Source organism: Pleurodeles waltl, chromosome 7, assembly GCF_031143425.1.
Source record: "Pleurodeles waltl isolate 20211129_DDA chromosome 7, aPleWal1.hap1.20221129, whole genome shotgun sequence".
Classification (NCBI taxonomy): Eukaryota; Metazoa; Chordata; class Amphibia; order Caudata; family Salamandridae; genus Pleurodeles; species Pleurodeles waltl.
The window spans coordinates 1,176,365,981-1,177,519,413 of NC_090446.1; positions in this window are offsets into that span (position 1 = coordinate 1,176,365,981).

Below are 1,153,433 nucleotides of genomic sequence, written 5' to 3' on the forward strand. Positions count from 1 at the left end.
TGTGTCATGGTGTGCAACAGGTGGGTGACCATGTACCCCAGTGCTTGCATTCCTGTGTGGGACCTTGTGTGATGATGGTTTAGGGGGGTTTATGGTTATGTGCAGTGGGCATGCTTTAGTGATGGGTGTCCATGCTTTGTTGTTGCCTGCAGGGCATGGTGTTAGGATGTGTGGTTTGTGATGTTGAGACATTTGTGAGGAGTTAGTGTCATGGGGTGAGGGTGAGGATGGGGGTATGTGCTGGCATGCAGGTAGGGTGTGGGATGTAATAGTTAAGATTTGACTTATCAGAGTCCATTCCTCCACCTACTCCTGCGAGGCCCTCAGGATGCAGAATCGCCAAGACCTGCTCCTCCCATGCTGTTAGTTGTGGGGGAGGAGGTGAGAGTCCGCCGCCAGTCCGCTGAACCGCAAGGTTTTGTCTTGAGACCACGGAACGCACCTTCCCCCATAGGTCATTCCACCTCTTCATGATGTCCTCCCGATCTCTTGGGTGCTGTCCCACTGCATTGACTCTGTCCACTATTCTGCGCCATAGCTCCATCTTCCTAGCTATGGAGGTGTGCTGCACCTGTGCTCTGAATAGCTGTGGCTCTAAATGGATGATTTCCTCCACCATGACCCTGAGCTCCTCCTCCGAGAACCTGGGGTGTCTTTGCCGTGCCATGGGGTGGTGTAGGTGATGTGTGGGGTGGTGTGTGGGGTGATAAGTGTGCTGATATGTAGTGGTGTGTAGTGTGAGGTGCGTAGAAGTTATGTGGGTGATGGTGTTGTGTGCCTGTGGATGGTAGTATTGTTGATGATGGTGTCTCTCTCTGGCCTTCTCTCAGTCATTGTGGTCGTAGGGGTTTGTGGGTGCAGTGGGTGTGTGTTTTATATTGTATTGGGTGTGTGGGAGTGGTGTGTGTATGTGTATCAGGTGTGTGTAATTCGAATTGTCCAATGTGGTTGTGTTTTGTAAATGTGCGTGTATTTTGAGTGTGGCGGTGTGTACCGCCAATGGAATACCACGGTTGAAAGACCGCCACGTGGATTCGTGGGTTGTGATAGTGTGGGCGTATTTCTGTTGGCGTGATGGTGGAGGTTTTGTTTTCGCCAGTTAATCACTGACCTTTGGTGTGGCGGACTTGTGTGGGTGTCTGAATTTTGGCAGATTCCGTGCTGTTGGTCATAATAGCTGTGGTGGAATTCCGCTGCCGTGGTGGTTTGTTGGCGGTCTTCTGCACGGCGGTAAGCTGCTTTTACCGCAAATGTTATAATGCCATCTGTACTAAGGTATGAAGCATTCCTGCTCTCTTCCTATGCTGGTGCACACAGTGCAGCTAGTGCCAATGCAAGATCCCTTACACCATAGTGCAAGGGTAACTGCATTGCAGGATGGATTATCTTCATAGTCATCTTGGCTTGATACCCAGTGAGGGGGAGCTGCCGCAGAACTGGTTTAGAGTGATGACAAAGGAGGATCTGCCCATTTTGATAGCCAATACTTTCGGTAGGCACATGCAGCTCTAACCAGGGGACAAAAGGTTCTACTATGTTGTATTAAGAGCGGGGGATAGCTTACATTAAAATACACTGGAAGTGTTGCAAAAGTGGGTAGATTCACACCCGGGAACCTTCGCTCCTTTGGTTAGGGAGTGGCCAAGAGTTTTCCCCACCCACAGGCAGGCACTGGACATAAATGTGGCATCCCCAGTACCCTCCCTGAACACTCCTAGACCTCTGAAGAATCAGAACAAGGACTGCCCTGCTGTCTGAAAGAACTGAAGAAAGAGATTTCCTTGCACCATTTTTTGGCACTATTAATGCTTGCTCAGAGCAGGCGTGAAAAAGGGGGCATGGCATTAAATACAATGGGCCCCTATGTTCTCTGCAGGAGAACATTTTGGCGCTATTCTTGCAGAGTACATCAATAGCATCAGGAACTCTGATGCTATTGCCCCCTACCCTGCTCCATGGTGCGCCGTATTTTCAAGACGCCACACATATGGTGGCGGTGCGGGGGAGCTAAGGGGCACACGGAAAGTAGTGCTGCACTGGTTGCAGTGCCACTTTTCTTAAAACAGCCCCTAAGTCTGAAGGCAAAACTTCACAAGAACAAACCTAATCTCTGTATCCGACCCACACCCTATCACAGTCAGCCTTATACATCACACTTGTCACAGTCATGCATAACCAGATGACCATGGTTGGGGCATTGGGGCATAATGCATTTTGGTCTATTTTGAGCCTCAAACTTTAACATCCATAACTCTGGTTCTACTTATTGGATTTTTGTCAGTTTAGTCTTATTTTAGTTATTTATTATTCTATAATTTTTATATTGGTTTGGGTTTTTTCTTGTGTTGTATTTTCACTTCATTACTGTTTGAGTAATGCACAATTATTTTACACATTTCCTCTAACTTACCTGACTGTTTTTGAGCCAAGCTACTAGAGCCGTAAGTGCAGGTTTATTTAGTGAATCTGTGGTTCATGCTGACAAGAATTGAAATTATTATTTGAGGAAGGTTTCTGTCAATGAAAGTGATATGGTAGTTAAGTGACCTAATCTGTCACACTCCCAGAAACATACTGTGGTTTTACGTCCGGGCTGAAAGAGCTTTGAAGGTTATGTTATCAGTTTTCCTTCCCTCTTCTGTCTCTTAGCATGAAGCATTTATTGGATGTGAAGAGGGCCCTGCTGATATTGTTGGACAGGTCGCATCCTCCTCATCAGTTGAATCATTTATTTATGAACTTTGAGGAAACAAGTCAGGTTGGAAAGCTTTCACTATCATAAATAATAAGGAATACATCCACTATTGTTTTGGCCTACTCCTTAGAATTCTGGTAGGAATTCAAGGCAAGTCTACTATCTGTTTTGCCACTTCATAGACTCTGGTTGGTGCCTTTGAGCTGCAGGATTGCTACCTTTGCTTCTTCCAACAATGCTGTTCATGATTATAGGTTTCTGAATTTGAGGAATAATGGGAGCACCTTTGGGTGGCGCTTCTGTACTCCATCCTGTTCTGAATTTGTTTTGTACTGTGTGCCTTTGTGTATATTTTTGCAGCAGTCTCAATGTCAGGAAGGCTTTAGTATTCCCTACAAGTAATGACTGTGATGAAGTATGTGGAAGTACAGTCCAAGTTAAGCCTAGTCCTACTCATCCTCCTCTTAGTTTTAGAAAAAATGCTGCTCACTCACCAATGATTGAGCTGACTTTCTTTGTAGCCTTGGTCCATCAGGAGTATGCAAGGAACAATAGCCTCCTTAAAGCTTTGGGTAGTGTCATAAAGGGATCTCGTATCTCTACGAGGCTGCTGGATTGGGAGCAGCAGCACCTTGGCTTGTAGGCGACTGAGTCACTCATATACCAGTTGGCAGTTGGCAGCCCAGTTCTTCCGGCTTTCTAGCAGCACCTCACCAGCACACAGATGGTAAAGGTGAATTCTGGCAACCTAGCGCCTGGACTCTGAGATTTTCACACACACACAGGCAAGAAAGGAGATGCAGGAAATATATTGAAACAACTACAATCTATGATAAATTACATGAGCTACAAAGATTAGGATAATGACAAGAGGTCAAATCAGGATTGTGAGAATTAGTGATGGGAACAATCTCAACATTTTACAATAAACCTAACTACACAAATTCCTCCATAAAGCATATTGGCTACCCTAAATTGAGCAAGGCTTGATAAACCCAATGTGTCCAGACCTTGTCCCTGAGAAGCACTCCAACCCCCATTACCTTAGAACAAGTTCGGCATCCAGTCTCCCAATCAGGCGGTGTAGAGACACAAAGGATATGGTCTGCTACAAAATGACATGCACTATGGATAAAATATCGTGGGTGGAACCCCCTCTAATGATTTAGGTCTCACAGAGTGTTTTTGTAAGGCCCATGTTGTTCTCCGTGCAGACATCAAGACATGGGTATGTACCTAAGTGTTAGATTGTGTGTGCAAACTTGGATCAGCACTACCATAACAATAATGCCTGATATGTACACATTCTGTTCTTGTCTAACCTGAAACAAAGGGACATAATGACAATCCAAGATGCACATTACTAATAATGATGCTTTCATGAAATGGCGACTGATTATAAAATAAAAATATGCCTCCTAAAATGCCAGAACTGCAAGCAATGCTAAAATGAATAAAACTGAATAATAAAATAGAGCATGTTTATCTAGGTAAAAGAGCAAAGGCCTGCAAGCTGAAGCTAAGCTAAACTCCTGTACCCAGGCAAAGTAAAATGGATCCATGACACCCTCCCCTATTGACTAAAAAGGGTACAAAATCCAAAGGCTAAAATTGCTCAAAACTAAAAATCAGGAAGCAAATATAAAATCATACATAAGAGGTGTAATGTCAACAGTAACAAGCAAAACAAGCCGCAGACAGGCCGAATCAAAATGTAATTTGTTGTCACACTTTATACTTTGTAGAAAAAGCCAGTGGTCAAATCAACAATAATCATGATCGTGCTAATGGTCTCCGATGTCATCACTGGAGATTGAGACCAAAAGGATTCCACTTCCGCAGGCAATAGATTAATCAAAGGATTAGCAGAAGGATCCATGAAGCAGAACTGAGCAGGAACCTCAAACACAGAATGCCATGCGGAGGCAACACTGTCCATTGCGCCGGATGTTGTTAGAGCCAGGAAATCCACAAGCGGTGGCTCATAAAATGCCTTGTGAATAAACCTCAGTCTCAAAGGGCATGACTGTGACTGAACCCTCATCAAGAACATTAACAGATCCTTGCCCAAAAGAGGCACAGGCTGCACAGCAAGACACACTATTGGTGTGCATTCGAAGGCACACGGGAAAACCTGCTGCACGCAGGTTAGGATTGGTCTGAATGTCAATGTTCAATCATGCTCCAGCTCTTCCTGAAAGGAGGCTCTGAAGTACTGCATCATGCGATCATGACACAGCCGGGATGGTGGTAGCTCCATCACCCCACTGGGCTAAAATACGGCAGTCGCTGCCTAGAAAAAATAATAGCAGCAGTATCCAGCCACTTAACTGCATAGTATCTGGGAATCCGCCAGACCACTCAAAAAGAGTGAATGTATGGCTGAAGATATGACTCCAAACACGGTCTAGAACGTCCTGACAAACCCAGAACCAACAGCCTTAAAAAAGTGTGCAATCCCTTCAATGATAGAGGCGTTGAAAATTCTGCTGACCAATTCTCCAAAGTGCTTAGGGAAATTGGTCTTTAATAGTGACTGTACCTCAGCTGATTACTTCGCTATCTGGTGGACATATGTCTCTCTGGCTGATGTCAGGGACACTTGTTTTTGAAACAATAGTGCCTTTAGTCTTCTCAACTTCTCAAAATCCACAGTAAAAGTAGCAATGTTAGGCCACAATTCTGCTACTCTTATTTCTTGTGTGTTGGGGAATAAAACATGGTGGCAACAAGTTACCATTTGAGAAACCGAAATATAAAAAAGCAGATTTCATCGTTCAGAACCAGGTGACTTCCATTTGAAAGTATCTGAAATACTGGATGAATCAAAGGGATAGGAATACTCTTCAGATGGCATGCCAAGTTGGAGACCTCAGCATTGCAAAGGCCATGCAAGCACATCTGCTTAGAAATCATAGGATAACTAACAGTAATTTCATATTCGCTTCCACTAAGAAATACCTCTGTTTCGCCATTCACACATTTGAAATTGAAAGGCAACTCCCACACTTTGTGGATGTAACTGTCTGCAAGCTGCTCAGATCTGCCTACAGCAAAATGCTACAGTTTGTAAAACAAAAGGTGGGAATGGGCAGATTTATACAGCAGAGGGAATTTCTGTCACAGGAAAAGGCAACTTTCTAACTTTTCAATGTTTGGCATGATGTAACTAGCTTCTTTTTTGGCCAGAGTCTGTTGTTCCCAGGATAAATTAAAAAGGGCAAATAATGTGCTACTGATTATGTGTTTCCAGGGTATGCATCCTTTTTTCAAAACTTGCAATGTCCAGCCTAACTGCATGATGGAACTCAATTGACTCTGCCCATGTTGTAGAAAGGACATGTCATTCTGAATGATGTCAGTCACAGATGACACAATATTATTTAAGGCGTAAATTCTGTTGGATAGGGTGTTCATGCCTTTATCAACAAAAGCTTCTAAATCCCACTACATCTGGCATACAGGAAATGTTTTGAGCATGGCATCCTATTTCCTAACAAGAGACTAAGATGTTTTACAGCTTCTAAGTTGGAGGAATGTAACCATTGTTGGCACAGTTTACCCACACTGTATGTAGTGAGAATATCCAAGCATTCCACTGAGACATTGTGAGGGTCTGACCGGCTTTCTTTAAAACTCCCTAAGGAATTAAAAAAACATGCCTGACAACCATTTGTGTCTTGTGGTCAAAATTACCACTCGCCGGGACTTGAAAGGGAGGAATTAAAGGTACCTTTCTGAACCCAAGCCGTTAGTTGATCAGTGGCATTTAAAAACATTTGCCAATTGTGAAGTTTAGCTGGCGTGGGATGGTGGGCACGTTCATCTCTTTCCTTTTGCCAATACAAAGCATGATGTTTGTTGTGCTGTTTCATTTAAAAATATAATTTGCAAGGGAATAAGGCATGCACTTAACAAAGCTTCCCTACACTGTATCTGCCAATCTTTAGTTCCCCATACACCTTTCACATCAATAGTGTTCTTACAATGCTCCTAGCCCTCAACAGCAAATCAGGAAACAAAAGAGTTTGAGTAAATCAGTCTTGTGTTGGTTAGCAATATTTTCCTCATCCTCGAAGATGGTAATTTAAAATATTATTACTAAGCATTTCAGTGTTGTGCCCAGTAAAACAAGCAAACTTTTCTACATATGTTTTAGAAATCCCAACAGGTGGAGTTGGACAATGTTACCATTGTGTGTAGTTAAAAATGGATATGGGTTTACTGGCTTGGTGCAGAAAGTAATGTCTGCAATGATTATTAGGCATGGGCCGAGCTCACGGAGGTCCACTCCGCAAAATTCCACGGAGTTGATTTAAAATTCAGTGGAATTCCACAGAGTTCCATGAGTGGAGGCATGTGGCACCATGTTCTGAATGCGCCCAATCTCAGAAGCACTAAGTAGTTAGCCAGGCCTGACCCTGCTTAGTGCAGCCAAGATCGGGCGCATTCAGGACAGGGTCATAAACAGTGAAAGCAGCTGTTTCAGGCCTCTTGCGCACCGGCCAGCCCTGTGTACACTGCACACGAGAGAAGGCAGGTGCACAAGAGGCCTAAAACTATAGCTTTCGCTGTATATGGCCCTGGCTGGAATTCAGGCGAGGGCTGCAGGCAGCGAACATTGCAGTTTTAGGCTTTTTGTGCACCAGCCTTCCCCATTGTGTGGAAAGAAGAGAAAGGGAAATGAGGATCTTACGTGGGTCCAGGTCGACTCCAGGGTCCCTGTTGTCACTTGCCATCAGCCTCTCTCTCGGCCTCCCTCTGCTCCCTGCTCCCAGGCAGTTGGTGAGGCCGGAGGCCTGGATGGCTGGACCCTTAGATGGTGTTGGCAGCAGCTCCATGCCACTGACGTTGGGCTGAGTGCACGCTGCAGCCCAGTTATGGACCACACAGCACAGACTGTCTGTGCTTGCACTGTGTGGCCCATAATTGGGCTGCAGTGTGCATGTGGCGAGCTCCGCTCTGCTGGCAGAGCTAGCAGAGTTTTTGGTTGAACTCTGCCCCCAAGCAAATCGCATAGTGCCAAAAACTCTTTTAGAACCGCCAGTGAAGCTCACTGCCCACCCCTTATGGTTATAATAGAACATTTCCCCATAATTCGCTGTGTTAATTTACACATCTTTACTTTCAAAAACAGTGTAGTAGTCTAGCTCAGCAAGCATCGAATCGACTGCTCTAATGTCGGAGTCATCGGAAACAATACCAGGTGTAATAACATCAGTCATTGTTATTTTAAACACATATAGAATTTGAATGACCTCAGTAGGACTGTATATGTCGAAGGGCACTTTATCCCAATCCATCCCATCTGGAATCGGAACTGCTGAAATGTTCACAATGGACATGTCTCTTTGAATTTTATGAGACGATAATTAATATGTTAAAACCTAATCCACCGGCACAATGGCACAGCATTCAGGAAGATAATGACCACTTATTAAGAGAAAGAAAACAATGACAAAACCAATCCAAAACAGAAAGGCATGCAATGTCAACAATACCGGTAGATAGTACCAGGGATCAACCAAACAGTTATTTTTAGGGCATATGTACAGCTTAAGTGTTTTTGATACAGTTTCTGTTGTAGAAGCAGATGAGTCAGAAGATATCAATGAAGTAACCGGAAGCTGTCTGTGCAAACACAGGAACCGGTGCAGAGTTGATCGATGGATCCACTTGTTTTGGAGGTTCACAGTAGACAATGCCATCTGTCTGTGTTGAATTGGAGTAATATAGTTCTACATCTTGGACTTGTCTTATTGGTGAAGTGGACACTGGAACCAGCAAAAGCTCATTATCTACCCTTACAGTGATCGAGAAGGCAATTGTAGCTTTGTTATGCACATTGGTGCTTGCAGAAACAGTACTTGCTACTTATAGAGGTATGTCCTGTTGGGTAGTGAGAGTGGAGCAGGTACTACCCAAGGGACCTCTTTTTGAAGAAACTGTTCACATTGGTGGTAGGATGGCAGTTCTGGTACAGTGTATTCCCAGGACTGGAACTGGTGATCTGTAGGATGGGCCAAACTCTTTCTTCACAGCAATCTTTTCACCAACCATATTCCCAACTTTAGGAATCCTGCAGGTAGATGTTGTTTGCAAATCCCTTATTCCAAGGTGGCAGTTCAGGCATATAAATTGTAATCTCTAAATTGTTACAGTTCCTGTAAAACAGGGACACATTCATTCATGTCAAATGATGTGTCTGCCGCCACCACTCCCGTACCAACTAGTTCTGCGACATACATAGGTATCACAAATAACACCTCATAAGGAGTGCGACCTCCCAAGGTCCTTCTGGGGAGATTATTTAATGCTCTCTGGACCCCACATGGGTGATGAAGCCAACTACGACCTGAACCTGATACTCTTGCTGTTAAGGGTTGCTTTAAATCTCAATTCCTCCTTTCCACAACCAAATTATCCTGTAGATGGTATGGTGAGGAGTAATAGAGTTCAACACCCACAATTCTCAGAATTTCCCTGAATGCCCTAGAAGTGAAAGCAGGGCCCTGGTCTGAGTGGAATGCTGCAACCACATATGTACCGATAAAGACCAGCAAGTCTTTTATAAAGGTTGAGTGTCAGCCGACCACCTGGGCAATACCCACAGGAATCTATAACAAGAATAAACAGCGACTAAGAAGTATTTGTATGCACCATCAGGTTGTAAGGGACCTCAGTGGTCCATGTACACACTTTATAGTGGCCTATCGCACACTAAGAGGGATGTCTGCGGTGGGTGTTTGATGTTTAAGCCCTTTATTTGCTGGCAAATGTCACAGCAAAGGACATAGTGCTTGGTCTGATTTATAGACCTGGCCACCAAAGCATTTTTGCAAATGTGAAATTGTGGCCGCCTCACCTCTTTGAGCAGAAGCAACACCCTTATGTGATTCTTTGAAGAGATATGATCTTTCATCTTGGTTGGAGAACACACAATCTCCCACCCCTAGAATGATTGCAAATGCAACATTTTGAGTGCAATTACAGTAATTATATTTTACAGGATATGCCTTTGGTAAAGGCTGACATTTAGCCAAAGCTTTTACGGCAGCCAGTGCCTCATTATCCAACTTTGTGTGAGAACGATTTCTGCAGTAACAAAATCCATAGCTACTGTGGATTTCACAGCTTCATCAGCCAAAGTATTTCCTACAACGTGTACTCCTACATGTTGGTGGTCCAATGTATGTACTACATGAACATCTAGTAGTCTGATCTTAAGATCAGCTACTCTCACCCACAACATTCTGGCGGTCATTACGACATTGGCGGTAAAAGCCGCTTACCGTCGTGCAGAAGACTGCCAACACACCGCCACGGCCACGGAAATCCGCCACAGCTATTATGACCCACAGGACGGAATCCGCCAAAATTCAGACACCCACACAAGTCCGCCACACCAAAGGTCAGTGATAAACTGGCGAAAACAAATCCTCCACCGTCACGCCAACAGAAATACACCCACATGATCACGACACACGAATCCACGCGGCGGTCTTTCAACTGTGGTATTCCATTGGCGGTACACACCGCCACACTCAAAATACACACTGTTGGACCTGGCTTTTTGACAGGGACATCCCCAAACTTTTTGCCTCCTTCCTCCTATTTTTTCTGACCTGTTGTTGCTGGCTTTTGACCTCTGGGCACTTTACCACTGCTAACCAGTGCTAAAGTGCATATGCTGTCTGTGTAAATTGTACTACTGATTGGTTTATCCATGATTGACTATTTAATTTACTTGTAAGTCCCTGGTAGAGTGCACTACATGTGCCTAGGGCAGGTAGATTAAATGCTACTAGTGGGCCTGCAGCACTGGTTGTGCCACCCACCTCAGTAGCCCCTTAACCTTGTCTCAGGCCTGCCATTGCAAGGCCCGTGTGTGCAGTTTCACTGCCACTTCGACTTGGCATTTAAAGGTACTTGCCAAGCCTAGAACTCCCCTTTTTCTATACATAAGTCACCCCTAATGTGTGCCCTAGGTAACCCCTAGAGCAGGGTGCTGTGTGGGTAAAAGGCAGGACATGTACTTGTGTGGTTATATGTCCTGGTAGTGTAAAACTCCTAAATTAGTTTTTACACTACTGTGAGGCCTGCTCCCTTCATAGGCTAACATTGGGGCTGCTCTCATACATTGTTGAAGTGGCAGCTGCTGATCTGAAAGGAGCAGGAAGGTCATATTTATTATGGCCAGAATGATAATATAATATCCTGCTGACTGGTGAAGTCGGATTTAATATTACTATTCTAGAAATGCCACTTTTAGAAAGTGAGCATTTCTTTGCACCAAAATCCTGTTGTGCCCTTCAATCCACGTCTGGCTAGGTTTAGTTGACAGCTCCTTGTGCATTCACTCAGACACACCCCAAACACAGGGTACTCAGCCTCACTTGCATACATCTGCATTTTGAATGGGTCTTCCTGGGCTGGGAGGGTGGAGGGCCTGCCCTCACACAAAGGACTGCCACACCCCCTACTGGGACTCTGGCAGACAGGATTGAACTGAAAGGGGGCTTGGTGCATTTCTTAGATACTCTTTGAAGTCACCCCCACTTCAAAGGCACAACTTAGTATAAAACAGGGCCTCCGGCCTACCTCAGGAGACACTTGCTGGAGAAGAAACCTGAACCAGAAACTACATCCTGCCAAGAAGAACTGCCTGGCTGCTCAAAGGACTCACCTGTCTGCTTTTCTACAAAGGACTGCTGCCTTGCTGTTGGCCTGCTGCCTTGCTGAACTCTTGTCTGGCTGTAAAAGTGCTCTCCAAGGGCTTGGATGGAGCTTGCCTCCTGTTCCCTGAAGTCCCAGGACCAAAAAGACTTCTTTCTTCCTCTTGGACGCTCAGTGCGCTGAACTTTTCGACGCACAGCTTGTTCCGCCGCTGATCGACGCGACGTCTTCGGGACGACCGAAACTTTGACGCACGGCCTCGCAAGGACAATGCCGCCCGACTTCCCAGGAGAAATCGACGCAACGCCTGCCGTGAGATCAAAACTTTGCCGTTGCACCCGTCGCGATTTTCAAAATCATGGTGGGGCCCTGTTACATTGGCATGGGCACTGCAGGGGGCCCCCAGGGGCGCCACGACACCCCTTACCGCCATCCTGTTTGTGGCGGCCACGGCCTCGCAAGGACAACGCCGCCCGACTTCCCAGGAGAAATCGACGCGACGCCTGCCGTGAGATCAAAACTTTGACTCACGGCCTCGCAAGGACAACGCCGCCCGACTCCGCAGGAGAAATCGACGCAACGCCTGCCGTGAGATCGAAACTTTGACGCACGGCCTCGCAAGGACAACGCCGCCCGACTTCCCAGGAGAAATCGACGCGACGCCTGCCGTGAGATCAAAACTTTGACGCACGGCCTCGCAAGGACAACGCCGCCCGACTCCGCAGGAGAAATTGACGCGACGCCTGCCGTGAGATCGAAACTTCGACGCGCAGCCCCGCAGAACGACGCGCAGCCGGAAAACAAGCAGGGAAATCCACGCACAGACCCGGGACATCTGGTACTCCCCGCAAACCACAGTAAGAGACTGCCTGCGTGCCGGAAAATGACGCCCGACTCCCCGCGTGGAAAATAACGACGCAAGTCCGTGTGTGCTGAGGAGAAATCGACGCACACACCAGTTTTCCACGCACCTCTTCTCCTGTGGCCCTCTGAGGAGATTTTCCACCAGAAACCAGGTACTTTGTGTTTGAAAGAGACTTTGGGGGTCATTCTGACCCTGGCGGCCGGTGGCCGCCAGGGCCACCGACCACGGGAGCACCGCCAACAGGCTGGCGGTGCTCCCGAGGGCATTCTGACCGCGGCGGTTCAGCCGTGGTCAGAAAGGGTAAACCGGTGGTCTCCCGCCGGTTTACCACTGCCCTTCAGAATCCTCCATGGCTGCGGAGCGCGCTCCGCAGCCATGGGGATTCTGACACCCCCTACCGCCATCCTGTTCCTGGCGGGTCTCCCGCCAGGAACAGGATGGCGGTAGGGGGTGCCGCGGGGCACCTGGGGGCCCCTGCAGTGCCCATGCCCATGGCATGGGCACTGCAGGGGCCCCCGTAAGAGGGCCCCGCAAAGTATTTCAGTGTCTGCTAAGCAGACACTGAAATACGCGACGGGTGCACGCCGGCTCAATTCTGAGCCGGCGTCCTCGTTACAGGGGCATTTCCTCAGGGCCGGCGGGCGCTCTTTTGGAGAGCGCCCGCCAGCCCAGAGGAAATGTCTGAATGGCCGCCGCGGTCTTTTGACCGCAGTGCGGTCATTCAGCAGCGGTACCTTGGCGGACGGCCTCCGCCGTCCGCCAAGGTCAAAATGACCCCCTTTGTTTCCTTTCTAAAGACTTAAGACACTTTGGGGGTCATTCTGACCCCGGCCGGTGGCGGAAGCCGCCGGCCTGGCTGGGACCGCCAGAATACCGCTGCGCGGTCAAAAGACCGCAGCGGGTATTCTGGGTTTCCCGCTGGGCTGGCGGGCGACCGCCAGAAGGCCGCCCGCCAGCCCAGCGGGAAACACCCTTCCATGAGGATGCCGGCTCCGAATGAAGCCGGCGGAGTGGAAGGGGTGCGACGGGTGCAGTTGCACCCGTTGCGATTTTCAGTGTCTGCATGGCAGACACTGAAAATCATGGTGGGGCCCCCATGGGCCCCACGACACCCCTTACCGCCATCCTGTTCCTGGCGGCCACGACCGCCAGGAACAGGATGGCGGTAATGGGGGTCGGAATCCCCATGGCGGCGCAGCAAGCTGCGCCGCCATGGAGGATTCCCCAGGGCAGTGGAAAACCGGCGGTACACCGCCGGTTTTCCGTTTCTGACTGCGGCTGTACCGCCGCGGTCAGAATGCCCATGGGAGCACCGCCAGCCTGTTGGCGGTGCTCCCGCGGTCGTTGACCCTGGCGGTTTTTACCGCCAGGGTCAGAATGACCCCCTTTATATCACTTTTCAGTGATATCTTTACAAATTCGTATTGCAACTTTGATCGTTTTGACCTGAAGATACCCAGATAAATATTATATATTTTTCTAAACACTGTGTGGTGTATTTTTGTGGTGTTATGCTATGGTGTTGTATGATTTATTGCACAAATGCTTTACACATTGCCTTCTAAGTTAAACCTGACTGCTCGTGCCAAGCTACCTGAGGGTGAGCACAGGCTGATTTTGGATTGTGTGTGACTTACCCTGACTAGAGTGAGGGTTCTTGCTTGGACATAGGGCAACCTGTCTGCCAACCAAAAACCCCATTTCTAACATTGGTGATCAGTGGTGAGGATAGGACTTGTGTTTGTGCAGTGACATACAATAGCTAAGTATTTCACTACCTACCCACAGTTGAAGGTCAACTTGATTTTTCATCTTTTTTTGGCTGTTGGTTCTCTGATGTCCTCCTGGATATACTATTGATATTTTGGACTTTGAATTTTGGTTTTTGCTGATAAGATCTTATCAGAATGGGATTGTGTACCTACTCATTCTTTGTTCGTACTGACCACCTCACTAAGGCTGCCCTAAGGAAGCTTTGCAGAAAATGGGGCCTTCCTGTAGCAAGGAGATCTACTAAGGCAGAGATGCTCCATCACTACATAGTCTGGGGGGAGGAAAGATGGGCAGAGAGAGAGGCAGCAAGAAACCAAATGACTAAGTACCCCTCAGATGAGGAGGATGACTGCGCACCTGAGGAGGAAGACTACTCAGATTTGGACAGTGACCCAGAAATAGATGAATGGCTCCGAGGTCAAAGGCGACAGGAGCAACAATTAGAGGAGTATCTTGCAGAGGTTGAGGCAAAAAGACTCTTAGCCCTGGAAGAAGGAAAGATTGCAGCTCAAGAGCTGAGCTGTAAAGAGCTGAAACTGGAGGCCGGAAGGGCTGAGTCCAGTTCAGATGGTGGCAGCAAAAATCTTGCATCTAGTACTGCTGAAGGAGGGCACAAGCCCAGAGATGTGGTGCCCAACTTGAAGAAGGGAGTTGACACACCCCAGGCGGTTCAAGGGTATGAGGTAGTTCCCGTTATGCACAGGGTCCCTGAGAAGGATTGGGGAACTGGCACAGGGAGTCATATTCCTACTGGGGGGAGGGACACTTTACTGACTCTAGCAGAGAGTGACAGAGAAAAGGGTTCCCCCCTGGTGGACGTCCTGGATATAGAGTGTAGAGACATCCCAGAAGAGTATGGGTTGAGTGTCAGGGACAGACAGATACTGTCTCACCAGTCTCAGGAGGGTGAAGTAGAGTGCTTTTCCAAGGTAGAGTTACTGGGTGGTTGGGTGAAGGGTACTGTGGTTAATACATGTGAAGGGCAGAGTGATGTAATTGCTGGAGAGCATATGTCTGGTCCTTATTTTCCAGAGCTATGCCAACACCAGGTGGAGTGTGAGTTCTCTGACCCCAGGAAACTTACAATGGAGGCAGACTTCTGGTGAGTACCAGAGAGTCTGAAGAGGCATTTGGGGGTGCTCCTGAAGGGAGTGGTTTAGGTGGTTCCCAACCGAGTGTGGTGGGAAAGGATTGTAGTGTCCCAGGTAGGTCCCAGGTCCTAGAGGGTTCCATGAGGGAACACCAGGAGGGAAGCCTAGCCTGTACCGTAGGGCTACCTTTTGAGGGAAGCCCTGCAGTGTCAGAAGAACTTGGGGGGGTGACTGTAGCCAGCATCCCAACAGTTCTGGTGTCTGGCAGTACCCCTCCTAGTGAGGGGGTGCAGAAGTCCAGACATAGGGTTGAGAGGGGGTTGCAGACCCCAGTGGATGACCTTGAGAGTCAGGGGACAGCTCTGAGAGCAGAGCCCCCAAGGAATGACCCAGGTGAAACCGTTTCTGGTTTGGGGGAAACCCAGACTCTGCCGGATGGGCAGAGGTCTGGAGACCTGTACCAACCAGACTCTTGTGTGGCCCTTGGGGACGGTGTGTCCCTTGTGGGGGGTGAGAGTGCCCCCCAGGACGTCCTGGCATGCCAGGCAAAGATTCAACCTCAGGGTGGTGACTCTGGGTTGGATACCCAGGTTCAGAGGTTAAACTCTGACCTGGTGGGAGGTAGATGTGCCTCCCAAGAAGTCCTGCTGTGCCAGGCAATTGTCCAACCTCAGGGTGTTGACTCTGGGTTGGATGACCAGGTTCAGAGGTTAAACTCTGACCTGGTGGGGGGTAGGTGGGCCCCCCAGAAAGTCCTGGCGTGCCAGGCAATTGCCCAACCTCAGGGTGGTGACCCTGGGTTGGGGAACCAGGCTCAGAGGTTAAACTCTGACCTGGTGGGAGGTAGGTGTGCCTCCCTGGAAGTCCTGGCCTGCCAGGCAATGGTTCAACCTCAGGGTGGTGACTCTGGGTTGGCTAACCAGGTTCAGGGGATAAGCTCTGACCTGTTGGGAGGTAGGCGTGCCCCCTAGAAAGTCCTGGTGTACCAGGCAGTAGTCCAACCTCAGGGTGCTGACTCTGGGTTGGATAACCGGGTTCAGAGGTTAAACTCTGACCTGGTGGGTGGTAGGTGTGCCCCCCTGAAAGTCCTGGCGTGCCAGGCAATTGCCCAACCTCAGGGTGGCGACCCTGGGTTGGGGCACCAGGCTCAGAGGTTAAACTCTGACCTGGTGGGAGGTAGGTGTGCCTCCCTGGAAGTCCTGGTGTACCAGGCAGTTGTCCAACCTCAGGGTGCTGACTCTGGGTTGGATAACCGGGTTCAGAGGTTAAACTCTGACCTGGTGGGGGGTAGGTGTGCCCCCCAGAAAGCCCTGGCGTGCCAGGCAGTTGCCCAACCTCAGTGTGGTGACCCTAGGTTGGAGAACCAGGTCCAGAGGTTAAACTCTGACCTGGTGGAGGGTCAGTGTGCCCTCCAGGAAGTCCTGGCGTGCCAGGCAATTGTTCAACTTCAGGGTGGTGACTCTGAGTTGAATGGCCAAGTTCAGAGGTTAAACTCTGACCTGGTGGAGGGTCAGTGTTCCCTCCAGGAAGTCCTGGCGTGCCAGGCAATTGTTAAACTTCAGGGTGGTGACTCTGAGTTGAATGGTCATGTGCAGAGGTTAAACTCTGACCTGGTGGGGGGTAGGTGTGCCTCCCAGGAAGTCCTGGTTTGCCAGGCAGTGATCCAGTCTGAGGGTACAGACCCTGGGCTGGAAGACCAGGTTCAGGGTGTCCCCCGGACCTGGAGGGAGGGGCTACTGATAACAGTGCCCCTACCATGTTGTCTTCTGAGGAGGCCACTCCTAGTTGGAGGGTGCTGGACCCCAGAAGGGAGGGCAGGGGGAGGGAAGCCTCACCCCGGGCCCTAGTCCAACCTGAAGGTACAGACCCCAGGTTGGAGGGCCAGTTGCAGGTTAACAGCCCTGCCCTGGTGGAGGAATGGTACAGGGCGACTTCTGTAAGCACCCTGACCACGTTGGACTCTGGGGGTACCGCTCCAGGAAGGAGGGTACAGAGCACCAGAGGGGAGGACCAGGTTCAGGCTGTCATCCCTGACCTGGTGGAAGGGAGAGTGGTTAAAGGGTGCCCAGCACCTGGGGCTACCGCCCCCCACTCTCCACAGTCACAGTGGTTGGAGAGCTTTGAGAGGCCTGGGGCCTGGCTCTCCTCCCTGGCAGCTGTCAGTAATCACTGTGGCTTGCTGTCCGGGTGGACAGAGTTATCCCTGGGAGGGGACAAGTGTCACACCCCGGGGGTAGAGTGGGCAACACCACTGTGTTGGTCATGGTGGTACTATCCTGCTCCTGGGATACATCTGTGAGCAAATTAAGGTTAGGTGCTGCACAGATGGGATCCGCAGGTAAGGAGAAAGGTTCCCCGTGGGTTGGCTTAGTGCGCCCTGAGAGTATGGACAGAGGGATCCAATTGGAGTCAGGAAGGCGAAGAACTGGAGCATGCCCCTGCTGTTGTGGGCCTGGGTCCTTGTTCTGTCGCCTCAAACAGGGAAGTACATCAGGATAGTGATTGTTCTCCCCTGGCTTTATGCTGGTAGGGGGTCATGTTGGACCTGGCTTTTTGACAGGGACATCCCCAAACTTTTTGCCTCCTTCCTCCTATTTTTTCTGACCTGTTGTTGGCTTTTGACCTCTGGGCACTTTACCACTGCTAACCAGTGCTAACGTGCATATGCTCTCTGTGTAAATTGTACTACTGATTGGTTTATCCATGATTGACTATTTAATTTACTTGTAAGTCCCTGGTAGAGTGCACTACATGTGCCTAGGGCAGGTAGATTAAATGCTACTAGTGGGCCTGCAGCACTGGTTGTGCCACCCACCTCAGTAGCCCCTTAACCTTGTCTCAGGCCTGCCATTGCAAGGCCTGTGTGTGCAGTTTCACTGCCACTTCGACTTGGCATTTAAATGTACTTGCCAAGCCTAGAACTCCCCTTTTTCTATACATAAGTCACCCCTAATGTGTGCCCTAGGTAACCCCAAGAGCAGGGTGCTGTGTGGGTAAAAGGCAGGACATGTACTTGTGTGGTTATATGTCCTGGTAGTGTAAAACTCCTAAATTCGTTTTTACACTACTGTGAGGCCTGCTCCCTTCATAGGCAAACATTGGGGCTGCTCTCATACATTGTTGAAGTGGCAGCTGCTGATCTGAAAGGAGCAGGAAGGTCATATTTAGTATGGCCAGAAAGGTAATATAAAATCCTGCTGACTGGTGAAGTCGGATTTAATATTACTATTCTAGAAATGCCACTTTTAGAAAGTAAGCATTTCTTTGCACTAAAATCCTGTTGTGTCCTTCAATCCACGTCTGGCTAGGTTTAGTTGACAGCTCCTTGTGCATTCACTCAGACACACCCCAAACACAGGGTACTCAGCCTCACTTGCATACATCTGCATTTTGAATGGGTCTTCCTGGGCTGGGAGGGTGGAGGGCCTGCCCTCACACAAAGGACTGCCACACCCCCTACTGGGACTCTGGCAGACAGGATTGAACTGAAAGGGGGCTTGGTGCATTTCTTAGAGACTCTTTGAAGTCACCCCCACTTCAAAGGCACAACTTAGTATAAAACAGGGCCTCTGCCCTACCTCAGGAGACACTTGCTGGAGAAGAAACCTGAACCAGAAACTACATCCTGCCAAGAAGAACTGCCTGGCTGCTCAAAGGACTCACCTGTCTGCTTTTCTACAAAGAACTGCTGCCTTGCTGTTGGCCTGCTGCCTTGCTGAACTCTTGTCTGGCTGTAAAAGTGCTCTTCAAGGGCTTGGATAGAGCTTGCCTCCTGTTCCCTGAAGTCTCAGGACCAAAAAGACTTCTCTCTTCCTCTTGGACTCTCCGTGCACCGAACTTTTCGACTCACAGCTTGTTCCGCGGCAAGAAAAACGCCGCACACCGACGCTGATCGACGCAACGTCTTCGGGACGACCGAAACTTTGACGCACGGCCTCGCAAGGACAACACCGCCCGACTTCCCGGGAGAAATCGACGCGACGCCTGCCGTGAGATCAAAACCTTGACGCACGGCCTCGCAAGGACAACGCCGCCCGACTCCGCAGGAGAAATCGACGCGACGCCTGCCGTGAGATCGAAACTTTGACGCACGGCCTCGCAAGGACAACGCCGCCCGACTTCCCAGGAGAAATCGACGCGACGCCTGCCGTGAGATCAAAACTTGAGATCAAAACTTTGACGCACGGCCTCGCAAGGACAACGCCGCCAGACTCCGCAGGAGAAATCGACGCGACGCCTGCTGTGAGATCGAAACTTCGACGCGCAGCCCCGCAGAACGAAGCGCAGCCGGAAAACAAGCAGGGAAATCCACGCACAGACCCGGGACATCTGGTACTCCCTGCAAACCACAGTAAGAGACTGTCCGCGCACCGGAAAACGGCGCCCGACTCCCCGCGTGGAAAATAACGACGCAAGTCCGTGTGTGCTGAGGAGAAATCGACGCACACACCAGTTTTCAACGCACCTCTTCTCCTGTGGCCCTCTGAGGAGATTTTCCACCAGAAACTAGGTACTTTGTGTTTGAAAGAGACTTTGGGGGTGATTCTAACCCCGGCGGTCTTAGACCGCCGGGCCCAGGGTCGGCGGGAGTACCGCCGACAGACCGGCGGTGCCCCGCAGGGCATTCTGACCGCGGCGCTTTGGCCGCGGTCAGTGCAGGAAAACCGGCAGTCTCCCGCCGGTTTTCCGCTGCCCGTTGGAATCCTCCAAGGCGGCGCAGCTTGCTGCGCCGCCGAGGGGATTCCGACCCCCCCTACCGCCATCCAGTTCCCGGCGGTCCGCCCGCCGGGAACCGGATGGCGGTAGGGGGGGTCGCGGGGCCCCTGGGGGCCCCTGCAGTGCCCATGCCACTGGCATGGGCACTGCAGGGGCCCCCGTAAGAGTGCCCCTAAATGTATTTCACTGTCTGCTGCGCAGACAAGTGAAATACGCGACGGGTGCAACTGCACCCGTCGCACAGCTTCCACTCCGCCGGCTCGATTCCGAGCCGGCTTCATCGTGGAAGCCTCTTTCCCGCTGGGCTGGCGGGCGGCCTGAAGGCGGCCGCCCGCCAGCCCAGCGGGAATGTCAGAATTACCGCCGCAGTCTTTCGACCGCGGAACGGTAACCTGACGGCGGGACTTTGGCGGGCGGCCTCTGCCGCCCGCCAAGGTCAGGATGAGGGCCTTTGTTTCCTTTCTAAAGACTTAAGACACTTTATATCACTTTTCAGTGATATCTTTACAAATTCGTATTGCAACTTTGATCGTTTTGACCTGAAGATACCCAGATAAATATTATATATTTTTCTAAACACTGTGTGGTGTATTTTTGTGGTGTTATGCTATGGTGTTGTATGATTTATTGCACAAATGCTTTACACATTGCCTTCTAAGTTAAGCCTGACTGCTCGTGCCAAGCTACCGGAGGGTGAGCACAGGCTGATTTTGGATTGTGTGTGACTTACCCTGACTAGATTGAGGGTTCTTGCTTGGACAGAGGGCAACCTGACTGCTAACCACAAACCCCATTTCTAACACACACACATCGACAAAACACAGACGCATTGGACAATTCAAAGTACACACATCTGATACACATGCACACACCACTCCCACACACCCAATACAATATAAAACACCCACCCACATCACCCACAAACCCCTAGGACCACATTTACAGAGAGAAGGCCAGAGAGAGACACCACAAACAACTACCAAGTATCCACAGGCACAAAATACCATCAACCATAGAACAACCACGCACCTCACACAACACACCACTACATATCAGCACACTTATCACCACACACACCACCCCACACATCACCCACACCACCCCATGGCACTGCAAAGACACCCTAGGTTCTCTGAGTAGGAGCTCAGGGTCATGGTGGAGGAAATCATCCGGGTAGAGCCCTATGGCGAAAAATAGTGGACAGGGTCAACACAGTTGGACAGCACCCAAGAAATAGGGATGACATCAGGAAGAGGTGGAACGACCTACGAGGAAGGTGCGTTCCGTGGTCTCAAGACACCATATCGCGGTTCAGCGGACTGGCGGCGGACCCTCACCTCCTCCCCCACAACTAACAACATGGGAGAAGCAAGTCTTGGCCTCGCAGGAGTAGATGGATAAATGGACTCTGGTAACTCAATTCTTAACTATTACATCCCCCACCCTACTTGCATGCTATCACATACCCCCACCCTCACCCTCACCCCCATCACTCCAACTCCTCACAAATGTCCCAACATCACAAACCACACATCCTAACACCAAGCCCTGCATGCAACAACAAAGCATGGACACCCATCACCAAAGCATGGCCACTGCACATACCCATACACCCCCCTAAACCACCAACACACAAGGTCCCACACAGGAATGCAAGCACTGGGGTTCACGGCCACCCACCTATTGCACACCATAGCACACACAGATGTAATAAACATCTTTTTATACCCCTGCAGGACCCCTACCCAACGTCACCAGACAGGAGGGTCCACACATGTCCACACCACCAACAGAAGAGGCCCAGAGTGATGACAGCAGCTCTGTCCAACTGGATCTAGATGACCAGCCTGGCCCATCGGGGACCTCTGGACAGTTGGTTCCCCTCACACAGTCACAGGCCACCACAGAGCTTCCCCCCTCTGGAAACACCAGCACAGCACCCACCCAGCGGGCCCATACCTCTGTCCCCAGGACACGTCAAGCAGCAGTGTGTCCACCATTACAGGGAACCCAGGGTAACCCACCACCCCAACAACAACAGGGACCTGGGGGCAGTGGTAGTGGGCACACGGTCCAGGGGACGGAGGCCCAGGAACACAGAGGAACTGGGAGGGCTGCTGTGCGACAGGGGGAGGACAGGCCAAGGGAACCCACTCTCCACAAGGCACTCTTCTCCATCAAGGGAGCCTACCACCACTCCTAGGAGACAATGGCAACGGTACTGGCCAAGTTTCAGGAGACCCAGCGCCTGCAGGAGGAACAGTATTTGGGCTTCAGGGAGGAACTCAGAACCATCAATTCCACCCTGGGCACCATCGTAGGGGTGCTGAAGGAAGTACTCAACACCAGGAGGGACACTGTGGCACAACAAGGGGCCCCTGACACTAGCATGGACTATGAACTGCCCACCACCTCCGCAGGCGTTAGAGGACAGGACGCCCCGCCACAGGACCACCACACCGGCACCACACCCCCTGCAGAGGGAGAACCATCCCGCAAACGGTCCCTGAGATCCAGGACAAAGACAGAGAACAATGCCAAGACCCCCTCCAAGAAATGGACCACCCTGATTGTCATCCTTCTGTCCCATTTTGTCACCCTGTCCATCCTCAAACTGCCCCAGCTCCACTTCCTATGCCCATTTGGGCAATGCACCTGTGAGACTAATAGACTGGACTCTGCCATGGACATTCCTCCACCATACCCCCTCACCATTTGACAACCCCCTCCAATATTGAGCACTTAAATAAACACCCTTGAAGCACAAAACAATCTGGACTCGGTCTGTGATTTCGAAATAGTGTATTACCAATTACAGTGACAAAGTACTCCTTCAATTGTAATGTCAACATACCTATGTCAAAAAGCTCTAGTCCATGATGAAACAAAGCAGACGTCACACAGTGGGACCCACATCTGTGAAATCGTAAGGGAAAGTGACAACTCAGTGACCATACACTGGGTGAAAACGACAGACAGGAGAGAGGTAGTAGTGTTAAAGTCCATGTAGTAGGCAGGTATGTACTCTTACCTGTGTCTCACTGGAAATATTGCAGGATCACCGAGTTCCTGTTGTCCAAGTCCTCTTCTTCTGCTTCCTCGTCTTCACTGTCCACAGGCTCCACAGCTGCAATAACACCGCCATCTGGACCATCCTCCTGCAGAAAAGGCAACTGTCGTCGCAAAGCTAAGTTGTGAAGCATACAGCAGGCCACGATGATCTGGCACACCTTCTTTGGTGAATAGAATAGGGATCCATCTGTCATATGGAGGCACCTGAACCTGGCCTTCAGGAGCCCGAAGGTCTGTTCTATAATCCGCTGAGTTCGCCCATGTGCCTCATTGTAGCATTCCTCTGCCCTTGTCCTGGGATTCCTCACTCGGGTCAGTAGCCATGACAGGTTGGGGTAACCATAGTCACCTGCAAATGGCGAGGGACAACTGTTAGACATACACTAACCTGTAGGGATATCCCCAGAACCAGACAACCATTCCCACTGTCTTGCTTCCAGGTGCTCACCTAATAGCCACACACGATGCCTCTGGAATTGACCCATCACATAAGGGATGCTGCTATTCTGCAGGATGTAGGCGTCATGCACTGAGCCAGGGAACTTGGCATTCACATGGGAGATGTACTGGTCTGCCAAACACACCATCTGCACATTCAGGGAATGATAACTCTTCCGGTTTCTGTACACCTGTTCACTCCTGTGGGGGGGACCAAAGCCACATGTGTCCCATCAATGGCACCTATGATGTTGGGGATATGTCCATGGGCATAGAAATCACCTTTCGCTGTAGGCAAATCCTCCACCTGAGGGAGAACGATGTAGCTCTGCATGTGTTTCAGCAGGGCAGACAACACTCTGGACAACACGTTGGAAAACATAGGCTGGGACATCCTTGACGCTATGGACACTGTTGTTTGAAATGACCCACTTGCAAGGAAATGGAGTACTGACAGCACCTGCACTTGAGGGGGGATTCCTGTGGGATGGCGGATAGCTGACATCAGGTCTGGCTCCAGCTGGATACACAGTTCCTGCATTGTGGCACGGTCAAGCCTGTAGGTGATGATCACATGTCTTTCCTCTATTGTCGACAGGTCCACCAGCGGTCTGTACACCGGAGGAGGCCGCCATCTCCTCATATGTCCCAGCGGACAGTGCCTATGAAGGACAACACCGAGCACAGAGTCAACCAACTCAGAGGTACGTACCCACAGCTTACACAGAACACGATTCACAATCCGAAAAGTGGCCTGTATGTGTTTTGAGGCTAGGCCTAGGTATGTGTGACGCAGTAAAAAATTAAGCCATGTGGGCCTCTGAAATGGCGGCTGCCTGACCTCTAAAGTGGGAGAATGGGTTGTGAGGTAACTGTGCTGGCGTTGTACACCGTCGTGGTAAGCTGTCGAAGACCGCAGCGCAATGCTGCATTGGTTAACTTTGGATCCTATGGGTCCCAGGAGCCAATGACGAAGTACGCTGGCGGTGACGGTATGCACCACCGTGGACGTGACCGCCATTTTCTATCTGTTCAATCACTCAATACCTGATCTTCGACAGGAGAGGACCTACACTGCAAGTGCTGCTGTGAACTCGGTCTGGAAGAGACAATGGCTCGAGTGTCTGGGGATAGGGCCCCTGCCTTCACATCGGAGGAGTTGGAGAAACTCGTGGATGGGGTCCTCCCCCAGTACACGCTACTCTACGGTCCTCCAGACAAACAGGTAAGTACACAGGGAGCATGCTGTATGGGCTATGCCTGTGTGGAGTGGGTGGATGAAAGATGGGGGGGATTGAGGCGTGTATGAAATGACAATGAATGCATGTGCCACATGGCAGGGGTAGGTATGGGGGCCAAAGACTGTGACGGTGCAGTTGGTAATAAAATGTCTCTTCCCCCTGTACAATTCACGTAGGTCAGCGCCCACCAGAAAAAATATATTTGGCGTGCCATCGCCAAGGATGTCCGGACCCTGGGGGTCTACCACAGACGGAGCACCCACTGCCGGAAAAGATGGGAGGACATTCGCCGCTGGAGCAAGAAGACGGCGGAGGGTCAGCTGGGGATGGCCTCCCAACGTGGGAGGTGTGTCCGTCGCACCATGACCCCCCTGATGTTCAGGATCCTGGCGGTGGCGTACCGGGAGTTGGATGGGCGCTTGGGGGCACCACAACAGCCACAAGGGGGTGAGTACACTCTCATCCTGCTGATTTTGTGTGCAGTGGAAGTGTCTGGGTGGGGGAGGTGGGTTGTGGGTTTCCCTGGGCCAGGGCGAGTTTAGTAGGCAAGGTCCCTCCGTAAGGCAGGCATTGTGGCACCCCACCCCACCTCTGTAGAGTGCCAAGTACACCTAGTCATGCCCCTTTGTCATCCATGTGTGCAGATGACGTCCATAGCCTTGTAGGCCATGTCCCAGGGATTGAACAGTGGAGGCCAATAGCGCGACATAGTGCAGGGGGCTTCTGTGTCTGTCTCGTCCGCCAACAGTAGCGGTAATGCATGCACTCAACATGTTTTTCTTCTGTCGTCCCCCCCCCCCATTTTGTGGTCTCCCTGTTCTTTTGTGCATTAGCATCATCAGGCGGAGGAGCAGTGGGACCGGAGCAGGAGGGAGCTGCATCCCACATGGCCCTGGAGGGCGACACTACAGAGTCAGATTTCACAAGTGGGACGGAGGGCGAGGGAAGCTCCACAGCGGGGACAGGAGCTGACACCAGTGACATGGACTCGTCCTCTGATGGGAGCTCCCTTGTGGTGGCGGCAACATCTGTGCACCCCCCACATCTACAGGTACAGCCGCCACCCCCCCTACCAGCACTGCCCTCCCAGCAGCCCCTCAGCCTTTGCCCCGTGCCCGCTCATCCAGGAGGGTGGGCATCACCTTTGCCCCAGGCACCTCAGGTCCTGCCCCAGTCACCCCTGCTGCCCTCAGTGAGGAGGCCATGGACCTCCTCAGGTCCCTCACTGTTGGGCAGTCTACCATTTTGAATGCCATCCAGGGTGTAGAAAGGCAGTTGCAACAAACAAATGTATTCCTGGAGGGCATTCATTCTGGTCAGGCGGTCCTTCAGCGAGCTTTTCAGACTCTGGCCTCAGCACTGATGGCAGCCATTGTCCCTGTGTCTAGCCTCCCCCCTCCAACGTCCTCCACCCAGACCCAATCCCCTCTACCTCAGCCTATCCCAAGCATACCTTCAGACCAGCATGCACACACTCAACACACAAGGGAAGCTCAGGCAAACATAAGCACCACACATCCCACAGGCACTCATGCAAGCATCAAACACATGCAGGCACACCAACATCCACTCCCTCCACTGTGTCCCCATCCTCCTTGTCTCCCTCCTCCTTCCCTGTCTCGTCTACACTCACACCTGCATGCACTACATCTACAGCCACTGCTGCCATTACCAGCACACACACCACCACACCCCGCTCACGTGCAGTCACCACCCCCACTACTATTCACACGTCCCCTGTGTCCTCTCCCAGTGTGTCTGGGACGCCACCTCCCAAGATACACAAACGCAGGCACACACCCATCCAACAGCTATCCACCCCACAACAGCCTCCAGAGCATGCACCTTCACCCAAAGTCACCAAACGTACACCTCCTACAATCATAACCTCTTCCTCCACTCCCAAACCTCCTCCAGCTACCCGTCCCAGTGTCTCCAAAAAGCTTTTCCTGTCCAACCTTGACCTCTTCCCCACAGCTCCCCCACCCCATCCGTCTCCTAGGGCCTGACTCTCCAGGTCTCAACCTAGCACCTCAGCCACAACATCTCTGGGACCAGTGGTGCCTGTATTCACCGGAATCTGGAGTGCGCCGGCCACCAGGGCAGCCAGTGTGGCACAGAGCCACAGCACGGACAGTCTCCCACCTGTCAAGCATCAAAAGTTGGCCAGTGCCCGGCGGGAGAGGGGGAAGACTCCAGCCACCAAAGCCACTCCCAGGGGTACAGGTGGGAGTGTGGAGTCAGCTGCGACACCTTCCAGTTTGGGGAAGGGCCACAAGAAACCCGGCAAGTCTGGGAAGAGCAGCATGGCGGAGAAAACCGCCATCATCACCGCTGCCCAGGAGGCCACCAGCACAAGCCCCGCTATGCTAGAGAGTACCGCCAGCACAAGCCCCGCTGGGCCAGAGAGGACCGCCAGCACAAGGCCCACTGGGCTAGAGAGGACCGCCAGCACAAGCCCTGCTGGGCTAGAGAGGACCGCCAGCACAAGCCCCGCTGGGCTAAAGAGGACTGCCAGCAGCTGAGTCACAGCAAAGGAGCCCGCCACTACAAGCACCGCTGAACAGGGCACCGCCGCCTCAAGCACCGCTGCCAAGGACACTGCCGCCTCAAGCACCGCTGCAAAGGAGCCCACCGCTACAAGCACAGCTGAACAGGGCACCGCCGCTACAAACACCGCTGAACAGGGCACCACCGCCTCAAGCACCGCTGCCAAGGACACCGCCGCCTCAAGCACCACTGCAAAGGAGCCCACCGCTACAAGCACAGCTGAACAGGGCACTGCCGCTACAAGCACCGCTGAACAAGGCACCGCCTCCTCAAGCACCGCTGCCAAGGAAACCGCCGCCTCAAGCACCGCTGAACAGGACACCACCGCTACAAGCACCGCTGAACAGGGCACTGCCGGTACAAGCACTGCTGCCAAGGACACCGCCGCCTCAAGCACCGCTGAACAGGGCACCACCGCTACAAGCAGTGCTGCCAAGTTCACCGCCCCCTCAAGCACCGCTGAACAGGGCACCGCCGCTACAAGCACTGCAGAACAGGGTACCGCCGCTACAAGGACTGCTGAACAGGGCACCGCTGCCAAGGACACTGCCGCTACAAGCACCGCTGAACAGGGCACGGCCGCTACAAGCACCGCAGGCCCATGAGCGCCAAAAGCTCTGACTCTACTGAGGCCACCACGAGCAGGATGAAGCACTCTGGGCACAAGGCCCCCTCCAGAACCAGTGGAGATTGACATCCACTACCTCTGTCCTTGGCAGGATGAGGCACTCTGGGCACAAGGCCCCTTCCAGAACCAGTGGAGAGATACATCCACTACCTCTGTCCTTGGCAGGATGAAGCACTCTGGGCACAAGGCCCCCTCCAGAACCAGTGGAGACTGTTATCCACTTGAGAGACTGTGGCTTTGCACTCCCCAGGATGGAACAGTGGGCAAACCACCCACTGTACAGACTTGTGAGACTGTGGCTTTGCACTCCCCAGGATGGAACAGTGGGCAAACCACCCACTGTAAAGACTTGAGAGACTGTGGCTTTGCACTCCACAGGATGGAACAGTGGGCAAACCACCCACTGTATAGACTTGTGAGACTGTGGCTTTGCACTCCCCAGCATGGAACAGTGGGCAAACCACCCACTGTATAGACTTGTGAGACTTTGGCTGTGCACTCCCCAGGATGGAACAGTGGGCAAACCACCCACTTTAAAGACTTGAGAAACTGTGGCTTTGCACTCCCCAGGATGGAACAGTGGGCATGTGGCCCCCTCATGGATTTGGCGTCATGCACTCAAGCGGCTGAGGTGCCCCCCCTTTCCCTCCCACTGAGGTGCCTGTTTTATTGGTATCTGATGCCCCTGCAGTGTTCTCTCCGTCATGGTCGGGGATCTTGTGTGGGCCTCGCCCATGCTGTGTGGGCCCAGTGTTCCACGGACCTCAATGGAGCACTACCTGGACTACTATTGTTGATGTATATATTTGTTTATGGTGTGTATATATATTTTTGCATACTGGATTTTAATATATTACAATGGTTACACTCATTTTCTTTTGTCTTTGCATTCTTCCGGGGGGGTTGGGTGTGTACCTGTTATGAATCATGCTGTATTGGTGTGTGTGTTGTGGTGGGTGAGGGTGGAGTTGGGGGAGTTGCCTGTTGCGTGTGTGTCCCTGTTTTTTCCCTCCCCACTCCCTTGTGTCGTAGGTGCAGTACTCAACGTGGTCTTCGCCGCCGGCGTTCATGCTCCTGGTAGAGGAGCAAGAAGATAAGGGCTGGCAGGATCTGCAGCTCTGGTTCCTTGGCGTCCTGCTTCCTCATGGGGTGTGTAGAGGTGACCGTTTTCCCTTTGAAGTCCTGTTTCCGCTGTGTATTTGTCCGCGGTGAATCCGCCCTGGAAAAGGTGGCGGATTGGTAGGTTGTGATACTGTGGGCGGTACATTGTCCTCCGCCTGTCTGTTGGCGGTGACCGCCAAGCTGTTTGTTTGTACCGCCGTGGCGGTCGGAGTGTTAAAGTGGCTGTCTTTGTAGACGGTTTCCGTCACATTCGTAATTCCATTTTATTTACCGCTGGCCTGTTGGCAGTCTTACTGCCGCTTTAACACCATCCGCCAGGGTTGTAATGACCACCTCTGTGTTTAATGGTGTTCCCCTTGGAGTCTCTGAACCCATTCTAATGCCAGTGATTGAGGTAATCATTGTAGAACTGGACACAGTAATATGAATTACACAATGAGTGTGGGTTTTTCTGGATTTGCATGTTCCAGTGTAAAATTAGAGCCTTAAACTCTGCCAGCTGTGCAGTCCAGACCCCAAAGATCTGTGTTTAAGTATTTTGAGGGTGAAATACATCATCTCTCATCTACAGCAGAGAAAGTGGCTGAATATTGATATTTTGTGCCTACACTTGGTTGTGCTGAACCATCAGTGTAAATTATATTGTGGTATTGATTAAATGTTAGGATGTTCATAGCTGCGGGGCACTTCTGCTCATATTGGAGAATTTTTTGTGTTTGTAATTTTGGATGGAAAATGTAATCAACATCAGCGGCAGTCAGGGAAATTGCCCATTGAATCCAGCATGGATGTAATGCTTTCCCCTTAGGAACATTTGCTTTGGTAACAGCCTCTAAGGCTGGCACCTGGTAATGACAGCAATGCTTTTCCCTTGGGCTAGTGGCCTCTCCTTAATGACAGCCATCTGTATAGAAGTTAGTATTTTCCCCTTAGGTGCAAAGCATTGTTCTGCATGTGAATACAAATGAGATTTGTATGCTATGGGTACCGTGTCACCCTCAGTGAAAGTGACATAGGTGAACCCAAAGGCACCAGCAATTATTCTGATGACCAAGTTTATTTTGTTGTGGATGTAAGTGTTTTGCTTCTAGCATGTCTTGCTAAAGTTCTCTGAGGATTTGTGTATGTTCGAGTGTCCAATGTTTGTTTGAAAAATATAGACAAATTAAGTCATAAAGAGGTTTTATGCGTTGTGCATAATCAGGTATGTATGTTCTTCCAAAGTTGAAGAAATCCAGCAATGACTAATTTCTTGATGATATTTGTTGATTGAAGATGTGCAAATTTTTCTAGAAAGTGTGGGGACAGGCTTTTACCTTCTTCTGACAGCTCTTATCCTCCCAGAAATAGGACACTGATGAAACCAATTTTTGTTTTCTTTAAATTTAATTTATAGCCTTGGGCAGCGAATCCAAGAAAGATCCAGTCGACCCTGTCAAGATGAATGTGGAGGACGTCATCTGTGAGATAAATATCATCCACATAGGCAAAGCCTCTGGATCAATATCATGTAAGACACAGGCTAAAAACAACCCCAGGCTGTTCTTACATTCCTGAGCCAAATGACAAAAGTGCTGCTGTAAGCTTACTGCGCAAAAGGCATGATAATCCTGACTTTCAGGTGCTAGGTTTTTGAGGAAAAAAAAAACATTGGAAATATCCAAGGTTGTTTTGTGTTGTTTACACACAATGGACCTTATTACGAACCTGGCGGCCAACAGGCTGGCGGTAACTACCGCCAAATTATGACCATGGCGGTGACAATTCCCATAGACAGCCAATGTACCACACCAACCGCCAGAGCAGAAACAACACTCACCATGGCAGTATCCATCAACAGCCAGGCGGGAGACAAAGTACCACCCAGCATATTATGATACTGCAAACCACCACCTTTTCCGGGGTGGTACCAACGCCATCAAAAACCTGGCAGAAACACATCACTGAAGAGCACTGAATCTCCATCCGAGACACGGGGAAGAACAACGCCGCCAAGTCTTCCTGATGATCTTCTACGTTATGCTCCACCTGGAACACCAATGGCAACAAAGACGACGAGGGTGAGTACAGATGCCTAGCACACAAGGGAGGGAGGGAGGGAAACAAGAGTGACACACACACGCACAACACAAACCCGACACACACACACACCATACACACAACCAGCTATACACGAAAAACTATGGCACCCGAGACACGGCAGAATAATGACAGGACAACAAGAATTGACCAAAATGAAGGTATTCATATCAACAGCTAATAAATATCGAATTGACATTGAAACAGATATGTACACATGTACACAAAGGGACACTGTCCAGCCCAAAGTTCAAAGGGACCACATGGCCACAGGGTACAGTCTAAGACCGAACTCAAATCCTGACTTCATCTGGATAGAACTCTGCAGGGGCATCAGTTTGCAAGTGGGCAGGCATCACAGGAGGAGGAAGAGAGGGGGCACCTCAGCCAGATTCAGGAACAAGCCCACTGGTTCTGGATGGGGTAACAGGCCCATTGCTCTGTCCTGGGGAGTGCAAGGCCACAGTCTCTCAGGTGGGTGATTTGCCCACTGGTTCTGGAGGGGGCAACATGCCCATTGCTCTGTCCTGGGGAGTGCAAGGCCACAGTGTCCCAGGTGGGTGACCTGCCCACTGGTTCTGGAGAGGACAACATGCCCATTGCTCTGTCCTGGGGAGTGCAAGGCCACAGTCTCTCAGGTGAGTGACTTGCCCACTGGTGGTGATGGTTGCAGTGTGGTGGTGGATGGAGGTGACTCCTGGGCAGCCTCTGCAGTTGGTGACGGCTGCAGTGTGGTGGTGGATGGAGGTTCCTCCTGGGCAGCCTCTGCAGTTGGTGATGGCTGCAGTGTAGTGGTGGATGGAGGTGCCTCCTGGGCAGCATCTGCAGGTGGTAATGGCTGCACTTTCTCAGCTGGCTGTGGGGGGCACGTGATCGCTGATGGTGGTGCAGTTAATACCCTGACAACCTCCGCTGGAGTAGAGAGCTTCGTCTCCTCCTATACATGAGGTGTGGATTCCTTAACCTTCCTGGAAGGGATGGATGGCTTCTTCCCCTTCTTGGATGGAGGTGCAGGCTCCTTCCCCTTCTTGGATGGAGGTGCAGGCTCCTTCCCCTTCTTGCCTAGAGGTGCAGGCTCCTTCCCCTTCTTGCCTGGAGGTGTGGTATCCTTACCTCCACGAGTAGGTGGTGCTATCATTGTCCCCGTGTATTGTTTGGCTGAGGTGCTGGGCTGGGTCTTTGGTACGCTGCTCATACTGTCAGGACGGAGGAGGGAGGGGGAGGGAGGAGGTCAGGTTGGGCAAGGAAAAGTTTTTTAGGGACGGTGGGGCAGGAGGAAGGAGGAGGGAGGAGTGATGGGAGTAGAGATAGAGGGAGTGGTTGTAGGAGGTGTATGTCTGCTGGAATTGGGTGCAGGTGCATTGGATGTATGCTGGATGGCTGTTGGTTGTGTGAGTGCTTGCATTTGTGTCCTTTAGGAGGGGGTGACAGACAGGGTGAGAGAGGCTAGAGGGCGCGCATGCATGCTGCTGTGGAGGTCTCTGCTAGTGAGGTGTGTGCTGCTTGGTGTGGTGATGCTGGTAGTGGATGTTGATGTAGTGCATGCCGGTGTGAGTGTGAATGTGTCTGGGAGGGAGGGGGAAGAGGAGTAGTAGGGCGCAGTGGAGGCAGTGGATGTTGTTATGTCTGCAACGGTCTGGTGTTTGCGTGAGCACTTGTGTGATGAAGTGTGGTGCTTGTGTTTGCCTGTGCCACTCTAGCGAGCACCTATCAGGGCTAAGTTGTTCAAGCTTGAATCGTAAAAGGATTTCTTTCCCCCCATTGGTGTTCCCAACCCTGATACCTCCTAATTAACAAGGCAAACACAGTAAACTTTCCGGAGATCTGCAGACAAGCACTTACACAGTTTCTTCTAGCCAATAGCTTAAAAGATGAGAGTGGGAAAGTCACATTTGTATTGGAAGCTCATGAAGCATACCAAACAGAAACATTTTATTCTTGGGTCACTTTTCCTGAAGTGAATGACAATTCACACACATTTCACACTTATAGAATAGCAATTGTACCACAGCGGCACTGAGTTTATCAACATTTAGAAATATCACTTTCTTATCAAGAACACCAAAACTGGTTTATAGGCACCCTTCTACATGTAATACAACCTGTGACATTAGGTTCTTTAAGTAATGACGGACCAAAGTGGCACATGTTTGCCACGTATACACCACATCCCAAAGTATGACATTCGCACACTTTATAATGAGCTAGTAGCAATATATAAACAACTAATACAGTTTGTGATGTGGATTTAAACACCGCCCTAGAGAAGGCTGGTCCAGCTATCCACCAATTGGCCATTGCAGGAGTTAATCCTCAAACAGTACATTCAATAATGGATAAAGTGCCCACAGAATGGGAGAAGATCCCATTTTGGATAGCACAAAAATCAAATTAGCTGGAAGCAGTGTTTTCCCATACAGGACCCCAAGATAAACATTGAAATCTCACAATGTGCTTGCCAGTTTAAATGCTTCCCTCAGTAGAGTACTGTGCCACCTGGGGTTCAGTCTCAGCAGCAATTTACACTACCACACATGGTACCAATTTGCTGGAAGTGTTAAAACAAATTCAATAGTAACACAGTGCAGCCCCGGCCCTAGAGTTGGGGATGAGACTGATGCGTTATTTCAACACACTTTCCTCAGTAATATTAAGTAACATTAAAGGGGAAGCAACAGTATTGGCCATTTGTCAATGGCTCCTCGAAATTCCTCAACAGAACCAGGAATGCGAGCTGCCAAAGATTATCTCAGAGGCCTATACTAGTATAGGATCGGATACTCTGGGGGCCAGACCAATTAAAGTACAAATTCAGAGTACCACCCCTACGGAAGGTAACAAATAAGCACAAGAGCGTTCTAAAAAACACTCAAATAAACAGAAACAAATTAAACATAAAAGAAGTGAGAGAGCAGATTCTTTGCATCCGGAGACCTCTGAAAGGAGATATAGACCCCCATTATGACAATGGCGGTAAAACCCACCTACGGCCATGGTGACGGCCACCAAAAGACCATTGCCGTGGCTACCAATGGTCCGCCATAATATGACCACAGACGGATTTCCACCACAAGAAGGGCAGAAATCTGGCTGTGGCCATACTGGTTGATGGCGGTAAGGTGGCACTCCTACAACCAACAGCACCACGCCAGTAGACCACCACCAGCCGTATTATGAAAAATATTACGGCCTGGCGGTGTTCTGCTGGCGGGTGCTTCTGGCAGTAACAGTGCCCAATCCCCTGCCGGAAGACCCCTTGGATCCAGGTATGTTGGGTTTCTGACAGAGGAATGGGGTGAGGGGTTGTGTGTGTGTGTGGGGGTGTGCATCTATGTGTGAGTGTGTGTTTAGTGTTGTTTGCGTGCATGTATGATGTGTGTGAGTGCATGTATGTGTGGAAATGTCAATGTGTGTATGTCTTGATGTGTGTGCATGAATGAATGAATGCATGTGTGTAGCTATGTGTGGATGAGTGTGTGTCTGCGTGTGTGTGTGTGTGAATGGGGGTGTGGATGTAGGGGGGTCAGCGTGTGTCTAGGTAAGTTTGGGGGGAGAGGGCCTCCTATCAGTAACAGGAAAGGAATTCCCTGTCACGCCATGGTGTCGAAGTGGTACATTGGCGGATTGGCTTCATCTCATTATGTGGTAGTAAGTGCTGCCAGCCTGTTGGCACTACTACCGCCACATAAGCTTCGACTGCCGGGGTCATAATGACCCCCATAATCTCCAAAATAGAGAAACTTTGAAAACTCCTGATAGATACCAATATACTGATGCACGACCCTCTCGTTCCCTTAAGGACAAGTCAGATAAACAGAGAGAGAGAGTGGGCCGTTCAGAAAACCGCACTGACAACACGAAGCTGAAGAAGGACTCACAGTTCTCCTCTGAAACTTTCATTAAAAGGAGGGTAAATCTCCCCAGCAAAAGCTCCAAATGAAAAAAGTGGGAATAATTTCCATTAAACATGCCAGCAATATTGAGAACACTGCTGAAGAGCAGGACATGAGAAGCGACTCTGCTGGACAGCATGGCGGAAGTCATTATTTGTCACCAGAGTCTTATAGATCATCTGGATGTGACAGCAACCAATAACTTTCTTGTCATAGAGACAGCAGACAGGCACCCCACCTAATAGGGTTTATGAATTAAATATCCAAATTGAGGGTGACATAGAGCTCACTATTGAAGTGATATTTTGGGAAAATTTGAACTGTGATATTCTACTGGCAGAAAAAGATTGGTCACCTGAATATGTCCACAAGCTCCCATGTGAAAGATGTAATTTTGCTTTCTTTCTCAGTCCTAGTCCCAGACATGGTAAAGGAAGCCTATGCGGGTGAACGGGTTTAAGCGCATGTTCCCATGTTTTACCGCAACAATGTAGGGATGGGCTAAAGATTACCCCTACCATATAATACCTATTCGGTTAGCCCCTTCACCTCAACCTCAATATCCCATTAAACAGGAGGGTAAAGCCCCAGTAAGAGAGATTCTGACACAACTGGAGTACCAGGGAGTCAAAGGATCCTGCGTCTCTGCAACAAATAATCTGTTATTCCCGTGGCAAAAACGAGACCATACATATAGAATAGTCTTAAATCATAGACATATAAACAGTTACACATGCACATATGCTATACAAAAAGGCACAGAGCACAGCATTAATTAACAATATAGGCCCTCATTAACATTGGCAGTAAATGCCACTTACTGCCTCAGTGACAGCCGCCAACATACCGCTGCGGTGGCGAATATCTGTTCGCCATATTATGACACACACACACCAATCTGACAGAATACCACCACATACACAAATCCGCCAACCCTAATGTGAGTGCAAAAGTGGCAGACCCAGCACCCATACCGTTACAGCAACAAAACAATGCCCATTGTATTATGACCCATGAATAACCACGGTGGACATTCAACGGCAGTAATTCATTGGCGGTACATACCGCCGTGCTCAGAATGGACACACACATACAAAACAACACCACATTGGCCACTAAAAAAGACACACAGCTGACACTCATACACACACCACACCCACAGAACTATAAAACACCCACCCACATTACCCACAACCCGTTACAAATTCAAATCATTGCCACCAGACAGACCTCAAGACCACTGCGACAACTACACACACACCCATACATCCCACACGCACCCCACATCACACACCTCACCACATTAATCAACACACTCTCACCAACACACAACATACAACATCCAAGGCCCCACAAAGGCACCTACCTTTTCTCTGAGGAGGAGTTCAGGGTCATGGTGGAGGAAATTGTCAGGGTAGAGCCACAGCTGTTTGGAGCACAGGTACAGCAGATTTCCATTGCCCGGAAGATGGAGCTATGGTGAAGAATCGTGGACAGGATGAATGCTGTGGGATAGCATCCAAGAATAAGGGACAACATCACGAAGAGGTGGAACAACCTACGAGGAAAGGTATGTTCCATTGCTGCAAGGCACCAGCTCTCCATACAGAGGACTGGTGGTGGACCCCCACCTCCTCCCCAACAAATCACAGCATGGGAGGAGCAAGTCTTAGCATTACTGCATCGTGAGGGACTCGCTGGAGTAGCCGGAGGTCTGGACACTGGTAAGTCAACATTTACTACCTATCACCTACCCATACCTGCATGCCATCTCACACCCTCACCCTCACTCCCATCACTCCACTCCATCCCACACACTGCACCTACACATATGACTAACCCCTATGCCAAGCCCTGCATGCTATTCCAATGCATGGACAGCCCTCCCAGCCCTGCATGGGCACCCATCACCAAAGCATGCACAGCATAGGGAAACTAACAATCGCACAATACATCACCATACACAAACAAAAGGTGGCAGGGCAACAGCAACCATGGAGGAGAAGCCAGGGATTTACAATATGTCATACACATGAAGCATAATACATCACTTAAATCCCCACAGGTACCCCAGCCAATGTTACTGGAGAGGAGGTGCCACAACTATCCAGTCCCCCAACAGAAGATGCCCCCAGTGATGACAGTAACTCTGAACTTCTGGATCTGGATGGCCTACCTGGCCCATCAGGGACAGCTGGTCACCCACGCCCACTCACAGACCACCACAGACCCTCCCCCATCAGGATCCAATACCACAGCACCCATCCAGAGTACCCACACCTCTGTCCCAGGACACGATAATCAGCAGTGTGCCCACCTGAACAGGGACCCCAGTCCACACATCGCCCCAAGACAATCAGGGACCTGGGGTCAGTGGCAGTGGGCACACCGCTCAGGGGACACAGGCACAGGCCAACAGGGACACTGGGATGACTGCTGTGCGCCAGGGGGAGGACAGGCCCAGGGAACCAACTCTCCAGGAGGCATTCTCTGACATCCTCAGAGCCTGCCAACATTCCCAGGACATGATGGGCCAGATCCTAGACAATGTGCAGCAGAACAGGAGGCTGCAGGAGGAACAGTATCAGGGGATCAGGAAGGACTTGCAGGACATTAACACCACCCTGATCTGCATAGCAGAGGTGCTGACAGACATGGCCAATATCATGAGGGAGGCAACAGCATAGCAGCGGGCCCCTACCACTAGCCGGTCCATCGACCAGCCCTCCACTTCCACTGCCACTAGTGGGCAGGAGGCCCCGCCACAGAACCCACATGCCACCAGCAACCCTCCTCCTGCAGAAGGTGAACCAGCCCGTAAACGTTCCCTGCGACCAAGCCAGAAGCCAGAGACATTTCCCATGACCACCACCAGGAAATGAGACTCTCCTGGTTGTCCCCCTTGTGTCCCACACTGTCACCTTGTCCACTTTGAACTGCCGTTGCTCTCCTTCCTATTGCCCCTTGGACACTGACCTGTGCTACAAACAGACTGGAACAATACCCTGGACTTTCCTCCATCATCACCCCATCCCATTGCACTTTCCCCTCAATTTCTTAGCACTATAATAAACACCCTTGGACACATCTCGACTACTTGGATGTCGTGTTTAAAATGTGTATTTATGGAAACAGTTTCATCCATTGCAAATGTACTGTGCATTGTGAGAGTATAGAAATAAATGACATGTAGCTGGTTGTAGTCAGCACATAGGTACACAGTTGTTATATCACCAACATTTGCAAAATGACAAACCATAGGTGACAGTAAGAAGAGGTAAAAGGAAGTGAATGCCATCATGCCACAGCCACACAGAATTCACCAATAGTGATAGAAATGTTAAGTGTCATTGGAGGTACAGAAGGATAACTGATGTTCTGTTGTCCTCATCCTCAGCATCCTCATCCTCACTGTCATCAGGGTCTACTGCTGCCACAGGGGCATCTCCAGTTTCCTCCTCCTGCAGAAAAGGTACATGCCAGGTTCTGCAACATGCAGCATGCCACTACTATCTGGCAGACCTTCTCCGGTGAGTAGAACATGGATCCACCTGTCAGATGGAGACATCTGAACCTGGCCTTCAGGAGGCCAAAGGTCCTCTCGATGATCATCTGGTCCACCCATGTGCCTCATTATAATGTTCTTCAGCCCATGTCTTGGCATTCCTCACAGGGGTCAGCAGCCACAATAGGTTTAGGTAGCCAGAGTCACCTGCAAGTATTGAGGGACAACATTTAGGGCCAGATGTAGGAAGCCGTTTGCATTGTGCAAACTGCGAAAATCGCAGTTTGCGCCATGCAAACGGCCTAACGCGATGCTCATTCACAAATTGCGAGTCGGTACCGACTCGCAATTTGTGAATGCGACTCGCAAATAGGAAGGGGTGTTGCCGTCCTATTTGCGACTCACATCGCAATTCAGAATTGCTTTGTGACCGCGAATGCGGTCGCAAAGCAACTCGCAGTTACCACCAGTGTCTCACTGGTGGTAACTCATTCGCAAAAGGGAAGGGGTCCCCATGGGACCCCTTCCCCTTTGTGAATGTCACCAAAAATATTTTTTCAGAGCAGGCAGTGGTCCTATGGACCACTGCCTACTCTGAAAAAACGAAACCAAATGGTTTCGGAAGTTTTTTCATTTTGCAACTCGTTTTCCTTTAAGGAAAACAGGCTGCAAAATGAAAAAAAAACTGCTTAATTTAAAAAGCAGTCACAGACATGGAGGTCTGCTGACTTCAGCAGGCCACCATCCCTGTGAGTGCAGGGACTCGCTATAGGGTCCCAAAATGCGACCCACCTCATGAATATTGATGAGGTGGGTCTTTGCGACCCCATAGCGAGTCGCAGACGGTGTCTAAGACACCGTTCTGCATCCGATATTGCGACTCGGAAATTGCGAGTCGGACAGACTCGCAATTTCCGAGTCGCAATATTGGACTTTGCTACATGTGGCCCTAACCCTCACACAATCCTATGGGGTTGACACCAGAGGCATACATTACCATACAGTGGGTGGGGACCAAGGCTCACCTATTAGCCACACCCTGAGCCTCTGTAGTTGGCACATCACATTTGGGATGCTACTATTCCTCAGAACAAAAGCATCATGCCCGACCCAGGATACTTAGCATTGATGTGGGAGATGTACTTGTCCTCTAGGCACGCCATCTGCAAATTCATTGAGTGGAAACTCTTACGATTCCTGTACTTCTGTTTCTTCTGGCAGGGGGGACACAAACGCAATATGTGTCCTGTCAATCGCCCAAATAATATTGGGGATATGTCCCATTGCAAAGAATCCAGCCTTCACAGTGGCCAAATATTCCACCTGGAGAAAGCTATGTAGCTGCACATGTGTTTTACCAGGGCAGATAAAACTCTTGCCAGTACGATTGAAAACATTGGCTGTGACATTCCTGCTGCCAAGCCCAATGTCACTTGGAAAGAACCAGTTGCCAGGAAATGGAGCACTGATAGCACTTTCACAAGAGGGGGATCCCAGTGGGACGACGGTTAGCTGATATCAGGTAAGTCTCCAATTGGGCACACAGCTCTGTGATTGTGGCCCTGTCCAGTTTATAGGTGAGTATTATGTGCCTGTCCTCCAGTGTAGCCAAGATCACCAGGGGTCTGTACACAGGGGTATGTCTCCACCTCCTATTCATGCACAGCAGTAGGTATCTAAGGGACACAAGAGTGAATATGGTGTCACAATAGGAACAACAAAACCACAACTGCAGTCCACATGGTGCTCTTATGTATTAGGACAGTGTAAATGGCGTAGTATGTGCCAATCTAATCTGTGACACAGTAATTGTCGATAGGCCTGTTCCCACCCCCTGAAATGGCGACCGCCTGTCCTGTATGGAGGGACAGGTGGAAGTGAGGTAATTCTGCTGATGTTGGCCATCACGGCAGAAGGCGGTCTTGCACCTCTGTGCAATTCCTCATTGGATAATATGGGGCTCCATGGAGTACAGTGGCCATTGGGGATGTACTCAGGGGGTGATGGTGTGCACTGCCACGGACGTGACCGTCATTTTCTATCTGATTCCTCACTTGTTTCCAGACCATCAACAGGAGAACACCTACACTGCGTGTGCTGCTGTGACCTGTGTCTGGAACCTACCATGGCCCGTTTGACTGGGGAAAGGGCCCCAGCCTTCTTCTCGGAGGAGTTGGAGTGACTGGTGGGTGGGGTCCTACCCCAGTACGGACAGCTGTATGGACCTACAGACCAACAGGTGAGTACATTTTGGGCACGATGCATGTGGAAGGATGCATGGAGATTTGTGTGTAAGAAATGTGTAAGGGGGTGGGAGGGTGCGAGGAATGTCTAGTAGCGGTGTACGTGGTATGCGCTGGGCTATGTGTGTGCTAATGGTGATGGAAATGGATATGGTGGACCATTTGTGTGACAGGCTGGACTGTTTGTCTAATGGTGTTCTCCTGTCTGTATTGCCTCTGTGGGTCATCGCCCATCAAAAGAAGGGAATATGGAGTGCCATCACCAAGGATACGCGGACCCTGGGGGTCTATGGCAGAGCACATACTGTAGGAAGCGGTAGGAGGACCTGAGACGCTGGGCAAGGAAGACCGCAGAGGCCCAGCTGGGGATGTCCTCCCAATGAGGAAGGGATACCATCCCACTCTGACACCCCTGATGGCCCACATACTGGCGGTGGCCTACCCTGAGCTGGATGGGCACTTGAGGGAATCACAGCAGCCACAAGGGGGTGAGTACAGTTGGTATCATTACATATTTTGGCTGGTGGGGTGGTATCTGGGTGGTGGATGTGTGTTAGTGGGTGCCCCTAAGGCTGGGCCAGACATTGCAGCATGGGTCATCTGAAGGGTAATAGGAGTATGGCAAATACTGGTAACCTAGCTTGTTAGCAGTCTATTTCAGCTAGTGCATTTTGTGCCCCAGGCGTGCTGCAGTTGGCAGTGTGTGGTCCTCATCTTGCCTTAGTGATTAGCCATATCACTGGTAGGGCAATGCATAGTGCTCAAGCCTGTTCCCTGTGTGTGATGGTGATGTGCATGCCAATAGTGGTGTTGTTGCAGTCATTGACCCAGTGTATCCTTTGTCTCCCCCCCTTTCTTATTTTGTCATCCTGACCTTGTGTGCATTAGCATCATCTGGCGGAGACTGGAGGAGACAACACAGACTCAGATACCTACTCCGATGGAAGCTTCCTGGTGGTGGTGGACACCTCTGTGACCACCCCGGCTGCAGGTACAGCTGCCACCCCCGTACCAGCAATGCCCTCACAGTAGCCCGTCAGTGAGTTGCCCGTGCCCACTCACCCAGGAGGGTAGGCATCTCCCTTGCCCCAGGCAACTCAGGCCCTGTCCCAGTGAGCCCTGCTACCCTGAATGAGGAGGCTATTGACCTCCTCAGATCCATCTCTGTAGGGCAATCAACCATTGTGAATGCCATCCAGGGGATGGCATCCCAGATGCAGCAATGCAATGCATTCCTGGAGGGCACTCACAGTGGATTGGTGGCCCAACAGAGATCGATTCAGGCTCTGGCCTCCTCTCTGATGGATGCCATTGTCCCTGTTTCTACCGTCCCCCCTCCAACTACCATTTCCCAGTCCCATTCTCCTCAACCCCAACCCATCCCAGGCACACATACTGACGAGCATGCACACAAGACAACACACAAGAGTGGCAAAGGTGAACACAAGCACCACACTTCATCCCACAAGCACTTATGCAAACACCAGACAGTTGCAGACACAACCACATCCACTACCTCCACTGTCTACCCCTCCTCCTCCGCCTCCCTCCCAGTCACATCCAAACTCACACCTGCATGCACTGCCTCAACATCCACCACCAGCATCCCCACACCAAGCAGCACACACACCTCACTAGCAGACACATCCACAACATCCATCAACCATCCACTTGCCCCCTGTGTCCTCTGTCACCGTGTCTGTGCCCCCTCCTAAAGGACACAAGCACAAGCACTCAGACACCCAACAGCCATCCACCTCACACACGCACACTGCCCATACAGCTGCACCCAAGTCCAGCAGACGTACAATCCAACAACCACTCTCTCAACCTTCCGTCCCATCCCTCCTCCCTCCCCCTACCCCGCCATCCCTCAGAAGCTTTTCCTTGCCCAACCTGATCTCTTCCCCACCCCTCCCCTGTCCTGCCCATAGAACCTAGGTGCCAATGAGCCAGCCCAGCACCTCAGCCAAACAGTCCACGGGTACAGTGGAGGTACCTCCTAGTTGTAGAGGCAGGACTGTGAGGGATTCCACTCCAACAGCCAGAAAGAGGAAGGAGCCCACAACACCTACAGCCAGGAAGGGGAAGGAGCCCACAACACCTACAGCCAGGAAGGGGAAGGAGCCCACAACACAAACAGCCAGGAAGGGGAAGGAGCCCACAAAAGAAACAGCCAGGAATGGGAAGGAGCCCACAACACAAACAGCTAGGAAGGAGAAGGTGCCCTCACCTCCTGCCATTGAGCGAATGAAGCCCTTAACTCCATCATAGGCTGGGAGGGTGAATCCACCACCACCTGTGGTCACAGAACCCTCACCGCCAGCAAAGGTAGGCCAGGAGACACCATCACCTGTTGGCACAGTGCAGCCCTCACCTCCAGATGAGGCAGTGTAGTTATCACTGCAAGCAGAGGCAGGCCTGGAGGCACCATCACCTGTTGCCACAGAGCAGCCCTCACCTCCAGCTGAGGCAGTGCAGCCATCACCAGCAGCAGAGGCAGGCCAGGAGGCACCATCACCTGTTGCCACAGAGCAGCCCTCACCACCAGCTGAGGCAATGCAGCCATCACCACCAGCAGAGGACATGTAGGCCACCCTCCAGGGATTGTTGTGCAAGGACCCCCCTCCAGAACCAGTGGGCATGTTACCCAGCTCAGAGACTATGATCTTGCACTCCCCAGCAATGGGACATGGACATGGAGCCCTCTCCAGAAGCAGTGGGCATGTTCTCCAGCTCAGAGTCTGTGACCTTGCGCTCCCCAGCAATGGGACATGGGCATGGAGCCCCCTCCAGAACCAATGGGGAAGTTCCCGTCTTCGGCTGAGGTGCTCCCCTCTATCCCCCTGAGGTACCTGCCCACTTGCAAAATGGTGCCCCTGCAGTGTTCTGGATACAAGTTGGGCCTTGGACTGTGCCCTTATGATTTTGGACTGGACAGTGGCCCTTTGTGAACATTTGCATATATTTGGTTCATGTGGTTATTTTTGCTATGCTAATAAATGTTCTGTACATCCCTACTCTGGTCCTTGTGTTATTCTTCTGTATGTCGTGTGCCATTGGTTTACATCTGCAGCTGGTTGTGTGTATGGTGTGTTTGTAAATGGTGTGTATTGTGCGTGTGTGTGTTACTGTCGTTTTCCTCCCTCCTTCCCTTGTGTGCTAGACGGCTGTACGCACCGTCGTCATCTTCTTGGCAATGGTGTTCCAGGTGGAGCATAATGTAGATCATCGGTAAGACTTGCAGTCTGGGTTCCATGGCGGTGTTTTTCTTCCCTGTGTCTCTGATGGTGAGTCCTTTCTCTTCTGTGCTCTGTTTAGGTCAGGCTTTTGATGGCGTTGGTACTGCCCCGGAAAAGGTGGCGGATTTGTGTGCCATGATATTGTGGGCGGTACTTTGTCTTCCGCCTGGCTGTTGCCGGCTACCGCCGTGGTGAGTGTTGTTTACACCCTGGCGGTTGGTGTGGTACATTGGCTATCTATGGGAGTTATCATCGCTATGGTCATAATTTGGCGGTACTTAATGTTAGCCTGTTGGCGGTATTACTGCCATTTTACCACTCACCGCCAGGATCATAATGAGGGCCTTGATTTTTGGTATTGTGGTCTTGTTTTATTTATTAAAGAAAGTTCTATTTTTCTAACTTAGTGTATGATCTCTTTTTGTGTGCTGTTTTCAGTTTGTTACTGTTTGAAGTTTTACACAAATACTTTACACATTGCCTCTAAGTTAAGCCTGACTGCCTAATGCCACTCTACCAGTCGGTTGAGCACAGGTTGATTTAGGGTTGACTTGTACCTCACCCTGACAAGGGTTGTTGATGCTTAACCAGGGCACACACCCCAGTCAACCAACAACCCAATTTCTTACACTGCTCATGTAATTTATCCATGCAAATTGCCCATTAAAACTCCGTAAACAATTAAAAGAAATCTGTGGATTGTCATGTCTGTGTCCACTTATAAACGAACTGGTTAATTTTAAATAAGCCAACATGTCTTTGTCTTGCAGCATTGATGAGCAGTTGCCATGTGGCTGAGAGAGGTCCGCGAGAAAGAATAATATTGGATTATGCTGTGCAGGCAACTGCATTAGCAGACCCTTTAAGCTGAAAGACAACTTGAGTATTGAGGAAAATGATATCAATTCAGAAGTGATTTTTCAGTAACTAAAACACGGTCTTTTTATATTATATTGCTAGATGAATTGTTTGCACGTCTTCTAGTTATCTTAGCCTCACCCAGGTTATTTAAAAGACAACCTGAAAGCGATAGGTCTGTATATAGTTAAAGTAGCCATGTTTTCCAGAACAGTCAATTAAAATTCTGATCTATTTCCAAGATTCTCCCATCTGAGGGAAGAGTTTGCGATGGGACAGGGGAGTTGCATGTCAGAGCTTGCTCCTTTCGGGCCTTTCTTTCCGCTTTTAACACACTTCGGAACAATGGATGTATCAGGCTTGTGGGGGAATGCTTTACACAGGTAATAGTCACCCCTGAACTATGTGCATATCAAAATGTGTGTGTGTGTATGTGTGAATAAGAACTTACATGCCTGTTGTTATCATTGTCGAATTTTGAGAAAGCAGGGGCCAGATTTGCAAAGATGTGATGCAGCACAATGCAGTAAGACACCTTTCTGCACTCCGCTGAGTCACATGGAGAGGGCAACAATGTGCCATATCTATTAAGTAATGACACATTCCTGCTTTCTCCTTATGCTGCACACAGGGTGCAGCATATTGTCAATGCAAGCACTTTTGCCCTAAGGTGCCAGATGGTGCGTTGCAGACAGAATTGTTTTCATGCAGGAAGGGACGCCTTCCAACTCAAAATCAATCCTTAAAGGCTTTTCCGTCTTTATATCTATATTTTTTTTCCCAAGTTTACTACTGTCAGTAATTCTGGGAATGCGCCAAAATCTGTGGTTGGATGTGTGGGAAAATCCATGCTCCACTCATGGAACTCCTTCCCAGTACAGAGTGACACAAGGCAGTGATTTGGGTTTACAATGCTACGTCATAGTAAATCTCTCTTAAGGCTAGTGTTGCCCTTGCATCTCCTTGCGTGACACGGGGCAATGTAAACTTTTCATAAATATAACCGTAGGTACTATCAAGGTGGCTTGACTTATTTCTATCCATAGATTAAAGAAATACATTTTACTGAACACAGGCTCACTAAAACTTTCTTGGCCCCAAAGGGGTAACTCGTAACCTGAGCAGAAACAACCAGTTATTTGCTGCGTGGCATAGTGCAGATGATGACTTGTGTGAGGAAGGGAATGAAGTTGCTGAGGCTAGGAGTGTCCTTCCACTGTGTACAAAATCTTGCCATGTTCAGGAGACAAGTCTTAGACTGTAACTAGTAAGTAGGATGATAAGGCATCGGTTTCTCACAGAAAGGGTGTTCTAGGCACAATGAAAGGATACTTTAAATCACACTACTGTGGAGCATTGGAAAAATGGGTTCAACCTACAACACATTACATAAGAAGCATTCTGGTAAAGTCTGCATGATCTGCAGTGTACACAAAACATAACTTAGCAACCTATAAAAAACGTGATGGCCAAACTCTGGACTTGGGATCCGAAAATGACAGTGATAGTTGTACTGCTGGCTCCAGAGACAATTAGGCCCTGATTTATACTTTTTGGTGCGAAACTGCACTAATGCAGTTTTGCACCCAAAAGTTTTGTCACTGGCTTGCATCATTTCTGTGCACCAGCCGGGCACCATATTTATGGAATGGTGTAAGCCGGTGCAAAGGGTAGGCCTGCGTAAAAAAATGACAGTAGTTGTGTGGGGCGGGTGGTATGGAAGAAGGAGGTTTTGCACCAAAAAATGATGTTAGGCAGGTTAGAGTAAAAAAATGACTCTAACCAGCCTAGAGTCATTTTCTGATGCAAAACCATCCAGACCACATGACTCCTATCTCAGAAAAGACAGGAGTCATGCCCACCACCCCAATGGTCAGCATAGGGGACCAGGGTCCCATGGGAATGGACATTGCACCCAGTGCCATGTAGGAGGGCCCAATTCAGGGCCCCCAAAGGCACTTAAAAGAAATACTTACCTGTACTTATGTATACTTACCTGGGATGGGGTTCCCCATCCTCCACTGTCCCTCTGGTGTGGGAGGGGGTGTCCCTGGGACCTGGGGAGGGCACTTGTGGGCTTATTCCATAGAGTTACACCATGGAAATAGGTCCACAGGTCCCCTAACACCTGCCCAGACCCAGGCATTAAGAAATGGTGCAAAGCAAGCTTTGCACCATTTGTTGACCCCTCCTCCCCCGTGCGTGATTTTTGCATGGGAGGATAAATAAGGCACTAAGGCCATAGAGTCATTTTTTGCCCAGGAGTACCCACCTTGCATCTCATTGATGCAAGGTAGTTTTCTGCAGGCAAAAAATGACTTTAAACTGTAATATTTTGGTGCTAGACATGTCTAGCGCCAAAATATAAATATGGAGTTAAGTTTGGGCCGGATTTGCGTAAAAAGAAATGCGCAAATCCGGCGCAAACAGAGTATAAATATGCCTCTAAGAATAAAACGATCTGCGGCATCAACAGATGCATTAACAGGGTGACGGCATGGGGGCCTATTCACAAAGGTGAATTTACACGTGTATATTTCTACTTTGTAGTAAATGTACCACTTTGCTACTTTTGGCTAGTCACCTTTCAAGTGTAAATTTACTACAAAGTATACACATGCATTTCTCACCCCCAAAACAGGTTGTGAAGCTAGACTTTTGTGTGTAAAGTTACTTCTAGTAACTTTTCAACTGTAGGTGGAGGTCTCTGCCTCAGGGCAGAGATCATCCTCTTGTAAAGAATCACAATTTAAAAAAAAGTTTACTGATCTTTAGAAACAGAGAAATGTGTGTTAAATATTAATGCCAAGTCATTATATCTATATTTATTTCAAATATAGAACAAACAAAAAAATGTCATAGCCCTATTAACATAATTTTGAGTTAAATATTTAATTATTCCAAACATATCAGAATAAATTATTATTGTTTTTAAAGGCTGTCACGCCCTCCATTGACTGGGCCCGGGCCCACAGCAAGAGCTGGAAGCAACTCCTTACTGCCCAGGGCCACTCCATACACAGACAGCTTTGGCGCTCAGCTCACTGAGGACAAAGCACTAAGCACTGAGGCTGCAGTGGGAGGTCCCACAATGACTGCATCCTCCATCCCTTAGGAGCCATGCACTTGAATGTCCAGGACACAAAGTGACCTTCAAGGGGAGTCTACACAGGATGTGCATTGCCTTGTTCTAACTAGCTGGGGGGACCTGAGAGCCCTGCGTTTCTCCCCTCTTGCTCTTCATCTTGCTCATACTGGCGCAGGCCCACAGCAGAGCCTGCGAGAAGAGAGGGTATTGCTGGAACTCTGCAATTTGAAAAGAGAGAGGAGGCCTTGATTGCCAGGTGTGGCACAGAGACTGCTTCTGTGTACCCCCTCGAAAAAGACAGTGCCAGCAACCCTCAGGGTGTGACCCTACTTCTGTCATCCCAAGAGGATGACCGGCTTTGGCCTAAACCCTGCCCTCGAATAGTGATCCATGGTGGAACAAGCAGCTACCACCCCACGCAGACTATACTTTCTGAGAGAGGGCATGTATTCACTGCTGTCGCAGCTCCTCTTGAGGATGGCAACAGTCCTGGCACATAGCAACTGATGAGGGGAAGCACACTACTCCTTGAAAGACAAAGGACAAAGTGTTGTCTGCCCTGCCATACTTTGCCCATGGCTTACAGGCTCTAAACCACACCAAGATGGGTAGGCTGCAGTTAACGATGCCCATGTGGGCACACATGACAGTGGACCTCCCGTCCACCATTCCAGACACCCCAATGCCTGGAGATAGTCTGCACCCCTTAACGTTAGAGAAACTGGACAGATTGCCTGCCACAATTGAGAACTCCCGAACATCTATGGAAACCAAACTTAGGTCCTTGTGAAGGAGATGAGTTTTTAGAGTGATGTCCATTACAAGCATGGAGATAGAGTCACTAACTGGAAAAAACATTGGCCTTGCTGCAACCCCTAGTCACAGATAACTAATGCTTAATTCCGGACCTCCAAGACCAAATGTGTCAATATAAAGGAAGGGCAGAAGATGCTGAAGGGTGCTTTCCAAGGAGCGGCATATGAAACCTGGGTCTGCCGGAAAGAGTTGAGGGGCGTGATCCCCTGACTTATCTAGAAACGTGATTTAGGTAATTCATTCCCAAATTGGACCTCACCCCCTTTTTCTTGTAGAGAGCCCACCAGATTCTGACCCGCCGTCCTGTTCCGGGTACACATCAGCACCCTATACTGGCTAAGCTTTTACATTTCAAAGGCCACAATGAAAACCTGAGGGCTGTCAGATTGCCTGGACCCCTGAAGCTCAAGGATAAGATCATCATGTTGTTTCGGGACTACACTCAAGCCATCCAACATCAGCGATCCTCCTTCTTGGAGGTCAAACGGCAGCTGAGAAAACTTAATTATTCCTTGTTTTTTGCGACCTGTCTCAAAATCATTACCCATAGTGAATCCATCTTTTTCACTGACCCCAAAGACGCTTGGGAGTGGGAAGATAGACACCACCACACATCCTCTAAAGGAGAAGTGGGGAGGCTCCCTTGCCCCCAACCTCAAAACAGACCACGTTGAGCGTCTTCCACAAGGCCCCCTCTGTCAAAAATCCCTGCCCTGGAACAAATCATTGAGGATTGTTGACGAGCCCTCCGGGTGGAAGCATCCCTGGGGACAGACACTGGGATCATGAATGTTGCGAAAGGTCCTCCCATCTTTACCTAAGATGAAGAATCTGGTCCATCTGATGATTCCCACCAGGGCTCTCAGACCCCGTCACTGGTGACTCCTCAAACAGCAGACACTATGATTTAGTCTTGCTCCTTCATGCTTGGACATGGTCGGTAAGGTTACTTGTCCTTATCACTGCCATATGCTCATCCTGTGTCACCACATAGTCCACAACTCTCTCACCTGGCAGAGGCCATAACTCCATGGTTTGCGAGCAAAAAGATCCCAACTCGCTTGCACCTCATGTTACTATCGCCAGGTCCAATACTGTTTTGGCATACTGCTGTTTGCTGTAGGCCCTGTATGTTGTTGTTTTTCTCTGTTGACCCTATACCCCATTCCTTCCTCACATATTCCACCTAGGGAGGCAGGTGCTCTGTGCATCACACTTCTATGGTAACGTGGCACGAGCATGCGTAAGTGGTCCCAGGGAAATCTTTCCTGTGGGAGCTGCACTTCCATTCTCATACTCGCTATGGCTCCTTCCAATAATACCAGATTCTTTACCGGAAATGTGCAAGGTATGCATACAGCATGGGAGAGGTATTCTGTCTACTCATATATTAAGTGCCAGCAAACACACATAGGCCCTCATTCTGACCCTGGCGGTCTTTGACCGCCAGGGCGGAGGACCGCGGGAGCACCGCCGACAAGCCGGCGGTGCTTCAATGGGGATTCCGACCGCGGCGGTAAAGCCGCGGTCGGACCGGCACCACTGGCGGGGTCCCGCCAGTGTACCGCGGCCCCATTGAATCCTCCGCGGCGGCGCAGCTTGCTGCACCGCCGCGGGGATTCTGACCCCCCCTACCGCCATCCAGATCCCGGCGGTCGGACCGCCGAGATCCGGATGGCGGTAGGGGGGGTCGCGGGGCCCCTGGGGGCCCCTGCAGTGCCCATGCCACTGGCATGGGCATTGCAGGGGCCCCCGTAAGAGGGCCCCTACATGTATTTCACTGTCTGCTGCGCAGACAGTGAAATACGCGACGGGTGCAACTGCACCCGTCGCACAGCTTCCACTCCGCCGGCTCGATTCCGAGCCGGCTTCATCGTGGAAGCGTCTTTCCCGCTGGGCTGGCTGGCGGTCTGAACGAGACCGCCCGCCAGCCCAGCGGGAAAGTCAGAATTACCGCCGCGGTCTTTCGACCGCGGAACGGTAACCTGACGGCGGGACTTTGGCGGGCGGCCTCCGCCGCCCGCCAAGGTCAGAATGAGGGCCATAATATTAATTTAGGAGACACACACCACCACAGAGGAACTAGAGCGACTGTGAAGACAGTGGAGGGGTCTGATACACCTCACTACCTACTTTGCTTATGCATGGGGGCAATCGTCTGAATCAGAATGTGAGTTGCTTTTCAGGTTCTCTACACCATCACAGACAGGGAAGGGAGCTACATGCTACTTGAGGACCAACAAGACAGCACATGCATTCTCTTATGGAGTATATACACCAAAACACTGATCAAGGAGCCTTCTGAACTGAGCTGTCTGGTGGGATAGCTAAAAAAGAGTCAAGAGAGTCAAATGCCATGTGTGCTAGAAGGAGACTACAATAGTGTACTTGATCCTCACTTATACAGGCCTGACCCTTCTATTACATCCCTCCCCACGCCATATACAAGTGGAGCATTTCATGAGGTGAATCCATCACTGGGCACTGGCAGACTGGTGGAGAGCCCTACACCCACACCCTAGACTGTACTCCCTCTACTCAGCACCCCACCACGTGTATGTGTGCCTAGATGACATTCTCAGCTCCTATTCCTTGCTTCTCTTGGTCCACCTTGTGATTATCACAGTTGCATTATCTCGGAACCCAAAGCACATGTTGTATACTTGCAATAGAATGCCACACCTCTCCCAATACCTACACTGCGGCTCCCCTGAGACTGGCTGGAAGAACAACTCTTTGGCGAAACCCAGGAGAGAAACACATTTGATGATATTTTACTGAAAATCACAACACTGCATCCACTAGTACAATTGAATGGGGTGCCTTTAGAGTAGTCATCAAGGGGGCTTGCCTGCAGGAGATAATGGAGGCCTGCAGGACACTAGACAGGAAGATTACAGAGCTCGAGAAGCTCCTGCCATGGTTGGAGAAAGATGCTGATCATGAAGCCTCAAAATGCACCAGAGTCCTGGAGGCTAAACCACAATATGCAGCCGTCCTGGAGCACTTGCGGAGCTACCAACTTTGGCACACACGCTGCCAAAACATGTAGAAAGGGTGACAAATCTGGTCACCTTTTCGTTTGACTGTTACAACAAATACTCCCATGAGTCCTATCTTGGAGATTGTTACACCTTCAGGTACTGTCCTCCATACACAAGGTGACATCTTTAAGGCATTTCTTAGATATTATTCATCTGTATTTGAGGCACCCCGAAACACATCTGCAGATGAGGTGGATGTCTTTCTATCACGCCTTATCCTCCCAAGTATTCCCAATACTACCAGAGGCTGATTGGATGCTTGATTTTGGCGGCTGACATCAAACAGGCCATCCAGGATCTTGCTAAAAAAAAAACAGGCCTGGGGGGCTGCACTGGAAAACTATTATACCTTTTATGGCACCTTGGCACCTCGCCTGGCAGAGATTTGTAATGATTCATTGAGTACTGTAGACCTACCTCAGTTACTCTGGGAATACCACTTGGTATCCATTTTCAAACCTAATAGAGGACCCCACCACTTTAGCATCATCTAAACTTATTGATATTCTCTGAGTGGATTATAAGATCTTAGGGAAGATTTTCTCTGTAGGTACGCCCTGGTTCATCCTGAGCTCAATCATCCAGATCAGGATGGCTTTTTTTGGGGGTGCAATACCTCTCAAAACATTAGGCGCCTATTTCATATTCAGAATCAGATGCAGACCCTATTCTTGCATGCAGCCTGCCTCATATTAGATCTCGAGAAGGCACTTGGGTGGTCATTACAACCCTGGAGGTCGGTGTTAAAGCGGCAGTAAGACCGCCAACAGGCCGGCGGTAAGAAATTAGCAATTACGACCGTGGTGGAAACCGCCAACAAAGACAGCCACTTTAACACTCCAACCGCCACGGCGGTACAAACAAACAGCGTGGCGGTCACCACCAACAGACAGGCGGGAGACAATGTACCGCCCACACTATTATGACAGGCCAATCCACCACCTTTTCCAGGGTGGATTCACCGCGGATAAAAACACGGTGGAAACAGGAATCCTGAAGGGAAAACGCTCACCTCTACACACCCCACGAGGAACTAGGACACCATGGACCCGGAACTCCAAATTCTCCCTGCAATAGTCTTCCTGCTCCTCTACCACGAGCACGAACGCCGGCGGTGAAGACCACGGTGAGTACTGCACCTATGACACAGGGGAGGGGGAGGGAAAAAACAGGGACACCCCCACCCTCACCCACTACAACACACACACTAATGCATATCAATACATCACAGTTACACCCCCTAAACCCCCTGGAAGAATGCAAAGACAATAGAAAATGAGTGTAACCATTGTAATATATTAAAAGCAAGTAGGCAGAAATATATGTATATACACCATGTACACAATATATACCAAGCATAGTAGTCCAGGTAGTGCCCCAAGAAAGTCTGTGGAACACTGGGACCACACGGTATGGGCGAGGCCCACACAAGATCCACGACCATGATGGAGAGAACACTGCAGGGGCATCAGAGAGCTACTAAACAGGCACATCAGGGGGAAGGAAAGGGTGGGCACCTCAGCTGCTTGAGTGCACGACGCCAAATCCACGAGGGGGCCACATGCCCACTGTTCAATCCTGGGGAGTGCAAAGCCACAGTCTCTCAAGTCTCTACAGTGGGTGGTTTGCCCACTGCCATATCCGGGGGAGTGCAAAGCAACAGTCTCTCAAGTCTCTACAGTGGGTGGTTTGCCCAATGCCATATCCTGGGGAGTGCAAAGCCACAGTCTCACATGTGGATGACAGTCTCCACTGGGTCTGGAGGGGGCATGGTGACCAGAGTGCTTCATCCTGCCAAGGACTGAGGCAGTGGATGCTTTTCTCCACTGGTTCTGGAGGGGGCTTGGTGCCCAGAGTGCTTCATCTTGCCAAGGACTCAGGTAGTGGATGCTTTTCTCCACTGGTTCTGGAGGGGGCTTGGTGCCCAGAGTGCTTCATCCTGCCAAGGACTCAGGTAGTGGATGCTTTTCTCCACTGGTTCTGGAGGGGGCTTGGTGCCCAGAGTGCATCATTTACCCTGTGACGGACTCAGTTGCGTCAGTGCCCTTGCCGCTCATGGGCCAGCGGTGCTTGGGACGGCGGTGCCCTGTTCAGCGGTGCATGAGACGGCGGTGCCCTGTTCAGCGGTGCTTGAGATGGCGGTGCCCTGTTCAGCAGTGCTTTTGATGGAGGTGCCCTGTGCAGCGGTGCTTGAGATGGCGGTGCCCTGTGCAGCGGTGCTTGAGATGGCGGTGCCCTGTTCAGCGGTGCTTGAGATGGTGGTGCCCTGTGCAGCAGTGCTTGAGATGGCGGTGCCTGTTCAGCGGTACTTGAGCTGGCGGTCTCCATTGCAGGGTCTAAGCTGCTGGCGGTCCTTCATGGCCCAGCGGGGATTTTGCTGGCGGTCTTCCATGGCCCAGCGGGGCTTTTGCTGGTGGTCCTTCATGGCCCAGCGGGGCTTTTGCTGGTGGTCCTTCATGGCCCAGCGGGGCTTTTGCTGGTGATCCTTCAAGGCCCAGCATGGCTAGTGCTAGCCTACTGGGAAGGTGGGCTGGTGCTGGCGGTGGCCTCCTGGGCAGCTGGGCTGGTGCTGGCGGTGGCCTCCTGGGCAGGTGGGCTGGTGCTGGCCTCCTGGGCAGCTGGGCTGGTGCTGGCCTCCTGGGCAGCTGGGCAGGTGCTGGCAGTGGCCTCCTGGGCAGCTGGGCTAGTGCTGGCGGTCCTGTCCTGGGCAGCTGGGCTTGTGCTGGAGGTGGGCTCCTGGGCATCGGGGATGATGGCGGTCTTCTCCGATGTGCTGCTCTTCCCAGACTTGCCGGGTTTCTTGTCGCCCTTCCCCACCTTGGAAGGTGTCACAGCTGAGTCCACACTCCCACCGGGACCCCTGGGAGCGGCTTTGGTGGCTGGAGTCTTCCCCCTCTCCCGCCGGGCACTGGCCAACTTCTGATGCTTCACAGGTGGGGGACTGTCTGTGCTGTGGCTCCGTGCCACACTGGATGCCCTGGTGCTCTCCAGATTCCGGTGACTACAGGCACCACTGGTCCCGGAGATGTTGTGGCTGAGGTGCTAGTTCGGGACCTATGAGACAGACAGGGTGGGGGAGGTGTGGGAAAGAGGTCAAGGTTTGACAAGAAAAGTTTTTTGGGCACACTGGGACGGGTAGCTGGAGGGGGTTTGGGAGTGGAGGAAGAGGTGGTGTTTGTAGGAGGTGTACATTTGGTGACTTTGGGTGAAGGTGCATGCGCTGGAGGCTGTCGTGAGGTGGATGGCTGTTGGGTGGGTGTGTGCCTGCGTTTGTATATCTTGGGAGGGAGCGTCACAGACACACTGAGAGAAGACACAGGGGACGTGTGAATGGTAGTGGAGGTGGTGACTGCACGTGAGCGGGGTGTGGTTTTGGGTGTGCTGGAGAGGGATGTAGTGGCTGTAGAGGTAGTGCATGCAGGTGTGAGTGTAGACGAGACTGGGAGGGAGGAGGAAGTCGATGAGGAGGGGGACACAGTGGAGGCAGTGGATGTTGGTGTGTCTGCATGTGTGTGATGCTTGTGTGAGTGCCTGTGGGATGTGTGGTGCTTATGTTTGCCAGAGCTTCCATTGTGTGTTGAGGTGTGTGCATGTTGGTCTGTAGGTGTGCTTGGGATAGGCTGAGGTACAGGGGATTGGGTCGGGGTGGAAGAAGTTGGAGGGGGGAGGCTAGAGACGGGGACAATAGCTACCATCAGTTCTGAGGCCAGAGTCTGAAAAGCTCGCTGAAGGGCCGACTGACCAGAATGAATGCCCTACTGGAATGCATTGGTTTGTTGCAACTGCCTCTCTACACCCTGGATGGCATTCAAAATGGTAGACTGCCCAACAGTGAGGAACCTGAGGAGGTCAATGGCCTCCTCACTGAGGGCAGCAGGGGTGACTGGGGCAGGGCCTGAGGTGCCTGGGGCGAAGGTGATGCCCACCCTCCTGGGTGAGCGGGCACGGGGCAAAGGCTGAGGGGCTGCTGGGATGGCGGTGCTGGTAGGGGGGTGGCGGCCGTACCTGTCGATGCAGGGGGCACAGATGTTGCCACCACCACAAGGGAGCTCCCATCAGAGGGATGAGTCCATGTCGCTGGTGTCAGCTCCTGTCCCCGCCGTGGAGCTCCCCTCGCCCTCCATCCCACTGGTGAACTCTGAGTCCGTAGTTTCGCCCTCCAGGGCCATGTGGGATGCAGCTCCCTCGTGCTCCGGTGCCACTGCTCCTCCGCCTGATGATGCTAATGCACACAAGAACAGGGAGACCACAAAAAGGGGGGGAAGACAGAAGAAAGACATGTTGAGTGCATGCATTACCGCTACCGTTGGCGGACACGACAGACGCAGAAGCCCCCTGCACTACGCCGCGCTCTTGGGGTCCACTCTTTCAATTCCTGGGAAATGGCCTACAAGGCTATGGACGACATCTGCAAACATTGATGACACAGGTGCATGAGTAGGTGTACTTGGCACTCTACAGAGGTGGGGTGGGATGCCACATTGCCTGCCTTACGGAGGGGCCTTGCCTACGGAACTTGCCCTGGCCTAGGGAAACCCACAGCCCACCTCCCCCACCCAGACACCTCCACTGCGCGCAAAGTCACCAGAATGAGAGTGTACTCACCCCCTTGTGGCTTCTGTGAGGCCCTCAAGTGCCCATCCAACTCCGGGTAGACCACCGCCAGGATCCTGAACATCAGGGGGGTCATGGTGCGACGGGAACCCCTTCCACGTTGGGAGGCCATCCCCAGCTGACCCTCCGCCGTCTTCCTGCTCCAACGGCGAATGTTCTCCCATCTTTTCCGGCAGTGGGTGCTCCGTCTGTGGTAGACCCCCAGGGTCCGGACATCCTTGGCGATGGCACGCCAAATATCTTTTTTCTGGTGGGCACTGACCTACATGAAATGTACAGGGGAAAAAGAGAAGTTATTACCAGATGCACCGTCAAAGTGATTGGCCCCCATCCCTACCCTTGCCATGTGGCACATGCATTCACCGTCTTTCATGCACGCAGCACTCTCCCCCCTTCCTTCTTACATCCAGCCCTCTCCACACAGGCATAGCCCATACAACATGCTCCCTGTGTACTTACCTGTTTGTCTGGAGGACCGTAGAGTAGCGTGTACTGGGGGAGGACCCCATCCACGAGCTTCTCCAACTCCTCCGATGTGAAGGCAGGGGCCCTTTCCCCAGAAACTTGGGCCATTGTCTCTTCCAGACAGAGGTCACAGCAGCACTTGCAGTGTAGGTCCTCTCCTGTCGAAGATCAGGAATTGAGTGATTGAACAGATAGAAAATGGCGGTCAAGTCCGTGGCGGTGCGTACCGTCACCGCCGGCGTACATCTTCATTGGCTCCTGGGACCCATAGGGCCCAATGCAGCATTGCGCTGCGGTCTTCGACCGCCTACTGCGACGGTGTACAACGCCAGCGCAGTTACCTCACATCCCATTGTCCCACTTCAGAGGTCAGGCAGCCACCATTTCAGGGGCCCACCTGGCTTCATTTCCAACTGTGTCACACATACCTAGGCCTAGACTCAACACACATACAGGCCACCTTTTGTGTATGATTGGTGTTCTGGGTAAACTATGGGTATGTATCTCTGAGTTGTTTGACTCTGTGCTCGCTGTTGTCCTTCATAGGCGCCGTCCGCTGGGACATGTGAGGAGATGGCGGCATCCTCCGGTGTACTGAACGTAGGTGGACATGTCGGCAATGGAGGAGCGACATTTGATTATCACATACAGGCTTGACCGTGCCACAATCCAAGAACTGTGTACCCAGTTGGAGCCAGACCTGATGTCAGCTATCCGCCATCCCACAGGAATCCCGCCTCAAGTGCAGGTGATGTCAGTGCTCCATTTCCTTGCAAGTGGATCTTTTCAAACAACTGTGGCCATAGCATCAGGGATGTCCCAGCCTATGTTTTCCAACGTATTGTCCAGAGTGTTGTCTGCCATTCTGAAACACATGCGGAGCTACATTGTTTTCCCTCAGGTGGAGGATTTGTCTACAGTGAAAGGTGATTTCTATGCACTGTGACACATCCCCAACATCATAGGTGCCATTGATGGGATCCAAGTGGCTTTGGTCCCCCCCCCCACAGGAGTGAACAGGTGTACAGAAACCGGAAGAGTTATCATTCTATGAATGTACAGATGGTATGTTTGGCAGACCAGTACATCTCCCATGTGAATGCCAAGTTCCCTGGCTCAGTGCATGACGCCTACATCTTGCATAATAGCTGCATCCCTTATGTGATGGGTCAACTCCAGAGGCACTGTGTGTGGCTATTAGGTGAGCACCTAGAGGCAAGTCAGTGGGAATGGTTGTCTGGCTCTGGGGATATCCCTCCAGGTTCGTGCATGTCTAACAGTTGGCCCTCACCATTTGCAGGTGACTCTGTTACCCCAACCTGTCATGGCTACTGACCCCAGTGAGGAATCCCAGGACAAGGGCAGAGGAATGCTACAATGAGGCCCATGGGTGAACTAGGAGGGTGATTGAGCGGACCTTCGAAAATGGTGAGGGGTGATGGCTGAGGAATGTCCATGGCAGAGTCCAGTCTATTAGTCTCACAGGTGCATTGCCCAAATGGGCATAGGAAGTGTAGCTGGGGCAGTTTATGTATGGACAGGGTGACAAAGTGGGACAGTAGGATGACAATCAGGGTGGAGTCATTTCTTGGCGGGGGTCTTGGCATCATGCTCTGTCTTTGTCCTGGATCTCACGGACCGTTTGCAGGGTGGTTCTCCCTCTGCAGGGGGTGGGGTGCTGGTGTGGTGGTCCTGTGGCGGTGCCTCCAGTCCACTAGCGCCGGCGGAGGTGGTGGGCAGTTCATCGTCCATGCTAGTGTCAGGGGCCCCTTGTAGTGCCACAGTTTCCCTCCTGGTGTTGAGTACTTCCTTCAGCACCCCTACGATGGTGCCCAGGGTGGAGCTGATGGTTCTGATTTCCTCCCTGAAGCCCAAATACTGTTCCTCCTGCAGGTGCTGGGTCTCCTGAAACTTGTCCAGTACCGTTGCCATCGTCTCCTGGGAGTGGTGGTAGGCTCCCATGATGGAGGAGAAGGCCTTGTGGAGAGTGGGTTCCCATGGCCTGTCTGCCCTCTGTCGCACAGCAGCCCTCCCAATTCCCCTGTGTTCCCGGGCCTCCGTCCCCTGGACAGTGTGCCCACTACCACTGCCCCCAGGTCCCTGTTGTTGTTGGGGTGGTGGGTTATCCTGGGTTCCCTGTTGTGGTGGACACACAACTGATTGATGTGTCATGGGGACGGAGGTATGGGCCCGCTGGGTGGGTGCTGTGCTGGTGTTTCCAGAGGGGTGAAGGTCTGTGGTGGCCTGTGCCAGTGTGAGGGGAACCAACTGTCCCGAGGTCCCCGATGAGCTGGGCTGATCATCTAGATCCAGTTGGACAGAGGTGCTGTCATCACTGTGGACCTCTTCTGTTGGTGGTGTGGGCATGTGTTGACCCTCCTGTCCGAAAGACGTTGGGTAGGGGTCCTGCAGGGGTATAAAAGATTGGTTATTACATCTGTGTGTGTCATGGTGTGCAATGGGTGGGTGACCGTGTACCCCAGTGCTTGCATTCCTGTGTGGGACCTTGTGTGATGATGGTTTAGGGGGTTGTATGGGTATGTGCAGTGGGCATGCTTTAGTGATGGGTGTCCATGCTTTGTTGTTGCATGCAGGGCTTGGTGTTGGGATGGGTGGTTTGTGATGTTGGGACATATGTGAGTTGGGGTGCTGGGGATGAGGGTGGGGGTATGTGATAGCATGGAGGTAGGGTGGGGGATGTAATAATTAAGATTTGTCTTACCAGAGTCCATTCCTCCAGCTACTCCTGCGAGGCCCTCAGGATGCAGAATCGCCAAGACCTGCTCCTCCCATGTTGTTAGTTGTGGGGGAGGAGGTGGTGGTCTGCCGCCAGTCCGCTCAACCGCCTGGTGGTGTCTTGAGACCACGGAATGCACCTTCCCCCGTAGGTCATTCCACCTCTTCCTGATGTCCTCCCGATTTCTTGGGTGCTGTCCCACTTCGTTGACCCTGTCCACTATTCTTCACCATAGCTCCATCTTCCTTGCAATTGAGGTGTGCTGCACCTGTGCTCTGAATAGCTGTGGCTCTACCCGGACGATTTCCTCCACCATGACCCTGAGCTCCTCCTCCGAGAACCTGGGGTGTCTTTGCCGTGCCATGGGGTGGTGTAGGTGATATGTGGGGTGGAGTGTGTGGTGATAAGTGTGCTGATATGTAGTGGTGTGTTGTGTGAGGTGCGTGGAAGTTCTGTGGGTGATATTGTTGTGTGCCTGTGGATGCTGTTGTTCTTGCTGGTGGTGTCTCTCTCTGGCCTTCTTTCAGAATTTTTGGTCATGGGGGTTTGTGGGTGATGTGGGTGTGTGTTTTATATTGTAATGGGTGTGTGGGAGTGGTGTGTGTATGTGTATCAGGTGTGTGTATTTTGAATTGTCCAATGTGGCTGTGTTTTGTAAGAGTGTGTGCATTTTGAGCGCTGCGGTGTGTACCGCCAATGGAATACCACGGTTGAAAGACCGCCGTGTGGATTCATGTGTCGTGATAGTGTGGGCCTATTTCTGTTGGCGTGACGGTGGAGGTTTTGTTTTCACCAGTTTCTCACTGACCTTTGGTGTGGCGGACTTGTGTGGGTGTCTGAATTTTGGTGGATTCCGAAATGTGGGTCATAATAGCTGTGGCGGAATTCCGCGGCGGTGTGTTGGCGGTCTTCTGCACGGCGGTAAGCACCTTTTACCGCCAATGTTGTAATGACCGCCTTGATTTTTTAACATGGGATTACCTCTTCCAGGTCCTCGTCCGAATGGGAACAGGCAAGTGCTAATTAACATACAAAAATCTGCTATACACCAATCCCGCCTCTCGGATTTGCTTAGGCAATCTTATTTTACTCCCCTTTCTTGTGGGAAGCAGAACCAGGCGAGGATGCCCAAGGTGGCTCTTGATTTTTGCAATGTCCATGGAACCCCTTGCCGTCAGACTGCTGAGGGAGGGTCAGACTTGGGGCATCCCCTACATGATAGGACACATTGGTGTCCTTCTATATCAACAATTTAGTCCTGTACTTATGGGACACAGATGCTGCACTCACCCCACTACATGCTAAACTGACAGATTTTGCTTAGAGCAGCAGGGGTCTGGATTACTGGGCAAAATTGTTCTACTATCCATTCAGTCCTGGCTTGACACCATAGGAGATCCATTTTGGAGATACCCCCTTGGATGGCATGACACTTTGGTCTGCTATCTTGGAGTCCACTTCTGCCACAACCCCATTGATCAATCTAAGGGTAACCTCCGATCCGCCTTAACTGCCATCAAATCCCAGTGCTATTCTGGAAGACTTTACCCCTGGTTCCCATCGGTAAGATAGCACTACCTAAGATGAGAATTCTTCCCCTACTCCTTTATTGTTTTGCAATCCTCTCCACCATCCCAGGTAAAACTTTTTTCAGCGAGCTGGATATGTTGCAATGCAACTTTTTCTGGGAAAAAGAAGTGCCCCTGAATTACCCTGAAAAAACAACTGCAGCTGCCGGTTGGTCGGGGTTGCTTCAGTGCACCCTCCTTCGAAGCTTAAGTCCTGGCAGCACTGTTACAGTGGGTGGCACACTGGATAGCCAGGCGCAACTTGGGAGAAACATGGCATGGAACAGGCCCTCTGTTCCGAGCCATGTTTCAGGGATTTTTGCTCCCTGAAGTTACGCCCCCATTTCCCTGGTCTCTATAGGTGTTGATGGCTCACAGATGCTTGGCCCGAGTCCACCGCTTCACATGTCAAACCCCTGCTATGCTCCAGCACTCCCTTTGGTAGGACTCCGTCTCCTTTCTGGCTTCTACTCAACCCAGATACTACGGAGCTGGCAAGAGCAGTTGCTAACCACAATCAAAGATCTATTCACCGATGGATAACTTCTTCCATTTGATCAACCTATTACACACTATGGCATTCTACCAAGACAATTCTTCACCTATGGGCAACTGTACACAACCTGTCAGACCCTTTGAAACACACATGATGCAGAACCCACCACAGAGCCCATTCTCCAAGCTCTACTTACCATCAGGGAGGGATGTACTCTGATTACTTTGATATATAGGACCATTTGGGAGCTCAATGGAGCTCCCCTAACCACCCAGAGAGGCAAGTGGGAGTGTGACATAAGGAGGGCACTCTATGATGTGGAATTGGAGAGGGCCTTAGGATTTCCCCACCTAGTCTCTAGGATTGCCCACTTTAAGAACATACAATTCTTCAACATTAACTGGGCCTATCTGACCCCAGAACAACTCAATCACTATTTCCCCACTGCATATCTCTGCTGCCCCCATTGTTTCTCACCAGATGCTGACCTACACCACATGCTGTGGTTATGAGTGTCACTTTCAAGGTTATTGGCAGTCGATAGAAGACACATTACGAGAGGTCATGGCACTCCCTGACATTCACACGTGGGAGGAATGAGCTTTAGGTCTTTTAAGCGTAGGAAACATCATAATGTGCCCACTTCTGCTTACCTAGAGGGTGGTTACCCTCCAATGGAGGGCCATGTCAGCACATCCTATGGCAGCATGGCACAGAGTAATGCAAAAGTGTGGGAGGGCAGAGGAGGTGGCCCTGCTGTATAAAGAAGTCTGCCACCTTCATAGGAGCTCTGTCTTTCCCAAATAGGATACTCTTCTCGCCCAGTTCTTACAACTAACTGATATTGATGACCTACCCACACTGGGACCCCCCACCACCAACAACCCAAGCACATTTATTGAGAGAGTTCCTACCCTGCTTTACATCAATGCCTTTCCTGATCCTGTTCCCTCCCCTCTTCACCCGGTGTCTTCCCTGCCAATGGTCAGGCATGGTCCTGGTGCCTCAGCTACCTAAAGCAACTCTACCTCCACAGCTGCCACCCATCTGGATACACTCTGATGCTCTTCTGCTGTGTGGACCCTCCTGCCACTGTACCCCAAACATGCCCCCTCACCACTAGTTGACGACTCCACTTCTGTTGGATGGAGCACAAATGTGCACTTTGACTGTCTATTCATACTGTTTTATGAGACTGCGAAGGGCATTCGGCAAATGTGTTACATCCATGTACATACTTCTTTATATTTATTATACATGTACTGATGGCAAGACCTCTTTAAACTTACAGCTAAGGTAGTGAGTTGAAATATTTCTTCTCTGTACACAACCAATTGACATTATACCAGGAAAAGTCAGACCTAAAACATTTTGGATGAAAGGCGGCCTGGAATCCATCTGCTGGAAATATGAAACCCATATTGCAACAATTCTCACAAAAAGCAACAAAGCACTTTGCAGAATATGAAAAGTAGAACCAGTCTGTGTGGGCATTATGTATTTGGAAGCAAATGTATTGTGCCCCTTTGTAGACTTACACAGCAGGAATCACTAATCAGTTGAGTATCATAAATTGGTTTGTACCACTCTTGTCTGCCTTCTTAATCTGGAGAGGTTTGAACTGTTTAATTATGAACATCTGAAGAACTCGTATTAGTGAAAGTGGTTGTTTTAGCAGTAACCTGACTATGGGGGTCATTCTGACCTCGGCGGTAAAAGGCCCTTACCGCCGGTCAGAAGTCCGCCATACTATCTCCGCGGCCGCGGTAAACCGCCACGGTCATTCTGACCCACAACGGCGAAACCGCCAAAATCCCGACATCCAAGGAAGGCCGCCACATCAGCGGGCCGCGGAAAACTGGAGATGACCAAACCTCCACCGTCACGCCAACACAAACACGCCCATGCCATTCTGACCCACGAATCCACGCGGCGGTCTTTCAACCGCGGTATTCCATTGGCGGTACACACCGCCGCGCTCAAAATACACACACCTTTACAAAACACAGCCACATTGGACAATTTGAAATACACACACCTGACACACATACAAACAACACTCCCACACATCCAACCAACTATAAAACACACACCCACATCACCCACAAACCCCTACGACCGAAGATCAGAGACGAAGGAGAGAGAGACACATTACAGAATAGAGAGCTACATCACACAGAGGCACACTACACCATCACACACACCACATAGAAGCACAAAGCACCACACACCAACACACTCTTCACCATATACACCACCCCACACCTCATCCATACCACCCCATGGCACCCCAAAGGCACCCACGCTTTTCGGACCAAGAACTCCGGGTCATGGTGGAGGAGATCATAAGAGTTGAACCCCAGCTCTTCGGCTCACAGGTGCAGCACACCACTATAGCCAGGAAGGCGGAGCTATGGCAGCGGATCGTGGACAGGGTCAACGCGGTGGGACAGCATCCCAGGAATCGAGAGGACATCCGCAAACGTTGGAACGACTTACGGGGAAAGGTGCGCTCGATGGTCTCGCGACACAACATCGCAGTGCAGAAGACTGGCGGGGGACCCCCACCCACTCCACCCGAATTCACAGCATGGGAGCAAGAGGTACTACACATCCTGCATCCTGATGGCCTCGCTGGAGTACACGGAGGAATGGACTCTGGTAAGTACAATCTCAACTACTTCACCCCCCCCAGCATGCCAACCCCCACCACCACCCTCACCCCCAACCCCCCATCACACATCCTCCCTGAGAATGTCTCCCCAGCACAACCCACCCAACACCAACCCCTGCATGCCACCCCAAACTATGGACACCCATCACCTAAGCATGACCACTGCACATACCCCCTCCCCCAAACACCCCCACAACACCTCCCCCAAGGGAATGACAGCACTGGGGGACAAGGGCACCCTTAAATCGCACACAATAGCACACACAGAAACAATAACCATTCTCTCTTACCCCATGCAGGACCCGAACGCCAACACACCGGCCAGGAGGGTCCAGAAATGTCCATCCCCCCCCGGAAGAGGCACCCAGTGATGACAGCAGCTCTGTCGACCTGGAACCTGACGACCAGCCCGGACCATCGGGGACCTCTGGACAGTCGGTTTCCCACACACAGGCCACAGCAGACCCAACCCCCTCTGGGAACAACAGCACAGCTCCCACCCAGCGGGCCCATGGCTCTGTCTCTAGGACAGATCAATCAGCGGTGTGTCTGCCACTACAGGGCCCCCAGGCTAACCCACCACCCCAACAACAACAGGGACCTGGGGGCAGTGGTAGTGGGCACACCGTCCAGGGGACAGAGTCCGGGGGAAACAGGGCAACTCGGAGGGCTGCTGTGCGACAGGGGGGGAGGAGAGGCCCAGGGAACCGACTCTCCAAGAGGCCCTCACCACCCTCATAGCAGCCTACCACCGCTCACAAGAGACAATGGCGATGGTACTGGCCAGGTTCCAGGAGATCCAGGCACAGCAGGAGGAACGCTACATGGGGTTCAACAATCATCTCACCAACATCTCTACCGCCATGGGGAGCCTAGTCCAGGCCCTCCACCGGATAGAAGACACGTTGCGGGACCATGTGGCACCACACAGGGCCCCTGTCACTAGCCTGGACCAGGAACAGCCTACCACCTCCGCCGGCGCTAGTGGACAGGAGGCCCCACCACAACGACAGGCCACCAGAACCCCACCTCCTGCTGAAGAACAACCACCCCGCAAGAGGAGCCTGAGATCCAAAAAAAGACAGAGTATGATGTCAAGACCCCCGCCAGCATGAGATACCCCCTGAAGTCATCCCACTGTCCCCCATTGCCACCCTGTCCAACCTTGAACTGCCCCTGCTCCATCCTTCCACAGGCATATGGACAATGCACCTGTGAGACTGAGAACTGGACTCTGCCATAGACATTACTCCACCCCCACCCATCACCGTGTGAATATCATGTACCATTATCTAGCACCAAAAATAAATCACTCAATGCACTGAAATCATGCTGGAGTCAGGCTGTATTATTTACAAATGTAAAACACATTACCGATCAATTATGTTCTGTAAACTTTGTGCTGAACACATACCGAGATCAATAAGCATTAGTCCATGGGCTAACCAAGCAGAAGTTACGCAGTGGGTCATACAGCACTGAAAAGGGAAGGGAGAATCAAACATCAGTTTAAAAGAACTGGGGGGTCATAGACAAAGTTGAGAAAAACAAGGCATTCAGGAAAATTAAAATGGCGTGTGTGATTCTTACCTGTGTGCTACTGAAAATACTGTTGGATAACTCTGTCCCTGTTGTCTGGGTCATCCTCTGAGTCTTCCTCCTCTTCACTCTCCACAGGCTCTACAGCTGCTTCAACACCACCATCTGGACCATCCTCCTGCAGGAAAGGCACCTGACGTCGCAATGCCAGATTGTGAAGCATACAGCAGGCCACGATGATCTGGCACATCTTCTTTGGTGAGTACATCAGGGATCCCCCTGTCATATGCAGACACCTAAACCTGGCCTTCAGAACCCCAAAGGTCCTTTCTATGATCCTCCTAGTTCGCCCATGGGCCTCATTGTACCGTTCCTCTGCCCTGGTCCGGGGATTCCTCACTGGGGTCAATAGCCAAGGCAGGTTGGGGTAACCAGAGTCACCTATTAGCCACACACGTTGTCTCTGTAGCTGTTCCATCACATAAGGGATGCTGCTATTACGCATCACATACGCGTCATGCACTGAACCAGGGAACATTGCATTCACATGGGAGATGTACTGGTCAGCCAAACAGACCACCTGGACGTTCATAGAATGGTAACTCTTCCTGTTTCTGTACACCTGCTCATCGTCTTTTGGGGGGACTAAGGCTACATGGGTCCCATCAATGGCACCAATTATGTTGGGAATATGTCCAAGGGCATAAAAATCACCCTTCACAGTGGGCAAATCAACCTCCTCTGGGAATATAATGTAACTCCGCATGTGTTTCGTCAGGGCAGACAACACTCTAGACAAAACCTTAGAAAACATTGGCTGAGACATTCCAGATGACATGGCCACTGTTGTCTGGAATGAGCCACTTGCAAGAAAATGGAGGACTGACAGCACCTGCACCAGAGGGGGAATTCCTGTGGATTGGCGGATGGGGGACATCAGGGCTGGCTCCAGCTGGGCACACAGTTCATGGATGGTGGCACGGTCAAGTCGGTATCGTAGTATGATGTGGCGTTCTTCCATTGTCGACAGGTCCACCAGCGGTCGGTACACGCGAGGATTCATCCTTCTCCTCGCCAGTCCCAGCGGACGGTGCCTAGGAAGGACAACATGGAGCACAGAGTCAAGATAATCACTGGTACGTTCACCACAGCTTGCATAGCACACGGTTATCTAGGTATTGAAAGGCGTGTATGTGTGGCAATGCCAGGCCTAGGCCTGTGTGTCGCAGTAGAGATTATGCCATGTGGGCCCTTGAAATGGCGGCTGCCTGACCTGTGAAGTGGGACAATGGGATGTGAGGTCACTGCGCTGGCGGAGCACACCGTGGCGGTAGGCGGTCGAAGACCGCTATACGGAGCTGCATTGGATAACATTGAATCCTATGGGTTTCAGGAGCCAATGACGATGTGCGCCGGCGGTCGCGGTACGCACCGCCGCGGTACGCACCGCCGCGGGTGTGACCACCATTTTCTATCTGCTTAGTCACTCGAGACCTGATCATCCACAGGAGAGGACCTATACTGCAAGTGCTGCTGTGAACTCGGTCTGGAAGTGACAATGGCTGCTGCGACTGGGGAAAGGGCCCCTGCCTTCACGTCTGAAGAGTTGGAGAAGCTCGTGGATGGGGTCCTCCCCCAGTATGCGTTACTCTACGGTCCTCCAGACCAACAGGTGAGTACACCGGGTGCACATGGAATGGGCGATGCCTGTGTGGAGTGGGGTGGATGTAAGTTGGTGGGGTGGGGGGCGAATGAGGAGTGCAACGCACGACAGATGAGAGCATGTGCTATATTGCAATGTTGGGGAGGGGGGGCCAATCACATCTATCATGCAGTAAGTTGATGAATGTTTCCTTCCCACCCTGTACATGTCACATAGGTCAGCGCCCATCAGAAAGTCGGGATTTGGCGTGCCATCGCCAAGGAAGTCCGGGCCCTGGGGGTCCACGTCAGACGGGGCACCCACTGCCGCAAAAGGTGGGAGGACATCCGCCGCGGAACCAGGAAGATGGCCCTGAGTCACTGCTGGGGATGGCCTCCCAACCTAGGAGGGGTGCCAGTCGTACCCTGACCCCCCTGATGTCCCGGATCCTGGCGGTGGCCTACCCTGATTTGGATGGGCACTTGAGAGCATCACAGCAGACACAAGGGGGTGAGTATCAGCACATTCAGCTATCTTTCTGCGCAGTGGAGGCGTCTGGGTGGGGGAGGAGGGTTGGGGGTGACATTAGGCCAGGGCGCTTTCTGTAGTGTAGTCCTCTCCCTTAGGCATGGCCCTGTGCTCCCGGCCCCCACCTCCGTAGGGTGACAAGTCCAGCTATTGATGGTCCAGCCTCACACATGTGCGCGCTTGTCGTCTCCTGACCTGTTGTCCGAGTCAGAATTACTGAGTAGTGTGCCCCGAATGCGCGGCTTAGTGCATGCAGCTCCTGTGTCTGTCCTCTCCGCCAACGGTGTTGACATTGCATGCACTCAACCAGGTCTTCTCTTTCTCCCCCCACCCTTCTTCACAGTGCATGTGTGCATTAGCATCATCAGGCGGAGGAGATTTGGCATCGGAGCACGAGGGAGCTGCAAGCCACAAGGCCCCGGTGGGCACAGGAACAGACACCGAGGGCCCAAGTGAGCCGGAGGGCGAGGGGAGCACCACGACGTGGACCGCTGGTGAGAGCAGCGACAGCGACACGTCCTCGGATGGGAGCTCCCTAGCGGTGGCGGCAACATCCGGGCCCCCCGCCTCTACAGGTACAGCCGCCACCCAGCGCACCAGCCCCGCCCTCCCAGCAGCCCCTCAGCCTACGCTCCGTGCCCGCTCACCCAGGAAGGCGGGCGTCTCCTTCGCCCCAGGCACCTCAGCCCCTGCCCTGTTACCCCTGCTGCCCTCAGTGAGGAGGTCATTGATCTCCTCAGGACACTCATTGTTGGGCAGACTACCCTTTTGAATGCCATCCAGGGGGTAGAAAGGGAGGTGCATCGGACCAATGCCTACCTGGAGGGCATTCATTCGGGTCAGGCTGCCCATCAACGATCGTTCAATGCTCTGGCCTCAGCACTGACGGCAGCCATTGTCCCTGTTTCCAGCCTCCCTCTTCTGACTGCCTCCATCCTGTCTCTGTCTCCTGTTCCTCAGCCTATCCCATCCACACCATCTGACCAGCCTGCACACACCTCAACACCCAAGGGCAGCTCATCCAGACACAAGCACCACAGATCCCACAAACACTCACCCAAGCAACACACAGATGCAGACATCCCAACAGTCACTACCACCCCTGTGTCCCCCTCCTCCTCGTCTCCCTCCTCCCTCCCTGTGACGTCTCCACTCACACCTGCATGCACACCAACATCAGCCAGTGCTTCCATCACCACCACACCCTCCTGTACAGTCCGCACGCGTGCAGTCACCACCCCCACTGCCATTTACACGTCCCCTGTGTCCTCTCCCACTGTGTCTGTCACCACCCCTTCCAAGACACACAAACACAGGCAGACACCCACCCAACAGACATCCACCTCACAACAGCCTACAGCACCTGCACCTTCACCCAATGACAGCACACCTGACTCTCTTACAACCACATCCTCTTCCTCCACTTCCATCTCCACTTCTCCTACCTTTTACCTTGGCCCTAAAAAAGTTTTCCTGGCTAATCTTGACCTCTTCCCCTCCGATGACCTACCCCCTCCATCAGCAAAGAGTCCCAAGAGCACCACAGCCACCACCAGCCCAACTTCGGGTGTCACTGTTGTGCATGGGTTCTGGAGCCCACCCTTTGCCAGCAGTGACACCTCCATCAGCAGCAAGGACACATCCAGCACCCCCCCCCCGGCAAGAGGACCAGGAAACACAAGGGCCGCCGTGCGAAGACTGACACGGCTGCCCCCAAGGAGCAGAGTTCGTCCACTTCACCAGCCACAACGTCTAGGGGAGGCAAGGGCCCGAGAGCCCCATCTAAGGAGCGTAAGGGCAGCAGGGCGGACACGTCAGCCAGCAGGAGCGCGGAGCAGGTGGGCCCCACATGCCACATCCCAGCTGTAAAGGAGGACACCAAAGGGCCCAGGACTCCGTCACCGAAGGGCCCAGGAACATCACGGCCGGAGGGCGTCTGAGCACGGAGTCCAGGCCAGGTCTGGCTCCCTTGAACCTACTGGATGTGCACCGCTGAACAGGGCCCGCCGTGGAGAAGAGCACCGCTGAACAGGGCCCGCCGTGGAGAAGAGCACCGCTGAACAGGGCCCGCCGTGAAGATAGGCACCGCTGAACAGGGCCCGCCGTGCAGAAGAGCACCGCTGAACAGGGCCCGCCGTGGAGAAGAGCACCGCTGAACAGGGCCCGCCGTGAAGCTAGGCACCGCTGAACAGGGCCCGCCGTGCAGAAGAGCACCGCTGAACAGGGCCCGCCGTGCAGAAGAGCACCGCTGAACAGGGCCCGCCGTGGAGAAGAGCACCGCTGAACAGGGCCCGCCGTGCAGAAGAGCACCGCTGAACAGGGCCCGCCGTGGAGAAGAGCACCGCTGAACAGGGCCCGCCGTGAAGATAGGCACCGCTGAACAGGGCCCGCCGTGCAGAAGAGCACCGCTCTGCTGGGCCCCGCCATCTCAAGCACCGCTCCGCTGGGCCCCGCCGTCTCAAGCACCGCCCCGCTGGGCCCGCCGTCTCAAGCACCGCTCCGCTGGGCCCCGCAGTCTCAAGCACCGCTCCGCTGGGCCCCGCCGTCTCAAGCACCGCTCCGCTGGGCCCCGCAGTCTCAAGCACCGCTCCGCTGGGCCCCTTCATCTCAAGCACCGCTCCGCTGGGCCCCGCAGTCTCAAGCACCGCTCCGCTGGGCCCCGCCGTCTCAAGCACCGCTCCGCTGGGCCCCGCAGTCTCAAGCACCGCTCCGCTGGGCCCCTTCATCTCAAGCACCGCTCCGCTGGGCCCCGCCGTCTCAAGCACCGCTCCGCTGGGCCCCTTCATCTCAAGCACCGCTCCGCTGGGCCCCTTCATTTCAAGCACCGCTCCGCTGGGCCCCGCCGTCTCAAGCACCGCTCCGCTGGGCCCCTTCATCTCAAGCACCGCTCCGCTGGGCCCCGCCGTCTCAAGCACCGCTCCGCTGGGCCCCGCAGTCTCAAGCACCGCTCCGCTGGGCCTCGCCGTCTCAAGCACCGCTCCGCTGGGCCCCTTTTTCTCAAGCACCGCTCCGCTGGGCCCCGCCGTCTCAAGCACCGCTCCGCTGGGCCCCGCAGTCTCAAGCACCGCTCCGCTGGGCCCCTTCATCTCAAGCACCGCTCCGCTGGGCCCCGCCGTCTCAAGCACCGCTCCGCTGGGCCCCTTCATCTCAAGCACCGCTCCGCTGGGCCCCGCCGTCTCAAGCACCGCTCCGCTGGGCCCCGCAGTCTCAAGCTCCGCTCCGCTGGGCTCCTTCATCTCAAGCACCACTCCGCTGGGCCCCGCCGTCTCAAGCACCGCTCCGCTGGGCCCCGCAGTCTCAAGCACCGCTCCGCTGGGCCCCTTCATCTCAAGCACCGCTCCGCTGGGCCCCGCCGTCTCAAGCACCGCTCCGCTGGGCCCCGCAGTCTCAAGCACCGCTCCGTTGGGCCCCGCCGTCTCAAGCACCGCTCCGCTGGGCCCTTCATCTCAAGCACCGCTCCGCTGGGCCCTGTCATCTCAAGCACTGTTTATGGTTCACTGTGCCCACCATGCCTCCTCCTTGACCAGTGGAGACTGTTATCCACTTGAGAGACTGTGGCTTTGCACTCCCCAGGATGGCACAGTGGGCAACCCACCCACTGTAGAGACTTGAGAGACTGTGGCTTTGCACTCCCCAGGATGGCACAGTGGGCAACCCACCCACTGTAGAGACTTGAGAGACTGTGGCTTTGCACTCCCCAGGATGGCACAGTGGGCAACCCACCCACTGTAGAGACTTGAGAGACTGTGGCTTTGCACTCCCCAGGATGGTACAGTGGGCAACCCACCCACTGTAGAGATTTGAGAGACTGTGGCTTTGCACTCCCCAGGATGGTGGAGTGGGCAACCCACCCACTGTAGAGACTTGAGAGACTGTGGCTTTGCACTCCCCAGGATGGCACAGTGGGCATGGTGGCCCCTTCGTGGATCTTGCGTCGTGGACTCATGTGGCTGTGGTGCCCCCCCCCTTCCCTTCCCCCTGAGGTGCCTGTAGTATTTTCATCAGATGCCCCTGCAGTGTTCTCTCCAAAGGACTCAGGTCTCCTGTGTGGGCTTTGCCCTTGTGTCGCTACACTGTAGCCCACGGACTGTTCCATTTGACTTGGATGTAGCGGACTAATTGCCTCGGTTCTCCATAGCAGTGTGTATAGTATTATTTTGTTATGGATATTTTGCATAGTTGCCGATACATCTCAGGGTCTATTTTTTATATAAAATTTTGGTTCACAATTTAATTATGTCTTTGCATTTTTCAGGGGGGTTTGGGTGGTGTCACTGTGCATTGTTGCTCTGCATTGGTGTGTACATAGTTTGGGGGGGTGGGGGTCGCATATGTGTGTGCCCGTAACCTTTCCTCCTCCCCCCTCCCGTGTGTCGTAGGTGCAGTACTCACCGTTGTCGTCTGCGCCGGAGTTCGTACTCGTGGTAGATGAGCAGGTAGACGAGTGCAGGTAGGATGTTTAATTCGGGTTCCATGCTGTCCTCCGTACTCGTGGAGTGTGTTTTGGTGAGCGTTTTCCCATCCGTAGTCTGTTTCCGCCGTGTTTTTATCGGCGAGGCTCCCGCCCCGGAAAAGGTGGCGGATTGGTGAGTTGTAATACTGTGGGCGGTACATTGTCTGCCGCCTGCCTGTTGGCGGTGACCGCTGCGCTGTTTGTCTGTACCGCGGTGGCGGTCGGAGTGTTAATGTGGCGGGCTGTGTTGGCGGTTGCCGCCAGGGTCAGAATTCCATTTTTTGGACCGCCGGCCTGTTGGCGGGTTGGCCGCCGCTTTATCTCCGACCACCAGGGTTAGAATCACCCCCTATATTTTTAACTCTTTTAATGAACCAAACATGTGTGTTTGTCTGCAGCACGCATAGAAAGAGAAAAATGCCACTAATTATTGTTTATGTGCATTCTACAGCACACACAGCAGTGACAAATCGCTATTAGTGATTGTTTATGTGCATGAAGGGACACCTTACCACACATAAGTAATCAAACCCCTCAATTCAGACATCCTTGCACAATGGTGCAAGGATGCCTGCATTGGCTCTAGGCAGCTCAAATTAGTGCCAGCGCTAGGGGAAACACAGGGGTTCATATTCTAATATTCTAATAAATACAGCGCATCCCTGCATTTCTAAAGTGACGCAGCACAGCGCAGCCAATTTTAATAAATCTGGCCCTTCATCTTTAATCTTTAAAAAATAAATTCATATTTCAACTATACTAATCGGATATTTGTTGTTTATGACTTGTTTTACTCAGATTTAGTCAGATAAATATTATCTATTGTTCCAAAATGGTGTGGAATCTTTTTGTGGTGTCATTCACTGTGTTACTGAAATTGAGTGTTGCACAAATGCTTTGGATGTTGTCTCTTAAGTTAAGCCTGACTGTTCTGCCAAGCTATCAGAGGGTGAGCACAGGTCAATTTAGGGTGTGTTTCTGACTTATCCTGACTTGGACTGTGGTCTCGACTTGGACAGGGTGCATACCTCTACTAACTAAAGACCTAATTTCTAATACTGGTGGCAGTGGAGGGATAGAACTTGTATTTGTGCAATGCCTTACCGTAATTTCGTAGACACTACCATCCACATCTAAGACTATTATGTGTTTCTCTCAATAGGTAATTTTTCTAAATTTGACCCCTGTTTCATCTTCATCAACTTGGGAATCTTTTTGTTTGGTTGTTGCATCTGTGAGTCCTTATCAGTATGGAAATACATTCCTGGCACCTATCATGCTAAACTATGGAGGATCTAAGAGATCATGCAAGGGGGGGGGGCTGGCTGCATATAAGAAATTCACAAGGCAGGTCCTGCAGACAGCCCTTTTCAATTATGAGGAAATATTCTGGTGAACAATGCAAATAGATGACTCTGAGGAGGAGGACCCCTTTAGATTCCTAAAGAACCCAAAGTCCTGCAATCTCCCAGATGATTCAGAGGTCCAAGAGGGAAGTGTCCCTGTGAAGGACTCAGAGAAAAATGACTTTGCAGAAGCTCCAGAGGGGAGTCCACAGAGATGGAGTCCTTTGCTGGGTCCCCTGCAGGAAACAGTGTCTCCTCCCAAACCCTCTCCCTTGAGCAGCTCATTTGCACACAGACTGAGAGGGATCAGTGGCAGCACCTGCCCCAGCTGTCTGCAGAAGAGAGAAGAGCTGAGGCTGAAAAAAACCCTGGCGAAGAAAACAATGGCTGAGGCTAAAAGTGTCTTAGCAAGGGAAAAACATGTCCATGGAGGCAGCTGAGGCTGAGATAGCCATGGAAAAAGGAAGATCTTGCTGGCTTATGAACTGAACCTAAAGGATCTGGACTTAAAAGCAAAAGAGTACAGTGGCGGCAGCGAAAGTACCATGCCCAGTTGTAGGAAGTTGGCTCTGTATGCACTATTTCAAAGTAAGGAATGGTATGCACAGAGTCCAAGGGTTCCCCTTAGAGGTAAGATAGTGGCAAAAATAGATAATTCTATTAAGACACTGCACCCGCAGCCCCCAGGACCTGAAGGATCCGACCTCCAGTGCAGAAGTGACCCCCAGGTGGCCCTCTCCCTTGCCCAGGTGGTGGCTTCCCCGAGGAGCCCTCCCCTTGCATGCCTGCTTCGCTGAAGAGACAACTTGGTCTCCCATTAAACTCCATTACAAACCCGACGCCTGTTTGCACTCTGCACCCGGCCGCCCCCGTGCCGCTGAGGGTGTACTTTTTGTGCTGACATGTGTCCCCCCTGGTGCCCTACAAAACCCGCCTGGTCTGCCCTCCGAAGACGCGGGTACTTACCTGCTGGCAGACTGGAACCGGGACACCTCCTTCTCCATTGAAGCCTATGCGTTTTGGGCACCACTTTGACCTCTGCACCTGACCGGCCCTAAGCTGCTGGTGTGGTAACTTTGGGGTTGCTCTGAACCCCCAATGGTGGGCTACCATGGACCCAACTTTGAACCCTGTAGGTGGTTTACTTACCTGCAAAACTAACAAACACTTACCTCCCCCAGGAACTGTTGTAAATTGCAGTGTCCAGATTTAAAATAGCTTTTTGCCATTTGTGTGAAAACTGTATATGCTATTTTGCTAATTCAAAGTTCCTAAAGTTCCTAATTGAAATACCTTTCATTTGAAGTATTGTTTGTAAATCTTGAACCTGTGGTTCTTAAAATAAACTAAGAAAATATATTTTTCTATAAAATACCCTATTGGCCTGGAATTGTGTTTGAGTGTGTGTTCCCCATTTATTGCCTGTGTGTGTACAACAAATGCTTAACACTACCCTCTGATAAGCCTACTGCTCGACCACACTACCACAAAAATAGAGCATTAGAATTATCTCTTTTTGCCACTATCTTACCTCTAAGGGGATTCCTTGGACTCTGTGCATGCTATTTCTTACTTTGAAATAGTACATACAGAGCCAACTTCCTACAGTGTATATATTTGTTAATAGTGTATATATATTTTTGAGTAATGGATTTTTATGGATTATAATCGTTCAACTCATTTCCTTTTGTCCTTGAATTCTTCCAGGGGGGGGGTTGGGGGTGGAGGTGTAATGTATCAACATGTACTTGTTTGTGTGTTGTAGTGCGTGAGGGTGGGGGTTTTGCTTGTTGCGTGTGTGTGTCACTCTCTTTTCCCTCCCCCTTCCCTGTGTTGTAGGTGCAGTATTCACTGTGATCTTCGCCGCCGGCGTTCGTGCTCCTGGTAGAGGAGCAGGAAGAGAATGGCAGGTAGAATATAGAGTTCCGGCTACATGGCGTCCTGGTTCCTTGTGGGGTGTGTAGACGTGAGCGTTTCCCCTTCCAAGTTCTGTTTCCAGAAAATATGGCAGATTGGCCTCTCACGATACTGTGGGCGGTACATTGTCTTCCGCCTGTCTGTTGGCGGTGACCGCCATGCTGTTTGTTTGTACCGCTGTGGCGGTCGGAGTGTTAAAGTGGCTGTCTATGTTGGCGGTTTCCGCCAGTCGTGATTCCATTTTTTTTACTGCCGGTCTGTTGGCTGTTTTACCGCCACTTTAACACCGACTGCCAGGGTTGTAATGAGGGCCAAAGTGCCTTGATTTGTTCTTAAATTCCTAATTTCCCTCACACTTCAAAATTACCAAAAAAAAGTGTTTTGTTTATGCTTTCCGAACTGCTGATATTTTGTGAGATATGTATACAGTTGATTCTTAGGTATTTAAATGTTGTTAAAAAATAGACCGCCTACAGACTTTCAAATCCTACTTACTGTACACCAGCAAGTTAATTGTGTGGTTCACATAGTCTGCCTTTCAAGAATCCTCTCATTTTGAGGTCAGAGAAAGATAAGTAATTGCCAATCTCCGTGTTAGAACAAACAGCAATTTGTCAGGAGACCGAGACTGATATTTGGACCCTGTATTTGAACATAAGGGAAACGTGTCAAGATAAAAAGAAATCTTGAAGGATTCTTTATATATCTTTCACCTTCTGAACCCCAGCATGTTCCATGTTGAGGGTGCTCCCTCAAAACAACTACTACCAGCACCTTTGACTTCCACACGGTTTGAAAGGAAATCTTAGTCACACAAGGTGACACAAGGTAACACAAGCCCTTCATTCAGATTATCTAAGCCTCTCAAAGCCACATGGCTCTGCATGGCTTAGTACATCTAGGGTAACTCATCATAGTGCAAGTCACTGCCTTGGTCTACTATGGGCAAGGAAGGCGTTCCAAGGGTGGAGTGTGGTTGTTCCCATGCATCCACCCATGGTTTCTGGCACATTCCCTGATTTACTAAGACCTGTAAACCTGGGAATGCACCAAAATGCTACACATTTCCAAGTGAGGCATAACAAGTGGAAGCATGTTATTTCCTCTTTCGAGCGGAAAGTAGTTCTGAGGATTGTTTTTGTGCCGGAAGGTGCCCTTTCCTGTGGAAAACAATCTTGCCTGTAGCTCAGGCACCCTTGCACCATGGCACAAAGGTGAATACTTTGGTGCATGGCAGCTATGACTGTACCAGCGCAGAGGGAGAGAAGAAATGAGCCATATGTTAGTAATTATGGTGCATTCTGGACCACTTCAGTTGACGAATCACAGCAAGTTGTCTTGCTGTGTTGCGACAAATGTTAGTAAATCTATCCATCATTTCAACATACTGTTTGTAGTGGGAATGATGTGTAATAAAAACCGCAGTTACAGAGACTTATATAGTCGTAAAAGCCTGAGGTAAACTGAAAGGTGGAAGACCAATAACTGCCAGATAGCTCGTGCGGTGAAATCACACTGTTTTACAGCAATATACCTTACACATCCTGGGAAAAAGCAAGATGAGGCATAACAGACTACCATGCTAGCCTCAATACATATTGCCAAAACAGAACGTTCATGTTACTCCTCCTGTCCTCTGGAATGAAATACACTAAACCATCGCTAACAACTCCGTAATTCCCGGAGATCTCAAAGAAGTGAATGATTTGGGCTCACTTAATGTGACGTGCTTCATCATCATCCACCTCATCCTACCCTGGTAAAATCATACTACCAGGGCGGACTCAATCTCAAGTGGGGCTATCCTGAGGAAGTTTTTAGAAATGATCTACTGGACAAGGAACTCAGGTCCAGATGGCAATAAAAATACCGAAAGATAAACTATGAACAAAGTCTTTTTTTATTAGGGTGGTAAACTTGATATAGTTTAAAACACACCATCAGGGAGTGCTGTTAGGAGTTATGATGGGTTTTACGCCCATTTTATGCCCCCATAGGTATTGCCTGCGGACATGTTTCTGCCCATATGGATGAAAGCCAAAAAAGGTCTTAGGCATTCCTCCTGGCTTAAGTCAACACCCTAGATCTAAGCAATTAACCTAGCTAGGTAACATGTATGTGAAAGGTAGACCTACAATGACAATGAAGGGTTGGAATGGTGGGTACGGAAAGGGTCTACCCTATGCATGTGTGGATATGTGGCCTACCAAATGCAGACTCATGCCACTTCAGAGTGGGTTTCTATGGGATGTATCTGTACCACAGAACACACCTTTGAGCATTTGTTACAAACCTACAGAGATGGCATACAACATACAAAGGTATGTTTGGTTCAATTTCTGCTATGTAATCAAGCTACTGAATCACATGTCATGGCTTCCCAGGAATCTACACACTGCCTCACTCTGGGTTTGTCACTTGTGCAATACACCTGTAAAGGGCAAATTTGACTTACGCGAAGGTGACAAAAGAGCTGTGGTAGTAAGGGAGCTGACATGAGTCAAACACACATTGACAATGATTCAAAATGCACATATGGACTAGTTGAGGGATTTCCCCAGTACCCATACCTAATGTAGTCAATGGTCTGAGGAATTCAGGCTAAGTGTTGCCACTAGAGCCTCTTATTGCCCACATGACAGGATCTGCGGGTCTACAGGGAGTGGGTACAATGCCACAGTTGCATAGCCCTAGTGACTCTCCCCACAGCCTGGACTGTGTCCCATCCTGGGAGATACATTTGACATTACCTGGTCTCTGCATGCTGAGCATACAGAACATCACATTTCCATCACTTCTATGCATTACAGTACATCATGTAGTCATCTGCAATGTGGCTTGTGGCTTGTGTAGCAACCTGAAGGGCACAGTGAGTCATGAAATACCTGCCTAACAGTTTGGCAAGGCCAGATATGGGGTGAAAGATCTGTGGCACAATACACATTGCTTACAAGATCCTCAAATGACTCAGCCAAGATGAAAACACAGCCCATTCTGTCATGCTCATACATGTTGTCTAACATTTACAACCAGCATATACATAAAAAATGTCATTGTTTTGCAATAAAGTCTCATTGCCTAGTAATGTGCATCCAACACGAGGAGGATCATCACACGACACAACGTGAATGAACACATCATATAGTACTGGTCCCCAGTACCTGCACCATGTTAATCCCATTGATGCCACACAAAGTTCAACAAGAGGCACACAAGAAGTCTAACTGGCACATAGGGGCACACTGTAGCCTGTGAGGAGGGAAAATATTGTTTAGATCAGACACAAGTGTGCCCATGAGGTGCTTACCTGCTCCTCTGGTGAGCCATAGAGCTGACCATACCGGGGAAGGACCTCGCTCACAAGCCTCTCCAACTCCTCCAGAGAAAAGGCAGGGGCCATTGCACCTGCTGGACATGGCATGATTGCTCCCAGAGGTGGCACACAGCAGTTGAAGTGGTGGAGGTGTTGCTGGCAGCAGTGTCAGGGGTCAACTGACTGCTTTTGCGCAATGCAGCATACATGTACACCACGTATACCTTCATCACTGCTGAAGGACACAGCCATTGGGCCGTAACCACCACAGGCAACAACGTTAGCCTATGTGTCCGCCGTGGTTGGTACCACTCACGCCGTGGATGACTTCCTCTGCAGACGCAGGCAGTTGCTGATGTCCAATGGAGTAGGTCAGGCACCCGCCATTTTGCAGTTTGAAATACTGTATATGGTCTGTCAAATGAGTCACAACAACAAAATATGTGTAGGATTATCACAAACAAAATCAATCTGTCTTGTTGTGTAGGTCCGACTACACAGCCACCAGTATAGTGTGTTGCAGAGCACAAATGGCATATGATGGCAGTTCACGGTCCACCATCGCTGATGGTATTTTTGGCATTCAGAAAAAACTGTCACTTTTTGCTGGGTAATGGAGTAGCAGATAGTTGGGTGTCGCCCAAATCCCTGTTGTGGACAGAAGGGTTGACAACCATTGGGGTCACAGTTGACCCTTGTCTAGTTGACAGCTATGATGTGTACCAGATCGAATACATTTCCAGTCAGAAATGCTTTGTCACATGACATTGTTGGTATGCACCATGTATGTTGCTGTGGACACAGTGACTAATGTTCCAACTGATTTATTTTCACACATAGGTACCCTGGGAGAGGGAGGATGTGACAACCTCCTGACTTCCATCAATCAATCAATCATAGAATTTATAAAGCACTCTACATACCCGTGAGGGTTTCAAGGCACTGAGGGTGGGTGCTGCTGCTACTGATCTAAGAGCAAGGTTTTGAAGAGTCTTAAGAAGGTGAGTAGGTCCTGGGTCTGCCGTAGGTTGGTTGGGAGGGTGTTCCAGATCTTGGTGGCGAGGTAGGAGAAGGATCTGCTGCCGGAGGTCTTTCGTTGGATGCAGGGAGCGAGGGCGAGGTTTGCGGAGCGGAGCTCATGGGTGGGGGTGTAGAAGCTGAGTCTGTTGTTCAGGTAGGCTGGTCCGGTGTTGTGGAGTGCCTTGTGAGCGTGGGGGAGGAGCTTGAATGTGATCCTCTTGTCTACGGGGAGCCAGTGAAGGTCTCTCAGGTGGTGGGAGAGGTGGCTGCGGAGGGGTACATTGAGGATCAGTCAGGCGTAGGCGTTTTGGATGTGTTGGAGGCATCATAGGTTTTTTGCTGGGATACCTGTGTAGAGTGCGTTGCCGTAGTCTAGCCTGCTGCTGACGAGGGCCTGTGTTACTGTTCTTCTTGTTTCTATCGGGATCCACTTGTAGATTCTACGGAGCATGCAGAGGGTGTTGTAGCAGGAGGAGGAGACTGCGTTGACCTGTTTGGATGTGGAGAGGGAGGAGTCAAGGACGAAGCCCAGGTTGCGTGCGTGGTCGGTCGGCATCTGTGGGGTTCCTAGGGAGGTAGGCCACTAGGAGTCGTCCCAGGCAGAGGGGGTGGGTCCGAGGATGAGGACCTCCGTCTTGTCCGAGTTCAGTTTCAGACGGCTGCTTCTCATCCATTTGGCGATGGCCTTCATTCCCTCCTGGAGGTTGGTTTTGGCGGTGCGTGGGTCCTTGGTGCGGGAGAGGATGAGCTGGGTGTCATTGGCATAAGAGATGATGTTGAGGTCATGTTGGCGGACCACTTGTGCGAGGGGGCCATGTAGATGTTGAACAGCGTCGGGCTGAGGGATGAGCCCTGGGGGATGCTGCTGATGATGTTGGTGGCTTCAGATCGCAGGGGAGGGAGGCAGACTCTCTGGGTTCTGCCGGAGAGGAAGGAGGTGATCCAGTTAAGGGCTTTTTCTTGTATTCTGGTTTCGCGGAGGCACGTTTTCAGGGTGCGGTGGCAGACCGCGTCAAAGGTGGCAGACAGGTCGAGGAGGATGAAGGCTGATGTTTCGCTGTTGTCCATTTGGCATCTGATGTCGTCTGTGGCGGTGAGGAGGGCGGTTTCAGTGCTGTGGTTTCATCTGAAGCCAGACTGGGAGGGGTCCAGGATATCGTTGTCTTCGAGGTGAAGGGTTAGTTGCATGTTGACGATTTTCTCGATGACCTTCACTGGGAACGGAAGAAAGGAGATGGGTCAGAAATTCTTGAGGTCCTTGGGGTCTGCCTTGGGCTTCTTGAGGAGGGTGCAGATTTCGGCTTGCTTCCAACTCTCTGGGAATGTCGCTGTTTCAAAGGAGATGTTGATGATCTTCCGTAGTTAGGGGGCGATGGTAGCGTCGGATTTGTTGTACACCTGGTGTGGGCATGGGTCTGACAGAGATCCTGAGTGTTTAGTTTAGTTTATAGATTTGTAGAGCGCATGGCTTCCCGGGGGCATCCCAGCGCTAAAGTACACCATGAATGTCGGAAGAGCCAGGGGAAGCAGATTAACTGGGAAAGAGAATGGTTTTCAACTTCCTCCTAAAGAGAAGTTCAGAGGATTCCTGACGGCATTCAAAGGGCAGGGCATTCCAGAGCCGAGCAGCCCTGATGGAGAACAAATTACCTCCCCATGATCTCTTGACCGAAGGGATGTAAACCTGTCGAGAAGAACGAGATCTAAGAGGTCTAAGGGGCAAGTAAAGAAAGATACGTTTTCTAAGGGAAAGGGGACCCTTATTGTGTAAGGCTCTGTGAACAAGACACAGAGCTTTAAACTGAATGCGCTGCTTAATCGGGAGCCAATGAAGAGCTGCAAGTGCTGGTTTAGCGGAAAGATGCCTTGGGGTATTCATGAGAAGTCTAGCTGCCGCGTTCTGCGTAACCTGCAGCCTCTTTATTACATAATCTGGGGAACTAAGATATAGGGAGTTCCGTAGTCCAGGCGGGAGAGAACTAGGGCTTGTACAAGAATTCTTCTGGCAGCGAATGGCAGAAGTCCAAGAATCTTCCTGACACTTCTAATTAAGCCGAAGCAGATCGAGGAGATTCTTTTTGCTTGTGGCTCCATAGTTAAGCGTGGGTCAAGCAGAAAGCCGAGGCTTTTTACTTGTGTTATTGGAGGAGGCAGGCTGTTAAAAGCCTCAGAGTACATAGCCAGAGGGGCGGTAGGGGCGCCATTACCTATAATCATTACCTCTGATTTGCTGTCATTAAATTTCAATTTCGACAGGGTCATCCAGTCCCCAATATCTTTCATGCAGTCAGCCAGGTTGGCAGAGGGGGAGTCCCTACTACTAGAGAGGGAAACCACCAATTGCGTGTCATCAGCATAAGTGACCATAGAGAGGTTATAAGGAGCGACTACTGTGGCCAAGGATGACAGATAGATGTTAAACAAGGTGGGGCTTAAAGAGGAACCCTGCGGGACTCCACAAGATAGAGACCTGACGTCAGACAAAAAAGAGTGATCCAAAACTTGAAAGGATTTTCCCGTGAGGAAGGAGGAGAGCCAGGCAAGGGCTGGACCTCCTAACCCTATCTTGGAAAGTCTATCAAGGAGAAGAGTATGATCGACAGTGTCAAATGCCGCACTAAGATCAAGGAGGATAATAGCAGCATGACCACCTTGATCTAGAAGTTGCCGAGCAGATTCAGTTACAGTAAGGAGTGCCGATTCTGTACTGTGATGGGTTCTGAAACCCATTTGAGAAGGATGTAAATGATCGTGGCTCTCAAGATGCCTGGTCAATTGCAGGTTCACGTGCTTCTCCAGAATTTTTGCCAATATAGGAAGAAGGGCAATGGGTCGATAATTATCCAAGACAGAGGGATCCATCCTAGGTTTTTTTAAGAGAGGCTTTATGATTGCATGTTTGAGGGAACTGGGAAGAAAACCAGCGGACAAGGAATTATTAAGTATTTCTGTCAAAGGACCAACAACAATATCTGCTGCCTTCAAAAGAATAGAAGGAGGGTCCGGATCCAAGGGAGAACCCGATTTGATATTGGCAAGAAAATTCCCAATCAGAGTACCTGTGAGGGGGGAAAAATTGGTTAACTGGGTCATACCCGTAGAAGAATTCATCTCCTGCCCCATGAGATTATTCTGAGAGGGAGATGGAGGAAAACTGGAGTATATCTTGTTAATCTTGTCTTGAAAGTGAGCCGCTAATACATTACTATGCATAATAGAAGCTTCCACCGGGGAGGGCGGCATAGGGGGTAAAGTGAGCTCCTTGAAGATCTGAAAGATTTCTTTCTGAGAAGTGGACGAGTTCTCTATTCTACTGCTGTAATATAGAGCTTGTGTTGTCTTAATATTCTGATGGTAAGATCTAATAGCTGATCTATAGGCTTCTTTAGCAGAAGGATTATAATCTTTTCTCCAAATTCTCTACAATTTTTTACAGTTCTTTCTAAGGTCCAATAGAGAAGATGAAAACCAGGGACTAGACTTATGAGCAGGTTTTTTCACCCTCAGTTTGCAAGGCAAAACTGAGTTTAAAGAGGTAGAAATCCATTTGTTGAACAGGTCCACCGTATTAATGGAGTGGATGGAGTTCATGATCTTACATGTCTCTGTGTAATTGACGTTGGTCCAGGAGGTCAGGCGATTGGTGCGGGTGGTGTTTTTGGGGATAGGGTCTGGCGTGGTCATGGTGTTGAATCTGTTGTGGATGTCGATGATCTTCTGGTAGAAAAAGGTGGACAGCGCGTCGCAGAGTTCTTGAGATGGAGGGATGTCGTTGACGTTGGCGCTGGGGTTGGAGAGTTCTTTCACGATGCTGAAGAGCTCTTTGCTGTCGTGTGCATTGTTATCCAGGCGGTCTTTGAAGTGGGATCTTTTGGCTAGTTTGATGAGTTGGTGATGCCTGTGGGTGGTGTCTTTGTGGGCTGCAAGGCTGTCAGCTGTGCGTTCAAGGAGCCATTTTTTAAAAAGTTTCCGGCAGTCGTGCTTGGAGGTTTGGAGCTCATCGGTGAACCAGGTATATTTTTTCCTGGCTTGGTTGTCAGTGGGTTTCTTGAGTGGCGCAAGAGTGTTGGTGCAGTCGTTGATCCACTGTCTGAGCTTGTGGGCGGCGGTGTCTGGGTCGGTGGGGTCGGAAGGAGGGTTCTGGGCGAGGGTGTTGGTTAGCTGGTCTTCAGTAGCTTTGCTTCAACAGTGACGGGGTGGTTGTTGGGTGCGGTGGTGCTCGGTATGTTTCTTGAAGGTGAAGTGAATCCAGTGGTGGTCGGTCCAGTGGAGGAGGAGAAGATGGGATCAAGCGTGTGGCCGGCGATGTGGGTGGCTGTGGAGACGAGTTGTCTGAGGCCGAGGTTGGCGAGGTTGGCGATCAGAGAGGTGGAGTTGGCGTCGTTGTTGTTCTCAAGGTGGAAACTTAGGCCCCCGAGGAGGATGTAGTCCGTGGAAGTGAGTGCGTGGGTGCTGGTGAGGTCGGCGATGGAGTCGCTGAAAGGTGCCTGTGGTCCGGGGGGTCTGTAGATGAGTGTTCCTCTGAGGGTGGTGTTGGGGTCTGTGTGGATTCAGAAGTGCAGGTGTTCGGCGGTCTTGAGGGTGTTATCCGTGTGGGTGTAGACTTTGAGGGTGGATTTGTAGGCGATGGCTATTCATCCTCCAATTCCGTTGGTGCGATCCCTGCGGGTTATCTTGTAGCCATCTGGGATGGCTATGGCGATGTCGGGTGCCGAAGAGTCGTTCCACCAGGTTTCGGTCAGGAAGGCTACGTCTGGGGCGGTGGTGTCGAACAAATCCCAGAGCTCGATGGCGTGCTTGCGTGTGGAGCAGGGATTGAGGAGTATGCAGTGGACGTGGTTTGTTCCAGTCTTTAGAGGTTTATTCGTTCTATCGCAGGTAAAGTTGCAGGTGCGGCAGGAGAAGGGTCCGTTGGTGTTTCTCGGTGAGGACTGGAAGCATGCTGAGATGCAGCTGGGATTGAGGGCGTTGAGGTCGCTGGCCGTGTAGTGGCATCTGGAGATGCGGGGGTCCTGCAGACCCGGGGTTGGCGCTGGGCGCGGTCCAGGTGCGGAAGGGCGCAGACGGGCATGCTTATGGCACAACCGCCATTAAGAGGGGGAGGTGGGAGGGTAGAGCAGCTGGGAGGCGGGAGCGAATGGAGGCTTGAGGGGGGCGGGGCCGCAGGGACGCAGCAGCAGAGAAAAGGAGACGGCTTAGGGGAGCCAAGGCGCTGGGGGGCAAGGGGGCACAAAAATCTGGTGGAAACAGGCATGAAAAGCAGGAAATACAAAAATAGTAATCACAAGAATAACAGTGCTACAAAACAGTAATCACAAGATTAATAGTATTACAGTCACTATGCTTACCACTAGACCCCAGGGATCAGCTGGGAGCAGCAAGGGTAGGTTGGGGAGACACAAGGACAGCTGGGGGTGCTGTGCACACGGGGAGTGGACCACTGGCCAAGCAGGTCAAAGGTCACTCACCGTAGCGCACAGCGAACGCCATTAAGAGGGGGAGGTGGGAGGGAGGAGCAGCTAGGAGGCGGGAGCAAATGGGGTCTCGAGGGGGGCGGGGCCGCAGGGACGCAGCGGCGGGGAAAAGGAGACGGCTTAGGGGAGCCGAGGTGCTGGGGGGCAAGGGGGCACAAAAATCCAGCGGAAACAGGCGCAAAAAGCAGAAAATACAAAAACAGTAATCACAAGAATAACAGTGCTACAAAACAGTAATCACAAGAATAATAGTATTACAGTCACTACGCTTACCACTAGACCCCAGGGATCAGCTGGGAGCAGCGAGGGTGGGGTGGGGAGACACGAGGACAGCTGGGGGGCACTGTGCACGCGGGGAGTGGACCACTGGCCAAGCAGGTCAAAGGTCACTCACCGTAGCGTGCAGCGACCGCCATTAAGAGGGGGAGGTGGGAGGGAGGAGCAGCTGGGAGGCGGGAGGCGGGAGCGAATGGGGGCTTGAGGGGGGCGGATCCACAGGGACACAGCGGGGGGGGAAAGGAGACGGCTTAGGGGAGCCAAGGCGCTGGGGGGCAAGGGGGTACAAAAATCCAGCAGAAACAGGTGCAAAAAGCAGAAAATACAAAAACAGTAATCACAAGAATAACAGTGCTACAAAACAGTAATCACAAGAATAATAGTATTACAGTCACTACACTTACCACTAGACCCCAGGGATCAGCTGGGAGCAGCGAGGGCAGGGTGGGGAGACACGAGGACAGCTGGGGGGCACTGTGCACGCGGGGAGTGGACCACTGGCCAAGCAGGTCAAAGGTCACTCACCGTAGCGCGCCGTGACCGCCATTAAGAGGGGGAGGTGGGAAGGGGGAGCAGCTGGGAAGCGGGAGGCGGAGCGATTGGGGGCTCGAGGGAGGGCAGAGCCGCAGGGACCCAGCAGGGGGAAAAGGAGACGGCTTAGGGGAGCCAAGGCGCTGGGGGGAAAGGGGGTACAAAAATCTGGCGGAAACAGGTGCGAAAAGCAGAAAATACAAAAACAGTAATCACAAGAATAACAGTGCTACAAAAGAGTAATCACAAGAATAATAGTATTACAGTCACTACGCTTACCACTAGACCCCAGGGATCAGCTGGGAGCAGCGAGGGCGGGGTGGGGAGACACGAGGACAGCTGGGGGGGCACTGTGCACCCAGGGAGTGGACCACAGGCCAAGCAGGTCAAAGGTCAATCACCGTAGCGCGCAGTGACCGCCATTAAGAGGGGGAGGTGGGAGGGAGGAGCAGCTGGGAAGCGGGAGGTGGGAGCGAATGGGGGCTTGAGGGGGCGGGGCCACAGGGAGGCAGCGGCAGGGAAAAGGAGACGGCTTAGGGGAGCCGAGGCGCTGGGGGGAAAGGGGGCACAAAAATCTGGCAGAAACAGGCGTGAAAAGCAGAAAATACAAAAACAGTAATCACAAGAATAACAGTGCTACAAAACAGTAATCACAAGAATAATAGTATTACAGTCACTACGCTTACCACTAGACCCCAGGGATCAGCTGGGAGCAGCGAGGGTGGGGTGGGGAGACACGAGGACAGCTTGGTGGCGCTGTGCACACGGGGAGTGGACCACTTGCCAAGCAGGTCAAAGGTCACTCACCGTAGAGTGCAGCGACCGCCATTAAGAGGGGGAGGTGGGCGGGAGGAGCAGCTGGGAGGCGGGAGCGAATGGGGGCTCGAAGGGGGCAGGGACGCAGCGGCGGGGAAAAGGAGACAACTTAGGGGAGCCGAGGCGCTGGGGGGCAAGGGGGCACAAAAATCCGACGGAAAAAGGCGTGAAAAGCAGAAAATACAAAAACAGTCATCACAAGAATAACAGTGCTACAAAACAGTAATCACAAGAATAATAGTATTATAGTCACTACGCTTACGACTAGACCCCAGGGATCAGCTGGGAGCAGCGAGGGTGGGGTGGGGAGACACGAGGACAGCTGGGGGGCGCTGTGCATGCGGGGAGTGGACCACTGGCCAAGCAGTTCAAAGGTCATCCATTGCCAGGCCTTCAGACCATGGAGAAATGCCACGCCAACCAGCTCTACCGTCTGAATAGGCAAGCAATAGAGGATTTATGCCGTCAGTTGGAACCAGATCTGATGCAAGTCAACAGTATTCCATACAGCATATCACCCATTGTTCAATTCATGTCAGTATTGCACTTCCTGGCCACAGGGTTCTTCCAACATACAGTGCCCCTATCTGGTTGTATGTCCCAACCTATGTTCACTCTGGTGTTAGGAAAATTCCTCTCAGCAATTTTGAAACACATGGCAAGCTATATCAGGTTCCTCCGATGTGAGGATTTAATCAATTTGAAGGCAGACTTCTATGGTTTTTCCCGCCTCCTATATGTGGTGGAGGCCATTGATGGCACACATGTTGGCTTGGTGCCACCATGGGCCACTGAACGGTCTATCAAAACAGAAAAAACTTCCATTCCATCAACGTGCAAGTTGTCTGTTTGGTGGATCTCTATATCTCAAACGTATGTGCCCATTTTCCTGGATAAACCCATGATTTCTTTACAATGCAGAAAAGCTGATATCACAATTGCAACTAGAGAGGGCCTGGCTGGTTGATAAGTCACGTCTGTCATGATTGTGTGTGAGCAATGCTAGGTGCAACAATCATGAAGTGAGTCACTCATTGTTGCACTTATGTCCCAGTCCTTCACAGGAGACTCAGCATATCCAAACCGTCCTTGGTTATTCTTGCCACTGAGAAATCCAACTACGCCAAGGAAAGTCTGCTTCAATGAGGCCAATAGAAGAACACAACGAGCAGTGGAACTGTCTTTTGGGCTCCTGAAGGCCAGATTTTTCTGTCTGGGCAGAAATGGTGGAGCCGTCCTCTACTCACCCCGGAAAGTGTGTCAGATCACAGTGGCATGCTGCATGTTCCACAACATTCCCCTGTTCATCTGAGAGGAGGTGGAGCCTGCAGTGGCGCCAGGTGAGAATCTAAAATGGCAACTGAAGATGAAAGTGGTGAAGATGAAGGAGCTGAGTTGCGAGAAGATCATATCCACAGCTACTTCTCATGAGTGTAAGTATGTCATTTGATATCATGACTGTGACTGTACAATGAATGTGTAGATTTTAGTGTTTTTGAAACAGTTAGGGAGCTGATTATCTGCTAAATAAGGCCAAGGCTGATCGATGAGATAGCTTTTGACACATCCCCACCTTGATGATGTTGTTTAGTTTGTGTTAGATTTATTCTAATGCACTTTGTTTTCTAGATGCTTGCTGTGTGACTTGTGTCATATTTATGGTTTCAAAGCCTTTACTCCTTATTCTGTCTTTTGTACAAGTACCTTCACCATGACATACTCATGTGGGCATTTTAAAGTTGTCACATTGGCAGAAATGTGATGCTGTCCTAACATAGGAAGTGGACATGGGTTGTTCCAGGTAATGTAGGTCACATAGTTTGGGTGTTGGACACCTGTACCAAGACAGCTTGCACAGTGTTTGGATTGAAGTTTAGAAGTGCCCATTGGACTTGTTTTGTGTCCTGTGGTAGGCATGATGCATCAAGTGTGCCATCATGTGGTCATAAAATATGTAGTCCTAGGCTACAACCAAGAAGTTCCCATTCACATTGGATTAAAACTATTTTTGCATGACCTGCACCTAGCAGTGGGTGTGTTTCATCATTGTAGGCACATTACCTCTGCCAACATTCTGGCATATGTTTGTGCATACCACCAGATGCATGAGCATTGGCTTTCGTGGTCTGGAGGTCTGTACCTGTAAATATGTTCATTAACTCAGTATGAGTCAATCATTTCAGATTCCCAATTCATCACACATTTTGACAGCCTATGTGCTGAACACTGTAATACAATGTTAATGTTGACCAGGCACTTGTATGTATGTGTCTGTGGGAGATGGCTGTAATCCTGAGCTGGCCACTGTGATGCAACATATCCCATCTTGAACAAGTACCTTGGATCATCATCTTATGGTTCACATGGCCTGACATATCTACATGGCTAAATAAGAAATCAAATCAGCTGACAATTAATCAGTAATCTGTGATTTTATTGTGAAGCTACGACTAACAGAATATATATGTGACACGAATCAACCACAAAATAAAACATGAGAAGGGGTCAGTCATGGGGAATGAAATCATTGGAGTAGATGCCACACCATTGGAAGACCAAAGTCCAGGGTACTACTCCCATTGGAAATGGAATGTGGTTCAGGATCAGTTCACAGAGTGAACGTGTAACATACAAAGGATAACCTTAAGGAAGATGGTTATTGCTGGCCGTGGTGTGTGTCTTGCCATCCGCCCCTTCTGGATTCTTTGCTGGACATCTTTGCCTATGGTGGGGGTTGATCACCTGCTACAGAGGCAGGGGTGTCTGTGGCTGGTTGTTCCTCTGGCAGGGCCACCCTTCCTGTGACTGGGACCTTTGTTGATGGGTCTGCTGTTGATAAGCTAAAGGAAGGGTGATGGAAAGTGGATTATTGGTACGGGCAAGTAAGTGATGAGAAATGTACATTGTTACTGGTTGAATTGTGACATCTACCTCCAAAGGTATTCTATTACAGTAAGTAGAGATCTTGGACAAAGTTAAATTGCAGATAATGCCAAGTAACCAAAGTACTGGGTGATTTGACATGTTGTGTGAAGTAAACCAAACCTATTGGACTCAAGCAGCTCATGAGATGAGCTGATCAGTTGCACTTTGGACGATGGCCTGAAAATGAAATATTACCAGTGAAGCCAACACAGTGGAGAGGCAACATATGGCTTAACTATTTGAAGGCTTAGTTGAGCGGGATGCAGATAAACCCAGGACTTTGTTGTATATGTGACTGGAGTCATCATGTGCCCAGTGCTATCTCAATGTGTCTGGTGCCAATACCAGTCTGGTGATGCAGCTTGAGGTCTTAGGAATACTTGTTGTACAGACTGGGTTATATGTCATTCCTGTCCTCAATAGTTTCATCTTGGGTTAGCGAGTCACAATGTAGCTAGGTGGACAGATGTGGCTCTGGGTTGAGCATGATCTGTATCTTGGTCACTCGCAGGTGAGTAAACATCAATAGAGAATTGGCAAACAAGGGTATTTGGACAAGTGACCATGAGGCTGGTGTTTGGAGTTTATTGGGCTTTGCAGTCAGGTCACTCCCTCTACTTCCCCATACTAGACATATGGTATCCTCCCAGGTGAGTACACTTCAATTTGGGCAGGTACACAATGTGCTGGTGTTTGGAGTTACAGCAAGAGGGATTATTGGAATTTGCAGTCAGGTCAGTCCCTCTACTTCCAAACACTTGCCAAATGTTATAGTCTCAGGTGAGTGAGGAGCATTAGAGAGACTGCAAATAAATGTACTAGGCCAAGTGACCACTGGGCTGGTGTTTCCAGATTCAACAACAGGGCGTCCTGGGAGTTGCAGTCAGGTAACTCTTTCTACTCCCCAACCCTTTATATCTTTATGCAGGCTGCATTTAGGTTTGAGCATATTTACATTTTGGAACATACAGTGAATGCTGGAATGTGTTTTTGGTAATGTGAGATTCTTGGACCTGGTCCTTGTGGAAGGTTCATCCCCTGACTTTTTGCCTAATTCCTCCTATTTTTTCTGACCTCTCGCTGTTGGCTCTAGGACTCTGAGCACTTTATACCTGCTGACCAGTGCTAAAGTGCGGGTGCTCTCCCATCTAAAGTTGGTATGATTGGCTTATACCTAGTTGGCATATTTAATTTAACTGTAAGTCCCTTGTAAAGTGGTATCTCTATACCCAGGGCCTGTAAATTAAATGCTACTAATGGGCCTGTAGCGCTGCTTGCATCACCCACTGAAGTAGTCTTTCAAACCTGTCTCAGGCCTGCTAGCCCAGGGCCTGTGTTTGAAGTTTTCTGCCACAGGGACCTGGCATCTAAATGTACTTGCCAGGCCCAGAACGCCCCTTTTACTACATGTAAGTCACCCCTAAGGTAGGCCCTAGCTAGCCCTATGGGCAGGGTGCCATGTATGTAGAATGCAGGACATGTGCCAGGTTGCGTGGCCTGTCCTGGTAATGACAAACAGCCTAACTTGGTGTCTCACTGCTGTGAGTGCTGCCTGCTCATGGGATTGCATTAGAAATGCCCTGCTGTATATGTAGGAGGCATTGTCTGATTTATGAGGGGTAGCGTAGGCATGTTTGGTATGGTTGTAATGGTGGTAAGAAATGCTGCTTACTGGTGTAGGTGTATTTTTTATTTCTTTTACAGAAATGCCACTTCTATAAAGTGCACATTTCTCTGTGTTTATAATTCTGGTGTTTTGCAGCTTGACTCCAATCCACATCTGGAAGAAGTTACAGTTGGGCTTTGTGCATACTTTTCAGACGGCCTGTACACAGGGAGGGTGGAGGTGTCACGGAGGTGCATCTGCATGCTGAATAGTCTTCCTGGGCTGAGAGAAGGGAGAGGGGGGCACACCTACGTTTGTGAAGGCTGTGGCCTGGCCTCACACAATAGGGTCGTTTACCCCCAACTGATGTTTGGAACCTGTGCTGGAGGAGAGAGGGGGCACTCCCAGAACCAGGTGTAACTGGCTGGAATCTCCTCTCCCCTTCTATTGTAAAACACTGTAAAGACTGAGTATAGGTACAGGGGAGTTTTCCCCACAAAGTGGAGACATTTTGAAACTTGACAAAGAAGGCTGGAAGGGCTCACCATGAAACGCCATGGACTACTGCCTCTGTGCTGACCTGTGACCTGCTTGTCACTGTAAGGAACTGCCACTTGCTTGCATCCTCTTTGCGTTAGCCTGTTGCTGGGCCCTTTCCCCTGTGGGCCTTTTCCATGAGCTTTGTTCCCCAGGAGTAGGGTGCTGTGGCCCCTGATCCATGTAACCATGGGAAGAAAGAGTAGTGCTTTAATACTTGACAAAACTAGTGCTTTGAGAGCACTCCTTACCGCCCAGAAACACCGACATGACCTGGACTCCTAAAAAGTGTCAAGCGCGCATAAACGCTACATCAGAGAAAAAGCACCGCTGCAGCCCGGGTGGGCTGTTTACCTTAAGCCGAGGACGTGCTACCTCTCCACGCCCCAGGGGCACCATCAAAAGAAGAAGAGCAGCAAGCACGCTCCTATTGTGCCCCTCAGGGGAAGCGTGCTCCGAGGAGTGCCTCCAGGGTACAGACAGGCACTTACTCTGGTGCCTGCCCTCTGTGACGGCCAAAAGGGCCGCCGCATGAATCAGAAGCCAGCGGGGGAAAGGTATCCTCATCGGAGGATCTGCCGCCCCACCGGGCCCCTTTTTGGTCACTTCTGGATGGGCAGGGGAAAGGAAGCCCTGACAGAGGCTCCCCGTGCCCCTTCAAAACCCTTGGCCTGTCTTTTGAGACCACAGGTGGGGCAGAAGCCTCGTTGGAGGCCCCCAGCCGCAGGTCTCCCTTGGGGGCCCCCGCAAGAGTTGGGTGAGGCCCCCCCAATGGTGGCCCCACGGATGGATCTTGGCTTTGGGCTCCCCCTTGGTTGGAGGGCCAGTTGAGGTCTGGGGGGCCTCTAGAGTTCATGGGCCCCAGGAGAGGCATGTTACAAATTGGAGGGGGTGCGTGGTGCCCCCCTCCTCCCTAAGTGCTTTCTCAACTTTGGGCTCCCCCTCGTGAGGGTCGGTGGAGGCCCGGGGGGCCCCCAGTGATCTCAGGCCTCAGGAGGGGTCCGTCATTAATACAGAGGGGGTGCATGCCACCTCCCTCAACCTCAGAACTCCTGGCAGGCCCCCGTTTGGCACAGAAGAGCGCCGGGGAGCACATTTTTCATTCTGCAGGCACTGGAGGTGCCTCATCATGGAAACCAGGTACTGCTGAAAGACAATATATATCACATAAGTTATTTTTAGAGATTTTAGTGATTTATATGTGGTCTACCTGTTTTATGATGTTTCATATGTGTATGCAAATGTTCCTTTTATGGGCATAACATGATAATATGTTTTTATAACTTGCCATATGTTTTATAATGTTCCTAATATGGGCTTTCATGATATGTCTATGACAAGTGCTTTGGTGTAATAAAGTGTTTCCTGACTACTGCTTGTGTTTCACAATACTGGATAACCTGTGTGTTATATGTGACTGCTGCTAGTTCTGCAGAGTAACTAATGTGTAACATCCTGACAACTGCTAAGGTAGCAGGATAGTACTGATATGTGCTGTTTGGTCTAATAATTGAGTTGTGTACAATAAAGTATATTTTTATATAAGTTGGTGTTGTGTTTCCTTTGTGGTGGGGATAGTGCATCACGTGTGTTGTGTGTGTTGTGCAAATGCTTTACACATTGCCTCTGGGTTAGACCTAACTGCTCATACCAAACTACCGAGGGGGTGAGCAGGGGTTATCTGGGACTTGTAACTCCCTTGCCCTGACTAGAGTGGGTGGGTTCTGCCTGGCTTTGGTGCATACTCTAGCCAACCAAAAAAACCATTTCTAACAGTGATTTACAGGCACCATTTGGACATATGGCTTGTGATGGGCCTCGGTAGCTGTGATGTTGGGTCCAATATTACACATTGACAGTGTTTGAACTCAGATACTCTTTGGATTGAATTTTGGGGAAGAACTCGAACAAGACAGTGGCAAATGGTGAGCTGTGAGCATGCTTGACATTGCCTTTTGGTGACTTTTTTGTGTGGGAACTTACCAGACTGTACTCCCCCAGGCATTCCTGTCAAGCCCTCAGCATGCAAGTTGGCCAACACCTTCTCCGCCCAGGAAAAGTGTCTTAACAGGGTACTGGGAGGGCCACTGCCAGTCTTCTTGGCCTCCAGCTGGTGCCTGGAGACCAGAGAATGGGCCTTGCCCCCGAGGTCATTCCACCTTTTCTTATATCCTCCTTTGTGCGCAGGGTGGTGCCTACAACATTCATGCTGTCAACTATCCTGTCCCACATTTCTATTACCCTACTGGGAGGAGTGTGCTGCACTTGGCCTCCTAACAATTGTGGCTCTACTCTTATGATTTCATCCACCATGACTCAATTCATCTTCGGAGAAAAGGGGAGTTTGGGAACATGACATGGTGGAAAAAAAATGGATGAAAGGACTTACTGAACTGGGGATGTGCAATATGGACAAAGGTGTGTGCAGGGTCTTTATGGGATGGTGAAAAAAGGGGTTCCTAATCTATGTCGTACACAAGAAATAGTGCTCGGGCATCTTTGTATTCCAGTGGAAATGCAAAGGATTGTGGTCTGTGAAGGGGTGTGTTTTATAGTGTACTTTGCAGGTTTGTCCACTGGAGCAATGTGGCAGCTATGCTGTTTCTGAATTCATCTAATGTGCAGTTGTCTGTTACTTTGCTGAACGCAGACCCTCGTGGTCGACTGCCATTAGCTAACTGCCAACAGGAGACCACCACGGCGACTGTGCGATTGTAATAGGCTTGGTGGTTGGCTGCGGTGCTGATGGCTCTGGAGGTCAGATGGCCTAGATACGATCCGCTGCCCCGCTGGCAGTCTGTTTTTTTTGCTTATCTGGTGGCGGTCCTATCTGGGGACGTCTGGCGTATCAGTCTTTTTGTAACCACAAGCATGGAAGTCTGGCGGTCCAACCACCAAACTCGTAATCAGGCCCTAATTCTCCTTTCATCATGTTATCTCTTTTTATCCTGAAAAACCATTACATACTTATAGTAATAGTTGATATTGTCTGGGAGGAAATTCAAGAAGGCCATTGGTATACACCATAGATAAACCTAGAATGAGCAAGGGTCTCTGGGATTTATGAAAATGTATAGGGTTCACATGAAGGAATAAAGACAGAAGGATAACTCTGGTGGTCCGATTTCTTCTTGTGCTGTCAGGCAAGCAACCTACCAAGCTCTTCGTCTCTCACTCTCTCATGTGCAGGGTGATTGTCTATTGTCTGAACTTTGATTCAACTAGGGATTTCCCTACTGGTACTAATCCGGCTTTGTGAGCCTTTTGGAGCATGAAGGGACCTGGGCCTTTAACTCATTCTTAAAATTTTGAGCTCTTCAGCTTAGCAGGAGTAGTTGAAATGTGGCCATATGTGTATTTGTGGAGCTATAGGCAGTATCTATGCCTTTAAAATATGTGAATGCCTACTGTTTATGTCACCAACAACCATTCTTACTCATTTGACATCATTTGCCTCATTTGGCAGCATCCCTGCCCATTTTCTGGTTACCCTCTACTTCTGATGTACACACACCCCACTGTCCCTCTGGCTAGGTCAGTGCTTTGTTGCTGCCTATATGTTTTTATTCTATGTATAGTTAGAATGTGTGTGTGGCTCATGCTCCTCCTCCATTGCCAGATGCTATTCCTTAAGATAAGAAACCAGCACCTCTCGGGTCAATCATGCAAGACACTCAAATGTTTCCCATATAGGATCACAACAAATACAACACTCTGCCAACCATGTAGCATTCTATCTGTTGGAAATGCACTTCGGTGCCCCACATAGTGGTATCAAATGGTATATAAATGTTATAATACTATTAGGTTGTACATTGTGTCACTGAAGAATGAAATCAATTTTGGGCACAGAATGTGGACAACTGTTGGTTGTCATATTTATTCCTACTTTTGAGTGGGACAAACTATAATACTACCCCCCACAAATATTGTATTTCATCATATTGGTGATTCCGGGTGACTTATTCAGTATACATCATAGTTTTAAAACTGTCACGATCTCAGATGTATTGAGAAGCATTGTCTTCCAGGTACTTGAGTAAGTAGTACAATATGCGATCAGTGAAGGATCTTCAATTATCTTAATCATGGAAGAGACTCAGAATTATTATAATTCCGTCAAGAAAGAGAGTTTGTTGGGCAACTGTAACTAAAACTGATATTGATAGTTTATAAGCAGCAGGAAATAATGATTAATTGATTCTTTAGCACTAGCTAGTAGAACTACGCAACCCCGCAATACTCATTTTATCTGTCTTGGAAGGAAGAAAGCCTTAATGGCCCTTTCAAGTATCAGACGTGTAGGAATACGTTTTCACTCAGATCAGTGCACAACATCCTAACTTTATTTACCTTCTTATTACAGTGTTGAGCTCCATATCTTTGTCCAATGAACAAAGACCAACCCATTCTGAACACTGGTACTATTTAATGATCAGTCTATAAAAGCCTGCCGTTTGAAAACAACTCAATTTTAAGAAGAATATCGACATTTTCCTTCAAGTGTAAGGCATTAATTTTAGATTTGTGTATGAATAAAGAGGTTGCACTATGCAATATGTCCCTTTATACATATATTGATGAGTCAGCTTGTTCCCTGTAGAATATCTCCAACAGAATACTTGAGGAGAAATTAATCCTGCTTCAAAGACACCTTCGCACTGAGGTCAATCAATTAACCCTGACCTCACCCAATGTTTAATCTTCTCTACGAATACAATCATCCAAAAGCATCTCTTCCAAGAGAAAACTCACCTTCATTCGAAAGTACATTTCAACAGAAATGTAAACCCCCGAAGAGATCAGATCTACAAAGTGCAATCAATTAACCTTGGTTCAATATCTGATCTTCACGAGACAAACTAACTAGGATCAGACAATAGCTCATCTTCAAGCGAAGGGGAATTAACTCCCACCAGAAGCACGATATCAATTTAGCCTTAAATGAAAAGCACATCTAATCCATAAGAACATTCTTTATTTAGAGGGAGAAAATTCTAAATAAAATGCACTTAAAACAATAATTAGAAAAGATAAATTCCATGTACACAGTTGTGAGTAATAACATATTTATGTAAAGATGTTCAGAGAGTAATGTGGCATTTCTCATAGTTAGGTGTCTCCTGTCTCCTCCACTTCCTCCTTCTCTGCTGAGCAGCCAGTAGTTGCATCTTCCTCACAATCACATAGAGAGCAGCCATTGTGGAAACTACTGATGCATTCTGGGACATCTTTTTTTAGTTTGCACAGTTAAATGCATCAGTGCAAAATTGTATGTGCAAAAGGGAGTTTTTGCGACAAGTTGCAAAATTGTGACTGCCTCAAACATAAGGTTTGCGAGTCGCAAATACCAATTCAGTGTTTGCGACTCGCAAATATTGTTCAGAAGAATATAGCAATTTGCAATCCAGTTGCATAGCTATTTTTGGTTAGTTGAATGGGGTTGATGCATACCAAAATAGCACTTTTTTGGTTGTGAATCTATTTGTGATCGATTAGCGAGTTACAAATCATTTGTACATTTGCCCCTAAATCCCCAAGCCCTGTAATGGCTGCCATGAAACTGTGCATGGTAGGGGCATGCTTTATATTTACCTTTGGGTATGAGTTACAGTTACTTGAGATTACTATAACTGGGGCATTTCAGTGGATTTGTATTTTTAAGATGTTACATTGCTACTGAAATTCTCACCTAACTATAACAATACTTTGGTATTTTTTTTAACTAACTTTGGGAACAACTGTCTGATGTATGCTGCAGTTCTATGGAGACTTGGTCATAGATGTGAAGTCTGAGACGTGATAAAATTTAAGAATTTACAAATTGTGAGGTTCCAGGTGCTGAGCTAGCAATGTTCTCAATCCCTACAACAGCCTCCACCTTAGTCTCCTCCATGGCCTCCAGTGCAGTGGATGCAGTGCATGGAGATACATTTGGAGGGGGCCACCTCCTATTGCCCGGGATTCTGAAAGATACCTTGCCACCTTTTCCTTAGTACGTGACCTACCACCTCTTATGGATCTCATCTTTGGAGCAGTGGGGGGCTCCAGCAGCATTCATTTTAGCCTGCTTTCCTGCTAGATGTTTTTTTCATCTGTGAGTCTGGGACTATAAAGGATGCCCATCCAAAAGTACCTCATGGTTTTCACAGCACTCCTCAGTCAGCACACAAATCTTTTTCAGAAAATTATATTATATTATATTATATTATATTATAAAATTATATTTTTATTTTGCTTCCTCCAGCATCCTTTTCTCCACTTTGGCTGGCTGTTAGTGCAGATGGGGCTTCTTTGTGTTTTAAAAACCTGTGCTGGAAATGGCAACTGCACTCCACCTCTACTTCACATCCACTCAGTGTTGGGGTAAAACTCTTACAACCCTCCCTAGAGCGATAAAAGAAAACCACCAGAAACAGCAGTTGCTCCGCAACAGATGAAATGTATTTGTAGACACCAATGCTTTCTGGCCAGCAAGGAAGAAGAGCAAACATTAAAGCCTTGTGCGCAATACAAACAGGCTTCTTCTCCCTTGAGTGACTTGTCTTTGGCCCTTATATACAGCACAGAAATGCAACATATGAACAACCAAAACCGTCACAGTGCCAAACATGGGCAACAATAGAAATGTAACATAGGGACATGCCAAATATACAGAAATGCAGTGTAAGCATTTGTGTACAACCTGATAAGCAAACCTAACGTGGAAGTCAGAAACTGCAAAGTGACCTTTAAGTGGAGTCTGAACATCTGGTTAGGCTTGTCCAGATAAGGTCAGATTGGAAGTCTTGGCTAAGGGCCAAAATAGATCAGCGAAGGAGGGGAGAGCACTTCGGAGGACCTGGCTACTAGCTCATACAGAAAAAGTGATCTGCCGAGTTATCTATGTAGTAAATATATATGAATATATATTTTTCTCCACAATCCCTTCTTCCTGATATTCATATCATACACCAGTGTAAATATGGTAAATGAAATTCATTGTCCTCCACAGCAGGTGACACTTGGAATTCAGCCTAGACCTTTAACTCTCTAGAAATCCAGCAATCTTCAAGACCTAAAACTTAGGCTACTTTCTTATGAACTGTAATGAGAGGACGATCAGGTGATGGTTGTACTACAGGTAGCATGCACAAAATTTAGAAAATTAAAATATCATTTGAGCTATGCAATGCATATTGATATAGTGTCTTTCTTGTCACTCAGTTCCAGGACTTTCTCTAAGTGTTAGTAATGCAAAGCAGTGTGCTGTCATCTGCTTTTCCTCCTGGTTCGCAGTTAGCTTCTTCAGGGGCGGTTTCACAGACCTGCTCTGTCGTGTCCTCTTCAGTCTATTTTATCTTTCTTTGAGACTTCATTGTGTGCTTCACTCAACAGCATTAGTTGTTGTCACTGTCCATGTGACACTTAGGGGGTCATTCCGACCCTGGCGGTCAAAGACCGCCAGGGCCGCGAATGACGGAAGCACCGCCAACAGGCTGGCGGTGCCTCCATGCCCATTCTGACCGCGGCGGTAAAGCCACGGTCAGAAAACCAGGGCCGGCGGTTTCCCGCCGGTTTAACCCCGGCTGGGCAAATCCGCCAGGGCAGCGCTGCAAGCAGCGCTGCCTTGGGGATTCTGACCCCCTTCCCGCCAGCCTGTTTATGGCAGTTTTCACCGCCAGGAAGAGGCTGGGGGGAACGGGTGTCCTGGGGCCCCTGGGGGCCCCTGCACTGCCCATGCCACTGGCATCGGCAGTGCAGGGGTCCCCTAACAGGGCCCAGGGCGGCTTTTCACTGTCTGCTTAGCAGACAGTGAAAAGCGCGATGGGTGCAACTGCACCCGTCGCACGCCCGCAACACCGCCGGCTCCATTCGGAGCCGGCTTCTGTGTTGCAGGCCTCCTTCCCGCTGGGCCGGCGGGCGCTACCTTGGGTAGCGCCCGCCAGCCCAGCGGGAAGGTCAGAATGCCGGCAGCGGTTTTCTGACCGCGGAGCGGCCAAATGGCGGTTCCCGCCAGGCGGGCGGCAACCGCCGCCCGCAGGGGTCAGAATGACCCCCTTAGTGATGGACCCCCAGCATCACTCCTGAAAGTGGCCAAGTCAGTGTTCCTCTTTTCTGATGTGTTGTGCAGCTCCTCAGGTGGCTCCTCCCGTGGCAGATGTTCATCAGTTACTGGAGCTTCCTTCTCAGGTGCTGTTGGTGCAGCTCTGCGTCTTGTTCCATGAATCCATTCAGAGTATTTGTACACCTTCTGTGGTCCAGTCCACCTAGAAGTAAGAGAAACATATGTTATTTTTCTCACCATATCTTACAGCTTTACAAAGATTTGGAGCTCTGTGGACGGATGGGGCAAAGCTTCCTTAATATGGAGATGGTGATGTCTCAAGGCCACTGACAACTATATAGTGTAGTTAGAAATGTTTTCATCAGTCTACAGCAGTGCTGCTTGGGAGGCTCTGAGAAGCAACCTCACACTCATAAACACAGGCCGCCCCATTAGTATCTCTTGGGGAGACAAAAGAGTTGTTCTGGACAGCGTTGCCTTTATTGCATGCCGCACATAAGGCAGAGCATCAGGCTATTTAAGACCTGTTGCATCAGTTGTCTTTGCTAATCTATTCTTTGTATTGTGGAGTTCATCTGTTTCACCTGGCATGAGATTTGGGGTGGTAAGGGTCATGCAGTTTCCACTCTATTCCCAAACAGTCCAAAAAAAATTAACAGGTGGGCATCTTTTAAAGGTGATATTGCTGTTAGACAACATGGTGGCCTCATAAACAGTGCACCTGGCAGAATAAAAATGTTGTGTTGCTGCAGATGACAACAACTATACCAAATGTGGCACATAAACAATACAAGGATAGTCCAGCATGATGAGAGACGTCCTTTCTACCATCACAGCCGCAGACGCCTGGTCACTGCTGAATGCCAAGTCACATAGTAGTGTGCCACAGGTGTTTTTCCAGTTGTGTCAGCAAACAGATTACAATACCATTATGCTCTGATAAATAGAGATGGAAGGGCAGTTTGTAGTCATGCAGCCTCAATGCTGGTGCAGTACCCAATGAGGGTCATTCTGACCCTGGCGGCCGGTGGCCGCCAGGGCCACCGACCACGGGAGCACCGCCGACAGGCTGGCGGTGCTCCAATGAGCATTCTGACCGCGGCGGTTCAGCCGCGGTCAGAAGCGGAAAGTCAGCGGTCTCCCGCTGACTTTCCGCTGCTCATTGGAATCCTCCATGGCTGCGGAGCGCGCTCCGCAGCCATGAGGATTCTGACCCCCCCTACCGCCATCCAGTTCATGGCGGGAAAGCCAGTGAAGACAGACAGTGAAATACGCGACGGGTGCAGTAGCACCCGTCGCACCTTCCCACTCAGCCGGCTCGATTACGAGCCGGCATCCTCGTGGGAAGGTCGTTTTCCCCTGGGCTGGCGGGCGGTTTAACTGGAACCGCCCGCCAGCCCAGGGGAAAACTCGTAATACCCGCTGCGGTCTTTTGACCGCGGCGCGGTAATTTGGAGGGCGGGATCCTGGCGGGTGGCCTCCGCCGCCCGCCAGGGTCATAATGAGGCCCAATGTCTCTTGCAGTTTCTTGAAACAGTCCGCAAGTTCAATGGTTCATACATTGTTGTCACCCTGCATTGTCTCAAGCTGGCATAATTGGATCTGTACTCAGTTACCCTCTGGTGGCAAAAGTTCATCATCCGCAGGAAGGATATCATTCCTTTCTTGGTGGACAGGGGCTGCATGCCTTGAATCAATATTGTTCTGACAGGTGGTATGCGACGTGTAACTTTGGATACTACATAACCCAGGTAAGTGAAATCCTTTTGAAAGCACAGGAATTTTGACAGTGAGGCTTAGTGACTCTATCTTGGAGGTTGTTCAGCAGCGCAACAGTGTCTTTTTCGCAGGCCTGTGAGGGAGATACCACAAGGAGGTAATCAGCATACTGCAAGACGAAGCTATCACCTTCTAGGTGTAGGCTGTCCATGTCTCTCTTTATTGCATACGCATAGACAGCTGGACTCTCAGTGAAGCTTTGAGCGAGTCATGTGGAAGTGTGCTATGTATCTTTTATCATGAAGGCAAAGAGGAACTCATTCCCTGGATGGACTCTAATACTGAAAACGGTGAGGAGAGAAAAATACTCTGCCACTACAAGTGTACAAGAAAATTTAGCAGTGGTGTCAGGCATAACAGTTGCAAAGAGAACGCCAATGCTGTTTAACTGGCATAAATCTTGTATGCCCTTTATTAGCTGTGGACAGTTGAATAATAGGCTCAATCAGAGGTTTCAAACCCTCCTCTGCCCAAGGTGACAATCTGTGCTGTCAGGCATAAAGTAACTCAGCATTCTCCTTAACCCCTTGGGTGCCCTGGATGTAATGGTTACGTCCTGAGCAGCACCGCTCGGATGCCCAGAACGTAACCGTTACATCCAGATAGGGGCCCTCGGGGGAAGCGCTAGCGCTCCCCCTGGGGGCCTCGCAACCTCTCCTCTGGACAGAGGCGGAAGGGGAATATCTTCCCCTTTCACTCCCACCCCTTCCCTGACCACCCCGTGACGTCTGATGACATCGCAGGCTGACCTCATCAGAGGCCTACCCCTCCGCGCTGGAAGCTGAGATCAGAGGAGAAATGCAAAGGCATTTCTCCTCCGATCATGTGGAGGGGCCGAGAGAGGCATCCAAGGAAAGGAAAGGCCTCGCCTTTCCTTTGATGTCTCTCTCTGCATTTCTGCTGCCCGATTGCGATGCGATCAGGCAGCAGAAATGCCCACTAGACACCAGGGATAATATTTTTTTTTGTTTATTTTCTTTTTTTATATGTGGAGAGCAACCCCTTAGACAAGGTTCACTTCCCTGGGAGCAAAATTACATTTAGGCTATTTCTTCCCCCCTTGGGGGCAGATCGCCCTATTTTTGTTAGGCCAATATGCCCCCAAGTGGGGCAGAAATCACTAGACATCAGGGATTTTTATTATTATTTATATTTATGCATAAGGGAAGAGGCCACTTGGGCAAGGGCCACTCCCCAGGGGGGCAAAATATTTGTAGGCCTTTTCTGCCCCCCCCGGGGGCAGATCAGCCTATTATAATTAGGCTGATCTGCCTCTGTGGCGGGGGCAGAAACCCCTAGACTCCAGGGATTTATATTTTTTTGTTTACTTTTTTTTATATATGGGGAGCGACCCCTTAGGGAAAGGTTGCTCCTCTGGGGGGCAAATTGTATTTAAGCCATTTCTGTCCCCTTGGGGGCAGATCAGCCTATTTTTATTAGACCAATCTGCCCCAAGGGGGGCAGAAACCACTAGACACCTGGGACTTTTATTTTTTTGCATCAGTTTCATGCAAGGGGAGGGGCCCTTTAGGCAAGAGTCATTCCCCTGGGGGCCAAATTTATTGTAGGACATTTCTGCCCCCCTTTGGGATAAATCGGCCTATTTTTATTAGGCTGCATCCACTAGGTACCAGGGATTTCATTTTTGCACCAATTTCACGCAAGGGGAGCAAATTTATTTTAGGCCATTTCTTCTCCCCTTGAGGGCAGATCGGCCTATTTCTATTAGGCCCATCTGTCCCCGGGGGCAGAAACCACTTAGGCACCATTTTCTCACCCACAATGCCCTGCAAACCTCCAACTTTACTGGAAATCACACATTTTTTCCACATTTTGTGGTGGAACCTTCCGGTATCTACAGGAATCCATAAAATTCCTACCACCCAGCATTGTCTCATCTATACTGATAACATTTCTGCCCCACTTGTCAGCCTAAAAATATTTGTTTTTCAAACTGCCCTTTTGGACCCGCTTTGGTTCGCCCTCAATTTCAACATGTTTTTGACTCTTCCCTGTCACGGGCACTTGGCCCACCTACACAAGTGAGGTATCATTTCTACCGGGAGACTGAGGGGAACGTTGGGTGGTATGAAATTTGTCCTGGTGCGGTGGTCCCACACACAAATGTGGGAAAATATGATTTGTTTAGCAAAATTTGAGGTTTGCTGAGGATTCTGGGTAAGAAAACAGTGGGGGATCCACGCAAGTCACACCTCCCTGGACTCCCTCAGGTGTCTAGTTATCATAAATGTCTGGGGTTGGTAGGTTTCCCTGTATGACTGCTGAGCCCAGGACCAAAACGCAGGTGCCCCTCCCCCAGCAAAAACAGGTAGTTTTGTATTTGATGATTTTGATGTGTCCAGACAGTGTTTTGGAGCATTTCCTATCGCGAGCACTAGGCCTACCCACACAAGTGAGGTACTATTTTTATCAGGAGACGTGGGGGAACACTGGGTAGAAGGAAATTTGCAGCTCCTCTCAGATTCCAGACGTTTCAGTCACCAAAATATGAGGAAAAAGTGTTTTTTGTCCACATTTTGAGGTTTGCAAAGGATTCTGGGTAACAGAACCTGGTGAGAGCCCCACAAGTCACCCTATCCTGGATTCCCTTAGGTGTCAAGTTTTCAGAAATGCACAGATTTGGTAGGATTCCCTAGGTGCCAGCTGAGTTAGAGGCCAAAATCTACAGCTAGGCACTTTGCAAAAAACACATTAGATTCCAAAGTAAAAATGTGATGTGTCCATGTTGCGTTTCCTGTCACGAGCATCAGGCCTACCCACGCAAGTAAGGTACCATTTTTATTGGGAGACTTGGGGGCACACAGAATAGTAAAACAAGTGGTATTGCCCCTTGTCTTTCTCTACATTTTTTCCTTCCAAATGTAAGACAGTGTGTAAAAAAGACATCTATTTGAGAAATGCCCTGTAATTCACATGCTACTATGGGCACCCCGGAATTCAGAGATGTGCGAATAACCACTGCTTCTCAACACCTTATCCTGTGCCCATTTTGGAAATACAAAGGTTTCTTTGATACCTAATTTTCACTCTTTATATTTCAGCAAATGCATTTCTGTATACCCGATACAGAATGAAAACCCATTGCAAGGTGCAGCTCCTTAATTGGCTGTGGGTACCTAGGGTTCTTGATGAACCTACAAGCCCTATATATCCCTGCAACCAGAAGAGGCCAGCAGACGTAACAGTATATTACTTTAAAAAATCTGACATCGCAGGAAAAAGTAAAATGTGGAGAAAAAGGACTGTTTTTTTTTTTTTACCTCAATTTCAATATTATTTTAATTTCAGCTGTTATTTTCTGTAGGAAAACAGAGTAGGATCTACACAAATGACACCTTGCTGAATTCAGCATTTTGTCTATTTATCAGAAATGTTTTGATTTTTGCGATCTAGCATTGGCTTTACACCCATTTCTGTCACGAACTGAAAGGAGGCTGGAAGCACAAAAAATTGTAAAAAATGGGATATGTCCCATTAAAATGCCAAAATTGTGTTGAAAATTGGGTTTTCTGATTCAAGTCTGCCTGTTCCTTAAAGCTGGGAAGACAGTGATTTTATCACCATAAATGCTTTGTTGATGTCATTTCCAGGGAAAAAACCACAAGCCTTTTTCTGCAGCCAAAACAAAATGTTCGCTGTATTTCGGCTAATTTTTTGGTCTCCTTAAGGGGTACCCACAAACTCTGGGTATCACTAGAATCCCTAGGATGTTGGAAAAAAAGGACACAAATGTGGTGTGGGTAGCTTATGTGGACAAAATGTTATGAGGGCCTAAGCACAAACTGCCCTAAATAGCAAAAAAAAGGCCTGGCACCTGAGGGGGAATAGGCCTGGTAGCGAAGGGGTTAAGCGTCACTTCACGGGGAGGTCATGTTTTCAACAATCCTGCTTCATGTTTTTTTTTTCCTGTTTTGCTCCCCCAAAAACTTCTGAGTTCACTAGTTATAGAACCTTGTTTTTAGTTATCTGTAAACCCATTATCCCCTCAAACTTATCAACACTGCGACCCAGTAGCAAGCACGAAGTCCAACACCACCCTTCTTCATCTCTCACCGCAGAGGCAATTCCCAATGGAAATGGAAAATCCTTAGTTCTTTGTAAGTGCTGAAGCCTTTTGACCATGGGGCCCAAATCTTCATAGTAGAAACCTGGCGCTACAGCTATAGACATGTGCTGTTCTGTAGCTGACATTTGAAATAATCTCTCTTCATGTTGTCCTAGCTCAATGCCACATATGCAGTTAGCGTTCTATAAGCCCATTCTAACCTGTCCTCTGGTACTTGTTAGTTGATCCCGTTTAGTGAAAAATGTAATTTTGCAACATTTTTCAGAAGCGTATCTCCCCAGAAAATTGGTGGGCACATCTGGTGACAAAAGAAACGGATGAGTCATTTTATAATCAAAAGATATTGGTAGGGGGCAAGTTAACTATTTATTAATCAGTATCCAATTTACAGCCACAGTAGTCACTAGACTTTGTTCCTCACTGCTGATATTAAAATTAGCAAATTGATCTCTTTGCCTCCTACCTTCAGTGGAAACATGGTATTCTCTTTTAGCGTGTCTGATACCTTCATCTTAAAACACTGGGTTGGGTGTTCTGCAATTTTGGTCACTCTCTCTCTCTTGCTGCCTCTCCACTTTGTCAGATGCTGATCCTAGTGGACCCTGGAAATCAGTCCTCATGGAGTGTTGTTTCTTAAGGGCGCCTATGGGCATCAGGGATGCTGGTGACTGGACTTCATCCCTGTCAAACATGTGATTCCTATCTTTTTTCTCAACTAACAAAAATGTCCTTCTCAATGAAATACTCCCCACTATTTACTCACCATTTGTCCCCTGTCTTAGCTTGACATAAAGGCCTTGCTGTTTGACTGCACTGAATATGCACTTGTCTATGAGTCCAAATAAGGGCATTGTATGTGCCTGGCTATTGGACTTCAAAGAATAGCTGTTTGTAGCTGGGCCCTGTGAAAATATTAGTATAAACTCATTTTTATCAGTAACCTGTTATCAGGCTGGTGTAAAATAAGTACTGCTAACATTATTTATTTATTTATTTAAACTTAAAAGTGACGTGAAGTGCCCCCTCCATTAGCTTTATACCCAGTGGCTACACGACCCAGCCTGCATTTTAACCACTTTCATAATTGCTATCCACTTTCTTTCAAATTGCAAGACTAGGAAGGGGCTTTAGCTGCTGCACTACCAAGCTATGTCTGGCCTTAAGGGTTGTGAAAGAGTGAATACTTAAATGTGTATTACATACATAAACAGCTATCAAATTTGGGGTGCATTAATTTCAGATACTTGGCCTGAAGCATTAACATTTCTGCTGACATCCAGTGTTGAAGTAAGTCAGCTTTTCCAACACTTTAAACATACACAGGAGCTGGGATCAAATTATGGGACCAACCACAAAGGCAGATGAAGCCAGACATAAGAAAAACTGCCCTACAATTGTACAAAATATGCCTTGTTAATTGGGCTTAAGACTGCCATACTGCACCTAAACGCAGATATTGTACTGTAAATGGGTTCGTTATCTGACGTATGTAAGATATTGGAAGAATGCGACAGGCACTGCTATTTGAGGGAATAGTAACTGTTTTATTTATATTTTGGCCAGTCCTCTCTTGTTCCTCTTCACAAGATCAGCCCTAATTTCTATTTCCTCAAAGCCCTTTTCTTTTCCCTTTCCAGGCTCTGGTGGTGTCTTGGCTCCGTCTTGAGGCGGTCTGGTTTCCCGTCCTCCGGTCGCCCGTATTCCCCAAAAGAAAATAAAAATAAAAATAATCAGGTAAGTGGAAATGAAGTAGGGGTAAGGTAAGGAATCAGATAGGGGTTAGTAGGGTTTGTGAAATAGATAGTGGCGGCGGTGCTGGTTTTGGTGGGTTTCTCTATTTAGTTATTGTGCCTTCTCTCCCCCTTTTGTCCCAGACAAACCCCTTTTCTCCTTTCTAGGGTTTCTCGGGAGGTGTCTCAGTCCGTGGGTTAAGTAAACGGGTTTCCCCTCTCTTGGCAGGGTTATGCCCTTCTTTTAAAAAGTCCTCCCCGTCCTCCCCTTTCTCCCCCCACCTCCCTCTTTTCCCTGTGAGCCAACCTGACAGAGTCTTCCAGGCAGGGTATAGTCGTACCTGGGAGGGCCACGTCCCTCCAGGGGCGCGGCCGGCACGTAGGTGGTCCCCCGATTTCTCTTCGGTCGGGTTGGGGGTCGCCCACTGGTTCTCCTTTTCCTCGAGGCGTCCAGACTTCCGGGTCTCTCCCTCCGTCTCGATTACTTTGCTGACGGTGTCTTCCTCTCCCTCCAGCTCCTGGTTGATGACGGGTTCTCCTTTCGTACTCTGCTCTCCTGCCACGGTGTTTTCTCGCTCTTCCTCCGGCTCCTGGGTGATGGTGGTTTCCTCTCCTCGGCTTCTCCGCGTTCTCGGCTCCTCCTTTTCCTCCGACCTCTCTCTCCGTCCGTCTTCTCTTTTCCTCTTTATGACGCCCTCAGCGTCATACGTCATTATAGGGGAATCCTCTTCCGTGCCCCGGGGGTATCGGTTTTCTTCCCCGACGGGAGCTTCGGACCCGGGATCGGCACCTCGCCCGTTACACATCCCCTCCCTTGGATGGGGCTGTTCGAGCCCCCCATGTCCCGGAAATCGAGATAGATAGTCCGCTTGCCCCATAAGGTCCCCAGGGAGACCACAAACCTGGAAGGAGAAAGGTTGAAGCTCCATAAACCATCTTAAAATGCAAACGTTGGTATCTTTATACCTCGAGAGCCAGGTAAGAGGTGCGTGGTCGGTGTATAAAAGGAAGGACCTCCCTAGGAGGTAATATTGAAGACTTTCCACAGCCCATTTAATGGCCAGGCACTCACGCTCTATTATGGGATAGTTCTGTTCCCGTGGAAATAGCTTACGACTAATGAAGACCACTGGATGGCTTATCTCATTTTCATCTTTTTGGAAAAGTACTGCACCCAGGCCTACGTCCGATGCGTCTGTTTGGAGGTGGAAGGGACGGCTGAATTCAGGACATTTTAATACCGGTTGCGTGGTTAGACATCGTTGTAAGGTACGATAGCTATGGGACTGTAGAACAGTTAAACTTGTGATGATCTTAGGTTGACCTTTCCTCAAAAGGTCAGTGAGAGGGGCGGCCACTGTAGAGTAGTGGGGTATGAATCTACGATAATATCCCACTAGTCCGAGGAAGGAACGGATCTCTTTTTTTGTACTGGGTGCGCTTATGCGTAAAATGGCTTCAATTTTACTCATTTGTGGCCTAATATTCCCGTTTCCAATATGATACCCCAGGTAGGGAATCTCATTGAAGGCCAGCCGGCTCTTGGAAGGATTGGCGGTCAATCCGGCCGCCGCCAGTGCTTTAATGATCAGTTCTAAATGGGATAAATGGTCTTCCCAGGTTTCGCTATGAATAACGATGTCATCCAGATAGGCGGCTGCGTATCTGGTATGTGGTCGCAATATAGTATCGATGAGTCTCTGAAAAGTGGCGGGGGCCCCATGTAGTCCAAAGGGAAGTACCTTAAAGTGATATAGACCGGAAGAGGTGGAGAACGCCGTTTTTTCTTTATCTGCTTTAGCTAAAGGAATCTGCCAGTACCCCTTGGTTAGGTCCAGGGTAGACATGTATTTAGCTTTACCCAGCCGTTCTAGAAGTTCGTCTACCCTGGGAAGAGGATACGTATCAAATTGGGACACGGCATTGACTTGTCTAAAGTCAATACAGAACCGTATAGATCCGTCCGGTTTTGGCACTAATACCACCGGGGAGCACCAGGGGCTTTGGGACGGCTCTATAATACCCATGTCTAACATCTTTTTTACCTCCTCTTCAACTATGACCTTCCTTGCTTCGGGAATGCGATAGGGACGTAACCGGATTATTTTCCCCGGTTGGGTTATAATCTGGTGGCGGATTAGACCTGTTTTACCTGGAATCGGGGAAAATATGTGGGGCTGCTTATTAAGGAGTTGGTTTAGTTGTTGGTTCTGTTGCACTGTTAACTCCGCATTTCGGAGGGGTACCTCGCCCCTTGAGGGGGGGTCCGTGGGGCACCATCCTATTTCTAGCTCTTTTACTGTATTAATTAAACAGTTTATATTTTGGTCCACCTGTGATTCCTCCCATCTTTTTAGTAAGTTAACATGAAAGATCTGAAATCGGTTGGGATTAGTTGCTAGTTGTAGCTTATAGGTAACAGGAGTTACTGCTGCTATTACTTTATATGGTCCTTGCCATTTTGCCAAGAGTTTATTGTCTGAACTGGGTAAAAGCACTAATACTCGGTCTCCCTCTACAAAAGATCGCACTTGAGTGTTCCTATCATAGTATCGCTTCTGTTTCTCCTGGGCTTTTTCCATATGCCCTCTCACATCTTCCCATATTGTTTGTAGTCGAGACTTTAACTCGCTAGTGTACTCTAGGAGAGGCTTTTCCCCGTTTTCGTCTTCCTCCCATAGTTCAGCTGCCATGTCCAATAGGGTTCTAGGCTGTCGCCCAAACAGCAGTTCGAATGGACTATGTCCTGTAGAGGCTTGTTCATGGGTTCTGACCGCATATAACACTAGGGAAAGTTTCTTGTCCCAATCTTTACCTGACTCGGAAATCGTCTTTCTCAGGAGGGTCTTCAGGGTGTGATTATACCTCTCTACTAATCCGTCTGTCTGGGGATGATAAACCGCTGTCCTTAGCTGTCCTATCCCTAATAATTGACGGATCTGAACCATTAGGTTGGACATAAACTGGGTCCCTTGGTCCGTCAATATTTCTCGGGGAAACCCTATTCGTGAGAAGAAACTTATCATGGCGTTGGCGACACTTTTGGTGCTAATACTGTTTAGGGGGATAGCTTCCGGATATCTAGAGGCGTAGTCGACCAATACTAGGATATATCGGTATCCCTTGGAAGACGGTAGAAGTGGCCCAACTAGATCCATTCCTATTCTAGAGAAAGGTACGTCAATAATGGGAAGAGGATGTAGGGGGGCTTTTTTCTTGGGTCCGGGATCGATCAACTGACATCTAGGGCATTGTTGACAGAACTTTCTGATATGAGAAAAAACCCCAGGCCAGTAGAACTTCCTTAATAGGTACTCCTCGGTTTTCTCTCTCCCATAATGACCACCCCCCGGCTGATTATGGGCTAGATGCAACACCTGCTGCCTATAGGGTTCGGGAACCAATAACTGTTTCTTTTCCCCTCTCTCGTTACTGGTGATCCGATATAGCAGATTTCTATCTATTATAAAGGAGGGACCCTTATCATCTATGGTTCGAGGTTTGGCGCTTTTCCAGGCATGGATCAGACTGGGATCGTCTCTTTGACTACATCGGAAGGGCGGAAGACCAACGAGGGCGAGTACCTGTGCATTAAGACTATCGTGGTTCATATCTCCTCTTCCATAGGACTTCCTGGCTTCTCGTTTCTCTCTTTTAGTGGGTTTATAGCGGATCACCGGGGTGGGTAAGGTTAATTCAGAAAAAGGGGCACTTCCCAACCAGGCATCCAGGTCATTCTTACTCTGTGTGCTGTCTAAGAGGATCGGAAAGTCTTTAAAGTCTGTTCTTATGATGACTTCTTCCACCAAACCTTCAACTACCCCCAGCCGTATGGGGGTCTCCTTTCCTTCCCAAAAAAGGGTAGTCCATATTAGGGGATATTCCCTGGTTTCCCCATGAATGCAGCATATGGATACCGTGAAATCCGGGTCAAGGTTATGCTCAGTAATTAGGTCCGCTCGAATTACGGACTGGCTACATCCGGAGTCAATGAGCGTTAACGTATCCCTTCCATTAATGGACACTATCTTTTTGTATTGGGTTTCTTTTCCCCCGGTGTAGAATACCCGGCCTCTCGTAACCCCTATTTCCATGGGTTCGGGTTTTCCGGCCTTCAACGGACAGAAGCGGGCAATGTGTCCCCATTCCCCACAACTAAAACATTGGGGCTGCTGCCCATATGGCTTTTCCATCCCTCGTATTCTTCCCGGTTCCTCTATTGACCTTTTTCCCGTGGCTGCGGGTTGTCCCGGGGTTTGCCTAACGGGTTGAGGTAACAACCGCGGGAGTGGTGTTTTGAATTCGAGGGAGCGGTGGAAAGCGCAGGCCAGCTCAATAGTAGTATTCGTGTCGGGGTTTGGGTGTTTCTTGATCCAATGGCGAGTATTGGTGGGTAGGGCATCTAAATATTGTTCTAGGAGGACGGCCTCGATAACGTCTTCCCTATTCGTCCCTATGGGTCCAAGCCATTTGAGACCTAGGTCTTTGACCCGAAAATATAAGGCTCGAGGGTTCTCAGCGGGGCCCCACTTGGCCTTCCTGAAGCGAACGCGATAATGTTCTGTATCAAAGCCGACCCTTTCTAGGATACTCTTCTTGATGTCTGGATAGGGCGTTGTTCCTCCCGGGTTAACCGCTTGATATGCTGCTTGTAGTGTCCCGGTTAACAAGGGAGCGATATATTGACCCCATCTGTCCTGCGGCCAGGTGGCTGAAAGGGCAACGCGTTCAAAGTTAGTAAAGAAGGCGTCGGGGTCTTCGCCTTCCTGATATCTCTGCAAAACGGAACTCGGTACATTTGGATGTACCCTAGTTGCGGCAATGGTATCAGTCAAAGTTTTTATTGCGTTGTCATGTACCAACTGATTGTTGGCCATGATAGTGGCCTGACTTTTAAGTGCATTTTGCAGAGCCTCCCTTTCCACCTTGGCTGCCTTCTGTTGTTCCTCCCATACAATTTGCAGATGGCGTTGGCCCTCAGCCAGTTGCTGCATCATATCGGCCATTGTGGGTGCACCCTCCATTTTCTAGAATTCTCCTGTCGCTTGTTCCAATATCCCACTTCTGACACCACTGTAAATGGGTTCGTTATCTGACGTATGTAAGATATTGGAAGAATGCGACAGGCACTGCTATTTGAGGGAATAGTAACTGTTTTATTTATATTTTGGCCAGTCCTCTCTTGTTCCTCTTCACAAGATCAGCCCTAATTTCTATTTCCTCAAAGCCCTTTTCTTTTCCCTTTCCAGGCTCTGGTGGTGTCTTGGCTCCGTCTTGAGGCGGTCTGGTTTCCCGTCCTCCGGTCGCCTGTATTCCCCAAAAGAAAAGAAAAATAAAAATAATCAGGTAAGTGGAAATGAAGTAGGGGTAAGGTAAGGAATCAGATAGGGGTTAGTAGGGTTTGTGAAATAGATAGTGGCGGCGGTGCTGGTTGTGGTGGGTTTCTCTATTTAGTTATTGTGCCTTCTCTCCCCCTTTTGTCCCAGACAAACCCCTTTTCTCCTTTCTAGGGTTTCTCGGGAGGTGTCTCAGTCCGTGGGTTAAGTAAACGGGTTTCCCCTCTCTTGGCAGGGTTATGCCCTTCTTTTAAAAAGTCCTCCCCGTCCTCCCCTTTCTCCCCCCACCTCCCTCTTTTCCCTGTGAGCCAACCTGACAGAGTCTGCCAGGCAGGGTATAGTCGTACCTGGGAGGGCCACGTCCCTCCAGGGGCGCGGCCGGCACGTAGGTGGTCCCCTGATTTCTCTTCGGTCGGGTTGGGGGTCGCCCACTGGTTCTCCTTTTCCTCGAGGCGTCCAGACTTCCGGGTCTCTCCCTCCGTCTCGATTACTTTGCTGACGGTGTCTTCCTCTCCCTCCAGCTCCTGGTTGATGACGGGTTCTCCTTTCGTACTCTGCTCTCCTGCCACGGTGTTTTCTCGCTCTTCCTCATGCTACTGGGTGATGGTGGTTTCCTCTCCTCGGCTTCTCCGCGTTCTCGGCTCCTCCTTTTCCTCCGACCTCTCTCTCCGTCCGTCTTCTCTTTTCCTCTTTATGACGCCCTCAGCGTCATACGTCATTATAGGGGAATCCTCTTCCGTGCCCCGGGGGTATCGGTTTTCTTCCCCGACGGGAGCTTCGGACCCGGGATCGGCACCTCGCCCGTTACATGTACTTTCACTTGTACATGCCTACTTTGACCAGAAGCGACCACTGAATGTGACAGCAGGGAATAAATGGGTCCCCAATAGGAAATACCTGTGTTAAAGTACCATGTGGCACTGAAGTATTTCATTATTTGCACTTACACTATGATGCTGAAGGAGGCATAGGGGGTCATTCCAACCTCGGCGGTAAAAGGCGCTTACCGCCAGACAGAAGACCGCCATAACACCGCCGCGGTCGCGGTAAACTGCCACGGTCATTCTGACCCACAACAGGCAAACCGCAAAAATCCCGACATCCACAAAAGTCCGCCACACCAAAGGGCAGCGATAAACTGGCGATGACCAAACCTCCACCGTCACGCCAACAGAAATACGCCCACACTATCACGACACACGAATCCACGTGGCAGTCTTTCAACCGCGGTATTCTATTGGCGGTACACACTGCTGCGCTCGAAATACACATACTCGTACAAAACACTACCACATTGGACCATTCGAAATACACACCTGATACACATACACACACCACTCCCACACACCCAATACAATATAAAACACACACCCACATCACCCACAAACTTCCACTCCTAGAGATTCGTGAACACGCACTGAGAAAAGACATCCGAGCACCCAGACGCCCAATTCACTGTCACCCTGCAATATTAGCACGCACTTCACACAACACAACAATACACATCACCACACTTAGCACCACAAAATCCATCCTACACATCACCCACACCACCTCATGGCACCTCAAAGACACCACAGGTTCTCAGATGATGAACTCAGGGTCATGGTGGAGGAAATTGTACGAGTAGAGCCCCATCTGTTCGGGACACAAGTGCAGCACACCAACATTGCCAGGAAGATGGAGCAGAATAGTCGACAGGGTCAACGCTGTGGGACAGCACCCAAGAAATAGGGACGACATCAGTAAGCGGTGGAATGACCTATGGGGGAAGGTGCGTTCCATGGTATCAAGGCACAACATTGCGGTGCAGCGGACTGGCGGCGGACCCCCACCTACTCCCCCACAATTTACAACATGGGAGGAGCAGGTCTTGAACATCCTGCATCCTGAGGGCCTCGCAGGAGTAGCTGGAGGAATGGACTCTGGTAAGTCTCATCTTCACTACTTCATCCCCCCCACCCCACCTGCATGCCAAATCATACCCCCACCCTCACCCCCACCCCCATCACACCTACCCCTTGCAAATGTCTCACCATCACAACCCACCCATCCCAAAACCTAGCCCTGCATGCGACCACAAAGCATGGACACCCATCACCAAAGCATGCCCACTGCAATTCCCCATCACCCCCCGAAACCACTGTCACAACAGCCCCCACAAAGGAATGCCAGCACTGGGGTACACGGGCACCCACCCATTGAATGTCATTGGCACACACAGAAGCAATAACCATACTTTTATACCCCTGCAGGACCCGAACGCCAGGTCACCGCGCAGGAGGGTCCACAAATGTCCACTCCACCCGAGAAGGGGCCCACAGTGAGGACAGCAGCTCTGTCTCCCTGGATCTAGATGACCAGCCCAGTCCATCGGGGACTTCGGGACAGTCGGTTCCCCTCAGACAGCCACAGGCCACAGCAGACCTTCCCCCCTCTGGGAACACCAGCACAGCACCCACCCAGCGGGCCCATACCTCTGTCCCCAGGACACGTCAATCAGTGGTGTGTCCACCACTACAGGGAACCCAGGCAAACCCACCACCCCAACAACAACAGGGACCTGGGGGCAATGGTAGTGGACACACGGTCCAGGGGACAGAGGCCCAGGGAAACAGAGGAACTGGGAGGGCTGCTGTGCGACAGGGGGGGGACAGGCCAAGGGAACCCACTCTCCACGAGGCCCTCTGCTCCATCATGGGAGCATACCACCACTCCCAGGAGACGATGGCGACGGTCCTGGACAGGTTTCAGGAGATCCAGCTTCTGCAGGAGCAACAATATATGGGGTTCAGGGAGGAACAAAGAAACATCAGTTCCTCAATGGGTACCATCGTAGTGGCCCTGAATCAGGTAGTCACCACATTGCGGGACACTGTGGCACCTCAAAGGGCCCCTGTCACTAGCATGGACCAAGAACTGCCTACCACCTCCGCCGGCGCTAGTGGACAGGAGGCCCCGACACAAGACCAACAGGCCACCAGAACCCCACCCCCTGCAGAAGGAGAACCACCCCGCAAGCGGGCCCTGAGATCCAGGAAGAAGACAGAGTAAGATGTCAAGACCCCCGCCAGCAAAGGATACCGCCCCGATTGTCATCCCACTGTCCCACTTTGTCACCCTGTCCAACTTTAAACTGCCCCTGCTCCACTTTCCACAGGCATTTGGACAATGCACCTGTGATACTGATAGTCTGGACTCTACCATGGACAATCCTCCACCATCACCCCTCACCGATTTGCAACCACCCATCCAATTTAGAGCACTTGAATAAACACACTTATTGCACATAAACAATCTGGAGTCTGTCTGTGATTTTAACAAATGTATTAGACATGACAGTGCCAAAATGTTCATTCACATTGTGATGCCAACAAACCGCTGTCACACAGCTGTAGTCCATGGGGAAACAAAGCAGATGTCACGCAGTGGGGCCCACATCTCTGAAAACGGAAGGGAAAGTCACAATACAGTTACCATACACTGGGGGAAAAAGTCAGACAGTAGAGAGGTAGAAGTCTTTAAGTAAATGTAATATGCCGGTGTGTACTCTTACCTGTGTGTCATTGAAAATACTGCTCTATTACTGTGTTCCTGTTCTCTATGTCATCCTCTTCGCCTTCCTCCTCTTCACTCTCCACAGGCTCCACAGCTGCTACAACACCACCATCTGGACCATCCTCCTGCAGAAAAGGCACCTGGCGTCGCAAAGCCAGGTTGTGAAGCATACAGCAGGCCACGATGATCTGGCACACCTTCTTTGGTGAGTACATTAGAGATCCACCTGTCATATGGAGGCACCTGAACCTGGCCTTCAGGAGGCCAAAGGTTCGCTCGATCACCCTCCTAGTCCGCCCATGGGCCTCATTGTACCGTTCCTCTGCCCTGGTCCTGGGATTCCTCACTGGGGTCAATAGCCATGACAGGTTGGGGTAACCAGAGTCCCCTAATAGCCACACACGGTGCCTCTGGAGTTGACCCATCACATACGGAATGCTGCTATTCCGCAGGATGTAGGCGTCATGCACTGACCCAGGGAACTTGGCATTAACATGGGAGATGTACTGGTCGGCCAAACATACCATCTGTACATTCATGGAATGATAACTCTTCCTGTTCCTGTACACCTGTTCACTCCTGCTGGGGGGGACCAAAGCAACATGTGTCCCATCAGTGGCACCAATGATGTTGGGAATATGTCCAAGGGCATAGAAATCACCCTTCACTGTAGGCAAATCCCCCACCTCAGGGAAAATGATGTAGCTCCGCATGTGTTTGAGCAGGGCAGACAATACTCTGGACAACACCTTGGAAAACATGGGCTGGAACATCCCTGATGATATGGCCACTGTTGTTTGAAATGACCCACTTGCAAAGAAATGGAGTACTGACAGCACCTGCACTAGAGGGGGGATCCCTGTGGGTTGGCGGATGGGTGACATCAGGTCTGACTCCAGCTGGGCACACAGTTCCTGTATAGTGGCTCGGTCAAGCCTGTATGTCAGTATGACATGTCGTTCCTCCATTGTCGACAGGTCCACCAGCGGTCTGTACACGGGAAGATTCCTCCATCTCCTCGCATGTCCCAGCGGACGGTGCCTATGAAGGACAACAGCGAGCACAGAGTCAATCAACCCACAGGTACGTTCCCACAGCTTGCACACAACACGATTCACTATGCATTGAATGGTTTGTATGAGTGTTGAGGCAAGGCCTTGGTATGTGTGACGCAGTTAAAAGTAAGCCATGTGGGCCCTTGAAATGGCGGCTGCCTGACCTGTGAAGTGTGACAATGGGATGTGAGGTCAATGCGCTGGCGTGGCACACCGTGGCGGTAGGCGGTCTAAGACCGCGGCGCAAAGCCGCATTGGTTAACATTGAACCCTATGGGTTTCACGAGCCAATGACGATGTGCGCCGGCGGTCGCAGTAAGCACCGCCGCGGTATGCACTGCCGCGGGCGTGACCGCCATTTTCTATCTACTTAATCACTCGATACCTGATCTTCCACAGGAGAGGACCTACACTGCAAGTGCTGCTGTGACCTCGGTCTGGAAGAGACAATGGCTGCTGCGACTGGGGAAAGGGCCCCTGCCTTTACTGCTCAGGAGTTGGAGAAACTGGTAGACGGGGTCCTCCCCCAGTATGCGCTACTCTACGGTCCTCCAGACCAAAAGGTAAGTACACTGGGACCATGCTTTGTGGCCAATGCCTGTGTTGAGTCGGGTGGATGAAAGATGGTGGGGAGGGAAGCGATTGAGGCATGCATCAAACGACAGATGAGAGCATGTGCCACATGGCAAGGGTGGGGATGGGGGGCCACTCACATCGAGCATGAAGAAGGTGATGATTTTTTTTCTCCCCCTGTACATGTCACATAGGTCAGCGCCCACCAGAAAGTCGCAATTTGGCGTGCCATCACCAAGGACGTCCGGACCCTGGGGGTCCACAACAGACAGGGCACCCACTGCCGGAAGAGGTGGGAGGACATCCGATGCTGGAGCAGGAAGACGGCGGAGGCTCAGCTGGGGATGGCCTCCCAACGTAGGAGGGGTGCCAGTCGTACTTTGACCCCCCTGGATCCTAGCGGTGGTCTACCCCGATTTGGATGGGCGCGTGAGGACATCACAGCAGACACAAGAGGGTGAGTACACTCAAATCCTGGTGACTGCGCGCAGTGGAGGTGTCTGGGTGGGGGAGGAGGGCTGTGGGTATCCCTAGGCCAGGGTGATTTCTGTAGGCTAGGCCCCTCCGTAAGGCATGGCCCTGTGCCCCCGCCCCCCACCTCTGTAGGGTGGCAAGTACAGGTATCCATGGCCCTGTGTCATCTATGTGTGCAGTTGTCGTCCATAGGCTTGTAGGCCATGTCCCACTGATTGAGTAGTGGACCCCAAGTGCGCGGCGTAGTGCAGGGGGCTTCTGTGTCGCCAATGCATGCACTCAACATGTCTTTCTTTCTCCCCCCCCTTATTTTGTGGTCTTCCTGTTCATGTGTGCATTAGCATCAACAGCCACTGCCACCTCTGTGTCCCCCTCCTCCTCATCTCCCTCCTCCCTCCCTGTGACGTTTCCACTCACACTTACATGCACAACATCTTCAGCCACTACGTCCATCAGCAGCACACCCACCAGAACACTCCGCACACGTGCAGTCACCACCCCCACTACCATTTACACGTCCCCTGTGTCCTCTCCCAGTGTGTCTGTCATCCCCTCTTCCAAACCACACAAACGCAGGCAGCCACCCACCCAACAGCCATCCACCTCACGACAGCCTCCAGCGCAAGCACCTGCACCCAAAGACACCAGACTTCACACTCCTACAACCACATCCTCTTCCTCCACTCCCATACCCACTACACCTACCCGTCCCTCTCTTTCTAAATTGATTTTCCTTTCCAAACTTGACCTCTTTCCAACAACTCCCTCACCCCGTCCATCTCCTAAGACTGCAATCAGCACCTCAGCCACCACAAAACCAGGACCTATCAAGGCTGTTGTCCAAGGATTGTGGAGTCCCCCACCCCCAAGGCACGGCCAGCCCACCCCCGGAAAAGCACCCAAAGATTACCAGTGCCCGGCACGAGAGGCCAAAGACACAGGGACCAAAATCCCTACCCCGGCTCCGGCTGGCAGTGGGGTGCCACCTGGCACACCGCCAAAGGTGGAAGAGGGCCACAGACGACCAGGGAAGGGTGGGAAGGGCAGCACGGCCGACAAGTCGGCAGCAGGCCAGCTGCCCAGGAGGGCCCCACCAGCCCCATCCCAGGTGTGCAGGAGGACACCGAGAGGCCCCGTACTGCAGCCCAGGAGGGCCCCGCAAGCCAACAGAGAGATGGGCAGGAAGGCCCCGCCAGCCACATGTCAGGTGGCGAATGACATCCATGCCATGGCCGGATCCGCTGCACTGGACACTCATCTCAAGCACCGCTGAACAGGGCACCGCCGTCTCAAGCACCGCTGAACTGGGCCCTTCATCTCAAGCACCGTTGAACAGGGCACCGCCGTCTCAAGCACCGCTGAACTGGGCCCTTCATCTCAAGCACCGCTGAACTGTGCCAGTGTCTTCAACATCAGCAAATTTCCTGTCGACGCCGAGGTTGGAGGCTCGTTTGAGGTCACGCAGGAAGGCCTTGCGTCTCTTGGAAGAAGAGGAATATCAAAAGCAGTTGGAGGAAGGCGAGATTGTCGGGCCCTTGGGAGAGTATCAGGGCTTGGAGTCGGCCAGTGGGCTGGATAATTCCCTGGAATGGGACTTGTCTTCACCGGGGGAATTAACGGAGGAGGCAGCTTCATTTCACACGGTAATCAGGAAAGCAATAGACTTTTTAGAACTTTCATTGCCTGGTGCAGAAGTTAAAACGAACATATTAACGGAAGTGCTGCATCCTTCTTTGGCTTCTGCAGACCCTTTGCTTCCTTTCAATGAGGCTATTACGGAACCCATTTTATAACTGTGAAGGAAGCCGGTTTCATCTCCTGCGATTAATAGAGCTGTGGCAAGAAGATATAGAGTGGCGCCTGGCGATCTGGGGTTTTGATCGTGACATCCTACCCCAGAGAGTTTGGTGGCTCAGGCCTCCTGCTCTGCAAGGTCTGCTCCTGGATCTTTCCTTGTCCTTCCATCTGATAGGGAATCCAAGCGGATGGAGCAATCCGCAAAGAAGACTTTTTCTTTCTCAAGGCTGCAAACGCTACCTGAGTGTTGGGAAGGTATGTCCACACCCTTATGGACTCTGCGAAAGCCATGGTTCCTGATCTCCTGCAAGATATACAGAGGCCTTTTGGGGAACTCCTGTCTGATGCGCTGGCTGCGGCGAAGCAGATAATTCAGTCTGGCCTGGACTCTACGGACTCAGTGGCCAGGGCAATGGGTACATCTATTGCTAATAAGAGGCACGCTTGGTTAATGTCCTCTGGGTTTTCTTCAGATGTACAGACCACTTTGTTGGATTTGACATTTGATGGGGAAAAACTGTTTGGAGATAAAGGGGACTCTGCCCTAGAGCGCTTTAAGGACAGCCGGACCACAGCGAAGTCTTAAGGATTGCAAGCCTCCTCTGCTATCCCTTTTAGGTCCTTTCATATTTTCAGGGGGTTTGGACGTGGGGCAGTTTATCGAGGGGGACCCCAGTCCTCAGTCCAGCAGCCTACCAGCCTCCCATATCGGGCCTTTTGAGGACGGGGGAGAGTTAGAACGAGAGGGACCACCCAGCATCACCCTACGTCATCCTCTTCCTCTGGAGGACAACAGCAAGGGAAGCAGCCCTAGTTTTCTCCCCTTTGTCAACCATCCTTCTCCTGTAGGGGGAAGATTATGGCCCTCATTACGACCCTGGCGGTTGGCGGAGAAGTGGCTGTCTTACCGCCAACAGGCTGGCGGTAAAAAAAATGGTATTATGACCATGGCGGTTACCGCCATGGTCATCCGCCACATCTCCGTTCTGACTGTCAGGGCGGAGACGACTGAAGGGCTGGAGACTTGGGTCTCCAGCCCGGCGGACATCACAAGACCGCCGGCGGTATCACGACCCACCTGACCACCATGGATTTCATGGGGTTGGGAACCGCCATCAAATCCATGGCGGTAGGCACTGTCAGTGCCAGGGAATTCCTTCCCCCAAGGTGCGGTGGAGTTGGTTCCAGAGCAGGAAAGGGGTTAATCAATCAATCAATCAATCAATCTATTTGTATAGCGTGCTACATTCTCGTGAGGGTTTCAAGGTGCCGGGGGGTGCTGCTACTCCTCGAAGAGCCAGGTCTTGAGGAGTCTTCTGAAGGAAAGCAGGTCCTCGGTCCGTCTCAGGTCCAACAGGAGGGTGTTCCAGGTCTTGGCGGCGAGGTAAGAGAGCGATCTGCCGCTGGAGGAACTGTGCCGGATGTGGGGGATGGAGGCGAGGGCGAGGTTGGAGGAGCGGAGATTCCGGGTGGGGGTGTAGAAGCTGAGTCTGCTGTTCAGTCCGGTGTTGTGGAGTGCTTTTTAAGCGTGGGTGAGGAGCTTGAAGGTGATCCTCTTGTCGACGGGGAGCCAGTGAAGGTCTTGTAGGTGGGGGGTGATGTGGCTGTAGCGAGGGATGTTGAGGATGAGTCTGGCGAAGGGGGTTTGGATGCGTTGGAGGCGTTGTGGGTGTTTGGATGGGATGCCGGCGTAGAGGACGTTGCCGTAGTCGAGTCTGCTGCTGACGAGGGCCTGGGTTACTGTTTTTCTTGTTTCGGTTGGGATCCATTTGTAGACTCTGCGAAGCATGCAGAGGGTGTTGTAGCAGGAGAAGGAGACGGCGTTGACCAGTTTTGACATGGAGAGGGACAAGTCGAGGATGAAGCCGAGGTTTTGTGCGCTGTCGGTGGGTGTCGGGGGGGAGCCCAGCGAGGTCGGCCACCATGAGTCGTCCCAGGCGGAGGGGGTGGGCCCAAGGATGAGAACCTCTGTTTTGTCCGAGTTCAGTTTTAGCCGGCTGCCTCTCATCCAGTCGGGGATGGCTTTCAGTCCCTCGTGGAGGTTGGTTTTGGCGGTGTGTGGGTCCTTGGTGAGGGAGAGGATGAGTTGGGTGTCGTCGGCGTAGGTCAGGGTTGTAATTCAAGATATTTCCTGATCCCCAAAAAGGATGGCCATTTGAGACCAATCCTATACCTGAGGATTTTGAATTGGTTCCTCAAACAGGAGAAATTCAAGATGCTGACTCTAGCGCAGGTACTTCTGGTGTTGAACAAAGAGGATTGGATGGTGTCTGTTGACTTGCAGGATGCGTACTTTCATATCCCTATACTCAAGTCGCACAGGAAGTATCTCCGGTTTGTGGTGGGGTCGCAACACTACCAGTTTGCGGTCTTCCCGTTTGGTCTTACTTCAGCACCTCGAGCCTTTGCAAAGGTGATGGTAGTGGTGGCAGCAAGTCTCAGAAGGGAAGGGATATCAGTATTCCCTTACCTGGACAATTGGTTGATCAAAGTCAAGTCTCCGGAGCTTGTGTTGTGTCACTTGCGGATGACAACTCAGCTGTCGTTCAGTCTGTTTTTTTTTATCAATGTACCCAAATCTCACCTGGAAACATCTCAAAGCCTCCTGTTCATAGAGGCAGTGCTGGACACAACATTTAATCAGGCCTATCCTCCGCTTCAGTGGCTCCAGGATATTCATGCGTTGATTCCAATGTTTCAAAATGGAGCGGTTGTTCCTGTCCTCAAGGTCTTACGCTTGCTCGGTCTGTTCGCTTCTTGCATTCTGTTGGTCACTCATGCACGTTGGCACATAAGGGCTCTCCAATGGTGCCTCCACAGGCAGTGCTTTCAACCCAAAGGGGATCTCGAGGAGTTGATAACGATCTCCAGAGATGCTGCAGTGGATTTATAATGGTGGGCTGTGGACGGCAACCTTTCGCAAGGAAGGCCGTTTTCACTGCCGCCGCCGGTGGCTACGGTTATGACCGATGCTTCCACTCTAGGGAGAGGAGCTCATCTGGGGGACCTGGAGATCAAAGTCGTTGGTCTCCAGTGGAACAAACTTTTCATATCCATCTGTTGGAATTGCGGGCGATACACTTGGCTCCCAAGGCCTTCCTCCCGTCCCTTCATGGTCAGTCTGTTCAGGTCCTGACTGACAACACTACCGCGATGTGGTATATAAACAAGCAGGGAGGAGTAGGGTTGTATCTTCTCTCCAGAGAAGCTCTGTCTCTGGTCCTGGCTTCAGGATCATCGGATCTTCTTAATAGCAAATCATTTGGCTGTGCTGCTCAACATGCGGACTCTCTCAGTCGGCTCCTTGCGGCCGATCACGTTTGGAGTCTCCATCCGTATCTGGTCCTGCAAATTTTTCGGATGTGGGGTACGCCGGTGATAGACCCCCACCTCCAGAGCCTGCACCTTTATGCCTGGAGATTGAACGGGGCAACCTGAGTTCCTTTTCTCTCGCACCAGATGTAGTGGATGTTATTTCATCGGCCAGGCGACACTCCACTAAGACCATTTATGCCTGTAGGTGTGCAAAATTCGTGGCTTGGGGCCAGATGTAGCAAAGGGTTTTACCCATTCTGTGTCTATGGGAAAATGTGTTCTTACATATGGCCCTTGGTGTGGAGAAAAGCAAATTGACTCTTTGAAGGCCCACCTTTCTAATATTTTATTATTTGCTTTGGACTTAGCAAAGAAGGGTTGTGCAGTGGCTACAATTAAGGGTTATTTAGCTGCACTGTCAGCCTTTCTTTGCCTCCCGGATCAGCCCTCATTATTTAAATCACCTATTGTAGTTAGGTTTCTTAAGGGTTTACTTAACCCCTTCGCTGCCAGGCCTTTTCCCCCTCCTGTGCCAGGCCTTTTTTTGCCTATTTGGGGCAGTTCGCGCTTAGGCCCTCATAACTTTTTGTCCACATAAGCTAACCAAGCCAAATTTGCGTCCTTTTTTTCCAACATCCTAGGGATTCTAGAGGTACCCAGACTTTGTGTGTTCCCTTGAAGGAGGCCAATAAATTGGCCAAAATACAGTGAAAATTTTGTTTTTTTTAAAAAAAATGGAAAAAGTGGCTGCAGAAGAAGGCTTGTGGATTTCCCCCTGAAAATGGCATCAACAAAGGGTTTGCAGTGCTAAACTCAGCAGCTTCCTAGCTTTCAGGAACAGGCAGACTTGAATCAGAAAACCCAAGTTTTCAACACAGTTTTGGCATTTTACTGGGGCATACCCCATTTTTGCAATTTTTTGTGCTTTCAGCCTCCTTCCAGTCAGTGACAGGAATGGGCATGAAACCAATGCTGGATCCCAGAAACCTAACCATTTCTGAAAAGTAGACAACATTCTGAATTCAGCAAGGGGTCATTTGTGTAGATCCTACAAGGGTTGTTTTCTACAGAAAATAACAGCTGAAAAAGAAAGATATTGAAAGTGAGGTGAAAAAACCATCAATTTTTCTCTACGTTTTACTCTGTAACTTTTCCCTGCAATATCAGATTATGGAAAGCAATATACCGTTACGTCTGCTGGACTCCTCTAGTTGCGGAGATATATAGGGCTTGTAGGTTCATCAAGAACCCGAGGAACCCAGAGCCAATAAATGAGCTGCACCCTGCAGTGCGTTTTCATTCTTTTCCGGGTATACAGCAATTCATTTGCTGAAATATAAAGAGTAAAAAATTGCTATCAAGAAAACCTTTGCATTTCGAAAAAGGGCACAAGATAAGGTGCTGAGGAGCAGTGGTTATTTGCACATCTCTGAATTCCGGGGTGACCATACTAGCATGTGAATTATAGGGAATTTCTCAAATAGATGTCTTTTTTACACACTCACCTATATTTGGAAGGAAAAAATGTAGAGAAAGACAAGGGGCAATAGCACTTGTTTTGCTAATCTATGTTCCCCCAAGTCTCCCGATAAAAAAGATACTTCACTTGCGTTGCTAGGCCTAGCGCCCGCGACAGGAAACGCCCCAAAACGCAATGTGGACACATCCCATTTTTTTTAAAGAAAACAGAGGTGTTTTTTGCGAAGTGCCTACCTGCAGATTTTGGCCTCTAGCTCAGCCGGCACCTAGGGAAACATACCAAACCTGTGCATTTCTGAAAACTAGAGACCTAGGGGAATCCAAGGAGGGGTGACTTGCGGGGCTCGGACCAGGTTCTGTTACCCAGAATCCTTTGCAAACCTCAAAATTTGGCAAAAAAAACACATGTTCCTCACATTTCTGTGGCAGAAAGTTCTGGAATCTGAGAGGAGCCACAAATTTCCAACACCCAGCGTTCCCCCAAGTCTCCCGATAAAAATTATACCTCACTTGTGTGGGTAGACCTAGCGCCCGCGACAGGAAACACCCCAAAGCGCAACGTGGACACATCAAAAATTTTGGAAGAAAACAGAGGTGTTTTTTGCGAAGTGCCTACCTGTAGATTTTGGCCTCTAGCTCAGCCGGCACCAAGGGAAACCTACCAAACCTGTGCATTTCTGAAAACTAGAGACCTAGGGGAATCCAAGATGGGGTGACTTGCGGGGCTCGGACCAGGTTCTGTTACCCAGAATCCTTTGCAAACCTCAAAATTTGGCTAAAAAACACATGTTCCTCACATTTCTGTGGCAGAAAGTTCTGGAATCTGAGAGGAGCCACAAATTTTCTTCCACCCAGCGTTCCCCCAAGTCTCCCGATAAAAATGATACCTCACTTGTGTGGGTAGGCCTAGCGCCCGCGACAGAAAACACCCCAAAGCGCAACGTGGACACATCCAAAATTTTGGAAGAAACCAGAGGTGTTTTTTGCGAAGTGCCTACCTGTAGATTTTGGCCTCTAGCTCAGCCGGCACCAAGGGAAACCTACCAAACCTGTGCATTTCTGAAAACTAGAGACCTACGGGAATCCAAGATGGGGTGACTTGCGGGGCTCGGACCAGGTTCTGTTACCCAGAATCCTTTGCAAACCTCAAAATTTGGCTAAAAAAACACATGTTCCTCACATTTGTGTGGCAGAAAGTTCTGGAATCTGAGAGGAGGCACAAATTTCCTTCCACCCAGCGTTCCCCCAAGTCTCCCGATAAAAATGATACCTCACTTGTGTGGGTAGGCCTAGCGCCCGCGACAGGAAACACCCCAAAGCGCAACGTGGACAAATCCAAAATTTTGGAAGAAAGCAGAGGTGTTTTTTGCGAAGTGCCTACCTGTAGATTTTGGCCTCTAGCTCAGCCGGCACCTAGGGAAACCTACCAAACCTGTGCATTTCTGAAAACTAGAGACCTAGGGGAATCCAAGGAGGGGTGACTTGCGGGGCTCGGACCAGGTTCTGTTACCCAGAATCCTTTGCAAACCTCAAAATTTGGCTAAAAAAACACATGTTCCTCACATTTCTGTGGCAGAAAGTTCTGGAATCTGAGAGGAGGCACAAATTTCCTTCCACCCAGCGTTCCCCCAAGTCTCCCGATAAAAATGATACCTCACTTGCGTGGGTAGGCCTAGCGCCGGCGACAGGAAACACCCCAAAGCGCAACGTGGACACATCCAAAATTTTGGAAGAAAACAGAGGTGTTTTTTGCGAAGTGCCTACCTGTAGATTTTGGCCTCTAGCTCAGCCTGCACCTAGGGAAACCTACCAAACCTGTGCATTTCTGAAAACTAGAGACTTAGGGGAATCCAAGGAGGGGTGACTTGCGGGGCACGGACCAGGTTCTGTTACCCAGAATCCTTTGCAAACCTCAAAATTTGGCTAAAAAAACACATATTCCTCACATTTCTGTGGCAGAAAGTTCTGGAATCTGAGAGGAGCCACAAATTTCCTTCCACCCAGCGTTCCCCCAAGTCTCCCGATAAAAATGATACCTCACTTGCGTGGGTAGGCCTAGCGCCGGCGACAGGAAACACCCCAAAGCGCAACGTGGACACATCCTAAATTTTGGAAGAAAACAGAGGTGTTTTTTGCGAAGTGCCTACCTGTAGATTTTGGCCTCTAGCTCAGCCGGCACCTAGGGAAACCTACCAAACCTGTGCATTTCTGAAAACTAGAGACCTAGGGGAATCCAAGATGGGGTGACTTGCGGGGCTCGGACCAGGTTCTGTTACCCAGAATCCTTTGCAAACCTCAAAATTTGGCTAAAAAAACACATGTTCCTCACATTTGTGTGGCAGAAAGTTCTGGAATCTGAGAGGAGCCACAAATATCCTTCCACCCAGCGTTCCCCAAAGTCTCCCGATAAAAATGATACCTTACTTGCGTGGGTAGGCCTAGCGCCGGCGACAGGTAACACCCCAAAGCGCAATGTGGACACATCCAAAATTTTTTAAGAAACCAGAGGTGTTTTTTGCGAAGTGCCTACCTGTAGATTTTGGCCTCTAGCTCAGCCTGCACCTAGGGAAACCTACCAAACCTGTGCATTTCTGAAAACTAGAGACCTAGGGGAATACAAGGAGGGGTGACTTGCAGGACTCGGACCAGGTTCTGTTACCCAGAATCCTTTGCAAACCTCAAAATTTGGCTAAAAAAACACATGTTCCTCACATTTCTGTGGCAGAAAGTTCTGGAATCTGAGAGGAGCCACAAATTTCCTTCCACCCAGCGTTCCCCCAAGTCTCCCGATAAAAATGATACCTCACTTGTGTGGGTAGGCCTAGCGCCCGCGACAGGAAACACCCCAAAGCGCAACGTGGACACATCCAAAATTTTGGAAGAAAACAGAGGTGTTTTTTGCGAAGTGCCTACCTTTAGATTTTGGCCTCTAGCTCAGCCGGCACCTAGGGAAACTTACCAAACCTGTGCATTTCTGAAAACTAGAGACCTAGGGGAATCCAAGATGGGGTGACTTGCGGGGCTCGGACCAGGTTCTGTTACCCAGAATCCTTTGCAAACCTCACAATTTGGCTAAAAAAACACATGTTCCTCACATTTCTGTGGCAGAAAGTTCTGGAATCTGAGAGGAGCCACAAATTTTCTTCCACCCAGCGTTCCCCCAAGTCTCCCGATAAAAATGATACCTCCCTTGTGTGGGTAGGCCTAGCGCCCGCGACAGGAAACACCCCAAAGCGCAACGTGGACACATCCAAAATTTTGGAAGAAACCAGAGGTGTTTTTTGCTAAGTGCCTACCTGTAGATGTTGGCCTCTAGCTCAGCCGGCACCTAGGGAAACCTACCAAACCTGTGCATTTCTGAAAACTAGAGACCTAGGGGAATCCAAGGAGGGGTGACTTGCGGGGCACGGACCAGGTTCTGTTACCCAGAATCCTTTGCAAACCTCAAAATTTGGCTAAAAAAACACATGTTCCTCACATTTCTGTGGCAGAAAGTTCTGGAATCTGAGAGGAGCCACAAATTTCCTTCCACCCAGCGTTCCCCCAAGTCTCCCGATAAAAATGATACCTCACTTGCGTGGGTAGGCCTAGCGCCGGCGACAGGAAACACCCCAAAGCGCAACGTGGACACATCCTAAATTTTGGAAGAAAACAGAGGTGTTTTTTGCGAAGTGCCTACCTATAGATTTTGGCCTCTAACTCAGCCGGCACCTAGGGAAACCTACCAAACCTGTGCATTTCTGAAAACTAGAGACCTAGGGGAATCCAAGATGGGGTGACTTGCGGGGCTCGGACCAGGTTCTGTTACCCAGAATCCTTTGCAAACCTCAAAATTTGGCTAAAAAACACATGTTCCTCACATTTCTGTGGCAGAAAGTTCTGGAATCTGAGAGGAGCCACAAATTTTCTTCCACCCAGCGTTCCCCCAAGTCTCCCGATAAAAATGATACCTCACTTGTGTGGGTAGGCCTAGCGCCCGCGACAGAAAACACCCCAAAGCGCAACGTGGACACATCCAAAATTTTGGAAGAAAACAGAGGTGTTTTTTGCGAAGTGCCTACCTTTAGATTTTGGCCTCTAGCTCAGCCGGCACCTAGGGAAACTTACCAAACCTGTGCATTTCTGAAAACTAGAGACCTAGGGGAATCCAAGATGGGGTGACTTGCGGGGCTCGGACCAGGTTCTGTTACCCAGAATCCTTTGCAAACCTCACAATTTGGCTAAAAAAACACATGTTCCTCACATTTCTGTGGCAGAAAGTTCTGGAATCTGAGAGGAGCCACAAATTTTCTTCCACCCAGCGTTCCCCCAAGTCTCCCGATAAAAATGATACCTCCCTTGTGTGGGTAGGCCTAGCGCCCGCGACAGGAAACACCCCAAAGCGCAACGTGGACACATCCAAAATTTTGGAAGAAACCAGAGGTGTTTTTTGCTAAGTGCCTACCTGTAGATGTTGGCCTCTAGCTCAGCCGGCACCTAGGGAAACCTACCAAACCTGTGCATTTCTGAAAACTAGAGACCTAGGGGAATCCAAGGAGGGGTGACTTGCGGGGCACGGACCAGGTTCTGTTACCCAGAATCCTTTGCAAACCTCAAAATTTGGCTAAAAAAACACATGTTCCTCACATTTCTGTGGCAGAAAGTTCTGGAATCTGAGAGGAGCCACAAATTTCCTTCCACCCAGCGTTCCCCCAAGTCTCCCGATAAAAATGATACCTCACTTGCGTGGGTAGGCCTAGCGCCGGCGACAGGAAACACCCCAAAGCGCAACGTGGACACATCCTAAATTTTGGAAGAAAACAGAGGTGTTTTTTGCGAAGTGCCTACCTATAGATTTTGGCCTCTAACTCAGCCGGCACCTAGGGAAACCTACCAAACCTGTGCATTTCTGAAAACTAGAGACCTAGGGAAATCCAAGATGGGGTGACTTGCGGGGCTCGGACCAGGTTCTGTTACCCAGAATCCTTTGCAAACCTCAAAATTTGGCTAAAAAAACACATGTTCCTCACATTTGTGTGGCAGAAAGTTCTGGAATCTGAGAGGAGCCACAAATATCCTGCCACCCAGCGTTCCCCCAAGTCTCCCGATAAAAATGATACCTCACTTGCGTGGGTAGGCCTAGCGCCGGCGACAGGAAACACCCCAAAGCGCAACGTGGACACATCCAAAAGTTTGGAAGAAACCAGAGGTGTTTTTTGCGAAGTGCCTACCTGTAAATTTTGGCCTCTAGCTCAGCCGGCACCTAGGGAAACCTACCAAACCTGTGCATTTCTGAAAACTAGAGACCTAGGGGAATACAAGGAGGGGTGACTTGCGGGGCTCGGACCAGGTTCAGTTACCCAGAATCCTTTGCAAACCTCAAAATTTGGCTAAAAAAAGACATGTTCCTCACATTTCTGTGGCAGAAAGTTCTGGAATATGGGAGGAGCCACAAATTTCATTCCACCCAGCGTTCCCCCAAGTCTCCCGATAAAAATGATACCTCACTTGCGTGGTTAGGCCTAGCGCCCGTGACAGGAAACACCCCAAAGCGCAACGTGGACACGTCCAAAATTTTGGAAGAAAACAGAGGTGTTTTTTGCAAAGTACCTACCTGTAGATTTTGGCCTCTAGCTCAGCCGGCACCTAGGGAAACCTACCAAACCTGTGCATTTCTGAAAACTAGAGACCTAGGGGAATCCAAGATGGGGTGATTTGCGGGGCTCGGACCAGGTTCTGTTACCCAGAATCCTTTGCAAACCTCAAACTTTGGCTAAAAAAACACATGTTCCTCACATTTGTGTGGCAGAAAGTTCTGGAATCTGAGAGGAGCCACCAATTTCCTTCCACCCAGCGTTCCCCCAAGTCTCCCGATAAAAATGATACCTCACTTGCGTGGGTAGGCCTAGCGCCGGCGACAGGAAACACCCCAAAGCGCAACGTGGACACATCCAAAATTTTGGAAGAAAACAGAGGTGTTTTTTGCAAAGTGCCTACCTGCAGATTTTGGCCTCTAGCTCAGCCGGCACCTAGGGAAACCTATCAAACCTGTGCATTTCTGAAAACTAGAGACCTAGGGGAATCCAAGGAGGGGTGACTTGCGGGGCTCGGACCAGGTTCTGTTACCCAGAATCCTTTGCAAACCTCAAAATTTGGCTAAAAAAACACATGTTCCTCACATTTGTGTGGCAGAAAGTTCTGGAATCTGAGAGGAGCCACAAATTTCCTTCCACCCAGCGTTCCCCCAAGTCTCCCGATAAAAATGATACCTCACTTGCATGGGTAGGCCTAGCGCCGGCGACAGGAAACACCCCAAAGCGCAACGTGGACACATCCAAAATTTTGGAAGAAAACAGAGGTGTTTTTTGCGAAGTGCCTACCTGTAGATTTTGGCCTCTAGCTCAGCCGGCACCTAGGGAAACCTACCAAACCTGTGCATTTCTGAAAACTAGAGACCTAGGGGAATCCAAGGAGGGGTGACTTGCGGGGCTCGGACCAGGTTCTGTTATCCAGAATCCTTTGCAAACCTCAAAATTTGGCTAAAAAAACACGTTCCTCACATTTCTGTGGCAGAAAGTTCTGGAATCTGAGAGGAGCCACAAATTTCCTTCCACCCAGCGTTCCCCCAAGTCTCCCGATAAAAATGATACCTCACTTGCGTGGGTAGGCCTAGCGCCGGCGACAGAAAACACCCCAAAGAGCAACGTGGACACATCCTAAATTTTGGAAGAAAACAGAGGTGTTTTTTGCGAAGTGCCTAACTGTAGATTTTGGCCTCTAGCGCAGCCGGCACCTAGGGAAACCTACCAAACCTGTGCATTTCTGAAAACTAGAGACCTAGGGGAATCCAAGGAGGGGTGACTTGCAGGGCTCGGACCAGGTTCTGTTACCCAGAATCCTTTTGCAAACCTCAAAATTTGGCTAAAAAAACACATGTTCCTCACATTTCTGTGGCAGAAAGTTCTGGAATCTGAGAGGAGCTACAAATTTCCTTCCACCCAGCGTTCCCTCAAGTCTCCCGATAAAAATGATACCTCACTTGCATGAGTAGTCCTAGCGCCGGCGACAGGAAACACCTCAAAGCGCAACGTGGACACATCCAAAATTTTGGGAGAAAACAGAGGTGTTTTTTGCGAAGTGCCTACCTGTAGATTTTGGCCTCTAGCTCAGCCGGCACCTAGGGAAACCTACCAAACCTGTGCATTTCTGAAAACTAAAGACCTAGGGGAATTCAACATGGGGTGACTTGCGGGGCTCGGACCAGGTTCTGTTACCCAGAATCCTTTGCAAACCTCAAAATTTGGCAAAAAAAACACATGTTCCTCACATTTCTGTGGCAGAAAGTTCTGGAATCTGAGAGGAGCCACAAATTTCCTTCCACCCAGCGTTCCCCCAAGTCTCCCGATAAAAATGATACCTCACTTGCGTGGGTAGGCCTAGCGCCCGCAACAGGAAACGCCCCAAAATGCAACGTGGACACAACCCATTTTTTGAAAGAAAACAGGGCCTACCTGTGGATTTTGGCCTGTAGCTCAGCCGGCACCTAGGGAAACCTACCAAACCTGTGCATTTCTGAAAACTAGAGACCTAGGGGAATCCAAGATGGGGTGACTTGCGGGGCTCGGACCAGGTTCTGTTACCCAGAATCCTTTGCAAACCTCAAAATGTGGCTAAAAAAACACATGTTCCTCACATTTTTGTGGCAGAAAGTTCTGGAATCTGAGAGGAGCCACACATTTCCTTCCACCCAGCGTTCCTCCAAGTCTCCCGATAAAAATGATACCTCACTTGTGTGGGTGGGCCAGGTGCCTGCAACAGAATAAGGCTCAAAATCTGAAGGGATAGAAGGGATAGCACAGCAAGTTTATAAGGGCATTTTTTTTTATACATCTTTAGACGGACTCTGCTTTGGGGACCACATAAGTGAGGTGTCATTTTACTTGGGAGACTGGGGGGAAAACTCGGGAGTAGGAATTTTGTGCTGGAGCGGTGATCCTACTAAGAAAAATCAGGAAAATATGCTTTTTTATGCAAATTTTGAGGTTTACAGAGGAGTCTGGTAAGAAAATGTTGGGGGAGCCACGCAAGCCACACCTCCCTGGACTCCTTGGGGTGCCTAGTTTTAAAAAGTTTCTGGGTTTTGTAGGTTTCCCTACATGACGGCCGCACCCAGGACCAAAAACATAGGTGGGCCCTCCCCCCCAAACACAGGTATTTTGGGAATATATCACTTTGATGTGTGCACATACGTCCGTGATGTGCCAAACACTAAAATTGTGAAAAGAAACACACTTAGGTTATGTGAAGAAGACCCCTCACCCACCAACCAAGTTGGTGGCATGCTTCATCATCGGGGTCCCACCCGAGGCACCTAGCGTGTCACAGGTGTGCTGCGACGCCTGATTACAGCGGAGCAGGTTTTGTCATTTTTTACAACACATACTGGTTGGATTTGGCACGAGGGTGAGTGATGGTTCAGTGGATCAAATTTTATTAACAAGAGATTTCACAAAAATGAAATGCACTGCTAATAACTGAAAGGCAAAAAAGTGAACCAATGACTCACAGCTCGTGAGCTGTAAAGCCGCGACAAGGCACCAACCGCTTTACAGTCCATTCACACACCTTTCATACATGACACGCACAAGACCATTCACACCGCCAGCCACGGGCCCAGCACATTACAACACTCACATCGACAGACCGTGCCACTCAAGGGCCCATCACTTACATACGCCCACATGCCTGATACAAGAATCACACCAGCTGATGGGAGTGTGGACTGCCGTTTGGCTGGCACCGCCAGCCAAGCGCCACCCCACGCACACCGCCAGCCAAGCGCCACCCCAAGCACACCGCCAGCCAAGCGCCACCCCACGCACACCGCCAGCCAAGCGCCACCCCACGCACACCGCCAGCCAAGCACCACCCCACGCACACCGCCAGCCAAGCGCCACCCCACGCACACCGCAATCACTTTTTTTTATTTATAAACAACAAAGAAAATACTAATTATAAAATAAGCACATAACTACAAACACAAAAGCTCTAACTAAATACACGACAGATGCCAACCGTGAAACATATGAAAATATAAAATAGACAGCTTACGCTCACGGTATTTCCCAAAAGTTTTTCCTTGTGTGGTAACTTCTAAAACAGCTGGGCACACACAGCCCAGGCTTTGAAGGGCATTCGGGGCAGTACATCCGGCTCTCCCTCCGGATTGATCTCCGGGCACATACTCTACATTTCTTTGTGGGCATGTCTTTTTTGGGAATGGGAGGAATGTGATCTGGAAAGTGCCGATCTTTCAATCTAGCCACATCCTCCACCACTTCTACTCTAGCAACTCTTGCCGGTTCCACCACAATAAGGCTTTCTATCACCGACTCCTGAAATTTAACAACTGTCATCCTTGACTCGGGTGAACAATCCTTGTATACAATAAAGGCATTAAAAGTTGCCAAATGAAATAAATGTAGGGCCAACTTTTTATACCACACATATGACTTACGAAGAGCAGTGTAAGGTTCTAACCTCTGATCTACTCTATCAACACCACCCATGCGCCTATTGTAGTCCAAAATGCACGCAGGTTTGCGCACTTCCGCAACCTGACCCCAAACAGCCACAGGGGAAGTACTCTCATCATGGATGGTCGATAGCATGTACACATCCCTCCTGTCTGAAAATTTCAGAGCTAGCAGCTCATTATTCCGCAAGGCACTGCACTGTCCCCTCTCAAGTTTTTTACAGACAAGCTCCCTTGGATAGCCTTTCCGGTTAGAACGGATTGTGCCACAAGCAACAGTGTCCACCCTAAACAACTCCTTGAACAACTGCACTCCAGTGTAGAAATTATCTACGTACAAATGGTGACCTTTGTTAAACAGCCGTCTAGCAAGTTCCCACACAATTTTTTCGGTAACTCCAAAAGTGGCCGGACAACCAGGAGGGTCAATACTGGAATCCCTACCAGTGTAGACCCGGAAATTATACACATATCCTGTACTGCTTTCTGACAGCAGATACAATTTAATCCCATACCGTGCCCTCTTACTAGGTATGTACTGCTTAAAAACTAAACGCCCCTTGAAAAGGACCAAAAACTTGTCCACACTTATCTCTTTGCCTGGAACATAGACCTCTGAAAACCGATCCACAAAATGATCAAGGACAGGCCTAATCTTAAAAAGGCTTTCACAATCAGGGTGATCTCGTGGCAAGGCTAAAGCATTGTCTACAAAATGCAGCATACGAAGAAGAAGCAAATACCGATTACGTGTCATAGTTGCAGGAAATATAGCAGTTGCCATCAAGGGACTAGTAGACCAATAAGAAGCCAGTGACGGCTTCCTGATCAACCCCATCAAAAAAGACAAACCTAAAAACCTTTTCATCTCTTCCAGATATGTGGGAACCCAATGAGTAGCTCTAGACTGAGGCTTAAGTCTGGCAGCGTTGTCCCGCAAATATTGCTCTGCATACACATTTGTCTGCTCCACAATCTCTTCCAAAAATACATCGTCCATAAACAAGTGAAAGAAATGGACAGGCAGAAAGTTTTCTGTATTAACTCTACCCTGGGAGACCAGTAAATGCAGGTAACTGTGGCTGCTCCATGTTTGGGGCAATCCAGGTGTCAGGTCTTCCAATGGGAAACCCTGCAGCCCCAGGCTGCTGCACTCTTGGCACATCAATGTCCTCCTCTAACACAGGCGCTTCATCTGCACTGAGAGTAGCTTCCTCATCAGAAGAATACTCTTGGACAGAAAACTCACTTCCAGAATCTCCTGCTTCCTCCTCTGCCTCAGATGCAGAGTCAGTGTCGTAATCATGGTCTGAAGACGACTCAAAGAGCATGCGAACAACCTGCTGAGCGGTCACTTTGCGGCTAGCCATGATCCTAACAACAAATGGATTGCCAACAACAACTAGCACTAAAATAAGTAATAAACAAAGTGTAGCTTTATCACAAAGAGTTATGTACTACAAAAAACTATACCACTCAGTTGCCTGAAATAGCTACTCACCAAGCAACTACTCTGCACAGACAGCAATCACCAATGATATCCCACTAAAAAGAAAAAAGAAAAAAGCAAATTAGACATATGACAACACAAACATCACTGTGCTCAAATCTAAGGACAATGTCAAACACACAATACTGCATTTAGTACACCACCTACAAACATGTCAACAATACTCCTTTGGAGTAAATTGCTTTCACTTACCTAAAACATGCAACTATGCAAACCACAGGACAACTACTGCCAAAACCGCAAAGATCCACAGCAAAGGAAGCAAAAGCGTTGAACTAGAAGAAAAAGAAGAAATAAATTGTTATAATCACAAATACAAATACTTTGCCAGTTGACAAACACCCCACCACCAAGAACTTAGAAGTTGTCCCTGGTACCTAAGTGGATCCTGCCCCCCTCGGGGGTAGATGGGCGTAAAAATATTGGCCAATCTGCCCCCAAGGGGGGCAGAAATGGGCAACACCTCTGTGCCCCCTTTCAGGGGGCGACCCTTCCCAAAGGGGGCACCCCCAGCACAACACAAAACAAAACAAAAAAATCCCTGCCGTATTGGTGGTTCCTGCCGTCCTTGGGGGCAGATGGGCCTACAAAATTACGGGCAGAGATGGCCAATACAAATTTTCCCCACCTTAGGGGGGCGACCGTTGCCCAAGGGGTGCCCCCAAACACACACCACACACACAACACAATCCCTGGCGCCTAGTGTGCTTCCACCCCCCCCCCCCCCCGGGCCAGATCATCCAAAAAATGGCTGGTCTGCCATCGGGGGGGGCTGAAACAGAAAAAAAAAGCTCCCCAGGGGAGCGACCCTTGCCCAAGGAGTTGCCCCCAAAATAAACAATAAAAACAAAATCCCTGGTGTCTAGTGGTTTTCGCCCCCCCCCCCCTGGGGGCAGATCAGCCCAAAAATTGGCAGATCTGCCCCGGGGGGGGGGGCGAAATACAAAAAAAAATGGCCCCGGGGAGGGGGGGGGCGACCCTTGCCCAAGGGGTCGCCCCCCAAATAATTATAAATAACAATATCCCTGGTGTCTAGTGGTTTTTGCCCCCCCCTGGGGGCAGATCCGCCGAAAAATCTGTGAATCTGCACCAAGGGGGGGGCGAAATACAAAAATAAATTGCCCCCGGGGGGGGGCGACCCTTGCCCAAGGGGTCGCCCCCAAAACACACATATACAAACATATCCCTGGTGTCTAGTGGTTTTCACCCCCCCCTGGGGGCAGATCCGCCGAAAAATCGGCGGATCTGCCCCCGGGGGGGGGCGAAATACAAATAAAAATTGCCCCCGGGGGGGCGACCCTTGCACAAGGGGTCGCCCCCCAAAACATACATAAATAAACATCCCTGGTGTCTAGAGGTTTTCGCCCCCCCCGGGGGCAGATCCGCAGAAAAATCGGCGGATCTGCCCCCAGGGGGGGCGAAATACAAATAAAAATTGCCCCCGGGGGGGGCGACCCTTGCCCAAGGGGTCGCCCCCAAAATTACTAAAAAAGAAAATCCCTGGTGGCTATTGGAGATTCCTGCTCCACAATCGCGGGCCCTGCCCGCGATCGTGGAGCAGGAATCTTGTGAAAACAGACACAGGGGGAAAGGAAAAACCCTTTCCTTTCCCCCCGTGTCTGTTTTCACCACCCCCCGCCCCCCAAAAAAGGAGAGGACTCACCTTTAGCGTCCTTCTCCTAAGACGCGCTGGAAGCAAATGGCTTCCAGAGCGCCCGGCAACACTAGATGACGTCAGCGCGCTGTGTGCGCGCTGACGTCATCGGATTGCCCTGGGGGGGGCAGGGGTGGAAGGGGAAGGTCTTCCCCTTCCATCCCCGCCTGGGGGGGTGCACGGGGGGCGCGCTAGCGCTCCCCCAAGTTCCCCTGTGCCTAGGACGAGATGATCTCGTCCAAGGCACAGGGGAACTGTAGCCTTGGACGAGATGATCTCGTCCAAGGCACAGAAGGAGTTAATAACTTTCCTCCCACTCCTTTTCATGTGCCTCAGTGGGACCAAAATCTTGTTTTAACCTTTTTAATGGGGTCTCCATTTGAGCCCATGCACTCTTGCCCGTTAAGGTTTTTAGTACTTAAGACAGTTTTTCTTGTTGCCATAACCTCTGCTAGGCAGGTAAGTGAGCTCCAAGCTCTTTCTGTAAAACCCCCCTTTACCTTGCTTTTCCCAGAGAAAGTGGTGTTGAAAACCAGGGCGGCTTTCCTGCCAAAAGTTGTCACTCCTTTTTATATAGGGCAGACTATTACCCTTCCTTCTTTCTACCCTCCTTCTCACCCCTCGAAGGAAGAAGAAAGGCTTCACTGGTTGGACCCTAAAAGGGCGCTTAGTTTCTACATTGAAAGGACGAAGGACTTTCGGCTGGAAGATCAACTGTTCGTGGGGTACGTTGGATAGAGGAAGGGCAGAGCAGTCCATAAAATAACTATCTCCAGGTGGGTTATCCTTTGTATCAAGATCTGCTACATATTGGCAAAATAAGGTTCCCCCTGAAGGTACCCGAGCGCACTCCACCAGGGCTAAGCTAAGTCTGCTACTTCGGCCCTGGCAAGAGAGGTTCCAGTGGTCGATATTTTCAAGGCGGCATCTTGGGCTTCCCTCCATACTTTTGCAAAGCATTACTGCTTGGACTCTGAGGTTCGGAGGGACGGCCATTTTGCATGATCCGTCTTACAGGATTTCTTGGTGTAATCATACAGGGACCCACCTCCGAGTGTGGTACTGCTTTGGCACTCTATCCATAAGGTGAGGAATTCACAGGTGGTTTGTATCCATCAGAAGGACAAGTTACTTACCTTCGGTTTTTCTGGTGGATACAATAGCTACCTTGAAGGAATCCTTACAAAAGTGCACAGAAGCCTAGCAGCTGCAGATCACGCAGTATAAAGGATTACTGTCTGGCTTGGGGAGGCAAGGATGTATCTCCACCAAATTTGGACAGAAGGACCACTGGACTGTCAGGGTCACTTGGGTCCAGCTCCTGTGTTCCAGGGACCAGGCTCGTCAAGATGAGAGGGGACCCAGAGGACCAGTAATACAGAGGTTTGGGGCCTGCGTTAGCAGGGAGAAGATTCTGTCGACCCACTGGAGACAGCCCTCAAAGCATGCACCACCAAGAAACAGTTGAGAAAGCTAGCAGGATTAGGCACTACAATGTTGTCTTCTTGCTACTTTGTTGCGGTTTTGCAGGCATCCTGGAGCAGTCAGTGGTCAATCCTTGGCAGAAGTCGAATAGGGAAATGCAGAGGAACTCTGGTGAGCTCTTGCAATTGTTATCCCAAGATGAACCCACAGAAGAGAGCCTAAATAGCCCTCAGAGGAGGATTGGCTACCTAACCAGGTAAGAGCCTGTCAGGAGGGGTCTCTGACATCACCTGCTGGCACTGGCCACTCAGAGGTCTCCATTGTGCCCTCACACCTCTGCATTCAAGATGGCAGAGGTCTTGGACACACTGGAGGAGCTCTGGGCACCACCCCTGGGGTGGTGATGGACAGGGGAGTGGTCACTCACGTGTCCTATGTCCAGTTTCACGCCAGAGCAGAGGCTGGGGGATCCCTGAACCATTGTAGACTGGTTTAATGCAAGGAGGGCACCATCTGTGCCCTTCAAAGCATTTCCAGAGGCCAGGAGAGACTACTCCGCTCAGGCCCTTAACACCTATTTCCAAAGGGAGAGGGTGTAACACCCTCTCTTAGAGGAAATCCATTGTTCTGCCTTCCTGGGACTGGGCTGCCAAGACCCCAGGAGGGCAGAAATCTGTCTGAGGGTTGGCAGCAGCGGTAGCTGCAGTGAAACCCCCAAAGAGCTAATTTGGCAGTACCAGGGGTCAATGCTAGAGCCCCAGGGATGCTTGGGATTGGCACCCCAATACCAGATCTGGCATGGGGGGACAATTCCATGATCTTAGACATGTTACATGGCCATATTCAAGGTTACCTTTGTGAAGCTACATATAGGTATTGAGCTATATGTAGTGCACGCGTGTAATGGTGTCCCCGCACACACAAAGTCCGGGTAAATTGCCCTGAACAATGTGGGGGCACCTTAGCTAGTGCCAGGATGCCCTCACACTTAGTAACTTTGCACCTAACCTTCACCAAGTGAGGGTTAGACATATAGGTGACTTATAAGTTACTTAAGTGCAGTGTAAAATGGCTGTGAAATAACGTGGATGTTATTTCACTCAGGCTGCAGTGGCAGTCCTGTGTAAGAATTGTCTGAGCTCCCTATGGGTGGCAAAAGAAATGCTGCAGCCCATAGGGATCTCCTGGAACCCCAATACCCTGGGTACCTAGGTACCATATACTAGGGAATTATAAGGGTGTTCCAGTGTGCCAATCAGAATTAGTGTATATGGTCACTAGCCTGCAGTGATAATTTAAAAAGCAGAGAGAGCATAAATACTGAGGTTCTGGTTAGCAGAGCCTCAGTGATACAGCTAGGCACCACACAGGGAACACATATAGTCCACAAACTATGAGCACTCAGGTCCTGGCTAGCAGGATCCTAGTGACACATATCAAGCGCATTGACAAATAGGGTTTCCACTATGAGCACTGGGGCCCTGGCTAGCAGGATCCCAGTGAGACAGTAAAAACACCTTGACATATACTCACAAACAGCCCAAAAGTGGGGGTAACAAGGCTAGAAAGAGGCTACCTTACTACATCCACTCTCATAAGCAGCCTTTCAAATCTGTCACAGGACTGCCATTGCAGGGCCTGTGTGTGCAGTTTGATGTTATTTCAACTTACCATTTTGAACTAATTGCCAAGCCTTAAACTCCTCTTTTACCACATATAAGTCACCTCTAAGGTAGGTGCTAGGTAGATAATAGGGCAGGGGGCTATGTAAGCAAAAGGTGGGGCATGTACTTTCAAATTTTACATATTCTTGTAGTGAGAAACAAACAATTTTTTTTTTTTTTTCTGTCACTCCTGTGAGGCATACTCTTCTCATATGTTAACATTGGAAAATCCTGGCAATGACAAATCCTCTTTACCATATTGAGTTCCTCTTTACTGGTAAAGTTTGTCTTAACAATACTATTTTAGAAATGCCACTTCTAGAATGTAGGCATTTCTCTGCCCTTAAGCTCTGTGTGCATGCAGCCTGTTTCCAATACACATCTAGGCTGAGTGACTGCTACATTTTCATCCTGCCCTTTACTAGCTGAGCTGCAGGGATATCTGGTTGGAATTTAAAACCTGTCTCTCCTGCCACCTGCTTAAATACCTTTGTAGTGAGCTTACCACTTTCCCATCTCCTTTAGAAATACTGTTGCCTATTGCGTCCCTCATTCACAAATTATGTCCCGAAAGATAAACACAACAAATTTTATCCAGCAAGAAAAACTTGTTAGGCAGTGAACAGAGAAAGAGAGAGAAAGAAAACTCAACAGCTTTTGACAACTCAGAATCAACACATAAAACAATTCACTTATCCTATTCAGCAATACACTACACATGTAATTCAAAGTAACATTGCAAGGAAAACACAGCTGCAATTTACCATCAGTCAACATGTAATTCAATTAGTTATTAATCAATAAATTATTCCCTTTGTGCACATTTTCAAAATCATTTCCCTGTGTTCCAGTGCGACCTGTTAATTAGATGCTCCACTCACCCCTCCTTTGCTGGGTGCCCTTGCTAACGTTCTCAAATCTCATCTGGAACAGGATCTCCTGCAAGGATCAGCCACTGCCAATTAATTATTGGCAAGGGGTAAACTCATAAATCTCCTCTGACACAGGCTCTCCTGCATTGGTTGTGAACCCCTGAGGGGATCAGCCACTGTCAATCAATTATCAATTATCAGTCCCCTGGCTCACTGCCAGAAAGGAGGAAAAAATCCCATTTTACTTTATGTGTTGGAGGGCCACCCCTGCAAGGTACTCACCACACACCGGTGTGACGCTCCATGCACCTGAGTCACGACTGCCCCATCTGTTAAGGAAAAGCTCATACAACCCTCTTTGGAGTGATGAAAGAAAACCACCAGACACAGCAGTTGCTCAGGAACAGATGAAATGTATTTGTAGGCACCAATGTTTGCTGGCAAGCAAAGAAGGAGAGCAAACATGAAAACGTTGTATGCGCTACAAACAGGCTTCTATTTCCTTGAGTGACTGGTCTTCGGGCTTTATATGCAGTACAGGAATGCAACATATGCACAGCCAAAAGGTCACAGTGCCAGACATGAGCAACTGTAGAAATGCAATATAGGCACAGTGCCAAATATACAGAAATGCAATGGGAGCATAAATGGGCAATGTGATCAGCAAAACTAATGTGGAAGTCAGGAAAACCAAAGGGACCTCTAAGTGGACTGTGAACAGCGGGTGTAGCTTGTCCAGGCAAAATCAGATTAGAAGCCTTGCCTCAGGACTGAAATAGATCTGTGAATGGGGGGGAGTGCTGCAGAGGACCTGGTTGTTAGCTTGTGCAGAGAGAAATGATCAGCTGAGTTATCTTTGTAGTACATGTATATGGACATATTTTTCTCCACACTCAGGCTGGTTTTCAGGCATGTACTGTGAGGCACTTCCTCGTTCAGAGTTGATTATCCATGACCAGGAAGTGTTTTTTCTCTATTTAAGGTCGCACTCACAATTTGTGATTCCAGTCACAATTTTGGAAATCACTAATAATATTTTCTAAAATTGTGAAGCGACTTGGTAGCGACTCACAATTTGTGGGTTAAAATTGTACGTACTTTAGGAATTGAGATTTCCTATTTGAGATTTGTAGAGATTCCCAATTAGGTAATTGCAAATCTTTTTGTCCATACATCTAGTCCATTGTCCCCTGTCCTGAAATCTGGTGAGGCTCTGCTAACTATAACCAATGAATGTCTGTGTTTGTTTGAGTTCAAAATGTTAGTGGTGTCACTAACATATTCAGCCTAACTATAACATTACTTTAACCTTTGTTTTTTTCTGAGGGGTCCCTAAATGAGGTTGGGCACCAATGCATTTTTTCACAGCCTCTGTACTCATACATACCATGCAAATGATAAGTTGAATTTCTATGAAATTTGGCAGGATAACACATTATGGTGTCCAGATTATCTTTTTGGGTACCACATTTAAGTAGGGTAAATCTTTTTTAAGTTATAAGGCATTTTACATTGGTGAAATCTATTGGTTCTTTAGTGAAACTTCATGGAATTCTGTGATATTTTCCTGAAGTATTGAGATACATAGGGATGACAAGTCATTATGTGATTGGCTAACAACTGCCTTTACAAACGTTAAATGCACCCATGTTCTTTTTAGATACTCTTTGGCTGTGTTCCGCGTTTCACTCTTGGATATATGTTAGTATTAGGTTTGATATGCCAGCCTACATATTACAACTTTATTAAAGTACTAATAGGTAGGGAAACATATTTATCAGTTTCTTTATATTTTAAAAACCATTTACAGAGTACAGTGGTACTGCCTCAGGAGGAACCACAGTACTTCAAAATATATAAAATAAATATGTTAAAAATATTTTAAATACAATGTAGCACACTAATGTGTTTACAATTTGAACATATTTAAAAATTCAAATCTAAACTGCTGGAAAATATATATAAAATTATAAATCCATTTCTCTAGCTATTATCACTTTTTAAAAAAAGTAATAGGTAGGGAATAAATATAAAACTTAATGCACACCTATGTATAAGGCCCTAACCTGGAACATAGCGAAAGTGTGCTGAAAACTGCATGGCTGCCTTTTACGTTTTGTAAAGACAGCCATTATCCATTCAGATACTACCTTCTTCTTGACATGTGCTGCAGTATACCACAAAACTACCACATTATACTTTGGCACAATACATTACTAAGTATTTTAACACTCACATTTTTAACACTATTAACACTATTTACACCTACTTCCAAAAATTAGCAATTAGACCTCATAATTTATAGTCCTGCACATTAAACTACATGTCTTCGCCCACTTTCACACTTCACTCAATGCCACTTCATTCTATGCCACTGCACGCTATGCTATTATACTCTATGCCACTCCTCTCTATGTCACTAGGCTCTATTACTCTGCACTATTCGCTAATCCACTATAAGCCACTCCACTCTATGCCAATCTGCTGTACGCCACTCCACTCTATCATATTTCACTCTATATCACTACACTGTAAACCTCTCCACTGTATGCTATTACACTATACATCACTCCGGTATATGCCACTCCACTCTACAGCACTCTACTGTAAGGTATTACAGTATGTTATTACAGTTTACACCACTCTATGACAGTGCAGTGCACTCAACTATAAACTAATCCACTCTCTGGTATTCCACTGTACATAACTCCAGTATATGCCACTCCACTCTACAGCACTCTGCTGTAAGGTATTACAGTATGTTATTACAGTTTACAGCACTCTCCTTCACTACATTCTACACCACTTCAATGTATATCACTCAACTGTCCAGTACTGCAGTTTATGCTATTCTACTGCACAACAATCCACTCTATGCCATTCCACTCAATGCTATTCCACTATATGGCACTCAACTCTATGTCTCTCCAGTGTACAGCACCATACGTAATGTTATTCTACTCCACACAACTCCACTGTATGCTACTCCACTGTATGGCACTCCATGGCAGTCCATTCTATGTTTTCCATTCTACACTACAAGAATCTACACCATTCTGCTCTATGCCACTTCATTCTATGCCACTCCATTCTGCGAAACTCCACTGTTTGCCACTCATGCTATTCCACTGTACACAACTCCACTCTATGACACTACACTGTACGCTATTCCACTCTTTGACATTCCATTCCATAACAGTCTACTCTACACCACTCCACTGTATGCATTTCCATTCTACACCACTACAGTGTATCTCTCTTCACTCTACTCCACTGTATGCCATTCAAGTATACACAAGTGTGGTGCACACTATTCCACACTACACAACACCAATCTATACCACTCCTCTACACTGTATTCTTTTCTACTGTATGCCACTACACTCCACCACATTTTACTCTACATCATTCTACACCACTCCACAACACACCATTCCACTGTACACTATTCCAATCCTCACCATTCCACACTCCATTGTACCCCACTTCATTCTAGACAATTCCACACAACTCTACTGTCCACTATTAAACTGTGTACATCTACACTCTAAGCCGCTCCACTCTATGCCACTCCACTAAATGCCACTTAAGTCTATGCCACCCAACTGTATTCCAAACCACTCTGTCTATTCACTATACACTCTTCTATTGTACTCATGTACACTCTACACCACTACACTTTATGCTATTTCACTTTATGCCACTTCACTCTACATCTCTCCACTGTATGGCATTCCACTGTACGCTACTGCACTTTACACCAATACATTGTACCCTACTTCAACCTATGCTATTCCATTCTTTACCACTCCACTCTACACCACTCCACTCTACACTATTCCACTCTATGCCACTCCACTGTACATTACTCCTCTATATGCCACTCCACTCTGTGCCGATCCACTCCATACAGTGATTATACCATTGCATATTATATAGCATGTGAATCATACCAGTCATAATAACATTTATCACATCTCAAATGACATGATTTCTGAGAACACAGAGCATGGTTGGGTGGCGAGTTATAGCTATTGTAGTGTGGCGAGTGATGTAACATGAGGTGTGTCACGACGTATAGTATATTGAAGGTGGTGCATAAATCAACAAGCATTTGCAATGCAGTGGGTCTCGCATTTGCTAGAGTTAGAGCTGTTAGCGCTGTAAATCACTAACTGGATTTTTCTTCCCACACAAACTGAAAGTAAAAAGTAAAACAGCGGACATAAGTGAGCCAATTCAAAGTGCCAAGTCTGCCATGAGTGTCAGCGCAAAAGATAGACTCAAAAGGAAAAAGAAGCTCGCTCACAGTCAAAGTTATCAGCCAAACTGCAATTATAAAGGTAACAGGGTCGAAAGCGATAACAACACCGCCCCAAGGAGGGACAAATGTAAAGCCTTTAACCAACAAAAACAAAGGTTTTTTCCAAAGGCAAGCCCATGAATGAATGATAGTCATAGGCATGCGGTGGGCGTGGTTAAAAGCCCAGATACATAACAACACGTCGGAAAAGCAGCCCTCGCGCGTTGCTATGCCCTACCTAGAAATGTAAGTTATAACAGACAATGCGCAAATTAGAACTTTAAAGGATAACTTTAGAATTTCTAAAGTTTGTATGGGTCAAGTTGCGTTTGTATAGAAAGAATAAATAATGTTTTCCCTAATATATATATATATATATATATATATATATATATATATATATATATATAAATCTATATATTATTTCAATATAGCACCGGGGTTGAGGTGATTATTGCTGCACCTTCATCCATCTTCATGATCAGAAACACTATTGGTGCTCAGGTCTTGAGGACCAACCCCATAGGCCTCAAATAACCATAGGTTTTAAGCATTAAGAGAAGACCCAGCTTATAAAAGTGTTTAGTAGTGTTGATAACCTTTTTGACCCATCTCTTTAAGTTTCATTTGAAATCACACGGTTCCACAATCCAATTAATGGAATCACTGTTTTTTATCGATCCAATTAAAATTACATAATCCATAGCCAACGCGTTTTGTCCTAATGAACTTCTTCAGGGCTATAAAATATAAACATATAAAACCAATGTGATAATGTGTCTAAATCATAAAGTGCTACACAATTAAAATGCTGTGAAAAAACTTTAAAAATACAAAATATCATCACCATAATTTAATTACATTATTCCAATTCGAAGTTCTCCCATTATTATTACCTATATATATATATATGAAAAATCTCAATGCAAGTTCAGAAGCTATTAAATAATTCTCTGCAAGTTGCTGGTTTTGCTGCATTCCAAAATAAACTTTAACCTGTTTGGGTGTGTGCTTTCTTTCGAGGGCAACCTTGCTTTGCATATATATATATATATATATATATATATATATATATATGCACACACACACAGACACAGTAAGGGCAACTTTGGTTTGCATATATCTATATATATATATATATGATTTGACACTATGATTTGGGGATTTACATAGATATATATATGTGTATCTATATATATATATATATATATATATACACACATACACACAGACACAGTGAATGTCGTCACTCTAAAGTTATAGTTAGAACCAGGTTTCTGTAGGAAATGGATGCTTGGTTTGTTAATAACTTTGTAATCATTTAATGAATCTTTGCACAATTTTCTAAAATAAAAGGTTCACCCACCTCAGCTTAATCCTGGAAAGCTTCTGGGCCATCTGACAAGCAGTGGGTTTAAAAGCACATTTTCCCCACACAGTTTCCCATAGGTATTTTAAACAGCTACCTCAAAAGCAGCAGAATGAAATTACACCAAATGTGTTAGAAAGCTAGATACTTACCCAGAAAGAATTCCCTGGAAATCTTGAGAACGTTTACTGATAATGATCATTGTGAAACATTTTCATACTTTGTCACTGTACTAAAAAGTGTCTTTCATGCACACTTTCTTGTTTTCATGAGGATTAAATAAAGAAGACTACCTAAAATGTTTTTAGGATGTTTACAGTCTTTTTTATTAGTTCATCAGCTATTTCATAACTTATCACAATCATTACAGTTATATTTTTAATATGTGCATTTTGTGATTTAGGGCAAATCCATATAGTGGCTTTTGAGAAAATAGATGTTCAAAATATATAGATTTCTAGTGGTGCTAGAGTACTACAGGACCCACAATGCCAGGGTAAAAATCATATTTCTTAAGGACAAAGAGACCATTTTACATTAAGCCCTCCTGTGGTGTGCCAGGACCTGTGATTTTGGTGCATTATTTTGATTTTAGATAAATAGTTTTCAGTATATGCAGAGGGTGGGATATATAATGCGTCTTTGAGCCATGGTTTAAGTATGGGATGGGGGCTGTGTTTGCCACCCTTCACTGATCCAAATATTCGGGTCCCCGGGGCCATCATCCAATGTTGCTCCCACTAGCAGGAAGCAAAAAAACAACATCCGTGCCTGCGAGAGTGCAGGCAGGAAACAGTGAACATGCTTCCACAGTGGGAGATGATATTAAGTTCCTGCTAGGTGGGAACACATTTACTGTTGCAGGCTACCACCAGCTCCCACAAAGAATGTTGGCTGGGGATCCTTGGGCCTCCCACTGCATCCTTCATTGTGATGTTATATTGTGGTTTCTCTGGGTGGGACCGGGACACCCACCATATAAAGAAATGGTAAAACAGCACAGGAGTGTGTTCCCTGTGCTAGCTCAGGTTTGCGTCAAAAAGTTTACCGCTGGCTACCTCCATTCCCCCCTGCCCAATGGCCATGCCCAGGGGACTTCTGTCATGTAGGCCCACGCTAGGCCCCTTTATACCACTTTAAAAACAAAAAAGGAAAAACTTACCAGGACTTACCTTGGATGGGTCCCCCCATCCTTGGGTGTCCGCCAGGGGTAGGTGGGGGCTGCAGGGGGTGTCCCTGGGGGCCGGGAAGGGCACATGTGGACTGCTTCCATGGTCTCTGACCATGGAAATGAGCCCACAGGTCCTCTAACACCTGCCCTGACCCAGGTGTTAACTAATGTTGCTAAATAGGCTTAGTACCATCATTTAAGGCACTCCTTCTACCGTGCATCATTTTTGCACAGGAGGACAAATAAGGCACAAATGCCTTAGAGTCATTTTTTGCCTTGGAACGCCTACATTGCATCTCATTGATGCAAGGTAGGTTTCCACAGTAAAAACAGGACATTCACTCCTATATTTTGACGCTAGATAATGCCTTCATGCTACAGCCACACAGAAAACATCAATAGTCAGAGGAATGGTCAGTTGCACTGTCTCACCTCTGTGTCATTGGAAGTATTGACGTATACCTGATGTTCGGTTGTCCTCATCCTCTGCCAGCTCATCCTCACTGTCCTCAGGATCCACTGCTGCCACAGGGACATCTCTGGTCTCCTCCTCCTGTAGAAAAGGTACATGCCGTCTGAGGGCCAGGTTGTGCAACATGCAGCATACCACTACAATCTGGCAGACCTTCCCGGGTGAGTAGCACAGGGATCCACCTGTCAGATGGAGACACCTGAACCTGGCCTTCAGGGGCCCGAAGGTCCTCTCGATGATCCTTCTGGCTCACCCATGTGCCTCATTATAACGTTCCTCAGCCCCTGTCCTGGCATATCTCAGAGAGGTCAGCAGCCACAATAGGTAAGGGTAGCCAGAGTCACCTGCAAGTATTAGGGACAACGTTTAGCCTCACACTATGATTTGGTGATGACACCGGAAGACATACACTAACATACAGTGGGTGGGGACCATGGCTCACCTATTAGCCACACCCTGTGCCTGTGTAGTTGGGCCATCACATTTGGGAAGCTGCTATTCCTCAGAAAAAAGGCATCATGCACCGACCGAGGATACTTAGCATTGATGTGGGAGATGTACTTGTCTGTCAGGCACACCATTTGCACATTCAGTGAGTGGAAACTCTTCCGATTCCGGAGCACCTGTTCATTCTGCGGGGGTGGGACTAGCGTAATATGTGTCCCATCAGTGGCCCCAACAATATTGGGTATATGTCCCATTGCATAAAATCCGGCCTTCACAGTGGCCAAATCTTTCACCTGGGAGAAAGCTATGCAGCTGCACATTTGTTTCACCAGGGCAGACAAAACTCTTGCCAGCACGATTGAGAACATTGGTTGTGACATTCCTGCTGCCAAGCCCACTGTCACTTGGAACGAACCAGTTGCCAGGAAAAGGAGCACTGAGAGCACTTGCTCAAGAGGGGGGATCCCAGTCAGATGACGGATAGAAGATATGTGGTCAGGCTCCAATTGGGCACACAGCTCTGTGATTGTGGCCCTGTCCAGTCTATAGGTGAGTATAATGTGCCTGTCTTCTAGTGTAGCTAAGTCCACAAGGGGTCTGTATATGGAGGTATGTCTCCTCCTCCTATTTATCCGCAGTGGTGGGTATCTAAGGGACACAAAAGTGAGTAGGCAGTCACAATTTGAACAATGGAACCCAACCTCAGTGTACATAGTGCATTTATGTGATGGGACAGTGGGAATGGCAAGGTCTTTGTTAATCTAGGCTGTGACGCAGTTAAAGTTAATATGACCGTTGTCTGCCACCATGAAATGTCGACCATCCTTCCTGTATGTAGGGACAGGTGGAAGTGAGGTAACTCCGCTAACGTTGGGCGTCTTGGCGGAAGTTGGTCTTGCACCACCGTGCAATTCCTCATTGGATAATATGCAGCTCTATGGAGTACAGTGTCCTATGGGGATCTGCGCCAGAGGTGACGGTGTACACTGCCGCGGACGTGACCACCATTTTCTATCTGATTCCTCACTTGTTTCCTCACCTTCAACAGGAGAACACCTACACTTTGTGTGCTGCTGTGACCTGTGTCTGAAACAAACCATGTGTGACTGGGGAAAGGGCCCCTGCCTTCACTTCGGAGGAGTTGGAGCATTTGGTGGATGGGGTCCAACCCCAGTACGGACTGCTGTGTGGGCCTCCAGACCAACAGGTGAGTACACCTTGAGCACGATGCATGTGGTAAGGATGCATGAAGATGTGCATGCAACAATCGTGTCATTGGGGGGAATATCTTGTGGTAGTGTACTTGGCGTGCACCGGCAGATGTGTGTGCCAATGGTAACGGAAACGGGATTGGTGGGCCATATGTGTGACAGGCTGGATTGTGTGTGTAATGGTGTCCTCCTGTCTCTATTACCACTGGAGGTCAGCACCCATCAAAAGAAGGGATTATGGGGTGCCATCGCCAAGGACATGAGACAGAGCACCCACTGGCCAAAATGGAAGTAGGACCTGAGATGCTGGGCATAGAAGACCGTGGAGTCCCAGCTGGGGATGGCCTCCCAACAAGAAAGGGGTGCCCATCGGAACCTGACCCCCCTTTTGGCCCGCATACTGGGGGTGGCCTACCCAGAGCTGGATGGGCGCTTGCGGGCATCACAGCAGCCACAAGGGGGTGAGTACAGTGGGCATTACTACAATAATTGGCAGGTGGCATGGAATCTGGGTGGTGGGTGTGAGTTAGTGGGTGCCCCTAAGGCCAGGCCAGACATTGCAGTGTGATCCAGCTCAGGGGTAATGGGTGTATGGCAAATGCAGGTAACCTAGCTTGTTTGCATTCATTGTCAGTCAGGGCTTTGTGGGTCCCAAAAGGGGTGCAGTTGGCGGTGTGTGGCCCTCATCTTGCCGTGGTATCTAGTCAAATCACTAGCAGTGCAATGGATAGTGCTCAAGCTTGATCCTCGTGTGTGTCGGTGCTGTGTATGCCAACTGTTGTGTTGGTGTAGTAATTGACCCAGTGTTTTCTTTCTCTCTTTCCCCCTTTTGTCTTCCGTCATCCTGTCCATGTGTGCATTAGCATCATCTAGCTGAGGAGCAAGGGCACCGGCGACCGAGGGAGCTGCCTTCCAAAGGACCCTGGAGGCAGAGTCCAACAATGCCGAGGGAATCAGTGGGACAGACGACGAGGGGATCACCACGGCAGAGACAGGAGGCAACAACACGGACTCAGATACCTCCTCCGATGTAAACTCCCTGGTGGTGGCGGACACCTCTGTGACCACCCCAACTTCAGGTAAAGCCGCCACCCTCTGTACCAGCACCCCCTTCCCAATAGCCCCTCAGCGAGTTGCCCATGCCCGCTCACCCAGAAGGGCGGGCATCTCCTTCGTCCCTGGCACCTCAGGCCCTGACCCAGTGAGCCCTGCTGCCCGGAATAAGGAGGCTATTGACCTCCTGAGAGCCATCTCTGTAGGGCAGTCAACCATTGAGAATGCCATTCAGGGGCTGGTACCACAGATGCAGCAATGCAATGCATTCCTGAAGGGCATCCACAGTGGATTGGCAGCCCAACAGAGATCGATTTCAGCTCTGGCCTCCTCTCTGATGGCAGCCATTGTCCCTGTTCCTACCGTCCCCCCTCCAACTACCACTTCCCAGTCCCAGTCTCCTCAACCCCAACCCATCCCATGCACAGAAACAGACAAGCCTGCACACAAGACAGCACACAACAGTGGCACAGTCAAACACAGGCACCATACTTCATCCCACAAGCACTCATGCAAACATCCGACATTTGCATACACAACCAAATCCACTGCCTTCACTGTCTCCCCCTCCTTCTCCTCCTTCACCTCCCTCACAATCTCATCCACACTCACACCTGCATACACTGCATCAACATCCAGCTCCAGCATCACTACACCAAGCCCCTCACTAGTAGACACCTCCACAACATCCATGCATGTGTCCCCTGTGTCCTCTCCCACCCTGCCTGTCACCACTCCTAAAGTACACAAACACAAGCACTCACACACCCAACAGCCATCCATCTCACATCAGCACACTGCCCATGCACCTGCACCCAAGTCCAGCACACGTACACTTCCAACAAACACTCCCTCAACCTCTACTCTCATCCCTCCTCCCTATCCCGCACCACCATCCCTAAGAAGCTTTTCCTTGCCCAACTTGACCTCTTCAATCCCCCTCATCCCCGTCCTTGCCTGTAAGAGCAGAGTCCCAATGACCCAGCCCAGCACCCCATCTAAACAGTCGACGTGGACAGTGGTGGCACCACCTAGTCAAGGTGGCAAGTCAGTGAAGGATCCCACTCCACCAGCCAGGAATGTTACACCTCCTGCAATGAATGGGAAGGAGCCCTCATATCCTGCCATGAAGGGGAAGAAGCCCTTGACTCCTGCGAGGAAGGCTAAGGAGCCCGCACATCCTGCCATGAAGGGGAAGAAGCCCTCAGACCCTGCCAGGAAGGGTGAGGATCCAATGCCTCCTGCCACGAAGGGGAAGAAGCCTTCAACTCCAGAAGAGGCTGTCAGGGTGACACCACCACCCCTAGTGATCACGGGACCCTCACCGCCAGCTGAGGAAGTGCATTCCTCACCTCCAGCAGCGGCTACACAGGAGGCACCTCCACCTGCCAACACAGTGCAGCCCTCACCTCCAGCAGAGGTTGTCAGGGTTACACTATCACCACCACCACCAGTGGTCCTGGGGCCCTCACTGCCAGCTGAGGAAGTGCAGCCCTCACCTCCAGCAGAGGTTGCCCAGGAGGAACCGCCACCTGCCAACACAGTGCAGCCCTCACCTCCAGCAGAGGCTGCCCAAGAGGGACCTTCGCCTGCTCACACTGGGCAGCCCTCACTTCCAGATGACAAAGTGCAGCCATCACCACAAGCGGAAGCCATGTAGGGCACCCTCCAGGGACTGCTGTACAAGTGGGCATGTTCCCTACCTGAGAGACTGTGACCTTGCGCTCCCCAGCACAGAGAAATGGGCATGGAGCCCCCTCCAGAACCAGTGGGCTTGTTCCCATATTTGGATGAGGTGCCCCCCACCCCGCATCCCACTGAGGTGCCTGGTCTCTTGCAAACTGGTGCCCTCGCAGAGTTCTATCTAGATGAAGTCAGGATTCGAGTTGGGCTTTGGACTGTGCCCTGTGGGCCTTAGTACTTTGGACTGGGCATTAGCCCTTTGTGTACATTTGTACATATCTGTTTTTCGTACAATTGGTTCATTTGGTAGCTGTTTATTTCAATACATTCTCATTACTGCATTTTTATTGTCCTTTCATTATTCTGCCCTGTATCGTGTGCCATTGTTTTTCGTCTGCAGCTGGTGGTTGTAAGTATGGTGTGTGTGTGTTGGGTGTGTGTGTGTGTTGGGTGTGTGTGTGGTGGGTGTGTGTGTCACTCTAGTTTTCCTCCCTCCCTCCTTCCCTTGTGTGCTAGGCGGCTGTACTCACCGTCGTTGTCTTCGTCGGCATTGGTGTTCCAGGTGGAGCATGATATAGATGACCATTGGGAAGACTTGCAGTTCCGGTTCCATGGCGGCGTTGTTCTTCCCTTTGTATCTAACGGTGAGCCTCTGCTTTTCTGTGATGTGTTTCCGCCAGGCTTTTGATGGCGTTGGTACCACCCCAGAAATCCTGGCGGATTGCAGGGCCAAAATATGGTGGGTGGTACTTTGTCTTCCGCCTGGCTATTGTTGACTACTGCCGTTGTTGTTGTTAATGTCCTGGCGGTTGGTGTGGTACATTGGCTGTCTATGGGAGTTTTCTCCACCATGGTCATAATTTGACTGTAATTACAGCCAGCCTGTTGGCGGTATCACCGTCACTTTATCACTTACCGCCAGGGTCATAATGAGGGCCTTAATCCTTACAAAACAGTGAGAACACTGTTATTGCACAAAGGTACCTGGGTAGCACCAAAATAAGGCAGCACGGGCAAGTGTGCATCGAAAAAGGCAAGCAAGACCGTGCATCGTTCCTCCTCCGGTTGGGTCGGTGTGCAATGTGTCAATCCAGACAGGCACCTCGGCTCCGGGCAGGCTTTGAGTTGATTTTCTCCACCCAGCGATGTTGCATTGAAATCCGGTCACACAGTGTCAAGAAACCACACTACTTGGGGGCTTGCATTGTTAACAGCAGATGCTGTGGGTGTTGCTCGTCGTTTCTCCAGCCATGTTGCGTCGATCTCCCAGCTGCGATGCAGGTGGAGCATTGATTTTAGCCCCGAGGCCGGTGGCGCATCGTTTATCAGTCACGAGGCTGGTGGGGCATCGAAAGTTTCCCTGCACGGCTGTCTTTGCACGGATTAATGCTCTTTTTCACCAACTTCACCTTTCCAGGGCCCAAAGACAGGATAGGGCACCATGTGACAGGCAGAAATCTCAGCAGACAGCCCAGGTGCTGGTAGAGAGAAGGCTTTGTTGTCCCTGAGACTTCAACTGCCGGAGGCAAGCTCAGTTCCTGCCCTTGGAGATTCTTCACCAATGGGAAGTCACACAAAAGTCAGTCTTTGTCCTCTCTCAGGTAGTAGCAGGCCAACCCAGCAAAGTACAGTCACAGGCAAAGGGGCAGTACTCCTCCTCCAGCTTCTCCAGCACTTCTCCTTGGAAGGGGTATCTCTTGGTTCTAGAGGTAATCTGATATTCAGGGGTTTTGAGTGCTTTTCTTATACCCATTTCTGCCTTTGAAGTGGGCCTACTTCAAATAGAAGTCTCTGTTGTTTTCAAGATCCTGCCTTGCCCAGGCCACAGACACACACCAGGGGGTTGGAGACTGCATTGAGTGAGAGCAGGCACGGCCCTTTCAGGTGTAAGTGTCCACTCCTCCCCTCCCCTCAGCCCAAATGGCCCATCAGGATATGCAGGCTACAACCCAGATCACTTTGTGTCACTGTCTAGAGGAGCGGTATAAACAGCCTAACTATCAAACTGACCCAGACAGGGAATCCAAAAAGAAGCACAGTCAAAGAATGGTTTAAGAAAGAAAATGTCTACTTTCTAAATGTGGCATTTTCAAACACACAACCTAAAAACTAACTTCACTAAAAGATGTATTTTTAAATTGTGAGTTCAGAAACCCCAAACTCCACATGTCTATCTGCTCCCAAAGGGAATCTGAGCTTTAGTAACATTTAAAGGCAGCCCCATGTTAACCTATGTGAGATAGGCCTTGCAACAGTGAACAATTAATTTGACAGTATTTCACTGGACATGTAAGACACATAAGTACATGTCCCACTTTTAACATACACTGCACCCTGCCCATGGTGGCTACCTAGGGCCTACCCTAAGGGTGTCTTACATGTATACAAAGGGAAGGTTTAGGCCTGATAAGTGGGTACACTTGCCAAGGCGAATTGGCAGTTTGAAACTGCACACACAGACACTGCTGTGCCAGGTATGAGCCATTTTTACAGGGTTACTAAAGTGGGTGGCACAACCAGTGCTGCTGGCCCACTAGTAGCATGTGATTTACAGGCCCTGGCCCCCTGTAGGGCACTTTACTAGGGATTTCCTAGTAAATCAAATATGCCAATCATGGATAAGCCAATGTACACATATAATTTATACAGGGTACACTTACACATTAGAACTTGTCAGCAGTGGTAACGAGCAAACAAAAACAGCAAAAACAGAGTCCGGCACACAGAAACAACCTGGGAAGCAGAGGCAAAAAGTTAGGGGAGACCAAGCCAATGATGCCAAGTCTAACAGAGGTGGTTTTTGCAAAGCTTTTAGGTCTGATTTATATAGATTGATGAGCTGCTGAAGCAAATAACCCAGCTTTGTATATGTTAGTGTTCTAGCTCTTTTACAAAGTCAGTAGGTCTGCATTACTTAAAATGACACCTCTTTACATTGTTACTTTTTGAGGAAAAACTGGGCTGATTGCAGAAGCCCCCTCACCTTTTGCCCCATTTTTCACTCATGCTGGTGTTTTTAAAATAGTGTATGCAAATTAGGCTAATTACAATTGCCAACCCTAACCTACCTAACGGGTCCCTAGTATATGGTTGGGCGTGTGTATGCAGGGACCCCAGCATAGATAGTACACCAATAGGTGCACTGCTGTGGTATCCAGTGTCATTTTAAAAGCAGACCTACCTTGCTGGCTGCTCTTAAATTAAAGTTAACCTCATATTTGATCCAAATTCAAAGTACTTCCAAAGTCCTAAGCTACTTTATTTGTGCATACAAGTCACCCCTAATGTATGCCGTAAGTGCCCCCAGGGTTGGGTGCATTGTTACTATAAGAAAGATGTTATGTAAGCTCTGGTAAGGGAAAATAGCCGAATTCGTTTTTCACCATAGTGAATGGGCTCCATAGAATAACATGGAGATAGTTTGTTTTAAAATAATTAAGTCTTTTTTCCGTAAGAAGGAGCTAAATATAAAAAATTTGGTATCACATTAAAAAAGTTATAATAAATCTAAAAACTTGCCACTGTTAAATTTAATATAACTAGGACAGGGAAAGAGATTTAGAACTCTTGCTAAAAGTTACCAACTTCAGCCCTGTAGTGCCCTTCACTGATTGGTCAGCTCTGACAGCCTGAGCCAGCTGCCTTCATTAGGTGTGAGGTTGCCTGGGCTGAAACAAAGGAAGCGTCTGGTAGGAAGACATCTGCCAAAGCCAAACAACACTTCAAAGGAGGGAAGGACATTTGGAACAGAAACTTTACCTCCCCCATTTTCTGCAGCCCCAGACAGTCAGGTGGCCCCTGATAAGACTAAGATAGGTACTGGAAAGGGGTGACTTAAGGGAAAAGTAGCCAAACTAGTGGGTGGACTTGGACAGACATAAACTCTAAGAATGACTGTTTCCCATCTTTTATTTTTGAGTAATGTTGCACCCTGGGATTGATTTATTCCACACTTCCAGGAAGTGGTCACTCAGGAGGGTGGTGGCTTGCACGTGATTGGACAAGAGCACCCCACTGCTTGCCACCCCAGGAGCAATAGTAAATATGACAGAGCTGCCCCACACTTCACAAATCCCTGCTTGAAAAAAACAAAAGAAGAAGGACTGCCCTGCTGGTCCCCTGGCCTGCACCTGGACACTGCACTCAGAAGGACTGCACCTTCTTCACACTTTGGGCTTCCACAAGAAAATTACTTTGCCTTACTTCTACAACTCAAGGAAGGGACTCCCTGTAGGCCTAACTTAGAAAGGAGCTGACCAGCATCCCTGCATCAAGTCCTGCAAAAATAACCCAGCTGACCAGTGTCTGTTTAAGGATTTGAACCTGGTGAATTCTGGTAGTTAAAGTCTTAACCCCCAATGAGCAACTCAGAGCTTCTGGAACGTTGGGGTGAGTTGTGGGCACTTGAAGGACCTTAAAATTACTTCTGGAACAAGATCCGGAAGTTTGGAGCAACTTTGGAAGAAAGTTCCACAAATGGACTGACCTGACTGCTAGAGTCAAGCTGGCCAACGTCGACTGAAATCTGGCCTGACCTGCAGGAATTCCTCCGGTGCCCCAGACTTCCAGGTTTTGAGCCAGGGCTAGTGGGAAGGTAATCCAACGACATAGCATTGAAATCAGCTTGCTGAGTAGGGCCATTCAATGCTGGAGAAGAAAAGTTCCAGAAAAGTTTCTAAGTCCGAAGGTTAAAGTTTGACTGAGGCCTCCCGCGCAGTGTATTCAAGGATCCATTGTGATCAGCCTCAACTTTTGACTTTGCTCAGTCGGTGAGAAATGTTCAAGACATTTTCTAATTGTGAAGGTAAAACTTTAATTGAGACCTCCCGCTCAGTGTAGCTGAGCAGGGCTCCTTCGCTGTTGGCCTCAAATATTGACTTTGCCCCAGTTGAGTGCGACCAGATGTCCCAAATGGCGCTTTTTGTTTCTAGGTGCTAAAAAACATTTAGGCCCTCATTATGACATTGGCGGTAAATGTTGCTTACTGCCACACTGACAGCCGCCAACTTACCGCTGTGGCGGTGGTTATACGTTCACCATATTATGACAAACACACACACCAATCCAACAGAATTCAACCACAGACACAAATCCTCCAGTCCAAGAGTCAGTGATAAAGTGGCGGTATCAAAACCCACACTGTTACGCCAACAGAACAACGCCTATCACATTATGACCCATGAATCACCATGGCGGACATTCAACAGCGGTAAACCATTGGTGGTACATACCGCCACGCTCACAATGGACACCCGCATACAAAACATACAAAACATACAAAACAACACCACATTGGACAATTCAAACAACACACATCTGACACCGATACACACACCACATCCACACCACTATAAAACACACACCCACATTACCCACAACCCTTTGTGGTTACAAAGCATTGCCACCTGAGAGACACCAAGACCACTGAGACAGCTAGAGCCACACACTACTCACACCTATACACCACTCACGGACTCCAAATCATACACCCCAACACATTACCCAACACACCCTCATCAATACACCTCACACAACACCCATGGCATCACAAAGACACCCCCGTTTCACAGAGGAGGAGCTAAGGGTCATGAGGGGGAAATTGTCAAGATAGAGCCACAGCTATTTGGGGCACAGCTGCAGCAGATAACAATAGCCAGGAAGATGGAGCTATGGCGGAGAATCATGGACATGGCAAAGCCGTGGGGCAGCACCCCAGAACTACAGGGAGTGCAGAATTATTAGGCAAATGAGTATTTTGACCACATCATCCTCTTTATGCATGTTGTCTTACTCCAAGCTGTATAGGCTCGAAAGCCTACTACCAATTAAGCATATTAGGTGATGTGCATCTCTGTAATGAGAAGGGGTGTGGTCTAATGACATCAACACCCTATATCAGGTGTGCATAATTATTAGGCAACTTCCTTTCCTTTGGCAAAATGGGTCAAAAGAAGGACTTGACAGGCTCAGATAAGTCAAAAATAGTGAGATATCTTGCAGAGGGATGCAGCACTCTTAAAATTGCAAAGCTTCTGAAGCGTGATCATCGAACAATCAAGCGTTTCATTCAAAATAGTCAACAGGGTCGCAAGAAGCGTGTGGAAAAACCAAGGCGCAAAATAACTACCCATGAACTGAGAAAAGTCAAGCGTGCAGCTGCCACGATGCCACTTGCCACCAGTTTGGCCATATTTCAGAGCTGCAACATCACTGGAGTGCCCAAAAGCACAAGGTGTGCAATACTCAGAGACATGGCCAAGGTAAGAAAGGCTGAAAGACGACCACCACTGAACAAGACACACAAGCTGTAACGTCAAGACTGGGCCAAGAAATATCTCAAGACTGATTTTTCTAAGGTTTTATGGACTGATGAAATGAGAGTGAGTCTTGATGGGCCAGATGGATGGGCCCGTGGCTGGATTGGTAAAGGGCAGAGAGCTCCAGTCCGACTCAGACGCCAGCAAGGTGGAGGTGGAGTACTGGTTTGGGCAGGTATCATCAAAGATGAGCTTGTGGGGCCTTTTCGGGTTGAGGATGGAGTCAAGCTCAACTCCCAGTCCTACTGCCAGTTCCTGGAAGACACCTTCTTCAAGCAGTGGTACAGGAAGAAGCCTGCATCCTTCAAGAAAAACACGATTTTCATGCAGGGCAATGCTCCATCACACGCGTCCAAGTACTCCACAGCGTGGCTGGCAAGAAAGGGTATAAAAGAAGGAAATCTAATGACATGGCCTCCTTGTTCACCTGATCTGAACCCCATTGAGAACCTGTGGTCCATCATCAAATGTGAGATTTACAAGGAGGGAAAACAGTACACCTCTCTGAATAGTGTCTGGGAGGCTGTGGTTGCTGCTGCACGCAATGTTGATGGTGAACAGATCAAAACACTGACAGAATCCATGGATGGCAGGCTTTTGAGTGTCCTTGCAAAGAAAGGTGGCTATATTGGTCACTGATTTGTTTTTGTTTTGTTTTTGAATGTCAGAAATGTATATTTGTGAATGTTGAGATGTTATATTGGTTTCACTGGTAATAATAGATAATTGAAATGGGTATATATTTGTTTTTTGTTAAGTTGCCTAATAATTATGCACAGTAATAGTCACCTGCACACACAGATATCCCCCTAACATAGCTAAAACTAAAAACAAACTATAAACTACTTCCAAAAATATTCAGCTTTGATATTAATGAGTTTTTTGGGTTCATTGAGAACATGGTTGTTGTTCAATAATTAAATTAATCCTCAAAAATACAACTTGCCTAATAATTCTGCACTCCCTGTAGAGATGACATCAGGAAGAGGTGGAATGACATACGGGGGAAGGTATGTTCCATCGCAGCAAGACACCAGCTCGCTATCCAAAGGACTGGCGGTGGACCCCCACCTCCTCCCCCACAACTCACAGCATGGGAGGAGCAAGTCTTGGCAATACTGCATCCTGAAGGACTGGCTGGAGTCGGAGGAGGACTGGACTCTGGTAAGTAAACTTTCTACTATTATCACCCCCCTATCTGCATGCCATCACATACCCTCAACCTTACTCCCATCACTCCACTACATCTCACACACTCCACCATCACATCTCACTTATCCCAATGCCAAGCCCTGCATGTTGTACCAATGCATGGGTATCCCTCACAGCCCTGCATGGGCACCCATCACTTAAGTATGCACAGCACAGAGAACTAACAATCTCACCAAACACTAACATACACAAGTGAAAGCTGGCAGGGCAAATCCAACTATAGATGTGAAGCCAGGGTATGTCATACACATAAACCATAACACATCATTTACATCCCCACAGGTACCCCAGCCAATGTCCGCAGAGAGGAGATGCCAGCACTACCCAGTCGCCCACAGTGATGACAGTAACTCTGGTCTTCAGGATCTAGACAATCTACCTGGCCCATCAGAGACCACTGGACAACCAGTTACCCAAGTCCACACCACAACAGAGCCTCACTATCTGGAAACACCACCACAGCACCCACCCAGCGTACCCACACCTCTGTCCCCAGGAAATGTCAATCAGCTGTGTGTCCACCTCTACAGGGACCCCAGACCACACCTCGCCCCCAAGACAATAAGCACACTGCTCAGGGGACAGAGGCACAGGTCAACAGGGAAACTAGGAGGAGTGCTGTGTACAGGGGGAGGACAGGCCCAGGGAACCAACTCTCCAGGAGGCACTCTACGAGATCCTGGGAGCCAACCAACATTCCCAGGACACGATGGTCCAGATCCTGGACAATGTGCAAGAGAACAAACAGCTGCAGGAGGGACAGTGCCAGGGGATCAGGGAGGACTTGCAGGCCATCAACAATACCCTGACCTCCATAGCAGGGGTGCTGGCAGACATGACCAACATTATGAGGGAGGCAGTATCACACCAGCGGGTCCCTGCCACTAGCCAGACATCTGAACAGCCTTCCACTTCCACTGCCGCTAGTGGCCAGGAGGCCCGCCACAGGACTCGCAGGCCACCAGCACCCCTCCCCCTGCAGAAGGTGAACCAAGCCGCAAACATTCTCTGCGATCCAAACAGAAGCCAGAGACACATCCAAGACCCAAGCCAGGAAATGAGACTCTCCTGATTGTCCCCCTTGTGTCCCACTCGGTCACCCTTTCCACCTTGAAGTGTCATTGCTCCCCTTCCTATGTCTTCTTGGACAATGCACCTGTGCTACAAACAGACTGGAACAATACCCTGGACTTTCCTCCATCATCGCACCATCCCATTGCACTTTACCCCTATACTTTAGCACTTCAATAAACATCCTTTAAAAAAATCCTTTCGGAGTATGCCATGTATATCAAATATGTATTCTTTGAAAGAGGCACACACATTGCAAATTAACTGTACATAGAATGAGTATAGATTAATGACCTGTAGCTGGCTGTAGTGATCACACTAGGAGTATTTGTCAGTTCACTAACATCTGCAAAATGAATTACCAGAGGGAACAGTAAGTGGACATAGAAGTGGGAAATATCAGCATGCCATTGCCACACAGATTACAACCAAAGTCATTGAAATGTAAAGTTACACTGTCCTACCTGGGTGTCATTGGAAGTACTGACGGATCACAGATATCATGTTGTCCTCATCCTCATCCTCTGCCTCTTCATCCTCACTGTCCACAGGGTCTACCGCTGTCACAGGGGCATCGCCAGTCTTCTCCTCATGCAGAAAAGGGACATGCCATCTGAGGGCCAGGTTGTGCAACATGCAACATGCCACTACTATCTGGCAGACCTTCTTGGGTGAGTAGCACAGGGATCCACCTGTTAGATGGAGGCACCGGAACCTGGCCTTCAGGAGGCCAAAGGTTCTCTCAATGATCCTTCTGGTTCGCCCATGTGCATCATTATAACGTTCTTCTGCCCTTGTCCTGGCATTCCTCACAGGGGTCAGCAGCCATGATAGGTTTGGGTAACCAGAGTCACCTGAAAATATTGAAGAACAACATTTAGTCACACAGTATTTTATATGGCCAACATCACAGGCATACACCAACATCTACTGGGCAGGACCCAGGGCTCTCCTGTTAGACACACCCTGTGCCTCTTTAGTGGGGCCATCACATTTGGGATACTTCTATTCCTCAGGACAAAGGCATCATGCACCGACCCAGGAAACTTAGCATTGACGTGGGAGTTGTACTGGTCCGCCAACACACCATCTGAACATTCATGAAGTGGAAACTCTTACGATTCCTGAACACCTGTTCTGCCAGGAGGAGGGGGGGACAAATGCAATATGTGTACCATCAGTCGCCCCAATTATGATGGGGATATGTCCCATTGCATAAAACTCGGCCTTCACTGTGGCCAAATCTTCAACCTGGAGGAAAACAATGTAGCTGCACATGTGTTTTATCAGGGCAGGCAACTCTCTTGTCAGCATGTTTGAGAACATTGGCTGTGGCTTTCCGGCTGCCAAGCCCACTGTCACTTGGAAAAAAACAGTTGCAGGAAATGGAGTACAGATAGCACTTGCACAGGAGGTGGGATCCCCCTGGGGTAACGGATAGCAGATATCAGGTCAGGCTTCAATTGGGAACACAGCTCTGTAATTGTGTCACAGTCAGGTCTATAGGTGAGAATAATGTGCCTGTCCTCCCGTGTAGCCAAGTCCACCAGGGGTCTGTACAAGGGGGTATGTTTCCATCTCCTTTTCATCCACAGCAGTAGGTATCTAAGGGACACAAGGGTGAGGAGGCTGTCACAAACTGAACATTGGAGCCACAACAGTAGTTTGCATTCTGTAAACATGTAATGGGTCAGCGTGATTTCTCCAGTATGTGCCTATTTCTCCTGTGACGCAGCACGATTCCATAGGACTTCCCCCCCATGAAATGGTGTCTGCCTGTCCTGTGTAGAGGGACAAGTGGAAGTGAAGTAATTCCACTGACGCTGTGTACCGTAGCGGGAGACGGTCAGGAACCACCTTGGAATTCCTCATTGGTTAATATTGGGCCCTATGGGGTACAGTTGCCAATGGTGATCTACCCCAGTGGTGACAGCATGCACCGCCGCGGACGTGACTGCCTTTTTCTAGCTGATTCCTCACTTGTTACCTGACCTTCTATAGGAGAGGACCTACACCGCATGTGCTGTTGTGACCTGTGTCTGGAACCGACCATGGCCTGTGTGACTGGGGAAAGGGCCCCAGACTTCACTTTAGAGGAATTGGAGAGACTGGTGGACGGGGTCCTAACCCAGTACCGACTACTGTATGGACCTCCAGACCAACAGGTGAGTACACTGTGGGCACAATGCATGTGGCATGAATGCATGGAGTTGTGTGTGTGAAGGCCTTGTGTAAGCGGAATGGGTTGATGTCCTCTTTGCGGTGTACACGTTGTGTGCTGGGCTATGTGTGTTCCAATGGTGATGGAAACGGGTATGGTAGGCCATATGTGTAACAGGCTTGACTGTTTGTCTAATGGTGTTTTCCTGTGTGTATTGCCTCTGCAGGTCAGAGCCCATCAAAAGAAGGGTATTTGGTGTGCCATCAACAAGGAGGTGCGGACCCTGGAGGTCTATGGCAGGCGGAGCACCCACTGTCGGAAACAGTGGGAGCACCTGAAACGTTGGGCATGGAAGACAGCGGAGGCCCAGCTGGGGATGGCCTCCCAACGAGGAAGGGGTGCCTGTCGAACCCTGACCCCACTGATGGCCTGCATACTGGTAGTGGCTTATCCAGAGCTGGATGGGCGCTTGATGGCATCACATCAGCCACAAGGGGGCGAGTACAGTGGCTATCATTACAACTTACGGCTGGTGGGGTGGCATCCGGAGGGTGGATGTGTATTAGTAGGTGCCCCTAGGCCAGGCCTGACATAACAGCGTAGGTGCTCTAGTGGCTAGGGTTCTGAAGGGATAATCCTGTCTACCTAGCTTGTAAGCATCCACTACTGGTCAGGGCTCCGTGGGTCATGGTGTGCTGTAGTTGGTGGTGTGTGCCCCCCCTCATACATTGCTGGCTAGCGAGATCAGTGGTGGTACAATGCATAGTGCGTAGGCCAGTTCCCTGTGTGTGAGGGTGCTGTGTAGTCCAACGGTGGTGTTGGTGCAGCCATTGACCCAGTGTATCCTTTGTCTCTCTCCCCCCTTTCCTGTTTTGTCATCCTGTCCTTATCTGCATTTGCATCATCTGGCGGAGGAGCAGAGGTACCGGCAGTGGAGGGAGCTGCATCCCACAGGCTCCAGGGGGCAGAATTCACTGATGCTGATGGCACCAGTGTGATGGAGGGCAAGGGGAGCACCATGGCGGAGCCTGAAGGGAACAATTCAGACTCAGATACCGCCTCCGATGGAAGTTCCATGAGGGTGGTGGACACTTCTGTGACCACCCCAGCTACAGCTGCCACCCAGTACCAGCACCGCCCTCCCAGTAGCCCCTCAGCGAGTTGCCCGTGCCTGTTCACCCAGGAGAGTGGGCATCTCCTTTGACCCAGGCACCTAAGGCCCTGCCACAGTGAGCCCTGCTGCTCTGACTGAGGAGGCTATTGACCTCCTGAGATCCATCTCTGTAGGGAAGTCAACCATTGTGAATGCCATACAGGGGCTGGCAGCCCGGATGCAACAATCTAATGCATACTTGGAGGGATTTCACACTAGATTGGCGACCCAACAGAGATCGATCCAGGCTCTGGCCTCCTCTCTGATGGCAACCATTGTCCCTGTTTCTACTATCCCCCTTCCCAGTCCCATTCCCCTCAACCCCAACCCATCCCAAGCACACAGCCAGAAGAGCATGCACACAGGACAACACCCAAGAGTGTCACAGGCAAACACAAGCACCACACTTCATGCCACAGGCACTCACACAAACACCATCCAGTTGCAGACACAACAACATCCACTATTTCCACTGTCTCCCCCTCTTCCTCCTCCTCCACCTCCCACCCAATTCTGTCCACACTCACACCTGCATGCACTACATCATCATTCACTACCTGCATCATCACAACACCAAGCAGAACACACACCTCACTGGCAGACACCTCCATAACAGCCATGCACACGTCCCCTGTGTCCTCTCCCACTGTGTCTGTCACAAACGCAAGCACTCAGACATGCAACAGCCATCCACCTCACAACAGCATACAGCTCATTCACCTGCACCCAAATCCAGCAGACAAACACCTCCAACAACCACTACCTCATCCTCCACTCCCATTACTTCTCCCTCTTCCCACCCCAATGTCCCTAAAAAGCTTTTCCTTTCCACCATTGACCTCTTCCCTACCCCTCCCCCCCTGCATGTATGGCCAGGGTATCACTGTAGTGCTTTTCTCTTATCTAGTTTCTAAGCACTAACATAACACAACAGAAATGCACTTCTGAGGTCAAAGAAGACTTTTATTGTTGTTAATTCTTCCCCAACCACAATATTTATGAATGACGAATTAGTAGCTTTCAAGTCCGCGTTAATCAAACAAAATATATCAGTTTGCAATATACACAGCAGGTTATATTTAAAAGATATTGAATGCAAAGCAAAACAAATAATTCACCGTGTGGGAACTATCTACAGCTTCATCTTTTTAAGGTCTGCAAGCTGATGACCCCTGTCAGCCGCGAGAAAGAGAGATTCATCTACCCACACGGGATTGCTGGCAGCCTGCGCCAAGCTCCAGCACGAGGTCCGGCAGATTCGAATCTGACTCTCTGCAGCCTGTTACATTCGTTACAAAGGTGTGCCCCCTCCTCTCAGACCTGGGAAACTGAGCAAGCCTTTTGGAGACTGGCCAGGTCTCCAAGACTACTCCTGTTCCCAAGCTCAAGCGAAGAAAAAACAACACCCATGTACTCTCTCTTATCATGTCTAGTCTACTGTGAGAAAAACATCTTGGTACACTTGTGCAAAAACACAGCTTGGAAAAATACAGCTTGGATTCTCAACTGCAAGATCTAACTCCACGTTAAAGGCAATAGGCAGCTAACCTAAGTATCAAATGCAATGTCATGTTAAAGGCAATAGGCAGCTAACCTAAATATCAAATGCAATGTCTAGTGTCATGTCAAAGCCAATAGGCATCTAAGCTGAATACAAAATGCAATGTCTTATATCATGTCAAAGCCCATAGGCAGCTGAGCTGAATACAAAATGCAATGTATAATATCATGTCAAAGCCAATAGGCAGCTGAGCTGAATACAAAATGCAATATATAATATCATGTCAAAGCCAATAGGCAGCTGAGCTGAATATAAAATGCAATGTCTTATATCATGTCAAAGCCAATAGGCAGCGGAGCTGAATACAAAATGTAATGTATAATATCATGTCAAAGCCAATAGGCAGAATATCTAATAGCATGTCAAAGTCAATAGGCAGCTAAACTGAATACATCATGTCAAAGCCAATAGGAATGCAATGTCAAAGCCAATAGGCGGCTAGACTGGATACAGCATGTCAAAGCCAATAGGCAGAATACAGAATGTAATGGCTAATGCAATGTCAAAGCCCATAGGCGGCTCAACTGAATACAGAAAGTAATGGCTAATGCCATGTCAAAGCCAATAGGCAGAATACAGAATGTAATGACTAATGCAATGTCAAAGCCCATAGGCGGCTAAACTGAACAAAACATACCATGTGCTACTGGTGAACATTGAGCAACTAATATGCGCAGTGGTGAAACACAAAGTCATTGGTCAAAACAAAACTTATCAAATGGCAGTACATTCCGCCCTTTGACCAATGAATTTTTGTTTTACATATCTCTTGTTTCAAACAAAAACAAAAAAATTAACATATAGATTTCATAACCTTTCACATCAGATACATCTATACAGAAAAGACTGGGCAATTTTTATACTCTGAGTGAGTCTCTAATTCAACAGTGTTAGCAATTTGATGTGGCATGAGTTCTGCTCATGTAAAGGTGCACGGTCCACCTGAAAGGTTTTCTGGAAGGTAAGCAAAAGTCAGAGTTCCATACGAGAGGGAAAAAAAAAAAAACACACAGCTTGGTTCCAGTGGAAGAATGCAATCAAACAAGTTGAACTTGAACTGAAGGCGCAGTTTGCGCAAAATGGATCCATGGTGCTGGCACTTTACTCAGCCAGGTTCAGGTTGGGGATTCGGTCCCTTCCCCGACCCCACACGCACACACCGGAAGGGGGACCACACAGCACACTCAGGGACAGTGGCGAAACGTGGTAGGATCTGCAAAAGAAACAAGTATGACTTTTCTTGCAAATAACATTTTTCATTTAAACTGCACCCTTCCTCTTTCTTTCCCTGTTTTATGATCAGCAGGACGTTTTTGGGGCCCTTTGTTATATTCTCTGCAGGTTCTGGAGGGTCACTTGGGGCTTCAGCCCACACATCAGCACTGAGGTTTTTATCTGCTGCGCCACAGCTTCCCTTTTCTTGCACTGTCAGAAGGGCTGGGGCAGACTCCTTCTTTAACAAACCTCCATTCACTGCACTTTTGTCAATTTGGGCCATTCTGTCTCCAATTTGTGTGAATGAATCAGATTCTTTTCTAGGTATCAGCATAATTTCGATTTTTCCTTGGTAATTTGCAGCAATCACTCTCCCTAAAACCTGATCACTTTGCCATTTCTGTCCTGGTAACGTTCCTCTCCCCAACTGCTCTGTGTCTGCTTGCATGACAGATTGCTTTTGTGCGTGCTGCACAGTTTTTATCAAATCTAGGGGAATGTGCATCTCTCTCATCTCTGCCCACCTGTAAGTGGCTTTTTCTCTCAGCTGTTCACATTTCTGGGGCACCCACTTAGCCATCCCCACTAAGGCAGAATTCTGGGTGAACACTTCTCTCTCTGAATTTTTCTCATTAACATCTGCAAGGTAATTGAACCAGTTAGGTGCTAAAACATTAGCAATGAACCAAAAATCAGCGTAAAAATGACACATCTCACGTAGCTCTTGCTTTAAAATCTGACACACATTATACAACGCTGTTCCTTCTACGGTGTCAGAAAACAACATTTCAGTCAATGAATCATTAGTAAAACAAACATGCTTTTTATCTTCAGTAGACACGAATTCAAATGGTGCACACAATTTCACTGGTAATTCTTTTACCTGTGGTACTCTAGCCCTGTCTTGCAAGTACCAGATCCATTGTATGATTCTAGCTAGGGGCACTATTTTCTTCCCTTGTTCTTGAATTACATGTACATAAGTATTTCCTTCTTGCACTGCGCAGAAACCTAAAGTCTGCATTATTTCATTTGCCAAATCACAAGCGCGCAGCTGCATATAATTTTTCACAGTGACCATATACAAAAGTGTTAGGATTTCACTCAAATGAGGGCTATTCTTTTTCCAAAAATCAAACAAGCTAATGAATCTCGGGGTGTCTTGCTCTAAAATCCTATGTTTTACTTGTGCATTTTGCAACGGTAACTCGTAAATCACATTCTCCGTGTTATCAGTTAAGGAATGCATTTTGGCTGCCAAAAACCCTGGCTCACACGAAAACTCAGTGCAGCTCGGAGCTGTCTTAACCCCCTCATTACTGGAATGGGACAAGAAAGATTCTTCAAAAACAGCCCTTTTATAACTTCAGTCGGGCTAATTTGCTCACGTAAATTCCTATTTTCATGTTCCAACTTCCTACATTTCTCCTGCATTTCTCTGTAAGCAGATAAAGGTATCCAGACCTTTCTGTCATCATTACTTCCAAAAGACACTTTTTCTACATCATTATCAGGCCTTTTAGCTACACATGCATTTTCTTCTGTAATTCCCCAAACAGAAAACAATTCACAGTTTTTCTTAGCACCATCAGGCAGTTCATCAACACATGTATTCTCAGACATGGTCTGCCGTGCTACTGTGATTCTCCAAACAGAACAATTTCTGTAATTCTCCAAACAACAAAAAACAATTACACTTTTAAAGTGTGCACTTAGAAATCTACCAACTCGTCAACACCCTCTTAATCACCTCTTAATGACCGACCCCACGACTCCTGGTACCAATTGTAGTGCTTTTCTCTTATCTAGTTTCTAAGCACTAACATAACACAACAGAAATGCACTTCTGAGGTCAAAGAAGACTTTTATTGTTGTTAATTCTTCCCCAACCACAATATTTATGAATGACGAATTAGTAGCTTTCAAGTCCGCGTTAATCAAACAAAATATATCAGTTTGCAATATACACAGCAGGTTATATTTATAAGATATTGAATGCAAAGCAAAACAAATACTTCACCGTGTGGGAACTATCTACAGCTTCATCTTTCTAAGGTCTGCAAGCTGATGACCCCTGTCAGCCGCGAGAAAGAGAGATTCATCTACCCACACGGGATTGCTGGCAGCCTGCGCCAAGCTCCAGCACGAGGTCCGGCAGATTCGAATCTGACTCTCTGCAGCCTGTTACATTCGTTACAAAGGTGTGCCCCCTCCTCTCAGACCTGGGAAACTGAGCAAGCCTTTTGGAGACTGGCCAGGTCTCCAAGACTACTCCTGTTCCCAAGCTCAAGCGAAGAAAAAACAACACCCATGTACTCTCTCTTATCATGTCTAGTCTACTGTGAGAAAAACATCTTGGTTCTCTTGTGCAAAAACACAGCTTGGAAAAATACAGCTTGGATTCTCAACTGCAAGATCTAACTCCACGTTAAAGGCAATATGCAGCTAACCTAAGTATCAAATGCAATGTCATGTTAAAGGCAATAGGCAGCTAACCTAAATATCAAATGCAATGTCTAGTGTCATGTCAAAGCCAATAGGCATCTAAGCTGAATACAAAATGCAATGTCTTATATCATGTCAAAGCCCATAGGCAGCTGAGCTGAATACAAAATGCAATGTATAATATCATGTCAAAGCCAATAGGCAGCTGAGCTGAATACAAAATGCAATATATAATATCATGTCAAAGCCAATAGGCAGCTGAGCTGAATATAAAATGCAATGTCTTATATCATGTCAAAGCCAATAGGCAGCGGAGCTGAATACAAAATGTAATGTATAATATCATGTCAAAGCCAATAGGCAGAATATCTAATAGCATGTCAAAGTCAATAGGCAGCTAAACTGAATACATCATGTCAAAGCCAATAGGAATGCAATGTCAAAGCCAATAGGCGGCTAGACTGGATACAGCATGTCAAAGCCAATAGGCAGAATACAGAATGTAATGGCTAATGCAATGTCAAAGCCCATAGGCGGCTAAACTGAACAAAACATACCATGTGCTACTGGTGAACATTGAGCAACTAATATGCGCAGTGGTGAAACACAAAGTCATTGGTCAAAACAAAACTTATCAAATGGCAGTACAATCACGAACCCAGCCAAGCAACTCAGCCACACAGTCCACAGGCCCAGTTCCATCCGCACCTACTCGTGGTGGAAAGGATTCCAGACCACATATTCTTAAGTGGGACGGAGCCTGCACCAGCGGGCAAGAAGGGCAAGGAACCTGCATCTGCCACCCGAAAGGGCAAGAAGCCTGCAGCCACAAGCAAGAAGGGCAAGGAGCCTGCAACAGCAGGTAAGAAGGGGAAGGAGCTGCACCTGCCACCTGAAAGGGGAAGGAGCCTGCACCAGCAGGCAAGTAGGGCAAGGAGCCTGCACAAGCAGGGAAGAAGGCCAAGGAGTCTGCAGCTGCAGCTGTCATGGAGCTTCCATCACCAACTGTGGTTGTGCAGCCAAGCCTCCCACCACAACCACCAGCACCACCACAGTGCAGCCATCCGAAGGTGCAGGGACTGTGCAGGAGCCTCCCACCACTACCACCGCCACAGTGCAGCTATCCAAGGGTGCAGGGGCTGTGCTAGAGCCTCCCACCACCACCACCACAGTGCAGCCATCCAAGGGTGGAGTGGCTGTGCAGAAGCCTCCCACCACCACCAGCACCACCACAGTGCAGCCATCCGAGGGTGCAGTGGCTGTGCAGGAGCTTCCCACCACCACCACCACAGTGCAGCCATTGGAGGGTGCAGGGGCTGAGCAGGAGCCTCCCACTACCACCACCACCACAGTGCAGCCATCACCACTGGCAGAAGCAATGTGATCCTGCCTCCATGGGCTGCTGTAGGGCCTGTCCACTCCAGAACCACTGGGGAAGACACCCACTCGAGAGACTGTTACCTATCATTCCCCAGGACCAAGCACAGGACTTGTTGCTCCCTCCAGAACGAGTGGGGAAGACACCCACTCAAGAGACTGTGGGCTATCACTCCCCAGGACCAAGCACAGGGCTTGTTGCCCCCTCCAGAGACGGTGGGCTATCACTCCCCAGGACCAAGCACAGGGCTTGTCGCCGCCTCCAGAACCAGTGGGGAAGACACCCACTTGAGAGACTGTGGCCTATCACTCCCTAGGACCAAGCACAGAGCTTGTTGCTCCCTCCAGAACCAGGGGGAAGACACCCACTCGAGAGACTGTGGCCTATCACTCCCCAGGACCAAGCACAAGGCATGTAGCCCCCTCCAGAACCAGTGGGGAAGACACCCACTCAAAATGACTGTGGCCTATACCTCCCCGGGACCAAGCACAGGGCATGTTGCCCCCTCCAGAACCAGGGGGGAAGACACCCACTCGAGAGACTGTGGCCTTGCACTCCCTAGGACCAAGCACAGGGTATGTCGCACACTCCAGAAGCTGTGGTCTTGTTTCCGCTTCCGGCTGAGGTGCCCTCCCCTCCCCCTGAAGTGCCTGCCTATTTGCCAACTAATGTTCCAGCAGTGTTCTCTCCATATTGATGCAGGTGACAAGTGGGGCTTTGGACTTTGCCCTGTGGCCATGTGGCCCATGTGAACTGAGGACTGGGCAGTGTCCCTTTTTCTGTACATTTGTAAATATCTGTAGCATTGGCTCAATTATTATTTATACTGTGTTGATCTTATTACAATCACTTTGGTACCTTCCTGTTGTCCTTGCATTATTCAGCCGATTTAGGGGGATTAACTTGTTTTCTTGTGCAGCTGGTTGTGTGTATGGTGTGTGTGTGTATGGGGTGTGTGTTGTGCGTGTGTGTGTGTCACTGTCATTTTCCTCTCCCCTCCCTTGTGTGCTAGGCAGCTGTACTCACCGTCGTCGTCTTCACCAGCATTGGTGTATGTGGTGGAACAGGACGTAGAATATCATCGGAAATACATGCAGTTCTGGTTCCATGGTGGCATGGTTCTTCCCTGTGTCTCCAATGGGGGGTCCTTTGACTTCTGAGCTCTGTTTCAGCCAGGCTTTTGATGTCGTTGGTACCGCCCCAGAAAAGGTGGCGGATTGTCTGGTCATAATATGGTGGGCAGAACTTTGACTTCCACCTGGCTGTAGGCGGCTACCGCTGTGGTGCCTGTTGTTTCCGCCCTGGCGGTCAGTGTGGTATATTGGCTGTCTTTCGGAGATCTTTCCACTATGGTCATAATTTGGCGGTAGTTACTACCGGCCTGTTGGCGGTATTACTGCCACTTTAGCACAGACCGCCAGGGTCGTAATGAGGGCCTTAATCTTTAAAAATTTATAGCACTGGTTCCCTACATTGGATTTTTGTTGTTTTGGTGTCATTTACATTTTAACCCCTTCTTTTGCTGGGGACGTAATGGTTACGTCCACCGGCACAGTGCTCCTGGAGCTTGGAGGGAGCGTGCTCCCTCCGTGGACTTCCCTCCCACCCCCCCAAGGCAGTGATGGAAGGGGAAGCCCTTCCCCTTCCACCCTTCCCCTCCACCCCCTCTAATGACGTCAGCGCGGAATCGCGCGCTGACATCATTACAGGGTGCCAGTCGCACTGGAAGCCATTTGCTCTGTTCATACTCTGAATATCAATCATGTAACAACTATGCATTCATAACATAAACGTTTGATCTCAGCCTATAAATTCTCAAAGACTTAAATATGTATCTCACATATTTATGCTTCCCAACAAACAATGAAAATATAATTTGCTTATCTCCAAAACTTTTTCACATTTACTACTAAGGCCTGAGAGTTTTACTCATTGAACTTGAAGCGCTTTGTTCCTTGGGCAGAAGCTCCTTGTTTGTTGTTCAAGAAGCGCTTTGATCATCATACATGGAGCGCTTTGTTCATTATGCCGGAGAGCGCTTTTACTTGCTTTGTGTGAAGCGCTACACTTGTTATGCTATGGGGCGCTTTACTCATGAGGGCTGTAGCGTTTTGATCCTCGTGCCAAGACTGCTTTACTCATGTGACCTGAGACGCTTTGATTGTCGTGCCAAGGGCGCTTTACTCTTGTGACTTGAAGCGCTATGCTCGTTGTGCTAAGGGGGCGCTTTAATCATGTGGACTGAAGCGTTTTGATCCTCGTGCCAAGACCGCTTTACTCATGTGGCCTGAAACGATTTCATTGTCGTGCCAAGCGCGCTTTACTCTTATGACCTGAAGCGCTTTGATTATCGTGCCAAGGGCGCTTTACACGTGTGGCCTGAAGTGCTTTGCTCATTGTGCTAAGGGGCGCTTTACTCATGTGGTCCGAAGCACTTTGATCGTCGCGCCAAGGCCGATTTACTCATTTGGCCTGAAGCGCTTTTATCGTCGTGCTAGGAGCGCTTTACTCTTTGGAGTGAAAGCGCTTTGCTCATTGTGCTAAGGGGTGCTTTACTTTTGGAAGTAACAACTCCTTTCAAGATTGGGCTCATCAAGACCTTACCGCTACGAGTACGACCTACTCGTATCTGAATTCCCCATGAGAACAAGGATACTCCGCTTTGCTGTCAATCTGCCATGCAGGAAATCTGCTCTTCTTCAGAGGAACCCCCACGAGATCTGACTGCATCGAAGTTTTCAAAATAGTGAGCAATGTGCTTGGTTGTGGCTGGGCTTTATAGGCCTGCCACACCCCAAGATGGCCGATGCCTCTAGAAACCTGGGAATTGTAGTCCATTCTTAGAATAGCACTGATAAGTGCATCTTGTACACCAATGTCCTGACCCTGCAGCTACATGAGCTTTACCACAGGGCAGGCGACGCTGATGACCACTTCTAGAACAAAAGGGGATGACAAATGGTGTGCTTGAAGTGCCGCAAATACGTGCAGCAGAGTTTCGGGAGGGATCTGGAGTGTGCACAGCCTTATTCCTGACAGTGAGTTTCTCCTCCGGTGGGTGGGGGGGGTTTGACTCAAAGAGGCATTGGAGGAAAGGAAAGGCTTTTCTCTTGGGAAAGGGTCGCTCCCCTTTGGGGGGCATGTGTGCTTTGGCCATTTTTGCCCCCCTGGGAGCAGATCGGCCTATTAAGTTTAGGCTGATCTTCCCCCAAGGGGGACAGAAACCACTAGAACGCCAGGGATGTTTTTTTATTTGTTTATTTATGTGGGGGGGGGCATAGAACTGTTGGCCATTTCTGTCCCCCTTGGGGACAGATCGGCCTATTTTTTTTTAGGCCCATCTGCCCCCAAGGGTGGCAGAAGCCACTTAGGCAACAGGGATAGTGTGTGTGTGTGTATGTGTTTAGTGGCTGGGGGGCGACCCCTTGGGCAAGGGTCGCTCACCGTTGGGGGGCATGTGTTTTATGGCCATTTTATTATTTTTAGGCTGATCTGCCCCTAAGGGGGGCAGAAACCCCTGGAACGCCAGGGATGTTTTTTTATTTGTTTATTTATGTGGGGGGTGCCTCCTTGGGCAGCGGGCGCCCCCCCCAGGGGGTCATAGAACTATTGGCCATTTGGGGGTGATCACCTATTGTTTTTAGGCCCATCTGTCCCCATTGGGGGCAAGAGCCACTTAGGCACCAGGGATAGTGTGTGTGTGTCTGTGTGTATGTTTAGTGGATGGAAGGGCAGCCCCTTGAACAAAGGTCACTCCCCTTTGGGGGGCATGTGTTTTATGGACATTTCTGCCCCCCCCCTGGGGCAGACCTTCCTATTATTCTTAGGCTGATCTGACACCACTGGAATGCCAGGGATGTTTTTTTATTTGTTTATTTATGTGGGGGGGGGGTGCCTCCTTGGGCAAAGGGCACCCCCCACCCTAAGGGGGACATAGAACTGTTGGCCATTTCTGCCCCCCTTGGGGGCACATCAGCCTATTCTTTTAGGCCCATTTGCCCCAAAAGTGGGCAGAAGCCACTGAGGCACCAGGGATAAAGTGTGTGTCTGTTTAGTGGATGGGGGGCAGCCCCTTGGGCAAGGGTCGCACCACCAAGGCGGGCATAGAACTGTTGGCTATTTCTGACCCCCTTGGGGGCAGATCGGTCTATTTTATTTTTAGGCCCATTGCCCCCAAGGGGGCAGAAGCCACTCAGGCACCAGGGATAATGTGTGCGCATGTGTGTTTTTTTTTCTTGGGCAAGGGTTGCTCCCCATGGGTACACACTTCTAAAGTTATTTTCTGCTCCCCTTGGGGCAGATAGGCTGCCCCTAAGGGGGGCAGAATCCACTTAGGCACCGATTTCCAAATGCTTGATGGTGGGGTGTTTGTCAACTGGCAAAGTATTTGCATTTGTGATAAAAATGTTCTCCTTTTTGTTCTAGTTCAAAGCTTTTGCTTTCTTTGCTGTGGCTTCTTGCAGTTTTGGCGGTAGTTGACCTGTGGTTTACATAGTTGCATGTTTTAGGTAAGTAAAAACAATTTACGCCAAAAGAGTATTATTGACATGCATGAATGGTGGTGTACTAAATGCAGGATTGTGTGTGAAATTGTCCATAGATTTGTGCACAATGATATTTGTGTTATCTTTTTTCTAATTTGCTTTTCTTTCTAGTGGGATATCATTGGTGATTGCTGTGTCTGTGCAGAGTAGTTGCTGGTGAGTCAAGCTTTTTCAGGCAAGTGAGTGGTATAGTTTTTGAGTTTATAACTCTTACTGATAAAGCTACACTTTATTACTTATCTGACACAGTGCTGGTTGTTGGTAGTGCATCTGTCCAGTTACTTTTCACAGGAAAAATCATGGCTAGCCGCAGGATGACTGCTCAGCAGGTGGATGGTATGCTTTTTGAGTCATTGTCTGATTATGATTATGAGACAGACTCTGCATCTGAGGCAGAGGAGGAAGTGAGAGATTCTGGCAATGAAGTTTCTGTCAGAGAGGAATCTTCTGATGAGGAAGCCACTCTCAGTGCAAATGAAGGGCCTGTTTTAGAGGAGGACACTGATGTGCCATTAGTGCAGCAACCTGGGGCTGAAAGGTTTCCCTTTAGAAGACCTGAACTCTGGGTTGCCCCAAACATGGAGCAGCCAGAGTTGCCTGCCCTTACTGGTCTCCCGGGGTTTAGAGTCAATACAGAGAACTTTTTGCCTTTCAAATTTCCTTTTGTTATTTATGGATTATGTGTTCTTGGGAGAGATTGTTGAGCAGACTCATTTGTATGTGGAACAGTATTTGAGGGACAACACTGCTAGACTTAGGCCACACTCTAGAGCTACCCAGTGGATTCCCACAAATTTGGAGGAGATGAAAAGGTTTTTGGGTTTGACTCTTTTCATGGGGTTCTTATTGGTCTACTAGTCCCTTGATGGCAACAGCTATATTTGATGCAACCATGAGTCGTAATCGGTATTTCCTTCTTCTTAGGATGCTGCATTTTGTTGACAATGCATTAGCCTTGCCACAAGATCACCCTGATTCTTTTTAAGATTAGGCCTGTCCTTCATCATTTTGTAGATTGGTTTTCAGAGGTCTATGTTCCAGGCAAAGAAATAGCTGGAGTGCAGTTGTTCAAGGAATTGTTTGGAGTGGGCACTGTTGCTTGTGGCGCAATTTGTTGTAACCAGAAAGGCTATGCAAGGGAGCTTGTCTGTAAAAACCTTGAGAGGGGACAGTGCAGTGCCTTGCAGAGTGATGAGCTTCTAGCTTTGAAATTTTCAGACAGGAGGGATGACTACATGCTAAGTACCATCCATGATGAGAGTACTTCCCCCTGACTATTTGGGACCAGGTTGCTGAAGTGTGCAAACCTGTGTGCATTTTAGATTATAATAAGCACATGGGAGGTGTAGATAGAGTTGATCAGAGGTTGGAACCTTATACTGCTATTCGTAAGTCTTACAGTTTGCATAAGAAGTTAGCAATTCACTTCTTCCTCTTGGCAACTTTTAATGCTTTTATTGTGTTTAAGGATAGGTCTCCAGAGTCAAAGATGACATTTGTGAAATTTCAGGAGTCTGTGATAGAGATCCTTATTGTGGTGGACTAGGCAAGAGTTCTTGGAGAAGCAGTGGTGGAGGATGTGGCTAGATTAAAAGATCACCACTTTGCTGAGCACATTCCTCCCACACCCAAAAAAGACTTTCCAGCTAAGAAATGTAGAGTCTGTGCTCGAAGAGGTATCGGGAGGGAGACTCGAATGTACTGCCCAGATTGTCCTTCAAAGGTGGGGCTGTGCGTGTGTGGTTGTTTCAAGAATTACCACACTCAGACGAATTACTGGGAACTACTATGAGTGTAAACTGCCTGTTTTATATTTTCATGTGTTCAGTTTCATGGTTGGCATTTCTGTCATGCACTTAGTAAGAGCTTTTGTATTTGTAGTTTTGTAATTATTTCTAATTAGTTAGTGGTTTCTTTGTTTTTAAGACAAAAAAAAAGTGATGTTGTGTGTGGAGTGGCGTTTGGCAGACGGTGTACATATTGACTTGCTGTTGGCTACAGCAACACACTGCCAGCCAAACACCAGTCCACACAGTCCCATCAGCGGGTGTGATTGCTGTAGCAGGCATGTAGGCGTATGTAAGTGATGGGCCCTTGAGTGGCGCTGTCTGTCTATGCGAGTGTTGTAATGTGCTGGGCCTGCAGCTGGTGGCATGAACGGTCCTGTGCAGGTCATGTATGAAAGGTGTGTGAATGGACTGCAAAGCAGTTGGTGCCTTGTCATGGCTTTACAGCTCACGAGCTGTGAGTCATTGGTTCCGTTTTTTGGCCTTTCAGTTATTAACAGTGCATCTCATTTTTGTGAAATCTCTTGTTAATAAAATTTTATCCACTGAACCATCACTCACCCTTGTGCCAAATCCAACCAGTATGTGTGGTAAAAATGACAAAACCTGCTGCGCTGTAATCAGGCATTGCAGCACACATGTGATACACTAGGTGTCTCGGGTGGTACCCTGATGATGAAGCATGCCACCAACTTGGTTGGTGGGTGAGGGGTCTTTTAACATAACCTAAGTGTGTTTCTTTTCACAATCTTAGTGTTTGGAACATCATATAAGTATGTGGACACACAAACATGATCTATTGCAAAACTACCTGTGTCTTGGGGGGCACCCATGTTTTTGGTCCCATGTGCCACCTTCATCTAGGGAAACCTACCAAACCCAGACATGTTTTAAAAATAGACACCCCAAGGAGTCCTAGGAGGTGTGGCTTGCCTGGATCCCCCAACATTTTCTTACCCAGACTCCTCTGCAAACCTCACAATTTCCTATATTTTCCTCACTTTTCTTTGTAGGATCACCGTTGTGGCACAGATTTCCTACCACCCAGCATTCCCCTCAGTCTCAAAAGTAAAATGATACCTCACTTGTGTGGGTCCCCAAAGCAGAGTCAGCCTAAAAGATGTATAAAAGAAAAATATGTGCTTATCAACTCGCTGTGCTATCCCTTCAATCTCTACAGGTTGTTGGCATATTTCTGTTGCAAGCACCTGGGCCACCCACACAAGTGAGGTAGCATTTTTATCGGAGACTTGGGGAAACCCTGCATAGAAGGAAATTTGTGGCTCCTCTCAGATTCCAGAACCTTCTGTCACCAAAATGTGAGGAAAAAGTATTTCTTTTGGCCAAATTTTGAGGTTTGCATAGGATTCTGGGTAACAGAACCTGGTCAGAGCCCCACAAGTCACCCCATCTTGGATTACCCTAAGTGTCTAATTTTCCAAAATGCGCAGGTTTGCTAGGTTTCCCCAGGTGCCGGCTGAGCTACAGGCCAAAATCCACAGCTAGGCACTTTGTGAAAAACAGCTGTTTACTTTTTGAAAATGTGATGTGTCCACATTGTGTTTTGGGGCATTTCATGTCGCGGGCACTAGGCCTATCCACACAAGTGAGGTACTATTTTTATCGGGAGACTTGGGGGAAGGCTGGGTGGAACAAAATTTGTGGCTCCTCTCAGATTCCAGAACTTTCTGTCACCAAAATGAGAGGAAAAGGTGTTTTTTTGGCCAAATTTTGAGGTTTGCAAGGGATTCTGGGTAACAGAACCTGGTCAGAGCCCCACAAGTCACCCCATCTTGGATTCCCCTAGGTGTCTCGATTTCAAAAATGCACAGGTTTGGTAGGTTTCCCCAGGTGCCGGGTTAGCTGGAGGCCAAAATCCACAGCTAGGCACTTTGTAAAAAACAGCTCTGTTTTGTTTGTGAAAATGCAATGTGTCCACATTGTGTTTTGGGGCATTTCCTGTCGCGGGCGCTAGGCCTTCCCACAAAAGTGAGGTACCATTTTTATCACAAGACTTGGGGGAACACTGGGTGGAAGGAAATTTGTGGCTCCTCTCAGATTCCAGAACTTTCTGTCACCGAAATGAGAGGAAAAAGTGTTTTTTTGGCCAAAGTGTGAGGTTTGCAAAGGATTCTGGGTAACAGAACCTGGTCAGAGCCCCACAAGTGACCCCATCTTGGATTCCCCTAGGTGTCTAGTTTTTAAAACTGCACAGCTTTGCTAGGTTTTCCTGGATGCCGGCTGAGCTAGAAGCCAAAATCCACAGCTAGGCACTTTGTAAAGAACAGCTCTGTTTTCTTTTTGAAAGTGTGATGTGTCCATTTTGTTTTCCCTGTCACGAGCATTAGGCCTACCCATGCAAGTGAGGTACCATTTGTATCGGGAGACTTGGGAGAACACAGAATAGTAAAACAAGTGTTATTGCCCCTTGTCTTTCTCTACATTTTTCCTTCTAGATGTAAGACAGTGTGTAAAAAAGACATCTATTTGAGAAATGCCCTGTAATTCACATGCTAGTATGGGCACCCCGGAATTCAGAGATGTGCAAATAAACACTGCTTCTCAACACCTTATCTTATGCCCATTTTGGAAATACAAAGGTTTTCTTGATACCTATTTTTCACTTTTTATATTTCAGCAAATTATTTGCTGTATACCCGGTAACCAATTGCAAGGTGCAGCTCATTTATTGGCTCTGGGTACTTAGGATTCTTGATGAACCTACAAGCCCTATATCTCACCACAACCAGAAGAGTCCAGCAGACGTAACGTATATTGCTTTAAAAAAATCTGACATTGCAGGAAAAAGTTACAGAGTAAAACATGGAAAAAAATGGCTGTTTTTTTACCTCAATTTCAATATTCTTTTATTTCAGCTGTAATCTTCTGTAGGAAACACTTGTAGGATCTACACATATGACCGCTTGCTGAATTCAGAATTCTATCTACTTTCCAGAAATGTTTAGCTTTCTGGTATCCAGAATTGGTTTCTCACCCATTTCTGTCACAAACTGGAAGGAGGCTGAAAGCACAAAAAATATTTAAAATGGGGAATGTTCCAGTAAAATGTTAAAATTGTGTTGGAAAATGGGGTGTTCTAATTCAAGTCTGCCTGTTCCTGAAAGCTAGGTAGATGGTGATTTTACCACCGCAAACCATTTGTTGATGCCATTTTCAGGGGAAAAGTCACAAGCCTTCTTCTGCAGCCCTTTTTTCCAATTTATTTGGCTAATTTCCTGGTCACCTTTAGGGGAACCCACAAAGTGTGGTTACCTCTAGAATCCCTAGGATGTTGGAAAAAAAGGACGCAAATTTGGCATGGGTAGCTTATGTGGAGAAAAAGTTATGAGGGCCTAAGCGTGAACTGCCCCAAATAGCCAAAAAAAAGGCTCGGCAAACGAGGGGAAAAGGCCTTGCTGCGAAGGGGTTAAAGATAAAACTATAAACTATCTTTATAAATGGGTGTGGGATTTTTATTTTGTTTTGTGTTTTACTGATATTAAATACTTTACACACCTGTCTCCTAAGTTAACCCTAACTTCTCGTAGCCAACCTAACAAGGGTTGAGCCAAGATTGATTTATTGAGATGTTGACTGGACCTAGTGGGTGTTTTTTTGGCCTATTGCTAAGTGTAGGTACTTACCTGTCTTACCAATAATACACTTTCCAACACTTTCCTTTGAAAAACCATCAGAAATTCACTAAAAAAAACAAAGGTTAAGTGATGTTATGATTAGGTCTGGTAATAATTTCTTACTTTCAATAAAACAAACTAATACATTCACTTTCAAAATCAAAGGTTAAAGTGATATTATAGTTTGGTGAAATGTCAGTTAAAACATAACATTTTGAACTGAAAAAAACACTGCAATTCACCAGTTATAGTTAACTGAAGTAACCATAAGTTGCACACTCACCATGCTCATTTCAGGAATGTTGTGTAAAACACATTTCCTCAAATTATGTGAATTACAACACTGAAATGTAAATTCTACCTGAATTCGCCTAATCAAAATGTCATTCATGTTTGCCATACTTTTTTTCTTTAAAACAGAATGTTAGCAATCTAATTGATCATCAGAATTATGGGCTAGATGTATCAAGCGTTTTGGCATTCGCAAACAGTGCTCAGAGAAACTTGTCAGAGAAAACGTTCACATCTTTCAATCTACTTGGTGTGACTTGATAGGTTGATTTACTGACTTTTGTGATTTACCCTGACATGGATTGTTGCTTTTGCTTGAGCAGGGTTACCATCCCTCTCAGCCAACAACCCAATTTCTCACGTTGACGTATTAAAGTCATTGATGTAAAACACATGCCATCATGCCCTTCCTGCAAAAAATTGATTTTGTACTCTTTACATCCTTGCAAATGAATAATTCAACCTCATTGTTTTTACTCATGTTGAAACCAGACTTCTCTCCCTCTATCATACATGGTAAATGTGCTCTGAATGCAACCCTCTGTCATGTTAAACACGCCAACTGGGTAGCAAGGTGGGTAAATGTTCTACATTAACACAGTCTGGAACATTAATCACCTAATATCCTCAGACACATTGTAAACAGCAGTTTAAGTAATCATTGCCGTCACACAGCACTTATTTATATGTTATCAAGGCAACCACAAGAAATATCCATCACCCCCCGAGGTTTATGACCACTATTGACCTCCAAAAAATAAAGGATCAATTTCGAATTATGTAACCTTGCCTAAAAAGCCATTCCTCTAAACAATCCAGCATACTTAAATCATCTATTTCCTATACCCCCAGAAGCGGAAACTCACTACAACTTTAATAACTTAATATCTGCTACCTTATCAAATTTACACAATTCTGAAATTCATCAGGCTAGCGGCATTCCTTCACATAAACTGCGATTATGTCCTTATAGTGTAATTTCCTACCTCCTGATATTTGAACCAAAACCTCTATTCACACTTTCAGAAAGCACTTAAAACACACATTTTCATCACTTCCTCAGCTATGACGCCCCCTTCTAACACCAGCCATTGATCTACCAAAATGACATACTAACCTGTGATGTTCTTTATAAGTTCCATCCAAGATCCATACTTCTTCCGTTTGCATCCTATTATTCTAATCGGTTTTCTCCAGTTGATGTAACGCGATCAATTGCTGCAAAAGCTCTAAAAAATTGTGAATAGATAAGTACCTTGTTTCTACTTACGTGTAAACAGAGGCATTGGTTTGAGATACAGTGTTTGCAGTTATGATTCCGGAGGCATTTGTTCTGCTGCCTACTTGTGTGTGAGCGCTTCTGGCCAGACAGTCCAGCTGACCTTTGCTCCCCTTAGAGCACTACTCCTTTCAGAGCACGATTGAAGCTGCCATGTTTTTCAGGCTCTGTCTCATTCTCTGCCTTCAGCTCCTGTTATCGTATGTGTAAATATGCATGGCCAGTCAGATATACAGGGGAAAGTGGAAAGCCGTCTAGAAATAGGCAATTTTATAGCTCGTCTTTGCGGCCTCTTAATCTGGTTCACCAGACAAGCATTTATAATTAAAAGCATATATTCATATACATACATAGTGGCTCTTTATTTGATCATTTTCATCATTTTGTCTGTTAAGTTGTAATTTACATTTTTCTTCCACTGGAGCCATTGGCTCCCCTCATTGTGAGTGATAGCATTTTGGTTGTGCACAAACTCCTACACAACAGTCCCCTTCAGTGAGAGTCGAAGTTGGGCTGGCTTAAATGGAATCAGTCTGTGTCAGAATGACTGGCCTGACAGGTCAGTGTGTGGGTCGTTTCTCTGGCTGTTTGTGGGCCTGTTTTATGATCAGTTAGTTCGGTTTTTACTGTTGATTTCCCTGATAAATCAAACAATGCCTGCTGCAAGCTCAAGTCAATGCAGTCTTCCATTATTCGCAAATTAATATACAGTCTGCACAAGTTCGAATACTGCCCCTATTTACAAGCAGTGCCTACTTTTGCAGCTATCTAATTCACTAATAAGCCGTGTAGAGTGCCACCCAGCCTCTACCATACAGTGGGGCTTAGTTACAAGCCTCTTGTGCTGCCGGTGCGTTTACTTTTTCCCCCATACAAAAAGGGATTGACCGGATGCGCAAGAGGCTTGTAAATAAGTCCCATTGTTTCTAATGCACAACTGAAGGGCTGGGAAGGCCCGAAGGTATAAATAAATGCTGGGTGAGCTCTCATGGCTCACAAAATGACCACCATTTACAGCTGCCCCTGTTGTGCCCCTGTTATTTATATGATTATTGTGCCATCAAGATTGCGACCTGCACTTCCGGTGGCCGAACCTCACATTGGTGACGCGGCTGGTCAGCCCTCCACGTGCTGGGAAAGACCTTACCCTACTGACGATTTACTCCGACCCTGACGAGATACTCCAAGTGACATGCCACAAGCCATCGAGGTGTGTTCTGCTGGGATGACTGCCAGCTTGCGAGCGACTGCGGCACTCCTCCTGCTTCGTGCTCTGTGCATGTAGTGTGTGCTGCCTTTTCCCTGCTATCAACACCCCAGCAACGACCAAGAGTGTGGTGTGACCCCTGGTAGTTGGGAAGCCACCATGTGGGTGTGAGAAGAGCCTCTTAGTTGCCTAGCACTGAAATGCACCCCTTCCAAGAGAAGACGCAGAATCGTCTGGATATACGTGGCATGAGGTGATATTTACACCAAAGCCCATGGGACATCGCATGTACCTGAGCTGCAGGAGAGTGTGTATGAGGCGTGCATGGCTCCATTGTTTGCCTCCCACGCCTGCCAAGCACATGTCAAACTGATTAATGCTCGCTCCCTGGCCTCTGCATCTTGGGTTGCTGCAAGCTGCATATGAGAAGATACTAGAAAAAAAAAAAAAGGTATAAATGAAAGACAAGGAAAATTCATACAGCACAAGTTGGCACATAGGAGATATTGGGGACAGTACAATTTAAGAACATTTCAAAGGGGGACCTTGAGAAAACTCCAAAATCACCCAGCAATGTTGGTCTTGCAGCAAGACGCAGCATCACCCAATTCTCAAGCATCCATCGCAGAATTGCCCCCATTCAGCCAGCTTGTTTACCCTCCCACGGCCGCCTCATGCTGGCACCAATGAATAGGCTGCCCTCTAACACTACTTTCGCGCTACAAGGGAAACCTGTGGGGCAGTAAAGCGGTCCATGATGCTTGATACGTGTTGTGCTGAATTGTATGCCTTATTTGAACACTTACCAAACACAGCAATGTCGGTCTTGCAGCAAGACGCAGCATCACCCAATTCACAAGCATCCATCGCAGCATTGCCGCCATTCAGCCAGCTTGTTCACCCTCCCACGGCCGCCTCATGCTGGCACCAATGAATAGGCTGCCTCCAACACTACTTTCGCGCTACAAGGGAAACCGGTGGGGCAGTAAAGAGGTCCATGATGTTTAATATGGGTTGTGCTGAATTGTATGCTTTATTTGAACACTTCCCAAACACAGGAGGCAATGATAACTTTAACGCAATCATAACGGCCCCCAATAGTCTCTTTGATCCACAACTATACCCCGATTTTTAGAGGTTTAAACTGACGCAGGCCTGCCATGCAGAAGATGAGTCAGTGGATGTTTTTTACTCACACCTACGCAAACTGGCGAGTACCTGCATTGACATTAATCAGCAGGATGAAATCAGAGCCCAGTTGATCCAGGGCTGACTATTGTCTATCCTACACAAACTTCATCAGTCAGGCGTCTTAATCCTTGCAAGATCACATGAGCTTGCGGACAGTAGGCTGAGGACATGGACAAGGCACTGGCAAGAGGTGCAGCCTCATCTACTATAGCCTGAGCAGTAAAGAAGAACATCCAAAGTCACCCTCTATGACATGTTAAAAAATGGGTTACTGGTAAGGGCAGGTAAGTACCTACACTTAGCAATAGGCCAACAACCTCTACTTAGGTCCAGTTAGGTCTCAGTAAATTAAACCTAGCTCAACCCTTGGTAGCTTGGCAAAGAGCAACAAGGTTTAACTTAGGAGACAAAGCGTAAAGCATTCAAATATCACAAAACAGTAATTAAATAAAACACAGGAAACAGTTTAAAAATCCAAATCAATTTATAAAAAATAGATTATATTTGTATCTTTAAAATGACACCAAAACAAATAAAATCAGATAAGGGGAGCCAGAGATATGAATTTGTAAAGAATGAATGCTTTCTAGCACATAGAAGCAACTAGCGCTCAAAGGGTTAAAAAGGGTCACACTGGAAAGGAACAAAGTCCAGAGTTCAGGCCACCCACAAGGTAACACTGTCACACTTACTTTCAGAAGTGTTTGATTCAGGAAAGTGGTCCACAGCACCAGCCAAGGGTACAGAGGCTCTGGTGTGCCTCTTGGGGTCTGGGACTTCAACTCCCACAATGCACCTCTTCAACTTATTGAGTTGCTCCAAATGTCTCCAAACTTCTAGATCTTCTTGCAGAGGTCCTTTTTGTGTCCTTGAAGTGTCCACAACTTAATCCAAGGTTCCAGAAGTTCTGAGTTGTTCCTTGGGAGTTTGGAATACAATTCCCAGAATGCATCTGGTCAGAATCCTCAAATGGCCCCTGGACGCTGGTCAGCTGGGCACTGCTTGCAGGAACTTGATGCAGGGGAATCTGGGCAGCTCCTTTGTACCTATAGAAAACAGGGAGTCCCTTCTTGAAGCAGTAGAAGACAGGTAAAGTCCTTTTAGTGGTGAAGCCCAAGTGTGCAGCTCGTGCAGTCCTCCAGAGTGCAGTGTCCAGGTGCACGTCAGGGGTCCAGGAGGGCAGTCCTTCTTCTCCTGTAGTTCTTCCTTGTTGGATTCTGATAGGGATCTGAGGTGTGGGTGCATGTCTGCCAGTTTAATCCCTGCTCCTGGGTGAAAAACAGGGGGATCCTGGTTCTCCAATCAGGTGCAGGGTCCTTCCCCCTGTGATGACCACTTCCTGGGAAGTGTGGCAAAAATCAATCCCAGGAAGCAACATTCCTCAAAAATCCATAATGGCTGAAAGTGATTTTTGGAGGTTACATCTGGCTGAGCCCACCCACTGGTGTGGCTAAAAATCTTAAACACACCCCTCTCCTGCCCTCTCCTAATCTAATCAAGGGGCCACTTAATTGTCTGGGTTTTCAGGATGTGAGGGTGTTGCTGGGTTGCTCCAAATGTCCTTCTCTGCCATTGAAGATCAGTTTGCAGGCCTCCTCCTTCCTGCCTCACCATCTGCTGAGGGGACATCTCCTCCCCTAGGCACATCTCTTTGTGTGGAGCCAGGCTCACACCTCATCAAGGCAGCCTGGCCAGGCTGCCAGAGACTGGCCAATCAGAGCACAGCAGCAAAAACACTGCTGGGCTGAAGTTGGCAACATTTCAGGTAAATTTTAAAACTCTTTACCTGAACAAGTTATATTAAATCCCATAACTGGAAGTTGTGGGATTTATAATAACAATTAATTTGATACCAAACTTCTGGCATCTGTTACTTAAGGAGATTTTTAAAATTAAAATAAAGTCTCCCCATTCTAGCCTATGGAGCCCATTCACTACCATGAGGGAAAAACAAAGTTGGCTGTTTTACCTCACCAGGGCTTATAAAACTATTTTTATAAGGTCCCTGCTTATAGTTACATGGCACCCAGCCCTAGGGGCACATAGGGCACACCTTATGGGAGGCTTATATGTAAAAAATAAGGTAGTTTAAGACGTTGGAACTTCTTTTGAATCCAAAGTCGAATTTGCATATAACTTTATTTTGAAAGCAGCTAGCAAGACAGGCCTGCCTTTAAAATGACACTTTGAAGTATTTATTGAGGGATCAGAGATCACTACCCTCATTGATATGTGCACATCTGTGAACGTCATTGATACTACGCAGGTCTGTAAACTAACACCACATTTGAAGCTAGCACCCACCAAAGCCAGACTTTGTATCTATGGGGCTACACAGCTGTCACCCCTGAGAGGAGAGGTGGATTTGAAGATAGAAAGTGAAGGCCAGATCCATTTGACCAAGGGTGACATTGGCACCCTTCCTCAGATGCCGCACTGCAGAGGACCTAGGGTTGGTCTTGTTCACCTGGCAGGTGCATGACTCACATGCTGCGAGCATCTTCAAGGAGTTCTCACAATTGTTCCAAGGACTAGCACAAATATAGGCAATAAAAACAAACTATACAATGACAAGGCAATCAGACCCGTAGTGGTCAGACCGAGAAGGGTGCTGTTAGAAATGGGGTTTTTGGTTGGCAGTCAGGTTACCTCCTGTCCAAGCAAAAGCCCTCACTCTAGTCAGGGTAAGTCACACACTATCCAAGATTATCCTGTGCCCACCCTCTGGTAGCTTGGCACGAGCAGTCAGGCTTAACTTAGAAGGCAATGTGTAAAGTATTTGTGCAATAAATCATACAATACCACCATATAGCACCACAAAACTACACCACACAGTGTTTAGAAAAATATATAATATTTATCAGGATAATTGTAGGTCAAAAAGAATAAAGTTGCAATGGAAAATTGTAGAAATATCACAGGGAAGTGATATAAAGTGTCTTAAGTCTTTAGAATGCAATACAGTGTCTTTCAAGCACAAAGTACCTGGTTTCTGGTGGAAAATCTCCTCAGAGGGCCACAGGAGAAGAGATGCGTGGAAAAAGGGGTGTGTGCGTCGATTTCTCCTCAGCACACACAGACTTGCGTCGGTCTTTTCCACGCGGGGAAGTCGGGCGTCGTTTTCCGGCGCGCAGACAGTCTCTTTTTGTGGATCGCGGGGATTACCAGATGTCCCGGGTCTGTGCGTGGATTCTCCTGCTTGTTTTCCGGCTGCATGTCGTTCTGCGGGGCTGCGCGTCGAAGTTTCGATCTCACGGTAGGCGTCGCGTCGATTTCTTCTTGGAAGTCGGGCGGCGTTGTCCTTGCGAGGCCGTGCGTCGAAAGTTTGGTCTCACGGCAGGCGTCGCGTCGATTTCTCCTTGGAAGTCGGGCGGCGTTGTCCTTGCGAGGCCGTGCGTCAAAGTTTCGCACTCACGGTGGGCGTCGCGTCGATTTCTCCTGGAAAGTCGAGCGGCTTTGTCCTTGCGAGGTTGTGCGTCGAAGTCTCGATCGTCCCGAGGGCGTCGCGTCGTTAAGCGTCGGTGTGCGGCGTTTTTCTCGCCGCGGAACAAGCTGTGCGTCGAAATTTTCGGCGCACGGAGCGTCCAAGTGAAAGGAAGAAGTCTTTTTGGTCCTGAGACTTCAAGGAACAGGAGGCAAGCTCTATCCAAGCCCTTGGAGAGCACTTTCACAGCCAGACAAAAGTTCAGCAAGGCAGCAGGGCAACAGCAAGACAGCAGTCCTTTGTAGAAAGCAGACAGGTGAGTCCTTTGAGCAGCCAGGCAGTTCTTCTTGGCAGGATGTAGTTTCTGGTTCCGGTTTCTTCTCCAGCAAGTGTCTGATGAGGTACGGCAGAGGCCCTGTTTTATACCCAAATGTGCCTTTGAAGTGGGGGAGATTTCAAAGAGAGGCTAAGAAGTGCACCAGGTCCCCTTTCAGTTCAATCCTGTCTGCCAGGGTCCCAGTAGGGGGTGTGGCAGTCCTTTGTGTGAGGGCAGGCCCTCCACCCTCCCAGCCCAGGAAGACCCATTCAAAATGCAGATGTATGCAAGTGAGGCTGAGTACCCTGTGTTTGGGGTGTGTCTGAGTGAATGCACAAGGAGCTGTCAACTAAACCTAGCCAGACGTGGATTGTAAGGCACAGAAGGATTTAAGTGCAAAGAAATGCTCACTTTCTAAAAGTGGCATTTCTAGAATAGTAATATTAAATCCGACTTCGCCAGTCAGTAGGATTTTGTATTACCATTCTGGCCATACTAAATATGACCTCCCTGCTCCTTTCAGATCAGCAGCTGCCACGTCAACCGTGTATGAGGGCAGCCCCAATGTTAGCCTATGAAGGGAGCAGGTCTCCCAGTAGTGCAAAAATGAATTTAGGAGTTTTACACTACCAGGACATATAACTACACAGGTACATGTCCTGCCTTTTACCTACACAGCACCCTGCTCTAGGGGATACCCAGGGCACACATTAAGGGTGACTTATATGCAGAAAAAGGGGAGTTCTAGGCTTGGCAAGTACTTTTAAATGCCAAGTCGAGGTGGCAGTGAAACTGCACACCCAGGCCTAGCAATGGTAGGCCTGAGACAAGGAAAATGGGCTACTTAAGTGGGTGGCACAATCCGTGCTGCAGGTCCACTAGTAGCATTTAATCTATATGCCCTAGGCACCTGGAGTGCACATGACTGGGGACTTATAAGTAGATTAGATAGTTCAATCAGGTATGATCCAAAGTTACCATGTTTACAGAGAGAGAGCATATACACTTTATCACTGGTTAGCAGTGGTAAAGTGCGCAGAGTCTAAAAACCAGCAAAACAGTATCCAAAACGAGGAGGGAGGCAGGCAAAAAGTTAGGGGTGACTACCCTAAGGCTGTCAGGTCTAACATGTGTCCCCCCCAGCTGAAAGTGGGGAGAGCTACCCGACCTCCTGGGAGCTCTCATCGCTAAGGCGGAAGTACCTGGAGAGACCATCAGCATTGGCGTGGTCAACCCCTGGGCGATGTTCCACCGTAAAGTCCATCCCCTGTAGGGAAATGGACCACCTCAGAAGTTTTGGATTCTCACCCCTCATCTGCATGAGCCATCTGAGGGGTCTGTGGTCTGTCTGAACTAGGAAGTGAGTCCCAAACAGGTAGGGCCTCAGCTTCTTCAGGGCCCAGACCACAGCAAAAGCTTCTCTTTCAATAGCACTCCACCTCTGTTCCCGTGGTAATAGCCTTCTGCTAATAAAGACTACCGGTTGATCTTGGCCCTCCTCATTTAGCTGTGCTAGGACTGCCCCTATGCCATGCTCTGAAGCGTCTGTCTGCACGATAAATTCCTGGGAGTAGTCAGGGGCCTTGAGCACGGGGGCCGTGCACATGGCTTCCTTTAGGGCGTCAAAGGCTTTCTGACAAGCCTCTGTCCAATTCACCAACCTAGGTTGCTTCTTGGACGTGAGTTCTGTCAAGGGGGACACAATGGTACCATAGCCCTTGACAAACCTGCGGTAGTATCCGGTGAGACCTAAAAAGGCTCTCACCTCAGTCTGGGTTCGAGGTGGTTGCCAGGCCTTGATAGTTTCGATCTTGGCCTGGAGTGGCTGCACCTTGCCACCACCTACTAGGTGTCCCAAGTACACCACGGAACCCTGCCCAATCTGGCACTTACTAGCCTTGATGGTCAGGCCTGCCTGTTGCAGGGCCTGAAGCACCTCCTTGAGGTGGAGCAGGTGTTCCTCCCAGCTGGAACTGTAGACAGCTATGTCATCCAGGTAGGCTGCACAGAAGGCATCCTTGCCAGCCAGGACCCCGTTAACCAACCGTTGGAAGGTAGCGGGGGCATTTTTTAATCCAAACGGCATCACTCGGAACTGGTAATGGCCGTCAGGGGTGGAAAAGGCGGACCTTTCCTTAGCCCCCTCAGTCAGGGCGATCTGCCAGTACCCTGAAGTAAGATCAAACGTACTCAGGAACTTGGCAGCGCCTAGCCTGTCCACGAGCTCATCAGCTCGGGGGATGGGGTGAGCATCAGTCCGGGTGACTGAGTTGAGACCCCGGTAGTCCACACAGAACCGGAGCTCTGGCTTCGCACCTGGGGCAGTAGCCTTAGGGACCAATACCACTGGGCTGGCCCAGGGACTACTGGATTTCTCAATGACCCCTAGAGTCAACATCTTGGAGACCTCCTCCTTGATGCTGGCCTTCACCTTATCCGACAACCTGTAAATTTTGTTTTTCACAGGGAGACTGTCACCGGTGTCAATATCATGAACACAGAGGTGGGTCAGCCCAGGAGTAAGGGAGAACAGGGGGGAGAACTGCTCCAACAGCTCATAACAGTCTCCTTTCTGATTTAGAGTCAGGGTGCCAGACAGAATGACCCCGCTTACTGACCCATCACCTTCTTGGGCAGAGAGGAGGTCGGGGAGAGGTTCACTCTCCTCTTCCGTTCCTTCATCTGTGACCAGAAGCATGTTGATCTCCGACCTCTCACAATGAGCTTTTAGTCGGTTCACATGGAGCACCCTTAGGGGATTCCTAGGGGTTTTGAGGTCCACTAGGTAAGTGGCCTCCCCTTTCCGCTCCTTTATTTCAAATGGGCCAGACCAGCGGTCCTGGAGAGCTCTGGGCTCTACTGGCTCCATTACCCACACTTTGTCTCCAGGTTGAAACTCTACCAGGGTGGCCTTCTGGTCATACCATTGTTTCATCACCTCTTGACTGGCCTCAAGGTTATCTTGGGCTTCTTTCCAGAAGCGGGTCATCTGGTTGCGGAGGGCCAACATATAGCTGACCACATCCTGAGGGGGTGCCTTTGGAGCTTTCTCCAATCCCTCCTGGACAATGCTTAAGGGTCCCCTGGCAGGGTACCCATAGAGAAGTTCAAAGGGACTGAACCCTACCCCTCTCTGGGGGACCTCTCTGTAAGCAAAGAGAAGGCATGGTAAGAGGACGTCCCACTTACGCCTCATGGCCTCAGGGAGGCCACCAATCATGCCTTTCAGGGTCTTGTTGAATCTCTCCACAAGACCGTTCGTCTGGGGGTGATAGGGTGTGGTGAACTTGTAAGTTACACCACACGCATCCCACAGCGACTTCATGTATGCGGACATGAAGTTAGTGCCTCTGTCAGACACTATTTCCTTGGGGAACCCCACACGGGTAAATATCCCCATCAGGGTTCTGGCCACCACCGGTGCAGTTACTGTCCTTAGAGGGATTGCCTCTGGGTAACGGGTGGCATGGTCCACCAAAACCAGGATGAACCTGTTGCCTAAGGCCGTTTTGGGGTCCAAGGGGCCAACAATGTCGATGCCCACCCTTTCAAAGGGGGTGCCAACGACAGGAAGTGGAATCAGGGGGGTTTTAACCCTTTTTCCTGCTTTACCACTGGCCTGGCAGGTAGGACAGGATCTGCAGAACTTGTCTGAGTGTGTCCTCATTTTGGGCCAATAAAAGTGGGTGACAAGCCTGTTAAAGGTCTTGCCCTGCCCCAAATGTCCTGCCAGGGGAATGTCGTGAGCCAGACCCAGTAGGAAGGTTCGGTAACATTGGGGGACCACCAGCACACGTGCTGCCCCAAAGCCCGGAACCTTAGGCTCACTGTAAAGGAGATCATTCTCCCAATATAGGTGGTGATCGCCAGAGGCGTCGCCGGCTGCCTGGTTTGAGGCTTGTTTCCTCAAACCTTCTAGAGTGGGACATTCTTTCTGCGCCTTGCAGAAGTCCTCCCTGGTGGGTCCACCCTCAACTTGCCAACCAGCAAGCTCAGGTAAGTCACCTAGGGCGGCGATGTCTTCCCCAGTTGGCTCGGAAGCCTCCTCCTCAGGAGCCCCGTCAGCCACTGTGGGAACAGCGGGGGCCGGTTTCCCGCACCCCTGGTCCCTCCTCCTGGCAGCTCTCTGGGCCATCGTTCCAGGCTCCAGATGCCCTTGACTTCCCTCTCGGTCAGCCATGGACCGTGTGGTCATGCAGACCCACTCAGGTAACCCTAACATCTCCAGGTGAGACCTGAGCTCCACTTCTTTCCAAGCAGTGTGCTCAAGGTCATTGCCTAACAGACAATCTACAGGCATGGCAGGACTCACAGCTACTTTCAGAGTACCAGAGACCCCCCCCCACTCAAAGGGAACCAGAGCCACCGGTAGGTGACTCTCGCGATTGTCAGCTACTCTGACCTGGTGGAATGTATTAGGCATTATCTGCTCTGCTGACACCAGCTGACTCTTGATAGTAGTCATACTGGCTCCTGTGTCACGCAGAGCCTCCACCCTCTGCCCATCAATGGTGACCCACTGCCGGTACTTGGAAGTATTTCTAGGCATGTGGGCCTTGGGCACCATTTCTCCTTCTCCCAGGGACACTAGGGAAATCTCTACCTGTTCCCCAAAGCTAGTTGGGTCCATCTCCCCCCCGAGTGCTACACTAGTCAACCCAGGTGCCTGTCCGGTAGTGGACGGTGCCCTCTTGGGGCACTGAGGATCGCCTTTGTAGTGACCATATTGGTAACATTCCATGCATTTGGGTCTAGATTTTCCTGACTTGTCAAATGTCCCTGGCTTTCTCCCAAATTTGGAAAAGGAAGGGTTGCCACCCCCTCCCTGGGAATTCTTTTGGGGGCCTTTAGAGAGTTCCTTATCTGTAAGTTTATCTCCCCCCTCTTTCTTCTGTTGGGAACCCTGACCACCTTTGTGGGAGTCCCCCCCAGGTACCTTTTTGGACACTCTGGTGCTAACCCAGAGGTCCGCCTCCTCAGCAAGCTTCCTGGGATCAGTCAGCTTACTATCCACTAGGTGCTGGCGCAAATCTGTATAAGTAACATTAAGCATATGCTCTCTCAGGATCAAATAATATAAACTTTTATAATCTGCTACTTTGTTGCCCCGCACCCATCCATTCAGTGCCTTACTAGAGAAATCAAAGAAATCTACCCATGTTTGTGTGGTTTGTTTGGTGCTGTCCCTGAACCTCTGACGGTATCCCTCAGGGGTCAGCCCAAACTTGGCAAGTAAAGTGGCTTTCTGGAGTGGGTATGTGTTTTGATCCGGTGGATCCAATGTGAGAAGTGTGTCCCTCCCCAATGGCGGCACATAACCCCACATAGCTACCCCCCATTGCCCTTCAGGAACCTCATGAGCCCTTAGTGCAACTTCATAAGCAGCTAACCATTTATCTATGTCATCTCCCACCACAAAACTGGGCACCACATTTTTGGGTATACGAACCTTCTTTTCTCCAGCAGGTCCTGTCTGTATGCTGCCACCATTATTGCTGGATTCAGACTGTCTTGCCTTGATCTCCAGCTCCTTGAGACTCAGTTCATGAGCCAACAATAGTTTCTTTTCAGCCAAAGCTCTTTCAGCTTCCACTTGTTTGGCTGCTCTTTCAGCTTCTGCTTGTTTGGCTGCCCTTTCAGCTTCTGCTTGAATCTGTTTGGCTGTCCTTTCAGCTTCAATCTGTTTGGCTGCTCTTTCAGCCTCAGCTTGTTTGGCTTCTCTTTCTGCCCTCCTCTCCTCCTGTTGCGCCTCAATTTTCAGTTTTGCCATTTGCAATTGGAACTCCCTTTCCTCTCTCCTTTCCTCTGCGGTCAGGCTTTGCATGGAGACACTGCTCCCTGGTCTGGAAGGGTGCACAATTGCAGTGGTAACACCATCCATAGATAGTGAAAATCCTTCTGAGGGGCCTTTTTCTGGCTCCCCTTCCTCATCATCCTCTAAATGGGCTTCTGTCCAGGCCCTCAGCGCCACTTGAAAGTCCTCCTTTCTGGAGGCCCCTTGGGTGGGTACCCTCAATGCCCTGCAGAATCCTCTTAGTTGTTTGACCGTGTATGTATCCAACTGGACTAGGTCAAAGTCCCCTGTCTGAGACCCAGTCAGAGACATGTTGAGTGAGGATTTAGTTTTTGAAAATTGTCAGGAAAAAACGGATTTTCAAAAAGAGATAAAAACCAAGTTGACCTTCACCTGTGGGTAGGTAGTGAGATACTTAGCTACTGTATGTCACTGCACAAATACAAGTCCTATCCTCACCGCTGATCACCAATGTTAGAAATGGGGTTTTTGGTTGGCAGTCAGGTTACCTCCTGTCCAAGCAAAAGCCCTCACTCTAGTCAGGGTAAGTCACACACTATCCAAGATTATCCTGTGCCCACCCTCTGGTAGCTTGGCACGAGCAGTCAGGCTTAACTTAGAAGGCAATGTGTAAAGTATTTGTGCAATAAATCATACAATACCACCATATAGCACCACAAAACTACACCACACAGTGTTTAGAAAAATATATAATATTTATCAGGATAATTGTAGGTCAAAAAGAATAAAGTTGCAATGGAAAATTGTAGAAATATCACAGGGAAGTGATATAAAGTGTCTTAAGTCTTTAGAATGCAATACAGTGTCTTTCAAGCACAAAGTACCTGGTTTCTGGTGGAAAATCTCCTCAGAGGGCCACAGGAGAAGAGATGCGTGGAAAAAGGGGTGTGTGCGTCGATTTCTCCTCAGCACACACAGACTTGCGTCGGTCTTTTCCACGCGGGGAAGTCGGGCGTCGTTTTCCGGCGCGCAGACAGTCTCTTTTTGTGGATCTTGGGGATTACCAGATGTCCCGGGTCTGTGCGTGGATTCTCCTGCTTGTTTTCCGGCTGCGCGTCGTTCTGCGGGGCTGCGCGTCGAAGTTTCGATCTCACGGTAGGCGTCGCGTCGATTTCTCCTTGGAAGTCGGGCGGCGTTGTCCTTGCGAGGCCGTGCGTCGAAAGTTTGGTCTCACGGCAGGCGTCGCGTCGATTTCTCCTTGGAAGTCGGGCGGCGTTGTCCTTGCGAGGCCGTGCGTCAAAGTTTCGCACTCACGGTGGGCGTCGCGTCGATTTCTCCTGGAAAGTCGAGCGGCTTTGTCCTTGCGAGGTTGTGCGTCGAAGTCTCGATCGTCCCGAGGGCGTCGCGTCGATCAGCGTCGGTGTGCGGCGTTTTTCTCGCCGCGGAACAAGCTGTGCGTCGAAATTTTCGGCGCACGGAGCGTCCAAGTGAAAGGAAGAAGTCTTTTTGGTCCTGAGACTTCAAGGAACAGGAGGCAAGCTCTATCCAAGCCCTTGGAGAGCACTTTCACAGCCAGACAAGAGTTCAGCAAGGCAGCAGGGCAACAGCAAGACAGCAGTCCTTTGTAGAAAGCAGACAGGTGAGTCCTTTGAGCAGCCAGGCAGTTCTTCTTGGCAGGATGTAGTTTCTGGTTCCGGTTTCTTCTCCAGCAAGTGTCTGATGAGGTAGGGCAGAGGCCCTGTTTTATACCCAAATGTGCCTTTGAAGTGGGGGAGATTTCAAAGAGAGGCTAAGAAGTGCACCAGGTCCCCTTTCAGTTCAATCCTGTCTGCCAGGGTCCCAGTAGGGGGTGTGGCAGTCCTTTGTGTGAGGGCAGGCCCTCCACCCTCCCAGCCCAGGAAGACCCATTCAAAATGCAGATGTATGCAAGTGAGGCTGAGTACCCTGTGTTTGGGGTGTGTCTGAGTGAATGCACAAGGAGCTGTCAACTAAACCTAGCCAGACGTGGATTGTAAGGCACAGAAGGATTTAAGTGCAAAGAAATGCTCACTTTCTAAAAGTGGCATTTCTAGAATAGTAATATTAAATCCGACTTCGCCAGTCAGTAGGATTTTGTATTACCTTTCTGGCCATACTAAATATGACCTCCCTGCTCCTTTCAGATCAGCAGCTGCCACGTCAACCGTGTATGAGGGCAGCCCCAATGTTAGCCTATGAAGGGAGCAGGTCTCCCAGTAGTGCAAAAATGAATTTAGGAGTTTTACACTACCAGGACATATAACTACACAGGTACATGTCCTGCCTTTTACCAACACAGCACCCTGCTCTAGGGGATACCCAGGGCACACATTAAGGGTGACTTATATGCAGAAAAAGGGGAGTTCTAGGCTTGGCAAGTACTTTTAAATGCCAAGTCGAGGTGGCAGTGAAACTGCACACCCAGGCCTAGCAATGGTAGGCCTGAGACAAGGAAAAAGGGCTACTTAAGTGGGTGGCACAATCCGTGCTGCAGGTCCACTAGTAGCATTTAATCTATATGCCCTAGGCACCTGGAGTGCACATGACTGGGGACTTATAAGTAGATTAGATAGTTCAATCAGGTATGATCCAAAGTTACCATGTTTACAGAGAGAGAGCATATACACTTTATCACTGGTTAGCAGTGGTAAAGTGCGCAGAGTCTAAAAACCAGCAAAACAGTATCCAAAACGAGGAGGGAGGCAGGCAAAAAGTTAGGGGTGACTACCCTAAGGCTGTCAGGTCTAACAGGTGCCGTTTCACCTACGCCCACTGGTAGAAAAAGAACTGGAATAGCTTGAGCAGCTTGGAGTAATTGAGAAGATGACAGGGCCTATCCCATGGGTGTCACCCCTTGTGATAGCCCCCAAACCCAAACAGCCAGGAGTCATCAGGTTGTGTCGACATGTGGCTACCGAAACAAAGTCAAATGCAGTGAAACATACAGCACCCCCATGATTGATGAATTAGTGCCAGACCTCAATGGAGCGTGTTGGTTCTCCAAGCTGGATCTCAACATAGGCTACCACCAGCTTGAAGTTGATGAGGCAAATAAATAAATAACCACATTCTCAATGCACATAGGCCTAGGCAGGTACAGATGCCTTAACTTTGTAATTTTATCCACAGCAGACGTTTTCCAGGAGGTTATCGGTGAAACCCTGGCCGGGATAATAGGTGTAATCAATGTGAGTAAAGATATCTTGATCTATTTTGACACCCAGAAAGACCACCATGTTAGACTGAGGGCCACCTTACAGAGACTAGCAGAATATGGGCTGACCCGCCACAGACATAAATGCTCCTTTTAAACTAACTCTGTTGAGTTCTTTGGCTACAGATTCTCAGGCAAAGGAATGCAGGTTGTGCGCGTTCACTCACGCTCTACTGTGCCTCGCGACAAAAAAAGCCCTCCCTGCTTTCTGGCGGCGGCTAATAGTGGCGTCACCGGCCGACTGGCATCCCTCTTCCGCATGCTATACATGTGTGTTCTCTTATATTACCCCTGCCCAGTAGAGCATGAGTGAACGCGCGCACCCCCCTGCGGTCAGAGTGGATTCGGCCAAGAGGGCTCTGACGGTGTGTTGACCAACCGAGAGTGTCCGAGGGGCCAACATGGCGGATTTACGGAAGGAGGCAGCAGTTGGGGTGGTGTTATGGATGTGGAAACTGATCATAGCTTAACATCAAGCACTGGCAGATTATCATATGTACTACAAAATAGAAGCAGACCTGACAGTTACTATATGCACACTGGAAATCCGGCAAAGGTACTAGTGGTTGGAGCTGAAAACGACGATACCCAGGGCCTATATATTTCAACACATCATGATGACTGCAACTTGTACAAGGAGGCTTTAGTTGATACGCATGACACAGATGGAAAGAGAAGTTTCTTTTTGAAGAGCCTAATGCACTCAGCGGTACCCCTGCATCTGAGCCAAAACAGTGCATTAAACCCCCTTTTGACAGACTTTACTATTACAAGGGACAGCAGCAACGCGGAGTTCACTCACCCTGAGAGAAACCGAGCAGTTGAAGAACTGAATTTGCATTTGGAACCCAGCCACAGCAATCTGGATGCTGGATTGAAAGCAACATTTGGTGATGGACAAGGTCAAATGGAAGAAATGTCTTGTGCGCCCTTAGTAGCACAAGCTCCAGAAACCAACTTCAGGCCCTGAAGAAGTCGTTAGGGATTTGAACAAGAATTTCCCATGACGAAACACGTGTTGGCTTGAGTTGTATTTTCATGGAGGTGTTTTGAAACATTTGAAGAAATTATTTGGATCTTTGAATTGGACTTGATGTTTTAAACGTGTATTAAAAAATGGACATTTTGATTTCTTGAAGATTACTTATGTAGTTCTTATATGTACAATAATTGTGTTGTGAGGTGTGCCGCACATTGTATCAAAGCGTGGTTCCTGGTATGAACAAGTGGGTGGATGAAACAATTGGAGACTGCCATTCCCTTACCGTCATGTGTTGGGCCCCTCCAACAGCACCAGTGATCACAGAAGGTGTCTGCACAATGCGCTGGTCACATGTTAACATGGACTTCAGTAGTTTTCCCAACCGCAGACTCACCACTGTAGTGATAGACAGCCACACTAAATACCCCATGGTAGAGATCGTACAATCCACTGCATTTGGGTATGTCAAGCTGGTATTAGAGAAGATTTTCACAATAATGAGTAATTCTGAAGATAAAACAGATAATGGCCTCCCTTTCAATATACCTGCACAGTTTAAACATACCACATCAAAAGGTGACCCCACAGTGGCCTCAATCCAACGGGGAGTAGAGTGTGTCATGAGCAACCTGAAAAGCCCTCCGGATCAGGGCGGAGCAAGATTAGGATGCAGGGTGCTGCCTGCACCAGTTCTTGAGAGCTTACAGGCAAATCACACACCGCATTACAGGGTATGTCTCAAGTGAACTGCTAATGGGGAGGTGCACTCAAGATGTTATCCTGGCAGGGTCTCTCTGGAATCCAAGCCATCATAGCTTGACATTCAAGAAAAGCAGAAGGCCAGAAATGACAGACCCAGAAAAGACTAAAGAGCTGCAGTCTTGGACCTCACTGTGGGCAAACAAGTGGTCCTGAAAGATCGACAACGAGGATGAATATTCCCCACACCCTTTGAAATGGAAGTGAAGGAAATCACCAAAATCCAAGGGTCCATGGTGACTGCTCAAGGAGGCCAGAACACAGTATCAAGGACTATCTCCTGGTTCAAGCGAGTCAGGTCCATGGGGAACAAACAAAACAACAGCTGGAATGCAGCCTGCGACGGAAGATGAACCAGAGGCTGGCACATTCAATCCCACATAGACACAGCAATAGCCAGACCTGATCCAGTGGTGGTGGCCTCGAAGGGCCTGAACAGACACACACCTGGCAGCCATAGGGTTATGGGCAATGATCCAGTCATGAGCCAGGAAGGGAGTGGTCGCAGCCAGAAGTATGGCCTCTGACCCAATTCTGCACCCACCCAGAGACTGAAAGATTATGCGTGTTTCAATCAAGTGATTACACTGTTATTGTTTCACTGTAGTAAAAGTTGGGACGGATGTAGAGTGCCATACTTTGTTTCTAATGCACAACTGGAGGGTGGGTGCAGCCCAAAGGTCTAAATAAATACTAGGTGATCATTCAATCAATCAATCAAAAAAGGTGCTGGGGGGGATGGGTGGGTGGGTTACTGCTCGAAAAGCTATGTTTTGAGGTGCTTTCTGAAGGTTAGGAGGTCCTAGGTCTTGCGTAGGTTGGTGGGGAGGGAGTTCCAGGTTTTGGTGGCGAGGTGGGAGAAGGATCTGCTGCCGGAGGTGGTGCGTTGGATGCGGGGGACTGTAGCGAGGGGAGGTCAATGGAGTGGAGCTGTCGAGTTGGTTTGTGGAAGTCGATTCGTTCGTTGAGGTAGGCCAGTCCGGTGTTGTGGAGGGCTTTGTGAGCATGGACATGGATTTTAAAAATGATCTTTTTGTTGATGGGCAGCCAGTGTAGGGATCTGAGGTTGGCAGAGATGTGTTCGTGGCGAGGGAGGTTGAGGATGAGGCGTGTGGCTGCGTTCTGGATTTGCTGGAGTTTTCTCTGAAGCTTGGCTGTGGTCCCTGCAGAGAGGGCGTTGTCGTAGTCTAGCCTGCTGCTTATGAGGGCATGGGTGATTGTTCTTGTTTCTAAAGGAATCCATTTGAAAGTCTTGCGTAGCAGGTGAAGGGTGTTGAAGCAGGAGGGTGATATGGCGTTGATTTGCTGAGTCATGGAGAGGGATGAGTCCAGTATGATGCCAAAATTGCGTGCGTGGGTGGTGGGTGTTGGGGGTGGCCCAAGGGTGGTGGGCCACCAAGAGTTGTTCCATGCTGTCTTGTTGGGACCGAAGATGAAGATCTCTTTTTTTTCTGAGTTCAATTTGAGGTGGCTTGCTGTCATCCAGTTAGTGATGGCGACGAGTCCGGTGTGTAGGTTATTCTTGCCGGTAGCTGGGTTCCCTGTGAGGGAGATGATGAGCTGGGTGTTGTCAGTGTAAAAAATGATGGTGAGGCAGTGGGGAGGTATGATGCTGGAGAGAGGAGCCATGTAGACATTGAAAAAGATGGGGCTGAGGGAGGATCCTTGGGGGACCCCACAGATGGTCTTGATGGCTGTAGACCGGGAAGGAGGAAGGCAAACTCTTTGGGTTCTTTCAGAGAGGAAGGAGGTGGGCCAGTCCAGGGCTTTGTGGCGGATTCCAGCATTGAAGAGGCGTGTGCAGAGGGTTTGGTGGCATACGGTGTCAAAATCTACAGAGAGGTCTAGGAGGATGAGGGCGACGGTTTCACCCTTGTCCAATCTGGTCCTGATGTCGTCTGTACAGGCGATGAGGGTGGTCTTGGTGCTGCGGTTTTTGCGTAATCCAGACTAAGTATGTTGTTGTCTTCTAGGAAACAAGACAGTTGTATGTTTACTATCGTCTCCATAACCTTTGCAGAGAAGGGGAGAAGAGAGATGGGTCAGTAGTTTGTGAGGTCTTCAGGGTCCGCTTTGGGTTTTTTGAGAAGAGCGTTGCCTTCGGCATGTTTCCAAATATCTGGGAAGGTTGCGGTCTCAAAGGAACTGTTGATGACAGCCTGGAGCTGGGGAGCGATGATTTGGCTGGCTTTGTTGAAGATTTGGTGGGGGCAAGGGTCTGTTTGGGAGCCAGAGTAGATGGAGCTCATGGTTTTACCGATGTCTTCATCGTTGGTGGGGTCCAAGTCTTCAGTAGGTTGGTGCGCCAGGGTGTTGTGGTGTTGGTTGTGTCAGTGGTGGTGATGGTGGGTGCTGACGGTGTGAAGCTGTTGTGTATGTCTGCGATCTTGCGGTGGAAATAGTTGGAGAGGGAGTTGCAGAGGACTTAGGAGTGTGGAGGGTTGATGGTGCAGGATTTGGGTTTGGTGAGTTCTTTGATGATGGCAAAAAGGTTTGTTGCTGTTGTGTGTGTTGTTATCTATGCGTTCTTTGTAGAAGGACTGTTTGGTGGTCCGGATGAGTTGGTGGTGTTTGCGCATGGCTGATTTGAGGGCGGAGAAGTTGCTCATTGAGGGTCCTTGGCACCAGGTTTTCTAAATTTTTCGGCATTCTTGTTTGGAAGACTGAAGTTCTGTGGTGAACCAGGGGGCGGTCTTGATGGTGCGGGTGTCGTTGTTTATTTTCAAAGGGGCAGGGAGTCTGCGCAAGTTTCTAGTTATCATGTGAGGTTGAGGGCAGTGGCATTGGGGTTGTTGGTGCTGGGAGGTGGAGCTTGTGCAAGGTTGGAGATCAGGTGCTCTTTGGAGATCGTGGGGATCATTACAACATAGGCGGTAAATAACATTTGCCGCCGTGCAGAAGACCGCCAACACACCGCCGGGGCTGCATAATTCTGCCACAACTATTACGACCCACAGCTCGGAATCCGCCAAAATCCAGACACCCACACAAGTCCGCCACACCAAAGGTCAGTGAGAAACTGGCAATAACAAGACCTCCACTGTCACGCCAACAGGAATACGCCCACACTAGCATGACCCATGAATCCACGCGGCAGTCTTTCAACCGCGGTATTCCATTGGCGGTACACACTGCCGCACTCAAAAAACACATTTACAAAACACTACCACATTGGACAATTACAAATACACACACCTGATACACATACACACACCACACCCACACACTCAATACAATATAAAACACACACCCACATCACCCAGAAACCCTTACGACCAGAAATGTAGACGAAGGCCAGAGAGACAGCACAGCAAAGACAACCCCACCATACAGAGGCACACAACACCATCACACATATACATCCACGCACAAAACACCACATACCCCTAAACATCACATCACACACCACAACACAAACCACCTCACGCATCACCCACAACACCCCATGGCACTGCAAAGACACCCTAGGTTTTCTGAGGAGGAGCTCAGGGTCATGGTGGAGGAAATCATCTGGGTGGAGCCACAGCTATTCGGATCACAGGTGCAGCACACCACCATAGCTAGGAAGATGGAGCTATGGCACAGAATCGTGGACAGGGTCAACGCAGTGGGACAGTGCCCAAGAACTAGGGATGAGATCAGGAAGAGGTGGAACGACCCACGGGGGAAGGGTACGTTCCGTGGTCTCAAGACACCACATCGCAGTTCAGACGACTGGCGGTGGACCCCCACCTCCTCCCCCACAACTAACAACATGGGAGGAGCAGGTCTTGGCTATACTGCATCCTGAGGGCCTCGCAGGAGTAGCTGGAGGAATGGATTCTGGTAAGTCAAATCACTACTTCATCCCCCACCCTACCTGCATGCTATCACATACCCCCACCCTCACCCCCATCACTCCAACTCCTCACATATGTCCCACTATCACAACCTACCCATCCCAACACCAAGCCCGACATGCAACACCAAAGCATGGACACCCATCACAAATGCATGGCCACTGCACATACCCACACGCACCCCTAAACAATTATCACACAAGGGCCTACACAAGAATGCAAGCACTGGGGTACAGGGTCACCCACCCATTGCACACCATGGCACACACAGATGCAATAATTATGCCTATACACACCTGCAGGACCCCTTCCCAACGTCACCGGACAGGAGGTTCCAGACATGTCCACTCCCCCCACAGAAGAGGCCCACAGTGATGACAGCAGCTCTGTCCAACTGGATCTAGATGACCAGCCCGGCCCATCTGGGACCTCGGGACAGTCGGTTCCCCTCACACTGGCACAAGCCAAAACAGAGCCTCCCCCCCTGGAAACACCAGCACAGCACCCACCCAGCGGGCCCATACCTCTGTCCCCAGGACACGTCAAGCAGCAGTGTGTCCACCACTACAGGGAACCCTGGCAAACCTACCACGCCAAGAACCTCAGGGACCCGGGGGCAGTGGGCACACGGTTCAGGGGACAGAGGCCCAGGGAACTGGGAGGGCTGCTGTACGACAGGAGGAGGACAGGCCCAGGGAACCCACTCTCCACGATGCCCTCTCCAACATCATGGGAGCCTACCACCATTCCCAGGAGATGATGGCAATGGTACGGGCCAAGTTTCAGGAGACCCAGCGGCTGCAGGAGGAACAGTATTTGGGGTTCAGGGAGGAACTCAAATCCATCAATACCACCCTGTGCACCATTGTAGGGGTGCTGAAGGAACTTGTGAACACCAGGAGGGACACTGTGGCACAACAAGGGGCCCCTGGCACTAGCGTGGACAATGAACTGCCCACCACCTCCGCCGGCGCTAGTGGACAGGAGGCACCGCCACAGGACCACGACACCAGTGCCACACCCCTTGCAGATGGAGAACCATCCCGCAAACGGTCCCTGAGATCCAGGACAAAGACAGAGAACAATGCCAAGACCCCCACCAAGAAATGAGACCACCCTGATTGTCATCCTTTAGTCCCACTTTGTCACCGTGTCCATCCATCAACTGCCCTAGCTCCACTTCCTATGTCCCTTTGGACAATGCACCTGTGAGACTAATAGACTGGACTCTGCCATGGACATTCCTCCACCATCACCCCTGACCATTTTACAACTCCCTCCACTATTTAGCACTTAAATAAACACCCTTAAATCACAAAACTATCTTGAGTCATTCTGTGCTTTCGAAAATGTGTATTTGCAAAAACGGAGGAAAAATTATATATCCATTGTACTGTCAACATACCTATGTCACACAGCTCTAGTCCATGAGGAAACAAAGCAGATGTCACACAGTGGGACCCACATCTATGAAATCGAAAGGGAAAGTGACAACTCAGGGTCCAAGCACTGGGTGAAAGTGACAGACAGATGAGAGGTAGAACAAGTGAATCAGATGTAGCAGGTAGTGATGTTTTCTTACCTGTATCTCACTGGAAGTATTGATGAATCACTGTGTTTCTGTTGTCGATATCCTCTTCTTCTGCTTCCTCGTCTTCACTGTCCACAGGCTCCACAGCTGCCACAAGACCTCCATCTGGACCATCCTCCTGCAGAAAAGGCACCTGTCATCGCACAGCCAAGTTGTGAAGCATACAGCAGGCCACGATGATCTGGCACACCTTCTTTGGTGATTAGAATAGGGAACAACCTGTCATATGGAGGCACCTGAACCTGGCCTTCAGGAGGCCGAAGGTCCTCTCTATAACCCTCCTAGTTTGCCCATGGACCTCATTGTAGCGTTCCTCTGCCCTTGTCCTGGGATTTCTCACTGGGGTCAGTAGCCATGACAGGTTGGGGTACCCAGAGTCACCTGCAAATGTCGAGGGACAACTGTTAGACATACACTAACCCTTAGGGACAACCCCAGACCCAGACACCTAGTCACACTGTATAGGGCCCATGTCCTCACCTAATAGCCAAACACGGTGCCTCTGGATTTGCCCCATCACATAAGGGATGCTGCTATTCCTCAGAATGTAAGCGTCATGCACTGAGCCAGGAAATTTGGCGTTGACATGGGAGAAGTACTGGTCGGCCAAACACACCATCTGCACATTCATAGAATGGTAACTCTTCCGGTTTCTGTACACCTGTTCACTCCTGCCGGGGGGGGGGAAGGCCACATGTGTCCCATCAATGGCACCGATGATGTAGGGGATATGTCCCAGGGCATAGAAGTCACCTTTCACTGTAGGAAAATCCTCCACCTGAGGGAAAATGATGTAGCTGGGCATGTGTTTCAGCAGGGCAGACAACACTCTGGAAAACACGTTGTAAAACATAGGCTGGGACATCTCTGATGCTACGGCCACTGTCGTCTGAAAAGACCCACTTGCCCGGAAATGGAGTACTGACAGCACCTGCACTAGAGGGGGGATGCCTGTGGGATGGCGGATAGCTGACAATCAGTCCGGCTCCAACTGGGCACACAGTTCCTGGATTGTGGCACGGTCCAGTCTGTAGGTGACAATAACATGTGACTCTTCCATTTTCGACAGGTCCACCAGCGGTCTGTACACCGAAGGATGCCGCCATCTCCTCACCTGCCCCAGCGGACGTACTCTATGGAGGAGAACAGCGAGCAGAGGGTCAGCCAACAATGAGGTACAAAAACACTACTTTATTGCACACATTTTTCAATCCGCTATGTCCCTGTCTTAATGTTTATGCAAGGCCTAGATATGTGTGACGCATTTAAAAATTAATGCCATGTGGCCCCCTGAAATGGTGGCTGCCTGACCTGTAATGTGGGACAAGGGGATATGAGGTAACTGCGCTGGCATTGTACATCGTCGCGGTAGGCGGTGGAAGACTGCAGCGCAATCCTGCATTGGTTAACATTGGACCCTATGGGTCCCAGGAGCCAATGACGATGTATGCCGGCGGTGACGGTACGCACCGGTGCGGATGTGACCGATACCTGATCTTCGACAGGAGAGGACCTACACTGCAAGTACTGCTGTGATCTCAGTCTGGAAGAGGCAATGGCTCATGTGTCTGGGGAAAGGGCCCCTGCCTTCACCACGGAGGAGCTGGAGAAACTAGTGGATGGGGTCCTCCGCCAGTACACGCTACTCTACGGTCCTCCAGACAAACACGTAAGTACACTGTGAGCATGGTGTATGGGCAATGCCTGTGTGGAGTGATGTGGATGTAAGATACGGGGGGAGAATGAGGCGTGCAAGAAACTATGGTGAGTGCATGTGCGTCATGGCAAGGGTAGAAACGCGGGCTAATGACTGTGACAGTCCGCACGGTTATATCTTCTCCTTTTCCCCTGTACTATTCCTGTAGGTCAGTGCCCACCAGAAGAAGGATATTTGGCGTACCATCGCCAAGGAAGTCCGGATCCTGTGGGTCCACCACAGACGGAGCACCCACTGCCGGAAAAGATGGGAGGCACTTTCACCGCTGGAGCAAGAAGACGGTGGAGGCCCAGCTGGTGTTCCGGATCCTGGTGGTGGCGTATCCGGAGTTGGATGGGAGCTTGAGAGCATCACAGGACCCACAAGTGGATGAGTACACTCTCATTCAGCTGATTCAGCGACCATTACGAGGTGTCTGGGTGGGAGAGGTGGGCTGTGGGTCCCCTAGGTCAGGGCGAGTTTAGTAGGCAAGGTCCCTTCTAAAGGCAGGCTCTGTGGCACCCCACCCCACCAGTGTTCAGAGTCAACTACACCTAGTCAGGCTCGTGTGACTTCCATGTGTGCAGCAATCAGGCATAGGCCTTGTACCCCATGTCCCTGTGATTAATTAGGGAACTCTAAGTGCACGGCATAGTGCAGAGGTCTTCTGTGTCTGTAGTGTCGACCAACTGTAGCGGTATTGCATGCACTCAACATGTCTTTTTTCTGTCTTCCTCCCCCTATTTTTTGGTCTCCCTGTTCTTGTGTGCAATAGCATCATCAGGCGGAGGAGCACTGGCACCGGAGCAGGAGGGAGCTGCATCCCACATGGCCCTGGAGGGCGAGACAACAGAGTCTGAAGGCACCAGTGTGACGGAGGGTGAGGGGAGCTCCACGGCGGGGACAGGAGCTGAGACCAGCGACACGGACTCCTCCTCTGATGGGAGCTCCCTTGCGGTGGTGGGACCCTCTGTGCCCCCTGCATCTACAGGTACAGCCGTGACCTCCCCTACCAGCACCGCCCTCCCAGCAGCCCCTCAGCCTTTGCCCCGTGGCCGCTCACCCAGGAGGGTGGGCATCTCCTTTGCCCCAGGCACCTCAGTCCCTGCCCCTGTCAACCCTCCTGCCCTCAGTGAGGAGGCCATTGACCTCCTCAGATCCCTCACTGTTGGGCAGTCTACCATTCTGAATGCCATCCAGGGTGTAGAGAGGCAGTTGCAACAGACCAATGCATACCTGGAGGGCATTCATTCTGGTCAGGCAGCCCAACAGCGAGCTTTTCAGACTCTGGCCTCAGCACTGATGGCAGCCATTGTCCCCGTGTCCAGCCTCCCCCCTCCAACTTCCTCCACCCAGATCCAAACCCCTGTACCTCAGCCTATCCCAAGCACACCATCAGACCAGCATGCACACACCTCAACACACAAGGGAAGCTCTGGCAAACATAAGCACCACACATCCCACAGGCACTCAGGCAAGCATCATACCCATGCAGACATACCAACAGCCACTGCCTCCACTGTGTCCCCCTCCTCCTCATCTCCCTCCTCCCTCCCTGTCACATCTCCACTCAGACCTGCATGCATTACATCTTCATCCACTACGTCCATCACCAGCACACCCATCACCTCACACCGCTCACGTGCACTCACCACCCTCACTACCATTCACGCATCCCCTGTGTCCTCTCCCAGTGTGTCTGTGAGCCCACCTCCCGAGGTACACAAATGCAGTCACACACCCATCCAACAGCCATCCACCTCACGACACCCTCCAGCCCATGCACCTTCACCCAAAGTCAGCAAACATACACCTCCTACAACCACTACCTCTTCTTCCACTCCCAAACCCCCTCCATCTACCCATCCAAGTGTGTCTAAAAAACTTTTCCTGTCCAACCTCAATCTCTTCCCCTCACCTCCCCCACCCCTTCAGTCCCCTAGGGCACGCCTTTCCAGGTCCCAACCCAGCACCTCACCCAACACTTCAGCAGGAACAGTGGTGCCAGCAGTAACCGGCTTCTGGAGTGCGCCAAGCAGCAGGGCAGCCAGGGTGCCAAGGAGCCAGACCACAGACAGTACCCCACCTCAGAAGCATAAGAAGTTGGAACTGCCCGGAGTTAGAAGGGTAAAACATCTGCCACCAAGGGCCCTCCCAGGACTACAGCTGGGAGTGGGAAGAAAGCTGCACCACCATCCAAGGTAGGGAAGGGGCACAGAAAGAAAGGGAAGTGGCCACCAACCTGCAAGGCGGACAAGACCGCTACCAGCACTGCTGCCCAGGACAACACCGCCAGCAGCACCCCTGCCCAGGACACCGCCGCCAGCAGCACTGCTGCCCAGGACACCGCCGCCACCAGCACCGCTGCCCAGGACACCGCCACCACCAGCACCGCTGCCCAGGACACCGCCGCCACCAGCACTGCTGCCAAGGACACCGCCGCCAGCAGCACACTCACTGAGCCACCCACCAGCACCACAGGCCAATGAGTGCCGCAAGCACCACCGCTACTGAGGCAGCCACGAGCAGGATGAAGCACTCTGGGCATGAAGCCCCCTCCAGAACCAGTGGGGATTCGCATCCACTACCTCTGTCCTTGGCAGGATGAAGCACTCTGGGCACAAAGCCCCCTCCAGAACCAGTGGAGATTCACATCTACTACCTCTGTCCTTGGCAGGATGAAGCACTCTGGGCACAAAGCCCCCTCCAGAACCAGTGGAGAAAGTCATCCACTACCTCTGTCCTTGGCAGGATGAAGCACTCTGGGCACAAAGCCCTCTCCAGAACCAGTGGAGAAAGGCATCCACTACCTCTGTCCTTGGCAGGATGAAGCACTCTGGGCACAAAGCCCCCTCCAGGACCAGTGGAGACTGTTCTCCACTTGAAAGACTGTGGCTTTGCACTCCCCAGGATAAAGCAGTGGGCAACCCACCCACTGAAAAGACTTGAGAGACTGTGGCTTTGCACTCCCCAGGATAAAGCAGTGGGCAAACCACACACTGAAAAGACTTGAGAGACTGTGGCTTTGCACTCTCCAGGATAAAGCAGTGGGCAAACCACCCACTGGAGTGACTCGAGAGACTGTGGCTTTGCACTCCCCAGGATAAAGCAGTGGGCAACCCACCCACTGGGGAGACTTGAGAGACTGTGGCTTTGCACTCCCCAGGATAAAGCAGTGGGCAAACCACCCACTAGAGAAACTTGAGAGACTGTGGTTTTGCACTCCACAGGATAAAGCAGTGGGCAAACCACCCACTTGAGAGACTCTGGCTTTACACTCCCCAGGGTACAGCAGTAGGCATTGAGCCCCCTCGTGGATCTGGCATCGTGCACTCATCCGGCTGAGGTGCACCCCCTTCCCTTCCCCCTGAGGTGCCTGTTGTATTTCTATCTGATGCCCCTGCAGTGTTTTCTCCGTTTTGATCGGGTATCGAGTGTGGGCCTCGCCCATTCATTTTGGGCCCAGTGGTCCACAGACTATAAATGGTTCAATACCTGGACTAATGATTACAATCGTTACAATCATTTCCTTTTGTCTTTGCATTCTTCCGGGGGGGTTGGGGTGTGTGACTGTAATGTATCAACATGTATTAGTGTGTGTGTTGTAGTGGGTGAGGGTGGGGGTGGGGGTGTTTCGTGTTGCGTGTGTGTGCCACTCTCTTTTCCCTCCCCCCTCCTCTGTGTCGTAGGTGCAGTACTCACCATAGTCTTCGACGCCGGCGTTCGTGCTCCTGGTGGAGGAGCAGGAACACAAAGGCAGGTAGAATATGGAGTTCTGGCTCCATGGTGTCCTGGTTCCTCGTGGGGTGTGTAGAGGTGAGCCCTTTCCCTTCCAAGTCCTGTTTCCGCCGTGTTTTTGTTCGTGGTGAAACCGCCCCGGGAAAGGTGCGGATTGGCCTGTTGTAATACTGTGGGCGGTACATTGTCTTCCGCCTGTCTGTTGGTGGTTACCGCCGCAGTGTTTGCTTGTACCACCATAGCGCTCAGAGTGTTAAAGTAGCTGTCTATGTTGGCGCTTTCTGCCATGGTCGTGATTCCATTTTTTGTTTCCACCGGCCTGTTGGCGGTTTTACCACCGCTTTAACACCGACCGCCAGGGTTGTAATGAAGGCCATTGTTCCACTTGCGGTAGGGGGTAGGATGTTGTTGGTGGTGGGTGGGGGGTTTCAGGAAGGAGAAATGGAAGCAGTGGTGGTCAGTCCAGGGGAGTTCTGTGGTGTGAGTGAAGGTGATGTGGCTGCTGGAGGTAAAGATGGTGTCTAGCGTGTGTCTGGCTGAGTGGGTGGGTGAGGTGACCAGTTGTTTGAGGCCGAAGTTTGCGAGGTTGTATAGCAGGGCCGTGGAGTTGCAGTAGTGGGTGCTTTGCAGGTGAAAGTTAAGGTCACCAGGCAGTATGTAGTCTGTGGAGGCGATGGTGTCACAGAATGGGGGGCTGGGTCCTGGTGGTCTTTAGATGAGGGTTCCTCTTAGGGTGGTGTTGGCAGTGAGATGTACCTGAAAGTGTAGGTGTCCTGCATTGTCTAGGGTGCTGTTAGTGTTGGTAGAAATCTTAATGGAGTTTCTATGGCAATTCCTCCTCCTGGTTTGTTGGTGCGGTCTCTACGGGTGATTTTGTGACCTTCTGGGATGGCTATGGCGATGTCGGGTTCTGATGAGTAGTTCATCCATGTTTCAGTGAGGAAGGCAATGTCAGGAGAGTTTGTGGTGAGTAGATCCCAAACCTCGATGGCGTGCTTGTGGACGGACCGGGTGTTAAGGAGGATGCAGTTGAGGTGATTGGGTGGTTACTTCGGACATTGACTGACTATGTCTTACCAATTTTTGCCCAGCTACAGCAGTTATGAACCTTTCATCTAATCCACCTAGCCCAGGCTTTTTTCTTCTACCGGACTCACAACCTGGAACTATCAACAAAACCACAAGTTCACCTAAGGCGAACCCTGTTGCCAGTTACGTCCAAGTTGACACTACCACGAACTTAAATATCTTTAGCGCCCAGGACACAGCAAAACTTTTGTCCTGGAATGTGGCTGGCATCAACAGCAAACTTGTTGACACTGAGTGGGGGGCATTCGTCGGAAATTTTAACGTCTGCATGTTCCAGGAAACGTGGGCAACACATTGCACATATAAACAAGGGTACAGCTCTTTCTTCAAACCTGCTAAGCCATCTTTAGCTGGCAGGGCGGCAGGGGGTCTAATCACATGGGTAAAATCTACAGAGGGGAGAGGTACAAAGGAGATATATGTGGATTCTCATGATATTTTGGCTGTTGCCATCTACCCAGCCTCAGGCTCTCCTGTCCTTTGTGTAAATATTTACAGTAGACCGGGACCCTCCAATCACCGCTCTCCCACTATCGAGCTATTGAATACCTTAATCTCAGACCTCCGTCTCAAATATCATATTATAATAGCTGGTGACTTTAATGTTCTACTTGAACTTAATGCAGACCACATAGAGGTCATGCAGTCCGAAGATAGTGTATGGAATATCCCTCCTCCTGTGATTTCTCATTCCATCCAGCAAAACTTATATAAACCATGTGTCAGGGCCACACAGATAGTGGATTTTATGATATCCCATGGCCTTCATTTGGGCAATGGCCGCTTTCCAGCGGACAGTCCGGCCAGATCAACCTTTTTCAGGGGCTCATACAGCAACAAATTAGATTATATATTTTTCGACTTAAGAGTTTGGCACTACATTTTAGACCTAGAGGTGGGTACTCCCCATACTAGCGATCATGCTCCCCTCCAGATCACATACAAGATACCTCTCCTAGTAGGGGTCGCACTTCCTCCTGTCTCCTCTACTGTTATGGAGTTGTCTAGTAACAGGCGTACAGTCAGGTGGGACTCTTTTGTGCAATCAAACAAGCTTCAAGGAAATCTGCGTGCCCTTACCTCTTCCCATCAGTTATTTGATACCAATCTCATTTTGGCTCCATTAGAAATATTGCCTCTTCATCTGGACCTCTTTGCTACCTTGAAAGAGCTGTTTACTAAATGTCCTAGGCCACTGACTATCTCTTGTACTCGACCACACACTAAATGGTTTAACAAGAGGGAGGCCAAAAACACTTTGGCCATCGCGCTAAGGACTAAGGATAGATTAGGTATCATCAATGCTAGACGCCATTATGCCTCTACTTGTAATAAAAGTAAACTCGAGTATGAAGAGGGGCTATGGAGCAATCTACTTGAGGCAGCTACCGTCCATGACTCCAAACGGTTCTGGCTTCTAGTTTCCTGCGGTGATCAGAACCGAGCACCTCACCTGGAGTCTTATATCCCTCCTGATATTTGGCTCTTCTACTTTAAGGAATTGTATGGACCATTGCTGGCCAGTCATATTCCTGACATAATCTCGGGGGAGCTAATAACTTTTGACGAGCCCATGTCCTTTTTGCCTCCTTTTTCATTGAACGAAACTGTGTCGGCCATTGCAGCCCAGAAAGCAGCGAAAGCCCCTGGGTTGGATGGGATCCCCTCTGATATGTTTAAAGTGGACCAGAGTACCTGGGGCCCATATATCAACAGACTTTCTAACGCCATCTTGATTACCAGAATTTATCCTGACTCATGGAAAGAGACAATCATAGTGCCTATCCACAAGAAAGGAGAGAGGAACAACCCGGGTAATTATAGACCTATCAGCCTCCTCGACAACCTCCCAAAAAAATTTTGTTATCAGTTGTTGAGCAGGCTGAATAAGTGGCTAGTTGAAAACCAAATCTTAAATCATCTCCAAGCGGGCTTCAGAGAAAAAATTAGCACAACAGATCAGATATTTCGTTTTACTTCTATTAAATGGAAAGTTGTCGATGTTGACTTAGGCCACCTATATGTAGCATTTGTGGACCTAAAATCGGCCTTCGATCTAGTACCCCGCCAAAAACTGTGGGAAGTCTTGTCTAAAACAGGAGTCCCGTGCTCTATCTTAAATATTATCAGAGATCTTTACACTGGCAACTATGGAAGAATCAGATGGGTCCCACAAGGTGAATTAACAGAAAAATTCCTTACTGCCCGAGGTGTAAGACAAGGTTGTGTGCTTGCCCCTACCTTATTTCTCCTCTTCATAAACGCATGCATCCCTTATCTTATGGAGTGCTCTAATGACTCTCCTAAATTAGAAGGGCAGAAGATTCCCTGCCTCCTTTTTGCCGATGACACCCTGCTGGTATCTCAAACAGCCACAGGCCTCTCAACCCTGCTCTCAAGATTCATGGACTTTTGCAATGACTATGGCCTTGAAATTAACCGATCAAAAACTAAGTGCATGGTGTTTGGCGATAGGAAAGGCAGAATGCAACGACCTATTTATTTAGAGGGTGCCGCGCTGGAAAGAGTCAGCGACTTTGATTATTTAGGCCTGAAATTAGAAGTCTCGCACAAGTGGCAGTGCCACATCCAGAAGGCAACTTTACGATTGCAACAGCGAGCGAGTGGCATTGTAAGATTTGCAGCTAGATCCCCCAGCTTTGCCATGACGCCCGCTGTAGATATCTATAAACTACAAGCAAGAGGGGGAGCAATTTACGGAGCTGAATTGTGGGGCCATTGTTGCCTAGATGACTTGATAAAAGTGGAGAACTCTTTTTTAAGGTCACTGCTAAGAGTTCCTTCCAGCACCCCACTGCTTCCAATACGAATGGACCTAAATCTCCCTTCCATCAGTCAGATCGTTGCACTTAAGCCCCTGTTGTACTGGATTCGCTTATGGTCATCAGATTCTCTCGTCCACTATAGATGTGCGTTAGTTAACTTGATGGCCAATAACACTAGCTCCAAAATCAAGTGGTGTGCATATGTAGAACGGACCCTCTCGCTACTTGGCTTGGGGTCTTATTGGAAGGAACCATTATCCATCCCAAAGAACGCAACCCAGACATTAAAGGATGCATTCTGGCTCCACGTTCAACTTTCTCAACTGTCTGCTGTCTCGCCATCATCCATGACGGGAAATTTTCTATATTTTAAATGCCATTATGAATTTGCCCAATATATGGATATAGTATCTTCTCCGTTCGCTCGTGCATTATACATTAGATTCAGGGTGGGCTCCCTTCCTTTGCGTTCCCTCACATATAAATGGTCTAATTTTAGTTGTTCTTCTAAGATGTGTCCGATGGGCTGTGCCAGAGAAGAATCAGTAACTCACATTTTCTTCCAATGCCCCGCATACCGCAAACAAAGTGCCCGTTGGATTATTCCCCTATGCAGGATAATGGGTTTTAAAAACTGCTCGCTAGCTCTGAGAATTTTTAAATCTGATTTATCGGTTTTAGTGGTTTGTTGTCTGTCAAAATATTTAGATTCAATCTGGCGTATCAGACTGAACACGCTCAAAAAAGCAGAGGGAAATTTAACAACGAATGTGGGGAGCAACAATTGATGAATCTATTATTGTATGCACTTACTATCTTAATTGGTTTAGACGTATCCCCCATCTGCTGTTTTTATTTCGTTTTGTTCTTAGATACTTTTTAAATAGAAACGTCTTTTTTATCTGATATGGTTTGCCAGGCTTGTATTTTGATTTTTTAACACCCACAATGTGCTTTTATGCAAAACTATAAGGTGCGATTTTCCAGTAGGGAATTGCTCTTGTTTAAATATTTCTCTCTTCTTTTTCCTTTTCTTTTTAACCTTTTATGACTAAAACTGTCTATTATGTAGTTTGCTGTTCCTTTTTTATGTGATGTGCTTTTATGGTATTTATATTTACCGAAATAAAGCTAATAATGATGATGATGATGATTGGGGGGTTTGGTGTTGTTGTGGTGCTTGTTGGTGTTGGTGTGAGTGCAAGAGAAGTGGCATGAGTGGAATGTGAAAGGACCATGTATGTGTTTTGGGTTGGCCTGGGCACAGGCTGGCTGCCAGCTGGGTTTGAGAGCTCTGTGGAGGATTAGTGGCGCCTGGGGGGGGCCGGAGGAGCATGGACCAGGGGGATGGTCACTGGGCGTGGTCCAGGCACGGACAGGCACAGTCTGGCTTGCCTCTGGCGTGCCTCTGGTGTGGCCACACAGCGGATGCCATTAAGAAGGCGAGGTGGGAGGGAGGAACAGCTGGGAGGCGGAAGGGGGAAGGGAGTGGCCAATGGGGGCACGAGGGGGGTTGGGCCGCAGGGGATGCAGCGGCAGGGGCAGAACAAACTGGCAAGAGCCAAAAAAAGAAAAAACGGGCACAATCATGGCAATACGATGAAGTGGAGCAGAAAATGAGGCTCACTCCTGACCACCAGTACTAGTTATATGTGGCCCTGTTATTTCTATAACTATTCGCCATCCAGATTGCCAAACCTCACAGGGCACACTTTAATTTTGGCACCCGCATCTATTTACTGTCCCAGTCTGTGACTGTACCAGTGCTGGTGCAACTATGTGTTTTCATTTCTTTTTTTAAAATATTGCTTTCCTTCCAAAAATGTGTTTTTTGTGAGGACCAGGGAGCTCCCCAGAGACTGCTATCTGCACAGACATGCAACATAAATAGAGAAAAGTATTCCAAAAACATTTAGAATGGCTGCCCATGATTGTGCGTGCAAGGAGAAGCATCAGGGGTGTAGCTTGGTCAATACAATTGTGGGGGGCTGAATTTCATGTTTCACAACAATCATGCTGCAACATCTTGTTAAAACCCATCATCTGAGAAGCAAGACATGAGGGGGGCTTAAGGGAAAGTGGAAAGAGAGGATGGTGGATTATTATTGATAGTTAACACACAAAGGGGGTCATTCCGACCCCGGCGGGCAGCGGGCTCTGCCCGCCGGTCGGAGACCGCCAAAAGACCGTACCGCGGTCAAATGACCGCGGCGGTCATTTTGACTTTCCCGCTGGGCAGGCGGGCGACCGCCAAAAGGCCGCCTGCCCGCCCAGCGGGAAAGCCCCAGCAACGATGAAGCCGGCTCCGAATGGAGCCGGCGGAGTTGCTGGTGTGCGACGGGTGCAGTGGTACCCGTCGCGATTTTCAGTGTCTGCTTTGCAGACACTGAAAATCTTAATGGGGCCCTGTTAGGGGGCCCCTGCAATGCCCATGCCAGTGGCATGGGCACTGCAGGGGCCCCCAGGGGCCCCACGACACCCGTTCCCGCCAGCCTCTACCTGGTGGTGTAAATCGCCAGGAACAGGCTGGCGGGAAGGGGGTCGGAATCCCCATGGCGGTGCTGCTTGCAGCGCCGCCGTGGAGGATTCCCTGGGGCAGGGGAAAACCGGCGGTAAAGCCGCGGTCAGAATTACCCCTGAAGCACCGCCAGCCTGTTGGCGGTGCTTCCTCCGTCCCCGGCCCTGGCGGTCCATGACCACCAGGGTCGGAATGACCCCCAATATTTCCAGCGGCAGCGGACACAAACTAAAAGTGGTCGAACGGGTGGAGAGGTGCCGGGGCAGCACGGATTGAGAGCGTGCGGGGTCAGGGGAGCGCATGGGGCGGTTTAATAATAATGATAAAAAATAGCTACCAGATGCTGCTGGCCGCCTTTCGCTCCTCTGTTCCCTGATCCCAAGGACTCCATGTGCAATCCCTGCTCTCCTCTTATGCTATGACTAAGCACGAGACCAGAGTGGGCATTGACCTGTAGGCTGGTTTGCTGTTCGCTCAGGCACAGGCAATCTGTGCTGTTTCTCCAGCCCAGCTGTCAAATACAGCAAGGTTGGAGCAAGGTGGAGTCCTTTTGGCAGGGCGGGGGCCAGCTGTGGAACCGCCTCTGCACCGCCGACCGCCAGCATGACTGCTGGTGACTTTCTGCATAAAGAATAGCGGGAAGCTGCCAGAAGTCGTAATATGGTGGTCTGCCGACCACCAGCACTGGCTGGCGTTCTAGTGGCGGCTTTGGCAGTCTTGGAAAAAGACTGCCAAAGTCATAATTAGAGCCTATGTTTCTAATTAAAGGCCCTGCTTTGGAACTCGAGGAATCACTGCCAGTACAGTGTAAGACTTGAATGAATTAAACAACCTGTACGGCTACCCAGAATGGGCTTTCCAGCGCTAAGTGAGGAGCAGGAGTACGATCAGTATTAAAAATGTGAACTGTTTAGGCAGAGGTAAAGACAGACACATTATTCACTTGTAATTTAGAGTATTTGTTTCATTTGTTTTATTCATGGACATCAAGTGGTGCAATAGGTGCCTTTATTTGATGGGATTGTAATGTGCATTTTAGTGCAAGATATGCACTAATGCATTTGACATTTGTTCATGTTATGTTCTATATCAGGGAGTGACTGTTTCAGGAAAGTAAGATGCTGTACTTGCTGGGATGTGTGGTTTGTGATATTGGGACATTTGTGAGGAGTTGGAGTGATGGGGGTGAAGGTGAGGGTGATGGCATGCAGGTTGGGTGGGGGATAAAATAGTGAGAGATTTGACTTACCAGAGTCCATTCCTCCTGCTACTCCTGCGAGGCCCTCAGGATGCAGAATCGCCAAGACCTCCTCCTCCCATGTTGTTAGTTGTGGGGGAGGAGGTGGGAATCCGCTGCCAGTCTGCTGAACCGCAAGGTGGTGTCTTGAGACCACGGAACGCACCTTCCCCCGTAGTTCGTTCCACCTCTTCCTGATGTCATCCCTATTTCTTGGGTGCTGTCCCACTGCGTTGACCCTGTCCACTATTCTTCGCCATAGCTCCATCTTCCTAGCAATGGAGGTGTGCTGCACCTGTGATCCGAATAGCTGTGGCTCTACCCGGATGATTTCCTCCACCATGACCCTGAGCTCGTCCTCCGAGAACCTGGGGGGTCTTTGCCGTGCCATGGGGTGGTGTGGGGTGGTGATAAGTGTTCTGATATGTAGTGGTGTGTAGTGTGAGGTGCGTGGAAGTTATGTGGGTGATGGTGTTGTGTGCCTGTGGATGCTAGTTTGTTAATGGTGGTGTCTCTCTCTGGCCTTCTCTCTGTGATTCTAGTCGTAGGGGTTTGTGGGTGATGTGGGTGTGTGTTTTATATAGTATTGGGTGTGTGGGACTGGTGTGTGTATGTGTCTTAGGTATGTGTATTTCGATTTGTCCAATGTGGCTGTGTTTTGTAAATGTGTGTGTATTTTGAGCGCGGCGGTGTGTACCGCCAATGGAATACCGCGGTTGAAAGACCGCCAACCCATGGATTCGTGGGTCGTGATAGTGTGGGCATATTTCTGTTGGCGTGACGGTGGAGGTTTTGTTTTTGCCAGTTTATCACTGACCTTTGGTGTGGCGAACTTGTGTGTGTGTCTGAATTTTGGCAGATTCTGTGCTGTGGGTCATAACAGCTGTGGCGGATTTCCGCGGGCGCGGCGGTGTGTTGGCGGTCTTCTGCACACGGTAAGCGTCTTTTTCCGCCAATGTTGTAATGAGGGCCATAGTTTCTTTAGTCAGTGCTGTTTTCAAGTTCACCTGATGAGAGACAGATTTCCTTATGCTAGTCACACTCTGGTAGTAACCTAATTCAGTATCACCAGTTATTGATACAAATGTTGCTGAATGAAAAGTGGAATTTTCACAGCTCTGTTCACCCAAACTTCGGGAGGCAAGAGACCAGTCTTTTTATTTGGAGTACTGCTAATGCTCAAAAGAACAAGAGGAAGAGCATCAGACCCCCTTAAATTCATGTAACCACATATCTTGGCGAGTTTCCTTTTGATGGTGTCATTTATCTTTTCAACCAATCCTGATAATTCATAACTACAGCGTAACCTTTGTTTAATCAGAAGTGCAATACATAATACCTCTAGGACTTCATTTGTAAAATTAAATGAGTTCCATGATCTGTCTAAATAGGAGTTGGCAAGCCAAAATGTGGTATTAACTCTGTCATCAATAATTTGGCCAAAGTCATGCTGCCACTTCTCAGACAATCACAAGAACATAGTTAAGTCCATTACAAACAGGTATTTCAATTGAGTCTGCTTGAAGCCAAGTAAATAGGCCTACTGACTTTCCTACATGACTCATCACCCCGAGTGTGGGTTTACTATGATTATTTCTTTGATAAGTAATGAATCTTTAATATAAGTCTTCTCTTATATTTCTGAACATTTATTATGCCAATACTATCCTAAAAATCCTAATCACTACATCTCTTCCTACATTTGTGTGACCAATGTGTAATAACGTATTATAGAATGTAACCTTTGGTCTGGTAGCATATTGTCAATCAGGAGTAACTCACAAATCATTGTGATTTCTCTTACATGCAGTCAATTCCCATCTATTTTTATCATACTCACTTTGTCCTAGAAGTCCCTTAATTCACCTAATGTGGTCTATATTCGGTTCAACAGAAAACAAATTGACATTATTTACACTTTCAGCAGTCCTTTCATCGGTTTCACCTTGTTCTGATTCTTGCATTGCCGTTTACTTATTTGATTACACATTTACATTTTCAAGGGTGATATTTAGCTATAGATCCACATAATTATTGTCCATCATGACTATGGTGGTCATTACAACCCTGGCGGACGGTGTTAAAGATGCGGTAATACCGCAAACGGTCAGACGGACAAAAAAAGGGAATTATGACCCTGGCGGAAACCGCCAACAAAGACAGCCACTTTAACACTTCGCCCGCCACGGCGGTACAGACAAGCAGCGCGGCGGTCACCGCCAACAGACAGGCGGAAGACAATGTACCGCCCACAGTATCACAACAGGCCAATCCGCCACCTTTTCCGGGGCGGATTCACCGTGGATAAAAACACGGCGGAAACAGCTTTTGCTATGGGAAAACGCTCACCTTCTACACATCCCACGAGGAACGACGACTCCATGGACCCGGAACTCCAAATACTACCTGCCCTTGTCTTTCTGCTCCTTCACGACCAACAGCGATGTAGGCGCAGAATATACCGGTGAGTACAGCACCTACAACATGGGGAGGGGGAGGCAAAAGTTAGGGGGACACCCACCAAACACCCCCACCCCCACCCTCGCATATTACAACATACACACCAATGCAGTCACAAAAAGAACAGTAACAACCCACAATCCCCCCGGAAGAATGCAAAGACAATGCGAATTTCGGTCAAACTTTGTAATGTGCCACTATACATGTCATACAAAAATATACAAATATATGTATTCTAAAATCATTGTTATTTACATATACAATCCGAGAAGTAGTGCAGATATGTACACAACAATGTCCGTGCACAAACAGTCCAAAAATGCATGGGCGAGGCCCACAATAGATACCTGACCAAAATCGGAGAGAACACTGCCGGGGCATCAGATAGAAACACTACAGGCACCTCAGGGGGAATGGAAGGGGGGGCACCTCAGCCACATGAATGCAAAGCCAGATCCACGACGGGGTATCATGCCCATTGATGTATCCTGGGGAGTGCAAAGCCACAGTCTCTCAAGTCTCACAAGTGGGTGGGTTTCCCACTGTTACATCCTGGGGAGTGCAAAGCCACAGTCTCTCAAGTCTCTACAGTGGGTGGTTTGCCTACTGTTCAATCCTGGGGAGTGCAAAGCCACAGTCTCTCAAGTCTCTACAGTGGGTGGTTTGCCCACTGTTTAATCCTGGGGAGTGCAAAGCCACAGTCTCACAAGTTGATGCAGGTCCATACTGTTACTGGGGGGTGACTGGTGCCCAGACTGGATAAGTCTCCCCGTGAAAGATAGTGTCCTGTCACTGTCCCAGCTGCACATGGGATAAGGATGCCTTATGTGGTGGGCCATTCATTCCTACCCGGTGCATTGCCCTGTTCAGCAATGCTTTGCCATGGCGGTCTTTGCCCTGTTCAGCGGTGCTATGACATGCCGGTATTTGCCCTGTTCAGCGGTGCTTTGCCATGGCGGTCTTTGCCCTCTTCAGCGGTGCTATGCCATGGCGGTCTTTGCCCTCTTCAGCGGTGCTTTGCCATGGCGGTTCAGGACTGTTCAGTGGTGCTTTGCCATGGCGGTCTTTGCCCTGTTCAGCGGTGCTTTGACATGGCGGTCTTTGCCCTGTTCAGTGGTGCTTTGACATGGCGGTTCAGGACTGTTCAGCGGTGCTTTGCCATGGCGGTCTTTGCCCTGTTCAGCGGGGCTTTGACATGGCGGTTCAGGACTGTTCAGCGGTGCTATGACATGGCGGTCTTTGCCCTGTTCAGCGGGGCTTTGACATGGCGGTTCAGGACTGTTCAGCGGTGCTATGACATGGCGGTCTTTGCCCTGTTCAGTGGTGCTTTGCCATGGCGGTCTTTGCTCTCTTCAGAGGTGCTTTGCCATGGCGGTCTTTGCCCTATTCAGCGGTGCTTTGCCATGGCGGTTCAGGCCTGTTCAGCGGTGCTTTGCCATGGCGGTCTTTGCCCTGTTCAGCGGTGCTTTGACATGGCGGTTCAGGACTGTTCAGCGGTGCTTTGCCATGGCGGTCTTTGCCCTGTTCAGCGGGGCTTTGACATGGCGGTTCAGGACTGTTCAGCGGTGCTTTGCCATGGCGGTTCTGATACGGACATTGGTGTGTGGCATGACGATCTCCATACTGGACATTGGTGTGTGGCATGACGATCTCCATACTGGACATTGGTGTGTGGCATGACGATTTCCACACTGGACATTGGTGTGTGGCATGACGATCTCCATACTGGACATTGGTGTGTGGCATGACGTTCCATCATTGCCCAGCGGGGCTGTGGCATCCTGGCCCCGCCTGGGCTGTGACTCCGGCGGTGGTCTCTGGACCAGTGACGATACTTGGGCCCGCCTGGGCTGTGACTCCGGCGGTGGTCTCTGGACCAGTGACTATACTTGGGCCCTCCTGGGCACTGACACTGGCGGTGGTCTCTGGACCAGTGACGATACTTGAGCCCTCCTGGGCTGTGACTCTAGCGGTGCTCTCCGGACCAGTGACGATACTTGAGCCCTCCTGGGCTGTGACTCTGGCGGTGGTCTCCGGACCAGTGACGATACTTGAGCCCTCCTGGGCTGTGACTCTGGCGGTGCTCTCTGGACCAGTGACGATACTTGTGCCCTCCTGGGCTGTGACTTTGGCGGTGGTCTCTGGACCAGTGACGATACTTGAGCCCTCCTGGGCTGCGACTCTGGCGGTGGTCTCTGGAACAGTGACGATACTTGAGCCCTCCTGGGCTGTGACTCTGGCGGTGCTCTCCGGACCAGTGACGATACTTGGGCCCTCCTGGGCACTGACTCTGGCGGTGGTCTCTGGACCAGTGACGATACTTGAGCCCTCATGGGCTGTGACTCTGGCGGTGCTCTCTGGACCAGTGACGATACTTGTGCCCTCCTGGGCTGTGACTCTGGCGGTGGTCTCTGGACCAGTGACGATACTTGAGCCCTCCTGGGCTGTTACTCTGGCGGTGGTCTCTGGACCAGTGACGATACTTGAGCCCTCCTGGGCTGTAACTCTGGCGGTGCTCTCCAGACCAGTGACGATACTTGGGCCCTCCTGGGCACTGACTCTGGCGGTGGTCTCTGGACCAGTGACGATACTTGAGCCCTCCTGGGCTGTGACTCTGGCGGAGCTCTCTGGACCAGTGACGATACTTGTGCCCTCCTGGGCTGTGACTCTGGCGGTGGTCTCTGGACCAGTGACGACGGTCTGGCGGTTGTGTCTGGACCGCCGGAAATGATGGCGCACTTCTCCGCCGTGACACTCACAACAGGCTGGGCAGACTTCCTCTGGACCTTCCCCACCTTTTTTGGAGTTACAGCTGACTCACCAATCGCCTTCGATCCCATTTCACTTGTTGTCCCACCAGGAGCCTTGACACGGTCCCGTCGTCCACTCTCCAATTTCGGAGCCTTTACAGGGGGTGGGCTGCCAGTGCCTTGGCTCCGGGTCCTACTGCCTGCCCTGGTGGCCGGTGCACTCCAAAAACCTGGAACACGCACCACTGGTACTGGAGGCATTTTGGCTGAGGCGTTACGACGGGACTGATGAATTGGAGGGGGGAGTGGGGGCAAAAAGGTCAATTTGACAGAGGGACAGTTTCTGACAAACACTGGGATGGGTAGCTGGAGGGGGTCTGGGAGTGGAGGAAGAGGAGGTGGTTGTAGGAGGTGTCACTTTAGCTGGTTTGGGTGCAGGTGCAGGTACTGGAGGCTGTCGTGAGGTGGATGGATGTTGGGTGAGTGATTGCCGGCGTTTGGGTACTTTGGGAGGGGGCGTCACAGACACACTGGGAGAGGACACAGGGGACGTGTAAATGGCAGTGGAGGTGGTGAGTGCAGGTGAGCGGCGTGTGGTGCTGGGTGTCCTGGTGCGAGTCCTAGTGCCTGTAGATGTGGTGCATGCAGGTGTGTGTGTAGACGAGACTGGGAGGGAGGAGGGAGAAGAGCAGGAGGGGGAAACAGTGGAGACAGTAGATGTTGCTGTGTCTGTATGGGTGTGATGCTTGTGTGAGTGCCTGTGGTGTGTGTGGTGCCTATGTTTGCTTGAGCTACTTGTGTGTGTTGACTTGTGTGCATGCTGGTCTGTAGGTGTGCTTGGGATGGGCTGGGATACAGGAGATTGGGTCTGGGTGGAGGAAGTTGGAGGGGGGAGGCTAGACACAGGGACAATGGCTGCCATCAGTGCTGAGACCAGAGTCTGAAAAGCTCGCTGAAGGGCCGCCTGACCAGAATGAATGCCATCCAGGAATGCATTTGTTTGTTGCAACTGCCTTTCTACACCCTGGAAGGCATTCAAAATGGTAGACTGCCCAACAGTGAGGGACCTGAGGAGGTCAATGGCCTCCTCACTGAGGGCAGCAGGGGTGACTGTGGCAGGGCCTGAGGTGCCTGGGGCGAAGGTGATTCCCACCCTCCCGGGTGAGCGGGCACGGGGAAAAGGCTGAGCGGCTGCTGGGAGGGTGGTGCTGGTAGGGGGGTGGCAGCTGTACCTGTAGATGGAGTTGGCACAGATGTTGCCGCCACCACAAGGGAGTTCCCATCAGAGGACGAGTCCGTGTCACTGGTCCCAGCTCCTGTCCCCGCCGTGGAGCTCCCCTTGCCCTCCTTCCCACTGGTGAAGTCCGATTCCGTAGTGTGGCCCTCCATGGCCATGTGGGATGCAGCCCCCTCATGCTCCGGTGCCACTGCTCCTCCGCCTGATGATGCTAATGCACACAAGAACAGGAAGACCACAAAAAAGGGGGGGGACAGAAGAAAGACATGGTGAGTGCATGCATTACCGCTACCGTTGGCGGACACGACAGACACAGAAGCCCTGTGCACTATGCCGCACTCTTGGGCTCCACTGTTCAATTCCTGGGAAATGGCCTAATAGGCTATGGACGACATCTACACACACATGGATGACACAGGGGCATGACTAGGGGTAGTTGGCACTCTACAGAGGTGCGGTGGGGTGCCACATGGCCTGCCTTACGGAGGGACCTTGCCTACGGAACTCACCCTGGCCTAGGGAAACCCACAGCCCACCTCCCCCACCCAGACACCTCCACTGCATGCAAAATCAGCAGAATGCGAGTGTACTCACCCCTTTGTGGCTGCTGTGATGCCCTCAAGCGCCCATCCAACTCCGGGTATGGCACCGCCAGGATCCTGAACATAAGGGGGTCATGGTGCGACAGGCACCCCTCCCACGTTGGGAGGCCATCCCAGACCCTCAGGGTCCGGACATCCTTGGCGATGGCACGCCAAATATCTTTTTCTGGTGGGCGCTGACCTACATGATTTGTACAGGGGGAAGAGAAAGTCATTACCAACTGCACCGTCAAAGTGATTGGCCCCCATCCCTACCCTTGCCATGTGGCACATGCACTCACCTTCGTTTAATGCACGCCGCACTCTCCCTCCTTCCTTCTTACATCCACCCCTCTCCACACAGGCATAGCCCATACAGCATGCTCCCAGTGTACATACCTGTTTGTCTGGAGGACCGTAGAGTAGCGTGTACTGGGGGAGGACCCTGTCCACGAGTTTCTCCAACTCCTCTGATGTGAAGGCAGGGGCCCTTTCCCCGGACACTCAAGCCATTGTCTCTTACAGACCGAGGTCACAGCAGCACTAGCAGTGTAAGTCCTCTCCTGTCGAAGATCAGGTATCAAGTGATTGAACAGATAGAAAATGGCGGTCACGTCCGCAGCGGTGCGTACCATCACTGCCGGCGTATATCGTCATTGGCTCCTCAGACCCACAGGGTTCAATGTTAACCAATGCAGCATTGCGCCGCGGTGTACAACGCCAGCGCACTTACCTCACATCCCATTGTCCCACTTTACAGGTCAGGCAGCCGCCATTTCAGGGGCCCACCTGCCTACAATTTCAACTGCGTCACACATACCTAGGCATAGACTCCACACACATACAGGCCACTTTTTAGATTATGAATGGTATTCTGTGTAAGCTGTGGGTACGTACCTCGGAGTTGGTTGATTCTGTGCTCGCTGTTGTCCTTCATAGGCACCGTCCGCTGGGACATGTGAGGAGATGGCGGCATCCTCCGGTGTACCGACCGTTGGTGGACCTGTCGACAATGGAGGAAAGACATGTGATAATCACATACAGGCTTGACCGTGCCACAATCCAGGAACTGTGTACCCAGTTGGAGCCAGATCTGATATCAGCTATCAGCCATCCCACAGGAATCCCCCCTCAAGTGCAGGTGTTGTCAGTGCTCCATTTCCTTGCAAGTGGGTCATTTCAAACAACAGTGGCCATAGCATCAGGGATGTCCCAGCCTATGTTTTCCAACGTGTTGTCCAGAGTGTTGTCTGCCCTGCTGAAACACATGCGCAGCTACATCGTTTTCCCTCAGGTGGAGGATTTACCTACAGTGAAAGGTGACTTCTATGCCCTGGGACATATCCCGACATCATAGGTGCCATTGATGGGACACATGTGGCTTTGGTACCCCCCCCACAGGAGTGAACAGGTGTACAGAAACCGGAAGAGTTATCATTCAATGAATGTACAGATGGTATGTTTGGCAGGCCAGTACATCTCCCATGTGAATGCCATGTTCCCTGGCTCAGTGCATGACGCCTACATTCTGCGGAATAGCAGCATCCCTTATTTGATGGGTCAACTCCAGAGGCACCGTGTGTGGCTATTAGGTGAGCACCTGGAAGTTAGTCAGTGGGAATGGTTGTGTGGGTCTGGGGATATCCCTCCAGGTTAGTGTGTGTCTAACAGTTGTCCCTCACCATTTGCAGGTGACTCTGGTTACCCCAACCTGTCATGGCTACTGACCCAGTGAGGAATCCCAGGACAAGGGCAGAGGAACGCTACAATGAGGCCCATGGGCAAACTAGGAGGGTGATCGAGCGGACCTTCAGCCTTCTGAAGGCCAGGTTCAGGTGCCTCCATATGGCAGGTGGATCCCTATTCTACTTACCAAAGAAGGTGTGCCAGATCATCGTAGCCTGCTGTAAGCTTCACAACTTGGCTTTGCGACGACAGGTGCCTTTTCTGCAGGAGGATGGTTCAGATGGCGGTGTTGTGGCAGCTATGGAGCCTGCGGACAGTAAAGATGAGGAAGCAGAGGAAGAAGAAATGGACAACAGGGACTCAGTGATTCAGCAATATTTCCAGTGACACACAGGTAAGAATACGGACCTGCCTACTACAAGTACTTAAACACTACTGCCTCTCTACTGTCTGTCGTTTTCACCCAGTGTATGGTCACGGAGTTGTCACTTTCCCTTTCGATTTCACAGATGTGGGTCCCACTGTGCGACATCTGCTTTGATTCCTCATGAACTAGAGATGTGTGACACAGGTATGTTGACATTACCAATGAAAAAGCTTTTTGCCACCGTTATTGATAATACAGTATTCCGAAATCACAGACAGACTCCAGATTGTTTTGTGCTTTAAGGGTGTTTATTTAAGTGCTCAATATTGGAGGGGGTTGTAAAATGGTGAGGGGTGATGGCGGAAGAATGTCCACGGCAGAGTCCAGTATATTAGTCTCACAGGTGCATTGCCCAAATGGGCATAGGAAGTGGAGCTGGGGCAGTTTGAGGATGGACAGGGTGACAAAGTGGGACAGTAGGATAACAATCAGGGTGGTCTCATTTCTTGGCCGGGGTCTCGGCATTGTTCTCTGTCTTGCTCCTGGATCTCAGGGACCGTTTGCGAGGTGGTTCTCCATCTGCAGGGGGTGGGGTGCTAGTGTGGTGGTCCTGTGGCGGTGCCTCCTGTCCACTAGTGCTGGTGGAGGTGGTGGGCAGTTCATCATCCAGGCTAGTGTCAGGGGCCCCTTGTATTGCCACAGTGTCCCTCCTGGTGTTGAGTACTTCCTTCAGCACCCCTACGATGGTGGCCAGGGTGGAATTGATGGTTCTGAGTTCCTCCCTGAAGCCCATATACTGTTCCTCCTGCAGGCGCTGGGTCTCCTGAAACTTGGCCAGTACCGTTGCCATTGTCTCCTAGGAGTGTTGGTAGGCTCCCATGATGGAGGAGAGGTCCTCGTGGAGAGTGGGTTCCCTGGACCTGTCCGCCCCCTGTCACACAGCAGCCCTCCCAGTTCCCCTGTGTTCTTGGGCCTCCGTCCCCTGGACCGTGTGCCCACTACCACTGCCCCCAGGTCCCTGTTGTTGTTGGGGTGGTGGGTTAGCCTTGGTTCCCTTTAGTGGTGGACACAGAGCTGATTGACGTGTCCTGGGGACGGAGGTATGGGCCCGCTGTCTGGGTGCTGTGCTGGTGTTTCCAGAGGGGGGAAGCTCTGTGGTGGCCTGTGACTGGGTGTAGGGAACCGACTATCCCGAGGTCCCCGATGGGCCAGGCTGGTCATCTAGATCCAGTTGGACAGAGGTGCTGTCATCACTGTGGGCCTCTTCTGTTGGTGGTGTGGACATGTGTGGACCGTGGTGTGCAATGGGTGGGTGACCGTGTACCCCAGTGCTTGCATTCCTGTGTGGGACCTTGTGTGATGATGGTTTAGGGGGGTGTATGGGTATGTGCAGTGGGCATGCTTTGGTGATGGGTGTCCATGCTTTGTTGTTGCACGCAGGGCAATGGGTTGTGATGTTGGGACATTTGTGAGGAGTTAGAGTGATGGGGTGAGGGTGAGGGTGGGGGTATGTGCTGGCATGCAGGTAGGGTGGAGGATGTAATAGTTAACAGTTGACTTACCAGAGTCCATTCCTCCTCCTACTCCTGTGAGGCCCTCAGGATGCAGAATTGCCAAGACCTGCTCCGCCCATGTTGTTAGTTGTGGGGGAGGAGGTGGGGGTCCGCCGCCAGTCCGCTGAACCGCCAGGTGGTGTCTTGAGACCACGGAAGGCATCTTCCCCCGTAGGTAGTTCCACCCCTTCCTGATGTCATCCCGATTTCTTGGGTGCTGTCCCACTGTGTTGACCCTGTCCACTATTCTTCGCCATAGCTCCATCTTCCTTGCAATTGAGGTGTGCTGCACCTGTGGTCCAAATAGCTGTGGCTGTACCCGGACTATTTCCTCCACCATGACCCTGAGCTCGTCCTCTGAGAACCTGGGGTGTCTTTGCCGTGCCATGGGGTGGTGTAAGTGATGTGTGGGGTTGTGTGTGGGGTGATAAGTGTGCTGATATGTAGTGGTGTGTAGTGTGTGGTGCGTGGAAGTTATGTGGGCTATGATGTTGTGTGCCTGTGGATGCTAGTGTTGTTGATGGTGGTATCTCTCTCTGGCCTTCGTTCGTGATTTGTAGTTGTAAGTGTTTGTGGGTGATGTGGGTGTGTGTTTTATATTGTATTGGGTGTGTGTGTGTATGTGTATCAGGTGTGTGTATGTGTATCAGGTGTGTGTATTTCGAATTGTCCAATGTGGCTGTGTTTTGTAAATGTGTATGTATTTTGAGCGTGGCGGTGTGTACCGCCAATGGAATACCACGGTTGAAAGACCGCCGCGTGGATTCGTGTGTCGTGATAGTGTGGGCGTATTTCTGCTGGCGTGACGGTGGAGGTTTTGTTTTTGCCAGTTTATCACTGACCTTTGGTGTGGCGGACTTGTGTGGGTGTCTGAATTTTGGCGGATTCCGAGCTGTGGGTCATAATAGCTGTGGCGGATTTCCACGGCCACGGCAGTGTGTTGGCAGTCTTCTGCACGGCGGTACGCGGCTTTTACTGCCAATGTTGTAATGACCACCTTCGTTCTTTCACTTGTGCTGAAGTTATGCCAGATAAGTATAATGTTTGAATGAGTTCAGAAATTGAACAGACTGCATAGGAAGCTTTTCATGTTCATTGATAGTCTCTCAGATAGGAACCATCTACAAAGTCAGATCAACCATTTCAAGGGGAGCATCTTTGATATCTGGTCCTGACTTGATACACAATTCAGTCACATTAACAATAATAGTCAGGAATGCATTGTCATCTTCATTGTTATGTGGAATACTCTTGATTGACATATTTTTAGCTGCCAATATTGTCTGCTCATATCTTGTGAGGTGGCTGTTTATCAAATGCTTAGTCTTAGTATGAGCCAACAAAATTTAAACTGAATGGGGAACAAATACAATGAGTGTATTGACCAAGACAATTCCTTAACTTTGTCCTTGTGCAAGGCAATCAGTTGCAACCACTTTCAAACGACCAGGAAAAGCTACAGTTACAGGATGTAGGGGGGTAGAAACAGGCCGTACTATTCTTCAATGTTTCTGTATCAACATGGAAAGTAGACAACTACCCTTCTCATGACCATGTTCTGCTTAGCTTCGAACTAAGAAGGAACAAGGCTAAAGAATGCAAAGAATGCAGCAGTCCAAGTAATTAATTTATAAAAGCACTTCCCAAGGGTCAAACAAAAATATACAAGAATATTAACATGAGCATTTAATTTGAATGCTTCAAAACACGTGCAGCTACTAAAATAATCACAGCAGTTGAATAATAGTAATAAAAAAATGCAATATATCAACAATGAATATGTATGCAGTGAATATGTAGGTATATTTATGCATGCACACAGCAAAGCTAGGTAATTAAGAATTAGGAATGCATCACCATAGGGATCAAATCCAACAGCATCCTTCTCCTTTCCAATGTCAAGCTGTGAAACCCTGGACAGCTGAGACAGGAGAAATTTTCTCGAGTGTGACTCTGATTTATCAGAGGAATGCGTCCACCCTCAGAGGGGAATCCACAGATGTACAATATGTCAGACACATAAACTATAACACATAATTTACATCCCCACAGGTACCCCAGCCAATGTCAGCGGAGAGGAGGTGCCAGTACTATCCAGTCCCCCAACAGAAGAGGCCCACAGTGATGATACTAACTCTGATCTTCAGGATCTGTATGTCCTACCTGGCCCATCAGGGGCCACTGGACTGCCGGTTACCCAAGCCCAGTCACACACCACCAGAGAGCCTCCCCATCTGGAAACCACCACAGCACCTCTACAGGGACCCCAGGCCACACCTCATACCCAAGACAATCAGGGACCTGGGGTCAGTGGCAGTGGGCACACCGTTCAGGGGACAGAGGCACAGGCCAACAGGGAAACTGGGAGGACTGCTGTATGCCAAGGGGGGACAGGCCCAGGGAACAGACTCTCCAGGAGGCACTCACCGAGATCCTGGGAGCCTATCAACATTCCCAGGACACAATGGGCCAGATCCTGGATAACGTGCAGGAGAACAGGCAGCTGCACGAGGGTCAGTACCAGGGGATCAGGGAAGACTTGCAGGGGTGCTGGCAGACATGGCCAACGTTATGAGGATGGCAGTCTCACACCTACGGGGCCCTGCCACTAGCCAGTCTTGGGAACAGCCTTCCACTTCTGTTGCGGCTAGTGGTCAGGCGACCCCACCACAGGACTCACAGGCCACCAGAACCCTTTCTCCTACAGAAAGTGAACCACCCCGCAAACATTTCCTGCGATCCAGACAGAAGCCAGAGACACTTGCCAAGACCCCCGCCAGGGAATGAGACTTTCCTGATTGTCACTCTTGTGTCCCACTCAGTCACCATGTTTACTTTGAACTGACATTGCTCCCCTTCCTATGTCCCCTTGGACAATGCACCTGTGCTACAAACAGACTGGGACAGTACCCGGACTTTCCTCCATCATCACCCAATCCCTTTGCACTTACACCCCTATATGTTAGCACTCCAATAAACATCCTTTGAAAAAATCCATTTGGAATATATCATGTATCAAATATGTATTCTTTGAAACAGGTACAAACATTGCAAATTAACTGTACATAGAATAAGCATAGATTGATGACCTGTAGCTGGCTGTAGTGATCACACCAGGAGTATATGTCAAGTCACCAACATCTGCAAAGTGAATTGCCAGAGGGAACAGCAAGTGGGCTTAGAAGTGGGCAATATCAGCATGCCATTGGCACACAGATTACAACCAAAGTCAGTGAAATGTAAAGTTAAACTGTCCTACCTGTGTGTCATTGGAAGTATCCTCATCCTCTGCCTCCTCATCCTCAATGTCCACAGGGTATACTGCAGCCACACAGGCATCTCCAGTCTCCTCCTCCTCCTGCAAAAAGGGATATGGCATCTGAGGGACAGGTTGTGCAACATGCAGCATGCCACTACTATCTGGTAGACCTTCTAGGGTGAGTAGCACAGGGATCCACCTGTTAGATGGAGGCACAGGAACCTGGCCTTCAGGAGGCCAAATATCCTTTCAATGATCCTTCTGGTTCCCCATGTGCATCATTATAACGTTCTTCTGGCCTTGTCCTGGCATTCCTCACAGGGGTCAGCAGCCATGATAGGTTTGGGTAACCAGATTCACCTGGAAATGTTGAGGGACAACATTTAGCCACACACTACCCCATATGGGCCACACCATACCTATACACCAACATATACAGGTCTGGAACCAGGGCTCACCTATTAGCCACACCCTGTGCATCTGTAGTGGGGCCATCACATTTGGGATGCTGCTATTCCTCAGGACAAAGGCCTCATGCACCTACCCTGGTTACATATAATTGGCGTGGGAGATATAGTGGTCCGCCAAGCACATCATCTGAACATTCATGGAGTGGAAACTCTTACGATTCCTGAACACCTGTTCATTCTGCCAGGGGGGACAAATGCAATATGTGTACCATCAATCGCTCCAATTCTGTTTGGGATATGTCCCATAGCATAAAGCTCGGCCTTCACAGTGGCCAATTCCTCAACCTGTGGAAAACAATGTAGTTGCACATGTGTTTTATCAGGGCAGACAACAATCTTGTCAGCACTATTGAGAACATTGTCTGTGACATTCCTGCTTCCAAGCCCACTGTCACTTGGAAAGAACCAGTTGCCAGGAAATGGAGTACAGATAGCACTTGCACAAGAGGGGGGATCGCAGTAGGATGACCGATGAGAGATATCAGGTCAGGCTCCAATTGGGCACACAGCTCTGTGATCGTGGCCCTATCAAGTCTATAGGTGAGGATAATGTGCCTGTCCTCAAGTATAGCCAAGTCCACCAAGGGTCTGTACATGGTGGGATGTCTCCATCTCCTATTCATCCACAGTGGTAGGTATCTAAGGGACACAAGAGTGAGGAGGCTGACACAAACCTAACATTGGAGCCACAACAGGAGTTGGCAATCTGTAAACTTGTAATGGGTCTGTGTGATTTGTCCAGTATGTGCCTATTTCTCCTGTGATGCAACAGGAATCCACAGGGCTGCCCCCCTGAAATGGCATCTGCCTGTCCTGTGTGGAGGGACAGGTGGAAGTGAGGTAATTCCGCTGACGTTGTGCGCCATGGTGGGAGGTGGTCGGGAACCACTGTGCAACTCCTCATTGGTTAATATTGGGCCCTCTGGGTTACAGTGGCCAATGGTGATCTACACCGGCGGTGACGGTATGCACCGCCGTGGACATGACCTCACTTGCTACCTGACCTCCATAGGAGAGGACCTACACTGCATGTGCTGCTGTGACCTGTGTCTGGAACTTACCATGGCCCATGTGACTGGGGAAAGGGCCCCAGCCTTCACTTTGGAGGAGTTGGAGAGACTGGTGGATGGGATCCTACCCCAGTAAGAACTGCTGTATGGGCCTCCAGACCAACAGGTGAGTATACTGTGGGCACGATGCATGTGGCATGAATGCATGGAGTTGTGTGTGTGAAGGCCTCATGTAACAGGGGTGAATGGATGTCTACTTTGCGGTGTACAGCTTGAGTTCTGGGCTATATGTGTTCCAATGGTGATGGAAACTGGTATGTGGGCCACATGTATAATAGACTGGACTGTTTATCTAATGGTGTTTTCCTGTGTGTATTGCCTCTGCAGGTCAGCGCCCATCGAAAGAAGGGTATTTGGTGTGCCATCGCCAAGGAGGTGCGGACCCTGGGGGTCTATGGCAGGGGGAGCACCCATTGTCGGAAACGGTGGGAGCACCTGAAATGCTGGGCATGGAAGGTGGCGGAGGCCCAGCTGCAGATGGCCTCCCAACGAGGAAGGGGTGCCTGTCGAACTCTGACCCCACTGATGGCCCGCATACTGGTAGTGGCCTATCCAGAGCTGGATTGGCGCATGAGGGCATCACAGCAGCCACAAAGGGGTGAGTACAGTGGCCATCATTACAACCTGTGGCTGGTGGGGTGGCATCCGGGTGGTGGATGTGTATTAGTGGGTGCCCCTAGGCCAGGCCTGACATAAAAGTGTAGGTCCTCTGGTGGCTAGGGTTGTGAAGGGATAATCCTGTCTACCTAGCTTGTAAGCATCCACTACTGGTCGGGGCTACGTGGGTCCCGGTGTGCTGCAGTTGGTGGTGGGTGCCCCTCCTCATGCCTTGCTGGCTAGCGAGATCAGTGGTGGTGCAATGCATAGTGCGTAGGCCTGTTCCCTGTGTGTGAGGGTGCTGTGTAGGCCAACGTTGGTGTTGGTGCAGCCATTGACCCAGTGTATCCTTTGTCTCTCTCCCCCCATTTCTTGTTTTGTCTTACTGTCCTTATGTGCATTAGCAACATCTGGCAGAGGAGCAGAGGCACCAGTAACGGAGGAAGTTGCATCCCACAGGAAGCAGGAGGCAGCGTCCACTGACTCTGAGGGCACGAGTGGGATGGACGGCGAGGGGAGCACCACGACAGAGACTGGAGGGGATACGTCAGACACAGATACCTCCTCTGATGGAAGCTCCCTGGTGGTGGCGGACACTTCTGTGACCACCCCAGCTACAAGTACATCCACCACTCCGTACCAGCACCGCCCTCCCAGCAGTCCCACATTGAGTCACCCTAGCCCTCTCACCCAGGAGGGTGGGCATCTCCTTTGGCCCAGGCACCTCCTGAAATCCATCACTGTAGGGCAGTCAACCATTGTGAATGCCATCCAGGGGCTGGCAGCCCAGATTCAACAATCTAATGCATTCCTTTAAGGCATTCACACTGGATTGGCGGCCCAACAGAGATCGATCCAGGCTCTGGCCTCCTCTCTGATGGCAGCCATTGTCCCTATTTCTACAGCCCCCCCTCCAACTGCCACTTCCCAGTCTTATTCTCTTCTACCCCAACCCATCCCAAGCACACAGCCAGATGAGCATGCACATCAAGCAACACCCAAAAGTGTTGCCGGCAAACACAAGCACCACACTTCATCCTACAAGCACTGACGCAAACACCACACAGTTGCAGACACTACAACATCCAGTGCCTCTGCTGTCTCCCCCTCCTCCATCACCTCCCTCCCAGTTCTGTCAACACTCAAACCTGCATGCACTACATCATCATCCACTACCAGCATCATCACCACACCAAGCAGAACACACACCTCACAAGCAGACACCTCAACAACATCCATGCACACGACCCCTATGTCCTCTCCCAGTCTGTCTCTCGCCCCCTCCTAAAGTACACAAGCGCAAGCAATCAGACACCCAATAGCCATCCACCTCACAACAGCAGACAGTCCATGCACCTGCACCCAAATTCAGCAGACAAACACCTCCAACAACCACTCCCTCATCCTCCACTCCCATTCCTTCTTCCTCTTCCCACCCCAATGTCCCTAAGAAACTTTTCCTATCCACCATTGACCTCTTCCCTATCCCTCCCCCCTGTCCTGCACGTATGGCCAGGGTATCACGAACTCAGCGAAGCACCTCAGCCACACAGTCCATGGGCCCAGTTCCATCCGCACCTGCTCATGGTGGAAATGATTCCAGGCCACATATACTGAAGGGGAAGTAGCCTGCACCAGCCAGCTGAAAGGGGAAGGAGCCTGCACCAGCCAGCCGAAAGGGGAAGGAGCCTGCACCAGCAGCCAAGAAGGGCAAGGAGCCTGCACCAGCAGGCAGGAAGGGCAAGGAGCCTGCAACAGCAGCCAAGAAGGGCATGGAGCCTGCACCAGCAGGAAAGAAGGGCAAGGAGCCTGCACCAGCAGGCAAGGAGCCTGCACCTGCCACCCAAAAGAGCAAGGAGCCTGCACCAGCAGGCAAGAAGAGCCATGAGCGTACACCAGCAGCTGTCACGGAGCCCCCACCACCACCAGCACCATCACAGTGCATCCATCCGAGGGTGCCGGGGATGTGCAGGAGCCTCCCACCATCACCAGCACCACCACACTGCATCCATCCGAAGGTGCAGGGGATGTGCAGGAGCCTCTCACCACCACCAGCACCACCACAGTGCATCCATCTGAGGATGCAGGGGATGTGCAGGAGCCTCCCACCACTACCACCAACACAGTGCAGCCATCACCACCGGCGGACACAATGTAATCCTGCCTCCATGGGCTGCTGTGTGGCCTGTCTACTCCAGAACCAGTGCGAAAGACACCCACTCGAGAGACTGTGACCTTGCACTCCCCAGGACAAAGATCAATGGGTATGTTGCCCCCTCCAGAACCAGTGGGCAAGTCACCTACTTGAGAGACTGTGGCCTTGCACTCCCTAGGACCAAGCATAGGGCATGTTGCCCCCTCAAGAACCAGTGGTCTTGTTTTTGCTCCCGGCTGAGGTGCCCCCCTGAGGTGCCTGCCTATTTGCCAACTGATGCCCCTGCAGTGTTGTCTCTGTGTTGATGCAGGTGACAAACGGGCCCATGGACTTTGGCCTGTGGCCATGTGGCAATGCGTACTGGGTACTGGGCAGTGTCCCTTTTTCTGTACATTTGTATATATCTGTAACATTGGCTAAGTTATTATTTATACTGTGTTGATATTATTACACTCACTTTAGTAATTTGCTTTGTCCTTGCATTATTCAGCCGACTTAGGGGGATTAACTTATTTTCTTGTGCAGCTGGCTGTGTGTATGGGGTGTGTGTATGGGGTATGTGTTGTGCGCGTGTGTGTCACTCTCATTTTCCTGCCCTCCCTCCCTTGGGTGCTAGGCGGCTGTAGTTACCGGCGTCGTCTTCTCCGGCATTGGTGTTCGTGGTGGAGCAGAATGTAGAATATCATCGGAAATACATGCAGTTTGGGTTCCATGGCAGCGTGGTTCCTCACTGTGTCTCCAATGGTGAGTCCTTTCACTTCTGGCCTCTGTTTCCGTCAGGCTTTTGATATTGTTGGTACTGCCCCATAAAAGGTGGCCCTGGTGGTCAGTGTGGTACATTGGCTGTCTTTCGGAGATGTGACCGCCATGGTCATTGTAGGAAAGTACCAACTTGCCTGGCATGCTACCCCCATTTTTACTGTATGTATGTTTGTTTTTGCCTATGTCACTGGGACCCTGCTAGGCAGGACCCCAGTGCTAATATAATATGCCCTGTTTCTGTTCCCTGTGTGGTGCTTAACTGTATCACTGAGGCTCTGCTAATCAGAACATCAGTGTTTATGCTCTCTCTGCTTTTAAAATTGTCACTGCAGGCTAGTGACTAATTTTACCAATTCACATTGGCACACTGGAACACCCTTATAATTCCCTAGTATATGGTACCTAGGTACCCAGGGTATTGGGGTTCCAGGAGATCCCTATGGGCTGCAGCATTTCTTTTGCCACCCATAGGGAGCTCAGACAATTCTTACACAGGGCTGCCACTCCAGCCTGAGTGAAATAACGTCCATGTTATTTCACAGCCATTTTACACTACACTTAAGTAACTTATAAGTCACTTATATGTCTAACCCTCACTTGGTGAAGGCTAGGTGCAAAGTTACTTAGTGTGTGGGCACCCTGGCACTAGCCAAGTTGCCCTCACATTGTTCAGGGTAAATTCCCCGGATGGTGAGTGCGGGGGCACCATTACACGCGTGCACTACATATAGGTCAATACCTATATGAAGCGTCACAATGGTAACTCCGAACATGGCCATGTAACATGTCTAGGATCAGGGAATTGTCACCCCAATACCATTCTGGTATTGGGGGGACAATTCCATGCATCCCTGGGTCTCCAGCATAGAGCCCGGGTACTGACAAACTAACTTCCTGGAGTTTTCTCTGCAGCTACCGCTGCTGCCAACCCTCAGACAGGTTTCTGCCCCCCTGGGGCCTGAGCAGTCTGGTCCCAGGAAGGCAGAACAAAGGATTTCCTCTGAGAGAGGGTGTTACACCCTCTCCCTTTGGAAATAGGTGTGAAGAGCTAGGGAGGAGAAGCCTCTCCTGGCCTCTGGAAATAAGTTGAAGGGCACAGATGGTGCCCTCCTTGCATAAGCCAGTCTACACCGGTTCAGGGATCTCCCCAGTCCTGCTCTGGTGGGAAACTGGACAAAGGAAAGGGGAGTGACCACTCCCCTGAACAGCACCTCCCAGGGGAGGTGCCCAGAGCTCCTCCAGTGTGTCCCAGAGGTGTGATGGCACAATGGACAGCTCTGAGTGGCCAGTGCTAGCAGGTGATGTCAGAGACCCCTCCTGATAGGTGCTAACCTTTCTCTGTAGCCAATCCTCCTCTGTGGGCTATTTAGGGTCTCTCCTGTGGGTATCTCACCAGATAACGAATGCAAGAGCTCTCCATAGTTCCTCTGCACTTCCCTCTTGGCACAGCAAGAGATTATTTTTATTCTGGAGACATGAAGTATGCAGTGCCAGCAGCTCATGCAGAGGGATCTACCACAGCTCCCTGGTAATGAGTGGCAGGTCTGCCTACATGTTTCTGTTGTCTTCTGGCCCTGTTGGTTACAGCCTTCTTGGACGTGCTGTTGAACTGATTTAAGGCCTCATTACGAGGCTAGCGGGCCGACCACCGGCCCGCCAGCCGCTTGGGTAAGAGGCCGCTGCTGAGCAGCCTGTCTCCCCGCAGCTCTATCACGATGTTTAAACTGGGCTGACGAACGGAAACCTCCATGAGCATGGTGGTCTTAACATTGCCAGACTCGTAATGAGGCCCTTAGTTTCCTATCTGAGTAAAAGCCTTCTCTGCTTGGAATAGTTTCCCACTACCACATCTGACTCCGAAACCGACCATCGTTTTTAGAAAAATTATCAAGTTTCAATTGTATAGAACTGCGCACCTGTTTGGATGCTCTTGAAATGAGATTACTACAAACCTTGCCATACTTTAAAAAATTAACAGGAGAGCCAGTATAGTCTGAACATTGGTGTGAGTTTAGGTGAAAGAGCAGGGAACACGACAAAGCAAAGGCATCAGTACAGACCAATCTGTATTGGTTGGACATTTGCAAAAATATTGTTACTTTGTAGATTTTCAATTAGTAACTCCTAACGGAAGCCCTAAAAAAACAATTCTTTAATATAAATATAGGGACTTTATTACAAGCCCCTAGCGTCTCCTTGTGCCAATCTAGGTAAAAAAGACATTACGCTAGGGCAGCATCAAGGAGGCTTTTTCCCTGTTCTAGATTTACAAAGCGGTCAAATGCAAGCATTACACCACTTTGTAACAGGCGTAATGTATGCAAAGGGGTCTTGAGAAGGCCCAGAAAAATGGTGCAGTGAAATTTATGAGATTTCACTGCGCCATTTTTCCTGTAATTTTTAACGCCTGCCCAAGGCAAGAGCTAAAGTGCTGCTCCCATTGCTTCCAATGGGCCTCCCCATGAATTGCTTGACTAGCGCCATATTTTTTGGTGCTAGTCGACCAGTGCACCACGATAGCGTCCAAACTTTTGACGCAATTGTGCGAAAGTGCCATAGTGCGCCGCTGCTAACTCACGTTAGGGGTGCAAGAAAAGTGCCACATCATAGCTGATGCACCACTTTCTTGTATATGTGCCCAGTAGTGTCCTAAATGCTTAGAAAAATAGCATTATGTCGGATGCATCTATCTATTATTAATGTCAATAGGACGATATGTTTGTAAACAATATTTAGGACACAATATTTATTCCAGACATATTTTGTTATACATTTTCGCTCACCTTTTTGTTTGAGTTTTTTGTTTGAATTTTGTTTTGTTGCCATGAAAGTAAACGGTATGATTGGTGAACAGGATCGACGTGTGCAGTAATGGGCATGCATCAGTGAGCAGACAATAAAGCAATAATAATCTTTGCAGGTATTTAAACATTATCAGAAATTTTGCCTATGTTTATTTACAGAGCTTACTGAAAAACTACAGTGTGCTCATTTGGTAAGTTCAAAATGTTTTTCCTTGGAAGTGGACAATTTTCGTGCAGTAGTATTTCCCACAGCAGATAGCTGTAATTGCAGGCATTTCTGCGTAGGGGAAAAACAAACGAGATCGGTGCGCTCGCGCTGCCCTCGCAATTATTGCAAAAAGACGATTCCTCATTTTTCAGGCACTTGCTGCGGAGTCTACAGCTTCCTGTCTAACCACGACCAACCTTGTCTCCTTATTGAGTTCCTGGCCTAAAATTACCCTTATGTACCCTATGATTTTGATTTTAAAAACGTTCTTATAGAAATCTTCCTCTTACCTCAGTAACTGTGCCACAACAACGCATTCCCTTGAAATTGTAATCTTAGTTTCAAGAGCTGATGAAAAATTAGCAACTGAGGCATGATTTTTGCTCTTGAAACCTGTCATACAGATAGACATGCGTGCGCTGTGTGTATCTACCACAAAGGTAGCCATGAAATATTAGGTCTTTCAAGTATGTGGTATCATAAAGAAAATTCAGGTTGGCAAAATAAATAAAAGGATTAGAAAAAATAACTATAATCCGTGGATCACAGTTGGGAAAATACACTTTTCATAATGCAGAACGCCCTTCTCCATTTCTATCCCAATTTCAGAAGTACAGCCACGAGGCCTCGGCCTGAATCTTAAGCCTTGTTTCTTTAGAAGTACTTTCCTTCTGATCTTTGGAGTACACATTATTATTACATAGGTATGTAAATCGTCCATTTTAAATGCCAATCCACAAAAGGCAGGATTTATATAAAAATACTAGTAAGTGGATGGATAACCTCAGTTGCCTAAACTACTTCTTGGTGACACTTGGGGCCGTATTTATACTTTTTGGCGCACAACTGCGCCAACGCAGTTGTGTGTCAAAACATTTAACGCCGGCTAACGCCATTCCAAAGCGCCATGCGGGCGCCTTATTTATGGAATGATGTTAGCCGGCGGAGCTGCCTGGGGTGCGTAAAAAAAAATGACTTACACCAGGCAGTGCCGGCGTAGGGGAAAATGGAGCTTGGGCATCAAAAAATGGGGCAAGTCAGGCTGAGGCAAAATTTTCGCCTCAACCCGATTTGCGCCATTTTTTTTTACTCCCAACCCCCAATTAAATGACTCCTGTCTTAGCAAAGACAGGAGTCATGCCCCCTTGCCCAATGGCCATGCCCAGGGGACTTCTGTCCCCTGGGCATGGTCATTGGGCATAGTGGCATGTAGGGGGGCACAAATCAGGCCCCCCTATGCCACCAAAAAAAAAAAAAAAATACTTACCTGAACTTACCTTAAGTTCCCTGGGATGGGTCCCTCCATCCTTGGGCGTCCTCCTGGGGTGGGCAAGGGTGGCAGGGGGTGTCCCTGGGGGCATGGGAGGGTACCTCTGGGCTCCTTCCGAGCCCACAGGTCCCTTAACGCCTGCCCTGACCAGGCGTTAAAAAATGACGCTAAAGCGGCTGGACGTCATTTTTTTTTACCCGCCCACTCCCGGGTGTCATTTTTGCCCGGGAGTGTAAATACGGCGCACATGCCTCGGAGTCATTTTTTAGAAGGGAACGCCTACCTTGCATATCATTAACGCAAGGAAGGTGTCCACGCTAAAAAATGACGCAAAGTTCAAGATCTTTGGCGCTAGACGGGTCTAACTCCAAAGTATAAATATGGAGTTAGTTTTGCGTCGGATTTGCGTAAAAGAAAACAACGCAAATCCGGCGCAAACAGAGTATAAATATGCCCCTTGGTGTTTTACAAAATAGACTATTCAAACGAGCAAAATACAAGAGCTATGAAGAAATCGGGAGAGGAAACTGAATAATATATAAAGAGGAAAGGAAACAGAAACTGGAAGAAGGTGCAAGAAGACACAAGAGTGTGTTGATGCAGGAAGCTAGGGCGTTAGGGTTACAAAGAGTAAGTACTAGAAGATAAACAATAGGGCCATGAAGTGATAAAGTATTTAAGATTCTGGTCTTTTGCAGGCGTTGACCTGTCAGAAATTCCAACTATTGCTTTGCATGCTAGTCTGCTGCTGGGAAACGTAGAGCAAGGTACCTTGACCAAAAACCTCAGTGATGAGTTTACCTAGAAGTTCTCCGATCAGAACAGGTATGAATGCCCATATTGGGAAGAGCTGGTGGGTGAATGGGGAAATCTAACTAATGTGGATTAGGGCTGGGTACCTCTGCACAGTATCAAATCCTGGAATACTCATGGACTAAAAGATGTAACGAGTTTGCAGGGGTGTTTGCGCCTCTGACCTTATTTGGTTTCTTGTTGTTAGTTTATAAGGGGATGCATTAGAGGTTCGATAGACCTTTTGGCTGTGCTTGGAGTTGTTCCCACCATAAGACTCAGTTGCAATACCAATCAATAGCAATAAAAATCTATAACATTAATAATATTGGGAGTCAGAAATGTCCACGCACCATGACCCCTTGCCTATGAATAACCACACCTTTAAGTAAAACTTAGAATGTTTATTTTCCCATATTAACAATGCTAATATCACGTGACTCAGTCTCAGAATCAAATGATACACATACAGAAACAATACTGGTTGACCGAATGTTCTAAGGAATCTCAATTTAATCAAAGTTTGGATCACTACGCGTTCTAGAGTTACAGTACAAATCAATAGCAAGAATAACTGTGCAATAGAAATAGCATATATTTAGATTCAGCAAAGAAAAAACATCAACTGTTGTTTATATTTAGCAAGTATCATCAGTGAGACTCCTAACTAACTTTCTGATTAGAATGGCATGTTTGGGCTTCATGCAAAACAATTTAGTCAACACGGATTTGGAAAAGATCTAACTGAGACTCCATCAAAATTAGCGGTTGCTACCTAAAGACAAAAGAAAATAGACATAGCAATCACTAACATCGTCTTATACCTTGCCTCAGTATGGTTCAGCAAGCTGCAAAAGTCTTCGTCAATTGTACATCTGTTTGGTCGGCCTGGGCATTAGTATTCAGCAATAAAGTTCAATATCGAAATGTCTCAGTAATGGACATAATAGAATGTCGCTTCTCGGCAACAAGGATAGAAAAAGTAAAGCATGTCTCCTCTCGGGATGATCAGGAAAGATGCGTGCTTCTCCTCTCGGTACAGTCTGGCTAAGTTAGATTTCCTAAAACTTCTTCCCCCATTGCTATTGGTCAAAGAATTGTACGTTTACTTTTAGTCCAATGGAAGTAGAACCTCAAATCTAAGATATCACTAAACTGTCTTTCACATATCGATGATTGGCTCCTCTTCTCCCATTCCCGTCGTTGGGCTCGTCAGGTAACACATTTGTATCAGCTTATACCCCAGTCAGTGCATCCATTGTTAGTTCCTGGGAACATTGCTTTTACACACACTAAGTTTTACAAAATATCAATAGCTAGTACAACATATGGTAGCCTACAGTTTTCACGGGAAAGAAATTTAGCTACTAGCATTCAGTCAACGCAATGGAAAATTACAAATGTAATTCTCTAAGCAGCCATTTTATGATTCGTCTAAGCAATGCAACTTGACATGAAGCCATGCAACTAGGTCCAAGACCTCGCTAATTTATGACCTATGATTAATAAAGCAAATACATAATACATGACCATTAATATGACATACTACTACATTAATCCAAGCATGAGCACAACATTTTACATTAATAAGCAGTTAATAAGTACACTTGGTGACTATTGGTGGTCACTCAAGTAGGCACATTTTCAATGTTGTGTATTATTTCTCTATATTAACTCATTTTCTATGCAGATTTAACACTCAAAATACATGAATATTCATTAGTAAAATTTAAGTGTTAACAGGACTTTAAAGACTTAGGGGGTCATTCTGACCCTGGCGGTCACCGACCGCCAGGGCCAACGACCGCGGAAGCACCGCCAACAGGCAGGCGGTGCTTCCTGGGCCATTCTGACCGCGGCGGTAAAGCCGCCATGGGGATTCCGACCCCCTTCCCGCCATCCTGTTCCTGGCGGTAAACCGCCAGGAACAGGATGGCGGGAACGGGTGTCGTGGGGCCCCTGGGGGCCCCTGCACTGCCCATGCCACTGGCATGGGCAGTGCAGTGGCCCCCTAACAGGGCCCCACAATGATTTTCAGTGTCTGCTTTGCAGACACTGAAAATCGCGACGGGTGCCACTGCACCCGTCGCACCCCTGCAAATCCGCCGGCTCCATTCAGAGCCGGCTTCCTCTTTGCAGGGGCTTTCCTGCTGGGCCGGAGGGCGATCTTTTGGAGATCGCCCGCCGGCCCAGCGGGAAAGTCAGAATGACCGCCGCGGTCATTTGACCGCGGTGCGGTCTTTTGGCGGTCTCCACCCGGCGGGTGGCGCCCGCCGCCCGCCGGGGTCGGAATGACCCCCTTAGTAAATTATGTTATGTTATTTTGTGTTTTCAGGAGACTTTGCTGTGCAGAGAACCTCCACAAATAGATGGGCTTCTGGGACTTTATTCGAAGGCAGTAGGAAATGCCTACGGGCAGCCCTCTGGGGGATTGTTAATGTTAGTAGCCTCCAAAATCACCTTTAGTATCTGGCAGGTTAAAACACAATGTATGTGGATTTCAGACTGTTGTATACAATTGGTGAATGGAGACAGGGAAGAACAATCAATCAATCCATCAAACAGTGCTTGTACAGTGCTTGTTAGGGTCTCAAGGCTTGGGTGGGGGTAGCATATACCGGTGAGGTGTTTCTTAAAAAAGCCATGTCTTCAGTTCCTTCGTAAAGCTGAGGAGGTAGGTGGTTTATCTGATGTGGAGCGGGAGGGCGTTCCAGGTGGTGGCTGTGAGGTAGTAAAAGGAGCATCCTCCTGTTCAGATTTTCCTGATGTGGGGTACTTCTGCGAGAGAGAGCTTGGCTGAATGTATGGTCCTGTGGGTTATGTGGAGGTTGAGTCGCTGGTTCAGGTAGGCTGGTCCAGTGTTGTGGAGGGCTTTGTGTGCATGGGTGAAGACATTGAAGGTGATTCTTTTCTCTATGGGAAGCCAGTACACTGTATGCAGGTGGTGCAAGATGTGGCAGTGTCGAGGAAGGTCGAGGAGTAGACTGGCGGCGGTGTTCAGAATGTTTTGTAGTTTGCAGGTGAGTTTCTTGTTGATTCCGGCACAGAGTGCATTACCATAGTCCAGTCTGCTGGTGATAAGGGTGTGTGTGAATGTCTTTCTATGTTTGAGTGGGATCCACTTGAAGGATTTGTGTAGGAGGAAGAGGGTGCGGAAGCAGGTGGAGGTGACTGAGTTGATTTGATTGTACATGCTGAGGATGGAGTCCAGGATGATTCCAATGTTGCAGGCTTGGCTGGTGGGCTTCCAAGGGTGGGTGGCCACCAGGAGTCATTCCACGCATTGGGTTGAGGGCCCATGATCAGTAATTCTGTTTTGTTTGCATTGATTTGAAGGCAGCTGCTTCTCATCCAGTTGGTAACTGCCTCCATGCATTCGTGGAAGTTGTGTCTGGCTTTGTTGAGTTAGTTGGATAGGGTGAGGATGAGTTGGGTGTCGTCGGTGGAGGAGATGATGTTGATTCCGTAGCTTCAGATGAGGGTGGCTAGCGGGGCCATGTAGACACTAAACAACGTGAGGCTGAGGGAGGATTCCTGGGGCACTCCGCAGGAGGTGGGTGTGGGGTCTGCGAGGAAGGGGGTGAGTCTCAGTCATTGAGTTCTGCCAGAGAGGAAGGATTGGATCCAGTCGAGGGCCTTGTCTCTGATGCCGGCTTCGTGGAGTCTTCCTATCAGAGTGTGATGGGAGACTGTGTCGAAGGCCACCAAGAGGTCTAGTTGGATGAGTGCCATTGTCTCTCCCTTGTCCAGCAGGGAGCTGATGTCATCTGTTGCGGCCAGGAGGGCTGTTTCGGTGCTATGGTTTTTCCTGAATCCAGATTGGGAGATGTCGAGGATGTTGTGGTCTTCTATGAAAGTGGCGAGTTGGCTGTTGACTGCTTTTTCCAAGACTTTCACAGGAAATGGGAGTAGGGAGATGGGCCTGAAGTTTTTGAAGTCGGTGGCGTCTGCCGAGGGTTTCCTGAGGAGGGGATTGATCTTGGCGTGTTTCCAGTTCTCAGCAATGTGTTATTGTTTTAAATGTATATATGTTTTAAATGTATATATGCACGCACCAAGTACCTTTGACTATAAGGAGAATTTTGAACTTCTTAATGAAGATGTGCTCTATATAGGTGCTCTGTGTCAAGATATATGGATGATCTTGATGGGAGGCTTCGATCATACATTGCTTTCTGAGACTGTGGACAGGAAATACGAGGACTGCTTAGCCGCCTTCAATATACAACATGTTTCTGCACCATCAAATGCAGCAGCAGGGACAGATGTTGCTTTGTTGGATTTCCTCTTATTAAATGGCTTTGTGAGACAAAATAGATGAATGCCGGAAGGTACCTTGCTAGGACAACTTTTCTGTAAGGCAATCAGAATTATCCAATTGATTATGTCTTTGTTTCCCTATGGGCCTTTGCTCTGAATGAGAAAATGTAGGTCATTCAGTTGGAGGGAAGTGATCATTACCTGTTATGTACAAATCTTAAAATGGGTAGGTACCTAGGCATACAAGGGACTTACCTTTAGAGGTAGGTTGCTCAAAAGCCTAAGAATGAGGCTCTCAGAGAAACATGTAGACTTGCTGAAGGCTCTCCAGTTCAACACTGGAGGAAAGAAGTCGGGGAAGGCAGCTGTGAATCCTTTAGTATGGTATGAAGAAATAATAAAAAAGGTGGTTGTGTAACTTAAAAGAGAAGTCACTGTTTTTATTCTACCCAAAGTAAAAATAAATCTATGAAGTATGACAGGAATGGATGGTACGAAAAAGAATGTAGACTATTAAAAAGAAATATCCGGAAACTTGAAAGACACTTGAAACGCCTAAGAAATAAAATTGTGGAGTTGCGCCTTCTTAGCTTAAAGAAATAATTAAAAAATATGGTGGCAAGGAAGAAAGGGGAACAAAACACAGATTTCTGGGCAGCCATGATGGAGGCCATTGAGCTGAACATTTCAAAGAAGTTATGGAAGTTGGTGCAGAGCGGGACAAGAAATCCCTGGGGATAGTCATCAGGCCATGAGTGAAGATGAGTGGGTTAAATATTGAGAGGAGATCTATAATAGCAATGTCACTGATGCTCCACACCCAACTCGATCCCTTGTTAAAAGGGAGATGAAGAAGAGGTTCTCTGTGTCAGTAATTAATAAAACAATTGAGATGCTAACGCTCACAAGGGCCACCAGCCCGGATAATGTACAAGCAGTATTAGTAAAAACAAATACTGCATGGTGGTCCAGTCTGTATTAAAGTCTTTTTCAGGGGATACTCTCATCTGGAAGATTCCCGATAGCTGGAAGGGAGCAATGAATAAACCCATCTACAAAAATAAGAAGCATTTCCTACCTGAGAACTACCGGCAAATCAATCTGCTGGATGTAAGTAGTAAGATCTTTTCAAAAATGTTTTTGGTGATGTTAAAAGAATAGGATGAAGTAAATGTTATTAGACCTCAGGAGCAGGGTAGTTTTAAGGAGAATCACTCAATAATGGACCACTTCTTCACCCTGTGGGCCATTTCAAATAAAGCCATAGAACTGGGATGAGTGTTTTATTGCTGTTTTGTTGATTTTATCTCTGCCTTTGACTCAATCGATCGAGTATTGTTGTGAGATCTGCTAAAGGAATATGGGATTCCTGACGATTTGCTTTTAATGTTGCTGTAATTCCACTGGGACAATTTGGCCCAAGTTGAATTGGGTAGTGAAGGATCCCTTTGAAAGTGAAAAAATAAGAAATGACCTAAGGCAAGGGTGAGTGTTGGCACCAAAACTATTTTCCCTGTTTCTTGCAGATCTCCCTAAGGTTCTAAGCCAACCAAATGCGTTTAGCCCAAAAATGAATGATAAACACATTAGTTGTCTATTGTATACAGATGACTTTTTGATTTTTCATTTGACAGTAAATAGGCTTCAAATTAAATTGGATGTTTTGGGGGATAACTGCAAGGGACAAAAATTAAAAATAAACTTGGAAAAAACTAAAGAGCTCCAGATAAGATGCACAGGAGAAGTATGAGTTAGGTAATTAACAAGGCTAACATAGAGAGAGTCAATAAATATAAATATGTAGGGGTATGGTTCTCCCATAATTTAGGGTGGAAGGATCATTTTGCAGTGACACAAGTCAAAGCACTTACAACGGTAGGGGGGTCTAAAGAAATTAGATAACTGATATGTGGGGTCTTTGTGCTGCCCAGTGTTAACCGCTAGGGTGCCCAGGATGAGCTGGTCTCGCCGGTGCCGAGGACGAGTCCAGCTCGTCCTGCTATGGGCCCTCTGGGGGAGTGCTAGAGCTCCCCCAAAGGGCCAAGCACCCCCTCCCCTGGGTAGGGATGGAAGGGGAATAGCTTCAGCTTCCACCCCTGCCCCCCAACACCCTGTGGCGTCTGAAGATGTCAGGGCATGATCACGTGCTGACCTCATCAGAGGCCTATCTCTCCGAAGCATTTCTCCAACCATGTGGAGGTGGTGAGAGAGGCATGCAAGGAGAGGAAAGGTCTTTGCCAGAGACGGACGGCAGTTTTAGTGGGGAGGTGGGCAGGTTGGAAGCACACTCACACTCGTTCTTTCACACACACATGCACGCACATCCATTAACAACACTCATCAACATTCAAACATACACGCACTGTAGGAAAGTACCATCTTGCCTGGCATGTTACCCCCATTTTTACTGTATATATATTTGTTTTTATCTGTGTCACTGGGATCCTGCTAGCCAGGACCCCAGTGCTCATAAAGTATGCCCTGTATGTGTTCCCTGTGTGGTGCCTAACTGTATCACTGAGGCTCTGCTAACCAGACCCTCAGTGTTTATGCTCTCTCTGCTTTTAAAATTGTCACTGCAGGCTAGTGACAAATTTTACCAATTCTTATTGGCACACTGGAACACATTTACAATTCCCTAGTATATGGTACCCAGGAAGGCAGAAAAAAGGATTTCCTCTGAGAGAGGGTGTTACACCCTCTCCCTTTGGAAATAGGTGTGAAGGGCCTTGGAGGAGTAGCCTCTCCTGGCCTCTGGAAATGCTTTGATGGGCACAGATGGTGCCCTCCTTGCATAAGCCAGTCTACACCGGTTCAGGGATCCTTCCAGCCCTGCTCTGGCGTGAAACTGGACAAAGGAAAGGGGAGTGACCACTCCCCTGACCAGCATCTCCCAGGGGAGGTGCCCAGAGCTCCTCCAGTGTATCCCAGACATCTGCCATCTTGGATGCAGAGGTGTGAGGGCACAATGGACAGCTCTGAGTGGCCAGGGCCAGCAGGTGATGTCAGAGACCCCTCCTGATAGGTGCTTTCCTTTCTCTGTAGCCAATCCTCCTCTGAACGCTATTTAGGGTCTCTCCTGTGGGTATCGCACCAGATAACGAATGCAAGAGCTCACCAGAGTTCCTCTGCACTTCCCCCTTTGACTTCTGCCAAGGATCGACTGCTGACTGCTCCAGGACGCCTGCAAAACTGCAACAAAGTAGCAAGAAGACTACCAGCAACATTGTAGCGCCTCATCCTGCAGCTTTCTTCACTGTTTCCTGGTGGTGAATGCTCTGAGGGATGTCTGCCTTCACCCTGCACTGGAAGCGAAGAAGAAATCTCCTGTGCGTGGACGGAATCTTCCCCCTGCCAACACAGGCACCAAACTTCTGCATCACCGGTCCTATGGGTCCCCTCTCATCCTGATCAGCGTGGTCCCTGGAACGCAGGAGCTGGGTCCAAGTGTCTCCGACAGTCCAGAGGCCCTTCTGTCCAAATTTGGAGGAGGTAAGTCGTTGCCTTCCCACGCCAGACAGTACTGTGTACTTCGTGAACTGTAGCTGCTCGGGCTTCTGTGCACTTTTGCAAGACTTCCCTTGTGCACAGTCTAGCCCAGGTCCCCAGCACTCCGTCCTGCATTGCCCAACTCACTGAGTTGGACTCCGACGTCATGGGACCCTCCTTTGTTGTTCTGAGTCGACCATCAAGCTCAGATCTTCTGAGTACCTGTTCAGGTGCTTCTGCAGGTGCTGCCTGCTTCTGCATGGGCTCTCTGTGTTGCTGAGCGCCCCCTCTGTCTCCTCCTCCAAGGGGCGATCTCCTCATCCTTCCTGGGCCCTGGCAGCACCCAAAAACCTCAACTGTGACTCTTGCAGCTAGCAAGGTTTGTTTTTGGTCTTTCTGTGTGGAAACAACTCTGCATCCTCCAGCACGCCATGGGACATCTTCTGACCAAAGGAGAAGTTCCTGTCACCCTTTGTTGTTGCAGAATCTTCGGCTTCTTCCACCCAGAGGCAGACCTTTTGCACCTTCATCCGGGGTTTAGTGGGCTCCTGCCCCCCTGGAAACTTGCGTGACTCTTGGACTTGGTCCCCTTTCTTCACAGGTCCTCAGGTCCAGGAATCCGTCTTTGAAGTCAGTTGTTATCCTTGCAGAATCCCCTATCTCATCTTTACTGTCTTTCTGGGGTAGTAGGGTAACTTTACTCCTACTTTTCAGGGTCTTGGGGTGGGGTATCATGGACACCCTTAGTGTTTTCTTACACTCCCAGCGACCCTCTACACACTACACTAGGCCTGGGAATCCAGTCATGGTTCGCATTCCACTTTTGGTGTATATGGTTTGTGTTGCCCCTAGGCCTATTTTTCCCTATTGCATTCTATTGAGTTCTACACTGTTTGTACTACTTTTCTAACTGTTACTCACCTGATTTTGTTTTGTGTGTGCATATTTTGTGTATTTTACTTACCTCCTAAGGGAGTATACCTGCTGAGATACTTTTGGCATATTGTCACTAAAATAAAGTACCTTTATTTTTAGTAACTGAGTATTGTATTTTCTTCTGATATAGTACTAAGTGATATAAGTGGTATAGGAGGAGCTTTGCATGTCTCCTAGTTTAGCCTAAGCTGCTCTGCTATAGATACCTCTATCACCCTAAGCTGGAACACCTCTAACCTACTAATAAGGGATAACTGGACCTGGCACAAGGTGTAAGTACCACAAGGTACCCACTATAAGCCAGGCCAGACTCCTACATTGGTCGTGCAGCAGTGGGATAAGTACTTGTAACTGCTTTACCACTTTGTAATTGGTGCTTTTCATGAGAAAAACATATACCAAATACTTAAAGATATACACATTGAACTAAACAGTTTAACTTTCCTTTTCAAAAAACTTCTTATACGTTTCTAAAAAGTTTCAGAAAACTTTCTAAAAGTTTTCAAAAAGTTTGAAAAAGTTTTTTCTCTGTGCTTTCAAAAGTCCCAAAAACGTTTTCTCTCTCTGTCCTAAACCTTTTCTATCATGTCTGCAGCAGAACTTACTCCCACAGTTGTTCAGGCAACCTATGAGATTTTAAACTTTAAAAGTTTGAGGGGTCTCAAGAATCCTACCAAAGACATTCTCTTTAGCCTTCTTGTAGAAAATGACCAGAACCAGTATGGCCCATCCCGGGAACAGGAGGAGGAAGAGGGGGGTACCCAGCCAGACTCAGAGGAGTCCCTTGAGGATGCTGCAGAGGGTTCTTCCAAAGACCTTCCAGCTAGCAGGCCACCTAGTGACACTGGTAGTGGGAGGGGGTCACACATTAGGAGGGCACCTTTCACTCCTAAAGGCCAGGTTACTAGGGTCCAGCCAGTTAGGGACAGGTCTCTCTCTGCCAATTCCCATATTTCCTCTGTGTCTCACAATTCCAAAGCCTCCCACCCTGAGGATAACTTAATGGAAAGGGAACTCAGAAAGCTGAGGTGGGAAGAGGCCGGGCTGAAGCATTAACAGCAGCAGCTGGCCTTAGACAGGGAATCTCTGGATGTGGAAAGGGAAAGGCAGAGGTTGGGTTAGTTCCCCATGGCGGCAGCAGCAGTGTTTTTGATAGCAATCCTGTTAGAGAGCAAGATTCCATAAACCTGCATAACATAGTTTCCCCTTACAAGGAGGGGGAGGATATGAACATGTGGTTTGCTACACTTGAGAGGGCCTGTATGGTACAGTTGGTCCCTCAAAGGCAGTGGGCTGCTATCTTGTGGCTATCTTTCACCGGTAAGGGTAGGGATAAGCTCCTTACTGTCAGAGAAAGTTATGCTAATAACTACAAAGTTTTGAAGGATGTACTCTTGAATGGATTTGGCTTAACCACTGAACAATACAGGATTAAGTTCAGAGACACCAGAAGAATCATTTCAAGACTGGACAGACTTTGTAGATTGTTCAGTGAAGGACTTGGAGGGAGGGTTGGTTACATGGCAGTAAGGTAACTGACTATGAAAGCCTGTATAATCTAATCCTGAGAGAGCATATTTTGAACAATTGTGTGTCTGATTTGTTGCACCAGTACTTGGTAGACTCAGATCTGACCTCTCCCCAAGAATTGGGAAAGAAGGCAGACAAATGGGTCAGAACAAGAGTGAACAGAAAAGTTCATACAGGGGGTGACAAGGATGGCAAGAAGAAGGATGGTAAGTCTTCTGACAAGGGTGGGGACAAAGATAAAAAAAACATTCTGAGTCTTCATCAGGCCCACAAAAATCCTCTGGGGGTGGTGGGTCCAAATCCTCTTCCAACAATCAGAAAAAGCCATAAAGTAAAAGGCCATTGGGCAAGTGATTCCACTTGTCCAAAGAAAAACAGCAAACTTCCCACCACCACAACCCCAACTGCAACCTCTAGTGCCCCTAGCAATAGCAGTGGTGGAGGGAAGTCTACTACAAATAGCCAATCCAAGGGTATAGCTGGGCTCACTATTGACAGTGTAGTTGGGGTTGGTCTTGTTAGGGAGACCACAGAGGCTGGTTTAGTCTCTGATGATGGCATTGACTTTGCCACCTGGGTTGCTTGTCCCCGTAATATGGGTAAATACAAGCAACTACCCCTAATTAACGGTGTTAAGGTTGAGGCCTACAGGGACACAGGAGCCAGTGTAACTATGGTTATAGGGAAACTGGTTCACCCTGATCAACACCTACTTGGTCAGCAGTACCAAGTGACTGATGCTCACAGTAACACACTTAGCCACCCCATGGCTGTTGTGAATCTCAACTGAGGGGGGGGGTTACTGGTCCAAAGAAAGTTGTGGTAGCCACTGAATTACCGGAAGATTCCTTTCTAGGCAATGATTTGGAGACATCAGCTTGGGCTGAAGTGGAGTTGGAGGCTCATGCAGCAATGCTGGGCATCCCTGGGCATATGTTTGCTTTAAAAAGGGCTCAGGCCAAAAAGCAAAAAGGACAGGGAAACTTGTATCCTGGAACAATGGACCAAGTGCTCCCAAAAGCTAGGGGTAGAAAGGGTAAATCCTTGCCCACTATCCCTCCCTTTCCAGAAGATTCCCCTTTTGAGGAAGAGGAATCCTCTCCCAGTGCAGAACCTACACCAGATGAGCTGGCAGCAGACACTGCTGAGCTTTTGGGTACGGGGGGCCTGCTATGGAAGAGCTGAGTGTGGCACAGCAGCAGACTTGTCCCACAATAGAGGGTTTGAGACAGCAAGCTGTCAAACAGCAGAATGGGGATGTCAGTGATAGCCATAAGGTGTATTGGGAAGACAACCTCTTGTATACTGAGTCAAGGGACCCTAAACTTGGAGCTGCCAGGAGATTGGTCATTCCCTTGCAATACAGAGAGTTTCTTCTTACCTTGGCACATGACATTCCCTTGGCTGGACATTTGGGCCAAAGTAAAAACTTGGGACAGGCTTGTTCCCCTGTTTCACTGGCCTCATATGTCAGAGGACACTAAAGAGTTTTGTCGGTATTGTGTGACCTGCCAAGCCAGTGGCAAGACTGGTGGCACTCCAAAGGCCCTTTTAATTCCACTTCCTTTGGTTGGGGTGCCCTTTGAAAGGGTAGGGGTTGACATAGTTGCCCCCCCTTGACCCTCCAACAGCTCCAGGCAATAGGTTTGTCCTGGTCGTAGTGCACCATGCCACTAGGTACCCTGAAGTCATCCTCTTAAGGACCACTACAGCTCTGGTAGTGGCAAAGGCCCTCCTGGGAATCTTTTCCAGAGTGGGCTTCCCTAAGGAAGTAGTGTCAGACGAGGTAGTAACTTCATGTCTGCATACCTCAAAGCAATGTGGAAGGAGTGTGGTGTAACTTACAAGTTCACTACTCCTTATCATCCACAAACACATTTTCTGGTTGAGAGGTTTAATAAAACTCTCAAAGGTATGATAATGGGACTCCCTGAAAAACTCAGAAGGAGATGGGATGTCCTGTTACCTTGCTTCATTTTTGCTTACAGGGAGGTACCCCAGAAAGGAGTAGGCTTTAGCCCCTTTGAACTCCTCTTTGGGCACCCTGTAAGAGGTCCCCTTGCTCTTGTTAAGGAGGGTTGTGAACAACCTTTAAAAGCTCCTAAACAGGACATTGTGGATTATGTACTTGGCCTAAGATCACAAATGGCTGAGTACATAAAAAAGGCCAGTAAAAACCTTCAGGCCAGCCAGGAGCAGCAAAAGCAATGGCATGACCAGAAAGCTGTCCTGACTCAGTACCACCCAGGATAGAAAGGGTGGGTATTGGAGCCTGTGGCAACAAGAGCATTCCAGGTCAAATGGAGTGGACCCCATCTCATTGTTGAGAAAAAGGGTGAGGTTACCTATTTGGTAGACCTTGTCACTGCCAGGAGTCCCCTTAGGATGCTCCATGTCAACTGCCTGAAACCCTACTATGACAGGGCTGATCTCACCCTGCTCATGGCAACTGATGAGCCACTAGGTACCCTGAAGTCATCCCCTTAAGGACCACTACAGCTCTGGTAGTGGCAAAGGCCCTCCTGGGAATCTTTTCCAGAGTGGGCTTCCCTAAGGAAGTAGTGTCAGACGAGGTAGTAACTTCATGTCTGCATACCTCAAAGCAATGTGGAAGGAGTGTGGTGTAACTTACAAGTTCACTACTCCTTATCATCCACAAACACATTTTCTGGTTGAGAGGTTTAATAAAACTCTCAAAGGTATGATAATGGGACTCCCTGAAAAACTCAGAAGGAGATGGGATGTCCTGTTACCTTGCTTCATTTTTGCTTACAGGGAGGTACCCCAGAAAGGAGTAGGCTTTAGCCCCTTTGAACTCCTCTTTGGGCACCCTGTAAGAGGTCCCCTTGCTCTTGTTAAGGAGGGTTGTGAACAACCTTTAAAAGCTCCTAAACAGGACATTGTGGATTATGTACTTGGCCTAAGATCACAAATGGCTGAGTACATAAAAAAGGCCAGTAAAAACCTTCAGGCCAGCCAGGAGCAGCAAAAGCAATGGCATGACCAGAAAGCTGTCCTGACTCAGTACCACCCAGGATAGAAAGGGTGGGTATTGGAGACTGTGGCAACAAGAGCATTCCAGGACAAATGGAGTGGACCCCATCTCATTGTTGAGAAAAAGGGTGAGGTTACCTATTTGGTAGACCTTGTCACTGCCAGGAGTCCCCTTAGGATGCTCCATGTCAACTGCCTGAAACCCTACTATGACAGGGCTGATCTCACCCTGCTCATGGCAACTGATGAGGGACAGGAAGAAGAGAGTGACCCCCTCCCTGATCTCTTCTCCACCACTGAAGCTGATGGCTTAGTGGAGGGAGTAGTACTGGCAGATTGTCTTACTGCTAAGCAGAAAGATAACTGTGCAAATCTTTTAAGTCAGTTTTCTGAACTCTTCTCACTGATACAAGGTACTACTACTTGGTGTGTTCATACAATCTACACTGGAGACGGTTTACCTGTCAAAAGTAAGATTTATAGGCAGCCTGACCATGTCAGGGACTGCATTAAACAGGAGGTTCAGAAAGTGTTAGACTTAGGAGTGATTGAGCCTTCAGAAAGCCCATGGGCTAGCCCAGTGGTGCTTGTCCCTAATCCTCACAGTAAGAATGGTAAACGAGAGATGAGGTTTTGTGTTGACTATAGAGGGCTCAACCAAGTAACCAAGACAGATGCTCACCCTACACCCAGGACAGATGAGCTGATTGATACACTGGCTTCTGCCAAGTATCTGAACACTTTTGACTTAACTGCAGGGTATTGGCAGATTAAGTTATCAGAAGATGCAAAACCTAAAACTGCATTCTCAACCATTAGAGGGCACTATGAGTTCACTGTGATGCCTTTTGGTCTGAAGAATGCACCTGCCACTTTTCAAAGGTTGGTGAACACAGTCCTGCAAGGGTTGGAAGCTTTTAGTGCAGCATATCTGGATGATATAGCTGTCTTTAGCTCCACCTGGGATAATCACCTGGTCCACCTGTGGAAAGTTTTGGAGGCCCTGCAAAATGCAGGCCTCACTATCAAGGACTCAAAGTGCCAGCTAGGGCAGGGTAAAGTGGTTTATCTGGGCCACCTGGTAGGTGGGGAACAGATTGCACGACTGCCGAGGAAGATCCAGACCATTATGGAATGGGTTCCCCCACAACTCAAACCCAGGTGAGAGCCTTTTTAGGCCTCACAGGGTACTTTAGGAGGTTTATTAAGAATGATGGCTCAATTGCAGCTCCTCTTCATGACCTCATTAGTACATAGATGCCTAAAAAGGTTTTGTGGACAGCTAGCTGTCAAAAAGCTTTTGATGAGCTCAAACAGGCCATGTGCTCTGCACCTGTCCTAAAAAGACCCTGCTACTCCAAAAAGTTAATAGTCCAGACTGATGCTTCTGAATTGGGGGTTGAGGCAGTGCTATAACAGCTTAATACTGAGGGCCAGGATCAACCTGTTGCTTTTATCAGCAGGAGGTTGACCCCTAGAGAAAATCGTTGGTCTGCCATAAAGAGGGAGGCCTTTGCTGTGGTCTGGGCACTGAAAAAGCTGAGGCCATACCTGTTTGGTACTCACTTTATTGTTCAGACAGACCACAAACCTCTACTTTGGCTAAAACAAATGAAAGGTGAAAACCCTCAAGTATTGAGGTGGTCCATATCCCTACAGGAAATGGACTATACCGTGGAACATAGACCTGGGAGTACCCACTCCAAGGCAGATGGACTCTCCAGATATTTCCACTTAGACAATGAAGACTCATCTGGCCAAGGTTAGCCTTATTGTCCCTTGTTTGGGGGGGTTGTGTAGGAAAGTAGCATATTGCCTGGCATGTGACCCCCATTTTTACTGTATGTATGTTTTTTTTGCCTGTGTCACTGGGATCCTGCAGGCCAGGACCCCAGTGCTCATAAAATATGCCCTGTATGTGTCCCCTGTGTGGTGCCTAACTGTATCACTGAGGCTCTGCTAATCAGAGCCTCAGTGTTTATGCTCTCTCTGCTTTTAAAATTGTCACTGCAGGCTAGTGACTAATTTTACCAATTCTGATTAGCACACTGGAACACCCTTATAATTCCCTTGTATATGGTACCTAGGAATGTATGTTGGAGCCACGCCTGCCTGAACAACGCATGCCTGAACAATTATTTTTTGTTGTAAATGCATTCCTGGTAAAAGCATTAGTGATAGGCATGCATTGTTCCAGCATGCGTCCCCACGGCCCCCCACCTCTAAAAATTACCGCGACCCCCCACCCCCACCTAAAACCACACCAACCCCCCACCCTTGCCCATAAAACTACCCCAACCCACACCTCCTCCCTAAAATTACCGCAACCCCCACCCTACTCCAAAAACCTAAAAAATCCCCAACCGCCACCCCATCCCTGAAACCTAAAGTACCCCAACCCCCACCCCTAAAACTACTATGAGCCCCCCACCCTGCCCCTAAACCTAAACCCCTCCAACCCCCACCTCGTCCCTAAAATTACCCGACCCCCCACCCACCCCTAAAACCTAAAACCACCACAACCCCCACCCCTAAAACAACCCCAACCCCCACCCCATCCCTAAAACCTAAACTACCCCAACCCTCACCCCTAAAACCACCCCAACTCCCACCCCTAAAACAACCCCAACCCCCACCTCATCCCTAAAACCTAAACTACCCCAACCCCGCCCCTAAATCTAAAAATACCCGACCCCCCACCCCTGCCCCTAAAACTAAAACCCCAACCCCCCACCCCGCCCCTAAAACTAAAAATACCACAACCCCGATCCCTCACCCCTGCCCCTAAAACTAAAACCCCAACCCCCACCCCGCCCCGCCCCGCCCCTAAAACTAAAAATACCCCGGCCCTAAAACTAAAACTAAAACCCCAACCCCCCCACCCCGCCCCTAAAACTAAAAGTACTCCAACCCCCCACCCCCGCCCTCGCCCCTAAAACTAAGACCCCTCGCCCCTAAAACTAAAAATACCCCGACCCCCCACACCCACCCCTCTTACCCGACTCCCCAGCCCGCCCCTAAAACTAAAACCCCAACCCCCCACTCCTGCCCCGCCCCTAAAACTAAAAATACCCCAACCCCCCACCCCCACCTCTAAAACTAAAATCCCAAACCCCCAACCCGCCCCTAAAACTAAAAATACCGCGACCCCCCACCCCCCCCTAAAACTAAAAATACCCGACCCCCCACCCCGCCCCTAAAACTAAAACCCCGACGCCCACCCCTAAAACAAAAAATACCCCAACCCCCCACCCCCCCTAAAACTAAAACCCCAACCCCCCACTCCCGCCCCACTTACCTGACTCGTCGCGTCATCCTCCTCAGCCGACTCCCTTGTTTGTGCCTTAACCACGCATGTGCGTTGTTCAGCACATGCGTGGTTAAGGCACAAAACAACGAAGTCGTGGTTAAGGAAAGCGTAGTTCCGCTTTCGTTGCCCATGACTTCGTTGTTCCGGGGTCGGCCTTCAGGGCGTTTCCCGGTACCTAGGTTCCCAGGGTATTGGGATTCCAGGAGATCCCTATGGGCTGCAGCATTTCTTTTGCCACCCATAGGGAGCTCAGACAATTCTTACACAGGACTGCCAGTGCAGCCTGAGTGAAATAACGTCCACATTATTTCACAGCCATTTTACACTGCACTTAAGTAACTTATAAGTCACCTATATGTCTAACCCTCACTTGGTGATGGATAGGTGCAAAGTTACTTAGTGTGTGGGCATCCTGGCACTAGCCAAGGTTCCCCCACATTGTTCAGGGCAAATTCCCCGGACATTGTGAGTGCGGGGACACTATTACACATGTGCACTACATATAGGTCGATACCTATATGTAGCGTCACAATGGTAACTCCGAACATGGCCATGTATCATGTCTAGGATCATGGAATTGTCACCCCAATACCATTCTGGTATTGGGGGGACAATTCCATGCATCCCCTGGTCTCCAGCATAGAGCCCGGGTACTGACAAACTAACTTCCCGGGGTTTTCTCTGCAGCTACCGCTGCTGCTATCCCTCAGACATGTTTCTGCCCCCCTGGGGCCTGGGCAGCCTGGTCTCAGGAAGGCAGAACAAAGGATTTCCTCTGAGAGAGGGTGTGAAGGGCCTTGGAGGAGTAGCCGCTCCTGGCCCCTGGAAATGCTTTGAAGGGCACAGATTGTGCCCTCCTTGCATAATCCAGTTTGCAACGGTTCAGGGATTCCCCCCAGCCCTGCTCTGGCGCGAAACTGGACAAAGGAAAGGGGAGTGACCACTCCCCTGAACAGCACCTCCCAGGGGAGGTGCCCAGTGCTCCTCAAATGTGTCCCAGACCTCTGCCATCTTGGATGCAGAGGTGTGAGGGCACAATAGACAGCTCTGAGTGGCCAGTGCCAGCAGGTGATGTCAGAGACCCCTCCTGATAGGTGCTTAAACTTCTCTTTAGCCAATCCTCCTCTGTGGGCTATTTAGGGTCTCTCCTGTGGGTATCTCACCAGATAACGAATGCAAGAGCTCTCCAGAGTTCCTCTGCACTTCCCTCTTTGACTTCTGCCAAGGATCGACTGCTGACTGCTCCAGGACGCCTGCAAAACTGCAACAAAGTAGCAAGAAGACTACCAGCAACATTGTAGCGCCTCATCCTGCTGGCTTTCTCAACTCTTTCCTGGTGGTGCATGCTCTGAGGGGTGTCTGCCTTCACCCTGCACTGGAAGCCAAGAAGAAATCTCCTGTGGGTCGAAGGAATCTTCCCCCTGCTAACGCAGGCACCAAACTTCTACATCTTCGGTCCTCTGTGTCCCCTCTCATCCTGACCAGCGTGGTCCAGAGAACACAGGAGCTGGGTCCAAGTGTTTCTGGCAGTCTAGAGGCCCTTCTGTCCAAATTTGGTGGAGGTAAGTCCTTGCCTCCCCACACCAGACAGTGATCCTGTGTACTGCGTGAATTGCAACTGCTCAGGCTTCTATGCACTTTTGCAAGACTTCCTTTGTGCACAGTCTAGCCCAGGTCCCCAGCACTCCGTCCTGCATTGCCCAATGTGCTGAGTTGGACTCTGACGTCGTGGGACCCTCCTTTGTTGTTCTGAGTCAACCGTCATCCTCAGATCTTCTGAGTGCCTGTTCAGGTGCTTCTGTGAGTGCTGCCTGCTTTTGCGTGGGCTCTCTGTGTTTCTGAGCAGCCCCTCTGTCTCCTCCTTCAAGGGCCGACCTCCTGGTCCTTCCTGGGTCCTGGCAGAACACAAAAACATCAACCGCGACTCTTGCAGCTAACAAGTCTTGTTTGTGGTCTTTCTGAGTGAAAGTAACTCTGCATCCTCCAGCACGCCGTGGGACATCTTCTGACCAAAGGAGAAGTTCCTGGCATCTTCTGTTGTTGCAGAATCTTTGGCTTCCTCCACCCGGAGGCAGCCCTTTTGCACCTTCATCCAGGGTTTAGTGGGCTCCTGCCCCCCCTGGACACTTGCGTGACTCTTGGACTTGGTTCCCTTTCTTTACAGGTCCTCAGGTCCAGGAATCCATCTTCAGTGCTTTGCAGTCAGTTGTTGTCCTTGCAGAATCCCCTATCTCGACTTTACTGTCTTTCTGGGGTAATAGGGTAACTTTACTCCTACTTTTCAGGTCTTGGGGTGGGGTATCTTGAACACCCTTAGTGTTTTCTTATACTCCCAGCGACCCTCTACACACTACACTAGGCCTGGGAATCCAGTCATGGTTCGCATTCCACTTTTGGAGTATATGGTTTGTGTTGCCCTAGGCCTATTTTTCCTTATTGCATTCTATTGTGTTCTACACTGTTTGCACTACTTTTCTAACTGTTACTTACCTGATTTTGGTTTGTGTGTGTATATTTTGTGTATTTTACTTACCTCCTAAGGGAGTATACCCATTGAGATACTTTTGGCATATTGTCACTAAAATAAAGTACCTTTATTTTTAGTAACTCCGAGTATTGTGTTTTCTTCTGATATAGTACTAAGTGATATAAGTGGTAGAGTAGGAGCTTTGCATGTCTCCTAGTTCAGCCTAAGCTGCTCTGCTATAGCTACCTCTATCAGCCTAAGCTGCTAGAACACCTCTAACCTACTAATAAGGGATAACTGGACCTGGCACAAGGTGTAAGTACCACACGGTACTCACTATAATCCAGGCCAGCCTCCTACAGTCATAATTTGGTGGAAATTACCACCAGCCAGTTGGCTGTATTACTGCCACTTTATCACCGACCACCAGGGTCGTATTGAGGGCCTTAGTATATGTAAGTGATTGGACATCATTTTGCATCTACATGAATCTGAAACAATATCAGAGGTGGATCGAATACAACTGGACAACGTGTAACTTGAATCTGATTAATGTTTCTTAAATCTTGTGCTATCTTCCACTTACCACTTAGTTTTTTAATGCTCATCACAAGACCATTGCACAGACTATCAAGCCCTCCTGTAGAATGCCCTGTTCTATAATTTTTCCTATGAAGGGATTCATTCACTCTTCTGTTTCTTGTAAAAGTTTGTATTGTTGAATTGTGCGTAAATGGTATTTCATTAGACTTGCATCCTAAATGGTTTTGCACTTTTTTATTGGTTCTATATGTTTTTCAGTGAAATCCAATACCTCTTACTTCTCTATATGTTTTAAATCAAGAGGAAGGTCAACTGTTGTAAGAACTGGAAACAGCTGATCCCAAGATTCGTGTGAATATAGGTTAAAACATGAATCTTTATGTTGTGCTTAAATTGTGACACCACCTAGTTTACAATTGATCACACTATTCATTTTGAAAGGCAAGTCTCTGCCCAGCAAATTAACAAGACTCAAATCACACAATATAAACTAATGACTGTTTTCCATCAGCCTTATTTTAACTGGGACATCTGCAGTAACCTGATTAATAATCTGCAGAGGGGTAGGTTTGGAACTTTGACAGAACAAACTGTAGAGCAGGCAGCACCAGTATTGTTCAGAGATGATTCAAGGTGGCCATTCACCTCATCAACTACATAAGACACTATTTTCTACCTCTAGGACTATATCTCAGGTACCTTTATTGTGATTTTGTCTGGTGAAACTGAGGAAACCCTTGCTCAGACTCAATAGGTTCTGTTAATACCCTGAATTATATGGCATCCTAAGTCTTATCAAGTTGCTGCAATACTGGAGCTATTGTCATATTTGCATGCAACTGCCCTTGATTATGTAATTTCCAATGGAGTCTTTTGGACTGTGATTTAAAACAGTGTCTGCATGTGGTTTGTTTTTCAGTGTAAATGAGGAACAAAATCATTCTGGAATTCATCTGGATTCTGTCTATACTCCCGCTTACGGTGTACAATGTTATCACAGATATGACAAGCAGTGTTCTTCTTTAGCAAAGTGATATCTGCATTAACTCCAGGATTATTCACATTCTCCCTGCCCGACCCTGGGTCTGTGCTATCATTCCCACTCTTTTCACCCCCCTTGTCCCATTCATTCCAGACTTTTCAGGCTGCATAGTATGTGAATAAAAATTAATCATGCAATTTCTGTAGTTTCTCTGAATCTGCTTTATCCACTCAATCGTCAACTTCTCTCTGACCTTTTTTTGCTTTGCATAAAAAAAAACAGTCACTATAGTACTTGGCATACTTCAGAATCTTGTCAATGCTTTTAGCCTCCAAGCACATTAGAGTCTGCTAAATTGGAAAAATAAGCTCACCCAAAACAAAAGCTAATACAAATCCACTAACACCTTAATTTTCAACTCTCCTGTAATTCCTATAAATCTGAATACAGCTTTCATAATAAGTATACACTGTCTTTATTATTGCCCAGTTAACTATATTCTCTGGCACTTTCTTTTTCAATTACTTTTCCATGGCTACTTCAGCTGAATCATTGGTAGGTGGAAGTCTAGCCTTTTCTTCAGTTGGTCAAATAGCACCAGCATTGTATTTTGACCATAAAAATCTAGGAACAACTTCAAATAATCAATCCAAATCAATTTAAAGCATCTTTGAAAATGTCACAATCTATGAATCACCTTATACCACCTTATACATTTGTTGTGAAGACAAAAAGGTCACCCCTGTACCAAGGCGGGTGCAGATAATTCCCTCCATGTACTTCCCTTAATGGAAATTCTGATTGTGGTTCTGAATCACTCATCACCATTTTTTCTTTCTTCCCTGTCTTATTTTTTTTTCTTTTTCATGCTAGATTTCTTCTTTCACTTTCCCTGAATTTCCTCAAAACTCTTTAATCATTATTTTGCTCAACTAATTCTTTAAGATAAGCTAACAAAGTTGCTAGATCTGTATCCTTTATTTCTGCTTCAGTCACTTCCATTTTGTAATTTCTCTGTAAGATTTTGGTCTTGCTTAGATCAACTTTATGTTCATCAGCTACATGCTCAAAGTTAATATGTGTTTCAACATTCACACCTTGCTGCTTCTCTGATGAGGTTTTTGAGATCATTTACATTATATGACATTATTCTATTTAACTCAATTGTTCCCTGCAATTCAGTCTTCAAGAGTGCAATATTAATCTCTCTCTCTCTCTCTTTCTCTCTCTCTCTCTCTTTCTCTCTCCAGGAAGCATAAACAACACAACAGCATCTCTACTAGTATTAGGTAAAGCTGTCATTATATTATCAGACCACTGGAACATGTAGTTGTATTCACTACTGCACATACTATAATTCCCTATGCACTAACACCCGGTTGTACTTACTACTGCAAATGCTGTCATTTCCTATGCACTTGTGCCCAGCTGACCTAATGTACCCATATCAAATACCAGAGGTCCCTATGCTTGTGCCTATATACCATCTGAAAATGGATGGGGTCTGGAATTCAACAGATCATTTAAACAAGTATTCCCCCTCTTATGAATCTTTTTCTTTGTCTTGTTTTTCACTGCCATCTTCAGACACATCACCTTTCTTTTGTCTGTCTTGTTAATTAAAGCTGCAAAATCGCTGACCCCTACTACCACATCATCTCTAAAGGATTTTTCATTAGTATCCCTTGGTTTCTAACCACTGGATAAATTTACTTTTAAATTGTATCTTCATTTTGTTTCTTTCTTTCTCTGTGGCCATTCAATCCCATTTCTTCAATGCTGCAAATTATGCGTGTCTAGGTAGTAGCTTTCTCTTATTTCTTGTATTTATCAGGAAACCTAGCTTTCTAATATTGATGGAATGTCTTTGACACCAGAATTATACCCACGTCAGCCTCTTATCCTTGCACATGTATAAAGCCTGCTGTCCGTCAAAATTTAGTATGCAGGCAAGGAATCTTCTCTCCCTCCATAGTAAGTATAGTAGGTTTAGGCTTTCCCAAAAGAGCACCCATTTTTCTTACTAACAATAATTCAAAATCTTCACAAATGAATAAACAAACAACAACCAATCCCAGCATGGCTAAGCCAAAGGTGAACCAATCACAGTATCACTATGAGAAGACTCAACGAATCACAATGCTGCTGTAGTTGTAATCAAGCAACTCTGTGTCTCTGTGATACAGTCACACCAATCCTAGTGTGACTACTTAGCTGTTTAGACAGTTGCACCATAGCTTTTCTATGAATGGAGAAAACAATACAAAACCTTCTCTGTTATGGGATGCCCACAAATTAATAAATCATATCTTGTCCTCTTAACCTAAACAGCAGATAATCAGCATGGTAGATAAAAGCAGCTCACAATCCACAGAAGCAAGGCCAGTGTCTTTGTGGCACTTGTCAAATACAAATTCACACTAACACAGACGTCCATTCAGTGGCAATCCACCTCTGACGAGTTCCAGTGCATCAAAGAACAACCAACACCAACCCAAATTAAACATGTAAAAACAAAAAGAAAACTCATTAGTTCAGGAAAATTCCAATTAAGTGTCACTGAAGTGAATTGCAAATCATACTAACACGTTACAGACAAGTTCAACAATAATATCTTCAGATCTTAGATTCTGACAAATCTGGTCACCTTAATCAACAAATACAATAGCAAACCCTTGAATGAAAGTTACAAACATGACAAATGTATCAAAATTACAGTAATCAAACCAAGAATCAATAGCACGTAACCAAAATTCTCAAATGTGGTGTATCAATCCATTGCTGAATACAATACTATGGCCCTCATTACAACCCTGGTGGTAAATTCTGCTTTCCACTGTGCAGAAGACCGCCAACATACCGCTGTGGCCCCGGAATTCCGCTACAGGTATTACGACCCACATCCCGTAATCCGCCACAATACAGACACCCACACAAGTCCACCACACCAAAAGTCAGTGATAAACTGGCGATACCAAAACCTCCACCGTTATGCCAACAGGAATACGCTCACACTATCACGACCCATGAATCAACGCGGCAGTTATTCAACCGCGGTAAACCATTGGCGGTACACACCGCTGCGCTCAAAATACACACACACTTACAAAACACAACCACATTGGACAAATCAAAATACACACACCTGATACACATACACACACCACACCCACACACCCAATCCAATATAAAGCACACACCCACATCTCCCACAAACCCTTACAACCAAAAATTTGAAAGAAGGCCAGAGAGAGACTACCTAAAACAACACCAGCATCCACAGACACACAACACCATCACTTACACAACATCCACACACCTCAAACAACACACACCAACACATCCCCTCACACATCACAACAGACACCACCTCAAACATCACCCACACCACATCATGGCACCTCAGCGACACCCCAGGTTCTCTGAGGAGGAGCTCAGGGTCATGGTGGAGGAAATCGTCTGGGTAGAGCCACAGCTATTCGGATCACAGGTGCAGCAGACACCCATTGCAAGGAAGATGGAGCTATGGCGCAGAATTGTCGACACGGTCAACGCACTGGGACAGCATCCAAAAAGACAGGATGACATCAGGGGGAGGTGGAACGACCTACAGGGGAAGGTACATTCCGTGGTATCCAGACACCAGCTTGCTGTACAGAGGACAGGCGGTGGACCCCCACCTCCTCCCCCACAACTAAGAAAATGGGAGGAGCAAGTCTTGGCGATCATGCATCCTGAGGGCCTCACAGGAGTAGCAGGAGGAATGGACTCTGGTAAGTCATATCTTAACTACTTTATCACCACGCCCCACCTGCATGCCATCACATACCGCCACCCTGACCCTCACACCCATCACCCCAACAACCCACAGATACCCCACTAACACAACCCACACATCCCAAAACCAAGCCCTGCATGTAACACCAGTGCATGGCCACCCATCACCAAAGCATGTCCAGTAGAGAGACTCACTCATGCCCCAAAATCAACAATCACACAAGGGCACGGCAATAATGCAAGCAAAGGAGTAGAGGGTCACTCACCCATTACACAAGATGGCACACACACACACACAATAACTATGCATTTACACCCCAACAGGACCCCTAACCAACGTCACCGGACAGGAGGTACCAGACATATCCAGTCCCCCCTTAGAAGAGGCCCACAGTGATGACAGCAGCTCTGGTCCTGGATCAAGATGACCAGCCCGGCCCATCAGGGACCTCAGGACAGTCGGTTCCCCTGACACAGTCACAAACCGCCACTGAACCTCCCACTCAGGAAACACCCCCACAGCACCCACCCAGCGGGCCCATCCCTCTGTCCTCAGGACACTTCACTCACTAACACAGGATGATCAGGGACCTGGGGGCAGTAGCAGTGGGCACACGGTTCAGGGGACAGAGGCACTGGGTAACAGGGAAGCTGGGAGGACTGCTGTGTGACAGGGAGAGGACAGGCTCAGGGAACCAACAATCCACAAGGCATTCTCCAACATCATGGGAGCTTACCACTATTCCCAGGAGACCATGGGCACGGTACTGGGCAAGTTTCAGGAGACCCAGCGGCTGCAGGAGCAACATTACCTGGGGATCAGGGAGGACTTGAAGTCCATCAACACCACCCTGGTCACCATTGCAGGGGTGCTGGCAGGCCTTCTCAACACCAGGAGGGACACAGTGGCACACCAATGGGCCCCTGACACTAGCCTGGACGATGAACAGCCCTCCACCTCCGCTGGCGCTAGTGGACAGGAGGCACCGCCACAGGAACAACAGGAGACCAGCACCCACCCCCTGCACATGGAGAACCACCCCGCAAACGGTCCCTGAGATCCACGAACTAGACAGAGAACACTGCCAAGACCCCTGCCAGGAAATAAGATCCCCTAAATGTCACCCTTCTGTCCGACTTTTTCACCCTGTCCACCTTAAACTGCCATTGCTCCACTTCCTATGCCCTTTTGGACAATGCACCTGTGAAACAAATAGACTGGACTTTGCCATGGACATTCCTCCACCATCAACCCAGCCCATTTTAAAACCCCCTCCACTTATTTGCACAGAAATAAACACACTTAAATCACAAAACAATCTGGAGTCAGTCTGTGCTTTCAAAAATGTGTAATTACAATATCTATGGAATATAGCAAAGTCAATGTACTTGTTCACATACCAATGTAACACAGCTGTAGGCGAGCAGTAAGCATAGTAGAGGGCACAAAGTAGGAGCCAGATCTGTGAAATGGAAAGTCAAAGTGACAAATCAGTGTCCATACACTGAGTGAAAATGACAGACTTATGCTAGCTCCAACAATAGTATGAGATGTGGGAAGCAGTTACAACTTCTTACCTGTGTCTCACTGGAAGTATTGCATGATGATGTTGTTTCGGTTGTTGACATCTTCTTCTTATGCCTCCTCTTCTTCACTGTCCACAGGCTCCACAGCTGCCACAAGACCACCATCTGGCCCAACCTCCTGCAGAAAAGGCACCTGCCGTCGCAAAGCCGGGTTGTGCAGCATACATGCCACATGTGTTCCATCAATGGCACCAGTGATGTTGGGGATATGTCCCAGGGCATAGAAGTCACCTTTCACAGTGGGCAAATCCCCCACCTGAGGTAAAACGATGTAGCTGCGCATGTGTTTCATCAGAGCAGATAACACTCTGGATAACATATTAGAATACATTGGCTTGGACATCCCTGATGCCAGGGCCACTGTTGTTTGAAAAGACCCACTGGCCAGGAAATGGACTACAGACGGGACTTGCACTAGAGGGGGGCTTCCTGGGGGATGGCGGATAGCTGAAATCAGGTCTGGCTCCAACTGGTCCCATAGTTCCAGGATTGTTGCACGATCAAGTCTGTATGTGATTATGATATGTCTCTCTTCCATTGTCGACAGGTCCACCAGGGGTCTTTACACCGGAGGATGCCACCATCTCATCACCTGCCCCAGCAGACGTGCACTATGGAGGAGAAGAGCGAGCAGAGAGTCATCCAACACTGAGGTATCACAATGCGTTATTTGCAGGAACGTTTGGAATTCTCAATGTGCCGGTATCTGTCTGTATTCCCAGCCTAGATAGGTGTAACGCGGTTTTGATCCATGCCATGTGGCCCCCTGAAATGACGGCTGCCTGACCTGTAAAGTGGGACAAGGGTAAATGAGGTAACTGCGCTGGCACTGTTACCGTTGCGGTGGGCGGTCGAAGACCGCGGCGAAATACTGCATTGGTTAATATTGGGCCCTATGGGTTCCAGGAGCCAATGACGATGTACGCCGGCAGTGACGGTACGCACTGCCGTGGACGTGACCGCCATTTTCTGTCTGTTCACTCACTTGATACCTGACCTTCAACAGGAGAGGAACTACACTGCTAGTGTTGCTGTGCCCTGTGTCTGGAAGCGACTATGGCTACAGTGTCTGGAGAAAGGGCCCCTGCCTTCACATCGGAGGAAGTACACATCAACTGTACGGTCCTCCAGACAAACAGGTGAGGACACTGTGAGCATGCTGCATGGGGAATGTCTGTTTTGAGTGGTGTGGATGGAAGATACATGTGGGGGCTGAGGCCTGCATGTGCGGATGTTGAGTGTATGTGCATCAGGGCATAGGTGGGAACTGGTGGGCAATGACTATGATGGTCCGGACGGGTGAGTAATTTCCTTTCCCACTGTACCATTCCTCTAGGTCAGCGCCCACTAGAAGAAGGGTATTTGGTGTGCCATCGCCAAGGACGTCCAAGCCGTGGGGGCCTACCACAGACGGAGCACCCACTGCCATAAAAGATGGGAGGAACTGTGCCGCTGGAGCAAGAAGACGGCGGAGGCCCAGCTGGGGATGGGCTCCCAACGTGGAAGGGGTGCCCATCACACTATGACCCCCCTGATGTACCGGATCCTGGTGGTGGCCTATCCGGAGTTAGATGGGCACTTAGGGTCATCACAGCAGCCACAAGGGGGTGAGTACACTCATCAGGCGGAGGAGTAGTGGCACCGGAGCAGGAGGGAGCTGCAAGCCACTTGGCCCTGGAGGGTGAAGCAATGGAGTCTGAAGACACCAGTGGGATGGAGGGCGAGGGGAGATCCACGACGGGGACAGGAGCATACACCAGTGACAGCGACTCCTCCTCTGATGGGAGCTCCCTTGAGGTGGCGGGCACCTCTGTGCCCACCTCATCAACAGGTACAGCCTCCACCCCCCCCTACCAGAACCACCCTCCCAGCAGCCCCTCAGCGTGTGTCCCATGCTCGCTCACCCAGGAGGGTGGGCATCTCCTTCGCCCCAGGCACCTCAGGCCCTGCCCCAGTCAGCCCTGCTGCCCTCAGTGAGTAGGCTATTGGCCTCCTGAGATCCCTCACTGTTGGGCAATCTGCCATGTTGAATGCCATCCAGGGTGTTGAGAGGCATTTGCAACAAACAAATGCATACCTGGAGGGCACTCCCCAGGATAATGCAGTGGGCAAACCACCCACTGGAAATACTTGAGAGACTGTGGCTTTCCACTCCCCAGTATACAGCAATGGGCATGAAGCCCCCTTGTGCAGCAGTGGCGTCATGCATTCATCTGGCTGAGGTGCCCCCCTCCCCCTGAGGTGCCTGTTTAATTTCAATCTGATGCCCCAGCAGTGTTCTCTCCGTTTCCAGTCAGGTGTCTTGTGTGGGCTTCACCCATGCATTTTTGGACCAGATGTCCACGGACGATGATTGGTACACTATCCGGACTTGTGTAGTTGGTGTACATATTTGTATATTCTGGATTTTGAACTTTGACTATCAGATTTGTCATGATTACGATTGTTACAATCATTTAATTTTGTCCTTGGATTCTTCCGGGGGAGGGGGGGTATATGTAATGTTGCTGCATGTATTTGTGTGTATGGTGTTGTGGGTGAGGGTGGGGGTGGGGGTATTGTGTGTTGCTTGTGTGTGTCACTCTATTTTCCCTCCTCCCTCCCCCCTCCCCTGTGTTGTAGGTGCAGTACTCACTGTGGTCGTCGACGACATCTGTCCTGCTCCTGATAGAGCAGGAGGAAGGGCAGCATAGGCAGGACCTGTAGTTTGGGCTCCATGGTGTCCTGGTTCCTCGCTGGGTGTCGAGAGGTGAGTGGTTTCCCTTCTGTGTACTGTTTCGTTTCCGCCGTGCTTTTGATCGCGTTGGTTCCGCCCCGGAAAAGGTGGCGGATAGGCCTGTTGTGATAGGGTGGGCGGTACTTTGTCGTCCGCCTGTCTGTTGGCGGTTACCGCCTCGGTGTTTGTTTCTACCGCCACGGCGGTTTGAATGTTAAAGTGGCTGCCTATGTTGGCGGTTTGTGCCATGGTCATAATTCCATTTTTTTTTTCTGCCGGCCTGTTGCCGGTATTACCACTGCATTAACACCGACCGCCAGGGTTGTAATGAGGGCCTTAATGTTTGCCTATTCTACAGGACACTGTCTGATATGTCCTTTTCTTTCATGGTATGGAGGTCAGTACCTGTAAATTTGATCATTTAGCCAGTATGATTTCATCATGTCTGATTTGCTATGTTTCAGACATATTGACATCCTATGAGCTGAACACTTGTATGTATTTGTTTGTGTGGAATGGTTGTAATCCTGAGCTGGTCACTAGAAGCAACCTATTCCTGCTTCCACAAGTAGTTCTTTTTTTGCATTGTATAGTTCACATATTCTTACATACCTACAACGTTAAATGTGAAATTTAAGACAGCAGGCAATAAGTTCATGACTGGTGAATTTATTTTAGTGCTAGGAGGTGAAAACAAACTTGTGGCAAAAAAGTAACATAAATGAAAAGTAAAGGGGTCAGTCATGGTGAATTAAATCATAGGAGTAGATGCCACACTATTGGAAGTGCAAAGTCCAGAATACTCCTCCCATCAGAAATGGACTGGGCTTCAGGAGCAGTCCACAGAAAGATTAGGTTTCTTGCTAGCAGTGGTGGGTGTCTTACCATCTGTACCTCTTGGATTCTTACATGGACGTCTCTGCTTGTGAGCTGGGGGGATTCAGCTACTGCTGAGGTGTCTGTGAGTGGTGGGTCCTCTGACAGGCAATCTCTTCCTGTGTTTGCCACAGATGTGCAGTGGATTGATATAGTTGGCCCACAGGAAGGGGTAGATGTTGGGGGGTGGGGAGTCCTGCTCAGGGCTGTATGGATGTCATGGTCCCCATGGTGGGATTATGGGCCACCATATGTTGATTCATGTCACTCTGCAGCTGCTTGATTTCCTGGAGTTAAGTTAGCACCTAGCCCATCATGCCTTGGGACACATGATAGACCCCCAATATTTGATTGATGGTGTCCTGTTTGTGAGTGGCCCCAGTGGCCTCCCTCTGCAGGCCACAGCAGCCCTCCCATGGACCCTACCCCCTCCACAAGCAGGGAACCTTGGCACAGGGTGCCCTCTCCAACTGGGTCAAGAACCCTCAGTGTCAGGATTGTTGGTTTGCACCTCAGGATCCAGATCTGTGGCAGGTTCACAGACTGGGGGCATGTTGCCTATAATGTTGAAGGAACTGAGGTGGGAGTTGATGTTGTGGGCACAGTGAGACTCACTGCTTCAATCTGACGAGGCTGCCCAGATGGGGAAGGACCATCACCCACGTCCACATGTTCAGGGTATCTTCATCACTGAGGGCTGCATCTAGAGGTAGCTTGTGGGTTTGGTCAGTGGACAATGTATGGCCAGGTGCTGTGCCAGCTCGACCTGTTGAGAAATAGAGTACATCGTTATTGTTTGATATGTGAAATCTACATCCAATGTTTTTGTGTGACCGCAAGTAGAAACCTTGGACACTGTTAAGTAGTAGGGTTGCTGACTGTGCTATGTTACCATGGTATAGCAGTTGTTGACATTTGTGAAGCTTGCAGTAATTATTGGACTCAAGCAGCTCATTATATGATCAGTTACACTTTAGAGAAATGAATGAACATGGCATCTTAGTAACAATTAAGCCAACACAGTTGAGAGGAGACATGTCTATTTGACCATTCCAAGGCTTAGTTGTGTGAGGTACAGGTGAACACACAACTTTGTTGGATATGTGGCTGTAGCCATCATATGAGCAATGCTGAGTCAATGTGTTAACTGCCACTAACAATCTGATGTAGCAGCATAATGCCTTGGGAGCACTTAATGTACACGTTTTTAAGGTGTCCTTCCTGTCCTCAATGGTTTCATTTGGTGACAACAGGACAAGAGTCAGCTAGGTAGACAGACTCATCTCTGAGTTGAGCATGATATGTAGATTGCTCACAGGAGAGGTTACATCATTTGAGAGATGACACACAGGTGTATTTGGACGAGTGCTGGGAGGTTTGTTTGTGTTACAGAAAGAGGTTCTCCTGTTAGTTGTAGTCATGTGATGTGATGACTCCCCACACTACAAAAATGCTAAATTCCCAGGGGAAGGTACATCATTTGAGAGATGACACATAGGTGTGTATGGACAAGAGCAGGGAGACCTGTTTGTTTGTGTTACAGAAAGAGGACCTCCTGGTAGTTGTAGTCATGTCACTTGCTGACTCCCCACACTACACAAATGCTAAACTCCCAGGTGAGGGTACATCATCTGAGATATGGCACACAACTGTATTTGGACACCAGGGAAGCCTGGTGGCTTGTGTTACAGAAAGTGGGCCTTCTGGTAGTTGTGGTCATGTTACTTGCTGACTCCACACACTACACAAATACTAAACTCTAAGGGAGGGTACATCATTTTAGAGATAACACACAGATGTGTTTGGAGAAGTGCAGGGGAGCCTGTTGGTTTGTGTTACAGAAAGAGGGCCTCTTAGTAGTTGTAGTCATGTCACTTACTGATTCCTCACACTACAAAAATGCTTCCTAACACTTGACAAATGTTTAGTCTTACGTATCTGTTGCCACACTGAATACATTTACATGCAGACAAATACTATGGGTCATGGAATGATCTTTTGATATTGAAACACCTACAGACCCCCCATTCCAACATATGGCATGTGATGGGGATTGATACATGTGATGTTCTCTACAACAATGCACATGGACAAGCTTACATGTCTGCAACTCTGGATATTGTATGTTGGGTAAGTAGATAAACAGCACAGTGACAAAGGGTAAGATATGAGCTTGCAGGCAATTGAATATTTGTGGCAGTGTTTGTGTTGTAACTTACCAGACTCCATTACTCCAGCTATTCAAGTGACTCAATTTGGCCAATACCTTCTCCTCTCAGGGAAAGAGTTGTAATGGGGAACTGGGAAGACCACCATCAGTCTTCAGGGACTTCATGTGTTGCCTGGAGGCCAGGGAACACACCTTCCCCATCAGGTCATTCTACCTCATTGTAATGTCCTCCTTTGTGTGCAGGGTGATGCCAACAGCATTCACTCTGTCGACTATCCTTTGCCACATTTCCATTTTCCCACTGAAAAGATTATTTTGAACTTGTGCTCCAAACAATTGTGGCTCTACTCTTATGATTTGTCCACCATAACTCTCAATTCATCTTCAGAAAAATGGGGATTTTTGAAACATGTCATAGCTGTAAATTAGGTGGGTGACAGGGAATTATTCAACCAACGCACATGGCTGGACACACATTTGACCCCATCACCATAGTCTCCATCATTCCACCTACAGTCCGCCTAAGCACCTCCCAATCTCCTCACAGGAAATCGAACCTGACCACAAAGGAAGAGCTCACCAAAACCCTCAGCAAATCTCCACCGCCAACACCACAGATGCGAACATCTCAGCTTGGAACTTCCAACAATGGATCTGCAAATGCGCCAACACACTAGCTCCACTCCATATGACCTCAGATAAATACAACACCAAGAAGGCCAGCTGGTTCTCCCTGGACTCCCGGACTCCAAGAGAACCTGCAAATAGCTAGAAAAAAGATGGCTAAACAGTAAATTCCTAGAGGACCTCGCAGCCTTGAAATCCACCACCAAATCCCACCATCACCTCATCAGATCATCTAGGACAGCTACCCTGCAGGACTGTATTAACTCCACCGCACACAAGACCAAGAAACTTTTTGCCATGGTCAAAGAATTCGCTAATCCCCAAGTAAAAGCTGTGAACGTCTCTCCATATCAGGACCTTTGCAATAGATTAGCCACCTTCTTCCATTGTAAAATCAAGGACATCTATGATAGCTTCAGACCCCAAGACTTTCCGAACCTACCAACAACCTCCAGCTCAGACCACTGAATCCGCACAGATCCTACACTACCCGATTTTCCGCCCCTACTGATCCCTTCCCCCACTACAATTTCAACAAAGGCAACGCCTCAATCACACCTGAGCTCCGCAACACCCTCAACTGCTCCTTGGACATGGCTACCTTCCCCGAGGGCTGGAAGCATGCCAAGATCCACTCGCTCCTGAAGAAACCCACGCCTGACCCCATGGATCTAAAAAACTACCGCCCCATATTGCTGCTGTCTTTCCCGGCCAATGTCGTCAAAAAAGCCATCAACTCACAGCCCCACAAACAGATTGAGGACAACAACATCCTGGATATCTCCCAATCAGGATTCAGGACCAACCACAGCACGGAGACCGTCCTTTTCACAGCCACAGATCACATACTCTTGCTCCTTGCCTGCAGCCAAACAGCAGCCTTCATCCTACTGGACATATCAGCCATCCCATCACACACTCTGTTCCAGACTCCACACAGCAGGCATCTGCAGCAAGGCCCCATAGTGAATATGCTCCTTCCTGCCCAGCAGAACACAGAATGTTGGACTACTGCAATACTTGTCAGTGCCTATGGAGATCAGCTGCAACGTACCCTAGAGCTTCTCCTCGAGCCCCGCACTCTTCAACATCTACATGGCCCTGCTCGCATCTATCAGTAGAAGCCATGGACTGAACATTGTCTCCTGTGCCGATGACACCAAGCTGGTCTTCGCACTGACCGAAAACCCGACAATGGCCAATAAGAACTTCCACAACAGGATGGAAGCCATCGCTGCCTAGGTGAAGGAGAGCTGCATCAAACTCAACTCTGAAAAGACCGAGATCTTTATCCTGAGACCCTCCACATCAGCCTTGGACAACTCCTGGTGGCTGACCACACTTGGCAGCCCCCCCACCCCTACAAACCATGCATCTAACCTCAGCTTCATCCTGGATTCATAGCTCATCATAACCCAACATGTCAGCTCTGTCATCTCTGCCTGTTTCCACACCCTCCGACTCCTCCGGAAGATCTTCAGGTGGATCCCAAACAATTGTCGAAACACTGTAGCCCACACCCTGGTCACCAGCAGACTCGACTACAGCAGTACTCTCTACACCAGAACCACCAAGAAGTACTTGAAAAAACTACAACACATCCAGAACATCTCCACCAGACTCATACTGAATGTCCCCTGCTGCAAACAAATCACTATTCTAAACCCCACCAGACCTCTCTGTACCTCTCAATAGGCACTTGACACTGTACCCCGCATATGGAAAACCTCAGATGGAGGAAGATCCTTCACTTACCTCACAGCAAAGAGCTGGAACACCATACCTCTCCACCTCAGGCAGTCACCATCCCTACTCAATTCAGTAGGGACCTTAAGACCTAGCTCTTTGACTGAAGCTCAGACGACCAATCCCACAATTACTTGAGACCCTCAACAGTGAGTAGTGAACTTACAATGATTGATTGATTGAACAAAAAAAGTGTTATAGGGAACAAATGGACAGAAGTGGGGGAAATTTGTTGAATAGGATTGTGAAAAAAGGGGTGCCTTATCTATCACTGATGAGTAAAACAGTGGGCTCTGGTCTCTTTTTTGCAGTGCAGAGACAAATTATCATGGATTGGGAAGGGTATAGTGTGATTTTCAGGTGTGTCCACTAAGCCAATATATGTCAGCTGTGTTGTTATTGAATCCATTCAACTGGCAGTTGCCTGTCGCTTTGCTCAGTGCATAGTGAGGCGACTGACCCCCACTCTGCTGACCGCTGCAAGGAGGCCACCACACAGACTGTGTTACTGTATTAGGCTCAGTGGTTCCACGTGGCCATGACGGCCAGGCAATATGCAGTGCCAAGATTGCAGGTGGCTGTGCAGCTGTCGGGCAGCCATTTGGTTGGATGGATAGTGGGTCAGCCTGCATACATCATAATATGGTGGTCTGGAGACTGCCAGCGCAGCTGCTTTTTTGAGACTGATGCTGTGGTGGTCTGGCTGTCAAACCACCAAACTTGTAATCTGGCCCAAAGTCTAGAATTCGTACGGTGCCCTTAGTCTAGCATATGGACCATACCTTTTTCTCTCAGGGCATGAGATTGAGGGCCTTGAGAGACTAAGGGGCATATTTATACTCTGTTTGCGCCGGATTTGCGTCGTTTTTTTTTACGCAAATCCGACGCAAAACTAACTCCATATTTATACTTTGGCGTTAGACCCGTCTAGCGCCAAAGATCTTGGAGTTTGCGTCATTTTTTATCATGGACACCTTCCTTGCGTTAATGATATGCAAGGTAGGCGTTCCCTTCTAAAAAATGACTCCGAGGCATGTGCGCCGTATTTACGCTCCCGGGCAAAAATGACGCCCGGGAGTGGGCGGGTCAAAAAAAATGACGTCCAGCAGCTGTAGCGTCATTTTTTAACGCCTGGTCAGGGCAGGCGTTAAGGGACCTGTGGGCTCGGAAGGAGCCCAGAGGTGCCCTCCCATGCCCCCAGGGACACCCCCTGCCACCCTTGCCCACCCCAGGAGGACGCCCAAGGATGGAGGGACCCATCCCAGGGAACTTAAGGTAAGTTCAGGTAAGTATATATATTTTTTTTTGGTGACATAGGGGGGCCTGATTTGTGCCCCCCTACATGCCACTATGCCCAATGACCATGCCCAGGGGACATAAGTCCCCTGGGCATGGACATTGGGCAAGGGGGCATGACTCCTGTCTTTGCTAAGACAGGAGTCATTTAAATGGGGGTTGGGAGTCAATAAAAATGGCGCAAATCGGGTTGAGGCGAAAATTTTGCCTCAGCCTGACTTGCCCCATTTTTTGACGCCCAAGCTCCATTTTCGCCTACGCCGGCGCTGCCTGGTGTAAGTAATTTTTTTTTACGCACACCAGGCAGCTCCGCCGGCTAACGTCATTCCATAAATAAGGCGCCCTCTTGGCGCTTTGGAATGGTGTTAGCCGGCGTTACATTTTTTGACGCACAACTGCGTTGGCGCAGTTGTGCGCCAAAAAGTATAAATACGACCCTAAGTACCACCAGTTGTGAAAACATCTTCGTGTGTCTTAGATGCAAGGGAATGGACACTCCCCCTCAGGTCACTCCAGCACCTCTGGGTGTCCTCTTGTGGGTATTGAAGAAGGCATTAACCTTTACCATGATTCTCATCCACATTTCCCTTCTCTTACTCATGGATGTTGTCTGCATTAGTTTCCAAACAACTGTGAACTCAACCCTAATTATTTCTTCATTTATCTTCTACAAGCCATACTGTAGCAATTGTTCCAAATAAGAGCATGGATGCAATCAACATTGACTGATTTGTTCACTGTTGTAAACCCCATCCTCCATTGCTGTCTTCGATTATCAGGGTCCTTTTTAGACCTGGCATTTTTAGTATGATTCTCTTGCCTTTTTGTCTTCTGACCTCCTGTTTTTGATGGTATGCTGGACTTTGTTTTTGCTGATGTATTATCTGTGCACACTTTACCACTGGAGATCAGTGCTAAAGTGCAAGTGCTCTCTGTGTAAATTGCAATGGTGATCGGTTTATCCATGATTGCCATGTTTGATTTACTAGTAAGTCCTTGTAAAGTCATCCACATTTCCCTTCTCTGACTCATGGATGTTGTCTGCATTAGTTTCCAAACAACTGTGAATTCAACCATAATTATTGGATCATTTGTCTTCTGCAAGCCATATTGTGGCAATTGTTCCAAACAAGAGCATGGATGCAATCAACATTGACTGATTTGTTCACTGTTGAAAACCCCATCCTCCATTGCTGTCTTGGATTATCAGGGTCCCTTTTAGACCTGGCATCTTTTAGCATGTTTCTTCTGTCTTTTTGTCTTCTGACCTCCTGTTTTTGATGGTATGCTAGACTTTGTTTTTGATGATTTATTATCTCTGTGCACTTTACCACTGCAGATCAGTGATAAAGTGCAAGTGCTCTCTGTGTAAATTGCAATGGTGATTGGTTTATCCATGATTGCCATGTCTGATTTACTAGTAAGTCCTTAGTAAAGTGTACTATGTGTGGCCAGGGCCTGTAAATTAAATGCTACTAGTGGGCCTACAGCACTGATTGTGCGACCCACAAGAGCAACCCTGTAAACATGTCTTAGACCTCACACTGCAGTCAAGGTGTGCAGTCTGGCACTGCCAATTTGACCTGACAAGTGTACCCACCTGGCAGGCCCAAATCCTCCTTTTTACTACATGTAAGGCATCCCTAAGGTAGGCCCTAGGTAGTCCCATGGGCAGGGTGAGTGTACTTAAAAGGCAGCACATGTACCTGTGTGTTTAACATGTCCTGATGGTGAATTACTGGCAAATTCAGCTTTACTATTGTAAGTCCTATCTCTCCCATAGGTTAACATGGTGACTGCCTTTAAATATCTTTTAAGTGCAGTTTCCCATTGGAAGCAGGTAGAGATGTAGATTTTGAGGTCTCTGGACTCACAATTTGAAAAATTCATCTTTTGGTAGAGTTGATTTTTAGATTGTCTGTTTTAAAATGCTACCTTCAGAAAGTGGGCATTTTCTTGCTTAACCATTCTGTGCCACTGCCTGCCTGTGGAATCAACATCTGGGTCACACTGACAGTTGGCATCGTTGTGAGTTCCCTCTAGACAGTGGCACAAAGAGAGCTGGCGTGTACCCTATATATATAGATGAGTCTCCTGGGCTAGAGTGGGGAGGGAGGCACTGACACCTGCACCTAAACAGGTGGTACCAGTCCTCACACAATGCAGTCTCCGACCCCCCTGGAGTGTGTCTGGAGCCAGGCCTGAGCCAAGCAGGATCTTGTGACCAACAGAGAACTTTCCTTGAAGTTTGCCTACTTCAAAGGCCCAAACTGGTTTAAGAAGTGGACCCCAAACCCAGACTTTTAGAATACTTCTGGATCAAGAGGAACCTCTGCCAAGGAGAAGAACTGAAGAGCTGGAGGAGGAGTACTGCCCCTTTGCTGTGATGGCCTGTGCTTACTGCTTCTACCTTGAAAAGGGCAAAGACTGGACTTTGCTGTGTATCCTGCTTGTGAAGTTTCTCCAAGGGCTTGGACTAGAGCTTGCCTCCTGTTGGATGTCTCAGACATATCAAAGACCTCAGCTTCATCTGCCTACAGCACTGGGAGCTGTGTGGTTTGTGCTGCAACAGAACAAAAATCAGTGTGACGTTGTCAACTATGCTGCTGCCTGCACCATGACCTGACTATGCCGCACGGAGCTGTGCCCCGCTTCACATCACAACCCTAGTCTCATCAACACTGCCACCGGATATCTTCACCAAGCCACTGCCTGTGCCCTGCAACATCCCCGATGCCACCGCTCCACGCTGACATCACTGCCTGCACTGTTTTGTGAGAACACTGCTTGTGAGGTACACAAAGTTCTGTCCAGTCCCGCAGCCCCGGTCCACCGACACCAGTGCCATCAACTTCAGCATCGTAAACAAACACCCCTGTCTGCACCGCGACCCATCTGTGCTGCACAGAGCCTTCCCAGTGCTTCACCGACGCCTTGGGCCTACTGAAAACAGCGCTTCAGCAAATACAAAGCCACTGCCTGCACTGTCACCTGGAAATACTGCATGTCACACCGTCCTGCTTCACACCGCAGCCTTGGTTTCACCGATGCCGTAGGACACTGTCACCGAGCTGATGCCTGCAACGTGACCTGTGGGCACTGCACGTCACATCGTCCCACTTTGCACCGCAGCCCTGATGCCATCAACGACAGGTTTGATCTGCAACTTTAAGGGCCCGACGACCCCTGTAGCAACTTCCAGAACCAACGCCTGAAACACCAGTGACATCACACTCCAGATTTCATCGCGACAATCACTACGCCATGCATTACCAAGGTACTGTTTGCTGGTCTTCCCAACACTGTTGCTGGCCCGCGATGCCGCAGTCGGCCTGATTTGTTGGATTTGTTGTTGGTGACATCGTGATAGCCCCAGACGGAGCTTTCACTTCAAGGAACTGTGGCCCTCATTAAGACAGTAGGGGTAAATCCTGCTTACCGCAGCGGTGACCGCCGCCAACATACCACGATGGTGGCGAATATCCGTTCGCCATATTATGACACACAGACACCAATCCGACAGAATACTGCCACATACACAAATCTAGCAGACCAAAGGTCAGGGCTAAAGTGGCGGTCTCAACACCCATATGGTTATGTCAACAAAACAATGCCCACCACATTATGACCCACGAATCACCACGGCAGACATTCACTGGCGGTAAACCATTGGCGGTACATACCGCCACGCTCAGAATGGACACTCACATACAAAACAGCCCTACATTGTCCAATACTAAAAACAAACACCTGACATTCATACACACACCACACCCACCCACCCACAGCACTACCACACACCCACTGTTCCCACAACCCTTTACGAATAACAATTACTGCCAGGAGATTGACACGAACAGCACAGAGACAACTAGACACACACACCACATACACCCATACATCCTTCACGCATTTCACATCACACACATCACCACATTAGTCAACACCCTCTCACCAACACACACCACACAACATACATGTCCCCACAAAGGCACCCCCGTTTCACTGATGGGGAGTTAAGGGTCATGGTGGAGGAAATTGTCAGGGTAGAGCCACAACTGTTTGGAGCACAGGTACAGCAGATATCCATTGCAAGGAAGATGGAGCTATGGCAGAGAATCGTGGACAGGGTGAATGCCATGGGATAGCACTCAAGAAGAAGGGACGACATCAGGAAAAGGTGGACAACCTACGGGGGAAGGTACCTTCCGTGGCAGCAAGTCACCAGCTCGCCATACAGAGGACTGGCGGTGGACCCCCACCTCCTCCCCCACAGCTCACAGCATAGGAGGAGCAAGTCTTGGCATTACTGCATCCTGAGGGACTCACTGGAGTGGCTGGAGGACTGGACATTGGTAAGTCAACATTTACCACTTATCACCCCCATACCTGCATGCCATCTCACCCCCTCAACCTCAGTCCCACTCCATCCCACACAGTGCACCTTTGTATGTGACTAACCCCAATCCCAAGCCCTGCATGCCATACCAATGCATGGACACCCCCCCCAGCCCTATGTGGACACCCATCAACAAAGCATGCATAGCATAGGGAAACTAACAATTCCACAATACAATACCATACACAAGCAAAAGGTGGCAGAGCAACACTAACGATAGAGGGGAAGCCAGGGATGTACAATATGTCACAGATATGAAGCATGATACATCACTTACATCCCCACAGGTGCCCAGCCAATGTCAGCGGAGAGGAGATGCCACGACTATTCAGTCCCCGAACAGAAGATACCCCCAGATGTCCACAGTAAATCTGGACATCTGGACCAACAACCTGGCCAATCAAGGATCACTGGACAGTCGGTCACCCAAGCCCACTCACAGTCCACCACAGAGCCTCCCCCATCAGATCAGTATCCAACACCACATCACCCACCCAACGTACCCACACGTCTGTCCCCAGGACACTTCAATCAGCAGTGTGCCCACCTATACAGGGACCCCAGGCCAAACCTCATACCTAAGACAACCAGGGACCTGGGGTTAGTGGCAGTGGGCACACCGTTCAAGGGAAAGAGGCACAGGCCAACAGGGACACTGGGAGGACTGTTGTGCGCCAGGTGGAGGACAGGCCTAGGGAACTGACTCTCCAGGAGGCACTCACCGAGATCCTGGGAGCCTAACAGCATTCCCAGGACACAATGGGCAAGATCCTTGACAACGTGCAGGAGAACAGGTGGCTTCAGGAGGGACAGTATCAGGGGATCAGGGGGGACTTGAAGGCTATTAGCACCACCTTGATCTTCATAGCAGGGGTTCTGGCAGACATGGCCAACATCATAAATGAGGCAACAGCACAGCAGCGGGCCCCTACCACTAGCCAGTCCATTGACCAGCCCTCCACCTCCGCTACAGCTAATAGGGTAGAAGGCCCTGCCACAGGACCCACAGGCCAACAGCACCCCTCCCCCTGCAAAAGGTGAACCACCCCACAAATGTTCCCGTCGACCCCAACAGAAGCCAGAGACACCTGCTGTTTTGCTTTCATTAATGACCGAGCTGACATAAATCTCTGGAATTCACTTCTCAGTTCAAAGAAGACATTTATTATTATTTTACCATGAGGTTCCTAAAAAGGAGATTAGCATGTTGAAAGCACATGTTCAAAAATAGTCACAGCAATGAAAGGAAAACATACCAAAATGATTCTCCACTGCAATGTACACAGCAAATAAATGTATTTATACTATATTATTCTAAGCAAATATTGAAGTAACAATTCATCACTGTAGGGCCTGCCAAGCTCTTCATCTTTCTCATGCCAGCAAGACGATGACCCCGTTCGAGTGCGAGAAAGAGATTTCCACCCTCACAGGACAGATATCAGGCATCCGACATCAAGAATCCTGATTGAGGCCACTTTCTCTCTCGCTGCCGCACTGGGTCTTTTTATATCTTAAAGAACTAAAAGGAGCTTTCTGGAAGAAAAAAAAACCCTCATTTAGCAATTCAAGCATGCTGGCTAGTTTAGGTCTGCTTTGAAAATAACACGTTGGGGTTTGGCCACAATCCCAAAATGCTAAATCAAAACAAGGCCGTTCATCCTTCTCAAACAAAGCCCTTGGTGAGAAAAAGCACGAAAACAAGCAAAGTTTACAATGTAGAAAAATATGAACAGCTTTTAACATGGCAGTGTCTAATGCTACGATAAAGTCAATAGGCAGCTAAACTGAATACAAAAAGTAGTCTGCAATTGGTGAACACTAGACAGCTAATCCTGGTGCAAAGTGGTGCAACACAAAGTCAGTGGTCAAAACACATATTGCACTACACCTGCCATGTCCACCGCCAGGAAATGAGACACTCCTGATTGTCCTAGAAGTATTTGGCAACAATGACTTCAATAAGCTGCACCTTCCTACAAATTCTTTTAGGTTCATATGTGGTGCTCAAACACTAAAAACATGCCTGTTGCCAAAGTATGTATACCGGAATAGAAAAATCTAAACCAGTGAATATCAAATCAAGAACAATTAGTGGTACACACACATAGACATAATTCCATAACAACTAACTGTCAAAAAAAAAAAAAAAATAATAATTACTGTATTCCAATAAGAATATGCAAGTTATAAACAGGAATAAGATATAATCAAAAACAGTAGTTGCTACATATGTACACGGGTATGTGGCACATTTCTATATATAAATATATGTATTTGACACAATCGTTTTCCTTTACAAAATTCAATTTTTAATAATCAAAATTTAATTACATTTAAAGAATCTTTAAATAATAATACAAAATCCAGCCTATTTCTTAGCAACTCAAAAATGAGGAGTCCATTTGTAGATATTTTGGCAAAAGTTGACAGGATTCAGCCAACATGTGTTTCATCCTGTTAAAGGACTTTTGCAAGGCTTCTCACTATTGAAGTAATTTATTTTAGTCCAAAAGACCATTTCTACTTATTATTGGATGTGCAGGTATGTTTCCTACAAATTGCATTCGTTTTACGTAGTTTCCCAAAATGGAATTCTTATATGACAATCTCAATTAATTTTCCAAGTACTCCATGTGGGAATATCTTGGGCGTCTATACTGCCCACCAGTCCTAATCCTGGTGCAAAGTGGTGCAACACAAAGTCAATGGTCAAAACACATGTTTCACTACACCTGCCATGTCCACAGCCAGGAAATGAAACACTCCTGATTGTCCCCCTTGTGTCCCACACAGTCATCTTGTCCACTTTGAATGGCCTTTGCTCCCCTTCCTATGGCCTCTCTGACACTGGACCCATGCTACAAACAGACTAAAACAATTCCCTGGACCTTCCTCCATCATCACCCCATTCCATTACACTTTTCCCTCACTTTCATAGCACTAAACACCCTTGAACACAACTTGACTACAAGTAATTTATATGTTGAAAACGTGCATTTATGGAAACAGTCACATCTAGTGTAAATGATCTGAACACTGTGAGAGCATAGAAATAATGACCTGTAGCTGTCTGTACTCCTCACATCAGTACACAGTTGTCATGTCACCAACATCTGTAAAATGACAAGCCATAGGTGAAAATAAGTTGAGATGCAAAGGAAGTTGATGCCATCATGCTACAGCCACACAGAATACATCAATAATCAGAGGAATGGTCAGTTGCACTGTCTCACCTGTGTGCCATTTGAAGTATTGACAGCTAACTGATGGGCTGTTGTCCTCATCATCATCCTAATCCTCTTCATCCTCACTATCCACAGGGTCTACTGCTGCCACAGGGGCATCTCCAGTCTCTTCCTCCTGCAGAAAGAGTACATGTCATCTGAGGGCCAGGTTGTGCAACATGCAGCATGTCACTACTATCTGGCAGACCTTCTGGGTGAGTAGCACAGGGATCCACCTGTCAGATGGAGGCACCTGAACCTGGCCTTTAGGAGGCCAAAGGTCCTCTTGATGATCCTTCTGGTTCACCCATGTGCATAATTATCACATTCCTCAGCCCCAGTCCTGGCATTTCACACAGGGTCAGCAGCCATGATAGGCTTGAGTAGCCAGAGTCACCTGCAAGTATTGAGGGACAACATTTAGTCTCACACAATGCTATAGGGATGACACCTGAAGGCATACACTAACATACAGTGGGCGGGGGACCATGGCTCACCTATTAGCCACACCCTGTGACTCTGTAGTTGGGCCATCACATTTGGGATGCTGCTATTCCTCAGAACCAAAGCATCAAGCACTGAACCAGGATACTTAGTATTTACGTGGGATATGTACTGGGCCACCAGGCACACCATTTGCATATTCAGTGAGTGGAAACTCTCCCCATTCCTGAACACCTGTTCATTCTGGCGGGGGGACAAACACAATATGCGTTCTGTCAGTCACCCCAATAATATTGGGGATATGTCCAATTTCATAGAATCTGGCCTTCACTCTGGCCAAATCTTCTACCTGGGGGAAAGCTATGTAGTTGCACATATGTTTTACAAGGGCCGACAAAACTCTTGCCAGCACGATTGAGAAGCCCACTATCACTTGGAGACAACCTGTTGCCAGGAAATGGAGCACTGATAGCACTTGCACAAGAGGGGGGGATCCCAGTGGGATGACAAATAGTATCAGGTCTGGCTCCAATTGGGCACACAGCTCAGTTATTGTGGCCCTGTTCAGTCTATAGGTGAGTATAGTGTGCCTGTTCTCCAGTGTTGCCAAGTCCACACAGGGTCTGTACATGGAGGTATGTCTCCTCCTCCTATTTATCCGCAGCGGTAGGTATCTAAGGGACACAAGAGTGAGAAGGCTGTCACAATTTGAAAAGTGGAGCCACAACTTCAGTGTACATATTGCACTTATGTGATGGGACAGTGAACGGCGAAGTATGTGCTAATCTAGGCTCTGACGCAGTTAAGGTTGATATGACCGTTGTCCACCACCATGAAATGGCAACCGCACGTCCTGTATGTAGGGACAGGTGGAAGTGAGGTAATGCCACCGACATTGGATGTCGTGGCAGAAGGTAGTCTTGCACCGCCGTGCAATTCCTCAATGGATAATATGGGGCCCTATGGAGCAGAGTGGCCAATGAGGATCTGCGACAGCGGTGACGGTGTACACCGCTGCAGACGTGACTGCCATTTTCTATCTGATTCCTCACTTGTTTCGTGACCTTCAACAGGAGAACACCTACACTGTGTGTGCTGCTGTAACCTGTGTCTGGAGCCGATCATGGCCCGTGTGATCAGGGAAACGGCCTCTGCCTTCACTTCGGAGGAGTTGGAGCGATTGGTAGATGGGGTCCTACCCTAGTACCTACTGCTGTATGGGCCTCCAGACCAACAGGTGAGTAAACTTTGGGCATGATGCATGTGGGAAGGATGCATGGGGATGTGTGTGCAAGCATCGTGTCATGGGGGGAATGTCTTGTGGTGGTGTGCATGATGTGCGCCGGCCGATGTGTGTGCCAGTGATGACAGAAACGGGACTGGTGGGCCATATGTGTGACAGGCTGGATTGTATGGTTAATGGTGTTCTCCTGTCTGTATTACCTCTGCAGGTCAGCGCCCATCAAAAGAAGGGATTATGGCATGCCATCACCAAGGACGTGCAGACCCTGGGGGTCTATGGCAGGTGAAGCACCCACTGTCGGAAACGGTGGGAGTACCTGAGAAGCTAGGCAAGGAAGACTGCGGAGGCCCAGCTGGGGATGGCCTCCCAACGAGGAAGGGGTGTCTGTCAGAACCTGACCTCCCTGATTACCCGCATACTGGCGGTGGCCTACCCAGAGCAGGATGGGCGCTTGAGGGAATCACAGCAGCCACAATTGGGTGAGTACATTGGGCATTGTTAAAATAATTGACAGGTGGAATGGGATCCAGGTGGTGGATGTCAGTTAGTGGGTGCCACTAAGGCCAGGCCAGACATTGCAGCGTGAGTTAACTCTAGGGTGATGTGTGTATAGCAAATGTAGGTACCCTAGCTTGTTAGCATTTCATATCAGTCATGGTTTTCATGGGTTTCAGGAGGGGTGCAGTTGGCAGTGTGTGGCCCTCAACTTGCCGTGGCATCTAGCCAAATCACTGGCAGTGCAATGCATAGTGCTCAAACCTGATCCCTGTGTTTGATGGTGCTCTGTATGCCAACTGTGGTGTTAGTGCAGTAATTGATCCAGTGTTTCCTTTTTCTCTCTTCCCCTTTTTTTTTCTTTCATCCTGTCCATGTGTGCATTCGCATTATCTGGTGGAGGAGCAGGGACACTGGCAACAGAGAGAGCTGCATCTCACAGGACCCAGGTGGGAGAGTCCACCAACGCCGAGGGAACCAGTGGGACGGAGGGCGAGGGGAGCACCATGGTGGATACTGGAGGTGACAACACAGACTCAGATATGTCTTCCAATGGAAGCTCCCTGGTGGTGGCAGACACCTCTGTGACCGTCCCAGATGCAGGTACAGCCGCCACCTCCCCTACCAGCACAGCTCTCCCAGTAGCCCCTCAGCGAGTTGCCCGTGCCCCCTCACCCTGGAGGGTGGGCATCTCCATCGTCCCAGGCACCTCAGGCCCTGCCCCAGTGATCCCTGCTGCCCTGAGTGAGGAGGCTATTGACCTCCTGGGATCCCTCTCTGTAAGGCAGTCAACCATTGTGAATGCCACCCAGGGGCTGGCATTCCAGATGCAGCAATGCAATACATTCCTAGAGAGCATCCAAAGTGGATTGGCGGCCCAACAGAGATCAATTCAGAATCTGTTTTCCTCTCTGATGGCAGCCATTGTCCCTGTTCCTACCGTCCCCCCTCTAATTACCACTTCCCAGTCCCAGTGTCCTCAACCCCAACTCATCCCATGCACACATACAGACGAGCATTCACACAAGACAATGCCCAAGAGTGGCACAGTCAAATACAGGCACCTATTCTTCATCCCACAAGCACTCACGCTAACACCAGACATTTGCAGACACAACCACATCCAGTGCCTCCACTATCTACCTCTCCTTCTTGTCCACCTCCCTCACAATCTCGTCCACACTCACACCTGCATGCACTGCATCAACATACATCACCTGTATCACCACACCAAGCAGCACACACCTCACTAACAGGCACCTCCACAACATCCATGCAAGCATCCCCTGTGTCCTCTACCACCCAGTCTGTCCCCCCTCCTAAAGGACACAAACGTAAGCAGACACCCATCAGCCATCCACCTCACATCAGCACACTGCCCATGCACCTGTACCCAAAACCAGCAGACATCTACCTCCTATAACCAGTCCTTCAAACTCCACTCCCATCCCTACTCCCTCCTCCCATCCCACCGTCCTTAAGAAGCTTTTCCTTGCCCAACTTGACCTCTTCCCTTCCCGATCCTGCCTGTAAGAGCAGGGTCCCAGTAACCCAGCCCAGCACCTCAGCCAAACATTCCACGTGAACGGTGATGGCACCACCTAGTTGTGATGGCAAGTCAGTGAAGGATCCCACTCCACCAGCCAAGAAGGTTAAGGATCCCACACCACCTGCCATGAAGGGGAAGGAGCCTGCACCTCCTGCCATGAAGGAGAAGAAGCCCTCAACTCCTGCCCGGAAGGCTAAGGAACACACACAACCTGCCATGAAGGGGAAGAAGCCCTCCACCCCTGCCAGGAAGGGTAAGGATCCCACACCTCCTGCCATGAAGGAGAAGGAGCCTGCACCTCCTGCCATCTTGAGAAGAAGCCCTCAACTCCTGCCCGGAAGGCTAAGGAACACACACAACCTGCCATGAAGGGGAAGAAGCCCTCGACTCCAGAGAAGGCTGTCAGGGTGACACCTCCACCACCACCAGTGGTTACGGGGCCCCCGCCACCAGCTGAGGAAATAGATCCCTCACCACCCGCAGAGGCTGCACAGGAGGCACTTCCACCTGCCTTCACAGTTCAGCCCTCACCACCAGCAGAGGCTGCCCAGGAGGCACCTCCACCTGCCACCACAGTTCAGCCCTAACCACCAGCAGAGGCTGCCCAGGAGGCATCTCCAACTTCAACAACAGTTCAGCCCTCACCACCAGCAGAAGCTGCCCAGGAGGCACCTTCACCTGCCACCACAGTTCAGCCCTCACCATCAGATGACACAGTGGAGCCATCACTACAAGTGGAGGGCATGTAGGCCACCCTCCAGGGACTGCTGTAAGAGGGGCCCCCTCCAGGAGCAGTGAGCATGTTCCCCACCTGAGAGACTGTGGCCTTGCACTCCCCAGAACAGAGTAATGGGCATGGAGCCCCCTCCAGAACCAGTGGGAAAGACGCCCACCTGAGAGACAGTGGTCTTGCACTCCCCAGCACATAGTAATGGGATTTGAGCCCCCTCCAGAACCAGTGGGAAAGACACCCACCAGAAAGACTGTGGCCTTGCACTCCCCAGCACGGAGTAATGGGCATGGAGCCCCATCCAGCACCAGTGGGATTGTTCCTGACTTCGGCTGAGGTGCCCCCATCCCCCTGAAGTGCCTGCTCACTTGCAAACTGATGCCCCTGCAGAGTTCTATCTGGATGAAGTCAGGATTCGAGTTGGGCCTTGGACTGTGCTCTGTGGCCATGTGGGCCATTAGTACATTTGACTGGGCAATGGTCCTTTGTGTACATTTGTACATATCTGTTTCATGTACAATTGGTTTGTTTGGTAACTGCTTATAGCAATACATTCGCTTTACTGCATTCTTGTTGTGCTTGCGTTATTCTGTTGTGTATTGTGTGCCATTGTATTTCGTGTGCAGCTAGTTGTGTGTATGGTGGGTGTATGACATGCATGTGTGTGTCATTCTCGTTTTCCTCCCTCCCTCCCTTGTGTGCTATGTGGCTGTACTCACCGTCATCGTCTTTGTCAGCTTTGGTGTTCCAGGTGGAGCATGACGTAGATGAGCTTCGGGAAGTCTTGCAGTTCCGGTTCCATGGCGGCGTGTTCTTCCCTGTATCTCCAATGGTGAGTCTTTGCTCTTCTGTGATGCGTTTCCGCCAGGCTTTTGATGGCGTTGGTACCGCCCCAGAAAACGTGGTGTATTGATGGGTCAAAACATGGTGGGAGGTACTTTCTCTTCCGCCTGGCTGTTGATGGCTACCGCCGTGGCGAGTGTTGTTTCCACCCTGGCAGTTGGTGTGGTACATTGGCTGTCTAAGAAAGTTATCACCGCCATGGTCATAATTTGGTGGTAATTACTGCCAGCCTGTTGGCGGTATTACCACCACTTTATCACTCACCGCCAGGTCATAATGAGGGCCTGTATTTTTAATTCTGGAAAAATTCATATCTTTGGATGGATTTTAGTAGTGTTTTCAGTGGATTACTGTGGATTACTGTGCTATGTTTTAAATGCTTTACACATTGTTCCTGAGAGAAGCCTGACTGCTTGTGCCAAGCTATCAAGGTGGTGAGCAGGGGTTATCTGAGCTAGGTATGTCTCTTATCCCAACTAGAGTGAGGGTCCCTGTGTGAAAAGGGTGCAATCTAACTGCCAACTAGAGACCCCATTTCTAACACTGGTTGTCAGCGGTGAGGATAGGACTTGCATTTGCACTTGACCTACAGTGATTGGTGTACACTACTACCATATCGGATACCACTATGTACCACATACAGGTTTTTTGGTTTGGGATTTTTCCTTTGATCTATTTTTGGTCTTCAGTTCAAGTTGAACTTCCTACTACATCATGTCTCAGTCAAGAGCATCAACAGTTATATCCCAGGATTTGGTTTTTGAGGAGGATAGGTTGGAAACCTACACCGTCATGGAACAGAAGTCAGTTTGCAAATGCCGTAAGTCCAAATTAGGGGCCTCACCACGAAGGAGGAGCTACAAAAGGTGCTGAGGGCCTGGGTAGCAGGCAGAAATGCCAGTGGGCATTCTGAGGATCCACCTGGGGAGATAGCAGAGCCAAATCCAAGGGAACATGTGCTTGGGTGCAGGAGTTGCTGAGGGGGAAGTACCCTCAGGGCCAGGGAGCAGTGGTGGTTCAAAGAGCCTAACTCCAGAGACGTTGGATGACAGGAGAGAAGCCAGGAGACATCAGATAGAGTTAGAGAGGCTAAAGATGAAGGAGAAGAAGATGCTCTTGGACCATGAGCTGAGAGTAAAGGACCTGGATCAGAGGAGTAGATCCAGCAGCGATGGTGGCAGCAATACCTGCACTCAGATAGGGTAGTCCACATTCCCATGAATGTAGGAAGGGAGTACAAGAAGGGAGAAGATATCCAGAGGTGGTTTCAGGGATAGGAGGCATCTATCCACATGAATGGGTCCCTGAGATGAATTGGGGAGCAGTATTGTGGACTCACTTCACAGAGGAGGGGAGGGACACTTTGTTAACTTTGGGTAAGGGGTACAACCTCCCCTATATTGACAGGAAGGAGGCCCTCCTCACCAGGTTCGGTCTCACTCCTGACAAGTACATGGATTAGTTTAAAGGGAGTAAGAAAACTGTTTCACAGACTTGGTTAGAATGTTTAGATTCTTTTTGCAGGGCACTGGATGGTTGGATGAAGGGCAGTAATGTCATAGATTTTCAGGGGTTGTACAACTTAATTGCATGGAAGCACTTGTTTAGGGGTAAACAAAAGGAGTTCTCCAAAGGACCCCAATCTTGTACACAGGGTAAAAATTCCCATCCCCCAAGAGATGAGAAACCATGGTTCTTTTCAGGAAAGCCTGCAGAGACAGGACCCCATAAATGTTTTGCTTGTGACCAGGTGGGCCTCATTAAGGGGGATCCCAAATGTCCTAAGTGGACACAGTCACCCACCGGTGGGCAGACCAAGAGGTTGGCCAGTGCAGCGCTTGGGGAGGAGTTGGTCCCATGTGGGTGTGGGGAACCAACCGAGATGACCCTTGTCTCACTAGGGGATGGTGAGATGGTCCAAAGAAACCTAATGCCTGGTAACACTAAAAAATACAGGTAGTGGGTGACCATTAATGGGCAGAGGGAAGAGGCTCGCAGAGAGATACTGGAGCCAGTGTGACCATTGTCCGGTGTCTCCTGGTGTCTAAAGAGAAGATAGTCCCTGGTGTATTCCACCAAGTAGTTGAGGGGACAACTCAGAGTGCCAGTGGAAGGTGGTGCAGGTTCCCTTTGAGTGGGGTGGGGTGGTCTCAGGTTCCTTGAGGGTAGCTGTGAATTCCACCATGCCTGCTGACTGTCTGCTGGGCAGCGACCTGGAAACTTCCGCCTGGAAGGAGGTGGAGCTCAGGTAGCACTTGGAGATGTTGGGGTGGCCAGAGTAGACGTTTGTGACTACTCGGTCAATGGCAACCAGTTAGGGTGATCAGAAGAACCTGGAGCCTGAAACAGTATCCCCGGTACCTGCCAAGAGAAAGGGCAAGGGGGGGAGAAAACCCGTCCCAGAAGTTCCCATAGTCCGGGAGGAGGCTGACCTTGAGGGGAACACCCCTGCACCTATAGGGGAATAAGTGGCTAAACTGGGAGACCTACCTGAGCTGACCCATTTGCTTCAAGAAGGGGGTCCCACCAGGGAGTAGTTCTGTGTAGAACAGAAGGTGTGCCCTACTCTTGTGGGTCTTAGGCAGCAGGTCAAGGACCAGGCAGCTGGCACTGACCCAAAGGATCACCTGATCTATTAGAAGAACGGTCTCCTGTATAGCGAGCCTAAGGCTGCTGAGCCTGGGGCAGCCCATGTGCTAGTGGTACCCCAGCACTTCAGATCCGTCTTACTAGGTTTGGCTCACTATGTGCCTCTGGCAGGATATTTGGGGCATGGTAAGACCTTTGACAGGCTTGTCACACACTTCTACTAGCCCCAAATGAAAAAAAGTACTGATGCTTTTTGTGGGGCCTGCCAGACTTGCCAAGTGAGTGTCAAAATTGGAGGGAAATATAGAGCTCACCTCCAACCCTTCCATGTTGTGAAAACCCCTTTCAGGTAGGTGGGCACTGACATAGTAGGGTCTCTGGACCCCAAGACAGCCCTTGGCCACAAGTTCATCCTGGTCTTGGTGGACCTTGCCACCCGGTACCCTGAAGCTATCCCTCTGATGACAGAGCCTGTTGTGGCCCAGGCACTGATGGGGATCTTTGCTCGAGTGTGTTTCCCTAAGGAGGTGGTATCTGACTGGGGTACCAACTTTATGTCCATGTGCATAAAGGCCATGTGGAAGGAGTGTGGAGTCAGCTGCAAGGTCACCACTCTTTACCATCCCCAAAGTAACAGGCTGGTTTAGAGGTTCAACCAAACCCTGAAAGGCATGATTGGGGGTCTGTCAGACTACATGAGGAGTAAGTGGAACATCCTCTTGCTATGACTTCTCTTTGCCTACTGGAAAGTACCCCAATAGGGGGTTGGCTTTGGCCCCTTGAGCTGTTGTATGGGCACCCGGTCAGAGGACCTCTAAGTCTGGTGAAAGAGGGTTGGGTGCAGCTCCTAGGAAGTGACCACAGGATGTATTTAGTTACATGTTGGCCCTCAGAAACCAGACTGTCCGCTTCAGGAAGCTCTCTCAAGAGTATCTAGAAGCAAGCAAGGAGGCCATCAAACATTGGTGCGACCAGAATACCACTAAGGCTAGAATGTGTGGGTAATTGCCCCAGTACAGCCTTATGCCCTACAGGGCCATTTGATATAAAGGAGCTCAAGAGTAATGTCACCTACTTGTGGACTTGCAGACTCCAAGGGACCACCTGAAGGTCCTACATGTGAATCGCTTCAAACCTCACTTTTAGAGGTCCAAGTTAACCATGCCTCTGGCTACAGATGATGGGGTGGAAGAGGAGAATGAACCTCTCCCTGGCCTCCTGTCTGCCAGAGAGCAGGATGGGTCTGTAGAAGGTGTGATCCTCTCCCCTTCTCTGGCTAGAGCAGCAAAGTGGCTGTTGCCAGTTACTGGGACAATTTTCAACTCTATTGTCACTTAAACCAGGTGTCACCCATCTATGCATACTTGATGTGGACACAGGGGACAGCCTGACTGTGAAACGCAAAGTTTACAGGTTAGCTGACAGAGTGAAGGCCAGCATCAAGGATGAGGTATCCAACATGTTGGTTTTAGGGGGCATTGAGCACTCCAGAAGCCCTTGGTCCAGCCCAGTGGTTTTGGTTCCTTAGGCTGCTGCACCTGGTGCCACACCAGAACGTCGGTTCTGTGTGGATCACCGTGGGCTCAATGGAGTCACCAAGACTGACGCCCATCCCATCCCTAGAGCTTTTGCTGTGGTTTGGGCACTGAAGAAGCTAAGACCCTACATGTTTGGGTCTCACTTTGGTGTTCTGACTGACCAAAGGCCCCTCAGATGGTTAATGCAGATGAGGGGTGAGAACCCAAAACTGTTGAGGTGGTCCATCTCCCTACAGGGGATGGATTTCATGGTGCAACACTGCTGTGGTACAGAACACACCAACGATGAGGGTCTATCCAGGTTCTTTTGCCTTAGTGAGGAGAACTCCCAAGGAGTTGTATAGTTCACACTATTCTCAGATAGAGAGGACATGTGTTAGACCTGACATGTTTTGATCTGTTTCCCCTGTCTTTTTTGCCTTCTTACCACCTGTTTTTGATGGTATACTGGACTTTGTTTTTGCTGATTTATTGTGTTTGTGCATTTTACCGCCTCAGATCAGTGCTAAAGTGCAAGTGGTCTCTGTGTAAATTGTATTGGTGATTGTTTTATCCATGACTGGTATTAGACCTGACAGCCTTAGGCTGCCTCCCTCCACTTTTTGACACTTTTTGCTGGCTTTAGGACTCCAGTACCTAACCAGTGCTAAGGTACATATGATTTCTCCCTTAAAACATGTTAACATTGGTTCATACCCAATCGGATTATTTGATCTACTTGTAAGTCCCTAGTAAAGTACACCACATGTGTCCAGGGCCTGGAGACTTAATGCTACTAGTGTGCCTGCAGCACTGGTTGTGCCACCCACATATGTGGCCCCTTTAACCATGTGTCAGGCCTGCCATTGCAAGGGCTGTGCATGCAGTTTCAATGCCATTTTGACTTGGTATTTAAAAGTACTTGCCAAGCCGTAAACTCCCCTTTTTCCACATTTAAGTCACCCCTTAGGTTGGCCCTAGATAAACCAGAGGGCAGGGTGCTGTGTTGGTAAAAGGCAGGTCATATATCTGTGTGCTTTATAGTCCTGGTAGTGGAAAACTCCTAAATTTGTTTTCCACTACTGTGAGGCCTGCCCCTTTCATAGGCTAACATTGAGGCTACCCACATAAAATGTTTGAATCGTAGATTCTGATTAGAAAGGGGTAAACAGGTCATATTTAATATGGCCAGAATGGCAATACAAAATCCTGCAGAGTGGTTGCCCAAATGATTCACCTGGACTGCTTTGCTGTAAGGGACTGTTGCCTTGCTGTTGCCCTGCTGCCTTGCTGGCCTCTGGCTCTGCTGAGAAGTGTTCTCCAAGTGCTTGGATTGAGCTTGCCTCCTGTTTCCTGAAGTCTCAGGGCCAAAAAGACTTCATCTTGGCCAAGAAACTCCTTGTGCGGAGAAAAGCAACGCACAGCCTGATGGAATAGATGCACAGCCTGTCCGGGGTGAGAAAACCACTGCATCACCAAACCGGAATGATGCAGCTCAGTTCCTCAAGTGGAGAACAACACAGCGCCAACGTTGCGACTGGACCTTCGACGCACAGCCCATTGGATCGACAAGCCTGAACAACACAGTCCAACTTCCTGCAAGAGAAATCGATGCAGCACCACCAATGCGGCAGAAATTCAGCTGCATCACCCACCAACCGATGCAACAGCTGTGACTTCACCCCTCATGCCCAGGATTTCCATGCATTGTTCCCGGGCATCAAAAGACCCCATAAGGCAAAGAGGATTCAAGCCTACACACTGGAAATCGACGCAAAGCCCTTTCCGCATGGAAAGAATCGACGCATTGTCTGTGTGTGCATGGAAAACTGACGCAAACATACCTTTTTCTATGCATCTTCTCCTCTGAGGTCCTTGTGCATGTAGTTTTGACACAAACCAGGTACTTAGTGCTTGCAAAAGACAATTGTTACTTTTAAGATCTAAAGACTCTTCTTATCATTACAAAGTGATATTTCAACTTGTGATTGTCAGATCTTGATTTTTTTGCCTTTAATGGTTTTCTAAACCTGAGTGGCGTCTTTTTGTGGTGTTCTCACTGTGTTATTGCATGATTTATTGCACAAATACTTTACACATTGCCTTGTAAGTTAAGCCTGACTGCTCAGTGCCAAGCTACCAGAGGGTGGGCACAGGATAATTTGGATTGTGTGACTTACCCTGATCAGGATTGTGGTCCCTACTTGGACAATGGTGTATACCTCTGCCAACTAGAGACCCCATTTCTAACAATTGGGTTATTTGATTTACTAGTAAGTCCTTAGCAAAGTGCACTATGCGTGCCCAGGGCCTGGAAATCAAATGCTACTAGTGGACCTGCAGCTCTGTGTGTGCTACCCACATGAGAAGCCCTGTAAAGATGTTTCAGACCTGCCACTGCAGTGTCTGTGTGTGCATTCTGGCACTGCCAATTCAACCTGACAAGTGAACCCACTTGCCAGGCCTATATGTTCCCTTTTACTACATGTAAGGCACCCTTAAGGTAGGCCCTAGGTAGCCCCATGGGCAGGGTGAGTGCACTTAAAAGGTAGGACATATACTGGTGTGTTTTACATGTCCTGATAGTGAAATACTGACAAATTAGTTTTTTTACTATTGTTAGGTCTATCTCTCTTCTCCCATTGTTTAGCATGGGGAATGCCTTTAAATATCTTTTGAGTACAGTTTTTCTATTGGAAGCCAATAGAGATGTGGATTTGGGGTCTCTGGACTCACAATTTAAAAATACATCTTTTGGTAGAGTTGGTTTTTAGATTGTCTGTTTGATAATGCCACTTTTAGAAAGTGGGCATTTTCTTGCTTAAACATTCTGTGCCACTTCCTGCCTGTGGAATCCATGCCTGGGTCAGACTGACATTTAGGATGATGGTGAATTCCCTCTAAACAGTGGCATAAAGAGAGCTGGAGTGTAGCCGCATATCCTGGTGAGTCTCCTGAGCTAGAGCGGGGAGGGAGGAGCTGACACTAGCACCTGAAAGGGCTGTGCCTGTCCTCACACAATACAGTTTCCAGCCCTCTGGAGTATGTCTGGAACCAGGCCTGGGCGAGGCAGGATCTTGTGAACTTTGGCTACTTCAAATGCCTGAACTGGGATAAGTAGTGAACCCAAATCCCCAGAATAGTAGAACATTTCTGGATCAAGAGGAACCTCTGTCAAGGAGAAGAGCTAGAGGAGGAGAACTGCCCCTTTGCTGTGTTGGCCTGAAGTTGCTGCTTCTGCTTTGAAGAGGGCAAAGAATTGACTTTGTTGTGTAACTTGCTTGTAAAGCTTCTCCAAGGCCTTTGGAGTAGAGCTTTCCTCCTGTTGGAAGTCTCAGGGATATCAAAGACTTCAGCTTCATCTGCCTACAGTACTGGGAACTGTTTGTTTTGTGCTGCGACAGAAGAAAAACCAGTGTGACGACGTCAATGATGCCGCTGCCTGCACCATGACATGATGATGCCACATGGAGCTGTGCCATGCTTCACACGGCAACCCTGGTCTCACTGCCAACATATGGCATCACTGAGCCGGTGGTTGCACCATGGCCCGTGGGCCCCGCAATCTGCATCGTCTTGCTCACACCGCAGTCTTGACATCCCCGACACCACTGCTCCATGCTGACACTGATGCTGCTGCCTGCACTGCGGTCTGAGGACTTTACTTGTGAGGTACACCAAGCACCGTCCCTTCCCCCACAACAGGCCAGGTCCACCGAAGCCAACGCCATTGACTCCAGTATTGTCAACAGATGCCCTTGTCTACACCACGACTTGTGGGTGCCGCACAGAGCCCGCCATGCACTGCTGCCTTGGGCCTACTGACAACAGCACTTCAGCAAAGACGATGCCGTTGCCTGCACCGTGACCTGGAGGCACCTCACGTTTCACCACCCCACTTTATACCGCAGTCCTGGTCTCACCGACGTCACAGGATGCCATCATCAAGCTGTTGCCTGCACTGCAACCTGTGGGCACCGCATGTCATGGTGCCATTAACGGCAGCTCTCCCGACTTTGTCATCAGCCTGGAGTTCGATCTGCAATGCATGTGATTTCAAGTGCCTGATGACCCCCACATGAACCTCTGGATCCGACGCTTGCGACAGCAGCAATGCTGCATTTTGGATTTCATTGCAAGGATCCCGATGCCCTACATTTTGAAAGGTACTCTTTGCGGGTCTTCCCAACAACGTAGCTGGTCCGGGATGCTGCGGCCGGCCTGAACTGTTGGATTTGTTATTCGCGACGCTGTGATAGGCCCAGACGGAGCTATCAACTTCAAGGAACTGGGGAGGAGATTTATGAGCCCTTGCGCCGTTCCAACACCACATTAGCGTAATTCATTTTATGCTTATGTGGCGTTGGAAGGGGCAAAACGCCACACCATATTTACAAAGTGGCGCAATGCTTGCATTGCGTGACTTTGTAACCTCTTGCACCATATTATGCCTGTGCCAGCCTTAATGTATGGAAGGGGGGCATTCTGGCGCTAGGGGGGGGCGTAAAAATGGCACAAAGGAATTTATGAGATTTTTTGCACCACTTTTATTGGCATTTGTTTAACACCTGCTAAATGCAGCCTTTAAAAAGGGGCTCCCATTGATTACAATGGGCCTCTGGATGCTTTGCAGGATTAGCATCATCATTTTTTACGCAAATCCTGCAAAGCGCCTGACTAGCGAAAAAAGTATGACACTAGTCACCCTAGCTGCAGTCATGGAGCCCGGTATTGTAAATACAGTGCTACCATGGTGGCGTTAGGGGGCGCTAAGGGGCACAAGAAAAGTGGTGCTGCAATAGGTGCAGCACCACTTTTCATAAAAATACTGCTGTATTTTTAGGTTCATTCTTGCAAAATTCATCTCTTTATTATTGTATGTTGGATTTTTCTTATTTTGGTCTTGTTTTACACAGATTAATATTGTCTATTGTTCTAAACTGGTGTGGTGTCCTTTTGTAGTATTTTCATTATATTACTGTGTATGTGCAAATGCTTTACACATTGCTTCTGAGATAAGCCTGGCTGCTCGTGCCAAGCTACCATGGGTGTGAGCAGGGGTTATATGAGCTAGGTATCTCCCCCCTACCCTGAGTAGAGTGAGGGACCCTACTTGGACAGGGTGCAAAATGACTGACAACTAGAGACCCCATTTCTAACAGCCCCTCAAGCCTACTGAGACTGTGGACACCTTAAATATGGTGAACAAATAAGTATCATATCAACATGGATGGAGGGTTGTCTGTCGATGGCGGACAGGGAAACCAATGAGGGAGGACTGAACAAAGGACCTTCCTTCCACATGGTGGATGTTGGTCCATCAACCAAAACCCTAAATAAGGTGGCTGGTTAACTGGCAGCGTGATGGACAGATCAGTCCGCCCATGTACCTTTAAACTTGGTTTTATGAAAAAATTCAGAATAGGAGCAGATAATTGAGGCAAAAGAACAGACTGCAACTAACCTTAGTAGATTTGTCCTGTGTAAAAAACACCTTAGAGTCTGAATACTATATGCCAAAAATGTTTACCAAAGTCAGGCTCAACAACGTCCTTGGAATGAAACAATAGATATTTTAAAGAATCACATTATCACAAAATTCTGTGCATAAATAAATAAAACAATGATCCCACAGTCCTCAGATTCCTATGTATTTTTCTCGAAATCTTTAGTAAAACTCTATTTTGGTAAAACAAAAATGATCATGTAGGAATAGTTACTAGTTTTGCGTCTGTCTTTTTGTCTCCGAGCAACCTCAAAAAATGAATTTGATACATAAAATATTCCAACACTTTAGAACTGAATGAATCAACTGGCATGGTATTAGCTCAATATGAATATAAAGATTTGCGCAACTTTCTAATTTACTGAATCAAATTAATGGCTGCTTTACAAACAGATTAGTACCCGTATCTTGTAGAGGTCTACATTGGTACCTGTTTACATAAAAAGGTGATGGTGACATTTTATATCACTATAGACTATTCAGGATGCCCAAACTTAGTAGTAAAATTATTCCCATGACTATGGCCCTCATTTTAACATTGGCTGTAAAAACCGCCCATCTCTGCGGCGGTGGCCGCCAAAAGACCATTGCCGCGGCTACCAGCCATCCGCCATATTATGACCACAGCTGGATTTCCGCCACAAGAATGGCGGAAATCTGGCTGTGGTCATGCCAGCGGATGGCAGTAAGGTGGCGCTACTACCACCAGCAGGGCCACGCCAGTAGTCCGCCATCAGCCTTATTGGCTGTATGTTTGAAAGTGTGTGCGGATATGTGTGTGAATGGACGTATGCATGCATGTAAGCATGTGGGAATGGGTGTGTTTATGCGTGTGTGTGTGTGTGAAGGGGGTGTGAATGTAGGGGGATGGGAGGGGTTTGGAGAGGGAGGGAGGGGAGACCCCTATCAGTGACAAGGAAGGAATTCCCTGTCACTGATATGGCCTACCACCATGGTTTTCATGGCGTTACGAACGCCACGAAAACCATGGCGGTAGGTGGGGTCATAATCCCGCAGGTGGCACAATGGCTGCTGCCAGGTAGGAGATGGATACCGTGGCGGTGGGAGTGGTACATTGGCGGGTTAGCTTCAGCCAACCTGGCAATATCTTAATATGACGGTAAGTACCGCCAGCCTGTTTGCTATACTTACCGCCACATTATCGCGACCGACGGGGTCGTAATGACCCCCTAAATGTATACCATTTGTGTACCGGATGAACTTGTATCACAACAGCACAATCAGCTCCACATCACAGCGTGGTATTAGCTAAACTAAATAACAGCAACTTTGGGAAAATTACTTCCTCATTACTGTACATTTTAACTTTTTTCAGCAAGTTAACGTTTGTCATGCACAAGTGCAATTGTACTGTCACAGCTGGGATTTGTTTGTGTGAAATGGAGAGCAGGCACTTGTGGAGCTGAGAGCTCAGAGTTTCAGAGATTTTTTAAGGCATCGGCAAAGTTGCCAATTGCCCAATGCCCCCACATTCCCAGACAGCCACAGCACATTACTGTGTATTAAATAACAACATAATTTACATAAGATAGTTTAATTTATAAATACTACTTATTAAATTTAAAAAAAAAGTTTATTTCATTTTAAAACTTTATATATATTTAAAACCAACTTAAAATGTTTAATTCAACATGTTATCAATTATATTTAGAAACATAATCAATAATTATTGCTCTTTTGAGAAGGGAGCATAGCATTTCTCTGGCCCTGTGGGAGCAGAAAGAAAAGCTGCTCCAATAGGGTGGGGGTAATACTCGCTTCTGCTATACCCAGGCACTCCCCACTGTGCCCAATCTCAAAGTGCTATAGGGTGCCAAAGGTGTGCACCACAGTGTTTGAGAAAAAAGGTGGTCAGCTCCTGCGAGGCATCCCAGTATTAAAAAAAATATATGGTGTTGCCAGCTCCTGCCTTGCAGAGAGCTCGCAGGGCCCTGAGGGCCCTACGTCACCCTTCCTCAGCTCCCCAATTTCAGAAATGTTGTTGGGTGACCAGGTACTTATCAGGGCACCTCAATGTTTCAGAAAATAGGTGGTCAGCTCTTGTGAGGCCCCATACAATGAGACAGCATGAAGGGAGCCAGACGGACATTAGGCCCTCGGTCTCACCCACAACCCCCATGTAAATTGAATCTGTAGGTGTCCCTGGTTGGCACTGAGGCACCCAAGTAATAATAAAAAATAAAAAAATAGAAAAGGATAATAAATGTTCATCAGTAGCCGCTCATTTACTATTGACTGTTACCGCATGCAGTGCCCCATAATGCCCTGTGAGGCTTTTTATTCATATTTTCTAGATCCTGGTGGTGCCCCTAGAAGGGGCAGGGGCACCACCAAGCATCTTGTGTAAAATTGTGGAGAGTTGCTAAAGTGAAGCAGCCCCCAGCAACATAAAAAAAAAAAAAAAAGGAAGGCCCGCATTACAACCTTGGCGGGCGGCAGCAATCCCGCCGGCCGCAATATGACATCTCCGTTGGGCCAGCGGGCAGAAATATAGTAGTATATGTCCTACCTTTTAAGTGCACTCACCCTGCCCTAACGGAGCCGGCGGTGTTGCGGCCGTGCGACGAGTGCAGCTGCACCGGTCGCACTTTTCATTGTCTGCTGTGTAGACAGTGAAAAGCAGGGTAGGGCTGTGCCTGGGGGCCCCTGCACTGCCATGCCAAATGCAAGGTCAGTGCAGGGGCCCCAGGGGCCCCACAACACCCCTTCCCGCCAGCCTTTCCATGGCGGTCTCTACCGCCATGGACAGGCTGGCGGGAAGGGGACTTGTAATCCCCTGGGCAGTGCTGCACTGGGACAACCATGGCGGAAAACAGCCGGTCCCGGCGGTGCGACCACGGCGCTACCGCCACGGTCGTAATTCGCCAGATTGTACAGCCAGCCTGTTGGCGGTACAATCGTCAAAACAGCCCTGGCGGTCTTTGACCGCCAGGGTTGTAATGAGACCCTACGTCTCCTGGGTTATTAAATCCATGACCCCAGGAGTGCTTACCATATTTTTTTTAAACCACTCCGAGTTGGAGCTCCATGTTCTTTTGCGGGAGTGAGAAGAGACCTTATGGTTTCTTCTATAGCTGAATTTTGTGCCATGAAAAAAGTTAAAAGAAAAATTTAAATACCTGTTTAACTTATTTAGAACAATTCTGTGGCAATCACCTTTAATAAACTATTTAATACATTATTGATGATTTTGTGGCAAAGACAATAGGTCTACTTTACATAGATTGATATGCTGAACCCTTGAAAAAGCAAATAAACACACTAGACATTGGTGTTCCAACCCTTTGACAAAGTCTGTAAGTCTGCTTACTCAAAACAAACACCCCTTATATTCTGACAGTACATAGTGGGCCATGATGCCTGCAAGGGCTTTATTGCCATAATCAGGCACAGGAGGAGGAGGGGTCAAATAATGATGCAAAGCTTGCTTTGCACCATTATTTAATGCCTGGGTCAGGGCTGGCATTGAGGGACCTGTGGGCCTATTTCCATAGTGGAACACCATGGAAAAAGCACACAGGTGCCCTCCCAAGGCCCCAGGGACACCACCCTACACACCAGAGGGACAGCGGAGGATGGGGGACACCAACCCAGGTAAGCATAGGTAAGTACAGGTAAGTATTTTTTTATTTTTTTTAAAGTGCCATTGGGGCCCTGAAATGGGCCCCCATACATGGCACTGGGTGCAGTGGCCATGCCCGGCAGACCCTGGCTCCCTGAACTGACCATTGGAGTGTTGGGCATGACCCCAGTCCTTTTTGAGACAGGAGTAATGTGGTATGGATGGTTTTGAGGCAGAAAATGACACTAGGCTGGTTAGAGTAATTATTTTTACCTTAACCTGCCTAATGTCATTTTTTGGTACAAAACCCCCTTCTTCCATACCGCCAGCCCCACCCAGCTACCATCATTTTTTTTTATCCTTTGCACCGGCTTGCACCACTCTATAAATATGGTGCCCGGCTGGTGGTCAGAAATGGTGCAAGCTGGTGCTAAACATTTTGATGCAAAACTACATTACTGCAGCTTTGCACCAAAAAGTATAAATCAGGACCTAGATGTCTATTCATCTAAGCTTATTTTAAGTGACAACACACCCATTTGTGTACAGCAGAAATCCCATTGCTCATTGGTGAGGAGTGGATGGAGTCTGGTTGCCTATTACATTGCAGCTGGTAGGCATATTGAAATCTCCCTTTGCATCATCTTCTGTATTGTCATCTTCTGTATTCAGGATATACCTTTCTTGGAAGATGGTGTTGTGAGTACTCCCTCTAGAGATCAAAATGTTTGAAAAGTGACTGGAAATCTTGCATTAATTAATTGGTATGCCTTGTTGTAGGAAACTGGATTATTGGCAAGGGCAGAAAAATACATATAATTAGCAATAGGCCACTAACCTCTCCTTAGGTCCAGTTAGGTCTCAATAAATTTAACCCAGCTCAACCATTAGTAGCTTGGCAATGAGCGACAAGGCTTCACTTAGAAGACAAGTGTGTAAAGCATTTAAAAATCACAAAACAGTAAATAAGTAAAGCACAAAACACAATAAAAATCCAACATCAATCTATAAAAATAGAATATATTGACACTAAAACAACAAAAATCCAATGTAGGGAACCAGAGATATGCTTTTTTAAAGATTAAGGCCCTCATTACAACCCTGGCAGTCAGTGATAAAGTGGCACTAATACCGCCAACAGGTTGGCGATAAATACCGCCAAATTATGACCATGGTGGAAAGAGCTCAGACAGACAGCCACTTTACTACACCGACCACCAAGGCGGAATCAGTATACACCATGGTGGTAGCTGCCTACAGCCAGGCAGAAGCCAATGTTCCTCCACTGTATTATGACAGCCCAGTCCGCCACCTTTTCTGGGCGGTACCAATGACATCAAAAGCTTGGCGGAAACACTGCACAGAAGGGAAACAACTCACCATTGGAGACTCAGAGAAGAACCACTCCACCAATGAGCCTGAACTGCAGATCTTCCCCATGATTTTCTACGTCATGCTCCACCGCGAACACTAATGATGGCGATGACGACCACAGTGAGTACAGCCGCCTAGCACACAGTGGAAGGGGGAGGAAAGAGAGAGTGACACACACATGCAGTGCAGTGATGCAGGAACATAACATATTTACCCCGTACCCTTCAGGAATAATGCAAGGACCACAGGAATAGATCAAAGTGAGTGTAATAATATAAATCAAGTAGAAATAAGTACATTCAATCCAAAAGTATATACATATGTACAAATCAAGGGACAATGTTGGGTCCTCAATGTCCGTGGGCCACAGGGCCATATTACAAAGTCCAAGGCTTGACTTGACTCCTGCTAAAACACAGAGAATACTGAAGGGGCATCAGTTGAAAAATAGGCAGGCACCTAAGGTGGACAGGGTATGGGGCCGCAGCCGCCAGATGGAACAACACCACTGGAGGGGGCAACATGCCCTGTGCTTGGTCCTGGGGAGTGGAAGGCCACGGTCTCTCAAGTGGGTGATATGCCTACTGCTTTGTCCTGGGGAGTGCAAGGCCACAGTCTCTCAAGTGGGTGACTTGCCCACTGCTTTATCCTGGGGAGTGCAAGGCCACAGTCTCTCACGTGGGTGACTTGTCCACTGCTTGGTCCTGGGGAGTGCAAGGCCACAGTCTCCCAAGTGGATGACTTGCCCACTTCTTGGTCCTGGGGAGTGCAAGGCCACAGTGATATGCCCAATGCTTTGTCCTGGGGAGTTCAAGGCCACAACCACAGTGAGTACAGCCGTCTAGCACACAGTGGAAGGGGGTAGGAAAGAGAGAGTGACACACACATGCAGTGCAGTGATGCAGGAACATAACATATTTACCCCGTACCCTTCAGGAATAATGCAAGGACCACAGGAATAGATCCAAGTGAGTGTAATAATATAAATCAAGTAGAAATAAGTACATTCAATCCAAAAGTATATACATGTGTACAAATCAAGGGACACTGCCGGGTCCTCAATGTCCGTGGGCCACAGGGCCACATTACAAAATCCAAGGCTTGACTTGACTCCTGCTAAAACACAGAGAATACTGCAGGGGCATCAGTTGAAAAATAGGCAGGCACCTAAGGTGGACAGGGTATGGGGCCGCAGCCGCCAGATGGAACAACACCACTGGAGGGGGCAACATGCCCTGTGCTTGGCCCTGGGGAGTGCAAGGCCACAGTCTCTCAAGTGGGTGATATGCCCACTGCTTTGTCCTGGGGAGTGCAAGGCCACCAGTCTCTCAAGTGGGTGACTTGCCCACTGCTTTATCCTGGGGAGTGCAAGGCCACAGTCTCTCATGTGGGTGACTTGTCCACTGCTTGGTCCTGGGGAGTGCAAGGCCACAGTCTCCCAAGTGGATGACTTGCCCACTTCTTGGTCCTGGGGAGTGCAAGGCCACAGTGATATGCCCAATGCTTTGTCCTGGGGAGTTCAAGGCCACAGTCTCTCAAGTGGTTGACTTGACCACTTCTTGGTCCTTGGGGTGTGCAAGGCCACAGTCTCTCAAGTGGGTGTCTTTCCCACTGGATCTGGAGGGGGCATTGTGCTCTGTGATCTTCACCCTGGGGAGGATCGGGTGAGTGGGTGGCTTACCCGCTGGTTCTGGAGGGGGCATTGTGACCTGTGATCTTCATCCTGGGGAGGATCGGGTGAGTGGGTGGCTTACCCACTGATTCTGGAGGGGGCATTGTGCCCTGTGATCTTCATCCTGGGGAGGATGGGGTGAGTGGGTGAATTACCCACTGGTTCTGCAGAGGGCATTGAGCCTCGTGATGCAGATCTTGGTGTGTGCAAGCTCACAGTGTCTCAGGTGTGTGTCATACCCACAGGATTAGCAGGGAGCAGGCCGCACAGCAGCTCATGGACTCAGGACTACACACTGTCTGCCGGTGGTGACGGCAGCTCAGTGGTGGTGCTGCTGATGCTGCCGGTGGTGGTGGTGAGAGGCTCCAGCCCATCCCCTGCAGCCTCGGACGGCTGTCCACTGCTGGTGGTGGTGGTGCTGGTGCTGCTGCTGGTGGTGGTGGTGGGGGGAGGCTCCAGCCCATCCCCTGCAGCCTCGGATGGCTGCCCGCTGCTGGTGGTGGTGGGGGGAGGCTACAGCCCATCCCCTGCAGCCTCGGACGGCTGCCCACTGGTGCTGCTGCTGCTGGTGGTGCTGGTGCTGCTGCTGGTAGTGGTGGGGGGAGGCTCCAGCCCATCCCCTGCAGCCTTGGACGGCTGCCCACTGGTGCTGCTGCTGGTGGTGGTGCTGGTGCTGCTGCTGGTCGTGGTGGTGGGAGGCTCCAGCTCATCCCTTGCAGCCTTGGACGGCTGCCCATTGGTGCTGCTGGTGGTGGTGGTGGGGGGGAGGAGGCTCCAGCCCATCTCCTGTAGCCTCAGACGGCTGCCCACTGCTGGTGGTGGTGCCAGTGCTGCTGGTGGTGGTGGTGAGGGAGGCTCCAGACCATCCGCTGCAGCCTCAGGTGGCTGCCCACTGGTATTGCTGGTGGTGGTGGTGGGGGAGGCTCCAGCCCAACCCCTGCAGCCTTGTGGTGGGGGAGGCTCCAGCCCATCCCCTGCAGCCTCGGACAGTTGCCCACTAGTGCTGCTGCTGGTGGTGGTGGTGGAGGGGAGGCTCCAGCCCATCCTCTGTGGCCTCGGATGGCTGCACCACCATGGTTGGTGGTGGGGGCTCCAACTGAGTCACAGCAACAGGACCCTTGTCCTTTCTGCCAGATGGTGCAGGCCCCTTGCCCTTCCTGGCAGCAGCTTGGGATTGCTCCTTGCCCTTCCTGGCAGCAGCTGGGGGTATCTCCCTGTCCTTCCTGGCAGAAGCTGGGGGTGGCACCTTGACCTTCCTGGCAGCAGCTGGGGAGGGCTCATTGCCCTTCCTGACAGCACTTGGGGTAGGCACCCTTTCCGTGTGGCTGCCTGGTGCCCTGGATCCTTTCCCACCACGAATTGCTGTGGACTCTACTGGGCCCGTGGACTGGGTGGCTGAGGTGCTTGCCTGGGTTTTAGCCACACTGGCCAGATGTGAAGGACGGGGGGGAGGGGATAAGGAAGATGTCAATGGTGGAGAGGAAAAGCTGCTTAGGGACATTGGGATGAGAAGAAGGAGAAGGTTTGGGAGTGGAGGAAGAGGGAGTGGTTGTAGGAGGTGTCTGTCTGCTGTGTTTGGGTACAGGTGCATGGGCTGGATGCTATTGTGAGGTGGATGGCTTTTGGGTGTCTGAGTGCTTGTGTTTGTGTACTTTGGGAGGAGGGGGCACAGACACAGTGGGAGAGGACACCGGGGAAGTGTGCATGGCTGTTGGGGTGGTGTCTGCTAGGAGTGCTGGTGATGGGGTAGTAGTTGAGGATGTAGTGCATGCAGGTGTGATTGTAGACACAACTGGGAGGGAGGTGGAGGAGGGGGACACAGTGGAGGCAGTGGATGTTGATATGTCTGATATGTCTGCATCTGGATGGTGTTTGTGTGAGTGCCTGTGGGATGAAGTGTGGTGCCTGTGTTTGCCTGTGCCACTTTTGTGTGTTGTCCTGTGTGCATGTTCATCTGCCTGTGTGCTTGGGATAGGTTGGGGTTGAGGGGAATGGGATTGGATAGAGGAAGTTGGAGGGTGGAAACAGGGACAATGGCTGCCATTCGAGAGGAGGCCAGAGCCTGGATTGATCTCTATTGGGCCGCCGAGCCAGTGTGAATGCCCGCCAGAAATGCATTGTTCTGTTGCATTTGGGCTGCTAGCCCGTGGATGGTTGACTGCCCAACAGAGATGGATCTCAGGAGGTCAATAGCCTCCTCACTCAGGGCAGCAGGGCTAATTGGGACAGGGCCTGAGGTGCCTGGGGTGAAGGAGATGCCCACCCTCCTGGGTAAGCGGACACAGGCAACTCAATGAGGGGCTGCTGGGAGGGCGGTTCTGGTATGGGAGGTGGTGGCTGTACCTGTAGCTGGAGTGGACAGAGAGGTGTCCGCTACCACCAGGGAGCTTCCATTGGAGGAGGTATCCATGTCCGAACTGTCCCCTCCAGTCTCCGCCGTGGTGCTCTTCTCCCCCTCCGTCCCACTGGTGCCCTCACTGCCGGTGGACTCTGCCTCCTGGGTCCTGTGGGATGCAGCTCCCTCCGTCACTGGTGCCTCTGCTCCTCCGCCAGATGATGCTAATACACATAAGGACAGGATGACAAAACAAAAAGGGGGGGATAGAGACAAAGGATACGCTTGGTCAATGGCTGCACCAACTCCACCACTGGCGTACACAGCACCCTCTCACACAGGGAACAGCCCTATGCACTAAGCAATGCACTACCAGTAACAACACTAGTCACCAGGGCATGGGGAGGGACACATACCGCCAACTACAGCATACCTAGTATCCACACAGCACTGCCCAGCTAGGTAGGAGGGATTTCACGTCAGAACCCTGCCCAACAAGGGAACTACGCTGCAATGTCAGGCCTGGACCACGGGTACCCACAGACACACATCCCACACCCGGATACCACCCCATCAGGCCTAAGTAGTAATGATGGGCACTGTACTCACCCCATTGTGGCTGCTGTGATGCCCTCAAGCACCCATCCAGCTCCGGAAAGGCCGCTGCCAGTATGCAGGGCTTCAGGGGGGTCAGGGTTCGACAGGCACCTCTTCGTCGTTGGGAGGCCATCCACAGCTGGGCCTCCGCAGTCTTGGATGCCCAGCATCTCGGGTCCTCCCATCATTTCCGACAGTGGGTGCTCCACCTGCCGTAGAACCCCAGGGTCCGCACATCCTTGGCGATGGCACGCAATATACCCTTCTTTTGATGGGTGTTGACCTCCAGAGGAGATATACACAGGAAAGGTATTAGTCAGATCGTCCTGGCTGTTACACTCATTGCCCACCATAGCCCTCCCATCCCCATTTTCACAGACATGGGCCAGCATACATGCTGCACGTTGCCTAAGGCCTATCTACCAACCACCCCTACTCAAGGCCTTCACACACACAAGATCGCCATGTATTTATGCCCCATGCATTGAGCTCATAGTGTACTCACCTATTGGTCTGGAGGCCCATACAGCAGTCTGTACTGGGGTAGGACCCCTTCCACTTGTCTCCCCAACTCCGCCGAGTTGAAGGTAGGGGCCCTTTCCTCAATCACATGGGCCATGGTAGGTTCCAGACACAGTTCACAGCAGCACATGCAGTGTAGGCCCTCTCCTGTTGAAGGTCAGGTAACAAGTGAGTAAACGGATAGAAAATGGCAGTGACGTCTGTCATGGTGCATACTGTCACCGCCGGCATACATCACCATTGGCCACTGTACCCCACAGGGCCCAATAATAACCATAGAGGAGTTGCACAGTGGTTCCCGACCGCCTCCCGCAACGGCACACAATGTCAGCGGAATTACCCCACTTCCACCTGTTCCTCCATACAGGACAGGCGGGCACCATTTCGGGGGGGGGGGCAGGCCATGGATCATAACTGCATCACAGATCACAATTGTACACACAGGACACATGCCACTAATACATTTCCAATACACATCATGTATTCAACTGTAGTGGCTACAATGTACAGTTTATGACCGGCTTCTCACTCTTTTGCCCCATAGATTGCAACCACTGTGAATGACTAGGAGATTAAGATATCCCCCATGTACAGACCCCTGGTAGACTTGGCAACAATGAAGGACAGGCACATTATCCTCACCTACAGACTTGACAGGGCCACAATCACAGAGCTGTGTGCCCAACTGGAGCCTGACCTGATATCTGATATCTGTCACCCCACTGGGATCTCCCCTCTCGTGCAAGTCCTATCTATGCTCCATTTCCTGGCAACTGGTTCTTTCCAAGTGACAGTGGGCTTGGCAGCAGGAATGTCACAGACAATGTTCTCAATAGTGCAGACAAGAGTGTTGGCTGCCCTGATTAAACACATGTGCAGCTACATTGTTTTCCCCTAGGTGGAGGATTTGGCCATGGTGAAGGCTGAGTTCTATGCAATGGGACATATCCCCAACAACAATGGGGCAATTGATGGAACACATATTGCATTTGCCCCCCCCCCAGCAAAATGAACAGGTCTTCAGAAATAGAAAAAAGTTTTCACTCCTTGAATGTCCAGATGGTGTGCCTTGCGAACCAGGGAATCTCCCATGTCAATGCTAGGTATCCAGGGTCTGTGCATGATACCTTTATCCTGAGGAATAGCAGCATCCCAAATGTGATGGGCCAACTACAGAGGCACAGGGTGTGGCTAATAGGTGAGCCTCGCTTCCCACCCAGTGGATGTTGGTGTACGGGTATGGTGCGGGCCTTAAGGGGTAGTGTGTGGCTAACTGTTGTCCCTCGATATTTGCAGGTGACTCAGGTTACCCCAACCTATCGTGCCTACTGACCCCTGTGAGGAATCTCAGGACAAGGGCAGAGGAACATTATAATGAGGCACATGGGCGAACAAGAAGGATCATTGAACGTACATTTGGCCTCCTGAAGGCCAGGTTTCGGTGCCTCCATCTAACAGGTGGATCCCTGTGCTACTCACCCAAGAAGGTCTTCCAGATAATCGTGGCATGGTGCATGTTGCATAACCTTGCCTTGAGACACCATGTGCCTTTTCTGCAGGAGGAGGAGGCTGTAGATGTCTGTGTGGCAGCAGTGGACCCTGTGGACAGTGAAGATAAGGAGGCAGAAGATGAGGATGAGGACAACAGAACTGCAGTGAGTAGACAATACTTCCAATGACACAGAGGTAAGACAGTGTAACTTCACATTTCATTGTAATGTTTCTGTTTCACATTGTCACTAGCAGGCTGTTATTTCCCACTTCAATGCCCACTCATTGTAGCTTTTGGCAACTCTTTTTGCAGATGTTGGTGCCCCACTATCACTCCTGGTGTGTTCACTGCTGCCAACTACAGGTCTTTCATATGTAAACATTAATGTACAGTTGAATTGCAATGTTTAAACCTTGTTAAACGAATATGTACTTAAATCATTTGACATACTCCATAGTTGTATTTTTCAAAGTGTATTTATTGCAGTGCTAGGAAGAAAAGAGAGAAGTGTAATGGGCTGGAGTGATGATGGAGGAAAGTCCAGAGTATAGTTCCAGTCTATTTGTAGCACAGGTGCATTGTCCAAGGGCGCATAGGAAAGGGAGCAATGGCATTTCAAGGTGGACAGGGTGACAGAGTGGGACACAAGGATGACAATCAAGAGAGTCTTATTTCCTGGTTGGGGTCTTGGCAATAGTCTCTGGCTTCTGGCTGGATCACAGGGAATGGTTCTCCTTCTGCAGGGGGAGGGGTGCTGGTGGCCTGTTGGTCCTGTGGCGGGGCCTCCTGTTCACTAGCGGCAGCGGAGGTGCAGGGCTGTTCAGTAGTCTGGCTAGTGGCAGGGACCCGCTGTTGTACGACTGCCTCCCTCATAAAGTTGGGCATGTCTGCCAGCACCCCTGCTATGGAAACCAGGGTGGTGGTAATGGACTTCAAGTCCTCCCTGATCCCTTGGTACTGTCCCTCCTGCAGCTGCCTGTTTTCCTGCACGTTGTCCAAGATCTGGCCCAGCCTATCCTGAGAACGTTGGTATGCTCCCAGGAACTCAGTGAGTGCCTCCTGGAAAGTTGATTTCCTGGGCCTGTCCTCCCCGTGGCCCACAGCAGTCCTCCCAGCTCCCCTGTTGTCCTGTGCCTCTGTCCCCTGAACCGTGTGCCCACTGCCACTGGCCCCAGGTCCCTGATTGTCTTGGTTTCGAGGTGTGCCCTGGGGTCCCAGTAGTGGTGGGCACACTGCTGATCGATGTATCCTGGGGACAGAGGTATGGGCTTGCTGGGTGGGTACTGTGGTAGTGGTTCCTGAGGGGGGAGGCTCTGTGGTGGTGTGTGACTGTGGCTGGGTAACCGAGTGTCCGGAGGTCCCTGATGGGCCAGGTTGGTCATCCAGATCCAGGCGAGCAGAGTCGCAGTCATCACTGTGGGCCTCTTCGGTGGGGAGACTGGATAGTGCTGGCACCTCTTCTCTGGTGACATTGGCTGGCATACCTGTGTGGATATAAATGCAGTGTTATTTTTTCAGTGTGTGACATATTGTGCATGGGTGTGTTTCCCTCTGTGATTGTTATTGCCCTGGCAGCTTTACCTTGTGTGAGTTGTTATGTGGTGGGATAGCTGATTCTCTCTAGTGTGCATGGTTTAGTGATAGGTGTACATGCAGGTCTGTGAGTGGTGTCCATGCATTGGTATGGCATGGAGGACGTGGCATTGGGATGAGTGGGTTGTGATGGTGGGGTGTGTGGGAGGTGGTGGATTGATGGGAGTGAGGGTAATGGTTGAGGTATGTGATGGCATGCAAATAGGGGGATAGTAGTGGTATAGAGTTGACTTATCAGAGTCCAGTCCTCCTGCTACTCCTGGCAGGCCCTCAGGATGAATGATTGCCAAGACTTGCTCCTCCCATGTTGTTAGTTGTGGGGATGGAGATGGGGGTCCACCGCCAGTCCTCTGTACTGTGAGCTGGTGTCTTGCTGCAATGGAATGTACCTTCCCCTGTAGGTTGTTCCACCACTTCCTGATGTCGTCCCTTGTTCTGCGGTGCTGTCCCATGGTGTTGACCCTGTCCACGATCCTCCGCCATAGCTCCATCTTCCTAGCAATGGATATCTGCTGCACCTGTGCTCCAAATAGCTGTAGCTCTACCCGGATGATTTCCTCCACCATGACCCTTAACTCCTCCTCAGAATATCTAGGGTGTCGTTGTGGTAACATGGGTGTTGTGTGAGTTATGTGGGTGAGGGTGTGTAGGGTGATGTGTTGAGGTATGTGATGTGGGGTGCGTGGGTGGTGAATAGGTGATGGTGATGTGTGTCTCTGGTCTTGTCTGTGGTCGTTTTGGTCATTTTGGTCGTTTTGTCTGTCTTGTGCCAATGGTTTGCATTCATAAGTGGTTGTGGGTAATGTGGGTGTGTGTTTTATAGTGGTGTGGGTGTGGCGTGTGTATGTATGTCAGATGTGTGTAGTTTGAATTGTCCAATGTGGTGTTGTTTTGTTTGAGTTTGTGTGTTTTGAGTGCGGCGGTATGTACCGCCAATGGTTTAATGCCATTAAATGTCTGCCATGGTGATTGGTTGGTCATAATGTGGTGGGCGTGGTTCTGTTGGCGTAACAGTGTGGGTTTTGATACCGCCAGTTTATCACTGACCTTTAGTGTGGCGGAATTGTGTGTGTGACTGAATAGTGACGGATTGGTGTGTGTGTGTGTGTCAGAATATGGTGAACGGTTATCCGCTGTGGCGGCTGTATGTTGGTGGCAGTCAACATGGCGGGAAGTGGGATTCACGGCCAATGTCATAAAAAGGTCCTAAATATAATTCTAGTGCTTAGAAGCAAATACTGCTCAAAGGGTTAAAAAAACAAAAAGTCACACTGGTCAGTAACAAAGCACAGAGTTAAGGCCCCCCAAGATTTAACACTGTTAAACGTACTTTCTGAAGTGTTTCTTTATACTGGAAAGTGGTCCACCATCCAAGGGTTCAGAGGCTCTGGTTTGCCTCTTGGTGTCTGGAACTACAACACCCACAGTTCACCTCTTCAAAGTATGGAGCAGTATATAACAGTTGTTCCAAATGTCTCCAAACGTCTGTATCTTCTTCCCGAGGTCGTTTTTGGGTCCTTGAAGTGTCCACAACTTGTTCCAAAGTTTCAGAAGCTCTGATTTGCTCCTTGGAAGTTGGGACTACGATTCCAAGAACACACCTGGTCAGAATCCTCAAATGGCCACTGGACGCTCGTCAGCTGGGATCTTCTTGCAGGACTTGATGCAAGGGACTCTAGGCAGCTCCTTTGTACCTGTAACTTACAGTGAGTCCACTCCTGGAGTTGCAGAAGCAATGGAAAGTCCTTTTCTTGATGAAGCCCAAAGTTTGAAGCTGGTGCAGTCCCTGTGAGTGCAGTTTCCAGGTGAAGACCAGTGGTCAAGCAGGGCAATGCCCCTTCTCCAATATTTTCTTCCAGCAGGAGGTGTGGGTGCAACTCTGCCAAATGTATCCTTGTTCCTGGGGTCAAAAGCAGGGGGTCTGACTGTTCATTCACAGGCAGGACACCACCCTGTTGGATTACCACTTCCTAAGAGGTGTGGCAAAAATCAATCCCAAGAAAAATAATTCCTGAAACATCGGTCTGGCTTAGCCCTCCTACTGGGGTGGCAAAAAATTCTAAAAACCCACCTCTCCTGCCCTCTCCTAATCTAATCAAGAGGGCATCTAACTGTGTGCGCTTGCAAGAAATGGGGGAGGTCCTGAGCTTCTCCAAATGTCCTTCCCTGCCTTTGAAGACCAGTTTGGCTGCTCTCTCTTTATCCTGTTTCACCATCTGCTGAGGCAGATTTCCTCTCCCTGCCACATCCTTTGTGTTCATCCCAGGCCACTTCACACCTCATCAATGCCGCCTGATCAGGTTGGCAGAGGCTGGCCATTCAGATTGGAACACTATAGAGCTGAAGTTGGCAACTTTCAGGTAGAGTTTTAAAACTCTATACCTAAACTAGTTATATTGAATTCAACAATAGCAAGTTGTGGGATTTATTATAACAATTAATTTGATACCAAAGTCAAGATATCTGGCTGTTATGGGGACTTTGTTAATTAAAAAAGTCTCCCCATTTTAGCCTTTGGATGCCATTCACTACAATGAGGGAAAAATGAATTTGACTATTTTACCTTTCCTGGGCTTATAAAACAATTTTTATAAGGTCCCTGCTTATAGGTATATGGCACTTAACCCTAGAGGGACTTAGAGCACACCATAGGGGTTACTTATATGTAAAAATAAGGTTGTTTAAGACTTTGGAAGTACTTTTAATTCAAAAGTTGAATTTGCATATAACTTTAATTTAAAAGCAGCCAGGAAGGCAGGACTGCCTTTAAAATGACACTGGGCACCTCAGCAATGCACATATGGGTGCACTACACATGCCGGGGTCCCTAAACCTACATGCCCTACCACATACTAGGAACTTATAGGTAGGTGGATAATGACAGTTATAATCAGCATAATGTGCATACCCATTTTACACAGAGCATAGGCCCTGGGACTGATCGGCAGTACCCAGGGCACTATCAGAGTCACCAGCAAAAAGTGAGAAATGTGGGCAAAAATTTAGGGGGCATCTGTAATCAGCCCAGTTTTCTCACACTTGTTGAGTCTGTCATATAGACAAAGTATCTAGTGATGTGTGTGGTCAGCTTGCTCCTCTATTGTGTCATTAGGCATACACGTTTCACAGGGCTAGAAATCCTGTATACTCCTTAGATTTAGTGAAATTAGTTGTTGTGAGCTGATAGCGTAGTTTCCTGCATCCATTGCTCCATTGGCTGATGGCTGTGTGTGGTGAATTAATACAAGGCACTACCAGAATATATATAAGCCTGGTCTGACACCATTACTGAACTGAACTGAACTGCAGTGGTCCCACTGTTTTGTAAGTAAGTATTTCTTATTTTTCCACCATCCCACTGCTGCTTCCCACATGTATAGTAAAAACACACTCCTGCAGGTCAAGTGATCACACAGAAAAGATACAAGAGGCAGAAGTGGGGATCTCCACCAATACGTCTGTGAATTGCAGGTTGCAGTGATTAAGAATTAGAGTACTACTTTATAGACTACAAAAATGCATTCTGTGAATGAAGACCAAAATGTGGTTCCGCTAGGAATCCCTATTAGTCTCTTATTCCTAAAACAACCATGTAGGATCATAGTACAGGTCAACGTAGTAGGTTGTGGTGTAGCCACTCCTAATTTAAAAGATGGCAAAGAATGGATAAGGTGCTCATTAATAGGTGTCAAACGTTGAATTTACTTCTGTTTCTGTACAACATGTACATAGAACATAAATATCTTAATGAGATGATTTGACTTGTGTTTTAATATTTTCCTTGAATAGCTGACAAAAAAAGGCAGTTAACATCTTCCTAAAGAGGTTAGAGGCATCAAAGATGATTGTGAAGCTAACATCAATAAAAGAAATGGTTTGCAATGTGCATTTACTGAAGCAGAAGAATGTTTATTTGGATGGAAGCAAATGTGTACAACTATATTATGAAATGTCTCTGCAGCATGTACAGCCATCTTCAGGAAAGACCTTTGTCTCCAATGTCAAAATGAATTTTACCTCGTTTCCTGAAATCACAAAGATAATATTTGCATCTGTAGATATTGTTGAGATGATGTATAATTATGTAACTCTGAGTCTGATTTGTTAACTATCCCATTAGCATGATCATCTGTTATAGGGTTCCCACTTAAAGGTAGAACTGCAAATTACCGTATAAGAACTTTAGGATGAGGGGAATGAGTCCATTTACACCATCAGTAACTACCGACCCAATTCCTAGCTAGCTCACAGTGCCTCACCTAAATCCCTAACCTTCCCAGGGTAACAGATGATTACAGCACCCTCGAACATGACTCCATAGAAGTTGTGGAAACAGATCTTACCCCTATCTTTGTTTACTCATGCTTGCCCAGGGTAAACCAAAGAAAGGTATGAATGAAGGTTTTCAAACATTTATTTAAATAATCGTATTCTTGTATAAAGAGGGTGAGCTGTGATAATTAGGCAGATGAAACAAAGCATTGTAACCAGCGTTACTAACAAGGTGAAAATAATTAACAATCCAACCATAGTGATCTTAGATCTATATAGTCTTACCTAGCTCTATCTACAATTTGAGAGAATGGTGGGAGTACCCTCCGCTTATGCCTGATCTAATAGTACAGCCTGAGACCCCTATACCTAGGAAGCTGAGCGAGGGTGCCGGTCTACAGTGGAGTTAGCAATCATTATTTTTCAGATGAAATATCCGCATCATCAGATCTGCATGTCGAACACAGCATCCATTCCAGACTACTAGTGGCCTGAGTGCTTCTCTGACCCCCCTGCATACTTTATATAATTAAAACCATGCTGTGCTGGATGTGCAGCTCTGAAGTACAGATATGTCTAGATATTAGAGGCTGTCTCCCAACAGATAAAGGAATCACCTGGGTATCTTGTACTTTGCTCCTAGTCTTAAACAGAGTGTACAGATTACATGTCAAGGAAGGCTAACTGAAAACAAGCAGCATGTACAATGTATTCTCCGAACAATATCAAGCAAGCTCAAATGTGTAAAATGTCACTGCTAATAGCGATGTCAGCTAAAACAGATGAAAAATGATATATAAAACTAAGCTAAAGTGGAGAACCAATGTGGGCTCAGGAAGGCCTCACAACACAGCAAAAAGAGCTCCAACAGCTTTGTCTTGTTTAGAACCTCTGATTGCAGAGCTAGAACAGTTAGTTTATAAGATATCCTTCGTATCAATGAAGCCAGAGTGGTCATAGGTGGTGAATACAACTCAAGAATCTCTTTTTACTATTAAAATCAACCATTTGTGGCTGATTATAGCATTGCCTGGGATGTCTTTGATACGTTGTGAACTCCACCTCAGGACCAAATTGATACGGAGTTGCTTCCCCTTATAAAATCTCATTATTTTCATATGTAAAATGGACGAGTTACTGTGTACACCTGGATTTTCAAACGTCTGTTCTGAGCTCTTAAATGGTTGACTACACTTTTATTAAAGGGATTGATGTCAGACTAGTCTCTGACCTACCCTAAAGACAGCATTAGTTGCCTGCCAGAGCTCACATGATAAGTAAAAAAATATATAAGGGGGATCCTATAGCTATTGCTTGTTGTTTGTGTCATTTGCATTATTGATCAGCCCACAGGGATATTGGTTCTTCAAATTGTAATGCATTGTGAGAAGGTAGCCTCTTTCTAGCCTTGTTACCCCCACTTTTGGCCTGTTTGTGAGTGTATGTCAGGGTGTTTGTCACTGTTTTCACTGTCTCACTGGGATCCTGATAGCCAGGCCTCAGTGCTCATAGTGAAAACACTATGTTTTCAGTATGTTTGTTATGTGTCACTGGGATCCTGCTAGTCAGGACCCCAGTGCTCATAAGGTTGTGGCCTATATGTATGTGTCACTGGGACCCTGTCACACAGGACCCCAGTGCTCATAGGTGTGCATGTATGTGTTCCCTGTGTGGTGCCTAACTGTCTCACTGAGGCTCTGCTAACCAGAACCTCAGAGGTTATGCTCTCTCATTACTTTTAAATTGTCACTAACAGGCTAGTGACCATCTTTACCAATTTACATTGGCTTACTGGAACACCCTTATAATTCCCTAGTATATGGTACTGAGGTACCCAGGGTATTGGGGTTCCAGGAGATCCCTATGGGCTGCAGCATTTCTTTTGCCACCCATAGGGAGCTCTGACAATTCTTACACAGGCCTGCCACTGCAGCCTGAGTGAAATAACGTCCACGTTATTTCACAGCCATTTTACACTGCACTTAAGTAACTTATAAGTCACCTATATGTCTAATCTTTACCTGGTAAAGGTTAGGTGCAAAGTTACTTAGTGTGAGGGCACCCTGGCACTAGCCAAGGTGCCCCCACATTGTTCAGAGCCAATTCACTGAACTTTGTGAGTGCGGGGACACCATTACACGCGTGCACTACATATAGGTCACTACCTATATGTAGCTTCACCATGGTAACTCCGAATTTGGCCATGTAACATGTCTATGATCATGGAATTGCCCCCTCTATGCCATCCTGGCATTGTTGGTACAATTCCATGATCCCAGTGGTCTGTAGCACAGACCCTGGTACTGCCAGACTGCCCTTCCTGGGGTTTCTCTGCAGCTGCTGCTGCTGCCAACCCCTCAGACAGGCAGCTGCCCTCCTGGGGTCCAGCCAGGCCTGGCCCAGGATGGCAGAACAAAGAACTTCCTCTGAGAGAGGGTGTGACACCCTCTCCCTTTGGAAAATGGTGTGAAGGCAGGGGAGGAGTAGCCTCCCCCAGCCTCTGGAAATGCTTTGTTGGGCACAAATGTGCCCAATTCTGCATAAGCCAGTCTACACCGGTTCAGGGACCCCTTAGCCCCTGCTCTGGCGCGAAACTGGACAAAGGAAAGGGGAGTGACCACTCCCCTGACCTGCACCTCCCCTGGGAGGTGTCCAGAGCTCCTCCAGTGTGCTCCAGACCTCTGCCATCTTGGAAACAGAGGTGCTGCTGGCACACTGGACTGCTCTGAGTGGCCAGTGCCACCAGGTGACGTCAGAGACTCCTGCTGATAGGCTCCTTCAGGTGTTAGTAGCCTTTCCTCTCTCCTAGGTAGCCAAACCCTCTTTTCTGGCTATTTAGGGTCTCTGTCTCTGGGGAAACTTCAGATAACGAATGCATGAGCTCAGCCGAGTTCCTCTGCATCTCCCTCTTCACCTTCTGATAAGGAATCGACCGCTGACCGCGCTGGAAGCCTGCAAACCTGCAACATAGTAGCAAAGACGACTACTGCAACTCTGTAACGCTGATCCTGCCGCCTTCTCGACTGTTTTCCTGCTTGTGCATGCTGTGGGGGTAGTCTGCCTCCTCTCTGCACCAGAAGCTCCGAAGAAATCTCCCGTGGGTCGACGGAATCTTCCCCCTGCAACCGCAGGCACCAAAAAGCTGCATCTCCGGTCCCTTGGGTCTCCTCTCAGCACGACGAGCGAGGTCCCTCGAATCCAGCGACACCGTCCAAGTGACCCCCACAGTCCAGTGACTCTTCAGCCCAAGTTTGGTGGAGGTAAGTCCTTGCCTCACCTCGCTGGGCTGCATTGCTGGGAACCACGACTTTGCAAGCTTCTCCGGCTCCTGTGCACTTCCGGCGGAAATCCTGTGTGCACAGCCAAGCCTGGGTCCACGGCACTCTAACCTGCATTGCACGACTTTCTAAGTTGGTCTCCGGCGACGTGGGACTCCTTTGTGCAACTTCGGCGAGCACCGTTTCACGCATCCTCGTAGTGCCTGTTTCTGGCACTTCTCCGGGTGCTACCTGCTTCAGTGAGGGCTCTTTGTCTTGCTCGACGTCCCCTCTCTCTGCAGGTCCAATTTGCGACCTCCTGGTCCCTCCTGGGCCCCAGCAGCGTCAAAAAAAACGCCAAACGCACGATTTGCGTGTAGCAAGGCTTGTTGGCGTCCATCCGGCGGGAAAACACTTCTGCACGACTCTCCAAGGCGTGGGGGATCCATCCTCCAAAGGGGAAGCCTCTAGCCCTTGTCGTTCCTGCAGTATTCACAGTTCTTCAGCCTAGTAAGAGCTTCTTTGCACCAACCGCTGGCATTTCTTGGGCATCTGCCCATCTCCGAGCTGCTTGTGACTTTTGGACTTGGTCCCCTTGTTCCACAGGTACCCTCAGTCAGGAATCCATCGTTGTTGCATTGCTGATTTGTGTTTTCTTTGCATTTTCCCTCTAACACGACTATTTTGTCCTTAGGGGAACTTTAGTGCACTTTGCACTTACTTTTCAGGGTCTTGGGGAGGGTTATTTTTCTAACTCTCACTATTTTCTAATAGTCCCAGCGACCCTCTACAAGGTCACATAGGTTTGGGGTCCATTCGTGGTTCGCATTCCACTTCTGGAGTATATGGTTTGTGTTGCCCCTATCCCTATGTTTCCCCATTGCATCCTATTGTAACTATACATTGTTTGCACTGTTTTCTAAGACTATACTGCATATTTTTGCTATTGTGTATATATCTTGTGTATATTTCCTATCCTCTCACTGAGGGTACACTCTAAGATACTTTGGCATATTGTCATAAAAATAAAGTACCTTTATTTTTAGTATAACTGTGTATTGTGTTTTCTTATGATATTGTGCATATGACACTAAGTGGTACTGTAGTAGCTTCACACGTCTCCTAGTTCAGCCTGAGCTGCTTTGCTAAGCTACCATTATCTATCAGCCTAAGCTGCTAGACACCCTATACACTAATAAGGGATAACTGGGCCTGGTGCAAGGTGCAAGTACCCCTTGGTACTCAATACAAGCCAGTCCAGCCTCCTACATTGGTTGTGCAGCGGTGGGATAAGTGCTTTGAGACTACTTACCACTCTTGTCATTGTACTTTTCATAAGAGAAAAATATACAAAACAAGGTCAGTGTATATACACATAGCCAAAAAGTTTTGCATTTCCTCTTTTCACTCTTTTCTAAGTGCTGAAAAGTACTTCTAAACTTTCAAAAAGTTCTTAAAAGTTTAAAAAGTTTTTTCTGTCTTTCCAAAAAGTTCTGAAAACTTTTTTCTCTTTGTCTATCACTTTAACTCTCTCTAAAAATGTTTGGCACAGGCCAAAAAGTTGAACTGTCCAAACTTGCATATGATCACCTTAGCTGGAAAGGAGCAAGGAGTCTCTGCATAGAGAGAGGTTTGAGTGTAGGGAAGAATCCTTCCTTAGAACTGTTAATTAATATGCTTAGAGTACAGGATAAGGCCATAAGTGCCCAATCTGTAGAAAAAGTAGCTAATGGTTCTCAATCTGATCCAGGGACTCCCCCAGGAAAAGGTTCAGGAAAGAAACTTCTCAGCCTGCCCATTACTAGACAGTCTAGCATAGTTGGTACAGAGGTTGAATCACACCATACTGATGGTGTGCTCTCACATTATGCTGGTAGCCAAGCTGTTAGGGTGCCCTCTGTAAGGGACAGGTCTCCTTCTGTTCATTCCCATCATACCTCTGTATCTAGAAATGTCCCTCCCACCCACCCTGATGACAGATTGTTAGAAAGGGAGCTCAATAGATTGAGAGTGGAACAAACCAGACTGAAGCTCAAGAAGCAACAGCTGGATTTGGATAGACAGTCTTTAGAAATAGAGAGGGAAAGACAGAAGTTGGGTTTAGATACCCATGGTGGCAGCAGCAGTATTCCCCATAGTCATCCTGCAAAAGAGCATGATTCCAGGAATCTGCACAAGATAGTTCCCCCTTATAAGGAGGGGGATGACATTAACAAGTGGTTTGCTGCACTTGAGAGGGCCTGTGCTGTACAGGATGTCCCTCAAAAGCAGTGGGCTGCTATCCTATGGCTATCATTTACTGGAAAAGGTAGGGATAGGCTCCTTACTGTAAAAGAAAATGATGCTAACAATTTCCAAGTTCTTAAGAATGCACTCCTGGATGGTTATGGCTTAACCACTGAACAGTACAGGATAAAGTTCAGAGAGACCAAAAAGGAGTCTTCACAAGACTGGGTTGATTTCATTGACCAGGCAGTGAAGGCCTTGGAGGGGTGGTTACATGGCAGTAAAGTTACTGATTATGAAAGCCTGTATAACACAATCCTGAGAGAGCATATACTTAATAATTGTGTGTCTGATTTGTTGCACCAGTACCTGGTAGACTCTGATCTGACCTCTCCCCAAGAATTGGGAAAGAAGGCAGACAAATGGGTCAGAACAAGGGTGAACAGAAAAGTTCATACAGGGGGTGACAAAGATGGCAATAAGAAGAAAGATGGTGAAAAATCTCAAGATAAGCATGGGGATAAGGGTAAAACCAAAGATCCCACTTCAAATCTTAAACACTCTTCAGAGGGTGGGGATAAAACAAATTCTTCCTCTTCTTCCCAACCTGCACACATTAAAAAGCCTTGGTGCTTTGTGTGTAAAAACAGAGGCCATAGGCCAGGGGATAAGTCCTGTCCAGGTAAACCCCCTGAGCCTACCACCACTAATACATCAAGCTCTAGTGCCCCTAGCAGTAGTGGTACTAGTGGTGGGACTGCTGGCAACAGTCAAGCAAAGGGTGTAGTTGGGTTCACTTATGGGTCCATAGTGGAAACTGATGTAATCAGCCCCAAGACAGTTTCTGTCACACCTAGTGGCACTGGCCTTGCCACACTGGCTGCTTGTCCCCTTACAATGGATAAGTACAGGCAGACAGTTTCAATAAATGGTGTTGAGGCCTTGGCCTACAGGGACACAGGTGCCAGTTTCACTTTGGTGACTGAAAACCTAGTGCCTCCTGAACAACACATCATTGGACAACAGTATAAGATTATTGATGTCCATAACTCCACTAAGTTTCTTCCCTTAGCTATAATTCAGTTTAGTTGGGGTGGAGTTACTGGCCCTAAGCAGGTGGTGGTATCACCTAGCTTACCTGTAGACTGTCTCTTAGGTAATGACCTAGAGGCCTCAGGTTGGGCTGATGTAGAGTTTTATGCCCATGCAGCCATGCTGGGCATCCCTGAGGAATTGTTCCCTCTCATTTCAAGTGAAATGAAAAAGCAAAGGAGAGAAGGCCTGAAAACTCAGGATCCCTCTCCATCAACAGGTAAAAAGGGTATCACAGTATCCCCTAACCACCCTACCATTCAGGATACTATTCCTGTGGTGGGAGAAACCTCTCCTGGGGTGGCACCTGTTCCAAGGGAATCATCAGCTGGCAAAGCTGGACTCCCTGAGGTGGAAGTACCTCTCTGTGGGATAACTAACATTGGTGAGAAAAACAGCACCATTTTAGTTAACATGGAGCATCCCTCCAACCCTCCCAGAGAAACTTTAGTGCAGAAACCATGCACTACCTCACAACACTTAGGACAGCATCCCTGCCCTAGTGTGGAGCTCATAGGACAGCATCCCTGCCCTGCTCCAACTCAAGAGAAACAGCATCCCTGTTCTCTCTTCCAGCCAGATGGACAAAGTTTTTGCCCAGCTATGGCTTTTCTGAGACAGCATCCCTGTCTGGCATTTCCATCACTACAAATAGGTTCAGTGGACAATTCCCACTGCTCTAAACTAAAACTTACTGATAGAAACTCTGAAAATACATCTTCACATTGTTGCTTAGCTAAAAAACTTCAAACAGGGTGGTTTACATCCCCACAGGGAAGTAACCATATAGTGGATGATAAAGGGAGTAACCAGTCTATTGCAGAGCTACTCTCTACTTATCACCACTTAGACAATAAAGTCTCAACTGGCCAAGGTTAGCCTTATTGTCCTTCGTTTGGGGGGGGGGTTGTGTGAGAAGGTAGCCTCTTTCTAGCCTTGTTACCCCCACTTTTGGCCTGTTTGTGAGTGTATGTCAGGGTGTTTGTCACTGTTTTCACTGTCTCACTGGGATCCTGATAGCCAGGCCTCAGTGCTCATAGTGAAAACACTATGTTTTCAGTATGTTTGTTATGTGTCACTGGGATCCTGCTAGTCAGGACCCCAGTGCTCATAAGGTTGTGGCCTATATGTATGTGTCACTGGGACCCTGTCACACAGGACCCCAGTGCTCATAGGTGTGCATGTATGTGTTCCCTGTGTGGTGCCTAACTGTCTCACTGAGGCTCTGCTAACCAGAACCTCAGTGGTTATGCTCTCTCATTACTTTTAAATTGTCACTAACAGGCTAGTGACCATCTTTACCAATTTACATTGGCTTACTGGAACACCCTTATAATTCCCTAGTATATGGTACTGAGGTACCCAGGGTATTGGGGTTCCAGGAGATCCCTATGGGCTGCAGCATTTCTTTTGCCACCCATAGGGAGCTCTGACAATTCTTACACAGGCCTGCCACTGCAGCCTGAGTGAAATAACGTCCACGTTATTTCACAGCCATTTTACACTGCACTTAAGTAACTTATAAGTCACCTATATGTCTAATCTTTACCTGGTAAAGGTTAGGTGCAAAGTTACTTAGTGTGAGGGCACCCTGGCACTAGCCAAGGTGCCCCCACATTGTTCAGAGCCAATTCACTGAACTTTATGAGTGCGGGGACACCATTACACGCGTGCACTACATATAGGTCACTACCTATATGTAGCTTCACCATGGTAACTCCGAATTTGGCCATGTAACATGTCTATGATCATGGAATTGCCCCCTCTATGCCATCCTGGCATTGTTGGTACAATTCCATGATCCCAGTGGTCTGTAGCACAGACCTTGGTACTGCCAGACTGCCCTTCCTGGGGTTTCTCTGCAGCTGCTGCTGCTGCCAACCCCTCAGACAGGCAGCTGCCCTCCTGGGGTCCAGCCAGGCCTGGCCCAGGATGGCAGAACAAAGAACTTCCTCTGAGAGAGGGTGTGACACCCTCTCCCTTTGGAAAATGGTGTGAAGGCAGGGGAGGAGTAGCCTCCCCCAGCCTCTGGAAATGCTTTGTTGGGCACAGATGTGCCCAATTCTGCATAAGCCAGTCTACACCGGTTCAGGGACCCCTTAGCCCCTGCTCTGGCGCGAAACTGGACAAAGGAAAGGGGAGTGACCACTCCCCTGACCTGCACCTCCCCTGGGAGGTGTCCAGAGCTCCTCCAGTGTGCTCCAGACCTCTGCCATCTTGGAAACAGAGGTGCTGCTGGCACACTGGACTGCTCTGAGTGGCCAGTGCCACCAGGTGACGTCAGAGACTCCTGCTGATAGGCTCCTTCAGGTGTTAGTAGCCTTTCCTCTCTCCTAGGTAGCCAAACCCTCTTTTCTGGCTATTTAGGGTCTCTGTCTCTGGGGAAACTTCAGATAACGAATGCATGAGCTCAGCCGAGTTCCTCTGCATCTCCCTCTTCACCTTCTGATAAGGAATCGACCGCTGACCGCGCTGGAAGCCTGCAAACCTGCAACATAGTAGCAAAGACGACTACTGCAACTCTGTAACGCTGATCCTGCCGCCTTCTCGACTGTTTTCCTGCTTGTGCATGCTGTGGGGGTAGTCTGCCTCCTCTCTGCACCAGAAGCTCCGAAGAAATCTCCCGTGGGTCGACGGAATCTTCCCCCTGCAACCGCAGGCACCAAAAAGCTGCATCTCCGGTCCCTTGGGTCTCCTCTCAGCACGACGAGCGAGGTCCCTCGAATCCAGCGACACCGTCCAAGTGACCCCCACAGTCCAGTGACTCTTCAGCCCAAGTTTGGTGGAGGTAAGTCCTTGCCTCACCTCGCTGGGCTGCATTGCTGGGAACCGCGACTTTGCAAGCTTCTCCGGCCCCTGTGCACTTCCGGCGGAAATCCTGTGTGCACAGCCAAGCCTGGGTCCACGGCACTCTAACCTGCATTGCACTACTTTCTAAGTTGGTCTCCGGCGACGTGGGACTCCTTTGTGCAACTTCGGCGAGCACCGTTTCACGCATCCTCGTAGTGCCTGTTTCTGGCACTTCTCCGGGTGCTACCTGCTTCAGTGAGGGCTCTTTGTCTTGCTCGACGTCCCCTCTCTCTGCAGGTCCAATTTGCGACCTCCTGGTCCCTCCTGGGCCCCAGCAGCGTCAAAACAAACGCACGATTTGCGTGTAGCAAGGCTTGTTGGCGTCCATCCGGCGGGAAAACACTTCTGCACGACTCTCCAAGGCGTGGGGGATCCATCCTCCAAAGGGGAAGCCTCTAGCCCTTGTCGTTCCTGCAGTATTCACAGTTCTTCAGCCTAGTAAGAGCTTCTTTGCACCAACCGCTGGCATTTCTTGGGCATCTGCCCATCTCCGAGCTGCTTGTGACTTTTGGACTTGGTCCCCTTGTTCCACAGGTACCCTCAGTCAGGAATCCATCGTTGTTGCATTGCTGATTTGTGTTTTCTTTGCATTTTCCCTCTAACACGACTATTTTGTCCTTAGGGGAACTTTAGTGCACTTTGCACTTACTTTTCAGGGTCTTGGGGAGGGTTATTTTTCTAACTCTCACTATTTTCTAATAGTCCCAGCGACCCTCTACAAGGTCACATAGGTTTGGGGTCCATTCGTGGTTCGCATTCCACTTCTGGAGTATATGGTTTGTGTTGCCCCTATCCCTATGTTTCCCCATTGCATCCTATTGTAACTATACATTGTTTGCACTGTTTTCTAAGACTATACTGCATATTTTTGCTATTGTGTATATATATCTTGTGTATATTTCCTATCCTCTCACTGAGGGTACACTCTAAGATACTTTGGCATATTGTCATAAAAATAAAGTACCTTTATTTTTAGTATAACTGTGTATTGTGTTTTCTTATGATATTGTGCATATGACACTAAGTGGTACTGTAGTAGCTTCACACGTCTCCTAGTTCAGCCTGAGCTGCTTTGCTAAGCTACCATTATCTATCAGCCTAAGCTGCTAGACACCCTATACACTAATAAGGGATAACTGGGCCTGGTGCAAGGTGCAAGTACCCCTTGGTACTCACTACAAGCCAGTCCAGCCTCCTACATGCATGAACTCCAATGGGAGCACATTCACTTGCCTAACTCAACCCCTGTACCTTCCCCTACTCCTATACTTCCCCCACTCCTAATATAACTCCTACTCATATCACTACAACTACTTCCATTCCGATGACTATAACATTCTTCTGCTCCTTCTCCTATTTTCTACTCCCACCCCTCACCACTTCTATCAGTAAACCCACTCAACCTTTTTACTACTACTACTATACTCCCTCTCTCTCCTGAGTCCTACTCATACTTACTACTATTATTGTTACTCATTATCATACTGTTAATCATTATCATACTCCTACTCTTTCTTTCTGACTCAGACTTTTAGACTGAATTTTACATTTGCCCAAATATGTGAACTTCTGAAAAAATAAAACACACAATTGTATGTACCTAGATGCACTATAAAACTGGCATTTAGTGCTATATTTTAGCTTGAGATGCATCCGCTTGTCAAAAGCATTTTACGCTAAAAACGCAGCTCAAAAGACAAATATGGAACAAAAGGCAGCCATTCGCATTTTGGTCATTCACATTCAAGTTGAGAAAAATGCTTGCCGCAATTGGCACGTCATTACACAATGCGGCATGATTGCATGATTCAGGCATTTCATGTGTCAAGTGCAATGCAAAATAAAAAAATTACACAAGATTATGCCAAGTTCATAGACATTTCGTCTGGGCTTGTTCTTATCACCTTTATTTGTACTCTTAACTTACTTCTAAAAACTCCTACTTTCTTCTACTTCTACTGTTACTTCTTAATCATATTTATTCCTACTCTTACCTATTCTTTCTCATTCTTACACCAACTCTTACTAATATGTTTTCTCCTACTTACTCCCACTATCATTCTTACTGTTACTCCTGTTGCTCTCATATTCCTACTCCTTTCTGCTTCCCCTCTCCTGAAGTGATCTTTTCTGCATCTCGCTGTCTTGTTTAATATGTGTACTTACCTGTTTTGCCTCATTTATTGTACTACTACAGCTATTTTGAGGCCTATTCCTACATTGCTGCCCCTGTCCTTCTCTACTATCTGTCTCTTTTCACCATAGTCAGTTGACTCCTCCACATTTTCCTCATCATATTTAATACTCTTCATGCTCAGAAGTTAACCTAGGTGAAAGGAAGCTAAATCATCTCTTGTGTCTTAATTTGATCGTTTCATGTCTGGGACTCCAATAGATTCAAGATACATAAGGCCTGATCATGTGTGTCTTTCAACTCTTTGGAGCTCACTTTACATTCACAACACACTCCACTCCTGAACTCAAACAAACTTTATAATGTACCTACATCAAGCACTCAGTTTGCCATTTACCTTAGCCCTTACTCCAAAAGCAAAAATATCCATATACACAGAGTATTAAATACATTCACTACAATTCTCACATGCATAGTGGCCTGTGATCCTTGGTAATTGCCAAGTGTCCTATACAGTTGTTATAGGACTGGGGATTCTCTTCTCTTCTCCTTTAAAAGGTCAAGAAGCTCAAGAGATAATCTAGTCAGAACTCATCCAAAGTAACAAAAAATGCCAATCCTATAACAACTGTACAGGAAACATGGGGATTACCGAGGTACACAGATCACTATGCTGTGGGAATTGTAATGTATGTAATCTTATAAACACAGTAAAGTCAATGGAATTAGAACCAGGAGGACATGACTTATAAAGGTGCACACAAACTGCAATATCAATAATGTAGTCTACCTGATAACCTGCCCTTGTAATCTGCGTTACATCGAAATGACAAGCAGAAAGATAAAAACCTGTATTTGAGAACCCCGCAGTAACATCAGGTGCAGAAAAAACACTAGAAAACTCACAGAACAATTTCTAGAGATGGCTCATACTCCAAATGACATGTGTTGGGTGGTCTTAGACCAGGTAAAGGAACAAAAGGAAACTCTTGAACAGAGGTTTTATGAGAAAGACCAGAGATGGATTTATCGACTCTCGACCCATAAGGAAGGCCTAAATGATAATATTCCATGGACCTCAATAGAGTTAGGAAGGACATTTTGATTCTACCAATTGCAATAGACAATACGGATTATCAGCAGTGGTAGACATATCCATATGAAGAATGTATGTCGGAACAACGCATGCTGGAACAACGCATGCCTGAACAATGAGGTCAGAATAATGACCATGTTGTTACCACTAATACCTTTACCACGAATGCCTTAACAACGATTTTTCGTATTAAAGGCATTCCTGGTAAAGGGATTAGTGATAGGCATGCATGGTTCCAGCATGCGGCCCCCCACCCCTAAAAATTACCACGACCCTCCACCCCCTCCCCTAAAACCACTCCAACACCCCACCCTTGCCCCTAAAAATACCCGAACCCCCCACCTTTGCCCTGAAATTACCACGACCCCCACGCTTCCCCTAAAACAACCCCCACCCCATCTCTGAAACCTAAAGTACCCCAACCCCTACACCTTAAACCTAAAACCACCCCACCCCTAAAACTAGCCTGAGCCCCCCACCCCGCCCCTAAAACCTAAACCCCTCTGACCCCCCACCCCGGCCCTAAAATTACACGGCCCCCCAACCCACCCCTAAAACCTAAAACCACCCCAACCCCCACCCCTAAAACAACCCCAACCCCCACCTCATCCCTAAAACCTAAACTATCCCAACCCCCACACCTAAAACCTAAAACCACCTCAACACCCCATCCCTAAAACTACCCCGAGCCTAACCCACCCGCCGATAAAACCCCCAACCCCCCACCCGCCCCTAAAATTACCCGACCCCCCAAACCACCCCTAAATCCTAAAACCACCCCAACCCCACCACTAAAATTACCGCAACCCTTCACCCCGCCCCTAAAACCTAAAACCACCCCAACCCCCACCCCTAAAACTTAAACCACCCCAATCACCCACCCCACACCTAAAAACCTAAATCTCCCCGACCCCCCACCCCCAAATACTAAAAATACCTGACCCCCCACCCCACCCCTAAACCGAAAAATACCCCTCCCCAAACCTAAACCGCCCGATCACCCACCCCTAAACCTAAAAATATCCCCTCCCCCCTCCCTAAACCTAAACCGCCCCCTCCCCTAAAGCTAAAACCCCAACCCCCACCCCGCCCCTAAAACTAAAAATACCCCAACCCCCCACCCCACCCCTAAAACTAAAACCCCCGACCCCCACCCCTAAAACTAAAAATACCCTGAACCCCACCCCTCCCCTAAAACTAAAACTCCAACCCCCCCACCCCACTTCTAAAATTAAAAATACCTCTCCCCTCCCTCCACCGCCCCTAAACCACCCGACACCCCTCCCCTAAAACTAAAACCCCAACCCTCGCCCCTAAAACTAAAAATACCCCGACGCCCCACCCTCGTCCCTAAAACTAAAACCCCAACCCCCGCCCCTAAAACTAAAAATACCCCGACGCCCCACCCTCGCGCCTAAAACTAGAACCCCAAGCCCCCACCACTAAAACTAAAAATACCCTGACACCCCACCCCGCCCCTAAAAATAAAACCCTAACCCCCCACCCCACCCCTAAAACTAAAAATACCCTGACCCCCTACTTTGCCCCTAAAACTAAAACCCCAAACCCCCACCCCACTTACCTAACTCATCAGGTCGTCTTCCTCAGCCGACTCCCTTGTTCTGTGCCTTAACCACGCATGTGCGTTGTTCAGCACATGCATGCTTAAGGCACAAAACAACAAAGTTGTGGTTAAGGAAAGCGTTGTTCCTCTTTCGTTAAACACAACTTCGTTGTTACGGAGTCGTCGTTCACAGCGTTTCCCCCATATGAACAATCTTACATGTACATAATTGCTTTTATGAAACTAGTTAGTGAGGACTTTCCACTACTATGACTGATGTGAACATGCAGTACTATAATTATGTGTAATAGGGCAGATAATAATTTTAAATATGTAAATACCTGTTTATATTGTGCAACTATAGGGCGCACCCACTGGGTCCCCTATGAAATGAGATCGTAAGGAGGCACAAGTAGGTGATTTTACTTTGGCACTTCACACTCAAATATGCATGTCATGTTTTGCGTGAGCCCCGTATTTTGACTTTACCAACTGGCCAGGTGAGAAAATGATTCCCCTGTGAAAACAAGCAAGATAAAACATACTTTAGCTTTATATCAGAGATGTATGTCATGTTTCTTGTGAGCACTGTATTTGATTACATCAGCTGATCAGGAGAAGAAATGATTAGCCTATACAAAATAAGCAAGAGAAAACAAACCTAAGCTTGACGTCACAAAGACCTCTGATAGTGCATCTGGTGTGGGCTGCAAACACATATATAAGAGTAACTATTGGGGGACAGTGACATTGTTTTGAGACACGTTTTGGAGGTGAATAAGTTAACTAGAGAATGGTGAAGTAAATAGATTGGTTCATATAATAATTTAATAATTGATGATTTATAAGGAACTGAGGTGCTCATTCCAAGTTTGGCGGTAACCGAACCGCCACGCCGATGGCGGTCTTGTGACCACCGGCAGGGTCGCAGTGCAGACCTCCAAATAACGAGTAACGTGTTGAATCCAACGCAATACAGACACCTCACCGCCAGCCTTGCCATCGTCGATGAGCAGCATCCGTGGGCAGAAGACAACTTCAGGCAGGAGGCAGCCAATGTCCTGTCCTCCATATTCCGAGTAAACACTCTGCCAGGATATCCAGTGGAGCCATACTGCCATGAAAAACCTTGCGGAAACAGAAAGTATAAATGGAAACACCCACCTCCAGGCACAGAGACACCACTGCGGCCACCATGACAAATGAACTGCTAATCTTCCCAGCATTGTATCTCGTCATACACCTTCAGGACCACCGATGACGAAGAAGACGACAACCATAAGTATACCTAGCGCAGAAGGGAGGGAAATGGCAGTAATGCACTCCTACACAGAACACACATACCCCACACACACAGTAAAGGCCACACACACGTACACACAACATACCTCAATGGCAAATACCCAATGCACACACAAGCCCATGCAGATACATACAACACAGCACACAACAACTCCACCAACACACCCATAACCACACAACGACAACTACCCCACAAACAGCTCAACAATGGCATAGACTGGCACGTTGTGCGACACCACACATACACTCACACCATGAACTCCATGTAGCAATGACACACAATCAATAGCTGTGAACACACATCCAGAAAATCACACAGATGACACAACAAGTACAACCAACAATCAAGGACTAGACACACAAATGCACACAACACCTCATACAAACACACAAGCAAGCAGACACACACATCACAACATCCCCATGGCCCAAACCATCTACAAGCACAAACAACAACATAGACACAATCCACACACAGACACCAAACACCTTTGTATACAGATGTCACACCACAATGTTGAAGGAAACCAGGACAAGCATCTCATCTTGCCAACCACAGCAATGTGGGCCATTGTATTGGGACAATAAATTATATACAAAAGTGCCAATGGCAAGTTCAAATGTCCAATTTTGCAGGACACATTGTCCATCAAGAATGGCCCAGCCTGACTCCTGACTGGACCTAGGCCTCTACATCATAGGGGCAGAATGGGACAGGCAGGCACCTCAGGGGTGTGGCGGTGGTATGGGAGGCTTGGAAGTGGAAGGGGCATGTTTTGGCTTGGGTTTGGGAGCAGTGACCTTGGCACTGGGAGGGGTGGATTTTTTGCTGGGTGAAGGAGCAGGGGAAACACCAGAGGGGGTACCCAAAGAATGGGAGGTGGAAGGGCCTGAGAGGGACAGGGGGACACACTGTTTACAGGGAAGACGGCGTGGGAGAGGAGTAGGAAAGAGGTCAAGTGTGGCAAGGAAAACTCTTAGGTACATAGGGCGGTCACATGATTGAGGGAGAGGAGTGGAGGTAGAGGGAGTGGTCGTCTGACCTGTCTGTGTGATGTACGTGGATGCTGGTGTGTGCAGTGTCGGTATGTGTGTGGTGGCTGAATGTTAGGTGGGTGAGTGGGTACGTATTGGGAGGGGGCAGAGAAGCAGGAAGAGGGAATGGGTGATGTATGAGTGAATGTTGAGGTGGTGTGTGCAAGTGAGGTGGTTGTGCTGAAGGTGGAAGATACGGTAGTCGTGGTGAGTGTGGATGTGGTGTGTGACTGTGAGTCTATTGTTGTGGTGATTGTGGGGATGACAGGAATGACAGCAGGACTAATGTGTGATGATGCTATGCTGGCAGGTTTGAATGGAGATATGACTGTACAGGAGGAGGTGGTGGGAGAAGTTTATGTTGTGGCTACAGATGTGTTTTGTGTATGTGCATGGCTGTGTTAACGTCTGTGTGCTGGTCTGATCAGGACTCTGGTTGGGGCACCCCTTGATGTCACAGAATATCCCAAAGAGGCAGTGTACTGGGGCAGAAGAGCAGCTAAAGGCATACACGGGAAAGGACTGCTATGGACAGGCACAGGAAACAAGAAAGTAAAATCAGAGCAATGTTAGTGTGAACAAACAGGAAACAGATTACTAATGGACAAACACACTGAGGTTACCACTAAGGTTGTACACAGAGTAGGGCTCAGAACTTTCAACAGCAACAGGGAATGTCAATGCCTCTGTGCAGATTGCTCTTACAGATAGTCACCCAGCAAGCCCAATAGAAAGGAGGCAGCAGAAGTGATTCTGTCTCTGGACCCTTAGAGCATGAACGAGGATTATACTTACATACACAAGACAAGCCCGTGTGGGTCTAGCTGGAAACACAGTGGCGATTCCTGGAAAAACAGCAATAGCACACTGTCACTTTTAGGTACTAAAGACTACGTATAACACTAGACAAAGGATGTGGGGCTGGAACTGCCTCCTGGAAACCAGAAGCAAACCCCACCACAAAGGAAAACACTTATATACAGGTGAAGACTGATAGTACATTTACCAGACACAAATACCCAAGAGGAAATGGAAACAGAAGGAACAAACTAGGAGGCAGAGTCAGGAACTGGGAACAGACTCAGGCTGAAGCAAAGGCAGGAATAGGACTTGAAAACAGAGCACAAGCTCTGGCTGGAACAAGCAGAAACAGGAATGGGAAACAGAGAGCAGGCTCTGGCTGGAACAAGCAAGAACAGGACTGGAATACAGGGAGTTGGAACAAGCAGGAAACAGGACTGGGAAACTGAGAGCAGGTTCAGGCTGAAACAAGGCAGGAACAGGACTGAGAAATAGGGAGCAGGCTCTAGAAGAAACAAACAGAAACAAGGCCAAGAGACAGGGAACAGGCTCCGGTTGGAACAAGAAGAAACAGGACAGAGAAACAGAAAGCAGGTTCAAGCTGAAACAAAACATGAACAAGACTGGAACACCATCCCATGAAGGGTCTGGAACACAAGGGAATTGAACTCCAATGTTCGAAGAGGATCTTGAGGAAATGGCTACTTAAAAGCATTTCCAGGCTGCAGCAAACCCAAGGTGGAATCACATGACTGGGCTGCACAGGAAAGGTCTCAGGTGTATGTAGTTTCAGACACTCACAAGTCCTGGAGGAGAGAATCCAGTAAAAAGGAGCAACTGGACTGCTCCCATAGAAGCCAATGTATAGCAGAATCCAGGCTTTCCTGACTACCAGGCAGTGCATTATTGGATTTGCAGTCCCAGGAAGCAAATGTAATTCTAAAAAAGCATACCATAGTGAAAAGGGAAAGAATCAGGAGTCAGAAAGGGACTCTAGATGAGTGTTCAAGGTGATTCCCAGGGTACAGACAGTCCCTTTACATCGCCCTCTAGAGATGGGACAACAGAGTCATAACAGGAACGCATTGGTCTGCTGCATCTGGGATGTCAGTCCCGGGATGGCATTCACGATCGTTGTCTGCCCCACAGAGATGGACCTCAGGAGTTCCATAGCCTCCTCATTGAGGACAGCAGGGCTCACTGGGGCAGGGACAGAGGTGCCTGAGGTGAAGGAGACACCCACCCTCCTGGGTGATCGGGCACGGGCAACTGGGTGGGGTGCTACAGGAAGGGCGGTGCTGGAAAGGGCAGTGGCGGACAACAATGGTGTTTTTGTGGTACCAGAAGGGACCGCTAAAGCCAGGAAGCCACCATCGAAGGAGGCTTCTGAGTCAGATGTTGTGGTACCTCCAGTCTCTGCCATGGTGCTCCCCTGGCCCTCCGTCCCACTGGTCCCCTCAGCTTCACTGCTGGTCACCTCCTGGGTCCCATGGGCTGCAGCATCCCCACTTGCCTGTGCCCTTTGCCCTCGCTAGATGATGCTAATGCAAACATAAACAGAGGAAGAATAGAGAAAATGATGGTGGCAGAAACAGAAAGGGAGGAAAATATTACAACCCACACATCCACTTCACATGCAAACAATGCAGATAACAGTCCCTGCCTGCCATACATTGTACAATTTAGCAGTCTTTACCAAAAATAGTCATGCAAGCTATATCCAAACCCATTACAACCCTGCAGACCAAACCCCTGCATGAAGACAATTACATGCCCATCATTGCCAAAATGACTGCTCCTAGAATCAAGCCCTGGACTATAACCAATCACATGTCATCCACTTCAGGATGATATAAATCTAAGCAGAGAGGGAACCGGACACTAACTAACTGATAGGAATGTGAGGAGTACATGTGGTACCGAAGATCCATTGATATAGGAAGTGATGCAACTGCAACCCTCATGTAACATGCCTGTCATTACCCATATACAGTGCCATCATGTGTCACTGTACCCCCACTACTCATTCTACATGGCTCAACATAGCATCCACCACACACTCCTACCTGATGGGTGTGGCAACCAGGACTGCACATTCCCTATATCACGTCTGACTACATTCATTCCAAGTCCAAGGAGGGTGACAGTGCACAACCATACAGTAGTGACCTGATAGTCAACATTTACCCCCTTGTGGCTGCTGTGCTGCCTTCAAGCGGCCATTCAAATCAGGGTATGCCACCATCAGTATGCAGGCCATTATGGGGGTCAGGGTACGACGTGTACCCCTCCCACATCGAGAGGCCGTCCCCAAATGGGCCTCTGCTGTCTTCCAGACCTAGCGACGCAGGTCCTCCCTCCACTTCCTGCAGTGGGTGCTCTGCCGGAAATGGACCTCAGAGTCCTGACTTTCTTGGCTATGGCTCACCGCAACCCTTTCTTCTGGTGGGCGCTGACCTGATTGGGAAACAATGAGAAAAGGGGGAACATGATGTAAATGATAACAATCCAGCAGTGAGCATAAGTGACACACAACATACCCTGCTCATGCACACTGGCAATGTCCCACACATCTCATGTGCATGCCACACACATGGTCAGTCATGACGTGAATGAGCACACACAGACATCAACAAACAACACACAACTTTTGGAACCATGGATGTTGTACTGACCTGTTGTCCTGGAGCTCCATACAACCTCCCATAAAAGGGTAGGACCCCTTCCACCAGTTTGTCCAGCTCCTCTGTTGAGAAGGCTGGGGCCCTTTGCCCTACAGTGCATGCTATTGTTGTTCCAAGAGACAGGACACAGCAGCACACAAAGTGGAGGTCTGTATCTTCCGAATGCCAGGAGTCAAGTGTGCTGTCTCACACACACTGGTGGTTATGACTGCAGCGGTCATAACCATCACCATCAGAGATGATAGTTATTGATTCCAGTCTTCGATTGACATCAATGTTAACCAATGAGGAGTTGCACAGTGGTTCTGACCGCACTCCGCCATGAGGACTTCCGCTGGCGGAACAAGATCACTTCTAGCAGTCCAATGCATGCTGGACACGTGGATGCCATTTTAGTTTGTGACATTGCTGTCCTGAGTTTACACAGCTTCACTACCTGCCTGTCCACACAAAAACATACTTCAGGTCTGACATGGTGAATATGGACACATGCAGTGCATATCTAGTAAAATGTACAGATGTGGCACAACAATTGTCAGCATATTTGACAAGTAAGGTAAAACGCAGGAAAGGTGTAGGTGTACATGTTCTGTATACTTCCATCCACACAGTAGTTGTGTGCCATCATCTGCTTAACCTCTTAGCTGCTGGGCCTCCCCCCCCCCCGTGCTGAGCCCTTTTATGGCTATTTGGGGTAGTTTGCGCTTAGGCCTTCATAACTTTTTGTCCACATAAGCTATCCACGCCAAATTTGCGTCCTTTTTTTCCAACATACTAGGGATTTTAATGGTACCCAGAGTTTGTGGTTTCCCCTGGAGGACACCAAGAAAATAGCCAAAATACAGTGAAAATTTCGTTTTTTCAAAAAAAATGTGAAAAAAGGGCTGCCGAAGAAGGCTTGTGTTTTTTTCCCTGAAAATGCCATCAACAAAGGCTTTCTGGTGCTGAAATCACTATCTTCCCACCTTTCATGAACGGGCAGACTTGAATCAGAAAACCACATTTTTCAATACAAATTTGGCATTTTACTGGGACATACAACATTTTTACTATTTTTGGTGCTTTCAGGCTCCTTCCAGTTAGAGACAGGAAAGGGTGTGAAACCAATGCTGGATCCCGGAAAGCTAAACATTTCTGAAAACTAGATAAAATTCTGAATTCAGCAAGGGGTCATTTGTGTAGATCCTATAAGGTTTTCCTACAGAAAATAACAGCTGAAATAAAAACATATTGAAAGTGAGCTGAAAACAACAGCCATTTTTCTTTATGTTTTACTCTGTAACTTTTTCCTGCGATGTCAGATTTCTGAAAGCAGTATACCGTTTTGTCTGCTGGACTCCTCTGGTTGTGGGGATATAAAGGGCTTGTAGGTTCATCAAGAACCCTAGGTTCCCAGAGCCAATAAATGAGCTGCGTCCTGCAGTTGGTTTTCATTCTATCCTGGGTATACAGCAATTCATTTGCTGAAATATGAAGAGTGAAAAATAGGTATCAAGAAAACCTTTGCATTTCCAAAATGGGCTCAAGATAAGGTTTTGAGGAGCAGTGGTTATTTGCACATCTCTGAATTCCGGGGTGCCCATACTAGCATGTGAATTGCAGGGCATTTCTCAAAGAGACGTCTTTTTTACACACTCTCTTATATTTGGAAGGAAAAAATGTAGAGAAAGATAAGGGGCAATAACACTTGTTTTGCTATTATATGTTCCCCCAAGTCTCCCGATAAAAATGATACCTCACTTGTGTGGGTAGGCCTAGCGCCCACGACAGGAAATGACCCAAAACACAACGTGGACACATCCCATTTTTTTGACAGAAAACAGAGCTGTTTTTTGCAAAGTGCCTGGATGTGGATTTTGACCTCTAGCTCAGCCGGCACCTAGGGAAACCTACCAACCCTATGCATTTTTGAAAACTAGAGACCTAGGGGAATCCAAGATGGGGTGACTTGTGGGACTCTGACCAGGTTCTGTTACCCAGAATCCTTTGCAAACCTCAAAACGTGGCTAAAAAAACAAGTTTTCCTCTCATTTCGGTGGGTCACAGAAAGTTATGGAATCTGAGAGGAGCCACAAATTTCCTTCCTCCCAGCGTTCCTCCCAGTCTCCCGATAAAAATGATACCTCACTTGTGTGGGTAGGCCTAGCGCCCGCGACAGGAAATGCCCCAAAACACAACGTGGACACATCACATTTTTTGACAGAATACATAGCTGTTTTTTGCAAAGTGCCTACCTGTAGATTTTGGCCTCTAGCTCAGCCGGCACATAGCGAAACCTACCAAACCTGTGCATTTTTGAAAACTAGAGACCTAGAGGAATCCAAGATGGGGTGACTTGTGGGGCTCTGACCAGGTTCTGTTACCCAGAATCCTTTGCAAACCTCAAAAAGTGGCTAAAAAAACACGTTTTCCTCACATTTCGGTGACAGAAAGTTCTGGAATCTGAGAGGAGCCACAAATTTCCTTCCACCCAGCGTTCCCCCAAGTCTCCCGATAAATATAATACCTCACTTGTGTGGGTAGGCCTGGTGCCCGCGACAGGAATAGATCACACAACAGTCAATGTTGGTCCTTACGTGAGGCAGCTGTTGACCCTGGGGTGATCCATTCCTGACGCAGGCACTAGGTGTAGGCACTCAAGTGGGGTAGTGTTTTTATCAGGACAGGTGAGGAGTCACTGGGTGGTAGGAATTTTGTGGATCCCAGCATATTCCTGTAGTTTGTTTGACAGAAATGCAAGAAAAATAGAGTTTTTATTCAACATTTCAGCTTTGCAGGGTATTCTGGGTAAGAAAACTTTGGGGAATCCACACAAGTCACACCTCTGTGGACTCCCCCGAATGTCTAGTTTCCAGAAATGTTTGGGTTTAGTGTGTTTCTCTATATGGCCGCCGAATCCAGGACCAATAACACAGGTGCCTGCCTTACAAAACCAGTTTGTTTTGCCATAGATAATTTTGATGTCTCCACAATACGATTTGGGTGGTGGAATTTGGGGCTGAACTAAATTGGGGAGCTCCCAAGAGAGCACTCTCTCTCTCTCTGCTTGCCGCCGCATTCACCTGCTCTCTGGGTTGGGCTAACCCACTATTACCCAGTTGCACAAACAGCTTGCGAAGGGACAGCAGGACTGTCCTCATCACCTCCCTCATAATGTACTGGAAGAGGAGTTATCGAATGGGACTCCTCCGACTGCAAAATCACTCCCAGAGTCTGCGCCATTGTCCTGTCCCTCAGATGCTGTCCCAGTATCTGATGTCTCAGTCTCTGATCCTATGTCAGAGCGGTCCTCTATAACCCGAGTGCAGGCAGCAGTCATCCATCAAGATGCCATCTCTGCTCTTGGCTAAACTGTTGCTCTAAAACACTAGCCTACGTAGACAGTCACAAAATCGATGGTGTGTGTGAGATACGTACAACAGTAGAGGCCACCTAACCTGCGCTTCTTCCCTCAATCAGCACGTTCTTTCAAGACACTCAAAAAACACCTTGTCACATACCATTTGTCACAGTCTTTAGCACCTCCTGCGCCCAGTCCAACAATCATTATTTGTGCTCCCACTCCCTCCTCCTTGGATTCCCTCATTACCACCCAGCAAAAGTGCCCTTCATCTCTCCATAGCCGCCCTCCACCCCGCACATACATTTCATTGGTATTATAGCGCAGGTAATGGCTGACTTTACTAATGTTCTCAGCTATTTACATAAAATACAGATTTGCTCATTGCAGTAGTCATATAAACCTTCTGCGCTTCTTTTTGGCACTAAAACTGCCACTAGACAAGTCGGACCCTTTTCCCCCCAGGGAAACCACACACATATTGACAAAAGTTATATATACATGGCAGCCAACCACCTGAAACTCAACTCAAGCAAAACCGAAATAATCCTCTTTGGCCCACACAAAAACACCTGGGACCCCTCATGGTGGCCCACCACGCTAGGACCTGCACCCACCCCCGCCAACCACGCACGCAACCTCGGCATCATCCTAGACTCCTCCCTCTCGATGACCCAACAAATCAACGCTCTCACCTCCTCATGCTTCAACACACTCCGTATACTGAAAAAAACATTCAAATGGATCCCCAGAGAGACCAGAAAAACTGTCACTCACGCACTCATCAGCAGCAGACTTGATTACGGAAACGCCCTCTACGCCGGCACCACTCTAAAACTCAAGCGCAAACTACACGCATCCAGAACTCAGCAGCACGACTCATCCTCGACCTCCTCCGACACGAACACATCTCTCCACACCTCAAATCCCTCCACTGGCTCCCCATTGACAAAAGGATCACCTTCAAGATCCTCATCCTCGCACACAAATCACTCCACAACACAGGCCCTGCCTACCTCAACGAGAGTCACCTTCCACACCCCCGCACAAAACCTTCGCTTAGCTGACCTCTCTCTCACCTCTGTCCCCCGCATCAAACACACCACCACCGGGGGCAGATTCTTCTCCTACCTTGCACCCAAAACCTGGAACGGCCTCCCAACCCATCTTCGCAAGACCCAAAACCTACTTCTTTTCAGGAAGGGCCTCAAAACCTGGCTTTTCGAACAGTGAACCTCCCAGCCCCTTTCCCTCCCCCCGTCACCCGTCCAGTGCCTTGAGACCCTCACGGGTGAGTAGCGCACTTTATAAATCTCTTTGATTGATTGATTGATATATATAGATCTATCTCTATATATATATCTATCTACATAGATATATCTATAGATATATCCATGTACATAGATATATCTACATAGATATATCTATATATATAGATCTATATATACATCTATTTTGTTTAGTTGTTGTATGGTTTCCTTGGGGGCCAAAATGGCCCCCAGGGAAACCCTACAACATCTAAAAAAAAAAAATTGCCTTCACAGGGGGTTGCCCTGCCCACGGGCGACCCCCTGTCCTTTTATTTAAAAAATAAAAAAATAAAAAATTCCCCTGGGGGGGGGGGCGCAATCGTGCCCCCCCAGGTGGCACCTACCTTTTTTAAAAAAAAATATGCCCCGGGGGGGGCGACCCGTTTTCCGAGGGGGCCGACCCCCCCAAGTGAAATCCCTGGCATCTAGTGGTGTTTCCTGGCCCCCGATCGCAGCACAGCTGCGATCGGTGCCAGGAAACAGTTTCAGAAGGCCTCGTAAGAAAGGGGAGAGTCTCCCCTTTCTTACGAGGCCTTTTGAAAGTGTTTCCTGGCCCCCCGATCGCAGCACAGCTGCGACCGGGGGCCAGGAAACACTTTCAGGAAGGCCTTGTAAGAAAGGGGAGACTCTCCCCTTTCTTACGAGGCCTTCCAGAACGTGGGGAAAACAACTTTGTAACGTCAGCGTGCCTCGCGGCGCGCTGACATCACAAAGGGGCGGGTGGGGGGCGGATGGAGACACGGAAGCTTCCGTGTCTCCGGGGGAAAGAAAAAAAATAAAAAAATCCTCGGGTGCGACGCACTCGAGGATTTATTAACACCCTCCCTGGTGTCGGCCACTGGTCGTGATCCGCACCAGGGAGGTAGTGCGGGCGTCGGCCAGTGGCCGTCGCCCGCATTGAAGGGGTTAAGTATGGAGGATAGAGTAATTTGTACTGACACATTACAGGCAACTCTCATGACTATTGCATAATGACTGTCGTGTGTCATACTGTATAGCCTACATTGTGACAGACATCCTGATTTTTGTTTGAATCCCCGCACAGATTTGGCCAGAATGGAGTGAGGAGGAATGCACCAATTTTCCGGCCACTCATTGATCTGGAAACCATCTAAGAGCGCCATATCATCCTGACCTATCAACTGAACCATTTGTGCATCAGGAACTGGTCGCCCAGTTAAAGGCAGAACTCCTGCCGGGTTTGAGGAATCCCCATGCCATCCCTCCAACCGTCCAGGTGTTGTCAGTACTGCATTTCCTGGTGAGTGGCTCATTTCAGAGCACAGTGGGACTGGCTGCAGGCTTTTCGCAGCCCCAGTTCTGTAAGGTGTTACAGGATGTGCTGGATGCTCTACTCAAGCATGTGCACAGGTACATTAGGTTCCCACTACCTCCAAATGTTCCCACTGTGAAAGCAGCCTTCTACAACATCTCAAATGTCCCACATGTAACTGGGGCCATTGATGGGACTCACAATGCCATGGTACCACAGAGGATCAATGAACAGGTTTATCGGAAGAGGAAGAGGACATATTCACTCAATGTACAAGTGGTGTGTCTTGCAGACCAATACCTTACACATATGAACGCTAAATTCCTTAGATCAGTACATGATTCCTACATCCTGAGGAACAGCAATGTCCCTGCAATAACGTCCCAGCTACAGGGCGAAAGGGCCTGGCTCACAGATATATGTACTACTCTCCATGTCAGACGTCTATACTCCTCATGAACCTGTCAGCACTCCACCTGTCAATGTTACCCATGGCCATGTTTCCTTTCCCACACAGGTGACTCTGTATACCCCAACCTGCCCTGGCTCCTGACACCTGTGAGACATCCAAATACATTAGGGGAGAAAAGATACAATGAAGCACATGACCGGACAAGTTGTGTGATTTAACGTATGTTAGGTCTCTTGAAAGCCAGATTTTGTTGTCTCCATGTGTCTGTTGGTGCACTACAGTACAATCCAGAGAAAGTCTATAGGATCACTGTTGCATGCTGCATGCTTCATAATCTGGCCCTCAGAAGGCACATCCCACTGTTGGAGGAGGGGAACGTTAACGCTGGAGCTGTGTTTGTGGCCGTTGACTCTGATGCTGAGGGGAAAGCAGACAAGGATGAGGCACATGGCAACAGGATAGAAATTATTTTTCACTACTTTCCTTGATGTACAGGTATGTCTGCATTACATATCATCTGCGCATGGAAGATGTATTGTTGAAGGCAGTCTGTAGGCAGTATTTGCAAGCATCAATGTATGTGTATGAGTTGTGCACTTGAGGATGTTGCCTATGTATCATCTTTCCTGTACCACACATGTGTGAATGCCAATGCAGTCCCTTATTTATGGTGCAACATAGCTGCTTGGACACTTATCCTGTGTTTGTGGTCAACTGCTATTGAGGTATGCATTTAGTTTACATTCCTGACCACCTTGCACCTCTTTCCATTTATTTACCCCTCTTCAGGTGACATCGCTGTTTGCAGTCTGCTTGCTGTATTTGCCTGTTGGTGTAGTTGACAGTGGATGTTAAAACAAAATGGGTGTACTTACACACCTGCTTGGGTATCACAATACATATGCCTTGGACATCTGTGTTTTGTAGACCTGTGTATTATGTTTTTGTTCTTCAACATATTTGGCAATACTAACAATAAAGAGACATTCACCATGATTTGTGATTATAGGTGTTTATTTAGTGTAGCATTTCACAGTCCAGAGGAGTGCGGTAGTGGTCTAGGTGATGAACAGAGTGGGTGGTCCAGCTGTTAGGTTCATAGGTCCTGTGACCATTAGCCTTGGAATTATGTGACCTTGGTGTTGGACAGCCAACAGGGTGGTACAGTGGCACACAAGGGTGACATTTCAGAAGAGGGATCACTTCCTGGTGGGGGGATTGGTCTTGGCCTGTGGTCCTGCAGGATGTCTGGATGGGTGACCTCTTTTACGGGGGTTCCTTAGCTGCAGGGGTAGGGGTGCTGTTGTCCTGTGGGTCCTCCTGCTGATCCTCCATTCCAGTAGCAGCTGCCTATGTTGAGGGCAGTGGTGTTGACTGACTACTGGGACTACTGGATGGGGCCTGCTGTTGGGTGGAGAATGTCCACAGGATGCAGTTAAGTTCCTTGAACTCCCCTAATAAGGAGGCCATGATGGCATTGTGTTCCTTCCACTGCGGCCTGGCCTCCTGGTGGTATTCCTCCTGAAGCTTCTGTGTCTTGCATAGTGGTGAGTACCTGGTTCAACTGTTCCTGGGTTTGCTGGTAGGCTCTCAGGACCCTAGAGACAGCCTTCTAGCCAATCGTGTCCTGGACCTGCCTCGTTCCTTGTGCCACAATTGTCCTCTCACTGGCCCTTGAACCCTGTGCATGTGCCCCTGGTGCAGTGTGCCCTCTCTGACTGACACCAGGACAGTCATTGTCTTGGGTTTGTACTGTTGTCTCCTGTCCCTGTCCTGTGGGGCACACTGATGATTGATGTGACCTTGGGACACAGATATGGGAAGGTGGACTCTGCTGTGCACTAGCTGCCACAGGGGAGGTGTTTTGAGTTGTAGGCATGATAAGGCTGGTGGTGGTGGACTGACCACTCATGCCTGATGGGCCAGGTTCATTGTCTGAATCCAGACTTGCATGTGGATTCTCCCTTATTGGTGCTGCATCCAGGCCTGGCCTTCCTGTCACTGGGCTCCTTTGTTGTGTGTCAGTACTTGGGAGACATTTGAGATGAGAGGTATTCTGTCAGATTATGTTATTTATGCGGTGACACACATGGTTGTATTCCCTCATTCACTGTATTTGCAGGGCACTACTTGCATTGACAGTTGGCAGTCCACTGCTTGTGTTCCCATCAGGGGAAAGTTGCAATGGTCCTAATTTGCAGTTCAGTTTAAATTTGTCGTGTTACTGTCATTGCCATGTACTGATGTGCATTCCTACTAGATATTGGTGATGGGGAGTGACATGATTTAACGTTCAATTGCAGAGATGTGATGTAGACATAGCAGTCAGGCAAGGGTAGGGAGTGTTGTATTGTGGTAGTTGTGGTACCTTCTGCTGTGTGAGGCATTTATGCACTTGGTTGGGCTGTGAGGGAATGAAGTCAGTGGGGAGATGTGACATGCAAGTGTGGGCATGGGGCCAATGATGGGATTGTGCACGTTCGGGTGGTTTGAGGAGGTGAGCAGGTGGTGGGGTACATGCTGTGCACAGGGACATGGTGGCCAGTGAGTACAGTGGACTTACCAGTGTCCAGTCCAATAGCAATTCCAGTCAGGCCTTCCGGCTGTAGTATGGCCAGGACCATCTCCTCCCACGGTGCCATTTATAGGGGAGGTGGTGGTGGTTTGCCACCAGTCCTCATGACGGCCACTAGGTGCCTGGATGCGATTGCCTGTACCTTCACCCTAAGGTCATTCCACCTCTTTCTAATGTCCTCCCTTGTGCGTGGATAGTTTCCAACTTAATTTACCCTGTTGACTATCCTCTGCGATAAGTCATTCTTCCGGGCAATGGATGTCTGCTGGACTAGTGCTCGAAACAGTCTCGGCTCCACTTTGACAATTTCTTTGACCATTACCCTGAGCTCCTCCTCTGTGAATCTTTTTTTTTTTTTGTGGTGTCATGGTGGTTGTGTTGTGGGTAGCGGTGTATGGTGTGCAGGGATTGTGGGTGTGCTGTTTGTAGTTGTGAATATGTGTAATGATATGTGCATGTGGTCTGTGGTGTTTGTGTGCAGTGGTGTGTTATGTGCTGGGTGCTTAGTATGATGGTGCCTGTGGTATCTAGGTGCTGTGCCACCTTTCAGTGTGTCCTTCTCTCGCTCTGTCAGGGTTTCTATTTGCAAAGGGTTCTGAATATGTGTGAGGGTGTGTTTTGTAGTGCTGTGGACAGCTGTGTGTATGTGTTTCAGGTGTTGCTATTGGTGTTATCCTATCCGGTGCAGTGTTGCTGCAGAGGTGGCTACTAATTTTCCTGCAGCAGCTTGGACCCCCAATGGATTACCGTTGTGTTGGTTTACGCATTGCTGATTTGTGTATCAGAATTTTGTGGGTGACATTTTCTTGCCATGGTGGTGGTGCAACCGCCTACTTCTTTCCGTCATTTGGGCAGACGGTGTTGTTTTTCCAATAACAATTTGTGTTGTGTTGGTCACTCGTAATGCGGTGGGCTTCACTCTGCCATTGCTGGCAGTGTATCGGCTGCCTTTTACACGACGGTCTTTGGGTATGACCATCAAACTCAGAATGAGCACCTGAGTCCTGATACAGGCTTGGGGTGAAGAACTGGTGATGGCACCATTTGACCCTTGATAAGGAAATATTACTATGGATTTGTCTGTTGACTTTGTTCTCTTTTATAGGTACTCAAAGGGAGCTGTGCTATAATAAAAGAGAGATCCCTGAGTAAGCACAGAATTATACTGGCATCAGTCTTAGTGAGCTGATGCATAACAAAAATAGCAAACCAATTGACCCCTCTGTGGCACATAGATCAATGGCTGACACATGTTGACCCTAAATTAGATGTAGAAGCACATCATAGCTCAAGGGACCTCACATGTTGTTTTGAATCTTCTCGGAGCGCACTAGTAATAAAAAGGTACATTAGTACAACGGCACACTTTAGGCAATTTTAAATCACGCTTTCGTTCTAAGTTGATGCACATGTCACACTGTAGATGCATACCTACTGAAAAAACCTTTAAACTGCTCTGCTGTAATCAGGTGTGGAAGTACACCCCGGAGACACTAGGCCCCCAGCCTGGTCGGTGGGTGAGGGGTCTTTTTATGAAAATGAAAATATTTCTTAGGAACACAGAAACAGGTTTTATGTATTAATGAAAAAGAATCATATACCTGCTTTTGTTGCTTTGATTATATTGTAATAATGTACTTCGCCATACTAGGAGTTGTTTGGTGTTCCCGCGAGTTCCTAGGCCTGATTAAACTAGGTGTAGATCCGGACCTGGTAAAATTGTTGGTTCTACTGGCAGGCCCTTTTGGTCAGGCTCAGGTTGGCACCTGCTCAGCCCTTACCTATACAAGTGGGGAAGTATGTAATATTCTCTTTTTTTATTTAATTGTGCTCTTATCACCTCGAGTAAGCACCCTCTTGATCTCACCTGCCCTGTGTGCTTATATTGGGGTCGGTTTTCAGTCAGGTTTGTAACCCAAGGTATCGAACTGACACCACAACAGATCAAGCGGTATAACTGTCAGACATAATGATCTTCAGTCAATTTCCAACAAGTTTTAGAAAGTCCTGCCTTTAGCCTTACCCTTGCTTCGACTAATCTTATTATCCAGATCCCTGAGATATCTTACAGAGTTCTACCAGTTCTGCCAAGTTGGGGGAGAGGGTTGACACAACACTTTTCATATCTCCTTCCTTGCCAGGAAAACCAAGTAATTTTGTAGGATCCCTGGATCCAGATCTTCACTGTAACAATACCAAACAAAATCAAAGTGGGACTTACCTCCAATTCCAGTCCCAACAAGTCAGAGATTGTCTTACCCAAATCTAACCAAAACCTTTCCGGGGCAGAGCAGATGGCAATCATTTGGACATCATCCACCTCTCTGACTCCATATCACTTACAGCTCAGTTCCTCATCCCCTCTTACCTTGGTCAGCTTTGCTGGGATCCTGTAAACTCCATGTAGGGTAAAGAAATGGTTTCTCCTTAATGCAACTGATTTAATGGCAGAATAAAGCATGCTCATAGATACTTGCCATATTTCTCCCAACTCAGTGCTGTGCAAGTATCCATCCCAGACCAAATGGGTGGAGGGGTCATGCCTTCTTCAGTAGCTGCCAAAAGATGCCCATAGCAGCAAGTTATCGCCTTCCTTCTTGCTTTTGGATCCTGAAGATCCTTTTCCATGGGGTTCAACTCAGTGCCTATCCACCCTTGGGACACAAGCCATGAAGTTATCAAGTAAAACTGAAATCTGGAAATTACCCCATCATTCAACTCCCTCCAAGCATCCCAAGAGAGTCTCTGTCCCCCATCCACCATCTGCCCGAGTGTATAATTCTGGACTCCCGCACTGGTCTGCCAAAGTATTCAACATGCACATTGGGGTCCCTGGTGAATCCTACACTGGTGGCATCTTACTGTAATATGGAATATTTAGAAATTATCTAACCAATACCACATCTTTACTGTGACCTTCAAGCACTTCAAACGTAATGTTTCAAAAAACGGTTGTGCAAGAAGCCATCCTTGAGCAGATTATTTAACATGGTATTATACATGAGGCCCACAAATGATCTGTCAGGATGAAGAAGGAGCATCCTATTATTCTTCAAATGCTATGCTCAACAGTACAATTCAAAGTTTAGAAGCCCTAAACCTATTCTCCTTCTCAACTTTTTCCATGAGAGACTAATCCCCTTACTAGCCTATATAAAAGATGTAACTTTCCCTTGTATATTCATAAGAGATTTCTTGTCAAAGCCAAATGGGATAATATCAAACAAATAGCAGAACTTAGGTAGGATTGACATTTTGACCAGGTTTACTGGACCATGCAGAGTGAGGTGCGGATTCTGCAATCTTTTTATGAGCTCATCCAGTTCCGTGTATACTCTCTCAAAGTTTACAAGTGGAACCTTCTCCAAATCACACAATATAGTTAACTCCAAATACTTTTTGTCTTTTGAGGTTTTAGTATCCAGATGATCCTGGTTCCAGACCATTATTTCAGTTTTAGTTTGGATTACCTCATATCCAGACAACCTCCCAATAGATCTTACCTATGCCGTTCAACATGGTATGGCAGCTTTCACATCAGAAGTGTACAATATCAAGTCATCTGCATGCAGAGCTATCTTTTTAGAGCAGGATCCTGTCACAAACATCCTTATTTACTTGTTTGACCTCAAGCTTTGTGCCAGGGGTTTGATATAGAGATTGAAGAGGATAGCATCATTAAAAAGCTAGCCAAACCCAAAGCCAGCAACATAGACCCCCCCCACACACAGCCCCTATGTGACGCCCTCTCCAACCACATCCACCACAAAATCCTGGACATCCACATAAGCTTCATACTACACACACCCACCACACACACCCCACACTCACCCAAGTCAACCCCACTCATGACCCCCCGCCACACTCACCACCTGGGCCCCCACCACACACGAAGAAACCGAAAAAAACATGAACTCCATCCACTCCGGATCCCCCTCCGACCCCTGTCCTCATCGCATCTTCAACAAAGCCAGCCCAACCATCGCCTCCATGACATAATCAACTCCTATTTCGACTCCGTCACCTACCCAGACCCCTGGAAGCATGCAGAAATCACTGCTCTCCTAAAAAAACTCAAAGCTGACCCGGAGGCCCTCTCCAACTATCACCCCATCTCCCTCCTCCCTTTCCCCACCAAGGTTGCCGAGAAACTAGTCAATGCCCGCCTATCCCACTTTCTCAAAGAAAACAACACTCTAGACCCCTCACAATCCGGGTTCTGCAAGAACCATAGTACGGAAACCGCCCTCATTGCATACACTGATGACATCAGGACCAAAGTCGAAAAAGGCGAACCGTCACTCTCATCCTCCTAGACCTCTCCGCAGCCTTTGACACTGTCTGCCACCACACACTCTGCACATGCCTCAACAACACAGGAATTCACCACAAAGCCTTAGACTGACTCACCTCCTTCCTCACCGACCGGACCCAAAGAGTCCGCCTTCCACCTTACCACTCCACTGCTACCAAGATCATCTGCGGAGTCTCCCAAGGGTCCTCCCTCAGCCCCACACTCTTCAACATTTACATGATCCCCCTAGCCAACATCCTCAGACCACACAGAATCACTATCCTCTCCTACAAAGATGACACCCAACTCATCTTCTCCCTCACCCGCAACCCCACCACTGCCAAAACCAACCTACACGCTGCTCTCCTCGACACCGCCAACTGGATGACAACTAACCACCTCAAGCTTAACTCCAACAAAACCAAGATCATCATCTTTGACCCCAACAAAACCATATGGGACGACTCCTGGTGGCCCACCGCCCTAGGCCCGCACCCACCCCCGCAAACCACGCACGCAACCTCAGCATCATACTGGACCCCTCCCTCTCCATGACACAGCAAATCAATGCACTAACATCCTCCTGCTTCCACACACTCCGCACTCTAAAATAATCCTTCAAATGGATTCCCCCAGAGACCAGGAAGAAAGTCACCCATGCACTCATCAGCAGCAGACTAGACTACGATAACGCCCTCTACGCCGGTACCACACTCAAACTCAAACGCAAACTCCAGAGAATCCAGAACACAGCCACACACCTCGTCCTCGGCCTCCCCCGCCACGAACGAATCTCACCACACCTCAAATCCCTTCACTGACTCCACATAGACAAGAGAATCAATGTCAAGATCCTCATCCATGCACACAAATCCCTCCACAACACCGGCCTGACCTACCTCAACGAAAGAGTGAACTTCCACACTCCCACCCGCAACCTCCGATCAGCCAACCTCTCACTAGCTACAGTTCCCCGCATCCAACGAACCACCACATGAGGCAGGGCCTTCTCTTACCTCACCCCCACAACCTGGAACTCCCTCCCCACCGACCTCCACAAAACCAAATACCTCCTATTCTTCAGAAAAAACCTCAAGACATGGTTGTTCAAACAGTAACCCCTCCCTCACCCTCCCCACAAGCGCCTTGAGACCCTCACGGGTGAGTAGCACACTCTATAAAAAAAATTGATTGATTGATAGCAGAGGACAACCATTTCTAGTCCCTCTGCCTATCTTCACTGCGGAAGTAAGACTACCATTATAGTCACAGTTCAACAATGAGATTGGTCAGTACGACTAACACAGTGTGGGGTCTTTTACCGGTTTTAAAACCAGCAAGATAACTGCCTCATTCCAGGATCCTGGTAAAGGGGAACCATCCATTAACACAGCTGTAACCAAACCGGGATCACTACCTCTGGCAACAAGATATAAAACTCATTAGGGATCCTTTCTGGGCCTGCAGCCATCCCTCTCTTATTTCTCTTCACAGCAGTAAATCCCTAAGTTTACTGGCCTCTTACTGCTGCAAATTAAGCTTAAACTGAAATAGTAGATCCGTCAGCTTTCATTCCAAACTCTCCCTACTCTCCCCTTGAACATGACTAGCTTTTAGCTCTGTTTCAGTAGTGGCTATCTCTTCTTCTGTCTCCAATGCCTGTATCCTTTTTCTCTTATTCCAGGCAACCAAAGAACTCTTCAATATCCCCATCAACCAAGCCTTACATGTATCCCATACTGTGTGGATTAATGTATATGTAAGATTTCTCCTGAAGAAATCCCCCAAGCATTCTCTATTTCTTGCATAATTCCAAGCTAAAGAAATAGTCTCCTATTAACAGTTCATCTTCTGGGTTGTATGCCTGCTGGGAGTCTAAGCTTCAACAGTAGTGCAGCAGGATCTGATATATGGATAGGGAGATACTCTATAATCCAAAAGTCTTTCTACCTTCCCTCAATCCATAAAAAATAGTCTATCCTTTAGTAGTGCCTACTCTCCTTACTATAAAAGGAGTAATTCCTACTACCCACTTTTATCCTGTGCCAAGCATCAAATAAGTTCTTTTGAAAGATGGGTTGTTGGTAAGGGCAGTTAAGTACCTACACTTAGCAATAGTCCACTTACCTCCCTTAAGTCCAGTTAGGTCTCAATGAATTAAACCCAGCTCAACTCTTGGTAGCTTGGCAGCGAGAGCCAAGGCTTAACTTAGGAGACAAATGTGTAAAGCATTTAAAAATCACAAAACAGTAAATAGGTAAAATGCAAAACACAATCAAAATCTAACACGAAGTTATAAACACAGATTGAATTGTTTTTTTTAAAATGACACTAAAATGATTAAAATTGGATAAGGAGAACCGGAGATATGAATTTGTAAAGAATTAATGCTTTCTAGCGCATAGAAGCAGCTGGTGCTCAAACGGTTAAAAAAGGTCACACTGGAAAGAAACAAAGTCCAGCGATCAGGCCACCAACGAAGTAACACTGCCACACTTGTTTTCAGAAGTGTTTCTTGATTCAGGAAAGTGGTCCTCAGCACCAGCCAAAGGTTCAGAGGCTCTGGTTTGCCTCTTGGGTTCTGGGACTACAACTCCCACAATAACCCTCTTCAACTTATGGAGTTGCTCCAAACGTCTCTAGACTTCTGGATCTTGTTCCAGAGGTCCATTTTGGGTCCTTAAGTGTCCACAACTTGATCCAAGGTTCCAGAGTCTCTGAATTGCTCCTTGGGAGTTGGGACTACAATTCCCAGAATGCACCTTGTCAGAATCCTCAAATGGCAACTGGATGCTGATCAGCTGGGCTCTGCTTGCAGAACTTGATGCAGATGACTCTGGGCAGCTCCTTTGTACCTGTAGCAAACAGGGAGTCCCTCCTTGAACCATTTGAAGCCAGGCAACGTCCTTCTTGTGGTGGAGCTCAAGTGTGCAGCTGGTGCAGTCCTTCAGAATGCAGTGTTCAGGTGCTGGTCAGGGGTCCAGTAGGGCAGTCCTTCTTCTTCTAATGCTCTTCCTTGTTGGGATCAGGTAGGAAACTGAGGTGTGGGTGCAGCTCTGCCATATGTATCCTTGCTCCTGAGTGAAAAACAGGGGGCTCCTGGTTCTCCAATGAGGTGCAGGGTTCTTCTTCCTGTGATGACCACTTCTTGGGAAATGTGGCAAAAATCAATCCCAGGGAGCAACATTCCTCAAAAATCCATCATGGCTGAAACTGATTTTTGGAGGTTACATCTGGCTGCGCCCACCTACTGAGGTGGCGAAAAATATTAAAAACACCCTTCTGCCCTTTCCTAACCTAATCAGGGAGGCACCTGATTGTCTGGGTTTGCAGTATGTGAGGGAGGTGATGGGTTGCTCCAAATGTCATTATCTGCCTTTGAAGACCAGTTTGGCAACCCTTCCTGCTTCTCCATCTGCTGGAGAAGTTCCCCTCCCCCAGGCATATCTCTGTGTGTTCAGCCCAGGCTACTTCACACCTCATCAAAGCAGCCTGGCTAGGCTGCCAGAGGCTGGCCAATCAGATCAGAGCACGACAGGGCTGAAGTTGGCAACTTTTTAGGTAGAGTTTAAAACTCTTTACCTGAACAAGTTATATTAAATCCAACAATTGTAAGTTGTGGGATTTATTATAACACTTAATTCGATACCACACTTGAGGTATATGACACGTAAGGGGACTTTATAAATTAAAATAAAGTTCCCCTTGAGGAGACCAAGAAAATAGCCACAATGCAGCTAAAAGTTAGTTTTTTCATAAAAATGGGGAAAAAAGGCTGCAGAAGAAAGCATGTGTTTTTCCCTGAAAATGGCATCAACAAAGGGTTTGTGTGAACAGGCAGACTTGAATCAGGAAAGCACATTTTTCAACACAATTTTGGCCTTTAACTGGGACATACCCCATTTTTACTATTTTTTGTTCTTTCAGGCTCCTTCCAGTTAGTGACAGAAATGGGTGTAAAACCAATGCTGGATCCCGGATAGCTAAACATTTCTGAAAAGTAGACAACATTCTAAGTTCAGCAAGGGGTCATTTGTGTAGATCCTAGAAGGTTTCCTTACAGAAAGCAACAGCTAAAATAAAACAAATATCGAAATTGAAGGAAAAAAGAGGCATTTCGGTCCACATTTTCTTGTATAACTATGTCCATCTATGGCAGATTTTTTAAAGCAATATATTTTTACATCTGCTGGACTCTTCTGGTTGAGGGGATATATAGGCCCATATTTATACTTTTTGACGCAAAACTGCGCTAACGCAGTTTTGCGTCAAAATAATTAGCGCCGGCTAACGCCATTCTGAAGCACCATGCAGGCGCCGTATTTATTGAATGACGTTAGCCGGCGTTAGCCGCCGTCGCCGTCTGGTGTGCGTTAAAAAAAACGACGTACACCAGGCAGCGCCGGCGTAGGGGAAAATGGAGCTTGGGCGTCAAGAAATGGGGCAAGTCAGGTTGAGGCAATTTTTTCGCCTCAACCCGATTTGCGCCATTTTTTTTCACTCCCAACCCCCATAGAAATGACTCCTGTCTTAGCAAAGACAGGAGTCATGCCCCCTTGCCCAATGGCCATGCCCAGGGGACTTCTGCCCCTCAACTAACCCCTGAATTTACACAGTTTGCTCACCCCAGGGCATGTTCTGAGTTATAAAATTGTCCACATCTTCTGCGGCCAGAGAAGTGGTGATCGTACCGCAACAGGATGGTGGTACAATTCGCCATATTTTGACCACGGCGGTAGCCCCGGGGATTTTGACTCCCCTTCCTGCCAGACACCGCTGGAAAGGCTGGTGGGAAGGGGAGTCGCGGGGCCCCTGGTGGCCCCTGCACTGCCCATGCACTTAGCATGGGCAGTGCAGGGGCCCCCAGGCACAGCCCCGTCGCGATTTTCCAGTGAAAAGCGCGACGGGTGCTGCTGCACCCGCCGAACCTCCACATTGGCGCCGGTTCCATTAGGATCCGGCTGCAATGTTACGGCCTAGCGGGGATGTCCGAATGCGGCCGGCGGGTACAACCTTGGCATTCGGCCTCGTCCGATCGCCAAGGCTGTAATGAGGGCCTATGTATTTTCTTAGCCAACATGACTTTCAAATTTGCAGGAAACCTTAGCTGAATCTCCCCATTCTCCTGAGATCCTCCGCACATTTACTCAGCTCCCAACATCTATCCTCCTTGGCCCAAGAAATGTCAGATCATATCTTAAACGAAATCCCTTGAACCTACAAAGACTTTTCCTTCGGAGCTGCACCCAAAACTTTCTCTTTGACCAGGTAGGACTGAAAATAAACCAATAGCTTTCTATGTCTCCTATGTCCTGGGTGCAGTATGAAGGGGTCCTGATATACTCTTTGAATTTCTACTCCTAGTTCTACGGAGGAGGTCACTAGAGGTCTATCACAAACAGCTTAACTTCAGTCCCTTACGGACCTTCTTTAACATCCAAAATTCTAATGTCATTCCTCCTTGAAATTTTCTCTATATCCAACAATTCCTTTTGTCTAGGCCCCAGCCAAGATATCTCTTGTGTGTTCCCACTCACTGCTAAACTCAATTTGTGAAGCTTGCTCTCCAACACATCAGTACTCTGGGCAAAACTCGACATTTTCTCTTCCAGGCCTAGACAAATTGCCTGTATCTCTCTTTGATTCCCTTCAGAGATTAAAAAGCGCTCTTTAATTTCTTGTGACAGCTGGCAAAACATGTCTTAGACTGCTCCACATACAACAGAGTCACCCCTACCTGGGGCAACTGTCTCAACTTGAGATAAGGGTAGTAAAGGCAGAGTAGATCCCTTCCCTGGCATGTCAATGTTTCCTGACACTTCCCCACTCCAACCGCCCTGCTCTGGGCTTATCTCAGCCAAAGGTGCAAATGGATTTACAATAGGTACCTTTGGATGTATTACAAGTGATGCTGTAGATGTTTCTTCAGTCTCCTCCAAACCCCTGTCCAAATTCAGTGGGTCCCCGTCCACCCCCTGAGGTTGCAGCACAGCTCATTGCATTAACTTCAAGAAACAACCTCAGAGAACAAGTCACTCTTTGGCATCAATTGCCTTTATTACTGAGCTTTTCCCTTAGCATGAATTCCTTCTTTAGTGGCAACTTATCTGGAAGCTTCTTGGGATGTCATAGGCTAGCCCCTGCTGACAACTTAAACAAATGGCCACCTTTCCCTCTCCCACCCACAAAGCGGGGGACCTCTTCACTTTGTATTAAGGCCTTCAGTCTTAATCTTTATCGCTTGCCATGAGCCTCATCCAACTTGTCAGGTGTGCTTTGTTTGCAAGTATCTTTAAATGATCCCTCTGTAGCCCCTAGTGCCCGAAAGACACACTCACCCTCAGACCACTTCCTCTCTGCTTCCATGGGCTTTACCCCAGGTGAGTTGCAGTCCATCTCCCCCTTCTCTGATCTTCACTGCGTCAGTTTCCCTCTGCCTCACACATGTGACCGGCTCTTCTGCTGACGCTGCTACCATGCCTGGGAAGAATGTGTTGACCCGCAATGAGGTTGTGGAGCGTGCTCACCGCAGAAAACCAGCACAATTCCACCTGCTGTCTACATATTTGTTCCTAAGGCAGGCCTCCACAACCACACTACCCGGAGCAAGACCTAAAGCGTGGGGGCAGGTAATATCACTGTTCGTTGCTTCTTTGAATTCCCACAGGTGTAGCTCTCGACCCGCTATACTAGCTGACCGCCATGTTCCCTCAATCCCAAAGTATGCAATATTCTCCTCTGGCATTAAAGGACTGACCCTGCCCCCAAATGACCACCGTCTACCAATCAAAACCTTTGTCTCCCTAGTTATATTTACCACTGGCTTGGAACAGGTGGTAAATTAGAACGTATGTGACCCCAAAATAAGGGTAAACCAGTAAAAATGTGGCTATTTAGCATCTTGATGGGAAAGGCTTGTAACTGCTGTGTTTATGTGTAGACATACCATCTGAAATTGGAACCTCCATCCACTCTGTATCCCTGAACTTAATGTAGGCCAGCTTGCCTTGAGGGCCCAACTGCCAGTTTACCCAAAGCTCATGATAGTGAAATCTCCAAAAACATCCCCAACAAGAATTGTGACACTAAATGCATCAACAAATCCAAGCTTAAACTGTCTTTGACTTGCTAATTACTTATGGATACAGCATCATCCAGACTGACAGAAAATATAAATCAGGAAGTGGTGTAGTAATTATTCACAAGGATATCCTTGATGGAGAATTGAATGTCCACCAACACAATCTGTAATACATTTGAATTCCTCAAAATTGTTGTTCTGTTATCCCCATGCAATATTATATACCTACACACTATGTAGCTCTTGCAGAAACTCACAATAATTTTACTGATCTGTTCTCAGAAAATCTACCCCAAACCAAATGATGAGTAACAAAAATATGTTACTAGGAGGCTTCATACTTGATTTCCGAAGTGCCAAGTGTAAATCTTAAACACCTAGAAATTTTAGGATTACTCTGTACCCTATGCCAGCATTCCTCCCTGCCTCAATCTAATGTTCACTCATCCAAGTATCATCAATTGCTTTTCCTAATTCTAATTGACTGTTCATCTCATTCTTTCATTTTCTTCTACATTCTAGCCCCTGCATCAGTTTTGACCTACAACAAAACTCATGTTTAAAAAATGTAGTTTCATCCAGTAAATCAACCATCTCCTACCATAATCCAAGACCTTTCCTCCCCTAAAGAAATATAATTGGGCATATCAGCTGACACGAATGAAACTGTCAAGAAATATATTAATATCACTTACAGGGCAGTCAGCTGAATGGCTCTGCCTCAGCCAAAATAAATCTTGAGATTGATTAAGCCTATCATAGTTTCCTATAAACCTGTAAGGAACAATAATAGAATAAAATGTTAAAAACAAAGACTGTTAGACCTGATAGCTTTAGGGTGGTCATCCCCCAACTTTCCATACACTGTTTTTGCTGGTTTGGGGACTCTGCACACTTTACCACTGTTAACTAGTGCTCAAGTACATATGCTCTCTCCCTTAAACATGGTAACATTGGTTCATACCCAATTGGCATATTTAATTCACTTGTATGCCCTTAGTAAAGTGCACTACGTGTGCCAAGGGCCCATAAATTGAATGCTACTAGTTGGGCCTGTATCACTGGTTGTGCCACCCACGTAAGTAGCCCCTTCTCCATGTCTCAGGCCTGCCATTGCAAGGCCTATGTGTTCAGTTTCACTGCCACCTTGACTCGGCATTTAAAAGTACTTGCCAAGCCTTAAACTCCCCCTTTTCTACCTATGTCACCCCTAAGGTAGACCCTAGGTAACCCATAGGGCAGAGTGCTATGTAGGTAAAAGGCAGGACATGTGCTTGTGTGTTTTATATGTCCTGGTAGTGGAACATTCCTAAATTCATTTTCCACTACTGCGAGGCCTGCTCCTTTCATGGGATAGCATTAGGGCTACCCACATATACTGTATGAGTGGTAGATTCTGATATAGGTCATATTTACTATGGTCAGAATGGTAATAGAATATCCTGCTTATTGGTGAGGTTGGATTTTATATTACTTTTTTAGAAATGCCACTTTTAGAACGTGAGCATTTCTCTGCACTTAAAACCCATCTGTGCCTTATAGCCTGTCTTCAATCCATGTCTGGGCTGGGCTGGTTGAAAGCTCCCTTGAGTATTTCACCCAGACATCCGCACACACAGAATACTCAGTCACACCTGCACTCATCTGCATACTGAATGGGTCTTCCTGGGCTAGGAGGGTGGAGGGCCTGACAGTTACATTTCAAAGGCTAGTAGTCTGTCCTCACACAATGGACTGCCAAACCCCTACTGGGACCCTGGCAGACAGACCTGTACTGAAAGGGGCTCTTGTGTACTTCAAAACCACTCTTTGAAGTCTCTCCCACTTCAAAGGCATTTTTGGGTATTTAAACTGGGTCTCTGACCCCACCAACTCAGACACTTTTGGATCTGAACCTGCAACCTGTCAAGAGGAACTGCCTGGCTGCCCAAAGGACTCATCTGGACTGCTTTGCTGAGTAGGGATGATGACCTGCTGATGCCCTGCTGCCCTCTGACTTTGCTGAGAAGTGCTCTCCAAGGCTTGAATTGAGCTTGGCTCCTGTTTTCTGAAGTCTCAGGGCCAAAAAGACTTGGGCCCTCATTACAACCCTGGCGGTCGGTGGTAAAGTGACGGTAAAACCGCCAATAGGCCGGCGAAAAAAAAATGGAATTCTGACCATGGCGGAAACCGCCAACATAGACAGCCACTTTAACACTCCGACCGCCACGGTGGTACAAACAAACAGCATGGCAGTCACCGCCAACAGACAGCCGGAAAACAATGTACTGCCCACACTTTTATGACAGGCCAATCTGCCACCTTTTCGGGGGCAGATTCAATGCGAACAAAAATACTGCGGAAATAGGAATTGAAAGGGAAAACACTCACCTCTACACACCCCACGAGGAATCCGGACCCCATGGAGCCTGAACTCCAAATTCTCCCTGCGATAGTCTTCCTGCTCCTCTACCAGGAGCACGACCGACAGCGGCAACGACCACGGTGTGTACTGCACCTACAACACAGGAGAGGGGGGAGGGAAAAGAGAGTGACACACACACGCAACACACAACACCCCCACCCCCGCCCACAACAACACACACACCAATACATGCTGAAAAATTACATTTACACCCCCAAGCCCCCCAGAAGAACGCAATGACAAGAGGAAATGATTCAAACAATTGTAATCATGTAAAATCCATTAGTCAAAACTTTATATGCACTATAAACAAATATGTACACCAAGAATTCAACTCCAGGTACTGCACCTATATAGTCTGTGGACCACTGGGCCCAAAATGCATGGTAGGGGTGTGAATCTCCACTGGTTCTGGAGGGGGCCTTGTGCCCAGAGTGCTTCATCCTGCCAAGGACTGAGGTAGTGGATGTGAATCTCCAGTGCTTCTGGAGGGGGCCTTGTGCCCAGAGTGCTTCATCCTGCCAAGGATTGAAGTAGTGGATGTGAATCTCCACTGGTTCTGGAGTGGACCTTGTGCCCAGAGTGCTTCATCCTGCCAAGGATGAGTTAGTGGATGTGAATCTCCACTGGTTCTGGAGGGGGCCTTGAGCCCAGAGTGCTTCATCCTGCCAAGGACTGAGGTAGTGGATGTGACACCCCACTGATGGTGTGGCAACATCGAAGCTGCCCAGGCCCCTGGAACTGACCCCCAGCCTCATACGAATTACTACTGGGGATAGCAGCCATGTCGCGTGGCTGCTGGAGGTGCTTGTGGCGGGGTCAGTAGCGGCGGTGCTTGTGGTGGTCATTGGGGCGGCAGTGCTTGCAGCGGTTATTGGGCCGGCGGTGCTGGTGGCGACCTCAATGACTGCGGTGCAGGTGGCTGGCTCACTGACTGCCATGCTGATGGCTGGCTCACTGACTGCGGTGCTGGTGGCTGGCTCACTGACTGCCGTGCTGGCGGCTGTGTCAGTAGCAGCGCTGTGTGAGTAGCAGTGGTGCTGGTGGCGGGCTCACTGACCACGGTGATGCTGAAGGGCACAGTGTCTGCGGTGCTGGTGAAGGGCTCAGTATCTGGGTTGCAGGTGGCGGTGTCCGTGGCGGTGGTGCATGAGGCGGTGACGGTGGCAGTCGTGTCCGCCTTGCAGGTTGGCGGCGACTTTGACTTGCCTTTTTTTTTCAGGCCCTTCCCCACCTTGGATGGTAGAGCAGCTGTCTTGCCACTCCCAACTATTGTCTTAGCTGAGCCCTTGGTGACAGGTGTTTTGGCCTTCTCCCTCCGGGATGTGGGCAACTTCTTCTGTTTTGGAGGTGGGGGAATGTCCTTGGACTCGCTCCTTGGCACATTGGCAGCCCTGTTGCTTGGCACACTCCAGAATCCGGATATTGCTGGCACCACTGTGCCCGGTGATGTGGTGGCTGAGGTGCTGGGTTGGGACCTGTAAAAGTGGGCCCTAGGGGACGGACAGGGGGGAGGTGTATGGAAGAGGTCAACATTTGAGAGGAAAAGCTTTTTTTTAAAAATGGGAAGGGTAGATGGAGGGGGTTTGGGGGTGGAGGAAGAGGTAGTGGTTGTAGGAGGTGTACGTCTGCTGAATTTGGGTGAAGGTGCATGGGCCGGAGGCTGTTGTGAGGTGGATGGCTGTTGGTTGGGTGTGTGCCTGCATTTGTGTATTTTGGGAGGATGGCTCACTGACACACTGGAAGAGGACACTGGGGATGTGTGAATGGTAGTGGGGGTGGTGAGTGCACGTGAGTGGTATGTGGTGATGGGTGTGCTGGTGATGGAGGTTGTGGCTGAGGGCGTAGTGCATGCAGGTGTGAGTGGAGACAAGACAGGGAGGGAGGAGGAGGACATGGAGGTGGGGGACACAGTGGAGGCAGTGGATGCTGCTGTGTCTGCATGGGGATGGTGCTTGTGTGAGTGCCTGTGGGATGTGTGGTGCTTATGTTTGCCATGTCCACTCTTGTGTGTTGATGAGTGTACATGCTGGTTTGATGGTGTGCTTGGGATAGGCTGAGGTACTGGGGATTGGGTCTGGGTGGAGGAATTTGGAGGGGGAGACTGGACACACGAACAATGGCTGCCATCAGTTCAGAGGCCAGAGCCTGAAATGCTCTATGTTGGGCTGCCTGGCCAGAATGAATGCCCTCCAGGTATGCATTTGTCTATTGCAACTGCCTCTCTACACCCTGGATGGCATTCAGAATAGTAGACTGCCCAACAGTGAGGGATCTCAGGAGGTCAATAGCCTCCTCACTGAGGGCAGCAGGGCTGACTGGGGCAGGGTCTGAGATGCCTGGGACGAAGGAGATGCCCACCCTCCTGGGTGAGCGGCCATGGGACACATGCTGAGGGGCTGATTGGAGGGCGGTGCTGGTAGGGGGGTGGCGGCTGTACCTGTCGATGCGGTGGGCACAGAGGGGCCTGCCACCGAAAGGGAGCTCCCATCAGAGGAAGAGTCAGTGTCGCTGGTTTCAGCTCCTGTCCCCGCCGTGGAGCTCCCCTCGCCCTCTGTCCCACTGGTGACTTCAGACTCCATTGTCTGGCCCTCCAGGGCCATGTGGGATGCAGCTCCCTCCTGCTCCGGTGGCATTTCTCCTCTGCCTGATGATACTAATGCACACAAGAACATGGAGACCACAAAAAGGGGGGGTGGAAGAAAGAAGAAAGACATATTCAGTGCATAAAATACCGCTACTGTCGGCGGACACTACAGACTCAGCAGCCCTCAGCACTACGCCATGCACTTAGATTTCCCTAATTAATCACAGGGACATGGGGTACATGGCCTATGCCCGATTGCTGCACACATGGAAGTCACAGGAGCCTGACTAGGTGTAGATGGCTCTTACCACTGGTGGGAATGGGGTGCCACTTTGCCTGCCTCACAAAAGGTCCTAGCCTCGGGGAACCCACTGACCACCTCCCCCACCCAGACACCTCCAATGTGCGCAGAGTCAGATGGATGTGACGGTACTCACCTCCTTGTGGCTGCTGTGATGCCCTCAAGCGCCCATCCAACTCCGGATATGCCACCACCAGGATCCAGAACATCAGAGGGTCATGGTGCGACGGTCACCCCTCCCACGTTGGGAGGCCATCCCCAGCTGTGCCTCCTCCGTCTTCTTGCTCCAGCAGCGAAGGTCCTCCCATCTTTTACAGCAGTGGGTGCTCCGTCTGTGGTGGACACCCAGGGTCCGGACGTCCTTGGCAATGGCACACCAAATATCCTTCTTCTGGTGGGCGCTGAGCTAGAGGAATAGTACAGGGGAAAATGTTAAACTTTTACCGTCCGGACCTTCACAGTCATTGTCCCACGTTTCGCCCTTGCCCTGACACACATACACTCACCGTCCGATCATGCAGGCCTCATCTCCCCCCCACGTATCTTCCATCCACACCACTCCAAACAGGCATTGCCCATGCAGCATGCTCACAGTGTACTCACCTGTTTGTCTGGAGGACCGTAGAGAAGCGTGTATTGGGGGAGGACCCCATCCACTAGTTTAGCCAACTCCTCCGATGTGAAGGCAGGGGCCCTTTCCCCAGACACATGAGCCATTGTCGCTTCCAGACTGAGGTCACAGCAGAACTTGCAGTGTAGGTCCTCTCCTGTCGAAGATCAGGTATCAAGTGAGTGAACAGACAGAAAATGGCAGTAACATCTGTGGCGGTGCGTACCGTCACCGCCGGCGTACATCATCATTGGTTCCTGGAACCCATAGGGCCCACTGTTAACCAATGCAAGATTGCGCCTCGGTCTTTCACCGCCTACCGCAACGGTGTACAACGCCAGCGCAGTTACCTCATATCCCCTTGTCCCACATTACAGGTCAGGCAGCCGCCATTTCAGGGGGCCACATGGCATCAATTTTTAATGCGTCACACATATATAGGCCTTGCATATACACAGAGACAGGCACATAGCGTATTGACAAATGTGTGCAATACAAATATTTTGATACTACCTCTGTGTTGGCTGACTCTGTGCTCGCTGTTCTCATCCATAGGGCACATCTGCTGGGGCAGGTGAGGAGATGGCGGCATCCTCCAGTGTACAGACCGCTGGTGGACCTGTCGACAATAAAAGAGAGACTTGTAATAGTCACCTACAGACTTGATTGTGCCACAATTCAGGAACTGTGTGCCCAGTCGGAGCCAGACCTGATGTCAGCTATCCGCCATCCCACAGGAATCCCCCCTCTAGGGCAGGTCCTGTCAGTACTCCATTTCCTGGCAAGTGGGTCTTTTAAAAAAACAGTGGCCATAGCATCAGGGATGTCCCTGCCTATGTTCTCCAACGTGTTGTCCAGAGTGTTGTCTGCCCTGCTGAAACACATGCTCAGCTACATCGTGTTCCCTCAGGTGGAGGATTTGCCTACAGTGAAAGGTGAATTCTATGCCCTGGGACATTTTCCCAACATCATAGGTGCCATTGATGGGACACATGTGGCCCTGGTCCCCCCCTGGAGGAGTGAACAGGTGTACAGAAACCGGAAGAGTTACCATTCTATGAATGTGCAGATGGTGTGTTTGGCCAACCAGTACATTTCCCATGTGAACGCCAAGTTTCCGGACTCAGTGCATGACACTTACATTCTGAGGAATAGCAGCATCCCTTACATGATGGGCTGAGTCCAGAGGCACCATGTGTGGCTAATAGGTGAGGACAAGGACCCTATACCCTGTGAATAGTTGTCCGGGTCTGGGGTTGTTCCAAGGGTTAGTGTGTGTCTAACAGATTTCCCTCGACATTTGCAGGTGACTCTGGTTACCCCAACCTGTCTTGGCTACTGACCCCAGTGAGAAATCCCAAGACAAGGGCAGAGGAACGCCACAATGAGGCACATGGGCGAACTAGGAGAGTGATAGAAAGGACCTTCGGCCTCCTGAAGGCCAGGTTCCGGTGCCTCCATATGGCAGGTGGTTCCCTATACTACTCACCAAAGAAGGTGTGCCAGATAATCGTGGCCTGCTGTATGCTGCACAACTTGGCTTTGCGACGACAGGTGCCTTTTCTGCAGGAGGATGGTCCAGAAGGAGGTCTTGTGGCAGCTGTGGAGCCTGTGGACAGTGAAGAAGAGGAGGCAGAAGAAGAGGACATAGACAACAGAAACAACGTGATCCAGCAATACTTCCAATGAGACACAGGTAAGAAGACATCACTGCCTCCTACATCTGATAAAATTGTTAGACCTATCATCTGTCTGTCACTTTCACCCAGTGTATGGACCCTGAATTGTCACTTTGCCTTTCTATTTCACAGATGTGGCTCCCACTGTGTGACCTCTGCTATGTTACCTCATGGACTAGAGCTGTGTGACATAGGTATGTTGACAATAGAATGGGCATTGCTATTTTCCTCAGTTATTGCAAATACACATTTGTGAAAGCACAGACTGACTCCATATTGTTTTGTGATTCAAGGGTGTTTATTTAAGTGCTAAATAGTGGAGAGGGTTGTAAAATGGTCAGGGGTGATGGTGGAGGAATGTCCATGGCAGAGTCCAGTTACTAGTCTCACAGGTGCATTGTCCAAAGGGGCATAGGAAGTGGAGTTAGGGCTGTTTAAGGATGATCAGGGTGACAAAGTGGGACAGAAGGATGACATTCTTCTCTGTCTTTGTCCTGGATCTTTGGCATTGTTCTCTGTCTTTGTCCTGGATCTCAGGGACCGCTAGCGGGGTGGTTCTCCATCTGCAGGGGGTGGGGTGCAGGTGTCATGGTCTTCTGGCGGTGCCTCCTGTCCACTAGCATCGGCAGAGGTGGTGGGCAGTTCAGGTCTCCTGAAACTTGGCCAGTACCGTTGCCATCGTCTCCTGGGAATGATGGTACGGTCCCATGATGTTGGAGAGGGCCTCGTGGAGAGTGGGTTCCCTGGGCCTGTCCTCCCCCTGTCGCACAGCAGACCTCCCAGTTCCCCGGTTTTCCTGGGCCTCTGTCCCCTGAACCGTGTGTCCACTGCCCCCAGGTCCCTGCTGTTCTTCGGTTTGTGGGTTTGCCTGGGTTCCCTGTAGTGGTGGACAGACTGCTGCTTGACGTGTCCTGGGGACAGAGGTATGGGCCCGCTAGGTGGGTGCTGTGCTGGTGTTTCCTGAGGGGGGAGGCTCTGTGGTGGCCTGTGACTGTGTCAGGGGATTCAACTGTCCTGAGGTCCGAGATGGGCCGGGCTGGTCATCTAGATCCAGTTGGACAGAGCTGCTGTCATCACTGTGGGCCTCTTCTGTGGGGGTGTGGACATGTCTGGGACCTCCTGTCCAGTGACGTTGTGTAGGGGTCCTGCAGGGGTGTAAAGGCATGATTATTGCATCTGTGTGTGCCATGGTGTGCAATGGGTGGGTGACCCTCTACCCCAGTGCTTACATTCTTGTGTAGGACCTTGTGTGATAATTGTTTTGGGGTATGTGTGGGTATCTGTAGTGGACATGCTTTGCTGATGGGTGTCCATGCTTTATTGCTGCATGTAGGGCTTGGTGTTGGGATGTGTCTTTTGTGATAATGGGACATATGTGAGGAGTTGGAGTGATGGGGTGAGGGGGGGGGTATGTGATGGCATGCAGGTAGGGTGGGGGATATGGTAGTTAAAGATTTGACTTACCAGAGTCCAGTCCTCCAGCTACTCCTGCTTGGCCCGCAGGATGCAATATAGCCAAGAACTGCTCCTCCCATGTTGTTAGTTGTGGGGGAGGAGGTCGGGATCCACCGCCAGTCCTCTGAACTTCAATCTGGTGCCTTGAGACGACAGAACGCACCTTCCCCAGTAGGTCGTTCAACCTCTTCCTGATGTCATCCTGTGTTCTTGGATGTTGTCCCACTGCGTTGACCTTGTCCACGATTCTGCGCCATAGCCCCATTTTCCTAGCTATGGAGGTGTGCTGCACCTGTGATCTGAATAGCTGTGGCTCTGCCCGGATGATTTCCTCCACCATGACCCTGAGCTCCTCCTCAGAAAACCTGGGGTGTCTGCGGTGCCATGGGGTGGTGTGGGTGATGTGTGAGGTGGTATGTATTGTGATGTGTGAGGGGATGTGTTTGTGTGTGTTGTGTGAGGTGCGTGCTTGTTGATTTGTCCAATGTGGTTGTGTTTTGTAAATGTGTGTGTATTTTGAGCGCAGCGGTGTGTACCGCCAATGGTTTACGGCGGTTGAAAGACCGCCGCGTGGATTTGTGGGTCGTGATAGTGTGGGCATAATTCTGTTGGCATGACGGTGGATGTTTTTTTATTGCCAGTTTATCACTGACCTTTGGTGTGGCGGATTTGTGTAGGTGTCTGGATTTTACCAGATTCCGAGCTGTGGTCCGTAATAGCTGTAGCGGAATTCCGCAGCCACGGCGGTGTGTTGGTGGTCTTTTGCATGGCGGTAAGCGGCATTTACCGCCAATGTTGTAATGAGGGCCTTGATCTCTTCAAGGAATTCCTTGTGGTCGAAAAATCAACTCACAGCATGCCTGAAACGGCGCACAGCCTGCATTGCGGTGACAAAAGCGCCTCACAGCTGAACCGGAATGACGCAACCCAACCTTCCTAGAGAAGAATCGGCGCAGCACCTGCTTTGCGACTGGATATTTGATGCACAGCCTACTGGATTGACACACAGCCAAACTTGAATGACACAGCCCGACTTCCCGAGTGAAGAATCGATGCATCGCCTGCCGTGCAACAGAAAATTTGACACATTGCCTACCGGATCAATACAACACCTGAGACGTCGTCCAGCACACCCAGGATTTCAACACACCATCCCTAGGCAACAAAAAATTCCCTGCATCGCAGTGAGGAAGCAAGACTGTGTGCCGGAAATTGATGCAAATCCGTGTGGAATGAAACAATGCATCTTCTGTGCCATTCCAAAAATTCTGACGCACACCCTAATTGTCCATGCATCTCCTCCTCTGCACTCTCCATGCATGTTATTTTTTATGTAAACCAAGGCCATGATTTCTTTTTGGTGCAAAACTGCAGTAAAGTAGTTTTACACCAAAAAGTTTAGCACCGGCTTACTCCATTTCTGTTCACTAGCCGGGCACCATATTTATGCAATGGTGCAAGCCGGTGCAATGGGTAACCTAATGTAAAAGAAATAAAAAATGGCGCTAGCTGGATGGAGCTGGCGATATGGATGAAGGGGGATTTACACCAAAAAATGACGTTAGGCAGGTTCGAGTAACAAAAATGACTCTAACCGGCTTAGAGTTATTTTCTTACGCAGAATCATCCATACCACATAACTCCTGTCTTAACAAAGGCAGGAGTCATGCTCACCACCCCAAGGGCCAGCACAGAGGACTAGGGTCCCCCGGGCATCACCATTGCACTTAGTGCCATGTAGGGGGGCCAATTTCAGAACGCCCAATGGCACTTAAAAAAAATAAAAAATACTTACCTTTACTTACCTGGGATGGGGTCCCCCATCCTCCGCTGTCCCTCTGGTGTGGGGGGGGGTGTCCCTGGGGCCCAGGTGGGGCACCTGTGTGCTTATTCCATGGTGATCCACCATGGAAATAGGCCCACAGGTCCCCTAACTCCTGCCCTGACCCAGGCATTGAATAATGGTGCATAGCAAGCTTTGCACCATTGTTTAACCCCCTCCTCCCCCCATGCCTGATTTTAGCATGGGGATAAATATGGTGCTAAGGCCATAGAGTCATTTTTTGTACGGGAATGCCTACTTTGCATCTCATTGACGCAAAGTAGGTTTCCACATCCTAAAAATTACTTTAACTCCATAAATTTGGCGCTAGACAGGTCTAGCCCCAAAGTATAAATATGGAGTTAGTTTTGGACCAAATTTGCTTAAAAAAAATGACTCAAATTTGGCGCAAAACAAGTATAAATATGCCCCCAGCTACTTTGTGAAACATAGAAACAACTGTTGATTTCTAAGATTTAAGACTCTTTTTAATCTTGCAAAAGCGATATTTCACATTGTGCCTATTGTATCTTTTTCATTTTGACCTTAATTTAGCCAGGAAAATATCCTATATTTTTCTAAACCTGTGTGGTGTTTTCACTGTATTACTGTATGATTTATTGCACAAATACTTTACACACTACCTTCTAAGTTAAGCCTGACTGGTTAGTGCCAAGTTACCAGAGGGTGGGCACAGGATAATTTGGATTGTGTGTGACTTACCCTGACTAGGATTATGGTCCCTATTTGGGCAAGGGTGTTTACCTCTGCAAACTAGAGACCCCACTTCTAACATATATCATTCTAGCACTTCAATAACACCATATTCATGAACAAATCAACATAGTCGGAACCATTGTTAGGGGCAGATTTATAAAAAGTGGCGCACAATGTCATGATTTGCCATTATTCTTGTGCCCCATTGTACCCCACTCACACCACCATGCATGTGCTGTATTTATGATAAGGCGCACCATGGTGAATGTTAGGGAACTAGCGTCAATACTTTTGACGCTAGTATGGTGCTTTGCAGGATTAGCACCAAACATGTTTATACTAATTCTGCAAAGTGAAAGGAGGCCCATTGAAAATACTGGGAGTGTCATTTTAACAGATGCCTTAGGCAGGCATTAACAATGATGCTAATCTCATAGATTCCACTGCACCATTTTTCTGGGCCTCTTAATGCCAGAACCTGGAGTAGGTGTAATGTGGCGGAAGGGTTTACAAAGTGGTGCAATGTGTTGCGCCACTTTGTAAATATGGCGCAGCATTTTTGCCAACCTAATACCACAGTAGCGTATAAAAAAAATGATACTAATGTGTTGCAAGCGGCTCATAAATATGCCCCTAAGTTTGTTTTCTGGCACATATATTCTGCCATCGTCTCCCGAACTGGAATTCATCCTCTCAACGTCACTGGTCGGTTGTGAGAAATCACTCCAAATCTCTAAAGACAGCAAGCGATCTACCAGTTATACATACCACATAACACTTCAAATGGAACTCTTTCCTTTGCATCAAAAACAACGCTCTAGCACCTATTTTTCAGCTACTAACTCTAGTAAGTTATCCTTTAGACTACTTACTGAAGAACATCATCAAATAAAACTTTTGCATCTTTCAATCCACCTGGTACGACATTCTAAATCCTTCCCTCACACACTGATTTTTCTCAGACTCATTAAATACTTTACAAATTACTCCCATCCTAAAACAACAAAACTTGATCCATGCCTGTTATTCAACATTCAAGTGGTATCAAATCTACTTTGGCTATAGAAAGTCATGACATATGTTGTAAATCAACTGAATATCATTTTTTTAAGGAACATTTATTTAAAGAGTATCATTCTCTTCGTTTTAGAGTAGAACAGCTGACCTGAAAACGGATTATAGATAAAGGAAAAATGTGTCTACTCATACTTCTACTCTTGTCAGCTGCTGTTAACAGTTTCAGGTGGTTGGATCTCTAGAAAAGTGCATGGGCTTTCCTGGCAGGTTTCTGTGGTGGCTTCCTTTTTTTTTCATCCGCAGGTAACAAGTTGTGTAGGTTGTGAATTACATCACAGGAAAATCAGAACTGTCAAGTGGCTTCCCCAGGGCTTGATCCTCTCTCCTGCTTCATTCAAACTTCACATAAAATCAGTTTATTTGATCTCAGAGTATATGGGGATCTTCATTGACCTAAATGCAGAGGATGAAAACAGCAGGTCAAGCTCTCATCATCTCTACATCAGACTTTAAACATTTTGTCCTAGCATATGTTCAAGAGTTCTCTGCCACAAGAAAGCCTGATAACATCTCATCATGGTTTGTGAAATCTTTTGACTTCTGATCTGTTTTTCATATAAGAAGGCTAAAGAGGCCCCAGATGTTGAAATCCCTACAAATAGAAGACATACAATTCATATCATTTGACTAAAGCACTCTTACACAGGAACTGCAACTACTTCCATGGATTTTCTGCTTCTTGATATTTGAAAATAACTCACCCTTCTTTGAGAAATAATTTAAAAACTCATTTCCATCTCTTTTTTAGATAATGCTCTCTCCTCTCCTAAAACAGCTACTGAAATGTCATACTAAGCTATGTTGTTTTCCATCCAAGTTCCACACTTCTTCTCTTGTTCACTTTGGGCCTCATTATGACATTGGTGGTAAATTCCACTTACCACCATGCTGACTGGCTCCAACATACCGCCACCGCAGCTGATATCCGTTCACCATATTATGACACACACACTATTCAGCCACACACACAAGTCTGTCACACCAAAGCTCAGTGATAAACTGGCAATAGCAAAACCCACACCGTTACGCCAACAGAACCACATCATGACGCACAAATCACTATGGCGGACATTCAATGGTGGTAAACCATTGGCGGTACATACCGCTGCGCTCCAAATACACACACACATACAAAACAATACTACATTGGTCAATTTAAATAACATACCTGGCTCCCATACACACACCACACCTACCCACTCACACCACTATAAAACACACACCCACATTACCCACAACCCTTTACCATTACAAACCATTGGCACGAGACAGACACCACGACCACAGACAAAACCAGAGCCACACACCACCTACACCTATTTACCACCCAAGCACCCATCACACAACCCAACACATCACCCTACAAACCTTCACCCACACAACTCACACAACACCCATGGCACCACAAAGACACTCCAGATTCTCAGAGGAGGAGCTAAGGGTCATGGTGGAGGAAATCATCAGGGTAGAGCCACAGCTATTTGGAGCACAGATGCAGCAGATAAACATTGCTAGGAAGATGGAGCTATGGGGGAGGGTCGTGGACAGGGTGAACCTGGTGGGACAGCATCCAAGAACCAGGGATGACAAAAGGAAGAGGTGGAATGACCTACAGGGGAAGGTATGTTCCATTGCAGCGAGACACCAACTCGCTGTACCGAGGACAGGCTATGGACCTCCACCTCCTCCCCCACAACTAACAGCATGGGAGGAGCAAGTCTTGGCAATCATGCATCCTGGAGTGAGAACTATTTCGATTTCTGAACACCTGTTCATTTTGCCGGGGGGGCGGGGACAAATGCAATATGTGGTCCATCAATTGCGAAAAGTATGTTGGTGATAAGTCCCATTGCATAGAAGTCAGCCTTCACTGTGGCCAAATCCTCCACCTTGTGGAAAATAATGTAGTTGCACATGTGTTCAATCAGGGCAGACAACACTCTTGTCAGCACTATTGAGAACATTGGCTGTGACATTTCTACTGCTAAGCCCACTGTCACTTGGAAAGAACCAGTTGCCAAGAAATGGAGCACTGAAAGGACTTGCACAAGAGGGGAAATCCCAGTGGGGTGATGGATAGCAGATATCAGGCCAGGCTCCAGTTGGGCACACAGCTCAGTGAATGTGGCCCTGTCAAGTCTATAGGTGAGGATAATGTGCCTGCCCTCCATTGTTGCAAAGTCCACCAGGGGTCTGCACACGGGGGATGTCTCCATCTCCTATTCATCTGCAGCGGTTGCAATCTAAGGGACAAAAGAGTGAGGAACCGCTCACAAACTGAACATCGTAGCCACAACAGTACAATGCATGATGTTAACTTTTAATGTATAAGTAGTATTTGGCCTCTATGTCTAATTCTGAACTATGACGTAGTTATTATCCAGGGCCTGCCCCCCACCCCTGAAATGGCGTCCGCTTGTCCTGTGTGGAAGGACAGGTGGAAGTGAGGTAATTCCGCTGACTTTGGGCGCGGTTGCGGGAGGTGGTTGGTAACCACTGTGCAACTCCTCAATGGTTATTATTGGGCCCTATGGGGTACAGTGGCCGATGGTGATGTACGCCTTCGGTGACGGTATGCACTGCCGTGGACGTGACCGCCATTTTCTATCTGATCACTCACTTGCTACCTGACCTTCAACAGGAGAGGACCTACACTGTGTGCTGCTGTGACCTGTGTCTGGAACCTACAATTGCTCGTGTGACATGCGAAAGGGCCCCTGACTTCATCTCGGCAGAGTTGGAGCAACTGGTGGATGGGGTCCTTCCCCAGTACGGACTGCTGTATTGGCCTCCAGACCAACAGGTGAGTACACTGTGAGCACGATGCATGGGGCATTAATGCATGGAGTGGTGTGTGTGAAGGCCTCGTGTGGGGGGGGTTGGTGGATGTCCCCTGGGTGGTGTGCAGCTTGTGTGCTGGGCCCTGTGTGTGCAAATGGTGATGTGAATGGGTACGGTGAGCCATAAGTGTAACAGGCAGGACGGTCTGACTGATACCATTTCCTGTGTGTATTTCTCTGCAGGTCAGTGCCCATCAAAATAAGGTTATATGGTGTGCCATCGCCAAGGACGTGCAGGACCCTAGGGGACTACAGCAGGCGGGTCACCCACTGTCGGAAATGGTGGGAGGACCTGAGACACTGGGCACGGAAGATGGCAGAGACCCAGCTGGGGATGACCTCCCAACAAGGAAGGGGTGCGCGTTGAACCCTGACCCTCTGATGGCCCGCATACTGGTGGTGGACTATCCAGAGCTGGATGGACGCTTGAGGGCATCACAGCAGCCACAAGGGGGTTAGTACATTTCCCATCATTACCACCTATGCATGGTAGGGGGATACCTGGGTGGTGGATGTGTGTCAGTGGGTGTCCCTAGGCCAGGACTGGCATTGCAGAGTAGGTCCCATGTTGGGCAGGGTTCTGAAGTGATAATCCTGCTACCTAGCGTGTAGGTATCCACAACTGGTCAGGGCTGTGTGGGTCCCAGGTGTGCTGCATTTGGCGGTATGTGCCTCTCTCCATGCCCTGGTGGCTAGCATTATTACTGGTAGTGCATTGCATAGTGCGTAGGACTGTTCCTAGTGTATGAAAGTGGTGTGTATGCCAACGGTGGTGTTGATGCAGCCATTGACCAAGTGAATCCTTTGTCTCTTCCCCCCTTTTTATTTTGTCACCCTGTCCTTATGTGCATTAGCATCATCTGGCAGAGGAGTTGAGGCACCGGCGACAGAGGGATCTGCATACCACAGGTCCCAAGAGGCAGAGTCCACTGACGCTGAGGGCACCAGTGGGACGTAGGGCGAGGGGAACACCACAGCGGAGAATAGAGGAGACTGTTTGGACACAGATACCTCCTCTGATGAAATCTCCCTGGTGATGGCAGATATTTCTGTGACCACCCCAGCGACAGGTACAACCACCACCCCCGTACCAGCACCGCCCTCCCAGCAGCCCCTCAGCAAGTTGCTCGTGCCTGCTCACCTAGGAGGGTGGGCATCTCCTTCGCCCCAGGCACCTCAGGCCCTGCTGTAGTTAGCTCTGCTGCCCTGAGTGAGGAGGCTATTGACCTCCAGAGATTGATCATCCAGGGGCTGGCAGCCCAAATGTAACAGACAAATGCATTCCTGGAGGGCACTCACACTGTTTTTGTGGCCCAACAGATATCAACCCAGGCTCTGGCCTCCTCTCTGATGGCAGCCATTGTCCCAGTTTCCACCCTCCAAGTTCCTCTTCCCAATCCCATTCCTCTCAACCCCAACCTATCCCAAGCACACAGGCCGACGAGTATGCACACTGGACAACACATAAGAGTGGCCCAGGCAAACACAAGCACCACACATCATCCCACAGAGACTCACACAAACACCATCCAGATGAAGACATACCAACATCCACTGCCTCCACTGTGTCCCCCTCCTCCACCTTCCTCCCAGTTGCATCTATACTTACACCTGCATGCACTACATCATAATCCACTACCGGCATCACCATCACACCTAGCAGAACACACACCTCACTGGCAGACACCTCCACAACAGCCATGTACACGTCCCCTGTGTCCTCTGCCACTGTGCCTGTCCACCTCCCCTCCCAAGGTACACAAATGCAAGCACTCACACACCCAACAGCCATCCACCTCACAACAGCATCCAGCCCCTGAACTTGCATTCAAACACAGCAGACAGACACCACCTACAACTACTTCCTCTTCCTCCACTCCCAAACCCTTGTCCCTCTTCCCACCCCAATGTCCCTAAGAGGTTTTTCCCCTCCACCATTGATCTCTTCCCTACCCCTCCCCACCGTCCTTCATGGCTGGCCAGGGTGGCAAAAACCCAGGCAAGCACCTCAGCCACCCAGTCCACGGGACCAATAGTCTCCACACCCGCGTGTGGAAGGAAAGGATCCAGGGCACCATGCAGCCTCAAGGAAAGGGTGCCTGCCCCTAGTACCGCCAGCATGGGCAAGGAGCCTACCACAAGTGCTGCCAGGAAGGGCAAGGAGTCTGCCCCAGCACCAGCAGGTAGGAAGGACAAGGGGCCTGGTGCAGGGACTCAGACAGAGACCCCACCACGAACCATGAAATATGGACAATGCACCTGTGCGACTGAGAACTGGACTCTGCCATGGACATTTCTCCACCCCCACCCATCACCGTTTTACTATCATGTACCTATATGTAGCACTTATAATAAATCACCTATTGCACTTACAATATCAGGAGTCTGCTTTTATTTTACTATTATGTATCACACATAACGGTGCAATTATGTTCTGTTACATTGTAATGACAACATACCAATGACAACAAGCTGTAGTCCATGGGCAAACAAAGCAGAAGTCACGCAGTTGGTCAAACAGCTCTGAAAAGTGAAGGGAAAGTCACAATTCAGCTAAAAGGAAATGGTGGGAAACACAGAAAGTAGAGTCGCAGGAGGCCTCAAGTAAATGTAAAATGGCGTGGGTGAATCTTACCTGTGTGCTACTGAAAATACTGTTGTATAACTGTATCCCTGTTGTCAGTGTCGTCCCCGTCGTCTTCTTCCTCTTCACTCTCCACAGGCTCCACAGCTGCTACAACACCACCATCTGGACCATCCTCCTGCAGGAAAGGCACCTGGCGTTGCAATGCAAGATTGTGAAGCATACAGCAGGCCACGATGATATGGCACACCTTCTTTGGTGAGTACATTAGGGATCCACCTGTCATATGCAGGCACCTAAACCTGGCCTTCAGGACCCCGAAGGTCCTTTCTATTATCCTCCTAGTTCGCCCATGGGCCTCATTGTACCGTTCCTCTGCCCTTGTCCTGGGATTCCTCACTGGGGTCAATAGCCAGGAGAGGTTGGGGTAACCAGAGTCACCTAATAACCACACATGGTTTCTCTGTAGCTGTTCCATCACATAGGGGACGCTGCTATTTCGCATAACATACGCGTCATGCACTGACCCAGGGAACTTGGCATTCACATGGGAGATGTACTGGTCTGCCAAACAGACCACCTGTACACCTGCTCACTGCCTTTGGGGGGTACCAAAGCCACATGGGTCCCATCAATGGCACCAATGATGTTTGGGATATGTCCAAGAGCATAGAAATCACCCTTCACTGTAGCCAAATCATCCTCCTCAGGGAAAACAATGTAGCTCCGCATGTATTTCATCAGGGCAGACAACACTCTGGACAAAACCTTAGAAAACATAGGCTGAGACATCCCTGATGACATGGCCACTGTTGTCTGAAAAGACCCACTTGCCAAAAAATGGAGTACTGACAGAACCTGCACCAGAGGGGGAATCCCCGTGGGTTGGCGGATGGGGGACATCAGGTCTGGCTCCAGCTGGGCACACAGTTCATGAATAGTGGCTCTGTCAAGTCTGTAACGAAGTATAATATGTCGTTCTTCCATTGTCGACAGGTCCACCAGCGGTCGGTACACGGGAGGATTCATCCTTCTCCTCGCAAGTCCCAGCGGACGGTGCCTAGGAAGGACAACATGGAGTACAGAGTCAAGCAAGCCACAGGTTCGTTCAAACAGCTTGCACAGTAAATGAATCGCAATGCAGTGAAAGGCGTGTATGAGTGGCAATGCACGGCCTAGGCCTGTGTGACGCAGTAGAATTTAAGCCATGTGGGCCTTTGAAATGGCGGCTGCCTGACCTGTGAAGTGTGACAATGGGATGTGAGGTCAATGCGCTGGCGTGGCACACCGTGGCGGTAGGCGGTCGAAGACCGCGGTGCGAAGCCGCATTGGTTAACATTGAACCCTATGGGTCTCAGTAGCCAATGACGATGTGCGCCGGCGGTCGCGGTGCGTACCGCCGCGGGCATGACCGCCATTTTCTAGCTGCTTAATCACTCAAGACCTGATCATCCACAGGAGAGGACCTATACTGCAAGTGCTGCTGTGACCTCGGTCTGGGAGATACTATGGCTGCTGCGACTGGGGAAAGGGCCCCTGCCTTCACTTCAGAAGAATTGGAGAAACTTGTTGATGGGGTCCTCCCCCAGTATGTGCTACTCCAAGGTCCTCCAGACCAACAGGTGAGTACACTGGGTGCACGTTGAATGGGCTATGCCTGTGTTGAGTGGGGTGTATGTAAGATGGTGGGGAGGGGAGCGAATGAGGAGTGCAACGCACGACAGATGAGAGCATGTGCCACATGCCAAGGTTGGGGAGGGGGGGCCACTCACATCTACCATGCAGAAAAGTGATGATATTTCGTTTCCCACCCTGTACATGTCACATAGGTCAGCGCCCATCAGAAGATTGAGATTTGGCGTGCCATCGCCAAGGACGTCCGGGCCCTGGGGGTCCACAACAGACGGGGCACCCACTGCCGAAAGAGGTGGGAGGACATCCGCTGCGGGACCAGGAAGACCGCCGAGTCTCTGCTGGGGACGGCCTCCCAACGTAGGAGGGGTGCCAGCCGGCAATTGACCCCCCTGATGTCCAGGATCCTGGCGGTGGCCTACCCCGATTTGGATGGGCGCGTGGGGACATCACAGCAGACACAAGGGGGTGAGTATCAGCACATTCTGCTATCTTTGCGCTCAGTGGAGGTGTCTGGGTTGGGGAGGAGGGCTGTGGGTGACTTTAGGCCAGGGCGCTTTCTGTAGGCTAGTCCCCTCCTTTAGGCATGGCCCTGTGCCCCCGCCCCCCACCTCTGTAGGGTGCTAAGTCGAGCTATCCATGGTCCTGCATCACCCATGTGTGCATTTGTTGTCCATAGACCTGTAGGCCTAGTCACAAGTACTGAGTAGTGTACCCCGATTGCGCGGCATAGTGCAGAGGGCTTCTGTGTCTGTCCTCTCCGCCAACGGTGTTGCCAATGCATGCACTCAACCTTTCTTTATTTCTCCCCCCACCCATTTTCTTTATCTTCCTGTGCATGTGTGCATTAGCATCATCAGGCGAAGGAGAATTGGCATCGGAGCACGAGGGAGCTGCAACTCACATGGCCCCGGAGGGCCATGCTACAGACACCGAGTTCACCAGTGAGACGGAGGGCGAGGGGAGCTCCACAACGGGGACCCGTGGAGACGTCAGCGACACAACACGTCCTCGGAAGGGAGCTCCCTTGCGGTGGCGGCAACATCTGTGCCCACCGCCACAACAGGTACAGCCGCAACCCAGCGCACCAGCCCCGCCCTCCCAGCAGCCCCTCGGCCTTCGCTCCGTGCCCGCTCGCCCAGGAAGGCGGGCATCTCCTTCGCCCCAGGCACCTCAGGCCCTGCCCCAGTTACCCCTGCTGCCCTCAGTGAGGAGGTCATTGACCTCCTCAGGACACTCATTGTTGGGCAGTCTACCCTCTTGAATGCCATCCAGGGTGTAGAAAGGGAGGTGCATCGGAGCAATGCATACCTGGAGGGCATTCATTCGGGTCAGGCTGCCCATCAACGATCGTTCAATGCTCTGGCCTCAGCACTTACGGCAGCCATTGTCCCGGTTTCCAGCCTCCCTCTTCTAACTGCCTCCACCCAGTCCCAGTCTCCTGTTCCTCTGCCTATCCCTTCCACACCATCAGACCAGCCTGCACACACCTCAACACCCAAGGGCAGCTCATCCAGACATAAGCACCACAGATCCCACAAGCATTCACACAAACAACATCCAGATGCAGACATGGCAACAGTCACTACCACCTCTGTGTCCCCCTCCTCCTCTTCTCCCTCCTCCCTCCCTGTGACGTCTCCACTCACACCTGCATGCACACCACCATCAGTCAGTACTTCCATCACCAGCACACCCTCCAGTACAGTCCGCATACGTGCAGTCACCACCCCCACTGCCATTTACACGTCCCCTGTGTCCTCTCCCAGTGTGTCTGTCACCCCCTCTTCCAAAACACACAAACGCAGGCAGCCACCCACCCAACAGCCATCCACCTCACCACAGCCTACGTCACAAGCACCTGCACCCAAAGACAGCACACTTGACTCTCCTACAACCACATCCTCTTACTCCACTCCCATACCCACTGCACCTATCATTCCCATTGCTCCTAAAAAACTTTTCCTCTCCAAAGTAAACCTCTTTGCATCACCTGACCCACCCCCTCCATCTGGTAAGAGTCCTAAGAGCACCTCAGCCACCAACAGCCCTGCATCGAGGGCGACCATTGTGCACGGGTTTTGAAGTCCACCTTTCCCGAGTTCAGATACATCGGCCAGCAGCAAGGTGACAGCCAGCCCACCCCCTGGGAAGAGAACCCGAAAAACAAAGGGCCGGCCCGAGAAGGCTGAGACGGCTGCCACCAAGGAGCGTAGTCGTGGCCCGTCACCTGCCACAACATCAAGGGGAGGCAAGGGCCAGAGAGCTTCATCGAAGGAGGGCAAGGGCAGCAGGGCGGAGAAGTCAGACAGCAGGCGCGCGGACCAGGAGGGCCCCACCAGCCCCATACCGGGTGTGACGGAGGACACCCACGGGCCCAGGACTCCATCACAGGAGGGGCCAGCAACCGCATGGTCAGAGGGCGACTAAGCGGGGAGTCCTGGCCAGGTCTGGCTCCCTTGAAAGACAGGACAAGCACCGCTGAAGAGGGCCCCGCCAAGACAGGCACCGCTGAAGAGGGCCCTGCCAAGACAGGCACCGCTGAAGAGGGCCCCGCCGTGAAGAGCACCGCTGAAGAGGGCCCGCTGTGAAGAGCACCGCTGAAGAGGGCCCCGCCAAGACAGGCACCGCTGAAGAGGGCCCTGCCGTGAAGAGCACCGCTGAAGAAGGCCCCGCCAAGACAGGCACCGCTGAAGAGGGCCCCGCCAAGACAGGCACCGCTGAAGAGGGCCCGCCGTGAAGAGCACCGCTGAAGAGGGCCCCGCCAAGACAGGCACCGCTAAAGAGGGCCCCGCCGTGAAGAGCACCGCTGAAGAGGGCCCCGCCAAGACAGGCACCGCTGAACAGGGCCCGCCGTCTCAAGCACCGCTCCGCTGGGCCCTTCCTGTCAAGCACCGCTCCGCTGGGCCCTTCATCTCAAGCACCGCTCCGCTGGGCCCTTCCTGTCAAGCACCGCTCCGCTGGGCCCTTCCTGTCAAGCACCGCTCCGCTGGGCCCTTCATCTCAAGCACCGCTCCGCTGTGCCTCGCCGTCTCAAGCACCACACCGCTGGGCCCTTCAACTCTAGCACCGCTCCGCTGGGCCCTTCCTGTCAAGCACCACTCCGCTGGGCCCTTCATCTCAAGCACTGCTCCGCTGGGCCTTTCCTGTCAGAGGGCTCAAGCACCGCTCCGCTGGGCCCTTCAACTCTAGCACCGCTCCGCTGGGCCCTTCCTGTCAAGCACCGCTCCGCTGGGCCCTTCCTGTCAAGCACCGCTCCGCTGGGCCCTTCCTGTCAAGCACCGCTCCGCTGGGCCCTTCATCTCAAGCACCGCTCCGCTGGGCCCTTCAACTCTAGCACCGCTCCGCTGGGCCCTTCCTGTCAAGCACCGCTCCGCTGGGCCCTTCAACTCTAGCACTGCTCCGCTGGGCCCTTCCTGTCAAGCACCGCTCCACTGGGCCCTTCCTGTCAAGCACCGCTCCGCTGGGCCCTTCATCTCAAGCACCGCTCCGCTGGGCCCTTCAACTCTAGTACCGCTCCGCTGGGCCCTTCCTGTCAAGCACCGCTCCGCTGGGCCCCGCCGTCTCAAGCACCGCTCCGCTGGGCCCCGCGGTCTCAAGCACCGCTCCGCTGGGCCCTTCAACTCTAGCACCGCTCCGCTGGGCCCTTCCTGTCAAGCACCGCTCCGCTGGGCCCTTCCTGTCAAGCACCGCTCCGCTGGGCCCTTCCTGTCAAGCACCGCTCCGCTGGGCCCTTCATCTCAAGCACCGCTCCGCTGGGCCCTTCAACTCTAGCACCGCTCCGCTGGGCCCTTCCTGTCAAGCACCGCTCCGCTGGGCCCTTCAACTCTAGCACCGCTCCGCTGGGCCCTTCAACTCTAGCACCGCTCCGCTGGGCCCTTCCTGTCAAGCACCGCTCCGCTGGGCCCTTCAACTCTAGCACTGCTCCGCTGGGCCCTTCCTGTCAAGCACCGCTCCGCTGGGCCCTTCCTGTCAAGCACCGCTCCGCTGGGCCCTTCATCTCAAGCACCGCTCCGCTGGGCCCTTCAACTCTAGCACTGCTCCGCTGGGCCCTTCCTGTCAAGCACCGCTCCGCTGGGCCCTTCCTGTCAAGCACCGCTCCGCTGGGCCCCGCCGTCTCAAGCAACGCTGGCCCATTGACAGTGCCGGTTCTGTGTCGAGCTGGTGTTCACGCTGCACTCTGAGCACCCTGCCTCCTCCAATACCAGTGGAGTCGGTTATCCATCTGATGGACTGTGGCTTTGAACTCCCCAGGATGGCACAGTGGGCAACCCACCCACTGTAGAGTCTTGAGAGACTGTGGCTTTGCACTCCCCAGGATGGCACAGTGGGCAATCCACCCACTGTAGAGACTTGTGAGACTGTGGCTTTGCACTCCCCAGGATGGCACAGTGGGCAACCCACCCACTGTAGAGACTTGTGAGACTGTGGCTTTGCACTCCCCAGGATGGCACAGTGGGCAATCCACCCACTGTAGAGACTTGTGAGACTGTGGCTTTGCACTCCCCAGGATGGCACAGTGGCCATGGAGGCCCCTCGTGGATCTGGCGTCGTGGACTCCTGTGGCTGAGGTGCCCCCCCTTCCCTTCCCCCTGAGGTGCCTGTAGTTTTATCATCTGATGCCCCAGCAGTGTTCTCTCCAACGGTATCTGGTCTCCTGTGTGGGCTTTGCCCATGTGTTTGTGGACATTGGCCCACGGACTGTGGAACTTTCACAAAATGAGCTGGACTTCTTGCCTATGTATTTAGATTTAGCACTGTTCATTTGTTTTTTTAAATATTTAAAATAGATGATTTTCCATGACTTCAATGAACCTCTGAGTTGTTGCTCTGCATTGGTGTGTAGATAGTTGGGGGGGGTGTGTATGGCGTATGTGTGTGCCCGTAAGTTTTCCTTCTCCCCCCTCCCCTGTGTCGTAGGTGCAGTACTCACCGTTGTCGTCTGCGCCGGCGTTCGTACTCGTGGTAGATGAGCAGGTAGACAATAGCTGGTAGGATGTTTAATTCGGGTTCCATGCTGTCCAGGTTCCTCGTGGAGTGTGTGGAGGTGAGCGTTTTCCCGTTCGTAGTCTGTTTCCGCCGTGTTTTTATCGGCGGGGCTCCCGCCCCGGAAAAGGTGGTGGATTGGTGAGTTGTGATAGGGTGGGCGGTACATTGTCTGCCGCCTGCCTGTTGGCGGTGACCGCCGCGCTGTTTGTCTGTCCCGCCGTGGCGGTCGGAGTGTTAAAGTGGCGGGCTGTGTTGGCGGTTCCCGCCAGGGTCAGAATTCCTTTTTTTAACCGCCTGCCTGTTGGCGGGTTGGCCGCCGCTTTATCACCGACCGCCAGGGTTGGAATCACCCCCAAAGTGTCAACTTTACCAAAATTCTCCAGACTTCAGGAGGTGTTTCCTGAAGTCCTCCTTGCAGGTACAAAAGGTTCAAAACACAAATCCAAGAGTCTGGAATCTCCGGGTGGGTCCTTGGAACCAGAGATATGATTTTTTTAAAGAATAAACAATTCCTAGTCCTTAGAAACACAAAGCACCAATTTTACTTAAATTCTCCAAACTTCTCCAATCTTCAGGAGGCGTTTCCTGAAGTCCTCCTTGCAGGTACAGAGTGTCCAAAACACAAATCCAAGGGTCTGGAATCTCCTGGATGGTCCTTGGAAAGTTGGACCACAATTCCCGCAATGCACCTCGCCAAATCCTTAAAAGTCCACTGGATGAACTCCAGGCTGGGGACTTTTGCTCTGTTAACCTGTAGCTGCAGTGAGTCCACTCCTGAGTCCTTCTTGAAGCAAGGCACTGTCCTCAGGGCTGTAATACCAGATTGTGCAGCAGGCGCAGTTCACTGCAGGCCAAGGGTGCAGATCCAGATTCCAGCAGGGCAGTATTTCTTTCTCTTGTAGTTTCAGGCAGCAGCTCTGAGAGGCTATGCACCTCTCACATATTTATTCCCAGCTCCTGGGCATCAGGAAGGGGGCGCCCAACCAATAGAATGCAGAGTGATGCCCAGATGCATGACCACTTCCTGCAAAGTGTGGCATATTCCTGCCCCAGAAAGCACCATTTTTCCAAAATCCATGATGTCTGAAACTAAGAGCTGACTAAACCATCCTCCAGTGTGGCTCATTCCCATAGCTCTCCTCCTTCTAACATCCGCAAATTCCTTCCTTAAGCCTAGTATCTGGCTGAAGGGTCCGGAAGGGGGGGTTAGGTGATCTGGCATTCTCTCCTGTCTTGCTCTCCTTTGAGGCTGTATTTTTTATTACCCCTCCCCTTGCTCATGCATTCCTGTGTAACCCCCGAACTGCCTTTCACCAGAGATGCTCTCCCCTGGATAGCCACTTATCACTTAATCATGCATCTCTGCTAATCCTGCTAGCACTGACTAATCAGAGGGGAAAGTCAGAAGGCTGGATTTTGGCTTACAGAAAGAAAAAGCCTTATAACTTATTTTCTGTACAAGTTGTGATAAATTCACCAATGTCAAATTGATGGATTTATCAAAACAAATCTTTTAAGTCCTTGAATTACTTTTCTGCCCTTTTCCTTACTAATATTAACATGAAAATACCATATAGCAATGATAGCCTATAAAGGCCAGTATCTATAGTGGGGGGAAATGACATGATCAGTTTTTCCCTTATCTGGGTTTATAAAACATCTTTTATAAGACCCCTGCTTATGGTTACATGATCCCCCGCCCCTGGGATACCTAGGGGAGATCCTGAGGGTATACCTAATATGTGAAAATAAGGTAGATCATCACATTTAAAGTGTCCACAGCACCAAAGTCAAATTGGGACACCATTTCCATGTAAATGCAGTCTGCAGAGTCAGGCTGCATTTTAAAATGAAGAAAACCGTCAGCAGTGCCCACATGCAAAGGGCAGCGGTTCTGCTGGGTCTCTACTTCCATGCCCTATTATGTATAAGGGTCTTATAGGTAGTTGGCACCCCCCTTGCCACATTGTTTACTAGGGACCTACAGGAGCTGTCATGCAAATGGTAGGAATGTAACATTTAAAGACAGGCTGCAAGGCAGGTCTGCATTTAAAAGGACAGGCAGCACACAGCAGTGCACACATGCAAGTGCAGAAATCCTGCTGGGCCTCTAATCTCCATGTCCTATTATATAGGAGCTTATTGGCAGATTGTACACCCTTGCCCCATTATATACTAGGGACTCACAGGGTCTGTCAGGACAATCGAAAGGGTATCCTAATACCTAGTGTACTCTACTACAAGTGTGTGTTTTAACATAGCACTGGCCTGGGTCTGGCTAACAGAGTCCAGGGCACAGTCAGTTATCATCAGCACCAGTCAGCAACAAAAAAAATGGGGATGAACAGGGCAAAAAGTTGACTTTGCAACACCCACCAACCCCAGCCTCCCCAGGATCAAAAGCATAGGGCACAATGCCCCCTCCAGAGCCAGTGGGAAAAACATCGACCAACTCCAGCCTCACCAGGATCAAGAGCATGTGGCACAATGCCCCCTCCAGAACCAGTGGGTAAGACACCCACCAACCCCAGCCTCCCCAAGATCAAGAGCACATGGCACGATGCCCCCTCCAGAACTAGTGGGTAAGAAACCCACCAACCCCAGCCTCCCCAGGATCAAGAGCACAGGGCAAGATGCCCCCTCCAGAACCAGTGGCCAAGTCACCCACTTGATAGAGTGTGGCCTTGCACTCCCCAGGGCAAAGCAATGGACATGTTGCCCCTCCAGAGCATGTGGGCAAGTCATCCACTTGAGAGACTTTGTCCTTGCACTCCCCAGGACCAAGCACAGGGCATGTTGCCCCCTCCAGGACCAGTGGTCTTGTTCCATCTACCGGCTGAGGTGCCCCCCTTTTCCCCATTCCCCTGAAGTACCTGCCTATTTTCAAACTGATGCCCCTGCAGTGTTCTCTCTGTGTTGCTGCAGGTGACAAATGGGGCCTTGGACTTTGGCCTGTGGGCCTGTGGCCCACACACAATGAGGACTGGGCAGTGTCCATTGAACTGTACATATGTAGATACCATTTGATTTAATTTTTGTATTTCTACTGTATTTATATTATTACAATCACTTTATCACATTCTTGTAGTCCTTGCATTATTCATGAGGGTTACGGGGTAAATATGTTTTATTACTGCATCTGATTGTGTGTATGGTGTTGGGGATGGGGGTGTTGCATGCTGCGTGTGTTTGTCACTCTCTTTTTCCTCCCTCCCCTGTGTGCTAGGCGGCTGTACTCACCGTGGTCATCTTTACCGTCTTTGGTGTTCGTGGTGGAGCAGGATATAGAAAATCATCGACAATATCTGAAGTTCGGGCTCCATGGCGGCATGGTTGTTCCCTGTGTCTCCAATGGTGAGTCCTTTCACTTCTGAGCTCAGTTTCCGCCAGGCTTTTGATTTTGTTGGTACCGCCTCGGCAAAGGTGTCAGATTCGTGTGTCTTAATATGGTGGGCAGAACATTGGCTTCCGCCTGGCTGTAGTCGGCTACCACTGTGGTGCCAGTTGTTTCCGCCCCGGCGGTCGGTGTGGTAAAGTGGCTGTCTTGAGTTCTCACCGCCATGGTAATAATTTGGCAGTAGTTACCCCCAGCCTGTTGGCGGTATTACCGCCACTCTATCACTGACCGCCAGGGTGTAATGAGGACCTTTATTGTTTAACTTGTCCTTCGCCAACTTTATGTGATCAGTTCCTTTACATGCAAAGTACCCTAAAAGGTGTTATATAAAATTTAATGAAATACCTTGATTCAATTTTTGTATGCAGCAGCATTTATTGGAGGCACATTGTTTTCAATTATGCCAGCGGAGGCAGTTATTTCGCTTCTAGGCAATGCTCAACAGACAATTTAACTGACCTCTGCTCCTCTCAGACAAGTATCGGTCCTATAAGCTAAGATTGGTTTGACTTATTACACTTAATAAGGCTAACTTTTCATTGAATACAGATAGGCATTTTGTGTTTACGATCTAAGAAATTGTAATGTAAAATGTTCTTTAAAGGTAAAGTTGGATTTGACATTACAATTTTGAAAATGCCACTTTTACAAGGTGCCCATTTTCCTTCCCTTAGCCTTTTGGTGCTTGCCGCCTGTCTTAGCTCACATGACTATCTGTAACTGAAAGTTAATCTTTGTGAATTCCTCCTAGACGGTCAAACACCATACAAATTAGGTGTGCTGAATGGGCTATCTGCTGGGAGGATGGGGGTACAGAGCTGGGCGCAGCCCTACTTTCAAATAAATAGTCTGTGCTCTGTGTTTCTGCCTACCCAAGAAGGGTTTATCACTGCCACATTGTCACTGCACCCAGCTTGGAGTCAGGAAAAGGGGAGTCAGGAAATTCCAAGTACTTCAAAAACAAACCTCTAGAAACTTCTCCCAACTTCAAAGACAGCACCAGGTATAAAAATAGGGCCCATTGTTCAGTTCACTTTCTTGACCTGCGGGAGGACTCATAGAGGTTTGCCTACTGCTCAGCATTCTTCAAGACTGCTTTACTGTGCATGGAAGGACAGTGCTGCTGCCTGGAACCATCCTTGAAACCTCAGAGGCCAGCCTTGCTGTTCGAGCCCTGATTCCTCACCTGAATCCAGGACTATTAGAGTGACTCCAAGGGCTAGTTTTCTGGCCTCCTGTTCAGAGTTGCAGGGACATATAAGGCTCCCAGCATCTTGTACCTGCACCTATACGCAGCCTGAGTGAGTTCTGAACCCCATGTGGTGCCCCATTAGCCATTGACCCTTGCATGTGGTGCTAAAGGTGCCCACATAATTAAAATCCAAAACTTGGGACCTAGAATTTTTTTGCTAAAAACTGCTCTGCGTCCAGACGGACGACTGCGACCAGCCTGCTCCTCGATCCATCAAAGGTATGTCATCGGTCGGCTTGATTTCTCAGTTGCTTTGGTTACATTTTTCTCTGCAGTACCAAATCTTGTTCAGTGTCCCTTCACCAAAGGGATATCTGAGCTCTTGAAATTGTCTTCAGCAAGAGCCTCCCCCCTCACACCACTGGGTGGCCAATTTCGAACATAGAAATCGCCACCTCAACTTCATCCAGAGGCTCCCCAGCAAAGACAGTCCCTACTCAGGTACCATCTGCAGCCTTGCCCATCTGAACAGTGCCTTCTCAGAATGATTTTCTTGAAAATTCTACTGAGTCAAAAGATAAGGGATGGCGGGGGCCCAATCCTCTTATTTTACCTGAACAATGCTCCATCTTGGTTGGCCATATTGTTTAACTTTGACCAGGTCTCGCACGACTACATGGCTTCAGTTGCCACTTTGATCTAACTCTGGTTCTACTGATTGGATTTTTGTTTTTTTGGTGTCAAATAAAATGGTATGGGATTTTTCTTGTGTTGGGTTTTCACTTTATTATTGTTTGTGTACTGCATACATATTTTACATATTGCCTCTAAGTTAAGCCTGAATGTTCTGTTGTGCCAAATTACCCAGGGATAAGCACATGTTAATTTGGTGACTTTTTTGGTTCACCCTCAAAGGGATTATGGCTGCTGCGTGATCGGGGCTCACACCCCAGTCAACCAACTATACAACTTGTCACACTCATGCTGTGTTTCCAGGATTTGTAAGTCAAAGCAAAAAGTACATGGGGTAGCCATCCAAAAGTAGATAACCGAATAAGTTTGAGATCAATTTAGCTGTCTCACCATACTCACATTTTTTCACAAATATTTTAATAAAAATATGCAAACATACATACATAGAGAGGCTTTGCTTCTGCAGATCTTCATCTACTGGTCTGTTTAACTGCCATTTACTTTTTGCATCCACGTACAACAGTATATTGCCTGTGACAGTGGGTCAAAACACTTCAGACATTGAGATCCCTCACTGTTAGTGATCTCATTTATCCCTTGTGCACAATGTGCACATCCACATAAAAATAGTCCCCTCATTAGTCAATGTTTTATTTAATTTTTCTTTAAACGTTGCTTTGCGTTATGAATCTCATTTTTTTGTAAAGGCTTGACAGCTCCCCAGACAATATCATATTTTAAAAAACATATGAAGATAGGTGCGTGTGCATGCCATTTGAGTCTTTTTGTATCATTAGCAACTGGGGATGGTTGGCCATTAAGGTGCAAATTAGATTTGTCTTTCTCTGATTGTCGTATGAGGACAGACTTACTATAAGGAGAACTTTAGAGGGGCCAAACAACAACCACTGTCAGAGTGCTAATACGTGTGTCTTGCTTCTGCTTCCTCTGATATTTTGCCTAATGCTCTAATGTTGACTCTCACCATCTGGGTAATTCAGGTGGTTTGAGGCACAGAATAGAGGTTCTATATCAATGGTATACAGTGTTGCTCCTCCTTCTTTGTGTATTCACTATTCTGTCATTAAGACATTGCCATTTCCCTTGGCTCATGTCCAATGCTCACCAGATCATGAAATGGAAAGTGAAAATTGCTTTCAGACATGGTCTGTGCTTCGTTTAGCCTGTCACAAGTTTCAGCGTGTTGAGTTCAGCTTTTTGAGTTCAACTACAAAGAGGAAACAGTATGTGGGAAACCTGTGGCTGAGACTCTACAGTGTGAGGAAATTACCTTAATTCCCAGGAAAGCCTATAGGATGCATGTGCTGTACAGTCCTGATTTTTGTACTCAGTGAAAGAGCAGTGCTACATTATAACAGCTCAAATCTATTAAATATTATGCATGCATGTGTTACTGATTAAAGGTCACAATTTTAAGCTCGAAAGACATGCTACGTCAAATATGTTTAATGAAATTTGGTATCATTGTTTTATTAAACCAGAACACAGCAGCACCAACAACTTCAGAGGTATGGTGTCAGATCCATAACAGAACACAAAATTGCTTACTACAATTTCTTGATACAACCCTGCCTCCTTTCACCTCAGTCTATCTGTTCACGCTACCTATCCCATATCTTACATTGTGTAGTGGTTACTCTGCTGCTGGAAAGATGTTCGTTTCCTGTGCCTAATCAATTAGGCCAGTGGTCGTGAGTGGAATCAAATGATGGGCTGTGTCTCGTTTGGTAACCAGAAAACCCATTTCTACCAGCCATCTAGTGCCAGTAGTATCTGCTCCTTCTCATTCGATCCCTAAGAGAGCATGTGTAGGACCAAGGCCAGTGGGTAGCCCACCACTCGAGAATATATCTCTGACCAGTAATAAGTACTTAGAGCATTTCAAATTAATTGGATTGAATGTACTTGCTTCTCGTTACAGAGTGGGCATGAGGAGTCTCTTCACCTGCCCATGTGCCAAAGTTTGGTGGTGTCAAAGTAAGTGCGGTGGAATTATTTAAATTATTTAAATTGTATCAGTCTGTTTGACTGATATAACCACTGACCTAGCTGCCATTTTTGCATCCACACACTCAGTCCTCTAGGCAACCAATATCAGACTGCCACTTATCCTTTAGTAGTATGAGAAAGGGTTGGGCAAATTTATGAGTAAAAATTAATATATTACTGAGACACCTTTCTTCGTGAGAGGACAATTTTGGGCTTCAGCTGGTTAAATTCTGGGAGAGCCTGCAGGAGGGTATTGGGGGGGTAAATGGCATTCCAGAGTTGAAAGTCACAAACAATTGGGAAGGGAGCACATCATTTTCTGTGGCTAGTTGAGCAAATGTTCTGGGATGCTCTGTTTTCCAAATGCCTGTCACTTTAGAGATGCCGATGAGGTCCCAGCGCTCAAAGTCGCTGAGGATGAAAATGTATGGCAGCCATGTACCTTGCTACAGAGGGGTGTCCCCTGTGATCTTCTGAATAAATGGATGTGTCTGAGGGCTCTGTACCAGCAGGTCGGTGGTATTCAAGACAGATTGGGAAGCCCCCTCTTGACTGGGGGGCCACACAAGATTACCTCTAGTGTCCAGGTCTGCATGGAGTCCCTTTCCATTTGATGCATGGGTCAGTAGGATCCCGAAATAGCCAACCATTTATTATATGCAAACACTTGAGGAAAACAGTGACCGCTACCAATAAAGTCCAGACCTTCATCAACACCTGTCTGAGGAAAATCATCCAAATCTACCTGCCACACATGATCAACAACAACAACCGATGGCATCAGACATTCAAACTCCTTACTCATAAAGAAATCATGCAATGACTCAGGGGATGGATAGTTCACCCCCTTGGCAAGCCTACATCAAACACCACTAGGCACGTCTTGACCTAGAACCTTCAAGGGAAAAGGAAAAGGCTAAGGCTAAGAAAACCTGGGGCCCAGTCCTCGAGGCTGACTACAAGAAGCTGGGTTACACCTGGAGTCAGATTGAAAGAAAATCCCTTCTAAAGTATGTAGAGAAACATGGAGAATGTCGTCATATTAAACAGGGCTCCACAGCTCATGATCTAGAGAGGAAGTTTGTTCTAGGCCACTGTTGGACTTTTGCTTATGCAGGGTCATCCCCAGACTTTTTTGCCTCCTGCCTCCTATATTTTTCTGACATGTTGCTGTTGGCTTTTCAACTCTGAGCACTTTACCACTGCTAACCAGTGCTAAAGTGCATATGCTCTCCTGTTTAAATTGTATGTAAGTGGTTTATCCATGATTGGCATATTTGATTTACTAGTAAGTCCCTAGTAAGGTGCACTAGAGGTGCCAGGGCCTGTAAATCAAATGCTACTAGTGGGCCTGCAGCACTGGTTGTGCCACCCACATAAGTAGCTCTGTAATCATGTCTCAGACCTGCCACTGCAGTGTCTGTATGTGTATTTTTACACTGTAAATTCGACTTGGCAAGTGTACCCACTTGCCAGGCCTAAACCTTCCCTTTCCTTACATGTAAGGCACCCCTAAGGTAGGCCCTAGGTAGCCCCAAGGGCAGGGTGCAGTGTATGGATAAGGTAGGACATATAGTAATGTGGTTTATATGTCCTGACAGTGAAATACTGCCAATTTCGTTTTCACTGTTGCAAGGTCTGTCTCTCTCTCATAGGATAATATGGGGGCTACCTTTAAATATGATTAAAGTGTAGATTCCCCTAGAGAGTAGATGGACATGTGGAGTTTGGGATCCCTGAACTCACAATTTAAAAATACATCTTTTAGTAAAGTTGATTTTGAGATTGTGCGTTTGAAAATGCCACTTTTAGAAAGTGAGCATTTTCTTGCTTAAACCATTCTGTGACTCTGCCTTGTTTGTGGATTCCCTGTCTGGGTCAGTTTGACAGTTGGGTTGTTTTTCACCTCACACCAGACAGTGACACAAAGGGAGCTGGGGTGTGATCTGCATTTCCTGATTAGCCATCTCTGCTAGGAGGGAGGGGTGGAGTGGTCACTCTCATCTGAAAGGGCTGTGCCTGCCTCTGACAATGCTGTCTCCAGCCCCCTGGTGTGTGTCTGAGGCCTTGCCTGGGCAAGGCAGGATTTCACACGAAGGTGTGAGTCCCCTTTGAAGAAAGGTGACTTCAAAGACTAAAATGGGTATAAGAAGGGCACCCAAACTTACAAACTTTAGAAACACTTCTGGAATCAAGGGGAACCTCTGCCTGGAGAAGAGCTGATCGCTGAGGAACAAGTGCTGCCCTGCCTGTGACTGTGCTTTGTGGAGCTTTCCTGCAGTGCTGCTTCTGCCAGAGTAAGAGGGCAAAGACTGGACTTTGTGTGCCTTCCATCTTGAAGAAGAAATCTCCAAGGGCTTGATGTAGAGCTTGCCTCCTGTTATTGAAGTCTCAGGGATAGCAAAGACTTCTTCCTGCCAGCACCTGGAGTCTCTGGAGAGACCCCTACTCTGCTCTGTGGTGCCCTTCCAGTTCCTGGGACCCTGAAAGGAGAGGCTGGCAGCCTAAGGACAAAAATACACGCACCGAGCACCGTGCGGAGAAAAGATCGACGCGAATCCGATCGCGGCTGAGAAAACGACGCGACGCCGGTTCCGCAGCTGAGAAACGACGCCGCAGGAAACGCGACCGAAAAACCGACGCCCGGAGCAGGAGAAACGACGCGCAGCATCGCTGACGGAGGCTGAGAGATCGCACCCTGCGCCGCGGGACTTTCGGATCGTCGTGTGGCTGGCTTTTTCAACGCGCACCGCCGTGCCGAGTTGTTTTCGACGCACACAGCCGTGCAGGGTTACTTTCGACGCACACCGCCCGTGCGGGGTTATTTTTGACGCAAATCAGGTACATTTTCACGCTAGCAGCGCTAGTGTGGTGTTACAACTACCTAAAGACTCTTTTTATTTTAAACCTTTAAAAAAATCATAACTTGACTTGTGTATGTTGGATTTTTGTCGTTTTGGTCTTGTTTTGTCTAGATAAATATTTCCTATTTTTCTAAACTGGTGTTGTGTCATTTTGTAGTGTTTTCATTAAGTTACTGTGTGTGTTGGTACAAATACTTTACGCCCAGCACTCTGAGGTTAAGCCTACTGCTCTGCCAAGCTACCAAGGGGGTAAGCAGGGGTTAGCTGAGGGTGATTCTCTTTTATCCTAACTAGAGTGAGGGTCCTTGCTTGAACAGGGGGTAACCTGACTGTCAACCAAAGACCCCATTTCTAACATTGGTGACCAGCGGTCGGGATTTGGACTTGTATTTGTACTTGACATACAGTAATTAAGTGTACACTACTGTTTTGATCTCAGACCACTACGTGACCACATACTACTTGTCTTGTGATTCTGCTTTTTGTTCTCTGATGTCCTCCTGGAAGTATTGCTAATATTTTTGGACTTTGGTTTTTGGTTGTGAAGCCTTTGCAGAATGGAAGTCAATTTCTGGCACCTATTTATGTATAAAAAGTGGCAGCTTAAAGCATTCTGCATGGAAAGGGGACTGGCTGTGAACAAGAAATCCAGAAGGGAGGATCTTGAGTCAGCCCTGTTTCAGTATGAATTGAAACGTTGTCAGGCAACACCACCAAATGAGTCTGAGGAGGATAACTACTCTGAGGAGGAGGACTACTCCAAAGAGGAGGGCAGTGGCCCTGAGGAGGGAACAGAAAGAGATGATTGGCTCCTAGCTCGAATCCGGAGTCTGGAAGAGCTAGATGCAGAGCTTAAGAGGGCTGAGGAGAAGAGAGCCTTAGTCCTGGAAGAAAGGAGGAGGAACTTAGAGATTAAAAAAATGATTTATGCTTACGAGCTTAAATTGAAAGAGCTGGAAGTCATGAGGGCTGAGTCCAGCTGGAATGGTGGCAGCAACAATTGTATATCCAGTGATGCTGCAGAAGTGCACATGCCCAGAGAGGTGGTGCCCTACTTGAAGGAGGGAGTTAACACACGCCAGGAGGTTCAGGGGTATGAGGTAGCTCCAGTGATGCACAGGGTCTCTGAGGTGGATTGGGGAACTGGCATGGGGAGTCATATTCCTACTGGTGGGAGGGACACTCTACTGACTCTAGGTGAGAGTGACAGGGAGAGGGGTTCCCCCCAGGTAGAAGTCCTGGTTATGGAGTGTGAAAACATCCCAGAAGAGTATGGGTTGAGTATCAGGGACAGTCAGGTACTGTCTCACCAGTCTCAGGAGGGTGATGTGGGGTGCTTTTTCAAAGCAGAGTCACTGGATGGTTGGGTGAAGGGTACTTTGGTTAATTCATGTGAGGGGCTGAGTGATGTAATTGCTGGAGAGCATATGTCTAGTCCTTATTTTCCAGAGCTATGCCAACACCAGGCGGAGTGTGAGTTCTCTGACCCCAGGGAGCTTACAATGGAGGCAGACTTCTGGGTGAGTACCAGAGAGTCTGAAGAGGCATTTGGGGGTGCTCCTGAGAGGAGTGGTCTAGGTAGTTCCCAACCAGGTGAGGTAGGGAAGGATTGTAGTGTCCCAGGTAGGTCCCAGTGTAGTGGGATGGGTGAGGGACCCCATGTCCAGTCTCAGAGGAGAGGGAATGGGGATGGGTTGAGGCCCAAGGTGCCCGAGATCCGGTCCCAGGTCCTGGAGGGTTCCCTGCGGGAACACCAGGAGGGGAGCCTAGCCTGTACCATAGGGCCATCTGTTGAGGGAGACCCCACAGTGTCAGGAGAACTTGGGGGGGCCGCTGTAGCCAGCGTCCCACCAGTTCTGGTGTCTGGCAGTACCACTCCTAGTGAGGGGGTGCAGAAGTCCAGACAGAGGGTTGAGAGGGGGTTGCGGACCCCAGTGGAGAACCTGGAGGGTCAGGGGTCAGCTCTGAGAGCAGAGCCCCCCATGAATGACCTTGGTGAGACCATTTCTGGGTTGGGGGGAATCCAGACTCTGTCAGATGGGCAGAGGTCAGGAGACCTGCGCCAGCCAGACTCTTGTGTGGCCCTTCGGGACAGTGTGTCCCTTGAGGGGGGTAAGTGTGCCCCCCTGGAAGTCCTGGTGTGCCAGGCAATGGTTCAACCGCAGGGTGGTGATTCTGGGTTGAATGATCAGGTTCAGGGGGTAAACTCTGACCTGATGGGGGGTAAGTGTGCTCCCAAGGAAGTCCTGGTGTGCCAGGCAGTGGTTCAACCGCAGGGTGGTGACCCTGGGTTGGATGACCAGGTTCAGGGGGTAAACTCTGACCTGGTAGGGGGTAGGTATGCCCCCCAGGAAGTCCTGGTTTGCCAGGCAGTGATCCAGTCTGTGGGTACAGACCCTGGATTGGGAGGCCAGGTTAAGGGTGTCCCCCCTGACCTGGAGGAAGGGGCTACTGCTAACAGTGCCCCTACCATGTTGTCTTCTGGGGGGGTCACTCCTAGTTGGGTGGTTCAGGACCCCAGAAGAGAGGGCAGGGGGAGGGAAGCCTCACCCCTGGCCCTGGTCCAACCTGAAGGTACAGACCCCAGGTTGGAGGCTCAGTTGCAGGTTAACATCCCTGCACTGAGGGAAGAATTGTGCAGGACTGCTTCTACAAGCACCCTGACAGTTTTTGACTCTGGGAGTGCCGCTTCTGCAGGGAGGGTACAGAGCCCCAGAGGGGAGGGCCAGGGTCAGGTTGTCATCCCTGACCTGGTGGAAGAGAGAGTGGTCAAAGGGTGCCAGGCACCTGGGGCTACCACCCCCCACTCTCCACAGTCACAGTGGTTAGAGAGGCCTGAGGTCGGGCTCTCATCCCTGACAGTTGTCTGGGGCCACTGTGGCTTGCTGTCCTGGTGGACAGAGTTGCCCCTGGGGGGGGGAGGACGAGAGTCACACCCCGGGGGTGGAGTGGGCAACACCACTGTGTTGGCCCTGGTGGTACTATCTGCCCATTGCAATACATCTGTGAGCAAAGTAAAGTTAGGTGTTGCACAGATGGTGTCTGTAGATGTGGAGAAGGGTTCCCCATGGGTTAGCTTAGTGGGCCCTGAGAGTATGGACAGAGGGATCCAACTGGAGTCAGGAAAGCGTAGAACTGGAACATGCCCCTGCTGTTGTGGGCCTGGGTCCCTGTTCTATCGCCCCAATCAGGGAAGTACATCAAGGTATTGATTGTTCTCCCCTGGCTTTAGGCTGGTAGGGGGTCGTGTTGGACTTTTGCTTATGCAGGGTCATCCCCAGACTTTTTTGCCTCCTGCCTCCTATATTTTTCTGACATGTTGCTGTTGGCTTTTCAACTCTGAGCACTTTACCACTGCTAACCAGTGCTAAAGTGCATATGCTCTCCTGTTTAAATTGTATGTAAGTGGTTTATCCATGATTGGCATATTTGATTTACTAGTAAGTCCCTAGTAAGGTGCACTAGAGGTGCCAGGGCCTGTAAATCAAATGCTACTAGTGGGCCTGCAGCACTGGTTGTGCCACCCACATAAGTAGCTCTGTAATCATGTCTCAGACCTGCCACTGCAGTGTCTGTATGTGTATTTTTACACTGTAAATTCGACTTGGCAAGTGTACCCACTTGCCAGGCCTAAACCTTCCCTTTCCTTACATGTAAGGTACCCCTAAGGTAGGCCCTAGGTAGCCCCAAGGGCAGGGTGCAGTGTATGGATAAGGTAGGACATATAGTAATGTGGTTTATATCTCCTGACAGTGAAATACTGCCAATTTCGTTTTCACTGTTGCAAGGTCTGTCTCTCTCTCATAGGATAATATGGGGGCTACCTTTAAATATGATTAAAGTGTAGATTCCCCTAGAGAGTAGATGGACATGTGGAGTTTGGGACCCCTGAACTCACAATTTAAAAATACATCTTTTATTAAAGTTGATTTTGAGATTGTGCGTTTGAAAATGCCACTTTTAGAAAGTGAGCATTTTCTTGCTTAAACCATTCTGTGACTCTGCCTTGTTTGTGGATTCCCTGTCTGGGTCAGTTTGACAGTTGGGTTGTTTTTCACCTCACACCAGACAGTGACACAAAGGGAGCTGGGGTGTGATCTGCATTTCCTGATTAGCCATCTCTGCTAGGAGGGAGGGGTGGAGTGGTCACTCTCATCTGAAAGGGCTGTGCCTGCCTCTGACAATGCTGTCTCCAGCCCCCTGGTGTGTGTCTGAGGCCTTGCCTGGGCAAGGCAGGATTTCACACGAAGGTGTGAGTCCCCTTTGAAGAAAGGTGACTTCAAAGACTAAAATGGGTATAAGAAGGGCACCCAAACTTACAAACTTTAGAAACACTTCTGGAATCAAGGGGAACCTCTGCCTGGAGAAGAGCTGATCGCTGAGGAACAAGTGCTGCCCTGCCTGTGACTGTGCTTTGTGGAGCTTTCCTGCAGTGCTGCTTCTGCCAGAGTAAGAGGGCAAAGACTGGACTTTGTGTGCCTTCCATCTTGAAGAAGAAATCTCCAAGGGCTTGATGTAGAGCTTGCCTCCTGTTATTGAAGTCTCAGGGATAGCAAAGACTTCTTCCTGCCAGCACCTGGAGTCTCTGGAGAGACCCCTACTCTGCTCTGTGGTGCCCTTCCAGTTCCTGGGACCCTGAAAGGAGAGGCTGGCAGCCTAAGGACAAAAATACACGCACCGAGCACCGTGCGGAGAAAAGATCGACGCGAATCCGATCGCGGCTGAGAAAACGACGCGACGCCGGTTCCGCAGCTGAGAAACGACGCCGCAGGAAACGCGACCGAAAAACCGACGCCCGGAGCAGGAGAAACGACGCGCAGCATCGCTGACGGAGGCTGAGAGATCGCACCCTGCGCCGCGGGACTTTCGGATCGTCGTGTGGCTGGCTTTTTCAACGCGCACCGCCGTGCCGAGTTGTTTTCGACGCACACAGCCGTGCAGGGTTACTTTCGACGCACACCGCCCGTGCGGGGTTATTTTTGACGCAAATCAGGTACATTTTCACGCTAGCAGCGCTAGTGTGGTGTTACAACTACCTAAAGACTCTTTTTATTTTAAACCTTTAAAAAAATCATAACTTGACTTGTGTATGTTGGATTTTTGTCGTTTTGGTCTTGTTTTGTCTAGATAAATATTTCCTATTTTTCTAAACTGGTGTTGTGTCATTTTGTAGTGTTTTCATTAAGTTACTGTGTGTGTTGGTACAAATACTTTACGCCCAGCACTCTGAGGTTAAGCCTACTGCTCTGCCAAGCTACCAAGGGGGTAAGCAGGGGTTAGCTGAGGGTGATTCTCTTTTATCCTAACTAGAGTGAGGGTCCTTGCTTGAACAGGGGGTAACCTGACTGTCAACCAAAGACCCCATTTCTAACAGCCACCAGAACATGGTTGGTGTGCTATATTGAGGTTCCAACATAATTGTTAGTCTGTGGAGCTGCTACTTCAGATTAAGACTTCATCTTATTTCATTTGCATTTTATTGCATTCTTTTCATTCACTTATTGTTTATGCACATCAAATAGTACTGTAGATTACCTGAAAGGACATTTTATATGTGTAAAAGTACCACATAATTCAGAAAATAGGGTCTTGTTGCATACATTCAACATTCACATTTTTTACATGTTATATTCTACACTAGTCAGTCGCCATGGGCTTACATAGGAAAGACACTGCAGGATTCATTACCACATTGGCATTCATACCACTGGATTGCCAATGTCATGGGGAGGACTCCACCATCATGCCGGTGGTGTCTCCTTCAGTTGTATTAAAATGTTCCTGCAGGGCTGAACAGCAGAAAAATGGTATTACAATGTTTCTGCTGGTCAGCCCAGCAGGATCAGTTCTATGGTATCATTCTTGGCTCCCTTAAGGGAGCCAAGGCAAATACCGTAGCACTACAGCACTCTTGGAAAGTGCAGTGTCTACAAATCAGACAGTGTTCATTCCAAAGGTGCTGGGCATGGGGGCCACCAGCACTGGCTTTCGGCCAGCCTTTCCATGGCGGGGTGACCGCCATGGGAAGGCTGGGGAAAAGCTGAGTTGTGATCAGCACAGCAGTGCTGCCATGGCTGAGCACAACTCCTGGTGGGATGGCGGTCCAACCAACAGGGTTGTAATGTGGCGGTTGGACTGCCTGGAGTACGGTAGTCTGACCTTCATCTCAAGTCTGGTTGTCCTCTGACCATTAGACTCATAATGAGGCCCTGTGTTTGGTAATTTGTGACCTTCTACATGCCCAGAGTCTGCTGTGCATGTAAATTATGTTCTTCTACAATGCCTGCTTGTGAGAAATGGGGTCTATGGTTGGCAGTCAGGTTACCCCCTGTTCAAGCAAGGACACTCATTCTAGTTAGGGTAAAGGAGACTCCCCCTCAGTTAACCCCCGCTCACCCCTTGGTAGCTTAGCACGAGCAGGCAGGCTTAACTTCAGAAGCAATGTGTAATGTATTTGTACCAACACACACAGTAACACATTGAAAACATTACAAAATGACAAAACACAGGTTTAGAAAAATAGATAATATTTATCTCAACAAAACAAGACCAAAATAATAACAATCCAACATACACAAGTCAAGTTATGAATTTTAAAATTAATAAGAGTCTTAGGGGGTCATTATGACCCCAGAGGTGAAAACTGCCTACCGCTGCGGCAACAGCTGGCAAAAGACCATTGCCGCGGCTACCAGCCGTCCGCCGGAATATGACCACGGGCGGATTTCCACCAGAAGGATGGCAGAAATCCATGTGTGGCCATGCCGGCGAATGGCGGTAAGGTGGCGCTGCTGCCAGCAGCAGTGTCACGCCAGTAGACCGCCAGCCGTATTATGAGAATAATCCGACCTGGCGGTGTTCTGATGGCGGACACTGCTGCTGGCAGCAGTGACCCGTCCCGTCTCCTGCTGGAGGACCCCCTGACTACAGGTAAGTTGGGTGCTTTGACAGGGGAGGGAGGTGGGGGTGTTGTGTGGGTGAGGGTGTGTGTGTGTGTGTCTGTGCGTGCATGTATGAGGATGTGTGTTGCGTGTTGTGTGTGTGCATATATGGATGTGTGAGTGCATGTATGTTGAGGTGTGTGAATGCGTGTCTGCATGTCTGTCTGCAAGTGTGTGTGTGAATGGATGTATGCATGCATGGATGAATGTTGGAATGTGTGTGTGTGTGCATGTGTGAAGGGAGGGGTGTGTATGAAGGGGGTCTGGAAAGGAAGGGGAGTGGGGGGGAACCTGGTGATGGGAAGACCCCTATCAGTGACTGACAGGGAAGGAATTCCCTGTCACTGATAGTGCCTACTGCCATGGTTTTCCTGGCAGTAAGGATCCCACAAAAACCATAGTGGTCGGAGGGGGTCACAATCCCACAAGCAGGCAAGTGACGGCCGCCGGGCTGGAGAGTGAAGTCTCCAGCCCGGCGGACATTACCGCCGTGGCAGTCGGTGTGGTAGAAGGTAAAAAGTACCGCCAGCCTGTTGGCAGTACTTTCCTCCATATTAACGGCGACCGCAGGGGTCATAATGACCCCCTTAATCCTTAGAAAACAGTGAGAATGCTGTTATTGCAAAAAAGTGCCTGGGTAACGTCAAAATAAAGCTGCATGGGTGAGTGTGTGTTGGAAGAGGCCAGCGGTGCGTCGATTTCTCACCCGCAAGAGAGAATGTGCATCGCTCCTCCTTCCGTCGGGTAAGTGTGCATCGATTCTTCTCTCCTGCAATAGAGTGATGCGTCAATCCGGATGGGCACCTTGGGTCCAGACAGGCTTTAAATTGATTTTTCACATCCAGCATTGTTGCGTTGAAATCTACTACTGAAGGCCAACCCATCAAAGCACAGTCACAAGCAAAGGGGCAGAACTCCTCCTCCAAATTCTCCAGCTCTTCTCCCGGGCAGCGGTTCCTCTTCGTTCTAGAAGTAATCTGTATTTCAGGAGCTTTGGATGCTCTTCTTATACCTCTTTCTGCCTTTTACATAGGCCTACTTCAAAGAGAAGTCACTGTTATTTTCAAGACCCTGCCTTGCCCAGGCTAGGCTCCAGACACACACAAGGGGGTTTGAGACTGTATTGTGTGAGGGCAGGCACAGCCCTTTCAGGTGTAAGTGACCACTCCTCCCCTCCCCTCAGCCTAGATGGCCCATCAGGATATGCAGGCTACACCCCAGCTCCCTTTGTGTCACTGTCTAGAGGAAAGGTGTAAACAGCCCAACTGTCAGTCTGACCCAGAAAGGGAAGCCAAAAACAAGCAGAGTCACAATATGGTTTACGAAAGAAAATGACTACTTTCTAAAAGTGGCATTTTCAAGCACACAATCTAAAAACCAACTTCACTAAAAGATGTATTTTTCAATTGTGAGTTCAGAGACCCAAAACTCCACATGTTTATCTGCTCCCAAGGGGAATCTGCACTTTAAGGATATTTAAAGGCAGCCCCCATGTTAACCTTTGAGAAAGATAGGCCTTGCAGTAGTGAAAACCGAATTTGGCAGTATGTCTCACCTTCAACATATACTGCATTCTACCCATGGGGCTACCTAGAGCCTACCGTAGGGATGCCTTACATGTCAAAAAAGGTAAGGTTTAGGCCTGGCAAGTGGGTACAATTGCCTAGTCGAATTGGCAGTTTAAAACTGCACCCACAGACACTGTAGTGGCAGGTCTGAGCCATGTTTACAAGGCTACTTACTAATGTGGGTGGCACAACCAGTGCTACAGGTCCACTAATAGCATTTGATTTACAGGCCCTGGGTCCCTCTAGGATACTTTACTAGGGACTCACTAGTAAATCAGATATGCCAAACTTGAATAAGCCGATGTACACATATAAATTATACAGGGAATACTTATACTTTAGCACTGGTCAGCAGTGGTAAAGTGTCCAGAGCAAACAAAAACAGAGTCCACAACACATCAACAACCTGGCAAGTAGAGGCAAAAAGTTAGGGGAGACCATGCCAATGATGTAAGTCTAACACTGCTCTTGTGTTGTTAAATGATTTGCACTGTGTTGTCTGAGTGGAGGGTCTACAATCTGCATGTTGTTGTGCATGTGAATAGTCTGTTCTTCTAAACTGAGTGAATGTAAGGAAATGTGTTATTAGTTGAAGGAGTGTAACTACCTACCTCAAGTAATAGTCACAATCCTTGTTAGGGTGAACCAGTAAAGTCACTAAATAAACCTGAGCCCAAACCTGTAGTAGCTATAGCAGAAAGTAGACATACTTAACTTAAAGGCCAAAATTATTAAAACCCAATAAAGGGAACTGGAGACGTGTGTTTTTTAAAAACTTTTAAAGTAGAAATAGCACCCAGAAGCACCAAGGGTCAATGATAGTCATTTGTGACTGCAGAACAGTATCTAGGCGCAATCTGTCACTGACCGCTATAGATCATGGGTTGGATGCAATAACCAAGTTCATCCTGGTCAAAGATTTTATCTTCTGACTTTAGTCCTTTAAGCCATGATCCGCCAAAAGAGTACATTTCTAAACCCCCCTTGACCTCAGGGAAGGCACCAAAAGACTGACAGGATGTCCGACAGAGGCAATCAGGAAGGTTCAGTCCAGGTCTAATGTCAGCTGGATATTTGCAGGAAAAGGCCTCTTGTTGGTCAGTATAGCTTTAACAGGAGGTCAGGCGTATGGCCCTTGGAGACCATTTCTTTGTCATGGGTACATGAGAGAGCAGCACTTCTTAGGTTTGCAGAGTCATCTTCTGATCTTCCTCACCTACGGATGTTCTGAAGTGGGTTCTGGAGATGCCACATGTATGTCTACTTAGAGATAGTGAATGGAAATGACCCTTGGAGATGCGCTGATGCACTGATCATTGGAGTAAAGCTCCTGGGGGCTACCCTTACCCACGCTGGGCATTTTGGGCAGTTTTTCAAGATGGTGGAGGTCTTCAGCCACACTAAACTTGGGTTTTCAAGAATGGGGGTATGTGGGGACTGTTGTGGCACTTTAACACTAGAATCCAATGTTAGGCAGTCCCTATGCTACCAACAACCTTAGAGACAGATATTCAAAAGACAAATCTGAGCTCTCAGCAACTTGACAGTGAACACACAGAAATTCTTTTGGTAGTATGTTTCCTCCTTTGATGTGTGCTGCAGATGTTATAAAAGAAACTCCAGCAGAACTGTCCATTAGATCTTAACACTCTAGCAGGATGTGACACTTTGATGTCAAGGCTTTCTGTCCCTGTTCTGGGCACAACTTCACGATTCATTCATGCCCTTTGCAAATGCTAAATACTGGCTGGCAGAAGAGAAAGAGCAAAATGGAGGTTTGCTTACAGGGATATCAGGCAATCAAAGGTGACTTAATAGGCAGTAAGGCTAACTTAGGGGTGACTTATAAATATTTAAAGGGAGGTTTAAGCCTGTCAATAGCGTTTACTTTGGCTGGTAAAATGTATGTTTGAACCTGCACAGCCAGGCTGCTGGTGGCAGGTCTGTAGTCATATTTACAGTTTCAATGCAGTGGGTAACACAATAACTGCTACAGCCCTGGATGTACTCTGTGCACAAACCACTACGGGCATAGAGGTATATTAAATTAGGCCTGAACAAAATTTGAATTACATTGGAGTAATCAGAGTATTTTCAGTAATTACGCATTACTCTAATAATGTGAAATTACCAGAATTACGCAATGAAGCCTGCTTGAGTAATTAAGAATAATTTGGCATACAAATCCTACTGAAGGAGCACAAGAACAATGAACAAACAAAGAGCGTATGGCAGCTTGCTACTGCTGTTAGTATCCTGTGGCAGACTAGAGCACTATGTGCTTGTTTACGGTTCTCACATAATTACGCATAAACAAGAGTAATTTTGCAGTAATAACGAATAATTACACTAGAGAGAATTACACCAAGTATGCCCTCAACTAAATTACATAAACTAATCAGGTTTATAACATTTTTATCATGTTAAAAGGAGGAACACAAGTACTTTACCCCTTGTTGGCAGGGGTAAAGTGCACAGTTATAGTTTCAGCAAAGAACAGGCTTCAATAAAGCAAAAAAAAATGAGATGACCCTGAAGAAAGGGCACATTTTCAACAGTGATCAAATGGAGAGTCTGTTTTTCTCTATATGTAAAAAGTTGAATTCCTATTCTGATGCATCAGACTGCTACATTTATTTAGCACACTTGCCTCTATGTATGTGGTATTTATATAGTGCAAACCTATGTGAAAGGCAGAGAAGCACTGAGCTGAATCCAAGGCAAACACAGTCAATGTATGATTTGACTGGTAGCTGATTTCTAAGAGCACACAATGGCTGTTATTGCATCACGCTGTGTCTTCAGTTCTATCTTACATTTGTGTGCGGTTGGGGCTGTGTTGATGGATTACCTTTTTTGCGTTTCTTCATCTTCAGTCTGAAGGTGTCCTGGCTGCTGGGGTTCCAAAAGTTATCACAGCTGATGAGCTTGTCAGCTAGATAGTCAGGGACGCCAATGGTGATGGCTTAGGAGGGGGTACAACTGGGTTTGAAGAGGGTGGGGATGGCAAGGGTATCCAGTGATGTTCCATTATGGTGGGGGTGGCATTGATAATTGTTCAGGTCCTTCATAAGCTGTGTCGCTGAAAGGAGGATGCCCGTTTGGGGGTGTTGGATCTGACAGCCTTAGGGTGGTCACCCTTAACATTTTGCCTGTCTCCCTCCACTTTTTGGATACTGTTTGTGCTGGTTTTAGGACTCTGCAAACCTTATCACTGTAACCAGTGCCAAAGTGCATATGCTCTCTCCCTTTAAACATGATGATTTTGGATCATACCCAATTAGATTTTTCAATTTACTTATACATCCCTAGTAAAGTGCACTATATATGCCCAGGGCCTGTAGATCAAATACTACTAGTTGGCCTGCAGTACTGATTATGCCACCCACTTAAATTGTCCCTTAACCATGTCTCAGGCTTGCCATTGCAAGGCCTGTGTGTGCAGTTTCACTTCCAGTTTGACTCTGCATTTAAAAGTACCTGCCAATCCTACAATTCCCGTTTTTCTACATATAAGTCACCCATAAGGTAGGCCCTAGGTAACCCATAGGGCAGGGTGCTCTGTAGACAAAAGGCAGGACATGTACCTATGTAGTTTACATGTCCTGGTGGTGTAAAACTCCTAAATTTGTTCTTACACTGCTGTGAGGCCTGTTCCTTTCATTGGCTAACATTAGGGCTAACCTCATATACTGTTTCAGTGGTATCTGCTGATCTGAAAGGAGTAGGAAGGTCATATTTAGTATGGCCAGAATGGTAATACAAAATTCTGCTGACTGGTGACGTTGGATCTAATATTACTATTTTAGAAATGGCACTTTTAGAAAGTGTGCAGTTCTCTGCACTTAAATCCTTCTGTGCCTTACAATCCACGTCTGGCAAGGTTCAGTTGACAGCTCCCTTGTGCATTCACTCAGACAAACCCCAAACACAAGATGCTCAGCCTCACTTGCATATATCTGCATTTTGAATGGGTCTTCCTGGGTTGGGAGGGTATAGGGCCTGACACTTACATGTCAATGGACAGTAGCCTGCCCTCACACAAAGGACTGCCACCCCCCCTACTGGGACCCTGTCAGACAGGATTGAACTGAAAGGGGACCTTCTGCACTTCTAAGCCACTCTTTGAAGTCTTTCCCACTTCAAAGGCACATTTGGGTATTTAAAGAAGGACTGTGCCCCACCAACTTAGACACTTCCTGGAGAAGAGAACCTGAACTAGAACCTGCAACCTGCCAAGAAGAACTGCCTGGCTGCCCAAAGGAATACCTGACTGCTTTCTGTGAAGGACTGCTGCCGTGCTGTTGTCCTGCTGCCTTGCTGCTCCATGGCTGTGCTGAGAAGTGCTCTCCAAGGGCTTGGATAGAGCTTGCCTCCTGTTCCTTGAAGTCTCAAAAACAAAAGACTTCATCGCTGTAAGAAGAACTCCTTGTGCAGCGAAAATCGATGCACAGCCTGCCAGAAATGACGCACAGCTTGCATCATGATGAAAAATTCACCACATGCCGAACTGGAATGACACAGCCCGACTTTGCAACGAGAAGATCGACGCAGCACTAGAGTAGCGACCAGAAATTTGACGCACAGCCCACAGGACGGACACACAGCTAAGCCGGAACGGCACAGCCCGACTTCCAGAGAGGAATCAACGCAGCGCCTCCCCTGTGGTAGAAATTTCCACGCACCGCCCATTGGATCGACGCTGCCCCTGTGACTTCATCCTGTCAGTGCCGGATTTCAACGTATCATCCCCGGGGCAACCGAAAACTCTGCAACCCAAAGAGGATCCAAGGCTGAGCGCCGGAAATCAACGCAAAGCCTTCCCTGTGTGAAAAATACACAACGCATTACTGTGTGCGGCCCGAGAAATCAACACACACCTCCCTGGTTGCCATGCATCTCCTCCTCTGTGGTTCTTTGCATGCAAGAGACATTTATTGCTTTTAAGAGACTAAAGACACTTTATATCATTTTTACAGTGATATCTCAAAACCTACTTATTTTTCTAAACACTGTGGTGTATTTTTGTGGTGTTCTACTGTATTATTGTATGATTTATTGCACAAATACTTTACACATTGCCTTCTAAGTTAAGCCTGACTGCTCAGTGCCAAGCTACCAGAGGGTGGGCACAGGATAATTTGGAGTGTCTGTGACTTACCCTGACCAGAGTGAGGGTCCTTGCTTGGACGGGGGTAACCTGACTGGCAACCAAAGACCCCATTTCTAAAAGGGTGGCAGTGTGGAGTATAAGGGCCTCATTACGATCCTGGCGGCCGGCCCCTCCACTATACCGCCAGGCTTTCGCACTGCTGCCCTGGGGGTTATGAGTCCCGCACCACCAGCCTGGCCATGGCGGTAAACACCGCCATGGAAAGGCCGGCAATAATGGGGACGTGGGGTGCCCCTGGGGGCCCCTGCAATTTTCACAATACATATGTGGCTCACTCAGCTCGTCCAAGCACCAACCCACAATGCAGGCCACACCCTCAATCCACCCACATGACCCTGCTCACTGTCCAACCACTAAATTATATATTTCAAGATCAACACCCACCAAGTCACCCGAACAGAAAAAAACCAAAGCACCATCAAGTCTCTGGGGCAAACCATCCAAAGAAAACTGGACCAGGACCTACAGGGATGCCTACCTAAACACACCGGGAACTTCAGTTTCAACACCAAGCTCTTCAATAAATTGCACACCAACTGTGCCAACCACACTACTCCCACCAAAATCAAGAAATCCAAAAACAACAAACAACCCAGTCGGTACACAGATGACCTTGGGGAGTTTTAGCACCACTGCAAACAACTAGAGAGAAAATGGAGACTCGACAAAAACACCACCATAATATTCATATGCAAAGTCACCCTTAACCTGTACCACCAAAATCTTTGAGATGCAAAGGAAAAGGCCCTAACTGCCAAATTTGAAGTTAGCCCAAGCAATGACAAATAACTCTTCACCATCATTATGGAATTCTCCAGCCCGCAGCTGCCAACAGTGAATGTATCCCATCCCACGCACTTTGCAACGATATCTCAAACTTCTTCGAACAGATTGCCAAGATCTTCAACACATTCATCCCACAGCATGCTAATTTCAATGCCCAGCAGAACACCTCCCTTGTTGCCAAACAACATCTAAGCAATTGGAAGCCCCTCTCAAATGAAGATAGCACTGCCCTGAGGAATACCATCCAATAAGGAGTCCCCTCAGTCCCATTCCCCCACTTTATATGCAATCTTAGGAGAACCATCATCTACCCCACGCTAATCGCTATCATCAACACTCTATAACCACCACCACCTTCCTGTCTTGATGGAAAAATGCAGAAGTCAATGGCCTATTGAAGAAACCAAAAGTGGACCCCAAAACCTCCTGCCTTTTCCAGCTAAAGTCATGGAGAAAGCAATCAATACCAAATTCGCAGACCACCTAGAACTCCTAGACAGCTCTCAATCTGGCCTTGACACTAACCACAGCACAGAAACAGCTATCACTGTGGCCAATGCTGATATCAGAAGCATACTCGACTAAGAAGAAATGGCTGCACTCATCCTCCTCAACCTCTCTACATCTTTTAATATGATCTCCCACATCTCACTCATCAGAAAGCTTCACCACTTGAGTGAATAGCTTCCTTCCTCACAGACAGAACTCAATGAGTTATATATATCCCCTACACCTCAGAACGGAAGAAGCTCATCTGCGGAGCTCATCACTCTTCAACGTCTACATGACACCACTTGTGGAAATCATCAGTGCCCACGGTATCAACATAATATCCTACACTGATGATACACAGCTCATCCTCTCCTTTACTGGCTCAATTTTCACCGGCAAACCAAACTTTGCTAATTGCATGAGCAACAGCACTGCTTGGATGAAAAAAGTGTGTCCAGCTCAACACAGACAAAATGTCCTTATCTGGGGTAACAACCACTCCCCCCAGGATAACTCTTGGTAGCCGACTCACTTCTGTGGAGCATGCCAAGAACCTCTATATTATCCTGGACACCAACCTCTCCATGAGCGTACAGATCAACACTGTTGCCTCATCAAGCTTCCACAGGCTGCAAATGCTACACATGATTTTCAAGTAGATCCCACTGAACTCCAGAGGATCATTCACCCAGGCTCTTGACTAAGGCATCATCTCTTCCTCTCTCCTCAGGCCTGCCCTACTTAGCGCCTGGATAACCCCACAGGTAACTAGCCACATTCTACAAATCCACATCACATTACAAACAGGTTGGTTTATTTTCAAATCAACTCAAGCAAGTTTTTTTCTTAGAAATAGCTCGGGCTTGACTATTAAATAGTGTTTGAAAGGGGGAGGGTTCTGAATCTCCAGAAAACACTGATTCTCAGATGTAAGGAAATGGCTCCCTGTTGCAGTTACCCCCCACTTTTTGCTTGATACTGATACTGACTTGACTGAGAAGTGTCCTGGGATCCTGCTAACCAGGCCCCAGCACCAGTGTCCTTTCACCTAAAATGTACCATTGTTTCAACAGTTGTCACAACCCTGGCACACAGATAAGTCCCTTGTAAAAGGTACCAGTGGTACCAAGGGCTGCAGCATATGTTGTGCCATCCTAAGGGACCCCTCACCTAACATATGCACACTGCCATTGCAGATTGTGTGTGTTGGTGGGGAGAAAAAGGCAAAGTAGACATGGCATCCCCCTCAGGATGCCATGCACACAAAATGCTGCCTGTGGCATAGGTAAGTCACCCCTCTAGCAGGCCTTACAGCCCTGAGGCAGGGTGCACTGTACCACAGGTGGGGGCATAGCTGCATGAGCAACATGCCCCTACAGTGTCTAAGTCTATTCTTGGGCATTGTAAGTACAGTTGTGGCCATATTAAGTGTATGGTCTGGGAATTTGTCAAAAATGAACTAAACAGCTCCATAATGGCTAGACTGAATACTGGGAAGTTTGGTATCAAACTTCTCAGAATAATAAACCCACACTGATGCCAGTGTTGGATTTATTAGAAAAAGCACACAGCGGGCATCTTAGAGATGCTCCCTGTATTTTACCCAATTGTTCAGTGCAGGACTGACTGGTCTGTGCCAGCCTGCTGCTGAGAGGCGAGTTTCTGACCCCATGAAGTGAGGGCCTTTGTGCCCTATGAGGCCAGAAACAAAGCCTGCTCTGGGTGGAGGTGCTTCACACCTCCCCCCTGCAGGAACTGTAACACCTAGCAGTGAGCCTCAAAGGCTCAGGCTTCGTGTTACAATGCCCCAGGGAACTCTAGTTAGTGGAGATGCCCGCCCCCTGGACACAGCCCCCACTTTTGGCGGCAAGTCCAGGGGAGATAATGAGAAAAACAAGGAGGAGTCACCCACCAGTCAGGACAGCCCCTAAGGTGCCCTGAGCTGAGGTGATCCCTGCCTTTAGAAATCCTCCATCTGGGTTTTGGAGGATTCCCCCAATAGGAATAGGGATGTGCCCCCCTCCCCTCAGGGAGGAGGCATAAGGAGGGTGTAGCTACCCTCAAGGACAGTAGCCATTGGCTACTGCCCTCCCAGACCTAATCTCACCCCTAAATTTAGTATTTAGGGGCACCCAGAACCCAGGAAATCAGATTCCTGCAACCTGAAGTAACAAGAAGGACTGCTGACCTACAAGCCTGCAGAGAAGGAGGAAGACGACAGCTGCGTTGCCTGTCTCCAACTTCAAAAACCTGCTCTAGCGACGCATCTGACAGGGACCAGTAACCTCTGAAGCCTCAGAGGACTTCCTTGGACTAAAGGACCAAGAAACTCCAGTGAACAGCGGCTCTGTTCAAAACCAGCTACTTCTTTGCAACAAAGAAGCATCTTCCAAAGACTTTATGTTTCCCTCCAGAAGCGTGAGACTTCCCACTCTGCACCCGATGCCCCCGGCTCAAGATCCAGAGAAGAAACAGCTCAGGGAGGACTACCCGGCGACTGCGAGCCTGTGAGTAACCAGAGATGAACCCCATGAGACCCCACAGCGACGTCTGCAGAGAGAATCCAGAGGCTCTCCCTGACCGTGACAGCCTGTAACCAGGGACCTGACACCTGGAACCAAACCTGCACCCGCAGCCCTTAGGACCTGAAGGAACCGAACGTCAGTGCAAGAGTGACCCCCAGGTGACCCTCTGCCTATCCCAGGTGGTGGCTTTCCCGAGAAGTCCCCCCTGTGCTTGCCACACTAGAGTGCCCCCCGGGTCTCTCCATTGTTTTCAACCTAAAAACCTTAGCCTGCTTTGCTTACTGCACTCAACCGCCCATGTGCCGCTGAGGGTGTACTTTGTGTGCCTTCTCGTGTTCCCCCCGGTGCTCTACAAAACCTCCCTGGTCTGCTTCCCGAAGACGCAAGTGCTTACCTGCTGGCAGACTGGAACCGGAGCGCCCCTGTTCCCCGAAGGCGCCTATGTGTTTTGGGCACCTCTTTGACATCTGCCCCTGACCGGCCCTGAGCTGCTGGTGTGGTAACTTTGGGGTTGCCCTGAACCCCCAACGGTGGGCTGCCTATGCCCCAACTTTGAGACTTGCAAGTCTTTTACTTACCTTCAAAACTAACCTTTACTTACCTCCCCCAGGAACTGTTGATTTTTGCACTGTGTCCACTTCTGAAATAGCTTATTGCCATTTTTACAAAGACTGTACATGATATTGTGTTCATTCAAAGTTCCTAAAGTATCTAAGTGAAGTACCTTACATTTAAAGTGTTTAATGTAAATCTTGAACCTGTGTTTCTTAAAATAAACTAAGAAAATATATTTTTCAATATAAAAACCTATTGGCCTGGAGTAAATCTTTGATTGTGTGTTCCTCATTTATTGCCTGTGTGTGTACAACAAATGCTTAACACTACCCTCTGATAAGCCTACTGCTCGACCACACTACCACAAAATAGAGCATTAGTATTATCTATTTTTGCCACTATCTTACCTCTAAGGGGAACCCTTGGACTCTGGGCACACTATTTCTTACTTTGAAATAGTATATACAGAGCCAACTTCGTACATCAGATCACTAGCTTCAAAATGTGTTGTTCGCTAATCGGTCCCATAGACACTTTAAAGGACCATGAGTGGTCATGCTATTTACGTTACCCTTGCAGTCTACATATTTCACTTGGAGCTCATCTCTCCCACTTATTTTCTTTGGCCATTTGACCATTTGTGATCGACTTCCAGCTTTCAGTTGAGTCACAAAAATATGCCTGGGTGCACAAGAAAATGTATGCATTGTAAATGTGTACTCTTGTTTCTCTCCAATTACTCTTTTGCATTGTTTATTTTATCGCCCTTCCATTGTGATGTACCGTGGTTGGCTCTAATGTTTTGGGCCTCCTTGTCTGTGCTATGCGAACTCTGTGGTCTATCCTTTCTAGATATAAACTGAGTAATCTGCAAGTAGCTTTCTAGGTTGAACACTTTGCTAAAAGCAGAGTCTTCAGCTATGTCATAAATCTGTGGCTGCTTATTTTGAGTTGAGTGTTTGTCCAGTTTATTCCATAGTTGCTTTCCATAGGTTCACTGTGCTCTTACACCATGCTTTGACAAACTTGTTTTATGTTGACAGATTAAGACAGATTTTTAAAATCAAAGGCTCCTGCTGCCCGGGAGAAAGCTGGAACCCACCTTCGCTAGATGGCTTGGCCCATTTGCCACAGAAGGCCTTGTGATGATAGATTTATTTTTACAAAGAGTCATTAGACAGCTAGAAAGAATACAACCACACAAACCTTCTTTTCTAAAGTTATAACTAGGAGTTTTGTTAGCTCAGAGGGTATTATTTCCTGTATATGCTAGTACAGTCTGCAGACAGTGGCAAGTGCATGGACATGACTGTCAGTCCACTTAGTCAGTCCATAGGCAAACAGACTTGCATCGTTGCCCAGGCATGGCTCATCGAATCATGTGACAAGTTGTGCTTGAAAAACTAAGGGCCTCATCTACTAGGAAATGGCACAGCATGGTGCTGCAAGCAATCTGCTCCATCAAGCTGTATCATTTCCAAAACATGGGGATAAGCCGTGTTTAAAAGAATATAGCGCATCCTTGTGTTTCCCCCTGCACTGGCGCTAAACTTGCTGCCTAGTGCCAACGCAACCACTCTTGCGCCATGGTGCAAGGATAGCTGTGTTGCAAGGAAGATGTTTTTTGTGCAGTAAGGGAGACTTTCCTGCACAAAACAATCTTTAATGGCAATTTTCTCCTTCTATGTGTGCTGCACAATGCATAACACATAGAAAGAGTAAATCACAAGGAGAACTAAAAGTATTTCTCCATGTTGCACCACTCTAGAGCTTCCCCTGGGGAAGTGTTATTTTTTGGTGCTTCCTTAGGTTTATGGTTTTCCATAAATCTGAGACAGTATCAAAAAGCAATAGGTATTGCATGGGCACGTCCACAGCAACATCTATTGCACGCACCTTAGCCGCGGAAAACCAAGTTGGCAGCCCATAACTATAAGGCTGCGTTAATCCAGGAAAAGTAGCTTAATGCCACCTGGTAGTTATTGTGCACTGCACAGCAGCACAGGAGCATCACAAAAAGTGATGCTCTGGTGGGTGCTAGGGCCTCATAAATGAGGCCATTAGTATCAAAACAGATTTAGAATTCTAGTACATAAAAATACTTACTGTTTACTAGCAGATCTTGCAATTGGAAATCCACAGTCATGGCTTCAAACATGTTCTACTTACACTTACCGACCAATGCATCATCTTTTTCTCCTTCAATTCATAGACATCCATCTACCACAAACACATCTATCTATACCTATGCATTTATCCACCTATTCCTATGTATCCATTGTTGACCCTCATCCAAACACAGTTTCAGGAATCCACAACAATGAAACCATTAACTCACTAACAAGCTTTTATCAATCCACATACATTTGCATCTATTCACCTATGTAACCACATATGCTTAATCTGCTCTGTGATTTGAACTGTGTTTGGAAAGTGTATGTACCACTTGTTTTTGCCTCGAAAAAGCCATATATTTACATGCGCTACAAGCAGTATTTCAGTGGTTTCAACTTTGTCCCTTACCTGAAAAGTAGAATCTGCTAATTTTGGGCCTGTCTATATCCGAGGGGATTCTGAATAGAGGAGCACCTCCCTTCTCCCTTTCACAGGGGCTTGGGTTTAAGGCAAGTTGCCCCTTATATAAGTTTCTATTGGTTGTTGCATTTGTTGTTGTGATTGGTTGCTGGGGCTGGTAATTCTACTGGCTTAAGGGTTAGGGTTTGTTTTCTGATTGGCTTAAGGGCTAGGGTTTCCTACTGGAGTAATAGTTTAGGGCATAGGTACTCGCAAATATTTCCCCAGGGACCAACACTTTGGTCTCTGATGTAACCAAGGGCCGCATTGAAGCGACCAGGGCAGCAGTCCTGGTTGGGAGGTGTTGGGGTTGTGTTGGAAGTAAGGTGGGTTCATGGGAGTAAAGCAATAACATCTAGTGGCTGAAGTGCACAGAGTGAAACCAGAAAGCCAATCATTCATCTCGGCTTCCCCACTTTACCAAACTGTGTGATCCTATGCAATTTTTCATTCCACTTTCCCTCCATTCTCACGTATAAAAGGACTAGAAATACAGGACTTCAGGATGAGTGGTGTACAAAACGTTCTCCTGTGTCTGATTTAATAAACAACATTGTTGTTCATGTACAACACGAAACCAGGCCACTTAAAGTGCTACATAACCACTGAAATGAAGAGACTTATCATATTTTTACCCTTTTGCTGCAAGATGTCTTAAAAAAATAAAAGTGTTCCCAAAGTAATGGGGTACAGGACACCCTAGTAATATCCTTTTTTTGTAAATAAATGCATGTTTAGATAACATTGTTTTTTTAAGTTAGTGCTGAGTCTAATAAAAAGCAGCTCAGTGCTGCTATTGACCAGGGGGCTGCCTGCAAAGGTCTAGAGGGCCACATGTGGCCCCCGGGCCATACTTTGAGTATCAGGGGTCTAGGGTTTGCATTCTCATTGGTACTAGGGCTAGGGTTCCTATTGGACTAAGGATTTAGGGTTACTGTTCTGAATTGCTGTCAGGGCTAGGGTTCTAATTGGCACTAGGGCTAGGGTTCCTATTGGACTAGGGGTTTAAGATTACTGTTCTGATTGACTGTCAGGGCTAAGGTTGTAATTGGTAAAGGGCCAGGGTCTCTACTGGACTTAGGGTTTAGGGTTACTGTTTTGATAGGTTGTCAATGCTGGGGTTTGATTAGTTAATATGGTCAGGTCTCCCATTGGCTCTTGAGTTTAGGGTTAGGAATGTGATTGGTTAGTGTTAGGGCTAGGGTTCCATTGGCCAAAGGGCTATTTCAGCATAGGGCTTAGGGCGTCTCAGTCCGAGTGATCGATGCTAAAGGTAGAGAGGACAATGGCAGCTGCATCTTTGGGCCTGTTTGCGCCAGGTAAGGCCTAGAGCCAGAGATGCTGCACAGTTTTCCTTTTTTTTTAAAAGACCTTAATCCCTCCACATTCTCCGACATCCACACACAATATCAGCAAAGGCATCCAACTCATGCACCACAAACAAACCTCACACAGATTTCCATACCTCTACAACAACCACCAAACCCCACCCATATCCATCACAACTAAAACAATATGGCACTTTGTTTCACGCACCAAACACAACTCTGTCCACACAACACACAGCCACATTATACATAACTTTAATCTATCCCGACACACATTCCCTGTTCATACAAAACAGCTGCACTATCCTCTTCTTGCTCCTAACAGACCCTTTTTTATCATGACAAAACCTATACTCAGCCTTCCATCATGCCATTCACCAACATCCTCCTCGTCTTTTTGTCAATTACATACAATCACACAATTACACAATCCCTACACTCCGCCCCATCAAACATATTACCTCTACCAGCGATCAAATCTGACACACACTTTTAACTCTTGCCCATCCTGTCTTACACACCTCATACACTCTTCTCCAAAACACTCACCACCTCCTGTACTAGTCTAATACCACTCACTAGCAGTAACTCACATACAAATCCTTCACAGAAAACCACAGCATCAGTATCTCCTCTCAATAACCAACAAAAACAAACCACACACATCAGCACACCAAAATAACACAAGCCTTCATAATACTTTCCATTACACACACTCCTACCCTCATGACTGCGCAATTTTTTTTATATCCTGACCAAAGTTTACTCTGAAATTCTCACTCTTCACAAACATCTACCACATACACCCCAAAACACACACATGCATTCACCTGCCTCTCATCCATTGCACAATTTAGAGCATTAGATAATGATCTACATACTCTTTCACAACCCCTAACCCATACTCCATCCACCCTAAACAGACACAAACAAAATAAACAACACTTTTAATCCCCCTGTCTATTACACAGCAAGGCTACTCTACAAAAAGAATAAAACTCACCTTGTCACTGTCAGCAACCAAGTCCACCACCAAAACACACACCCAACAAAATGCCTCCTAAGCATGCTGGATGAGGAACACAATATAGAAAAACAACACTATTATGACCCTAATACAGTTATTATCACAATTAATAACACACATGCTACAAGCTCAAAATATACTGCTCACCATTCTTCAAAACAAAGTGACAACCCCACCAAAACACTAGTTCTAAACTGCCTACTCATAAATGCTCGATCACTGAAAAAACAAGCACCACATCTACGACTGGCTCACTAACACAACCTGACTTACTATTTAAAACAGAATCATGGTTGGGAGTTGAAACACAGCGTCCTCCATGGACACAACACTAAGGTGCCCCTGGGGTATGTCCGCGGATGCCCGAGGCCTCGGGGTACTTCTGGTACCCTCTGCCCTGGCCCGGAAGTGTTTTTTCCGGCACCGGGAAATGCCGAGAAGGTGGACAGTACGGGGACATTTAAATCCCCTGAAGAAGAGAAAGGAGGAACGCCGCCGCCACCGCAGCATAACGAGACAACTGCGGAAAAGCCGACCACAACGCTGGGGAAGGAAACAAGAACACCGGAGCCAGGCCTCGAAGGTGACGATCAGGAGGCAGCAGGACGCTGAAGACTGCCACACTTTAGGAAGAGAGTAGCTTAACCCGGTACGGAACAAGGGAAAAGGGACATTTGTATTATTTTGTTACATTTTGTTTTCCCTTCTGTTCGGATACAGAAAAGGGGGTACTGCAACAATAAAGTGAGATTCTTCTCACATTAACAAAGCTTGTTTTTTTTCCTTTCCTTTATGTATTTCTGTTATATTATACATATGATATGTAGATAGACATAAAAGAAAAAACAAAACAAAAGAGAAAAGGAACAAAGCAGGGAATGCTCTTTGAGATTTTTTTTTTTTATTTGTCTTATTTTTATTGCAACATTTTGAGAACAGTAGAAAAACAAGCTCAGGAAATAGAACAGGATGGAAAGAAATTCAGTCAAAGAAAAGAAATAAACTAAAACGGAAAGAAAAGGGAAAGTACAAAGAGAAGATAAAGAGAAAGAAGCATATCAGGAAAATAAGGCTACAAGATAGCGACAAAGTCTATAGCAGAGAGGAAAGCAAAAATAATAGCACAAGAAAGAAAAATAAAAGCAAAGAGGTAGGAAGAAAGAGTCAGAAAACAGTGAGGAGCCAGAAGGAAAGTAAAACAAAGGAGAACATACATACCAACCTTCTGTATTCTTCTTTCTTTACATGCTCCTCCTGAGTCGCCCTCTGGATAAAAGAAGAACAAAAGAGAGAAAATGTGAAGATAAAAGGGGAAGGAATAGAAGAGGAGCCAAAACAGACCAAGGATCAAAGATTTAGAGATTGTAAAACCTGTGTTTTCCTTAATAAACTGCTATATCAAAGACACGTGTGTCCCCTCCATTACTGACCCTCCTACAGTGGTGTCAGAAGTGGGATAATTTGTTCCCCGGTGTCCTCGACCGAAAGAGAGATAGGCAATAGGGGATAAACCATCATTAGCCGACATGATTGCCCAGTTAGCAGAAGGGCAGAGACATCTGCAGCTCGTATGGGAAGAGCAACTCCGAGAAGCTAAGGTAGAGAGGGACGCCCAACAGACGGCCCTGAAGAGTCAGGCAACGATCATCGCCAATAACCAACTGGTTCACGAGATGGCTCTGGGGAAATTTACTGACACCAGAGCCAGCAACAAAGTACATCCCAATGTCCCCAGTAGTGTGCTTCAAAAATACCAAGAAAATGAAGATCCAGACTCCTTCTTTACCAATTTTGAATAGGTTGCTAGCTCTGATAACTGGCCGGCAGAGAAGTGGGGACAATACATTGCACCTCTCCTTATGGGAACATTACAAGCAGCCTACCAGGCGGGAAATCCTGGAGGTGTGACACCCTATGCCACAATTAAAAAAGCCATCCTGGAGAGAATTGGTTTGGATCAAGAGAGCTATCGGGTCAGGTTCCGACAAACCAAGTGGGCCCCACAGGAGAATCCTCACACACTGTATTATAGAGTACATTATGCTGCGGGAAAATGGTTAAATCCCACAGAAACATCCAAGGACACCATGTTTGATACCCTAGTGTTAGAGCAATATTTGGATGCTCTTCCTCCCTCCACAAGAAACTGGATCCAACAACATCCAAACCTCAATAATACTATTGCTATTGAGTTAGCATGAGCCTTCCATCAAGCCCCAGAGTTTAGGAGCTCTACCACCAAGACTGTCCCCCTCTCCAGTCGGGGTTCTATCCCTAAACCGCTTCTTGTAAAACCGACTGCAGGCCCTAACTTGGAAAAACCCAGTGGTCCACCGGCTTCACCCAGAGACTTTAATACAGGGCCTCAATGCTTCCATTGTGCTGAATGGGGCCACATATCTAGGCCCTGTCCCCTTAAGAATGAACAAGAAGAACCTATGGAAATAGGACTAGCAAGAGGACGGGTTTTATGGGCAGGGTCAGTCAAAACAAAATATACCACCCCCATGTTATTCAATAATGAAAAAAGGTTCATTCTCATAGACTCTGGATGTAATCAAAGCATAGTAAACAAAGCATATGTACAGCCCAGCAGTGGGAAAGGGATATACAAGTATTAATTCCTTGCGTACACGGAGACCAGAAATTATATCCAGTTGCTACTATAGCAATTAATTGGAGAGGGCAAGAGGAGTATATATCCGTAGGAGAAATACCTAATTTCGGAGAAGATCTTATTATCGGGACAGACTATGAAGCCTTCCCAGATCTTTTAGATAGGTTAAAGCTACAGAACCCTACGGAAAACTGGTGGAAGGAAGCGCCATTTGTGTCCTCTAACATAGAGGAGACCCATCCAAGGAAGAAACTTACAAAATCACACTGTATTATATAGTACAATATGCCGAGGGAAAATGATTAAATCCCACACCAACATCCAAGGACACCATGTTTGATACCGTAGTGTTAGAACAATATTTGGATGCTCTTCCTCCCTCCACAAGAAACTGGATCCGGCAACATCCAAACCTCAATAATACTATTGCTATTGATTTAGCATGTGCCTTCCATCGAGCCCCAGAGTTTAGGACCTCTACCACCAAGACTATACCCCCCTCCAGTCAGGGATCTATCCCTAAACCGCTTCTTGTAAAACCGACCGCAGGCCCTAGCTTGGAAAAACCCAGTGGTCTACGGGCTCCACCCAGAGACTTTAATATGGGGCCTCAATGCTTCCATTGTGCTGAATGGGGCCACATATCTAGGCACTGTCCCCTTAAGAATGAACAAGAAGAACCTATGGAAATAGGACTAGCAAGAGGACGGGTTTATGGGCAGGGTCAGTCAAAACAAAATATACCACCCCCATGTTAGTCAATAATGAAAAAAGGTTCATTCTCATAGACTCTGGATGTAATCAAAGCATAGTAAACAAAGCATATGTACAGCCCAGCAGTGGGAAAGGGATATACAAGTATTAATTCCTTGCGTACACGGAGACCAGAAATTATATCCAGTTGCTACTATAGCAATTAATTGGAGAGGGCAAGAGGAGTATATATCCGTAGGAGAAATACCTAATTTAGGAGAAGATCTTATTATCGGGACAGACTATGAAGCCTTCCCAGATCTTTTAGATAGGTTAAAGCTACAGAACCCTACGGAAAACTAATGGAAGGAAGCGCCATTTGTGTCCTCTAACATAGAGGAGACCCATCCAAGGAAGAAACTTACAAAATCACACTGTATTATATAGTACAATATGCCGAGGGAAAATGATTAAATCCCACACAAATATCCAAGGACACCATGTTTGATACCGTAGTGTTAGAACAATATTTGGATGCTCTTCCTCCCTCCACAAGAAACTGGATCCGGCAACATCCAAACCTCAATAATACTATTGCTAATGATTTAGCATGTGCCTTCCATCGAGCCCCAGAGTTTAGGACCTCTACCACCAAGACTATACCCCCCTCCAGTCGGGGATCTATCCCTAAACCGCTTCTTGTAAAACCGACTGCAGGCCCTAGCTTGGAAAAACCCAGTGGTCTACGGGCTCCACCCAGAGACTTTAATACGGGGCCTCAATGCTTCCATTGTGCTGAATGGGGTCACATAGCTAGGCAATGTCCCCTTAAGAAAGAACAAGAAGAACCTATGGAAATAGGTCTAGCAAGAGGACGGATTTTATGTGCAGGGTCAGTCAAAACAAAATGTACCACCCCCATGTTAGTCAACAATGAAAAAAGGTTCATACTCATAGACTCTGGATGTCATCAAAGCATAGTAAACAAAGCACATATACAGGCCGGCAGTGGGAAAGGGATATACAAATATTTATTACTTGCATACACGGAGACCAGAAATTATATCCAGTTGCTACTATAGCAATTAATTGGAGAGGACAAGGGGAGTATATATCCGTGGAGGTAATACCTAATTTAAGAGAAGATCTTATGACCGGGCGGACTATGAAGCCTTCCCAGATCTTTTAGATAGATTAAAGCTACAGAACTCTATGGAAAACTGGTGGAAGCAAGCTTCATTTGTGTCCTCTAACATAGAGGAGACCCATCCAAGGAAGAAACTTACAAAATCACAAAAAAGGGAGAATAATAGACTATACTTGATTAAATCTTTTCCGTCGGATCCTCCGAAGACCGTCCTATCTATTGCCAGTCAGTTTCGACAATCCCAAAGAAATGACCCAACCCTGAAGAATGCCTGGCAGGTAGCACTAACCCCTGTGAATCAATCGGTAGGTCCAACTTTTCAACTTAAGAACAATTGTTTCACGAACAGGTATTTCGTGACCAAGTATTGCACATAATGCATGGTGATAAGGGCGAAGGACACCTCGGTCGAGAAAAAACAGAGGAGTCCATAACAGAAAGATTTTTTTGGCCTGGGGCATATGGGGATATTAGGAAGCATTGCCAGGCCTGTCCCAGGTGTCAACTCATTAATCCCTCATGAATATAAAGTTCCACTCCTACCTCTTCCCATAATAGAAGTGCCATTCACATGAGTTGGTATGGATTTGGTAGGCCTGTTAACTCCATCAGTAAAAGGACACCAATACTTACTAGTTTTGGTAGATTATGCCACCAGATATCATGTGGCCATTCCCATTGCTAGTATGACCACAAAAACGATAGCCCAGGCTATGGTAGAATTATTTTCTCGAGTAGGATTTCCCAAAGAGATACTTGTGGACCAGGGGACCCCCTTCATGTCCCGCTTAATGTCAGAAGTTTGTCATATATTGGGAATCCAGCAGATACAAATCTCAGTTTACCACCCCCAAACTGATGGATTAGTTGAATGATACAATAAAATGATTAAGAATCTCCTTCGGAAAACCATTAATGAGTCAGGAAGGAACTGGGAAAAAAATGCCCCTGGTTCTCTATGCTCTCCGTACACACATCCAATCATCCACAGGCATAGTCAATTTGAGCTCCTTTTTGGTCGTCAATCTCGCACCTAATTAGATATGCTTGTAGATCCATGGGAAGAGGTAGGTGAAGAAGGCAAAGATGCTCTAACCTATGCGCAGGACTTAAAAGAGATCTTACACAAGGTGTGGGAAGTGGCCCACACGTGTCTAAGAGATGCACAAGAAAAACAAAAGAACTATTTTGAACAAAAGCAGTAGACCTAGAACTCTAGACGTAGGACAGAAGGTATTAGTATCTATTTCCTACTACAGAGAATACGCTTCTGGCTCATTGGCAAGGCCCATATACTATCTTAGAACAAGTCACTCCTGTTACTTATAAGACAGAAATACCCACAGGTACCGGGAGAGAACAAATATACCACATCTATCTCCTAAAACTATGGCATGAAACAGATGATTCCCGCCGTATTCTATATGTTAGTACTGGAACCATGAACGACCTACCACTATACCCCTTAGAGGCACAAAATAAAACAACAAAATGTTGGCCTCAGTTTGGTGCTTCTCTCTCTCCCCTTCATAATTCACAACTGTCTACGTTAGTGAATAATAATTTAGATGTTTTCTCAAAAACCCCTGCACATATGAACAATAGGAGACAAGGTAGCCAGACCGAGACCTTATCGAATACCCGAAGCTAGATGGAAGCTGGTAGAAAAGGAAGTAGAAGAGATGTTATAGGCAGGTATCATTGAACGGTCCTCCAGTCCTTGGTATTCTCCCATCGTTCTGGTTCCAAAGCCAGACAGAGGGATCGTTTTTGCTTTGATTTTCGACAATTGAACGCTCTTTCTCATTTTGATACTTATCCACTGCTTGGAATCGATGATCTATTGGAACGCTTAGGGAAAGCCAGGTATATGACCACACTAGACCTCACCAAAGGTTATTGGCAAATACCCCTAAAAGAAGAAGATAAAGAAAAAAATGCATTTGCCTACCCCTCCGGTCTTTATCAATTTAAATTCCTTCCTTTTGACCTTATTGGTGCACCTGTCACCTTCCAACGATTAATAGACTTGGTACTCCGTCCCTTTCAACATTATGCAGCAGCCTACTTAGATTACATCATCATTTATAGTACTTCTTGGGAGGACCACATCTCCCACTTGACCAACATATTACATGCCCTTAGAGATGCCGGTCTTACAGCGAACCCAGATAAATGTAAGATTGGATATGAGACCATTAATTACTTGGGATATGTAATTGGACATGGAGTAGTGAAACCTCAACTTGAGAAGGTGCAGGCAATCACACAAATTCCCCTTCCCCGGAAAAAAAAAAAAAAGATATCAGAGCGTTCTTAGGGATGGTAGGATACTACTGGCAATTCATACCGCATTTTTCAGAATTAGCAGCCCCTCTCACTGCCCTGTTGGAAAAAAGCAAACCCAATCAAATTACTTATCTCACAGATATTGAGAAAGCCCACTTCAAGCACTTGAAACATCTCCTGACTATCAAGCCGGTGTTGCGTTGCCCTGATTTTCAGAAGCCTTTTCAGGTTCAAACAGATGCCTCAGATCAAGGGTTCGGGGCTGTCCTTTCTCAGGCTGATGAGAATGGGCTCTATCATCCTATAGTCTTCCTAAGCCTCAAGCTCTTACCCCGGGAGAGGCATTACCCTACCCTTGAGAAAGAATGTCTGGCGATCAAATGAGCTGTAGAGTCCTTGCGTTATTATTTGGCGGGTTGGACCTTTACGTTACTTACTGCTCATGTGCCCTTGACCTGGCTGGTGCACCATAAGGACTCTAATGCTTGGGTGCTCTGTTGTTTTTTATCCCTTCAATCATTTTCCTTTCAGATTCGGCATTCGCCTGGCTCACTCCTCTCAATGCTGACTTCCTGTCGCGTTATCCTTCTGACTTGTGGCCCGAACAGCCACTGTCCGGGGGAAGTGACTGTAACAGGGCGTCCTCCGTGGACACAACCCTAAGGTGCCCCAGGGGTACATCCGCAGATGCCTGAGGCACCAAGTGCACTTCCGGTACTTTCTGCCCCACCCCGGAAGTGTTTTTCCTGGCGCCGGGGAACGCAGAGAAGGTGGACGTTGCAGAGACATTTAAATCCCCTGAAGAAGAGGAAGGAGGAATGCCACCGCCGCTGCAGCGTAATGAGATGACCGCGGAAGAGCCGACCACGTCGCTGGTGAAGGAAACGAAAACACAGGAGCCAGGCCTCGGAGGTGGTGATCAGGAGGCAGCAGGACGCTGAAGTCTGCCACACTACAGGTACAGAATGAGGGAAAAGGGATGTTTGCATTAGTTTGTTCAATTTTGTTTTCCCTTCTGTAATTAAAAACAGATACAGAAAAGGGAGTGCTGCAACCATAAAGTGAGATATAAGCAGGTTATAGTCTTTGAGATTTTTTTTTATTCATAATTTTTTTTATTGCGATATTTTGAGAAAAGTAGGAAAACAAGCTCAGGAAATAGAACAGGACGGAATGAAATTCAGCCAAAGAAAAGGAAATAAACTAAGACAGACAGAAAAGGGAAAGTACAAAGAGAAGATAAAGAGAAAGAAGTATATCAGGAAAATAGGAAAGGCTACAAGATAGCGAGAAGGACTATAGCAGTGATGAGAGCAAAAATAACAGCACAAGAAAAAAAAGAAAAGCAAAGAGATAGGAAGAAAGAGTGACAAAAAACTGTGAGGAGAAAGAAGGAAAGTAAAACAAAGGAGAACATACATACCGACCTTCTGTATTCTTCTTTCTTTGCATGCTCCTCCTGAGTTGCCCTCTAGATAAAAGAAGAACAAAAGAGAGAAAATGTGAAGATAAAATGGAAAGGAAAAGAGGAGGAGCCAAAACAGATCAAGGATAAAAGATTTAGGGCCAGATGTAGCAAGCCGTTTGCATGTCGCAAACTGCGAAAATCGCAGTTTGCGCCATGCAAACGGCCTCCCGCGATGCACATTCACATATTGCGAGTCTTATGGACCACTGCATACTCTGAAAAAAACAAAAACAAATGGTTTCGGTATTTTTTTCATTTTGCAACTCATTTTTCTTTAAGGAAAACGGGCTGCAAAATGAAAAAAAAAAACTGCTTTATTTAAAAAGCAGTCACAGACATTGAGGTCTGCTGACTTCAGCAGGCCACCATCCCTGTGAGTGCAGGGACTCGCTATGGGGTCGCAAAATGTGACCCACCTCATGAATATTGATGAGGTGGGTCTTTGCGACCCCATAGCGAGTCGCAGAAGGTGTCTGAGACACTATTCTGCGTATGCTTTTGCGATTCTGAAATTGCGAGTCGCACCGACTCGCAATTTCAGAATCGCAAAAGCATATCTTGCTACATCTGGCCCTTGGAGATTGTAAAACCCATAGTTTCCTTAATAAACTACTATATCAAAGATGCGCGTGTCCCCTCCATTACTGACCCTCCTACAGGAGTGTTGCATGAAGCCGTTACTCCAGGATCTCAAACCAGCTCACCAAACTGTATAGGCAAAGGAGAAGGTGGAATAGCTGTTATATTCAAACAAGCAATAAATCTCAGCAAAACAGACAACATTTCCATACAAGGCTGTGAGGCCCTCATCACCAGATGCAGCCTTATATTTACAGACCACTGCCTAAACATTCAACATTCCCAGACACATTTCTAGACAGTATCAAACCTTAGAATGTTATACTCCAACCTATGCATACTTGCGGACCTAAACATTTAGGGGCATATTTATTAAATGTGGCGCTGCACCCAGCACTTTCCTTGCTCCCCTTAGCAGCATCCTACCTCCACCATGTGTGGGCCATATTTAAATTACAAACCACCTTGGCGCAGGGTAGAGAGGGCAATAGTTTCAGAATTTTTATTGCCATTGTTGTACTGTTCAGGACATAGGGGCTCTGAACAGGCGTTAAAAATGCTGGGAAAAATGATGCAAGGAAATCTCCTAGATTTCTTTGGGTCATTTTCTCGGCTCCCCTAATGGGGGAACCTCCCCCTTGCATACATTATGCCTTGTGTAGGCATAATGTGACACAAAGGATTACCCAGTAGCTCACTGCATGCATTTTGCCACTTTGTGACTATAGGCCCATATTTATCCTTTTTTAGCACCGCATTTGCGCCGCTTTTTGATGCAAAAACGGCACAAACTTACAAAATACAATTGTATTTTGCAAGTTTGTGCCGTTTTTGCATCAAAAAATGACGCAAATGCAGTGCTAAAAAAGTATAAATATGGGCCATAGTGGGGTGTTTTAGGCCATCTACCGCCACATAAAAAATTATGCTAATGTGTCATTAGATGGTGCTACGCTCTCTTAAATCTGGGCCTTAGTTTGACAAAATATTACCAATTACCTAGTTGTACTGAACCTACATCAGATTGTACACATTCCCACACACATCGCTGGACACATCTTAGATGTCATTTTTGCAAACCCAGAACTAGTTACTGTTCAAAGCATCACACCAGTCATATGGTCAGACCAACATTTGGTAACTTTCCAACATAAAACACCACAAATCAACAAACCCAAGACCATCTTACATAAATCTATCTATTGACCATGGAACAAACTCAATTTTGAAGACTTAGAAACACAACTAAGAGCCAGCATAGATCTAGACACAATACATTCAGTTAAAAAATGTCAGCTAGAAGCTTCCAATATCCTAATAACACTCAAAAAAACTATACAGGACAAAAAAAAACAACACCTTGGAGAAATACAGAACTAAAAAATATAAAACAACAAATCATAAGGCTGCAACAAACCGGGCTCAAAACAAACAACATTGAAGACAAACTTCACCTATGCAAATTTAACAGAATATGCAAATTATCAATCAAAAAAGCTGAAAAAGTTACTACTCAGACAGAATTCAAAATGCTAAATCAGCAAATAAAGAATTTTATAAAATTTAGAATTTTTTTTTAAAACCTATATGCATGGAAGAAACTCATTGTGTTACTCAAGAATCAACCAGGGCAGACACATTGGACTCCTATTAAAAACAAGGAAAAATCACTAGCACCAACATGTTTCCTGAAATCCCCTCCAAGAGTAACCAACTTTGCCTCTCCACGCCTTCAAACAAATGTCACAAAGTGAATTTATGGATTTGGTGAAAGCAAGCAGGCCTTCCGGCTGCCCTTCTGACACTTGTCCAGCACTCATTTTCAATAACATTATTTTATCTACCTCTGCTGTCTCACGAGTTAGAAGAAACATCAATTATTCCTTAACTATGGGAACCTTTCCTGAAGACCTTAAAAAGGCACACATACACCAATTATTTAAAAGAAAACCTGGACCAACATGACCCCAACAACTACAGACCAATTACTAATGGACCTTCCCTGGCCAAACTGATAGAAATAGCAGCAGTCGCCAAGATGTCACAATTCATTGAGCATAACTCCATACTTTCAGACTACCAAACTGGATTCTGCCCCGGAAGAGGCACTGAATCTGCACTCATCGCCATCTGGGATGACCTTAAAAACACAGTTGACCTCAATAGAGTTGCTGCACTACTTCTCTTGGACCTCTTAGCTGCCTTTGACACTGTTGACCATGACACCCTAGTTCAAAGACTCCACGTAGCTGGCATAGGATTGACTACTCTCTACTGGATCACATCCTACCTTCAAAACAGATTTAATGTAATCTATTCTTCCTCATCTCATCCAAATCCTACTTCACAAAAGCAGAGGTCCCTCAAGGCTCAATCATCTCACATATGCTTCACCCACAAAGCAATACATAGAACGGGACCACTTTTCATCAGGAAACAAATCACCAAATACATTCAACAAAGAAACCTCCACTAAAGATTGGCATCCCACCTTAAAACACCACAATACAAGAAAAATACAATAGGTGGTACATCCTTCTCTGTTCACGTGGCCAAACTATGGAATTCATTACCTCCAAAAATTAAAACCATGGATAACTATCTTATCTTCAGAAGACTACTCAAGAGTTGCCTCTTTCCTTCATAACCACCATATCCAAACAATAATGGACTGCATATGTCTGTGTTGGTAAACATTTATAATCTGATTATGTGTATATATCTAGATATGTGTATTTCTTTGACAAATATGTATAATTACTATTTTATAATAACAAAATATATACATACTCTCTACGCCTGTTTAACAAATGTACATTTTACTCAATGTTAAATACATGTATGCGTTCATGGTTGTGTGTGTGTGTATATATATGTGTGTATATATGTATACATGTATATATACGTATGTATATAATGTATGTGTGTGTATGTATATGCATAGACATGTGCAGTATTCTATGCTTACCATGTTCATAGGTCATTGTATAGTTCCTAAATAAGTTATTAGATTAGACACTTATGGATCTCCGTTTTCATTCAATCTTCAATTGAGCAGTTGTTATCTTAACTATTTATCTGCAAGCATTTTGCTATTGAAAAATTGAGGAAAGAGAAAATAATGTTAGAAAAGTGCACAATTAAATTCACTTTAAATATTGCAAATCTTGAAAGTCTGTGTTTTACAATGCAACTTTAAATCTCAAAATATTGTGTCCATTATTATGATCCTTCCACATATATTCCCTTACTATGCACTTATTTATCTATTTATGTTTTGCTTTAGTTCTAGTGCACAAGAGAAAAAAAATCTCTCTCATAAGCTTTACTCTGTCTCCCCATCAACCTATACCTCTTTCAATCTATCTTCCATCCCCACTCTCTGACTCATCCCAAAACCTAAGATCTTCTCTCCTCTAAAACTCCTGGCTCACCCCAAACCTTGCTTTACTACTATGATCTCCCAAACAACTGTACTAAATTTTCCCTAATTTATTTCACCTTTGATTCATCCAAAACCCCTTCTATTACTGTGATCTCCCTAACCCCTTTCTACAGACTCTTCCTCCTCCATCTCTCCTTTGTGTATCCCAAGCCTCACCCTATTACTATAAACTCCCAATTAACAATCCTGGATTCTTTCCTCCTCTATTTATCCATTACTCTATGTTGTACAGCTAACCAACTCACATATCCACCACTCAAATTAACTCATTCTAATACGAATACTGTGCTCATAGTTCCCTATACTAATCTACCATTAATCCTTTTGGGCTCTGGAGTAGCGTGCTACTCGCCGAAAATAACTTTGACACCTCACCAGGGGTATTTAGTGCTATATAAATAAAATTACAATTACAATATATCCATATCCACACTTGGCAATGTGTGCATCCGAAACCAAACAACCATCTACACATTCTAGTACAAGACCAAACAGCCAAACAGCCATCAGCTTATTCATGCATGCAGCCACACACTCATCATTTGGTCCATGTACCCAAACAACATCCACTTGTGCTTATCTCTGCCCATATATGTTGTTAGCTTCCTATTGTGCATGTATTTCGTCTGTCATTGTGAATGTGTGTGTTTATATGCATGTTCGCCTGGGTACTGTGTATGCCTACAGCGGAGCCTGGGTGTGTGTTTTCTGTTTCTGCTGGCAAACATGCCACTCAACAACCACAGGATTTATTACAAATAACACATAAAATTAAAAGAAACTAAACATGTTGGCTTTGCCAATACTTGTACTTCTATAGCAGAGATAACTGAAAGCAACCAATTTGCTCAATCAATTATTGTTTACAGTAAATTTTCAGATAATACGACCACGTTGGAGCTCCCTCATGAAAAGAAATCCCACTGGCCTGAGCCTAGTATTTTTTGCTGGGGTAAAATCATTAATTCCAAATAAGTTAATTAATGGTGCGTACCAGGGAGCCTGGAGGAATTCTTGATTAAATATCAGGCGCTGACAAAGCAGTTGCAAAACAATATATTTTTCATTCTTCTCACTTCTAATACATCTGGAAGAGGCCCTAGGGACCAGCCGAGGTTGGTTTCACGGCAAAATTCAGAATAACTCAGAAAACATCTGCTAATCTTAGCAGATTTGTTTCGTATAGAGAAACGCCGTAGATATAAATGTGTTTACCGACGTAAAAACCTTAGATTCAATGACATCCCAAAACTAAAATGGTAGATATTTTAAAAAGAACAATTGTTATGAAATAATGTATGTATTATTAAAGAAAGGAGTGATCGCACGGTTCTCAGATTCTTTATTTAGTATACATGTTGATAAAAACAAATCTGATTATGTAGCAGTAGTTACTTCTTTGGCTTCTGTCTTTTTTGTTCCTGAGCAGCTATATATATATTCAGTTTCAAAAACCAAATGTTACAGCAACGTTATAGTTAGGCACACATTTTAAATGTACCAAATCATTGAAATTCACCAGTTATAGTTAGAGTGATCTCAAGTAACCATAACCTATGTCCTAAGGTAACTACAACTTGCGCCGCCCCCATGCACAGTTATCTGATCAATAATTTTACTGCAGATGTTACGGTGACATTATCAATGATGTTTTCAAAGAAGTCATGAGTTCTGTAATTTGTGGGGTAATTATCAGTGCATAGCGTGGGTGCGAGTTATAGTTACCTTAGGACACAATCATTTTCTTTGATTTCTCAAACACTACTGAAAGGATTTACACCAGATTAAAAGAAGGTCTTTTTCTGGACCAAGAGCTGCCTTTCTGCAAACTTTGGTGTAATTCCGTCCAGTGGTTCTTGGGCTATTGTTGTTTAAACTCCCTATGAAAAAATAAATAGGGAAAAAGTGTTTTGGGATCCCCCTTTTTCTCAGCCCCACTTGATGGATCACTCTGAAACTTTCCAGACAGCAGCTGACGTGAATCCCGAATTTTGTGAAGATTTGAACCAAAGATAGAGGGAAGTAAAACTAAAAAAACTTTTTCTATAGAAACTAGATCGTAACTATAACTACCTAGTGTCAACCACCATTAGGATATATAGATATACAATGTTCCCAAAATGTCGAGGCTCTCTGTGGCGGTCTTTGCAGGGGGTTGGGAACCCCATTAAATTGTTTCATGTGCTCCCTTGTCTTTTTGAAGGAAAAACCAAGACACCTTTAGTAGTTGCAAAAAAAAATATATATCTATTGTCAGAAGTACAAAAAGACCTCCTCCCAACGTGTTTCAGCCATAGCCTTGTTCACAGTCCGTCAAGGAAGAAGTGATATCTTCAGTGTCTCTGTACTCACAATCAGACTTCGCTGCATAAGTCTTCTGGAAATTATCCACTCAAGTTTGAGGTTGGAGATTGTAATCAACACAAGTGGCAGCATTTTGTTTGTCATGGGCCACTATACTACAGATTGATTTAGTGTCCCCTGCCCTGGCAGCTACAACCAGGTCCTCCCATATCTTGCTTTACAATTCACATTTAGTCGGAGAGAGTGCCTCTTTATAATCTTTCCTAGTTCTGGGAATGCCTTGTCGGTTTTCAGCTTTTAGGCTGTCTTTAAGTTAATGCCTTGACTTCCTACATCGCCTACCGAACCATGTACATAGGGTGTGGGGCCTAGGAGCCTTACAACACTCTTTACTTAACAAGCTTCCAAGACACGTAAAAAGTTTTTGATGGGACTTAAGAACAGACACGGGGTCAAGGGTTCGGGGACCACTATGGGACAAAGCCTCAAAGGTGTTAGCCACATGGTCATAAATCTGGGCCTGCACATTTTGATCCTTATAAACAATCTCCGTTTTAAAGACAGTTTGTTGTTAGCAAGGCCAGTTTGGTCCCAACCTTAGAAATACCACCCTGATGAACACAGGGCCCAGACCCACTAGAAGCGGGGTGCAAGAAAAGTGGGGCATCATAGCTGATGCACCACTTTCAGTAAATATGGCCCCTAAGTTGCCTACAGCATACATTTATCAAATGAGTCATTGAAGGTCACCCAGTCTGGACCAACCAATTTAGAATTGAGACAAACAACATTCCATGAAAGTCTATTCCAGGCTGTAGATTGCAATCTTGGGAAGGACACTGTTAGAAATGGGGTCGTTGGTTGGCAGTCAAATTATCCCTGTCCAAGCAAGGACCCTCATTCTAGTCAGGGTAAAAGAGAATCACTCTCAGCAAACCCCAGCTCACCCACTTGGTAGCTTGGCAAGAGCAAGCAGACTTAACTTCAGAGTGCTAGGTGTAAAGTATTTGTAATAACACACACAGGCCCTCATTCTGACCCTGGCGGTTCTCTACCGCCAGGGCCAACGGGGGCGGGAGCACCGCCGACAGGCCAGCGGTGCTCCCTTGGTCATTCTGACCGCGGCGCTTTGGCCGCGGTCAGAACGGGAAAACCGGCGGTCTCCCGCCGGTTTTCCACTGCCCCTTAGAATCCTCCAAGGCGGCGCAGCTCGCTGCGCCGCCGAGGGGATTCTGACCCCCCCTACCGCCATCCTGTTCATGGCGGGAAAGCCGCCATGAACAGGATGGCGGTAGGGGGGGTCGCGGGACCCCTGGGGGCCCCTGCCGTGCCCATGCCCATGGCATGGGCACGGCAGGGGCCCCCTAACAGGGCCCAACTAGGCTTTTCAGACACTGAAAAGCGCGACGGGTGCTGCTGCTGATTCCGAGCCGGCTTCCTTGTGGAAGGCGCTTTCCCGCTGGGCCGGCGGGCGATCTGAATCAGATCGCCCGCCGCCCCAGCGGGAAAGTCAGAATACCCCTCGCGGTCTATTGACCGCGGGGCGGTATTCAGGCGGCTTCCGACGGGCGGGCGGCAACCGCCGCCCGCCTAGGTCGGAATGACCACCACAGTAACTTAATGAAAACACTACAAAATGACACAACACAAGTTTAGAAAAATCGACAATATTTATCTAAACAAAAAAAGACCAAAATGACAAAAATCCACAGTACACAAGTCAAGTTATCAATTAAAAACCAAAAAGTGTTTTCATGTAATTTTATACACAACGCTAACACTGATAGTATTGAAATGTACATAGGTGCATCAAAAATAACCCCTCACTTGTGAGTGCGCATCAAAAAGGGCTTGCGATGCGTTGATATCACTCACAAGCGAGACCGTGTGTCGTTTCTCCTTCTGTCGAGTCAGCGTGCGTTGTTTCTTCTATCTGCAGGAGAGAGATGCATCGATTCAAACCGAACTCTCGGGTCCGGGAAGGCCTTGCGTCATTTTTACATGCCCAGCAATGTTTGAATCGGAAATCCAGCCGCACGATGATTTGAAAACCATGCAGCGAGGGTTGCGACCTCACCAGCCTCCAACAGCGAAGCTGCGCATCATTTCTCCAGTCGAGTGCATCGATCTTCCAGTTGCACTGCAGGCAAGCATAGATTTTCAGCCGCGAAGTCGGCGGCATGTCGATTTTTCAGCGGCGGATCGGAGTTCCGTCAATGTTTTCCCCGCACAGCGGTCTGTGCGTGGAATTCTCACTCTTGTTCTGCCAGCTTCTCCTTCCAGGGTCAGAGGAACTGGATGGGCACCACTTGGCAGGGCAGGAGTCTCAGCAGAGTCTCCAGGTGCTGGCAGAGAGAAGTCTTTGCTGTCCATGAGACTTCAACAACAGGAGGCAAGGTCTAGTTCAAGCCTTTGGAGTCTTCTTCACAAGAAAGAAGGCACAAAAAGGCCAGTATTTGTCCTCTAGTACAGGAAGAAGCAGCAGCTGCAGTATAGCTCCACAAAGCACAGTCACAGGTAGGGCAGCTTTTCTTCAGCAGCTCTTCAGCTCTTCTCCAGGCAGAGGTTCCTCTTGGTTTCCAGAAGTGATCTCAAGTCTGTGGTTTTGGATGCCCTTCTTATACCCATTTTGCCCTTTGAAGTAGGCCTACTTCAAAGAATAGTCTGTCCTGTTTGTGAAATCCTGCCTTTCCAGGCCAGGCCCAAGACACACACCAGGGGATTGGAGACTGCATTGTGTGAGGGCAAGCACAGCCCTTTCAGGTGTGAGTGCCCACTTCCCCCCTCCCTTCTCGCACAGATGGCTCATCAGGAAATGCAGACTACACCCCAGCTCCCTTTGTGTCACTGTATAGTGAGAGGTGCAAACAGCGCAACTGTCAAACTGACCCAGAGAGGGAATCCACAAACAGGCAGAGTCACAGAAATAGTTTAAGCAAGAAAATGCTCACTTTCTAAAAGTGGCATTTTCCAACACACAAACTTAAAATCAACTTCACTAAAAGATGTATTTTTTAATTGTGAGTTCAGAGACCCTAAACTCCAGATGTCTATCTGCTCCCAAAGGGAATCTACACTTTAATCATATTTAAATGAAGCCCCCATGTTAACCTGTGAGAGGGACAGGCCTTGCAGCAGAGAAAAATGAATTTAGCTGTATTTCACTCTCAGGACATATAAAACACATTACTATATGTCCTATATTAACCATGCACTGCACCCTGCCCTTGGGGCTACCTACGGCCTACCTTAGGGGTGTCTTACATGTATGAAAAGTGGAGGTTTAGGCCTGGCAAGTGGGTACACTTGCCAAGTCGAATTGGCAGTTTAAAACTGCACACACAGACAGTGCAGTGCCAGGACTGAGCCATGTTTACAGAGCTACTTTTGTGAGCGGCACAACCAGTGCTGCAAGCCCACTAATAGCATGTGATTTACAGGCCCTGGGCACCTCTAGTGCACTGTACTAGGGACTTACTAATAAATCAAATATGCCAATCATGGATGTACCAATTACATTCACATTTTGTATATGAGCACTTGCACTTTAGCACTGGTTAGCTGAGTGCCCAGAGTAACAAAAACAGCAAAAACAGAGTCCAGCACACATCAACAACCTGGAAAACAGAGGCAAAAAGTTAAGGAAGACCATGCCAAGGATGAAAAGTCTAACAAACACAATAAAAGCTAAAATATTCCACTAGGGCAATCAGATCTGCGGCAGGGGTATGTGACCCTATTGGGGAAACCAAGTTTGTGAAAGCTACTACAGCATTAGCTTGTTCACCCTGTTGACCTCCCAATTTTACCGTAGTTCCAGTAGCACCTGTTTCTGGGATTTTGGAGGAGAACTAATCTGTGAGGTGGCTGAAAGTCTCCTTTGTGAAGACTACATTGGAAATAGTGATTACAACCTTCTCTATTGGCCTCTGATTATCGGAAGTGGTTCCCAATTGTTCTCTCTAGCATACGGTCGAATGAGGTTACTTTTGCGTGGGGGTATGTGTGGGGGCCCCCTGGTAATGTTTTTCTCACCATCTATACAGCTGAGTGCTATGGGTCAGAGGAAGTATTACTTGACCCTACTTAGGTGCTGAATAACGTTCTAACAAAGTTGAGTACCTCTTAGTGATAAAGTCAAGAGGGGTCGTCTAGCCCAACCTATTTCGGTCTATGATAGGCCTGTCTTGGCCAAGTGTTTGCCCAGGTGCATGCCTGGGCGTGTCCCACGCTGCAGGCTGGTGGCAGCACTTTAGAACACCAGGACAAAAGGAAATGATTGTAACCATTGTAATCATGAAAAATCCATTAGTCAAAAGTCAAAATTCAGTATATTCAAATATGTACACCAACTACACAAGTCCAGATAGTGTTCCAGTCATTGCCCATGGACCACTGTGCCCAAAATGCATGGGCGAGGCCCACACATCATACCTGACTAGAAATGGAGAGAACACTGCAGGGGCATCAGATCAAAAATATACAGGCACCTCAGGGGGAGGGGAAGGGGGGGCACCTCAGCCAGATGAACGCACAACACCACTGCTGCATGAGGGGGCTCCATGCCCATTGATGTATCCTGGGGAGTGCAAAGCCACAGTCTCTCAAGTCTCTCCAGTGGGTGGTTTGCCCACTGCTTTATCCTGGGGAGTGCAAAGCCACAGTTTCTCAAGTCTCTCCAGTGGGTGGTTTTCCCACGTCTTTATCCTGGCGAGTGCAAAGTCACAGTCTCTCAAGTCTCTCCAGTGGGTGGTTTGCCCACTCCTTTCTCCTGGGGAGTGCAAAGCCACAGTCTCTCAAGTCTCTCCAGTGGTTGGTTTGCCCACTGCTTTATCCTGGGGAGTGCAAGGCCACAGTCTCTCAAGTGGATAACAGTATCCACTGGTTCTGGAGAGGGCCTGGTGCCCAGAGTGTTTCATCCTGCTTAGGACTGAGGTAGTGGTAGTGGGTGTATCTCCATACTGGTTCTGGAGGGGGCCTGGAGGGGGCCTGGTGCCCAGAGTGCTTCATCCTGCTGAGGACTGAGGTAGTGGATGTGATACTCCACTGGTTCTGGAGGGGGCCTGGTGCACATAGTACTTCATCCTGCCAAGGACTGAGGTAGTGGATGTGATACTCCACTGGTTCTGGAGGGGGCCTGGTGCCCAGAGTGCTTCATCCTGCCAAGGACTGAGGTAGTAGATGTATCTCTCCACTGGTTCTGGAGGAGGCATGGTGCCCAGAGTGCTCCAAGTGCAGTGTCACCGGTACAATTCCCTCACCTGGGTGTGCGTGCCATGAGATTTGCGAGGTTCAGGTAGCATGATACGCCATGGAGGCAGCGACATACCCCACACTGCTGCAGCTGCGCCTTCCACCTGCAGGTGTAAACAGTGATGGAAGAAATGCCTCATGGAAGCTGCCCCGGGTCCAGGAACTCTCCTCCAGCCTCAGACGACTGACCACTGGGGATGGTAGCCATGTCAGCGGTGGTGCCAGTGTTCGAGGATGTCGCGGGGGCGGTGCTTGTGGGAGTGTCTGTTGCGGCAGTGCTTGCGGTGGTGCTTGCAGCGGTGCTTGCGGCGGTGCTGGCGGCGGTGCATGGGTCAGCACCTGCAGAGTGACACAGCAGGATGTTTCCTGCAGCCTAGGACAGCTCCCCTCTGGGGAAGAGGCTGGGGACTGTCGCTGAGGCTGTAGACGTTCCGGGGGCAGTGCAGGTGATGGTGCTTGCGACTGTGTCTGTCGCTGCGGTGCTTGCAGTGGTCTCTGTTGCGGCGGTGCTGGCGGTGGTTCTGGCGGCGGTGCATGGGTCAGCACCTGCAGAGGGACACAGCAGGATGTTTCTTGCAGCCTCGGATGGCTGCCCACTGGGGAAGAGGCTGGAGACTGTCACTAAGGCTGTAGACGTGCCAGGGGCAGTACAGGTGGCGATGCAGGTGGTGGTTGTGGTGGCGGGGCAGCTAGCGTGTTCACCACCATACAGGTTGGCATGGTCATGGACAGAAAGTATGACACTGGTCCCTCAGTCGGTGACACCAGGCCCTCTCCTGACCTGCTCTTCAGCTTTTGGCCCTTCGCCAGCTTTGATGGTGCCGCAGTTGTCTTGCTACTATCCCCTTTGGTTTTTGCTGAGCCCTTGGTGGCAGGTACTTTCAGCTTCTCCCTCTGGGATGTGGGCACCTTTTTCACCTTGGCAGGTGGCGGAATGTCCTTGCCCTCACTAAGTGGCACACTAGGAGCCCTGATGTGTGGCGCACTCGATGACCCCGCAGTTGCTGGCACCACTGTGGATGGGGATTTTGTGGCTGAGGTGCTGGGCTGGGACCTGGAAAGCCTGGCCCTAGCAGAAGGATGGGGGGGAGGTGTAGGGAAGAGGTCAATGTAAGGCAGGAAGAGTTTTTTTAGACACACTGGGATGGGAAGATGGAGGGGTTGGGGAGTGGAGGTAGAGGTAGTGGTTGTAAGAGGTGAACATCTGCTGAATTTGGGTGAAGGTGCATGGGCCGGAGGCTGTTGTGAGGTGGATTGCTGTTGGGTGGGTGTGTGCCTCGGTTTGTGTACTTTGGGAGGAGGGCTCACTGACACACTGGGAGAGGACACTGGGGATGTGTGAATGGTAGTGGGGGTGGTGAGTGCACGTGAGCCGTATGTGGTGATGGGTGTGCTGGTGTTGGAGGTAGTGGCTGAGGATGTATCACATGCAGTTGTGAGTGGAGACGAGACAGGGAGGGAGGAGGAGGACCTGGAGGGGTGGACACAGTGGAAGCAGTGGATGTTGCTGTGTCTGCATGGGGATGATGCTTGTGTGAGTGCCTGTGGGATGTGTGGTGCTTATGTTTGCCTGACCCACTGTAGTGTAATGATGAGTGTGCATGCTGGTCTGATGGTGTGCTTGGGATAGGCTGAGCTACAGGGGATTGGGTCTGGGTGGAGGACGTGGGGGGGGGCTGGACACAGGGACAATGGCTGCATTCAGTGCTGAGGCCAGAGCCTGAAATGGTCTCTGTTGGGCTGCCTGCCCAGAATGAATGCCCTACAGGTATGCATTTGTTTGTTGCAAATGCCTCTCAACACCCTGGATGGCATTCAGAATGGTAGATTGCCCAAGAGTGAGTGATCTCAGCAGGTCAATAGCCTCCCCACTGAGGGCAGCAGGGCTGACTGGGGCAGGGCCTGAGGTGCCTGGGGCGAAGGAGATGTCCACCCACCTGGGTGAGCGGGCACGAGACACACGCTGGGGGGCTGCTGGGAGGGCGGTGCTGGTAGGGGGGTGGCAGCTGTGCCTGTTGATGCGGTGGGCACAGAGGTGCTCGCCACCGCAAGGGAGCTCCCATCAGAGGAGGTGTCCCTGTCACTGCTGTCTGCTCCTGTCCCCGTCGTGGAGCTCCCCTCGCACTCCGTCCCACTGGTGGCTTCAGACTCCATTGTTTCGCCCTCCAGGGCCAAGTGTGTTGCAGCTCCCACCTGCTCCGTGCCAATGCTTCTCTGCCTGATGATGCTATTGCACACAAGAACAGGGAGACCACAAAAATGGGGGGGGGGAAGACAGAAGAAAGACATGTTCAGTGCATGAAACACCACTACCGTTGGCGGACACAACACACAGGGAGCAGCACTCGCCACTACGCCATGCATTAACAGTTCCTAGAAATTTCAGCTGACCATGGGGTATGAGGCCTAAGACCAATTGCTGGACAGCTAGAAGTCACAGGAGCCTGACTAGGTGTAGATGGCTCTTCCCACTGGTGGGGTTGGGGTGCCACATGGCCTGCCTCACAAGGGACCTTGCCTACCAACTTTGCCCTGGCCTAGGGAACCCACTGCCCACTTCTCCAAACCAGACACCACATTATGCGCACAGAGTCAGCTGAATGAGAGTGTACTCACCCCCTTGTGGCTGGTGTGATGCCCTCAAGCACCCATCCAACTCTAGATAGGCCACCAAAAGGATCCGGAACATCAGGGGTGTCGTGGTGCGACGGGCACCCCTCCCACTTTGGGAGGCCATCCCCAGCTGGGCATCCACCATCTTCTTACTCCAGCGGCACAGGTCCTCCCATCTTTTATGGCAGTGGGTGTTCCGTCTGTGATAGACCCCCAGAGTCCGGACGTCCTTGGCAATGGCACGCCAAATAACCTTCTTCTGGTGGGCGCTGACCTAGAGCAATGGTAAAGGGGGAAAGGAAATTACTTACCCGTCCGGACCGTCATACTCATTGCCCCCCATTTCCCACCCTTGCCCTAACGCACCTACACTCCCCATCCATACATGCAGGCCTCACCCCCCATGTATCTTCCATCCACACCACTCAAAACAGGCATTGCCCATGCAGGATGATCACAGTGTACTCACCTGTTTGTCTGGAGGACCGTACAGTTGTGTGTACTAGGGAAGGACCCCATCCACTAGTTTCTCCAACTCCTCAGAAGTGAAGGCAGGGGCCCTGGCCCCAGACACATGAGCCATCATCGCTTCCAGACTGAGGTCACAGCAACACTTGCAGTGTTGGTCCTCTCCTGTTGAAGGTCAGGTATCAAGTGAGTGAACAGACAGAAAATGGCGGTCATGTCCGCGGCAGGGCGTACCGTCACCTCTGGCGTACATCGTCATTGGCTCCTGGCACCCATAGGGCCCAATGTTAACCAATGCAGAATTGTGCCGCCGTCTTCGACCGCCCACCGCGACGGTGTACAACGCCAGCGCAGTTACCTCATATCCCCTTGTTCCACCTTACAGGCCAGGCAGCCGCCATTTCAGGAGGCCACATGGGATGGATGTTAACTGTGTCACACCTATCTAGGCCGGGAATATAGACAGATACCGGCACATTGCGGATTAATAAAGTTTCTGAAAATAAGACAATGTGATACCTCAGTGTTGGATGACTCCCTGCTTGCTGTTCTACTCCATAAGGCACGTCTGCTGTGGCAGGTGATGAGATGCGGCATCGTCCGGTGTACAGACCCCTGGTGGACCTGTCGACAATGGAAGAGAGACACATCCAAGTCACATACAGACTTGATCGTGCAACACTCCAGGAACGTGTGCCCAGTTGAAGCCAGACCTGATGTCAGCTATCCGCCATCCCACAGGAATCCCCCCTCTAATGCAGCTCCTGTCTATACTAAATTTCCTGGCCGGTGGGTCTTTTCAATCAACAATGGCCATAGCATCAGGGATGTCCCAGCCAATGTTGTCCAGAGTGTTGTCTGCCCTGCTGAAACACATGCGCAGCTACATTGTTTTCCCTCAGGTGGAGGATTTGCCCACAGTGAAAGGTGAATTCTATGCCCTGGGACATGTCCCCAAAATCATTGGTGCCACTGATGGTACACATGTGGCATTTGCACCCCCCCACAGAAATGGACAGGTGTACAGAAACTGGAAGAGCTACCACTCTATGAAGGTGCAGATGGTGTGTTTAGCAGACCAGTACATCTCCCATGTGAATTGCAAGTATCCTGGCTCTGTGCGTGACGCTTGCATTTTGAGGAATAGCAGCATCCCTTATGTGATGGGCCAACTCCAGAGGCACTATGTGTGTGGCTAATAGGTGAGGCCAAGGTCCCAATACAGTTGACATAGGTGTCTGGGTATGGGGCTGTCCCTAAGGGTTAGTGTGTGTCTAACAGTTGTCCTTTGACATTTTCAGGTGGCTCTGGTTGCCCCAGCCTGTCATGGCTACTGACCCCAGTGAGGAATCCCAGGACAAGGGAAGAGGAACACTACAATGAGGCACATGGGTGAATTAGGAGGGTGATCGAACGCACCTTCGGCCTCCTGAAGGCCAGATTCCGGTGCCTCCATCTGACAGGTGGTTCCCTATACTACTCACCAAAGAAGGTGTGCCAGATAATCGTGGCCTGCTGTATGCTGCACAACCTGGCTTTGCGAAGCCAGGTGCCTTTTCTGCAGGAGGATGGGCCAGATGGTGGTCTTGTGGCAGCTGTGGAGCCTGTGGACAGTGAAGAAGAGGAGGCAGAAGAAGAGGATATCGACAACCGAAACAACATCATCATGCAATACTTCCAGTGAGACACAGGTAAGAAGATGTCACTGCTTCCCACACCTCATTCTATTGTTGGAACTGGCATAAACGTGTCATTATCATTTAGTGTATGGACCCAGACTTGTTACTTTGACTTTCCATTTCACAGATGTGGGTCCCACTTTGTGCCATCTGCTGTTTACTGCTGGCCTACAGGTGTGTTACATTGGTATGTGAACAAGTAAATTGACATTGCTATATTCCATAGTTATTGCAATTACACATTTGTGAAAGCACAGACTAACTCCAGAACATTTTGTGATTGAAGTGTGTTTATTCCTGTACTAATAAGTGGAGGGGGTTATAAAATGGGCTGGGATGATGGTGGAGGAATATCCATGGCAAAGTCCAGTCTATTTGTTTCACAGGTGCCTTGTCCAAAGGGGCATAGCAAGTGGAGCAATGGCAGTTTAAGGATGGACAGGGTGACATAGTGGGACAGAAGGGTGACATTCAGGGTGGTCTCATTTCCAGGTGGGGATCTTTGCAATGTTCTCTGTCTTGTTCCTGGATCTCAGGGACCATTTGCGAGGTGGTTCTCCATCTGCAGGGGTTGGGATGCTGGTGTACAGTTGTTCCTGTGGCGGTGCCTCCTGTCCACTAGCGTCGGAGAAGGTGGAGGGCTGTTCATTGTCGAGGCTAGTGTCAGGGGCCCCTTGTTGTGCAACTGTGTCCCTCCTGGTGTTGACGAGGTCTGCCAGCATCCCTGCAATGGTGACGAGGGTGTTGTTACTGGACTTCAAGTCCTCCTTGATCCCAAGGTAGTGTTCCTCCTGCAGCCGCTGGGTCTCCTGAAACTTGGCCAGGACCGTTGCCATCGTCTCCTGGGAATGATGGTAAGCTCCCATGATGTTTGGGAGTGCCTCGTGGAGAGTGGGTTCCCTGGGCCTGTCCTCCCCCAGTCGCACAGCAGTCCTCCCAGTTTCCCTGTTATCCTGTGCCTCTGTCCCCTGAACCGTGTGCCCACTGCCACTGCCCCCAGGTCCCTGATTTTCTTGGGTTGGTGGGTTTGCCTGGGTTCCCTGTAGTGATGGACACACTGCTGATTGACGTGTCCTGGGGACAAAGGGATGGGCCCGCTGGGTGGGTGCTGTGCTGGTGTTGCCTGAAGGGGGAGGCTCTGTGTTGGCTTGTGACAGTGTCAGGGGAACCGACTGTCCCAAGGTCTCAGATGGGTCGGGCTGGTCATCTAGATCCAGTTGGACAGAGCTGCTGTCACCACTGTGGGCCTCTTCTGTGGGTGGAGTGGACATGTCTGGACCCTCCTGTCCGGTGAGGTTGCGTAGGGATCCTGCAGGGGTGTAAAAGCATGATTATTGCATCTGTGTGTGCCATGGTGTGCAATGGGTGGATGACCCTGTAGCCCAGTGCTTGCATTCTTGAGTGGGACCGTGTGATAATGGTTTAGGGGGGTGTATGGGTATGTGCAGTGGACATGCTTTGGAGATGGGTGTCCATGCTTTGGTGTTACATGCAGGGCTTGGGTTTGAGATGTGTGGTTTGTGATATTGGGACATATGTGTGGAGTTGGAGTGATGGGTTAAGGGCGAGGGTGGGGGTATGTGTTGGCATGCAGGTAGGGTGGAGGATGTAATAGTTAAGATTTGACTTAGCAGAGTCCATTCCACCAGCTACTCCTGTGATGCCCTCAGGATGCAGTATAGCCAAGACCACTGCCACTGCCCCCAGGTCCCTGATTTTCTTGGGTTGGTGGTTTTACCAGGGTTCCCTGTAGTGGTGGACACACTACTGATTGATGTGTCCTGGGGACAAAGGAATGGGCCCGATGGGTGGGTGCTGTGCTGGTGTTGCCTGAAGGGGGAGGCTCTGTGTTGGCTTGTGACAGTGTCAGGGGAACCGACTGTCCCAAGGTCTCAGATGGGTCGGGCTGGTCATCTAGATCCAGTTGGACAGAGCTGCTGTCACCACTGTGGGACTCTTCTGTGGGTGGAGTGGACATGTCTGGACCCTCCTGTCCGGTGAGGTTGCGTAGGGATCCTGCAGGGGTGTAAAAGCATGATTATTGCATCTGTGTGTGCCATGGTGTGCAATGGGTGGATGACCCTGTAGCCCAGTGCTTGCATTCTTGAGTGGGACCGTGTGATAATGGTTTAGGGGGGTGTATGGGTATGTGCAGTGGACATGCTTTGGAGATGGGTGTCCATGCTTTGGTGTTACATGCAGGGCTTGGGTTTGAGATGTGTGGTTTGTGATATTGGGACATATGTGTGGAGTTGGAGTGATGGGTTAAGGGCGAGGGTGGGGGTATGTGTTGGCATGCAGGTAGGGTGGAGGATGTAATAGTTAAGATTTGACTTAGCAGAGTCCATTCCACCAGCTACTCCTGTGATGCCCTCAGGATGCAGTATAGCCAAGACCACTGCCACTGCCCCCAGGTCCCTGATTTTCTTGGGTTGGTGGTTTTACCAGGGTTCCCTGTAGTGGTGGACACACTACTGATTGATGTGTCCTGGGGACAAAGGAATGGGCCCGATGGGTGGGTGCTGTGCTGGTGTTTCCTGATGGGGGAGGCTCTGTGTTGGCTTGTGACAGTGTCAGGGGAACCGACTGTCCCGAGGTCCCAGATGGGCCGGGCTGGTCATTTTGATCCAGTTGTGCAGAAATGATGTCATCACTGTGGGCCTCTTCTGTAGGGGGACTGGATATGTCTGGCACCTCCCGTACGGTGATGTTGGGTAGGGGTCCTGTTGGGGTGTAAATGAATAATTATTGTATCTGTCTGTGGTATTGTGTTCAATGGGTGGTTGACCCTCTACTCCAGTGCTTGCATTAATGGCTTGGTCCTTGTGTGATTGGTGATTTTGGGGCCTGAGTGAGTCTCTGTAGTGGACATGCTAGGGTGATGGGTGTCCATGCATTGGTGTAACATGCAGGGCTTGGTTTTGGGATGTGTGGGTTGTGTTAGAGAGGTATCTGTGGGTTGTTGGGGTGATGGGTGTGAGGGTAAGGGTGGGAGTATGTGATGGCATGTAGGTGGGGGGAGGGGGATAAGGTAGGAAAGATTTGCCTTACCAGAGTCCAGTCTTCCTGCTACTCCTGCGAGGCCCTCAGGATGCAGTATTGCCAAGACTTGCTCCTCCCATGTTGTTAGTTGTGGGGGAGGAGGTGGGGGTACTCTGCCAGTTCTCTGTACAGCAATCTGGTGTCTTGAGAAAATGGAATGCACCTTCCCCCGTAGGTCGTTCCACCTCTTCCTGATGTCATCCCTAGTTCTTGGATACTGTCCCACTGCTTTGACCCTGTCAACAATTCTCGACATAGCTCCATCTTCCTTGCAATGGAGTTCTGCTGCACCTGTGATCCGAATAGCTGTGGCTCTACCTTGATGATTTCCTCCACCATGACCCTGAGCTCCTCCTCAGAAAACCTGGGGTGTCGTTGAGGTGCCATGATGTGGTGTGGGTGATGTGTGAGGTGGTGTCTGTTGTGATGTGTGAGGGTGTGTGTTGGTGTGTGTTGTTTGAGGTGCATGGATGTTGTGTGAGTGATGGTGTTGAGTGTCTGTGGATGCTAGTGTTGTTTTAGGTGGTGTCTCTCTCTGGTGTGCTTTCAAAATTCTGGTAGTAAGAGTTTGTGGGTGATGTGGGTGTGTGCTTTATATTGGATTGGGTGTGTGGGTGTGGTGTGTGTATGTGTATCAGTTGTGTGTATTTTGAATTGTCCAATGTGGTTGTGTTTTGTAAGTGTGTGGTTATTTTGAGCGCGGCTGTGTGTACCGCCAATGGATTACCCCAGTTGAAAGACCGCCGCGTTGATTCGTGGGTCGTGATAGTGTGGGCATATTCCTGTTGGCGTGACGGTGTCGGTTTTGTTATCGCCAGTTTATCACTGACCTTTGGTGTGGTGTACTTGTGTGGGTGTCTGTATTGTGGCGGATTCCAGGCTGTGGGTCGTAATACCTGTAGCAGAATTCCACGGCAGCAGCGGTATGTTGGCAGTCTTCTACTCGTGGGGAATCGGGATTTACCACCAGGGTTGTAATGAGGGCCAAAGTCCCATCCCAGCCAGCCAGGATGTGAAGTGGCAGCAGCTACGGGCAGGGAACCATCTAGTGGAACACACCCGCACTGCGGGCTTGCTCTAGCACTTTAGAGAGCATGTAGCTTATTCATTTTAACATAAGTGCTGCACCTATGTCTGGTCTTGTGCGTCTGATATGTAAAGCTAACTATAACATTACTGTAACCTTTGTTTTTTTAGGTGACTTTTTAAGGTTTTTTTAAATTAATTTCCTAACTGTAACATCGCTGTAGCCTTTGGGTTTTTTGCCTTCAAGAGTAGAAAGGCTTTAAATTTGATCAGCAGTGGCTTGTTTACTAATATACCCTCTCCAGACTTCTTGCTGCACTTCGGAGTAATGGTTTTTCTCAAAGATCAGCACAGATGTGAGGGAGAGGATGTCCTGCAGATATGCAAAGATGTTGTCCGTAAGTGATCCTGCAGTATTTATTCTTTAAAACCCAAGATCAATGCTCAAATAACAAAGTTTTGTTTACGAGTATGCAGTTACTTAATGAGAAATGGGTCTGTTGTACATTAAGTTGTCATTATTCCAGATAACGGTTTCACTTGTATTACCAGAGTTACTATATTGTTTTGCATACAGTGTGGCATGGATGGTGCAGTTGGATACATGCAGTGTATATGATGCACTGCGATAAACAGTAGTTATCGCGGTGTAGTGTATCGTGTATACTGTTGGAGGGATAGCTGTAATTTACAAGGTATTGTGATAGAGTACAGAGTTATGGGGCAGAGGTAAATCATGAAGTGAGAACTCATTTACTTACAGCAACATTGTTATATCGTGATGGTTGAATAGTGCAATATTGCAATGTAAATGTAATAGATAAATTAATTCTGAGGCTCAGTGCAGTGTCGTTGAAAACCTTTTATTTGCTGTTAACCTTACAGACATAGATGGTCATTACAACCCTGGCAGTGGGTGTTAAAGCGGCGGTAAAACTGCCAAAAGGCTGGCGGTAAAAAAAAAATGATCACGACCGTGGCGGAAATCGCCAACATAGACAGCCACTTTAACACTCCGACCGCCAATGTGGTACAAACAAACACCGCGGTGGTAACCGCCAACAGACAGGTGGAAGACAATGTACCACCCACATTATTACAAGCCACCAATCTGCCACCTTTTCCGGGGCGCATTCACTGCAAACAAAAACACGGCGGAAACAGGACTTGGAAGGGAAAACGCTCACCTCTGCACACCCCACGAGGAACCAGGACGCCATGGAACCCGAGCTCTAGATTCTTCCAGCATTTATCTTCCTGCTCCTCTACCAGGAACAACGAAGACAGCTGCGAAGACCATGGTGAGTACTGCACCTACGACACAGGGGAGGGGGGATGGAAAAAACAGTGACACACACATGCAACACGCAACACTCAACACGCAACACTCCCACCCTCACCCACTACAACCCACACACAAGTACATTTTGATACATTACATTAACAACCCCCAACCCCCCCTGGAAGAATGCAAGGACAAACAGAAATGAGACGAACGATTGTAATATTTTCAAATACATTAATAAAAAGTATATACATATATAAAGATATTCACACTCTAAACTAATATATACACCAAGAATACAAGTCCAAGGTATTCCACCATCATAATCCGTGGACCACTGGCCCCAAAATGCATGGGCGAGGCCCACACTCAACACCCGAGCAAGACAGAGAGAACACTGCTGGGGCATCAGATAGAAATAAAACAGGCACCTCAGGGGGAAGGGAATGGGGGGAACCTCAGCCGGATAATTGCACAACGCCAGATCCACGAGGGGTCTCCATGCCCATTGATGTATCCTGGGGAGTGCAACGCCACAGTCTCTCAAGTCTCTCCAGTGGGTGGTTTGCCCACTGCATTATCCTGGGGAGTGCAAAGCCACAGTCTCTCAAGGGGATAACAGTCTCCACTATTTCTGGAGGGGGCTTTGTGCCCAGAGTGCTTCATCCTGCCAGCGACTGAGGTAGTGGATGTGAAGCTCAACTGGTTCGGGAGGGGGCTTTGTGCCCAGAATGCTTCATCCTGCCAAGGACTGAGGTAATGGATGTGATGCTCCACTGGTTCTGGAGGGGGCTTGGTGCCCAGAGTGCTTCATCCTGCTCGTGGCGGCCTCAGTAGCGTCAGAATCTTTGGCGCTCACTGGCCTGCGGTGCTTGTTGCGGCGGTGTCCTTGGTAGCGGTGCTGGTGGCGGCGGTGTCCTGTTCAGAGGTGCTGGTGGTGGCGGTGTCCTGTTCAGAGGTGCTGGTGGCGGCGGTGTCCTTGGCAGCGGTGCTTGTGGCGGCGGTGTCCTTGGCAGCGGTGCTTGTTGCGGTCTGGTCCGCTGTGCAGGTTTTCCCAGACTTGCCTGTTTTACTGTGCCCCTTCTCCACCTTGGATGGTGGCTGGCTCCACACTCCCAACTGTACCCCTAGGATTGGCTTTGGTGGAAGATTTTTTTCTTCTCTCCCGCTGGGCACTGGCCATCTTTTTGTGCTTTTGAGGTGGGGGACTGTCCGTGCTCTGTCTCCTTGGCACACTGGCTGCCCTGCTGCCTGGTGCACTCCAGAACCTGGTTACTACTAGCACCACTGTTCCCGCTGATGTTGTGGCTGAGGTGGTGGGTTGGGACCTGGCGAGGCGGGCCCTAGGAGACTGAACGGGTGGGGGAGGTGAGGGGAAGAGGTCAAGGTTGGACAGGAAACGTTTTTTGGACACACTGGGATGGGTGGATTGGGAGGTGGCTCACAGACACACTGGGAGAGGACACAGGGGATGTGTGAATGGTAGTGGGCTGGTGAGTGCAAGTGAGCGGGGTGTGGTGGTGGGTGTGCTGGCGATGAAGGAAGTTGCTGACAATGTAGTGCATGCAGGTGTGAGTGGAGACGAGACTGGGAGAGAGGAGGGAGATGAGGAGGAGGGGCACACAGTGGAGGCAGTGGCTGTTGGTATGTCTGCATATGTATGATGCGTGAGTGAGTGCCTGTGGGATATGTGGTGCTTATGTTTGCATGAGCTTCCCTTGTGTGTTGACATGTGTGCATGCTGGTCTGATGATGTGCTTGGGATAGGCTGAGGTACAGGGGTTTGGGTCTGGGTGGAGGAAGTTGGAGAGGGGAGGCTACATACAGGGACAATAGCTGCCATCAGTGCTGAGGCCAGAGTCTGAAAAGCTTGCTGATGGGCAGCCTGACCAGAATGAATGCCCTCCAGGTATGCATTGGTCTGTTGCAACTGCCTCTCTAAACCCTGGATGGCATTCAAAATGGTAGACTGCCCAACAGTGAGGAACCTGAGGAGGTCATTGGCCTCCTCACTGAGGGCAGCAGGGGTGACAGGGGCAGGGGCTAAGGTGCCTGGGGCAAAGGAGATGCCCACCCTCCTGGGTGAGATGGCCACGGGGCAAACGCTGAGGGGCTGCTGGGAGGGTGGTGCTGGTAGGGAGGGTGGCGGCTGTACCTGTAGATACGGTGGGCACAGAGGGGCCCACCACCGCAAGGGAGCTCCCATCAGAGGAGGAGTCCGTTTTGCTGGTGTCTGCTCCTGGCCCCGCCATGGAGCTCTCCTCGCCCTCAGTCCCACTGGTGGCTTCAGACTCCGTTGTGTTGCCCTCCAGGGCCATGTGGGATGCAGCTCCCTCGTGCTCCGGTGCCACTGCTCCTCCGCCTGATGATGCTAATGCACACAAGCACAGGGAGACCACAAAAAGGGGGGGGGGGAGATAGAAGAAAGACATGTTGAGTGCATGCAATACCGCTACTGTTGGCGGACACTACAGACACAGAAGCCCCCTGCACTATGCAATGCACTTGGAGCTCCCTAATCAATCACAGGGACATGGGTTACAAGGCTATGGCCGATTGCTGCACACATGGAAGTCACAGGAGCCTGACTAGGCGTAGTTGGCTCTGTACACAGGTGGGGTGGGGTGCCACAGGGCCTGCCTTAACAAGGGACCTTGCCTACTAAACTCGCCCTGGCCTAGGGGAACCCACAACCCACGTCCCCCACCCAGACACCTACAATGCGTGCTGAATCAGTTGAATGAGAGTGTACTCACCCGCTTATGGCTGCTGTGATGCCCTCAAGCGCCCATCCAACTCCGGGAACGCCACCGCCAGGATCCGGAACATCAGGGGGGTCATGGTGCGACGGGCACCCCTCCCACGTTGGGAGGCCACCCCCAGCTGGGCCTCTGCCGTCTTCTTGCTCCAGCTGCGAATGTCCTCCCATCTTTTCTGGCAGTGGGTGCTCCGTCTGTGGTAGACCCCCAGGGTCCGGACTTCCTTGGCGATGGCACGCCAAATATCCTTCTTCTGGTGGGCGCTGACCTACAGGAATAATACAGGGGAAAAGGAGAAGATGTAACCGTCTGCACCATCACAGTCATTGGCCCGCATCCCTACCCTTGCCATGACGCACATGCACTCACCGTCGTTTCATGCACACCTCATTCTCCCCCCCATCTGTCATCCACACCACTCCAAGCAGCCATTGCTCATACAGCATGCTCACAGTGTACTCACCTGTTTGTCTGGAGGACCATAGAGTAGCGTGTACTGGGGGAGGGCCCCATCCACTAGTTTCTCCAACTCCTGCATGCTGAAGGCAGGGGCCCTTTCCCCAGACACACAAGCCATTGTCTCTTCCAGACTGAGGTCACAGCAGCACTTGCAGTGTAGGTCATCTCCTGTCGAAGATCAGGTATCAAGTGAGTGAACAGAGAGAAAATGGTGGTGACTTCAGCGGCGGTGCCTACCGTCACCGCCGGTGTACATCGTCATTGGCTCCTGGGACCCATAGGGCCCATGTTAACCAATGCAGGATTGTGCCGCGGTCTTCGACCGCTTACCGCGAAGGTGTACAACGCCAGCGCAGTTACCTCATATCCCCTTGTCCCACACTACAGGTCAGGCAGACGCCATTTCAGGGGGCCACATGGCATTAATTATGATTACGTTGTGTTTACGTACCTCAGAGTTGGTTGACTCTCTGCTCGCTGTTCTCCTCCATAGAGCACGTCCGCTGGGGCAGGTGAGGAGATGGCGGCATCCTCCAGTGTACAGACTGCTGGTGGACCTGTCAACAATGGAGGAACGACATGTAATCATCACCTCCAGACTTGTTCGTACCACAATCCTGGAACTATGTGCCGAGTTGGAGCCAGACCTGATGTCCGCCATCCCACTGGAATCCCCCCTCAAGTGCAGGTGCTGTCGGTACTCCATTTCCTAGCAAGTGGGTCTTTTCAAACAACAGTGGCCATAGCTTCAGGGATGTCCCAGCCTCTGTTTTCCAACATGTTGTCCAGAGTGTTGTCTGCCCTGCTGAAACACATGTGGAGCTACATCGTTTTCCCTCAGGTGGAGGATTTGCCTACAGTGAAAGGTGACTTCTATGCCCTGGGACATATCCCCAACATCATAGGTGCCATTGATGGGACACATGTGGCCTTGGTCCCCCCTGCAGGAGTGAACAGGTGTACAGAAACCGGAAGAGTTACCATTCTATGAATGTGCAGAGGGTGTGTTTGGCAGACCAGTACATCTCCCATGTGAATGCCAAATGTCCTGGCTCAGTACATGACGCTTACATTCTCAGGAATAGCAGCATCCCTTATGGGATGGGGCAACTCCAGAGGCACCGTGTGTGGCTATTAGGTGAGGACATGGACCCAATACAGTGTGACTAGGTGTCTGGGTCTGGGGATGTCATTAAGAGTTAGTGCTTGTCTAACAGTTGTCCCTCGCCATTTGCAAGTGACTCTGGTTACCCCAACCTGTTATGGCTACTGACCCCAGTGAGGAATCTCAGGACAAGGGCAGAGGAACGCTACGATGAGGCCCATGGGCTAACAAGGAGGGTTATTGAGAGGACCTTCCACCTCCTAAAGGCCAGGTTCAGGTGCCTCCATATGATAAGTGGTTCCCTATTCTACTCACCAAAGAAGGTGTGCCAGATCATCGTGGCCTGCTGTATGCTTCACAACTTGGCTTTGCGACAACAGGTGCCTTTTCTGCAGGAGGATGTTCCAGATGGAGGTGTTGTGGCAGCTGTGGAGCCCGTGGACAGTGAAGATGAGGAAGCAGAAGAAGAGGACATAAACAATAGGAACATGATGATCCAGCAATACTTCCAGTGAGACACAGGTAAGAAGACAACACTGCCTGCTGCATCTGATCTAATTGTTCTAACTCTCATCTGTCTGTCACTTTCACCCAGTGTATGGACTCTGAGTTGTAATTTTCCCTTTCAGTTTCACAGATGTGGGTACCACTGTGTGACCTCTGCTTTGTTACCCCATGGACTAGAGCTGTGGGACACAGGTATGTTGACAATACAATGGATATTGCTATTTTCCTTAGTTATTGCAAATACACATTTGTGAAAGCACAGACTGACTCCAGATTGTTTTGTGATTCAAGGGTGTTTATTTAAGTGCTACATATTGGAGGGGGTTGTGAAATGGTCATGGGTGATGGTGGAGGAATGTCCATGGTAGAGTCCAGTCTATTAGTCTCACAGGTGTATTGTTCAAAGGGGCATAGGAAGTGGAGCTGGGGCAGATTAAGTATGGACAGGGTGACAAAGTGGGACAAAAGGATGACAATCAGGGTGGTCTCATTTCTTGGCGGGCGTCTTGCCATTGTTCTCTGTCTTTGTCCTGGATCTCAGGGACCATTTGCGGGGTGGTTCTCCTTCTGCAGGGGGTGGGGTGCTGGTGTTGTGGTCCTGTGGCGGTGCCTCCTGTCCACTAGCGCCAGCGGAGGTGGTGGGCAGTTCATCGTCCAGGCTAGTGCCAGGGGCCCCTTGTTGTGCCACATTGTCCCTACTGGTGTTGACGAGTTCCTTCACCACCCCTACAATGGTGCCCAGGGTGGAATTGATGGATTTGAGTTCCTCCCTGAACCCAAAATACTGTTCCTCCTGCAGCCGCTGGGTCTCCCGAAACTTGGCCAGTACCATTGCCATTGTCTCCTGGGAATGGTGGTATGCTCCCATGATGTTGGAGAGGGCCTCGTGGACAGTGGGTTCCCTGGCCCTGTCCTCCCTCTGTCACACAGCAGCCCTCCCAGTTCCCCTGTTTCCCTAGGCCTCTGTCCCCTGAACCTTGTGCCCACTACCACTGCCCCCAGGTCCCTGGTGTTGTTGGGGTGGTGGGTTAGCCTGGGTTCCCTGTAGTGGTGGACACACTGCTGCTTGATGTGTCCTGGGGACAGAGGTATGGGCCCGCTGGGTGGGTGCTGTGCTGGTGTTTCCAGAGGGGGGAAGCTCTGTGGTGGCCTGTGACTGTGTCAGGGGAACCGACTGTCCTGAGGTCTCAGATGGGCTGGGCTGGTCATCTAGATCCAGTTGGACAGAGCTGCTGTCATCAATGTGGGCCTCTTCTGTGGGTGGAGTGGACATGTCTGGACCCTCCTGTCCAGTGACGTTGGGTAGGGGTCCTGCAGGGGTGTAAAATCATGATTATTGCATCTGTGTGTGCCATGGTGTGCAATGGGTGGGTGACCCTGTAGCCCAGTGCTTGCATTCTTGAGTGGGACCATGTGATAATGGTTTAGGGGGGTGTATGGGTATGTGCAGTGGACATGCTTTGCTGATGGGTGTCAATGCTTTGGTGTTACATGCGGGGCTTGGGTTTGAGATGTGTGGTTTGTGATATTGGGACATATGTGAGGAGTTGGAGTGATGGGGGTGAGGACAAGGGTGGGGGTATGTGATGGCATGCAGGTAGGGTGGGGGATTTAATAGTTAAGATTTGACTTACCAGAGTCCATTCCTCCAGCTACTCCTGCGAGGCCCTCAGGATGCAGTATAGCCAAGACCTGCTCCTCCCATGTTGTGAGTTCTGGGGGAGAAGATGGGGGTCCGCCGCCAGTCCTCTGAACCGCAATCTGTTGTCTTGAGACCACGGAACACACCTTCCCCCGTAGGTTGTTCCACCTCTTCCTGATGTCATCCCTAGTTCTTGTTTGCTGTCCCACTGCGCTGACCCTGTCTACGATTCTCCGCCATAGCTCCATCTTCCTAGCTATGGTAGTGTGCTGCACCTGTGATACGAATAGCTGTGGCTCGACCTGGATGATTTCTTCCACCATGACCCTGAGCTCCTCCTCAGAAAACCTGTGGTGTCTTTGCGGTGCCATGGGTTGGTGTGGGTGATGTGTGGGGTGGGTTGTGTTGTGTTGTGTGGAGTGATATTTAGAGGTGTGTTGTGTGAGGTGCGTGGATGTTGTGTGAGTGATGATGTTGAGTGCCAGTGGATGCTATTGTTCTTTCTGGTTGTGTCTCTCTCTGGCCTTCAGTCGCAATTGTTGTTGTAAGGGTTTGTTGGTGATGTGGGTGTGTGTATTATATTGTATTGGATGTGTGGGAGTGGTGTGTGTATGTATATCAGGTGTGTGTATTTGGAATTGTCCAATGTGGATGTGTTTTGTAAGAGTGTGTGTATTTTGAGCACAGCGGTGTGTGTCGCTAATGAAATACCGTGGTTGAAAGACCACCACATGGATTCGTGGGTCGTGATAGTGTGGGAGTATTCCTGTTGGCGTGACGGTGGAGGTTTTGTTATCGCCAGTTTATCACTGACCTTTGGTGTGGCTTACTTGTGTGGGTGTCTACATTTTTGCAGATTCCGAGCTGTGGGTCATAATGGCAGTGGCGGTCTTCTACACGGCGGTAAGCAGCTTTTACCGCCAATGTTGTAATGACCCCCATAATCATTAACACATGCAGAATTGACATATGTCAGTAAAATTCCCGCACTGGAGCCATTTGGCACACAATTTGGAGAATTACCCAGCTCTTAACAGCGGTCATTCTTTTTTTGCCACATGTGAGAAAAGCTATTCAACAGTGCACTGAGAAAAACAATAAAACTTAGCATTTAGCTGCTACCCATGTCTTAGCGGTCGTTATCTTTAAAATCAAGGATTTGTGTTTTTCATATTTTGTGGGATGTGCGGTTCCGAATCCGCAGACAACCCTGATACTTGTTTCCTGTATCGGGGCTCACAGAGGATCCATGGTTCCGGTGTGATTTTTAAAAATTTGTAAAAACAAATATAGAGACTAGTTAATTAATGGTTGAGGTAAGTGGTTTACTAACAGTACATTTAAACTTATATTCCAATAAAGATTGTTAGTAAAAACATTGTTTTAGTACATATTTCTGGATTAACGGTCACATGGCAGATTCAAGAACATCACGCCACACTAAAAAAATAGACTTTATTGGTTGAAGCACATATGCCAACCTTTTTTAAAGGAACTTCCTTTCCATTTTTTTCTCCTTTGGCTGTCAGAAATCATATCTGCGTCATAGACTGCGACTCTATAGATTGGGGTAGTGTTTCACTCTTTGATTAGAAAATGGGATCTGGATTAGCAGTGAAATTCTCCTCAGAAGGAGAACAAGCTACACAAAAAAGGGATCCATTTTGTGTAGAAGTTTCACCATACCTTCTAGAGAAAAGAAGGTTATTGGCAAGCTGGTACAATGCACCCTTGGTGTCAGCCAACCTTAAAGGGGCATTTAAAATAAATTACAGCCATGGAACCAGCAGCATGTTAAAGCACCAGAAAACTATACATCCTGGCCACCTAACCAGAGCACAGCTGGAACATGATGCATTGCATGCATGAACACCTGCTGCAGTGCAGGCAGCTTCTGTTGACCAATTGCCACCTGCAGTTACTGACCATCTCCATGTTCCAAAATGTTGGGACTTTTTGCACAGTTTGCAAAAACGTTTTACTCGTTGGTGAGCAGTCCATTGCTGCATTGATGGAGGCTGCAAAAAGCCAAAAAGGTTACATTTCTTCCCAGATTAAAAAATTGATGCACAAGTGCAGTGCATTTTGTTATGGAACTTCGGCCCTCATTTTGACATTGGCCGTAAAAAACGTCTACAGCTGCGGCAACCGCCACCAAAAGATCAATACCGCGGCTACCACCCCTCCGCCGTATTAGACCACGGCTGGATTTCTGCCACAAGAATAGCAGAAATTCAGCTGTGGCCATGTCGGCGGATGGCGGTAAGATGGTGTTGCTGCCACCAGCAGCGCAAAGCCAGTAGACAGCCGCCAGCCATATTATGACCAATAATACGGCTTTTCTGTGTTCCACTGGTGGGCGCTGCTGGTGGCAGCAGCGCTCCGTCCAGTCTCCTGCCAGAGGACCCCCTGAACACAGGTATGTCGGGTCTCCGACAGGGGAGGTGGTTGTGAATGTGTGTGTGTGGATGGGGTTGTGTGCTGCATGTTGAATGTGTGTGTGCATGTATGGAGGTGTCAGTGTGTCTATGTTGTGTTTGTGAATGCATGTCTGTGTGTATGTTTGAAAGTGTGTGCAGATGTGCGTGAATGGGTATATGCATGCATGGAAGCATGTGGGAATGGGTGTGTGTCTGTGTGTGGGTATGTGTGAAGGGGTGTGAATGTAGGGGGGTGGGAGGGCTTGGAGAGGTAGGGGGGTGGGGATACCTGGAGAGTGAGGGAGGGGAGACCCCTATCAGTGACAGGGAAGGAATTTCCTGTCACTAATATGGCCTACCGCCTTGGCTTGTGTAGGGTTACGAACATCACGGAAACCATGATGGTAGGTGGGGTCATAATCCCACAGGAGGAACAATGACGGCAGCCGGGCTGGAGATGGATATCTCCGGTCTGGCGGCTGTTACCGCTGTGGCGGTCGGAGTGGTAAGCCAAAATGCCAATGTCATAATATGGCAGTAAGTACCGCCAGCATGAGAGAACATGGCGGGCTACGCTGAGGCGGTAGCCCGTTAGAGCGCTCACCTGCCATTTTCCTGGGAGGCACGGCACGGGACGGGACAGCGCTGCAGATGTGCCTGCCGGCGATCGGAGGCACAGGGAATCAGCTAACTGCATTAGAGGAGGAGGGGGAGGCATCCGGCGGGAGACCCCGGCACTGGGAGCGTGCTGCGCTGGAGCTCCGTCGGGTGCGCCGAGGAGCAGCACGGATTCCTCTCCAGGGGAATCCAGGCTGAATCAGCTCAAGCAAGGTTCCTGGGAGGAACTCCCAGGAACCTGGTAGTGCAGTAACACGCACAAAGCAGGCAGCCGGAAAGGAGGCTGTAGAGGCAGCAAAGCCCGTAAAGGCTCAATCAGGCAGAGTGGAGGGGGCTGGAGCCCCCCCCCCTCTTTTCCAATCCGTTTCAGGTAGGGGGGCCAGGCCAAAAGGAGGGTGAGAGGGGGAGCGAAGATTGTGAAGCACAGGGGAAGAGGAGTGCAAAAGCTTTAGAACCTGTGAGAAATCCTGTAAGGTGAGGAGGTGAGGGAAGGCAAAAATTTAAAAATAAACTTACACCCTCACTGAGATCCTATTTCAGGGTGAGACCGGAGGGTATTGTGCTCATTCCTGGACAGGGGAGAATGGATGAACCTACTGTACAGGCAAGCGGGAATGGTGCAGGCTCTGGTAAGGGGGTGGAAGATAATTATCTCCCTCCAGTTGATGACTGGGCTTGTCAAGAGGTGGTACAAGTAGGACCTGAGTCTTCTTCCTCGGTTAGACGAAGTAGTAAGACAATGACCTCCCTGCAGGAGGAAGAAGTCCCAGTTTTGGTGGATTTTAGTCCCCCTCCCGCCTAAGCCCTGGTCCTTGGTCCAATTTATAGCCCCTCAATGGAGGCTGTGATCCTCTCCATTTCGGAAGATATAAAAAAAGGCTTTGCTAGTTCTGAGAGCAATCAAGGGGAAATCAGAGAGGCCTGTGAGGTACTGGAAAGAAGGTTCGACAGCTTGATGGAGAGGATTCAAGTTCTTGAGGAAACGGTGGGGGGAATGAAGGAGGAGTTGAAGCAGCATAAAGAGGAGATTTGAGAGCTAAAGGAAAAGGAGCAAGGATTACAATCCAGGCTGGAGCAGTTGGAGAACTATTCATGAAAGAACAATATTAGACTCTTGAAGGTTCCGGAAGGAACGGAAGGGGGGAATTTGAAGTCTTATGTGGTCTCCTTAATTAAGTCTGCATGTGAGTTGGAGGAGAGTAAAGAAGAGATCGAAAAAGACATTCAGAGAGTACATCATGACCCTTTTACGAGAGGATTGAATAGTAGCAGACCTCGAAGAATCCTGATTAACTTTTTAACTTATCAGTTGAAAGAAAAGATTTTGACTAGTGCATTAAAGCAAAAGTCGTTAAAAGTGGAAAATGTGACATTTGAGATTAGGTCTGATTTGTCTAAACTCACTATGGATAGGCAGTGGGAGTTGGGAAAGCGTCTGGATGAGTTTAAGAAGTTAGGGGCTTCTCCGCAGTTGAAATTACCTGCATTTCTCCGAGTTATGTACAATAATAAAATGTATAATATAAGGGACGTGGGTAAGGCAGATGAATTGCTGGCCGTAATCAGGAGAGAGCAGGCTGACCATATGTGAAGGGGGAGTTTCCCCCGTCTGCAATAAGTCTCCCAGGTAGGCAGGGTGTTCTAAAATAAGGCAAAGACAGCGGAAAGACCTATTTGTTGGCCGACAAAGTGGGGGGTGTACGAGGATGGCTGTTCTAAACACCAGACTGCGCGGGTTTTTGTTTCATTAGGTTTGATTTATTGGTTTGATAGGCAGTATATAGTGACCAGACATAGATAGTTGTTATGTTATGGTAGGTGGTGGCGTCTTCTCCTTCTGGATATGAACTCGCGCCTTCTTCTTCTTTTCTCCCTCTCAGGACCTCGCGGGAAGAGTGCGGAAAGAGAAGAAAATAGATCTGGTAAGTGCGGGTTGTGGTTTAACTTTTCTTTCTTCTCTCTCTTCTCTTCTCTATTTACCTTTCTCCTGTCTTTTCTTCTTTACTCTTCTTATTGTTTCCTGGTTCTTTCTGGGGTCTGTTCTATTTCTTTCCTCGCTGTCTTTTCTTTCTCTCTGTTTTTTTTCTTCTTTTCCTGTTGTTCGTATACTACAGTCTTCCTTCCTTTCCTGTTTTTTCCCTTTCGTCTCTTTTGATTAATGTTATATATTAGTATGCATATATAGGTCTTTCCGCTGTCTTTGTCTTTCTCTCTCTCCCTTTTCTTCTATGTCTTCTTACGCCTTGGGTCTCTCCCCACAATCTCTCCCCCTTTTCTCCCCGTGCAGTGCCCCTTTGTTTTCCCTTACTTGCCCTCTCTTTTACCTCCCGCCCGCTTCCCCTTGTTCCGCACCCCGTACCTGGAGTGGCCATGCTTCTCCTGAAGCGTGACGGCTCTTTCACAAAGCTCCCCAGGGTCAGCGGTCTTCTTTAAGGATTTCCGTCGGCTCCGACTCCGGCGGTGTTCCGCTCCTCCAAAGAGCGGTGTCTTCGTCTTTGGTATCGGCGTCCTTTTGGTCCGTCCGTTCTTCTGTGTCCTCATATTCCGGGTTCTTCCAGCTCCTATTGCCGGCGCTCTCCTTGGAAAGGAGAGGAAGCCATCTTTTGAATCCCGTCAAGTCCCGCGTTGTTGTCAGGTAACCAATGCTAGCGCCGCCATCCTGGGTTACTTCCGGTGCGGAAGAGGCAGTGTCAGCACAAGTCTGGGGAGCGTGTGGGTCGGATCGGAGAGACCCATCACAGGGGGGTTCTCTACGGGAGGGGTGAGGGAGGGAAGGGAAGGTGGGTCACAAGGTGGGGGGTAATTGGGGGGAAATAGTAAAAATGTTCCTTATTCACTGAGGCATAGGGGCAGTTCACTAGTTAGGAATGGCTAGCATAGGCAAAGGTCAGGGGAAGGGACGGCTTACTATGCACATGCTTTCCTGGAATATTAATGGTCTGATGACCAGCGCAAGAAGGAATACAATTTTACAATATTTAAGAGACTCGCCAGCACAAATTCTTGTCTTACAAGAGACCCACCTGGCGGTAGAAGAGTGTAAGAGGATATTTGAGACACAAAAATGGGTGGAAAGTTGTATCTACACTAATCATAATTTCCATACGAGAGGGGTGGCTATTTTGGTTAAACATGGCTTGCAAGTTAGGGTAGAAATACTCGAAGTAAGATCAGATCAAGCAGGGCGTTGGGACATGGTAAGAGCCCAGCTTGGGGGAGGTGTTTTAGTATTGGTTGGGTACTACGGTCCAAATTGTGATGATATTGAGCCTCTTAATCGGTTGTTCTCCCTGTTAATTGAATTTTCAGACCCGGTTATTATGATGGGAGATTTTAATGTGGTGCTGGATAATAAACTGGATAGGACGGATACTTGTAGATCCTTAGGAACGCCAAAATCTCAGCAATATCTAAGGGGAAAGATGAAAGAGCTAGGCCTGTGTGATATATGGCGGAAGAGTGGTGGGAATGCAAGGGTTTTCTCCTTTATTAATAAGAAATATAGTCAGGCTTCACATATTGCCTATTTCTTGGTTGACAGTAGGTTGCTTGAGAGCGTTGATGAGGTAGGATACTTACCTTCTCATCTATCAGACCACGCAGCGGTGTTGTTGTACTTAACCTTGTCTTGGAGGAGAATGTATAACAGATGGACACTTGAGCGTGCATTATTAATGGAGGATGATGCGATACCTCAATTACGCAGAGAAAAATACGTTTTTTTTAGTACTAATATAGGCTCTGCATCACCATCGGTGGTATGGGATACTTTCAAGGCCGTCATAAGAGGGAAGATCACGAGCATTGCATGCTATAAGCGTAAGATGTTTAGAAATGAAATAAGTTTCTTAGAACAGGAAATGCTAAAAAAAAAACGAGAAATTTGTCGGAAAAGAGGAAACGACTCAGTCAGAGGCAGTGAGGGTGGAAATGGCCGAGCTAAGACAACATATGGAAAATATTTTACAAGCAAGAATTGTTAAAAGATGGGAGGCAAGCAAACTGAAGCACTTCGAATATGGTGAAAATTCTGGGAAGTTGCTTGCTTGGAAGATTTATATCGGACCAGGTTAGGAACCATATTAAGGAAATCAAATTGGATGAGTCAGGGGCGAAAGTGACACGATGTGAGGACATTGAGTATGTGTTTCAGGATTTTTTTGCATCATTGTATACTGAAAGTGCAGAGGGGCGAGAAGAATTGGTGGAAGGCTGGTTAGTCCCTGATGTGTTACCGGAAATCACTTTGCAGCAGCAGGAGTTCCTTAATGGTCCTATAACCATGGACGAAGTACGGGCGGTGTTGCCTGGAGGCAAAGACGGGAAAGCCCCGGGTCCTGATGGTATCCCAGTGGAGCTGTATAAAGTACTAGGTGATACAATTATCCCAATTTTGACAGAGCTGTTCGGGAAGATTCTTCTAAACGAAATAGATATCCCAACTACATGGAATGAGACGATTATCACGCTAATTTTGAAACCAGGAAAAAATGCGACAAAATGCGCATCTTATAGGCCCATTTCACTATTAAATAGTGATTATAAAATGTTTGCCAAGATATTGGCAGATGGGTTGAATAGAGTAGTTAGCAATCTGATACATTCGGATCAGAATGGTTTCTCAAAGGGAAGATATTTGTATGAATTGACATATGATTTGATTGGGGCTATAGATATGGCAACGTCTTTTGATTTCCCTTTGGGGATCATTACTATTGATGCAGCGAAAGCCTTCGATCAAGTAAGCTGGGGATATCTAAAATCAGTTTTAAAATGAGCTAATTTGGGTGATAACTTTTGTGGGGTTGTGAATCAGATATATAGGGCCCCTACAGCAAGAATACTCGTTGATGGAAATCTTACTGGAATCATTACAATAACAAGAGGTACTAGACAGGGATGTCCACTATCCCCCGTTCTATTTAACCTATATATCGAGCCATTTGCTAGGAAGATTAGGTGGAATTCCGTGATTACTCCCTTTCGTTGTAAGGGTTGGGAAAGAAAGCTTGCTTTGTATGCGGACGATCTTTTGGTGTATACTGGTAATCTATCATCTGCTATCCCCGAGATTTTTAGATTAGCCGAAGGATTTGGTAAGATATCAGGCTATCAGGTAAATGTGGAAAAGACGGAGACTATGGCAATGAATATGGAGTACAGTTCGGCTTACAGTAAGAAGGAAATAAGGTATTTGGGTGTCCTGGTGACCCAGGATATCAAGCAGTTAGCAGAGAGGAATCAGCAAAAGCTGTTATTGGAGTGTAAGGGATTATTGCAGGGTTGGGTTCATCTTCCTTTAACAATTATTGGAAGAGTTAATTTGGTAAAAATGTCCAATCTTCCCAAGTGGAATTTCCTGTTTTCTGCTTCCCCACTCCCAATGCAGAAAAAATGTATAGATAAGATGCAGCAGCTTATAAACAATTTTATATGGAGTTCTAAAGGGGTTAGACTTTCTCGGAGAAAGCTGCGTAGGTGTAAGGGAAAGGGTGGTTTGGCACTACCAGAATTACAGTATTATGCTTGGGCTTTCCTTTTGAAGAATACTAGAATTCTATTTCTTTCTCCAGATTCTACAACAATGGGTCTTATGCTCAAGGTGATGGCCTCTACCATTAAGGGTGCATCAAGTAATTTCATATTTAAATTTGGTGATCCGAAGTTCTTTAAAAAGGTAAAACTGAAAATTATGCAGGGATTGGCAGAATGTTGGTATCAGCTTAGATTAGCCGCAAAGGTAACATATTACAACTGCAATGCACCTATCTGGGATTCTCCGGGTACACCAGAGTGTTTTCAAGATGTTTTGGCTTTACCAATTAAACGGGCAGGGATGGAGTACTGGGGGGATCTTTTTCAGGAGGGGGTCCTCCTTTCTTGGGAGGAGTTGAAGCAACAAACGGGCAGCTCCCTGACTAGATGGAAGTTTTTGCAGATAAGGGATTGGGCACAGGGGGTTAAGGGAGGAGTCGGTATGCCTAACGTTCTGGAAGATGTTGTTCCCAGCCCATTGGTAGGTCCCCACAGAGTGGCAGCTTGGTACTGGGGTATTCTAGAAGGGGTGGATGGTGAGTTTGAACTTCCTACGGCTTTGTGGAGTAATATGTTCTCTAAAGAGTTAGCTCATATGTGGTTTAAGAAGTCATTAACTTTTCTGTTTGATACAGTTAAGTCGGCCGCTTTGAGGAAGAACCACTACTACACAATCCATAGAGCTTATATTTCTCCTGAGAAGTTGTCTAAATTGAAAGGAGGGCAGGAGGTGAAATGTCCAAAATGTGGCTTAATACAAGCAACTGACGTTCATATGTTCTGGGAATGTCCGGATATTCGTCTTTTTTTGGGAAAAGGTATGTGAGACTGTTTCGAGTATATTGGAGTGGGAAATTGCAGCATCTCTCCCTTTAGTAATATTTGGTCAACCACAGGATCAGGAGGGGAGGAGTGGAAGAGGTACAACTTTAAAACTTAAATTTTTATTTTATGTAATTTTGTTGGGGAGAAGAGAAATATGTAGAAAATGGATGTTGGCTTCCCCTCCAGTATATTCGGAGTGGCTTAACGCTGTCTTTCGTACTGCAGATTTAGATTTAATGTTACGGAAGAGTAATAGGACTGGGGGGAACTTTTGGGCCCCATTATTGGCTTGGAAACATTGATTTAGGTAATGGTAATTTGTCGAAAGCATTATGTGATAATAAGCTATTTGTCTCTGTTATTGGTCCAATGATTCTACCCCCTGCTCTGAAATCCTCACGGAAATCTAGGTAGACAGAGGATTGCTTGAGAGTTAAGGGTGTCCCCTGGCCTGGACTACTCTATTGCTGGTAAAGTAAGAGGGGTTAGTTTAACGGGCACGGTGAATGAGAAAAAAAAATAAAAATAAATGTAAGTACCGCCAGCCTGTTGGCGGTACTTACTGCCATATTAACGCTGACTGCCGGGGTCGTAATGACCCCCTTCATGTTTTTTAGGTGCGGTTTAACCCCTTTGCTACCAGGCCTTTTCTCCCTCAGGTGCCAAGCCTTTTTTTGGCTATTTAGGGCAGTTTGCGCTTAGGACCTCATAACATTTTGTCCGCATAAGCTACCCACACCAAATTTGCGTCCTTTTTTTCTAACATGCTAGGGATTCTAGAGGTATGCAGACTTTGTGGGTTCCCCTGAAGGAGACCAAGAAATGAGCCACAATACAGAAAAAAAAAAATATATTTTTTAAAAAGTTGGAAACAAAGGGCTGCAGATTAAGGCTTGTGTTTTTTCCCCTGAAAATGGCATCAACAAAGGGTTTGCGTTGCTAAAATCACCATCTTCCTAGCTTTCACAAAGAGGCAGACTTGAATCAGAAAACCCCATGTTTCAACACAATTTTGGCATTTTACTGGAACATACCCCTTTTTACTATTTTATGTGCTTTCAGCCTCCTTCCAGTTAGGGACAGAAATGGATGTGAAACCAAGGCTGGATCCCACACAGCTAAACATTTCTGAAAAGTAGACCAAATTCTGAACTCAGGAAGGGGTAATATGTATAGATCCTACAAAGGTTTCCTACAGAAAATAACAGCTGAAATTAAAAAATATTGAAATTGAGGTGAAAAAAACAGTAATTTTTCTCAGTGTTTTACGAAAGCAATATACTGTTACGTCTTCTGGATTCTTTTTGTTGCGGGGATATATAGGGTTTGTAGGTTCATCAAAGACCATAGGTACCCAGATCCAATAAATGAGCTGCACCTTGCAATGGGTTTTCATTCTATGCCGAATTATATATAGAGCAATTCATTTGCTGAAATATAAAGAGTGAAAATAGGTATCAAGAAAACCTTTGCATTTCCAAAATAAGCACAAGATAAGGTGTTGAGAAGCAGTGGTTATTTGCACATCTCTGAATTCCGGGGTGCCCTTACTGCATGTCAATTACAGGGCATTTCTCAATTAGATGTCTTTTTACACACATTGTCTTACATTTGGAAGGAAAAAATGAAGAGAAAGACAAGAGACAATCACACTTGTTTTACTATTCTGTGTTCCCTTAAGTCTCCCAATAAAAATGGTACCTCACTTGTGTAGGTAGGCCTAATGCTCGTGACAGGAAACGCACCATGGACACATCACATTTTTACATTGAAATCTGACGTGTTTTTTGCACAGTGCCTACCTGTGGATTTTGGCCTCTAGCTCAGCCGGAATCTAGGGAAACCTACCCAATCCATGCATTTTTTTAAACTAGACACCTAGGGGAATCCAAGATGGGCTGACTTGTGGGGCTCTCACCAGGTTTTGTTACCCAGAATCCTTTACAAACCTCACAATTTGGCTAAAAAATAATTCTCCTCACATTTCGGTGACAGAAAGAACTGGAATCTGAGAAGAGCCACACACTTCCACCCAGCGTTCCCCCAGGTCTCCTGATAAACATGATACCTCACTTGTGTGGGTGGACCATGTGCCTGCAACAGAAAAATGCCAATAACCTGTACAAATTGAGGGGTTAGCACACCGAGTTGATAAGTACATATTTCTCTTTTATACATCTTTTAGGCTGACTCTGCTTTGGGGACCCACACAAGTGAAGCATCACTTTACTTGTGAGACTTAGGGGAATGCTGGGTAGTAGGAAATTTGTGCTGGAGCTGTGATCCTACAAAGAAAAGTGGGAAAAATATTCTTTTGTAAGCAAATTTTGCGGTTTGCAGAAGAGTCTGGGTAAGAAAATATTGGGGGATCCAGGCAAGCCACACCTCCCTGGACTCCTTGGGGTGTCTAGATTTCAAACATGTCTGGGTTTGGTAGGTTTCCCTAGATGAAGGCTGCATCAGGGACCAAACTCATAGGTGCCCCCCCAAACACAGGTAGTTTTGCAACACATCATTTTGATGTGGCCACGTTCTTATGTGATGTTCCAAACACTAAAATCGTGAGAAGAAATGCACTTAGGTTATGTTAAAAAGACCCCTCACCCACCAACCAAGTTGGTGGTATACTTCATCATTGGGGTCCCACCGAGACACCTAGCGTGTCACGGGTGTGCTGCGATGCCTGATTACAGCGGAGCAGGTTTTGTTATTTTTACCACACATACTGGTTGGATTTGGCACAAGGGTGAGTGATGGTTCAGTAGATCAAATTCTATTAACAAGAGTTTTTACAAAAATGAAATTCACTGTTAATAACTGAAAGGCCAAAAAACTGAACCAACGACTCACAGCTCGTGAACTGTAAAGCAGTGTCAAGGCACCAACCGGTTTACAGTCCATTCACACTCCTTTCATATATGACATGCACAAGACCATTCATGCCACCATCCACAGGCCCAGCACATTACAACATTCGCATCAACAGACAGCGCCACTCAAGGGCCCATCACTTTCATACACCCACATGCCTGATACAGCAATCACAACAGCTGATGAGAGTGTGTGGACTGGCATATGGCTGGCACCGTCAGCCAAGCGCCACTCCACGCCCACTGCCAGCCAAGCGCCACTCCACCCACACCGCCAGCCAAGCGCCACCCCTTCCACACCGCCAGCCAAGCGCCAACCCACCCACACCACCAGCCAAGCGCCACCCAACTCACATCGCCAGCCAAGCGCTACCCCACTCACACCGACAGCCAAGCACCACCCCAGGCACACCACCAGCCAAGCACCACCCCACGCACTCCGCCTTCACTTTTTTTGTTTTTAAACAACAAAGAAACCACTAATTATAAATAAGTACAAAACTACAAACACAAAAGCTCTAACTGAATACATGACAGTAATGCCGACCGTGAAACTAAACATATGAAAATATAAAACAGCAGTTTACGCTCACGGTATTTCCCAATAATTCTTCTGTGTGTGTTAGCTCCGGAAACAGCCACTCACACACAGCCCAGGCTTTGAGGCACAATCAGGGCAGTACATTCTAGTCTCCTTCCTGATACCTCTTCGAGCACAGACTCTACATCTCTTATCCGGAAAGGTTTTTTTGGGCTGTGTGAGGAATGTGCTCAGCAAAGTGACGATCTTTCAATCTAGCCATATCCTCCACCACTGCTTCTTTAGGAACGCTTGCCTGTTCCAGCACAACAAGGCTCTCTGTGATAGACTCATGAAATTTCACAAATCACACTAGCTGATGGGAGTGTGTGGACTGACGTTTGTCTGGCACTGCTCACACACTACCAGCCATGCACCACCCCAAGCACACCGCCAGCCAAGTGCCACCCCACACACACCGCAAGCCAAGCGCCACTCCACACATACCACCAGCCAAGAGCCACTCCACACACACCACCAGCCAAGCGTCACTCCACACACAACGCCAACTGAGCGCCACTCCACAGACACCACCATCACTTTTTTGTTTGTTTATAAACAACAAAGAAACAACAAACTAATAATAAAATAAGTACAAAACTACAAACACAAAAGCACTAACTGAAAACATGTCAGAAATGTGAAACGGAACATCTGAAAATATAAAAACAAGCAGTTTACGCTCACAGTATTTCCCAGAAATGTTTTTTGGTGTGGTAACTCCTGAAACAGCCGACCACACACAGCCCAGGCTTTGAAGGGCAATCGGTGCAGTACATCCGGCTCTCCCTCTGGATACCTCTTTGGGCACAGACTCTACATTTCTTAGTGGGTAAGTCTTTTCTGGGAGTGGGAGGAATGTGATCAGGAAAGTGGTGTTCTTTCAATCTAGCCACGTCCTCCATCACTGTTACTCTAGGAACCCTTGCCTGTTCCACAACAATAAGGCCCTCTCTCACTGACTCTTGAAATTTCACACATTTCATCCTTGACTCTGGAGAACTATCTTTGAACACAACAAAAGCACTAAAAGTTGCCAAGTGGAACAGGTGAACTGCTAATTTCTTATACCAAACATAAAACCTAGGAGCAGCAGTGTAAGGTTCCAACCTCTGATCTACTCTATCAACACCACCCATGTGCCTATTATAGTCTAAAATGCACACAGGTTTGCACACTTCAGCTACTTGACCCCAAACAGCAACAGGGGAAGTATTCTCATCATGGATGGTAGTTAGCATGTACACATCCCGCCTGTCTACAAATTTCAGAGGTAGCAGCTTATCATTCTGCAGGGTACTGCACTGTCCCTTCTCAAGTTTTTACATACAAGCTCTCTTGGATAGCCTTTCCGATTAGAGCGGATTGTGCCACAAGCAACAGTGTCCACTCTGAACAACCCCCTTGAACAACTGAACTCCACTGTAGAAGTTATCAACATATAAATGGTGACCTTTGTTAAACAGTCGTCTACCAAGTTCCCACACAATTTTCTCACTAACTCCAAAAGTGGGTGGACAACCAGGTGAGTTAATATTGGAGTCCCTACCAGTGTAGACCCGGAAATTATAAACAAATCCTGTACTACTTTCAGACAGCATATACATCTTAATTCCATATCGTGCCCTCTTGCTAGGAATGTACTTCCTAAAAACCAAATGACCCTAGAACAGGACCAAAGACTCATCTACAGATATTTTTTTGCCTGGAACATAGATCTCTGAAAACCGATATACCAAATTATCCAGGACAGGTCTAATCTTAAAAAGACGGTCAGAATCAGGGTGATCTTGTGGCAATGCTAAAGCATTATCTACAAAATGTAACATCCGAAGAAGAAGCTCATACCGGTTACGACTCATGATTGCTGGAAATATAGCAGTTGCCATCAAGGGACTAGTAGATCAATATGAAGACAGTGATGGCTTCCTTATCAGCCCCATTAAAAAAGGTAAACCCAAGAACTTTTTCAGCTCTTCCAGATTTGTGGGAATCCACAGGCTAGCTCTAGAGTGTGGCCTAAGTCTGGCAGCGTTGTCCCTCAAATACTGCTGTGTATACAAATTAGTCTGCTCAACAATCTCTTCTAAAAATATATTGCCCATAAACAACTCAAAAAAGTTGACAGGCAAAATGTGTTCCGTATTAACTCGACACCCTGGGAAACCAGTAAAAGCAGGCAACTGTGGCTGCTCCATGTTTGGTGCAACACACGTGTCAGGTCTTCCAATGGGAAGCCTTTCAGCTGCTGGCTGCTGCACCATTGGCACATCAGTGTCCTCCTCTAAAACAGGCCCTTCATCAGCCCTGAGAGTGGCTTCATCATCAGATAATTCCTCTCTAACAGAAAATTTACTTCCAGAATCTTGCCCTTTCTCCTCTGCCTCAGATGCAGAGTCAGTCTCATAATCATGGTCAGAAGACAAATCAAAAAGCACACCAACAACCTGCTGAGCAGTCATCCTACGGCTAGCCATGATCCTTCCGACAGAAATCAACTGGACAAATGCACCACCAACAACCAGCACTGTGTAAGATAAGTAACAAACAAAGTGTAGCTTTATCACTAAGAATTATAAACTCAAAAACTATACCGCTCACTTGCCTGAATAAGCTTGACTCACCAGCAACTACTCTGCACAGCCACAGCAATCACCAATGACATCCCACTAAAAAGAGAAAAAAAGCAAATTAGACATAAGACAACACAAAAATCATTGTGCATAAACCTAAGGAAAATTTCTTGCACAATTCTGCATTTAATACACCACCTACAAACATCTCATTTATGCATGGCAACAATACTCCTTTGGAGCAAATGTATTTACTTACCTAAAGCATGCGAGGTTTGCAAAGGATTCTGGGTAACGTCTTGGATTTCCCTAGGTCTCTAGTTTTAAAAAATGCACAGGTTTGGTAGGTTTTCCTAGGTGCCGGCTGAGCTAGAGGCCAAAATCCACAGGTAGGTACTTTGCAAAAAACACCTCTGTTTTCTTTGAGAAAATGTGATGTGTCCACTTTGTGTTTTGTGGCATTTCCTGTCACAGGCAGTAGGCCTACCCACACAAGTGAGGTACCATTTCTATTGGGAGACTTGGAGGAACGCTGGGTGGAAGTAAATTTGTGGCTCCTCTCAGATTCCAGAGCTTTCTGTCACCGAAATGTGAGGAAAAAGTGTTTTTTCGCCAACTTTTGAGGTTTGCGAAGGATTCTGGGTAACAGAACCTGGTGAGAGCCCCACAAGTCACCCTGTCTTGGATTCTCCTAGGTCTCTAGTTTTAATAAATTCACATGTTTGGTAGATTTCCCTAGGTGCCGGCTGAGCTTGAGGGCAAAATCCACAGGTAGGCACCTTGCAAAAAACACCTCTGTTTTCTTTGGAAAAATGTGATGTGTCCACGTTGTGTTTTGGGGCATTACCTGTTGCGGGAGCTAGGCCCACCCAGAAAAGTGAGGTACCATTTTTATTGGGAGACTTGGTGGAACATAGAATAAAGTGTTATTGCCCCTTGTCTTTCTCTACATTTTTTCCTTCCAAATGTAAGACAGTGTGTACAAAAGACGTCTATTTGAGAAATGCCCTGTAATTCACATGCTAGTGTGGTCACCCCAGAATTCAGAGATGTGCAAATAACCACTTATCCTCAACACCTTATCCTGTACCCATTTTGGAAATACAAAGGTTTTCTTGATACCTATTTTTCACTCTTTATATTTCAGCAAATTAATTGCTGTGTACACTGTATAAAATGAAAACCCACTGCAAGGTGCAGCTCATTTATTGCCTCTGGGTACCTAGGATTCTTGATGATCCTACAAACCCTATATATCCTGGCAACCAGAAGAGTCCAGCAGACGTAACGCTATATTGCTTTCAAAAATCTGACATTGCAGTAAAAAGTTACAGAGTAAAACGTAGAGAGAAATGGCTGTTTTTTTCACTTCAATTTCAATATGTTTTTATTTCAGTTGTTATTTTCTGTAGGAAACCCTTGTATGATCTACACAAATTACCCATTGCTGAATTCAGAATTTTGTCTACTTTTTAGAAATGTTTAGGTGTCTGGGATCCAGCATTGGTTTCACACCCATTTCTGTCAATGACTGGAAGGAGGCTGAAAGCACAAAAAAACGTAAAAATGGGGTATGTCCCAGTAAAACGCCAAAATTGCATTGAAAAATTGGGTTTTCTGATTCAGGTCTGCCTGTTCCTGAAAGCTGGGAAGCTGATAATTGTAGCACTGCAAACCCTTTGTTGATGCCAATTTCAGGGGGAAAAAAAAACACTAGCCTTCTTTTGCAGCCCTTTTTCCCCATTTTATTTTTAAATGTAACATTCACTGTATTTTGGCTGATTTCTTGGTCACCTTCAGGGGGCAAAAAGTTATGAGGGCCTAAGCGCGCTCTGCCCCAAATTGCCAAAAAAAGGCCTGGAACCTGAGGGGGCAAAGGCCTGGCAGCGAAGGGATTAAAACCCTTTGCCAAGCCTTAAACTCCCCTTTTATTACATACAAGTCTCCCCTAAGGTAGGCCCCCTGAAACCAACAGGGCAGGGTGCTGTGTAATTAAAAGGTAGGACAGGTGCTTGTTAGTCTTACATATCCTAGTAGTGAAAAACTTCCAAATTTGTATTCTCACTACTGAGAGGCCTACCCTTCCTTTAAAGTAAGGGATTCCTCATTAAAATCAGTATGTTTTAATTCCTAAACCAGAGGTGGTAGATATATCATGGTTGGTACCTATGAACTTGCAATGATAAACACTCTTTAATGGTAAAGTCAAATTTATCATCACAAATTTGAAAATGCCACTTTTAAAAAGTTGGCATTTTCCTGCTCCTAGGCCCTCTGTGCCTGTAACCTGCCTTAGTTCACAGTCATGTTGGACTGTGGATTAACCCAAGACAGTCACACAATCAGGGGATTAGCAGAGCCTCAATTGACAATGAACTGACTTGATGGGGCGGAGCTAAGCTCAGCCCCACTTGAAACTGAATAGGTTGGGCTTTGCCACCACACAATAAGCTTAACAACCCTGTTTTTTCAGTGCAGACAGCTAGGAGCCATGGCAGGGGATGCAGGTAATTCGGAGAAATTCAGAGAACCTTTCAGAAACATTATCCCTCATGTGATAGGGGTGATAGATGGCACCTGCATTGCTTTGGTACCTCCCAGGGCCAATGAACAAGTGTACAGGAACAGGAAAGACTTTTACTTCATAAATGTCCAGGTAGTGTGTCTCGCTGACCAGTATATCTCACAAGTGATGACCATGTTTCCAGGTTCTATGCATGGCTCCTACATTCTGAGGAACAGCAATGTTCCACACATGATGGCACAACTATATAGAGAGAGGAGAGACCTGCTTGGTCACTGTATAGGAATTGCCTGCATCCCCCTTGCGCTGGCCTGCTGCTGAGCACTACCACCTGTGCTCCTTTTTCCTTAACTTTGTTCCCCAGGGGCAGTTTTCTGTGGCCCCTGACCCCTGCCACCACTTAAAGTATGAGGAGTGCTTCATTTTACCTTATAGCGCCTGGAAGGCACTTTTGCAAAGGTGGTGTGAGCGCTTTTCTCTTTTAGTGTATTTTTAGCGCTTTTGAAAGCGCATTCTCGGACCCCCAGGGCACAACTCGGCAAAGATAGGAGCCAGCGTGTTCCTGATAGTGCCCTGGGGGTGACGAGCAATAAGGCCAGTCCCCGGCGCACCAACAGACACCTCTTTTGGGTGTTTCACCGTCGCAGCCCGGGGAAAATGTAAATTCTCCTGCCGGTCGGGCAGGACAGCCAGGGCGTGCCACCTCTGACCAGCGGGGAACTGACAAGGTTGTCCCCGGCGGCTGAGTGCTCGTTTTGGCCTAAGGAGTGACCGAGCCAGCTGAGAGCCCTCAGCGGGCTCAGTACTCACTCCCAGAGGAGCACGACCTATATGGCCTAGTGGGAGGAGAACCGAGGCTCGCTGGGACCCCCTCCCTCCTTATCGTGTTGCTGCTCAAGGCCGGGTGGGGTGGAAGTCTCATCAGAGGTTCCCCCATGCCGCTGGGCCCCAGTATTGTTCTTTAGGGGCATTGTTCTGTCCCCCCCTTTGTGGAAGGGCCACTGGAGGCCTGGGGGGCCTCCAGAGATCACAGGCCCCAGAAGGGGCCTGTTACAAACCAGAGGGGGTGTGTGGCACCCCTTCCTTCCCTATATTGTTTGGCTGACTTTGGTCCTCCCTCGTGAGGGCCGGTTGAGGCCCGATGGGCCCCTAGCAATCACAGGGCCCATCATAAATCCAGAGGGGGTGCTTGTCACCCCCCTCCTCCCCAAAATCACCAGAGGGCCCCCGTTTTGCACAGTGGAGTGCTGGGGGCCCCTTCTGATCTTTTCCTGGTACTGGAGGTGCCTTCGTCACAAATAGGTACTTTGGAGAGACATACAGTGTATAATGTTCCTGATATGGACATAAGCCCTCATTATGACATTGGCGGTAAGTCCTGCTTAACCCCATGCTGACTGCCACCAACGTACCGCTGGTGCGGCGGTTTACCGCTACCCATATTATGACACACACATAGCAATCCATCACTATACAGCCACACACACAAGTCCGCCAGCCCAAAGCTCAGTGATAAACTGTAGGTAGCAAAACCCACACTGTCACGTCAACAGAACTACGCCCACAGCATTATGACCCACGAATCACCACGGACTTTCAATAGCGCAAAACCATTGGCGTTACAAACCGTCGCGCTCAAAATAAACACACACATACAAACCAACACTGCACTGGATAATTCAAACTACACACACCTGACACACATATACACACCACACCCACACCAATATAAAACACACGCACACTACCCACAACCCTTTACAACTAACAAAATTGACAACAGAGAGAGAGAGACACCAAGAGCACCCACAGAACCAGAGCCACAGAACACCATCACCCATACACCATCCACACACCTTACAGCACACACCCCAACACATCACCCCACACACCCTCACACACACCACACACACTACACCCATGACACCACAAAGACACCCCCGATTCTCTGAGGAGGATCTAAGGGTCATGGTGGAGGAAATCATCCAGGTAGAGCCACAGCTATTGGGATCACAGGTGCAGCAGACATCCATTGCTAGGAAAATGGAGCTATGGCGGAGAATCGTGGACAGGGTCAATGCCGTGGGACAGCAGTGCAGAACAAGGGATGACATCAGGAAGAGGTGAAACGACCTACAGGGGACGGTGCGTTCCATGGTAGTAAGATAGCAGTACAGAGGACTGGCAATGGACTCCCACCTCCTCCCCCACAACTAACAACATGGGCGGAGCAAATCTTGGCAATCATAAATCCTGAGGGCCTGGCAGGAGTAGCAGGACGACTGGACTCTGATAAGTCAACTCTTTACTACTTTCGGCCCCCCTACCTGCATGCCATCACATACCCCCATCCCTACCCTCAACCCATCACTCCACCACCTCACAAACACCCCACCCATCCCAAAATCAAGCCCTATACGTAACACCAATGCACGGACCCCCATCACAGACCTGCATGGGCACACATCACTAAAGCATGCACATTAGAGACAATCACCTAGCCCCCAAAATCACTACTCACACAAGGCAAAGCTGACAGGCCAATCACAACCACAGAGGGCAACACACCCATGCACAAGATGTCACATGCAGAAACAATAACACTGCATTTACATCCCCACAGGTCCCCCACACAACATCACTGGAGAGGAGGTGCCAGCAACATCCAGTCCCCTCACAGAAGAGGCCCACAGTGATGACAGCAGCTCTGTACACCTGGATCTGGATGACCAACCTGGCCCATCAGGGATCTCTGGACAGCCGGTTACCCAGGCACAGTCTCACACCACCATAGAGCCTCCCCCATCAGGAAACACCAGCACAACACCCACTCAGCGGAACCATACCTCTGTCCCCCGGGCACATCAATCAGCAGTGTGTCCACCACTACAGGGACCCCATGCCGCCCCACAAACACAGGACGATCAGGGACCTGGGGTCAGTGGCAGTGGGCACATGGTTCAGGGGACAGAGACACAGGACAACAGGGAAGATGGGAGGACTTCTGTGTGACAGGGGGAGGACAGGCCCAGGGAACCAACTCTCCCAAAGGCACTCACCAACATCCTGGGAGCATACCACCATTCCCAGGGGACGATGGGCCAGATACTGGACAAGTTGCAGGAGACCCAGCGACTGCAGGAGGGACAGTACTTGGGGATCAGGGAGGACCTGAAGGACATCCACACCACCATGGTCACCATTGCAGGGGTGCTGGCAGACATGACCACCACCATGAGAGAGGCAGTGGCACACCACCGGGCCCCTGACACTAGCCACACCGATGAACAACCCTCCACCTCCGCCAACGCTAGTAGACATGAGGCCCGCCACAGGAACAACAGGCCACCAGCACCCCTCCCCCTGCAGAAGGAGAACCACCACAGAAACGGTCCCTGCGATCCAGGCCGAAGCCAGAGAACATTGTCAAGACCCCTGCCAGGAAATAGGACTCTCCTGATTGTTACCCTTGTGTCCAACTCTGTCATCCTGTCTACCTTAAACTGCCATTGTCCACTTCCTATGTCCGCCTAGGCGAAATTCACGGACGGTCCCTATAAGTAGCGGACTTGTGGTTACTGCACCTTTACCACCTTAGGTAATCAATGAGAGTAAAACCTCAAGGACATTTGCAATCTACGTTCAGCTGTTTGACGACGCGGTTTCTGGTTTCCAGTTCCGGAGCAGCAGCGGTAGCGGCAGCGGCAGCAGCAGCCCCGCTGTAGCTCACCGCTCTCCACTCACCGCCAACACTAGCATCAATACCGCGGTCAATTCGGGTGGCAGGTTTACAGGTTTTGCAGGTTTTTTGCACGCAGTAGCCCGGTGTGCACGCAACAGCCGCGCCCCCCCCCTCTGCGAACTCTGCGGAAGCGGCCCGATCGCGGGTGCGGCTTGCGGGGGGGCATTGGGGTATTAGGGGCTTTGGGGCAATTTTTGGCAATTTTTGGTGGCACAAATCACGGAGGCGAGGAGGCAGATTAAAGGAAGGAGAAACACTCCTCGGGGATGTCAGGTCTGGCCTTAGAGCATCACCTATCGGCCTTCTAGGTGGCCGTGAAGAAACCCCCAGCAAGCAGCACCAGTACCAGTACCAGCACCAGCACCAGCACCAGCAAGTGAGCAGGTGAGCAAGTGAGCGGCAGAGGACAAAGGGGCAAGGGGCCAAAGGGGAGCAGGAAGGGCAACAAGGCAAGGGAAGGGAGGAAGTCCAGGTCCTGGTGCTGCCCGGTCCCGTTGCCAGCCCGTGGAGCACCCCTCCTCCCCCGCCCCTGCTCCACCTTTCGCCCTTGCATCCTGCCCAGGGTTTCCACAGGCAGGAGCAGGGAAGGACCAACAAGGACTGGTAATTCCGGGCTCTGCGCAGGCCCTCAAAAGCTCCAAGTTCCCCAGGGGTACTTCCACTGCACCCTAAGACGTTAATGTTTCTTCTTGGAAAAATAAAAACAGTAAAAGGCTCAAAAAGGCCCAATAAGGCCTATCTCCCCCGCTTCGACAGCCCGCCCAAATCACCCCGCTCTAAGGCAGCAAAAATCCACTGACAATGAGATCAGGCAAAACACGAGGCAGTACTATCAACCATCCTGCAAAACAAGGAAAAAGAAAAAGGAAAGGAGACCTGACTCTGGATGAAGCAACCCCAAAAAGGAGAACAAGCAGTGAACAGGATCTCCCCCTCCCACGCAGGAGGCATAATCTAACAATTGGCACATGCAGGGGATGCGACCATAACACCAGTATGGAAGAAATGATCTGGGAAGAGCCCGGCTTTTGGAAATCAGTGACCCTGCTGGAGGGGGCTCCAGAGCCCACAGTCTCCCCAAGTATCACAAGATAACCGATTACTTCACTACAGCTGGAGCCTATGCCACCAGAAAAGGATCGACTCCCTGGCTGAAACCCAAACAAGTTTTGGGGAAATAACCTTATCCAGCCAAGACCGGCAACAGCAAGGAAGCAATGAAAAGAAACTCAGAATGAAGTCACCTCCCCCTCCCCTATCTGCAACAGTAGTGATTAGAGAAAATCACCCCATGAAAATAGCCGCATCAAGTACTGACCAGGAAGACGCAATACCACCCACTCCTACACCAGAACCCCACTACAATCTTAGGTGAAACTCAATCATCTGCAATAAATCACTAGATGCCTCTAAGTACCAATGGACTTCTAGTCCAGCCAAGCTACCCATCCTGGACTTAGAACTGGTAGCAATTGCAGAACATTTAGAACAAGAATCTCAGGAAGGTGACCCATTCTGCCAAAGCCCGAAATTCCACTCATTTCCAACGTACGAAGGTGAAAAAGAAGAACAGGACCTCTGGGATAAAGAACAGGTCCTCACAAGCAGATCAGCAAAGGCAGAAACAGGGACAGCCACACAGAAAGTCCCACACAAAATAACAACAAATAAAGTATTATTAAGTGGTAACCAAGAGCCCAACTTAAAGACACCAGCCCAAGTGGCAGTCAGGTCAGAAGAAATGTGGGCCGCAATCCTAAATTCAATGCAAGCAACGTTCTTGGCGCTTCAATTTCACACAAATAAAAATGGACATTCAAGTCGACTTGCTAAATACCCTGGCAGTATTTGTCTCTGGGATTGACAATAAATTGGAAAAATTAAACGCACTTATAACAAGGGCGCAAGTCAATCACTCTAATGATTTTACAATTTGTTCCTGTAAGGAGGTAATAGAAAAGATATCCTAACTACCACAAATCCTAGAGGGAATACTCCAAGAAATCTGCTCCACCCGGAAGGTTGAAGATACTTGCACTAAACCACTCGCCACCAAGCTAAAATCTACTCCGAGGGAGCTGAAACAAGAGGAGCAGCAGCCCGATTCCTCTCTAGCACTTGTTTCATTAACCACAAGCAAGGAGAGAAAATCGGCTGACAGTCACCAATTAGCAAGTGCTAGTATGGAACCCATGGAGAATCATCCTCCGCTACAGTCCATCAATAAGACCGGGAACCCTGAGCCTCTGACAACCCGGATCCTTTAAAAAAAAGAACGAAAGCGGGCAAGGAAGGGAAGGAAGTCCGCACAATTACATCATCCAATTGCCATAAAAAGCATTGATATCAGCCTAAAGGAATCACCTAAGGACTATGCAATGTCAAATGGAGGGTATAGTAAAGACATTACTGCCCACATAAGTACAAGCTCCAATACAATAGTAGATGTGATAACAATCCCCAGCTCAGCAGACAACACCCAGTCAACAATGTCCCCCAAGAGATCACCGGCAGCAATTGGCTCAACAACGAACTTAAGACCAAGCCCCACAAGGAGCCACCAGAGTATAAAACTAAAAGCCATCATGCCTGCGCTGCACCCCCAACTAACATGGGCCACTGTTGGCAGCACAGGACACAAGCCTGTTACTGGTCAGTTGGAAGACGGTTATAGGGAACAAAACCAGCATATAGAGCAACACCAGCCACTTATAACAGACACGAATGCCCAGGAGTTCACTCACCAGTTATTGTGGATTCCAGAATACACCTCCAGGTCCCCCACAGATATTCTCAATCGCTCTTCTATTCTAAGAATCATAAAAGCCCTACCGGATCTTCAGTCTGTAGACTCAGAGGATCTTACAGCAAGAAAATTCATCCAAGCAAGAGGCAACCAACACACGGACCCAACACTCACCATCTTTTCTTCACCAGATATCCCAAAGTGGATCATGAAAAGAAAGGACCTATTGAAAGCCTGGGGCATTGAGGTGACCATCTACAAAGAAGAGCGCTATCCAACTCCTCTGCTAGCCTCACAATCCCTGGGAAATCCCAAAGGTACATGGTCAGTTTTGAAAGGAGTACATCAAGCCAGCAGGCCCATTGAAGAAAACTCCAATGAGAAATGCTCACCTAAGCACCCGCTGACAGTCCAAATATGGAGAGAAGAAGGGAGGGAAAGAGTGGTTTTGGGTCAACAAATGTATGCAGAAAGGGAATGGGCAGCGACGAACTTACCACCATGACTGATGGGCAAACATTGAATAGGTAAGGAGCAACCCGCACACAGCATATTATCCATTTGCTCTTGGAACGTCGGTGGCCTACGGGCAAAACTGGAGGATCCTGCAGCAATCAATTTTTTCAGTACCTTCAACATTTTACTCCTACAGGAATCCTGGGCAATGGAATCAATACCGATAATTGGATTCTTGGAATATCTTAGCCCAGCAACAAAAAACAATAGGCCCGGGAGGCCGAAGGGAGGCCTAGCCACCTACATTAGTACGAGCCTTTTGGTAAAAATCTCTGAGCATAAGGAGGACGACCAACCCTTTCAATTACTCCAGCTGGACAATTGGGGGAAAACTACACAGGAACCATTGATTCAGGTTAACATATACATCAATCCAAAAAAAAAAAAAATTGAAGCAAACAAATTGCTAACGCAACTGTTAAGGATAAAAAGCACAGTAAAATCGGCATTCTGGCTAATGTCGGGCGACTTCAATCTTGGCTTATTCCACAACCCCAGTGAGGACCACATTCAAACAGTGGCAAGAATGCCCAGCCAAAACCTCCCAAACAAATGCAGGAAAGATAAAGTAGGGGAGAGTTTTATATTCACCTGTGAATCAGTAGGCCTCTTCGTGCTGAACGGACGGAAGTGCTCTGATATTCCACCAGCATGGACAAGATTCTCTGGGAAATCGGTCTCCTATCTAGATTACACCCTGGTGTCCCCTGCTCTATATAAGTTAGTAAACACCTTTACCATCATGGACCACACGGAAAGTGATCATAAGCCACAGGTATTTGGGATCTGTGCATCACCACAAAATCCAGAGAAAGTGGTAGTTCTAACCGGGGCATTGGGCACCTAAAACCTAAAGCGACTCAAATGGTCCTCTGACACCATTGAAAGCCAGGCAGATGAGGCCCTACAAAAGCTAGGGTCAATGGCCACAAGTGGGGCAAAGCTGACAACAGTTTGGGAGTCTTTTGCCACCGACCTTGAAAAAAAAGATTCCTTAAAAAACACGAGAAAGGGAGCACCATTGAAACACCTCCAAAGTTCACTCTTATCGCTGTCAGTGTGCAAAAGGAAAGCAGCGGTAGGTAAACTGTTAAGGTCACTGCGTAAAAGTCCAGATAATGGATCAATATTGACCGCGTTGAGAGAGCAAAGGAAATGATACAAAAGGGATCTATGGACCTTTAAAAAAGGCCAACAGGATGACCTGTGTGCCGAACTACATTTCGCGATCAAAACATCTGACTCCAAAAGATTTTGGAAAATCATCAACACAATAGATAATGGCGCAAAAGCAGGCAATAATGCAAATATAGCAGAGGAAGTATGGGTATCTCATTTAAAGTCCCATCTAAAAGAACTGCCCATCGAAGAAGGCCCTCAAATTCAGGGGCATAAGATTGGCTGGGAATCCAACATCCCTGATCCTTTGAAATTTACGGCACCAGAAATTATAAAAATCATTGGAAAGTCACGAACGGACTGCGTCCCTGGCCCTAATGGCTAACCCCAAGCATTATTCAAACAAGAAACGGAAAGGTGGGCCAATTTCCTGGCTGCAATGTTCAACGATGTTCTCACAACAGGCAACGTCCCGGCATCTTAGAAAGGCTCAATAATCCACCCCATATATAAGGATGGGAGCGCGCTCTCCCAAGTAACTACAGACTAATCAGCCTTTTAGACGTTGACCTCAAGTACTTTTCCTGCTGTGTGCAAACACACCTAGAAACCTGGATCAAAGATAATGACATTTTTCCCCTTAACCAAACCGGCTTCACTAAGCACCAAGGAACATTAACAAACCTTATGGGGCTAGGTCTGATCATAAATAGAGCAAAAGCAAAAGGGACTCCAACCTATTTATGTTTTGTGGACTTTAAAGCTGCTTTTGACTGTGTCTCCCGCGGCAAATTGTGGGCTAAATTACTACTGTGGGGGCTGCCACATTCTATTTTAAGCACCATCAAAATGACATACTCTGATACTTGAGTGAAAGTGAAATTGGGGGAAGGCTCTCACCTATCCAGTGCAGTCAAAACAACAGTGGGTGTGAAGCAAGGCTGGGTATTGGCCCCAACACTGTTCAACCTGTACATAGCAGATCTCCCCACTAAGTTAAATGGTCATTCCTCCCACTCTCCCTCACTGGGCGGTCAACAAATATCCAATCTGCTATATGCAGACGACCTACTACTAATCAGCAATTCCAGATTAGGCATGCAGAAATTGTTAAAGGCATTAGAAGAATACGCAGGATCTAATGATTTAGAAATCAATCATAAAAAGTCTAAAATTATTATCTTAAACCGCAGGCCAACCAGCCGAGGTAAATGGCATATGAATGGGAGAACCCTAGAGGAAGTATCATCATATGGATACCTAGGATTTGTGGTGGACGGCAGAGGTAATTACTCGCCACAAAAAGAAGCAATAAAAAGTAAGACGCAGGCCCTCACTTACGCCTTTTGTAATCTCGCAAATTCAACCTGTGGTCAGGCTCTGAACACATTAACAGCTGTAATGAGAGTGAAACTACTTCCGACTATCACCTATTGGACTGAAATAATGAGGGGGATGGAAGTAGGGCTGCTAGATAAGCTTCTGACAAAAACATATAAGCGCGTTTTTCGGCTCCCTGGGCGGGCCTTGCCAGCCCAGGTCAGACTGCAATTCATGCTGGTCAAACAGTCATTAGCCCGACCCACGGCATACATTAAATGCTGCTACAAACTGAGCTGTGCATTATAAGGGTCCTTAGCCTATCTAGTCTGGCAGGAAATTATCCTAGAAAGAAGGAGTTGCAACTACATAAGGCATCTAGAAAAAAGTAAGAGTCTTTTGAACTTAGATGAGGTATGGATCGGTCTATACCCATCCCCGCGTTCAATCAAGCTGTGAATAAAGCAAGCAAACTACAGAGCTGGCTAGAAGATAGGGACTTGCTGACCAAAAGGGAGCATAGTTGGTTGATCCTTAACAAAATGTTTAAAGAATCACTACTTATGGCTGGCTCCTACTCACGGAAAATAAAGCATTCCTTTCTCAGACTTAGGCTGGGTGAAGTCCCAACATTAGACCTCTTGCCAAAATGGAAAAAGGAGCAGCAAGTAGGTCCCCAGGAGTGCCGTCTCTGTCATCTAGCAGAAGAAAACTTGGTGCATGTGGTCTGCATTTGTCCAACGTTGGCGGTTGAAAGTAGACTCTTGTTGAAAAAAGAATTAAACAGTTTAAGAATTAGATCCTGCAGACAAGCATTAATTGCAGCTTTTAACCCTCGAAACACAATATTGAACATTAAGCTGGCTCAATTTTTGGAAATTTTCTCTCTCAAAATCACAGCCTCTCGAAATAACCAAGCCATAGGGAGGGTTGAAACGATAGCAAAATCCCTATAGCCCACTCGGAATATATAAAAGAAGGGAAGGCTTTGAGGCAGTTGATTCGGGTTGCTGAGCAGGTTGGTAATAAAGGGCCGCATTCCGACCCGGACGGGCGGCGGACGCCGCCCGCCGGGCGGAAACCGCCCAAACACCGCCCCGCGGTCAGAAGACCGCGGGGGGCATTTCAACTTTCCCGCTGGGCCGGCAGGCGATCTGCAAAAGATCGCCCGCCGGCCCAGCGGGAAAGCGCCTTCCACGAGGATGCCGGCTCCGAATGGAGCCGGCGGAGTGGAAGGTGTACGACGGGTGCTGTGGCACCCGTCGCGCTTTTCAGTGTCTGCTAAGCAGACACTGAAAAGCAATGTGGGGCCCTGTTAGGGGGCCCCTGCAGTGCCCATGCCATTGGCATGGGCACTGCAGGGGCCATCAGGGGCCCCACGACACCCGTTCCCGCCAGCCAGGTTCTGGCGGTGTAAACCGCCAGAACCAGGCTGGCGGGAAGGGGGTCGGAATCCCCATGGCGGCGCAGCTTGCTGCGCCGCCATGGAGGATTCCCATGGGCAGCGGGAAACCGGCGGGAGACCGCTGGTTTCCCGTTTCTGACCGCGGCGTTACCGCCGCGGTCAGAATGCCCATGAATGCACCGCCAGCCTGTTGGCGGTGCATTCGCTGCCCTCGGCCCTGGCGGATTCAATCCGCCAGGGTCAGAATGAGGGCCAAAGTCTGGTACTAACAATTAGACTTAAATAGGGGCACACATAATAAACAGAAGATCTCTCCCCAATGTGTCCAATTTAAAAAAAAATTCTCATTGGTCTATTTCTATTCTCTTCTACATTTCATTGTGGAAGAACATTTTCATATATAATTTCATTTAAACACAGGGGGGGTCATTCTGACCCCGGCGGTCATGGACCGCCGGGGCCAGGGTTGGCGGGAGCACCACCAACAAGCTGGCGGTGCCCCGCAGGGCATTCTGACCGCGGCGGTTCAGCCGCGGTCAGAAAGGGAAAACTGGCGGTCTCCCGCCGGTTTTCCGCTGCCCTGTAGAATCCTCCATGGCGGCGCAGCTCGCTGCGCCGCCATGGGGATTCTGACACCCCATACCGCGATCCTGTTCCTGGCGGCAGAGCCGCCAGGAACAGGATGGCGGTATGGGGTGTTGTGGGGCCCCTGGGGGCCCCTGCAGTGCCCATGCCAATGGCATGGGCACTGCAGGGGCCCCCGTAAGAGGGCCCCACTTTGTATTTCAGTGTCTGCTTTGCAGACACTGAAATACGCGACGGGTGCCACTGCACCCGTCGCACCTTCCCACTCCGCCGGCTCAATTCTGAGCCGGCGTCCTAGTGGGAAGGCTGTTTTGCACTGGGCTGGCGGGCGGCCTTTTGGTGGTCGCCCGCCAGCCCAGTGCAAAACCCAAAATACCCTCAGCGGTCTTTCGACCGCGGAGCGGTATTTTGGAGGGGGGAACTCTGGCGGGCGGCCTCCGCCGCCCGCCAGTGTGAGAATCACCCCCAGGATCTTTTAAGCTATATTTGCCTTATCTATACTAAGTTTGTTTTGTTGCCCTATCAACATTAATGTCATATAGCATTAGTAAGTTCTTTAAAAAAAACTAAAAAAAAAAAAAAAACGTATTTGGATTTGAAATTTTATATCTTTTTTCATTAAGATCTGTACTTGCCTTATTGCACTAATATTGCTCTGTTAAACTTTTATGTGTAAGCAAAAGTTTTATGGTTTTAATTAACTAATAAACTTGTGTGTTATTCATTCATTCACTTCCTATGCCCCCATGGACAATGCACATGTGATACAAATAGACTGGACTCTATCCAGGACTTTCCTCGACCATCAACCCAGCCCATTCCACTACCCCTCTACTTCTTAGCACTTAATTAAACACCATTGAAAATAATACAATTATGGAGTCTGTCTAAGGATTGAACTATGTATTTGTTAAACAAGCTTGAAACACTGCAATACAACTTTACAGGAATAAATACATAGTAATGACCTGTAGTAGGCTGCAGTCAACCCACCGGGTGCCAGAGTGAGGCACAGATATCTGAAAATAGAGATGCCAAAGGGTACAGTAAGTGGCCATAGAATTGGGAGAATCTGCTTGCCATGTACAATGTCAAACACAAAACTGTCAATGTAAAGTGAAGTTACAGTGTCTTACCTGTGTGTCACTGGAAGTACTGTCGTATGATTGCTGTTCTGTTGTACTCATCCTCATACTCTGCCTCCTCATCGTCACTGTCCACAGGGTCCACTGCTGCCACACGCCCATCTCCAGCCTCATCCTCCTGCAGAAAAGGCACCTTGCGTCTCAAGTTAAGGTTATGCAACATGCAGCATGCCACGATTATCTGGCAGACCTTCTTGGGTGAGTAGTACAGGGATACACCAGTTAGATGGAGGCAAGGAAACATGGCCTTCAGGAGGCAGAATGTCCTTTTTATTATTATTATTCTTCGTCCATGTGTCTCATTGTAAAGCTCCTCTGCGCTTGTCCTGGGATTCCTCACAGGGGGCAGTAGCCATGAGAGGTTGGGGTAACCAGAGACACCTGCAAATATCGAGGGATACCTGTTAGACACACACTAACTCTAATGGCCAACACCATACCCATACACCAACATCCACTGGGAGGGAACCAGGGTTCTCCTATTAGCCACAACTGGTGCCTCTGGAGTTGAGCTATCACATATGGGATGCTGCTGTTCCTCAGGATAGACTCATCATGCACAGACCCAGGATACGTAGCATTGACATGGGAGATATACTGGTCCACCAGGCACATTATCTGCACATTCATGGAGTGAAAGCTTTTTTGATTTCTGAACACATGTTCATTTCTACGGGGGTGATGCAATATGTGTTTCATCAAATGCCCCAATGATGATGGGTATATGTCCCATTGCATGGAAGTCAGCTTTCACTGTGGCCAAATCCTGCACCTGGGGGAAATCGATGTAGCTGTGAATGTGTTTATTCAGGGCAAACAACACTCTGGTCAGCACTATTGAGAACTTTGGCTGTGACATTACTGCTGCCAAACCCACTGTCACTTGGAAGGAGCCAGTTGCCAAGAAATGGAGCACAGAGAGGACTTGCACAAGAGGAGGGATCCCAGTGGGGTGATGGATAGCAGAGATCAGGTGAGGCTCCAGTTGGGCACACAGCTCTGTGATTGTGGCCCTGTCCAGTCTATAAGTGAGAATAATGTGCCTGCCCTCAATTGTTGCCAAGTCCACCATGGGTTTGTACAGAGGGGGATGTCTCCATCTCCTATTCATCCGCAGCAGTTGCAATCTAAGGGGCAAAACGGAGAGCAGCTGGTCAGTATTCCATATTTCCAAACACTACACTGCATTTCATGTTGTGACTGTAACGGTATATTGTTGGATAGGCCCAAATGGTGCATATGTGTACTGTGACGCAGTTAGGTGCCATGCCCCCCCCTTGAAATGGCGTTCACCTGTCCTGTGTGGATGGACATGTGGAAGTGAGGTAATGCCGCTGACGTTGTGCGCCGTTGCGGGAGGCGGTTGAGAACCGCTGTGCATCTCCTCATTGGTTGTCTTTGGGCCATATGGGTTACAGTGGCCAATGGTGATGTACGCCGGCGGTGACGCTACGCACCGCCGCGGACGTGACCGCCATTTTCTATCTGTTCACTCACTTGCTACCTGACCTTCAACAGGAGAGGACCTACACTGCAAGTGCTGCTGTGACCTGTGTCTGGAACATACCATGGCTCGTGTCACTGGGGAAAGGGCCCCTGCCTTCACTGCTGCAGAGTTGGAGAGACTGGTGAGGGGGTCCTATCCCAGTACCAAATGTTGTATGGGCCTCCAGGCCAACAGGTGAGTACTCTGTGAGCACGATGCATGGGGCATGTGTGCCGTGTCTGAGGGCCTCGTATGGGGGGGTTGGCGGAAGGTTTCTTAGCACTGTGATGCATGTATGGTGGACAATGTCTGTGTGTATGGAAATGGGAGGGCTATGGTGGAACATGAGTGTAACAGGCCAGACGGTCTGACTGATATCTTTTTCTATGTGTATTTTTCTGCTGGTCAGGGCCCATCAGGAAAAGGGTATATGGCATGCCATCGCCAAGGACGTGCGGACCCCAGGGGTCTATGACAGGCGGAGCACCCACTGTTGCAAACGGTGGGAGGACCTGAGACGCTGGGCAAGGAAGACGGCGGAGGCCCAGCTGGGGATATATTATGTAGGTGGATGATATTACAGGAAGCGTACTCCCGGTAGAGAATAGACGCTGGAATCAGAAATTATGGCTACACGCTACATTTATATATAAAAACTACAGAGTATTACCACTGATTTAACTAAAGGAGCCAATACAACAAGAAATAATAGAAGACAAGAAAAGAATAGAATAGTACAGCAACAAATGTTAAGGACTAAGAGGAAATAAACAGAAGGATACAAGAAAGGAGTCTGCAGCCCTGACGAAGTCACGGGGTACACCGCTGATGAAACACGTGTTGCCGGCAATTGGCAAGTGATGGCTGGAATACATGGCTGAAACACAAGAAACAACGAATAAAGATGGACTTTGAAGCAGACATTTGTTGGATGTGTGCCTTACATTAATAAATGTGCTCAGCTGGGGATGGCCTCCCAACGAGGAAGGGGTGCCGGTCAAACCCTGACCCCCCTGCTGGCCCGCATACTGATGGTGGCCTATCTGGTGCTGGATAGGTGCCTGATAGCATCACAGCAGCCACAAGGGGGTGAGTACAGTTTCCCAATATACTACTTGCGCGTGGTGGGGTGGTCTTCAGGTGGGGGATGTGGGCCTGTGGGTACCTCTAGGCCAGGACAGACATTACAGGGTAGGTCCCATGTTGGGCAGGGGCTGATGAGCACCACCTCCTATCAAGCGAGTAGGCATCCACTACAGGGCAGGGGTCTGTGGGTGTCAGGTATGCTGCTATTGGCGTTAGGTATTCCTTTCCATGGCCTGGTGACAAGCATTGTTATTGGTTGTGTATTGCCTAGTGCGTAGGGCTGCTCCCTGTGTGTGTGTGTGTTGTGTACACCAACGGTGGTGTTGTTGCCACCATTGACCAAGTATATCCTTTGTCTCTTCCCCTTTTTCTTTTGTCACCCTGTCCTTATGTGCATTAGCATCATTTGGCGGAGGAGCAGAGGCACTGGCGACGGAGGGAGCTGCATCCCACAGGGCCCAGGAGGCTGAATCCACCGACAGTGATGGCACCCGTGGGATGGTGGGCGAGGCGAGCACCACAGCAGAGACAGGAGGGGACAGTTCTGACAGGGATACCTCCTCCGATGGAAGCTCCCTGGTGGTAGTGGACACCTCTGTGCCCACCCCAACTCAATGTACAACCACCACTCCTGTACCAGCACCACCCTCCCAGCAGCCCCTCAGTGTGTTTCCTGTGCCCGCTCACCCAGGAGGGTGGGCATCTCCTTGCCCCAGGCACCTCAGGCCCCGCCCCAGTTAGCCTTGTTGCCCTGAGTGAGAAAGCTATTGACCTCCTGCGATCCATCTCTGTTGGGCAGTCAGCCATAGTGAATGCCATCAAGGGGCTGGCAGCCCATTTGCAACATACAAATGCATTCCTAGAGGGCATTCACTCTGACATGGCTGCCCAAGAGAAATTAATCTAGGCTCTGGCCTCCTCCCTGATGGCAGCCATTGTCCCTGTTTCTAGCCTCCGCCTCCAACTTCCTCTACCCAGTCCCATTCCCCTCAACCCCAACCTATCCCAAGCACACAGGGACACCAGCATGCACACAAGACAACACACAGGAGTGGCTCAGGCAAACACAAGCACCACACATCATCCCACAGGAACTCACACAAACACCATCCAGATGCAGCCATACCAACATCCACTGCCTCCACTGTGGCCCCCTCCTCATCGTCGTTCACCTCCTTCCCAGTAGCGCCTCCATTCACACATGCATGCACTACATCCTAATCCATTATCACCATCATAGCACACCTATCAGTACACCACTCACTGGCAGTCACCACCCACACATCCATGCACATGTCCCCTGTGTCCTCTCCCTCTGTGTCTGTGCCCCCTCCTCCCAAATTACACAAACGCAAGCACTCAGACTTCCCACAGCCATCCACATCACAACAGCATCCATCCCATGCACCTGCACCCAAAATCAGCGAACAGACAGGCTCTTCCTGCCCCAATGTCCCTAAGAAACCTTTCCTCTCCACCGTTGACCTCTTCCCTACCCCCCCTCGTCCTTCACTTCAGGCCAGGGTGATCAGAACCCAGGCTAGCACCACAGCCACCGAGTCCACGGTCACAGTAGTGTCGGCAGCTACTGCAAGTGGGAGAGGCGCCAGGGAACCAGTCATCAGCACTGAAAGTGTGCCTGCACCAGCTGCCAAAGAGAGGAGCAAGAAGGCACCACCAGCTGCCAAAGGGAAGGGCAAGAAGGCACCACCAGGTGCCAAAGGGAAGGGCAAGGAGGCACCACCAGCTGCAAAAGGGAAGGACAAGGGGCTTGTGTAGGAGGCTGGCCTGGCTTATAGTGGGTACCTAGGAGTACTTATACCTTGTGCCAGGTCCAGTTATCCCTTATTAGTAGATTAGAAGTGTTCGAGCAGCTTAGGCTGATAGAGGTAGCTATAGCAGAGCAGCTTAGGCTGAACTAGGAGACATGCAAAGCTCCTACTATACCACTTATATCACTTAGCACTATATCACAAGAAAACACAATACTCAGAGTTACTAAAAATAAAGGTACTTTATTTTAGTGACAATATGCCAAAAGTATCTCAGAGGATATACTCCCTTAGGACATAAGTAATTTACACAAAATATACACAAAAACCAAAATCAGGTAAGTAAACAGTTAGAAAAGTAGTGCAAACACCGTAGAACACAATAGAATGCAATAGGAGACAATAGGCCTACGGGCAACACAATCCGTATACTCCAAAAGTGGAATGCGAACCAAGAATGGACCCCAGGCCTAGTGTAGTGTGTAGAGGGTCGCTGGGAGTGTAAGAAAACAATAGGGGTGTCTAAGATACCCTACCCCAAGACCCTGAAAAGTAGGAGTAAAATTACCCTATTACCCCAGAAAGACAGTAAAGTCGAGATTCTGCAAAGGCAACAACTGACTGCAAAGCACTGAAGATGGATTCCTGGACCTGAGGACCTGCAAAGGAAGGGGACCAAGTCCAAGAGTAACGCAAGTGTCCAGGGGGGGGCAGGAGCCAACTAAACCCCAGATGAAGGTGCAAAAGGGATGCCTCTGGGTGGAAGAAGCTGAAGATTCTGCAACAACGGAAGGTGCCAGGAACTTCTCCTTTGGTCAGAAGATGTCTTGTGGCGTGCTGGAGGATACAGAGTTGTTTCCACACAGAAAGACCACAAACAAGCCTTGCTAGCTGCATGTGTCACGGTTGAAGGTTTTGGGTGCTGCCAGGGCCCAGGAAGGATCAGGAGATTGCCCCTTGGAGGAGGAGACAGAGGGGGTGCTCAGCAACACAGAGAGCTCACGCAGAAGCGGGCAGCACCCGCAGAAGCACCTGAACAGGCATTCAGAAGATCTGAGCATGACAGTTGACTCAGCACAACAAAATAGTGTCCCACGAAGTCGGAGCCAAATCAGTGACTTGGGCAATGCAGGACAGAGTACTGGGGACCTGAGCTAGGCGGTGCATGAAGGAAGAGCACAGAAGCCCGAGCAGCTGCAGTTCACACAGTACACAGGATTACTGTCTGGCATGGGGAGGCAAGGACTTACCTCCACCAAATTTGGACAGAAGGGCCACTGGACTGTCGGGGACACTTGGATCCTGCTCCTGTGTTCCAGAGACCAGGCTCATCAAGACGAGAGGGGACCCAGAGGACCGGTGATGCAGACGTTTGGTGCCTGCGTTGGCAGGGGGAAGCTTCCGTCGACCCATGGGAGATTTCTTCTTGGCTTCCAGTGCAGACTGAAGGCAGACAGCCCTCAGAGCATGCACCACCAGGAAACAGTAGAGTAAGCCGGCAGGATGAGGCACTACAATGTTGCTGGTAGTGTTCTTGCTACTTTGTTGTGGTTTTGCAGGCGTTTTGGAGCAGTCAACGGTCGATCCTTGGCAGAAGTCAAAGAAGGAAGTGCAGAGGAACTCTGGTGAGCTCTTGCATTCGTTTTCTGGTGAGAAACCCACAGGAGAGACCCTAAATAGCCCTCAGAGGAGGATTGGCTACAGAGAAAGGTAAGCACCTATCAGGAGGAGTCTCTGACGTCACCTGCTCGCACTGGCCACTCAGAGGTGTCCATTGTGCCCTCACGCATCCAAGATGGCAGAGGTCTGGGGCACACTGGAGGAGCTCTGGGAGGTGCTGGTCAGGGGAGTAGTCACTCTCCTTTCCTTTGTCCAGTTTCACGCCAGAGCAGGGCTGGGGGGATCCCTGATCCGGTGTAGACTGGCTTATGAAAGGAGGGCACCATCTGTGCCCTTCAAAGCATTTCCAGAGGCCAGGAGAGGCTACCCCTCTCAAGCCTGTAACACCTATTTCAAAGGGAGAGAGTGTAACACCCTCTCGCAGAGGAAATCCTTTGTTGTGCTTTCCTGAGACTGGGCTGCCCAGGCCCCAGGGGGGCAACACCTGTCTGAGGGTTGGCAGCAGCGGTAGCTGCAGAAAAAACCCCGGAAAGTTAGTTTGACAATACTCGGGCTCTATGCTGGAGCCTCGGGGATGCATGGAATTGTCCCTCCAATACCAGAATGGACTTGGGGTGACAATTCCATGATCCTAGACATGTTACATGGCCATGTTCGGAGTTACCATTGTGACGCTACATAAAGGTATTGACCTATATGTAGTGCAGCCATGTAATGGTGTCACCGCACTCACAAAGTCCGGGGAATTTGCCCTGAACAATGTGGGGGCACTTTGGCTAGTGCCAGGGTGCTCTCACATTAAGTAACTTTGCACCTAACCTTCACTAAGTGAGGGTTAAGCATATAGGTGACTTATAATTTACTTAAGTGCAGTGTACAATGTCTGTGAAATAACGTGGGCGTTATTTCACTCAGGCTGCAGTGGCAGTCCTGTGTAAGAATTGTCTGAGCTCCCTATGGGTGGCAAAAGAAATGCTGCAGCCCATAGGGATCTCCTGGAACCCCAATACCCTGGGTACCTAGGTACCATATACTGGGGAATTATAAGGGTGTTCCAGTGTGCCAATCAGAATTGGTAAAATTAGGATCCCAGTGACACAGGCAAAAGAAAACATACATACAGTAAAAATGGGGGTAACATGCCAGGCAAGATGGTAATTTCCTACAGCTTGTACCCGCAGGCAGGAAGGACAGGAGGCCTGGTGCTGGGAGTGATTCTGAGCCCCCACCACCAACCATGTTGGTTCAACTGTCCGAGGCTGCAGGGGAAGGGCTGGAGCCTCCCCCCACCACTGCCTGCACCGCCACCAGCAGCAGCAGCCCCAGTGGGCAGCCATCCGAGGCTGCAGGGGAAGGGCTGGAGCCTCCTCCCACCACTGCCTGAACCGCCACCAGCACCACCACAAGCAGCAGCACTAGTGGGCAGCCGTTTGAGGCTGCAGGTGAAGGGCTGGAGCCTCCCCCAACCACTGCCAGCACTGCCACTAGCATTGCCACCGGCAGCAGCAGCCCCAGTGGGCAGCCATCTGAGGCTGCAGGGGATGGGCTGGAGCCTCCCCCCACCACTGCTAGCACCACCACCAGTACTACTGCCAGCAGCACCAGCCCCAATGGGCAGCCGTCCGAGGCTGCAGGGGATGTGCTGGAGCCACCGCTGCCAGTCCCGACACCAGCCCCGCCACTGCCACCACTGAGCAGCCGTCACCGCTGGCGGGCAGTGTGTAGTCCTGCCTCCATGGGCTATAGTACGTCCTGGACCCTGCAAATCCTGTAGGTGTGACACCCAGGTGAGAGACTGTGACCTTGCACTCCCCAAGTGCTGCATCACAGGGCATAAGGTCCTCTCCAGAACCAGTGGAAGAAGCCATCCACTCTCCCCATTCTTGCAAGGATGAAGCACACTGGGCACAAGGCCCCTTGCAGAACCAGTGGAGAAGCCATCTACTAGAGAGACTGTGGCCTTGCACTCCCCAGGACCAAGTATTGGTAAACCCACCCACTAGAGAGACTGTGGCCTTGCAGTCCCCAGGACCAAGCAGTGGGAAACCCACCCACTAGAGAGACTGTGGCTTGCACTCACCAAGACCAAGCAGTGGGCAACCCACCCACTAGAGATACTGTGGCCTTGCACCCCCCCAGGACCAAGCAGTGGGCATGTTAGCCCCTCCAGGACCAGTGGCGCTGTACCATCTTCTGGCTGAGTGCCCCCCATACCCTACCCCCCTGAGGTGCCTGTGTATTTTCTACCTGATGCCCCATGCAGTTTTCTATCCGTGTTGTTGCAGGAGTGAGGTGGGGCCTTGGCCTATGTGTAGTGGTCTTGTGGCCCACAGACATTGAGGACTGGGCAGTGTCTCTCCATTTGTAAATATGCATATACTTTTTGGTTTTGAAGCACACATTTATAATATTGTATCTTATTAAAGCCTTGCTTTATTCCTGAGGGGTACGGGATGGATATGTAATGTTATTGCATCCGGTTGTGTGTATGGTGTTGGGGGTGGGGGTGCTGCGTGTTGCCTTGTGTGTGTCACTCTCTTCCCCCCATACCTTGTGTGCTAGGCAGCAGTACTCACCGTGGTCGTCTTTGCTGGTGTTGATGTTTGTAATGCAGGAAGAGGTATACAAGCATAGGGAAGATGTGCAACTCGGGCTCCATGGTGTTGTGGTTGTTCTCTGAGTGTCCAGAGGTGAGTCCTTTGACTTATGTGCTCTGTTTCCGTTGTGCTTTTGTTGTCATTGGTACTGCCCCGGAAAAGGTGGCGGATAGGCCTGCCTTAATACAGTGGGCAGAACATTTTCTTCTGCCTGGCTGTTGGCAGTTACCGCTGTGGTGCATGTTGCTACCGCCATGGTGGTCGGTGTGTTAAAGTGGCTGTCTGTCTGGGCGGTTTCTGCCGGAGTCATAATTCCATTTTTTTTACCACCGGGCTGTTGGCAGTATTACCACTGCTTTATTACCGCTCGCCATGGTTGTACTGCGTGCTATAATATATCCTTATGGTAACCTAGTTATTTTATGATGTATTACATAAATGTATGCTAATGTTCCTTTTATGTTCATGACCTGCTAATATGTTTTCTTGACTTGCCGTAAGTTTTATAATGTTGCTAACATGGGCGTTTATGATATTTCTATGACAAGTGCATTGGTGTAATAACGTGATTCCTGACTACTGCTTATGTTGTAGAATAATAAGTAACCTGAGTGTTATATGTGACTACTGGTGGGTCTGCAGAGTAACTAATGTGTAATGTTCTGACAACTGCTAAGGTAGCAGGATATTACTGATATGTTGTGTTTGGTTTAATAATGGTGCTGTGTAAAATACAGTATATTTTCATATAACTTGGTGTTGTGTTTCCTTTGTGGTGGGGATAGTGCATCACGTGTCTTGTGTGTGTTGTGCAAACGCTTTACACATTGCCTCTGGGATAGGCCTGAGTGCTCGTGTGAGAAGGCGTTATCTTGTACGTGTAACTCCCTTGCCCTGACTAGACTGGGTGGGTTCTGCATGGCTTAGATACATACCCCAATCAACCAGAAACCCCATTTCTAACACTTGTCATCAGTGGAGGTGGCAAATGCAGCTATCCCACTGTGTGGGTTTGGGTGACAACATGTTGGGCATCAGCAGAGTAGTTACTGTTCTGATTTCAGAGCTATATTTGCTATGCTGTAGTCTAGCATCACAACTGCAATGACTTGAGCATGTTGTATGTTCCCTGTACTGCTATGTTAATTGCAATTGGACTGCCACACATATTGTGGGTAACAGTATTGCTACCTATCCTCACTGGACGTTAATGGAACATAACTTTTACTGACAGTGGGACTTGCCTTCAGTGGAAAAATTTCAACTGTGAGGGATGTACCAATGGGAATGCATGTCCTGGACATGTGGTTCTGCAATGGTAATAAGTGTTAACCTTCCAATTGCCTATTCCCACTAGGGAGCTGGACAATGTACTGCATTTGTGCTAGTTGTGCAACATTGAGTCCTATCGTGATAGTTATTCCTGTCTTGGTGCTTTTGCAGGTCTTTTGGGTTGTGCTACTCTGGTTCCTGCCTTGACTGGTGGCTCCCTTGACACAAGATGTCAGTGTATGTCTGTTCTACTGTCATATTCCCTGCATATTGCACCCCCTTCTGTCCATCTTCCAGAGTTTGAATGGTCAATGTGTTAACTATAATAACATTTTGTCCAACAGTTAATTTTACTTGTACAATAAAGACAGGTAAGCAGTAGCTGTGCTCATTTTTGTGATACACAAGTGCAATGGGTGAAGAGTGGGGTAGTGGTGGCTGAAATCATCAGAGCAGTTAGCCCAGCTGCAGGTATTATAGGTCCAGTGTCAAAGGGCCATGGGAAAATTGAGACATGACAGTAGACATTCAACAGGGTGTGTCAGTGGCATACAAGAGAGAATGTTCAGGAGAGGCTCACTTCTTGGCAGTGATTTTGGTCTTGGCATCAGGTCATGCAGGATGTCTGGATGGATAACCTGGTTTGTATGGGGGTTCCTCAGCTACAGAGGGAGGGTTGATAGGGGCATGTAGGTCCTCTGGCAGGGCTTCCATTCTACTAGGTGTGGCAGAATTGGATGGCTCTGTTGGTATGTGACTACTGGAAGGGGCCTGCTGGTAAGCAGAGGACACACGCAGTATGGTAGTGAGTTCTTTGAGCATCCTTGCAATGGAGGCCATGGTGGCATTGTGGGCCTGCCACTGCTGCATGGCCTCCTGGTGGTATTCCCCCTGCAGCCACAGGTTCTCCTACAATGTTGAGAGGATCTGGCCCATCTTGTCCTTGGATTGCTGGTATGATCCCAGGACTTTGGTGTTGGGCTCGTGGCCAGTTGTTTCTCTTAGCTGCCCCTTCCCTTGGCCCACAGATGCCCTCCAACTTCCCCTGGCTCCCTGTGCCTGTGCCCCTTGCACAGTGTGCCCACTTTCAGTCACACCATGTCCTTCATTGTCTTGGGTGTGAGGGGTTGACTCTGGTCTCTGTACTGTGGGGCACAGTTCTTGGGGTATGGGTTTGGGGACGAGGGGTTGGCTGTGCTGTTGTTGCCACTTGTGTGGGGGACTCAGATGTGGTCAGGGTGAGGCTGGTAGTGGTGGAATGACCAGTTGTCCTAGATGGGCCAGATAAGTCGTCATTGTCCAGACAGCCACTGGGACCTTCATCCTGGGGAGGGCTGGCTTCCTCTGGCATCCTCTGCAGGGTGGCAGTGGCAGGGGTGCCTGTAGATGGAGAGGGAGAGAGTTACATTGTGGAGGTATACTTCTTTGATTCATAGTCTGCAGTGGCTTGACTTGCTTCCCAGTGATGGCAATAAGAGATGCAGCACTGCAGACATTGACCCTCATTATGACATTGGCGGTAAAACCCACTTACTACCATGCTGATTGCCGCCAACATACCGCTGCGGATATCTGTTCACCATATTATGACACACACACACCAATCCGTCACTATACAGCCACAGACACAAGTCCGCCACACCAAAGGTCAGTGATGAACTGGCGGTATCAAAACCCACATGGCAACCGAACTACACCCATAACATTATGACACACGAATCACCACGGCGGATATTCAATGGGGGTAAACCATTGGCGGTACATACCGCTGCGGTCAAAATACACACCCACATAAAATTGGTCAATTTGAATAACACACACGTGACACCCATACACGCACACCACACCCATACCACTATAAAACACACACCCACATTACCCACAACCCCTTATGAAAACAAACCGTTTGAACAAGACAGACACCACCACTACAGACAACACCAGAGCAACACACCACCTACACCTATACACCACTCACACACCCCACATCACACACCCCAATACATCACCCTACACACCCTCACCTACACAAATCACACAACACCCTTGGCACCACAAAGACACCCCAGATTCTCAGAGGAGGAGCTAAGGGTCATGGTGAGGAAATCATCAGGGTAGAGCCTCAGCTATTTGGAGCACAGGTGCAGCAGATATCCATTGCAAGGAAGATGGGACTATGGCGGAGAATTGTGGACCAGATCAACACCGTGGGACAGCACTCCAGAACAAGGGAAGACATTAGGAAGAGGTGGAACGACCTATGGGGGAAGGTGCATTCCATTGCAGCAAGACACCAACCCGCTGTACAGAGGACTGGTGGTGGATCCCCACCTCCTCCCTCACAACTAACAACATGGGAGGATCAAGTCTTGGCAATCATGCGTCCTGAGGGCCTGACCAGAGTAGCAGGAGGACTGGACTCTGGTAATTCAACTCTATACTATTATCACCCCGATAACTGCATGCCGTCACATACCCCCACCCTCACCCTCACTCCCATCACTCCACCACCTCTCAAACCCCCACCATCACATATCACTCATCCCAATGCCAAGCCCTGCATGCCATACCAATGCATGGACAACACTCACAGACCTGCATTGACACCTATTACTAAAGCATGCACACTAGAGAGAACTAATCATCCCACCATAAACCAACGTACACAAGTGAAAGCTGCCATAGCAAATACAACCAAAGAGGGCAACCCACCGATGCACAATATGTCACACACAGAAACATTAACATTGCATTTACATCCCGACAGGTACCCCAGCCAATGTCAGCGGCGAAGAGGTGCCAGCACTATCCAGTACCCCAACTTAAGAGGCCCACAGGGATGACAGCAAATCTGGTCGCCTGGATCTGGATGACCAACCTGGCCCATCAGGGACCTCTGGACAGCCGGTTACCCAGACCCAGTCACACACCACCACAGAGCCTCCCCCATCTGGAAACACTACCATAACACCCACCTAGCGTACCAATACCTCTGTCCCCAGGACACGTCAATCAGCATTGTGTCCACCACTATGGGGACCCCAGGGCACAACTCATACCCAAGACAATCAGGGACCTGGGGTCAGTGGCAGTGGGCACACAGTTCAGGGGACAGAGGCACAGGACAACAGGGAAACTGGGAGGAGTGCTGAGAGCCAGGGGGAGGACAAGGCCAGGGAACGGACTCTCTAGGAGGCACTTACAGAGATCCTGGGAGCCTACCAACATGCCCAGTATACCTGGGCTGGATCCTGGACAATGTGCAGGAGAATAGGCGGCTGCAGGAGGGACAGTACCAGGGGGTCAGGGAGGACTTGCAGGCCATCAGCACCACCCTGGTCTCCATAGCAGGGGTGCTGGCAGACATGGCCAACATTATGAGGGAGGCAGTCTCACAACAGCAGGCCCCTGCCACTAGCCAGACATCTGAACTGCCTTCCACCTCTGCTGCGCGTAGTGGACAGGAGGCCCCACCACAGGACCAACAAGCCACCAGCACCCCTCCCCTGCAGAAGGTTAAGTACCCGCAAATGTTCCCTGCAATCCAGACAGAAGCCAGAGACTAGTGCCAGAGACTATTGCCAAGACCCCGCCAGGAAATGAGACTCTCCTGATTGTCACCCTTGTGTCGCACTCAGTCACCCTGTTCACCTTGAACTGCCATTGCTCCCCTTGCTATGTCCCCTTAGACAATGCACCTGTGCACCAAATAGACTGGAACAATACCCTGGACTTTCCTCCATCATCACCCCCATCCCACTTGCCCCTCTTCTTCTTAGCACTTAAATAAACACCCTTTGAAAAAATACAAGTATGGAATATTTCACATGTTTTAAGTAAGTATTCGTTTGACCAGGTTCAAACAATGCAATTCAACTGTACAGTAATGTTCACATAGGAAAGACCTGTGGCTGGCTGCTGTGCTCACACCAGGAGTGATAGCGGGGCACCAAAATCTGCAAAAATGAGTTGCCAAAGGGTACAATGAGTGGGCATAGCAGTGGGACATAACAGCATGCCAATGCCAAAGATAATCCAAAAAATGACAATGAAATGTGAAGTACCACTGTCTTACCTGGGTGTCATTGGAAGTATTGTTGAATCACTGCAGTTCTGTTGTCCTCATCCTCATCCTCTGCCTTCCCATCCACACTGTCCACAGGACCCACTGCTGCCACACGGCCATCTCCAGCCTCCTCCTCCTGCAGAAAAGGCACATGTCGTCTCAAGGCAAATTTGTGCAACATACAGCATGCCACTATTATTTGGCAGACCTTATTGCATGAGTAACAAAGGGATCCCCCATTTAGATGGAGGCACCTGACCCTGGCCTTCAGGAGGCCAAAGGTATGTTCAATAATCCTTCTTTTTTGCCCATGTGCCTCATTGTAATGTTCTTCTGCCCTTGTCCTGGCATTCCTCACTGGGGTCAGTAGCCATGATAGGTTTGGGTAACCAGAGTCATCTGCAAATATCGAAGGACAACATTTAGGCACACAGTATCCTACATGACCCACACCATACCCATACACAAACATATACTGGGTGGGAACCAGGGCTCACCTATTAGCCACACCCGGTACCTCTGTAGTTGGTCATCACATTTGGGATGCTGCTATTCCTCGGGATAAAGGCTTCATTCACAGACCCTGGATACTTAGCATTGACATGGGAGATGTACTGGTCCGCCAAGCACACCATCTGTACATTCATGGAGTGAAAAGTCTTTTGATTTCTGAACACCTGCTCATTTTGCCAGGGGGGGACTAATGCAATATGTGTTACATCAATTGCCCCAATGAAGTTGGGGATATGTCCCATTGCATAGAAGTCAGCCTTCATGGTGGCCAAATCCTCCATCTGGGGGAAAACAATGTAGCTGCATATGTGTTTAATCAGGGCAGACAACACTCTTGTCAGCACTATTGAGAACATTGGCTGTGACATTCCTGCTGCCAAGCCCACTGTCACTTGGAAAGAACCAGTTGCCAAGAAATGGAGTACGGATAGGATTTGCACAAGAAGGGGGATCCCAGTGGGGTGACGAATAGCATATATCAGGTCAGGCTCCAGTTGGGCACTCAGCTCTGTGATTGTGGCCCTTTTATGTCTATAGGTGAGGATAATGTGACTGTCCTCCATTGTTGCCAAGTCCACCAGGGGTCTGTACACGGGGATATGTCTCCATCTCCTATTAATCTGCAGCGGTTGCAGTCTAAGGGACAAAAGAGGGAGGAGCCGGTCAGAAACTGAACATCGTAGCCACAACATTACAATGCATGATGTTAATTTGTAATGTCTAAGTGGTATTTGTCATGTATGTCGTATTTTTAACTGTGACGCAGTTATTATCCAGGGCCTGCCCGCACTCCCTGAAATGGCGTCCGCATGTCCTGTGTGGAGGGAAAGATGGAAGTGAGGTAATTCTGCTGATGTTGTGTGCTGTTGCGGGAGGCAGTCGGTAATGGCCGTGTAACTCCTCATTGGTCATTATTGGGCCCTATGGGGTACAGTGGCCAGTGGTGATGTACACCGGCAGTGGCGGTATGCACCGCCGCGGACGTGACCGCCATTTTTTATCTGATCCCTCACTTGCTAACTGACCTTCAACAGGAGAGGACCTACACTGCATGTGCTGCTGTGACCTGTGTCTGGAACCAACCATGGCTCGTGTGACTCGGAAAAGGGCGCCTGCTTTCAGCTCAGCGGAGTTGGAGCGACTTGTGGATGGGTTCCTACCCCAGTACGGACTGCTGTATGGGCCTCCAGACCAACAGGTGAGTACACTCTGAGCATGATGCATGTGGCATGAATTCATGGAATAGAGTGTGTGAAGGCCTCATTTAGGGGGGTGGGTATATGTCCCCTGGGTGGTGTGCAGCTTGTGTCCAGGGCCCTTTGTGTGCAAATGGCGATGTGAACGTGTATGGTGGGCCATAAGTATAACAGGCAGAACGGTCTTGCTGATACCATTTCCTGTGTGTATTTCTCTGCAGGGCAGCACCCATCAAAAGAAGGGTATATGGCATGCCATTGCCAAGGAGATGCAGACCTGGGGGTCTATGGCAGGTGGAGCACCCACTGTCGCAAACGGTAGGAAGACCTGAGACGTAGGAAACGGAAGACTGCTGAGGTCCAGCTGGGGATGGCCTCCCAACAAGGAAGGGATGCCGTTGAACCGTGACCCCCCTGATGGCCCGCATACTGGCTGTCTCCTATCCGGAGCTGGAGGGACGCTTGAGGGCATCACAGCAGTCACAAGGGGGTGAATACAGTGACCATCATCACAACTAATACATGGTAGGAGAGTACCTGGGAGGGGGATGTGTGTCAGTGTGTGCCCCTAGGCCAGGCCTGACATTGCAGAGTAGGTCCCTTGTTGGGCAGGGTTCTGAAGTGATAATCCTGCTACCCAGCTTGTAGGCATCCACAACTGGTCAGGGCTGTGTGGGTCCCAGGTGTGCTGCATTTGTCGGCATGTACCCCTCCCCATGCCTTGGTGGCTAGCATTATAACTGGTAGTGCATTGCATAGTGCATAGGGCTGTTCCCTGTGTGTGATGGAGGTGTGTTTGCCAACAGTGATGTTGATGCAGCCATTAACCAAGTGTATCATTTGTCTCTTCCACACCTTTTTTGATTTGTCATCCTTCCATATGTGCATTAGCATCATCTGGCGGAGGAGAAGAGGCACCGGCGATGGAGAGAGCTGCATCCCACATGACCCAGGAGGCACCGACTGTGAGGGCACCAGTGGGATGGAGGGCGAGGCAGCACCACAGTGGAGACTGGTCGGGACAGTTCAGACACAGATACCTCCTCCGATGGAAGCTCCTTGGTGGTCTGTGAACACCCTAGCTACAGGTACAGCCTCCACCCCCATACCAGCACCGTCCTCCCAGCAACCCCTCATCGAGTTGCCTGTGCTCGCTCACCCAGAAGGGGGGGCATCTCCTTCGCCCCAGGCACGTCAGGCCCTGCCCCAATGAGCTCTGCTGCCCTGAGTGAGAAGGCTATTGACCTCCTGAGATCCATCTCTGTAGGGCAGTCAACCATTGTCAATGCCATCCAGGGCCTGGCAGCCCAAATGCAACAGACAAATGCATTCCTGGAAGGCATTCACTGTGGCTTGGCAGCCCAACAGAGATCAATCCAGGCTCTGGCCTCCTATATCATGGCAGCCATTGTCCTTGTTTCCACTCTACCCCCTCCAACTTTCTCTTCCCAATCCCATTCCCCTCAACCCCAACCTATCCCAAGCACACAGGCAAATGAGCATGCAGACAGGACAACACACAAGAGTGGCACAGGCAAACACAAGCACCACACATCATCCCACAGGCACTCACACAAACACCATCCAGATGCAGAGATACCAACATCCACTGCCTCCACTGTGTCCCCCTCCTCCCCCTCTACCTCAGTCCCAGTTCCGTCTACACTCACACCTGCAGGCACTACATCCTCATCCACTACCAGCATCACCACCACACCTAGCAGAACAAACACCTCAATGGCAGACACCTCCACAACAGCAATGCACACGTCCCCTGTGTCCTCTCTCACTGTGTCTGTCACCCCACTCCCATGGTACACAAATGCAAGCATTCAGGCACCCAACAGCCATCCCTCTCTCAACAGCATCCAGCTCATGCACCTGCGCCCAAACACAGAAGACAGACACCTCCCACAACCACTGCCTCTTCCTCCACTCCCAAACCTTCCCCCGCTTCCCACCCCAATTTCCCATTCACCATTGACCTCTTCCCTACCCCTCCCCCCATCCTTTACATCTGGCCAAGGAGGCAAAAACCCAGACAAGCACCTCAGCCACCCAGTCCACAGGCCCAGTAGTGTCCACAGCAACTCGTGGTGGAAAAGGATCCAGGGCACAAGGCAGCCTCAAAGAAAGGGTGCCTGCCCCCCGCTGCTGCCTGGAAGAGCAAGGAGCCTGCCCCAGCTTCTGCCCGGAAGGGCAAAGAGCCTGCTGCAAGATCTGCCAGGAAGGGCAAGGAGCCTGCCCCAAGTGCTGGCAGGAAGGGGAAAGAGCCTGCCTCAAGTGCTGCCCTTGCTGCCAGGAAGGGCAAGGAGCCTGCCCCAAGTTCTGCCAGGAAGGGCAAGGAGCCTGACCCAAGTGCTGCCAGGAAGGGCAAGGGGCCTGCACCAGCAGGCTGGAAGGTCAAGGGGCCTGGTGCAAGCACTCAGACAGAGCCCCCACCCACAACCATGGCTGTGCAGCCTTCTGAGGCTGCTGAGGATGGGTTGGAGCTTCCCCCACCACCAGCAGCAGTAGCACTACCACCAGTGAGAAGCCTTCCGAGGCTGCAGGGGATGGGCTGGAGCCTCCCACCACCACCACCAGCAGCAGCACCACCACCACTGAGCAGCCGTCACTGCCAGCGGACGGTATGTAGCCCTGCCTCCATGGGCTGCTGTGCGGCCTGCCACCTGCAAATCTTGTGGGTATGACCCTCAGCTGAGAGACTGTGGCTTTGCACTCCCCAGAAACAAGCACGGGGCATGTTGCACCCTCCAGAGCCAGTGGGCAAGTCACCCACTTGAGAGACGGTGGCCTTGCACTCCCCAGGACCAAGCATAGGGCATGTTGCCCCCTCCAGAGCATGTGGGCAAGTCACCCAGTTGAGAGACTGTGGCCTTGCACTCCCCAGGAACAAGCAAAGGGCATGTTGCCCCCTCGGGAACCAGTGGTCTTTTTCCATCTGCTGGCTGAGGTGCCCCCCCATTCCCCATCCCCCTGAGGTGCCTGCCTATTTTCCAACTGATGAACCTGCAGTGTTCTCTCCATGTTGGTGCAGGTGACAAGTGGGGCCTTGGACTTTGGCCTGTGGCCCTGTGGCTCACGCACAATGAGGGCTGGGCAGCGTCCCTTGAACTGTACATATGGAAGGGTCTGTGGGGGCATAGTGGCAGTGTGGTGGTGTGGCATGAAGGGGACGGGGCATTAGGTGATTGGGGGGCAGAAGTCTGGGATGGGGTGAATTCGGGGGTGATAGGGTGGTGGGGATGCATGCAGTCCATGAGTCCATTCCTCTGGGTATTCCAGTCAGGCCTTTTGGAAGCATGATGTCCAAGACCTTCCCCTCCCATGATGTGAACTCTGGGAGAGGAGGCGGGGGTCAATTGCCAGTCTTGTTGATGGCAGTTTGGTGTCATGAGGCCATGGAACTTACCTTCCCCCCTAAGGCTGTTCCACCTCTTCCTGATGTCCTCACTAGTGCGTGGATGGGTCCCCACTGAGTTGCCCCGGTCAACTATCCTCCGCCATAACTCCATTTTCTTGGCTATGGATATGTGCTGGGAGTGTGCTCCCAACAGTTGTGGCTCTACCCTGAATATTTCATCTACCATGACCCTCAACTCTTCATCCGTGATTCATGGGTGCTTTTGAGGGAACATGGTGGTTGTGATGTGGTTTCAGGGAGGGGGTGTCGTGTGCAAGGGTGGGGCGTGGAAAGTGGTTAGTTTTGTGTGCAGTTGTGATATGTGTATGTTATTGATGGTGCAGTTGTATAATGTGTGATGTGTGCTGCTAGTGTATTGTATATGTGCCTATGGAGAATAAGTGGTAGGTGATGGGTTTGTGGCTCCTCGCTGTCTGTCTGTGGTTGTACTTGTAAAGGATTGTTGGTTATGTGTGAGTGTGTTTTATAGTTGTAGATGTGGGTGTGTGTAGTGTGGCAATGTGTGTCAGGTGTGGGGTATTTATCCTGTCCAATGTGGTGTTGGGTTCTGCTGATGGTGGTAATTTGAGAATGGCGGTTCGCACCGCCAATAGTTTTCTGCCATACAATGACCATTGTGCTGCTTTGTAGGTCGTAAAATGGAGGACAGGATGTTGTCGGCGTGTCGGTGTTGGGGTGGGACCACCTCTCTTTGGCCCTTGGTCGGCCTGCTGGTCTTAGATTTGTCACTGTTTTTGGGTGGTTTTCAGTATCTGACTTATAATATGGCGGTTGGGATACTGCCATCACTGGTGGTCTTTTGGTGGCAGTAACCACTGCGGTCTTCCGAAAAGACAGAAACTTTGCAGCAGTCATAATTTCCAAGTAATTCTGATTCAGCATGCAAAGGCCCGAGCAGTTGTAGAAGCATCAAATAAAAAAATTATCTTCTGTCTGGAGTTTAGCAAATAACGGGTTGATTTAAGAAATATTCCCCCACCCAGCGCAGCACCACTTTGCTTGCATCACTTGCCGTCCTACCACCACCATGTGTGCACCATATTTAAAATACAGCGCAACATGGTGCAGGGAGAAGGGCAACAGTGTCAAAATTCCTGATGCTATTGTTGTACTCTGCAGGAGTAGTGCCAAAATGTTAGAGCTACCCCTGCAGAGTACATAGTGACCCATTGTATTTAATGGCATGCCCCCTTTGAACAGCTGCTCTAACCAGATATCAAAAGTGTCACACAAAAAAATGACGCAAGGAAATCTCTTAGATTTCCTTTGTTAGAAAATGGATTATTGGTAAGTGCAGCAATAGGTTACTATCCCCCACTAGGTTCAGTTAGGTCTCAATACATTAACCCCAGCTTAACCCTTGGTAGCTTGGCAATGAGCAACAAGGCTTAATTTAGGAGACAGAGGCCCATATTTATACTCAGTTTGTGGTGAACTAGTCTCATTTTTCTTGACGCTAATTCAGCACAAACCTAACTCCATATTTATACTTTAGCGCTAGACACGTCTAGCACCAAAGTTATGGAGTTAACATCATTTTCTGGAAGTGAAAATCTACCTTGCATCCGTTTTGCGCGAAAAAATATAAATCTGGCCTAAAGTGTGTAAGCATTCAAGTGTCAAAAAACAGTAATTGAATAAAACACAGGAAACAGTTTAAAATAGAAAAACAATTTATAAACTGGTGTGGCTAAAAATCCTAAACACACCCCTCTCCTGCCATCTCCTAATCTAATCAAGAGGGCCCCTAATTGTCTGGGGTTGCAGGAAGTGAGGGCAGTCCTGAGCTGCTCCAAATGCTGCCTTTGAAGACCAGTTTGGCTGCTCTTCCCCATCCTGTTTGACTATTTGCTGAGGCAGATCTCCTCTCCCAGGCACATCAATTGTATTCAACCCAGACCACTTCACACATCATCAAGGCAGCCTGACCAGGCTGCCAGAGGCTGGCCAATCAGAGCAGGGCACTACAGAGCTGAAGTTAGCAACTTACAGGTAGAGTTTTAAAACTCGTTATCTGAACTGGTTATATTAAATCCAAAAATTGTAAGTTGTGGGATTTATTTAAAAAATCCATTTGACACCAAACTCAGGGTATCTGGCACTTAAGGGGACTTCGTTAATTAAAATAAAGTCTCCCCATTTTTGCCTATGGAGCCCATTCACTACAGTGAGGTAAAAACAAAGTTGGCTATTTTACCTCACCAGGGCATATAAAACAATTTTTATAAGGTCCCCGCTTACAGTTACATGGCACCAGAACCCTGGGGGCACATAGGGCACACCTTAGGGGTGACGTATATATAATAAAAAGGTAGTTGAGGACTTTGGAAGTACTTTTAATTCCAATGTTGAATTTGCATATAACCTTTGTTTAAAAGCAGCCAGCAAGGCAGGCCTGACTTTAAAAAGACACTGGGCACCTCAGCAGTGCACCTATGGGTGCACTACCTATGCTGGGGTCCTTAAACCGTCATGCCCTACTGTATACTAGGGACTTATAGGTAGGTTGATACTGCTAATTATAATTAGCCTAATTTGCATATTCACTTTACACAGAGCACTGGCCCTGGGACTGGTAAGCAGTACCCCAGGCACAACCAAGAGTCAGTAACCACCAGCATCTGTCCAAAATGTTTGGGGGTGACCAGGGGAAAAAGTCGTACTTTCCTGTACTGCCCCCACCACATGAAAGGTGATGGAGGTATTAACCTACACCCTGGTAGCCCACATCAGCTAAGTGGAAAAAGCTGGAAAGGCCATCTGCATTGGCATGGACACTCCCAGGTCTATGTTCCACTGTGAAGTCCATCCCCTGTAGGGAAATGGACCATCTTAACAGTTTTGGGTTCTCTCACCTCATTTTCATTCACCATCTGAGAGGTCTTTGGTCAGTTTGAACAAGGAGGAGAGAGCCAAACAAATATGGCCTCAACTTCTTCAAGGACCAGACCACAGCAAAGGCCTTCTCTTTTCTCTCAGAGGAGTAATCACCTGCTGGTGAAGGCAACTGGCTGTTCTTGGCCCTCTTCATTAACTTATGCTAACACAGCCCCAATCCCTTCCTCAGAAGCATCTGTTTGCACTATAAACTCTTTACTATAGTAAGGGGCCAATAACACTGGTGCTTAACACATAGCCTGTTTCAGAGTGTCAAAGGATTTTTGTCACTCTAGGGTCCAAATAATTTTTTTGGGCTGTTTCTTTGAGGTGAGTTCTGTCAGACAGGCCACCATGGTCCCACGATTTTGAATAAACCTCCTGTATTACCCAGTCAGGCCAAGAATGGCCCTGACCTGAGAATAGGGGGTCATTATGACCCGGCAGAAGGTGCTAATGTGGTGGCAGTACCGCCAACAGGCTGGCGGTACATACTGCCCCATTATGATATTGGCGGGTTGGCTGCAGCCAACATGCCAATTTACCGTTCCTACTGTTCTGATGGTAGCAGCCGCCAGGCCTGAGATAATAATCTCCAGCATGGCGACCGCTATTGTACCATCGGCGGCATTTTGAGTCTGCTTACCGCCATTGTTTTTGTGGCGTTCGTAATGCCACGAAAACAATGGCGGTAAGCCCTACCAGTGACAGGGAATTCCTTCCCCACCCCCTAAAACAATCCCCTGATGCCCCAACCCCCATTCCATGCTCCTCCCTTCCAATCCCCCACCCCCACATTCACGCACACTCGCAGACACGCACCACGCATACACACACTCACTAACACTGGCATACATGCATTCATTCACGCATGCATCCATTCATTTTCGCACACATCCGTACACACATTCACATTGACATGCAGACACGCATTCACATTTCCATTTGTACATGCATTCTCACACATGCATACTCCCACGCAAACAACATTACACACACAGTCGCATACACGCACACACTCACACATTCATGCACACAACTCTTCTACACACACACAATGCCCCCCCGCCCTTCTTCCCTGTCGAAAGTCCAACTTACCTGCATCCTGGGGGGGTCCTCAGGCAGGGAATGAGACGGGGTGCTTCTACCGCCAGCAGTGCCCACCAGCAGCGCCCGCCATTAGAACACCCCCAGGCCATATCATGTGTCATGATATAGCTGGCGGCAGTCTACTGGTGTGGCGCTGCTGGTGGTAGCAGCGCTACCTTACCACCATCTGTCAGATTGGTTGCAGACAGATTTTCGTCCTTCTTGTGGTAGACGTCCGGCTGTGGTCATAATCTGGCGGACAGATGGTAGCCATGGCCGTGGATTTTACTTCAAATGTTAAAATGAGGCCCTGAGTTTTAAGAGCCTCCCAGTCCAGGATAGTCTTGATCTTGGGCTAGAGAGGCTGTACATGGCCTCCACCAACAAGGTGGCCCATGTACACCATTAATCTGTGCCCTATCTGACACTTGCTTGCCTTGATAGTCAGGCCTGCTTGAAGCACTATCAGAGGGCTCAATTACCTTGAAAATGAACATCATAGCCACCTCAGCTTTGATGTTAGCCTTGACCTGGTCAGACAGCCTGTACAGCTTGGTCTTGACAGGTAAGCTGTCACCAGTGTGAATATCATGGACACACCAATTGGTCAGTCCAGGAGTCAAAGAGAACATGCCAGCAAACTGTTCCAAAACTGGTCTGAAACCTTTGTGCTGCTGGGCTGTCAACTTGGGAGAGAGTACCACTCCCTCCACTGACCCATCCTGTGCATTTGTGCTAAGAAGGTCTGGCAGAGGTTCACGCTACTCCTCCTTTCCTTCATCAGTGACCATCAGCATGTTCATGTCTGCCCTGTCCTGGTGGGGTTTCAGTCTGTTGACATGCAAGATCCTATGAGGATTCCTGGGACTGCCAAAGTCTACCAGGTATGTGACCTCACACTTCTCTTTTGAAATTGGATAGGGTTTAGTCCATTTGGCCTGCAGTGTCCGAGGGAGCCAAAGGCTCCAAAACCCACACCAGCTGACCTGGGTGATACTCAGGAATGGTAGCCTTCTTTTCATGCCAGAGGTTCATGAGCTCTTGGATGGCCTCCAGGTTGTTGTTTGCCTTCTTCATGTTCTGAGCCATGCGTGACCGCAGGCCCAGCACGTAGTCTAGCACATTCTGCTTGGACTCTTTGAGACTTTGAGAGGCTTCTCCCAAGACTCTCTCTCCAAGCACAATGGGCCTCTTACAGGGTGCCCAAACAGTAACTCAAAGGGGCTGAATCCAACCCCTTTTTGTGGCAGCTCTCTGTATGCACTTACTGCCACATTATGATATTGGTGGGTTGGCTGCAGCCAACCTGCCAATTTACCGTTCCTACCGCTCTGACGGTAGCAGCCGCCAGGCCTGAGATAACAATCTCCAGCCTGGCGACCGCTATTGTACCATCGGCGGCATTTTGAGTCTGCTTACCGCCATTGTTTTTGTGGCGTTCGTAATGCCATGAAAACAATGACGGTAAGCCCTACCAGTGACAGGGAATTCCTTCCCCACCCCCTAAAACAATGCCCAGATGCCCCAACCCCCTCATTCCATGCTCCCCCCTTCTGATCTCCCGCCCCCACATTCACGCACACTCGCAGACACGCACCACGCATACACACACACACTCACACTGGCATACATGCATTTATTCACGCATGCATCCATTCATTCTCGCACATATTCGTACACACATTCACACTGACATGCAGACACGCATTCACATTTCCATTTGTACATGCATTCTCACACATGCATACTCCCACGCAAACAACATTACACACACAGTCGCATACACGCACACCCTCACACATTCATGCACACAACTCTTCTACACAAGCACAATGCCCCCCCGCCCTCCTTCCCTGTCGGAAGTCCAACTTACCTGCATCCTGGGGGGGTCCTCAGGCAGGGAACGAGACAGGGTGCTTCTACCGCCAGCAGTGCCCACCAGCAGCGCCCGCCATTAGAACACCCCCAGGCCATATCATGTGTCATGATATGGCTGGCGGCAGTCTACTGGCGTGGCGCTGCTGGTGGTAGCAGCGCCACCTTACCACCATCTGTCAGATTGGTTGCAGCCAGATTTTCGTCCTTCTTGTGGTGGAAGTCCGGCTGCGGTCATAATCTGGCAGACAAATGGTAGCCGTGGCCGTGGCTTTTACTTCCACTGTTAAAATGAGGCCCTGAGTGGTAGGAGCCTCCCAGTCCAGGATAGTCTGGATCTTGGGCTGGAGAGGCTGTACATGGCCTCCACCAACAAGGTGGCCCAGGTACACCATTGATCTGTGCCCTATCTGACACTTGCATGCCTTGATAGTCAGGCCTGCATGAAGCAGGGCCTGAAGCACTTCTTCAGGTTGACCAGGTGGTCCTCTCAGGTGAAACTGAATACAGCTATATCATCTAGATAAGCTGCCCTGAAAGACTCCAACCCGAACAGGACTCTGTTCAGCAACTGTTGGAAGGTGGCAGGAACATTTTTCAGGCCAAAGGGTATCACTTTGAACTGAAAGTGGCTCTCTGGAGTGAAAAATGCTGACCTCTACTTAGCTTCTGGACTTAGGGAAATCTTCCAGTATTCTGAGATCAGATCAAATGTACTCAAGAACTTGGCAGCCCCCAACCTGCAATGAGCTCATCAGCTCTAGGTATGGGGTGAGCATCCGTCTTCAAGACTGCATTTAGACATCTGTAGTCTACACAGAATCTTAATTTCTTTTTCCCAAATTGGGGATGGGTTTGGGTATCAGTACCACTGGACTGGCCCAAGGACTATCAAAAGGCTCAATTACCTTGAGAACGAACATCGTAGCCACCTCATCCTTGATGTTAGCCTTGACCTGGTCAGACAGCCTGTACAGCTTGTTCTTGACAGGTAAGCTGTCACCAGTGTGAAAATCATGGACACACCAATTGGTCAGTCCAGGAGTCAAAGAGAACATGCCAGCAAACTGTTCCAAAACTGGTCTGAAACCTTTGTGCTGCTGGGCTGTCAACTTGGGAGAGAGTACCACTCCCTCCACTGACCCATCCTGTGCATTTGTGCTAAGAAGGTCTGGCAGGGGTTCACGCTACTCCTCCTTTCCTTCATCAGTGACCATCAGCATGTTCATGTCTGCCCTGTCCTGGTGGGGTTTCAGTCTGTTGACATGCAAGATCCTATGAGGATTCCTGGGACTGCCAAAGTCTACCAGGTAGGTGACCTCACACTTCTTTTCTGAAATTGGATAGGGTTTTGGCCTGCAGTGCCCGGGGAGCCAAAGGCTCCAAAACCCACACCAGCTGACCTGGGTGATACTCAGGAATGGTAGCCTTCTTTTCATGCCAGAGCTTCATGAGCTCTTGGATGGCCTCCAGGTTGTTGTTTGCCTTCTTCATGTACTGAGCCATGCGTGACCGCAGGCCCAGCACATAGTCTAGCACGTTCTGCTTGGACTCTTTGAGACTTTGAGAGGCTTCTCCCAAGACTCTCTCTCCAAGCACAATGGGCCTCTTACAGGGTGCCCAAACAGTAACTCAAAGGGGCTGAATCCAACCCCTTTTTGTGGCAGCTCTCTGTATGCAAACAACAGGCATTGGAGGAGAACATTCCATCTCCTCCTGAATTTGTCAGACAAACCTATGATCATTCCCTTCAGGGTCTTATTAAATCTTTCCACCAGACCATTGGTCTGGGGATGATAGGGGATGGTGAACTTATATGTAACACCACACTAATCCCACATCGTTTTCAGACAGAATGACATAAAATGTGTACCCCTATCTGAGACCACCTCCGTTGGGAATCCTACTATGGTGAACACACCACGTAGGGCCCTAGCCACTGTGGGAGCAGTGACTGTTCTGAGGGGTATGGCCTCATGGTACCTGGTGGCATGGTGCACCACCACCAAAATGTACCTGTTGCCTGAGGAAGTTGGTGGGTCTAGGGGACCAACAATGTCAAACCCCACCATCTCAAAGGGAGTCCCAACGACTGGCAGTGGTATCAAGGGAGCCTTTGGCTTGGCCCCTGCCTTGCCACTGGCCTGACAAGTGGCACAGGAGCTGCAAAACTCCTTGACTTTCTCTGACATGTGGGGCCATTAGAAATGGTTGACAAGCCTGTTCCAGGTCTTGGTCTGTCCCAAATGTCCAGCTAAAGGGATAGCAAGGCTTAATGTTAGGAGGAACTCTCTTTACTTCTTGAGGACCACCACTCTCCTGGATGCCCCTGGTTTTGGGTCCCTTTCCTCTGTGCAGAGAACTCCATCCTCAAAACCTTGTAGTGGTTCCCCTTGTTCTTGCCTGGCAGCAGTCTGCCTGAGGCCCTCCAGAGTGGGACATTCTTTTTGTCCCTGGCACAATTCCTCTCTGGTGGGCTCAGCTGCCCCTTGCAGTTCTGCCAAGTCAGGCAGAGCTTGCAGGGCAAGGGGCCTCTGAGGTCAGATTTGGATTCATGTTTGGATTCCTCCTGACTCTCTGTACTTGGTGGGGGTGGCAAGCCAGACCCAGTGCCCTTTCTCTTCTTGTTCCAGGGTATAAGTGTCCAGCACTTCCATGTTGTGCTGCCTGTGATCTGGTCACAGCACACACCCACTCAAGGAGGTCCAGCATCTGTGCTTGGACCCTTCTTTCTACCTCTGACCACTCAGATGCTTCCAGATCATTTTCCAGCAGACTTTCTACTGTGTGGGGGCAGAAGCTACTGCTACCTTCTTAGGGCCAGTCACACCTCCCCATTCCAGGCTTATCATGGCCGTGGGATAGAGTTTGGCTCTGCTATGTGCATAAGTCACTTGGTGAAATACACCAGGAAAGACTTGTTCTGGATAAACCAGCTTTTCTGTGACCATTGTCATACTGGCTTCTGTACCTCTCAGAGCTTCCACTTCAGTCCCATTGACTTTATGCCTTTGCCTATAACTCTGCATGCTGGGAGGTAAGGTGCCCATAGTTGCAATGTCTACCCACCCACGGACACTAAGGTGACCTCTGTGTATCGTGATTCCGGCCCTGGACCAACTTCCACCTCCACACCTGCACTAGCAATCCCATGGGACTGCCACCAGTGGGGGGCTTCTTGGAGCAGATAGCATCCCCTCTTTTCTGTCCAGGTTGATGACACTCAAAACACTTGCCGGCCTTAGCTAGCTCCTGAAACTTTCCTGCCTTAACAGGATCATAATACTTCCCCTGGTACCCCTTCCCTTAGTAGTAGCATGTCTCAGGGCTCCCCACCCTGAGAAGGTTTTGGGGACTCTTGTGAGGTCTCCTTGGATTTTTTATCTTCATTACCCTCGTCCTTCCCCTGAGAATAACCATGTCCTCCCTTTCTCTGGTCACCCTTAGGGGTTTCTGGTTAACCCTAGTTTTTAACCAGTCATCTGCTGCCTCTCCCAGCTCTCTGGGGTTGGTTAACTTAAAGTCAATTAGATATTGTTGGAGCTTCTCCTGGGCACAATTAGTTAGAAAGTGCTCTCTCATAATCAAATTGCAAAGCCCCTCAAAGGTGTTACTCTGTATCCAACCCTCTAGTGCCTTAACTAAGGTGTCCACAAAATCAATGCAGGACTGGGTAGCTGTCTTCTGGGTATCCCTAAACCTAAGCCTATATTGTTCTGTGGTCAGACCAAACTTTTTAGTTAAACACCTCTTCCTACTAGGGTATGAATCTGCCTCCTCCCCACTTAAGGTCAGAAGACTATCCCTCCCATAGTTGGGGACCAACTCCCATAGAAGTGAACTCCAGTATTGAGGCTTAACACTCCTCATCTGGAGGGCCTTCTCAAAGGCCCACAACCACTTATCTATATCATCCCCCACTACATAGTCATGCCCCTTTGGTAGTCTAGGACAAAACCCTCGACCCATGGACATCTCAGCCTCTTTGTCACTACCACCATCTTTTTTCTCTTCCCTTGCTCACTTTTTCTTTTCCAGGGCCAGCTTCTCTGCCTCCGAAGTGATATATGATAGCTGGGCCTCCAGTTCTCTTTCTCTAAGAGTCATGTTCTCTCCTTCTGAGGGACCCCCTTCTAACAGCTAACTTTGTGTAAGGCCCTGGTAACGTGTATAGAGAGTACCGGTCTTCCTCATCCTCACTAAGGCTCAGATGCCCTCCCTTCCTTGAGTAGTTGGAGCTGGCATCCTCCCCTATGTCTTCCTTCCCTGGAGCTTCCTCTGTGCCTACTTCTTGGGCCTCAACCCAGGCTGTCAGGGATTTATTGAAAACATTCTTCCTGAGGTTGGTGGCTGCAGGCGACCCTCTTTCACTACACAACCCCCTAAGCTGGACTACTGTCATTGTGGGTAGGCTATCCAGATCAAGCTCCATGGTTCCCTAGTTTTGTGTCAACAAAAACCTTTTGCAAAAATTGGAATGAAGAATTTAGAAAAATCATAAAAATGCAATAATTGATATTAATCCAAATTAAAAATCAAAACTTTTTTGCACTAGGACAATTTAAATGATTTTGAATTTGCTTTACTTAAAACTGTAGTAATATACTAAACACAAGTACTAGATCCCACCACTGCGCACCAATAATGTTGGAAATTGGATTATTGGTAAGGGCCGGTAACTACCTAGACTTAGAAATAGGCAACTAACCCCCACTAGATTCAGTTAGGTCTCAATAATTAACCCCAGCTCATCCCTTGGTAGCTTAGCAATGAGTAAAGAGGCATAACGTAGGAGACAAAGGCCCTCATTTTAACATTGGCTGTAAATCCCACTTACCGTCACAGTGACGGCTGTCAAAATACTGCTGCGGTGCCGAATATCCATTCCTCATATTATGACACACACACACACCAATCCGACATAATACTGCCACACACAAAAATCCACCAGCCCAAAGGACAGTGTTAAACTGTCAGTACCAACACCCATACCGTTAGGCCAGCAAAACAACATCCACCACATCATGACCCACGAATGACCACGGTGGACATTCAATGGTGATAAACCATTGGCAGTACATACTGCTGCGCTCAGAATGGACACCCAAATACAAAACAACACTACATTGCCAATACCAAAAACACACACCTGACACTCATACACCCACCACACTCACCCACGCACAGCACCATAAAACACACACCCACATTACCCACAACCCTTTACGAACAACAATTACTGTCAGGAGATTGACACGAAGAGCACGGAGACAACTAGACACACACATCACTGTAGGAGGCTGGCCTGGCTTATAGTGGGTACATTTTGGTACTTATACCTTGTGCCAGGTCCAGTTATCCCTTATTAGTAGATTAGAGGTGTTCTAGCAGCTTAGGCTGTTAGAGGTAGCTATAGCAGAGCAGCTTAGGCTGAACTAGGAGACATGCAAAGCTCCTACTATACCACTTATATCATGTAACACTATATCATAAGAAAACACAATACTCAGAGTTACTAAAAATAAAGGTACTTTATTTTAGTGACAATATGCCAGAAGTATCTCAGAGGATATACTCCCTTCAGAGGTAAGTAATATACACAACATATACACACAAACCAAAATCAGGTAAATAAACAGTTAGCAAAGTAGTGCAAACACTGTAGAACACAATAGAATGCAATAGGAGACAATGGGGGTCATTACAACCCTGGCTGACGGTGTTAAAGCGGCAGTAAGACCGCAAACAGGCCTACTGAAAAAAAAAGGGAATTATGACCGTGGCAGAAACCGCCACCATAGACAGCCACTTTAACACTCCGACTGCCATGGCGGGACAGACAAACAGCACGGCGGTCACCGCCAGCAGACAGGTGGAAGACAAAGTACCACCCACAGTATTACAACAAGCCAATCCGCCACCTTTTCTGGGGCGGATTCACCGTGGATAAAAACTCGGCGGAAACAACCATTTCAATGGGAAAACGCTCACCTTAACACACTCCACGAGGAAGGAGGGCACCATGGAGCCAGAACTCCAAATACTGCGATAGTGTTCCTGCTCCTCTACGAACATCAGCAACGGCGGCGCCGAAGACAACGGTGAGTACTGCACCTACGACATAGGGGAGGCAAAAATCAGGGACACACACATGCAACACCCCCACCCCCACCCCGACCCTCGCACACTACAACACACACACCAATGCATTTCCAAACAACTCACTAACAACCCCCAATCCCCCGGAAGAATGCAAAGACAAAAGGAAATGAGTACAACCATTGTAATGTAGCACAAGACAGTAAGCTAATATGTACAGAAATATATACAAATGTCAAAAATATACATCAGGATTAGTAGTGCAGGTATGCACCATCCAATGTCCGTGGGCCACTGGGCCCAAAATGCATGGGCGAGGCCCACACACGATACCTGTCCTGAAACGGAGAGAACACTGCAGGGGCATCAGATAGAAATACAACAGGCACCTCAGGGGGAAGGGAAGGGGGGGCACCTCATCCGGATGACAGCACCACGCCAGATCCATGACGGGGCTCCATGCCCATTGATGTATACTTGGGAGTGCAAAGCCACAGTCTCTCAAGTCTCTACAGTGGGTGGTTTGCCCACTGTTCCATCCAGGGGAGTGCAAAGCCACAGTCTCACAAGTCTCTACACTGGGTGGGTTGGCCACTGTTCCATCCTGGGGAGTGCAAAGCCACAGTCTCTCAAGTCTCTACAGTGGGTGGGTTGCCCACTGTTCCAACCTGGGGAGTGCATAGCCACAGTCTCTCAAGTCTCTACAGTGGGTGGTTTTCCCACTGTTCCATCCTGGGGAGTGCAAAGCCCCAGTCTCACAAGTCTCTACAGTGGGTGGTTTGCCAACTGTTCCATCCTGGGGAGTGCAAAGCCACAGCCTCCCAAGTCTCTACAGTGGGTGGTTTGCCCACTGTTCCATCCTGGGGAGTGTAAAGCCACAGTCTCACAAGTCTCGACAGTGGGTGGTTTGCCCAGTGTTCCATCCTGGCCACAGTCTCACAAGTGGATAACAGTCTCCACTGGTTCTGGAGGGGGCATGGTGCCCAGAGTGCTTCATCCTGTTAAGGACTGAAGTAGTGGATGCTGTTCTCCACTGGTTCTGGAGGGGGACTGGTGCCCAGAGTGCTTCATCCTGTTAAGGACTGAGGTAGTGGATGCTGTTCTCCACTGGTTCTGGAGGGGGACTGGTGCCCAGAGTGCTTTATCCTATTAAGGACTGAGGTAGTGGATGCTGTTCTCCACTGGTTCTGGAGGGGGACTGATGCCCAGAGTGCATCACTCTCCCCGTGACGGTCCCAGTTCCGTCACTGCCCCTGCCGCACATGGGCTAGCGATGCTTGAGTTGGCGGTGCTTGCCCTGTTCAGCGGTGCTTGCCATGGCGGTCTTTGCCCTGTTCAGCGGTGCTTGCCCTGTTCAGCGGTGCTTGCCATGGCGGTCTTTGCCCTGTTCAGCGGTGCTTGACTTTGCTGTCTCTGACCTGTTCAGCGGTGCTTGCCCTGTTCAGCGGTGCTTGCCATGGCGGTCTTTGCCCTGTTCAGCGGTGCTTGACTTTGCTGTCTCTGACCTGTTCAGCGGTGCTTGCCCTGTTCAGCGGTGCTTGCCATGGCGGTCTTTGCCTTGATCAGCGGTGCTTGACTTTGCTGTCTCTGACCTTTTCAGAGGTGTGTGCCATGCCGGTCCCTCATTGCCCAGCGGGGCTGTGGCTGCCGGGGCCCTCCTGGGCAATGACTCTGGCGGTGGTCTCCTGACCAGTGACAATTGTGCTGCCCTCCTGGGCACTGACGATTGTGATGCCCTCCTGGGCACTGCCTCTGGCGGTGGTCTCCTGACCGGTGACGATTGTGCTGCCCTCCTGGGCACTGACTCTGGCGGTGGTCTCCTGACCGGTGACGATTGTGCTGCCCTCCTGGGCACTGACTCTGGCAGTGGTCTCCTAACCAGTGACGATTGTGCTGCCCTCCTGGGCACTGACTCTGGCGGTGGTCTCCTGACCAGTGACAACGGGGCTGGCGGTGGCATCCTGGGCAGCGGGGATGATGGCGGCCTTCTCCGCCGTGCTGATCTTACCAGACTGTGGCGCTTTCTTCTGCCCCTTCCCCACCTTGGGAGGAGTCACAGCTGACTCGACACTCCCCCCGGGACCCTGGTGAGCGGCTTTGCCGGCAGAAGTCTTCACCCTCTCCCGTCAGGCACTGTCCAACTTCTGGTGCTTCACAGGGGGGGGGACTGGCTGTGCTTTGGCTCCGTGTCACACTGGCTGCCCTGGTGCCCGGTGCACTCCACATACCTCTAACAGGCACCACTGGTACCAGACTTTTTTTGACTGAGGTGCTACTACGGGACCTATGAATTGGAGGGGGGGGGTGGTGGAAAAGAGGTCAACGTTGCTCAGGAAAAGTTTCTGACGAACACTGGGACGGGTAGCTGGAGGGGGTCTGAGAGTGGAGGAAGAGGTGGTGGTTGTAGGAGGTGTAATTTTGGATGATTTGGGTGCAGGTGCATGTTCTGGAGGCTGTCGTGAGGTGGATGGATGTTGGGTGTGTGTGTGCCTGCGTTTGTGTACTTTGAGAGGGGGCGTCACAGACACACTGGGAGAGGACACAGGGGACGTGTAAATGGTAGTGGGGGTGGTGAGTGCAGGTGAGCGGGGTGTGGTGCTGGATGTTCTGGTGCGAGTCCTAGTGGCTGTAGTGGTAGTGCATGCAGGTGAGAGTGTAGGCGAGACTGGGAGGGAGGAGGGAGACGACGAGGAGGGGGACACAGTGGAGGCAGTGGATGTAGCTGTGTCTGTAGTTGGGTGATGCTTGTGTGAGTGCCTGTGGGATGTGTGGTGCCTATGTTTGCCTGAGCTTCCATTGTGTGTTAAGGTGTGTGCAGGTTGGTCTGATGGTGTGCTTGGGATAGGCTGAGGTACAGGGGATTGGGTCTGGGTGGAGGAAGTTGGAGGGGTGAGGCTAGACACAGGGACAATGGCTGCCATCAGTGCTGAGGCCAGAGATTGCAGGGTTCGATGATGGGCAGCCTGACCAGAATGAATGCCCTCCAGGAATGCATTAGTGTGTTGCAACTCCCTTTCTACACCCTGGGTGGCATTCACAATGGTAGACTGCCCAACAGTGAGTGACCTGAGGAGGTCAATGGCCTCCTCACTGAGGGCAGCAGAGGTGACAGGGGCAGGGGCTGAGGTGCCTGGGGCGAAGGTGATGCCCACCTACCTGGGTGAGCGAGCACGGGGCGAAGGCTGAGGGGCTGCTGGGAGGGCGGTGCTGGTAGGGGGGGTGGTGGCTGTACCTGTTGAAGTGGGGGGCACAGATGGTGCCGCCACCACAAGGGAGCTCCCTTCGGAGGACGAGTTTGTGTCGCTGTTTGCTGATCCGGTGACCGCCGTGAAGCTCCCCTCGCCCTCCATCCCACTGGTGTACTCAGAGTCCGTGGTGAGGCCCTCCATGTCCATGTGGGATGCAGCCCCCTCATGCTCCGGTGCCACTGTACCTCCGCCTGATGATGCTGATGCACAAAAGAACAGGGAGGGCACAAAAAGGGGGTGGGAAACAGAAGAAAGACAGGTTGAGTGCATGGCTTGCCGCTACCGTTGGCGGACAATACAGACACAGCAGCCCCCTGCACTACGCCGCTCTCTTGGCCTCTACAGATGCAGTTCCTGGGATATGGCCTACATGGCTATGGTGGACATCTGCACACATAGATGACACAGGGGCATGTATACCTGTACTTGGCACTCTACAGAGGTGGGGTGGAGTGGCACATGGCCAGCATTACGGAGGGGCGTAGCCTATGGAACTCGCTCTGGCCTAGGGAAACCCACAGCCCTCCTCCCCCACCCAAACCCCTCCACTGCGTGCAAAGTCAGCAGAATGAGAGTGTACTCACCCCCTTGTGTCTGCTGTGATGCCCTCATGCACCCATCCAACTCAGGGTAGGCCACCGCCAGGATCCGGAACTTCAGGGGGGTCATGGTGCGACGGGCACCCCTCCCACGTTGGGAGGCCATCCCCAGCTGAGCCTCCGCCGTCTTCTTGCTCCAGCGGCGAATGTCCTCCCATCTTTTACGGCAGTGGGTGCTCCGTCTCTGGTGGACCCCCAGGGTCCGGACATCCTTGGCGATGGCACGCCAAATATCCTTCTTGTGGTGGGCGCTGACCTACATGACATTTACAGGGGAAGAAGAGAAGTTATTACCTACTGCACCGTCGAAGTGAGTGGCCCACATCCCTGCCCTTGCCATGTGGCACATGCATTCACACTCATTCATGGTCGCAGAACTCTGCCCCCTTCCTTCTTACATCCAGCCCTCTCCACCCAGGCATAGCCCATACAACTTGCACCCTATGTACTCACCTGTTGGTCTGGAGGACCGTAGAGTAGCGTGTACTGGGGGAGGACCCGGTCCACGAGCTTCTCCAACTCCTGTGCAGTGAAGGCAGGGGTCCTTTCCCCAGACGCACGTGCCATTGTCTCTTCCAGACCGAGGTCACAGCCGCACTTGCAGTGTAGGTCATCTCCTGTCGAAGATCAGGTATCGAGTGATTGAACAGATAGAAAATGGCGGTGATGTCCGCGGCGGTGACGTCCACGGCGGTGCGTATCATCACCGCCGGCGCACTTTGTCATTGGCTCCTGGGACCCATAGGGTCCAATGTTAACCAATGCAGCATTGCGCCGTGGTCTACGACCGCCTACCGCAACGGTGTACAACACCAGCGCAATTACCTCACATCCCATTGTCCCACTTTAGGGGCCAGGCATCTGCCATTTCAGGGGCCCACATGGCTTCATTTTCAACTGTGTCACACATACCGAGGCCTGGACTCAACACACATACATACAACTTTTTTGAATTTGTTTCGTATTCTGTGTAGCTGTGGGTACATACCTCTGAATTGCTTGACTCTTTGGTCGCTTTTATCCTTCATGGGCACCGTCACCTGGGACATGTGAGGAGATGGCGGAATCCTCTGGTGTTCCGACCGCTGGTGGACCTGTTGACAATGGAGGAGCGACATTTAATCATCACCTACAGGTTTGACTGTGCCACAATCCAGGAACTGTGTACCCAGTTGGAGCCAGACCTGATGTCAGCAATCCGCCATCCCACAGGAATCCCCCCTCAAGTGCAGGTGCTATCAGTGCTCCATTTCCTAGCAAGTGGGTCATTTCAAACAACAGTGGCCATGGCATCAGGGATGTCCCAGCCTATGTTTTCCAACATGTTGTCCAGAGTGTTGTATGCCCTGCTGAAACACATGAGGAGCTACATCGTTTTCCCTCAGGTGGAGGATTTGGCTACAGTGAAAGGCGACTTCTATGCCCTGGGACATATCCCTAAAATCATAGGTGCCATTGATGGGACCCATGTAGCTCTGGTCCCCCCCCCCACAGGAGTGAACAGGTGTACAGGTACCGGAAGAGTTATCAATCAATGAATGTACAGATGGTATATTTGGCAGACAAGTACATCTCGCAATATATTCCCTGGCTCTGTGCATGACGCCTACATCCTGCGGAATAGCAGCATCCCTTATGTGATGGGTCAACTCCAGAGGCACCGGGTGTGGCTATTAGGGGACTCTGGTTACCCCAACCTGTCATGGCTATTGACCCCAGTGAGGAATCCCAGGACCAGGGCAGAGGAACGCTACAGTGAGGCCCATGGGCGGACTAGGAGGGTGATCGAACGCACCTTCGGCCTCCTGAATGCAAGGTTCAGGTGCCTCCATATGACAGGTGGTTCCCTATTCTACTCACCAAGGAAGGTGTGCCAGATCATCATCGCCTGCTCAATGCTTCACAATCTTGCTTTGCGACGCCAGGTGCCTTTTCTGCAGGAGGATGGTCCAGATGACGGTGTTGTGGCAGCTGTGGAGCCTGTGGACAGTGATGAGGAGGAAGCAGAGGAAGAAGACATTGACAACAGAGACTCAGTCATACAGCAATATTTTCAGTGACACACAGGTGAGAACACTTTCTTTACTAATACTTTTACTTTCACACTTCTACCTCTATCCTGTCTGTCAATTTCAAGAAGTATTTGGTAACTGAGTTGTACATTTCCATTATGGTTTCACAGGTGTGGTTACCAATGTGTGTCATCTGCTTGCATCCATCATGGACTTGTGATGTGTGACATAGGTATGTTGACATTACTATTGTGTACAGATTTTTTCATTCTTATAGCTAATACACATTTTCAAAATCACAGACTGACTCCAGATTGTTTTGTGGTTTAAGGGTGTTTATTGAAGTGCTAATTATTGGAGGGGGTGGTAAAATGGTGATGGGTGATGGTGGAGGAATGTCCATGGCAGAGTCCAGTCTATTAGTCTCACAGGTGCACTGCCCATTTGGGCATAGGAAGTGGAGCTGGGACAGTTCCAATCTGGACACGGTTACAAAGTGGGACAGTGGGATGACAATCAGGGTGGTCTCATTTCTTGGCGGGGGTCTTGCCATCGTGCTCTGTCCTGTTCCTGGATCTCAGGGACTGCTTGCGGGTGGTTCTCCATCTGCAGGGGGTGGGGTGCTGGTGTGGTGGTCCTGTGGCGGGGCGTCCTGTCCACAAGCGCCGGTGGAGGTGGTGGGCAGTTCATCGTCGAGGCTAGTGTCAGGGGCCCCTTGGAGTGCCACGGTGTCCCTCATGGTGTTCTGTATGTCCTTCAGCACCCCTACGATGGTGCCCAGAGTGGAGCTGATGGTTCTGAGTTCCTCCCTGAACCCCAAATACTGTTCCTCCTGCAGGCACTGGGTCTCCTGAAAATTGGCCAGGACCGTAGCCATCGTCTCCAGGGAGTGGTGGTATGCTCCCATGATGGAGGAGAGGGCCTCGTGGAGAGTGGGATTCCTTGGCCTGTCTGCCCCCTGTCGCACAGCAGCTCTCCCAGTTCCCCTATGTTCATGTGCCTCCGTCCCCTGGACCGTGTGCCCACTGTCACTGCCCCCAGGTCTCTGGTGTTGTTGGGGTGGTGGGTTATCCTGGGTTCCCTGTAGTGGTGGACACACAGCTGATTGACGCATCCTGGGTACGGAGGTATGGGCCCGCTGGGTGGGTGCAGTACTGGTGTTTCCAGAGGGTGGAAGGTCAGTGTTGGGCTGTGCCTGTGCGAGGGGAACCGACTGTCCCGAGGCCCCCGATGGTCCGGGCTGGTCATCTGGATCCAGTTGGCCAGAGATGCTGTCATCACTGTGGGCCTCTTCTGTGGGTGGGGTAGATATGTCTGGACCCTCCTGTCTGGTGACGTTAGGTAGTGGTCCTGCAGGGGTATAAAAGCATGATTATTGCATCTGTGTGTGTCATGGTGTGCAATGGGTGGGTGAGTGTGTACCCCAGTGCTTGCATTCCTGTGTGGGGGCTTGTGTGATGATGGTTAGGGGTTGTTATGGGTATGTGCAGTGGGCATGCTTTAGTGATGGGTGTCCATGCTTTGTTGTGTCATACAGGGCTTGGTGTTGGGATGGGTGGTTTGTGTTATTAGTACATTAGTGAGGAGTTGGAGTGATAGGGGTGGGGGCGAGGGTGGGGGTGTGTGATAGCTTGCAGGTAGGGTGGGGGATATGATAGTTAAGATTTGACTTACCAGTGTCCATTCCTCCACCGACTCCTCCGAGGCCCTCAGGATTCATGATGGTCAAGACCTGCTCCTCCCATGTTGTTAGTTGTGGGGGAGGAGGTGGGGGTCTGCCGCCAGTCCGCTGAACCGCGATGTTGTGCCTGGAGACCACGGAAAGCACTTTCCCCCGTAGATCGTTTCACCTCTTCCTGATGTCCTCCCGATTTCTTGGGTGCTGTCCCACTGCGTTGACCCTGTCCTTGATTCTTCGCCATAGCTCCATCTTCCTAGCTATAGAGGTGTGCTGCACCTGTGATCCAAATAGCTGTGGCTCTACCCATACAATTTCCTCCACCATGACCCTGAGCTCCTCCTCCGAAAACCTGGGGTGTCTTTGGCGTGCCATTGGGTGGTGTAGGTGATGGGTGGGGTGGTGTATGTGGTGATGAGTTTGGTGATATGTAGAGGTGTGTGGTGTTTTGTGCGTGGATGTTGTGTGGGTGATGGTGTCGTGTGCCTCTGTGTGGTGAGGTTGTCAATTGCTGTGCTCTCTCTCTGGCCTTCGTCTCATATTTTTTGTCGTAGGGGTTTGTGGGTGATGTGGGTGTGTGTTTTATATTGTGTTGGGTGTGTGGGAGTGCTGTTTGTATGTGTATCAGGTGTGTGTATTTGGAATTGTCCAATGTGGCGGTGTTTTGGAGATGTGTGTGTATTTTGAGCGTGGCGGTGTGTACCGCCAATGGAATACCGCAGTTGAAAGACCGCCGTGTGGATTTGTGGGTCATAATAGCATGGGCGTGTTTCTGTTGGCGTGACGGTGGAGGATTTGTTTTCACCAGTTTATCACTGACCTTTGGTGTGGCGGACTTGTGTGGGTGTCTGAATTTCGGTGGATTCCAAGATGTGTGTCATAATAGTTGTGGCGTAATTCTGTGGCCGCGGCGGTATGTTGGCGGTCTTCTGCATGGCGGTAAGCGGCTTTTACCGCTAATGTTGTAATGACCCCCATTATGGCTAGGGGCAACACAACCCGTATACTCCAAAAGTGGAATGCGAACCAAGAATGGACCCCAGGCCTAGTGTAGTGTGTAGAGGGTCACTGGGAGTGTAAGAAAACAATAGGGGTGTCCAAGATACCCCACCCCAAGAACCTGAAAAGTAGGAGTAAAGTTACCCTACTACCCCAGAAAGACAGTAATGTCGAGATAGGGGATTCTGCAAAGAAAACAACTGACTGCAAAGCACTGAAGACGGATTCCTGGACCTGAGGACCTGCAAATGAAGGGGACCAAGTCCATGAGTCACGCAAGTGTCCAGGAGCCCACTAAACCCCAGATAAAGGTGCAAAAGGGCTGCCTCTGGTTGGAAGAAGCTGAAGATTCTGCAACAACGGAAGGTGCCAGGAACTTCTCCTTTGGTCAGAAAATGTCCCACGGTGTGCTGGAGGATGCAGAGTTCTTTCCATGTAGAAAGACCGCAAACAAGCCTTGCTAGCTGCAAGAGTAGCGGTTGAAGGTTTGGATGCTGGCAGAGCCCAGGAAGGACCTGGAGGTTGCGCCTTGGAGAAGGAGACAGAGGGGGCACTCCACGACACAGAGAGCCCCCGCAGAAGCAGGAAGCACCCGCAGAAGCACCTGAACAGGCATTCAGAACATCTGAGCATGACGGTCGACTCAGCACAACAAAAGAGGGTCCCACGAAGTCAGAGTCCAACTCAGCGAATTGGGCAATGCAGGACAAAGTGCTGGGGACATGGGCTAGGCTGTGCACAAAGGAATCTTGCAAAAATGCACAGAAGCTCTCGCAGCTGCAGTTTACACAGTACACAGGATTACTGTCTGGCGTGGGGAGGCAAGGACGTACGTCCACCAAATTTGGACAGAAGGGCCACTGGACTGTCGGGGACACTTGGATCCACCTCCTGTCTTCCAGGGACCATGCTTGTCAAGATGAGAGGGGACCCAGAGGACCGGTGATGCAGAGGTTTGGTGCCTGCGTTGGCAGGGGGAAGATTCCATCAACCCACAGGAGTTTTCTTCTTGGCTTCCAGTGCAGGGTGAAGGTAGACAGCCCTCAGAGCATGCACCACCAGGAAACAGTTGAGACGGCCATCAATGTTGCTGGTAGTCTTCTTGCTACTTTGTTGCGGTTTTTCAGGCATCCTGGAGCAGTCAGCGTTCGATCCTTGGCAAAAGTCGAAAAGAGAATTGCAGAGGAACTCTGGTGAGCTCTTGCATTCGTTATCTGGTGAGATACCCACTGGAGAGACCCTAAATAGCCCTCAGAGGAGGATTGGTTATAGAGAAAGGTAAGCACCTATCAGGAGTGGTCTCTGACATCACCTGCTGGCACTGGCCCCTCAGAGGTGTCCATTGTGCCCTCACACCTCTGCATCCAAGATGGCAGAGGTCTGAGACACACTGGAGGAGCTCTGGGCACCTCCCCTTGGGAGGTGCGGGTCAGGGAAGTGGTCACTCCCCTTTCCTTTGTCCAGTTTCGCGCCAGAGCAGGGCTGGGGGGATCCCTGAACCGGTGTAGACTGGCTTATTCAAGTGCCTTTCAAAGTATTTCCAGAGGCCAGGAGAGGCTACTCCTCTCAGGCCCTTCACACCTATTTCCAAAGGGAGAGGGTGTAACACCCTCTCTCAGAGGAAATCCTTTGTTCTGCCTTCCTGGGACTTGGCTTCCCAGGCCCCATGGGGGCAGAAACCTGTCTGAGGGGGTGGCAGCAGCGGTAGCTGCAGAGAAAATACCGGGAAGTTAGTTTGGCAGTACCCGGGCTCTGTGCTGTAGCCCCGGGGATGCATGGAATTGCCCCACCAATACCAGAATGGTATTGGGGTGACAATTCCATGATCCTAGATATGTTACATGGCCATGTTCGGAGTCATCATTGTGACGCTACATATAGGTATTGACCTATAGGTATTGACCTATATGTAGTGCACACGTGTAATGGTGTCCCCGCACTCACAAAGTCCGGGGGAAATTGCCCTGAACTATGTGGGGGCACCTTGGCTAGTGCCAGGGTGCTCTCACACTAAGTAACTTTGCACCTAACCTTCACCAAGTGAGGGTTAGACATATAGGTGGCTTATAAGGTACTTAAGTGCATTGTAAAATGGCTGTGAAATAACGTGGACGTTATTTCACTCAGGCTGCAGTGGCAGTCCTGTGTAAGATTTGTCTGAGCTCCCTCTGGGTGGCAAAAGAAATGCTGCAGCCCATAGGGATCTCCTGGAACCCTAATATCCTGGGACCCTAGGTACCACATACCAGGGACCCAATGTGCCAATCAGAATTAGTAAAATTTGTCACTAGCCTACAGTGACAATTTAAAAAGCAGAGAGAGCATAAACACTGAGGTTCTGGTTAGCAGAGCCTCAGTGATCCAGTTAGGCACTACACAGGGAACACATACAGGGCACACTTTATAAGCACTGTGGTCCTGGCTAGCAGGATCCCAGTGACACAGGCAAAACAAACATACATACAGTAAAATTGGGGGTAACATGCCAGGCAAGATGGTACTTTCCTACAATCACATACACCCATACATCCCTCACGCACCCCACATCACACACCCCACCACATTACTCAACACACTCTCACTAACACACACCACAAAACACTCATGTCCTCACTAGAGCACCCCCATTTCAATGATGAGGAGTTAAGGGTCATGGTGGAGGAAATAGTCAGGGTAGAGCCACAGCAGTATGGAGCACAGGTATAGCAAATATCCATTGCCAGGAAGATGGAGCTATGGCGGAGAATCGTGGACAGGGTGAATGCCTTGGGACTGCACCCAAGAACAAGAGACGACATCAGGAAGAGGTGGAACGACCTACGGGGGAAGGTGTGTTCCGTGGTAGCAAGGTACAAGCTCGCCATACAGAGGACTGGTGCTGGACCCCCAGCTCCCCCCCCACAGCTCACAGCATGGGAGGAGCAAGTCTTGGCATTATTACATCCTGAGGAACTCTCTGGAGTAGCCGGAGGACTGGACACTGGTAAGTCAACATTTACCACTTATCACCCCATACCTGCATGCCATCACACCCCCTCACTCCACTCCATCCCACACACTGCACCTACACATCTGACTAACCCAAATGCCATACCAATGCATGGACAGCCCTCCCAGCCCTGCATGGACATCCATCACTAAAGCATGCACAGCATAGGGAAACCAACAATCCCACAATACATCACAATACACAAACAAAGGTGGCAGGGCAACAGCAACTATAGAGGGGAAGCCAGGGATGTGCAATATGTCACAGACATAAAACATAATACATCACTTACATCCCCACATTTGCCACAGCCAATGTCAGCGGAGAGGAGGTGCCACGACTATCTAGTCCACCAACAGAAGATGACCCTAGTGATGACTGTAACTCTGGACTTCAGAATCTGGATCAACAACCTGGCCCATCAGTGACCAGTGCACCGTTGGTCACTCCAGCCCACTCCCAGTCCACCAGAGAGCTTCCTCCCTCAGTATGAAACACCACAGCACCCACCCAGTGTCCCCACAATTATGTCCCAAGGACACGTCAATCAGCAGTGTGCCCACCTGTACATGGACCCCAGTCAGCACCTCACACCCAAGACAATCAGGGACCTGGGCTAAGGGGCAGTGGGCAGAGGCACAGGACAATGGGGACACTGGGAGGACCGCTGTGCGGCAGGGGAACTGACTCTCCAGGAACACTCACAGAGATCCTGGGAGCCTACCAACATTCCCAGGACACGATGGGCCAGATCCTTGACAATGTGCAGGAGAACAGGTGGCTGCAGGAGGAACAGTATCAGGGGATCAGGGAGGACTTGCAGGCCATCAACTTCAACTTGATCTCCATAGCAGGGGTGCTGGCAAACAGCACAGCAGCGGACCCCTACCACTAGCCATTACATTGACCAGCCCTCCACTTCCGCTGCAGATAGTGGACAGGAGGCCCTGCCACTGGACCTACAGGTTACCAACACCTCTCCCCCTGCAGAAGGTGAACCACCCTGCAAACGTTCCCTGCAACCCATACAGAAGCCAGAGACACTTGCCAAGACCACAGCCAGGAAATTAGACTCTCCTGATTGTCCCCCGTGTGTCCCACCCTGTCAACTTCTCTACTTTGAACTGTCTTTGCTCCCCTTCCTATGGCTCCTTGGACACTGGTCCTGTGCTACAAACAGACTGGAACAATACCCTGGACTTACCTCTACCATCACACCATCACATTGCACTTTTCCTTCAATTTTAAATACTACAATAAACACCCTTGAACACAACTTGACTACTAGTATTTCATGTGTTGAAAATGTGCACTTATGGAAACAGTCACATCTAGTGCAAATGATCTGAGCACTGTGAGAGCATAGAAATAATGACCTGAAGATGTCTGTTGTCATCACAACAGGACACTGTGGTCATATCACCAACATCTGCAAAATGACAAGCCATAGGAAAGTTAAGATGCAATGGAAGTTAATGCCATCCTGCTACAGCCACACAGAAAACATCAATAGTCAGAGGAATGGTCAGTTGCACTGTCTCACCTGTGTGTCTTTTGGAAGTATTGACTCATAACTGCTGTACTGTTGTCCTCATCCTCATCCTCTGCCTCCTCATCCTCACTGTCCTCAGGGTCCGCTGCTGCCACAGGGGCATCTCCAGTCTCCTCCTCTGCAGAAAAGGTACATGCTGTCTGAGGGTCAGGTTGTGCAACATGCAGCATGCCACTACTATCTGGCAGACCTTCCCGAGTAAGAAGCACAGGGATCCACTTGTCAGATGGAAGCACCTGAACCTGGCCTTCAGGAGCCCAAAGGTCCTCTCGATGATCCTTCTGGTTTGCCCATGTCCCTCACTATAATGTTCCTCAGCCCCTGCCCTGGCATTCCTCACAGAGTTCAGGAGCCACAATAGGTTTGGGTAGCCAGATTCACCTGCAAGTATTGAGGGACAACATTTAGCCTCACACAATGCTATGGAGATGACATCTGAAGGCATACATCAACATACAGTGGGTGGGGACCCTGGCTCACCTGTTAGTCACACCCTGTGCCTCTGTAGTTGGGCCATCACATTTGGGATGCTGCTATTCCTCAGGATAAAGGCTTCATGGACCGACCCAGGATACTTGGCAGTGACGTGGGAGATGTACTGGTCTGCCAGTCTCACCATTTGCACATTCACTGAGTGGAAACTCTTGCAATTCCTCCACATTTGTTCATTCTGCCAGGAGGGGGGGGACAAATGCTATATGTTTCCCAGCAATCGCCCAACAATATTGGGGATATGTCCCATTAGGTAGAATCTGGCATTCACAGTGGCCAAGTCTTCCTCCTGGGAGAAAGCTATGTAGCTGCCCATGTGTTCGCAAGGCCTGACACAACTCTACCCAGCACGATTGAAAACATTGGCTGTGACATTCCTTCTGCCAAGCCCACTGTCACTTGGAAAGAACCAGTTGCCAGGAAAGGGAGCACTGATAGCACTTGCACAAGAGAGGGATCCCAGTCAGATGACGGATAGCTGAGATCAGGTCAGGCCCCAATTGGGCACACAACTCTGTGATTGTGCCCTGTCCAGGCGATCAGTGAGTATAATATGCCTGTCCTCCAGTATAGCCAAGTCCACAAGGGGTCTGTACTCGGGGGGTTGTATCCTCCTATTCATCCATAGCGGTAGGTATCTAAGGGACACAAGAGCGAGTAGGCTGTCACAATTTGAACAATAGAACCACCACCTCAGAGTACCTAATGCATTCATGTGATGAGACAGTGGGAATGGTGGCCCAACAGAGATCGATTCAGGCTCTGGCTTCCTCTCTGATGGCAGCCATTGTCCCTTTTCCTACCGTCCTACTTCTAACTACCCCTTTCCAGTCCTGGTCTCCTCAACCACAACCCATCCCATGCACAGGTACAGACGAGCATGCACACAAGACCACACACATGAGTGGCACAGTCAAACACAGTCACCACACTTCATCCCACAAGCACTCACGCAAACACCAGACAGTTGCAGACACAACCACAAACACTGCCTCCACTGTCCCCCCTTCCTTCTCCTCCTCTACCTCCCTCACAGTCACATCCACCCTCACACCTGCATGCACTGCATCAACATCCACCACCGGCATCACCACACCAAGCAGCACACATACCTCACTAGCAGACACCTCCACTACATCCATCCACATGTCCCCTGTGTCCTCTCCCACCCTGTCTGTCCCCCCTCCTAAAGGACACAAACACAAGTACTCAGACACCCAACAGCCATACACCTCACATCAGCACACTGCCCAGGCACCTGCATCCAAATCCAGCAGACATACAACTCCAACAACCCTTCAACCTCCACTCCCATCAATCTCCATTTCCATCCCTCCTCCCTCATCCCACCCCACCGTCCCTAAGAAGCTTTTCCTTGCCCAACTTGACCACTTCCCTCCCCCTCCCCCGTCCTGCCTGTAAGAACAGGGTCCCAACAATTCAGCCCAGCACCTCAGCCAAACAGTCCACGCTGACAGTGGAGGCACCTCCTAGTCGTGGAGGCAAGACAGTAAAGGATCCCACTCGACCGGCCAGGAAGGGTAAGGATCCCACACCTCCTGCCATGAAGGGAAAGAAGCCCTCTACTCCTGCCATGAAGGGCTAGGAGCCCTCAACTCCTGCCATGAAGGGGAATGAGCCTGCACCTCCTCCCATAAAGGAGAAGGAGCCCTCAACTCCTGCCAGGAAGGGTGAGGAGCCTGCATCTCCTGCCATGAAGGGGATGAAGTCCTCAACCCCCGCCAGGAAGAGTAAGGATCCCACACCTCCTGCCATGAAGGGGAAGAATCCCTTGACTACAGCAGAGGCTGTCAGGGTGACACTACCACCACCAGTGGTCACAGAGCCCTCCCTGCCAGCTGAGGCAGTGCAGCCCATTCCTCCTGCAGAGGCTGCCCAGGAGACACCTTCACCTGCTGAGACAGTGCAACCCTCCCTTCCATCAGAGGCTGCCCAGAAGGCACCTTTACCTGCTGACACAGTGCAGCACTCACCCCCAGCAGAGGCTGTCATGGTGACACCACCACCAGCAGTGGAGCTCACACTGCCAGCAGTGGCTGCCCAGGAGGCACCTTCACCTGCTGAGAAAGTGCAGCTCTCACCTTAGGATGGCGCAGTGCAGCGCTCACCGCTATCAGAGTCGAGTTGGGCCTTGGACTGTGCCCTGTGGCCATGTGGGCCCTTAGTATCTTGGACTGTGCATTGGCTCTTTGTGTACATTTGTACATATCTGTTTTTCATCCACTGGTTCATTTGGTGGCTGTTCACATTCAATACATTCTCATACTGTATTCTTGTTGTCCTTGCATTATTATGCTGTGTGCCAATGTTTTTCAGTTACAGCTGGTTGTGTGTATTGTGTGTGTGTGTCAGGTGTGTGTCGTGTGTGTGTGTGTCACTCTCCTTTTCCTCCCTCTCTCCCTTCAGTGCTAGGCGGCTATACTCACCATCGTCGTCTTCGTCGGCATTGGTGTTCCATGTGGAGCATGCCGTAGAAGAGCATGGGGTAGACTTGCAGTTCTAGTTCGATGGTGGCTTTGTCCTTCTCTGTGTCTTCGATGGTGAGTCTTTCGACTTCTGTGTTCTGTTTCTGCCAGGCTTTTGATGGCATTGGTATCACCCTGGAAATTGTGGCGGTTTCCTGTGTAATGATTTTGGTTGGTGTGGTACATTGGTTGACAATGGGAGATCTCACAGCCATGGTCATAATTTGGTGGTAATTACCGCCAGCCTGTTGGCAGTATTACTGGTACTTTAACAGTCACCGCCAATGTCATAATGAGGGCCAAAGTGTGTAAAGCATTCAAGTATCACTAAATGGTAATTCAATAAAACACAGGAAACAGTTTAAAAGTTCAATACCAATTTATAAACATAGGAGATATTTGTATCTTTAATTTGACACCCAAACGAATAAAATCAGATAAGGGGAACCCGAGATATGATTTTTTAAAGAATTAGGGGGGTCATTACAACATTGGCGGTAAAAGCCGCTTACCGCCGTGCAGAAGACCGCCAACACACCGCCGCACCTGCGGAAATCCGCCACAGCTATTATGACCCACAGCACGGAATCCGCCAAAATTCAGACACCCACACAGTCTGCCACACCAAAGGCCAGTGATAAACTGGGGAAAACAAAACCTCCACCGTCACGGCAACAGAAATATGCCCACACTATCACGACACACGAATCCACGTGGCGGTCTTTCAACTGCAGTATTCCATTGGCGGTACACCGCCACGCTCAAAGTACACACACTCTTACAAAACACTACCACACTGGACAATTCAAAATACACATACCTGATACACATACACACACCACTCCCACACACCCAATACAATATAAAACATACACCTACATCACCCACAACCCCCTACGACCACAATTGAGAAAGAAGCACAGAGAGAGACACCACCGTCAGCAATACTGGCATCCACAGGTACACCAGACCATCACCCACATAACTTCTACGCACCTCACACAACACCCCACTACATATCAGCACACTTATCACCACACACACCACCCCACACATCACCCACACCACCCCATGGCACAGCAAAGACACCCCAGGTTCTCGGAGGATGAGCTCAGGGTCATGGTGGAGGAAATCGCCCGGGTAGAGCCACAGCTACTCGGATCACAGGTGCAGCACACCTCCATTGCAAGGAAGATGGAGCTATGGCGAAGAATACTGGACAGGGTCAACGCAGGGGGACAGCACCCAAGAAATCGGGATGACATGGGGGAAGGTACGTTCCGTGGTCTCAATACACCATCTTGCGGTTCAGCGGACTGGCAGCGGACCCCCACCTCCTCCACCACAAATAACAACATGGGAGGAGCAGGTCTTGGCGATTCTGCATCCTGAGGGCCTCGCAGGAGTAGATAGCGGAATGGACTCTGGTAAGTCAAATCTTAACTATTACATCCCCCACCCTACCTGCATGCCATCACATACCCCCACCCTCACCCTCACCCCCATCACTCCAACTAATCACAAATGTCCCAACATCACAAACCACACATCCCAACACAAAGCCCTGCATGCAACACCAAAGCATGGACACCCATCACCAAAGCATGCCCACTGCACAAACCCATACACCCCCCTAAACCATCATCAAACAAGGTCCCACACAGGAATGCAAGCACTGGGGTACACGGTCACCCACCCATTGCACACCACGGCACACACAGATGTAATAAACATCCTTTTATACCCCTGCAGGACCCCTACCCAAAGTCACCGGATAGGAGGGTCCACACATGTCCACACTACACTACACTACAGAAGAGGCCCACAGTGATGACAGCAGCTCTGTCCAACTGGATCTAGATGACCAGCCCATCTGGGACCTCGGGACAGTCGGTTCCCATCACACAGTCATAGGCCACTACAGAGCTTCCCCCCTCTGGAAATACCAGCACAGCACCCACCCAGCGGGCCCAGACCTCTGTCCCCAGGACACGTCAAGCAGCAGTGTGTCCACCACTACAGGGAACCCAGACTAACCCATCACCCCAACAACAGGGACCTGGGGGAAGTGGCAGTGGGCACACGGTCCAGGGGACGGAGGCCCAGGAACACAGGGGAACTGGGAGGGCTACTGTGCGACAAGGGGAGGACAGGCCAAGGGAACCCACTCTCCACGAGGCCCTCTCCAACATCATGGGAGCCTACCACCACTCCCAGGAGACGATGCCAACGGTACTGGTCAAGTTTCAGGAGACCCAGTGCCTTCAGGAGTAACAGTATTTGGGCTTCAGGGAGGAACTCAGAGCCATCAATTCCACCCTGGGCACCATCGTAGGGGTGCTGAAGGAAGTACTCAACACCAGGAGGGACACTGTGGCACAACAAGGGGCCCCTGACACTAGCCTGGACGATGAACTGCCCACCACCTCCGCCGGCGCTAGTGGACAGGTGGCACCGCCACAGGACCACCACACCAGCACCCCACCCCCTGCAGAGGGAGAACCACCCCGCAAACGGTCCCTGAAATCCAGGACAAAGACAGAGAACGATGCCAAGATCCCTGCCAAGAAATGAGACCACCCTGAATGTCATCCTCCTGTCCCACTTTGTCACCCTGTCCATCCTTAAACTGCCCCAGCTCCACTTCCTATGCCCATTTGGGCAATGCTCCTGTGAGACTAATAGACTGGACTCTGCCATAGACATACCTCCACCATCACCCCTCACCATTTTGCAACCCCCTCCAATATTGAGCACTTAAATAAACACCCTTGAAGCACAAAACAATCTGGAGTCAGTCTGTGATTTCGAAATAGTATATTAGCAATTACTGTGGCAAAAAGCTCTTTCAATTGTAATGTCAACATACCTATGTCACACAGCTCTAGTCCATGAAGAATCAAAACAGATGTCACACAGTGGGACCCACATCTGTGAAATCGTAAGCGAAAGTGACAACTCAGTGACCATACACTGGGTGAAAAGGACAGACAGTAGAGAGGTAGTAGTGTTAAAGTACATGTAGTAGGCAGGTTTGTATTCTTACCTGTGTCTCACTGGAAATATTGCAGGATCACCCAGTCCCTGTTGTCGATGTCCTATTCTTCTGCTTCCTCATCTTCACTGTCCACAGCCTCCACAGCTGCAACAACACCGCCATCTGGATCATCCTCCTGCAGAAAAGGCACCTGTCGTCACAAAGCTAAGTTGTGAAGCATACACCAGGCAACAATGATCTGGCATACCTTCTTTGGTGAGTAGAATAGGGAACCGCCTGTCATATGGAGGCACCTGAACCTGGCCTTCAGGGGGCCAAAGGTCCGCTCAATTATCCGCTGTGTTAGCCCATGGGCCTCATTGTAGCGTTCCTCTGCTCTTGTCCTGGGATTGCTTGCTGCGGTCAGTAGCCATGACAGGTTGGGGCAACCAGAGTCACCTCCAAATGGCGAGGGACAACTGTTAGACAAACACTAACCTGTAGGGATAACCCCAGACCCAGACAACCATTCCCACTATCTTGCTTCCAGGTGCTCACCTAATAGCCACACACGGTGCCTCTGGAGTTGACCCATCACATAAGGGATGCTGCTATTCCGCAGGATGTAGGCGTCATGCACTGAGCCAGGGAACTTGGCATTACGTGGGAGATGTACTGGTCTGCCAAACATACCATCTGCACATTCATCGAATGATAACTCTTCCAGTTTCTGTACACCTGTTCACTCGCGCGGAGGGATCAAAGCCACATGTGTCCCATAAATGGCACCTATGATGTTGGGGATATGTCCCAGGGCATAGAAATCACCTTTCACTGTAGGCAAATCCTCCACCTGAGGGAAAACGATGTAGCTCCGCATGTGTTTCAGCAGGGCAGACAACAGTCTGGACAACACATTGCAAAACATAGGCTGGGACATCCCTGATGCTATGGCCACTGTTGTTTGAAATGGCCCACTTGCTAGGAAATGGAGTACTGCCAGCACCTGCACTTGAGGGGGGATTCTTGTGGGATGGCGGATAGCTGACATCAGGTCTGGCTCCAGCTGGGTACACAGTTCATGGATTGTGGCACGGTCAAGCCTGTTTGTGATGATCACATGTCTTTCCTCCATTGTTGACAGGTCCACCAGCGGTCTGTACACCGGAGGATGCCGCCATCTCCTCACATGTCCCAGTGGACGGTGCCTATGAAGGATAACAGCAAGCACAGAGTCAACCAACTCAGAGGTACGTAACCACAGCTTACACAGAACACGAATCATAATCCGAAAAGTGGCCTGTATGTGTGTTGAGTCTAGGCCTAGGTATGTGTGACGCAGTTAAAAATGAAGCTATGTGGGCCCCTGAAATGGCGGCTGCCTGACCTCTAAAGTGGGACAATGGGACGTGAGGTAACTGCGCTGGGTTGTCCACCGTCGCGGTAGGCGGTCGAAGACCGCGGCGCAATGCTGCATTGGTTAATATTGGACCCTATGGGTCCCAGGAGCCAATGACGATGTACGCCGGAGGTGATGGTACACACCACCGCGGACGTGACCGCCATTTTCTATCTGTTCAATCACTCAATACCTGATCTTCGACAGGAGAGGACCTACACTACAAGTGCTGCTGTGACCTTGGTCTGGAAGAGACTATGGCTCGAGTGTCTTCGGAAAGGGCCCCTGCCTTCACATCGGAGGAGTTGGAGAAACTCGTGGACAGGGTCCTCCCCCAGTACACTCTCCTCTACGGTCCTCCAGACAAACAGGTAAGTACACTGGGAGCATGCTTTATGGGCTATGCCTGTGTGGAGTGGGGTGGATGTAAGAAGGGGGAGGGAGAGCGCGGTGTGCATGAAACGACGGTGAGTGCATGTGCCACATGGCAAGGGTAGGGATGTGGGCCAATGACTGTGACGGTGCAGTTGGTAATAAGTTTCTCTTCCCCTTGTACAATTCATGTAGGTCAGTGCCCACCAGAAAAAAGATATTTGGCGTGCCATCGCCAAGGATGTCCGGACCCTGGGGGTCTACCACAGAAGGAGCACCCACTGCCGGAAAAGATGGGAGGACATTCGCCGCTGGAGCAAGAAGATGGCGGAGGCTCAGCTGGGGATGGCCTCCCATCGTGGGAGGGGTGCCCGTCGCACCATGACCCCCCTGATGTTCAGGATCCTGGAGGTGGTGTAGCCAGAGTTGGATGGGTGCTTGAGGTCATCATAGCAGCCACAAGGGGGTGAGTACACTCTCATCCTGCTGATTTTGCACGCAGTGGAGGGTTCTGGGTGGGGGAGGTGGGCTGTGGGTTTGCCTAAGCCATGGCGAGTTTAGTAGGCAAGGTCCCTCCATAAGGCAGGCCATGTGGCACCCCACCCCACCTCTGCAGAGTGCCACGTACACCTAGTCATGCCCCTGTGTCATCTATGTGTGCAGATGTCGTCCATAGCCTTGTAGGCCATTTCCCAGGAATTGAACAGTGGAGCCCAAGAGCTCTGCGTAGTGCAGGGGGCTTCTGTGTCTGTCGTGTCCGCCAACAGTAGCGGTAATGCATGCACTCAACATGTCTTTCTTCTGTCGTCCCCCAACTTTTTTTGGTCTCCCTGTTCTTGTGTGCAGTAGCATCATCAGGCGGAGGAGCAGTGGCACCGGAGCACGAGGGAGCTGCATCCCACATGTCCATGGAGGGCAAGACTATGGACTCGGAGTTCACCAGTGGGACGGAGGGCGAGGGGAGCTCCACGGCGGGGACAGGAGCTGACACCAGCAACACGGACTCGTCCTTTGATGGGAGCTCCCTTGTGGTGGCGGCAACATCTGTGCCCCCGCATCTACAGGTACAGCCGCCACCCCCCCTACCAGCACCGCCCTCCCAGCAGCCCCTCCGCCTTTGCCTTGTGCCCGCTCATCCAGGAAGGTGGGCATCACCATCGCCCCAGGCACCTCAGCCCTTCCCCTGTCACCCCTGCTGCCCTCAGTGAGGAGGCCATTGACCTCCTCAGGTCCCTCACTGTTGGGCAGTCTATCATTTTGAATGCCATCCAGGGTGTCAAAAGGCAGTTGCAACAAACCAATGCATTCCTGGACGGCATTCATTCTGGTCAGGCGGCCCTTCAGCGAGCTTTTCAGACTCTGGCCTCAGCTCTGATGGCAGCCATTGTCCCTGTTTCTAGCCTCCCCCCTCAAACTTCCTCCACCCAGACCCAATCCCCTGTACCCCAGCCTATCCCAAGCACACCTTCAGACCAGCATGCACACACCTCAACACACAAGGGAAGCTCTGGCAAAAATAAGCACCACACATCCCACAGGCACTCACGCAAGCATCAAACACATGCAGACACACCAAAATCAACTGCCTCCACTGTGTCCCCCTCCTCGTCGTCTCCCTCCTCCCTCCCAGTCTCGTCTACACTCACACCTGCATGCACTACATCTACAGCCACTACTGCCATCACCAGCACATCCACCACCACACCCCGCTCACGTGCAGTCACCACCCCCATTACCATTCACACATCCCCAGTGTCCTCTCCCAGTGTGTCTGTGACGCCACCTCCCAAGATACACAAACGCAGGCACACACCCAGCCAACAATCATGCACTTCACGACAGCCTCCAGCGCATGCACCTTCACCAAAAGTCACCAAACGAACACCTCCTACAACCACAACCTCTTCCTCCACTCCAAACCCCCTCCAGCTACCCGTCCCAGTGTTTCCCAAAAACTTTTCCTGTCCAACCTTGACCTCTTTCCCACACCTCCCCCACCCCGTCCGTCTCCTAGGGCCTGACTCTCCAGTTCCCAACCTAGCACTTCAGCCACAACATCTCAAAGACCAGTGGTGCCTGTAGTCACCGGAATCTGGAGTGCACCGGCCACCAGGGCAGCCAGTGTGGCACAGAGCCACAGCACCGACAGTCCCCCACCTGTCAAGCATCAGAAGTTGGCGAGTGCCCGGCGGGAGGGGGGAAGAATCCAGCCACCAAAGCTGCTCCCAGGGGTCCCGGTGGGAGTGTGGAGTCAGCTGTGACACCTTCCAAGGTGGGGAAGGGCCACAAGAAACCAGAAAAGTCTGGGAAGAGCAGCACGGCGGAGGAGACCGCAATCATCCCCGCAGCCCAGGAGGCCACCGCCATCATCCCCGCTGCCCAGGAGGCCACCGCCATCATCCCTGCTGCCCAGGAGGCCACCGCCATCATCCCTGCTGCCCAGGAGGCCACCGCCATCAACCCCGCTGGGACTGGGACAGGGAGGACCGCTAGCACAAGCCCTGCTGGGACAGAGAGGACCGCCAGCACAAGCCCCGCTGGGACAGAGAGGACCGCCAGCACAAGCCCAGCTGGGTCACTGCAAAGGAGCCCGCCGCCTCAAGCACCGCTGAACAGGGCACCGCCGCTCCAAGCACCACTGAACAGGGCACCGCCGCCTCATGCACCGCTGAACAGGGCACCGCCGCTCCAAGCACCGCTGAAAAGGGCACCGCCGCTCCAAGCACCGCTGAACAGGGCACCGCCGCCTCAAGCACCACTGAACAGGGCACCGCCGCTCCAATCACCTTTGAACAGGGCACTGCCACCACAAGCACCGCTGGCCCATGAGCGCCAAGGGCACTGACGCTACTGTGTCCGTCACAAGCAGGATGAAGCACTCTGGGCACAGAGCCCCCTCCAGAACCAGTGGAGTGATACATCCACTACCTCTGTCCTTAGCAGGACGAAGCACTCTGGGCACCATGCCCCCTCCAGAACCAGTGGAGAGATACATCCACTACCTATGTCCTTAGCAGGATGAAACACTCTGGGCACAAGGCACCCTCCAGAACCTGTGGAGGGATACATCCACTACCTCTGTCCTTAGCAGGATAAAGCACTCTGGGCACAAGGCCCCCTCCAGAACCAGTTAAGATATACATCCACTACCTCTATCCTTAGCAGGACGAAGCACTCTGGGCACCATGCCCCTTCCAGAACCAGTGGAGAGATACATCCACTACCTGTGTCCTTAGCAGAATGAAGCACTCTGGGCACAAGGCCCCCTCCAGAACCAGTGGAGAAAGGCATCCACTTGAGGGACTGGAGAGACTGTGGCTTTGCACTCCCCAGGATGGAACAGTGGGCAACCCACTGACTGGAGAGACTTGAGAGACTGTGGCTTTGCAGTCCCCAGGATGGTACAGTGGGCAACCCACCCACTGGAGAGACTTGAGAGACTGTGACTTTGCACTCCCCAGGATGAAACAGTGGGCAACCCACCCACTGGAGAGACTTGAGAGACTGTGCCTTTGCACTCCCCAGGATGGAACAATGGGCAACCCACCCACTGGAGAGACTTGAGAGACTGTGGCTTTGCAGTCCCCAGGATGGTACAGTGGGCAACCCACCCACTGTAGAGACTTGAGAGACTGTGGCTTTGCAGTCCCCAGGATGTAACAGGGGGCAACCCACCCACTGTAGAGACTTGAGAGACTGTGGCTTTGCACTCCCCAGGATGGAACAGTGGGAAACCCACCCACTGTAGAGACTTGAGAGACTGTGGCTTTGCACTCCCCAGGATGGAACAGTGGGCATGTGGCCCCCTCGTGGATTTGGCATTGTGCACTCAACTGGCTGAGGTGCCCCCCCTTTCCCTCCCCCTGAGTTGCCTGTTTTCTTGCTCTCTGATGCCCCTGCAGTGTTTTCTCCATCATGGTCGGGGATCTTGTGTGGGCCTCAGCCATACCGTGTGGGCGCAGTGTTCCACGGACTTCATTGGAGCACTACCTGGACTACTAAGCTTGGTGTCTATTTTGTTTATGGTGTATATATATATATATTTGTGCGTACTAGATTTTAACATATTACAATGGTTGCACTCATTTCCTTTTGTCTTTGCATTCTTTTGGGGGGGGGGTTGAACTGTGATGTATCAATATTTATTCATGTGTGTTGTAGTGGGTGAGGGTGGGGGTGGGGGTGTTGCGTGTGTTTGTCCCTGTTTTTTCCCTCCCCCCTCCCCTGTGTCGTAGGTGCAATATTCACCGTTGTCTTTGCCGCCGGCGTTCGTGATCCTGGTAGAGGAGCAAGAAGATGAGGGCTGGCAGGATGTGCAGCTCGCTTTCCATGGCGTCCGGATTCCTCGTGGGGTGTGTAGAGGTGAGCGTTTTCCCTTCGAAGTCCTGTTTCTGCCGTGTTTTTGTCCACAGTGAATCCACCCCGGAAAAGGTGGCAGATTGGTAGGTTGTGATACTGTGGGCGGTACTTTGTCTTCAGCCTGTCTGTTGGCGGTGACCGCCAAGCTGTTTGTCTGTACAGCCATGGCGGTCGGAGTGTTAAAGTGGCTGTCTTTGTTGGCGGTTTCCGCCACGGTCATAATTCCAATTGTATTACCGCCGGCCTGTTGGCGGTCTTACCGCCGCTTCAACACCATCCGCCAGGGTTGTAATGACCACCTTAATGTTTTGTGGCGCATAGAAACAAAAAGCGCTAATCTGGTCATCTGGTTGCACCTCGACCGGGTCAAAGTCAAAGTTTAAGGCTGACCACGATGGAGGCCTGCCTGGCTTCAGCAAGTGGGAGAGCTTGGTCAAAAGTTTACCTCAGACTTGGACATTTTCTTGAAGATTTTCTTCTGCGTGATGAAGTCGCCAGTCTGATCCAACCTCCTTGGATATGCATTGCAGGTGACCTCGTAAAGATTTCTACGTTTGGTCTTAGATGACTTTTGTGAGATGAAAATCCTCGTCTGGGCCAAACCTGAATCTTGATCAGACGTCCCTGGAGCCCTCTAAGAATACACTGCGGGGGAAGTCCCCGTCAACTGTCTGCGTTCGGACGTAATCACTTTTTGGGAGTTTTTTCCTTCCGGTGTGGTTTGACCCTCCTAAGCAAGCCAATTTCAATGAGAGGTCGTCAGATCACTTTTCTCAGAGCCCCCGCTGAAATCATGGAAGTCCTGGGCTATGGAGCTTTTTAGTGGGACGAATCTGCAAGTCAGACCAGGTCACAGTTGAGGCAAGCTGGCTAGACTCACCAGTGCGGATCAGTCTCTTTATGGAGCGCTTCTTACCAAAAGTTCTAAAATCTTCTCCAAACTTCTGGATCTTCTTCCAGAAGGTCTCTGAATTCCTTTAGGAGTCCACAGCTCACCCCAAAATTCCAGAAGCTCTGAGTTTGCTCCTTGAGGGTGTCGACCCAAATCCCAGAATGCACCTCGCTCACACTTAAAAATGGCCACTGGACAGTGGTCAGCTGGTCAGTTTCTTCAGGATCTGAGGCAGGGGACTCTGGTTAGCTATTTTTCACCTGTAGCAAGCAGGGTGTCCCTCCTTGAACCAGTTGGAGTCAAGCAAGTCTTTCTTGGGGTGAAGCCCAAGTGGGCAACTGGTGCAGTCCTTCAGAGTGAGGTGTCCAGGTGCAGGTCAGGGGTCCTGCAGGGCAGTCCTTCTTCTTCTTTTGATGTTCTTCCTTGAATGGATCTGAGGTGTGGGTGCAGCTCTGCCATATTTAGTCTTGTTCCTGGGTAAAAAACAGGGGGGCCCTGAATATCCAATCAGAGGCAGGCTTCTTCCCCCTTTGATGATCACTTGATGATCACTTCCTGGGAAGTGGGGCAAAAATCAATATCAGGGACAACCATTCTTAAAAAATCATACATGTCTGAAAGTGATTTATGGAGGTTAGATCTGACTGAGCCCACTCACTGGTGTGGCTAAAAATCCTAAACACACAACTCTCCTGCCCTCTCCTAGTCTAATCAAGAGGGTCCCTAATTGTCTTGGGTTGCAGGAAGTGAGGGAGGTCCTGAGCTGCTCCAAATGTCTTTACCTGCCTTTGAAGACCAGTTTGGCTGCTCTCCCCCATCCTGTTTCACCATCTGCTGAAGCAGATCACCATCTCCACTGGGCTCTAATAAATTTTTTTATAGGGGTCTGTTTTGGACCCACTCAGCCTCGAGGTCCCGCTACTCCCTTGGGCTATGTTTGATTGAGGGTGGCCGTGCGGCCCCCTTGTGGAGCCACTGATGGCCCTGGGAAACACCAACCCCACCAAGGAAAAGCAAACAAAGTCTGCTTTCTGCAAGCGAGAGCTGTCAAACAGCTCTCCCTTGCAGAAGTGGAATTTTCATCTGTCATCTCCACACACAAATATGTGTGCAGGGAAGACAGATAGAAACATTGCTTCCATGTGCACTACTTGAAGCAGCTCCCTACTTGTGAGAGTAATGTTGGCTCTCACAGGAGGTGGGGAGCCAGCACAGACTGCAGGGTCCTTGGGGGTCCCTCTGAGGCCCTGTCACTCTCTCTCTCTCTCTTTCTCTCTCTCTCGCTCTTCCATCCCATAATATGATAGAAGAGAGAGAGAGAACTAGTAATTGTAATTGTCTCTCTGTGCAACTATTGGAAGAAGTAGTCAACTGTGGCATAATGGTTAAGGTCGCAGATCCTCACACTGAAAGTTCAGGGCTCTACCCCATGTGTGTCTGAGGTGATTTCTCTACTTTAGAAGTTTAAGGTTCATACTAAATGGTGATAACACTCTCTTTAGTTGATAAATAGAGCTTTCTTTTCAATTTGTCCAGAAATATTTCATTCTAAGTATATCTTTTACCCACTCATACACCCAGTAAGACCCTTGTGCACCCACTCACAGATCCATTCACACTCATATACCTACTCACAGACCCACTCACACTCATGCAACTACTCACAGACCCATTCAGACCCTTGTGTACCCACTCACAGCCCCACTGAGACCCTCATGCAACCACTCACAGAGACACTCAAACACTCATTCTCCCACTAACAGACACACTCAGAACCTTATGCACCCACTCACAACCCAATAAAAAACCCTCACGCACCCACTCATCGACTCACACAGAAACTGACAAACCCACTAAGACACTGATACACCCACTCCCACCCCCAGATAAACCCTCTCACACCTATTCTCACACCCAGAGAGACAGGCCATGGCCAACACCTGCCACCCATGCTCTAAGGGCCATGCACAGCGTGTGGTTGCGTGGTTAGAGGGGTTGGCAGCAGGGTCTGGCTGCAGGCCAGGCCCTGTGGCCAACTGCCACTGCTCACGGTTGAAAGCCATTAAGCAATTAAGTGATTAAGATATAGTAATGAAAATTACTTTACTTTAAAAAAACCCATAGAAATTCACTTAAAAAAACGAAGTTTACAGGGATATTATAGTTTAAAAATATAATTTTTTTAAAACATGGAAATTCACTGAAAAAAAAAAGGTTACAGGGACGTTATCGTTAGGCTCACATTTTAAATGTACCAAACCGTAGGAATTCATCTGTTATAGTTAAAGTTATCTAAAGTAACTATAACTCGTACACTAAGGTAACTATAACTCTCACCATGCACTGCTAATTACCCCAGATACTACAGCAATCATGATATCTTTTATAACATAATCGATAATATCATTGTACATTTTGTTTTAAAACTATTCATTTGTGTGCTTAATTTGAAGAATTACATTTATATCATGTATATACTGTGATTTTTCACACTGAGAACAATTTTTGCACTTGAGGAATTGTGGATTTGCACCTTGTGCATTAACATTTGCACTTTACAGTTTGAGAAATAAGCTCCTGCACTTTAAAAATACAATTTTGCACATTATAAGCCTTTTGGTATTGCTTTCCATGAAACCAGAGTGCTTTATGCTTTAAGAGAATTGATTATCTGCCATTTTGATATGTATCATATTCATGTTTTATGAATTGAATATTTCTAGTATTTATACTCTACTTTCATTGCCCTGATTATTTGTAATGCTCCTTTACATTAGAGTGTTTTTACCTAGACATTTTATTTTCACTCACCAATGATTTTCTTACATTACATATTTCATTAGAAGCATTTAACTTATAACTTAATGGCGTGCTTTCCTTTTCCTGTAAAGATGATTAATTATTCATGGATTGACTGAAAAATAATTTGGATAAATACACCAATCCAGAAAAAACTGGGAATAATATTGCGTTGCCCCTGGAAATGAAAGAAAATCTCAGATAAATTTCATATACATATATATGCATGTTTTTCATGTATAAAGCTAAAGGTTACAGGGATGTTATAGTTAGTATCTGAGTTCACTCGAACGAAACCACAAAAATTCAGCAGTTATAGTTTTGGTTATCTCAAGTAACTACAACTCACACACTAAGGTAACTATAACTCGCACCTTCTCCATGCACTGCTAATTACCCAAGATATTAGGGCACTCATGACATCTTTTATAACACATATAAAAAATGTGAAAGACCCCAGGGAAGTGGTGGTCCTTATGTTGTGGGGGGGCAGCGTGGCCCCCCAACACTAATTGTTTTACTTGTCCCAGGGAGGTTGTGTCCCTGTGGCCCGGGACTAAGCCCCTGCTAATTGTCATGTTTAGCACCAGGGAGGTGGAGGTCCCTGTGCTTTAATATGCCTTAGGAGGGGTGCCCTGTGCACTCCCTCCATTTTATTTAGTTGCTTCAATGCCCCTGGACCTGGCCCACCCAGGAGCTATTAAAAAAACAAGTGCTGGAGACCACTCTCATTTAAAAAAAAAAAGTTTGGCAAACCCACCCATGGATTTTCTTCTGACAATGTAAAAAATATATACTTTTTTTCTCTGGCGTGGTTTCAGTGGGACCCCAGGACCAAGACTAAGGTGTCAGGATAACTCTAGCTTGGCCCCCAAAATGGTAACCAACACTTCTTTGTTGAACTGTTGGCAGACAATCAGATCTCAGCATAAGATTTCCTAGATCTACTGGGCTTCAAAATTATCTATATTTCTCTTTCCTTCACTAGCTCTAAAAATACTGAGTGGATGTATACCAAATCACAAAAAGCATGCATTCTGGACCAAAAGCCAATTTTACATCAAATCTGGTGTAATTCCATACAGCGGTAGGAGCTGTAGTCGTCTTCAAATTCCATATGAGAAAATACATGGGTAAAATGCATGTTAGGACCCTACCTTTTTCTCAACCCCCACTTGTCTGGTCATTCTGAAACTTTCAAGACAGTAGCTGAAATATGTCTCTATGTGTATATAAATCTCTCATGTGAAATCCAACGTTTACTTCACCATACCCAATGTAAAGAACCTGTACCCAAATATTTATTACAGAATAAATATATTAGTGGGTTTAACACCCCAAACATCCTCTCAGAAGCTACGCCCCTGATTTTAAGATAATACTAGGACAAAATATGTTTTTTCTTTTCTTTGTATTCTGAATTTCTTGTGATGACACCAATGCAACCTCTTGACGGATCGCCCTGAAATGTTCAACCCAGCTGCTTAACCAACTGTTGTATTAGTTTTGAACATTTTGTGAAGATTTGTCCAACTGTGCCAAAGATAGTGGCTAAAAACATTATGGTGGTCATTCCAACCCTGGCGGTCGGTGTTAAAGCGGCGGCCAACCCGCCAACAGGCAGGCGGTTAAAAAAATGGAATTCTGACCCTGGCGGGAACCGCCAACACAGCCCGCCACTTTAACACTCCGACCGCCACGGCGGGACAAACAAACAGCGCGGCGGTCACCACCAACAGACAGGCAGCAGACAATGTACCGCCCACACTATCACGACCCACCAATCCGCCACCTTTTCCGGGGCGGGAACCCCACCGATAAAAACACAGCGGAAACAGACTACGAACGGGAAAACGCTCACCTCTATAAACTCCACGAGGAATCTGGACAGCATGGAACCCGAATTAAACATCCTACCAGCTATTGTCTACCTGCTCCTCTACCAGGAGCACGAATGCCGGCGCAGACGACAACGGTGAGTACTGCACCTACGACACAGGGGAGGGGGGAGGAGAAAAGGTTACGGGCACACACATACGCGACACACCCACCCCCCCCCAAATCCCTACACACTAATGCAGAGCAACAAGTCAGAGTGACACCCCCCAAACCCCCCGGAATAATGCAAAGACAAAATAAAATGATCATTAAAATTGAAGTATATTATAGCATATTTGAAGTTAAGTGAAATATGAAATATATAAATAAAATATATTACAACATGAACAATATATACATAGCCCAAAAGTCCGGCACATATTGGCTACCTTCCATTGTTCGTGGGCCAATGTGCATAAACACATGGGCAAAGCCCACACACGAGACCCGATTTCATTGGAGAGAACACTGCTGGGGCATAAGATAATAAAACTACAGGCACTTCAGGGGGAAGGGAAGGGGGGGCACCTCAGCCACATGAGTCCACGACGCCAGATCCACGAGGGGCCTCCATGCCCACTGTACCATCCTGGGGAGTGCAAAGCCACAGTCTCTCAAGTCTCTACAGTGGGTGGATTGCCCACTGTACCATCCTGGGAAGTGCAAAGCCACAGTCCATCAGGTGGATTACAGACTCCACTGGTTATGGAGGAGGCATGTTGGCCAGAGTGCTTCGTGAAGCCCTGCCCGACACAGATCCGGCCCTGCCAATGGGCCAGCGGTGCTTGAGATGAAGGGCCCAGCGGAGCGGTGCTTGACAGGAAGGGCCCAGCGGAGCGGTGCTTGACAGGAAGGGCCCAGCGGAGCAGTGCTTGACAGGAAGTGCCCAGCGGAGCAGTTCAGAGATGGCGGTGCCCAGCGGAGTGGTGCTTGAGATGAAGGGCCCAGCGGAGTGGTGCTTGATAGGAAGGGCCCAGTGGAGCAGTTCAGAGACGGCGGTGCCCAGCGGAGCGGTGCTTGAGATGAAGGGCCCAGCGGAGCAGTGCTTGACAGGAAGGGCCCAGCGGAGCGGTGCTTGACAGGAAGGGCCCAGCGGAGCAGTTCAGAGACGGTGGTGCCCAGCGGAGCGGTGCTTGAGATGAAGGGCCCAGCGGAGCGGTGCTTGACAGGAAGGGCCCAGCGGAGCGGTGCTTGAGATGAAGGGCCCAGCGGAGCGGTGCTTGACAGGAAGGGCCCAGCGGAGCGGTGCTTGACAGGAAGGGCCCAGCGGAGCCGTGCTTGAGATGAAGGGCCCAGCGGAGCGGTGCTTGAGATGAAGGGCCCAGCGGAGCGGTGCTTGACAGGAAGGGCGGAGCGGTGCTTGAGATGAAGGGCCCTGTTCAGCGGTGCTTGTCTTGGCGGGCCCTGTTCAGCGGTGCTTGTCTTGGCGGGGCCCTGTTCAGCGGTGCTTGTCACGGCGGGGCCCTGTTCAGCGGTGCTTGTCTTGGCGGGGCCCTGTTCAGCAGTGCTTGTCACGGCGGGGCCCTGTTCAGCGGTGCTTGTCACGGCGGGGCCCTGTTCAGCGGTGCTTGTCACGGCGGAGCCCTGTTCAGCGGTGCTTGTCTTGGCGGGGCCCTGTTCAGCGGTGCTTGTCACGGCGGGGCCCTGTTCAGCGGGGCTTGTCACGACGGTGCCCTGTTCAGCGGTGCTTGTCTTGGCGGGGCCCTGTTCAGCGGTGCTTGTCACGGCGGGGCCCTGTTCAGCGGTGCTTGTCTTGGTGGGGCCCTGTTCAGCGGTGCTTGTCTTGTGTTCCTAGGGAACCAGATCTGGCCAATAATTCCCGCTCAGTCGCCATCCGACCTTTCGCTTGCGGGGCCCTCCTGTGCTGGAGTCCTGGGCCCGTGGGTGTCCTCCGTCAAACCCGAAATGGGGCTGGTGGGGCCCTCCTGGGCAGCTCGCCTGCTGCCGGACTTGTCCGCCCTGCTGCCCTTGCCCTCCTTCACCGAATCTCTGGGGCCCTTGCCTCCCTTTGTGGATGTGCCAGGTGACTGTGCAATTGTAGTGTCCTTGGGGGCAGCCGTCTCAGGCCTGTCGCGCCGGCCCTTCCCTTTTTTGGTTCTTTTCCCAGGGGGTGGGCTGGCTGTCCCCTTGCTGCTGGCCGATGTTCCTGCCCTAGGAGCTGGTGGACTCCAATAGCCCTGAACTATGGTCCTAGTAGGTGCAGGGCTTGTGGTGGCTGAGGTGCTGTTTGGACTCTTATGAGATGGAGGGGGTGGGTCAGGTGATGCAAAGAGGTTAATTTTGGAGAGGAAAAACTTTTTAGGAGAAATGGGAAGGGTAGGTGCAGTGGGTGTGGGAGTGGAGGAAGAGGATGTGGTTGTAGGAGAGTCAAGTGTGCTGTCTTTGGGTGCACGTGCTTGTGACAGAGGCTGTCGTGAGGTGGATGGCTGTTGGGTGGGTGGCTGCCTGCGTTTGTGTGGTTTGGAAGAGGGGGTGACAGACACACTGGGAGAGGACACAGAGGACGTGTAAATGGCAGTGGGGGTGGTGACTGCACGTGTGCGGAGTATTCTGGTGGGTGTGCTGGTGATGGACGTACTGGCTGATGGTGGTGTGCATGCAGGTGTGAGTGGAGATGTCACAGGGAGGGAAGAGGGAGACGAGGAGGAGGGGGACACAGAGGAGGCAGTGGCTGTTGGCATGTCTGCATATGGATGTTGCTTGTGTGAATGCTTGTGTGATCTGTGGTGCTTATGTCTGGATAGCTGCCCTTGGGTGTTGATGTGTGTGCAGGCTGGTCTGTAGGTGTGTCTGGGATAGGCAGAGGAACAGGGGAGTGGGACTGGGTGGAGGGAGTTGGAGGAGGGAGGCTGGAGACAGGGACAATGGCTGCCGTCAGTGCTGAGGCCAGAGCGTTGAACGATCGCTGATGGGCAGCCTAACCCGAATGAATGCCCTCCAGGTATGCATTGCTCCGATGCACCTCCCTTTCTACCCCCTGGATGGCATTCAAAAGGGTAGACTGCCCAACAATGAGCATCTGGAGGAGGTCAATGATCTCCGCACTGAGGGCAGCAGGGGTAACTGGGGCAGGGACTGAGGTGCCTTGGGCGAAGGAGATGCCCGGCTTCCTGGCCGAGCGGGCACGGGGCGAACGCTGAGGGTGTTGCCGCCACCACAAGGGAGCTCCCTTCCGAGGACGTGTCGGTGTCGCTGACGTCTCCACGGGTCCTCGTTGTGGAGCTCCCCTCGCCCTCCGTCTCACTGGTGAACTCGGAGTCGGTTGCATGGCCCTCCGGGGCCATGTGAGATTCAGCTCCCTCGTGCGCCGATGCCACTTCTCCTCCGGCTGATGATGCTAATGCACACATGAACAGGAAAACCCAAAAAAAGGGGGGGGAGAAGAAAGAAAGACATGTTGAGTGCATGCATTGGCGGCACCGTTGGCGGAGAGTACAGACACAGAAGCCCCCTGCACTACACCGCGCACTCGGGGTACACTACTCAATTATTGTGACTTGGCCTACAAGTCTATGGATGACAACTGCACACATAGGTGAGCCCGGGCCATGGATAGCTGTACTTAGCACCCTACAGAGGTGGGGGGCGGGGGCACAGGGCCATGCCTTACGGAGGGGCCTAGCCTACAGAAACCGCCCTGGCCTAGAGATAGCCACAGCCCTCCTCCCCCACCCAGACACCTCCACTGTGCGCTAATATAGCAGAATGTGCTGATACTCACCCCCTTGTGTCTGCTGTGATGTCCTTACGCGCCCATCCAAATCAGGGTAGGCCACCGCCAGGATCCGGGACATCAGGGGGGTCAATTGCCGTGTGGCACCCCTCCTAGGTTGGGAGGCCACCCCCAGCAGTGCTCCCTGTGTACTTACCTGTTGGTCTTGAGGACCGTAGAGTAGCGCATACTGGGGGAGGACCCCATCAACAAGTTTCTCCAATTCCTCAGATTTGAAGGCAGGGGACCTTTCCCCAGTCGCAGCAACCATTGTCTCTTCCAGACTGAGGTCACAGCAGCACTTGCAGTATAGGTCCTCTCCTGTGGATGATCAGGTCTCGAGTGATTAAGCAGATAGAAAATGGCGGTCACGCCCGTGGCGGTGCGTACCGCGGCGGTGCGTACCGCGACCGCCGGCACACATCGTCATTGGCTCATGAGACCCATAGGGTTCAATGTTAACCAATGCTGCTTTGCGCCGCGGTCTTCGACCGGCTACCGCCACGGTGTGCCACGCCAGCGCATTGACCTCACATCCCATAGTCACACTTCACAGGTCAGGCAGCCGCCATTTCAAGGGCCCACATGGCTTAATTTCTACTGCGTCACACAGGCCTAGGCCTTGCATTGCCAATCATACAAGCCATTCAATGCATAGCGAATCGTGTGCTGTGCAAGCTGTGGTTACGTACCTGTGGGTTGCTTGACTCTGTGCTCCATGTTGTCCTTCCTAGGCACCGCCCGCTGGGACTTGCGAGGAGATGGAGGAATCCTTCTGTGTACAGACCGCTGGTGGACCTGTCGACAATGGAAGAAAGACATGTCATACCTACATACAGACTTGACCGAGCCACTATACAGGAACTGTGTGCCAGCTGGAGCCAGACCTGATGTCCCCCATTCGCCAACCCACAGGGATTCCCCCTCTGGTGCAGGTTCTGTCAGTACTCCATTTTTTGGCAAGTGGATCATTCCAAACAACAGTGGCCATATCATCAGGGATGTCTCAGCCTATGTTTTCTAAGGTTTTGTCCAGAGTGTTGTCTGCCCTGATGAAATACATGCAGAGCTACATTGTTTTCCCTGAGGTGGGCGATTTGGCTACAGTGAAGGGTGATTTCTATGTCCTTGGACATATCCCCAACATCATTGGTGCCATTGATGGGACTCATGTGGCTTTGGTTCCCCCCAGTGGAAGTGAGCAGGTGTACAGGAACAGAAAAAGTTATCATTCGATGAATGTCCAGGTGGTCTGTTTGGCTGACCAGTACATCTCCCATGTAAATGCCAAGTTCCCTGGGTCAGTGCATGACGCGTACATCATACGAAAGAGCAGCATCCCTTATGTGATGGAACAGCTACAGAGACACCGTGTGTGGCTAATAGGTGACTCTGGTTACCCCAACCTGTCGTGGCTACTTACCCCAGTGAGGAATCCCAGGACAAGGGCAGAGGAACGCTACAATGAGGCCCATGGGCGAACTAGGAGGATTATAGAAAGAACCTTCGGCCTCCTGAAGGCCAGATTTAAGTGCCTGCATATGACAGGTGGATCCCTAATGTACTCACCAAAGAAGGTGTGCCATATCATCGTGGCCTGCTGTATGCTTCACAACCTGGCTTTGCGACGCCAGGTGCCTTTCCTGCAGGAGGATGGTCCAGATGGTGGTGTTGTAGCAGCTGTGGAGCCTGTGGAGAGTGAAGAGGAGGAAGACGACGGGGACGACACAGACAACAGGGACACAGTGATACAACAGTATTTTCAGTAGCACACAGGTACGAATCAACCACGCCATTTTACATTTACTTAAAGTCTCCTGCCTCTCTACTGTCTGAGTTTCCCCCCAGTTCCTGTTAACTGAGTTGTGACTTTCCCTTCCGTTTTCAGAGCTGTGGGCCCCACTGCGTGACCTCTGCTTTGTTTGCCCATGGACTACAGCTGTGTGACAGTGGTATGTTGTCATCACATTGTACCTGAACATTTTGGCACCGTTATGTCTAATACATTTGTTCAAAATACAAGCAGACTCCAGATTTTTTAAGTGCAATAAGTGATTTCATTAACGTGCTAAATTTAGGAACATGATTGTAAAACGGTGATGGGTGATGGTGGAGTAATGTCCATGGCAGAGTCCAGCTTTCAGTCTCACAGGTGCATTGTCCATATGCCTGTGGAAGGATGGAGCAGGGGCAGTTCAAGGTTGGACAGGGTGACAATGTGGGACAGTGGGATGACATCAGGGGGTATCCTTTGCTGGCGGGGGTCTTGGCATCCTACTCTGTCTTCTTCTGAGATCTCAGGGACCGCTTGCGGGGTGGTTCTTCTTCTGCAGGAGGTGGGGTTCTGGTGGCCTGTCGTTGTGTGGGGGCCTCCTGTCCACTAGCGCCGGCGGAGGTGGTAGCCTGTTCCTGGTCGATGCTAGTGACAGGGGCCCTTTGTGGTGCCACATGGTCCCGCAATGTGGTGACTATCTGGTTAAGGGCCACGACGATGGTCCCCATTGCGGAACTAATGTTTCTCAGTTCCTCTCTGAACCCCATGTACTGTTCCTCCTGCAGTACCTGGATCTCCTGGAACCTGGCCAGTACCGTAGCCATCGGCTCCTGGGAGCGGTGGTATGCTCCCATGATGGAGGAGAGGGCCTCTTGGAGAGTCGGTTCCCTGGGCCTGTCCCCCCCCTGTCGCACAGCAGCCCTCCCAGTTCCCCTGTTTCCCTGGGCCTCTGTCCCCTGGACCGTGTGCCCACTACCACTGTCCCCAGGTCCCTGTTGTTGTTGGGGTGGTGTGTCAACCTGGGTGCCCTGTAGTGGTGGACACACCGCTGATTGACGTGTCCTGGAGACAGAGGCATGGGCCCGCTGGGTGGGAGCTGTGCTGGTGTTCCTAGAGGGGGTTAGGTCTGGTGTAGCCTGTGGCTGTCTGTGGGGAACCGACTGTCCCGAGGTCCCCGATGGGCTGGGCTGGTCATCTGGGTCCAGGGAGACAGAGCTGCTGTCATCACTGGGGGCCTCTTCTGGGGGTGGGATGGACATCTCTGGACCCTCCGTGGCGGTGTGGTGGTGTTCGGGTCCTGCAGGGGTATAAGAGTATGGTTATTGCTTCTGTGTGTGCCATTTCGTGTAATGGGTGGGTGGCCGTGTACCCCAGTGCTGGCATTCCCTTGTGGGGGCTTTTGTGATAGTGGCTCGTGGGGGTGATGGGTGTGTGCAGTGGGCATGCTTTGGTGATGGGTGTCCATGCTTTGGGGACGCATGCAGGGCTAGGTTTTGGGATGGGTGGGTTGTGATGGTGAGCCATTTGCAAGGAGTTGGTGTGATGGGGGTGGGGGTGAGGGTGGGGGTATGATTTGGCATGCAGGTGGGGTGGGGGGAATGAAGTAGTGAAGATTTGACTTACCAGAGTCCATTCCTCCGCCTACTCCTGCGAGGCCCTCAGGATGCAGGATGTGCAAGACTTCCTCCTCCCATGCTGTGAATTCTGGGGGAGTAGGTGGGGGTCCGCTGCCAGTCTTCTGCACCGCAATGTTGTGCCTTGACACCATGGAACGCACCTTCCCCCGCAGGTCGTTCCACCACTTCCTGATGTCGTCCCCATTTCGTGGATGCTGTCCCACACCGTTGACTCTGTCCAGTATTCTTTGCCATAGCTCCATCTTCCTGGCATTGCTGGTGTGCTGCACCTGTGCCCCGAAGAGCTGGGGCTCTACCCGAACTATTTCCTCCACCATGACCCTGAGTTCTGCGTCAGTGAACCTGGGGTGTCTTTGGGGTGCCATGGGGTGGTGTGGATGAGGTGAGGGGTGGTGTATGTGTTGTAGAGTGTGGTGAGTGTGGTGGTGTATGGTGTTTTGTGCGTGGATATTGTGTAGGTGATGTTGTGATTTGCCTCTGTGTGATGGTGTACTCTATTCTGTGCTGTCTCTCTCTGTCCTTAAGTCGCAATTGTGGTCGTAGGGGTTTGTGGGTGATGTGGGTGTGTGTTTTATATTTAATTGGGTGTGTGGGAGTGGTGTGTGTATGTGTCTCAGGTGTGTGTATTTTGAATTATCCAATGTGGATGTGTTTTGTAAAGGTGTGTGTATTTTGAGCGCGGCGGTGTGTACCTCCAATGGAATACCGCGGTTGAAAGACTGCTGCGGGGATTTGTGGGTCGGAATGGTATGGGCGTATTTCTGTTGGCGTGACGGTGGAGGTTTGGTCATCGCCAGTTTCCCGCTGACCTTTGGAGTGGCGAACTTTTGTGGATGTCGCGTTTTTGGCGGTTTGCCAGTTGCGGGTCAGAATTACCGTGGCGGTTTACCGTGACCGCAGCAGTGTTATGGCGGTCTTCTGACCGGCGGTAAGCGCCTTTTACCGCTGAGGTCAGAATGACCCCCTATGTGCCTCATTACAACCCTGGCGGTTGGGTAATACTGCAAACAGGCTGGCGGAAAAAAATGGGACTGCAACCGTGGCGGAAACCACCAGCATAGACAGCCACTTTAACACTCCGACCGCCACGGCGGTAGAAATAAACAGCGCGGCGGTCTCTGCCAACAGACAGGCGGTAGACAAAGTACCGGCCACCCTATTACAAGAGGCCTATCCGCCACCTTTTCTGGTGCAGAACCAACGCTATCAAAAGCATGGCAGAAACAGTACACAGAAGGGAAAACACTCACCTCTCGACACCCAACGAGGAACTAGGACGCCATGGAGCGCGAACTCCAAGTACTGCCCATGCTGGTTTACCTCCTCTTCTATGATGAGTATGAACGGCGGTGGCGGCGACCACAGTGAGTACTGCGCCTACAACACAGGGGAGGGTGGGAGGAAGCAGAGTGACACACACATGCAACACCCCCACCCTACCACCACACACAACAACAGACACACAAATACATGCAGCAACATCACATATACACCCCCCCCACCCCCTAGAACACAAGGACAAAAGGAAATGATTTTAACCATTGTAATCAAGAAAAATCCAGTATTCAAAAGTCAAAATTCAGTATATACAAATATGTACACCAATTACACAAGTCCGGATAGTGTACTAATCATTGACCGTGGACCACTGGGCCCAAAATGCATGCGTGAGGCCCACACATGATACCTGACTCGAAACGGAGAGAACACTGCTGGGGCATCAGATTGAAAATATACCAGCACCTCAGGGGGAGGGGGCACCTCAGCTTGATGAACGCACAACGCCACTGCTGCAGGAGGGGGGCTCCATGCCCATTGATGTATCCTGGGGAGTGCAAAGCCACAGTCTCTCAAGTCTCTCCAGTAGGTGGTTTGCCCACTGCTGCATCCTGGGGAGTACAAAGCCATAGTCTCTCAATTCTCTCCAGTGGGTGGTCTGCCCACTGCTGCATCTTGGGGAGTGCAAAGCCACTGTCTCTCAAGTCTCTCCAGTGGGTGTGTTGCCTACAGATGCATCCTGGGGAGTGCAAAGCCACTTTCTCTCAAGTCTCGCCAGTGGGTGGATTGCCTACTGCTGCATCCTGGGGAGTGCAAAGCCACAGTCTCTCAAGTCTCTCCAGTGGGTAGTTTACCCACTGCTGCATCCTGGGGAGTGCAAAGCCACATTCTCTCAAATGGATGTCATTCTCTACTGGTTCTGGAGGGGGCCTGGTGCCCAGAGTGCTTCATCATGCCAAGTACAGAGGTAGTGGATCTATCTCTCCACTGGTTCTGGAGGGGGTTTTGTGCCCAGAGTGCTCCATGTGCAGTGTGGCCGGTACAATTCCCTCAACTGGGTGTGCGTGCCATGAGATTGGCGAGGTTCAGGTAGCATGATACACCATGGAGGCAGCGACATGCCCCACTCTGCTGCGGCTGCGCCTTCCACCTGTAGGTGCAAACAGTGATGGAAGAAATGCCTCATGGAAGCTGAACAGGGTCCAGGAACTCTCCTCCAGCCTCAGACGACTAACCACTGGGGATGGTGGCCATGGCAGTGGTGGTGCCTGTGTCCGGGGATGCCGCGGGGCCAGTGGCAGTGCTTGCGGCGGTGTCTGTCACGGCGGTGCTTGTGGCGGTGCATGGGTCAGCACCTGCAGAGGGATTCAGCAGGACATTTCCTGCAGCTTTGGATGGCTGCCCATTGGGGAAGATGCTGGGGACTGTTGCTGAGGCTGTAGACGTGCCGGGGGCGGTGCAGGTGACGGTGCAGGTGGCGGTTGTGGTGGTGGGGCTGCTAGCGGTGTGCGCCACCGTAAAGGTTGGCGTAGTCGTGGACAGAAAGTGTGACACTGGTCTCTCAGTCGGTGCCACCATTCCCTCTCCTGACCTGCTCTTCAGCTTTTGGCCCTTTCCCAGCTTTGATGGTGCCACATTTGTCTAGCCACTATCCCCTTTGGTTTTTGCTGAGCCGTTGGTGGCTGGTACTTTAGGCTTCTCTCACCGGGATGTGGGCACCCGATGACCCAGCAGTTGTTGGCACCACTGTGCCTGGGGATTTGGTGGCTGAGGTGCTGGGCTAGGACCTTTAAAGCCAGGCCCTGGGGGAAGGACGGGGGGAGGTGTAGGGAAGAGGTCAATGTTAGCCAGGAAGAGTTTCTTAGACTCAATGGGACGGGAAGATGGAGGGGGTTTGGGAGTGGAGGTACAGGTAGTGGTTGTAGGAGGTGTACATCTGCTGAATTTGGGTGAAGGTGCATGGGCCGGAGGCTGCTGTGAGGTGGATGGCTGTTGGGTGGGTTTGTGACTGCGTTTGTATACTTTGGGAGGAGGGCTCACACAGACACACTAGGAAAGGACACTGGGGATGTGTGCATGGTAGTGGGGGTGGTGAGTGCACGTGAGCGGTGTGTGGTGATGGGCGTACTGGTGATGGAGGCAGTGGCTGAGGATATAGTGCATGCAGGTGTGAGTGAAGACGAGACTGGGAGGGAGGAGGATGACGTGGAGGAGGGGGACAGAGTGGAGGCTGTGGATGTTGCTGTGTCTGCATGGGGGTGGTGCTTGTGTGAGTGCTTGTGGGATGTGTGGAGCTTATGTTTGCCTGAGCCACTCGTGTGTTAATGAGTGTGCATGCTGGTCTGAGGGTGTACTTGGGATAGGCTGAGGTACAGGGGATTGGGTCTGCGTGGAGGAAGTTGGAGGGGGGAGGCTGGACACAGGGACAATGGCTGTGATCAGTGCTTAGGCCTGAGCCTGAAATGCTCTCTTTTGGGCTGCCTGCCCAGAATGAATGCCCTCTAGGTAAGCATTTGTTTGTTGCAAATGCCTCTCAACACCCTGGATGGCATTCACAATGGCAGATTTCCCAACAGTGAGGGATCTCAGGAGGTCAATAGCCTCCTCACTGAGGGCAGCAGGGCTGACTTGGGCAGGGCCTGAGGTGCCTGGGGCAAAGGAGATGCCCACCCTCCTGGGAGACACACGCTGAGGGGCTGCTGGGAGGGCGGTTCTGGTGGGGGGGTGGCGGCTGTAGCTGTTGATGCGGTGGGCACAGAGGTGCCCGCCACCGTAAGAGAGCTCCCATCAGAGGAGGACTCACTGTCATAGCTGTCTGCTCCTGTCCCCGCTGTGGCGCTCCCGTCACCCTCCATCCCACTGGTGGCTTCAGACCCCGTTGTTTCGCCCTCCAGGGCTCCCTCCTGCTCCGGTGCCAATGCTCCTCCGCCTGATGATGCTATTGCACTCAGGAACAGGGAGACCACAAAAAAGGGGGGGGAGACAGAAGAAAGACATGTTCAGTGCATGCAACAACACTACCATTGGCGGACACAACACACATTGAGCAGCCCTTGCACTACGCAGTTCCTAGAAGGCCTAACACCAATTGCTGCACACCTGGAAGTCACAGGAGCCCGACTAGATGTAGATGGCTCTTACCACTGTTGGGGTTGGGGTGCCACATAGCCTGCAACGCAAGGGACCTTGCCCACAAACTTCACCCTGGCCTAGGGGAACCCACTGCCCTCCTCCCCTACCTAGACACCTCACAATGCGTGCAGAGTCAGCTGAATGAAAGTGTACTCACCCCCTTGTGGCTGCTGTGATGCCCTCAAGCGCCCATCCAACTCCGGAGACACTACCGCCAGGATCCGGAACATCAGGGGGGTCATGGTGCGACGGGCACCCCTCCCACATTGGAAGGCCATCCCAGGCTGGGCCTCCGCCGCCTTCTTGCTCCAGTGGCGCAGGTCCTCCCATCTTTTACGGCAGTGGGTGCTCCGTCTGTGGTAGACCGCCAGGGTCCGGACGTCCTTAGCGATAGAATGCCTACTACCCTTCTTCTGGTGGGCGCTGACCTAGAGGAATGGTACAGGTGGAAATGAAATTACTTACTTGTCTGGACCATCATACTCATTGCCCCCCAGATCCCACCCTTGCCCTGACGCACATACACTCCCCATCCGCACATGGCGGACTCAGCCCCCCCATGTATCTTCCATCCACACCACTCAAAACAGGCTTTGCCCATGCAGCATGCTCACAGTGTACTCACCTGTTTGTCTGAAGGACCGTAGAGTAGCGTGTACTGGGGGAGGACCCCATCCACTAGTTTATCCAACTCCTCCAATGTGAAGGCAGGGGCCCTTTCCCCAGACACATGAGCCATTGTCGCTTCCAGACTGAGGTCACAGCAGCACTTGCAGTGTAGGTCCTCTCCTGTCGAAGATCAGGTATCAAGTGAGTGAACAGACAGAAAATGGCGGTCATGTCCACAGTGGTGCATACCGTCACCGCCGATGTACATCGTTATTGGCTCCTGGGACACATAGGGCCAATTGTTAACCGATGCTTAATTGCATGCGGTCTTCGACCGCACACCGCGACGGTGTAGAACGCCAGTGCAGTTTCCTCATATCCTCTTGTCTCACCTTACAGGTCAGGCAGCTGCCATTTCAGGAGGCCACATGGGATGGATGTCAACTGCGTCACACCTCTCTAGGCCGGGAATATAGACAGCTACTGGCACATTGCGGATTAATTACATTTCTGAAAATAAAACATTCTGATACCTCAATGTTGGATGACTCTCTGCTCGCTATTCTCCTCCATAGGGCACGTCCGCTGGGGCAGGTGATGCGATGGCGGCATCCTCCAGTGTACAGACCCCTGGTGAACCTGTCGACAATGGAAGAGAGACACATCCTGGTCACATACAGACTTGATCGTGCAACAATCCAGGAACTGTGTGCCCAGTTGGAGCCGGGTCTGATGTCAGCTATCGGCCATCCCACAGGAATCCCCCCTCTAGTGCAGGTCCTGTCAGTACTCCATTTCCTGGCCAGTGGGTCTTTTCAAACAACAGTGGCCATTGCATCAGGGATGTTCCAGCCATTGTTCTCTAACGTGTTGTCCAGAGTGTTATCTGCCCTGCTGAAACACATGCGCAGCTACATCGTTTTCCCTCAGGTGGAGGATTTGCGCACAGTGAAAGGTGACTTCTATGCCTTGGGACATATCCCCAACATCATTGGTGCCATTCGATGAATGTGCAGATTGTGCGTTTGGCTGACCAGTACATCTCCCATGTCAATGCCAAGTATCCTGGCTCTGTGAGTGACGCTTAGCTTTTGAGGAATAGCAGCATCCCTTATGTGATGGGCCAACTCCAGAGGCACTGTGTGTTTCTAATAGGTGAGGTCAAGGTCCCACTACAGTTGACATAGGTGTCTGGGTATGGGGTTGTTCCTAAGGGTTAGTGTGTGTCTAACAGTTGTCCCTCGACATTTGCAAGTGACTCTGGTTACCCCAACCTGTCATGGCTACTGACCCGAGTGAGGAATTCCCGGACAAGGGCAGAGGAACGCTACAATGAGGTACATGGGCGAACTAGGAGGGTGATTGAGTACACCTTCGGCCTCCTGAAGGCCAGATTGCGGTGCCTCCATCTGACAGGTGGATCCCTCTACTACTCACCGAAGAAGGTGTGCCAGATAATCATGGCCTGCTGTATGCTACACAACCGTGCTTTGCGACGCCAGGTGCGTTTTCTGCAGGAGGATGGGCCAGATGGTGGTCTTGTGGCAGCTGTGGAGCCTGTGGACAGTGAGGAGGGGAGGGAGAAGAAGAGGATATCGACAACAGAAACAACATCATCAGGCAATACTTCCAGTGAGACACAGGTAAGAGGATGCCACTGCTTCCCACATCCCATTCTATTGTTGGAACTACCATAAGTGTGTCATTTTCATTTAGTGAAAGGACCCTGACTTGTCACTTTGACTTTCCATTTCACAGATTTGGGTCCCACTTTGTGCCCTCTGCTATGTTTACTGCTGGCCTACAGCTGTGTTACATTGGTATGTGAACAAGTAAATTGGCATTGCTATATTCCATAGTTATTGCAATTACACATTTGTGAAAGCACAGACTGACTCCAGATTGTTTTGTGATTGAAGTGTGTTTATTCCTGTACAAAGAAGTGGAGGGGGTTGTAAAATGGCCTGGGGGGATGGTTGAGGAATGTCCATTGCAGAGTCCAGTCTATTTGTTTCACAGGTGCATTGTCCAAAGGGGCATAGGAAGTGGAGCAACGGTAGTTCAAGGATGGACAGGGTGACATAGTGGGACAGAAGGGTGACATTCAGGGGGGTCTTATTTCCTGGCGGGGGTCTTGGCATTGTTCTCTGCCTTGTTCCTGGATCGCAGGGACCATTTGCAGGGTGGTTCTCCATCTGCAGGAGGTGGGGTGCTGGTGTCTTGTTGTTCCTGTGGCAGTGCCTCCTGTCCACTAGCGCCACAGGAGATGGAAGGCTGTTCATCATCCAGGCTAGTGTCAGGGGTCCCTTATTGTGCCACTGTGTCCCTCCTGGTGTTGGCGAGGTCTGCCAGCACCCCTGCAATGGTGACAAGGGAGGTGTTAATGGATTTCAAGTCCTCCCTGATCCCAAGGTAGTGTTCCTGCTGCAGCCACTGGGTCTCCTGAAACTTGGCCAGTACCGTTGCCATCGTCTCCTGGGAATGATGGTAAGCTCCCATGATGTTGAAGAATGCCTCGTGGAGAGTGGGTTCCCGGGGCCTGTCCTCCCCCTGTCGCAAAGCAGTCCTCACAGTTTCCCTGTTATCCTGTGCCTCTGTCCCCTGAACCGTGTGCCCACTGCCACTGCCCCCAGGTCCCTGATTTTCTTGGGTTGGTGGGTTTGCCTGGGTTCCCTGTAGTGGTGGACACACTGCTGATTGACGTGTCCTGGGGACAGAGGGATAGGCCCGCTGGGTGGGTGCTGTGGTGGTGTTTCCTGAGGGTGGAGGCTCTGTGGTGGCTTGTGACTGTGTCAGGGGAACCGACTTTGCCGAGGTCCCAGATGGGCCGGGATGGTCATCTTGATCCAGTTGTGCAGAGCTGCTGTCATCACTGTGGGCCTCTTCTGTGGGGGGACTGGATATTTCTGGCACCTCCTGTCCGGTGACGTTGGGTAGGGGTCCTGCAGGGGTGTAAATGCATAATTATTGTATGTGTGTCATCGTTTGCAATGGGTGGTTGACACTTTAGTCCAGTGCTTGCATTGTTGGCTTGGTCCTTGTGTGATTGGTGATTTTGGGGCATGAGTGAGTCTCTGTAATGGACATGCTTGGGTGATCGTTGTCCATGCGTTGATGTTACATGCAGGGCTTGGTTTTGGGATGTGTGGGATGTGTGGGTTGTGTTAGTGGGGTATCTGTGGGTAGTTGGGGTGATGGGTGTGAGGGTAAGGGTGGGAGTATGTGATGGTATGCAGGTAGGGTGGGGGGATATAGTAGTAAAGATTTGCCTTACCAGAGTCCAGTACTCCTTGTACTCCTGGGAGGCCCTCAGGATGCAGTATATATATATATATATATATATATATATATATATATATATATGTATTTTCCAGCAAACTCAGTGCCTACTCACTCCACGTGTCTTGAATAGTAGACCACAAACCACAGCTCATATTTCTCAGAATGCATTTATTAATTCAGCAATGACTTCTGTGTTTTGGCTACAGCTACAGCATTTTGCATTACAAGTTAACTAATAGAGATTACATTAGAGATCAAATGGCAGCTTTGAGAGAAAATAAAAGTACTCAACAGTGGAAAAATTGTTTGCAGGCTCAATTAATATACATTTATCTAATGTGGGAAATGGTCAAAAGGAGCAATTGGCTAAAATACAATTATGGGACAATTTATGGAAGATATCTAAACGGGAACAAGCCAAATGGTGGGAAGCCACCACACTTCAGAAGTATGTAGAGTGCAATAGAATTCCCAGAGGACTAAGGATTTTTACTTTACCCAATAAAAGCTAATCCTGATCCTGACATGATTGAAGAATGGATGACTAATAATCATAACTGTCCTGTGGGGATGTTAAAAATATTAATAACGCACGCTCGGAAAGAAGTGGCGAAATTAGCATAACAAATAGACAAATGTATGGAGATGTTAAAAGACCAGTGCACTCCTGACGAATTTGAGAAGGAAACAACAAGAATGAATGAACGCTTAAATAAATTGGAAGGGGAAATCATGGCTAAAAAACAACACAAATTTCATAGAGATGAAGTTGATTATGAGATGGGTCGAATTTTGACCTTTGAGCGGAAATTTGACCATTTAAGGAGTAGCAGTATGTTACAAGATGTGAGGCAACCAATAACTCAAAAGCACATTATAACAACTGATGCCTCGCAGGTAGCAATCAGTGGAACAGAAATACAAGCAGGACCTACTGGGAGTGATACAGGTAAAAGTGATGTTTCCAATCAATCTGATGTGGAATCGGTAAAATGCAACATTTTAAAGGAATTCAACCTTATGGCGCAAGGGAGAATGAAAACCCAAAGAGGTCAAGGAGAGCAAGGTTACAAAGGTCGAGTAAGAGGAGGCAGCAAAGGAGATGGAAAGAAACAAGGGGATATCGAGAGTTCTATGGGAATTCGCACAAGGGGGCAGACTGCATCCAGTCAAGGACAGTAGTTAATTTATCAGATATAGTCCTGACTAAAAACCAAGAAGAAATTTTGTCTCTAGGCCTTTTGCTTTGTCCAACAGCATTTTTTTACTATACTCAAAGTAGAATTGATTTATTTCACTTTGTGAGGAAATTGAAGTTAAGATGTTGGCATGCCACTAAGGCACCAAGAGAGTTGGTAAACTGCAATGGTTCGCCTTCAAATTTATTAATAGGTGATTTAGATGTTTTACAAACAATGAGAGAGTTGGTGGGTGACTGTGGGTGGGCTGAGGACCCTGTTAAGAACCTTTACAGTGAAGGCCTGAGGACAGACTTACGGTGTGTAACAGCAGGCAATTTTAGACTGAAATTGACTTTTTGTCCTCTGGTGATACAAGGATCTATTGATACTTTTAAAAAATGTATGATACAAGAATTTCATAGAATTGACAAGAAGAAGGAATTCACACATATGAATTTAAAAAAGGATCAAATACAAGCTATTAAGGAGTTAAAGAACAAGCAGAATATTGTCCTAAAACAATCAGATAAAGGAGGCAATGTGGTAATATGACCCCTAGATAAGTATTTACAGGAAGGTTTAAGGCAATTAAATTGCATTAGTCAATATGAGGTAACAACTAGAAATGTGTGCAAGCTCATAAGGAATATTTAGAAAAACTATATGCTTGGAAAGAGGAGGCATTGAGTGATAATGATGAATATTCCTTTCTAAAATGTGATTCACCAAAATTACCTGTACTATATTTACTGCCAAAATTACATAAAGATCCCATTAATCCACCAAGGAGATCAATTGTCTCATCAAGAGTCAGTGCTCTAGAGAATACTTCTAGAAATGTAGATTACTTTCTTCGCCCATTTGTACAGTCTTTACCATCATATATCCGGGATACAAGTGCTTTTTTGACCAGAATTGATAGTATAACATGAAAAAAGCAATATTTATTAGTGTGTTTGGCTGTAGAGAGCCTATATACTTATATTCCACATGAGTTTCTCATTAAAGCCGGCCAACTTTTTTTGAGAGCCAGATCATTATCTTATTTACAACACACTGAAATGCTACTGAGTATGATGAACATTTGCTTGACTAATAATTTCTTAATTTTTGACAGGAAGATCTATAGACAGACCCAAGGGACACGAATGGGAACCTGTTTCACTCCCAGCTATGTGGGTTTGTACCTAGGCTGGTGGGAGGAACAGGTGGTGTATAACATCTGTCAATTTGATGAACATGTTGTCCTTTGGGTACGCTTTATTGATGATATCTTTTGCTTATGGAATGGCAGTGAGGCGCAAGCCTTGGCATTCATTAAAGTGTTGAATGAGAATCATTTAAATTTAAGATTTACACCGCATATTCATGCTTCTCAGATAGAATTTTTAGATCTAAAACTGGAAGTTCGGGTTCCAACTTGGTGAGTTCATTGTTTCATAAAAAAACAGCAGGCAACAGGTTATTACATGCAAAACGGAGTCATCCAAAAAAGCTCATAGAAAGTATTCCATATGGTGAGCTACTTAGAGCAAGAAGAAACTGCAGTGAGGATGAAGACTTCCTTCGGGAAATGGAAACCATGAGAAGCAGGTTTTTGGAAAGAGGTTATTCTGGTAAAACTTTTGATAGTGCTTGTAAAAAGGTGTTATGAATTAACTGAGAGGAAGCGTTAAGTGCCCATCGGAGAAAGAGTACCGATACTCAACAACCTATTAGATTTATTACTAATTTTCATAATCAATCATGGGAAGTAAGACGATGTCTGAATAAATATTGAAATGTATTAAGAATAGATGAACAAGTCAGGAATTTTGTTCAAGAAAAAATGCAAATTACCTTTAGAAGGAGTTTTTCATTGAAAGGTCAATTATGTGTTAATTTGGTGCAGTCTCCAGCAAGGAATCCACAAACATCTATGCAGGGTTTCTTTACCTGTGGCACATGTAAAGGTTGTAAATTTAGCATCAGTTGTCGGGAGGTATTGTTGTCCAAAGAAATTCAACCTTTTACAATAATGAAACATCTAACCTGCAACACAGAATTTTCAGTATATGCATTGTATGTCCATGCAATAAATTTTACATCGGTAGTACAATCCATAAAGCAAAATAATTGATATTAGAACATTTTAGAGCAGTCAAAAATGAGGACAAACGATATCCGGTAGCAAGAAATTTTGTAATTCATCACCAAAAGAATACAAATTTGTTGAAATTCTGTGTATTGGACAGCATCCCTATGAACATAGGAGGGGGCAATAGAGAACAAGTTAGAATCTAAATTGATTATAAAATATAGGACTCTATAACCGAAAGGATTGAATATGGACAAAGAACTTTCAGTACATTTGGGTTGATATATCAATATATAGTGAAAGTAGTTTAATTGTTAAGCAAATAATAATCAATTTGATTTTCTATCTTAAGTTCCATGTCCATTTCGCACAAGGTGTATGATTGGCATTAATGTTATATTTATAATATTGCTATTACAATGTTATTGATCTTCATTTTCGTATTTTATTTTTAGAAGGAGAAGAACTGATCAGGCCTTATTGGAGGGGAGCAGGAGAGCTATTATATCTTAATCCTTCGATTTTGGAAGGAATAATCCAGGGATAAAAACGCTAAGTATCAATATTGCATTTTGAGTTTGAGTGAACATGTTTATATTATATTTATTAACATCAAATGGGTTGGTAGATAATCAACAGTTTGTAATGTGATTTACAATTGGCAGCTATGATGGAATTTATTACACAGATGTATAAAGATTCAGACAACAAGTATTTATAATAGTTGTTAACACTACTGTTTAATATTGCCATTCCAAAATGGCTGACATGTGGGTGAAAGGCTGCATAATTAACTGTGTCTAGGGATGCTAAAGTACACATGTGATTGAGTGACATTTCAAACTGCATGTTTCACTTCTAAGGAAATACCACCCTGCCCTCTGATTTACTTACACTCTACAAAAGCAGTAACTAGTACATACTGAATGGATTTCACAGCTTAGCAAAGATTTGTTAAATCCAATTGACCATGCCGTAGAAAAACAAGCATGCACACTCTACAGTTCCTGTGCAACATGTGAACAAGGAGCTTCTCACATACCCAGTTTCAGACACATACTTTTGTACTCACACAAAAACAAACAGAGGGGGTAATTTCAACCTCAGCGGTCTTTTCACAAGACTGCCGAGGGACAACCGTGCTGAAGACCGCCAGTCCTGGAGGTTTTCTGCTCTGCAAATTATTACTGCTGGCAGCCCTCCATCCTTTTCTGGACAGAGAGCCGCCAGCAGCCATACTGGCGGTTGGCGGGGAAGTGGAGATTTCTCCACCTCCACCGCCCATCAACAGAACACCGCCCACCGAATCATGTTACGTGATTCGGCGTGGCAGTGTTCTGTTGACGGGGTGCTGGCAGCGGAACAGCCCCCATGGATCCCATCCCCTCCCGGAGTATCAACGGACCAGGTAAGTTGATTGTCCGTTAGGGGAGGGGGTGTTGTGTGTTGTGTGCGTGCATGGGGCTGTGCGTGTGAGTATGTAGAGGGGATTTGTGAGTGCGTGTATGCATGCAGGGGGTGTTGTGTGTTTGGAAATGTGTGCGTGTCTGTCTGTATGTATGTCTGTATGGATGTGTGCATGTATGTCTTAATGTGGGTGTGTGTATGACTGTGTGGGTGGCTGTTGGCATGTTTGTTCGTATGTGTGCAGATATGTGTGTTGGTGGTGTCTGCGTGCGTGTCGGGTGTGAGTCTGTATGGTGATGGTGGGGGTGGGGGTGGGGGGGGTTCTGCCACCTTTGGAGGGTGGCAGGGGGGTGGAGGGTGTCGGGGAAGGACTCGGGGATGGGGGTGGGGGGTGGGGGAGACCCTTATCGGTGCCAGGCAAGGAATTCCCTGGCACTGATAGTGCTTACCGCCATGGATTTCATGGCGGTTCCCAACCCCATGAAATCCATGGCGGTCAGCTGGGTCATGACACCGCCGGTGGTCTTGTGACAGCCGCCGGGCTGGAGACCCAAGCCTCCAGCCCAGCGGTTGTCCCCGCCCTGGCGATCGGTTCAGAGAAGTGGCAGATGACCGTGGCGGTAACCGCCATGGTCATGATTACATTTTTTTTACTGCCAGCCTATTGGTCGTAAGACTGCCACTTCTCCGCCAACCGCCAGGGTTGTAATGAGGGCCAGAGTGCCTTACCCATCCATGAACCTACAACAAACACTCACACACCCACTCGAAGGAACCATTATACAGTTGCAAAGTGTTTGTGTAGATCACTCACAGTTTTATCAACCTCACATATACATTTACTTTTTCAGTCACATTTTTAAGTGCTCTCTAATTCACATACCTGTAAATTGAATTGGTTGGTCAGATTTCTTTTCATGGTATTTATTATATTGAATTATTAAGAAAATGTGATAGCTCAGCATATGAATGCCACATCACTCTCTTAGAATGTAACCATTAATGGCAGCCTTTTCAACTTTGCACTCAGTGATACTGTTGAAGGTAGCAAATCAAAATGCCCCTTTCATAATTTATTTACTTTTATTATTCCACTTCTTTCTAGATGGTTAGTGTCTGTTAACCCTTTCTTGCACTTGTGTCAAGAAGCTCAATAATGTAGGGTATTTGAACTTATTTGTAAATTTGTTGTGACCCTCAGTGCGGCCCAGTGTAACTTCACAATGAATTTGTGAATAAGTAAGGGAGTCCACAAACACATTGAGCTTAATAGTTTTAATACTTTACAACTAAACCAGACACTATTAGAAACTCCTGACAATGAGTTTTCTGATTTTACTAATTTCTACAGAAAAATACAGCCAGAAAATGTATGTGCTGTCTGTATTTACTTTTAAAAGCAGAAAAATATTTAAAATTGTGCTTTAAATGAGTGACTTTCTATGCTGTCTGTTTTGAATTCTAAGACAATATATGAGCAGATAGCCAGCATGGGGAATTAAATCACAGATTGAGATATCTTTAAATACAGGCATATGTTAAAATACATTTGTAGTAAATTGGTAATATTTACCTTGTCGTGGGTTCATTTTAGCACCTTGCTTGGGCACATCTATTTTAGCTTCAGGCATGCGGCATATGCTCTTTTACATATATATGTATGTCATTTCCTGTATTAATTTTATTATATTTTAGCATGGCTTGCTTCTAGCAGTGATGTTTTATTTTCTAACAAGCTGCTTTTCAGAAAAAGATGTGTTATTACTTCCTTTGCATGACATTCCATTCTGTGCCTCTTCTCAAGGCTGTACATGATAAGTTACTTAGTATTGGTGGCCCAAGAGTACGATGGAGCCAACTTTCAGAACCTAAATATATTATCACATCAAGCCTCTTCTCAGAACCCAACACGTTTTTTTCTAAAATCACTACACAGACCGAAATTGGTTAGAGGGGAAATTCCAGCCAGCCATCTTATGCTGTGTGCCACTTCATTGCAGCTTTGCTGATCTTGACCCTTTCTGTCCAGCCAAACGGGAGACTGCCAGCAGACCAACAGGCAGACCCCTGTTTTCAGGTATGAGGGCGGGGGGCTCCTTCCATGGACTAGCATGGGCAGAAGGCCTAACAAAGCTATCCTTTCATGTTAGATGCTAGAAGTATAGATAGGAATTCTAGACCAATGATTATTCCAGAATGTTGGGACTATTTATATGTTTCACTATAACAGTCAAAATCATTGTTGTGTTATGTTTTATCTCCCTAATAATTGCGGCTCATGCCTTTTATCATAGAATGCAGTCCTTCTAATGAATGTATTGAAAAGTCTTCAAACCTATCCTGCATTCTTTGTCTATCTTCCCATGTAGGAGACTTGTGCAAATGATAGAAAGTGGTGATGTCTGTTTCACCATGACTTCCCAGGGGGAGTCTAAGGCCCTCATTACGACTTTGGCGGTATTACTAGAAGAGCCCCGAAGCCGCGGGCTCCACTATACCGCCAGTGCTAGTGGTATTTGTATTGGTGGCTCCCTATTATGACTTTTCCGCTGGGCCAGCAAATGGGAACAGTGTTTCCATCTGCTGGCCCAGAAGAAAAGTCACATCAACATTGCAGGCGGCTCATAATAGAGCCGGTGGCAATGTTGATGTGCAGCTGGAGCAGCAGCACCCGTCGCACATTTCGCTTCACAAAATTCTGGCAGTGAAATGCACAATGGGGCTGTGCTTGGGGGGCCCTGCACTGCCCATGCCAAGTGCATGGTCAGTGCAGGGCTCCCCAGGGGCACCCCCAGTACCACTTACCGCTAGCCTTTCCATGGCCGTGTTTATTGCCATGGACAGGCTGGCGGTTGGGGACTTATAATCCCCAGCGCAGTGGTGCTTGCACCACTGCGCTAGGGATTATGACTGCCAGGCAGAAGCCTGGCTATATGTTGGAGGGGCCGGTGGTATGGCCGTGGCTTATGTGCCACAGTCATAATCCACTGATGGTACACCGCCAGTCTGTTGGTGGTGTTACCGCCAGCTTACTGCCGGCTGCCAGGGTCGTAATGAGGCCCTAAGTGTCATGCATCAGGCTACCACAAATCACCTTTACTTTCCAGGTTGTGTGAGCTGCTGCTAGCTAGCCGAGAAGGTTAGGCCCACAGTTTCCAGTCGGTGTGGGACTCACTCAGTCACTCATGCACAGTGTTAAAACCAAGCAGTCTTACCCCAATGTAAGAGTCCTACGAAAACCTGTGGGTGTATTGTATCAAAGTATGAGTGCATGTTTTTCAGTTAAATAAATGTGGAAATGTACAATTTTTCACTCCACTTATTCGCAAATAACAAAATAAATATAGATAAACACAAAGAAGATGGCCAAAAAATGAACATGGCAATATGGATAAATACAGACAGAAATGTTAAAAAATAAATATCATAAAACAGGAGCCCTATTTATAAATAATGAGTCTAAACAACTCTAATGTGGAGAAACAGAGAAACAGACTACACTCTGTTTAAAACTCTTCCATCCACACTCTCTTTGCAGAGTTTCCATAGCAACCCATGTGAGAACACTCACTTCAACCAGTAGGTCACAAGTTTACTGGACATTCTAGAAACAGCACATTACTCCAGAACTCAACTGCAGCAGGTGGGGTTGACTGTTTCCAAATATGAGAATATCCAATTACTTTGTTTGATTTTAACATCAGCCAGTTACAGATGTATTTACTTTTTCATGGAAATCACTGCCTAGTTTTAACTACCTCCATATTTACACCATCCAATCAAACTTATCATTTTTTAAACAAGTCTTGTCCTCCATTTTAACTGCCTTCCATTTTGAAAACGACCTCATTCTGCTCTAGTCTTCTCCTGTGCGCTACTCCTTCTTATCTTCAAAATGGTTAGAGTGTCGATTGTGGGTCATAGTTTTGTGTTTGGGGCAAGAGAGACTGTTAGAAAGAGTGGCAATTACATGAATTTAAGTTTTCCTAATGTGGACATTACTTGGATTGGCCAGAAGGGGTAGAAGAGGCATCAATTGCTGACTTTGGTTGCAAGCATTGCAGATTGCCAACACCCTGACCTCATGGTTGTGCACTATGGTGGCAATGACCTGGGCACACTTACTTGGGTAGGACTGGAAATCCTAATGAAGGATACCATTGCTCAATTATTGCTCAATTATTGGTACTTTTCCCTTAGACTGTCTTAGTGTTCTCCAACGTATGCCAAAGGCAGAAATGGAAGTGGACAAGTGAATTCTTTCCATGGATTGACAAAGCCAGGAAACATGCAAAGTTTCTGCATTCCTCAATGACCATAACATGGGTCTATCTACAAAAACAGCTTGCGGTTTGAAATGGATAGAATCTATAAAAGTGATGGAGAGAAAAGCAACAGGGTGTTTCACAACCTGAAACACTGCATTCTGCTTTCTGTTTAGTTATCATTTGCACATAAAAAACTCTTTTTTTGAGACTTTTGTGAATTTGTCACAAATATGCAAAACAAAAGCAGACATTTAATAGGCACCAGCACATTTTAAATTCACAACTAAGTGAGTAATTCTGTGCATCACACTGGGATTTTCACTGTCTGAATGCGTCTGTGACTGATTGTATGAGCCTCTGAGTGGGTCTGAGAGGGGGTGCATGAATGTCTGAGTGCATCTCTGAGTGAGTGTCAGAGTGCAGGTAGCTCTGTACCTGGGTGTCTAACTGTATGTGTGGGTCTATAAGTGGCGGCATGAGTACCTGGAAAGCTCTGTAAGTGGATGAATTAGTCACTGAGTGGTTGCATGAGTGCATGAGTGTCTGAGCAGGTCTCTCATTGTGTGTATGGGTGACTAAGTGGGTCTTTGAGTGGGTGTGTGAGTTTTTATGTGAGTGTGTGAGATCATGTGTGAGTGTCCAAGTAGGTCTGTGAGTGGGAATGAGTTTCTTAGTGGATCTGTGACTGGGTATGACAGTGTCTGAATAGACCTGTGAGTGGATGCATATGTGCCTGAGTGGCTCTGTGAGTGGGTGTGTGAGTGGGGTTGTGAGGGAGTGTGCAAGAAGGTCTATGAGTGGGTATGTAAGTGTCTGCAAAGGCCTTTGAGTGGGTGTGTGAGTCTCCCAGTGGATCTGTTATTGGGTGTGTGAGTGTCCAAGTGGGCCTGTGATAGGGCGTGTGAGTGTCTGAGTGGGTCTGTGTCTTGGTGTGTAAGTGGCTGCATGGGTCTCTGAAGGGGGTGTAAGTGTCTGTATGCTTCTGTGAGTGAGTGTGTAAGTGTCTGAGTAGGTCTTTGTGTGGGAGTGTGTCTGAGGGGATCTGTGACTAGGTATGACAGTGTCTGAGTGGATCTATGAGTGGGTGCATGATTGTCTGAGTGGGTCTGTGAGTGGGTGAGAATTTCTGAGTGGGCTGTCAGTGGCTGTATAAGCATCAGAGTGAGGGTGTGAGTAGGAGTGAGTGTCTGAGTAGGTTTGTGAGTAGGGGCATGAGCGTCTGAGTGGGTCTGTGAGTGGGTGCATGAGTGACTGAGTGGCTCTGTGAGTACAAGTGAGTACCTGATTGGCTCTGTGACTGGGTATAACAGTATCTGAATGGGTGTGTGAGTGGGTGCACGAGTGCTGGGTGAGTATGTGCGTCAGTGCATGAGTGTGTGAGTAGGTCTGTCAGTGGATGTATGAGTGTCTAAGTGGGCCTGTGAGTAGGAGTGAGTGTCTAAGTAGGTCTGTGAGTAGGTGCATGAGTGTCTGGGTGGCTCTGTGATTAGGTGCATGAGTGACTGGGTGGCTCAGTGACTGGGAGTGAGTATCTGAGTGGGCCTGTGACTGGGTATGACAGTGTCCGAATGGGTCTGCGATTGGGTGCATGAGTGCCTGAGTAGGTCTGTGATTAGGTGTCTGCGTGGGTGTGTGAGTGGGTGTGTAAGTGGGTCTTTGAGTTGGTGTGGGAGTAGTCTGAATGGGTTTGTGAGTGGGTGTGTGAGTGGATCTGTGAGTGTGTGTGTAAGTGTCTGCATGGGTCTGTGAATGAGTGTGAGTCTCTGAGTGGATCTGTTAGTGGGTGTGTGAGTGTCCAAGTGGGGGTGTGAGTAACTAAGTGGATCTGTGTCTGGGTGTATGAGTGTCCAAATAGGCCTGTGAGTGCATGAGTTGGTCTGTCAGTGGGTACATAAGTGTCTGAGTGGTTCTGTGAGTGGATACATGAGACTCTAAGTGGGCCTGTGAGTGGGTACATCAGACTTTGAGTGGGTGCATGAGTGACTGAGTGGGTCTGTGAGTGGAAGTGTCTGTCTGAGTGGGTCTGTGATTGGGTATGACAGTATCTGAATAGGTCTGTGAGTGGGTGCATGAATGGGTGTGTGAGTGGGTCTGTGAGTGGGTGTGTAAGTGGGTCTGTGAATGGATGTGTGAGTGAGTAGGTTTGTGAGTGGGTGTGTGAGTGGATGTGTGAGTCTCTGAGTGGATCTGTTAGTGTCCAAGAGGGTCTGTTAGAGGGTGTGTGAGTGACTGAGTGGATCTGTGAGTGGGAGTGTGAGTGTCCAAGTGGACCTGTGAGTGGGTATGTGAGTCTATGAGTTGGTCTGTCGGTGGGTGCCTAAACGTCTGAGTAGGTCTTTGAATGGGTGCATGAGACTCTAAGTGGACCTGTGAGCGGGTGTGTCAAACTCTGAGAGGGTCTGTGAGTGCATGATCCTGTGAGTAGGTCTGTTAGTTGGTGTAACAGAATATGACTGCATCTGTGAGTGAGTGCATTATTGTCTGAGTGAGTGTGTTAATGTTTTATTTGCCAATATTCACAAATGAGTGGCAATGTTACAAAGGAATAGCCGCACTGAGTGTTGTGAAGAAATTGAGAATATCTCATGTGTAAAAAAAACATTTTTCAATGTGTTGTATGCATAAGGTGTCCCATGAACACCCCTCTATGCCACCCATGGGGTCAGGGTACTTCAACCCTCAACCCTTATATCACTGTTGATGTTTAATTTAAACCCACTGGGGACCGTGCCCCACTACTAAAAATGGCAGCTGCAACTTTATGCTCAGGTTGTGGCCAGCCAATCACAGCATTCCTATTGTAGCCGGTATTTATGATTCTTTGCAAATTAGTCACAAAGTGTTTGCGAACCTAGGTATAGAAATATTGATTTCCTTTACTTGCTTGAAAACTACTGAAAGGATTTACACCAAAAAACAAAAAGGGCACTTTCTGGACCAAGAGCTACCTTTCTACCAAATTTGGTGTAATACCGTTCATCGTTCTGAGATGTAGTCGTGTTCAAAATCTCTACAGATCATGGAAAGCACACTTTTTTTTTACCCCTCCCCCCTTTTTTCTCAGCCCCCACTTGATGGATCACCACAAAACTTTCCATGTATAACACGACTTAACTTGACACTTTTTTTTAGAAAATTCCGTAAGGATTCATCAAACTGTGCCAAAGATGTAGCCAAGTAATAAATGCTTTTTTTATAGAAACTAGGTCCTAACTATACCTACCTACCAGTGACCACCAGTGTGCCTGTATTCATATATGTATGTGTGTACGTGTATATATTTATGTGTATTTAATACTTCAGCTAACAATAACTATAACTGCTGAATTTCTTTGGTTTTCTGTGAGTGACATGTGAACTTAACTATAACGTCCCTGTAACCTTTGTTTCTTTTCAAGTGAATATATATATATATATATGTATATATATATATAAATATATACATGTATATGAATGTGTATACACACTTTCCTTTGTGCAGAAAGAAGGAGGCAGAAGAACACTTACTCCTTTTCAGTGACATTTTCATTTTTTTTCTCAAAGGTGCAGGTTTTCGTGTGTATTTGTGTGTGCATGCGCATGTGTATATGCCTTGTCATCAGACATGGATGTCTATACTTTGTGGTGTACAGTGTAGCTTGTGAATAAGTGGGGAGGCTAGTTATTTTGCTAATTATTTTGCTAAAATTAGAATAGAATAATGTCTGTTCATTATTACAACTGTGCAAGTTAATAAAACTGTTTCATTGCTTGCTAAGCTTAACCTCTCAGCTGACCTTAAGAAGGGGGCATCTTGACAGCTACCTCATTTTATTTATATATATGTAGTGGTAATATGCACATGCCTCCATCAAATTCAATGTTTCCCATAGATACTGAGTCGTTCCACTATTTCCTATTAGCTTATGCCTGTGATGATGAATAATTTATTGTACAGATAATAAAATCCAATACAAATAAACAAAAAGGCAAAAAAACTATCAAAAATGCAAATACAATCAAAAAATGAATTCATGCTAAAAACACACCTTGATTTAAACATGCATGACATATTAAAAGAAGACAATCCTGCCTGGAAATGTAAAACAATCCTGAGATATAAATATAAAACAAACCCCCAAGCCAAGAACTTCCACATAATACATAAAAAGCCAACATACAGAAGAAACAAGCCCTAAAGTGCGTGGTGCATTAAATACTAATTACACTAAATACCAACATATACCGTTGGAACTCCACAACCTAACCAATAACGGGCAGTATGGCAAGAGCGAGGAAAAAAATCCAATTATGCTTATCCATTGCTCACAGTGCCACTGAATTTAGATTGTGCAATTTTAATGAATGTAATCAATAACACATTTAGCATTGATTTGGCTGTATCCAGAGACTGGATGATAGCATGTCAACAGCAGCGTATTCCCAGTTCGTTCCATTTGCTCTGAAGCAGAAATCTACGCTGTGAGAAGGTAGCCTCTTTCTAGCCTTGTTACCCCCACTTTTGGCCTGTTTGTGAGTGTATGTCAGGGTGTTTGTCACTGTTTTCACTGTCTCACTGGGATCCTGATAGCCAGGCCTCAGTGCTCATAGTGAAAACACCATGTTTTCAGTATGGTTGTTATGTGTCACTGGGATCCTGCTGGTCAGGACCCCAGTGCTCATAGGTTTGTGGCCTATATGTATGTGTCACTGGGACCCTGTCACACAGGGCCCCAGTGCTCATAGGTGTGCATGTGTATGTTCCCTGTGTGGTGCCTAACTGTCTCACTGAGGCTCTGCTAACCAGAACCTCAGTGGTTATGCTCTCTCATTTCTTTCCAAATTGTCACTGACAGGCTAGTGACCATTTTTACCAATTTACATTGGCTTACTGGAACACCCTTATAATTCCCTAGTATATGGTACTGAGGTACCCAGGGTATTGGGGTTCCAGGAGATCCCTATGGGCTGCAGCATTTCTTTTGCCACCCATAGGGAGCTCTGACAATTCTTACACAGGCCTGCCACTGCAGCCTGAGTGAAATAACGTCCACGTTATTTCACAGCCATTTTACACTGCACTTAAGTAACTTATAAGTCACCTATATGTCTAACCTTTACCTGGTAAAGGTTAGGTGCAAAGTTACTTAGTGTGAGGGCACCCTGGCACTAGCCAAGGTGCCCCCACATTGTTCAGAGCCAATTCACTGAACTTTGTGAGTGCGGGGACACCATTACACGCGTGCACTACATATAGGTCACTACCTATATGTAGCTTCACCATGGTAACTCCGAATATGGCCATGTAACATGTCTATGATCATGGAATTGCCCCCTCTATGCCATCCTGGCATTGTTGGTACAATTCCATGATCCCAGTGGTCTGTAGCACAGACCCTGGTACTGCCAGACTGCCCTTCCTGGGGTTTCTCTGCAGCTGCTGCTGCTGCCAACCCCTCAGACAGGCAGCTGCCCTCCTGGGGTCCAGCCAGGCCTGGCCCAGGATGGCAGAACAAAGAACTTCCTCTGAGAGAGGGTGTGACACCCTCTCCCTTTGGAAAATGGTGTGAAGGCAGGGGAGGAGTAGCCTCCCCCAGCCTCTGGAAATGCTTTGTTGGGCACAGGTGTGCCCAATTCTGCATAAGCCAGTCTACACCGGTTCAGGGACCCCTTAGCCCCTGCTCTGGCGCGAAACTGGACAAAGGAAAGGGGAGTGACCACTCCCCTGACCTGCACCTCCCCTGGGAGGTGTCCAGAGCTCCTCCAGTGTGCTCCAGACCTCTGCCATCTTGGAAACAGAGGTGCTGCTGGCACACTGGACTGCTCTGAGTGGCCAGTGCCACCAGGTGACGTCAGAGACTCCTTGTGATAGGCTCCTTCAGGTGTTAGTAGCCTTTCCTCTCTCCTAGGTAGCCAAACCCTCTTTTCTGGCTATTTAGGGTCTCTGTCTCTGGGGAAACTTTAGATAACGAATGCATGAGCTCAGCCGAGTTCCTCTGCATCTCCCTCTTCACCTTCTGATAAGGAATCGACCGCTGACCGCGCTGGAAGCCTGCAAACCTGCAACATAGTAGCAAAGACGACTACTGCAACTCTGTAACGCTGATCCTGCCGCCTTCTCGACTGTTTTCCTGCTTGTGCATGCTGTGGGGGTAGCCTGCCTCCTCTCTGCACCAGAAGCTCCGAAGAAATCTCCCGTGGGTCGACGGAATCTTCCCCCTGCAACCGCAGGCACCAAAAAGCTGCATCTCCGGTCCCTTGGGTCTCCTCTCAGCACGACGAGCGAGGTCCCTCGAATCCAGCGACACCGTCCAAGTGACCCCCACAGTCCAGTGACTCTTCAGCCCAAGTTTGGTGGAGGTAAGTCCTTGCCTCACCTCGCTGGGCTGCATTGCTGGGAACCGCGACTTTGCAAGCTTCTCCGGCCCCTGTGCACTTCCGGCGGAAATCCTGTGTGCACAGCCAAGCCTGGGTCCACGGCACTCTAACCTGCATTGCACGACTTTCTAAGTTGGTCTCCGGCGACGTGGGACTCCTTTGTGCAACTTCGGCGAGCACCGTTTCACACATCCTCGTAGTGCCTGTTTCTGGCACTTCTACGGGTGCTACCTGCTTCAGTGAGGGCTCCTTGTCTTGCTCGACGTCCCCTCTCTCTGCAGGTCCAATTTGCGACCTCCTGGTCCCTCCTGGGCCCCAGCAGCGTCCAAAAACGCCAAACGCACGATTTGCGTGTAGCAAGGCTTGTTGGCGTCCATCCGGCGGGAAAACACTTCTGCACGACTCTCCAAGGCGTGGGGGATCTATCCTCCAAAGGGGAAGTCTCTAGCCCTTGTCGTTCCTGCAGTATTCACAGTTCTTCAGCCTAGTAAGAGCTTCTTTGCACCAACCGCTGGCATTTCTTGGGCATCTGCCCATCTCCGAGCTGCTTGTGACTTTTGGACTTGGTCCCCTTGTTCCACAGGTACCTTCAGACAGGAATCCATCGTTGTTGCATTGCTGATTTGTGTTTTCCTTGCATTCTCCCTCTAACACGACTATTTTGTCCTTAGGGGAACTTTGGTGCACTTTGCACTCACTTTTCAGGGTCTTGGGGTGGGTTATTTTGCTAACTCTCACTATTTTCTAATAGTCCCAGCGACCCTCTACAAGGTCACATAGGTTTGGGGTCCATTCGTGGTTCGCATTCCACTTCTGGAGTATATGGTTTGTGTTGCCCCTATCCCTATGTTTCCCCATTGCATCCTATTGTAACTATACATTGTTTGCACTGTTTTCTAAGACTATACTGCATATTTTTGCTATTGTGTATATATATCTTGTGTATATTTCCTATCCTCTCACTGAGGGTACACTCTAAGATACTTTGGCATATTGTCATAAAAATAAAGTACCTTTATTTTTAGTATAACTGTGTATTGTGTTTTCTTATGATATTGTGCATATGACACTAAGTGGTACTGTAGTAGCTTCACACGTCTCCTAGTTCAGCCTGAGCTGCTTTGCTAAGCTACCATTATCTATCAGCCTAAGCTGCTAGACACCCTATACACTAATAAGGGACAACTGGGCCTGGTGCAAGGTGCAAGTACCCCTTGGTACTCACTACAAGCCAGTCCAGCCTCCTACATTGGTTGTGCAGCGGTGGGATAAGTGCTTTGAGACTACTTACCACTCTTGTCATTGTACTTTTCATGAGAGAAAAATATACAAAACAAGGTCAGTGTATATACACATAGCCAAAAAGTTTTGCATTTCCTCTTTTCACTCTTTTCTAAGTGCTGAAAAGTACTTATAAACTTTCAAAAAGTTCTTAAAAGTTTAAAAAGTTTTTTTCTGTCTTTCCAAAAAGTTCTGAAAACTTTTTTCTCTTTGTCTATCACTTTAACTCTCTCTAAAAATGTCTGGCACAGGCCAAAAAATTGAACTGTCCAAACTTGCATATGATCACCTTAGCTGGAAAGGAGCAAGGAGTCTCTGCATAGAGAGAGGTTTGAGTGTAGGGAAGAATCCTTCTTTAGAACTGTTAATTAATATGCTTAGAGTACAGGATAAGGCCATAAGTGCCCAATCTGTAGAAAAAGTAGCTAATGGTTCTCAATCTGATCCAGGGACTCCCCCAGGAAAAGGTTCAGGAAAGAAACTTCTCAGCCTGCCCATTACTAGACAGTCTAGCATAGTTGGTACAGAGGTTGAATCACATCATACTGATGATGTGCTCTCACATTATACTGGTAGCCAAGCTGTTAGGGTGCCCTCTGTAAGGGACAGGTCTCCTTCTGTGCATTCCCATCATACCTCTGTATCTAGAAATGTCCCTCCCACCCACCCTGATGACAGATTGTTGGAAAGGGAGCTCAATAGATTGAGAGTGGAGCAAACCAGACTGAAGCTCAAGAAGCAACAGCTGGATTTGGATAGACAGTCTTTAGAAATAGAGAGGGAAAGACAGAAAATGGGTTTAGATACCCATGGTGGCAGCAGCAGTATTCCCCATAGTCATCCTGCAAAAGAGCATGATTCCAGGAATCTGCATAAGATAGTTCCCCCTTACAAGGAGGGGGATGACATTAACAAGTGGTTTGCTGCACTTGAGAGGGCCTGTGCTGTACAGGATGTCCCTCAAAAGCAGTGGGCTGCTATCCTATGGCTATCATTTACTGGAAAAGGTAGGGATAGGCTCCTTACTGTAAAAGAAAATGATGCTAACAATTTCCAAGTTCTTAAGAATGCACTCCTGGATGGTTATGGCTTAACCACTGAACAGTACAGGATAAAGTTCAGAGATACCAAAAAGGAGTCTTCACAAGACTGGGTTGATTTCATTGACCATTCAGTGAAGGCCTTGGAGGGGTGGTTACATGGCAGTAAAGTTACTGATTATGAAAGCCTGTATAACACAATCCTGAGAGAGCATATACTTAATAATTGTGTGTCTGATTTGTTGCACCAGTACCTGGTAGACTCTGATCTGACCTCTCCCCAAGAATTGGGAAAGAAGGCAGACAAATGGGTCAGAACAAGGGTGAACAGAAAAGTTCATACAGGGGGTGACAAAGATGGCAATAAGAAGAAAGATGGTGAAAAATCTCAAGATAAGCATGGGGATAAGGGTAAAACCAAAGATCCCACTTCAAATCTTAAACACTCTTCAGAGGGTGGGGATAAAACAAATTCTTCCTCTTCTTCCCAACCTGCACACATTAAAAAGCCTTGGTGCTTTGTGTGTAAAAACAGAGGCCATAGGCCAGGGGATAAGTCCTGTCCAGGTAAACCCCCTGAGCCTACCACCACTAATACATCAAGCTCTAGTGCCCCTAGCAGTAGTGGTACTAGTGGTGGGACTGCTGGCAACAGTCAAGCAAAGGGTGTAGTTGGGTTCACTTATGGGTCCATAGTGGAAACTGATGTAATCAGTCCCAAGACAGTTTCTGTCACACCTAGTGGCATTGGCCTTGCCACACTGGCTGCTTGTCCCCTTACAATGGATAAGTACAGGCAGACAGTTTCAATAAATGGTGTTGAGGCCTTGGCCTACAGGGACACAGGTGCCAGTTTCACTTTGGTGACTGAAAACCTAGTGCCTCCTGAACAACACATCATTGGACAACAGTATAAGATTATTGATGTCCATAACTCCACTAAGTTTCTTCCCTTAGCTATAATTCAGTTTAGTTGGGGTGGAGTTACTGGCCCTAAGCAGGTGGTGGTATCACCTAGCTTACCTGTAGACTGTCTCTTAGGTAATGACCTAGAGGCCTCAGGTTGGGCTGATGTAGAGTTTTATGCCCATGCAGCCATGCTGGGCATCCCTGAGGAATTGTTCCCTCTCATTTCAAGTGAAATGAAAAAGCAAAGGAGAGAAGGCCTGAAAACTCAGGATCCCTCTCCATCAACAGGTAAAAAGGGTATCACAGTATCCCCTAACCACCCTACCATTCAGGATACTATTCCTGTGGTGGGAGAAACCTCTCCTGGGGTGGCACCTGTTCTAAGGGAATCATCAGCTGGCAAAGCTGGACTCCCTGAGGTGGAAGTACCTCTCTGTGGGATAACTAACATTGGTGAGAAAAACAGCACCATTTTAGTTAACATGGAGCATCCCTCCAACCCTTCCAGAGAAACTTTAGTGCAGAAACCCTGCACTACCTCACAACACTTAGGACAGCATCCCTGCCCTAGTGTGGAGCTCATAGGACAGCATCCCTGCCCTGCTCCAACTCAAGAGAAACAGCATCCCTGTTCTCTCTTCCAGCCAGATGGACAAAGTTTTTGCCCAGCTATGGCTTTTCTGAGACAGCATCCCTGTCTGGCATTTCCATCACTACAAATAGGTTCAGTGGACAATTCCCACTGCTCTAAACTAAAACTTACTGATAGAAACTCTGAAAATACATCTTCCCATTGTTGCTTAGCTAAAAAACTTCAAACAGGGTGGTTTACATCCCCACAGGGAAGTAACCATATAGTGGATGATAAAGGGAGTAACCAGTCTATTGCAGAGCTACTCTCTACTTATCACCACTTAGACAATAAAGTCTCAACTGGCCAAGGTTAGCCTTATTGTCCTTCGTTTGGGGGGGGGTTGTGTGAGAAGGTAGCCTCTTTCTAGCCTTGTTACCCCCACTTTTGGCCTGTTTGTGAGTGTATGTCAGGGTGTTTGTCACTGTTTTCACTGTCTCACTGGGATCCTGATAGCCAGGCCTCAGTGCTCATAGTGAAAACACCATGTTTTCAGTATGGTTGTTATGTGTCACTGGGATCCTGCTGGTCAGGACCCCAGTGCTCATAGGTTTGTGGCCTATATGTATGTGTCACTGGGACCCTGTCACACAGGGCCCCAGTGCTCATAGGTGTGCATGTGTATGTTCCCTGTGTGGTGCCTAACTGTCTCACTGAGGCTCTGCTAACCAGAACCTCAGTGGTTATGCTCTCTCATTTCTTTCCAAATTGTCACTGACAGGCTAGTGACCATTTTTACCAATTTACATTGGCTTACTGGAACACCCTTATAATTCCCTAGTATATGGTACTGAGGTACCCAGGGTATTGGGGTTCCAGGAGATCCCTATGGGCTGCAGCATTTCTTTTGCCACCCATAGGGAGCTCTGACAATTCTTACACAGGCCTGCCACTGCAGCCTGAGTGAAATAACGTCCACGTTATTTCACAGCCATTTTACACTGCACTTAAGTAACTTATAAGTCACCTATATGTCTAACCTTTACCTGGTAAAGGTTAGGTGCAAAGTTACTTAGTGTGAGGGCACCCTGGCACTAGCCAAGGTGCCCCCACATTGTTCAGAGCCAATTCACTGAACTTTGTGAGTGCGGGGACACCATTACACGCGTGCACTACATATAGGTCACTACCTATATGTAGCTTCACCATGGTAACTCCGAATATGGCCATGTAACATGTCTATGATCATGGAATTGCCCCCTCTATGCCATCCTGGCATTGTTGGTACAATTCCATGATCCCAGTGGTCTGTAGCACAGACCCTGGTACTGCCAGACTGCCCTTCCTGGGGTTTCTCTGCAGCTGCTGCTGCTGCCAACCCCTCAGACAGGCAGCTGCCCTCCTGGGGTCCAGCCAGGCCTGGCCCAGGATGGCAGAACAAAGAACTTCCTCTGAGAGAGGGTGTGACACCCTCTCCCTTTGGAAAATGGTGTGAAGGCAGGGGAGGAGTAGCCTCCCCCAGCCTCTGGAAATGCTTTGTTGGGCACAGGTGTGCCCAATTCTGCATAAGCCAGTCTACACCGGTTCAGGGACCCCTTAGCCCCTGCTCTGGCGCGAAACTGGACAAAGGAAAGGGGAGTGACCACTCCCCTGACCTGCACCTCCCCTGGGAGGTGTCCAGAGCTCCTCCAGTGTGCTCCAGACCTCTGCCATCTTGGAAACAGAGGTGCTGCTGGCACACTGGACTGCTCTGAGTGGCCAGTGCCACCAGGTGACGTCAGAGACTCCTTGTGATAGGCTCCTTCAGGTGTTAGTAGCCTTTCCTCTCTCCTAGGTAGCCAAACCCTCTTTTCTGGCTATTTAGGGTCTCTGTCTCTGGGGAAACTTTAGATAACGAATGCATGAGCTCAGCCGAGTTCCTCTGCATCTCCCTCTTCACCTTCTGATAAGGAATCGACCGCTGACCGCGCTGGAAGCCTGCAAACCTGCAACATAGTAGCAAAGACGACTACTGCAACTCTGTAACGCTGATCCTGCCGCCTTCTCGACTGTTTTCCTGCTTGTGCATGCTGTGGGGGTAGCCTGCCTCCTCTCTGCACCAGAAGCTCCGAAGAAATCTCCCGTGGGTCGACGGAATCTTCCCCCTGCAACCGCAGGCACCAAAAAGCTGCATCTCCGGTCCCTTGGGTCTCCTCTCAGCACGACGAGCGAGGTCCCTCGAATCCAGCGACACCGTCCAAGTGACCCCCACAGTCCAGTGACTCTTCAGCCCAAGTTTGGTGGAGGTAAGTCCTTGCCTCACCTCGCTGGGCTGCATTGCTGGGAACCGCGACTTTGCAAGCTTCTCCGGCCCCTGTGCACTTCCGGCGGAAATCCTGTGTGCACAGCCAAGCCTGGGTCCACGGCACTCTAACCTGCATTGCACGACTTTCTAAGTTGGTCTCCGGCGACGTGGGACTCCTTTGTGCAACTTCGGCGAGCACCGTTTCACGCATCCTCGTAGTGCCTGTTTCTGGCACTTCTCCGGGTGCTACCTGCTTCAGTGAGGGCTCCTTGTCTTGCTCGACGTCCCCTCTCTCTGCAGGTCCAATTTGCGACCTCCTGGTCCCTCCTGGGCCCCAGCAGCGTCCAAAAACGCCAAACGCACGATTTGCGTGTAGCAAGGCTTGTTGGCGTCCATCCGGCGGGAAAACACTTCTGCACGACTCTACAAGGCGTGGGGGATCTATCCTCCAAAGGGGAAGTCTCTAGCCCTTGTCGTTCCTGCAGTATTCACAGTTCTTCAGCCTAGTAAGAGCTTCTTTGCACCAACCGCTGGCATTTCTTGGGCATCTGCCCATCTCCGAGCTGCTTGTGACTTTTGGACTTGGTCCCCTTGTTCCACAGGTACCTTCAGACAGGAATCCATCGTTGTTGCATTGCTGATTTGTGTTTTCCTTGCATTCTCCCTCTAACACGACTATTTTGTCCTTAGGGGAACTTTGGTGCACTTTGCACTCACTTTTCAGGGTCTTGGGGTGGGTTATTTTGCTAACTCTCACTATTTTCTAATAGTCCCAGCGACCCTCTACAAGGTCACATAGGTTTGGGGTCCATTCGTGGTTCGCATTCCACTTCTGGAGTATATGGTTTGTGTTGCCCCTATCCCTATGTTTCCCCATTGCATCCTATTGTAACTATACATTGTTTGCACTGTTTTCTAAGACTATACTGCATATTTTTGCTATTGTGTATATATATCTTGTGTATATTTCCTATCCTCTCACTGAGGGTACACTCTAAGATACTTTGGCATATTGTCATAAAAATAAAGTACCTTTATTTTTAGTATAACTGTGTATTGTGTTTTCTTATGATATTGTGCATATGACACTAAGTGGTACTGTAGTAGCTTCACACGTCTCCTAGTTCAGCCTGAGCTGCTTTGCTAAGCTACCATTATCTATCAGCCTAAGCTGCTAGACACCCTATACACTAATAAGGGACAACTGGGCCTGGTGCAAGGTGCAAGTACCCCTTGGTACTCACTCTCCTTTAGTAAAGCTGGCCACAGAAAAAACACAGGATTAATAGTTTCGTCTGCATTACTACAGCCTTTGCATGTCACACCTTCCCCAGGAGATAACTGCCATTGGGGTAGATGTTTAAAAAAAAAACAATCGCCCATCCTTAAGGCAATAAAGGCCTTTTTCAACCAAAACCTATAAGAACAGGAAAAAAGCTAGAAGACGTACCTGGCTTAAAATATTCAATTACTGCCCAGGCATGCTTCCGTTGAACAAGGAGGGAACAATCTGAGTGATACGAATACATTTGAATAAACCTTTTTACATCTAGTTTAAACAGAGAATAGGGGGGATTACTTGCCCAACGATTGCCAGCACATAGTCGCCATTTGCATTCAACCAAAAAATGAGAGTATGAACCCTTTGATTTTGACTCACTGATTTCTTGCCACAAGACTGCCTCCAAGTGACCACCCGTGGCCTGACGCAGCTTATGACAAAGCTTCAAAAAAGCACCAGCACCAACTGCCAACAAATCTGGAAGCCCATATTCCAACCGTACTTGCGCGGGTGAAACAAGGCGCCGGACATGAAAGACTCTCTTGCAGATTTTATTGACCGGCCTATTTAATAGGCAAGAGCCTTTGCCCAACAAAATTTCTTGACCGTAGACCAGTGAAGGGATAATTTTTGCTCTCAAAACTTCCATTAAGGGAAGAAGGGTTGGCCCCTTTAAAACTTTAGATAATTTAGAGAAGGCCACCTGCAGTGCCACAGCTTTGAGTTAAATTTCCTTCTTATGTTTGACAAAACTGCCCCAGGAATCGAAGAGTACCCCTAAATATTTGTAAGACTGGTCGGAAACAAGTTTACAGCTTTTATAATACCAACTAAAACCCAAATGTTATTTCCTTCCAAGGGGGACCACTTTTGTTTTAAGCAAATTAACTTCCAATTGATTCATGGAAGTATAAAGTGCAAGTTAGTTAAGCAGCCGTTGAAGGCCAATCTTAGTGTAACTAAATAATGCAAGAACATCGGCATAAAGCAGATGACTAAGCCTAAGGGCGCCAATCTTGGGAGGATGAGAATTAACAGCGTCAAGAGACGTTGACATGTCTGCGATTAACAGACTAAAAAGAAGGGGAGCAAGCACACAGCCCTGTTTCACATCACAGGTGGTGGGAATTTTTCTAGAAAGGGAGTACCCATCACCGAGCTTAATACGGACCCAGGTATTTGTATGTAGTTGTATAATAAGAACCAGGAGAACTGGAGGGATGCCCCAGTTTTGTTGTTTAGCCCACAGGGCACTCCAGGGAATCCCGTAGAATGCCGTCTTGAAATCGACAAAACAACAATTTAACATCAATACTGACAGAATCGTCCTGTCGATCAGAATAGAAAGTGCTAATAAATTAGTCGAAGTGCCTGAGCCAGCAGAAAAACCTGTTTGGACAATGGGAATTAAAGCCTTTGATTCAGCCCAGGTACGAAGATCTTGCAACAAAAGGCTAGCATAGAACTTGGCCTCGTTGTCCAGCAGAGCTATCATCCTAAAATTGGCGGGGTCTGCCCTTGACCCACCTTTATAGAGAGGATGAAGGATGGCACCACGCCAGGACTCAGGAATTATTGAAGTCAAGAGGCAGTGCTCAAACAGATGGGCAAAATGGTTGGCTCAAAAGAGAAGATCCTGTTTGAACAGTGCCTGTGGAAGGCCGGAGGGACCCGGGGCTCCAGATTGCTTAGCCCTCAAGATGATATGAGGGAGACGTAGTTGAAAGGACTTCTTCACTCCCTGCGAGGGAATTGAAGACCCTGTAAGCAAGGGACACATTTTAAACAAAGCAGGAGTAGAGCTATAGCCCCCTCATCCAACAGTTTCCCATCCTGTTTGCTAGTGGAGAAGTGGGTAGTCAAGTAAGATGTCCAGACCCATTCAGAAATGTTGACAGCACCAGTGCCCCTTTGGTTGCTATTTAAATTGTTAATAAGCGACCAAAATTTCATAGAATTTGGATCTTTACTTGCACTTAAAAGTTTAACCGAAAAACTGATTAAGATAGGTCTGATGGTCATCGTATACAGCCTTCCTATAATCTTTCCTCAGTTGTTTGTATTTAGTAACTAAACACTCAGAATCAGGGCTTTTTCTAATTGCCCCTGCTCGTCTGTTGCGCGCTTTCTTTAGATTCCTGGCTTCCCTAGAAACGGCAAAGGGCCGGGGTGGGGCGCAATTACGTGCAGGTTGATAAAACCTTGACCATAAAAGGCAAGAAAGTTTAACCCTTAACTTAACTGGGTACACACAACCCGATCCCTCAGAATAAAAAAAAGTTAATACATTCAGTCAATACTATGCTGCTAATTGAAGCATTCCATTGTATCCGCTTTAGTGACTTGGAGCAGACACAGCTACCCACTTCCCACATGACATCATGCACAGGAAATCTAGATTTGATGGATACAATTTGTGGACAATGATCACTCTCACTCCGGAAAGAAGTCAGAAACCTTTCGATGAAAGGAAACAGTTCAATATTGCAAATGGTGTCATCTAAATAGGAGTGGGTTCGACCATCTGATCTTGTCCACCGGGGGGGGGCATCGTCATGTAAACGGCCACTCAGAACTTTAAAGCCCATGCTGTTAAGGTGCATTACTGAGTACTCTCCCAACGGGCAATGCAGACAACCCTGAGGCCTCAGTTGTTCGGGAATTAACTGGCGATTACATAGATCAGGACCCTCAAGAACCTTCATTGTTTCCTGAAACAGGTTTGTGTTAAAATCACCAGTTATAAGGTAATTAGCACATGGGTATTCCCCAACTAAGTCGCCCACAATCTGCATCAATCAGGACAACCTGCCCCTTTTTTTCTGTGTTCCAGGAGTAATGTAGACATTAATCACTATGAGAGTTTGCTGCGCGGTCCCGTTCCTGATGACAATCCCCTGGATCCAGTTATCATCCCAAATCAGTGGCAAAATACTCCCATTTAGTTTGACAGTTACAATCCTCCCTTGGCACGGCCATTCTTGCTTGTTCTATGGGCAGGTTTCCATATTTCTGAATACCCTAGCAATGGACAGCTGTGCTCAGCCCAGGTTTCCTGAAGGGTGATTACATTGTAACTGGTCAAAAATGATAAAAGGTCAGCAGAGGCAAACTTGTGCACAACCCTGTTGATGTTCCATGAGCATAAGGACAAACTTCCAGATGTTTGGACAGAACCACCCACCCGTAGAGGTCAATGGGGACGCCCATGCAAAAGGGTAGAGGGCAGCCAATCCCAATTAGAGGGCCCCTGGGAACCAGAACCAGTGCGAGGAGTGCCATTGAAAGTAGAAGTGCCACCTAGGGCACTTTTCAAAATTGAAAAGGGCTTCAATACTGTGGGAGTCATTAAACATTGGGATTCTGATAGTAACACAGGATAACCAGACTCCTTAAAGGAAATAATTGTAATGCCCCACAAGAGAAATAGATCTCCCTTAGAAAAAATAAACTGAGCTGTTGAGGCAGAAAATTGCGAAACCAAGGTGGAGTTCCTTGGGTAGGACCCCCTTGAGTCCAGAAATTCAATAAACACAATGTCCCTAGAACTAATGTTGTTAAGATCCGAGGTGGTGTTAAAGAGTCTTAAAATGTTCCCCCTATTCAGTATGCCATGAGGGCCCCTGGAGCGATATTCTACGATGAACACAAGTTTAAAAGTTGTGCATTCCAATGGAGCCGTTGGGGGACGCAGGGGGATTTTGAAGGCTGTAACTGTTCCGCTGCATTGAATGGGCCCACAGGGCCCCCCGAGGCTGGAATATCAGCAGAAACTGACTGGAAGCTTAATGGCAAAATTACAGGAAATCTGCTTTCATTGTCAGAAGGCATCTTGAGGGAATTGGAAGAGCCTAAACCCAGAAGATCACCATTGGTATCCCCATAAACAGTTTTAGATTCAAACAGTGTGGCGGTGGGGCGAGCAGGTACTCCACTACTCCAATGTGGGGCTACCGAGTCCGACACACTGCCTAAGTTGCCTTTCTCATCCAAAATCAGGGGGTCCTTGAAGAGGAGTTCAGTTTCCTGCACAATAGTACCAGCTGAAGGATACTTAGCAGGCTCAATCAGGAGGGGAAGGCCAGTAGATGATGTCAACAAGGGACTGTGCGGTGAAGTCGCCCTGGGGGCCACCTGCAACTGCAAGAGCTGCTGCACCTCAGGACAAACCGATGTTTGGGCATTAGTTGGAAATCCTTGAGGGGGTTGGCTCAGCCTATTGTTTCGTTGTTTCTGGAGTCTTTTTTTTCCCCTCTTGCTCAACAGATGTTGAGCCATGGGATCAACTCCTGAAGGAGTTGGATGAATTAAAATAGGTTGTACTAAAAAGCAGGAAGAATGAGAGGAGGCAGGCACAGTGGGCTCAAGTTCAGGTAGAGGAGAGATCTGAAGAACACAACTGGCCGAAATGATATGCTCCAAGACTCCAGTGGCAACTGGCAGCGGGAGATTGATAGAGGTTGCACTCTTGACTGGAAAGAAGTAATCACCCAATGTTTTTGGATGAATGGGCTCCTGAGCCAAATCAGGGTGGGAGCTTGAATTCGGTGAGGCACCGGGGGCGCAGGAGCTGAAGATAGCCTCTTGATTTCACATAGAACCGAACTTAAAAAAGTGGGCAGGGATTAAAGGCTTTCAATGATTGGAGAGCAGCAGCATGTTGGTTGCACAAAGTTAAAGGTTGTCTGTGCTCTAGTGATTAGCTGGTTGAGGTTTTCAATTTTTTTGATCAGTACCAGCCTCCTAAGAGTCCAGTGTATTCAGCAAATCGACTTGAACATCCAGCTTGTCAAAGTGATAGTTCAGAGCCAGCACAGTGGATTGGAGAGTTTGCGAAAGCTGAGGCCAGGCAGAGCCGGTTACCATGATCATAGAGGAGGGCACAGGGATGGATTCCCTGTCAGCATGTCCCATGGAATCAGATTGAAGACAGGAAAGGTCAAGGGGCAATTGGTCATTGAGCTCGCCTTTATTTAACTCAGTTTGAGGGCTAGGGGCACACTCGCTGGAAGACCTTATTGGTAACATTGGATGAATGCTGCCGGTTGAACTTCTGGTCCATTGGGCTGTCGGGGGGCTAGATGGCGGGGGAATGCTGTGATCCTGTGGGGAATCATGGCAGCTTGCAGCCAGCCCATCCTGCCAATGGAAAACAGCTGGAGAGGCCACTAAAGAAGACATCCACTCTCCTACATTGAAGGAATGGTCACTGGAAATAATAATTGGTGAAAGTTTGTGTTTTGACAAAAGTGCGCCTGGCTGGCCCTCGTGGGATGGAGAATGGGTCACTTCATCCTGAGATGCTAGCTGGGAAAAAGCGGGTGAAGCTGGGCGATGAACTTGTGCCGCTGTTGTCAAATAACCATAAGCAATGGGTAAAGCATCGGGGAGTGCAGGCTCCATGGGGACATCCCGGCCTGGTGCTGGCTCGTTCTCCCCACTGTTTGCCAAATGTTCTTGCTTAGGTTTTTTCTTAAAGTAAGCCAGAAGAGAAGACTCGCAGAGTTTTGAGGAGCATGAATACGTTGTATGAACAACGGAAAGCTGAGACTTCAAAGTTGCTGAACTGAGCAGATCAGCAGCCGGTGGAGGAGGGCCTGCTGTAATTACAGTGGGTGAAAGGGGATGAATCCACTTTTCAGGGGCTGATGGTGAATGTGGGGTGGCATTGCCCACATCGGCACCGCAGCAGCATTTCTTACGCTTTTGAGTATTGGGGTGCTCCTTCCTTACTTTTCTAGACCTAATAGTGAGACGAGCTCCAAAAGTCCTTCCTTCAAATCTGGGGAAGCTCAGAGAAGGAAATAATGTCGCTCAGCGTAAATAAGTTCTTAAGGGGGCGCTTTGCGGCACTTGTTGAGGGTTATCTGTGCTCCAAATGAAGGCTTGCAGGGTTAAAATTAAGAAAAGGAGTAAAGGAGACCTGTTGAGTTGGACTGAGTGAAAAGAGCAGGAGAAGGCAGGAAGAGCAAGGCAACACGGTCCAGACAAGCCGCACTAGCCTAACGCCAGCTGCCTCCGTCAGAAACCAGTTGCCTCCAGCCTAAGCTTCAGTTTGTGCGCTCCCCGACACCTTCACTTGAACCTGCTTGCAGACCCCTGTGGATCAAAGTGATTACAAAATGAACTGAGAGCTATAATCCCAAAAACAGACTCATAATTAACTTTAGTAAAGCTAACATAATGTGTTACAGTAGAGGCACACTAGATTATATGTGTGCACATATGGAAGCAGGACAGAGAAAGTACAAAAATATGGATACCTGGTAATAACATTGGCATCCACCTTGATTTAAAGTCTATGGGCATGATTACGACCTTGACGGAGGGGATTACTCTGTCGCAAATGTGATAAATATGCTGTCTGCCGTATTACAATCTCCATTATATACTATGGAACTTGTAACACAGCGGACGGGATATTCGTCACATTTGGGACAGAGTAATCCCCTCCGCCAAGATAGGAAAGTGGCCCTATATCTAAAATGATTCCATATACTGTACTGGCTCTGTTGCACCCTTCGTGAGGGATCAAAATTGTTTCTGTGCATAGGCACTTTTTATCTATTTTTGTGCCTTTGGTTGGAGGAGTTCTCGATCGACACGAGCATCGTTTCTAATATGGGTAGGGCATGATGTTTACTCAGGGGAATGTGACTATTTAGAATATTAAATAATATTATCAGATTAATAAAGTATGTATACATAAAAAAAGCAAAACTAAAAACTGAAAATGTAAAACTCTCTGTAAAAGTGAAGGATAGTGGAACCGGAAGCTCAATAAAGTAAGAATATGGACCAACAATACCAACAAAAAGAGAACATATGTTTGAAGCAAAAAAGATAAAGAGATATGCTTGAGTCTTGCATATTGCTACGTCTTTTGGTATTGCTTAGGCTGGGCTCCCAGCAGTGATTAGTGTAGGTCCACAGAAGTCTAACTTTTGAGAACCACTGTGCTGGAGTATAAACTCACGAGGAAAATATACATGTCACTGTTTCATTCTTTTGGAATTAGGTAGGTCGCCAGTTTATGAAAAAATATTAATTGTTTGTATATATCACCGTGGTAGACATAGTCCATATGAAAAGATTCCCTTCTCTGTATAGGAGATGTATCTTGGGATAAGGTTACAACACAAATCATCAATAACTCCACATTCAGCCGCTATCTAACTGAGTTAGGAAAGGTCTTAACAGCTACGACATCGCAGTTTTGAAACCATGTCCGTTAGGCAATACTTTAAAAAATGGATCGCTTAGGACCTGGTTGCGTAAACTAAACGTAATGCTGTGCCTTGACTGTTGGTCACTAGTCTGTGTTATGGCCACTGAAGTCACGTGTGACACTGACATTCACAAGATTAGATGTAATTAGTCCTTGAAAAGCAAAATACATATGGGCACTACATGCCACTTGAGTAACCTCAGCTGTGGAAATTTAGGCCCATATTTATACTTTTTGACGCTAAACTGCGCTAACGCAGTTTAGCGTCAAAAAATTTAGCGCCGTCTAAGCAGACTAAGCAGACCGGCGCTGCCTGGTGTGCGTGGAAAAAAACCACGTAGACCAGGCAGCGCCGGCGTTGGGCAAAAATGACGTTAGGGCGTCTTAAAATGGGGCAAGTCAGGTTGAGGCAAAAAAATCGCCTCAACCCGATTTGCGCCATTTTTTTACGACGCCCAGACGCCATTTCATGACTCCTGTCTTAGTAAAGACAGGAGTCATGCCCCCTTGCCCAATGGCCATGCCCAGGGGACTTGTGTCCCCTGGGTATGGTCATTGGGCATAGTGGCATGTAGGGGGGCACAAATAAGGCCCCCCTATGCCACCCAAAAAAAATTAAAAAATATAAAAAATTATACTTACCTGAACTTACCTGAATGTCCCTGGGGTGGGTCCCTCCATCCTTGGGTTTCCTCCTGGGGTGGGCAGGGGTTGCAGGGGGGGTCCCTGGGGGCAGGGGAGGGCACCTGTGGGCTCATTTTGAGCCCACAGGCCCCTTAACGCCTACCCTGACCCAGGCGTTAAATAGTGGCGCAAATGCGGGGTTTTTTGACCCGCCAACTCCCGGGCGTGATTTTTGCCCGGGAGTATAAATACGACGCATTTGCGTCGCCGTCATTTTTTTAGACGGGAACGCCTTCCTTGCATCTCATTAACCAAGGAAGGCGTTCACGCAAAAAAATGACGCTATTTGCCAATACTTTGGCGCTAGACGGGTCTAACGCCAAAGTATAAATATGGCGTTAGTTTTGCGCCGAATTTGCGTCGAAAAAAACGACGCAAATTCGGCGCAAACGGAGTATAAATACGGGCCTATATATCTGCTACACATCAACATTCATATTTATACTTTTTTTGCGCCGCATTTGCGCCGTTTTTTGACGCAAAACGGCGCAAACTTGCAAAATACCATTGTATTTTGTAGGTTTGCGCCGTTTTGCGTCAAAAAGCGGCGCAAATGCGGCGCTAAAAAAAGTATAAATACGGGCCTCAGTACTTTAATATCAGCTTGGTAAGACCGCACCTGGGGGAAAGGAATGCCCCAATATTCTGCCTATTTTTGCCAAATCTTTGATTGTTTGCGTGGTCAGCCCAAGCCTGATATATTGGTATTTCTAAGACCATACAGTGGTCCAGACCTTTTTTCCAAACACTCAATACAGGGGGAAACACTGCTTTCCACGCTCTGGCAATCTTTCTCTTTGCTATAGTGAACCCCAGCAGTAAAAGTATATCTATTTCCCCCAATTCCCTCAACCACGTGTATAAGTACTAATTTAGGTTTGAATGGTATATGTAGTGATAAGACTGCACTAAGACATCCTATAACCGCTTCTAAGAATGGTTTCAGAGTGGAACACTCCCTCACAGTGTGTATGAATGTGCCTTCCAACCCTTGACACAAATGCATTGTGGAGAGGCTATCACCCCCATGCGCCACAAGCCCTGCCCTGTATAGTATGCATTATGATCATATTTCAATTCCATCATGTGCATGTTGTGGCTGCAGATATTTATGAAACTGGGTGCGGTGCAATGATATTCACTCTGCAGGTCCTGAAAGTATTTAAGTGGGTCCCCTTCATTATGTCTCTTAACAATGTAACACCTATCATGTCCCATTTCTCAAAGCCCTCTAGTTGGGCCACCTGCCAAAGCATCGACCAATGCCACAGAGGTGTCATTTCTGTAAGAGTGCTCCACAATCCCATTCATTGGTGAGCCTCACACCATAAGCTGAGCACAACCTGTGTCACCTGGGGCAATGTAGTGAGCATCTGGTTGCTGTATACCCAGCAAAGTAGGGAGGTTCCACCCTTTGCCCATTTTTTGGCTGCACATGCAGGGTCATTATAATGGCTGCTCCACCATTCATCAATAACTAGCAGGTGGGATGCTACATAATATGAGTACAGATCTGCTGTGACTATTTCACCCTTATATGCAGATAAGAAGGATATTCAAGGTGTTTCTCCATCCCACATAAACCTCGATAATGTGGAATTTAATTGGTGAAACCAACGGTGCAGGATCATAAATGGTAAATTCTGAAGTCTATATAGCAGTTTGGGAAGGGAAACCATCTTGAAGATCAAAGACTTCCCCATAAAGGACAAGGGAAGAAGCAACCACGTTTTGACCTCTTCTTGGTTTCTGCCCAGCATTGATTCTATATTTTTTTTCCATGACCAACCTTTGCCTGCCGATAAGTACACCTCCAGGTATTTAGGACCCTTATCTTCTACTCAAATGCTCGGTCCCAATTATTGGGACCCCCATATTCATTGAGAGGGAGGATGGAGGACTTAGATAAATGTATAAATGGACCAGCTGTTCCCCCACAAAATCATGATATCTCAAGTTAACGTGGCCAGTGCTGTTGGGGTCTGACATAAAAATAAATATGTCATCCGCATATAAAGCGATTCTATCTGAGATATCCAGGGACAATTCAAAGCCTCTAACCAGTGGGTCAATGCGAACCCACTCAGCCAAGGGCTCTATCACCAACGTGAATAATAAGTGTGAGAGCCCTTGGCGTGTACCTCTTTGTATCTGAAAGGTCAGGGAGGTGTGCCCAGCGATTCTAACGGAGGCAGTGATATCTGTATATAATAATCAGATGTATGAGATAAATTGTCGACCACAATTCAGCATACGTGATAGAGTGAACAAATATGTCCAAGCGACAGAGTCAAATGCTCAGTCTAGATCTGCTGTCACAATGGCAGCTGGACCTCCAAAACGACCTACCAAGGCAAGCGCATTAGAGGCTCTCCATATATTATGGTGTGTTGCCCATCCCGGCATACACCCTGCCTGGTTCAGATGAATTAACTCAAGGATATATGGTTGCAACCTATTTGCAAGTGCCCTAGCAAGGAGTTTGAACTCAATGTTTAACAGACAAATTGGGTGATATGAGGAAGGATCTTCTGGTGGGTGGCTTGGCTTCTAAAACACCACAATTTCAGGGGGACGCCAGTCTGATGGCAACAGCCCCTCCTCTATATCAGTATGAAATGTGTTTACTAGATGTTTCCCCAGTTTAGACATATACTCCTTCAGGAATTTTCAGGGGAATCCATTTGGGCCTGGGACCTTGCCAGTACAAATGTCAGCCAGTGCTAGAGCCAGTTCATTCTCCATCAATGCCTGTTTGTGTCTTTAACAGACCTTCCTCAGATAATGTACACATAAGTAGGCCATTCACAAAATCTAGAATCAATTAATGTATGAGTATCTGCTGACGGGTATCGGCCGACTTGTAGAAGACGGCAAAATTTTGGGTCAGTATGTGTGGATCAGTTTTCAGAGTGTTACAATCGTCCCTTAGTAGTGGTAGGTTTTGTTCATTTGATTGATGATGGCAAAGCTTATATAATAATGTATTTGATTTGCTTCCCCAGTAGTAAATTCTACTTTGCCTTGCTCACCAAATAAGTATGGCATCATCCATAAGAAGCTGGCTCAAGTGTTGTCGCTCCAAAGCAAGTTACCTGCGATCGTCTCAGTCAGGTTGTGTTGTCCCACCCTCCTCCAATGATATGATGTGTGCCTCTAAAGCCTTAATTTCTCATGCTTTATGTCTCCTTTGTTCTGCACAGAAGCTAATATCAATGCCCAGCAGCATGGGCTTAAGTGTTTTCCATAATGTAACTGCACTCGTCACAGATCCCTCATTATGAGTAAAATACTCTACTATACCGTTGGTGACATACTCCACCTGAAAGGGATCTAGCTGGTCCATGAGCAGGGTTGTCACTAATACAGAATGGTCAGATAATACCCTTCCATTTTGCCTATGGTTGCAATGCTATATGCATGAATTATGAGGATGAAGATATAATCAATCTTGGACATTGAGCCATGTACTCTTGATAAGTATGTTAAGCAAGGCTGAGTGGGATAATGCAGCCTCCAAACATCCATAAGTCCCAGCGCAGTCGCCAGCACGGCCAGTCCCGTTCTGTCAGCCTCACATGCCCATTACTATCTATGGCTCCTATTTACGCTGAGCTGCATAACATAATTCCAGTTGCCCCCAAACAGTATGAGCCCCTCAGAGAAGTACCCCCACAAGCGAGCCAGGCAATCATATAGTGCACCTATCATAGCATTATAGCGGCCAAACTGGTCTGTCCAGACTTGTCCCACCTGATATGGCAGGGTACGATGAATCAGGATGCAAGTGCCCCTAGAGACCCTAGTGAAGACGGAATTATATACCTGGTGGTACCTGCATCTAGCCAGGCACGGGCCCTGGTCCCAGGAGGGTGGATTTCTTGTAACATTTTGGTGTGTGCCCCAGCCTGCTTTGCATATTTCAGGGCTGCACCACATTTAATACTATCAAGCACCCCCGTACATTCGAAGACAGGATCTTGATGTCTCCAAATGCTACATTAGGGTGACCAATAGTCTCTGTGTTACTGTAAATATATGTCTTTCTGGATTTTGGAAGGGCAAGACTGGGTGTGGAATGTGAGAACATGCCTTAGTGCAAACCAACAAAACATAAAAACAAACCCCCAAAAAACCCCACCCCTATACACCGAAAAATCTGAAATATCTGTTACAGGATGTATTTCACGGAACCCCAACCGGGGAAGGGGATCCATGTAAAGCAACCAATGGATCCCTAACAACCACGGATAGTCATCAAGGTGGCAAAGTTACACATCTTTCCCACGCAGTCTGACCTCGAAACAAGGTGTGTCGCTTCAATCTGGCACCTTTGAGTTAACAATCATTTATGCTCATCTCCACTCTTACCAGACCGTCCACCTCAAGTTTTTGCCTCTGGCCATGAGATTTCTTCCTTTTCTTCTTAACAGCTATGACCTGTCAGGGGCCCCTCCGGACCCTAGGAAAAGCCTGAGTTCAAACACAAAGGAGTATGAGGCCTCTGTACCACCCACTCATCAGTCCAATGGAGCACTTCTCCAGAATACCAAAAAAGTGTGTCTGTGTTTTGTATACGACCCTTGTACGAAATGGATATAACAGGATATATAATTAGTTGAGATCTAGCAGTCTTTGTTTGGCTTTAGTGAACATTTGTCACTGCTGCTGCACCATCTTCATGTAGTCTGAGAAGACCATCATGGTGGAGTTTTGGTACATAAGTTTGGTCTGTAACCTGCCAAAATTAAGGATGTTTACATAATTCAGCAAGTGTGCTATTAATGGGTGTTGATGTGTTCCAGGTAGTGGTTTCTGTGTCAATGCCCTGTGTACTCTCTCTATCACAAAGCAAATGGATGGGAAACATTAAGGAACCATTGAGCGGATCCATTTGTCAAGAAAGGTATCAGCCGAGGATTCCTCACAGCTTTCAGGGAATCATAAAAAATTTAAATTGTTTCTCCATTCTCTCTCCTTAGCATCCTCGACCTGCATCGCCAGTTCTTTCGTAATCGACTACAAACGCCGAACCCTACACTGAGTTTTCCACCACTGAAACTCTAGTATCCTCCTCAGTGAACTTTTCTACCGCATTCCGTAAGTCTTGTTGTAGCAAGGTAACTTCAGAGCCAGCCTCTCCAATCTTTGGATCAAGCTCATCTCTTGTTTGGGTGATGGCAGCTAGGAGTGTTGCGGTGTCTAAGTACACGACTGGCTGTCCCCTTGGGCACACCATCTGAACCACTCCACTCTGCTGCACAAATTGATCCGAAGTGCTCTGTTTGGGGCCTAGCACCAACTTATCTTTGGTCTTAGTTAGTAAGCACACCACCTCTCTCTTATCACTTGTATGTAACTGTGCAGCCCAAGGATTATCCCCAAGGTCAGGGCAGTCACCCCCAGAGATGTCTACCTATTCGCCCCAGTAATGCAGCAGACCTGCAGCTGGCTTTTGTTTCCCTATGGCTTGGAGCACCCTGATCCTCCAAGCCAGGATGTGCACAATTTTAGCGGTGAACCAGCAATGTCCCCAGAACCAATATGGCCTCCAAGGACCAGGGAGGTAGGATTACACTCTGCGCCCGACAGGCTGGTCCATGCCGGGGCCACCAATACAGTCCTAGGCCGCCCAGGACGTCTGTCCCCAGGTCATTGTTGGACCAAGGGAGGCTGGCCCCTGGACCGTAGGCAACAGCCGAGCTCCCCCTAGCATAAATCAGAGGGAGGAACACATACTTCTGGGGGGAGCCACCAGGCCACCATCCTAGGCTTCACCTCCATGCCCAAGTCCTTCTTCTCCAACTTCATTTCTTTCACCTCCAAATGCAGTGGTCGACACTACTTCGCCTCCCCAATCTCCCCTGGGCTACAGATCTATATGGTGAAGATCGTGGGAGGGGAAAGTGGCCTCCCTCCCATCACAGGCATTCTTCAACGCATGGCTCATCAGCTCCTGCCCAGCACCACTGCCATCATCTACTGTCGCCAACACCATCTGCGCGATTCTGGCTCTCAATGGCACGATGCCAGAGCGTCTTTTCACCGTGCCAGATCACCGGGGCAAGTTTCATCCTGTTAGGGGGTTTACAATGGGGGAATAATGAAGCATCAATGCAGGCCTCCAGGAGCATCTTCAGAGGGCAGCCACCATGTTGGGTCAGTCAGAAAATGCAGTTTTTGAGCATTACAAGATCAATTTATGAGTCAAATTGATCTCACTTATTTTGTAGGAAGAGATTTGTAGGAATTAGTGTTATTTTTAGCACAATTGAAAGTTTTCATTTTTAGGTATTATTACTTATATAACTAGGTTAGATCCCACATCTTAATGTGCCCAAATGTTAGTGTTCATAATATTCTTGCCACCAAATTGTCAATTTGTATGGTTTGAGTAGTTAATATGTTTTTAAGCGATAATATAGGCTATATAAGAAACAGGCAAGCAAAAAACTACTTTTTCCATAGTCCTAACTATAACTACCAAGTGCGATGATCGCCACTAGGTTTTATATATACATATATAAAATCCAATGTGTATGTATATATATATATACGTATAGCTATATATATAAATAATCATCTTCGCTCATTCTTGCACAACATTATCGAGATTTTTGTAAGCTAATGTGGCCCAAAAAGGCCAAAATCGCAGTACCAAATTTACAAAGTGGCGCAATGCATGCATTGCACCACTTTATAACCCTTTGTGCTACATTATGCCTGTGCCAAGCAGAATGTATGCAAAGGGGGGGGGTTTCCCCTGTTGGGGGTGGCGATTTTGTTGCATCTGTTTTTTCAGCACTTTTAATGCCTGTTCAGAGCAGGCTTTAAAAGGAGGCACACCGTTGATACATGGGCTTCAACGGGCTTTGCAGGATTAGTGTCAACATTTTTTACGAAAATCCTGCAAATCTCTACACAAGCATTACAAAATTTGGCGCTAGTTCACCTAACTACTGCCATGGTGCACCATATCTTAGATACGGCGTACACATGGTGGCATTAGGAGGGTGCCAAAGGAGCACAAAAAAGTGATGCTGCACTGGGTGTGGTGCCACTTTTTTAAATCAGGCCACTAGTTTCTATAGCAAATGCTGTTTTTTCTTGCCTATATCTTTTGCGCCACTTGACGAATCTTAACGAAAATTTCCACCAAAATTTGACAGTTACTTGAGCTGCTGTATGGAATGTTTTGGGGTGATCTGTCAAGCGGAGGCTGAGACGAAGTGGGGTAAAATTTCGAGCATTTCCAATGTTAATTCCCATAGGAAAAATTGAATAGTGATAGCGCCAACACCACTGGACAGGAACACTTCACATTGGCAGAAAGGTTGCTCTTGGTTCAGAACCCTTTTTGGTATTTGGTGTAAATCTGTTCAGTAGTTTTTAAGAAATTTAAAGAAATCAAAATTTGGATATGTAGGGATGCGAAGAATTCGTGACCCCTCCTGATCTCGTGCTAAAATCCGATTGGCTGCCAACACTTCAGCAAGTAATTGTTGGCATCCAGAATAGAAAATTCAAAAAGGGCTAGGGTATGAACACCCTGACCCATTAGCTGTGGTGCTGGGATCCCAAAGGGACCCCAAAGGCTAAAAAGCACTTTTTATGAAGATTTTACCGCAAATTTGCGATGGGGTCACCAGTCTGTGGTAAAGATCCGCACTTGTTTCTAAATAAGCCCCTGGGTGGGCCAGGTCCCTGGGGGAGTGCTTTGTGTTTCATAGGGGGGCCGCTTGGACCCTAACAGCCCTGGGACTACCAGCTCCCCTGGGCAAATAATGAAATATATGCGGGACACCACATGGCCCACCAGGCCCCAGGGACCACCACCTCCCCAGGACAAATAGTAGAATATGTGCAGGGAGACCACAAGCCCTCCTGAGCCTTGGGGATAATCGCCCTTGGGGCATTACAGAATTGAGTTGCAGGGACCCTCCTTCAGCCCCGGGTACCACCACCTCCCCAGAGTAGTTACTAAATAAGCAGTGTGTGCCCACAACCACCCTGCAGCCCCAGGGACCACCACCTTCCCGGGGCAAATAGTAGAATCAATCAATCAATCAAGGATTTATAGAGCGCACTAATCACCCATTAGGGTCTCAAGGCGCTGGGGGGGAGCTATTGGTCGTAGAGCCATGTCTTGAGGTGTTTCCTGAATGTCAAGAGGTCTTGGGTCTGGCGAAGGTGGAGCAGTAAGGAGTTCCAAGTCTTAGCGGCTAGGTGAGAGAAGGATTTTCCTCTGGCGGTGGTGCAGTGGATGCGGGGGATGGAGGCGAGGGCGAGGCTGGCGGAGTGAAGATTGCGGGTGGCAGTGTGGAAGGTGAGTCTGTCGTTGAGGTAGGCTGGGCCTGTGTCGTGGAGGGCCTTGTGTGCGTGGATGAGGAGTTTGAAGGTGATCCACTTTGATACTGGTAGCCAGTGAAGGTCTCTGAGGTGGGGGAAATGTGGTCGCGGCGTGGGATGTCCAGAATGAGGCGGGAGGATGCGTTCTGGATTTCTTTCAGCTTTGTTAGGAGTTTGGTTGTGATTCCTGCATATAGGGCGTTTCCGTAGTCCAATCGGCTGCTGAGCACGGCGTGGGTGACAGTTTTCCTGGTTTAGACGGGAATCCACTTGAAGATTTTGCGGAGCATGCAGAGAGTGTTGTAGCAGGAAGAGGAGATGGCATTGACCTGCTGAGTCATGCTGAGTGTGGAGTCCAAGATGAAGCCTAGGTTGCGTGCGTGGGTGATCGGTGACGGTGCGGTTCCTAGGGAGGTGGGCCACCAGGAGTCATTCCAAGCTGAGGGGTTGGTGCCAAAGATGAGGATTTCTGTCTTGTCTGTGTTTAACTTGAGGTGGCTTGATTCCATCCAGCTGGCGATGGCGTGAAGTCCATTGTGGAGGTTGTTCTTTGCAGTTGTAAGGTCTTTTGTGAGAGAGAGGATGAGCTGAGTGTCATCTGCGTAGGAAACTATGTTGATGTGGTGGGTTTGTGAGTTGTTGCCGAGGGGGGCCATGCAAACATTGAAGAGCGTGGGGCTGAGTGAAGATCCTTGGGGGACGCCACAGATGATTCTGGAGGCTTCTGACAGGAACGGTGGGAGGCGGACTCTCTAGGTTCTGCCTGAGAGAAATGACGAGATCCAGTTGAGTGCCTTGTCGCGGAGTCCAGCGTTGTGGAGGCGTGTGCGGAGATTGTGATGACATACCGCGTCGAAAGCTGCGGAGAGGTCCAGGAGGATAAGTGCTGCTGTTTCTCCTTCATCGAGCATGGTCCTAATGTCTTCTGTGGCAGCAATGAGAGCAGTCTTGGTGCTGTGGTTTCTGCGGAATCCGGATTGGGAGGTGTCGAGTACCTTGCTGTCTTCCAGGAACCGAGATAGTTGGTTGTTTACAAATTTTTTCAATGACCTTGGCTGGGAAGGGGAGGAGAGAGATCGGCCGGTAGTTCTTGGGGTCGTCTGGGTCAGCCTTTGGTTTCTTCAGCATGGCATTGATTTCTGCATGCTTCAGTCTTTCTGGGAAGGTGGCTGACTCGAAGGAGCTGTTGATGGTTTTGCAGAGGTGGGGGGCGATGATGATGTTTGCCTTATTGAAGATATGGTGTGGGCAGGAGTCTGATGGTGATCCAGAGTGGATGGAGGCCATGGTGGTGGTGGTGTCCTCTATGTTGACGGGGGTCCAGGTGTGGAGGAGGTGGGTGTTGCTTGCATGTTGGGTTCTTGGGTGTTTTTAGTCAGCTGGTGGGGCTGGGGTTTGAAGCTATTGTGGATTTCTTCTATCTTTTGACGGAAGTGGGTTGCCAGTGAGTTGCAGAACTCCTGTGATGGCGGGAGTTCGTTGGAGCATATGTAAAGGGTGTGTTTTGGGCCCCCCTTTGACCAGGAACCACCACCTCCTCAGGATTATACATGTTGGAGGGGGGCTACAGGAGCCACTGATGGGCCTGGGGACGGTCACCCCCCAGGGCCAGCTCCTGCCTTGTCCTGGGGTGCCCACCCCAAGGACATAGCTGTTTGCTGTGGCTTGGCTGCAACTTTGACAGCTGTAGCCAAGTCACAGCAAACACTCTGCTTTTTGACAGCGGGACCAGTCAAACAGGTCCCTCTGTCAAACAGCTGAGTTTTCATCTCTGTTCCCTGCAGATATGCATGCAGGCAACAGAGATGAAAGCTTTGCTTCAGCAAGCACAGAGCTGCTACCTAAAGCAGCTGCCTGCTAGAGCAATGGGACCATGGGGGAGGCTCCTAAAGGTCATAGTACAAAATTGTTTTTTTTAAATGGTCAGGGACCATGGGTGAGGCCTTGAGGCTCCCCCTACAGTCCCCGATAACACATAAAGACCTTTACACTAAGCATTGGGGGTTCAAATCCAGGTGTGTCCTTGGTCATTTCTCTCCTTAATTATTTTTTATTCAAATGTTTAAGGCTCATACTGAAAATAAATTTTACTTCTTAATTGACATTTTTTTAATCAATTTGGGCAGAAATATCTCATTCTATATATAACATCCACCAAACCCTAAACATTCTCTGTTTTACTACCTCTCTGTCTTTTTTTGTTTCTCTCTCTTTCATTCTCTTTCTCCCACTCACACACCCTCTCAGACTCTTACACAGCCACTCACAGACCCACTTCGACACTCATGCACCCACTTACAGACCCACTGAGACCCTTGTGTGCCCACTCACAGCCTCACTCATGAACCCACTTACAGACCCAGTCACACACTCATGCACCCACTCACAGACCCATTCAGACACTCATACATCCACTCCCAGACTCACTGTCACCCTCATGCACCCACTCACAGACCTGCTCAGATGCTTAAGCACCCACTAAGACACTGGTGCATGCACTCTCACACCCAGAGACTCTTCCAGCCACCCCACCCCACCACACCACCAGATATACTCTCTTACACCAGTTCTGACACCCAGAGAGATAGAATGTGGCCAACTGCCACCAGGCACGGCCATAGGGCCTTGTGCAGAGTAGGTTTGGGTGGTTGGTCACAGGAGCTGGTTGCATACCAGGCTTTGCAGGCCATCCATGCTGTGCACAGGTGACGGCCATGCCTGGTGCAAGGTTGGGCACTTATAGGGGGTTGAATTAATGTATAATAATTAAAATTGCTTTGCATTAAAAAAAAACTGTAGAAATTTACTGAAAAAAAGATAGGTTACATGATCATTATAGTTGGGAAATAGAACAAAAAAAACATAGACATTCACGGAGAAAACCAAAGTTTACAGGGACATTAAAGATAGGGTCACATTTTAAATCTAACAAAGCATAGCATTTCAGCAGTTATAGATAGGGTTAGCTCAAGTAAATATGACTCATGCCCTAAGGTAACTAGAACTCACGCCCGCCATGCACCGTTTTTCGTCTAAAATTTAACTGCAAATATTACATTGATATTATCAATGATGCTATCAAAGATGTCATGAGTACCATCATTTGTGGGTAATAAGCAGTGCATGGCTAGGGCGCAAGTTATAGTTACCTTAGGGCATGAGTTATAGTTACTTGAGACAACTCTATAACAGGTGAACTTCTATGGTTTGGTATGTTTAAATGTGTGAGCCAAACTGTAACGTCCCTGTAACGTTTGCTTTTTTAAGTCAATTTCTATGGTTTTTTTATGCAAAGTAATTTTCATTACTATATATTCATCTAATCACCTTCGCGCACAGCCTTCAGCCATGCACAGCAACGGTTGGCCTCAGGGCCTGACCTGTGGCCCGGCCCAGCAGCCAACCCCCATAACCACTCAACTTGGGTGGGTGTTAGCCTAAGGGCTTGGCCTGTGGCCAGGCCCTTTAGCCAACCCTTAAAGCCACCCAACCCCATGCTGCGCATGGCCGAAGGCTGTGTGCAGTGGGCATTGGTCACAGGGCCTTCGGCCCATGGCCAGGCCCTGTGGCCAACCACTATAAACACTGTACCCTTTACTGAGCACAGCTGAAGGTCATACATAATGGCAATTGGCAGCAGGTCTGCATGACCCCCTCTCCCAGCCAATTTTGGCCACGCGGACCTCCTCCCTAGGTCAACCTCGGCCCAGGGACCCCATCCACTGAGGCCTGGCCTAAATATTTAATTGTGTTCTTGGGGAGGGTGGTCGCGCACCCCCTCCCTAGGCCAATCTTCACCCAGGGGACCCAATCTCCCAGGGCCTGGCCTAATTAATAATTGTTTTTGAGGGAATTGGCTGCATAGCCCTCTCCACAGGGCCAAACGCAGCCCTGGAGACCCCATTCCCAGTGCTCAGCCATGTGACCTGGGTGGCCCCAGGACACCCAGTCACAATTTTGGGTACTGCGGCAGGAGCCTAAAGGCCCCCGTGGTCCCGGCCAGCTTCCTATCTTTGGTGGGAGCCGGCATTGCTGTCACAGAGAGGGACCTGCCAAAGCAGCTCCGTCTCTGTGAGAGCAATGTTTACTCTGCCTTCCTGCCTGCATCTCAGTGGGCAGGGAGGCAGAGGAAACCTCGACTCTCATGAAGTGAGTACTGTTTGACAGCTATCACTTCATCCAAGATCAGTATTTGGTCTGACAGCTCTCACCAAGTCACAGCAAACAGCTATGTCCCGGGGGTGGGCACATCCCAGACTTAGCAGGAGCTGGCCCTGGTGGCTGCAGTTCAAATGACCATCAGTGGCTCCAAGAGGGGGCCTGCCCTCAAAGATCAGTAGCCCCAGGAGGTGATGGTTCCTGGAGCCCGGGTGTCTGCATCGGACCCCTATTCCTTTTAAAATTAGCCTGCAACAGGCTGTGCGCCCCCTGGTTTGTATTTGTTCAAATCTCTGGGGAGGTCGCAGTCCCTGGTGCTGTATGGTGGCCACCCAGCCCCTGCCTTTCATTTCATCAAAGCCCTGGGGATGTGATGGTCCCTGGGGCTGCAGGGTGGGGTAAGGCAGCCTCCCAGTTAAAATTGTTTAAATCCCCTGGGAGATAGCAATCCCTCAGGCTCTAGGGTGGCCAGGCTGCCTCTGTATTTCATTTCATCAAAGCCCCTGGGAGGTGGAGGTCCAGGTGCCCCCTCACCATTCGATTTTTAAAAGTTCCTGGGAGGTGGCGGTCCCCAGGGCTGTGGGGGGGGAGGTGAGGTGGCCTCTGCGTTAGATTTTTTGAAAGCTCTGGGGAGGTGGCAGTCCCAGGGGCTGCGGGGGGGACCTTGATGGCCTCCCCACATTAAAATTGCCATGCTCTGGACTTGGCCTATCTGGGGGCTTAAGAATTGACAGCTCTCACTTCATCCGAGCAGAGTGTTTGCTCTGACTTGGTGGGAGCTATCAGCTCCCACTAAGTAACAGCCCACAGCTATATCCTGGGGGTAAGAACTCTAGGACATAGAAGAAGCTGGCCCTGAGGGCTTTGGTCACCATGGCCACCAGTGGCTTCATGAGGGGTGCTGTGCGGCCCCCTCAAACATCAGTTGAACCGGAGAGGTGGTGGCCCCAAAGCCCGGGCGTCTGCATTAGACCCACTTTTCCTGTTAAAATTATCCTTGGGGTATTGGTAGTCCAAGGGGCTACTGCAGGCTGATCGCCCCCCGGGTTATATTTGTTCAAAGCTCCAGGGAGGTGGTGGTCCCTGGGTCTGCGGGGTGATGCCAGGTAGCCCCGTTACAAAGGTTGAAAGCCCTAAGGAATGGAAGTACCTGCAGCGGCAGGGGGGCCAGGCACTTCCCTGCATTTCATTCCATCAAAGTCCCAGGGAGGTAGTGGTCCCCAAGACAGTAGATGGGGCTGGGCAGTCCCCTATTACAATTGCTGAGAGCCATGGGGACGTGGCAGTCCCAGGGGCTGCAGAATGGCTTGGTGGCCCCCCGCATTCATTTCCTTTAAAGCCCTGGGGAGGTGGCTGTCACGGAGAAGCGGGGGCATTAAAATGGCAATGGCCCTGGGGGGTTCAGAAATAACAAGTGCAAGAGCCTACGCTTGATTTTCTACCATGATTTCCACTGAAGTTTAAAAAAAAATACTTTTTGGCTCTGGGGGACCTCTTTGTGACCCCAGCACCTGAGCTAAGGGCCAGGGTGTCCCTACCATGGTCCCTTTTGTTTTTTCCATCTTTTTTTGTTACACACAGCTGAAGCCAGGTCTCAACATAGCCGGCAACACTTCCTTGTTGAAGTGTTGTCAGCCAATCAGATCTCAGCACGACATCGGAGGGTCTTGCGGAGCCATCCCATCCCTATGTATACAAATTTGGAATTTCTTGAATTATAAAAAAAAACTACTAAATGGATTTACACCAAATAACAAAAAGGTTGCTTTCTGGACCAAGAGCTACCTTTCTGACAAATTTTGTGTAATTCCATCCAGTGGTTCGGGCGCTATCACTGTTCAAAATTAATATGAAACAATGAATGGGGAAATAGCATTTTGGGACCCCCCCTTTTTCTCGGCCCCTGCTTGACGGATCACCCTGAAACTTTCCAAACAACAGCCCACGTGAGTGTTGACATTTTGTGAAAAAATTTGTGAAGATAAGAAACTAGGCCCTAACTATAATTAGCTTGTGGCGACTGCCACTATTTAATATATATATATATATATATATATATATATATATATATATATATATATATATATATATATAAATCCTAGTGGCAGTCGCCAGAAGCTCGTTATAGTTAGGACCATGTTTCCATAGAAAAAGCATGTTTTGATTTGCCTATATCTTTGGTGGCACCATTTGACAAATTTTTCTCAAATCTTTCAAAAAAATTGTGCTGATGATTCTTGTTGTGCACGGTAAGTTTTGGGGTGATCCATCAACCAGGGACAGAGGAAAAGGGTGAGGTTGCAATGTTTATTTCAATAGGACCTTTAGTCCCGACTGCAGCCTGAACCACTGGATGGAATTATAAAAAAATTGGCAGAAAGCTATCTTTCGCTCCACAGGTTATGTTTTCACTTCTTTGATATAAATCCGTTCAGCAGTTTTTGAGAAATTTAATGAAATCAAAATTTGAATATCTCTGGCCGCAACAACTTTGTGGATAATAACAAACTCAAGCAAGGAAATGCACAGCTCTGATTGGCTGCCAATACTCCAACCAGGAAGTGTTGGCGGCCATTTGAGTCTCTCAACAAAAATGTGAAAAAAAAGCAAAGTGGTCACCCTGACCCCTTAGCTCTAGTGTGAGGTCCCAGAGGGACCCTACCAGGAAAAAAAAAAAGTTTTTTAAAAAAGTGACGCAAATTTAATTTAAAAAAAAAACAAAAACAAGCTCCTGTTTTTTTTAAAGCCCCCAAGTGGGCCAGGTCCCAGGGCCAAAATAAAAAAATAAGGAGGGGGCTTTTCAGTGCCCCCAGGGACCACCACCCCTCTGGGGCTTATAATTTTTACATTGCGGGCCGTGCTGTTCCCCTGGTGTCCCAGGAACTGCCACCTTCCTGAGGCTTTACTGAAATGTAATGTGGGTGCCCTGTAGCCCCCCTGCAGTCCTGGGGACTGCCACCTCCCCAGGGCTCTAGCTAAATACAGTGCGAGGGGGGCCCGTGGTCCTCCCACAGCCCTGGGGAACACCACCTCCCTGGAGCTCTAGTTCAGTACAGTGCAAGGGGCAATGCCCCCGCAGTCCTGGGTACCACCACCTCCCCAGGACTTCAATAAAAGAACGAGGTGGGTCCATTTCGGGCTAAATTTACAGTTGGAGGATGCCGTACGGCCCTCCTCAAGGAGCCAATGATGGCACTGGGGACCGTCACCACCCAGGACTGGCACTTGCTATGTCCTGGTTTGCCCCCCCCCCCCCAGGACATAGCTGTTTCCTTTTGCTTGGTGGGAGCTCACATGTTCTATGCGAGCCACTCACCTGAATTCCAGGCATTCCGATGGGGCGATGTCAATTCCCCAATCTTGGTGAGGACTAACTTGACCGCATTGAAGAGTACATTGCCCTCTCACAAGTCCTCAAGAGGAAGGGGGTATTGGTAAGAAAAAATACCAGCTTCCTCTTCCTGAACTGCAGAATCGAACTGCTGCACCCTGGACTGCGTGTCGTTTTGGGTGTCAGGACTTCTGATTTCTCAAAATACTGTGTCTTGGTTTTCAGGATTCTGGGCTGCAAAATAATTGCTTCATTAATACATTGAACTTGCACAAGCTATTGTACATTACATATTGTCAGTTATTGTTGACACAGTTTGCATACGTTTCTATAAGGCTGAACAAGTCTTTTCCTCTTTTTACAATACTTTCAGAGTATCTGAAGCAATGCTATACTCAAAAACAATCAACTTGACAAAAGGGCTCCTCTGTGTTCTGGCAGTCTCTTTCCAATAATAGTTTTGATAAATTGATATTTCCAATCTCATAATTCTCAGGGTAGCGCTTGTAACAGGAAATATGTCTTTCCTTAATGTCTGTTTAGCGGTAGCTTGGATTCCCACCCAAAGGATAAGTCACGCTAGTTCTTATTGTTATAGTTTATTGAAAAGACAGAGTTCATTTGTTATTCAGTTAAGTGATTAATCTTTCTTCACCTTGAAATGAAGTTACTTGCTTGGAAATTTCAGAAGAACCCAAACTGGTTTTTTCACCTTTCCTATTTTCTCTCTTTTAGATGAAAAACAGGATTGTCAGAAGGAGATGGAAGAGGAGAGCCAGGACTCCACAGGAAGCTGACCAGAGGGTGAGGATCACGGGAACTTGACTGGGGGCTGTCTGGAGAATGAGAAATTCTAGAACTTGACATGATTCTGGTTGGAGAACGAGGAACAATTCAACTCTAATGGAGGCAGGCTGGAGAACAAGGAACTTGACTTGCACTGGAACTCGACTTGAGGTAGGCTGGAGGACAAGGAATTCGACTAGACTGGAAACAGGTGAGCAGAGCAATAGGTACAAAGCCAAACAAGGCCTCAGACTCAAAAACATCCTTAAATAATAAAATATGCCTGTGCCTTTTGATAGTTGATTGCTTGTTAAGGAAATATGCAATTAACCTCCTGATTGTGGCACATGTTCAATACAGATCACATTGAGAAGAACACATGTTTTGGCAGTTACACATGGAGCAGGTGGAAAGGCAGTTGGTTGCTTGTTACGGAAATTAACAATTATCCTTCTGATTGTGGTACATGTTCAATACAGATCACATTGTGAAGAGAACATGTTTTGTCATTTACAGTTGGAGCAGGTGGAATACAATGTTCAACATGAACTGGTTATAGTAAATGAGACATTTAACAAGCACTGGTTATTGCAAACTTGATATTTAAGGATGTAATTAATATACCCAAATAAGTCTGAATGTTGCAAGCAACAACATGTTGTTGTAATCAAACTCTTCAATGTGCCAGTGTGCCCTCAACATGACAACTCCCACCAAGCAAAAACAAACAAAGTCCACTTTCCACAAGTGAGAGCTGTCAAATAGCTTTCACTTGCAGAAAGCAGAATTGTCATCTGTCTTCCCTGCAAGCAATCCCATAGTGAGAGAGAGAGAGAGAGATAGTCCTTGCAATGGTCTCTTCATGCAATGACTTCAAAGTGTGAAACTAGCAAAATCTTTGGGACAATTATTTTTTGTTACGTTTGGATGCTGAGTCATTTCTGGCCTAATAGTCAAGGTCTTGTACTGTCACTCAGTAGGCTGAAGGTTCAAATCCTAATATTGCTTGGCTTATTTATTTAGTAGTGTTTTGACTGCTAAAGGGTCCTAGTGATGGAACATTCACTTTTCTTTCCAATTACATGAGTGGTTTGACTCTCATAGGTATGTCTGGAAACACCATAGCAAGGAGTCACCTATAGCCTAAAGGTTGAGGTCACAGACCCTCACACTAAAAGTTGATGGTTCTGCTCCAGGTCTGTCCTTCTATAGTTTCTTTTAAATTTCCAATGTGTACAAGGTTCATAATAAAAGGTGATGTCTCTCTTTTAAATTAACTAATGCATTTTTCTTTGAAATTCGTCCAGAAATATATCATTTTGAGTATATAATTCATCAAAGCATAACAATTCTCTACCTCTCTCCCTCTCTTTCTCTCTCTCTCACTCTCTCTCAATTTCTCTTTTTGAATCTCTTTCTCCCACTCACACACCCACTCAGACCCTTAGGAACCCACTTACAGACCCCCTCAGAGACTCACACACCTATTCACAGACCCTCTCTGACCCTCACGCACCCACTCACATACCCACTCAGACTCTCGCACACCCACTAACAGAATCACTGAAACCCTCACACACCCACTCACAGACCCACACAGACACTGACACAACAAACAAGACACTGATCTCACACCCAGGCAGACACTCTTACAGCTGCTTTCACCCCCAGGTACACCCTATCACACCTATTCTCACACCAAGAGGGACAGGCCATGACCAACTTCTGCCGCACATGGCCAAGGGGACTTTCGCCCTCACCATGCACAGTTATCTGATCAATAATGTTACTGCAGCTGTTACAGTGACATTATCAATGATGCTATCAAAGATGTCATGAGTGCCATAATTTGTGGGATGTATATATATATATATAGTCTGCTTGTTAGTGGGGCTTTAGGTGAACCTAACATTTGTCTTGGGTCTTGAGGTGTACTTAAATGGTTAGTTTATTCTGGGTAGCCACTGATGGGTCAACGCTTCTCTTACCATATTTTCTGTTATGTGGAGCAGTCATCAGGGCCATATGCTCGGGATCTGGAACCATGTATGAGTAATTCATATTCCTTGAAAAAGATTTAGAAAACTAATGAATTTGACTCGCAAATGTCTTAACAAAGAAGCAGTACATCTAAATGCACTATGGGACATATTTATGATGCCCTGAGCGGCACCTTGTGCCACTTTTGTGTCATATTTTTACAAAAATGTGGCATTAAAGTGGCATTTCCCATGACCCATTTAGTAAACCCTTGCTCCACATTATGCCTACGCCAGGCATTATGTATGCAAGGGGGCTGTTTCCACATAGGGAGGCCCAGGAAAATGGAGCAGTGAAATTTATTAGATTTCACTTCAACATTTTTTGTGTCATTATTATTGCCTGCCTAAGGCAGATGTTAAGATAACGCTCCCATTGAAAATAATGGGACTCTCTGTGATTTGCTGTAATAGCACCATAATTGATGGCGCTAATCCAGCAAAGCACCACATTAGCGCCATAAATTAAGAGGCTAATGTGGACACAACTACCATGGTGCACCGTTTTATAAATACGGCACACACATGGTGTCGTTAGGGGGAACACAATTGGACACAAATAAAGTGGTGCATCATGAATGATGGGCTGTTTTTCCAGAAATATGGCACTTTATACGAGTGTGAAAATGGTGAAAAATACATATTAATGCAATACAACTTGACAGGATGTGCATTAACAATATATTAATATAACCAATTTTGCAGAAAAATGAATCAATATTACCTAAAATTCCAGGATTACACAGGAGACTCAGCACATATACATATATCAACTTTTAATAGGAGAGTTAATTTCCGTGCGTGTCTCATAATCTTTATGGAGTACCATGCACGAACATATTCCATCAGTCAGATCTTCTTAAAAGGATATTGTATCTTTATTGATTCATCTGTGATGATCCATATATAAATTCAAATATTAATAAAACTAGCCATAGCCAACGCGTTTCATCCCAACATACTTCTCCAGGGCTAGAAACATTCAAACGTATACAACCATAACAAAATTCAAAATTAATTATAAATTAAAATTATTATGTATACACAATCTTAATAAATATATTATTCACAATATTCTGATGTTGCTTTTTTACTAATTTCTAAAAATACATGTATATTTGAATTTCTTCTAACATATTTATTGTATATCTGTTTAATTTACTATTATGTATTAATTTAATGTTTTCCAACATCATTTCAACCTGGAGACAGAAACAAATAAGGAAAAGGACTATAAAACAATGTAACTTTTTAAATGTCAATTTTGCTCACTTATGTCACTAGTTTTCATGTCCTTCCCATATTTTTTATTTAAAATGGTTATTTGAAGGCTGGATACTTTCTATTTCATTTCTTCCAGACGTTACTCTGTGAATTGTTTGAAGAATCACTATTTTCATTGAACTTCAGTCAATTTCTCTCAGAACTGAATCTGGGGTCTTGTTTGCTGGTCTTTCACTTTATCTTCTTCAGATCTTTCTTCAAATTTGGCATATATGGGAAAGAGCAAGAAACTTTTGCTTACTTTTAAAGCTTCTTCAAATATTATCTTAGATTTGGTTCAGTCTTTCTTGGTACTTTGATGTAAGCTTCAATTTCTCCTGTCAACAGGGCTCAATCTAGTTCCCCCTGTCCAACGACTTCTACGCTTCTACCCCCGAATTCATCTTCGGCAAATAAAAGACATAAACTGGACACTCCTTCCCCTCCAAAGTCTATATCTCCTGTTTCTCTAGATATTGTATTAGAGGAAATTAGAGCCTTGAGACCATTTATTGAGGAAACGCTTGCATTCAAAATCTCAATGATAAATGGTCTTCTATGGAATCTAGAATGAACTTCGTAAAACAAAGTGTCAGCATCATACAGGAATCCTCTTTCAAAATTGCTTCTCTGGAGAAGGATGTTTCAATGCTAACGAAACAAGCTGAAGATCTTGAAAATAGGAATAGACACAATAACCTGTGCTTATATGGTCTTCCAGAGGGTATGGAGAGTGGAGACCCATTGCTTTCTTCACTTCCTTTCTACCAAAACTGTTGGAATTACCTTCATCTTCTGTCTTGAATATTCAATGAGCCTATAGACTGGGACCCTGGCTTACTTCTTTGTCTACCCCAACCAGACCCCGATATGTAATTATTTTATTTATGAAGTTCACAGATCATTTATAAGTTTTAAATGCAGGCAAAACAAACAAAAAAACTTATATTGTCTGGTGCCAAACTATTCTTGACCCAGGATATGTTTACAGTTACTGCTAAGCAAAGAAAAGTTTTCCTTGAACTTCGTCCTGCATTACATTCACTAGGTACAAGATATGGATTGTTTTATCAATGCACTTTCAAAGTAACATTCCAGAATAACACATCCTCTTTTGAAGATCCTGCAGACCTCAGAAAATGTATCCATTCTCACTCAAAGGATTTGATGGACATTACTGGCCCCTCCTCTTAAGGATGAATTCAATATTGTTTCCAAATGTTTTTACTTCATATGACATAGATTAGTATATATTAATGTTTAATGCTGATTTAATAGTCATACATATCCCCGTTTCTGGTTTATTCCCATGTGAGGTTCCGGTGTGGCCCGTTCCTTCATGCTGGTAGTGCTGTCTCCTGTGTGTTGCCACTCCCTGTTTCCTTTTTGTTTCCTATTGAGGTACGTTGATCAGTCGCCATCTGACATGTACTGTCATCTCTTACTGCACTTGATTCCTTGTCCCTTTCTCCTTACCTTACCTTCCATTCCCCTTTCTTTTTTCTTTTTCTTATTTCCTGTGGTCTTCTCTTACTTTTTTCCATGCCTGAAAGTCTTTTTGTTTCATTTAGAATTTTTACATTATTAATGATCGTGTCGCTCTATATTTATTTCTTGTTGGTTATATTCAGGCTAATATCTTGGAATGTGGAAGTATTTGTTAATCCTGTCAAAAGGCAGAGAATATTATCTCATCTTCTCTCTTGTAATCCAGATTTAGTACTTCTGTAAGAGACTCATTTTATAGAAAATGAGTCATTAACACTGAAACAAATTTGGGTGGGTCAGTTTTTGTTTCTTCTACCTCTACTAAGAAGAATGGACTAGTTATTCTTTGTCACAAAAAAGTACAATTGTCTTGTGTCTCAAGAAAATGATTCAGAAGGTAGATTGCTGATTGTAAAGCTACTTATTAATGATATTCCGTTAACTGTTCTTAAGGTATGTTTGACTCAACCAGCCTTTTTGTTCTGGCCTAGTATTACTGAGAAATATCTTCAATATAAAGATGAGTTCTTTATTTTTGGTGGTGACTGTAATCAGATTATGGATCCTTTAATTGACCGACAATCTCGAGTTCATTTTTTTCCACATAAACAGCACAAGCAATTTCACTCCACCATCTCCCAGAACTCTTTAGCTGATGCGTGGAGATTAGGTAATCCCACTGCTAAAGAATATTCTTTTTATTCCCCCCACATGATTCACTCTTTTGCTTAGATCATTTTTTTTAGCAAATCGTGAACACAAAACTTTATCTCTTCTTCTATTGAGCCTATGGTTATATCTGACCATACCCCCGTTCCCGCCGATTTGGATCTGGTTCAATCTCATCCTCAGCCAGATGGAGATTCAATAATGTGCTTTTGTTAGATCCAAACTTCTCCACCTTCTTTACCTCTTTTACCAATGAATAATTTGTATTTAATACTACTTCAGATACAACTCCCCAATTGTTATGAGACTCCTTTTAAAGCCTCAGCTCGTTGCTTTATTATAGATGTTGTTTAAAAAAAAAGAAATATTTTGCTCAACAGCAGAACCTCTTATTATCTAATATCAAACGTTTAGAACATAAACTTTATTCATCATCTTCAGATCCTTCTTTACATCAACTGGTTCAAGCCAGATTAACTTTTAATAAAAAATCAACTGATCATGCCTCCTCCATATTATTACGTAGTAGTACTCGATATTATGGTTGTCATAAAAAATCAGGGAAAATGTAGACAATTATTAGAACAATTTAAAAGAACGCACTTTTATTGAATCCATTTATTCATCAGATGGGAAACGTTTATTTAAAGATGGGGATATTTTGGCTGAATTCCCAAAAGTTTACAAAAATGTATATACTTCAGACCATCCAATTCACTCTACTACTTACAAATTCATATCTTAAACTATTTCACCTCCTTTTCATAATTTATTGAATTTTGATCCTCTTGAATCTGCCTTATCGATTACAGAGTTACTCAAAGCACTTAGTACACTGAAAAAATGGAAATTGCCTGGCCCAGATAGGTTTACTGTAGAGTTATTTTTTTTACATTTCTCCAATATTTTGCTCCCTAGACTTCTACAATTCTTTCAGTTTTTCTGTCTTACTGGCAAAGCTGGTGATACTTTTCAGGAAGCTACTATTTGTCTAATTCATAAAAATAGATGAGATCCTACACATTGCAAAAATTATTGTCCCATATCCCTTGTAAATGTGGATCATACAGTTTTTGACAAATTACTTGCTCTACGACTTGAGCCGTTTTTGCCCAAGTTAATAGGTAAAGAACAATGTTGTTTTGTTAAAGGCAGACTAACCTCAGATAACTCTCGACTATTTTTTAATGTGTTAAACAAAGTTCCATTGCTTTCTTATCCTCCTGCAGCTATTTCCATAGATGCTGAAAAAGCCTTTGAAAGAGTGAGTTGGTTAATTCTACTTAAAGTATTGAAATGGTATGGTATTGGACCCAAAATTATCTAACTTTTTTTTTTTTTTTTGCTTTACACAGATCCTCAAGCTGCAGTAGTAATTAATGGACACATATCTCACTATTGTGCCAAGCAACAAGGTGTTTGTCAAGGCTGTCTTTTGTCCCCTCTTTTATTTGTTTTAGCCCTTGAACTGTTCCTTTCTCGTATTCGTGAAAATACTCTTATATAAGGATTTCAAGATGGAGATAAACATTTAAAATTATACCCCTATGCAGATGATATTCTTTTCTTTCTTTCTAACCCTGATATTTCAATCCCTGCTATAACTAAGGAGATTACAGACTTTTCATCTGTCTCTAGTTATAAAATGAATTCAGAGAACACAGAAATGCTGCCTTTTACTAAATGTTGCACTAAGCATTCCTTTGACTCCACTGAGATTCACTGGAATAATTCTAAAATCAAATACTTGGGTGTTTGGTTCACTAACTCCATTATAGAGTCTGTTAAAATAAATGTGTAGGCATGTTTCAATAGAATTGATGAATTACTGTCCTCCTGGAATCCTCTTTATTTATCATGGTGGGGTCATATAGATTCTCAAAAAATTATGATTACACCCATTTTATTATACATTTTGTCCATGACCCCAGTTCCAGATATCTACTTTAAAAAAGTTCAGTCACTTCTTTCCAAATTCCTCTGGAGCAAGAAAAAATCACAAATTTCCTTCTTACTTCTTAAAAATACTAAGGATAGTGGCGGTGTGAATTTTCCAGACTTCTCATAAAGCTTTTTTTCTAAAACAAGCTGCCAAATGGATCTCTTCTGCTCCCCCCTCCTTACTCCCTCATGGCTTGACATTGAACTTGCATTGCTTACACCTTTCTCTAGTAAAGACATTTTAACGTTCTCTTCAAAAAATATCATAACTTCTTCACCGCTCTTTAAACATACTTGCTTTTTGTTGAATCCTTATTACCAAATAAAAATGTAATCTAGAATCTCTTTTTTAAACTTCCCCCTTTGGTATAACTATCTTATAACTATAAATAATAGATCCTTTGGAGGAGAAGGGAGATTATCTGGGTTCAAGTTCTTTTTAATGGCCTAAATCCTCCCTCCTTTCCTCAATTTCAAGTGACTTTTGAATGCCCTCAATCATTTTGGAACACATTTTCAATTCTTATGGACACTGTTTTGGATATTTTCTATTCGTTTCCACCAGATTCCATACCTAATTTCCCCTCTGGCACAGACTCACTTCTGAGATTATTTTCTCTGAATCCTAAGGCTTCTCTTATATGAAAATATTTTCAAGCATCAGATCCCTCTCATCCTAAATCCAAGGTAGAACTTACTTGGAATCGGATTTGGGAAGAAATTAGACCATTTCATTCTAGAACAAAATATGGTCCAGAATATTTAAAATGTCAAGATCGGCCTCTACCACTCAATCCATGTTTTTTTCTTTATCATAGATTGTATCATACACCAACATCCCTGACCAAATTTGGTAATACGTCCAGCCCTCTTGTTGGCCAAGTCATTGTTAAAAGGGGGATTTGCTCCATGTTCTTTTTTTAAGCCCCGTACTGCCGTTTTTTGGCAGAAAGTCTGGTCCCAAGCCCTATGTCGGTTATCTCAATTTTTGCCTATTAGATAATATTGAACTACATGCTCATGAAAAAGGATTATTTGATCTTATGTTGGCCTTAGCTTTTCAGTAAGTTACAATTAACTGGACATCGTCGTCTAGCATATCTTTTACAGCTTGATGGAATAATGTATGCCATTATCATTGCTGAGATATTATTTTTGCTTCTGCTTGCAGGCCTCTGGTAAATAGAGATTAATATTGGTCCTCATTAATGAATTTTCTTAACAACAATATTAAATGATGTGATCAATCCATAAAATCTGAGAACTTTAAACCAACATGACTTGTGTTTTCTGTGCTTCGTTTCTCAGAAACATGGCTCTGGTTTTTCTCATTATAATTATGTATTTTTGTGTTACCCTACTCGATCTCCAAATATAGATTTTTACTACCATCCTCCTTTTTATTCTATTTTCGTCCTTTTACAGCATGAAAATGGTAAACAGCTTTTATTTTGTATATGATTAATAGCCATGCAGTTTTATTGCTTATACTTGTGATGTTGACTAGTGTTTGCATTTCATATGTTCTACAATAAAGCTGATTAAACTAAAAAAAAAAAAAAAAAAAGTTCATGATTCCAGAGAGTTTCGGAGTGCTGCGGAGCTACTAATCAAATAGTACTTTATCCAGAGCTCCAAATACTGAGGAGTACAATAAATTCCAAATGCAGTATTTTCATAGTATTCTGAATTAGCTCCAAACAAATGGCAAAATAATATGGATGTTAGGGGCTGATGATTCATGAAAATGGCACCACACCTAGTGCAGCACCACTTTCCTTGCGCCCTTTAGCACTACTCAAACCGCCACCATGTATGCGCCGTATTTAAAATATGTCACAGCATAGAGCAGGGTAGAGGGCAATGGCATCAGAAATCTTGACGCTATTGATGTATTCTGCAGGAGTAGCACCAAAATGTTGATGCTACTCCTGCAGAGTACATAGGGACCCATTATATTCAATGGCATGCCCCCTTTTAATGCCTGCTCTGAGCAGGAGTTAAAAGTGCTGAAACAATTGACGCATGGTAATCTCTTAGATTTCCTTGCACCATTTTTTCGGCCTCCCTAATGGGGAAATGCCGCCTTTACATCCATTATGTCTGGTGCAGGCATAATGTAGCATAAAGGGCTACAAAGTAGCTCAATGCGTGCATTGCACCACTTTGAAATTATGGTGCAGCATTTTTGCCATCTAATGCCACATTAGCGTAAATAAAATGACGCTAATGTGTCATTAGGATGGTGCTATTGGCTCTTAAATCAGCCCCTTATAGTACTGCACTTGTGTTTGGAGGTACTCCCTGCATTCTGGGCCATCTTCTGAGGAATTTTCTGCCAGCTTTACCTGATGGATATATTCTAGGAAAATCCAGAGGGTGCCCATTTTTTTAATGTGTGGGTCTTGAAAGGTTCCTACAGTTTGTGATACTCGGTAGCTCCCAAAATGGATAAACGCAGACAATGAACTGCCCTGTGTGGAATGGTTTCTGAAAAAGAAAAAAACATTTATTAACCCAACGCCCTGGGATTCTGGGAGTTTGTTTCCAGGGCGAAAGAGTCATTCTTTTTTTTCCTGTCCCTCAGTGCCACGTTTTTCCTGGCGATGACAATCAGGTAAAAAAGGAAATACATCATCAACCCTGAATAAGGTTGTTGGTGTGATGTCCTTCTTCCTCCAGCACCCACTACATTGGCCATTGGATGAAGTATATATTGATGGAGCCAACTGGGGTTTCATTGGTAGAATGCGCAAGCTTTCCCTGTCTTGAAAAGAGGCAGGCACACTGATGGTTTGGTATGCAGGGTACTCCATTGCTTTTGAGACAGAGTGTCCTCTCTGCCAGAGTCTAACCCTGACACTTAGGGCCTCATTTACGAGTTTGGTGGTCTAACAGTCAGACCGCCATGGTGGTGTCTGCCAAAAGACCACCATGTTGGTGGACATAAAGACTGCAATGTTATGAGTTACACAGCTAGGACCGCCAAAAGACAGCCAAAAAACTGACACCGCCAGGACTCTAGAGGTGGGGAGTACGAGGTCCAACCATCAGCACCGCCAGCCCATCAAACATCTACTGAACCAATTACAACTCAAAAATTACAATGGTGGTTCTTCTGTAGCAGTAAACCAAAGGCCGTGTGAAACTCAGCGATTGTGGTCACCACAGTAATACACAACACCACATTGGATAGTTTGAGCTCCACACAGTTGACTCACATCCACACACTGGACACACCTATAAACTGCACTAAAACACACCACAATCCTTTGCAGCCGAAATGCCGCACACAGCAAGATAGAGCTTGCATATAGAAATTGCAAACCATAGATTAGGCACCTCTCCACACTTCAAATACCACTCAATCCACACCTGCACAACAAACCTAACACATAAAATAATACCCTACACATCAGACACCAACCGTCACCCCCTCACAACAGAGCACCCACACCTCATCATCCGTCTACATCACTTTTCCATGTTGTTGAATACCACCATGTCCCCAAAAGAACATCCCTGTTTCACTGACAACGAGTTGAGGGTCATGGTGGATGAAAAAATCAGAGTAGAGCCTTACCAATTCGGAGTCCAGCAAACTAATATCACCAGGAAAATTGAGATGTGGCAATGAATAGTCGATCGGGTGAATTCTTTAGGCAGCTCTCCACGCACAAAGGAGGACATCAGCAAGACGTGGTATGACCTCAGGGGGAAGGTCCATTCCATGGCCACTAGGCACCAGCTGGCAGTCCTAAAGACTGGCGGTGGTCCCCCACCTCCTCCTCAACATTCACATTATAGGAGGAGAAGGTCTTGGCCATCCTTAATCCTGAGGTCTTGAAAGGAATACCTGGGGGAGTGGAGTCGAGTAAGTCACAACCCCATTAATGTCACCCAAAAGTTCTGTCTTGCATGCTCACTGATCACCTTTTGACATCTTAACAGCCAACCCACTTACCACCCATGTTCAACTGTCTGAATACCCGTGTCTGGCATCCTAAATGTCAACTAAACTCTCCTGAGAGCACAGTATCTGTTTATGGTGTGGGTAGTACAGGGGCTGGCAGCACTACAACTCCCAGCAGGTATTGTTCCGCCATTAAGAAAACCAGAACAGTGTACCACAATGAAAGTTGCCTTGCATGTTAACTAAACAATAGTGTAAACCCACCTGAATGCTCCACAATTGTACAGGCTATGCCAATGACAGCAATGCTATGGGCATCTGGCAGTAGAATACCACCAACATACAGCTACAGCTGTGGCCTCCACTAAACTGGCCCTTCTGCCTCCCATCTCCTATTGAAATCTACTCACCTGAGGGGAACGCACATGTATGCACTGTGATGTACCTGGTGTAACCTGACACCTTTGGCCAGGTAGAATGGTTGCACCTAATCTGATGGCCAGGTCAGTTTCCGCATGACATTGTGCAGCTGCCTGCTGACTCAATAATGAACTACTGGTAACTGGGAGGTAACATGAAAAATATAAAACTACACAGCTGTACAGATAGGAGTCTATGAACAATCATCCAACTGCCAAGGCACTCAGACATCCTGTAGCAAGGTGAATGAGATAGGAATTGTCTGTTTCCCATATAGCTGTTATCCAGAATTGAAAGCAGGTATCGCTTTCAAATGAGGGGATCTAGCAAAGCCTATCTGTACATGGCTCAAAGCACATCTAATTGTGAAATTTGGATACCACATGTTGCATTACAATCTGTAACTGTCCGTTCCACTTCTTCAGCAGGTTTACTTGACATTGGGAACATGGAGATGACACCTGAGACGGCCACTTACCCCCTGGATGAAGCCCTCAGTTGGGAGAGCACTCCTGGATGTGTGGACAATGAGGACGACTCACACCAGGCACACATCAACTCCTTCCAGCCCTGTTGCAACTTCATCTCAAGCAATCGATTGCCCCCAAACCTGTGTTCCAAGGACAGTTACAACCGTCATGTGCCCCCCCAGTACAGGTACTGGAGTCACAACTCAAAAACCCTGACAATGAAGGACCTGGCACTAGTGGCAGCAGGAAAACTGTGTCAAGGGGGCACACCAATGGTAGGGTGCATGGGAGGGATGGTGTGGGTCAGTGGCTTAAGGCTGCTAGGGATAACACTGGCCAGAACATGATATTCCAAGTCTTGGGAGCTTACCAATAGTCCCAAGGCATAATGGGCCAGGTACTTGCCATGATGGGGGACATCCAGCAGCTGCAGAGGGACAACCACCAGGAAGTCATACAACTGTGGGAGGCCCTCAATGCCAACATGGTTTTCCTAACAGCAGTGCTGAGAGACATTAACACCACCCTGAGCAGGGAATGTCCACAGTATCCAACCCCTTCCATTGCCCATGTCACATCAATCCCTTCTACATCAGTGGCAGCGAGTGGACGGGAGGATCTTCCAGGGGAAGGACATGCCTCGGACACCCCTGCCTCCGTAGTTGAAGAACCCCCGCAAATGTGGATGTTCACCAAAACAACCAGAAGGAGCAGATGCTAAGACTTCCACCACTGTCAGGAAGTGCTCCTCTAATGACTGAGTGGTCACTCTTCTGTGACCACTGTCCATTTTTCAAGGATAGAAGGACACTGGACTTGAGACTTCAAATGTTGTAGCAGCTACCCTGATGAAAACATCCACCATGACTGAACCTTTCACTATTTGCACTTTATTGCTTTGATCCCATTCATTTAATTTTTCTGTGCACTTGTAAATAAACACACCTAAACCACAATAAATATTTTAGGATCATAGTTAATCTATGTTGAACAATTGACTGTGAAATATCTTGACTGCACATGATATGCTCAAATGTAGGAAATGCAGGAAGGGACATGTTGATTCTGGTTTCAATGCATACACAATGAAACAAGTGGACAATCATCAATCCCCATTTATTGCACTGTGATGCACATAGGTTGACCCCATGCCAATGAGCACACAGTGAAGTTCATCTTCACAACTTTGTGTTTCAGCATGGGTGTCATTAACTAAAATTCCACAAACCACTGAAATATGGGACACGTCAGACTTTGTCTAGCCAAATAGGCAAATCGATTGGTGCAATTTGTCATTAGCTAAACCCTTATCACATACCCATACCAAACCTACCAAGTGAACATACCCCATAATACAGACAGAGGTCAGAACAAATGTCCCCAGTCAGGGAACCTTCCACTTACCATGGGCAGGTGTTTGTAGACATGTTACTCACCTATGTCAATCTTGACACACATGCACAATGACCTACAGTGACAGTACATACAATTAAGATAGTACCATTATCAAAATAATGAGAAGATTGAGTGAATGGATTGCACAGGAACACATGTGTCATAGACACATGATCACACACATGACACCTTTAGTCCCAGATAACATTGCAAAGAGGTCTATTGTGTGGAACAGAACACTGCCATCCCGCTGTCCTGTCAGGCTGGGCATGGGACTCATACACCACCAAAATAATGTCATGCAGTACATGGATCAATCCGTGTCCACTTCACATGTCTGACATGCTAACCCCACATGCCAGTGACACAGTACAGAAACGTCCACATGAGGATGGCATTGTGAAGAGATCTGGAAAGTAAAAATGTTATACATGTGTGAGTTTAGGCAGGTAACGGTAAACAAGACCTAGAAATACATGTCCTAAATACAATGGTGGTTTAGATTGTGCATTGTAACAAACACTAACAAAGGAGATCATCACAATAGTCACAACTCCATGTACTATTTTTACGAAAACCTGAACTATGTTTTGCAAAGCAATGAATAACATGTCTGATGGTCATACAAAGACCCTTCTCAAACATCCCTAACACCCCACTACCCCACTGAGTCAATCAATTTACAGAACATCACATATTTACAGTCAGGTGAAGTACCTATTGAGGAGATCTGCCAGGATGTCTCCACCTTCATCCACATTACTGTCATACTCACTTGGCATTTCTGCCTTCTCACCCTGCGGAACTTCTGTCTCCCCCTCATTTGGGATATATGGGATCTGATGCCTCAGGGAGTGTTTGTGGAGCATGCAGTAGGCCACAATGATTTGACACAATTTGGCAGGTAAGTAAAGGAGGGCTCCACCTTACTTATCAGTGCTACAAAATCTTGCCTTCAGGAGCTCAAAAATCCACTCAGTGACACGCTGTGTCCTTCCGTGGGCCTCATTGAAGCGGACTTCCCCTGGTGTGGTTCGGTACCTCACTGGTATCAACAACCAGGGGCAGTTTGGGTAGCCAGAATCCCCTGTAAGGAATCATTACATGTGTGCAAACATTTTGAACATCCTTATATTTGGCAGCAGACATAGGATACTAACACACATGACATATGTGACTTACCAACCAACCGGGCCCTTTCTGTGTACTGTTGTGTAATCAGCTGTGGGATAGCACTGTTCCGCATGATGAAGGCATCATGGAATGAACCTGGATACCATGCACATACTTGGGAGACGTAGAGGTCCTCCAATCAGACTACTTGGACATTTACGGAGTGGAAGTTCTTCCTGTTCTGATGCACATGTTCATTGCCATGTGTGGGAACCAAGGCTACATGGGTACCATCAATGGCTCTAACTACATGTGGGATGTGTGCCAAAGCATAAAAATCATCCTTCACATGCTCCAAATCCTCACGTTGTGGAATTCTGATGTAGCTGTCTAGGTGTTTCAACAAATCAGACATGCATCATGAAATTCATTTTTCGGACCATCTAAGGGCCTTAAAATTGCGACTGCCTGTCCTGCTATAATGGACAATAGGAAACCACATGTGCCTGCCCGCAGAAGTCGTCATGGTGGTAGGAGAATACTACTGTGGTAGACATTGCCATTGGAGCACATTGATGCCTTTGGCGGTCTAGGACCAATGGCAATGTTCACCGGTGGTGACGGTCTCTTACGTGGCAGATGTGACCGCCATCTCATGCTTCAACTCTAACTTGACTCCTGACACTGCTGCCAGCAAAACAGCCATGACCTGAGATGCTGTGAGTTGCCTCTAGGAGCAATCATTCCATGTCCTACAGGTGATAGGGCCTCTGCCTTCTCACCTGAGGGCCTGGAGAAGCAAGTGAAGGAGGTCATATCCAGTTTTGGGCAGGTCTATGGTGCACCAGAGGAGCAGGTAAGTGCACCATGTTCACATATGTTTCCTTAGCTTGACTGTTCTTTGAAATGCTGAGCAAAGGCTGATGAGCTATGTTTCAGATTGTGTCCTTAAAGTCTGTTGGGTGCTTACGTTGTGCAAAAATGGGTGAGTTCCTGGGCATGTACTTATGTTTGTTGACAGATTTATGGTCCTGAGACATTGTGGAGTGTGCCAGGTATGCTTCCTGACCCACTTTGTGACAGTTGCACATGGTTAGTGGAGGTGTATGGCAGACTCAGCCTGAAAAATCCCATCTTCATATGTGCTTAGTGTCCGGTCATATGTGATGACATAACAGCTGGTGATGGAGATACATGTTGTATGCCTGTTTCCACCTCACATATGCCCTCACTGTATATGGTCATCTATCAGTGGAGAGGATGTTCAATAGAGTCTGTGTTTCTCTTGCTGAACTGACTTGTAATTAACTCTGCCTGTTTTAGTGTGAAACATGTGGACATGATATTCTTTCTTGTCTATGTCATCCATGCAAGGCCAACGCCCATGAAAAGAAGGGGATTTGCCATGCCATCATCAAAAAAGTGCAGACCCTTGGGGTCTACAGCCAGTAGAGCGCCCACTGTTGGAAGAGGTAGTAGGACCTGAGCCTGGAATCCCGCAGAGGCTCATCTGAGGATGTCGTCTCAATGAGAATGGGGTGCCCGTCAGACAATGACCTCCCTAACAGCCCGTATTTTGGCAGTGGCCTGCCCTGATTTGGATGGGCGTTTGAAGGCAGCACAGCAACCCCAAGGGGATAAGTAGAGACCTAATATACATTTGCCCCTTTACCAGGTGAACGAATGAGGGAACAGAATGTTAGCTCTGACAATGTGGAAATTGCAAAGGGTCCCAGATCTTCTGTGAACACACTGCAGGACACTAGCCATCTATAGCACACAAGTAGCACATACAAATGGATTTTGAGACATGTTTCTCAACTATGTTGTCCCCTTAGTCCAATGGCACAAAATGGTGCACATATGACTGTGTCATATGTGCACCAATATACTGATTTTTCTACTCTGTTGGGTGTTAATTCCACCAACAGGTCAATCCTCCCAATGGCATAGTAAGGTGTGTAGGACCTTGCTCTTTGTCCTCTGCAGAGTCTCAAGAGTCATGTTCATGTGCAACATAGAGTCAGACATATGCAAGTCACCTCTAGTTTTTAATGGTTTCTGATAATTGACAGCATCATGTGAGGCTGTGCTATCCATCTAACATGTCACATGACGTACATAGTTAACATCTTCACACCTGTTGCAAGGTAATCCCCCTTGGTAAGTTAGGGATGTACAAAGACATTAGTAATGTCTCATCATAGTAGCCGATATGCATGTTGGATACAATTGAGATACTGCAACATTTCTATAGGAACACAAATATTGGTATGAGATGTGGGAATGTAACTAACATACTGATGTTCTGATAGTTGACACACAGCTTTGTCCATTCGCATACTGTTGTAGGTATGATACCTAGGCATTGGTAGCCTAATCACAGCTACGACCCAGACCCTGGGTACTTGCAAGGATTTTTACCGGGGGCCAACATTTTGATCTGTGACATGACCGAGGGCTGCTTTGAAGTGAGCAGGGCAGCAGTCATGGTTGGGGGGTGTTAGGGGTGTGTTGGAAGTAAGGTGGGTTTGTGGGAGTAAAGCATAAACATCTAGTGGCTGAAGAGCACAAAGTGAAACCAGAAAACCAGTCATAAATCTTTGCTTCCCCACTTTACAAAACCGTGTAATAGTATGCATTTTTTCATTCCACTTTCCCTCCATTATCACATATAAAAGGACTAGAAATACAGGACTTCAGTGTAAGTGGTGTACAAAACTTTCTCCTGTGTCTGATTTAATAACCAATACTGTTGTTCATGTATAACACGAAACCAGGCCAATTAAAGGGCCACATAACCACTGACCTGTCTCTTAGTTCATTATTGGCATTGTTTCCAGGGTGGGGGAAGAATTCAGGTTTCTAGATTCATGTTTAAAGAAAATGACTTACATTTTTTTTTCCATGTACTGATGTAATCTGATTTACTAAGGTGAAACTGTTCTGTAATTTAACAAAATGCACTGTTTCAATTCTGAAGAGACTTATATTTTTGCCCTTTTCTTCAAGATGTCTTTAAAAAATTAAAGTGTTCCTAAAGTTACGGGGTGCAGGACACCCTAGTTATATCCTGGTTATATCCTTTTTTAGCTGCAACTAACCTATAAATAAACGCCTGTTCAGTTAACATTTTTTTAAGTTAGTGCTCAGTCTGATAAAAAGCAGCTCAGTGCTACTATTGACCAGAGGGTCGCATGCAAAGGTCTGGCGGGCTGCATGAAGCCCCTAGGCTGTACTTTGAGTATCAGGGGCCCAGACAGTTGATTGTCAACATCATGTTTGAATGGAAAGATGCAGTCATAACTCAACATTGGTATTTGTTATGTGTATCTACTGTCGCTATGGAAGATTTGTTAAATGAGGCCTGGTTGTTTGGGACCCTCATGTTTGCCAGGACACCTATTTGGTGCAGTTGTGGTAGTTCATATACACCTGTAAATAGCTTGGTAAGTGTGTCCAGGCTGTTGGCTTGCATCATGGTTGGTGTACTGGTTATGTTGGAATCACATATGCTTTAGCTTTATGAAACCCCCACAGGCAAATATCATGCTTGCCATGTCTAATGTGTGGGTAGTGATGTTGTTAGTCAGTCAGTGGCATATTGATGAACTCACGGCATAGTTAGCTAGGTCTGTTTCTCGCCTTCCTGCACAGTACAGTAGTCCATCTGATAAATAGACTTTATTGAAAACTTGTGATTGTGTATAGGACAATGGTTTGAACTTACTTGGTCCTTAGATGACTTATATTGTTCGTTTTCTTGAGACCAATTTCCTAGATGCCTTGGTCCACATTGTATTGTCAGTCCTTGGTACATCACAATTGGTGCACATGTGTGACATGTGTTGTAACTCCTTGACTTTGGCATGAGTGACAATTTCAGGTGTTACATGTTGGTATGTGTCCATAATATATGGTAGCAACTATGTGACATTAAGAAGGTATGGCTTATTTTCACAAGGCTTGCTTGCCTTTACTTTCCAGCATGTATTGCATAAACAATAGTGACTATGCCAATGGTTCGCACTTCCTTCAGTATGTATGTGACTACATTGATCATATGATGTGCCTCATTGTATCAAAGGTGCCAACCGGTACCACACTCAACCACTTCAGGTGCATTTGTGTCGGTTGATAAACAACCTAACTTGAGAACAGTTATGTACCAGGGCACACCGAAAAGTCCATAAGGTCCAGTCCTTAGTATATTTATACAGAAACATACAACACTGTAATGCAGTACATCAAGAAGATTTTAATTTGTTTGTTGTCATATGCTTCCCATAAGAACACTAGCTAGTCCAATGTCAATACAGCCGACACATGTTTAGTTAATAATACTTCCTCAAGGCAAAGGTAGAGAATTTTGAGCCCAGTAAATTATTTCTAAAAAGGTTTCCTATATCCAGGACATTTAGGAAATATCGGCTGTATTATCATTGGACTAGCTGGTGTTCACCTTCCAGTGTCATTGCCTGGTACATGACAACAGGATAAAGTATTTGTGTGTTAACTATGTTGTCTGTATTTGTGGCAAGCTATTTCACATTTATGAACTATTGCATGATTGCTGCTAGAGTATATTGTTCTGGATAGGGAACCTGTATCAAGTGGCATAGTCACCTTGTCATGGTACGGTTAGTGTGATTGGACTATGTAAAACTTGGTATTGTAGGAGTTTGTCAGCTAGCTTTGCTGGTATGTTACAATAGTGATTTTGAGGGACATTCATAGTATTTTGTTGTGACATGATGCTGGCACTTTAGTGGCACTTCCCGGGGTGTTAGTGAACAGGATGTTATGGGACTTATTTGTAATGTATGATGAGTGTTATTTTGAGAATGTGATGACCATATTTCACTTTTTATTCAGCATCAGCACCAGCATGAAAAGAAGACGGGGCACAGCTGAGTGGGGAATATTCTGTCCACTGGACATCCAGTCACAACATGACAAACACCAAGGGACCCAGTGGCCCGAAGGGTGAGGAGAGTGCCATCGGGGAGACCTGATCTACTATATCTTCTTTGGAATCCTGCTCCAGTGGCCACTCCCTAGTGGTGGCAGACCCATCTGGGACCAGACCAGTACCATCTCTGTCCACCACCCCCGTTCTATCACTGTTCCTTGTAGCTCCCCACCCAGTTGGCCGTACCCACCCATCCAAGAGAGTGAGCATCTTCTTTACAACAGGCATCTCAGCCCCAGCCCCTGATACCCTTGCTGCCCTCACTGAGGAGGCTATTGACCTCCTGAGGTCAATCTCTGTAGGTCAGTCCATTATTGTGAATGCCATCCAGGGACTGGTAACTCAAATTCAACACACCAATGCGTTCCTGGAGGGCATTCTCGATGCACTGGCTGGCCTACAGAGATCTTTTCAGGCTCAGGCCCCAACACTGATGGCAGCCAGTGACCCCTTGTCTACTGTCCCCCCTCCACTTTCTACCTTCCTATTCCTAGCCTGAACCCCCCCTTCCCTGACCCAGCCAAAGCACACAAACAGACTCTCATGTATCCAGCTCAACACACACTAACATAAGCACCACAAGGCACACCAATGGCACATTGTTCCAACAGTATTTGATATAGATAAATATTCTCTATTGTTCTAAACCTGTGTGGTGTCTTTTTGTGGTGTTTTAACCATGTTACTGTATGATTAATTGCACAAATACTTTACAAATTACCTTCTAATTAAGCACGACTTCTCAGTACCAAGCTACCAGAGTGTGGCCACAGGATCATTTGGATTCTGTGTGACTTACCCTGACTAGAATTGTGGTCCCTACTTGGACAAGGGTGTTTACCTCTAGAGACCCCATTTCTAACAGGAGTTAACTTGCCTATTTTTCATGCTGCAAGGAAGGGTTTTAATAAAGGACTTATCATGTTTTTTTTACCTTGAGCCAAAAATTAAAGGAAAAGCCCTTGTTTTCAAAGCAGTTAATTGATGCTGAAGCCCCTTTATAATGAGAAACTATCTTGTTTTTTCTGCTGTAATGCCAGAAACATGCCCTTACAGATTTTCAACCAAAAATGACCTCTTTCCTATATTTACAACCCTTTTTCTGGATTCACTCTACTGCAATGTGTATGTATGTATGTGCTGGCAGTTGCAGAGCGTGGACCTAGCTCGACCCCCAAGGAATGTAGAACAGGAGGGGGAATACAAGTTTTGGTTGAACATCAAGGATCATCTGCAACTTTTTTCTATATTGTAGCAGAGTTGATGATGATCTGATGTTGTCAGGGATGCTGTTTCAGATCCTGAGAGCATGAACTGAGTAACTTGCCTTGTGGTTTTCTCCTTCTTTCAATGTTTTGTCTCCAGTCCAGAACACCAGGCGGAAACGAACAGTATAAAAGGAGACACTCACCTCCAGGAAGCCATACAGGTGTGGAGCTGCCATGGAACCACAACTAGACATTATGCTGCTGCTCCTGTTCACATAAAGACAACAGAATCGTCGCCCACAAGGAGGACAACAACCGTAAGTACACATACTCACCTGTTAGATTTGTTAATTGTAATAATTTGTCCAGTTACATAACATACCATAGGTAGGGGGGTGTGAGGGCTGCACTCACACGTAACAGTACAGTGACATTCACACTAACAGTATGCACACTGTAGCCAGCACACACACGCCAAGACAGCACAGGCCCAGCCTCACAGATTAACATACAACATACAAACTCATTACAACAATACAACTTCACAAATATAAACACATCACACACCTACAACCAACACTGGTCAGGGACTCGGCATACATACAACTCAATGTATAACCATCTGTGATAGAACACACACAATAACACCACGACACAACCTAGCAATCGACATCCACATCACACACAGCACATCGAACAATTCATGCCATGCACAATACACGCAGACTCAAACAGTCAAAACACACAAAACCACACAGCACAACAATAGACACATATCACCACAAACACAATATCATGACTGCATTTCAGCTACATACACAACCCATCACACAACACACACCTTATCCCTGGGGGAAAACAACACTGCACACAACCTCACATACTGCTCGAACAATACATCACAAGCAACACATACACACAAATACTGGCACAGAACCAATGTCAGCCAGGAACAACTCAAACGTAGAAAAGGATATGCATGACAAGATGTAACCAAAAACACCAACAACTGGTTGTCTTTAATTGGGGAAAATATGCAATGGATATGAATGTACAAGGCCATAGGCCAGTCCAGAGTCCTCAATATTAGCACCAAAGGCACAAAATGGTGCCTCTACTTGAGTCCTTACTGTCATGTAACCTCCACAGGTAGAGGCATCAAGGGGGCAGGCACCTCGGGGTTCTTGGGGGTGAGGAGTTTGGGATTGGGCATGGGAAGGGGGTTAGGTTTTGGTTTGGGAGGGGGTTGGACCTTTTTGGGAGGTGCAGATTTCTTTTTGGTGGGGGAGGGGCATGGATGCTGGCAGAGGGGATAGGTAAGGCCTTGGAGGTGGAAGGGATGGCCTTAGGGAGGGAAACAGACCCTTTGGGGGCCTCACGGGGAGAGTAGGGAAAAGGTTGAGCTTACAAAGGAAAACTTTCTTAGACACACAGGGACAGTCATCAGAAGGGGGGTTGGATGTGGAGGGTGAGGGAATGGTTGTCTGACAGTTAGGTGCGGATGTCTTAGGTGCGTGTTTCTGGTACGTGTACTTGTGGGTGTCTGTTTTGTGGGTGAGTGAGGGTTTTTATGTGTCTTGGGCTGATGGGGGGTGGAGGTGCTGGGAGATGCCATGGATGTTAGGTAGCGTTCTGTTGGGGTGGTGACTGTAGGTATTGTGGATGTGCTGCATGTGCGCATGTCAGTGGGTGTGGTGTCTGCAGGTGTGGTGATTGGGGTGGATATCTGAGGGTCTGCTGTCTGCAGGTAGGGTGGGTGTGCTGGCTGGAACAGTGAATGTTGGTGTGGTGTCTGCAGGTATGCCAGTGGTGTGTCTTGTGGTGCTTATGTTAGTGTGTGATGAGCGGGATACATGAGAGTCTGTTTGTGTGCTTTGGCTGGGTCAGGGAAGGGGGCAATAGGAAGGCAGAAGGTGGAGGGGGGACAGTAGACAAGGGGTGACTGGCTGCCGTCAGTGTTGGGGCCTGAGCCTGAAAAGATCTCTGTAGGTCAGCCACTGCATTGAGAATTCCCTCCAGGATATGCATTGGTTTGGTGAATTTGAGTTACCAGTCCCTGGATGGCATTCACGATAATGTACTGACCCACAGAGATTGACCTCAGGAGGTCAATAGCCTCCTCAGTGAGGGCAGCAAGGGTATCAGGGGCTGAGATGCCTGTTGTAAAGAAGATGCTCACCCTCTTGGATGGGCGGGTACGGCCAACTGGGTGTGGAGCTACAGGGAGCAGTGGTAGAATGGGGGTGGTGGACAGAGATGGTACTGGACTGGTCCCAGATGGGTCTGCCACCACTAGGGAGTGGCCACTGGAGCAGGATTCCAAAGAAGATGTAGTAGATCAGGTCTCCCCGATGGCACTCTCCTCACCCATCGGGCCACTGGGTCCCTCGGTATTCGTCGTGTTGTGACTGGTCCAGTGGCCAGAATATTCCCCACTCAGCTGTGCCCCGTCTTCTTTGCACGCTGGTGCTGATGCTGAAAAAAAAAAAGTGAAATATGGTCATCACATTCACAAAATAACACTCATCATACATTACATATAAGTCCCATAACATCCTGTTCACTAACACCCCAGGAAGTGCCAGTAAAGTGCCAACATCATGTCACAACAAAATACTATGTATGTCCCTCAAAATCACTATTGTAACATACCAGCAAAGCTAGCTGGCAAACACCTACAATACCAGGTTTTACATGGTCCAATCACACTAACCGTACCATGACAAGGTGACTATGCCACTTGATACAGGTTCCCTATCCAGAACTATATACTCAAGCAGCAATCAAGCAATAGTTCATAAATGTGAAATAGCTTACCACAAATCCAAACAACATAGTTAACACACAAATACTTTAAATCCAACTAGAGCGCCTAGAAAACACAATAGCTCCATCTGGGGCTATCTTGGTGTCGTTGACGGAGTCATTCCCAACCAACTGGTGCCGGTCACAGAGTCACATGGACCCCCATGTACAGTACCTTTTAAAAACGAGAAACAAGGATGTTGCACAGAGTCCGAAAGAGGTGTCGGTGGAGTCGGTGCGGCGCCAGTCCCTTATGATGTTTGAGGGGAGTTGCGTCGGGTCTGTGGGAGATGATACGTCGATTTCTTGTGACCCCGTGAGGTCGCTGGTTCCGGTCCATCAGGACGTGATGTGTTGACTTCGCAGTGCGGCTATGACCCTGAATGGAGTCAGCGGAGTTGCAGTGTCATCAGACTTGCGTTGCAGGCCAAAGTTGTTGCGTGCAGCGAGGTCCATGGAGCGGGAGCAGGCTGCGGTGTCGCTGGCATCGCTAGTCATTCCAAAATCGCTGAAGTCGGTGTACTAGCAAAAATCTAGCAGTGGAGGTCTTTGTGGTCCCTGAGACCCCAGAACAGGAGGTAAGCTCAATCCAAGGCCTTGCAGAGCACTTTGGGGGGAAGCCAGAGTCCTTCACGGACAGTCAGAGGCCAGCAGGGCAGCAGTGCAACAGGGGGGCAGCAGTACTTTGCAGCAAAGTAGTCCAGAGAGTCCGTTAGGCAGTCAGGCAGGTCTTCTGACAAAGTTCAGATGCAGGTCCAGAACTGTCTGTCTTGGTGGGGTCAGAGACTCAGTTTATATACCCAAACATGCCTTTGCAGTGGAGAGACTTCAAAGAGTGGTTTTGAGGTGCACAAGTTCCCCTTTCAGTCTGCCAGGGTTCCTGCAGTGGGTTTGGTAGTCCATTGTGTAAGGGCAGGTAACTAGCCTTTGAAATGTGTGTCAGGCCCTCCACCGTTCCAGCCCAGGAAGACCCATTCAATATGCAGATGAGTGCAGGTGTGACTGAGTGTCATGTGTTTGTGCTTATCTGGGTGAAATGCACAAGGGAGCTGTCAACCAGCCCAGCCCAGACATTGATTGGAGACAGGCTGTAAGGCACAGACGGTTGTTAACTGGAGAGAAATGCTCAGTTTCTAAAAGTGGCATTTCTAAAATAGTAATATAAAATCCAACCTCCCCAATAAGCCGAATTTTCTATTACCATTCTGGCCATAGTAAACATGACCTGGTAACCCCTTTCAGATCAGAATCTGCAACTCAAAAAGTATATGAGGGCAGACCTTATGCTAGTCTATGAAAGGAGCATGCCTCACAGTAGAGGAAAACAAATTTAGGAGTTTTTCACTACCAGGACATGCAAAACACGTGTACATGTCCTGCCATTTTCCTACATATCACCCTGCCCTAGGGGTCACCTAGGGCTTACCTTAGGGGTGACTTATATGTAGAAAATAGCAGATTTTAAGGGTTGGCAAGTAGTTTTAAATGCCAAGTCGAAGTGGCCGTGAAACTACACACACAGGCCTTGCAATGGCAGGTCTAAGACATGGTTAAGGCGCTTTTTATGTGGGTGGCACATTCTTTGCTGTGGGCCCACTAGTAGCATTTAAATTAGAGGCCCTGGGCACAGGTAGTGCACTTTACTAGGGACTTATAAATAAATCAAATATGCCAATTAGATATGAACCAATGTTATCATGTGTAACGGAGAGTTAGCAGTGGTATAGTGTGCAGAGTCCTAAAACTAGCAAAAACAGTGTCAAAAAAGTGGAGGGAGGCACGCAAAAAGTTGGTGGATGAACACCCTAAGGCTGTCAGGTCTAACATTTGTCCCCCCAGCTCAAAGTGGGGAGAGCAACCCAACTCCCTGGAGCTCTCATTTCTAAGGCAAAAGATGCGGGAGAGAGAATCAGCATTGGCGTGATCAGTCCCCAGGCGATGCTCCACTGTAAAGTCCATCCCCTGAAATGAAATGGGCCACCTCAAGAGTTTAGGATTTTCACCCCTCATCTGCATGAGCCATTTGAGGGGTCTGTGGTCTGTCTGAACCCGAAAGTGAGTACCAAACAGGTATGCTATCAGCTTCTTCAGTGCTCTCACCACAGCAAATGCTTCTCTTTTAATGGCACTCCACCTCTGTTCCCATGGTAATATCCTTCTGCTAATAAAGGCTACTGGTTGGTGTAGGCGTCCTCATTCAGGAGTGCTAGAACCACCCCTATGCCATGCTCTGAAGCGTCTGTCTGCACAATGAACTCCTTGGAGTAGTCAGGGGCCCTGAGCACGGGTGCATTGTACATGTCTTTCTTTAGGGAGCCAAAGGCTTTCTGACAAGCCTCTGCCCAATTTACCAATATAGGTTGTTTTTTTCTGTTAACGGGTGTGAGAAAGTAACCTCTTTCTAGCAAGATTACCCCCACTTTTGGCCTGTTTGTGAGTGTGTGTCAGTGTGTTTTTACTGTGTCACTGGGATCCTGCTAGCCAGAACGCCAGTGCTCATAGTGAAAACCCTATATGTCAGTGTGTTTTGCCTGTCTCACTGAGATCCTACTAGCCAGGACCCCAGTGCTCATAGTTTGTGGCCTAATGTGTGTGTTGTCAGTAGTGCTTGACTGTGTCACTGAGGCTCTGCTAACCAGAACCTCAGTGCTTATGCTCGCTCTGCTTTTAAATTTGTCACTATAGGCCAGTGACTTCATATACCTATTTCAATTGGCACACTGGACCCCTCTTATAAGTCCTTAGTACATGGTACCTAAGTACCCAGGGCATTGGGGTTCTAGGAGATCATTATGGGCTGCAGCATTTCTTTTGACAATCATAAGGAGCTCAGACAAACCCTACCACAGGCCTGTCATTGCAGCCTGCGTGAAATAGTGTACACATTATTTCACAGTCATTTTCACTGCACTTGAGTAACTTATAAGTCACCTATATGTCTTACCCTCATATACTAAAGGTTAGGTACAAAGTTAGTAATATGGCCATGTAAGGTGTCTAAGATCATGGAATTGTCTCCCTAATCCAAATCTGGTATTGGGGAGCCAATTCCATGCATCCTGGGGGCTCCACCATGGACCCCCAGTATTATCAAACCAGCTCTCCGAGGCTTGCAATGCAGCTACAGCTGCAGCCACCTCTCAGACAGGGTTCTGCCCTCCTGGGGTCTGAGCAGCTCAGTCCCAGGAAGGCAGAACAAAGCATTTCCTTTGGGAGGAGGGTGTTACACCCTCTCCCTTTGGAAATAGGTGTAACAGGCTAGGGAGGGGTAGCCTCTCCCAGCCTCTGGAAATGCTATGAAGGCCACAGATGGTGCTCTGCATGCATAAGCCAGTCTACACCAATCCAGGGACTCCAGTCCCTGCTCTGGCGCATAAATGGACAAAGGAAAGGGGAGTGACCACTCTCCTGTCCATCACCACCCCAGGAGTGGTGCCTAGAGCTCCTCCAGTGTGTTCCAGACTTCAGCCATCTTGTTTCCCAAGGTGTGGCGGCACACTGGAGACCTCCAAGTGGCCAGTGCCAGCAGGTGACGTCAGAGACCTCTCCTGATAGAGCCATACCTGATAAGGTTGCCAATACCCCTCTCAGGGCTATTTAGGGTCTCTCCTGTGGGTTTCTCTTCAGATTCTACTTGCAAGTTTCCAGTAGGAATCCTCTGCAACTACTACTTCATCCTCTGACCTCGGATCGACTGCAGACTTCTCCAGGAACCGCTACTTTTCCTCTGCAACTTCAGCTCCAGTCGGCAACAGTTTCCACTGTGTGCATGCTCTGGGAACTCTCTGTCTTCACCCTGCACCAGAAGAAACAAAGAAATCTCCTGTGGAAGGACAGAGTCACTTTCCTGCTCACGCAGGCACCTTCTAAGTTGACGACAAGTTCTCTTGGATTTCTCTCCTGACAATGAGTGTGATCCTTGGAACACAGGTGGTGGACCCCTTCCACACAGACTGTCCTGAGGTCCTGCTGGCCAAATTTGGAGGAGATAAGACCTTGCCTTCCCCAAGTATGACAGTACCCCTGTGCATTGCATCTTTTTCACCTCCTGAGGCCTCTGTGCACTATTTGCTAAATTTCTTCATGCACAGCCTGGCCCAGGTACCCAGCACTCTATTCTGCAATGCTCAACTTGCTGAGTTGACCTCCGGCGGCATGGGGACCTTCCTTTGCAGTGCTGCACCAACCGTATTTCGCACCTCCTTTGTCCCCATGTCCTGGGACTCCTGTGGGTGCTGTCTGGTGTTCTGAGGGCTCTCTAAAGTGCTGAGAGACCCCTATTCCTCCTCACGCAGAATTGAGGCCCCCAGGTCCCTCGTGGGTCCAGACAGCACCATTTGTACTCAAAATGCGACTTTGCCAGAACCAAGGCTTAATGGATGAATCTAGTGCCAAAACTCACCTGCATCCAACATCTCTTCGTGGGACATCCATTGCATCATGCAGAAACCTGCTGACATCTTCCTTGGGTGCATTTCTGTTGTCTTCTTCCAACCAGGGACTCTTCTTTTGCACCCTTTTCTGGGTTTGTAGGGTCTCCTGGCCTTCCTGGAACTTCTTCTGACATCTGGACTTGGTCTCCTTCCTTTGCAGGTCTTCAGGTCCAGGAATCCACCATTTGTTGTTTGCAGTCCTCTTTGGTTCTTGCAATAACTCTAATCACGACTTGTAGTGCGTTCTAAGGAAACTTGCAGTACTTTACTCCTACTTTTCTGGGCTCTGGGTTGGGGTAATTTACTTACCTTTACTGTATTCTTACTCTCCCAGCAATTCTCTACACACTACACTTGTCTAGGGGGGAATTCCTGGTTCACATTCCACTTTCTTAGTATATGGTTTCTGTTGCCCCTAGACCCATTTTCTCCCATTGCATTCTATAACATATCCTATTATTTTCAATATCCTATGTCTAACTACTGACCTTATTTTGGTATCTAGTGTATATATTGTGTATAATACTTACCTCCAGAAGGAGTATTGACTCTAAGATATTTTTGGCCTTGTGTCACCCAAAAAAGCTGCCTTTATTTTTGGTAACACTGAGTACTGTCTTTACTTGTGTATACGTACTGTGTAACTATAAGTGGTATTGCAGGAGCTTTGCATGTCTCCTAGTTCAGCCTAAGCTGCTCTGCAATAGCTACCTCTATCGGCCTAAGCTGCTAGAACATTACTACATTTCACTAATAAGGGATAACTGGACCTGATGTAAGGTGTAAGTACCCAAGGTGCCTACTACAGACCAGGCCAGCCTCCCACAAGGGGCCACTATGGTGCCATAATCCTTAACAAACCTACAGTAGTAACCAGTGAGGCCTAGAAAGGCTCTCACTTCTGTTTGTGTTCTAGGTGGTTGCCAGGCCATGATTGTCTCAATCTTGGCCTGGAGGAGCTGCACCTTGCCACCACCTACTAGGTGTCCCAAATACACTTTAGAACCCTGCCCAATCTGGCACTTACTGGCCTTGATTGTCAGGCCTGCCTGTTGCAGAGCCTGGAGCACCTCTTGAAGGTTGAGCAGGTGTTCCTCCTAGCTGGAACTGTAGACAGCAATGTCGTCTATGTAGGCTGCGCAGAACGCCTCCTTAACAGCCAGGACCCAGCTAAACATCCATTGAAAGGTAGTGTGGCATTTTCCAAACCAAAGGGCATCACTCTGAACTGGTACTGCCCCTCAGGAGTTAAAAAATCAGTTTTCACTTTGGCCCCCACAGTGAACGCAATCTGCTAGTACCCTGATGTGAGATCTAAAGCACTGAGGAATTTGGCAGTGCCTAGCCTGTCTTTGAGCTCATCAGCTATGGGGAAGTGGTGAGCATCAGTTTTAGTGATAGAATTGAGACCCCGGTAGTCCACGCAGAACCTAAGTTCTAGCTTTGCACTGGGTGTGACAGCCTTGGGTACCAGCACCACAGGGCTGGACCAGGGACTGCTGGATTTCTCAATTACCCCCAGAGCCAGCATCTTGGCAATTTCATCCTTGATGCTGGCCTTCACCCTGTCTGACAAACTGTACATTTTCCTTTTTACAAGGTTGCTGTCTCCCATGTCAATGTCATGAACACACAAGTTCAAGCTCCAATAGCTGGCACCAGTCTCTTCTCTGGTCCAGGGTCAGGGAGTCAGAGAGACTGACACCCTCCACTGACCCATCACCTTCTTGGGCAGAGAGGAGGTCATGGAGACGTTCACTCTCCTACTCCACACCCTCATCTGTCACCAGAAGCATGTTGACTTCAGCCCACTCAAAATTTGTCTTCAGTCCATTCACATGGAGCTCCTAGGGGACTGGAGGTCCACTAAGTAAGTGCCCCCCCCCTTTATGCTCCTGTATCTCAAATGGGCCAATACCCCAGTCCTGGAGACCTCTAGGCTCTACTGGTTCCATCACCCAAACTTTGTCTCCAGGCTGAAGTTCCAACAGGCGATCTTCTTGTCGTACCAGCATTTTATAATCTCTTGACTAGCCTCGAAGTTGCTCTTGGCCTTCTTCCAGAAGTGGTGTACCTAGTTGTGGAGGGCCAACATGTAGCTGACCACATCCTGGGGGGTTTCTTGGGAGTTTTCTCACACCCCTCTTTTACCATGTTTATGGATCCCCTGACAGGGTACCCGTAGAGAATCTCAAAGGGACTGAACCCTTCCCCCTTCTGGGGTACCTCTCTAATAGCAAATAGAGGGCAAGAGGACATCCCACTTATGCCTTACCTCCTCAGGGAGGCCTTTTTTTATGCCTTTCACGGTCTTGTTGAATCTCTCCACAATACCATTGGATTGAGGATGATAGGGTGTGGTGAACTTGTAGGCCACCCTTCAAGAAGCCCACATGGACTTCTTATATGCAGATATGAAGTTTGTTCCTCTGTGAGAAATGTGGTCTCTGATTGGCAGACAGGTTACCCCCTGTTCAAACAAGGGTCCTCACTCTAGTCAGGGTAAAGGAGAATCACCCAAAGTTCAGCCCACTCACCCCCTTGGTAGCTTGGCATGAGCAGGCATGCTTAACTTCAGAAGCAATGTGAAAAGTATTTGTACCAACACAGACAGTAATACAGTGAAAAAACTACAAAATGGACACAATAACAGTTTAGAAAAATAGTTAATATTTATTTAAATCAAACAAGACCAAAACGACACAAATTCAACATAAAGAAGTCAAGATATGAATTTTCAAATAAATATGAGTCTTAGGCCCTCATGACAACCCTGGCGGTGATACCGCAAACAAGCCGGTGGTAAAAAAATTGGAATTACAAGCATGGCGGTGACCGCCATGCAAAACCACCACTTCTCCACTCAGACCGCCAGGGTGGTAAAGTCTGCTAGGCTGGAGACTTCGGTCTCCAGCCCGGCAGCCGTTACTTCACCACCGGCGGCATCACAACCCCGCATACTGTCATGGATTTCGTGGGGTTCTGTACCGCCACGAAATCCATGGAGGTAGGTGCTATCAGTGCCAGGAAATTCCTTCCCTGGCACTGACAGTGGTCCCCCCTCCCTCCTTCCCCTCCCCAGAGTCCTCCCCCCAAACCCTCAACCCCCCACCACCTCCCAAAGGTGGCAGGACGCCCCTCTACACCCCCCAACATTGACACACACCCCCCTACTCGCACACTTACACTACAACTACACATACATGCACACATACACGCACACATTTTCCAAACACACCTCCGCATGCATACACGCACTCACACACCCCCTCTACACACTCACACATACACCCTAATGCACGCACACAACACACAACACCCCACACCCCTCTCCCCCAACGGACGATCACCTTACCTGGTCCGATGTGGGGGCAGCTCTGCCGCCAGCTCCCATCACCAGAACACCGCCACACCAAATCATGGGACATGATTCGGTGGGCGGTGTTCTGATGTCATGGCGGTCGAGGTGGAGCAGACTCCACTTCCCCGCCGACCACCAGTATGGCTGCTGGCTGCTCTCTGTCCGAAAAAGTACGGAGGGCTGCCAGCAGTTATGATGCGCTGCGCGGAAAACTGCCTGCACTGGCGGTCTTCAGCACAACGGTACTTCAGCGGTCTTGCTGAAAGACCGCCAAGGTTGAAATGAGGGCCTTAATCCTTACAAAACAGTGAGAATGCTGTTGTTACACAAAGTACATGGTTAGAGTAAAAAATAAAGCCGCACGGACGAGCGTACGTCCAAAAAGGGTAACGATGCGTCGATTCCTTATTTGCAAGTGGGTCCGTGAGTCATTTCCTTCTCCGGTCCGGTCGGCGAAGCACAGTTTTTCTCCCTCACAAGAGAGCGATGCACTGATTTCTGGACGGGGCACCTCGGATCCGCACAGAGTTGGGTTGACTTGGACGCCCAGGAACCATGCATGGAAAATCCAGTCACATGGTATCAGAAAACTGCGCTGCGTGGGGTTTACATCGTTATCAACCTCCGTAAGCAGGTGTTGCGCATCATTTCTCCAGCCGCGATACGTCGATCTCCCAGATGTGATGCAGGTGGAGCGCCGATTTTAGCTGCAAAGTAGGCGTTGCGTTGTTTATCAGCCGCGTTGCGGAAGGTGTGTCGAAAAGTTCCTCGCACAACGTTTTGTACGTTGATTTTCAGTTCTTGTCTGCCAACTTCACCTTTCAAGGGCTCAGGAACTGGATAGGGCACCACTTGGCAGGGCAGGAGTCCCAGCAGAGAGTCCAGGTACTGGCAGGGTAATTCTTTGATGGCCTTGAAACTTCAACAACAGGAGGCAAGCTCAGTTGAAGCCCTTGGAGATTCTTCTCAAGCAGAAATGCACCACAAAGTCCAGTCTTTGTTGCATTTCACAGGCAGAAGCAGCAACTGCGAGATAGCCCAACAATGCACATTCACAGGCAGGGGCAGCACTTCTCCTCAGCTCTTCAGCTCTTCTCCTTGGCAAAGGCTCCTCATGATTCCAAAAGTGATCTAATCTTCAGGGGTTTTGGGTCCACTACTTATACACCTTTCTGCCTTTGAAGTAGGCAAACTTCAAAGGAAAGTCTCTCTTGTTTGTAAGATCCTGCCTTGCCTAGGCTTGGCCCCAGACACACACCTGGTGGTGGACATTGCATTGTGAGAGGGCAGGTACAGCCCTTTTAGTTGTGAGTGACCACCCCTCCCCCCCTCCCAGCACAGATAGCTCATCAGGAAATGCAGGCTACACCCTAGCACCCTTTGTGTCACTGTCTAGAGAGAGGTGAAAACAGCCCAACTGTCAAACTGACCCTGACAGGGAATCCTGACAGGGAATCTACAAACAGGCAGAGTCACAGAATGGTTTACACAAGAAATTGCCTATTGTCTAAAAGTGGGATTTTCAAACACAGTGGCCCTCATTACAACCATGGCGGCCGAAGGTATTTGGGAGAACAGTACTGCCAACACGCTGGTGGTACGTTTCCCCAAAATATGACACCAAACCACCAATATACCACTCCATCCGCCAGGGCAGTAACAGCCGCCGGCCTGGACACCTCAGTCTCCAGCCAGACGGCCGTCACTGTCCCACCCTTGGAATTTTCATCCTGCCTACTGCCACGGTTTTCGTTGCTTCCTTACTGCCACGAAAACCATGGCGTTAGGCACTATCAGTGGCAGGGAATTCCTTGCCTGACATTGATAGGGGTTTCCCCAGCCCCCCTCACACTCCCCAGACTCCTCCTCTACCCTCCCCCTCCTGACCCCCAACGACATACATGCACATTCACACACCAATATACACACATACACACACTCATATCTACACTCACCCACGCATGGACTCACAGTTATCTTCAAGGAACCTGAGACCACCCCCCCATTCAAAGGGAACCTGCACCACTATGCACAGACGCTCTCAGTTGTCCACTGCATCTCACTGTAGTCACTGGCTCCTGTGTCTCTCAGACCCTCCACCCTCTGTCCAGTAATTGTTACCCACTGCCTGTACTTCTTAGTGTTCTCAGGCACGAGGGTTCTCTGGACCATCTCACTGTCCTCTAGCAAGACAAGGGTCATCTCTGCTGGCTCCCATCCACCTGGAACCAGCTCCTCCCAAAGCACTACACTGCCCAAACCCTGTGACTGAGCACCAGTGGGTGTTGGTGTACCCTTGGGACGTTTGGGATCCCCTCTCACATGATCCACATTGTCACATGCATAATACTTATGGTGGGACCACCTTCCACAGGTTTCCCTCTGGAGAACCATTGTTTCTTTTCACTGGGAGGTTCGGAATCCTTACCCTGGGAAGTAGGTTTGGGACCCTTTTGAGAACTCCCCCTGTTTACCATTACCCCCCTTTCTTCTGAGAGGGACCCAGCCCAACCTTGGGGTGGTCTCCCCCACACCTCTTCTGGACCATGGTGCTCTCCCAACAGTCTGCTTCCTGCGCAAGCTTCCTGGGATCAGTCAGCTTGCTGTCAATTAGATGCTGGTGGAGCCCTGGAAAACATAAACTGTAAAAGTGCTCCCAAGCAATTAAATTGTAAAGCCCCTCATACGTTGCCACCTTACTGCCCTTCTGTAGGAGGCTAGCCTGGTTTGTGGTGGGTACCAAACGTACTTACACCTTATACCATGTCCAGTTGTCTCTTACTATTGAAATGAAGTCAGTGTCTAGAAGCCAGGCTCTCTAGGACTAGTGTGGACGAGCAGCCGAGGCCTAACTAGGAGACATGCAAAGCTCATGCAGTACCACTGTAGTCACACAGTACTCGCACACATGAATGAAAATACTCAGTGTTACAAAAATAAAGGTACTTTATTTTGGTGACACAAATGCCAAAAATACCATAGAGACTATGGGCCAGATGTATGAAAAGTTATTGCACTCGCAAACGGTGTGATTCGCAAAAATCGGCCTATTGCGAGTGCAAAAACGTGGTCTGCGAAGCACGAAAGGCATTCACAGACCAAAAATAAGAAATTAAATTTTTTTCTATTTTTTGCGTTGTGAGCTGGTTTTGCGAGTCGCAATTTGCGATTCCATATTTTCAGTAGGAAATTGCGAGGCGCAAAATGCAATTCCAAAATCCAAGTCGCAAATTGATGCATCAAAAAATTGCAAATTGCGATTTTTCGCAGGATGGCATTTTGCACATGCAAAATACCACTAAGTGAAACCAGGTGGTAAGCAGGTGCAACCTATATAAAGAGGCCCAGAATGCCGCAGACACTTTTCCACAATGGCTGCACTCTACGTCATGGCGCGGAGGATGAGGACCTTGGCAGGTTTGAGGAGAGGAAGGAGGAAACAGGAGGGCATTTTCAGAGTGCACATTACACTTTTTGACCTTACAGAGGAGGAAATATATGAGAGGTATAGGTTGAACTCAGCCATGATACTTGACCTGATAGCTGATCTACAACCCATACTGCAGCGCAGAACACTAAGGACTCATAGCATACCCTCCCATGTGCAGGTATTATGCTCCCTACACTTACTCGCCTCAGGGAGCTATCAAGGGGTCATAGCAGCAGCTGCAGGGGTATCACAGAGTACCCTCTCCAGATGTTTTTATTCTTTCATCAACGCCATGCTGAGCAAACTACAACAGTACATCAGATTCCCCCACACGAAATACAGCAGACAAAAATAGAGTTTTACCAGATAGCACAGTTCCCCCACGTCCTAGGTGCCATAGATGGCACACATGTGGCAATATGTCCACCATCAGCCACAGAGTATGTGTACCGAAACCGTAAATACCAACATTCCATGAATATTCAGGTGACATGCAATGCCTCCTATATCATAACAGATCGCGTGGCCAGGTACCCAGGGAGCACACATGATTCGTACATCTTTCGCCACAGCGGCATTCACACAAGACTGCTAGCTGGGGAGTTTGGTGATGGATATCTACTAGGTATTTTCCCTCTGTACACTGGTGCATTTATGCAGTTGTGACATCAGATGGCTCACTTACTCTTTGTACCCTCTGTTCCTTTCAGGAGACAGTGCCTACTCAGTGTGCACCTACATGATGACGCCCTACCTCAATCCTACAACACCAGCAGAACGGAGATACAATGCAGCACACAGGGCAACCCGCAACGTGGTGGAATGCACATTTGGACAGCTGAAGAGTCGCTTCCGGTGCCTCCACAAAAGTGGAGGGGCAGTACAGTACAGTCCAGAGACTACATGTAGAAAAGTGGCTACTTGTGCAATCTTGCACAATATAGCTACAACCAGGGGCATACCTATAGAAGTCAGTGACACTGAATCAGATGAGTATGACGATCCCATACCACCTCTACAGCCAGCAGACAGGACCAGTGCAGCAGAGGGAAGGCAAAGGCGTGCCGACATCACACACAACCATTTCAGACATGAGTATGAATGACACAAATCCACTGACAACTGTATCTGTAGTGATATAAATTTATTACCTTACGTCAGGTAATGTATGATTGAGAAATAAATGAAACAGGTGATGTGACAAACGCAAAAAAACTAATGACCAGAGTCATGCACTATTTCCTCATAGTGGCAACAGCAGTTTAATGGCAGCAAGAGTCACTTTTTTCACCCACGCACACTTCTTGGGTGCCCAGTTAAGTCACTGGCACCTCTATTTTCACCTTCCGTGGCAGTGCTGTGCCTGGCACTGCGCCGTCTGGTGTCTGCTGCTGGTACGGAAACACTGCTAAGGCTGGAACTATCCTCAGTGTTCCCAAGTGCTACTTCACTTGGAGTGGCTGATCTTTATCCCATTATGTGTTCTATCACATTCGTGATCTGAACAAGTCCCTGGACAACGTCCCTGCTGCTATATGCAGCCTCCACTTGCACTGCCACTGCGCGACGGGCGATCAATGCAGTGGAATTTGCCATCCTGTTAGAGGACCTGCAGTAGCTGCCAAACATTGTCCGGAATCTGTGCTCCTGTCTGCGCCGGCTAACCCTCTCATGGCGCAGCTCCTGGCAGAGGTCACAGACAGCACTTGTAAGGTCCCTGGTGTCCTCTGAAGCCTGCACCTGTCCCTCACGCAGCTGTACAATATTGCCATTGAGTGCGTCCAGTTGGCGATGCAGGCCCATCATGTTGCAGTTGTGTTTGCGCAGGTTTCTGTCTAAACTAAGGATTCGCTTATTTTGCAGACGCTGCTGCTGCAACATAGCAGCTTCAAGACCCCCGAATAAGGAGGGACCCTCACCTGCCTCATGATGTTGTGCCCGGGACTCCGTCGCAATCCTGTGTGGTGCTGTTGTTGGATGACCCCTGCCCTCCAGAATCTGGCTGTGCCTGTCTGGTGCTGACGGTGTGCTTGGCCCTTCCAGCTGCTCATCAGAGTCGCCGCTGAACTCTGGCGGTGGCAGTGCCCTCGGCCTGCATCGGACAGTGGACATGTGGAGGAACCCACTGGTGTTTGTATCTGAGGGCTGATGGGTGTCCGTCTCTCCTACACATGTAGATGGTGTGGCTGCTGGGCCTGGCCCACCTGCAACAACAATATGCAGCATGTCAGTTCTGTATGTTACATTATCTGTCAGAAAATGGCAATAAAGGTACAGGTACTGCTCTACACGGTGTTGTGTGTGTTGTGTTACCTTGGGTGTCACTATACTTAAGTACATTGTTGTGCTACTTTCAGTACTAGTTTGTGGACTGCCACTCCCATAATGCATTGTTGTGCTGCTTCTAAGATGTGGACTGGACTTCTTCACACACTGCTTCACATTACAAGCTAATTCCTAAGGGGTTTTTGTGCATACACATATAGGGTTACAAAACATTATTGCACTTACCTTGGCTGGTACTCGGTGTGCCGGAGGTGTCGATCTCTGTGACCCCAGTTACAGCTTCAGGGAGGAGTGTGGACTCCACCAGGTCCTCCAATGGTGTTGATGGTGCTTCTGTTGGTGGTCTGCCACCTGTACCCCTGGCCTCCCCAAGTCTCATTGCCACCCTCTCCTTTGCACGGAAGCGCAGGTCGTACCACCTTTTTTTTATTTCTTCGATGGAGCGCTGTGCTACTCCAATGGCGCAGATTTGGGACTGTATGTCCAGCCACAATCTCCTCTTTTCAGTCTCAGGCACCTGGAGTGAGCTTTTTCCAAACAGGCGGTCATGGCTCCTCACTACATGTTAGAACCAGTTAGAACCTCAAGCTCTTGTTCACTGAATTTCAGCTTGCGCTTCCTTTCAGCCTTCTCCTGTGCTTGGCCTGGGGTGTCCATCCTGGCTCAGGTGTTCTTGCTCCTTCTGAGTGCTCCTCTGTGTGGCTGGGCTGCTCTCTCTCAAAATGCTGGTTTGGGTGTGGCACCTGAAACTGCCTGGGATGACTAATTTCCTGCTGGTGATGTCATCAGGCTCCTCCAGGTGTGCATTCTCGAACTTTCTCGCATTTTGCGATTTTTTACCGAATCGCAAAAAAATCGCAATTTGCGATAATGCAAATTGTGATTCGGTAAATGTGCCTCGCAAACTACAAATAGCGATTTTTAAGAAATCGATATTTCCGATTCGCAATTTTGTTACATGGCCAATTGCGACTCTGAAATAGCTATTTCTTAAAAATCGCTATTTGAGATTCACAAGCTCAAGTTTTCATACATATGGCCCCTATACCCCCTTAGGGCGTAAGTAATATACAAAATATATACACTAGTATGCAGAAATAGCTGTAAAAACAGTTAGAAAACTGTGCAAACAATGAAAATCACAATAGTTAGAAATGGGCCTGGGGGAACACAAGCCATATACTAAGAAAGTGGAATGCGAAAGTCAGTTTCCCACCTAGGTAGGTGTAATGTGTAGAGGGGCACTGGGAGTATTACAAAACACCAAAGGTAAGAAATAGAAACCTGTCCCAGCACCCAGGAAAGCAGGAGTAAATCGCAGTAACTTTTCTAGAACACACAAGAACATGAGAAAGAAGATAATACAACAACCAGAAGAGACTGCAGGACACCAATGATGGATTCCTGGACCTGAAGACCTGTGGAAGAAGGGGACCAAGTCCAAGGAGAGTCCAGGGAGAACAGGAGCCCCTGTTAACCCTGATGAATGTGCAAACGAAGAACCACTGGTGAAGAACAACAGTCAGTACTGCACACAAGAAGATGGATGTGGATTCCTGGTTAGTGCAGATGATGTCCCATGCCAGATGGATGATTGCTGCCTGGTTTGCATTGCTTGATTCCGCCAACAAGCGTTAGTACACACAAAGCTCACAGTTATGCAGAAAATGGTGCTCCAGGGACCAGGAGGGACCTGGTGGATGCTACCCAGGAAGGTGAGTCAGAGGGGTCTCTCAGCCACTCAGAGAGCCCTCAGAAGACTAGGCAGCATACACAGAAGTCCTACAGCATGGGGGCAAAAGAGGTGCAAAAGGAGGTCCATATAGCACTACACAAAGGGATCCCACACTGCCAGAGAAGCACTCCGGAAGCTGTGCATCTCAGGAAGGAGTGCTGGGGGCCAGAACTGCACACTGCATGAAGAACTTCATGGAAGGATGCCAACAAGCCTTGGCAACTACAAAACAAGCGGTGCACGTGGGTTCTGTATGATGTGGGGAGGCAAGCTCTTACCTCTGCCAAAGTTGGACAGTTGGACGTCAGGACCATCGGGACCACTTCAATCTACCACCCGTGATGCTGTATCCATGCACATCATCAGGTGAGGGGACCCAAGCCACCGGTCGCTGCTGCAGATGGGTGCCTGCTGAAGCAGGGAGCAGGGAAGTTACTCCTTCACTTCAAGGGAGATTCCTTCATTCTTCTGGTGCAGGCCGAAGACAGGCAGTCCTCAGAGGATGCACAACCTGGAAACAGTTGCAGTTGCTGGCAAGAGCTGAAGATACAATGTTGCATAAGTCACCTTTGCCTATTTGTTGCAGTTTGTAGAGTTCCTGGAGGGTCCAGATGGAGTTTCTTCATTAAGAAGTTGAAGTAAAGGATGCAGAGGATTCCTGCGGGAGTCTTACAATCAAAATCTGAAGAACCACCCAAGAGAGAGAACCTAAGTAGTCCTGAAAGGGGGATTGGTCAGCTACACAGGTAAGCACCTATCAGGGGAGGGCTCTGACGTCACCTGCTGGCACTGGCCACTCAGATGCTCCCAGAGTTCCCTGCCAACTTGGAATCCAAGATGGCAAAACCCATGGACCCTCTGGACGAGCTCTTAACACCACCCCTGGGGTGGTGATGGACAGGGGAGTGGTAACTCCCCTATCCTTTGTCCACTTTCACACCAGAGAAGGGACTGGGGGTCCCTGAACCAATGTAGACTGGATTATGCAAGGAGGGCACTATCTGTGCACTACATAGCATTTCCAGAGGCTCTGAGGCCCACCCTCCCAAACCTCTAACACCTATTTCCAAAGGGAGAGGGTATAACACCCCTCTCCCAAAGGAAATCCTTTGTTCTGCCTTCCTAGGTTTGATCTGCTCAAGCAACAGGAGGGCAGAAACCTGTCTGAGAGGTGGCAGCAGCTGGGGCTGCCTGGAAAACCTCAGAAGTCTGATATGGCAGTACTAGGGGTCCTCTAAGGAGCCCCCAAAGTGCACGGAATCATTTAACCAATGCTTGCAAAATCCTTGGGGTATGATTCCAACATGTTTGATACCAAACATGGCCATATTCGGAGTTACCATTTTGGAGCTGGACATTGGTAATGACCTATGTCCAGTGCAGGTGTAAAATGGTGTCCCCACACTCATGAGGTCTGGTAAATTGGAAGTGAAAGGGTCCATGCACACTTTTCGCACAGGCTGCAATGGCAGTCCTATAGAAGCCTTTGGATGGGCTCTCTATGGGTGGCAAAAGAAATGCTGCAACTCATAGGGATCCCCTGGAACCCCCATGCCCTGGGTACCTAGATACCATATACTAGGGACTTAAAAGGGTGCACCAGTATGATAGTTTTGGGTGAAATACTGGGTTACCAGTATGCAGTGACAAAACGTGGAGGGGAAAGATCATAATCACTGGGGTCCTGGTTAGCAGGATCCCAGTGAACACATTCAAACACACTGCCATCAGGTACAAAATGGGGGTAACCATGCCAAAAGAGGGTACTTTCCTACACCTTTACTCAACCATCCAGTTACCTGCAAAAAGAATCAACAGATTCCAACCATGTTTGGGAATCCTTCTTCTTATTGGGCCTAAACATCTCCTTATACTGATCAGGAGTGAGACTATACCATGTGAGTAAGGCATCCTTCATTATGGAGAAAGTGAGGCCCTGAGGATCCCCTAAGGATGTCAGAGTATCCCTCCCCTCCACCTCAAAGTGCTTCCACAGACCCACCCCCCTGAGAGCTTCAGGGACCAGACTCATATAGGAGAGCAGACTCATTCCCCTTAAACCACAAGAATATGTCATCCTCTCTTTTGTAATACTTCACATGGTATTTAGGAATGTGCACCCTCCTCTCAGGCTGCACTGTGATATTGCTGCCATCATCCCTATTGGACTGGCTCCTCTGATCCAGCTCCCTCACTCTGAGGTCATGAGCCAGCTGTATCTTCTTCTCCTCTATGGCCATCTTCCTTTCTTCCCTCTCCCTTTAAATTCTTAATTTCTCCAAAGCCAACTGGTGAGCCCTCTCTGCCCTTGGATGAAACACTGCTACCTACCCTGGAGACTGTCACCCTGGACATAACAGGCCCACCCACTATACCATTGTGTATGGATTGCACCTCCTCATCCTCATCCTCCCCCTCTGTGTGCCCCTCAGCTTCCTTGGCTGTCACCCAGGCCCTCAGTGCCTTCTGCAGCTCCTCATTCCTGGTGGAGCACTTAATGGGACAGGCAAGCTTTTTTCAGAACTGCCTCAACTGATCAACTGTATAGCTCTCCAGTTTCCATAAGTCAAAAGCATCTCCAGCTGATGCATCTCCAGATTGAGACATGATGAAGAATCAACAAAAGTGCAAAGTTCCAAGGCAGAAATAGAGTTCCCAATAAAGTTCAAAAGTCAATAAAAGATGAACAAAAATATGGAAGTAGGAAAACAAAATCCAAAAAGAGAAAAAACAAAACAAAGCTGTATGTGGTCACGTAATGGTCTGCTCTGCAAATAGCAGTGGACACTTACTCACTGTATGTCAAGTACAAATGCAAGTCCAAATCCTCACCACTGACATGTGAAACACATAAGTACATGTCCCACCTTTAATATAGACCAGTAATTCCCAACCTGTGGTCCGGGGACCCCTGGGGGTCCGCGAAGCCTTCTCAGGGGGTCCGCGAGAGCTTAGAAAATAAAAAAATATGAACAAATATTGACAAATTAGGTCCCCAGCTTCCAGTAATGACTCAGGCGGGGGTCCCCGGTTTCCAGTGATGATTCAGTGGGGGTTCCTGGGTTCCATTAATGTTAAAGTGGGGGTCCACAGAAATCAAAAGGTTGGGAATCACTGATATAGACAGCACCCTGCCCATGGGGCCACCTGGGGACTACCTTATGGGTGCCTTACATGTATAAAAAAGGAAGGTTTAGGCCTGGCAAGTGGGTATACTTGCCAAGTCGAATTGGCAGTGCAAGACTGCACACAAAGGCACTGCAGTTGTAGGTCTGAGACATGTTTAGAGAGCTACTTATGTAGGTGGCAGAACCAGTGCTGCGGGCCCACTAGTAGAATTTGATTTACAGGCCCTGGCACCTCTAGTGCACTATACTAGGGACTTACTAGTAAATCAAATATGCCAATAATGGAAAGCCAATTACACATACATTTTACATAGGAGCGCTTGCACTTTAGCATTGGATAGCAGTGGTAAAGTTCTCAGAGTATCAAAAACAGCAAAAACAGAGTCCATCACACATCAACAACCTGGGAAACAGAGGCAAAAATTTAGGGGAGACCACACCAAGGATGCCAAGTCTAACAACCTCTGTCAGACATAGGGGGTCATTCCGACCCTGGCAGTCCATGACCGCCAGGGCAGGGGACCGCGGAAGCACCGCCAACAGGCTGGCGGTGCTTCCTGGGCCATTCTGACCGCAGCGGTAAAGCCGCGGTCAGAAAAGGGCAACCGGCGGTTTCCCGCCGGTTTACCCCTGGCCCAGGGAATCCTCCATGGCGGCGCTGCTTGCAGCGCCGCCATGGGGATTCCAACCCCCTTCCCGCCATCCTGTTCCTGGCGGTTTTTACCGCCAGGAACAGGATGGCGGGAACGAGTGTCGTGGGGCTGACCATCATGCCCCAGGGATGTCCGAGGGGTTTCAGAGATTGGAGTTTCACCCCCTCCACCCATACTGCTGACATCATTTAAGATGCTACCCAGTAATCCTTAATGTCAGCAAGACACAGGTGGTATGCACTGAGAGTGATCCTTAATGTCAGCAAGACACAGGTGGTATGTACTAAGAGGATTGGGCCTAGGAATTCTCAATAGGTCGAGGAGGCCATGTATCTAGGGGTGTGGATGACAGCAGATCTAGGACAAGTAGTTCCACTAAATCTAATGCTGTTGCTTGGTACTATAGGGCAGGAACATGGGATAATTGATCATTTACACCTATCACTGGTGAGGAGGTGCAATGTGTTGAAAATGACAGTCCTGCTGAAACTACTTTATCTGTTTAGAGCCATTCTCCCAAAAGTCAATAAGTCCTGGTTGGGTAAATATGAAGGAATATGCTTCAGCTTTCTCTGGGGAATTAAGAAATCAAAGAGGGCCTCCAAATATAGGGCACATTCTAGAGAGCATGGGGATAGGCAGTCCCCAACCTCACATTTTACAATTGGTACTGTATGTTACAATATATGGATATTATGATTATGTGCAGTACAAGTAGGTTAACCCCAACAGAAGTTAATTAAATCTATGAGTTAGTAATGGGGTCCTTTGCTAAGGGATGGCTTCTGGAAAACATCAAGCCCAGCTATTACAAAAAGACAACACTTAAGACAGCAAGGGGGCATACAGGGTATGGCAACAAATCAGAAGGATCTCTGGGATCACAAGATTCAATTACTATACACCTGTATGGGGTTCACGGATAGTTCCTGCCATATTTAATGATATAATCGGCAGAAGGTGGGCACAGGACAGCATTACGGTATATACATATTAGACATAGGTATATACAGTATATATATGTCCAATTGACCTAAAACTCACACCTTCTTTACATGCACAATTTTCTCATCATTAATGGTACTGCAGATGTTACAATGATACAGTGATATTATGAATGATGTCATAGAAGATGTCATGAATGATGCAATATCTGGGTTATTGAGCAGTGCATAGTGTGGGAGCGAGTCATAGTTACCTTAGGGCATGAGTTATAGTTACTAGAAATAACTCTAACTATAAAAACTGCCTTTCAATGGTTTTGTGCCTGTAACATCTCAACCTAACCCTGTAACCTTTGGTTTGGTGTTTAGTAGATTAATAAATTTCTAAGGTTTTAAATTATATTTCCTAACTATAACATCTCTGTAACCTTCAGTTTTCAGTGAATTTTCAGGGTTTTTTAACATTAAGTAAGATGCCCATCCCAATGCATGTTGGGGGGGGTGGGCTGGATGCTGGAATGGCCAAGCAAGCGTGCTGCTCCTGCCCACCCCACCTTGCCATCCATTTTCCAAGTTCATGCCCCTACTCCCTCATTACAGCCCACTGACCCTCCTATCTTCTCCGAGTGTTCTTTTGATCTGCCACTGCCCCTCCCACCTGCCTAGCATGGTCAGATTGCTGCTACTTGTCCCTGCCACCTCCACCCTGCCTGTCCAAGTTCATGCCCCATTTCCTCCCTCCTGTCATCCATGGTCCAGTTTGCTGCTACTCCCTTCTGACCTCAATGCTCTGTTGTGCTACAACTGCTCCTCCTGACTGCCCTGCGTGGTCTGTTATGAAGCCCCTTACACTGCCTTCTCTTGTCTATGTCCAGTGTCTACCCCTCCCTTCAGCCCTCAACAGTCCTTTGTGTGTACCCCTGCCTCCTCCTTCTTGCCCTCCATTGATGTTGTCCTGTAACTAACCCTCCCACTTCTATGCATTGTCTTTTGTGCTGCCACAGCCTGGTTCTCCTCCCCTGTGCAGTCAGCTTGCTGCCCCTGACCCCCTCCCATCTTTCCTCCACTGTCTGTGTGCATGCCATTATAGTCTCACTGTCTCCCTCCATGGTATGCTGTTCTTCCAGTGCCTATCCTGCCTACCCTCCATGGTCTGCTGCCCCGCTCCCTTGCCCCCTACACTCCATTTTACTTTTGCAGGCCCCTTTCACTTCCTCCAGCCTTGTTTGGTCTATTGTCATGCCCATGCCTCTTTCCTCTTGCCCTTCATGGTCCGTAATGTTTCAACTGTCCCTCCTGTCTTTCCAGTATGGTCAGCTGCAGCCCGTGCCTCTTTCCCACCTGTTCTGTCTTGTCCATGTGCATGGCCCTGTCCTCTTCCTATTGCTTCCTATGGTCTGTTGTGCTGCACTGCCATTCCACTTGTCCTGTGTGATGTAATGTGCTACTGTAACCTCTGACGCCTGCCTGTAAGGTCAGTTTGTGCAGCTGCCCATCTTTTTCCTGCCCTCTGTTATCCGAGCCCATGCCTCTACCTTATTCCTCCTGCCCTATGTGATCCAATGTACCATACTTGCCAACTTCTCGGACTTGGTGAGAGGGAGATTTTGAAAAAAACCTGGGGAATTGACTTTCCCCATTGATTTACAGTGCAAAAGATATTTTAGGCAGGAGACAGAAAAATTAAAGGTCCTTTGGCCTCAAAAACATTGGAAATCTCCTGGCTGAACTGATTCTGTGAGCACGTATGGCTGTACTGCTGCTGCTTCTTCCTTCTGCCCTCAATGGTGTGTTATATTTCCATATCCTCTCTTGCCTGTCCTGCATGGTTGGTTTGCTGCCCCTACACCCCTTTCCCTTGCCCTCTATGATCCATTGTGCTGCCACTGCCCCTCCCCCCTGCCCAGCATGGTCAACTTGCCCCCTCTGCACCCTCCTCCCTGCTCTCAATTTTCTGAGTCCGTAACTCATCTGATTCCCCACTGTATTTTAATGAACAACTAGATTGCTAACATTCTATGTTTATTACAATTACAAAAGTGTGTTATGCCTGACATTAGCCCCCATTACAACCCTGGTGGTTAGTACTAAAGTGGGGATAATACCGCCAACTGGCCGGCGGTAATTACCACCAAATTATGACCATGGCAGAAAGATCTCCGATAGACAGCCAATGTACCACACATACCGACAGGGTGGAAACAACAGGCACCACGGTGGTAGCCGCCTACAGCCAGGCGGAATTCAATGTTCACCCACCATATTAAGACACATCAATCCGCCAACTTTTCCAGGGGGGTACCAATGACATTAAAAGCCTGGCGGAATAAGACCTTAGAAGGGAAAGAACTCACCATTGGAGACACAGGGAACAACCACATCGCCATGGAGCCCGAGTTGCATGTCTTTCCCATGATCTTCTACGTGCTCCTCCACCACAAAAATCAACGCCGGCAGAGATGACCACGTTGAGTACATCCGCCTAGCACACAAGGGAGTGGTTGGAGGAAAACAACAGTGACACACACACGCACCACACACATCATCCCCCAACACCATATACATAATCAGCTGCATTACTAAACCATTTTTACCCCGCTACTTGAATGAATAATGCAAGGACAAAATGATTTTGAAAAAGTGAATGTAATGAGAGCAAAACATCTAGAAAAATAATTTAGGCAAGAGAATATATATATACATATGTACACAAAAAGGGATACAGCCCAGTCCACAATAATCGTAGGCCAAATGGCCACAGCCCAAAGTCCAAGGCCACACATGTCACCTGCATCAACATGGAGAGAACACTGCAGGGGCATCAGTTGGTAAATAGGCAGGCACCTCAGGGGGACGGGGGGCACCTCAGCCGGGAGATGAAACCAGACCACTGATTCTGGAGGGGGCAACATGCCCTGTGCTTGGTCCTGGGGAGTGCGAGGCCACAGTCTCACGAGTGGGTGACTTGCCCACTTGCTCTGGAGGGGGCAACATGCTCTTCGCTTGGTCCTGGGGAGTGCAAGGCCACAGTCACAGGAGTGGGTGACCTGCCCACTTGCTCTGGAGGGGGCAACATGCCCGGCACTTGGTCCTGGGGAGTGCAAAGCCACAATCTCACAAGTGAGTGACTTGCCCATTTGCTCTGGCGGTGGCAACATGCCCTGTGCTTGGTCCTGGGAGGGCAAGGCCACAGTCTCTTGAGTGGGTGACTTTCCCACTTGCTCTGGAGAGGGCAACATGCCCTGTGCTTGGTCCTGGGGAGTGCAAGGCTACAATCTCACGAGTGGGTGACTTGCCAACTTGCTCTGGCGGGGGCAACAGGCCCTGTGCTTGGGCCTGGGGAGTGCAAGGCCACAGTCTCTTGAGTAGGTGACTTGCCCACTGGTTCTGGAGGGGGCCTTGTGTCCTGTGCTCTTGATCCTGGGGTGTCTTGGCTATGTAGGTGTCTTACCCACTGGTTCTGGAGGGGGCCTCGTGCCATGTACTCTTGATCCTGGGGTGTCTTGGCTAAGTTGGTGTCTTATCCACTGCTACTGGAGGGGGCCTCGTGCCCTGTGCTCTTGATCCTGGGGTGTCTTGGCTATGTGGGTGTCATACCCACTGGTTCTGGAGGGGGCCTCGTGCCCTTGTGGGTGTCTTACCCACTGGTTCTGGAGGGGGCCACATGCCCTGTGCTCTTGATCCTGGGGAGTGCAAGGTCACAGTCTCTCAGGTGGGTGTCATACCCACTGGATTTACAGGGGGCAGGCTGCACAGCAGCCCATGGAGGCAGGATTACATACCGTCCGCCTGCGGTGACGGCTGCTCAGTGGTGGTGGTGCTGCTGGTAGAGGGAGGTTCCTGCCCATCCCCTACAGCCTCGGACAGCTGCCCACTGGAGGTCGTGGCACTGCTGGTGTGGGGAGGCTCCTGCCCATCCCCTGCATCCTCGGATGGCTGCACAACCATGGTTGTTGGTAGGGGCTCCATCATAGTTCCTGCCCCAGGCCCCTTGCCCTTCCTGGCAGCTGGGGCAGGCTCCTCGCTTTTTCTGGCAGCTGGGAAAGGCTCCTTTACCTTCTTAGCAGCTGCTGGGGCAGGCTCCTTGCTCTTTCTATTCTAATGCTCTATATTGTGGTAGTGTGGTCGAGCAGTAGGCTTATCAGAGGGTAGTGTTAAGCAATTATTGTACACACACAGGCAATAAATGAGGAACACACACTCAACGACTTAACTCCAGACCAATAGTTTTTAGATAGAAAAATAATTTTTCTTAATTTATTTTTAGAACCACAAGTTCAAGATTTGAAGTAAATACATACAATGCAAGGTACTCCACACAGGTAAGTTAGGAACTTAGAATTAGAGCAATAACATATACAGTTTTTGTTAAAATGGCAATAAGCTATTTTTTAAGTAGACAGTGTAAAAATCAACAGTTCCTGGGGGAGGTAAGTATTGGTTAGATTGTGAGGTAAGTAAGACACTTACAAGTCTCAGATCCTGGGCATAGGCAGCCCACCATTGGGGGTTCAAAGCAACCCCAAAGTTACCACACCAGCAGCTCAGAGCCGGTCAGGTGCAGAGGTCAAAGAGATGCCCAAAACTCATAGGCGCCTATGGATAACAGGGGTGCTCCGGTTGCAGTCTGCCAGCAGGTAAGTACCCGCGTCCTCGGGGGCAGACCAAGGGGATTTTGTAGAGCACTATGGGGGACACAAGTAGGCACACAAAACACACCCTTAGCGGCACAGGGGCGGCCGGGTGTAGTGTTCAAAGCAGATTTCGGGTTTTGTATTGGTTTCAATGGAGGGACCTGGGGGTCACTCTAGCGGTGCAGGCAGGGCACAGGGGGCTTCTCGCCCCAGCCACTACCTGGGCTAGGCAGAGGGTCGCCTGGGGGTCACCCCTGCTCTGAGGTTCGGTTCCTTCTGGTCCTGGGGCCTGCGGGTGCAGTGCTTGGTCCATGCATCAGGTCCCTTGTTACAGGCAGTCGCGGTCAAGGGGTGCCTCTGGATTCTCTCTGTAGGCGTTTCTGGGGGGGCCCATGGGGGTCATCTCGGGCTACTCACCGGGTAGTCCTCCCTGTGGTGTTGGTTCTCTGGATCTCAAGACGAGGGCTTCGGGTGCAGAGTGAGAAGTCTCACGCTTCCGGCAGGAAGAGTGAGATTTTTGAAGTTGTAGAAAAGTTGCAAGTTTGTTGCTGGTTGTTGAGCAGAGCCACTGCTAACGGGAGTTTCTTAGTCCTGGAAGTCAGGGCAGTCCTCTGAGGCTTCAGAGGTTAATGGTCCCTGTTGGATGCATCACTGGTTGCAGGTTTTCGAGTCAGGAAAGAGGCCGGTAGGTCTGGGGCCAAAGCAGTTGTCGTCGTCCGTCATCTCTGCAAGCTTGTACGTCAGCAGTCCTTCTTTTTAGTTCAGGTTGCAGGAATCTGATTTCCTGTGTTCTGGGGTGCCCCTAAATACTAAATGTAGGGGTGTGTTTAGGTCAGGGAGGGCAGTAGCCAATGGCTACTGTCCTGGAGGGTGGCTACACCCTCTTTGTGCCTTCTTCCTGAGGGGAGGGGGTCACATCCCTAATCCTATTGGGGGAATCTTCCAAAACTAAGATGGTGGATTTCTAAAGGCAGGGGTCACCTCATCTCAGGACACCTTAGGGGCTGTCCTGACTGGTGGGTGACTCCTCCTTGTTTTCCTAATTATCTCCTCCAGCCTTGATGCCAAAAGTGGGGGCAGTGGCCGGAGGGGCGGGCATCTCCACTAGCTGGGATGCCTGCGGCGCTGTAACAAAGGGGGTGAGCCTTTGAGACTCACCGCCAGGTGTTACAGTTCCTGCAGGGGGAGGTGTGAAGCACCCCCACCCAGTACAGGCTTTGTTCCTGGCCACAGAGTGACAAAGGCATTCTCCCCATGTTGCCAGCAACTTGTTTGGTTGTGGCAGGCTGGCAGAAACTGGTCAGCCTAACACTAGAAGTTGCATTGGTTTTCATTGGGCATCTCTAAGATGCCCTCTGGGTGCATTTTACAATAAATTCCACACTGGCATCAGTGTGCTTTTTTTTTTTTTGTGCTGAGAAGTTTGATACCAAACTTCCCAGATTTCAGTGTAGCCATTATGGAACTGTGGAGTTTGTGTTTGACAAACTCCCAGACCATATACTCTTATGGCTAGCCTGCTCTTACAGGCCCGTATTTATACTTTTTGACGCTAAACTGCGCTAACGCAGTTTAGCGTCAAAACATTTTGCGCCGGCTAAAGCCATTCTGGAGCGCCATGCGGGCGCCGTATTTATTGAATGGCGTTAGCCGGCGCAAGCAGACCGGCGCTGCCTGGTGTGCGTGGAAAAAAAACACGTACACCAGGCAGCGCCGGCGTTGGGAAAAATGGCGTTAGGGCGTCTTAAAATGGCGCAAGTCAGGTTGACGCTAAAAAATTGTCTTAACCCGATTTGCGCCATTTGAAACGAAGCCCAGACGCCATTTATACGACTCCTGTCTTAGTAAAGACAGGAGTCATGCCCCCTTGCCCAATGGCCATGCCCAGGGGACTTATGTCCCCTGGGCATGGTCATTGGGCATTGTGGCATGTAGGGGGGCACAAATCAGGCCCCCCTATGCCAAAAAAAATATATAATTTTTTTTTTTTTATACTTACCTGAACTTAGCTGAATGTCCCTGGGGTGGGTCCCTCCAGCCTTGGGTGTCCTCCTGGGGTGGGCAAGGGTGGCAGGGGGGGTCCCTGGGGGCATGGGAAGGCACCTGTGGGCTCATTTTGAGCCCACAGGCCCCTTAACGCCTACCCTGACCCAGGCGTTAAAAAGTGGCGCAAATGCGGGGTTTTTTGACCCGACCACTCCCGGGCGTGATTTTTGCCCGGGAGTATAAATACGACGCATTTGCGTCGCCGTCATTTTTTTAGACGGGAACGCCTTCCTTGCATCTCATTAACGCAAGGAAGGCGTTCACGCAAAAAAATGACGCTCTTTACTCATACTTTGGCGCTAGACGCGTCTAACGCCAAAGTATAAATATGGCGTTAGTTTTGCGCCGAATTTGCGTCGAAAAAAACAACGCTAATTCGGCGCAAACGGAGTATAAATATGCCCCACAATGTCTAAGGTTTTGCTTAGACACTGGCATAGTGCTCATGCACATATGCCATCACCTGTGGTATGCTGCACCCTGCCTTAGGGCTGTAAGGCCTGCTAGAGGGGTGACTTACCTATGCCACAAGCAGTGTGAGGTGGGCATTGCATTCTGAGGGGAGTGCCATGTCGACTTAGTCATTTTCTCCCCACCAGCACACACAAGCTGTGAGGCAGTGTGCATGTGCTGAGTGAGGGGTCCCCAGGGTGGCATAAGACATGCTGCAGCCCTTAGAGACCTTCCCTGGCATCAGGGTCCTTGGTACCAGGGGTACCATTTACAAGGGACTTATCTGAGTGCCAGGGCTGTGCCAATTGTGTAAGCAAAGGGACAGTTTAGGGAACGAACACTGGTGCTGGGGCCTGGTTAGCAGGGTCCCAGCACACTTTCAATCATAACTTGGCATCAGCAAAAGGCAAAAAGTCAGGGTTAACCATGCAAAGTAGGCATTTCCGTACAGGACGTGTGCATGGCTGTTGTGGAGGTGTCTGCCAGTGAGGTGTGTGTTCTGCTTGGTGTGGTGATGAAGCTGATAATGGATGACGATGTAGTGCATGCAGGTGTGAATGTAGACAGAACTGGGAGAAAGGTGGAGGAGAAGGAGGAAGGGTAGACAATGGAAATAGTGGATGTTGGTGTGTCTGCATCTGGATGGTGTTTGTAGGAGTGTCTGTGAGATGAAGTGTGGTGCTTGTGTTTACCTGTACCACTCTTGTGTGCATGCTCATCTATCTGTTTGCTTGGGGTAGGTTGGGGTTCAGGAGAACGGTACTGGGAAGAAGAAGTTGGAGAGGGGAGGGTAGAAACAGGGACAATGGCTGCCATCAGAGAGAAGGCCAGAGCCTGAATCAATTTCTGTTGGGCAAACAATCCAGTGTGAATGCCCTCCAGAAATGTCTGTTGTATCTGGGCTGTCAGCCCCTGGATGGTATTCACAATGGTTGACTGACCTACAGAGATGGATCCTCACTCCGGGCAACAGGGCTAACTGGGGTAGAGCCTGAGGTGCATGGGGCGAAGGAGATGCCCACCCTCCCGGGAGAGCAGGCACGGGCAACTCAATGAGGGTCTGCTGTGAGGGCGTTGCTGGTATGGGGTGGCGGCTGTAGCTGGGGTGGTCACAGAGGTGTTCGCCACCACCAGGGAGCTTCTATCGGAGGAGGTATCTGTGTCTGAACTGTCCCCCCTGTCTCTGGTGTGGTGCTCCCCTCACACTCCATCCCACTGGTGCCCTCAGCGTCGGTGGACTCTGCCTCCTGGGTCTTGGGGGAAACAGCTCCTTCTGCCGCTGGTGCCTCTGCTCCTCTGCCAGATGATGGTAATGCACATAAGGACAGGGTGACAAAACAAAAACGGGGGGAAGAGACAAAGGATACATTTGGTCAATGGTTGCACCAACACCCCCATTGGCGTACACACCACCCTCACACACAGGGAACAGCCCTACGCAATATGCCATAGTGCTTCCAGAGAAATAGTTATCAGCCAAGCTATGGGGAGGGGCACACACCGCCAAATGCAGCACACCTGGGACCCAACCAGCCCTGACCAGTGGTGGATGCCTACGAGAGAGGTAGCATATTTTCCCTTCTGAACCCTAGCCACCAGGGGACGTATGTTGCAATGTCAGGCCTGACCTAGGGGCACCACTGACACACATCCCCCACCCAGATACCACCCTACCATGCGTAAGTTGTAATGAAGGGCACTGTACTTCCCACCTTGTGTGTGCTGTGGTGCCTTCAAGGGCCCATCCAGCTTAGGACAGGCCACCACCAGTATGCGAGACATCAGGGGGGTCAGGGTTCGAGGGGCATCCGTTCCTCGTTGGCCCTCCCCAACTAGGCCTCCACAATCTTCCGTGCCCAGTGTCTCAGGTCCTCCCACCGTTCCTGACAGTGGGTGCTCCGCCTGCGTAGACCCCCAGGGTCCGCACGTCCTTTGACCATGGCATGCCATATACCATTCTTTTGATGGGCGCTGACCTGCAGAGGAAATACACACAGGAAAATAGAATTAGTCAACCAGTCCTGCCTGTTACACTTATGGCCCACCATACCCCTTCACATCATGATTTGCACACACATGGCCCAGCACACAACCAATATAATGCCCAGAGGACATCCACCCATCCCCTTTCACGATGTCTTCACACACACATCCATGCATTCATGCCACATGCATCGTGCTGTGGTACTGAAAAATTCTGGACCCGTGTTATAAACATCGTCGTATCACAACGATTTTGGTATCAGCAGACCGAGAATGATTAGAATAGTATGCACAAGCATTGTATTCATATTTGGGTGACGAAATCACCCAAATATCAGAGTTTCCGTCCTGAACCCTCGGGTTCCATTTAAACGACAGCCATTTTGTGATTGCCCTCACACAGGCCAATGACTAATGCCGAAAACGAGTCTGAAGGACACGTACATCTTTGCTGACTCCTCTGTGACCTGGGCAAGCTGACTCTACTGCCTGAAGCCAAACCTGTTCGGCCAGTTTTCTTTCCCAGTGGCCGAATGAGATTAGTATCAAGGCACAACACATCATAAAACCTTTAATCACACACAAACCATGCCTAATCTTACACACACCTGTCCCTGTTGTCTTTCTTTATGACTTGCTTTACAAGGAAGAGGTGCCTGTTTATATTGGGGGTCGGTCGATATCTGATGAAAGTACTGAGCCTTGCCGGGTAATTGATTGAGGGCTGGACAAACTGAAATATGGGCTTGTCATCATAACCCTGCTATTTCTTTGTAGTGAAAATATGTGAATGGTCAACTGTAAAATAAGGAATGTTTGCCCAAAGCATAATATTTTGTATAAAAGAGAAGGTTAGCTTTGCAAGAGCAGCAGTCTCCTGAGAATATACACTGTGTTGTACTTCTAGGATACCTGTTACTGGCTGCAGCCAATAAACAAGATCTTTGACTTCACCAAGAAGACTCTGTGTTTCTGTAGTCTGAAACAGGAAGGACTCAAAGTCTTAGGGTGTGTTCCCTGGCAACACTGGGTTCTGAAAAACCCAGTACTTCAGTGCCCACAGTGTACTCACCTGTTGGTCTCGAGGCCCATACCGTAGTCCGTACTGGGGTAGGACCTCATCCACCAGTCACTCCAGCTCTGCTGAAGTGAAGGCTTAGGCCCTTTCCCCAGTCACACAGGCCATGGTAGGTTCCAGACACAGGTCACAGCAGCACATGCAGTGTAGGTCCTCTCCTGTTGAAGATCAGGTAGCAAGTGAGCAAGCAGTTAGAAAATGGCAGTAATGTCCATGGCGGTGCATACCGTCACTGCTGGCGTAGATCACCATTGGCCAGTGTAACCTTTAGGGCCCAATGTTATCCAATGAGGAGTTGTACTGTGGGTCCCGACCGTCTCCTGCAACGATGCAGAATGTCAGTGGAATTACCTCACTTCCACCTGTCCCTCCACACAGGACAGGCAGACGCCATTTCAGGGGGGGAGCAGACCCAGGATATTTGCAGCTTCACTGGTGAATTATGGCATACTGTACAAATCACACTTACCCATTACAAGTTAACATTATGCAAAGTTCTGTTGTAGCCCCATTATTCAGTTTGTGGCCGGCTCCTCACTCTTTTGCCCCATAGCTTGCTTCTGCTGCGGATGAATAGGAGATGGAGACATACCCCCGTGTACAGACCCCCGGTGGACTTGGCAACAATGGAGGACAGGCACATTATCCTCGCCTATAGACTTGACATGGCCACAATCACAGAGCTGTGTGCCCTATCTGAGCCTGATCTGATATCTGTTATCCGTCACCCCACTGGGATCCCCCCTCTTGTGTAAGTTCTATCAGTGCTCCATTTCCTGGCAACTGGTTCTTTCCATGTGTCAGTGGGCTTGGCAGCAGGAATGTCACAGCCAATGTTCTCAGTAGTGCTAACAAGAGTGTTGTCTGCCCTAATTAAACACATGTGCGGCTACATTGTATTTCCCCAGGTTGAAGATTTCGCCACAGTGAAGGCTAAGTTCTATGAAATGAGACATATCCCCAACATAATTGGGGCAATTGATGGAACACATATTGCATTTGCCCTCCCCGTCAGAATGAACTGGTGTTTAGAAATCAAAAGAGTTTCCACTCTTTGAATGTACAGATGATGTGCTTGGCGGACCAGTACATCTCCCAAGTCAATCCTGGGTCAGTGCATGATGCTTTTGTCCTGAGGAATAGCAGCATCCCAAATGTGATGGGCCAACTACAGAGGCACAGGGTGTGGCTAATAGGTGAACCCTGGTTCCCACACAGTATATGTTGGTGTATGGGCATGGTGTGGGCCTTTATGGGATAGTGTGCAGCTAAATGTTGTCCCTCAATATTTGCAGGTGACTCTGGTAACCCCAACCTATCATGGCTGCTGACCCTTGTGAGGAATGCCAGGAAAAGGGCAGAAGAACTTTATAATGAGGTTCTAAGGACGAACCAGAAGGATAATAGAAAGGACCTTTGGACTCCTGAAGGCCAGGTTCCTGTGCCTCCATCTAACAGGTGGATCCCTGTGCTACTCACCCAAGAAGGTCTGCCAGATAGTAGTGGCATGCTGCATATTGCACAACCTTTTCCTGAGACGCCATGTGCCTTTTCTGCAGGAGGAGGAGGCTGGAGATACCAGTGTGGCAACAGTGGACCCTGTGGACAGTGAGGATGAGGAGGCAGAGGATGAGGATTAGGACAATATAACATCAGTGATCAGACAATACTTCCAGTGACACACAGGTAAGACAGTGTTACTTCACATTTCTATCGAATTTGTTGGAATTTCTGTGGCACTGGCATGCTGATATTTCCCACTTCTATGCCCACTTACTGTACCCTTTGGCAATTCATTTTGTAAATGTTGGTGACCTCACATATGCTCCTTGTGTGATCACTGCAGCCAGATACAGGTCATTAATCTATGCTCATTTTCTGTACATTTGAATTGCAATGTTTGTACCTGTTTAAATGAATACATACTTGAAAATGTTGACATACTCCATTCTTTTTTTGCAAGGGTGTTTATTGAAGTGCTAACATTTTGAGTGGCAAGTGTAATGGGATGGGGTGATGATGGAGGAAAGTCCAGGGTATTGTTCCAGTCTATTTGTAGCACAGATGCATTGTCCAAGGGGACATAGGAAGGGGAGCAATGGCAGTTCAAGGTGGTCAGGGTGCCTGAGTGGGACACAATCAGGGGAGTCTTGTTTCCTGGCGGGGGTCTTGGCATGTGTCTTTGGCTTCTGTCTGGATCTCAGGGAAAGTTTGTGGGGTGGTTCTCCTTCTGTAAGAGGAGGAGTGCTAGTGGCCTGTGAGTCCTGTGGTGGGGCCTCCTGGCCACTTTCGGCAGCGGAGGCAGAAGGCTGTTCAGAAGTCTGGCTAACAGCAGGGGCCCACAGTTGTGTGACTGCCTCCCTCATAATATTGGCCATGTCTGCCAGCATCCATGCTATGGAGATCAGGGTGTTGTTGATGGCCTGCAAGTCCTCCCTGATCCCCTCCTGCAGCTGCATGTTCTCCTGCACATTGTCCAGGATCTGGCCCATCATGTCTTGGGAATGTTGATATGCTCCCAGGATCTCTGCAAGTTACTCCTGGAGAGTCGGTTCCCTGGGCCTATACTCCCCCTGGCGCACAGCAGTCCTCCCAGTGTCCTTGTTGGCCTGTGCCTCTGTCCCCCAAACCGTGTGCCCAATGCCACTGACCCCAGGTCCCTGATTGTCATAAGTTTGAGGTGTGCCCTGGGGTCCCTGTACAGGTGGACACACTGCTGATTGACATGTCCTGGTGACAGAGTTATGGGTACGCTGGGTGGGTGCTGTGGTGGTGTTTCCTGATGGGGGAGGCTCTGTTGTGGTGTGTGACTGGGCCTGGGTAACCGGCTGTCGAGAGGTCCGTGATGGGCCAGGTTGGCCATCCAGATACTGAAGACCAGAGTTGCTGTCATCCTCTGTTGGGGGACTGGATATTGCTGACACCTCCTCTCCACTGACATTGACTTGGGTACCTGTGGGGATGTGAATGATGTGTTATGGTTTCTGTGTCTGACATATTATGCATCCATGACTTGCCCTCTTTTGTTGTATTTGCCCTGGAAGCTTCCAGTTGTGCACGTTGGTGTATGGTGGGATAGCTAATTCTCTATAGTGTGCATGCTTTAGTGATGAGTGTCCATGCAAGTCTGTGAGGGGTGTCCATGCATTGGTGAAGACTGCAGGGATTAGCATTGGGATGACTGAGATGTGATGGAGGGGTGTTTGGGAAGTAGTGGAGTGATGGGAGTGAGGGTGGGGGTTTGTGGTGGCATGCAGGTAGGGGGGTGATAGTAGTGAAGAGTTGACTTACCAGAGTCCAGTCCTCCTCCTAGTTCAGCCAGGCCCTCAGGATGCAGGATTGCCAAAACGTGCTCCTCCCATGCTGTTAGTTGTGGGGGAGGAGGTGGGGTCCACTGACAATCCTCTGTACAGCAAGTTGGTGTCTTGCTGCAATGGATTGTACCTTCTGCCCGTAGGTCATTCAATTTCTTCCTGATGTCACCCCCAGTTCTTGGGTGCTGTCCCATGGCGTTGACCCTGTCAACGATTCTCCGACATAGCTCCATCTTCCTAGTTAACGATATCTGCTGCGCCTGTGCTCCCAATAGCTGTGGAAATTTAAAAAAAAAATTAAGATGAGGACATATATTTTCTGAAGTGTCAAATAGGACTTTAAAATTATTTGCTATCTTTATGTTTTTTTATCCAATTGATGACTTTATTAACTGTTGCACTTAGGGGAGAGGATGTGGTGTTATGCCCAGACTTGGGCCACATTTAGGTGATATTTGTGCTACATTTTCTCTGGTGGCCATCCTGGGAGACTTATTTGCTATGAAGCAACCTAATTTCCTCATTTACTATAATATCCTTAGTTAACATTTCTTTCAGTTTTCCACTTCCACCTGTTTAATTGTATTTGCTCCTTAGAGATGGGGTCCCGAGTCTTTCTAAGTTTTGGTTGCTGTCCCCTACACTTTTTATTCAAACTGGCCTGGTGGATGGCATTCCTGGTGCCAATTAAGGCTCTAAGAGAGGGGCTGCACATCCCCTTCCCTTAATATGTATGAATTAGGTCCCTGGCACCTGATATCCAACCCTATGCTGTGCATGCCAAAGTCTGTGAGTGGGGTTGGCAGCCTGCTGGGGGTTTGGGCACAGGGCCTGGCGGTAGGCCAAGCCCTATGGACAACCCTCATTCTGTGCATGGCCAAAGGCTTGGCGCATTGTATGGTTGGTGGTCTGCTCGGGGCTTGGCCACAGAGCCTGTCTGCAGGCCAACCTGTGGCCATGCACGGCCAAAGGCCAGCGTAGCAGAGAGTTGATTTTATGTATGATAATTAAATATTACTTTACATAAAAAAAAAGTAGAAATGCACTAAAAAACAAAGGCTACAGTAAAGTTATAGTTAGTTGTGATTAAAAGATCCGTTTTAGTTTTTTATTTAAAACCTTAGAAATTCACTGAAAAAACAAAGGTTAAAGTAACGTTAAAGTCTGGTGAATATGTCGTTGACAACATTAACATTTTGCACTGAAAAAAACAGAAATTCACAAGTAACTTGCACTTCCGCCAGGCGCTGCTCATGACTTCACATATTACATCACTCATGATATGCTCTATGACATAGTTTTTGGCATCACTGATGACATCTTACATGAGTTAATTGATGAGGTCAGTGATGACATCACCAATGACATCATCCAATAAGTATGTTAGGTTATTTTATAGTTTACATAATGGCAGGTAACTACCATATTACTTTTTTACGTAATTTTGTACAGCTTATGGACAGCTAAAGGGTATAAGTGCTTACCAAAGACATTTGTTCCTAATGTATTGAGTGGTAGGAGGTGTTGAACACATTCTACATCTTTGTTTTGAAGAGTAACTGTGTGTGCAGGGGACAGTTGATGACTTGTGTTCCGCATGTTCCACGCAAGTTTTTTTGATTCCTCAGAAAGTTTTCATTAGGGAAGATGCTCTACAAAAAGGTATACTAAGGCCCTCATTATGACGATGGCCGTCTGGGCTGCCATGCCAGCGGCGGAGGTAATTACCGCCACCAGCATGGCAGTCCAGACCGCTATATTATGAACATGGCAGAACCGCCACTTTTAAAATACCGCAAAGCCCCAGGCTTCCACCACCAGGCAACCTGGCAGTTGGCGGCGTTTCATATCCGACAGGGCAGTGCTGCAAGCAGCGCTGCCTGCCGGATAATGAGTCAGGATCCACCAGCCTTTCCCTGGGGGTTTTCACCGCCAGGGAAAGGCTGGTGGAAAGGGGTAACTCGGGGCCTGCCTGGGGCATGGGCAGTGCAGGGGCTCCAGTGAACAGGCCCCGTCGTGCATCTCACTGCCCGATTTATGGGCAGTGAAATGTGCGACGGGTGCTCCTGCACACAACACACTGTTACATTGCTGCCGGCACCATTAGGAGCCGGTATAAATGTTCAGGCGCATGACATTTTCTACATAACATATAAGACTGTGTGCACCAGGTACTAACATAGGTACATGTGCTTGTTTTCATTAGGAGATGGGTTATCTGCAAAGTTTTCATCACAGTAGAAAGGCTGCAGGTAGTATCATCTTTAGCACCTTAAGACCTTGGTTACTTTAAGTGAATAGTCTCTCTTTAGACAAATTTGCATAATGTATACACTGTTCTCAATGGATACTTTTTGAAACTCTGTGGTTTATTTTTCATGAGCGTTTCACTGCGTGCAAGCAGTGGGGAACAGAGTAAACTCTTTCCACATAGTAAACAGTGTTTAAAGTGCCCATTTTCTACTCAAATCCACTTCCTTTCCTAATGTAGGTTTGTTGACTGACACAAGTAAAGACTGTCCACAGTGGGCATTAGTTATAACACGGCTTCAGGAACCTGGTTTTCCCTTAGGAGCTGTATACAGAACACCGTCTGAAGTACAGGATACCCTTTAATCTGTGATTGATAGTCAACATGAACTCAGCTACCCATGAAGCACATAACACAAGCTTGTTTCAGCTATGGGGGGTTGTATGTGTGACAACAGTATTAATGCTTCATATGATTCTATGCTATTTTGCACTTGCTTTCATTGCTCTAACATCATACCAATGTAAAGAGAAATGTGTACAAAAGAAGCTTGTATGATGTCAACAGTGATGTCAACAGTGATTTCCCCAAGGATACAAGATCACCAGGAAAGACCGCTTCAACCACCCCAGGGGGGGACTCGCCATTGTCCACAAGTCTAACATCCGATTGAGTACACACTCCAAAGACCCCACAAGCCTGATGGAACACCTTCACTTCAAACTTCAGATAAGTCCAACGTCCACCCCCAGGGGAGCCCTCATCTACCGCCCACCCGGGCCCCACGTACCTTTCTCTGACTCCATCACCTCCATCACAGACAGAATCACTGCGCAAGCCCACACAGCCTCCAACTACACCCTGATGGGAGACCTCAACTTCCACCTAGGCCACCCACAAGACCCCAACACCTCACCCCTCCTAGACAACCTCCAGAACATAGGGCTCCGACAGATCGTGACAGAACCAACGCATTCAGCAGCTCACACCCTTGACCCCATCTTCACAACAGGAACCTCCAACACTTTCAGCCACACCTCTGAACCTCCATGGACAGACCATCGCTGCATCCAATTCACCTTCAACACACCCACCATCCTCAGACCCCAACACCAACCATCTTGTAGAAGCTAGGCAATAATTACTGATGACCAGCTCACCGCCACCATACCAACTCTGCCCCCATCGCACACAATTACGATCTGAACATTGCAGCCCTCACCTTTCACAAATAGATCTCCGACTGCGCCAACACCATAGCCCCCCTAAAAAAAAAAAAACAACAGCACCCACGCCAAGAAAGCCAGCTTGTTCACCATGGAATTCCTAGAATCCAGACGCATATGTCGATGCCTCAAGAAAATCTTGAGAAACATCAAATCTACAGAAGCCCAAATCAACTTCAGAGCCACCACCACTGCACACCACCATCTCATCAAAAGCACCAGAAAGAAAGCAATACAAGAAAGAATCTCCTCACATGCACACATCAAGGAACTCTTAAGCATCATCAAGGAGTTCGTCCAACCCAACAGTGAAGCAACGGACATCTCATCCTCACAAGATCTCTGCAACAAACTCAACATATACTTCCACCACAAAATCAAGGCCATCTATTACAACTTCAGCAAGGACAACCTATACGCAGAACCCACTCCACCAGAACCTGACACCAAAAAACCAACGATCACTAACTGTACCCACCTCACCAATGAAGATACACTGAAGACAATGAGGACCATACACTCCGGGGCCCCCATGGACCCATGCCCCCACCACATCTTCAACAGAGCTGCTGAAACCATCGCCGCCAAGCTCTGCCTCACAATCAACCACTCCCTAGCAGACGCCTCCTTCCCTGACGACTGGAAACTCACCAAGATCAACCCTCTCCTCAAGAAAACATCAGCAGACCCCACTGACCTCAAGAACTATAGGCCCATCTCCCTGCTCCCTTTTCCAGATAAAGTCATGAAGAAAGACATTAACAGCCAACTCACCACTTTCATCGAAGACAACAACATCCTCAACGCCTCCAAATCTGGCTTCAGAAAAAAAACACAGCACTGAAACAGCCCTCCTAGCCACAACAGATGACATCTGCTTCCTGCAAGACAAGGGAGAGACTGCAGCCCTCATCCTGCTCGACCTCTCGGTGGCCTTCGACACAGTCTCCCCCCACACCCTGATAGGCAGACTTCAAGAGGCTGGCATCAGAGACAAGGCCCTCAACTGGATCCGATCTTTCCTCTCCAGCAGAACTCAATGAGCTAGACTTCCCCCTTCCTCTCGGACCCAACCCCTACCACCTCAGCCCCACACTGTTTAACATCTACATGGTCCAGCCAGCCGCCATCATCAGAAACTACGGACTCAACATCGTCTCCTACGTTGACGACACACAACTCCTCCTCTCCCTATCCAACAAACCCAACACAGCCAGACACAACTTCCGTTAAGGCATGGGAGCAGGCGCCAACTGGATGAAAAGCAGCTGCGTACAACTCAACACAAACAAAATTGAAGTACTCATCATGGGCCCTCAACCCAAAGCTTTTGAATGACCCCTGGTGGCCCCAACTCTCAGTAGCCCGACCACCCCCACAAACCAAGCCTGCAATCTCGGAGTCATCATGTACTCAAAACTCAACATGGACCACCAAATCTACTCAGTCGCATCCACCTGCTTCCACACCATCTGCCTCCTATGAAAGACATTCAAATGGATCCCCCTCGAACACAGAAAGACTGTCACATATGCCCTAGTTACCAGCAGATTGGACTACGGCAACATGCTCTACACCTGAATCAACAAGAAACTCACCGGCAAACTACAGAACATCCAGAACGCCAACACCAGACTGGTCCTCAACCTGCCTCAACACTGTCACATCTCTCAGCACCTGCGCACACTACACTGGCTCACCATAGAGAAAACAATCACTGGTCCAGCCTACCTGAACAGGCGACTCAATTTCATCGCACCCCACAGGACCCTACGCTCAGCCCAGCTGTCTCTCAACAAAGTACCCCACATCAGAAAAACGAGAACAGGGGGACGCTCATTCTCCTACCTCGCCACCACAGCTTGGAACTCCCTACTGCCCAACCTAAGAGAGACTACACCCCTCCTCTACTTCACGAAAGAGCTGAAGACATGGCTATTCGAAGACATGGCTATTTGAAGAACCACCGCACTGATGGACGCTCCACGCCCCCCATCAGCACCTTGAAACCCTCACGGGTGAGTAGTTGCATTTAACAAACACTGATTGATTGACTGATTGATCAATGATGTCGTTTAATTAATTTACGTTGCTCGGTGAATGCATGTGTGGTAAAGGTATATCCATAGTAAAGGCATGTATAGTAAAGGCATTTGGTGGTAAAGGCATTGTGTGGTAAATGACACAAGTTGAAGGCATGCATGACAAATGCATATTTTGTTTTGCTAGACAAACTATGTAGTTTGTGTCACCCAGCCACCTGTCATATCAAAAAAAGCACTAAGATGCGGATAACTAAACCATAACAGGCATGACAATTTTTGCATAATTAATACTGCTAAATGATAATATAAGTATACTTGCAGCAAATGTTTCCTGTAAAAATATTGTATCACAAGTGATCCAAGACTGAGGGGCTGATTACGAGTTTAGCGGTCCCATGGTGGGACGGCCAAACTCCTGGAGAGGATGCTACCTCCATGTGGTTTCCCCCACCCTATTATAGAATTTCCGCTGGTCTGACCTGGCTGACTGGTGGAAACCTTGAAATAGAGCGTTCCCACCAGTCAGACCGGCAGGAACAGTGCTACAAGATAGCACTCAGCTGCCTTAAAGGAGCCAAGCGATATCTCAAAGCAGAAAGGGGCTGACCAGCACCCTCAGAATGCACACTGTCTGCAAAGTAGACAGTGCGCATTTTGACAGTGCTGGGCTGCCCATGGGTAATGCAGGGTTCCCCTTGTGGCCCCCAGCACTTGTTCTCCACCAGCCATTTCATGGTGGGTAAACCACCATGAAAAGACTGGCGGACAACAAGGTTGTAATCAGTAGGGTAGGGCTGAGTTCTGCGCAGCCCTGGATGATTACAACCAGGACTATCCTCAGTCCGTTGGGATCTTGGATCTTGGCAGAGACGGCGGCTTGTTGGTGGGTCCGCCCACCAAACTCATAATGTGGTGGTCAGACCACCACCGCCGCAGCCGTCTGACTGCCACAGCGAATATGGCAGTCTTGTGACTGCCAGACTTGTAATCTGCCCTGAGTTCTTGAAATCAGATGGGGAAATCTACTAATGTTCCAAGACAAAGCATACGGTCATTTGCTTTCAGAAAAAGTCCACATTTTAAAGGGTCTGCAATTCACATTTTATTCTTATGGATAAGCACTGTAGTAGGCCAGTCCTAATCCCGAATCCAAGGAGTTGCTGGCTTTTTAACCTGCAGGTTCTCTATGGTTTCTCTCCCAAAAATACAATGATTAGCACTATTAACAGAAGAATGTACATCGTTTTCTGAGCCAAGTGCCATTTGGAAAATGATACTTTTTTTCAGTAGCTGAGGTTTGCTGAGACTGTACAATAACCAGATAGAATTCTGGGTCTACTGTAAAGAGAAAGATACCCCAATTTTAAAATAGTTACTGCCTGCAATAACCAACTTTGTGATATCCATTGCCTGCCAAGTGAATGTAGGTTCATTGGCCAACTAATCAGTCTGAGAAAGGGTCAGTCACAGGACAGATAAGAGCAAAGATAATGTGCCCATATGCAAAAACTGAATGTCAAGCAGTAGGCATCGCTCCACGACAGATTCATTTTACACTTCTGACTACCTATTCAGCGCATCTACTCTGCAATGTTCTGTCCCTTCCTTGAACATTCACTGCCCCACACACAACTGCAGCATATGGACAGACTAGCGGGACAGAGGAAGACCAGCCACAGAATGGATTAGAGCAAAGTTAAAGAGCACTTGTGGAAGAGCTGGATGCAACACAGAAGGCACTTCTCTGGGGTGTAACACAGGCCCCTACAGCCCTTATGATGCAGGGGGACCCATCAATCCTCCAGAGGGCTCTGCCCCTTCAAGGGGGCCCCATATAGTCCAAGGTTAATGAATATGGGAGGCTCATGGGCCTCTTGTAACATTCTGGAGGGTGATATTGCATTTTCCATTACACCACTGTTCTGGTGGGCATTTCTATTTAAACTTTTCAATGCTCAGTCTGAGCATCTCCTCATTGAAGCGCCTCCAAGTTCTTGAACAATCATCATCCTGGGCAATGACAGCAGCAGGAGGCAAACTTGAATTTCAGGAGGGAGAAGGAAGAAATGTTAATGTGCATTTGGCAAAAAATGAGTGTCAAACATTATACACCACTCTAGGGCGCCAGGTTATTTTTATGGTGTTGACTGCTCAATTAGCGCATCTCCTCAGAAAAGCTCTAACTCCTTTCTTGAACATTCACCATCCTGTTAATGACTGCAGGACACACCTTCCTCTTGTAGTGCAAGAGGAAGGTCAGTGGCAAGGAAGTAGGGGGAAAGGTTAATGTGCACATGTGTAAAACTGAAGGTCAAACAGTCAGCGCTGTAAAGGGGACATTTATTTATTTCACCCTTGTTAGAGCTGTCTGCCTTCATGTGGTCTCCCCTGAAACATTTTGCCTTCACCACTCCTGTTTTGCTGAGTTTGTTTTTGTTGGCCTTGGGATTCTGCGTACATTAATACTGGTACCATTGCTAAAGTGCTTCTTCTCACTTCCCAAAACATGGTAAAATAGGCTTACATCTGATTGGCATATTTAATTTACTTATAAGACCCTAATAAAGTGGTGTACCATATACCCAGGGCTTTTAAATTAAATGATACCAGTGGGCCTGCAGCATTTTTTATGCTGCGCATGTTTCAGGCTTGCACTGCAGTCTGCAAGCAGCTTTAAACTGCCAATTGAACTTAGCAAATTAAGCCCCCTGTGAGGCCTAAAACTAACTTTGGTATTACATTTAAGCCACTCCTAAGGTAGGCCTTGAGCAGCCAATAGGGCAGAGTCCATTGTATTTCAAAAGTTAGACATGTACTTTTAAGTTTTAGATGTCCTGGTAGTGAAAACTCACACCTTCATTTTTATACCACTATGTGGCCTACCTCTCCCACAAAAGGAATTTGTGTTACCTTATTACATTTAATAAGGACTAACCTTTGTTTTGAAGCAGATAGAAATATAGGGGGTCATTCTGACCCTGGCGGCCGGTGGCCGCCAGGGCCACCGACCACGGGAGCAACGCCAACAGGCTGGCGGTGCTCCCACGAGCATTCTGACCGCGGCGGTTCAGCCGCGGTCAGAAGCGGAAAGTCAGCGGTCTCCCGCCGACTTTCCGCTGCTCGTTTGAATCCTCCATGGCTGCGGAGCGTGCTCCGCAGCCATGAGGATTCTGACCCCCCCTACCGCCATCCTGTTCATGGCGGGAAAGCCGCCATGAACAGGATGGCGGTAGGGGGGGGCGCGGGGCCCCTGGGGGCCCCTGCCGTGCCCATGCCAATGGCATGGGCACGGCAGGGGCCCCCGTAAGAGGGCCCCGCAAGGTATTTCAGTGTCTGCCTTGCAGACACTGAAATACGCGACGGGTGCTACTGCACCCGTCGCACCTTCCCACTCCGCCGGCTCGATTACGAGCCGGCATCCTCGTGGGAAGGGAGTTTTTCCCTGGGCTGGCGGGCGGTCTTTTGGAGACCGCCCGCCAGCCCAGGGAAAAACTCATAATACCCTCCGCGGTCTTCTGACCGCGGAGCGGTATTATGGGGGCGGAATTCTGGCGGGCGGCCTCCGCCGCCCGCCAGAATTAGAATCAGCCCCATAATGTTTAGTGCCTAAGGAATTGTAATTCAAAGGCTTTTTCAATGGTGAGGTCAGATTTTTAGTAGGCCTGGGTGGAGTTCACGGACTTCCCCATCGTGAATTGATAAAAAACTCAGTGGAATTCATCCGAGGCCGGAGTTCCATGTGCCACAGAGTGGCACCATTTCCGGAATGCGCCCGAACTCAGGTCAGGCTTCTGAGATCAGGCACATTCAGGAAAGGGCATTAGGCAGTGAAAGTTGCAGTTTCAGGCCTCTTGTGCACTGCACACAGGACAGGTCGGTGCACAAGAGGCCTGAAACAGCAGTTTTCTTTTGCTGTCGGGGCAGGCAGGTGCACACAAGGTCTGGGAAGGCTGGTGGCAAGAGGCCTGATATGGCAGCTTTCGCTGCCAACACCCCTGGCCTGAATTCAGGCCAGGGCTGTACCCAACGAAAGCTGCTGTTTCAGGCCTCTTGTGCATCAGTGTGTACATTAAAGAAAAAACAAGGGCTTGTCTGGGTTCTCCCAGGGGGTCCATATTGCCAGGGCCGGGGCCTGGCTCTCCTATCTGCCTCCCTCTGCCCCACCCTCCCGGAACCCATCGATGTCAGGTGAATGAGCACTGCAGTTACACAGCGCGAGCACAGCAGTCTGTACGTGCGCTGTGTGGTCCATAACTGGGCTGCAGTGTGCACGGGATGAACTCAACTCCACTAGCAGGGCTAGTGAAGTTTCTGGGTGAACCCCGCACTCCAAGCAGAGTGCCAAAAACTCTGTTAGTTCCGCCAGCAGAGCGGAGCTTGCCGCCCACAAATAATTTTAAGTCACAATTCTGAAAATGCCACTTTTAGAAATTTGGCACTAGCCATTTGGTTCCTGCAGCCTGTTTCCTAGGTCACATGATTAGGTAGTGGCCTTTGTCTGTTCCTCTCAGACAACCAGACAAAGGAGGGACTGGTTGTTGGTAGAATGGGCCATGCAAGGCAGGATGGGGCTGAGTTGTGCACAATACAACTTCCACTTCAAAGAGACTATCTCAGCTCACACAGAAAACAATTCAAAGTAGCCTATTGTGACTATAGACAGACTTAGAATATGGCAGGGATGCAGGAAATTCCAGACACAGCTCTGGTGGGAAAATTAAAAGAAATTTCTTCCACTTCAGTGCTGGCACCAGGTATAAAAATAAGACCCACTGTCCTGTTCACTTTTGCACCTGCAGAAGGACTCTCAGAGGTCTGCCCTGCTGTCTTTGGTCTGCTCTGTACTTCAGAGGACTGCACTGCTGCACCAAGAGGACTACCCTGCTGTCTGAAGCCTAGCCTGTTCCCTGAGAGGACTGCCCTTTTTCTTAAGACCTGTTTTCTTGCATGAAACAAAGACTTCCAGAGTGACTTCAAGGGCTAGATAACTGACATCCTGATCAGAACCTCAGGGACTGAAAAGGCCCTTACCTTCTTGAAACCACACCTGGACCCAGCCTGACCCTCCGTGTGGTGCTCCTCCAGACAAGGACCTTTGGACGTTGTGGTCAAAGTGTCCAGATACTCTAAAATCAAAACTTGGGACTTAAAACATTTCCTACAAAAAAGTGGAATAAGAACACAGAGAAGACTGGGACCTACCTGCATTGCTGGTCACCTGACTTTTCAGGAGCTTCCACTATCTTTTTCTCCAAGCAGCAAAGCCTGTTCAGCAGCTCCTCCCGTATCTAGCCTCATGGAGACCTCATTGGCTATAGCCTGCAGCTTCATTCTCCATGAGATTTTCAACTTTCCAAAAAGAAACCGAGTCCAAATTTAGAAATCCTCACCGTGACTACATCCAGCAGCTTCCCATTGACATCACCTCCTCCGCAAAATCTGCCAGCTTGTCTCGCCCCACTGAAAATGATCATCTCAAATTTTTCTTGAAAAGTTCTAAGTCCAAAGGTAAGCAGAGTTCAGGACCAATTCACTTAGGCCCGTATTTATACTTTTTGACGCTAAGCTGCGCTAACGCAGTTTAGCGTCAAAAGATTTTGCGCCGGCTAACGCCATTCTGAAGCGCCATGCGGGCGCCGTATTTATTGAATGGCGTTAGCCGGCGCAAGCAGACTGGTGCTGCCTGGTGTGCGTGGAAAAAAACCACGTACACCAGGCAGCGCCGGCTTTGGGAAAAATGGCGCTAGGGCGTCTTAAAAATGGTGCAAGTCAGGTTGACGCAAAAAATCGCCTCCACCCGATTTGCGCCATTTTTAACGACGCCCAGACGCCATTTACATGACTCCTGTCTTAGTAAAGACAGGAGTCATGCCCCCTTGCCCAATGGCCATGCCCAGGGGACTTATGTCCCCTGGGCATGGTCATTGGGCATTGAGGCATGTAGGGGGGCACAAATCAGGCCCCCCTATGCCCAAAAAATATATAAAAAAATAAATAAATTATACTTACCTGGACTTACCTGAATGTCCCTGGGGTGGGTCCCTCCATCCTTGGGTGTCCTCCTGGGGTGGGCAAGGGTGGCAGGGGGGGTCCCTGGGGGCATGGGAGGGCAGCTGTGGGCTCATTTTGGGGCATATTTATACTCCGTTTGCACCGAATTAGCGTCGTTTTTTTCGACGCAAATTCGGCGCAAAACTAACGCCATATTTATACTTTGGCGTTAGACGCGTCTAGCGCCAAAGTATGAGGAAAGAGCGTAATTTTTTTGCGTGAACGCCTTCCTTGCGTTAATGAGATGCAAGGTAGGCGTTCCCGTCTAAAAAAATGACTGCGCCGCAAATGCGTCGTATTTATACTCCCGGGCAAAAATGACGCCCGGGAGTGGGCGGGGCAAAAAACCCCGCATTTGCGCCGGATTTTAACGCCTGGGTCAGGGCAGGCGTTAAGGGACCTGTGGGCTCAAAATGAGCCCACAGCTGCCCTCCCATGCCCCCAGGGACCCCCCCTGCCACCCTTGCCCACCCCAGGAGGACACCCAAGGATGGAGGGACCCATCCCAGGGACATTAAGGTAAGTTCAGGTAAGTATAATTTATTTATTTTTTTATATTTTTTTTTGGCATAGGGGGGCCTGATTTGTGCCCCCCTACATGCCTCAATGCCCAATGACCATGCCCAGGGGACATAAGTCCCCTGGGCATGGCCATTGGGCAAGGGGGCATGACTCCTGTCTTTACTAAGACAGGAGTCATGTAAATGGCGTCTGGGCGTCGTTAAAAATTGCGCAAATCGGGTGGAGGCGATTTTTTGCGTCAACCTGACTTGCACCATTTTTAAGACGCCCTAGCGCCATTTTTCCCAACGCCGGCGCTGCCTGGTGTATGTGGTTTTTTTCCACGCACACCAGGCAGCGCCGGTCTGCTTGCGCCGGCTAACGCCATTCAATAAATACGGCGCCCGCATGGCGCTTCAGAATGGCGTTAGCCGGCGCAAAGTTTTTTGACGCTAAACTGCGTTAGCGCAGCTTAGCGTCAAAAAGTATAAATACGGGCCTTTGAGCCCACAGGTCCCTTAACGCCTGCCCTGACCCAGTTGTTAAAATCCGGCGCAAATGCAGGGTTTTTTGCCCCGCCCACTCCCGGGCGTCATTTTTGCCCGGGAGTATAAATACGACGCATTTGCGGCGCAGTCATTTTTTTAGACGGGAACGCCTACCTTGCATCTCATTAACGCAAGGAAGGCGTTCACGCAAAAAAATTACGCTCTTTCCTCATACTTTGGTGCTAGACGCGTCTAACGCCAAAGTATAAATATGGCGTTAGTTTTGCGACGAATTTGCGTCGAAAAAAACTACGCTAATTCGGCGCAAATGGAGTATAAATATGCCCCTTAGTGTGTTCGAACTACGCTCCATTGCAGTTGGCCATAAATTATACCTCAGGTCTCACGTGATCAGATATCTGTGGTTGGCATGTTGATCTTTTAGGCACTATTTTTCACTTTAAAATGTAAAAGTTCATAATTTCAGTTCTACTGATTAGATAAAATGTACTCTATTTTTGTAAATTAGTGTGGCATTTTTCTTGTGTTGTGTTTTCAATGTATTACTGTTTAGGTGCTGCATAAATAATGTAGACATTGCCTCTAAGTTTAGCCTGACTGCTTTTTTGTCCAAGCTACTAGAGGGTTAAACACAGGTTAATTTAGTGGCTTTTAGTGGTTCACCCTGACAAGGATTGTGACTATTGCTTGAGTACTCTGTTGACTGCCAATCAGCGCGTCTCCGCCGCATGTCACTGCCCTATTCCTTGAATATTCTCTATCCTACTCACTGACTACAGTGCTTGGAGGGGCTTGCGAAGCAGTGGGAAGTTAATTCACAAGATCGATGAGAGCAGAGTTGCGGTGCATTTGTGCACAAAATTGAATGCCTAACAGTAGGCCCTCATACTTTTCATTCACCCCACATCATTTTCTTTAATCAGGCCTTGCCCTTGGGCTGACATTAGTATAATGTAATGAAATGAGCACAAAGGGAACAAGCAAAAGTTGAGGCAGTAGAAAAGGGGCTCGGAGAGAACAGGACGCATGCACGTGCCTCAGGCTCAGCTAGTCATTAATTATGGATCTTTTATGATCGAGACCAGGAAGAGCCTTCTCAGAGCTGGCAGAGGAAGGCACCAGCTCCAGTAGCATACTGCCAGCTTGTGAATTGATTGAAATAACAGGGCAGTAAGTGGGACACACATTACTGAAATGTCGTATAACGTATCAGCACTGACTCTGGTATGGTTCAGACGTACTACTTGTTCCATTTTTAGACACATCACTTGAAAATGCCGCAGCTGTTAAATCACGAACCTCCATCATTCCTTGGCAAAATAATTCACATCATTGCTATAAAAATAGAAAACGCTGAATGTTGAATTACTTGACAAAAAACACAGTTGTGTTGTTCAAGGAAAAGCAAATGAATGAGGGACCATAATAAAGTGACAGAAAGAAGCTAACATGAATGTGAGGAAGCACGTAAAGCAACGAGTGGAAATGTTATATTGTGGAGGATTCTATGTAGGGAGAAGAGGTTTTTGCAATACCTTTTGCAATAATTCTTTGGCTGTATGTAATGAAAGGATCACAGCTGGTTGCATAACTTTTTCCACGTACGCCATTCAGACGTGCAGGTCCCCCACATCTAATCTTGTATACCTCATTGATGTAAAACAGAGTAGTTTGGGTGAATCCAGGGGTGTAGCTGTAAGTGGCAGAGCCTGGACAATGGCACTGGGGTCTAGGGGTAAAGGTGTTCAACTGCACTGGCCAATTCACTTTTGAGAGCTGTTGCTGGGACCAGAAAAAATGCGTACACAGCCCAACCTTGTTCCTGGGTGCAGTGCTTAATTTGTAAAAGCATCAGTGCTGGTGCACAAAGCTCTGCTTAGAAGCCTGTGACCGGAGCTGATAAATATTGGCATGCCGAAAACCAAGGTTGTGTAGTCTTGATTCACTTCAGACCTCTTTAATCCGCTAGCATCAGTGGTGTAAAGAAACTTGAAGCCCCACCCTTCAAAGTGCCTGGAGGGGGCCCTTCCACCTAAACATATTCAGGGGCCTGCTGCCAGTGCACAGTGTGCTGTGCCGAGGGCCCCCTCTAGAGGTCGGGCCCCCTGCAACCGGGGGCTGCGTCAGCCTTTGTTACGCCACGGACTAACATCCCTCCCTGCCCCCTTAACTCACTCTTGCAGGTTACTCCTTTCTCCCTGTGTGACACGTTTTCATCTTTCTTTTCCTCCTTCTTTCCCTTTTGTGTTCTTCTCCCTCTCTTGCTCTCGACAAAGGTTTGATGAGGAAAAATAAGTGCAGGTCCCTAAAAAATGAGTGCCGGTGGGTCCCACCGGTGACCACCGGCTCAAATTAAACACTGATTGTGTGCCTTATTGCAGGCTCCTTCAGCAATTCTGTTACTGAGTCACAGGTCTGCACTATAGCGTTAAAGCTTAGGAGACAACAGAGTGAAATATTAAATGCACAAGAATGGAGAGTAAAGAGTGAAACCCAGAGGGTCAAATAGTGATACCAACAGAAATGTGTCACTTGGGTAAAAGTTAACCTTTTGCCATTGCACAGGGCAATCTGCTTATGTTGGTAGTAATAGATGAATTACTTCTTTCTCAAGCTTGGCATTATTAGTTCACAACAGTAAACCACACACTGGCTTGTCATGAGTTCCAAAAAGTAAAAATACATACATCCTTTGGTTTCCCCATGCATGCTGGACAGGTTAGTGGATGTGAGCGCTCTTTGAAGCAAAATGGTTCCTTAATTGTTTTTAGGAGTACGACAAATTTAATGATGTTAAAGGAGCATGTTTGTGGTCAGAGGTGGCAGCCGCAAAAGTCAAGGAAGGAATGTGGACCGATGACAGAAGAAACAACATAAAAAAAAAACACTGTTTTCGTTGCGCTGTCCGTCTCCTCCGCCAATAGCTGGCTCGCTCCTCTTGTGGTGTCCCAGCATTCACTGGGACACCAGAAGAGGCTCCCCAAAGTGTGGAGCTCTAGCACTCATTGCTGCTCTCTCTTCTGCCCTTGAGCTTTGAGCTCTAAGAACTTTCCCTGTTTTAATGGCGACAATGCCAATACTGGCAGCAGGATCACTGATGTTAAGCATGTCATAAGCACAAGCCTTGTGTATGGCTGGTTGCACTATGGTCTGCTGAATAGTCTGCATTATTCAATATTGATAACCCCTTGGGTGCGTGCCTCGGCCACTGGCCGACGCCCGCACTACCTCCCTGGTGCGGGTCACGACCAGTGGCCGACACCAGGGAGGGGGTTTATAAATTCCCTGGGAGACACAGATGCTTTTCTGTGTCTCCCCCTGCCCCCCACCCACCTCTTTGTGGATTTCCCTTTGTAGTAGGAAGCGGCCTTGCGTTCTCTTCCTGCTCCAATGGGGAAAATGGCCACAAACGGCCTTCCCCACATTTGGGAAGGCCTCGTAAGAAAGGGGAGACTCTCCCCTTTCTTACGAGGCCTTCCTGAAAGTGTTTCCTGGCCCCCGATCGCAGCACAGCTGCGATCGGTGGCCAGGAAACACCACTAGACACCAGGGATTTCACTTGTGGGGGGGTCGGCCCCCTCGGAAAATGGGCTGCCCCCCGGGGGCATATTTAAAAAAAAAAAAAGGTAGGTGTCCCCTGGGGGGGCGTGATCGCTCGCGATCGCACCCCCCCAGGGGCTAAATTTTATTTTTAAAAAAAGAAAAAGAAATGGGCAGGGCGACCGCCTGTGGGGGCAATATTTTTTTTAGTTGTTGTAGGGTTTCCCTCGGGCCATTTTGGCCCCCCAAGGAAACCATACAACAACAACAAAAAATATAGATCTATATAGATATATAGATCTATATATATAGATATATCTATGTAGATATGTCTATCTACAAGGATATATCTATAAATAGATCTATAGATATATATATTTATATATATATATTTATATATATATATATATTTATCTATAGCTATATCTATGTAGATAGATCTATATATAGAGATAGATCTCTCTCTCTCTCTCTCTCTATATATATATATATATATATATATATATATATATATATATAAATCACTTTTGTCAATACGTGTGTGGTTTCCCTGGGGGCTGCGATCGGCCCCCAGGAAAACCAGACCCACATATAAAAGTGATCTATATATATATATATATATATATATATATATATATATATATTTGCCACCAGTTGTCTCGCAGTTGCAGCTTACGTCTTCAAAGCAATGCACATCCTTCAACTGACGCTTTTCAACTGTAGCATTTAGGCAGCAATAAAAAAGTCAAGTAAGTATTGTGATTATGTTTCTGATACAAAAGGGTCAGACTTGTCTAGTGGCAGTTTTAGTGCCATAAAAAAGCGCAGAAGGTTTATTTGCCTACTGCAAAGAGCAAATCTGTATTTTATGTACATAGCTGAGTACATTAGTAAAGTCAGCCATTACCTGTGCTATAATACAAATGAAATGTATGTGTGGGGTGCAGGGCGGCTATGGAGAGATGAAGGGCACTTTTGCTGGGTGTTAATGAGGGAATCCGAGGAGGACGGAGTGGGAGCACCAATAATGATTGTTGGACTGGGCGCAGGAGGTGCTAAAGACTGTGACGAATGGTGTGTGACAAGGTGTTTTTTGAGTATCTTGAAAGAACGTACTGATTGAGGGAAGAAGCGCAGGTAAGGTGGCCTCTACTGTTGCACGTATCTCACACACACCATCGATTTTGTGACTGTCTACGTAGGCTAGTGTTTTAGAGCAACAGTTTAGCCAATAGCAGAGATGGCATCTTGATGGATGACTGCTGCCCTCACTCGGGTTATAGAGGACAGCTCTGACATAGGATCAGAGACTGAGACATCAGATACTGAGACAGCATCTGAGGGATAGGACAATGGCGCAGACTCTGGGAGTGATTTTTCAGTCGGAGGAGCCCATTCGATAACTCCTCTTCCAGTAGATTATGAGGGAGGTGATGAGGACAGTCCTGCTGTCCCTTCGCAAGCACAGTCTGTGCAACGGGGTAATAGTGGGTTAGCCCAACCCAGAGAGCAGGTGAATGCGGCGGCAAGGAGAGAGAGAGAGTGCTCTCTTGGGAGCTCCCCAATTTAGTTCAGCCCCAAATTCCACCGCCCAAATCGTATTGTGGAGACATCAAAATTATCTATCGCAAAACAAACTGGTTTTGTAAGGCAGGCACCTGTGTTTTTGGTTCTGGGTTCGGCGGCCATATAGAGAAAAATACTAAACCCAAACATTTTTGGAAACTAGACGTTCAGGGGAGTCCACAGAGGTGTGACTTGTGTGGATTCCCCAATGTTTTCTTACCCAGAATACCCTGCAAAGCTGAAATGTTGAATAAAAACTAAATTCTATTTTTCTCGCATTTCTGTCACACAAACTACAGGAATATGCTGGGATCCACAAAATTCCTACCACCCAGTGATTCCTCACCTGTCCTGATAAAAACACTACCCCACTTGAGTGCCTACACCTAGTGCCTGCGTCAGGAATGGATCATCCCAGGGTCAACAGATGCCTCATGTAAGAACCAACATTGACCGTTGTGTGATCTATTCCTGTCGCAGGCACCAGGCCTACCCACACAAGTGACGGAACCATTTTTATCAGGAGACTTGGGGGAACGCTGGGTGTAAGGAAATTTGTGGCTCCTCTCAGATTCCAGAACTTTCTGTCATCGAAATGTGAGGAAAATGTTTTTTTTAGCCAAATTTTGAGGTTTGCAAAGGATTCTGGGTAACAGAACCTGGTCAGAGCCCCACAAGTCACTCCATCTTGGATTCCCCTAGGTGTCTAGTTTTCAAAAAAGCACAGGTTTGGTAGGTTTCCCTAGGTGCCGGCTGAGCTAGAGGCCAAAATCTACAGGTAGGCACTTTGCAAAAAACACCTCTGTTTTCTGTGAAAAAATGTGATGTGTCCACGTTGTGTTTTGGGCCATTTCCATTCGTGGGCGCTAGGCCTACCCACGCAAGTGAGGTACCATTTTTATTGGGAGACTTGGGGGAACGCTGGGTGGAAGGAAATTTGTGGCTCTTCTCAGATTCCAGAACTTTCTGTTACCGAAATGTGAGGAAAATGTGTTTTTTTAGCCAAATTTTGAGGTTTGCAAAGGATTCTGGGTAACAGAACCTGGTCAGAGCCCCACAAGTCACCCCATCTTGGATTCCCCTAGGTCTCTAGTTTTAAAAAATGCACAGGTTTGGTAGGTTTCCCTAGGTGCCGGCTGAGCTAGAGGCCAAAATCTTCAGGTAGGCACTTTGCAAAAAACACCTCTGTTTTCTGTGAAAAAATGTGATGTGTCCACGTTGTGTTTTGGGCCATTTCCATTCGTGGGCGCTAGGCCTACCCACGCAAGTGAGGTACCATTTTTTTTGGGAGACTTGGGGGAACGCTGGGTGGAAGGAAATTTGTGGCTCCTCTCAGATTCCAGAACTTTCTGTTGCCGAAATGTGAGGAAAATGTGTTTTTTTAGCCACATTTTGAGGTTTGCAAAGGATTCTGGGTAACAGAACCTGGTCAGAGCCCCACAAGTCACCCCATCTTGGATGCCCCTAGGTCTCTAGTTTTGAAAAAGGCACAGGTTTGGTAGGTTTCCCTAGATGCCGGCTGAGCTAGAAGCCAAAATCTACAGGTAGGCACTTTGCAAAAAACACCTCTGTTTTCTGTGAAAAAATGTGATGTGTCCACGTTGTGTTTTAGGCCATTTCCATTCATGGGCGCTAGGCCTACCCACGCAAGTGAGGTACCATTTATATCAGGAGACTTGGGGGAACACAGAATAGAAAAACTAGTGTTATTGCCCCTTGTCTTTCTCTACATTTTTTCCTTCCAAATGTAAGACAGTGTTTAAAAAAGACGTCTAGTTGAGAAATGGCCTGTAATTGACATGCTATTATGGACACCCCCGAATTCAGAGATGTGCAAATAACCACTGCTTCTCAACACCTTATCTTATGCCCATTTTGGAAATACAAAGGTTTGCTTGATACCTATTTTTCACTCTTTATATTTCAGCAAATTAATTGCTGTATACCCGGTATAGAATGAAAACCCATTGCAAGGTGCACCTAATTTATTGGCTCTGGGTACCTAGGGATCTTGATGAACCTACAAGCCCTATATGTCCTCGCAACCGGAAGAGTCCAGCACATGAAACAGTATATTGCTTTAAAAAGTCTGACATTGTAGAAAAAAGTTACAGAGTAAAACGTGGAGAAAAATGGCAGTTATTTTCAGCTCACTTTCAATTTCTTTTTATTTCAGCTGTTATTTTCTGTAGGAAAACCTTGTAGGATCTACACAAATGACCCCTTGCTAAATTCAGAATTTTATCTACTTTTCAGAAATTTTTAGCTTTCCGGGATCCAGGATTAGTTTCACACCTATTCCTGTCACTAACTGGAAGCAGGCTGAAAGCACCAAAAATAGTAAAAATGGGGTATGTCCCAGTAAAATGCCAAAATTGTGTTGAAAATTTTGGTTTTCTGATTCAAGTCTGCCCGTTCCTGAAAGGTGCAAAGATGGTGATTTTAACACAAGAAACCCTTTGTTGATGCCATTTTCAGGGAAAAAACCACAAGCCTTCTTCGGCAGCCATTTTTTCCCTTTTTAAAAAAAAAATGAATTTTTCACTGTATTTTGGCTAATTTCTTGGTCTCCTCCAGGGGAAACCACAAACTCTGGGTACCATTCGAATCCCTACGATGTTGGAAAAAAAGTACGCAAATTTGGTGTGGATAGCTTATGTGCATAAAAAGTTATGAAGGCCTAAGCGCGAACTACCCCAAATAGCCAAAAAAGGGCTCAGCACTGGTGGGGGTGGGGGGGGGAAGGCCCAGCAGCTAAGAGGATAAAAGTGAAATTAACTTATCTAGCTAGTACTTTATTTCCCTTTATGCACACTTTTATTAAATGTAGCCATAGGACAATTAGTTTTACTGTCTATTAGCAGATGATTTAGCAGTTCATAGTGAAGATTTTGCTGCAAAGTAACTGCCTACTCATTATTTTGCAGCAGATTATGTCGGATCCGGTTCAAGAATGCTGCGGGTAGGTGAGGAGCTGAGGCATAATTGAAGGGAGTCCCTTGTTTGCATTAGGGCTCACTTCAACCTTGCGATGCCTCTGGGTCAATCGGGGCTTCCCTGACTCTAATGAGGCCCTGAATCTTAATGGTAAACTTAAACTTTTATGTAAGTTTATTTTTATTTTTGGCATTCACTAACTACAAGCTTTTAGTAAGTTTATGATTGCAGAAACTCCGCAGTCGAGGCGGCGAACTCTAACCATAGAAATAAAGGACAGCCATTGCTATCATTGCAGCCACATGTTTCAATTTAACAACTAAATATCCCCACTTTACATTTCTGCAGTACAGGTGTCACTCTTGATCAAGACTGTTGCCTTTAAACTCCCCCAGATTATTTTAACTCCTGTAGAGTTTTGTGCTCTGGAACTTCCTGTGAATCCACTACTCAAAAAAGAGAGTTGTGAAAGATCATCAGCACACTGAAGCCTACAACCCTCCTAATTATTCTTGCATTGCCACGTTCATCTGTTAATGTCAACCCATGATTAACTCCTCACATAACTAGTGGAAAATCGCGACAACTCAGTCATGCAATGCTAACTAGAACTAGAGGTGGGAGAAATTTTAAATTTCGCCAAAGTAATAGGACAGACACAGGAGAATTTGCCTTTCACAAAGGTGAACAAAGTTTCTCAACTTTGGCTGAAGGAAAAGTGTAAGTCACGTCAGACAAATCATTGCAGCTAGGTATCCTGCTCAGGAAAGGAAGAAACTGTTGGTGCATATCGGTGGCCATACACCATTGTGACCTTCGATTATGGCCAAGACGATTTATCCACTAGCACCGAGTGATGTCCTGGACCCGAATGGCAACATGATGAAAGCCACTTTATGGTGACATTACACTGGGAATTTTCTGCAATGAGAAGGCTAACCTCTTAAGAGTGTGATGTCTGTTAGCAGGGAATTGGCAGTGTTCGATGGTGAAGGTCCAATCATCTGAATTACTCATGACCCCGAATGGCAGAGGACATATCAGTCATGCTGTTAGAAATGGGGTCTTTGGTTGACAGTCAGGTTACCCTCTGTTCAAGCAAGGACCCTCACTCTAGTCAGGTTAAAAGAGAATCACCCTCAGCTAACCCCTGCTTACCCCCTTGGTAGCTTGGCAGAGCAGTACGCTTAACTTCAGAGTGCTAGGTGTAAATTATTTGTACCAACACACACAGTAAGTCAATGAAAACACTGCAAAATGACACAACACCAGTTTAGAAAAACAGGAAATATTTAACTAAAAAAAAAAAGACCAAAACGTCAAAAATCCGAAATACACAAGTCAAGTTATGAATTTGTAAAGATTAAACTCAAAAATAGTGCTTAGAAACACAGAATGCTTCGATGAGGTGTTAACACGGCGTCATGGCGGAGTCGTTCCCAAGAAGCCGACAGCAGCAGTGCCGGACATGGAGTCGCGTAGACCCCCAAGTACAGTACCTTTGGTGAAGAGTGAAAACGAGTCAACGCATGAAGTCGGGGATCGCGGCGTCGGTGCGAAACGTTCATTCCACGCACTTCGAGCGACATCGGTCACGACGTGGTGTGGCGACTTCCAGGGAGTCGTGGACTTCATCGGCGCTGCAGCAGTGTCGGTCCTGCGAAGATCGCCGCGTTCCAGCGAAGGTCACGGAGTCGGTTGCAGGCCACATCAACCGATTCGGCAGTGGCGTCGTTCCGAAGTTGTCCGAAGTCGATTTTCTTGAATTTCCACCAAATTTCATTCTAGGGGCCCAGGGACTGGATATGGCACCACTTGTCAGAGCAGGAGTCTCTCCAGAGACTCCAGGTGCTGGCAGTGATAAGTCTTTGCTGTTCCTGAGACTTCAAACAACAGGAGGCAAGCTCTAAATCAAGCCCTTGGAGATTTCTTCACAAGATGGAAGGCACACAAAGTCCAGTCTTTGCCCTCTTACTCTGGCAGAAGCAGCAACTGCAGGATCGCTCCACAAAGCACAGTCACAAGCAGGGCAGCACTTCTCCTCAGCTCTTCTCCAGGCAGAAGTTCCTCTTGATGTCCAGAAGTGATCTAAAGTCTGTGTGTTGGAAAATGGGTTATTGGTAGGGCAGGTAGGTACCTACACCTAGCAACAAGCCACTAACCTCCACATAGGTACAGTTAGGTCTCAGTAAATTAATCTCAGCTCAACCCTTGGTAGCTTGGCAACGAGCGTCAAGGCTTATCTTAGGAGACAAAGGCCCTCATTCTGACCTTGGCGGGCGGCGGAGGCCGCCCGCCAAAGTCCCGCCGTCAGGTTACCGTTCCGCGGTCGAAAGACCGCGGCGGTAATTCTGACTTTCCCGCTGGGCTGGCGGGCGGTCTCCTTCAGACCGCCAGCCAGCCCAGCGGGAAAGAGGCTTCCACGATGAAGCCGGCTCGGAATCGAGCCGGCGGAGTGGAAGCTGTGCGACGGGTGCAGTTGCAGACAGTGAAATACATTTAGGGGACCTCTTACGGGGGCCCCTGCAATGCCCATGCCAGTGGCATGGGCACTGCAGGGGCCCCCAGGGGCCCCGCGACCCCCCCTACCGCCATCCGGATCTCGGCGGTCCGACCGCCGGGATCTGGATGGCGGTAGGGGGGGTCAGAATCCCCGCGGCGGTGCAGCAAGCTGCGCCGCCGCGGAGGATTCAATGGGGCCGCGGTACACTGGCGGGACCCCGCCAGTGGTGCCGGTCCGACCGCGGCTTTACCGCCGCGGTCGGAATCCCCATTGAAGCACCGCCGGCTTGTCGGCGGTGCTCCCGCGGTCCTCCGCCCTGGCGGTCAAAGACCGCCAGGGTCAGAATGAGGGCCAAAGTGTAAAGCATTCAAATATCACAAAACAGTAATTAAATAAAACACAGGAAATAGTTTAAAAATCCAAAACCAATTTATAAAAATAGTTTATATTTTTATCTTTAAAATGACACAAAAATGATTAAAATCGGTTCAGGGGAACCGGAGATATGAATTTTTAAAGAATTATTACTTTTCTAGCGCTTAGAAACAAAAAGCGCCAATCGGGTCATCTGGTTGCACCTCGACCGGGGCAAAGTCAAACTTTCAGGCCGACCGCGATGGAGCCCTGCTCGGCTACAGGTCGCGGGAGGCCTCGGTTAAAAAGTTACCTTCTGACTTAGTCTTTATTTTGAAGTTTTTCTTCACCGGCACGAACCTGCCAGTTGAATCCGACCTCCTGGAGCCCTTCTCGGATACGATGGCTGGGAGGTCCCGGTCAACTTTTTACGTTCGGACTTAGTCTCTTTTTTGGATGTTTTTCTTTACCGGGACGAACCACGAAGTCAGGCCGGGTCGCGGTTGAGGCAAGCCGGCTAGAATTTCCGCGGCGGGTCGGTCCCTCTCTGGAGCTTTTTTCCAAAAATTCTCAAATCTTTTCCAAACTTCTGGGGCTTCACCCAGATGTTCTTTTAAGGTTCTTTTGGGGTCCACAGCTCACCCCAAGGGTCCAGAAGTTCTGTGATGGTCCTTGGGGGGTGCGGACTTCAACTCCCAGAATGCACCTGGCGCAAACTCCTTTTTGGCCACTGGACAGTGGTCAGCTGGTCGCTTTCTTCAGGAGTTGGTGCAGGGGACTCTGGTTTAGCAATTTTTCACCTGTAGCAAACAGGGAGTCCCTCCTTGAACCAGTTGAAGCCAGGCAAAGTCCTTCTTGTGGTGAAGCCCAAGTGTGCAGCTGGTGCAGTCCTTCTGAGTGCAGGGTCCAGGTGCAGGCCAGGGGTCCAGCAGGGCAGTCCTTCTTCTTCTTTAGTTCCTTTCTTGTTGAATTCTGGAGGGGATCTGAGGCGTGGGTGCAGGTCTGCCAGTTTTATCCTTGCTCCTGAGTGAAAAGCAGGGGGGCCCTGGTTCTCCAATCAGGGACATGGTCGTCCCCCTGTGATGACCACTTCCTGGGAAGTGTGGCAAAAATCCATCCCAGAAGGCAACAGTCTCTAAAAATCCAACATGGATGAATCTGATTTTTGGAGGTTACATCTGGCTGAGCCCACCCACTGGTGTGGCTAAAAATCATAAACACACCCCTCTCCTGCCCTCTCCTAATCTAATCAAGGGGGCACCTAATTGTCTGGGGTTGCAGGATGTGGGGGTGTTGCTGGGTGCTCCAAATGTCCTTCTCTGCCTTTGAAGACCAGTTTGGCAGCCCTCCCCCTTCCTGCCTCACCATCTGCTGAGGGGAGATTCTCTCCCCCAAGCACATTCCTTTGTGTGAAGCCTGGCCACTTCACACCTCATCAAGGCAGCCTGGCAGAAGCTGCTGCAGGCTGGCCAATCAGAGCACAGCAGCAAAAACAATGCAGAGCTGAAATTGGCAACTTTTTAGGTAAAGTCTAAACTTTTTACCTGGACAAGTTATATTAAATCCCACAACTGGAAGTTGTGGGATTTATTACAACAATCAATTTGATACCAAATTCTTGGTATGTAACATTTAAGGAGACTTTAAAATTTAAAATAAAGTCTGCCCATTCTAGCCTATGAAGGCCATTTACTTCAATGAGGGAAAAACGAATTTGGCTGTTTTTACCTCACCAGGGCTTATAAATCTATTTTTATAAAGTCCCTGCTTATAGTTACATGGCACCCAGCCCTAGGGGCACATAGGGCACACCTTAGGGGTGACTTATATGTAAAAATAAGGTAGTTTAAGACTTTGGAAGTACCTTTAATTCCAAAGTCGAATTTGCATATAACTTTAATTTAAAAGCAGCCAGCAAGGCAGGCTTGCTTTTAAAATGACACTGGGCACCTCAGCAGTGCACCTAGGTGTGCACCACCTATGCTGTGGTCCCTAAACCTACATGCCCTACCATATACTAGGGACTTATAGGTAGGTTAACTTAGCCAATTATAATTAGCCTAATTTGCATATCCATTTTACACAGAGCACAGGCCCTGGGACTGGTTAGCAGTACCCAGGGCACCTTTAAAGTCAGGAAAACACCAGCAAAAAGTGGAAAATGGGGGCAAAAAGTTATGGGGCCTCTGCAATCAGCCCTGTTTTCTCACACTGTGATTTTGGGTGCCCTTCCTATACCCAGTTTCTCCTTTGAAGTAGGCCTACTTTAAACTAGTCTCTTTTGAATGTGAAATCCTGCCTTTCCCAGGCCAGGCCCCCGACACTCACCAGGGGGTTGGAGACAGCATTGTGTGAGGACACGCACAGCCCTTTCAGGTGTAAGTGACCACTCCTCCCCACCCTCCTAGCACAGATGGCTCATCAGGAAATGCAGACTACACCCCAGCTCCCTTTGTGTCACTGTCTAGTGTGAGGTGCAACCAGCCCAACTGTCAAACTGACCCAGACATGGAATCCCCAAACTGGCAGTGTCACAGAAATGGTATAAGCAAGAAAATGCTCACTTTCTAAAAGTGGCATTTTCAAACACACAATCTTAAAATCAACTTTACTAAAAGATGTATTTTTAAATTGTGAGCTCAGAGACCCCAAACTCCACATGTCCATCCGCTCCCAAAGGGGATCTACACTTTATTCAGATTTAAAGGTAGCCCCCATGTTAACCTATGAGAGGGACATGCCTTGGAACAGTGAATTTTTTTTTTAGCAATATTTCACTGTCAGGACATATAAAACACATTACTATGGTGGTCATTACAACCCTGGCGGTCGGTGTTAAAGCGGCAGTAAGACCGCCAACAGGCCGGCGGAAAAATAATGGAATTACGACCGTGGCGGAAACCACCAACAAAGACAGCCACTTTAACACTCCGACCGCCACGGCGGTAGAAACAAACACAGCGGCGGTCACCGCCAACAGACAGGCGGGAGACAATGTACCGCCCACAGTATCACAACCAACCAATCCGCCACCTTTTCCAGGGCGGATTCACCGCGAACAAAAACACGGCAGAAACAGGACTTCAAAGGGAAAACGCTCACCTCTGCAGACCCGACGAGGCACCAGGACGCCATGGAACCAGAGCTCCACATTTTACCAGCTTTTTTCTTCTTGCTCATCTAGCAGGAGCACGAACGTCGGCGAAGACCACGGTGAGTACTGTACCTACGACACAGGGGAGTGGGGAGGGAAAAAACAGTGACACACACACACAACACGCAACACCCCCACCCCCTCCCTCACCCACGACAACACACACACTAATACAGCATGATACATTACAGTTACACCCCCCAAGCCCCCAGAAGAATGCAAAGACAAAAGGAAATGAGGTGAACAATTGTAATATATTAAAATTCAGTAGTCAAATAATATACATACACTATTTACAAATATATACACAAAGAATTTTAGTCCAAGGGATTCCACCCTTAAAGTGCGTGGACAACTGGGCCCACACTGCATGGGCGAGGCCCACACAAGATACCCGAACATGATGGAGAGAACACTGCAGGGGCATCAGATAGAAATAAAACAGGCACCTCAGGGGGAAGTGAAAGGGTGGGCACCTCAGCCGGTTGAGTGCACGACGCCAAATCCATGAGGGGGCCCCATGCCCACTGTTCAATCCTGGGGAGTGCAAAGCCACAGTCTCTCAAGTCTCTACAGTGGGTGGGTTGCCCACGCCTATATGCTGGGGAGTGCAAAGCCACAGTCCCTCAAGTCTCTATAGTGGGTGGGTTGCCCACTGTTCAATCCTGGGGAGTGCAAAGCCACAGTCTCACAAGTCTCTACAGTGGGTGGTTTGCCCACTGTTCGATCCTGGGGAGTGCAAAGCCACAGTCTCTCAAGTGGATAACAGTCTCCACTGGTTCTGGAGGGGGCTTTGTGCCCAGAGTGCTTCATCCTGCCAAGGACAGAGGTAGTGGATGTAATTCTCCACTGGTTCTGGAGGGGGATTGGTGCCCAGAGTGCTTCATCCTCCCAAAGGACAGAGGTAGTGGATGTAAATTTCCACTGGTTCTGGAGGGGGCTTGGTGCCCAGAGTGCTTCATCCTGCTCATGGCGGCCTCAGTACCGTCAGTGCTTTTGGCGCTCATGGGCCTGCGGTGCTTGTGGCGGCGGTGTCTTTGACAGCGGTGCTTGTGGCGGCGGTGTCTTTGGCAGCGGTGCTTGTGGCGGCGGTGTCTTTGGCAGCAGTGCTTGTGGCGGCGGTGTCTTTGGCATCGCTTCAGCTGCTGGCGGTCCTGTCTGGGCCAGCGGGCTGCTGGCGGTCACCTACTGGGCAGCGGGGCTGCTGCTGGCGGTCCTCTCTGGGCCAGCGGGGCTGCTGGCGGTTGCCTCCTGGGCAGCAGGGCTGCTTCTGGCTGGCTTCTGGGAAGCGGGGCTGATGGTGGTCTTCTCCGCCGTGCTGATCTTCCCAGACTTACCGGGTTTCTTTTGCCCCTTCCCCACCTTGGAAGGTGTCGCAGCTGACTCCACACTCCCACCTGTACCCCTGGGAGCGGCTTTGGTGGCTGCTGTCTTCCCCTCTCCCGCCGGGCACTGGCCAACTTTTGATGCTTGACAGGTGGGGGACTGTCCATGCTGTGGCTCCTTGCGACATTGGCTGCCCTGCTGCCTGGTGCACTTCAGAATCCGGTGACTACTGTGTTTGTGTACCTTGGGAGGTGGCATCACAGACTCACTGGGAGAGAACACAGAGGATGTGTGAATGGTAGCGGGGGCGGTGACTGCACGTGAGCGGGGTGTGGGTGTGGGTGTGCTGGTGATGGAAGTAGTGGCTGTAGATGTAGTGCATGCAGGTGTGAGTGGAGACGAGACTGGGAGGGAGGAGGGAGATGAGGACGAGGGGGACACAGTGGAGGCAGTGGATGTTGCTATGTCTGCACGTGTGTGATGCTTGTGTGAGTGCCTGTGGGATGTGTGGTGCTTATGTTTTCCTGAGCTTCCTTTGTGTGTTGAGGTGTGTGCATGCTGGTCTGATGGTGTGCTTGGGGTAGGCTGAGGTACAGGGGATTGGGTCTTGGTGGAGGAAGTTGGAGGGGGGAGGCTAGAGACAGGGACAATGGCTGCCATCAGTGCTGAGGCCAGAGTCTGAAAAGCTTGCTGAAGGGCTGCCTGACCAGAAAGAATGCCCTCCAAGTATGCATTGGTTTGTTGCAACTGCCTCTCTACACCCTGGATGGCATTCAAAATGGTAGACTGCCCAACAGTGAGGGACCTGAGGAGGTCAATGGCCTCCTCACTGAGGGCAGCAGGGGTGACTGGGGCAGGGGCTGAGGTGCCTGGGGCGAAGGAGATGCCAACCCTTCTAGGTGAGCGGGCACAGGGCAAAGGCTGAGGGGCTGCTGGGAGGGCAGTGCTGGAGGGGGTATGGCGGCTGTACCTGTAGATGCGGGGGGCACAGATGGGGCTGCCACCACAAGGGAGCTCCCATAAGAGGGCGAGTCCGTATCACTGGTGTCAGCTCCTGTCCCCGCCGTGGATCTCGCCCTCCGTCCCACTGGTGAAATCAGACTCTGTAGTGTCACCCTCCAGGGCCATGTGGGATGCAGCTCCCTCCTGCTCCGGTGCCACTGCTCCTCCGCCTGATGATGCTAATGCACACATGTACAGGGAGACCACAAAAAAGGGGAGGAAGACAGAAGAAAGACATGTTGAGTGCATGCATTACCGCTACAGTTGGCGGACACGACAGATGCCCCCTGCACCACGCTGCGCACTTGGGGTCCACCATTCAATCCCTGGGACATGGTCTACAAGGCTATGGCCGATATCTGCACACATGGATGTCACAGGAGCCTGACTAGGTGTAGTTGGCATTGTACCCAGGTGAGGTGGGGTGCCACAGGGTCTTCCTGAAAAAGGGTACTTAACTAGCACACTCGCCCTGGCCTAGGAAAACCCACAGCCCACCTCCCCCACCCAGACATCTCCACTGCGCGCTGAATCAGCAGAATGAGAGTGTACTCAACCCCTTGTTGCTGCTGTGATGCCCTCAAGTGCCCATCCAACTCCTGGTACGCCACTGCCAGGATTCTGAACATCAGGGGGGTCATGGTGCAACAGACACCCCTCCCACATTGAGAGGCCATCCCCAGCTGGGCCTCTGCCGTGTTCTTGCTCCAGCGGCGACTGTCCTCCCATCTTTTCCGGCAGTGGGTGCTCCGTCTGTGATAGACCCCCAGGGTCCAGATGTCCTTGGCGATGGCACACCAAATATCCTTCTTCTGGTGGGCGCTGACCTACATGAATTTTACAGGGGAAAAAGAGAAGTTATTACCAACTGCTCCGTCACAGTCATTGGCCCACATCCCTATCCTTGCCATGTGGCACATGCACTCACCGTTGTTTCATGCATGCATCATTCTCCCCCCCATCTTTCATCCACACCACTCCACACAGGCATTGCCCATACAGCATGCTCCCAGTGTACTTACCTGTTTGTCTGGACGACCGTAGACTAGCGTGTACTGGGGAGGACCCCATCCACGAGTTTCTCCAACTCCTCCGTGCTGAAGGCAGGGGCCCTTTCCCCAGACACAAGAGCCATTGTCTCTTCCAGACTGAGGTCACAGCAGCACTTGCAGTGTAGGTCCTCTCCTGTCGAAGATCAGGTATCGAGTGATTGAACACATAGAAAATGGCAGTCACGTCTGCGGCGGTGCGTACCGTCACCGCCAGCATACATCGTCATTGGCTCCTGGGACCCATAGGGTCCAATGTTAACCAATGCAGAATTGCGCCGCGGTCTTCGACCACCTACCGCAATGGTGTACAACGCCAGAGCAGTTACCTCACATTCCATTGTCCCACTTTACAGGTCAGGCAACCGCCATTTCAGGGGCCCACAAGGCTTTATTTTTAACTGTGTCACACATACCTAGGCCTTGCCTCAACACTCATACAGGCAAAATTTGGGTTATGAATGGTTTTCTGAGTAAGCTGTGTTTACGTACCTCTGAGTTGGTTGACTCTGTGCTCACTGTTGTCCTTCATAGGCACCGTCCGCTGGGACACGTGAGGAGATGGCGTCATCCTCCGGTGTACAGACCGCTGGTGGACCTGTCGACAATGGAGGAAAGACATGTAATCATCACTTACAGGTTTGATCGTGCCACAATCCTGGAACTGTGTGCCCAGTTGGAGCCAGACCTGATGTCAGCTATCCGCCATCCCACAGGAATCCCCCCTCTAGTGCAAGTGCTGTCAGTACTCCATTTCCTAGCAAGTGGGTCTTTTCAAACAACAGTGGCCATAGCATAAGGGATGTCCCAGCCTATGTTTTCCAAAGTGTTGTCCAGAGCGTTGTCTGCCCTGCTGAAACACATGCGGAGCTACATCGTTTTCCCTCAGGTGGAGGATTTGCCTACAGTGAGAGGTGACTTCTATCCCCTGGGACATATCCCCAACATCATAGGTGCCATTGATGGGACACATGTGGCCTTGGTCCCACCCGCAGGAATGAACAGGTGTACAGAAACTGGAAAAGTTACCATTCGATGAATGTGCAGATGGTGTGTTTGGCAGACCAGTACATCTCCCATGTGAATGCCAAATACCCTGGCTCAGTGCATGACGCTTACACCCTGTGGAATAGCAGCATCCCTTATGTGATGGGGCAACTCCAGAGGCACCGTGTGTGGCTATTAGGTGAGGACATGGACCCTATACAGTGTTGATAGTTGTCTGGGTCTGGGATTGTCCATAAGGGTTAGTGTGTGTCTAACAGTTGTCCCTCGACATTTGCAGGTGACTGGCTACCCCAACCTCTCATGGCTACTGACCCCAGTGTGGAATCCCAGGACAAGGACAGAGGAATGCTACAATGAGGCCATGGGCGAACTAGGAGGATTATAGAGCGGACCTTCGGCCTCCTGAAGGCCAGGTTCCGGGGCCTCCATATGGCAGGTGGTTCCCTATTCTACTCACCAAAGAAGGTGTGCCAGATCATCGTGGCCTGCTGTATGCATCACAACTTAGCTTTGCAACGACAGGTGCCTTTTCTGCAGGAGGATGGTCCAGATGGAGGTGGTGTGACAGCTGTGGAGCCTGTGGACATGGAAGACGAGGAAGCAGAAGAAGAGGACATCGACAAAAGGAACTCTGTGATACTGCAATACTTCCAGTGAGACACAGGTAAGAAGACAAACCTGCATACTACATGTACTTTAACACTACTACCTCTCTACTGTCTGTCCTTTTCACCCAGTGTATGGTCACTGAGTTGTCACTTTCCCTTACGATATCACAGATGTGGGTCCCACTGTGTGACATCTGCTTTGTTTCCTCATGGACTAGGGCTGTGTGACATAGGTATGTTGACATTACAATTGAAAGAGCATTTTGTCACTGTAATTTCTAATACACTATTTCGAAATCACAGACAGACTCCAGATTGTTTTGTGCTTTAAGGGTGTTTATTTAAGTGCTCAATATTGGAGGGGGTTGTAAAATGGTGAGGGGTGATGGTGGAGGAATGTCCATGGCAGAGTCCAGTCTATTAGTCTCACAGATGCATTGTGCAAAGGGGCATAGGAAGTGGAGCTGGGGCAGTTTTAGGATGGACAGGGTGACAAGGTGGGACAAAAGGATGACATTCAGGGCGGTCTCATTTCTTGGCGGGGTCTTGGCATCGTTCTGTCTTTGTCCTGGATCTCAGGGACCGTTTGCGTGGTGGCTCTCCATCTGCAGGGGGAGAGGTGCTGATGTAGTCGCCTGTGGTGGTGCCTCCTGTTCACTAACGCCCGCGGAGGTGGTGGGCAGTTCATCATCCAGGCTAGTGTCAGGGGCTTCTTGTTGTGCCACAGTGTCCCTCCTGGTGTTGAGGACTTCCTTCAGCACCCCTACGATTGTGCCCAGGGTGGAATTGATGGATCTGAGTTCCTCCCTGAAGCCTAAATACTGTTCCTCCTGCAGCCGCTGGGACTCCTGAAACTTGTCCAGTATCGTTGCCATTGTCTCCTGGGAATGATGGTACGCTCCCATGATGTTGGAGAGGGCCTTGTGGAGAGTGGCTTCCCTGGGCCTGTCCTCCCCCTGTCGTACAGCAGCCCTCCCAGTTCTCCTGTTTCACTGGGCCTCTGTCCCCTGAACGGTGTGCCCACTGCCCCCAGGTCCCTGTTGTTGGAGTGGTGGGTTAGCCTGGGCTCCCTGTAGTGGTGGACACACTGCTGATTGACATGTCCTGGGGACAGAGGTATTGGCCCTCTGGGTGGGTGCTGTGCTGGTGTTTCCAGGGGAGTCTCTCTCTGGCCTTCTGTTGCAATTGTGGTTGTAGGGGTTTGTGGGTGATGTGGGTGTGTGTTTATATTGTATTGGGTGTGTGGGAGTGGTGTGTGTATGTGTATCAGATGTGTGTATTTGGAATAGTCCAATATGGTTGTGTTTTGTAAGTGTGTGTGTATTTTGAGCGCAGCAGTGTGTACCGTCAATGGAATACCGCGGTTGAAAGACCGCCGCGTGGATTCGTGGGTCGTGAGAGTGTGGGCGTATTTCTGTTGGCGTGATGTTGTCGGTTTTGTTTTTGACAGTTTATCACTGACCTTTGATGTGGCAGACTTGTCTGGGTGTCTCAATTTTGGCGGATTCCGAGCTGTTGGTCATAATGACGTGGCGGAATTCCGCGGCGGTGTGTTGGCGGTCTTCTGCACGTAGGTAAGCGGCTTTTACCGCCAATGGTGTAATGACCCCCTATATGTCCTACCTTAACCATACACTGCACCCTGCCCTTGGGGCTACCTAGGGCCTACTTTAGGGGTGCCTTACATGTAAGAAAAGGGAAGGTTTAGGCCTGGCAAGTGGGTACACTTGCCAAGTCCAATTTACAGTTAAAACTGCACACACAGACACTGCAGTGGCAGGTCTGAGACATGATTACAAATCTACTTATCTGGGTGGCACATCCAGTGCTGCAGGCCCACTAGTAGCATTTGATTTACAGGCCCTGGCACCTCCAGTGCACTTTATTAGGGACTTACTAGTAAATCAAACATGCCAATCATGGATAAACCAATCAACAATACAATTTAAACTGAGAGCATATGCACTTTAGCACTGGTTAGCAGTGGTAAAGTGCTCAGAGTTCAACAGCAACAGGTCAAAAAAAATAGGAGGCAGGAGGCAAAAAGATTGGGGATGACCCTGCATAAGCAAAAAAGTCCAACACATGTTAACACCATGATTGTAAAGCTGCACATTTTTTCTCTTCTTTCTTTTCATATTTTGCAAAGTTTGTGAAGTTCAACAAATAATTATCCAAAGTTGTGAGACAACATTTTTAGCAAAGGTTTGCCACCAGCAATGATAACCGCTTTGTTTATTCTGAATCTCACAATAGATACAGACCAAATTAATTCCTCCTCCTTTTAATCAAGGTTCTTAGGATAGTGTTAGACCTGGTAGCCTTAGGGTGGTCACCCTCAACTTTTTGCCTGCCTCCCTCCACTTTTTGTATACTGTTTTGCTGGTTTTAGGAACCTGCGCACTTTACCTCTGCTAACCAGTGCTATAGTGCAGATGCTCTCTCCCCTATAGCATGGTAACATTGGTTAATACCCAATTGGCTTATTTAATCTACTTGGAAGTCCCCAGTAAAGTGCACTACATGTGCCCAGGGCCTTTAGGTTAAATGCTGCTAGTGGGCCTGCAGCACTGATTCTGCCACCCACCTAAGTAGCCCCTTAACCATGCCCCAGGCCTGCAATTGCAAGGCCTGTGTGTGCTGTTTCACTGCCACTATGAATTGGCATTTAAAAGTACTTGCCAAGCCTTAAAATCCCCTTTTTCTCTATATAAATCACCCTTAAGGTAGGCCCTAGGTAATCCATAGGGCAGGGTGCTATGTAGATAACAGGCAGGACTTATACCTGTGTAGTTTTTATGTCCTGGTAGTGTAAGACTCCTAAATTTGTTTTTTACTACTGTGAGGCCTGTTCCTTTCATAGCCTAACATTGGGGCTAACCTCATCTACTGTTTGATTGGTAGGTTCTGATCCAAAAGGAGCAACAAGGTCATATTTAGTATGGCCAGAATGGTAATACAAAATCCTGCTGACTGGTGAAGTTGGATTTAATATTACTGTTTAAGAAATGGCACTTTTAGAAAGTGAGCATTTCTCTGCACTTAAATCCTCCTGTGCCTTACAATTCACGTCTGGTTCAGTTACTTGACAGCTCTCTTGTGCATTTCACTCAGACAACCCCAAACACAGGATGCGCAGTCACACCTGCACACATCTGCATACTGAATGTGTCTTCCTGGGATGGAGGGTGGAGGGCCTGACACTTGTGTGTCTAAGGACATTGGCCTGCCCTCACACAATGGACTGTCAAACTCTCTACTGTGACACTGGCTGACAGGATGGAACTGAAAGGGGACCTTTTGCACATCTAAGCCACTTGTTGAAGTCTCCCCCACTTCAAAGCCACATTTGTGTATTTAAACAGGGCATCTGACCCTACCAACTCAGACACTTCTGGACAAGATACCACTGGTAAAGAAACTCTGAACCAGACCCTGAAACCTGCCAAGAGGAACTGCCTGGCTGCCCAAAGGACTCACCTGAATGTTTTCTGCAAAGGACTGCTGCCCTGCAAGAACTCCTTGCGCGGTGAAAATTCAACGCACAGCCTGCCAGAAACGACGCACAGCCTGCATTGCAGTGAGAAAATCACCGCACGCTGAACCGGAATGAAGCAGCCCAGCTTCCTGAAAGGAGGTCGACACAGTACCAGCGTTGCAACCGGAACTTCGACGCGCGGTCAATTGGATTGATGCATAGCCGAGCTGGAACGTCAAAGCCCGACTTCCTGCGAGAAGAATCGACGCAGCGTCTGCGTGCGACAGAAATTTCCTGCATCGCCCAAAGGATCACCGCAGCTCCTGTGACTTCATCCTGCATGCCCAGGATTTCTCTGCATCATCCCTGGGGCATCCAAAAACCCAACAACGCGAAGAGGATCCAAGTCAGTGCACCAGAAATCGATGCAAAGCCTTCCCTTCGTGGAAAATTATCAACGCATCGTCTGTGTGTGCCCAGAGAAACCAACGCACACCTCCCTGTTTTCTACGCATCTTCTCCTGTGTGGTCCCTTGCAGAGAATTTAAACGCAAACCAGGTACTTTGTGCTTGCAAGAGACACTTGTTGCTTTTTAAGAACTAAAGACTCTTTTTATCATTTTCGAAGTGATATTTCAATGTGTACTTATTGAATCTTGATCGTTTTGACCTGCATTTATCCAGATAAATATTCTATATTTTTCTAAACACTGTGTGGTGTATTTTATGTGGTGTTATACTGTGTTATTGCATGACATATTGGACAAATACTTTACACATTGCCTTCTAAGTTAAGCCTGACTGCTCAGTGCCAAGCTACCAGAGGGTGGGCACAAGATAATTTGGATTGTGTGTGACTTACCCTGACTAGAGTAAGGGTCCTTGCTTGGATATGGGCTAACCTGACTGCCAATCAAAGACCCCATTTCTAACATTGGTGATCAGCGGTGATGATAGCACTTGTATTTGTGCAGTGACATACAATAGTTAAGTGTACACTACCTACCCACAGTTGAAGGTTAACTTGATTTTTTATCTTTTTCTGCAATTTCGTTTTCTGCCTGACATTTTTTACTAAGTCTTCATTCAACATGGCTCTGGCTGGGTCTCAAGCAGGAGTTGAAGATTGTGACCTCGCCAAGCTGGAGCTCACACTGTTAAACAGCTGAAGGGGTTCTTCAAGGGGATGGGAGTACCTACCCAGGGTGCATCCAGAAAAGAGGAATACCAAAAGGCGCTAAGGGCCTGGGCAGAAGCCCATTCAGATTAGAATGTTGAAGAGGAGGAGCAACAGACTGTCCCCTCAGATGATTTGTTGCCAGTATTAGGGGATGTTCCTCTGAAATTGTGCCCACTGCTAAGCCAGGGAGCAGTGTCTCTAGCCATGACTTGACCGCAGAGGAAAGGAGGGAAGAGATAGAGTTTCAACAACAAATGGCAAAGTTAAAAATGGAGAGAGCAGAGGCAGCAGTTGAGAGAGCCTTAGCTGAACATAAACTTTTGTTGGCTCATGAACTGAGTCTCAAGGAGCGGGATATTAAGGTGAGACCTTTCTGAGTCCAGCAGTGATGGTGGCAGCATACATGCAGGACCTGCTGGGGAAAGGAAGGTTTGTATACCCAAAAATGTAGTGCTCAGTTATGTGGTGGGAGATGACATTGATAAGTGGGTGGCTGCTTGTGAAGTTTCACAAAGGGGACTCTGAAGAGCAAGGGGGGGTGGCCATGTGGGGGCATGTACTAGGAGTGGGGAGGGACACACTTCATACACTGGATTCAAAAGATCAAAATGTATATGCCCTCATGAAAACTGCTTTGCTTGCCAAGTTTGGGCTGACTCCTGAGAAACCCCGTCAGAGGTTCAGGGACAGCACCAAACTCTCCACACAAACTTGGGTAGACGTTTTAGATTTCTCCAGTAAGGCACTGAATGGATGGGTGTGGGCAGCAAAGTAAATGATAACACAGGGTTATATAATTTGATTCTTCAAAAGCATATGCTCAGTATTTGTTTTACAGAGTTGCACCAGCACTTGGTAGACAGTAAGCTGACTGATCCTAGGAAGCTTGCTGAGGAAGGGGACCTCTGGGCAAGCACCAGAGTGTCCAAGAAGGTATCTGGGGGGGCACTCACAAAGGTGGTCAGGGTCCCCATCAGAAGAAAGAGGAGAGGGAGAAACTTAAAAATAAGGAGTTCTCAAAAGGCCCCCAAAACAATTCACAAGGGGGTGGTGGTACCTAGTCCCAGATTGAATCTGAGAAGGGGCCAGGATTCTTTGAAAAGAAGAAAGGGAAGTTTATCCCCAAATGTTTAGAGTGCTTCAAGCATGGAACCTCTATGGGTGGATCCCAGTGTCCCAGGAGAGCTTACATGCGGGTTGGCTAGTGTAGTGCTTGGGGGGGGAGATGCTCCCAGTTAGCTTGGGGGAACAGATAGAGGTATCACTAGTGTCCCTGGGAGCTAAGGAAATGGAGCCAAAGACACACATGCCGGCCAAAACTTCCAAGTATAGGCAGTGGTTCACCACTGATGGGAAAAGGGTGGACCCTCTGCATGACACAGGAGCCATCCCTGATACATTCCACCAGGTCATAGTCACTGACAATTACGAGAGCCACCTCCAGATAGCTCTGGTTCCCTATGAGTGGGGGGAGTCTCTGGTACTCTAAAAGTAGCGGTGAGTCCTGCCATGCCTGTAGATTGCCTGTTAGGCAATAATCTTGAGCACACTGTGTGGAAGGAGGTAGACCTCAGATCCCACCTGTAGATGTTAGGTTTGCCTGAATGGGTCAGCACGAACACACAGTCCATGGCTGCCCGGGAAGGGAGTCAAGGGCATCTGGAGGCTGGAACAATGGCCCAGACAGCTGCACAGAGGAAGGGCAAGGGGTGTGGGAAACCGGCCCCCGATATTCCCGCAGTGGTTGACGGGGTCCCAGAAGAGGAGGACCCTGAGCCAACTGGGGAGGATATTGCCGATTTGGGTAACCTGCCTGAACTTGCTGTCTGGCAAGTGGAGGGCAAACCAACCAGGGAGGAATTCTGCAAAGTGCAGAAGGAGTGCCCCACTCTTGAGAGTCTGAAGCAACAGGTCTCAGCCCAAGCAGCAGGTGAAGCCTCTGGCGATCACCACATCTATTGGGAGAATGATCTCATCTACAGTGAGCCTAAGGTACCGGCTGCTGGGGCGACACATGTGCTGAATGTCCCCCAATGTTACCGGGCCTTCCTACAGGGCCTGGCTCACTATATCCCTCTGGCAAGACATTTGGGGCAAGACAAGATCTTTGCCAGGCTTGTCACCCACTTTTATTGGCCTCGAATACAGGTAGTCTCAGCTGCGTTCTGTAGGTCCTGCCCAACCTGTCAGGCTAGTGGGAAGAGAGGGGAAAGACTCTAGGCCCCCCTGATTCCATTCCCCGTCATTGGCACCACCTTTGAAAGGGTAGGCATCGACGTCATTGGTCCCTTGGACCCCAAAAACCATCCTAGGCAACAGGTTCATCCTGGTGTTGGTGGACCATGCCACCCGCTATCCAGAGGCAATCCCTCTGAGGATGGTGACTGAACCTATGGTGACCAGAGCTCTGATGGGGATATTTACCCATGTGGGGTTCCCAAAGGAGGTCATGTCTGACAGAGGCACAAACTTCATGTCAGCGTACATGACATCCATTTAGGATGAGTGTGGTGTAACCTACCGGTTTACCACCTCTTACCATCCTCAATCCAATGGGCTTGTTGAAAGATTCAATAAGAGCCTAAAAGGCATGATCACTGGCCTGCAATGCCATGAGGCGTAGGTGGGACATCCTCTTGCCATGCCTTCTCTTTGCTTATAGGGAGGTGCCACAGAAAGGGGTGGGTTCAGCCCCTTTGAACTTCCTTATGGTTACCCTGTCAGGGGACCACTAAACATAGTAAAGGAGGGATGGGAGAAAGCTCCGAAGAAACCTCCCCAGGATGTGGTCAGTTACATGTTAGCCCTCCGCAACCAGGCACAGCGTTTCTGGAAACAGGCCAAGAGCAGCCTTCAGGCCAGTCAAGAGGCGGAGAAGGAGTAGTATGACCAGAAGGCCACTGTGGTAGAATTCTCACCCGGAGACAAAGTATGGGTGATTGAGCCAGTAGAGCCTAGGGCTCTCCAGGACAGCTGGACTGTCCCATTTGAAATCAAGGAGCGGAAGGGGGAGGCCACTTACCTAGTGGACCTCAAGATCCCTAGAAACCCTGTAAGGGTTCTCCACCACAACAGACTGAAGCCTCATTTTGAGAGGATTGACGTCAGTATGCCCCTTGTGACAAATGAGGGCATGGAAGAGGAGAGTGAGCCTCTCCATGACTTCCTCTCTCCCGAAGAAAGTGATGGGTCAGTGGAGGGTGTTAATCACTCTGACTCCCTGACCCTAGACCAGAGGGGAGACTATTACGAATTATTGGAGCAGTTCTCTTCCTTGTTCTCCCTCACTCCTGGACTCACACACTTGTGTGTCCACGACATTGACACAGGAGACAGTCCACCTGTAAAGAATACAATTTACAGGGTGTCAAAGTGAGGTCCAGCATAAAGGATGAAGTTTCCATGATGCTGGCTTTTGGGGTGATAGAGAAGTCCAGCAGTCCCTGGTCCAGCCCAGTGGTGTTGGTTCCCAAGGCTGCTGCCCCCAGTGCCAACCCAGAACTCAGGTTCTGAGTGGACTAACGGGTCTCAACTCTGTCATGAAGACAGATGCTCACCCCATCCTCAGAGTTGATGAGCTCGTAGACAAGCTTGGTGCTGCCACGTTCCTTAATACCTTTGACCTCATGTTAGGGTACTATCAGATCGCCTTGACTAAAGGGGCTCAATAGAGATCCGCTTTCTATACTCCTGAGGTCTATTACCAGTTCAGAGTAATGCCCTTTGGATTGAAAAATGCCCCCGCTACCTTCCAATGGTTGGTTAATGGGGTCCTAGCTGGCAAGCATGCCTTCTGTGCAGCCTACCTAGATGACATTGCAATCCAAAGTTCCAGCTGGGAGGAACACATTCAACAGGCAGGCCTGACCATCAAGGCCAGTAAGTGCCAGATTGGGCAGGGTTTCGTGGTGTGCTTGGGACACCTAGTAGGTGGTGGCAAGGTTCAGCCCTTCCAGGCCAAGATTGAAACTATCAAGGCCTGGAAATCACCTAGAGCCCAAACTGAGGTGGGGGCCTTCTTGCGCCTCACGGGTTATTACTGTAGGTTTGTCAAGGGCTATGGAACCATTGTATCACCCTTGACAGAACTCACATCCAAAAAGCAACCTAGGTTGGGGAATTGGACAGAGGCTTGTCAGAAAGCCTTTGACTCCCTGAAGGAAGCCATGTGCATGGCACCCGTGCTCAACCCACCGGACTACTCCCAGGAATTTATTGTGCAGAGGGACACTTCAGAACATGGCATAGGGCCAGTTCTAGCACAGCTAAATGAGGAGGGCCTAGACCAACCAGTAGTCTTTATTAGCAGAAGACTATTACCACAGGAATAGAGGTAAAGTGCTATTGAGAGAGAAGCATTTGCTGTGGTCTGAGCACTGAAGAAGCTGAGACCATACCTGTTTGGGACTCACTTCTGGGTTCAGACAGACCACAGACCCCTCAGATGGCTTATGCAGATTAGAGACAAGAATCCTAAACTCTTGAAGTAGACCATTTACCTAAAGGGGATGGACTTTATGGTGGAGCATCGCCCGGGGATTTACCACAACAACGCTGATGTCTCTCCAGATACTTTCACCTTAGCAGTGAGAGCATCCAGTAGGTTGGGTAGCTCTCCCCACCTTTGTAGGAAAGTACCATCTTTCCTGCCATGTTACCCCCATTTTTACTTGTGTGTATGTTTGTTTTTGGCTGTGTCACTGGGATCCTGCTAGCCAGGACCCCAGTGCTCATAACTTGTTCCCTGTGTGTTGCCTAACTGTATCACTGAGGCTCTGCTAACCAAAACCTCAGTGTTTATGCTCTCTCTGCTTTTTAAATTGTCTCTTCAGGCTAGTGACCATTTACACAAATTCTGATTGGCACACTGGAACACCCTTATAATTCCCTAGTATATGGTGCCTAGGTACCCAGGGTATTTGGGTTCCAGGAGATCCCTATGGGCTGCAGCATTTCTTTTTCCACCCATAGGGACTGCCACTGTAGCCTGAGTGAAATAACGTCCACGTTATTTTACAGCCATTTTACACTGCACTTAAGTAACTTATAAGTCACCTATATGACTAACCCTCACTTAGTGAAGGTTAGATGCAAAGTTACTAAGTGTGAGGACATCCTGGCACTAGCCAAGGTGCCCCCACATTGTTCAGAGCAATTTCCCCATATTTTGTGAGTGGGGGGACACCATTACACGTGTGAACTACATATAGGTCAATACCTATGTGTAGCTTCACAATGGTAACTCCGAACATGGCCATGTAACATGTCTAAGATCATGGAATTGTCCCCCCAAGTTGAATCTGGTATTGGGGTGCCACTCCCATGCATCCCTGGGGCTCCAGCATGGACACCGGGTACTGCCAAACTAACTCTCTGGGGTTTTCTCTCCAGCTACTGCTGCTGCCAACCCTCAGACAGGTTTCTGCCCCCCCCTTGGGACTGGGCAGCCCAGTCCCAGGAAGGCAGAACAAAGGATTTCATCTGAGAGAGGGTGTTACACCTTCTCCCTTTGGAAATAGGTGTTAAGGGCCTGAGAGGAGGCCTCTCCTGGCCTCTGGGAATGCTTTGTGCCCTCCTTGCATAAACCAGTCTACACCGGTTCAAGGATCCCCCAGCCCGTGCTCTGGTGAGAAACTGGACAAAGGAAAGGGGAGTGACCACTCCCCTGTTCATCACCACACCATGGGTGGTGCCCAGAGCTCCTCCAGTGTGTCCCATACCTCTGCCATCTTGAATGCAGAGGTGTGAGGGCACAATGGAGACCTCTGAGTGGTCAGTGCCAGCAGATGACATCAGAGACCCCTCCTGATAGGCTCTTACCAGGTTAGATAGCCAATCCTCCTCTGAGGGTTATTTAGGGTCTCTCCTGTGGGTTCCTCTTCAGATAACAAATGAAAGAGCTCACCAGAGTTTCTCTGCACTTCTCTCTTTGACTTCTGCCAAGGATAGACCACTGACTGCTCCAGGACGCCTGCAAAACTGCAACAAAGTAGCAAGAAGACTACCAGCAACATTGTAGCGCCTCATCCTGACGGCTTTCTCAACTGTTTCCTGGTGGTGCATGCTCTGAGGGCTGTCTGCCTTCACCCTGCACTGGAAGCCAAGAAGAAATCTCCTGTGGGTCGACTGAATCTTCCCCCTGCCAACGCAGGCACCAAACTTCTGCATCAACAGTCCTCTGGGTCCCCTCTCATCTTGATGAGCGTGTTCCCTGGAACTCAGGAGCTGGATCCAAGTGTCTTCAACAGTCCAGTGGCCCTTCTGTCCAAATTTGGTGGAGGTAAGTCCTTGCCTCCCCACGCCAGATAGTAATCCTGTGTACTGCGTGAACTGCAGCTGCTTGGGCTTCCGTGCTCTTTTGCAAGACTTCCTTTGTGCACAGCCTAGCCCAGGTCCGCAGCACTCCATCCTGCATTGTCCAACCCTCTGAGTTGGACTCCGACGTTGTGGGACCCTCTTTTGTTGCTCTGAGTCGACCGTCATCCTCAGATCTTCTAAGCACCTGTTCAGGTGATTCTGTGGATGCTGTCTGCTTCTGCATGGGTTCTCTGTGTTGATGAACGCCCTCTCTGTCTACTCCTACAAGGGGCGACCTCCTGGTCCTTCCTGGGGCATAGCAGCACCCAAAATCCTCAACTGCGACTCTTGCAGCTAGCAAGGCCTGTTTGTGGTCTTTGTGCGTGGAAACAACACTGCCTCCTCCAGCACGCTATGGGACATCTTCTGACCAAAGGAGAAGTTCCTGGCACCTTCCATTGTTGCAGAATCGTTGGCTTCTTCCACCCAAAGGCAGCCCTTTTGCACCTTCATCTGGGGTTTAGTGGGCTCCTGCCCCCCCCGGACACTTGCGTGACTCTTGGACTTGGTCCCCTTCCTTTACAGGTCGTCAGGTCTAGGAATCCGTCTTCAGTGCTTTGCAGTCAGTTGTTGTCCTTGCAGAATCCCCTATCTCGACTTTACTGTCTTTCTGGGGTAGTAGGGTAACTTTACTCCTACTTTTCAGGGTCTTGGGTTGGGGTATCTTGGACACCCTTAGTGTTTTCTTACACTCCCAGTGACCCTCTACACACTACACTAGGCCTGGGGTTCATTCGTGGTTCGCATTCCACTTTTGGAGTATATGGTTTTTGTTATCCCTAGGCCTATTTCTCCCTATTGTATTCTATTGTGTTCTACATTGTTTGCATTACTTTTCTAACTGTTACTTACCTGATTTTGGTTTGTGTGTAAATATTTTGTGTATATTACTTACCTCCTAAGGGAGTATATCCTCTGAGATACTTTTGGCATACTGTTATTTAAATAAATACCTTTATTTTTAGTAACTCTGAGTATTGTGTTTTCTTGTGATATAGAGCTATATGATATAAGTGGTATAGTAGGAGCTTTGCATGTCTCCTATTCAGCCTAATCTGCCTCTGCTATAGCTACCTGTATCAGCCTAAGATGCTAGAACACCTCTATTCTACTAATAATGGATAACTGGACAAGGCACGAGGTGTAAGTACCACAAGGTACCCACAATAAGCCAGGTCAGCCTCCTACAAACCCTCAATCAAAACTTAGCAATGATAACAATGAATTGTTATCCAAATTGCATATACAACAAGCACTCGTCATAAACTTAGATTCGGTGATAAATAATATGGCAATGAATATTCAAAAGTCCTTAATTCAAACAGATTGAATCCAATGTTTGACTTATGTTCTTCTTTATTCTCCTTAATATAGTTCAATCCAAATTTGCTCCAGTCAACACGTGTTTCATCTGGGGACTGCCCCTCGACTTCTTCAGGACTTTCTGACTTCTCTTAATGTCGATTTTGTATATTTGATTTGTTGTTAGCAGTAGGTTAAATGCTAATAGTGGGCCTGCAGCACTTAATGTGCATCCCACTTAAGTAGCACCTTAAGAAACTTGTCCTAGGCCGGCCATTGCAGCCTGAAGACAGTGTGCCACTGCCACGTCGACTTGCCAAGCTTTAAACTCCCTTTTTATTATAAATACATCAAACCTAAGGTAGGCCTTAGGCAGCCCATGGGCAGAGTGCTGTGTAATTAAAAGGTAAGACATGTACGTTTTAGTTTTATATGTCCTAGTGGTGAAAAACTCCTAAATGTATTTTCTCACTACTGAGAGTTCTACCCCTCCCATAGGGTAACATTGACGATTCCTTGTTAAAATTAATACGTTTTAATTCTTAAACCAGAGATAGTAGATATCTCATGTTTGGTACCTATGAACTTGTAATGATAAACCCTCTTTGATAGTAAAGCCAGATTTATCATCACATGTTTGGAAATGCCACTTTTAAAAAGGTGTAATTTCCCTACCCTTAGCGCTCTGTGCCAGTAACCTGCCTTAGGTCACATGACTGGGTATAACTGACAGTTGGAATTTTGTGAATTCACCCCAGACTTATATACCATAGGGGGATTAACAGAGCCTGAATGGGCCATTAACTCACTTGACGGGGTGGGAAGGAGCTAAGCACAGCCTCACTTGCAACTGAATAGGCTGGGCTCAGCCACCACACAGTAGGCCCTAAACATTATAGGGTATCAACCCTATATTGTCAGTGCAGCCAGCTATGAGCCAGGGCAGGGGACACTAGAAACTCCTGGAGCTTCAGAGAATTCACCCAGCTTCTAGAAGCAGGGCGCCAGAGTATAAAAAAAGAGCTCTCAGATTTGTTCCCCAGTTCACTACTGCAGCTGCAAAAGGACTCTCAGAGGTCTGCCTGCTGCTGTGAGCTACTGTGCACTCTTCCAGACTGTGGCTATATCAGGAAAGACAGCTTTGCTGCCTGGAGCCTGCTTCAACATTTCAGAGGACTGCCCTGCTATACAGCCCTGCATCACCACCTGCACCCAGGACTTCAGAAGTGACTCAAGGGCTAGTTTAGCTAACCTCCTATTCTGAGCCACAAGCAGAGAACAGGTTCCACCCATCTTAAACCTGTACCTGGACCCAGCCTGCATGAGTTATGAACCCCCAAGAGGTCTCCGGTAATTCCTGGACCCTTGATTGTGGTACTAAAGGTGCCCAAGTGGCTATTGTCCAAAACTGAGGACTTGCTATTTGGAACCTTAAACTTTACAAATTCAGATCTTGAGTTCTACTAAGTGGATTTTCATGGTTTTGCTGCCAAATAACATATTAAAGTTTTCTGTATTTTCCTAAATTCATCTGGGGATTTTTATTGGGTTGTGCTTTCCCTGTGTTGATGCTTGTGTACCTCATAAATACTTAACACATTGCCTCTAAGTTTAGACTGATTGCTTTTTTGTATCAAGCTATCCAGGGTTAAGCAGAGGTAAAATTACTGACTTTTTGTGGTTCACCCTGCAAGGGAGAGTTGCTGTTACTTGACCAGGGCTCACACTCCAGTCACCCAACAACCCAATTTCTCACATTGGTGTTCAGCAGTGTGGATCAGGACTTGTGTTGTTTTGCAGTACCATACAGTAATTTGTGTTATACAAAAATCCCAGATAAATAATTTGCATCAGAACAATTTTTTTCGATTCTCCTTAGTTTCCATTGCCCATTTTTGTTTTTCTAAATTTAATTACCTATGCCTTCCTCTGCTACCATGGCAATGGAGCTGACCAAAGTTGACAACCTCACCAAGGCTGAGCTGCAAAACTCTGCAAGGAGAGGGGTCTGAATGTGGTCACGAAGGCTTCTGATGTGAACCTACAGATAGCGCACCAAGCCTATGAGCAGGATGAGAGGATGAAAGCAGCAATAGCAGAGGATGAACCTGAAGGGGACCTGGGACCAGAGGAGGTAGAGAACCCAGACCCAGACGAGAACCCAGAGCTGCAAGAGGAACACTTTTGCCCCCAGGATGGGGCAAGGAGCAGTGTATCTTCCATTGGTGTCTCACAAGTAGAGTTGAAAGACAGGAAGGAGGAGACGAACTTCAGGTTGTAGCTGGTCAAACTAATGATGGAGGAGAAAAGGATAATGCTGGTTCATGAACTAGAGCCAGATGTAAAAGCCAAACAAGTGGAGTCCAGCAGTAATGGTGGCAGTGAATCAGCTGTGTCTACTGGAAAGGTGAAAATCCGTATACCCAAATACCTGGAGCCCAGTTATGGGGTGGGGAATGATATAGATAAATGGCTTTCAGCCTTTAAGGTAGTCATGAGTACACACAGGGTTCCAGAGGAGCACTGTGTAGGGGATTCTGTGTGGAAGTATGTGCCTCCAATGAGGAGGGACACAATCCTGACACTAGAGATAGAGGACCAGACCAAGTATGTCCCCATGAAGGCCATTCTTCCTGCTAAATTTGGGTGACCCCCTGAAAAATACAGTCAAAGGTTTGGGGACAGCCACAAACGTCCAAACCAGTCTTGGGTGGACTTTGATTATGCCAGCAAGGCACTAAAGGGCTGGATGAGGAGCAGAAAGGTAAATGATTTGAATGGGCTGTTGAACCTTATCCTGAGAGAGCACGTGGTTTATAGCTGTTTTGCAGAGCTGCACAAACATCTGGTAGACAGCAAGCTAACTGATCCCAGGAATCTTTCTGTGGAGGTGAACCTCTGGACCAGCACCAGAGTGTCCAAAAAGGCATCAGGGGGGCTCCAAAAGGGGTGGTCAGGGTTTTTACCAGAAGGAAGAGGGGGGAGATAAAAAGAATGAGGGATTTCAAGGCCCCCAAAACAGTTCTCAGGGGAAAGGGTCCCAATCCCAATCTGCCCACCAGAAGAAAGGCTTCTCAGACAAGAACAAATCCATCCCCAAGTACTATGAGTGTCATGAATATGGGCACCACAAAGGCAATCACAAGTGACCCAAGAGGGCACAGTATCCCACGGTAGGTAAATGCCCACGGTTGGCGATTGTGGTGCTTGGGGAGATAATGGCCCCAGTTAGTAGGGGGAAAGCTAACGTTAGTGTCCTTGGGTGATGAAGTGATGGTGCCCAATGTCCACATGCCTTCCAATACTGCAAAGTAAAGGCAGTCGATCACCATCAATGGGCAGAGGGTGGATGCTCTGAGGGACACTGAAGCCAGTATGACTATGGGGTGATGTAATCTGGTGTCCTCAGAAAAAGTAATTCCCAATACATTCCGGCAGGGTGTAGTAGCAGACAACAGGGAGAACCACATTTGTCTTTGAGTGCGGGGGAGTCTCAGGTCTTCTGAAAGTCACTGTGATCCCTGCCATGCTTGTAGACTGTTTATTAGGAAATTACCTGGAGCACACTGCCTGGAAGGAAGTGGAGGGCAGGCCCCACCTGGGAATGTTGGGGTTACCTGAGTGGGTCTGTGTGACCACCAGGTCCATGACTACCCGGAAGGAGAGTCAAGGGGTTCTAGAGCCCGGAAAAATGGCCCAGACAACTGGTAAGAGAGGGAACAGCATGTTGCATGGGAAACCAGCTCCTGTTTGTCTCCCAGAGGAGATGGATGGGGCACCTGAGGAGGCCGCTTTAGAATCCACTGAGGACAACATTGCCTCACTTGGTGACCTGCATGAGCTTGCTGGATGGCAACCAGAAGGAGGACCCACCAGGGTGGGATTCTGTCAAGGAAGGGGAGGAGTGCTGAACCCTGGAGGGCATGAAGTGGCAAGCTGAAGCCCAGGAATCGTCTGGAGATCACTGCATTTATTGGGATAATAACCTCCTGTACAGTGAAGCCAAGGCACCCCTGCATGGGGCAACCAGAGCCCTAGTTGTCCCCCAATGCTACAGAGCTTTTCTACTCAAATTAACCAATGTGATTCCCTGGCAGGACATCTTAGGCAGGACAAGACCTTAGCCAGGCTTGTTCCCCACTTTCACTGGCCCAGGATGAAGGTGTCCTCCGATGCAGTCTGCAGAACTTGCATGTCCTGCCGGGCTAGTGAGAAGTCAGGGAAAAAACTGAAAGCTCCCCTACAACCCTTACTTGTTCTTGGCACCCCTTTGAAAGAGTGGGCATCAACATCATTGGTCCTCTAGAACCCAAGGCAGAATCTGGCAAGAGGTCTATCTATCTTACTGGACCATGATACAAGGTTTCCAGGTATCTCAGAACTGCAAGTGCACCTGTGGTAGCTCGGGCTCTATTTTTACCAGAGGGGGTTTCCCCAAAGAAGTGGTGCCTGACAGGGGCACCAACTTTATGTCAGTATATATGAAATCTATGTGTAAGGAGTGTGGGGTAACCTATAGGTTCCCCACACCCTATCATCCACAAGCCAATGGGATTGTAGAGAGATTCAACAAGACCCTGAGGGGCATGATTGGGGGCCTGCCTGATCCCCTGAGCTGGAAGTAGGACGTCCTTTTACCATGCCTACACTTTGCTCACAGGGAGGTACAACAGAAGGGGGTTGGGTTCTGCCCCTTCGAACTTTGATGTAATCACCCTGTAGGGAACTTCTCAGTCTTGTTAAGGAGGGTTGGGAGCAAGCTCCCAAGAAGCATATACAGGATGTGGTTAGGTATATGCTAACCCTCAGGAACCAGATGGCCAAGTTCTGAAAGAAGGCTTCTGAGAACTTGAAGCAAGCCATGAAGTGATGAAGCAGTGGGACAACCAGAAAGCTACCTCTGTGGAATTCCAGCCTGTACACAAAGTGTGGTGATGGATCCAGTAGAGCCCAGGGCCATTCGGGATGACTGGACTGGGCCTTATGAGAAAGTTGAAAAAAGGGGGATGCCACCTATTTGATGGGCCTCATGACCCACAAGCTACCCTTGAGGGTCCTTCACATCATCTGTCTCAAATCCCTCTATTAGATGAATGAGGTCACTATGCTGATGGTGACAGATGAGGGGAAGAAGTGAACCTCTTCCTGACCTCCTGTCATCAAAAGAGCAAAATTGGTCAGTGGATGGTGTAAACCTTTCCTCTACCCTGACCCCAGAGCAGAAGAGAGACTATCGCCAGTTGTTCAGGCAGGTTGCCTCTCTATTTTCCCTTACTCCTGGGCTTACACATCTGTGTACCCATAACATTAATACAGGAGCCAGCCCTCTTGTCAAAAACAAGAGTTTCAGGCTGTTAGACCTGGCATTCTTGGTGCGGTTTCCCCTGTCTTTTTGCCTCTGCCTCTTGTATTTTTGACTGTGTACTGGATTTCATTTTTGCTGTTTTTGGTACCCTGGGCAATTTACCACTGCTGATCGGTGCTAAAGTGAAAGTGCTGCCTGTGTAAATTGTGATTATGATTGGCTATTCATGATTGGCATAGTTGATTTACTAGTAAGGCCCTAGTAAGGTGCACCATGCATACCTGGGGCCTGCAAATAAAATGCTACCAGTGGGCCTGCAGCACTGATTGTGCCACCCACATGAGTAGCCCTGTAAACATATTTCAGACCTGCCACTGTAGTGTCTGTGTGTGTAGTCTTAACCTGCCATATCGACCTGGTAAGTGCACCCACTTGCCAGGCTCAAAATCTTCCCTTTTAGTACATGTAAGGCACCCCTAAGGTAGGCCCAAGGTAGCCCTATGGGCAGGGTGCAGTGTACTTAAAAGGTAGGACATGTAGTAGTGTGTTTACCCCTAAGGTAGGCCCAAGGTAGCCCTATGGGCAGGGTGCAGTGTACTTAAAAGGTAGGACATGTAGTAGTGTGTTTTACATGTCCTATCATCATATGCAGCTGGAATCAAGCTAGCCTGGTTGATGAGGGGTGATGCCCCAAAACCGGTCTCAGGATGCTTGTTTGCAGTCCAGGGAAGACCTGTCCTGACAGTTCAGGCTGGACTGTTCCCATGGGGAACATGGTCAAGACGGATTTGCAACTGGCTGGGCCCAAACTCGGGTAGCATGGTGAGCAAAAGAAGGATGGATTAAACCCATATCTGTGACAGGGACTGAGTGTTTGAAAAGTTTCAGCACTCTGTCCATCATTCTTTTGTGTTGCTAAAGTTGCCCTAATTGTTCAGGGAATACCCAAACGTGGGTCCCTTGCTCACTTTGACACTGGATTCAAGCTAGCCTGGCTGAGGAGGGGTGGTACCTTGAACCTGGTCCCATGGTGCTTGTTTTCGGCCCAGGGAGGACCTGGCCTGGAAGTTCATGGGAACAGGGTCAAGACTAATTTTCCTATGGCTGGGTCCAAACTGGAGTGGCATGGTGAGCAAAAGAACTATGGATTAAAAACACATCTGTGACTGGGGGAAAGTGTTTGAAAAGTTTCAGCATTTCATCTTTCATCCTTTTGTGTTGCAGGATTTCATGGTTTGTCTTTCATGAAGATTTTTATAAAGAGAAAATAAACTTCAGTAAGAACCACCTGCAAAAGTTATCTGCCATTGTGAACTGTTGCCTGACTACAGCTCTCAAATTCACGTCTCTGAGGGATTTTGATCCACCTAATTTCTTCCAATCTGAAAAGTAAAACTCAAGAGCAGTGACAACAGCAAAATGTTCCCAGTTGTGAAGTGTAAGGAATATCAACATAGCATAGTAGGAGAGGATTCATCACATAGGCCAATCAAGGTAGAAAGATATAGGCATTAGGTGCATTTACATTTCTTTACTTTCAGTCATTCACAGCATTTAAAGCTTGAATATTGGTTTCACATATTTATTATTGAATTCCGATATAAAGTAATGTTATGTCTTTCTAGGAAGGAAGCCAAAATGGTGAGTTTCTGGTATATTTTGTTGTAGGAGGCTGGCCTGGCTTATAGTGGGTACCTGATGGTACCTACACCTTGTATCAGGTCCAGTTATCCCTTATTAGTAGATTAGTGTGATCTAGCAGCTTAGGCTGATAGAGGTAGCTATAGCAGAGCAGCTTAGGCGGAACTAGGAGACATGTAAAGCTCCTCTATACCACTTATATCATAAAGCATAAGAAACACAATACTCAGAGTTACTAAAAATAAAGGTACTTTATTTTAGTGACAATGCAAAAATATCTCAGAGGATATACTCCCATAGGAGGTAAGTACACAAAATATCCACACAAACCAAAATCAGGTAAGTAAACAGTTAGAAAAGTATTGCAAATACTGTAGAATACAACAGGATGCAATAGGCCTAGGGGCAACACAAACCATATACTCCAAAAGTGGAATGCGAACCACAAATGAACCCCAGGCCTAGTGTACTGTGCAGAGGGTCACTGGGAGTGTAAGAAAACACTACGGGTGTCCAAGATACCCCACCCCAAGAACCTAGAAAGTAGGAGTAAAGTTACCCTATTACCCCAGAAACACACTAAAGTCGTGATAGGAGATTCTGCAAAGGCAACAACTGACTGGAAAACACTGAAGATGGATTCCTGGTCCTGAGGACCTGTAAACGAAGGGGACCAAGTCCAAGAGTCACGTAAGTGTCCAGGGGGGGCAGGAGCCCACTAAACCCCGGATGCCTCCGGGTGGAAGAAGCTGAAGGTTCTGCAACAACGGAAAATGGCAAGAACTTCTCCTTTGCGCAGAAGATGTCCCACGGCGTGCTGGAGGATGCAGAGTTGTTTCCACGCAGAAAGACCACAAACAAGCTTTTGAATCTGCAAGAGTCACAGTTGAAGATAATGGGTGCTGCCCGGGCCCAGTAAGGACCAGGAGGGCGCCCCTTGGAGGAGGAGACAGAGGGGGCACTCAGCAGCACAGAGAGCCCATGCAGAAGCAAGCAGCACCCCCAGAAACACTCGAACTGGCATTAAAGAAATCTGAGCACGGCGGTCATCTCAACACTACAAAAGATGAGAGGGGACCCAGAGGACCGGTGATGCAGAAGTTTGGTGCCTGCGGTAGCAGGGGAAAGATTCTGTCGACCCACAGGAGATTTCGTCTTGGCTTCTAGTGCAGGGTGAAGGCAGACAGCCCTCAGAGTATGCACTGAATGGAAACAGTAGAGAAAACCGGCAGGATTAGGCACTACAATGTTGCTGGTAGTCGTCTTGCTACTTTGTTGTGGCTTTGCAGGCATCCTGGAGCAGTCAGCGGTCGATCCTTGGCAAAAGTCGAAGAGAGAGATGCAGAGGAACTCTGGTGAGCTCTTGCATTCGTTATCTGAACAGAAACCCACAGGAGACAGCCTAAATAGCCCTCAGAGGAGGATTGGCCACCTAACCAGGTAAGAACCAATCAGGAGAGGTCTCTGACATCACCTGCTGGTACTGGCCACTCAGAGGCCTCCATTGTGCCCTCACACCTCCACATTCAAGATGGCAGAGGTCTGGGACACACTGGAGGAGCTCTGGGCACCACCAATGGGGTGGTGATGGACAGGGGAGTGGTCACTCCCCGTTCCTTTGTCCAGTTTCGTGCCAGAGCAGGGGCTGGGGGAACCTTGAACCGGTGTAGACTGGTTTATGAAAGGAGGGCACCATCTGTGCCCTTCCAAGCATTTCCAGAGGCCAGGAGAGGCTACTCCTCTCAGGCCCTTAACACCTATTTCCAAAGGGAGAGGGTGTAACACCCTCTCTCAGAGGGAATCCTTTCTTCTTCCTTCCTGGGACTGGGATGCCCAGACCCCAGGGGGGCAGAAACCTGTCTGAGGGTTGGCAGCAGCGGTAGCTGCAGTGAAAACCCCAGAGAGCTAGTTTGACAGTACCCGAGGTCCATACTGGAGCCCCGGGGATGCATGGGATTGGCACCCCAATACCAGATTTGGCATGGGGGGACAATTCATGATCTTAGACATGTTGCATGGACATTTTCAGAGTTACCATTGTGAAGCTACATATGTAGTGCACGCGTATAATGGTGTCCCCGCACTCACAAAGTCCGGGGAAATTGCCCTGAGCAATGTGGGGACACCTTGGCTAGAGCCAGGGTGCCCTCACACTTAGAACTGTGCACCTCACCTTTACCAAGTGAGGGTTAGGCATATAGGTGACTTATAAGTTACTTAAGTGCAGTGTAAAATGGCTGTGAAATAACGTGGACGTTATTTCACTCAGGCTGCAGTGGCAGTCCTGTGTAAGAATTGTCTGAGCTCCCTATGGGTAGCACAAAAAATGATGCACCCCATAGGGATCTCCTGGAACCCCAATACCCTGGGTACCTAGGTACCATATACTAGGGAGTTCCAGTGTGCCAATTAGAATTGGTGGAAATGGTCACTTGCCTGCAGTGACAATTTTAAAAGCAGAGAGAGCATAAGCACTGAGGTTCTGGTCAGCTGAGCCTCAGTGACACAGTTAGGCAACACACAGGGAACACATTTAGGCCACAAACTATGAGAACTGGGGTCCTGGATAGCAGGATCCCAGTGAGACAGGCAAAAACAAACTGACACACAAGTAAAAATGGGGGTAACATGCCAGTCAAGATGGTACTTTCCTACACTAGTCCAAACCAAGATACCATCCACACAGTGTGTCACATTTCAAAGGAGAACAAACTTGAGCTAGAATGTGGCAATCATATTTGAACTTTAGTATTTGAAGGAACTTAGCCTGGACCGCCATGCTTTCTTGTGGCCTTTTTTGTCTACTCGTGTCTCACTCAGTTGAAAACAGAATTGTGCTGCTGAAAATCCTTCACGTGGTATTAGCAGAATTTCCTCAGTAGAACTGATTGTTGTTGGAGTGACACCTACTGTGTTTGTATAGAACTTTGACATACCTTCAAAGGTGGTGTTTCATGACTGATTCTTTTTACCTAATGTTACGTTTTTTTATTTTTAGAGATAAAATCTCCCATTCCTTCTTAAGACTTTGAACTACATACTTGAGTTGGTTTTCTTAATATATTCTAAACTGCATTCAATATAATTTAATGGAATTGAGGGATTACCTTCTGCATGAACATACTAGCACACCACAGAAGACTTAGACTACATAAACCAACATTTAATATTATATGTTGCAGGTGAACCATTTCATTCCAAAGAATGCATAACTGCAGACTGTTAACCAACTCTCAAAGGTGTAACATACGTATTTTTAGAAGGAATGAGATAGTTAAATTAATAACATTATATAGTAAATGTTGTTAGTTTATTCACTTCAGAACTTGAATGCATGAAATATAACCATACCATGTCCAAGAGAATGCACTATGCAGTGAGGTGTCTTTACCAACTCCTTTCTAACCACGGTATTTTTGTGAGTGGCTGCTAGCGTACCCAGAGTATTGGGTGGGCAAGACATCAAAGTCCAAACTTCTCCACAATGGAATTGTGAGTCTTACATGAAGTGACTTTGATAGCTATCTTTCTTAAGCATCCTGCTTCGGAAATTCAGTGTAAAAAAACAAGGTCTCTTTAGGATCCCAAAGTAATTGTATCTGAAATCTAAGAATGTAAAACTGTTGACTGGGGTGAGCTGATGAGCTGTGTTCAGCCCGTGTTCTAGCACCATCTGCTTAAAAAGATGCACAGGACCAATTCAATACCGCATTTGATTTACCAAAGGCACTTTGCTTTCTTGTCACTTTTTGACATTTTAAGTTTAACATTTCATATCTCCGGTTTCTTAATACTTTTTCGACAACTCTGTGCCTATTGTTCTTGCTCTTGTACCTAAATAGGTTTGGGGATTGTAATTACCGCTTCCTTGCACTAATGTTGTGTTTTTTGTATGTTTCATTCTCATTAATCTGCAGAAAATCATATCAGGGGTATTCCCAGGATTTCCGCATTGAAAATATATTCATAAAATAAGGCACTAGTTGTTAACTTTGTCGGAGTTAGTACTTCCACTTAATAAACCAGGATCTCACAGCCGACATATGTACACAGACAGATTTATGTAAAGGTTTTAAGTGAATCGAAGAGTAACCCCACCTCTCTCTCATTCGGCTGACCTCTTTTGTTTAATGTCCCACAGCTTCTCTTGTACAATTCTTTCATCTGAGAGTTATCCTTAATTCTAACGTATAGCTTGAGCTACAATAGGTCCAAAACTTTAAACCTCCAGAAAATCCCATATTTCCTAAACCTGTCACAAAGGATTGCCCTTTATTTCCTAGATGTTATCTAAGGAAAAGACTCATCAAACGGAGTTCATGGTTATCTGCCTTCCAAGTGATTCTTAAACACGAATGAGTGTATAAATATAGCACGTCTTGTTTTCTGCCCAAAACACACTGACCATGTCACACCCTTGATTTCTTATCTCCATATCAAGCAAAAGATTGAAATCAAGAAAATGTGGTAGAAGTGCGATAGAAGATAAGTAAAAAGAGACACAAGAGAGAGCAAATTGAAGTTGGGAGCAAAGAGATGGAATGAGAGGGGAATATTTGATTATGAAAGGGACAATATAAAAAAAGATTAATCGTATAAAAGAGATATGTAAAATATCACAAAAACAATAATGGCGACAAAAAGGAAAATATGGGGCATATTTTATAAGTCCCTAGATCCTCCTTAGTGTCCTTTTTTTTTACGGTAAGGCGCCATATTTACAAACAGAGCAATGCAAGCATTGCACCACTTTGTAACCCCTTGAGCCACATTATACCTGGACCAGGTATAATGTATGCAAGGGGGGGCGCTCTCCCTCAGGGAGGACCAAAAATGGCACAGTGATTTTACTACTTTCTAGTGTCATTTTGTAATGCCTGGTCTGGGCAGGCGTTAAAGTGACGCTAGTACATTAGCCTATGGGCCTCCTTGTGCTTTGCTGGACTAGTGGCAACATTTTTGACACTGGTCCAGCAAAGTGCTACAATAGCATCAAAAATTCTGACGTTAGTGTCCTAATGTGCGCCATGGTGCCCTGTATTGATGTCATTAGGGGGCACAGGGCGACATAAAGAAATGCTGCATCGGAACCGATGCACCAGTTTCTTGTAAATATACCCCTCTCTTTTTTTATGCTCTAATTCCAGCCTACCGCCAACTCAAGTATTAGTGAAATTGCTTAGCAATATATTTTTAAATAAATGATGCCTCTGCCTAAGGGTATATACTTTTTTATCTCCACTTCTGGTTTGGAACAAGAGCCTTAAACCTGGACTCAAGTCACAAACGGTTTTAGTGTACATATGACACAAGGACTATTTCAATTCATAATGTTAATTTTGTGTTAGGAAAATAAATGGGTGGTTGATTCATACAGTAGTTACACACACACACACACACACACACACATATATATATATATGTATGTATGCATATATACACAATAGTTCATGATACTGTGCAAAACTGCATACTAAAAACACTTCCCCTTAAACAAATTAGCCTCAGACTTCTCTTTTTTATTACATGAATAGCGTGAGCAATTTCAAAAACATTTGCTTGCTTTAATGAAAAAATACCTTTGAAATAACCTCGGAACACGTTCCAACAGTCGAAATGCCAGGATGAGATTGGTAGTCAAACCCTTACTTTCCAATGCACCTGAAATAATAAAAAACATAAATCACCACGTTTTAAATTGCATATGACAATTTTCCCTATTTTGAACCTCTTTCTGCTTTTGAATAAAACAATCACCCTTGAAAAAACATAAAATAGAATTATGCAACAGGGTAACTCTCATTACAATTTCAAATTAATTGAGCCAAAAATGTTAAATTCAAAACCATTTGATGAGGTACGTGCAACGCTCCTACACACCCTATAACTATGTCTGTGGGTGTATGTGTGTCTGTCTATTTTGCTTGAAATATGACAATATATGTCTCCAAAGAACCTTTATAATTTGGGAAAGTTGTGCAACCTGATTTAAATGCGTCGCGAGGAAGCACAGGTCATTTTATCATTCATTAGAGTACCATGTTTACTCAATTATAAAAGTTAGGGAACCCTTGAAACCCATTGAGTGCAAGCCCCAGAGGAGATGCAGTTGGAGCTCCACGGAAGACCAGAAAGTGAAAAGCGGGAGACAAATGGCCAGATTTATGGAGCCCCTGTGCAATTTCAATACCAAATTAGAATCATTTTTTGATGCTAATGTGACACTGGAAGGGGAAAAATAACACCTCATGTTTACAAAGTGGCACAATACATGCATTGTGCCACTTTGTAACCCCTTGCGCCACATTATGCTTGCGGCAGGCATAATGTATTCAAGGGAGGTGTTCCGACTCTGGGGGGGGTCTGAATAAATGGTGCAAAGGAATGTATTAGATTCCTTTGCGCCAAGTTTATTGAGCGCAGGCGTTAAAAAGAGGCTCCCATTGATTGCAATGGGCCTCTGGGTGCTTTGCAGGATTAGTGTCCTGTTTTATAAATACAGCGCTACCATGGTGGCGATATGGGGGCTCTAAGGGGCGCAAGAAAAGTGGTGCTGTACTGGGTGCAGTGCCACTGTTCCTAAATATACTATATATACAATGGTACAATATGACTGTTGGCTAGCCTTCTGATTTTCCGTGTCCAAATGACATCAATGGAGTCTCACAACTGGGAAGCATATTTCTGCTAGAAGTGTAACATTTGATTCAAAACATCTAAAGTGTCTTTCATATTGACACATGGATCTTAAGATCTGTGCTTCACACGTGGTAATTATTGTCTTTTAAAATGTACACATATTCTTTTCAAAACTCTCCAATCCCACTCATGTTGACTTTTAGACTTGATCATCTAAATGCATTTTGTTGAATAATATTAAAAGTTGACAGAGGTTTGTTGGCACTTTTATAGAAGATTGATTTGCAAAAAAATATGTGTCTCTTCATGGTTAAAATTTGTTTTCAGTTGGAACTGAAAAGAGTGAGGTTCCCAAAGGTAGCAGACGAGATGTAGATGAATAGTATGCCCACCTCCATGTACCCTTCCTGAGATTAATTCTGGAAAGTGGCATGATTCAGTTATTGGCATGTAACAGAAGCCCTGATGACCTCCGAGCACATGTGTAGGTGTGCACAACATGACTACATTGGGCTGGAATAGATTTTCCAGCAGGGAGCAAATTAGTAGAATTTTTGCTGCCTCCAAAACAAATGTTTGTCCTACTGTGCTGTGCTGTGCTGTGCCGAAGGAGCTGAAAAAGATGAGGGATGTCGAGGGAGAGGCAGGTACTAACAACATACACATCAGTATCGCTGGTAATGGTAGCTCAGGATGTGAGGATGTAGAACATTTTTGTGGGTTTGTATTTTTGTGGATCATTAACAATGTGCAGAATGTATTTAAACATTTATTACTTATAAATACACTGATATGACACTATTACTTTTGAAACAAATTCTTTATGATGTGATGGAATGTGTTTTTTTCTATGTGTTAACTAGGCCACAATTTAGCTAAGATACCATCTATTCTTAAAAGTCACTGATATTCAATTTCCGCCCCTGCCCACTTCTCTCCTTGCAAACTCTGCAGCACAGTCAAGCTGAGATGTACTGTTTTATTTCCATTGTTATTGTTATTCTGCCTTCAGTGAATTTCCCCAGCTTCATTTATAAAGGCAACATTTCCAAGGTTCTTCTGTTAGTTCACTGTGCCTTTTAATTCATGTAAAATGGTATTGTTAATAAGTCTAGTTGTGTTCTAGCGGACGACATTAGCACAAAGGGTGATGAATAATTATTCATGTAGATGGAAAGCGCTGATTTGCTCAATAAAGCTACATTTGGTCACATTACAGTGTATGTAGATCTTGTAATTTCATACATGAAAATAATGTACAAAATCCCCTGACTTTTTGGGGGGTAGCCAGGAGACTTTCCTGTTCTACTAGAGATGCTGTCTGTTTCTCTCTTGATTTTGCTTCCCATTTGGTATTAAGAATAATTTCTGACTTTGCATATTATTATTATTATTATTATTATTATTATTATTATTATTATTATTATTATTATTATTATCATGAAAGACTTGTATAATGGATATCTACCCAAACAGGGTTTATAAGCGCTTTGGCAGTAAGTTAAGGGCAAGCAAAACGAGACAAGATTAGAACATCCAAGTTTAACATTTTTTCCGAAAGATTAATAAGTTTACCTTGAGAGTCTTTGTGGCCTTGAATCTTTATCTCCTATTTTTGAATTTATAATTAAACCTTTAATCTTTTATTTGATCTAGAATTCAGTTTTTGAGTGGGCCCCTTTACTCAATTAATTGTATTTCTGATTTTGATACTTTGGGAGATGCCTTAAGTAGGGCACATTGCCTCATAAAATTTAGTTTCCAGTGGAATATGAGCATTCTGAATAATATAAATGTTGGACACACTAATGTTTCAAGGTACCCTGCTCCCACAGTGAAACACGGTAGGGAATGAGGCAGTTGAAGATGGGCAACTTTCCACATACTATGGTGCAGAATTTTAATTATTTCACACAGGACAGCAAGTCACCTTGTTGCACTGTGTGAAATGTGAAGAGCAGGAATCTGCCATATTTAACAGGCTATGGTGCATTCCTGCTCTTTCCTTGTGCTGGCACACAATGTGCTGCCTTACACCAATGCAGGCATCCTTGCACCATGGGGCAAAGTTGCCTGCATTGCAGGCAGAATTGTTTTGTGCAAGAAAGGACACCTTCCTGCCCATAAACAATCATCAGATTCCTAGGTGTGCTTTCCTAAGTGTGCTGCAGAATGCACCACACTTAGGAAGAGGAAACAAGGAGGAATAAAGATATTTCTACTTGTTGCGCCTCTCCTCGTCTGGCTGATGGGGATCTTGAATACCAAGGACTCGTAGTTTTGATTCCACCTCATTTGTCTTTCACTCACCACCAGACGTTCAGAGAACCTTTATATCTCAGTTACAGGTTGCTTTTCATCCCTGCCCTTTTTTGTCATAGTTTTCCCTTCCTTCTCCTCTTCCTTTTTGTAGGAGGCTGGCCTGGATTATAGTGGGAACCTGATGGTACTTACACCTTGTGCCAAGTCCAGTTATCCCTTATTAGTAGATTAGTAGTGTTATAGCAGCTTAGGCTGATAGAGGTAGCTATAGCAGAGCAGCTTAGGCTGAACTAGTAGATATGCAAAGCTCCTGCTATACCACTTATAACATATAGCACTATACCATAAGAATCACAATACTCAGAGTTAATAAAAATAAAGGTACTTTATTTTAGTAGCAATATGTCAGAAATATCTCAGAGGATATACTCCCTTAGGAGGTAAGTAAAATACACAAAATATACACACAAACTAAAATCAGGTAAGTAAACAGTTAGAAAAGTAGTGCAAACACTGTAGAATACAATAGGATGCAATAGGCCTAAGGGCAACACAAACCATATACTCTAAAAGTGGAATGCAAACCACAAATGGACCTCAGGCCTAGTGTAGTGTGTAGAGGGTCGCTGGGAGTGTAAGAAAACACTAAGGGTGTCCAAGATACCCCACCCCAAGACCCTGAAAGGTAGGAGTAAAGTTACCCAACTTCCCCAGAAAGACACTAAAGTCGTGATAGGAGATTCTGCAAAGACAACAACTGACTGCAAAGCACTGAAGATGGATTCCTGGATCTGAGGACCTGTAAAGGAAGGGGACCAAGTCCAGGAGTCACAAAAGTGTTCAGAGGGACAGGAGCCACTAAACCCTGGATGAAGGTGCAAAAGGGCTGCCTCTGGGTGAAAGAAGCTGAAGATTCTGCAACAACGAAAGATGCCAGGAACTTCTCCTTCACATAAAAGATGTCCCATGGCATGCTGGAGGATGCAGAGTTGTGTCCACGCAGAAAGACCACAAACAAGCCTTGATAGCTGCAAAGGTCACGGTTAAGGAAAATGGGTGCTGCCCGGGCCCAGGTAGGACCAGGAGGTATCCCCTTGGAGGAGGAGGAGACAGAGGGGGTGCTCAGCAGTACAGAAAGCCCACGCAAAAGAAGGCAGCACCAGCAGACGCACTTGAACAGACATTCAAGATATCTGAGCACATCGGTCGTCTCAGCACTACAAAGGAGGGTCCCATGAAGCTGGTGGTCAACTCAGCGAGTTGAGCAATGCAGGACAAAGTGCTGGGGACCTGCGCTATGCTGTGCACAAAGGATTCCTTGCAAAAGTGCACAGCAGCCGTAGCAGCTGTAGATCACGCAGTACACAGGATTACTGTCTAGCATGGGGAGACAAGGACTTACCTCCACCAAATTTGGACAGAAGGACCACTGGACTGTCGGGGTGACTTGGATCCAGCTCCTGTGTTCCAAGGACCACGTTCGTCAAGATGAGAGGGGACCCAGAGGACCGGTGATGCAGAAGTTTGGTGCCTGCTTTACCAGGGGGACGATTCTGTTGACCCACGGGAGATTTCTTCTTGGCTTCCAGTGCAGGGTGAAGGCAGACAGCCCTCAGAGCATGCACCAGCAGGAAACAGTTGAGAAAGCCGGCAGGATTAGACGCTACAATGTCGCTGGTAGTCGTCTTGCTACTTTGTTGCTGTTTTGCAGACATCCTGCAGCAGTCAGTGGTTGATCCTTGGCAGAAGTCGAAGAGAGAGATGCAGAGGAACTCTGGTGAGCTCTTGCATTTGTTATCTGAAGAGAAACCCACAGGAGAGACCCCAGAGGAGGATTGGCCACCTAACCAGGTAAGCATCTATCAGGAGGGGTCTCTGACGTCACCTGTTGGCACTGGCCACTCAGAGGCCTCCATTGTGCCCTCACACCTCTGCATTCAAGATGGCAGAGGTCTGGGACACACTGGAGGAGCTCTAGGCACCACCCCTGGGGTGGTGATGGACAGGGGAGTGGTCACTCCCCTTTCCTTTGTCCTGTTTCAAGCCAGAGCAGGGGCTGGGGGATCCCTGAACCGGTGTAGACTGGCTTATGCAAGGAGTGCACCATCTGTGCTCTTCAAAGCATTTCCACAGGCTAGGGGAGGCTACTCCTCCCTAGTCCTTAACACCTATTTCCAACACCCTCTCTCAGAGGAAGTCCTTTGTTCTGGCTTCCTGGTACTGGGCTGCCCAGACCCCAGGAGGGCAGATGCCTGTCTGTGGGTTGGCAGCAGCGGTAGCAGTGAAAACCCCAGAGAGCTGCTGGAGCCCCAGGGGATGCATGGGATTGGCACCCCAATACCAGATTTGGCATGGGGGGACAATTCCATGATCTTAGACATGTTACATGGCCATATTCAGAGTTACCATTATGAAGCTACATATAGGTACTGACCTATATGTAGCGCGCACGTGTAATGGTGTCCCCGCACTCACAAAGTCTGGGGACATTGCCCTGAACTATGTGGGGGCACCGTGGCTAGTGCCAGGGTGCCCTCACACTCAGTAACTTTGCACCTAAGCTTCACCAAGTGAGGGTTAGACATATAGGTGACTTATAAGTTATTTAAGTGCAGTGTAAAATGGCTGTGAAATAACGTGGACGTTATTTCACTCAGGCTGCAGTGGCAGTCCTATGTTAGAATTGTCTGAGCTCCCTATGGGTGGCAAAAGAAATGCTGCAGCCCGTACGGATCTCCAGTAAACCCAATACCCTGGGTACCTAGGTAGCATATACTAGGGAATTATAAGGATGTTCCAGTCTGCCAATTAGAATGAGTAAAAATGGTCACTAGCCTGCAGTGCCAATTTTAAAGGCAGAGAGAGCATAAGCACTGAGGTTCTGATTAGCAGAGCCTCAGTGACACAGTTAGGCACCACACAGGGAACCATACAGGCCACAAACTATGAGCACTGGGGTCCTGGCTAGTAGGGTCCCAGTGAGAGATATGAAACACACTGACAAATAGGGTTTTCACTATGAGCACTGGGGTCCTGGCTAGCAGGGTCCCAGTGAAACAGGCAAAACGCCCTGACATATACTCACAAACAGGCCAAAAGTGGGGGTAACAAGGCTAGAAAGAGGCTACCTTCCTACACAACCCCCCCCCCCAAACGAAGGACAATAAGGCAAACCTTGGCCAGTTGAGTCTTTATTGTCTAAGTGGTGATAAGTGGAGAGTAGCTCTGCAATAGATTGGTTACTCCCTTTATCATCCACTGTATGGTTACTTCCCTGTGGGGATGTGAACCACCCTGTTTGTAGTTTTTTAGCTAGCCAACAATGTGAAGTTATATTCTCAGAGTTCCTATTAGTATGTTTTATTTTATATCAGTGGGAATTGTCCACTGGGTCTCTATCAAGTGATGAGAATGCCAGACAGGGACGCTGTCTCAATAAAGCCGTAGCTGGGCAAAAACTTTGTCCAGATGGTGGTAAGAGAGAACAGGGTTGCTGTTTCTCTTGAGTTGGAGCAGGGCAGGGCTGCTGTCCTATAAGCTCCACACTAGGGCAGGGCTGCTGTCCTAAGTGTTGTGAGGCAGTGCAGGGCTGTCACACTAAAGTTTCTCTGGGAGGGTTGGAAGGATGCTCCATGTTAACTAAAATGGTGCAATTTTTCTCTCCAGTATTAGTTATCCCACAGAGAGGTACTTTCACCTCAGGGATTACAGCTGTGGTAGCTGATGGTTCCCCTGGTACAGGCTCCACCCCAGGAGAGGTTTCTCCTACCACAGGAATGGTATTCTTAATGGCAGGGTGAGTAGGGGATACTTTGATGCCCTTTTTACCTGTTGTTGGAGAAGGATCCTGAGATTTCAGGCCTTTTTCTCTCTTTTGCTTTTTCATTTCAGCTGAAATGAGAGGAAGCAATTCCTCAGGGATACCCAGCATGGCTGCATGGGTATTAAACTCTACCTCAGCCCAACCTGAGGTCTGTAGGTCATTACCTAAGAGACAGTATACAGGTAAGCCAGGTGATACTACCACTTGCTTAGGGCCAGTAACTCCACCCCAACTAAACTGAACTATAGCTAAGGGGAAGAACTGAGTGGAGTTATGGACATCAATAATCGTGTACTGTTGTCCAATGAGGTGTTGTGCAGGAGACACCTGGTTTTCAGTCACCAAAGTGATACTGCCACCTGTGTCCCTGTAGGCCTGGGCCTCAACACCATTTATTGAAAATGACTGCCTGTACTTATCCATTGTAAGGGGACAAGCAGCCAGTGTGGCAAGGCCAGTGCCATCAGGTGTGACAGAAACTGTCTTGGGACTGACTACCCCAGTTTCTATGATGGACCCAAAGTGAACGCAACTACACCCTTATTTTGACTGTTGCCAGCAGTCCCACCATTATTACTACTACTGCTAGGGGCACTAGAATTTGATGTATTAGTGGTGGTAGGCTCAGGGGGTTTACCTGGGCAGGACATATCCCCTGGCATATTGCCTTTATTTTTACACACATAGCACCAAGGCTTTTTAGTGTGTGTGGGTTGTGAATAAGAGGAAGAAGATGATTTAGCCACACCCCCTGAAGAGTGTTTAGGATATGAAGAAATATCTTTTTACCTTTATCCCCATGCTTATCGTGAGATTTCTCACTATCTTTTTTCTTGCCATACTTGTCACCTCCCATATGAACCTTTCTGTTCACTTTTGTTCTGACCCATTTGTCTGTCTTCTTTCCCAATTCTTGAGGAGAGGTCACATCTGCGTCTACCAAGTACTGGTGCAACAAATCAGACACACAACTGTTCGAAATATGCTTTCTCAGGATTAGATTATAAGGGCTTTCATAGTCAGTCACCTTACTGCCATGTAACCAACCCTCCAAGCCCTTCACTGAACAGTCTACAAAGTCTGTCCAGTCTTGAGAGGACTCCTTTCTGGTATCTCTGAACTTTATCCTGTATTGTTCAGTGGTTAAGCAAAATCCATCCAAGAGTGCATCCTTCAAAACTTTGTAATTATTAGCATCACTTTCTCTAACAGTAAGGAGCCCATCCCTATCCTTACCAGTGAAACATAGCCACAAGCACGATAGCAGCCCACTGCCTTTTGAGGGACCAACTGTACCATACAAGCCCTTTCAAGTGCAACAAACCTCGTGTTAATGTCATCCTCCTCCTTGTAAGGGGGGAGTATCTTATGCAGGTTTCTGTAATCTTGTTCTCTTACAGGATTAGTATCAAAAACACTGCTGCTGCCACCATGGGGAACTAACCCCAACCTCTGCGTTTAACACTCTACATCTAGAGATTCCCAGTCTAAGGCCAACTGTTGCTATCTTAGCTGCAGTCTGGCCTCTTCTAACCTCAGCTTTCTGAGTTCCCTTTCCATAGTGTTATCATCAGGGTGGGAGGCTTGGGAATTCTGAGACACAGAGGAAATGTGGGAATTGGTAGAGTGTGACATGTCTCTAACTGGCTGGACTCTAGTAACCTGGCCTTTAGGAGTGAAAGGTGCCCTACTAATATGTGACCCTCTCACACTACCAGTGTAACTAGGAGGCCTGTTAACTGGCAGGTCTTTGGATGAACCCTTCCCAGCCTCCTCAGGGGACTCCTCTGAGTCTTGCTGGGGACCCCCCTCCTCTACCTCCTGATACTGGGATGGGCCAGACTGGTTCTGGTCACTTTCTAGGAGAAAGCTAAGGAGAAGATCTTTGGTAGGATTCTGTCAAAGCCCAGCTCACCTGAGTCCTTGTTCAGTTCTGATGGAGGTTGAAGACAATCCGACCCCACCCTGAAACTGCTTGTTCCAGCACACTAGTTTTTAAAACAGTGCACTAAGAACAGAAGCTCAAGGGAAGGGGGGAAGTGGATAAAATAAAATAAAAAGACAACACCGTTCTTGCGTTTCCACTGTTGAAGTGCTGCACAAATCTGCGGCCCTTTCTGACTTCTGTAGAAACTGGTGCCTAATGAAACATAAGCAAAGAACAGATAAGTACAACCTATTCCTAAATGGGTTCCTGACTATCCCTTTATTTATTAGAAATTCTCTTCTAAAAGTACCTCTTGGATCCTGGTCTCTAGTTTCCAGGTTTGGAATGTGTTACTACTCTGGGATGTGCTTTCTATTGCTGTAAAGCTTCTAAAACATTAAACAAATACCGTTATCAGAATTACCAATATCTAACATTCATCTTAATATAACTAAAGCCTAAACTCCCAATAGCAGACTCACTTTTCCCATATTTCCAGAATCTATTATAAAACAAATACTGTACTTTTACATCAAAATACAGCATGTAATTTGTGCAAGTCCTTGATTTACTGTTTGTCTTGCTGTTAATGGTTTTCACTGTTCAATTCTTAAAAGTTCCATTAAAAAAAAGTGTTTGCTTCACAAAGTTCCGCAAAGTATTCTTGTAACAAAGAGTTTGAATCACAATGTTCGTGGAAGGTATCTTGTTTCAAATTGTCTATACACGAATCCAGAAATTGTTGTCAAAGTTCTTTCAGGTAATAAAAAGTTTTGCACTTACTTGTTGCTGGCAAGAGATACTGATCAGTCTAACCTTGTCTTCTTTCTCTTTTGCAGGTTGCTTGTAGGAGAGAGGCTGAGGCAAGGAGGAACCGGAAACCGGAGGAAGGAAGAGCCAGCAGCTGCACCCATTGAAGCCAATGAAAGTCTGTAGAGAGCAGGAGTGCCAGCGCCGAGGGATCTGGTCTCAGGTAAGCGGGAGGTAGACGAGCACAAGCACTGGGTGAGGCTCGGGGGCTGCCTTTTATAGACAGGGCTGGGTGTGGTTCGAAGAGCTGGGTGTGGTTTGAAGGGCTGGGTGTGGTCCTCACATGCTGCACATGTTCTTGAAAGGTGTGCAGAGCTGGGTGTGGTTTGAAGAGCTGGGTGTGGTCCTCACATGCTGCACATGTTCTTGAAAGGTGTGCAGAGTTTCAGTTATTATACAAATGAGTTGAATTAACACATGGCCTAGGGAGGAGTGTTTTAAAGAAGCCTTGGTAAGAGCAAGGCCCAATGTGTAAACAAAACAGCACATTAAACAACATACACAGAAGCCTAGGGCGGGGGGTAAGGTGAGATAACAAGAAAGGCTTTCAATAGTAAGTTTAAAAGGGAGCTATTACAGAACCCACTAGTGCAGTGAGAGGGGACATGCTCTTTGCTGTGCACAAACCCTAACAGTTGCCCCCCTCAAAGGCCCTCCTACAGGACGGGGTTTTCCTGGATTTTTTAAATAAAACCGTCTAATCAGCTGTGGGGCATGTACATATGATGCTGGTTCCCATGAATTTTCAGATTCATAATATCCTTTCCATTCTACTAAATAAAACAGACGTCCACTAATTCTTTTTGAGTCTTTTATGCTTTTCACTTCATATTCTAGATTTCCCTTAATTGGTATGGGTGGAGGTTGTGGTTCAGGTCGGGTTTTTGGGTTGTACGGCTTAAGCAAGGACACATGGAATGTAGTATGTACTGGATATTCTTTTGGTAAATCTAATTTTACTTTTACCGGGTTTACTATGGCAGTTATACTAAAGTGTCCAATGAAACGTGGTTGCAGCTTTCGGGATCCCTCTATGTTTAGGTTCTTTGTGGAGAGCCATACCTTGTCACCAATTTTATACATTGGGGCCTCAGATCTGTGTTTGTCTGCTTGTCTTTTCAGTCTTTCCTTGTACTTTAATAAATGTTTCCTGGCTTTGTCTTGTATGTCACCTAACCTCGTTAGTCTATCCGTTACTGTAGGTAACAGGGAATCTTCTAACAAAATGGGTATAGCTCTTGGATGATACCCCTGCAAGAAATAGAATGGTGAGCAAAGTAGAGCTGAATGCTCAGTATTATTATAAACAAACTCCGCTACAGGGAGAGCTTCCAACCATTCACTAGAATAATCAGCCAATAAACAACGTAGCGTTTGAAGTAAGGTTTGGTTCAGTCGTTCAGTCTGTCCATCTGTCTCTGGGTGGAAAGCAGTGGATAATGCCACATCTATTTTCAGTTTTTCACATAATTTTTTCCAAAATCTAGAGTTGAACTGGCTCCCTCGGTCTGACACCACTTTGCTTGGCAAACCATGTAAACGCACAATTTCCCTTATAAAAATATCGGCAAATTCTGCCGCCGTGGGTAATTTCCGTAATGGTACAAAATGTGTCATTTTAGATAAAAAATCCACTATAACCAACACTGTTGTGAAAGATTTTACAGGTGGTAAACCTACAATAAAGTCTACGCTCACAGTGTGCCAAGGTTGTTTGGGTGTTGGCATTGGTATTAACAAGCCGTCAGGGGCCTTATGAGAAGATTTATGTCTTGCACAAATTGGACAGGTAGTGACGAATTGCTTAACGTCCTTTCTTATAGTGTCCCACCAAAAGTGTTTTTGCACATTTTCCAGGGTTTTTACCCAACCAGGATGACATGCCAAGGGTGAGGCGTGATGCCACATTATCACCTGTGTTTGTAATTCAGAGGTGGGCACTAACAGCATGTTGTCGTGATACAATAAACCTCGTTGTATTGTGTTATGGGAATCCTTTAACCAATCCTGAGATGCTATTTTCATGTGTGCATTATATAGATCTGTGATGAAATCCTTCTGTTGTACTGGTGCCAAAAACTTTTGGGGAGGAATAATGGGTTATCCTATTTTATCTTGTTTCATGTCTGAGGTATGTCCGTATCTAGATAACACATCAGATTGAATTTGTTGTGCACCTGGTCTATAGGTTATTACAAAGTCAAATGTGCTAAAAAAAATTAACCAGCGCATCTGACGTGGTGTTAGTGCTTTAAGTGATCCAAAAAACTGTAGGTTCCTATGGTCAGAAAAGATTGTAACTGGGTACTTGGCTCCCATTAAATGGTGCCTCCATTCTGAAAAGGCTACTTTGATAGCTAGTAGTTCCCTTTCAGCCACAGTGTAATTTTGTTCAGCTGGTAATAACTTTTTGGAAAAGAAGGCTATAGGATGTAACTGACAATCTACTGCATCTCGTTGAGAGAGAACTCCTCCTAAAGCTACTTGTGAAGCATCCGCTTCAACAAAAAAGGGCAAGTCAGGATCAGGATGTTTCAGAATTGGGGCTGAAGTGAATTTTTGTTTTAGGAGTTGAAAGGCGTGTGCCGCCTCATCAGTCCAAAGAAATCGTTGCCCTTTCCGCAACAAGGTAGTTATTGGGGCCGCAATGTCTGCAAAATGTGCAATAAACCTCCTATAAAAATTGGCGAAACCCAGAAATTTCTGAATATCTTTTACCGAGGATGGTTCTGGCCAATCAGCAATAGCACTGATTTTCTTTACATCCATAGTTATTCCTTGAGGTGACAGGCAGTATCCTAAAAAGTCAACCTTGCTGACATTAAAAGTACACTTTTCTAACTTAGCAAAAAGATGATTTTCTTTTAACTTTGATAATACTGCACGAACATGTTGGGTATGTTCTTCTGAGTTCTTAGAGTAAATGAGGATGTCGTCTATGTATACTATGACACAAACGTCCAGGAATTCGTGTAGGACCTCATTTATAAAGAACTGAAAGGCCGCAGGGGCATTACATAACCCAAAGGGCATTACTGTGTACTCAAATAAACCAAACTTTGGGGGTGATTCTCACCCTGGCGGGCGGCGGAGGCCGCCCGCCAGAGTTCCCCCCTCCAAAATACCGCTCCGCGGTCGAAAGACCGCTGAGGGTATTTTGGGATTTGCACTGGGCTGGCGGGCGACCGCCAAAAGGCCGCCCGCCAGCCCAGTGCAAATCATCCTTCTCACGTGGACGCCGGCTCAGAATTGAGCCGGCGGAGTGGGAAGGTGCGACGGGTGCAGTGGCACCCGTCGCGTATTTCAGTGTCTGCAAGGCAGACACTGAAATACTAAGTGGGGCCCTCTTACGGGGGCCCCTGCAGTGCCCATGCCATTGGCATGGGCACTGCAGGGGCCCCCAGGGGCCCCACGACACCCCATACCGCCATCCTGTTCCTGGCGGGCGAACCGCCAGGAACAGGATGGCGATATGGGGTGTCAGAATCCCCCATGGCGGCGCAGCAAGCTGCCCCGCCATGGGGGATTCCCAGGGCAGCGGAAAACCGGCGGGAGACCGCCGGTTTTCCCTTTCTGGCCGCGGCTGAACCGCCGCGGTCAGAATACCCTGTGGAGCACCGCCAGCCTGTTGGCGGTGTTCCCTCCAACCCTGGCCCCGGCGGTCCATGACCGCCGGGGTCAGAATGACTCCCTTTGTCTTGAAAGCTGTCTTCCACTCATCCCCCTCTTTTACTCGGACCAGGTGGTAAGCTCCCCGCAGATCTAGTTTAGTGTATACAGTAGAATGTCTTAATTGATCCAACAACACAGGTATTAGGGGAAGAGGATATTTATTCTTTATTGTAGCCTTATTTAGTCCTCTATAATCGATACACGCGCGCAGGGATTTATCCGGCTTCGGGATAAAAAAGAGTGGAGATGACACCGGAGATGTGGAATGACGGATGAACCCAGACTGTAGTAGGTCATCTAGGTAGGTTCTTAAGTATTTGGTTTCTTCGTCAGTCAAAGCATATACTCTGTTATTAGGTAAAGGGGCCCCTGGGATAAGATCTATACGACAGTCATAAGACTGATGTGGGGGCAGCACACTAGCCTTTACTGGATCAAAGACGTCTTTAAAGTCAGAATATTCGGGAGGGAGACTTGGTTCATCTTGTGTAAGACTAGCACAGTGTAATACTGTGCTCTGTTCTGTACCTGCTTCTTGATAGCAATTGGTTCTACAGAAAGAGGAATCCAAAGTAACAGTTCTATTCACCCAATCAATTTTTGGGTTATGAGTTGTTAACCAGGGTACCCCGAGAATCAAACCAAAATTAGGAGTATCTATCAGATCAAAGCTAATCACCTCTGTGTGCCCGTTCTGACAGACCATAACAAGTGGACTTGTTTGTTTTGTGATTAATCCAGAGGTCAATTCTGACCCATCCACTGCACATACTGCTTCTGGCCAAGGTTTTAGGCACATAGGAAGTCCTAAGTTTTCAGCTAACTTATTATCCACAAAATTTCCTGTCGCGCCTGAGTCCAGTAGGACAGGGAGAGAATGCCTCACTTGGGTAGTAACAATTAAAACTACCTGAATTATGAAATGTCTAGGTATGTGCGGTACCATGAAGGCTGCAGCATTAGAGGTTTTATTAAGATGTTTTCTCGAATAAGTAACCTCTCCCCTTGTTGAGCTTAATCGTTTCCCGATTCAGTTGAGGAGGTGGAGGAAACAGCACCCCTTCGTGGAGTTTTAGGCTTTACTGGACATTCTCTGGCAAAGTGACCCGCCCTGCCACAATATAAACATAATTGAAGTTTTCTCCTTCTTTCTTTTTCCTCTGATGTGAGTGGACCTCTGAGTGTCCCTATTTGCATACGCTCAGGTTCAGGGAGTTTATTATCTGGGTCTTTCTTCTCGTGTCTAATAAAAGTTAACCATGATTCCAGTTTGTATTTATCTCCCTTTCTTTCTCCTAGTCTATGTTCTAATTTCACAACTAAATCTACAAAGTCCGAATAGTCTTCTGGCAAATCAACGATATGAGCCAGCGCGTGTTTTAACTCGTCTCTCAAACCTTTATAAAAAAGGGAGACACGCTTTTCTTCTGGCCACTGAGTCTCGGTGAGTAAACGATTAAAACTAGTAAGATAGGTCAATAAATTCTTGTTACCTTGTTTAAGATTTAAAAGCTCATTATCACTTGCCTGCATGAAAGTGTGTTTTGCAAAAAGGCTGGTCATGGTACGTTTAAATTGATTCCAATTATGGAGGATGGGATCATCTCTCTCCACTAAAGGAATTGACCAATTGGCTGCTGTGCCACCCAAATAAGACAAGACGAATGCCACTTTCGTAGCATCAGTAGGGAATTGTTGTGGCTTACAAACGAAGTGTAATTGACATTGATTGATAAAAACATGGAATTTGTTACTATCTCCATGAAAACGTTCAGGTGCTGCTAAGGGCACAGCATTAGGAACATTAACAGTAACCTCAACTGGGGGAGGCAAAGTTGCATGTTTTGATGGCGCCCCTGTCTCTGAGGAGGTTTTAAACAAAGGCGTAAAAGCTGTGTCCCACTGAGATCCCCTAAATTTATACCTGCTTAAATCCTGTTTTAAAGAGGTATTCTCCATCTTTAATCTCTCTATTTCCTCTTGCATATGTTGCAAGATGCCAGACACTGATTCATTATGAGCCAAGTCCTCATTTGGGGCCTGCGCCATATCCGTGACGTCAATGCCCTCTATTACTTCCCCGGTATTCATCGTCCACCAGAACTGAAATATATATATATATATATATTTTTTTTGTTTAAGGCTTGTGCTTCTGTCAAAGCCCAGCTCACCTGAGTCCTTGTTCAGTTCTGATGGAGGTTGAAGACAATCCGACCCCACCCTGAAACTGCTTGTTCCAGCACACTAGTTTTTAAAACAGTGCACTAAGAACAGAAGCTCAAGGGAAGGGGGAAAGTGGATAAAATAAAATAAAGAGACAACACCGTTCTTGCGTTTCCACTGTTGAAGTGCTGCACAAATCTGCGGCCCTTTCTGACTTCTGTAGAAACTGGTGCCTAATAAAACATAAACAAAGAACAGATAAGTACAACCTATTCCTAAATGGGTTCCTGACTATCCCTTTATTTATTAGAAATGCTCTTCTAAAAGTACCTCTTGGATCCTGGTCTCTAGTTTCCAGGTTTGGAATGTGTTACTACTCTGGGATGTGCTTTCTATTGCTGTAAAGCTTCTAAAACATTAAACAAATACCGTTATCAGAATTACCAGTATCTAACATTCATCTTAATATAACTAAAGCCTAAACTCCCAATAGCAGACTCACTTTTCCCATATTTCCAGAATCTATTATAAAACAAATACTGTACTTTTACATCAAAATACAGCATGTAATTTGTGCAAGTCCTTGATTTACTGTTTGTCTTGCTGTTAATGGTTTTCACTGTTCAATTCTTAAAAGTTCCATAAAAAAAAAATGTTTGCTTCACAAAGCTCCGCAAAGTATTCTTGTAACAAAGAGTTTGAATCACAATGTTCGTGGAAGGTATCTTGTTTCAAATTGTCTATACACGAATCCAGAAATTGTTGTCAAAGTTCTTTCAGGTAATAAAAAGTTTTGCACTTACTTGTTGCTGGCAAGAGATACTGATCAGTCTAACCTTGTCTTCTATCTCTTTTGCAGGTTGCTTTGTAGGAGAGAGGCTGAGGCAAGGAGGAACCGGAAACCGGAGGAAGGAAGAGCCAGCAGCTGCACCCATTGAAGCCAATGAAAGTCTGTAGAGAGCAGGAGTGCCAGCGCCGAGGGATCTGGTCTCAGGTAAGCGGGAGGTAGACGAGCACAAGCACTGGGTGAGGCTCGGGGGCTGCCTTTTATAGACAGGGCTGGGTGTGGTTCGAAGAGCTGGGTGTGGTTTGAAGGGCTGGGTGTGGTCCTCACATGCTGCACATGTTCTTGAAAGGTGTGCAGAGCTGGGTGTGGTTTGAAGAGCTGGGTGTGGTCCTCACATGCTGCACATGTTCTTGAAAGGTGTGCAGAGTTTCAGTTATTATACAAATGAGTTGAATTAACACATGGCCTAGGGAGGAGTGTTTTAAAGAAGCCTTGGTAAGAGCAAGGCCCAATGTGTAAACAAAACAGCACATTAAACAACATACACAGAAGCCTAGGGGGGGGGGAAGGTGAGATAACAAGAAAGCTTTCAATAGTAAGTTTAAAAGGGAGCTATTACAGAACCCACTAGTGCAGTGTGAGGGAACATGCTCTTTGCTGTGCACAAACCCTAACAGATTCTTATCAATACTTAAACCTCTTTCAATGCAGAGACCCCTCAAACTTTTAAAGTTTAAACTACCATAGGTTGCCTGGACAACTGTGGGAGTAAGTTCTACTGCAGGCATGACTGTTAAAAAGGGTTTAGGACAGAGAGAAAAAAGTTTAGAAACTTTTAGAGAAAAGAGAAAAACTTTTTCAAACGTTTCAAAACTTTTGAAAACTTTTCAGAAAGATTTTAGAAAGTTTAAAGAAAGAAAGTTAAACTGTTTAGGTTAACTGTGTACATTCTGAAGTATTTGGTATATGGTTTTCTTATGAAATCCACCAATGACAAAGTGGTAAAGCAGTTACAAGTACTTATCCCTCCACTGCACCACCAATGTAGGAGGCTGGCCTGGCTTATAGTGGGTACCTGATGGTACTTACACCTTGTACCAGGTCCAGTTATCCCTTATTAGTAGATAAGAAGTGTTCTAGCAGCATAGGCTGAGGTAGCTATAGCAGAGCAGCTTAGGTTGAACTAGGAGACATTCAAAGCTCCTACTATACCACTTATATCATATAGCACTATATAATAAGAATCACAATACTCAGAGTTACTAAAAATAAAGGTACTTTATTTTAGTGACAATGTGTCAGAAATATCTCAGAGGATATACTCCCTTAGGAGGTAAGTAAAATACACAAAATATACACACAAACCAAATTCAGGTAAGTACACAGTTAGAAAAGTAGTGCAAACACTGTAGAATACAATAGGATGCAATAGGCTTAGGGGCAACACAAGCCATATACTCTAAAAGTGGAATGCGAACCACGAATGGACCCCCGGCCTAGTGTAGTGTGTAGGGGGTCACTGGGAGTGTAAGAAAACACAAAGGGTATCAAAGATACCCCACCCTAAGACCCCTGAAAAGTAGGAGTAAAGTTACCCTACTTCCCCAGAAACACACTAAAGTCGTGATAACAGATTCTGCAAAGACAACAACTGACTGCAAAGCACTGAAGATGGATTCCTGGTCCTGAGGACCTGGAAAGGAAGGGAACCAAGTCCAAGAGTCATGCAAGTGTCCAGGGGGGGGGGGTAGGAGCCTACTAAACCCCGGATGAAGGTGCAAAAGGGCTGCCTTTGGGTGGAAGAAGCTGAAGATTCTGCAACAACTGAAGATGCCAGGAACTTCTCCTTTGCACAGAGGATGCCCCATGGCGTGCTGGAGGAAGAAGAGTTGGTTCCACGCAGAAAGACCACAAACAAGCCTTGCTAGCTGCAAAGGTCACTGTTGAAGGAAATGGGGGCTGCCCGGGCCCAGGAATGACCAGAAGGTCACCCATTGGAGGAGAAGACAGAGGGAGCGCTCAGCAGCACAGAGAGCCCATGCAGAAGCAGGCAGCGCCCACAGAATTACTTGAACAGGTGTTCAAGAGATCTGAGCACAGCAGTTGTCTCAACACTACAAAGGAGGGTTCCGCGAAGCCGTTGGTCAACTCAGCGAGTTGAGCAGTGCAGGACGGAGTGCTGGGGACCTGGGTTATGCTGTGCATGAAAAATTCCTGGCAAAAGTGCACAGAAGCCCTAGCAGCTGCAGATCACGCAGTACACAGGATTACTGTTTGGCGTAGGGAGGCAAGGACTTACCTCCACCAAATTTGGACAGAAGGACCACTGGACTGTCGGGGTGACTTGGATCTCCCGTGTTCTAGGGACCACACTCGTCAAGATTGAGGGGACCCAGAGGACCGGCAATGCAGACGTTTGGTGCCTGCATTAGCAGAGGGAAGATCCCGTCAACCCACTGGAGATCTCATCTTGGCTTCCAGTGCAAGGTGAAGGCAGCCAGCCCCCAGAGCATGCACCACCAGGAAATAGTCGAGAAAGCCATCAGGATTACGTGATACAATGTTGCTGGTAGTCATCTTGCTACCTTGTTGCAGTTTTGCAGGCGTCTTGGAGCAGTCAGCGGTCGATCCTTGGCAGAAGTCGAAGAGGGAGATGCAGAGGAACTCTGGTGAGCTCTTGCATTCGTTATCTGATGAGAAACCCACAGGAGAGACCCTAAATAGCCCTCATAGAAGGATTGGCCCTCTAACCAGCTGAGCACCTACCAGAAGGGGTCTCTGACGTCACCTGCTGGCACTGGCCACTCAGAGGCCTCCACTGTGCCCTCACACCTTTGCATTCAGGATGGCAGAGGTCTGGGACACACTGGAGGAGCTCTGGGCACCACCCCTGGGGTGGTGATGGACAGGGGAGTGGTCACTTACCTTTCCTTTGTCCAGTTTCGCGCCAGAGCAGGGGCTGGGGGATCCCTGAACCGGTGTAGACTGGCTTATGCACGGAGGGCACCATCTTTGCCTTTCAAAGCATTTCCAGAGGCTGGGGGAGGCTACTCAGCAACACCCATTGTCCCCACAATAACATCCATTGTATTTTGACACTGCCTCAGATTTACAAGATTTTGTAAATCTGAAGCAGCCCCAAAATCTAATGCCACCCCCAGGGGTGGTGTTAACAAGGCGCAACGAGGAGGAAAGGAGGAATACCTTTATTCATCCTCATTTTTTCCTTTTTCTATGTGTGCTGAATTCTGCAGCACGCATAGAAAGAGCAAAATGCCAGAAACGATTGTTTGTGTGCGGGAAGGTGTCCCTTCCTACACATAAACAATCATTTGAAAATTATGCTTTGCCACTTCATGCTGCAGCACACACAGAAGCGCCAAAGTGCCATTAGTGATTGTTTATGTGCAGGAAGGGACACCTTCCCACACATAAACAATCAAACCTCTCAACACAGGCAATCAAACCTCTCAACACAGACATCCTTGCGTGATGTGCATTTAGCACCAGCGCAGGGGACAACACAGGTGTGCACCGTATTCAATTGAATATGACGCACCACTGCGTTGTGAAAATGACATAGTGCTGCGCTGCCAATTTTGGCGCAGCATCACGCTCCATCATTTTCCCATAAATATATGCCTAAAACTGTACATTTAAGCCAGTCTGTCCCAGAGACCACATGTGGAAATGCGCTCAATGGTTGGTACATGCAGCAATAATGATAAATGTGGTTCAACAGGCCGCAATCAGCCCTTGCATATCAGGGCTGCCTGTGGACTACTGTCTTGGAGAGTTTGATGTTGACAAGAACTGATAAACAGTAGCAGAGCTTTCCGTGAGTGTTGTAGGTTATAACCGACGAACAAAGGCACAGGTGTCTGTGTCCCAGTGTTACCAGGAAGATTAAGTGGAGTTTGCTAGTCAGGACAGTAGAACATAGGCAGACCTGTCTTTGAGTTTTAGCCCTGAGTAGTTGGTGCTACCTGTTGCTATGAGACTAACTAATGATAGTGACAGCTAAGTATGCTGTGGATCAGGTTTGTAAGCACTGGAGCAGCGATCCGTGAGTCTGAGTGCTATGAGACAAACCTTGGCAGAGGTTGCTGTCTGTGTGTGCTTTGTGACTTGCTGAGAGAGTGTGGTATATTAGAGACCAGAACTGAAGGCCCTGTCTGCACGTGCTTTCAGTCAGAGGTTCTACCGGACAGGGGTGACATTCTGGGGTGGGGGAGGGAATATTGTGCTATGGATTTGGTCTGAGGAGAATTGGCAGAGCTAGTTGCGAGTGTCAGTGCTGGAAGATTAAGGGTTATTGAGCAGGAGGATAGCTGCAACTGGCGGACCTCTGTGGATCTCAGCATTGGGAGAACCAACTGTATTACCTGAGAGGACTGACAAAATTAAAAGAGTCTTTCTTTAGGTTCCACAGCTGAGAGATCATATGAATGCTGCAGAACAGGCTGGGGAGCATCGGCAAGGCTGCTCAGGGGGCAAACGGGAGAGCGATGGGTATCAGGTATCCAAGCATGATCCAAAATAGATTCAATATTGGATTATAGCCCACTGCTGGGGACTTTAACAGTTGCTTAAGGACCTGAACCTTAGTTATAGGCACGAGGCACATGTGAGAGCCGATTACGAGAGTGATGCCGTTCTTCCAGTTCTAACAAGGGCCACGTGCACAATGTGTTTTAAAAAGTTTTAAAAACGACCATGGATGGCAAACTTTTCTAAATATTCCTCCCTCCCAATAAAATTCAAAATAAATCATTTTTCATTATGATCAGTGTTATTTTCTCACTATGCAAATTGCAGAACCCCATAGATGTGTGCAAAGATGCTGTTTTTAAATTCTTTTCAGTTATAACCACCCACACCCCAGTATTCCCAAGATGCAACAAGTTATAGTAGCAGTATCACAATTATTTTAGCTTAAAAATCCAATTCCCTATTTTAGTAAATAGTACAAGACTAGTATGCTTTAAAATAAAATATTTGCTAAAAAGGCAAAACCCTCAACCATCTGGTAAATTTACTTCGAAAATAGATTGGTACCCATTAAGAGCTCAGGGTGACATACACGTGTTCTTTAATACCTTAGACATTGCTTCTGCAACTCAGGCAGCATGAAGCCAGCAACTAGAGCAGAAGCAAACATTACTCTTGAACCACACCCTTTACATTATGATGGTCATTATGCCATTGGCGGTGACTGTTAAAGTGGCAGTAACACTGCAAACAGGCTGGCGGTAATTACTGCTAAATTGTGACCATGGTGGTGATAACTCACATAGACAGCCAATGCACCACACCAACCGCCAGGGTGTTAACACCACTGTCCAGGGAGGCAGCCATGAACAGCGGGCGTAAGCCACCCACCATATTATGACATAGCAAACTGCCACAATTTCCGGGGTGGTACCAACACCATCAAAAGCCTGGTGGAAACAGAACACAGAAGATGAAAGACACCATCAGAGACAGAGAAGATCAACGCCACCATGGAACCGGAACTTCAAGTCTTCTTGATGCTCCTGCATGCGATGCTCCACCTGGAATACCAACGTTGACGAACAAGACGATGGTGAGTCCAGCCTCATAGCACACAAGGGAGGGAGGGAGGAAAAGGAGGATGATACCTACACGCACAAACACACACCATACACACAGCCAGCTGCAAAGGAAAATCAATCTCACAAGACACACGTCATAATAATGTAAGGACAACATTTAGCCATAATTGATATTGTAATTTGATGCCAACAGCCACAATAATGTCCATGTGATAAGAGAAATCTGAGTAAATGTTCAGAAAGGGCCAATGGCAGTCCAAAGTACAAAAGGCCCACATGGCAAGAGGGCACAATCCAAGCCCCAACTCGTTCCCTGACGAAATCCACACAACACTGTGCAGGGGCATCATATTGGAAATGGCCAGGGACCTCAAGGTGAAGGGGGTATGGAGGCAACTCAGCTGAAGTGAGGAACCTGCCCAATGGTTCTGGAGGGGGCACCATGCCCATTATCCTTTACTGGGGAGTGAAAGGTCACAGTCAGTAAGGGGGGGAACTTGCCCACTGGTTCTGGGGGGGCTCCATGCCCATTATCCTTTGCTGGGGAGTGCAAAGTCACAGTCTCTGAGGTGGGAAACTTGCCCACTGCTTCTGGAGAGAGCTCCTTGTACAACAGTCCCTGTAGGGTTGGCTACATGCCCTCTGCTGAAGGTGAGGGCTGCTGCGTCCCAGCTGGAGATGAGGGCTGCTGGGTCCCAGCTGGAGGTGAGTGCTCCTTGCCCACTGTTGTTGGTGGAGGCCTCTTGTCTCTCTTAGTTGGTGGAGTGGGAACCTTCACTGTCTTGGGTGGTGGAGTGGGACCCTCCCCTCTCTTGGATGGTAGAGTGAGATCCTTTCCTCTCTTGGATGGTGGGGTGGGATCCTTCCCTTTCTTGGGTGATGGAGTGGGATACTTTCCTTTCTTGGGTGGTGGAATGGGATGCCTCACTTTATGGCCTCCACAACTAGAAGGTGCCTCCATTGTCCCTGTGGACTGTTTGGCTGAGGTGCTGAGCTGGGTCGTTGTGACCCTGCTCTTACAGGTAGGACGGGAAGAGTGAATGGGGAGGGAAGAGGTGAAGTTGGGCAAGGAAAAGCTTCTTAGGGACGGTGGGGCAGGATGAGGGAGGGAATGGAGGTTGAAGGAGTGGTTGTTGGAGGTGTATGTCTGCTGGACGTGGCTGCAGGTGCATGGGCAGTGTGCTGATGTGAAGTGGATGGCTGTTGGGAGTCTGAGTGTGTGCGTTTGTGTCTCCTAGGAGGGAGGGCAGACAGGGTGGGAGAGGACACAGGGGATGTGTGGATGGATGTTGTGGAGGTGTCTGCAAGTGAGGTGTGTGTGCTGCTTGGTGTGGTGATGATGGTGGTGGCTGTTGATGCAGTGCATGCAGGTGTGAGTGCAGATGTCACTGTGAGGGAGGTGGAGGGGGAGACAGTGGAGGCAGTGGATGTTGTTGTGTGTGCAGGAAAGTACCATCTTGCCTGGCATGTTACCCCCATTTTTTACTTGTGTGTCAGTTTGTCTTTGCCTGTCTCACTTGGATCCTGCTAGCCAGGACCCCAGTGCTCATAGTTGTGGCCTGAATGTGTTCCCTGTGTGGTGCCTAACTGTGTCACTGTGGCTCTGCTAACCAGAACCTCAGTGCTTAAGCTCTCTCTGCCTTTAAAGGCTAGTGACCATTTTTTTACAGTTCTAATTGGCACACTGGAACTTCTTTATAATTCCCTAGTATATGGTATCTAGGTACCAAGGGTATTGGGGTTCAAGGAGATCCCTATGGGCTGCAGCATTTCTTTTGCCACCTATAGGGAGCTCAGACAATTCTTACACAGGACTGCCACTGCAGCCTGAGTGAAATAACGTCCACGTTATTTCACAGCCATTTTACACTGTAACTTATAAGTCACCCATATGTCTAACCCTCACTTGGTGAAGGTTAGGTACAAAGTTACTAAGTGTGAGGGCACCCTGGCACTAGCCAAGGTGCCCCAACATAGTTCAGGGCAATTTCCCCTGACTTGTGAGTTCCCATGTAACATGTCTAAGATCATGGAAGTGTCCCCCCATGCCAAATCTGGTATTGGAGTGCCAATCCCATGCATCCCCAGGGCTCCAGCATGGACCCCGGGTACTGCCAAACTAGCTCTCTTGGGTTTTCACTGCAGCTACCACTGCTGCCAACCCACAGACAGACTTCTTCCCTCCTGGCGTCTGGGCAGCCCAGTCCCAGGAAGGCAGAACAAAGGATTTTCTCTGAGAGAGGGTATTACACCCTCTCCCTTTGGAAACAGTTGTTAAGGGCCTGAGAGGAGTAGCCTCTCCTGGCCTCTGGGAATGCTTTGAAGGGCACAGATGGTGCCCTCCTTGCATAAACCACTCTACACCTGTTCACGGATCCCCCAAGCCCTGCTGTGCCCCAAAACTGGACAAAGGAAAGGGGAGTGACCACTTCCCTGTCCATCACCACCCCAGGGGTGGTGCCTAGAGCTCCTCCAGTGTGTCCCAGACCTCTGCCATCTTGAATGCAGAGGTGTGAGGGCACAATGGAGGCCTCTGAGTGGCCAGTGCCAACAGGTGAAGTCAGAGACCCCTCCTGATAGATGCTTACCTGATTAGGTGGCCAATCCTCCTCTGAGGGCTATTTAGGGTCTCTCCTGTGGGCTTTCCTTGAGATAACAAATGCAAGAGCTCACCAGAGTTCCTCTGCATCTCCCACTTTGACTTCTGCCAAGGATCGACCGCTGACTGCTCCAGGACGCCTGCAAAACTGCAACAAGTAGTAAGAAGACTACCAGCAAAATTGTATTACCTAATCCTGCCTGCTTTCTTAACTGTTTACTGGTGGTGCATGCTCTTTGGGCTGTCTGCCTTCACCTTGCACTGGAAGCCAGGAAAAAATATCCTGTGGGTCAATGGAATCTTCCCCCTGCTAACGCAGGCACCAAACTTCTTCTTCTCAAGTCCTCTGGGTCCCCTGTCATTGTGACGAGCGTGGTCCCTGGAACACAGGAGATGGATCCAAGTGACCCCGATAGTCCAGTGGTCCATCTGGTCAAATTTGGTGGAGGTAAGTCCTTGCCTCCCCACGCCGGACAGTAATTCTGTGTATTGTATGAACTGGAGCTGCTAGGGCTGCTGTGCAGTTTTGCAAGAAATCCTTCATGCACAGCACAGCCCAGGTCCCCAGCACTCTGACCTGCATTGCTCAACTCGCTGAGTTGAACACTGGCTTCGTGGGACCCTCCTTTCTAGTGTTGAGATTACCACTGTGCTCAATCTACTTGAACCCATGTTCAAGTACTTCTGTGGGTGCTGCCTGCTTCTGCATGGGCTCTCTGTGTTGCTGAGCACCCTCCCTGTCTCCTCGTCCAAGTGGCGACCTCTTGGTCCTTCCTGGGCCTGGACAGCACCCTTTTTCTGTAACTGCAACCTTTGCAGCTAGCAAGGCTTGTTTGCAGTCCTTCTGCATAGAAACAACTCTGTGTCCTCCAGCACACTGTGGGACATCCTCTGTGCAAAGGAGAAGTTTCTGGCATCTCTTCAGAATCTTCAGCTTCTTCCACCCAGAGGCAGCCTTTTTGCACCTTCATCCGGGGTTTAGTGAGCACCTGTCCCCCCTGAACACTTTTGTGACTCTTGGACTTGGTCCCCTTCCTTTCCAGGTCCTCAGGTCCAGGAATCCATCTTCAGTGCCTTGCAGTCAGTTGTGGTCTTTGCAGAATCTCCTATCATGACTTTAGTGTGTTCCTGGGGAAGTAGGGTAACTTTACTCCAACTTTTCAGGGTGTTGGGGTGGGGTATCTTGAACACCTTTAGTGTTTTCCTATACTCCCAGTGACCCCCTATACACTACACTAGGCCTGGGGACCCTCAGTGGTTAGCATTGCACTTTCTTAGTGTAGAGTTTGTGTTGCTCCTAAGCCTACTGCATCCTATTGTATTCTACAGTGTTTGCACTACGTTTCTAACTGTTTACTTACCTGATTTTGGTTTGTGTATATGTTTTGTGTATTTTATTAACCTCCTAAGGGAGTATATCCCCTGAGATATTTTTGGCACATTGTCACTAAAATAAAGTACCTTTACTTTTATTAACCCTGAGTATTGTGATTCATGTGATATAGTGCTATACAATGTAAGTGTTATAGTAGGAGCTTTCATGTCTCCTAGTTCAGCCTAAGCTGCTCTGCTATACCTACCTCTATCAGCCTAAGCTACTAGAACACTACTAATCTACTAATAAGGGATAACTGGACCTGGCACAAGGATTAAGTACCATCAGGTACCCACTATAGGCCAGGCCCGACTCCTACGTTGGTGGTGCAGCGGTGGGATAAGTACTTGTAACTGCTTTACCACTTTGTCATTGGTGCTTTTCATAAGAAAAACATATTCCAAATACTTAAAAATATACACAGTTAACCTAAACAGTTTAACTCTCTTTCTAAAGACTTTCAAAAAAGGTTTCTAAAAAGTTTTCAAACGTTTTGATAAGTTTGAACAGTTTTTTTTTCTTTTCTTTAAAAGTTCTAAAAACTTTTTTCCCTCTATCCTAACCCCTTTCTTACAACTATGACTACAGTAGAACTTACTCCCACGGTTGTTCAGGCAACCTATGGTATTTAAACTTTAAAAGTTTAAGGGGTCTCTGTATAGAAAGAGGTTTAGGCGTTGGTAAGAAACCTACCGAAGATCTTCTCCTTAGCCTTCTCCTAGAAAGTGACCAGAACCTGTCTGGCCCATCCCTGGATCAGGAGGTATAGGAGGGAAGTACCCAGCAAGAATCAGGGGAGGGCCCTGAGGACTCAGGGGAGGGTTTATCCAAAGACCTGTCAGCTAACAGGCCATCTAGTGAAGCTGCTAGTGGGAGGGGGTCACACATTGGTAGGGCACCTTTCACTCCAAAATGCCAGGTAACTAGAGTCCAGCCAGTTAGAGACAGGTCCACTTCTGCCAATTCCCACATTTCCTCTGTGTCTCAGAATTCCCAAGCCTCCCACCCTGAGAATGACACCCTAGATAGGGTACTCAGAAAGCTGAGGTTGGAAGAGGCCAGACTGAAGCTGAGACACCAGCAGTTGGCCTTAGACAGGGAATCTCTACACATAGAGAGCGAAAGGCAGAGGTTGGGATTAGTTCCCCATGGTGACAGCAGCAGTGTTCTTGATAGTAATCCTGTAACAGAAAAAGATTCTGGGAACCTGCATAAGATAGTCCCCCCTCACAAGGAGGGGGATGACATTAACAAGTGGTTTGCTGCACTTGAGAGGGCCTGTATGGTACAGTTGGTCCCTCAAAGGCAGTGGGCTGCTATCTTGTGGCTACCTTTCACTGGTAAGGGTAGCGATAGGCTCCTTACTGTCAGAGAAAGTGATGCCAACAACTACAAAGTTTTGAAGGATGCACTCTTGGATGGATTTGGCTTAACCACTGAACAATACAAGATAAAGATCAGAGACACCAGAAAAGATTCCTCTCAAGACTGGACAGACTTTGTAGACTGTTCAGTGAAGTCCTTCGAGGGCTGGTTACATGGCAGTAAAGTGACTGACTTTAAAAACCTGTATAATCTAATCCTGAGAGAGCATATTTTGAATAATTGTGTGTCTGACATGTTGCATCAGTACTTGGTAGACAAGGATCTGACTCTCCCCAAGAATTGGGAAAGAAGGCATACAAATGGGTCAGAACAAGAGTGAACAGAAAAGTTCATACAGGTGGTGACAATAATGGCAAGAAGAAGGGTGGGGACAAAGATAAAACACATTCTGAGTCTTCATCAGACCCACAAAACTCCTCTGGGGGTGGTGAGTCAAAATCCTCTTCCCACAATCAAAAGACGCCATGGTGTTATTTATGTAAAAGTAAATGCGATTGGACAAGTGATTCCACCTGCCCAAAGAAAACAGCAGTGGCGGTGGGAAGTCTACCACAAATAGCCATTCAAAGGGTGTAGCTGGGCTCACCATTGGTATTGTAGTTGGGATTGGTCTTGTTAGGGAGACCACAGAGGCTGTTTTAGTCTCTGATGGTGTTATTGACTTTGCCACCTTGGTTGCTTGTCCCCTTAATAAGGGTAAGAACAAGCAAATTCCCCTAATAAATGGGGTTGAGGTTGAGGCCTACAGTGTTCAGGAGCCAGTGTCACTATGGTGATTGAGAAACTGGTTCACCCCGGTCAACACCTACTTGGTCAGCAGTACCAAGGGACTGATGCTTATAACAACAATCTTAGCCACCCCATGGCTGTTGTGAATCTCAACTGGGGGGGGGGGGGACTGGTCCAAAGAAAGTTGTGGTAGCCACTGATTTACATGTAGACTGTTTACTAGGCAATTATTTGGAGACATCAGCCTGGGGTGAAGTGGAGTTGGAGGCTCATGCAGCAATGCTGGGCAATCCCAGGGCATATCTTTGCTTTTACAAGGGCTCAGGCCCAGAAGCAAAGAGGACAGGAAAGCTTGGATCCTGGAACAATTGACCAAGTGCTCCCAAAAGCTAGGAGTAGAAAGGGTAAATCCTTGCCCACTATTCCTCCCTCTCCCTAAGATTCCCCTTTTGAGGAAGAGGAATCCTCTCCCTGTGCAAAACCTACTCCAGACGAGCTGGCAGCAGACACTGCTGAACTTTTGGGTGCAGGGCAACCTGCTAGGGAAGAGCTGAGTGTGGCACAGCAGACCTTTGCCACACTAGAGGGTTTAATACAGCAAGCTGTCAAACAGCAGAATGGGGATATCACCAATAGCCATAAGGTCTATTGGGAAAATAACCTCCTTTATACTGAGGCAAGGGGCCCTAAACCTGGAGCTGCCAGGAGATTGGTCATCCCTTTACAGTATAGGGAGTTTCTTCTCACCTTGGCATATGATATTGCTTTGGCTGGGCATTTGTGCCAGAGCAAAACTTGGGACAGACTTGTTCCATTGTTTCACTGGCCTCACATGTCAGAGGACACTAAGGAGTTTTGTCGCTCCTGTCTGACCTGTCAAGCCAGTGGCAAGACTGGTGGCACACCAAAGGCCTCCTTAATTCCACACCCAGTGGTTGGGGTGCCCTTTGAAAGGGTAGGGGTTGACATAGTTGGCCCCCTTGACCCTCCAACAGCTTAAGACAATAGGTTTATCATTGTGATAGTGGACCATGCCACTAGATATCCTGAAGCAATTCGCTTAAGGACCACTACAGCTACTGCAGTGGCAAAATACCTCCTAAGGAATCTTTCCAGAGTGGGCTTCCCTAAGGAAGTGGTGTCAGATAGAGGTAGTAACTTCATGTCTGCATACCTCAAAGCTATGTAGAAGGAGTGTGGTGTAACCTATAAGTTCACTACTCCTTATCAGCTACAGACAAATGGTCTGGTTGACAGGTTTAATAAAACTCTCAAAAGGGTGATTATGGGACTCCCTGAAAAACTCAAAGAAGATGAGATGTCCTGTTATCTTCCCTCCTTTTTGCTTATAGGGAGGTACCCCAAAAAGGAGTGGGCTTTAGCACCTTTGAACTTCTCTTTGGACGCCCTGTAAGAGGTCCCCTTGCACTTGTGAGGGAGGGTTGGGAACAACCTTTAAAAGCTCCAAAGCAAGACATTGTGGACTATGTACTTGGCCTAAGATCCAGAATGGCTGAGTACATGAAAAAGGCCAGTAAAAACCTTCAGGCCAGCCAAGAGCTCCAAAAGCAATGGCATGACCAGAAGGCTGTCCTGACCCAGTACCATCCATGACAGAAGGTGTGGGTATTGGAGCTTATGGCCCCAAGAGCACTCCAGGACAAATAGAGTGGACCCCATCTCATTGTTGAAAAAAAGGGTGAGGTCACCTAGTTGGTAGACCTGGGCACTGCCAGGAGTCCCCTTAGGGTGCTCCATGTCAATCGCCTAAAACCTTACTATGACAGGGCTGACTTAACCCTGCTCATGGCAACTGATGAGGGGCAGGAAGAAGAGAGTGACCCTCTCCCTCACCTCTTCTCCACCACTGAGGCTGATGGCTTAGTGGAGGGAGTGGTGCTTGCAGATTGCCTTATTGCTGAGCAGAAGGAGAACTGTATAGATCTCCTAGGCCAATTCTCTGACCTCTTCTCACTGATACCAGATACAACTACCTGGTGTGAGCACACAATCAACACTGGAGACAGTTTACCTGTCAAAAATAAGATTTATAGGCAGCCTGACCATGTCAGGGACTGCATAAAACAAGAGGTACATAAAATGTTGGATTTAAGAGTAATTGAGCCTTCAGAAAGCCCATTGGGCGAGCCCAGTGGTGCTTGTCCCAAAACCTCACAGTAAAGATGGTAAAAGAGAAATGAAGGTTTTGTGCTTACTACAGAGGTCTCAATCAAGTAACCAAAACTGATGCTCACCCTATACCCAGGGCAGATGAGCTAATAGATACACTGGCTTCTGCCACGTATCTAAGCACTTCTGATTTAACTGCAGGGTATTGGCAGATTAAATTATCAGAAGATGCTAAACTTAAAACTGCATTTTCCACCTTTGGAGGGCACTATCAGTTCACTGTTATGTCCTTTGGTTTGAAGAATGTACCTGCCACTTTACAGAGGTTGGTGAACACAGACCTGCAAGGTTTGGAAGCTTTTAGTGCAGCATATCTAGATGATATAGCTGTCTTTAGCTCCACCTGGGATGAGCACCTGGTCCACTATGGAAAGTTTTGGAAGCCCTGCAAAAGTCAGGCCTCACTATCAAGGCTTCAAAGTGCCAGATAAGGCAGGGGAAAGTGGTTTATCTGGGACACCTTGTAGGTGGGGAACAGATTGCACCACTGCAGGGGAAGATCCAGACTGTTATGGAATGGGCTCCCCCTACAACTCAAACCCAGGTGAGAGCTTTCTTAGTCCTCACGGGGTACTATAGGAGGTTCATTCAGAACTATGGCTCCTTTGCAGTTCCTCTTAATGACCTCACTAGTAAGAAGATGCCTAAAAAGGTATTGTGGACAGCTAGCTTTTGATGAGCTAAAACAGGCCATGTGCTCTGCACCTGTCCTAAAAAGCCCTTGTTACTCCAAGAAATTCATAGTCCAGACTGATGCTTCTGAATTAGGGGTATGGGCAGTACTATCACAGCTTAACAGTGAGGGCCAGGATCAACCTGTTGCTTTTATCAGCAGGAGGTTGACCCCTAGAGAAAAGCATTGATCTGCCATTGAGAGGGAGGTTTTTGTTGTGGTCTGGGCTCTGAAAAAGTTGAGACCATACATGTTTGGTACTCACCTTATTGTTCACACAGACCACAAACTTCTAATATGGCTTAAACAAATGAGAGGTAAAAACCCTAAATTGTTGAGGTGGTCCATCTCCCTACAGGGAATGGACTATACAGTGGAACATAGACCGGGGAGTACCCATTCCAATTCAGATTGACTCGACAGATATTTCCACTTGGACAATCAAGATTCACCTGATCAAGGTTAGCCTTATTGTCCCTCGTTTGGGGGGGCGGGGTTGTGTAGGAAAGTACCATCTTTCCTGGCATGTTACCCCCCATCTTTTACTTGTGTGTCAGTTTGCTTTTGCCTGTTCACTGGGATACTGCTAGCTAGGATGCCAGTGCTCATAGTTGTGGCCTGAATGTGTTCCCTGTGTGGTGCCTAACTGTGTCACTGTGGCTCTGCTAACCAGAACCTCAGTGCTTAAGCTCTCTCTGCCTTTAAAGGCTAGTGACCATTTTTTTCCAGTTCTAATTGGCACACTGGAACTTCTTTATAATTCCCTAGTACATGGTATCTAGGTACCAAGGGTATTAGGGTTCAAGGAGATCCCTATGGGCTGCAGCATTTCTTTTGCCACCCATAGGAAGTTCAGACAATTCTAACACAGGACTGCCACTGCAGCCTGAGTGAAATAACATCCACGTTATTTCACAGCCATTTAACACTGCACTTAAGTAACTTATAAGTTTCCTATATGTCTAACCCTCAATTGGTGAAGGTTAGGTGTAAAGTTACTAAGTGTGAGGGCACCCTGGCACTAGCCAAGGTGCCCCCACATAGTTCAGGGCAATTTCCCAAGACTTTGTGAGTGCAGTGACACCATTAAACGTGTGCACTACATAAAGGCCAATACCTATATGTAGCTTCAGAATGGTAACTCCAAATTTGGCCATGTAACATGTCTAAGATCATGGAATTGTCCCCCCATGCCAAATCTGGTATTGGGGTGCCAATCTTATGCATTCCCGGGGCTCCAGCATGGACCCCGGGTACTGCCAAACCAGCTCTCTGGGGTTTTCACTGCAGCTACCGCTGCTGCCAACCCACAGACAGGCTTCTGTCCTCCTGGAGTCTGGGCAGCCCAGTCCCAGGAAGACAGAACAAAGGATTTCCTCTGAGAGAGGGTGTTACACCCTCTCCCTTTGGAAATAGGTGTTAAGGGCCTGGGAGGAGTAGTCTCTCCTGACCTCTGGGAATGTTTTGAAGGGCACAGATGGTGCCCTCCTTGCATAAATCAGTCTACACCAGTTCAGGGATCCCCCAGCCCCTGCTCTGGTGCGAAATTGGACAAAGAAAAGGGGAGTGACCACTCCCCTGTCCATCACCACCCCATGGGTGGTGCCCAGAGCTCCTCCAGTGCGTCCCAGACCTCTGCCATCTTGAATGCAGAGGTGTGAGGGCACAATGGAGGCCCCTGAGTGGCCAGTGCCAACAGGTGACATCAGAGACCCCTCCTGATAGGTGCTTACCTGACTGGGTGTCCAATCCTCCTCTGAGGGATATTTAGGGTTTTTCCTGTGGGCTTCTCTTAAGATAATGAATGCAAGAGCTCACCAGAGTTCCTCTGCACCCCCCTCTTTGGCTTCTGCCAAGGATCGACCGCTGACTTCTCCAGGACACCTGCAAAACAGCAACAAAGTAACAAGAAGACTACCAGCGACATTGTGGTGCCTAATCCTGCCAGCTTTCCCGACTGTTTCCTGGTGGTGCATTCTCTGTGGGCTGTCTGCCTTCACCCTGCACTGGAAGCCAAGAAGAAATCTTCTGTGGGTCGACAGAATCTTCCCCCTGCTAACGCAGGCACCAAACTTCTGCTTCACTGGTTGCCTGGGTCCCATTTCATCGTGACGAGCGTGGTCCCTGGAACACAGGAGCTGGATCCAAGTGACCCTGACATTCCAGTAATCCATTTGTCCAAAGTTGGTGGAGGTAAGTCCTTGCCTCCCAACGCCAGACAGTAATCCTGTGTACTACGTGAACTGCAGCTGCTAGGGCTGCTGTGCACTTTTGCAAGAAATGGTTCATGCACAGAAAAGCCAATGTCCCCAACACTCCATCCTGCATTGCTCAACAAGCTGAGTTGACCACTGGCTTCGTGGGACCCTCCTTTGTGGTGTTGAGACTACTGCCATGCTCAGTTTTCTTGAACCTGAGTTCAAGTACTTCTGTGGGTGCTGCCTGCTTCTGCATGGGCTCTCTGTGTTGCTGAGTAACCCCTCTGTCACCTTGTCCAAGCGGCGACCTCCTGGTCCTTCCTGGGCCCAGGCAGCCCCCTTTTTCTTCAACCATGACCTTTGCAGCTAGCAAGGCTTGTTTGCAGTCTTCCTGCGTGAAAACAACTCTGCATCCTCCAGCATACCGTGTGACATCTTCTGTGCAAAGGAGAAGTTCCTGGCATCTTCCGTTGTTGCAGAATCTTCAGCTTCTTCCACCCGGTGGCAGCCATTTTGCACCTTCATCTGGGGTTTAGTGGGCTCCTGCCCCCCTTGAATGCTTTCTTGACTCCTGGACTTGGTCCTCTTCCTTTACAGGTCCTGAGGTCCAGGAATCCATCTTCAGTGCTTTACAGTCAGTTGTGGTCTTTGCAGAATCTCCTATCACGACTTTAGTGTGTTCCTGGGGAAGTAGGGTAAATTTACTCCTACTTTTCAGGGTCTTGGGGTGGGGTATCTTAGATACCCTTAGTGTTTTCTTACACTCCCAGCGACCCTCTACACATTACACTAGGCCTGGGGTCCCTAAGTGGTTCGCATTTCACTTTCTTAGTATATGGTTTGTGTTGCCCCTAGGTCTACTGTATCCTATTGTATTTGACAGTGTTTGCACTACTTTTCTAACTGTTTACTTACCTGATTTTGGTTTGTGTGTATATTGTGTGTTTTTTACTTACCTCCTAAGGGAGTATATCCTCTGAGATATTTTTGGCACATTGTCACTAAAATAAAGTACCTTTATTTTTAGTAACTTTGAGTATTGTGATTCTTATGATATAGTGCTATATGATATAAGTGGTATAGTAGGAGCTTTGCATGTCTCCTAGTTCAGCCTAAGCTGCTCTGCTATAGCTACCTCTATCAGCCTAAGCTGCTATAACACTACAACCTGCTAATAAGGGATAACTGGACCTGGCACAAGGTGTAAGTACCATCAGTTACCCACTATAAGCCAGGCCAGACTCCTACAGTGTGTGCAACTGTTTGTTGTTTGTGTGAGTGCTTGTGGCCTGAAGTGTGCTGCCTATGTTTGTCTGTTCCACTCGTGTGATTTTTTGTTTGCATGCTTGTCTATATGTTTGCATGGGATTGGTTGGGGTTGAGGAGATTGGGACTGGGAAGTGGTAGTTGGAGGGGGACGGTAGGAACAGGGACAATGGCTGCCATCAGAGAGGAGGCCAGAGCCTAGAATGAACTCTGTTGGGCCCCAAATCCACAGTGAATGTCCCCCAGCAATACATTGCATTGCAGCATCTGGGATGCCAGCCCCTGGATGGCATTCACTATGGTTGACTGCCCTACAGATATGGTTCTCAGGAGGTCAATAGCCTCATCACTCAGGGTAGCAGGGCTCACTGGGACAGGGTCTGAGGTGCCTTGGTGAAGGAGATATCCACCCTCCTGGGTGAGCAGGCAAGAGCAAGAGCAACTCAGTGAGGGGCAACTGGGACGCGGCGGTGCTCATATGGGTGGTGGCGGGTGTACCTGTAGCTGGCATCATCCCAGAGATGTCCGCCACTACCAGAGAGCTTCCATCAGAGGAGGAATCAGAGTCAGTGTTGTCACCTCCTGTATCCGCCATGGTGCTCCCCTCACCCTCCATCCCACTGGTTCCCTCGGCATTGGTGGACTCTGCCTCCTGGGTCCTGTGGAATGCAGCTCCCTCAGTCGCCAGTGCCCCTTCGGCTCCACCAGGTGATGCTAATGCACATATGGACAGGATGACAGATGAAAAAAGGGGGGAGGGAGAAAGGGAGCACTAGGTCAATTACAGCACCAACACCGCAGATGGCATACACATTACCGTCACACACAGGGATCAGGATTGAGCACTATGAATCGCACTGGCATTCCATTGGCTAGGTACCACAGCAAGTTGTGAGCAAACTACAGCTAACTGCACCCCTCCTAGGAGTCACAAAGCCCTGTCTGGCATGGAATGCAACCTAGCTAGGTTACCAGATTTTACAATACACCCATAACCCTTGAGTTGGATTACGCTGCAATGTCTGTGCTGGCATTAAGAGGTACCCACTAACTGACACCAACCACCAGGATCCCATGCCACCTACCAATTATAGTTGTAACGCCCACTTTACTCACCCCACTGTGGCTGCTGTGATGCCCACAAGTGCCCATTTTGCTCTGGGTAGACCACCACCAATATGCGTGCCATCAGGGGGGTCAGGTTCAGACGAGCAGCCGCCCTCGTTAGAATGGCATCCCCAGCTGGTCCTCCGCGGTCTTCTGGGCCCAACGTCTCAGGTCCTCCAACCTTTTCCTACAGTGTGTGCTCCGCCTGCTGTAGACCCCCAGGGTCTGCACGTCCTTGGCGATGGCACAACACAATCCCTTCTTCTGATGGGCACTGACCTGCAAAGGAAACACAGACAGGAGGACACCATTACACATAAAATCCAGCCTGTCACACATTTGGCACACAAGTCCCATTTCCATCTCCATTGGCACACATATCACACAGCGCCTACCACGTACACTACCACCAGACATACCACCCCCCCAAATGACACGATGCTTGCACAGAAATCTCCATGCAAACTTGTCACATGCATCGTGCCCAAGGTGTACTCACCTGTTGGTCTGGAGGCCCATACAGCTGTCCATGCTGGGTTAGGACCCCATCCACCAAGCGCTCCAACTCCTCCAGTCACAGCAGAACACGTAGTGTAGATATTGTCCTGTGGAAGTCAGGAATCAAGTGAGTATTAGATAGAAAATGGCAGTCACGTCCGTGGCAGTGTACACCGTCACCACCGCAGCTGACCCCTAGTGGCCACTGTACTCCATAGAGCCCCATATTAGCCAATGAGGAATTGAACAGTGGTGTAAGACCACCTTCCGCAATGACACCAAACATCAGCAGAGTTACCTCATTTTCACCTAGGTACAGGACAGGCGGTCTCCATTTCATGGTGGTAGACTGCATTCAGATAATCCATAACTGCGTCACTGCTACAATTTTCACATACATTGACATTCCCATTGTCCCATCACATCAATACTCAATGTGCACTGAGGTGGTGGTTCCATCGTTCAAATTGTGACAGCCTACTCACTCTTGTGTCCCTTATATACCTACCACTGCGGATGAATAGGAGGAGGAGACAAGTCCCCGTGTACAGACCCCCTGTGGACTTGGCTACACTGGAGGAGAGGAAAATAATAATCACCTATAGACTGGACAGGAGCACAATCACAAAGCTGTGTGCCCATTGAGGAGGTTCTTATTTTCTGGTGGTGGTCTTGTTTTTGGCAAGTGTCTCAGGCTTTTGTCTGGTTCACAGGGAACGTTTGTGGGGTGGTTTACCTTCTGTAGGGAAGGGGTGCTGGTGGCCTGTGGGTCCTGTGGCGGGGCCTCCTGTCCACTAGGTTCAGCTGTAGTGGAGGGCTGGTCAATAGACTGGCTAGTGGTATGGGCCCGCTGGTGTGCTGTCCATTCCCTCATGATGTTTGACCATGTCTGCTATCACCCCTGCTATGGAGATCATGGTGGTGTTCAGTGCCTGCAAGTCCTCCCTGATCTCCTGATGGTGTTCCTCCTGCAGCCGCTTGTTCTCCTGCATATTGTTCAGTATCTGGCCCATCGTGTCCTGGGACTGTTGGTAGGCACCCAGGACATTGGTGAGTGCCTAGTGGAGAGTCAGCTCCCTGGCCCTGTCCTTTCTTGGCTCAAGGCGGTCCTCCCAGTGTACCTGTTGCCCTGTGCCCCTGTCTCCTGAATGGTGTGCCCACTACAACTGACCCCAGGTCCCTGATTGTCTTGGGTATGAGGTGTGGACTGGGGTCCTTGTACAGGTGGGCACACTGCTGATTAATGTGTCCTGGGGACAGAGGTGTGGGTACACTGGGTGGGTGTTGTAGTGTTGGTTACTGATGGGGAGGCTCTGTGGTAGACTGTGAGTGGGCCCAGGGTGACCGACTGTCCAGTGGTCCCTGATGGACCAGGTTTTTTTAACCAGATCCTGAAGTCCAGAGTTAGTGTCATCACTGGGAGACTTGATAGTCGTGGCACCTTCTCTCCACTGAGGGTGGCTTCTAACTGGTTCGCACAAAGTGTTTGTAGGGTGGTTCACCTTCTGCGGGGGAGGTGCTGGTGGCCTGTGGGTCCTGTAGCAGGGCTTCCTGCCCACTAGCTGCAGCAGAAGTGGTGGGCTGGTCAGTAGACTTGCTAGTGGTAGGGGCCCACTGGTGTGCTGTTAATTCCCTCATGATGTTGGCCATAACTGCCAGCACCCCTGAAATGGAGCCCACGGTGGTGTTGAGGACCTGCAAATCCTCCCTGATCTCCTGGTGGTGTACCTCCTGCAGCCTCTTGTTCTCCTGCATGTTGGTAAGGATCTGGCCCATCTTGTTCTGGGATTGTTGGTAAGCACCCAGCACATTAGTGAGTGCCTCCTGGAGACTCGGTTCCCTGCCCCTGTCGTCCCCCTGGTGCACAGCGGTTTTTCCAGTGTCCCTCTTTCCCTGTGCCTGTGTCCCCTAAATGGTGTGCCTGCTGCCACTGACCCCAGGCCCCTGATTGTCTTGGGGGTGAGGTGTGGAATGGGGTCCCAGTACAGGTGGGCACACTGCTGATTGAAGAGTCTTGGGGACAGAGGTGTGGTGATGTTCGGTGGGTGCTGTGGTGTTAGATACTGATGGAGGAGGCTCTGTGGTAGACTGTGAGTGGGCTGGGGTGGACGACTGACCAGTGGTCCCTAATGGGCCAGGTAGTTCATCCAGATCCTGAAGTCCAGAGTTACTGTCATCACTGGGGGCATCATCAGTTGGAGGACTGGATAGTCGTGGCACCTTCTCGCCACTGAGGTTGGCTGGGGCACCTGTGGGGATGTAAGTGATGTATTATGCTTCATGTCTGTGACATATTGCACATCTCTAGCTTCCCCTCTATTGTTGCTTTTGCCCTGCCACCTTTGTTTGTGTATGGTGATATATTATGGGTTTGTTAGTTTTCCAAGCTGTGCATGCTTTGGTGATGGGTGCACATGCAGGGCTTGGAGGGCTGTCCCTGCATTGGAATAGCATGCAGGGCTTGGCATTGGGGTTAGTCATATATGTAGGTGCAGTGTGTGGGATGGAGTGGAGGGAATGGAGTGAGAGTGAGGGGGTGTGATGGAATGCAGGTATGGGGGGTGATAAGTAGTAAATATTGACTTACCAGTGTCCAGTCCTCTGGCTACTCCAGTGAGTCCCTCAGGATGCAGGATTGCCAAGACTTGCTCTTCCCATTATGTGAGATGTTGGGGACTAGGTGGGGGTCCACCGCCAATCCTATGAATGGCGAGCTGGTGCCTAGCTGCTTCGAACGTACCTTCCACCTTAGATCGTTCTTCCTCTTCCTGATGTTGTCCCTTGTTCTTAGATGCTGTCCCACGGCGTTCACCCTGTCCACAATCCTCCGCCACAGCTCCATCTTCCTGGCAATGGATATCTGCTGTGGCTCCACTATTACTATTTCCTCCACAATGACCCACAACTCCTCATCAGTGAAACGGGGTGCCTTAGTGGGGAAATGTGTGTTGTATGGTGTGTGTTGTACAGAGGGTGTTGATTGATGTGGTGGAGTGTGAGATGTGGGGTGTGTGACGAATGGATGGGTGTTTGTGGTGTGTGTGCGTAATTGTCTCAGTGTTATTCATGTTAGTCTTGTGGCAATTATTGGTGTTCATAAAGGGTTGTGTGTAATGTGAGTGTGTGTTTTACAGTGCTGTGGGTGGTTGTGTGTGATGTGTGTTTCAGTTTCAGGTGTGTGATTTTCATTTAGGCCAATGTTGTGTTTTTTTATCTATTTGGGTGTCTATTCTAAGCTCGCCGATGTGAACCGGCAATGGTTTACCGCCAGTGAATGTCAGCCATGCTGATTCGTGGGTCATAATGTGGTGGGCATTGTTTTGTTGGCGTAACGGTATGGGTGTTCGCATCAGCACTTTACCAGTGACTTTTGGGCTGCCAGATTTGTGTATGTAGCAGTATTCTGTTGGTTTGGTGTGTGTGTGTCATCATATGGCGAACGGATGTTCGCCACTGCAGTGATATGTTAGCAGCCATCACCACGGCGGTAAGCGACATTTACTGACAAAGTCATAATGAGGGCATATGTGTTTTTTGAAACATCCTATTCCTGCAGGTCCACCATCAGCTGATAAGAGGCTGAGAAGATGATGAAATTATTAGTATACTTTTCCTGTTGGTATTTGGGTCATCAATATTTTTACTACAATATTCTTATTGCATATTAGTCCAATACCAAGCTGCTTTTGAGGACAGTGATTGAGCTCCTGACTGAGAAGGCCAGAGTCAACCAAGAGATCTGTTTTGGGTTAAGACCCATAAAGGAAAGATGACTTGAGACATGTAGATATGTTCAAACATGGGTATGGGTTCAACGGCCAACTAGGGTGCCATCTCTCTGGTCTCTGTCTTACTAATCCAAACCCTGCTGCAGCCTTCCTAAGGTGGTTATAACAATGTTGAGCAGCCCAAAGGCTGTGATTTATTGGGATTGAAATAAGTGAGGCTGGAGCACGGTCATCAGCCAAAGATGGCAGCCCTCTTCACTGAGGTCCAAGCCCTAATGTAATCAAACACACTCCTATTTACACCATAGTTGTTCGGTGACGCATAGTGAACACTTTGCCCTTTTGGGGGCTACAAGTGGTGCTGTGGTGAGAAACTCTGGTGAAAAGAAAGTCTTTCCAGACCTCTTGTGTTGTGGGCTTCAGCAGCGAGACCGAGTGTTGGTGCCTGGTAGGATCATTGGTGCTTCTGTGGACCCATAGCAGCGACCCTGCTTGGGGGCCGGAGATTGCAAGAGAAGTGGCTTAGGATCTTTGAAGATGACCGGCAGAGGACATGGGTTGCCGGATGACAGCCTCTTGGTGCAGGGAAATGAGAGCCTGCAGTCTAGAAGTTGGTTAGGGCTTGCCCTGGGTTTAGATGGCCCTTCTGATGTGTGTTGGAGCCTCCTGGGCTGTTGAGGGGGTTCTGTACCCAATGGTGGGTGGAAACTGAGGCGCACAGCCACACCTGAATTTATTTTGCAATGAGAAAGCTGTGTTGATGCTGACATCTACAAGAGTCCAGAGCCATATCTGCATAGATTGTGGCCCATATTGCGAGAGAGAGAGAAATTGCAGGATTAAAGTGTACGAGAAAGCAAGAGAAACAATTTCTAGTCTTGATCTTGCAGGGTTCAGTGGGCAGGAGTTGCAACTCCTCCCTCTTCACCCCCTGTTCTTTTCCTCCCTCATCTTAGTTGGATGATGTTGCTGGGTGGGTATGGGGCAGTGGGTTATGTGTAACCTATCAGTGAATAGTGGCCTGGATTGCTGGCTTCCTTTTTTTAGGTGACTTGGCTGGGTGTGACCCAACATCGTTCATCGAGGCATGTGGTCCAGTGTCGTGCCAGTGCACCAGGGGTTCTCACAGGAGGTGGAAGCTCAATTTAACCCCTCTCATGGATCGCTAGATGAACCAACTACCCATGACTTGGGGCAGGTCTATACTGCACAGGGAATTGTAAAGGCATTTGTGATATACTATTCTAAACTACATGCCAGGAAAGACATCCCACACCTCTCCCTAAACTGTTGCGAGAAGGACATTTATGTAACCTGGGAGTACAATTTAAGAAATGATAGGTTTGAGTTATGTATACAATACTACATAAGATTAAAACATCATTCAGTTTTTCAGGGTTCACATGAACATCAGACTGCAGGCAGACGTACCACAATGGCCAAGATTCCAAATCAGGTCTCAAACGATGACAGATTTAAAACACACATCCAAACTTCACAATACATTGAGAACCATAGTTACCTTGAGTGGTGGGTGCAATGGATGGCAGAGGCATTGAGAAGTAGGTGTGGTGTAGCTGCCAATGTGACTACACATTAGGAATTGTGAATAACCATGTCAATAATGGGATTCGGATGCAGGATGGTACACAAAGGCAAATTCTAAATTGGCACTGTTCACCCATGCCAAGACCCTGACCTCCAAGCATATGACACATACTGTAAAGGAGTACCTAAATATTTATTTAACAGTAAAAATCGATAATGAAACTAGGAGAAGCACCTTAACTAACCTAACCTATCCTCACTACACACTACCCACAACTGGACCCTTACTACCCTAAGTTAAACTTACCTATCACATTTAACTAACCACTCTAAACATCAACCCCCCACCCCCTTATATGACGGGACACATGTAGGACAACATATACTAACCTAAACGCATACTATCTTATCCTAAACAAATATATATATATATATATATATATATATGAATATATATATATATATATATATATATATATATATATATATATATTTATATATACTTTTTTGTGTATTGTTTTTATTTTTTATACACATAAATCCCAACATCATCCCCCACCCACCTACCCACAAAAAAACACATGTAATAATATAACTCCATCCACCCCCAACCCACTTATTCTAACTAAATTAAGAGCCTATTCTAACCTAACCCTAAACCCCCTAAACCCACTAAATATAAGAACCAGGAAAGAGGAGGGAGGGGAGGGAATCATGGCTGAGGGTCACAAAGTCACAAGTCTGCCCTCCGCAGGATCTTCTTTATCCCATGCAGTCTCCTGCTATTGCGGGACACCTCCTGCTGCAGCATGTCCATCCTGCGCAACATTCGTTGCATGTCATGTCTCATCTGTTGGAATTCTGCATTGTCTATCACTGCAGCGGGGGTTGTCTGTGTGCCACTAGTGGATGGTGGTGCAGGAGCTGCTGTCTGTGAGCCTGGAGCTGATGAGGTAGAGGGACCTGCAACAGTGGTTGTCATCCTTTGTGCGATTGTGGTCGGAGTGGTTATGCTGGTGGTGGTGGCTGTTGTGGGCAAGGATGGTCCCCCTTGGGCAAATGCCCTCCAGACCCCTGTGGCTCTCTCATGCCGATAACGCTGTGCCATATTGCGTAACCCAGACTCCACATCCAGTATGTGGCGGTAACGCATCACCCGCCACTGGAATTCCCTGATCTGATGGGCATTCATGTTGGCAGCTGTAAAAATAGAGAAAGCCAAACATTAGTGACATTATTGTGTGACACATCTACTGATGATATTCTAACACTGCCTCAAAATAAGCTTAAACAGTCCATATCACGGTACAGAACATAGAATGTCCCTGAGGAATGACATGCCAACGCATCCTACACATCTCCTATCTAACAGCCCAGCAATGCTCAAAAAGCTGTGTACCTACTTAAATGATCTGTGCATCAATGTTCTGCCATTAGTCACATAACGAATGCTGCAAGTACTATACATGTGACAGGCCAACTAATGAATATCTTCTGGATGACTATCAAGGCCCACAAGGTCTGTGATTTGTAAATGGAATTGCCTGGACAGTATGCAGTTGTTAATCATGGGGGCGCATCCTAGGTTGGAACAAATGAATGTTGGAATTACATGTCTGTCTTCTACACTGGGATGCTCACACCTAGGTACACATATTTCATAACCCTAACCCTGTGCCTCAGGGGGTGATGGACATGCAACTCATACTTTCAGACATCAAGGATAGCCAGGAAGCTTTGGACAGCTGTCCATGGGTTTAGTCAGTCCACCACAGGTAAGGTGGGCTGCCAAATAGGATTGACTCAAACATTGGACAATCACATCCACATTTATGTTCCCAATTGCGGACAACTGTCAACATCATTTGATCTCAACAATACCTTTCCAAAAACAAGCACATAGATGCAAGCATCCATCTGGGCTTGACCTGCATGCACACCTATGACATTCTACTCAGGTGCCACATAAACGTAGCACAACATGTGGAGCCAGATGCTGCTAGGAAGTCAAACATACAGTCCTACATGTTCATTAGTTAACAGGGAGGCTCAAGTCTGTGGGTAATACTTTGGCATCACTGGTCTGTGTGAATCAGGGTATGACTTGCTGACTAAATCATGAACATGGCCACCTCTTAATTTATCATTGGCATTAATGTAGCAACAGATATCACCCTGTTTACCTGCCCATGCCTATAGCTCAGCAGTAGAATCCCAAAATATGACTCTCCGCCACTGATTGTCCAACTCAAACATGAAACAAAATGTCAAACGCCTGGCAAGTCACATATCAGGTCATGTGCCAGCACATCATACCTTGCAATGAGTGCAACACACAGAAGTCAATCACACAACAGCTGCAAACACAACACAGAACTAACATATCAACACTTACTCGATATGTCTGGGTCACATCGAGCCACTTCTCCAATTGTGTAGGGTGCTGGTCCACCTGTAACACACGGAAGAATGAAATGTACTCAATGTCTGCTCACTGTACAAAACGTGGAACAAAAAAGCACTCTGTGTGACATTTTAGATGATAGAGGAGCACCTCAGGCATGTAGACACCCCAACAGACATACCACTGGAAACATGTGTAGACTCTGTCACTCCATTGATTGATAGACACACATATGCACTGGCCCTAACAATCATGTGGTGACACACATGATTACTAAATTTTGTGCAGAATTCTTTCTAGAGGGTACTCAATTTCTTCATTTGTTGTTATGAGAGACATGCAAAGCCACATTCCTGGTACACTGCAATACCAGCCACTCAGGTACTGTGGCTTGTGCATCAAAGGACAATCAGTTACTGTGTGAAGCTCATGTGGGTTGGGTTTAGTCCAGGAATTATTGTGCTTTCTATGGTCCATTATATGTGGGCCTGTGTTGTCTGTAGGTTACATATGCCACATTGCCAGTATACCCACAGCCATATATGCCTCCTATGACACCATGATGGCAGGGATCCTGTATGTTACTTGATGACAAATTTACGCTAAACATGGATTGGCCATTCATCTAAATTAAAACAACAAAGAAATATTTACTGACAGTGTCTAAATTGACCATCCGTGACAGATTACATGGGCATAGGTGTACTCATTGCACCTGAAATGTGTTACTCAGTGCCCTGTGTACCTATATCAGGTATTGTCGATCACAGTTAGCCACATTCATCATCTTACATATGCCAAGTTGGGTGATCTGTGGATATACAACGAACTGACACTGTCCCCTAAGTGAAACATGTTTTACCAAATGTCATACTCTGGCAATCTTTATGAGGTAGGTCTTAATTTGTATGCACCTTGTGAATGGCAGCAGTCACAGGAATGCTGGTCTGCTGATCTTAGCATACACTCATGTCTGTGATAGCGTTCATACTGAGAAGTTTATTATTGTACATATGCTGCACTAGATCAGCAGGGGTGTACCAAACGTAAACTAGCAAACTATTTTGTCACTTTGAATGTATGATGGAAGCAGTCAGGGCTTTCTTACACAACATCATGCAAATAAATAATTTGTGACCATGCATTCACAAAGTTAAGGAATCCCATGATGACCCATTAACTTCTGAAAATTGCTTGACTATAAAGTGACACAGATGGCAAATGCATCAGCGCTGTACCAGCAGTTGTGCCCAAGGCAAATAAAAATACACAGGAACAATGAACATAGGGGCAGATTATTTATTTTATTTTTATGTGTAGAATTTGCTTCCTGTTTTTACGCTACAGCTATGGAAAGTAGCACCAAACATTTAGATATTATCCAGTGTGCATTACTTTGGCATCCGTGATTAATTTAAATGCTGCACAAACCAAGTCAAAATATCAGCATAAGATATTACCAGAGGTTAGTAAGATAATTGTACGTATGGCCATGAATACAGTTCAGACATGTATTCCAAATAATTGAGGACTACATGCATTCCTTGCTTTAGCATGTGAAATACATCTCATTCCTGGTAATTTCACAGACCATGAATAAAACATTTGTTTGTGCCGCATTACCATCATCTATTGATGTCAAAGCAGCACTAATTTACAAGATCAAGTTGTGTTTTGTAAGTTTGTGCAGCTTTTGCGTCAACAAATTATGGTAATGCATAGCAAATATTGTATAAATATGGGCCACTGTATGTTCAACCTGAATTCCACATGTCCACAAACCTTGCATGCAGCATGTCACCAAATCTGCTACTGTCACTACAGAGCATTTTACTGTACACATTAGTCTGATTTGTACTCACCAACAGAGCCACCAATCACCACACCCAGGTGGTCCAGCAGGTCTTGCACTCTAGCCACAAGGTCAGCCCAGCAATCTTTGAGTTGGTGGTCGTTGCGCTGGCTGTTGAATATCCTCTTCAGGTGGAACAGCACCTTTGACCACCTGAGCCTCCTCTCCTCGGTGTGATACCCCTGTATCACCCTGCCACCAGCCTCTAACATCAGTGGGAGGAAGTGGCACACCAGCCAAATGAAAGCCCCCAGGTACTCCTCACCCATTCTCCCCAGACATGGCCTACCCAACATCACAGTAAATAATAGGGATAGGAAAGGGAAAAGAGGGAAATACAGGGAAAGGAGGTAGGAAAATGAAACTTAAAGAACCCACAAACAGCCCAACAATACCTCAACTAACAAGACCCACTACACACTCCCAACAGTACAAAGACAAAATTAGAAACAAAAAAATGACAAAAACACACTTACACTGAATTACTGAGACAATTACTAAAACAATAGATGACAATTGGAATGGCACACAGGAGACAGAAGCACAATTTGGACAGACACAACTCCCAACACAACCACACCGTCTAGAAGAATCACAGACTGCAAAGTGAAAGTGAAAGTACACCCACTGTACCATTTCTGTAAACAAGATATCCTATTACATCACTTCCTGTCTCAAATGCGGTGCGTTTTTATTATGATGCGTGAAATTTTATGACGCTTATGGGCTTTGGTCAATATTTATTGAGGCATATGCTCAAAAATTACCCCACAGTCAAAGATCGATATATTTTTAATGGATAACCAATTTCATGGGGTGCAGTGTTGGAATGAACACTAGGGACCAATCAATGTATAATGGCTGTGAGTGTCATTTTTTAACGCCTATGCAGCATTTTTTGACACATATGCAGCATTTTTAATGCGTTTGTGTCAAAATATTTGTCTTTAACTGTATGTGTAATTTTTCTCATTTTTCTGTACATGAAAGCTACAACTCTACAAAGATAGGCTGTTAGGGCCTGCTATGTGTGTTCCAGTGTTTGGGCACATGTGGCAGACAACACTACCGTGGACCAAAATACTCATGTTGTTGTGCTGGATTAGCACTCTTAACTGACGAAACAGCAACCCAAACATTTGGAATTTAAATTTATATTCCCTAGTTTGAGCAAGTGGTGCGTCAATAGAGGATAGCAAGGCTACGCAACGTAAAAAATGTACACATGGCCTGTGTGTTTATGTCTGAATTGGCTATTTCAATTGTTGTTGTGCCTCTGTGTGAATGTCACAAGACGTGTTTTGCATAATGTGCTTGTATGCACATGTTGTAAATGTTGATAACCATCAGATGCCATTCATTGAGGTACATTAGTCAGGATATGTGTTTGACCTTCCCTGACTTTGGGGACAAAACATCTCCCATGACAAACTATACACAGGATAGATAGAGAACGGTTGATAATGGCAATGTTACAAATGTAAGCCATCACATGTACTGGAATGTTGGATACCACTTCATGGTCACTTGTATGTATACTACCCATGAGTCAGACATTTGAACATGCAAGGTAGGTACAGTGTTTGTGACACAGAGTCCCAACTCCAATCCAAACAAGTTATGGTACACCACAGTTTGAGTCATGTAAATGACCTATGTTTCTCCTGTGGCTGTGGAGGACCAGCAGACCATGCTGCACGTGTTCACATATTTCCTGTGGTTCATTGAACAAAGGTGTCTAGTTCAAGTGTGTGGCCATGTGTACCCTGTGTCAGTATTGACCTCCATGTTGTCAGTTACGTGCAGGTCTAGTCATGAGTCTGTGGAGCCAACCCTTGAATTAACAGAGTATCCTTCAATGCAGATTTGACCTAAAGCCAAAGATCAACTATTGACACACATGGGGCTAGCTTAGCTATAGCACTTCAGACTTTTAATAAGGCAGACAACAGGGCAGCCTTGGTGTGCTTAAAAACACTTTTGCATCAGTAATAGGAAACTGGCAGGTTTCTTCACAACATTTGTACATAGGGTGGCCTCTAAAATTCCCACTGCAACAGGGAACATCAGTGCCTCTGTGCTGATTAATGTCACAGCTAGTCATCACGCAAGCCCCATCAAAAGGGGGCAGCCAAAGTGAATCTATGTGTGGACCGTCAGGGCACAAACATGTTTTGTCCTTACATACACTTTGGCAACCCTTGTTTGTTGGGCTGGAGGCACCATACCAAATCCATGCATACAGCCATGGCACACTGTCACTGTTTGGCACTAATGTATACATGCAAAACCAGAAAAGGGGTGGGGTCTAGATTAGGATATATGAATACATGTCCAAGAACAGACTACTGTAAGGAAACTGATTAAACTATACTATATATTTGAGGATTCATCGTACACCTACCAGACATAATATCCCATGAGGAAAGAGAGGGCATGGAAAGCATCTATGAGACAAATGTAGCCACATGGACCCTCTATTGTTAATGCAAAGACAGGAACCAGTCAGGCTAACAGGATGCAGACTCTGTCAGGAACAAACATGAACAAGGCAAATGCACAGTGAGCAGACTCTGACTGGGAAAAGCTGGAACAACACTGTGGGAACAAAAAACTGTATTTGTGCTGTGGTCTGCAATGTTACACAATCCCCCAAGGGCTCTGTTACACAAGTGATTTGTACGCCAATGCACCACAAGGGGATTCAGAAAATGGCAGCTTCTAAGCAGTTCCAGGAAGCAGCAAGATCAGGGCAGGTTCAAATGGCTGGTCTGCATGGAAGTGCTCACATGTGTGGGCAGCTTCAGTCTCTCACAAGTCCTGGAGCTGAGAATCAAGTTCAAAGGGCCAAGTGGACCTTTCACATGGGAAGCAATGGACAGCTGATTGAAGGTCCTACTGACTACCAGACAGTGCATTATCGGACCTGAAGTCCATGAAGACTGATGAACTATGACTATGGCATGCCATACTGAAGAGGGATCCACACAAGAGTCAGAATGGGAGTCTGGGTATGTGTAGATGAAGGTTATCAGGGGAGGTTAACAGCTGATCTATTTACAGGGCCCCTTAGAGAAGGGTGGGGAGAGACTTAAAACATGACAGTGGCAGGACTTATTACCTGGGATGGACTGCGCAGGGCATATCATGTGAGCAATGCTTGTCATACCTGTGGCACTCATGCTCTCCATGTTATGCTTAGATGGATTCCTTGTCACACATGCTCCTTGCAAAGATAGCTGATGTCACACTTACAGCTGTCAAGGGTCTGGTCATACATTCCTATTACCAATGCAACAGCACAACCACTGCCTCCTGAATGAACACTTTTTTACCTTATGATTGTTGGTGTCTTAGTTGTGTTTTATGTGCTGCAATGAACCATGTTGGCAACATGGATGTGTGTCATAGCTGTGGTCCTCTGATATTGGCCTACACTGTTTGTGATGTTGGCTATACATTTATACCCATCAAAGGTGATGTGTCTATTTCAGTTTCCCAATCTCTATTTGTGCAATGCTCCATGAGGCTGAACTCTGATTATGATTCCTAGGGATCATGTGATGCATAAATAATTACCCAGAGCATGATTGAGTAATGAAGGTAGATATTTAATGACATATGCAAATAAAGTGGTGATGGTGACTATACTTAGAAGAAGTTTTGTACAATGTGTTGTCTCTGACACAATCCTGCTGCAGTGTTTGGATGCCCCCCCTCATGTTGTAGTTTAGCAGCGATTAGATTAAGCATTAGCAGAAGACATCTTGTATTTAGTAACTATTGTGAAAATTTCGCGGAATCCATTTTGTATTCATGGCAGCCATTTTCTTTGCCACATGCTGCCTTGTGCTCACCATGTGCTCTGTCCTACCTTTCTGTTAACTACTCTTGAAAATCTGCCTAGTGACAAGTTATATTTCCCACTTTCGCACATGCTCAGTAAGGTCTGCAGCTGTTAGTCCTTGAAAACTGTCAGCCCCTCCTACCTGTCGACTGTGCATTTCCACATGACCTTACATGTATGCAAGTCTTGCTTCTATAATTGTAACACCTCCCTTTAGCCCCTGCATGGGTATAAAAGGACCATGCTCTCTCATTTCAGTGTGCTACTTCAAACATTACCGAAGGGTGCTGTTTGAACTGTAGTACCACCTAATGAGGTTAATAAACTTTGGGGGTCATTCTGACCCTGGCGGTAAATACCGCCAGGGCGGAGGTTGGCGGTAGCACCGCCAACAGGCTGGCGGTGCTCCGCCGGGTATTCTGACCGCGGCGGAACAGCCACGGCCAGAAGCGGAAAGCCGGCGGTGTACCGCCGACTTTCCGCTGCCCATGGGAATCCGCCATGGCGGCGCAGCTTGCTGCGCCTCCATGGGGATTCTGACACCCCATACCGCCATCCTGTTCCTGGCGGTTCGCCCACCAGGAACAGGATGGCGGTAGGGGGTGTCGTGGGGCCCCTGGGGGCCCCTGCAGTGCCCATGCCAATGGCATGGGCACTGCAGGGGCCCCCATAAGAGGGCCCCACAAAGAAAGCAGACACTGAAATTCGCAACGGGTGCAACTGCACCCGTCGCACCTTCCCACTCCGCCGGCTCCATTCTGAGCCGGCTTCCTCGTGGGAAGGGTGTTTCCCGCTGGGCTGGCGGGCGGACTTTCGGCGGTCGCCCGCCAGCCCAGTGGGAAACCCAGAATGACCGCCGCGGTCTTTTGACCGCGGTTCGGTCTTCTGGCGGTTCCCGGTAGCCGCCCGCCAAGCTTAGAATCAGGGCCTTTGTCTTTTATTTCAGTTTCTGTGACAACTTCTTCCTACATGGTCTGAGGACTTTGTGCAGAGAAAGGTGAACCCCTTGCACTATTAGGCCTTGCTGAGGCTTACTTCAACACTCATGTTCACGGACAGCATCCTCCTCTTCCTCCTCTTCAGGAATTTGTGGGTCTAGTTCATAGAGGGGAATGTTCCTCCTTACACAAATGTTGTGCAGGATGGCACAGGTCAAAATGATCTTGCAGACCATTTCAGGTGAATATTGGAGGCTGCCTCCGATGATGTCGAGGCACAGGAATCTGGACTTCAGGATGTCAAAAGAGAAAATGAGTGTAAATATTTGGATGTTGGTTGCACCTTGATTATCACTTTGCATGGCAGTTGTTATCTTGTGTCATCTGTGTCTCATCTGTGTTTGTGTTATTGTGTGGTATCCTAGGGTTCTAGGATGTCCTATCAGCATTGGGTTGTTTCATAATCAAAACTGGTATTTGGCTGATTGACCGGATATCAGCTGTATATTTGTAAACTTGCAACTCATTGTGTATCTCCCATGCATTTTGTCATATGAAAGATGTGTCCATGTGCCTTCACTGGAGGTGACATGATACTTCCACAGACAGAATTGAGTCCACTGTGGTGGTAACACGGTTGCACTATATGGCCTGAACATCCCATCCAATTCAACATATGTAATAGCATGTGAAAATCCACATTCAGGCCTTTTGATTTGGCTAGGTGACAATGTACAACACATCTCCATAAGTTGGCAGCACTGAAGTGTTCACAATTGGCAATGCACAAATATCCCATGTGTGACAAGTTCTATGCAAACCTATATTTTGTGCCCTCACCGAGTTGGCTCATGTGCAAACGTGTACCTACACTACTGAACCTGCTCCAGGTAAGCTATCTATCTTGGTTGTGGGGGTGAAGGTTTAAGTGTCAGAAGGTCCATGTGCCTGTACATCTGTTATCCATATGTGTAATTGTCTCAATCCGTATGTATAGCAGTGTGAACTTTGCAATATTGTCATATCAATAAGTGTTCTTAGCACAGACCGCTTGCTTATTGGTGGCGCGCAAAGTCACAACCAGGAGTGATGTGAGATGTTGGTACTGCCTCAATGATTCCATGTCCACTTCATTAGAGTCAGCAAAATCGTGCTATGTGTGTCATGGTGTTTGACCTGGAGCGAAACACATTACACACCCCTTACGCAGTACGTATTGCTTGGAAGGGTGTGTGATTGTGTGTTATTGATGTGATATTGGAAGATTCATCTTCCAAGTTGTACTGCCAGTTAAGGCCATGTCATTGTCACTGTGTGGTTTTAAATTGGCCCCTTGTGGCTCTGGAGTAGCATCTGTTGTTATTTGCATCTGTAATTTGTCCATAGGTGTGTATCCCATTGGGTCAGTATATCAAACATGACTAGAAGTGTCACAACCTCAGGGGCATATTTATACTCCGTTTGCGCCAAATTTGCGTCGTTTTTTTCGACGCAAATTCGATGAAAAACTAACTCCATATTTATACTTTGGCATTAGACGCGTCTAGCGCCAAAGTTCATGGAGTTAGCGTAATTTTTTGGCGTGAACACCTTCCTTGCGTTAATGAGATGCAAGGTAGGCGTTCCCGTCTTAAAAAATGACTCCCAGGCATGTGCGTGGTATTTATACTCCCGGGCAAAAATGACGCCCGGGAGTGGGCGGGGCAAAAAACCCTGCATTTGCGCCTCTTTTTAACGCCTGGGTCAGGGCAGGCGTTAAGGGACCTGTGGGCTCTGAAGGAGCCCAGAGGTGCCCTCACATGCCCCCAGGGACACCCCCTGTCACCCTTGCCCACCCCAGGAGGACACCCAAGGCTGGAGGGACCCATCCCAGGGAAGAAAAGGTAAGTTGTGGTAAGTATTTTTTTTTTTTTTTTTTTGTGGCATAGGGGGGCCTGATTTGTGCCCCCCTACATGCCACTATGCCCAATGAGCATGCCCAGGGGACAGAAGTCCCCTGGGCATGGCCATTGGGCAAGGGGGCATGACTCCTGTCTTTGCTAAGACAGGAGTCATGTTAATGGCGTCTGGGCGCCAAACAAAAATGGCGCAATTCGGGTTAAGACGATTTTTTTGCCTCAGCCGGTCTTGCCCCATTTTTGGACGCCCAAATGCCATTTTTCCCTACGCCGGCGCTGCCTGGTGTACGTGTTTTTTTTTCACTCACACCAGGCAGCGCCGGTCGGCTAACGCCGGCTAACGCCATTCAATAAATACAGCGCACGCATGGAGCTTCAGAATGGCATTAGCCGGCGCTAATTTTTTTGGCGCAAAACTGCGTTAGCGCAGTTTTGCGTCAAAAAGTATAAATATGGCCCTCAGTGTCTTCCTGGCCACGTGTCAATGTAGTGGTGTATGTGTTGTGTGTCCTACAGGGTTGCTGTGCTGTGTGTACATTAGTAGGCTTCTGTACTTACCAACAAATAGGCCATTGCCATATCGTCCATCCTGAAGTGTTGATTGATGGTGCTGTGGAGGACGATGAATGAATCATGTACACTCCCACAATACTTTGCCACGATGTTGGTGATCAATCCCCGTTGATCCACAATGGCCTGCACATTGATGGAGTGTGTGTGCTTCCTGTTGCGGTGTAGATGCTCGGTTGAAGCAGGTGGCACAATCAGTACATGTGTGCAGTCAATGGCACCAAGCACATGTGGGAAGCCATTGATTTGACAGAAGCCCTGTTTGGTCTGCTGCTGCTTCTGCTGTGTGTTGGGGAAGCTTGTTGAAGTAAGCCTCAGCAAGGCCTACTAGTGCAAAGGGTTCACTCTTCTCTGCACAAAGTCCTCAGACCATATAGGAAGAAGTTGGCACAGAAACTGAAATAAAAGACAAAGTTTATTAAACCTCATGAGGTGGTACTACAGTTCAAACAGCACCCTTCGGTAATGTTTGAAGTAGCACACTGAACTGAGAGAGCATGGTCCTTTTATACCCACGCAGGGGCTAAAAGGAGGTGGTACAGTTATAGAAGCAAGACTTGAATACATGTAAGGTCATGTGGAAATGCACAGTCGACGGGTAGGAGGGGCTAACAGTTTCAAGGACTAGTTGACACATTACTGTCTGTTACTGATTACTAACAGCTGCAGATCTTACTGGACATGTGCGAAAGTGGGAGATGCTAAATATAACTTGTCACTAGGCAGATTTTCAAGAATAGTTAACAGAAAGGTAGGACAGAGCACATGGTGAGCACATGGCAGCATGTGGCAGAGAAAATGGCTGCCATGAATACAAAATGGATTCCGTGAAATGTTCACTATAGTTGCTAAATACAAGATGTCTTCTGCTAATACTTAATCTAATTGCTGCTAAACTACAACAGATGACCCTTTCAGCATTAGCTGAAGACATTTGTCTTTCTGGGATAATCTAAATATTCATCTTGTATATTTATGCTCATCATTTCAGCTATTTCCTTATCTAACATGTGTTGTGCTTTCATTTCTGTAATATTTCTTTTGGTAAGCATACAAGCAGTAATACACATGGAGCAGAACATTGGACCAAACTGAATACAGATACAGCATGTGAAGAATATTGCAATCATTACACACAGGATAGTCAGTAGTTTCCAGCCCCAGGCAGAAACAAGAGCCCAAAACTATCCAGAAAAAGTCCAAGTACTGTGTGGATTTCTGCAGCAATTTTATGCAATTTAGATATTGCATCATATACTGAAGGTGAGTGATCTGGAATAAAAACACAGCAACTACTACCGATGATGCGATATGCACCACCTCGATCAGCTAATATCACATCTAGTACCATACGATTTTGTAGCGCTACAATCCTCGCAATTTGGAGCTCCTCAGTAATATTCCCAAGTGCCAGAGCTGCCTGATTGGTAACAGCTTCCACAACCCCAGTCAATCGTCTCACTTTCCTACTGTTTAACGCAGCACACACAAAGGAGAACAACCCTAAATTAAAATCAACATATTGTTGCAGGCTATAATCCGTTTGGTCTACCTCATTTGTACTTATTGCCCTTTTATATCTATTGTTAATGATGTCATTAAACAGTTTAAAATCTTGGTGATATGATGCAGGGGCCAAAAACACAGGGGGTAATAGAAAAGATACATAACACACACCTGACCTCCCAACAGGTAGTTGGTAATATCCATAGTTACCACAAACAAAATATGTATTATGTGAAGCTGTAAAACTACTATTATTTACATCCTCAATAGTTAAAATCAAGGTACAATCGCTTATCCCTACTGGAATTCGCCCAATGCTACGTATACATAAATCTGATTTAGTTTTTGTAACAGAAATCACAAATTGTTCTTTCTTGTCAGTGTCTCTTATATTTGTGCAGACATATGGTATTGAAACATTGTCCGGTTGATACTCTTCCCATTCCCATTTAGTTCCTTTGGCTTGGGGTTACCCATCTTTGTCTTGGCAGCATACTTTATTAAGGAGAAAAAGAAGTCTGCTCTCTGTACGTTTTCCAGATGCAAACAAAAGCGTGTACCAAGCTTGACAAGAACCATTGTGTGAAAAAGGAAGAGGAATGAAAGGTGTTCCTCCTTTCTTTTGATGCGCAGGTATCATTCCACATACCCAACAGTTAGTAGTATTTGTAGCATTATGAGTATGATGCAACATCAGAATGAAAGTATTATTGAAGTACGATTGACGGTGCTTCTGCTCCTGATAGGGAAGCGTAAAGTAATAGTGATCCTCTGGTACTGGAGTAGTGGCAACAAAAAACTCATGAGCAGGAGCCTTCTTTTCAACAAACCAGGTGATTATTGCTATAACCACCAAAACAACAACAAACCCCATAGTACTAATGATCAGTTTGTTATTCATCTTAGCACCAGTGATAATAGACCCTTTCAGAAATTAATTAAAAACAATCGTTGGAGCTCTTATCCCTGGGCACTCGCTGATTTCTTCACCACAGGCCAAGACGGGTGTCAAAACTCTAATGCATGGCTGATCTCCCTCCCCTTGCACATTGGCTCTCCGTTTCACTAACCCAGGACGGTAGCTCAACCAGTTTTTTTCAAAAAAAATTCAGATTCTTTCCTCGGTCTCAAATTATATTGCAACACTCCAGAAGTCGTATGGTCCAGTTAGACCTCTGTAGATTCGTCAGGTGATATAGCACGGCCTTTCTCTGTAGTCAAAATCTATTGATGATCGGTCAGCACAGCAGGTTCCACCAAGGTAGGTAGCACTCTCTTGCAGTGAGTACTATGGACTCAATTATTTCGGTTAGTCACTCGAACTGCTGTCCTTGTCGCAAGGAGCACCTGTACTGGGCCTCACCACCTTGGTTCCAAGCTGCTTGATCTTTCAAAGGACTTAATCATCACCTGGTCACCAGGTCGGAGTTCATGGACTTCACCTGTAGATCTGTTAGGAAGTGCTTCTCAAACTTGTTGATGAAGAGAAACCAAATTGTCGGTTAACTGTGCCAAATAATCATTCATCAGGACACAAGGTACATCATATACAGAATTTGGCTTAGGAACTCCCCAAATGTTCATTGGCCTTCCAAATGCCACTTCATAAGGACTAAGGCCGATTCTAGAGTGTGGCACTGACCTAATAGACAATAATGCCAACGGTAATGCATCCGGCCAAGTTAAGGATGTGGAAGCCTGTATCTTCGCTAACTTCAGCTTCAAAGTAGCATTATACCTTTCCACCAACCCTGCTGATTGTGGGTGGAAAACCGCATGGAACTTCTGTTTGATCTCTAATCCTTTCAGGACATACTTAATACCTTCCCCAACAAAATGAGATCCGTTATCATTCCATAAAAGTCTGCAAACACCAAACCTAGGGAAACATTATTTCAAAAGCACCTTCGCTGTGGTAATGGCAGTATTATCCTTTGTGGGGTGCGCCTCTATCCATGTACGGAAGGCACATACCACCACCAAGACATACTTTAAATTGTTGCAGCGTTCAAGCTGAATATAATCCATTTGTAGAACTTCAAAAGGTGCAGTTGGTGTAGCAAACCCTCCCGCAGGAGTACGTGTCCCTTTTCCAGGATTGTATTGTAAACAGATAAAACAAGACTGTACTACTCTCTTAGCTGCACTGGAAATTTCTGGATGCTCCCAAACTTGCCTAAGCAACTTTGTTATTGTTGAAGCTCCAACATGTGCCAACCCATGTGCAATCTGAACCATAGGTTGTACAAAAGCTATAGGCAATTTCCATTTATCCATCTGCTTATTCCGCCAACAGCCCTCATCATCCAATTCTCCTTCTTCAGACCATTGCTCATGTTCTTTCACAGAAGCAGATTTCTGTATATCTAATACATCTTGTCTAGCATTATGCCAACGTTCAGCTTGTGACTACACTACATACACAGAAGTAGTACTTTGCTGCATCGCAGTCTCACATGCTACGCGGTCCGCAAGAGCATTACCTTTCCCTATCTTATTGGTCACTTTCTTGTGTGCACTACATTTCACAATAGCTAGTTTCTTTGGATATGTCAATGCAGTCAAGAGGTTATGCACCAATTCTCCGTGCATTATCTGCATCCCATGGGATGTGAGAAAGCCTCCCTCCTTCCAAAGTAAACCAAAATCAAGAGCCACTCCGAAAGCATAGCGGCTGTCTGTTTAAATGTTCACACATAAGTCAGTACTAAGCTCACATGCTCGTGTCAAAGCTATTAGTTCAGCTGCTTGAGCTGACTTCTGTGGTATACGAGCTGTCTCCACTACCGTGTATATTGTGGTGATTGCATATGCAGCTGAGGTCGTACCGTCTGGCAACTTCAAACAAGACCCATCAACCCACAATTCCCCGTCTACATCTGGAAGGGGCGTATCTTGTAAATCAATACGATCCTTTGTCTGTTTTTCGGTAAGGAATATACAATCATGTGTTTCTTGTGACTGAGGCTGAGTCACCTCAAAGCAACAAAGTGGCTGTATTTAGTGTTGCACATCTCTTCAGTGTAATGTGAGGAGCCAGCAATGTCAATTCATATCCTGTCAGGCGAGTGCTAGTTAAATGTTGTCTCTTTGTTTGATTTAAAAGGGCATCAACCGCATGGGGTACTAACACCAACAGCTTATGTGCAAAACTATCCCTTCACTCTGATGTATTGACACAGCTGTTGCGGCAACTGAACGAAAACACCCAGGGTCAAGGGCTGCTGAAAAATATGCACAGGGACGCTGCTTATCGCTATGTGTCTGTACTAAAACTGACAATGCACATCCATCTTTCTCATGTACGTAAAGTGCAAAAGGCTTCATGTAATCTGGAGTACCTAACACTGGTGCTGAACAAAGGGATTGTCGTAGCTGCCGGAAAGCAGTCTCACATTCATCTGTCCATGGGAGGGGCATTGGAGTATCTTTAGTCAAAAGTGCTAGCAAAGGTTTGACAATGTGTGATAATATCTAATGCCTACAAAAAGAAGTAAGACCAAGGAATGCACGAACATCTTTCTGAGTAGAGGGTACTGGTGTGTCTAAAATTGCTTGAATACGATCTGATGTAAGTGCACGGCCCTCCTTAGACAAAAGGTGACCTAAATAGGTTACCTTTGGTCTACAATATTGTAATTTCTTTCGTGACACTCTATGATGGTGTGAAGCAAGAAAAAAAAGTAAGGACAAAGTGCACTTTTCACATTGCTCAGGGGTGTCAGCTGCCAACAAAATATCATCGATATATTGTATGAGAGCCACACCTTCAGGCAAAACAAAAGAATCAAGTTGTCGTTTTAACGCTTGACTATAAATACTTGGTAATACTCAGTAAAGCCTTGAGGAACTCTGCAAAATCTAAATGATCATTTATTCAAAGTAAAACCAAACAAATATCGGCTGTCAGAATGAATAGGGATCGAAAAGAAAGCATTCTTCAAGTCTATCACAGAGAACGTAGTTGCTGTCGGGGGAACCAAAGTAAGAAGTGTTGTGATGTCAGATACCACAGGATATTGTGGTATCACAATCTTATTGACTTTTCGTAAATCAATAATGAAGCGGTAAATCCTAGTATCAGTATCCTTTTTCAGAATAGGAAGAATCAGACTGTTACAAACATTATACAGAACTTCCTCAACAACTCCAACTGCAATAAGATCATGCACAATTAGTGTGAGTGCTTCTTCGCCCTCCTGTGAAATTTTGTATTGAGGCAAACGTGGCAATACAGCTCCCTCCTTGACACTAATATGTATTGGTGGAATAATAATTTGTCCCACATCAGTATCTGAAGTAGCCCACAAAGTACTAGGGAGTGAAGCTAATGCAATATCCTCTTAACCAAGACAAACTCTTTCCATCACAGGATGATTATCATTTAAAATAACACGCACCCCTTCAGGAGAGCATCGTATTGTAGCCCTGAAATACTTGAGCATATCAAGGCCCACAATATTGTCTGGTGTATTTGGAGAAAGCAAAAATGGACATGGAGCAGTAAATTTATCAACATGGAATGCAAGTGGTTGTGACAATGGGCTAGGGGAAGGTGTTCCATCGAAACCTATCGATGTAATGGTTAAGCCAGACAGGGGAGCCCTTGGATTCAATTGTTTAGACAAGGCGCTATGAGTAGCTCCTATATCAACCAGAAACTGATCAGTAGAACCCAAAACACGTGCTGTAACATAGGGACCCCTCTGATGTTCTGGAACTTCAACTGATTCCTTACCCCATGCTAGGCAATCCTATGCATAAGCAGAATCTTGGAAATCAGGCTGCACATGGTTAGACATCTGGTATTGGTTCCGTCTATCAAAAGTGTTAAACCCATCCTGCTCTCGTACATTAGCATCAACCCTAGCATGATCATTCGTGCTTCTTCTAGGCCCTGAATATCCTGAGCGATTTCTCATTTGTCCCCGACCACTTGAACACTGCTGAAGGCGTAGTGCTGGACAATCAGCAGCCCAAAGCCCAAATTTCTTACAATACGCACACTGATTAACAGACAAATTCGAATGAGTGAAAGAAGAACCATAAGATCCACGTCCACCTCTATCACTACCTCTAAAAGGCGGACCATAAGCCAGAGCCAACATAACCTTCGTCTTTAATTCTTTAATCTTTTTATCCTCTCTACCTTTTGCTTCTAATTCCTGACGTTCATAATACTGAGCCATAGTCAAAAGAGAAACCGGAGTAGAGGTAGTCCATGAACTTTCACTAGCTTTTAGACGACTAGCTATTTCTGGTAACAGATTTGCGACATATTTATCAACAAACAAATGTCTGCCCGTATCATCTGACAATAACTGGCCGCTAAAATCATGAAATGCTTCTTCAAAGCGTGTAAAGAAATCAGAGACTGATTAATCTGCCTTTTGCTTACAAGACGCTAAAACAGTCCAATCTATCTTTTTAGGGGGAATAATCATTTTTAGGGTCGAGCCTGCGTTGCATGCGCTCGTGCATGCGTATTGCAGCGAGACTCTTTTGTATTTAGAAAAGGGCTCAGATCCCTGTCAACTTCACGTCAGTGTTTTTTATTGGTTTGTGGGCTTCCCTAATAAAATCTGTTTGCTTTCATTAGTCGAAGGCAAGCATATGTCATGCCTTTTCCGGAGGCTAGCCCTCCTCGAGCGCAGCGACCAAGTACAGAAAACATGCGAGGCTCGCTGTTTTCCATCGGGCTTGTGGACTTTTTTTTCTCTAATTTACAAGCGCGATCTCGCTTGGCAGAAATCGAGCGCTTTACATACTTGTTTAAATGTGATATTTCTACACACCTCATGCCATCCTGGTTCTTTGTTTGCATTTTTCAGCGTTTAGTCCTGAATTCCTAACGAGGAGCTTGCACTCGATGTGACCTTCGCCAGATTACTTTTTATTGCATTTTGTCTCGACATATGAATAGCTCCTTTTCCCAGTGCCAGACTGAACAGCTGACTCAGTGTTTTGGTGCTTGGTTACCAGTAAACAGCTGGATTGGAGCTGCAAACAGAAGGTTTTCTTTAACCTCTGCAGCACGGAGGTATAAATTGCCCCATGTCTTCCTGAAAAGTAGTATTACTAGTGGGTCTGCGTGCAACTTTAGTTGATAATAGTTACTTTTGATTCCCTTACATTTTGGGATTGCACAAGCTCACATCGTGAACCCTTTAACCTTGTATCCAAATTAGTGTTGTGACCGACAAAGTTTTCCTTTGCGAGGAGAAAGAATGGGACTTTTTTTTACTGTCTTGGAAACTTGGAATTTCAGTTAAAGACCATTGAATATCTCAGATATATGAGAAACTCTGCCCCTCCTCCCCCTTCATATTTTGCGGGGCGTGATTATTTTGTGCTAGGCCACTGAATGCACGGAACAGATGCCGTGGTGTGGCTGGGCTTGACTTGGCGGAGTCCTCTTTCACAAGGGCATCCGTGCTGCGCATCACACGTGCCTTTCATTTGCCACACTTTGCTGTGTTAACAGCTACCTGGCAGTGTGCAGCACTGTGCTGCAGTCCGTCGTGCAGCACTGCCACCGTGTGCTGGAAAGAGAGCCCTTGGTTTCCACTCTCCCGGCATGCATCGCGCCCCGACCGTGTCCCGTTTACACTCATAAGCCCATATTTATACTTTTTTTGTGCCGCATTTGTGTCACTTTTTGATGCAAAAGCGGCGCAAACTTACAAAATATAACGCAAAAGCGGTGCAAACTTACAAAATATGTAACATTTTGTACGTTTGCGCCGCTTTTGCGTCAAAAAGTGAGGCAAATGCGGAGCAAAAAAAGTATAAATATGGGCCATAGTGGCTTACGTTGGGAGCCAGTCTGAACGTGGAGATGCTTGGACTGCGCCATGCTAGATGAAGTCAGCTGAGTGACTTGAATGGTCTACTCGGGAATCCCTTCCTGCTGGGCATGCCCTTCTCGCAGTCTGTGCAATTTACCTCTCAGGAGCCCCTCTGGCCCAACAGCTCTCTGCCCGCTCCCCACCAATCAGCTGTCTGCTTGCCGGGAACCTGAGGCAGGGTAACCAGGGCATCCTTGCTGCAGGGCAGGACCACTGCAATTTGCCATTCCGTGAGGTTTTCCGCATATTTATGGATTTGCCACATAATCCATCTTCTCTGGTACATAATCTAGAGATTTTTGTACAAAAATGTTTGGAGCTCAAACAGGTGAAAATTTACTGAAACATCGTCAACAGTCTCTACACATGTTGCCGCATAGTGGAAAGCCCAATCCAAAGACTGACTGGCCTTTCCGTTACCCTGTTCGAATGATTTAACTGGTTCTAATGACGTGAACATTTACCCACGCAGCGTTAGCCTGTTTGAAAATAACTAAATTAATGAAGTAATACTCTTATGAAATGTGTGGCATTACGTTCCTTATTTTGCCGGATAATTTAGTCAATTCTGATTCACAATCTAGTTATCTCTTGCCCCATAGCTCCAGTGGCCCTGTGGGGAGATCCAGTTGCCGTCGAGCTAGCCCTCTTAGAGCTTCTGAAAGCTCCGCCGTTTCATACGCCTGACGCTTGCCCTGCTTCAGTGCCTTGAGGTCACTTTTTATGGACAAGCACTAGTCATTGTCTAATATGCCTCCTGTGAACTGTAGTTATTTGGTACTTGTGGCGTGTGCATGCTGCACTCCGGCCCCTTCAGCTCCCTCCAAGGGACTGAGGACTAGGGGCACACTAAGTGAACATTTTTGTTGGCCATCACACAAGACACGCTTCCTCCTGTTACAGCGTCTGATGGCCTCTCCTCCTATTTCAGTTTGCCTTTCATCCCAGCCGCAATCCTTTCTAGACATTCACGCAGGGAGCCAATAACTCTCGCGCTCAAGCTCATGTCGGCCGTGGCACTTTGAATTGACTTGCTTCCGTCAACTGTTTTACTTTTCATTTTCAATTTATATGGCGAAGAAAGTCTAGCTAGGAATTTACAGCACTGATAGCTCTAACTCGAGGAAACGCGAGACCCATTGCATTGCAAATGCTTGTTAACTTAACTAATATGGCTGCGGGAAGATCTAGAATCAACTGATATGGCTTTTTTGCAGGTTCCCTATCCCCGTCCATCTGTTCTAATTTTTTCCATGACGCCCCAAAAACTACACGATCATCAATTTTACGAACAGGTCTCCACATATCTGGCGGTAATATCAATCCGAAAAATAAATCAATGTCAGCCAAAGTCATAGTACAAGAACTAATTGCTCCCTCAACTTCCTCATAAAAGGCGGCTTATAAATAAAATAACCCTTAGCATCAACAGAAGTTTTATCATCACTTGTACCCAATCCTTTAGGAGGCAAAAGCGCGCCCTCCCGCATTGGTTTCGCGTGAACTATCTTAGTCTTATCTGTTCCGAAGATGGAAGCTTGCACCCCGCCAGTCTGAGATGTCCGTGCAACTACGTCCACAGCCCTTTTCTCCTCTTGCAAACGGACTGCCACAACACATAATTTCACCAACGCCTGATTGCGTCAGCCACCTGGGAGAAAACAAAAAGACCATCACGCATTTGCTTATGATCAGCTGCTACATCATCGGGCTCCAACTCATCAGAATATTTCCGATATAGTTCAATAACTTCTGTGCCAAATGCCTCAGTAAAATATAGCTGCTCCTTTTCCGTCCATCCTTTCAGGTTGTCTAAAAGTTCAGAAACAGAGACAACGCTACAAATTGTTTTACGAACAATAGATCTAAGCTCAGACGCACGGTCAGCAGGCAACATAGAGCGACTGTCTTGCATCCTCTGTTGCTCCGAACTGGAGACCTTAGCTAACTCATGAGGGGCAGAAGGAACGACATACGGAGGTGGAGGGCGATCTAGTAACAAAAATTCATTGTGTGGTTTATTGAGGATAGGCTAGAGAGGTTGCCTAATGGTGTATTGGCCAGTTACCTGTAATTTACGTTCTTTCTCTACTAGCTCCTTTAAGTCATTTATTTCTTTCTTTCTCATTTCCAATGCTTTCTCATATACATTCTTCTGCTGCTCTTTCTCAAGCAAGGCTTGCTCACGCTTCACTCGTCCACACACTTCTTTCTCCCACATTCTTACACAGTCAAACATATCTTGCCTAGACTTTCGCTTACACATACATTGTTCCACATACTCAATCTTTTGCAAATCAAATGACCCATGCATAGGCCAACGTAACTCAGGATCCGCATGAGTGTATTTATTCCATAATGTGCTGTACATTATAGAAGAAAGACCATGTTTAACATACATATCTCTATAGGGCGCCCCCGCTGGAGGTGCCGGTTGCGATTCTTCCAGTCTCAAATTGGTACCATTACAAAAGCAACACATCCTACGAAGTGCATTTAAAAACAGGCATGCCAAAAATAGTGCAGAATATGCAATATTATAATCAAAGTAGCACTTAAGGTGCTGTTCAAATCAAAATTAAATTGGAGAAAATTCTCCTCATTACCTGCCTATATAAATTGCAATTTATATATCAATTCAAAGGACACAAATTGACTAGTCACCCAAAACACGAGAACCACAGTAAGTAGTGCTAAACTTCATTACCAAACAAAGGCATCAAAACCCACAGCTAGTGCCGTAAAACGGCTCTTACCAATCACAGGGTGTCCAGGTTCCAACTGCCAAGTTCTAAAATTGACCAAATGGTCACTGCATGACGAATGAACAAAAAGGATCTCAGTCGAGGACCGGCGCCACCTGGATGGTCAAATCAGAAAGAAGGGAAAAACGCTGTGGTTGCCAAGACTCGGGTCTCCTCAGGCATTGATCGTCCGCAGCAAGATCTCAATCCTTTGTCGCGACCAATCCGTTGAGCGTCCGAGTCGCCGATGAGTCCCTGTTCCGGCACCAATTTGTTGAAGTAAGCCTCAGCAAGGCCTACTAGTGCAAGGGGTTCACCCTTCTCTTCACAATGTCCTCAGACCATATAGGAAGAAGCTGGCACAGAAACTGAAATAAAAGACAAAGTTTATTAAACCTCATGAGGTGGTACTACAGTTCAAACGGCACCCTTCGGTAATGTTTGAAGTAGCACACTGAACTGAGAGAGCATGGTCCTTTTATATCCACGCAGGGGCTAAAAGGAGGTGGTACAATTATAGAAGCAAGACTTGCATACATGTAAGGTCATGTGGAAATGCACAGTCGACAGGTAGGAGGGGCTAACAGTTTCAAGATCTAGTTGACACATTACTGTCTGTTACTGATTACTAACAGCTGCAGATCTTACTGGGCATGTGCGAAAGTGGCAGATGCTAAATATAACTTGTCACTAGGCAGATTTTCAAGAGTAGTTAACAGAAAGGTAGGACAGAACACATGGTGAGCACATGGCAGCATGTGGCAGAGAAAATGGCTGCCATGAATACAAAATGGATTCCGCGAAATGTTCACAATAGTTGCTAAATACAAGATGTCTTCTGCTAATGCTCAATCTAATCGCTGCTAAACTACAACAAGCTGATGTGGTGGGGTGTGAGGGAGGTGATGGCATGCAGTACCTTGGGTAGGAAGGCAGAGAATGAGGGCTGTGAGATCCTGGCAACCATGGCACAAGTGGTTCGAAAAGAGCCACTTGCCAACATGTGGAGGACAGCTAGCAGTTTAGTCTCTGGTGGGATGATGTGGGGTGTCTGCAAGCTGGGTGCCAACTGTGGCTCAATGTGGCACAGCAGCTGCTGTATGGCTTGCCAGTTTAGTCTGTACCTCTGGATGATGTCATGTTCACTGAAGCCCTGAAGTGTTGTCCTGGTCTGGAATATCCTCTCCTGCCTTTGGCGTTGCCTTTTGGGTCCCTGTTGGTGTGGTGGAAACTGCTGCTGTTGCTCCTGTGCTCTGCGTCTTCGTGCATGCTGCATGAATAGCACCTCCATGTCTTCCTTTTGGAGCTCTGATGTTGCCTCTGTGAGTTTTCCTTAAGTACTGGTGTGCTTGTCCCATTTTAACACCTGCCCTGCCCCTGCCGGACGCAAATCGGGATGTGCTTCTAGCTGTGCGTCTTTTTTGCGCAGTTTGATAAATATGACAAACAGGTGTTTAAGTCATTTTTTGGATGGGAACGCCTACCTTGCATGTTATTAACGCAAGGTGGTTTCACGCATCCAGAAAATTATGCACACTGAGATATTTTGACATAAGTGGGGTCTAGCGTCAACATATAAATATGGTGTTAGTTTTGCACTGAATTTGGTTAAAAAAAATGACGCAAGTCCGGCGCAAGCAGAGTATAAATATGCCCTTTAGTGCACTGGGACCAAAATGGGTTCATGCTGGACAAGGGCACTCATCACTGTATACAATGTTTAGTGATGAAACCAGACTATGTAGGCAAATCCATAGTCCCAAGGGCTCTGCTATTGTTTGACTTTGAGAAAGCATTTGATTTTGTTGAATGGCCCTTCTTATATGTGGTCCTACATCGAATAACTCTGGGCTCGTTGTTCAAAGATTACATACAAGTACTTTATAACTCTACTTGGTAGATTGGGCGAGTTAATGTGATCACTTGAGATCTATGTCAAATACAGCGACATACAAAACAAATCTGCTCCCTGTACCTCTCTAATGTTTGTCCTCACTATGGAGCCTCCAGCAATTTGGGTAGGGACTAATGCTTAAGTCTGGGGTACACAAGGCACCAGAGACCAAGAAGACTGCACAGCATTATACGCAGATCGTATTCTGGTGCCTCTGCAACCACAGCCTACCACAATCACACGTCTCATGCATATGTTCAAAGTATTTGGGGAAGAATCAGCACTTTACTGTATACTGGGAGAAGACCCAATTAATGCCAGTGTTAGAATTGGATAAATTGCATGCTCTGGGAAACAAATATTTAGTTCTAGTAGTATCCACCTTACAGTACTTGGGCATGTACTTTTCAAGACACCCACAGAGATGCTGGAAGCTGAATATAACCCACCTCATTGATCACTTGAGGAATCAACTTGAAACACAGCGTACTCTGTCAATCTCCCTGCCCGGCACAGGGATAGTGTTCAAAATGATTGCTTTACACAAAATATTTTGTTTCCTTCAATATTACCCTCATACCATCCAAAGAGATTTATTTCTGTCTTTGCAAAAATTGATTGCAAATTTCCTCTGGCTGTGCAAGACCTTTTGGCTTGCACTACACAAATGCATACAGTTGCAGTATGATGGTGGATTAGGCTGTGTAGATATCCAAAAATAATATCAAGCTGCACAGTTAGTGGCTTTTTCTCCACAAAGCTGGAGATTGAAGCGCCAGGGGGTTGGTCCCTTTTCTCTCAACTGTATGGTGATAAGGATGTTGAGGCTTTGCCTTCAGTGATGAAGATACCCATTGACTGCCCTGAGGGACATCAAATGTCACTATATGATTATGGGGTAGACTCCTTTGTGGATAGGTTGATGACTCCCAGCAGTAGCATAGCTGACAGGCTTTTCCAGATGGGACACCTTTGAAATATCAAGAGTGGGAGGCATGCGAGGAACCTCATGTGCCAACTGCAGGGCAACTTTGGGTTACACAAATTTCATGTTTTTCAAATATTTATGATTCAACATGCCTTTGAGACCTCTAAAAATTAGCCAGTGGTTGTCCAAGAACACAATACCCTTCAATAGAAGCTTTTCCTAGGGAGGATGGGGAGGAAATCTATACCTAGAGTACATAGCCCTGGTTGTGAATATCCCCAAGCCGCTTCTAAATTTCAGAGAGAAGTAGTAGGAAGATCTGCCCCCTTAGAGGAGGAGGAGTGGGTTGAAGTGAAGATGACTGCCAGGTAACAAATTAATCTGGCCAAACTCCATCTTGTACAGTTCAACTACTAATATAGAGTAGCCCCAAACCCATGATAAAATGTCGGATAAGTGGTTGTAAAAAAACCATCAGGAAAAGTTCTAGCATCCAATGGGGGATGACCCCACAACCTCGTAGTTTGTTGATCAATATTCCACCATGCTTGGGAAACATTGTAATTGGTTCTGAGGCTCCGAGCAGAAAGAGGAGGTTTGATAAATCCTGATGTCTTTCTTTTGTTATCTGTTCTTAATATTTTAATAAAAGGATTGAAAAAAAGCTCAAGAGCTAGACTACCCGTGTGTGATAAACTGGGTTACTGGTAGATGGGGGTGAAACACTTCCCAAGCAACAACCACAGTCCTTGTCAGGGCAAACCACAAAAGTCACTAAATTAATCTGTACTTAACCCTATGGTAGTTTGGCACAAAAACAGCCAGGCTTAGCGTAGAGGCAATCTATAAAGTATGTATGCAGCACACTAGCAGAAATTAAGTGAAAACATAGCACAAGAAAAATCTCAAACCAGTTTAGAAAAATAAGTTGTGATTTAATAAATAATTTGAGATCAAAATAAAAAAAATCCAGTAAGTAGACCTAGATTTGAAATGCTGTCATAAAAGCTTTGCCAGATGTTGTAAAGCGTTAACTGAGGGTATCTGGTCATAACGGACAAGGACAAACTCATAAGTTCAAGCCAACCACAATGGAGTGCAGGCTGGACACATAACCAGGATTGGCCCATGAAGGATCGTACCTTATGCCATTGGTATGTGGTCTGCACAACATCGATTTGCCAGATTTCCAGTTGTCCAACATTGTTTCCAGTGAGGGTGTGGGGTGAGGCTTTGCATTGCTTTGCGTCACTTGCCGTTGGTTCCAATTAATCTTGCAGCTGTGCTGACAAGGCTTCAAGGTGCTTTGTATTGCTCTGAGGATGTTATGATGAAGCTATACAGCTGGTCAGTGACAGTTTTCTGTGTTTTGCCTTGCTCAGCACAAATCTGATGAACAGCTGTGTGGCAAGGCTTTGGATGCTTCATGTCACTCACACCAGATTTAATGTTCCTTTAATTTAGGCCAGGAGGAGTTCTCTCTAATGCTAACCAAGACTATGGAAACACCTCATGTGGCGCAGTAACTCATCCCAGCAGACGCCAGCAGGGCTCAGGTCCAGTTGCAGGTACAGGCATGTCTAGAGCAGCAGGTCAGCTGGGCAGTTGCATGGATGCTTCTGGAGCTTGTTGTGATTCTGTAGCACAGAGCAAGAGGTCAGCCACCTGGCCCCTGGGATCTAAGATGCCTAAGATGATGGAAGCAGGTATACTCTTCTTTCTCAGAGAGCAGGGCAGGCCTCAAGAAGCAGGGGAGTCCTCTGCCAGCAGGTCAGTCCCTCTTCTGCAGCATCCACAAGTCCAGGAGTGTACTGGAAGATTGGCCTCAGGGTCCAATATTTATTTGCGGTGTCAGCTTTAAAGTGCAAGAAACTTCTAGACTTACCCCCACTTCTAGTTATAGAATTTCCTTCCTTCCCATGTCTTGGCTCTGAGGGATCAGGAGTGACAATAGACTAAGGGTGGGCGGAGCTTGTGGAGTTCTACTCCACAGAATTCTGCAGGGTTATCTAAAAACTCTATGAAATTTTGCAGCGTTCCGTGTGCGCAGCAATGCTAATTGATCCCATTATTAACGAACCACTAACCTTGTACAGGATTACTATAGGGCCATGGGTTGTCACCAGGAGCCAAATTGCACCCCAAGGCTCACATCAGGGCCACTGTTTGGACCTGGCAGTCCAAAAGCTCACACAAGTAAAACTTAGACAAGAAGGAAGCTTTGCTGGAATAGACTCCACAGGCCACAGTGAAAATGTGAAGTCAACAAGTGCAGTACGTTATTAAAAGAATCGTAGACACCGAAGTTGGATAACTAGGAAGTTGCAGAGAAGTTCTTTGAAATAAAAAACAGACCTGTAGAGATTACAAACAAAAACGTTTCTTTATAAGCAACAAACTGGAACGTTACCTTTAAAATGCTGAATTTGCCTATCAATGTAGTGAAAACACAACCCATTAATATAAACTCCATTAGTTTTGGCATTTGTTTAAAAGCAGAAAAATGCAAAAACATTTCAGTTCTCGTATTTGATTAAACGTCAATATAATGGAATATCATATCCCAAATAGCAATGAATATTAATATATAAAATCAGAATTTATTCTTGATGGTCAAAGGGCTACACAGTTCTAAATGGACAACATTTTCAGCCGAGGCTCACGCTACTCAGAGACTCTTCTTTTGTGTTGCTGTTTGTCCTGCTTTGGACAAACGAGAACACATGTATGCCAGAATTTCATGCAAATTACTGAGTTGATTGTCTGCTAATTGCACCTTTACTGAATTTCTTCTATGATTGTTCTCTTTCTCCCACAATGCATCATCTTAGGTACTTTTTGACCGGACCATTTCGGACAGCTCTTTCGAGAAACATAGGGGCGCAACTAAACCCAGTTGTTTGGGTGGTGGCTGGGGAAGCCTGGAGTGGGGCTGCGCTTGGCGGATACAATTTTAACCGCCAGAGGGAAGTCAGATTCAAAAGTATTTGTTGGTGATCCGATTATTGTAGTTGTACCATGTTCAGGAGTGATTCTTTGTCCAAGCTTTATTATTTGGCAGATAGTGCATTTTAACTGGGGGTGGGTGAGCGGTGTGCTGTGGAACTCCACTCCGCTGACAGCTGGCAGAGTTCTTTTGCTGAACTCCATGCTCTGCTTTGGGCGTTGCCACCCAACCCTACAATAGACTAGTGTGAAGTCCTTTGCAAGTGTGATAAAGCAGCCTCTTTGAATTGCCAGTGTGGTAGGTGACAGCTCTGCCCCACACATCCTGACAAGATGGCCCTTCCTGACAACGCGTAGGCCCTCATTACAACATTGGCGGTAAATGCCGCTTACCGCAACGCAGAAGACTGCCAACACACCGCCGCAGCCGCGGAATTCCACCACAGCAATTACGACCTACAGGTCTGAACCCGCCAAAATCTAGACACCCACACAAGTCCGCCACACCAAAGGTCAGTAATAAACTGGCGATAACAAAACCTCCACCGTCACGCCAACAGGAATACGCCCACACTATCATGGCCCACGAATCCACGTGGCAGTCTTTCAACTGCGGTATTTCATTGGCGGTACCCACCGCCACGCTCAAAATACACACACATTTACAAAACACTACCACATTGGACAAATCGAAATACACACACCTGATACACATACACACACCACTCCCACACACCCAATCCAATATAAAACACACACCCACATTACCCACAAACCCTTACTGCCCAAAAATATGAAGAAGGCCAGAGAGACAGCAAAGCAAAGACAACGCCAGCATACAGAGGCACACAATACCATCATACATACACATCCACGCACAAAACACCACACACCCCTAAACATCACCCCACACATCACAACACACACTACCTCACACATCACCCACACCACCCCATGGCACTGCAAATATACCCCAGGTTTTCTGAGGAGGAGCTCAGGGTCATGGTGGAGGAAATCATCCGGGTAGAGCCACAGCTATTCGGATCACAGGTGAAGCACACCACAATAGCTAGGAAGATGGAGCCATTGAGCAGAATCGTGGACAGGTCAACGCAGTGGGAAAGCACCCAAGAACACAGGATGACATCAGGAAGAGGTGGAACGACCTACGGGGAAAGGTGCATTCTGTGGTCTCAAGACACCACATTGCTGTTCAGAGGACTGGCGGCGGATCCCCTCCTCCTCCCCCACAACTAACAGCAGGGGAGGAGCAGGTCTTGGCTATACTGCATCCTGAGGGCCTCGCAGGAGTACCGTGAGGAATGGACTCTGGTAAGTCAAATCTTTAACTACCATATCCCCCACCCTACCTGCATGCTATCACATACCCCCACACTCGCCCTCACCCCCATCACTCCAACTCCTCACATATGTCCTACTATCACAAACCACACATCCCAACACCAAGCCCTGCATGCAACAACAAAGCATGGACACCCATCACCAATGCATGTCCACTACACATACCCACAGAGACCACTAACAATTATCACGCAAGGTCCTACACAGGAATGGAAGCACTGGGGTACAGGTTCACCCACCCATTGCAGAATATGGCACACACAGATGCAATAATCATGCCTTTACACCCCTGCAGGATCCCTACCCAACTTCAACGGACAGGAGGTTCCAGACATATCCACTCCACCCACAGAAGAGGCCCACAGTGATGACAGCAGCTCTGTCCATCTGTATCAAGAAGACCAGCCCTGCCCATCTTGGACCTCGGGACAGTCGGTTCCCCTCACACAGTCACAGGCCACCACAGAGCCTCACCCCTCAGGAAACACCAGCACAGCACCCACCCAGCGGGCCCATACCTCTGTCCCCAGGACAAGTCAAGCAGCAGTGTGTCCACCACTACAGGGAACCCAGGCTAACCCACCACCCCAAGAAGAGCAGGGACCTATGGGCAGTGGTAGTGGGGACAGTGGGTATCAGGGGACAGAGGCCCAGGAAAACTGGGGAACTGGGAGGGCTGCTTACAAAAGGGGGAGAACAGGCCCAGGGAATCCACTCTCCACGAGCCCCTCTCCAACATCATGGGAGCCTACCATCATTCCCAGGAGACGATGGCAACGGTACTGGCCAAGTTTCAGGAGATCCAGCGACAGCAGGAGGAACAGTATTTGGGGTTCAGGGAGGAACTCAAATCCATCAATACCACCCTGGGCACCATTGTAGAGGTGCTGAAGGACCTCGTGAACACCAGGAGGGACACTGTGGCACAACAAGGGGCCCCTGACACTAGCCTGGATGAGGAACTGCCCACCACCTCCGCTGGCACTAGTGGACAGGAGGCACTGCCACAGGACCACGAGGCCAGCACCCCACCCCCTGCAGATGGAGAACCACTCCGCAAGCGATTCAGGACAAAGACAGAGAACAATGCCAAGACCCGCCAAGAAATGAGACCACCCTGATTGTCATCCTTCTGTCCCACTTTGTCACCCTGTCCATCCTTAAACTGTCCTAGTTCCACTTCCTATGCCCCTTTGGACAATGCACCTGTGAGACAAACAGACTGGACTCTGCCATGGACATTCCTCCGCCATCACCGCTAACCATTTTACAACCTCCTCCACTATTTAGAACTTAAATAAACACCCTTAAATCACAAAACAATCTAGAGTCAGTCTCTGCTTTCACAATTGTGTATTTGCGATAACTGAGGGAAATAGCAATGTCCATTGTATTGTCAACATACCTATGTCAAACAGCTCTAGTCTATGAGGTAACATAGCAGAGGTCACACAACGTGTGTGAGAAAACAGGGCTGATTGCAGAGGCCCCCTAACTTTTTACCCCCATTTTCCACGTTATGCTGGTGTTTTCCTGACTCTGATGGTGCCCTGGGTACTGCTAACCAGTCCCAGGGCCTGTGCTCTGTGTAAAATCAATATGCAAATTAGGCTAATTATAATTGGCTAAGTTAACCTACCTATAAGTCCCTAGTATATGGTAGGGCATGTAGGTTTAGGGACCACAGCATAGGTGGTGCACACCTAGGTGCACTGATGAGGTGCCCAGTGTCATTTTAAAGGCAGGCCTGCCTTGCTGGCTGCTTTTAAATTAAAGTTATATGCAAATTCGACTTTGGAATTAAAAGTAGTTCCAAAGTCTTAAACTACCTTATTTTTACATATAAGTCACCTCTAAGGTGTGCCCTATGTGCCCCTAGGGCTGGGTGCCATGTAACTATAAGCAGGGACTTTATAAAAATAGATTTATAAACCCTGGTGAGGTAAAAACAGCCAAATTCGTTTTTCCCTCATTGAAGTAAATGGCCTTCATAGGCTAGAAAGGGGAGACTTTATTTTAAATTTTAAAGTCTCCTTAAATGTTGCATACCAATAATTTGGTATCAAATTAATTGTTGTAATAAATCCCACAACTTCCAGTTGTTGGATTTAGTTTAACTTGTTCAGGTAAAGAGTTTTAGACTTTACCTAAAAAGTTGCCAATTTCAGCCCTGCAATGTTTTTGCTGCTGTGCTGTGATTGGCCAGCCCGCAGCAGCTTAGTCAAAGCTGCCTTGATGAGGTGTGAAGTGGCCTGACTTCACACAAAGGAATGTGCTTGGGGGAGAGAATCTCCCCTCAGCAGATGGTGAGGCAGGAAGGGGGAGGGCTGCCAAACTGGTCTTCAAAGGCAGAGAAGGACATTTGGAGCAACCAGCAACACCCCCACATCCCTCAACCCCAGACAACTAGGTGCCCCCTTGATTAGATTAGGAGAGGGCAGGAGAGGGGTGTGTTTATGATTTTTAGCCACACCAGTGGGTGGGCTCAGCCAGATGTAACCTCCAAAAATCAGATTCAGCCATGTTGGATATTTAGAGAATGTTGCCTTTTGGGATGGATTTTTGCCACACTTCCAGGAAGTAGTCATCACAGGGGGAGGACCCTGTACCTGATTGGAGAAACAGGACCCCCCTGCTTTTCACCCAGGAGCAAGGATAAAACTGGCAGACCTGCCCTCACACCTCAGATCCCTGCCAGATTTCAAGAACAAAAGAACTAAAGGAGAAGAAGGACTGCCCTGCTGGACCCCTGGCCTGCACCTGGAACCTGCACTCAGAAGGACTGCACCAGCTGCACACTTGGGCTTCACCACAAGAAGGACTTTGCCTGGCTTCAACTGGTTCAAGGAGGGACTCCCTGTTTGCTACAGGTGAAAAATTGCTATCCAGAGTCCCCCTGCACCAACTCCTGAAAAGTGACCAGCTGACCAATGTCCAGTGGCCAAAAAGGAGTTTGCGCCAGGTGCATTCTGGGAGTTGAAGTCCGCACCCCCCAAGGACCATCACAGAACTTCTGGACCCTTGGGGTGAGCTGTGGACCCCAAAAGAACCTTAAAAGAACATCTGGGTGAAGCCCCAGAAGTTTGGAGAAGATTTGAGAATTTTTGAAAAAAAGCTCCAGAGAGGGACCGACCCGCCGCGGAAATTCTAGCCGGCTTGCCTCAACCGCGACCCGGCCTGACTTGGTGGTTCGTCCCGGTAAAGAAAAATCTCCGAAAAAGAGACTAAGTCCAAAGGTAAAAAGTTGACCGGGACCTCCCAGCCATCGTATCCGAGAAGGGCTCCATGGACATCGGATCAAGATTCAGGTTTACCCCGGTCGAAGGATTTTCATCTCGAAAAAACGACTAAGTCCGAAGGTAAAAATCTCCACCGAGGAATTCAGCATCGCGTATCCGGACAAGGGCTCCAGGAGGTCGGATTCGACTGGCAGGTTCGTCCCGCTGAAGAAAATCTTCAAAATAAAGACTAAGTCAGAAGGTAACTTTTTAACCGAGGCCTCCCGCGACTTGTAGCCGAGCAGGGCTCCATCGCGGTCGGCCTGAAACTTTGACTTTGCCCCGGTCCTGGTGCAACCAGATGACCCGATTGGCGCTTTTTGTTTCTAAGCGCTAGAAAAATAATAATTCTTTAAAAATTCATATCTCCGGTTCCCTTTATCCGATTTTATTTGTTTTTGTGTCATTTTAAAGATACAAATATAAACTATATGTATAAATTGGTTTTGGATTTTTAAACTGTTTCCTGTGTTTTATTTAATTACTGTTTTGTGATATTTGAATGCCTTACACACTGTCTCCTAAGTTAAGCCTTGACGCTCGTTGCCAAGCTACCAAGGGTTGAGCTGGGATTAATTTACTGAGACCTAACTGTACCTAAGTGGAGGTTGGTGGCTTGTTGCTAGGTGTAGGTACCTACCTGCCCTTACCAATAACCCATTTTCCAACATTTTTGGTGGCAGCGGTGGGATCCTGTACTTGTGTTCAGTATCACGTTACAGTTTTAAGTAAAACAAATTAAAAATCCTTTAAATTGTCTTAGTGCAAAAATTGTTTAAAAAAAAAAAAAAAAATTTTTATTTTTTTAATTAATTTGGATTAATTTCAATTATTGAATTTTTGTAATTTTTCTAAATTCTTGTTTCCAATTTTTGCAAAAAGTTTTTGTTGACACAAAACCAGGGAACCATGGAGCTTGATCTGGCTAGCCTACCCACACTGACAGTAGTCCAGCTTAGGGGGTTGTGAATTGAAAGAGGGTTGCCTGCAACCACTGATCTCAGGAAGCAAATCCTGATCAAATCCCTGACAGCATGGGCTGAGGCCCAAGAGGTAGAGTCAGAGGAAGCTCCAGGGGAGGGAGAAAAAGGGGAGGATGCTAGCTCTAACCACTCAGGGGAGGGAAGGCATCTGAGCCTAAGTGAGGATGAGGAAGAACGGTCCTCAGTAAATACAGTCACTAGGGGCAGACCCAAAGCTAGTGGTGGGAAGGGGGTCCTTTCAGGAGGAGAGAACCCATCCATCAGAGAAAGAGAGCTGGAGGCCCAGCTAGCATACATAGCTTTGGAAGCAGACAAGCTGTCCCTAGAAAAGAAAAAGTGGGCAAACAAAGAGAAAAGAGATGGTGGCAGCGATAAAGAAGCTGAGGTGTCCCTGGGTGGTTTTTTTTCCCCCAGATTACCCAAAGGGGTGGTTCCTGCCTATGTAGAGGGGGATGACATAGATAAGTGGCTGGGGGCCTTTGAGAGGGCCCTCCAGATGAGGAGAGTCATGCCTCAGTACTGGGGTTCACTTCTTTGGGAGTTAGTTCCCAACTCTGGGAGGGATAGGCTCCTAACCATGAGTGGGGAGGATGCAGACTCATACCCCAGTATGAAGAGTTGCTTGACTAAAAAGTGTTCTCTGACCCCGGAGCAGTATAGGCTCAAGTTTAGGGACAGCCAAAAGACAAGCACCCAGTCCTGGGTGGACTTTGTAGACACCTCACTTAAGGCACTAGAGGGCTGGATTATTGGTAACAAGGTAAATACTTATGAGGGTTTATACAATCTGATCATGAGAGAGCACATCTTGACCAATTGTACCCAAGAAAGGTTACGCCAGCATCTAGTGGACTCTAAGCAGACCAATCCTAGAGAGCTAGGGGAGGCAGCTGATGAGTGGTTGAGAACCAGGGTGGTTGTCAAGTCCCAGGGGGGAGACTCCAAGAAGGGGGGGTCAGGTCCCCAAAAACCTAAGGAGGGAGGTGGTAAACCCACCACAGAGACTCCCTCTGTACCCCAGAACCCTAAGAAGGAGGAGAGTAAATCCCACTCCCACTCTGACAAGCAGAGACAGGGAGACCCAGGTTTAAAAAAGCTCTTGGACAGTAGGGCTTGCTTTGACTGTCAGCAGACAGGTCACTTCAGAGGAGATGCAGCCTGTCCAAAGAAGGTGGTTAGCACTGGGCTGTCCAGTGTAGCCATGGAGGAGGACTCCTCAGATGATGAAGTCCTCCTAGCATTGAGCTGGGAGACAGGACCAGATGGTAAGCTGGTGATCCCTGAGGGTGGGAGTAGGCACTTCCACCACATTCAAGTGAATGGGATCCCTACCACTGGCCTGAGAGACACCTGTGCCAGTCACACTATAGTGAGTGACTGGTTAGTGACCCCAGACATGTATGTCCCAGGAGAGACAAGGAAAGTCAGGATAGCCACAGGGGAGGTCACCTCCAAACCTGTAGCCATAGTGCCCCTAGAGAGGGAGGGTATCCTTGACTGGTTTAGGGTGGTAGTCAGTGCTGACCTCCCCCTAGATTGTATCCTGGGCAATGACCTCCCAGAGGTGGGTCTGGTCCCAGATGGGGCGGTCGCCCAGGGCGCCCCCCCAAACCAAAGTCCTGGGGAGTCAGTCCCTACAGTTAGGAGACAGGGGTCCCCAAGAAAAGGAAAGAAGAAAAGGAAGGGTAGGCCACTCTTAAAGAGAGTTCCAGGTAGCCAAAGGCCTTCTGCCCCAGTAGGGGGGGAGCCCAGAGTTGGCACTGGTGAGGCCTCCCCCCACCCCAAGGAAGTCCTGAGTAGTCAGGCAGCTGTCCAGATGCAGGGTGTTGCCCCTGCACTGACAGAAGGGAGAGTGGAAGGAGGGTGTCTGCCACAGGAGGTGGTAGCCCCCCACTCTAGACAGCAAGAGGAGTACCAGGACCCCAAATTTGCCCCTAAAGCAGCTCAGCCACCTGTCAGTGGAGAGCTTAGGGTGTGGTTCTGGGTACTGACAGCTGTCAGTAGCCTCTGCTGGGTGCTAGCCTTCCTGGCAGCACTTTACTTGGCCTGGGAGGCAGACCCCAGGGCCAATAGCAAAGTAGGCCCCCTGACCCTGTTGGTCATGGTGGGGTTGCTCAAGTGTTGGGTGACCTCTTTGGGTAAGCTAGGTGTTGCCCTAGCAAAGTTAGGAGTAGGGGAGGTGGGCACCTCACTACCCAAGTTGGCAGAGAGAGAGGAGGAAGACCCCCCTAGAGGGAAGTTTCAGTTTGAGATGGGTCCTTTCACTGTTGGGATGGCTTCACTACCCAGAGGGAGTGACCATGACAGGAGGATGTAAGGCAGAGTAGGCCCTGCAAAGGGACAGCCAGTTTTCTTCACTGTCTTCCTCGCCTAACAAGCCAGGAAGACTCTCCCAGGGTTGGGCTGAGTCTCCTGGGCGTGTGGGCTGGGGGGGGTGCTTGTGTGAGAAAACAGGGCTGATTGCAGAGGCCCCCTAACTTTTTACCCCCATTTTCCACTTTATGCTGGTGTTTTCCTGACTCTGATGGTGCCCTGGGTACTGCTAACCAGTCCCAGGGCCTGTGCTCTGTGTAAAATCAATATGCAAATTAGGCTAATTATAATTGGCTAAGTTAACCTACCTATAAGTCCCTAGTATATGGTAGGGCATGTAGGTTTAGGGACCACAGCATAGGTGGTGCACACCTAGGTGCACTGCTGAGGTGCCCAGTGTCATTTTAAAGGCAGGCCTGCCTTGCTGGCTGCTTTTAAATTAAAGTTATATGCAAATTCGACTTTGGAATTAAAAGTAGTTCCAAAGTCTTAAACTACCTTATTTTTACATATAAGTCACCCCTAAGGTGTGCCCTATGTGCCCCTAGGGCTGGGTGCCATGTAACTATAAGCAGGGACTTTATAAAAATAGATTTATAAACCCTGGTGAGGTAAAAACAGCCAAATTCGTTTTTCCCTCATTGAAGTAAATGGCCTTCATAGGCTAGAAAGGGGAGACTTTATTTTAAATTTTAAAGTCTCCTTAAATGTTGCATACCAAGAATTTGGTATCAAATTAATTGTTGTAATAAATCCCACAACTTCCAGTTGTGGGATTTAGTTTAACTTGTTCAGGTAAAGAGTTTTAGACTTTACCTAAAAAGTTGCCAATTTCAGCCCTGCAATGTTTTTGCTGCTGTGCTCTGATTGGCCAGCCTGCAGCAGCTTAGTCAAAGCTGCCTTGATGAGGTGTGAAGTGGCCTGACTTCACACAAAGGAATGTGCTTGGGGGATAGAATCTCCCCTCAGCAGATGGTGAGGCAGAAAGGGGGAGGGCTGCCAAACTGGTCTTCAAAGGCAGAGAAGGACATTTGGAGCAACCAGCAACACCCCCACATCCTGCAACCCCAGACAACTAGGTGCCCCCTTGATTAGATTAGGAGAGGGCAGGAGAGGGGTGTGTTTATGATTTTTAGCCACACCAGTGGGTGGGCTCAGCCAGATGTAACCTCCAAAAATCAGATTCAGCCATGTTGGATTTTTAGAGAATGTTGCCTTTTGGGATGGATTTTTGCCACACTTCCCAGGAAGTAGTCATCACAGGGGGACGACCCTGTACCTGATTGGAGAACCAGTACCCCCCTGCTTTTCACCCAGGAGCAAGGATTAAACTGGCAGACCTGCCCCCACACCTCAGATCCCTGCCAGATTTCAAGAACAAAAGAACTAAAGGAGAAGAAGGACTGCCCTGCTGGACCCCTGGCCTGCACCTGGAACCTGCACTCAGAAGGACTGCACCAGCTGCACACTTGGGCTTCACCACAAGAAGGACTTTGCCTGGCTTCAACTGGTTCAAGGAGGGACTCCCTGTTTGCTACAGGTGAAAAATTGCTATCCAGAGTCCCCCTGCACCAACTCCTGAAAAGTGACCAGCTGACCACTGTCCAGTGGCCAAAAAGGAGTTTGCGCCAGGTGCATTCTGGGAGTTGAAGTCCGCACCCCCCAAGGACCCTCACAGAACTTCTGGACCCTTGGGGTGAGCTGTGGACCCCAAAAGAACCTTAAAAGAACATCTCGGTGAAGCCCCAGAAGTTTGGAGAAGATTTGAGAATTTTTGAAAAAAAGCTCCAGAGAGGGACCGACCCGCCGTGGAAATTCTAGCCGGCTTGCCTCAACCGCGACCCGGCCTGACTTGGTGGTTTGTCCCGGTAAAGAAAAATCTCAGAAAAAGAGACTAAGTCCGAAGGTAAAAAGTTGACCGGGACCTCCCAGCCATCGTATCCGAGAAGGGCTCCATGGACGTCGGATCAAGATCCAGGTTTACCCCGGTCGAAGGATTTTCATCTCGAAAAAACGACTAAGTCCGAAGGTAAAAATCTCCACCGAGGAATCCAGCATTGCGTATCCGGACAAGGGCTCCAGGAGGTCGGATTCGACTGGCAGGTTCGTCCCGCTGAAGAAAATCTTCAAAATAAAGACTGTCAGAAGGTAACTTTTTAACCGAGGCCTCCCGCGACTTGTAGCCGAGCAGGGCTCCATCGCGGTCGGGCTGAAACTTTGACTTTGCCCCGGTCCTGGTGCAACCAGATGACCCGATTGGCGCTTTTTGTTTCTAAGCGCTAGAAAAATAATAATTCTTTAAAAATTCATATCTCCGGTTCCCTTTATCCGATTTTATTCGTTTTTGTGTCATTTTAAAGATAAACATATAAACTATTTTTATAAATTGGTTTTGGATTTTTAAACTGTTTCCTGTGTTTTATTTAATTACTGTTTTGTGATATTTGAATGCTTTACACACTGTCTCCTAAGTTAAGCCTTGACGCTCGTTGCCAAGCTACCAAGGGTTGAGCTGAGATTAATTTACTGAGACCTAACTGTACCTAAGTGGAGGTTGGTGGCTTGTTGCTAGGTGTAGGTACCTACCTGCCCTTACCAATAACCCATTTTCCAACAACGTGGGACCCACATCTGTGAAATCGAAAGGGAAAGTGACAAATCAGGGTCCATACACTGGGTAAAAGTGACAGAGAGACGAGAGGTCGAACAATTTTATCAGATGTAAGAGGCAGTGAGGTCTTCTTACCTGTGTCTCACTGGAAGTATTGATGAATCACAGTGTTTCTGTTGTCTATGTCCTCTTCTTCTGCCTCCTCTTCTTCACTGTCCACAGGCTCCACAGCTGCCACAACACCTCCTTCAGGACCATCCTCCTGCAGAAAAGGCACCTGTCGTCGCAAAGCCAAGTTGTGCAGCATACAGCAGGCCACGATGATCTGGCACACCTTCTTTGGTGAGTAGTATAGGGAACCACCTGTCATATGGAGGGACCTGAACCTGGCCTTCAGGAGGCCGAAGGTCCTCTCTATAGCCCTCCTAGTTCGCCCATGTGCCTCATTGTAGCGTTCCTCTGCCCTTGTCCTGGGATTCCTCACTGGGGTCAGGAGCCATGACAGGTTGGGGTAGCCAGAGTCACCTGCAAATGTCGAGGGACAACTGTTAGACACACACTAACCCTTAGGGACAACCCCAGACCCAGACAACTATTCACACTGTATAGGGTCCATGTCCTCACCTAATAGCCACACATGGTGCCTCTGGAGTTGCCTCATCACATAAGGGATGCTGCTAGAATAGAAAGCTTTATTCGGTCAATTGACCATCAAAGCAGCACAATACAATAAATAATCTCAATTGAATACCATTGTCTATAATCAAATATAAAATGTTCATACATATAAATAAATAAAATCAAGATACACCTAAAAATTCTGTCTAAAACATCTTCATTAATCCTTGATTTTTAAAATACAACGATGTATATGCCATGCAGATACTAAAAACTTGCTAACTGCAATAATCAAATCATGTGAACTGTGGCTTTTTAAAATCCTTAGTGCAGAGCCACAATTGTTCAATCCCATGTCTCGACAAATTTTACGAATCCATCTTGATCGTGGGGAAAAATATGGGGGACAAAAAAACATAAAATGAGCAACAGTTTTTGAGTCACTTCCACATGCAGGACATGTATCATGAATAATGGATGGCCCCCAGATACTGGTTAAAGACTGTAATGGTAGAGTTCCAAACCGGAACCTTGCGTACAAACTCTTACCCTGCAGATCTGGTATAATATCTAAGTATGGTTCATATTGCGGGAGCCATTTAAAATCGATATAGAGATTTGTCAAGCGACCATGTGATTTGCTATTATGTAATTGTCACTTACATAAGACCAGTAAACTGATTTTAAAACATTTTTGTGACATGTCTCTAAATTGTTAGGATTTTCCCAATAATCCCCCAATCCCAGCACACGTATCCAATGGGAAACGTGTCTGATCCATGGAATTGTGGTAACATTTTGGCTTTTTAGCAAATCAAGTAGTGAAACCTTATATATTTCCAACTCAGGAGTAGTCCATATCCTTATCCAGTATAGAAGAGGTCTTAAAACAACTATATCGGCTACTCGATTTAACCTCAAATCGAAAAAAAGAGGAATCAAGGGTGTACTACGGGGACATGCAATTAAAGCCCTCACAAAATTGTTTTTACCCACTGATATCTTGCTGCAATTACTGTATCCCCAAACTTCCACCCCATACAAGGCAGCTCCCTGTGCTTTAGCTATGTAGATTTTAATCGCAGGGGATACTGCCTTTGTTATAAAGCTTCGATAGAAGCACAGTATGGGCGCAGCTCTATATTGTAACAGTCCCGCACTCTTCGTAATCTGGTTTTGCCAGGATAATTTGCTTGTTAGCCTGACACCCAAGTAATCTATGGAACTAACCTTATTCAGGGGGAGTCCATCAATATTGATGGTACATCTTTTACTAAGGCCAGAACAAAGCACCATCAATTTTGTTTTACTGATGTTTACCTCCAACCCATATTCACTACAAAATCTGTCAACTAATGTTTGCAACCCCCTTGGTGTTTGAGAAATGAGAAGTGAGTCATCTGCAAAAAGGAGAATAGGGATCTTTTGTGCATTAAGTGATGGGGCATCATTCTGGCATGTGATTAAATCCTTTACCACCTCATCAATAAAAAGGGTAAATAATAGAGGGGCCAACACACAACCTTGGCGAACTCCCCTTTTAACAGGGATTTTTTCGGTCAACTCGCCTTGCTTGCCCCATCTCACTTGTGTGTAGGTGTTTTCATGAAGTCGCTTTAGCAAAAGAAGTATGTCGGCTGGGACCCTCAATCTATTTAACACTTCCCAAAGTTTAGCTCTGGGGACCAGGTCAAAGGCAGATTGTAAATCTATAAATGCTACACATAAAGGCTGTTTTAGAAGAGCAACATATTTCCAATACAAAACGGTCAGCCTAAATACCTGGTCCACCCTGCTTGTTTTTAGGCGAAAACCTACCTGAAGTGGAGAGAGTACCTGGTGGTCTTCAACCCAGCCGGTTAGCCTCTGGAGAAGTTGTTTTGCAAAAATCTTTTGCAGATTGTCAATGAGGCTGATCGGTCTATAGTTTATAGGAAGATTAACGTTACCTTTTTTATAAATTGTTATGATTTCAGCCCCCTTCCATGTGTCAGGGATTGCCCCCCTGCAGCTTTATGATTTGAGATAGCATTTATATACCAGGACAATATCTTGGGTTCTGATTTATAAAGATCTCCTGGGAGCTTGTCCAGCCCGGGGGCTTTCCCGGGTTTTAGAGAATTAATAGCATCAAGAGTTTCGTTAATGGAAAAAAAAATGCAGTCATCAGTGGTATGGGCACCTCCCCCTGGTGTAGGAAAACTAGGACATAAATTTATTCTCACTGCCTGAGGGTAATCTTCGTCATATACCGTCAGATCTACAGGGAGAGCATAAAGGCTGGAAAAGTGCTCCACCCAGCTTTCTAGTTGTATATGATTATCTGGAGAGTTCCTGCCACCATTTTGTCTTTTGGTCAAAAGTTCCCAAAAGTACTTGTTATCATTAGATCTTGTAGCTTGTAACAATTCCTGCCACAGATGGTCCTCCCACAGTCTTTTTGCTTGCGCTATAGTTTCTTTGTATAAGCGTCTAGCTTGTTGAACCTCCTCCTGGGGGCCTAAAATAACCGCTGCTCTTAACCCGGACTTTGCCCTTGAGCAACTCTCATCGAACCATCCCTTATCGACTACTTTGCTTCCACTATGCCTAAGGCCACCCCTTTCACAATAAAAAAAACCTCTGCAATTGATCCGCCAAGCATTCGTGAATATTGAGAATTGGAATGTTAACAACGGCCTGATCCTCATACGCCGACAGATTGTCTAAAAAAACTTGATAGATCCCTTTTAACTATTGTGGGTTGGACATTACTTTAGACCAGGCAACCTTTATGAAGTTGTTGTTCTAGCGTAGTAATGGAACCAGTGTATGTAAATTATTAGATGTCCTCCTAAACATCTTCCCAGACAATGTGAGGAGCAATGGAAAGTGATCACTCTCTGATCTCACTTCCACTCTCATGTCCCTCAAATGAGGCCACAACCTAACATCCACAAGAACATAATCAATGGTGCTTGTAGACACACCCCGTTTAAAAGTCAATGCAATATTTGGATCCGAAAATGTTCTACCATTACAAGACCTCAGTCCATACTTTAGGCATAAGGTGGCCAATTGTGTGGCCACTCGAGAACATATGGCAGACCGGGTACTAGTTAGCTGTGGTATCCCCCATAACTCATCTTAATCGTTCGTTAGACCACTAAGCAGGGGGGAGGGTTCAAAGGTACAATTCATATCGCCGGCAATAATAAAAAAAGTGGACGGTTGAAGACTGTCCAAAAAATCGGACAATATGACCAGTGTCTGGGACTCAGTGCCTCGTGGAACTGAAGGAATATGCACATTAACAATAACAATTGTAATTTCCTGTTTAAACTTAATTTGTACACCCATTAGGTCAGCTGAGCCAATGTCCAATATTGAAAAATCACATTTAGAAGTAACAGCAACCCGCCTTTAGCACGACCCCGTCCCTTCTCAGAAGGTAGGGCAGGAACACAAAATGAATGGAATCCATCTAAATTATTAGGACCCTCAACCCAGGTTTCCTGGAACAGGCAGATGTCCATATCTTTGATATAAGCAACCCATTTGGGATCTATCAGTTTCTTTTCTAAACCAGCTATATTCCATGTCAGTAAGGATAATAGACTTTTTGCTGAGTCATTTCCAGGTGACAAACTACCTAAATCCCTCATGGCCATATCGTTGTCATGACTACCCAACAGCGACACCCTGCCATTCTCCTGGGTTTGTAAATCCTCGGGGCTAAACTTCGCGCAAACTGGCGAATTAATATCCAGTCACAGAGTATCAGGCAACTGGCAAGGATTGATAAGTACCTTTGATATTGCATCACCCCTGGGGCAAATTGGACCTCCTGAGCCTATATCCTGACAGGCATCAAGTGGGTTCAGTGTAAGCCTTATCCCCCTCCCACTTAATGCTCCATTTTAACGTGTACGGGTATCAAAATTCATAAGTTGGGTCACCAGAATCTTGTCTACAAGTTGAACAGAAATTGTATCAAAGTTAGTGTCTGGGTTACTGCTTCTCACTGCTGCTAATATATCTGAACAAATGACAGAGAGGCAATATCGACGAGAACGTAACCAATGTATTACCTTATTGGTTTAGGAATCATGGTTCTCAGCTAAGCCTGGTGGCAGTTTTGGAACATCAGCCAAATGGATAACATTATCTCCACCCCTATACCTATGGCCAACTCTTTGTTAACTATACCACCAGTATCGTTGCTGGAGGGGATTTTGCTTGTATGAAAAGATTAAAAAATCTTAGTTAACGGCGGCGGAAATCTGCTCTCCTGGCCAGCTATTTTCTTCAGGTTAGCTCCCCTGGCCCCTTCACTATTTACATCAAAGGGGTCCGTGGGCACAGGCTGATCCCCCATTCCTGACAGTGGCTCGAAACGATTTTGGCATAATAATGACGGAGCCACCTTGATCACCGGGCTCAGTGGTAGAAAAGGTGGCATAGTTGCCTCAGAAGGAGGCCCCTTTCGGGGTACTAGAGGACAGGGGACATGGAGGGATAAGGGTACCATAGATGCTGCTTCACGGTGCCCTTGAGTATGCAACCCCTTGCCTCCAATGGACTCTAATGGGGTATCAGGAATTGGTCTCCTTCCCTTTTTAACAAATATATCCGGTACTTTCTTGAAGGAACCCTTCTCATGGGGCCTCGACCCCACTGATTTGGAGCTTAATATGGATTCGACCTCCTCGCAGAGGAGGTCGATTGCATCAAATGACTTAGGCCCACTCAGGGCAGCTGGAATTGAGGATTTCTCTAAACGGTTTTTGGCTTTCTTGGTTCCCTTCACTGGGACTGATATATCAGCTGCCTTTCTTTTCCCCATATTGCACAATAGTCACAAATAGTCAGAGAAATCACCAAAAAATAGATATACAAATACCCTTACTTGCGTGGTCTGCTCCCTGTAATTGAAACAATCAGCCCTGTCCAGCCTTTTGTTAATAACACGAAAATACACACGCCTTTAAGTCGGGTGAAATCCTTTTACTGAGGGCTGTAATCCAATTGCGTAGTCATGGGGTTCAGCCAACCCCGCCTATCCCAGGTGGTAACAGTGTTATCTTACTGCTTCTTCCCAAAAGTTTTGCCAATTCAGCTGTAGAATAAAACCCCAACCCACTGGATTTGGCCACTAAAAGGGATTGCCCAGCCTGGCCTTTGTCGGTCTTTGACGGGCTTAGACAGGCCTGCCCTTGGCCCGGGCTTTGCCTGGGCGATTCCCGCGCAGCGGGCGGCACAGCGCATTTTAAACGCCTGCGACTGAGTCCAGCGCCCTACAACCAGCAGACGTCTCCTGGGACAGCGAGTCCCACCAGGAGATCGGGGCTATGGGCGATGGGCAGCTGTCAGTGGGCGGTGCATTTTAAACGTCCGCGACTGAGTCCAGCCCCCTCCAACCAGCAGATGTCTCCTGGGACAGCGAGTCCCACCAGGAGATTGGGGCTATGGGTGATGGGCAGCGGGCAGCGCAGCGCGTTTTAAACTCCTGCGACCGAGTCCAGCCCCCTCCAACCAGCAGATGTCTCCTGGGACAGCGAGTCCCACCAGGAGATTGGGGCTATGGGTGATGGGCCTATTCCTTAGAATGTAAGCGTCATGCACTGAGCCAGGAAACTTGGCGTTCACATGGGAGATGTACTGGTCGGCCAAACACACCATCCTCACATTCATTGAATGGTAACTCTTCCGGTTTCTGTACACCTGTTCACTCCTGCGGGGGGGTACCAATGCCACATGTGTCCCATCAATGGCACCTATGATGTTGGGGATATTTCCCAGGGCATAGAAGTCACCTTTCACTGTAGGAAAATCCTCCACCTGAGGGAACACGATGTAGCTGCGCATGAGTTTCAGCAGGGCAGACAACACTCTGTACAATACGTTAGAGAACATTGGCTGGGAAATGCCTGATGCAATGGCCACTGTTGTTTGAAAGGACCCACTTGCCAGGAAATGGAGTACTGACAGGTCCTGCACTAGAGGGGGGATTCCTGTGGGATGGCGGATAGCTGACATCAGGTCTGGCTCCAACTGGGCACACAGTTCCTGGATTGAGGCACGATCAACTCTGTAGGTGACTATTACATGTCTCTCTTCCATTGTCGACAGGTCCACCAGCAGTCTGTACACCGGAGGATGCCGCCATCTCCTTACCTGGCCCAGAGGACGTGCCCTATGGATGACAACAGCGATCAGAGGGTCAGCCAACACTGAGGTACGAAATAAACAACTTTATTGCACACATTTGTCAATCCGCTATGTCCCTGTCTTAGTGTGTATGCAAGGCCTAGATATGTGTGACGTATTTAAAATTAATGCCATGTGGCCCCCTGAAATGGCGGCTGCCTGACCTGTAATGTGGGACAAGGGGATATGAGGAAACTGCTCTGACGTTGTACACCGTCGCGGTACAGCGCAATCCTGCATTGGTTAACATTGGACCCTATGGGTCCCACGAGCCAATGACGATGTACGCCGGCGGTGACGGTACGCACTGCTGCGGTCGTGACCGCCATATTATCTCTGTTCACTCACTTGATACCTGATCTTCGACAGGAGAGGACCTACACTGCAAGTGCTGCTGTGACCTGAGTCTGGAAGTGACAATGGCTCAAGTGTCTGGGGAAAGGGCCCCTGCCTTCACATCGGAGGAGTTGGACAAACTAGTGGATGGGGTCCTCCCCCAGTACACGCTACTCTACCATCCTAAAAACAAACAGGTGAGTACACTGTGAGCATGCTGTATGGGCAATGCCTGTTTGTAGTGGTGTGGATGGGAGATGGGGGGGGAATGAAGCGTGCATGAAATGACGGTGAGTGGATGTGCGTCAGGGCAAGGGTGGGAACGTGGGACAATGACTGTGACGGTCCGGACGGTTAATGTTGTACCTTTTCCCCTGTACTATTCCTGCATGTCAGCGCCCACCAGAAGAAGGATATTTGGCGTGCCATCACCAAGGATGTCCGGGCCCTGGGGGTCCACCACAGACGGAGCACCCACTGCTGTAAAAGGTGGGAGGACATTTGTCGCTGGAGCAAGAAGATGGCAGAGGCCCAGCTGGGGATGGCCTCCCAAAGTGGGAGGGGTGCCCATCGCACCATGATCCCCCTGATGTTCCGGATCCTGGCGGTGGCGTATTCAGAGTTGGATGGGCACTTGAGGGCATCACAGCAGCCACAAGGGGGTGAGTACCGTCACATCCATCTGATTCAGCGTGCATTGGAGGTGTCTGGATGGGGGAGGTGGGCTGTGGGTTCCCCTAGGCCAGGGTGAGTTTTGTAGGCAAGGTCCCTTCGTGAGGCAGGATATGTGGCACCCCACCCCACCAGTGTTAAGAGCCATCTACCCCTAGTCAGGCTCCTGTGACTTCCATGTGTGCAGCAATCGGGCATAGGCCTTGTACCTCATGTCACTGTGATTAATTAGGGAACTCAAAGTGCATGGCGTAGTGCAGAGGGCGGCTGTGTCTGTAGTGTCCGCCAACGGTAGCGGTATTGTATGCACTGAACATGTCTTTCTTCTTTCTTCCCCCCCCCTTTTTGTGGTCTCCCTGTTCTTGTGTGCATTAGCATCATCAGGTGGAGGAGCTGTGCCACCGGAGCAGGAGGGAGCTGCATCCCACATGATCCTGGAGGGTGGGACTTTGGACTCAGAATGCACCAGTGGGACTGAGGGCGAGGGGAGCTCCACGGCAGGGACAGGAGCTGAGACCAGCGACACCGACTCTTCCTCTGATGGGAGCTCCCTTGCGGTGGCAGGCCCGTCTGTGCCCACTGCATCTACCTGTACATCCGCCACCCCCCCTACCAGCACCGCCCTCTCAGCAGCACCTCAGCGTGTGCCCCGTGGCTGCTCACCCAGGAGGGTGGGCATCTCCTTTGCCCCAGGCACCTCAGCCCCTGCCCCAGTCATCCCTGATGCCCTCAGTGAGGAGGTCATTGACCTCCTGAGATCCCTCACTGTTGGGCAGTATACCATTCTGAATGCCATCCAGGGTGTAGAGTGGCAGTTGCAACAGACAAATGTACACCTGGAGGGCATTCATTCTGGTCAGGCAGCCCAACAGCGAGCATTTCAGACTCGGGCCTCAGCACTGATGGCAGCCATTGTCCCTGTGTCCAGCCTACCCCCTCCAACTTCCTCCACCCAGACCCAATCCCCAGTACCTCATCCTCTCCCAAGCACACCATCAGACCAGCATGCACACACCTCAACAGACAAGGGTAGCTCTGGCAAACATAAGCACCACACATCCCACAGGCACTCACAGAAGCATCATACCCATGAACACATACCTACAGCCACTGCCTCCACTGTGTCCCCCTCCTCCGTGTCTCCCTCCTCCCTCCCTGTCACGTCTCCACTCACACCTGCATACACTACATCTTAAGACACTACCTCCATCACCAGCTTGCCAATCACCACACACCACTCACGTTCACTCACCAGCCCCACTACCATTCACACATCCCCTGTGTCCTCTCCCAGTGTGTCTGTGAGCCCTCCTCCTAAACTACACAAATGCAGTCACACCCACCCAACAGCCATCCACCTCACGACAGCCACCAGCCCATGCACCTTCACCCAAAGTCAGCAAACGAACACCTCCTACAACCACTACCTCTTCCTCCACTCCCAAACCCCCTCCATCTACCCATCCCAGTGTGTCTAAAAAACTTTTCCTGTCAAAACTTGACCTCTTCCCTTCACCTCTCCCACCCCTTCTGTCCCCTGGGGCCCACCTTTCCAGGTCCCAACCCAGCACCTCAGCCACCACATCACCGAGAACAGTGCTGCCAGCAGTAACCGGCTTCTGGAGTGCGCCAAGCAGCAGGGCAGCCAGTGTCCCAAGGAGCCAGGCCAAGGACATTCCCCCACCTCCAAAACAAAAGAAGTTGCCCACAGCCCGGAGGGAGAAGGCCAAAACACCTACCACCAAGGGCTCAGCCAGGACAACAGTTGGGAGTGGCAAGACAGCTGCCCCACCATCCAAGGTGGGGAAGGGCCAGAGAAAGAAAGGGAAGTCGCCGCCAACCTGTACGGCGGACAAGACCGCCACCAGCACTGCCACATGCACCGTCACCACGGGCACTGCCGCTACGGGCACCGCCGCCCAGGACACCGCCGCCAGCAGCATGCTCAGTGAGCCCCCACCAGCACCGCCGCACAGAGCACCGCCGCCAGCAGCACGCTCAGTGAGCACCCCACCAGCACCACTGCTCCAATGAGCGCCGCAAGCACCGCTGCTACTGAGGCCGCCGCCAGCACCGCCAGAGGCCACGCCACATCCTGTGCCAGTGGCACCACTGCAGACATGGCTGCCATCCCCAGTGTTAATTCGTACAAGGTTGGTGGTCAGTTCCAGGGGCCTAGACAGCTTCCATGTTGCCCCTCCATCAGTGGAGTGTCAGATCCACTACCTCAGTCCTTGGCAGGATGAAGCACTCTGGGCACAAAGCCCCCTCCTGAACCAGTGGAGAAAGGCATCCACTACCTCAGTCTTTGGCAGGATGAAGCACTCTGGGCACAAAGCCCCCTCCAGAACCAGTGGAAAAAGGCATCCACTACCTCTGTCCTTGGCAGGATGAAGCACTCTGGGCACAAAGCCCCCTCCAGAACCAGTGGAGACTGTTATCCACTTGAGAGACGGTGGCTTTGCACTCCCCAGGAAAAATCAGTGGGCGGACCACCCACTGGAGAGACTTGAGAGACTGTGGCTTTGCACTCCCCAGGATAAAGCAGTGGGCATGGAGCCCCCTCGTGGAGCTGGCGTCGTGACTCATCTGGCTGAGGTGCCCCGCTTCCCTTCTCCCTGAGGTGCCTGTTTTATTTCGATCTGATGCCCCTGCAGTGTTCTCTCAGTTTGGATCGGGTATTGAGTGTGGGCCTCGCCCATCCATTTTGGGCCCAGTGGTTCACGGACTATGTAGGTGCAGTACAAGGACTTGAATTCTTGGTGTACATATTTGTTAATAGTGTATATATATTTTTGACTAATGGATTTTTCCTGATTACAATCGTTCAACTCATTTCCTTTTGTCCTTGCGTTCTTCCAGATGGGGTTGGGGGGTGTAAATATCATGTTTCAGCAAGTATTGGGGTGTGTGTTGTTGTGTGTGAAGGTGGGGGTGGGGCTGTTGCGTGTGTGTGTCACTCTCTTTTCCCTCCCCCCTACCCTGTGTCGTAGGGGCAGTACTCACGGTGGTCATCGCCGCTGTCAGTCATGCTTCTGGTAGAGGAGAAGGAAGACAATCGCAGGAAGAATTTGGAGTTCCTGCTCCATGGCGTCCTGGTTCCTCGTGGGGTGTGTAGAGGTGAGAGTTTTCCCTTCCAAGTCCAGTTTCCACCGTGTTTTTGTTTGCGTTGAATCCGCCCCAGAAAAGGTGGCAGATTGGCCTCTCATAATGGTGCGGGCGGTACACTGTCTTCCGCCTGTCTGTTGGCGGTGACCGCCATGCTGTTTGTTTGTACCGCCATGGCGGTCGGAGTGTTAAAGTGGCTGTCTATGTTGGCGGTTTCTGCCGCGGTCATAATTCCATTTTCTTTACCGCCGGCCTGTTGGCGGTCTTACCGCCGCTTTAACACTGACCACCAGGGTTGTAATGAGGGCCTAAATCCCTGTTTGCATAACTGTCTGGGAGGAATACAAAAGGTCAACTGCCCACTACACATAGTCATGTGACCTAGGAAACAGGCACCAAAACAGTAGAAAAAGAAAATGCCAACTTTCTAAAAGTGTCATTTTCAGAATTGTGACTTAAAATCCAATTTCAACATTAAGTAGGGTTTACACTTTCGATTTATTAGAGATCAACCACAACATTTCTACCCGTTCCCAAACAAAAGTTGTCACTTATTAAATGTAATAGGGAACTCAATGTTATCCTATAGCAGAGGTAGGCCTTACAGTACTAAAAAACAAATGTAAGAGTTTTCACCTATCAGGAAATATACAACTTAAAGGTGTATGGCCATCTTTTTTAATGCAGTGCACCCAGCCCTATCTATGGCCTATCCTAGGGGTTACGTGTGGGTAATAAAAAGGAAGGTTTTGGCCTGACAAGAGGTGTACCTTGCCAGGTCAACATAGCAATTTAAACCTACACACAGCCTGCAGACACAGGCCAGAGACATGTTTTGAAGAGCTTCCTAAGTGAGTGGCACAATGAGTGCTGAAAGAGTACTAGTAGCATTTTATTTTCAAGGCCCTAGGTACACATAGTACCACTTTACTAGAGTCTTACAAGTAAATTCAATGTGCCAATTGGTGTGGGTGTAAGTCAATGTTACCATGTTAAGAAGAGTGAGCACAAGCACTTTAGCTCTGGTTACTAATGGCAAAGTGTGCAGAAGAGAGAAGGCAAAATGAGAGAAAGCAAAATGTTTAGGGCGAACCATGCTAAGGATGTCAAATCTAACACCTTGGGACTGGAGAGTAGTCTGTGCACAAACATGTGAGCAATATACTTTCTGGCTCTCATCTTGAAAGGGTTTGAGAACCAAGGAAATCTTTCTGGGAGTTGGCAAAATAGTGTTTCTATATTCATTGTCTGATTAAGGGAATGGCCCACTTCGGTACAGTATTGTTTCAGGACCCCCTTTGCAATAGATTTTGGAGCTTACATTTGTGGGGATATGCCAACAAAAAATACACTTTTACCATCCACCATGATTCCATCTCACAAATTGCACATCTTGCACTGGTATTCACTTTAGAGAGCCAAGACATCACTTGGGTGGCTCAAAATGTAATCCTCTACTGAGTGTAAATAGCCAATGGAGTAGGCTGCTAAACAAGGGGGGCTCACCTACACAGCTAGGGGTGTCGAAACAATACAACAAAATATGGAGGAGGAAGTGGAGAATCAATTAACTGATGGCTTAGCCATGCCATAAATGTAGAATTGTGTTGGATCTGTGTACACAGGACTTAACTGAGGGATGAGGGAGGGAGTCTATGTTATTTTGTTGTGATATGTTTGATACATGTTGGGAAATGGGATATTGGTATGGGCAGGTAAGTACCTACACTTAGCAAAGGGCCACTAACCTCTACTTAGGTCCAGTTATGTCTCAATAAATTAAACCCAGCTCAACCCTTGGTAGCTTGGCAACGTGCAACAAGGCTTAACTTAGCAGACATATGTGTAAAGCATTTAAAAATTGCAAAACAGCAAATAAGTAAAACACAAAACACAATAAAAATCTACCCCAATTTATAACAAAAGATTGTATTTTTCTCTTGTAAATGACACCAAAATGAATACAATTGGATAAGGGGAACCGGTGATATGAATTTTTAAAGAATAGATGATTTTATGCGCATAGAAACGAATAGCACCAATATGGTCATCTGGTCACACCTCGACCAGGCCAAAGTCAAAGTTTGAGGCCATCCATGATGGAGCCCTGCTCGGTTACAGCTCGGGGAAGGTGAAGGAAAGTACCATCTTGCCTGGCATGTTACCCCCATTTTTACATGTATGTAAGTTTCTTTTTGCCTGTTTCACTGGGATCCTGCTAGCCAGGACCTTTACACAGGACTGCCACTGCAGCCTGAGTGAAATAACGCACACGTTGTTTCACAGCCATTTTCACTGCACTTAAGTAACTTGTAAATCACCTTTATGTCTAACCTTCACTTGCTGAAGGTTAGGTGCAAAGTTACTAATTATGGGGGCACCCTTGCACTAGCAAAGGTGCCCCCACATAGTTCAGGGCCATTTCCCCTGACTTTGTGAGTGGGGGGGCACCATTACACGTCACGTGTGCACTACATATAGGTCAATACCTATATGTAGCTTCACAATGGTAACTCCAAATATGGCCATGTAACATGTTTAAGATCACAAATATGGCATTGGGGTGCCAATGCCATGCATCCCCGGGGATCCACTATGGACCCTGGTACTGCCAAACCAGCTCTCTGGGGTTTTCTCTGCAGCTACCGCTGCTGCCACCCCACAGACAGGGTTCTGCCCTCCTGGGGTCATGGCAGCCCAGTCCCAAGGAGGCAGTATAAAGAATTTCCTCTGAGAGAGGGTGTTACCCTATTTGGAAATAGGTGTTGAAGGATGGGGAGGGGTAGCCTCTCCCAGCCTCTGGAAATGCTTTGAAGGGCACAGATGGTGCCCTCCTTGCATAAACAAGTCTACACCGGTTCAGGAAACCCCCAGTCCCTGCTCTGGTGCGGAACTGGATAAAGGAAAGGGGAGTGACCACTCCCCTGTCCATCACCACCCCAGGGGTGGTGCCCAGCGCTCCTCCATTGTGTCTCAGACCTCTGCCATCTTGGATCCAGAGGTGTGAGGGCACTCTGGAGGCCTCTGAGTGGCCAGGGCCAACAGGTGACGTCAGAGACCCCCTCCTGATAGGTGCTTACTTCACTAAGTGGCCAATCCTCCTCTGAGGGCTATTTAGGGTCTCTCCAGTGGGTTCTTCCTCAGATAACGACTTGCAAGAATTCACCAGAGTTCCTCTGCACCTCTCTCTTTATCTTCTGCCAAGGATCGACCGCTGACTGCTCCAGGATGCCTGCAAAACTGCAACAAAGTAGCAAGAAGACTACCAGCGACATTGTAGCACCTAATAATATCTGCTTTCTCGACTGCTTCTTGGTGGTGCATGCTTTGGGGGCTGCCTGCCTTCATCCTGCACTGGAAGCCATGAAGAAATCTCCCGTGGGTCGACGGAATCTTTCTCCTACTTCAGCAGGCACCAAACTTCAGCGTCACTGGTGCTCTGGGACCCCTCTCATCCTGACAAGCATGGCCCCTGGAACACAGGTGGTAGACCCAAGTGACCCACCAGTGGTTCAACTGTCCAAATTTGGAGTAGGTAAGTCCTTGCATCCCCTCTCCAGAAAGTAATCCTGTGCACCACGTGAACTGCAGCTACTAGGGCTTCTGTGCACATTTCCACAAAATCCTTCATGCACAGCCAAGCTTATGTCCACAGCACTCTGTCCTGCCATGCTCAGCTCTCTGAGTTGATCTCCGGCTTCATGGGACTCTCTTTTGAAGTGCTGAGATGACCGCATGTTCAGACTTCTTGAAACTGTGTTCAAGGACTTCTGCGGGTGCTACCTTCTTTTGAGTGGGCTCTCTATGTTGCTGAGGGCCCCCTCTGTCTCCTCTCCCAAGTGGCAACATCCTGGTCCTTCCTGAGCCCGGGCAGCACCCTTTGCCTTCAACCGCAACTCTTGCAGCTAGCAAGGCTTGTTTGCGGTCTTTTGCCAAGGAAACTCTGCATCCTCCAGCTCTCTGTGGGACATCTTCTGCACAAAGGAGAAGTTCCTAGCACCTTTCATTGTTGCAAAATCTTCAGCTTCTTCCAGCCATTTTTCACCTTCATCCTGGGCTCCTGCACCCCCTGGACTCTTTCACGACTCTTGGACTTGGTCCCCTTCCTTTGCAGGTCCTCAGGTCCAGAAATCCGTCTTCAGTGCTTTGCAGTCTGTTGTGGTCTTTGCTAAATCCTCTATCACAATTTTAGTGTGTTTCTGGGAAAATAGTAGTAGTTTACTCCTACTTTCCAGGGTCTTGGAGTGGGGTATTTTGGACACCCTTAGTGTTTTCTTACACTCCAAGTGACCCTCTACACACTACACTAGCCTAGGGGTCTATTTGTGGTTCTCATTCCACTTTCTTAGTATATGGTTTATGTTGCCCCTAGGCCTATTGCATCCAATTGTATTCTACAGGGTTTGCACTACTTTCTGACTGTTTTACTTACCTGATTTTGGTTTGTGAGTATATTTTGTGTATTTTACTTACCTCCTAAAGGAGTATATCCTCTGAGATATTTTTAGCACATTGTCACTAAAATAAAGTACCTTTATTTTTAGTAACCCTCTGTATTGTCTTTCTTATGATGTAGTACCTATGTGATATAAGTGGTATAGTAGGAGCTTTGGATGTCTCCTAGTTCAGCCTAAGCTGCTCTGCTAGAGCTATCTCTATCAGCCTAAGCTGCTAGAACACTACTATTCTACTAATAAGGGATAACTGGACCTGGCACAAGGTGTAAGTACCATCAGGTACTCACTACAAGCCAGGCAGGCCTCCTACAGGAGGACTCGGTCAAAAGTTTACCTTCAGACTTAGTCGTTTTCTTGAATATTTTCTTCAGCGGGACCAAGTCGCCAGTCCAATCCGACCTCCTGGAACTCTTCCTCAGATACGCGTCTCAGGAGCCTTCGGTGGAGATTTTTACCTTCGGACTTAGTCGTTTTTTCACAATCAAAATCCTTTGCCCGGGGCAAACCTGAATCTTGATCTGATGTCCCGGGAACCTTCTTCGGTCCCGGTCAACTTTCTACGTTTGGACTTAGTCACTTTTTTGGAGAGTTTGTTCACCGGGACAAACCTGCAAGTCAGGCCTGGTCACGGTTGAGGCAAGCTGGCTAGAGTTGCTGTGGCGGGACGGTCCCTTTATGGAGCTTTTTTCCAAAAGTTCTCCAGACTTCTGGATCTTCTTCCAGATGTTCTTTTAAGGTTCGTTTGAGGTCTACGGCTCACCCCAAGGTCACAGAAGCTCTGAGATGCTCCTTGAAGGTGCGGTCTATAACTCCCAGAATGCGCCTGGCGCAAATTCCTTTTTGGCCACTGGCCAGTGGCCAGCTCTCAGTTTCTTCAGGAGTGGGTGCAGGGGACTATAGTTAGCAATTTTTCAAATGTAGCAAACAGGAAGACCCTCCTTGAACCAGTTGAAGCTAGGCCACGTCCTTCTTGTGGTAAAGCCCAAGTGTGTAGGTGGTGCAGACCTCCAGAGTGCAAGCCCTCATTACGAGTGTGGCGGTTGGTCCAGTTTGCCACCTGTCGACAGCCTGGCGGTCTCGGCAGTCGCAATCTGCCAGGGCAGCACTGCCTTGGGGATTACGAGTCCCCTTTCCACCAGCCTTTGCATGGCAGTCTCACCGCCATGCAAAGGCTGGCAGAAAGAGGGCATTGGGGGTCCCATGCGGGCCCCTGCACTGCCCATGCAGTTTGCATGGGCAGTGCAGGGGCCCCCATGGACAGCCCTGTCGCACATTTCACTGCACGAATTACGGGCAGTGAAATGCGCAACCGGTGCTGTCGCATCCGATGTACCACATCATTGCCGCCAGCTTGAGTACGAGATGGCTTCATTGTTGTGGTGAGTTTTCTGCTGGGCCAGAGGGCGGAACCGCTGTTTTCACCCTCTGGCCCAGCAGAAAACTCCTACTATGGCAAACAAAAGACCTCCATTAATGCCGGTCTTTTGCCTCCTCCGGCTTCGGTGGTCCTATAAAAGGACCACCGAAGTTGTAATGAGGTCTGCAGTGTGCAGTTGCAGGTCAGGGGTCCAGCAGGGCAGTCGGGTCCAGCAGGGCAGTCCTTCTTCTTCTAAAGATCTTCCTTGTTGGAATCTGGTAGGGATCTGAGGTGTGGGTGCAGGTCTGTCAGTTTCATCCTTGCTCCTGGGTGAAAAACAGAGGGGTCCTGGTTCTCGAACCAGGTGCAGGGTCCGTGGCTGGTGGCTGAATGGTCTTGTGCATGTCATGTATGAAGGTGTGTGAATGGACTGTAAAGCGATTGGTGCCTTGCCGTGGCTTTACAGCTCACGAGCTGTGAGTCATTGGTTCAGTTTTTTGGCCTTTCAGTTATTAACAGTGCATTTCACAGCTCTGTTTTCTGTGGAAAAATGTGATGTGTCCACGTTGTGGTTTGGGGCATTTCCTTTCGCGGGCGCTAGGCCTACCCCCACAAGTGAAGTACCATTTTTATCGGGAGACTTGGGGGAACGCTGGGTGGAAGGAAATTTGTGGCTCCTCTCAGATTCTAGAACTTTCTGTCACTGGAATGAGAGGAAAAAGTGTTTTTTGGCCAAATTTTGAGGTTTGCAAAGGATTCTGGGTAACAGAACCTGGTCAGAGCCCCACAAGTCACCCCATCTTACATTCCCCTATGTGTGTAGTTTTCAAAACTGCGCAGGTTTGCTAGGTTTCCCTAGGTGCCGGCTGAGCTAGAGGCCAAAATCCACAGCAAGGCACTTTGCAAAAAACAGCTCTGTTTTCTTTGTGAAAATGTGATATATCCACGTTGTGTTTTGGGGCATTTCCTGTCATGGGTGCTAGGCCTATCCACGCAAGTGCGGTACCATTTTTATCGGGAGACATGAGGGAACACAGAATAGCAAAACAAGTGTTATTGCCCCTTGTCTTTCTCTACATTTTGTCCTTCCAAATGTAAGACAGTGTGTAAAGAAGACGTCTTCCCTGGTAAAGATACCAGGTGATCTTTACAGATCTGAACCTGTTATTTGGACCTGGTACATAAATTTACTTTCAAATAAAATCGCTAAAGGGGGTCAAATTCAGACCACGTGGAAGGGGGCTGAAATTTTTCCTATTTACAAAAAGAGTAATGTAAATCTTCCAACTAATTATAGACCGATAAGTCTTATGGATAATTAAAAAAAAATCTTTGCAAAACAACTTTTAGGAAGACTAACAAGTTGGGTCATTGACCATCAGATCCTTCGTCCTCTCCAGGCGGGGTTTTGACCCAAAAGCAGTACGGTTGACAAGGTTTTTAGGCTGGCTGTTTTACACTGGAAATATGTAGCTCTTGCCAAGCAACCTTTGTATGTTGTTTTCGTAGATCTGCGATCTGCTTTTGACTTGGTCCCAAGAGAGAAATTATGGGAAGTGCTGTACAGAATAGGGACCCCGGTGAGTATGATTCAAGTACTGAAGCAGTTGCATGAAGACACATACGTCCAAGTGAGATGGGGCAACCAAGGTGAGCTGACTGAAAAAATCCCCATTTATAGGGGAGTTCGCCAGGGGTGTGTGATGGCTCCACTTTTGTTTTCCCTTTTTATTAACGAGGTGGTGCAGGACATGATTTCATGTCAGAATGATGCCCTCTCCTTAAACGCTCAGAAAATTCCCATTCTCCTTTTTGCTGATGATTCACTCCTCATCTCAAAGACCCCAATGGGCCTACAAATTATTTTCGATAGATTCAACCTATTTTGTCAGAACTATGGTCTGGAGCTGAATTTTAACAAAACCAAATTGATGGTATTCCATCCTGGACCTCATAAGAAATGTACTATTACACTGGATCGAGATCCCTTGAGTAAGGTTAGCTCAATTGATTATCTGGGGGTGAGGTTATCAAGTAAATTACACTGGGAAGACCAGATTAGTAAAAGTGTGGGACTCCTACAACATAGAGCAGCAACTATACTGCGCTTTCATAAGAGTACGACCACTAAAGCTGTATCCTCAGCGAGTAATATCTATGTGGCTAAGGCACAGGGAGCTGCTGTCTATGGTGCGGAGGTATGGGGACCTTCCAATAGCAATAGATTAACCGTGGGTGAGAATAACTTTGCGAGGGCTCTGATTGCGTGCCCTCTTAGTACACCATTGACTCCAATGTTTTTTGACTTGGGTCTAAATCGAATAGCTGATTTAATCGCCCTAAGACCTCTATTGTATTGGGTAAGGCTTTGGACTGTTCCCGAAATGGATATTTATAAGACTTCACTTCTCAAATTGTTAAGGAGACCAAATGCGGCTACTATTCCTTGGGTGAAGCATGTATCTAATTGGTTTCGCACCTTGGGCTTAGGAGACTTCTGGGAGAATCCCCATAATTTAGAGAAATCCCACAAAAAAGTTCTGAAATCTGTATACTGGTCTCATGTAAGAAATTATTATATTTGTCGCAAATCCCTTGGCCGATAAACTAACCTCTTTATTGATTTTAAGTGGTACCCACAGTATGAACCCTACCTAGATATGATACCTGATTTATTAGGTAAAGGTTTATATGCTAAATTTTGTTTCGGGTCCTTGCCTTTGAAGTCTTTGACAAGCAGTTGGGGACCAATTGCCACTTCCGATATATGCCCTGTGTGCGGCGGTGTCTCTGAAACAGTTTAACATTTTATGTTTGTTTGTCCTGCTTATTCATCCCCAAGGTCTAAATGGATTTGCAATATCTGTTGGTTGGGAAATGAGGTTGAGTAAATGTGCCATAGCTCTGAGCTCTGAGGGTTTTAAAAAGCCACAGGTCCAATGTGATAATTTTTGCTGTAAGTTTTTAGTAGCATCATGGTATATACGTAATTCCTTTGTAATTAAGGAGGCACAAAGAACGATTGGGTGGGTTTTAATTTGGGTAAATTGGGTTTTTAAAGTATTTATCATTTATTAGTTTTAATCCTGGATTGTATATGTTTTTATGATATTTATAATGTTTGTGTTGCTTTGATGGTCTGTTGACCGAATAAAGCTTGTGTTGTTGATGAAGACATCTATTTGAGAAATGCCCTTTAATTCACATATTAGTATGGGCACCCCGAAATTCATAGATGTGCAAAAAACCACTGCTTCTCAACACCTTATCTTGTGGCCATTTTGGAAGTACAAAGGTTTTCTTGATACCTATTTTTCACTTTCTATATTTCAGCAAATGAATTGCTGTATAGCCGGTATAGAATAAAAACCCATTGCAAGGTGCAGCTCGTTTATTGGCTCTGGGTACCTAGGGTTCTTGATGAATCTACAAGCCCTATATATCGCCACAACCAGAAGAGTCCAGCTGACATAACGGTATATTGCTTTCAAAACTCTGACATCGCAGGAAAAAGTTACAGAGTAAAACGTGGAGAAAAATTGCAGTTTTTTTACATCAATTTCAATATTTGTTTATTTCAGCTCTTATTTTCTGTAGGAAATTCTTGTAGGATCTACACAAATGACCCCTTGCTGAATTCAGATGTTTGTCTACTTTTCAGAAATGTTTAGCTTTCTGGGATCCAGCATTCGTTTCTCACCCATTTTGGTCACTAACTGGAAGGAGGCTGAAAGCACAAAACATAGTAAAAATGGAGTATGTCCCAGTAACATGTCACAATTGTATTGAAAAATGGGGTTTTCTAATTCAAGTCTGCCTGTTCCTGAAAGCTGGGAAGATGGTGATCTTACCACCGCAAACCCTTTGTTGATGCCATTTTCAGGGAAAAAAACACGAGCCGCCTTCTGCAACTCTTTTTTCCCAATTAAAAAAAAAAAAAAAAAAGTCTGGGTACCTCTAGAATCCCAAGGATGTTGGAAAACAAGGATACAAATTTGGTGTGGGTAGCTTATGTGAACAAAAGGTTATGAGGGCTTAAGCGCGAACTGCCCCAAAGAGCCAAAAAAAGGCTCGGCACAGAAGGGGAAAAGGCCTGGCAGCGAAGGGGTTAATGCCTGAACAAAGATGAACCAAATTATCTTTTTCCAGTCATGTGGAATCTTCGCTTATTCCCCTGCTGATTTACAAATACAACTTCACTGATGCACTTCATGCCCTCATTCCAGACCTGTAGCACTTTATAATTTACTTGTTTGGGATTTCAAAAACTCTGCCAGTGTATCTAAGGTCTGCCCAACAGCACTCATAAGTAGTGATATGAAGAACTTCAAAGATTGCAACACTAATAGATTATAATTATACAATACATAGGATTCTGCAATCCCTTTAATTTTGTAAAATGGGCGACATGTGATGCACCCAATTGCTTATTATAAATAAATGAGATAGCTGCTCAAATTTAGCAACCTATTCCAGTTGAGTTTTGATGTCACAAGTTAGAGCATGTAATGCAGCATAATTAAAGCAGCTGTTTCTTACTTCTGCTTTGTTTGTCCAGCTGTACAGTGACAACCGGAAATACGATATTTATGGCAACATGTTTATTTTTGGGAATTCTTAATTACTTACAGGAAAGTTAGGATCTTTCTGCATTTTTCTACACACTTCGAGCTACTGCAAATTTTTCTAAAAATCTCTGTTGCATTGAACTAATTCTAGTATTTTTCTAGCAACACATTTCTAACAGCATTTTGGATGTCTTAAATTGTACACTAGAGAATCCATTTCTATATGCAAACATGGTGCCTCCTTCCACATGAAAGAGCTATACACTATGGATTTAAGTGGTTTGTGAAAAAGGTGATGGTGACCATGAATTATAAGGAATAAAGTACCCCCTGCCATACACGATAAGGCAACATTCCTCTATATGGTCATGAAACTATTCTGTGACTTGCAATATACTTATAATGTCAGCTGGAGGCATTTTCTCCTTTACATTCTAATCTGAAAGGCAGTACTCAGTAATACTCCAGGCCACTAACTGAGACCCCAAAACAGCCCTTCATATGTAACCTCGATCTTGGCAAAGTATTTATTGGTACACAATGCTAAAAAACTTAATAAAAGCGATTTTACAAAATACTGGAATTCTTTCATGTAACCTAAGTATGCATAAATATTTACATATACTGTGCTTGAAGCAATAGACCTACTGTGGTAACCGCATGCTGGCTGTTCTTGCATTCTGATCACTGGAACTACCCTATTTGCCCCCCAATTAAGGGTACTTTCAAATGTGCTTATATGCAGAGGTATGTGTGTAAACCTTTAGAGGCTTTTAAAATGAGTAGGGATAGAGGAGTTTGATTCCGCAAAATCACATGGAATTACACTCCAATTCTGCCAGATTTCATTGAATTCACCAACGGGGTGCAGTGGTCCTTTGCCGTTAAATACACCCTTGCATCCAAAGATGGATGTGAGGATACATTTTGCCTAAGAAAATAACAAGAATAAATATCACTTGCACCCTCACTCACTCTGCAGTGACAAAAAATTGTTATCACTGCAGAGAATGCAAGGATGCTGTGTGGTTTCCAAACTTTAGAAACCACTTCATAATTTATAATTCTGCCAGCTGAGGGAGTGATTTTAAATTATCAGTAATTCCATATTACAAGAGTAAAGTGGAATTACCAAAATTCCTCTGACAGCAGAGTTGAAAATTCCACCCAGGCCTAACAATGAGTACAATTGGTTAATAACTAAAGTGTTAGAAATTAGTTTTGTGATGAGTATGCACTCTGTACAAACAAGAGACACAATCCATGTCAGGGTAAGTCAGATACACACTGAAAGATCATCTGTGCTCATCCTCAGGTAGCTTAGCACACAGCAGTCTAATCTAGAGATGCAAAGTGTAAAGTATTTGTGGAACACATACACACAGTAACACAATGAAAACACTAGAAAAAACTATACACATGTTTAGAAAAAGAGATTATTATATTCTGAACAAAACAAGACCAAAATGTCAAACATCCAATAAATAAAAGTCGAGATATGAATTTTAGAAGAATAAGTGTAAAAATAGTGTTTAGAAGCAAATAGCGCTTTAGGAGTTACTTGAGGTTGCACTGGACCAGAGAAAAGTCAGCAGTTGAAGCCGACTGCAATCGAACGTGGGCAGCAGATATAGGAGCCAAGCAGGCCCGGGGTATAGAGTTCCTTGATCCTGGTTGCAAACACAAGATCCAGGATCGATGCATCGGTAGATGCGTTGATGTCACTCCTGCTGCTGTCCTACTGATGTCACTCCTGCTGTCCTGCTTTAGTAATGAGTTGATTTTTTACACATCTTGACAATGATGCATTGGTTTCCAAAGACAAGAGTTCAATCAATCAATTAATCAGTTTTTGTAAACCGCAGCTACTCACCTGTGAGGGTCTCATGTTGCGGGGGCCTCATCTAAAGAGCCACATCTTAAGGTTCTTCCTGAAGATGATGAGCGATGGGCTTTGTCTGAGGTGCAGTGGGAGGCAGGTCTTTGCCGCGATGTAGGTGAAGGATCGTCTTCCGGCAGTGGTTTTATGAATGTGAGGAATGGTGGCTGGGGCAAGCTCGGTGGAGTGTAGGGATCTGGCGAAGGTGTGGAAGGAGACGCAGTAGTTCAGTTGGCTGGTCCTGCGTTGTGTATGGCCTCGTATGTGTGGGTGAGTAGTTTGAAGGTGATTTGTTTCTCAACTGGGAGCCAGTAGAGGTTCCTCAGGTGCTGACAGATACGTTCTCAGCGTGGGAGGTCCAGAATGAGTCGAGCAGCAGCGTTTGGATGAGTTGTAGTTTTTTTATATTTCTAGTCGAGGTGCCGGCATAGAGGGCATTGCCATAGTCGAGCTTGCTTGTGAATAAGGCGTTGGTGACTGTCCTGCCACAGTCTGCTAGGATCCATCCGAAGATTGTCTGAAGTTTGCAGAGTGTGTGCCTGCAGGAGGAGGTGACTGAGTTTACCATGACGGTCATGGTAGGGAGGAGTTGAGGATGATGCGAGTGTGCTCAGTTGGTGCTGGGGAGATGCTGAGGGATGTGGGCCACCAGGAGTCATCCCAAGCTGAGTTGGCGTTTCTGAAGATGATGCGCTCTGTCTTGTCGGAGTTGAGCTTGAGGCAGCTTTCTCTCATTCAGGTGGTGACGTCTTCCATTCCTGGGTGGAAGTTCCTTTTGGCCCTGTCCGGGTCTTCGGTGAGGGAAATGATGAGCTGTGTATCATCTGCATGTGACACGATGTTCATTCTGTGGCTTCTGACGGGGCCATGTATACGTTGGGACTCAGTGAGGATTCTTGGGGGACTCCACAATTGACTCCTGTGTGTCTGGATGTATAGGGCGGGAATCCTACCCTCTAAATTCTCCAGGAGAAGAAGGAGTGGCTCCATTCCAGGGCTCTTCCTCGGATTTCTATGTCATGGAGTCTGGTGTGTAGAGTACTGTTGGAGACCGCGTCGAAGGCTGCTGAGAGGTCGAGGAGTATGAGCACTGTGGTGTGGCCATGGTGTAGGAGAGATTGGATGTTGTCAGTGGCTGCCAGGAGGGCTGTCTCCATTCTGTGGTTACTGCAGAAACCGAACTGGGAGCTGTCAATGGAGTTGTTTGCCCCCTGAAATTGTGTAGTTGTGCATTGATTGCTTTCTCCAGTACTTTGGCAGGGTAAGGTAGCTGCAGGATGGGCTGGAAATTCTTTAGTTCTGATGGGTTGGCTGAGGGTTTCTTCAGGATAGGGTGTATTTTGGCGTGTTTCCAGTCCTTGGGGAAGGTGCCAGTGTTGATGGAGCAGTTCATTGTGTTTCAGAGCTCAGGGGCAATGGATGTGTATATGTGGTGTGGGCAGGGGTCCTTGGGGGCTCCGGAGTGGGTGATGTTCATGATGCTGACTGTTTTTCTGTGGTGAGTGTTGACCAGATGTAAATGGTCTGGTTAGGGTTCTTGGGGGGTAGTTCACTCGCAGGTTCCAGTGCTAGGTTTTTCAGGGTGGAAGCTTTCGTAGATGTCCTGGGTCTTGCGGTGGAAAAAAGTGGTGAGTTTGTTGCAGAGGTCCTGTGACAGGGGGATGCTGGTGGTTTCGGAGGGGGTATTTGAGAACTCATTGATGACTGAGAAAAGTTCCTTAGAGTTGTTTGTGGAGGAGATGATGTGATCCCAGAGAGCGTCCTTCCTTGCGTTCTTGATGTTTTGGCAGTGGGTTGCGGTTGAGGCTCTGGGGGAGGCGAGATCTTCACTGGTTTGTCTGTTGCTCCAGTGTTTCTCTAAGTGTCTGTGGGTGCGCTTTGATTTTTGGATTTGGTGGTGAATCAGATTTTTCTTAGGTATGCGTTGGCCGGTGTCAGCTGGAGGGGGACTAGAGTGTCGGCGCATTCGTGATACATTCATGGAGATTGCTTGCTGCTGTGTTGGTGTCATTGTAGGAAGGGATGTGGCAAGAGTTGAGGTGAGTTGCTCGTTGGTGATTTTGTTCCATTTCCTGTGGGGGGTTCTGGGGGTGCGGGTGTGGCTACTGGGTGCGGTGATTGTGAAATGTATGCAGCGGTGGTCGGTCCAGTCTGGGGTGGAGATGGTCTCGATGTTGATCCGATTGCACGTAGTGAGGACTTGTGTATGATGTCAAGCCCTCCACCCGGTCGGGAGAGCTGGTCCTTCCTTAGGATGCTGTATGCATCAAGAATGGTGATGGCGATGTCTACTACAGAGGTGGGGTTGGTCCAGGTCTCAGTAAGGAAGTTGATGTCCTGTTGGGTGGTGGGGATCAAATCCCAGAGTTCCATGGTGTATTTGCGGAGGGAGCAGATGTTCAGGAGGAGGCAGTTAATGGGACTGTGGAGGGTGTTGGTATCACTGTGTATAGAGAGTACCTTCAGCTTGCTGAGGCGAGCGCTGACGTTGCAGTTCCTGCAGGTGAAAGGTCCGTGGGTGTCCTGGGGGAGATGGTGCAGCAGTTGATGAGGCATTCAATGTGAAGGTGGTGGAGGTTTTCAGCATTGTAACAGAGACTGGCCAAGGGGTGGCTTAACCAAGACCCAGGGTTCCTGGCGCTGTGCTGAGTTGAAGCCACTACGCATTCATTTCAAAGCTGATGTGCTAGATTTCTCAACACTGTCGAAGGGATGAGTTGATCATCCTTCAACTATGACGTTGAGGCAGTGATTTCAATGCTGCATCAATGCCTATGCACTGGGTGCCACTTTTAGTAGGCAGGTGGTGCATCAGTCAATACAGCAATTTCAGCGGAATGCGTTGATTTTACTCTTGCAATAGGGTTGATGTATTGGTTGCCACTTCCAGCAGGAAAGAGATAAGTCAATTTCACTATTGCAAGTATCTGGGTCCACTTCAAGTGAACCAGGTATAGGAGAAGGGGTAGAGACTTTCATTTCAGTGAGTCTCAGCAACAGGAGATAAGCCAACAAGCCCTTGGAGATCACTTTCTGTTGCAAGGCAAAGTCTAGCTCCCCATCAGCAGGATCAGATAGCAGCAGGCAGCAGGGCAGCACAGCAGAAAATCAATCCTTCCAGGTCAACAGTCCAACATAGTAAAAGTCCTTAACTGAGCACAGCAGTTCTTCTGACAAAGTCCAGTTGTAGGTCAAGGAGTGGCTCATTTGGTGAGGTCAGAGGTCCAGTACTTATACCCAGTTGTACCATTGAAGGCGTTCACTTCAAAGAAGGGTCTTGGAAGTGCACAGAGACCCTTTCTACCGAACCCTGGCTACAGACAATCAGTAGGGGATAATCGGGACTTTGTGTGAGGAGAGGCATTGCCTATTCAGGGGTAAGTGTCAGCCCCTCCCTTTCTGCAAAGGAAGAGACATTAGAATGCCGATGCTCAAGGACACATAATCTTCCTGTGTTTGTGGCTGTCTAGAGGGAATGCACAAAGTATAACTGTCATCCACCCAGACATGCATTGGAGACAGGCTGCAGACACACAGGCTATAAGTGCAGAGAAATGTGCACTTTCTAAAAATGACATTTCTAAAATAGTAATATTATATCCACTTTGCCAGTAAAGAGGATTTATAATTACCATTCTAATTATATAAAACATGACATAGCTACTCCTTCTCAATCAGTAATTACATCTTAAAAGTGTAATAAGAAACACCCAAAGTTAGGCTTTGAGAGGAGTAGGCCTCACATTAGTGTTTTTCACTATTAGGACATGAAAAACCTAAAAGTATATGTCCTACCTTTCACTCACACAGCACCCTGCCCTATGTGCTACCTAGGGCCTAACCTAGGGGTGGCATATGTAAAAGGGTTATAAATGTCATGTTGAAGTGGCAGTGGCAGGACTGACACATGTTTAAAGGTATGTATGGGTAAGTGGGACAATCAGGGCTACAGCTCCCCTAGTAGCATTTAATTTACAGGCTTTGGGCACATGTTGTGCTTGGTATAAGGGACTTACAGGTACATTTAATAGGTCAATTGGGTATGAGCCAATGTTTCCATGTTTTAAAAGAGAGAGCACATGCTCTTCAGCACTGGTTAGCAGTTAGCAGGGGTAAAGTGCTCATGTTCCTAAAACCAACAAAAACAAGGACAGAAAAAGAGGAGGAGGAAGGTAAACGTTTTGGGGCAACTCTTCAGAGAGGGCCATTTTTGAACATTTAGTTTATTTTATTTTATGTTATGTTCTATTATGTTATGGTATGTTATGTTACATTATATGTATTTCAATAACACAGTGTCACCCATGGCAGTATCCTGCCACTGTGCAGGTATGAGATACTAGCCCCTGAAATGAAGAGAGGCCTTACCTAATGAACCAGGTCTTCAACTTCTCACAGAAATCAAGAAGGCTGGAGAAGGCTCTAATGTGTAGTAAATGGCTGTTTCACACTTTAGAAGCATTTTTATGAAACATTAACATTCACTACTATTTGGAAATGACCAGTATGAACTGCATAGCTCATACTTCTAAAGTAAAATTATTTTGCCAATGTTCAATTATTGGGCTACCCAAATATCCTAGCCAGAATATCAGCTACATAAAATCTGTGAAGGCTTGTCCATAGAAGTAAGTATAAATGTATTACACTTAACTATATATATTTATTTATATATATATATATATATACATATATATCAAACCAATCAATCAAACAGACTTTATTCGGCTTTCAACCAGCCATAAAAGTATCAAATATTAACACATTTAGTAATAAATGAGTATATATAAAAGAGATAAGTAATAAAAAAAGGGGAAGTACAAGCACATTCTAGATTCATTCAATACTGATTTTTTTGATTCCTCTTCCCATCTCTGTTCTTCCCAATGCTTCAGTGACAAGGCCCTCAGTTCTCTCCTGGTTATTCTTTCCAGTGATTGTGGATTTAGGTAATAATATTTGCAACCCATTTTTTAAAAAAAAGTCATGATATAGTTCAACCAGAGAACTCTGAGCGAGTATGTTAGCCTTGTGCAATCAGATAGAATGGACTTGTTTAGTCCAGTATATTCAGTGGTCCATACCTTATGCCATAATAATAATGGCTGGATTTTTATCAAATCGATCACATAGTGGACCCCAAGTTCTGCGTGACTAATGTATGATGATGTGCTATTTGGTATCATTAGCAAATGTCTAAGGAAGTCGTTTTTCACTGTCTGAATCGCATTGCAGTTAGTATACCCCCAAATACATGCTCCGTAAGTGGCCGCCGGGATGCCCTTTGGCCTTGTAGATCTTCACCATATTTGTCGGGGTAATCCCTCCTATCTTTTTGGAAAAGATTTTCAAGGACGCCGTTGTTTTAATAAGCTGATCTTTTTTTAACTTCACACAATGTGTCCAAGTGGCCTGTTTGTCAAACATTATGCCCAGAAATGAAAAGGTAGGAGCTATCTTCACCTTATCCTCATGGATAGTAAAATTATAGGACTTACTCAGTTTCCTGCCGCAGTTCATTATAAAAGTTTTTGAGCGGTTAACTGTGAGTCCCAGGTCTGTCATATAGTTTATGCAAGTAGTTAATAGTTTCTTGAGGGCTAGCGGTGTACTGGCCATGAGTACTGCATCATCTGCATAAAGAAGTGTAGAGACGGGGCGATTGCCTATTTGAGGGAGGTCTTTGCATTTACCTGTCAGTTCTCTTTCTAGGTTATTTATGTATAATGAGAATAGAAGTGGAGCAAGAACGCAACCTTGGCGCACCCCTCTGTATATTCCAAAGGACCTGGTAGATTCCCCTCTCGTCCCGTACCTTACTCTTGCTCTACAACCTGTATACAAATCCCTTATAAAATGAACTATTGTTGATTCAACCCCCATTCCTATTAGAATGTCCCATAACTTCTTGTGCAGGACGCAGTCAAATGCTGAAGATAGATCTATAAAGGCCAGGTGCAAATTACCCTCTCTGATCTTCGTGTACTTCCCCACTAAGATGGTTAAATTCAGAGCCTGTTCGACAGTGCCTAGTCCTGTACGGAATCCATACTGCACTGGGGATAAAATATTATTTTCTTCCGCCCATATTTGGAGTCTATTTAAGATTATTCTCCCTGCTAGTTTAGCTGATGTGTCAAGGAGAGAAATAGGCCTGTAACAGGCTGGGTTAAGGCGATCGCCTTTTTTATATATAGGTACAATGATGGAATCGCGCCAGGTCGATGGAAGGCCTTGTGAACAGAAAGCCCTCAATACCTGCGTCAGATAACGCAATCCGTGAAAATATATATATATATGTATATATATATATATATGCACCTTGGCGATGTGTATGTAACTTAAAGATACAGAAATGTACAGTTAAAAAAGCACAGGCCCCAATTCAGAGTAACGCTGATATGTACTGTGTCTGATAAAAAAAATCGTACCATGGGGTTTGTTATTTTTTATTTATTTGGGCATGAATAACACTTGGCTTTTGGCGCTTAAAGCACCAAAATCCACATTGTACAGTCAATATTGTACACTTTTCCCCTGTTAAAATTCAACAGGCTTAACCTGTTGAAATGTAACAAAGTGTGAGGTATTTGATCAACCCAGGCTTTAATGGGTATGGTAAATGAAAAACAACTCAGAATCTTTGCGCAAGGGTCAGAAAACACCAACCACTCACAACTAGGGCCAACATCTGAACTTCCCTGTATGTATTAATCTTCACAAAGTTTTGGTAGTCGATATTTAGGCTATGATATCTTGGTAGCAAAGATTTTTTGCCTAATATTCTGACATACAATTATTAAATGTGTCTACGGGCTCCTAATTTTAGCAGAGAAGTTTGATACTTGGTGTGAGGTACAGTAACTTTGGAGGACACAATTCCTGGTACAAAATATTTGGGCAGCATTTGCTGTTTTGTGCTGAAAATTCTACTGTGCCATTCAAAAAGTGTCCTTTGATATTACAGTGTCAGACTTTATCCTTTACGTAACTATCTCATCCGTTTCCCATAAGAAACGTTTTTCTTTGGCATAGTCATTTTAAAAGATATTTCTATGGACTAAGGGAAATTCATTACAGATATTTTCTGATGATGGCATAATGTGTCAGATGAGCAGTAATTTCTTCGTGACACAGTCATTATTTTGTGTTGTACACAGCACAAACTCCGCTTCTGCCACTGTGCTGTTGATTCTCAAAGGCATGTAAAGGTACATGAAGTACATGAAGTGGAACTACAGTCATACCCGTTTACATTTATTTTTAGAGCACAAACCAAGTCAAAGTTAGGGGTGGACGGAATTCTTAATTCCATCAGCTGAATTTGGGTAATTCAGTAAATCCTTGTTACTCATGTAACGCAGAATTACTAATTAATTCCACCATTCTGCTGGCGGAATTAAATCAGTACTTTAATGGTACTTAAACAGGGTGAGAGGGAACAGTCCCTCTGTTTTCAAAAACCACTGCAGATTAAACTTTAATCTGCAGTGATTTTTAAACATCAAGGAACTACTCTCTTTTCCAGCCCTCTTTCAGTACCACTACAGTGCACACCATACACCTCGGTGCCCTTACATACTTATGTAAGGGCACCATTGGGTATGCACTGCACCTTGCAGTGCCCACTCTTCCGCTTGGTGTACTGATCTGGAATTTTAATGTCATTTCACTGAACTCCATAGAATAAAACTTCACTAGTTCTGCCCAACCCTACTCAAAAGGCAGAAGAACATTGTGTAGGGTCAAAGACAAGCATGAAGACATTGAGTGCTATGAGAGGTAGCTGGGTTTTGAACAGGTAATAGATTGTGATGCAGTGAAGTGACTAATGTCCCTGTAGCCCCTGCTGTCGTGGATCCATTTTAGTTCCTTGCCTGGGCACAGGAGATAGCTTAGCCTTTAGCTTGCAGACCTGTTGCCCTTTTTTAACCTGATCGCCTTTTAACTATTTTCATGCTCTGTTTTATTCTATTTAATTATGTATTTCCTTTTAGCACTGTTTGCAGATGCGTGCATTATAGAGAAATGTTTTCATTTTTCTAATCAGGGTTATTCTGAGAAAGTATCATTATCAGTGATGTATGTGGGTAATGTCATCATGCTCCTTTTGTTTTTACGTTAGCAAGAACAGAATGCGAGCATGTCAGGTATTAGTTATGTAATTACTGACACAAGTTTGCATACACGATTTGATGTTTATGAACATACTCGCATCAGGATTCCTGCACAAGCAATAACATGTGCCCTACAAAAAATCTGACAAGACCAAGGTCATTAGAGGGGGTTCCACCAGGATACACCATACAGACTCCATGTCACTTTACAGCAAATCAAAGCCTTGTGTCTCTATGATTCCTGATCCAGAGACTATGGGTCCTAAATAATCCCAAGGTAACGCAGCTGGGGGCGTTTCTAATGGACACTGTACTGGCAGATTAGGCTTATCATGCACAGCTATCGCTGTGCGGGTATGTTTAGGCCTTATGACTAGGATTTGCATATTTCATACTATTGTAATATGTTGGAGGGTTTGGTATTTACTACTTTTCTCCTCACCATTCTGCTTCTGTTATCTCTCATTGTCATAATCATTACAGCACATGCATTTTATAGCAGATTGCAGTCTTTTCAATAAATATATTGAAACCTGTCCAGCATCTTCTTCATTGCCTGTAAGAGACTTATTTCTAACGAGAGAAAAGGGGTGATATTTGTTACACTATGACTTCCTTGAGAGGTCTCCAGACTCCATGCACTAGACTCCCAGAACTCACCTTTAGTACTTAGGGTTTGGGTGAGGTACTGCCAGAGAGCCAGGAGGTTTAGACTGGCAGCTTCTAAATGGTGTAGGAGTGACTCAGTCACCTACAGGCAAAAGGGTTGCCTCCCCTAATCTAGCAGTTTTGCTGAGAAGCAAGAGGAATTCTCGACACTTCAGTCCAGGGGCAAGCTCTAGGGGCCCCTCAGCAGACAAGAATGTGATGGGCCAGGAATGAGAGGGCCCCCTCCTTGTACTTTGCAGGTCCCCCCCTCAAGTTTCATTACTACACCACTGTTCTGATGTAGTGTTTTCTACATGCCTTTGTGACTTGGGGCAGAAATGGCAAACTCCATATTAAGCAATGTGCATAGAAGTCACAGTTTGTTTGTACTAATTGCACATCTATTAATTTATTGTTTTGGCTTTAAGTAATACATAAATCTGCAAAACTGAAGGCAGTATTAAAAGATGCAAAAAATGAAAAAAGACAATTGGAAGAATATAAAAACTCATGCAGCTGCATGGAGCACAAAACAGAACATGCACATAAGAATTTAGTTTCTCTTGTTGACAACCATGCAGACGATATAAAAGATTCTACAGACTAGTGAACTGTGGCAGAGTTCGTCCTATAGCACAACACCAAAGTATCCCTGTGGTTATTTATGTTTTATGCCTTGAATAGGGTTGGTAGCCATCACCTGCATTGTTTTGCAGAGAATAAAAGAAAATGTACAATAATTTGCAGTCACAGAAACTTTAAGAGTCCCCTTAGGATGCCACTTGAGGATATAAACACATACTGACCTCAATCTAACACTTAAATACCATATGAGATACCATCTAACTATTCTTCAAATCCATGTGCCACCCTGACTGTCATATGCCCTTCTGAAAATGGGCAGGCTACAGCATTTTTAGCAGACTTTTTGTTGATCTGACCAAAAGCTTCTTTTCTATTTTGCAGATTGCAGCCTATGAATGAGTATATGTTCTTTTGTAAATGTTATTTATTTGAAGTGTGTGCTGACAGCATTGTGAGTATGAGACTCCCAAGCATTTAGAATGAATTTTGGTTTCTTCCCTACACCCATTGTAAAACGTGAACCTGTGTGTGTTGGGCTTATTCAATTATGTGACCAGGCCCAGTATCTAATCAGTCCACTATCTCTTTGTAGGTACTGAGAGTGTGCCGGGGACTACTTGTGTGCTAATGTTGTAAATACCTGCAAGTTGGTCAGACATGAGTTAGCATTTAGCAGACGACCCTTTCCTATTTCTTACTGCGCTACATTCTTGAGTGAACAATTTACCTAGCTCTGGTCACTGTAAGAGTTTGGCCTAAACTCCTTTTTGATTGTGAGCACCAGTGTAGCCTCTATTGATGCTTGATGTTGAGGGATGTCTTCACATTCCGTATTCGCAATAATTCATTTATTTTTCACATGTCCTACAACCTTCTCCTATCTAGTTGATATTTCAACCACCTTATCTAAATCTTGGTCTGCTTTTGGTACTAGGTGATACATATTGTAAGGAGAATCCATTACTTGCTCTGGTGTACTAATTGAAAACATCCTTCCCGCCTTAGTGCCTAGTTTCCTAGCGCATGCTTGCACTGCCTGTAATACACAGTATATTAGTAGCAAAATCACTGCCATTGGTAACAGAACTCCCAACAGTCCGGACATCTAGGATGGTAATGCAGAAAACCAATCAGTAAACCAACTATCTGGGACACCTCCTTCATCTACTATGTTAGTCTGTAGACAATAGTGTTCGTATTTCTTCTGACAAAGTTCCATTCTCTGTGTCATTTGCCAGAATAAACGTGCAGCATACGGTATTTATCTTCTTAAAAATACTCTTTGCATGGTTGTCATAAGGTCCAGTACACAATGGTGTTGCAGCGCCATTATCCTCAGGGCACACAGTTCCTCCTTTATGGCATTGAAGCCCTTGTTTGTGGTGTTAATGACATTGAGGAGTTCCCACCTGATGATCTGGAGCCAACGAGCAGTTGCCTTAGCATGGACAAATGGCAAGATGCTCCCAAAGAAAAGCTCAGCATCATTGAACAAGCAGTGTTCTTGAGGGATTTCATTACAGGTGCATGTGTCATAGAATTCTGCATTCTCTCCTGGCTCTGATGTAGCAAGATTGGTGGATGGCTCATGGTATGCTTATGCAAAGCGGATATGTTTGTTCCGGGTGTCACTAAAAATGAAGAGTGCAAAGTTACCATGGAACAAAATCCTCATCAGTCAAAGGATTTACAATGCTGTCTACCCAGATGTAGTGTGGAATGTTTTTGTCCCAGATGGAGATACATTTCCTTATGGCATCTTGGCTAACATTAGTGCCATCCCATAAAACAAGGTCATGCAGGAAAACTCAATATTGGGATGCCACTGGTTATGAGAAAAGAATGATCCTCTGACTCTGAGCCCTAGCCTGTAGACACAAACTTGAGGCAAGGGGTTTGCAAGATAGCTGTTACACTTGGTTGGTGGGCGTGTCACCCTTAGGAAACCTAGATCTAAGAATTTCAGGGACCAGTCTACGGTAGTGAGGCGTCCTGTTTTTCTTATGCATGTTATTTCCTCTCATCTCCTATCTTTCTGTAAGGATGTACAGCACTTCTGGCAATGTGTTGTATCCTGTGGCATTAACTGGAAAACGTACTACTCTGATGTGCATCAATTGCATTTGGGCTTTTATTCTACACAAGTACAGGTGTAATGGGCAGTGAGCTATGTCTGGTAGTACTTCCTTTGTGGAGTATAGTCTGTTTGAACTAGTAGCATGGGGAATCAAAAAGCACACAAAGCATGACTCATTTATGGCTTCTCCACTGTTTCTGACATGCGCTGATACCACATAGTGTCTGACAAGTTAGCATGAGCATTAGGGGGTCACATTGTTACTAGCAAGCTCTCTTCAGATGAGAAAGATATTAGAATTTGGGGTACTTTGCTAGCAAAGAGAAAAAAGGATAGATTTAATAGATAGAAGAGAAATACAAAAGCAAAAATACATGTCTTTGGTATTGTCCATTCAAAGATAGTCCAAAAATATAGTTGGAGGGGGATTTTATGGTGACAATCTTCATCCCTCCCTCTTGTTTCATTTGAACCGTCCATTATTTTTGGCGAGCAGATGGGTCAAGACACAAATGGCTGTAATGGATGCTAGGTTTCGTGCGATCTACTTTGAGAGCTGTTGGTGTAAACAATGGTGACAGTGTAGGGACCCTCAAAACATTTCTCATTCCATCGGCAAACAACGTTGTGTATGAATACTTGATCTACTTTTACTTCTCGGAGGTCAACCTCGGCGTTTGCGTGCTTCTCTTTTCCTTTGGTTACCTTTGGTTACCTGTTTGGAAATTAACTTTGCACATTTTGTTAATTTGCACAAATACATGTGCATTTCATCACTCAGTGCTTGGGACAAACTTTCTCCCTGAATTTTATTTCTAATGGCAAGGACTTGGACATTAATGGACCTTCCTGTCACTGTGTGGAGAGGAGTCAGGCGATGGTCTAAGCTTGGGGTATTTCTTAAGGAGAACAGTGCTATTGGCAAGCAGTGTAGCCACTTTAGGGTGGTGCATACCTAACTTGCTGATTTCACTCTTCAAGAGGCCACTCAGGTGCTCTATGATACCATTACTTTGTGGATGGTATGCAAAGGACAATTTCTGCTTTCTCCCTAATAGTGCTATTATGCGGTGAAACATTGTGTTAGAAAAATGAGTACGATTGTCAGATCTTATGGCTCCTGGGATCCCTCATCTGGGAATCGCTTCCTGAACTAGGAATGTGGCTGCTGATTTGGTACCACAGTGGATGCATGGTCCAGCCTCAATCCTTCTAGAGAATGGGCAGACCACCACTATGAGGTACCTGTAGTTGTTTCATAGAATGGTGGAGCTTACCGCTTTCAGAGTGGGATCAGGGGAATACTGCTGACAAATCATACATCCATGTAGATACACTGTTATTGTGTAATGCAAATTGGCGACAAACCAGTCTAGCTGGACTTGGGTGGTCAAATGGTCCCTGGATGTGTGAGTTGGCAACTGAGTCTGATCCAAGGCAATTGGAAGCAAAGCATGTGCCATAACTGGCTTTCCTGTAGATAGCTGTCTGTACCCTAGTTTGCTCCCGGATTGGATGCAACCTCTATTTTCCCATAACTGCTTTTCGTATGATGACACAGCTTCCTGCAGTTCCCTCAGGTTTAACCTGGCTTTACTCAGTGTAGTGGGGTGTGTCCTTGTCTATGGTAGTCTTTGCTTTGGCCTACACAGTTGGGGCAGTCTGAGCCACCAGGACAGGTACAGGTTGTAAGAATAATAGTACCTTTGGAAGTGTACATCTGGCTGCATCCCTAGCTTCCCGATCCACCAGCCCATTACCCCAGCGCACGAAATCCTGTCTGTTTATGTGCGCTACACATTTCACAAGTGCCAAACCACGCAACCATCTTGCTTAAAGTGGACAAACACAAACTTTCTGGTGGGAAATAATGTCACCTACTTTTTCTACTGTATCATTTTTGCAATAGGTTTTCACTTTTTAGTTCTGTCTACCCAGTCTTATGGGACACATTACAGTGCAATGAAAAAAACACAAATAACGCACAAATTGCATACATTACCCTTGTGGCCTAAATTATTCACAAACAAAAAAACACAAAATGCATGCAAATTGCATGCATTACACTCACAGCCTTACTGAGTCACAAAGAAAAAAACACAAATCGCATGCAAGTTGAATGCGTTCCCCTTACGGCCTAACTGATTCACAAAGAAAAAACACAAAATGCATACATATCACATGTTACCCTTACGGCCTTACTGATTCACAAAGAAAAAAACACAAGTCTCACGCAAGTTGCATGCGTTACTCTTACGGTCTTACTGATTCACAAAGAAAGAAATACAAATCGCATGCACTTACTTTGGACTTACCTCTGCATTTAGTATTGCCAAGATGAGCGGGCTTATTTAAGAGGAGGATTGTGGTTTGCTTTGTCCTCACCTTTAAGGGGACGCCGGTCCCTGGAGCATTTCCAACTTTCTGTGCACAGGCAGATTTTCAATTAACTTGGCTTCTGCTCACCTCAACAAGTTTGTGTGCACTAGTCTTTCTGCAGCAATGGGCAGGTGGGTACTTGCTCTCAGGTGGGAGCGCCAACTGGCTCACAAACAGTTGCAGGGTGAATGAGTTCACTCTCTTGACTCAGAAATGACCTCGCAGACTCATCTTGGCAGTTCTAAAGACAGCATTTACTAAGTGATGTGACAGGGAGAAAAACACTGAGGACAGCACCTGAGCCCTGCACAACCTGCCTATATTTTTTTCTCAGATGCCTGTTCACAGACAGGTTCTTATATACAAGTCAGTACAATACTTCATTACACATGATTAACAAATTGAGAACTTGCAAGTCTACAGATTAACATGGAAAACAATTGAAACCATGTGACCCCATAAACCCGAATTCCTTGGTTAAGACATTACTCGCTCTTTATTATACATTCAACAAAGGTTTATGATTGAGTATTCTTTGACCTATGAATGTGTATGTGCTCTTTTGTAAATGTTATTTATTTGAAGTCTGTGCTGACAGCATTGTGGGTTTGAGACTCCCAAATGTTTGGAATTTGGTTTCTTCCCTGCATCTTTTGTAAATTGGCACCTTTGCTCTTTGGGCTAATTCAGTTATGTGCACTGTATCTAATCAGTCCATGATCTGTTTGCAAGCACGGAGAGTGTGCCAGAGACTTGTGTGCTAATGTTCTAAATACCTACAGGTCGGTCAGACATGAGTTGGCCTTTAACAAATTACCCTTTTGTGTTCCTTACTCAAGTGCATCCTTGAATATTCCCTTTTACCTTGCTCGGGTCTGTGTAAGCATTTGGCCTAAACTGCTTTTTGACTGCAGTGTAGTCTCTATTGATGCTTGATGTTGCAGAATGTTTTCACATTTCCTATTTGTGGTAATGCATTTACTTTTCACATTTCCTACAACACTTGGTAAACATCTTGTGCCCTTCCAATGGGACTGGATCATTATTTCAACTATGTGATCTTCTTGATCATTACTGGGCAGGTGCCACAACATTCTCTTGTCAGAGCTGGTGGGCATGATACTTGAGCATCAGAGCTTGTTGCGGTTTCTATCATCTGCTATCAGGTATTGGATTACTTCTGGGACTTTTCTTAACTTTGCTGATATCGCTGAGCAGCTCCATAATTCTAACTAGTTCCCAGTAGTGTCACTGCCTCCTCTGCCACCTCCTTAATGAATTCAGCTGCCTCAACCTTAATGAACTCCAAACTGATTGCTGATGGGTTAGTTGCCAATTCTTCAACTACTGTAATATGTAGTTCATCTTAGATTATTGTCATATTAGGTCTCCAGCTGTTGCATCCAGCGTTCTGCATATCAATTTCATGATTGATAAGACAGGTGTGCCGAAGGGGTCTCGCACTGGGTACTCTTAGTTCCTCTATTTGTAATTTAGGATTATTCCCTCAATATTCTCAATATATTCTCCTTTTAGGTATTTTGAGGTCAAATCACAAAGGCAAGCAAAGGTTTGTTAAAGAGAGCTACAGGAATACTACTTTATCTACACAAAAGTACCATTGTGCATAGGCCATTGTGGGTTCCTGTGTAAATGTCTCATGTATCCTGTTCACTTATTTTTGTGTTACTCACATTCCTATGGGATTGGTTTGAAGTCCAGTTACATCTCCTTCTTTCCTTCATACCCTCCATCTCACCTTATATCCACCTATATATTTATTTCATAGTTTCTGTTTATCTCTAAATGAAAGTGCAAGAACTGTCCAAGTAGTGTAGTCTTTTCACTATGGTTATCTATTCAGAAGTTTAATTCAAGGGTATAAATGTGCAAAACTGTCAGGCATACTTCTAGCATCCTTTTCACATACAATAACACACGATGTGTGAGTGCGTGCGTACACAAACATAATCTTGCAGTTTTCAATTCAGTAGTTTAAATTTTACATACATAGGAAGGAGCAAAGGCTAAGTTGGCTACTACAAAGTTCAAACCTGTGAAGTTCATGTTCCAATGAACTACCACAGTATGAAAATAAACGGTGTGAGCTATGGGACGGATCATATATGTTGACTGGGTGCTGACACATGAGCTTTTTGGGTTCAAGGTGCCATTGCAGAAATTTGGATGCATTCCGCAGGCCTCAGATTCCAATAATGGAAAGATACATCTATTGGTTCATGTGACTTCTGTAGCGATCTGTGACTAATTTGCAAGTTTCAGGTTTGACTGGTTACAGATAACTCAGAGAGTTAATGTGCCTGCCGCTAATAACACTTTATAAAGTGCGGGTCACAATTTGAATCCTAGTAAGGGAGAAGTGGAAGGTAAATTCCGGATAACAAAAGCATGGGGGATGTACAGGGCAAGCAGCATGGGGCAAAACAAATATCGATGGTGACATGAAGACCTCTCATCTTGTCCAGCAGTAGGGCTCATAAATGCTCCATTTTCACATTGCAATGAATTTGTGAAAATGTGTGATGCATCAGCGTCCTCAATTTATTTTGTTTCACAGCACCTGTCTGGCCTACCATGTCATATGTACTGTGTATTGTGTATCATACTGTGTGAGGGACATAGGTAAACGCTGCTGTGTATAACTGAATGGCAGAATATGACTAACCTTTAAAAGCCATAAATCCCTTCTGCATTCCATATGCCCCATGAAAAGAGCAGTGATGAGCATCCCAGAGGTGGAGAGGTGGGGGCTGGAGTCCTCCATCACATCTCCCAGCTACCGCAGGAAGGTTTTTTCCACCCTGTGCTCATTCTCAAATGCTTCATTTTGTTGTTACTTGTACAGAGTAGACCTGATTTATATCCAGCTGTTAACATCCTTTCTCTCTCCAGAGGACCAGCTTCCCTTGCTAAACTGCTGCTGTGGGGCAGAACGTCTTTTTTTGGATTAAATATTAAAAACGAGGATCATTGCTCAACTCAAGAGTTCATTGAGCAGGAAAGAGATAAAGCACAGATGTGAAATGTGGCCGAGATGAACCTCTGACAGCTAGAGGTGATTCATTGGATGTCATGATTCGTAACACAGTGTTAATGTCAAGAATAAATGGACTCCAGAGGGGTCAAAACCGTCCACAACCAGCTGCCAGAGAGGCAAGACCTCATGTACTGGAGGTTTACCTCCATAAAATAAATATGGACTTTTTTGACCAAGGTTCGATGCTCTTTCTGAAGACTTGGTATTATACGTTTTAAGCTGTTTTTAGCAGTCGTATCAGCGCACGTTGGTGAATAGAACGAAGGTTATGGATTTACTTAAAAGCAGTACAGTGCCAGTCCAGGGCAAGAAAATGTACAAACTTAACTGTTTGGAAAAAAAAAGTATTTGAAATGCTACACTTGTAAGGTGAACAGGCTTCAAATGTAAAATGCACAAAACATCTCTTGGAATGCATCCAAGAGTTTAAAATCTCAAACAATTGAAATGTACTTGAAAATCGGTGACGCTTTTTGCAGCACAGAAGAAAGTGTACATTGAAAGTGAAAATGAAAATACTAATAGTATGTCCAAAATTGATACTAGAGGCTCAGCAAATTTTGTGAGCAGGTTTCACTTTTCACCCATACTAGAATTTAACTTCTTCCTTAATTTTGCATGAAAACGTTTTATCATGTCCTACAATGAAGAACTGGCACAAGCAAATCAGCCAATATGAGTCACACTGTGTGTGAAAATATGAGCAAAGTTTTTCCCTAATACAAGATGCAAAAATAATCATTGGGTGTAAAATGTAACCCCAAAATAGTATTTCTCACTCAGTGTTTACGCCTAATACATTACTCCACATGAGCCTTTCAGCACATCAACTTTATACAGCCGCGATAGGCCTTGCAGAATACACAGGAATAAGGAGGAAGGTAAATTTTGATGTAGACTGGAACCATGAGAATATATTCTGTGGATTCCTTTAAGATTAAGAAAATAGGTGGAGGAAAACAATTAAAAATACCTTATTTAAACCTTAACAGTAGGCCTAACACTCAGTTCTGGCATCTGCTCCTCTTATAGAGAACCTCCCACCAAATTTAGAAATCTTGCCAGTCAGGAATCTTCTTGTCTTAAATGGAGTTGCTGTTGTGCTCTATCTACGGAAGGCACAAGTCAAGTTCAAGTTTATATTTATATATGATTAGGAACTCTAAATGAGGTCCACATAAAAAAGACACAAGAATTAAATATATACATAGACAATCATATAATTTACCCAACAAACAAGGACTCCATGCATAAAGTGCATCATGATAAAACTCCCTAACTCCTTACATAAAAAGAAATCCCAAAACTCCCCCAACCCTACTACCTTAAGGGACAGCGCACCTTAAAGACCATCTTTACATTTTGTATGCTAAAACTAAATATAGGAAGCATTTAAAAACATTTAAAATCCTACATCAATTTACTGGGAGGTGTAACAGGGATGCCGTTACATGATTGCCACCAGCAACAACAGTTGCCGGGGCAACCACTGACAACAACACTGGAAAGTGCTCAAGGGGCACTTTCTGACGAAAAGACCCAGCATCCTCGGACCATTTCTGGCGTCATTACGACGCGGGCAGCCGGGAACAAGATATAGACGTGTGAGAAAGGAGAAGGGAGGGAGAGAGCGAGGAGACTCAAGAAGATGACAGCGAGGAGACTCGAGAGGGCTGCAAGGAGAGAGCAACAACCCCCAAAAACATGGTGACACAGAGGAACCAGGAGAGGCACAGAGGCAGGAGGAGGAGGAGAACAGCAAAACAAGGGAAGGAAGAGAACCAGAGGAGCAGGAACAGGAATAGGAGAGGAGAGGTGACGTGAGGAAGGAGGAGGGTGGAGCGAGCTGAGGTGAAGGAGGAGGACCAGGAGCAAAATCGGAGGATGGAAGAGAGGAGCCTGACAACAGAAAGCCCTGCCACGTTCCTGGAGGGATGTGGCTGCACAAGGTACGGTCCTATTTTCTGACTCGATCTCCCATTTGGGAAAAGGAGGAAGGAGAGAGTGTGAGGGAACAATCAGGGGAGCTCACCCCATAGAAAAGAGTTGGGTTAGAGGGAAAAAGGAAGAACGCATTGTGGCGAGCACCTACGCATGTCTGACATGTGTGACACCTGTGTGATCCCTCCTTATGTCCACACTCATTCCCTTCCCTAGTGAACCCGTCTTATAATATATTAAACCACCTACCTGAAACCTGTTTTTTGCCTCTCTTCCTCCCGAGGCACGCCGGTCCAAGCAGGAAGCGACTCCAGAGGAGCAGAGACTTTACCTAGAGAGGTAAGAAAGAAGACAAAACAAAAAGACCTTAATATGAAGTAACCGTGTTATCCCAAAACACACACAAGAAATGAACATAATACGCAGACAACCCAATCAGAGCCTGTAGTCCATCTATTCTGTAAAGCAAGTTTTGCGCTTACAGGAGGACCATTCAAGGCTGAAAGAAACTCTGGTACAGATAGTATAGAAAGTTGGAGACAAATGGGTTTTAACCACTTACGCCAAAACAAAACAAAGGATGTGCAGGCAAATAGAACATGATTTAAATCTTGGGTTTCCGCTAAACAGAAATACACTGAAAACACACTGCCATTTTGCTAGAAGAACATTCAAAGGTAGCAATCCCTGGCAAAGCAGCATCCAAAAGCAGCTAACCCCATGTGGTAGATTCCTTGTGATATAAGGTTACTATTAAGGAGTCTGCTAAGTTCAGAAAAGATCTCTATTTTTGCACAACTTTCTATGTCCAATCGAAAGCTATTTTCAAGCCAATTTTCAATTGAGAGGGGGTAAAAGCCAGGATCTGATTGCAGTCTAACTCCAGCCTTTCTAACGGGTAGGAAAAATTCATACAGATAGTATACCTGAAATTATTGTTCACCAGAATTTCTTTCCTCAGCAAGTACCTTAAAGTATCATCCTCACTCCTTTCGAAGCAAGTGACCCAGCGTATAAACCCAGATAATCCCTGAACTAACACACTTCTTAAACCCAGGTCCAGCCTTAAGGCCACGTCCAGAAGTAGATGAATTAACAGACAAGAGTTTTCTAAGGGCTTTGCCTTCCAACAGATTCAAATACCCCCATTTATAGATATCAATCAATCCCAAGCCATATAGGATGGATGCTGAAATTTATGTTCATAGACCAATAAAAGGTGTGCAAAGTGCCTCTTCCCAGTGGCCACATACAAGGCCCCTAAGCCTCTTGCCTGACAGCCTGCTTTGGATTTATTATTTTCTACGTGCGCTTTGTCGCTAAGATTCACTGGGACTATTTTCCCCAAAAAAGTATAAGAATTCACAATTTCCAGCTTTTGAGTGGCTAGGGACCAGTGGAAATTAGGGGACTTACTTTTTTTGTTTCCGTGAAAGGATGTAACCTTGCTTTTCAATGCATTAACCTTTAAAAAGTGGGCCTCAGTATACTGTGCCATTAGACGGTTATTTAGGCCATTTGGGGTTAAGTTGAAACTTATATCATCAGCATATAGTAAGTAGCAAACAAAGTTTCTACCGATTTGCAGGGGAAAGCCCTTGTTCTGGGAGAGGTAGGAGGGAAGATCTGAAATATATAAAGAGAAGAGCAAAGCCGCCAAGATGCATCCTTGTTTTAATCCATTCAGAGTGGGTATCACTTGGGATAAACCTTTGTCCGCCCTAAAAAGTATTCCACACCAAGTAGAGGAGTGAAGCGCTATCACTAGCTCAAGAATATACGGCATACCCAAGTTAGCCAGCTTTCCCCATAACAAGTCTCTCACCACTGTGTCAAAAGCCACTGAAAAGTCAATAATGCGGCATTGATCACTCCACCTCTTACTTTCACATACTTTTTGTTGACAACTTGTAACACTGCAATATCATCCAAAGCGCTATGACTACGCCTAAACCCCGTTTGCTCCAGGGGAATGATATTGTTCTCCTCAGCCCAAATAGTTAATCTGGAAAGTAGACATTTTGCAAAGATTTTCCCCACCCTGTCCAGGAGGCACAAGTCCTTTGCCAAGTGGACACCAGGATTGTAGTCTCATGTGATGGTCCCAGGTTTTACAAAACGAGTGAAAATCACTGTGCCCTAAATAGGATGGAGAGAGTGCCACTGTGACCTCCTGACACAATGGAGCCCGGCCACCCAAGTCAAAGGTTTATGCCTACTGAGCCAGCTACGGATCCATCCATGCACACTTGCCAACACACTGTGATAAAAAAAAGTAGGACGTTTGCTGGTTTCAAAAGTGGTAATTAGAAACACAACAACATTATAGAAAACGGAATGTGATGTTTCAGTTAACAATAACATCCGAGGAAATTACATCACATTATCCACAACAAACAACAGGAAATAGCCAGATAATACAGCTTTTAAGAATACATATGGTAGCAAATAAATAAAGCAAGTTTATTGGCATAGTCAGCCTAGTTCTTATAATTGTCAGCTAAATTATGGGCACCATTCAAATGAGTAAACTACAACTAGATCCTGTGTGGATTATAAACAGAACAGTAACGGAAACAACGATTTCAGTCAAAAACTTACCATTGGCCCTTTGTGCATGCAGTCATACGACCTTTCACTACTAACCGTAAGAAATGGTTCTGCTCATTTTGACAAGGCTTTTCTGTTTGAAAATTTTAAATGGCAGAGTTAAAAGTTACATGTCAACAAGGATTACAACCGTTGTTTGAAAATAATACTGACAATGCTCAGTCCCAGTTTTCTATCTCAAGTAAGTTCCAGTCCTGTATGTGTCAAACAAAAGTCATGGGAGGAACGCATTATGTATTTCGCATTGAAGTTCACATGGACACCTGTAGACTTCAGCACAGAAAACCTGTGCATCAAGGCGCAGGCCTATTTTGCCCTGACCTTTCACATTTAAATGTTCTTCCTTTCCATTTCTTTCAGAATCTTACTCAGCCGCCCTCTCAAATTCTAGTCATAATTGAGTTTTGAGTCAAGCATGTGATTTTTAAAGGCTCATAGTCAGCTGCGGCAGCTTGATAAAGAGAATACTGATAAACTGGAGAACATCAGCCTTTCAAAATTAATTTTGCTGTTGTAACTTATTTAAAAGCTTCAGGTCTACATAACTGGATGATGTGCCCTAGTAAGGAAGCTGTAGTCTGATTTCTCGTCCTCATGGGCTCGAATCTTGCCTTGGGACCTAAATTTAAAATTGTGTTATATTGAATTGGCAGTAATTCAAGGATGGGAATTCCCCACTTTATATCTCCCAGCACCCCTCATGCTATACAATGCTTACCAAAACCTACATACAGGCGGTAGCACCACCTGCTCCATAATCCAAGAGTACACGATATCAAAAATTACATAATGGACAGTAAGTGGTGTTCATCTTCATTGTTCTTGAATCTATAATTATCGTGTGCTCTGGTGAAATACAGGCAACATGGCATCCATACTCACGACTTCAGTTAATTCTTCCTTAAATATAACCTGGTATGCCATTGTTGGCACATTGCATTGCACCTGCAAGAGAGCTGACCACATCAGTCTGTTAAATGGGAGCTAAGAAACCCAGTACCAGATGGCGACACCCTCCCCTTTGTGACACACACTAGTTGCCTCATTCACTGGGAAGTAAAGCAGCAGAAGTTGATTGGCTGTTAGGGCAATCAGGCTGCTCTAGTAGGATGGCTGCACTGTGTCCTTCTTGTCAAGTGACACTAGTGTTGTGCTTCTCCACACCCCTGAGAGAGCCCTGTTGCCTGCGTGTCTGCTGGTTAATGGATTCTGTAGTTGAGAATTTTAAAGAATTATTTTTTATGATCCCAACCAGTGGCGTCTGGTGAACTTTGAAAGTGGTGAAGTGCAAGCTAAACTTCCTTCACTCTCTTCCAGCTTAGTGTAACTCTGAACCTCTAAGTAACATCATTTCCTACTGAACCTTTAACTTCCTGGCTCGTCCAGGCATGATCCTGTCTACCCGTTGCTTTTCTACCTGGACTGCTGCTTTCAACATCCCTAAACTTCTGAAAACAATGACAACTTGACATACCCCCATCACCCAGAAAAAGGCCCACTAGACTTTTTCTGCCCCCCGGCCCATGGCTAAGGCGCATCCTTAATGCACATTCAGTAACTTGTGGAGACTGTCCCTGATTTGTAGCAGACATAGCACCATACCAATAAAGGATAGATGAACCGCATCCCACCTAACAATTTTGCATCCTCAAACCTCAGGTTTGCATTACGTTATTTATCTTACGCCTTGCACACTCAATGGCACCTGGTCTTTTCGCCCCATAACAAATCCTCCATGGAACAAAGGCTGTCCACACTACGTGGCAACCAGCACAATGCTGTGGAAACTCTCTCAAGTCCTTCTTCATACCTTTTATTATATTCAGGTCTTTCTCATTCACCATGTCTTTCTCCCCTAATTGAACAAGCAGGGTATCAGGGCACTGGTCTCTCACTATTAACTTATTCGAACACAGTAACAACTCCCCCCAACGCATTCACTCTTTTCCATGCTACTGCACTCAGTACATAACAAAGTCAGGGCCCAGATTGACTCCCTGGCTTCTGTGACATGCTTTTCTCTGCACCCACTTAGTAAAGAAATGGCCCATCAGCTAAATTGACAAACCTTCTGTCTCTGGGCCAGGTACCGTACCTGCAAAACAAAACAAAGAAGTAACAACCTGTGCCATCTCAACAAGTTTCCTCCCGGAGATGCATATATCTCTGGAAACAGTCAGAAACACATATTTCTGCCCTCATAATATGATCCCTACCCTAAACCCTTGTTCCCGCTTCTGTAGCCATGCCTATTCTAAATGAACGAGTCCCAAAAGCTGAAGAATCAAAACCAAGCACCTTCACTGCTTTTCTCAATACTGCCAATAACTGAAAAGCTGTAACTGACTTCTTGTCTCTCTGTGAAAACACCACCTCTGATGCTGCTTCCTCTGGGACCCGTAAAGCCAGACCCCAATGCAAGGGACACACAACCTCCAGCGGATAGGATCTGAAGTGCATCCTCCTGTCTTGCTCTCTCTGATCCAATTAGGACCTGCAAACCCATATTAGGATTACCCCCGTGGTCATCTCTGTGTCCTCCCACAAAAGGCCCTGCCACTCTCTATCCCCTAATAATTCTGAAACCCTAAATACCCTGATGAACATCCAAGATATCAGCATGCTGAACTGTGCAGCCTCCTCATGGTTAATGCATAGAGAGGGCAAAAGAGATAACATGTCTCTAAGCAGACCTAAGGTCATAGGACCTCGAGCTGGCCCCATCTTACCCACCTCCCTGGTCCACCCCTCTAACATTCTCCTGCCCAACTCTCCTGTAGAGGGGGATTACCCTAGACCAATTGTCCCATGATTGCAATCCCTGCTAGTTTCCCTGATATTGATACCCTGAATAGTCCTCTTTCAATCAACATCAAAGTGCATTGCACCACGTCTTCCACTCTTGCCTAGCAACCCTGCTGATTGCAAGCCCCATTATTCAAACATCCCAGCCAGGCTTACATGTACGCTCAAAGAGCAGAGACCTCTAATGACTCTAACACCAGTTGAAACATCCTCTTCCTCCTAATGTGTATAATTTTGGTGTCATCAGGGTCTTCCCGGCTCCCCGTCCTTGACCAGCCCATGGAACCTCTCCCATTGTGAAGAAGACAAAGCTTCTGCAGTGTCATTGTCCACACCTGGCACGTGCCTTGTTCTAAAGGCTAACTCATAATGGAGACTAAGCTGCACAAAAGCAATCAGTAAATTAGCCACCTAAGTATCCCTGGCTGATTGTCTGTTGACCACCTGCACATCTGCCCTGTTGTCATTTCTGAAAAAGACTTTCCTGTGAACCAAATCTGCCCCCAATAGCGTCACTGCTACGACCAAGGGTAAAACTCCAAAAAGGAAATGCTCCCTCTTCCCCACTTCCAGCCCGGGGCTAATCTTCTAAGCACCATCTACCTTGCCAGTATATGTCAAATCCTGTCCCGCTCATGGTGTCTGAGAATATTTGCACATCCTAGTCAAGCTCCTGCCAAATCCTCAAAGGTATCCTGTTAAAGGCTGTGAAAAAGAGTCACCACATTCTTCCGTTGTCCCTCACTTCTGCTGTCAGACTCACATGATAGTGTTGTAACTATCTGCTTGCAAAGGACAAACTCAAGTGCCTGAAAAATGTCCTTCCTGCCCTCTCTACTCTGCATGTGACATTCAGTTGTCCCAAAAGCACTTGTAGTTCCTTCACTTTGACTTTGTCTTTCCCGAACATCTTGTCTAACAGCGTTGTTATCGTCATTTTTTTCTCATTTGGCAGACAAGATTCCATCGCCTTTGAGTCAATTTCAATATCAGAATGGTCAACACAGTACTGGGACCTACTGTAGTCTCTGGGGACAAAGGTATGCCCAGGTTTCCCACAATGTCCTGAAAATTGCCCAGGTACATCTGACACCGCTGTGAACCATGTTTGCCTACGAGGACGAAGTCATCCAGATAATGTGTAATATATGTGTGCCCAGCCTGCCTGCAAAACACCCATTGTAAAAATGTACTGAAGCATTTGAAAAGTGCACAGGATATTGAACACTCCATAGTCAGAGCTTTGTCTACATACTAGCGTCCTTCAAGTTCATCAGGATGTACCAGCAACAAACAGAAAGCTGACTTGATGTAGCTCTTGCCCATGAATGCCCCTGTCCGACTTCCTCCACCAGAGCCAATGCCACATCCACGAATTAATAAAACACAGACATCTGTTCTTATGGAATAAAGTCATTCACCCATTTCCCCTCCAGCCAGGACAAATGTTAAATCAACCTGAATTGCCCCTTCTCCATCTTCAGCACAATGCCAGCAGGGGACACTATCAAATTCTGTATCAGTCAATTGGAAAAAGGGCCTGCAATGTATCCTTCCAATATTTCCTTGTTAATTTATCCCACACCACTTGCTTGTGTGTGCTCACCAATTTCGAATTGTCAGCCCACCATCACCCTCTGGGGCCCAAAACCCCCCAGCCCCAAGTGAAACTATCCATCAAGACCACCGCCTCTCCTGTCTTGTCATACTATTCGAGCCAAATCAGCCTGTCCATTTTAACTGGAGTAGGAGCTCTTCCCTCCAGGTCCTGTGAACCTCGCCCAATCGAGGCATTATTATGGGCATTAAACTGTTGGCCTTCCACACCGCCCTGCTGCTGCCAGTGTCCTTCGACTCCCCCTTCGACTCCCACTTGAGTAGGAGCTTTTCCCCCCAGGTCCCTGTGAACCTCACTCAACCCAGGCATTATTATGGGCATTAAACAGCTGTCAGTGTCCTTCAAATTCCCAGAGAATGATTGGAATAACAATTGACCAGTGCATGCCTGCCTGCACATTTGGAGCATTTATGCCAAAACACACAATACTCCATCATGCAGAGGCCCTTGTTGAAGTCCCAGCATGCCCCAACCTGAGTGTTCCTAAACCCTTGTCCACTAGCCTGGCCTCTGCCTATTAAACCAACCCACCCCGGGTGAAACACCCTTGAAAGAGGCGATATACGATTGGCAGCTCACTGGCCATAAATATTGTGCTTCTGAATATTGCGGGCCCCATAAGTCGGTATTCATCTAGCCCCACTGCACCTCTGGGTCCACAAACATTCACCCCAGAAACTCAGCATCATACTGTACCCATGGGTGTCCCCTATAATTTATTTGAGCTTTCCTAATCACATCTATGTACTTGAAGAGGGCTACCAACCTCTCTATACATTTCTAGCAGTAAAAACTGGCATATATAAGGGAGGCCGCCGTCCAATTTTCGATCATGACCAGCACTTTAGGCCTTTTGCCAGCTCATATTCCTTTTCTGTTTAGCCCCCTTTTGGCCTTAGTTCCCAATGTAGGAGCTTCAACATTTTCACCTCCAAATTTTCTCCTTTGTCGCTAGCATAATGTGGGCCCCCAGTGGCTTAGATGTGCCCGCCCACAGGAGATTTTTTACCTTCAGTTCTTTACTCTCCAATGCCTCAGTTTTCTCCACTAGTTCCACTTCCTTGTGTGCCTCATCTTTCACTTTCCCCTCAGCTGACTGACCTGCCGTCTTTCCTTTCACCAATTCCCCAATCCTCTCTGTCTGTAGAGTCACTGCAGTCAAACCTCAACCCTGAGTGTGGGTTGTTGACACTTCCCCTCCTGTCTGCTGACCCCTATCATCTGTCCTCACCTCTATGTCTGAGATGTACACCCTTTTCCTAAGGCAGGCCTCCCTGCCTCCCAAAGTCTCCCTCACCTCTACCCCAATGGAAACCATCATACCAGTGTAACCTTTGTGTGCAATGTTACCTAGTATCAAAGTCAGTGGCTGCTCCTGAGCCCTCCGCTGTGCCAGTTGTGCCTGTTGCAATGCACCTCAGTGTCTGTCAGGCCTCCCTGCAGCCCTGGACACCTGCAACATATGATGCGGATCTCCTTAAGTTTCCCACCACCCTTGCCCCTCCCCATCCTGCCACATGTTGGCCTTGTAATGTTCTGCCTCACCATCATTTACCAACTCTCCTTCTTCCATACTCTCAGAGTCTAAACAGTTTGATCTTCAAACTCATACCTCAGGGCCCAAGATGGCCCAGTGTGCCTTTTTTGGTGTCTTTATACCTCAGTGTGCCTGTTAGTGGTGGCCTTTGGTGGTTGTCAGAGGACCACAAAGTGCCCTCCCTCCTACTCTGCCACTGGACGAGGTTCCTTCCTGCATACCTTGACACTGGAGTTTGTCCCAAACCTTCTGTCTCACTGTACCAATATTTCAATATTGCTTCTCCCTGTCATTGCTGTAGCACCTTCCTTTGCTGTGCTCCAGCTGGTGACCCAGGGATCCGCCTTCACTTCCATTTGGGGCCACCAAGCCCTACAAAGATCTCCTGTAGCCACTTCCTGCAATACAGAAAAGAGGACCAGTGTGGTGGACATAACCCTGCCTACACGTACCTTGGGCTCTGTAGGAGGCCACTGTCCCCATCACCCATCTTGACTTTGGATGTCCCTCTATACAGATCACCCTTAGTAGCTGATTCCCTCTCTCCCCCTAACCTCTACTACGTGTCCACCTATGATTCACCCAAGGCATTCAACTCACCTTGTTATTGTCACCCTTAGACCCTCTTGGTGGACATACACTTGAATCCCATGTTTCTCTTCACGTACTCTTCAGACTCCCATTCCTCCATTCTGGCGAGCAGCTACTCCTGCTCCTCTTCTTCGCTCCATTCCATAAGGACTGCTACCAGCGCTGAAGCTGGGGCTGTCACCTCTTGCGCACCAATATACAATTGGCTTTGACACCTCTTATGCCTGCCTCTTCTGCCAAAGCGCTAGCTGCTTTCTATCCCTTGTCACCTCTTGCAACATACATCATGCCCCAGGTGGGGCCCTCACCAACTACCCAAGTGCTCCATCCACCCCCATGCTGACTGGCTGACACCATTGAATGCCCCTTACTTCTTTTCCTTTACTCCTTCCTACTTTTACTGTATTGTCAATGCAGCAAGATTCTGGCTCGTCCTTCCTCTTACCCTAACTGTTCCTTGCTCTCCCTATGTCCCTCCGATCCCACCCCCATAACACTGTGTGCTACCAAAGCCTCCTGGTCTCTCAATAATCCCTTCTCCCCACACTTTTCTGGCTGCAGAGTGTGTGCTAGCATATGCCCCACCCCCTTCTTGCAGCATGCAACCTCACTAGGGCCATCCAAAGGCCCGTGCTCCACCAGTAATGGTGCTGCCTCTGTGCTCACAGTCGCTGCTTCCAGGTGGCAAATCTTCATGACCAATTGCCCTTTGCCGATCTGTTGCAGAGTGCAGCGCGTGCTCCTAGGCCTTCCCCACTCACCCGGGGCCACTCGCCTTCCATGGGGGCAGCCCCTCCTACTTACCTGCCCTCCTCTTCCTGCCACAGGACATGACAACGAAAACGCCAATATCGCTGCTGCAACTCTCGACAAAGCTCTACATGTGACTCGCAGCTCCTGCAGCGCGCCCCCTGCAAGCAGATCTAGGATGCCCATCACCTCCAGTAATTTCATGGCCTGCACCACTTTTTTCCCTTTGACCACCATTGCGCCTATCTCGAATCTTATTTTATGCACCAAAACCATAACGAAGCTCAAGTCGCTAATGCAGACCACTACGAAAGCCACTAATATAGTAAGGAAAAGGAAAAACTTAACCCCTTTAAAGCCAGCCACTGTGTCACTTCTACAAAATCGTGGCTGGCATGATAAGATGTCCGGTTTTACATCTGGTGGGCTGCTTTGCAGTCCAAATAGCTCTAATACAGCTCAGGGCAGTTGAGGACTGCTTCAATTCTGCAATAATCCCTGTGGGAGACCTCCCAGCGCTTGGCTGCACCCACAAAACCCCATTGTTTTGTCTTTAAGCCATACAAAGGAAAACATTTTCTAAACTGAAGGCGGTAATAAAAGATTAATAAAATCAATTGTGGTTCAGAAATTATTAAAAGGAAGAGGATAAAAATCTATTTCCAGTTGCATGGAGCACAAAACAGAGCATGGACATAAGAATTATATTTCTCTTGTTGACAACCATGCAGACCATATTAAAGATTCTACAGACTAGTAAACTGTGGCTGAGTTAGTCCTTAGCAAAACACCAAAGCATCCCTGTTTTTATGTATGTCGTAATAGGGTTAAATGTAATCACCTGCATTCAATAATTTTAGGTCTACCTATCTTATAGGTGATTTGGTGATTGGGAATATGTGGGCTTTGAGTTTTCATATACCTCAACATTGCTGACTTTTTAGGTCATTGCAGCAATAACAGACCTCTCTTTGTTTCTTTCTCATGTATTTTTGATCTTACCACTCTTCCACTTGGGTAATTTCTTCTCATTAGCCTTTGCTTGGTAAAATGCTTTTGCCCTCCACATAGGACTGGCTCATTACTTCCACTATGGGACCCTTTTGTACCTTATTGGCAAGGTGACACTATAGTCTCTTGTCAGAGCTGGTGGGCATGATAGGAATTTCTAGAGCTTGAGCATTAGAGGTTGGTGCAGTTTCTACAACCTGCTATCAGATACTGAATTACTTCAGGGACTTTCCTTAACTTTACTGATATCACTGAGCAGCTCCATATTTCTAACTGCTTCCCAGTTGTTTCACTGCCTCCCCTGTCACCTCCTTAGTGAATTCAACCTCTTCCTCTTAAATGAACTCCAACCTTTTGATTGCTGCTGCGTGAGTTGCCAATTCTTGAAGTACTCCATTTTGTAGTCCATTTTATTGTATTGTATTGTCATATTACATCTCCAGCTGTTGCATCCAGCTTTTTGCATATAGATTTCATGATTGATTAGACGGATTGTGCCAGAGGTGTCTCGCAATGGGTACAAATAGTTCCTATGTTTGTTATTTATGACTATACCCTAAATATTGCTATTTTATTCCCCTTTTAGGTATTTTGAGGTCAAATCGCAAAAGCATGTCAAAGTTGTGAAAGACAGCTACAAGATAATTACTTTATCTACATTAAAGTACCAATGTGTACAGGCCATTCTGGCTTTTTTGTAAATCTCTCAATACTGATTTGTAAGGTACCCAGTTCACTTATTTTTGTTTTACTCACATTCCTATGGGATTGTATTGAAGTCAGTTACATCTCCTTCCGTCCGTCAGAACCCCCCTCTCACCTCATGTCCACCTCTACATTTATCTCATAGTTTCTATTTACCTTTAAACAAAAGTGCAAGAAGTGCCCAGACACAGGCAGATAAAGTCTTTGATGTCCCTGAGTCTTCACAACAGGAGGCAAGCGCAGTACAAGCCCTTGGAGAAACTTCACAAGCATGATGTAGAAAGCAAAGTCCAGTTCTTTCACTCCTAGGGCACAAACAGCGGGCTAGCACAGCAAGCAATTGGCAGAGTGGCAGGTCCTCCTCAGGCATCAAGCTCTTCTTCCTGGCAGAAAGTCCTCAATCCAGGAGAGTTCTAAAGTTGTGGGGTCAGCAGTCCAAAACATATTGGGCAAACTTCAAAGGAAAGTCTTTGTAATCAAGACCCTGCCTCTTCCTGTCCTGGCCTCAGACACACTCTAGGTGGTTGGGAACCGGTTTGTGTAAGGACAAGCACAGCCCTATTCAGGCCCACGTGTCAGCTCCTCCCTCAACTCTAGCCCAGAAAGACCCATCAGGATATGTAGGACACTCCTCAGATCCCTTTGTGTGACTGTCAAGAGTGAATTCACAAACAGCCCAACTGTCAGTCTGACCCAGATGTAGATTCAGCAGCCAGGCAGAGGCACAAAATGGTTAAGCAAGAAAATACCCACTTACTAAAAAGGCATTTTCAAGCTTAAAATTCAAAAAACAACTTCACCAACAAGATGTATTTTTTACTTCACACTCTACATCTCTATCTGCTCCCAATGGACAACTGAACTTAAAAGATACTTCAAGGCAATCCCTAGGTTACCCTATGGATGAGATAGGCCTTGCAATAGTGAAAACCTAATTGAGCAGTTTTTAACTATCAGGATGTGTAAAACACACTAGTCCATGTCCTATCTTTTACATACACTTCACCCTGCCCTTGGGGTTGCCTTGGGCCTACCTTAGGGGTGACTTACATGTAGTAGAAGAAAAGGGTTAGGCCTGGCAAGTGGGTACACTTGCCAGGTCGAACTGGTAGTGTAAAACTGCACAAATAGACACTGCAGTGGCAGGTCTGAGACACGTTTACAGGGCTACTCATGTGGGTGGCACAATCAGGCAATCAGTGCTGCAGGCCCCCATTAGCATTTGATTTACAGGCCCTGGGAACCTCTGGTGCACTTTACCAGGGACTTACTGGTAAATCAAGTATGCCAATCATGGATAAACCAATCCCCAATACAATTTAGACATAGGACACTTGCACTTTAGCACTGGTCAACAGTGGTAAAGTGACGAAAGTCCTTAAAGCCAACAAAAACAGGTCAAAAAAATAAGAGGAAGGAGGCAAAACGTTTGGGGGTGAGCCTGCAGAAAGGACCAGGTGCAACTGTGCACGAGTACACAAACACAATCTTCTTGTTTTCAATTCAGTGGTGTCAATTTTAGAAACATAAGAAGGAGCAAAGGCTAAGTTTTCTACTACAAGTTTCAAACATGTGACTTTCACATTGCCCACCAATTACCATAGTGTGAAGATAGACTGTGTCAGCTACAGCACTGATTATATATATTGGCCAGGTGCTGATACAAGAGGTTAGTGCATTCAAGGTGCCTTTGCAGAAATTTGGATGTATTCCGCAGGCCTCAGGTTCCAATACTGGAAAGATACATCTGTTGGTTAATGTGATTGCTGTAGCGATCTGTGATTCAGCTGCAAGTGGTAAGTTTGAATGTTTACAACATAACTGAGGGAGTTCATGTGCCTGCCGCAAATAACTCTTTATAAAGTGCGGGTCACAATTTGAATCCTAGTAAGGGAGAAGTGGAAGGTAAATTCCGGATAACAAAAGCATGGGGGATGTACAGGGCAAGCAGCATGGGGCATAAGAAATATCTATGGGGACATGAGGACCTCTCATCTTGCCCAGCAGTAGGACTCCTATATGTTTCATTATCACACTGCAATGAATTTACGAAAATATGTGTATGCCTCAGCGTACTCAATATATTTTTTTCACTGCGCCTGTGTGAACTACCATGCCATATGTACTGTGTATTGTATATCATACTGTGTGTGTGGAACACGCTGCTGTGCATAACGGGATTGCAGAATACGGCTAATCTTTTAAAGCCATAAATATCTTCTGCATTCCATATGCCTCATGAAAAGAGCAGTGATAAGCATCCCAACTGTGGAGAGGTGGGGGCTGAAGTCCATCCATCACTTCTCCCAGCTACTGCAGGAAGATTCTTTCCACCCTGTGTTAATTCTCCACTGCTTCGTTTTTTTTGTTACTTCTACAGAGTAGACCTGATTTATATCCGACAGTTAATATCCCCTCTCTCTCCAGAGGATCAGCTTCCCTGTTAAACCACTACTGTGGGGCAGAAAGTGTGTTTTTGGACTAAATATTAAGCACAAGTATCATTGACCAACTCAAGAGTTCATTGAGCAGGTAAGAGATGAAGCACAGGTGTGAAGAATGGCAGAGCTGGGCCTCTGACAGCTACATGTGGTTTCTTGGATACCATGATTCGTAATACAGTGCTAATGTCAAGAATACAAGGACACAAGAAGGGTCGAAACCGTCCAAAACCGGCTCTGAGAGAGGCAAGACTTCATGTTCTGCAGGGTAACTTCCATAAAATAAATATGGATTTTTCCATCAAGGTTCGATGCTCTTTCTTAAAACTTGGTATTATACGTTAAAAGCCGCTTTTATCAATTGTATCAGTGCACGTTAGTGAATAGAACAAGAGTTATGGATTTACTTAAAAGCAGCACAGTGCCAGTCCATTCCGAGAAAATTTACAAGCGTAACTGTTTTGAAGAAAAAGTATATGAAATATTACACTGGTGAGGGAAAAAGGCTTCAAATGTAAAATACACGAAAAACATCTCTTGGAATGCATTCAAGAGTTTAAAATCTGAAACACTGGAAATGCACTTGAAAATCCGTGACATTTCTTGCAACACAGAAAGTGTACATTAAAAGTGAAAATTAAAATACTAATGTTGTGTGCAAAATTGATAATGGAGGGTCAGCAGATTTTGTTCTCAGGTTTAGCTTTTCACCCACACTGGAATTGAACCTTGTCCTTAATTTTGCATGAAAACATAGAGTTTAAAATAGATGGAGGAAAAAAACTATAAGGACGTTGTTTTGACCCTAAAGGAAGTCATGGCATCTCAGCTTCTCAGCTTCTTCTCCTCTTATTGAGAACCTACCACCAGATTTAGAAACCCTGCCAGTTAGGAATCTTTGAACCCAGATTCACAAAAAAGTGGTGCAGTGGTGCAACAAAATTTGCAGTGCTGTGCCACGCCACTTTTGAAACAGAGGGATGCGCTGTATTTACAAAGATACAGCACACCCCTATGTTTACCTCTGTGTCGGTGCTAAATTTAGCTGGCAGCGCCATTGCAGGCATTCTTTGCACCATAGTCCAAGGGTGTCTGAAACCAAAACATGCATGGCCTTTAGCTCTTTCTATGTGTGCTGGAGAATGCAGCACACATAGAAAAAGCAAAAACGAGGAATACTAATGCCACTCCTGTGGTGGCATTAGTTTTTGGCACTGCCACAGATTTATGATTTCTCGTAAATCTGGGGCAGTGTCGAAAGCAATAGGTGTTGTGGTAGAGCGCCCACAGCAACATACATTGCACACCCCTCTGCTACAGAAAACTGAGTTAAGGGGCCCATATTTACAAGGAGCAGTTAAGCCACAAAAAGCGGCTTAACACTGCCTTGTACATATGGTGCACTAAAAGTGAAGCTCCAGTGGTGCTAGGGCCTTGTAAATCTGGCCCTTTGTGTCTTAAATGGAGTCACTGCTGTGCTCCATCTACTGCAGGCAGAAATAATTTGCCAAGTGGACGCCAGGATTGTAACCTCATATAGAGGTCTAATGTTGAAACAAGCATCTGCAATGCAATGGGTCTCCCATTTGCTCGATTTGAGCTATTAGCATTGTACATTCCTAACTGGACTTTTCTTGGCACATAAATTGAAAATAAAAAGTGGACATAAACAAGCCAAATCAGAGCGCCACCATGAGCGTGAGCGTGAAGAAGAGGCAAAAAAGGAAAAATAAGCTCGCTTGCAGTCAAACGTATTGGCAAATTGCAATTATCCATATAACAGGGTCGGTGACTACGGCGGTAACAAAACTCCCCAAGGAGGGACAAACATAAAGCATTTACCAATGATAACAAAGGATTTTTGAAAGGTAAGCCCATGAAAGAGTGATAGTGATTGGCGTGCAGTGGGTCTGGTTAAAAGCCCATGGATGGATTACAACACATCAGAGCACATGTGCTTGATCTAAAAACAAGTGATATTCTCTGTGGCATAAATAGGATGGACAGAGTACCACTCGGACCTCCTGATACAGTGGAGCCCGGCCACCCAGGTCAAGCGTTTATGCCTGCTGAACCAACTAAGGATCCATCCATGCATATTTGCCAGCACTGTGGGTTTCAAAGGGGATAACTGGAAATCTAATAACATTATAGTAAATGGAATGTGATCTTCCAGTTAACAATAACATCATAGGAAATTACATCACAATATCCACATGAAACAACAGGAAATAGCCAGAGAATACAGCTTTGAAGAAGACATATAGTAGTAAATACATAAAGCAAGTTCATTGGGATAGTCAGCCTAGTTCATAAAATTGTCAGCTAAATTATGAACATCCTGTAGTGAATCCTAGTTTGTTTTAATGGGATACCAGAGTTAGCTTAGCCTTTGGCTTGCAGACTCGTGCCCCCATCACCTAGTGAGTTTTACCCTACTGAGCTTGCTCTGTTTTAGCGCATTTATTTAATTAAATCTTTTAAGATGGCTGCCTTGTTTATAGTTAGGCCCATGTTTTAGTTTTGCGTTATCAGTGCCACCATGCTAAGACATCAATATCAAGCAACAAAGATGAAAAAACTGTAGGTGTTCACATTAGGTACTTTCCCTCCTCACGCTTTCAAGGGAATTGTTTACATAAATTACCATCCAAAGCATGTCTTGTTATTTATTGTTTATTATTTATTGTTTGGGAACAGACGTACGTCAGGGGTCCAAGCAGATCCGTACAAATACCCCTCACTAAAACAGATAGTCAGAGGGATTCTGAAAAGATGCCATCGCTGCTACCGATGCTGCATGTCTCCTTGACGCTGACCCAGTCATCGTGTCCCTACAGAGTCTGATCTAGAGACCTAATTTCAAGGTAACAAGGGTTGGGGGGCTATTCTCATGGACATGGCATTGGCAGATTAGGTTTAACATACCTATCTCTCTTTTAGGTTATAGGTTAGCCTCATTATGCTAGGGTATTAGGACATATCTCATACCTTATGTCATTACATGTTATTGAAAGATGGCGGGGGTCTTTGTATTAATGACTCTTGTCTACCATTCTGTTTCCTGCACTGTTCATTATTTAAATCATTGCAGCCCATGCAATTTATTGCAGATTGCAGTTTTGCTAAATAAAACCTATTGAACTTTACTACATCTTGTTCATTGCCTGTGTTTGATTGAGATACGGTGTTTGTGTGAGAAAGGGGTAATCTCAGTTTAACCACAACACTCCCTCAGATGTCACAATTGTGAGTTCATGCGTAAAGGCTGCCACAAATCACCTTTTACTGTTTGGGTTTTTGGTGAGGTGCTGCTTGTGAGCCGGGAGGGTTGGGACTTGTTGTAGGACTGGCATAGTCACCTACAAATATAAGTATTGTCATCCTTAAACCAGCAGACTTGCCTAGAGCCAAACTACGGCAATCCTTCAAATGAGTAAGCTACAACCAGAACCTGTGTGGATTAAAATGCTGAAATGTAATGGAAACAACAGTTCCTGTGTAAAACGTACCCATGACCCTTTGTGCATGCAGTCATACGATCTTTCACCACTAATCTTGAGAAATGGTTCTGCTCATTTTGACAAGGCTATTCTGCTTGCAAATTCAAATGGCAGAGTTAAAAGTTACATGTCAACTTGGATAGCCACCATTGTTTGCAAACAATACTGACAATGCTCAGTCCCAATTCTCCATCTCAAGTAAGTTCCAATCCTGTATATTTCAAACAACCGTCATGGGAGGAATGCGCTGTGTATTTCATCTGATCTTAAAGTTCATTCACATGGACAACTGTAGACTTCAGCACCGAGACCTTTCACATTTAAATGCTCTTCCTTTCCTTTTCTTTCAGAATCGTACTCAGCCACCCTCACAGTTTCTAGTCATAACTCAGTTTTGAGTCAAGCATGTGATTTTTAAAGGCTCATAGGGGGTCATTCCGACTTTGGCGGGCGGCGGAGGCCGCCCGCCAAAGTACCCCCGTCAAAAGACCGCGAGGGTCATTCCGACGTTCCCGCTGGGCCGGCGGGTGATCTCCAAAAGATCGCCCGCCGGCCCCGCGGGAAAGCCCCTGCGAAGAGGAAGCCGGCTCCAAATGGAGCCGGCGGATTCGCAGGTGTGCGACGGGTGCAGTGGCACCCGTCGTGATTTTCAGAAAATCTTTGTGGGGCCCTGTTAGGGGGCCCCTGCACTGCCCATGCCAGTGGCATGGGCAGTGCAGGGGGCCCCATGACACCCGTTCCCGCCAGCCTGGTTCTGGCGGTGAAAACCGCCAGAAACAGGCTGGCGGGAAGGGGGTCGGAAGGATTCCCTGGGCCAGGGGTAAACCGGCGGGAAACCGCCGGTTGCCCTTTTCTGACCGCGCATGGCCCATGAAGCACCGCCAGCCTGTTGGAGGTGCTTCCGCGGCCCTCTGCCCTGGCGGTTTCAAACCGCCAGGGTCAGAATGAGGGCCATAGTCAGCTGCGGTAGCTTAATGAAGAGAATACTGATAAGCTGGGAAACACCAGCCTTTCAAAATAGGTTCTGTTGTTACCACTTATTTTAAAGCTTAAGGTCTACATAACTGGACGATGTGCCCTAGTGAGAAAGCTGCAGTCTGTGAACTCATCCTCATGAACTTGAACCTTGCCTTAGGACCTAAATTAATATTGTGTTATCATGAGCAAATTGGCAGTAATTCAATGATGGAAAGACCCCACTTTGAATCTCCCAGCACCCCTCATGCTGTACAATGCTTACCAATACCCACACACAGGTAATGGCAGCACCTGCTCCATACTGAGGAGTACACAATATACGGAATGTCATAATCGACATATTTGTGTTTAGCTTCACCATTCTTGAAGCTATGGGTCTGCTGAAATAGAGGCAAAATGGCATCCATACTCATGACTTCAGTTAGTTCTTCCTTAGATATTACCTGGTATGCCATTGTTGGCTCAATGCAGAGCACCTGCAAGAGAGCTGACCAAATCAGTCTGTTCAATGGGAGCTAGGGCACCCAGTAGCAGATTGAGATACCCTCCCCTCTACTCGCACTAGTGGCCTCATTCAGTGGGAAGTAAAGCAGCAGAAGTTGATTGGCTGTTAGGGCAACCAAGCTGCTCTATTAGGATGGCTGCACTGTGTAGTTTTTGTCAAGAGACACAAGTGTTGTGCTTCTCCACATCCCGTTGCCTGAGTATCTCCTGGTGAATGGATTGTGATGTAAAGAATGGCTTCTCCTGACCGCAACCAGGGGCGGCTGGTGAATTTTGAAAGTGGTGAGGAGCAAGACTGAATTCTAAATTTGCCTGTGCGAGCAACCTTGGGCATCCCAATTAGGAGGGGGAGAGGGGCATCTCATCCTAAGAATTCGTTTTTTTTAAAATGAAGTTTGGTGATGCATTTTCCAACTCAAGCGCTTGTTAGAAATGGGGTCTTTGGTTGGCAGTCAGATTACCCCGTGTCCAAGCAAGGACCCTCACTCTAGTCAGGGTAAAGGAGAATTACCCTCCACTAATGCCCGCTCACCTCCTTTGTAGCTTGGCAAGAGCAGGCAGGCCTAACTTCAGAGATCTAGGTGTAAAGTACTTGTACCAACACACACAGTAACTTAATGAAAACACTACAAAATGACATGACACAGGTTTAGAAAAATAGGAAATATTTAAACAAAAGTAGAACAAAACGACAAAAATCCAACATACAAAAGTCAAGTTATTAATTTTAAAAGCAAAAAGAGTCTTAAAAAATCCCTTTGCAAACAGGTAAAGCATTGTTAGCGTTGAAAAGTACCTGGGCCACAAGGCCCTGGACTGGCTCACCTCCTTCCTCTCTGAAAGAACCTAAAGAGTTTGCCTCCCTCCTTTCTGGTCTGCAGCCACCAAGATCATCTGTGGGGTCCCCCAAAGATCCTCCCTCAGCCCCTCCCTCTTCAACATCTACATAGCTCCTCTCGCCAACATTCTCCGCCCCCACGGAATCACCATCATCTCATACATTGACGACACCCAGCTCATCATCTCCCTCACCAGGAACCCCGCCACCGCCAAGATTAACCTGTACGCCGGACTCCTCGACATCGCCAAATGGATGACAACAAGCCAACTCAAAATGAACTCAATCAAAACAGAGATCATCATCTTCAGCCCCAACAAGACAGCATGGAATGACTCCTGGTGGCCCACCACCCTCGGACCACCCCAACACCCACCACCCACGCATGCAACCTTGGCATCGTACCGGACTCGTCTCTCTCCATGATCCAGCAAATCAACACCATATCATCCTCCTGCTTCAACACCCTGCGCATGCTATGCAAGACTTTCAAATGGATTTCTTTAGAAACAAGAAGAACAGTCACCCACTCCCTCATTAGCAGCAGACTGGACCGGCCACCCTCAACGAACGGGTAAACTTTCACATACCAACTCGACAGCTCCGCTCCGCCGACCTCGCCTTTGCTACAGTCCCCCGCATCCAATGCACCACCTCCCATGGCAGATCCTTCTCTCACCTCGCCACCAAGACCTGGAACTCCCTCCCCACCAACCTACGCAAGACCCAGGACCTCCTAACCTTCAGAAAGCACCAAAAAACATGACTTTTCGAGCAGTAAACAGCCCATCCCCACTTCCCAGCGCCTTGAGACCCTACCGGGTTAGTAGTGTGCTTATGAAATTATTTGATTGATTGGTAGCATCAAAATAACACACACTCGTGATTGTGTGTTGAAAAAGGTAAGAGGTGCGTCGATTTCTCACCTCCCAGCGAGATTGTGGGTCCTTCTCCGGTCGGGTCAGCGTGCATCGGTTATCCTCTCTGCAGGAGAGTGATGCGTCGATCTGGGCAGCACTCACGTCCGGGTAGGTGTTGCGTCATTTTTCCGTGCCCAGCAGGGTTTGCGCCAAAAATCTTGCAGCATGGCGTTAGCAAAACCACGCTGTGTGGGTTGCGATGTTACCAGCCTCCGTTAGCTATGCGGCTAGTCGTTTCTCCAGGCGTGTGCGTCAATCTCTCAGCCACGCTGCAGGCAGTGCGCAGATTACAGCCACGGAGCCGGCGGCGTGTCCTTTCATCAGCCGCTCAAAGAAGTTGCTTCAGAAATTTCCCTGCACGGCGGTCTGTGTGTGAATTTCAATCTTGGTCTGCCAGCATCACCTGTCAAGGCCCCAAGACCTGGATAGTGCACCACTATCACGGCAGGAGTCTCAGCAGAGAGTCCAGGTGCTGGCAGGGGAAGTCTTTGATGGCCCTGAGACTTCAACAACGGGAGGCAAGCTCAGGGCAAGCTCTTGGAGATTTCTCAACAAGCAGGAATGCACAACAAAGTCCAGTCTTTGTCCCCTTTCACCAGGCAGAAGCAGCAACTGCAGGATAGCTCCACAAAGCACAGTCACAGGCAAGGCAGCACTTCTCCTCAGCTCTTCAGCTCTTCTTCAGGCAGACGTTCCTCTTGATGTCCAGAAGTGACCTAAAGTCTGTGGTTGTGGGTGCCCTTCTTATACCCATTTTGCCCTTTGAAGAAGGCTTACTGCAAAGGAAGTCTCTCTTGTTTGTGAAATCCTGCCTTGCCCACGCCAGGCCCCAGGCACATACCAGAGGTCTGGAGACCGCTTTGTGTGAGGGCAGGCACAGCCCTTTCAGGTGTGAGTGACCACTCCTCCCCGCCCTCCTAGCACAGGTGGTTTCTCAGTATATGCAGGCTACACCCCAGCTCCCTTTGTGTCACTGTCTAGAGAGAGGTGCAAACAGCCCAACTGTCAAACTGACCCAGACAGGGAATCCACAAACAGGCAGAGTCACAGAAATGTTTAAGCAAGAAAATGCTCACTTTCTGAAAGTGGCATTTTCAAACATACAATCTTAAAATCAACTTTACTTAAAGATGTGTTTTTAAATTGTGAGCTCAGAGACCCCAAACTCCACATGTCTATCCGCTCCCAAAGGGAATCTACGCTTTAATCATATTTAAAGGCAGCCCCCATGTTAACCTATGAGAGGGATAGGCCTTGCAACAGTGAAACCCGAATTTGGCAGTATTTCACTGTTAGGACATATAAAACACATTAGTAGATGCCCTGCCTTAAATATACTCTGCACCCTGTCCATGGGGCTACCTAGGGCCTACCTTAGGGGTGTGTTACATGTTAGAAACGAAGGTTTAGGCCTAACAAGTGGGTAGACTTGCCAAGTCGAATTGGCAGTTTAAAACTGCACACACATACACTGCAGTGACAGGTCTGAGCCGTGTTTACAGAGTTACTATTGTGTGTGGCACAACTAGTGCTGCAGACCCACTAGTAGCATTTGATTTACAGGCCCTGGGCACATATAGTGCACTCTACTAGGGACTTATCAGTAAATCAAATATGCCAATCATTGATAAACCAATTACATGCACATTCTGTATAGGAGCACTTGCACTTTAGCACTGGATAGCAGTGGTAAAGTGTCCAGAGTAACAAAAACAGAGTCCAGCACACATCAACAACCTGGGAAACAGAGGCAAAAAGTTAAGGGAGACCACGCCAAGGATTCCCAGTCTTACAGAGCTGTAATTAATTCACAAAAAAGCTACAGTCTTACAAGCATTTTGGTGGAGTTACTGTGAGTCTGCCTGTTTGTGTTTGTTAGAATATCTGTGTATCTGTGCTTGTATGTTTATTTGTGTATCTTTGTGTATATATTTTTGTGTGTGGCTATGTGTGTGTGTGTATTGGTCGTTTGTGTCATTGTGTTTTTGTGCCTGTGTATCTGTATGCTTCTTCTTTGTCATACGTGGGTTTTTGGAGTTTCTCCTGCGTCTCCGCATGTTGGTGTGTTAGTGTCTTTGTATGTGTACGCTTATATACTTCTGTGCATATATCTGTGAGTCTAGACTTGACCGTCTTTTTGAGCGAATTAACTAAATTCTTCATTTTTTCTGAAGTTTTTTTTTTTCATAAGAAACAGAGATTTTCATTTTGCGTGAAATGTTTAGGGCAGAAGTTGGTCTTCGGTGCGCTAGGCTAACATGCATGATGCAGCCCTGCCAGATTGACAATGTACGTACTTTTAAAAGTGTCTTCCAAGTGGGAAGCAATTCACTGATTAAAAATAAGCATTTCATATTTAGTGGATCTGCTGAGTTGATTACTTCCAGTTACAACTTTGTGTGTGTGAAAGACTTATCACGAGCGTCCCTACAAGCAGCTCCTTCTGTTCTGCACTGGTGAGCATGCCCAGGAGGTAGAACCGAGAGAGTCTGTACACATACATTAATTCCACTCAGGGGGTTGAAGGCTTTCTGTAGAGTTCAGAGAGGAGACTGCCATAAAGTACACCTGACCTAATCGCTGCACACATGTAACGCATACTTAAAGTATATGTTACAGTGTATTATGTATTTTTTTTAAATGGCTGTCTTTCGTAGCTTGCAGTTTTTTCTAACACACATTACTTACTGAATCTGGTGCCTGGTGGGATATCGTATTCAGGATGTATGTGTGCAAGAAAGAAGAACGCAGAAAGTGCCAGGGCAGACACTTACCAGTTGGTTGTATATTATTTACTTAATTCAGCAGTGACAGACCCAGCCCAGAAGAAAAAATAATCTTTTGAGGTATGGCGAGTAGAAAGCTGTTGGGTAAGTTCTATGATTCCAGGCAACAAGTGATGGGAGAGGGTGGAGTGTGACTTCCCTAACTGACATGCAGCCTCGATACTTCAGCGGCGAAGCTCTTCACCACGGAAAGTCAGAGTTTTGCTGGGCTGATGAACTTACAGGCCCCAGAGGTGTGAAATCATCAGCCAAGCAAATTTTGACTGAAGAAGCTGGTGCAAGCGCACCAGCACATTGCATTTGTCTGCCTGACACTGGCGTCCGACTGCTGCATGACCCACACTCAGAGCGACAATCAGTTTAACAGACACAGCCATGGCAGGCAGTCTGTTGGCATCTGTTTTCTATATACTGCATGCATACAAGCAAAAAAGGGGCAGAAAGCTCAGAGAGCCCAGCCACTTCGCGCTAAAGAAATAATTGCCTCTGTTGTAACTCTTTTTGGCCATATTTGTACCTAGAGTGCTTCTGGCCAGAACCCGTGATACTGTTAAAACCCAATGCGAAACCCAAGAATGCCATTCGGCATCAAGTCCTGCATTTAATGTCCTTAGTCTGCCGTTTTCCTTGTATGAAGTTGGTCAGTAACTTAGTCGAACACTAGTATAATTAAGTTTTACTTCTACAACTAGTTTTACAATATACAAGGTCAAATGGACTACTAAATAACATAATGTTACAATGATAAAGTGGCTAAATTGCCTCTTTTCCATCAGAAGAAAGATGGCCTAATAAAAGGAAGTAATGAAAACTCGTTGTAATGTCTCACACCTGTGCAAGAATTACAAGGTTATTAGTTTCCAATTAGTTACCTTTCACTGCTACTTCTTATTGGTGGCTGTGCTAACCAAGGACCTAATCCAGCGGCGGCTCATCCGCTATGGTGAAGGAGCATCGCCCCCCTTGCTAAGAGCCAGCAGCTGAAAAATGAAACAATAGTTTATTATCATTTTATTTTTCAGCTGCTGGCTCAGCCAGCATGTGCATGGAGGGATGGGGCTGGGCCATGGGAGGGGGGAGGAAGAGTGGAGTGCACTTAACTGTGCATGTCAGTTTGGCTGGCTGTCTAAGGCCTGCACACTTAAGTTTCTCCAACCTGGCTGTGTTGCTCAGGCAGGTGGGAGAAACCACACAGACTCCCATACACTGTCCGAGCGGTAGACCAAGCAACTCAGACCAATGCTGGTGCTGCCCTCATGAGAGCAGTGGCAGGATTACGTGGGGAGCTTGTGCTGGTGTCCCAGGGACTGCCGGGACACCATCAGGAGCGAGAAGAGCCAGGAAGGCTGCAGTGGTGGGACAGGTACGTTTTTTTTATTTTTTTATTATTTACCCCCTCCCTTCTCCTACCTAGCCCTCCCTCCTTGAGATTAGCGTTGGCTGCCACTGTTCTAATCATCAGCCACTGTTGTGATGCCTGGGGCAATAGTCTAATAATGCACTTGAGTAAATCACATTTTAGTCCTTCAGTTCGAGCAGAGCATTTTCAACATTCCTTATGAATTGCACTAGGTCTGAAGTACTTGGAAACTGAGTAAGTCTTTTCTTGTAAATGACAGCTAAACTTCTCTCAAGACCCTAATATATCAACTATTCACTTACAACCTGAGCCAACTGTCAGCACCTGGCCTGCTGCACACATCCCATTATTTCTGTTTCTGGACAACATAAGTACACCTCGACATTCCTGGTGAAATGTATGATGTGCATGCACTTTCCAGCCAGGAATATTGCAGTCACCGACCCACAATTGCAAGATTTGTGCTCTACTTCTGTGTACACTAAATCTCCTGGTTTTACTTAAATCACATCCAGGATAACCTTGCCTCTCTTCTGCTGACAGTACCGTTGCAAATATGTCTACTGCAGATTCCTATCCATTGAGTAATATTCATCATTCCCTCTAGGCTTCGTCTTGGTCTATTCTAAGATCTGAATAATTTACAATGGACCATCTAACAGCATTAGGACTGACCCTAGAGAGACTTACCAACTAATAATATTACAACTAACTCCCAGCATCAGAATCATGAGACATTGAAAGACCTAAATTATCTATATAACCACCTAACCTGTAGGATTGCAGTTGGCATCTCTGAAAGTTAAGGGCGCCTGTCCCACTCTGTATTATCAGTTTGTGGTATTAAGAGAACAGGAATAACTCAGTATGTCCCGAGTGCATCATGTATATTTTATTTGGCATCCATGTGATGCAAGCCCCTACGTAACAGTAAAGCGAGACTGATAAGTAGGCATGAGAATTCTCATTCTAATACCCTTCTGGAAGTACAATACTGAACGTCATTGAAGGAACATTTATTGGTTTTTGACTAGTGCCTGTCTTTCTTTCTATAAATGCAGCACGCAAAGTGCTTAGCATAAACTAACTGACTTGAGCACTATGCACTATTAATTCCTTGCACTATGAAATCAATTAATTTATCACATTAACTAGTCATTTTTGATAACTACATACATAGGGTGTTCTTCACTGCTTGCTTGTTGTAGCACTGGACTGGACACTACAAAATGAGCATGACGCCTATTGGGGATAACCAAGCAGTGGTGTAACAAAGGCCCCCGCAGCCCTTGCAGTCACAGAGGAGGGGGCGAGCTCCAGGATCCCTCTTCAGCAGAGCACCCTGGCCTGAGAGCTCCTGAGTGAGTCCGGAGGGGGCCCCTCCATGTTCTTTGAAGTGGGGGGGCTCAAGTTTCATTATGCCACTGCAACCAAGTAGGCAACAAACAGACCATGCTCCCAGGTTAACACCCCATCTGGTAAAATCAGACACAGATCAGAGAAAGAAACTTGCATGATTTTCTATATTGATGTACGTATACCTGACATCTTTGGTGTGACATTTCTCCAAACGTTTTGCCTCCACTCCTCCTGTTTGCTAAAAAAATGTTTTGCCCGAGAACTCTGGTACTACATGTACTCATGGCTTGTAAAGTAATTCTACTAGAGGACTTTCAGCACTCCTTGTGCCACCAACTAGAGAACACCCACCCCCAAATATCACTAGTGATGCAGGGAACATCGTTTTTTGCTGGAATAGAAATATATTCTTCTTGGAGTTTTTTTTTTTTTTTTTTTCGCATTTTCGCGTGTGCATTTCTACACTATGTAAATTGTGCAAGCAAAACCTACATTGAGAACTCATTTTCTCCATAGTACCCCAAGGCCACTTGTGTTTGTCACTGGCTCTCATAATATTTGTCTCCTGGAAGTGGTAATATCCTGTGACTAAAGCTGATAAGTCAAGATTAGGATAATAATTATAAAAATCTTTCAATGGGCAAATTAAAATCCTACTTGTAGAAGGCGTTCTGACAAGAAGCAAAGCAAGCATTGCCAAAGCCAATGGGTCTGGGTTGGTGGTCTGCCTTTTGGCTTTGTCAATGCTTCTTTTCTGTTGTCATGGTTTTTGCAGAAATTTATGTTTGGAGAAGCAGTAGGGCATTCGTCAATATAAGAAAATACATTGCCATAGTAGTTCTTGGCACTTAAGGGAACGACTTTCTGTCTGAATGCGCTCCTTGTGAAAGGACATACTGCCGTAATTTACAGTGAATGTATCCTCTAGTTGAAGTGGATTGTCCTACTGCCTTCTGCTGTATGCTGTAACAGACTGAAGGAAATGTGAATAACAGAGCAACACACCAGTAGATGAAGAGGGCTGGCTGATAACCCATATATGTATAATATTTATGTAACTGGAGAAAAATCAAATGATCCTGACTAATGGAAGACCTTAAAAAATTGTAGTTTCTTTTTCACTTTGGCTGCAGACATTTTTCAACACTTTAAAGACATTGAGCTATGCACTGTTTCCCCACACATTAACAGGCCAATCAAAGCAAGAGTCTTGTAATTCAGGGCCTAGGTCTTAGAAATATTGAAGATCTGCACTAGTAAATTACTCAAACATTAGAACGCAGATTTATGAATTTCTACAATTAGCCAAGGATTCAAAATCTAGGCAAGGAAACATGCCACAGCAGCAAATATCCTAGTTTATTCTGAATACATAATTGTGTCCATTTAGCAATTGCTCTAAAGTAAACAGCTTTACATACTAGTACTGATGGAATTTTATTTTATTATCTTTTTATATTTTTTATGGCTATCAGTTCAATTGCAATTTTAATTTTTACTGCTTTTTAACTGCCATGAGAAAAGGCTTGTGAATACACCAAACTCACACATCTGTTGCTGTGCACAAAGTAGCCAAGGCAACACCACCATGTAAGACCTGCCATGGTAGAAGATGTAATAACATGGAAGATTTGGGACACCATCACCTTGCTCACCCCTGACATCATTTTCCTCACTAGGACCTGGCTCCACCCTGCATCTGCACCCTACATTGCCTCAGATATGGCAGACATATACAAATTTGCACACCAAGACCGCGTCAGCCAACATGGAAGTCGAACGCGATTATCCGCAAGAAAAATAATTCACTGCATCACCACAGACAACGTCACCCCTATAATGGAACACCTCAACTTCTACTCCCTACTTACAGGAACTACTTACAGAGGCACCCTCACCTACAGACCTCTAGGACCTCGCCCTAGTTTCTGCAAAGTAATTCCTGAATTCTTTGGTCTGTTCGCAATCGACTCAAGAAACTATATCTTCCTCAGCGACCTCAGTTTTCATATCCATGACACCAACACCTCAACCTCCTCGAAAGCATGAGCAACATCAGTCTCATCCAACTTGTAACCAATCCCACACCCATCACAGGACACATACTCAACCCCATCTTCACTGCCAGTGACAGAGTGAAGTACAGCCATGTCACCGAGCTCACCTGGGCAGACCTTTCCATCGTCCACTTCACTATCTCAGGATCTCCTGGCACCGCCCAGCACTCTCTCTGCTGCCCTTCTTCACCAAAGTCCTCAAGAAGGCCATCAATCACCAACTCACAGAACACCTGGAGAACAACAATTTTCTAGACTCTTCTCAAACCAGATTCTGCACCAACTGCAGCACCAAAACATCCCTGATTGCATCCACAGACTACATCAGAGCCCTCCTGGACCAAGTAACATTGGCAGCCTTGAGCCTCCTCAACTTCTCAGCAGCAATGTGCACTGTATCACACCACACCCTGATCAAAATACACCCTGATCTGAACACAACATCAGAATTCAATGAGAGACACTCAGTTGGATCGCCTCATTCCTCACTGGAACAACCCAGAGAATATGCCTCCCTCGGTTCACCTCGGAACTCAAGAACAACATCTGCAGCATCCCTCCAGGGTCGGACCTCAAGCCTAACCTATTCAACACCTACATGACTCCCTTGGCCAACATCGTCAGGTCTCATGGACTGAACATTATATCCTACCCCAATGATACCAAGCTCAACCTCTGACTATCAGAAGACCCCCTCCACCATGCTGACCAACTTTCGCAGGTGCATGACGAGCATCGTAGTCTGGATGATGGACAACTGCCTTAACCTCAACACAGACAAGACCAAAGTGCTGATCTTCGGGAACAACATCTCCCCCAGAAACGATGCCAGGTGCCAACCAACAACTGAACTTCTATCTCCCTTTCAGGCACCTATGCTCCACCTCCCTTTGCCTCGCTCACCCCCCCATCCTTTGCAGCAACAGTGCTCCTTTTCCATCATAGCCGTGAAGTCCTGGAATGAGCTCGATCTTCTCCTATGGACCTTGTCCTCCATGTTGGATTTCAGAAAAAGTACTCAAGGCCTGACTATTCAACTGAGTCCCTAAAGCAGCACTCCCGGCACCTGGATGTCCTCACGGGTGACTAGTCGCACTATAAAAATCCTGATTGATTGATAATTTACCATGCTAGGGTAATATTAGATGCTAGCAAACTTTTCTATAAGTTAATAAATTGTTTTGTGAATGGAGATAGTTACTTTACAGTCATTACAAAAAAGTGCTTTTGCACATGTCAGCTGAACTTCCATGCTGAAATATCTTTGTGAATTCGATCCACAGTATCCTTAACTGATCAAAGCTGGCCTTCAACTTCTACAAGGTTATTAGTGCTCTCTTTGGGTGTGAGGTCATTAAAGATGGGAAACAAATATGGCCGGAGAGGAAGACATCATTACTGGATTGGTGAGTGTTTTGTAGAATGGAATGAAGAATACCTGAATAATGGCCATATCATGATGGAGTGGAAGGCAGATGTTTGTGAATTTACAATCAAAGAGGGATCAGTAGGTTAGTAAACAGAATGGAAGACTTGAGAAAGTATAAGGAGGGTGGTTGAGTGGATGGATGAATGTGGATAGATGGATGGATCGATCGATCAATGTGGCAAAGCTTGAAAGGATTGAAGTAATGGAAGGATTTGTGACAGGGTCAGATGAAAAATATTGTGACGTATTAAAACAACTATCCTAGACTATAAGCTCACATTTTCTTTTACAACCACTCACATCTCTATGGATTTCAAGGCTGTCTAACACCCCATGTGCACATCTTTTGATTGTGTTTCAATCTCAAATGAGTGCACAGTATGCTCCGCACTCTAGGTACTTGAATATCCAGGGATCGATGTTTCATTCTCCTGAGGGATCATTGGTTGACCAGATGGGGGGGTGGGACACTACACATATTTCTGGTAGGAAACCAAAAATACAAAAATATTGAATACATGACAAAAATATATGACCCATGGGCCCCATCACATGCAGAATATGTATGGGTCATTTTCTAACTGTATTTGCTATGAAATGACTGGATCCACAAGGCAACAGGTCTGAATCCAGTTTGATTGTCATGGAGAAGGTGATTGAGTCCCACTCGGTATCGGAGTTGTTTAATCACTTCCGTTTCCAAGATCTTGCTAAGGAAGGGAAGGGATGGCAGTTCCCCAATATCTTGGGAGGTGCAGCTAATTTTTTACAGTGGGATGGTGGTCTGAGTCAATGAACGGGCAACAGCACCTGATCTGAGTTAAGGAACTGATCATGAGAATGAGACGTTTGAGAAGGGGAGAAAGCTCCAGGTATGGTATGATTAACGAACGGCACATAATAGAGGTTGAGAACAAAAAGGGCACTAAAAAGGGATGCAATAAACACGAAGGGCCAATAGCAATAATCATACAAATGCAGTTAGAAGAGCAAAAGTGGAATTCACATGGTAGAATATTGTATAGCAGTCATATTGCTAATAGTGGCCTATCATACTAGCCACATCAACAGCGCTACTATTCAGGAAAACACCCCTTGAATAACCTAATAACACTACGGGGGGCAATGTGTAGGCTTCAAAGCAAAAAACCGTGGAAGGCTGTCCCCCCACCCCCTCCATCTCTCTACTTTCCACAGATGATTCTACTTGTCGCCTGTCAGCATATTTTACGTTTAGCAACTAAGCAAATACCCTAAGCACGGAGAACACTGATGAATCGTAATACTAAAATACTGCACAGAAGTTAAACAACGTTATTTTTCTGGGTAGAAATGGATTTATGCCCACAACGTCATAGAAAGCCGTTTAATTATTTTTCAAGATAGTTGCAGAACCACTGTCAAGAAATAATCACAATATTTTGTAATAAATACGTTTGAATAACTGCTCCGTTATATAGTCGTATGTACTTTAAATCATTAGAAAATCTTATGCGTGATGAATGTCTCGTTGCGGCAGAATTATGTGAATACTCTATCCTAGTTTCATTACAAATGGTAACTTTAGGAAACTGGGTTACTAAGTGAAAGGATCTTAGTCTTTCACAAGTAAGAGGTCTACAAATGTCTTTCTCTTGAGAGCGAAGAACCCATTGTAGCACCTAAGTCTCTCAGGGTAGAGAAGCGGAGCAGTCCAAGGCCTAATCAGGGGAGGTGGCGTGCACTAGCAATCCCTAATCTCTTGCATGCACCGCAGCAATAAATTGTTGTCCACTCAGTGCCCTTTCTTTTATAAAGGAAACATAGTTTAATTACCAAAATGTCAGAACCCCTTCAAGGTGGCAGTAGGGCCCAAAGGGGCTGCTGGGCTCAACTATGGGGTTTGAAGCCTTTTTAATTGTGATGTCTTGGGCCCCTACTTAGTCTGGTTCCGGATCAAATGGACCTAGTACTCCTTCTGCACTTGACTCTCAGTGGTAGCTGCGGTTGAGCAGTCCTAGGCTCTCTCAGGGGAAGTGTGACTACAGGTCGGTGAACACAACTCGTAACTCAAAGAACTCATAACTCAAAAAGTGCAATGCAGATTCAATCATTCAATATCCAGTAAAATACTTTTTTTATAATAAAAAGAAGTATTTTATTCCTAACTATGCATTCAAAGTAAGTTTATGACATATATAGACAATAACACATTTCCCCTGGAGTTGGTAGCTTTAGTGTTTTGTTAATGAATCACTGTCCACATGCTCTTCATAATGTTATAGTGCTTATTCCCCTTTGCCTGGTGCCCACATGAAGGGGGTGCTCATTAGCAGGCCTTGACTCAATAATCTACTCTGACTCCTAGCAAAATGGTAAAACGTGTTTTGGTGCCACAGCATCCTTAGTAGAGAGTCCCCTGAGGCCTGATTGGCCTGTATCCAGTCTCCTGCTCAGTGGCAGCTATGTTGGAACAGTTCAATGCTCCTACGGGGAGAGGTATGAATACAAGTTAGTGCACATGACTCATAACTCAAAGAGAGTATAGAATTGTCAATAAATCAATGACCATTCAAATATTTATTTTTATAAGTCTATGCATCCAAAGCAATGTTACAATACACACACACACACATCTATATATATGGAGCAAACCAGGCTCACACCTCAATGCTTCGAGGTCACCAATGGGTCACAGTTCATGGCTCACAGTTCTTGGGTTACAGTCCTATCCTTGCAAAATCTCCAGGCATATGGGGTTGCCTTACATTTCTGGGCCAAGGCACCGACCTTCACAACACTATAGTCCATTCCATGGCAGCCCCACCTGGCATGTGGGGTCGCCGATAAGCTCTGCACAGGCTTCGGCTCTTCTTGTCCAGCACAATTAAAATTCCTTCCTGGAATACGAGGTCACCGCAAACAGGTGCTGGTATCTGGAAATATCTTTGGTGATACCCTCATATTACAGTGCACCACTAGTAGGTCTTGAACCCCATAAGATGTCGATGCAGTGTTGGGAACAGCAAAATTGATTTTGGCATGCATGTTTTACCCAAGTTTTGATATCCTGCTGGATAGATTAGGCCTAAGTGGAGTGAAACTGAGCTTTAAGGCAGGTTTTGCCTATATTTATAATACAGTGAAAGCATTACAGATTTTTTAGTTAACCCTATTGACCTATCTATGAATGCTCCCTAATATTTTAAGGTCTAGCGCAGGTCAGCAAATACCCTTGTTGAGTCTCTTCTGCACCACCGGCTGCGTATGACAGTAGTCTTACACATGCAGCTCACACATGTGAGTGCAAACCTTTTCAAGTGTATCCAGCCCAGTGTCCCTGCTGACCTGCAGCAGCCTTATCTTAAGAGGCAGACACTAGCAGCAAACACACTCAGTCCAATTACCCTGAATTTATTGTGAGTGAGACTCAAGTCGAGAGACTCATCCACAATTAATGGCCAAAAAACAGTTAGTCAAAAGCAACAAATCTTGGTGGAGTAAATGGGGAAACCCAATAGCTAATTACACTGCCACCAACTGTAAGTAGTGGAAGAACTAGCAACTGCTCATGGGTATTTTTGTCTAGTCACCAGTGACACTGGCTATTTGCCAGTTGTCTGCAACCACATATATATTGTGCTGGCCTGCCTACACCAGGACCACCTATCTAACTCGACCAATAGGACACCCCTCCCCATAGGGAATAAAATTGCACTAAGAACCTACACTGCACTAAGAATGCCTAAAAGAACACTAAGCCCTTTTATGGCCTGAGCAAGCCTAGCCCTCCCTTGCTTAGGATCACACAACTCTTCGTCTACCATCCTCTTGCTGGCAAGGGATCAGTACCTCAGCATTGATGCTACCACTAGAGACAGGGCCAAAACCTGTCCCATGAGAAGTGGCTGATTTTCCTCTAGAGAATACACAACCAAGTACCTGCCACTCATCTGGGTCACTACAGCCTAAAGATACAGACATAGGCCCCTCACATAACCTCTAACCCTCACGCACCACACTTAAGCTGGTGTCTACAGCTGCCACCAACCTTGTGTGTTGATTGAATTTAATAATGTAAGAACAGCCCTAGTAGAAATGGGGTCTTTGGTTGGCAGTCAGCTTGTCCCCTGTCCAAGCTAGGACCCTCACTCTAGTCAGGGCAAGGGAGAAACACACCCGGTTAACCCCGCCTCACTCTCTTGGTAGCCTGGCATGAGCAGAAAGGCTTAACCCAGAAACAATGTGTAAGTTATTTGTACCAACACGCACAGAAATAGAGTGAAAACCCTACAGAATTACTCAACACCAGGTTAGAAAAATAGCTGACATTTATCTGAGCAAGACCAAAACAACAAAAATCCAACATACACTAGCAAAGTTATGAATTTTTAAAAGATTAACTTCAATATAGCATTTAGAAACACAAATGCTCTTGAATTGGTGATATCCTGCCATTGTGACAGAGTCATTCCCAGCAATCCAATGCTAATGGCGCAAGTCATGGATCACACGGTTCCTCAGGTACACTACCTTCTGAAAATGAGGGAACAGGATGGTGCACGGAGTCCGGGATCGCGGTGTTGCTTGATTGCGTGCAGCGTAGGTTTCAGTGCTACAGAGCAGAGGCATCACGAAGAGGCGTCGGGTCCTTGCTGCAGAGAGGTGGAGGTGAGGTGGCATTGGTGCAAAGTGATGGATCCGCGCACTTCTGGCGGAGTCAATATCCGGTGGTCACGGCATGGTGCGGCGAAGTCGAGTGTCATAGACTTCGGTTACCCAGCACTTCGAGAATTCGCAGCCTCGCAGACTTCAGCTAGGCTGCGGCTGCGTCGGGTCTGCAGGTCATCACACTCAAGGACAGACCACGGCTTCAGTTGCAGGTGGCGTCACGTGATCCGGCAGTGGCATCTGTCCGGAGTCATCGGAAGTCGGTACACTTGGCTCTCCTTGATTTTCCTCCAGCTTCTCCTTTAAAGCGCCCAGGGACTGAATAAGGCATGGCTTGGCAAGGCAGGAGTCTCAGCAGAGAGTCTAGGTGCTGGCAGAGGAAGTATTTGATGGCCCCGAGACTTCAGAACAGGGGGCAAGCTCAGTCACAGTCCATGGAGATACCCTTCAAGCAGGAATATGCCAAAAAAGTCCAGTCTTTGTCCCTTCTCCCAGGCAGAAACAGCATCTGCAGGATAGCCCAACAAAGCACAGTCACGGACAGGGTCAGCACTTCTCCTTCAGCTCTTTCAGCTCTTCTTCTGGCAAAGGTTCCTCTTGAATCCGTGAAGTGATCTAACAATCCGGGGTTTTGGGTCCACTACTTATACTTCTTTCCGTCTTTGATGTAGGCAAACATCAAAGGAACGTCTCTGTTGTTCACTGGATCCTGCCCTGCCCAAGCCTGGCTCCAGAATCACACCAGGTGGTTGGATACTGCATTGTGTGAGGGCAGGTACATCCCATTCAGGTGTAAGTGACCACTCCTCCCTCCACTCTAGCTTAGATGGCTCATCAGGATATGCAGGCTACCCCCGGCTCCCTTTGAGTCACTGTCTAGAGGGGATTCACAAACAGTCAGTCTGGCACAAGCAGGCAGAGTCACAGAATGGTTTAAGGAAGAAAAGGCCCACTTTCTTAAAGTGGCATTTTCAAACTAACAATTTAAAAAACAACTTTACCAAAAGATGTATTATTAAATTGTAAGTTTGCAGACCTCAAACTCCACATCTCCATATGCTCTCAAAGGGAAACTGCACTTTAAGGATATTTTAAGGCAGCCCCCGAGTTAACGTATTAGAGAGATAGGCCTTGCAAGTGTGAAAACTGAATTTGGCAGTATTTCACTGTTAGGACATGTAAAACAGACCAGTACCATCATGTCCCACTTTTAACATACACTGCACCCTGCCAAGGGGCTACCTAGGGCCTACCTTAGGGGTGCCTTACACGTATAAAAGGGGAAGGTTTGGGCCTGGCAAGTGGGTACAAATGCCAGGTCGAATTGGCAGGTTAAAACTGCACACACAGACACTGCAGTGGGAGGCCTGAGCAGGGCTACCCATGTAGTTTGCACAATCAGTACTGCAGGCTATCTCGTAGCATTAAATGTACAGGCCCTAGGCACATCTAGTGCACTTTACTAGGGACTTACTAGTAAATCAAATATTCCGATAATGGAAAAGTCAATCACACATACAATTTACATAGAGAGCACTTGCACGTTAGCACTGGTCAGCAGTGGTAAAGTGCCCAGAGTACCAAAAACAGTAAAAAACAAGTCTAACACACAGTCAAAACATGGGAAGCAGAGGCAAATGGGACAGGGGAGACCACACCAAGGATGCCAGGTATAACAAGCCCACACACAAGTGTCCAGCCCTGTAATGCCAGTGGTCAAGTTAAAGTCACTCACCACAGCACTGCAGGTTCCAGGAGGACATAGGTCTCTTGTCAAGCAAACTTGCAGCACAATCCCACCATACAGCTAGCTACACAGGCGAGCCACACTAGAAGTTTAGGTCCTACAGTCATCTCTGTTGACAGAGATCATGTCCCCCACCCCAAAATCTTTTGAACCCCCCTGGTCTATAGGCAGACACAGGTCTCCCACATGAGAACCAGTGATACCTTCATCTTGATAGCTTCACCCACAGGAAGCACCACAGGAACCAAGATCCCTCTGTCCTCTGTGGGAAGAGGGTCAGTGATCCCAGCACAGTATTCTCAAGCCCAACAGGGTCTATTAGAAGTGCCCATGTGCCTCAGGTCCATGATGCCTTACTCCCACCTACTACAATAAACTCCCTGGCCTCCTAACGGTCAAGCTTGAGATCAACTAGGGACCCTGGAGTTCCCTCAGCAAAATTTGACAGGTGACTCTGTAAGCACACACTGTCAGAATCCAACTCATGCACATCAACCCCAAAATTGGTGCACCTAAAATGCATCCATCAGATGTCTACTGGGAAAAGTCCTCTGTAGCCTATCTTTCTGACAGCTCAGTGAGACTGTCCTGGATAGAAGTGTCTAGCACCAACCCAGGCTGCTCTACAGAGCCCCCTCCCTCGGAACAGGCACCACCTGGCCAACTGGTTGTGCGGCTGCAAGCAAACCCATCTTCTCCACCATCAGGCTGATGGTGGCACTCACAGATCAAACCAAAGGTCTGGCAAGCCAGAGACTTGAAGGGGCCTCAGGTCTGTACTCTCATGCTGGTACACTTAAATTATACCAGTCAGTAGGCTGCCAAAGTTTACCCTCTGCAGCCTTTTCTTCTTATAGTTCAGAATGTGTGTAAAATTGGGTTATTGGTTAGGGGTGGTGGGGTGAAAACGTACTCAACCAACAGCCTGGACGTTTGTCACTGTAGTGTGAAGAGCAGGCCAGGGTGAACCAGAAAAAAAGTCTTAACCCTCTAGTAGGTTGGCACAAAAGCAGTCGGACTTAACTGAGAGGCAATCAATCAATCAATCAATCAGTTTTTGTAAAGCACAACTACTCACCCGTGAGGGTCTCAAGGTGCTAGTGGTGAGTCTGGGTCTCATACGAAGAGCTATATTTTGAGGTTCTTCCTGAAGATGGTGAGAGATGGACTTTGTCTGAAGTGCATGGGCAGATTGTTCCAGCTCTTAGTTGCGAGGTATGTGAAAGATCTTCCTCCGGTGGTGGTTTTCCAGATGTGTGGGATGGAAGTTAGCGCCTGCTGGATGGAGCGGAGGGGTCAGGCATGGTTATGGTAGGAGATTCAATGGTTTAGGTAGGCCGTCCGATGTTATGATGGGCCTTGTAGGTATCGGTGAGTAGTTTGAAAATGAGAGGCAGCACTCAAACAGCAATAAAGTAAAAACACAGCACAAGAAAAAACATACTATAATTTAGAAAAACAGTAAAATACAGTTAATTATTTTACACCAAAACCACAAACATCCAATCAGTAGAAGCAGCGACATGCAATTTTAATGGTTTAAGGTAAGTATAACACAGAAGAGCACAAAGTGCCACTCACGGCTATCTGGTTGTGAAAGAGCAGGTGAAACTCACTAGTTCAGTCCAACTATGATGGAGCACAGGCCATATAAAGGGACCAGGTTAGTCCGGCTGAAAAATTTGCCTTCTAAAGTCTAGCATAAAAAGCTCTACCTATAGAGTAGGAGGCTGCGAGGAACAGGGGGAGCGTCCTGGATGTTTGTGACTGTAGTGTGAAGAGCAGGCCAGATGCCCCAGACAGTCATCGCTGTAGTGCCAAGATCCTGTTGGGCATCACAGATGGTCATTTCTAGAGATTCATGTTGGTGGTCACTGCAGGCTGTCAATACTGTAGAGTGTGAAGTGCAGATCTTACATTGCAGGTCCTCTTTGACATCTGCTGTAGTGCGAAGAGTTGGATTCACCGGAGCTTCAAATTGTCATATGGTGCAGTGTCAGGGACCTGGGAGGATCCTCTTGGAAACCAGGAATTCACACCAGCAGAGGACAGCAGGACTCAGACAGGCAAAGCTTCAGGTCCAGGAAGATCCAGTTAGAGAAGGTTGGCTGGGCAATTGCAGAGTGGACTCTGAAGTTTGATGTGTCCCTTAAGCTCAGACTAGGTGGTCAGTCATTTGACTCTTGCAGTACTTCAGCCTGCGATGAAGGGGGCAGGTCCAGTCTTCCTTCTCAGCAATCAGAGTAGGCTCCAAGCAGCAGGGTGTCTGTCTTTTGTACCATCCACTGTCCCAGAGCATACTGAGGGTCTGAGATCCCTTTTTTATACCTGGTTTTTCATTTGAAGTGGTATTAGCTTCTGGAGTTTTCCCCCTACAGAGGTATGTGGAATTTCTTGCCTCTCTGCACTTGAGCCGGTCTGCCTGGGGGCACAATAGGTAAGTGTGAACTCCTTTTTTATTTTGCTGAGCCAGTGCCTTTGAAGTGCAAGTGGGGTAGGCAACAGCTCAGTCCACCTGTTAAGGCAGGGTGGCCTATCATGCCATCACGCGGATGCTCTATTGTGATACTATCTGGAAGGAATACACAATGGCCAACTACACCTACTCATGTGACTAAGGATACAGGCTACAGGCACCAAATGGTTAGAAGAAGAATTGACAACTTTCTAAATGTGGCACTTCCAAAATTGTGACTTAAAATTCAACATTAACATTAAAGAGAGATTTAAATTACTATTCCTCAGACACCAAACATGGCATTCCTATATGCCCCCATACAAATGTTAGCATGTGTTGATTGTAATAAGGTAACCCAATGTTATCCAATGAGATAATGGCTTTCCGGTAGTAACAAAAAAAGAGTGTAGAGTATTTTCACTACCAAGACATGTAAAACCTAAAAGTACATGTCCAACATTTTAAATAGAATACGCCATGTCCTTTAGGGTGGCTTATTTGTATTAAGAAATGAGCTTTAGGCCTGGTAGAAGGTTTAGTTGGCCAGGTAGAAATGGCAATTCAAAACTGCACAAACAGGCTTCATTAGCAGGCCGGAGACATGGTTAAGGGACCACTTAAGTGGGTGACACAATAAGTGCTGCAGGCCCCTAGTAACGTTTAATTTGCAGGCCCTAGCTATAGGTATTACCAAATGACTAGGGACTTGTAAGTACATTAACTGTAAGCCTACTTTACCCTATTTGGAGGAGAGAGCACAAGCTCTTTATAGCTGGTTAGCAGTGATAAAGTGCACAGAGTCTAAAGGCAGCAAATGTAAGTTCAACAAAAAAGGACAGATGAAGGCAAAGTCTAAGAGAGCGAATTGAACAACGTGTTTTTCTTCCTCCAGATTTTCAGGGTCCTCTGCCTCAGGGCAGGCTCTACCTGGCCACTTGGTTTGGTCACAGTGGGCTCACCACCTCCTACAAACACTTTGTCTATAGGACCTCCACCCATTGTTCAGAGGTCTGACCCACAGGACATACCTGATTGAATATTCATCAGACTATCACCACAACTGCTACTACAGGTTCTGAGTAAACAGTTTTTAGGATGACATCCATCACTGTACATGGACAGTCATCTCCCCTACTCTGACATCTTAGAGTCATCCATTAACCCATCACAGAAATCTAGGTAGTAGTCTACCACCCCCTCTCAGATCTCCTCAGACTCAGTCACTAGCCTACCTGGGGGCACTTACTACACATTCTGTGTCACCTCAGGGACTATCACAACATATCCTACCTCTGAAAAAATCCACTTACTGTGCAACCAAGCTCACCAGGCCACCCTTTCTTAGCTCCGATACCCAACAGACAATCTAAGGGGACCTTGGAAGCCATGCCTTTTTCTTGTGCCCCCACCATTTAAAATTTCTAGGGGACTACTCTACCATCTGGGCAAATCTGTCACTTTAAACAAAGTCACTCGTCAATGCTTTCACATGTGTGGGAGGATTTACTTTCCTACATCTTGAGTTCAGACAAGCAAACATACAAACCCCTTGTGTCTTGCACTCTGATATTGGTGCATTAATGCATAGGTAATATGCAGGAAAATGTAACTTATCAACATTAATCTCACATGCTTAGTCCACACCTGCTCACATGTGTGCACACATGTTCACAAGTAACCAGCCCAGTGGTCTCCACTTTAGCTGTGCCGTATCAGCCTTATACTTTAGCTGTGCCATAGCAGCCTTATCTTGAAAGGCAGCTATTGGTGGTAAACACGCTTAGTCCAATTACCATGTGATACCATGAGTGAGACTCATGTAGGGAGACTCACCCACATTGCCCGGTGCCAAGGACGAGACCAGCTCGTCCTGCTATGGGCCTCCGGGGAAAGTGCTAGCACTCCCCCCGATGGCCGAGCACCCCCCTCCCCTGGGTAGAGATGGAAGGGGAATCGCTTCCCCTTCCACCCCCTCCCCCTGACCCCCCATGGCGTCTAATGACGTCAGCACGCTTTGGCGTGCTGACCTCCTCAGATGCCTTCCCTCCGGCGCTGGAAGCTCAGCCTCCCGCACCCGATCGAAGGAGAAATGCAAAAGCATTTCTCCTCCGATCAAGTGGAGGGGGCAGAGAGGCATGAAAGGAGAGGAAAGGCCTTTCCCCTCCTTTCATGTCTCTCCGAGCATTTCTGCTGCCCGATCGCATCGCGATCGGGCAGCAGAAATTCCACTAGACACCAGGGATTTTTTTCTTATTTCCAATAAGGGGAGCGGGCCCTTGGGCAAGGGCCGCTCCTCCCGGGGCAATTTATTTCTTGGCTCTTTCTGCCCCCCCAGGGACAGAAATCCACTAGACACCAGGGAAAATTTTATTTATTGTTTTTTAGGTTTTTTTTATGTTCGGGGAGTGACCCCTTGGGCAAGGGTCGCTCCCGGGGGGGGGACAAATTATTATTAGGCCATTTCTGCCCCTCGATCCCCTGTGGCGCCTGATGACGTCCGCGCGCTTTAGCGCACTGACCTCATCAGAGGCCTTCTCTGCGGCACTGGAAGCTCAGCTTCCAGCGCCCAATCGAAGGAGAAATGCAAAAGCTTTTCTCCTCCGATCACGTGGAGGGGACAGAGAGGCATGAAAGGAGAGGAAAGGCCTTTCCTCTCCTTTTATATCTCTCAGAGGATTTCTGCTGCCCGATCGCTTCGTGATCAGGCAGCAGAAATGTCACTACACACCAGGGATTTATTTTTTCTTATTTCCAATAAGGGGAGCAGCCCCTTGGGCAAGGGCCGCTCCTCGGGGGGCAATTTATTTCTTGGCTAGTTCTGCCTCCCCTGGGGGCAGATAACCACTAGACACCAGTGATTGGTGTATGTGTATGTTTTGTTTGGAGGGGGCAGCCCCTTGGGCAAGGGTCTCTCCCCATGGGGGCACATTACTGTTGCCCATCACTGCCCCCTTGGAGGCAGATTGGCCTATTTTGGAAGGCCCATCTGCCCACAAGGGGGGGGGGGGGGCAGGAAGCCCACCAGAGACTAGGGAAGATGTTTTTTTCAAAATAATAGGTTGGGGGTTTGGCCATACCCACACACCAAATAAATGGGACCAAAGTTGTTCCGCCAATCAGTGGGCAGATTGGGTGAATACCCCCGATCCAAACCCCGGGGGCACAGAAAGTCTACTAGAGGCCAGGGAATGAAAAAAATAAAAGAAAATAGTGGGGTGGTGGCTGCCAACCAGTATGGGCCTGGTTATGCCCCCACCCGAACTGAAGGGGCTAACAGTCTTTCAGCTCTCCTCCTCAAACTAAAACATATTATCCCATGGCAAGCAAGAGGACATTTGATTATTTTTGTTTTTTGTTTTACATTTGGGCCATGAGAGCTTGGTAACTCTCAAAATCGTCCCACTTGGAATGGTGAGGGCTGCACCATTTTTTACTTTGGGACGCTGCCATGTAGAAAAATCCACAAGACCTAGACACATCTGAAAACTAAACATCTAGTTGATTCCAGGGTGGTGTGCTTCACATGCTCCCCGCACAATTTTCTTACCCACAATGCCCTGCAAACCTGCAACTTTTCTGGAAAGCACACATTTTTCCCACATTTTTGTGATGGAACCTTCCGGAATCTCAGTAATCCCCAAAATTCCTACCACCCAGCATTGTCTCATCTATACCGATAACATTTCTGCTCCACTTGTCAGCCTACATTTTTTTTTTTTCAAACTGCCCTTTTGGACCCACTTTGGTTCCCCCTCAATTTTGACGTGTTTTTGGCTCTTCCCTGTCACAAACACGTGGCCCACCTACACAAGTGAGGTATAATTTTTACAAGGAGACTGAGGGGAACGTTGTCCCAATGATGTGGGAAAAATGTGATTTTTTAGCTAAATTTAAGGTTTGCTGAGGATTCTTGGTAAGAAAATATTGGGGGATCCACGCAAGTCACACCTCCCTTGACTCCCTCAGGTGTCTAGTTTTCAGAAAAGTCTGGGTTTGGTAAGTTTCCCTAGATGGCTGCTGAGCCCAGGACCAAGAACGCAGGTGCCCCCGCAAAAACAAGTAGTTTTCTATTTGAAAATGTTGATGTGTCCATATAGTGTTTTAGGGCATTTCCTGTTGCGAGCACAAGGCCTACCCACACAAGTGAGGTACCATTTTTATCGGGAGACTTGGGGGAACACTGGGTAGAAGGAAATTTGTGGTTCCTCTCACATTCCAGAATTTTCTGTCACCGAAATATGAGGAAAAAGTGTTTTTTTTAGCCACATTTTGAGGTTTGCAAAGGATTCTGGGTAAGAGAACCTGGTGAGAGCCCGACAAGTCACCCCGTCTTAGATTCCCCTGGGTCTCTAATTTTCAAAAATGCACAGGTTTGATAGGTTTCCCTACATGCCGTCTGAGCTAGAGGCCAAAATCCACAGGTAGGCACATTGCAAAAAACACCTCTGTTTTCTTTGAGAAAATGTGATGTGTCCACTTTGTGTTTTGGGGTATTTCCTGTCGAGGGCACTATGCCTACCCACACAAGTGAGGTACCATTTTTATCAGGAGACTTGGGGGAGAGCTGAGTGGAAGGAAATTTGTGGCTCCTCTCAGATTCCAGAACTTTCTGTCACCGAAATGTGAGGAAAAAGTGTTTTTTAGCCACATTTTGAGGTTTGCAAAGGATTCTGGGTAACAGACCTGGTGAGAGCCCGACAAGTCACCCCGTCTTGGATTCCCCTGGGTCTCTAATTTTAAAAAATGCACAGGTTTGATAGGTTTCCCTACGTGCCATCTGAGCTAGAGGCCAAAATCCACAGGTAGGCACTTTGCAAAAAAAACACCTCTGTTTTCTTTGAGAAAATGTGATGTGTCCACTTTGTGTTTTGGGGCATTTCCTGTTGCGGGCACTAGGCCTACCCACACAAGTGAGGTACCATTTTTAACAGGAGACTTGGGGAAATGCTGGGTGGAAGGAAATTTGTGGCTCCTCTCACATTCCAGAACTTTCTATCACCGAAATGTGAGGAAAAAGTGTTTTTTTAGCCACATATTGAGGTTTGCAACGGATTCTGGGTAACAGAACCTGGTGAGAGCCCAACAAGTCACCCTGTCTTGGATTCCCCTAGGCCTCTAGTTTTCAAAAATGCACAGGGTTGGTAGGTTTCCCTAGGTGGCGGCTGAGCTATAGGCCAAAATCCACAGGTAGGCACTTTGCAAAAAACACCTTTGTTTTCTATGAAAAAATGTGATGTGTCCACTTTGTGTTTTGGGGCATTTCCTGTTGCGACCACTAGTCCTACCCACACAAGTGAGGTACCATTTTTATCAGGAGTGTTCGGGGAACGCTGGGTAGAAGGAAATGTGTGGCTTCTCTCAGATCCCAGAACCTTCTGTCTCCGAAATGTGAGGAAAAAGTATTATTTTAGACTTTTTGAGGTTTGCAAAGGATTCTGGGTAACAGAACCTGGTGGGAGACAGACAAGTCACCCCATCTTGGATTCCCCTAGGTCTCTAGTTTAAAAAAATGCACAGGTTTGGTAGGTTTCCCTAGGTGGCGGCTGAGCTAGAGGCCAAAATCCACAGGTAGGCACTTTGCAAAAAACACCTCTGTTTTCTTTGAGAAAATGTAATGTGTCCACTTTGTGTTTTGGGGCATTTCCTGTCGCGGGCACTAGGCCTACCCACACAAGTGAGGTACCATTTTTATCAGGAGACTTGGGGGAACATAGAATAGCAAAACAAGTGTTATTGTCTCTTGTCTTTCTCTACATTTTGTCCTTCCAAATATAAGACAGTATGTAAAAAGACGTCTATTTGAGAAATGCCCTGTAATTCACATGCTAGTATGGGCACCCCAGAATTCAGAGATGTGCAAATAACCACTGCTTCTCAACACCTTATCTTGTGCCCATTTTGGAAATACAAAGGTTTTCTTGATACCTATTTTTGACTCTTTATATTTTAGCAAATGAATTGCTGTTTACCCGGCATAGAATGAAAACCCACTGCAAAGTGCAGCTCATTTATTGGCTCTGGGTACCTAGGGTTCTTGATGAACCTACAAGGTCCTATATATCCCAGCAACCAGAAGACTCCAGCAGATGTAATGGTATATTGCTTTCAAAAATCAGACATTGCAGGAAAAAGTTACAGACTAAAACGTAGAGAAAAGTGGCTGTTTTTTCAACTCAATTTCAATATTTTTTTATTTCAGTTGTTATTTTCTGTAGGAAACCCTTGTAGGATATACACAAATTACCCATTGCTGAATTCAGAATTTTGTCTACTTTTCAGAAATGTTTAGGTGTCTGATATCCAGCATTAGTTTCACACCCATTTCTGTCACTGACTGGAAGGAGGCTGAAAGCACAAAAAATCGGAAAAATGGGGTATGTCCCAGTAAAATGCCACAATTGTGTTGAAAAGTGGGTTTTCTGATTCAAGTCTGCCTGATCCTGAAAGCTGGGAAGCTGGTGATTTTAGCACTGCAAACCCTTTGTTGATGCTTATTTCAGGGGAAAAACCACTAACCTTCTTCTGCAGCCCTTTTTTCCAATTTAAAAAAAACAACAAATCTTTCACTGTATTTTGGCTAATTTCTTGGTCTCCTTAAGGGGAACCCACAAAGTCTGGGTACCTCTAGGATCCCTAGGATGTTGGAAAACAAGGACGCAAATTTACCGTGGGTAGCTAATGTGGACAAAAAGTTATGAGGGCCTAAGTGTGCCCTGCCCCAAATAGCCTAAAAAAGGCCTGGCACCTGAGGGGGAAAAGGCCTGGCAGCGAAGGGGTTAATGGAGAAAAAAAAAATATGCAAGTTACCTATTATTTATTAAGAAGGAGAACGGTGTTCTGGCAGGGTGGATCAGTTATCACTTTCAAGGTTTTATAGGCAATGTCCAGAATCTGTGGTTAGCCCAGATTAAAGCATGTCTAAATAGTGCAGATCTGAGAGTTTATTGAACTATTTATGTTTTGGGTTAGATCGCCAATTAGGATTTATTGAAGCTAAACCCAACAATGGCAGAATTGGTGTTATTTGCCAATAACATGAGACAATGCGCACCTGGGTCAATTTTATCAACTGTGACATCTTTGAACACCCAACTTTCACCAAATGCCAAGTCACTTGAATTCACCTTGGACACCAACCTCACCTCAAGAAACTTATTGCCAAAAAACAAAGGCAAACATGTATGACCTTTCCCTTTTAATGAAATGTGAACCTTTTCTTTCAGAAAGAAACTTTAGAACGGCTGTTCAAGCCAATGTACTCTTGCATCTGAATGGTATTAATCCTCAGTTCTATAGTTTCCCAAACTGCACACTGGTACTCTTTTGGGGCTTCCTACAAGCCGTGGTCAATCTCATCCAGAGAACAAATAAATATGATCAAACCAACACTGTCTTGCTAGAACTTTATTGGCTTCACTTGCCGGTCTATGCCACCTTCACATCTAGCTGCACCATTTACAAAGCCACTGCGACTAGCACCCTTTCTTATTTTGCAGGCAAACTCACCGTCTTTGGTAGTTCTGAGCAATTTGCAGCCTGGGCACCATCAGATTAAAACGTGTGATGAAGACAAAACAAGACAGCAGGGCTTTTCGATCTAGCAACAATTATCTGGAACAACCTACTTATACATCAGAAGTGCCCAAAAGCTGCTCCAATTAAGAAAAGAGTTGAAGATTCACTTCTGCAAAGAACAATATAACAATGCATTGATTGACCACAACCCAGCTTCCTTTCCTATTTCTTGTTGACTTTATCCTTTTCTTTGACCACGTAGAGCTCTGCTGCCATTTGGTTAGATTGACATTAAAGAGTATACATACATAAATACATGCCAGCAAGACACAGAGCACCAGTCACTGATTTCAATATTCCCGTCCAGGCTAGTAATGTAACAGCAAGAATATGTCTTTTGATCAGTGAATAATGTGGGTAGTCTAGCCTTAGGGCTTACTATTCCCCTATACAATGAAGGTAGTGGAAGTTGAAAGATTTAAAAAATGTCAGATAACTGTTAATGCACTGATCTTTCTCCAGCAACTTGTGTTAATTTGTATGGAAAAAGGTGTTAGTTTCTCAAAGATTAATGGTGTGATGTACAAAACAATGATCACAAAATGCTGATCGCAAATCATTTCAGTGACCAGTGTGGAATTCGTTGAATCTGCCTAAATTCAAAATTCTGAAACGTGGTGTGTTGCAATTAGGCCTAGACGTCGAACTCTGCTCTTCTCTGCAGTTTTTTCTCAAACAGGAAGGAAGTGCCCCAGAGACTCCAACTTCCTGTTTCTCTCCAGCAGTCTCTTCCCAGTGCTTTGTCCATGGCAGGGTAACTTTTTACTTGGATTTCAAGCATGAAGGATCACTCTCCTTGCCTCCTGGATATACCTTTGGATATGAGGACTTTGCTTTTGTGAAATCACACAGGTAAGTTCCAAAACTATTGAATAAGGGTGTTGTTTGTTTGCTTGGGTATGCACCACTATTTCTTTGTACTTTCATTTGATTTAAAAAATGTATTATGGTGGGTGGTCTGGAGCTTAAGGCCCTCGTCATGACATTGGCTGAAAATCCCGCTTCCTGCTGCGTTGACGGCGACCAAACTACGACCACAGTGGCGGATATCCATTCACCATATTATGACACACACTCCAATCTGACAGAATATTGCCACATACACAAATCCGCCAGCCCAAAGGTCAGTGTTAAAGTGTTGGTACCAACACCCATACTGTTACAGCAACAATACAACACCCACCACTTTATGACCCACGTATCACCACAGCAGACATTCAATGGACCTAAACCATTTGCGATACACACCAGCGCACTCAGAATGGACACCCAAATACAAAACAACACTACATTGGCAATCTGACAGAATACTGCCACATGCACAACTCTGCCAGCCCAAACGTCAGTGGTAAAGTGTCACTACCAACACCCATACCATTACAGCAACAATACAACGCCCACCACTTTATGACCCACGTATCACCACAGCAGACATTCAATAGACCTAAACCATTGGCAATACACACCAGCACACTCAGAATGGACACCCAAATACAAAACAAGACTACATTGGCCAAAACTGAAATCACACACCTGACACTGATACACACACCACACACACCCACAGCACCATAAAAAACACAACCACATTACACACAACCCTTTACAAACACCAATTATTGCCACCAGACTGAAACCAAGACCATTGAGACAACTAGACACACACACCACAAACACCCATACATCCGTCACGCACCCCACATCCCACACCCTACCACATCACTCAACACCCCCTCACCAACACACACCACACAACAGTCATGTCCCCACCCTCGTTTCACTGATGAGGAGTTGCAGGTCATGATGGAGGAAATAGGCAGGGTAGAGCCACAGCTGTTTGGAGCACAGGTCCAGTAAATATTCATTGCCAGGAAGATGGAGCTATGGTGGAGACTCTTGAACAGGGTGAATGCTGTGGGACAGCATCCAAGAACAAGGGATGACATCAGGAATAGGTGGAACGACCTACAAGGGAAGGTATGTTCCGTGGCAGCAAGGCACCAGCTCGCCATCTAGAGACTGGCGGTGGACCCCCTCTCCTCCTCCACAGCTGGCTGCATGGGAGGTGCAAGTGTTGGCTATTCTGCATCCTGAGGGACTCACTGGAGTATCCGGAGGACTGGACACTGGTGAGTCAATATTTACTACTTATCACCCCCATAACTGCATGCCATCACACCCCCTCACCCTCACTCCCATCACACCACTCCTTCCCACACACTGCACCTACACATATGACTAACCCCAATGCCTAGCCCTGCATGCTATACCAAGGTATGGACAGCCCTCCCAGCCCTGCATGTACACCCATCACAAAAGCATGCACAGCATGGAGAACTGACAATCCCACAATACATCACCATACACAAACAAAGGTGGCAGGGCAACAGCAATGATAGAGGGGAAGCTAGGGACGTACAATTTGTCACAGACATAATGTCTAATACACCACTTACGTCCCCACAGGTGCCCCAGCCAATGTCAGCGGAGAGGAGGTGCCACGTCTAACCAGTCCCCCAACAGAAGATGCCCCCAGTGATCACAGTAACTCTGGACTTCTGAATCTGGATGAACTACCTGGCCCATCAGGGACCACTGGTAAGTCGGCCACCCCAGCCCACTCACAGTCCACCACCCAGCTTTCACCATCTGTATTCAACACCACAGCACCCACCCAATATCCTCACACCTCTGTCCCCAAGACACATCAATCAGCAGTGTGCCCACTTGTACAGGGACCTCAGTCTACACCTCACACCCAAGACAATCAGGGTCCTGGGGTCAGTGTAAGTGGGAACACTGCTCAGGGGACACATGGACACTGGGAGGACCTCTGTGTGTCAGCGGAGGACAGGCCCAGGGAACCGACTCTCCAGGAGGCACTCACCAATTTCCTGGGTCTTGCCATCATGCAGGAGAACAAGAGGCTGCAGGAGGAACACCATCAGGAGATCCGGGTGGATTTGAAGGCCCTCAACACCACCATGATCATTGGTAGCGGTCTTGCAGGGGTGCTGGCAGACATGGACAACTTCATGAGGGTATGGACAGCACACCAGTGGGCCCCTTCCACTAGCCAACCTACTGACCAGCCCTCCACTTATGCTGCAACTAGTGGGCAGGAGGCCCTGTCACAGGACTAACAGGCCACCAGCACCCATCCCCCTGTAGAAGATGAACCACCCCCAAATGTTCCCTGTGAACCAGACACAAGCCAGAGACACTTGCCAAGACCAGTGCCAGGAAATACGACCCTCCTGAGTGTCCCCCTTGTGTCCCACCATGTCACCTTGTCCACTTTGATTTGCCTTTGATCCCCTTCCTATGGCCACTTGGACACTGGACATGTGCTACAAACAGAATGGAAGAATACCCTGGACTTTCCTCTACCATCGCCCCATTCCATTGCACTTTTCCTTCAATTATTAGCACTACAATAAACACCCTTGAACACAATTTGGCTGATAGTGTTTTATGTGATGAAAATGTGCATTTCCGGAAACAGTCATATCATGTGCAAATGATCTGAAAACTGTAATAGCATACAATTAATTACCTGTAGCTGTCATTCATCACATCAGCACACTGCTGTAATATTACCAACATCTGCAAAATGAGAAGCCATGGTGAGAGTAAGTTGAGATGCAAATGAAGTAAGGGCCATATGTACGAACACATTTTCCCATAGACACAGAATGGGTAAAACCCTTTGCTACATCTGGCCCTAAATGCCATCCTGATACAGCCACACAGAGAAAACAATAGTCAGAGGAATGTTCATTTACACTGTCTAACCTGTGTGTCACTGGAAGTATTGACATATAACTGATGTTCTGTTGTCCTAATCCTCATACTCTGCCTCCTCATCCTCATTGTCCTCAGGGTCCACTGCTGCCACAGGGGCATTGTTAATCTCCTCCTCCTGCAGATAAGGCACATATTGTCTCAGGGCCAGGTTGTCAAACATGCAGCATGCCACTACTATCTGGCAGCCCTTCTTGGATGAGTAGCACAGGGATCCACCTGTCAGATGCAGGCATCTGAACCTGGCCCTCAGCAGGCCGAAGGTCCTTTCAATAACTCTCCCGGTTCGCCCATGTGCATCATTGTAACGATTCTCAGCCCCTGTCCTGGCACTCCAGACAAGTGTCAGGAGCCACAATAGTTTTGGGTAGCCCGAGTCACCTGCAAGCATTGAGGGACAAACATTAGCTTACACAATGGTATGCATATACTGACATACATTGGGTGGGCACTCGGTCTCACATATTAGCCACACTCTGTGCCTTTGCTCTATTTTCCAACATTTCACATTTCTTTTGGCATGATACCAAATGTTATATATTATACCTCATAGTTATACTTGTTTTACCATTTCATTGTTTCTCAGTGAACAATTGTTTGAAATATCTTAAATTAATTCAAAATTCAAATTAGTGCTTCAAATAATGTGTAAACCCCTATACACTCATTTTAAAGTCATCATTGATGTCCCTTTACTTTTTCGTCTTATATAGTCCTGTAATTATATTGAACTTTGGTACATTTTACCCAACATATCTTTATTTTTTCGAAATTCCACATTCCTCTTATCATGATTTTAAGTCTTATCAATTATGCCTTATACCTTCTCTAACCTTAAGCACATATTTCAATTTCATTCATTATTTTGCTTAGTGCTTCTAATGGTATATAAATCCCTATAAATTGAAGTTATCATTGACGTCATTCTCTGGAAAAGGGATAAAGTTACTCTAAAACACCTCTTGTGTATTAAAAACAATGAACTACTTAAACGGTGGCACAGTGAAATCCATAATTTATATCCATCACTTTCGTTGTCTGAAAGTCTAATTTGATATGTCATAACTTCTCACACATGTACGTACAGTTCTTCATTGGTGTTCAACCCAAAAGGGATCTTTGTCCTTAGTCTTATTATATAGCTGGATTCCAAACGACGAAGTTTCGAAGTTCTATTTCCTCCTCTCTCATTCTGAGGGACATGAGCTGTTCCAAAATATTACATTGTTTTGCAATTATTTTCGTGACACAAACTCTGGTGTTCTACTATTGCACAACTTAGATCTTTCTTCTTGACTGCTCTTATGTGTTCCAGTAGTAGTTCTTTAACTTGTAAAGTGTACTACCTACATATGTCATGCCACATTCTCATTAGAACACATATACTACATACGTTGTTTCACATGTTAGTTTTTGATTAATTTTGAAGGTTTGCCCTAAAGTCTCTTTTACTTCTTATCTATTTTCTCAAAAATGGCATGCTTTGCATTTCAGACACTTTGTAAAGCCCAAGCTTTTTTATCAAACCAGGTTTGTTGCACCTCTGTGGTAAAGTGGCCTTTTAGAAGTTTATCCTTAATAGAGGGAGCCTTCCTGTAGGTGTTTGTTCTTGTCCCTACCATGGGACCTATATCAGGATAATTTATCAACAGACTCCAACGTCTCCTGAGGATGTTGTAAGTTTCCTTGTATTCTTTGTTATATGTCATTATCATTCTTATCACTTATTCTTCTTTCCTATTATTTTTATTATTTTTTGTTCTTTGTAGCTAAGTTTGATTCCTGGGTATTATTCATGCCCTTACCATTCCTTATTTAATATACTGTATAGGATATCCCCTTATTTCAAATCTTTTTTTAACATCCTCAAATTGTTTCATCAATTCTGTAACCTCTGAACAATTTCGTTTCACTCTTGAAAATTCCCCATAAGGGATACTCTTGATTAAAACTTGTGGATGAAAGCTGCTTCCATGTAGGACGCTATTTGTTTCAGTAGGTTTCTGATACATTGTTGTTTCCAAAGTTTGATCATACACATAAACCCTAATATTCAAAAATTCTATTTCTGTTTTCCTTGTTTTGTACGTAAATGTTAGACCAATATCATTAATATTTAGAATTGTGAAAAAATCTTGAAACTCAGAGTCAGTGCCTTTCCAAATGACAAACAGATCATTAATGAATCTCAGAGTATTACCTTTTCCATGTACTGGTCATTTTCTTCTCTCCAAGCCACTTCCCTCTCCCACCATCCCATGGTGAGATCGGCATAGCTTGGAGAGAAGGAAACTCCCATCATTGTCCCCTGTGTTTATAGTAACAGCTCATGATTTAAGATGAAAATAATATTGGTGAGACACATCTCAATCATTGATATTAACATCTTTGAATGTTGTAATTCCTGTATGTTGCGTTTCAAAAAGTATTCCATGGATTTGAGACCAACTTCATGTTCAATAGACGTGTATGGAGACACCACATCTATTACCACAAACAAATACTCATTCTGCCATGTGATGTCTGCCAATCTCCTCAGGAAATTACCCCTATTCTTTACAAAGGAGCGCTTAAGGTTGAAATCAAGGGAGCCAAGTAATAGTCAATGCATGATGACATATTCTCATATAGCGATCCACAAATTGATATAATAGGTCTTTCTGGTGGGTTTACTAGTGATTTCTGTATTTTAGGAGGAAAGTAAATGGTTGGCACTACAGGGAATTCATTCAATAGATACTGATATTCATCGCCATTGAGAAGTGTCTCATCATGCCAATGTCTCAGCATATCTTCTAGATTTTTTCCAAGATCATTGATAGGATTATCTGTGAAACTTTGATAGCTTTTATGTTGTTAAGTTGTCTATAGGCCTCCAGTTTGTAATCTTATATATTCATAATAACTATGTTTCCTCCTTTGTCAGCTGCCTTCATCTATATAGAGTCCATCATCAATAGATGTTCTAAAGCTTTTCGTTCTCTTATGGTCAAATTTTCTTTCTTTCCCTCTAGGTAGATATTTTTCAAATGATCCTGATCCTTCACAACTAATTCTTAAAAGGTATCAATTTAATTGCCAGGATATAGGGTATCATTACAACCTTAGAGGGCGGCTGAAGCCGCCCGCCAGGGTTGGACCGCCGGGCGGCCGGCAATGCAGCCGCACTCCCGCCGCAGCCATCAGGAGATCCCCGCTGGGCCGGCGGGCAGAAACCTGGTTTCCACCCGCCAGCCCAGCGGGGATCTCGGCCACAACACAGGAGCCGGCTCCAAATGGAGCTAGCGGTGTTGCGGCTGTGCAACAGGTGCAGTTGCACCGTCTCGCTTTTCACTGTCTGCACAGCAGACAGTAAAAAGCTGCACGGGGCCATGGCAGGGGTCCCCTGCACTGCCCATGCCTGCGGCTTGGGCAGTGCAGGGGTCCCCAGGGGCCCCACAACTCCCCTTTCCGCCAACCTTTTCATGGCGGTTCAAACCGCCATGAAAAGGCTGGCGGGAGGGGGACTCGTAATCCTCTGGGCAGCGCTGCCCTGGTGGATTACTCCCGCCTGGACAAGAGTGGCGGGAAACCGCCGGTTCCAGCGGTGCGACCGCGGCGGAAAATTCCCTGGATTTCACCGCCTGTTGATGGTGAATTCTGTTGAAACCCTGGCGGTCAAAGACCGCCAGGGTTGTAATGACCCCCATAATACTAGACAAAATTTGGACTAAGTTTTCAATGTACTATACTCATGTTGATCAGTCCTTATTTTCAACACTTCCAGAACATCGGTCTCAGAGAGTTCTTTATCTTCCAAATTATACATAAGATCAAACCATGTTTTCAAGTCCTGTAATTGCTCAATATTAAATTGTTTTTCTTTGTTTTTCTTTGATCTCTATTATAATTCATCATGTCCTTCTTTTGAAAGAAGCATGTTTTAGCTTCATCTTTCTCACAAATTTGTAGACATCAATTCTCAATTCAGTGTAATCAAAATGTACTTCTGGACATAAAGATACGCTTTTATTAAGTACATTTGTTGTATCTGTAGTCAGTTCGTAGTTGGATAGATTTACTACCAAATTATTCTTTTCTGGTGTTTTTACTATTTCTTCTGACATTCTCGAAGTTGGTATCTTTGTCTTCCAATTTCCTCTTCTCCTCTTCCTATGTTTTGTCTTGTACATGGTCTCTCCCTCGTTGCAGGAAAGTACCATCTTGCCTGGCATGTTACCCCCATATTTCACTGCATATATGTTGTTTTAGTCTATGTGTCACTGGAACCCTGCCAGGCAGGGCCCCAGTGCTCATAAGTATGTGCCCTGTCTGTGTTCCCTGTGTGATGCCTAACTGTCTCACTGAGGCTCTGCTAACCAGAACCTCAGTGGTTATGCTCTCTCTGCTTTCCACATTTGTCACTAACAGGCTAGTGACTACATTTACCAATTCACATTGGCATACTGATACACCCATATAATTCCCTTGTATATGGTACTGAGGTACCCAGGGTATTGGGGTTCCAGGCTATCCCTAGTAGCCTCACCCAGCCTCTGGAAGTTCTTTCATGGGCACAGATGGTGCACATCTCTGCATAAGCCAGTCTACACCGGGTCAGGGATCCCCCAGCCCTGCTCTGGTGCAAAACTGGACAAAGGAAAGGGGAGTGACTACTCCACTGACCAGTACTTCCCAGGGGAGGCGCCCAGAGCTCCTCCAGTGTGTCCCAGACCTATGCCATCTTGGAAACAGAGGTGTTGGGGGCACACTGGACTGCTCTGAGTGGCCAGTGCCAGCAGGTGATGTCAGAGGCTCCTTCTGATAGGCTCTTACCTCTCTTGGTAGCCAATCCTCCTTCCTTAGTAGCCAAACCTCCTTTTCTGGCTGTTTAGGGTCTCTGCTCTGGGGAATTCTCCAGATAACGAATGCAAGAGCTCACCATAGTTCCTCTGCATCTCCCTCTTCACTGTCTACCAAAGGATTGACTGCTGACTGCTCCAGGATGTCTGCAAAACTGCAACAAAGTAGCAAGATGACTACCAGCTACATTGTAGTACCTAATCCTGCCAGCTTTCTCGACTGTTTCCAGGTGGGTGCATGCTCTGGGGGTAGCCTGCCTTCACCCTGAACCAGAAGCTCAGAATAAATCTCCTGTGGGTCGACGGAATCTTCCCCCTGCTAACGCAGGGACCAAAAGACTGCATCAATGGTCCTCTGGGTCCCCTCTCATCCTGATGAGCGTGGTCCCTGGAACACAGCAACTCTGTCCAAGTGACTGCCACAGTCCAGTGACTCTTCAGTCCAAGTTTGGTGGAGGTAAGTCCTTGTCTCCCCACGCTAGACTGCAAAGCTGTGTTCCTCTTGATTTGCAGCTGCTCCGGCTCCTGTGCACTCTTCCAGGATTTTCTTCATGCACATCCAAGCCTGGATCCCCAGCACTCCATCCTGCAGTGCACAACCCTCTGAGTTGTCCTCCGACATCATAGGACTCCCTTTTGTGACTTCATGAGGACTCCAGTTCACTTTACTTCCAAGTCCCTGTTGGGGTACTTCTGTGGGTGCTGCATGCTTTTGTGAGGGCTCTCTGAGTTGCTGAGCACCCCCTCTGTCGCCTCCTCCAAGTGACGACATCCTGGTCCCTCCTGGGCCCCTGCAGCACCCACAAATCTCCACTGCAACCCTTGCAGCTAGCAAGGCTTGTTTGCAGTCTTTCTGCGTGGGAATACTTCTGAAAGCTTCATCGTGACGTGGGACATCCGTCTTTCATAGGAGAAATTCCTAGTCCTCTTCTTTCTTGCAGAACTTCAAGCTTCTTCCAACCAGTGGCAGCTTCCTTGTACCTTCAGCTGGGGTTTCCTGGGCTCCTGCCCCCATCGACACTGTCGTGACTATTGGACTTGGTCGCCTTCTCTTACAGGTACTCAGGTCCGGAAATCCGTTGTCAGTGCACTGCTGGTGTGTGTTGTTCCTGCAGAATCCCCCATCACGACTTCTGTGTTATCTGGGGGTAGTAGGTGCACTTTACTCCTACTTTTTAGGGTCTTGGGGTGGGGTATTTTTCTAACCCTCACTGTTTTCCTACAGTCCCAGCGACCCTCTACAAGCTCACATAGGTCTGGGGTCCATTTGTGGTTCGCATTCCACTTTTGGAGTATACGGTTTGTGTTGCCCCTCTACCTATGTGCTCCTATAGCAATCAATTGTGATTCTACACTGTTTGCATTACTTTTCTTGCTATTACTTACCTAATTTTGGTTTGTGTACATATAACTTGTGTATACATATTACTTTCTTACTGAGGGTACTCACTGAGATATGTTTGGCATATTGTCATAAAAATAAAGTACCTTTATTTTTAGTAAGCCTGTGTATTGTGTTTTCTTATGAAATTGTGCATATGATATAAGTGGTATAGTAGGAGCTTTACAGGTCTCCTAGTCCAGCTAAGCTGCTTTGCCATAGCTACATTCTATCAGTCTAAACTGCTGGAAACACCTCTTCTACACTAATAAGGGATAAGTGGACCTGGCACAAGGTGAAAGTACCTCTGGTACCCACTACAAGACAGGCCAGCCTCCCACACTCGTCCTCTTTTACTCTGAGATTCTTGGTCGATGTACAGAAGCTGCAATTCCTCCAAAACGTTTCCCCCCCCTATTTAACATGCTTGATTTGTCTTTTTCACTGACTTCTATATCTGATTCATTCATGGTGTCGCTTGATGCCACTACCGCTGAAAGCTTTCTTGAGGCATATTGTTTCTTCAAACTATCAAATCATTTAGCTTAGCAAATGTCAATATCATTCCATTAATATAGTCCTGGTCATCGCTGGCAAATTTTCTTTGTTTTCTTTATTCAATTTCTTTTTCGTGTTTATCCAGTCTTTTCTCCATTGCTTGTCTTAATTTTATGCACTCTTCATCTTCTGCCATTTTACTCATCATGGCCCATATTTGTACTTTTTTAGCACCACATTTGCGTAATTTTTTGATGCAAAAGTGGCGCAAACTTTCAAAATTCTTTTAGCTCCTTGTGTAGTTCGTCCATATTTAATTTTGCGTATTTTAGAATTATTGAGATCATATTCCTAGAACACTACATACTGTTCTCCCTGATTCCTGTAGCATTTCTGGTTTATTGTCTGGATGATTAGGTAGAGTAAAAATCCTTAGGCCAGGAGGTATTCTCCCCACTTCAATATATTTTTCCAGTGTAATGACTTCCCAATTTGTTGAGATTTATTTTCGTAAAGGTTTTTCCAATTGGCAAAATAACTGTTTCAGTGTATGTACACTTTCTTTCTTATTATTCGTTGTATCTATTACTGAAGGTGTTGCACTATCTTTACTAAAGATTAATTCCCCTTTCTGGCCCTCATCATAACATTGGTGGTAAATCACGCTTACTGCCGCAGTGATGGCCGCTAACATACCACCGCAGCCCCAGATACCTGTTCACTGTATTATTACAAATACACACCAATCCACCAGAATGCTGCCACATACACAAATCCGCCAGCCCAAAGTTCAGTGTCAAAGTGTCAGTACCAACACTCATACCATTTTGCCAACAATACAATGCCCACCACATGGTGCTAAACCATTGGTACACACAGGTGCGCTCAGAATGGACACCCAAATACAAACAACACTACATTGGCCAATACCAAAATCACACACCTGACACTGATACCCACCCACTACAAAACACTCACCCACATGAACCCCAATTATTGGCACCAGACTGAGACAACTAGACACACACACACCACAAACACCAATACATGTGTCATGCACCGCACATCCCATAACCTACCACATTACTCAATACCCTCTCACCAACACACACCACACAACACCCATGTCCCCATTAAGGCACCCTCGTTTCACTGATGAGGAGTTGTGGGTGATGGTGGAGGAAATAGTCAGGGTAGAGCCACAGCTGTTTGGGCACAGGTCCAGCAAATATCCATTGGCAAGAAGATGGAGCTATGGTGGAGACTCGTCAACAGGGTGTCAGCATCCAAGAACAAGGGAAGACATCAAGAAGAGGTGGGATCACCTACGAGGGAAGGTACGTTCTGTGGCAGCAAGGCACCAGCTCTCTGTCCAGAGGATTGGTGTTGGAACCCCCCCCCCTTCTCTTCCCCCACAGCTGACAGCATGGGAGGAACAAGTCTTGTCAATACTGCATCCTGAGGGACTCACTGGAGTTGCCGGAGGACTGGACACTGGTGAGTCAATGTGTACTACTTATCATCCCCCATACTTGTATGCCATCACATCCCCTCACCCTCACTCCCATCACTCCACTCCATCCCACACACAGCACCTACACATATGACTAACCACAATGCCTAGCCCTGCATACCAATGCATGGACAGACCTCCCAGCCCTGCATGTACACCCATCACAAAAGCATGCACAGCATGGAGAACTAACAATCCCACAATATATCACCATACACAACCAAAGGCTGGCAGGGCAACAGCAAAGATAGAGGGGAAGCTGGGGATTTACAATTTGTTACAGACATGAGGCATAATACATCACTTACATCCCTACAGGTGTTCCAGCCAATGTCAGCGGAGAGGAGGTGCCACGTCTAACCAGTCCCCCAACAGAAGATGACCCATGGATGACAGTAACTCTGGACTTCTGGATCTGGATGAACTACCTGGCCCATCAGGGACCACTGGTCAGTCGTCCACCCCAGCCCACTCACAGTCCACCACAGAGCCTCCCCCATCAGTATCCAACACCACAGCCCCCACCCAACATCCCCACATCTCTGTCCCCAGGACACGTCAATCAGCAGTGTGCCCACCTGTACAGGGACCCCAGTCCACACCTCACACCCAAGACAATCAGGATCCTAGGGTCAGTGCCAGTGGGCACACCATTCAGGAAACACAGGCCCAGGGGAACAGGGACACTGGGAGGACCGCTGTGTGCTAGGGTGAGGACAGGCCCAGGGAACCGACTCTCGAGAAGGCATTCACAAATGTCCTGGGGGCTTACCAACAATCCTAGGACACGATGGGCCAGATCCTTACCAACATGCAGGAGAACAAGCGGCTGCAGTAGGAACACCATCTGGAGATCAGGGAGGATTTGCAGGCCCTCAACACCACCATGATCTCCAAAAGCAGGGGTGCTGGCAGACATGGCCAACATCATGAGGGAATGGACAGCACACCAGTGGGCCCTTACCACTAGCCAGCCTACTGACCAGCCCTCCACTTCTGCTGCAGCTATTTGGCAGGAGGCCCTGACACAGGACCCATAGACCACCAGCACCCGTACTCCTGCAGAAGGTGAACCACCCCACAAACGTTCCCTGCAGCCCATACCGATGCCAGAGACACTTGCCAAGACAAGACCATGGCCAAGAAATAAGACCCTCCTGAATGTCTCCCTTGTGTCCCATCCTGTCACCTTGTCCACTTTGAACTGCCTTTGCCTTTGCTCCCATTCCTATGGTTCCTTAGACACTGGATCTTTGCTACAAACATAATGGAATAATACCCTGGACTTTCCTCTACCATCACCCCTTTCCATTGCACTTCTCTGTCAATTATTTGCACTACAATAAACACCCTTGAACACAACTTGACTGATGTTTTATGTGATGGAAATGTGCATTCATGGAAACAGTCACATCATGTGCAAATGATCTAAAAACTGTGATAGCATACAATTAATGACCTGTAGCTGTCTGTATTCATCACATCAGTACACTGTTGTAATATCACCAACATCTGTAAAATGAGAAGCCATAGGTGATAGTAAGTTGAGATACAAAGGAAGTGAATGCCATCCTGCTACAGCCACACAGAGAAAACAATAGTCAGAGGAATGGTCAATTACACTGTCTCATCTGTGTGTCACTGGAAGTATTGACATATGACTGATGTTCTGTTGTCCACATCCTAATCCTCTGCCTCTTCTTCCTTACTGTCCTCAGGGTCCACTGCTGCCACAGGGGCATTTCCATTCTCCTCCTGCAGATAAGGCACATGTCATCTGAGGGCTAGGTTGTGCAACATGAAGCATGCCACTACTATCTGGCAGACTTTCTCCGATGAGTCGCACAGGGATCTTCCTGTCAGATGAGGGCATCTGAACCTGGCATTCAGGAGACCGAATGTCCTTTTGATAATTCTCCTGGTTCGCCCATGTGCATCATTGTATTGATTCTGAGCCCCTGGCATTCCTCGCAGGGGTCAGGAGCCACAATAGGTTTGGGTAGCCTGAGTCACCTGCAAGTATTGAGGTACAAACATTAGCCTTACACAATGGTGTGGGGTTAACACCAGAAGGCATACACTGACATAGATTGGGTGGGCACTCAGGCTCACCTAGCCACACTCTGTGCCTCTGTAGTTGTACCATCACATTTGGGATGCTGCTATTCCTCAGAACAAAGCCATCATGCACCAACCCAATATAGTCATGTGGAAGGTGTACTGGTCCGCAAGGCACACCATTTGCACATTGAGTGAGTGGAAACTCTTCCGATTCCTGAACACCTGTTCATTCTGGAGGGGGAGGCAAACGCAATATGTGTTCCATCAGTCACCCCGATAATATTTGGTATATGTCCCATTTCACAGAATCCTGCCTTCACAGTGGCCAAATCATCCACCTGGGGGAAAACAATGTAGCTGCACATGTGTTTGACCAAGGCAGACAGAATCCTTGCCAGCACAATTGAGAACATTGGCTGTGATATTCCTGTTGCCAAGACCACTGTCACTTGGAAAGAACCAGTTGCCAGGAAATGGAGCAGTTAGAACTTGCAGAAGGGGGGGATCCCAGTGGGATGATGGATAGCTGATATCAGATCAGGCTCCAATTGGGCCGACAGTTCTGTGATTGTGGCCCTTTCCAGTCTATAGGTGAGTATTATGTGCATGTCCTCTAGTGTAGCCAAGTCCAGACGGGGTCTGTACACTGGGGCTTGTCTCCTCCTCCTATTCATCCGCAGTTCTAAGTATCAAAAGAACACAGGAGTGAGCAGGTTGTCACAATTTAAGCAATGGAACCACTACCTCAGTGTACATAGAGCATTAATGTAATGGGACAGTGGGAATGGCAATGGACATGCAATCTTCAGCAATGACGCAGTTATGGATTATCTGAATGTTGTCCACCACCATTACATGGCGACTGCCTGTCCTGTTTCTAGGAACAGGTGGAAGTGTGGTAACTCCGCCAATGTTGGGCGTCATGGCAGAAGGCGGTCTTGCACAGCCGTGCAATTCCTCATTGGCTAATATGGGGCTCTATGGAGTACAGTGGCCAATGAAAATCAGCGGCATCGATGACGGTGTTCACTGCCACGGATGTGATCACCATTTTCTATCTAAATCCTCACTTGATTCCTGACTTTCCACAGGACAGCACCTATACTGTGTGTGCTGCTGTGACCTGTGTCTTGAACCTCCCATGGCCTGTGTGACCAAGGAAAGGGCCCCTGCCTTCACTTCAGAGGAGTTGGAGCATTTGGTGGAAGGGGTCCTACCCCAGTATAGACCGCTGTATGGGCCTCCAGACCAACAGGTGAGTACACCTTGGGCACAATGCATGTGACAAGGTTGCATGGAGATGTGTTTGCAAGCATAGTATAATTTGGGGGGGTATGTCTGTTGGTAGTGTACATGATGGGCGCTGGGTGATATGTGTGTCCATGCAGATGGAAATGGGGTTTGTGGGCCATATGTGTGACAGGGTGGATTGTATATGTAATGGTCCGTATTACCTCAGCAGGTCAGCACCCATCAGAAGAAGGGATTGTGTTGTGCCATCGTCAAGGACATGTGGAACCAGGGGGTCTACAGCAGATGGAGCACCCATTGTAAGAAAATATGGGAGGACCTTAGACGCTGGGCAGAGAACACTGAGGAGGCCCATCTGGGAATGGCCTCCAACGAGGAGGGGGTGCCCATCGGAACCTGACCCCCCTGATGGCCCACATACTGGTGGTGGCCTACCCAGATCTGGATGGGCATCACAGCAGCCACAAGGGGAGAGTACAGTGGGTGTTACTACAATCATTGGTAGGTGGCATCGGATCCGGGTAGTGGGAATGAGTCAGTGGGTGCATCTTAATGTCAGGTCAGACACTGCAGTGTGCCCCACCTCAAGGGTAATGGGTGTATAGGAAATTCAGGTAACCTAGCTAGGTTGTATTCCATGTCAGACAGGGCGTAGTGGGTGCTAGGAGGACTGCCGTTGGCAGTGTTTGGCACTCATCTTGCTTTGGCACCAGGCCAATTGATTGCCAGTGTGGGGCATAGTGCCCAATCCTGAACCCTGTGTGAGGGTAATGTGTAATCCAACTGTGGAGTTGGTGCTGTAATTGACCCAGTGTTCCCTTTCTCCCTCTCCCCCCTTTTTTCTTCTGTCATTCTGTCCATGTGTGCATTAGCATCATCTGGCAGAGGAGTAGGAGCACAGGTGACATAGGGGGCTGTATCCCACAGGACCTAGGAGATAGAGTCCACTGACGCGGAGGGAACCAGTGCACCATGGCGGAGGCAGGAGGTGACAACACTGACTCTGATTCCTCCTCTGAAGGGAGCTCACTGGTGGTGGCGGACACTTCTGGGACCACCCCAGCTCTAGGTACAGCCACCAAGTGCCAGCATCACACCACCCGTACCAGCATCACACTGCCCTCCCAGTTGCCCCTCACCGAGATGCCTGTGCCTGCTTTCGCAGGAGGGTGGGCATCTCCTTTGCCCCAGGCACATCAGGCCCTGCCCCAGTGCACCTTGCTGCCCCAAGTGAGGAGGTTATTGACCTCCTGAGATCCATCTCTGTAGGGCAGTCAACCATTGTGAATGCCATCCAGGGGCTGGCAGCCCATTTGCAACAGACAAATGCATTCCTGGAGGGCATTCACTCTGGCATGGCGGCTCAACAGAGATCAATCCAGGCTCTGGACTCCTCCCTGATGGCAGCCATTGTCCCTGTTACTAGCCCCCCCTCCAACTTCCTCTACCTAATCCCATTACCCTCATCCCCAACCTATCCCAAGCACACAGGCCGACCAGCATGAACACAGGACAACACACATGAGTGGTTGAGGCAAACACAAGCACCACACATCATCCCACAGGCACTCACACAAACACCATCCAGATGCAGACATACCAACATCCACTGCCTCCACTGTGTGTCCCCCTCCTCCTCCTCATCCACCTCCCTCCCTGTAGTGTCTACACTCATACCAGCATGCACTACATCCTCATCCAGTACCACCATCATGCCTATCACTACACGCCCCTCACTGGCAGTCACCACCCCCATATCCATGCACAAGTTCTCTGTGTCCTCTCCCACTATGTCTGTGCCCCTTCATCCCAAAGTACACAAACGCAAGCACTCAGACATCCAACAGCCATCCACCGCACAACAGCATCTAGTCCATGAACATGCATCCAAAATCAGCATACAGACACCTCCTACAACTACTTCCTCTTCCTCCACTCCCAAACTTTCACCCTCTTCCCACCCCAATGTCCATAAGAAGCTTTTCCTCTCCACCGTTAGCTCTTCCCTACCACTCCCCCCCTGTCCTTCATGTCGGGCCAGGATGGTCAGAACCCAGGCGAGCACCTCAGCCACCCAGGTAATGACCACAGTAGTGCCGACAGCTACTGCAGGTGGGAGAGGATCCGGGGCACCACTCAGCCACACTTAAGGGTGCCTGCACTAGGTGCTTCAAGGAAGGGCAAGGAGGCACCACCAGCTGCGTCTAGGAAGGGCAAGAAGGCACCACCAGCTGCTACAGGGAAAGGCAAGGAGGCACCACCACTCTGAAGGGTACCTGCACCAGGTGCTTCAAGGAAGGGCAAGGAGGCACCACAAGCTGCGTCTAGGAAGGGCAAAGAGGCACCACCAGCTGAAACAGGGAAGGGCAAGGAGGCACCACCAGCAGCATCTAGGAAGGGAAAGGAGGCACCGTCAGCTGCTGACAGGAAGGGCAAGGGGCCTGCACCAGTAGGCAGGAAGGACAGGAGGCATGGTGCTGGGTCTCATCCGGAGCCCCCACCACCAACCATGGTGGTTCAGCCATCCGAGGCTGCAAAGGAAGGGCTGGAGCCTCCCCCCACCATTGGTAGCACTGCCACCAGCACCGCCACCAGCATCACTGCCAGCAGCACAGTCACCAGCATCACTGCCAGCAGCCCCAGTGGGCAGCCATGCGAGGCTGCAGGGGAAGGGCTGGAGCCTCCCCCCCACCACTGTCAGCATCGCCACCGGCACCGCCACCAACGCCGCCACCAGCACCGCCACCAGCACCACTGCCAGCAGCAGCAGCCCCAGTGGGCAGCCGTTCGAGGCTGCAGGGGAAGGGCTGGATCCTCCCCTCACCATGCCAGCACTGCCACCAGAACAGCCACCAGTGCTGCCACCAGCACCGCCACCAATGCCGCCACCAGCACATCTGCCTGCAGCAGCAGCTGCAGTGGGCAGCTGTCCGAGGCTGCAGAGAAAGGGCTGGAGCCTCCCCCACCACTGCTAGCACCAGCACCACTGACAGCAGCAGCAGCAGCACCAGTGGGCAGCTGTCCGAGGCTGCAGGGGAAGGTCTGGAGCCTACCCCCACCACTGCCAGCACCACAACCAGCACCACTGCCAGAAGCAGCAGCCCCAGGAAGCAGCTGTCCGAGGCTGCAGAGGAAGGCCTGGAGCCTCCCCCCACCACTGCTAGCACCGCCACCAGCACCACTGACAGCAGCAGCAGCCCCAGTGGGCAGCTATCCGAGGCTGCAGGGGAAGGGCTGGAGCCTCCCCCCAACACTGCCAGCACCGCCACCAGCACCACTGCCAGCAGCAGCCCCAGTGGGCAGCTCTCTGAGGCTGCAGGGGAAGGGCTGGAGCCTCCCCCCACCACTGCCTGCACTGTCACCAGCACCACTGCCAGAAGCAGTAGCCCCAGTGGGCATCCATCCGTGGCTGCAGGGGAAGGGCTGGAGCCTCCCCCACCACTGCCAGCACCACCACCATCACCATTGCAGGCATCAGCAGCCCCAGTGGGCAGCTGTCCGAGGCTGCAGGGGAAGGGCTGGAGCCTCCCCCCCCTCCACTGAGCAGCAGTCACCGCCAGCAGGCAGTGTGTAGTCCTGCATCCATGGGCTGTTGTGCGGCATGGGCCCTGCAAATCCTGTGGGTATGACACCCAGGTGAGAGTCTGTGACCTTGAACTCCCCAAGATCTGCATCACAGGGCACAATGCCCCCTCCAGAACCAGTGGAGAAGCCATCCACTCACCCCATCCTTCCCAGGATGAATCACACTGGGCACAATGCCCCCTCCAGAACTAGTAGAAGAAGCCATCCACTCACCCATCCTTCCCAGGATGAAGCACACTGGGCACAATGCCCCCTCCAGAACCAGTGGAAGAAGCCATCCACTCACCCATCCTTCCCAGGATGAAGAACAATGGGCACAATGCCCCTCCAGACCCAGTGGAAGTAGCCACCTACTTGAGAGACTGTGGCCTTGTACTCCCTGGGACCAGGCAGTGGGCAAACCACCCACTTGAGAGACTGTAGCCTTGCACTCCCCTGACCCAAGCAGTGGGCAAACCACCCACTTGAGAGACTATGGCCTTGCACTCCCCAGGACCAGGCAGTGGGCAAACCACCCCCTTGAGAGACTGTGGCCTTGCACTCCCCAGGACCAAGCAGTAGGCAAACCACCCACTTGAGAGACTGTGGCTTGGACTCCCCGGACATTGCACAGTGCATGTTGCCCCCTCCAGGACCAGTGGCGTTGTACCATCTTCTGGCTGAGGTGCCCCCCATTCCCTGTCCCCCTGAGGTGCCTGTCTATTTTCGACCTGATGCCTCTGCAGTGTTTTCTCTGTGTTGTTGCAGGAGTGAGGTGGGGCCTTCGCCTGTGTGTTGTGGCCTGTGGCCCATGGACATTGAGGATGGAGCAGTGTCCCAACATGTGTAAGTATGTATATGTGCGTTTGATTTTGAAGTGCTTATTCATAGAATTTTATCATATTACACTCACTTTCTAAAAAACATTTTGTCCTTGCATTATTCCTGAGGGGTACGGGGTGAATATGTAATGTTAGTGCATCTGGTTGTGTGGATGGTGTTGGGGGTGGGGGTGTTGCATGTTGCATGTGTGTGTCACTCTCTTTTTCCTCCCCCCTCCCTTGTGTGCTAGGGGACAGTACTCACTGCAGTCGTCTTTGCCGGCGTTTATGTTCATAGTACAGCAGAAGGTAGACATCGGAAATATGTGCAGCTCGGTCTCCACGGCGTTGTGGTTGTTCCCTGAGTCTTCACAGGTGAGTCCTTTGACTTCTGAGATCTGTTTCCGCAATGCTTTTGATGTTGTTAGTACCGCCCCGGAAAAGGTGACGGATAGGCCAGTCATAATAGAGTGGGAGGTACATTGTCTTCCGGCTGGCTGTTGGCAGTTACCGTCGTGGTGCTTGTTGATTCCGCCCTGGCGGTCGGTGTGTTAAAGTGGCTGTCTGTCTGAGTGGTTTCCGCTGTGGTCATAATTCCATTTTGGTTACCGCCGGCCTGTTGGTGGTATTACCGCCACTTTATCACCGACCGCCACGGTTGTAATGAGGGCCTAATTCTATGGTTGTATGAAATGTAGTCAAAAAGTGATGACCTCTAGGGCCTGCTTTTATGATTGCATGTTTATAGTTTGAAAGTTCATTAAAAAAAATACAGACACATGTTTTGCTTATAGTACATGCTTTATCTAGATATTAATGTTGACCATGGTCATTGCTCACAGTGTATGGGGGTGATTCTGACCGCGGCGGTCGGCGGTCGCCGCCCGCCAAGCGGTTCCCGCTGAAAGACCGCTCCGCGGTCAAACGATCGCGGCGGTCATTCTGGCTTTCCTGCGGGGTCGGCGGGCGACCGCCAGAAGACCGCCGGCTGGCCCAGCGGGAAAGCCCCGTCAACAAGGAAGCCGGCTCAGAATTGAGCCGGCGGAGTTGAAGGGGTGCGACGGGGGCAGTGGCACCCGTCGCGATTTTCACTGTCTGCAGAGCAGACAGTGAAAATCTTTGTGGGGCCCTCTTACGGGGGCCCCTCGACACCCCATACCGCCATCCTGTTCCTGGCGGGCGAACCGCCAGGAACAGGATGGCGGTATGGGGTGTCAGAATCCCCATGGCGGATTCCCATGGGCAGCGGAAAGTCGGCGGTAGCACCGCCAGCCTGTTGGCGGTGCTACCGCCAACCTCCGCCCTGGCGGTATTTACCGCCAGGAGAATGACCCCCTATATATTTTATGAACAACAATAAGTGCATCACACATTATTATTGTTATTGATGATTGCATTTACATACAAAATGATGTCTTTAACATGTGGTCTACTGTTCTTGACCCTTTGAACAAGCCAGTAGACTTACCTTATATGTTTCTATGACCCTTTTCAGAGGTCAAGGTGTTTATGCAATGTGGTATTTCCCATCAACTAATATATATATTTGTAAATTGCTGTGTAGTATTTTGTAGGGTATGCAATAAATGCCCTTCTCATTGTCTAAAGAAAAAGTACTGTCTGCGCAACCTTTTGGACAATTTATTTAGGGCCAGATGTATCAAGGCTTTTTGCATTCGCTAACGGTGCGAATGCCCATTTGCGAATGTAAAAGGCCAATTCAGAATGTATTAAAGGCATTCTGAAAGTAATTTTAAGGAATTGCTAAAATAGCGATTCCTTAAAATTGTGACCCTGTTAAGAGAGTCGCAAATTGTGACTCTCTAAATAAGAAAACGCAAATAAGGATTCCTTATTTGCGATTTCTAAGCTCATGTAGGAAGCAATTCCTTAATGCGAATTGGGCATTAATGAATCGCTACTTACCACCAAGTTGAACTTGGTGTTAACCATGTGCAAATTTGTAAAATGCATTTAAAATGCATTTTTAAAATGTACATGTAAAGCACACATGCCCTTTTGGCATGTGTGCACCTTACATGTCCTAAAAAACATTTTGGGGTGCAGCAGAGGGGGCCTTAGTCCCCCAGCACCCTGGGGTTTTGCATTTCCAAAATTGCGATTTCCTGTTAAGAAATTGTAATTTTGGAAATGCAAAAAATTAGCAAATATGGGCCTACAGGCCCATAGGTGCAAATGGGGCCGGTATCGCAATTTGCGATTCGGTAGTAGCAATTTAACTTTTTAAGATATCGCTATTAACGATTCGCAAATGTGATACATTGCATTTTGCGAATCAGAAATAGCGATTTCTTAAAAATCGCTATTTCCGACTCGCAAAAGGCCTTCTTGATACATCTGGGCCTTAGTGTTGTTGTTGAGTGCCAGTCAAAGATGATTACTAGCCCACACCAGCTCACCCAAGTAGGCCTTGGATTGCTCTGCTTTGCTACCCTGAGAGTCAAGCACTACAATCAGGGTTGTGGTTCCCATTAAGGACAGTTCTGGACTGATTTCTTGTGTATGTCACATAACTAAAAACCCAAATTCCTGCAACTGGTGGAAAAGTGGCACAGCGTGGTGCTGCGCCAAAACTGGCAGCACCGCACTGCGTCACTTTAGAAACACAGTATTTAAGTGAATACGGCGCACCCTGTGTTTCCCCCTGTTCTGATGTTTAATTCAGCTACCAGCACTGAGGCAGGCATCCTTGCACTATTGTGCAAGGATGTCTGTGTCGAGAGATTTGATTGTTTATGTGCAGGAAGGTGTCCCTTCCCGCAAATAAACAATCACTAATGGCGCTTTGGCACTTCTGTGTGTGCTGCACAATGCAGCACACACATAAGTGCCAAAACGTAATTTTGAAATGATTGTTTATGTGCAGGAAAGGACAACTTTCCACACATAAACAATCATTTCTGGTATTTTGCTCTTTCTATGCTGATTGCAGAATGCAGCATGCATACAAAAAGCAAAAAACAAGGAGGAATAAAAGTATCCCTCCTCTGGGTGTGGCGTTCGATTTTGTCGCTGCCTCAGGTTTACAAAATTTCATAAATCTGGGGCAGTGTCAACATGCAATGGGATTTGCTGTGCCACACCCACAGCAACACCCATTGCACGCCCCTTCCATGCACAGTGCTGGTGGGAAGGGGTCCTATTTACAAGGTGACGTTAAGGCACAGAAAGTGGCTTAATGCCACCTTTAAATATGGTACAGTGCTTAGCGCCACAGGAGCGGCACAAAAAGTAACGCTCCTGTGGTGCTATGGGCCTATAAGTACACCTCAAAGTGTCTTAATCATGACATTATGCATGTAAAAACATAATGAGGGTGTTGCCAAAAAAACATTTTTCTGCATACTGCTGGAGGTCCATGTAATACTCCTTCTGGTTGTGAAGGAGTTTGTTCTGGAAATATATATATACATATCAATAAGCCCCCAACCCTGCAGGGGGGCCTCAGTTAGCGGGGACAGAGAATCCTGCAAGCAAAATCGACCTGAGGGTGTTGCCAAAAAATTCATTTTTCTACATATTGCTAGAGGTGCATGTACTACTCCTTTGGTTTGAAAAGGAGTGTGTTCTGGAAATATATATATATGTATCACTGAGCACCCAACCCTGCAGGGGGGCCTCAGTGAGCAGGCACAGAGAATCCTGCAAGCAAAATCGATCCAAAAGAAATGCTGAGGCCCAACTCCTGGCACAACCAGACATTTATTTTTGAAAATCAAAGTTGCAACAAGTTCATTTCCTGAAGCTTTTTGGCTTTCTGTAGAGCCTTGTTCCCAGGTGAGTGGCTTTGCAATTGATAACAATCATGTGGTTTTAAATCCAGGCTGACATGTGACTGCAGGTAAAATCCTACATTTCCCAAAATGCATCTCAAAATTAATCAATAATTATTCAAGTCAACAGTGTCCATTTTAATATTAGCTGAATACCATTTAACCATCACAGACACATTAAGAAATGTTTTGCTCAGATGCTTATTTTCAAAGTTATTCCAACATAATATAACCATGTGCCATTAAAACTCTTTTAGAGTCACAATGAATAGTTCTCTCACTCTCTCTCTCTCTCTCTCTCTCTCTCTCTCTCTCTCTCTCTCTATCTCTCTCTCTCTCTCTCTCTATATATATATATATATATATATATATATATATATAAAATCACATAAAAAATCTAATGTAAACAAAAAAAAGAAAATCACCTCAGCAACTTCCTGGAAAGTTGTGAGGTGTTCGGTCAATTATGGACTATGAAAAAAGGGGGGGCCCAATATACATTTACCCATTCATTTTTCCCCAAAAACCTTTAGGTGCCACCATAGCCCAAACAGCTGAATGTTTTAAGCAGCAAAGTTGGCAGAAAGCATGATCTTAGTGTAGAAAGAGTCTTTATTTGTTATTTGGTGTAAATCATTTCAGATGTTCTTGAGCAGTTAATGTTCAAACTCTTTGTATATCTCACATTACACAGTATCTGTGGACCCAACAGATCTCTGGGAGGGACCTGATTGGCTGTTACCACATCAACAATGATGTGGCAGCAGCCACCTTAGCACTAAAGACTCAGGCCCTCATTTCAACTTTGGCGGGTGGCAACCCCCGCCCGCCAAGTTGAAACCGCCGGGCGGCCGCCAATGCAGCCGCACTCCTGTGGGGTCTATTTTGAGATCCCTGCTGGCCCTGCTGGGCCGGCGGGCAGGAACCTGGTTCCGCCCAGCGGGGATCCTGGCCGCAACACGGGAGCTGGCTCAAATCGGAGCCGGCGGTGTTGCGGCTGTGTGACAGGTGCAGATGCACCCATCGCGCTTTTCACTGTCTGCTATGCAGACAGTTAAAAGCTCCATGGGGTTGTCGCATGGGGCCCGCGACTCCCCTTTCCGCCAGCCTTTTCATGGCGGTTCATATCGCCATGAAAAGGCTGGTGGGAGGGGGACTCGTAATCCCCTGGGCAGCGCTGCAAGCAGCGCTGCCCTGGGGGATTACAACCACCGGGACAAAAGTGGTGGAAAACCACCTATCCCGGCGGTGTGACTGCGGTGCTTAGTTTGTACCGCCAGCCTGTTGGCGGTACAAACTCCAAAACAGCCCTGGCGATCTTTGACCGCCAGGGTTTTAATGAGGACCTCAGTCCTGAATGATATTTTTAAAGGGGAAGGGGCACACAGTAACCCTGTCCGAGCCTTAAAAGGCCAAAGGGACCGCATCTCCTGGGATCAAAATAAACTTAAACAAAAGGGAGGCCAGACAGCCCCCCTACCAGATCTTCAAAATGTCCCGGGGACCCCATCCCCAGAGCCGTCTCCACCACAATGTCCTGAGGAGCCCACTCCTAGGTCAGAGTAGTTTTTCCTTTCCGCATCCCTGCAGGCTCCTGTCTGGTGAGAGCATTTTTAAAACTTCTGCTGGGCGGGAGCAAACATGCCCTCCTTGCCCACAGCAGCATGGCAGGGAGGTCATGTCTGCTCCTGTCTGGTAGGAGATTTAAAAATACTCCTGCAGGGTGGGAGCGGATGTCTGTTTCACATGCCCCCCTCCACGAACCAGTTGGGCCCTGGGGACCCCATTCCCTGGAGCCAAGTGTTATTTGTAAAGGGAATGGAGTCCCTAGGGTCCCTTCTGGCTTGGGCAGGGGGCCACATGCTCCCAGCCCTGTAAATAAAATAATGCCCAGGTGGGTGGGGTCCCCACTGTTGAAGGTCAACTCTAAGCCACCACGCCAAAGGCTGTTCATGATATTGGTTTCTCCTTCAGCCCAACCGGGTGCTGCAGCAAGCCTACATAGTGCACTGCTGAAGTCCATGTGCAGTGTGGGGTTGGATGACTGTGGTGAGTTAGCTGCAGAACGTGTATGTAGGCCGTACCCTTTGACCAACCCTCTGCCATTAACAATGTAATGCACTCACCTGTTCCAAGAGCAGAAACAATGCTGGACCATCAACCCCAGCTGGGGCAGCTTAGTGAAACAAATAAGAACTGTCTGGTTCCAAAACCTGCCCCCAGAGTGGAAAAGGTGGGGTGGGTTAAAATTTAAAAAAAGAAGAACTTGCATCACTGAGGGAACTGCTTGGCTGTCTCATGCACTGCATAGTAGGATCAGGACAACCTGGACATCAATATCTTTAATGCAGGTGTGGGACACTAAAAACAACAAGAGTCAATGTTATTAATGGGTCCCCAACTCAAAATTGTCTATCAATTGCTTACACTGTTGTACACTTATAGACTTCATCATAAATATAACAGGAAGAAAGCAGAGACCATTTCAAAAATGAACTGGAGAATTTTGAGGCACTCAAGAACATGCAGGATTCCCATACAAAACTCAAACACAACTTCCAACTCTAGAAGCTTCTCTCAAAATACTAGATACAATTTGTCAAGAAACATAGTGGCAAATTTTGAGTGTGGGTACAATCGAGTTCAGAGCACTGCAATGAAAGTGTCCAGAGAGCTGGTCCTCATGGGGGTGAATATTTAAGAAATGTCCTATATCCGAAAGCGTGCTCACGCCTTCAAAGGACTCGGTATTTGGACTATTTGCTAACCTATGAATTAGTAACCACAAACCTGAGGGGAAGGTACTTAACCATGACAGTACTTGAACTAGAACGTGAACTGGATGACAAGAGACTTAGTGCAAGAAGTTCAGGAGGAGAGAAAATTGTAGCTCATGAAGGAAAAACATTGGAAGTTTCACAGTTGCCTGGATCACTGCATCATCTGGAAGGCTTCGAAGAGCAGAGCTCTGGAACTTTTGGAGGACTCAGGAGGTGAGTATAGGGATGTTGCTTGCCATTGCTGGTTCCAAAGGGGGGGGTATATTTACATTTGAAGCAAAGAATGTCCAGAAGAGCATGTGTCCATTAAGGAGGCGTGGAATATTTCAATGAACCTTCGGGAAGATCACGTGTTACATACTGAGGAAATGAGGCCTTGCCAGTGGTAGGTGCAAACAGTAATTAGCAACAATAAACAAGTACAATGGAACCCCAAGTGGATGATGGTATGATTCAGTAGTTCACAGTGGAAATTTAACTATCCTAAATAGACACATGATATCTGCAAGTGCATAATTGGCCAAAGTGGCATAACAACAAAGCAGGAGCGTTAAAGTTTCAGGCTTCCTGAGGGAGGAAAATCATGGAGTGAAGGACGGTGGAAGGTGCCATAAGGGAAGCAAGACTTGGAATACTCAGGGCAGAGAGGCCACACAAGGGAAGGGTGACATGAGCTTGACGAGTAAAACTCACCACATTTAGGGCACAAGAGTTCTGACAGTTCACCCCTGCAAAGAATGACCTACTAAGCATGGCAGCATGGAATGAACATACCAAGCAAGAAGCATGAACATTACTAGCTGGTTCCCAAGAGTATTTCTCCTGGCCATGTCCTTTTAATGCAAATAAGTAAAGAAAATGACTCTTAACACACCATCAATCTAGAATCATTTGGACTTCAAATTTCAGGTGACCATCACAAGTTACAGGTAGAGGAGCGGTATGGGTTTGGGCATGATATGGTTTGAGGAGAGGAAAATGGAACACAGGACGAGCAAGCAAATCATCTAGCAGCTGGAATTGAACTTCCACATGCTTAAAAACCTTTTTTAATTGGAAAGGGACCAATAGATCAAGGTTGCAATTTTTGAGGACCATGACTTTATAGTGTTTTGTTGTGGCAAGCCAACCTGATCTCCGTTTTTGTACTCTGGCCATGGTTGAAGATGTTTATTAGCATTTCTCTCCATGTTCACTTTAGGCTGTTGTAAGTCTTATAACACATCTTGTTGGGAGTCACAGATGTGCTTTACAAAGTTTTGTATTGCAGGTACACTTTCACATGTTCTAACAATATTTTCAGGCAACATTCATGGATTAGTGCCAGTTACTCAATAGGAAGGAGATACCTCAGTGGCAGAATGCTGGGAATTATTATACACAAACTCTACAAAAGTAACAAGCACTCCCACTCTTTAAGAGTTGATGTTAAAAGACATCGAAATATCTCGTACAGTACTTGAGTTACTCACTCTGTCTGTCCACTGGTTTGTGGGAGATAAGCGGACAAGAGTCGAACGCCAATGTCCAATGATGTGCAAAGACTGTGCCAAAACCAGGAAATTAGCTGCGGCCTCTCTCGTAAATAGTGATGTAGGGGAAAATATAACTGCAGGATATGTTGCATAAACAGGGTGGAAACAGTTTTGACATTAGGCATCTGTTTTAAGTCAACAGAGTGTGCCATCTTAGAAAACAGGACATTGACTACCCAAATAGTATTGTAACCATTGGAGGTGGGCAGTTCTGTGATAAATCTATACTTGCAGTATGCCAGGGATCCGGGGGTCCAGGCAAGGTTCTAAACAGACTGGCAGTGGCAGTGTGACAAGTCTTGTTACAAGAATAGATGAGGCATGTCTGGACATAATCATGCACATCTTTGGACAATGTCAGCCACCAAAACCATTACTGACAATTAGCTAATGTCTTGCAACTTTCAGGATGACCAGCCAGAGGAGTGTCATGCAACCAAGTTAAAGTTTCCTATCTTAATTCCTTAGTGGGAACAAATAAAGTGGAACCATTATACATAAGATTATTATGCACATTATTATTGTTGTCAGTTAGTCAAGTATCAAAGTCCTACTGCTTTATGCTTTATCTATTCTTGTTTAAAAATGCCTCTTGTTTGCTAAGACCCACTATGTGTTCAGATGATATCATGTTCTTTGGTGTCTGTTGCTTAGAAAACTGATTTGAGTAACCCCACCTTGATAGTAGGTCTGCCTTAGCTTGTTGCGTGCCTGGAATGATACGTAATGATGAAATTATATTAGCTGAAGAACAACAACCACCTTACTTGTCTAGAGGTCAGTGTTTTTAATGATCGTAAGAACCTGAGATTCTTCTAATCAGTATATATTGTAAAGGTATGTTGAGCCCTTAACAGGCATTTCTGTTATTCTTGAAAGCATAATTTAATTGCCAATAGTTCTTGTTCAGCACCTGTATAGTTCTGTTCAGCTGGTAACAAATTATCATAAAAGATTGCTACTGGATGCATGTGTCCTGTAGTGCTGTTGTGTTGTGATGGAATCCCTCCTAAGGCAACCTGAGAGGCGTCTGCCTTAACAATGTATAGTAAATTGGGATCCGGATGTCTGAGCATCAGAGTTGTGGTGAACGTTTTTTTCAGTAATTTGAATGCACCATTGGCCTCTTGGGACCAGAAAAGTGCATCTTTTTTCATAAATGTCTGTTAATTGGGCTCACTATGTTGGAGAAATGGGTGATAAAGGGTCTTTAAAAGTTTGTAAATCCCAGGAAACATTGTACCTCTTTAACTGTGGTTAGTGCTGCCCAATCTAGTATTGCTTGCACCTTTTTCTAATCCATGGTAACACCTTCTGGGAATAGGAAATATCCCAGAAATTCAACAGATTGAGTGTGAACGATGCACTTGTTTAGTTTAACAAAAAGGTCATGTCCTCAGAGTCATTGCCTCACCTTCCTGACATGCTGTATGTGTTCTGTCAAGCTTTGGGCATAAATGAGGATGACATCAATATATACAACTGAACAAACATCTAGTAGATCTTGCAAAACCTCATTTATAAAATACTGAAATGCATTATACATCCCAAAAGGCATGACTGTATACTGGAATAGCTCAACTTTGGTTTAGAAAACTGTTTTCCACTCATTGCCTTCTTTGACACAGATGAGCTGGTATATGCCTTGCAGATCTAGTTTAATGTACACTGTGGACTTCCAAACCTGATTGAGCAAGACTGATATCAGGGGCAATGTAAATCTGGGGCCAGATATAGCAAAATAACATTTTGCGACTTGCAAATTGCGAGTACTAGTGACTCGCAATTTGCAACTCGCAAAATGTTATGCAGAAAGGTGTCTCAGACATCTTCTGCGAGTCGGTATGGGGTCGCAAAGACCCACCTCATTAATATTAATGAGGTGGGCCGCAAATTGCGGCCCCATACCGACTATGGGCACTCGAAAACATGGAGGCCTGCTGTAGTCATCAGACCTCCATGTTCGTGACTGCTTTTAAATAAAGCAGTTTTTTTTTTTATAAGTGTAGCCCGTTTTCCTTAAAGGAAAACAAGCTGCACTTAAAAAAAAATCTGAAACCTTTAGTTTCGGTATTTTTTCAGGGCAGGTAGTGGTCCCTTGGACCACTACTTGCCCTGAAAAAATAGTTTTGGGTCCATTCACAAAGGGGAAGGGGTCCCATGGGGACCCCTTCCAATTTGCGAGTGGGTTACCATCCACTTCAAGTGGATGGTAACTGCAAAACCATTTGCAACCGCATATGCGGTCGCAAATGGTATTGCATACCACTACGAATCGCAAATAGGAAGGGAACACCCCTTCCTATTTGTGATTCTGAAATGCATTTTGCGAGTCGTTCCCGACTCGCAAAATGCATTTCTGCATTGGAAACACGCATTTGCGAGTATCAAACGGCAGATTTTGCCGTTTGCGAGTCGCAAAGTGTTTCCTGCATCTGGCCCCTGGTTTTAACAGTAACTACATTCAAGGCCCTGTAGTCAATGCATACCCTTAACTCACCATTCTGCTTTGGTATGAAAAACAGTGAGGAAGAAGCAGGGAAGTCAGAATGACAAATGAATCCCAGGGTTAATAACTCATCCAGGTATTTTTTCAAGTATTTTGTCTCTGGTTCAAAGCGAGTGTAAATGCATCTGCAAGGAATCAATGTACCTGGAATTAAATCTATGCTGCAATCATAATTCCTATTGGGAGGTAATTACGTAGCCTTTTGTTCATCAAAACATCATGACAGTCCTGATATTCTATAGGAATTTGAGGTATGCATGCTTGTGTTAATGCCAAGCATGTCAATTGAGGCACAACCTTCTGTGGCTCTTTATAACAATGGATTCAACAAAAATGGAAACCCAGGTTGGCAATGTGATGGGACCAATCAATAAGTAGATTGTGAAGCTGTAGCCAGGGAACCCCTCAAATAACACCAAACTTGGGTGTGTCTATGAGATCAAAGGGCAAGGTCTCTTTATGTCCATTCTTGCATTCTAGAGTAATAGGAACAGTTTAATAAATTATCATTCCATAGGAAAGCTCAGAGCCATCCAAGGCTCTAACTGGTTCCAATTTTTTTTTCTTAATACAAAGTATATGCAAAGACCTGGCCAAAGTGAGATAAAAAAGTTTCCTGTAGCCCCAGAATCTACAACTATATGTAATACCTTCTACTGTTGAATTAAAAGCAACACATGCACATCTCTTAATTAACATGATGAGGTAGTACAATTCTTGCAACTAAAGCTTTGTCCCAAAATGGAGATAACTATCATCTGCCTATGTGTTGTTTTTTAAATCCGCTGCCACTAACATTGACTTTCAAAACAAACATGCTACCATTAAAGTGACATTCATCATCTGTGTGTGTATGTGTGAGTGTGTGTGCTTGTGTGGCAGTGGGAACCTTACAAGCTGCCATGTTGCTGATATATGTGAAATTATCCAGTGTGCCTTAACATGGCATACCTGTGAGATAGAAGATAGTTAAGGGCTAGGCTGTTTCCGAGCTAGTTCATTACACTTAGACATTGCTCCTAAGGTCATACCAGCGGTGGTCTGTCATTACAGAATACCCTTTCACATTATCCGACAAGTTGAGGCAGAATTACAAAATAGAAAGATTAAAGAGAAACAGAAACCAGTTTATGGTTCTACCCAGTGGTGATCTAAAGCAAATGTAAGCAATCAGGGACAACTAGCATCTATCAAAAACATCAAAGAAAAAAAATACACATGCCAAAAAATTTAATTAAAGTGAATGGATCTCCAGCCCAGTCAGACTATGTGATGACCTACTATCAGATCTTAGTGACTTCAGGCGATAGGCCTAAATTCATGATCCCAATAAGAACAAATTGAAGAAAGCAGTAAATAAAATCTTCACACTCTCCCATCATGTCAGATAAAAGTGCTTCAACTTTAGACTATCATCCACCAATAAAGTGTTCCATGGGCACTGTAAGGAGTCCAAGGAGCTATAAATGTGAACATGAAACTTTAATATACTCAACCTCCATCATTGAACACCACCAACATCTTTGAGCAGTGCTTCAGTACATAACAGTCAGTGACCTATAAAAGGAACGGACTATAAACGGAACTATAAAGGGAACGGAAGTATAAAAGACTCTAACAATCATAGGATACCACTTCTCTCTGCAAGGGATACCCTGCCCCCTCCTCTTCCCCAATGGGATGGCATGGCCAACCCTGTCTCCTCATTGCTCATGGCCAGAATGCTTTATGATTTATTTACTATACATTTAAAACAAACTGATATAGCCAACACGTTTTAGCACAATGCTAGATCTTGGTCCAGAAAGTATGCTTTGTGTGATTTTTTGTGAAACTCTTCAGTAGTTTTTGAGAAAATAAATTTCAAAATGTATGTGTTTATCACACCAAGGAGGTTTGTGAAGCAGAAAGTTTTAAAATAAGATCTAATTGGCTGCCATCACATCAACACACTGTCACCATGTAGATCATAATGGAGAGCCACTCCAGAAATGTTCTTGACCCTCTGGACTTGACCTGATTTTTGGACTATCTGGGGGACACCAACAGGGATACCAATTTTCCTCCACCTATAGGCCCAAGTCACTCCAACTTTGACAAGAACACCACCATCAGGGTTGACAGCATGTTTGCCACCTCGAAAACAGCTGGACATGGAGAGGGCAATAAAAATGTTGAGGAACTGAAACACACTGATGCCAAGGACAAGTCGAGATCACCCTTGAAGCCCATCTCCTACCTGGTCGATACTGCTGGACTACTCCGTGACATTGAACTTACTCTGGATATAAAATGACAACCCTATAACCCCCTCCCCCCAACAGACAGATAAGTATGATGTCTCTGGAAGGAATTTGCCATTTGCTGTCATATCTTTTATTCTATTATGCGATGGACACTCTTCCTGTCCGTATTTCCCATAATGTTTCATAGTTTATATAGTAGTTTCCCTTTTTTTATGTCCTTTGATGCCTTATGTTCAGCCTTTGGTCCTACTAGGGTCAGGAAGTCTCAACGACGGTCATGCCATAGCTGTACCTGTGACGGGTACTTCAATCATTTTCCACTGATCTCCCCATATAGACAACCCAAGATCATCCCCCACCCTTTCACCCAGCAGCCTCATTAATAGCTTATAGATGGTTTGGATCCCTTGGAGAAATCTAGACCTGCTGCTGACATTTACAACAACGGTACATTTTTGTTGATTTACATGTATCACCTTTCAAAGCATTACAGGCCTATCATCCCCATCTCCTCTAGGGGCCCATTTGCTACCCATACCCCACCCCTTAACCCCCCTATCCTTGCCATTACCCACTGCCTCAGCCACCCTACATCCTTGACTATACCCCACCAAGCCATCACTACCACCTCCACCCCACCTACTGACCTCCACTGGCAAACCCTTGGGGCCTAGGAGCTGCTAACATCTCCCCAAACTCCCACCTTTGATCATGAACCACTCTCCACTGCACGCACTAACATGGTATCTCACCCCCTCACAATCATCACACTTAATGTAAATGCCCTACTCCATTATGTAAAGTGCAAGCAGATAATATCCTACCTTGCCTCCCAAAGAGTGGACACTGTCCTCCTTGAGGAGATATGCCACTCCCAAATTGGAAATGGAGAATATCAGGAGGGACTGGGTCAGGAAATTAGACTGTACCTGCAGAACCTCCTACTACTGCCTCCTCACTCCTGCCTCCTACCAAAACACTAAGGGGGTCATTCCAACCCTGGCGGTCGGAGTTAAAGCGGCGGCCAACCCGCCAACAGGCAGGCGGTAAAAAAAATGGAATTCTGACCCTGGCGGGAACCGCCAACCCAGCCCGCCACTTTAACACTCCGACCGCCACGGCGGGACAAACAAACAGCACAGCGGTCACCGCCAACAGACAGGCGGCAGACAATGTACCGCCCACCCTATCACGACCCACCAATCCGCCACCTTTTCCGGGGCGGGAGCCCCGCCGATAAAAACACGGCAGAAACAGACTACGAACGGGAAAACGCTCACCTATACACAATCCACGAGGAATCTGGACAGCATGGAACCCGAATTAAACATCCTACCAGCCATTGTCTTCCTGCTCCTCTACCAGGAGCACGAACGCCGGCGCAGAAGACACCGGTGAGTACTGCACCTACAACACTGGGGAGGGAGGAAGAGAAAAGGTTACTGGCACACACATAAGTGACAAACCCCCCCCCGCCCCTTCCCAAATCCCTACACACCAATGCAGAGCAACAAGTCAAAGTGACACCCCCCAAACCCCCTGGAATAATGCAAAGACAAAATAAAATGTTCATTAAAATTGAAGTATATTAAAGCATATTTGAACTGAAGTGAAAAATTAGATTTATCAAATAAATATATTACCACATTAACAATATATCCATAGTCCAAAAGTCCGGCACATATTGCCTACATTCCATTGTTCGTGGGCCAATGTGCATAAACACATGGGCAAAGCCCACACACGAGACCCGTTTCCATTGGAGAGAACACTGCTGGGGCATCAGATGATAAAACCACAGGCACCTCAGGGGGAAGGGAAGGGGGGGCACCTCAGCCACATGAGTCCACGACGCCAGATCCACGAGGGGCCTCCATGCCCACTGTACCATCCTGGGGAGTGCAAAGCCACAGTCTTCCAAGTCTCTACAGTGGGTGGATTGCCCACTGTACCATCCTGGGGAGTGCAAAGCCACAGTCTCTCAAGTCTCTACAGTGGGTGGATTGCCCACTGTACCATCCGGGGGAGTGCAAAGCCACAGTCACTCAAGTCTCAACAGTGGGTGAATTGCCCACTGTACCATCCGGGGGAGTGCAAAGCCAGAGTCCATCAGGTGGATTACAGACTCCACTGGTTATGGAGGAGGCATGTTGGACAGAGTGCTTCGTGAAGCCCTGCCCAACACAGATCCGGCCCTGCCAATGGTCCAGTGGTGCAGAGACGGCGGTGCCCAGCGGAGCGGTGCTTGACAGGAAGGGCCCAGCGGAGCGGTGCAGAGACGGCGGTGCCCAGCGGAGCGGTGCTTGAGATGAAGGGCCCAGCGGAGCGGTGCTTGACATGAAGGGCCCAGCAGAGCGGTGCTTGAGATGAAGGGCCCAGCGGAGCGGTGCTTGAGATGAAGGGCCCAGCGGAGCGGTGCAGAGACGGCGGTGCCCAGCGGAGCGGTGCTTGAGATGAAGGGCCCAGCGGAGCGATGCTTGACAGGAAGGGCCCATCGGAGCGGTGCTTGTCACGGCGGGGCCCTGTTCAGCGGTGCTTGTAACGGCGGGCCCTGTTCAGCAGTGCTTCTCACGGCGGGCCCTATTCAGCGGTGCTTGTCACGGCGGGGCCCTGTTCAGCGGTGCTTCTCACGGCGGGGCCCTGTTCAGCGGTGCTTGTCTTGTGTTCCCAGGGAACCAGATCTGGCCAATCAATGCCGCTCAGTCGCCATCCGACCTTTCGCTTGCGGGGCCCTCCTGTGCTGGAGTCCTGGGCCCGTGGGTGTCCTCCGTCACACCCCAAATGGGGCTGGTGGGGCCCTCCTGCCCTTGCCCTCCTTGGCAGAAACTCTGGGGCCCTTGCCTCCCTTTCTGGAGGAGCCAGGTGACGTTGCAAGGGTGGTGTCCTTGGGGGCAGCCGTCTCAGGCCTGTTGCGCCGGCCCTTCCCTTTTTTTGTTTTTTTCCCAGGGGGTGGGCTGGCTGTCCCCTTGCTGCTGGCCGATGTTCCTGCCCTAGGATCTGGTGGACTCCAATAGCCCTGAACAATGGTCCTAGTAGGTGCAGGGCTTGTGGTGGCTGAGGTGCTGATTGGAGTCTTATTAGATGGAGGGGGTGGGTCAGTTGTTGGAAAGAGGTCAAGGTTGGAAAGGAAAATCAATTTAGACAGAGAGGGACGGGTAGTTGTAGTGGGTATGGGAGTGGAGGAAGAGGATGTGGTTGTAGGAGAGTCAAGTGTGGTGTCTTTGGGTGCAGGTGCTTGTGCTAGAGGCTGTCGTGAGGTGGATGGCTGTTGGGTGGGTGACTGCCTGCGTTTGTGTGGTTTGGAAGAGGGGGTGACAGACACACTGGGAGAGGACACAGGGGACGTGTAAATGGCAGTGGGGGTGGTGACTGCACGTGTGCGGACTGTTCTGGTGGGTGTGGTGGTGATGGACGTACTGGCTGATGGTGGTGTGCATGCAGGTGTGAGTGGAGACGTCACAGGGAGGGAGGAGGGAGACGAGGAGGAGGGGGACACAGAGGAGGCAGTGGCTGTTGGCATGTCTGCATGTGGATGTTGCTTGGGTGAATGCTTGTGTGATCTGTGGTGCTTATGTCTGGATGAGCTGCCCTTGGGTGTTGAGGTGTGTGCAGGCTGGTCTGTAGGTGTGTCTGGGATAGGCAGAGGAACAGGGGAGTGGGACTGGGTTGAGGAAGTTGGAGGGGGGAGGCTAGACACAGGGACAATTGCTGCCGTCAGTGCTGAGGCCAGAGCGTTGAACGATCGCTGATGGGCAGCCTGACCCGAATGAATGCCCTCCAGGTATGCATTGCTCTGATGCACCTCCCTTTCTACCCCCTGGATGGCATTCAAAAGGGTAGACTGCCCAACAATGAGCGTCCGCAGGAGGTCAATGATCTCCGCACTGAGGGCAGCAGGGGTAACTGGGGCAGGACCTGAGGTGCCAGGGGCGAAGGAGCTGCCCGGCTTCCTGGCCGACCGGGCATGGGTCGAACGCTGAGGGGCTGCTGGGAGGGCGGGGCTGGTTCGCTGGGTGGCGGCTGTACCTGTTGTTGCGGTGGGCACAGATGTTGCCGCCACCACAAGGGAGCTCCCTTCCGAGGACGTGTCGGTGTCGCTGACGTCTCCACGGGTCCCTGTTGTGGAGCTCCCCTCGCCCTCCGTCTCACTGGTGTACTCGGAGTCGGTTGCATGGCCCTCCGGGGCCATGTGAGATGCAGCTCCCTCGTGCACCGATGCCACTTCTCCTCCGCCTGATGATGCTAATGCACACATGAACAGGAAAACCAAAAAAAAGGGGGGGGAGAAGAAAGAAAGACATGTTGAGTGCATGCATTGGCAGCACCGTTGGCGGAGAGGACAGACACAGAAGCCCCCTGCACTACGCCGCGCACTCGGGGTACACTACTCAATTTTTGTGACTTGGCCTATGGACGACAAATGCACACATAGGTGAGGCCGGACCATGGATATCTGTACTTAGCACCCTACAGAGGTGGGGGGCGGGGGCACAGGGCCATGCCTAACAGAGGGGCCTAGCCTACAGAAACTGCCCTGGCCTAGAGATAGCCACAGCCCTCCTCCCCCACCCAGACACCTCCACTGTGCGCTAATATAGCAGAATGTGCTGATACTCACCCCCTTGAGTCTGCTGTGATGTCCTCACGCGCCCATCCAAATCGGGGTAGGCCACCGCCAGGATCCGGGACATCAGGGGGGTCAATTGCCGTGTGGCACCCCTCCTAGGTTGGGAGGCCATCCCCAGCAGAGCCTCAGCAGTCTTTCTGCTCCCCCGGCGGATGTCCTCCCACCTCTTGCGGCAGTGGGTGCCCCGTCTGTTTTGGACCCCCAGGGCCCGGACGTCCTTGGCGATGGCACGCCAGATGTCGATCTTCTAATGGGCGCTGACCTATGTGACATGGACAGGGTGGAACAAGAAATATCATCACTTTCCTGCATGGTCGATGTGAGTGGCCCCCCCTCCCCAACCTTGCCATGTGGCACATGCTCTCATCTGTTGTGCGTTGCACTCCTCATTCGCTCCCCTCCCCACCATCTTACATCCACCCCACTCAACACAGGCATGGCCCATACTACGTGCTCCCTGTGTACTTACCTGTTGGTCTGGAGGACCGTAGAGTAGCGCATACTGGGGGAGGACCCATCCACAAGTTTCTCCAATTCCTCAGATGTGAAGGCAGAGGCCCTTTCCCCAGTCGCAGCAGCCATTGTTTCTCCCAGACCGAGGTCACAGCAGCACTTGCAGTATAGGTCCTCTCCTGTGGATGATCAGGTCTCGAGTGATTAAGCAGTTAGAAAATGGCGGTCACGCCCGCGGCGGTGCATACCGCGCACATCGTCATTGGCTCCTGAAACCCATACGGTTCAATGTTAACCAATGCTGCTTCGCGCCGCGGTCTTCGACCGCCTACCGCCACGGTGTGCCACGCCAGCGCATTGACCTCACATCCCATTGTCACACTTCACAGGTCAGGCAGCCGCCATTTCAAGGGCCCACATGGCTTAATTTATACTGCGTCACACAGGCCTAGGCCTTGCATTGCCACTCATACAAGCCATTCAAACCATAGCGAATCGTGTTTTGTGCAAGCTGTGGTTACGTACCTGTGGGTTGCTTGACTCTGTGCTCCATGTTGTCCTTCCTAGGCACTGTCCGCTGGGACTTGCGAGGGGATGGAGGAATCCTCCCGTGTACAGACCGCTGGTGGACCTGTCGACAATGGAAGAACGACATGTCATACTGACATACAGACTTGACCGAGCCACTATACATGAACTGTGTGCCCAGCTGGAGCCAGACCTGATGTCCCCCATTCACCAACCCACAGGGATTCCCCCTCTGGTGCAGGTTCTGTCAGTACTCCATTTTTTGGCAAGTGGATCATTCCAAACAACAGTGGCCATATCATCAGGGATGTCTCAGCCTATGTTTTCTAAGGTTTTGTCCAGAGTGTTGTCTGCCCTGATGAAATACATGCAGAGCTACATTGTTTTCCCTGAGGTGGGCGATTTGGCTACAGTGAAGGGTGATTTCTATGCCGTTGGACATATCCCCATCATCATTGGTGCCATTGATGGGACTCATGTGGCTTTGGTTCCCCCCAGTGAAAGTGAGCAGGTGTACAGGAACAGAAAAAGTTATCATTCGATGAATGTCCAGGTGGTCTGTTTGGCTGACCAGTACATCTCCCATGTAAATGCCAAGTTCCCTGGGTCTGTGCATGACGCGTACATCATGCGAAATAGCAGCATCCCTTATGTGATGGAACAGCTACAGAGACACTGTGTGTGGCTAATAGGTGACTCTGGTTACCCCAACCTGTCCTGGCTACTTACCCCAGTGAGGAATCCCAGGACAAGGGCAGAGGAACGCTACAATGAGGCCCATGGGCGAACTAGGAGGGTTATAGAAAGAACCTTCGGCCTCCTGAAGGCCAGGTTTAGGTGTCTGCATATGACAGGTGGATCCCTAATGTACTCACCAAAGAAGGTGTGCCATATCATCGTGGCCTGCTGTATGCTTCACAACATGGCTTTGCGACGCCAGGTGCCTTTCCTGCAGGAGGATGGTCCAGATGGTGGTGTTGTAGCAGCTGTGGAGCCTGTGGAGAGTGAAGAGGAGGAAGACGACGGGGACGACACAGACAACAGGGACACAGTGATACAACAGTATTTTCAGTAGCACACAGGTACGAATCAACCACGCCATTTTACATTTACTTTAAGTCTCCTGCCTCTCTACTGTCTGAGTTCCCCCCCAGTTCCTGTTAACTGAGTTGTGACTTTCCCTTCCGTTTTCAGAGCTGTGGGCCCCACTGCGTGACCTCTGCTTTGTTTGCCCATGGACTACAGCTGTGTGACAGTGGTATGTTGTCATCACAATGTAACTGAACATTTTGGCAACGTTATGTCTAATACATTTTTTGAAAATACAAGCAGACTCCAGATTTATTAAGTGCAATAAGTGAATTCATTAAAGTGCTAAAATTTGTTAAATGATTGGAAAACGGTGATGGGTGATGGTGGAGTAATGTCCATGGCAGAGTCCAGTTCTCAGTCTCACAGGTGTATTGTCCATATGCCTGTGGAAGGATGGAGCAGGGGCAGTTCAAAGTTGGACAGGGTGACAATGTAGGACAGTGGGATGACATCAGGGGGTATCGTTTGCTGGCGAGGGTCTTGGCATCCTACTCTGTCTTCTTGTGAGATCTCAGGTTCCGCTTGCGGGGTGGTTCTTCTTCTGCAGGAGGTGGGGTTCTGGTGGCCTCTCGTTGTGTGGGGGCCTCCTGTCCACTAGTGCCGGCGGAGGTGGTAGGCTGTTCCTGGTCCAGGCTAGTGACAGGAGCCCTTTGTGGTGCCACATGGTCCAGCAATGTGGTGACTATCTGGTTTAGGGCCAGGACGATGGTCCCCATTGCGGAACTAATGCTCCTCAGTTCCTATCTGAACCCCATGTACTGTTGCTCCTGCATGACCTGGATCTCCTGGAACCTGGCCAGTACCGTAGCCATCGTCTCCTGGGAGTGGTGGTATGCTCCCATGATGGAGGAGAGGGCCTCTTGGAGAGTCGGTTCCCTGGGCCTGTCCCCCCCCTGTCGCACAGCAGCCCTCCCAGTTCCCCTGTTTCCCTGGGCCTCTGTCCCCTGGACGGTGTGCCCACTGCCACTGCCCCCAGGTCCCTGTTATTGTTGGGGTGGTGGGTCAACCTGGGTACCCTGTAGTGGTGGACACACCGCTGATTGACGTGTCCTGGAGACAGAAGCATGGGCCCGCTGGGTGGGAGCTGTGCTGGTGTTCCCAGAGGGGGTTAGGTCTGGTGTAGCCTGTGGCTGTCTGTGGGGAACCGACTGTCCAGAGGTCCCCGATGGGCCGGGCTGGTCATCTGGGTCCAGGGAGACAGATCTGCTGTCATCACTGGGGGCCTCTTCTAGGGGTGGGATGGACATCTCTGGACCCTCCGTGGCGGTGTGGTGGCATTCGGGTCCTGCAGGGGTATAGGAGCATGGTTATTGCTTCTGTGTGTGGCATTTCGTGTAATGGGTGGGTGGCCGTGGACCTCAGTGCTGGCATTCCCTTGTGGGGGCTTTTGTGACGGTGGCTTGTGGGGGAGATGGGTATGTGCATTGGGTATGCTTTGGTGATGGGTGTCCATGCTTTGGGGAGGCATGCAGGGGTAGGTTTTGGGATGGGTGGGTTGTGATGGTGAGCCATTTGCAAGGAGTTGGTGTGATGGGGGTGGGAGTGAGGGTGGGGGTATGATTTGGCATGCAGGTGGGGTGGGGGAATGAAGTAGTGGAGATTTGCCTTACCAGAGTCCATTCCTCCGCCTACTCCTGCGAGGCCCTCAGGATGCAGGATGTGCAAGACTTCCTCCTCCCATGCTGTGAATTCGGGGGAAGTAGGTGGGGGTCCGCCGCCAGTCTTCTGCACCGCAATGTTGTGCCTTGATACCATGGAACGCACCTTCCCCCGTAGGTCGTTCCACCGCTTCCTGATGTCGTCCCGATTGCGTGGATGCTGTCCCACAGCGTTGACCCTGTCCACTATTCTTTGCCATAGCTCCATCTTCCTGGCAATGCTGGTGTGCTGCACCTGTGTCCCGAAGAGCTGGGGCTCTACCCAAACTATTTCCTCCACCATGACCCTGAGTTCTGCGTCAGTGAACCTGGGGTGTCTTTGGGGTGCCATGGGGTGGTGTGAATGAGGTGAGGGGTGGTGTATGTGTTGTAGAGGGTGGTGAGTGTTGTGGTGTATGGTGTTTTGTGCGGGGAAATTGTGTTGGTGATGTTGAGATTTGCCTCTGTGGGATGGTCTACTCTATGCTGTGCTGTCTCTCTCTGTCCTTCAGTCGCAATGGTGGTCGTAAGGGTTTGTGGGTGATGTGTGTGTGTGTTTTATACTTAATTGGGTGTGTGGGAGTGGTGTGTGTATGTGTCTCAGGTGTGTATATTTTGATTTGTCCAATGTGGCTGTGTTTTGTAAAGGTGTGCGTATTTTGACCGCGGCTGTGTGTACCGCCAATGGAATACCGCGGTTGAAAGACCGCTGCGGGGATTTGTGGGTCGGAATGGTATGGGCGTATTTCTATTGGCGTGACGGTGGAGGTTTGGTCATCGCCAGTTTCCCGCTGACCTTTGGTGTGGCGGACTTTTGTTGTTTTTGGCGGTTTGCCAGTTGCGGGTCAGAATGAGCGTGGCGGTTTCCCGCGACCGCGGCGGTGTTATGGCGGTCTTCTGACTGGCGGTAAGCGACTTTTACCGCCGAGGTCAGAATGACCACCTAAGTTCTAAGAAAGTTTGATTAGCCACCGGCATATCTTGCTGAATATGGATTCACACTGACAGACGCCTTTGCAAAACTCAGACTTGGCTCCAAAACAGCCAGTGTATGTTCAGTTTACACCCCTGTTTTGTCCAAGTTTGGTTTCCTACCCCCCTTCACAGACCTCTGACAGAGCTCAACATTTCTCACATAGTGATTTGGGTGACTGGAACTTCACAGGTCCTATAGACAAAGCCAATCTCAGACACAGGGCCCGCCTACGCAACCTCTGGATTGATCATAGCTTACTAGACATACGGTGGCTCCTCCAGCCGACAGACACATAATATTCCTTCTTCTCACTGTCCATAGTACACAATTCCAGCTAGACTACTTCCACACCTTCCCTACCTACCTGATTGTTCAATACTGTTCTGTCATGGAGGATTCACTCTCTGACCACACCACAGTATGGTTACATGTAGACTGGAACTTACAGAAACAGTTGCTTCTCAACACAGCCCGCCATATATCACCCCCGGGAAAGGCAGTGATATGTTCCAATATAACAACTTTCTTGGAGGACAGCCAAGGATTAGCGTCCTTTGTCTAAACCCTGCAGGCAGCAGCCAAGGCCATGACTAATAATCAGCAAACACAAAAACAGCTTGCCCAGAATGAGATATTAACAAACACACCCTAGCATAAACTGCAAGACCTACTACAGCTAACAGATGCATCCTGGTGAAGGCTCAACTAGAGTTTCAACTCTCTTTATACCTCTAAAGTTGAATACACACTCTATTGACTGACTGTCAATCACTATGAACATGGTGAAAAAGAGGGAAGGATCTTGGCCACGCAAGTCCAACCGAAGAAAGCCACAACTGCCATCACAGCCATTGGGGTTGGCTCGGGCCTAATTCACATACCTACAAGATATCACTAATGCCATTAGGGCCTTCTTCTTTGACATCTACAGCTCCAAAATTCAGGATGAAGGGGAATGTTATGAGATTTCTTCCTCAACATCAGCTTGCCCTCCCTCAATGAGGAGTGTAGAAACCTCCTGGAGTAACCTAGTGAAATGTTAAAGGGTGTGGTAAGTGCTGAGTTGCATGCAAACTTGTACAGCCCGGGATTGAAAGCAAAATGCCTGAGGCTGTTTTTAATCAGCGCTCCAGATGAAGATGGAGGAATCAAAACAACATCATGTCACCATGAGAAAAGACAAGGGCTGTGCATGGGTAAGCCATTCAAGTGCTGAATCAATCATATCCTTATGAAACACAGGCTTGCAAAAATGGGGATGTTGGTGACCTTCCTTTTAACTTTGTTAATTTACTTGACCTCTCATACCAGGAAGGTATAAAGGGAAATGGGGTGCAGCCCCTGTACCCCTATACAGGATCCACTACAGTGTGGAGGATGGAGCCCCAAAAGGAACGCTTCAATGATTAACTGATAACAACATGGACATGTTACAGGACCCATACATGGGGAATACAAGATTTTAGTCACAATATAAATTATTTATTGGTAGTACAATACTTATTTTAAGAATTGTATTTTACTCTGTGAAAAAGCCAGCCCTCTGCTGATATTTGATAAACTATGTTTGAATGAAACCCATTTTCTCATATGATCTTCTCATAGAGGTTAGGGAAGGTGCTCCAGGAGCTAAATGAGGGCATATGTTCTATCACTTCACACTAACCTTCTCAACTGCAAGAGAAAAAGGGGGTCATTACAACATTGGCGGTAAAAGCCAGTTAAGACCACCAATACACCACCGCGGAATTCCGCCACAGCTACTATGACCCACATCTCGGAATCCGCCGAAATTCAGACTCGGCCCACACAAATCCGCCACACCAAAGGTCTGTGTTAAACTGGCGAAAACAATTCCTCCACCGTCACGCCAACAGAAACACGCCCATGCTATTACGACCCACGAATCCACGCGCCGGTCTTTCAACCGCGGTATTCCATTGGCGGTACACACCGCCGCGCTCAAAATACACACACATCTCCAAAACACCGCCACATTGGACAATTAAAAAAACACACACCTGATACACATACAAACACCACTCCCACACACCCAATTCAATATAAAACACATACCCACTTCACCCACAAACCCCTACGACCAGAATTTTGAGGAAGCCGAGAGACAGAGAGCACAGCAATTGAGAACCCCACCACACAGAGGCACACAACACCATCACCCATACAACATTCCACGCACAAAACACCACACACCACTACACATCACCACACACATCAACACTTACACCACCCCACACATCACCCACACCACCCCATGTCACGCCAAAGACACCCCAGGTTTTCCGAGGAGGAGCTCAGGGTCATGGTGGAGGAAATCCTACGGGTAGAGCCACAGCTATTTGGCTCACAGGTGCAGCACACCTCCATAGCCAGAAAGATGGAGCTATGGTGCAGAATCGTGGACAGGGTCAACGCTGTGGGACAGCATCCAAGAAATTGAGAGGACATCAGGAAGAGGTGGAACGACCTACGGGGGAAGGTGCGTGTGCCTGTGTTCTCCAGGCACAACATTGCGGTACAGCGGACTGGCGGCGGACCCCCACCTCCTCCCCCACAACTAACAACATGGGAGGAGCAAGTCTTGACCATTATGCATCCTGAGGGCCCCGGAGGAGGAATGGACACTGGTAAGTCAAATCTTAACTATCATATCCCCCACCCTACCTGCATGCTATCACACACCCCCACCCTCACCCCCTCCCCTATCACTACAACTCCTCACTAATGTACTAATAACACAAACCACTCATCCCAACACCAAGCCCTGCATGACACAACTAAGCATGTTCACACCTCACCAAAGCATGCTCACTCTACATACCCATAACAACCCCTAACCATCATCACACAAACCCACACACAGGAATGCTTGCACTGGGGTACATGCACACCCACCCATTGCACACCATTACAGACACACATGCAATAATCATGCTCTTATATCCCTGCAGGACCATTACGAACGTCACCACACAGGAGGGTCCAGACATCTCCACTCCACCCACAGAAGAGGCCCACAGTGACGACAGCAGCTCTGCCCTACTGGATCCTGATGACGAGCCCGGACCATCGTGGGCCTTGGGACAGTCGGTTCCCCTTGCACAGGCAAAGGCCAACACTGACCTTCCACCCTCTGGTAACACCAGCACAGCACCCACCCAGCGGGCCCATACCTCGGTACCCAGGACACGTCAATCAGCGGTGTGTCCACCACTACAGGGAACCCAGGATAACCCACCACCCCAACAACAACAGGGACCTGGGGACAGTGGTAGTAGGCACACGGTCCAGGGGACGGAGGCACAGGAACACAGGGGAGCTGGGAGGGCTGCTGTGCGACAGGGGCAGACAGGCCAAGGGAACCCACCCTCCACGAGGCCCTCTCCTCCATCATGGGAGCATACCACCACTCCCAGGAGACGATGGCTACGGTCCTGGCCAAGTTTCAGGAGACCCAGCGCCTGCAGGACGAACAGTATTTGGGGTTCAGGGAGGAGATCAGAACCATCAGCTCCGCCCTGGGCACCATCTTAGGGGTGATGAAGGACATACAAAAGACCATGAGGGACACAGTGGCACTCCAAGGGGCCCCTGACACTAGCATGGACGATGAACTGCCCACCACCTCCGCCGGCACTAGTGGACAGGACGCCCGCCACAGGACCACCACACCACCACCCCACCCCCTGCAGATGGAGAACCACCCCGCAAGCGGTCCCTGAGATCCAGGAACAGAACAGAGCAAGATGGCAAGATGGCAAGACCCCCACCAGGAAATGAGACCACCCTGATTGTCCTCCCACTGTCCCACTTTGTTACCCTGTCCATACTGAAACTGCCCCAGCTCCACTTCCTATGCCCATATGGGCAGTGCACCTGTGTGACCAATAGACTGGACTCTGCCATGGACATTCCTCCACCGTCCCCATCACCATTTTACAACCCCCCTCCATTTTTGAGCACTTAAATAAACAACCTTGAAGCTCAAAACAATCTGGAGTCAGTCTGTGATTTGGTAAATTTGTATTATCAATGACAGTGTCAAAATGCGTTTTCAATTGTAATGCCAACATACCTATGTCACACATCACAAGTCCATGAAGGAAGCAAGCAGATGACACACATTGGTAACCACACCTGTGAAACCGTAATGGAAAGGTACAACTCAGTTACCAAATACTGCTCCTAAATGACAGACAGGATAGAGGTAGAAGTGTGAAAGTGAAAGTAATAGTAAAATAAAATGTTCTCACCTGTGTGTCACTGGAAATATTGCTGTATGACTGACTCCCTGTTGTCTATGTCTTCTTCCTCAGCTTCCTCCTCATCACTGTCCACAGGCTCCACAGGCTCCACAGCTGCCACAACACCGCCATCTGGACCATCCTCCTGCAGAAAAGGCACCTGGCGTCGCAAAGCAAGATTGTGAAGCATCGAGCAGGCGATGATGATCTGGCACACCTTCTTCGGTGAGTAGAATAGGGAACCACCTGTCATATGGAGGCACCTGAACCTGGCCTTCAGGAGGCCGAAGGTGCGTTCGATCACCATCCTAGTCTGCCCATGGGCCTCATTGTAGCGTTCCTCTGCCCTGGTCCTGGGATTCCTCACTGCGGTCAATAGCCATGACAGGTTAGGGTAACCAGAGTCCCCTAATAGCCACACACGTTGCTTCTGGAGTTGACCCATCACATACAGGATACTGCTATTCCGCAGGATGTAGGCGTCATGCACAGAGCCAGGGAACATAGCATTTACCTGGGAGATGTACTGGTCTACCAAACATACCATCTGTACATTCATAGAATGATAACTCTTCCGGTTCCTGTACACCTGTTCACTCCTTCCTGTACACCTGTTCACTCCTGTGGGGGGGACCAGAGCTACATGGGTCCCATCAATAGCACCTATGATGTTGGGGATATGTCCAAGGGCATAGAAGTCACCTTTAACTGTAGCCAAATCCTCCACCTGAGGGAAAACGATGAAGCTCCTTACGTGTTTCAGCAGGGCAACACGTTGGAAAACATAGGCTGGGACATCCCTCATGCCATGGCCACTGTTGTCTGAAAAGACCCACTTGCAAGGAACTGGAGCACTGACAGCACCTATACGTCAGGGGGGATTCCAGTGGGATGGCGGATTGGTGACATCAGGTCTGGCTCCAACTGGGTACATAGTTCCTGGATAGTGGCACGGTCAAACCTGTAGGTGATGATCAAATGTCACTCCTCCATTGTCAACAGGTCCAACAGCGGTCGGTACACCGGAGGATTCCGCCATCTTCTCAATTGTCCCAGCTGACGGTGCCTAGGAAGGACAACAGCGACCACAGAGTCAACAAATTCCCAGGTATGTACCCACAGATGCACAGAACACGACACAAAACACAAAACTGTTCCTGTATGTGTGTTGAGTGTAGGCCTAGGTATGTGTGACGCAGTAGTAAATGAAGCCATGTGGGCACCTGAAATGGCGGCTGCCTGACCTCTAAACTGGGACAATGGGATGTGAGGTATCTGCGCTGGTGTTGTACACGTCGCGGTAGGCGGTCGTAGACCGCGGCGCAATGCTGCATTGGTTAACATTGGACCCTATGGGTCCCAGGAGCCAATGATGAAGTGCGCCGGCGGCGATGACACGCACCTCCGCGGACGTCACCGCCGCGGACGTGACCGCCATTTTCTATCTGTTCAATCACTCAATACCTGATCTTCGACAGGAGAGGACCTACACTGCAAGTGCTGCTCTGGAAGAGACAATGGCTCTGGCAGAGACAATGGCTGCTGCGCCTGGGGAAAGGGCCCCTGCCTTCACTGCTCAGGAGTTGGAGAAGCTAGTCGACGGGGTCCTCCCCCAGTACACGCTACTCTACGGTCCTCCAGACCAACAGGTAAGTACACAGGGAGCACGTTGTATGGGCTATGTCTGGTGGAGAGGGCTGGATATGAGTTGGAAGGGGGCAGAGTTCAGGGAACATGAAGGAGTGTGAATGCATGTGCCACATGGCAAGGGTAGGGATGGGGGCCACTCACATCGACGGTGCAGTAGGTAATGACTTCTCTTCTTCCCCTGTGCATGACATGTAGGTCAGCGCCCACCAGAAGAAGGACATTTGGCGTGCCATTGCCAAGGATGTCAAGACCCTGGGGGTCCACCAGAGACGGGGCACCCACTGCCGGAAAAGATGGGAGGACATTCACCGCTGGAGCAAGTAGACGGCGGAGGCTCAGCTGGGGATGGCCTCCCAACGTGGGAGGGGTGCCCGTCGCACCATGACCCCCCTGATGTTCCGGATCCTGGCAGTTGCCTACCCGGAGTTGGATGGGCGCTTGAGGGCATCACAGCAGACACAAGGGGGTGAGTACACTCTCATTCTGGGGACTTTGTGTGCAGTGGAGGGGTCTGGGTGGGGGAGGAGGGGTGTGGGTTTCCCTAGGTCAGGGCGAGTTACATAGGCTAGGCCCCTCCGTAATGCAGGCCATGTGTCACTCCACCCCACTTCAGTATAGTGCCAAGTACAGGTATACATGTGGCATCTATGTGTGCAGATGTCCACCATAGCCATGTAGGCCAGATCCCAGGTATTGCATCTGTAGAGGCCAAGAGCACGGCGTAGTGCAGGGGGCTGCTGTGTCTGTCTTGTCTGCCAACGGTAGCGGTAAGCCATGCACTCAACCTGTCTTTCTTCTGTCGTCCCCCCCCCTTTTTCTGCTCTCCCTGTTCTTATGTGCATCAGCACCATCAGGTGGAGGTACAGTGGCACCGGAGCACGAGGGAGCTGCATCCCACATGGCCATGGAGGGCCAAACCACAGACTCTGAATACACCAGTGGGATGGAGGGCGAGGGGAGCTTCACGTCGGTCACCGGATCACCAAACAGCGACACGGACTCGTCTGCCGATGGGAGCTCCCTTGTGGTGGTGGCACCATCTGTGCCCCCCACTTCTACAGGTACAGCCGCCACCTCCCCTACCAGCACGCCCTCCCAGCAGCCCCTCAGCGTTCGCCCTGTGCCCGCTCACCCAGGAGGGTGGGCATCACCTTTGCCCCAGGCACCTCAGCCCCTGCCACTGTCACCCCTGCTGCCCTCAGTGAGGAGGCCATTGACCTCCTCAGGTCACTCACTGTTGGGCAGTCTACCATTGTGAATGCCATTCAGGGTGTAGAAAGGGAGTTGAAACATGGTATGCATTCCTGGAGGGCATTCATTCTGGTCAGGCTGCCCTTCATCGAACCCTGCAATCTCTGGCCTCAGCACTGATGGCAGCCATTGTCCCTGTGTCTAGCCTCCCCCCTCCAACTTCCTCCACCCAGACTCAATCCCCTGTACCCCAGCCTATCCCAAGCACACCATCAGACAAGCATGCATACACCTCAACACACACAAGTAGCTCAGGCAAACATAAGCAACAGACAACGCACAGGCACTCACACAAGCATCACCCACATACAGACACAGCAACATCCACTGCCTCCACTGTGTCCCCCTCCTCGTCGTCTCCCTCCTCCCTCCCAGTGTCATCTACACTCTCACCTGCATGCACCACATCTACAGGCACTAGGACTCGCACCAGAACACCCAGACCACACCCCGCTCACCTGCACTCACCACCCCCACTACCATTTACACGTCCCCTGTGTCCACTCCCAGTGTGACTGTGACGCCCCCTCCCAAAGTACACAAACGCGGCCACTCACACACCCAACATCCATCCACCTCACCACAGCCTCCAGTACCTGCACCTGCACCCAAATCACCTAAAGTTACACCTCCTACAACCACCTCCTCTTCCTCCACTCCCAGACCCCCTCCAGCTACTTCGTCAGCAACTCTTCCTCAGCAACGTTGACCTCTTTGCCCCCACCCCACCCCTCCAATTGATAGGTCCCGTAGTAGCACCTCAGCCAAAAAAAAATCAGCACCAGTGGTGCGTGTCAAAGGTGTGTGGAGTGCACCGGCCACCAGGGCAGCCAGTGTGACACAGAGCCACAGCACTGCCAGTCCACCCCCTGTAAAGCACCTCAAGTTGGAAAGTGGCTGACGGGACAGGGTGAAGACTCCTGGCAGAAAACCTGCTCACAAAGGTCCCAGGGGGAGTGCCGAGTCAGCTGTGACTCCTCCAAAGGTGGGGAAGGGCCAGAGGAAGTCTGCACAGTCTGGGAAGAGCAGCACGGCGGAGAAGGGCGCCATCCTCCCCGGCGGCCGGGACGCCACCGCCAGCACTGTCGTCACTGGTCCTGAGACCACTGCCAGAGTCAGTGCCCAGGAGGGCAGCAGTATTGTCACTGGTCAGGAGATCACCGCCAGAGTCAGTGCCCAGGAGAGCAGCAGTATCGTCACTGGTCAGGAGACCACCGCCAGAGTCAGTGCCCAGGAGGGCCCCGGCAGCCACAGCCCGGCTGGGCAATGAGGGACCATCATGCCACACACCAATGCACAGGTCAGAGACCGCCACGGCAAGCACCACTGAACAGGTCAGAGACCGCCATGGCAAAGCACCGCTGGACAGGGAAAACACCGCCATGGTGAAGACCGCTGAACAGGGCAAAGCACCGCTGAACAGGGCAAAGCACTGCTGAACAGGTCAGAGACCGCCATGGCAAAGCACCGCTGGACAGAGAAAACACCGCCATGGTGAAGACCGCTGAACAGGGCAAAGCACTGCTGAACTGGGCAAAGCACCACTCAACAGGGCAAAGACCGACATACCAAAGCACCGCTGGACAGGGAAAAAAACGCCACATCAAGCATCGTTATCCCATGTGCAGCTGGGACAGTGACGGAACAGGAACCGTCACGGGGTGCCTGATGCAGTATGGGCACCATTCCCCCTCCAGAACCAGTGGAGACATGCATCCACTCCGTCTGTCCTTAACAGGATTTAGCACTCTGGGCACCAGTCCACCTCCAGAACCAGTGGAGACATGCATCCACTCCGTCTGTCCTTAACAGGATGAGGCACTCTGGGCACCAGTCCCCCTCCAGAACCAGTGGAGACTGTTATCCACTTGAGAGACTGTGGCTTTGCACTCCCCAGGATGGTACAGTGGGCAACCCACCCACTGTAGAGACTTGAGAGACTGTGGCTTTGCACTCCCCAGGATGGTACAGTGGGCAACCCACCCACTGTAGAGACTTGAGAGACTGTGGCTTTGGACTCCCCAGGATGATACAGTGGGCAACCCACCCACTGTAGAGACATGAGAGACTGTGGCTTTGCACTCCCCAGGATGGTACAGTGGGCAACCCACCCACTGTAGAGTCTTGAGAGACTGTGGCTTTGCACTCCCCAGGATTGTACAGTGGGCAACCCACCCACTGTAGAGACTTGAGAGACTGTGGCTTTGCACTCCCCAGGATTGAACAGTGGGCAACCCACCCATTGTAGAGACTTGAGAGACTGTGGCTTTGCACTCCCCAGGATACATCAATGGGCATGGAGCCCTGTCGTGGATCTGACGAGGTGTTGTAATCCGGCTGAGGTGCCCCCCCTTCCCTTACCCCTGAGGTGCCTGTTGTATTTCTATCTGATGCCCCTGCAGTGTTCTCTCCGTTTGTGAACAGGTATCTAGTGTGGGTCTCGCCCATGCATTTTGGGCCCAGTGGTGCACGGACATTGATATGTGCATACCTGCACTACTTCTCGTAATGTATAAAATTTGGAATGTGTATATATATCTGTATATATTTTGTAACTGTATTTTGATACATTACAATGTTTGAACTGATTTCCCTTTGTCTTTGCATTCTTCCAGGGGGGTTGTGGGTTGTTACTGTGATGTTTGGAAATGCATTGGTGTGTGTGTTGTAACGTGCGAGGGTGGGGGTGTTGCATGTGTGTCCCCCTGACTTTTGCCTCCCCCCTCCCCTATGTCGTAGGTGCAGTATTCACCGTTGTCTTCGGCACCGCCGGTGCTGGTGTTCGTAGACGAGCAGGAAGACAAGGGCAGGGAGTATTTTTAGTTCCAGCTCCATGGTGGCCTCCTTCCTCGTGGAGTGTGTTAAGGTGAGTGTTTTCCCATTGCTGTTTCCGCTGTGTTTTTATCCACTGTGAATCCCCCCCCCCAGAAAAGATGGTGGACTGGCGGGTTGTGATACTGTGGGCAGTACATTGTCTTCCGCCTGTCTGTTGGCGGTGACCGCCGCGCTGCTTGTCTGTACCGCCGTGGCGGGCGGAGTGTTAAAGTGGCTGTCTATGTTGGTGGTTTCTGCCACGGTCATAATTCCCTTTTTTTGCCCGCCGGCCTGTTTGCGGAATTATCTCCCCTTTACCACCGTCCGCCAGGGTTGTAATAACCCTCAAAGTCTCAAATTCTTAGTAAAAAAATATACTACCAAAGCATCAGTGGCTTGTGATTTGATTCCCCAGAGTTGTACTTCAGCTTCCCAAAGTGTGCTAGTCAACAGCTAAGGTGCGAACATTTTTAAGTATGGCAAAACTGCGACACGTGAAGCCATCTTGAGTCAAAGCTGTAAAACTTAAAACAATTTCCTTTAAAAAATGGATACAATGAATGAGTTTGTTTTGTCATAGAAATTATCGTTAGTGCCCTAGAAAGCTAAACTGAGGACACATTTTCTGAGTTCCTGAATACCTTTGCATCCATGTCAATAAACCAGTCTGACATACAAACTGAAACATGTACGTTCAACACCAATAGCAGTCTGTCAGTTAACTCCCCTGAGTACTAATGCAGCTCCCCTAGTGCAATAATGAACAATTGGGCCCAGATTATCAAAGCTTTAGCATCAGTTTAGCGTTACTTATTTAACGCTAAACTGACAATAAACCTTTTATGGCATTCACCTAGGTATTTGCGTTGGTTTGTGTAGCAAAGTAATGCAAAGCAGTGCAAAACGTTGCTTAGTATCACTTTGCATCAAAGAGGCGTTACATAGATGGGACATGGGTGTAACCTTGCTACCACCCATGCTTTTTGACGCTAAACCCTATTCTGAAACATCAGAAGAAAGGGTTTAGTGCCAAAAATTTACGCCTTTTAAAAGCAGGCGCAAAAGGGAGAAATGTTTTTATTTCTCCCTGTTTTTCTACCTTTGCAGGTGTGCTGCACTGTACAGCACACATACAAAGTGGAAAAAGCATTTGCACTTGTCTAGGCATAGTATTTTGCACAGGAAAATAAATCCTATGCTCGACTCATGAACACATCCTAGAACTATGGTGCTAAGGTGTGTGTTTGGTGCACAACAGCTGAAAACAGCGCCGGGGAAGAAGAAGGAGAGTGCGCTCTCCTTGTCATGCAATACTGCACAGCAACTTTGGGTGCATTGCTGAGTTGCCTATAACCTACCAGAATCTGGGCTCCAGAATCTGGGCCTTAGAGTGTTAGCATTCTGTTTTTATGAAAAGAGATAGACACATCTGAAACAAACTTGATGGATTCAAATTTGTAAAATTTAAAGTATTTCCTTCAGAAATGAACAAAAAGAGGGGGTTATTTTGTCATAGGAATTTTGGTCGCTACTCTAGAAAGATAAAGTTAGGACACATTTTCCATGAGTTCTTGAATATCTTCCTTATCCATTTTTGTAAAACATTCTGACATGCAGTGTGAGACATACTTCCAACACCAGCAGTAGTCTATCAGTTAACTCCCTAGCAAGCAACTGCAGTTTAACACAGTGTTCTAAGTAACATCTATAGCTCTAACATTCTGTATTTATTTCAAAAGTGTAGCACACCTGAAACCATCTTAATGGAAATAGAGCTGTAAAACATTTAGGTTTGAATAAAGAGGGTTTATTATGTCATAGATATTATGATCAGTACTCTAAAATGGCAAAAATAGGTAACAATTTCAATGCTTTCTCAAATATTTTTCTCACCCATTTCACTAAACCCTTCTGGCAAGCAGAGTCAAAAATTACATACTTATATTTCTAATACCAGCAACAATCAGTCATTCAACTCCAGAGTAATCAACTACAGCATCACCTCGGAGTTCTAAGAGGACTAAAAGTATATATAAGGTTACTATAAGTTGCACCCCGGCATGCACAGCTTTTTATTAAAAAATGTGACTGCTAATGTTTCATTTATAGTTTTAAGGATGTTATAGAAGTGGTTGTGTTTGCTGTAATATTTGGGGTAAGTACTGGTGCATGGCGGGGGCATGAGTTATAGTTACCTCCCCTTCACCCTCCCTCAGTAATTCAGCAGTTACAGTTAGCGTTATTATAGGTAACTATAACTCACGACCTATGGTAACTATATGTGCAGCGGCAGTTGGCCACAGAGCCTGTGGCCAACCCCTGTAACAAACCAACCCCACGCTGCGCACAGCCTTTGGGGTGGCCCAGGGGCTTTATGCCCTCCTCCCCAGACTGATCTCAGCCCTAGGGAACCCATTCCTCGAGGCCTGGCCAAAATATATATATTTTCTTTAAGGGACAGGGGCTGCGTGGCCCCCTACCCAGGCCGTTCTTTACCCTGGGGACCCAATCTCCCAGTGTGTGGCCTAATTTTTTGGGGAGGGAAGGGGCAATGCGGCCTCCCTCCCCTGGCTGATCTCGGCCCTGGGGACCCAATCCCCAGCCTAATTATTTCTTATTTTTTAGGGAGAGAGAGGGCCACATGGACCCTTCCAAGGGCTGATCTCGGCCCCAGGAACCCCATCCTCCGGGGCCTGGATATGTGACCTTACAATGCTGAGGACCTTGGGGGAAGCCTAAAGGCACCCACGGAGCCAGCTGGAACCCCACCTCCTGCAGGAGCCCTCATTGCTGACACATAGAGGGAGCTGTTCCAAGAGCAGCTCCCTCTCTGTGAGACCTCTTTTTTCCTCTGTCTCCCTGTCTGCATCTTTGGAACTGGTCCTTGGGGGTGGTGGTACCCTGGGCCATCTTGGCTTCTTGAGGGGGGCCACACAATCCCACTGCAATGAATAGTCCCAGGGAAGTGGTGGTCCCCAAGACTTGTGGGGGGGGCACTCAACACTCAACACTCAATTACAAAACTGTCCAGGGTGGTGGTGGTCATAGGCTAGAATGGGCAGACTTTATTTTAATTTATAAAGTCCCCTTAAGTGACAGATGGTATCAAATTAATTGTTACAATAAATCCCCCAACTTACAATTGTTGGATTTAGTATAACTTGTTCAGGTAAAGAGTTTTAAACTTTACCTTAAAAAGTTGCCAACTTCAGCCCTGCATTGTTTTTGCTGCTTTGTTCTGATTGACCAGCTTCTGGCAGCCTGATGTGTGAAGTGGCCTGGCTCAACACAAAGAGATGTGCCTGGGGGTAGACCTTCCCTCAGCAGATGGGGAAGCAGGAAGGGCTACCAAACTGGTCTTCAAAGTTAGTACATTTGGAGCAACCCAGCACCTCCCTCACATCCTGCAAACCCAGACAATTTGGTGCCCCCTTGATTAGATTAGGAGAGAGCAGGAGAAGGGTGTGTTTACGATTTTGAGCCACACAAGAGGGTAGGCTCAGCCAGATGTAACCTCCGAAAAACATTTTCAGCCATGATGGATTTTTGAGGAATGTTGCTCCCTGGGACTGATTTTTACCACACTTCCCAGGAAGTGGTCATCATAGGGGAAAGGACTCTGCACCTGATTGGAGAACGAGGACCTCCCTGTTTTTCACATAGGAGCAAGGATAAAACTGGCAGACCAACACCCACACTTCAGATCTCTACCAGGAAGAACTACAGAAGAAGAAGGACTGCCCTGCTGGACCCCCAATCTACACCTGGACACTGCACTCTGGAGGACTACACCAGCTGCATACTTGAGCTTTACCACAAGAAGGATTTTGCCTGGCTTCAACTAGTTCAAGAAGGGACTCCCTTTTTGCTACAGGTGAAAATGTGCTAACTAGAGTCCCCTGCACCAACTCCCAAAGAAACTGACCAGCTGACCACTGTCCAGTGGTCAAAAAGGAGTTTTCACCAGGTGCATTCTGGGAGTTGTAGTCTGCACCCTCAAGGAGCATCTCAGAGCTCTTTTGAGCCGTGGACCTCAAAAGAACCTCAAAGGAACATATAAAAGAAGATCCAGAAGTTTGGAGAACTTTTAGAAAAAAACTCCATAAAGGGACCGACCCACCATGACAAATCTAGCCAGCTTGCCTCAACCACGACCCAGCCTGGCTTGCAGGTTCGTCCCAGTGAAGAAAATCTCTGAAAAAGTGACTAAGTCTGAACGTAGAAAGTTGACCGGGACATCCCAGGCAGTGTATCTGAAGAGGGCTCCAAGGATGATGGATCAAAATTCAGGTTTGCCCCGGTAGAAGGATTTTCATAACGAAAAAACAGCTAAGTCTGAAGGTGAAAATCTCTGCTGAGGGTACCGCAATGAATTTCCGAGGAAGAGTTCCAGGGGTTCAGAATGGACTGGTGACTTGGTCCCGCTGAACAAAATCTTCAAGAAAAAGACTAAGTCCAAAGGTGAACTATTGACCGAGGCCTCCCGCGAGCTGCAGCCGGGCATGGTCCATCACAGTCGCCCGTAAAACTTTGACTTTGCCCCAGTCGAGGTACGACCAGATGACCAGATTGGCACTATTTGTTTCTAAGCACTAAAAAGTATTTATTATTTAAAAATTCATATCTCCGGTTCCCTTCATCCAATTTCATTTGTTTAGTGTCATTTGAAAGCTACAAATATTTCAGACTTTTATAAATTGGTTTTGGATTTTTAAACTGTTTTATGTGTTTTATTTAATTACTGTTTTGTGATATTTGAAAGCTTTACGCTTTTTCTCCTAAGATAAGCCTTGTCGCTCATTTGTAAGCTACCAAGGGTTGAGCTAGGTTTAATTTATTGAGACCTAACTGGACCGAAGTGGATGTTTGTGGCCTATTGCTAAGTGTAGGTAATTACCTGCCCTTACCAATAACCAATTTTCAAACAAATTGTGACAAAATGTTTTAAAAATTAATCCTTTTCAGCTCTGAGGTGGGGTCCCTCGGTACCCACCACCAGAGCTAAGGTGGTCAGACTGTGGTTCCTTTTTTTTTTTATTACATTTTTCCTGGGACTGGGCTGAAGCCGTATCCCAACAAGGCTGCCAACACTTCCTGGTTTAAAGAGTGTTGGTAGCTAATCAGAGCTGTGCATTTGCCAAGCAAACACACCTAGGGGCATATTTATGAACACTTATGACCTGATTTATACTTTTTTTGCACCAAATTAGCGTCATTTGTTGATGCAAAAGCAGCGTAAACTTACAAAATACAATTGTATTTCGTAAATTTGCACCCCTTTTGCGTCAAAACATGATGCTAAAGCGGAGCAAAAAAAGTATAAAGCGGGGCCCTAGTGTCACCGGAGCATCTCTTTTCATGTGCTCCGGTGGCACAATGCCCTGCGCCGTATTTACAAGGTGCTGTTAAGCCACTTTTTGTGGCTTAACACCTCCTTGTAAATATGGCCCACTCACATGCAGCCCTTTGTGTCGAAGGGGCGGGCAACGGGTGTTGCTGTGGGCATGCCACCGCAACATCCATCGCATTTTGAAGCTGCTTCAGATTTACACGTTTTCATAAACCTGAGGCAATGACAAAATCTAACACCATCCCAAGGTTGGTGTTAGCAAGGCACAACAAGAGGAATACTGTTATTCCTCTTCAATTTTAGCTTTTTCTATGTGTGTTGCATTCCACAGCACGCACAGAAAGAGCAAAATGACAGACTTTATTGTTTATGTGTGGGAAGGTGTCCCTTCCTGCACATAAACAATCATGTCAGTATAATGTTTTGGCACTTCTGTGCGTGCCACATTCTGCAGCACACACACAAGGGACAAATTCACCATTAGTGATTGCATATGTACAGGAAGGGACACCTTCCCACATATAAACAATCAAACCCCTCAACGCAGACATCTTTGCACAATGGTGAAAGGATGCCTGTGTTGCCTCTAGGCAGCTCAATGTAGCAACAGCACAGGGGACAACACAGGGGTACACCATATATAATTAAATATTGTGCATCTCTGTGTTGTGAAAATGACTGAGCGCGGAGCATACCAATTTTGCCGCAGCATCACACTCCATCATTTTTCGTTAAATATGAACCTCAATCTTTGCAAAGTTGGCGCAGGCAGAGATATATACATTTGTTTTCCCTTTAATACCTCAAAAACTACTGAACAGATTTACTAAATAAGCCAAAACACAATCTGCCTACCGAAGGCCCAATGGCCACTAGGATATATATATATATATATATATATATATATATATATATATATATATATATATATATATATATATATATGTACACACACACATATTTATATATATGGACCACAATCCTAGTTAGGTTACATCAGATACACATTTTAAATAAACCTATGCTCACCTTCTGGTAGCTTGGTACACAACAGGTAGGCATAACTAAGAAACAATGGCACTCATTAAGACCTTGCTGCTAAATACCGCCTACTGCCATGGCGACGGCCACCAAAAGACTGTCGCCGCAGCTACCAGCCATCTGCTGTATCATGACCACAGCTGTATTTCCGCCAAAAGGATGGCAGAAATCCGGCTGTGGCCATGCCAGTGGACGGCGGTAAGGTGGCGCTGCTGACACCATCAGCGCCACACTAGTAGACTGCCACCAGCCATATCATGAGAATTAATACTGCCTGGCGATGTTCTGCTGGCGTACGCTGATGCTGGCAGCAGCGCCTTGTCCTGTCTCCTACCAGTGTGTGTTGATGTGTGTGTGAATGGATGTATACAAACGTGCACGAATGTTGGAATGGGTGTGTGTATGCATGTGTGCATGTATGAAGGGAGGACCATGTATGAAGAGGTGGTCTGGAGAGGAATGGGGATGGGGGAAACCTAGGGAGAAGGGCAGGGAAGCCCCCTATCAGTGACAGGGAAGGGATTCCCTGTCACTGATGGTGCCTACTGCCATGGATGCCACAAAAAACATGGCAGTAGGCGGGGTCAAAATCCCGCAGGCAGGCAGCAGATGGCCGCCGGGCTGGAGATTGAAGTCTTCAGCCTGGGGGCCGTTGCCGCCATGGCAGTTGGTGTGGTAGATTGGCGGTTTGGCTTCAGCCAAACCGCCAATGTAATAATATGGAGGAAAGTACCGCCAGCCGGTTGGCAGTACTTTCCTCAATATTACCACCAACCGCAGGGGTCATAATGACCCCTAATGTGTAAAGTATTTGTGCAACACACACACACACACGAAATAACAGTATGAAAACACCACAAAAAAGGACTCCACACCAGTTCAGAAACATAGAGAATATTTATCTGAGTAAAATAAGACAAACATGGCAAAAATCGAATCAGTAGAAGTAGAGAAATGAATTATAAAAGAAAAAGGCCCTCATTACAACCCTGGCGGTCGGTGTTAAAGCAGCGGTAATACCGCCAACAGGCCGGCAGAAAAACAAATGGAATCACGACCATTGCGGAAACTGCCAACATAGACAGCCACTTTAACACTCTGACCGCCACGGCGGTAGAAACAAACACTGCGGCGGTAACCGCCAACAGACAGGCGGAACACAAGGGCCCGCCCACTGTATTAGAATACGCCTATCTGCCACCTTTTCTGGTGTGGTACCAACTCTATCAAAAACACAGTGGAAACAGGACTTGGAACGGAAACCACTCACCTTTCTACACTCAAGGAACAACCATGACGCCATGGAGCCCGAACTACAGGTCCTGCCCATGCTGGTCTACCTCCTCTTGTATCAGGAGCAGGAAATATGCCGGCACCGACCACGGTGAGTACTGCACCTAGAACACAGGGGGAGGGAAAAGAGAGTGATACACACACGCAACACGCAACACCCCCACCCCCCACCCTCAACCACAACACCATACACACAAATACATGCAGCAACATTACATATACTCCCCGTCACCCCCTGGAAGAACGCAAGGACAAAAGGAAATGATTGTAACGAGTGTAATCTATTAAATAGCAGATAGGCCAAATTCAAAAATTAGTATATACAAATATGTACATCAACTGCACAAGTCCGGATCTAAATTAAATCATTGTCCGTGGATCAGTGTCTAAAAATGCATGGGCGAATCCTACACAAGATACCTGACTCGAAACGGAGAGAACACTGCAGGGGCATCAGATGGAAAATAAACAGGCACCTAAGGGGGAGGGAGGCACCTCAGCCGGATGAACGGACAACGCCATTTCTCCACGAGGGGGCGTCATGCCCACTGCTGTATCCTGGGGAGTGCAAAGCCACAGTCTCACAAGTCTTTCCAGTGGGTGGTTTGCCCACTGCTGTATCCTGGTGAGTGCAAAGCCACAGTCTCACAAGTCTCTCCAGTGGGTGCTTTGCCCACTGCATTATCCTGGGGAGTGCAAAGCCACAGTCTCACAAGTCTTTCCAGTGGGTGATTTGCCCACTGCATTATCCTGGGGAGTGCAAAGCCACAGTCTCTCAAGTGGATAACAGTCTCCACTGGTTCTGGAGGGGGCTTTGTGCCCAGAGTGCTTCATCTTGCCAAGGACTGAGGTAGTGGATGGGATTCTCCACTGCTTCTGGAGGGGGCTTTGTGCCCAGAGTGCCTCATCCTGCCAAGGACTGAGGTAGTGGATATGATTCTCCACTGGTTCTGGAGGGGGCATTGTGCCCAGAGTGCTTCATCCTGCCAAGGACTGAGGTAGTGGATGAGATTCTTCACTAGTTCTGGAGGGGGCTTTGTGCCCACAGTGCTTAACATGCAGTGTGGCAGGTCCCATTTCCTCACCTGGGTGTGTGTGCCACGAGATTGCCTGGGAACAGGTAGCATTATACTGCATGGAGGCAGAGACACGCTCCACCCTGCTGCGACTTCGCCTGCCACCTATAGGTACAAACAGTGCTGGGAGTCACACCTCATGTGCGCTGGGCAGGTGTCCAGGACGTCTCCTGCAGCCTCGGACGGCTGCCCACTGGGGATGATTGCCATGTCAGTTGTGGTGGCACTGTGTGAGCACATCGCGGGGCTGGTGGCGGGGCTTGCGGCGGTGTCAGTGGCGGAGGTGCTGGCGGTGGTGCATGTGTCTGCACCTGCTGAGGGCCACAGCAGGACATCTCCTGCAGCCTCGGACAGCTGCCCACTGGGGATGATGCTGGGGACTGTTGCTGAGGCAGCAGACGTGCAGGTGGCAGTGCTGGTGACGGTGCTGGTAGCGGTGCAGGTGGTGGTGCAGCTGGCGGTGTCCTCCGCAGTACAGGTTGATGTTGTGGTTGACAAAAGGGGTGACTCTGGTCCCTCATAAAGAGCCACCGTGCCCTGTCTTGACCTGCTCTTCGGCTTGTGTCCCTTCCCCACCTTTGATGTCACTGCTGGTGCCTTGCCACTGTCCCCTATTGGCTTGGAGGAGCCCTTGCTTGCTAGTAGGTGAGGCTTCTCCCTCTGGCATGTGGGCACCTTCTTCACCTTGGCAGGTGGTGGAATGGCCTGCTCCTTGGCCTCGCTAGGTGGCACACTGGTAGCTCTGATGGGTGGTGCCCGTGATGAGACCGTAGTTGCTGGGACCACTGTGCTGGAGGATTTGGTGGCTGAGGTGCTGGGCTGGGACCTGGACAGCCTGGCCCTAGGAGAAGGATGGGGGGAGGTGTAGGGAAGAAGTAAAAGTTTGCGAGGAAGAGTTTCTTAGACACACTGGGATGGGAAGATGGAGGGGGTTTGGGAGTGGAGGAAGAAGTAGTGGTTATAGGAGGTGTACATTTGCTGAATTTGGGTGAAGGTACATGGGCCGTTGTGAGGTGGATGGCTGCTGTGAGGTAGATGGCTGTTGGGTGGTTGTGTGCCTGCATTTGTGTAGTTTGGGAGAAGGGCTCACAGACACAATGGGAGAGGACACAGGGGATGTGTGAATGGTAGTGGGTTGGTGATTGCACGTGAGCGGTATGTGGTGATTGGCGTGTTGGTGATGGAGGTAGTGGCTGAGGATGTAGTGCATGCAGGTGTGAGTCGAGATGAGACAGGGAGGGAGGAGGAGGACGTGGAGGAGGGGGACACAGTGGAGGCAGTGGATGTTGGTGTGTCTGCATGGGGATGGTGCTTGTGTGAGTGGCGGTGGGATGTGTGGTGCTGTTTGCCATGTCCACTCTTGTGTGTTGATGAGTGTGCATGCTGGTCTGATGGTGTGTCTGGGATAGGTTGAGGTACAGGGGATTGGATCTGGGTGGAGGAAGTTGGAGGGGGAGGCTGGACAGAGAGACAATGGCTGCCATCACTGCTGAGGCCAGAGCCTGAAATGCTGTCTGTTGGGCCGCCTGGCCAAAATGAATGCCCTGCAGGTATGCATTTGTTTGCTGCAAATGCCTCTCAACACCCTGGATGGGATTCAAAATGGTAGATTTCCCAATAGTGAGGGATCTCAGGAGGTCAATAGCCTCCTCACTGAGGGCAACAGGGCTGACTGGGGCAGGGCTTGAGGTTCCTGGGGCGAAGGAGATGCCCACCCTCCTGGGTGAGCGGGCACGGGAAACAATGAGGGGCTGCTGGGAGGGCGGTGCTGGTATGGGAGGTGGCGACTGTACCTGTTGATGCAGTGGGCACAGAGGTGCCTGCCACCGCAAGGGAGCTCCCATCAGAAGAGGAGTTGCTGTCGCTGGTGTCTGCTCCTGTTCCCATCATGGAGCTCCCCTCGCCCTCCATCCCACTGGTGCCTTCTGACTCCGTTACTGCACCCTCCAGGGCCATGTGGGATGCAGCTCCCTACTGCTCCGGTGCCACTGCTCCTCTGCCAGATGATGCTAATGCATGCAAGTACAGGGTGACAAAACAAAAAGGGGGGGGACAGAGGTGACACATGGTCACTGCATGCAACACCAATACCATTGGCCGACACAACACATAGGGAGCAGCCCTATGCACTAAGCCATGCACTGACAGGGCAGGGGAAAAGCACATGCCCAAGGGGGACTCTGTCGAGACCCATTTCATGCAGCGCAAGAACCCATGGGAGCCTGACTAGGTGTAGAGGGCAAATACCACCTTTGGGGTTGGAGTGGGAATGAGCCTACAAATCAATGGATCTACCTTTGTGTGTCTGTCCTGGCAGAGGGGAAACCACAGCTCACCTCCCCCACCCAGACACCTCGTCAAGCGTGCAGTCAGCTGAATGAGAGTATACTCACCCCTTTGTGGTTGCTGTGATGCCCTCAAGCGCCCATCAAACTCAGGACATGCCACCATCAGGATCCAGTACATCGGGGGGGGTCATGGTGCGACGGGCAACCCTTCCACGTTGGGAGGCCATCCCCAGCTGGGCCTCCACTGTCTTCTTGCACCAGCGGCACAGGTCTTCCCATCTTTTATGGCAGTGGGTGGTCTGTCTATGGTAGACCCCCAGGGTCGGCACTCCCTTGGCGATGGCACGCCAAATACCCATCTTCTGGTGGGTGCTGACCTAGAGGAAAAGTGAAGTTATAATGGATGTTACTCTCTCGTACAGTTCTTCTCACACATTGCCCAAAAACATCCCACCCTGGCCCAGACATACATACACACACCATCCTCACATGCTGGCCTGCCCCACCCCTCTTCCATCCACGACACTCCATACAATCATGTGCCATCCACCATGCACACAGTTGACTCACCTGTTTGCCTGGAGGACCGTACAGTTGGGTGTACTGGGGGAGGACCCCATCCACCAGTTTCTCCAACTCCTCCACAGTGAAGGCAGGGGCCCTTTCCCCAGACACTGTAGCCATTGTTGCTTTCAGAAACAGGTCACAGCAACACTTGCAGTGTAGGTCCTCTCCTGTTGAAGGTCAGGTATCAAGTGAGGGAACTGATAGAAAATGGCGGTCACATCCGCGGCGGTGCGTACCATCACAGCTGGCGTACATCGTCATTGGCTCCTGGAATCCATAGGGTCCAATGATAACCAATGCTGAGTTGCGCAGTGGTCTTCGACCGCCTATAGCGATGGTGTACAACACCAGCTGAGTTACCTCATTTCCCCTTGTCCCACCTTACAGGTCAGACATCCGCCATTTTAGGGGGCCACATGGACGGCCAAATAACTGTGTCACACCTATTTAGGCCAGGAATACGGACAGACAAAGGCATATAGAGACAATTTAACGTTTGTGCTAAGCAGCCTTGTGAAACCTAAGTGTCTCTAACTGACCCTTTGCTCACCGTTCTCCTCCATAGGGCACGTCCACTGGGGCAGGTGATGAGATGGTGACATCGTCTGGTGTACAGACCCCTGGTGGACCTGTCTACAATGCAAGACAGACACATCATTATCACTTGCAGACTTGATCGTGCAACAATCCAGGAACTGTGTGCCCAGTTGGAGCCTGACCTGATGTCAGCTATCAGCCATCCCACAGGAATGCCCCCTCTGGTGCAGGTCCTGTCTGTACTCCATTTTCTGGCCAGTGGGTCTTTATCAAACAACAGTTGCCATGGCATCAGGGATGTCCCAGCCAATGTTCTCTAACGTGTTGTCCAGAGTGTTATATGCCCTGCTGAAACACATGTGCAGCTACATCGTTTTCCCTCGGGTGGAGGATTTGCCCACAGTGAAAGGTGACTTTTATGCCCTGGGACATATCCCCAACATCATTGGTGCCATTGATGGTACACATGTGGCATTTGTCCAACCCGCAGGAATGAACAGGTGTACAGGAACCAGAAAAGCTACCATTCTATGAATGTGCAGATGAGTACATCTCCCATGTGAATGCCAAGTATCCTGGCTCAGTGCATGACGCTTACATTTTGAGGAATAGCAGCATCCCTTATATGATGGGGCAACTCCAGAGGCACCGTGTGTGGCTAAGAGGTAAGCCTAAAGTCCCCACACAGTTTCATTTGCAGGATGTTTGGAGGATGTCTAACAGTTGTCCCTCGATATTTGCAGGTGACTCTGGTTCACCCCAACCTGTCATGGCTACTGACCCCAGTGGGGAATCCCAGGACAAGGGCAGAGGAACGCTACAATGAGGCACATGGGTGAACTAGGAGGATAATAGGGCGCACCTTCGGCCTCCTGAAGGCCAGATTCCGGTGTCTCCATCTGACAGGTGGATCCCTATACTTCTCACCGAAGAAGGTGTACCAGATTGTCGTGGCCTGCTGTATGTAGCACAACCTGGCTTTGCGACACCAGGTACCTTTTCTGCAGGAGGATGGCCCTGATGTTGGTCTTGTGGCAGCTGTGGAGCCTGTGGACAGTGAAGAAGAGGAGGCAGAAGAAGAAAATGTAGACAACCGAAACAACATCATCATGCAATACTTCCAGTGAGACACAGGTAAGAGGATGGAACTGCTTCCCACATCTCATACTATTGTAGGACCTAGCATAAGTCTGCCTTTTTAACTCTGTGTATGGACCCTGACTTGTCACTTTTGCTTTCCATTTCACAGATCTGGGTCCCAATTTGTGCCCTCTGCTATGTTTACTATTGGCCTACAGCTGTGTAACATTGGTATGTGAACAAGTACATTGACATTGATATATTTCATAGATTTTGCAATTACACATTTGTGAAAGCACAGATTGGCTCCAGATTGATTTGTGATTCAAGGGTGTTTATTTCTGTGCTAATAAGTGGAGGGGTGTGTGCAATGGGCTTGGGTGATGGTGGAGAAATGTCCATGGCAGAGTCCAGTCTCTTGGTCTCACAGGTGCATTGTGCAATGAGGCATAGGAAGTGGAGCAAGGGAAGTTTAAGGTGGACAGGGTGACAAAGTGGGAGAGAAGTGTGGCATTCAGGAGGGTCGTATTTCCTGGCAGGGGACTTGGCAATGTTTTCTGTCTTGTTCCTGGATCTCAGGGACCGTTTGCGTGGTGGTTCAACTTCTGCAGGGGGTGGGTTGCTAGTGTCGTAGTTTGGACTCTTGCTCTAGGCAAGACTGCTGGTTAAAGGATGACAGTACTTTTGCTTGTAGGCGACTATGCATATCCGACCACAAATCGCAACAGTTGTCCCAACCTTACCCGCTCACTAGCAGCACCTCACCAGAAACACAATAGTAAAAGTTGATTTGTGGCAGCCCTTATGCATGGACTCGAGAATAAGACATCTCAGGGAGTGTCCTGGTTAAACGGAGATTACCCCTTTCTCACAGGTATGTCATATCTCATACAAACACAGGCAATGACAAAAATGCAGTAAAGTTTCAATAGTTTTTATTTAACACAACTGCAATTTGCGATAAGTTGCATGGGCTGCAATGATTAGGATAATGAATAATGCAAGGAACAGAATTGTGAAGACAAGAGTCTTTATTACAAAGACCCCATCATCTTGCAATACATGTAAAAGACATTTGAGATGTAATATGCCCTAATACCCTAATGTGATAGGCCTAACCTCCTACCTAAAGGAGAGCTGGGTTTGCTAAACCTAATCTGCCAATGCCATGTCTATGAGAGGCGCCCCAACCCTCGTTACCTTGGAATGAGGTCTCTATCTCAGACTCCGCAGGGACACGAACAGTGGGTCAGCGTCAAGACGACGTGCAGCATCGATATCAGCGATGGTGGCGATACCCTCTGGTCGGAATCTTTCTGATTATCTATCTAAAGTGTGATGTATTTATACAGATCTACCAGGACCCCTGACGTAGGTGTGTTCCCAAACAATAGATAACAGATGCTTGGGACGGCAATTAGTACAAACAATCCCTCGAAAGTATAGAGAGGGAAAATCCCTAAGTGGGAACACCTACTGTTTGTTGACAGAGCAAGATAAGTAGGTTAAAAGTGACTAGGTGATGGGGGCACGAGTCTGCAAGGCAAAGGCTAAGCTAACTCCTGTAATCCCATTAAAACAAACTAGGATTCACTACACTGGTGGCATGTTGGGCCTGTGGCGGTGCCTCCTGTCCACTAGCGCTGGCGGAGGTGGAGAGCTGTTCATCATCCAGGCTAGTGTCAGGGGCCCATTTGTGTGCCACTGTGTCCCTCATGGTATTGACAAGGTCTTCCAGCACCCCTGCAATGGTGACCAGGGTGGTGTTAATGGACTTCAAGTCCTCCCTGATCCCCAGGTAGTGTTCCTCGTGCAGCCGCTGGGACTCCTGAAACTTGGCCAGTGCTGTGCCCATGGTCTCCTGGGAATTGTGGTATGCTCCCATGATGTTGGAGAGTGCCTCGTGGAGTGTCGGTTCCCTGGGCCTGTCCTCCCCCTGTCACACGGCAGTACTCCCAGCTTGCCTGTTATCCTGTGCCTCTGTCCCCTGAACAGTGTGCCCACTGCCACTGACCCCAGGTCCCTGATTTTCTTGGGTTGGTGGGTTTGCGTGGGTTCCCTGTAGTGGTGAACACACTGCAGATTGACGTGTCCTGGGGGCAGAGGGATGGGTCTGCTGGGTGGGTGCTGTGCTGGTGTTTCCTGAGGGGGGAGGCTCTGTGGTGGCAAGTGACAGTGGCAGGGGAACCAACTGTCCAGAGGTCCCTGATGGGCTGGGCTGGTCATCTTGATCCAGGCGTGCAGAGCTGCTGTCATCACTGTGGGCCTCTTCTGCGGGGGACTGGATATGTCTGGCACCTCCTGTCCAGTGACGTTGGGTAGGGGTTCTATTGGGGTGTAAATGAATAGTGTTAGTATCTGTGTGTGCCATCTTGTGCATTGGGTGAGGTACCCTCTACTCCTGTGCTTGCATCATTGTGTTTGACCTTTTGTGGTAGTTGGTTTGGGGTCTGTGTAGGTATCTGTACTAGGCATGCTTTGGTGACAATGGTCCATGCATAGGTGTTGCATGCAGGGCCTTGGTATTGAGATGTGTGGGTTGTGATAGTGGGACATATGTGAGATGATGGAGTGATGGGAGAGAAGGCAAGGGTGGGGGTATGGGATGGCATGCAGGTGGGGTGTGGGGGATATGGTAGAAAATATATGAGTTACCAGAGTCCAGTCCTCCTGCTACTCCTGCGAGGCCCTCAGGATGGAGTGTTGCTAAGAATTGCTCCTCTCATGTTGATAGTTGTGGGGGAGGCGGTGGGTGTCAACCGCCAGTCCTCTGTACAGCAATCTGGTGTCTTGAAACCACGAAACGCACCTTCCCCCGTATGTCGTTCCACCTCTTCCTGATGTCATCCCGTGTTCTAGGATGCTGTCCCACTGCGTTGACCCTGTTGACAATTCTCCGCCATAGCTCCATCTTCCTCACAATGGAGATGTGCTGCACCTGTGATCCGAAAAGCTGTGGCTCTACCCAGATGATTTCCTCCACCATGACCCTGAGCTCCTCCTCTGAAAACCTGGGGTGTCTTTGAGGTGCCATGATGTGGTGTAGGTGCTGTGTGAGGTGCTGTCTGTTGTGATGTGTGGGGGGATGTGTTTGTATGTGTTGTTTGAGGTGCGTGGATGTTGTATGGGTGATGGTGTTGTATGTCTGTGGATGCTGGTATTGTGTTTGCTAATCTCTCTCACTGGGCTTCTTCTAAATTTGTTCGTTGTAAGGGTTTGTGGGTAATGTGGGTGGGTGTTTTATAGTATTGTGGGTGTGTGGGTGTGGTGTGTGTATGTGTGTCAGGTGTATTTATTTTGAATTGTCCAATGTGGTTGTGTTTTGTAAATGTGTGCGAATTGTGAGCGCAGCGGTGTGTACTGTCAATGGATTACCGCGGTTGAAAGACCGCCGCCTTGATTCGTGGGTTGTGATAGTGTGGGTGTATTTCTGTTGGCGTAATGGTGTAGGTTTTGGTATCGCCAGATTATCACTGACCTTTGGTGTGGCGGACTTGCGTGAGTGTCTGTATTGTGGCGGATTCCGAGATGTGGGTCATAAAACCTGTAGCGGAATTTCGCCTCTGCAACGGTATGTTGGCGGTCTTCAGCACAGCGGTAAGCGCGTTTTACTGCCAGGGTTGTTATGAGGGCCTAAATGTAAAATAGTGCTTAGAGTCACTAGTAACAAGAAGGTCGCTTGAGGTCACAAGAAAGTACCTTGTGTGGAACAAAGAGTTCATGCTGAGGGCATGATGCGTCAGTATTTTCCATGCAGTTGGACAACTGCAATGTTGTCATGCTCCGTAGAGATGAATGCAATGCGGCGGTGTCGAGCCACCCAGGCTGTGGATCCAATGTCATTGAGCAGCCTCTCTGTGGCTTGAAGGGCAATATGGTGAAATTTTACACACAGTCGGGACGGTGCTTAATTTTTTGCAAGAATCAGCTGCAAAACACACTTTTGAGGCACAGGACTGGAAGAGGGCACCTCAGGCAAGGGTAGGACTCACAGATGGAAGTCCAGCAGCACCGGGAAAGTTTCAGGCAGTCTTTAATGTCCCTGACACTGCAGAAGAACAGTCTGTGCTCCAGCAGAGTTCGGTAGTGATTTGAGTTGCTAGGGTCAGAGCCCCAGTACTTATTCCAAAAAGTGCCTTTGAAGTGGGGGTGACTTCAAAGCAGCTCATTGAAGTGCACATGACCCCCTTTTATCTCAGCCCTGGCTTGAGACTATCAGTAGGGGGTAACAACACTTGGTGTGGGAAAAGGCACTTCCTAACTGAAATTTAGGTGTGAGCTCCCCTGCACCCTTCAAGCCCAGGAAGGCCAATCAGAATGCAAATGAATGCATATGAATCCTTTGTTACATCCGCCCTTCCTGTGTTTGTGGCTGTCTGGGGGGAATGCACAAACTGTCACATAAGCCAGTTGGGTATTAGAGACAGGCAGCAAGGCACACAGAACAGTAAGTGCAGAAAAATGCCCGCTTTCTGAAAGTGGCATTTCTAAAATAGTAATGTTATATTTGTCTTTACCATAAAAGAGGATTTCTCATTGCCATTCCAATGATACGAAACATGATGCACCTACAACTTTCGGATTAGGAATACAACTTAGAAGTGTTCTATGGAATGCCCAATGCTGGCCTTTAAGAGGATTAGGCCTCACAGTAGTGGAAAAATAACTTTGGGAGTTTTTAACTGCCATGACATGTAAAACTTAAAAGTATATGTACTGCCGTTTACTTACATAGCACAGTGCTGTATTGGCTACCTGAGGGCTACCTTAGGTGTAACATATGTAATAAAAGAGAAGTCTAAGGATTGGCAAAAGGCTTTAAATGCCAAGTTGAGGTGGCAGTGAAACTGCACACACAGCCTCTGCAGTGGCAGATCTGAGACAGGTTTGCAGGACTACTTGAGTGAGAGGCACAATCAGTGATGTAGGCCCACTTGTAACATTTAATGTATATGTCCTGGTTATATGGTATGCCACTTTACAAGGGACTTACAAACAAATTAAATATGGCAGTTTTGGATACACCAATGTCATAAGGATTAGAGAAAAAGCACATGCACTTTAGCACTGGTTAGCAGAGGTAAAGTTCTCAGAGTCCTAAGGCCAACAATTAGATACAGCAAAAACAGGAGGAAAAAGGCAGAAAGAGACACATATATCTCACTGAAAAAAGGTTACAGAGACATTATAGTTAGACTCACATTTCACAAGGGCAAAAACTTAGAAATATAGTTACCTCAGCTAACTACAACTTGCATTGCTTGTGACCTCACATATTTACATCAATCATGACATAATTGATGACATCACTGATGACATCTCAAATGACATCACTAATGACATAACTGATGACATCATCCGGTGATTTTAATTAGTTGTATGGATGTGTTAGTGAGTGTGTCTATCATTGTGTGAGGGGTTGAGTGAGTTGCTGTAAGGGAGAGGGAGTAGATGTGTAAGTAGCTGTATGGGTGAGCAATTGGTTCTGTGAGAGGTTGCATTGGTTCAATGATTTGGTGTGTGACAGACTGTATGGTTGAGTGAGTAGGTGTGTGAGAGGTTTTATAGGTGAGCTACTGGGTGTGGTAATGACTGTATCAATGAGTTAGTGGGTGATTCAGTGACTATATGGGTGAGTGATTGTATGTGTGACTAGCTGTCTGCATGTGTGAGTGAATGTGTGATTAGCTTTATCTGTGAGTGGGTGTGTGAGTGGTTGTATGGGTGAGTGAGTTGGTGTGTGAATGCCTGCACCCAGTGAGTTGGTATGTGAATGGTTATATGGATGCGTGAGCGGCTGTGTAAGAGATTGTATTGGTGAGTGAGTCGCTGTGTGAGCAACTGTGTAGCTGACTGTGTGCGTGTGTCAGTGGTTGTATATGTGAGTGAGTGGGTGTCAGTGGCTATATGGGTCTGTTAGTAGGTAGGTAAATGGTTGTAAGTGTATATGAGTAGGTGTGTGAGTGGCTGTATGGGGCTGTTAGTGGGTGTGTGAGTAGCTGAATGAGTGTGAATAGCTGAGTTAGAGATGTGTAGGTGAGTGAGTGGTTATGCTAGTGGCTGTGTAAGTGAGTGAGTAGGTGTGCCAGAAGTTATATTGGTCTGTCAATGAGTATGTGAGTAGTTGTCTGTGTGTGTGGATGTAAGAGAGTTTGTATGAGGAATGAGTGAGTATGTGAATGGTTCTATGGATGATGTCATGACGGATGTCATCAGTGATATTGATGGAGATGTCATCAGTGATGTCATTAGTAATGCCACTGAGCATGTCATGTGTGATGTACGAAGTGAGATCATAAGCAGGGTGTTACAGGATGCAAATTATAGTTTGCTGAATTGATTATTACTGCTGCATTTCTAGGGTTTTGTACGTGTGAAATGTAAGCCTAACCATAACGTCTCTATAACCTTTGGTTTTTTCAGTAATTGATTTTTATAATTCTATTTCCTAACAATAACATCCCTGTAACCTTTGGTTTTTTTTCAGAGACCTTCTATGACTTTTATAATACTATTTCCTAGCTACAACATCTGTGTAACCTTTGTTTTTTTTCAGTGAATTTCTTTGGGTTTTTTAAATTGTATTTACTAACTGTAACTTCCCTATAAGGTTTTGTTTTTTGAGTGATGCTTTCAGTTTTTTAGGGTGGTTGCAAGGTGTTTATATTAATGATGTTTAACCCCTTCACTGCCAGGCCTTTTTCTCCTCAGGTGCCAGGTCTTTTTTGGGGTATTTGGGGTAGTTTGCGCTTAGGCCCTCATAACTTTTTGTCCACATAAGCTACCCACACCAAATTTGCATCCTTTTTTTCCAACATCCTAGGAATTCTAGAGGTAATCACACACAGGGAACAGCCCTACGCACTATGCATGTCACTACCAGTAACAATGCTAGTCACCAGGGCATGGGGAGGGACACATACCGCCCACTGCAGCATACCTGGGACCCACACACCCCTGCCCAGTAGTGGATGTCTAATAGCTAGGTTTGGAGGAATATAACATAAGAACCCTGTCTAACATGGGACCTACACTGCAATGTCAGCCCTGGCCAACGGGTACCCACAGGCACACTTCCCTCACCCGGATACCACCCCACCAGGCATAAGTAGTAATGATGGGCACTGTACTCACCCCCTTGTTGCTGTTTTGATGCCTCTAAGTGCCCATCCAGCTCCGGATAGGCCAACGCCAGTATGCGGGCCATCAGGGGAGTCAGGGTTCGACAGGCATCCCTTCCGCGTTGGGAGACCATCCCCAGCCTGGCCTCCTCCATCTTCTGTGCCCAGCTTCTCAAGTCCTCCCACTGTTTCTGACAGTGGGTGCGCCACCTGCTGTAGACCCCCAGGGTCCACACATCCTTTGCGATGGCACGCCATATACCCTTGTGAGCCTCTAGGCATCTCCCCTGTGTCCTGATACAGCCCAGTGTTCAAGGATTGCAAAAAGACCTAGGTAAGGAGCCCTGAGATTTTTCTGGGTAAATAGTATGATTTGTTAAAAGGTGTTTGTTTCAGCTACCTGTGTGTGTTTTACTGTGGACTCTCTGTGTTTCAGGCAGCCTGGCCTCTTTTAAAGTGGTATTTGTTTGAAATTCGTTTTTGCCGTGACTGTGTGAATTGCCTTGCTAGTTTGTGGCACCCCCCCCTTTTTTCTCTCCTAATTAAAAAGGCTACATACATCTTGCAGAATGTGTGTTTTTAGGAGTCTGTTTTAATCTGTTTGTGTGATTTAAATTGTGCTTAAAAAGTGTCTGTCCCCCTGTAATTTTGCCTTTAAAAAAGCCAGATTTTAGAGTGTGCGCCCAGCACTATTGCAGTGTTTGTTTCTTAAACAATCTCCCCCTTACCTGGAACGTAGACTCTGCTAGCTTGGAAGTGTGGATTCATCCTGTCTGTATCCAAGGAGATTCTGAATAGAGCAGCAGTTGCCTTTCCCCCTGACCACAGGGACTGGACTTAGCTGATTTGCTCCCTGAGTCCCTGCTGCACCTGAGACCCTCTCCCCCCACCTGCTCTGGCCCCTTAAGTTTGTGGAGGGAAGCCCAGGGCAGCCACCTCCATTTTGTGAGCCTCTGTGCATCTCCCGTGTGTCCTGATACAGCCCAGTGTTCAAGGACTGCAAAAAGACCTAGGTAAGGAGCCCTGAGATTTTTCTGGGTAAATAGTATTATTTGTTCAAAAGTGTTTGTTTCAGCTACCTGTGTGTGTTTTACTGTGGACTCTCTGTCTTCCAGGCAGCCTGGCCTCTTTTAAAGTGGTATTTGTTTGAAATTCGTTTTTGCATTGACTGTGTGAATTGCCTTGCTAGTTTGTGCCCCCCCCTTTTTTCTCTTCTAAGTAAAAAGGCTACATACATCTTGCAGAGTGTGTTTTTAGGAGATTATTTAAATCTGTTTGTGTGATTTAATTTGTGCTTAAAAAGTGTCTGCCCCCCTGTAATTCTACCTTTAAAAAAGCCCGATTTTAGAGTGTGCGCCCAGCACTATTGCAGTGTTTGTTTCTTAAACAATCTCCCCCTTAACTGGAAAGTAGACTCTGCTAGCTTAGAAGTGTGGATTCAGCCTGTCTGTATCCAAGGAGATTCTGAATAGAGCAGCAGTTGCCTTTCCCCCTGACTACAGGGACTGGACTTAGCTGATTGGCTCCCTGAGTCCCTGCTGCACCTTAGACCCGCCCCCACCTGCTCTGGCCCCTTAAGTTTGTGGAGGGAAGCCCAAGACAGCCACCTCCATTTTGTGAGCCTCTGTGCATCTCCCCTGTGTCCTGATACAGCCCAGTGTTCAAGGACTGCAAAATGACCTAGGTAAGGAGCCCTGAGATGTGTCTGGGTAAATAGTATTATTTGTTCAAAAGTGTTTGTTTCAGCTACCTGTGTGTGTTTAACTGTGGACTCTCTGTGTTTCAGGCAGCCTGGCCTCTTTTAAAGTGATATTTGTTTGAAATTTATTTTGCTGTGACTGTGTGAATTGCCTTGCTAGTTTGTGGCACCCCCCCCCTTTTTTCTCTCCTAAGTAAAAAGGCTACATACATTTTGCAGAGTGTGTTTTTAGGAGACTGTTTTAATCTGTTTGTGTGATTTAAATTGTACTTAAATAGCGTCTGCCCCCCCTGTAATTTTGCCTTTAAAAAAGCCCGATTTTAGAGTGTGCGCCCAGCACTATTGCAGTATTTGTTTCTTAAACAATCTCCCCCTTAACTGGAAAGTAGACTCTGCTAGCTTGGAAGTGTGGATTCAGCGTGTGTATCCAAGGAGATTCTGAATAGAGCAGCAGTTGCCTTTCCCCTGACCACAGGGACTGGACTTAGCTGATTGGCTCCCTGAGTCCCTGCTGCACCTGAGACCCGCCCCCCACCTGTTCTGGCCCCTTAAGTTTGTGGAGGGAAGCCCAAGACAGCCACCTCCATTTTGTGAGCCTCTGTGCATCTCCCCTGTGTCCTGATACAGCCCAGTTTTCAAGGACTGCAAAAAGACCTAGGTAAGGAGTACTGAGATTTTTCTGGGTAAATAGTATTATTTGTTCAAAAGTGTTTGTTTCAGCTACCTGTGTGTGTTTTTCTGTGGACTCTCTGTGTTTCAGGCAGCCTGGCCTCTTTTAAAGTGGTATTTGTTTGAAATTCATTTTTGCTGTGACTGTGTGAATTGCCTTGCTAGTTTGTGGCACCCTCCCTCCCCCCCTTTTTTCTCTCCTAAGTAAAAAGGCTACCTACATCTTGCAGTGTGTTTTTAGGAGACTGTTTTAATCTGTTTGTGTGATTTAAATTGTGCTTAAAAACTGTCTGCCCCCTTTAATTTTGCCTTTAAAAAAGCCCGATTTTAGAGTGTGCGCCCAGCACTATTGCAGTGTTTGTTTCTTAAACATTCTCCCCCTTAACTGGAAAGTAGACTCTGCTAACTTGGAAGTGTGGATTCAGCCTGTTGGTATCCAAGGAGATTCTGAATAGAGCAGCAGTTGCCTTTCCCCCTGACCACAGGGACTGGACTTAGCTGATTGGCTCCCTGAGTCCCTGCTGCACCTTAGACCCGCCACCCCCACCACCTGCTCTGGCTCCTTAAGTTTGTGGAGGGAAGCCCAGGACAGCCACCTCCATTTTGTGAGCCTCTGTGCATCTCCCGTGTGTCCTGTTACAGCCCAGTGTTCAAGGACTGCAAAAAGACCTAGGTAAGGAGCCCTGAGATTTTTCTGGGTAAATAGTATAATTTGTTCAAAAGTGTTTATTTCAGCTACCTGTGTGTGTTTCACTGTGGACTCTCTGTGGTTCAGGCAGCCTGGCCTCTTTTAAAGTGGTATTTGTTTGACATTTGTTTTTGCCTTGACTGTGTGAATTGCCTTGCTAGTTTCTGCCCCCCCCTCTTTTTTCTCTCCTAAGTAAAAAGTTTACATACATCTTGCAGAGTGTGTTTTTAGGACATTGTTTTAAGCTGTTTGTGTGATTTAAATTGTGCTTAAAAAGTGTCTGCCCCCTTGTAATTCTGCCTTTAAAAAGGCCCGATTTTAGAGTGTGCGCCCAACACTATTGCAGTGTTTGTTTCTTAAACAATCTCCCCCTTAACTGGAAAGTAGACTCTGCTAGCTTGGAAGTGTGGATTCAGCCTGTCTGTATCCAAGGAGATTCTGAATAGAGCAGCAGTTGCCTTTCCCCCTGACCACAGGGACTGGACTTAGCTGAATGGCTCCCTGAGTCCCTGCTGCACCTGAGACCCGTCCCTCCCACCTGCTCTGGCCCCTTAAGTTTGTGGAGGGAAGCCCAAGACAGCCACCTCCATTTTGTGAGCCTCTGTGCATCTCCCCTGTGTCCTGATACAGCCCAGTTTTCAAGGACTGCAAAAAGACCTAGGTAAGGAGCCCTGAGATTTTTCTGGGTAAATAGCATTATTTGTTCAAAAGAGTTTGTTTCAGCTACCTGTGTGTGTTTTACTGTGGACTCTCTGTGTTTCAGGCAGCCTGGCCTCTTTTAAAGTGGTATTTGTTTGAAATTAGTTTTTGCTGTGACTGTGTGAATTGCCTTGCTAGTTTGTGACACCTCCCTCCCCTCCATTTTTTCTCTCCTAAGTAAAAAGGCTACATACATCTTGCAGAGTGTGTTTTAGGAGACTGTTTTAATTTAATCTGTTTGTGTGATTTAAATTGTGCTTAAAAACTGTCTGCCCCCCTGTAATTTTGCCTTTAAAAATGCCCGATTTTATAGTGTGAGCCCAGCACTATTGCAGTGTTTGTTTCTTAAACAATCTCCCCCTTAACTGGAAAGTAGACTCTGCTAGCTTGGAAGTGTGGATTCAGCCTGTCTGTATCAAAGGAGATTCTGAATGGAGCAGCAGTTGCCTTTCCCCCTGACCACAGGGACTGGACTTAGCTGATTGGCTCCCCCTGCTGCACCTGAGACCCGTCCCTCTCACCTGCTCTGGCCCCTTAAGTTTGTGGAGGGAAGCCCAAGACAGCCACCTTCATTTTGTGAGCCTCTGTGCATCTCCCCTGTGGCCTGATACAGCCCAGTGTTCAAGGATTGCAAAAAGACCTAGGAAAGGAGCACTGAGATTTTTCTGGGTAAATAGTATTATTTGTTCAAAAGTGTTTGTTTCAGCTACCTGTGTGTGTTTTACTGTGGACTCTCTGTGTTTCAGGCAGCCTGGCCTCTTTTAAAGCGGTATTTGTTTGAAATTTGTTTTTGCTGTGACTGTGTGAATTGCCTTGCTAGTTTGTGGCACCCTCCCTCCCCCCCTTTTTTCTCTCCTAAGTAAAAAGGCTACCTACATCTTGCAGTGTGTTTTTAGGAGACTGTTTTAATCTGTTTGTGTGATTTAAATTGTGCTTAAAAACTGTCTGCCCCACTGCAATTTTGCCTTTAAAAAAGCCTGATTTTAGAGTGTGCGCCCAGCACTATTGCAGTGTTTGTTTCTTAAACAATCTCCCCCTTACCTGGAAAGTAGACTGTGCTAGCTTGGAAGGGGGGATTCATCCTGTCTGTATCCAAGGAGATTCTGAATAGAGCAGCAGTTGCCTTTCCCCCTGACCACAGGGACTGGACTTAGCTGATTGGCTCCCTGAGTCCCTGCTGCACCTGAGACCCGCCACCCCCACCTGCTCTGGACCCTTAAGTTTGTGGAGGGAAGCCCAGGACAGCCACCTCCATTTTGTGAGCCTCTGTGCATCTCCCGTGTGTCCTGATACAGCCCAGTGTTCAAGGACTGCAAAAAGACCTAGGTAAGGAGCCCTGAGATTTTTCTGGGTAAATAGTATTATTTGTTCAAAAGTGTTTGTTTCAGCTACCTGTGTGTGTTTCACTGTGGACTCTCTGTGGTTCAGGCAGCCTGGCCTCTTTTAAAGTGGTATTTGTTTGAAATTCGTTTTTGCCATGACTGTGTGAATTGCCTTGCTAGTTTCTGCCCCCCCTCTTTTTTCTCTCCTAAGTAAAAAGTTTACATACATCTTGCAGAGTGTGTTTTTAGGACATTGTTTTAAGCTGTTTGTGTGATTTAAATTGTGCTTAAAAAGTGTCTGCCCCCTGTAATACTGCCTTTAAAAAAGCCTGATTTTAGAGTGTGCACCCAGCACTATTGCAGTGTTTGTTTCTTAAACAATCTTCCCCTTAACTGGAAAGTAGACTCTGCTAGCTTAGAAGTGTGGATTCAGCCTGTCTGTATCCAAGGAGATTCTGAATAGAGCAGCAGCTGCCTTTCCCCCTGACCACAGGGACTGGACTTAGCTGATTGGCTCCCTGAGTCCCTGCTGCACCTGAGACCCGCCCCCACCTGCTCTGGCCCCTTAAGTTTGTGGAGGGAAGCCCAAGACAGCCACCTCCATTTTGTGAGCCTCTGTGCATCTCCCCTGTGTCCTGATACAGCCCAGTGTTCAAGGACTGCAAAAAGACCTAGGTAAGGAGCCCTGAGATTTGTCTGGGTAAATAGTATTATTTGTTCAAAAGTGTTTGTTTCAGCTACCTGTGTGTGTTTTGTTTTACTGTGGACTCTCTGTGTTTCAGGCAGCCTGGCCTCTTTTAAAGTGGTATTTGTTTGAAATTAGTTTTTGCCATGACTGTGTGAATTGCCTTGCTAGTTTGTGGCACCCCCCCTTTTTTCTCTCCTAAGTAAAAAGGCTACATACATCTTGCAGAGTGTGTTTTTAGGAGACTGTTTTAATCTGTTTGTGTGATTTAAATTGTGCTTAAAAAGTGTCTGCCCCCCTGTAATTTTGCCTTTAAAAAAGCCCGATTTTAGAATGTGCGCCCAGCACTATTGCAGTGTTTGTTTCTTAAACAATCTCCCTCTTACCTGGAAAGTAGACTCTGCTAGCTTGGAAGTGTGGATTCAGCCTGTCTGTATCCAAGGAGATTCTGAATAGAGCAGCAGTTGCCTCAACATCTCCATACAAGGTTGTGAAGCCCTCCTTACCAGATGCCACCCTACTCGAACTTCCTCCTGTAACTTTCTCCTCCTTTACAGACCTCCACCTAACAACTGCACTTTCCCAGATGCTTTTCTAGACACAGTCTCAAACCTTATTACACTATACTCCAATCTATGCATTCTTGGGGATCTAAACATTTGGTTTGACAAACCCAATATGCCCCATCCAAAAGCTATCACCACTGGCCTAGTCACATTGAACCTACATCAGATTGTACACAATCCCACACACATCGCTGGTCACATTCTAGATGCCATTTTTGCTAAGCCTGAACTAGCTACTATTCATAGCATCACGTCAATCACCTGGTCAGACCACCATATGATAACTTTCCGACATACAACTCCACAAATTAACACACCCCACAACTACTTACATACATACACCTATCGACCATGGAGCAAACTCAATTTGGAACACTTAGAAACACAACTAACAGCAAACACAGATCTAGATACAATTAATCCTGTACCAAAACCTTATGAGTGGCTACAGGAAGCTTTTGATGTCCTAATACCACTCAGATAAACTAAATACGACAAAAGAAAACCAACACCTTGGAGAAACACAGAACCTAAAAAGATAAAGCAACAAATCAGAAAGTTGCAGCGGACCTGGCTCAAAACAAACAACAGTCAAGACAAACTGCAGCTACACAAACTTCACAGGATATACAAATCATCAATCAAAAAAGCTAAAAATATACTACTCAGACAGAATTCAAAATGCTCAATCTACAACCAAGGAATTTTATAAAATTCTCAATGAATTTTGAAAACCTATATGCATGGAAAGTAGTCATCCCACTACTCAAGATTTCACAAACAAATTGGCAACTCACTACAAAACCAAGGCAGACACATTGGACTCCTATTTAAAACAGAAGAAAACCATCAGCACCAACCCCTTTCCTAAAATACCCTTTAAGAATAAACCAACCCAACCTCTACAGTCCTTGCAACAAATATCCCAGGATGAATTTATGGATTTGGTCAAAGCAAGCAGACCTTATGGTTGCCCTTCTGACCCTTGCCCACCACAAATCTTCAAAAACATTCCTCTATCTACTTCTGCTGCCACACCTGTAAGAAGAATCATCAACAACTCTTTAACTTCAGGAACTTTCCCTGTAGACCTGAAAAAGGCATACATACGACCTTTATTAAAGAAAACAAACCTAGACCCGCAAGACCCCAACAACTACAGACCAATCACAAATGGACCTTTCCTGGGCAAATTGATAGAAAGAGCAGCATTCGCCCAGATGTCACAATTCATTGAAGACAATTCTATACTTTCAGACTTCCAAACTGGATTCCGCCACGGAAGAAGCACTGAATCGGCACTCATGGCAATCTGGAACAATCTTAAAAACACAGTTGGAGTTGCTGCACTACTTCTCTCGGACCTCTCAGCTACCTTTGATACGGTTGACCATGACACCATAGCTCAAAGACTCCACAAACCGGCATACAAGGGATTGCTCTCGACTGGATTACTTCCTATCTTCAAAAAAGATCGAATATCATCCACTCGCCCCCCTTCTCATCCGAACCCTACCTTACCCTACCTAACAAAAGCAGGGGTCCCCCAAGGGTCAATCATCTCACCTTTGCTTTTCAACATCTACATGATATCTTTAGCAGAACTGATCAAGGATTTCCATCTCACATGCTACAACTATGCAGATGACACACAAATACTACTTAAATTAGAATGCCCCAAAAACATTGAAAACTCACAAATCTTCAGTTGCTTCAGAGCCGTTGATCAGTGGATGACCTGGAGCCATCTCTAACTCATATGTGGTGACTGGAAAAATTATGACCCTCTGTGCGTCTGGCCTGACGATCTCGGACCACCTCCTCAATTATCCAAGGAAGTTAAAAACCTAGGAATCACCATGGATTCCAAGTTAACTATGAATGCCCAAGTAGACAAATTAGCACGCACAAGCTTCATCACCTGGAAGACTTTACGACGCATCTTCCCCACCTCGGATTTCCACACAAGGTGCAAGCTACTATCTCGCTTGTACTATCCAAACTGGATTATGCCAATAGCCTCTACCATGGATCATCTCTATCTGTTATAAAAAAACTACAATGTATCCAGAATTCCGCAGCCAGTCTACTATTACATATAAAGCCACAAGCCCACATCTCCCCTGCCTTGAGAGCACTACACTGGTTACCCATTGCCAGAAGATGCACTTTCAAGCTGCTTTGTATCACCTACAAAGCTATACATGGAACAGGACCGCTTTTTATCAGAATTTTTTTTACCAAATACATACAACAAAGAACCCTCTGCTCAAGATTGGCACCCCGCCTTAGAACACCACAATACAAGAAAAAGACTATAGATGGTACATCCTTCTCCGTCCAAGCAGCCAAACTATGGAATTCATTACCCCCAACTATAAGAGCCACAGATAACTTTCTTGTCTTCAGAAAACTACTCAAGAGTTGTCTCTTTCCTTCATAACCACCTTATTCAAACAACTATGAACTGCATATGTCTATGTTGATAAATATTTTTTTCAGATTATATGTATATTTCTATTTATTTATAGTTTCTTTAGAAAATACGTATTGCTACTATTTCATAACAATACAATACACACACACTCTTTAAACCTGTTTGACAAAGTATTTTTTTACCCATGGTTCTAATTATATATATTTATGTATGTGTATATGTTGTTTCTGTGCTTGGCATGTTCGTGGATCATTGCATGGCTCCTGGGTGGGTTGTTATACTAGATATCTATGAATTCCTGCTTTCATCTTATCACACTTATCTACTCATCATCATATGTCATGTCTCTATCAAACTATCCTCCATTCTCACTCTGACTCATCCCAAATCCCTTCTAGTACTTTCATCTCCTAAATATCTCTGCCTAAGCTCTTCCCTCCGCTTCCACATCTAACTCACCAAACCTCACTCTACTACTGTGACCTCCCACACAACCCTACAAAATTCTCCTGCATTTATCTCACCCTGCTACTATGCTCTCCCTAACCCTTCTACATACTCTTCCCCCTCCGCCCCCCTTTACTCATCCCAAGCCTTTGGGTTGAGTAAATGAAGGATATACTACCAATTATCACTTCTGGATTTCTTTCCTCCTCCACCCCTCCATTACTCCAGTCAATCTAACTAACAAACTTTCATATCCGCGGCTCAAATTAACTCAAAATAATACTAAAACTGTACTCATTATTTAACGATACTAATCAATCACTTATTCTTGTTGGGTTCCAGAGTAGCGTGCTACTCATCGAAAAGCGCTTCGACGCCTCGTCAGGGGCTTCAGGGGTCCAGTCTATTGGTAGCACAGGTGCATTGTCCAAGGGGGCAGAGGAAGGGGAGCAATGGCAGTTCAAGGTGGACAGGGTGACAGAGTGGGACACAAGGGTGACATTCAGGAGAGTCTAATTTCCTGGTGGGGGTCTTGGCAATAGCCTTTGGCTTCTGCCTGGATCACAGGGAACTTTTGCGGGGTGTTTCTCCTTCTGCAGGGGAAGGGGTGCTGGTGGCCTGTTGGTCCTGTGGCAGGGCTTCCTGTCCACTAGCGGCAGCAGAGGTGGAGGGTTATTCAGCAGTCTGGCCAGTGGCAGGGGCCCGCTGATGTGACACTGCCCCCCTCATAATGTTGGCCACGTCTGCCAGCACCCGTGCAATGAAGACCAGGGTGGTGTTAATGGACTTTAAGTCCTCCCTGATCCCCTGGTACTGTCCCTCCTGCAGCCGCATGTTCTCCTGCAACTTGTTCATGATCTGGCCCAGGGTATCCTGGGAATGTTGGTATGCTCCCAGGATCACTGTGAGTGCCACCTGGAGAGTCAGTTCCCTGGGCTTGTCCTCCTCCTGGCGCTCAGCAGTCCTCCCAACTTCCCTGTTGTCCTGGGACTCTGTCCCCTGAACAGTTTGCCCACTGCCACTGACCCCTGGTCCCTGATTGTCTTGGGTATGGGGGGGTGCCCTGGGTTCCCTGAAGTGGTGGACACACTACTTATTGACATGTCCTGGGGAAAGAGGTATGAGATGCTGGGTGGGTGCTGAGGTGGTATTTCCTGAGGGGGGGCTCTGTGGTGGTGTGTGACTGTGGCTGTGCAAACAACTGTCTGGAGGTCCCTGATGGGCGAGGTTGGTCATCCACATCCAGAAGAGAAGAGTCGCTGTCATCACTGTGGGCCTCTTCTGAGGGGGGACTGGATGTTGCTGGCACCTCTTCTCTGGTGATATTGGCTGGGATACCTGTGAATATGTATATGTAGTGATATTATTTCTGTGTGTGACATATTGTGCATGGTTGGGTTGCCCTCTATGGTTGTTATTGCCCTGGAAGCTTTTCCATATGTTAGTTGTTATGTGGTATGCTAGGTGATTCTCTAGTGTGCATGCTTTAGTGATTGGTGTCCATGAATTTGTGGTGCATGCTGGGCTTGACATTGGGATGAGTGGGTTGTGATGGTGGGGTGTGTGGGAGGTGGTGGAATGATGGGAAGGAGGGTGGGGAGAGTGTATGTGATGGCATGCAGGTAGGGGGATTATAGTAATAGAGTTGACTTACCAGAGTCCAGACCTCCTCCTGCTACTGCCAGACCCTCAGGATGCATGATTGCCAAGACTTCTTCTTCCCATGTTGTTAGTTGTGGGGGGAGGAGGTGAGGGTCCATCGCCAGTCCTCTGTACTGCGAGCTGGTGTCTTGCTGCAATGGAATGCACCTTTCCCTGTAGGTCGTTCCACCTCTTCCTAATGTCATTCCTTGTTCTTGGGTGCTGATCCTCTGCCATAGCTCCAGCTTCCTAGCAATGGATATCTGCTGCATTTGTGATCCAAATAGCTATGACTACCCGGATGATTCCCTCTGCCATGACCCTTAGCTCCTCCTCAGAGAATCTGGGGTGTTGTTGTGGTGCCATAGGTGTAGTGTGAGTGGTGTGGGTGAGGGATTGTAGGGTGGTGTGTTGGGGTGTGTGATGTAAGGTGCGTGGGTGGTGTATAGGTGATGGTGGTATGTGGCTCTGGTTGTGTGAGTGGTCTTGCTGTCTCTCTCTGGTGGCAATGGTTTGTAGTCGTAAAGGGTTGTAGGTAGGGTGTGTGTGTGTTTATAGTGGTGTGGGTGTGTGGGTGTGGTGTGTGTATGGGTATCAGGTTTGTGTGGTTTGAATCGTCCAATGTGGTGTTGTTTTGTTTGAGTGTGTGTGTTTTGAGCGCAGCGGTATGTACCGCCATTGAATGTCTGCTGTGGTGATTCGTTGGTCATAATGTGGTGGTGCATAGTTTTTTGGGCATAACAGTGTGAGTTTTGATACCGCCGGTTTATCACTGACCTTTGGTGTGGCAGACTCGTGTGTGTGGCTGTACAGTGACGGATTGTGGTGTGTGTGTCATAATATGCTGAATGAATATCCGCCGCAGCGGCTGTATGTTGGCGGCAGTTAGCATGGTGGTAAGTGGGATTTACTGCCAATGTCTTAAAGAGGGCTTAGGTGTTTTGGGGGGGCACCTGCGTTTTTGATCCTGGGCTCAGCAGCCATATAGGGAAACCTTCCAAACCCATTTCTGGAAACTAGACACCCGAGGGAGTCTAGGGAAGTGTGACTTGCATTGATCCCCCAGTGTTTTCTTACCTAAAAGCCATTAGAAACCTTAAAATGTGGTGAAAAAAACACTTTTTTCTCACATTTTGGTGACAGAAACTTCCACCCAGCATCCCCCCAAGTCTCCTGATAAAAATGATATGTCAGTTTTGTGTGGGCCCAGTTGGCTGTAATAGAAAAAGGCCAAAAACATGTAGAGATTGAGGGGATAGCACAGCGAGTTGATAAGCACATATTTTTCTTTTATACATCTTTATGCTGACTCTGCTTTTGGGGACCCACATAAGTGAGGTATCATTTTATTTGGGAGACTTAGGGGAATGCTGGGGAGTAGGAAATTTGTGCCAGAGCGGTGATCCTACAAAGAAAAGTGATGAAAATATGTTTCTTCTAAAGCAAATGTTGAGGTTTGCAGAGGAGTCTGGGTAAGAAAAAGTTGGGGGATCCAGGCAAGCCACACCTCCCTGGACTCCTTGGGGTGTCTAGTTTTAAACAATGTCTGGGTTTGGTAGGTTTCCCTAGATGAAGACCGCACCCGGGACTAAAAGTGTGAGAGATCGTTCAGTAGATCAAACTTTATTAACAAGAGATTTCACAGAAATGAAATGCACTGTTAATAACTGAAATGCCAAAAAACTGAACCAATGACTCACAACTCGTGAGCTGTAAAGCCACGACAAGGTACCAACTGCTTTACAGTCTATTCACACACCTTTCATACATGACATGCACAAGACCATTCACGCCGCCAGCCACGGGCCCAGCACATTACAACACTCGCATTGACAGATGCGCCCCTCAAGGGCCCATCACTTACATATGCCAACATGCCTGATACAGCAATCACACTAGCTGATGGGAGTGTGTGGATTGACATTTGGTTAGCACTGCCAGCCAAGCGCCACTCCATGTACACCGCCAGCCAAGTGCCACCCCACACACACCGCCAGCCAAGTGCCACTCCACACACACTGCCAGCCAAGCACTACCCCACACTCACCACCAGCCAAGCGCCACTCCACACACACCACCAACTGAGCGCCACTACACACACACCGCCATCACTTTTTTTTGTTTATAAACAGCAAAGAAACGACCAATTAATTATAAAATAAGTACAAAACTACAAACACAAAAGATCTAACTGGAAACATGACAGAAATGTGAAATTGAACATCTGAAAATATAAAACAAGCAGTTTACGCTCACGGTATTTCCCAGAAATGTCTCTTGGTGTGGTAACTCCTGAAACAACCGGCCACACACAGCCCAGGCTTTGAAGGGCAATAAGCGCAGTACATCCAGCTCTCCCTCTGGATACCTCTTTGGGCACAGACTCTACATTTCTTAGTGGGCAAGTCTTTTTTGGGAGTGGGAGGAATGTGATCAGGAACGTGTCGATCTTTCAATCTAGCCACATCCTCCATCACTGTTACTCTAAGAACTCTTGCCTGTTCCACAACAATAAGGCCCTCTATCACTGACTCCTTATTGTAGTCCAAAATGCACCAGGTTTGCACATTTCGGCAATCTGACCCGAAACAGTCACAGGGGAATTACTCTCATCATGGATGGTAGTTAGCATGTACACATCCCTCCTGTCTGAAAATTTCAGAGCTAGCAGCTCATTATTCTGCAAGGCACTGCACTGTCCCCTCTCAAGTTTTTTACAGACAAGTTCCCTTGGATAGCCTTTATGGTTAGAACAGATTGTGCCACAAGCAACAGTGGCCACTCTAAACAACTCCTTGAACAACTATACTCCAGTATAGAAATTATCTACGTACAAATGGTGACCTTTGTTGAACATTTGTCTACCAAGTTCCCACACAATTTTCTCACTAACTCCAAAAGTGGGCGGGCAACCCTGGGGGTCAATACTGGGATCCCTACCAGTGTAGACCTGGAAAGTATAGATGTATCCTGTACTACTTTCTGACAACATATACAATTTAATTCCATACCGTGCCCTCTTCCTAGGAATGTACTGCTTAAAAACCAAATGCCCCTTGAACAGGACCAAAGACTTGTCCACATTTATCTCTTTTTCTGGAACATACACCTCTGAAAACCGATCTACAAAATGATCAAGGACAGGTCTAACCTTAAGAAGATGGTCACAATCAGGGTGATCTTGTGGGAAGGCTAAAGCATTGTCAACAAAATGCATCAACCAAAGAAGATGCAAATAGAGATTACGAGCCATGCTTGCAGGAAATATAGCCATTGCCATCAAGGGACTAGTAGATGAATAAGAAGCCAGGGACGGCTTCCTTATCAACTCCATCAAAAAAGTCAAACCTAAGAACTTTTTCATCTCTTCCAGATTTGTGGGAACCCACTGGGTAGCTCTAGACTGAGGCCTAAGTCTGGCAGCGTTGTCCCCCAAATACTGCTCTGCATACAAATGAGTCTGCTCAACAATCTCTTCCAAATATACATTGTCCATAAACAACTGAAAGAAATTGCCAGGCAAAACGTTTTCCGTAATGACTCTACACCCTGGGAGACCAGTAAATGAAGGTAACTGTGGCTGCTCCATGTTTAGGGCAATCCAGGTGTCATGTCTTCAAATGGGAAACCCTTCAGCTCCAGGCTGATGCACTCTTGGCACATCAATTTCCACCTCTAAAACAGTCCCTTCATCTGCAGTGAGAGTGGCTTCCTCAGCAGAAGAATCCTCTCGGACAGAAAACTCACTGCCAGAATCTCTCACTTCCTCCTCTGTCTCAGATGCAGAGTCAATCTCATAATCATGGTCAGAAGACAAGTAAATAAAAACATGCCAACAACGTGCTGAGCGGTCACTCTGCAGCTAGCCATGATCCTTTCTAAGTCGTGTAATTTACAAATGCGCCAACAACAACAAGCACTGTCTAAAATATGTTATAAACAAAGTGTGGCTTTATCAAGAGTTATATACTCAAAAATGATACCAGTCACTTGCCTGAAAAAGCTAGACTCACCAGCAACTACTCTGCACAGACAACGCATTCACCAACGATATCCCACTAAAAAGAAAAAAGAAAAGCAAATTAGACATGACAACACAAATATCATTGTGCACAAATCTAATGACAATTTCATACACAATCCTGCGTTGAGTACACCACCTACAAACATGTCATTCATGCATGTCAACAATACTCCTTTGTAGTAAATTGCTTTCACATACCTAAAACATGTAACTACACAAACCGCAGGTCAACTACTGCCAAAACAGCAAGGAGCCACAGGAAAGGAAGCAAAAGCTTTGAACTAGCACAAAAAGGAGAAATAAGGTGTTATAATCACAAATACAAATACTTTGCCAGTTGACAAACACCCCGCCACCAAGCAGTTCCAATTTTTCCCTGGTGCCTAAGAGGATTCAGCTCCCCTTGGGGACAGATGAGCCTATAAAAAATAGGCCGAACTGTCCCCAAGGTGGGCAGAAATGGCCATCAGTCATGTGCCCCCTTTGGGAGGGCGACCCTTGCCAAAGGGGACACCCCCCGCACAAAGTACACATGCACCTACACAAGATCCCTGGTGCAGAAGTGGATTCTGCCCTGGCCCTAAAGAAATAGGCCGAGCTGCCACCAAGGTGGCCAGAAATGGCCAACAGTTATGTGTACCCTTTGGGGTGTGACCCTTGCCAAAGGGACATCCCCCAGCACAAAAAAAAGTGAACAAAAAAAATTCCCTGGTGTCTTGGTGCATTCTGCCCCCCTTGGGGCAGATGGGCCTAAAATAAATAGCCTGATCTGCCACCAAGGGGGGCAGAAATGGCCATCAGTCATGTGCCCCCTTTAGGGGGTGACCCTTGCCAAAGGGGACGCCTCCGCACAAAACACACACACACACATACACAAGATCCCTGGTGCCTAAGTGGATTCTGCCCCCTTTGGGGGCAGATGGCCCTAAACAAATAGGTTGATCCCTTTGGAGGGCAACCCTTGCCAAAGGGGGCACCCAAGCACAAAAAACCCCAAAGTGGAACAAAAATAAATCCCTGGCATCTTGGTGGACTCTGCCCCCCTTGGGGGCAGATGGGCCTCAGTCATGTGCCCCCTTTGGGGGACACCCTTGGCAAAGGGGAAGTCCCCCGCACAACACGCACACATACACAAGATCCAAGTCCCCTTTGGGGGCAGGTAGCCCTAAACAAATAGTTTGATCTGCCCCCAAGAGGGGCAGAGATGGCCAACAGTTCTGTGCCCTCTTTGGGAGGCAACCCTTGCCAAAGGGGAGTGCCCACCAATACAAAAATAAAACAAAGGGCAACAAAAAAATGTCAGATGGGCCTAGAAAAAGTAGGCTGATCTGCTCCCAAAGCGGACAGAAATTGGCAACACTAATGTCCCCCTTTTAGGGGGACAACCCTTGCCCAAGGGGTGCCCCCAACACACAAAAACACATACACACTCACAACACAATCCCTGGGGCCTAGTGGGTTTTGACACCCCCCGGGGCAAGATCAGCTGAAAACATGGCCGATCTAGCCCCGGGGGGGTAATACTTATAAAAAAATATGGCCCCCAGGGCAGCAACCCTTGCATACGGGGTTTCTGTACTAAAACATGAACTTACACGTAATCCATGGTGTCTAGTGGGTTTCAACCCCTTCTGGGGGCAGATCGGATGTAAAAACAGCCAATCTGCCCCTGGGGGGTGGGGGCAAAACATGGATATAATTATGCCCCCAGGAGAGTGACCCTTGCCCAAGGGATCTCTCCCCAAAATAAACTAAAACTAACATCCCTGTTGTCTAGTATTGTATTCCTGGCCACAATCGTGGGCCTCGTCTGCCATCGTGGAGCAGGCATCCATTGAAAACAGGCACAGGGGGGAAAGAAAAACTCTTTTCTTTCCTCGTGTGTCTGTTTTCTCCCCCCAAAAAACCCCAAAGAGAATGACTTACCTTTTGTGCGTCTTCTCTTTCATCCACTGGAAGCAAATGACTTCCAGCACATCCCTGATGTAAGCGTGCTGACGTCATCAGATTGCTGTAAACTTCATACTTGTATAGCGCACTACTCACCCGTTAGGGTCTCAAGGTGCTGTACGCATACCACTGTGGAACCCCTCCTGGGTTTTCCCTGTGAGGTGCCCACTCCTGGACAACCTCCAAGGTGAAGCTAGGCATCCCAGCGCTGTTGGGGCTGTTGTGGAGATTAAGCAAGCTATTGCCCAGAGTTACAGAGTGGGACCCATGAATTAGATTAGGCACCGATGCGAGAATTATCAAGTCTGAGGAAATTGAGCCCAAGACCCGCCGAGTTGGGAATTGAACCCTGGTCCCGGGCCAGATTTCTGCATCAGGGTTTGCCACTCTAAACATTGAGCCACACTTCTCCACTCTGTTGTGGGGGGGGGGGGGTTGAGGGTGGAAGGGAAGTGATTCCCTTTCCATCCCGATGGGGGGCTGTGGGTAGGAGGCCCCCAGGAGGAACGCTAGCGCTCCCACTATGGGCCAGTGCAGGATGTGCTGGCCTGGTCCCCAGCACACCGGAACCGTGTGTGAGGACGAGACCAGCTAGCCCCAGGCACCCGATGGGTTAAATATATATATATATATATTACCTTAGTGTATGACTGCATGTATAGGTGAGTGAGCACATGAGCGCTGAATGGGTGAATGTACTGACTTGGAATCATACTACACTATACATAGCTGTTGTGTGGATATATGTATAAATGCATACATTGGTATTTTTGTGTGTTATGTGATCTATGAGGGGTCTATATTGTTTAAATAAATTGCAGTATAGCTAGCACAGTTCATATATACCTGGGCATACTAGTCTTGAAGTGGAGATATAACTGACTTAAACCCAAGAGGTCAATTTTTACCTTCTATTCACTGGGTATTGTGCTGTATATCCTCATGGGTAAGTGTTGCGCATTAAAATAGAAGTATAACACTTATTAAAGAGATCACCTAATTAAAAGTACTTGTGACAGCAAGGCTGCACAGTGATGCTTACCACTAGTAGGATCAAAGCATGCTTAAATGACTGGCTGTTTAATCGGTGAGTAGGTAACAAAAAGTCTTGACTCCATATGACAGTGACTGTATGTGTTGCTAAGTATGTATGATACTACAGCATACATAGTTGCTGTTTGTATCTAATAAGTATTAATAAATTACATGTAGTTTTTTTTTTTTTTTTTTAATGTACCTGGATACGCAGATACGGATCCACAGTGCCTGAAAACAAGGAGGGCCGCTCTCTGTGATTTTTTGTTCTGATCATGTGATCGGGTGGAAATAGGGGATCCGCTATTTTTGATAAGATTATTTTTAGTATATACAGGCATCTGTTTTTTATATTGGAGTGAGGGTGCACCAATATCACTTGATCTATACTTGCTTATATTTAAATATGTGATTTTACATGTTATTGGGAACTGCAGATCCATGAAAGGAGCCATGGATCTGCCCAGTGTGGAAAACGAAGGGCCGTATTTATACTCCGTTTGCGCCGAATTTGCGTCGTTTTTTTCGACGCAAATTCGACGCTAAACTAACGCCAACTAACGCCATATTTATACTATGGCGTTAGAGGCGTATAGCGCCAAAGTTCCCGGAATGTGCGTCATTTTTTAGCGTGAACCCCTTCCTTGCGTTAATGATATGCAAGGGAGGCGTTCCCGTCTAAAAAATGACTCCCAGGCCTTTACGTGGTATTTATACTCCCGGGCAAAAGAGACGCCCGGGAGTGGGCGTGGCTAAAAACGGCGCATTTGCGCCGCTTTTTAACGCCTGGGTCAGGCATGGCGTTAAGGGACAAGTGGGCTCAAAATGAGCCCAGAGTGCCCTCCCCTGCCCCCAGGGACCCCCCCTGCCACCCTTGCCCACCCCAGGAGGACACCCAAGGCTGGAGGGACCCACCCCAGGGACATTCAGGTAAGTTCAGGTAAGTATTTTTTTCTTTTTTTTAATAATTTTTTTTGGCATAGGGGGGCCTGATTTGTGCCCCCCTACATGCCACTATGCCCAATGACCATGCCCAGGGGACAGAAGTCCCCTGGGCATGGCCATTGGGCAAGGGGGCATGACTCCTATCTTTACAATGATAGGAGTCATGTTGATGGGGGATGGGCGTCGTTAAAAAATGGCGCAAGTCGGGTTAAGACGATTTTTTTGCCTCAACCTGACTTGCCCCATTTTAAGACGCCCTAACGTCATTTTTGCCCAACGCCGGCACTGCCTGGTCTACGTGGTTTTTTTCCACGCACACCAGGCAGCGCCGGTCTGCTTGCGCCGGCTAACGCCATTCCATAAATACGGCGCCCGCATGGCGCTTCAGAATGGCGTTAGACGGCGCAAAATTTTTTGACGCTAAACTGCGTTAGCGCAGTTTAGCGTCAAAAAGTATAAATATGGGCCTAAATATCCTCATTTGATTGTTTGTTGGTGGACCACACCCTATAAAAGTTTCATCCACACCAAACAATATGTATTTCCGCTATCCTTTCTGTGGAGAGAATACTGCTATCCTGAAGAGCTGTTCCTTTTTGTGTTTGCTTTGGATTATTTTTTTTTTATTTTTTTTTTACAGCAATGGCTTCCAGTTCATCATTGGCGCAAGATCCAGAGTTCTGACCATGGGGGAAGAGGAGACTACACCATCAAAAAAAAAGGAATGTGATGTGTGGAGACACTTTTTACCATCACTCCAGGGGACAGCAGAATACGTCAATTGTAATATTTGCGTCAAGCAACATTAATGTGGGACTTCTAAGAAATATTTCCATGCAACAAGTTCCATGTGGAAGCACCTGAAGACCATCCTTGAAAGGACATATAATAGGGTCCTGCATGAGAGGGAAGGTCCATCTACTTCGAGCGGTGCTTAGGGACAGTCTTCAGTTACAACAACAGTGCCATCCATATCACAGGACCTGGGATGAACAGTTACTTGCTCTTGAAAATGTCATGACTTGCTTTCTGCGAAGGTCTTCTCGGTGGCTGAAATGTTCCATGCCATTGATAACCACCATTGCTTACTTTTCATTTTTTTCCAAAATGAAGCACATTGCGTCCTACTTTGTTTGTATGCTCTTTTGTTTTAGAGACTTTTTTTTAAACACCCCAAAAAGCTTTTAAAAATTTCAGACAATTTGTAAAAAAAAGTGTTCTCATTAGAACCACTTAATTCTCTCAAACAAGAGCTTTGTCTGTGTTTTTTGTCTGTTACAATAAGTGTGTTCACATATAGTGTAGTATATGAGTGTATGACTGGATGTGTCAGTGTATGCTTTGGTGTATGCCTGGGTGGGGTAGCCTGTGCATGAGTGTGTGTCTGGGTGTGTTAGTGTATGTATAAGTGTGTGCCTGGGTGTGTTAGTGTGTATGTCCATGTGTGCCTAGATGTATAAGTATATGGATGAGTGTTTGCCTGGAGGTGTCAGCATGTGCATTAGTGTATGCCATGGTATATCAGTCTATGGGTTAATATGTGCCTGGGTATGTCAGTGTATGCATAAGTGCGTGCCTGGATGTGTTAGTGTATACATCAGTATGCGTTTGGTTGTGTTACTGAATGCATTAGTGAGTGCTTGGGTGTGTCAGAGTATGCATCAGTGTGTGGCTGGGTGTGGTAGTGTGTGCATCAGTGTGTGTCTTGGTTTGTCTCTGAATGCATCAGTGTGTGCCTGGGAATGTCAGGGTATGCATCAGGGTGTACCTGGGAGTGTCAGTGCCTGCATGTCTGCATGTATCAGTATATGTGGGAGGCTGGCCTGGCTTATAGTGGGTACCTGATGGTACTTTCACCTTGTGCCAGGTCCAGTTATCCCTTATTAGTAGAGTAGTAGTGTTCTAGCAGCTTAGGCTGATAGAGGTAGCTATAACAGAGCAGCTTAGGCTGAACTAGGAGACATGCAAAGCTCCTACTATACCAGTTATATCATATAGCACTATATCATAAGAATCACAATACTCAGAGTTACTAAAAATAAAGGTACTTTATTTTAGTGACAATGTGCCAAAAATATCCCAGAGGATATGCTCCCTTAGGATGTAAGTAAAATACACAAAATATACACACAAACCAAGATCAGGTAAATAAACAATTAGAAAAGAAGTGCAAAAACTGTAGAATACAATAGGATGCAATAGTCCTAGGGGCAACACAAACCATATACTAAGAAAGCGGAATGCGAACCACTTAGGGACCCCAACCCTAGTGTAGTGTGTAGAGGGTCACTGGGAGTGTAAGAAAATACTAAGGATGTCCAAGATACCCCAACCAAGACCCTGAAAAGTAGGAGTACGTTACCCTACTTCCCCAGAAGCACACTAAAGTCGTAATAGGAGATTCTGCAAAGACAACAACTGACTGCAAAGCACTGAAGACAGATTCCTGGGCCTGAGGACCTGCAAAGGAATGGGACCAAGTCCAAGAGTCACGAAAGTGTCTGGGGGGCAGGAGCCCACTAAACCCAGGATGAAGGTGCAAAATGGCTGCCTCTGGGTGGAAGAAGCTGAAGATTCTGCAAGAACGGAAGATGCCAGGAACTTCTCCTTTGCACAGAAGATGTCCCACTGCATGCTGGAGGATGCAGAGTTGTTTCCACACAGAAAGTCGGCAAACAAGCCTTGCTAGCTGCAAAGGTCGCAGCTAAAGAAAATGGGTGCTGCCCGGGCCCAGGCAGGACCAGGAGGTGGCCCCTTGGAGGAGGAGACAGAGGAGGGACTCAGCAACACAGAGAGCTCACACAGAAGCAGGCAGCACCGACAGATGCACTTGAACAGGGGTTCAAGAAATCTAAGCATGGCAGTCAACTCAACACTACAAAGGAGGGTCCCACGATGCCGGTGGTCAACTCAGCGAGTTGGGCAATGCAGGACAGAGTGCTAAGGACCTGGGCTATGCTGTGCATGAAAGATTCCTTTCAAAAGTGCACAGAAGCCCGAGCAGCTGCAGATCACGCAGTACACAGGATTACTATCTGGGGTGGGGAGGCAAGGATTTACCTCCACCAAATTTGGACAGAAGGACCACTGGACTATCGGAGTCACTTGGATCTAGCTCCTGTGTTCCAGGGACCATGCCCGTGAAGATGACAGGGGACCCAGAGGGCTAGTGGTGCAGAAATTTGGTGCCTGTGTCAGCAGGGGGGAGATTCCGTCAACCCATGGGAGATTTCTTCTTGGCTTCCAGTGCAAGGTGAAGGCAGAGAGCCCTCAAAGCATGCACCACCAGGAAACAGTGAAGAAAGCCAGCAGGATTAGGCGCTACAATGTTGCTGGTAGTCGTCTTGCTACTTTGTTGCGGTTTTGCAGGTGTCCTGGAGCAGTCAGCGGTTGATCCTTGGCAGAAGTTGAAGAGAGAGATGAAGAGGAACTCTGGTGAGCTCTTGCATTTGTTATCTGAAGAGAAACCCACAGGAGACACCCTAAATAGCCCTCAGAGGAGGATTGGCCACCTAACCATGTAAGCACCTATCAGTGAGGAGTCTTTGACGTTACCTGCTAGCACTGGCCACTGAGAGGCCTCCATTGTGCCCTCACACCTCTGCATTCAAGATGGCAGAGCTCTGGGACACACTGGATGAGCTCTGGGCACCACCCCTGTGGTGGTGATGGACAGGGGAGTGGTCACTCCCCTTTCCTTTGTCCAGTTTCGCACCAGAGCAGAGGTTGGGGGATCCCTAAACCGGTGTAGACTGGCTTATGCAATGAGGGCACCATCTGTGCCCTTCAAAGCATTTCCAGAGGGTGGGGGAGTCTACCTCTCCCCAGCCCTTAACACCTATTTCCAAAGGGAGAGGGTGTAACACCCTCTCTCAGAGGGAATCCTCTGTTCTGCCTTCCAGTGACTGGGTTGCCCAGACCTCAGGAGGGCAGCAGCCTGTCTGTGGGTTGGCAGCAGCGGTAGCTGCAGTGAAAACCCCACAGAGCTAGTTTGGAGGTACCCGGGGTCCATGCTGGAGCCCCGGGGATGCATGGGATTGGCACCCCAATACCAGATTTGGCATGGGGCGACAATTCCATGATGTTAGACATGTTACATGGCCATGTTCGGAGTTACTATTGTGAAGAGACAGAAAGGTATTGACCTAAATGTAGTGCACATATGTAATGGTGTCCCTGCACTCACAAAGTCCGGGGGAAATTGCCCTGAACAATGTGGCGGCACCTTGGCTAGTGCCAGGGTGCCCTTACACTTAGTAACTTTGCACCTAACCTTCACTAGGTGAGGGTTAGACATATAGGTGACTTATAAGTTACTTAAGCGCAGTGTAAAATAGCTGTGAAATAACGTAGACATTATTTCACTCAGGCTGCAGTGGCAGCCCTGTGTAATATTGGTCTTAGCTCCCTATGGGTGGCAAAAGAAATGCTGCAGCCCATAGGGATCTCCTGGAACCCCAATACCCTGGGTACCTAGGTACCATATATTAGGGAATTATAATGGTGTTCCAGTGTGCCAATCAGAATTGGTGAAAATGACCACTAACCTGCGGTGACAATTTTAAAAGCAGAGAGAGCGTAGGCACTGAGGTTCTGGTTAGCAGAGCCTCAGTTACACAGTTAGGCACCACACAAGGAACACATACAGGCCACAAACTATAAGCACTGGGGTCCTGGCTAGCAGGATCCCAGTGACACAGGCAAGAACAAACTGACACAAAAGTAAAAATTAGGGTAAAATGGTACTTTCCTACAGTCGTCTTGAAACTTTGTTGCGGTTTTGCAGGCGTCCTGGAGCAGTCAGCGGTCGATCCTTGGCAGAAGTTGAAGAGGGAGATGCAGAGGAACTCTGGTGAGCTCTTGTATTCGTTATCTGAAAAGAAACCCACATGAGAGACCCTAAATAGCCCTCAGAGGAGGATTGGCCACCTAACCAGGTAAGAGCCTATCAGGAGGGTCCCCTGTTGGCACTGGCCACTCAGAGGGCCTCCATTGTGCCCTCACACCTCTGCATTCAAGATGGTAGAGGTCTGGGACACACTGGAGGAGCTCTGGGCACCACCCCTAGGGTGGTGATGGACAGGGAAGTGGTCACTCCCCTTTCCTTTGTCCAGTTGGCGCCGTAGCAGGGGCTGATGTTTCCTTGAACTGGTGTAGACTGGCTTATGCAAGGAGGGGACCATCTGTGCCCTTCAAGGCATTTCTGAGCTCCCTGTGGGTGGCAAAAGAAATGCTGCAGCCCATAGGGATCTCCTGGAAGCCAAATACTCTTGGTACCAAGTTACCAAATATTAGGGAATTATAAGAGATTTCCAGTGTGCCAATCAGAATTGGTAAAAATGGTCACTAGCCTGCAGTGACAGTTTTAAAAGCAGAGAGAGCATAAGCACTGAGGTTCTGGTTAGCACCACAGTGACAAAGTTAGGCACCACACCGGGAACACATTCAGGCCACAAACTATGAGCACTGGGGTCCTGGCTAGCAGGATGTCAGTGAGACAGGTAAAACAAACTGACACACAAGTAAAAATGAGGGTAACATGCCAGGCAAGATGGTACTTTCCTACAGTATATACATAAGTGTATCCGTGGGTGTGTCATTTATATATCAGTGTCTGTGTGTGTCAGTGTGTGCATCACTGTGTGTCTGTGGCTATTAGTGTATGCATTAGTGTGTGCCTGTGTATGTTAATCTATAAGTGTCTGTTTGGGTATATCAGTGTATGGACAACTGTGTACCTGGTTTGTGTATGTATCAGTGTGTGCCTAGGTGTGTCAGTGCATGCATTAATGTGTGTCTGCATGTGTTAGTGTCTGCATCAGTGTGTGCCTGGGTATTTCACTGAATGCATCAGTGGGTGCCTGGGTGTGTCAATGTATACATCAGTGCATGCCTAAGTGTCTCAGTGTATGTATCATTGTGTACCTGGGTGTGTTAGTGTATGCACTGGTGTCTGCTGGGTATGCCAGTGTGTGCATCAATGTTTGTCTGGCTGTCTCAGTGTGTGAGTCAGTGTGTGCTTGTATGTGCCAGTCAATGCATGAGTGTCTGTCTGGTTGTGTCAGTCTGTGCATCACTGGGTGTCTGTGTATGGTAGTGCATGCATTATTGTGTTTCTGGGTGTGTTAGTCTATTTGTGAGTGTGTACTTGGGTGTATCAGTGTATGGATGAGTGTGCACCTGGATGTGTTAGTGTATGGATTCATGTGTGCATGGGTGTGTCAGTGTATGTATCGTTATATGCCTTGATGTCTTAGTATATGCATACGTGTGTGCCTGGGTGTCTCACTGAATGTATCAGTGTCTGCCTTGGTTAGGTGGGTCAGTGTGTGCATCACTGTGTGTCTGTCTGTGTTAGTGTATGCATTAGTGTATGCCTGGGTCTGTTAGTCTATATGTCAATATCTGCTCGGGTGTATCAGTGTATGGATGAGTGTGTACCTGGCTGTGTTATTTTTATTTTCTATTGATGTTTGTACTAGTTCAAATGTTCATCTCTATTTCTAGTTTAGTACTATGTTGGAGGTTTCCATCCAAGAGTAAGAAGATTTGAAGATTTACAATTCCTTAGAAGAACATCACCCTTGTTATACTGTATGATGCCTTATTTTGTTGTATTAAAAAGTCCTAGACATGTGCTATTCCATTTCTCAGGTAGTAGTCCTCCTTAGAACTTTGGTTCAAGAAACAAAAGTTAAGAATTCAGTAATTTATGGCATAATGTCTGATTAAATGTAAGTTTGCTATCATTACACTCTGTCCATCCAGTTGTTCTCTTTATGTAGATGGTGTAAAGTCCAGATGTAACACGTACTCCTTCATGGAAAATAATGGCTGTACAGGAATATGTTTTATGACAAAATTAGATTTGTCCTGCTTTAACATTTGTAATTTAAGTTTCCAATTTAGTTCCATCTGTATTGCATCACTGTAGCAATAAGATAATATACCTGCCAGTTTTTCTTATGGTTAAAGTTGATAGAAGGTCTGACTTACATTTTTTGCAAGTATTATTCTGTAATGCGCCTTTAAACAATTTTTCAAAACTGAAAGTTTTACAGTCTGGTAGAGTTAGGTAGCTAAATCGTTCTGAGTTCATTTCTGTTTTTGAAGGAAAGGAACAATATTCACAGTCATGCTACCATGAATAACTTAGTCTAAATAGTTCCTCAATATGTCCCATCTCTTCCTATGAAATATCTAGTAGGACCATGAAGAATTCTTGCACATCTTCGTGAGTGTTTTGCCTGAAGTGAATAGATTCAGTGCAAAGATCTGCAAGATCTCTAATACAAGATGCAGAATAGGTTTTTGTTCTAGCACCTCAAAAGTGTTTCAAATAGCTCAAGAGTGCAGAGTATAATTGTTTATCCTTTCTCTGTTTAAGTTTGTGAACCAGAGTAGGTAAACAGAACAGTGCATTGAGAACTACATTAGCATAGCAGTTGACTCCAGAACTATTTGAAAACTGGTACCTACAATTTGCCCATTACTTTTTGTATTCTTTTTCTCCAATACTTCTTTCTGTTCTTTTTTCATTGTTTTGTCCGGAACATCACTCTAGTCCTTTGAACTTTTTGTTTTGGTGTGATTGTAGGCTTTTTGTAAACTCAGTACTCTCCTAGATGCAGAGCATACAGGCTTCTCAAACAATTCTAATACAGTGCACAATTGGAATTTGCATTTACTTTACTCTAATCAAATTCTATAAGATAAAAACCAGACAAAGTTCTAACGCTTGAAAATGCTATGCAAGACATACCTTTCTTGAATACAGTGCTACCAATATTATTAAATGCTGCACCTACACTTAAACCTTGAGACTTATGTATTGTTTCAGCATGTGCTAGAAATATTGGAAACTGCTTTCAATGAACATACAGGCCTTTCACAAGTAAGAAACACGCAACAGACCTTGCTATCTGTTGTAAACCTTCAAGATCATCAAATTGAATTGGTAGGTACTGAACTTTATTTCTGCTAGGATACACAATTAAACCAATTATTTTCCCCATATCTCCATTAACTTATCCTTCTTCAACATTTAAATTAGGCAGCAAAATCACCCTAGAGCTCTTACAACCATGTAAACACTTTTCTAATTCTGTGGTTATTGAAACAGACTTTTCCAAAGAATTCAATTTTGATTGTAGTTTTTTACTCAATAGTATTGTTACTCCTTGGTGTTCCACTTTATCAATTGATAATAATTTTAATATTTGTTCCTTTTCCAGTTGTAGTAATTGTTCATTCTTGAAACATAGGCATTAGGCAAAACATGTATTTTTGTTGTTGTATATATTTAAACATTAACTGTGCTGTAGATGATTTAGAAGGAAATATGGTTTTGATAAGTAGGTTTCTAGTCAATCTCTTGCTTCTTTTGAGAGTAGTCCTACTCTAATATCCTTTAGAATATTTGTATATTAAGTATCTGATGCTTGATACATATTTCTAATAGGTTCTTTGTATTGGAAATTCAACCAAATGTTGACATTTCCAATACTTTCTAAAGAAGTCTCAGTTTTTTCAATAAGAGTATCTTAAAGACAGGCTGTCCTTTCACTAGAATAAGTTGTAACAAAACACCAAAAACAATTAAATGATTTCCTCCAAAAAGGACATTATACTCTGTCTTCAATATCTGTTGCATTACTAATTGTACAATGGTAAGCATTACATTTGAGACCATGCTCCCCTCATTGATGATTAAAAGTTTCAATTTCTTCAAAACTCTGGAAGTGTCATGACAAGCTTCTCCAGATAACTTTGGATACTCCAGTTTATTGTTGTGTTCAACAAAGAGCATGAGTAAACAATGTAAGGTCATTTCTTGATATTGTGCACAGCTAATCCAATAGGTACTGTTACTACACACAATAAAATAGTACCTGTAGCCGTCTGTAAATATGTGATCAAAACTTGTTTAAAATGTTTTTTCTAGTTCCAGCTTGTCCACTGATATACAAAAGAAATGGTTTAATCCTTGAACATTAACGTTTATAGTTTTCAGGAAGGAATCCATGCTCACTTTTTTCTTTTACTTCCAGGTATATTTCTTTCTGCTCATTATTGAGTTGCTCTACTAACTCTTACAAGCTAAAATTTTCTTCTCTTGCTTATTTAATTGCTGTCTCCTCTTCATTCATCACTATGGCAACTTAATTTTCTATTATTTGCTGTCCAAGAGGATCTTGACAGAGAGGTGTAGAACTCTGGCTGCTTTGTGAACTTCTCCTTGCTATCTCAGTAGCAATTATATGTTATTGTTCAATTTCTTCATTTAACAGTTTCAGGTAGTTAGAAAATATTGAGCACTGAATACGGAATTTTACAGCATTGAAAGAGTCTTCATACCAATCAAATTGTCCAAGTAACTCTGTTTCAGGTTGCCAAGGTTTGAATAGCTGGAGAAATGGCAAGTAGAAAAATGATTTTTTCTCAGCACTTTGACAAGCACGTTTTCTATGGTTAATTAAGTTACCTTTTGCATGCCAAACTAAATGACCATCACAACCAGTTACACCATATTTGCCTTGATCAATTATTTCTGACACATTATTTCTGTACCTATAGTTTCGCAGAATTTTGTGAAGATATGTTTTCAATGTGTGAACTTCTTCTTTGATGGTAAGTATCTAGCATATTTGTTTTTACATCTATACTCTATGGATTTCTGGGTAAGATTTCAAGACTCAGCTTTGCGTGTTTGCATGGCCTAAACTAACACAAAAAATTACTCTAGACTTTGAGAAAAAGCTAGCTGAACACAACCTATCATAGTACTCAATTGAGCTTATCTCTCTATGTGAGAGCATTTTTTAAGCTGAAACTGCATAATTTCTTAGATTTTTTGGCTGAAATCTCCTCCCATGTTTCCATCAACTCTGGTTCCTCTGACTTTGTAATGGGTGAGTGAAATAGTGAGCAACAGAAATGGAATTGTCAGCAACAAATTGTATGTCTATTTTTGCATTCAACTTTTTCCATTTTTGTATGCCATAAATTCAGGATGATAGGATTATAATCGCTAATATATTTGGAGGCCTCTGATCTTTTCAGATTATATGCATTTTTTTATGATTTTTTTTGTCAGTGTGTGCCTCACTGAAGATAAAAAGTTTTTCACTCTTCACGGATATGATAGGCCTTGGAAAGCCAAAACAACAACTTTTATAAAATCTTCCTTTACATATATATCTCCAGCGGCAATACTTGTCACCTCTATGTATTTAGAAAATGTAGAATGTGCTGTCTAAGGGTTTTGTTATTATTATCATCTGGGATGGTGCATGCAATATACTGCTCTAAGAAAGACAGTACACGATCTTCAGCATCACTCCTAAATGTTGTTGTATTGTTTATCCATAAGGGCATGTATATATGAGGAGCACCTCTACACTGGTGTTCGTTTGTCCACAAAAACTATAACTTTTCCAAGAAGAGGATTTGTTTTATTGCCTATAAAACTCATCATTGCTTGAAACTTGTGATTGAAATACCTACATACATTAGCACGATCCAAACAGCAAACTTTCTCCTGCTGTCTTCAAATGGATATCTTTAACATTATAGTTTGCTTCTCTTAAAGATTCTAGTAAATCATCCCATGCATACTCTGCACAACTTAGTGTTCTAAATCAAGTAGGTGGACCTAAGTTGCGGAACAGACATTTAAGTTCTCCAGGATGACAGTACCAGTATTCATTAGTCCCACGTTGACATTTCATCAAATTAATTAAGGTGCACTCTAGATTTTCATCCTTACCTTGTTTTTTATCAACAAAATATCTTGCAGAAAGATTTTGCAGATTAACTCCTGTGTTAAAAATATGGTTGACAGCATAAGAGAATCCTGACAAGTCACTCTCAAATAACAGATAGAATATATGGACAATACATTGTCAAAACCTAGAGTGCTTTGAATATAATCTTGCTGACCTGTATTCAGTTCTGGTATTTAAACAGGGTGATCATCGTAGCAGCCACCTACTCCTCTGGGAAATATATGTAGAAAGCAACAAGCCTCTAAATTTACTTTTCCACACTCTCATAGGAGTTTCTCTCGATCAATAGCATCCCCATCAATGGGCCCGATTCACAAAGGTAAGCTCAGACCAAATGTCTACGTTTAGACCAAAAGTCAAAACTTAGACCAAAAGTGTAACTTTACTACGAGTAAGTTTAGACTTTAGGTCTAAACTTAGACTTTTGGTCTAAGTTTACCTTTGTGAATTGAGTCCAACATCTTTTGAATTGAGTGGACGAATACTATACTGTTCATATATTTCTTCTGACTTCTACTTATCCACTTTTTCTATTTGTCATGCCATTAGGGCATGCCTGGATGTGTCCATGTGTGCATCTGTGTGTGCCTCGGTCTGTCAGCGTGTGCATGAGTGTGTGCCTGGGTGTATCAATGTAAGCATCAGTGAGTGCCTAGCTGTGTCAGTGTATACATCAGTGTGTGCCTCAGTATACATATGTATGCATCAGTGTGTGTTGGGTTGTTCCAGTGTATACATCAGTGTGTGCCTGGGTGTGTTAGTGCATGCATCAGTGTGTCACTGTATGCATCTGTGTGTGCCTGGGTGTTTCAGTGTATGCATCATTTTGTTTCTGGGTGTGTCAAAATATGCATTAGTGTGTGCCTGGATTTGTCAGTGTGTGCATCATTGTGTGCCTGGGTGTGCCTGTGTGTGCATCAGTGTGTGTCTGGTTGTGTCAGTATATGTCAGTGTGTGCCTGGAGGTGTCAGTGTTTGCATCAGTGTGTGCCTGGGTGTGAGTGGGTATATCACTGTATGCCTGGGTGTGCCAGTGTATGCATTTGCATGTGCCTGGGTGGGGCAGTGAATGCGTCTGGTGTTTCAGTGAATGGAGCACTCGCACATCGGTGTTGCAGTATATGTATTAGTGTTCACCTGGGTGCCTTAGTCAATGTATCACTGTGCATCTGAATGTATCAGTGCATGCATCACTTTGTGCTGGGGTGTGTCAGTGTATTTATTAGTGTGTACCTGAGTGTGTGAGTGTATGCATCATTGTGTGCCTAGGAGTGTCAATGTTTGGATCAGTGTGTGCCTGGGTGTGTCAGTGTACCCATCAATGTATGTCTTGGTGTCCGGTTGGGTGTGTTAATGTCTGCATTGGTGTTGGAAAATGGGTTATTGGTAAGGGCAGGTAAGTACCTACAATTAGCAATAGGCCACTAACCTCCACTTAGGTCTCAGTAAATTAAACCCAGCTCAACCCTTGGTAGCTTGGCAATGAGCGGCAAGACTTAATTTAGGAGACAGATGGGGTCATTTTGACCCTGGCGGTACAAGACCGCCAGGGCTAAAATGACGGAAGCACCACCAACAGACTGGTGATGCTTCCAGGCGTATTATGACTGCGGCGGAAGCGCCTCGATCGCACCGCCGGGGCCGGCGGTATTCCGCCACTTTTGCCCCGGTGGTGATAATCCACCTGGGCAGCGCTGCTTGCAGCGCTTCCCAGGGGATTACGAGTCCCCGACCGCCAGCCTTTTTCTGGCGGTTTGCACTGCCAGGAAAAGGCTGGCAATATGGGGAGATATGGGGCCCTGGGGGCCCCTGCACTGCCCATGCCACTGGCAGTGATTTTTAGAGGTTACATCTGGCTGAGCCCACCCACTGGTATGGCTAAAAGTCCTAAACACACCCCTCTCCTGCCCTCTCCTAATCTAATCAAGGGGGCACCTAGTTGTCTGGGGTTGCAGGATGTGGGGGTGCTGCTGGGTTGCTCCAAATGTCCTTCTATGCCTTTGAAGACCGGTTTGGTAGCCCTCCCCCTTCCTGCCTCACCATCTGCTATTGGGAGATCTCCTCCCACAGGCACAGTTCTTTGTGTGAAACCAGGCCACTTCACACCTCATCAAGCAGCCTGGCCAGGCTGCTAGAGGCTGGCCAATCAGAGCACAGCAGCAAAAACAATGCAGGGCTGAAGTTGGCAACTTTTCAGGTAAAGTTTAAAACTCTTTACCTGAACAAGTTATATTAAATCCCACAACTGGAAGTTGTGGGATTTATTATAACAATTAATTTGATACCAAACTCTTGTATCTGTCACTTAAGGGGACTTTTAAAATTAAAATAAAGTCTCCCCATTCTAGCCTATGAAGGTCATTCACTACAATGGGGGAAAAACAAAGTTGGCTGTTTTTACCTCACATGGGCTTATAAAACTATTTTTATAAGTTCCCTGCTTATAATTACATGGAACCCAGCCCTAGGGGCACATAGGGCACACCTTAGGGGTGACTTATATGTAAAAATAAGGTAGTTTAAGACTTTGGAACTACTTTTAATTCCAAAGTCGAATTTGCATATAACTTTAATTAAAAAGCAGCCAGAAAGGCAGGCCTGCCTTTAAAATGACACTGGGCACCTCAGCAGTGCACCTAAGGGGGCACTACCTATGCTGGGGTCCCTAAACCTCCATGCCCTACCATATACTAGGGACTTATAGGTAAGTTGACTAAGCCAATTATAATTAGCCTAATTTGCATATCCACTTAACACAGAGCACTGGCCCTGGGACTGGTAAGCAGTACCCAGAGCACAGCCAAGAGTCAGTAACAACCAGTACCTGTCCAAAAAGTGTGGGGATGACCAGGGCAAAAAAGAGGACTTTCTTACAATTGGTGAATGTAAAAGTGGCTCTCCAATGTTTCACTAGATATGTGACTGACTCTATCCTTTTGTTATTGTCTATATGAGTACTGAATCTCTACTAGAGTGCACATATACCTGGTATTAGGGTCCTGGAAGCTAACATCTTACTCAGTGATACTCAGAAGGACATGATTCATGTTTTAATAAGAAAGCACTTCCTTCAATGGCATACGTGCATCTCACTTAAAGGTTGAGCTATCTGTTGTAAATGGGGTGTATAAAGCTTATTAAACAAATTTTCTAATACCAAGTCAAGTTAAGAATAAAACTGTATACCTATGGTCATCATTAATGCCCAAACCATATTTAAAGTGGAACCTATCTAAATTAGAAGCTATACTATATGAGTTTGGGACGCTACATATTGCATTGACTGTATTACTTGCTAAACAGTTTTCATACTGCAGCATATATAGCTACTGTCTCTGTGTGTACATGAATGTATAAACAACTGTTTATGTGTCTAAGTGACTGTGAGTGTGGCTTTATATTTTCATAATTATGTACATGATTAACAGTATAGATTGGAGACAGAATGTATAACTTGAAATGGCAACTGCATGTTAAGGACAGTAAAACTTAAGAGGACATTTGTATCTATTATGCACACAGCAACCTCCTCTATGGCCTACATACACCCCACCTGAGTGCTTTGCTTTCTACAGTGAAACACAGTTTAAGGTTTCTTAAGCAGGTTTTTTTAAGCAAATTAACATTGAATCTTCACACTCAGGCTTTCAAGTAGAACACTTCAGTTATGTCTCTGTACAAGTAATACAGAAACAATCTCTATGTTTTCTAAGTACATATCTTACTCTGTCTATGAGTTCAACATTGCAATTATAAATATCCATATCAGCGCAGGCATACAAAGTTAACTTTTTAAAACTCAACATTTCTTATTTAATGACTAATCAATGCATTCTGTATACCAGCTTCAACATAGTTCATGGGTCAGTTTAGTATACTGAAAGAAAACAGAGACAGTCACCAACAACTTCTCTAATTCCAACTAAATTCTATCGTTATTTATTGGCAGGCTTCTATAATTTCTTTACATGAATCACAAACCTATAATTTATATTTGTTATGGCATTTGATCAACAAGCTGCTCAGTTTAATTTATTTACCTAATAATCATTCATTTCTGTACTAATACTTTGTAAAATAAACTGCATTTGGCTAGACATACCTGATAAGTGTGCTTGTTGAAGTGTATGTTTGTCTGTCAGTATCAGTCAGAATTTCTTCTCATTGGAAAATGTACAAAAACCAACCACAAGAATGGTAATCCACTCTCACAGAAGGGAAACAGTAATGGCAACCTTTTCAACTTTGCTTTCAAGGTTACTGAATCAGAAAACCAATCACAATCTCCCTTTCATGTTAAATTAATGTTCTACTGCTTATGACTGGCCTCTATAGTTAATTCTTTCCAACAATCCTCAAAAGATAACCCAATTCAGTAGGAGTTTTTGCCAGATCCACCGTAGCACTCAGTTTGGCACCATTTAGCATCTGCAGATGAATCCATGGCACTCAGCACAGCCCTCCCCTTGTATATCAGTGGGTGGATCACAGATATAAGGGGAAGTATGAAATTGATTTTTCTAATGTTAAAAAAACAAATCCATGTGCATACCTTTTTTCTGACAAAAAGATATATCCACACCAAATAATCATTGTAATTCATTATTGCTTCTAAATTTGCAACAAAAAACTCACAACCTAGTCTTTTTCTATTACCTTTCCCCTCATGCTCCTGTAGCTGTGTTACCATGGTAACACAGTCTGCAACATTCTGCTGCAGCAGGTCTCAAGTTCATAACCATTTCTGAGTGGTACATACTTATTTTTAAACCAACTTTATGAGGTGAAGTTAAAGCTTTCACACAATAAACATGTCACTGATACTAATACTGTTTTCCGATTTGTCTAAAGCCAATCCAACATTTACTTACTATTTGCATAACCTTACTACTTAGCTCCATCAACACAAATATCTACAACAGCCAATCAAATGTGTTCTTTCAGAGTTTACCTTCTACCCTCCATCTTAACTAAATGTTATTTCCAATCTGCTGCATTCATTTGCAGACTTCTCCTGGGTGCTACTCCAATTCCCTCCAAAATGCTCAAAGTGTGGATTGTGGAACAAAGCTTTGTGTTTTGGGCCAGAGGAGTGCAAAAATGTGGTAATGACAGGGACCAAAGTTTATCTAAAGTGGTCTCTTTGGTTGAATCTATTAAGGTTTGCCAACATCCAGACCTTGTGATTGTGCACTGTGCTGGCAATGACCTAGGCACATTTACAGGTTCTGGTTTGGACATCCTAATGAAGATTACTTTAGGAAAATCAATGACACTTTTCCCACACACTGCCTTTGTTTTTTCTAACATTTGCCAAAGGCAGAAGCAAAACTGGTCCATTGAATTCTGTTCACAAATAGACAAATCCAGGAAACATGTTAATAAAACTGTTTCTGCATCCCTCGGAGACCATAACATGGGCTCAATATACCACAACAACTTACAATTTGATATGGATGGTATATACAGAAATGATGAAGTTCACCTAGCAGAAAAAGGTAATGGGGTGTTTCTGCATTACATGAGAGAATGCATCCTCTTTCCTCTGAGGTAATCAGTTGCACATCATAGACATAAAAGCTCTTTTCTTTTTCCTTTGGTCAAAAATTTTTTTTTTTAAATACTTCATTTGTTAAATGCCATTCAGATCCGCAGATCTCAAAAACATCAATAATTTTATTGCAAATCTTGCAGTGATAATATGAAAGATGGGATAGAACACATCATCAATGATATAACATGTGGAGTATTGAGCTGTGCAAGTCATAGTTACCTTAGGCCGTTAGTTATAGTTACTTGACTTGAAATAATGTTTCTTGTTTTGTGTGAGTAAATTCATAACCTAACGGTAATATCCCTGTAACATTTGTTTGTTTAGTGAATAAAAAAAATATGTATATATATATATATATAGAGAGATATATATATATATCTATATCTATCTCTATATCTACATATATATATATGTAGATATATATATATGTAGATATAGATATATATATAGATATATATGAAATTCGCAAATTTTCGTAAATCCGCATGCGAAAAGAAGAGCTGCAATTGGCTGACCGCAGCCTGACTACAAAGTTGCGGCCGTCATTTTATTGCACGGACAGAGTCCCCGGAGGTGCAGTTTCAAATTGAAAGTGGCATAAGGGGTCAGGGTGAAGGTACCCGGACCCCATAGGTGTGATGTAGGTGTGTTTTTAGGGTCAAATTATGGCCCTCATTACAACCCCAGCAGTAAATGCCACCTACGGCTGTGCTGACGCCCGCCACATACCGTGACCACGGCGGTATTCCGCTACAGGTAATATGACCCACACTAAGAAATTCGCCACTATACAGACCCCCACACAAGTCCACCAGACCAAAGGTCAATGATAAAATGGCGATAGCTAAACCCACACCATTACGCCAACAGGAATACGCCCACAGTGTCACGACCCATGAATCACCACGGCGGTCTTTTAACCGTGATAAACCATTGGCGGTACAAACCGCCTCGCTCAAAATCCAATATAAAACACACACCCACATTACCTACAACCCCTCACAGTGAAAAAAGATAGCAAACAGAGAGAGACAAGCCAGGAGCACCCACTCAATCAGAGGCACAAAACATCATCACCCATATACCATTCACACACCTCACACCACACACCCCAACACATCACCCCACATGCCCTCACACATATCACTCACACCACATCCATGGCACCCCAAAGACACCCCAGGTTTTCAGAGGAGGAGCTAAGGGTCATGGTGGAGGAAATTATCTGGGTAGAGCCACAGCTATTCGGATCACATGTGCAGCAGACGTCCATTCAAGGAAGATGGAGCTATGGCGGAGAATCGTGGACAGTGTAAACGCTGTGGGATACCACCCCAGAACAAGGGATGACATGAGGAAGTGTTGGAACGACCTGTGGGGGAAGGTGTGTTCCATGATTGCAAGACACCAGGTAGCCGTACAGAGGACTGGCGGTGGACCCCCAGTTCCTCTCTCACAACTAACAACATGGGAGGAGCAAGTCTTGGCGATCATGTATTCTGAGGGCCTCGCAGGAGTAGCAGGAGGACTGGACTCTGGTACGTCAAACCTTTACTACTATCACCCCCCAACCTGCATGCCATCACATACCCTCACCCTCACTCCCATCACTCCACCACCTCACACATACCCCACTATCACAACCCACCCATCCCAATACCAAGCCCTGCATGCCCCAAAAATCCATGGGCCCCCATCACAGACCTGCATGGACACCCATCTCCACAGCATGCCCAGTAGAGAGAATCACCCAGCCCACAAAATCACCACACACCTAAGGCAAAGCTGACAGGGAAATCATAATCATACAGGGAAACACACCCATGCACAAGATGGCACATGCAGATACAATAACACTGCATTTGCATCACCACAGGACCCCTACTCAACGTCACCGGAGAGGACTTGCCAGCTACATCCATTCCCCCCTCCCAGAAGAGGCCCACAGTGACGACAGGAGCTCTGCACGCCTGGATCATGATGACCAACCTGGCCCATCAGAGACCTCTGGAGAGTAGGTTACCCTGTCACAGCCCCAACTCACCACAGAGCCTCCCCCCTCAGGAAACACCACCACAGCACCTACCCAGCGGGCCCATGCCACTGTCCCCAGGATACGTCAATCAGCAGTGTGTCCACCACTACAGGGACCACAGGCAACTCCATAAACCCAGAACGATCAGGGACCTGGGGTCAGTGGCAGTGGGCACACAGTTCAGGGGACAGAGGCAGAGAACAACAGGGAAGCTGGGAGGACTGCTGTGCGACGGGGGAGGACAGGCCCAGGGAACCCACTCTCCAGGAAGGACTCACCAACATCCTGGGAGCATACCACCATTCCCAGGAGACCATGGGCCAGATACTGGCCAAGCTGCAGGAGTCCCAGTGACTGCAGGAGGGACAGTACCTGGGGAACAGGGAGGACCTCAAACACATCTACACCATCCTGGTCACCATTGCAGGGGTGCTGGCTGAAATGGCCAACACCATGAGGGAGGCAGTGACACACCAAAGGGCCCCTGCCACTAGCCACACCGCAGAACAGCCCTCCACCTCCCACCGGCGCTAGTGGACAGGAGGCCCCACCACTGGAACAACTGGCCACAAGAACCCCACCCCCTGCAGAAGGAGAACTACCCTGCAAACAGTTCCTGCAATCCAGGCAGAAGCCAGAGAACATTGCCATGACCCCCGCCAGGAATTAAGACTCTCCTGATTGTCAATGTTGTGTCCCACTCTGTCTCGCCCTGTCCACCTTGAAGTGCCATTGCCCCCCTTCCTATGCCCCCTTGGACAATGCACCATGCCATGTACAATGTCCAACAGGAAACTGAAAAGTAAAGTGAAGTTACAGTGGGCCAGATGTATCATCACGGCCTTTGTGATTCGGAAATATCGATTTTTAAGAAATCGCTATTTTGGACTCGCAAAGTGCGTTGTATCACATTTGCGAATCGGTAATAGCGATCTCTTAAAAATCGCAAACGCTATTACCGAATCGCAAATTGTGATACCGGCCCCATTCGCAGCTATGGGCCTGTTGGCCCATAGCTGTGAATTCGATACATTTCCAAAATTGCGATTTCTGAAAAAGAAATCGCAATTTTGGAAATGCGAAACCCCAGTGTGCTGGGGGGCTAAGGCCCCCTCTGCTGCACCCCAAACATTTTCGGGGGGACATGTAAGGTACACACATGCCAAAAGGGCATGTGTCCTTTACATCTACAATTTAAAAATGCATTTTAAATGCATTTTAAAATTTTGCACATGGTTACCACCAAGTTCAACTTGGTGGTAATTAGCGATCCCTAAACCCTTATTTGCGATTTCTAATTTAGAGAGTCACAATTTGTGACTCTCTAAACAGAGTCACAATTTTAAGGAATCACAATTTTAGCAATTCCTTAAAATTGCGTTCAGAATGTATTTCATGCATTCTGAAATGGCATTTTGCATTCGCAAACAGGCATTTGCACCGTTTGCAAATGCAAAATGCTTTCATACATCTGGCCCAGTGTCTTACCTGTGTGTCACTGGAAGTACTGCTGTATTATATTACTTCTGTTGTCAACATCTTCTTCCTCTGCCTCCTCTTCCTCACTGTCCACAGGCTCCACCTCTGCCACATGACCATCTCCAGGCTCATCCTCCTGCAGAAAAGGCACCTGGCGTCTCAAGTTAAGGTTGTGCAACATGCAACATGCAGCGATGATCTGACACACCTTCTTGGGTGACTAGTACAGGGATCTACCTGTTAGATGGAGGCACCGGAACCTGTCCTTCAGGAGGCCAAAGGTTCTTCCAAATATCCTCCTAGTTCGCCCATGTCCCTCATTGTAACGTTCCTCTGCCCTTGTCCTGGCATTCCTCACTGGGGTCCGTAGCCATGAGAGGTTGGGGTAACCAGAGTCACCTGCAAATATTGAGGGACAACTGTTTGACACACACTAACCCTTAGGGTCAAACCCATACCCAGATACCTACTTTTACTGGGTGGGGACCTTGGGCTCACCTATTAGCCACACCCTGTGCCTCTGGAGGTGGCCCATCACATATGGGATGCTGCTATTCCTCAAGATAAATGCGTCATGCACAGAGCCAGGATACTTGGCATTCACATGGGAAATGTACTGGTTTGCCAAACACACCATCTGCACATTCACAGAGTAATAGCTTTTTCTATTCATTAACACTTGTTCATTTCTCGGGGGACAAATGCCACATGTGTACCATCAATGGCACCAGTGATGTTGGGGATATTTCCCAGGGCATAAAAGTCAGTTTTCACTGTGGCCAAATCCTCCACTTGGGGGAATACGATGTAGCTGCGCATGGGTTTCAGCAGGGCTGACAACACTCTGGTAAACACGATGGAGAACATTGGCTGAGACATCCCTGATGCAATGGCCACTGTAGTTTGGAAGAAACCACTTGCCAGGAAATGAAGCACTGAAAGCACCTGCACTAGAGGGGGGATACTTGTGGGCTGGCAGATAGCTGCCATCAGGACAGGCTCCAATTGGGCACACAGTTCTTGGATGGTGGCCCGATCAAGTCTGTATGTAAGGATAATGTGTCTGTCCTCCATTGTCGCAAGGTCCACCAGGGGTCTGTACACCGGAGGATGTCGCCATCTCATATTCAGCCTCAGCGGTTGAAGCCTATGGAAGAAAACGGTGAACAGAGGATCATATTCACACATCTATTGCACTAATGATGATTTTTTTCCTTTACAGAACCACTATGTAAATCTGAGAGTCAATTGCTGTGCCAATGTCTGCTGTGACGCAGTTAGGTGCCATGCCCTGTGCCCCCCTGAAGGGGCAGCTGTCTGACCTGTGAGGAAGGACAAGTGGAAATGAAGTAATTCCGCTGGTGTTGTGCGCCGTTGCAGTAGGCGGTCGATGACTGCAGCAAAACTTCCCATTGGTTATCATTGGGCCCTATGGGTTCCAGGAGCCAATGGCGATGCACGCCGGCGGTGACTGTACGCACCGCCGCGGATGTGACCGCCATTTCCTATTTGTTCACCCACTTGCTACCTGACCTTCAACAGGAGAGGACCTACACTGCAAGTGCTGCTGTGACCTGAGTCTGGAAGTGGCAATGGCTCATGCGTCTGTGGAAAGGGCCCCTGCCTTCACTGCGGAGGAGTTGGAGAAACTGGTGTATGGGGTCCTACCCCAGCACACGTTACTCTACGGTCCTCCAGACAAACAGGTGAGTACACTGTGAGCATGATGTGTGGGCCATCAATGTATGGATTGCAGTGTGGGTAAGCCACATGTAGGTGGGGGCTGAGGCGTCCTGGCCAGAGTGCTGCATGTATGGTGGTCAATGTATGTGCGTCAGGGGATGGGAGGGAGGGATTTGGTGGGCCATGAGTGTGATGGTCCGGACAATTGACTAATTCCCTTTTCTACTGTCTTTTCCATGCAGGTCAGAGCCCACCAGAAAAAGGGTATTTGGCGTACCATCACCAAGGAGGTGCGGACCCTGGGGGTCTTTGACAGGCGGAGCATTCACTGCCGCAAACGGTGGGAGGACCTGTGCCGCTAGGCAAGGAAGATGGCGGAGACCCAGCTTGGGCTGGCCTCCCAACGAGGAATGGGTGCCAGTCGTAACCTGACTCCCCTTATGGCGGTGGCCTATCCGGAATTGGATGGGCACTTGAAGGCATCACAGCAGCCACAAGGGGGTGAATACAGATTCAGATTCCTGACTTTGCACGCGTTAAGATTTACCTGGGTTTGAGGTGTGGGCTGTGGGTGCCCCTAGGCCAGGGCGAACATGGCAGGGTTGGTCCCTTGTTGGGCAGGTTCTGAAGCAATCCTACCCCAATAGTGTTAGTGGGCATCTACTACTGGGCAGGGTCCTGTGGGTTTCAGGTGTGCAGCTAATGGTGGTAGGCATTGTACCCCATGGGCTGGTGACTATCTTAGTAAATGGTAGTGCATGGCCTAGCACATAGGGCTGCTCCCTGTGTGTTGTGTACATTGACCAAGTGTATCCTCAGTCTCTCCCCCACTTTTTGTTTTGTTACCATGTCCTTGTGTGCATTAGCAAAGCAAAACAAAATGCTGTGGGATAGCGTAACTGGATGGATGGAATGCAGAACCAATCAAACATTCACCCCCAGTCACAGATCTGGGTTTAATCCATCCATTATTTTGCTCACCATGCCACCCCAGTTTGAGCCCAGCCATATGCAAATCAGTCTTGACCCTGTTCCACATGGGAACAGTCCAGCCAGAACTGCCAAGCCAGGTTCTCCCTGGACCGGAAACAAGCATCCTGGGACCGGTTTTGGGGTTTCACCCCTCATCAGCCAGGCTAGCTTCCTCCACCCAGTCCCAATCCCCTCAACTCCACCCTATCCCAAGCACACCTTCAGACCAGCATTCCCAGAAACCAACACACAAAAGTGGCTCAGGCAAACACAAGCACCACACTTCATCTCACGGGTACTCACACAAGCACCATCCCCATGCAGACACACCAACATCCACTGCCTCCACTGTGTCTCCCTCCTCCTCGTCATCCACCTCCCTCGCAGTAGCGTCTCCACTCACACCTGCATGCACTACACCCTCATCCACTAACTCCATCACCAGTACTCCCATCACAACACACTCCTCACTGGCAGTCACCACCCCCACATCCATGTACACGTCCCCTGTGTCCTCTCCCAGTGTGTCTGTGACCCCTCCTCCCAAAGTACACAAACCCAAGCACCCATTCACCCAACAGCCATCCACCTGACAACAGCATCTAGCCCATGCACCTGCACCCAAACTCAGCAGACAGACACCTCCTACAACCACTCCTTCTTCCTCCACTCCCAAACCCTCTCCCTCTTCCCGCTCCAGTGTCTCTAAAAGCTTTTCCTGGCAAACATTGACCTCTTCCCTACCCCTCCCCCCATCCTTTCCCTCTGGCCAGGGTGGCCAGAATCCAGCCCAGCACCTCAACCACCAAGTCGACGTCCACTGTGGTTCCTGCAGCTATCAGAGGCTCAAAGGGGGCACCCGTCAGCCCAGCCAGTGTACCACCAACCCTGCAAAGGTCAAAACCATTCTGCCATCTGCCAAGGTGAAGAAGGGGACAGCATCTAGCAAGGGGAAGGAGCCACAACCACCCAGCAAAGACACCTCACAGACTTCAGCTGCCAGACCCAAGGTCACACCACCATCTGCCAAGGTGAAGAGGGGCACAAAACACCAGGCAAGGCACTTCAGCCGTCGGAGGCTTCAGATGAAGGGCTGGTGGCTCACAGCACAACCGCCAGCACCGCCACCTGCACCGCGGCCAGCACCGCTACCAGCCCCACCGCTAGCACTGCCGCAAGCACCACCACCTGCACTGCTACCTGCACAGCCGCAAGCAGCACTACTGTCAGCAGCACCAGTGGGCAGCTGTCCGAAGCTGCAGGAGAAGGGCTGGAGCCTCCCACCACCACGGCCAGCACTGCCACATGCACCGCTGACAGTAGTACCACTGCCAGCAGCCCCAATGGGCAGACGTCTGAGGCTGCAGGAGAAGGGCTGGAGCCTCCAACCACCACTGGCAGCACCCCCACCAAGTCCGGCACTACCACCAGTTTGCAGCCTTAGCCACCGCAGAATGGACTCTAGCCTTGCCTCCATGGACTATCATGCAACCTGGTCCCTGAAAATCTTGTGCCTCAGACACCCACGTGAGGGACTCTGAACTGCCACACCCCAAGTGTTACAACACTGGGCACAAAGCCCCCTCCGGAACCAGTGGAGATATGCATCCACTCAATCAATCAATCAATCAATTTGTAAAGCGCGCTACATACCCGTGAGGGTTTCAAGGCGCTGGGGGGGGAGCTGCTACTGCTCGAAGAGCCAAGTCTTGAGTAGTTTTCTGAAGGAAAGACGGTCCTGGGTCTGTTATAGATCTGGTGGGAGGGTGTTCCAGGTCTTGGCGGCGAGGTACGAGAATGATCTGCCGCCCGAAGATTTGCGTCAGATGCGGGGGACGGAGGCGAGGGCGAGGTTAGCAGAGCGGAGATGCCGGGTGAGGGTGTAGAAGCTGAGTCTGTTGTTCAGGTATGATGGTCCGGTGTTGTGGAGTGCTTTGTGTGAATGGATGAGGAGCTTGAAGGTGATCCTCTTGTTGACGGGGAGCCAGTGAAGGTCTCTTAGGTGGGGGGTGATGTAGCAGTGGCGAGGGATGTTGAGGATGAGTCGGGCGGAGGCGTTTTGGATGCGTTGGAGGCTTTGGAGGAGGTTGGATGAGATACCGGAGTAGAGGGCGTTGCCGTAGCCGAGTCTGTTGCTGATGAGGGCCTGGGTTACTGTTTTTCTTGTTTCTGTTGGGATCCATTTGTAAATACTGCGAAGCATGCAGAGGGTGTAGTAGCAGGAGGAGGAGACGGCGCTGACCTGCTTTGACATGGAGAGTGAGGAGTTGAGGGTGAAGCTGAGGTTTCATCTGCTGTTGGTGGGCGTCGGTGGGGGACCCAGTGTGGGCGGCCACCATGAGTTGTCCCAGACGGAGGCGGTGTGTTTGTGTGTATGGTGTTGTGGGTGAGGGTGTTGCATGTTGCGTATGTGTGTCACTCTCTTTTTCCTTCCCCCCTCCCCTGTGTACTAGGTGCAGTACTCATTGTGGTCGTCGTCACCGCCTTTCGTATTCCTGGTAGATGAGGAGGTAGACCAGCATGGGCAGAACCTGCAGCTCGGGCTCCATGGCATCCTGGTTCTTCGTTTTTGTTGAGAGGTGAGTGGTTTCCCTTCCAAGTCCTGTTTCCGCTGTGCTTTTGATTGCGTTGGTACCGCCTCGGAAAAGCTGGCAGATGGGCGGGTTGTGATGGGGTGGCCGGTACATTGACTTCTGCCTGTCTGTTGGCGGTTACCACTGCGGTGTTTGTTGCTACCGCCGTGGCAGTCAGAGTGTTAAAGTGGCTGGCTGTGTTGGCGGTTTCTGCCGTGGTCCTTATCCCATTTTTTTTTACTGCCGGCCTGTTGGCGGTATTAAGGCCGCTTTAACACCGACCACCAGGGTTCTAATGAGGGCCTCAATGTTTAATGTCATTTTGCATCAAGGCATGTGATATTCTGAATTTCCATGAATCGTTTGCAAAATATTCATGGTTATGGAAACATTTGAAAGAAAAAACACAGTCTCATTCATACACTAATTCATTCACACATACATGCACTCAGAGGCTCGGGTGCCCACTCACACACCTACTCAGACCCTCATTCACCCACTCAGACCCACTCATAGACTCACACACCCACTTTGAGACCCACTCAGACACTCACGCACTAACTCACACATCCATTGACAGGCCTAGTGGCCAAGCTGCGTTGCGCATAGCCAAAGGACATGCCATGCATAGCACGGGTTTGGGTATTTATAAGGGCTTGGCTGAATGGCCTGGCTGCAAGACCAGGCCTTACAACCAGTCCCCGCAGCAAATGGCCAAAGGCTGTGCAAGGGGCGGAACGGACTAACGTATAATAATTAAAATTACTTTACATTAAAAAAACATAGAAATTGACTGAAAAAACACAAAGGTTACAGGGACTTTATAGTTAGGTTCTGAATTTACTCGTACAAAACCATAGAAATTCAGCAGCTGTACTTAAAGTTCTTTCAAGTAACTGTAACTCACGCCCTAAGGTAACTATAACTTGTGCTTTTCCCATGCACAACTACTTACTACGCATATTACGTCTCTGACATCACTGAAACGTTTGCAATAACATTATTGATAACTAAACTGTTCATGGCAAGGGCGCGAGTTATAGTTGCCTTAGGGTGTGAGTTATTTGAAAGAACTAACTATAACTGCTGAATTTCTATGGTTTTGTAGGAGTAAATTCAGAACCTAACTACAGCATCCCTGTAACTTTTATTTTTTTCAGTGCATACATATATATATTTATATATATATATATATATATATAAGTGTGTATATAGGTGTGTATATGGGGCGGCTCCTCCACGATGGCAGAGGAGCGTCATCCCCCTGTCTAAGAGCCAGCAACAGAAAAACAAAATGATATTTCATTATCACTTTATTTTTCTGCTGCTGGCTCAGCCAGCATGTGAAGGAAGGTTTGGTCTGTGCCATGGGTGGGGGAGGAGGAATGGAGTGCACTAAATGCGCATGTGTGTTTAGCCGGCTGTCTTAGGCAATAGAATCATTTACGACAAATGCATAAACTGGTCTTCATTCCCAAGGATAATAATCAAGTCTTGTGCCAAGATTAGTCCACACACGCTAACAAGGGGCGGCCAATTGATATGATCCAATAATAAGTTATATGTAGCAGAACATTCTTTAGACATCATAACATACTTTCACTTCCAAAGTGAGATACTGTGAGAAGCAATGAACAAAATCCCTTCCACTTTCAAGGGAGTAACTCTCCCCTGCTTAGCCAAATTCATTCTTGGGATGACCAGTCCGTGAAAGAAATTAACCTCACAAAGTCTGCTGTACAGTTGCAACATTCATTCACTTCCCACCTGTCTCTAGGCACTAAGCATGAAATAGAACAGGACTAATAAACAGTATGGCATCTCAACACACAACTAGCAGACTTAATACACGTTTACTCTACTCACTCGTACAGGTGTTATGATAGGAAGTCCATTATTAAAAATATCAACAGCAGTCATATACCAGTGGGCAGATAACTTGAGGGCCAAGGGATCCTTGGAGGATAGCTGTTATTGTAAATGCTGCAAGATCAGACGTCAGCCCGTGGTCTGCCCTTAGGCAGACAAATTACCGATAAAACACCGTGCAGCAGCCTGCAAGACGCTTTCGAAATCAGCTAAATTAAGCCAAGAGTGAGAATAAACAGAACGTTCCTGATAGGCAAACAGGAGGCCTTAGAAGAGGCTATGAAAATTACATGAAGCTGTGTGGTGCATTGAGAGGCGCTGCGTTTCTGATGAGCCCTAGCGAATACCTTTGATGTTCCAACACAGCTGTAGCTTTAGTAAACTCCTTTCTTGTTATTTACATAAATTAAGCCTCGGAAATGAATCAATCGTGCTGATTCTGAGGAAATTAACATGCTCCCCAGTGAAAGAAGCTTCATATTTATATTGTGTTGTAACTTTTCTCCTTCTCGCCTTCCCCTAGTTTAACTTGCAATCGACCAGTTACAAGTGGGTTCTGCTGACTGGATGTGGCACTTAGGTTTTTGGAAATCGAAAATAACTGTCTGACCAAGGAGGAGCCATTATAGGTGAAATACAAAAATTACTGAAAACGTTATACAGGGCAACAGTGTTTAAGGTACCCATGAAATACACCGTACTCCGCCTGACCCCCTCCCCATAGCACTTCGAGATATGTACAAACTCTGAAATACCAACAAAAGGAGCCACAAGAAACCATTTGTAAATGTCCAGCTCGAATCTCTACCAGGTTTCTCACCAAGAGTGAAATGTGTTACTATACAGCAATTCCCGGTCCACAACGTCACACTCCTGCCTCCGTGCCGGTGTGTAAACCAACAAGCTACAACGTTCAGCTGCAGCCATATTGCCGTGCTAGATGAATTAGTACACTGCCCTATGCAAACAGCTATCTGACCATTAGAGACTGACTACTCATTTATTCCCGTTTCCCGATTACACTTGAGCCAATAGATTGTTGAACAAAGAGAGCATGTTTACTTAATACACCTCTTGCTTTCCTAATTTGACCTTCGACACTGTAAAGCCACTCCCTTACTCACACTAATAACCACACCTAAACATTGCATTACGCCGCATCATGTAATGCAGTTGCCATCAGAGTAAAATCCCGTCACAGACACAGAAAAATAATGAGGCTAGGAGGCTTTAAGGAATATTAGAACATTGGAATGCCGGGGGCTCCATTGAAAACAATGGAGTGCTGCCGGCTTTTACAGGCGGTAAAAGCCCACAGCGCCAACATTCCAATGTTCGCTTTGTCCCCTCGGGCTCCGTGAACATTTTTTTTTTTAATAGAACATTCTGCCCTGTGTGACAGAATGTTCTAATAGCCTTAGAACCCGCCGTAGCGCGCTCTACCGGCTATTAAAGTCCCTCTCCCTTGTTAAATGCCCTCGCCTTCGGCTCGGGCATTTGACGCGGGGAGCGGGCCTTTTGTGTGCCATGATGTTTAATTGTTTCAACAATTTCAAATCCATCAAAGAGAATTTTTTTTTTTTTTTTAAATAATAATTTTTTACCTAGAGGGCTGCTACTTTGTTTTAGTAGCAAAGGCATCTTTTTAAATTTTTTGTTTACAACGAAAAATGACATAGAGATTAAGGCTGCTGTACAAACAGTAAGAAGTACCACTTCCTCTACTGAAAACTCCTCCCTGGACCTTTGTTCAGACATTGGTCATTTTGGATTTGGAATCTTGAGGGAAAGCATCACTCAGCCTTTGTCTGCAGTCAACTGCACTACCCAGCCACTTCCCTGGGGCAAATCAATAAATTAATTCAGGGGCCCACGTGCCCCCCCCACAGTCCCGGGGGAGCCCCACCTCCCTGGGGCTTAAATGAAATAGTAGGGGGGGATGCATGACCACCCTGTGCCCTGGGGACCACCACCTCCCGGGGCTGTTTCTTTTAATTATAGTAAGGGGGGTGGTTCTGCAGAGCCCTCTAAACCCCGGGGACCACCGCCTCCCTGGGATTACCATTGTATGATATGTGGGGAGCTGCGTGGCCCTCCTGCGGCTCCAGGTACCGCCCCACCCTGGGGCTAAACAATCAATCAATGTGGGGAGCCACCCAGCTCCTCCTCTGACCCAGGGACTGCCACCTCCCGAGAGCTAAACGATCATTTAATGCTGTGGGGCCCACATGGCCTCCCCACAGCACTGGGGACCGCCACCTCCCTGGAGCTGAACTAACATAATAAAGGGGGTCTGTTGTGGAGCCCCGTGAGGCCCCACCTCCATGGGGCTGTTTAAGGATGGAGGGGGGCCACACCACACCATGGCCCCCCTTGTGAAACCAAAAATGGCCCCAGGTACCTCTCAGGGCCATCTCCTCCTATGTCCCAGGATGCCCACCCCCAGGACATAGCTGTTTGTTCTGATTTGCCAGGAGCTTTGACAACTCCCACCAAGTCAGAGCAAACACTCAGCTCCCTGCAAGCAAGAGCTGTCAAAGACTTCTCGCTTCCTGGGACCGAAGGTTTCCACTGTTTCCCTTCTCGCAAACATGAGGGCAGGGAAACAGAGGAAACTATTGTTCTCACAGACAGGGAGCTGCTTGTTTAGCAGCTCCCTGTCTGCAACAATAATGCTGGCTCCTGCACGAGGAGGGGAGCCAGCCGGGACCGCAGGATCCTTGAGGCTCCCCTCATTGTGCCATTTGCACTGGGCACCCTGTGGGGCACCCAGGACAGATGGCTGGACTCTGAGGGATGGGGTCCCCTGGCCAAGATCTAATGGACCATTAGAAGTCAAATTATTGAAGAAAAAATTGTGCATGGCAGGGGCTCAAGTTATAGTTATATATATTATATGTAATTCTATATCCATATATGTGTGTGTATATATATATATATATAAATATATGTAATCTTGGATGAATTTCATGCCTTATTGTTTCTGCTCAACTGGTGGTGGGTACCTCATCTGGAGTTAATGCGTCAGAAGTCAGTCACTCCTACTGTCGCCTTCAAGCGCAATAAGGCAGCCACAGGATCATCCACATTTTTGTCACTATTAGAAATAATCCAGGCCAAATTCATCTCCACCATAGCCTTAGGTAGCAAAGCCTTAAGAGGAAGAGATGCTGTCCACTAAGATAACACTTTAATTAAACTGTTCAAGGCTGTTTTCCATCTACAAGTATACGTATCTCCTTCTCAGCTTAATTTCAAATTCGGCCTGATGAATCAAAGCATTTAGCTAGGCAGAGAGCTTTTTTTAAACTTTGTTACAAATTAAAGTAAGCCAATTGTGAAATGCTAAACCTCCTTCTATGGTCTGAAATTAAAGCCAGAACTTAAGGCCAGCCAGAGATTACCTCACCAGCTCCCTGGTTTCATTAGACTTAACGGAACAATGAGAGACTTTTACCACCTACTCCCAGACCAGGACTGTGGTCAACAAGTCCATCAAATCCTGTTCACTGGTTATGGATAAAGCGGCATTTTCACATTGGCATCCTATATCAAGCTAGCTCCCCAGCCTTATTTGGGTATATCCATCAAAGCCCAGTTTAAAGCAGCTTTTATGAGGTTCTGAATTGCCTGCCTGCACTTACTTCTACATCTACCCATCTTGAAAGCATACTAGGAAGATCGTTGCCGACTTTGCAGAAAATCTCTAGAGACCTTGGTTCATCAGATCCGTATTTGCAAGGAGAATATACAAGATCGAAGGTCCATTCTCAGGTCAGTTTGGAATCAGAGGGGGTTAGGTCAGTGCAAGCCTGCAATTCTAGCTTGCTTCAGTGCAATGGACATGCAGCCTAGCTGAAGGCTCACACAATACATGATTATGTTTGAACATAAATGTATTAGCTTATCGGAAGCTTGTGTCCCATTGATCCATAATGATCTTGATTAAGGGATAGGCCAGTCATATTTTTATGCCTTCCTTTGTGCCTGATTTAGATATTGGTGAACTAGTTACTCCCTCACAGTAGTGACAGATATCCCCTCAGCTGAAATCTAAATCACATTATATCCTATGAGATTTAGATTTCGACTGTTGTGACGAAGTAACTTGTCCCCCAATATCTAAATCTTGTCCTTAATGTTTTATCCATTGTAATGTAAAATGTGTTTTATGCTATTTTTATCTAATGGTTGTAACCAGCACTTTGTTCTAAGGTTTTAATCTACTATGAACTTAATAAACTACTACTACTACTGCTGGCAGTGCATGAAGACTCATGGATGGGACCAGTCACATTTGGGTTTAGATTTGTGTAGTCCTTTCTCTGCAGTGCGGCAAACTTTGATGCAGGAGGAAAGTCCTTGAGCTAGGATAGGGAAAACATGTTCTCTTTGTTTCCATGCCTTCTCTTTTATTTGCTATGTGTACAACCACCAATTTGTGAAGTCAGATTGTGTGTCGGATTAATAATAATGTATGCCGGGGGCGTGGTCTGGCCATGAACGGAGATGGGCGCCTAGGACCTGAGCTCTGCTAGGTGGCGGGCTGCGGACCGGGGACGGCGATGCCATGGGGGCGCCGAGACCCCCCCCAAACGATCAATAACATCTAGCGCCGAGGACCGGCTCTGGGGGACGAGTGGACGACGCGCCGATCGCGGAGGGAGCGCGCTCTCCCCCTCCGTGCGCACAAGGAATGAGGAAGATGGCCCGAGGCCTGCGGCGGAGGACTGAGTCGCGGCCTCAGGTAGTTGGCTGACCCGGGCCGGGGATCGCGCCTCCCCCCCTCTGCTCACCGGAGGAGGTGGGAACCTGGCGACTTCCACCGCTTGCCTCGCTCCTCTCGCCCCTCCCCTCCCTCGAGGACGAGGGCCCCCCGCGGGTGCGCAGGAGACTGAGGCGGCCCCCGGAGAGAGAGAACCACATCAATACTGCACGACCCCCCCTCCCTCCTCCCACTGCAGAACAAGGGACTCGGGGGCCCCTTCGTCTCCTCCACCATCAGCGACCACAACCTCAGGGCTGCTGCTGCTTCTTGGAGAGTGGGAGACATCGCAAGTGGCACCCCGCTTGCCCCCCCAAACCGACTGCGCAAAGGCAGTGCCCCCAATGGGGTGGGGTGGACCAGAGGACCGGAGGACAGGAGGTAAAGAGAGGGGGGAAGGAAGGACGGAGGAGGAAAGAGGGGAAAGGGAACATTGAAAAAAGAAAAAAAAAAAAGAACAAATAAATAAATAAATAAAAAGGAGCATCAGCAACAAAACACATCTGGCCCAGCAACAAAAAGCAAAAGGAGAGGAGAACCCTTTTTTTCTCTCCCTCCCCGCACCTAACTTCGCTAAATGCCCGCCGGACCTCCTGACTGACAGAGGACAGGCAGCGCAACCCGTCCCGAGGGGTGGAGAGCACGGCACAGGCCCCACAACGGCACAGAGCACCACAGGAGCCATCCCATTGGGACAATTGGCTACACCCCCAGCTGCCATTGGGACCTGAGACGAGAGGGCCGGCTGCGGCCTCAAGCATCCAGGAACACGGACGCCTCATAATTTTCTTTAAGGTCTCACGCGCCCCCCCCGCATGGCGCACCATAGTGGATGACCACAGAGCTGACGCCTGGACGGCATAGGGAGATCAGAGACAACACCGGGGACCCCCCTCTCTCCCTCACCCAGCTGGGAACACAGGACCACGGGGTCTGTACCTGTGCCTGGATCTGCACGCTGCCCGGACACCCAGAGGTTCGACTCTTGAGACTTTGTCCCAAGCACCAACCGCGTCAAGGTCTGACACTCTTGGGCTCCCTACCTAAACGGGGGAACCCGCAATGCCCAGGGGCAAGACGACGAGCAAAGTAACGGGTAAACCAACCCGCCAACTACTATGCTCTGAAGCCCTCCAACAGCAGAAACATCCCTCAGTAGAGGACTGTCCACCCCTTCCTTACAACAGCATGACGGAGGACACACAAGGTGTGACAATGGACTGCATATTGCAGGAGATATCGGTGGTGAGTCGTAAGCTGGAGGGCATGGACAATGCCATGGTGGCGCTGACAGCGGAGACGAGATCTATGCGGCTGGACTTAGCCGGTTTTCAATCTCAGATGTCCGGGCTTGATCAACGAGTGACAACGGTGGAAACTCAAATAGCCTCCTGGACCGACAGAGACCTAGAACTCTCACACCTTCGTAGCAAACTAACGGACTTGGAGGACAGGAGTCGCAGGAACAATGTTCGCCTCCTAGGATTCCCGGAAGGCGTGGAGGGTGCAGACATATTCTCCTACCTGCGGGACATATTACCCAAGCTAACAGATATAACATTTGACCCCCCCTTTAGAGTTCCAGAGGGCACAGAGACTGGGTCCCAGGAGACAGGATGGAAATGGCCGTCCCCGCCCAATCATAGCCTGCATGCTGCGACACTTGCAGGCCCGCCAATTACTACAGACGGCTCGCACACAAGGGTCGTTTCGATCGGGTAACCTGGAGATCCGGATGTCAGCTGACTTTTCCAAGGAGACCGCTAATCGGAGGAAAGCCTTCCTGTCCTCCCGCACCCAACTCTGTTGCCTAGAAGTGAAATTTGGTCTATTTGAGCCGGCCAGGATGTGGATCACTAAAAATGGGGAATCACTGAACTTCTACGACCCGGAGGAATTGAGAACATTCTTAGAAGGACTGCAAGATCAAACCCAGTACATGGAAATGACCACCCAACCCCCCAGACCACGCGGAGCCCACTCCAGAGTACTAGCTATCCGATACCCGCACCTGAACCAGAAATGCACTCCACCACAGATCCCCAAAGCAGGGGAAGAGACTTTGAGAGACTTGCGAAAAGCTACGACGATAGGGGCCAAGTACTCCAAGCGGTGGTGATGCACACACAATTATCAGAAAGGGACAAATCCCGCTCCCCCCTGAAGCCCACGATGGACCCCCCTGAGGACTAAAAGAACAGTAGACCCCTCAGGACCCTCCCTACAATCAATCAAGAGCCGGCACGACCCCATTGATGAGCCCTGGCTCTGGAGAAGACAAAAAGGAGAGATGAGTACCTGTTTTTTTTTCCGTGAACTCATAGACATATTGCCACAAGGGGCTATAGCCTCTGCTTGCCCTAGATAGTGTTTGAATATTCTTGCTTATCACTACATGCTTTAGCGTACCCTCCTCTGTTTCCCCTCTTCTTAGAGACCTGGTAAAATGATTTATTTTAATAGCATAACCCCTGTTTATCGTTCAAATAGATTTTGAGCACTTCCTCAGAACTGTTACGCTGTTTTCATTCATTAATAATTTGTTTTAATTTAGATTACCTTCAATAACGGTTGCTAAGTGCTTATTAAGATGAGCAAAGCATCATTGTGTTTGTGTTGAGTGATTTACAATAGCAGCGTGGCACCCCTCTCTCCCACAACAACAGCCTAACCGCACCTCTACCCCCACGCCTCCTTCCCCCGGCTCCGACAAAACTCAAAAGAACGGACAAAATTGGCTTACGCCTCATGGTGGCTCCCTTCTCCCAGATGCAAACAAGGTGCAGACACTACCTCCCAAAACTGCCACGGATCCATGCAGCGCTGGCCCCTCCTGTCCCCCGCACCCCACATATCACACTGCGTAAGCCACACATGTTCCACGCACGGCCCTTCTCCCGCCCCTCCTCTTGCCCCCTCCCCTCCACCACTATACGCCACCTGGATCCACAGGTAGATGGGAGAGCCATATTATGGGAGCCGAGACGCCGTGTGTGCGCCGCCTCCCTCGGTCCGGGGCCCGCCGGTCAGGCAACGGAGCTCGATAGGCCTGGGTACTAGACCCGCAGGTTACAGTCTTAGACCGCCGGGACTGGTGTCCCGTTTTCTTTTCCTTTTCTTACACTTTCTTAATTCTCCCTCTCTTCTTCAGCTCCGTTTGCCTGTCCCATCCTTTAGAAGTTAATCCCTTTCTTTTCCCCTCACCCACTTCCTACTTATTTCCCGTCCACATTCTCCACCCCCCCATTACAAATCCCCCCCAGCTTTAGAGTCTTCGACAAATCCCTTCCCCTCTTCAACCCAACCCTCCTCTGGCACCTTTTCTCTGCCCTGTCCCAAGTGCTTCTACACCCGGGTAGACCTCAATAAGGCCCAAGGATGTCCAACACAGCCAGAGGACCAGCACCACCTTTTGCGAATCATATCTCGGAACGTAAATGGCCTTACCCACTTCATAAAGCGGAAAAAGGTCCTATTCTATCTCAATTGCAAACAGACTGACATTGCCCTCTTACAAGAGACACACCTAGATGGCCCGGAATCCGATAAACTGAGACGTGACTGGGTGGGCACTGCCCTGTTCAGTTGTACCCCCCAGCACAGAGACCACCCCAAGAAAATGTGACGTGGCGTTACTAATACGCAAAACCCTCCCACATACCGTTCTTAAGTCATGGGCCGCCCCCGAGGGCCGCTACGTGTTTGCCAAATTAAAGTTGGGTGATTCCTCGCTGTGGGTTCGATCTATGCACCAACTGCCCGAAACGCCTCTTTTTCTTTCAAATCAATCGACTTTTGACCGAGATAGGGGCATCCCGCTACGTAATAGGAGGGGATTGGAACATAGCCAGAGACCAAATACTAGATAGAACGGGCCCCATAGATGTTAGTAACAATGCAGATAGAGCCCTACAGACCGATATATTATCGGACAATGGCCTAGTGAACCACTGGAGGCTGACCCCCCCCCCGCAGAGCGAGAATTCATTTTCATCTCACCGGTACATGGCACCCAATCCCGACTCGACTATTTTCTCCTGTCCCACAACCTCATGGCCCGCACCCACAAGACCCGCATATTGGAGGGCGGCCTCTCAGATCACTCCCCGATTTGCATAGCAATTCACCTGGGCCTTGTGTCTCTGGGTCGTAAACCTTGGAGATTCGCGACCCACTGCTATCGTTCGCCCCAGGGTAAACTGCAGCTACAGGACCATGCTGCCTTCTTTGCTCAAAATAACTTAGGCTCCGTGGATTCTGGCCGAATCATGTGGGCCGCAGCCAAGGCCTCAGTGCGGGGGCAACTTCTGCGAGACGCAGCACTGGCAAATAGAGACAGAAAAGAGAAACAGGCAGCTCTAGAACTTGACATACGCCGGCTTACTAGACAACACACCGCACACCCCTCCCTCACGGGGCACCAAAACTTAGAGCGTGCTCAAATGGCCCTCAACTAGCTGTATACCTCTCAGGCAGAGTTTGCTCTACAGAGATTACAAGGAAGACATTACAAACAGGGAGAGAAGGCAGGGCACCTGCTGGCAGCCCAGCTTCGGCAGAGGACAGCTGCCCTTGCTATCCCTGCCATCCGCGCCTCCTCTGGAGAAATACTAATGCACCCACAAGCCATCGCTAACGAATTTGCGTCCTTCTATAAACATCTTTATACATCGGAGAATACACCCAGCCCGGCGCAGTGTACAACTTTCCTGGCGGGCATTGACCTACCCTCCTTGTCCGAGGAGGGACGCAACCTCCTAGAAGGGAAAATAAGCGTACAGGAAGTAGAAAAAGTAATCTCTGACCTATCCTACCAGAAATCACCGGGGGAGGATGGATTCCCGGTGGAGTTTTATAAATGGATAGGGGTAGACGCAATTGACATACTACACAAGGCCCTGAACGAAGCTTGCTCAACACAAACCCTGGGGGCCATATCCAACAACGCCGTGATAGCTGTCATACCAAAACCCGGGAGAGACCCCCTGCTGTGTGGCAGCTATCGACCCATATCTCTTTTAAACAGTGACATCAAAATCCTAGCGAGTATAATGGCCAATAGATTACGAAAAGTCATACCATCTCTGATCCACCACACACAAGTGGGGTTCGTACCTGGTTGCACCTCAAGGAACCATTTGCGCACCCTATGCCATACCCTTTGGGCCTATAGAGACCTACAAGAGGAGACCTACAAGAGCCCTGTCTCTGGATGCGGAAAAGGCATTCGATCACATAGAGTGGTCTTATCTGTTTACAACACTGGAGAGATTTGGTCTGGGAGACAGTTTTATCTCAGTGATGCGGCTACTCTGCGACCAACCCGTGGCAAGAGTCAATTGAGGAGGCTTTCTCTCAGACCCCTTCCCTATCCGAAGAGGTACACGACAGTGCTGCCCCCTCTCACCACTCCTGTTCCTGTTAGCAATGGAGCCACTTGCTGCAGCTATTCGCTCCTCCCCCTCCATCACGGGTCTCACACTCCCGGTCGGCAATTCTAAAATCAATCTATACGCCGATGACGTCCTACTAACTCTCACGGATCTAGAATGATCCATACCAGCCTTGCTAGAGATTATTGATAGATTTGCAATCCTCTCTGGCAACAGCATTAACTGGGACAAGAGCGAGGCGCTCCCCCTCTCGCGGATGACTACAAGAGCAGCTCTTCTAGGCTTCCCATTCTGTTGGACACCAAAACGCCTCAAATACCTGGGAGTGCTAGTCAATCCGGGCCTAATGCACATGGTGGCGGACAATAATGACCCCCTCATTGCGCAGATGAAGCTTGATTTTGCAAAATAGAGCCAACTGGGCCTTTCCATGTGGGGCAGAGTACAAGCAGTAAGGATGGTCACATGGTGCCCTGTTTCACCTATATTCTAGGGCTTCTCCCCCTGCAGGTGCCTCTCCATATGCTGAGAAACATAGATACACTCATCAGATCATTCGTATGGGGTTCCATGCGACCACGCCTATCACCTGCCAAACTCCTAGCCCGACGCTCCCACGGGGGCATGGGACTACCGTCGGTAGAGCAGTATTCGCTTGCACTACACCTATCCCAGCTGTCGCACACTCTGTCCAGAGTGCCGGACCTGCCCCAATGGATAGCTGTGGAGACACTACTGCTGTCTGCGAAGGAGGGACTAGGAGGGCCTTACCGCGACGACCTTCCATCTATCGGTTCGGTGAACCCCGTTTTGAAGGCGACACGAGCAGCTTTGCGTAGGTTCCACCGCCTGCTCGGGGTCCACCCTCTTCTTCACGCTCAAGCACCCCTGTGGCGCAATAGCAGACTCCGGATAGGCGGTGAAGTGCTGGACTGGCCACGGTGGCGGAGGGCTGGTATCCATACCATTTCCCAGATTCTGGAAATGACACGCTTAAATCCTTCCCCAGGCTAGGGGAGGAATTCAATCTCCAACCGAGCCAAGAGTGGCGATATCTGCAACTTAAACACTGCATCTGTTGGGGGACCGAAGTTACCCAATGGGGATCCCGGTCCTCACTCATAGTGGCCTACTTACAACAGTGGGGACAACATAAAGGAGTCATGGCGGGTCTCTATGACCTAATTATTCGACAGCTCTACTCCCAACCCCTCGCAGACACGCTACGTCTAAAATGGCAAACCTGACTACAATAGACATTAGACCCGGAAGAATGGGAAGACATCCTAGAGGCTTTGGAGAGTGGTACCTGAGAGACACGTACAAAGTTCTGCCTCTTCAAGGTCCAACATGATTGGTACTGGTCCCCAGCAAAACTGCACAGGACAAGACTCCTCCGACATGCGAAGTGTTGGCGATGCCCAGAACCATACTGCAACCTCAAACATATCTTAATAGATTGCCCAACGGTCCGATCACTGTGGGATACGGTGGGCTCTACCCTGGCTGAATCCATGGTACTTCCGGCACCACTTCCCTTCTCCCTCATACTTCTGCATGACACGACCTCTCTCTCAGACCTAACCAGACCGCACAAGAGGTTGCTTCATACAGCGTTAGCCACTGCAAAAATCTGCATACTACGCCACTGGCGATCGGCCGCTCCTCCAACCCCGAAAGAATGGATCATATCTATGACCCGCATTGCCACGCATGAAAGAATCATCTATAACCTGCAAGACCAAGACCAAGTATTCGGCCAGGTGTGGGCCCCCTTCCTCACTGGGGGATGTCCGTAGGTCGCTTGAAATCACCCACCACTCCCTCCCCCCTCCATTCTCACATTCTCACTTTCATGCTCCCCCCTCCCCTTCCCATCTCCCACCCCTGCTCCTCGTTTTTCCCCGTGACAGGCTACCTCTCTCCTTCTCTTCTCATTAGCCTCTTCTTTCCTTCCTCTTTTCTCTTCTCTCTCTCTGTCCTCCTTCTTCCCCTCACTCTCCCTCAGCTCCCCCAGGGGCACAACCCAGGCCTCCTATACTCTCATCAGTAACCTGCTGTCGCAGACCCTTACATCAGAGTCGGCATAAGAACATTAAGTAACAAGCATGAGCGGTGCTGAGAGAAGCTAGGGAATCCAGACCACCACATCCAGATTGACCCGTTATCCCGGCAATTCACTATCCAGGCGCACACTACCATTCCGATAGGCCGCTTCCCACCATAAAGATACCGACCGTAACCTGATAACAAACTGTATGCAGGGGCTGCGATTTGCCTACAAGCAAAATACCGGCACAGCGAGGAGCAAACTCCTCACCCCCGAAGGGTTAGACAACATTATAGCCTAGCTCCCACCACCCTGTATAAGGGTCTATTCCCCCCACCTCTCTCCTCCCACCCCCCTGTACGAGGGTGCCTGACAGTACGAAGTACTGCTTATTCCTCAGCCCCGACCCATATTTCCTCTTCCCCCTCTACTCTCCGTTCTCTCTCCTGCTTTCTCTGATGGTTGTTATCATTATGTTATTATTATGACTACTGTGATCATTATGGCAGGGTTTCGAAGAACAACTGACAATGTACCATTGCACCATCTATTGCCTATATACTTTGACTTATTATGTATGATTGTTATAAATGCTGGGACCTTGATCCCTCTTGGATTGTGTACCATTTTGCAGTGTTTACAATAAAACAATTGAAAAAATAATAATAATAATGTATGCCAGCTTTAAAAGTATTATAAAGTTAAGGGTATCTATTGTGAAGAGTATTTATTGCTATGAGCCTTTAGGAGCATATGGTATTTTTTTTATTTTTTTTGTTTGCTTTTTAAATGTTTATTTTCTGATGTATTTCTTTGTGCATAAGGATGATTGTAGCAGTCTGTACTACATGGTTGTTGTTTTAATTAATCTAGTAGTTTTTGGTCTGCCACATTAGACTCCAATATTGGTCCACTGAGCCCTTGAGGGACATCAGCTATTTCCTCATTAATTTAATCAATATTGCCGTTCCCCTAGGATCCCACAGTAGTAGCACTTGACCTGGCAGTTATTTATTGACTTCATTGGTTTCATTCCCCTTCATACCATATGATCCTATGGACCCTAGAAGGACACCAGGCGTTTATTTACTCATTTAATTGATTTTTGCAAGTTCTTTTCAACCCCCAGGATCAATAGAGGTCCCATTGTTCCAAAGAAAAAAGTTACCAATTTCTCAAATTTATTGATTTTTGTTTTCCTGCATCCCCACCTCCAAATCCCATGGGCCTTGAAAATGCACTGGGTATTTATTTAGCTTTCCTGAGTTTAAGTATTACTGTGCCTGACACAAAAAGTTAGTTTACATGTTGGTATGTTATTGTTAAAAAAGATGATGACTTGTATTACAATAACTTGATGACCACCGTTTACAGTCTTCTTTCATATTATTGCCCTCAGATGCAGAAGACCATATGGAAGTGGATTGAAGTCTGTGAGACAATAATGTAGAAACCTCTCTGCTATATGCTGCTCATATGCTGAAGACCAACAATACAAGAAGTAAGAAAGAAGTAGAAACTGAAAGTACTAAAGCAAGAAAATTCTTCAGGGGATAAATCAGACGCTACAATGGTAATGTGTTTGACTTCTCTGTTAATTGCATTTCACCAGGGATAATCTTATGAATGTGAAGTTAGTTTGAGAGTTAACCATACACTACAGCATAAATAATTAATAAACGTATCTGTTCTTTCACTAGTCGTAGTTTATTGAACAAAAATGAAGAAATGGTAAATGGAAAATCATCAGAGTATACATGAAATAAAAGCGTAAAAACAAATAGCCTTTAAGGCAATCTTTGACAAGTCAGTGCTCAGTTTTAGAGCATATTTGTTGAAAGGAGGCCCACAGTTTCAAGGATAATATGATTCATTTATCCAAACGTAACTAACACTATAAAACTGTACTGACCTTGTGGTGGGTTGGCCTCATAAGATGAGGCAACGCATGTTGGTCTGTAGGGTGCTTTCTTGACTTTGTCAGGATGATCCAAAGAACCTATAAATTAACTTAACAATTTTGAGATCTAAGTAACAAATTGACATTGATTTAGGCAATCCTGGGGAATCGCCTTTTAGAGAAAATCCATATGTATTATCGATATTTAGACGAACATATCAAATTTGCTTTGAATAATTACACATTGTATAGTACCATCCACATGGGAGGGTATTCATACTGACCTATGTACGTGGGGTGGAGGATCAAAGCAGGAGCCTATTGAAGCAATAAAGCTACCAAATTTCAGCCATTGGGTGCATCAAAAGACATAAATCAAGGGAAAGCCCAAACTTATATTTAACATTGTGAAGATGTATCTGTGAACATGTGAGAGTGAGGAGGGGAGAAAGTAGAATTTCAAGAACTGCAAAAGCTAGATAGAGCTGGACAGTTGGCCCTACGAATGTGGGCATGATGAGCAAGGAAGGCTCATGTTGTGGCTTTACAAAATTATTCATAAGCAGAATGGACTCTAATACATGAAATTATCAAACTAATAAACAAGTATCTTGAATTATAGAAATGTAGATATAGATGTCAATATACAATGAGTACCAGTGAGAGAAAAGAGTTTGGTGTTCCTTTTAGTGAATACACACTGGTGAGTAAAGTGATCAACATATGCATCATGTAAACAAGAACACAGACCATTTAATGAAACTACAACAATTAAAATAATTTTTGTGTTATACGTCAATGATGTTTGATCCCCTAAAAATATGGGGTCATCTGAGGCTGACAATCAAGAGATTTAAAACAATAGTATGGTACCGGTGGAGAGCTGCCTGAGCCAAAGCTCTAAGAACTAGAAAATGACAAAAATGACCATGGGGACAATGATGCTAATGAAAAAGTGAGGCTATGGACTGGCTAAAGAATTGAGGAAAAGTAAACCCTACCTCTAAAGCAGTTACTGAGATTTCATATCTTAGTTAAACCTGATGCTTGAAGTCTCAGAATCTATTTCAGAGCATTATGGTTTGTGAACTTGTAAAAGTCCTAATTAATCAGCCAAGATAAAAAAGTGGAAAATGTATTGGCTGTCTCAATGCCTCTGATTACAGGCTAGAATGCGCACACGGCGGAAACAGGTAATCCATTCAAAGATTCAGTCATGGCAGATCCTTCATGTAGCAAAGAAGCCACCCAGGAGAAGATGAAAAAAAAGAGGACTAGAGTAACCTCAAAGAATCTAAGCAGCCTACTTGCTCCCTGGAGGGCTCGTGAGGTGGGCTCATCACACACAAAACAACAAACACAACAACCCACTATGAAGTCAATGTTCGTCAAGAAGTTACTGTACCACCAAACCCATCTATTCAGTGGAAAGATGCCCAAAATGCTAGACATTGATCTCACTTATTCATTGGGGAAGGGAAATTAGTATTTAGAATTTGTGGAGATTCTCTGTCCAGAATGAAAGGTTCTATACCATTGCTATTTTGTAAACCAATGCTGTGCTACCACTACACCATCAAGTGCTGGAATTGGTTTGTGAAGTAATGATTGAGAGTGCTGTTTTGTCTATCCACCTCATGAAAAATGTGTGAACCATTTGTCAAGCTATAGGCTACATGTGTATCACTGCATGCTGAATCTCCTCAAAGGGGATTAAGTATAGGCTAGATGATGGCCTCACTGTTGCTGATACTTTTCAAGGTATTTGTCAGCATGTAATAGGTGCAACATTCCTCATGGAGAAAACACAGAAAGCTTCCACCAACCCTGAAGAATGCAATAGGAAAGTCCATCCCTGAAGAATGCAATAGGGAAGGCAACAAATGGTTTTATTTCAGGGGTCTCAGCATTGGATTTGTTGCCACTGACAATTGCAGAACATGGTCAAAGCCATGACTAATTTATAACTTTTCAGAGTCCTATATTTAGCTCCTTGCATCATCCAAAGTGTGCAGGATTTCATCAGAAAAATGAAGCCAACAACATACTGTTCACCTGTTTCAGGATTTGAACTCATTTCACTCATTCCTCCAAAGCCTGGCATTAACTGAGATTGTTCAGCGTGCTCTTAGAGCCCCTGTTAAAGCTCTTATATAGGAGGTCCCAATCTGAAACACACCTTTGATATGCTACAATGCCTATTTGAGAAGTACAGGTTAATCAATCATTACATACTACATAGGAAGGTGTTTAACCTTAATAATGTGAATCAGCAATTTTTTAGATCTTTGCAGTAATATTGTGATGTCATATATATTGTGAAATATTTTATTGCAGTTTTAATTTTCTTTAATATTTTAGTAGTCAACAATGATTTTTTTTAAACAGTTTTTTTAAAATATAACTTAAGTATATTAATTAGTTACAAAAATTATTATACAATTTTTTATTTTACATATGATTTTTTGTTACCAAGGGACATATTTATGACCCGGTTTGCATCGGGAATATTGATTAAATTAATGAGGAAATAGCTGATGTCCCTCAAGGGCTCATTGGACCAATATTGGAGTCTAATGTGGCAGACCAAAAGCTATTAGATTAATTAAAACAACAACCATGTAGTACAGACTGCTACAATCATCCTTATGCACAAAGAAATACATCAGAAAATAAACATTTAAAAAGCAAACAAAAAATAAAAAAAATACCATATGCTCCTAAGGGCTCATAGCAATAAATACTCTTCACAATAGATACTCTTAACTTTATAATACTTTTAAAGCTGGCATACATTATTATTATTATTTTTTTTTCAATTGTTTTTCAATATGGTACATGGGTGACACAAACTTTAACTGAGATTTCTAAATCCATGCAAGGCCCTGAGTGCCTTCATAAATGTCGAGTAATGCAACGCACCACAAATCACTGCATTGCATTACTCTGCAACTGAAAGGTGTTTCCATGGGTGTTGTGTGGGTGTTCCCATGCAACATCCATGGATTCTGTCACATTCCCAGATTTAACAGAACTGGTAGACTGGGGAACGTGTCAAAAACCTATGCTTTCCCAGGTGAGGCGCAGCAAGGAAAAATATCTTTATTTCTCCTCTTTTTTTGACCTTTATCTATGTCTTATGCATTCTGCAGCCCTCATAGAAAGAAGAAACAGCCTCTCAGGGTTGCTTATACGCAGGAAAGTAACCCTTCCTGCACAAAAACAAACCTGCATGCAATGAAGGTACCCTTGAACCATGGTGCAGGGGTGCCTGTGTTAGTGATAGGCAGCCAAAAGAGCACCAGCGCAAGGGAAAAGGCAAAAATGTGCTTTAATCTCTGAAATACAGTGAATTCCTGCTTTTCCCCTGCCACTCAGTGCAGCACAGTTAGGTGACTTGCTGCGCTGCACTGCATCACTATCCTCATAAATACGCCCCTAAACATTTAAGGAGTGTATTGTAGAGTTAGAAGTGGAATCAAGTGGGTTTTATTTATCTTTATATTTTCTTTTTAAATGTTAAGTCTCTGTTTTTGTATTCAATTGTTAGGATATTTTTTTTAAGTGTATATTATTATCAAACTGTTTCATAACTATATTTTAAACACATTTTAAAAAATATCTTTAAATTATTTGTTGTAAATATATGTTTTTAGTTTGTTAATGCAATGTTGTTTTTAAAATATGTGAAGATATAATAATATATATTTTTTTTATTTACATCTTTTTAAACCACTATTATCTTTAAATTGGAAATGTTGTGTTCTAAAAATAAATATGTGTATTGATTTGTATAAAATAAGTGTTTATAAACATTTTATGTTTTTTTGTTTAAATGTAAAGGTTTTCTCTTCTTATGGGCTATTATGAAATGGGTTTGTTAAATATAAGTCACCTAGAGTTCAAGTTTTCAAAGAAAAAGGGTAATCTTTACTTGGAAATAGTAACTATTCCTTCCACTCACATCCAAGAATTTCCACAATGTGGAGTGGGTCAGTAAATAAAAAGCCCTAAAATCCAACTCTTTCCCCAGTGTGGCTAAGTTTGAAGTGGGAATAGTAAATCCAACATGCCTAAAGTCCTACGCTTTCCCCAGTGTAGTTAGCCTATAGGTCTGTTCTATTTGCTGATGTGCTGAACCCAAAAAGCCAATAAGTCTGCCTTTTATATGTTGTTGTTTTGACCCTTTGGCAGAGCCAGTAGATATGTCTTATTTAAAATAACACCCCTTTATATTGTGATGGCCAGGCCCTGCACTTTCTTACTTTACAGTAACATTACTCTAGAAATTCACTGACAAAAACAAATGTTAAAGTGACAATATACTTAGGTATAGTAATAATATGTTTCTTTAGGTTAAGAAACCCTCAGAAATTCAGTGAGAAAACAAAAGTTACAGTGACATTATAGCTAGGGGAAAATGTCAGGCAAAATATAACATTTTAAACTCCAAAAACACTGAAAATCAACAATTATAGTTAACAGAAGCATCCATAACTTGCACTCTCTCTATGCACTGTTGATGTTCTCACATACTACAACACTCCTGGAATGTTCCATGCCATGTTCTATGATATAATTCTTAAAGTCATTAACAACATTACTATGCATTGCAGAGGAGCAAATTATAGTTACTTCAGGTAGCACTAAATGGTGTATATGTCAGCAAGCTCTCTGATACGCAAAAAAGCTGAACATAATTGCACTGAATTAGCGCACAGTTAGACCTTTACTCAGAAAGCATTTTTTTGATTACTTGGTGTAAATCCATTCTGTAGTGGAAACTCATTCAGTAGTGATCAATACTTTTGTGTTTAAAGAGGAACTTCAGTTCAGAATGAAGGGATAAACCTCTGTTGGTGTCCAGATATGCTCTAATTGGTAATTCTAAAGGGTCAATCCTGTTAGGTTGGCCACAACATTATCAATATACTATGATGGCCGTTGTATGACTCAGAGACACTGTCCCCATTAAATGGATTACAGCATAAGCCTGTTTTTTAGGGTCACAAAAAGGAACACATGTGAAGAGTACTACCAGATTTTAGTCACAAAATACATTGTTTGGTGTTGGTAACATAGTCATTTTAGGAATTGGGTGTGTTCTAAAGTGATTTTACTCTATGAAAAATGCTGATCCTGTGTTGCAATCTGATGAACCAAGTTTGATAGAAAAGGATTTTCTCTCAAGATTTTCTCAGCGGTAAGGGAAGGTGCTTTGTAAGCTAAAGTGCCATGGGCCAGATGTATCAAGCTCTTTTACCAGTCCATTGGGCCGGTTTTCACTGGTAAAAGACTTTTTGCTATGTACCATGCCTATTTTGTGAATCTCTAACCTGTTACTGACTCACAAAATAGGGATTGTGACTCGCAGTTAGTAAGGGGCAAGCCAAGGGTGTCCCATCCTAATAGCGACTCGCAGGGCCATGTATGATTGTTTTCTGATGATGAATGTGGTCACAAAACAATCCAGTTACCACTGATTTTAAATTGGTGGTAACCCATTCGCAAACGGGGACCCCTTCCCCTTTGTGAATGGGGCGCCAACATTTTTTCAAAGCAGGCAATGGTCCCATGGACCACTGCCTACACTGAAAAAATAAAACTGAAACATTTCATTTTTATTTTTGAAATGCAGCCCCTTTTCCTTTAAAGAAAATAAATGGGCTGCATTAAAAAAATGCTTTATTTAGAAAACAGTCTCAGATATGGTGGTCTGCTGACCCCAGCAAGCCACCATTGCTGTGAGTGCGGCCATTCCCAAATGGGTTGCAAATTGTGCCCTGCCTCATGAATATCAACGAGGCAGGTCTCTTGCGATCCATTTGGGGATCACAAATAGTGTCAAACACACTGTTGTACAATGCAGTTTGCGATTTCATAATTGCGAATCACAAAAATATGCTATTAGGAATTCACACACCTTTAGCTACAACATCAGGTCCCATATGTACTAAAACATTTTTCTATAGACATAGTGTAGGAAAGTCCTCCTTTTTGCCCTGGTCACCCCCCACACTTTTTGGACAGGTATTGATGGTTACTGACTCTTGGCTGTGCCCTGGGTACTGCTTACCAGTCCCAGGGCCAGTGCTCTGTGTAAAGTGGATATGCAAATTAGGATCATTATAATTGGCTAAATTAACCTAAAGTAGTTTTATAAGCCCTGGTGAGGTAAAAACAGCCAAATCCATTTCCCCCTCATTGCAGTGAATGGCCTTCATAGGCTAGAATGGGGAGACTTTATTTAAATTTTTAAAGTCCCCTTAAATGACAGATACGAAGAGTTTGGTATCAAATTAATTTTTATAATAAATCCCACAACTTCCAGTTGTTGGATTTAATATAACTTGTTATGGTAAAGAGTTTTAAACTTTACATGAAAATTTGCCAATTTCAGCTATGCATTGTTTTTGCTGCTGTGCCCTGATTGGCCAGCCTCTGGCAGCCTGGCCAGGCTGCCTTGATGAGATGTTAAGTGGCCTGGCTTCACACAAAGAGATGTGCCTGTGGGAGGGAATTTCCCCTTAGCAGATGGGGGATGATGGGAGGGCTGCCAAACTGGTCTTCAAAGGTAGAGAAGGACATTTGGAACAACCCAGCAACACCCCCACATCCTGCAACCCAAGACAACTTGGTGCCCCCTTGATTAGATTAGGAGAGGGCAGGAGAGGGGTGTGTTTATGATTTTTAGCCATACCAGTGGGTGGGCTCAGCCAGATGTAACCTCCAAAAATCAGATTCAGCCATGATGGATTTTTTAAGAATGTTGCCTCCTGGGATTGATTTTTGCCACACTTCCCAGGAAGTGGTCATCACAGGGGGAAGGACCATGCACCTGATTGGAGAATCAGGACCACCCTGTTTTTCACCCAGGAACAAGAATAAAACTGACAGACCTGCACCCACACCTCAGATCCTCATCAGAATCCAACAAGGAAGAACCAAAGGAGAAGATGGACTGCCCTGCTGGACCCCACTCAGAAGGTCTGCACCAGCTGCACTCTTGGGCTTCACCACAAGAAGGACTTTGCCTGGCTTCAACTTGTTTAAGGAGGGACTCCCTGTTTGCTACAGGTGAAAAATTGCTAACCAGAGTCCCCTGCACCAACTCCTGAAGAAGTCAACCAGCTGACCACTGCCCAGTGGCCAAAAAGGAGTGTGCGCCAGGTGCATTCTTGGGGTGAGCTGTGGACCCCAAAAGAACCTTAAAAGAACATCAGACCCAGAAGATTGGAGAAGTTTTGAGAACTTTTGAAAAAAAGCTCCATAGAGGGACTGACCCGCCGCAGCAACTCTAACCGGCTTGCCTCAACTGCGACCCGGCCTGATTTGCAGGTTCGTCCCGGTGAAGAAATATCTCCAAAAAAGAGACTAAGGGCCTGATTACAACTTTGGAGGACGGTGTTAAACCGTCCCAAAAGTGACGGATATACCACCTACCGTATTACGAGTTCCATAGGATATAATGGACTCGTAATACGGTAGGTGGTATATCCGCCACTTTTGGGACGGTTTAACACCGTCCTCCAAAGTTGTAATCAGGCCCTAAGTCTGAACATACAAGGTTGACGAGGACCTCCCAGCCAGCGTATCCAAGGAGGGCTCCAGGGACGTCGGATCAAGATCCAGGTTTACCCTGGTCGAAGGATTTTCACCTCGAAAAAATGACTAAGTCCGAAGGTAAAAATCTCCTCCAAGGATTCCCGCGATGCGTATCCGGAGAAGGGCTCCAGGAGGTCGGATTGGACAGATTGGACTGGCAGGTTCATCCTGCTGAAGAAAACCTTCAAGAAAAACAACTAAGTGCGAAGGTAAACTTTTGACCGAGACCTCCCGAGGCCTGTAGCCGAGCCGGGCTCCATCGCGGTCGGCCTCAAACTTTGACTTTGCCCCAGTCGAGGTGCAACCAGATGACTCGATTGGCGCTTTTTGTTTCTAGGCGCTAAAAAAACAATAATTCTTTAAAAATTCATATCTCCGGTTCCCCTTATCCAATTGTATCCGTTTTAGTGTCATTTTAAAGATAAAAATATAATCTATTTACATAAATAGGTTGTGGATTTTTCAACTGTTTCCTGTGTTTTATTTAATTACTGTTTTGTGATATTTGAATGCTTTACACTCTGTCTCATAAGTTAAGCCTTGTCGCTCATTGGCAAGCTACCAAGGGATTGTGCTGGGTTTAATTTACTGAGACCTAACTGGACCTATGTGGAGGTTAGTGGCCTATTGCTAAGTGTAGGTACTTACCTGCCCTGGCCAATAACCCATTTTCCAACACATAGAATTGGTAAAAACCCTTTGATACATCTGGCCCAAGATGAGAATACAATTTCTATAATCTAATACTATCTTCCTCAGGCATTTGAGAAAAAAGTCTGTTATGCTGAGTGAAACATACTTCGAACACCAGTAGCAGCCTGTCAGTTAACTCCACAGTGTTCTACTGCAGCTTCACCACAATGATCTAATGAAATAGAGCACTAACCTTCTGTATTTATGACAAAAGAGTGATGCACCGGAACACCATCTTGATGGATTCAAAGCTGTAACACCAAAGGCATTACCTTTCCAAAATTAACAAAATGAGGCGTACACGGTTGGTTAGTGCTCTAGAAATCTATAGTGAGAGCATATTTTCTATCAATTCTCAAATATCTTCTTTATCAATGTCAGTAAACAGTCTGGTATGCTGAATGGAACATGTACTTCCAACACCAGCAGCAGTCTATCAGGCGATTCCCCTGTCTTCCACTGCAGCTTCTTCACAGTGTTACAATGAAAAACTAGAGGGCTAAAATTCTGTATTGTTTTACAACAGTGGGGCACACCAGAATACCATTGTGAAAGAATCAAGGCTCCAAAATGGAAAGCATTTCATATGGAGGATACTACAAATTATTAATATTATTAATAAAATGAGACATTTCTTTTTGTTATAGAAATTATGGATAGTGTTCTAGAATGCTGCAATCCAGGCACATTTAAGTCAGAACACATTTTCCATGAGCTCTCAATTATCTTCCTAATACATTTCAGTAAGTGAATCTGACATGTAAAGTAAAAGATGTACTTACATCACCAGTCGCAGTCGGTCAGTTCACTTCCTAGTGATAAACTGTAGCTTTGCCACAGAGTTCTAATGAACAACTGGAGAACTAGCATTTGGTATTCAAGACCAAAGTGAGGCACTCATGAATGCTATTTTGTTGGAATATGAGTTGTTGAATTTAAAGCCTTCCCTGAGGAGCAGGAGGAAGTAAATGAGCAAATGAGTTAATGCAGGTATGAAACCAGCAGGTTATCTTTGTGAGGGCCACTATAGATTTTTTTAGTAATTTGAGGCATAGTGTAGTTTTAAAGGAGCAAAAAATGTTCAAAGAGAAATAACCCTCTATGAGGACAACATCCCCTTTCAACATCTGTCTACTCACCTTACCCATCTTCTTAGTTGCTCAACAGCGCCATAATTGTAAACTAGTAACATTTTGGTTGACAAATTGTGTGTGAAGCAAGGGTTGGCTGCTCGTGTAGGGTTGGGCACTAGGCTAATTTAGAATATGATAAAAAAAATGAATTCACTGTAAAAAAACAAAAGTTAAAGTGACGTGAAAAAGTGCTCTTTTTCGTGTGGTCATTTTTGGGAATGATGCTGATAGTCTTTTAAATCTTTGCACTGTGACACTGCTAATCAGGGCCCACTGTGAGTATTCTGACCCCCCTAAAATGTGGCCAACTTGGTCAACTCCTAACTGGCATATTTAGGTTTCCTTTAACACCATATTATATGGTCAGAAAATACATCCATCTACTTGCAGCAGTGAAAACATGGCTTTAGGCCTACGAGTGTAGCATGACAGCTAGACCTATAGTATGAACTATCAAAACAAACATTTTGACATAGAAATAACACCCTTTTAAAAAATAAGTGACCCTTATGTAGGCCTTGTAAAGACAGTGCACTCTACCTTGTTGGCTACAAGTGGGTCATGGAGAATGTAATGTTACCATGTCCATAAAGTGACACGGCCCCAAAAGCAATTTTCACTGTGCAAAGCTCTGGCTGGCCCATAAACTAAAGTATAGACTAAAATAGTAATGCTGCTTTCTTGAGGTTGAGACCAGCTAGAAATATGATTCAACCATTGTTTTTTATATTATTTGAAAGTTCAATTTAATGGTAAAGACAGATTTTTATTAAATATTTAGGAAAATGACTTTTAGGATCTTACCTTTTCCCTGCCTGAAACTGCAGAGGGCTAATTTGCATTAGCTCTCCAGCAGCTGCCCAGCCAGTACTTGGCCTGAATGTGATCTGGAAATTGCTCCCAGAGCAGGTACAATGGCCTTTGTCTGGGGAGGTATTTTTTTTTTATTCCCGATAGGCAGACCATTTAGGGTGGGTCCAGGAACTTTATCAACTTGGAAGAAGGCCTCCACTTTCACAAGTAAGTGTAAGGTAAAACCTTAGGAAGGCCAATATTTGCTCCCTGGGTCAGGCTAGCATCAAACCCAGTGGAAGGAAAACTATCCCCAGATCAGGTTTTGAGAGACCACAGAGTAGTGGACCACTTGTTTCCTTGGCTTCACCTCCTGTTGAGCTTACAGGCTCTGCATAAATTAAGACGGGTTTGTCCATCTTGACTTTTAACAGTAAGGTTGGTTTTCTAGAAGCGCAAACAGAAACTGGTACAAAAGTGGGCAGGGTTCCCCCTGAGGACACTTATCCTATTGGTTAGGGGTGAAGCAGGAGTCTCCCACACCCACTAGCTAGTCCCACCTTTAAATGAGCCATCTTAAGGTACCCTCTCAGAACTCTCTCTGGTACTGTGGAAGAACAGAAGAAAGACTGCACCTCCTGTTTGAGACCTATGAAGAGACCTGAAGGGCTGGACCTGCTTCCAGGGGTACCTATGACAAAGACGTGAATGCCAAAGGTCCGTTGGCTGACATCCAGTGTGGCTACAAGGACACAACTAGCTGCAAGGGGCCTTTTCCCTGACATGTCCAGCTGACATGTAGCAACTGGACCTTGACTGGGCCCTGCTGGTGGCCTTTGCTGGAGTGAGTCTTGATCCCCAAGTGCTGTTCTTGAGTTTCTAGGACCCTTGCCTGAGTCTAGCTGGATTTCCCCTATCAACTCTGAAAAGTTGTGGCTGGTAAAATATATGGGTGGTCATTACGACCCTGGCGGTCAGAGACCGCCAGGGGTAATGTGGCGTCCGTACCGCCAACAGGCTGGCAGTACGGAGACCAGTATTACGACCGTGGCGGTAGTGCCGCGGTCGTACCGCCGGTGCCGGCGGTTTCCCGCCGTTTTAACCCCGCCGGTGATAATCCGCCAGGGCAGTGCGGCAAACAGCTCTGCCCTGGGGATTATGACCCCCCTACCGCCAGCCTGTTTCTGGCCGTTTGCACCGCCAGGAAGAAGCTGGTGGTAAGGGGTGTCCTGGGGCCCCTGCACTGCCCATGCCCATGCCACTGGCATGGGCAGTGCAGGGGCCCCCTAACAGGGCCCGGCCAGCTTTTCACTGTCTGCATAGCAGACAGTGAAAAGCGCAACGGGTGCTACTGCACTCGCCGCAAGGCCGCAACACCACCGGCTCCATTAGGAGCCGGCTCCTATGTTGCGGCCTCATCCCCGCTGGGCCGGCGGGCGTAAACTTGGTTTGCGCCTGCCGGCCCAGCGGGGATGTCGTAATGGGGTCCGCGGGAGTGCGGTCGCATTGGCGGCCGCACAGCGGTTTCCTCTTGGCAGGCGGCTAATGACCCCCATGGTCTTGTGGACTCCCAGATGACCAGGACCAGCCATCCAAGGCAATCCGCCCAAGGAGCAACTTCATTGGGTGAAGAAACATGTTTCTCATGTTTGGATCTTCTCCACAGCAGCAAATCCATTTCAGCCGTTCCTTAGCAAGAAGGTATCTGGCCTTGGGGATTTCAATATTGGATACAGCCTGCAATCTTGTCCCACTGGTGGAATTTTAGCTCCAAAAAAGAACAAAGTCCTAATGCAAAAATCTTGATTGAGTGAAAGCACCTTTAGCACCTGGCTGATGCAAGGTCCACACTGGGCATGAAAACTGATTTTTTGCACTCAGACCTTTTCCCTTCCAAACCAAATGCTTCAGCAGGAGAAGACTTCATCCAACAGCTATTTGACTTTGAGAGAATCTTTTCCAATACAGCCTGCAACCTAACACTACTGGAGTAATTTGACTTCCATTTCAGAGATACAGTCCCAAAATATCTGACCCGGACAAACCTGGTTAAGTTTTCCATCCTATGCTCCATTGTGATCTTTAAGCGTTCTGGAAATTCATGTAGCAGTAAGCGGGTACAAGTAAGCTAATGACTATTCCCTAATCAGAAGTTGTGGAACAATTTTTAGCTCTCTAACCAAAATATCATTTTGCCACCTAGACAGTTTGCCATGTTATTCATTAAAATAGACATTACTTTCTTGTCCTTTGCTGTAATTGTGTACCATATCTTAGTGGCCCAAAAAGCTGCAGTCCTTTCTAACTGAAGAGCAGTGCCAACACTCACCTCTAATGTCAGTTTAAGTCACCAACTCAGTTGAATTAGGGATGTCCCTGACTTGTCCTACGGCACATTTGTCATTGCCCTTCCTATCTTCAGCCGAAATGATCATAAAAGACTCCACTGGCACAGAAATAATCATGGCTTCAGGATCCCTGTTTACGTTCTGTAAATTCTACCTCTAAGAAGTCATGAGTTTAGTAAGGAGATAATGGTGGAACTAAGGGCCAGATGTAGCAAACTGTTTGCGAGTCACAAACGGCGAAAATCGCCGTTTGCAAGTCGCAAACGTGTGTTTGCTATGCAGAAATACATTTTGCGAGTCGGAACCGACTCGCAAAATGCATTTCAGAGTTGCAAATAGGAAGAGGTGCTCCCTTCCTATTTGCGAGTTGCAGTGGTATGCAACTCCATTTGCAACCGCGTACACTGTAGCAAATGGAGTCGCAGTTACCATCCACTTGAAGTGGATGGTAACCCACTCGCAAACGGGAAGGGGTCCCCATGGGACCCCTTCCCCTTTGTGACTTGACCCCAAATTATTTTTTCAGAGCAGGTAGTGGTCCAAGGGACCAATACCTGCCCTGAAAAAATCAGAAACAAAAGGTTTAGGTTTTTTTTTCTAAGTGCAGCTCGTTTTCCTTTAAGGAAAACAGGCTACACTTGGAAAAAAAAAAACTGCTTTATTTAAAAGCAGTCACGGACATGGAGGTCTGCTGACTACAGCAGGCCTCCATACCCGTGAGTGCCCAGAGTCGCTATGGGGGCGCAAATTGCGACCCACCTCATTAATATTAATGAGGTGGGTCTTTGCGACCCCATAGCGACTCGCAGAAGGTGTCTGAGACACCTTTCTGCACAGCAAATTGCGACTTGCAATTTGCGAGTCGCAGGGACTCGCAAATTGCAAGTCTCAATTTGCTACGTTGCTACATCTGGCCCTAAGTGTCAAAAGTGTGATGTTATTAAGGGAGTAAAAGAATGTGTGACATCTCTGCTACTCCTGGCATGAAGGAGGATTGAACCCATGCAATTGACTTATCAAATCTTAGCTTTCGTGCACATCTTCAAAAGTTGGAAAAACTCAGCAGGTTTTTAAATAGCCAGATTCACTTCCTTTCAATGATCCTTATCTACTGAAGTAAAGATCACTGGGAGGACAGGCAATGCCCTGGAGTGAAATGATTGGGAGAAGTAGAAACAAACCTCAGTTGGTGAGAGCAAAGTAATTTCTTCAAGGATGACAGAAACCATCTGTCACTTCCTTTGTGGGGTCAGAGACTGGATACAATATTGAAACTCAACCATATCCCTGTACATTAAGGTCCAACATTCTTCTATCCACTTAATTGTACTGCACCTAATTGCTGTATTACCTAGGCTTTAAATCAATAAATTCACCCACATGCATATATGCCAGAGAGAGTAGAAAGTAGTGCTCCACTGATGGAACCAAGATAGACAGGCTGTTTTCTTGTACACAAGACCTGCATAGCAGGTTTTCTGGCAAATGCTCTTCGTGGTCTTAGCTAAACCAAAAGTGGTAGAGCTTTTGACTTAACGGTCTAGTGTCCCCATAATTAGGCCATGAATCTTTTAATGGTTGTTTACAGTGGACCATACGAGTGAGGTACAGGCATTTCAGTTTTACAATTAGAAGAGAGAGACCTCACTAATTCCATTTCATGCCTGGGTCCCCTTAATCTTCCTGATTGTATGTGAAGTGTTCCCAGACAAAAACAAAATACACTAAACAAACACTTCACTGCTTGACATGTTTAATGAATATAGTGAACCCTAACAAGACACCCTACACTCAGTTAACTCATATATATATATCACAAGATGGGCAATACTTATGCCAATCCTTCAGAAGGCACATGCCCAGATCCATACTAATCTCCATCTACACACAATACACACTAAACACTAGAATACATTTGCAACAAAGTACATACACTGATAATCCAACTTAAACAGAAACAGGACTCTGTTCTTTAAACAATTTTCTAAACCAGCGTATGAACATACCCAAGGCAATACAGTGCTGTACTACTCTGTGGTAACACAACATGTGAGCACTTTAATTGAAGTGAGGTGTGCTGCACATGTAGAATCTCCCTCACTTTATTGAAGGATTAGTGAGCACCCTTTGTCTTTCTTCTTGCTTTATGTACCATTGTGTTGTTACTCCAAGCCCCATTCCCAAAATATTTATTTGTGAAGTCAAGTGCAACTGTTGTTGATTGAATAAACATCCAAATGGGAGAGGAAGGAAAGGAAAGAAAAAGAAGTACCTTATGGTGCATTAAACCAGGGTCTAGCCAGCTCCTGGAAGCCAGCATGAGCAGAGCAACACCTGAATAAATAGGTTAGTCCAAAAACAGGTCAAAGACAGCACATCTGTTAAAGGAAAGATGGGTTGCCTACCTAACCATTAGATACTGTGCTTTGTGTGTTGAAGAACAGATGCATCTGAAAGCAATGCACACAATATGAGTGCAAGTTTCACTTGAAGAACTAGTTACTTACCTTAGGCACATACTCTATGTAACAGATTCCACATCTCATTATGCTCCCCAGATGAAAGTCTGAATCTGGAAACTTTTCTTCAGCAGTGCTCATGTGCACCACTAGGTGCCATGTGTGCCTGGGAAGTGACAGAGTGAAGTCTCATATAAGTGACTCTCCTGTGCTCTGACATCAGGTTCTTATTTCTCTTTCAGTGCCCTAAGACATTGAGCATGAACAACTACTGGTACTAGTGTGCTGATCTCTAACTAGGGATTAGATGTTAGAAAAGAATCCAGTCCACAGAATGTGGAGCAGGGAGGGTAGTGAGGAATCTGTGTTTAGATAGAGTATCCACCAGAAAGAGCAGTACCAAGAGTAAGCAACCTATTCTTCTGAAGGGTACCTCTAACCATGGGTTCCTCACTTTGGAATAGATACCATAGAAGCAGCTCCTCAGGTAAGGGTCACTGGAGTAGACTCAAAACAAAAGAAGTTCTACGTGACTGAGCAGGCGAAGTGCCCTTCCAGCAGGACCTGGCCGTCAAGGCATTAGTGCTTCATTGATGTTTGCTATGCAACTGATGCCCTCATCACAGGTTGGTTGATGTCAAGGACAGGCACTCAGCAAGCAGCAGCTTTAGTCCTTGTGGAATGGGCTCAATGCCTCCTGGAAGCTGCATTGTGGAATGTATGAGGCATTGGACTTTCCATCAAGATAGGGTCCTCCTCAGCACAATCTTCCCTTTCTTTTCTCTAGAGAACCCTGACAAAAACTGATTGTCCACACAATGTTCAATCATATGGTCAATGTAAGAGCTTAAGGCTTTTCTGGGGCTCAGATGATGGAGCCTCTCCTCCTCTTTCTAGGGGTGAGGTAAAGCAAAGAACAAAAGCAGGGTGATGGATTGCTCTACATGAAAGAGAGTCACAACTGTTGGCAAGAATGCCACCTGAGCCCTCAGCACCAACTTGTTCAGGAAAAAGATGGCATATTGTGGTTGCATCAAAAGTGCCTAGAATTCACTCACATGATAAGCTGATGTAATCATGATGATTCTTCAAAGCCTGCAACTCAAACAGATTATTGTGGAGCCAAACTTCAGTTGAAGTCCTCTGACCTCCACTGCCCCCCCTGAAAGATATTCCTCTCCCATATCCTCTACCATGTAGCAGGGACACATTCTTTACCATTGTCAGCTTTGGATGGGGAAGAGAAAGGGCCCTGCCTGTGGACCAATTTCCTTCAAGCAGCCACCACTACAGATTGTAAACTATTTCCTCTGGAATCTGTATGACTTTCATCAGATTTCTTCTATGCTGGGGCCACTCCAGCTTCAGATTTTATTACCGATCTGAATGTGTACTTTAGCACAAGGCATTCAGAGGTCAATGCTCCAAAATAGCCAGAGACCCTGTCCCTTTTTTGACACAAGAAAATACCTTATTTCTGGCGCGGGACTTTCTTGATAGCACCTACGGAGAGTAGCACTCATTGGGAAATGTTTGGCAGGGCAACAAGAAAAGGTACAACATAACTATGCTAAACAATTTGCAAGTCCAATCTGCTTGACGCAATGGAGCACCACGTTGGGAGCAAGTGCTGGATCCTTCCCCAACTGGATAAGGCATCCACTATTAAGGACATCTAAAGGGATTCAGTAGCTTGTGCTGCAGGGGAGGGTGAATCTGAAGACTGATGCCTTGCTTGCCTGCTTACTGCCTGTAAGACCCACACCCACACCCTTTAAAAGGACTGGCTTGATTGTACTACTGGTTGGGAAGACTGTCTTTACATGCACACCAATTCTTTGGAATTGCCTCTGACATTTTAAATCGGTGTGGAAACTGCTTGGCATGGTTCAACAGCACGAGGAAGCTCACTATGGCTCTACTTTCTCTAACATACTCCAAAACAGAAGCTGCCTTTTCACTGAAAAAGTGGGAGTCCTCAAAAGGCATATGCATGAAAGAGGCTGTGAGATCCTGTGGATCATGTTCATGTGTCAGTGAGGCACAGCACTAGGGCCCTCCCCAGGCAATTAGTAGTATCCAGGCCAGCGTGCACAACATTTTTCCATCATGAACTGTTTGAGGCAGAGAGGCCCTGAGGTCTTCTGTTGTAAGATATTACTGACAATGTCCCACCGGACATACGTGTAGCAACCTAAAAGGTAAACAGCATTAACCTACTGCATTGCGAAACTGGCAGGGGAAAACCTATGCTTTTCAAAAGCCCCAATCTTCTTGCACACTCTATCCAGAGGAGTCATAAAGGAATGAATTGAGATTCACTCTACAGGTTGAGGTCTGAACCAATAAGCTATCTGAAGTATGCTGTGTAAAAAGAAAATGAAGCATCGCCAGGAGCTGGTCTGTGACTCCTGGCCTTCTGACTAGTCATCAATGGGTAGGAATAGGGTTTTGACTAGGTGATGATCAAGGTATTGGTGAGGGCCTCATTAAAACAGAGCAATTGATCCAAAGTGGATGGCCCAGGCTACAAACTATCTGTAAGGATGTTTGTTTTGTTTTGGTCTCGAATGAGGGAAGCTGAAAATCTAGAGCCTTAGCTGCACTCTAGACCATCACTGCAAAAAGGTACTTTATTTCATTTGTAGCCCAAGTGTAGAGTCAGGCGTTGACTCATGAGAGGTGTTATCATCTCCATTCCCTTCATCATCACCCCCATCCTGGGGTGGCCCTTATTCAGAATTAGAACCAAAAAGATAATGGAGCCTCTAAAATTAGATTTGCTCTGGTGGAGTCACCGGGTCAGATGAGGATGTATGATGAGTGGCTGCACTTTTCTAATATCCTAGCATGGCATTAGTTGAGATCAAGCAGAAGTCAGTCTGGTATAGGAATCACAACTGGATCCTCTTCTGGTGCCAATGGCGTTGGTACTGTAGTAGATGTAGAAGGACCTGGCACACCTCTCAGAGTCACAGTGGAAGCTTGTATCAATTTGGGTACTGGTCCCAATGGGTCAGATAACACTGAGGAATGTTCTGCTGGTGGTAACCCACTAATGGCCCCTTTGGTCCCTTGGAATCCAAAGGTGTGCTTGAGGGTGTCACAAGTAGACCAAAAATCTGTAGCACTAGGGCACATAAGGATCAACTGAGGAATCAGATCTGCAACTGGAGAACTCACTGGTAAATGATTCACATCTAGCAGTGGGTACAACTCGGGAAATATGCTTTATCAGAAATACATAAATTACTGTAAAATTACACACAATTATCCAGAATGAAGTGGGGAGCCTAACACAACATTTAGAGATATTTTCTTAGTACAAAATGCACCTTCATATCCATAATGGGCCTGAGGATGTATTTTGTGCTAACAAAATAGCACTGAATGGCAGCAAGCACAAACAGCAATAGGAATCCTTGATTCTGTGCTCCTGCATTAGACATTTTCTGATAAATGAATCATAATTATGCAACCAGGCATATGCACATTATGTTTTATAACTTTGCGGCAAAAAAGCTACGCAAAATTACTAAAATTAGTCTGACATAATAAAAATCTCACCCAGAGCTACTCACATCATGATGCCCTCTCACCTTCTGTTTGGGTTCAGAGTGGTGGAATAGGCATGAGTCCTGCTACATATATTTATGTTTGTGCTCTGAATTTGACTTGGACATACTGGAGGACTATAAGCGCAAAGTTGACTGCTATTGGAAACAGCCTCAGGATAAGGACTGATTGTGTGCCTACAAGTTATAGTAGGGGTACAAGCTGCATGAAAGTGACATGCAGCTTTCCCTCTGGGTCCCATATTGGCTTTGAGTATCTAAGGGCACATTTAATCCACCAATTTGAGATGGGGCCTTAGCCTAGACAACAAAGGCATACCTTGTGCAGATCAGTTACCAGCATGTATTTTGAGCAGTCGCAGCATGGCTTAAAATCTGTAGTCAGACATCATTCCATGGCACACTTGAATTTTATTTAGGAGTAATTGCAAATCAGCAAAATTGGGAGCAGAGCTCCAGACATGCATTGGAAGGTAAGGAAAGGAATACAAATATGTCAATGCGCAGTGGTGGTGGTCACATGCAGCTCTGCTTTCGTACTTCTGGGGTAGTACGTAGCCAATGTGGAGCTGCACAGTATCACCTGCCAGGAGCACTACACGACTGCTGAAGAAATGTTTAATGATCCAGTAAGGTATCTGGGAAGTATTTTAAAGTGAAGAATCTGTGAGTAGAAGTATACATCATTATTTGGTTGCAATAAAGATGTTGTACAATGAAAGGGAAATGTACTCAAGCCTGTTTACCCGCTTCATTCCCAAAAATGTTTTGCCACAGTATTGAGTTTCATTAGGGAGCTAGGCTTGCTACAGCTGATCCAGGACTGTATATAAACTGAGACCTGCAGATTCTTCAATATTCACCTTGCTCTTAAACCGGAAGCTTTCTACAACTGTGTAGAGGAAGGGTAGAGCCGGAGACATAGATTCCCTATTACTGAAACTGAGGCAGTCTTAGATGTGCGCTGGACCATCGCAACATCATTTTTGGCACCTGGACCTTGACTAAGTGAGTCCTGAAACCGCAAAAGGTGTCCCACAAGTTCTGAACCATTGATTGTGGTGCCCAGATAGACAAATCCACAAACTGAGGACTATTTTGGCCAAAAACTGCTCTGGGAACCAGGAAGAGACCGGGGCCAACTTGCTCACCTATCTGCCCAAGGTAAATCGCCAGTCTGATCGACTTTACAGCTTCTCCTGCTATGTTTTTCTCGGTAGCAGCAAGTCCTTTCAGTGGTCCTTCATGAAAGGGGTATCCAGTCGCCTGGCACTGTCTTTGGCTACAGCCCTCTGCCTTGCCCCCGTGGAGATATTTGGCTTCCATTTCCGAGACTCAGTCTGAATGTAGAAATCTTCATTGTGGCTTCGACCCTCCTCGGATACCTCAGGCACCTCGGACAACCTTGCCCTGCTGAACTTAACCTTCTCAGACACTTTTTCTTAGAAGTTCTTCTACTTCATGTAGACCACTTTAAGTGATAAATGTAGATGTGAAACTTCTGGGAAAACCCTATCAGTTAGGATGGTGAAACACCCTGATTATGAGGGATTAATAGGTGGGGATTCCTACTGATCATAGAACATGTAAATCACATGGGGGACACGTGTGTGAATGCCAGTCAAAATGCACATATAGCCTGCAATATGGGTAACTGATTATATATAAAACAAACATTCTGTCGTTATAACTTCGGTGGTGTATTCCTACAATGGACATTTCTCCTATATCGGGCGTGCACGGTACAGGTGAAAATGAGGGGCCGGTTAGCAGGCTGCTGAAGTATCCATAGAGAAATCCAGCAAAGGTGACCCCTCTTGCCACTATTATTCATGTTGAGTATTGAGCCATTGGCTGACTTATGGAAAATGGGGTCTCACTGTGAGACTAAGGTAGCATAAACACACTTTATACAGATGATATTCTGCTGATATTATGGGACCCCCAGGAGACACAGTCTGTCATAGGCCACTATTTGAGGAAGGTGGGGCAGTTTTCTAGGTTTCAGCCGAAAACAGCAAAATCTATTTTCTATCCATTGAATGGGCAGAGGAGGTTGATACCTCTACGAAACCACTGTAACTAGTCACAGTGTCAAGCTTGGCAGCTACCAAGGGGAAAACTATAAACACAATGTAGAAACTTTTCTATGAAGTCACGTGGTTACAATATCTGATGTCCCTCATGGGTCATATAGCTCTAGGAAGACGATAATCTTACCAAGGGTGCATTATGTGCTGGCCCAGATACCCATGCTGTTCACTGAGTAGTGCTTCTTTAAACTGCATAACCTTCCGAGATTGCTATAGTGTTGAAATAGTGGTCTTCCAGGGAGAAATTACATTATGTAGTCCCCTGCCCAGCAGAGGAGAGGAGGAACCCAGGGCCATATTTATACTTTTTGACGCAAAACTGCGCTAACGCAGTTTTGTGCCAAAAAAATTAGCGCCGGCTAACGCCATTCTGAAGCGCCATGCGGGCGCCGTATTTATTGAATGGCGTTAGCCGGCGTTAGCCGACCGGCGCTGCCTGGTGTGCATGAAAAAAAAAGCATGTACACCAGGCAGCGCCGGCGTAGGGAAAAATGGCGTTTGGGCGTCCAAAAATGGGGCAAGTCAGGCTGAGGCAAAAAATCGTCTTAACCCGATTTGTGCCATTTTTTTTGGCGCCCAGACGCCATTAACATGACTCCTGTCTTAGCAAAGACAGGAGTCATGCCCCCTTGCCCAATGGCCATGCCCAGGGGACTTCTGTCCCCTGGGCATGGTCATTGGGCATATTGGCATGTAGGGGGGCACAAATCAGGCCCCCCTATGCCACGAAAAAAAAATTAAAAAAATACTTACCACAACTTACCTGTTCTTCCCTGGGATGGGTCCCTTCATCCTTGGGTGTCCTCCTGGGGTGGGCAAGGGTGACAGGGGGTGTCCCTGGGGGCTTGGGAGGGCACCTCTGGGCTCATTCTGAGCCCACAGGTCCCTTAACGCCTGCCCTGACCCAGGCGCTAAAATCCGGCGCAAATGCAGGTTTTTTAGTCCCGCCCACTCCCGGGCGTCATTTTTGCCCGGGAGTATAAATACGACGCATATGCATCGCAGTCATTTTTTAAGACGGGAACGCCTACCTTGCATATCATTAAGGCAAGGAAGGTGTTCACGCAAAAAAATGACGCTAACTCCATGAACTTTGGCGCTAGACGCGTCTAACGCCAAAGTATAAATATGGAGTTAGTTTTGCGTCGAATTTGCGTCGAAAAAAATGACGCAAATTCGGCGCAAACGGAGTATAAATATGCCCCCCAGTGTGCTACACACTAAACACACTGATGACATGTGGGCATCTGTTGCCTGCCCAACTGATGTCCAAGAAAGTACTTAAAAACACACCAGCACACATTCAGATGCTGATTATGATACAGAACAAATTGACCAAGGCAGAGGGTCACAAATGTATGTTTTTACCTCAACTAGTGTCTTGGAGAACAATCCTCTGTCTGAACTTACCTCAATATATGAATGAGATGATATAGCAGAAATGCTTGGAGTGTACCTCATGCCATAGTATTCATATGCACATGATTAAAAAATGCATCAAGTTAATGTAGAATTATGAGTTTGAAATGTAGAACTGTCAAATTCAGCTTAAATGTTCACATGTTTAATTAAATGTTCGAACCCTTGGTGGTATTTGAGTTTTATTGAATGTTGATCAAATTAAAGTGATATAATCATGTATTTTAGACTCTGCACTAACATAATATGAGACAATGATATTGAGTTTCCAAACGTTTCTCTGTCAAATATGTTTGCAAATGTAGGAAAATGTAGTAGTTCATCATACTTATTGAAATGTGCTAGCAAACAAGTTTTGAATTAATGGAACACTGATGAACTGTATTTATGTTGAAATTACAATTCATATAATGATATCAGTGCTTCAATGAGTAAAAATGCGGTATTTTATTTCTTGCGTTACCTTAACTAAGACCTTAACTGTGCAGAAATTGCAGTGTCAGTCTGCTCAACTTGAATTTTTTTTTAGATTTCTTTTCCATGAGAAGCCAGTTGGTAATAGAATAATACATTGTTTGAACATACAGTTGTGTAGTTTGGTCTTGAAATTAAAATGTGCTGGACTATGAACTAAAGGTTTAAACATTTGTTGCAAGCTTGTATGAAACCAATGGAGAGATGGTGTTCTCATGACATACATGGAAAAGGATAGCAGTGTAACATTTGGAGTCATGATCGATATTAATTGGATGGTAAATTGGATTAAAGTGGCAATTGTGATATATTGCTGGACATTTGGATTTGAGTCAGTTCCTGAAAGAATCCCCTGACTGCTGATGAAGTATCCCGTATGCTGAGCCCCTTGGAGAGAAATCCTCCTCTCTGCCTTTTCCCATTGAGAAGTCTCCTGAAAGCTTAGAGATTTGTCCTTGTGCCTTATCAGAAGACTCGTGACCGAGTTATTGACATGCTGATGCTTTCACCCTTTACCTATCTTTAACTATCTTTTACCAAACTTGGTTAATTATCTCATGACAGAGCTTAATTTGTTCATAATATTTTTTGTTCTTTTTGTGCCTTATATCTTTTGCCTGCATGTGTCTGTCCCCAAACGTGTATCTTTCTAATAAAGTTAGTAGTAAGGTTCACCCTCTGTGTTCAGCTCTTTGACTTTGTAACTTGAAACTCAACTAATGCTATTTAGAAATTAGCAATGTTTATTCTCTAATTCAGAGATTCTGTTGCTTATATTCTGTATGATGTTAATTGAGAGTCTTGTAATACTGATGTTATTGCAATTGCATTTATTTTGCTGCCTTGGTCAACACTTGGTGAGTATTTATTTCTATAATCTTGTCCTTAGGATTGTCTACATGACTTTGAGTTTGTAATAAACTCTTAACTTGATTTCAGACTGAAGTTTTCTTTGCATGGCGACATTAATCATGCTGTGAAATGCTTTTCGTTAGTATTGGAAATTATGTAGTGGCTCTACCACACCCCTTACTTTGCCCAAAAATCCATTGGCCTCAATGAGCATTTGATTTTTGCGAAGGAAGAAAACTACTTCAGCAGATCTGGTAGCAGAATGATGGTTCGACCCAAAAGGGGGGATAATCATTTTGTTCAGAGTTAGGGAGACTAGGATTGCCCCACGCGATTGCCCAGCCCAAATCTTGTTTGCCCTGAATTCAGTCGCATGGTCTGTTCCATAGATTGATGAAGTTCCAGCATCATGCCTACAAGTGACGGATGCGTGAGTATAATTTGGGTTTGAGCTTGCATTGCTTTTGCTTTGAAGATTGCAGTGAAGTGTGATGTTGTGAAGTGTTTTACGGAGTTGTCGTACACAAAGTGATTGTATTGCTTTTTGCTCAAAAATGTCTGCAGTTGCTGCTGTTGTTGGTGGGTCCATTGTGGCCTCATATCCCGGGACAACGCACAAGTGTATGAAGTCACTTGCTTAGTTTATTGTTTGCAGTGAGGTGCTTGTCATTGGACATCATTTACAGTATCACTAGTTTTTCCTTGAGTCATTGAGTGTTGTTAGTTGGTATTAGCTGAACCTTGAGTGCACGTGGAGGATCCCTATCAACCAGGGTGAGAATTACTGGCCAATTTTTCCCCATTGTGTGATTGTGAAAGCTACAGTCGGTTGTAATGCTTTGAAGTGATAATCATTTTGTTCAGAGTTAGGGAGACTAGGATTGCCCCACGCGATTGCCCAGCCCAAATCTTGTTTGCCCTGAATTCAGTCCCATGAATTCAGTTCCATGGTCTGTTCCATAGATTGATGAAGTTCCAGCATCATGCCTACAAGTGACGGATGCGTGAGTATAATTTGGGTTTGAGCTTGCATTGCTTTTGCTTTGAAGATTGCAGTGAAGTATGATGTTGTGAAGTGTTTTACGGAGTTGTCGTACACAAAGTGATTGTATTGCTTTTTGCTAAAAAATGTCTGCAGTTGCTGCTGTTGTTGGCGGGTCCATTGTGGCCTCATATCCCGGGACAGCGCCCAAGTGTATGAAGTCACTTGCTTAGTTTATTGTTTGCAGTGAGGTGCTTGTCAGTGGACATCATTTACAGTATCACTAGTTTTTCCTTGAGTCATTGAGTGTTGTTGGTTGGTACTATCTGAACCTTTAGTGCACGTGGAGGATCCCTATTAACCAGGGTGAGAATTACTGGTCAATTTTTACCCATTGTGTGATTGTGAAAGCTACAGTCGGTTGTAATGCTTTGAAGTGATAATCATTTTGTTCAGAGTTAGGGAGACTAGGATTGTCCCACGCGATTGCCCAGCCCAAATCTTGTTTGCCCTGAATTCAGTCCCATGAATTCAGTCCCATGGTCTGTTCCATAGATTGATGAAGTTCCAGCGTCATGCCAACAAGTGACGGATGTGTGAGTATAATTTGGGTTTGAGCTTGCATTGCTTTTGCTTTGAAGATTGCAGTGAAGTGTGATGTTGTGAAGTGTTTTACAGGGTTGTCGTACACAAAGTGATTGTATTGCTTTTTGCTAGAAAATGTCTGCAGTTGCTCCTGTTGTTGGCGGGTCCATTGTGGCCTCCTATCCCGGGACAACGCACAAGTGTATGAAGTCACTTGCTTAGTTTATTGTTTGCAGTGAGGTGCTTGTCATTGGACATCATTTACAGTATCACTAGTTTTTCCTTGAGTCATTGAGTCTTGTTGGTTGGTATTAGCTGAACCTTGAGTGCACGTGGAGGATCCCTATTAACCCGGGTGAGAATTACTGGTCATTTTTTACCCATTGTGTGATTGTGAAAGCTACAGTCAGTTGTAATACTTTGAAGTGTTTGAGTTCCTACCTGTAGTTTGCAGACAGTTGTTTTAATTTTTACTCACATTATGTTTGCATTTAGGTAAGTGTAAGTAATTTATGAGATACAATTGCAAAGTGATTGAAGTGCTGAGTGAAGTGAGTGTGACATCAGTTTGTGCCGTGCAGGTATAGGTCAATTGGTGTGAAGTTGCACTGGTATTAGTGGACAGTGCCAAGTTGCTATTGGTTCAGATCAGCAACTGAAGAATATTGTGGGATTGAAGTTATTTCCTGATTCAATCAAAAGGTTGTTTGACTAAACCAAAATGAACAAAAATGACATTTTACAAAGCATTTAAAAGTGTGTTAAGAGGAGATGTGTTCATTCCAGTTAGAGAGGTTATAGAAACATCACCAGAAGGAACTCCAGGTTATGTTATGTCATCTCTTAAAGGTCTCCATGCATGTACATGGCTTGAACAATCGTGCAAAACAACTGAGAAAGAAGGTGCCCTAGCATTTACCCACTGCAGAACCTTTCATTTGAGAATTTTAGACAATTTAAGGTGAATATTGCATGAAATTAAACCGCCTTCAAGACCCATTCAATTTGAAGCCCCTAGCATTTGGGATCGTATTGTCTGACAGAGAATGTCAAACAAATATGAGCATAGGATGCAGAAAGCAATAGAAAACACCTGCATAAGCTAGGTGAGATACAGAGCAGAAAATGTGGAGAGCAGATATTTCAGACGGAGTTGGAATGTTTCTGGCTATTGCAGCCAAAGAATTTGAAAGCACAAAACCTAAGATCAGGAAAAAGACAGGAAAGGCAGAACAGACAGCGGAACCTAAAGATAAAAAGGCAGAAAAGTATGACAGTGATTTGGATAATGAGTTTATAAATCAGATCGCCATTATTTGCCCATAACCGTATCATGAAGTTGAGACAGCCCCAAGAAGTGAAGCAGTCTAAAGTGTAACCCTGAATGTGCCAACTGCTCCAATCGCACAAACCCCGTGTCAGACAGTGCCAGGTGCATCTGTACCTCAAGCAGCACTAGTACCTGTAGTGAATACACCCTTTCAGAATATCAGTCCAGTTCGGCTTGTACCTAGTCCAGTTGTAAATCAAGTTGTGAATATAATTCAAATCAAGTGACGCAGACTTCTCGGATGAATCAGTGTGTGAAAAATTGTGTTCCAAATCAGTCAGTGCCCATGTTTAGTTCAGCTCCGACAATGCCAAATGCTACCCCAGGTCAAACAAGACAGAGCTTCAACACAGTCTTGACCAGACAAAGTGGAGAAATGAAATTTACTCAGAATGTTACAAATCCTGTTGGTCCAGAAGTCTTATCAGTTCCTGTGACTATTGGTCCTGTTGTTCCATTGTGTACCCCAGGTGCATATTAATATAATTAGGGGTGGGAGAAGAATTCTCCTCTGCCGGTGTACTTTGCAGACTTTTTCCCACTCAGTGCTCCGCCTGAGGCGGAGTTCCAAAAAATTCTGCAGAGTGATGCAGAGCGGAGTCTTTTATCTCACGTGGCTTGTCAATGTTTAGTTGGCGAGCGAGAGAAATCGCTAAGTTGATCAGTGCGAGCAAGATTTCTTGACAAGTCGTGCTTGGCTGCATTGAGAAAGCTGCCGCTCCCATTAAGGAAGCTGCCTCTCAAGTAGAAATTCTACTCAGTAGGCAGAAAGAAGTTAGCACCCTCTGGCACTCTGTGTGAGGCCATTTGCACTGATTTTACGGTGCGGGAGAAACTCTTGGCACTGAAAATCAGCACATTCTGCGGCACTTACCCAAACTATGCCACTTGCGGAACTCTGCATAAGGTGGAAGAGTTTTTTCAGCATGTTGCACAGTTCCGCATAGCAGAACTTCACAAACTCTTCCAAGGCCTAGAGATAATGCACAGCCTGTAAATGTTCAGACAATTTCTGATACGCCAGCTACGCATGATAGTATGTCACAAATTAGTGTGCAGCATTCAGTATTTATAAATAATTGTGAAACAGGGAGAACCAATTTTCTTATTAAACCTTTGACCTTAACCTGAGTTGCAGATCAGAGCCCAATGTTAAATCAAACTTGACTCATTCCAGACGTGAGATTACCACCATTAACCACACATTGTTTCATGCCCAGACCAGATCAAATCCCACATGTAACTTAACATGGACTTAACAGTGCTCCACCTGGATTGGTGTCATTTAATACATCAGAGAGAATGACAAACCCCCCAATTCAACAGAGTTTATTTCCAGTAAGCTGACTGAATGGTTGGATGATTTAAGTCTTCAAGGTGCAACAGGTAACACACACTGCAGTGCCAGAACAAAAGAGAAGTCTGAGAGAGATAGAACATTAAATGTACCCATACTGAAATTAGAATTAAATGAAATGTTTCCAGGGACACTGGAACTTACCCACTTAGAGAGTTACACAGAAGGTGAACTACAGTCCATGTGTAAGTATGTCACACAACTCGCAGGAAGATCTTATGAGAAATTAGCTGAGATGGCTGAAAATTATCATGTGGATTTGGAGAAGTCAAAACCCTTAAAGTGCAGTTACAAATTGGAATTTAACACAAAAGACATAATTAACATGAGCTCCTCAGGAATGATAACATCTTTAAAAAAATTAATTACATTCATACAGAAACAGGAAGCCATAGAAAAGCAGGAAGGCAGATGGGCTAAGAAAAGAGATCAAAAGAACACAAAGCCGATTGTGCCTCCGGTAGCAGTAAATCAAGCTGAGAGTCAGGTGGAAATGTTGCCCAAGAGAGAAACGCCCATGGAGATTATGTACATGTACAGTGGAGCAGAAGTGATATTTTGTCATTCACAAGATATTACCTGAGATTGATGAGAATGGTGCAAGCCGACTGAGAGATTTGTGAAGCTTTCAAAATGCATGTGGTAGGATTTGAATACATTGTTTGACTGATTTGTGGAATGTGTGCAGAGTTCATGTTGATTGGCCTGATTGGAACCTCCAAGAGATCCCGTTACAGGTGTGTCATCTGAAGTGGTGATAAAAAAAGTATTACAAGGTGATTACATTCTTGAAGACTGAAGTGTCCCGAAATATATTGCTTGGCAGAAAATTTACAGAACTTCTCCATGCTTCTTAGGAGCGGTTGCTGCGAGCCTTTAAACAGCACAGTGCTACTGAGACAATTGAAGTTAAAGATATAGGCCACTTTATGTTCAGATTTGTGCAGGGCCTGAAGCCAGACACAAATGAAAGGATTTAGCAGCACCTGATTTGTTGGCAGAAGAAACCGATTGATGATGTAGAAATTGGTGACATGAATGTCCCTATGGCAATGTGAATAATCAAGTTCAGAATGCTGGAGTTGTTCAGGTGCAAGGTAATTGTCAGGTTCAAGTTCAAAGAATTCAAAGGCCCCAAGTACAAAATGTAAATGTGCCCCAAATACAACAGGTTCAGGTTCCACAAGCTCCAATGACTCAGCAGCAGATGATTGTACCAGAACCAAACATTGAAAATTGAAAATGAAAAGATGAATCAGGTTGCTTCTCAATTTACCCTTTTAGATTTCAGTGATGAGGAATTCTCAGACTTTGTAAGAAGTGAAAGCTCCAACGATGAGGATTGCATGTAAGTTGGGTCCTTCGAAGTTGATCAATGTGGTCCCTATGTAAATGCCAACGTTATGGGACATGATGTGTCACTTTTGGTTTACACTGGAGCTACTAGTTCCACAGTTAGGTCTTCACAAGAACCATATTTGCCCCTTTCAGGGAGGCGAGTTCAAGTTGTAGAAGGTGCAACTGACTAATCCTGTAACAGAATATGTTCCTGTACAAATAGGATCATTTGAATATGAACACCACTTTGTGGTTTCAGTGCGTCTTCTTGGAGGTTATTTGTAGTGTAAGCTAAACTGTTCCATTGCACACCCAGAGCAATTGAGATTAAAATGAATGATGAAGCTGTGCCCTGTAAAATTGAGAGGGTATGTTCCAGTGTTTCATTGTACCCAATGCTGACATGTAATGATTTGCCCGAAGATTTAAAAGACACAGGGACATCTGAAGTTTCAGAATTTACAGGAGACCACATAGGACTAATCAAAGAATTGAGAATATTAAAATTGTAGTTAAGACCAATGCAGTGTATCTCAATATTCCTACATACAAAATGTTCCCAGAAGTGATTGATTGAATCATTCCATTGATCAAATCCTTTGTTGAACAAGTAATACTAAAATAAATTTTAGGAAGCCCATGTAATTCACCACTTTGAGGACTGCGGAAGCCCAATGGAAAGGAGTGCATTGTCCATGATTTGAGAAAAGTGAATGAGGTAGTCATTGCATGTTGTTCTGTGGTACAGAATCCTGCAGTAATATTGACCAAATTCCATATGAAGCTAAATGGATCATAGTCATTGATTTGTTTCAAGCGTTTTTCCCTCTGCCATTAAATGAGGAAAGCCAGTATCTCTTTGTCTTCGAATTCGGCAGTTGTGTTTTAGCATGGTGCCGAACTCCTCAAGTGTATACTGAGTCACCATCAATTTTATTCAGATCTTGAAAAGTAAGCTTGAGTTCCTGAAGATGATCTATCACTCAGTTATAATCCAGTATATAGATGACTTATTTGTTTCATCAAACACAAGAGAAGCATGCAGGGGAGATACAATTGCACCCCTGAACCATTTGGGAGAAAATGGACATAAGGTTTCCACAACAAATCAACAGTATTGCAAATGAGAAACTTTGTATCTAGGTCACCATATTGAGAAGACTGTGAGAAAGATGGCCCAAGACAGAATCTCAGTGATCATGAAATGAATCTCCCTACAACCCAGAAAGAAGTTTGAATGTTCTTCGGAATGGTTGGCTACTGTCATCAGTGGATGCCAAGCTTTCCCTTTTCGGCCAAGCCTTTACGGAGGCTGACCCACAAGGATGTGTCTGATCTGGTACCGATTGCATACGTGCCTTTAGTGAGCTGAGAGAAAGCTTATGCTGAGCCCCAGCTCTGGGATTGCCTGATGATAACAAATGTTTGTCATTATTCTGCTATGACAGAGATAGATGTGCATTTTCAGTTTTGTCACACATGCATGGATATGCAAACAAGCCTGTGACTTATTTTTCTGCCACACTTGATCCTGTGGCTTCAGCGCTGCCTCGTTGTTTGAAGGTGGTCACTACATTGAGCATCATAATAGAACAATGTGAAGGCATTGTTATGGGTCATCCACTGAATGTTTTTTGTCCCTCATTCCATTGAAATGTTGTTGACTCACACCAAAACCCAATATTTGACAAATGCCCAGTTGACCTGATATGAGCAGGTCATTTTGGCAACTCCTAACATTACACTCAAGAGATGTACAATTCGTAATCCAGTTACTCTTTTGCCCATCCCTATTGAAAACGATGAAAACCGGGAGGATAAGGTTGAACACGACTGTCTTGATGTGACTGAATAGTCCACCGAACCTAGACCTGACATTCAAGATGTTCCCCTTGATGAAAATTAATATGTTATGTTCATTGTTGGCTCCTGTTTAAGAGACAATTATGGTACCCTGAGAACTGGCTAAGCAGCTTATATAGTCTCAGGTGTAGGGAAAGCTTCCTGGCTTTCAGGAGTCTTTTCCTCCTAAGTAGCTGAAAAGGTTGCTCTTACCAGAGCATGCTGTGTCTCTGACCAGCCTTAAGTGACTATATTTACTGACAGCCAATATGAGTTCGGTGTTGTTCATGACTTCGGACAGTTGTGGTCCTGGAGAGGCTTTATCACTTCTTCTGATTCCCCAATCCAAAACAGTGACCAAATTTATCAACTGATGAATACGTTACAAATGCCTACTATAATTGCACTAGTCAGATGTAACGCCCATTGGAAGTCTATTGATTATATTACCCTAGGTAATAATAATGTTGGTGAGGTGGCTAGGTATTGTGCCTTAAGTGGTACCTCTTTTGATTGAAAATGGTTTGGTGATGCAGATGATGATACAAGTCAAAATGGCATGTTAAATGCTGTTGATACATGGGAGAAAGTTAAGAGATTGCAGAAAGAAGTGTCCGAGGTAGGACAACAAAGTTGGGTTAGATCAGGATGAGTTAAAGGGGATAAAGACGATGTTTGGGTCTCAAGTGATGGAAGATCAGTATTGCCAAATTGTCTATTGTCACCAATGGCCAGGTTTTATCATGGCAAAACCAAAATAAAATGATGCATGGAGTGTTGAAACTTTGCAAACACTCACCACAGTCACAGATCTGGGTTTAATCCATCATTATTTTTCTCTCCACGCCACCTCAGTTTGGGCCCTGCCATATGCACATCAGTCTTGACCCTGCTCCCCATGCCCATGGGAACATTCCAGCCTAAACTGCAAACCTAGGTTTTCCCTGGATGGGAAACAAGCATCTTGGGGCTGGTTTTGGGGTATCACTCCCTCATCAGCCAGGCTAGCTGGAATCCAGTGATGCAGTGAGCAAAGGACCCAAATATGGGTACACCCTTACCACATAGGGTGCACATAGCACAGCCAAAATGAAATTATGGACAGAGTGTTAAACTTCTCACTGACCCAAGTCACAGATCTGAGTTTAGATGAATGTAGGAAAATGCTAGAGTTACATTGGCAGATAAGGAGGTCCATTTACCAGAATTCAGTTTGATGTTATAGAATTGCCAGTTTTTAATGGTTTGTTGTAAATTTTGGTCATTGTCTGTATTTTTCACACTGGGTGGAAGCCTACCCAACCAGGAGAATTGATGGTCTTACAGTACCACAACTGTTACTTAGGGAGTTGATCCCAAGGTTTGGCTTCCCAACTTCTCTAGAATCAGACCGAAGGCATTTCAACAGTGAGGTCCTAAAAACATTATGTGCGTCTTTATAAGCTGAGCAAATAGCTTCAGGACTCATGTAACAGATTAATGGAACCCTGAAATCCCCACTGGCAAAGGTTTGTACATTCACAACTCTGAAATGGCCAGATGAATTGCAGCTTGTCTTGTTGAGTATGCACAGCATACCAGATAAAAAGACTGGGTTGTCCCCTCATGGGGAGGGCCATGAGATTGCCACCCATGCCTGAAATTGTGCTTGTGAATATTACTGATGGCTTGGTGCTGCATTATTGCAAAGGACTGGCTGATGTGGTTTGTTCTTTGCCTCATCAGGTTGAAGAAGCTACGGCCCAGCTGCAGCATGAGCTTTACCTTGAACTAAGTCTTGGCGACTGGGTAGTAGTTAAAAAGTGTGTGAGCAAAATGTGCTTTGAACCATGTTGGAGAGGTCCTTACCATGTGGCACTTTTGGACCATTACAACAGTGAAGTGTGCTGGACTCCCAAATTGGATTCATGCAAGCCACACTCACAAAGTTCCAGGTCCCCTAAACAATACAGCACCTATTCCAAAAGGGTCAGTTACAGTGAGCGAGAGGGATCAGGTTAGTCAAGCTGTGGGGATTGGACAGATAGCAGCTACAGTGCATGTTCAGACCGAAGGAGTTCTTAGCGAGTCAACTCCAGTACTTGGTAAAGGAGGGTTGAGACAAAAGCAGTTGACTCATGCTAGCTCAGATGCTGATGGAGGATGAGCTGCACTAAGTAGAAAGGTTGTACCCGGAGACAATTAGCCCAAAAAGCATTCAGTGTAAGCTATTAAAGTGCCTCCGACCATTGCTGAGGAAACTTAGGAGTCAAAGTATAGTACATGCTGAGAACTGAGTAAGTAGGAGGTCAGAGAGAAAAAGAGTGCCAAGTTGAAAATACTCATCTCCTGAATGGACATATTTTGCAATAAATAGAGAGAGAGAGAGAATTTACAACATTTTGCACTAACTATCCAGAATATTTTCAACATTCCGGAGTTTGAAATCACTTTTGAGCTAAATTTTATGGTTTCATTGCCAGTCGATGAGGAAAGACATTATACCTGAGAAGTGATTATAAGTGACTATGAGAGGCCCCTCTATTATTAATATTTGGATAGTTGTAGATTTTTTACTTTCAATAAAAATGCTCTTGAAGTTTCTGGAAGATCAAGGATTTATGTGAATCCATTTGCAATTTAAAGATTATTTATTATTAATGCTTTGCTCATAAATAAATAGGACTGAATACACAGTGATATAAAGCCACTTTGCATTTTTGATTTTGATTTTGTTTTTGAATTTTTGAACCTGGACTTTTGGTCTGGATTTAAAAAAATCACGGAGTTGACTAAGAACAAAAGCAGTAAGTGTAATTATGAATGTGAAGGTTTAGCGATAGTGACAGTTATTATGATCATTATAATGTTTAATGGATTAAGTTTGTCTAAAGCAAGTGATCAAATAAAGATCACATCCACAACTGCACAAGTTTTATGAACAAGACACATTATTCAAGGATGAGAAACATTTACACACTGATAATTCCAAAGGTGACTTGACATTTTATGTATATTATTGCTTGCTTTATGAAAGTGTATAACTATGGAACCAAAAAATGGTTATGTTTGCAAATAGTTGCTGGCCTCAGTGAGTGAAGGAATTACCTACCACAGCTTGCCCCTAGCCTATGAAATTACTTGCAGTCTGATACTAACCTGTTTGTATAATCAGAAGTATTTTCAATACTCCTATTCAAATTATGATTTAGGGCCTCATAATGACTTTGGCGGTCTTTTGGAAGACCGCCGCAGTGGTGGCTGCCAAAAGACCACTGTATTAAGTGACTGTCAGAAAACAGCCACAAATCCGACAACAGAACACAGGAGGGTGGGAAATAGGCAGTTGCACGACCAGCACCACCAGCCCAACACTATTCCACTCACCAGATTACGAGCCACAAATCACCACAGCGGTTCTTCCATGGTGGAAAACTATTGGCGGTGAGAGCTGCCGGGCTCAGAACCCACTACTGTCAGAACACAACAATACATCGGACAGTTTGACTATCCCACACCTGACACACATACTACAAACACCAGACACACCTACTCACTGCACTATATAACACACCTCAACACAACCCACAGTCCTTGGCTACAAAATGAAATTTCAATTCATTGAGAACATGCAAATATACCTATGTAGGACCATTACACCATAGGCACAGATACACATCTCACTCAGCACACACCACACAACTGCACTACCAACACAAAACACAGATAACAAGCACACACATTACAAGCGTCCATCATCACAATGTACCACCTATACTCCATCAATCACCCTACACTGCACCCTTACACATACAACACCCCCCTCAACACAACCACTACCGGGTGCCCACAAAAGCACCCACAGTTCACAGACAATGAGTTGAGGATTGTGGTGGATGAAATCATCAGGGTAGAGCCACAACTATTTGGTGCACAGGTTCAGCAAACCTCGATAGCCCGGAAAATGGAGTTGTGGCAGAGAATATTCAACAGGGTCAACTTCGTAGGCAACCATTCATGCACAAGGGATGACATCAGAAGAGGTGTAATGACCTTCGGGGGATGGTGCATTCGATGGCATCACAACATCAGATCACCGTGCACAAGGCTGGCATTGGGCCCCATCTCCTCTCCCACACTTCACATCTTGAGAGGAAAAGGTCTCGAACATGGTGCATCCCGAGGGCCTGACTAGAATACCTGCCAGACTGGATTCTGGTAGGTACCCACAATTATAATGGCACACAATTGTTGTATCCTGCATGATTCTTTACCGCCCAAATACTCCCCAATTTAATATATGTCTCACTGCGCCTCCCACTCATACACCTACAGCCCCTCTTCTGCATGCCGCACCTCCACCCAGCCCAACTGCCCACACAGCCCTTGGCAAAGGCACGGAGAGCAGTGGATAACACTAACACTACGACTCCCACTATGCATCATACCATCTACGTGAAAACCTGCAATGTACACATCATATTACATCTCCTGCATGTATGACTATTGATCTAGCTATACCAACTCTATGGTTTGACTGAGGACACTACATGGCAATGACAGAAATGCAATGGCAATATACAATGCCAAACAAGGCCAAACAACAACACTGTACCAATCAAATTGGCCACTAATCAAGATCCACAACCCAGAATTTGACCCACAATTGTATGCAATGTAAAATGGTTACACTCCATGCCCATGCACAACATGCACAGACAGGACAATAAACCTTGCATACTTACATACCCTCCTCCCACTGGGACACCATGCTACAATATACAGCCATTTCCCGCCATTTCCCCTCACAACTAGCAAGCCTGAATAGTCACTAGCTAACAGTGCAGAACAGTCATGTGAACTATCAGACAGTACCAGAACCCATCCACAGAGCCAAAGTTACTAAACCTGGATGACATCAACCTAAATGGAGTATGGTGCACATGTCACAGACAACTATCTATCACCAATGGTCTGCTGTGAAGCAACTGTCATTGTCATTCCTGGGAGTCATGTCAAGCCACTGTATGCATATGATAAAGAGATAACCAAACACACTTTATAAACTGATCTCTGTGTCTTACTCCATCCACAAGTATTCCTGCCAGTGCCACCATGGAGAGGATACCAAAGACTGCCAGCCCTCCTCAGGATGAAGTGTCCAGTGAGGACAACACGTCTGGATGTCTGGACAATGATGACATACATGGCCCATCTGGGACACCTGGTCAGTCTACTACTTCATGCCATACCCTACCCACAACAATCCCCCCAACCCTGTAACTTCTGCATCACAACCAACCCTTTGTACCCAAACCTGTGTCCCAAGGACTGTTCAAACTATTGTGTGGCCCACAGTACAGGGACCTGAGTCAACCTCTCACTACCAAGACAATGAAGGTCCTGCATACATTGGGACTGGGCACACTGTGCCAGGGGCACAGGCACCTGGGGGCAGCGGGTGTGGGAGGGATGCTGTGGCCAGAGGAGGGGGCCACCAAGGGACATCTACTGACCAGGAAATCATCTCCAAAGTCCTGGGAGCATACTAACAATCCTAGGACAGTATAGGCCAGTTCATCACCATGTTGGGAGAAAACCAAAGGCTGCAGATGGAATACCACCAGAAGGTCATGCAGCAGTGGCAGGCCCACAATGCCACCATGGCCTCCATTGCAGGGTTGCTGAGAGACATCAACACCACCCTGTGTGCTCCCTTCACCCACCAGCAGGCTCTTTACACTAGCAACATAACAGCTGAGGCATCTACATCTGTGGCAGCTAGTGGAATGGAGACCCTGCCAGGGGAACCACTGCCTCAGACACCCTCACTCTGCAGCTGAAACCCCCCCTAAAATGTGGACGTCCACCCAGACATCCAGCTTGAGCAGATGCCAAGACCAATCCCACTGCCAGGAAGTGATCCTCACCTGATTTGTCTCTCTTGTGTGGTACTGAGATACCCTGTTGACTGTTCAATGACATTACTCCATCTTCCCATTGGCACATGGACACTGGGCATGTGCAACCAATAGCTGTACCACCTACTCTGATGAGTGATGACCACACTCATCACCTGTTAGACAATGTATGCACCATTTTTTTGTTTTCACCATTTCATAATATGCACAATAAACACTGCGGAACACAGCTACTGTAAATGTGTATTCATCACATCAATAATTATAATGATTGCTTCATGTGATCTGGTTATACCCCCTACATCCTACAGACAGTGTAATGGACAGCAGAGGGAGGCATCCTCAGCAGGAGACACAGTACAACAGGTATGTCTCAGAACAGATGTCACAAAATCCAGGGCCATACAAGAGTATAGTGAGTATTCCAACCTGCAAAAAGACCATGACAGAGAGTACCATCAGGATAGAAGGCATAGAGCAACACAAAGCACATGTGCAGCACATGGAGGACGTGCCCAGTGTAGTATGCCTCCTAAGCAGGGGCCCCCAGATATTACCTATACATCACCAGTCACAGATTATTCATCACAAATCACTTTACCTACCATCTGTCATGCACAATTCTCAAAACTGTAATCATTAACCAATGGCTAATGACTCAGAATTCCTCAATCCATAGGTAGCAGAGGCACCGACCTATATACCACAGTCAGTGGGTGTAATGACATGACAACAGGTGAAGGCAGCAAACATAGCTCAATACTTGTGTGAACACTGAAGATGTAAATGACAGAAACTACAGTGAGTACACTTATCAGAGCTGAGACACGTTTACTGTGCACCTTACTATCAATCAGTCAGATCTCCCTACACACACATGGGGATAGGACCACATTGCAGCCCCACTGATGAGTCAACTCAGGAGAACTATTGTCACCAATTATTGTGAAAATACAAAACTTGCAAACCCACACTCAACATACCTGTATGTCACTGGAAGTACTGATAGATGAGCTGAGTCCTAGAGTCAGCTGTACCTTCTTCCTCTGCCTCCTCATCACTTGCCATGTCAGCACTATCAGCCACTCATCCAGCTGCCTCATCCTCATCAGCTAGCAATGGAATCTGATGTCTCAAGGCTAGATTGTGTAGCATGCAGCAGGCTACTATCATCTGCCATACCGTTTGGAACGAGTAGAAGAGGGCACCTCCAGATAGGTCCAGGCACCTGAACCTAGCCTTCAGGAGGCCAAATGTTCTTTTAATTACATGTCTCGTCCTCCTGTGGGCCTCATTGAAAAGGAGTTCCCCTTCCGTGGCAGGGTACCTCACTGGTGTCAACAGCCAGAGAAGGTTATGGTAGCCAGAGTCACCTGTGTAGAAAAATGTAGGAGCAGTTAAATTACAGGAACAGCGACAGAGAAGAATGTGATGACAGGTGCCATAGCAGTAATACACCTACATATGCATATATACCAAGGATCCAGGCCCTCTCTGTGTGTACTTGTGCCATCATGTGTGGGACATTGCTGTTCCTCAATATGTTGGAGTCATGCACAGATCCTAGAAACTTGGCTGTAACTTGTGAGATGTACTGATCTGCCAGACACACCATCTGTACATTTTTGGAGTGATAGTTCTTCCTGTTCCTATACTATATACCTGTTCATTGACACTGGGAGGGACGAAGGCTATATGGGTACCATCAATGGTCCCCATCCCATATCATAAAAGTTTGCCTTCACATAGGCCAAATCCACACATTTGGGGAACCTGATGTCGCTGTCCAGGTGTTTCAACAATGCACACAGTACATCCTTCAACATTAGACTGAACATGGGCTGACATGTCTCTGTTGTCAAGCCCACAGTATTATGAAAGGAGGCTGTGGCTAGAAAGAGTTGCACACCGGGACTGTGGGAGGAATGCAAAAGGGATTGGGTTTGGCTGGCAAGAGATCTGGCTCCACTGGGTATATAAATCTATTATAGGGTGACAATTCAGATGATAGGTGAGGATGACATGCCTGTCCTCCATGGTTGCAGGGTCAGCTACTGGACAGTACACAGGTAGTTGTCTCATTCTCCTCTTGGCAGGATATCTATGTAGAGAGGAGAGAATGTACATTGAGAAAAGCATTTGACACATGTGAGCAGAACATGTCAACATTGCGCACACATAACACTGTAGGACATGTGTTGCACTGCTGACATACACCATAACGACCATGCAGAAGCGCTTTGGATACCATCCTTGCAGCACATTTCTGTACATGTAAGTCATATAGGACACATATCACCTGTATAATGTAACATATGTGGCAGATTGAGTTTTACTGCACTGATCAAAAGAATAGTATTTGGATATACCAATATTGTGCCATTGCCTATGTGCCTCTGAGTATCTAAACATGGCCATCATCAGATATACTACTACATCACATCCATGTGTCATACATGTGACCTTTCTTTGCACTACCGTGAAGGCACAACATAGGCTTATTCCGCCATTTGGGCGAATATGTGTTGCACACTTATTTTTCACATCAATGCATTATATGTGCACAAAATGGCACCCGCCTTCACTTGGAAATTACCTAAGTCCGCCGGCATATGTTGTCATGGCGGTAGGTGGTCGCAACCGCCGTGCTACTTCTCAGTGGTTAACATTGCTGCCTGTGGGAGACTGCGGCCAATGGTGATGATCACTGGCTGTGATGGTTGTGTACATGGCAGCTGTGACGACCATTTTCTACAGCCTTGCTCACTTGACTTCTGACACTGTTGCTAGCAAGATCTTCACAGCATGAGCTTCTGTGTGCTGTCTCTGGGAGCCATCATGCCACTAACTGCAGGTGATGGGGCCCAGCCATCACCCCAAAAGAGTTCGAGAAGCTTGTGGGGAAGTCCTACCCCTGTAGCAACAGCTATATGGGGCACCAGAGGAGCTGGGTCCAATGCTATAGCCATGTGTGATAGGGGTTGTGTGTGATGGTGATTCGGGCAAGTGAACCACTGAGGGAGTATATGCATGCAGAGGGTATAAAGTGAAGGTGTGTGAGCAGAGAGAATGGGTATGTGTGGGCACTTGGGGAGCCAGATGTGTATACACCACTCCTGTTGGTATGGTGCCAGTGTACATGACTATCTTTTTTTGTCTGTCATCCATGCAGGTAAACGCCCATCAGAAGAAAGGGATCTGGTTTGCCATCGCCAAGCAAGTGCGGACCCTGGGGGTCCACAGCCCGTGGAGCACCCATTGTCACAAGCGGTGGGTGGACCTGAGACGCTGGGCCTGGAAGACCGCAGAGGCCAAGCTGGGGATGTCCTCCTAATGAGGGAGGGTTGCCTGTTGGACCGTGACTCCTCCAATGGCTGCATTTTGGCGGTGGCCTACTCTGAGGTAGATGGGGGTTTGAGGGCAGCACAGCAGCCAAAAGGGGGTGAGTACTGACTGTATCCTGGGACTTGGCTCAGGTTGTATGGTATTAGCTGCCTCACTGTAGCTTATATGACAATGTACTAAATGCAACATGTATGTAGACTAGTGGAAATGGGTACTGTAGATGTGTTTTGATGGTTTACTGTCAGTGGATGTACATCTCCCATATCAAGACATCTCCATATCTGAATTGTGGAGATGGTCTACTGACATTGGCACATGTGTGACTCCATCCTGCCTTTTCCATGGATATGAGCTTGTGTATCACCCTACCCATTGAGTATGACCTGCTCCATACATCTGCATTTGAGCATTAGTGGCTCTAAGGTGTCCGTCCACTCCCATCTGTTTACCACACCTGTATAAACAACTTTGTGACTTTTGTTTTATCACAGGGACTATATACATCAAGTACTGGTAACGGTATTAGGTAGCCATTACATTTCTACCACAGATATGGCCTGTATAGGCTGGACTAATGGATTGATACTTGTATCCCCATATGATGGTCAGCTGCTATCTATAGGGTGCGTGAAGGTTGCTAAAGTAGGAAAATATTGAAATGCATGTTTAATTAGGTGTGACTGCAATTATCATGCATTTTGAAGTGCTGAACTCCTGGGGATGAAACCTTGAACCCAATGGGATAGTATTAGAGGTGGTAAGTGCTTAGACAGACCTCGTTATTGTCAATGTGTAATGTACATGCCATGTATGCCAATGCCCTAGCAATTACAGTGCAACATAGCTTAGCTGCTGCCTACATTATGTCTCAATGATTACTTGGGGCACATCTGATGGTGTGGGACAATGTCCTGCTACCCTTGGTCTAACTGAAGTGGGGGACTAGGACAGGATTCCGTATTGTATGACTTATGAGATGTTGAAGGGAAATTAATATTATATTTTATCTCCTGATGCAGCCCTGTGTAGTAGTGGGATGCGATGTCAGTGCAAAGGCAGTGGTGTTGATCCACCTGTGCATAATGTTTACATGTATTTACTGTCTAAGATGTCTATTGTATGGACTTAGGTACAGATAGTCACTATTCTGGAATGGAGTGTAGGTGGTGTTATCATGTTGTGAAGTCTTACTGGTGAAACTGCATGTGTGGTGGTATACTTTGTGGACCATTATGTCATATGTGTGTTCCTGAAGTTCATCAGTTGTGTCACTGCACTCAGTAATTGAGTATGGGTGTGTAATATGTGCAATATGGTCCATTGTGGATGTATTTAGATGTATGAATAGTTGTGATATATATGTGTTTGGTGTCTGCAGATCTTCCTCTGTAATTGGGTCATACTAATCACATGCCTGTATCCCAGATTTGTATTCTATACATCAGATGTCATCTGTATAGGTGTCTAACTTGTAGTGGATCAATCAGTTTTAGGGTCCATATTGGCATTTCTGAACAGAGTGTTAGATCATTCATGTAATGTGGCAGGCAGATGCTGTGTGGTGTGTGAGTGGAGTAGTCCTCACTGTCATGGATATTTCACATATTACATGGAGTGATCAGCTGTTGCAACTGAACAGGCCAGATGTGTTTTGTTCAGTCAGCTGCCCCTCCAATAGGTGATAGGAATATTGAGAGGTTTTATGTGAAATCAGGGAGTCATTTGTACTTCCTCCAGGGCATGATGTGCATGCATACATGGCTTTGGTGGTGATCATGTGGATGGCTCCAGTCATGCTGACTTACTTGACTTTATATGTAGGTGTGACGGTTGGCATGCAAGGGTGGGTAACAGATGCATGTTGTGACTTGATGTAGGAAATGTGTATTGACACCTGAGATGGGCTCGCCAGGATATGTCTGGTCAGAGACGTGCATGTTTCTATGTGTGTATGTGAGATATATGTTAACCCTCTTGCTCCCTATCTCTCCTTTTCTCTCCCTCCTTTTCTCTCTCAATTTGTGTGCATCAGCAGGTGAAGGAGATGGGGCACAGGTGAGTGGGGATGGTGCTGGTCATAGGACCTGGAATGCAGCTACCAGCTACAGCAAGCGACCCCGTGACGCAGAGGGTGAGGTGAGTGCCTCAGGGGAGACTGGATCTTCCAGGTCATATTTGGAATCCTCCTCCAGTTGATACTCCCTGGCAGTGACGGACCCTTCTGGGCCCACCCCAGCACCATCTTTATGTGCCAACCCCCTTACTACCACTGCCCTCCCTGTAGCTCACCACCCAGTTGCCAGTGTCTGCTCACCCAAGATGGTGGGCGTCTCCTTCGCTACAAGCACCTCTCCCTCTGCCTCAGTCAGTCCGGCTGCCCTCAGTGAGGCGGCTATTGACCTCCTGAGGTTCATCTCCATGGGTCAGTTAATCATCGTGAATGCCATCCAGGGACTGGCAGCTCATGTCCAGCAGAGTAATGCGTTCCTGGAGGGCGTTCACAGTGCACTGGCTAGCCTACAGAGATCCTTTCTTGCTCTAGCCTCCACACTGATGGCAGCCAGTCACCCTTTGTCTACTGTCTCCCCTCCACCTACCTCTTCCCAATCCCAAACCCCTCTTCTCAAACCCAGCCAAAGCAAGCAGACAGACAAGCATGCATCTACCTCAACACCCAAGGGTAGCGCAGACAAACACAACATCTACTACCTACACAGACTCCCACTCCACCTCCTTCTTACTACACCAGATACACCTGCAGCCACCACACTAACATACAGCCACAACTCCTATCTTACCCACAGTCAGCATAGTGTCAGACCTGCAAACATCTACCCCAGTCACCACATCCACAGATACCACAACCACCAACACACCGACATGCAGCACATCTTCCATACCTGTAGTCACCAGCCCAACAGTTAGTCACCCATCCAGCATGGCATCTCCCAGCAACTCCTCCTCCCAAGACACATAAATATCCACACTCACCCACCCAACAGACATCCAGCACCCACTAGCATTCCTCACATGCACTGCACCCAAGACATCTACCAAGACATCTCCTACAACCACTCCCTCTTCCTCCACTGAGACTGCCCCTGTGTGTCTAAGAAGGTGTGCTTCTCAGAGTTTTCCCTGTTCCCTACTCCTCTCCCAACATGTGATACCCCCAAACAGTCTGTGTCCCTCCCCAAGTCAATTCCTTCCACCTCCAAGTCCTCTCCTGCCCCCTACTAGTACTCATGCCCCTCTCCATGCCAAGACGTCAATAACTTCACAAGTGTTCCCATCCCTCCCCTAAACGTCACCCTAAGCCCCCCTCCTAAGCCCAAGACCAAAGACCCTCCTCCCAAACCCAAGCCCAAACCCCCCTTCCAACCCCCATCCCTGAGGTGCCTGCCTGCCCCTTGATGCCACTACCCTATGGTGGTCACATAGCAGTTAGGAGTCATGTAGGGGCACACAGAAGTGCCATTTGTGCCTTTTGCACTTTGTACTTTGGACTGGCCAATGGCCTTCTATTTATACATAGTTATTTATTTATTGCCATATATATTCATAGATTATAATACATCTGGGCCAACCAGTTGCTGGTTTCATGGTAACTTACTTGTCCTGCCTTTATTTCCCTTATGGCTGTATTGTTTTGGCTACTTTGGTTTGTGTGTGTGTTACATATGTGTTGGTTGTGCTAGCTGTTGTGTCTGTGCAGCTGTGGCATTTGTCCTACTGTGGTGTGTGTACTCACGGTTGTTGTCGTCGTCACCGTCGCTGGTTCCGGAGTCATTGTGTGAGCAGGGGCAGTGGGAGGATGTGCAGTTCAGGTTCCATGGTGGCTCCAGACAGGTATGTGTTACAGAAGGTAAGTGTCTCCTTTTACAGAGTTGGTTTCTTCCAGGGTTTCCGTGGTGGTGCAACCACAGCAGAAACCTTGGCGGTGTGCATCCTTGTAATATGTCTGACAGAAACATGGTGTCCGTCAGCCTGAAGGTGGCTACCGCCGTCCATGGTGGCAGGACTTGACTGGCGGTACTGGTGGTGGTTTGGCTGTCTTCTGTTGGGACGACCGCCATGATCATAATTTGGTAGTCTTCTCTGCTGGCCCATTGGTGGTACAACCGCCACTGTTAGCATGGCGGTCCTAGCACCACCAAACTTGTAATGAGGCCCTTAGTCTTTTCTATTGTTCCTATCATGAAGCACATGAGCAGCATTGTGAAGGCTAAAAACATTGACACAGTGGGAGGATTCTTTAAACCAACCTTGACAATTGGTACCATTTATGCATACCAGTTATGCACACAGAAATAATTTGACTTGCATACTTATTCCTATAGAAAAAATAATTTATTGGACAGGTTGAGGAAAGGAAGCGAGCAATGAAAGCCAAAATTGAAAAGGGAATAGTTTGCAAAGGTGGGAAATGGATGCATCCTATACAGTTGCAAGAAATCAAGGATACTTGGCTATAGATTGGCAGCACGTAGGTAAGCTATGCATATACAGTATAGGCCAAAATCAAAGACTGATACACATTTTGAATGAACTAATGAATGCAGACATGTATTTTTGTTTAAAAGTGATTCGACTTTCATGTTAAATAGACAGGACCTTGTTATACCTATTAGAAAAATGCCTACTACATGTTGCCGATAGGTTGGTATGGCATATGGTATTCAGGAGTAGTTTTTACGAAAATCTATCATGTGGACCATTTTAATGATTCAGTATGGACAGACAAATCACATAAGAGAGTGAAGAGAGAAGCTAGTGCATCTGAGATGACAGGAGACATTTTTGGTGAGATAATTCCTTCAGTAGGTGGCATCTTGAATGATATCAAGAATAGAAAGTATGAACAATTGGGGATAAGTTATCTACAGACATTGAAGGTGCGATTTTTTTTATAATGGACATGGAAATCGTTGCTATGAGATCAATGGTTTTACAGAATCTCTGTGCATTAGACATCTTACTCACAAAGAAGGGCAGAGTTTGCAAAACGTTACATACACAACAATTCTGCACTTACATACATGATAATAGTAAGGAGATAATAAAGTACATGACAAACATGACAAACCTAAAACAGAACCTGAAAGACTTGACTGTAACAGGTGCATGGGAATCTGTAGGGAAATGGGTTTAGTGCCATTGGTAGATGGTTTGGGAGCTTGGGTAATGGTGTAGTGGGAACCATTCTGAGAACTCTATTAGGTCATTTGCTCTGCGCTCTAATAGTGTTTGGTATTTAGAAACTTTACAAGCAAATGAAGAAGAAGAGAGCTAGAAAAATACAGAGATGAGATGCGATTGAAATGGAGAATAAAATAAGCATTTATTACAGTAATGTAAAATTACTGGAGGAACTTAAACAACCACAATGAAACAGACAACTGAACTTTTGAATTGTCTCTTTAAATGGGAATTGGGCCTTTTGTGATGCCAGAAATGTTTGGAGAGTCCCTGAAGCAAAAGTATTCATTTATACACAATTGAAAGTGCATCAAGTTAATGTAGAAATAGGAGCTTGAAATGTAGAACTGGCAACACATGGTCATCTTAAATGTGCACAAGTTTAATCAAACTCTAGAAACTTTGGTGGTATTTGAGTTTCATTGAATGTTAATCAAACTAAAGTGATGCAATTGTGTATTTTAGACTCTGCACTAAAAGAAAATATGGAAATGATATTGAATTTCTAATAATTTATTTTTCAAATATGTATGCAAAATTAAAAAAAATTAGTAGTGCATCATACTTATTGAAATGTGCCAGCAACAATAATACATTTGGAATTAATGTAACATGAACATGAATGAACTGAATTTATGTTAAAATTACAATTTGCATAATGAGTTGAATGCTTTATTTGAGTGAAAACGTGGCATTTTATTTCTTGTGTTAGCTTAATTGAGGCCTAATTCAATTTTGTGACTGTGCAGAAATTGTAATGTCATTCTGCTTAGAGAGAATTTTCTTTTAGATTTCTTTCCCATGAGAAGTTAGTTGGTAATGGAATAGAGCGTTGTTTGGACATAGAGATATGTGCAGTTTAGCCTTGAAATAAGAACATCTTGGACTCTGGATTAAAAGTTTAAACATTTGTTGCAACTTTGTATGTAACCTGATGTAGAGATGTTGTTTCCCTGACATACATGAGAAAGAATGGCAGTGTATCTGTTGGAGTCGTATGATCAATTTCTGTTGGATGGCACCCCTTTAACGTAATGTGCTGACCAGTCTGGTGAACCAGATTAATGTGGCCCTTTTGATATATTGATGGACATTTCAATTTGATTCCAAGAGAATCCCCTCAGATTCTGACTGCTGATGAAGAATCCCATATGTTGAGCCCCTTGGAGAGGTGTCTTCGTCTCTGCTTTTGCCCCCTGAGATGTCTTGTGAAAGCTTGGATATTTCCCCTTGTGTCCTATCAGAAGACTCCTGACTGAAATTATGACATGCTGATGCTTTCATTCATTACCTATGTTTTGCCAACCTTAGTCAGTTATCTGATGACCGAGCTTGCCTTTCTCCAAATTACTTTTGTTTCTTTCTGTGTTTTTGATTTTTTGCGCACAAAGGTTTGTCCCCACACATGTACCTTCCTAGTTTGGTTAGCAGTTGGGTTCACCCTCTATGCTCAGCTCCTTGACTTTGTAACTTGAAAATAAACTAATGCTATTTAGAAATGACCAATGTTTATTCTATAATTCACAGATTCTGTTGCTTATATTCTGTATGAATTTAATTGAGAGTCATGTAATACTGCCATTATTTTGTTTATATTTATTTTGCTGCCTTGTTCAACACTTGGTGATTCTTTATTCTATAATCTTGTCGTTGGAAATGTCTACATGACTTTGAGCTTGAGTTTGTAATAAACCCCTTATCATGGTTTCTGACTGGAGTCGTCCTTGTATGACCACATTGTTTATACTGTGAAATGTGTTTGATTTGTGTTTGAAAATGAATAATGGCTCTAGCACAACCTTTTCTGGGCCCATAGATCCATAGACCTCAGTGAGCATTTAATCCCTGTGAAGGAAGAGAAATGTTTCAGCAGAGGCAATGCAGAGAGCTATGCCAACAGAGCTGGGAAGTCTCTATCTGAAGTGGAAATTGATAGGATGTTCCTTCCTCTGTGAGAAATGGGAGCTGCCGACAAGAGCCTTCTTAATTTATGCTGGTTTTGGAATCACTCTACAAATAATGTTGCCTAATTTCCCCTAGGAACCAGAAACACATAGGGTGAATCAAGCATTGGTATCCCTGGTGGAGGGACGGAAACTAATCTCTACTCCGTATAGGACATCATTTCCACTGGAGGATAAGCGTAAGGAACATAAAAGCATTATGGTACGGGGACCTGGGGGAGGTATTACAAGACACACAGTGGTGCAGTGTTTTTGAAAAATGCAAATCAGTCGTGCAAAATTCACAGTTGAAACTTATTATTTACAAGCATACACATTGAACATATGACACTCCAGGGCTGATGCACAGAATTAACCCAGATAACAGCAAAACATGCACCAGATGTAGAACGGCAACAGGCACGTATATACACATGGTGGAAATGTTCTATATTACAGCAGTTCTGGCAAGTCGTGACCACAGAAATGGGGGGGTCTGACAAACATGCATGTTCAATGTGAAGTGTGCACATGCTTGTTAGGTTTGCTCAGTAAAACAAACACAAATAAACACAAATAATAACTTCGAGATTAACCATTGTGAAAATGTCTATTGTGGTCAGATGATGGAACAATGGGAGAAATAGATCACATCGAAATATGGGGTTTGCAGGAAACTCCAAGGCAGAATAGACAACCAAGGATGCCTGCTTGAATAGCACTTGGTAGTGGTTGAGTTAGATCAATCTGAACAAAATGGGACTGTTAGAAATGGGTGTCTCTATTTGTCAGTGGCTTGCACCCTGTCCGCGTATGGACTCTTCTTCCTAGCCAGGATAAGTGAGTCACACACCTCAAATAACCCCTGCTTGCCCCCCTGGTAGTTTAGCACAAGCAGTCAGGCTTATCTTAAAGGCAATGTGTAAAGAATTTGCACCTAACACACAATGATGCAGTGAAAACAATACAAAAGGACACCACGCCAGTTTTAGATAAATAGCCAATATTTATCTGTGTACAACCAAACAAAAATGAGAAAAATTCAACATACAGTAATAAAGATATGAATTTTGCAAGGATTTCTTAAAAATACAGTTCTTTGAAGTTGATAGCTCTGTCCAGGGCTATCACAACATCATGAACAACAAATCCAACAGTTCAGGCTGACCGCAAGATCATGGGCCAACTACGGTGTCCTTGGAAATGCAGGTCATGGAGGTCCTTGTGATGAGATCCGAAGTGTGGGCTTGCTGGCATCTGCAGGTATCAGTGGGTGTCGGTTCCAGTGGTCGGTGCAGGAATTGTTAGGCCCTTGAAGTAATATATATTGCAGATTGAACTCTGGGCGGATGTCAAAGTCAGGAGCGCTGGTGCTGATGTTGTCGGGGTGCGGTGCAAAGTGGGACAATGGGACGTGGGTGTCTACAGGTCATGGTGCTGGCAGCAGCTCGCTGACAGCCTCCTGTGGTGTGGTTGAGACCGGGGCTGTGGTGTGAAGAGGGGTCATGCGACGTGCGGTGTCTCCAGGTCACTGTACAGGCAGTGGCATCATTGTCACGGAAGCATTGTCGTTGGTAAGCCCAAGGATGCAGTATGATGTGGGGTGGGCTCTGTGTGGTGCCCACAGGTTGCAGTGCAGGCAGGGGCTTCTGTTGATGATGCTGGAGTCAATGGCGCTGGCATTGGTGGACCAGGCTGCACAGTGGGAGGGGACGGTGCTTTGTGTAACTCACAAGCTGTGTCCTCAGGCCACGGTGCAAGCAGCAGCATCGATGTCAACATAGAGTGGCATCGTCAGGGACACCAAGGCTATGGTGTGAAGTGAAGTGATGTGACATGCAGGGCCCACAGGTTACCGTGCAAGCAGCAGCTCAGTGAAGGTGTTAGACGACGTTGACCTTGAGACCAGGGTTGTGGTGAGAAGCAGGGTACTACTCCGTGTGGCGCTGTCACATCATGGTGCAGGCAGCAGCATCATTGACAGCAACATGGTGGTTTTTCTTCTGCTGCAGGACAAATCACACAGTTCCCAGTGCTGTTGGCAGAGGAATTTGAAGTATTTAGTATCACTGAGTCTTTCAACAGGAGGCAAGCTCTACTCCAAGTCCTTATAGACACTTCACAAGCAGGATACACAGCAAAGTCCAGTCTTTGGCGGTGATTCTAACCGCGGCGGGCGGCGGTCGCCGCCCGCCATGCGGTTACCGCCAAATGACCGCACTGCGGTCACAATACCGCGGCGGCCATTCTGGCTTTCCCGCTGTGCTGGCGGGCGACCGCCAAAAGGCCGCCCGCCAGCACAGCGGGAAAGACTCAGCAACGATGAAGCCGGCTCCAAATGGAGCCGGCGGAGTTGCTGGAGTGCGACGGGTGCAGTAGCACCCGTCGCGAATTTCAGTGTCTGCTAGGCAGACACTGAAATTCTTTTTGGGGCCCTCTTACAGGGGCCCCTGCAGTGCCCATGCCATTGGCATGGGCACTGCAGGGGCCCCCAGGGGCCCCGCGGCACCCCCTACCGCCATCCTGTTCCTGGCGGGAGACCCGCCAGGAACAGGATGGCGGTAGGGGGTGTCAGAATCCCCATGGCGGCGGAGCGCGCTCCGCCGCCATGGAGGATTCTCAAGGGCAGCGGAAAGTCGGCGGTACACCGCCGACTTTCCGTTTCTGGCCGCGGCTGAACCACCGCGGTCAGAATGCCCAGCGGTGCACCGCCAGCCTGTTGGCGGTGCTACCGCGGTCATTCGCCCTGGCGGTTTTTACCGCCAGGGTTAGAATGACCCCCTTTGTCCTCTCCACAACAGAAGCAGCAACTACAGGCCAACCCAGCAAAGCACACACAGCAAAGGGGCAGTAATCCTCCTCACAGCTCTTCAGCTCTTCTCCTTGGCAGAAGTTCCTCTTTGTCCAGAAGTGTTCTAAAAGTCTAAGGTTTGAGTTCACTACTTATATAATTTCTGACTTGTTCACAAGATCCTGCCTTGCCCAGGCCAGGCTCCAGATGCACTCCATGGGATCGGAGGCTGCATTGCGTGAGGACACAATGCAGGTATCAGCGCATCCCTCCCACTTTCGCCCAGGAAGACCCATCATGATATACAGGACACATCTCAGCTCTCTTTGTGTCTCTGTCTAGAGTGAATCCACAACCAGCCTATGATAGGTATAAAAGTGTGTCATCTTAATGAAAACTTTGAACTATTTGATGCTTATAGATTTAACATATATGCGGATCCTTAAAATTGCTCCTTATAGTAAGCTACTTTCATAATATTTACATTCTGTGCTTTTGCTATTGCTATAATGTTACTCGCTTCTGTAATTAGACAATTTCTATTATTCTGCACTAAAACTGGCTTAAAATAAAGCCTTTAAAAACACTGTGGTTTTCTTGTGTGCATGCACAGCGTCGATGGATTGCCAGAACTCACAACAGCAATACATCAAACATTCTTGTCAGTCTCCAGCAGGTTGTCAAGGTGCCGAATAGGCATTATCTCCAGATAAATTGAGGGAAATGTGTGGCCTATAAATTGTCTGTTAGTCCTGCTGATGTTGGTTCAAACCTGAGCTTTCCTAAGGTGCTGAGAATCAGCTAGCAGGCCTCGTTTACATAAAGCTAGTGAAAGCAAAACAGAGCGAACAACTCAAAATAAAACAAATGATGGTTTTAGAAAGTATATGGTAACAATTATTGTTCTTACCATACTCTGTCTCAAGGTTACTGACATCTATTCCAAGTTCTCATACATGATTATACAATACCCAGATATTGATAGTGTAAATGCTTCATTACCATTCTTTGTTTAACTTTCTTTCTTACATTCAACCTTGGTCCCTCTGGACTCTCCTTTAACCTCAGCAACGTTACTCAATATGCATTTACCCACATTACCTCTAAAAAAACTTTAATGTGCAGTTTCACATATCATTGGTCTGGAATACCTAGACCAAGCATTACGATACTAAATTCACAACATCAAAGAAACAAAAAGTCAAGTTCATGCGTGTGTTGAATCTTATGGTATTCTTAAGGCACAGACCTGCTTTTTTAATGCTGCACTTCTAATATATTTGATTTGCTATTATAATGTAAATTTCTTGTTTCAAATGAACGCTGTAAATGCCTCAAAAATTGTTTCCTGAGGTAGAATGCATATAGCCTTCGAGCTACATATGGTTGTCTCACAGGCACTACTGAGACCTCAAAAAGCGGTTGTGAACAATCAAAAACCACACTGAAATCAGAAAGGAATTCGGGTGTACTCGTAAACCAGACTAAGGGGGTCATTCCGACCCCGGCGGTCCTTGACCGCCGGGGCCGGGGTCGGCGGGAGCACCACCAACAGGCTGGCGGTGCTCCTGAGGGCATTCTGACCGCGGCGGTATGGTTTTCCGCTGCCCTGAGGAATCCCCCATGGCGGCGCAGCTTGCTGCGCCGCCATGGGGGATTCCGACCCCCTCACCGCCATCCTGTTCCTGGCGGTTTCGACCGCCAGGAACAGGATGGCGGTGAAGGGTGTTGTGGGGCCCCTGGGGGCCCCTGCAGTGCCCATGCCAATGGCATGGTCACTGCAGGGGCCCCCGTAAGAGGGCCCCACTTTGAATTTCAGTGTCTGCTTAGCAGACACTGAAATTCGCGACGGGTGCTACTGCACCCGTCGCACACCTTCCACTCCGCCGGCTCCATTCGGAGCCGGCTTCATCGTGGAAGGGTGTTTCCCACTGGGCTGGCGGGCGGCCTTTTGGCAGTCGCCCGCCAGCCCAGTTTAGAAACCCAGAATGACCGCTGCGGTCTTTTGACCGCGGTACGGTCTTCTGGCGGTTCCCGCTTGGCCCCTAAGTGCCATTACAAAGAGGATGCTGCTCATAATCAATTCTTACCTGACATTGAGTAAGCAGGAAAGCACCTGTAACACTCCACAGAACCTTGTAAAGCAGCAGAGTGTGTCCGATAGGTAACATTGCAGATAATCTGATAATGTAGCCTCATAGACCAGTGGGAAGCAGTCAAAGAGAGCTTCAGAAAACCGGCTGCAGGGTCACGGGGACAGAAAACGAAGGATCAGCTCATCTTACAGATATGCAGTGCCAGAATTGTCATCTGTTTCCATTCTGCATGGAAAGCCTGCATGCAGGGAGGCTGTTTCAATTGAAAGGGATTACATGTACTTACTCCATCACTGCATACACTAGATGCATTGTGCACCAGCAGAATGGGTTAGATGGGCACCAGAGGAAGCATCACACACTGGAAAACGGGTGTGTGGTACGATGGATGGAGAGGGCATATCTGGTTACATGTTGTGAGTGTGCACTGAAGAAATAGAAATCAGCAGCAAGTTTAGGAATGACATGGGTGGCCGTCTTTGGGAGGCTATGTGAAAAACGTAAGGGATGGGGATATACACACTATGAAAAGGGTGCTTAGGGCATCAGTGGAAACGGCATGGGGACAACACATAAGCAGTACACAAAAAAGGAATGTGACAACATTAAGATGGATAGGAAGGAAGGAAGGATATAGATACCTTCGCAAGCTCATTGCATGTTGAGTGGAATAGGACATGATTAGGTTGGGCGAGAAGTGAATGGATGCCATTTACAGCAAGTGTGTAGTGCAGGAAAGTGTCACCATCGTTGCAAGCACTGAAGGCAAGGGAGGGAGTAGGATTCACCTGTGGAATGTGCATCAGAAGCAGGAGTAGAAAGGGCATGGATGGTCACAGCAGCTTGGAAAATCACAATAAGGCACTGGGATTATGATCGGTGAGGGCTTTTAGGGAGCTAGCGCTGTTGTAATGGGATAAATGTCAAAAAGGCGGCAATGGTGACCACATGCAGTAAGTGTATAACTTTGGAATATGTTTTTGTGAAGAGTGTTAGAAATTGAATCTTTGGTTGGGAGGCAGGTTACCCCTGTCCAAGCAAGGACCCTCTCTATAGTCAGGGTAAAACACACACAATCCAAATTATCCTGTGCCCACCCTCTGGTAGCTTGGCACTGAGCAGTCAGGCTTAACTTAGAAGGCAATGTGTAATTTATTTGTGCAATAAATCATGCAATAACACAGGATAAACACCACAAAAATACACCACAGAGGTTTATAAAAATTTAGAACATTCATCTGGAAAAAATAAGGTCAAAACGATCAAGATTTGATAAGTACACGTTGAAATATTACTTTAGAGAATGATAAAAAGAGTCTTAAGTTATTAAAAGCAATAAATGTCCCTTGTAAGCACAAAGTACCTGGTTTGGGTCTAAATTATCCACAAGGGACCGCAGAGGAGGAGATGTGTGGAAAACGGGGAGGTGTGCATCGGTTTCTGTGGGCGCACACAGACAATGCGTCGATAATTTTCACACAGACAGGGCCTTTTGTCAATTTCTGGAGCATGGACTTGGATCCTTTTCAGGTTGCGGGGTATTTTGATGCCCTGTGGACAATGTAGAGAAATCCTAGGCATGCAGGATGAAGTCACAGGAGCGGCGTTGATCCAGTGGATGATGCAGGGAAATTTCTGTAGCACGACAGGTGCTGCGTCGATTCTTCTCACAGGAAGTCAGGCTGCGTTGTTCGAGCTTGGCTATGCGTTGATCCAGTGGGCCATGCGTGGAAGTTCCGGTCGCAACACTGGCACTGCCTCTATCTCCACTCTGGGAGCCGGGATGCAGCGTTCCTGTTTGGCGTGTGGTGATTTTCTCACCGTAATGAGGCTATGCATCGTTTCTGACAGGCTGTGCATTAATGATTTCACTGCACAAGGAGTTCTTTGCAGGGATGAAGTGTTTTTGGCCCTCAGACTTCAGAAAATAGGAGGCAAGCTCAATCCAAGCCCTTGGATAGCAATTCTTAGCAGGGCCAGAGGGCAGCAAGGCAGCAGGGAAACAACAATACAACAGTCCTTTTCAGCAAAGCAGTCAGGTGAGTTCTTTGGCAGCCAGGCAGCTTTTCTTGGCAGATTTCAGGTTCTGGTTCAGAGTTTCTTCACCAGTGGTATCTTGTCCAGAAGTGTGTGAGTTGGTAGGGTCAGAGACCCGGTTTAAATACCCAAATGTGCCTTTGAAGTGGGTGAGACTTCAAAGAGTGGCTTAGAAGTTTAGAAGGTCCCCTTTCAGTTCCATCCTATCTGCCAGGGTCACAGTAGGGGGTTTGGCAGTCCATTGTGTGAGGGCAGACCTCTGTCCTTTGACATGTAAGTGGCAGGCCCTCCACCCTCCCAGCCCAGGAAGACCCATTCAGTATGCAGATGTGTGCAGGTGTGACTGAGTATCCTGTGTTTGGGATTGTCTGAGTGAAATGCACAAGGGAGCTGTCAACTAAGCTAGCCAGACATGGATTGTAAGGCACAGAAGGATTTAGGTGCAGAGTAATGCTCACTTTCTAAAAGTGGCATTTCCGAAATAGTAATAGTAAATCCAACTTCACCAGTCAGCATGGTTTTGTATTACCATTCTGGCCATACTTAATATGACCTTGTCACTCCTTTCAGATCAGAATCAACCTCTCAAACAGTATATGAGGGTAGCCCTAATGCCAGCCTTTGAAAGCACCAGGCCTCATAGTAGTGGAAAACAAATTTAGGAGTTTCACACTACTAGGACATATAAAATACACAGGTATATGTCCTGCTTTTTACCTACATGGCACCCTACTCTATGGGTTACCGAGGGCCTACCTTTGGGGTGACTTATATGTAGAAAAAGGGTAGTTTTAAGGCTTGGCAAGTACATTTAAATGACGAGTTGATGTTGCAGTGGCAGGCCTGAGACCTGGTTGAGGGCTACTTATTTTACCGCCCCTGGGCACATGTAGTGCACTTTGCTAGGGACTTACAAGTAAATTAAATGTGGCAATTGGGATTGAGCCAATGTCATCATGCTTTAGGGAGAGAGCATATGCACTTTAGCACAACTTAGCAGTGGTACAGTGCACAGAGTCCTAGAGCCAGCAAAAATGAGGTCAGAAAAAAAGAAGGAGGAAGACAAAAAGTTTGGGATGACCCTGCAGAAAGGCCATTTCCTTTAAAGAGTATATGCAACACATTCCACATGTGCACACAAAATGAACTGGCAGCAGAAGAAGAGGGGCAAAAGGTGTAGGTGGCCAAAGGCAGCGAGTACATGCTGAAAGAATAGAACATTATCTAGATAGGTGGGACCTTTAGGATGGCCTCATGCTGACAATGCACAATAAAGGAATATAAGGAGACCTACATTGTCGCAACTGCACATCAGAAAAAAAGAAGTAGTAGAAAATCGACAAGATCATGAGTGCTACATGCGCGAATGTTCTCCAGAAGAATTGAAAGCAGCAGGGTTGGAGAAGAGGACAGGCTACCACACATGAGTGTGCACTGAAGGAATGGTGAACTGTTAAGCTTGGCTTGTTGGACAAGGGTGGCCTTGTGCAGCCACATGGAGGTGACATTTATTGGAGGAATTATGCACAAGTGGATTTGAATTTAATGGCACTGTATATACGCAGTCCTTACATTAAAAATGTGTCAATATAAGGATGAATACAAAAGGCACAGAATAAGGAGTGTGAACTAAAGAAAGGAGGTACTAGCAGAATGGTGGGTTGGTGGGGGGGTTGTGAGACAGCATAGACCAGAAAATTGTGGAATGGGAATGATTGTCAGATAGCTTTGAGAGAGTCTTTGTGCGTTAAAACTAAGATGTGCATTAATATCAGTCACTCTGCACTCAGTTCACAATTGTATACTGACAGAGAGCTTTTGCAACTGAAACTCAGTTATTTTGACATGCTAAAGTGTGTTTATCCCACTTAGGCGAACAAGGCCTAAGATAAGTCTCACTGTTATCTTGTTCAAAATTGATGTTCTATCATACTGTTCATTCTGTCTGTTGGACCTGGCCCTTTTGGCAGGTTCATCTCCTGACATTTTGCCTCCTTCCTCCTATTTTTTCCGACCTCTCGCTGTTGGCTCTAGGACTCTGAGCAATTTATCACTGGTGATCAGTGCTAAAGTTCAGGTGCTCTCCCTTCTAACGTTGGTATGATTGGCTTATAGATAATTGGCATATTTAATTTACCTGTAAGTCCCTTGTTCAGTGGTATCTCTATACCCAGGGTCTATAAATTAAATGCTACTAGGGGACCTGCAGCGCTGTTTGCGTCACCCACTGAAGTAGCCTTTCAAACCTGTCTCAGGCCTGCTAGGGCGGGGCCTCCGTGTGCAGTTTTGTATTACATGGACCTGGCATTAAAATTTACTTGCCAGGACCAGAACTCCCCTTTTACTACATATATATCACCCTTAAGGTAGACCCTAGCTAGTCCTATGGGCAGGGTGCTATGTATGTGGAAGGCAGGACATGTGTCTGGTAGCGTGGCCTGTCCTGGTAGTGACAAACAACCTATTTGGTTTCTCACTGCTCTGAGTGCTTCCTTCTCATAGGATTGCATTGGAAATGCCCTGCCTTATGTGTAGGGTGTACTGTCTGATTTATGAGGGGTAGCGTAGGCATGTTTGGTATGGTTGTAATAGTAGTGATAAATGCTGCCTACTGGTGTAAGTGGATCATGATTACTATTACAGAAATGCCACTTCTAGCAAGTGTGCATTTCTCCGTGCTTATGACTTGTGTTCTGCAGATTGGCTCCAACCCAAGTCTGGGCAGAGTGACCGTTGGGCTTTGTGCATACGTTTCAGACAGCCTGGACACAGGGAGGGTGGAGGTGTCACAGAGGTGCATCTGCATTTTGAATGGTCTTCCTGGGCTGAGAGAAGGGGGAGGTGGGGCACACTTGCATCTGTTAAGGCTGTGCCCTGGCCTCAAACAAAAGGGTTGTTTACCCCCAACTGATGTTTGGAGCCTGTGCTGGAGGAGAGAGGGGGCACTCCCAGAACCAGTTGTAACTGGTTGGAACCTCCTGTCCCTTTCTTTGCTAACCCACTGCAAAAACTGAGTATAAGTACAGGGGATTTTTCCGCACAATTTGGAGACATTTTGGACTTTCAACATGTTTGTAACTGGACACAGAATGCTGCTGGAGGGACTCACCAGGAACCGCCTTGGACTGCTGCTGCTGTGCCGGTCACTTGGAGGAACTGCCACTTGCTTGCATCCACCTTGTGCTGGCCTGCTGCTGGGACCGGCCGCCTGGTGCTCCATTGTACTTTGTCCCCCAGGGGCTGGGTAGTGTGGCCCCTCACACCTCCACCTGTCTGATCAAGCGCGTGAGGAGCACTTGTTTCCTTTGAAAGAATGAGCGCCTGGAGAGCGATCTAATTGTTTTCCCCAAGCGCCATATGAGTGTTTTCCTTTTATGTCCTTGGCGCTTTTATAACGCTCTGCCACCGTGGGAATCACCACCGCAGCCCGGGTGGGCTGTTTCTGCCAAGCGCAAATGGAATGTGCTACTCGGTGCCACTGGGGCATGAAGAAAAGGAAATTGTAGCAATTGTGCTCCTATTGGTGCCCACGGGGCAAGGTATATTCTGAAGAGTGCCCCCGGGGCACCAAAAGGCCCTTACTTAGGGCCGATCCCCATCACGGCTCAGGCAAGCCTTCTCTCCTTTGTTCTGGGATCAGGCAGGGAAGGAAGCCTCATCGGAGGCTCCCCGACCCACCAGGCCCTTCATCTCTCTTGAAGACGGGCCGGGGCAAGAAAGCCTCATCGAAGGCTCCCACTTACCCCTGTGCCCTTTGTTGTGTGTTGCGAGACAGGCAGGGAGGGAAGCCTCATCGGAGGCTCCCCGTCCCACTGGAGCCCTAATTGTGTTTTTGGAGACAGTGGGTGGAGCCGAAGCCTCACTGGAGGCCCTCGCACTACAAGTTCCCCCCTTTTTCGGCCCCATATTTTTGTTCTGGCTTTGCCCCCCTCTTCTGGAGGGTCAGTTGCAGTCCAGGGGGGCCCCCAGAGATCGCAGGCCCTGGAAGGGCCCAACATAAAACCCAGAGGGGGTGTGTGCCGCCCCCTCCCTCTAACATTAGCCCAAGTCCCCAGTTTTGCACAGAGGAGGGCCCCCTTGTTTTACTTCTTATCACATAAACAGGTACTTTGTATGAATGAACATGTGATTTCAAATATTCCTGGTATGGACATTATTATGTAGATTATTATGTTTACCTAGTTTTTCTTTTGATGATGTGCCATTCATGTGCTGATATTCGTTGTATGGGCATGACAGACTGATATGTTTTATGACTTGCCATATGTTTTATGATGTTACTGGGATGGGTATTTATGATACTTTTATAACAGGTGTATTTCTTTAGTAATGTGATTCCTGACTACTGTTTATGTAGCTGAATAGTAAGTAACCTGTATGTTATGTGTAACTACTGCCGATCTCTGCAGAGTAACTATTGTGTAACATTCTGACAACTGCTTGGGTAGCAGGGTATACCGACATGTTGTGTTTGGTCTAATTGTGTTGTGTTCAATACAGTTTATTTTTGTATAACTTGGTGATGTGTTTCCTTTGTGGTGGGGATAGTGAGTCACGTTTGTTGTGTGTGTTGTGCAATCACTTTACATATTGCCTCTGGGATAGGGCTGACTGCTTGTGCCAAGCTACTAAGGGGGTGAGCAGGGGTTATCTTGGAGTATAACTCCCTTGCCCTGACTGGAGTGGGTGGGTTCTGCATGACTTAGGTGCATACCCTAGCCAACCATAAACCCCATTTCTAAGACAGTTTTTATATTTCTCACCTGATACTACATGCATCAAGATGTGGATTGTTAATTACTGTATGCAACTGATCTGGTAGAGAAAGCTTTTTGCTACATTCTACAGGATTTCTCATGTTGCACACTGTATTATTTCAATCATTCACAATGGCTCTCTGTTGCTTAGGCAACTAGTTTGTTCTAGAACTACTAGAGGATATTGGGTCAGAAGGTGGGAATCAATATTCATGTAGTGAATTAGTGGTAAAATTATAGGGTTATATGGCATTTGAAAATGTGAAAGTGTGATTTGTTGGAGCAATGATCATACTATGCTGACTTTGCAGCCCATGTAATACTCTGTGCAAGAGTACTGTATGTAAGCCATTTACATTTGGGATGAGCCAGAACCTTATGAGAACTTTACTTGGCCTCTTGGAATACTGTTTGATTTCTTACAGATTTCTTCTGCTCAGTTGGAGACTTAGCATTCCTCTTATTTTGCCCATTATTATTTTGTTCTGTGTCTGATCACCAAGATGGGAAAATACATCTATTCAATTCAAAGAGCTGCTGGAGCATTTGTAAGTTATAATTCTCTGTACTGTGCCTTTAAATTTTATAATAAATGTTCATGGTGTTCTTATTTCGAATCTTGAACTCCCTTTTTGAGTCTGACGTTCCTTTTTTAATATTGTTTTGAATTCTTTCTCTAGGGACGCATTGTCTTGTATACTTTGAGGTTAACACCACCCATCCAGTGTTTGGGTGTGCCTTGCTCATGCAGATTTCCTAGGATACTGCACGCCCACAACACCTCTGACTAGGGGTCACACTAAAATGTTCATTAGGTTGATATGTGTAATAGTTGTTTTTCGAAGCATGGGATGATTTCAAATTGTCACCATATGTCCGTTGTTTACTAGTTGGGCTGCATTGTCCTACAGTGGTATAAAATCACATGACAGTCAGCTGGTTTGCTGACTAATTGTTACTCTTGGCATGGGGTACTTCTGCAGGGTCACCATGTTAAACATAAGAACTAGCTTTACTCCAGATGCAAATCACGTCACTTAGCAATCATTAAGCGATCTAGATGTACACTGGCATGGCTGGTTGCCACATACATTTAATTTCTGTCATACAGAGGAACATTATTTCCATTGGCTGCCTATTCCATTATGATTTTTTTTCGGACCCTTTATGCCACATTTTTGGATGAAAGGTGATGTCAATGACTCGTTCTGGGGTTAGAACCAATTGTTGGATAGCTGAGAAATGTGAGTTGTTAGATGTGGAAGATTCATGTATACAGACGTATGGCCTTGCTTAAGTGCAGTCAGCTAAGACACACTGCAGTATTATATTACATACATCACATATACTATGTTATATCATTGAGTGAATATAAATTTTATAAACATTTTTCTTTTACTGGTATCGAAATACAAATGACCACAGTGAACCAGACCAGAACGGTATAGCCGTTGACCAAGTAAAAGCTAAGACTATTGGCCCACGAAGATATTGGATTTAAAACCTATGGATGGAATTCCACACCTACGAAGAGGTAATTCAGTTTGGTTTATTTCATACATAAAATTTCTGATTCGACAGTGATTATACAATTTCTGATACATTATTTTTCCTCCCAGAACGAAATGAATAACACATTTCCACAGAGTGACTAATGTGTTGAGTTTCCCTGTTTCCCTCATGCTGATTACCGATAACAATGGCCGCTTTAAAGATTGGTTACAATAGGATCAGTGTTATTTGTCTAACAATAGAAAACTTGAAATATATATGGGTCCGAATAAGACATTTAAATTGATGCATTTAACAGTAGGGGAAAAAGTTCACAGTGGTTGAATGATCGTACAGGTTGCCAACAGGTTACGAATGAATGTAATGTAAAATAACTTCTCCAATTTCACAACATACTGCTATTCCACAACTGAAGATGTATGTCAATGGGGTATGAATAATTGCATTTTTATGAATGAAACTTTGTTCACTGTATTTCTTAAATTAACTGGGGCAAAGGTAATGCAAGTGTGATGAAGGATTCCAGGATGAAAACCGTTGTTTGGCCAAATGTTGTATGTTAGTAACAAGTGGTATTCGAAACAACTTGTTTTTTCATTTTTCGGCAGTTAGCTGGTATAAAGTTAATACAATGGGCATTTTTTTTATTTTAGCCCTGAAGAAATTCATGAGGAAAGAAAAGCGTTCGCTAAAAGTTATAATTAATTTCACGTTGTTCTGCTATTAATGAACTAAAACAAGACTCAAACAAAAGTACTTTTTAGTATCTAGACATCTACTTGTAGAAACATTTCACACTGTAAAATGAACCTATGTACGACTGTTTCCTCCATTGATCCAGATGTAATTCTCATCTCACTCTCATTCCCTTTACAAAAAGAGCATTGGTATAGTAGTATTGTAGGTGGCATCATTGGTAGATGTAATTGGTACTGTCAGTATCATAAACCTAATAAAATCTTCTTTATTGGCTGAATATCAGGTTTAGAGTCCTAAGTTTATATTTAAAAAAATGAGTGCTTTGTGGATGTTGCAAAATCTTGCTTCGTTCAGTTGAACCAATTGGACAAACGCAAAGAAAAACAATGACTTGTAATGCAAAGCTGTGGACTGCAAACCTGGTGTCCTGCTTACGAAAAGCCGTCTGACCTCCCAAAAGGCTGTACCCTTCAGAAAGTGGCCGTGAGTCCTTCACCCTGGCTCTTCATGAAGCTCTAATCAGAAGAAAGACCCAGACCTTGATGCATGTGTGACTTTAAATGCGGATATAGTGCTGTAACAAGTTGCACCTCTGGCAGCTTCTGGTTGGAATTATATACACATTTAGTGATCACGAATAAAATTACATTGATGAGACCTGGGAAGTGTGTTAAGGTTTGCAGCATCACACTTATAATGGAAAAACCGTAACAATAAGTCCCAGAAAGCATGGTGTTCTTGTTAGAGACACAATGGACTTATGGGGAAATCATAGACTACTGAGATCACATTGCATGCCAAAGGCAAATAAATATTTACCTTCCATCATTGTATTTTTCAATGTTGCACTCGGAAGGTAGAGAAACATTCTTTTAAGATAGTCTAACATGGCAAAGTTTCAGAAAGTTACCATGTGGCGACCCACAGCTGATATGCATGTTGTTTCTAGGCCCTTTCAAGTCCAACACTTCTATAAATCAAGGTAAGAGAGCCATCCTATGGTTAGGTAACAAAGGAGACAATTTCCATATAAAACTAGAAATGACAGCTATAGGTCCCCTACAGACAGCTTTAGCTTTGTATTGACTGGCTTATTGTTTCAAACAGAAGTAGTAGTTAGAGTGGGTTTTAGGTTAGCCACTTGCTCATCGTTGGATGGCTTTGTTGTCCATCTCAGCTGTCTGCTTTTTATTCTACGACTTTCATTCCTGTTCTTGCGTTTTCCCTGCCCCAGAGCATTTTAGTCTCACAGTCGTTCGATGAGTTGCATCTTTACTCTGCAGACTTCAGGGGACTCGTATTTTATTTTACAGTGACCCCTCAATAGAGGTGTTGATGTTTTGTCCTATGCTTTTTCATGTGCCCTTCCCTTTGCCTGTGCACTCTCTTTCTCTTCATTTCACCCTTACTCCCTGATGATCCCTTTTGCATCCTTTGTTTAACATGTTTTAATTCTTTTTTATTTTGTATTTTTTTCATGCCCAGCAGCGGCAAAGTGCAGCTAAGGCACTTTCTTGCATTAATGTGCTGGCTTGCACTTACTTTTGACTTAAAAAAAAAATGTATCGTTTTAACATTGCAGCGTCACTCCGTCACAACACAAGCATATCTGCACATCTCAAGACACAAATAGGCACACTGTGTGCAATAGGCAAGCATCTTGGAATGGGTTTTCAATAATAGAAACAATACTGCAACATTGCCAAACACTTATGTGCATACTTCTTGGTGCTTGATTCACATGCAGTTGGCAAACATTGCTCAACCAACATCTCGGCCAAAATAGAATAACCCAATTGGCTTTGCCAATGCTTTATTTATTTAGTGTATGGAGAGAACTCTAGAAAACAATAGGACATTTCGCCTGAGTCTTTTATCATTCTTGGGCGATAGTCTATCAGCACTAGAAAACACTCTGAGGCACTATATTAGAATTATTCTACTTTTAAAATTGGAAAAATATAATCTATCCAAATCCATAAAACTGCTGAGCTGATATTTTCCCACTCTAGCTGCAGAAGTATATGGGGAAGATGACAGAATGTTAATAATAAAGGTCTTATCTACTTTGCACCCTGTGAACGTACCTGTCTTTTTTTTCATTTTTTTTTTAAATGCAAAGAAGTGTGCTTTTCGTAGCATGAGATTAATTTCTCAGCCTCGAAAAATGGAATTGAAGCGCCCTGGTTCTCAGTGCGCGCACCTTTAGCCAGAAACAAATCATGCTCATTTCATCTAATCTACTTAGAGTGCAGGATATATTTATAGCAAATATGCATTCCCTTTAGTTTGGAATGGTGATTTATTAAAACAAGTGTAAATTGATATTTGAATATTTCATGATGTAAATCAAATATTCAATACTTTGACGAATGAGTATGAAATAACACTATTAATTTTAGAGAGCCATAATTTGTTTGCTAATTTTATTCCACCCATTCTTTTCACAGATTTTTTTTCATTTATTCCCGTTGGAACTGGGCCACAAATATAATTCTAACTTGTGAATTATTTGTGATTCACAAGGGTAAAAAATATTCTACATATGGTCAACCACATTCATCCCCATTCCAGTGTTACAGTCTTCCCAAACTCCTCAGTAAGTGACACTCAATTCTGATTGGTGTATCCATTTTTTTTTTTAAAGGAGAACTTCCCATGCCCCTGCAAGGTCATGCCACTATTCTGATTGCAGCGCTCTCTATTATTTGTGATAAGTAGAGAGGAGTCAACTTCCAAGATTCCGGAGGGAGAGGGATGCTGAGTTACATGGCACAACCCCTGAATGCCTTGGCATCACAAGTAGTGGCACGATATGAAGTGACACCTCCAGACGTCACATGATGTGTGCCAGTACTGCTGAAAGTCAGGGTTGTTGAAAACCAAAGAAAAATAGTCTTGAATCAAACATATGCTTCTTTCATTCACTACCATACACTGCGTGCCACTTTATCTCACCATTACAGGTTCATCTTAGGTCTGGTGTTAGCCAAGACGTTTTGATTTTACCAAAATATTATAATATACTTATATGTAGGGGTTTTAAGTCACCTCCCTTCATCCATTTGTCCGATGTCATATCATTTACATTTTGCCTCCTCCCACTACAGCATATACTATTGGGCAGTGGGGGAGCCTACTTAAACTACTGGTTTTCACATTGAGTGACCGCATTTAGCTCTCTCACAAGGAGAACATCCACAAACAATATAATTACCTTCAGTGACATTGTTTTAATGTTGCCTTTGTGTTTAGAGCCTTATGTTACAACAGGATGCTTCTGATGCACATTCAGCCTTTATCAGATACCATCTCCTGCTAATGTTGTACATTTTTTAGAGTGTTTTGTTTTTCTGACTGCTGCACTTGCACAGCACACTAGATTAGATTATGTCCATTTGAAACTGTTCCACAATAGGTTATCCTCTTTTTACATTTCTTTCTTTCTTCTTTTTTACTTTTCTCTCATTCTTTTTTCTCTCGTTTTCATTCTTTCTCTTTCCTTCTTTCTTTCCTTCTCTTTTTATCTATTTCCTATCTTTTTTCTTTAATTCTTGACCTCTTTCAATTTTTTTCTCTTCTCTCTTTCTCAATATTTCCATTTCTTTCTCTCCTTCTCTTTCTTTCTTTCTTTCCCTGCCTGATCCCTTCTCTTGCTTTCTTTCTATTTAGTCCTTTCTTTCTTTTCTTTCTTCCTTTCTTTCTTTTATCCTTCCTTCCTTCCTTCCTTCCTTTTACCCCTGTCTCAAATTAAGTACTGCTGTTATGCTTTTGCAAACACAATGATAGTAATGTCATCTTACATCAGAATGGTGGGAAGGTGGGAAGTTCCAGTGTAAGTTGCTAGGTCATTGGACTAGTGGAAGCACCTCCAGCTGAGTGGTCAAAGATTCTGGCAGTACACCACGTTCTGACAACAGCCACTCTAAAGTGGCACTACATCGCCTATCCTGCACAAAGCAGTTAGAAGTGTAGGAAACAAGCACCTGGGTGAAAAAAACACACAATTCGCTCAAAGACTAACAAAAGATCCTGGCAAAGACTAACAAAATCCTTATGTACACCAACTGCTCTTCCTCATATGTCCGTGACTCAACCAATAGGCATTGTTCACCACCATATAAGCACATCCACCAACAAGTAACACAACAGGAAAAAATGAATTTTGGCAAACATTTGCAGATGAACAATGAAGACAGCCCTGGAAAACTCAAAAGATTACTTGGTAAAGCTTAAAAGTACATTGTGTGGTACTTTGCAAGTCTCATAAAATGGCTTAGATTTATATTTAGCATAAACAAGTTTTCCTGCAAGGAGAATGTTAAACTCCTCATATGATGTTCAAATTTTACATATGTCTTCAAAGGTTCTTAGCACTGAATGTGTCCGTAGTTTAAATCACTTTAGAGCCTTTGTTTCAAACTACCTAATGCAATATCATTCTGACTTTCAATATGACTACATATACCTGAAATTGCCATGGCTCAAGTAAAGAAAATAGGCTCCCATCTTTACTGTCAATCACATTCTTGCTTTTACTCTGAAACAAATTAACACAATATGTACCTCTACATTTTCAAGTTCTAGACTATACTTCTTTCATATATTCATTTGCATGTTCACTTTAGCATGTATCTCATGTGTATGTCATCACTCAAGGTTGTGTATTACCTGAATAATCCACAAATATCTTATTATTATACATGAGATATAGCAATCCTTGTATGAATGCCCGCCTCTAAGGTCTTTATATTTAGCAACTTGTGATTCACACAGTCACCAATTACATCGAAAATACATCAGAACTTGCCAGTAATAAGTTAATACAGTCAAGGTCTGACGTCATAATGACTGTTGCCAGAGACTGCAGCTAAAGGGGTGCGTGGCTTGGCGCTGTGTGAAGATAGCCACCTTTATTGGAGCTCCATGACGGCAGCAGGAGTCGAGAGAGCCGGCTCATATTCTCTGCATTTTTTGGGAATACTGAAGAGAGGAAAAGTTAGGGGAATAAATCTGGAGTCCATTTTCCCCCCATAATGACTTGAAAGGTACTTCTCGTGCCCTATTTGACTGACTTAAATTGTGGTCATTTGAGGAATCGATTGCGACCGTATTTTGTTTGTATTTTCACCTCTCAATTTCTGTTTTACTTTATACTTCGCTGTCTGAGATATTCTTTTTGCACGTTTTGGCCTAAAAGTGTATGTTTACGCTCTCTGCTCATTGTTTCTTGCTTTTTGGAAAATGTTGTCCAGTTTATTCCGTATTTTGATCCACTCTCTTTTCGGAGGTGAACCTTCCTTCATAAAATCTATGTTTTACTACATATTGGGCAAAGTTGTATATTTGAGCTTATGGACAGATCTAGGAACCTTCAATTGACTAATAACAAAGTACAGAGCAATAAAAGTTCCGATAATATTCTTTTATCAAATTCATTTGCTCCTTTGCCAAATATGGAGAGTACAGGAGCTAGTATTCTTGATGCTACACCGTCAACACCTGTTTCTAACTCTACCGTTGTTAATAAAGTATCATCCAAGCTTCCCGTAACGGTTTCGACGTCTAAGAATAAGAGGGCTAAAAATGATCCTCCATCTCCTATTAAAGTTGTTGATTCCATATCTATGGAGTTACTGCTTGAGGAAATGAGGGGTCTTAAACCATATATGGAAGATACAAATAAACAATTACAAACATTGGATGACAAATGGTCTCTTGGGGGAACAGAGTCTCTCGTGTGGAACGAAGAGTAGATGTGCTTGATGACTCAGTTTTGAGTATTAAGTGTCTACAATCTGAAGTTGCTGTGCTGAAGAAGCATGCAGAGGATATAGAAAATCAGAACCGAAGTAATAATTTACGCATTTATGGTTTACCTGAAGGAATTGAAGGTTCAGACTCATTATCTTTCTTTCAATCGTTTCTGCCCAAAATTCTGGATCTGTCTACTTCTCCTGCTTTAAATATACAAAGAGCACATTTGGCTTTGACGTCAAAGAAACCAAGAGGAATAATACTTTATTTTCTGGAGTATGTAGACATGCTAAAGGTTCTCAGAGCAGCAAGAGCTAAAGGTCGGATCACGTGGTTAGGTTCCAATCTCTTCTTTGCTCAGGATTATGCTAAGTCGACGGCAGACAAACTAAAGAAATTACTGGAAATGCATTCAGCATTAAAGTGGCTTAATGCTCAATGTGGTCTCTTCCATCCATGTTTGTACAAGGTGACTTGCAATAATAAGACCACAACAAATGAAGATCTAGTATTACTTCAGCAATTTATTGATTCTTCTAGAGGTGAAACAATGGATACTTCCAAAGTATCAGAGACTTGAATATTGTATTGCTTTTTGTTTTTGTTCTATTTAATGGATATGCCCAGTACTGGCTCATGTAATCATAAAAGTACCAGATTATCTCAAAGATTAGAATTTTTCCTATTTTCCTCTCTTTTTAGCTCTTAATTCATTAACGTACTCGTCCTTTGTGGTAGCAACCTGTGTTGCCGGGTCTCTCTTCCCTTACATATCTGCAGTTGTGGAGTGAAGGTTGCATCATCTTCCCTTTGTGGTTTCACCACCCTAACGTTGTTTTTGTCTTATAGGTATGTTTTTATTACTGTGTTTTTCTGTAGTATTAATGTTTCTTCTATATTATGTTCTGTTTGTTTTCTTCTTTTCATTTCCTCTTCTTTTACTATTTTTTCCTCCTTTCATCTTCTTATTTTATTTTTTCATACTTATTGTTCTACTCTTCTCTTTTTGTACATCAAATTATGTCTTTTGGTTAAATTTCTCCATAATAGTTGGTTTATATGCATTAATCCATGGTTATATTACTTATTCATTATATAAAATAGGACATGTTTTTGCATCTCCGGGAACAGGGAAGAGAAATGGAGTTACTATACTGTGTCATAAAGCCTTGAGCATTTCTGATATTTCCCAAGAATTTGATGAGATGGGTAGATGGGTTAAAGTTTCAAAGCATATTGATAAAGTACCTTTAACTATATTTAATGTTTATGCTCCAACCCAACCTGATAAATCTTTTTGGAATGAAATATTAGCTAAGTTATTAACTCTTTCAGATAAATATTTAATTTTTGGAGGAGATTGTAATAAGGTTATGGATCCTTTTATTGATTGTAAATCCAATTGTAGATTTGTACCATCCACCATATTCTCACAGTTTACCTCTATGATTTAACAAAGAGCATTAACGGATGTTTTGAGACTGTGTTAACCCCACATTATAGGAATTTTCCTATTTTTTCCCTGTACATTCTTCCCAATTGAGGATTGATTTGTTTCACAGCATCTTGTACAACATGTTTTAAGTTCAGAAATTGGTTCCATATGAATTTCGGATCATGCTCCAGTGAGTATGGATCTTAATCTGATTGCACATAATCAGCCAAGTAATAGATGGAGATTTAATAATTCATTACTTCTTGATCCTAATTTTACTCAGCTTTTTGAGAAGTTTGCCTCACAATACTTTGTAGGAAACGATACCCTTTAGCTATCCATTCCGATCATTTGGGATGCTTTCAAAGTGGCCTCTAGGGATTTTATTATTTCTTATGTTGCTAATAAAAGGAAAACGGCTAATAAAAAATTACTTAATTTAATGGATCGTATTAAACAATTAGAAATCCTATGTTACTACTCCAAGTCTACAAGTTGTCCAAATTAATTACTTCAAGCTAAATTTACTTTCAATAAAAACTTGACTGATTGCTAATTCTTATTTTCTTAAATCCAGTGCTAAGTATTACAGAGGACAAAATAATTCAGGAAAACTTCTAGCAAATTATCTTAAAATTAAAAAAGATAGAACAAAGATAGAATCTATTTATAATTCTTCCAATTTTTTTATTACATAAGAATGAAGACATTTTTGATTAATTCATTCATTTCTTCGCACAGTTATCTACTCATGAATCTTTTCCCTGCAGGACCTTATTGATCAATACTTATCTACAATGAATCCACCTATACTTCCTTCTTCTGAATATTCTGCTCTGCATAATGCTATTTTATTAAAGATATTCTCAATGCACATAGGGCCAGATGTATTAAACATTTTTGCGATCGCAAAAATGTGTTTTGGTATGTAACAAGTCCAATTTGTGACTACATACTGATTCGGTATTAGGAAGGGGCCTGTCAAAAGCGTCCCTCCCTAAAACTGAATCACAGAGGTATGTATGATTGTTTTGTGACCGTGAATGCGGTCACAAAACAGTGGTAACTCATTCCCCCAAGGGACCCCTTCCCCTTTGTGAATGCATGCAAAAACATTTTTTAAGAGTAGGCAGTGGTCCCACGGACCATTGCCTACTCTTAAAAAATGAAAAGAAAACTTTTCATTTTTCATTTTTAAACGCATCCTGTTTTTCTTTCAGGAAAACGGGCTGCATTAAAAAAAAACAAGATTGCCAGCAGGCCGCCATCCCTCTGATTGTAGCCATTCGCAATGGCTCGCAAATTGCAACCTACCTCATGAATATTAATGAGGTAGGTCCATTTGCAAGCCCTTGCGAATCGCAGTAAGAAACTCCTGGAGTTTCACACATTCCAATAGCGATTACGTAATTGAGATTCGCTACAAATCGCAATTAGGTAATCGCTATTGTGAAAAATGATACATCTGGCCCTAAAGCTTATTAAAAAAGGTAAAGCTCCAGGCCCAGATGGCTTTACTATTGAATTTTATTTACGTTTTTGTAAATTATTAGTTCCCAGATTATTTAAACTTTTTACTTATTTTGTTAACGCAAAATCCTCTGGAGGATCTTTTCAAGAGGATTTAATAGTTCTTATACCAAAAGATAACAAAGATCCAAAGTTCTGTAAGAATTATAGGTCTACATCTATAGTTAATTTGAACTATAACATTTTTGATAAAATTATTTCTATGCATTTGGAATTGATTCTCCCTAAATTAATTGGTAAAGAGCAGTCTGGCCTTATTAAAGGATGCTTATTATCTGACAACACACAATTATGTTTTCATATTTTAAGTAAGTCTGTGACATATAAGGACTCTATCTGCAATTGCTCTATATGCTGAAAAAGCTTTTGATCATGTTAATTGGTTCTTTATTTTTTCAATGCTTTCATAGTTTGGCTTTGGAACTAAATTCATAAATATAATCTTATTATTGTATTCTTCCCCTAAGGCTGCTATTTTTCTAAATGGTCTCATCTCTCTCTCGTTCTCACTCCATAGAGGAGTTTGTCAGGGATATCCATTGTCACCGCTTTTTTTTGTCCTTGCCTTGGATTCCTTTGTATTGAAACTTAGAGCTAATCCAAATTTAAATGGTTTTAGTTATGGGGAAAGATAGATAACATTTTCGGCTTATGCTGATGATATCTTACTTTTTATATTGAATCCGAAATCTTCACTTCATTCTTTTCTATTTGAAGTACAGAATTTTGCTTCTATATCAGGGTATGAGTTAAATAATGAAAAGTGTGAAATACTTCCTTTAAATAAATTCAGCCTTCCTGAAGATTTTAAATCTTCACATTTTCACTGGAACAATGTGATAATTAAATACTTGGGTCTTTGGTTTAAACCTTCTTTTAAACATACACTGTCTTGTAATTTTTTGCAATTATTTTCTATTCTTGATTCTCTTACACCTAAATGGAATCCTTTATTTTTATTCTGATGGGGTAGATTAGATTCTCTTAAGATGATGTTACTTCCTGTAATTATCTTTCACTTATCAAACATTCCAATTAATATCCCAAATATTTACTTTAAGAGGCTGAACTCTAGTCTAACCAAATTCTTATGGAATAATAAGAGACCCAGAATGTCCCTCCAAAAATTGACGAGACCTAAAATTTGCAGAGGGGTTAATTTTCTGAATCTTTGTTCTTTTCATATGGCTTTTTCTCTTAAGCAAGCTTTTTGTTTAGTGAATGGAGATGATTCTGCTTTTTCTTACCTTTATGGGTTGAAGTTGAAAAGTTATTTGTTGCCCCCTTTACATTTCCGGAGGTATTAACTCTGTCAAATAAACCAACATCTATCTCCCTCCCGATTTTGAAAAATTAATGCAGAATTCTGCAGCCTATGTTTGCTTCATACAATGAAGACAGAGTACAGTTTCTAAATTTGTCAATTTGGTACAATAAGTACATCAAATTGAATAATAGAACCATCTATTGGAAATCATGGCATTTGAAGGGGTTAAGATGGGTGTACCAACTATTTGAAAATGATTCCCCTCTTTCTTTTGTACGGACACAACTTCTTTTTCGTTTCCATCCTCTTTTAGTAGAAAATATGATACTTTAATACATGTTGTAAATTGTTCATATCAGTCTTTTCCAGTTCAGCAAACACCTTCTGTTCGTCATTCTCCAATTAAGAATATGCTATTACAGTCTGCATCAGCTTCTTGTATTAATCAAAGAATTGCAGCTCTTCCTGATGATAGACCTAAATCAGCAATAGAAATATAATGGGAGAAAGATTTGGAAATTTCATTTTCCCTTTTTTTATGGAACAAAGTGTGGATTAAAATACGGAAATCCTCAAGAGCGGCTAATGCAATTCAAACTTAATTTTTTATATACAATAGGTTATTAATTACACCTTCATCTTTACATATAATGAATTCTAACATTTAGTCCTCTTGTTGGTCCTGTATTAAGCCGGTTTCAGATATTAAACATATGCTTTTTGAATGTCCATATACATTTAAATTTTGGGTTTAAGTATGGAGTCAAATTAATACTATTCTTAAAACGCAAGTTACCTTAAGCTTTACAAATATATTTTTGGCAACCTTGCAGACGACTGGTCTTGTCTTCCAAAAAGTTCTATCTTAATCTTAGATTTATTATTGGCTGGGGCTTTTCAACAAATTATGAAAACTTGGAAGGACTCTTCCAAATTATCCTTTCAAGCTTGTTGGTTTGGTATATGTTATAATCATAGGCTGGATAGAGCTTATGTTTTCCCCGTATCCCTTGCTATCAAAAGAGACATGTTATGGTTACCTATTACAAATTACTTAAACTCTTTGGCTTATTCTTCGTGTAATCATTCTCCTAGAAATGAGGAGGTTTCTAAACCACCATGAATTGTTTTTCTTTACCTTTTATTGTGCTTACTTACATTGTTTATAACTTCCTCTCCTAACATATTTAATATGTGCATATATACTTACGTTTTTAAGTATTAGTATATCTATTGTGTTCCTCAGTAAGCGCTTTTCATGAAATTGAACTGTTATTGTATCATTTCACTCCTGTCATCAAATGTGTTTACATCTTTTAAATATTGTATTAATTATCAATAAACTTTCTTTTTAAACTTAGAGACTGCAGCTAAGGTGAAAGGCAGGTCAGGCCATGGAGCATGATTACATCAGCTATTTAAAACAACATAAATGAAATGTTGCTTGTCTTTTTTCTGTTCTAACTTTTTTTTAGCTTACAGTGACAAGTAGAAAGTACATGTTTATTTTCAGCCCACCTTATAAACCTTATAAGTTTAGAAACTTTCTGATTATTTCTACACATTTCTATAAAAAACTGATCTGTATTGAATTGCTTCCAATATCTTTTTGTAACAAATGTCAGGCTTTTCATATGTTTAGTTTTGTGCTAGAAGTTCTTTTTTTATTCTTCATGTCTCCAAAAATGCTTTCCCTTTCATCTGAAAGATCTATGCACCAAGGTCTTAAGTAGTTTGCTGGAAAGGTGAAGGTGTGACTATGTATTATGAGGGGTAAAGTATCTCCTGCCATTTATTATAAAGATATTGTAAGTCGCCTTGGAGCTCCACAACCTTATAAAGGAACTCAGCCTTCAGACTGGATCATGGACTCATCAGTCTCTTGTAAAATCCTTATAATGTAGAACAAGGGGAATTTTATGCCTTATATAGCACGACTGGACATGCCTTTTATTCCATCTGGCATTCCCACTCCCCTGTGGGTTAAAGCCCTCGGAGTCTGGGTTTGCAGGTCCAGAGCCGCTCCTGATGCCTCTGTCAAGTTCGCTAGTGCTCTGGCATATTTTCCTTAGCAGTGTTTATGCTACAAACGGGGTAGATTAATCTTTTCACCTAGCATGTAAGGGTGTGAAGACACTAGGCATCAAAATGTCAACAACCAATTAATTTTATGAGATGACTCATTTAGCAACACAAATGATACCTTAAGCTGAAAAGAAGTTTAATGGGCTTTATTACAAGTTAATGCTTAGAGTGACATAGATAATACTCAAAACCAAACTACAAAGGTACAGAATCATAATAGATTGCCCAAACCTCCTAAGAAAGTTCAGATGGAGTAATATAACAAATATTAAACACTTAACGACAATGACACATGAAAGCAATAAAAAAATCTTAAAAGAAAGTAGCATGCGCTGCCTAATCCAGTTAGTCATTTAGCTTATTGTGAGCCTGCAAACTTTATAAACCTAAAGATGGGGAAACCCTACAAATTAGCAAATCCATTTACCTTGTGCGGGACAAGCACATATATGCACAATGGCTAAAAGCAGAAAAAGGACAAATGAATTTGGAAAAAGGAAATCTGGGGTAAGAAATTACTAACTAAAGTAGGCAAAAAGTAAGTAAAAAGGGAATGCATCAGCATTTCAGAAGCTCGGGCAAGAGTCTTCTTCTTTGGGGTCATGGTAAAAATCTTTCTAAGTCTCAGCAAGGCATTTCAAAGGGACAAATGGAAGGGAGGATTATACCTCTTGGAGTCCAAGGAGTTTAGCAAGCAGAGAGGAATGGAAAGTCTGATTCTGACCAAAGTGCAACTAGGGGTCGATACAGCAAATATTATAAAGCACAATGATTCATCCATTCATCACTCCATATGATGCAAAAGGTGGATATGTCCAATAGCAAACAGTCATACGATTCAGACTGCAACAACAAAAAGAATTCTCAGGATCTTCATGTGAATTGCCTTCAACTGTACTCTTCCATGTGAATTTGAAACATTCCACAGTTCCTGAATGTTCGGGTCTCAAAGTTTAACTCATAAGCCTGCTATGCATAAAATAATATAATATCTATTTCTAAAGCTAGCTTTTTCATGGGAAGAATGTCTGAAAAAAAGTTTGCAGTAGAAAGAATGACCAAACATGTTCTGCACAGTCAAGAAGCATGCCTTTCAGGTCCCATTTAGGCTAATGCAAATTAATTAAAGCAGCACATTTATTTAGTAATTTAATATACATTTAGCCATTTAAAAAATAAATTAATTATTAATAAGCTACTAAACTTACTCACATAGCAAAAAATTAAAGGTCAAAAGACTCTATTAACCCTTTCATGTAAAAATAACACATTAACGCATCCTCTATGTTTACATGTTAATTTTTAAACATTTTCTACATGAAATCTAATATCGTTTTAATGCAAACTGTTAGTTCTCATCATCAATTATAACATAAAGGCAAAATAAATCTTTAAACATAAAGTTAAAATGCTGTATCATATGAGTTTCAACTAGTGACCTAGAGTGAATGCACATTAACTTAATATGGCTTTTCAGTGAACGAATTTACAATTAAACTATTAACCCCTTCGCTGCCAGGCCTTTTCCCCCTTATGTGCCAAGGCTTTTTTTAGCTATTTGGGGCAGTTCGCGCTTAAGTCCTCATAACTTTTTGTTCACATAAGCTACCCACGCCAAATTTGCGTCCTTTTTTTTCAACATCCTAGGGATTCTAGAGGTACCCAGACTTTGTGGGTTCTCCTGAAGGAGGCCAAGAAATTAGCCAAATAACAGTGAAAATTTAGTTTTTTTAAAAAAAATGGGAAAAAAGGGCTGCAGAAGAAGGCTTTTGGCTATTTCCGTGAAAATGACATCAACAAAGGGTTTGTGGTGCTAAAATCACCAGCTTCCCAGCTTTCAGGAACAGGCAGACTTGAATCAGAAAACCCAATTTTTCAACACAATTTTGGCATTTTACTGGGACATATCCCATTTTTACGATTTTTTGTGCTGTCAGCCTCCTTCCAGTCAGTGACAGAAATGGGCATAAAACTAATGCTGGATCCCAGAAACCGCAACATTTCTGAAAAGCAGACAAAATTCTGAATTCAGCAAGGGGTAATTTGTGTAGATCCTACAAGGGTTTCCTACAGAAAATAACAAATGAAAAAGAAAAATATTGAAATTGAGGTGAAAAATACATCAATTTTTCTCTACGTTTTACTTTGTAACTTTTTCCTGCAAAGCAATATACCGTTACGTCTGCTGGACTCCCCTGGTTGCGGGGATATATAGGGCTTGCAGGTTCATCAAGAACCCTAGGTACCCAGAGCCAATAAATGAGCTGCACCCTGCAGTGCGTTTTCATTCTATCCCGGGTATACAGCAATTCATTTGCTGAAATATAAAGAATGAAAAATAGCTATCAAGAAAACCTTTGTATTTCCAAAAAGGGCACAAGATAAGGTGTTGAGGAGCAGTGGTTTTTTGCACATCTCTGAATTCCGGGAATGACCATACTAGCATGTGAATTACAGGGCATTTCTCAAATAGATGTCCTTTTTCCACACTCTCTTATATTTGGAAGGAAAAAATGTAGAGAAAGACAAGGGGCAATAACACTTGTTTTGCTAATCTATGTTCCCCCAAGTCTCCCGATAAAAATGATACCTCACTTGTGTGGGTAGGCCTAGCACCCGCGACAGGAAATGCCCCAAAACAAAACGTGAACACATCACATTTTTTGAAAGAAAACAGAGGTGTTTTTTGCAAAGTGCCTACCTGTAGATTTGGGCGTCTAGCTCAGCCGGCACCTAGGGAAACCTACCAAACCTGTGCATTTTTTAAAACTAGAGACCTAGGGGAATCCAAGATGGGGTGACTTGTGGGGCTCTGACCAGGTTCTGTTACCCAGAATCCTTTGCAAACCTCAGAATTTGGCTAAAAAAACACATTTTCCTCACATTTCAGTGACAGAAAGTTCTGGAATCTGAGAAGAGCCACAAATTTCCTTCCACCCAACGTTCCCCCAAGTCTCCAGATAAAAATGATACCTCACTTGTGTGGGTAGGCCTAGCGCCCGCGACAGGAAATGGCCCAAAACACAACGTGGACACATCACATTTGTTCATAGAAAACAGTGCCTACCTGTGGATTTTGGCCTCTAGCTCAGCTGGCACCTAGGGAAACCCAGCAAACCAGCACATTTTTAAAAACTAGAAACCCAGGGGAATCCAAAATGCGGTGACTTGTGGGGCTCTGACCAGGTTCTGTTACCCAGAATCCTTTGCAAACCTCAAAATTTGGCTAAAAAAACAGGTTTTCCTCACATTTCGGTGACAGAAAGTTCTGGAATCTGAGAGGAGCCACAAATTTCCTTCCACCCAGCGTTCCCCCAAGTTTCCCTATAAAAATGATACCTCACTTGTGTGGGTAGGCCTAGTGCCCGCAACAGGAAATGGCCCAAAACACAACATGGACACATCATTTGTCCCTAACCCCCCCACCGGTAGCGACCCTTGCCTACGGGGTCACTCCCCCTGCGTGATATTGGCGTGAAAAAAAATATCCCTGGTGCCAAGTGGTTTTTGCCCCCTTGGGGGCAGATTGACCTAAAATCGGCCAATCTGCCCCCAAGGGGGGCAGAAATGGTCCCAATACAATTTCCCCCTCAGGGGAGCGACCCTTGCCTAATGGGTCGCTCCCCATGTCTAAAAAACAAACAAACAAAAACAAAAACACAAAAACCAATTTGCCCTGGCGCCGAGAGGTTTCTGCCCCCCCGAGGGGCAGATCGGCCTAATAACAATAGGCCGATCTGCCCCCAGGGGGGGCAGAAATGGCCTAAAATAAATTCCCCCCCAGGCCCCCCCCCCGGGAGCGACTCTTGCCTTCGGGGTAGCTCCCCCTGCGTGACATTGGCGCCCAAAAAAAAATCCCCGGTGCCTAGTGGTTTCTGCCCCCTTGGGGGCAGATTGACCTAAAATCAGGCAATCTGCCCCCAAGGGGGGCAGAAATGGTCTAAATACAATTTGCCCCCCAGGGGAGCGACCCTTGCCTAATTGGTCACTCCCCATCTCTAAAAAAAAAAAAAGAAAAAAAAAAAACACAAACAAAAAATTTGCCCTGGCACCTAGAGGTTTCTGCCCCCTAATACCAATAGTCCGATCTGCCCCCAGGGGGGGCAGAAATGGCCTAAAATAAATTTGCTCTCCCACCCCCCCCGGGGAGCGACCCTTGCCTACAAGGTCTCTCCCCTTGCGTGACAACGCAAAAAAAAAATCCCTGGTGCCTAGTCGTTTCTGCCCCCCTTGGGGGCAGATTGACCTAAAATTGGCCGATCTGCCCCAAAGCGGGCAGAAATGGCCTAAATACAATTTGCCCCTCCAGGGGAGCAATCCTTGCCTAAGGGGTCGCTCCCAATCTCTAAAAAAACAAACAAACAAAAAAAAATAACACAAAAAAAAAATTTGCCCTGGTGCCTAGAGGTTTCTGCCCCCCCTGGGGGCAGATCGGCCTAATAACAATAGGCTGATCTGCCCCCGGGGGCAGAAATGGCCTAAAATAAATTTGATCCCCCCATCCCCCCAACCCCCCCAGGGAGCGACCCTTGCCTACGGGGTCGCTCCCCCTGCGTGACATTGGCGCCAAAAAAAAATCCCTGGTGCCTAGTGGTTTCTGCCCCCTTGGGGGCAGACTGACCTACAATCAGCCAATCTGCCCCCAAGGTGGGCAGAAATGGTCTAAATACAATTTGCCCCCCAGGGGAGCGACCCTTGCCTAACGTCACAGGGGGGGTTGGGTCCATCCCTGACTTGGGGGGGTGGGGGGGTACCCCACAGAGGGAGCGCTAATGCTCCCTCTGGGCTCTGTGACCAGGACGTAATGGTTACGTCCTGGGCACAGCAGCACTGTGCCTCAGGACGTAATCATTATGTCCTGGGCACAGAACAGGTTAATACTTTGATTAACATAATGCATAAATTGCTCCGCACATATGATCAATGTGACAGGAGGGACATTACTAAAATGTCTGCTCATCGGTCCCCTCTTTGATGGTGAATCAAGCAATCACATGAAGCTTCAACTCTCATTTTCAACGTGACAGCTCAATATTTCTGAGGTCATTCAAGGAAAGATCTTCTGGACTCCTCTAACTGCTTAATTTCACTATAATATATACATTGTCTATTCTCCATCTCAAACTCCTCTTTTCTTTCTCCTTTCTTTGCTCTGACTTCTTTCAGCTTCTTGATCAGCTTATAAAGACCAACTGCAAGTATGGCACACAGGACTATAAACAAAATGGGACTCAAGATGGTTCCAATAAGTCCTTTTCCTAAGCTCCTATGCACCTGTCACTTCTATTTCTTTCAGGTCCTTTTTCAGCTCTGCCATGTTTGAAATGTACTTCCACAACTCCTTACTGTTATCAGGGAAACAGGTGCAGCACTGTTGGACTTGTACTATTTTACAAACTCTGCCTTCTTTTGCAAGAAGAATGTCTAACGCAAGATGATTTTGTAAAATCATTGCCTTAGGGCAACCATTTATGTGTCTACTAACATAAATGCACCTGCACCATTCAATGTCCGTGGACCACTGGGCCCAAAATGCTTGGGCGAGGCCCACATCAAATACCTGACCAGAAACGGAGAGAACACTGCTGGGGCATCAGATCGAAATACAACAGGCACCTCAGGGGGAAGGTAAGGGGGGGCACCTCAGCCGGATGACGGCACCACACCAGATCCATGACGGGGCTCCATGCCCATTGATGTATCCTGGGGAGTGCAAAGCAACAGTCTCTCAAGTCTCTGCAGTGGGTGGGTTGCCCACTGTACCATCCTGGGGAGTGCAAAGCCACAGTCTCACAAGTCTCTGCAGTGGGTGGTTTGCCCACTGTACCATCCTGGGGAGTGCAAAGCCACAGTCTCACAAGTCTCTGCAGTGGTTGGTTTGCCCACTGTACCATCCTGGGGAGTGCAAAGCCACAGTCTCACAAGTGTCTGCAGTGGTTGGTTTGCCCACTGTACCATCCTGGGGAGGGCGAAGCCACAGTCTCACAAGTCTCTACAGTGGGTGGTTTGCCCACTGTACCATCCTGGGAAGTGCAAAGCCACAGTCTCTGCAGTGGTTGGGTTGCCCACTGTACCATCCTGGGGAGTGCAAAGCCACAGTCTCTCAAGTCTCTACAGTGGTTGGTTTGCCCACTGTACCATCCTGGGGAGTGCAAAGCCACAGTCTCACAAGTCTCTACAGTGGTTGGTTTGCCCACTGTACCATCCTGGGGAGTGCAAAGCCACAGTCTCACAAGTGGATGACAGTCTCCACTAGTTCTGGAGGGGGACTGGTGCCCAGAGTGCTTCATCCTGTTACGTACTGAGGTAGTGGATGCTGTTCTCCACTGGTTCTGGAGGGGGACTGGTGCCCAGAGTGCTTCATCCTGTTAAGGACTGAGGTAGTGGATGCTGTTCTCCACTGGTTCTGGAGGGGGACTGGTGCCCAGAGTGCATCACTCTCCCCATGACGGTCCCAGTTCTGTCACTGCCCCTGCTGCACATGGGCTACCGGTGCTTGACTTGGCGGTGCTTGCCCTGTTCAGCGGTGCTTGCCATGGCGGTCTTTGCCCTGTTCAGCAGTGCTTGACTTTGCAGTTTCTGACCTGTTCAGCGGTGCTTGCCATGGCAGTCTTTGCCCTGTTCAGCGGTGCTTGACTTTGCTGTCTCTGACCTGTTCAGCGGTGTTTGCCATGGCGGTCTTTGCCCTGTTCAGCGGTCTTTGCCCTGTTCAGCGGTGCTTGACTTTGCAGTTTCTGACCTATTCAGTGGTGCTTGCCATGGCGGTCATTGCCCTGTTCAGCAGTGCTTGACTGTGCTGTCTCTGACCTGTGCAGCGGTGTTTGTCATGGCGGTCTTTGCCCTGTTCAGCGGTGCTTGACTTTGCAGTTTCTGACCTGTTCAGCGGTGCTTGCCATGGCGGTCGTTGCCCTGTTCAGTGGTGCTTGACTGTGCTGTCTCTGACCTGTGCAGCGGTGTTTGCCATGGCGGTCCCTCATTGCCCAGCGGGGCTGTGGCTGCCGGGGCCCTCCTGGGCACTGACTCCGGCGGTGGTCTCCTGACCAGTGACGATGGGACTGCCTTCCTGGGCACTGACTCTGGCGGTGGTCTCCTGACCAATGACGATGGGACTGCACTCCTGCGCACTGACTCTGATCGGTGGTCTCCTGACCACTGACAATGGGACTTCCCTCCTGGGCACTGACTCTGGTGGTGGTCTCCTGACTATTGACGATGGGACTGCCCTCCTGGGCACTGACTCTGGCAGTGGTCTCCTGACCAGTGACAATCGGACTGCCCTCCTGTGCACTGACTCTGGCGGTGGTCTCCTGACCAGTGACGATCGGACTGCCCTCCTGGGCACTGACTCTGGCGGTGGCGTCCTGGCCAGTGACGATCGGGCTGGCGGTGGCCTCCTGGGCAGCGGGGATGGCGGCAGCCTTCTCCGCCGTGCTGCTCTTCCCAGACTTAGGCGCTTTCTTCTGCCACTTCCCCACCTTGGGAGGAGTCACAGCTGAGTCGACACTCCCCCCGGGACCCTTGTGAGCGGCTTTGCCGGCTGGAGTCTTCCCCCTATCCTGTCGGCCACTGTCCAACTTCTGGTGGTTCACAGGGGGGGACTGGCTGTGCTTTGGCTCCATGTCACACTGGCTGCCCTGGTGCCCGGTGCAATCCACATACCTCTAACAGGCACCACTGGTACCGGAGATTTTTTGGCTGAGGTGCTAGTACGGGACCTATGAATTGGAGGGGGGTGGTGGGAAAGAGGTCTACGTTGCTCAGGAAAAGTTCCTGACGAACACTGGGACGGGTAGCTGGAGGGGGTCTGGGAGTAGAGGAAGAGGAGGTGGTTGTAGCAGGTGTAACTTTTGATGATTTGGGTGCAGGTGCGTGTTCTGGAGGCTGTCATGAGGTGAATGGATGTTGGGTGTGTGTGTGCCCGCGTTTGTGTACTTTGGGAGGGGGCGTCACAGACACACTGGGAGAGGACACAGGGGATGTGTAAAGGGTAGTGGGGGTGGTGAGTGCAGGTGAGCGGGGTGTGGTGGTGGGTGTTGTGGTGCGAGTCCTACTGGCTGTAGTGGTAGTGCATACAGGTGAGAGTGTAGACGAGGGGCGAAGGTGATGCCCACCCTCCTGGGTGAGCGGGCACGGGGCGAAGGCTGAGGGGCTGCTGGGAGTGCAGTGCTTTTAGGGGGGGTGGCAGCAGTACCTGTAGAAGTGGGGGGGCACAGATGTTGCCGCCACCACAAGGGAGCTCCCATCGGAGGACGAGTCAGTTTCGCTGGTTGCTGATCCGGTGACCGCCGTGAAGCTCTCCTCGTCCTCTGTCCCACTGGTGTATTCAGAGTCCGTGGTGTGGCCCTCCATGGCCATGTGGGATGCAGCCCCCTTGTGCTCCGGTGCCACTGTACCTCCGTCTGATGATGCTGATGCACAAACGAACAGGGAGAGCACAAAAAGGGGGGGGAGACGACAGAAGAAAGACAGGTTGAGTGCATTGCTTTCCGCTACAGTTGGCGGACAATACAGACACAGCAGCCCCCTGCACTACGCCGCGCTGTTGGGCTCTACAGATGCAGTTCCTGGGATATGGCCTACATGGCTATGGTGGATATCTGCACACATAAATGACACAGGGGCATGTATACCTGTACTTGGCACTCTACAGAGGTGGGGTGGAGTGGCATATGGCCTGCATTACGGAGGGGCCTAGCCTACAGAACTCGCCCTGGCCTAGGGAAACCCACAGCCCTCCTCCCCCACCCACACCCCTCCACTGCGCGCAAAGTCAGCAGAATGATGTTTGACTCACCCCCTTGTGTCTGCTGTGATGCCCTCAAGCGCCCATCCAACTCAGGGTAGGCCACCGCCAGGATCCGGAATATCAGGGGGGTCATGGTGCGACAGGCACCCCTCCCACGTTGGGAGGCCGTCCCCAGCTGAGCCTCTGCCATCTTCTTGCTCCAGCGGCGAATGTCCTCCCATCTTTTACGGCAGTGGGTGCTCCGTCTCTGGTGGACCCCCAGGGTCCGGACGTCCTTGGCGATGGCACGCCAAATATCCTTCTTCTGGTGGGCGCTGACCTACATGACACGGACAGGGGAAGAAGAGAAGTCATTACCAACTGCGAAGTGAGTGGCCCACATCCCTGCCCTTGCCATGTGGCACATGCATTCACAGTCCTTCATGCTCGCCGAACTGTGCCCCCTTCCTTCTTACAACCAGCCCTCTCCACCCAGGCATAGCCCATACAACTTGCGCCCTATGTACTCACCTGTTGGTCTGGAGGACCATAGAGTAGCGAGTACTGGGGGAGGACCCCGTCCACGAGCTTCTCCAACTCCTGTGCAGTGAAGGCAGGGGCGCTTTCCCCAGACGCACGTGCCATTGTCTCTTCCAGACCGAGGTCACAGCAGCGCTTGCAGTATGGGTCCTCTCCTGTCGAAGATCAGGTATCGAGGGATTCAACAGATAGAAAATGGCGGTCACATCCGCGGCGGTGATGTCCGCGGCGGTGCGTATCATCACCGCCGGCGCACTTTGTCATTGGCTCCTGGGACCCATAGGGTCCAATGTTAACCAATGCAGCATTGCGCAGCGGTCTTCGACCGCCTACCGCGGCGGTGTACAACGCCAGCGCAGTTACCTCACATCCAATTGTGCCAGTTTAGAGGTCAGACAGCCGCCATTTCAGGGGGCCACATGGCTTCATTTTGAACTGCGTCACACATACCTAGGTCTGTACTCAACACACTTACAGACAACATTTTGGATTATTTTTTGTGTACTGTGTAGCTGTGGGTACATACCTCTGAGTAGCTTGACTCTGAGGTCGCTTTTGTCCTTCCTAGGCACCGTCAGCTGGGACATGTGAGGAGATGGCGGAATCCTCTGGTGTACCGACCGCTGGTGGACCTGTTGACAATGGAGGAGCAACATTTAATCATCACCTACAGGTTTGACCGTGCCACATTCCAGGAACTGTGTACCCAGTTGGAGCCAGACCTGATGTCAGCAATCCGCCATCCCACAGGAATCCCCCCTCAAGTGCAGGTGCTATCAGGGCTCCATTTCCTTGCAAGTCGGTCATTTCAAACAACAGTGGCCATGGCATCAGGGTTGTCCTAGCCTATGATTTCCAACGTGTTGTCCAGAGTGTTGTCTGCCCTGCTGAAACACATGAGGAGCTACATTGTTTTCCCTCAGGTGGAGGTTTTGGCTACTGTTAAAGGTCACTTCTATGCCCTTGGACATATCCCTAACATCATAGGTGCCATTGATGGGACCCATGTAGCTCTGGTCCCACCCCACAGGAGTGAACAGGTGTACAGGAACCGGAAGAGTTATCATTCCATGAATGTACAGATGGTATGTTTGGCAGAACAGTACATCTCCCAGGTAAATGCTATGTTCCCTGGCTCTGTGCATGACGCCTACATCCTGCGGAATAGCAGCATCCCTTATGTGATGGGTCAACTCCAGAGGCACCGTGTGTGGCTATTAGGGGACTCTGGTTACCCCAACCTGTCATGGCTATTGACCCCAGTGAGGAATCCCAGGACAAGGGCAGAGGAACGCTACAATGAGGCCCATGGGCGGACTAGGAGGGTGATTGAATGCACCTTCGGCCTCCTGAAGGCCAGGTTCAGGTGCCTCCATATGACAGGTGGTTCCCTATTCTACTCACCAAGGAAGGTGTGCCAGATCATCATCACCTGCTGTATGTTTCACAATCTTGCTTTGTGACTCCAGGTGCCTTTTCTGCAGGAGGATGGTCCAGATGACAGTGTTGTGGCAGCTGTGGAGCCTGTGGACAGTGATGAGGAGAAAGCAGAGGAAGAAGACATTGACAACAGGGACTCAGTCATACAGCAATATTTCCAGTGACACACAGGTGAGAACACTTTCTTGACTGCTGCAAGTACTTTCACACTTCTACCTCTATCCTGTCTGTCAATTTCAAGCAGTATTTGGTAACTGAGTTGTACATTTCCATTACGGTTTCACAGGTGTGGTTATCAACGTGTGTCATCTGCTTGCATCCTTCATGGACTTGTGATGTGTGACATAGGTATGTTGACATTACTATTGAGAATGGATTTTGTCACTGTCATGGCTAATACACATTTTCTAAATCACAGACTGACTCCAGATTGTTTTGTGGTTCAAGGGTGTTTATTGAAGTGCTAATTATTGGAGGGGTGGTAAAATGGTGAGGGGTGATGGTGGAGGAATGTCCATGGCAGAGTCCAGTCTATTAGTCTCACAGGTGCATTGCCCATATGGGCATAGGAAGTGGAGCTGGGACAGTTTCAATATGGACAGGGTTGCAAAGTGGGATGACAATCAGGGTGGTCTCATTTCTTGGCGGGGGTCTTGCCATCGTGCTCTGTCCTGTTCCTGGATTTCAGGGATCGCTTGCGGGGTGGTTCTCCGTCTGCAGGGGTTGGGGTGCTGGTGTGGTGGTCCTGTGGCGGGGCGTCCTGTCCACTAGCGCTGGCGGAGGTGGTGGGCAGTTCATCGTCCATGCTAGTGTCAGGTGCCCCTTGGAGTGCCACAGTGTCCCTCATGGTGTTCTGTATGTCCTTCAGCACCCCTACGATGGTTCCCAGGGCGGTTCTGATGGTTCTGAGTTCCTCCCTGAACCCCAAATACTGGTCCTCCTGCAGGCGCTGGGTCTCCTGAAACTTGGCCAGGACCGTAGCCATCGTCTCCTGGGAGTGGTGGTATGCTCCCATGATGGAGGAGAGGGCCTCGTGGAGAGTGGGTTCCCTAGGCCTGTCCGCCCCCTGTCGCACGGCAGCCCTCCCACTTCCTCTGTGTTCCTGTGCCTCCGTCCCCTGGACCGTGTGCCCACTACCACTGTCCCCAGGTCCCTGTTGTTGTTGGGGTGGTGGGTTGTCCTGGGTTCCCTGTAGTGGTGGACACACAGCTGATTGACGTGTCCTGGGGACGGAGGTATGGGCCCACTGGGTGGGTTCTGTGCTGGTGTTACCAGAGGGTGGTAGGTCTGTGTTAGGCTGTGCCTGTGCGAGGGGAACCGACTGTCCCGAGGCCCACGATGGTCTGGGCTGGTCATCCGGATCCAGTTGGCCAGAGGTGGTGTCATCACTGTGGGCCTCTTCTGTGGGTGGGTTGGAGATGTCTGGACCCTCCTGTCTGGTGACGTTAGGTAGTGGTCCTGCAGGGGTGTAAAAGCATGATTATTGCATCTGTGTGTGTGATGGTGTGCAATGGGTGGGTGACCGTGTACCCCAGTGCTAGCATTCCTGTGTGGAGGCTTGTGTGATGATGGTTGGGGGGGTGTTATGGTATGTGCAGTGGGCATGCTTTAGTGAGGGGTGTCCATGCTTTGTTGTGTCATGCAGGGCTTGGTGTTGGGATGGGTGGTTTGTGTTATTAGTACATTAGTGAGGAGTTGGAGTGATAGGGGAGGGGGTGAGGGTGGGGGTGTGTGATAGCATGCAGGTAGGGTGGGGGATATGATAGTTAAGATTTGACTTACCAGTGTCCATTCCTCCACCGACTCCCCCGAGGCCCTCAGGATGCATAATGGTTCTTGTAATAAAAATAATTTTTTACAAACCAGCCAGCACTTCCTAAAACGAGTTTAATAACTAAGTACTAAGGACAGACTTATTGAACACTAGAATTTGCCAGATGGATCAATTTAATGATGACAGAGAACACATTTTTTCAACAATGTTTAGCAACAAACAGAACCAATCCCTAATGTAGGAACAAATAATCATCAATTGGAAGGAATGAGGAAAAAATACATCAGGCTAGAAAAACTACGTAAACAGGAACTATCCCATTGGTGGGATGCCACAGTCCTAAAGAAATACATCTCGGACAAAAGGGTACCTCGAGGGCTTTGAATAGTAATCTTTCCATCCTTTGATGACTTGTCATCTCAACAGTTACAAGAATGGGAACAATTACTTTTCGAAGCTTCAAAGGGGATGATGACGATACTGATAGAACATGCTGAACTAAAGAGAGACACTCTACTCAGAGAGATCCAAGAGTTAGAACTAGAAATATCAAATTTGAATTTACCTGAAGTCAAGGAAAAAAACGACAAGATATTAAAAGACATTCTAGATAAACATCAATCATACATTAAAGACAAAAAAATGACAAAGATAAACAGAGATGACAGGGATTATAAAGAAGGACGCATTTATACATTCGCCAAAAGGTTTAATGGTATCTCGGTCAAACCAACAGTGCATGACACGACCATTAATAGACAAATATCGGAAAGTGAATCCGAAGTCTCCATTACATCTGGAGAACAGGAAAGAAAAACACTTAGTGATAGTTCGAGTCTAGCTTCTGATATAGATCATAATGCTCCCTCTGGTTTTTTACAGGAGGCCAAGAGATACCGACTGGGCAACAGGAGAAAGTTTCCCCATACTATACAATCAAACCCAAAAGAACACGTGGAGGGAAAAGAAAGAGGACCAGTAGGGCCCTCCAATACAATGGGAGTACAGACCAGGGCATCCAAGAACAAATATTCAAAAACCTAAATACATTAGACTCATGTGATAAACAAACAATTGTTGATGATGTACACAATGATGGTATTTCTATTGTTAATCTGTCTGATCATGTACTATCCCAAGAACAAATAAATGTACTAGGCAAAGGTTTGGGCTTTTGTCTTCCAAGCTATTGTAACATGACCGAGGTACACATTGATCTGTACAAATTCACAAGACAATTGAAACTCAAGAAATTCTTTGCAGAAAAAACCAACAGAACACACATGATGATACCAGAAACATTATCTAGTATTCACACTATAAAAGATATAGAGGATATTCAAACACTACTCTCGCTAAACTATGTGGAGGATGAAACTACTGACATGCGACAAATTTTAAGCGAATTAAACATCACACAAGACCTGTCGCTAAACAGTGGATTTAAACCTAAATCCATCTTCACTCCTGCATTACCAAGCGACAATGTCATAGACACCTTCCATCGATTAGTTGTAGATGAACTAGATAAATTAGAGAAGAAGATTCATGAGGGCAAGTCACACATTTCACACAATGTAACCAAGAGGGAAAGACTGGCATTGAAAGATCTAGGTGAGAACTAGAATATAATTATAAAGGAAGCCGACAAAGGAGGCAATATAGTCATCCTAAATAGACTGGATTACATCAATTAAATCAACCGTCAATTGATGGACAGCATGTCATACATGGAATTGAAGGACAATCCCTTACTTCAAATTGTCCGTAACCTAGATGCATTACTACATATGTGGCTAGACCAATGTCTAATCTCGGACTTAGAATATAAATACATTTTCAATGCATATCCTAGGGCTCCGTGTATATATATACTTCCAAAAATCCATAAACACAAGACGTCGCCCCCAGGGAGACCTATTATATCAGGCATAGGTTCACCCACTGAAACACTTTCAGAATATATTGACAGCTTTTTACAACCTTTTGTTAGAAATCTCCCCTCATATTTGCAAGACACACAGGATGTTCTGATGAAACTAGAAGACATTACATGGTCTTCTGAAATGAGTTGGGTAACCTTAGACGTCAGCTCCCTATAAACAAAGGTTTGGAAGCAATTCGACACTTTCTTGCACGTAGATCGGCCTCATATTCTGAACATACCAACATGTTAATAAATATGATTGAATTCATATTGGACAATAATGTATTTACCCATGAAGGCAGATGGAATAGACAGGCACAGGGAGTTGCAATGGGCTCACGTTTTTCGCCTTCATATGCTAACTTATATATGGGCCTTTTTGAAAAAACACATGTGTGGTTAAATGGTCCCGCCAATTTGACAGAACATATCTTTTTTTGGGGAAGATACACTGATGATGTACTTATGATTTGGACTGGTGATGAGCCACAGCTGTTGGAGTTCATAGATCATATCAATGAAAATGATTTCAACATCAGGATGACGCATGAACATAATAAGGATCGGATTCATTTTTTAGATCTTGAAATATTTGTAGAAAACAATCATTTACATTCTAATCTATATCGAAAATCCACTGCTTGCAATGCGTTGCTACATGCTAGAAGCTCTCACCGCATTACACAAAAAAATGCTATCCCGTTTGGGGAAATGATTCGGATAAAAAAAAAATGTAGCAATAGCAAACTTTGTGATTTGGAATTGAACAAACTAGAAAACAGATTCATTCAGAGAGGATACTCTGTACGAACTATAAATAAAGCCAGAAAGAAAATCAACAAAATCCCTCCTAAAAAACAATGTACCAAAAAGTCAGACATCAAAAGGGTTGGTGCCTTTCTGTACCCCATTCAGTCAGAACAGTCAGGACATCTATAAAATACTGTGTAAAAATTGGGGTATATTACATACTGACAACACTCTGAAACATCTTTTGCGGACCAAACCCATAATGATCCACAAGAGAGGGACTACTATTCGAGATCTTGTGTGCAAAAGTTTTTTACCGCCATCGAAGGAGAAACCGATTACTTGGTTATCCACTAAACCAAGTGTTTTTTTTAATTGTAGCAGATGTAATGTATGCTATCTTGCGCTGCACAAGACTTTCAGTTTCGAGTTCAATGGCAGTAAAACATATAAAATTCAAGACTTCATTAATTGTAATACCAAATATGTAGTCTATATACTAATATGTGATTGTGGGAAGATATATGTGGGGAGTACAATTAGACCCCTTAAGGAGAGGATTCAAGAACATGTACGTGCGCTTAGAAATAATGATCCATTATCACCTATAGTACGCCATGTTAGTAGCGAACATTCTGGAATAGAGGTCCCTAGGTTGAAATATATGGGTATTAGTCAGACACAGGCACATCCTAGAGGAGGTAACCGTGAGTTACAACTCAGAAGAAATTAGACTAAATGGATACTCAGATTAAAAAGCATACGAATGGGAATGAACATTGATCACGAATTGCATTATTTTCTATGATTCCATACGGTTTCAAAAACATATTATATTTGTCTGTGTCATGTTTTATGAATGACCAACATATGTGGTGACAATCAATGGAGTAGACTGTTGTATTTCTGAATTCATATCATACGACCTGTCTGTTATATTGCTCTCTGAACAATGTCTTTCCCATGTATATGATACCTTCTTGTAACACAGTGGGTATGACACCACTTACTAATGGACACTAAGGTATTCTGTTGAATCTCTGACTCCCTCGTAGTCATACTACAGCAAAAAAAAAATTCATTGACAAGTATGAATGGATATATTGGATAGGTGACTTGCACCTTCGAATAATTCTCATTATATATTTTTACGACTTTACTTTGCTTGATATCAGATATACATACAGCTATATTCACCAACTGTCTGATCATGAATATTTACCAAATGTGTCACTTGGATATTCCTTTGTTACATGGGGAGATATTCCATTATGACTTTAGGAGGCCATTTGGTAATCCTCCTGTCTCTTTGTACTGAAAATATTGGATCCATTTTTGTTTTGATCTGACTTTGTTCGCTGTGTTATTATGATATAACACAGCTGACAATATTCTAAGATGGCAATCTCAAATTAGATGCTACTACATAAATGGATTAGCATCACCTTTTTTAGTCGTTTTGTAACTTTAATGAATAAAATTATCGACATTCCAAGATGGCGGCCGCAATTCAAACTGATATCGTGGATGCGGACTAGCCTTACTTTTGTATTTTTGGAGGTAATTTTCTTATGGGCATATCTGGTTTCTTGTCTGGAGGACGGACTCTATTGTGGACACAACTTATTAACTTTTATAGTGGATAGAAATGGTTTAATAGACCTATTTCCATCATTTACCACCCATAGTTTTTTACTCACGCTTAATGCGCGCTTTTCAGTGTCGCGCTAGTGCGGGTGGTGTGATGACCTTTTAGATTTGCGAGGGCTCCATGCCCTTCGCAATTTATGTATTAGCGGGGTTTAATGCCCATTTTTTACATCAATAATCCGCCTATTAGGCATCGCTTACTAATGCCGGCCGGTAACTCCAAGATGGCGGCCATCTATTGATAGCTACCATCATGTAGCCTTGCTTTACAAGAAGGAGGAGTCCTTCTTTTACTACATTTTTTCGCATATAAACGATTCTTACAGGCACTCAGCTTTTTTAAGCCGTTACTAAAGGTTCGACCGCCGGAGGACACACAACGCTTAAAGGTATTCAGAGACAGGAGCCAAGGGGGTTCCTTCCAGTATATATTTCACATTTTAAAAGCCATTCACATTCATTTTTAGTTTTATCACTTTTAACTTCCCAGACAGTGTGGATTGTTTAGAAAATCTATTTCTCCTATTTGGACCTTTTTCTGAACCTTTCTTATTTTGGTTCGTTTCAGGCACCTTATATTTAGGTACTAGATTGACATTGGACTTCCACTGATATGTCTCATAAATGGAGACACTTAATTACAGGTTAGTGAGACTCTGGATTAATCTGCATACAATACTTTGGTGCATTTTTTGATCAAGGGATACTTATGATTCCCCTTCTTACAGATTTTTCGTGATGTTGCGATGAGCTTTGGACTTACATTATCAACTTCAAATAAAGATTAGTAAAAAAAGAAATTTTCAAAGGTATACAATCCAATATATCTCTTAAATTGTCAAAATTTACACTTGGGATTGCAGTCACAAACTAATATTATTAACTATTCATAATATTCGACTTTCTTTGATACTTTTCATAAATTCTGGTTCTTTGGAATGGAATACAACAATTATGCATGAGATTACATTGTTCATTGTTGTTCTTCTCACACAAGCTTGGGCTAGCACTTTCTTCATCTTTTCTTTTTCCTTCATTTTCTTCTTTTTTTTGGCTTATGTAAAAAAATTGTTTTTAAATGAAGATATCTAGAAGCATGGTTTCTGTTTGTTTTTTATCACATCTAATAATTGGTGATATCTCCGTGGTATCTTGGTGCACTTCATTACCATGTCGATATATTGTGAGATATTTTATTAAAAAAACTCTTTATTAATATTTGGGATATTGGCAGTACAATAGGTATAAACAAATATTCTAGTATTTGTCTTGTCAGCCTTGATAAAGTCCCATTTGGGACGAAACACGTGTCGGCTGAATCTGGATGAACCGGATAACTCTTTTCTCTATTGGATGAAGACAATTCTTTCTGCTTTCATATCACCAGAGTGGACATTTTCTGTCCCTATGATCAATTTGCTGGACTTTGTATGAACTTGCTAAGGGACTAATTACTCTTCTGTTGATTTGAATATATTTTTGTCCTACTCTGGTATAAATAATTGTTTTCATGTATGGACAGGGTATTTGGTATTGAATTACATTTGTATTGTCAAATTTTGTAAACAACAATTTTTCTTAGTACATACCAAATGAAATTACTTTGATTTATCAATTAAAATTTCTTCTTTAACTTTTTAACTATCAATTTTTGTACTGATACCACTTTTTGGAGGAATTTATATCACAGTTCTCTTACACAACTTATTGATTTATGACCATTCTATAATTGTTAACAGAGTGTTATTGCTTTTTATGTGTGCTCCATTCTCATCTTCTCATAAATGCATAATGGTTAAGACCTGCTCCTCCCATGTTGTTAGTTGTGGGGGAGGAGGTGGGGGTCCGCCGCCAGTCCGCTGTATCGCGATGTTGTGCCTGGAGACCACGGAACGCACCTTCCCCCGTAGGTCGTTCCACCTCTTCCTGATATCCTCCCGATTTCTTGGGTGCTGTCCCACTGCGTTGACCCTGTCGACTATCCTTCACTATAGCTCCATCTTCCTAGCTATGGAGGTGTGCTGCACCTGTGCTCCAAATAGCTGTGGCTCTACCCGTACGATTTCCTCCACCATGACCCTGAGCTCCTCCTCGGAGAACCTGGGGTGTCTTTGCCGTGCCATGGGGAGGTGTAGGTGATGTGTGGGGTGGTGTATGTGGTGATGAGTGTGGTGATGTGTAGTGGTGTGTGGTGTTTTGTTCTTGGATGTTCTGTGGGTGATGGTGCTGTGTGCCTCTGTGTGGTGGGGTGGTCTATTCTGTGCTCTTTCTCTGGCCTTCGTCAATCAGTTTTTGTCGTAGGGGATTTTGGGTGATGGGGGTGTGTGTTTTATATTGTATTGGGTGTGTGGGAGTGGTGTTTGTATGTGTATCAGGTGTGTGTAATTCGAATTGTCCAATGTGGCGGTGTTTTGGAGATGGGTGTGTATTTTGAGCGCGACGGTGTGTACCGCCAATGGAATACCGCGGTTGAAAGACCGCAGCGTGGATTCGTGGGTCGTGATAGCATGGGTGTATTTCTGTTGGCGTGATGGTGGAGGTTTTGTTTTTGCCAGTTTATCACTGACCTTTGGTGTGGCGGACTTGTGTGGGTGTCTGAATTTCGGCGGATTCCGAGATGTGGGTCATAATAGCTGTGGCTGATTTCCGCGGCCGCGGCGGTGTGTTGGCGGTCTTCTGCACGGCGGTAAGCGGCTTTTACCGCCAATATTGTAATGACCCCCTAAATCATAATTAGATTACAAGTATTGATAATACTCCTGCTGATACAACAATGTTAACAATAGGCTATAGGAAATTCCATAAGTCAAGGGGATACTATGATACGTACTCCCCTCACCGACCGATGATGAATACATAACAATATCTGAACTCCATGGTCTCCACATATTCATAAAGCATCTTGCAATACACATTTGCAGACACATCACTTCTTGATCCATCTGTGTGCAAATCTTTCTTACTATCAAAAATGTTCTTATCTTCTAAGGGGCTTGCAGGACTCAGGACACTTGCTGATGTGACATTCTCTAAAATACTAGGTGTGCAAAAATTCAATCCAATTAATAATAATATGATCATGATAAATGTCACAACTAATCATCCTATACATATGTACCTAAGCTTACTCATTTTGTTTCTGCAAACTCCATAATTTCCCTAATTTCATACCAAAAATCTAAATAAAAAAATAAAATATTGAGAATGCAAGAGGCTTCAATATATCACTATGCCTTTCAGTACTTTTTTATTTGAGTCAAGCAGATATTATCAATAGTATTTTCAAAAGTTCAAAGTATTAAAAAAATATTCATTGATCTTCTAGGAAGTCCATCATGTTTCTACTAGCAAATGTTCAAAAAGCTTCCAATAAAAGTTCAAACGTCTTTGATAAAGGCACAGATCATAATCACTAATAAGCACTTCCAAAATGTAATGTCTTTGTTCATCAAGTGATAAAGAGATTTCAAGAATATTGAACTGAATTTGAATTGTTAAAGCAAAAGTTTGGAAATTCCTTCTCCCATTGATTTGCAGCAAAATATGTCAATTCAGGTTCTGAATATTCTTAACTAGGTACTCTTCTTCACTTTGATCTCTAAATTACTCGACCCTCAGCATCACTGTCACTTTGACTTGCCTCTTCAATCTCTCCAGCAATTATTGGGGGCACTTGTACAGCTGACACTGTTTGTTCTCTTGGCCAATTGTCTCCTGGTACGGCTTTTCTCAGCTCAGCATTTGGTCCTTCATCAACATCTGAGCTCGCATAAGTCAACTGATTTTGTGTTGACTCTTCTGTGTCAACCACTGTTGTTGATTCATTCAGATCCCCCTCAGACCATACTTGTACTGTAGCAGCCACTTATTCAGTCCCAGCAGCACGGCTAACCTGATCCCTCTCACTCAGTGTAACAAGCATTTTGGGAACTGGTGCTGAATTATCTTAGGGACCTGGAACTTTGCAAGTGTGACTTGCATGTACCCAGTTAAGGAGATCAGCACACTTCACAGTTGTGGTAGTTACTAATACTACGTAGTGCATCCCCTTCCAGCATGGCTCCAAGCAGGATTTTCTCATGTGCTTCTTGACCATGACCCAGTCACCCGTACACAGGAAATGGCAGAGCTCCTGCTGTGGCTGAATTGTAGCTTCTCCAACCTGATGAGACAGAACAACCCATGTCAGCTAGGCTTTTGCAATATTCCATTACCAAGTCATCTGTAATATTCACAAGCTCATTCACAGGTACAGCTGGAAATCTCATGGCCCTCCCCATGATTATCTCATAGGGTGAAAAAACAATCTTTCTATTCGGCATGCTGCACATACTCATCAGAACAAAAGGCAATGACCATTTCAAAGTTGTGGATGCACATACTTTTGCCATTCTAGACTAGAGTACCTTTGACTTGTTCCACCAATCCCGAAGCCTCATGTCTGTAACTGCAATGTAGTCTTTGCTCAACTTGCAGTGCCACACATAATAATTTCAGGATTTCACTTTTGAAATGCATCCCTCGGTCTGACTAAGTATCAACTCTCTAAAGAACAGCTTCGCTTCTTTGAGACTATCATTTCTCCTGGTCGGGTAAGCTTCAACCCAACAAGAAAAAACACACACAATGACCAAAATGTATCTCAGTCCATTGCATACAGGTAATTCTATAACATCCAACTGCATTCTGTTAAAGTGTCCTCCTGATCTATCTATGTGACTCAGTGTGACTATTGTGCTTTTTTCTTACATTCATCTGCTGGCATGTAACACATCTGTGACACACAACATCTGCAATCAATCTGAATCTGGGGTTGAACCATGTCTGTCTAAAGGTTCTGATCATTGCATCTCGACCTACATGAACCTGTCCATGATAGTGTCTAGCCATGGGAGATAAAAAACTATTTGGCAACACAGCTCTTCCATTACTTGAAACCCATCTCTTCTATCTCTTTTGACACATCCTGCCCTAACCCATCTCTGCTGTTCTTCCTCTGTCACTTCTTCCTGCAATCTTTTAACTTCTTCTCATGTATCAACAGCAGTTAACAGGAAATTTTTGCAGGCAATTGGAATGCATTCAACAAATTATAGACTTTGACCCCATTTCTAATGGCCATCCAGAAGAGGGCAGAAAGCCTCTGTAGGACCATAACTGTGAAAAGTCATGAATGCCACCAAAGCCATAATAACATTCAGTAAAAGTGGCACCCTCAGCTGTTTAGAAACACAGCATATTCTAGTAAGAGTAACTAATTCTGCATCCTGGGCAGAAAAGACTAATTGGAGCCATAAAGCTTTGATAACACCTGAAACTGTGCAAACTGCATAACCAGCTCTCAGTGTCCCAATGTTATCTCTTAAATAGAAGCCATCAACAAATATGGCATGACCATTTTCAGTTAGGGAAATATCTTGAATATCATGTCTTGGCCTAGTGCAAAGTTCAGTACCACTGAGATAGTGATGCTCAACCTCATCAATACAGTCATTAACATTTTCAACAGGAGCAATCCATAAACAGGCAGAATTCAACACAGTGCATCTCTTCAATCTAATACTTGGAGTAGCAAGGATAATCTGCTTATAAGGGGTCAAACATGCACTAGTGAGATACTGGGTCTTGGTATGGATTAACAATATTACCACAGAGTGAGGAACAAAAACATTCAGGGGATGATCCATAAAAATGCCTTTGAATTGTTTGATGTTGATGCTCAAAGCTCAACTGCTTCAAAACAACGAGGAAAAGCTGAAGCCACATGTTAATATGCAACTGCCATGTTTGCACCTCTGTCCAACTGAGTTAAAACTGGGGGGGCACATCCCACCCTCTCACAACAATACAAAGGAAAACATTTGTTATAATCAGGCATTTCCAGAGTAGGGGCACAACAGAGATTTTCTCTCAGCTTTGTGAAGGCACATTTGCAGTTGTATTTCACTGGTACCAGATCAATCACATCTTTATGTGTCAGCCTCTGTAAAGGCTTGGCCAAAAGGGATCAGTTTGGAATCTACTGACGAGAGTAGCCAACCAGTTCCACTTCTTTCTGAGTGGTGGGGGATTCATTTAAAAAATGTCTGAGATTCTTTCTTTTTTGTGACACCTTCTATACAGCTTTTTCATTGTGGTAACCTAGATACAGAACTTCTCTCTTTCAATACTAAAGTTTTGCCAGGGAGATTTAGGTGTTCATTACAACTTCGTCTGTCTTTTCGAAGACCATCCTATTCCGAAGTCATGCTGATTTCTGCCCGATTTCGGGTGAAATTTAATACCGTTGGCCTGGCCAATGTCGTAAAAGAACCGCTTTCCACAACCGGCACTGCCATGTCAACAGAAAACCGCCTGCCATATTAAAATCTGTAATTCAGCACAGCGGTTTCCTGCACAGTGGTGCAGTGCCGGCGGTAGAAATACCCAGGACCCATCCCACCTTGCCGAAGCAGGTAAGTTGATCGTCCAAAAGGGGGTGGGAGTGGAGGTTACGGTGTTGTATGAATGTGTGTGGTGTCTGCGTGTGTGTATGAATGCGAGGGGAGGGGGTGTCTGTGTGTGCACTTGTGAGTGTGTGTATGCTGAGGGGTGTTGTGTATGTGTCTGAGTGCATGTAGCAAGGGGGTATCAGTTTGAGTGCGTGCAAGCAAATGTTTGAGTGCACGTGTGTGAGTGAATGGGTGTATCTGAGTGCGTGTTTGGGTGCGAGTGTGTGGGGGTGTATGTAAGCAAATGCGTGGGTGAGTGGAGGTGCATGAATATAGGTGTCTGGTCATGTGGGGGGGTGTCTGCTGGTGACAGGAATTAATATTCCTGTCGCCGGGTGCATGACCACCAGATTTTTTGTGGCGGTCGCATGCTGGCTTTCTGCCGAGCCGTAATACGAATGCCAGTATTACGGCTACCGCCGGGCCGGAGGTGCTCACCTCCAGTCTGGTGGTCGGACCGTTCTGGCATTAAGGGCGGAGTTTCGGCAGTTTGACTTCGGCAAATCTAACAAAGTCATAATATGGCTGTCTTTACCACCAACCTGGCGGCGGTAAGACCGCCACTGTGAGTCTGGCGGTCCGAGGACCGCCAGACTCGAATGAGTGCTTGAATGTCAATTTTTCCTAAATGAGCCAGTTGTGTCTCACCTACAGACTTCTTGCACGTTTGATGCTGCAAGTACGTCATCTATATAGTGGACTCCACCGACCTTTCTGGTCAGCGTTTTCTGCTCCCTCCTGTGTGGCTCCAAATACTGCTACCACTGAGACCGATCTCCTCAAAAGCCTACCAGCATTGAAATGAGGCCAACCTCCACCACCAGGCACTCATCTGCGTCTTCCCTTGTGGTACCAGTGGCCATCTGCTTCTGTCTAGTTTCTGTCTTTTCCTGCATTTTCTCTGGTTTTTCACTCTTTTTCTTGTCTGTCTACTTGGCCACTTTTCTGCACTTTTCTCAGCACCGCTCCCCTTTTCTGATTTCCTGCGCTTCCCTCCCTGCTGTTCCTGCAACCCCACACAAAGCGCCTTTCCTGCCCTTCTGCCTCCCAGCTGTCCATTCCTTCCCACCTCCCTCCCCTTCTTAAGCGTGGCTGTTGCACAGCCGTGCAGCAGGTGTGTTGCTGGTTTGCCGAAGATGCCACAAGGGCAAGCCCATCTGTGCCCTTCCTCACCTGGACTGTGCCCAGTGCCATGGACCCTGGTTCTTGCTCCATCCGTCAGTGCAACAACGACACCCTGCGTGCCCTCAACCCGGGAAGATCCTCAGCCTGCCACCTAGACAACCCAAGGAACACTTGTGGACCCTTATCTTACCGCTCATGCTCCCACACCATCCACCGACCACCGCAAGACCCCTCACCAAGCCCTGACAGGCATCTCAAGTGCATACTTCTCAAAAAACGCTCCCTCATCAAGCATGCAGTTGAAGTCTGGCACCTCCTTGACTCGATCGTCCTGGACGATGGCTCCCTCATGGAGACCTGGATTGCCCCCACCTCAGCCCCAGATATCACTACGGCCATTCCAGATGACTACAAGATCATCTATAAGGACAGAGCCAACCATCCAGGAGGAGGTATCGCCATAGTCTACAAGAACACTCTTCGCCTGACAACCACCAATGAGTCACAGAACCAGCCAACCCTAACACCTACACTTCCAGATTCAGACCAACCCCATCACCTCCCTCCATGACACCCTGGTCTACAGACCACCCGGATCCCAGCCTCAATTCAGCGAGTCATTTCTGACCTTGTCGCCCTCCCAAGCACTCACCCCACCTACTACTTCCTACTTGGTGACCTCAACTTCCACCTTGATATCCACGATGACCCCAACACCACAAGCGCGACTCACTGATGCAGTCAGCCACTTCTCCCCACCAGATGCAGCAAACGCAAGTGAAGCTGCATGTAACCTACACCACTAGATCTCTGAATGTGCCAACAGTGTAGCTCCCCTCGGGAAACTCACAGGAAACCAACAAAGCAAGACACTGAGATGGTTCACAAGAATCCAAACACTCCTGCAGATGACTGAAATGGAATTAGAGAAGCAGCAAGTCAACCAAAGACTGCATAGCCTACAAAAACACAGTCACCGTGCACCACAAGAACATCAGAGCCGCTAAGAAAGCCGTAATTCAAGAACACCTCAGCACCAGCACTCACAACAGGAAGAAGCTCTTCACCATCGTCAAAGAGTTCACGAGCCCCGGAACAGACTCCTCAGTCATTCCTCCCTCTCAAGCCCTCTGCGACGACCTCGCCACCTTCTTCCACCGGAAAATCCAGGACATTTATGAAAGCTTCAAGAACCAAAGGCCTCCCGCACCGCCCACTAACAACACCACGGACCCCACACAGCCCCAGATGTTGAACTCTTGGGCCTCCATCACCACAGTGGAAACCTGGAAACAAATGAATTCCACCACTCTGGAGCACCTACAAATCCATCCATTCCCACATCACATTTTCAACTTGGCTAGCACCACCATTGCACCCAACTGTAAGCATCCCAAGATCAACACCCTACTCAAGAAACCTACTACCGACCCAAGGGCGCTGAAGAACTACAGACCCATCTGTCTGCTCCCTTTCCCAGCCAAATGAAAAAGGCCTTCAACCAGCAGCTCACCGAATTCCCCTAGACACACCAGATCCTAGATACATCCCAATCTGGATTCAGGATCAACCACACTACTGAAAGAACAGTTCTAGTAGTCACCAACAACATATGTGCCATATTGAACCATGGAGACATGGCCGCACTCAACCTCCTTGACCTCTCCGCTGCATTTGACACCGTCTCCCACTCCACCCTTTGCACCAGACTCCACGATGCCAGCATCCGTAATGAAGCCTATGAATGGATCAGATCCTTCCTTACTAGAAGAACAGAGTGTCAGACTACCACGGTTCACAGCAGAACCCAAAGAAACATGCTGCGGAGTACCCCAAGGATCCTCACTTAGCCTGACAGCCTTCAACATTCACATGGCCCTGCTCACCAAAATCATCAGACAACACGGCCTAAACATTGTCTCCCATGCCTACGATACTCAAATGATTCTCTTCCTGACCGACGACCCAGCAAAGGCCAAGAAAAATTTCCCCTACAGAATGAGAGCAGTCACCACCTGGATCAAGGCTAGTTGCCTCAAACTTAGCTTGTACAAGATGGAGATCCTCTTTCTCGGCTCCACCCCTCCACCTGGAATGACTCATGGTGGCCTTCCGCCCTGGGAAACATCCACCCCCACCAACCAAGCACGCAATCTGGGCATCATCCTGGACTCCTCTCTGTCCATGACCTGTCAAGTCAACGCCATCTCATAGTCATGCTTCCACACCCTTCGACTCCTTCGAAAGATCTTCAAGTGGATTCCCACTGAGACGGGGAGGACAATCACCCACACATTCATCAGTAGCATACTGGACTACGGCAATACACTCTATGCCAGCATCACAATTAAACTGCAATCAAGACTATAAATAATCCAGAATGCAGCAGCAAGGTTCACCCTGAACATCCCCAGACAGAGTCACATCTCCTCCCACCTCAAAGGCCTACACTGGCTCACAGTCAACAAATGCATCACTTACAAGCTTCTGACACACACCTACAAGGCACTACACAACATAGGACCGGCCTACCTCAACCACCGCTTCACCTTCCACACACAACAGACAACTTTGATCTTCCCAGCTTGCCTATACTGCCATTCCCAGAACCCAGGGGGAAGATCCTTCTCCTACCTCGCAGCCTGGACATCGAACACACTACCACTTAAGCTTAGACAGACTGCATCACTGAAGCAGTTCAGGAAAGACCTCAAGATCTGGATATTCAAGTGAGCAGCATGCCTGCAACAGCACCTTGAGACCCCATGGGCGATAAGCGGCGCTATAAAGGTATTGATTGATTGATTTTTTGACTAAGGCTGTGTGATAGAGCATTTTAAGACCTCGTTAAACATCAATGGACTCTCAGTATACCCTTGTGAAACTCAGCACTATGTCAAAACATGACAGCCAAAACGTGAAGAGAAACTGGATCTTCTCATGCAACGCTATGGAGAAAAATGCTTGACACAGGTCAATCACAGTGAACCATTTTGCTTCACATGGAATTTGAAATAAAATCACTGCTGGATTTGGTACCATGGGACAACATGGGATAACAATTTCATTCACCTTTCTAAGCTCCTGGACTATGCAGTAAATTCCATTGGCCTTCCACAGTTCCAAAATAGGAGCGTTACATGGAATACCCATTATCTCCTTTAGAATGACCTGTTCAATTAGAAAGTTTACCCAGGGTGTAATTCCAGCAATTATCTCGGGTGACATGTTATACAGGAGAATTGCCAGATACACTGAAAGTGAAAAAAGTGAAAGTGAAAAATGTTCATTGTACAGATATTAAAATCCATTACAATTTATAACCAGGGACAACCAAATAGTGCAGTACACAATTGAGAACCCCAAGCTACCGGTAAACATAATATTTGAATCAGACATAAAATACATCATAAATACTTAATTGATTTATCTATATTGACATCAATCTAAGAACAAACCGATAACAGCAGTGGATCCATTTGAAAAGGTATAACATTGCACATAATTCTAATTAAATTCACTTCCGGACCGCCTGGCAGGCCTAATGCCCACATAATATATAAATAGGGAACATAAAACCAACAATTGCCAAGGCCCTTAAAGTGCTTACATGCATTGGTTATTCAGACATAGGGTGACAGCAAACAGATATTAACAGCCAAAGTGCAAAGTTGACAGACAAAGACTATACAAGATTAATTCAAACCTAGCGGAGAAAAAGCAGAATGATTTCTGCACATCATTAATCCCTGCTCGCAGTTCCCCAGAGAAATTTGGCCTGAGCAGCCCTAATGAATTTATTCAATAGTACATTCAAAGTTGTGCTCCTAGGATATAAAGACATAATAACAGCCTGCCGACAAGAGCGGGCCCCCAGTTCATTCCCCTTATTTCACAGCAGGGATCTGCGCTCCTGAAGCAAGGAAGGACACAGGCAAACCACGTGTTCAAGGGATTCTTCCTCACTGACACAGCCCCTGCATGTGACACCCTCCCCTGGGATTAATCGCCATGAGGGTAAATGCTTCAAAAATGCCCAGTCGCCCATCCTGAAAGCCATGAATTTTTCTTTCAAATGGATGCCATAAGAGCAGGAGAGATAGCCGGCTTGGGCACCTGGCTGAAATGAATTGATAACCGCCCAGGCGTGCTTACATTTAGCAAGGAAAGCTTGTGAAAGTGGTAAGACCAGAACAGAGTACTCTTTTAATTAATACCCAATTTAAAAATGGGTTGAGAAGGGTTGTTGGCCCAACCATTGTCAGCACTTAGTAGCCATCTACAATCAGTCAAAAAGCGGTAGTGGGACCCTTTCACCTCAGTCACACTAATTTCAAACCACAAGACTGACTCCAAACTGCCCGCCTTGGCCCAGCACAACTTATGACAAAGTTTCAGGAAAGCACCTGCACCCACTGCCCATTGGTCTAAAAGACCAAATTCCAACCACACCTGTGCAGGAGATGCAGATTGAGGTAAAATAATAACCCTCTTGTAAATCTTAATGACCAACCTGTTTAATAGACATGAACCTATGTCCAACATAACTTCCTGACCGTAAGACAGTGAGTGAGTGATTTAGCTCTCATAACTTCCATTAATGGGAGCAGGGTAGACCCCCTCAAAGTTCTGAATAAGTTAGAGAAGGCCACCTGCAGAGCTACAGCTTTAACTTCGATCTGGCAGACAAATCTTAAATAAGTGTACTGCTTTTATAATACCAGCTGATTCCCAGCTGCCTTTTCCTGCCAAAGGAGACCACTTTAGTTATGAGCAGATTTACTTCCAATTAGTTCACAGCTGTATAAAGTGCAAGTTGGTTAAACAACCGTTGAAGGCCATCCCTGGTATAGCTAAACATTGCTAAATCATCAACATAGAGAAAATAGCTAAATCGAAGTCCATTGATCTTGGGGGGGGTGAGAGTTAACGGCATCAAGAGCAGGTAATAGGTCTGCAATAAACAGATAAAAAAACAGAGGAGCAAGCATGTAGCCCTGCTTCATCCAACAAAAGGTGGGAGTTTTCCTGAAAACTGAGCGACAGTCTCCTAACTTAATACGGATCCAGGTGTATGTGTGTAATTCTATGATGGCTCCCAGGAGTACAGATAAAATTCCCCAGTTACATAGTTTAACCCACAAGAAGCTCCTGGGAACCCAATCAAAAGCTGCCTTAAAGTCAACAAAACAGCAATGCAACACAGAGCCTGATAAGTTTGCCTTATCCCTCAAAATAGACAGGGCTAGTAAGTTTGTGGATGTACCTGATGCAGTAGAAAATCCCGTTGGAAAATAGGACTCAGGCCCTTCGACTCAGCCCAAGATCAAAGATCTTCTAGCAGATGATGGGCATAAACCTTAGCCTCATTGTTGAGGAGAGCCATCAGCCTAAAGTTGGCTGGATAAGACTTTGAGCCGCTTTTATGTATTGGGTAAATTATGGCACCATGCCAGGGCTCTAGAATCCTCGAGGACAAGGCACAATAATCAAAAAGATTCACAAGGTGATCTGCCCAAAAAGGGATATCCAGTTAAAACATCATCTGCTGAAGACCATTTGGGCCTGGTGCTCCATTCCGTTTTGCCTTGGAAATAATGCTGTGGAGACAGGGTGGGGAAAAGATCATAGCTTCTGAAGGAGTGGGCAGAGATGCTACAGAATGAGGCTGCCGATTAGCCCAAGCTAATCAAAACCCCATACCCGGCTGATTTCCATCAGACACATTTACTGAAAAATGTTTTGTCAAAGAGGCAGTCCAATCACCTTCAGAAATATTGGCAGTGCTAAGCCCCCACTGGTTCTTTCTTGGATTATTGATAAGAGACCAAAACGTTCTTGAGTTCGAGTCCTTACCTGCACTTATAAGTTTTGCCCAAAACAAATTGGAACGTCTCTGATTTTCTTCATAAACAGCCTTCCTATAACCTTTTTGCAAATCCTTAAACCTAATAAGTAATGCCCTAGAGTTGGGGCTCTTCCTGATTGCCGTACCAGCTTTGCTGCAAGCTTTCTTTAATTTCTGGATTTCCCTTGAAAAAACCAGATGCAAAGTAAAAATAAAAGTGCGTACAGGTTGATGAAACCTTGAACAGAAGAAGAAAAGAAATGTGTTCCATAGCTTAACTGGGGGGACACGGCCAACCACGTTAGACAAAATAAGTCAACGCACTAAGCCATTGCTACGCTGCTAGAAGAGGGGCTCCATTTTATACGTTTTAAGGACACAAAGCATACACCATCTTAATCGGCTCAGGCCTCAGCTTGATAATGAAAACTAGATTTTATAGCTACATACTGGGGGCTATGATCAATCACACACCGGGAACAAAACAAAAAAGTTTTGATAAAGGGGAGGAATTCCATGTTACATATACTATAATCCAATCAAATTAGATCAGATGTCGTCCAACACGGAGGGTTGTCTTGTTGCAGACGGCCATTCAAAACTTTGAAGCACATACTATTTAAATGCATTACCAAATGCTCTCCCAGGGCCCTTTAAGGACAGTCCCTGGGTCTCAGCTGATCAGGGACTAACTGGTGGTTGCAAAGATTGGGGCCTTCAAGTGCTTTGGAGGTATCCAGGAACAAGTTCATATTAAAATCCCCAGTTACCAGATAGTCAGCATGTGGATGATTCCCAGCTAAGTCACCCAAAATCTGCATTAGATGGGACAGCTTCCCTCTTTTTTCTTTAGTACCTGGAGCAATACAGATATTAATCACAATAAGGGTTTGCTGAAAACTCCCATTACAGATCATCATCTGCTGGACCCAATTTTCTTCCCAAACCAGTTGCATACTATGAACTTTTAATTTTACAGAACCATAAGTAGATAACCCCCCCCCCCAAGCGTGGCCGTTTTTCCTCTTTCTATAGGCAGATTTCCAGACTTCCAGAAACCCCGACAGCTGGCATCTGACGTCGGCCTATGTTTCCTGCAAAGTGATTATATTGTAACAATTTAAAAAGGACACTAAAGGCCTGATTACAACTTTGGCGGAGGGGGTTAATCCGTCCCAAATGTAATGGATATCCCGCCCGCCGTATTACGAGTCCATTATATCCTATGGAACTCGAAATACGGTGGGTGGGATATCCGTCACATTTGGGACAGATTAACCTCCTCCGCCAAAGTTGTAATCAGGCCCTAAGTCTGCTGATTCAAACTTGTGAACAACCCCATTAATATTCCAAGAACATAAAGACAAACATTCAGACTTTAACATAGAGAGCACCTCCTGCGGTGGTCATTCAGGTTGCCCATATAGAAGAGCAGATGGCAACCAGACCCTGTTAGACCCCAATTGGTTACCAGCACCAATCCTTCCTGTGCCAATAAAGGTACTGGTGCTACCCTAAGCACCTCTCAAAATTGAAACTGCCTTTAGTACATGGAGAGGATTTAGACTGTTACTTCAATCCTACAATCCTCTTCTTCCCTGTTTAATAGCAGCGCGTCACTGTCCACCAATACCATTGTGGCTTCGCACCACCAGACCTAGACTGACTTGGCACACAAATTATGTCAATTTTACTCACAGAAACGCACCCTCCTTTACAATTTCTCACATTCACTCTTCATGAAAACCTAATGCCAAATATTGCAAGCAAAAACCAGCAACCTGTGTCCTCACTACACAATAGGGTAACCAAACACTTCAAAGCAGTATGGATATATGCTTTCTGACTATAGCCTTCACATTAATATGCAAAGGAAACCTGACCTGCAAATCTCACTCCAGTTGATACAGATCCTCATTGTGCACTCAGGATTCACTTAATACCAATCAAACCCACACTCACTTAAGGAAAACTATTGGTTCTGTTGATGATGTCTTATGACAAGTGCCACACTGCAGACAACAAATTAATCAAGTGTCTTCTAAACGTGTGCGTTATCCTGAAATCTTAGACCACAATGGACCCGTTACCAACAACAACTGTTGACATTTTTTAGCAACAAGTGCCACAACCACACAATTTCAAAGAAGACTATACAAAACACTTCACAACATCACTCTTTAACACAATCTTCAGGCCATAGCAATGCAAGCACAACCTAATAATATTCACAAATCCACTTCTGTGAGGAACAATACTGAAACTTATCAAATATTCAGAACAGACCATGGGACAGTACTTGGGGTGGGCACATTTAAAATGGATAGGGCACATGGTAATAATCCTACATCCCTAACACTATGCCTAACTATAGAATCTCTCCCTCGTGGGAGAACCATTCATCTGCTACCAGGTCTGCTGCAGCACATTTCCCTTTGCAGGATTTATGTTAGTAAGGGTCAGATGAATCTTTTCACCCAGCCTGTAAGGGCATGAAGACACTAGGCATCAAAACTTCAAAAACCAATTAAATTTACAAGATGACTCATTTAGCATCACAAATGATACAGCAGGCTGGAATAAAGTTCAAAGGGATTCAGTACAAGTTAATGCTTAGAGTGACATAGATAATTTTCAAAACTAAACTATAAAGAAATAGAATTATAATAGGCTACCCAAACCTCCTAAAAAAGTTCATACGGGCTAACATCAAAAATGCTAAGCACTCAATGACAACAACACATAAAAGTAATGACAAAAACTGAAAAGAAGGTAACATGCGCTGCCTAATCCTGTTAGTCATTTAGCTTATTATAAGCCTGCAACCCTCAATAACCTAAACATGGGGAAACCCTACAAATTAGCAAATCCATTTAGCATGTGCTGGGAAAACACATCTAGGCAAAAAGGCAAAATGCACAAAAAGGACTTGGAGGAAATCTGTGATAACAAATTACTAACTAGAATGGGCAGAGAGTAAGTAAAAGTGGAAAGTATCAGCATTTCAGAAGCTCGGTGTAGAGTCTTCGGGCCAGATGTAGCAAAGGGTTTGCGCCTCGCAAACGGCGAAAATCGCCGTTTGCGAGGCGCAAAAGCCTCTTTGCTATTCAGAAATGCATATTGCGAGTCGGGACCGACTCGCAATATGCATTTCAGAATCTCAAATAGGAAGGGGTGTTCCCTTCCTATTTGCGATTCGGAGTGGAATGCAATTCCATTTGCGACCGCATATGCGGTCGCAAATGGAGTCGCAGTTACCATCCACTTGAAGTGGATGGTAACCCACTCGCAAATTGGAAGGGGTCCCACCCTTTCACTTTGTGAATGGACCCACAAATATTTTTTCAGGGCAGGGAGTGGTCCAAGGGACCACTCCCTGCCCTGAAAAAATACAGAAACTAAAGGTTTCGTTTTTTTTTTTAAATGCAGCTCGTTTTCCTTTAAGGAAAACGGGCTACACTTAAAAAAAAAAACTGCTTTATTTAAAGCAGTCACGAACATGGAGGTGTGCTGACGACAGCAGGCCTCCATGTTTGCGAGTGCCTAGACTCGCTATGGGGCCGCAATTTGCGACCCACCTCATGAATATTAATGAGGTGGGTCATTGCGACCCCATAGCGAGTCGCAGTCGGTGTCTGAGACACCGTACTGCATAACATTTTGCGAGTTGCAAATAGCGAGTCGCTATGACTCGCTATTTGCAAGTCGCAAAATGTTTCTTTGCTACAGCTGGCCCTTCTTCTTTGGGGTCAGAGGGAAATATTTCTAAGTCTCAATAAGGCATTTCAAAGGGGCAAAGGTAAGAGAGGAATATACCTCTTGGAGTTCAAGGGGTTCAGCAAGCGTGAGGAATGGAAAGTTTGAGTATGACCAAAGTCCACCTGGGGATCGATATATCAAAATTCGTAAGACACAGCGATTCGTCCATCAATAACTTCATATGATGCAAATGATCGAAATGTCCAATGGCAAACAATCATACAATGCAGACTGCAACATAAATAAGAATTCTCATGATCTTCATGTGAACGGCTTCTGTCTGTACTCTTCCATGCAAATTTGAAGCATTTTACATACAAATTTATTCCACAGTTCCTGCATTTTTGGGTCTCAAGGTTTAACTCATAAGCCTGCTACAAATAAAACAATAGAATATTTGTTTCCAAGCTAGCTTTCTCATGGGAATGGTGTCTGAAAGAAAGTTCACCTTAACAAGAATGACTAAACATTTTCTACACAGTAATGAAGCAGAGCCTTGCAGGCCTCACTAGGGCTAATGCAAATGAATTGAAACAACACATTAATTTATGCTTTTAATATACATTTTGCATTAAAAAAAATAAATGCATTATTAATAAGCTACTAAACTTACTCAAATTGCAATACATGTAAAGTGCAAAGACTCTACTAACCCTTTAATGTAACTATAAATCATTACTACATTCTCTATGTTTGCATGCTACTTTTAAACATTTTATACATAAAATCTAATATTGTTTCAATGTAGTTAGTTTTCATCATGAATTATATCATAAAAGCAAAATAATTCTTGAAACATAAAGTTAACACGCTACACCACATGAGTTTCAACTAGTGAACCAGAGCAAATGCACATTAATATGGGATTTTAGTACATCATTTTACAACTAAACTATTAATACTTTGATTGCCATAATGCTTGAATTGTCACACATAGATGATCAATGTGACAGGAGGGACAGTAACTAAAATTTCTACTATATCACCAGCCACTGACGTTAATTCCAGCTGGCACTGGAGCCTTCACGAGAGAGAGAGAGGCAGGGAGGGTGGGTTGAAGGTACAGAGAAAGCAATCAGAGAGGGAGTTGAGAGAGAGAGGAGAGAATGGAGTTAGAGAATGAATGGGGGGAAAGAGAGAGAATATACATGAATGTAAAGGGAGATGGGCTGGTTTGGGCATTTTTGCCAAGGCTGCTTTTGGTTCCCCAGTCCAGCCTTGGCCTACATAGTACTGAAATTATATCTTTTAATCAAGTTATTAAAAGGTTCTAGTGAGAGGGGTGCTGTTCAGTGCAGATCAGAACTCTAAAGTCTATATTGATTCAGAGCGTGTATTCTCGAGCAATAACTTAGGATTGGTGGTTGCTATTCACCTAGCTACCATGTAAATAGTGAATTTGTTTGCTGTTTACCCACCCTTAGGGTAAATAACAGAGATCATGCACTGTTTTTATAGTGGGAAAGCAAATAGCAAAAAAACTTTACTGTTTACTCCATGGTTGACTAAACAGCAGAGAATACGAGTGACTTAGCTTTCAATTGTGCAAATAGTGAAAAATATCACTACTTAACCCAGTGCTGGCTAAATAATAGAGCTAATTCACAGTTTGGCTGATAACCTGGTGGATTGATCCTGTTGTTGTTGGGGTGGTGGGTTAGCCTGGGTTCCCTGTAGTTGTGGACACACTGCTGATTGACGTATCCTGAGGACAGAGGTATGGGCCCTCTGGGTGGGTGCTGTACTGCTGTTTCCAGAGGGGGGAAGCTCTGTGGTGGCCTGTGACTGTGTCAGGGAAACCGACTGTCCAGAGGTCCCCGATGGGACGGGCTGGTCATCTAGATCAAGTTGGACAGAGCTGCTGTCATCACTGTGGGCCTCTTCTGTTGGTGGTGTGGACATGTGTCGACCCTTCTGTCCTGTGACGTTGGGTAGGGGTCCTGCAGGGGTGTAAAAGGATGTTTATTACATCTGTGTGTGGCATGGTGTGCAATGGGTGGGTGACCATGTACCCCAGGGCTTGCATTCCTGTGTGGGACCTTGTGTGATGGTGGTTTAGGGGGGTGTATGAGTATGTGCAGTGGCCATGCTTTGGTGATGGTTGTCCATGCTTTGGTGTTGCATGCAGGGCGTGGTGTTGGGATGTGTGGTTTGTGACAGTGGGACATTTGTGATGAGTTGGAGTGATGGGGGTGGGGGTGAAGGTGGGGGTATGTGATAGCATGAAGGTAGGGTGGGGTATGTAATAGTTAAGATTTGACTTACCAGAGTCCATTCCTCCATCTACTCCTACGAGGCCCTCAGGATGCAGAATCGCCAAGACCTGCTGCTCCCATGTTTTTAGTTGTGGGGGAGGAGGTGTGGGTCCACCGCCAATCCGCTGAACTGCAAGGTGGTGTCTTGAGACCACGGAACGCACCTTCCCCCGTAGGTCGTTCCACCTCTTCCTGATGTCATCCCTATTTCTTGGGTGCTGTCCCACTGCGTTGACCCTGTCCACTATTCTGCGCCATAGCTCCATCTTCCTAGCTATGGAGGTGTGCTGCACCTGTGATCCTAATAGCTGTGGCTCTACCCGGACCATTTCCTCCACCATGACCCTGAGCTCCTCCTCCGAGAACCTGGGGTGTCGTAGTGGTAAGCCATGCACTCAACCTGTCTTTCTTCTGTTTCCCCACCCCTTTTTGTGCTCTCCCTGTTCTTTTGTGCATCAGCATCATCAGGCGGAGGTACATGGGCACCGGAGCACGATGGAGCTGCGTCCCACATGGCCATGGAGGGCCACAACACAGACTCTGAATACACCAGTGGGACGGAGGGCGAGGGGAGCTTCACGACAGGCACCGGATCAGCAAACAGCGACACAGACTCGTCCTCCGATGGGAGCTCCCTTGTGGTGGTGGCAACATCTGTGCCCCCCACTTCAACAGGTACAGCCAACCCCCCCCTACCAGCACCGCCCTCCCAGCAGCCCCTCAACCTTTGCCCCGTGCCCGCTCATCCAGGAGGGTGGGCATCACCTTCGCCCCAGGCACCTCAGCCCCTGCCCCTGTCTCCCCTGCTGCCCTCAGTGAGGAGGTCATTGACCTCCTCAGGTCACTCACTGTTGGGCAGTCTACCATTGTGAATGCCATCCAGGGTGTCGAAAGGGAGTTGCAACACACTAATGCATTCCTGGAGGGCATTCATTCTGGTCAGGCTGCCCATCATCGAACCCTGAAATCTCTGGCCTCAGCACTGATGGCAGCCATTGTCCATGTGCACACCATCATACCAGCCTGCACACACGTCAACACACAAGGGCAGCTCAGGCAAACATAGGCACCACACATCCCACAGGCATTCACACAAGCATCACCCACATACAGACAAAGCAACATCCACTGCCTCCACTGTGTCCCCCTCATCGTCGTCTCCCTCCTCCCTCCCAGTCTCGTCTACACTCTCACCTGTATGCACTACCACTACAGCCACTAGGACTCGCACCAGGACTCGCATCAGAACACCCAGCACCACACCCCGCTCACCTGCACTCACCACCCCCACTACCATTTACACGTCCCCTGTGTCCTCTCCCAGTGTGTCTGTGACGCTCCCTCCTAAAGTACACAAACGCGGGCACAAACACACCCAACATCCATCCACCTCACAACAGCCTCCAGAACATTCACCTGCACCCAAATCATCAAAAGTGACACCTCCTACAACCACCTCCTCTTCCTCCACTCCCAGACCCCCTCCAGCTACCCGTCCCAGTGTTCGTCAGAAAATTTTCCTGAGCAACCTAGACCTCTGTCCCATCACCCCCCACCTCCAATTCATAGGTCCCGTAGTAGCACCTCAGCCAAAAAGATTCCGGTGCCAGTGGTGCTTGTTAGAGGTATGTGGAGTGCACCGGGCACCAGGGCAGCCAGTGTGACACGGAGCCAAAGCACTTCCAGTCCACCCCCTGTGAAGCACCAGAAGTTGGACAGTGCCCGACGGGAGAGGGGGAAGACACCTGCCGGCACAGCCACCCACAAGGGTGCTGGGGCGAGTGTTGAGTCAGCTGTGACTCCTCCCAAGGTGGTGAAGGGGCAGAAGAAGTCTCCAAAGTCTGGGAAGAGCAGCACAGCGGAAAAGGCCGCCATCCTCCCCGCTGCCTAAGACGCCACCGCCAGCCCCATCATCACTGGTCCGGAGACCACCGCCAGAGTCAGTGCCCAGGAGGGCAGAACAATCGTCACTGGTCCGGAGACCACCGCCAGAGTCAGTGCCCAGGAGGGCAGCACAATCGTCACTGGTCCGGAGACCACCGCCAGAGTCAGTGCCCAGGAGGGCAGCACAATCGTCACTGGTCCGGAGACCACCGCCAGAGTCACTGCCCAGGAGGGCCCCGGCAGCCACAGCCCCACTGGGCAATGAGGGACCGCCATGGCACACACCGCTGCACAGGTCAGAGACAGCAAAGTCAAGCACCGCTGAACAGGGCAAGCACCGCTGAACAGGGCAAAGACCGCAATGGACACCACCGCTGAACAAGGCAAGCACCGTTGAACAGGGCAAAGACCGCTGAACAGGGCAAAGTCTGCTGAACAGGGCAAGCACCGCTGAACGGGGCAAAGACCGCTGAACAGGGCAAAGACCGCCATGGACGGCACCGCTGAACAGGGCAAGCATCGCGGAACAGGGCAAAGACCGCTGAACAGGGCAAGCACTGCTGAACGGGGCAAAGACCGCTGAACAGGGCAAAGACCGCTGAACTGGGCAAGCACCGCTGAACGGGGCAAAGACCGCTGAACAGGGCAAAGACCGCCATGGACGGCACTGCTGAACAGGGCAAGCATCGCGGAACAGGGCAAAGACCGCTGAACAGGGCAAGCACCACTGAACGGGGCGAAGACCGCTGAACAGGGCAAAGACCGCCATGGACAGCACCGCTGAACAGGGCAAGCACCGCTGAACAGGGCAAAGACCACCATGGACAGCACTGCTGAACAGGGCAAGCACTGCTGAACAGGGCAAAGACCGCTGAACAGGGCAAGCACCGCTGAACGGGGAAAAGACCGCTGAACATGGCAAAGAAGGCCATGGACAGCACTGCTGAACAGGGCAAGCACCGCTGAACAGGGCAAAGACCGCTGAACTGGGCAAGCACCACCAACTCAAGCATCGTTTGCCCATGAGCGGCAGGGGCAGTGACGGAATTGGGACCGTCACGAGGAGCGTGATGCACTCTGGGCACCAGTCCCCCTACAGAACCAGTGAAGACTGTTATCCACTTGAGAGACTGTGGCTTTGCACTCCCCAGGATGGTACAGTGGGCAAACCACCCACTGAAAAGACTTGTGAGACTGTGGCTTTGCACTCCCCAGGATGGTACAGTGGGCAAACCACCCACTGAAAAGACTTGTGAGACTGTGGATTTGCACTCCCCAGGATGGTCCAGTGGGCAAACCACCCACTGAAAAGACTTGTGAGACTGTGGCTTTGCACTCCCTAGGGTGGTCCAGTGGGCAAACCACCCACTGAAAAGACTTGTGAGACTGTGGCTTTGCACTCCCCAGAATACATCAATGGGCATGGAGCTCCGTCGTGGATCTGGCATGGTTCTGTTATCCGGCTGAGGTGCCCCCCCCTTACCTTCCCCCTGAGGTGCCTGTTGTATTTCTATCTGATGCCCCTGCAGGGTTCTCTCCGTTTCCAGACAGGTATCGTGTGTGGGTCTCGGCCATGCATTTTGGGCCCAGTGGTCCACGGACATTGAAATGTGCATACCTGCACTACTAATCGTGATCTATATATTTGGAATGTGTATATATATCTGTATATATGAGCTTACTGTATTTTGATACATTACAATGGTTGTACTCATTTCCTTTTGTCTTTGCATTCTTCCGTGGGGGTTGGGGGTTGTTACTGTGATGTTTGGAAATGCATTGGTGTGTGTGTTGTAGTGTGCAAGGGTCGGGTTGGGGGTGGGGGTGTTGCGTGTGTGTGTCTATGACTTTTGCCTCCCCCCTCCCCTATGTCGTAGGTGCAGTACTCACTGTTGTCTTCGGCACCGCCGTTGCTGATGTTCGTAGAGGAGCAGGAAGACAAGCGCAGGGAGTATTTGGAGTTCCGGCTCCATGGTGCCCTCCTTTCTCGTGGAGTGTGTTAAGGTGAGCGTTTTCCCATTGCAAAAGCTGTTTCCGCCGTGTTTTTATCCACGATGTATCCGCCCCGGAAAAGGTGGTGGATTGGCCTGTTGTAATACTGTGGGCGGTACTTTGTCTTCCGCCTGTCTGTTGGCGGTAACCGCTGCGCTGCTTGTCTGTACCGCCGTGGCGGTCGGAGTGTTAAAGTGGCTGTCTATGTTGGTGGTTTCCGCCACGGTTATAATTCCTTTTTTTTTCCGCCTGCCTGTTTGCGGTATTACCGCCGCTTTAACACCGTCCGCCAGGGTTGTAATGACCCTCTTAGTCTCTTGTTTTGGAGATTTTCTTCACCGGGACGAACCTGCAAATCAGGACGGGTAGTGGTTGAGGCAAGCCGGCTAGAGTTGCCATGGCGAGTCGGTCCCTCTATGGAGCTTTTTTTCAAAAGTTCTGCAAACTTCTCCAAACTTCTGGATCTTCTCCCAGATGTTCCTTTAAGGTTCTTTTGGGGTCCACAGCTCACCCCAAGGGTCCAGAAGCTCTGAGATGATCCTTGGGGTGTGGACTACAACTCCCAGAATGCACCTGGCTCAAACACCTCAGTGGAGCAGTGGTCAGCTGGTCGATTTCTTCAGGAGTTGGTGCAGGGGACTCTAGTTAGCAATTTTTCACCTGTAGCAAACAGGGAGTCCCTCCTTTAACCAGTTGAAGCCAGGAAAAGCCCTTCTTGTGGTGAAGCCCAAGTGTGCAGCTGGTGCAGTCCTTCAGAGTGCAGGTTCCAGGTGCAGGCCAGGGGTCCAGCAGGGCAGTCCTTCTTCTCCTTTGTTTCTTCCTTCTTGGAATCTGATGGGGATCTGAGGTGTGAGAGCAGGTCTGCCAGTTTTGTCCTTGCTCCTGGGTGAAAAACAGGGCGGTCCTGATTTTCCAATCAGGTGCAGCATCCTTCTTCCAGTGATGACCACTTCCTGGTGAGTGTGGCAAAAATCAATTCCAGGAGGCAACATTCTTCAACAATCCATCATGGCTGAAAAAGATTTTTGGAGGTTACATCTGGCTGAGCCCACCCACTGGTGTGGCTAAAAATCATAAACACACCCCTCTCCTGCCCTCTCCTAATCTAATAAAGGGGGCACCTAGTTGTCTGAGGTTGCAGGATGTGGGGGTGTTTCTGGGTTGCTCCAAATGTCCTTCTCTGCCTTTGAAGACCAGTTTGGCAGCCCTCCCCTTTCCTGCCTCACCATCTGCTGAGGGGAGATTCCCTACCACACGCATATCTCTTTGTGTGAAGCCAGGCCACTTCACACCTCCTCAATGCAGCCTGGCAAGGCTGCCAGAGGCTGGCCAATCAGAGCACAGCAGCAAAAACCTTGCAGGGCTGAAATTGGCAACTTTTCAGGTAAATGTTAAAACACTTTACCTGAACAAGTTATATTCAATCCAACAACTGGAAGTTGTGCGATTTATTATAACAATTAATTTGATACCAAACTCTTTGTATCTGTCATTTAAGGGGACTTCTAAAATTAAAATAAAGTCTCCCCATTCTAGCCTATGAAGGCCATTCACTACAATGAGGGAAAAACACATTTGCAGTTTTTTTTACCTCACCAGGGCTTATAAAACTACTTTTATAAGGTCCCTGCTTATAGTTACATGGCACCCAGACCTAGGGGCACATAGGGCACACCTTAGGGGTGACTTACATGTAAAAATAAGTTAGTTTAAGATTTTGGAACTACTTTTAATTCAAAAGTCTACTTTGCATATAACTTTAATTTAAAAGCAGCCAGCAAGGCAGGCCTGCCTTTAAAATGACACTGGGCACCTATGGGTCCCTGGTCCCTAATCCTACATGCCCTACCATATACTAGGGACTTATAGGTAGGTTAACTTAGCCAATTATAATTAGCCTAATTTGCATATACACTTTACACAGAGCACTGGCCCTGGCCCTGGGACTGGTAAGCAGTACCCAGGGCACAGCCAAGAGTCAGTAACCACCAGTACCTGTCCAAAAAGTGTGGGGGTGACCAGGACAAAAAGGAGGACTTTCTTACACTAGGATATACCCCATTTTTACTATTTTGTGTGCTTTCAGCCTCTTTCCAGTTAGTGACAGAAATGGGCGTGAAACCAATGGTGTATCCCAGACAGCTAACCATTTCTGGAAAGTAGACAGCATTCTGAATTCAGCAAGGGGTCATTTAGGTAGATACTGCTAGGTTTTCCTACAGAAAATAACAGCTAAAATTACAAAATATTGACATTAAGCTGACAAAAGCAGCCATGTCTGTCCACGTTGTTTTCAGTAACTTTTTCCTGCTATGGAAATTTTTTGAAAGCAATATACCATTACATCTGATGTACTCTTCTTGTTGTGGTGATATATAGGGCTTGTAGGTTCATCAAGACCCCTAGGTAAATGAGCTGCACCTTGGAATGGGTTTTCATTGTATACCGCACATACAGCAATTCATTTGGTTAAATATAAAGAGTGATAAATAGGTATCAAGGAAACCTTTTTATTTCCAAAACGGGCACAACATAAGGTGTTGAGAAGCAGTAGTTGTTTACACATCTCTGAATTCAGGGGACCCCTTACTAGCATGTGAATTACAGAGCATTTCTCAAATACACTTCTTTCTTACACACTGTCTTACATTTGGAAGGAAAAAATGTAAAGAAGGCAAGGGGCAATAACACGTGGTCTTCTATTCTATGTTCCCTCAATTCTCCCAATAAAAATGGTACCTCACTTGTGTGGGTGAGCCTAGTGCCCGTGACAGGAAACACCCCAAAAAACATGGACACATCACATTTTTACATTAAAATCTGACTTGTTTTTTGGAAAGTACCTAGCTGTGGATTTTGGCCTCTAGCTCTGCCACACCTAAGGAAACCTAGCACACCTGGGCATTTCTGAAAACTGGTACCCAGAATCCTTTACAAACCTCAAAATTTGGCAAAAAAAAAAAAATACCGGTTTCCTCACATGTCGATGCTGCAAAGTTCTGGAATCTGAGGGGAGCCACAAACTTCCTTCTACCCACCATTCCCCAAAGTCTCCTTATAAAAATGGTACCTAACTTCTGTGGGTAGGCCTAGTGCCCACAACAGGAAACGCCCCAAAACACAATGTGGACACATCACATTTTCGCAAAGAAAACAGACATGTTTTTTGAAAGGTGTCTAGCTTTGGATTTTGCCTCTAGCCCAGCCTACATCTAGGGAAACCTAGCAAACCTATACATTTTTAAAACCTAGACACCTAGTAGAGTTCATAAGGGGGCAACCTGTGGGGCTCTCACCAGGTTCTGGCACCCAGAATCCTTTGCAAATCTCAAAGTTTGTCTAAAAAAACACTTTGCCCTCCCATTCGGTTTTGCAAAGTTCTGGAATTTGAGAGGAGCCATAACCTTCCTTCTACCCAGCATTTCCCAAATTTTCCTGATAAAAATGGCACCTCACTTGTGTTGGTAGGCCTAGTGCCCGCATCAAGAAACGCCCCAAAACGCAACATGGACAGATCAAATTTTTACATTGAAAAGTGATGTTTTTCGGAAAGTCCCTAGCTGTGTTTTGGCCTCTAGCTCGGCCGGCACCTTGGGAAACCTAGAAAACCTGGGCATTTCTGAAAACTAGACACCTAGGAAAACCCAGGATGTGGTAACTTATGGCATTCTCACCAGGTTCTGGTACCTAGAATCCTTTGCAAACCTACAAATTTGACAAAAAAAAAACTTTTTCCTCATATTCCGGTGCTGCAAAGTTCTGGAATCTGAGGGGAGCCACAAACTTCCTTCTACCCAGCATTCCCCCACATCTCCCAATCAAAATGGTACCTCACTTGCTTGGATAGGCCTAGTACCAGCATCAGGAAATGCCCCAAAACATTACGTGGACACATCAAAATTATCGATTAAAAAACTACCTGTTTTTGCAGGGGGGGCACCTGTGGTATTAGTCCTGGACTCAGCAGCGATCCAGGAAAACCTACCAAACTCAGACATTTCTGAAAACTAGACACCCGAGGGAGACCAGGGAGGTGTGACTTGTGTGGATCCCCCAGTGTTGTATTACCCAGAATCTTCAGTAGACCTCAAATTTAGCTAAAAAAATCACATTTTCCCCACATTTCTGTGTGGGATCACCTCACTGGCACAAATTTCCTACCACCCAACGTTCCCCTCCATCTCCCAATAAAAATCATACCTCATTTGTGTAGGTGGGCCAAGTGATGTGACAGGGAAAAGTCAAAAACATGTCGAAATTGAGGGGGAACCATAGCCGGTCCAAAAGGGCAATTTGAAAATAAACATTTTTAGGCTGAAAAGTGAGGCAGAATTCTTATCAGTATAAATGTTACAATGCTGGGTGGTAGGAATTTTGTGGATTCCTGCAGATTCCGGAGGGTTCCATCACAAAAATGCAGAGAAAATTAGTGATTTCAAGCAGAGTTGGAGGTTGGCACGGCATTGTGGGTAAGAAAATGGTGCGGTGTATGTGAAGCACATCACCTTGGATTCACCCAGATGTTTAGTTTTCAGATGTATCTAGGTCTCATAGATTTTTCTAGATGACACCGTCCCAAAGTCCAAAAAGTGCAGCCCTTACCATCTCCAAGTAGGACAATTTTGAGAGTTGGCAAATCTCTCATGGCTTAAAAATAAAAATAAAACCCAAAATAATCAAATGTCCTCTTGCTTGCCGTTGGGATAAGATATTTTAGTGCGCAGAGGGAGAGCTGAATGGATGTTACCCCCTTCAGTTGGGGTGGGCCCATACTGGTTAGTAGCCACCACCCCACTATTTTTTTTTTAATTCCCTGGCAACTAGTAGGCTTTCTGGGTAGTGGATTGTGATATTTGCCCCATCTTCCAAACGGTGGGCAGAACAACTCTGTCCCCATTTATTTGGGGTGGGGTATATCCATACCCCCACCCTCTTTAAAAAAAAAAAAATCACTACTGGTGTCTAGTGGGCTTTCCGCCCCCCTTTGGGGCAGATGGGCCCTACAAAAATAGGCTGACCAGCCCACAAGGGGGGCAGAAATGGCCTAAAGTAATTTGCCCCTATGGGGAGCGGTCCTTGCCCAAGGGGCTGCTCCTCTCACATAAAATAGTAAAGAAAACAAAATCCCTGGTGCCTAATGGTTTCTGCCCCCTTGAGGGCAGATCTGTCTAATTAAAATAGGTCAATCTGCCCTCTAGAGGGGCAGAAAAGGCCTTAAAAAAATCTCCACCCCCCAGGGAGTGACCCTTGCCTAAGGGGTCGCTCACCTTGCATGAAATTGGTGTAAAAAAAATACCTGGTGTCTAGTGGTTTCTGCTCCCCTGGAGGTAGATTGGCCTAATAAAAATAGGCCAATCTGCCCCCAAGGGTTGCAGAAATGGCCTAAAAGCACCCAGGGAAGCGACCCTTGCCTAAGGGGTTGCTCCCCATATGTAAACATTTTATTAAAAAATATCCCTGGTGCCTAGTGGCTTCTGCCTCCCTTGGGGGTAGATCGGCCTAATTAAAACAGGCCGATCTGCCCTCCAGGGAAGAGACGTTTGCCCAAGGTGTTGCTCCCCTTCTTACATACAAAAAAACAAATTCCCTGGTGTCTAGTGGGCATTCCTGCAGCACCATTGCTATGTGTTTGTTGTGCTGGAATGCTCAGAGACACATGAAAGGAAAGGAAAAGCCTTTCCTTTCCTGCCTCTCCAACCTCTCCCACCCCCCTGATTTGAAGAGAAACAAAAGCTTATCTCTTCTGATGAGGTCAGTGTGCGATCATGTGCTGACATCATCAGACGTCACTGGGGGATTGGGAGGATCAGGGTAGTAGCCATCACTACCCAGAGGAAGGGGGTGGGAGGGACACGGGGAGGGCTAACACTCCCCTCGTGGGCCAGTGCAGGATGAGCTGGTCTCGGCCTTTGGCACATGGCACCGTGAGCGAGACCAGCTCGTCCTTGGTGCCCAAGAGCAGTGCTTAATTTGTAAATAAAAAGGTGCCGGTGCTCAAAGCCCTCCTCTTAAACACACGGCTCCTGCAATTAAATGTGCGAACACGGAATACTGAGGCGGAATCCTGAAGCCATCTCGGGCCTCTTCAGTCCATTTAAAGCCACTCCCTGCCACTTCTGCTCACTCTTGAAGCGTTCTATTTTCTCCCTTTGTCACGCTTTTTCGTTTTTCCCTTCATCCGTCTTTCCCATATGTGTCTTTGCTCACAGAAAATGCTTGAGGCAGAAGAATAAGCCCCGGCCCTCAAAAATAAGTGCCAGTGCTCAGCACCGGAAACAACAAGCTCAAGTTAAGCATTGCCCAAGACGTTAACTATTGTATCAAGTGTGCCTATGCCCTTGCATGCAGGTTATTGTGTTTCAGATTACGCTTTTGGTCTTTACTCAGCACTCTTGACTCCTCTATCCCAACAAACAGCCCATTCAATTTAGCATGATTAGTAATTTCAGCATGATTAGTGGTTGCCCGCTCTGAGTATTACACTCTCTATTACACTCTTGTCCCTCCCCAATCGTTGATTACACTGCATCATTTCCTTGAGGTGGATGAATCTACTATTTTCTGTGTTTCGGTTTACATGTTAATTCTCTGTTTTTCTTCTCTTTTCTTTCCTTTCTTAATTTTTGCTTATACTGGCTGAAAAATATATTATAATTTTCTCTCAGGCATATTTGATTTGTCCTGATGATGTTCTTTTAACTTTCTTTTGGATTTAAACGTGATTGACTATAGTCCCCTGAGTCAATCTTATAATGCATATATAAGCACTAGTACTTTTGGATTGTGACTACAATTATTTGATTCACAATGCCACACTCTTACACCTGAGCTTTATGACCTCAAAACTGATTGTCTATTTTCAGTTGGCTATTCCCACACTATTGGTTATTATAGTGTAGAAAAAACAGTTATTTCTTGTCCATTGGACAGAAATTATAGGTCTGGTTGTATTCCTATGTACATGTTTACGTTTGAAGGTTACACACGAGGGACCTTTGTTCCCCGATAAATACATGTACACCTGGTCCTTCGATACCCATAGGAGTTCCCTTGTTTCAAATAAACAGACCTGGTGAATAGCAAATAAACGTCACTATTTATGTAACCACTTGGTAAATAACAGAGATTATGCACTGTTTGGCTGCAACCAACCAATAACAAAGAAACCTTTATATTTATCCTGCTGCTGGCGAAATAACTATGGGGGTCATTACAAAATTGGTGGTAAAAGCCGCTTACCGCCATGCAGAAGACCGCCAACACACCGCCGCGGCCGCGGAAATCCGCCACAGCTATTACGACCCACATCTCAAAATCCGACAAAATTCGGACACCCACACAAGTCCGCCACACCAAAGGTCAGTGATAAACTGGCGAAAACAAAACCTCCACAGTCATGCCAACATAAATACGGCCATGCTATCAAGACCCACTAATCCACGCAGCGGTCTTTCAACCACGGTATTCCGTTGGCGGTACACACCGCCGCGCTCAAAATACACACACACATACAAAACACCGCCACATTGGACAGTTCAAAATACACACACCTGATACACATACACACACCACACCCACACACCCAATACAATATAAAATACACACCCACATCACCCACAAACCCCTACGACCAAAACTTTTCAGAAAGAAGGTCAGAGAGAGACACCACCATCCACAAACTAGCAGCCAAAGGCACTCAACACCATCACCCACACAACTTCCACGCACAAAACACCACACACCACTATATATCACCACACTTATCACCACACACACCACCCCACACATCACCTACACCACCCCATGGCATGGCAAAGACACCCCAGGTTCTTGGAGGACGAGCTCAGGGTCATGGTGGAGGAAATCGTCCGGGTAGAGCCACAGCTATTTGGAGCACAGGTGCAGCACACCTCCATAGCTAGGAAGATGGAGCTATGGCGAAGAATAGTCGACAGGGTCAACGCAGTGGGACAGCACCCAAGAAATCGGGACGACATCAGGAAGAGGTGGAACGAGCTACGGGGGAAGGTGCGTTCCGTGGTCTCAAGACACCACATTGCGGTACAGCGGACTGGCAGCGGACCCCCACCTCCTCCCCCACAAGTAACAACATGGGAGGAGGAGGTCTTGGCGATTCTGCATCCAGAGGGCCTCGGAGGAGTCAGTGGAGGAATGGACTCCGGTAAGTCAAACCTTTACTAATATATCACCCACCCTTCCTGCATGCTATCACATACCCCTACCCTCACCCCCTCCCCTATCACTCCAACTCCTCACAAATGTGCTAATAACACAAACCACACATCCAAACACCAAGTCCTGCATGACACACAAAGCATGGACACCCATCACTAAGGCATGCCCACTGCACATACCCATAACACCCCCCTCAACCATCATCACACAAGCCCACACACAGGAATGCTAGCACTGGGGTACATGGTCTCCCACCCATTGCACACCATGACACACACAGATGCAATAATCATGCTTTTACACCCCTGCAGGACCACTATCCAACGTCACCAGACAGGAGGGTCCAGACATCTCCACCCCACCCACAGAAGAGGCCCACAGTGATGACAGCAGCTCTGTCCAACTGGATCCAGATGACCAGCCCGGACCATCGTGGGCCTCGGGACAGTTGGTTCCCCTGACACTGGCACAGCCCACCACGGACCTTCCATCCTCTGGTAACACCAGCACAGCACCCACCCAGCGGGCCCATACCTCCGTACCCAGGACATGTCAATCAGCTGTGTGTCCACCACTACAGGGAACCCAGGATAACCCACCATCCCAACAACAACAGGGACCTGGGGGCAGTGGCAGTGGGCACACGGTCCAGGGGACGGAGGCACAGGAACACAGGCGAACTGGGAGGGCTGCTGTGCGACAGGGGGCAGACAGGCCAAGGGAACCCACTCTCCACGAGGCCCAATCCTCCATCATGGGAGCATACCACCACTCCCAGGAGACGATGGCAACGGTCCTGGCCAAGTTTCAGGAGACCCAGCGCACGCAGGAGGAAAGTATTTGGGCTTCAGGGAGGAACCATCAGCTCCGCCCTGGGCACCATCGTAGGGGTGCTGAAGGAAATACTTAACACCAGGAGGGACACTGTGGCACTACAAGGTGCCACTGACACTAGCCTAGACGATGAACTGCCCACCACCTCCGCCGGTGCTAGTGGACAAGAGGCACCGCCACAGGACCACCACACCAGCACCCCACCCCCTGCAGACGGAGAACCACCCCGCAAGCGGTCCCTGAGATCCAGGCACAAGACAGAGCACAATGCCAAGACCCCTGCCAAGAAATGAGACCACCCTGATTGTCAAACCACTGTCCCACTTTGTAACCCTGTCCATATTGGAACTGCCCCAGCTCTACTTACTATGCCCATATGGGCAATGCACCTGTGAGACTAATAGACTGGACTCTGCCATGGACATTCCTCCACCATCACCCCTCACCATTTTACAACCCCCTGCCAGTATTGAGCACTTCAATAAACACCCTTGAAAAACAAAACTATCTGGAGACAGTCTGTGATTTTGAAAATGTGTATTAGCAATGACAGTGACAAAATGCTTTTTCAAATGTAATGTCAACATACCTGTGTCACACATCTCAAGTCCATGAGGAATCTAAGCAGATGACACACGTTGGAAACCACACCTGTGAAACCATAAGGGAAATTTACAACTCAGTGACCATATACTGGTTGAAATCGACAGACAGGATAGAGGTAGAAGTGTTAAAGTACTTGTAGGAGGCAGGAATGTTTTCTCACCTGTGTGTCACTGGAAATATTGCTGGATAACTGAGTCCCTGTTTTCAATGTCTTCTTCCTCTGCTTCCTCCTCATCACTGTCCACAGGCTCCACAGCTGCCACAACACCGTCATCTGGACCATCCTCCTGCAGAAAAGGCACCTGTCATCGCAAAGCCAAGTTGTGAAGCATACAGCAGGCCACGATGATCTGGCACACCTTCTTTGGTGAGTAGAATAGGGAACCACCTGTCATATGGAGGCACCGGAACCTGGCCTTCAGGAGGCCGAAGGTGTGTTCGATCACCCTTCTAGTCTGCCCATGGGCCTCATTGTAGCGTTCCTCTGCCCTAGTCCTGGGATTCCTCACTGGGGTCAGTAGCCATGACAGGTTGGGGTAACAAGAGTCCCCTAATAGCCACACCCAGTGCCTCTGGAGTTGACCCATCACATAAGGGATGCTGCTATTCCGCAGGATGTAGGTGTCACGCACAGAGCCAGGGAACATAGCATTTATCTGGGAGATGTACTGGTCTGCCAAACATACCATCTTTACATTCATGGAATGATAGCTCTTCCGGTTCCTGTACACCTGTTCATTCCAGTGGGGGGGGGGACCAGAGCTACATGGGTCCCATCAATGGCACCTATGATGTTGGGGATATGTCCAAGGGCATAGAAGTCACCTTTAACTGTAGGCAAGTCCTCCACCTGAGGGAAAACGATGTAGCTCCGCATGTGTTTCAGAAGGGTAGACAACACTCTGGACAATACGTTGGAAAACATAGGCTGGGACATCCCTGATGCCATGGCCTCTGTTGTTTGAAATGACCCACTTGCAAGGAAATGGAGCACTGATAGCAGCTGCACTTGAGGGGGGATTCCTGTGGGATGGCGGATTGCTGACATCAGGTCTGGCTCCAACTGGGCACACAGTTCCTGGATTGTGGCACAGTCAAACCTGTAGGTGATGATCAAACTTCTTTCCTCCATTGTCGACAGGTCCACCAGCAGTCAGTACACCGGAGGATTCCGCCATCTCCTCACATATCCCAGCGGACGGCGCCTAGTAAGGACAACAGCGACCACAGAGTCAAACAACTCAGAGGTATGTACCCACAGTCTACACAGAACACCAATCATACACAAAATGTGGCCTGTATTTGTGTTGTGAGACAAGGCCTAGGTATGTGTGACGCAGTTGGTAATTAGGCCACGTGGGCCCCTGAAATGGTGGCTGCCTGACCTCTAAAGTGGGACAATGGAATGTGAGGTAACTGCGCTGGCGTTGTACACCGTCGCGGTAGGCGGTCGAAGACCGTGGCGCAATGCTGCATTGGTTAACATTGGACCCTATGGGTCCCAGGAGCCAATGACGATGTACGCCGGCGGTGGTGGTACGCACCGCCGCGGACGTGACTGCCATTTTCTATCTGTTGAATCACTCGATTCCTAATTTTCTGTGTGAGAAGAGCTACACTGCAAGTGCTGCTGTGACCTCGGTCTGGAAGAGACAATGGCTCGTGCGTCTGGGGAAAGGGCTTCTGCCTTCACTGCAGAGGAGTTGGAGAAGCTTGTGGACGGGGTCCTCCCCCAGTACACGCTACTCTACGGTCCTCCAGACCAATAGGTAAGTACACAGGGAGCACGTTGTATGGGCTATGCCTGTGTGGAGAGAGCTGGTTGTAAGAATGAAGGGGGCACATTTCTGCGTGCATGAAGGACTGTGAATGCATGTGCCACATGGCAAGGGTAGGGATGTGGGCCACTCACTTAGACGGTGCAGTTGTTCATGACTTCTCTTCTTCCCCTGTACATGTCATGTAGGTCAGCGCCCACCAGAAGAAGGATATTTAGCGTGCCATCACCAAGGACGTCCAGACCCTGGGGGTCTACCACAGATGGAGCACCGACTGCCGGAAAAGATGGGAGGTCATTCGCCGCTGGAGCAAGAAGACGGCGGAGGCTCAGCAGGGGATGGCCTCCCAATGTGGGAGGGGTGCCCGTCGAACCATGACCCCCCTGATGTTCCGGATCCTGGCGGTGGCCTACTCTGAGTTGGATGGGCGCTTGAGGGCATCACAGCAGACACAAGGGGATGAGTACAACATCATTCAGTGGACTTTGCGTGCAGTGAAGGTGTGTGGGAGGGGGAGGAGGGCTGTGGGTTTCCCTAGGCCAGGGCGAGTTCCGTAGGCTAGGCCCCTCCGTAATGCAGGTCGTAAAGGGTCAACTCCCTCCTCCCTCCCAGTCTCGTCTGCACTCCCACCTGCATGCACTACCACTACACCCACTACGTCCCGCACAAGCACACCCACCACCACACCCCGCTCACGTGCAGTCACCACTCCCACTACCATTTCCACGTCCCCTGTGTCCTCACCCAGTGTGTCTGTGATGCCCCCTCCGAAGATACACAAACACAGGCACACACCCACCCAACAGCCATCCACCTCACGACAGCCTCCATCCCATGCACCTGCACCCAAAATCCATAAAAGTTACACCTCCTACAACCACCACCTCTTCCTCCACTCCCAAACCCCCTCCAACTACCCATCCCAGTGTCTCCAAACAACTTTTCCTGTCCCCCTTAACCTATTTCCCACCACCCCCCCTCCAACTCATAGGTCCCGTACTAGCACCTCAGCCAAAAAATCTCCGGGACCAGTGGTGCCTGTTGTTCCAGATATGTGGAGTGCACCGGCCACCAGGCCAACCAGTGTGGCATGGAGCCAGAGCACAGCCAGTTCCCTCCCTGTGAAGCACCAGAAGTTGGACAGTGCCCCGCGGGAAAGGGGGAAGACTCCAGCCAGCAAAGCCGCTCACAAGGGTCCCGGGGGGAGTTACGACTCAGCTGTGACTCCTCCCAAGGTGGGGAAGGGGCAGAAGAAATCTCCAAAGTCTGGGAGGAGCAGCACGGCGGAGGAGGCCAGCCCCATCGTCACTGGCCAGTAGGCCACCGCCAGAGTCACTGCCCAGGAGGCCAGCCACATCGTCACTGGCCAGGAGGCCACCGCCAGAGTCACTGGCCAGGAGGCCAGCCCCAATCGTCACTGGCCAGGAGGCCACCGCCAGAGTCACTGGCCAGGAGGCCAGCCCCATCATCACAGGCCAGGAGGCCACCGCCAGAGTCACTTGCCAGGAGGCCAGCCCCATCGTCACTGGCCAGGAGGCCACTGCCAGAGTCACTGCCCAGGAGGCCAGCCCCATCGTCACTGGCCAGGAGGCCACCACCAGCCACAGCCCAGCTGGCCAGGAGGGTCCCGCAAGCCACAGCACAGCTGACCCATGAAGGAGCGCCAGCCACAGCCCTGCTGGGCAATGAAGGACCGCCATGGCAAGGACCGCTGAACAGGCTGAGGACCGCTGAACAGGGCAAAGACCGCCATGGAATGCACCGCTGAACAGGTCTGACACTGGCAACTCAAGCACCGCTGAACAGGGCAAAGACCGCCATGGAATGCACCGCTGAACAGGTCTGACACTGGCAACTCAAGCACAGCTAAACAGGCCAGGGACCGCTGAACAGGGCAAAGACGGCCATGGAATGCACCGCTGAACAGGTCTGACACTGGCAACTCAAGCACCGCTGAACAGGCCAGGGACCGCTGAAAAGGGCAAAGACCGCCATGGAATGCACCGCTAGCCCATTTGCGGCAGGGGCAGTGACGCAACTGGGACCGTCACGGGGTGTATGGTGCACTCTGGGTACCACTCCAGAACCAGTGGAGACTGCCCAGGATATAGCAGTGGGCAAGCCACCCACTGTAGAGACTTGAGAGACTGTGGCTTTGCAATCCCCAGGTTAAAGCAGTGGGCAAACCACCCACTTGAGAGACTTGTGAGACTGTGGCTTTGGACTCCCCAGGATAAAGCAGTGGGCAAACCACCCACTGTAGAGACTTGAGAGACTGTGGCTTTGCACTCCCCAGGATAAAGCAGTGGGCAAACCACCCACTTGAGAGACTGTGGCTTTGCACTCCCCAGGATAAAGCAGTGGGCAAGCCACCCACTGTAGAGACTTGAGAGACTGTGGCTTTGCACTCCCCAGGATATGGCAGTGGGCAAGCCACCCACTGAAAAGACTTGAGAGACTGTGGCTTTGCACTCCCCCGGATATGGCAGTGGGCAACCCACCCACTGTAGAGACTTGAGAGACTGTGGCTTTGTACTCCCCAGGATATGGCAATGGGCAACCCACCCACTGTAGAGACTTGAGAGACTGTGGCTTTGCACTCCCCAGGATACATCAATGGGCATGGAGCCCCCTCATGGATCTGGCGTGGTGCAGTCATCTGGCTGAGGTGCCCCACCTTCCCTTCCCCCTGAGGTGTCTGTTGTATTTCTATCTGATGCCCCTGCAGTGTTCTCTCCATTTTGATTGAGTATCTTGTGTGGGCCTCGCCCATGCATTTTGGGCCCAGTGGTCCACGGACTATGAATGGTGCAATACCTGCACAACTAATCGTGGTGTATATTTTGTTTATTGTGTATATATATATATATATGTGTATATTTGCTGAATGTAATTTGATATATTACAATGGTTCAACTAATTTCCTTTTATCTTTGCATTCTTCTGGGGGAGGTTGGGGGGTGTCACTGTAATGTATAGATATGCATTGGTGTGTGTGTTGTAGTGGGTGAGGGTCGGGTGGGGGTTGGGATGTTGGTTGTGTGTGTCCCTGTGTTTTTGCCTCCCCCCTCCCCTATGTCGTAGGTGCAGTACTCACTGTGGACTTCGCCGCCGGCGTTGATGATCCTCGTATAGGAGCAGGAAGACTAGCGCTGGCAGAATATGGAGTTCCGGCTCCATTGTGCCCTCCTTCCTCATGGAGTGTGTAGAGGTGAGCATTTTCCCTTTGAAATGACAGTTTGTGATGTGTTTTTATCCGCGGTGAATCCGCCCCAGAAAAGGTGGCGGATTGGTAGGTTGTGATACTGTGGGCGGTACATTGTCTTCCGCCTGTCTGTTGGCGGTGACCGCTACGCTGTTTGTTTGTACCGCCGTGGCTGTCTGAGTGTTAAAGTGGCTGTCTTTCTTGGCGGTTTCCGCCACGGTCATAATTCCAATTTGTTTACCGCCGCCCTGTTGGCGGTCTTACCGCTGCTTTAACACCGTCCGCCAGGGTTGTAATGACCACCTATGTTCGATGAGGTTGATGGCCATGAAAGCAACAAAACACTTTACTATCTACGCAACCAATGGCTAAATAGCAGATATTGTACAATATTTGACTGGTAACCATGAAAACAGCAAAGAAATGAACTATTTACCTGGCCGCTAGTTAAAAAGCAAAGATAATGATTGGTTTAGCTGTTGGTTTGTTCAAATGCAAAACAAATATAGCTATTAAGCCAGATGCCGGCTAAATAGCACAGAATATGTATGATTATACCAATGTCTATACATATAGCAAACAAAAATCCCTTTTTTTCCAGGGGTGAGACTAATAGCAGGCACTCTGTACTATTTAACTGGCAGCTCAGCAACAAAAACGCATATTTATTCCCACAATGCCCAATTAAAAAGCAGAGATTCTTCAGTATTTGGCCAGCAGCCCAGTAAATAGAAAACCTTTACCTGGGGTGCCAGCTACTCAGTTAGTAACCAGGAAAATTGTGAAGTTGCTCTTTTATTCACATGGCCACTGTGTAAATGGCAGAAATGATATACTACTATGCCATAACAAAAGTAAATAGAAAAACTTTACTTGTACACATGCTGCTTGCTAAAACAGGATCAGCTCAATAAAATTTAGTGATCCATCATGGATACAGAAATGTTTTTTCTGCTGTTTCTGTGGCCATTGTTCAAATAGTAGAAAATCTTTAGTAAATCATGGGTCAACAGATAAATAGTGAATTTGGGCCACCAGCCAATTAATGCAATATCTCTTCTGTTTACCTCGTCAGCCATTTATGGTTCAATAGCGCAAAAGTTCTATTATTTTCCTGTTTACCAGCTAAACAATACAGTTTTCATGTACTAGTTTGCTAATTCAATAGTGATGTTTCTCTGCTATATGCCCAGCTGTAGGTCAATTAGTACATGCTACCGCTATATTGTATATATTCATTGCTATTTACCAATGACCAGTCAATCGGGAAGTTTCTTTGCATAGAAAAACTGGTGCATATATTCAAAAATATCATCACCAGTTGATCTACACATAACCTAGAAAATTAATACCCAACACATTTTTTAATGTTTCTCTTTTATTCACATTATTAACATTGTTTGCAAAAATACGCATGGACCGGCAAAACCTTCAAAAAATTGAAGCTGAAGAAACAATATCTCTTTATCAGTAAGTCTTTGAAATTTGGTAGATGTTTTATCTTGGTCCCATTCTGCGATGATCACCAAGATCCCAGCTTGCATAAGTCCAGACAGATAACACGAACAGCAAAGGCACTTTGGCAAAGATTTATACTTTTTCCACAAAACTGCACAAATGCAGTTTTGCTGCAAAAAGTATAGCGCCAGCTTGCGCCATTCCACAGCACCAACCGGGCACCATATTAAAGGAATGGTGCAAGCTGGTGCTAAACTTGGGCTAGCATCTTCAAAAACGTTGCTAGCCGGTTGGGGGTGGCAGTAGGGAAGGAGGGGGTTGTGTGTCAAAAAATTACGCTAGCCTGGTTAGAGGCAAAAAAAATGCCTCTACCCAGACTAGTGCCATTTCCTAGTGCACAACCACCAAGGAAAGACAGGAGTCATGCTCATCACCCCAATGGCCAGCACAGGGGACAAGTGTCCTCGGAGCATGGTCATTGCACCCTTTGGCATGCAGGGGGCCCCAAGTTATTGGCCCCCGATGGCAAAAAAAAATACTTACCTGGATTTCCTGGGATGGGGTACCCCATCCTCCGGTTTCCCTCTGGTGGGGGTCGGGTGTTCCTGAGGCTTTGTGAGGGCACCTGTGGACACATTCCATGGTGTTTAATCATGGAAATAGGTCCAAAGGTCTCCTAATGCCTGGTCTGACCCAGGCATTAAATAATGGTGCAAAGCAAGCTTTGTACCATTACGTAGCCTCTTCTCCCACCTGTGCGTCATTTTAGCACTGGGGTAAATATGGGGCTATGGGGATAGCACCATTGTTTAGGTGGGAGCGCCTACCTTGTATCTCATTGAAGCTAGATAGGTGCACACATCCACAAAATGGTGCAAACTCCTATATTTTGATGTTAGACGTGTCTAACATCAAAATATGAATATGGATTTAGGTTTGTGCTGAATTTGCGTAAAAAACATGATGCAAATTCGGCACAAACATAGATAGGCCCCTTTGTATATATAAGTCTAAATAGGATGACCAAAGAGAGCACACTGAAAATATACATTTCAAACTCATACTCAGAGAAATACGATTTTACGTACATAAGGTGCACATATGAATTTGCAAGTTTAGTGATAAATGCTGAATCGTTAGTGTTACAGCGTGTGGCATACCACAGTAGGTGAAATCCCATTTATTCTCATATTTTCTTGCTATTCCCTTACTTCTTGCAGTTCGTTTCCTATCCCTGAAATGTACAAACCTGCTTCTTCCAACTATGGGATAAGTGCCTTCCCAAGGTGGAAAGAGGGAGAGAAAGCACAGATTTTTGGGGGAATTCCTTTAACGTGGTACTTCCAGATGTTTCACCCATGGAAAAGAAAGAAAGGTTTCATATGTTACTATTATATTACATTTTGCTAACTGTTAGACTTTTCATCCTTGGCGTGGTCTCCCTTAACTTTTTCCCTCTGTTCCCCAGGTTATTGATGTGTGCTGGACTCTGATTTTACTGTTTTTGTTACTCTGGGCACTTTAGCACTGCTAACCAGTGCTAAAGTGCAAGTGCTCCTTTACAAAATGTGTATGTGATTGGCTTATTCATGATTGGCATATTTGCTTTATTAGTAAGTCCCTAGTACAGTGCACTAGAGGTGCCCAGGACCTGTAAATCAAATGCTACCAGTGGGCCTGCAGCACTGGCTGTACCACCCACATAAGTAGCTCTGTAATCATGTCTCAGACCTGCCATTGCAGTGTCTGTGTGTGTGCAGTTTTAACTGTAAGTTCGACTTGGCAAGTGTACCCACTTGCCAGGCCTAAACCTTCCCTTTTCCTACATGTCCTGACAGTGGAATATTGCTAAATTTGTTTTTCACTGTTGCAATGCCTGTCCCTCTCATAGGTTAACATGGGGGCTAC